The following is a 1,024,674-nucleotide window of genomic DNA, read 5'->3' as shown; positions in this document are numbered from 1 at the left end:
CAATCTGCGTCACTGGGTCCTGCATTGCTGAGGACACCACATCGCTGTCTGCAAAACAGCTTGGTGTGGAATGGCTGGCTCAGCAACCCGTTCATGCACTGCTGTGAGACAGCCTTGTATGCCAGTGGAGTTCCATCATCAACAGGCCGCCAGCTGTGTGCTTCTCGCTGGCATGACTGAAATTGCTGCCACAACATGTGCTAGTGATCTGGCATCCGAATCTGTGGCATTCGCTTTGGGATGCCTCTGGTGTTTGTTGTAAGCCAGGACAACTGCCTACGGTAGCAAGCCATAGTGTGGCCTGCCGCTAGCTGGCTACAGACCCTGCATTGGTACCAGAGTCTCAAACCAGGAACCTGCCTTGGACTGGAGTGCTGGTGGCCCATCTGCTGCTGCATGTAGCTGGTGGTGTGGCACACCCTGCCATCCAAGAGAGCCGCCACACTTGAATGCATCTCATTAGAAATCCCACACCTATTTATATATGGCTGTGTGCATCTGTTTTGCCATACACGTTGTTTTGCATCACATACTCATAACACACTAGGTTGGCCAGTGGGACCCTTCTGCCTGTGATTTGTGACATGCAAAACAGCTACGTATACTCTTTAAGCAATTTGATGGTCCTGTGGCCTCTATTCTACTTTGCAACTGTTGGTATGGGTAACTCACTGCAGTCTGGCCTGTACCTGGCTGTAACTTCGCTCAGAATATTGCATGATACTAACTTACCCTGTCCTAAATGGTGGTGCCGCTGCATTATTCCCCTCTTCAGAAATACCTGGTCCACGGGTCAACCCTTAACTAGCTCTCAGCTTGTTTGGGTCAGTACCTTTGGTGTATTTCCTTACTGTTAGAAAACTTAAATGTGGTCTAATGCCCCTTAAAACCATGACATGAAACAAAATGTAAAAATTCCTTACCGGACGACCACTGCTCGAAGCCCCTTACCTACTCATGTCATGCCCTTGGTATCCAATCCGCTGGGACTTGGACTATCCTTGGTTCCCTCTTGGAATTAGCTCTCTGCCTGACCAGAAAAAAAACAACACATAACAAAGTTAAGGCTGCAATGACACTTGGCACAGAGGTGGTCAAAATGATTGTTGTTTGCCATTGCCTTTCCCTGTACTGAGAGACATGTTGCACAAGCTGTTCAGCTGATAGGCGCCCCTCTTGCTCTAAAATGAACTGGTTTATGGATATCAACAGACCTGGCTCCCGAGTTTGATCTAAGAAGGTCAGATTCTGCCTTGGCAAAAACTCTAAAGTTTCTTCTGGTCAGTACAGCTGTGGCTGTGTAACATTCAATTGCGTGACTCCTGAAATTGACACTGGCAAGTGGAAGGTTGGTCCTATTATGTTACCTTTAGTTCCATTGATTAAAATTCCACTCCCCTCGAGTTCTATACATTTCACTTCTGCAAATACTCCCCGCTCAACAAAACTTGTTACTACTACTAAATTCTCGTAGGTGGTGAAGAGACAATGCATCCCGACCCTTTGCAAGCTCAATTTTGGTTCCATGATGCCCCTTGGACAGTTTATTCCTTTCCCCCTGGGTAAAAATAACTGCACCGTGTGTGTATCTGGATTGGTACTTACCACCCTGGCTGGACATACCATTACCTCTCCTCTATGGCAGCTTCGTAATTCCTCCCTTGCCATCTCAGTGTACCAGTTTCTAGTTGCCGAGATCAGAAATACCTCTTTAGTTTTCACTTCCACAAACTCGCTCAGCGCTCCCCACTTCACTGGATATTAGTGGACCATGTAACACTGAAACCGTGCATTCTTCACCATAACCTGGAATTGGACCAAAATATACACTCGTGCATGGTTGGTTGTTACCCTTACTGTTGTGACATGGTAGAAAAATGGCAAATTTTGCTTGCTGGGCTCCATTATTAAATGTAATCCTGAGCGTAGTTCCTTTTATGCCCTGTGCAACCCGCATAAATATTGGTCTGGCGGTAACAAATCAGTACTTATCTGGCCTTGCAATCCATGATGCAGCACTTCTTTCAGATTTGTTATTACTCCATGCAATCCCACACACAGTCAGCTACTCCTTGAAAAAGTCTGTTTAGCACCACCCTGCTATCTAGCACTTCTAGATGCCCCTGTAGGGTTCCCAGGTTACGATTTATTACGTATTCTGATGCCTTAGTGTATTTCACTACCTGTCCTGCTAATGTGTGGAGCAACCGTGTGTTATTCAACCCCTTCCAATGACCCTATCTGAGTTGCATGCCAAGCATAAGTTGCAGTACTCTCCTCTGTGAGTTGCCTCACCACTTCCACCGTGTTGTTCAGTTATTTTATATCACTTTCATCTGCAGTTCCAAAAACTATCTTTAAAACTTTTCCCCTTGTGTTCAGCCATCTTCGTTTCTCTTATCCATAGCACCACTTCCTCCATCTGTCCTACCTGCTTCCATAGCATCTTATAAGCCTCATACAATTTCTCATACTCCCCTGCAACTACCTTCAGCATTCCCTTACCCTCTGCATATTTCCTAAACTCTTTGCCTCAAGCTTCCTTACTTCATTCCAAATTTCCGATAAGTTCCATACCAACCTTAATGCACACTGGTGACTCGACACCACCACATCTTCCTGCCTTGAATAAAGCACACCCCAACCAGGTGCTGCACCTGTAAGGCATCCACCATGATGATGAAGAGATGAATCACCGCCGACATTCCCCTTTCAGTGACCTGAGGACAGGGACCAGCATCACCCTTCCTCCTTCTTCAAAAGGACTGCTGCCCACAGCAGGCTATATTCGAAAGTACATAAACATAGGGAAATACAATGCCTAATTACTCTAAGCAAATCCAATGATACATGACACAAAAACAAAAAAAACTACAAATACTCTACTACTTTCTGGATAACAAAGCATATGGTAGTTCATGCTGTACTCTACCTTCCTGGTTTCCTCTGTACTTAGACCTCATTTCACTCTCTCTTTCTTCCTCTTTCCATCCTGTGACACACCTGGAATCACATCCAGGTAACCCTTAAATAGCCATAACCGCACAGTGTGTGCTATCATTGTTCTAGTTGATGGCTGAAGCTTAACATTAATGGGGGATGTGGTTTAAACAGCTTGGTATGGCCCTTCATACCTCGTGAGGACCTTCGTTTTCCCTTTTTGCGTATTGGAGCTGAACAGCATTACCCATTGCCCCACTCTATACTGCAGTAAACTTCTTTTCCACTTTACTGCGTCTTCCTGCCTTGCCAAAGACTTTGCATTTGCCTTTTGTTCCCATTTACAAACATCCTGAATTGTCCTTACAAATTGACACACAGGTTCACCGGTCCTTCCTTTCTGTAACCTCACCAAATCAAATAGTGATGGCATTTTTCACTTGTTCACTACCTCATATGGACACAAACCAGTATTTGTATGGATTTTTGCATTATATGCGCATACAATATGCTTCAAATATTCACCCCACTGATGGTGATGAGAATCCACATAAAAGCTCAGCATCTTCCCAATTGTTCTGTGTACCCATTCTGTCCTTCTGTTGTTGGCCTCTGCATGCAATGCACTCATCCTCATCTTCTTTATGTTAAACAGTTTACATAGTTCCTTCATTAAATCCAACATGAAGTTGGTCCCTCTATCAGTAATTATTGTCTCCAGTACTCCAAACTTCAAAATCAAGTTGTTTACTAATGCTTGTGCTACCATTTATGCCTGCTGATTTGGCATAGCCACCATCACCACATACCTCGCAAAATGGTCAATTATTGTCAGAAAGAATCTGTTCCCCAATTGTGTTCGCCTAAAAGGCCCTAAGACATCGGTCCCCGGCATAGAGAATGGACATGTCACTTCCAACAATTGTTGTAGCTGTATCTGTTTCTGGCTCAAATCTGCTCTCTGCGCACATGGAATACGATTCTTGACATACTGATTCACATCTGCTTTCCTACCTCTCCACCAATACTTCTCCACCACTATCCTATTTCTCTCTTTACACCCTCCATGAGCAGATAACATGTGATCATGAGCTTCCTTTAAAACCTCATCCTTCAACTTCGCTGGAACTACTACCTTCAGCCCTAACTTCGTTTCCCTGCACAGAAGACATCGTACATATTAAATTGTGGCTGTGTCTCAGACAATTTACAATCGTTGTCAGTGTCCTGTAATTCTTGCCATTCCACTGGGTCATAAAATATGACTTCTTCTGTTGCCACCTTCCTACTTAGTGCATCTGCATTACCGTGCTTCTTCCCAGGCTTGTGCACCACATTGTAGTTGAATTCACTAAGCCTCACAGCCCATCTAGTGAGTCTGGTGGACAGATCCTTCAACCCCAACAACTACTTCAATGCAGCATGATCTGTCACTACCCAAAATCTTCTCCCATATAAATAACATTTAAAATATGTGATTCCATAGATTACGCTAAACAGCTCCCTCTTAGTTGTTGAATGATTCATTTCTGCTGCATTCAGCTGCCTAGATGCATAGGCCATAGGATGTTCTTTCCCATCAATTTCCTGACTAAGAACACACCCTAATGCTTGATTTGATCCATTGCATGCTAGTATAAACTCCTTTTCAAAATCTGGAAACACAAGAACCAGACTTGATGTTAACACTTCTTTCAGTTTGTCAAACGCTTTCTGACACTCTTTTGTCCACACAAATTTCACACCCTTCCATAACAATCATGTTAATGGCTGTGATAAATCTGCAAAACCCTTGATGAACTTTTAATAGAAATTGCAAATTCTGATGAATGAATGCAGTTCCTTAACTGTTTTCAGTTCCCGAAAATCCCTTACACCCTGTACAAACCTCGGATCTGTTCACACTCCATCCTTACTGATAATATGACCAAAGCGAAATGACACTTCTTCAGGCTAAAAGTCATATGAGCTGCTTTTAACCTCATAAAGATTCCCCTTAACCACTGTCTATGCTGCTCCATACTACTTGAAAACACTATAATGTCATCCAAATAGACAAGACACTATCGTGGTTTCAAGACACTGTCTAGCAACCTCTGACACATTGTTGCAGTGATTTTCAAAGTGTATGGCATTCTAATGTACTGGTACTGGCCTCCAGGAGTGGAGAAAGCAGTTTTTGGATGATCCTCTGGAGCCACCTGTAACTGATGATAACCACTTCTCAGATCCATCATAGAAAAGTACCGGCACTGTCCAAAGTGATCCAAAGTCTCTGATATGTTTGGAATGGAGTATGCATCTGTTACTGACTTATTACTGAGGTATTGGTAGTCACAACAGAACCTGCATTCTTAGTTCCATCCATAGATTTTCAAGGCACAATGACAATGCCCACTCCCCAGCAACTATTACTATGCTCTATAATACCACCCGCAAGCTGCTGATCAATGATATCCTCCACAGTTAGCTGTAAATACCTCAGTATTCCGTATGGTTTATGGGAAATGGGTGCTTCATTCCCTGTTGGTATCCTATGTTGCACCAATGGAGTTGCTGGTAAGGGCCCTTGTGGAAAAAAACAAATCCTTAAATTCCCACAATAACTCTTCCAGATGCTCTCTTTCTCCTCCTTTCAAATGCTTCATATTGTCACACAATGCAGTTCTATCAGCAGTTAGTGGTTGATCGCTTTGCCTACCTCATGAACACCAACCAGTCTTTGTCATCTGCCACATCCAAATTTGCTACTAAAACTCCTGCCCTCAAATTTGCATCTACAGAACTAAAATTATCCACACTCATGGGAACTACTCGCCCACCATTCCCCTCTGTACAACACTATGTTTCACAAAACAACCCAATGGAACCAAAACATCAATTATCCTCCAATGGTTCAATAGCACATACTGTACCCACAGGTAGATTTGACTCCACATTTACACAAAGGGAATTCCTGGAGCCACTAGACACACACTCATGCGAATTAAGCCTTAATGCTAATGTACATGGTTCAATTGGTTTGTTCATTACGTTGAATGCCCCTCGCAACTGAGCTGCATTGACAACAATTTCTCCTAGCTGAAATAACATTCCACCAAGTTCCACAATTCGTTGTCCAAGGTCAATTTTGGCATGATGTTGATGCAAGAAATCTACTCCTACAATCATGTCATAGCCCTCACTTACCCCTTGTACTAGCTCCATGCATGCATTAAATCAGACTTTCTCTATTCAAAAGTCAACTGTCACCAACCTGAAAGATGTGATCTCCTTATCCCCCACTCCACGCAACCTATAATGTGGTGGGTCTTGCTTCCTTCATCCTATTATATTCCTAGTAGCCACTGACACTTGCACCCCTGTGTCCAACAAAATCTTAAACTTTTTAGTTCCTATGGATCCTACCACTGAACATTCCACCTCTGCATATTCGTAGCATTGAAATTAAACAGGAGCTCCCTTAGATGGGTCTTGGGCCCCCTCTGCCATTTAAGGATTGTCCAGCTCTCCTATCTCCACTTCTCCATCCTCCCTGCTGCTGATTTTCACCCCTTCCTTTATACCTTGGTGGCTGGGTACATTGCCTCTGCACATGTCTCGTATGAGCACACGTAAGACATTTCACACCCACTGTAAACACTGTTTGCTTCTCACATACCCCTGTTGCCACGTCTATTTCCTCACATTGAATTGCCAAGTGAATGGCTGAATACAAATCTTTTGGAGTCCCTTCACCCACTTTCTGTGACATTTGTGCCAGTAGCCCTCTCAAAAATACATCAAGTGCCCTTTGCTTGATCTCCTGCAACAGAACACTATTTGCTTCATCGCTCTGACACAACTCGTAAGTATACTCATTAATTTCCCTTATCCTATCTGCGAGTTTCTCCATCATCTCTCTCTGTCTCTTTGTCATTGTACTTAACCTCTCTCTAAAGTACAGAGTGATACTCTCTTTTTTTACCTTTGTAAAAGCCCTTCTCAACTGCACATTGTCTCCTGTCAATTGTGCTACTTTTTCCAACAAAATCTGTGACAGTTCAGGTTCCGACACACCGTTCATCCCTGACTCTGCCATTTTGTTGCTTTCATTCCCAGCTAGCCCTGAAACAATACATTTAAGTACAAGAATAACCTGACTCTCTACACCTCAGTATCATCATACTCAGTAGCATCATACTCAAACCAATACAAAAGTAATTAAATGCCATGAAAAAAATAATAAATCTTACTGCTCCAAAAACACTAACACTAATTCTGACACACAAAAAAAATTATACATAGTGCAAAACATCTAAAACGGCCTGCCATGAGCCATACTCAAAACACAAAAAGGAAAGAAAACTTCCAATACTCAAAAGAAAACTGATCAAAACTCACCACATCTTGTGAATGTAATGCTGGCAGTGGGCTCAAACATTGTACTATACAGCTGATATCCACTATTCTAACACCAAATGTAGTGGCAACGTCTGTCACTAAATGTATCAGAATGACCAAATGTAGCGGGAAGAGGTATAAGGCACCATATTAAGACTCTTGAGGCTTTCCAAGTGATTTATTGTTCCTCTTGATCTGTGTCACTGGGTCCCACATTGCTGAGGGCACCTCTTGCTGTCTGTAAAATAACTTGGTGCAGAATGGCTGCCTCAGTGACCCATACACGCACTGCTGTGAGTCGGCATGTATGCCAGCAAAGTTTTGGCATCATCAGGATGCTGGCAGTTGACTCAGCGGTCTGTGTCCCTGTTGATTCAGCACCATTTGGTGTGAGCCACAGGTGGCTAGCTGCGTGCTTATTGCCAGCATGGCTGAGATCGCAGCGACAACAAGCGGCCGCAATCAGGTGTCTGAATCTGTGACCCTCGCCTCGGGATGCCTCTGGCATGTGTTGGAAGCCAGGACAACTGCTCGTGGTAGTGACTCATAGAGTGTCCCACCATTGGCTGGCTATGGGCCCTACGTTGGCCTCAGAATGTCAAAAAAGCGACCCGCCTTGGACTGAAACTCTGGCACCCCATCTGCTGCTGCCTGTAGCTGGTGGTGTGACATGCCTCGTCATCCAGGAGAGTTGCCACACTTGAATACATCTCATTAGAAACCAGATCTATTTACACACAGCTGAGTGCCTCTGTTTTGTCATAAGCTCCGCTTCATGTCACATACTCATAACACGCTAGGTTGGCCATTGGGCCCCTTCTGCCTGTGATTTGCAACATGCAAAACCACTACATATACTCTTTCAGCAACTGTATGGCCCTGTGGCCTCTATTCTACTTTGCAACTGTTGGTATGAATAATTCACTATAATCCAGCCTGTACCTGGCTGTAACTTGTGCTAAGAATACTGCACAAAGCTTATTTTTCCTATCCTAAATGATGGTGCTGCTACAACACTTAGAAATTTGGTATAATTTGTGGTGCCAAGTTGATTGTTCTCATGTGATGTTTAAAGTGTATTCTGCATAGTTTGTTTTGTGGTGAAGTGAGTAATTTGTGTCTTTGCTAGATTTAGTTACAGATCACTATTTTTCAACCTAGTCTCAATTTCAGCAAGAATCTACTGAAGATGACAAGTCATATTTTCACTTATCTTGCAACAGACTATTGCTGATGGATCATATGTGTAAAGATTTGTGTCCGAATTTAGGCTGTCAGCATGTCATTTATATAATACAAGAACAGTATTGGCCCAAGGATAGATCCTTGTGGTACACCTTGTTTTGTCTTGTACTGAATGTAACGTCAACTGATTGTATCAGGCATCAAAATATTCAAAAGGCAGGAAGATGTTGTAAGATTCAATTAACATTAATGACCTCAAATGGTCGTTCATTACACCCAGATCACCAAAGGGTCCCAGCATTATTGGTTCATCTGTTTTGGGGGTTTCCATGTCAAGTGACTGATTATGTCAAATGTTGTTCAAAGTTGTTGCGCATGTTTGCTAAATGATCAAAAGAAGATTTACACATTTCTAGCTTCCAAATTTTAATATTGTTTTGTGAAGTGGTCTCTTAAGTGAAGGGTGTGCAAATCCGAAGGTTTGGTGCTATTTTGAAAATTTTAATCTTGTTTCATATGCATATTCTGTAACTCTTAAGTCATTTGGCTCACAATGTTTGCTTCATGTGCCAGTCAAGGTTTGTCATGACGAACTTTGTCCGAAGTAGAAGTAGATTGATCGCCTTGTGCAATTAGTTTAGAAACCTCCCCTTTTGTGAAATTATTACCTAATACCTTGATTATGAAACCTTTAAGTCATTAGTTTTGGTTCCATAGTTTTTGAGATAGATAGGGGTGAAGTTGCCCAAATTTTATACAGAACTAATCCTAATATGTGAGAATGTATGTCTAATCCATACCTGATTTAACTGTTATTTTAAAGAGGGTCACTTTGTCTACAAAACATCTAATTTCTGTTAACACTTGTTTCTTAGAGGTCTACAGTTGTCCAGTAAAATTTGTCATGCAAGTGACTGATCGAGCATTGCAGAGAAATAGGGACAAAAAGATGAAAAATGAATTTTTATCACACTTTGTCCTCTATCACATCAAATCAGCACCAAATTTTTACATTTATTGTCTTGATGTCAATTTTTTCTGGAAAAAGAATTTCTGTGTACACGGTTTGGTGATTGTGAGCTATAGAGTTAATCAAATAATTATAGAGATGTTCTTATATTGGTAACTGTGTATTCTGGACTCCTTTATTTTTGAGGAGGAATGTGATGCCACAGACATTAACTAAATGCTGTTACAACAGTATATGAAGCATTGATTGCTGTCTCAGGTGCATAATATTCTTATTTTTGGTTATTCTATTTTCATTTGTGTGATATCCTATTCATAACATGGTAATTAACTATTTATGAAACACTCAGAATATTTACAAAGTTCTTATCTTTTAGATTCACATTACACAAGAAAAGTAATCAACTTTAAAAATTTAATCCAACTTAATTTTTTTAGGTCAAGTAATACTGCTTATAAGAGTACCTAATGAGTTCAGCAAGTGAAGAAATCTAACAAAGTGTTCTCTTGGTATGTTTCAAGTTTTAATTTGTTGATGTATAATACCAATAAAAGGCTGTTAAAAATTGAAGATTTTTCTCTCTGAAGCACAGGAAGCTGGAACTTTCCAACTTCTATATTTCTATCCTGCCAAATAATTAATTTTTTCTTTTACATTTCAACTCGTCTGACTAAATACATTGAATGCCTACTACACATACTTGAAATTTCCAAAATACTTACGTACAATATTTCTAATTAATATATTATTCAAGTGGTAGTTTTCAGTCCAACGATTGCAATGATATATTGACACTAATCAGCTAGAACATTTTGACCACCAACCTAGTACTAATGTAAACCTATGCAGGTGAGAGCAGCATCACTTGATGAGTAATTACTGCTAGTCAGACAAATGCATGGCACATGTAGTATCAGCAAGCATGCTTTGCACATGTAGAATGGGGAAGGTGCCCAATCTACCTCAGTTTGATCAAGGACAGAGTGTGATGGATTGGAAGCTTGGCAAGAGCATTTCAGAAACTGCACAAGTTGTTGAGTGTTCAAGGACTGTTGTGGTGTCTTCAACATGTGGTGAAACCACATCCAGATTTCATGGGGTTAGGAAGTCACCTTTCATTACAGATGTTGGACATCCATGCTGGGCAGACTTGTAAAGCAGAACAGGTGGGGACTGTGCTCGAGCTAATATCAGACTTTAATGCTGGGCAGAGTACAAGTGTGTCTCAACAAATAGTGCACCAAACACTCCTAATGATGAGCCTTTGTGGCCAACAACCCATGCATGTTCCAATGTTAATAGCACAACATCAGCAAATATGACTGAAATGGGCACATGACTATGGGCACTGGACATTGGCACAGTGGCAGAGTGCTGCACAGCCTGATAAATCCCAATACCCTCTTCATCATACCAATGGAGGATTCCTTCCAGGGGAACAGGACCTTGATACCTGTACTGTAGGGTGGAGACAAACTGGTGGCAGCTCCATTATGCTCTGGGAAACATTCATATGGGCATGCATTAGTCCAGTGGAGCTCATCCAAGGCACTATGATGACCAAGGAATATTGTACACTGTTTGCTGACCACATACACCCCTTCATGACGATCATGTTTCTGATGCAGTGGCATTTTTCAGCAAGATAATACACTATGTCACAAGGCCCTGAGTGTGACAGAATGGTTCAATGGACATAGTCATGAGTTACAGTTGATGTACTGGGCCCCCAACTGAGACTGATGAAACACATCTGAATTTTTATTACGATGAGGACTTTGCCCCCTCCCCGGAATTAAACTTGGGTGTGCGGATGTGGCGTCAACTCCCTCCAATGACTTACCAAGACTTCATTGCTTCCATGCCACGATGGTCACCACTGTTATATGGGGTATTAGACAGTTGGTCATAATGTTCTGGCTGATCACTGTAGTTTTGCTTGAAATGATTTTAATAGAGAGTAACTGATAACTGAAAGTTATTGCTACAGCCTGTCATTTGGAAACAGTGTGACCTTATCAGTAGCTCTAATAATACTGACACTACTCATTAGAAAGGTCTCATTTAATTTTTTCTGCTAACCTCATTCAATTTTCTAAAAACTTGTTAACTTAAAAGCCATCTGTAATTAAAGACTGGTCACACCCAAATTTACTTTTGCCAATTGAGCCTCTGCACTTGATAGATTCTGAGATTTAACATTATGCTTTTATTGCACTAAGTATTCTGGACCAAATAACGACCTCCTTTATTCAGAAGTCACTAATTAAGAACATGCCAATGAACAAGTAGTGAGATGTCCACGTATTGTTCTCATATGAAACCAGCCCGGTTTTCAAGTGATAGGAATCTCACGCATCATGAAATACTGCAGCCTGAAGTATACTTTGGTATCAGCTTTTCAGTGCCATGTTGTGGTTCAAATTAAAATCAGGTTTGGTTGGCAAAGTGTTAACAGCAATTTGAGTTCTCTTAGGGCTTTCCTTCTAAAACTCACAGGACCAGGAAATGCAATTTAAAAATTGTGTCAAATAAGAAAAATAAATAGACATAAGGCTTAATAAGCAGCCAACCAACTTGGTTAGTTGCAGCAGCCAGCAAATTCAGGTACACATGACAGCATGAACTATTCTCATTATATTCAACTATTGTTAGATTCAAAAGAAAAGATGTGCATTTGTCCTCATGCTGAGACCATACAGATTCTCACTTTCACACAAAATGAGAAATCACTGTTGCTACTAGCACAACCTTTTCTCTTTAAACTATCTACCCATTTGATCCATTCACTCAAGTACAAAATATCTCTGAGATTGGAACAATTCCTTGGTGTTAAAGGGAGAATTTTAATTGTCTCAGCATGAGGGGAAACTTACATCTTTTCTTCGAGTCTAACAACAGCTGAGTATAGTGAGAGCAGTTCATGCTCTCATATTTACCTGAACCTGCTCGCTGCTGCAACTCACCAAGTTGGTTGGCTGCTTGTTAAGCTTTATGCCTATTTTTACTCATTTGACATGGCCTTTTAAATTAGATTTACTGATCCTGTGAATTTTCTGGTGGAGGAAAGACTTGAATGCATGTATTTTTAGGACAATGCATTCTGTTTCTTTGCTGTTTACTGGTACAAATTTCTGGCATGAATTTCTTTCATAACTGCTGGAGTAAAAGTTCAAAAACAAAATCTACTATAACCAAGCAATTTGAAAGGAACATTCATTACTTACAAGGCAAATGAGGCTAAGAAATCAACTTTTTTAAGTTCTGTGAACTCAGGAGAAAGCTGAATCAAAGCCCTGCTTGCTACATCAATGTAAGAGTTGCCTTGGAAAAAATGCAGTTGGATCATATATTATTGACCTGAAGAAACTAGAGCATAAATAGTGGCTGCAAACAGATTGTACATGACTTGAAACTAAGCAACAGCCAGTATATGATTTTGTCACAAAGATGGGATCAAATATCCCTGACCTGATAATTCACCACTTTGTTTCAAAAAATTAAATGCAATATGTAAAAACTATGAAGCAAACCCTTAAACATGATGAAGTAACTGGAATGTTTGATTTTTCAGAGAATAATTTTTTTGTTGTACCAGAATGTTGTCTGTTGCAGTGGACAAAAATACGCTTGTTGGTACAATGGTGGGTTCTTTACTTTCCTCCAGAAGGAGGCAAAACATTAGTACACTTTATTGTAACATCAATAATAAGAATTACTTAACTCTGTAAAGTCAATTTCCACATAGATGTCAATTATGAGTATCTACAACTCTCTCTGAACATCAATTTATCAAAGTGCATACTTAGCACATAAAATATTAGTTCACATTACAATAACACATGCAAACCTAACAATGCTTTGCAATTGCTAAATCTCTCTCTCTCTCTCTCTCTCTCTCTCTCTCTCTCTCTCTCTCTACTTCCCTTTCCCCCCTCTCCCTGTGCATCTTCTCCTGTACCCTGACACCCCCTCCACCTGTCCATCTCCACTTTCCTCTGACTCTGAATCATGTTTATTGTCACTGCTAACATAACCTTCATTGGGAATTGAAGTCGCTTAAATGAATGGGTAAATTCAGTGGTGTCATGGATATATGGGGTATGGGACAGGCCTCTCTAGTTGCTGGATATATAAAGACAGTAGCTTCAATAACAGTATTTTCCATAGTTTAAATCTGGGAATGCTGTAAATATGACTTTACTATTGAAGCCAGCTGCAAAAAAGAAAACAAAGCAGCCATACGTTTGTGTATAAATAAAAATGACAGTGACAAAGGAAAGAAATGCACATTTTCACAGCACTTTCTTTCTCACAGCCAGTCTTAAGAGAAAACCTGGACACAGTCATTTAAGAAACATATAGCCTCCGCCCATATGATTGTTCGTTAGAGCAAAAATTTGAAATAAATTGGTCAAGAACTTTTCAAGATTTTTGGTAACAATCTTTTCCCTTTTTTATGTATACTGTTTTCCCTTTATATATTACATATGTATATTTATATGTATTAAAAGTACATTAGAGCAACATGTAAAAATCTGAAGTTAAATGGGAAATAGATTTTTGGAAACCACATTTCTCTTCATTCATTAGTATGGATATTTCTGTATTAAAGAAATACATGTTTCTATATTAACACATTGACTGCCATGATGATGGTTGGACCATGTTTTTCTATGCCACACTGAAATCACGAAAATGTCAATTTATGAGTGATCTGGACTGATAACAGGCATGAGCCATGTATGGCTCACGTGGCCCAACAACATTTTAACACAACTATAATCAGTGACCACATGTGGCTCACATGATTTAAAACCGCAATAGGCATAAAAGAATCATTTTTCAAGAAATGATTCAAACAGTTAGATTATTTGATTATATTCACTACATATATTATATACACATTTTTTACTTGGTCTGACAACAATGTTCATGAATAAAGATCATAGAACATTCTGCTTCTTCAACACACCATTGTGAATTTCACTACAACACTCGTTGGACATAAAATGTCAAATTTATTGCATTTAGTGAACACCCTCTTCATTTGCTTAGCAGCATCCTTTCTTCTTCTGCTCTTCACAGGCACTTATAACAGCCCAAATATCTTCTTCAACTGCTCTCCTTTGGAAACTCTACAGTCACAAGGCAATGGCTATTATCTACATATAATGTTTGTAGTGTTGCTCATGGATGTGGATCTTTGGCATTCAATAGCAGTAGAATCCAGAGGTCCCTGAAATGAATTACTTGTATGCAAGACTTGGATCATTTGCTTGCCAAGTTGTACTGTACTTGAGCATTTACAACAGATGTACCAAAAAGGATTTCAGAAATGATTTTTCTGCACCATTTAACCATACACTGACGTGTCATTGAGAATGAGCTCAACTGATCAGTTGCAGCAATAAATGACTTGGCGGCATTATAGTCATTGACTGCTTTGGGTTTCAAAACTTCCATGCCATTTTTACATTTTACAGGCACCATATCATCGTTATGTTTGGTAGAAATCATCAAAACATCCTGTTTATCTTTCCATTTGATCACAGAGGTTTTTGTGTTGCTGTGTGAACATATTGTTTGCCCTTTTTTCAGTTTTGCAGATATTACTGTTTGTGGGTTACCTTTTCTATTACTCCTAAGAGTTCCAACAAGGTAGGTAGAGGTATTCATTAGTTCTGTAGCCAATGATATACTACTCTACGAATTGTCATGATACAGTGTCCTCCCATTGTGCAACAAAGGATCAAGTAACTCCGTAACTACTTTTTGAGGAAGACAGACACATGTAGTTGCTTCTTACCAGCACAGACTTTGGGTTCTGTGCATAGCCAGAAGACTTTCACCCCATGCCTATGCCTTTTGTCAGGTACATATTGACGAAGTGACAGACGTCTTTTAAATGGGATAATAGTCTCATTAATGCAAACTTCCTCTTGAGGACAAATTGTGTCCTTGAATTTTGGTACTATCAGGTCTAAGAGAGGTTGGACTTTGTAGAGTCTATTCCCTTCAAGCCTAGTATCATTATTGTAAGGATGAAATAATCTGAGGAGTATTTCAAACCGATTATGTGACATCATGGAGCTAACCTTCTTAGAGTAAACCATCGACTTGCTCGAGTAGTGAGCTAAATTTGGCATTTTTACAAAGACATCCACATTATAATGCCACAGAAGCATTTCATCTCTTCTATATTTGTTTCTTTCCTTTTCATTAGCCTGGAATTGTGACTGAGTTGTTGAGAATCTATTTTTTGTTTTGCATATTGATTTGTTTCAGCCACAAGAAACTTAAACATATTATTATCAGTGAAATTAAAATATGCTTCCTCTGGTGAACTATTGCTCAACATAGCCCAAACATCATTTGATAAAGCAGGGGGAAAGCACGTGGGAAATATCTTTGGCTCCTCGGTAGCATCTACCCATATTATATCTGTGACATTGGTAATATTTCCATCTGATGTTTCATCGGCATTAGTTTTGGAACTATAGCCATCTTGTATAACACTCACAACCACATCATTTTGCAAAAGTCACTTTCATTATAATCACTTTCAATAAACTTCTGTTACTTTGTGTGGTCTCTAACACAACGTTCTTTATAAGGCTCATAATCAGGGTTGCTGTCTGTGTTATCAAAAATGTCACTTTCACAATTTGATAATCTATCTTGCATAGTTTCATTCACTAGCTGTTCAAGTTCATCAAAAGTTCTTTTGGCCATAATATTAAACCAGGAAACTAATTAAATACACAAATGTAATTTCAGTTGACATACACAACCAATCAGCAAAACTAACAAAAGACTACTATAGCTCATTCATTGTTAAGTATATCTCTGATGGTTGCAGTTAGGAATCACCATGGCTACCATCAGCAAAAATACTGAGTGCTATGAACATGAGACTGTTCAGTGGAGCCACCACTTTTAAAACCTCAGTTGAAACAAATTTTCTGTGAGCCCTATGAGTTTCACGACACCTCTAAACACAACTCTGCATGTGAGCCAGTTACGGCTTACACGGCACACAATACAACATAGACATGAACCAAATATGACCCACATGGTGTCACAACCCCTGTAATTGTAATCTGACATTGCCTCATGTGGCAGTCAATGTGTTAAAAAAAGTGTGGCCTATATCTGTCCAAATGTTTATTAGACTAATGTGTAAAAATTATAAGTAAATTGCTCAAGAACTTTTCAAGATTTTTGGGAACAGCATTTCTCTGTTATATATTATATAAATATTTATACATTATACATATTTAAAATTGTCTGTCTGAAAGATTATTAGAGCATAATGAAAAATCAAAGTTATTAGTCAAGAACTTTTCGAGATTTTTGCTAACAATGTTAAAAAACGACATGTTTTCACATAGTAATTGAGATGTAACAGTCCACTGCAACCCATTTAAAACAGGTATTTTTCAATCGAATTTGAAATAAACAGGAATCACTGGTGGAAACAGAAGGCAGTGGTACAGATAAACCCAAAATTATAAAATTGTTACAATGAAACTGGTTACTAAATTATGATTGTATTGAATTATATAGGTCCTGTAATTGGTATGAATATTTAGCATTAATGTAATTAGGTGAAATCTGGAAAAAATGACTGAGTACAATGACCAAAGTCATTTTTTTAAAAATGAGATGGATTTGTGTTAAAACAGTATCAAAATTAAAGTCTGTCGTATTTAAAGGAAAAACCAACTGAGAGAATCAAAACTGATTAGAAAGTTAAAATGTAATTAGCAAAAATGTTATAAGTGATGTGTAAACATAGGCAGTTCTTTAGGTGTTTTGTCAATAATAAATAAAAGACTTATTTTGCCGCATTCAGTGAGACATTTGGAAACATATACATTAGTAGGAACATTTTATGAACCATGCCTCTTTTGTATTTAATAAAAATAGTAAAAATATTGATAATACTTCATATTTTGAGCATTTGAACACTCTTCAAGCAATATGTTCAGAATTGTATATAAAACGGGTAGCCATGTTCACACTAGAGAGTCAGTACTTTATGATCATTTGATGGAGTAAGGTGTACAACAGTCTCTTCTGAGATGTTGTGCAAAAGGCATGTAATTGCTTACATGAGTACTTTATGTAAATTCATGCAGTACACATGTCAGACTTGGCAAATTGTATGGAATATGTAAGAAGACTGATCTATCATTACACCAGTTTACATAAATAGATTAAAAACTAGGTGATATAATAAAAAGAAGCTCTGAAACACAATGTTCAATTTAGTAATTCTTGGCATAAAACACCATGTTACAGTGGACATACAGTAATTCATTGTTTGTTATAGCAATGTATTAACAAAAAGGATGGGATAAGTACAACCCACAATATTATATGAATTTTAATATTTTATTTTGCAGTATTTGGTTTGACAGTTCTTTTTGAGATGTATTGACGTTGAATTATTAGCAAATAGTAGTCAAAGTGAAAGAACCCAGCAGGTGGGAAATTTCACATGCCTTGAATGGAGCAGGGATATGTCATGAGTCTGTAAATTAATCTTACATTTTGTTTCAGAAAATTTGTAATTTTATTTTTAATTTCAAAGTTTCATGATGAAAACAACTGGACAACATATGGAAATTGGAAAATCGAAAACACAATAATGGATAAAAAGATATGGTAATCAGCAGCACTACAATACGAAGAATGTAATAATAAACACCAAAAATTATTTAAATTGAAATAATTAAAAAGCAGAGAAGAAGAATAATACCATAAGTACAAATTTTATCTCATTTATTTTATTATTTGTTGGAAAATTTTTCATGAGCTTTGTTAATATGGAAGACAACAGGGAGGTTGAAGTAAATAATCAGAATAGTGCAAATGTTACTGGGTGGGGGGGAATAAATGATAATGACGCAAGTATTTGCTCCTCAATCCATAATGAAGATAATGTAGTTAATTGAAACAACCAAACTGGGGATCACAATAATGTAAGTGAAGGTTCATCTTTTTGTGGATTCGAATCAAGTGTGTCTGTCATGGATAGATTAGTTCAACTAATAGAGGAATAGAAATTGACTGATGAACATAAAATTTCTCTCGATCAAAAACTTGTATGTATTGAAAACAGATTAGATGGACATGGGAACCAAATAGGTGAAACAAAAGATAGCTCAGAAAAATTTTGGGTACAAATAGACAAAAATACCAAAATGAGTCAGTTGTAGCGGGTGGAAGTTTCTGTCATGGATAGATTAGTTCAACTAATGGAGGAACAGAAAAAGTTGACTGATGAAGATAAAATTTCTCTCGATCAAAAACTTGTCTCTATTGAAAACATATTAGATGGACATGGGAACCAAATAGGTGAAACAAAAGATAAGAAAAATTTTGGGTACAAGTAGACAAAAATACCAAAACATGTCAGTTGTAGTGGGTGGAAGTTTCTTCTTTAAAACAAGAACAGCAAAATTTCGAAGGAAGGTTAGATTCCATAGAAAAAAAAGATGATAGTTACAAAAAATTTGCAATCTCAGAATTTCAGGATTTAAAAAAGTTTAACAAAGATGAAGCGAAAAAATTTACTGAAACAGATAAAAGTATACAAAACTTCGCCAAAATTGCAAACGATAATTTTACAGAACTAAAAGAAGATGTAGATACATGTTTAGGGCAAATTTCTGTTCAAAATTCAGGAAATTGAAGACACTACAAAATCTTTTAGTAACTACAATCATTTTTGGAATAATAGTAATATCAAAACCTTTTCAGGGAAAGGGAGTATACATCCTGACAACTTTATGCTTCAATGTAAAGATAATTTTGAAAGTAGCATGAGTGACAATTTAAAAATTAAATTCGTTAAAAAAATTCCTGAATGGTGAGGGTCTCTCGTGGGCTAACCAGACAATCAAACCTGACATGACTTTTTGTAAGGTTGAAAGTGCTTTTGTGAATAAATTTTGGTGAAAAACTAGACAAGCCAGAATCAAGTTCTTAAATGGTCCAAATTTCAAGCAAGGTAGTGGTCTGAAGAAAACATTTTGTGAACAGCACTTAAAAACATTAGTGCATTTAGATAAGCCACTAGATGAGATGATTCAAATTGATGCTTTGAAAAGATGTTTGCCACAAAGTGTACAGTGGAGTCTAGTCTATGGGCCTAACGGCATTATTAAGGAATTTTTGAGATATATTGACAAATTAGACTTAGCCTCGGGAAGAACTGAAAGGTATAATGACAGGCAAGATGACAGTAGAAATAGAAACAATGGAGCTTTCAATGAGCATTTTGAACATTAGGATATGAGGGGAGATTTTAAAAGTGAAAATTACAGAGGAGAGTAACAAGGGAACAGTAGATTTAGAAATGATGACAGAAGAAATGAGGAAAGAAATGATAGGCAGAGACCAGAGAACAGAAATTTTGGACCAAGGAATAGGCAGTGGGGACAAAGTCAAGGAAATAATAGTAATAATTTTGATAACATAAGGAATGGTCTGGGAAACTAACACCTGCTAGTCCGGGAATCTTAGGCCTGTCTCTTTTGGAGCCTGTCTTGGTGAGGCAAATGGAAATAGTGTTTACAATCAGGCACATTGTGATGATTTCAGAAGGGGAAGGGTTAGAGAAAATAGGGCATACCAAAACTATGTATCCAGAAAACAACCTGAAGTGAACAAAATGAACTTTGATAGGGAATTTTGGGAGAACTTTTTATCTGGAAACAAAGATGAACAAAAAAGAAAAAGAGAATCAAAATTTAACATAGAGGAAAACATTTTAAGAAATTTTTTTGATAGTATTAATGTAGTAGTAGTTACTGATATTGATGAAAACAGATCTGATTAGTATGGTTTAGTGAAAATGTTGAATGGTTGTGAAGTGAGTGAAAGAACTGATACTGGTGTTGTATGTAGGGAAGCTGATAATCATGTACTTAGAAATGAAAGTGAAGATGACAGTGTTATTCCAGATAAAATTTCAGTAAGAAATAAACAGGAAAAAGATGATGATGTAGTAGAACAGAATGATCATAGTGTTGAAGTTGTTGGTGTATTTGAAGAAGTGTGTGAAAATGGAAATGAATTTAATGTTGAGAATTATACTAAGTGTGATGATAATGTTTCTGATGATTATGATGATAAGTTTGATGATACTGTATTGCGCACAGAATTGGATGGAATGGTATATGCAGAAGTTAACATTAATGATTGTATGGTGAATGATTCGGGAAACTCTGACGTAAGCTTGAGCGATGATTTTGAAACAAGTAGAAAAGTACATTATAGATTAATTTTGCCAGTAGATGTTAGTGATACTGTGTCTGAATGTATTAATGAAAATAAGAGAGAAATTTTCATCAGTGATAAAATAGTGAAAGTAGTTAGTGACTATGGTAACAAATGTAAGCATAGTGACCAAAGGTTTAAAATCATAAATGAAATTTGTCAAAATGTGCATTTAGTGAAGGAAAGTTCTTTTGAAAATCCAAAAGAGTCATCTAATCATAAAATAATCAGTGAACATGTAGGAACAGTAGAAAAAATACATGATTGTGACAAAGGGGTGAATTTCAGGGATATAGGGGAGGATCTGTTATTTCAAAATAAGGTCAATGAAATTGGTATAAAACTTGGAGTCCATACATTGCAGTACAGATTTCTGATTAGATAGGAAACTGTCTTCTGGACACAGGTAGCCCAATTACACAATTATCAAAGATGCTAAGAGATAGGATTAAAAACAATGAGAATTTCACAGAATTTCCAATAACAGCGGTAATGGTAAAAGGTGCAACAGGACAAAGTAGTAAATTGATTACCAGACAAGCCTTACTAGATTTTAAATTAATGATATGCAATTTGTATAAGGATGTTTAGTAACTAATAATTTGAATGAAAACTTGATATTGGGTATGAACTGGATAGTTAAGGCAAAAGTAAATTTTATCTGGGCTAACATGAAAATAAGATTTGTTGAACTAAAAAGTGGTATTTGTGGGGAAGTTTGTATTGTAATGTAAGATCATGGCCAAAGTAATCTGATTAGGGGGATGCAAGAGACTAACAATGATGGTTATTGTGAGGAAGGGGAAGAATTTTGTATTAGTGATAACAGTGTTGACTCCTACAGTGAACTGGTAGCTAAAAAAGTGTCTGAAACTGAAAGCCTTAAAGGAGAGAACAGAAGAGAACTTGGGGATTTTTTGTGGGATTATAACAACATATTTGCTTTAAAACCAGGGATAGTAAAAGGGTATTGATGTAAACTGAAATTAAAAGTGTATGATCCATTCTTCATTAATTCTAATGTTATTCCCATATGCAAAAGAAAAGAAGTGGAAAGAGAACTTCAGAAAATGGAAAAGTGTAAAATAATAGTAAGAAGTTGTAGTTCATACAATAACACATTAGTGGTGGTTTCAAAACAAGATGGGGGTATCCAATAGTTCTTGATTCAAGACATCTAAATAAATATTTAGAGAGAGAAACTGACCATCCTGAAAGTATAGATGAACTGTTTAACAAGTCTGAAAATGTAAGGTATATACCAGTCTTGACTTAACTTCTGGGTTTCATCAGGTTGAACTTGAGAGAGATTCTAGAAACTACACTGCATTCATATATGTGGATGACATTTTACTATCAAGCAAGACCTGGGAAGAGCATAAACAAATATAAAGGAAAATGGAGAGAAAATGAGACAGGGGGTATGACATTAAAATTAGAAAAATGTATATTTAAAAGGAAACAATTAAAATTTCTTGGCCATTGTCTAAGTGAAAAAGAGATTTTACCTGATGAAGAAAAGATTGAGGCCATCACAAAATTCCCTAAACCTAGAAATAAAAAATATGTGAAGTCATATTTTGGACTAATAAACTTTTATCAAAAATATGTGAAAACTGTGAAATTTATTATTTAACAAAGCATATAATTTTTTAGGGAGTACTCATCCATATACCTACTGCTGTCTCAGGTTCATGTCGTCTACTGCAACATGGATTTTAAGGCACGATTAAAAAATACATACATTCAGGTTCAGAAAATTTATTCTAAAATATGTCATAATTGTACTGACATGCTTACAACACTTCCTTAAGTCATTACATGCTTCTTGCATGGAGTATAATAAAATACTGCTCTCGAATCCCAACATGGCTACACATTTATATATATAAATAAAATAGAAAGAAACTTCCACATGGGAAAAATATATTAAAAACAAAGATTCCAAGACTTACCAAGCGGGAAAGCGCCGGCAGACAGGCACAATGAACAAAACACACAAACACACACACAGAATTACTAGCTTTCGCAACCGATGGTTGCTTCTTCAGGAAGGAGAGGGATAGACGAAAGGATGTGGGTTTTAAGAGAGAGGGTAAGGAGTCATTCCAATCCCGGGAGCGGAAAGACTTCCCTTAGGGGGAAATACGATTAAAGGGAGAGCCACGTGTGAAAGCACCCACGTGATTTACCAACTGACCTGCCTGCACTGTGACGCTATCTATGTGGGAATGACCAGCAACAAACTGTCCATTCGCATGAATGGACACAGGCAGACAGTGTTTGTTGGTAATGAGGATCACCCTGTGGCTAAACATGCCTTGGTGCACGGCCAGCACATCTCGGCACAGTGTTACACCGTCCAAGTTATCTGGATACTTCCCACCAACACCAACCTATTCGAACACCGGAGACGGGAACTCGCCCTTCAGTATATCCTCTCTTCTCGATATCCGCCAGGCCTCAACCTCTGCTAATTTCAAGTTGCCGCCGCTCATACCTCACCTGTCTTTCAAAAACTTCTTTGCCTCTGTACTTCCGCCTCGACTGACATCTGTGCCCTTACTCTTTGCCTAAATATGTCTGCTCGTGTCTGTGTATGTGCGGATGGATATGTGTGCGTGTGTGTGTGTGGGCGAGTGTACACCTGTCCTTTTTTTCCCCCTAAGGGAAGTCTTTCTGCTCCCGAGATTGGAATGACTCCTTACCCTCTCCCTTAAAACCCACATCCTTTCGTCTTTCCCTCTCCTTCCTGAAGAAGCAACCATCGGTTGCGAAAGCTAGTAATTCTGTGTGTGTGTTTGTGTGTTTTGTTCATTGTGCCTGTCTGGGTCAGTTGCATTGGCACTTATAGAATGAATACATTTATCAAACTTAAACCATTTAGTATTTTATAAATGTGAAAATACTGAAATATGAAATATTAACAATACTTTTACTATTTTTATAAAATGCAAAAGATACATGGATCAGAAAATGTTACTACCTATATATATGTTTCCAAATAACCCATTGATTGTGGTGATACAGGTCTTTCATTTATTATTGACAAAATACCTAAAGAATTACCTATGTTTACATGCCACTTATAACATTTTCACTAATTACATTTTAATTTTTAATCAGTTTTGATTCTCTCAGTTGGTTTTAACTTTAAATACCACAGACTTTAATTTAGATACTGTTTTAACACAAATCCATCTCAGTTTCAAAGAAATGACTTTGACCATTGCACTCACTCATTTGTTCCAGATTTCACATAATTACATTAATCCTAAATATTCATACCAATTACAGGACCTATATACTTCAGTACAATTAAAATTTAGAAACCATTTTCATTGTAGCAATTTTATAAGTATAGGTTTACCCATACCTATGCCTACCTATACCTATATCTTTTGTTTCAATGAGTGATTCCTGTTTATTTCAAATTGGATTGAAAAATATGTCTTACTTCTCAACTACCCCCAAAAGGATTTGTGCAACTAAAAGTTGAAGAAAACCTTTTCTGGCAGACTCATGTAACAGTACTCATCTTACAATCAGTTGGATGGATTAGCAATTTATGTATGATATGAGATCAGATTTCTGCTTAATCTCCAGAATGAAGCATACACATACATCACAATGAACTTTAAACTACACTCCTGGAAATTGAAACAAGAACACCATGAATTCATTGTCCTAGGAAGGGGAAACTTTATTGACACATTCCTGGGGTCAGATACATCACATGATCACACTGACAGAACCACAGGCAAATAGACACAGGCAACAGAGCATGCACAATGTCGGCACTAGTACAGTGTATATCCACCTTTCGCAGCAATGCAGGCTGCTATTCTCCCATGGAGACGATCGTAGAGATGCTGGATGTAGTCCTGTGGAACGGCTTGCCATGCCATTTCCACCTGGCACCTCAGTTGGTCCAGCGTTCGTGCTGGACGTGCAGACCGCGTGAGACGACGCTTCATCCAGTCCCAAAACATGCTCAATGGGGGACAGATCCAGAGATCTTGCTGGCCAGGGTAGTTGACTTACACCTTCTAGAGCACGTTGGGTGGCACGGGATACATGCGGATGTGCATTGTCCTGTTGGAACAGCAAGTTCCCTTGCCAGTCTAGGAATGGTAGAACGATGGGTTCGATGACGGTTTGGATGTACCGTGCACTATTCAGTGTCCCCTCAACGATCACCAGAGGTGTACGGCCAGTGTAGGAGATCGCACCCCACACCATGATGCCAGGTGTTGGCCCTGTGTGCCTCGGTTGTATGCAGTCCTGATTGTGGCGCTCACCTGCACGGCGCCAAACACGCATACGACCATCATTGGCACCATGGCAGAAGCGACTCTGATTGCTGAAGACGACACATCTCCATTCGTCCCTCCATTCACGCCTATCGCGACACCACTGGAGGCGGGCTGCACGATGTTGGGGCGTGAGCGGAAGATGGCCTAACGGTGTGCGGGACTGTAGCCCAGCTTCATGGAGACGGTTGCGAATGGTCCTCGCCGATACCCCAGGAGCAACAGTGTCCCTAATTTGCTGGGAAGTGGCGGTGTGGTCCCCTAGGGCACTGCGTAGGATCCTACGGTCTTGGTGTGCATCTGTGCGTCACTGCGGTCCGGTCCCAGGTCGACGGGCACGTGCAATCTTCCGCCGACCACTGGCGACAACATCGATGTACTGTGGAGACCTCACGCACCACGTGTTGAGCAATTCGGTGGTACGTCCACCCAGCCTCCCGCATGCCCACTATACGCCCTCGCTCAAAGTCCGTCAACTGCACATACGGTTCACGTCATGCTACCAGTGTTAAAGACTGCGATGGAGCTCCGTCTGCCACGGCAAACTGGCTGATACTGACGGCGGCGGTGCACAAATGCTGCGCAGCTAGCGCCATTCGTCGGCCAACACCATGATTCCTGGTGTGTCCGCTGTGCCATGCGTGTGATCATTGCTTGCACAGCCCTCTCGCAGTGTCCGGAGCAAGTATGGTGGGTCTGACACACCGGTGTCAATGTGTTCTTTTTTCCATTTCCAGGAGTGTATTTTCAATTAAATATGGAAGATTATCATGGATCACTGTTGTGATAGTGCCACGACATTTAACAGTGCCACCATGACAGTACGCACAAACGGCGATAGAGGCGCTCTTCAAATCGGCTGAGCACAGGAGCGCCACCTAGCTACAAATGGCACTGGCCACATGTCACGGCACGGCAGTCGAATACGAGAGACTGAGTTGTAATCATGTGATCAGCTATTGTTTCTAAGAGAGAGTGAATATCCACGCAATTATTGTGATTAAAGGTTATAACACTTTTTTTGTGACAAGGTTGGGATATTTTCACTGCGGTGGATTTGCGTGTTCGTGACGGGGCAGACATGGAACAGCTTATGCAAGCGCTCATTGAACAACAAACACAGCTGACGGCAGCGATTCAGGCGTTGTCGACGTCGCTTACTCATCGTCTGTCTTCCTCTTCTCTGCCTCCATTCCCTCCTTACAACGAGGCCGCTGAAGACTGGAAGGATTATGAGAAGCGTTTGCGGCAACACTTCTTGGCTTTCGGCGTTGTCGGCGCTCCTATGTGTAAGTTGTTACTTCTGTCTTGGATTTCCCCTCGAGTCTATCAGCTGCTATCTCAGTTAGCCCCTCTGCAGGAACCTGCCTCTCTGTCCTTCCAAGAAATTTGTGACTTATTGCCTGACTATTATCGATAAAACACCCACGTCGTTGCCGCCCACGTGGCGTTCTACCTTTGTCTTAAACAGCCCCATCAATCTTACGGGGCTTGGGCGGCGGAACTACACGGTCTGAGTAGGAAATGTCAGTTTGTCACGGACACACATCACGAGTCTTATGCTGACTCAATGGTTAGGGATGCTATTCTACGGCTTGCTCCTGATAAAGAAGTTTGGCAACGTGCCCTCCAACTGCCAAACCCGTCGTTGTCGGACGTTCTAAGCATCGCTCAATCCTTTGAAGTGTCTCACACTGCTGGCGTCCAAATCGACGCGTGGTGTGATGAAGGCGCTGTACAGTTAACTCTCGACATGGACAATTTGCCTGTTTCACATGAGAACGACGATGTGGCGGAGGTTCACTCGCGTCAACAACGTCGCGTTGGGCCGCAACGCTCGCAGCGAAACCAGCAACCACAGAAGCCGGTTCGTTCCGCACTTCCTTCTTGCTCCCGTTGTTTCGTACAGCACGACAGGGCAGCGTGTCCAAAACGCTGGGCCACGTGTAATTCATGTAGGAAAAAAGGCCACATTGGTTCTGTGTGTCAGTCCCATAAAGTTCCTGTCGACGAGGATGAGGCGTCGGACATGGATGTTCACTGTGTGCTTTCTCAAACAAATAAGTTGTTTGTTACTGTTCGTGTTCTGAACAAAGACATCCGCATGCACGTGGACACTGGCTCTGCAGTAACTCTCATTAATTCTCACACGTATTTGACGTTGGGCTCCCCTCCTTTGTCTCCAGTTACGCGAAATCTGAGGACTTATAATAAACAGAAAATTCCTATCATGGGCCAGTTTGATGCTTCCACTGCCTACAAGTCTGTTGTTAGGCCCCTCACGTTTTATGTGGTGGATCATGCGGGCACTGAAAACCTGTTTGGTTATGATGCTTTCCATTTGTTCGGGTTCTCCATTGATGATGATGTACACCTCATATCTGACGACATTCCGTATCAACAGCTGGATGGATTGTGTTCTGAATTTTCGCCCGTGTTCTCTGCTGGTCTGGGTTGTGCCAAGGATTTTGAAGCCCACATTACTCTTAAACCTACGGCTCGCCCAAAGTTTTTCCGGGCACGCCCTATTCCGGTGGCGTTGCGTGCACCTGTCAAGGCTGAGCTAGACAGGTTAACAGCTTCAGGGATTCTCCTTCCGGTTACCTCCAGCGAATGGGCATCGCCGATCGTGGTGGTTTCTAAACCAAACGGGAGTCTGCAATTGTGTGGTGACTTTAAAGCCACCGCCAACGCTCAGAGCCTCATTGACACTTATCCTCTTCCCCGTCCTGAGGAGTTGTTTTCCAAACTTGACTTATCGGAGGCATAACATCAGTTGCCGTTGGATGCTAATCCCAAGGAATTTCTCGTTATCAACACTCCTTGTGGGTTGTATCAGTACCAGCGATTACCATTTGGCGTCGCTAGCGCACCGGCCATTTTTCAGCGGATTTTGGAACAGCTCACGGCTTCCGTTCCCAGCTGCATAAACTATCTGGATGACATTGTTGTCACGGGAGCCTCCACTGAGGAGCACCTTCATAATTTACGTTCACTGTTTCGGGTTTTTCATTCGGCTGGGTTGAGGTGCAATCTGGACAAGTCACAGTTCTTCCAACCCTCCATTGAGTATCTTGGTTTCCACTTGTCTTGTGAGGGTATACGTCCTCTCCGTCAGCACGTTGCGGCCATTAACGCTCTACCCCGGCCGTCTACGGTCAAAGAACTTCAGGCGTTTCTAGACAAGATTGCTTATTATCACAAATTCATTCCATCTGCAGTGGCGGTAGCTTATCCTCTGCATCAGCTGTTACGCAAAAACGTCCCCTTCTGTTGGTCCGACGGGTGTGAGCAGGCTTTTGTCCGCCTGAAGGCTCATTTGCAGTCGGCGCCTTGTCTTGCCACATTCCGTCCGGGTCAGCACTTGGTTCTGGCGACTGACGCGTCACAATATGGCCTAGGCGCTGTTCTCGCCCATCGGTATGAGGATGGGTTGGAAGGACCCATCGCCTATGCTTCCAAGACCCTCAACGAGGCGCAACGGCGTTACTCTCAAATCGAAAAGGAGGCGCTCGCTATCATTTATGCTCTAAAAAAGTTCAGCATTTTTTTGTATGGTTCTAAGTTCCACCTCATCACCGACCACAAACCGCTGGTCTCTCTGTTCAGCCCATCGGCGTCACTTCCGGATAAGGCAGCTCACCGCCTGCAACGTTGGGCCTTATACTTGTCTCGTTTTCATTATGAGATTCACTATCGCCCCACGGCCCAGCACGCCAATGCTGAAGCATTGTCGCGATTGCCGATGGGCCCCAACCCTGTTTTCAATCGTGATGAACTCCTCTGTTTCCACATTGATGAGGAAGAACGTCGTGCGGTCGAAGGCTTTCCACTTACAGGTTCGCAGGTCACGTTGGCTACTGCGTGGGACCCGGTCCTGCGTCGGGTGATTGGTTTTGTTCAACGAGGTTGGCCGGACAGGACCAAGGGCCGGGCATCGGATCCCCTTCGCAACTACCATGCCTTGCGCCACCGTCTGTCTGTTCGTTATGGTGTTGTTCTTCTGGCCACGGATGGGGCATCTCCACGGGTTGTGGTGCCAGCCTCTCTTCGCAAAGATGTTCTCAAACTGTTGCACGAAGGCCATTGGGGTATTTCTCGGACTAAGTCCCTGGCCCGCAGGCACGTTTATTGGCCCAGTATTGATTCGGACATCGCCCATATGGTTGCTGCGTGTGGCCAGTGTGCTCAACAACTGGCGGCACCTCATACAATGCCCTCTCCGTGGCCTGATCCAGCTCAGCCGTGGGAACGGGTGCACGCCGACTTTGCTGGCCCCTTCCTCGGTACTTATTGGCTACTGTTGATTGACGCCTTCTCGAAGTTCTGTTTCTTGTTAGATGTCCATCACCCACCACTGCGGCGATGACGCTGGCTTTGTCCAAAATCTTTGCGCTAGAAGGTCTTCCATCCACGATCGTCACGGACAATGGCCCTCAGTTCTCTTCGCAGGCCTTCTGTGATTTTTGTACTGGACAAGGGATTCATCATGTTACATCACCTCCCTTCCATCCGCAATCGAATGGGGAGGTCGAGCACCTTGTCCGCACTTTCAAATGCCAGATGAAAAAATTCCTTAGTGATTTTTCCACAGATGACGCCCTGCTGCAATTTCTGAGTTCTTATCGCTTCACGCCTCTGGGTGATCGCAGCCAACTCTTGCATGGCCGCTAACCGCGCACTCTACTGCACCTGCTTCACCCTGTCAGGCCTTGTACTGTGTCCCCTAGTGCGGGAAAATACTCTGTGGGCGCCGACGTGTGGGCACGAGGGTATGGATCTCGCCCTAATGGATTCCAGGGGTGGTCAAGGCTCTTTGCGGCCGGCGGCTTTGTGAAGTCCGTACAGGCGACGGCACAGTTGTTCGCCATTACGACCAGATGCGCCCACGAGTGGTGGCCACGCCGGTGCCACCACCCCATCCTTCACCTCCACCAGCCCTAGATGCCAGTCCTGTCACTGCTGCCGATCTACCGTCCGTGTTGATGCAGCCGACGTCACTGGCACTTCCGAGTATGCCGGAACCGGCCCCAGTCGCGACTCCGCCTTCTCCGGGACCCATCTCACTGGAGCACACTCCCATGTCCATGACACCTATGGATGCTGCTCTGGAGTTTTCACCCATCATCTCATCCAGGAGGCACGTTCCACACACGAGCTTCCGTCCTGGACATTTTCGACCATACTCTCGTGTCTCTGCTCAGGATCTCCTCGGGGCCTCACAAGAGGCCATGGATGTCTCCGCGCTGTCCATGTCTCCAAGGAAGTGAGTGTTTTTTTTTTCAAGGGGGGAAAAGTGTTGTGGTAGTGCCACGACATTTAACAGTGCCACCATGACAGTACGCACAAACGGCGATAAAGGCGCTCCGCAAATCGGCTGAGCGCGGGAGCGCCACCTAGGTACGAACGGTGCCGGCCGCATGTCACGGCATGGCAGTCGAGTACGAGAGACTGAGTTGTAATCATGTGATCAGCTATTGTTTCTAAGAGAGAGTGAATATACATGCAATTATTGTGATTAAAGGTTATAACAATCACTTTATATCAATTTCAACAAAATATTGATTAATAGCACAAAGAAAGAGCAAGTTAATTCACAGGATTGTCTGTAGCTTGTATTTCAGCATGAATAGGAGGTAAATCTATTTCAATAAGAAAAATTATCTAATGGAAGTTAGTTGAATTTTATCAAAGTAGTACACAACAGAACTGCAAGCCCACTAGCTCAAATAATAAACCAATGTTTTGAAGAGGGCTGTTTCCCTGAGGTACCAAAATACGCTGAAGTCAAACCACACTCCAAGAAGGGATCAAGAGATATCATGGGAAATTTTCAACCTATCTCGATTCTCCCAGGCCTATCTAAAATATTTGAAAAACTTGCTGTTGTACAAATCCAAAACTTCATTGCAAAATATTCTATTATTCTAAGCAATCAATTTGGTTTTCAGCAGGGGAAAACAACATAGATGCAGTAAATAGTTTCACTAAGAAAATATGTACATCATTAGACAAGAGAAATAAGGTGGCAAGGATTTTCTGTGACCTCACAAAGGCATTTGATTCCGTAAACTGTTCATTGCTTGTTTACAAACTTGGAAAGTATGTCATTAGTGGCAGTGCCCTACAATGGCTTAAATCATACTTATCCAACAGAAAGCAAAGAGTTAGCATTTCTTCAAATGGCACATATTATTTTTCTGACTGGAAAGAAATATTTCAGGGTGTCCCACAAGGCTCCACATTAGGCCCAGTCCTATTTCTCTTTTATGTTAATGACTTATCATTAAATATCATCTCCCTAACAGTTCTGTTTGCAGATGATACTTCTGTCTTAGTTGAAGATCAGGATTCGAAAAAACTTCCCAAATCTCTGATCACTACCCTTAGTACCTTAGACTCTTGGTTTCAGTTAAATGGGTCGAATCTAAAGATATCTGAGACTCACATGATGCAGTTCAAAATCAAACAGTAAAAGTGTGAGCAGATTAAAATTGTACACAACAATCAAGATATATAAGAAGCTGACTCAGTCAAATTCTTAGGTTTAAATGTAGATAAAAATTTGAGCTAGTGAGCATACATTGAATACCTATCAAACAAAGTGAGCAGCTTTGCATTTGCAATGCAAATATTATCAACTGAAATTGACATGGACACATTAAAAGTAGCATATACAAGGTTCTTCATATCCATTGTTAGGTATGGTATTGTCTTTTTGTGTAACTTGAAAAACATAATACAGATACTAAAACACAGAAAAAAATCATTCAAAATATGTGCACTGCAAATCACAAAGAACCATGTTGACCATTATTTAGAAAACTTAAAATATTAACTCTGACATTTTCATAAATTTGTCCATTCACATGACACAAGAAACAAAGAAAATTTTATGCTCCCTACCCACTGCCTCAGTCTGTATGCCCAGGGACCTCAATACATGAAAATAAAAATTTGTAGTAAATTGAAAGGTCACAAGTTGATGCAGATGAATTAAGGTTCACTCAAAAGAAAACTATATGAGGTACTGACACTGAAGTGTTATTACACAGTGGATGAATTCATGCAGGACAAGCTTAAAAATTAAGCTGGATGCAATGTGTTACATATTCCAAGAAATTTCATTATAGTTTTATTTTTTATTGTAGTGCTATTATTTATTAATGTAAGAACCATTGTTGGATTCCGTATAAATGTTGGAACACGTGAGGCAATACTGACCCTACGACTTACCTTAGAAGAAAGATTAAGGAAAGGCAAACCTACATTTCTAGCATTTGTAGACTTAGAGAAAGCTTTTGATAATGTTGACTGAAATACTCTCTTTCAAATTTTAAAGGTGGCAGGGGTAAAATACAGGGAGTGAAAGGCTATTTACAATTTGTACAGAAACCAGATGGCAGTTATAAGAGTCGAGGGGCTTGAAAGGGAAGCAGTGGTTGGGAAGGGAGTGAGACAGGGTTGTAGCCTCTCCCCGATGTTATTCAATCTGTATATTGAGCAAGCAGTAAAGTAAACAAAAGAAAAATTTGGAGTAGGTATTAAACTCCAGGGAGAAGAAATAAAATCTTTGAGGTTCACCAATGACATTGTAATTCTGTCAGAGATGGCAAAGGACTTGGAAAATCAGTTGAACGGAATGGACAGTGTCTTGAAAGGAGGATATCAGATAAACATCAACAAAAGCAAAATGAGGATAATGGAATGTAGTCAGAATAAATCGGGTGATAATGTGGGAATTAGATTAGGAAATTAGATGCTTAAAGTAGTACATCTACATCTACATCTACATGACTACTCTGCAATTCACATTTAAGTGCTTGGCAGAGGGTTCATCGAACCACAATCATACTATCTCTCTACTATTCCACTCCCGAACAGCGAGCGGGAAAAACGAACACCTAAACCTTTCTGTTCGAGCTCTGATTTCTCTTATTTTATTTTGATGATCATTCCTACCTATGTAGGTTGGGCTCAACAAAATATTTTCGCATTCGGGAGAGAAAGTTGGTGACTGAAATTTCGTAAAAAGGTCTCGCCGCGACGAAAAACGTCTATGCTGTAATGACTTCCATCCCAACTCATGTATCATATCTGCCACATTCTCTCCCCTATAATGCGATAATACAAAACGAGCTGCCCTTTTTTGCACCCTTTTGATGTCCTACGTCAATCCCAACTGGTAAGGATCCCACACCGCGCAGCAATATTCTAACAGAGGACGAACGAGTGTAGTGTAAGCTGTCTCTTTAGTGGACTTGTTGCATCTTCTAAGTGTCCTGCCAATGAAACGCAACCTTTGGCTCGCCTTCCCGACAACATTATCTATGTGGTCCTTCCAACTGAAGTTGTTCGTAATTTTAACACCCAGGTACTTAGTTGAATTGACAGCCTTGAGAATTGTACTATTTATTGAGTAATCGAATTCCAATGGATTTCTTTTGGAACTCATGTGGATCATCTCACACTTTTCGTTATTTAGTGTCAACTGCCACCTGACACACCATACAGCAATCTTTTCTAAATCGCTTTGCAGCTGATACTGGTCTTCGGATGACCTTACTATACGGTAAATTACAGCATCATCTGCGAACAGTCTAAGAGAACTGCTCAGATTGTCACCCAGGTCATTTATATAGATCAGGAACAGTAGAGGTCCCAGGACGCTTCCCTGGGGAACACCTGATATCACTTCAGTTTTACTCGATGATTTGCCGTCTATTACTACGAACTGCAACCTTCCTGACAGGAAATCACGAATCCAGTCACACAACTGAGACGATACCCCATAGCTCCGCAGCTTGATTAGAAGTCGCTATGAGTTTTGCTATTTGGGGAGCAAAATAGCTGATGATGGTTGAAGTAGAGAGGATATAAAAAGTAGACTGGCAATGGCAAGGAAAGCGTTTCTGAAGAAGATAAATTTGTTAACATTTAATATAGATTTAAGTGTCAGGAAGTCGTTTCTGAAAGTATTTGTATGGAGTGTAGCCATGTATGGAAGTGAAACATGGACAATAAATAGTTTGGACAAGAAGAGAGTAGAAGCTTTTGAAATGTGGTGCTACAGAAGAAAGTTGAAGATTTGGTGGGTAGATCATGTAACTAATGAGGAGGTATTGAATAAAATTGGGGAGTAGAGAAGTTTGTGGCGCAACTTGACTAGAAGAAGGGATCAGTTGGTAGGACATGTTCTGAGGCATCAAGGGATCACAAATTTAGTGTTGGAGGACTGCGTGGATGGTAAAAACCGTAGAGGGAGACCAAGAGATGGATACACTAAGCAGATTCAGAAGTATGTAGGCTGCAGTAGGTACTGGGAGATGAAGAAGCTTGCACAGGATAGAGTAGCATGGAGAGCTGTATCAAACCAGTCTCAGGACTGAAGACCACAACAACAACTGCCAAAATTTCATTCTGTTGGGATGCACACCATTATTGGTGAAATAATGTCATTGTCTCATTCCAGATGTCCCTTCAAAGTCTTCATGAAGGAAAAACCTGGTAAATACAGTATACTTATATGTATGCTCATAGATGCTAAAACCAGATATGTTATCAGCATTGAGCCTTACTCTGAGACAAGAAATGATGGTGCGCTACAAACAAATTCCACTGCAGCTGTGGTCAAGTTCCTGGTGATTCCTTTACATAATTCAGGACAAAATGTCACCACAGACAGATATTACTTTTCATTTATATTTGGCTGAAGATCTATGGAGTAATCACAAGGTAAATTTCATGGGAACATTACAAGCTAATAGGAAACATTAACTCTATGTGATCAAAAATACCCAGAGACCTGCAAAAACATATGTTTCTCATATTAGATGCATTGTGCTGCCACCTACTGTAGGTACTCCACATCAGTGACCTCATTAGTCATTAGCCATAATGAGAGAGCAGAATGGGGCCCTCTGCAGAACTCTTGGACTTCGAACAAGGTTAGGTGATTGGGTGTCACTTGTGTCTTACGAGATTTCCACACTCATAAACATCCCTAAGTCCATTGTTTTTGATGTGATAGTGAACTGGAAACATGAAGGCACAAAAGAATACATGCCAACCTCATCTGTTGACTGACAGTGACCACTGACAGTCAAAGAGGGTTGTAATGTGTAATAGCAAGACATCTATCCATACCATCACACAGGAATTCCAAACTGTATCAGGATCCACTGCAAGTACTATCACAGCTAGGTGAGAGGTGAGAAAACTTGGATTTCATGGTCGAGTGGCTGCACATAAGCCACAAATCACGCCAGTAAATGCCAAATGATGCCTCACTTGGTGTAAGGAGCCTAACCTTTGGACAATTGAACAGTAGAAAAATGATGTGTGGAGTGACAAATCATGGTACACAATGTGGCAATCCGATGGCAAGGTGTGGGTATGGCGAATGCCCATTGAACATCATCTGCCAGTGTGTGTAGTACCAACAGTAAAATACGGAGGCAGTGGTGTTATGGTGTGGTCATTTTTCATGGAAGATGCTTGCACCCCTTGTTGTTTTGCATGGTACTATCACAACACAGGTCTACATGGATGTTATAAGCGCCTTCTTGCTTTCCACTGTTGAAGAGCAATTCAGGGATGAACATTGCATCTTTCTACATGATTGTGCACCTCTTCATAATGCATGGCCTTTGGTGGAGTGGTTACATCTCATAACGGACTGTCCTGCACAGAGTCCTGACCTGAATTCTATAGAACACCTTTGGGATGTTTTGGAACACCGACTTTGTGTCAAGCCTCACTGACCAACATCAATACCTCTCCTCAGTGCAGCACTCTCTGAAGATTGGGCTGCCATTCCCCAAGAAACCTTCCAGCACCTGACTGAATGTATGCCTGTGAGAGTGGAACCTGTCATCAAGGCTAAGGTTGGGCCAACACAGTATCGAATTCCAGCATTACCAATGGAAGGCACCATGAACTTGTAAGTCATTTTCAGCCTGATGTCCAGATACTTTTGATCACATAGTATATCTCAAGAACTGAAAGATATTTCAAGATGAGCATTATAACCTAGTAAATCTGCTTTCAGTGATACTAGTACTAGAAACATGCCAAACACAATTATTTCCTATATCACCCATGAAAACCCCAAAAGAAATCTGATGTTTCTATCATCTCAACATTATGATGCTGCAATTGGTTCAACTACTGACACTAAAAAGAAAACAGTTATAAATTTATATTATAATGAGACTAAAGGTGGTGTTGGCATGATAGATCAAATGATGAGGAAATATTCAAATAAGAGTGTGTGACAATGCACGCTAGGATCTCTTTACTCCCTCTCTTGTTTTGCCATCTGTATCCTTAAGTTCATTTTTTTATTTTTTACTAATTACCATTAACATACGTGAGTACGATCTGCATTTCCATAAAAGAAAAAGGATGGCCCTCAGTCTTAAAAAATGTAGCACCAGGTCTAATTTTGTGCTTTGTTTTGCATATTTAATTAATTTCCTGATTTATTTTGACCATTCTTAGTTAATACCTTTGTTATTGGGTGAAATCAGTAATTGTTTCATGACTTAAATTCTACTGTAGACTTATAAACAAATACAAATACTGTATTAATTATAAACATTTGCAAGAAGAGCTGCTAGTATTCTTAAAGTATCTATATGGCTCTATTGAAAAACATATTAGCAAAGCCAGCCATTATTTAATTCCAAAATAATTACCAGATTTGTTGAAAGCACTGTTTGTGTTAATTTCATAATTTAATTTCTGTAAATAAAACGTAAAACACTGTATAGTTTCAGTACCTATATAGTGAGGATATTTAAAGGCCCAATTTATGGTCCTACAACAGTCAGTCGATGGACGATGTTCAGAGAGGAAGTCTGTATCAATTAGAGTAACAATAATGGATTAACATTGGAATTCATTATTATTCTGCAAAAACTGTGAACTGTGTGGTTAGGTATTTACTGCTCACAGATGTTCAACAGCAAACTATACTAATGTTTGCCTGATATCTATTAATGAGGCTTATCAAAAGTTAACAATAGTGAACTGGTCATATAACTGTGTAATATGGGTGGCTGTAAAGTAAAGAACTGTGAAATTCATCTGGGCAACTGTTGGCTACATCATTTACAGTAATCAGTGTTGAACTTCCCCCTCCTATTTTTCAGCCACTATAACAATGCAGTACGTCAACACCGGAGACTATCAACAAAGAAATAAAGCAGGCAAACGTAACATATGGTGCACCAGTTGATGACTATTGTATTTGGACACAATAAACAAGGACTCTTAAACCTTAAACAGTAATTTCAAGAATGATTTACAATAAAGTGATTTTTAACAAAGTGAGTGTGTGATATTTGTGTCATCAGAATTTTGTCGAGAACAGTGAACACACAATATTATGGGAGTGTGAAATACAATTATTTTGAAATATTATAATTGACGTAGCCGTCATCAAACAGGTAGGTGCAACAGCCAATCAGCGAATGAGTCCTATGGAAGCAGCCACTGAGCACAGAAGCAGCCAATCAACACACAGGTGGTCACAGCCGACCGGGATACACAACTTGTCTCACTGAGAAAATTACAACTTTCAGCAGCCTTGAAGATGACAAAATCAAGATGACAACCACAGCAGCAGTAGTGATGGCAGACGAGTCAATAAAAAATATGGTAATTCACAGCAAAGTAGCCTTAATGAACAAGACAGTGTGATGGAGGAGAATAGACAACAAGGGAATTATATGACTGATAACAAAGCTGTAGATTGTTCTTAAATGAACAGAAAGACCTAATAGGGGCTGATTCAAAGGACAATAGTGGTTACAGAAAATTGGAAGCAATGTTAAGGCAAATTATGAGTACAAAAGAAGACATTAGTAGTTTGAAGAAAGACATTATTAGGTTGGAAAATACTATAAAGAAAGTAGTACATAATATTAATAAGAAATTAACATTAATGAGTATTAAATATGTAGAAGAGAGAAAGAAGCTTTGTGATGAATATAGTAAAAGGGTGGAGGTTTCCAAGAAACAGTGTAAAAATGAAGTGAAAGCAGCTCAGAAATTTGTGTTTAAATAGGGCTGAACTTGAGAACCAAATCAATCAGATTAAAAATGATTTAGAAACTGAGGTAGAAACCAAGTGTGCAGTAGTGGTAGAGGAGAAACTGGTAAGAGTAAATGAAACTGTAAATTCAAAATTTGTTGAAATAGAGAAACAGGCCAGTAGTTGAGATCATTATAGCAATGACAAATCCAGTAGTGATGAGGATGAGGTATTTATTGTTGATAATTATGTTCATGTGGTAAGTAAAGAAAGAATAAAGGAGGATAATTTTAGGAATAATGAAGAGTTGTAGTTTAATGAGAGTGGCACTGAGGAGGAGGACCATGCTATCTGTCATTTGACTTTGTCTGATAATTATTTTGATAAGCAGGATGATAGTTTTTCCTGGGAAAGGATTAATGAGAATTTCTTGTATGAAGAAATTACATGGTAAGTGAAAAGGAAGTGTGGCACCCTGGAAAGTTTTAGTGATTTGAATGGCATTTCACATACATTTTTTGAATCTATTAAGAACACAGAGGGTATAGCAGTGATGCGATGCAACTGGTAAGCTATCAAAGAATGTGAAACAAGGCGGTACTATTAACTGTAGAATTGGCAGGACAGCTGTTACAGTGCAATTTTAAATCTCAGCATAGATGTAATATTTGGGACTAATTTCCTGTGCAATTAGCAAGTAGGGGGTTCAACATTGAGTGTTGGATTCCATTATGTGGCAATAATGCTTACCCCAGCTGTCTGTCTCATTCCTCATGTTTCCTAAGTTGCTCATGATGTGACTTACCAAACAAAACCACTGGCAGGTCGATAGACACACACAAACACAAACATACACACAAAATTCAAGCTTTCGCAACCAACAGTAGCTTCTTCAGGGAAAAGGGAAGGAGAGGGAAAGACGTAAGGATGTGGGTTTTAAGGGAGAGGGTAAGGAGTCATTCCAATCCCGGGAGAAAAAGGACATACACACACAAACATATCCATCCGCACATACACAGACACAAGCAGACATTTGTAAAGGTCAGTGTTATATAATAGAGGGAAACATTCCACGTGGGAAATATATATATATATATAAAACAGAAAGAAACTTCCACATGGGAAAAATATATTAAAAATAAAGATTCCAAGACTTACCAAGCGGGAAAGCGCCGGCAGACAGGCACATGAACAAAACACACAAACACACACACAGAATTACAAGCTTTCGCAACTGGCAGTTGCTTCGTCAGGAAGGAAGGAAGGAGAGGGAAAAATGAAAGGGTGTGGGTTTTAAGGGAGAGGGTAAGGAGTCATTCCAATCCCGGGAGCGGAAAGACTTCCCTTAGGGGAAAAAAAAGGACAGGTATACACTCGCACACACACACACACACATATCCATCCGCACATACACAGACACAAGCAGACATATTTAAAGGCAAAGAGTTAAGGGCAGAGATGTCAGTCGAGGCGGAAGTACAGAGGCAAAGAAGTTGTTGAAAGACAGGTGTAAAACCTGTCCTATGCACCCTCCCACCACCACCTACTCCAGTCCTGTAACCCGGAAGGTGTACACAATCAAAGGGAGAGCCACATGTGAAAGCACCCACGTGATTTACCAACTGACCTGCCTGCACTGTGATGCTTTCTATGTGGGAATGACCAGCAACAAACTGTCCATTCGCATGAATGGACACAGGCAGACAGTGTTTGTTGGTAATGAGGATCACCCTGTGGCTAAACATGCCTTGATGCACGGCCAGCACATCTTGGCACAGTGTTACACCGTCCGAGTTATCTGGATACTTCCCACCAACACCAACCTATCCGAACTCCGGAGATGGGAACTCGCCCTTCAGTATATCCTCTCTTCTCGATATCCGCCAGGCCTCAACCTCCGCTAATTTCAAGTTGCCGCCGCTCATACCTCACCTGTCTTTCAACAACTTCTTTGCCTCTGTACTTCCGCCTCGACTGACATCTCTGCCCTTAACTCTTTGCCTTTAAATATGTCTGCTTGTGTCTGTGTATGTGCGGATGGATATGTGTGTGTGTGTGTGCGAGTGTATACCTGTCCTTTTTTTTCCCCTAAGGGAAGTCTTTCCGCTCCCGGGATTGGAATGACTCCTTACCCTCTCCCTTAAAACCCACACCCTTTCATTTTTCCCTCTCCTTCCTTCCTTCCTGACGAAGCAACTGCCAGTTGCGAAAGCTTGTAATTCTGTGTGTGTGTTTGTGTGTTTTGTTCATGTGCCTGTCTGCCGGCGCTTTCCCGCTTGGTAAGTCTTGGAATCTTTATTTTTAATATATATATATATATATATATATATATATATATATATATATATATATATATATATATATATATATATATATATATATAAAAGACAAAGATTCCAAGACTTACCAAGCGGGAAAGCACCGGCAGACAGGCACAATGAACAAAACACACAAACACACACACAGAATTACTAGCTTTCGCAACCGATGGTTGCTTCTTCAGGGAAGAGGGAAGGGATGTAGGTTTTAAGGGAGAGGGTAAGGAGTCATTCCAATCCCGGGAGCGGAAAGACTTACCTTGAGGGGAAAAAAGGACAGGTGTACACTCGCACACACACACACACACTCATATACATCCGCACATACACAGACACAAGCAGACATGCTTAGTAATTTCAAGTTGCCGCCACTCATACCTCACCTGTCATTCAGCATCATCTTTGCCTCCACACTTCCACCTTGACTTATATCTCTGCCCATACTCTTTGCCTTTAAATATGTCTGCTTGTGTCTGTGTAGGTGCGGATGGATATGTGTGTGTGTGTGCAAGTGTACACCTGTCCTTTTTTTCCCCTAAGGGAAGTCTTTCTGCTCCCGGGATTGGAATGACTCCTTACCCTCTCCCTGAAAACCCACATCCTTTCGTCTTTCCCTCTCCTTTCTGAAGAAGCAACCATCGGTTGCGAAAGTTAGTAATTCTGTGTGTGTGTTTGTGTGTTTTGTTCATGTGCCTGTCTGCCGGCGCTTTCCCGCTTGGTAAGTCTTGGAATCTTTGTTTTTTGTGGGAAAAATATATCTAAAAACATAGATGTAAATAAAATAGAAAGAAACTTCCACATGGGAAAAATATATTAAAAACAAAGATTCCAAGACTTACCAAGTGGGAAAGCGCCGGCAGACATGCACAATGAACAAAACACACAAACACACACACAGAATTACTAGCTTTCGCAACCGATGGTTGCTTCTTCAGGAAAGAGGGAAGGAGAGGGAAAGACGAAAGGATGTGGGTTCCCTCTCCTTCCCTCTTTCCTGAAGAAGCAACCATCGGTTGCAGAAGCTAGTAATTCTGTGTGTGTGTTTGTGTGTTTTGTTCATTGTGCCTGTCTGTCGGCGCTTTCCCACTTGGTAAGTCTTGGAATCTTTGTTTTTAATATAAAAACATAGATGATGTGATTTACCCAACGAAAGCACTGGCAGGTCAATAGACACATAAACAAACAAATTTTGTGTGTATGTATGTGTTTGTATGTGTGTCTATCAACTTGCCATCACTTTCATTGGGTAAGTCACATCATCTTTGTTTATATATATATGGCAACATTCCACGTGGGAAAAATTATCTAAAAACAAAGATGATGTAACCCTACCAAACAAAAGCGTTGGTATGTTGATAGAGACACTAACAAACACAAAAACACACACAAAATTCAAGCTTTCATAACCCTCGGTTGCTTCATCAAGAAAGAGGGAAGGAGAGGGAAAGATGAAAGGATGTGGGTTTTAAGGGAGAGGGTAAGGAGTCATTCCAATCCCGGGAGCGGAAAGACTTAGGACAGGTATACACTCGCACACACCCACATATCCATCCGCACATATACAGACACAGGCAGACATATGTAAAACCTGTTAGTGAAAGCCATTCAAAAGCACAAAAGTATAACAAAGTCAAAAAAAACAACAATAATCTGTGACAATTGTAAGAGTTACACATGTCGTAAACACAACAAAAAAAAGTGCTGTATGTTCCAATTGGGGAATAGATTCCAAAGAAACTGGTGGATATTTCTTCACACAAAACTATGTTGTGTACCTAAGCTATTTTCATATTATATAAAGTTTTTGTAACTTTTTTTAAATTATAGTAAAGTGTACTTGAAAAGTGACTAATTTTTCTCAAGATAATTAGTCTTAGTAAACTTGAATGACAAAGTAAGTGAAAGATATAAAACACATATTTGAAAACAGTTTCAAAAGAAATATTCAGGTTCTGGGTCCTGATTGTGTATCAATAGATCTTTCAAAAGTATGTTATTAATGTAATTCAACAACAATTAAAGAATTTTATTTATGTTTTGAATTTTTTATGGTGGGCACAAAGTACCCTATCAGAAAGATGGCAGGGGAAACAACAGAAGGATAAAGCAACACTGCTAACCACTGTCACCAATCATAAATTTCTTTTTTATCCTGCAACTCAAACAAAAATATCCTCAAAATACCCACAAGTAAAGAATTATATAGGCATCTAGTGATGTAATATGCAACTTACATAAAGCTCCCAAGCTCTCAAAATAACCAAATTCCTGGCAATTACCCACAATCTGACAACACTGCTGCTAACATTTTTCTGAGCTTCACAAGAGAGGGGGAAGAAGGGGAGGGAATCTATCTAAGAAAGAACTAACTTTCTGATCTGGCTGTAGAAGAGTAGGTGTTGCTATTAGGCTGATCTGAGCCAGTTATCATTGTGCTTGAGCTGAATGACACACTAAGAACATTGCTGTTCATTTTCTGATCATGACACATTGCAAACTGTTGTGATAATATGCAAATGTGACTCCATGCAGATTTTGCATCATGATAATATAAGGGGTTTGTAAGGAGTATTTTGGTCATATAAGAAGTTCCAAGCACATCTTCGAAATTTTCTCACAACTCAGGTGTTTCTAAGGAGTATAACAAGTCTGTATGCACCCTTAATTAAGGCTCCCACCATCAAGTCCACCCTTCACAAGACTAATACAATAATGACAAATGGCTGGAGGAACAACACTGAGCAATTACTAGACACTCTTTTGCCAAATGATTCTGCAAATACAGACAAAAACCAGCAATCAGTGGCCCATGAAGTGACATGTTTCGAATATAGTAACAATAATGTACTATTCCTGTTGGTTTACGAAGAAGTGGCAGTCACAATGGTCATGCTTAAATGTGGCTTGGCACTGGGTAAAGATAGTATGTTTTCAGGGCTGGTAAAGAAAGTACCTCCAATCATGGTGCCATTCTTAACACATCTGTTGAATGAGGAATTGAGGCAGGGCAGGCTGCCAGAGACTTGGATATCTGTACATATAGCTACCATAAATGAAGACTTCAATAAAGATCCCACAGAACTGAAGAGCTACAGAACTATATGTTTAATAAATAAATGATCAAAAGCTCAGGAATGGTTACACTGCAAGCATCTTCAAGAGCACAGAGAGCTCCAGGGTCTCAGCATTTGTCAATTTGGCTTCTACAAATGGAAATCAATAGATGACAATGTTGATCAGGCTTTTCAAAATGTAGACAGAGCGAACAATAAATACTGTACTGCTATTACGACTGAAATTTCTGGCAAATTCAATAGTTTATAATGGCCTGCAATGTTCAGTTCCCAAAATGTCTTTATTATAGTTTCATGAACTCCTGTAAGGGTCACACATTCAAGTGCATGTTGGAGGGTATAAGGGTATAACTAATTAATGGAAAATCTCATATAAAGATGTGAAACAATTACTAACAAAGAGATAGAGGGGCTGGCCAGTACTTACCTCAGCTCAGTACAGCCAATAGAAACACAAAAAACAACCGAAAATTTAAGTTCCTAGCTTTCGGAATAAATGTTCCTTCATCAGGGAGTAGAGAGGGGAAAGAAAGGGAAGAAGGGAAAGTGGATTTAGTTACTCACAAGCCAGGTTATGAAGCAACAGGGAAAGGAAAACAGGGAGGGTAGCAAGGATCCTTGCTAGCAGCCCAATTTTGAGAAGCAATCTATTTAGGTAATTAGGGGTTGCTCTCAACAACAGAAGAAACTTCTTGGCTTATGTACATACAGTCAGAAAATAAAGAGCAAAATTGCCAGCACATGCACTGCTAACTTATCCCTTGCAGCAGTTAAACTGTACCACAGTCCAGTACTGATGGGAACTGTGGGCCTTGGAGTTAACTCTTGGGTTCATTGGCTCTGGTGGTATGACACATAATCACCCAAAAGGTACACGGTGAGGATTTCATCTAGGGATGATGAGAGCATACTGTACTACACTGGCAGAGGCTCATCTCATCATTCTGGAAATATCTCGTGTTGACATCCCAGTATAATATCTTGTCACTACTTATTGTTAGTGGCAGGGTAATATAGATAAAGTACAAGAAATTCTGGGTGCCAGGATAACAAAAAATTTAGGTTTTCAAGGCTGTACAATTGATGAATAGCAGCAGGATTGAGACAATAGAAATACAAGATGCTGGGTATGCAGTGCCCTGAACATCAGAGAGAGACTACAAATGAAGCATATCATCCCCAGCAGTGGAATAGTGCACTTTATGAAAGATATGGGCCTACAGCCCAATAAATACATAGAACAGGAAAGACCATCAACAATGTGTGATTATGGTGACTGAAAATCACCTGAGTATGTGGGGTCACATGCCCACTCTAGGTGGAAGCTAGGAGATATTAACCTCCTGAGGGTACAATGACATACCTAATTAGGAATGCTAACACATTCCAGTTACTGAACATAGTCATGACCAATGCACCTAGAAATGAAATAAACAAATTCATAGCATCTCTCAGAAACAAAAACATGCATCTAAGGAACATCAACAGATGAAAGTTGATGAGTGACAGTGAAGATGTGACTAATAAGAGGATTGCAATAGCAATGGTGGTGATAAAGATGGTGGTGGTCAGTATTTAACGTCCCGTCGACAATGAGGTCATTAGAGACGGGTGATAAAGAGACAAACACTGAGTGAACAACGAAGTTTTGTGTGCGGTCTGTTAATAGGAGCACATTCAATTTCAATTTGGTTTTAATTTATTTTCAATATAAATACAGTTATTAGTCATATTAATTGTGCTGACTTAATTAAAGGTAACTGAAGTCTAGGCTATTTTCCCCACTCAACAGAGGCAAAACTCAAACACGTATTAAAATAGTTGCAAACCACAACTAGCTAATAAAATAACACATTTATCTCTTTTGTTTTTGTTTAATTCCTTATTTCCATTTTTTGAATACTTAATTTTTCTTTATTTATATACTTATTATTAAGTTTTACTGATGTTTTTAGGACTGATGTACATTGTGTGACCAGTTTTAGACACACTAGAGCAGGTTTTATGATAGCAAAAAATAAACAAATAAATGAAAAATTCAATTATCTCCATACTATGACATACAAACTTCATTTTGTATCTCCATAAATATCTTTTAAAATATCAACTGTTAAGTGTATCTCTTGTAATCACCTTCAAGTTAGTTAAACAATCAACGTGATCTTCCCATGACTTAGAAACTAATAATAAATCATCTACATACATAATTAGTTCGTGTACTAATTTGTCTCTTAAAGACTTATAAAAGCATAAATAAAAGCAACTATGCATACATTCAAACCAAAACAGAACATTTGAAACTGGCAAGAATTACCCTCAAACCAGAATGCTGTGTACAATCTTCATTTTTTTATGTAGCACCAGCTGTCAGCATCCAGCTGTTAAATATGTTAAACTAAAGAAATTAGCTTCCTCAAACTTTGACAACAACTCCTCTTTACTGATGGGCCTGTCCTGTTCAGTTTCAATCTGTTTATTTGAAGTTTGTGCATCTAGAACTCATCAAATACTTTCTGCAGGTTTCTTAATCACTAACAATGAATTATTATATACATTTACATCTACATCTACATACATCCTCCACAATCAACCATACAGTCCATGGCGGAGGGTACCTTGTACCGCAACTAGCATCTTCTCTTCCTGTTCCACTCCCAAACAGAATGAGGGAAAAATGACTGCCTATATGCCTCTGTACGAGCCCTAATCTCTCTTATCTTATCTTTGTGGTCTTTCCACGAAATGTAAGTTGGCGGTAGTAAAACTGTACTGCAGTCAGCCTCAAATGCTGGTTCTCTAAATTTCCTCTTTAGTGATTCACGAAAAGAACGCCTCCTTTCCTCTAGAGACTCCCACCCGAGTTCCTGAAGCATTTCCATAACACTTGCATGATGATCAAGCTTACCAGTAACAAATCTAGAAGCCTGCCTCTGAATTGCTTCTATGTCCTCCCTCAATCTGACCTGATAAGAGATCCCAAACACTCAAGCAGTACTCAAGAATAGGTCGAATTAGTGTTTTATAAGCAGTCTCCTTTGCAGATGAACCACATCGTCCCAAAATTCTACCGATGAACCAAAGATGACTATCCGCCTTCCCCACAGCTGCCATTACGAGCTTGCCCCACTTCATATCGCTCTGCAGTGTTACACCCAAATATTTAATCAATGTGACTGTGTCAAGCACTACACTACTAATGGAGTATTCAAACATTACAGGATTCTTTTTGCTATTCATCTGCATTAATTTACATTTATCTATATTTTGAGTTAGCTACCATTCTTTACACCAATCACAAATCCTGTCCAAGTCATCTTGTATCTTCCTACAGTCACTAAATGACAACACCTTCCCATACACCACAGCATCATCAGCAAACAGCCACACATTGCTATTCACCCTGTCCAAAAGATCATTTATGTAGATAGAAAACTACAGCGGACTTACCACACTTCCCTGGGGCACTCCAGATGATACCCACACCTCCGATGAACACTCACCATCGAGGACAACGTACTGGGTTCTATTACTTCAGAAGTCTTCGAGCCACTCACATACTTGGGAACCAATCCCATATGCTCATACCTTAGTTAGGAGTCTGCAGTGGGGCACCGAGTCAAGCACTTTCCGGAAGTCAAGGAATATGGCATCCATCTGATACCCTTCATCCATGGTTTGCAAGATATCATGTGAAAAAAGAGCAAGTTGCGTTTCACAGGAGCGATGCTTTCTAAAGCTGTGCATGCATGGACAGCAACTTCTCTGTCTCAAGGAAATTCATCATATTTGAACTGAGAATATGTTCGAGAATCCTGCTACAAACAAATGTTAAAAGTATTGGTCTGTAATTTTGAGGATCCATCCTTCTACCCTTCTTATATACAGGCATCACCTGCACTTTTTCCAGTCACTTTGGACTTTATGTTGGGCAAGAGATTCATGATAAATGCAAGCTAAGTAAGGAGCCAATGCAGTAGAGTACTGTCTGTAAAACCGAATTGGAAACCCATCAGGACCTGGCAATTTATTTATTTTCAACCCATTCAGCTGCTTCACAACCCCAGGGATGTCTATCACTATGTCCTCCATACGAGAATCTGTACGAGACTTCAAACGGTGGTATGTTTGTATGATCCTCCTGCGTGAAAAATTTCTCAAATGCTAAATTTAAAATTTTTGCTTTTGTTTTGGTGTCTTCCGTTGCCAGTGAGTGATCAGTGAGTGGCTGGATGGAATCCTTCTACCCGCATACCGATTTTATGTAAGACCAGAATTTTCTTGGGTTTTCAGCAAGAACTTCTGCTAAGGTATGACGGTGGTAGTGGTTGTATGCTTCACTCATCGCTCTTCTTACAGCAGCACGAATCTCTACTAACTTTTGCCTGTCCTCATTCTCCCGATATTTCTTGTACCGCGAGTGCAACTGTCTTTTCTTTCTGAGCATTCTCCGAATTGCTCTGTTAAACCATGGTGGGTCTTTTCCACCCTTAACCCACTTTTTTGGCACATACTTGTCCAATGTGTGATTTACAATGTGTTTAAAATTTGCCCATAATTCTTCCACGTCCATCGTACCAGAAGTAAATGAAGTAGATTCATTTACTAAGTGGGATGCTAACAACTGCTTATATGCTCTTTCTAGTATGAATACTCTCCTAGCCTTCTTGACCAACTTTTTAACTTTTGTAACCATAGTCGTAGTGACATGATCATGGTCACTAATTCCTGTCTCAACACTGACACCATCAATAAGGTCTGGTCTTTTCATGGCTACCAGATCTAAAATACACTCCTGGAAATTGAAATAAGAACACCGTGAATTCATTGTACCACGAAGGGTAAACTTTATTGACTCATTCCTGGGGTCAGATACATCACATGATCACACTGACAGAACCACAGGCACATAGACACAGGCAACAGAGCATGCCCAATGTCGGCACTAGTACAGTGTATATCCACCTTTCACAGCAATGCAGGCTGCTATTCTCCCATGGAGACGATCGTAGAGATGCTGGATGTAGTCCTGTGGAATGGCTTGCCATGCCATTTCCACCTGGCGCCTCAGTTGGACCAGCGTTCGTGCTGGACATGCAGACCGCGTGAGGCGACACTTCATCCAGTCCCAAACATGCTCAATGGGGGACAGATCCGGAGATCTTGCTGTCCAGGGTAGTTGACTTACACCTTCTAGAGCACGTTGGGTGGCACGGGATACATGCGGACGTGCATTGTCCTGTTGGAACAGCAAGTTCCCTTGCCGGTCTAGGAATGGTAGAACGATGGGTTCGATGACGATTTGGATGTACCGTGCACTATTCAGTGTCCCCTCGACGATCACCAGAGGTGTACGGCCAGTGTAGGAGATCGCTCCCCATACCAAGATGTCGGGTGTTGGCCCTGTGTGCCTCGGTCGTATGCAGTCCTGATTGTGGCGCTCACCTGCACGGCGCCAAACACGCATATGACCATCATTGGCACCAAGGCAGAAGCGACTCTCATCGCTGAAGACGACACGTCTCCATTCATCCCTCCATTCACGCCTGTCGCGACACCACTGGAGGCGAGCTGCACGATGTTGGGGCGTGAGCGGAAGACGGCGTAACGGTGTGCGGGACCGTAGCCGAGCTTCATGGAGACGGTTGCGAATGGTCCTTGCCGATACCCCAGGAGCAACAGTGTCCCTAATTTGCTGGGAAGTGGCAGTGCGGTCGCCTACGGCACTGCGTAGGATCCTATGGTCTTGGCGTGCATCCGTGCGTCGCTGCGGTCTGGTCCCAGGTCGACGGGCACGTGCACCTTCCGCCGACCACTGGCGACAACATCGATGTACTGTGGAGACCTCACGCCCCATGTGTTGAGCAATTCGGCGGTACATCCACCCGGCCTCCCGCATGCCCACTATACGCCCTCGCTCAAAGTCCGTCAACTGTACATACGGTTCACGTCCACGCTGTCGCGGCATGCTACCAGTGTTAAAGACTGCGATGGAGCTCCGTATGCCACGGCAAACTGGCTGACACTGACGGCGGTGGTGCACAAATGCAGCACGGTTCCTGGTGTGTCCGCTGTGCCGTGCGTGTGATCATTGCTTGTTCAGCCCTCTCCCAGTGTCCGGAGCAAGTATGGTGGGTCTGACACACCGGTGTCAATGTGTTCTTTTTTCCATTTCCAGGAGTGTATTTCAATTACATGTTGGCTGTCGATTTAGCTGCTCAAGACAGTTTTCAGATAATGTGTTCAAAAGTAATTCACATGACGGCTTATCTGTACCACCTATAATGAATCTGTAGACATCCCAGTCTATACTAGGTAGGTTGAAGTCACCTCCAACTAATATAGCATGACCCAGGTACTTCGGCGATACAGAATGTAGACTCCCTTTGAATGATTCTAGAACTGTCATGGTGGAACCTGGTGGGCGGTAATAACACCCCACAATTAACTTTATTTCCCCTAGCCCTGTTAAACGTGTCCATATAACTTCACAATCACACTCTACTTCGACCTCTGTAGACACAATATTTTTGTCAACTGTAATGAAGACGCCACCTCCTATGGTGTATAATCTGTCTTTACGATACACATTCCAATCCTCACTAAATATTTCAGAACTTCCTATCCCAGGGTTCTGCCAGGTCTCAGTCCCAAGAATAATTTGCACGCCACACACTCCCTGGAGGACAGTAAATTCAGGAACATTATTCTGAACAATCTGAAAATTTAGTGCTAATATCTTGGTCGCTGAAGTGTCTTTACACTGAGTGCGTCTGATTTCCCTGCCTGCACATCAACTGGTGAGTGTTCATCAGGACACCTCACACTACTGCCTAGCCTAACACACCCCCATGTGCACACCAAAAGTACTCTGCTACCTGAGTAGCCACTTCCTTTGTGTAGTTCACCCCTGGCCTATCTAGGGGCATCCTACAATTCCCCACCCAATAGCACAAGTCTAGAAATCTGCAGCCAAGACCGTCACAGAGATGACGAGCCTCTGGTTGAGACCCTCCACTCGGCTCCAAACCAAAGGACCCCGATCCACTCTGGGAACAACGCTGTAAATAGAGAGCTCTGCTTGCACCCCACGTGTAAGGCCAGCGGTCTTCACTAAGTCCACCAGCCACTTGAATGAACTGAGGATCGCCTCAGAACCCAAGCGACAGGCATTATTGGTGCCGATGTGAGCAACTACTTGCAGACGATTGGACCCTGTACCCCATAGTTATGCTACATTCAATAATATCATTATCAATCAGCTCAAAGAGTCACTGGTATTCTGCAAGGTTTATAAATTAAATGCTCAACTTTTTTATCTCTACTTATACTGGCTTCATCAGAAAGCATAACTTTATGTGCTGATTAAATATTTTGTAATTAATTTCCTGTTCTGCCATTCATAAAGTAGAATCATCCATTTCTAATTTTTTTGTTTTCTGATCATTCTTCCCAAATTTCACTTCTTCTCTTCACTGCAATAATATTCAACATATTCAACAAATTGACTTGTTTAACCACCTGTTGTTCTTCCTTAAAATTTAATAATGTACTTTTGAAAGGAATACTATAATTATTATTTTCTCCTTTCCATACAACTCTTTTTCTATTGAAGTCCAGTGATATTTTATTACCATGTAAATAGTCTGATCCTGATAGCACATCAAATTCAGATTAGGTACTATTAATAGTGTTTGATGAAAGGTAAAAATATCAATTTTCTTAGTTAGTTATGTTTCTTCCTTTTTTGTTTCCTTTTACTGGCTGCTATACACACAATTTATACCCCTGTTACTGACAGTAGAGTACATAAGTGCTCATCTCTCATTAATCATCATGCTTCCTATGATGTAAAGGGTATTTCACTACCAGAATCAAAATGAATAACCACTTTTGTTCCCAGAACATCACACAGTGCTATTTGTTTCACTTGTTCTTGCTCATTACTATTACCTTCTCCCTCAAGTAATCACTCACACGTGGATAATGGATGAATGTGTGCTACTACTATGTCAATTGTGACTATTTTTGTCTTTTAATGTTACATCCTGTAGCCTGTCCCATGATGCAGAATGTACACAATTTCCTGAAATCTAGTATCAAATATTTTTAGGCAGTAGGCCTATTTGGGCACCCACAATGCTCATTATTAAAGAGCTTGTGACAGCAGTGCTGAGAAAGGCATGAACTCCAGAGCCAGTACAAATTAGCAGTGTCCAGAACTTCCCAGCACCCACACAGATTTACCAACAGGCTAAATATTGGCAATGTCGAAGTGCACACGGGTGCACAACAATCAAAGCAGTGCAAGCTGAGCAATGGAATGGTGCGAATGCTTCTCCAGGACTCTGATTCTGTTTTTCATGAGCCACATGGGCTGAGTTTGATGAGAGCTCTCCACAACAAAAATGGGATTATTCAGTCACTTGTTTCATTGCGACTAAAAAGTATACAGTGCCCCATATGTCAGGAAGATGGATATCAGTTTTTCCATTCACATATCCATCATTTTCTGGCAGTTACATGACCAGACATGGGAACAGTGTGCAATACCTGTTATTGCAGCCACACAAATACAAGAGCACAGAATTTCACCATTACAAGATATTGTTATATGGTAGTGTACTCTTTTAAAATAAACAAATGTATCATTGTGTGAATATTTTCTTTGTCAGTTACCATAACCAGAGCCTACACCCTGGGCACAGTGCATGGGCATTGTAATAAAGTCGGCCCATTCAATTGATTTATCTTCACTTGTTTGTAGCAGATGTATGATGAGTTCTGCCACATTAACATTGTTTAAAAAAATGTGTATTCCAAGCATAAATTAAAGAAGTGCTATAGAAAGTTACTAGGAAAGCAAAGTTTATTCGTACAGTCACATTCTATTCGTCGATTCACCCACACTGAGAATTCTGCATCAAGAGGATCAGAGCAAACAAGAAGAGTTTGCATGAGCAGGGGAGAGGTGATCTGGAACCAGTACTGTCATAGCAATCTCTATGCACAGTAATGGTAGCAGGAAAAGGAAGTATGTAAATTAACAAATGTTAATCTAATAATGTATTGAATGTTGAAGGTCTGTTGATGTTAATGCCAGCTAGAGTGTATCCCGAGATGAGTACTTCCCAATTTCTTCCAATTATTCTTTCAAAATTTCTTTTTTAATAATTTAAGCAGCAATTTCAATCAGTTTCCACTATATATTATACTTTATGCATGCCCCCCCAATTCTCTCAGACACTATTCAATGGTGGCTGTAACAGGACGGCATTGAGGGGAGTATGAACAGCCCTTCAATTTTTGAGATAAAATTTTTCATGATAAATGTTCCATTTTATTGTTACAAGAAACTAATGAGGCCTTTGTTGCATTTGTTAGATGTCTGCGTGATTGGGATGAATAAAAACTTGAAGGAGCAATTTTAAATTCTGCCTACAAACAAGATGCACCGGGAATGCTGCTTTCAGTGGTAAGGGTTGGAAGCTGCTACACTGTATGCTTATACGGCCACACATGGCACTGTCTCTCTCGCAATAAATAATCTCTTTTCCTTAAAATTAATATCCTTTATGGAAAGTGCATTTCTATAGGAAAGATGAAAATCTGTGTAAAGTCAACATTAAAGTGCAAAAGAATTCATCCAAATTCTGTAAGACTATTATAGAATAATCAGGTTCATTACTGAACATGCACATAAAACTGCTTTAATTGAAAAGTAACAATATACACAAAATTTCGTTTTTGAAAATCTTTTATTTCATAATTTTGTTAAACATTGTTCACAAAGGAGACAAAAGGAATGCCCATTGTTGAAAACTCATTGCCAAGATGTCAGAAATCTGAGCTTGGCAACAGTTGAAAGTAACGCGCCAACTTGTGAACTGGCCGATGGCTACCAAAACAACCAGGTTGACATCCCACTATTAAAAAGTGATGACACTGGTAATATACCTAATCATGATGTCACTTTTATGATGCTCAATGAGACAATTTCTCAGGACTCACCGGGAAACATTTTTTCAAATAGTGAAACTGAAGCACACAACAAAATAATTTCTTTGATTATTTGTTCATGATGTCATGAACACAAGAACAGGAAACAGTTCACAAAAACAATGCAAATACTAATGAGATACACACTTCAACACAGATCATTCAACTAATAACACAACAGTTTGCACTGCAAAATCAGGCATTTAACGATTTCAGGAGTATTATTAGTCAACAGTTAAAAGAGGTGAGCAAAACTATATGCACTAAATTATCTAATGAATTATCCGGTAAGTTCACAGAGTTTGTTCAACAACTAAAACAAGAAATAATTACCAACGTGTCCCACGATATAAATACATTAATGGAAAAAGTGACATCCATCGACTATAAACAAGAACAACATGCAGGTGAGTTACAAAAACTTAGTGAAGCATATTCTTAAATTCAGGAGACACAATCCGAAGTGGATGCATTGGTAAAAAAATGTTATAAAGGCAGGCATTGAGATGCAAGACATATGCAAAAACTTACCTACAGAAATACACAAGTTGAGTCTAAGAGTCGATCAGGTAAGTCTAGAGTCAGAATTTTCCAAAAAACAGATGGATAAGTTCTGTGCAGATGTAAAGGAAATAACTGAAAAAGGTGAAACAGGGATGCTGGATAGGGGCAGCACCCTTGCTGAAAATGTAGTGTCTCAATGCAAAATTTATGTAGATACTGTAGAAGCAGCTCTAAAAGAGAATGAAAGTCAATGTCTAGCTAAAATGGATTTGGGTTTAAAGGAAGCAGAGGAAAGGTTGCAAGGCAGTGATGCTAAAACTACTGACACTTCATAACAACATATGACAGGAAACAAATCAAGCTTTTAGAGAAGTTAAATACCTTCACTGGTTACCCACAATATGGTGTTAGCCTGTTGAAGGAAAATAGTGAAGGTTGCATGAAGCAACAACACTTGCCGGCAGTTGCACCTGTCGAGCAAGTGCAGTTTCCATGCTCTATGCCATGAGTGAGCGTAAAAACACCTGTCACTGACAGTGTGACATGTTTGTCAACATTACTTGCAGATGAGGTATTACTTAGGCATCGACTATTTCTGATATTTACTTCTGAAGGGAAAAGAATACACCCTGTGGTCTTTATCAGAGCATTTTGAAATGTTTTACCTCGTACCTGGACCAAACTCCAGAAAATTAGATTTGTTGTTCGATATACACAGGGTGATGGTCTGCAAAGGGCTACGGACATGGCAGAACATTGCCACTATTATGAACAGTTTGAGAGAGCATTTGTGGATAAGTATTGGTCTGAGGTTGTCCAAGAGAAGCTCAGACATGAAGTTATCAACCCAGCTCTGTTCAATAGGATGTATGGAAGCTTAAGGGTGTATTTTGAAAAATATTTGAATAAAACTAGATACTGGATGCACCAGCTACCTCAAGTCGATGAGGAAGTTGTGCTGAAAATTTTAAACAGCGGTCTTCCTGCCCACATTAGGGAAAAACTTATTACCATCCAGGAACATTACACCAAACACTTTCTATTTGTACTGGACTCAATGTATTTGATATACAAAGAGAGACCAGTACAACCCGAGCCTGTTAGTACGCCGATAGCACCACAGAGATTTATGGACCAACAAGTAAAGAATGGAGTCGTAGTACAATATGGATGGCAGCGTTACCTCACACAGATCTATGGCAATGGTAACAGTAACCACAGTGGCAATGGAGAAAGCCATAAATTTAAAGGTGGATATAAAAGAAACATGCAAAAATGTAGCAAAAAGAACTACATATGGTCATCCTACACAATATATACAGACACAAGCTACCAGCATTAATCAGCCGATTGCTTGGCAAATGCAATACAATAACAGACAACTGAATAACCCACAGACAGCAGAATTTAGCCAGGAAAGTAACACACATATGCCAAATAATATGCACAGGCAAAGAGAATTTCATTCAAGAGCCTCTCAGGATACTAATTGGCGTAATCAAACACCAATGGTACACATAGTGGAAGTCACACCTAACCCAGAGATTGATGCCACCGCAATGCTGGAAAACTTGAACCAGTCACAGTAGGCCCCTCTTCTGTGAGCTTGGAGGGGAGTGGGGGCATGAACTTGATAGACACTTTCCTTACCAGATACAAATGTGATAATGATATGAGAGATGATCTGTATCAAGGTAATGAGGGTATGCAGAAAACTTGACAGAGGACAAGGTACAAGCTACTATTAAAGTCAAAATATGTACTCATTGTGCTTGACACAGGTGCTACAACTAATTTTATGTCACAGGTATTCTTTCAAGAACTTAAGAAACGTGGATGTATAACCACGCTGCTAGTGCAAAATTGCAAGGTACATACTGCACACTGGTCAGAAATTGAAAGGAGTCGAGGCACAAGCGTTAATTCCCATACAATCAGAACAGTTTTCTGTATGATGCAATTTTTTGATAGTAGAGAAATTTATAGTTGGTTGTTCAATCAGTGTAGATACATTTAGGACATGCCAAGGACAAATTGATATATGAAAAAGCCAATGTCATTTCACTGTAAATAATCAATTATTTGTAATAGACCTAATCAGGGGAAATACTAATAGATGTAAAACTGAAGTTACTCATGACTTTGAAGTTCAATTGGTAAATCCCATAGTTATGTTTTGACGGTAAATCCCATAGTTATATTTTGTCAATACACACAATAACGAACAATCACCAGTAGAAGAAGTAAATGTCAACACAATAAGTGCAAAGATAAGTGCTTATCTCAAGAACAGCAAGCAGAACTTAGGGGACTGATACTTGCTTATATACATGTATTTGAAAAAAGACCAGGTATTATTAAGGATTTTGTGTACAAAGTGGAAGTGTATCTTTATGAAACTTTTTGTTCTACTTCATACACTGTACTGTGTACAAAGAGGAAAGCAGTAAGAAAAGAGATCAACAGGATGCTTGAATGGGACATAATACAACCATCATTTTCCTCTTATTGTAGTCCTATCTTGGCTGTGACTAAACCAGATGGAAAGGTGCACTTGGTCCTTGATGCATGTAACATTAATAAAATTATTGTACCAGTCCAAATATGTCCAGACAGTTTAGAGGAACAGTTTATGAAACTCCATAATGCTAAATGTCTTCATTTTGGCAAATGAAACTACATAAAGAAAGTCAAAAGTATACCACCTTCATATGTGGGGGAAAGAGCTTTGAATTTCAAGTAATACCATTTGGATTGAACGGAAGTGCAGGTGTATTTATCTCTGCACTTGACAGAGTGCTAGGGTCTGAACTTTTGAGTAAGGTAACAATATATGTGGATGACCTTTTAGTCACTACAACTACTTGGGTAGAATGGCTAAGATTAATTGAACATGTATTGAGCTGTTTTTCCAAATATAGAGTAACGGTAAATCTCAGGACATCAAATTTTGGACAAGAAAAAAAATTTTTAGGTCATGTAAGCTCTTCCAAAGGCATACTGCCAGATCCTAAAACACTTGATGCCATTAAGAATTGCCCTGTTCCTCAAAACAAGAGACAATTAAAGGCATACTTAGGCCTAATGTCATTTTTCAGGAAATTCATCCCTAACCAATTTACGAACAGTAATGCTTTACTCAGTCTTCTGCAGAAAAACAGATCTTGGTTATGGGACAAGCAATGTCAATCCAATTCTGAAAACAACAAGCAAGCCTTATTAAATGCTAATATTTTATCTCAACCAGACATGAAGAAAGATTTTTGTTTACCCACCGATGCATCTTCTCACAGTCTGGGTGCATGCCTTTTTTAATTGGTAGAAGTGAGTTGTTCTCCAAACACCCAAAAATAGTAATGGACAATGTTTCAAGAGTAAAGTAACTGTAGCATGTGTAGTGCAATTGATTTGATTATAGGTTGTTGTGTAGTGGACCCGGGTTCAATTCCCACTGCTAGGAATTTTTTTTAATTTTATTTCATTCCCCGCAATGCTAAACTAAACTATTAATTATAAAATTAAAATATACTTAAATAGGTCATATAGTATAACATAACTGTCAATCTCTATACATAAAAATAAATGCATGTATGTCTGCCCTCTGTGTTTCCCAAACCATTCATCCGATTGCGATGAAATTTTGATTTGTTTTTGTTCTCCGTATGCCCATGAAGGTTCCTAGCCAAAAAAAAAAAAAAAAGAAATAAGACACAATCTTGAGGAGATATGATGTCATAAACAATTAGATGCCAGTGCAGGAAAATGCCCAGATTTATGCATCCACTATTTGAGAATGAGAGCACTTAGCGACTAGCAACGAACGTTACATACAATTTCAAACCTTTAAGAACATTTTTCTCGCTGACACCCCCCACAAAATAATGCAAGGAAAAAAGGTTGCCACTTACTATATTTTCCATACAAAGTAATACGATTACAAGGAAAAATGAAATATAAGATAATTCAGACGAAATAGGGGGCTCCTTCAAGGTGATTGCGAACAAAATATCTGATATAAAAACTCACCTTTTCTTGCCAGGCATTTGTGGTGATATGCCAGGATGATTCTTGGAAAACTGTTTGAATCTTCTAATGCTACACATGATTTGTCCTGTGTATAGCAGCTCTCACTGAAGATTTGTAAATGGGGTGAAGCCATTTTTTCTGCTCCATTTCCCTTTCACATCATTCAATCACACACAATATAATTTTGCGAGTATCGCTACATAATACTGGTTTCCTTCTAACCATAGGCCTACCAGTAGGGATTGTTGGCAATTCCCAAGATGGGCCAGCAACTGCCTCTTCACTCATTTTGATAATGTTTAGCACAACTGCACAATAAAAACATGCAGAACAGTACAGCACAGAGCAATAATGAAGCAGACAACAATGGCTACCTTGTACAGCACAGTCAGCTATATAATGTTGGCAGCAGTCGAAACAGCGTGCCTACCGAAGCCTCCCGATGTATACCGACTTCTACCGATTCAGGACTAGGGAGATGTCTGCCATCTACAAGTTTACAAACTGTAGTGTGACCATGAATCCCTGTCAATTTTGTTAACTTGTAAATTGCTACAGCGATGGATAGCCAGATGATGTATGTGTCTTCAAGAATTTGAGTTTTAAATAGTATACATAAAAGGAAATCAAAAAATAGTATACATAAATAGTATACGTAAAAGGAAATCAAAAAATAATAGCTGATGCTCTTTCTCGACTACACAAGGTTTAGAGGAATTCAACCATTTTTCAGAGCAGGAAGGTGAAATAAGAGCTATGTTGATGGAGGACAAAACACTCTGACCATACATGTCCACATGTGTAAACATATGGAGCAATTACAGCAGAAAGACACACTGGAGTAAGGTAAGAGCAAAACTTACACATAACATGGATCAAAAATTAAAAAAGGTTTTCACAATTTACAAAAGTGTTCTGTTCCACATGAACCCTTCCTATCTAGAACAATGGTGCATGTGTTTGCCAGAGGAATATGTGGATAATTTTATCTTATACACACATGATACTTGGGGCTATTATGACTCTGTAAAATGCACTGATAAAATAGCTAAATATTGTTACTTCCCCAACCTCAGATGAAGAGTACTACAGGTGGTAAGAAAGTGTACTTTTTTCCTGGAAGCGAAACATTATAACATCTCCAAACATATAGAACTACATCCCATTGTGGCGAAAAAACCTCTAAAAGGTATTGTTAGATGTAGCTGGATACTATCCCAGAGGTAAAGGGGGAGTAAAATATATAGCAGGCCTCTATGATATTTTCAAAAAATATGTAAAACTGTATGCTGTACAGAAAGTTACAGCCAGTTCAATTATTTTCATCTCAAAGCTTCCCCCATAGAAAGGGTGTTTAAGGAATTCAACAGATTTGTGAGGACCTATATACCTCGTGAGCATACCAAGTGGACTGAATATGTCACTCCTTTCTTATGAGTTGTTAACAACCTTTGCCCTACATCAACTGGTTTTACACCAGATGAGCTGATGTCCAATTGCAAACAAGGAGACAAATGGAAAAAAACCTATGCCCAAGATACCAATACCAGAATTATCACTAGATGATAAAATACGACAAGCAGTAATCAACCTTGAAACCTGGGCTAAATATAGGAAAGGAAATTACAATAGAAAACTGAAACTGGACCATCATAATTACTAAAATCCCCTACCCAGGAGCATACAGATTGGGACACACAAACATGGGTAAAGACAAGCACCTTTACCAGACAAAGACTTAAGAATGTTTATATATTGAAGAAGGGCTGTATACCTTCTAAGTTGTATGAATGTATAATAATATTAGATTTAGGATGCAGGAAAATCACATTCCAGAATTTATGTTGTCAGTTGATAAGGAAAATTTTTGGTTGTGTTTTTTCTTATATGTCAAATGTGTAAATGATAAGGGGAGTGGATGTAACAAGGAAGAATTTTACTTTTAAGTGTCTAGATACAATGATACTTTAAACACTACACTTCACCTTACAAGTAGCCCAGTTGTCAATGAATAAATGAACTTATGAAATGCAAGGCAGCATGCAATGCACTACACAATTCGCTGCGCTGTTAGTGGCAACAGAGTAATGCAGCGCGTGCATTTTGGGGAGGAAGCTAGTCAACAAACTGCAAGCTGTGTGCACCAGACAGACACACCTGAAAGTGTTGAAGCACCTATAACAAACAAATCCTATGAGCTACAGCCTGCACTAGCATTTTTAAAGCAAATTGCATAGACATGGAAAATTAAGGGAGAGTTTATACTACAACTATGACTATCTACACAATACACACAAACAAAGATAAGCTAAGGGATTATATACACGGAAAAGGATCCTAAACTATGAGATATTTACTGAAGTTATGCTGCAATTTACATTATATCTTTATATTTACAAATTTAATTATTGAAAGTACACACAATAATTATGATTGATGACTAGAAAACTCTTGTTGCAGGTAAACAAGCAAGTATAATGTAAGTGGCAAACTGAATAAGAAGCTGCACCACACTAAAAATACATTTTATTTTTCGGATTTATAAGGTAAATAGAGTGCACACATGGCATTAAAAGAGTTTGTGATAGCATGATTGCACACTAAAGAAAATGAATACATGGTTGAATACATGAAAGAGGTATTTTGTGACCATCGAGCCACTGTACACTTATCTATGAAGATTTAGTTTTAAGTTAGTATTAATTTTTTTTTCTTCCAGGGTATGATGCATTGACACATCCTAAAGTGAAGAAAGATAAAATCTTGTTGATTGTTAGGTACCATATAGACATAAGAAAGGACCACAACACCACAAGTAAACATAGTTGTAAGTTTATGATATGTATGAATGTGATAGTGTGAAAATATGTGTAGAAGAATACAGTTGCAGTACATTCCATATCACAATGCTGAACTAAGGTGGAGCACTATCAAATAATCAAGGGGTCAAAACCTAGTTATTGTCAGAATTGACCACTCATGAAAGTGTCAAACACCTGGTTTACATTGAAATTTTTACACATGTTTGCTACTTATATAAACACTATTTTATGCTCATTGTACATAACATATAATACTGATGATACAACTCTGTATACCTTAGCAAATGAAATGGTTATCCTTTATACAATGAACATAACAAGTAAATACTGAGCTGCACTTTAAACACTAAATACGTATTCAATACATTTGGTATTATCATGTTTGCGTTGTGTTTATAAACAGAAAAGTATTTTGTTCTAGGGATCACAATTAAGTCTAATTATGAGATGTAACTGAGCACATAAATGCCTTTCCATGAAATTTCCTCAACCCTGTAGTGTGCAGATCCATCCTGGAGAATGCTAGAGAGGCAAGGCCACATGTAGTTATTTGAGCAGTGCATAGAATCTGTTGTAGCTACTATTGTCTACTTCTTTAATTCTTCAAAACTGATAAATATACTCTGACAAGAAGTCAATGTAAATTGAAATGAAATGTATGTCAATTTATGCCATAAAGAAAGTAAAAAAATAATCTTTTATTGCAGGAAGCTTATGCAAAGAATATAAAACCAAATGAGACTAAAGAGTGTACTCATATAATTGGAATTGAATAATGTAAAGAAATCATAATTTAACAAGATGTACTAAAACAAAATGAGAATCAGACTGTAGTGAACATAAGCAACAATAATGGCATGTGGTCAAATGAATCCAATAATTCTGTTTTTGTAGTTGTATTTTTTTTATGTGTGTAGTATGTAGAAAGGACACTTCAGAAATTTTGTGTAATGCAACAGTATGTAAGATGCTCAAAAACCAAGTGCAAAGACATACAAAACCTGCCTACAAAGTGTTAAGTGTGCATGTGAGATATGTGGGTGTGCACGCAATGAATGAAAAATGATGATACTTCGTGTAACATAAATTTTCTTTGCTCAACAACATCATAAAAACATGAATTTCCTTTGCTTGACAACGTCATAGAAGCAGCAAGAAACTTACCTCTTCGGCAGAATAAGTGCACACAATTGTCACCACATCAAAGATTTCACAAAGGATTGCACCACTGAACATGAGCTTAGCGAGTTTGTGCAGTGAAGGCTATTTGAATGCACAACACAGGCACTCTGACTTTGTATGAAACACATGAAAGTGACCTGGAATGGGAACGGATGTTGAGCTGTGCACGCCTGCTTCATGAGCTAAACACTGGGCAGATACTGACTGACAATAATAGGACTATGCGGTTACATCAAGCACTTTGTAATAAATGAAAACTAATGTATGTATGTGTTAAAGGAGCTGACATGCCTATATAAATTGACAACCATATAGGATAACTACAATTGCTGAAAAATAAAGGTTATGCCCATACCAGCAAGAGTTATCAACCCATAAAAAGAGAAATAAGCTCAGACTCTGTGCTCCTCTGTATGACATCAGTGCATAGTGGAGGGGGGGGGGGGGGGGCAATTGTTCCTTTCTTTATTATTTGCACTCAAACAAAACAAGGCAATATATGCTCTTCAACTGATTAATCTTCACAAGTTTCTGTATAAGTGGTAGCAGATGGACATATGTTGAGATCCACTGCATTAACACTGTTTTAAAAAATGTGTAATTAAACCATACATCATTTTGCCCATGCCAAGAATCCTGGATCAAGAGGATTGAAGCAAACAAGAAGAATTTGTGTGAGCAGAGGAAGGGTGATCTGAAACCAGTATTGTCATACCAGTCTCTACACACAATAGCAGTAAGGGGAAAAGGAAGAACGTAAATTTATGGGTGTGAATCTAATAATGTATTGAATATTCAAGTCTGTTGGTATTAACGCCAGCTGAAGTACTTTCCAATTTATTTCAATTACTCTTCCAAAATTTCCTTTTTAATTATTTAAGCAGTAGTTTTTAATCAGTTTCCATTATATATTATATTTTATGCATACCCACCTTTTCTCTCAGACACTATTCAACATTCCCACTTCAACTTTATTTCTGTTTCAGTTACTCATTATATTATTTTTATTTCTAACTATCTAATATTTTGTTTCATTTGTAAACTGGAAACTAGCTGAATAATGATTATCATTGTTACTGCCAAACTGCAAGTTTTCACAATGATTAGATCCTCTTGTTATTCATTTAAAATATCTAATCCCCCTATAAACGCCAATAATTCATTGAAATTTGACCAGGAACTGTAACTTATTTCTTTCTTACATGATAATTCAATCTGTGACTCAAAATATTCATTAAATGAATCTCTTCTATAGGATCATCAAAGTACTTGAATCTCTTTATGAGCTATTCCATATACTTTTTATAGAGGCCCCAATTATTATTATAATGCCTAGAGACTAGTAAGACAAGCACAAACTTTTATTGAGTGCTCAAGGAACAATACTACTTTTTGAATCGAATGGACATATAATCAGGAAATTAAGCCATGAGTTGATTTATATAGAAAATTATAAGCTGGATCAAATGGTGCTAACTATTTGCATCAAATCTGGACATAAATATAAACAAATGAATGTCAAATATCATCAAACAAAAGGTGGACATATGAGACTATAGTTTCAATCAAAACTGGACACGTGGTTATAAACTTACCAGATATGTTGATTTCATCACATGACCAGCTAAAACTGTCATGGTAGATACTGTAATGCTTTGTTTTGATGTGCATGGATCGAGTAGATTTTTTGTTTCTGTGTAAATAATCTGTTCAGATGATGCAGTTTTAGTGCCAATGAATTAAAAATGCAATCCAGATAATGAACAAATTTCCACATCAGACACAATGAATTAGAAACACAATTTTCAAAAAAGAGAAGGTAAGCTATTACTGACTGTCTTACTCTACAGCTTACAACATACTGCACAAAATTATTGTATCTTTATTTGGTATATTTACATTAAAACCATAGTTGTAATGTATTTTTTTTTCCTTTCTGCACATATTCAGCTAATTGTTCACCTTTGTATCACACATTCAGCCATCAAAGGGAATTCCAATGTACATTGCTCACTATGAAGTATATTGAAGAGTTTGATGATTCCTTTTATGCAATCCCTGATAAAGAGAAGCAGGATGCATTCATATTGAAATACGTTCAAGCTAACATTCCTAGGAAGGTGAATACAGGATGCATGCACTAACCTAAAGGCTTTTGTATATCATTCAAAAACAAGTTGATAATTACACATACGTCTGTCAAGATACTTTTCTAAAAGTTCTCAAAATTACCAAGTGTAGAGTAATAGGTGCATTTACAAGCTTCAGAAGTGGTAATGGCCAATTGCCTGTTGAAATTTGTGGAGGAGAGCACACAAAAAAGTGTGGAGGAAAGCAATAAGTTGTAAGTCTGAAAGGCAGCACATGTCATGGCAGCAGGGGAAGAGTACTAGGATCTATCTTTCATCTGATCCAAGTATTGAAAACTTTTCAAAGCCTGAAGAGGAAGTCTCATAATGGCAGCCAGACTTACAGGTTAAAAAGTCTTTCTTTTACATTATTTTTAGCAATAAATTCAAAACAGAAATTTCCACATCTACTAAAGATGAACATAGCACTTGCTTGCAACTTGATGTCAAGATGGAGGAGGCTAAGAAAGACACTGATACAATGAAACAATGGAGACTGAGAAAATAATTCATATACAACAAACAAACATTTTTTAACAATTGAAAACTAAAAACAGCCATCGTTTCTTGAGTTCTTCTCACTGTCGATAGAATTTGTTCTTCCCAAACTTCATGACCAACCAAAACACTATAGCAGGCAGTTGTATTGCTATAATTTTTCTGTCATGAAAGGTGCATTCTGTAAATTGCTGAGCTCTGATAATGTTACAGCATATACTTGGCCTGAATATCAGTCCAGAAAATCATCTAATGAATGAAGTTGTGTTAGTTGTTTTTAATGAGTTGTACTGTCTCAAACTGGCAGATTATAAGAGTGTATGATATGTTGTTGATGGATGCACCAGCCAAAACAAGATAGTTAAAGTTCTTACTATGTGCAGATACTGGTTGTATGATCATGCAACCACTGATACCACACAAATAGAATTAGTTTTCCCCTTTACTGGTCATTCCATCTTGCTTGTTGGCCATGTTTTAGGAATGTTTGAGAAAAGGTTGCAAAAGATGAAAACCATTTTAAATGTTTCTGCTGGACATGGGAAAGTGAAGGTGTTACGACAGGATTGGAAGCCACTAAACTGGAAACTTGCAGTTCAAGAGTCACCAAAGTTAACTGCACAGTTACACTTTAAGATCTTTCAGAACAAGAAAATCATTCTCCATAAAACTAGAAAAGGGAACATTCTTTTCCAAGGTGAATTTGCATATAACTTGGAAAAAACTGGCACAGCAAAACTAATAACAAAGAAAGGAAAATATTTCAATGACATATGACCTGGTGAAAGTGGTCTCAGGATCTCTGTGAAAGATGACAAACTGTAGGATGTGAATAAACTTCTTCAAAAAAACTTTAGTACAATTAGGCAAGACATAGAAAAGCTGAAATTGTACACAGTACTTAACAGCAGCAAGAAAACCTCTTGTACTGATGAAAGTTGTGATGAATATGAGTGTCTCAGTGATCCTGGGTTTGCTGACCAAGTGGACATTATGACCATGGCAATTAACAGTTATTTAAGTTAAAAATTAAATCCTTTTTCCAAATTTGTCAGTAGTTTTCAGGATTTATTTCATAGACAACTCACGAATACTTTTATACCACACTTGAAATTAGCTTTTATTTTATGAATTATTATTTATGCTTAATCAATAAAACCTAATGACAAATTTAGTTATACTTCATTTGCATTCTAGGGAGTGTGTATTCTATTTTAAGCATAACATTTTCTTATTAGCCACTGTAAATGTAATTTAGCAGTACTAATCAAACTGTATGATAATGATCATTATTTAATAAAACACTCTTAAACATGTTTGTTCCAAAAACAGACTTTGTTGCTATTTTCCAATCAAAAATGGACACAAAAAAATCAAATTCCCAAACAGAGATGGATGTCTTGATTGTCAACAATAAAACTGGAGCATTTCATGTGAAGTAACATTCATAACATGTTTTAAAAAGTGAATCTGCATGTTGTTGTTGTGGTCTTCAGTCCTGAGACTGGTTGGATGCAGCTCTTCATGCTACTCCATCCTGTGCAAGCTTCTTCATCTCCCAATACCTGCTGCAGTCTACATCCTTTTGAATCTGCTTAGCGTATTCATCTCTTGGTCTCCCTCTACCACTTTTACCCTCCATGCAGCCCTCTAATACTAAATTGTTGAGCCCTCGATGTCTCATAACATGTCCTACCAAACAATACCTGCTTCTAGTCAAGTTGAGCCACAAGCTCCACTTCTCCCCAATTCTATTCAATACCTCCTCATTAGGTATGTGATCTACCCATCTGATCTTCAGCATTCTTCTGTAGCACCACATTTCAAAAGCTTCTATTCTCTTTCTGTCTAAACTATTTATCATCCACGTTTCACTTCCATACATGGCTACACTCCATACAAATATTTTCAGAAACAACTTCCTGACACTTAAATCTATACTCGATGTTAACAAAGCTTTCTTCTTCAGAAATGCTTTCCTTGCCATTGACAGTCTATATTTTATATCCTCTCTACATCGACCATCATCAATTATTTTGCTCCCCAAATAGCAAAACTCCTTTACTACTTTAAGTGTCTCATTTCGCTAATCTAATTCCCTCAGCATCACCCGACTTAACTCAACTACATTCCATTATCCTTGTTTTGCTTTTGTTGATGTTCATATTATACCCTCCTTTCAAGCCACTGTCCATTCCATCCAACTGCTCTTCCAAGTCCTTTGCTGTCTCTGACAGAATTACAATGTCATCGGCGAACCTCAAAGATTTTATTTCTTCGCCATGGATTTTAATTCCTACGCCAAACTTTTCTTTTGTTTCCTTTATTGCTTGCTCAATATACAGATTGAATAACATCAGGGATAGGCTACAACCCTGTCTCACTCCCTTCCCAACGACTGCTTCCCTTTCATACCCCTCAACTCTTATAACTGCCATCTGGTCTCTGTACAAATTGTAAATAGCCTTTCGCTCCCTGTATTTTACCCCTGCCATCTTTCTCTAAGTCTACAAATGCTAGAAATGTAGGTTTGCCTTTCCTTAATCTTTCTTCTAAGATAAATCATAGGGTCAGCATTGCCTCACGTGTTCCAACATTTCTATGGAATTCAAACTGATCTTCCCCGAGGATGGCTTCTATCAGTTTTTCCATTCGTCTGTAAAGAATTTATGTTAGTATTTTGCAGCTGCGACTTATTAAACTTATAGTCTGGCAATTTTCACATCTGTTAACACCTGCTTTCTTTGGGAGTAGAATTATTATATTCTTCTTGAAGTCTGTGGGTATATCGCCTGTCTCATACACCTCGCTCACCAGGTGGTAGAGTTTCGTCAAGACTGGCTCTCCCAAGGGCGTCAGTAGTTCTAGTGGAATGTTGTCTACTCCCTGGGCATTGTTTTGACTCAGATCTCTCAGTGCTCTGTCAAACTCTTCACGCAGTATCATATCTCCCATTTCATCTGCATCTACATTCTCATCCATTTCCATAATATTGTCCTCAAGTACATCGCCCTTATATAGACCCTCTATATACTCCTTCCACCTTTCTGCTTTCCCTTCTTTGCTTAGAACTGGGTTTCCATCAAAGCTCTTGATATTTATGCAAGTGGCTCTCCTTTCTCCAAAGGACTCTTTAATTTTTCTGTAGGCAGTATCTAACTTACCCCTAGTGAGATAAGCCTCTACATCCTTACATTTGTCCTCCATTTTGCACTGTCTGTCAATATCATTTTTGAGATGTTTGTATTACTTTTTGCCTGCTTTATTTACTGCATTTTTATATTTTCTCGTTTCATCAATTAAATTAAATATTTCTTCTGTTACCCAAGGGTTTCTACTACCCCTCTTCTTCATACCTGTTTGATCACCTGCTGCCTTCACTACTTCATCTTTCAAAGCTACTCATTCTTCTTCTACCGTATTTCTTTCCCCCATACCTGTCAATTGTTCCCTTATGCTCTCCCTGTAACTCTGTACAACCTCTGGTTCTTTCAGTTTATCCAGGTTCCATCTCCTTAAATTCCCTCCTTTTTGCAGTTTCTTCAGTTTTAATCTACAGTTCATAACCAATAGATTGTGCTCAGAGTCCACATCTGCCCTTGGAAATGTCTTACAATTTCAAACCTGGTTCCTAAATCTCTGTCTTACCATTATATAATCTATCTGATACCTTTTAGTACGCCCAGGGTTCTTCCATGTACAAAACTTTCTTTCATGATTCTTGAACCAAGTGTTAGCTATGATTAAGTTATGCTCTGCACAAAATTCTACCAGGCTGCTTCCTCTTTTATTTCTTAGCCCCAATCCATATTCACCTACTATGTTTCCTTCTCTCTCTTTTCCTACTCTTGAATTCCAGTCACCCATGCCTATTACATTTTTGTCTCCCTTCACTACCTGAATAATTTCTTTTATCTCATCATACATATCATCAATTTCTTCATCATCTGCAGAGCTTTTTGGCATATAAACTTGTACTACTCTAGTAGGCATGGGCTTCGTGTCTATCTTGGCCACAATAATGGGTTCACTATGCTGTTTGTAGTAGCTTACCAGTACTCTTATTTTTTTACTCATTATTAAACCTACTCCTGCATTACCCCTATTTGATTTTGTATTTATAACCCTATATTCACCTGACCAAAAGTCTTGTTCCTCCTACCACCGAACTTCACTAATTCCCATTATATCTAACTTTAACCTATCCATTTCCCTTTTTAAATTTTCTAACCTACCTGCCTGATTAAGGGATCTGACATTCCACGTTCTGATCTGTAGAACGCCACTTTTCTTTCTCCTGATAAGAATGTCCTCCTGAGTAGTCCCCGCCTGGAGATCCGAATGGGGAACTATTTTACCTCTGGAATATTTTACCCAAGTGGATGCCATCATCATTTAATCATACAGTAATGCTGCATGCCCTTGGGAAAAATTACAGCTGTAGTTTCCCCTTGCTTTCAGCCGTTCACAGTACCATGGGTAAAGATAATTTAGATACAAAAGATTTTGAAAAATATTTAAAGCATATAAATGAAACAATAAAACACCTCTCCCAAAAAATTTGTGTTTGAGAGAGATGTTAATTCACAGAAATACATGTTACTGACACTGAGCCATTAATTCAATACAAACAGATAGTAGCCTTACAGTAATGTGTGGTTGATGAATAGGCATGTACTGCAATTTGATCACAGAGATTTATAGGCTTATGGCACAAAAGATATTGTGTGCATAAATGTGCTTGTTACACAGTTGTAGCTAATGTGCATTACTTAATAATTTCAATAACTAGTAGGTTAGATTTTTACTATTTGACTGAGCTGTATTTTTCTATAACGTTTTTCCCGTATTTTTTTTTTTTTTTTTATTCAACATGTGCTCAGTTAATAAAAAAAAATATCACAACACTATTTAGATTTAGCATGACTTTTCTAATTCAAAGTATGGTAGCCATATTTACACTTACAATCATTCATTTCAATTTATTCAGATTCTTAAGTAATGGATAAATGAATTTGCAAGGGTGTTACTTGGTCCATGAAAAGTAGACCAATGAGAGCATGGAGGCAAACTGGGAGTCTAACAGAAACAATGGTATAAAAGGTAACTGCAGTTTTTAATTTTTCAGTACATTGAGCAATTTCAATTTTATACAAAGAAGCTTTAGCTTTTAGAAATACACTCCTGGAAATGGAAAAAAGAACACATGGACACCGATGTGTCAGACCCACCATACTTTCTCCGGACACTGCGAGAGGGCTGTACAAGCAATGATCACACGCACGGCACAGCGGACACACCAGGAACCATGGTGTTGGCCGTCGAATGGCGCTAGCTGCGCAGCATTTGTGCACCGCCGCCGTCAATGTCAGCCAGTTTTCCATGGCATACGGAGCTCCATCGCAGTCTTTAACACTGGTAGCATGCCGTGACAGCATGGACGTGAACCGTATGTGCAGCTGACGGACTTTGAGCGAGGGCGTATAGTGGGCATGCGGGAGGCCGGGTGGACGTACCGCCGAATCGTTCAACACGTGGGGCGTGAGGTCTCCACAGTACATCGATGTTGTCACCAGTGGTCGGCGGAAGGTGCACGTGCCCGTCGACCTGGGACCGGACTGCAGCGACACACGGATGCACGCCAAGATCGTACGATCCTATGCAGTGCCGTAGGGGACCACACCACCACTTCCCAGCAACTTATGGACACTGTTGCTCCTGGGGTATTGGCGAGGACCATTCGTGGACCGGACCGCAGCAATGCACGGATGCACGCCAAGACCGTACAATCCTATGCAGTGCCGTAGGGGACCACACCACCACTTCCCAGCAACTTATGGACACTGTCGCCCCTGGGGTATTGGCGAGGACCATTCGTAACCGTCTCCATGAAGCTGAGCTACGGTCCCGCACACCGTTAGGCCATCTTCCGCTCATGCCCCAACATCGTGCAGCCCGCCTCCAGTGGTGTCGCGACAGGCGTGAATGGAGGGACGAATGGAGACGTGTCGTCTTCAGCGATGAGAGTCTCTTCTGCCTTGGTGCCAATGATGGTCGTATGCGTGTTTGGCACCATGCAGGTGAGCACCACAATCAGGACTGCATACGACCAAGGCACACAGGGCCAACTTACGGCATCATGGTGTGGGGAGCGATCTCCTACACTGGCCGTACACCTCTGGTGATCGTCGAGGAGACACTGAATAGTGCACGGTACATCCAAACCATCATCGAACCCATCGTTCTACCATTCCTAGACCGGCAAGGGAACTTGTTGTTCCAACAGGACAATGCACGTCTGCATGTATCCCGTGCCACCCAACGTGCTCTAGAAGGTGTAAGTCAACTACCCTGGACAGCAAGATCTCCGGATCTGTCCCCCATTGAGCATGTTTGGGACTGGATGAAGTGTCGTCTCACGCGGTCTGCACGTCCAGCACGACCGCTGGTCCAACTGAGGCGCCAGGTGGAAATGGCATGGCAAGCCGTTCCACAGGACTACATCCAGCATCTCTACGATCGTCTCCATGGGAGAATAGCAGCCTGCAATGCTGCGAAAGGTGGATATACATTGTACTAGTGCCGACATTGTGCATGCTCTGTTGCCTGTGTCTATGTGCCTGTGGTTCTGTCCGTGTAATCATGTGATGTATCTGACCCCACGAATGTGTCAATAAAGTTTCCCCTTCCTGGGACAATGAATTCACGGTGTTCTTATTTCAATTTCCAGGAGTGTATTTAACAGTTTTTATTTTCCACTTTTGGACGTTTTTCCATTTACCAGATTTGAAGTAGTTCAATAAACTCTTTAACTGTTGCGAGAGAAAGAACATCCTTTCATGTTTCAGACACCCTGTGCTTCTCTCATGAAGTCCTTAGACATTCCCAAGCATTTTTGTTCATCCAGCCACCATTTCTCAACATCACTTGCCAATACACAATTTCTTGGTACACATTTTGTTTCAGAAACATGTGCCATGGACCAGAAACAAACAACTTATATTTGTGTGTGCTGCATACATATTTTAAATATTCCTGAAAGAACTTCAAGAGTGTTATTTGATACATATAGCAATTTTTATGATTTTCATTTCAATAATACAAATTCTATCTTTAGTGGATAGGCTCTGCATTGGAGGATTAAATGGTCTCACTCAAAGAAAGTTACTTGACTTACTGGGAATGAAATCAACTAATGAAAATCGCAATCTTTTACTTTATTGTCTCAAAATTTTTTACTTTATTGTTCTTTATTCCTGCCATTATACTATATATTCAATTCATTTATGGACACTGGTTCATTATCAACATATTTTTCTAGATGCATCATTACTTTGTGACGAAGCAAGCTGGGATATTTTTAATTCCCTTCTTGTTTCACCATCTGCCAACTAAAATTCTTTTTCTTTTTTTTCATTTTTGAACTAATTACCATAAACATATGTGAGTATAATTTGTATTTTCATAAAAGAGGAAAGTTGCCCCTCAGTTTTAAAGACTATAACACCAGACCTAATTTTGTGCTTAGCTTTATGTACGTAATTGTTTTTCCAGTTTATTTTAACTATTCCTAGTTGGTATATTTTTCTTATAGTGTGAAATCTGTGATTGTTTTGTAACTTAAATTCTATTGTTGATGTATACACAAATATAAACTATGTACCAATTATAAACATTTGGAAGACACCATACTAATAATCTTGAAGTATCTGCTTGGTTCTAGTTGGAAACATGTTAGCAAAACCAGTCCTTAATTAATTCCAAAGTAATTAACAGTTTTGTAAAAACTATTCTTTGTATAACTATGTATGTTAATTTCATGATTTAAACAAACAATTCAGCCTAACCTTTGTAGTAGAATAAACTGTTAAAGAGAACCAATTTTTTTTATGTATTCAGTTACCGAATGAGTTAAGATTTAATTGTAATTTTTGCAAATTTAACTTCAAACAATGTGTAGTTTCAGCACCTATTATTGTGATGATATGTAAGGGCTCAATTTTTGGTCACGAGACAGTCAGTCCACCGCCAATTTTCAGGTGAGAAATCTTTGTTGGTTAGATCAACAACAATGCTTCAGCTTAACTGTGAAAAAAGTGTTACACTATTACGCCATTTGTTAAAACAGTGATAGTGTCTGCTCCATTTGTACCTTTCTATTCTTCAAGAACTGTGCACTTTGTGGTTAGGCTTTTACTGCTTGTACATGTTCAACAGTAAACTATTGTAGCTAACTATCAATGAGGCTTATAGGAAGTTAGAACAATAGTGCACTTGCCATATTTAACTGTGTGTTATTGGAGGGTTGTGAACATAAAGTAAAAGTGAAACGCAAGTGTGCATTTTTTGGCTACATCACTTACAGTGGTCAGTGTCCCAATTAAAAACCCCATTTTTCAGCCAGTGTAGCAATGCAGTATGTTGACACTCAGGACAACAAATGAAGATATAAATAAAAAGCTGGTCGAACCGCCACAACTTGACATTATCCATATAGGAACAGATGTGTACTCAGAAAATACTCCAAGCATGTATCAAACATTATGTTACTCAGAAACTGCTCATTGGGGCATGCAAATTTTAAATATTATTAAGATATTGCCACTGAACAAACAGGTGTCTTACTACAACAGAAAATATTTGCTTGCAGACCAATACATTTCATTACTTGCTCTGTCTGTTTTCTTCTTAAATCTTTCCTTTCAACCTTCTTGACTGTGGAAGTACACAAACAAAATAAAATACTGCAAAAGACAAGGATCATCATTGCTTATTTCTAATTACGTTCTCTCACATTATTACATGACTACAAATACAGGTCGTCGCTTCATTTGCCATTTCATTGTTCCTCATTCTCATTACTTCTTATCATCAATGCATCATATATTTCCTTAAATTCGTTATTAAAAATGAGTAGACCTGCTTTTTCCTTTCACAACAAATGATTATACTCTATGTGACTCCTAAGCAGCAGACAACCACAAAATATTATATTCCTCCCATATTATTATAAAACATTAAATCCATTAAAGCATAATCTGTACTGCACTCATCTGTCCCATGAGTACATAATCTTAGTTTCAAATCATTTACTGGTCAGCTCTTACATGAATCACCATTTAGCAATAAATATTTCTTCTTACTTTAATAGACCCCCAAGAACAATGGACCTTGTCATTGTTGGTGGGAAGGCTTGCATGCCTCAGCAATACAGATAGCCATACCGTAGCTTCAACCACAATGGAGGAGTATCTGTTGAGAGGCCAGGCAAATGTGTGGTTCCTGAAGAGGGGCAGCAACCTTCTCAGCAGCTGCAGGGGCAACAGTCTGGATGATTGACTGATCTGGCTTTGTAACACTAACGGAAACGGCCTTGCTGTGCTGGTAGCGTGAAAGGCTGATAGCAAGGGGAAACTACAGCCATAATTTTTCCTGAGGATATGCAGATTTCTGTGTGGTTAAATGATGATGGCATCCTCTTGGGTAAAATATTCTGGAGGTAAAATAGTCCCTCATTCAGATCTCCGGGCCGGGACTACTCAAGAGGGCATCGTTATCAGGAAAAGAAAACTGGCATTCTATGCATCGGAGTGTGGAATGTCAGATCTCTTAATCAGGCAAATAGGTTAGAAAATTTAAAAAAGGGAAATGGATAGGTTAAAGTTAGATAAGTGGAAATAAGTGAAGTCTGGTGGCAGGAGGAATAAGACTTTTAGTCATGTGAATACAAGGTTATAAATACAATATAGAGGAAATGCTGTAGTAGGATTAATAATGAATAAAAAAAATAGGAGCGCGAGTAAGCTACTACAAACAGCATAGTGAACACATTATTGTGGCCAATATAGACACAAAGCCCATGCCTACTACAGTAGTACAAGTTTATATGCAAACTAGTTCTGCAGATGACGAAGAGATTAATGAAATGTATGATGGTATAAAGCAAAAAGGTGGAAGGAGTATACAAAGGGTCTATACAAGGGCAATTTACTTGGGTACAATATTAATGGAAATGAATGTAGATGAAGATGAAATGGGAGATATGATACTGTGTGAAGAGTCTGACAGAGCACTGAAAGATCTAAGTTGAAACAAGGTCCCGGGAGTAGACAACATTCCATTAGCACTACTGACAGCCTTGGGAGAGCCAAACCTGATGAAACTCTACCATCTGGTGATTAAGATGTATGATACAGGTGAAATACCATCAGACTTTAAGAAGAATATAATAATTCCAATCCCAAAGAAAGCAGGTGTTGACAGATGTGAAAATTACCAAACTATCAGTTTAATAAGCCACAGCTGCAAAATACTAATGTCAAATTCTTTACAGACAAATGGAAAAACTTGTAGAAGCCGACCTTGGGGAAGATCAGTTTGGATTCCGTATAAATATTGGAACACGTGAAGCAATACTGACCCTACAACTTGTCTTAGAAGATAGATTAAGGAAAGGCAAACCTACATTTCTAGCATTTGTTGACTAAGGGAAAGCTTTTGACAATGTTGACTGGAATACTCTCTTTCAAATTCTGTAGGTCACAGGAGTAAAATACAGAGAGCAAAAGGCTATTTACAATTTGTAAAGAAGCCAGATAGCAGTTATAAGAGTCAAGGGGCATGAAAGGGAAGCAGTTGTTGGGAAGGGAGTGAGACAGGGTTGTAGCCATTCCCTGATGTTATTCAATCTGTATATTGAGCAGGCAGTAAAGGAAACAAAAGAAAAATTTGGAGTAGGAATTAAAATCCATAGAGAAGAAATAAAAACTTTGAGGTTTGCTGATGACATTGTAATTCTGTCAGAGACAGCAAAGGACCTGGAAGAGCAGTTGAATGGAATGGACAGTGTCTTGAAAGGAGGATATAAGATGAACATCAACAAAAGCAAAATGAGGATAATGGAATGTAATCGATTTCAGTCAGGCGATGCTGAGGGAATTAAATTAGGAAACGAGACACTTAAAGTAGTAAAGGAGTTTTGCCATTTTGGGAGCAAAATAACTGATGATGGTTGAAGTAGAGAGGATATAAAATGTAGACTGGCAATGGCAAGGAAAGCATTTCTGAAGAAGAGAAATTTGTTAACATCAAGTATAGATTTAAGTGTCAGAAAGTCTTTTCTGAAAGTATTTGTATGGAGTGGAGCCATATATGGAAGTGAAACATGGACGATAAATAGTTTGGACAAGAAGAGAATAGAAGCTTTCGAAATGTGATGCTACAGAAGAATGTTGAAGATTAGATGGGTAGATCACATAACTAATGAGGAGGTATTGACTAGAATTGGGGAAAAGAGAAATTTGTGGCACAACTTGACTAGAAGAAGGAATTGGTTAGGACATGTTCTGAGACATCGAGGGATCACCAATTTAGTAATGGAGGGCAGCGTGGATGGTAAATATCATAGAGTGAGACCAAGAGATGAATACACAAAGCAAATTCAAAAGGATGTAGGTTGCAGTAGGTACTGGGAGATGAAGTAGCTTGCACTGGATAGAGTAGCATGGAGAGCTGCATCAAACCAGCCTCTGGACTGAAGACCACAACAACAACAACAACAACAACATTTTAATAGAGGCAACATTACTGTCTTTCTTTGTCATGATATGAAGGAGTACAAGATGGCATACTTGTCTACAACTGATACTTTAAGATCTTAAATATATTTGAATAAATGATTTTAACTTTATTTTTACCACTGCAACATTTTGGTTTATTACACTCTTAACTTCATACATCACATCTGACAGAGATTTTGAAATTGTTGGCATTAACATAATCATTATTAAATATAGATATAGAGAAAATATTTTTCATTAAATTCCAAATGAAATAGTATTCAGACACACTTCCATCATCTTACAATTTATTAATATGAACATACATAAAATATTCTAAATATTGGCTTACAGAAAATGTCAAATAATGGTCTACCACATATTTAAGTACATTAACACACAACACTGCAATTATTGAAACTTGCATATTATATACATTTGAAACTGAAAGTAGTGGAAGGTGATTAGGTTTTGCTCTTGAAAACTATGAGTGCAATAGTCAGAGTAGGAAGTTTATCAAAAAATGCTATGTGAGATCACTCAGCTGGGGAAAGCATCACTTACCATGTAATATGTTCACTAAAGTTCAGTGAACTACTTACCTCTTCATGTATTCTGAATTACTCTCACCCCTGCTCCTCCATCTAGTTTTACAACAATGCATTAAATCCTACCCTTATTATTTAAAACATTCTACAAACCAAAGCAATAGATACAAAATTTATCTTTTAATATAACACATTTTTCAGTTAAAATTCCACTTAACATTACATTCATATTCAAAGTAACCTTTTGCACATTTACATGTGTAAATAATTGCATACATCTGGTACAGGCAACTTAACAACTGTTTGTTTACTGTAGTAAGGTTTACCTCTTTTACATGATCACATTTCATTTAAACATTACTTATATTGATCTCTACTAATGGCTGATGACTTACCTTATTGTTGATGACACAAATTTTACATTTGTCCTCAATAAGGTCATTAATATCATTTTCACAGTTGTCTAAGTTTTCAAATAATTCTTGAAATTGTTGGTCAGTCTTGGAACAGAGGTCAGTATAGATCTGTTTAACACATGTTCATGTCATTTTTAGTAGAACTCCCAAACCTCAAAAATATGATTAAAGTTCCTTATTGTTACTTGTATGCCTTTTGTTGAGTTGTGGTATTTAAATATTTATTATATTATCATTAATTTACTGTGTACAAGTCCATCAATCTCAGAAATATTCATAAAGAACAGCTTTGATTTCAGTACAAGCATATAAGTTCAAGGAGCCTGCATTTGGTTCTACATCTACATAAATACTCAGCAAGTGACCATACAGTGCATGGCAAGGGGTACCCTGTGCCTCTACTAGTCATTTCTTTTCCTGTTCCACTCACAAATAGAGCGAGAGAAAAACAACTGTCTATATGCCTCCATATGTGCCCTGATTTCTTGTATCTTATCTTCGTGGTCCTTACATGTGACATATGTTGGCGGCAGTAGAATCATTCAGCAGACAGTGTCAAATGCCAGTATTCTAAATTTTCTCTATAGTGTTTCTCAAAAACAACATCACCTTCCCTCTAAAGATTTTTGACTTCCTGAAGCATCTCCGTACAGCATCGCTGTACTACTTATGTGTTGTTTGAACCTACTGGTAAGAAATTCAGCTGCCCTCCTCTGAAATGCTGTGATGTCTTCCTTCAGTCCAACCTGGTATGTGAAACGTAACAGTCCAATTAGAACTAATAAAAATACATAAATTTTACTCATAAACAGTAGTTTCTGACCTAGAGGTGTATGGAAATATGTACTTGCGAAAAAGTTATGAAGGAAATAATTACGTAGTCTTAATTACACTAATGTGTATAAGTCTGTTAATTGATAGGAACATTTTATATGACAGGAACATTCTGTAATTAGTAAATATAACAAGTGTATTGTTAACATTTAACACCTAAGTGTTTATACACTATATTAATAGTGTATAGACTAGAATTTGCTCATGTGTTTAATACATAAGCATCTAGGTAATCTCTAAAATGTGACATTTGTTTAGGGATGAGAGTTGTAATTGTTAATTAATGAAATAATAATTTTAAACAATGCTGAGGATTGTTCAGGATTGTTAAGAAAGTATAAATACTAACTGCCATATTGGCAGAGTCAGTCAATCTGGGATGCAGTGTAAATCTCTAAACTAATCTTGTATTCTGTTTCAGAGTTAACCTGCTTATTGAAATAATATTCTATTTTTATGAAGGCAGGACAAAGAAGAATGTAACACCACAAAGTATACTTATGTGAAAACGCAACTTGGGGGACCAACTGTAAGTACAAAAATTTATTTGCATCTTCACTTTTGGAAATTGTTTTTTGTTGCATTGTCATTATGGAGGATAATAGGGAGGTTAACAACATTAGGGAAGTTGACGATAATGGAGAGGTTAATGGAAACTTGGAAAACATCATAGATATTCCTGCTAGTAATGTAGTTAATTGGGACAGTGAAATTGGAGAGGATAGTGATCACAGTAGTGTATGTTCACCCTTTCGTGGTTTTGAACCTAATGTATCGGCCTTGGATAGGTGAGTTCAACTTATGGAAAAACAAAAATGATCAGTGGATGAACAAAAACTGTCAATTGACAAGCATAGAATCAGTCTTGATCAAAAGCTTGATTCGATCGATAAAAAATTAGACAAACAAGGAACTCAAATTTGAGAGACAAAAGAGAATTTAGAGAAGTGTTGGGAAAAAGTAGATGAGAATACCAAAAATTTGTCGGCTATAGAAGGAGAAATCATTACCTTAAAACAGGAAAACCAAAAATTTGAAGAGAGGCTACATTCCGTAGAAAATTTTGAAAAAGTTGCTACTGTAGTAGTGTTACAATTGAAAAAACTAAACAAAGATTTCATAAAGAAATTCACAGAAATGCATCAAAATATACAAAATTTCACAAAAATTGCAAATGATAATTTTGCGGAGTTAAAAGAAGACGTGGGCACTTGTTTAGGTGGAATTTCGAACTTCAAATCTAAATTTCAAGAAATCAAACATTCTGTTGCTGTAAAATCTTTCTGTAGTTACAGTCCATTGTGGAGTAATGTAAAATAAATACATTTTCAGGGGAAGACAATATACATCCGGTTGATTTCATGTTCCAGGTTAAAGACAACTAGACTGATAAAATGAGCGATAATTTGAAAATTAATTTTTTTTTAAAGTTCTTGGATGGGGAGGCTTTGTCATGGGTGAACCAAGCAATCAAATCTGAAATGTCGTTTAATGAGGAAGAACGAGCTTTCATGAACAAATTCTGGTCAGAAACTAAACAAGCTAGAATTAAGTCAGAATTTTTGAATGGACCAAATTTCAAACCGGGTAGTGGACACATTAAAGCTTTTTGTGAACAACAGTTAAGAACTTAATGCATCTTAATAAACCACTTGATGAAATGATCCAAATAGACTCACTAAAATGTAGATTACAGAATAGGGTAAAGTGGAGTCTTGTCTACGGACCTGATGATACAATTGAACAATTCCTTAGATATACAGATAAATTGGATTTAGCATGGGAGAAAAATGATAGATGTAATGACAGACCTGATGATAGCAGGAATAACAATAACACAGCTTTCAATGATAATATTAATAGCAGATTCAGAAATTATGACAGAAGAAATGCAGAGAGAAACGATAGGCAGAGACCTGAGAATAGGAATTTTGAACAAAGAAATAGGCTGGAAGGGCAAGAGCAGGGAAACAATAGTAACAATTTTGAAAACAGAAGAAATGATCTGGTAAACTAAGACCTGCCTCTTTGGGAGCCTGGCAAAATGGGGAAAATAGACATGAGAATTACAATCCGGCACACTGCAGTAATTTCAGAAGAGGAAGGGGCAGAAAAAATAGAACATACCAGAATTTTGTACCCAGAATGCAACCCGAAGTGTGTAGCATGAAGTTTGATAGGGAATTTTGGGACAATTTTTATCTGAAAACAAACACACAAAAAAGTAAAAAATCTGAATTTGAATTAGAAGAAAACACTTTGACAAATTTCTTTAACAGTAGTAATAAAAATGACAGTAATAATAAAAAAGATACTAATTGAAAGAAAATTACAACTGATAAAAAGCTCAACTAATGTCCACTGCTTTTTGCTAATGCAAACACTGACAAGTGAGAAATTGGATAACTTACCAGATTTGAAGCTAATACTGTAAAATATTTTTTGTAGTTTATATTCATATTACTTTTGTGTGCGAATATCTGCATATTTTTACCTATATTTTGTCTATTTATAGAGTGGGGGTTGAAAAGGGTATATTTGAATATTTGTGTGTGCTTTTACCTGGCAAAGATTGGGGGTTGTTTTTATGTGAGGCTATTTGAATTTGTTCTTATCTATACCTTAATCGCCTGTTTTAGCATCATGGTATTTGTTCTTTGATTTTTGACATACCATTGGAAATTTATTTGTAATGTGTCTTACTTTACACAGTCAGGGTCATATTGTATACTTTAGCAAACTCTAGTGTGAGTGCTTTAACCTAGTGAAAGTGAAATAACCAATAAGAGGAAAACTATTTTCATTTTAGTTATCACTGAACATTTCAACATTTTTTTGAATTCTTATGTCCATCATAAATAATTAATTAAATAGTGATTTGAGGAGATGCAATAGTTGACAATACATTATGTGCACTGTATTGTCAAGGCAAAATCTGGGGGTCGACATCCTAACACAAACATTTTTTTTTTATAGAATCACTCCCCTTTTACTATCCTATCTAGTTAGTAAGAGCAGTTAGGATCCTTGTACTATCTTAGAGTATACAGTGTGCATTTTGTAAGACACTAGTATATATCTTGACCAGGCACTTAACTTAAAGTGTGAAAGAACAAAACAACACCAATTTCAATTATTTTTGGTAACCACTTATTTCAAAATGATATCCATCTTTTTTATTTAGATTCATTGTATAGTTATTTGCTACAGAGTACTAGTAAAATATGAACAAAATAATTTAGTATATGGTTCTTTTATGTGAAGGAACAGGATTTATTACATTTAATTTTCAGTGTAAAAGGAGATGATGTGAGTGACAGGCTCTGAGTTCAGCATTAACGCAAACAATGAAGGTGCGAAATTGAACATGCCATCACAATAACAACATCTAATGCACGTAGTAATGAGAAAGACATTATCAACCAAAACATAGAACAGTGTAAACACGAAAGTCATGTATTATTTTTAATGGACAGTCACGGCAGAAAAATGACGAGACTATTCAAAGAAAACATGAAATATGACGCAACAGGTTTTGTGAAGCCAGGAGCAACAGCAAAAAACCTTATTTGTGTTGATTTACAAGACTAAACGTCGGGAAAAATGACTATTTTGTGTGTATAGCAGGTGCAAATGATGCTGCAAAAAACGAAGCAAATAACTGTCTCACTGAACTAAAGAAATTCCTGGAAAGCAGTAAACAAAAAAATACGATAGTTGCAACATTACCACACAGATATGATCTAATGCATCACTCATGTGTAAACAAAGAAATTCGTAAAACTAACATTAAAATAAAGCAGATGTTTTCTTTGTTTGGAAAACGCAGCATCCTTGATATAGGCAAATTGGACAGATGCCAGCATGCCAAACACGGAATGCATCTAAATTATGAAGGAAAAAACTTTGTATGTAAAATGATAAATGAAATCATTGCAAACAGAGAGAGAGCGAACAGAAAAATTCCATGTACCGGTATGGGACCAGTCTCAGCAAAAGATAAAGAAGCATCCTCAAAAGCAGCAGAATCGTCAGTGGCGGAACCAACAGCTAAAAAAACATATTCAGCAGTAACTATTGCCCGTCCTACACACTACTGAAAACAAACTCAGCGTTTTTTATGGTGAGTAACATGAGAGATGAGTATTCCAAGTTGCTTGAAGCATCTCTCTTGTGTGTTCAATATGAGCTCTCCACACCTCAAGCAATACTATCAACTAATGTACTGAAAAAAGCCACTCCTAGCAAACATCACACAAATGCAGAGATGGGAAAAAATCAAACTTTGTCTTTATTCCACCAAAATATATGTAGCCTCAAGAATAAAATAGACCAGTTGCTAATAAATTAAAAAGACGAGTGTGAAAGTGAGCCTGATACACTGTGTTTCTCAGAACATCATGTTATGAGTGGGATCCACATGCTACAGATTGAGAACTAGTTTAGTTACTCATTACTGTAGATCTGTTATGGAAAAAGGTGGTGTTGCAATATTTATAAAAAATAATATAGCGTATAAATCCCTAGATTTAAGCAAATACTGTGATGAACAACATTTTGAGGTGTGTGGCATTGAATTAACAGCAGACAGTGCAACTGTTATTGTTCTGGCTCTCGACAGGGCACCTGCTGGAAATCTAAATGTATTTCCAAGACGAACTGAATCACTCCTGGCCCACCTATGTAGAAAAACTAAATCTATCATTGTTACGGGTGACTTCAATGTGGACCTTTTAACAGGAAATAGAAATGAGATAGACTTTGAACACTTATGTACTGTTACAATTTAGTATCAGTGGTGGACACTCCAACTAGAGTAACTGCCACCTCTAGCACTTTAATAGATAATGTATTTGTAGATAAGGATATTTGCAATAATTTAACCATGAAAAATATTATAAATGGTCTCTCTGGTCATGAAAGGCAATTCCTTACTCTAAACCAAATGAATGTACATCGAAAAGAAATTTTCATTTGGAAAACATTTAGGGCTATAAACAGACACACCACTGAAACCTTTAATCAGAAATTACGGCTTGTGGACTGCTCTCCTGTATAAGCTACAGTTGATGTTAATTCAAAATTTAATATATTTATCAATGAACTTACAAGCCTTTTTGAAGAAGCTTTTCCTAAAAAATCAGTGAGAGAAAGCCTGTTCGAATCTGGAAAGAAGCCTTGGATTACTAAAGGCATCAAAATGTCTTGTAAAACAAGAAGAGAACTATATGCTGTGGCCAGGAGTTCAAAAGATAAAAGTAGGATTACACACAATAAAATCTACAATAAAGTTCTGAATAAGACCATTCAGGTGGCAAAGAACATGTGCTTGAAGGCAAAAATTGACAACTCGATCAATAAAGTAAAAACTATATGGCAATTTGTAAAGAAGGAAACGGGGAAAAATGTAGTTTGTAGTGAACATATCTGTAGCGATTGTACAGTAATAACCTGTACTTCCATGCATACCTATGTATGTGTCTTTGCTATATTTAGGATCTTTGGGTCTGCTTCACCTAGAGAGTTGTTAGTATTTGAGTGTTTACTTTTGCACTGTGACGTTAACCTGGGAACGTTATCCAAATAAATCGTTATTGTGCTGTAAGAAGTTGGTTTATGGGACTCGATACCTACCAAAACTCTGTATTGGTGACCCCAGACAAGTTAATTCCACGTAACGCGAGTTATTGCCACTCAGTTATCGAATTTTTGAACAAACTATGTTACCGACAATGCATCCAAACAATGATACCGTGCCAACTGCCGGATTATTGGTTCTGCCTTCTACGGACGTTTTAATTGACTTCGAATCAGATTTTGCTTCCACAGTGCTTCCGCATAATAGTGCTCTGAATGTGTGTTTACCCACATGGAATTCTTTGACGCCTCATGTGACCATTAACCGTTATAATGTTAACAGTGTTACAGACGGTGCTTTCGACTCAGGCATGTCACAATCGCCGTTCTGTGGTTTTCCTGACTCCATGGCACAACATTTTTCGCTGTTTGAACCGAATTGTGATATATCGCTAAATGTTGCACAACGTGCAAAACGGACCAATTTGTGTGTATCGCCGATCGTGGACAATGCACTACCTTCACTGGACTCAACGCCAAACCAGTTCTGTATGACTCAGAAGGCTATTCAAAACCAAACTTTCCCGCCGCAACCGCCAACCACGGTTTCTGCCGTGCCTGCCGCTTCGCATGTTCAGGGAACGATTCCACCCACTAACATAACAACCGCAATGGTTGCAAGCGCGCCGAACTTTGATGGCGACATTTCAGTGTATTTTGAGCCTGTCTCTGGTACTTTTCATGAATCCCCAACGCCACCCTCAATTCCGGTTCAATCGGTCACCGCTGACGTTTCGGACTCCAACCTGACTACGTGGGACAACATCGCCTCAACGGCTATTCCTGCACCACAGCAACACCTCAAGTGGCTCTACAACCAACCTGCATCGCACATCTCCATGCCGTTGAGTACAGGTTAGTCATTGCCCACCGCTAACATGGGTTCTGCCCCCGTTTCCTTGGCCCAGTTTATGGTACCCCCATCCTGTGGCTCACCCTCGTCTGCTGCCTCACTGTACTATCCACCAGCTCACAAGCCTGACTTACCACCATTTAATCAGGCTAACCCATGCATCTGGTTGGCCATTGTGGACAGTATTTTTCATATTCTCTGAATTCATGAGGATGACACAAAATTTGCTCTCCTCATCAGTCACCTCCATAATTTCACGGAGCTATTTTCTGATATTATACTTGACCCACCTCCACATGACAAATATGTTGTACTTAAACAAGCTATTATTGAGCGTGCTTCATGCTCCAAAACTGAATTGTTACGCCAAGCAATTTATCACAAATCACCCGGAGACCAGTCTCCGTCCCAGTACTGGCGATACTTACAAGCTATGGTTCCCAAGGAAGCCCTGCTAGATGACTCCCTTTGGACTAATTGGTTGGATAAATTCCCTTTAACCTTGCAGTTAACGCTCTCGCCACAGAGACACCTTCCCCTAGATGCTAAGCTGCACCTAGCAGACGAAGCTTATACCCCATTCAAACCCCATCAACCAGTTGCTGGTTCCAACAGTGTTTCATCATACAATCATTACACCTTCCTACATCCCCTGGCAACCACACAGGACGTGACACACTCTTCGCCAACTGAGGTTGGCAACTCCGCACACACAGCCACACAACCAGCTATGTGCGACAACATTAAACCACACACCAAACTGACCGCGCCTGGTACCAGGTCATCCCCCATGTAGAGAGATGACTCCACGGCTTCTACCAACAGCAACAGGGCTCTGTAATCACTGTGCTGGTACCATGCAACATTCAGTGATAAAGCCATGAAGTGCCGCACGCCGTGCAACGCTTTAAATTCAGTGAACGGAGCAGTTTAGGCGCACCACTCTGTCATAATGAACCTCTGCGCCTACAATCATGCTCTAATTTTTTGAGCCTTCCGACACCATCTGCGTGCTCGTACGTATATGATCATACTTTACACTCTTCATTTTTAATCGATACAGGTGCAAAAATGAGTCTGCTCCACCTGTTGAGCTTTTTGCAGCTAACCGCACTTGCATTCCTGTCACTGGCACAGCTCTCATCCAGCTCGATTTCAATACTGGTACTACATTCCCATGGTCCTTCTGCGTAGCTTCAGTTGATGAACCCATCATTGGTATAGACTTCCTCCATCACTACAATCTATCAGTGGACATCGACAATTCTTATTTACTCTTAAAATCAGGCTTCCCATTCCATTCTCGATGCGCACCACCGACATTTCATCCTCTATCATCGAGGAACATCACTGTTGTGCAGCACTCTCTGCCAATTTGGCTACAACCACATCTTCTCTCATCTGCCTCCAACGTGAATCCTCAGTCCTCATCGTTGACAACAGCATCCTTCGGCGCCATCTTTGTGAATTACAGGCTGAAATCAACTCCTGCGACCGCACAATTGCATCTCTTACTCCACCCTGTAACATTGTTTTGCCGCCGGATCGCTCCTTTTCTGGTCACCGTGTTCAACACGATGCCAGGGCTACTGATGCCATGGACGCACCAACCTTGGCTGACACCTCGCCGACCCAACATGACGCCATGGTGCCAAGGGTTATTTAACAGCGCCCGGTCGCAACCCAGACGCTAACAACATCGGGCATGCCTTATGCGTGCCCTCGTAACCTATAGCTGTCATCATGATGCCTCCACCACTGACCTACGAGGCGCTGGTTGCAGTAACAATGCCTGTTCCGGGCTCTGCCACCTCACATGCCGCTGCCGCCACCACATCCACACCAACGCCCTCGAGGCGCCACATGCGACGTACAGGTCAGTCCAGTGTCTCCCTGTGTTGCCTTGCTAGGACAGTCAGGTCAACAACTCCACACGTCAGTGTGCACAGTAACAACGGGTACTGTACATCATATTCTCACAACACCGGGACCACTGATCAGACACAAAGCCCACAGGCTTAATCCGGAAAAACTCCTGAGTGCACGTACCATCATATCCGACCTCTTAGACGCCAACATCATCAGATGCTCTAGTAGCAGTTGGTCATCTCCTATTCATTTAGTAGATAAACCTGATGGCACGTATAGACTTTGCGGCGACTATCGCACTTTGAATACCAGAAGAATCATGGCTAATTATCCGGTGCCCCATATTCAGGAATTCACACAGTGGTTACATGGTTCTCAGGTTTTCTCAGTGATAGACTGTAAAAAAGCGTACCATCAGACACCGATGGCACGAGACGATATTGAAAAGACGGCAATTATCACACCCATCGGGCTCTTTGAATACTTATACATGCCTTTCGGGTTAAAAAACTCCATGCAAACCTGGCAGAGATTTATTGACGAGGTGTTACGACCTTTCCCTTTTGCGTATGTGTATTTAGATGACATTTTAATCTTCTCACCCTCTAGCGAGGATTGTCAAGCCCATCTACATCCTGTCACAGATGCTTTGTCAAGCGCAGGTGTTGAAATCAACCAGTACAAATCGCAACTTGCGCTTTCAGAAGTAACTTTCCTCGGACACGTGGTTTCCACTGCAGGTATCGCTCCTCCACCCCCTCACGTGGAGGTAATTACCAATGTCCCATGACCAAATAATTTTCAAGGGTTACAACAGTTCCTTGACATGGTTAATTTTTATAGAAGACACATTCCCCATGCGGCAGCATCACAACTTCCGCTTACCGATTTGCTTCGCGGGAGGAATACTTCAGGCACGCGCAAATTTCAATGGACAGATGAAATGATGACAGCTTTCGATAAACTCAAAACAGCCATTCAGACAGCAGTGATTTTTCACGTCCTATGTCCGACGCACAGCTTTCACTTACTACAGATGAAAGTGACTCAGCAGTCGGCACCGTGTGCCACCAACATTTATGTAGTTCAGTCAAACCGCTACACTTCTTTTTGCAAAAACTGTCACTTGCTCAGGCTAAATGGTCAGCTTTTGATAGAGAACTTTTCGTGGTTTACTCTGCCATTTGCCACTTTCAGGATGACCTCGAGGGACATGCCTTTCTCATTTACACCGACCACAAACCCCTTGCGGAGGTGATCTGCAATCCGAGCACCAATGCACCCCCTCGCACACTTTGCATTTGGAATACATTTCACAGTTTTCAACCGACGCATGACTTCTTAACAGTTTTGATAACGTGATCGCTGATTTTTGGTCGAGGATCACAGTGGTCTCAGCTGACATATCCCTCACTGACCTTGCACGCTGCCGGCAGACTGAACATTAAACTCATGCTGAATTTGATAGCTCAACCTCAACTCTTCGATTTGACTCAAACCTTACACTAAGGTGTGACATTTCAACCGGATGACTTCGACCATGGGTCCCACCATCCATGCGACAACCCATTTTCCATACACTCCATGATTTAGCACACCCGGGCATCTGGGCCACGATCCGCCTTGTGACTGAACGATTTGTGTGCCCTGTCATATGTCAGGACTGCAAACGGTGGACACAAGCGTGTGTGGTATGCCAACGTAGCAAGGTTTCCCATCACACTCACCCTTTGATGTACGTACTGGACGCTTTTGCCACGTCCACATTGACATCATGGGACCCCTACCCCCTGCGAGCCCATTTAACTACTTATTTACAATGATAGACAGAGCAAACCACTGGGTTGAGGCCACACCCATCACCGACACTTCCACCACAACGATATTCCGCACCTTTATCGAGTTGTGGGTCTCATGTTTTGGCTCTCCCTCCTCTGTAACATCGGACCAGGGGCGCCAGTTTGAAGTGAAACTCTTCACACGGCTCTGTCAACTGGGCGGTGTACATAGATTCTGTACAACAGCTTACCACCCTCAGAGCAAGGGCCTGGTGGAGAGGTTCCACCGCACCTTAAAAGCAGCAATCATGCCACATGGTGGCCAGTGGAGAGACGCCCTCGCATGGGTTTTACTGGGCTTGCTAACCGCAGTCAAGGAGGATCTAAATGCTTCACTCACAGAGGTGTTGTACGGGGAAACCCTCATCCTCCCCGACGAATACGTCGACGACTCACCTCCGTTGCCAACAGTGGACTTGCCCCCTTTATTGGAGCGAGTATGATCTGTTATCTCGAAACTCTGCATGCCAGCTCCCAAGATGTATTCGGCGCCACGAGTTTTTGTTCACAGACAGTTGGCAACCTGCACACATGTCATGTTACGCGATGACACAATTTGCGGAGCTTTACAACCACCATATTCAGGCCCACACTGGGTAATCCGATGGGGTGTAAATACCATGGACATTGATATTAATTAAAAAACAGTTACTGTTTCGACATATAGCGTGAAACCAGCCTGGATGCTCTCTGAACAATCGGATGAACCTGTCCCAGCACTGCCCTGCCCACTGCACCTGTTGTTCACACTGACACGTCCTACAGTGATGCATGTGACGAGTATTCAGGTGATGATACTGCGCGTGACAATGATGATGCGTGCGATGATTATTCGGGAGGCCATACTGCGTGTGACGATGTCCCCCCCCCCCCCCCCCCCCCTCCCCTAGTGCACGATGCCGAATGACGATCGCGAGCTGCTGCCTCCTTATTCCCCAGCGCTACCTAGAGGATTACGACTGCAATCAGACAGTTTTTTGTGTGTATTTCTTGTACTTTCCTTTTCAGCATTACTTGAGACTCAGTGACTGTGACATTTTTCACAATGTACCAATGTGTACCTTTTGCTTTCTTAACGTACATGTATTTTTTTTCTCTTGTTTGTTCTGTATGTCACTCTCCTGCATTCCTCTCACTCCGAGCTGGTGGCTGGGGGCTCTGTAGTGATTGTACAGTAATAACCTGTACTTCCGTGCATACATATGTATATGTCTTTGCTATATTTAGGATCTTTGGGTCTGCTTCGCATAGAGAGTTGTTAGTATTCGAGTGTTTACTCTTGCACTGTGATGTTAACCTGTCAACAGTATCTGAATAAATCGTTATTGTGGTGTAAGAAGTTGGTTTATGGGACTCAATACCTACCAAAACTCTACATATCCAAATCAAAAGTGAGGGTAATCTTGTTAGCGATCCAAAAACAGTTGCAGACACATTCAACAACAATTTTTTAACAGTAACAGAAAAAATGGGTTTACAAGGGTCCATGAAGCAAGCCATCAATCTTTTGAAAGCTGGAGTACCTGGTTCAGCACAACAAATGAAGGCAAAAACAGTCACTGTTCAAGAAATTGAAAGAGTTATTAAATCCCGGAAAAGTAAAAAATCTGCTGGAATTGACACATTTCTAAAAAATTATTAAAATACTGCTCCAGTCATGTAAGAAAAGTCCTTTGCAACTTTTTGATGTGTCACTTAAGCAAGGAATAGTTGCTGAGAGGCTTATGTATGCAGTTGTAAAACTGCTGTATAAGAAGGGGGATAAGACAGATATTGCTAAATATAGGACAATATCACTACTGACAAGCTTTTCAAAGGTTTTAGAGAAACTAATGCATTCCAGGATTGTTAAGCATCTCAATTAACACAATAGCTTCAGCAAAAGTCAGTTTGGATTTCAGAAAGGTTTGTCAACAGAAGATGCAATATTTGCATTTACTGGCAAACTCATGGAATCTATCAACAAAAAAACTGAAAGTGATTGGCATATTTTATGATCTAACAAAAGCATTTGATTGTGTAAATCACCAAATTCTTTTACAAAAAGCTGCACATCTCGGTATAAGTGGTGCAGCAGGGAAATGACTCATATCTGTCAAAAGGGAAACAAAAAGGTGTAGTAGATAGTCAAGATGGTGTCCCAGAATCTTCAGAATGGGGTACCATCACATGTGGAGTGGTGCAGGGCTCAGTTCTGGGCTTCCTACTTTTTATTATATTTATAAACGATTTCCCTCTCTCTATGGAATATTGTAGATTCACCATTTTTCGGATGACACTACACTCCTTATTGATAATTCAATAGATAAACTGGAGGTAACATCAAATAAGGTTTTAAATGAAACGGTGAACTGGTTTAACATTAATGGTCTTTCTTTAAATTACTGTAAAAAAAACTACATTCAGTTCCACAAAACAACCAAAGATGAGGAAATAGTAATAAAAATAGGTGAGCAGACAATAACCAGGGTAGATTCCTCAAAATACCTAAGCTTTCATATTGATAGCAAACTGAATTGGTCATACCACATAGTGGATCTATCCAAAAGACTAAGTTCAGCAACATACGCATTGTTTCTTCTTATAGAAATATTGAGACCATGAAGTCAGAGTATTATGGTTACTTTCATGCTATTATGGCATTTGAAATTATATTTTGAGGAAATCAGACACTGGCTAAAAAAATACTGTGTGTACAAAATAGAGCCATAAAGATCATGTGTGGAGTCCATCCTAGAGCCACATGCAGGAATCTTTTTAAGAAGCTTGAAATACTTACATCCAATGCGCAATATATATTCTCGTTGATGTACTTCATAAGGAAAGAAAAATCCATCTTTAAGCTGTATAGTGCATATCACAGTCACAATACTAGAAGGAAACATGATATCCACTACGAACAGCCAAATCTAATTATGGTGCAGAAAGGAGTCCATTTCAGTGGCTGTAAGATTTTTAATGCTCTCACTTCAAGAATTTAGTGTTTGGTAGATGATGATCTCTTGTTTAAAAAAGTCCTTAAGGCAGCTCCTATTGCAAGGATCATTTTATACAACAGAAGAGTTCCTGAACTACAGTGTTTAACATTTCTTGTATTGTATGCCCAAATTTGTATTAGTAATACCGAATATTTTTATTGTAAACATATATTTTGGAATATTTATTTCTCTCTAACACTTATTATTTTGGAATCTCTATCTATCTCTAAAATGTATTTTTTGTAGCGGGACGTAAGTTAATGTTTACTGTTTTTGTTTTGTAATTATTGTGAGGCATGGCTTACTTATTAATATTTGTATTATCATGAATCATGGCTCACCTACACTACTCTCTATCTTTATCAATGTCCAAGAATGTTATATGTAATTTTTTTCTTTTTTTATATGTACCAGCACTCGAAATTGTGAAAACTCACTTATATGCATGTGTTCTTCAACTGTAACACTCCGAATTTTCTATTTCATTTCTTACTTCTCGTCAGAGTACAAAGCTATTCTTCCCCCTGTCCACCTCCATTGCTGAGATCATTCTAATTTATCGTGTCAACATTTGTCATTGTTAAGTAAAGCCTATTTTATAGGAGAATCCGAGAAACAATCTAGTATTTCGGTCTGCACTGTTGAAGATACGGATCTTACTTACATATAAATAATGCTCTACCATATAACTGTCATGAGGTATGTGTCACTTATGAACCAAGATGGTGCCGAATGAAACATTGTTCTGTAACGATGTCTCAGTTTCCTTAAAATGTGATAGTGATGTGTGTAAAATCTGCTTAAAAAAGGTTAAGAGAGGTGTCCTATACATTGAGTGCATGTCATGGTATCAAGATAAATGTGCTAAAGTGAGTCTAAAATATATGAAAGACTGGACATGCTGTCAGTGCGTTGAGAGTGTCACGAAAAACGAGGTAATGAACACGATAAAATCAAAACAAAAAATAAGTGTGCTTACAGATGATTTAATGACTATAAATACGAAATATGAAGAACTTCGGCAGAAATATCAAGAACTGGAAATGAAATACAAAGAGATAGAGCGAGATCATCGTCTAGCACAAGACAGTGTTGTTAACCATAGTTCTGCGGAAAAAACGGGGTGTATGCCGGAAAAAAAAAAACAACTAAACGGACAGTGAGTACAGTTCCAGCGATACCGCTATCAAATGAATTCACAGCACTAGACGAAGATTGTTATAAGACAATGAACAAAAATCAGTGACAAAACTTCCAATCGAGTGCTCATTCAAGAAAACATCTAATACGAAAAATAAACCAGTGAACATCAAACGACAAGTTGTACTTGGTGATAGCCACGCCAAGAAAATTGCCAAAAAAGTAAATGAATACAGTACGTTATTCACGGCAACAGGTATGATGAAACCCAGTGCACCTTTGACTGAGATATAATTAGCAACTCACTTAATGAGCTATCTAACAATAATGCCGTCATAATCATGGGTGGAAGTAATGATGTATACAGAAATGAGGGTAAACATGTGATCCAGTGTTTAAAAACTACATTATTTGATCTGAAGTTTCCGAACATCATAGTTACTATCTTGCCTCACAGATACGACCTGTAAGACAATTCCATCAAAAATCTGGAGCTTGCAAAAGTAAACAGGCAGTTCAACAAAATATGCAAGTCCCAACAAAATGTAACATTTTTTGATCTCCTGATGCAAGAGATTTGTTTACTAAACATGGACTACATTATAATAACACTAGGGAGTCATACTTTGGCAAAATGCTAGCGAAATTAATACAAAAATATGACGACGTTGCAAGAAAACCAATTGCCATGCAACCAGTTTCGAGCAAGGAAATGGAAAAACAATTTCAAAATCACACACATAGTCGCAACCACAGCGCCAGCTCAAACAGGAACATCGCGTCCAGAAGATGATACGGTGCCAGAACCAGACTCAAAAGATACAGCAGAGACTGAAATTATCGTCAAGAAAACTGTACCTACTCATCATCCAGATGCTCACACACAGGGAAACTGATGAAAGGGACCAATTCTTTCCGAATTTGGTCCAATACAACGAATCCAGAACAAGCAGTCAACACTCAGATGGATGTTCCATTACTTCATAGCCAAATTACCTTTAAAGACCCTCTACCTAATAATATAGGAAGTAGTAATTTCATTATGCACTTAAACATCAGAGGTCTGTCTGAACGAATGATCAGGAAGCTTTATGATATGGAAATTTTGCTAGAAAGTCTGAAACAATGTGTGAAAGTAATATGCCTTAATGAACATTGGCTAAAATCTGAAAATATCAGTCTCCTGAATAAACTTACATGTTATAAACTGGCTACCAGCTTTTGTAGGACCAGTGGGTATGGAGGCTCTTGCATACTAGTTTATTCCATGGTAGACTATGATAAAAGACAGTATTTTAGCCATCTGAATGAAGAACGTACATTTGAAAGATGTTGTATAGAACTTAAAGAGTATAACATATTAATTATTAGCATATATCGCACTCCTTGGTACCATATAAGTTCTGTATATTTAGATAAGTTTGAAACATTGCTACATAAATTAAAATGTGAGAAACTGTACAAGAAAGTGGTCGTATGTGCTGACTTCAACATAGATGTAAGGGCTGATGACAAATTTTCCTCACACTTACAGAACCTGGTAGCCACGAACGGGCTAAATCTCAATTTTGATCAGTATACAAGAATTACAGCAACCTCTGCAACATGTATTGACAAATTGTAAGTAGTTAAAATTATTATGTAAAAGAAAAGTTTCTTCTAGATTTAGGAGTATCAGACCATAAAGCACTATTTGTATCACTACTGAAGTAAAATTCAGTCTGCACAACAAAAAGATGTAGGAATTTCAGTCAAGAAAATGTGGAAGTATTTTGCAAAAAACTAAGCTAAACCACGTGGACAGTCAGCAAACACACTTCCACAAGTGCCAATTACAATAACTTTTAAACTGAAACCTGGGGTATATTCAATGAATGCTTCCCTTTTGTAACAGTAAGGATGAGGTCCCAAAAAAGGAGATCCTGGGTAACAAAAGGAATTAGAGTGTCTAGTGCTGCTACGAGGAAACTGCATATGGAGGCAAAAGTAAATTGAAGCCCTCAATTAAGTATGTAAGCACATAAAAGAAAAACATTCGACAAAATAGTTAAACTAGCAAAACATACTGCAAATAATAACTTCTTTTGAAATGCAAAAAAAAAAAGGAAAAAAAAGCTGTCTGGTCTGTTATAAGAAGCTAAGTTGGCAGTGAGGCAGAGAGAAAATGCCCTTCTAAAATAGTGATAGATGGCAGAATTGTTACAGAACCCAGTGCCATTTGTGAATCATTCTATGACTTTTTCATAATCTGTAACAAATTTGGTCACTGTTCAGCACCAAAAACAAAGCCCAATATGACAGACAGCAATTCCCAATGTTTTAAGTTTTCTCATGTTTCCATCTCAGATGTCATCAAAATCATAATGTCCCTAAAAATTCCAAATTTGCGGGGTGGGATGAGGTCCCCACTGAAATAATAAAAATAGTCCGTCACAGTATTGCATATCCACTCTCTTTCATAATCAACAAATTTTTTGATGAAGAATGTTTCACAGATCGATTAAAATATGCAGATGTTCGGCCCATACATAAAAAAGGCAAGCAAGATGAAATGGGCTACTATAGGCCAATTTCACTGTTACCAATTTTCTCAAAAATATTTGAAAGAGCTGAATGTGATCAGATCGAAAATCACAATTCATCTAACAGCATTATCTTAGGCAATCAATATGGTTCCAGAAAAGGCAGCAGCACAATCCATGCAATAAATGAATTAGTCACAAAAGTCAACAGTTGTCTTGATGATAGAATGTGTGTGTCACGCATCTTTTGTGACCTGTCCAAAGCTCTTTTGTGACCTGTCCAAAGCCTTCAACACAGTAAATCATGACCCCCTGCTCCAAAAATTGGCATGCTATGGTTTTCAAGGTAAATCTCTTAGCTGGATGTCATCATACCTGGCAAACAGACAACAAAGAGTACTTATTAACATCAACAGCAAGAAATTTCTCTCTGGCTGGAAACACACTCAATTAGATGTTCCACAAGGTTCAATATTAGGGCCACTACTTTTTCTGTATTATATTAATGATAAGTCATGTCAGGTCCAGTCTGATACTATCCTCTGTGCAGTTGACTTAACAGCTGTAGTCTGCTGTAAAAATGAGGTAGAACCTAATTCGTCATATTGAACGAACACTTGGGGAATTGGAGGCATGGGTCAAAAACAATAACTTGAGGTTAAATTTTACAAAAACAGAAATTGTTCATTTCACCACAAAACAATCTGCACCATCTATAAATGAAATAAGGTATGTGGACAAAAAATTAGAGACTGCAGACTGTGTCAAATTCCTTGGCGTATTAGTCAATAAAAACCTGTTATGGAGTCACCATGTGGCCAACATACTGGGTCGACTGAATAGCCTTGTATATATTTTGAATATCTTGTATAGTATTACTGATTTAGATGTAAGAAAAACTGTATATAATGCATATTTTGTTCCAGTCATTAGGTATAGTATAATTTTCTGAGGGTCTGAAAAAACAAATTTACTTAGAGCTTTTAGACTACAAAAAAGTATCATCCGGGCAGTGGTGGGAGCAAATCCAATGCAACATTGTAAACCTTTATTTGTAAAACTAGATCTAATGAGCTCTCACTTTCATGAAAAGAAAGCCACAACGTTTTGAGGGCAAATTCTTCTTGCATCAATATGAAACTAGATATAGAGCGAGCTACATGTTACCCACCCACTGTTTAAAATCATATGAAAAAAACCCATACTATATGGGCATGAAATTTGTAATAAAATATGGAAAGCTATGGATGAACCAAATGTAAAAGGTACCAAAAGAGACCTGGAAAAATATCTGAAAAATAAATGTTACTATAGTGTAGAAGATTTCTTGAATGGCAAGAATGCATTATAATTGTAATTAAAATACCTCTTTGAACATATTACACCATATACATTATTAGTTTATTGTCTATTTTTAGTATTATTATGATGATGATGATGATGATGAGTCCCATACTCCGTTTACCGAGCGTAGGGTAGCGACGCGGGAGACCCGCGCCGCCATACTAGGCAAGGTCCTAGTGGAGGTGGTTTGCCATTGCCTTCCTCCGACCGTAATGGGGATGATTGATGATGATGATGAAGACGACACAAACACCCAGTCATCACGAGGCAGGTGAAAAATCCCTGACCCCGCCGGGAATCGAACCCGGGACCCCGTGCTCGGGAAGCGAGAACGCTACCGCGAGACCACGAGCTGCGGACAGTGAGCAGTGTAAAACTGACAAGTCACCTATGTCATAATCTTTGATTGTATAAGGTATGTTATGTGATAATTAAAATTGAATTGAATTGAATTACCAATGTATAATGTTCAAGCATATAAACGTTATGATGTAAAAAATATTTATGATTCATTTATTGTGTATTCACACCCAAGTGGTCAACACGTACCTGTATATAAGACCCAACCACATAGTTGTGGGTGCTGTTTCAATTACTTATAAAACACAACCAATGTGATGTATTATGTAACTGCAGTCTTACATATCATGATTGAATGATTGCAAAGGTGGGAAAGTGGCATTGGAAGTGTCTTGACAAATGAAAAATAGTAAGACTGGTCATTGGTCAGACACTTCAGCCTAACAGCAGTCTGCGCACTGCAAACTTCAAGATTCAATATGAAGCAGTCTGTGAACTGCAAACATCAAAACTACACTCCTGGAAATGGAAAAAAGAACACATGGACACCGGTGTGTCAGACCCACCATACTTGCTCCGGACACTGCGAGAGGGCTCTACAAGCAATGATCACACGCACGGCACAGCGGACACACCAGGAACCGCGGTGTTGGCCGTCAAATGGCGCTAGCTGCGCAGCATTTGTGTACCGCCGCCATCAGTGTCAGCCAGTTTGCCGTGGCATACGGAGCTCCATCGCAGTCTTTAACACTTGTAGCATGTCGCGACAGCGTGGACGTGAACCGTATGTGCAGTTGACGGACTTTGAGCGAGGGCGTATAGTGGGCATGCGGGAGGCCGGGTGGATGTACCGCCGAATCGCTCAACACGTGGGGTGTGAGGTCTGCACAGTACATCGATGTTGTCACCAGTGGTCGGCGGAAGGTGCATGTGCCCGTCGACCTGGGACCGGACCGCAGCGACGCACGGATGCACACCAAGACTGTAGGATCCTACGCAGTGCCTAAGGGGACCGCACCGCCACTTCCCAGCAAATTAGGGACACTGTTGCTCCTGGGGTATCGGCGAGGACCATTCGCAACCGTCTCCATGAAGCTGAGTGATGGTCCCGCACACCGTTAGGCCATCTTCCGCTCATGCCCCAACATCGTGCAGCCCGCCTCCAGTGGTGTCGTGACAGGCGTGAATGGAGGGACGAATTGAGACGTGTCGTCTTCAGCGATGAGAGTCGCTTCTGCCTTGGTGCCAATGATGGTCGTATGCGTGTTTGGCGCCGTGCAGGTGAGCGCCACAATCAGGACTGCATACAACCGAGGCACACAGGGCCAACACCCAGCATCATGGTGTGGGGAGCGATCTCCTACACTGGCCATACACCTCTGGTGATCATCGAGGGGACACTGAATAGTGCACGGTACATCCAAACCGTCATCGAACCCATCGTTCTACCATTGCTAGACCGGCAAAGGAACTTGCTGTTCCAACAGGACAATGCACGTCTGCATGTATCCCGTGCCACCCAACGTGCTCTAGAAGGTGTAAGTCAACTACCCTGGCCAGCAAGATCTCCAGATCTATCCCCCATTGAGCATGTTTGGGACTGGATGAAGTGTCGTCTCACGCAGTCTGCATGTCCAGCACGAACGCTGGTCCAACTGAGGCGCCAGGTGGAAATGGCTTGGCAAGCCGTTCCACAGGACTACATTCAGCATCTCTACGATCGTCTCCATGGGAGAATAGCAGCCTGCATTGCTGCGAAAGGTGGATATACACTGTACTAGTGCCGACATTGTGCATGCTCTGTTGCCTGTGTCTATGAACCTGTGGTTCTGTCAGTGTGATCATGTGATGTATCTGACCCCAGGAATGTGTCAATAAAGTTTCCCCTTACTGGGACAATGAATTCATGGTGTTCTTATTTCAATTTCCAGGAGTGTATTTACATTTATGTAAAGTACAGAGATTAATACATTTACACTTAAGAATTTTGTACTAGTTTGAAACTCTTAAGTTGCATGTTGGCTCATACAGTTTAGAAAAAAAAACTTGTTCTTCCCTTGCACTATTGAGTATTAATTATTGCACAATGCTTCATAATTATTTAACATTTTCAATCAAACATAGGATTTATCTCATACCACAAATAAAATGTTTCTTCCTCCAGTTTATTGTAAAATGAGGACTGTTATGTAGATCTGTCAGAAAAGGTTTTGTTCAACTTTCAGTTGGACAAATCCTGTTGGGGTTGTTCAAACATAACAGTCCAATTAGAACTAATAAAAATGCATAAATTTTAACCATAAAAAGTAGTTTCTGACATAGAGGTGTATGGAAATATGTACTTGTGAAAAAGTTATGAAGGGCATAATTACGGAATCTTAATTACACTAATGTGTAGAAGTCTGTTAATTGGTAGGAACAATTTATATGATAGGAATCTTCTGTAATTAGTAAATATAACAAGTGAATTATTAACTTTTAACACCTAAGTGTTTATAAACTAAATAAATAGTACATAGACTAGAATGCGCTCATGCGTTTAATATATAAGAATCTAGGTAATCTTCAAAATGTGACATTTGTTTAGGGATGAGAGTTTTAATTGTTAATTAATGAAATAATAATTTTAAACAATGCTGAGGATTGTTCAAGATTGTTAAGAAAGTATAAATACTAACTGCCATGTTGGCAGAGTCAGTCTGATTTTGGATTTTAGACAGAAAGCATGTAGCTTGTTGTGCATGATTTATTTCATTATTGTAAGTATATTACAATTTTTTCAGGTTTTTCAAGATGCTTTTAATTAATTTGAGATTATAATAAATGTTCAGTGCAAACAAAAAACATGATTAATTATTTAAAAAATAACTTTATAGTTACTTTTTTTTTTACAGTTGCTGTTTCAAGACTTATGCTGCGACAGATTGCCAGATACAATGAGTAAAACAACCCCCTAATTATTACGAGTAGTTAGAGAAATGTTATATATGGATCCCAAATCTTGAGCAATACTCAAGGATAGATTGCACCAGTGTCCTATATGCGGTCTCCTTTACAGCTGAACCACTCTTTTCTAAAATTCACCCAATAAACTGAAGTCAACTATTTACCTTCCCTATCGCAGTTTTCACAAGCTCGTTCCATCTCATATCGGTTTGCAACATAAACTCATATATTTAAATGAATGACTCTGTCAAGCATGACACTAGTAATACTGTATCTGAACATTATAGGCTTGATCTTCCTACTCATCTGCTTTAACTGGCATTTTTTGACATTTAGTGCAAACTGCCCTTCAGCACACCAACTGGAAATTTTGTCTAAGTCAACCTGTATCTTCCTACAGTTATTTAACTTTGATATCTTACCATACACCACAAAATCATCAGCAAACAACTGCAGATTGCTGCCTACTCTGTCTGCCAAATCATTTATGTATATAGAGAACAACAGTGGTCATATCACACTTCCCTGGAGCTCTCCTAACAATACCCTTGCTGTTGAGGAAAACATACTGGGTTCTATTATTTAAGAAGTCACTGAGCCATTCACATATCTGTGAACTTATTCCACATGCTCATACCTTTGTTAACAGCCTGCAATGGGGCACCATGTCAAATGCTTACTGAAATCTAGAAATACGGAATATGCCTGCTGCCCTTCATCCACAGTTCACAATTTATCGTGTGAGGAAAGACCAAATTGAGTTTTGTAGAAGTGATGCTTTTTTAAAACTATGCTGATTCATGGACATAAGCTTCTCAGTCTCAATAAAATTCATTACATTGGAACTTCATGTCAGTAAATGGTACTAGGGAGATGTTGCTCATGTAGCTGTATTGCGGCAAAACTTGAAATGAGTGGGCTTAGTTCATCTTTCTAATATGTCACTAAGAACTGATGCTCATATTTATTGTTTACCAGTAAGTTTGAGTAATTATTTTTGTTTTGGTGGCTTTCTAGATTACATTTATCTGGGGTCACTGGTTTCTGAAGCTGTTAAGATGGTCATTGGGTTACCAAGAGATGATGTCTGTTGCAGTATTAGTACCTTTGGGATCAGTTTTCTCTTTGTAACCTATCAGTGGCTGTTATTTTCATTTCATGTTTAAGAGCCTCAAGAAATTCTGAATTGAAGTCCAGCTAATGTATTTACATTGGTAAAAGCAGCTCACTTGCTGCATTTGGTTTCTGCATCTCCATATGAGGTTATACTTCAGTGTACATGAAGCTGACAAGGGTCACATTTATGAGTATATGAATAACCTTAAATGTTGCAGAATGATAATTGGTGAGCAGATTATTTGTCCTAGCTAGGTCTGACTTTGGTATAGTAATTAGAAGTTGTATAAGTATCATTCAAGGCATGAAACCAACTGTCCACTCAAATGTTGCTCATGGGGACAAGCAAGGGTTATATTGCTACCAAAAGTATCTAAATCTGAACCAGGTTTTTCCCCATTTTCCATTTTCTTTAGCAAATAATATTTCACTGAATTTTGTTTATTACTCACAACCAGTTTTAATGCTGTTGAAGTCACGATTATATTCACGCACAACAAGCAATGTTATCAAATTCATTCAGATTCAGTTTTATGTACTTTCTAAACCTGTCAATCATTTATTTTATATATCTATCTTCTCTTATGATCTTTTTCACTTATCAAATAATTCTGCATTTTCTTGCCACCTATTTTGTTTATAATCTTATAAACACTTGATAGCATAAACAATTTTATCTTTTTTTGTCCTGATGTTGGTTGTTGCTGCCAATAATTGTCATCCACTTTTTGTATTATGTGTGTAAGCAGTGTTGTCATCCAGGCTCTTGCTGGCTCCTCAATGATTACTGCAGTGTCCAAGATGAGGTCAATCTCATACTCTCGTTGGATGAAGTGCTTCCAAAGAGCTGCTTCTTGCACGGCGTCATCTGTACAAGTTTGTTTTTAAACAGGTCTCGTCTCTTGTTACCATGTTTACTGTTGTTACAAATATGTCCATTGTTCTAACGTCTTTTGTTGCTACTGTTCAATGGAATATCTAAACTGTCCACTATCACTGTTCATATGTTTCAAACATCTATTAATCTTAATGACACTGTTGACTTTTTTAAATTCCTTCACTCTCACTTCAAGACTTTGTGATTCTGTTTTCACCATGCTTCTCCTGCAGTGTGACCAAGAATAATGGGCCACCAAGTGGAAGGTTACCTACCTGTGAATTATATTTAGCTTTCAGTGACTCATGAAAGAAAATTTGTGGGATTGCTATGAAACTGTCTTTTTGGGAAATACTCCTATAATCAGCACCACATAACGTTTGAGTAATTGACTTGTTCCGCATTTATTTCTCATTGCTAACCCTATATAATTACTTAGTTATTGTATGTAGTAGATTTCCAGGTGACTGATGTTAATTCATTGAAATATATGTAGTTGACACTGAGCCATTAGCTCAATATAAACAGACAGTAGCCTTGCAGTATTGTATAATAGATCAACAGGCATCAACTGAAATTTGATCACAGGGATTTACAGGCTTATGACACAAAATTACTCTTACTTCTATACACAGATGTTGTGGGCATAAAAATTTTGTGGTGGAGTTGGCCTTATACAGACTGGTGTATGAACTTTTTACTACTTTGAAAATTACTTAATGGTTTCAAAGGTTTATAGGTTAGTTTTAATAATTTGGCTGAGTTGTATTTTTTTACAACAATTCAGTTGACAAAATACATAGTTAGTTAATACAGAAGAAATCATAGAAATATTTACTGTGTCTACACTATGAATTTACTTATTACAAGTATGGCAGTCATATTTACAGTTTTATTCATTAGTGACAGTTTCTGCAAAATCTTAATTAATGTCTTTATTAATTAGTGAATGGTGTCATTTGGTCCAGAAAAATTAGAGCAACAAGTGTATAGCAGCAAACTGGGAATCTAATATGGATGCAACAGAAAGGCAACTGTAGTTTTGGAACTTTATGGACTTTGACTGCAATTGTCTCTTAAGTTAATTAATTTTAGGAAAGCCCCCCCCCCCCCCCCCCCCACACACACACACACACGCACACTATAAGAAAAATCTGTTGAGGTTGCAGCTACTGTTGCTGTAAGTTTTCAAATGGCCACCAAGAACATGGTAGTTGCTGCATTGTTATTGAGGGCCCAATGAACATGCCTTCACTCTTCGTAATGTCAGCAACAAACCTTCCAAATCGTAGACTCAATGATATTTGCTCCACTGCTAAATTTAGTTTCTTTATTGATGCAATCATCTCTTCTTACATGTCTGATCTTTAATGCTAGTATTAATCTATGCACCTCTTCATACTATTCTGTTATTTACTGTGATAACTTTTTAATTAAATTTCCAATTAAAATTTCAATTTCTTATTTTCTTCCAAAGGTGTGATTTACATTAGAAGTGTGCCAGTGCACATTTCTAGAAGACTCAAACGACATGCTGATTTCTCCTACATATATCTCATGAAAAGATAACAAAGGTAAAAATTAGGGAGATTAAAACTCATTCAGAGTCTTACCAGCAATCGTTCTTATCATGCGCCATTTGTGACTGGCACAGAAAAGCAATGGAAGTGAGAGTGATACTTGAAGAACTTCTAAGAAACACCACTTAAGGTAGCTTTTGATACAGATGTTAATGTAAATGTTGATGCACATGTAGATTCCTTATAAGCATTCAAAAGCCATATCAATACTTCCAGTTTTGCTGGCTCCAATTATCACTGTTTGGAGAGCTGTTTAGTTTCCTTACTCGTACAGAAATATTCTGGGTAATTCTGTGATGTTTTCCCAACAAAAAATTAAAAAATTTAAACAAGTACAGTCTGTGGGCTCAGGTTCTACAAATCTGGAAGATAAACACTGAATATGTCAAACAGTGAGAGAAATTGAGTTAAAGACTGGCATTAAAGTTGTGATTGACAATTACTGAAGATTTAATTAACAAATTTGGTCTCATACAAAAATTTTGTAAATTGATTCCTACATTAAAGCAGAAAGTGAGATACACAAGACATGAGATGATCAATTATGATTTTTTGTCAAAGCACAAACTAGTAACAAGAATATTCACAAAGATTTCAGGCAGACACATAAATTATGTAAAATGTAATGTGTTTTATATAATTTGATGTAGATTTGTGTGATATTAGTCTTATGAAAATATACACACTACTTAATAATATCAGTGACACTAAACACATCTGGTACCTATTTAATGTTCCTAACCTAAAAGTCACTCTTCTTGAACTGCCATAAATATGTTGAACACATTAAGACAAGCGTTTCAACTATTCACTTCACACTGTATTCAAATTTTGCTACTTGAAGAGACAGTCAGTTCTGTCAAAATATGAATGACATGACACCATAGTCAGTATCTTACAGTATTTGCACAATCTTACTGCATTTTCACATCTCCCTTGATTTATTTGGGCAATACTCTGTAGATGAACGGCATTTCTGTAGCACTTTTATAACTGGACAAGTGTAACATCTCATGTTGGAATGGCCATTACTTTCACTTAGCTTCTGTTTTAGATACTGCACGTTGTTGTGTAATGTATTCACAGTTCTTCTAAGACATCTGTAAATTCAAGGTATTATTCACATGAAATGTTTTATGATTTTATTATAGTAGTAATCATATGTTTTAATTATAGTTACTGAAACTGTTATCAAACAGAATGTTAGTTCAATGGAACTTTTATCATAAGAATATTAAATCAAAGTAATGTGACACACAACTGAAATGCATGAGACAAATAATAAGAATTCTACAGACATGTGTTGAGGTACTTGGATTACTACTGCCTGTTTAAGAAAGTGCAAAAACTATCAAAAGCTAATCTATTTATAAATGATTTGTGACTCTAAGTTCCAGCTAATTTTACCAAGCTTAGATAATATGTCTATAGCGTAGATGTGTCATACAAACCAACATAGCTAGTGATTTTCAAGTTAAAATGTAACACAGCTAAAATAATATTTAAAGCCTTAAAAGTAGCTGCAAAACAGCAACTGTGTAATTCACAATAGATTGAAAAATCAGTCAACCAGTTGCAAATAAAAGTTTATTATCCCTTGACCACAGTTTTGATAATTGTAAAAATATCTTCTTCATAAGTTTTGGCCTTGTTACATCACATGATGCAACAGGCATCACAAGATAATATATTTGCTTATGTTACATGTATCTTATATCAGAGTCTAAGGCCAACTGCACTTTTTATCACAAACAGTTATCAAGTTTGAGCTTAAACTTTTAATTGATATTATAGTTGCTTTGATCTCAAATTTGGCACTACTGTATCACCAGTATTTTACCCCTGATGTTGGATCAGTGTCAATATTATCAAGAGTAAGCCTTCTAGCAGGTACTGTTAAAAAGAAAAAAAAAAAGAAATACAAAGGGGTCGGACTATATGTTTGCTAATGACTGTTGTGTACCAACTGTTTTAAAGGATGTCTGAATTCATGATAGTCCAGCAGCTACCCACTCCTTGATAGCTACTACCATACCAATATTAAATGATATCACATACACATGAGAAACATGTTACGCACACATGTTGAGACTTTAGTGGAAGTGTTGTGATTTCAACTGATGGAATATTCTCATACGTGACTTTCCATTCTGTAATTGTGTCTTTCACATTTTACTTTAGCAGCCATCATAAACTGGAAGCAATTATCAGCCTTCTTGTGACACAGGAAGCTGGGATATTTTTACCTCTCCTTTTGTTTTGCTATCTGCATCCCTAAAATTCATTTTTCATTTTTGACTAATTACTGTTAACGTACGTGAGTATAATCTGTATTTCCATAAAAGAGAAAGGTTGACCCTCAGTTTTAAAGTAAATAACACCAGCTCTAATTTTGTGCCTAGTTTGATGGATGTAATTCGTTTTATAATTTATTTTGACTATTTCTAATTAGTATATTTCATTATAGGGAGAAATCAGTAATTGTTTCATAACTTAATTTCTACTGTTGACGTACAAACAAATATAAATTCTCTGCTAATTATATACATTTGGAAGATAAAATGCCAGTATTCTTTAAGTATCTATTTGGCTTTAATCGGAAACAAAGTAATAAACAGTTTTGTCAAAGGTATTGTTTGCATAATGATATATGTTAATTTCATAATTTAAACTATTAATTTAGCTTAACTCTCTGAATTAGATGTTTTGATGTATTCTATTAATTTAATGTTTCTGCAAATTTAACTTTGAAAAATATGTAGTTTCAGCCACTATTATTGTGAGGATATATAAGGGCTGAAATTTTGCTCACAAGACAGTCAGTCCACAGATGAGTTTCAGATGAGGAATTTGTGTTGCTTAGAATGACAACAATGCATCAACTTAACAGTGAAATAAGTGTTACACCAATAGGCCATGTGTTAAAACACTGACAGTGCCTTCTCCATACATCCGTTTTTTCTTCAAGAACTGTGAACTTTGTGGTTAGGATTTTACTGCTCGTAGATTTTCAACAGTAAACTATTGTAGCAGCATATGGAGGTTTATCTGCAAAGTATTAATGAGGCTTATTGAATGTTAAGCATTAGTGCACTGGCCATATAACTGTGTATTATTAGGGTGTTGTGAAGAGCCAGCTCCATTATTTACAGTAGTCAGTGTTGGAATCCACAACCCATTTTTCCGCCAGTACATTGACACTGAGGACAACAAACAAAGAGATAAACAAAGCAGACAGAACTGCTACACTCTCTCAAGCTCTTCAGTGACTCAGCTCTTTCAAAAATTGGAATATGTTGAAACTTCTTTCACACAGAGCATTTAAAAAGTGGAGTGGGTCAGAATTTCATTCACACAAAATGTTTAAAAACAGAACTGTTTAGAATACTCCCCACTGTGGTATGTACCAAAGATTTGGGCAGATCTGCATCAGAAAGCATAACATATTAACAGTAACTACTTTCCCTCAGAAATGAGTGTCTAGGAATGTATTCAGAACCTCATAAAAGTAGGCACAAAAATCTTGACACTGGCATACTTCTCCCAGCTGGTTGTTAGCCCAACAATCTAATATAGGAAATGCCATGGAATAATAACACTGTATCATTGTCCTAGGCAAGACTGATTTTGGGCGAAAACATCATGAATCCTGTAATAGAATTGATCAATGAATCATTTAGATTTCTTTGTACTTGATGATGCACACAAATAACTGGAGTACTTGAAACATACAAACAAATTCACTTCAAATACAGACATTTCTATTTACAACTTGAACTGAAACCAGATGGCAATTATAACAATCAGAGGGCCTGAATGGGAAGCAGTAGTTGACAAAGGAGTGAAACATGTTTGCAGCCAGTACCAGATGTTATTCAGTCTGTACACTGAGCAAACAGTAAAGAAACCCAAAGAGAAATTTGGAGTGGAATGTAAAGTCCAGGGACAAGAAATAAAAACCTTGAGTTTTGCCAATGAGGTAATTCTATTAGAGACAGCAAAAGGCTTGGAAGAGCAGTTGACCAGAATGGACAGTGTCTTGAGTGAATGTTATAAAATGAAAATCAACAAAAACATGACAAGGACAATAGAATTAAGCTGAATTAAATCAGGTGATGCTGAGGGAACTAGATTAGGAAGTGAGACACTTAAAGTAGTAGATAGTTTTGCTGTTTTGGTAGCGAAATAAGCGATGATTGCCAAAGTCAAGAGGATATAACATGTATACTGGCAATGGCGAGAAAAGCATGTCTGTAGGAGAGAAATTTATTTACTTTAAACATAGACTCAAGTGTTAGGAAGACTTATCTAAAGGTATTTGGCTGGAGTGTAGTCATGTATGGAAGTGAAACATGGGTAATAAACAGTTTAGACAAGAGGATAATAGAAGCTTTTGAAATCTGGTGCTACAGAAGAATGTTGGAAATTATATGGCTAGATCACATAACTAATGAGGTGGCACTGAATAGAATAGGGGGAGACAAGAAACTGTGCCATAACTTGACTAAAAGAGGGGATCAGTTGATAGGACACATTTTGAGACATCAAGGGATCATTAATTTCATATTGGAGGGAAGTGTGCAGGTAAAAATCATAAAAGGAGACAAAGAGATGAACACAGGGAGAAGATTCAGAAGGATGTAAGTTGCAGTAGTTATTTGGAGATAAGGAGGCTTATGCAGGATTAAGTAGCATTTAGAGCTGCATTAGACTAGTATTTGGACAGAAGGCCACAATAAAAACAGTAACTGTAATTTTCTAGATGTTGCAAGTACATTTAAAATTAATATTATGAGTAGTTACATAATTATTTTTCTATATTTTTTTGGAAAATGACTTTAAAAACATTTGACGGTTAATCACATAACTTCCTGTGAATGCATCTTTGAAAATATTTATCTTTATCATAGATTTGCATCTCTTGGTAGTTTTTATACCTTTGGTTCTGTGTTTGACTTGTAAATAGTAGTACATACTTGGTGCAAAGTGAAATATGTTGGTTGACTCTGTTTCATCTACTAGCTATAATGGTGCAGCCTCCACCAGGACTCATATGAAATGTCCAATACCACCATTTTTTATATGCATCCAGATAGTTATCAGACAATTCAGTGGTTCCTAAGGCCTTGTACGTGTGTCTGTACATATATATATCATTCTGTCCTATTTGATAAAAAAACTTGATATTCATTGGGAAGGCATGTTGAATGTTCTGGAATGACATATGTTGTCATAATTATCGGTGGATTGTTGTCATTGATAAAATTATGTACAAATACTAAATTAAGTAACTAATCAAGAAATTGAAGTAATAAATAACTAGAGACTGCAGAGATGTTAGCATGAAAAATCGATGCTTCTAATTAACAAAGCGGTAATCTAAAAATCCAATAACAAAAGAACACACTATCTTGAGAAACAGCTTAAAAGTTATTAACAAGCAATGTATTTTCATTGGTTATTTATTTTTATGTCTTCCTCTGCAATTAATATTCTTTGTAATTGCATTTGTAATCAACTCTCCAATTGTGTACATCTAACAGTGGCAGTCTCATTTGATATTTACCCAAATGAATCTCTCTGTCACTAGGCAGACTGTCGCCTCAACACCAGGGTGACTCAGGTTGTGCAACTGATTGAATATTTTGTGAAACACTGTAAGAGGCACTAGAGTTATGGCCAGTTCTGTGAAAAATCATGAATTAGGGTTGTGTGAGACATGGTAAGTGACTGATTTTGATGTGAAGGTTTGTGTCACTCTTGTTGAGGTCATCAATGCTTGAGTCGTTTGTTTGTTCAGTTTCCATGTGCTCATAGTCATACTGGAGAGAAATTATGCTGATTCTTGAAAGGTAGACTGCACTGATATGGTCCACCCCATGGACATATGTCAGGGATGTACTGTGCTATAAAGTTTAAATGTCTGCATCATTATGGTCTGGAATCCTTAGGTGGGATCCTGATTCAGCAGAGGTTTATGGTCCACACACATGGTCACTTGGTGACGCCCAGTATCCTCACGAGGATGTGACCCCCATGTATACTGTGAGGAGCCCACAGCTGAAAACTAAACTCTTTGAATGTGAGAGGGACAGTTTCCTTAAGAAGAACTGAAGCAGTTAGTGGTACCCTATCTACCACCTGCTGAAGCACAGCCCCATCACAGTGTCACTTGCATCAGCTGTGAGTGTGAGTTGTGCTTCAAGGTAAAAGTGTTTGAAAGTAATGGCTTCTGCTACACAGTTCTTTGTGCAATGGAATGCTTCTGTCATATTCACTGACTATGGAGCTTGGCTGTCATATTATCTTTTCCTGATAAGGTGTTTGTGAGAGGTGACAGCAATGTGACTGCATGAGGAAGGTCTTGGCAGTAGAAGTTAAAAATTCTGGGGAATTGATGTAGGACATAGAAAATTTCTGGGAGTACAAGGTTTTTCACCATCTCCATGCATTCTGATGTTGGACTGATATCTGATGCATTGAGTGTATGGCCTAAGAACGTCACCTCCATTGTCAAAGTTGTGACTTTGCTTCTTTAATGACAGAACACCTTGTCATAGTGTGACTAGAACTTGTTCTAAGTGGTTCATCATGAATGTCTAGGTGCAATGAAGGTTTGCCAATAGGTGAATGATGCGAGTAGTCATACCACAGATTGGTATCTCTGAGTTATTCACCAAGTGAAGTCAGTGTCCCGATGTTGGTTTATTGATGTGCCATCAGAAGATAATGAACTTATGTCAGAGTCCATGTGCACTAAAGGAAAAGTAGTGTTGTATTGTGACATAGGGCATGAAGAGACATCCTTATGTAGGTGTCGTCATTGCAGCATATGTTTGCTCTATTTGTGGATGGGGTGGGTAGCTTTACTCATTGTGATGGACCAAAGTGAATTTTTTGTCCAGCTGACATCTTTTGGGTACTCAGAGGGAGTGTAATATTTGTGAGTGTCATGTCTGAACTGACTCTGAAACCAGTGCACCAACAGCCATGGGCCAGCTATGACATCAGTCCCATCATTGCTAAGTGATGCAGGCAAGGTGGTCATGTTATGGCATGTTGCCAACTGTGTAGGTGACATGACATCATCCTCATGTTGTGTCAAGCTAGCTTGGGCAGGATTGGGTGGTGTGGGAGATGTTCTTGGCCCAGTGCCACATATTATGGCATCTGACTTTCTGTTCAATATCTGCCAGTGGCATACAATCTACCAACAGAAATCGTTTTCCTAGAGATACAGACTCATGTGCAATCATTGCCAGTTGCAACAGAGTCAGTAATTTAATGATCCAGGCATGTCAAGCATTATGATCAATAGCTATGCGAAGGTAGCACCAAAGTCATGAGGGTGTGCTGTTGTGGAGTCACTGTTCATAGATGACCTCCTGCAGCTGTTACTCCAGGGTTCAAGAAAGTCTCTACAAGAGAACTGTCTTTCTGGGCTGTATCTGTTTGCATGTGGCAGAAAGAGGATAATGTCACTGACTAGCTCAGCCTGTCCTTCCAAGTAGCAGAGCAGTTGACATACATTGAATCAGTGTCTAAAACACATGTTGCTTCTGAAATGCAGTCCAGTGTTGCAAACCCCAAATCTCGGTGAGCAATATAGAACAGTGGTAATCTGAGGCATGAGCTGAATCTTGGAAGTGAGGCTGACAAAATAAATGTAACATTCTTCAATGTGATAGGCAACATGGCTATCAATTGTTTGTGGCAACAAGATAATCTGATGGCAGTATCCATTTCAAAGTGCAGGAAGAGAGAAAGACATGAAAGTGGCATTACAATTATCTTTAAGTCTTTGCTGGTTAAGAGCACTATCTGTGAAAGAATTCTACATCTACATCCATACTCCACAAGCCACCTGATGGTGTGTAGCGGAGGTTACCTTGAGTACCTCTGTTGGTTCTTCCTTCTGTTCCAGTCTTGTATTGTTCATGGAAAGAAGGATTGTCAGTAGGCCTTTGTGTGGGCTCTAATCTCTCTGATTTTATCCTCATGGTCTCTTCGCGAGATATAAGTAGGAGGGAGCAATATACTGTTCGACTCCTTGGTGAAGGTATGTTCTCGAAACTTCAACAAAAGCCCGTACCGAGCTACTGAGCGTCTCTCCTGCAGAGTCTTCCACTGGAGTTTTTCTATCATCTCTGTAATGCTTTCGCGACTACTAAATGATCCTGTAATGAAGTGTGCTGCTCTCCGTTGGATCTTCTCTCTCTCTTCTATCATCCCTATCTGGTACGGATCCCACACTGGTGAGCAGTATTCAAGCAGTGGGCAAACAAGTGTACTGTAACCTACTTCCTTTGTTTTCAGATTGCATTTCCTTAGGATTCTTCCAATGAATCTCAGTCTCGCATCTGCTTTACGGACGATAAACTTTATATGATCATCCCATTTTAAATCACTCCTAATGCATACTCCCAGATAATTTATGGAATTAACTGCTTCCAGTTGCTGACCTGCTATTTTGTAGCTAAATGATAAGGGATCTATCTTTCTATGTATTCACAGTACATTACACTTTTCTACAGTGAGATTCAATTGCCATTCCCTGCACCATGTGTCAATTCGCTGCAAATCCTCCTGCATTTCAGTACAATTTTCCATTGTTACAACCTCAATATACCACAGCATCATCTGCAAAAAGTCTCAGTGAACTTCCGATGTCATCCACCAGGTCATTTATGTATATTGTGAATAGCAACGGTCCTATGACACTCCCCTGCGGCACACCTGAAATCACTCTTACTTCGGAAGACTTCCCTCCATTGAGAATGACATGCTGCATTCTGTTATCTAGGAACTCTTCAATCCAATCACACAATTGGTCTGATAGTCTGTATGCTCTTACTTTGTTCATTAAACAACTGTGGGGAACTGTATCGAATGCCTTGAGGAAGTCAAGAAACACGGCAACTACCTGTAAACCAGTGTCTATGGCCCTCTGAGTCTCATGGACAAATAGTTTCACATGACCGACTTTTTCGAAACCCATGCTGATTCCTACAGAGTAGATTTCTAGTCTCCAGAAAAGTCATTATACTCAAACATAATACATGTTCCAAAATTCTACAACTGATTGACATTAGAGCTATAGGTCTATAATTCTGCACATCTGTTTGACGTCCATCTTGAAAATGGGGATGATCTGTGCCCTTTTCCAATCTTTGGGGATGCTACACTGTTCTAGAGACCTATGGTACACTGCTTCAAGAAGGGGGGCAAATTCCTTTGTGTACTCTGTGTAAAATCAAACTAGTATCCCATCAGGTCCAGTGGCCTTTCCTCTTTTCAGCGATTTTAATTGTTTCTCTATCCCTCTGTCGTCTATTTCGATATCTACCATTTTGTCATCTGTGCGACAGTCTAGAGATGGAACTACAGTGCAATCTTCCTCTGTGAAACAACTTTGAAAAAAGACATTTAGTATTTCGGCCTTTAGTCTGTCATTCTCTGTTTCAGTACCATTTTGGTCACAGAGTGTCTGGACATTTTGTTTTGATTCACCTACCAATTTGGCTTAACACCAAAATTTCTTAGGATTTTTTGCCAAGTCAGTACATAGAACTGTACTTTCTGCAGGGCTTTGGTTATGTTTACATTTCCTGTGCAGTTCACATCGCTTCCGCAGCAGTTTTCTAACTCGGTTGTTGTATCACGGTGGCTCTTTTCCATCTCTTATGATCTTACTTGGCACATACTCATCTAACGCATATTGTACAATGGTTTTGAACTTTGTCCACTGATCCTCGACACTATCTGTACTTGAGACAAAACTTTTGTGTTGAGCCATCAGGTACACTGAAATCTGCTTTCTGTCACTTTTGCTAAACAAAACAATCTTCCTACCTTTTTTAAATATTTCTATTTACAGCTGAAATCATCAATGCAGTAACCACTTTATGATCGCTGATTCCCTGTTCTGTGTTAACTGTTTCAAATAGTTTGGATCTGTTTGTCACCAGAAGGTCTAATATGTTATCGCCAAGAGTCGGTTCTCTGTTTAACTGCTCAAGGTAGTTTTCAGATAAAGCACTTAAAAAATTTCACTGGATTATTTGTCCCTGCCACCCATTATAAACATTTGAGTCTGCCAGTCTATATCCGGCAAATTAAAATCTCCACCCAGAACTATAACATGGTGGGAAAATCTACTTGAAATATTTTCCAAATTATCTTTAAGGTGCTCAGCCACAACAGCTGCTGAGCCAGACGGCCTATGACACATCCAATTATCATGTCTGAGCCTGCTTTAACCATGACCTTCACCCAAATAATTTCACATTTCTGATCTCCGTAAATTTCCCTCAATACTACTGCACTTCTTATCACTATAAACACGCCTCCCCCTTCAATGCCCAGCCTGTCTCTGCGGTATACATTCCAATCTGAGTTTAGAATTTCATTAGTGTTTACATCTGGTTTCAGCAAACTTCCTTAGTACTATGTGTGCATTGTGACCATTTATTAATGAGAGCAGTTCTGGGACCTTTCTATAGATGCTCCTGCAGTTTACTATTAGCACATTAATATAGTTATTCCCTGTTGCATTATGCTTACTCCTACCTTGCCGCATCTCAGGAGGCATCTTGTCTGGCCTAGGGAGGGAATTCTCTAACCAAAAAAACCCACATTTGCACTCCACACGTACTACGCTACCCTTGTAGCAGCTTCCTGCATGTAGTGCATGCCTGACCTATTCAGGGGGACCCTACAATTCTCCACTCGATAGCGGAGGTCAAGAAATTTTCACCCCAGATATCTGCAGAACTGTCTGAGCCTCTGGTTTAAGCCTTCCACTTGGCTCCAAACCAGAGGACCGCGATCGGTTCTGGGAACGATACTACAAATAGTTAGCTGAGATTCCACCCCACGAGTGAGGCTTTCCGCCTTCACCAACTTCACCAACCGCCTGTATGAACTAAGGATGACCTCTGAACTCAGACGGTAGGAGTCATTGGTGCTGACATGAGCAACAATTTGCTGTCGGGTGCACCCAGTGTTGTCTATCGCCGCCGGAAGGGCCTCCTCCACATCCCAGATGAGACCCCAAGCAAGCTGACAGAGTGAACACTGGCCTTTTTCCCCAACCTTTCCGCTATTTTCCTAAGGGTCTCCATCATCCGCCTAACGTTGGAGCTCCCAATCACTAATAAACACCTTCCCCCGTGTGCCTGCTCGGACCCTACTGAAGCAGCAGCCACATGTCCACTCAGAGTGGGCGACGCCACACAGCCAGCCTCCACATTGACCCTCCGCCCCGTGTGCTGTGAACGCCGCTGAACCCGCCACTCCCCTTGGTGAGAGGGTGGCACAACTGCGCCCGGTACCCTCAAAGATGTCTCAACAGCAGGGACAGTGGGTGAAGCATGTATCACGTGAGGTGTACAATGCGACGCACCAGACTCCCCACTGCCACTACATTGTTCTCAAAGAGCATGCATTTTGACCACAATGGCCAGAGGTAGCAGTCATTTGGTCATGTGTGTGTGTGTGTGTGTGTGTGTGTGTGTGTGTGAGGTGTACTTGTTTGTGTAAATGTGCATGTTTTTAAAGAAGGCTTTAGCTGAAAGCTCAATATTCAACAGTTTCTTCATTGTTCCTATCTGCAACTCAGTGTGCCATCTTTACAGTGAGCAGCAATTTATCCTTTTCATAATATTTTTGGTATCACAACCTAGATTTTCCACTGTTTGATTTCCACTAAGCATCATTACTATTCAAATTCTGGAAGGAAATTTTCTCTTTGCAGTGGCTTTGGCTACCAAAGCTTGGACAGAAGGACAGTGTACGGTCAATAATTTATGCTACATCATCCACTTCATATTTTGGTTTAACAACAATGTATGGTCGAATATCTACACCTTTTAGGGGACTGCATGGTCAGCAGCTTCGCAACATTTCTGTGATGACAGACCACAACTGCTGCCAATGGGTGACATAGCCTGCAGGAGTACTGCAACTCAATTGTGACAACCGGGAGGTCACTGATACATTCCAGATGATATGTCATGGCACACTCACCAAGGTAAACAGCAGAAATCAGCAGCAGCCATACCAGCTCATCATTGTTTGACCAACCAGGTGATGGACAGCCATGTCAGTTGAAGTCATCATTATAAGTACTGCTGCTAGCAGGTCACAAACCAATGACTGCTGCCCAACTCAGACCACCTGCATTCCACTGTTCACCTAACTATGCTCTCCAGTCATCAGTCCACATGTCAGACCCAGCTAAGGCCCTGCTGTTTTTAAGAGAGAATACATGGCTGGCTGGCCTTGGTCCTCAGCTGTACAGGGCCTTGCATGGCTACTGCACCAGTTGCCTATGACGTCCTACATTTTGGTGCCCAGTGTGGGACGATTCTGCTTCCACCTTCTATATTTCATGCCAGAAGTGGGATGATTGGTTACTGGTGGGTCAACAATGACCAAGAAGGTGCACAGCACACTGATGGAAGATAGGTGCAGCAGTGATTCAACAGGTTCACTCATGGGATTCCTTACATTGTTTGGTTTAAAATTTCCCTACTTTTCTTACATTATGTCAGGATTAGAAACCACTGTAGCGTTTCATCAGGGTCTGAGGGCCAAATGTTTAACTCCAGTATTATGCACCTGCTGCTGTTTACCTGGGCTCTCCACCCCATGCACTGAGTCACACCCCATAATACATAGGGTCCTCATGAAAAATGGCATTATAAGCCTTGATACTATGAAAAGTTTAGTAATATTGTAAGGATAAGCCAGAAGAGGTTGAAATATTTTTTTTTCTGTGAATGTATAGATTAAATGTTTTAGGATGAGAAAGGACAATAAGAGTAACATGTAGGAGGAAGAAGGGTAAAGTGGCCATGTTGAGAAAAGTGGCCACTGCTTGTTTAATGTCTTAAACAGTGTGTGACGAAGAAAGCTGGGATCTCTTTACTACCTCTCTTGTTTTGCCATCTGCCTCTTTAAATTCATTTTATTTTCATTTTTGCTAATCTGCATTTTCATAAAAGAGAAACATTGGCCCTCTGTCTTATGAAATATAGTACCAAATCTAATTTTTTGAATATTTCTGTGTATGTATTCAATTTCCTAATGTATTTTGACTCTAGCAGGAAGAGCCAAGCAAATCAGGAAAAATTTATTATGCAAGCGAGATGTCACAGAATGATTTCTTTGATTTCAAACAAGCTTCATCTATGGTCGAAAACTGAGTTAAAGCTAAAAATGGAAAAAGGTTAAGATGACTCAGACTACAATACAACTGATATGATGCACAAGTTTTGAGGTTGCAGGCCAAGTGTAGGGCAGGCTGCTGAAGACTCGCCCTATGCATATTCATCACCACTCCCAATTTCAGAGGTAAAGTTTTCTGATATGATGCTCTGCTGCCACAAGAAAATTATTTCAGCAGTTTACCATGACTGTATCACACTCTGAGCCTGGGGAAGCTCATAATATTGAAGAAGAAGATGAATGACGTGTTAAAATTATTTTAATTTCAATATTAGTTTTAACATACAGTCTTTGTTTTTTTCCTGGCAACTAATTTATGTGGTTGCGTTGTGTTTACATACTACCACATTCATATGCTAGAAGACTTTGAAAATAAAAAATGTCGCAGAGGCATTGCTACTGCCAATAGAATTTATTAAATAAAGATAGTTAAATTTGTAGCCACAAGCTGACATAGTACAATTCCAGTGATATCTTCAATATTTTCCCCTATTCTGGACTCAGTCCTGTATGTCTGCCAAACTTGAGATCAGACACTTGGATTAGTATGCTTGTGTCATCAGCAAACATTATAAGCCTTAGAGACATTACAGGAACATTTACATGGGTTACAAAGAGTGGGCCCAGTGTAAACCATTGGGAGACTTCACATGTTATGTTTCTGTCTCTGTGCTTAGTTCTGTGCCAGTAACACAGTCTGTCAGTGAGGTCCACAGCCTTTTTCTTATGAAGGTAAAGCTCCATCCATGAAAGAGGAATGCCACATTAATACTACTACTATTATTATCATTATTATTATTATTATTATTATTATTATTATTATTATTATTATTATTATGTTATAACACTTTAGTATGAAAAGTAAAATTTTGTGGTATACACAACCAACAGCTCTAGCAAGATCAAATAATACACCAACAAGATAATGATTAGCTCTGCCAAGACCACTTGTGAGTCCTTGTATTTTTTCTGTGGGGAATCTTTGATGAAAGCCAAATTCAGAGGCAGTTAAAAAGTTTTGCTCTGTTAAGTGAGTCAATGTTACTGTAATGCTTTCATTATGAATTGAGAGAATGACTTCCATTTCAGCAATATAAGACCTCATGACAATATCAGAACCTTATGGCACACTGATAAGAGGTCTACAAGTAGATAGAAAACCATTCATTATTCAAACAGATGAAGGTGGCTAACAACACTACCTGCTTTAGGTTACTGAGGTACAAAGTATGAGGGGCATTCACTAAGTTTTTTCTGAAAACTGTTTGGTTTTATTCAGGATTACAGAACACCGTATTATTCCTGACTCTTATCGCTACAAGACCTTGCTTATCAACATAATCCCCACTGAATGCAATGGGCTTATGCCACTTTATTGGGAGGGCCTGTATTCCCACATGGTACCATTCTACTGGTCAAAGTTGAAGCCAGTATCTTGGTGCATCAATAACCTCCCCAACATCCATGCACTGTGTACATCTAGTTGTGCAGCAAGGTGTTTGACTGTGATCTGTCAATCACCTCAAATGAGAATGTCCACACGTTCCAATATTGCATGAGTTATAGCTGTGTGTGGCTGGCGAGGACATGGGAGATCAGACAGGCCTGCATAACAATGTTGGAATGATGACAGATCCCTTGCCAAACAACTCATCGTGACACTTTCTGTCAGATTAAAACTGTGCGCTGGACTGAGACTCGAACTCGGGACCTTTGCCTTTCGTGGGCAAGTGCTCCTGCAAGGTTCGCAGGAGAGCTTCTATAAAGTTTGGAAGGTAGGAGACAAGGTACTGGCAGAAGTAAAGCTGTGAGGATGGGGCGTGAGTCGTGCTTGGGTACCTCAGTTGGTAGAGCACTCGCTAAGGCAAAGGTCCCAAGTTCGAGCCTCGGTCCAGCACACAGTTTTAATCTGCCAGAAAGTTTCATATCAGCACATACTCTGCTGCAAAGTGAAAATCTCATTCTGGAAACATCCTCCAGACTGTGGCTAAGCCCTTTCTCCGCAATATCCTTTCTTTCAGGAGTGCTAGTCCTGCAAGGTTCGCAGGAGAGCTTCTGTAAAGTTTGTAAGGTAGGAGGTGAGGTACTGGCAGAAGTAAAGCTTTGAGGACATGGCATGAATCGTGCTTGGGTAGCTCAGTTGGTCGAGCACTTGCCCGCGAAAGGCAAAGGTCCCGAGTTCAAGTCTCGGTCCGGCACACAGTTTTAATCTGCCAGAAAGTTTCATATCGGCACACACTACGCTGCAGAGTGAAAATCTCATTCTGGAAACTCATCGTGCTTCTGTTCACTGTCAGAACTCTGTAGACATTCTACAAGCTCCTAAAAATAGATGTGATGCTTTGGATTTCCACCAAAAGAAACCCAATGACAGCTCTCTGCTTGGTTTGCGCCTACACCACAGATGCCATTTTGGAGGCTAGGTATAGTGCTGCCAACTCATGGAACTTCATGGCACTGTAGTGGCTGAAGCAGAAATAGTCAATGATGTCCCACAACAAATTCCACATTTTCTCAACTGAAACAGCCCAAGAAAAAAATTATTTATCACCACTCGTACAACAATTTCTGCCTATATATTCAATCCTATAAAGCATAGAAATTTTAAAAATAATGACAGGAGATGAGATTTACTTTGATACAAAATATTATAAAATTTTGATGGTGATGTTTTTATAGGTCATTTTATGAATAAAAGTCAGTAAACATGAAGGTAAATTACTTCTTGTAAATGGGCAGTATGTAGCCATATTTTACATGGAGAAGATTTTTGGAATTATAAACCTTTTTGTTCCACATCACAGGGAGAAATAACAATTAGGACACATGAAGCTTGCAAAATACTAATTAATTTTGATCTGAATATTTTTATATGTGTCTGGTAATATGAAAGATGTATTTTCCTTGTAATGTGTAGAGCTGCTACTGGAATCCAAACTGAAAATGACAGAAGGTTGAAGCAATTATTTTCAAAGAGTTAATTGCTTCTGTAATTTCATTTGGCTAGATGGAATGACAAACTGATCATGTGTTTCAGATGCTGCAATGTTTCCCATATTTCTTTTAAATCAACATTCTCTGTTAAGTTTACAAAGCAATTAGCAGATACATTTTCTTTCACAAATACTGTCATGTATCATTTTGTCTTATCTAAAACCAGTTCCTTGACAGATTTTCCAGTTTACTTTCTTACTATTCCTCATGTAGATTTAATTTACTTACTTTTTTATAACTATTAAATATAGCTATAATGTGCATGAATTATTTTAATAATGGAAAATCCAAGATGGAATAATGCCAATATTATGGAAAGAATAGACTGCTACTCACCATATAGGGGAGATGCTGAGTTGCAGACAGGCACAACAAAAAGACTGTTAACAATCTAAACTTTCAGCCAAAAAGGCCCTCTTCTGCATTAAACAATTCACACACACACACACACACACACACACACACACACACACATATTCACACAACTGCAATTCACTCTCACACAGCTCTGGCAGCTGAGTCCAGAGACACAGGTCATATGAGTGTGAGTTGTGTTTGCATGGATGTGAGTATGTATGTTGTTTCCATTACTTTAATAATTTTTACAAGTGTATAAATGTGTTTCTTATAATATTCAAACAAGATTAACCTACCCCACAACTAAACCAGTGACCTTTCCAAGGTGAGGTGGCTTGCATCGCTCAACAATACAGACAACCACATTGGTGGGGTATCTATGGATAGGTGAGACTAAACCGTGGCTCCTGAAAAGAGGATGCACACTTTTTAGTGGATGCAAGTGCAACAATCTACATGATTGATTGCTCTGACCTTGTATTATTAGCCAGTATGGCTTAACTGTGCTTAAAGTATCTCAATGGTAAAAAGCAAGAGAAAACTACAGCAATTACCTATCCACAGCCTTCTTTCCCCAAGGGCATGCAGCTCCACTGAGTGGCTTAATTATCACAGTATTCTTTTGGATAAAATATTCTGGAGATAAAATAGCCCATATCTAGGTTTCCAGAGGCATGGGGGTGGAGGGGGATGGGGTAGAAGGGGTGACTATTCAGGAGGATGTCATAAGGAAATATAAAAATTGGCATTTTGTGGTCAGGAAGTAGAATTTCAGAACTCTTAAACTCAAAAATAGCCAGTTATTGACAATATAGTGTAAATAGATATATAAAAGTGGCAGCAGGGGAACACACATGCAAAAAGGTTGGGTTTAACTATTACAAGCTTTTGGAGCCACTGGCTCCTTCTTCTGGTAGAAGAGTTGAATAGGAATGAAGAAGGATGAAGGAAAAGGATTAGAGAGGCTTTTGTAAAGGGGTACAGTTCAGAAAAGCACCCAGAAGCCCCAGTCAGGGAGACTTACCGGATGGGACAACAAGGAAATCAATCATCCAGGCTGTCCTATTGTTGCTGGCTTCAAAGCACCCTCCAAACATATGTCTGCCTTAGTTGAGCAACAACTGCAACCATATTACAAACACTTCTTTCCTATATTAGAGATACCAACTGTTTCCTAGATTGCCTGAAATCTGTGCCCATCCCACTGCCACCACACACTTTGTTTATCAACACTGATACATATCCCTCTATACCACCATTCCCCATGTACGTGGTCTGTCTGCTGCTGAATGGTGTCAGTCAATGCCCACATGATTCCAAACCTATGACATCTTTCTTGCCCACCTTAATCAACCTCATACTTGCCAACAATTACTTCACCTTTGAGGGGCAGACATACAAACAGATCAGGGGTACAGCCATGGGAACCAGAATGGCTACTTCCTAGGCCAACCTTTCCATGGGTCACTTGGAGGGGACTTTCCTGGGATCCATAAGCTTTCAGTCCCTGGTTTGGTTTAGATACATTAATGACATCTTTGCCACATGACTTGTTAAAATTCATGGAATCTCAAAGTACCTTCTCCCAATTAAATTTCACATGGGCATATTCTGAATCCCATGCCACTTTCTTTAATGTTGATCTCTTTTTCACCAAAGGCCAGCTACACATTTCCATCCACGTCAAACTTACAAACAAACAACAGTACTCACATTTTGACAGTTGCCATCATCTCCATGTCAAACGTACCCTCCCGTACAGCCTTGGCATTTGAGACAAACATATTGGTTCAGATGCAGACTCTTTACAGCAATACACCACTCTCACTTAAGCCTTTACTAGATGTAGTTATCCCAACAGCCTAGTTCAAAAGAAGATTTCATGGGCCATCACATACAATCCTGGTACAGCTGATCACTCGAAAAAACAGCTTCGAAGCACACCACATGTCACCCCGTATTATCCTGGTCTGGACTGTATTAATCAGCTAATTCAACAAGGCCATGACTTCTTAAAATTATGCCTTGAAATGAGGTCCATTCTGTCTGAGGCTTAGCCCACCAAACCTAGAATAATTTTTCATTGCCCTCCCAATCTCCACAATATCCTTGTCAGACACTACACTCCTTGTGCACTCATCTCCCCATCCTATGCCTCCTACCCCTGTAATCATCCCCTCCACAAGACTTGCCCTATGCACCTTCCTACCAGCACCTATTCCAGCCGTGCAACTGGCAAAACATATACTATCAAAGGGAGAGCCATCTATGAAACAACAAGTATCATATACCAGCTGTTATATAAACACTGTTTGGTCTTTTACATAAGCATGACTGCCACCCAGTTATAAGTCAGGATGAATGGGCATCAGCAGAGGGTGTATACTGGCAACACACAATATCCTGTTGCAGAGCACACTGTACAACATGACAATCATAACCTTGGTGCACGTCTGTTTCATTTGGATTTTTCCCCCAGACACCAGCTTCTCAGAATTCCGCAGGTGGGAATTTGCACTACAATCTGTCCTTGGTTCTTGCCACCCACCCGACCTTAATTTATGTTAATTCCTTCCATCTCAGCACTTCTTCACACTAAGTACTCCTTTCTTCACTCCATTTTAGGTTTCTACAACTTTCATTTTCTGACCTGTCTATTTTTCACTGACTTCCCTCCTACCTCTGTTACATGTACTACACTTAGCTTTTCACTCTTATTAACTCATGCACAACATTAGTGGTAATCTCTTTCTTGCATATTATCCTGTCTTCCACCTTTAAGCTCTCAGGATTTCAAATCTTGTCCAGTGCTGTCCCAACAATCCACTGGCTCCAAAAGATTGTAATAGTTACCCTTTTGGATGTGTTTTCCCCTGACATCACTTGGTGAGTAGTTTTTTATCAGTCCATTTAAATTAGGAATCTTAATCTGGTAGATATATTATAAAAATGGAAATGAGTAGGTTGAAATTAGACATAGTAGTAATTAGCAAAGGGTGGTGGCGGAAAGAACAGGACTTCTGGTCAGATGTTTAAGGGATAGCAATATAAAATAAAACAGAGGTAATGCAAGAGTAGTACTAATAATGATTAATAAAATGAGAATGAGGTTTAGATACCATCAACAGCATAGTGAACACAGTTTTGTAGCCAAAATAAATATGAAGCCAACACTCACCATAGCAGTACAAGTTTATACGCCACTAGCTCCACAAAGGAATGATTGAAATAATGGATAATGAGGTAAAATAAATGAATCAGATAGTTAATGTACAAGCAAATTTGAACACAGAAAAAAAGAACATGGAATAGTAGTAGAATATGGACCAGAGGAAAAGAATAAAAGAGGAAGTCACCTGGCAGAGTTTTGAACAGAGACCTGGGAACACTACAAGGTTTCAGACTGATTATATAATGGTAAGGTAGAGATTTTGAAACTAGATTTTAAACAGCTAGACATTTCCAGGCACAGATGTGAACTCTGATTAGACAATGTTGGTTATCAACAACAGATTAAAACTGATGAAACTGGAAAAAGGCAAAATTTATGGAGATGAGACCTGAACAAAGCAAAAGAGCTAGACTTGTTGAAAGTTTCAGAAGGATATTTAGGCCATATTGTACTGAAACAGGGGAAATGAATATAATAGAAGATGAATGTGTAGCTTTGAGAGATGAAATTGTGAAGGCAACAGAGGATCACATAAGCACATGTGGACTCTGGTCACAATTTACAGGTTGTTGAGCTGTAGATTAAAACTGAATAAATTGCAAAAAGGTAGACAATTAAAGAGATGGGACCTGGTAAGTTGAAAGAACCAGAGGTTTTTGGGAGTTTTACAGGGAGTGTTAGGAAATGATTGACTATAACAGAAGAAAGGAATAGAGTAGAAGACAAATGGGTAGCTCTGAGATATGAAATAGTGAAGACAACAGAGGTAAAAATACAAGGAAAATAAAAATCCTTTGATAACATGTGAGTTATTGAATTTAAATGATAACAGGGCACAATATAAAAAGCAGTAAATGAAGGCAGCAAAAGAAGAATACACACATCTGAAAAATGACATTAACAGAAACTACACAATGGATAAACATGAATGACTAAAGAACAAATGCTCAGCTGTAAAAACATGCATGAATATAGAGAAAATAGATGGTGCTTATAGGAAAATTTAAGAGACCTTTGGGAAGAAGAGAAACAGCTGTGTGAAGATCAAGACCTCTGATGACAGGCCAGTACTGCTCAAAGAAGGGATGACTGAAAAGTGGGCAGAATATATACAGACAAGAGAAAAAAAATTGAGGGCAATGTTATAGAAAAGAGAAGAAAAGGTGAAGATGTCATGTGAATATGAGACTGACTCAAAACAGCATCAGATATGACACAGCAAAATGTAGTTACACCTGATACCAGTCTATTGTAGAGTTTTCATGTTTAAATTATAATATTCAAGGGCTGAGAAATAAGTTTTTTGCACTTAAAGTTGCAATTAACAATACCATATGAACTGTTTGTGTATTGTGGAGCACTTGTACAGAGATTTTGAATTAGGTATTGTTAACATCAATCATTATAGTTTGGCTGGTCAGTTTTGTAGAAAGGATAACAAAAGTGGTGGAGTTCATATATAAAAGGAGGAGTGAGCCAGAAATACTGAGTATTGAAAAGAATTTTGATGTTGCTTCTGTTCAATTTTGTGGGGAGTTGTGTAACACAATAATTATAGCAATATATAGAGCACTAGGTGGCAACACAGAAACCTTCATTAATAAAGTGGAATCTCTGCTGGACATTATGTTTACTGAAAAATTCACTATAATTGTTTGTGGGAACTTTAACATAAACCTTGTGAATTAGTCTGCATCAAGAAATTTGTTTCTTAATGTATTGCAGAGTTTCAGTATGTTTCTTTTCACAAATAGTCCCACCAGAATAACAAACACAATCGGAAGTTGTATAGACATCATATTTTCAAATGTGGACACTGACCTAAGGATATCTGATCATAATGCTTCATCCTTACAATGTCAGCTACACCTGTGAAATAAAAGGACGTACTTCCTTCTTACAGAAGACACCAAATGAAGGAAAATCCAGGATGGAATAATTACATTATAAGAAAAGGATGGATTGGCAACTGTTGACAACAAAAAGGCAACTACGCATTTCAGCTGTCACCCTAAAAGACTTATTCTAAACTAGAAGACACATGCACGTTCATCCAATTTAACACACACACATAACACCACTGTATCTGGCTGTTGACAGTGGTCATGTGTGTCTGAGTTGTGCTTTTTTTTTTGTGTGTGTGTGTGTGTGTGTGTGTGTGTGTGTTTTCTACTTTTTTAGAAGGCCTTTAGGCCAAAAGCTCAAATGTATAGCTGGCTCTTTGTTATGCGTGTCTGCGCCTCAATGTCTCCTATGCATTGTGAATATCAATTGATCCTCCTCCATAGTATTTTCTTACAGAAGAAATTTTTCTTCAGAAAATTTTGCTAGTTTTGTTGACAGTCAAACTAATGAATGTTAGAAATACTTTCAAAATTAGGTACTAACAATGTTCATTATGCTTTCTCTTCAATGTTCACTTGCAGTTTTGAAAGGTGTTTTCAAGGAAACTGACAATAGTCATTTCATGTCATATCTCTAAATTTAGCTCCTGGATTATGTCAGGCATTAAGGTTGCCTATAGGACATTAAAACTGTTCATTTCTTAGATGAAAAGCTCTGTTGGTTGCCAGTTTATAGAATACATAAAGATCTATAAGAAAATATATGACAGGTAATTACAAAGTCAAAGCTATTTAGGTATGATAGCATAATAAGAATATCAAGTCAAGCAACAAATCAGAACCAGTGTGTGATATTGTAAAATATGTAACACAAAGATACATGAAGAACGGGAAATTACATTTACAAATGCTGATAATATCAATTCTATAATATCAATTCTGAAAAAAACACCAAGTTACATATATGATTAATTTATGGGTGCTTCCCAAACATTTGGCTTAAATTTCACAAATCAGGTCAAATTTATGTATTGTACATCTACATTCAGCGTGAGGTTAGTTCCAGGTAGTGGACACTAAACAGAAAAGGTGATTAAAAGCAGTGTAGATGAGTAGATGATGTACTAGTTTCACTTATAATCTATGTTGCTTCACAAATTGCAAAACCCTTGGTGCAAATTGTTAATTTATTATTCACTGAGGGAGTGTTAGCCCCAGAGATTAAAATTCCTAAAAAATAATATTCCTTATTCAAGTGTTAATAATATGAATAAAGTTGAAAATTGTAGACCCATTTCATTCCTCTCTGTATTTTCTAAGGTAATTTAGAGATCAATGAAACAATGAATTACCATGTACTCAAAAGGCCACAGTCTTCTGAGTAATAAGCAGTGGAACATTTGAACAGGTACAAGACAGAAACAGTGATAATGGATTATACAGATGATATGGTTAGAACCTTTGATAACAACAATAGTGTTGTAGGAGTTATTTCAGAAATTTCTTCAGTTTTTGATGCTATTAGTCATGAAATTATTTTAGAAAAGTTGGAAGCAATGGCAATAAAAAGAATTGAAAACAAATTGCTTCAGTCACATTTGTGCTACAGATCACACGTTTTGCAACTGACATCACTTCATTGTAATCAGAGAGCCACTTTAGTATTCAAGACAAAGAAATTCAAAATAGGTGTATCACAGGGTGCGTTAGGCCCCCTACTCTTCCTTATTTATAGAAACATACACACCTCAGAAGCTGCAGCTACAATCACATTGTTTGCAAATCCCACTAGCATAGGTGTGAGCAATGTTATTCTTTGTGAATCTTTGTTCACAAAAACTAATTAAGTCCCCAAGTCCTTGCATTCATAGTTCAGTGGCAACAAGCTGACCCTCAGTGGAAGAAAACAAATTATATACAATTTGGAAAGATGAATTACAACCAAGATCTCCAACTGGTACTGGATAAAAATGAGTTAGAAAGGATATGATGCTCAAAATGTTTAGGAATGTATGCTGATCAAGACTTAAACTGGAAAGGCCACATAACTCAACTCTCCCAGAGACTCAGTTCCACATTTTTTGCTCTGGGAATTACTTCTAAAGTTTGCTCCTCAGATAGTGCTGGAATGGCTTATTTTGGCTACTTCTAGTCCCTTGTAGATTATGGTGTGGCATCGATAGGTCACATCAACCATAGACAACATTAATCTTTGGGATTCAGGTCACTCATCTGAGCTGTCATGGTAATTCAGTCTGTTCTTATACCTTGTACTGTGTGATCGTGTATGAAATTGTCGAAATATACATATGTGCAGATATTGGTGGGGGCAGGTTATTCCATATACCACTGTTTGAACCCTGTTCCCATACTGGTGACCCTGAAGTTTCTATGTCTTCCGCGACTTCCGCACCAGAAGTTGTAAATTAACAGATTATGCGCACTCCGCCATGGCCACCTCACCCAATGCTTTGTTCGAACGTTTGGAAGCCCAAATACAGCAGCCGCGCCCCTTCAATCCTTCGCCAACAGCCTGCTCTCCATTACTCCATAGTGATTCATGATCTCCAACCACATTAACCTCAAACTTTGTTGTTCTACAATCGTCGAGTGCTACACCATTAACTCCAACAATGGACTCGGGTTTCTTGTCGCCAGACTGTGCTCGCAAACATGTGAAGTGTGAAATGGATAATATTCAGAACTGTGTACCAACCAATTGATCATATAATGTTCAAAGTTCTACATTTGCACACATACTTTGACTCTCAACTGTTACTGTCATGGTATGTGTAACGCCGCCATTTTTCCAAAATCCACCTGGCCACTATCAGTCATGACCTGTTCCAGTTTTGCTTCATTTGCAGACTAACAATGAACATTTTCATGCACAAAATTCTCCTTGCTCAACCCTCAGACCTATTGCTCAACTTTTCGACCACATGGGTTCAAGAACATCTTTCAGCGTTTCGTCTTCCGGGAGCATCTTACCACACCACTGTGATCTTCCACAAGTTCCACTAGTAATTTATAGTCTGACCCCATGTGGCATGTTTTCAATGTGCCCAGAGAACTCACACTTTTGTCACACGAGTTACCAACCTACCCCCCACCCCCCTGCCCCCAACTCCACCCCACAATCACAGGGGGCCCCGGTTACAACCACTCAGCCACTCACCTCTCCCACAACTCTACCTGTGTCTGCCAAGCTGTCCTTCCACTTTATTTACAAGGTGGGAAAATTCAAATCAGTATCTGTAACCTACATTCCAGTTTACAGGACCCCTACATGTATCGTGTAACTGCTCTTTCCCATGGTACGAACCATGCCAGCCGTGTCATGTTTCCATGACACATCAAGGACAATGCAACCCACCGTTGTTATGGATGTTCTTGCCCATAACACACCCACGCCAATCCTGCCATGGACCAGCTGTTTTTCCAAGGGACATTGAAGCCACCTTCAGCCCTTCCCCCAGGTCATCTGCCAATGCTGCCACCTTTGTACGAAGACAACCCTGTATCATAGTTTGTGCTTGTTGAGCATCTTTTCAAGTTGCATCACGTGTCCGATGACAGCTCTAAATTCTGTGTCTTGTCACACACCTCCATGATCACTCAGACATAATTTGCGATCTACTCCTCTCACCACTGCCTCTACCAAAGCACAAGTTCACGAAGAAAACAATCATGGAATGACTCACCATCTCACCACAAGAATTAATCAAGATCTTGTACAAGGAACACCTGGGGGACCGAACTCCATCAAACTCTGGCGCCGCCTTCAGTTACTTTTGGGTGAGCATACCATACTGGATGTCATTCTGTGGGTGGTGTGGTCTGCCAAATTGCCTATTAACCTAAAGATCCACCTGCTACCGCACTCCTTCAAGTTAATTGGCTCTCATCTCTGCATCACAGACCAACTGTATTCATTGCTATGACAACACCACCCAGCTCACAACTCACCGTTAGTTGGCACAACTGCTCCTGGTTAACGGCCATCTGTTGGCACATGTAGGGCTCTCTCTGCCTCTGCACCTTCTACATCACCTGACAGTATCTGCTCCCTCTCTCCACCATCTGAGCACTCCAGGATTGCCCACAAACCATACGTGCTGGTATACATGCTGGAACAAATCAACAAGGACAAGCCTCCTCCGCTGCCACAGCCACCACCACCATTGCATCCGGCTCAACCATACTGCTGGTACCACACGCTTTTTGTCGATAATGCCAAGAAATGTTGATTACCTTGCCAGCATCCAAATGCTGACAGCAGGACCTCATAGGTGTCCTCATACATTGCACTCCATCTACTCGTTTGCCCGGCCAAGCGGTCATTTATTCGTGACTGACATTTTGTCATGGCTCATTTTCCTAGTTGACATTGGTGCTGATGTGTCTACCACACCTACATCGATGGCTCCCCCATCTTTTCACTGATGAAGTCACTTCTACAAGCTGTCAAATGCATCACTGTTACAAACCTCAGGCTCTGTCAAAGTTACAGTGCACCTATCTCCTTCTCTGTGTTTTCCATGGGCTTTTTACATTGCCAACATTGACGAACCAATTCTCGGTATGGATTTTTTGTCCCATCCCTAAAACAGCTATTATCATGCAGCTTGGTTTATTCCAATACAACTTCATGCTGTTCACCCTAAAAAACATGGCGCAAGCGTGGCAGCCTTTCATTGACTCCATCTTACGACAGCTCTAGACTTGCTTCACATATTTGGATGACATACTCATTTTCAGCAAGTCAGCTGACGAACATAAAAATCATTTATCTATGGTCCTCCAGACCTTGAACTCCAATGGCGTTCCATGCACAATGACAACATCGCTCTCACCCACACCAGATACCAAGTGCAAGGGCGACAGCAGACAGTCGTCGTGCATTACGACTCTGCCGTGCCTTACAACCCACTCCACGCTGCACGCACAGACGCCCTCTCCAAACAACCCACACAGCATGCTCATGTACCAGACATGTGACTTTCATGCTGCCTTTTCCCACTCGCACTAACGACTACGCCTCGTCGCACCCTACCTGTCCAAAAACTCCGCATCAGGACATTGATCAGTCCTGTGTGCAGTACTCAGTTTCTTCCGTCACTGACGGAATGACACACAAGATAGTTACCACTGCCAGCCCTCCTATTAGGCACAAGCTTAGATCCCTCAACCCTATAAAGTTGCGCACAACCCGGCAGCTAATTAATGAACTTTTGGAGGCAGGTATCCTGCAACCGTCAAATAGCAACTGGTCTTCACTGATTCACCTTATCCTCAAATGTGACAGTTCTTTCCAAAAGTGCGGTGACTAAAGACATTAAACATTCATACTGTCATGGACAATTACACCATGCCTAACATACATGATTTCACTCATATGTTATCGAGCACTACAATCTTCAGTGTTATTGATGAGGTCAACAAAGAAAAATTCCAGTTGCGTCAGCCTTCCATCACTTTCTTGGGTTACATTGTCTCCACTGACGGAATACGGTTTGCCAAATCTTATGTGCATGCCATCACTTCACTGCTGCCCCTGGCTACTTACAAAGAACTCTGACATTTCCTGGGCACAATAAATTACTACTGTCATCACCTGCCTTCTGCCGTGCAGTACCCGCTGACAGATCTACCGTTTCTTCATTCGTCATCAGCGTTGTCGTTGTTACCGTGAGGCACCGTTATACCAAGAGGAAAGGCGCGTCAATTTTAGAGCATGAGATATGATGTCATTAAGCCATTGACAACACACAACGGTATATAAATATTGCCATTTCTAATTCAGTCTTTTCCTGGTTGATGCTTTTGGGTGATTTCTCAATAAAATTTCTTCCCCTACATCATATGTGACTACTTTCTTCACATTTTTATCAAAACAAGTTTTTCTCAATTGTGCTTGATGCTTCAGGTTTTCGTAGACCTTCTTCACCATATCTTCTTTCTTGGTAATCTTTTGTTCTATTGCACGTAATTTCTTCATACATCCTGGTACAATACTTTCACCAAATACTATTTGGTTAGGTGAATAACCTGTCGATAAGTGCGCTAAGTCATTATACACTTTCTCAAATTCATAAATCCAATCGATCCATTTATAATGTTGTTTTGGTATGTATGTCCGTAAAAATCGGTTCAACTCTCGGAAGATTCTCTCAACCAGTTTTCCACAAGGGTAAAATCTTGAGATGTAAATGTGCTGGATTCCTTGTTCTTTCATAGTGTCTCTCCATACTTTGCTTGTAGAATAAGCAGCGTTGTCTGTCAAGATCATTATAGGTTTCCGTATTCCAAAAATTTCGCAAAAACTCTTCTTAATAAGTCCAAATGTTCCTCCCAAGTTTCAGAAGCAATTAGCAAATCATCCACATATAAAGTAACTTCATTCAAAAGGTCTCTGCCCAGTACAGTATCTAATGCCGATATAAAAACACCACCGCTTATTTTCAACCCAAATGGCATGACGATAAACTGTTAACTTCGGCCCAGAAAAATGAATGCAGTATTCTAACACCTTTTCCTGCAATGACATTTTATCCATCATTTCTCCAGAACATTCAATAAGGCAGATATCATACACATTTTCATCATTAATACTGACATATTTTAACATTAGATTCATACACAATTGATTTGGAATTACTCAGCCCTTTTTTCAGGGTGGCTGTCAAAATATTACCATTGGAATTAAATATACATTCACCTTTCTCTAAATTAATGATTGCACCGGTCTCACATAAAAAATCCAAACCCCAGATACATGGTACTGTCATTTTAGGAACAACCAGGGTTGTACTTTCTATTTGAGCCCCCTGTATTCTAACGCCGACACGTACCTGTTTCACAACTTTTTGCATTTTTCCGCTGAACGCGCCAGACATGGTACATCCTGTGATAGAAAAAGTGGTCATTTTTACCCCTCGGCTTATCTGTTTTAAACAGTCCAGCATCATGACACTAATAGTCACTCCAGGTATCAAATAATATTTCAACATCAACATTATTTATTCTTGTTGGAATTATTGCCTGTAAAATTTGTCCGCATTTATTAAAAACTTCAGGTTTTTTTCAATTAATTCATTCCTTATATCCTGATCATTATTTTACCTTAATACTCTCAGTTCAATATTGATGTCTGCCTTCCTTCTCCTTTCCAGTCATCCTAGGAAGACATTTGGTGACTGGTATTAGTTTAATCTATCTCGTTGAGTCATCGATGGGGGTTCATGAACTTCCACAATCCGTACAGTATGATCCAAGTTATGGTATTCACCCTGTTGCACATTGGAGGCTCCTTCACCCATTGGTATAACTCCTTGTGCTGGATGAGGACTCGAGGCATTTGTTCCATCCTGCCAATGAATATTATGCTTCGAATTATCTTCCCAAGATCGAATACAATTGGGTTCATCACTTGGGTACCTGTTACTCTTATTAATATCACTACTATGCACATTCGCGTCGCCATATCGAGGTTTACCTCTGGCACAGTAAGAATCTCTTCTATATTTATTATAATCATTGTTTTTATTGCAACCATAGGACGAAGATTGTCCACACTCCTGTGATGTGGGTTTGACATGGTTTTCGGTATTACTATTATCATATGTTAAATTATTATTATAATTATTCGTATTACTATGAGTGTGATCGACATTTGATTACTACTCATTAGTCTTGCGACTTCCATAATCATATCTATAGAATCAATCACCGACAAGAATTGTTCTACATCGTGGTCAGGAACATTTATTAATTTTCCATGTATATTTATGGGCAACCTTCCCTTCAAAATTCTAATCACTTTGCTGTGAGAAATTGGATCACTCCAGTAACGTGTCTTATTTATGTACTTTTCAAAATATTGCCTTAAAGTACTCCTTTTACTGTTTAAATACTCAGGTTGGTAAACCTCTGTTCTTAATTTCTCTTGTTTACTCGACGACCAGTATTTAGCCAAAAAAGTTGTTCAAACTCAGCGGAAGTATGGCAACTTTCACTTACTTCGGCGGCCCATAATGCGGCTTCTAAGGTAATTTTGTATACTATAAATTGAAGTCAGTCGTGTTCTGACCAGCTACGTGGAAATATTCTTTTGAAATTATTGATAAAGATTTTCGGATGCAGGTTGTTCTTTTCAGTGGATAATGTTGGGAATTGTCTACTTTTAAAAATGCTGTTCTCCACCTATAAAGAAGACAAATATCCTCGCTGACAAAAAGAATCATCATCTTTACCAACCGAATCATCAACTCCCCAATGCAAATTTTCACCACAATTGTACTTCGTATTATCACATGTTTGGTTGTTTTTCGACCTATTCTCCGAATGTTCGTCCTCTGTGAACAAATTTTGTGATGACTTTCGTTTTAACTCCGCCAATTTATGATTGGTTTTCTTTTGCAATTAAGGTAACTCATCAACTATTTCATCTTTTATTTTCTGAATTTCGCTAGTGAAGAGCTTAATTAATTCATCATTTCTACTTAGGTGCTCATTGATATTTTCATTTGGCTGGGATCCAATAGTAGTCTTAACCTTGTCTATAATTTCATTTCCTTTTATTTCTATCCATTCAGATAGATCTTCGTCAAGTCTTTTAGTTTGATCTACTAAATACTTTTCAATCCCCTTATGAGCATCGGACTCAAACACGACTATTTGTTTCGAAAGCTCTTCTATTTGTGCGCTAACATTGAAACAGCTGCTTTCACACTTAACCATCCTATTGGACAGGCCATCATAACTCTTCAAAACTACCTCATATTTCTTTTCTACTTCATGAAGTTTTCCCATTAAATTATTATATTGCCTTTCTAAAGTGTTAGATAACTCTACATCTAGCTCTCCAAATTTTGCATTTAACTGAGCCTCCCAGTCCGCCTTTAATTATTTCTTAGTATTTTCCAGTTTATAATCAAAGGTGTTCAGTTTGCTTTCCAAAGAATCCATTTTAACTTCTAATGAACCAAATTTGGCCTCAAATTTTTCATTTAACTTTTGATTGTCCTTTTTTAATTGCTTATTATCTTTTTCTAGTGAACCAAGTATTCTATTCATTACACCCATTTGAGTATTTGTTGATAACAGCATATCAAACTTTTTTTTTAATATTTCCATTTTGAGGATCAACTTGCTGATCTACTTCTGAAACCTCAAGATCTTTATGTTCTCCCACGCTGCTTACCTTACTTGTCATTGTATTTGAATCTCCTAACGGCTCTAAATCAATAACTGTATTATTATCTGTACATGTCTCCTGCCCCACATTGAGCTCATGGGATGCATCATCCATATCCTCTTCACTTTCCTGTCTCTCTCTACTCATTACTCTACTCAACTGCACATTTACATGTATTCTTTTCGTTCATTTTGACATGATTATTCACTACCAAGACATACACTTATTTTCACTATGTATTTATAAATATTTATCTACGAAAATCACAAGTCTCAACTTCCTTTTTTTTAATATAATTATACAGCCTGGTAGTATCGCTCACTTTTAGCGATTATTGAAGAATACCTCTTTTATTGGACAGACTCACTGGCAGCTACAATATTTTCCAACTCTAGGGTTCATGAATCCGGATGACACTCGACTCGATGTAGCAATCCTCCTTGATCGAGCCCCACGTTGGGCGCCACTTCTACCGTTTCTTCATTCGTCGTCGGCATTGTCGTTGTTACCGTGAGGCACCATTATACCAAGAGGGAAGGAGCGTCGATTTAAGAGCATGAGATATGATGTCATTAAGCCATTGACAACACACAATGGTCACGGTAGCACCTGATTCCAGAATAGCTTCAGTAGTTAGGATCTACGAACTGTCCCTTCTTGACCAGGTCCCCAAAACTTAACTCGAAATGAGATCCCTTCAAAACAAATTGTCATAACGATCGTCTATAAAGGCTTCGTACAACGAGAAGAAATGTTACAGTTTATGGAATAATAACAGATACGACCAAACTGTCTTGTCTCTTCTGTTTTATTTAACATAACTTCATTGACAGTTTCATTTCGCATTCACTACTCATTCACTGAAACCCTTTGATTAACAGTTTTGGTTGCATGACACCAACAGTCAATGATAGTGTTACAGCTTTTCTCCTTTTTATAAACTGAAGCCCGCTCTCAGCGATTTAAAAAAAAGAAAAAACCACGGTCTCAAGACCGCGTCCCTTGTGAGATGCGAATAGACATAGCCCGGAATTGACTGCCCTGTAGGTGTACTCAGTTTAATGACCACACTTCATTATCCGCTATTTCTCGTAACTGAATATCCATTTGTTAGTCTGATTATACACTGTAGCTATTTAAAATATGCCCCTATATTTTTCACAATGGACAATCAGCACTTCTTTACTTGTTTGTTTTTCTAAGAGTAAACGGAGAAAAAAGATGCTGTATCATCGGCTTAGTTGATATAAAGCAAAACACCTTAATATGCCCAATTTTACCTCTTCTTGTAAGATCAGCTACCTTACTCATTAATTTACTACATATTATTTCCAATAACATTAAACAGTTATCGCTGTTATGTTTTAATGGTATTCAAAAGCATGTTACGAATATTATGACCGACCACATCGTAACAAATCGCGCGGCATGCGTTTTTAATGATAACTTTACACTAGTAAAGTTCTGTTACAGCTATCTTGACTCGTAATGTTACACAGATTCACTGTTAGGTAAACAGACTCCAGGAAAAAACCCCTTCACTGGACTGCACCTATACTGGAGGCTTTCAATGCATTAAAGACTTCTTTACATCATGCCATGACACTCGCCCACCCCGAGCCCTCAGTCGAGTTGTTCATTACTACAGACATCAGTGACGACACAGTAGGAGTGGTACTACAGCAACGCAAGGCAGACACGGTTTCCCCTCTTCATTTCTTCTCAAAAGAAACTATCAACAGCTCAAAAGTAATACTCTGCTCTCAATAGAGAACTCCTTGTGGTCTATGAGGCCATCAAACGCTTGCTCTTCAACCTTATGGATCACAAACCACTCGCAGACACTTTCTGCAATCCCCCCACTACAACTCCCCCCCCCCCCCCCCCCCCACCCTCCCGGCGTTTCTGTGATTTTGATCTAGTCTCCCAATGCACAACCAACATTCACTATATCAAAGGCATGGACAATATTGCTGCACATATTTTTTTTTCAGATCAATACTATTTCATTCATCATTGACATATCTAACCTGGCCATCCTACAAGCCTCTGATGAGGAATCTCAAGCTCTCCTCACAGACCCTCAAACATCCCTTGTGTTTACTGAAGCTACATTCCCTGGCATTGTGGTCGAGGTGTAGTACAACTCTTCTACCATTACCAACATGTCCGTTACTCCCACCCCCTGTGCTAGAAGGCCTTCAACACTCTGTATAACCTCACTCACCCTAGTGCCCGCACCACTACATGGTTCATTTGGAAAAATATAAAACGGGACTGTCAGACCTGTGCACGCAGCTGCATCCCCCACCAACGCAACAAAATTGGCTGCCACACCACCTCACCACTGGGCAAGTTCGACATGCCTCCAGGACGATTTCATCATGTACATACCGATCCTATCAGTCCTCTTCCACCGTCAGAGGGCCACAGATACTTTCTATCCACAATTGGCCGCATGTCGCACCGAGTAGAGGCAGTACCCTTACCTAAAATCACTGCCGAGATCATGGCCAAGGGCTTTATCTCCTCATGGATTGCTAGGTTCAGTTGTCCGACTACCATCACCACCAACCAGGGACAGCAGTTTGAGTCTTCCCTGTTCAGCATTTTATGTAATGTCTGTGGCATAAAGAAAATTCACACCACAGCCTACTACCCACAAAGCAATGGGTTAGTGGAATGGTGGCACCGCACTCTAAAAACGGCACTCAGGTACCATGACTGCCTGTGGCCCGAAGCACTTCCATGTATACTGCTCGGCCTCCGTTCATCTTTCAAGCCCGACTTACAGGGAACTATGTCAGAACTCGTTTTCTGGGAGAACCCCATCCTACCAGGGGGGAACTCATTCAGCCTCAAGTACCTGAAGTCTTCCACCCTCTCCTCCCCCCCCCCCCCCCCCCCCTCTCCTTCCTACCACGGATTTCACAGTGCGCACCCACTTCTTCAAACATGCACGCCTGCACCTATCAGCCACTCCCTGCCGGACACTTACGTGCCAACCGCTCTCAACACTTCCTCCCATGTAATGCTGAGAGACGATTCGGTCTGACAACCTCTGCAACCACCTTATCTCAGCCCTTTTAAAGTCCTCTGGCAGGGCGATACAACTTTCGACATCATCTTCAAAGACAGTCAGCAAACTGCTTCATTACACCGAATCAAACCAGCATTCATGGACCCCAACAACCCTCTGCTCGGTCAGTCTGATTCTCCTAATGACTCTCCCTCCAGTCTCCCTCCCCCTGTGGAGTCTGACAATGTTTCTCCTCGGGTCACCACACCATTTTGTTCACCCGATGCCTCCCCATCACCTTTCATGTGTTTCTCAGACACATCACCCTCCATTGCGTGTGTGGGTTTCATTGCTACCTCATAGACTATGGAGACACCTTCTCCCATAGTCACCCTGCTCTGCAATGTACCCCCACACCGTGTAGAGAACATTTCAATCGTCACTCTTGGAGACTGAGTTCTCATTCTACTCACAAACACCATAGCCCCACCAACCAATGACCAGTTAAACATCATTGTTGTGCATAGCCTCACCCTCCCTCATTGGTACAACCCGATGACAATTCATGCCTTCATCTCACTGGACAGTTTGATTAGCATCTGAGATTGCCACACCTACACCCTGCCATCCCCATTCAACCCACCTACTCTTGGGCTGGCTGTTGCATCGTCCATCCTTGCTAACTCAATGACTTTGAGGTCGACCTGCCTCCCGTCGCTCAGCCTCTGCACCTCACCCCGGTCGGGGTGGAGGTCCCGGTCATGCGTCTACCTGCTCGTACGACCACCAATAGCATCAATGCCCACATAGTCTTCCCTCAAGACTCACATGTGGTACTCCATACTGTGGGGGTGGGGAGGGGAGGGGTTCATTTGTGTGGCATCAATAGGTTGTATCTTTGGGACTCAGGTCACTCATCCGAGTCGCCATGTTAATTCAGCCTGTTCTTACACCTTGGAATGTGTGCGCGTGTATGATAATTGTCTAAATATATGTATGTGCAGATATTAGGGGGGGCAGTTTATTCCGTATACTATTATTTGTATTCTGTTCCCATAATGGAACATTTTTTGGGGTTAAAATTAACAGTCAATTTAAAGAAATTTTTACATTACAGAAAAGGCATATACAATCGTTGTCACTTAGGACTGACTGCCAGTTCCTTAAAGTTTAGTCTGTGCACTGTACTCTTGTAGTACTTGTACAAATGTTTGTTGATGATAAGAGTTACATGTGGTAACCTGCAAACCAGCTGCAACCACCACAGTTTTAATATTTGCAACAAGTGCCTTAACTTTTAAACCAAGTAAAAACAATTCATACTCAATACTTTGGTGTCATTCTTTACAATGCACTGCCAACTTACATAAAGGAGCTGGAGAAGGAAATTGATTTTAGAGCAGAGATAAAATCATTTCTTGTTGAGACTTGTTTCCACAATGTAAATGAATATGTTAGCTTATAGAGATATTAGGCCCTCTTTTATTGTTGAGTCCTTTTGATTTTGTTAACTGATGCACCATCTATACTGTGTCTTTATTTGTGAAACAATTTTACTGCTGTCTTTACCAGATGCAGTGCAATACACATCCTCATAGAAGAAGCTAGCGCTAGATTAATTTTCATGGATATAGTGGTGGTAGGCTTTTTGTGTGTTCCTGTTACACTTCTCAGCAGTGTTACATAACTTGTTCTACATGTACATCTACAAACATACTCCATAAACCACTGTACGGTGCATGGAGGACGATACGCTGTACCACTATTTGACATTTCCTTCCCTCTTCCACTCATAAATAGAGCAAGAGAAAAATGACTGATTGCATGCTTCCATACAAGCCCTACTTTCTTTTATCTTATCTTCATAGTCCTTATGTAAAACATGTGGTAGAGGCAGTAGAATTGTTCTGCAGTCAGCTGTAAATGTGGGTTGTCAAATTTTCTTGATCATATTCTATTAAAAGAATGTTATCTTCCCTCCAAAGATTCCAGCTGGAGTTCACAAAACATCTTAATAATACTAGCATGTTGATTGAACCTATCAGTAACAGATCAAGCAGCTCATGTATGAATTGCTTCAATGTCTTTCTTTAATCCAATCTGCTGGGGATCTCAAACAAGTGAGCAGTATTCAAGAAGTATTCTCTGTGCGGTCTCTTTTGAAAATGAAGCACTTTATCCTAAAATTCTCCCAATAAGCTTAAGTCAACCATTAGCCAACCCCACTGACATCCTTACATGCTCATTCTATTTAATGTTATGTCCAAACATTTAATTGATGTGACTGTGTCAACCCCCTACTAATGATCTATTTGATCATTATGGGATTGTTTTCCTTGCTCATCTATATAAACTTGCATTTTTCTACATTTAGGGCACACATTGATCACACCAACTAGAAATTTTGTCTAAGTCATCTTGTATCCTCCTGCAGTCACTCAAAGATGACATGTTCCTGTATACCACAACATCATCAGTAAACAACCACAGATTGCTGCTCACCCTGCCCATTAGACAGTTTATGTATACAGAGAATAGAAGTAGTTCTACCATACTTTGCTGGATACTCCTGATCATTTCCTTGTCTCTAATGTGCACTCACTGCCAAAGGGCATCATTAACAATCTGCAGTGGGGCAGCATGTCAGCTGCTTACTGGAAATCTGTCTGTCTGTTGCCCTTCATCCATTGTATTCAGAATATCATATGACACAATGGCAAGCGGAGTTTTGCAACAGCATTAAATTTGAATTGAGAATATTTATAAGAATTCTGCAACAAACTGGTTTGGTCTCTACTTTTGTAGATCTGTTCTTTTAGCATTCTTATATACAATAGGCACCTGAACTTTTTCTTGAGACTTTCATTGGTTGCCATGCTCATGATAAATGCAAACTAATTAAGGAGCCAACGCAGTACAGCACTCTCTGCAAAACCAAACTGGCATTCCATGTGGACCTGGTAACTTATTTTTTTCAACTCTTTCATTTGATTCTCCACATCAGGTGTGCCTAGTACTATGTCCTCCATATGAGAGTCAGTATGATGGTCAAATGACGGTGCATTTGTAGGAACCTCCTGCTAGAATGATTTCTTAAACAACTTATTTAAAACTTCAGCTGTCCTTTTGCTGTCTTCTATTGTCCTACCTCCAACAAATGACTGGATAGAAGCCTTTGACCCACTAAGTGATTTTATGTACAACCAGAACTTTCTCGGGTTCTTGTCAAGATCTTTTGCTATGGTATGATGATGGTAGTTACTGAATGCTTAGCACATCATACATTTTACAAATGCAGTAGTGTCTACTAACTTTTGCCTGTCATTATTTCTGCACTCTTTTTTTAACAGAGAGTGCAATAGTCTCTGTTTCCTCTGCAGTTCCTGAATTTTCTCAATAAATTATGATGGGTCTTTTTCATCCTTAATCCACTTACTTGGCACATTCTTCTCCAGAGCGCAATTTACAATCTGCTTAAACTTTGACCATAATTCATCTATGTCCATCACACTGGAACTGAATGATATCCATTCATTTTATAAGCAGGATTGTAACAACCTCTTATTTGCTTTTTCTAGCAAAAATATTCTTCTAACCTTCTGGATGGATTTATAACTTCAGTAACTACTGTGATTATGATGACATCATGATTGCTAATACTTCTCTCTGCTGACACCATTAATAATGTCAGGCTTGTTCGAAGCTACAAGAACTAAAGTATTTCCATTGTGTGTGGGCTGTCGAACTAGCTGCTTAAGTAAGTTTTTGGAGAACATGTTCAAAAGTAATTCACAAGGCTGCCTCTCTGTACAATCTGCAATGAATCCATACATGTCTCCTGCCATACACATTAGGTTAAAGTCACCTCCAATTATTAATGCTCGATCTGGGTGTTTTCATGCTGCTAAGCACAGGGTTCCTTTGAATGATTCTAAAACTATCAGAATGGAATCAGGTGGACAGTAAAAACATTTGATGATTAACTTGGGTTCACCTAAACCTGTTGAAAGTGTCCAGATGCCTTCACAGTTAGACTCAGTTTTGACCTTAATACACACAATATTTTTGTCAAGTGCAATGAGTACTCCCCTTCTATGGTGTCTAATCTCCCTTTTCATGTCTGTTCATGTGTTTGTATTTTTTAAGACGTGTTTTATGTCAAAGATTCATGTTCTAATTACATCACTGATTTATTTCTTGTGCCTGCTGTACTTCACAGCAGCATTACCAGTATGTAATGAGTTCAAGTTGCCACATTGTCAGAAATGTTTTACATAATAACTTTATGATCTGGTTATACCATTGATTTACTTCTTGTACATGTTATAATCTCAATGTATTTGTGACTTCCTTTCCAACCATATATGGAGTAAGATGACTATGCAAGTCTTTATGCACTAAACTCACTTTCAGGATTAGATGGTTTATTCCCCATGTGGCCTTCTTCACTTAGATTTATCACAGTTTTCCCAGATTGCTAAGGTGAATCTTGGGATGGTTCCATTGACTAGGCTATGGTCAACTTCATGCCCTATCCTCACTTATCTTCATCCAATTTTGTTTATGTTTTAGATATGTACATATTGTTTCTGTAATATACAGGGTGTATGAAACAAATCATCTGATTTGGCACATCTATATTTTTAAAACTAGTAAACATATACAATGATTTTTGTTGTTCGATGAACAGGAAACTCAAAAATCTTTTCCTCATACCTTTTCATAAGTGTTCAATATGCCACCCTTGAGATGCATGGCATATGTCAACGCAGTTTTCAAATTCTTCCCACACTGCACCAAGCATGTCTTGAGTTACAGCTTCCTCAGCAACTGAGATTCATTCATTGTTGTTGAAACACAGGCACATAAACAGAGTCTTTTATAAACCCCCACAAGAAATAATTACATAAAGTCAGGTCAGGTGACCTTGGAGGCCAGTAATGTAAGGCTGAATCATTTGGTCCAGTGCAACCGATCCATCATCCAGTAATCCTTTGATTTAAAAATTCCTGCACTTCCAGTTACCAGTATGGCAGTTCCCAGTCCTGTTGGTAAATGAAGTCATTCAAATCAGCCTCCAACTGTAGGAAAATAAAGTTTTCAAGCATATTGAGATATGTGCTCCCTGTAACAGTATTTTCGGCAAAGAAAAATGGACCATACACCTTTTCCTATGGAACTGCACAAAACACATTAAACTTTGGAGAGTCTCCCTCATGTTGTGCAGCTTCATGTGGTTGTTCCATACCCCATATTATTACATTATGATGGTTCACCTTTGCATTTACATGGAATGTTGCCTCATCACTAAACACTATGTATGGAAGAAAACTGTCATCCCCCATCTTGCCAAGAACAGAATTACAGAACTCTGCACATTGATGTTTGTCACCTTCAGAGCTTGCTTTATCTGAATGTTTTATGGTTTCATGTGTAAACATCGACACAACACATGCCAGATGGACATCAGGGGCATGTTGAGCTGTCAAGCTGCACAGCATATTGATTTTTGTGGAATGCTTTATGTGTAAACATTGATACAACACATGCCAGATGGACATCGGGGGCATGTTGAGCTGTCAAGCTGCACGGCGTATTGATTTCTGTGGATTCCTTGTGAAACTATGGCAGATGAATTTGACATCTGTGTCAGACCCTCATGGACAGCCCAGCAATTTGCTTTTACACAAACAACCTCCTTCATGCCATCATCTAATGCCCTGTGCTGTAGGAGGATCCATACCACACCTAGTATGAAAGTCATGCTGAAAAGTTATTACTGACCCACACGGCGCAAAACATAGAACACAAAATGCTTTCTGTTGTCCCAGCACAATTTTTACTAGAACTGAAGTAGGCACACACTGCTGCTACTAGCAGGAACCATGTAAAATGCAAGAGTTTTCTATTTCCAATGGTAAATTGTTCACACACATATATCAGACATCATAATACTTACAATTTTCTTTAATCAGATGATTATTTTTGATACACCCTATATCTGACATGTACAATACCGTTGTGCTGATGGTCTAAAGATAAATAAATAAATAAATAAATAAAAGCATTTGGCATATCACTGACTGACTTAAGTAGAAACAAAGCACTTTGAGTAGACAAAATTCTATCAGAATTTTTGAGTTCCTCGGGTGAGTTCACCATAACAAAATATTTCCATTTGCTCTGTGAGATACATGAGACAGGAAAAAACCCTCAAATTTTAAGAGTAATGAAATAAGTACAATTCCAAAGATGGCAGATGCTGACAGGTGATAACACCATCGAACTGTCAGTTTAATAAGTTACAGTTGCAAAATGTTGGCACAAATTATTTGCAGAAGAGTAGAAAAAATGATAGAAGTTGATCTTGGGAAAAATCAGTTTTGGTTCCAGAGAATTGTGGGCATATGCAAGGAAATACTGACCCTACATCTTCATCTTAAAAGACAAGTTGAAGAAAAGCAAACCTACATTTATAGCACATGTAGAATTAGAGAAAGTTGTTGACAATACAGTAAGTATTAACAATTGTACCGTATATAAGACTAACAAAGATTATTTGGGATAAATGAATCTTTTGTACTTTGACACGTTCCACATCATTACGAAAGAATCGTGTTCATGATCCATGGAACAAGTAATATAACTAACTAACTGGAATACACTCTTTGAAATTTTGAAGGTAGCAGGGATAAAATACATGGAGCAAAAGTTTATTAACATTTTGTTCAGAAATCGGGTTGAGATTATAAGAGGTGAATGACATGAAAGGGAGACAGTCACTGAGAATGTACGATGACATTGTTTTAGCTTATTCTTGATGTTATTGAATCTGTACATAGAGCTAACAGTATGGGAAGCCAAGGAGAAATGTAGAAAGGGAATTAAAGTTCAGAGAGAAGTAATAAAAACTTGGCAGTTGCTAAAGACATAATAATTCTGTCAGAGATAGCAAGACTTGGAAGAGCAGTTATACAGAATGAATAGTGTCTTGGAAAGAGAAGATGAACACAAACAAAACTAAAAGAATGATAATGGAATGCAGTTACAAAAATCAGGTAATGCTAAAGAATTAGAATGAGATACTGGACAGTAGAATTAGTAGACAAGTTTAATTATTTGGCCAGTAGAATAACTGATGTTGGTCACAGTAGTGAGAATATAAAATGCAGACTGACAATAGCAAGAAAATAATTTCTGAGAAAGGGGAAATTGTTAACATCTGATGTAAATTTAAGTGTTTGGAAGTCTTTCCTGGAAATGAAATGTAGCCTTGTGCAAAAGTAGTGAAATGTGGACAGAAATCAGTTCAGAGAAGGATAAAGTAGAGGATTTATGAATTTGGTGTAAGAGAAGAAGGCTGAAGATTAGATAGACAGACTGAATAACTAATGTACTGCACTGAACTGGGGAAAAAAGAATTATGTGGCACAACTTAACTAATGGAAAGGGATCGGTTGAGAGCACACGTCTTGGGACACCAAAGAATAGATACTGTAGTTAGGTAATGGAGGGAAGAGAGAGAGAGAGAGAGAGAGAGAGAGAGAGAGAGAGAGTGTGTTGGGGGAGGGGGCAGATGGGGGGGGGGGGGGGATGGAGCAATAGAATTGTAGAGGGAGACTTCAGAATGAATAGTCAGTAGGTTGAGATAGATGTGGAGTAGTCGTTCAGAGATGAAAAGGCTCACAGAATAGACTAGTATGGAGAGCAGTATCAAACCAGTCTTCAAACGGAAGATCACAATAACAACAACTACATTGTCAGCTTTATATTTGTGCTTCTCATGAGTGCTCATACTGCTGCATTCTTTTGGGATATTTTAATTACCTGTTTTAAGCATAGCTTTCATGTAGCTGCATTTGCTGCATGTTTTACAGCTTCTTAAAGAGACTACATCCAAGAAATTCTAGTAGACAGCAATACAGCTATAACCAATCATACATCATGATACACTTCTTTGCTATTATAATATTTTTTAATGTTGGTTTGCACTAAACATAAAAGATTGTTACACAATTAGCTTTTGTATGAAACCTTCTTCAAAACAGGAAACACACTTACATTCATTCACACAAGCAAGTACACCTCACACACACATGATCAGTATCTTCTGCAGCTCAGGCTGTAATGCAGCTGTCACATGAAACAAAAGCACCATTCTGGCAGTGGTGTGGAAGGGGAAGGAATGGCAGGGCACAGGTATGGGGAAAGAAATAGTGCTGTCTGGTGGAACAAGCAGGGAGTAAGTGAAGCCATGACAAGACTGCTACCAGCTGCAGCATCAGGAAGCTGCAGGGCAGGAGTTGGAGGGGACGGCGAGGGGGTGAAAAGGGGAGAAGTGGATGTGTTGGCAGAGGACAGCACACAGTGAGGTTGAAGAGTTGAGGACAGGGAGAAGGTGATAGGACAGATCAGGAGCAGAGATTGTGATGTAATGATAACTCCCATCTGCACAGGCGACAGGAACTGTTGGATGGAGAATGTGGGGTCAGAGGTTACTGTAGGTTGAGGATGGTGTAGTTTTGGGAGCAGAGAATGTGTTGTTGTAGGAGCCATTTAAATAAAACATATTATGTTCAATTTGCATGCTGCACCACAGAATGATCTACTTTGCTCTTGGGCACAGTTTGGTTGTGGCAATTCATCTTGGTAAACAGCTGGTTTTACCACCATAAAAGACTATGCAATGACTGCAGAAAAGCTGGTATATGACATGGCTGCTTTCACACTTGTCTCAGCCTCTGATGGGGTAGGATAATCTTCTGACAGTATTTGAATAGCAAGAAGGTGGATTGGGCTGGTCTTGCACTTGGGTCTTCCACAGGGATATGTTTCCTGTGTCAAGATGTTGGGATTGGGAATGGTGAAGAGACAGACTAGGAGGTTGTGGAGGTTGGGTGGGCGATGCAACATCACTTTAGGACAGGAGAAAAGGATCTTGGGTAGATTGTCCCTAGTTTCAGAGTATCGTGAGAGATAATCAAAGTCCTGATGAAGGATGTGTTTTAGTTGCTCCAGTCCAGGGTGATTTTGCGTGATAAAGGGAGCACTGCTTTGTAGCTGGTTCTTTGGGATGATGGGAGGATTTGGGGTGTGTGGGGAAATGACATGAGGGATCTGTTTGAGGACTGGGGCTTAGTGCCCGTCTGTGAAGGCCTTGATGAAACCTTAAGAACACTGGGCAAAGGCATTCTTCTTGCTGTAGATATGCTGTCCCAGGTGATCTTGCTGTGTGGGAGGGATTTTTTAGTGTGGAAGGGATGGCAGCTATCAAAATGCAGGTACCATCAGTGATGAAGTGTGACAGGAGCCATCAGCGAGGAGGAGGTCCATGCCCAGAAAGGTGGCATGCAGGGTTTAGGAGAACCAGGAGGTTGTGAAGGAATGAGAATGGGGTGACTTAACTCTGTGTCCAGATGATGAAGATATCATCAATGAAACTGAACCAACCTAGAGGTTTGGAATTCTGTGAAGCTAGACTAGTCTCCTCTAGATGGCTGATTAACAGGTTGGCATAGGAGGGAGTCACGCAGGTGTCCATGCTTGTGCCATGTATATGTTTGTATACTTTCCATTCAAAGCAGAAGCAATTGTTAGTTAGGATAAGGCATATCAAGAATGAGGTAATGTATTTGGAGTCTGAAGTACTGGTACATTAGGAAATTTCTGGATTTTCCATTGTTTGACTTTGTGACATTGGTAACACACAGTTTTTAATATTAGATTATTGGTTTATTTCAAAGTTCACAAATCAACTTTTTTATGTCATGTTTATTTATCTCATTTTATTATAAAAGACTATCCACATCTAAAATTGATTATTCAGACATAACTAAATACAGTAATTATTTGATTTAAGCTACTCCACATATATGTCATATCTGTTGAAAAATTGATATGAATGGAAATCTGTGATCTGCCAATGTAAATGCTATGCATCTATGGTTTATGTTTTTCTCTGTTTAGTAGTAATAGTAGCAGTAGTAGTAGTTGTAGTAATAGTAGTAGTAGTAGTAGCAGAATAGAGTGGAGAGCTGATGTGAGCTGTGATGGAGAGAGAAGTTGAAATGTAATTCATCCCTGATGTACTCTTGTGGGTTATATTGTAAATGTTTTGTGAAGAGTGAGAAAATCATGTTGTGGTTATTTAGTCAGGAATACAAATGAAAGTGACTTAAACTGCTCTTTTATTTTAAAGATGTTACATTTAATAGCTGTATCTGAGTACAAGACAAAACTGCGTTACTGATGATTACTGAATGAAGGAATTATGCCGTAATACTGACAGCAAGAAGAAGATTAATATATTGTTTTAAACACTTCTAAGACCCATGAATACTCTCAGCAAAATCACATCCCATTTACTTTCTGGACAATGAGCAGCAACAGCAGCTACTACTAGTACTACTACTACTACTACTACTACTACTATACTACTATGGCAACAAACAGGAAGATGATAACTGTTTCAAGCTAATGACATTTAACAACATTTCAGTGATAAAGAAGTTCTAGAATCCATTCCCTGAAATTAACCTTAATCAATTCAGAATTTTGACTGTACTCTTATTATGTCAGTTAATTAACAATATTTCAGTTATAGGCTGTTAGGAGCTTTCACTGGCAAACAACTCTTAAGCAGAAAGATGGTTATAACAAATATGTTAAATTTCAGATTAATATCTAATGCATTATATACATCAATGAACTGGTATTCTGCAGAGTCTTCCAAAATATGGATGCTGTGAAATTATTAACACATCTTATTATTTAACACTGAGTTTCCAAGCTGCCTATCATCATTATTTTCTCTTTTAGTTTGCCACCATGCTCTAATATGCTATTTGAAACCAAGTGAGTCTTCATGATGATAACATTCCTATGTACAAAAACGTTATCTTTGAATGTGCTACTGCATTGTACACTTCTCATAACAGAGTTTGCAGGTGAAATCTGAATTCTAGAAAAATATGAAAATCATACTTAATTACTTGCCTACTCTTATACGACAAGAAACAAAAGCTTCAAATTTTTAGAAACCTGTAAAAATGCCTTGGCAGAGATTTGTAAACTTTCTTGTTAAAATATGTCCTGGGGTAACACCAGTTCATACATGAATACTTATTGTTTTTCCTTTTAAAAATTACATGAGTGCACATTTTTGAAATTATGATTGTGTCTCATACATTTTTGGAGGATAGTTTTTTACAGATAGTTTATAGTATAGTAATTGCAATTTATAATATTTCACTATGATTTTCTATATTATTGTGTTTAAATTTTGTTCACATAAGAATATTAAAACAACTGCCTTTTCATATCCTCTTTCATTTAAGGTGGTAAGAAAATTATTTCCTTTCCAACTCTACAACATTTAGCTGAATTCTGTAAAATGTATTCTCATGTCCAAAATTTCAGTTACTCTTGCAACAACTCAACAGTGATTGCATCAGCCAACACTTTTTGTTTAGTGGCATAGTGGGGCCACATGACTCTCTTCAGAGTCAGCTTATTCTGAGCTTCTGTAGTATGCATATATGTTTTATGTAGTGCTACCAAGCAACAAACTTTACTATTATGCATTTGTAGTCTGAGTCATTTTATCTGGAGCATACTTGCCTAGGTCCTCTCCACACCCTAATCTCTCTTAGTACTTACCACCTGACTGAAAATAATAGGCTAGAGAAGCTGCCTCTTTTACACCAGTGATCACAGGGTTTCCATCATTTGTAGTGGCAATGTTTCATATTGTTTCAACTAAGAAAAATCTATCAAACCACTTTTAACTAATATGACAACTATGTTTTGTAGGCTACATCTCCTCCATCTAATACTACCACTGGTGAGCTTTAAATAAAGCCATTTCAGTTCTCAGTTTAGTAAGGACTGGTAATACTAGCAGGTAACCTCAATAACATCTACATTGACATGCAGAGTTGCTGCTTCTAAAATCATTCTTGATATTGAACAATGTGTATACTGATGTTTTTAAACATATGTCTGCGGTTTCTTCTGGGTTTTGAGATGGCACCTATTTCTAGGAAAACATGGAACACTGAGGGCAACTGCTTCAGAATGATTCATGTCTTGGTTACTTATAGAAAGACTATTTCAGTACCAGTAGATAAAAGTTACTGAAATATATATCTGGTTTTTTTATCTTAGTGTAAGGCAGGTCCAGAAATAAAGAGGACTCAATTGTTGAAAAAGTGCAAAGGCAATAACTTTATGTATATAATTTATAAATTCACATATGTAGATCAAACTCTGGTTTCCAATGTAGTTGTCTTTGTTCTAAGTGCACTTTGTGAGCCAAGGGATGAATTTTCTGATACCTTAACCAAAAAAGTCTCTTGCTGCTACCTCTTTGTTCCATTGTTTGATGGTATTCTAGACCTCATCACCAGTAGAAAACATTTTTCTATTCATAAACAAATTCAGAGAGATTAACAAATGCAAATTTGAAGGTGTCAGATTACGGCTGCAAGCAGGGTAGTTGACGATGTCCTAACTGAATGAATCCAAAGTTTGTTTTGTGGAATTGCCTATGTTGGAACATACACTGTTGTGTAACAACTGTTGATTTTCCTCTTCTTTTGTTCTGCATCAGTTTCACAATTTTTAGGGTCCAATGCTACCACACAGCATTAATGTTTCCATCTAGGGCAAAAAATTCACTGAGGAAAATCCCTTTATGGTCCCAAAACACAGAGTTCATTATTTGTCACACCAAAAACGTGGTTTTGAATTTTTTCCTTTATGTTTGAAAGGAAAGTCAGCACTGCACTTGGTGTCTTTTCATATTAAAGGCTTTGGGAAGCACCCATTTTTCATCACCATTCACAAATGACAAGGAACTGTTCGTCCTCCAGTTCAAAGTTCTCAAAAAAATTTCATGAAGATGTGTTTCTGTTGATTTTGTATTGATTTGTGAGCTGTTTTATACCCATTTTGCACACAGATTTTTAAAACCAACTGTTCCAGTAATGCTTTCATACAGAATATATGTAGAGATTTTTGAAAACATTGCATTCATCTCGTACAAATTCAATCAAAGGTTGACATGAATCGTTTATTTGACCTTGTTCACTACCTCATCAGCCACAATTGAGGGACACCCACTCTTTTGTTCATCATGAACTTTTTTCCTGCCAGCTTTAAACTCATGAAACCACTTCTGCACTGATTCGTCACATAATCTCTGTTTAGATTTTGTTAAAAATCTGGAGCAGCATGTTTCCCTTTTCACAAAGAAACTGTATTATGCTCTTCACCTCCTAATATTCTAAATAAAGACACTAGTTTCAATACAGCATTACAACAAGAGATTTCAGCTGATTGTGACAAATGAGTGTGTGTTCTACTGCCAACACCTTGTCCTTGAATGGAATGCTGCCACCTTTATCAAAAAGAACCTCTTAGCACATCAAAGGCTAAGTACTCTTACTTTCTGAACATTTCTTGCAAAGCTGTTTTAGATATACTTTTATAAGATGAACAATGAAAAATCCTATGTTATGTGTCTCAAATTATATCACATTCTACTCAAATCTAAAAATTCTTAAAGAAACAATTGCTTATAGAGCTATTTATTACTTCACTTACTTCCTTTCCCTTTTGAGATTTTTAATTACATATAATTTTTGTTGAAGATTTACTGTAAGTCTACTTTGCAGTGTATGTCTCTTTAACATCCACTGGTGAACAAATTCAACAGTAGCCAAAAACTCTCTGCAGACCTCATTGCAGTACATGTTTGCCCCATTAAGCTCTTTTTGCAGGGAACTAATTTCTTCTTGCAGAATATTATTCTGTCATGAGAAGTATAACAGGTTAAAATGTAAATATTGTGGACAAAAATTTGAAAAAATGGGAATTATTCACAATCATGTTAATTTGTAATACATGAAAATATAATTGTAATTCTATTGAGATTAGAGTAGATTTTAATTAAGGTACAGTTGTAATTCTAAAAGTAATTATCAAACAAAAGAATAACTTCTATAAAACTGAGAAAAATCAATGAAAGGAAGGAAGACGTGTAGTGGCAACAGCAATATATCATGTTACTTTAGGATGTTTAAGTCTACAACTTTAAATACTATATTTCAATGCTCTGGTGATCAAAAGTGCTATCAAGTTTTCATAGTAAATGTGCTACTGGAACAAGGTAAAGTAAAATGCTTGTGATATTCCCTTCATTGCAACTATCAATGTCTTGATCACAAATCATGACCTAAACTGGACTGCTCAAAATATTATAAATAATCCTGTGGCAGAGCTTCTCTGTTGTTTGGATAGGGTTGTCGGGGAGGTGGGTCACCATGGCACATTGATGGAATCTTTTACTTATTGATTTTATCTCAATAATCAGACCAAAAACACTGGAACTCTAAATTACACAAAGAAAGTCAAGTATTAATTTTTAACTTCACTCTTGAATTACTTTATGCTGTGCAAAAAATTAGCTTCATATTTATGAGACACTTTCTCAATGAAAACTATGACATCATGCTTGCATTTCTATTACTCTCTTAGCTATATCCTACTTTTTTTTACGTACTCCAATATTTACTTAACTATGTTCAGTCTCTCACTTTCTATCTCCCTCACTCCCTCCCTCTCTCAGACATTCTTTGTCAGAATAGAAAGAAACTTTCAAGCAGATATGACTTCACTTTGTGATTGAAGTAATGTCTGTTAACTATTAGATTGTTTACATCACTGAGTACATGGTCAAGAATTTTTTTACATCTGAAAATACCATCCCTTCAGTGCCAAACCAATGCTGACTGATGGATACTGAGTCACTTCTCCTTCTAGAATTATATTTATGAATGTTATTGTTCCAGGCTAGTTACAGTGGCTATTCTCAACAAACAAGAGTACTAAAATAAATGTAAAACTTTCTAATTAAATAGATCTATTCTAGAAATAAATCCTCAAGTAGGCCTTCCTGGAATACTGACATTAGAATGAAGGTCCTCACATAATACCAACAGCCATAACTTTGAAATGACTTTGAAATGTACACTGGCATGGCAAAAATGGTATAAAATACAGCAGATGGAGCACATTATTATTCAGTTTTCAAACAACTGTTGATAACAAATTCCCTAAGGAAATAAATGTATTGTAGGGCTGTTGGAAGTATGCCCAAATGTATAAAGATAAAATGTAACTGGACGGATAAAATATCTACTCACCAAGTGGTGGTATGAGAACACACATATAAAAGGTATTAAAGTTTGTTAGCTTTCAGAGCCAGTGGCTCCTTCTTCTGGCAGAAGTTTTGAAGTGGACAGAAGAGAGGTGACGGAAAATGACTGTTGAGGTTTAGAAAAAGGGGTAAAATACAGAAAAGTCCTGCAGAACCCAAGGTCAGGGGAGACTTACCAGACATGATGAGAAGGAAAGAATGGTTGTTGGGAACTGTACCAGGCAAGATCTTAAAACCTGAGAGCTTAAAGATGGAAGCTCGTGTAATGTGCAAGACAAAGGTTACTGCCAAAATATCATGTACTAGTTAACTGGAGTGAAAATCTAAACGTGTTGTATGTGATACCAGTTACAGGGCTAGTATAGGTGGTGGTAAGCCCTCACATTCCTTCCTAAGATCAACAAACTGAATCACCCTCGCTGTCCCATAGTTGCTAGCTTAAAAGCACCATATATCTGCCTTAGTTGATCAGCATCTGCAACCCATAGTACAAAGACTTCCTTCCTACATTAAAATGATTAGGAGATTATCTGAAAATGATTAGGAGATTATCTGAAATCTGTGCCTGTCCTACTCCCACCACCCACATTGCTTGCAAAGTTGATGCCACCTCCCTGTATACCAACATCCCACATGTACATGGTCTGTATGCTGCTTGTACATGGTCTGTATGCTGCTGAACATTTTCTCAGTCTGCACCCATCTGATTGCAAACCTGTGACATCCTTCCTGCTCGCCTCAGTCAACTTTATATTTACCAACAACTACTCTACCTCTGAGGAGCAGACATACAAACAGATCAGCGGCACAGCCATGAGAACGAGGATGGCTCCTTCCTGCACCCACATTTCACAGGTCATTTGGAGGGGTCTTTCCTGGGATCCCTTTTCACAGGTCATTTGGAGGGGTCTTTCCTGGGATCCATAAGCCCTCTGCCCTTGGTTTGGTTTAGATTCATTGAGGACATCTTTGTCTTATGGACTCATGATGAAGCTGACCTTTTAAAATTCTTGTAATAGCTAAATACATTCTACCACTTAAATTTCACATGGTTCTATTCCGAATCGCATCCCGCTTTCCCTGATGTTGATCTCATCCTCACCAAAGGGCAATTAAACACTTCTGTTCATATTAAACCTATTAACAAAGAACAGTACTTACATTTTGACAGTTGGCATCCTTTCCACGTCAAAACTTCACTCCCATACAGCCTTGGTGTTCAAGGCAAACATATTTGTTCAGATGCAGATTCTTTACAGCAATACACCACCATTCTCACCTCAGCATTCACTGGATGTAATTTCCCACAACCCATTTCAAGAGCAGATTTCCCAGGCCATCACATCCAGGATGAGATGAGGAAACGATTGGTGTTTAACGTCTTGTGGTCAGTGAGGTCATTAGAGACAAGGTATAAGCCCAGATTAGGGAAGGATGGAGAAGGAAAGCATCCATAACCTTTCATAGGAACCATCCCAGCATTTTCCTTAAGCAATTTAGTCTGCACCTATCTCCTTATCTTATGGCTCCTACCTCTGTGACCATCGCCACTGTTAAGACTTGCCCTATCCACCCTCCTCCCATCATCTATAGCAGCCCTGTAACTGGCACAATATACGCTGTCAAAGAGAGAGACACCTGTCAAAAGACAGAGCTGTTATGTAAACATGCTCGGCCTTTTATATAGGAATAACAAATACCTGTTGTCATAGGTAGGCAAAATAGGTCTTTTTTAGGATAAATCCAGACAACAGGTTACCCTGCCTAAAGAGCATCTCCAGCAGTTTAAAAAATACTGAAACAATCACTCACAAAACAGATTTTCACATTTCAAATATCACACATACCAGATGTCACAAAGAAAAACAAACCATTGGAAAGAATAACATGGGGCATTTCACAGACTTAACAATCCTCCATCAAAACATGCAATCAATAAAAAATAAAACACAACTAATAGAGATTGAGCTCCAATCATGCAACTGCACAGTACTTTGTATTACTGAGCACTGGTGTAGAGACACAGAAATCCAACATGTAGTATTATCATAGTATGAAAAGGCAAACTCTTACTGCAGAACGACTTCAAGGGGTGGAGGATCATGCATTTATTTCAGAAAAGGAACAGAGATCAAATCAAGACATGACCTCAGTACAGTAAGTGAAGACAAAGATTTTGAAATATCAGCTGTTGAATTAACAGGACTTGATATTGCCAATAAATTAATCATTTTGTGTGCGTATAGATCTCCCAGTGGTAGTGTGGGCACTTTTTTCAATAAATTAACAAAAGTTCTAGATACAGCATCAAGTACAATGGTCAATATATTTCTGTGTGGGAACATTAACATCAATACTAATATCATAAATGAATCCAGCAGCACCTTCATAAACATTCTTCAAAGTTTTGGCATGTCCCTATTGGTCAATAGTGCAACAAGGGTTACTACAATGACTGCATCAGTAATTGACCATGTGGCCATAAATATGGACAATGAAAAATGTGATGTAGCTGTAAAAGACCTCAGACTATCAGACCATCTCTGTCAAATAACAATAGTAAAATCAGTATCAAATCATTCCCTAAGCTACAAACCTACAAATGACATCATAAATCAAAATAAAAGATGTTTTCAGAAGAACTAGAAAAACAAAGCTGGGATTAAGTGGATAAAGAAACCAACTGAATATGAAATTCTCTAAATTCTCCACATTGTTTAAATTGAACAGTGAAAAGGCATTTCCAAAAGTATGCATGTCTGTATCAACATCTCACAAAAAAAGATGGATAACAGCAGGTATTAAAAAGTCTTCCCAAACACTTAAACACCTCAGTTCCATGAAAAAGATTCACAATGATCCAGAATTCTTAATTTTCTATCATAGATACAAAAAGATCTATAGGAAGGTGCTGGTTTCTGCAAAAAAAAGTCATTTAATGACAAAATAATTTATAATGCAGAGAATAAAAGCAAAGCAGTTTGGGATGTTATAAAAAAAAAAGGAAACAGGGAGAGGCAAACAAACACAGAATAACATACTGCTAAGGGAGGGGGATAAGGTAATAAATGATCCACAACAGTTAACAAACTGTGAAAATGAGCATTTTTCAAGTCTTGCAGAGAAGTTACAGCAAAAATCCATCAAAACAAATATAACACCTGTAAATAATGTTTCACTAAATACAATGATGTTACTTCCAACCATATAGAATGAAGTCAATGAAACTGTTCAAAAACTAAAAAATAAAAAGTCATTAGGCTTAGAAAAAGTACCAATGTGTCTACTGAAACAATGCATAGGAATTTTAACAAATATAATATATGAATCCTTCACATCAGGGACATTTCCAGAGCAGTTAAAACAGGCAAGAGTTGTACCTTTGCCTCAGAAGGTAATGCAGAAGACATAGAAAATTGCCAGCCCATTTCCCTGCTGTCAGCATTCTCAAAAATAATAGAAGCAATTATGAAAGACAAATTAATAAATTACCTGAATAACTACAATCTTTTAAGCAAATCACAATTTGGTTTCCGAAGTGGCAAAAATATGGAGTCAGCCATAGTAGAATTCACAAAAGTTGTACTTGATGCTCTTCATAAAGATGAGTATGTCACAGGCATTTGATACAGTCGACCACAAGATTCTATTAAATAAATTAGAAACATTTGGAATAAGAGGGGTAGCTAATGACTGGTTTTAATCATACCTAACAGATAGGGTACAAAGAGTAGAGATAACACATACTTCAAATAGATCTAAACATTTAGTAAAACACTTAGCAGAATCAAAATAGATTAATATGGGGGTTCCGCAAGGTAGCTATTAGGACCAATACTGTTCCTGATATACACCAATGATTTTCCCAGTAGTGTTACTCATGTTGAAAAAATTCTCTTCACTGATGACAGCAATGTATAGTCACTGAGAAACCAAGAGAACTCCTTGCTGAGAAAGCAAATGAAACTCTCAATCAAGCAATAAAGTGACATTGAACATAAAGAAAACTAATGCCATTAATTTCAGTTTGAAGAGAAAAATGACAATGATAAATTAAATGTAGATGGCACCTCTATAGACTGTGTAACAAATGCAAAATTTCTAGGAATGAATATTAATTCTCAGTTGAAGTGGTGTGAACACACAAAGGCACTTGTAAACAAAATGTCATTATCATGTTATGCCCTCGGAATCTTATCATCAGTGTGTAACATGCAACGTCTTTTAGTTACATATTATTCTTATGTACACTCAATTCTTAGCTATGGTATTTTTTTTTTTTTTTGGGAACAAATGCACAAAATATGAACACAATTTTCAAACTCCAGAAAAGAGACATAAGAATAATAACCAAAAATACTAGTCGAGCTTAGACACAATTTTCAAACTGCTGGAAAGAGACATAAGAATAATAATCTAAAATACTAGTCGAGCTTAGATAAAACAGAGTAAGGGTTTGATAAAAAAAAAAAAAGGTTATACAAATAAGTAATAATAATTATGATTATAAAACATCCAACATTCCACATAACATCTTCACTTTATGTTTTTTTTCCCTTCTTTTTTCCTTTCTAGAAATACTTACCCCCAAGCTATGCACAGCACACTACTAACACCTCTTCCTCTTTCTGAGCTGAATATCTTACTCATTAGGGCGGGATGCTGACTCAGTTTTTCAGGATAGCAAATAGAAAGCTGCAGTACAGAAAATGCCTCAGAGATCACCAGTGTGTGTGTGTGTGTGTGTGTGTGTGTGTGTGTGTGTGTGTGTGTGTGTTATAACACAATGTATGTATAGTGTGTGCAGTGACTGATAGTGAGATATGAGTGAACAGTGTGGCTTTACATTATTTAATAAGTTATTAGTAAAAAAAAAAGTATTGTCCACCAGGAGTAAATCTAATGATTGTCTCTAACTAGAAGTCTGTAAATATATGTGTATATGAATTAGCTTATTTTAAATTGATCTAAACTTGTAAATAATTTGACATGTCCTATGTCCTTGTAAAAAGAGATCTATGGATGAGTAAAGCTACTACTACTACTACTACTACAACTACAACACATGGGCATAGGAAAAGGGTGTGCCGGCCGCGGTGGTCTAGCGGTTCTACGTGCTCAATCCGGAACCGCGCGACTGCTACGGTCGCAGGTTCGAATCCTGCCTCGGCCCATGGATGTGTGTGATGTCCTTAGGTTAGTTAGGTTTAATTAGTTCTAAGTTCTAAGGGACTGATGACCACACTAGTTAAGTCCCATAGTGCTAAGAGCCATTTGAACCATTTAAAAAGTGTGTGTACTGGCAACACACAATAGCCTGTTGCAGAGCACACTCTGCAACATGACAGTCATGATCGTGGTGCCTATTTCACCACATGTGCCATCTACATTCTTTCCCCAGGCACCAGTTTCCGACAACAGCCACAGGTGAGAAATGGTATTATGTGACCTTAGTTTTCGACACCTATATGTCCTTAATTTACATTAATTTCTTCAGAGTACTATTCCTTTTTTCACTCCCATTTAGGTAACGTCTTGGATACACTAAGCAAATAAACCTCAAATTTTTTCTTAATAACACTACCTCATTGCACACCTGCAAAATACAGTAACTCAAAATAAAAATGACCTGCAGATAATAGCGATACTGATGTATCAGTGTCTGATTAGATGGTACTTTATAGATGTGTAAAATTTCAGCAATTTCTTCCTGGGCCCAAATCCTGTTGGATACTGATTCCAATCAATCCTTTAAGAGATTATACAGTAGTAATGAATGAAATTCACTCATACCAGAAAACAGACACTCAAAACTATTTATTCTTCGATAATTGTAAGGGAGACCGAAGATTAAAACAATAAACTGCTACTGTGAAAGGTGTCAGCAAAGATAAAACATAGTTGTTCCCAACATCTTGATTATTTATGTAGGCCTATATGAGCCAAAACATTTACAATTTAAAGGAGGACAGCAGTCAGTCTACATATGTATATTCAATGGTCACTGTGTATCCCCAGTACCCAGTCAATTCCAGTTTAGTTAAAAAAACAGCTACTGTGAAAACACCCAACCCTCCTCTTAAATTATTCACTGCTGTTTTTTCCTAACACTTGAAACAAAGCATTTATGTAGATTGCCTCTTCTGATAAAAGATTATGCAAGTGAATGCAATGTGTTACCTCCAGCATCATATACCTCAATGTCGACTAAGAAGTATATGTCACTGTATCCTCTCTGTTGCCAAGTGATCACTTTAGGTATTGTTCTCCACTTTGCTAATACCTGTGTTAAAGTTGCTACCCAACTTTCTACTTTCCATGGTCTGTGCAATGATTGAGACCCTATGATTTGAAATATGTGCCAGTTGTATGTCTCTCCCTACGTTGCATGCATTAAATATAAGCAGAATATAACCTTCAAGTAGAAAGGCAAACCTGCACCACCTGAACATTGTTCAACAGAAATTGTTATTTGCTCAGTCGGTTGGTTTCAGAATAGCATAATTAAGAAGATGACTGAAATAAAATTGGCACTAAAACTCATTACTTAGAATAAAGAACTTTTTCTCAGTGTGGCTTGTTAGCCTGCACTGGAATCAAGATGAGAGCAACAGCACCAACCTCGTGAATTAGTGGTGAACAGCGTGCATACTGCTGTCCATTCAAACATGGAGATTGTGGCTGTTAAATTGTTTTGAAGTCAGCATTACACAATTTAATTGCCTGCTATGACTTATGTCTATAAAGAGATGTGGACTACATGACACCAGCACTCTATTAAAATATGGGAGATCAGAATGTACTGGACAACCTATGGAGTCACTTGATTATGAACCAGAGGAGTTTTATTGTTTTTTGCACATATGACAGAAATATTCTAGAGCTAAAAAGTGAAAAAACACACAACATATGATCTGGTTACACTTATTTTATCTCATTAATAAAGTCATCTTTCTGCACGAGAATGTGGATTCCCATGACTATACTGTGATAACTTGAAAAATGAAAAACTTTTTAATCACAAAAAGTTGGAATAACCACTTATTTTGTTGCATTTAAAACCCCTTAATTGCCATCTATCACAGAAAGTAAACAATTTTTTGCTGGAAAACATTTTTTCATTCTAATGTTTCCACATATTAGTGTTCTGTAAATTTTCTAGGACTGTATTTGGAGGATGAAATACAGACACTAGAAAAACTGTGGGAAAAATACATTTATCTAAAATAGGACTAAAACAAAAAAGAGAGAGAATTCATAATCTTGCCACAAGGCTAGTTGATAGCCTGCTGAACTGATTTTATAACTGTTCATAGACTCAACCAGGCACAGACATAAAATATTAGTTCCATGTACGATGCTGCAATCAAAACATTTGCTTGGAACAAGCCATAGAAAATTACGCAGACTCACTAAATAGTCATGTTGAGCTGTACTTTGAACACGAATTGAAACAAGGGCAGATACAATTGATACAGAAATCCAAGTTCAAATGGTAACTAACTCAAGTTCTGTATGGGAAAATCAACAGTCCTGGAGCATTTCACTGCATCAGAGAGAGAGAGAGAGAGAGAGAGAGAGAGAGAGAGAGTAATCAGAGTGCTCCTGCTGGCCAACACATAAACTCATTTGACAGCTATTCTGAACAAATTGGATGACAGCTTGTTGATGATGTGTGTTGATGTAAGCTGCTAAACCAGCCTTCTCAGGGATAGCAGAGCATCCTTCAAGAATCACGACCTGAAGTGTGAGCAGCATCTAGAATGCATCCAACACTCTGGTTGAGTTTCTGCTTCCAGATGTTATTGCTGTTTTCAAGATGCAATTTGCAGCTGTTTATGTTATACATGTATTTGTAGTAATTCAGGTAGCATGAAGGCCGGCTTAACTCTGTCAATTGAGACAGTACTGGATTGCTGTCAATCAAAATGTCTGTGGTTCTTTCATTTTAGCCAATGACATGATGAGGACCTGTGTACAGAGATATGAGTGCTAGTTACACTCCATCTGTAGGTAGCATAGCATTTGTACATGACTGACCTCACTGTGCACATTGGTTTGTCATGTTCTGTGTCTCAATATTTTATGAGGCTGGATTTGAGTGATCCATTCCAACAGGCAAGGACAGCAGCCTGATTGATGTCATCCATATTGACTGCACTTGGATCAATAAACTTGGCAGGTGGTCACAGCATTCCACCACAAATGTGTTCAGCCAATAAAGAGTCCAGGTAAGTTTGTGAGTGCTTTGGAGACTAGGCAATTGGATTGTGATGTATGAGAGCAGCTTTTTATCATCCCATAACTTGCTGGGTGATAGCTTATTGTCTTGTAATGCATGGCACTGCACAATTTGCTTAAATGGGCAAACAGTTGACCTCAAGTTGTCAGCTGCAGTCTGCTGTGATATGTAGCAGACAACCGAAGCATGAAATCCAGTATGAAATGAAGGCAGAGGCTAGTGTTCCCACTGAAATATTGCTGAATGGAATGGCTTTGGGCCAGCTGGTAAAATAGTTGACTGCTGTTAATAGCATCATTGACCATTCAATGAAGGCAGTGGTCCTATTATGTCGAATTGGACATGTGCGAATCTTGCAGTTGTATTGGGGGATATTCCCATGGTCACATGTACATGATTACATGATACCTTATCCATTGACACTGAACACATGCATGAGTTCACATTTGACAATCCTTCTGCATGCCGGGCAATACAAAATGGTTAGCAATCAGCTGAACTGTGGACCTGACACCAGGATGACGTAAATTGTGAAAGCTCTAAAAAGTGCATCTGCCAAATTAGGAAGGTAGGAATGGACAAGATCTACCATTTGAGACTTCACAATGGAGTTTTACATATGAGGCAGGAACACTGATCAGTTTCAGCTGAAACTTGGAGGAAGCATCTTTCAGAATGTCCTGAAGCTCCTGATGTGATGCTTTAGCAAGTTGAGCAAAATCTGTTTACATAGACCAGGCAGTCTGGTACTTATTTATCAAATCCTGATAAGTGGTGTACATCAGTGCTGAATGGCAAATATTTATCATTTTTCTGTTGGAAGGTGTTTACAAGTGCTATGTGGTTGGTGAAAATGATAAACTCTCTTGTCTCCAACTGTGAGTTTTCACTCACTTTTACTTTCGTATCTAATAGCTTCATATCCAGTAAGAAGTTCTTGATCACACATACTCCATTTTTGTTGTAACAGAAAGATTGTGTGTGAAAAAATGCAAGTGGGTGCCACAGCCCATCTGCATGATGTTGCTATGCTAGTAGTCCACCACCAGCATGAGACGTGCTTCTAATGCCGGATGTGTGATGAGTGTCGCATTCAATAACTTTGTCTAGCTGCTTCAGATGTGGATCTCATAGTTTCCATCCACTGGACTGGAATTTTTCCCCTTGAGACAATGTTGCAATTACTCTTACTTAAAACTCAGCTGAATGGAGTAGGTGACATCGATAAAAATTCACTATTCTAAGGAAGAAGCATTGTTGTTTAGTATTTTATTTTCTGAAAAATCCTCAATATTGCCCACATCTTTTCAGGAAATGGTAATGAACATGTAGGGGTATTAGATGGGGCAAAAAGTAATGTAAGGTCAGCCAAAAACACAGTTGGAAGTATTTGATACATCCTCATATTGGTCCAGGTATTTAAAGATTTCAGTCAGCTGTTATTGGTGTTGATCTGCCATGGCTGGAAAGACAAGGGTGTCATCAAGGTATATGTTACAAAATGATAAAACCTGCACCACCAAGTGCAAGCCAGATGTCATGAAAAGACTCTCAGACAGACCAAATGGTGTAATTATTGATATGTTCTCATCAGCCACAAGAATTTGTGTTGGCTCTGCATGGTTTAGCATACCAAATATAGATGACCCAAATAAGACATAATTATAGTCTCTTTACAGTGGTGGAAGATAATGGCCTCGCACCACTCCAGTATCAAGAGCATGGTAATCTCTTCATGGGTGCCATGCATCACACTTTTTGGGCACTAAGTGTAGAGGTGATAACCATGGACTACTGGAAGAGTGAACAATGCCTTCCTTCAGCATAGTATTGAATTGTGCCTTGGCAATAACATAATGGTCAAGAGCAAGGCATCTTGGCCTACTTGAAATTGGTGGCCCCGTGATAGTCTTAATATAGTGCACAGTGCTGTGACGTATCTCAGGTCATATAATACATGGAACTGCTCAAGTGCTCCAGCAGGTCAGTGTATCTGCTGCCTGTCAACTGGACGAGCTTAGTATTTTGCATTGCTGTGCTGAACCAAAGCCAGCAGCACCTAGGCTGGTGACACTATCATTGTGACATGCATTGGTGATGTCCAGCAGCAGACGATAATGTGCCAGGAAGTCAGCTCTGATGATGGGTTCAGTCAGTTCAGTTACAATAAAGTTCCAAGCAAAAGGGTGGCATTGTCCCAAATCCAATTCTGTGTACTGCATGCCATAAGTATACCTACATCCAACTGCTGTTGCTCTTTGGGAAAGGACATGGCAAAGGGCATTTGCATGTCCAGTGTCTGAATTTATGATGATGCCAAAAAAATCAGACAACAGCTGTGCTGAGCCACTTGCCACTCAGAAGTTCATGGGCGAACAATTTCTTGACTTTCTATGAAAGTTTCTGACAAGAGAGTGGCTCACTGATTTGTTTGCTCTGGGAATCAACCTTATTCACAAGCCAATGGTATTACTCATGTGTCACTGTAGCTGTTGATGCAGTGTTGCATACTGACACTGCTATACTGCAGGGGGATGGCACAATCGCATCCTGTAGTCCATGTGTCAGGTCTGCTGAAGCATCTATTGGCATCTCTGCCTGGGATACTACTATGGTCTTCACCTGAACTGGCAGTCAGCTGCTCCATAGTGAACATGGCAGTGTGTCTGGCACTGTGCTCATGTGGACATTGCTGGACAGATGTTGGAAGTACAGAGATGGCTTTCTGTCCTCTATGTCTTCCTATGTAACTACTTACCTCACATGCTCTTTCTGCGAGGCTGACACCCCATGTATCAACTCTGCCTTGATATGACATTGCACAGCGGATGTGGTTATTATATCCTAATATTCCATAGTGTAACAATGGTCTATCTGGCTGACTACTAGACAGAATTTTGTGGAGTCTGGGGTCACTACAGCCCAAAGAAAACTTCCCTTGACTTGAGAAAACCATAGTGTGGGATTGTGTATGCAGAATGGGGGTACTTTCACTGCAAGTCTTGGTAGAGTGGGTACATCTACCATCTTGGAAATTTTCAGATCTTGAGAAGTCAGTCATATTTCCTCTTTCATTGCAAGTTTATCCACATTGGCTGATCATGTGAGACTCAATATGTATGGAGAAGCTATAGAGATCTACAAGCATGAAAATAATTCTAATAAAAAAGAGAAAGGATTAAAGCTAGACAAGATATGGTGGTCGACTTTGCACCAACAAAGTGACAATTGATTACCTGTAATCATGAGAGATCGCACTAGCCAGATCTCACATGATCAGCCAATGTGGATAAACTTGCAGTGAAAGAGGAAATATGACTGACTTCTCAAGATCTGAAAATTTCCAAGATGGTAAATGTACCCACTCTACCAAGACTTGCAGTGCTAGTACCCCCATTCTGCATGCACAATCCTACACTATGGTTTGCTCAAGTCAAGGCAAGTTTTCTTTGCACTGTAGTGACCCCAGACTCCACAAAATTCTGTCTAGTAGTCAGCCAGATAGACCATTGTTACACTATGGAATATTAGGATATAATAACCACATCTGCTGTCACAATGTTTTAAAGTCGAAAGCACCTTATGAGTGGTGGCGCCATCTAAGCACTCTATATAAGAAAGACCTCCAGCGCCTAGTGGCTAGTCGCTGACTCACCTCAGGAGATGTTGCCCACAGTAAGCACCTTATGAGTGGTGGCGCCATCTAAGCACTCTATATAAGAAAGACCTCCAGCGCCTAGTGGCTAGTCACTGACTCACCTCAGGAGATGTTGCCCACAGTAGAAAACGAAACATAAGGAAGGAGAAGTAGTTTTATATATGGACCACAGCAATTCAGTCTAGAAGTTTTAATTAATGAATGGTTTCCTTTACTCCTGAAGTATTTAAATTCTGCCAGAAGTTTCCACATAAACAAATAACTTTGCCATGAAATAAGAGCAAAACAATCATCAAAGAAAATGCAGTCAGTCTGCATGTACACATCTGTGAAATCAAAATCTGCTGATGGGTAACATTAAATCCCATGCAACTTCACGGTGTGCATTATAACTTGATTATATCCTCCTTAATATGCTGTCCACAAGGTGGCTGAGGAGTTACTATTGAAACCTGTCTCAATCTTTGACAGCAGCCTCCTGAACTCACCTACGGTGTGAGGAGGGTTCATGTGGTGGAATACTATGAGTTTCAACTGGTCCCAACCATGTTAAATTGGATTCATGCTAAAAAATACCATAAACCATTCCATTTGTTTGAATTTTGCCAGATGAAGGAAGTTGTTCACCATGTGGACATACTGCTTTTGTGCATTATTGTCTTTATAGATTAACTTATTTCAAAAATGTTGACTATATGGCTGGGAATTCTGTTGGAAGATGCTTTCTTGATACTGCACAGCACTCAAGTTACCCTTGATATCAGTGCAAGGCATCCAATATCTGTATAAGCTTCTGGCCCAAAACATGATTGCTCTCCTCCCTGCTGAATCTGTGGGACTGCATGCCTATATGTGCTTTGGTTCCTGGTCACCTACACTCATTGGTGGAGAGAACCTGATGCCACTGATCCAGTTTGCATTCCAGGTGTGCCCTTGTGTAGAATCATCATATGCCTTAGAACTGCATGATTTGTACTGTAGTTTGTAATGGATCCCTAGAGGCAAAATATAGGAAGTCATTTTCATACAGTCTCAGACCTCCTAGTTGACTTTGAAAAGGCAGAACACAGTTCTGTTGCATTCTCATAGTGATACCTTTGAGCCACAATTTGTAGGTAGCCATCATCAGAACAAGGGATATTGAATATATACAAGGGCAACAAGAATTGTCACAGATTTGTTTGTTCCATGTGAGAGCATCATGGAGATCCCTAAAAAATTGAACTTGTAGTTGCCTGAAGGTAGACACAAAGTATTCCAAGAAAGCCTCCTTACAGAGTTTCAAGAACCAACTTTAAGGGATGAATCTAGATAAATATATTATATCCACCCTCCCCTCCCTCCTCCCCCCCCCCCCCAGCCCACACACACACACACACACACACTCCATTACCTATCACTCCCACAGAGATCACAAAGAAAAGATTTGACTACTTACAGCATTCACAAGAATCCATAACAACTGTTACAATGAAAAGTATGACTGTCGTGCACTTCAAAGAGGTTTGTAAAGTGAAGATGTAGATGTGGTTGACTATAGGTGACCATGACAAGAAAGATCTTCAATGTTTTGTGTCTCACAATAATGACTGAATAACCCACAGGCTCATTATGGAAAAAATATATTGGCAAGAAGGTGTAAAATTCCCGAGGTCCATGAAGGCACTTCTGCAAGATGTTCACTTATTATGTTTACATAATCTTTCCACTGCCTGCCTCTTTAAAATATTGTTATTATTTTTTTTTTTACATTACCTTCATTGTCCCAAAACATTATACCATAGGCCGTTGCTGACTACAGATATGGCAAGATGCTAGCTATCCCATCTGCAGAGCAGCTCAATGTGAGAGATTTGCAAGTGAAAATTCCACCATTTGAGTTAGCTTCTTGACATTCTGGTGCCAGAGAGGAGGGGGAATGAAGGGGGGAGAAGAGGGAATTAAAAGAGTGGAAGAGGAAAATACAGGAGGGTTATGTGGAGAAGTACAACAGGCTAAGATGGGAGAGTATCAGGAAAGTCTGTTTGTTTGAGGGAGGTATCAATAATGGGAGGTTACCGTATTTACTCAAATCTAAGCCGCACTCGAATCTAAGCCACACCTGAAAAATGAGACTCAAAATCAAGGAAAAAAAGAAATTACTGAATCTAAGCCGCTCCTAAAATTTGAGACTCAAAATTGAGGGTGAGAGAAAAGTTTTAGACCGCACCTCCTAATTGAAACAAGGTTGGTCCATTGTAACATGAAACACAATTGAGGTCGAATGGATGAAGATACAGCTACAGTAGTTTGGTTCGAGTCATAAGTTTAACAGTTAAGTTTTACCAAGTATGCTATGTGCCAGGCACTTTGTCCGTATTTATACTGGTACCCTTACTTTATCGTGTGCTTCGACTGGTTTGAATCAATTGGTTATTTTGCTTTGATCTGGTAAGTGTGGTTCTCTTAGTTATAGGTGCTTACATCACTCTAAGCTGAAAATGCATTATTGTACTGTGTCATGCATTGTTTATCGCATTCTGATAATGAGTGTTTACAACTTGTCACCGCTCGTGGCATGGCTTGCTTTTGTACGCGCTACCACCACTTACAGTAAAAAAAAGAGAGATGAATTGTCTCATAAGTGAAACAATGGCAAGAGACTGCTATTTGTTGTTACTTACACTGCTGCTTGTGGCGATACCTGTAAGACACCGCTAGCCCACGCCTCTCGCAGTGTGCGTTTAACCCCATTTAAATGATGCGCCAAGCGCGCGCCCAGCGGCTGTACGATTAATTAAATAATCGGCGTGCTAATCACAGTTGAAATCTCTGGTCCAGAGGGACGTGAAGAGGCTGTGGTCCAGAGAGAGAGTGCAGTCAGTCGAGTCTTGTTCAGTCTTAAGAGTCAGTCGAGCTAGAAAGTGTCTTGTGAAATGATCATTCTGTGGATAATATTAGTGTGATGACTTCTTTTATATGTGTTGTGTTGTCTTCTTCGATGAGTAAAAAAAAAAATATAGGTAAAATAAATTTTTGTGATGTCCATCAATAAGTTCATTCCAGTAAAAATAGAACCACTTCCCTTCACCTTTATTCACCCTTTTTTCTTTCTTTCCTTTCAACAAAAAAAAAAAAATTAACACCTCTTTTTTTTTTTAATTCCGGACACCACATGCTTTCTTTGATAATGATAAACAAGATGCAAATAATACGCTGCGTATGATAGAATATGTTCTGAACGAGAATTTAGCGAATATTTTTCTCTGTTTGAGAATCTTTGCAGACACCTCTGTAATACATTACATTCTGGGCAGAAATTAGAGTCATCTTAGATTTAAAAATCTAGTCAGTTGCCGTGCTTCATTTCTGGCTGTATCACTATTCAGCATAAGAATAATACGAATATAAACATGTCATGATATGCATATTCTTCCGCGTTTGCTGTTGTCTGACTCTAGTTTCGTAGTTTATTAAGAAGACAGGATTTAAATGAGATAGCAGCAAACATGGAAGAATACATGGTATAATGTTCTACGAGCTTTTCTTTTAATTTATCTATTGACGCGGAGGTTTTGGCGCCAGTATTTTTCTTTGTACCTGAAAAGCATGACTGTGTAGTGCTACATATATTCAAAGGCAGAAGTTAGTTGTGGCAGCACCTACCAACATTTTTCAGAACTTCCGCTTACTTGATTCTAAGCCGCAGGCAGTATTTTGGATTACAAAAACCGGAAAAAACTGCGGCTTAGATTAGTAAATATGGTAGTGAGACATTAACTATTGATGGATGATTAGTAAATTTAGTAAATATAAGGAGAAGCATGTATTTTGTGGAAAAGCTCACAATTTTGTGAAAAGCTCCCAATTTTGTGTGCGTTAGCACTGATATATTAGAGGAATCCAAAGGTTCAGTGCTTGTAAAAAATCAGAACTGCTCACATCACTCTATAGAGCATGTCCTGTTCTTCAATAACAGGGTACATGGGAAACCCTCAAGCAATATGTATAAGTTATTTTTGTTATTCCACTGTCAAGTACCTGCACGTGAGCTAGTACATAACATGGGATGTTGAGAAGTGGTTCTACTTGAAACATGCAAGTCTTTTACAACTAGGACTTACCTGTAACCCTCTCCCTACAGGACACATGACTGAAATACAAAACACCAGAAGTAAAATAATACTGACCTGGCTTACTAGGTTTTTACTCTTTTCTTGTAGTATGTCTTTCATTTTATACAGAGATTCAGTTTGCACAAGATAACATTTTAAAGTTTCATTTGCGAATCCATATGCTTTCTTTGAGTGCTGCACACTGTTCTTCTCTTTGTTTAGAGCTAGTTGCAGAGAACCTACCTGTTAAATAAATCTCAAATTAATTTAACTCTTATCTGTGTATGAGTGCACATAATGTTCTTTCATGCTAACAAAATAACACAAGTAAACGAACCTATACAAAAGACTCAATGTTGACAATTAATATAATGCATAGTGATGCCAAAGGAACACAAGATTTCAAATACTTAACGGAGATTCCCATCCCAAAAACCAATGAGAAGGTAGTCAGAGAAAGAGCAACACACATAAAAACAACATTCAGACTGCTCAGAACCCAAGAAAAGCATTCTAAGAAGTAAAGGGAGAGAGAAGAAAAAAATCCAAGGAAGATCCTGAGGCCAAAAATAGTAACTGCAGGTGAGTTTACATTTCACCTGAGGTCAGTCAAGGAATTATATAAGGAATCTGAAAATATCTAAGCAATAATGAAGATAGTTGTAAAAAAGGTATTGACTTACCAGGAGAACAGAAAGACATAAGCCCATTGGTGAGAGAATTACATCAGGAAATAGAGAAGTGTAAAAGCAGTAGATAACATATAGGAAACAGACAAAGGTTGAAAGCAAAAATACCACAAGTGGTGGATTCATCCAATGACAAAGCAAGTAGAAAATGAAAAGTATTCTTGGAGAAGGAACAAAAAAAGTGAGTCAGGAAAGAAGGAATACAAGGTCTGTCCAAAAAATTATGGAACATTCTTAATTTCATGGCAATGGTGTGTTGAAGTGAAATGCAGTTGGCTTCTCTGCACATGCCTGTGTTTAATGTGTAACTGCTGAAAGTTTCACTGTTCTATGTCTCTTAGTTATTGTTCAGTGCTGTATTGAGTAGAATGAGGTGTCACACAGATTGTGAACTTTGAGATGGCAGACTTAGAGGAGAAATGTGTCTGCATTAAATTTTGTGTGAAATTCACGAAAACCTTTACAGAGATACCAAACAATGAAGGAAGCCTATGGGATGTGTTGCAACACCTTTGAGAAAATGTGAGACAGAAATGGTTCTAAATGTCATGAGACAATTTATGGCTCTTGCATCACAGTAGTGGACCTTCACACTCATCACTGTTGATGTATGACTATTGCACAAAAATATCAAATCTCTGTGCTGTCTCATCTGCTTCAACCTTCAAATAAATAAATAGAAATGGAAGCTATTGATGTAACTTGGTCCCAGATATGAAATTACATTTTTCACCTGTACAGATGATACACAGAACTTGCCTTTTAACAATTAACCATAAGACATTAAATACATGTAAATTATAGATTTTTGGAGATTTTGTTAATTATTGTAACCAGTTTTCAGCTTATGTGGTGATAACTATAATTATAAAAATTACAGTACACAAAACAACACATTTGCTTTTATACTATGGTGTTTGATGATGATATTACTTCATTAATTCATTGAAGAAAACTGTAAAATTATGAGACAGAATCACTTGCCAGCTCTTAGTTTCAGGAGGTGAAGTTTTTAGTACTATCCACAAACATTTAAAAGTACACGAAAATTCAATAGCTCTTCTCTCATCTGTTTCATCATGTGGAATGCCATTCCATGTTTATATTATGCTCCACAAATACTGAACTACTTGTTCCAAAAGTTAAAATAGTTTTTTGAACCTTTACACACATATATCAGCAATATTAAAACTTTTGACTACTGAAGGTTTGAAATTGTCAGAAATTCTGTCATAATTTTATAGTTTCCTCTATGTTAATTTTCCTTTTGATACACAAATCCATTCATGCAATCTTAATTTTCTATAAATTCAAACAAGAAATGAAACCTTCAAGTATGTGTAACATATTGAGGTACACATCAACAAAGGGCAAGTAAATTATGGAAGTGTAAAATGTATATTGCATTAATTATAACATGATATTGGTCCTTAGACTGGCTAAATTTAAAAATAAACTGAAAATACAGTTGCTACTTTGGTCAAACTTGCTGCCTTCTTAGCTATATTAAATAGCTTCTGTTTATTCCTATTAGTAGCTTAATATTTACTAAACTATATTATCAATATAATGAAACTGATAGATAACTACTTACCATAAAGATGACATGCTGAGTTGCAGACAGGCACAACAAAATGATTGGTAGACATTTAGCTTTTGGCCAAAAACTACTTCTTAAAGAAAACATACATTCATACAACCAAGCACACCTCACATTCAGATGACTGCTATTGCCAGCAGCTCAGACAATCACCTGTCACACTGAACAAAAGTAATGTGCTGGAGTGGGGCAGGGAAGGGGGAGGGATAACAGGGTATATGGGAGAGGGAGGGGAGGGGGGAGGGGAAGAGAAGAGTGCTTTCTGACAGAGAGAGAACAGGGAGTAAAAGGCAGTAGGGCAAGGCTTCCAGTCCTAGTGCTGGGAGGTTGGGGGGGGGGGGAGGGGTGTGGGTGAGGGGGAAATGGTTATCAGAAAGTGACAGTGGCAGATGAAGGAGAAAAAGGCCAGTGGGTGCATTAGCAAAGAGCAACACATAATGAATGTGATGGGATGTGAAACTGGGAGGAGGTACAGGACAGAAGTGGCAAAAATTGTTGTGTGGAGAGTGTGAGGACAGTAGGCTACCACATCTTGTGGCCAGGAGAATTTAGGTAATGAGAATGTATTGTAAAGATTACTCCCATCTACACAGATCAGAAAAACTGATAATATTGGTGGTCGGTGGTTAGACATGTCTGTTGATACCTGCCATCCCTTTCACCCCAAAAAATCCCTCTCATGCAGCCTGGCCACCTGGAGACATTATATCTGCAGTGGCAAGAACTGCTTTGCCCGTATGCTCAAGGTTTCACTAATGACTCCACAGACACAGTCATCCAATACAACCTTGTACTGGAACAGCTGAATCACATCCTTTGTCAGATCATTGATTATCTGTCATCATGCCCTGAAATGAAAGAAATCCTACCCAAGAGACATGTCATCCCTCCTAAAGTGGTGTTCCATTACCCACCCAATCTCCAGAATATCCTAGTCCATCAATACACCATGCTCAGTCCCAGCCCCATGCTACAGGTATCATTTCCCTGTAGAAGACCCAGGGGCAAGACCTAACCAGTACACCTACCCAGCACTTTCTGTTCCAGTCCTGTCACTGGCTTATCCTACCCTATCAAAGGCTGAAACATCTGTGAAAACAGCCATATCATATACCAGCTCTGGCACAATCATTGCATTTTGGTATGATAATCAGTCAGTTGTCCACCTGGACCTCCCTGTGGCAAAATATGCAGCTGAAAATAACATGATTGATTTCAATGACTGCTGCACTACATAAGTCATATAGATCTTCCCCTTCACAACCAAATTTTCTGAATTGTGTACATGGGAGTTACAACACATTCTCTGCTCTTGAAATTACCCCAGCCTCAACCTACAGTAACCTACTGTTCCCATACCCTCCACTCAATGGTTTCTGCCACCTCTGTCCTATACCTCCTTCCAATTCACATCCCATCACACTCATTGTGCACCACCCACATGTAATGCACTCACCAGGCTTTTTCCCCCTTTCTCGCACTCTCCTTTCCTACTACCCATCTCCCCCCCCCCCCCCCCCCCCCCACCACCACCACCAGCCTTCTCCTCTTACCCACTGCCACCCAACACAGCACCTGGCAGCCTTATCCCGCCAAAATCTGATCACTGCGTGCTCTGTCAGACAGCACTCTTTTTTTGGCAGGAAGCTAAATGTGTAACAGTATTTTTGTTGTGCCTGTCTGCAGCTCAGTGTGTTATGATTGCAGTGAGTAGCAATCCGTCCTTTTCATCACATCGTTGATATTCCTACCTTGGCTTTCCATTATTTGACTGTAATGATATTACTGAAAAAGCAAAAAAATGGTTACCTACATTTGCAAAAACTGACACTTATTTACAGTGCAGTTGAAGTGAAAATGTACCATGATTGAAGTGAAAGTATTCTACAAGTACCCAATTATTTCAAAAGTAGAGGCTTTTAAATTCCTATAACCAGCAATAGTATTCAGAGAAGAAGCTTTTGGGAGATTGATGTAGCTGATTATCCAGGAAGAGGATCGGCTAGACCAGTAACATAACTCAACTGATGAGAGGGAGGTGTGAATTGTGAATGCAGTACAGTTTCACACTGCTTCTCGTGTCATCAAAACATTAGAATGTGGCAACCTGAGTGACAGGACTTGAAGAAAACAGGAATTTTAAGATGGAAACAGGAAGAAGATATTTTGAGTTGCCATAGCAACCAGGCATAACAAGATAAGAGAACTGTTTTGAGTAATTGGATAAGTCCAAGAAACCAAATGGAATAAAATTGTGAATGCAACACAGTAAAAGACTTAAGAAAGTAATAATGTCAAAGGAATGGAGAATAGACCTCAACATTTTAGACTAATAAGAGTTATGCTGAGAATACTTCAACTAAGAAGATTTGGTGTGGAGAGTACACAGCTCTCACCCACATCACAACTGATGCTAATGCAGTAACCAGCCTTACATCAACTGACGCTGGTGCCAATGCTGCTCACCAGAGCTGACTCCACATCTGCTTGCCAATGCCGAAACCAATGTTCAATGCTGCCAGTGCCAGTGTTGTTCACTGGTGCTGAATACACATCTGCTCACCAATGCAGCTAGAACTCTACACTGGGTGAGCTTAAAATAATAATTGTTTGAGAATAAAGTTGAATGAACTGTTGAAATAGACTGTAAAATTGTAGTCATTATAAGTAGAGTAGATTTTTTTTAATGCTCACAAGGTCAAGAACATGTAAAGTTATGGATAAAAAACAGCAACTAGGAGAAACTTCAGAACCAGCCATGGCTATTAAAGTGAGTAGGGAAATGCAGGACTGGTCTGAAGAAGTGAATTTAATCAAAGATCAGAATGCCCAAATTACTACTTTAAGTAAAAATTTACAAGCACAGAGGGCAGTTTTAAATGCTCAAAGTCTTAAGTTCGATTCAGTGAATAATCAGTTCAATGCTAAGATGGATGACCAGAAGGCAGATTCAGTGAAAAGATAGAAGCACAGAGTGAGGTTTTAAATTCTAAATTCAAGGCCTTAAATGATAAAGTTGAGAATATGAAGTTAAATGTAAAGAATGAATTAAGTAAATCTTTGACTATTCAGATGAATCAAATGTTTACTGGCCTTTGTCAAAAGCAGAATCATCAGTTTCACATTTTGACACAGAAGTTAGCATTTGATATTGAAGATAAATGTAATAACGTAGAATCTGAATTTAGTGAGAAGTTAGGATCCTTTCAAAGTATATATAATGTTACGGTTGATGCAGTAAAGCAGGGATTACACACTTTAAAGGAAAGTGTTGAGAAACAGGACAAGCTAATTCCTATAGTCCAATCGCAGATTACAGGTGTCAGTACACAAGTTGTCAGTTCACGAGTAAATAATGTAGGATGGAATTTCAAAGAGAATACATCCAGCTTTGATATTAAAAGTGTATGTAGCTTGGAGGAACCAATTGAAAAAATGATAGATCAAGGAGTTGCCACAAGAGTAACCTCCAGAAACTTTTTGACTATTGCTTCTTCCAAATTTAATAATACCAGCAAGGTTATAGGCAACTTGTGGAAAGGATTCAAATCTATCCAGGATAGAGTAGAAAACAGAATAACTTTACCTGATGTTGTGTTACCTAGTAAAGTGGTGATTGTTTTGCCGTGCAGAGACTTTCATAAAAAATTTAATGAGAAGTACTGGTTTGCACTTGCTCAAGTGAAGTTAATATCAGATCCATGGGATCTGGGCAGAGTCATATTTGTCTCCCAGGGACATTAATGTTCTGTGTTAATCGGTGGAGTAACAACCACTGGATCCCTTGTTGTTTTCAGTGTTTCTACTGTCATAAGACTTCCCTGCCCCAAATTCCCCCAACTTCTTGCACTATTCCTCTACTTCTTACTCTATCCCATTATCCCCCAATTATAGTTTAATAGAGAAACATACCAGTGAGGAATTGTGATTATGTCACCCAAAACTGCTCCTGGTATGTGACTGAGTCATCCTCAGTTGTTAGAGGATTGTGCCCACTAAGTATTTGGAGTAAGTTGTCCTCGGTTGTTAGAGGATTGTGCCCACTAAGTATTTGGATTAAGTCATCTTCAGTGGTTGAGAGTAGAGAGTTGTGCCCACTAGGAAATTTTATAGTGTCATCCTCTGTTATTCCAGGAGTGCCTGTGCCTGTCTTCATGGCTCGTCTCGTGTTATCCCAACTTCTTTTGACTTGCTAGGTGGCAACATGAGATGGAAATAGGTGCACAGATTACCCCTGAGGTAAGATAGACTAAATCTGTCTAGCTAGCCAGTCTCTCCTGCTCTCCATGTATAGTTTGGTCTTATTTTTGCCTAGCCAGCCAGTCTGTCCCGCCATCCACGTATAGTTAGGTCTTATTTTTACCTAAGCTATTCTTTGAAGGTAATTTCTTCTCCAGATTGCCTTGCAAATCTGTGTGTAGGGGTCTAAATGGAATCCACATCATTAATAGAGTATGTTCTGTTGATATGAGATGTTGTTATAACGACTCTAACAATGAATTTTTTGAAAGCTGACTGGTAAACCCTTATTTTGCCACATATTTCTGGGTAGACAGGGAGAACCATAGCTAGCACATAACTTTGAAAATAATTTCAGAATTCATCAGATTACTAGTTTCATACTGAAGGTAATATGTTCAAGTAAAAGTTAAAATTTATACTTTTTGGAGCATATTCATTTTGATAAACTCAAAAAAATATTAAGTTCACACGAGATATAACATTGTATGAATAATTAAATAATGGTGATAATAGGATACATAATTTTGTACTCAATACTGAATATTTTTTTACGTTTTATGAGATGTAATGTAGATAGAACGGTTTGTATTGATTTTGAAAGGGGCGGGTAGTGAAGGTACAAGTATGACTAACACTAAACACACATCACACCTTTAAAACGCCTCTTCCAAACAAGTATGACTGATTATTCACCATTTGCCATTCCATAGGCATTGCTAAGATTTTCTTCAGGGACTTCAAGGGTGAAGGTGAAAATGTCCTTTCTGTAAGAGACAATTAACACCACACCTCCTCCGGCTTCTCACTCAAGTACTGGAGAAGTAGGGATCCTGGGGAAGGGGGCTGGGAAGGGTTTCCTGTCTTTGGGGCTACCTTCTTTCACTTCTTTGCAACCATTTCTATTTTTTCCTTTCTTACTTCTAATTTGAGTATCTATCTACGTTTCCCTCTTACCATATTCAACTACTTCTATCACAGACGTTCTTCCTAATTTCCACAGTTTCCAATAACCTGCAACTTATTTCATATAAGCAGGCTGAAGAATCAGGCTACACAAACACACTTACGCATACACATGAAAAAATACAAGTACACAAATAATGAAATTACACATCAAAAGACGAGAACCGTCAAGTGTTGTAGGCGGAAAGGAATGTGTACATCGAGACAGGACGCACACATTCTCATTTACTGTGATGGTTCTACACTGCACACATAGTTGTATAGAATCACTTTAGGGAAATAGGCACACATTGCCATTTACTGTAATGGTTCTACATTGCCTATTTACAATTAACAAGACACATCACATAGGTACATGAACAATGATGATTCCATATTACACATATGCATAAGTGTAGAAGAACGATGTTAACTAAAATAAATATGTAAAACTAGAATGATTCCACATCAAGTATGCATAAGAAGGATGTGTAAGGAAAGAGGATATAGACCAGAGAGGAAAGCATCAAAGAAGGTCAGCCTAAAAAGTATTCTGACAACTAGTAGGATAGTGGGACTCATAGCGTAAGTAAAATATATTGAATAATGTATGTAGGCATGGTGTATGCTGGAAGGGTAGGAGTTGATGAGTAAAGGAGGACTCTAGGGTATGAAATGAAGTATTAAAAAGCGAGTGTGAAGTAGATATTTAATTTTTCTAGAGAATATTTAATTATAGTATAAATAATTATGTATACTAGACCAGTGAACCATGAGGTCTACTCAGCTAGAAAAAGGGGGGGGGGGGGGTGCACCCATAATGAGTACCTTGGTACAAAGGACAACAAAAATGAACAGGAAGCTTTAAATATTCAGCAAACTAGATAAAGTGGTGGCAGTGTCATATCTCAAGAAGGAATTCAAAATATTTACTACTGGGCAGAAGCATATAGAGGAACTAGAAGCATATAGAGGAACTATGGTTCAAGTTAAGACTTAGCAAGCACTGGATAGATATGTACCTATAAAATAGTTCACCATGACTGTGAAATAACAGGAATAAAACAGTTCATCATGCGTGTGAAAACAGAAGAAGTAAAACAAAGCATAGTGCTGAGATGTGCTAAATGAAACATGTTTGTATGCCAAAAGGGCACTGTGTGATGTGTTTAATAACAGACAGTTACGAAAGACTTTATCAGAAAAACTCAAGAAATTCTTGCCACATGAAAATGATATCTGTGGTACCAAAGTAAGTGTTTATAACACTCATGAATGACACAGTAACTGAACATTACTTTCAATTGTCCCTTTACAAGGAAGAATCCATGAGTACTGTCCCAGTTTAATCTTGCTCCACTGCAAAGTCCAAAGCATTCCAAAAAAGCAGTTGAGTTCATAAATGACTAGGTACATAAATCTGGCTAAAATTGGAAATTGACAAAACTGATATTTTTACAGTAAATCTAAGTGTACATTGAAAGGATAGGTATCAGTTGTGCCATTCATTCAAATGTAGGTTGAACTGCTGGATGTCAATAACTTGCTGAAACAGTATATCAGTGCAGGGTCTTCAGGCCATCCTCAGGTGCATACCTGTGAAAGAACTCTGAGCTCCCCTACTTAATACCTCACTCACACATGTATGGTGTACCCAGATGTCATTGCACATGTGTTGTTGGAGCACCCACTGTGGTGAAAGCCCCCATTGATATCTGATCAATCATCTTCACATGATAAAATCACTGAATGACATGGGCTATGTAGAGCATGAAGTTTTTCTGTGACAGGACTCCATGCAGTATCTAATTGGAAATCATGTCCCAACTGATAAGAGCCTCAGTCATTTTTCCATTGATTCACTGATAATTGAGTTCCAAAAGTTTGAAGTATGGACCACAATTTTTGTTTCATCATATTTCAGTGGACAACCAGAAGAAATACAGTGATTTGTGATAATGACTTTGATACTTGGAGGAGTGAATATGTAGCTGGTTCAAATGGCTCTGAGCACTTCTGAGGTCATCAGTCCCCTATAACTTAGATCTACTTAAACCTAACTAACCTAAGGAGATCACACACATCCATGCCCAAGAGAGGATTCGAACCTGCAACCATAGTGATCGCACAGTTCCGCACTGTAGCGCCTAGAACCGCTCAGCCTCAGACACCCCGGCTGGCAGTATGTCGCTGGTGTTCCATTATGTTATCTTGAACACTGCACCTTTTTTGCTCTAAATTTGATTCACTGAATTCACATAAAATATTATAAACTCCTGCCCTGTGCAGCTCTACATCATCTTTGACTGATCCCATAAGTCCCTATCTTTTTGCTCGAGGAGAAAAGATAAATTCAACCTTGTTTTTTCTTAGTTCTTCTATTTTCACAGATACATGTACAATATATGGCAGATAGGCTATCATTTTGAAAGGTTCATCCTCTTTATTGTTGTGTGAGTGCAAGGGGTGGGGGACTATGGGAGCTATAGCCCTCCCCATTGAGTATCATATTACTCTGAATAAAATGACTTCAGAAATCAGTGAATATATTACTCCAACAGATTCAATCTTTTTTTATATACAATAATGTAGCAATATAGGTTGAAATGCACTCCAAACACATTTTAACAAAAGAATAAGAGTGGAAAATAGCTTACTACATAACCAATAAATATCATTTAACTTAAAATAGGCATCTTATTATTTATTAATACACATTTTTTACCCTGAACTCCAAAACAGTTAAAAAACTACTTTAAGCAACACCAAATTTTACCATTTTGTCAGAAGAGGACCCCTACTCACATTTTGTTGATCCATATTCCATTCCCCCAAACCCCCTCTCTCTCCTCCCTCCCCCCACTCACCCCCACCCCCCCTCACCCCTTTGACCAACTTGTAGAATTGCCCCTGAATGCTGTTATATCAAACCCAAACCTGTTGCTGATGATATGTAGCATGTTCACCTGAGGCACTTTTGTGAAATGAGTAACAGCTTCAAAACTGATCAATAATCATTGCTTTCCAATTTAAGTGATTTAAGATTACTGATAAAATGAGTATAATTTCTCATATTATGTGAATATTTACTTATAATGTTCAGATATGTAGAACAGTGTACTTCACAAAACAAAAAATTATAGTATCCTATAACACCAATAAGTTACTGTTGGAATCAGTCAATTCATACAAATAACTGGGTGTAATGCTTTTCAGGGATAGGAAATAGAATGATCACATAGGCTCAGTCAGGGATAAAGTAGGTTCCAGATTTTAGTTTATTGGTGTAGTACTGGGGAAATGTAATCACATAGATAGCTGACAAATCATTCATGCAACCCATCCCAGAATATTGATAAAGTGTATGGGACCCATACCAAATAGAATAACAGGGGATATTGAATGTATACGTAGCAAGGCAACACCAATGGTCACACGTCTATCTGATCCATGGTAGAGTGTCACAGAGATTCTGAAGAAATTGAACTGGCAGACTCTTGCAGATAGATGTAAACTATCCTGAGAAAACCTACTTACAAAGTTTCCAGAACTGGCTTCAAATGATGACTATAAGAAATACTGGAGTGCTCTATGTATCACTCCCAAAGGGATTGTGGGGACAAGATTAGGTTAATTACTTCACACACAGAGGCACTTAAACAATCGTTCTTACCACACACCATACCTGAATGGAATGGGAAAAAATCCTAGTAATTGGTACATTGGGATGTACCTTATGCCATGCAGCTCATACTGTTTTGCAGAATATAGATATAGAATGGGTTTCAGCAAAGACACCAAGTACTCGTCAAATAATAGGCAGCTGCTCCAGTATAGTTCACAGTATCTCAAAGATATACAATTGCTTAATGAATCTTTGGCATTCCTTACAGCCCAGGTGGAACTGAACTACATGGTCAATCTCTTAATGTCTGTGTCAGTAGACAGATGCAAGTCAAAAGTTCTTCCATTTTTCTCATCACATAGTTAGCTGATTCTTATCAGTCTTGTGAAACACTGAGTTACATAATAAAACAATAATCTTACTAATATAGTTCTCCCATGACATTGGAGTGATACATTACCTTTATCCACTTTGAGCATTAACATGCCTACATCTACTAGTAAGTTACAGAGGGGTGCACTCTCCATAGGCAAAATGTTGCTCTTTGGTGATGACCTCTCATCAATACACAACAAGAGCCCTGATGAATTTCCTCTGCTATATCCACTGAAAGAGGAAATACAGCCTCTTTGCTGGAGCCCACAAGGTCCATTTTTGTGGTGACACAGTTGTGGGAGCGAAGTTAAGACTTCTTCTTGACATAGTCACATTATATATAGAGTTCTCCTTTAAACTTTTAACAGGTCATCAAGCAGAAGATTCCTGTGGCACCCATACCACAAGCTTGTTAGTAGTTGCAGTTTGCCATGTTGTAGCTTTATTGTCTAACCAGTTCCTTTTGGCCTGTATCACACCATCCACCCAGTACCAAAACAATAAACATAGTCCTGCATCTATTAGATGTAGATATTACATACCCCTGGACCGAGAATCCAATTTATACCAACTAAACTGAATTTTTTCTGTTATCAGTGCCAAGCTCACTTTGCTTTCAGTGCTATTTGTAGCACCATTAATGAAATGCACAGTGCATATGTGTGTGTGTGTGTGTGTGTGTGTGTGTGTGTGTGTGTGTGTGCCTATTTTAGCACAGAAAATTATTAGTATTTAGTGAGTTACATTCTCACCAAAATTATCTGCTTTCCACCAATTTTTGATATCTTAATTATTTCAAATACTATTTCATGTTTTGTCATTCACAAGTATTCATGTAACACATATTGGTCACAGCTCTGTTGTACTGTTAAAGAAGACGTTCACTTTTTCTCTTGATATCTTTAAAAATGCATTCTATTTTGTATTCTATCACATAGGCAATAAATGCTACATTCTTAATAGTCTTTCAGCTCTTTCATATTACCAGCTCTAACAGGATGGCTTGCTACATTTCTTAGAATACTTTGGGACTTTCATTTCCTGTACTGTAGTCTGAAACTGTCAAACATAAAATAATTTAAAACATCCTTCCACTGTATAGGAGGTAAAATCTGGATTAGGACAAGATACCCTGATGCACAAAATGAAACACTGAATACCCAGCAATTTGGTATTTAGACCTACCATGCATGCAAGTATTCATCCCACCACCAACTGCCCATCTCGTTTACAATTCCTCTCACCTCCGAGGTCTTCTTTTGCAACTGATGCTGCAGTCTCCTAACCTCTGCCTGCAGTACTTCAGTTTCTCCTTTTAATGAAGAAGAAAACTGGTCTGCAGTTTTCTGAAAATACTGCAAATATAAAATATGATGAATTGAACTTTATCATTTATTGGCAGATTACCTTGAATAGCACAAAAAAATGGAAGTGTGAATTAACAAAAATAGAAAATGAAGTTCATAGATTGAACACATCACCATTAGTTTGCACCAGAAATTTTCTCAAAGATTAAGCTTCTGTCAGACACAGATAGAAACAATTTTCCACTTACCAAGTAGGATATACATCAACCGTGTGCTTCCAGGTATGCAGCTCAGTTATTGTTTCCATTTTATGCATAATATTTCAATGACTGACTCAGTCATCTCCTCAAAATGCTATGAGTTATGCTGGTGTGTATACTTACTGCCTAGATCCAGTGAGTGCATATAACAGCTCAATTAACAGCACTTGGAAAAGACAGCTGGGTTGGCTGTCAAACTATTATGCACAAATTGGAAACCACAACTCAAGTGAACACACAGAAGTGCAACATTAATCAATTGTGTCAATAAAATCTCAGAGATCACAGCATACACATTGTCAAACAGGAACAAGAAGTTACACACAGACACTCACTTTCAAACCAGCAGTTTTTATGCAACTGTAAGTTAATGGGAAGTGTTGAAGGTACTGATTCAACTCTCAAATTGTGTTAGAAAATCTTCCAAGACACAAGCTGAAGGAATATCAACATTGGATTTCTCTCCCACATTGTCTTGTTGTCCCTCAATTAATCATTATCCTTGGTGACTTCCCTTCTTAATTATTAACAATATAAAGGAACCATTCAACCATGACATTGACACCTGTGTGGATGATATGGGAAATGGTCCCTCTAACACCTTCCTGTTGGCCAAAACTCTTGATGACACCCATCAACGAATATTGAGTATTTTAAAACTACATCTGTACAGACAGAACCTGTGATACAAGTACTAAGTGCCTCCAGGTGGACTACACTGCTGCTCTTTGCCACTACAAGGTTGCTCTTGCACTTGACAGTAGGCCATCTGGCATCAGAGAGTGTCAAAGAGATTGCCAGTCTACAGGTGCCTATGATATCATCACAGGTTCTGCTTGCACAGGTGCATTTTTAAAATTCTCGGTAAAGGTTGGTGGGTGCCACCGAGGATTTTACCAAACTGGGGGTCTTAGGGGAACTTTTACCATTTTATTCATGCATGTGTCAATGTCACTACCACACATACCACACCATAGGAAAACACAAAATAGGAACTCTGAAAAAGGATAAGCACCCTCAGCTGCTTTGGGTCATTTTGAAATTGCATTGAATGTTTTTGTGCAGTCCCTGGTGGTTCCAACCTGCTCATTAGAGAAAAAACTGCAGTCACTCTGTGCTCCAAATGGGTGCAATCATGCAATACATCCTTAGAGAAGGGTTGAAATGCCTGAGGGTGTCAGAGCATCAAAAGTTGTTAAGAAAGTCTTCCTGTTGTTGATCATACTGTTGACTGTTGTTTTCATCTACAAAATGTGTGGGAATAAATGACCCAGGAAAGTGATTGTTTCAGTGACACCCTTTAGGCACCACCTGTGGCCTTTTCATCCTGCTTCTCTGTGGTGGTGTGTCTGAAAAGTTTTCCTCAGCTAATCGTAAGGAAACCTTGTGATTTCAACACTGGGCATCACTGTTCCCACCTCCGTGACAGAAGCATCAAAGGAAGGGGTGGGATATGGGTAATGATAATGTGATAATGTTCCAATCATGTGACACATCCACAGTGGCATTGAGTAAAATTGTGGAAATTTGGTGCCAACATAATATCATTGACATCAGACATCCAGAAAGGTTAAAATATGTCATTTTCAGGCCTCTCTACAAAAAGGGGGAAACCACAGATGTCAATAATTACTGGCCAGTGTCCTTGCTTACAGCATTTTCAAAAATCTTTGAGAAAGTAACGTACTCAAGAGTGGTTAGCCATCTCAACAGTGATGGAATACTTAGTAAATCACAGTTTGGATTTCAGAAATGCTGTTCCACTGAGACAGCAATATACAATTTCACTGCCCACATAATAGAGTCTTTAAATAGTAAAATGTCACCAGCAGGAATATTCTGTGACTTATCCAAAGCATTTGATTGTGTGAACCATGGCATTATGTTTGAGAAATTGCAATTCTATGGTATAAATGGTATAGTATATGAGTGGTTTAAGTCATATCTACAGAACAGGAAGCAAAAATTCTCTTTATATGCTTCAAGTGATTCAAAGGAGTTTGCCACTTCATCTAACTGGGATGAAATTACATTAGGTGTTCCACAAGGTTCGATCATGGGTCCCCTTCTGTTCTTGATATATGTGAATGACCTCCCTTCTTCTGTGAAACAAGATGCTGAACTGACACTGTTTGCTGATGACACAAGCATAATTATTAATCCAGTAAAAGAAAGTCTGATAGAAAATAATACAAAGAAGGTCTTTGGAAAAGTTATTAATTGGTTTTCTGTGAATGGGCTTGCTCTGAACTTTGAAAAAACACAGTATGCCCAATTTTATGCTGCAAAAAGTATAGTTCCTCAATAAACATAACACATCAGAAGAAGTCAGTAGCCAGGGTAGAGCATACTAACTTTTTGGTTGTACATATAGATGAGAATCTTAATTGGAAAATTCATGTTTTGGATCTCCTAAAGTGACTAGGTTCAGCAACTTTTGCAATCAGAATAAATGCCAATTTTTAGGATGTAGAAATTAGCAAGCTAACATACTTTGCATACTTCCACTCTCTGATGTCATATGGAATAATGTTCTGGGGCAACTCAACACTTAGGCAAAAGGTTTTCACTGCTCAAAAGAAAGTAGTTAGAATAATGTGTGGGGTTCATAGTCGCACATCTTGTAGGTATCTGTTTAAAAGGTTAGGAATTCTTACAACAGCTTCACAGTACATTTACTCAGTAATGAAATTTATTCCCAACAACATGGACCAGTTTAAAATCAACAGTGACATTCATGATTACAATACCATAAAAAAGAAAGACCAACACTATCATTTACTTAACCTATCTTTGGCACAGAAAGGGGTAAAATATACTTCTATAAGACGTTTTGACCAGATGAAATAAAATGTCTGATAGACACAGTAATAGTTTCAAAAACAAACTGAAATCATACACGTTCCACATCATAACAGTTTTTCCGTGCTATTGATTAATGGAACACGTAACAGACTAACTAACTCACATGAACATCTGAGCTGTGGACTTTTTTGCAAGTGTCAACACCTTGCTGTATGAAGCACCTTCGAGCTCAAGTTGATGTTGGAGGGTGTCGTGCTCTTACACCATTACCGACAAAGGTTGAGACAAATTTCAAATTTAAGTGGGGTTTCAAAAAAAGTGATCCTTCAGTTCTGTTGTGCAGTATATTACTGAATGGTTCTGCTTTTCACATATCTGCACAGAGTACTGGAACATAAATTAAGAAAGCTAAAGTATGTTATCAGAGAAATTGCTCATTGTGAAGTACAAATATGTCATGTTATTACTAAATATCAAAATTTCCCATTCAGTCTGCTAATTAAACTATACAGATGCAACAAGGCAAGGAAAGCATTTCTGAAGAAGAGAAATTTGTTAACATCAAATATAGGTTTAAGTGTCAGGAAGTCTTTTCTGAAAGTATTTGTATGGAGTGCAGCCATGTATGGAAGTGAAACATGGATGATAAATAGTTTAGACAAGAAGAGAATACAAGCTTTCAAAATGTGGTGCTACAGAAGAATGCTGAAGATTAGATGGGTAGGTAATGTAACTAATGAGGAGAAATGGGGAGAAGAGGAATTCGTGGCACAACCTGACTAAAAGAAAGGATCAGTTGGTAGGACACGTTCTGAGGCATCAAGGGATCACCAGTTTAGCACTGAAGGGAAGTGTGGAGGGTAAAAATCATATAGGGAGACCAAGAGATGAATACATTAAGCAGATTCAGAAGGATGTAGTTTGCATTCAGAAGGATGTAGGTTGCAGTAGTTACTCAGAGATGAAGAAGATTGCATAGGATAGAGTAGCATGAAGAGCTGCATCAAACCAATCTCTGGGCTAAAGACCATAACAACAACAGAAGCAATAAATGCGAAGGCAGATTCTTAGTTTTTCAAATGCTCATGCAAACGTGTATAGTTTTCTATAACCCAGAAATCCTGCTATAGAAGGTGTGTGACTACTACAGGTACAAATGAAAGTGGTGAGAAGAGTACAAATAAACTAGCAAATATTCCTAATAAACATATTCCCAGAAACTAATAGTTTCTCCAAGACAGTGTATTCACAAGTGCAGCATGCAAGTGTTACAAAACTATTGATATCTAAGGCTACATTTATGCTGCAGCTTCATTGTTGGCACATCACAGTTGGTTATTTGAGTATGATATTTTCATCAGTGTGAGGTGAAGAGTGAACTCAACAAACCTCCTGTAGGTCACGTTTTGCATCCTGGCAGCAATATGCAACCAGTGATGCTGCAGCATATATGCAGCCTTATATTCCAAGTACCAGTTCCCACAGCCAACAGCAAATGCAGTGTGCGTAGAAACTGAAGTGGTTGTCATAGCTTGAAATATGTTTTCAAATGAAGAATTAGTAGACATCTACTTCACATATGTACATGCTGATGCCAATGCATGGGAGGCAGCATGATTTTATCTTGAAACATATCTTCAGTTAGAGCAGCCAGAGAACACAGTGTTCACATTGTATCATTAGCACATGTACAAGATGATTTTATTTAAACCCAACCTGCAACATGCTGGTAGATTAAGAACAGTGTAAACACCACAAATGGAGGAGTATGTGTATTACAGAAAATGGACACAACGCCAGCCACAATGGTCAGGATTGCTGCAGCATAGCATGTTTCCCCTTCAAAATATGGAAGATTTTGCATGACAGACAGTTGAACACGTACCATGTACAGAGTGTGCATACCTTGGCTGCACCTGTTGCCTTCAACCAACGAATCTTTACACAGTATGGGAATGATCCACAGTTCTTTGTGCACATGTTATTTACAGATAAATCATGTATTACATAAGACGGTATTATGAACATCCACACCACAACACAAACATATATGTGCTTATGGAAACTCACATGGCAGCTACTGAGATGAAACATCAGCAAATATTTTCCATTAACATTTGGGCAGGGAACATGGGTGATTTGTTGATAGTGTCACATTTCCTACCTGTGTGTACCTTCATTTCTTCCAAAACAAGTTAATTGACTATTTGGATTATGTGTGACCTTAAGATTCTATGGCAAATCAACTGTTTATACTGTTCTCAGCAGTCTAGCCAGATGCAGTCATTTTTGCAACATATTTCAACAATATAACTATATAATGAGCACCTTTTACTAAATGCTGTCTGCTTTTATTGTCCCTCACCCCTTCCTCCATCACCAGGCACATGCCACGATATGTGGAGTTATGGTTGGATGCGTGTGTGTGTGTGTGTGTGTGTGTGTGTGTGTGTGTGTGTGTGTGTTTGGGGGGAGGGGGGGGGGGGGGGGGGACAGCGTCAATGGATTCAATGGATGCTGAGTGCGAACTCTAGTCCCTCAGTAGTCCTGTGGCCTGTGTCAGGAACAGAAGTCACTCTCATTTGTTGACACTGTTATTTTGTTTGGCTGAGTGCTGGGTCCTAAGCTTTGCTGAGAGTGAACCCAGTGTCTCTGTTGATCAGCCACTCATATTTCAGTAGCCTCCTTCAGAAAATAGTTTCACAATGATGAGGTCAGTCTTAGCACTTCCACTTCTTTATACTTCCTGGAGACCCCTATAGCAACGTGGTGTTCTGCCCACAGATTTTTTTTGGTTGCGTAAGTTCAGTGTGTCTTCTGTGTTCCTTGCATCTTTCTTCAGTTGTCCACACAATCTTCCTGATACATGCCTTACCACATTTATGTAGAATACATGCCTTACCACATTTATGTAGAATATGTTAAACACCTGCTTTATGGAGCCACAAGTCAATTTTCACTGTATCTAATAGGGCTCATTCAGATAGAAAATGCATTTAATGTTACCTAAAGCCAAGATTCTGCCAATTTTGTTCAATACTTTGCTGACATATGGCAAATAAGCCATTATCTTCTCCTCCTCTTTGTTTTATGTCTGCTAGGTACATACTTTCAGCATGAGAGCGCATCAGATTTGTCTCTCCCCCAACCCATTCTTCTTGAAAACTCCCAAGAATTAGATGAGAATAAACAAGCCTTCTGTAAGTGGAGCGTGAGCAATTCCTTAGATGGTGTATCTGGTCACCGATGTGTGTACCAGATCTTCTGCCTTACAAGTGCCAGATTAGCTCTTCTTATGGTCCGGTGAGCAGCTGAGGTTTTTATATGATGAGCGATATTTGTGAATGTTGCTTTTATGCTGTGGTCATGGAACCTTATCAGGAAGGCAAGAGAACTGAGTAGGCACTCTTTCCTGTAACAAAGTTTATCCAACTTCTTAAATCTTCTTCTACTTCTTAAATGTGTTTCTTCTCAGTAGAGGAATCTGATGAGTGATTGTAGGCTTCTCCAGCAAATCAACTGTTTGTATTGTTGTTGTGTGTCTAGCCATGTGCAGTTTCCGTCATAACTGAATCAGCCTCATGAGGAAATAGACCGGTCATGTGGCAAAATTAGTTCTGGAAAAGGTACCCAACTTTGCACCAATACTGACTGCTATACATGTTGCAGATTTCATCAGTGGTATAGAACAAAGTAATTTTCATACTCCCTAGTGAAGATGTGGAAGAGATATGTTGAGAAACATACTCACTCATTAAAGCCATCCTACTGAACATGAACATCACAAAAGAAGAAAGAGCTGTCATTTGAGAACTATGGAGTGATCCTGAAATAGTCATTCAACATGCAAACAAAGGAAATGCCTCTGTACTACTACCAGTATCTGGGTGGAATTGCAAAATGTATGACCTACATGAGGAACTAGCACACAGAAAATTGAAGAGAGAACCAATCAATAAAGTGAAGAAAAAGATTATTGAGTATCTGCACCAGTCTCTGCTGAAGGAAATCATCAAGAAGCTTTAATCATCAAGAAGCTTTGACCATGAGCTACTGCACCACTGATGGTCTATGGCTTGCCAAAGGTTCAGAAATGGTTTGTTATGTCCTACTGTAAGCAACATAGGTATGCCAATATACCCACTGGCCAAACATCTAATGGCAATATTAAACCCCTAAGTCAGTAAATGTCAGCACAATATCAGCAGCTGTGTACATTTCGTTCAACTGGTGCAGGGACTATGCCTGCATGACCAGGACCTTATACTGACCTTTGATGTGGTATCCCTTTTCACCAGGGTGCCACTTGCTGATTCCCTCAAGTTAATCAGTTAATCAGGAAGAAATTCAATCCAACAATAACTAATCTCATTGAATTTGTCTTCACATCAACATTTTTTCCCTTCAATGATGACTATTATGAACAAACTAATGGTGTCGCCATAGAGTGCCTTCAGTCACTACTAATTGTGGCATACTGCAAAGAGAAAGCTCTACAAGCAGCTGCACTAAAGTCTGCATACTTTTTCAGATTTGTTGATGACACTTTTGTGCTGTGGCCACATGGGAGGGATCTGAACTATTTGCACCCCAGTATCAAATTCAACATGCATGGAAGAGAATGTCAGCTTCCATTTTTTAATGTCTTAGTTAAGCACAGAATGGATGGCACTATAGGACACAGTGCGTACAGGAAAGCCACCCATACTGCATTGTATCTCCACACTGCCAGCTGCCATCATCCATCACAGAATGAGGGTGTGCTACATACACTGGTAAATGGGGCCTGCACAATATCTCAATATCTGATGAAGAAAGCATACCAGGAGAGCTTAAACATCTTAAGCACATTCACGAAGAATGGATATGATGAGAGACAAATCTGATGTGCTTTCAGGCAGACAGTAAGAGCCCAGTAGACAGAAAATGAAGAGGAGGATAAAATGCTGGCTTATCTGCCACCTGTAAAATATCAAACAAAACTGGCAGTCTCATAGGTTGATGTAACATTATATGCATTTTCCATCCATCTCCAGAAACACAAGCCCTATTAGACATGGTGCAAGATGCCTCAGCACCATAAACCAGATGTTTACCATATTCTGTGTAAATATGGTAAGACGTATATTGGGGAGACTGTGCGGATAATTGAAGAAAGATGCAAGGAACACAGAAGACATGCCAAACTTAAGCAACTAACAAACTCTGTGGTTGCAGAACACTGCATTCTGCACCTGCAGATGAAGTAGGAAGAAACAGAAGTGCTAAGACAGACCTCATCATTTTTGACTGTATTCTGAAGGAGACTATTGAAGTATGAGTGGCTGACCAACAGAGGCTCTAAGGTCACTCTCAACAAAGCTTGTGACCCAGCAACACAGTCAAGTAAATAACAGCATTGGCTGAGAGTGACTTTGGGGCCCAATGAATGCCACAGGGGCACTGAAGTACCAGAGTTCCCGTCCACCATCTGACATGCTATCTCCCCTCCCCCCCTTCCACAATTACACCACCTCCTGTGGCATGCGACCAGCAATGGAGAAGAGGTTGGGGGGGGGGGGGGTGATAATAATGTAACAAAAGATGCTCATTCTACAGATATCACCTAAAGAAGATGGAAAATTGAAATATTGTGTTATGAAAATGACTGCACCCAGCTAGACACCCAGCAACAGTACTAATAGTTGAGTGATGTTCATCACGGTGAAAGGATTCCTATGTAGCACATTCATGAGGACGTACCAGCATACTTATATGTGGCTATTTAGACACACATAGTGCCTCCCAGATGAAACCACTAAAGGTTTTTGGGTGAGAATATTTATAAGCTTTGGCGTATACTAGTCCTGTTGACAATGCATTGTAGGTGGTTTACAATACATTTGGAACACACCTAGTGTTTTTGAACATGTACAGGCATTGATGAAGAGATATCTGACTGCACATGTCATATTGGAGAAACAATTGGTTTCCAGGCTTACATTTATAAGGATTATTTGCTTGTTTAATTGTACCCTATTCACACCTTTTGTTTGTACCTGTAATAGTCAAATACATTGTACAACTGGAAAAATGGTTTTAATTTACTGCTATCAGACATACAGACACACTGTTTATTAGAGCATCACAATAAAAATCACAACCCTTGTGTACCAGGCAAATGCACAATCTCCGTACCAATCTTCAAAAGCACTCAGTTCATCTTATGTGAACAACAAGGTTTGAGGCAAACCATTTCAAAATAAAAACAAATCAGGTTACATTATGTAGAATTTAAATGTCATGAAAAAAGACAATCAGTTACATTTCTTCAGTTTCATACTGATCAGAGACTGTCCCAGATGGTAATAGTTATAAGCACTGTACAAGACTCTCTTGTGTGACCTATCTACTGCAAAAGTTCAGCAGCCATACAATCAAAACACTGCTGCTGTATGCATATTGTACATCCTTCCACTCACAACTGAATCCAAAAAATCAACTATCATTAAGAGCTTCTTAAGAGTTAAGTTTTCTTCCTCAGTAATGAACAGAAATACTTACAGAGATAATACTATTTAAGACATACTTAATTTTAATTGACATTGGTGAATTTGCCTGTGACATAAAGTTAGCCCATGCCCCAGGGGAAGAGCAGTAAGTAGCATAGCCACTGTGTGGGCTGAGTATATGAGAGGGGAAATGTTTTATTGTTTGCTTCCATTGTTTCCTTCCAGTCATCTTGCTTCTTCAGATATGTTGCAATACATTTTAAATCCAGCCACATGACAGTGTGATGGTGCAGCAGTTTGATGACCATTTGAATGGTATACATCCCGAATGAAAATTCATGATGGGAGGTTACCTTTCTCAGATTGTTAGTTGAATGAAATTCAGATGGATGACTTGGCCATTCTCTGCACAGAAAACAAATACATGCAGATTTGTATCTCAATGGGTGTAACTTTGACCATCGAGCTCAGAAGAGAGCTATGCTGAACACCTTTGTACACAGAGCCAGAACTATTTTGGATATGGACCACCTCAGTTCTGAGATTAAACATCTGAAGACAGTGTTCAGAAGAAATGAGTACTCTTATCCATGGCATTAGATCACTACCATTGAGAAAACCAAGACAAGATGTTGTTCAAACAAGCCAAAAGGAACAACAAACAGCGCATCTTCCATTCTGTGATGCAACAACCAGCAAGATAGATAAAATCATAAACAGCAAAGGATTCTGACCAGTCTTCTGGCCACTCAGAAAAATTAAAGAAATATTGTGATCCATTAAAGATAATCTCTGCCTGAGAGTGGTGGGAATTTATAACATTCCTTGCGAGTTTGGCAAGAGTTATGTTTGCCAGTCTATACAGTTAGTTGTGTGTGTTGAGTCAACTATCATCGTCTCCTTAAATACAAACATTTGGATAAATAAGTAGTGCAGAGCACTACCTGTTAAATAAGCACAAAATTTTTATTGAATGTATGAGAATCAGTGCTCATGCTCTGACTACTGAGACTTGTGAGCAGAGAAGCTGTTGACATCAGACAGTGAAAATGACTTCAACAGAGACACTGGCTTCGCACTTAGGGATGCATGGAAGTGTGCACTTGACAAGGAAAAAACACAGAGGAATACTTCTCATACTTCACCAACTGTTGCAATGGATGGCACTGGAAGCAATATTAGATAGGAAGCACAAGCAAAATCTATGGACGTGGAACATGTAACCTCTGTCTGTGCCATCATGATGTAACACAGCAAATCAGATGCTATTCTCTGGGTATGAAAGAAGGAACACTGCCAGTTCATGGCAGTCAGTTTTAGTCTGTGACAAAGATGATGGGGACATCATTGGAAGCTTGGCATTTTATTTGAATTTGATGCAGCAGATAAACTGAGAAATTTTCATGCAAGGACTTTGATGTGAAAAACTTCATAACTGTATCACCTTCTGTGTTCCCATTACACAACTACGAGCCTTCTATTTTGCCAACACACCCACAGTCTTTTTACTTCTCTCCTTTCCTGTCTCCCCTCCCACCCCCCGTTCCCCTTCCCCTTGCCCTTTGTCTAACCTCCCAACTGCACCTAGCTGCCCTACCCCCTTCCCGCCTCATACCTATATGCTCCCACAAGCAGCAGTTTACCATCTACCACCCCTACCCTGCTACTCTCCCCCTCCTTGCCCCAACCAATTCTTACCTCCAACAACCACACTGCTTATCTCATTGTGAACTGTTGCTTGAAGTCTGGCCTCAGCAGCCAGAGACAGCGGTCATGTGTGTGACAGTTGTATATGCTAAGAATGTATGTGTATTTGTTGTCTGATTAGGAAGAAAGGGTTTTAGCTGAGAGCTTACTTGTTTAGCAGTCTTCTCGTTATGATTGTCTGTGACTCAACATCATCACCACATGTTGAGTAGCAACCTATCCTTTTCATAATATTGTCATTATTCCACCCTGGACTTTCCGTTGTTTGAGTATGAAGGAGATATTAAGGTGGTAAGGTAATGACCACGGTTTTCTCTTCTAATCAACAAACATACAAATCGAATACTAGGTGGGAACTGAGGTTCCGGAAGAATACTAAACAAAGATCAACTCGAAGACATAATACACATATGATGTTCTGGCCTACTGATCCGATCGACGCCACATAGCCCCCCCCCCCCCTGAAGTATGGAATACGTACTCAAAGGCTGGGGGGGGGGGGGGGGGTTGGCGAGAGTTTAAGTGGGTTACAGTGAGTTCCTCCTCGCATCTAATGGCACAGGCTCTGTAGGAGGAGAGCGAGGAGCAAATCCTGGAATGCTGATGTTGAAGTCTTGAAGTGATGTCAGCAGTCGTAGTCACTGCCCGGTGCGGGAGCACTGGTGTGGAAGGGTGCCGTCAGCAGGGAACCTATTGATCACCTTTCCGCTTGGCGTAATGTACGCACGTAGGTTGCCACACGTAGCACTTCGAGAGATTTTGAAACGTTTCACTACACGTTATGACACACCACTTAACGAGTCACACAAATCGTCACACGAAAGCAGCACTAATGCGGTATCACCACTAACGACAACAGATATACCACAAATGTCATTAGGATGATTGTGGGTAGAGAGCTCATAAGTAATGCCTGCTAATGGAGAGGTATGCTGAGCTGGTGGGGTGGGGAAACCGTAGCATGGTGAGGGTGATGTGCTGCGAATAGAGGGGTGTGTCAGAAGGTGAGGTCTGAGTGGGCGTGGCAGGAACCTGCAGGCTGCACCAGTTAGAAGAGCGGTGCGGTGTGCTGTCACACAAAGATGGAACTGTTATATTAGCGCCCTGGGAGCTGGGGCCTCTGCTATGGGAGCCCAAAGGCAGAAAACCCCGGAATGATTGTGGGTTCATTGACGGGGCCAGTTTAGGCATGAGTTTACTCGAATCATGAGCAGAGGAAGAAGGCTGAGGGTGGCCAGAGAGCATGGTCTCTTCAACAGTGGGTGAAGTAGGGGGAAACTCGATGTGAGCAGGTTTAACCCTGTTGAGGGAGACAGTAGTTACTGAGCCCTTAATTACGATGTCCATTGTGTTACTGGTTCGTTTGACAACTCTGTACAGGCCTGTGTAATGAGGCTGTAGCAGGGCTTTTACAGTGTCGTCGTGAAGGAACACAAATTCGCAAGTGTCGAGCACCTTGGGAACATATATGTGCAGCAGAGTGTGGATGGAAGGGGGCTGGGGTTGAAGCTTGTTACAGTGTAACCTCACCTGTTCTACTAAGGATGGCAGTTTGGATGGTTTGGCGACTGGAGTAGGAGTAACACGTTTGCCTGGCAGTGTAAGGGATTGGCCATAGATAAACTCGGCCACTGAGCCCTTAAGGTCTTCCTTGAAAGTGGTCCGCAAACTGAGTAAGACAAATCGCAGGACTTCCATCCAAAGGAGGCCATGGCAACGTAGGGCCATCTTCAGCATCCTATGCCCACGTTCCACATGGCCATTGGATTCGAGGTGGTATGCTGTTGAATGAATTTTCTTGATTCTGCACTGCCTACATAGTTCAGAAAACAAGGCAGACAAATTGACGGCCTTGGTTGGTCGTCAAGTAAACAGGGCAGCCAAAGCATGAAATCCAAGTGTCTATGAAGGATCGTGCCACTGATCTGGTTGTAATATTGGGTAGCGGGGCAGCTTCCACCCAACAAGAGTTTCTGTCAATAATAGATAGTACTTATCTGTAACCCTCGGAGGGGGTGAGAGGGCCCACCAAGTCAATGTGAACGTGAGGGAAGCAACTGGGAGGAGCAGTGAGGCTGCCTAGTGTGGGTGATGTGGGCTGCGAAACTTTATTTTGTTGGCACGGAATGCAGGCACGGGTCCAGGCTTGGCAGTTGCCACACACGTCGCGCCAGACACAGTGCTCTGAAATAAGTCTGGTAGAGGCTCTCACACCTGGATGAGCTAGGTTGTGTAACTTGTCAAACACTTGTCTCTGTAGAAGTTTGGGTATGAAGGGACGCAGTGTACCAGTTGAATCGTCACTCCAAATCTTGCCTATGACACAGGGATAGGTGGATCACACAGGTTTGAGTGATGAACTGTGATTGAAAATAAGGTCCATAGTGTCCATGTCAGCAGACAGCAGCTTAGGCAAGTTAGAGAGGTCTATTAGAGTTGTGAGAGCACCGACAAAAAATCTGCAACCACATTAACTGCACCCTTGATGTATTGTATGTCAGAAGTAAATTGCAATATAAAGTCGAAATGATGGAAGCGTCAAGGTGGAGGGTCAGTCGGGGGGCTCTTTACAGCAGCAACCAAAGGGTTATGGTTGGTTAAAATGTAGAAGTCCCTAACCTCAACTTGGGTGAAAGTGTTTCACAGCCTTGTCAACTGCCAAGAGCTCCCTATCAAAGGCTGATTACTTTTTTTGAGCGCTGTTGAGCTCCTGCAAAAAGAATTGCAAAGGAGAGGTAGTATCTCCGACAGTTTGGCTGAGGACAGCACCTACTGTGGTATCACTGGCATCTGTGGTAATAAAAAACATAGCGTCCGGATGCGGGTGGGTAACAGTAACTGTGTTTGCTAGTAGGTGCTTCAATTCATCAAAAGCTTGTTCCATGTCAGGGGTCCAGGGGACCAGGTGGATACCAGTCATACTTTTGCCAGCAAGGGCATCTGTTAGGGGAGCCTGAAACTCGGCTGCGGTGAGCAAGTGCTTCCTATAATAGTTAACTGTTCCGATGTAGCCTAAGAATCTTACTGAAGTCTGGTGCAACTGGGGCTTCTTATTATTCAGTTTAACACTAGCACTGGTAAGAATGTATTTAACAGTCTGCAAATGTTCCTCGTTCTTTTGCAAAGTAGGACTGAAAATAAGATTGTCGTCCAAGTAAAAGAAACAAAAATCCAGATGAAAAAATACCTTGTTTATGAATCTCTGCCAAGTTTGTGCAGTGTTGCGGAAGCCAAAGGGCATGAGCCAGTATTGGAAAAGGCCGAAAGGTGTTGCAACAGCTGTCTTTTCAATATCCTCTATTGTCATCAGAATTTGATGATAGGCCCTCCTACAGTCCACTAGTCAGAAATATTTGGTGCCTGCAAGAGCATGGTTAAAATCCGCGACGTTAGGAACTGGGTACTTGTCTATGACAGTACGAGAGTTCATCTTAGTATAGTCGCCAACCATATGCCAAGTGCCGTCACTTTTTGTGACGAAGTGGGTAGGCGAGGCCTGGCATCCGGCAGATGGTTCGATGATGCCGGCTGTTAAAATATCGTCTATTTGTTTGCGAGCCACTTTCATGAGTTCTGGCTTGATATGGCGTGGTCGGCAAGAGACAGGTGGTCCCTCTTGCAAGCGAAGTTTGTGGCCAGTGCCGGCTCTAACCACGGAAACGTGCGACGCGGTGCATGAGGCGACTGTTTGTGGTATTGTGCGTGGCAGCTGCTAGGATGGGTTGTGGGATGGACAGCGAAAGTTTGCATAAGTCCCAACTGTTGGGTGGCTGGGGGTGACAAACAAGTGAGCTACATGAAACAAGGTTGGTACACTGCTTATTAGTAACCGAAGGTGCTGCTGTCGAGCTTTGTGGCGGTAGCAGGCACAAATGAACAGCTGATGGCAGTAAATCAAAAACATTAACCTGCACCTGGGAAGTTAGCTGTCCAAGCAAGGAGGGGGATGAATTTGCACTCAAATTAATACAGTTAGAGCTGGTGGGAGCACAGACACTGTACAGTTTATGTGGCACATGGTCGCAAATGCACTCAGGCACGAGAACACTGTAGTGGCACGACTAATCTTGTGTGTTGCCGAGGTGTTGTACGCTGCAAGCTGCTGCCGTGCTGAAGATAACTCGTTACTTAAGTCATTGAGGCAACAGTGTAGCTCAAGTTGTTCCAAGCGCAGGCGTGTAGACTCGACATGCTCCGTGAGCCACTTATTGGTCTATGACAAGAGCTTGGAGGAGGGGTTATTACACTTCCTAGCCAGATGGACCTGTTTAGCAGTACTATTGACACTCGACGAAGCACATGGGATGTGTTCCTGGGTAGAGTGATAGAACACTGTATTCTTGATGAGATAAGGTCACAGTTTGTGGTATTGTAGAAAGTCGATCCCCAAAATGGGATCGTCAATGTCAACCACCAGGAACGACCACTTCAGGTTGCACTCAGGCGAGAGGGACTCTGCATATAAAGTAGAACCTAAGCATGACAAATTAGATGAGTTTACAGTGCGTAGGACAGTTTTGTGTAGTCGGATCTTTTCGGTAGCAAGATGAGATGGAAGTAGGGAAACATCTGCGCCCATGTCGATGAGAAAGTTTGTGCCAGAGTTCAAGTTGCAGATGTAGACTCGTGTTGGACGCAGAATGGAGTGTGGGACAGCGCCTGTTGTTTACATCGCAGGAGGTGGCACTGCTGCCTTCCTGCGGTTGAAGTTTGGATAGGAGCATGGCGGTTTGCAATTGCGTGCTTGTTCCCCGAATTTTGCATGGAAGAAACAGTATTTATGGGAGGACGTTTGCTCCTGTGAGTGGTCAGACGGCGGCGGCCCAGAATCTGCCGCAGATTCAGATGTGCTGTTGTTGTGTGGACGTGAAGGTGCAGGTAGTGTGGCGAGCTTGACAGACTTAGATTTAGTGGGGTGTCCACATTGAGGACCTGGTTGTGGTTGGAAACTGACATAGCAGCCTGACTGCTGGGCACGGCGTTCACGTAGTAGAGTGGAGTAAGCTCGGTCGGCGGGGAGCAAGCGTTCACTATGTGGTCTATCTTCATAGGCAGAGATGGCCATTTGGACAGACAGAGGCAGCTTTTCCATCCAAATCTCAGTGAGCGTGGCGTCTGGCATGTCGCATTCATCGACGAGAAGTCGAAGGCATCACCACAGCTGGGACGGAGATCTGTCGCCGAGGCATTCTACATAGATGAGCTGACAAACGTTTTCTCTTCTTATCTTGGAGACATGTTCCAGTATTGCTTGTTTAGGTGTAGCGTACTTCTCATTCAGAGGAGGTGACTTAACCACGTCATAAATTAAGTCGACACGGCCGTGGAGGTGGTTCATGAGGCATGTGAAATGGGCATTCTCATCAAGTGCACAGACACTGAAAGTTTGCTCTACCAGGTTGAACCAGAATTTCGGTTGAGCAGGTTTGAATGCCGGTGGGTTCAACAAATTGGCAGTCGAAGAATGCGGGGTGCTGCTCACGGACACAGGAGTAGGCAAGTCAAAGTTAACTCTGCATTGTGAGAGCAGTAGAGACGAAGCAGACGTGCCAGCTGTGTTTATAATAGCTGGAGGGGAAGCAAAATCTGTTAGCAGGAAGCCTGGCATGGAGTGAAGCGGAACTGTTTGTTGCAGTGGAAGGTCAAAGTGGTCACAGCGATTGCTTGGTGGTTATTACGCAATTGGTCCTTCACATCTGAAATGAAATTGTACATCACAAAATCACTGATGAGCTTGGTGGAACCTGATGTGCTCAAATTACTGCCCTGATGAACACTTGGAGTAACAGGCATGCAAATGTCATTCAGGTAGTGTGCAACCGTTGCGGAGTGATACAGACATGGAGCTTGCACATTCAAAAAGGCGTCTTTTTGTGGCACATTATGAAAATTATGCTCCCCACTATTTACAGTACTTGCATTAAAGTTCAGTATCAGTGCATAGTGGTTTCTTGTACTGCTGTGCAGCGAAAACTGAAGCACTTTGGGGCTAACAAAGCCAGAGTCAGAGACCGCTGTCACCATGTTCAAAACCACTGCACCTGATGAGGTCACTGGGTTCTCGAGGCTGTAGGACTGCGGAAATTCACGTCGGGCACCGACTACAGCTGACATGCTTGAATCTAGTTGCTGTTTCTGGTGAAAACTGAGCGGCGGCGGCGTGTTGTAGAAGGCCATTGTGTAGCAGACAAAGGTCCACGCGGAACACAGAAGCTGGCACGGTACTCACTTTGTACTCAGTTCAACGGATTATTCAAACTTCAGGGTCACCACTGAAGTAGATATCAAGGTGGTAAGGTAATGACCACAGTTCTCTCTTCTGATCGTCAATACTTTTATTACATGACAAACGTACAGGTCGAAGACTAGGCGGGAACTGAGGTCCCGGAAGTATACAAAACAATGATCAACTTGAAGACATAATACACATATTGATCCATGGATTGATGCCACAAGTATAAATTTTTATGTTTTATATAAAAAGTCAAGGCATACCAGCAAACATCTTGTTGAATATTGTCACTGAATTGGTATTGACTTTGATGAACAAAGAAGGATTTGTTGATACAGCTTGCACTCAAAATAGTTCACCAGTAAACAGACTCCTAAATTGATTTCAGATACAGAAACGTCAAAATGCCATCCAACGAGAAATAAGGTTCTTGCAGAACAAAGCAATACAAAATCTGGGAAAATGGGAAGAAAAGTAGCAGGTACTATTGTGAATGAAGAGTTTGATGTAAGAATTCATTTACCAATTTGCTTCAAAATTTTTTGTACTAAGGCAAACAAGTAACTAAGTATGAAATGATAATTAAATGGACAGCCTTGCTGCAAACAGGCGTTGATGTACTTCATTGGGGGCATGTTGAAAATGCGTGTCCCGACCGGAACTCAAACACGTGATCTCCTGCTTACATGGCAGACACTCTATCATCTGAGCCACCAAGGGCACAGAGAATAGTGCGCCTGAAGGTCTTATCCCTTAGTTCACTCCTCGTGAGACCCACATTCCCAACATGTCCACACCACTACATTCGAAGTGCGCCTAATAGATGTTTGTCCATCATACTCATTACTCGTGGCAGATTAATTTAGCAAGTCCCGTACGAGTTCTGGCATAGCGTGTGTGTTCGCACAAGAAGCCATATTTTAACTATATATGATGATAGTATCTGTTCCTGAAAGAACAGTTACTGTAGGTGACCATGCAGCTTTGCTAGAAATAAAATGATAATTAAATGGATACCCTTGCTGCAAACAGGCATTGATGTACTTCATTGAGAAGATGTTGAAAATGTGTGCCCCAACCGGGACTGAAACCCGGTATCTTCTGGCTGCAGCTCTACCTCATTTTAAAAAAATAGACAATTTTTTTTCTTTTTATGAAAATAATACAATCTCATTCCATGGTGACTGATGTTAGTCATCTTTTTTTATTTTTTTTTTACGGGCCTTTTCCATGGAACTTACTATACAAGGTTCAGAAAAACTATGACAAAGCACAGTATCTGCCAGTTGAGATATGCCCTAGCTGACCAAGTGTCAAGAATCATGAAAGAAAGTGAAAACACATTGCGTAAACTTTGTGTATGGTTGATTTTAACTCTTACAGTGCTGTGAATGTAGATAATGTGTTGAAATTTTATTTAAAATTGAGAACAGAATGAGAGCTCATTTCGTTCTTGAGCTATTGGGTTCTATATCCAATGGTTGGGCATAGTGCTCCCAGTTCTGTCCATGCAGATTTGCTGGCTACTATGAAATACATATCATCTGTTTTTAAGAAAACTACTATGTGAAAAAAATGATTTTTCCACATTGTACAGTCTGATATCTTCACTTGATAAAGGACTAAATTTCTTTTCATTATATTCCATTGTTACTGTGCTGCATCAAATTAAGTAAAATGTTGCACAAACTTAAAAAAAAATATTTTGCTTAAGTAAACATACATTGTATAAACTTTGCATATGGTTGATTTTCACTGATACAATGCAATGAACAAATCATATAAAAGATTCCAAAATTTAATTTAAAATTGAGAGCAATAGGGCATCTTAATTTGTTCTTGAGTCATTCGATTTCATATCCAAAGGATAGTCACATGTGATTTGCCCTTTTATATCCTTCATCATGAATACATGTTGTCATAAAATGGTTCAAGCTATTGAAACGAGTCTTTCCCACCCTTCCCCCAAAGGATAGCACCAAATAATGAGGCACATTTTTCAAGTTTTTATAGGATAAATACTTGAAACATTTTTATTCGCCAAGATATGGAAGTAACTCATCTGCAACAGTGAGAGATCAGTGGCTCAGGATGCATTCAGATATCCATAGCACTGTAGAAAAATCCAAGAGGCACCTGTTTATATGTCGACAACACCTGGGGAGTGGCATAGCAAGTTATGTATACACGCCCGCTCCAGCAAAAGGGATGTATGTAAATGATCTGATGATCTGAGGGATAGGGTGAACAACAATCTCGATGCTGTTATAGTTTCTGGGAAAGTGTCATGATATATCTGACTGTAGGAGGATACAGCATTACGTATCCATAATTTATATTTGGTATGATGAATGATGGCTAGCTTTATATGCAGAAAAATGTAGGTTAATGCTGATGAGTAGTCAAAACAATCCTGTAATGTTCAAGTACAGTATTGCTGATATACTGCATGACACAATTACAACAATTAAATATCCAGGCATAACACTGCAAAGTGGTACAAACTGTAATGAGCACATCAGGTCAGTAATGGGGAATGTGAATGATGATCTTCATTTTATTGGTACAATTTTAGGAAAGTGTTGCTCATTAACAAAAGGAGACCATGTTGAGAAAACTAGTGTGATCCATTCTTGAGTTTTGCTAGAGTGTTTGGGATCTCCACCAGGACAGAGTAAAGAAGACATAGAAACAATTCAGGGGAATGCTGCCAGATTTGCTACTAGCATATTCAATCAACAATCATATGTTGCAGAAAACCTTTGTGAACTCAAATGGGTACCTTTGGAGAAAAGATGACATTCTTTATTTGAAAAATACCATTGAGAAAATTTAGATGATCAGCATCTTGGGATTACTGCAGAATGATTTTACTATTAGCAACATACATTTTGTGTAAGGACCATAAAGACAAAAATAAGAGAAATTAGGACTCATATGGAGGCACACAGACAGTCATTTTCCCCCCTCACTTCATTTAAAAGTGAACAGGGAAGGGAATAAATAGTATTGGTACTAGGTTCCCTCTGCTATGCACCATATGATCCAAATCCCCATAGGTCACAGTGCATATGCCCCTTCTTCTTTTTGCGGAAGATATAGCAAATCAGGTGCATGGCCATGCACCCTCACATCACACTCCTATGCCAAACGTTTCATGAACCATCTAGAAGAAAGCTTCCTAGACTCCCAAGACCTTAAACCCCTTGCCTTCTTCTGGTTCACTGATGATATCTTCATGGTCAGGACTAAGGGCCAAGACATATTATTCTCATTCCACAAACTCAACACCCTCTCTCCCAACTGATTCACCTTGTCCTCCTAAACACAATGTGTCACACGCCTCAGCTCTGACCTCTACCACTCTGATAGCTCCATCCACACCCCCATCTATATCTGTCCATGTTAGACCCACTAACCACCAACAGTACCTGCATTTTGGAAACACCTGTGATGTCTTCCACACCAAAAAATTGCTCCCATACAGCCAGCCCACTAGTCTACAGTGTTATTTGCTTTGAGAGAAGCCCCCTTGGCCAGTATGCTGAAGGTCTCATGGTGGCCCTCACAGACAGGCACAATTCTGTCATACCTAATCCACAACCAGATTTCCCAAGCCTCCCCCCCCCCCCCCCCCCCAAATCCTCCCTCCCCCAAAAGTATCCAGTATCACCATGGACTGGATAAACCAAACCATATCATGTGTTTGCATCATCTATTACTCTGACAAGAAATGAAAGACATCATACTGGAGATCATATCCCTGTGGAAGATCTATGTACAAGACCTGCCCAATCCGCCCACCTAGCACTTCCTACTCCAGTCCTGTCACAGGCATATCCTATTCCATCAGAGCAGGGCTGCCTGTGATAGCATCCATGTCATATACCGACTCAGCTCGAAGCACTGCATAGCTTTTTATGTTGGTATGACAACCAAACAGCTGCCCACCAGAATAAATAGCCACCATCTAACTGTCACCAAGAACAAGTTGACCACCCAGTGGCACAACATGCTTGATTTCAGTGGTTGCTTCACAATCTGGGCCATCTAAATCTTTTCCTTGACCACCAGCTTTTCTGAACTAAACAATGGGAGCCTGAATCTACATTAACACACTGTCCCCATATGCTCCACCCAACCATTTCTCCTTCCTCTGCCGTGCCACCCCTTCCAGCTCCACATCTCCATGTCACTTTCATCATGCTCTGCACCCCAATGGCTCTGCTACACATGGATCATATGTGTAGCCCATACACTTGCCACCCCTCAATCCCACATCTCTAGCCAGTATTCCGGCTGCTCCCTCCAAGCCACTAGCTACCCACTGTGAAGACATCATTATTTTGCAATAGATATATATATTTATCTTGTTTTTTCCCCCTGTCTGTTCATATATCTTTGATGTTGTAGCGCATTTTTTTTTCTTTTGTCCTGTAAATTAGAGATAAAAGTTGTTTTCTAGATGTAATATGTAACTGGAAATAATTTCTTTTTTGTAAGTAGATAAATATGTTTAGAGTTTATTGGTTGTGGAAAGTTTTAATTTTTTTGTGTTAATCGTTTACTGTAATAAGTTTGGTAGAAAATATTTGTGTGAAGATATATGTAATTTACTTTGATGTTGTATAAACTGTGGGCGAGAGTATTGAGAAAGAGAGAAAGCAATATCGATAGTCGATCCAACAAAGGGGGTTTGTGCTGTTGGATAGCTAGGAAGGTGGGCACATGTTTTACTGTGGGAGTTGTGACTTTTATGAACTGGTGAAGATTGAGTTTAGTGGCAAGCGATGTACATTTTGAATGACTGTTTTATACCAGGACATGATATGATAATAGTGAGTGTAGAAACTGGGCGAAGTAAATACTGAGACTGCGCCGTGAGATGAAGTAACTACGACAATGCAACCGAGAATGGGCGGTATTGTAGCTTTGTGTCTGTGAATTGAACTACACTTGTATTTTGACTGTGTTTTCGTACACTCAAGTACTGTGAACTTACATATTTATTTGCGTTTCGATGAACTGTCGGACGCCTATAATCAGTAACAGTCATTATGAACTGATGCGAACTGTCTATTTTGTGTGTGTACATTCCCGCCCAGGATGGATTTTCACAATCGTAGCAGTCATAATACAAATTGGCTTTCTATAGAATTCACCATCGGCAAGTTTTATAAACTGTGTGTGCCAGAAACATTAATACTGTGCACATACGGACATCTGTAACAAAAATTACATTGACCAACCTGTGGCCTGCTAAAACGCCACTGTAATTACATTTGCAGCTTAATGAATACCACCGCCCGCCCGATTACGAGGAAAAATCATCAGCTGCAATCAAACGACTGTGGGAGCAGATCTCAGCGTTTCACCAGGAACAGCTAGCTGCCGTCAATATCGCGACCATCGTCAAAACACACAAGATAAGATTTAAAAGCAGCGCTCTCCTCTCAAAGAGTCAAAATTATTGAAAACAATTTTAATTTCCTTTTGGCTGATATACACGTAACATTTGTCTTCTTTATAATAAAAGTGTACCCCACGAACGGGTGTGTTCTATGTAGACATTGTTGACTTTCATTAGCAGTAGCCATTTCCCTTTTAATTATTTCCATTTTTATTTTTTATTTTTTTTAAATCCGCTGCCACTGCATGTGTATTTTTTTATAACTTTTGGAGGGTATGTGTCTAAATTCGTGTGCCGTAGCATTTACCAGAAGTATTGTAATGCTTTGCTACTTGGACAAGGGCGCCCGCCATTAATTTCTTAAACGTCGACAAATGACAGTGAAGCTCGCTTGCTATTGGTGCTAACATTATATAGTGGGTAATTCAAAGGTGGGTAGCTGTCAAACCACACAGGTTGTGATTACTTTGAATGAGAGTCGTGTAAAATTGTGGGTTCATCACTCAACTTTGGTATTCTTTTGTTTATTGATGTTAGAAACAAATTTTTTTGTCAATGTCCTTAAATCTTATTTAATATGGTTATACTATGCTAAACTGGGATATATGCACGGTCAGATATTGTGTTGGGAAGTAAAATTTGGAGAAACGTCTATTTAGATACGGCTTGATTTGGACTGCATTAGTTCACACGGTATTTTTCGGGTATTTTGGCGATATTTAGTGACAGGGTAGAATCGCAGTCATCACACCACCCACAACTGCTCTTCCAAATTCCTGCCTCTCTCCCCCCCTCCCTTTACCCACCTCATCTGACACATTCTATCCTAGCCCATCTTCTCTCTCTCTCTCTCTCTCTCTCTCTCTCTCTCTCTCTCTCTCTCTCTCTCTCTCTGTGTGTGTGTGTGTGTGTGTGTGTGTGTGCTTTATCCCCACAAAGGATTTATTCTGAAAGTTTTCTTTGTCTTCTGTATGTGGCTGTTGACAACTCAATGCATCTGCTATTCAGTAAAATGTCTCCTTTACTCCTAAACGATCTACATTCTACCACTTGCCTGACATATTTAGGCAGAAAAATAATCCTATTTTGAACTATTTTGTGTCTTCTCCACTTCAGGGACAATGATAAGATCATTCTTCAAGCCCAAGCAGTATCTATCAATTCAAACTGCATCTTCTTTAAAACAGAACGTATCTCTACACCAGCATTCAAATTGTTTTGAGAAGCCACATTTGGCCCTCCATATGATAAATCATCCACCCATAACAGTATCTCCATTGCTCACCTGTGTATTTCTGTTCCCATGTTTTGGAACAATGACAGACACTTGCCAGCTCCCTACTGAATTCTGGGGCTCCACTACATTCAAAATTGCATAGAAATCAAACCACAACTCTGACTTAATCTCTGACTTAGTCAATTAAATGTGTTCAAACATTATGAATTACCTTGAAGAAAACAATTTACTGACACATAGTCAGCACCAGCACAGATTCAGAAAATATCAGTCTTATGAAATGCAGAGGATTTCAGATTGATTCCATATTTTTAGATTTCCACAAGGCTTTTGACAATGTTCCTCACAAGCATATTCTAACAAAACTGTGTGCCAATCGAATATCGCCTCAGCTGAGTGACTGGATTCATGATTTCCTGTCAGAAAGGTCATAGATCATAGTAGTAGATGGAAAACTGTTGAGTAAAACAGAAGTAACATCCAGCCTTCCACAAGGAAGTGTCATTGTTACTGATCTATATTAATGACACAGGAAACAATCTGAGTAGCCCTCTTATACTGTTTGCAGATGGTGCTGTCATCAGGTGACCAAAACGAATTGCAAAATGATTTAGATAAGATATCTGTACGGTGCAAATAGTCAAAATTGACCCTGAATAAAGAAAACTGTGAAGTCATTCACTTAAGTACTAAAAGAAATCCGCCATATTTTGATTATTTGATAAATCACGCAAATCTGAAGGCTGTAAATTCAACTAAATACTTGGGGATTACAATTACAAATAACCTAAATTGGAACGATCACATAGATAATGTTGTGGGTAGATCAAACCAAAGAGTGTGATTCATTGGCAGAACTCTAAGAAGATGCAACAGGTCTACCAAGGACTACTTACACCACACTTGTCCACCCTATACTGGAGTATTTCTGTGTGGTGTGGGATCTGTTCAAAGGTAGCTCATTTTGTATTATCACAAAATAGGAGAGATAGTGCCACAGACATGATATGAGAATTGGAGTGGCAATCATTAAAACAAAGGCATTTTTTGTTGTGATGGGATCTTCTCACAAAATTTCAATCACCAGTTTACTCCTCCGATTGTGAAAACATTCTGTTGGCACCTACCTACATAGGGAGAAATGATAATGATAAAATAAGAGAAATCAGGGCTCACACAGAAAAATTTAAGGGCTCTTTTTTCCCATGTACTGTTCGAGAGTGGAATGGTAAAGAGACAGCTTGAAGACGGTTCACTGAACCCTCTGCCATGCACTTTATTGTGAATAGCAGAGTAATCACATAGATGTAGATGGAAATTTTGCACTACATTTTTTTTAAGCCTAGTAAACCATAATTTATTTTTTGTCTTAAGGTATGTAATGTTATAGTCGGTAATGAGTCTGGGCAGGGAAATGTTACATCACCGCCAACTGAAATAGAAGACAAATCATAACTTTGAGAGATGAAACAGTGTAGGTGGCAGAGGGTCAAACAGATAAGTAGAAATCAGTGGATAAAACAGGAAATCAGTGGATAAAACAGGAGATGTTGAATCTAACTGAGAAAACATTAAAAATTTATCATCTGATGTAGGCAGAAGAGAATAGACATGTCTAAAACATGGTGTGCAGGTATAGGTGATTTTTTTTAACATATAAGAGCATTTGGGCAGAAATTGTACCCTCAGCAGTCTTGTATGATTGAGCAAGATATATTTTGGAGTCAGTTGGCCAAAATGTAATTGGCATTTGTTAGTTTCTGTATTAGTGTGACACTGTATTCATTTGTTGGGCATTTGTATGTTTGAATTACTCCTGGACCATCAAACAGCAAAGTGGGGTCTCCTTACAGCAAGCTTGTCTCATATACAGAGCTTCGTTGAAGTCTGGAGTGCCAGGGGCTGCATCATGGAACCCTCCTGGAGCAGTTCTTTCTTAAGGAGCTTCTCAAGAATCAAGGAATACATGGTAGAATCAATGTAAAACATTCCAGTCACTTCACAGCTGGTGTTGTTATGTTGTTTCTGACTTGAAAACATCTCACTTTTGTTAATAAGATAATTTGATGTTTAAGGATCGATACATATATAATAAAGAATGGCATTGTACAGTATACATACATTCTATTAGTAGTTTGGAAACAATGGAAGAAGGAGAAGATCCCCCCCCCCTAGCACAGCCACTTGAGCAGTTCCAGAACCTAACTGCAAGAAGTTGCACTTTGTCAGCATGAATCCTTGCAAGTGGCACCCTGGCCATACAATCCTGCCAACAGTCAAATTATAATATCACAAAAGTAGCAATTTCTCAACTTAAATTACAACTGAAAGAAGATAATAGCTGGTTTGCCAACAATCTTGCAGTGATTGGTATTTACGCATGGGAAATTTTCTGTGTGCAAACAATACTAAGAATTGACATTAATTACAAAAAGATTTTCTCAGGTGGCATGCTTCATAGTACAGCACTATCAGACATCAGGGTGCACAACAGTGTAAAGCTCAACACATGATTAATAGTGGTCACAATAAAGGAAGACAGTCAATCATAAAGTGACTGAAGAAGAATTTAAAAGTGTTATGGTATAATGTGAAGATTTTTTAATGAGTGATTTGAGCTTAGCAACACCAGTCAGTAAGGGGTTGCTATGTGAAGTGATGAGAATCAATAAGCTGTCACTTTAATGTGACATGAATAATTAATCAGTGTTGCTCCAGTTCCAATATTTTACTTCATTGGCATCTGCTAAGTTGTTGGTAGCTCCACAACAAGAGTAATTGGCACTTAGAAGGTCTGGTGTCAGTGATTTTGTTCATTCATCATCACAGTCAGCGAATATATCAGTGGCAGTTGGTAGTGTTCACAGTGGCAGTACAAACACATTGGGACTCTGAGCAGCTGTGTTCACCTCTATGCACCTTCAGTAGCAGTTACTGCAAAACATCAGTAACTAACAACCATGCAGTGGGTCTGGCATATCATGTATTTGTAGCTTACACTACAATTTACTCTAGACTCAACATTAAGTATAGGTGGAACCAGTATTGGAAATAAATATATCTTAACCTTAGGTAGTTAATATAATTTGTGTTAATGTCTGTAGCTATGCAGTGATAGTGAACAAAGAGACAATTGCGTCATTAAAAGAGAAAGGTACGATTATGGAGGGATTTATGTAGGCAGTATTTGTACAATTTTCACACATTAGCACAAGGTTTATGCAAGTCGATCAAAAATGAATATTTAACACTATATCAAAACAAATCCACACTCATGAATAATAAAGTCACAAATTTTGAAGAACGAGTGAATGACAGACTTTTAATCATGGAAGGAAAAATGTCAAAATTTACATTGAAGATAAATGGGAGAAAGGATCATTTTGAACAAAGTTTATATGGGGGTTTCAATCATTTAGCAGAGGTAGATGAATGGTTGGAGATAGTAGAACATAAACTTGATAGCAAACTTAACTACATACATGCAATAAAAGACACACAGAATGATCTTTTTAAGAGGACAGATACTTCGGAGAAAAAACATTTAGAAACAAAAACTAATTTACACAAAGTTACAAGTACACACGGAAATGCAATAATGATGATGATTAACAGGTTAGAATCCAGAATACAGAAGTTAGAATGAAACAGTGAATTTGTGATTTATAGTACATGTACTGATCCTGACAACAGTACAAGAACTTCAGCAGATTCTCTTTTTAGTTTGCCTCCTGTGAGAATTCAAATGATCTTGACCAACACCGAAGAGACAAATAATAATGCACATTCAAATAATGCAACCATCAACATACTGAATTCCGATTATGTAAATCAAGAGGAAAGAAAAAACTGCAATGCTTGTTCAAATAAAAGTAAGTCACAGTTTAACACAGATGATGATTTTTCCATTGTGTTGAGTAGGGGATTAAACTGTAAGATTCCAAGTTCTCCTCAACTGGTTAAATACAAACGGTGATTTTCCTGAAAGCTTTTAAAGGAATGCTATCCAAAATTTGGAGTGTAATTAGGTATTATTTGTTATCAGTCATTTAATAGGAAATGTGGCAAAATGGGGCACGCTCAAATTACATGAATTTAGAACCTACAGCAACTGTGAAGGCAAGTTTAAATCAAAATATTGGAGCATTGGAGCTCAGAAGAAATTACATTTAATTTATTAGGGTCCAAACTATGTAATAATAGTAACTGGAAAGGTTACTGAGACTTAACAGAGTATCAGTTAAATAAATCTCAGTAACTAAATGACCATATTAGGGAAGAACGTTTGCTAGAAGTAATTATACGTTGATTACCATGGCAAGTACAAGATAAACCCCTGGGTGGGCTGGGGAGAAGTGAGTAGTGTCTTGGATTACCTTGAACAATTAGATACCACAGAAACTTAGTCTGATGAGTAATATTCTAACGATAACTTATCTGAACCTAATAAAATGATAAACAAATTAATAACAATAATGGAAGGCCAAGAAATGTTAGAGATGAAATAACAAACAGAGAAATATACAGTAAAGGCAGCAGTGGAGGGTCAATCACACAAACAATAATAACATCAATAATCATAGGGAATTTTGACATACAGTGTCTGGCAATGCCAACTGTAATAAGACTTGGGGGAAACTACAGATCTTCCAGGGAGGGGCTCGATCCCCAGAAGCTGTTGAAAATTAGCTGCAGCTGTTGTATTCTAATTTCATAAGGTATAATATAAGGAAGAATATATTTGGTGAATTATTACAAGAACAGGAACAAAATGTGAAAAAAAACATTTACAACCAAAATTGAATGTTCCAGTGACTATTATTGTAGATTTTGGTAGTGAAATTTGTGTTATTGATCAATACCTCCCAGATCAGCACAATATGTTGTACACATTCTCTAAACTACCTGTAAAAGAATTAAACATAGTAGGAATTACAGGATCAACAGGTAAGCAAATCTCTATTGTGTTATTAGTGAGAAATACTCTTCAAAATTATGGCTTTGAATGCTTAATTTTTTAGTACCTAAAATTAATATACTGGTAATTATAAAAACATATAGATTACTGGAATATGTTGTTGTTGTTGCTGTGGTCTTCAGTCCTGAGACTGGTTTGATGCAGCTCTCCACGCTAATCTATCCTGTGCAAGCTCCTTCATCTCCCAGTACCTACTACTAATACCATGTCAACCTCACAACATCCCTACAATGACCCCATTAAATTTTATTTACATTCCCTCCGCAAACATGCCTTCACCCTAGCCAGATTACGCTCCCATATTTTATGTACTCAGGCTTGTCTGACGTTTGGCATTACTCCCAAAGGCCTCACACTTAAAGTTCCCATCTCTGGCTGCAATCCTTCTTTCCATCAGTCCTTATACCAGTTCCAAACAGCACAATCCATAGCCCTCACCCGCCTAATCCTTCACCTATACATCGACTTGGCCAATGAACACACCCGTCAACTCCTATCCCAAATCAAAGTCCTCAATCTTTCCTCTCCCACATCCACACCGGCTGTACATAGCATCCTCCTACAGGCCAACCGCAAATTAGAACAACATGCCACCCTCCACCTCAAAAAACTATCCAATCTCCTGGTTTCCCACCTCCGGAAAGGCAACTCACTCACCCTCCACAACCTTTCCAACAAACCTCAACCTCCTCTCATTGCACACAGACCCAGTCTCTCCCATCTATTCAATCTCCCACTTCCAGCTCCACTCCCCCCAACACCTCAAAATTCTAGTCAACACAATCTGGAACCACAACACCCCAATTCAGTAGTTAACCTTCCTCCAAACCCCTCTCCCAATCCGAAACCTCTGTCCTATCCAAAGGCCTCACCTTCAGCCCCACTCCCAGGTTCAACCAAACTGCCATTGTCAAAGATTTACTGTCCTACACTCGTAGTCTCTGCTGGAAATATCACTTTGCCACGAAGAAAAACAATCCTGATCCCACTCCTAATGATCCAACTCCCCAAGATACTATCCAAATTGAACCCTGCATGCAACAGTTCCGTCCTCCATCACAGCGGGACCCACCTCCTCTTCCTCAAAATCACCCTCTCCAAACCTTCCAGGAATTTCTCACTTCCAGCCTTGCCTCTCAATCATTCTTGAAAAACCTTAATCCTACTCCCAACATCACCACAGCCGAAGCCCAGGCTATCCGTGATCTGAAAGCTGACCGATCCATCATCATTCTTCCGGCTGACAAGGGTTCCACGACCGTGGTACTTGATCGTCAGGAGTATGTGGCTGAGGGACTGCGTCAGCTTTCAGACAACTCTACATACAAAGTTTGCCAAGGTAATCCCATTCCTGATGTCCAGACGGAGCTTCAAGGAATCCTCAGAACCTTAGGCCCCCTACAAAACCTTTCACCTGACTTCATCAAACTCCTCACCCCACCGACACCTCGCACTCCTACCTTCTACCTACTTCCTAAAATCCACAAACCCAAACATCCTGGCCGCCCCATTGTAGCTGGTTACCAAGCCCCCACAGAACGTATCTCTGCCTATGTAGATCAACACCTTCAACCCATTACATGCAGTCTCCCATCCTTCATCAAAGACACCAACCACTTTCTCGAACGCCTGGAATCCGTACCCAGTCTGTTACCCCCGGAAACCATCCTTGTAACCATTGATGCCACTTCCCTATACACGAATATTCCGCACGTCCAGGGCCTCGCTGCAATGGAGCACTTCCTTTCACGCCGATCACCTGCCACCCTACCTAAAACCTCTTTCCTCGTCACCTTAGCCAGCTTCATCCTGACCCACAACTTCTTCACTTTTGAAGGCCAGACATACCAACAATTAAAGGGAACAGCCATGGGTACCAGGATGGCCCCCTCGTATGCCAACCTATTTATGGGTCGCTTAGAGGAAGCCGTCCACCTAACCTTCGTAACCTCTTGGTTCATCCCTATGAAATCCCCAAACCACCTTCCCTACCCTCTGGCTCCTACCCTTGCAACCGCCCCCGGTGTAAAACCTGTCCTATGCACCCTCCCACCACCACCTACTCCAGTCCTGTAACCCGGAAGGTGTACACGATCAAACCAGAGCCACGTGTGAAAGCACCCACATGATTTACCAACTGACCTGCCTGCACTGTGACGCTTTCTATGTGGGAATGACCAGCAACAAACTGTCCATTCGCATGAATGGACACAGGCAGACAGTGTTTGTTGGTAATGAGGATCACCCTGTGGCTAAACATGCCTTAATGCACGGCCAGCACATCTTGGCACAGTGTATGTGCGGATGGATATGTGTGTGTGTGTGTGTGTGTGTGTGTGTGTGTGTGTGTGTGCGCGAGTGTACACCTGTCCTTTTTTTCCCCTAAGGGAAGTCTTTCCGCTCCCGGGATTGGAATGACTCCTTACCCTCTCCCTTAAAACCCACATCCTTTCGTCTTTCCCTCTCCTTCCTGAAGAAGCAACCATCGGTTGCGAAAGCTAGTAATTCTGTGTGTGTGTTTGTGTGTTTTGTTCATGTGCCTGTCTGCCGGCGCTTTCCCGCTTGGTAAGTCTTGGAATCTTTGTTTTTAATATATTTTTCCCATGTGGAAGTTTCTTTCTATTTTATTATAATACAGAGTGCTGTATAAATGATTATAATATGAAAGTTAAGAAGGAAAAAAAATGAATATAGTTATCAAGGCACCAGGAACATCATTACATTGAAGACAGAATGAATATCATTACTGGCGACTTAATGTAAATAGATAGGTAAAAATTCTACTCATCAAGCAGCAGCAGCAGAAGAGCAAACACACAAAAAGGTTTAACTTTTACAAGCTTTTAGAGCCAGTGGCTCCTTCTTTGGGAAGAGAAGTTGAAAAGAAGGAAAAGGACTGGAGAGGTTTAGGAAAAGAGGTACAGTTCAGAAAAATCACCCAGAACCCCTTGTATCACTAGCATTTGAGAAGACAACCATCTTACCCACAAGGCTGTAACGGATCGTGCACCCACATCTCGATCCCTAAGTCAATACATGGGAACATTTGCAAGACAAGAACCATCTACATGAACAGTTCAACAACATTTGCAGCAACAGGGACTACCAGCTCAGAGACCATGGCTGCGATTATCCTTGACGCTGCATCACAGACAGGAGCACCTGCGATGGTATACTCAACGACAAACCTGGGTGCACGAATGGCAAAACGTCATTTTTTTGGATGAATCCAGGTTCTGTTTACAGCATCGTGATGGTTGCATCTGTGTTTGGTGACATAACGGTGAACGCAAATTGGAAGCGTGTATTCGTCATCGCCATACTGGCATATCACCCGACGTGATGGTATGGAGTGCCATTGGTTACACGTCTCGGTCACCTCTTATTTGCATTGATGGCACTTTCAACAGTGGATGTTACATTTCAGATGTGTTATGACTCGTGGCTCTACCCTTCATTCGATCCCTGCGAAACCCTACATTTCAGCAGAATAATGCACGAGCACATGTTGCAGTTCCTGTACAGGCCTTTCTGGATAAAGAAAATGTTTGACTGCTGCCCTGTCCAGCACATTCTCCAAACCTCTCACCAACTGAAAATGTCTGGTCAATGGTGGATGAGCAACTGGATCATCACAGTATGCCAGTCACTACTCTTGATGAACTGTGGTATCGTGTTGAAGCGGCATGGGCAGCTGTACCTGTACACGCCATACAAGCTCTGTTTGACTCAAAGCCCAGGCATATCAAGGCCATTATTACAGCCAGAGGTGGTTGTTCTGGGTACTGATTTCTCAGGATCTATGCACCCAAATTGCTTGAAAAAGTAATCACATGTCAGTTCTAGAATAATATATTTGTCCAATGAATACCCATTTATCATCTGCATTTCTTCTTGGTGTAGCAATTTTAATGGCCAGTAGTGTACTTTGAATGATACATGTGTGACTAATTTGTTTCATTAAAGCCTCAAATGTTCGGGGAAAAAAGCAGAAGCAAAGTTGTTCACCTTTTACAATATAGCATAATATCATAATATTAAGAACCAAAAATCAAAATATGCAATTGACTGCTTCTTAGTGGTTTGCCAAAATACGGACTGAAAAGATTATATCTCTACTTGGCAAACACTCTAAGATTGTTGTTGAATAAAATGGTTTATCATTCTTTACAGAAATTCCACTTTTTATGGAGCAAAATTCAGAAAATGCAGTATTATGCACAATAGCATAATATTATCGATTCAAGACAGAAAAAAATTATTATTATGCAGGATTAAAGTGTAAAACATGTCATGTTAAGTATAAAAAATCAAAATATGCAATTTGCATCAATTTACTTCATATAAGGGCAACATATGCAAACATCACAAAAGAACATGATTATTTGGGAGAAACGTATACCCAGTTGCAAATATACTTAGACTTCAGCAACACAAATTTTTAGTAGAAAATGAAAATGTTTGCCACATCAGAACTCACACCCAAATTTCTCACTTCACACGAGCAGTCACCTTAGCCACTTTGACTATCCAAACATCCTCCAGGACCAACCTACACTTCCATATGTCCCGCTCTCCCACAGTTTCTGTAATTCCCACACAAGGTAAGAATTTATTATTTTTGTCAGGGCCTGTCTAAGTATGTCACACTGTTTGTAGTGTCCTGTGTACTACAGTGTAGTATGCAATGACCTTTAGGTATGTACGCATGCATGCCTGAGGAAACAGACACTGCTATGACCCACAGCTGTATGAAATGAAAGAAACATATCTGCAACTGCAAGTACAATTAAACTTCATCAGCACACAAGATTATAGTAAAAAATGAAAATTTTTGCTGGACTGGGACTTGAACCTGTAATTCCCACTTCAAGCAACAGTTGCCTTAGCCTCTTTGGCTATCTGACCACATCTCCAGGATGGATCCAAATATCCGTATGTCACTGTGTGTCCACATATGGTAATTTGGTTTTATCAAGCCACAAAATAAATAATACCAGAGTTTGAGGAGTGCAACCAACATATACAAAAACATGAATTTTCATGTAAATATAAGCTTCAATGATAACTAGTTTCTTGCTTCTAGAAATTTGCTTCTAGAAATTTTTTAAAATCATGTCATCTTGCTTTCAGTTATTAAGGATTTTATTTCGGAACTCCGATTTCACCATTAAGTCATTTTCAAGCACAAGAAAATGGCTTAATGACAAAATTGCAATAGTAAAATAAAATTCTTAACAGCTGAAAGCAAGACAACATCATTTAATAATGACTATAACCACAGTGGGTTGGATTGCATATTATACTGTAAATACAAAAATTTTTTTAAATATTTATGCAACCATTTATTACTCATGAATTTTAAGTAGTATTTCTGCAATTCAAGTAAGTAAACAAGATAATCTACAGTTGCCATGATGATGAAAAATACAGGAGGAACAATGATTTCATGATTACTGCGACAAAGAGCATCCAACTTTGAGCCTTGTCACCAACAATCTTAAAAAGGAACAAACTGTGCATATGAAAAACATCTGACCAATCGCAGGCAACCATTAAGTTGTCATGGTAAAGGATAGAAATTATGGACACTCTTGAACACTATTACATTATTAATCATGTGCTGGTCTCTTTGCTACATACTTCACAGTAGATTATATGTCTATCAGATGTAAAGTGCAAAAAAAATATCGTCTGCAGGAGTATTTGAGAACCATCTGAAGCTGTTTTTAGCATAGTACAACGTACAAACTCCATTTTACACTTTAAGGACTTACACATGTTGTGTTGTTGGTAATAGTTTAATAGACACCAAGCAAGAGGGGTAGATGTTGCACTTTACATTTTTTTTTCAATAAACCAGAGTTGGGAAGGTAACATTTCATTTATTCTTTTCCTATTGTATCCCTCAACCAGTCAAGATCAGGACATCAGATATGTTGTAAGACATGTGTACATGTCCCTCAGTAAAAATTGGAAGAAAAATGCCTTGGTCAAGTGTTGAATTTACATAAAAATCTAGGATGAACACCCATTGATTACAAAATATGTTAAATTAGACTCTATAATCAAAATAGACTTCATTAAGTCTTTTAAACTTGTCAGTTTTGAAACGTGTAGGCCAATATACAAGCTTTTATGTACACACCACTTTAAGATTAAAATAAGTTTTACCACAAATCTAAAATCTAGTAATGAGAAGGGGATTTTGTATAAAAATGTACAGATAATAAAGCAATAATGTTAAAATCGCCACATTCATATTGCGATAATGAACACCATGATACAAACCATAAAGAATCTCAATTTGTAGTAGTTGGTTTTTAATGGAAACTCTAACACTTTTTTTTCTGCTGTACTGACAAACACACTTTTGTAGACAATCTGGGGGTGGGTTATAAATCTATGTTCTGATAAAACTGTCAGTAGACTTATTCAGCCCAATTGGATTATTACAAAATTTTGATGAATACATCTATGATAAGTTGAATCAAACTGACATCTTGAACAGTTTTCTTGGCTGCAATAGTGCAGTCAGAGCATTTTTAACAAATCTAGTTTCGTATATTTTTCAGAGGAATAGATGTACTAACAAGAACTGGTCTTAGAAATTTGTAAATTAGCAATTTGTTATATTTTGCCTATACTCAGGAGATGCTACATCTTTGTTTCGGAGTTTCTATAGTGAATGTGAAACATTTACCAGCTCTCAAACTGAACTTCCGCTTCTATCAAACACTTGTTCTGCAGAGCAGCAACCAAGCAGTGTTCTTTTGTTTAGAGTGTCTGAAGAAATCACGTTGTTTCCCTCAAGTAAACAAAGTCTTTCACAAGTTGTCATAGGAAAAACTGTAAAGAATATCTTCAAATATCCTATATCAGTGAAGACCAACAATCTAGAGAAGTCTTACATAGTGAAGTAACTCTTTATACCAGCTAGATCATTTAAATTTACTGCAACTCAGTGCAATATAAAGAATCTTAAATTCCAAAATTATTGACTTGAAATATGGGAATGGCTGGCTTATTCAAAGAAAATGATGGCACTTTTTGTAAGCACTGCATTCTTTGTGCATCAGCATGTCTTGGAAAAGGTGACTAACCTACTTTGTGGCAAATGCTTTATTAACAGGTCAGCTCTTAAGAAATTTAAAAGATGTACTCAACAAATTCCAATGCCATTCCAATGAAAGTTACTACGCATCCGTTGTAGTTTCTGCTGATAATTTACTGTTATTTCAAGTAAAATAGAGGCCATTGGTGTTTGTTTGAACAACAAAAGAAGGAAAGAAAAAGTAAAGAAATAGAGCTGCTTTTTTTGCCTATAACAGAATAAGTGACATTTTGTAGAGAGAATGATAGTGGCCTCATTACCCCTGGAATTCTCAGCAAGAAAGATGTAAATTTTCGAGCCTTAATAAGATTTCATGCTAAATATAATGAAGGATTAAAAAAATCATCTATTAAACAGCTCAAGAAATGCCACTTACATATGTCCTGAAATCCAAACTAATATTACAAATATATGTGGCTAGTCGATTCAAGAGAATTAGTAAATGATATTAACAGTACTGAGTGTTTTTCTGTTATCTGAGATGAAACACTTGATCTGTCTGATCAGGAGCAGTTTTATTCATGTATATAACATTTCATTACATTAACATGTTGGGGGACTGATGACCTTAGCTGTTTAGTCCCCCTTAAACATCCCAACAACCACCACCATTAACATGTGTTCCACAGATCATGAATATGACATTTCATAATGATGTGAAAAGTGCGAGTTTAACATAAGTTTTCCTTACTTAGTAGAACTAACATTTAAAAAAAATCATCTATTGAGTAGCATGAGTTGTTATCCAGAAATTTTTAAATGTTGGTTGACTATCTTCAGACTTTTGATACTATTTGATAAATGACCAAAGGTTTTTGTGGCATCATAATTCACTCCTTTCTGTGCCAAAGTCAGATTTAACCCAGAATAGTGAAGATCATCCTTTCTTCTAGCGTTGTAGTTATACATGTTGCTATGCTTGGGATGGGTTCATAAGTGACTATATGGACTGCAAAGGTGCAGTGAATATCCCGAGTTCCTTAAATAAGTATCTGCAAGGTGATGTTGGGTGGGCTTCAGCTATTATTCTGATTACACCCTTTTGTACAAAGAATACTTTTTCTCTTAATCATGAAAAAAATGATGTCATATGAAAGCAGTGAATGAAAATAGGTGTAGTAGGCCATTTTACTCATATATATTCATCACCAAAGTTTGCTATAACCCTAATAGCATAAGTTGCTGAACATAACCATTTTGGCAGACCATCCGTGTATTCCTTCCAATTTAATTTCTCATCAATGCACACACCCAAATATTTTGAATATTCTGCCTTACCAACATACTTCTGTTCAGAGTCTATATTTAACAATGTCATTATGCCATTTACTGTACAGAACCGTGTGTACTGTGTTTTCGCAAAACTTAGTGATCGTCCATTTGCCGAGAACCACTTAATAATTTTCTGAAAGATATTATTTTCAATTTCTTCAGCTGATTCTTACTTGTTGCATGTGATTACTATACTTGTATCATTGCCAAAAAGAACTAGCTTTGCATATTCATGAATATAGAGTGGCAAGTCACTAATATATTTTAAGAACAGCAAGGGACCCAACACTGAACCTTGTGCAACACCATTCTTGATGCCTCTCCAGTTAGAAGACTGCTGATTTTTGCAGACTATCTTTACTGTTAATTTCAACCTTCTACATTGTTCCAGTTAAATATGTATTAAACCATTTCTGCACAGCCCACACATACAACAATACTTAGGCTTAACTACAAGAATTTCTCGATTCACACATTCAAAAGCCTTTGAGATATCACAGAATTTCCAAAGGGGTGATGCTCAGTTATTCAGAGCATTTAGTATTTGATCAGTGAAAGCATATATAGCATTTTCTGTTAAAAAGCCGTTCTGAGAACCAAACTGACATTTTGTTAGTACTTCATTTTTACAAATATGTGATGCTGCTCTTGACTAAATTAATTTTTCAAGAAATTTGGCTAAAACTTTAAGAGAGATTGGGTGGTCATTGTTGGCATCAGACCTATTCCCAACCTTATGCAATGGTTTAATAATAGCATATTTCAGTGTATCTGGAAAAATGCCCTGTCTCTGTGAGCTACTCAATATGTGGCTCAGACTCATGCTTATCTGTTGGGAAAAAGCTTTTTGCACTCTGTTGGAAATGCCTTCATTTCCATGTGAGCTTTCACTTTTGAGAGAATTCATTTTTTCCTAATTTTAGTAGGATAGATTGGTTGAATTTCAATTTAATCAAATTGCACAGATATTACCTCTTCCATATACTGCCTTGCATTTTATAATGAATAGATGGATCCTATTTTCCCTACAACACTTAAAAAATTGTTATTAAAAATGTTTTCTATTTCTAACTTTTTGTTAACAAACTTTTCACTGAGTTTGATAGAAATACAGTCTTCCTTGCTCTCAGATGCCCTGTTTCCCTTTTAACAATATTCGAAACTGTTTTATTTTTATTATCAAAGGTCCTCATCTCAGACATAATGCAGATACTTCTGAACTTTTTAAAAACTTTTCTTAACATAGTACAGTATATTTTATAATGTTTCACTGTTACTGGATCATTACTTCTTCAAGCTATAAATAAGCTAAAAGAAGAAGAATTCTGTCTTCCTGTGTTAAGGGAAGAATTTGTTACTTTTTTCACACTAACAGGCACGTGTTCAGAGAATGTTGCTACACATATTCTTGATACTTGCAATTGTTTTGGCACTGATTTAGAAAACTGGTCGGTCAGGGTTATGAAGGAGCTTAACAGTGAGTGGGTATAATACAGGAGCACAAACTACAAAAACCTAATTCTCAGTAACTCTCTTAACGTTCCCTTCATAAAACAACAATCTTGGTGTTATAAAAGAGCCAATGGCTTGCTGCAGTCATAACAGCAGTTCACATCAGATCACCGAAACTAAGTGCTGTCAGGCCTGACGTGCACTGGATGTGTGACTGTCCGGGTCTGCTGAGTGCTTTTAGCAAGTGGGGTACATTCAACCATTGTGAGGCAAACTGAAGAGTTTATTGATTGAGAAGCAGGAGCTCCGATCACAAACCTGACAATGGCTGGGAGAGTGGTAAGTTGACAACATGCATCCAGTGATGCCCAGCGGTTGAAGATGACAAGGTGGTTGGTTGGTACTACTGGACCTTCTGAGTCCTGTTTGGTTGGAGAGGAGGAGTATTGTAAAAGAAGTCACCCAATTTTTCAGGCACAATACTCAAGTTGTAAATCTTTTGAAAGAAAATGTAGCAAAAATCCTGCCCAAACAAAAAGTCATGATTGTTGGGTATCTGTCACACCAGATTTACTGAGTGCAAAACTTCACTTTCTGTTTAGGGTAGAGCATTTTCAAGAACTGCATTGACACTTTTAGCTGCTGTAGAGAAAGGAAGCTTTACAATTGCTTTGCTAGTTACTGGATATCTTTACACCTTTACATTTAAAATTTCAATGTATTTCCAAAATCCTCAACAGAGTCTGCCCTCCACTCTGACTTTAGTGACAAAATTCTTCAAAATTTGAGGACCATCACTTGTAAAATAAATTTGACATTGAATATCACAAGATATTAGAAAAATCTTCAACCTTAGATAAAGAAGAGTTTGAATCTTTTATCAAGTTACTAAACAATAAAGAAACAAACTGAAAGGGACAACCACCCACATAACTCTCCTGAAGTGTATTATGGAAGAGCAATATTTGTGCCAGCAATAGATGGACTCATCGAAAATCTGGAGATTTTGTAGAAACAAGGATTTCTTAATTTTATCTATTAGATATCATCATAAGAATTTAAATTAGCTACTTGAACTGAAAGTTCACTTTGAGACAAGAACAGAGCAGAGTACACATTATGGTGTGAGAAATAATGGCATTCAGAAACGTCTCTCCTTCCAATAAAACTTATGCATGTTATTTAACAATGAAAATAATCAGTTATTGATAATATAATGTAAATGGATCAGGGGAACAGCCACACACAAACAGATTTAACTCTTACCGCCACTTGGTGAGTAAATTTTTTAATGTTTGCTATTGTTGCTTCTAACAAGAACTTCTGTCCAAACACAATAACTTTTGTGTGTACTTGCATCCCTACTACTATCAACATCTCAAGCTGAGACACAATGATACAAGTGAAGACTTACTTGCAGAACATAATAGGTAATGAAAGACTGACCAGACTGACAATGTCAGCACACTACCCTCCTCCATTTACAGCAGAAGATGTCTTGAATGTCATGGCAATAGGAAGGAAATGAAAACTTTTACTATATTACAGGAAGTATTTGCAAACTGCAAGTGTGGTGGCACAATAGCTACACAATTTACAGGAAGCATATGAAGATTTGTGCCAGACTGGGACTCAAATGCAGTTTTCTTGCCTGTCACAAGCAGTTACCTTAAACACTTCAGCTACCTGAGCACACTTACAGAACAGACCCAAATCTGCAAATTCCCCAGTGTCTGCATCCCATAGTGCTCACACAATATGTGATTTCACACTGGAAGAGACTTATTTATTTTTGTCATGAGCAATTACCTTAAGCACTTCAGCTGCCATCTGCAGGTCGTGGTCTTGCTGTAGCATTCTCGCTTCCCGGGCACAGGGTCCCGGGTTCGATTCCTGGTGGGGTCAGGGATTTTCCCTGCCTTGAGAGCACTGGGTGTTGTTATGTAGTGTTCATCATCATCATTCATCCCCATTATGGTCAGAGGAAGGCAATGGCAAACCACCTCCACTACAACCTTGCCTAGTACAGCAGTGTGGGTCTATGCTCCTCGGAGTATGGGACCTCATCATCATCATCTTCAGCTGCCTGAGCACACTTCCAGAACAGACCCAAATCTGCAAATTTCTCAGTGTCTGCATCCCACAGTGCTCACACAATATGTGATTCCCACACAGGAAGAGACTTATTTATTTTTCATCAGACTGCCTTCACTTTGGCGTTAAATACATCAGTGCAGTGATACATTTGACAGTGTCTCTATAATTAGATGCAATGTTATTTCGAATGTGGCTGTATGTGCAAACGAACAGATTCTGGCAAATCTTGTGCAGATGTGGTGTAAACATATTCATAATTTTGCAAATGCATTGCATAATTTAATGAAGGTGTCAACTGACAGAAAACAAACATGGCACTGGTAGAAAGGTGTGGTGAAAGAATGCTACAAAATCAGTTGAAATATGGTTCTTCATGCAGAAAGTGTAAAAAACATGTAGTCAAAGTAATTCGGTGTATTAAGTGCAACTTTTGGTTACAAGTACGTGAGAAGCGCACAAACGTGTGTCTGAAATTTATAAATGACGATATTCAGTGGACATGCCTTGATTGTACAAGTGCCGAAAATGCACAATTAACATCCACAACAAGTTCTAAGGATGAAATTATTCATTTTCTTCAAAGTGATACTGATGCCCTGAAAGCAAAACTGACATTACTAGAAAAAGAAACTATTGCATTGAAACATGAAAAGTGTTGTGTATGTGAAAAAACTCCAGTGTTAGATGGACCTACTTCAGCAAATCCACAGAGTGATACAACTGACAAATGTTGTAAAAATTTATCCGCCATTATGAAAGAAAAAGAAACAGAAGATACTGAAGAACCAAACAAATATAAGTGGACCAGCATAATGTACAAAAAAGACAGAAAGAGGCATTATAATAAGACAGGAAGTGAATTCCTCATTATAGGTGACTCATTGTTGAAAAACATTGTCATTCCAAACTCTGAAATCCACGTTCTATCTGGAATCAGGATGCATCGACTGCATACACACCTAAACAATGCCATAAGATGAAAAGAGAACACAGCAGATAATCATAGCAGAAATCCAAAGGGTGGTTTTACCCATGTGGGAACAAATTCACTTTGAAACAATAGTGAGGAAGAGATTTCAGACCACACAAGGAACGTCATCCAAACAGACAGAAGACTCTACTTGAATTCCAGAATAATAATAAGTGTCATTGTGTACAGGAGATGGGTGAGTGACAGCTATGTGCAGAGAATTAACAGCAACATTAAAGAACAGTGCAATAAACTAGGAGTCATTTTCATTGACCCCTACAAATTTCTAAGTGCAAGGTGCCTTGCCAAAGATGGTCTACAGTTGAATAGATTGGGCTCAAAAATATTCATTAAGATGTTCATGGATACTTGCCAGGTCATAAAAAATAAGGGAAACTGATAAGTATTGATGAAGGTGAAACAACAAAACTCAGACCAATATCTGGCAAGAAATATGCTTAAGCCCATAACTAATAGTCAAAGTAGGTATGTTATCCGCTGGAATATAAATGGTTTAAACACTGAAGCTTATAACAATAAAAGCTCCAAAATAGATGAATTGGAAATCAGTCTGTCACAATGTGCAAATATTAGAGTTGTTTGTTTAAATGAGCACTGGTTTACTGAGGACACAATTAAATCTAAACAAAACAGAGAACTTCAGATTTGCAAGTAGGTTTTGCAGAAGAAACAAGTCACATGGATCCTCATGTATACTTCTACATACTGGTAGTGATATAAATTGTGAGACCAGAAATTGTTTTAATTATTTAAATGAAGAATGTGCGTTTGAGAGCTGTTGTGTATTAATAGTGGACTCATTAGCAAATCAATCAATCAATCAAATTTTATTGTCATTCAGATCATAAAGCAATAGACAATGTCAAGATAACTTACATTTTTAACATTAGTTACTAAATAAAATTTAGTTTGGATTACATAAGGCCATCCGCTAGGTACAGTGTTGAAAGACAATATTTTCAGTTTCAAAAAATTCTTCTACTGTGTAGAAAGGATTATTTACTAATATTCTGTACAACTTAGCTTTGAGGATATTGACTGGTAACACTTTTAAATCTATACTTAACCTATTGTACAACTTAAGTCCAAGAACTAAATCTGAATTCTGTGACTTGGATAGTCTTCGATATGGTACACCTAAACATGATTTGACCTGGTGTTATGGCTATGTACATCGCTTCTTAATTATATATTTGAAATATTGTTCCTAACATACAACAGAACATCATAGATATACAAGTTTATTACCGTTAGTCATTGCAATTTAACAAACAAGGGTTTACAGTGTTCTAACATATCTGAGTCGCTTATTATACTTAATATTTTTTTTTTATAAAAGTAGAATGTCCTCTACGTGATTGCTATTGCCCCATGATAAGATTCCATATGAGATGATATTTTGAAAGAAAGCAAAATATGCTGATCTTATATAACTATTAGGGACATGTCTTTTTATGTTTCTAATTAAACAGATAACTCTTGAGAGTCTGGCAGATAAATGTTTGACGTGTGATTCCCATGTCAACTTGTTGTCTACTATAACACCTAAAAATTTGATACTTTCTAAGTCATGTTTCTTTCTTAAGCTAAAGGAAAGTGCCTGGGTCTTACTTTCATTTAGTCAAAAACCGTTCACTCTAAACCATGATGAACTCTGAGCAAGGGTATATTTAACTATATTTTTTATTGTGTTTAAACCTGAGCTTTTATTTTAAAAAGTTGTGGCATTGGCATACACTATTGTGTGAGAGTTTACAAAAGATGGCAGATCATTAATCAGAAGTCACAACAATAGAGGTCCAAGTACTGAGCCCTGTGGCACGCGAGACCTAACATTAATCAGATCTGACTTCTCCCTGTTAATGCACACAACTTGTTGACGGTTCTCAAGGAAGGATTTAATCACATTTATGCTGCTATTAGCAAAACCATAATAGGATAGCTTATTCAGTAAAGTATCATGGTCCACACAGTCAAACGCTCTGCTCAGATCACAAAATGTAGCCTGAGCAAATCCACCAGCCTCAAACACATCCAAAACAAATTTAACAAGAGATGTTACATTAATCTCAATACAGAGAATTCCAGGGACATCAACAACAGAACTATCCTTATCCAAGCTTCAAATTATGCTAGAAGATCTTTGTAGAGAAAAAAAGACCAAAATTGTAATAGCTGCTGATTTTAATATTGATATCACATGTGATAGTAGCCACCCTTCAAGATTCACTGACTTCATAAAGAAGTATGGTTTCAAATTGTATTACTCTGATTCTGCCAGAGACACTGGGTAATCAGCAACACATATTGACAATGTTCTAACTAATTATGTATATGAAGATGTGTACAAATTTTGTCTAGATCTAGGTATTTCAGATCACTGCGCATTGTTCATCGAGCTGACACAGACAGAAAACAGTTCACGTATGAGAACCCATATGAGCAGGAACTTTAGCAAAGAAAACTTACTAACATTTAGTGAGAAGCTAAAACAGAAGACATGGCCTTTCGATCATTGTATGTCAAGTGACAAAAACTTTGAGAAATTACTAAATAGTTTTCTTGGTGTCTTTAATGAAACATTCCCACCTAAGCTCTGCAGCAATAAAACAACAAATAAGTAATGTGGATTACCCAGGGTATAGAAATTTCCAATGTAAGGAAAAGGCAGCTGTGCAGAGAACTAAAATATAATAAAGATACTGACACTACATTAAATATGTTAGATTCTATAAAACAATATTCAAAAGATTTGTCAGGGCACCAAAATGAATGACAAATAACAGACTAATTTTAAATCATAAAAATAAGACAAAGGCTTTGTGGTCAGTCATTAAATCTGAGTTAGGTGTTAAAGCCTGTAACCAAGAAATTTCAGAAATTGACATTGAAGAAATATGATTGTAAATCCAACTCAAATACCAGAGTACTTTAATGAATTCTTTATAAATGTAGCAAAGTCTGATGCAGATATAACAGATTATCACAACAAAGTAAATCCCTTTGGCCTAGGTGAAAACTCTGAAAATTTTACAAAATACTTAAAAGTTTCTGTGGATGATGTAGAAAATGCTATTCTAACATTAAGAAACAAAAAATCTGCAGGTTGGGATGGAATACCCACCAAAGTTATTAAAATGATACACAACAGAATTGCAAACCAACTAGCTCAAATAGTAAATCAGTGTGTTGAATAGAGCTGTTTCCCAAAGGTACTAAAATATGCTGAAGTCAAACCACTCTTGAAGAAGGGATCAAGAGAGATCATGGGAAATCGATTCTCCCAGTCCTATCTAAAATATCCGAAAAACTTGTTGTTGCACAAATCCAAAACTTCATTGCAAAATATTCTGTTATTCTAAACAACCAGTTTGGCTTTCAGCAGGGGAAAAACACCACAGATGTGGTAAACAGTTTCATTAGACAAGAGAAATATGGTGACAGGAATTTTCTGTGACCTCACAAAGGCATTTGATTCTGTAAACAATGCATTGCTTCTTTACAAATTTGAAAAGCATGGAATTGGTGGCAGTGCCCTACAGTGGCTTAAATCCTACTTATCCAACAAGAAGCAAAGAGTCAGCATTTCTTCAAATGGTGTTTTTATTTTTCTGACTGGAAAAAAATATCTCAGATTGTTCCACAAGGTTCGATATAGGCCCAGTCCTGTTTCTCTTTTATGTTAATGATTTACCATTAAATATCAGCTCCCAACCAGTTCTGTCTGCAGATGATACTTCTGTCCTAGTTGAAGATGAGGATTCAGAAAAAATTCCTAAATTTTGGTTTCAGCTCAATGGGTTGAATCTAAACATACCTAAGACTCAAGTGATACAGTTCAAAGCCAAACAGTCAAAATGTGAGCAGATTAAGATTGTATACAACAACCAAGACTCAGTCAAATTCTAAGGTTGAAATGTAGATAAATTTGAGATGGCAGGCACACATTGAATACCTGGCAAACAAACTGAGCAGCTTTGCATTTGCAATACAAGTATTATCAACTGCAACTGACATGGACACGAAAAGTATCATATACAAGCTACTTCAAATCCATTATTAGGTATGGTATTGTTTTTTGGGGTAACTCTATGGACACAGTGCGGATACTAAAAATACAGAAAAAAATCATAACAAATATGTGCACTGCAAATCACAAAGAAACATGACAACCATTATTTAAAATACTTAAAATATCTAACTCTGCCATCCCTATACATACTTGGGATTATTATATTTTTGTACACCAGACATGAATTATTTGAGGAAAACCATTTTGTCGAATCACATGGTCCTAGAAACAAAGATAACTTTATGCTCCCCACCCACTGCCTCAGACAGTATACCCATGTATAACATACATGGGAATGAAAATTTGTAATAAATTAAAAGTTGATGCAGATGAATCTAGGTGTACTTAAAAGAAAACTATATGAGGTCCTGACACTGTGATATTACTCAGTGGATGAATTCATGTGGAACAAACTGGAAATTTGAGCTGGATACAATGTGCCTCCCCCCCCCCCCCCCCCCCCCCCCTGAACCATGGACCTTGCCATTGGTGGGGAGGCTTGCATACCTCAGCGATACAGATAGCCGTACCGTAGGTGCAACCACAATGGAGGGGTATCTGTTGAGAGGCCAGACAAACGTGTGGTTCCTGAAGAGGGGCAGCAGCCTTTTCAGTAGTTGCAGGGGTAACAGTCTGGATCATTGACAGATCTGGCCTTGTAACAATAACCAAAACGACCTTGCTGTGCTGGTACTGCGAACGGCTGAAAGCAAGGCGAAACTACGGCCGTAATTTTTCCCGAGGGCATGCAGCTTTACTGTATGATTGAATGATGATGGCATCCTCTTGGGTAAAATATTCCGGAGGTAAAATAGTCCCCCATTCGGATCTCCGGGCGGGGACGACTCAGGAGGATGTCGTTATCAGGAGAAACAAAACTGGCATTCTACGGATCGGAGTGTGGAATGGCAGATCCCTTAATCGGGCAAGTAGGCTAGAAAATTTAAAAAGGGAAATGGATAGGTTAAAGTTAGATATAGTGGGAATTAGTAAAGTTCAGTGGCGGGAGGAACAAGACTTCTGGTCAGATGACTACAGGGTTATAAACACAAAATCAAATAGGGGTAATGCAGGAGTAGGTTTAATAATGAATAGGAAAATAGGACTGTGGGTAAGCTACTACAAACAACATAGTGAATGCATTATTGTGGCCCAGATAGATACAAAGCCCACACCTACTACAGTAGTACAAGTTTATATGCCAACTAGCTCTGCAGATGACGAAGAAATTGAAGAAATATATGACCAAATAAATGAAATTATTCAGATAGTGAAGGGTGACGAAAATTTAATAGTCATGGGTGACTGGAATTCAGTAGTAGGAAAAGGGAGAGAAGGAAACGTAGTAGGTGAATATGGATTTGGGCTAAGAAATGAAAGAGGAAGCCGCCTGGTAGAATTTTGAACAGAGCACAACTTAATCATAGCTAACACTTGGTTCAAGAATCATAAAAGAAGGCTGTATACATGGAAGAAGCCTGGAGATACTGAAAGATTTCAGATAGATTTTATAATGGTACGACAGAGATTTAGGAACCAGGTTTTAAATTGTAAGACATTTCCAGGGGCAGATGTGGACTCTGACCATAATCTATTGGTCATGACCTGTAGATTAAAACTGAAGAAACCGCAAAAAGGTGGGAATTTAAGGAGATAGGACATGGATATACTAAAAGAACCAGAGGTTGTACGGAGTTTCAAGGAGAGCATAAGGCAGCAAGTGACAGGAATGGGGGAAAGAAATACAATAGAAGAAGAATGGGTAGCTTTGAGGGATGAAGTAGTGAAAGCAGCAAAGGATCAAGTAGGTAAAAAGACGAGGGCTAGTAGAAATCCTTGGGTAACAGAAGTATTGAATTTAATTGATGAAAGGAGAAAATATAAAAATGCAGTAAATGAAGCAGGCAAAAAGGAATACAAACATCTCAAAAATGAGATCGACAGGAAGTGCAAAATGGCTAAGCAGGGATGGCTAGAGGACAAATGTAAGGATTTAGAGGCTCATCTCACTAGGGGTAAGATAGATACTGCCTACAGGAAAATTAAAGAGACCTTTGAAGAAAAGAGGACCACTTGTACGAATATAAAGTGCTCAGATGGAAATCCAGTTCTAAGCAAAGAAGGGAAAGCAGAAAGGTGGAAGAAGTATATAGAGGATCTATTCAAGGGAGATGTACTTGAGGACAATATCATGAAAATGGAAGAGGATGTAGATGAAGATGAAATGGGAGATACGATACTGCGTGAAGAGTTTGACAGAGCACTGAAAGACCTGAGTCAAAATAAGGCCCCCGGAGTGGACAACATTCCATTGGAACTACTGACGGCCTTGGTAGAGCCAGTCCTGACAAAACTCTACCATCTAGTGAGCAAGATGTATGAGACAGGCGAAATACCCTCAGACTTCAAGAAGAATATAATAATTCCAATACCAAAGAAAGCAGGTGTTGACAGATGAGAAAATTACCGAACTATCAGTTTAATAAGTCACAGCTGCAAAATACTAACACGAATTCTTTACAGACAAATGGAAAAACTAGTAGAAGCCAACCTTGGGGAAGATCAGTTTGGATTCCGTAGAAATGTTGGAACACGTGAGGCAATACTGACCCTACGACTTATCTTAGAAGCTAGATTAAGGAAGGGCAAACCTATGTTTCTAGCATTTGTAGACATAGAGAAAGCTTTTGACAATTTTGACTGGAATACTCTCTTTCAAATTCTGAAGGTGGCACGGGTAAAATACTGGGAGCGAAAGGCTATTTACAATTTGTACAGAAACCAGATGGCAGTTATAAGAGTCGAGGGACATGAAAGGGACGCAGTGGTTGGTAAGGGAGTGAGACAGGGCTGTAGTCTCTCCCCGATGTTATTCAGTCTGTATATTGAGCAAGCAGTGAAGGAAACAAAAGAAAAATTCGGAGTAGGTATTGAAGTCCATGGAGAAGAAATAAAAACTTTGAGGTTTGCCGATGACATTGTAATTCTGTCAGAGACAGCAAAGGACTTGGAATAGCAGTTGAACGGAATGGATAGTGTCTTGAAAGGGGGATACAAGATGATCATCAACAAAAGCAAAATGAGGATAATGGAATGTAGTCGAATTAAGTCGGGTGATGCTGAGGGAATTAGATTAGGAAGTGAGACACTTAAAGTAGTAAGGGAGTTTTGCTATTTGGGGAGCAAAATAACTGATGATGGTCAAAGTAGAGCGGATATAAAATGTAGGCTGGCAATGGTAAGAAAAGCGTTTCTGAAGAAGAGAAATTTGTTAACATCGAGTATAGATTTAAGTGTCAGGAAGTCATTTCTGAAAGTATTTGTATGGAGTGTAGCCATGTATGGAAGTGAATCATGGATAATAAATAGTCTGGACAAGAAGAGAATAGAAGCTTTCGAAAAGTGGTGCTACAGAAGAATGGTGAAGATTAGATGGGTAGATCACATAACTGGTGATGAGGTATTGAATAGGATTGAGGAGAAGAGAAGTTTGTGGCACAACTTGACTAGAAGAAGGGATCAGTTGGTAGGACATGTCCTGAGACATTGAGGGATCACCAATTTAGTATTGGAGGGCAGTGTGGTGGGTAAAAATCGTAGAGGGAGACCAAGAGATGACTACACTAAGCAGATTCAGAAGGATGTAGGTTGCAGTAGGTACTGGGAGATGAAGAAGCTTGCACAGGATAGAGTAGCATGGAGAGCTGCATCAAACCAGTCTCAGGACTGGGGACCACAACAACAACAACAACAATGTGTTACATGTTCCAAGAAATATCCTTATAGTGTTATTATTTATTATAGTGCTATTATCTATTAATGTAAAAATTACTGTAACTGTTCTATAAATTTTTGAAATGTCTCCTGTATGCAAACCAAATAAATTGCAAATGTACATCATGAGATGAATAAAACACAATTCACAGCAGAGTCTGTTACTTAAGACATGGCTGCATGTGCAAAGGAACACTGAATCAAACTACACAGACACTGTCACAAACATACAGTATACTAATGTACTTTTATTATAGTCAAATCAAATTCTGTAGCATTCATATGTGCATATAAATAAATTTAATGTTATTTAAGAAAATTAATGATTAATTTCAATTACTGCAAACAGATTTTTTAATAATTCATTATCTAAGAAGTCCATATTTCATGTAAAACAAATGATTATTTAGTTGATAGCCTACCTAATCTTCAATGACTATTCTGATTTTATGTGACATGGGTAGCGTAAGGAAATAATAGTTTTATTCTGATGTACTATGTTAAAATATTTTTAGTTAAATGGGTTAACTTAGTTTAAAATATAAATATTACGAAGCCTCTGTCATTAAGAAGAATGGTGAATGTTCCTTTGGACATACATGCATGTCCAAAGGAACACTGCATGGTTCTTCTAAACAACACAGGTACTGCAGTATCATATTCCTCCACCGATACCAGGTAGCAATTTTCAATTAAACTGTCTGCCCCTGTAAGGGAATTACATAATATGTGTACAAGTGCAGGTTGTGATGCAGGCACCAACACATATGGAAGTATGGGTCACACTGTGTGTTGTGCATAGAGAGCCAAAGCAGTTAAGGTGAGCACTCACTTAATGCAGGAAATCTGCATTTGAGTCCAATCTGGCACAAATTTTCATTGCTGTCATTCCACTATATAGGCGATGTTTGCTCATATTCACAACTGAAATTTCGTTTCATGTAGTTTATAATTTGCCTGTTGCTGTTATGTAAAAGTAATTGATGTGTAAGGCATTCACATAGCAATTTGTCAGACTGAACCATGGATTATATATTGCTTTAATTTATTTAAAATTGTTTGCATTAATTATTTTTACTCATATTCTTTTGTTTTGTTGTTATTATTCTTTTTCAGATGTTCTATTATTATCTTCAAACTGTAATGCTTTTAAGTTGTACAAATAACTGCACAAAAACTAATTTTTGTTACTTTTGTAACAGCCCTTATCCTGATAGTCAGCCTTGTATTAGAAGACAGGAATGTGTTTTGTTAGCTAAGGAGCAGTACATTATATTAGGATTTTAATTTGTTTGGCAACAGAACGTAGTTATGAAATTGCCAAATTAACATATATATGTGAGTTTCTCATTTAGATACCATTGACAATGAGTGTGATTTTTTTTTTAAGAAAAGCTTTTCTTTCTTAATTATGTAGACCAGATACTATTTGTATGACAGCCTCCTGAAGAAAATTATGTACATAAATTTAAAAATAAATACATGTGTTTTCAGAATAAATGAAAAATATCAGCCTTTTTAAGGCCTTCTTTAACAAATCAGGCCCCATTCCCTTTGGTCACTAAGAAACTGTATAAGAAAGAGCTAAAATTGGCTTAACAAAGACACAACACTGATCTCATAAAATAGTTAAAACCAGAGCAAAACAGTTTGGTCAGTAATTAATACTCTTAAAGATAAAATCAGAAATTTTGATAAGACAGTCCCAATACCAGTAGATACATTCAACAAATGTTTTGTAAGCTGTGCTGTTGAAATCAAAAAGTTGATCACTAAACCCAATGCAACATATATAGACTAACTTAAGAGCACAAATCTAAATCATAATCAGACCAGACCTTCATTGAAACACCACAAAGAGATGTGACAGGATGAAGTTCTTAAAATTGCCAAAGACATGAAAAATTCATATTGTACAGATATGTTTTTAAAATATTTATGACAATCTACTGAAAGAAATAATACTTTACATTGCAGCACCACTAACATATTCTATAAACTTGTGTCTCATTAAAGGCATTTTTCCCGATCCAGCAAACTACAAGGCAATTTCACTAATTCCAATACTAGCCAAAGTCTTGGCATAATGTATCAGCAGATGTATTAGTCAACTATACATGTCACAGAACCTTAGTGAGAGGCATTTTAGCTGAATTTGAGGACCATGCTAACAGACAGGTAACCTTATGTGATATGAACAAGGCCTCCAACCATGTTGACCACACTATTTTGCTGTCCAAACTTGAGTACTATGGAATATGTGATGAAAGTTCAAAACTCATAAAATCATACCTCAACAAAAGGAAGCAAGTGGTGATTTCAGGAAGTCATCTGTCAAACACACTTGAGGTTCAGCAAGTAGTGACACAGGTATCTAAATTAGGACCACTTCTACTCCTTGTGCATATAAACAGCTTACTAGGAAAAACATTTGTAAAGACATATATGTATGCAGATGATACACCTCTCCTATCTGGAAACCATGTATTTGATAACCTTGTTAGTAGTATGAATTTGGCAAAAGAAAATGCAAGATCATGGTTTAATGAGAATAGTCTACTATTAAATGAGAAGAAGACCCAGAATACGTGGTTCAGTCCAAAAAAGCTGTAAAAATAGAAAAATAAAATGCAAAATTTTTAGGTATCATACTTGACTATAAACTAACATGGAATTCTCATGTTGAACACATAGTGTGAAGAATTATATTTCGGCTGAAGAGAGTGATGTACTGTGTCACATTTGAATATGTAAGGACAGAGTACTTCACTTTTTTCAATCTGTTTTAATGTACGGATAATACTCTGGGGGAACAGCAAAAAAGTAAGTACAATTCTGGTGATCCAGAAGAAAGGAATCAGAGTAATGGCAAAGGTGGATAATAGAACACATTGTAAACCATTGTTCATTAAATATACATAGTGTTAGCTATGTACATACTGAACTTTCAAATTTAAGTGTAATGAATCAAAGGCATGGCTACAATACAAGAATCTGTACTTCTCTGCTTTTGCCAAAAATCACATTACGAAAAACTAACAATAGCCATAAGTATACGGTAATTAAAATACATTATAAATTGTCTAAACCTGCCTCAAACATGCCGATCAAAGTCTTTAGGGAAAAGTTACACAACTCTTTGTTAAATAACCTATTCTATTCACTAGAAGAATTTTTAGACATGCTCAATATCAACTTGCATATGTAAAAATGTATTTTATAAAATTAATTGGTTAAGTGAACTGACATACTCCACTGCATGTAATAATGCTGAATGACTGATAAAGAATCTAAATCTAAATTCGAGTGCACTTTCAATCTCATACACATGATGGCTCTCTAAGGTTATGTTCATTTTCGGAAAGAGAAATAAGTCATACATGGTCATATCTGGCGAATACAGTGCTGTTTTTCACCAAAAGTTCATGAACAAACGATGACATGTGAATAAGTGTATTATTGTAGTGCAAAAGCCATGGACCATTTGGCCACAAATCTGGGCCTTTTTCCAGACTGCTTCCTGCAAAAGATTTTTAACCTGTAGGTACTGTGCCTTATTAATCATCTGATCTCTTAGATACAACTTGTGAAGTGCTTTCCCATTACAACTGAGTCCTTGTCAAGCTTTCTTCAGTCTTGGCAGTCCAGAATACCTCCACTGGGACAGTTGAGCCTTAGGTTTGACCTCATACCCATACATTCATGTTTCATCATCTGCTATGACACAATTCAGTAGCTCTGAGTCATTGTTGACTTCATTTAGCAACTATTGAGCAACTTCCATTCACCAGGGTTTTTTTTCTCGAAATTCAACACCCTTAGAACAAATTTTGCTGTGACATGTTTCATGGCATGAGCCTTTTGATATGCAAACATCATCACCAACTTCTCTGATTGTGATTTGGAACTGTTCATAATCATTGCCTTCACTTTTTCTACAGTTTCATTGCTTGTTGATATGTTGGGGCATCCAGAACATTTGTCATTTGTCGCTGTTGTTGTTGTTGTTGTGGTGGTGGTGGTCTTCAGTCTGAAGACTGGTTTGATGCAGCTCTCCATGTTACTCTATTGTGTATTCGACTTTAACAAATTTCTTTTCTTCAGAACTCCTTTTCTTGCCATTGCCAGTCTGCATTTTATACTCTCTCTAATTCGACCATCATCAGTTATTTTGCTTCTCAAACAGCAAAACTCATTTACTACTTTAAGTGTCTCATTTCCCAGTCTAATTCCCTCAGCATCACTTGATTTACTTCAATTACATCCCATTATCCCCATTTTCCTTTTGTTGATGTTCATCTTATATCCTCATTTCAAGATACTGTCCATTCAATTCAACTGCTCGTCCAAGTCCTTTGCTGTCTCTGCCAAAATTACAATGTCATCAGGAAATGTCAAGGTTTTTATTTCTTCTCCCTGGACTTTAATTCCTGCTTCAAATTTTTCTTTTGTTTCGTTTACTGCTTCTTCTGTATACAGATTGAATAACATTGTGGATAGACTACAACTCTTTCTGAATCCCTTCTCAGCCACTGCTTCCCTTTCTTGATCCTCAACTCTTATAACTGCCCTCTGGTTTCTGTACAAATTGTAAAAAAGCTCTTTATTCCCTGTATTTCACTCCTTCTACCTTTACAATTTAAGAGAGAGTATTCCAGTCAACATTGTCAAAAGCTTACTCTAGGTCTACAAATGCTGTAAGCATAGGTTTGCCTTGCCTAACACATCTTCTATGAGAAGTCGTATGGTCAGTATTGAATTGTGTGTTCCAACATTTCTATGGAATCCAAATTGATCTTCCCTAAGGTATGCTTCAAGTTTTTCCATTCATCCATAAATAATTCATGATAGTATTTTGCAGCCATGACTGATAGTTCCATAATTTTCACACCTGTCAGCATCTGCTTTCTTTGGGTCAGGAATTATTATATTCTTCTTGAAGTCTGGGGGTATTTTGCCTGCCTCATACTTCTTGCTCCCCAGATTGAAGAGTTTTGTCATGGCTGGCTCTCCCAAAGCTATCAGTAGTTCGAACGGAATGTTGTCTACTCCTGGGACCTTGATTCCACTTATGTCTTTCAGTGCTTTGTCAAATTCTTCATGCAGTATCATATCTCCCTTCTCACCTTCCTCTAGATCCTCTTCCATTTTCATAATATTGCCCTCAAGTGCATCTACCTTGCATGCCTCTACACACTCCTTCCACCTTTCTGCTTTCCCTTCTTTGTTTAAGACTGATTTTTAATCAAGCTCTTGATACTCATGCAGGTGATTCTCTTTTGTCCAAAGGTCTCTTTAATTGTCCTGTAGGCAGCATATATCTTACTCCTAGTGATATATGCTTCTACATGCTTACATTTATCCTCGAGCCATTCCTGCCTAGCCATTTTGCACTTCTCATCAATTTCATGTTTTAGATGTTTGTAGTCCCTTTTGCCTGCTTCATTTATTGCATTTTTATATTTTTCCCTTTCACTGATTAAATTCAATATCTATTAGATTACCCAAGGATTTCAACTAGCCCTTGTCTTTTTCCTACTTCATCCTGTGCTATTTCACTATTTCATCTCTCTTCTACTATATTCCTTTCCTCAGTTCTTGTCAGTCATTCTCTAATGCTCTTCCTGAAAGTCTCTGCATCCTTTGGTTCTTTCAATTTAGCCAGGTCCTATCTCCTTAAAATCCTACACTTTTGCAGGATGCGGCACTCGAACCTACCTGCGACGGGCGTTTGGGAAACAGCAAGGTGGTCTACAGTTCCTTGCTGCATCAACGAAATGTGTGTGGAAGTAGCAGTACGGGTAATGTAGATGTGCATCCTGCAGAGAGCCCGTAGCCAAGGGGCAAGGATGACGGTCCCTTCCTGCCAAAGAGTTGACTGCAGGAGGGGGACAAGGCCATCAACAGTGCCAGCGAGTGGTTACTGGTGTCCAAATTAATGCGGCATCCGTGGTGTGCAGGGGGAGGGCAAAGCTGATGACAGGTGTGAAGCTCGCATTGTAGTGCAGAATGAGCTCAATCAGTGGCGCAAATAAGTACGTCAGTTGCTTGACCTTCAAGGCAAGAAATGGCAGTTTGGACAGAAAGAGGAAGTTTCTTGATCCAGATTGACAAGAGTGTGTTATCAGGCATGGCCGTGTTGTTAACGAGGAGTCAGAGATGGTGGCACAGCCGTGATGGACTCGAGTCACCAACTTGTTCCTCATAGATGAGCTGCTGGACCTTCTCAGTCGACATCCGTGTGACACGTTCCAGTACCGTCCTCTTGACAGAAGCGTGTGCATCTACCTTAGGAGGTGTGGTGACTAAATCATGAATCAAGTCAGCATGGTTGTGGAGATTGCTCATGAGATAAATATACCGTGAGTGGCCATCAATCGAATAATATTGAAAGATCTGCTCGGCTAAGGTGAACCAGAATTCGGGGTTCTCAATGGAGAACGCAGGCAGTTTCAGTAGTTTCGCGAATGGTGGCAGCCTGGGGGTGAAGTGTGGAAGCAGATGTGAGGTCCAAAGCGTGGGTGGCAGTAGCACTCTTGAGCCTTCGCTGTGTGGTTGGGGAGCTCGATGGAGCTGTGAACTGGCCCTGCGGTAGAGTGAAGGTGGCACATTGCAGTGGAGGATGATGTGTCACATCGTGGAAGGCCAACGCGGATGAGGCACCACTTTGTGACAAAAACGAATGAGGAAGCTCAACAGGAGCCAGTGCGGATGCATCAGGAGAGATGTGTTTCATGGAAGGTGGCATGTTGCGAATGGCCAACGTAGAAGAGGCACCCGGCTGTGCCGAAAACGGTTCCGGAAGCTCGATTGGAGCCGGCACGGATACAACAGGTGAGAAATAATTCATTAACTGTGGGAGCATGTTAACACACTGAGAGCTCGATGAGAGAGCTCAGCCGTAATCACCTGTGCGGCAGGGAGGCGGTGGAGGTGTGGGCTGAACCGAAGCACTGAGTGTATAGTGATGCCGAGCATGGGGTGAGTGGTAAAAAGGTTCATTGTTCATAGTCACTCCAATTGAAATCATGTTCAGATAAGGTGAGAGCTGTGGCACAGAGCACTAGGGCATAGTAGTAGAACATAGGGTTTTGTCAGGCCCACTAGACCACTTGCTGTTCATGCTGCAAGCTGATGTGCCGAAGTTGGAAGACACACATTGATGTGGTACAGAAGTAGCAGCAAGCATGGTTGGAAGCTGAGGTGAAAGGCCCGTGAGTCTGGCAGGGCTGATCACATGGTTGTAGTTAATGTGGGGTTGCACAGAGTAGGGTGTCGAGAATTGTTGCTCCGGCAGTGGAAATTTGTCCAAGGAAACATTAATGGAGTTCGACGTTGGTACCGCACTGCATTGAGAGCCGTAAGTAGTGGAGGCATGGTTGGTGGAGGTAGGCACATGAGGTGGCAGGAACAAAGGTGTTTGGTAATCAAAGTCATGCATGTTCCTAACCTCATTTGTTGTTACAGGCTTGAAAATATCGAGTGATTCCAGGGGAGCTGTCGAAGGAGAAACGCCGTGTTGCAATCCTGGTGGGTGTACATAGCCAGCAACACAGCGCATATTTGTCACAAAATCAGGTGTTAGGCATGGAGCTGAAGCTGATGTTTGAACACTGTTGTGGTAAAACACACAAAAATAACCAGCACAGTTGTCGGGGGCACTGTCGGAAAGCGAAAACGAATAACGAAGACACTCAGGGTCACCACTGTCGCGGATTCAGGGTGGTTTTCTCCAGAGAATACACCAACATGGTGAGAACTATATTTTATTGTACATCATGGCAGAACAACACATACGGAACTGAACTATAACATAGTGGGAAGCAAATAAGTCAGAGATGAAAAACAATGCAAATATGGTTTGTTAATGTATCAATATATCTGGTGACGAGTTTATCGGCACCACAAAGGAATGACTGGATGAAGGATAGCTAGAATTGGTGCAGAAATGGGAGGAGAAATTCAAAGATTGGAAATGGAGGAGAAGATTGTAATACTGGAGCAAACCATTTAAACTAGCAAGGAGGCAGCTCAATATTCTATGTTGGATTCAATTATGTGGCGATAATGCTTACCCAGCTGTCTGTCTCATTTTTCATGTTACCCGAAGCACTCAAACTCTTCTCCTATCTTATCTGTAGTATATAAGTGAATCATAAACATTCTATCTTCGACTTTCATGTGAATTTGTATAGCACGATACTTTAGTATAGGAATATTTTAGAAAAGATTTCCCCACTGTTAGCTATATATATGATGTTGTGTTAGTGATAAGTAATGGAATCATAACAGGATGGAAGAAAAGGCAGTATAAGAAAACAGCAGTCATATTTCATAAAAATCTATGAGGTGCTGTGTTTATTCTGGTTTTATGAAATATGATGAAAGTAAATTGGTGTCGTGGTTAAGGAATTTCTGTCAGACAAAGAGGAAAGGTACACAGAAATCGAAAGGTGTCAGCATCTGTGGAGGGGAAGTCACATGTTATCTGAAAACTATAATTAACATCTGAAGTAATCAGCTCACATGTGAAATTAGTACAATTTGGTGCAGCAGCAGAGACAATATGCAGTAAAAACCATCTTGAATACTAGATCTTGATATTAAGTGTGGTATAAAAGAAGTGTCTGCATTCAGTGCAGTCAGTATATGGCGATAATTATGTACCTATAGAAGTGCGTCATAGTACAGTGTTTTCTAATATTAAGGAAATAAAATTTTAAAAATAGTTGCCTGGAGTCATATGGATGGAAAGAATAAGCAAGATTTGTATGTATATCTCCCCTCAGGTTAGAATCTCAAGCAATTTTTTGCATTATAGTGAAATAATAGTTTTTCTTTCTAAGTGACAATTTTGTCTTATCAGTAATGAGAGTTAAGTTTGTCTTAGCATGGGGATCTGTTAGTATGGAGCATTTTCCAGTAGAATCAATTTTGCACCGGATAAGCAGAGCAGGTGTTTATTTATTAGATAATGAAGCACTAATGAAATAATAAAGTAATGAATAATGTTAAGGTCTTAATGGTTAGGGAGCCTGTCTCTACAGTAGGGATATTTTTTAGAACACACTCCACTAGCTAACGAGGTAAGAAATGTAAGTAAAATAATGGAACTGACAGACACGAATGAATAATGAAAAAGATAACTGTTTACAAACAAATGTGGTGTAACTATATTGATGATCTATTTCTGAACTAGGCAACATTGTATACTGTGTATATTGTGCAATTCATGACAATGCAGATTGGAATGAGAGCTTAACAGAAAGAGCAATATTTTAGTGAGGTACAAATCATATAATGCTGCATTATCAGATTTATAGGTTACCTGAAAACTTCTATTTCTGCTCTGAGGAATTATGACCTTAAAGTGGTAACACTGGAATAAAGAATAGTAATTTTGCAGAATAACTGATAACTGTGGTGCCAGGGTGATGTAATTATTCTGACAGGTCAACTATTTGGTAACATTTTGTGATTTTGTGAGGATTTAACTCCCTGGTTGAATGACAGTAGTACTCAGAATTGAGTGGAGAAGTAGGGCAATGATTTGGTACAACTTACATTCCCTTAATTTTTATTTTAGTAGTAATTAAGTTATGTGATGGTGACTATTCTTTTTTCATAATGTTGTTGTTGTTGTTGTGGTCTTCAGTCCTGAGACTGGTTTCATGGAGCTCTCCATGTTACTCAATCTTGTGCAAGCTTCTTCATCTCCCAGTACCTACTTCAGCCTACATCCTTCTGAATCTGCTTACTATATTCATCTCTTGGTCTCCCTCTACTGTTTTTACCCACCACACTGCCCTCCAATACTAAATTGGTGATCCCTCAATGTCTCAGGACATGTCCTACCAACTGATCCCTTCTTCTAGTCAAGTTGTGCCACAAACTTCTCTTCTCCCCAATCCTATTCAACACCTCCTCACCAGTTATGTGATCTACCCACCTAATCTTCACCATTCTTCTGTAGCACCACATTTTGAAAGCTTCTATTCTCTTCTTGTCCAACCTATTTCTCGTCCATGTTTCACTTCCATACATGGCTACACTCTATACAAATACTTTCAGAATTGACTTCCTGACACTTAAATCTATACTCGATGTTAACAAATCTCTCTTCTTCAGAAACCCTTTCCTTGCCATTGCCAGTCGACATTTTATATCCTCTCTACTTCGACCATCATCAATTATTTCCCCCCCCCCCCCCCTCCCAAAAATAGCAAAACTCCTTTACTACTTTAAGTGTCTCATTTCCTAGTCTAATTCCCTCAGCATCACTCGACTTAATTCGACTACATTCCATTATCCTCGTTTTGCTTTTGTTGATGTTCATCTTATATCCTTCTTTCAAGACACTATCCATTCCGTTCAACTGCTCTTCCAAGTGCTTTGCTGTCTCTGACAGAATTACGATGTCATCGGCGAACCTTAAAGTTTTTATTTCTTCTCCATGGTTTTTAATACCTACTCCGAATTTTTCTTTTGTTTCCTTCACTGCTTGCTCAATATACGGATTGAATAACATCGGGGAGAGACTACAACCCTGTCTCACTCCCTTCCCAACCACTGCTTCCCTTTCATGTCCCTCGACCCTTATAACTGCCATCTGGTTTCTGTACAAATTGTAAATAGCCTTTCGCTCCCTGTATTTTACCCCTGCCACCTCCAGAATTTGAAAGAGAGTATTCCAGTCAACATAGTCAAAAGCTTTCTCTAAGTCTACAAATGCTAGAAACGTAGGTTTGCCCTTCCTTAATCTAGCTTCTAAGACAAGTCGTAGGGTCAGTATTGCCTCACGCATTCCAGTATTTCTACGGAATCCAAACTGATCTTCCCCGAGGTTAATTTCTACTAGTTTTTCCATTCGTCTGTAAAGACTTCGTGTTAGTATTTTGCAATTGTGACTTATTAAACTGATAGTTAAGTAATTTTCACATCTGTCAACACCTGCTTTCTTTGGGATTGGAATTATTATATTCTTCTTGAAGTCTGAGGGTATTTTGCCTGTTTCATACATCTTGCTCACCAGGTGGTAGAGTTTTGTCAGGACTAGCACTCCCAAGGCCGTCAGTAGTTCTAATGGAATGTTGTCTACTCCGGGGGCCTTGTTTCGACTCAGGTCTTTCAGTGCTCTGTCAAACTCTTCACGCAGTATCGTATCTCCCATTTCGTCTTCATCTACATCCTCTTCCATTTCCATAATATTGTCCTCAAGTACATCACCCTTGTATAGACCCTCTATATACTCCTTCCACCTTTCTGCTTTCCCTTCTTTGCTTAGAACTGGGTTTCCATCTGAGCTCTTGATATTCATACAAGTCATTCTCTTTTCTCCAAAGGTCTCTTTAATTTTCCTATATGCAGTATCTATCTTACTCCTAGTGAGATAAGCCTCTACATCCTTACACTTGTCCTCTAGCCATCCCTGCTTAGCCATTTTGCACTTCCTGTCGATGTCATTTTTGAGACATTTGTATTACTTTTTGCCTGCCTGCTTCATTTACTGCATTTTTATATTTTCTTCTTTCATCAATTAAATTCAATATTTCTTCTGTTACCCAAGGGTTTCTACTAGCCCTCGTCTTTTTACCTATTTGATCCTCTGATGCCTTCACTATTTCATCCCTCAAAGCTACCCATTCTTCTTCTCCTGGATTTCTTTCCCCCATTCCTGTCAATTGTTCCCTTATGCTCTCCCTAAAACTCTGTGCAACCTCTGGTTCTTTCAGTTTATCCAGGTCCAATCTCCTTAAATTCCCACCTTTTTGCAGTTTCTTCAGTTTTGGCTCTGAGCACTATGGGACTTAACATCTTAGGTCATCAGTCTCCTAGAACTTAGAACTACTTAAACCTAACTAATCTAAGGACATCACACACATCCATGCCCGAGGCAGGATTCGAACCTGCGACCGTAGCAGTCCCGCGGTTCCGGACTACAGCGCCTAGAACAGCACGGCCACCGCGGCCGGCTCTTCAGTTTTAATCCGGAGTTTATAACCAATAGATTGTGGTCAGAGTCCACATCTGCCCCTGGAAATGTCTTACAATTTAAAACCTGGTTCGTAAATCTCTGTCTTACCATTATATAATCTATCTGATAACTTTTTTTATCTCCAGGGTTCTTCCATGTATACAACCTTCTTTCATTGTTCTTAAATCAAGTGTTAGCTATGATTAAGTTATGCTCTGCACAAAATTCTACCAGGCGGCTTCCTCTTTCATTTCTTAGCCCCAATCCATATTCACCTACTATGTTCCCTTCTCTCCCTTTTCCTACTCTTGAATTCCAGTCACCCATGACTATTAAATTTTCATCTCCCTTCACTACCTGAGTAATTTCTTTTATCTCATCATACATTTCATCAATTTCTGCATCATCTGCAGAGCTAGTTGGCATATAAACTTGTACTGCTGTAGTGGGTGTGGGCATCGTGTATATCTTGGCCACAATAATGCATTCACTGTGCTGTTTGTAGTAGCTTACCTGTACTCTTATTTTTTATTCATTATTAAACCTACTCCTGCATTACCCCTATTTGATTTTGTATTTATAACCCTGTATTCACCTGACCAAAAGTCTTGTTCCTCCTGCCACTGAACTTCACTAATTCCCACTATATCTAACTTTAACCTATCCATTTCCCTTTTTAAATTTTCTAATCGACCTACCCGATTAAGGGATCTGACATTCCATGCTCCGATCCCTAGAACGCCAGTTTTATTTCTTCTGATAACAACGTCCTCTTGAGTAGTCCCAACCCAGAGATCCGAATGGGGGATTATTCTACCTCTGGAATATTTTACCCAAGAGGACGCCATCATCATTTAATCATACAGTGATGCTGCATGCCCTCGGGAAAAATTACGGCTGTAGTTTCCCCTTGCTTTCAGCCGTCGCAGTACCAGATGTATGTAATGATTAGTAAATCTATGCTACTGCACATCTTGAGTTTTTGCTAGAATTAATGTACATATTTTGGACATTAAGGCGATATGACTCCATAAATGGTGTGAATTTCAATCCAAATAATCACAAAATGTTACCAAATAGTTGACCTGTCAGAATATTCACATCACTCTGGCACCACAGTTATCAGTTAATCTGCAAAATTACTTGGCAGTGTAGTTTGAGTTCTCTGAGACTGCACATGTGTGTGCAAGATGCATTTCTGTGTGTGTGTGTGTGTGTGTGTGTGTGTGTGTGTGTGTGTGTGTAGACACTATGTGGTAAGTAAATATACCGAGAAGACAGGTAAACACTGCTACTTTCCAAATTTGAGACAACAAGTACCTCATTTACTACAAAAACAAATAGTTTGTGAGAAGGCAAAATATTCTAACTCTTCCAAACATATCGAGCTTCACCAAATTTTAACTAAGAAACCTAGTGTCTGGATGTGGGTGACCCCTATCCAAGAGGCAAGGGTGAAGTAAGTTCCGAAGTAGCACTATATGACATTTTTACAAAGTATATTAAGATGTATGCAGTATATAGTGCAACAGTGACCACCAACACGAAAAGAACTGAAGAAGTTTACTTGAGGAGGATAGGAAAGCCACGAGTGATACTTCTGAAACTGCCTCACATTTTATAGGACAGAAATTGAAGCACTTTATGACACCACAGGTATAAAACACATCTTAGTATCAAGATTCCACCCCCAGGCATCACCTGTAGAAAGAGTATTCAAGAAATTTATCAGCTCATAAGAACATACACACAAAATGGGTAGAATACGTCACACTTTTCACACAGGTCATTAACAATCTTACAGCTTCTTCCACTGGTTTCACACCAAATGAATTAATGTTTTACTCCAGACAAAAGTATGAATGGGAGTCACCCCAACTAAAGATACCAGTGGAGGAAATGGCAGAGGAGAAAATTAAACAAGTAGTAATTACACTGGAGAACAGGGCTGAATATAGGAAGAAAATCTATGATTAGAAACTGAAGCATGTTACACATTTTAGTGAAAGCCAACGAGTTCTGTTGTGAACCCATCCTAAGTCAACAAAAACAGGAAAGTTAAACAAGAAGTGGCAATTTCCAAAATCCCATATCCTGGGGCTTAAAGATTGATCTCCAAGAGGACTGGTCGAGACAAAGGTCTCTACCCCCATAAGGACTTAATGGCATTTGTGGAATAAACATTTTTGACAGAAGTATTTTAACTCAAAATGACTGTACATAGTGTATATAATAATATTTTAATTTCTGTTTTCTTTTGAGTACTAGTGTTAAGGTAACATGTTTAGATATAAGAGATTTTACTTGTATTTTGATATGTAAAGTAGCAGGTAAGTGAAATTGAGAGAGGTTTTAAATGATAAATTGCTTTGCTTGACACAAGGAGTGAGCTACATCAGCAGATGAGGTGAAAGCAATGACTTACATGCATGTGCATGTAAACATGGCCACAGGAGGTTTAATTATTAGACAACTGACATGATAAATGGTCACCAGCTAACGCAATTAAATGCAATTCGCCCACACACATTAGAATTATATACATATAGGAAGAAAGAAGGAATAACAATATTATAACTATAAAGTTAAGGTGGACTACATCTAATACACATGCAGTGTTGAACTATGTACGAGAAACTATGAGTAATATCTACATAAAATAATGATATTAACCTACTATATACAGATTTGTGGAGGTGTTTACAGAACGGAACTACGGGACGTGTAAGATTGATTCAAGGATGTGAACGATGACAGCTACGATGAAAGCAGGATACAGAGATGAGGAGCATCTTGTGCTTTATAGAATTTTGTAGATACTTCTCTTTATAGCGTTAAGGTAAGTTAGGCTGGTGCTGTACGGGGCAGGATTGGCGAATTAAACAGCTGCATACTGACATAAAAGAATGACTGGATCAGTGACCACTGAGCTACTACACAGTTGGTTTTACGATTTTTTTTTTCCCCAGTGACCTGTGCATCAACACAGAGTGAAAAAAGAAATTATAAGCTTTGAGAGTGGCATGGTACCATGCACATTTAATAGGCTGCCCCTCAAGCAAATAAAATTTAGTTGTAAGAAATATTATATAAGTGATATGAATGAATGATTCAAAGTATATGCAGTACCAGTCCAGTGAGTGACATCATAATGATATAGGTTTTTGTTGTGATAGTGCCACGACATTTAACAGTGCCGCCACGACAGTACACACAAACGGCGATAGAGGCGCTCCGCAAATCAGATGAGCGCGGGAGCGCCACCTAGCTACGAACGGCACCGGCCGCATGTCACGGCACAGCAGTCGAATACGAGAGACTGAGTTGTAATCATGTGATCAGCTATTGTTTCTAAGAGAGAGTGTGAAAATCCACGCAATTATTGTGATTAAAGGTTATAACACTTTTTGGCGACGAGGTCGGGATATTTTCACCGCGTTGTGGATTTGCGTGTTCGTGACGGGGCAAACATGGAACAGCTTATGCAAGCGCTCATTGAACAACAAACACAGCTGACGGCAGCGATTCAGGCGTTGTCGACGTCGCTTACTCATCGTCTGTCTTCCTCTTCTCCGCCTCCATTCCCTCCTTACGACGACGCCGCTGAAGACTGGGAGAATTATGAGAAGCGTTTGCGGCAACACTTCTTGGCTTTCGGCGTTGTCGACGCTCCTATGTGTAAGTCGTTATTTCTATCTTGGATTTCCCCTCGGGTCTATCAGCTGCTATCTCAGTTAGCCCCTCTGCGGGAACCAGCCTCCCTGTCCTTCCAAGAAATGTGTGACTTATTGTCTGCCTATTATCGAACAAACACCCACGTCGTTGCCGCCCGCGTGGCGTTCTACCGGTGTCGTAAACAGCCCCATCAATCTTACCGGGCTTGGGCGGCGGAACTACATGGCCTGAGTAGGAAATGTCAGTTTGTCACGGACACTCATCACGAGTCTTATGCGGATTCAATGGTTAGGGATGCTATTCTACGGCTTGCTCCTGATAAAGAAGTTCGGCAACGTGCCCTACAACTGCCAAACCCGTCGTTGTCGGAAGTTCTAAGCATCGCTCAATCCTTTGAAGTGTCTCACGCTGCTGGCGCGCAAATAGACGCGTGGTGTGATGTAGGCGCTGTACAGTCAACTCTCGACAAGGACAATTTGCCTGTTGCACAGGAGAACGAAGAGGTGGCGGCGGTTCACTCGCGTAAACAACGTCGCGTTGGGCCGCAACGCTCGCAGCGAAACCAGCAACCACAGAAGCCGGTTCGTTCCGCGCTTCCTTCTTGCCCCCGTTGTTTCGTACAGCACGACAGGGCAGCGTGTCCAAAACGTTGGGCCACGTGTAATTCATGTAGGAAAAAAGGCCACATTGCTTCTGTGTGTCAGTCCCATAAAGTTCCTGTCGACGAGGACGAGGCGTCGGACATGGATGTTCACTGTGTGCTTTCTCAAACAAATAAGTTGTTTGTTACTGTTCGTGTTCTGAATAAAGACATCCGCATGCAAGTGGACACTGGCTCTGCAGTAACTCTCATTAATTCTCGCACGTATTTGGCGTTGGGCTCCCCTCCTTTGTCTCCAGTTACGCGCAATCTGAGGACTTATAATCAGCAGAAAATTCCTATCATGGGCCAGTTTGATGCTTCCACTGCCTACAAGTCTGTTGTTCGGCCCCTCACGTTTTATGTGGTGGATCATGCGGGCACTGAAAACCTGTTCGGTTATGATGCTTTCCAGTTGTTTGGGTTCTCCATTGATGATGATGTGCACCTCATATCTGAGGACATTCCGTATCAACAGCTTGATGGATTGTGTTGTGAATTTTCGTCCGTGTTCTCTGCTGGTCTGGGTTGTGCCAAGGATTTTGCAGCCCACATTACTCTTAAACCTACGGCTCGCCCTAAGTTTTTCCGGGCACGCCCTATTCCAGTGGCGTTGCGTGCACCTGTCAAGGCTGAGCTAGACAGGTTAACAGCTTCAGGGATTCTCCTTCCGGTTACCTCCAGCGAATGGGCATCGCCGATCGTGGTGGTTTCTAAACCAAACGGGAGTCTGCGATTGTGTGGTGACTTTAAAGCCACTGTCAACGCTCAGAGCGTCATTGACACTTATCCTCTTCCTCGTCCTGAGGAGTTGTTTACCAAGCTCGCTGGGGGCCAGTTCTTTTCCAAACTTGACCTATCGGAGGCGTACCATCAGTTGCCGTTGGACGCTCCTTCCAAGGAATTTCTCGTTATCAACACTCCTTGTGGGTTGTATCAGTACCAGCGATTACCATTTGGCGTCGCTAGCGCACCGGCCATTTTTCAGCGGTTTTTGGAACAGCTCACGGCTTCCGTTCCCGGCTGCATAAACTATCTGGATGACATTGTTGTCACGGGAGCTTCCACTGCGGAGCACCTTCGTAATTTACGTTCACTGTTTCGGGTTTTGCATTCGGCTGGGTTGAGGTGCAATCTGGACAAGTCACAGTTCTTCCAACCCTCCATTGAGTATCTTGGTTTCCAGTTGTCCCGTGAGGGCATACGCCCTCTCCGTGAGCACGTTGCGGCCATTAACGCTCTACCCCGGCCGTCTACGGTCAAAGAACTTCAGGCGTTTCTAGGCAAGATTGCTTATTATCACAAATTCATTCCATCCGCAGCAGCGGTAGCTTATCCTCTGCATCAGCTGTTACGCAAAAACGTCCCCTTCTGTTGGTCCGACGGGTGTGAGCAGGCTTTTGTCCGCCTGAAGGCTCATTTGCAGTCGGCGCCTTGTCTTGCCACATTCCGTCCGGGTCAGCACTTGGTTCTGGCGACTGACGCGTCACAGTATGGCCTAGGGGCTGTTCTCGCCCATCGGTATGAGGATGGGTCGGAACGACCCATTGCCTATGCTTCCAAGACCCTCAACGAGGCGCAACGGCGTTACTCTCAAATCGAAAAGGAGGCGCTCGCTATCATTTATGCTCTAAAAAAGTTCAGCGTTTTTTTGTATGGTTCTAAGTTTCACCTCATCACCGACCACAAACCGCTGGTCTCTCTGTTCAGCCCCTTGGCGTCACTTCCGGATAAGGCAGCTCACCGCCTGCAACGTTGGGCCTTATACTTGTCTCGTTTTCATTATGAGATTCACTATCGCCCCACGGCCCAGCACGCAAACGCGGATGCATTGTCGCGATTGCCGATGGGCCCCGACCCTGTTTTCGATCGCGATGAACTCCTCTGTTTCCACATTGATGAGGAAGAACGTCGTGCAGTCGAGGGCTTTCCACTTACAGGTTCGCAGGTCGCGTCAGCTACTGCGCGGGACCCGGTCCTGCGTCGGGTGATCGGTTTTGTTCAACGAGGTTGGCCAGACAGGACCGGGGGCCGGGCATCGGATCCCCTTCGCAACTACCATGCCTTGCGCCTTCGTCTGTCTGTTCGTGATGGTGTTGTTCTTCTGGCCACGGATGGCGCATCTCCACGGGTCGTGGTGCCAGCCTCTCTTCGCAAAGATGTTCTCAAACTGTTGCACGGAGGCCATTGGGGTATTTCTCGGACTAAGTCCCTGGCCCGCAGGCACGTTTATTGGCCCGGCATTGATTCGGACATCGCCCATATGGTTGCTGCATGTGGCCAGTGTGCTCAACAACTGGCGGCACCTCGTACAATGCCCTCTCCGTGGCCTGATCCAGCTCAGCCATGGGAACGGGTGCACGCCGACTTTGCTGGCCCCTTCCTCGGTACTTATTGGCTACTGTTGATTGACGCCTTCTCGAAGTTTCCATTTGTTGTTAGATGTCCGTCGCCCACCACTGCGGCGACGACGCTGGCTTTGTCCAAAATCTTTGCGCTAGAAGGTCTTCCATCCACGATCGTCACGGACAATGGCCCTCAGTTCTCTTCGCAGGCCTTCCGTGATTTTTGTACTGGACAAGGGATTCATCATGTTACCGCACCTCCCTTCCATCCGCAATCGAATGGGGAGGTCGAGCGCCTTGTCCGCACTTTCAAATGCCAGATGAAAAAATTCCTTAGTGATTTTTCCACAGATGACGCCCTGCTGCAATTTCTGAGTTCTTATCGCTTCACGCCTCTGGGTGATCGCAGCCCTGCTGAACTCTTGCATGGCCGCCAACCGCGCACTCTACTGCACCTGCTTCACCCTGTCAGGCCTTGTACTGTGTCCCCTAGTGCGGGAAAATACTCGGTGGGCGCCGACGTGTGGGCACGAGGGTATGGATCTCGCCCTAAATGGATTCCAGGGGTGGTCAAGGCTCTTCGTGGCCGCCGGCTTTGTGAAATCCGTACGGGCGACGGCACGGTTGTTCGCCATTACGACCAGATGCGCCCACGAGTGGTGGCCACGCCTGTGCCACCGCCCCATCCTTCGCCTCCACCAGCTCGAGACGCCAGTCCTGTCGCTGCTGCCGATCTACCGTCCGTGTTGATGCAGCCGCCGTCGCTGCCGCTTCCAAGTACTCCGGAACCGGCCCCAGTCGCGACGCCGCCTTCTCCGGGACCCATCTCGCTGGAGCACACTCCCAGGTCAATGACACCTATGGATGCTGCTCCGGAGTTTTCACCCATCATCTCATCCAGGAGGCACGTTCCTCGCACGAGCTTCCGTCCTGGACATTTTCGACCATACTCCCGTGTCTCTGCGCGGGATCTCCTCGGGGCCTCACAAGAGGCCATGGATGTCTCTGCGCTGTCCATGTCTCCAAGGAAGTGAGTGTTTATTTTTTTCAAGGGGGGAAAAGTGTTGTGATAGTGCCACGACATTTAACAGTGCCGCCACGACAGTACACACAAACGGCGATAGAGGCGCTCCGCAAATCAGATGAGCGCGGGAGCGCCACCTAGCTACGAACGGCACCGGCCGCATGTCACGGCACAGCAGTCGAATACGAGAGACTGAGTTGTAATCATGTGATCAGCTATTGTTTCTAAGAGAGAGTGTGAAAATCCACGCAATTATTGTGATTAAAGGTTATAACACTTTTTCTCTTTACAATGTGTCTACAGCAACATTTATGGCAATTAAACACATGTCACGAGTAGTTAAGTTGCATGTCATCTGGAGTCTGTTTCATGTAGTAGGAACATAACGAGAATCTACCATAAACAATGTTGATTGAGAGTCTTCTCATGCCCCATGCCTAACATACATGATTTCATCCATACGTTATGGGGTGCCACAATCTTCAGTGTGATTGACTGCTAGTTCCTGTACTGTTTCTATCTACTTAAGTCCTGCATTTTCTATGTCTCTTTTTCAGCCTGCAATAATTTATTTTACATTCCTCTTCTTTTTCATTAATTGTCTCCTTTCCATTTACTAGCTTCATTTCTTCCCTTTTTATTTTTTATTCCCATTTGAAAATTATTTTTTAAATGTCAATGAACTTTGAAAAACAACTACTGCATCACAGTATTCTGCAATTTTTATCTCATTTCTATTGTAATTGTAGTTCCAACTGCTATGCTATACTTCAGGTATCACCTAATACATTGTGTCACTGAACTTCCATTCTTTCAATAGTAAAACATTTTGTGATTTCCCTTTACTGGTTTCCATTCCTGTTTCCATACCTGTTACTGGAACTTCCTGTGTGCCATTCACATACAGAGCATGGGAAGAACAATTATTTAAATATCTCTGTGCTTGCTGTAATTAATCTAATCTTATCCTCAATATCCCTAAGTGAGCAATATGTACTGCATTGTAGTATATTCCTCGAGTGATCACTTAAAGATGGTTCTTGAAACTTTCTGAGTAGACTTTCTCAGGATAGTTTCAGTCAGTTTCCAAGAGCCTAGCAGTTCAGTTCTTTAAACATCTCTATGACACTCTCCCATGGTTCAAACAAACATGTGACCATTCATGCTGCCCTTCTCTGTACACATTCAGTATCCCCCTTTAGTCTGGGTATGTGTCCCACACACTTAAGCAGTATACCAGAATGGATGACATGAGTAATTTGTAAGCAGTCTCCTTTGTAGACAAATTGCATTTCCCTAGTATTCTACCAAAAACCCAAAGACTGCTACCTGCTTTACTCATGACTGAGCCTTTGTGATCATTCTATTTCATGTCTCTACTATTTGTTACACCCAGGTATTTGTATGAGTTGACCAGTTTCAATGATGACTCACTGTGTTCATGTTTGTCCAATACTATGGGCGGAATAATGACAATATTATGAAAAGAATATATTGTTACTCACCATATGGTGGAAATGATGAGTTGCAGACAGGTAATAAAAACACCAGTAAGCCAGAGATGGTGGTCACATGTGTGAATGTTACATTTACTTGAATATATATGTGTGTGTGTGTGTGTGTGTGTGTGTGTGTGTGTGTGTGTGTGTGTGTGTGTGTGAAGCAAGTTGGCAGTCTTTGCACCACTTTGAAATCTTATCAGGGTCTTACTGAACAGTTGTGCAACTTTGTCCACACTGTACTTCAGTACAGACCACAGCACCATCTGTGAAAAGTTTGAGGTTACTATTAATATTGTCTGCAAGGTTATTACTATAGGGAGTCCCAGGAGGAATGGTCAACACTCAGGAGTATGAGAGAAATGATGATTCAAAGCAAAAAGTCTAGTAAACACGAGCTCTAAAATTGATACCTAAGAACTATGAGCACTTCGTCATTTTCAATACTATGAAATAAATCTCTTCTACTGCAATGTCTTTGCTTTTCATACTTTGAGATGTGATATTATGAACTAAAACAAGAAAATAATGTCCAGTAATGGTGGGTTCCAAAGCACATATCTTAAGAGCTCTGAGCACTTGTTCAAACTCACTACTGTAAAACTCATCTCTTCTAGTGAACAGGTGTTCATAGCTCTTAACGTAGGCATTTTAATGTCCATGCTCACTAGACCATTGTTTCTTGTTTTGGTCCAAACTATCCTATACCAATATATGGAAAGCAAAGAGCTTGCAGTAGAAGAGATTTGGTTCATGATAGCCAAGATGAAGAAGTGCTCATAGCTCTTAATTTATGCTTTGTAGAGTCCATATCAAACAGATATTCTTGCTTTGAATGATAGTTCCTGTCGTATCCCTGAATAATACCTATTCCTCTTTGGACATCGTGTTTGTAATATGAACAGCAAGGGACCAACACACTTCCCCGGGGTACACCTGTTGATTACTCTCCATCCAAGATACCATGCTGTGTCCTCCCTACCAAGAATTCCTCAATCTAGTCATAAACTTCTTCATGTAGGCGATAATATCATATTTTTGATAAAAACTGTAGGTTTGTTACTGAGTCAAATCCTTTTCATAAACAGCAAAATACTGCATTTCGTAGGTTGATGGCTTTCAGGATGTCATGTGAGAGAAGTGCAAGTTGGGTTTGACACGGTCTATATCTTCAAAATCCATGCTGGTTCACTTGGAGGAGGGTTCTCTGTTTGAGATGCCCTATTATGATTGAGCTCAGGGCATGCTGTATTGTTCTACAACAAATGGATGTCAGCAATACTGGTCAGTAGCTTTGTGGATCACTTCTGCTACGCTTTTTGCAGAAAGGTTTGACCTGTGATTTCTTCCCTTTCTTCCAGCTATCAGGTATGGGTAGCACAGATTATAGTTAAAAGAGAGGATAATTCAGTTGTAATCTGACATATAGTCTGATAGAGATTCCCCTGGGACTTAGTTCAGTTTTAACCACTTCAGCTGTTTCTCAATGCCACTGATGCTAATATCTGCTTTACTCACCTTTTCAGTAGTATAGGGATAAAATAAGGGCAATACTCCTGGATTTTCCTTTGAAAAGAAACACTTGAGAACAGAGCTAAGCATTTCTGCTTTTGCTTTGCTAATATCAATTTCAGCTCCTGTTTTTTCCATCAGTGAATGGACAGTAACTTTGGTTCCACCAACAGCATTTACATACAACCAGAATTTCTTTGAGTTTTGTGAAAGATCTTTTGACAGTATTCTGTTACAGTACTCGTAGAAGACTTCGTTCATTTCTATGTTGATTGCCAAATGCATTTCATTCAGCATCTCTCTATGCTTTGTTTTGTACTTATTATGCAGGAGTCTCTGTTTCTCTAGAAGTTTTTTTACATAGGCTATGTACCCTGGAGGGTCCCCCATTATGAACTGTTCTACTGGATTCATATCTTTTCAGTGCATGGTCAACCATTCTTTCAAACTTGAGCCCTAGTTCTACTACATGCCAATGTCTTGAGCTTAAAGTTTCAAGATCATTATTGTGATACAGCACTACTGCTTTTTGTCTGGTTTTCTAAACATATAAATCTTTCTACTTCTTTTGGTTGCACTTTGTACTTTGGTATTCATTGTTCCTATAACTGCCTCAAGATCACTGATACCAGTTTCAATGTATAAATCCTCAGATAGGTCATATCTGTTTGTTGTCATTAGACTTATTATATTTTCATCATGAGTGGGGTTCTGAACTACCTGTTCTAGGTGGTTTGCAGAGAAGGTATTTAATAGTGTTTCATAGGATGTCTTGTCATGCCCACCACTAACAAAACAATAACTATCCCAAGTGACTGTGTAGTGGCATAAAGTTTCCTCCAGTGACTACAGAATGATTAGAGAACTTATAAATGAGTGAACAGAGGTTTTCTCTAAAAGTTTTGGTTACATCAGGAGGTGAGTCTGGTGGTCAATAGAAGTATCCTACTATAATTTTCTGCCCATCCTTGACACTGAATCATGCCCAAACAATCTCACATGCAGCTTTCTATCTCAGTGGTTTGAGTTCCTTGTCTACTGCAACAATTACACCACGTCCATTTCCCACTTCCACATCCTTTGAGTAAATGAACACATTTTCACCAAAGATCTCACTACTGCCAACTTCAGATTTCAACCAGCTTTATTTGCATAGAATTATGTGGGCTTCAGTGCTTTTTAGGAGCACTTCAAGCTCTGGCACTTTGCTGCAAATGCTTCAGTAGTTAGTCGTTATGATTTTAATACTCCCACTTTTGGAAGGAATTTCTTTGAAACTTACACTGATACTTCTGATTTTCCTAAGCTACCATTACCTGTACTGGATGGAGGGCCACTCAAACTAGAAAACTTGTGTGTGTACCCCACACACAGTCATCCATCTGCATAACCATCTCTACATCTACATCATCGGCAAGATACTGCCTGCAAACACACAGTGAGATTTTCTACTGTTTGTCTTCATACTTGCCAAACTCTACTTTGGCCAACAAGGTTTCTGTTTCTCTCCCTAATCAAGAACATTTGCAGCATGATAGTAAGGATTTTGATGACCTAATGCACCAATTTGCAAAGAATTTGGCACGATATCCCTCAGGAGGACATCCAACATTTCTGTCAATCAAAGCATAGCCAAATAACTGCTTCCATGAGGACCAGAGGTTGAGCAACTGGTTACTGACCTGCTCAGTTTGTGAAGCTCTTTCTCTTGAATAATCATGCAATTCTTCTGAAATTGTAATCATTTGTTTGTGTCTACATTTACATGACATCTACTAATATCCATCCCATTCAGATAATTCCTCTTAGAATGTATATTTTAGATAAGACATAAAATATAATTTTTTAGTTAATGTTGGATAAAACTTTAAGTGAATTAAGCAAATATTCTAAGGCAGACACTTCACTGACCTCTGAATCTTTTCTCTGTAATTGGTTCTGAAGTTTGTTAATCTCTGCATTTAAATTCTTAATCTCAGCTGCCAATACTACATTGTTCTGGTCTGATATTTCCTTCAGTTGCTGTAATGAACAATTAATTAATTATTATCAATGAGCAGTTCTTTAAATCAGAAAAAAGCATAGAGAGAATCAGTGCTTACCGACATAAGACTAACTTCATACTGAAACTTCCTGTTATTTTCTTCAACCTTTTCGTATTTTTCTTCAGTTTCATCAAGCGAGTTTTGTATTTCAGAGACCTAGAGCAATAAGTACCAGATTGAAAAATGTTTCACATACTCTCATAGTTACTATGGAGGAATAGGAAAACTGTTAAACTATGGTATGAATGACAAAAATTATGTGCTTATTAAATAGGGAGACATCAGACTATGAGCCAAGAATAAATTAATCATGCTAACAGCAGTACTGGTTTAATTGTAATTTCATACTTCACATATTTGTACTAACTAATCAGCTTTGCTAAAAGACTGCTATTTGGTGCATAGAAACAGGTCACTTTTAAGCATAAATAAACAATATAATACATACAAACAAATAGACACTCACATACTACCATCTGTACCACAATGACAGTGACTGTTGATAGGTGATTGCTCATGCAGAACCTACATAATGATACCAACCAAACTCAGAACAATTAACTATCTCTGCTGTCCACCAGCATCAGAGAAGACAATGTCAGATACTTATTTCTTTTATCTGCCTGAGCAAATGTTTATGCAACAAAGATCCCCTCATTTACATCGAGTTCCCTTACAGCGCCCTTGCACACCCACTCTGCCCTCCATATACCACATAACTTCTTTCAACCTCCATAACATCCACTGTTTCTGAACACCATATCTAGACTCCCAGTACTGTTGTTAACCAGTACCAAAATAAAACTGACTCACGCAGAAGCCTCATTCTTGTCAACGTGCTTCAGCTTCAGAACCCACCCAGGTACAAGAATGATAGACCAGTAAATGACCTAACGGCCTTTGCCCGTTTCTTTCAATGGAAGTGTTTATATGCAGTCCACCTTATTGCCTTCAGACAGATAAAGATACATGTATAATCTTATCCAAAAACAGTTCTAACCTGTTCTAACCTCCCACCAACCATGATGCTATATCCCTTTCCACCCACCCACTCCTTGCAACCTTCTAGGAATTTCTCCCCTCCAATCTGATTTCAAATTCCTTACCCGAATTCCTTCATAGTGAGTTCAACATCATGGCCTTGAAACGAACATGTATTCATCATATTAAAACTATACTGATGTTATCCTTCTTCCTGCAGCAAAGGTTTCACCACCATTGCCATGACCATATGAATGCAAGTACACACCAACCACTCACAATTTCTCAGATGGCTATTCAAAAATCTTTATTCATATGCACCAACCACTGACAGTTCTTCCATTAAGAGTTGCCATCCATTCCTCATCCCTCCCACTTAGCGTTGGTACCAGTGAGGGTTCGTCTGCAGTGCAATGCAGAACCAAGAAAAACATACCAACAATATTGTGAATACCACTAGAGACAGACAATATCCAACCAGCTAATCCAGAAACAGATTTTCCATCCTGTCTCTTCCTTTGAAACCTACAAATATCATCACAACTGTGGACAAGTAACTGACTAATACTTCTTTCACCACCCAGGCACTGTAAAACACAACCAAGTATCATGGTAGGGCTTCATCTACCTCACACTATTCCCTAAAACAAAATACGTCCCCCCACCCCCCTCCGCCAAAGTTCTCTCCACACCACACAAAGTAGTATAATGTCACCCAACTAACCAACAATATATCCTTCTCCATCTGTATTGCAGTCAGGCTTCCACAGCACACTAATCATTTCCATTTGAATGATCTTTGAAGCCCACCCTCTACCTCCTACTGCTAACTAATCCCAAAAATCTCTTAGCCTATAGAATATTGTATACTAGTTAGGTTATAAATACTTTGTAGCATTCTACTCTTTGAAGGCAACAAAAGTTTTGTCTACACCCATTACTGGTTACTCACAAAATGCAGTTGCTGTAAATTTCAACATACAGTTGGTGAAAATGCTCCACGTCAAAAGTAAAATGATTTCAACTGGTGATTTAGTACAATCCTTCCCTGTAACCCAAGGCCCAAGAATTCTACAGTCTAGCGTATCAAGTCTCCTTGTCGAAATCTTGTGCACTCTCTTTCTCATACTTGTTGCTATCTCTTTCCTGAACTGTTTGGTACTGCATTCTCCACACACCACAGATGCAGGGAAAGTGCTCTGTAGCTGGCATGAACTATTGCCCACAAACAGTCAGTGTAACCACAGGACCTGGTGTGTGTGTGTGTTTGTGTGTGTGTGTGTGTGTGTGTGTGTGTATGTGTGTGTGTGTGTGTGTGTGTGTGTGTGTGTGTTAAGGTATCTGTGTGGTTGTGTAGGTACATGTGTCCTCTTAAAGCAGAAGAAGACTGGTAGATGATTTTATGTAACACACATCAATCAGCTATATGTGAGTGGTTGCCTTTCCCAATTTTTGTATACCTTTTTTTACCTTTATGATGTGCAACAATTCATATGACATATTTTACAACCAATAATAATGAAATGGCAGTTTGAAGGTGTCGAGATTGAAAGTAATAAAATATATTATTAAATGCCTTAATTACACGAAAATCACAAACAGAACAGCATCACTAAAGATGCTTTGAATGTGCTACTCATGAACAAGTCACTTAGTATGTAACAGAAGAAAATAATTTGTCAAGAAATTCATCCAGATTGTGTTTGTATATAGATATGAAAGTTCTTAGAAATGATTGAAATGCAGCTTTGCTGAAAACTGATAAAAACCTGATGTACAGGAAGAAAAATCAATGAAGATAATTTGAAAGAGATTAATGAGCAGAGAAACTTCATAGCAACAATCTAACACAGAAAAACAAAACATTTTGAATATTTATGCAGATGAGTAAGTTTCAAAAAGTATTGGAAGGAAATACTTATGGGAAAGAATAACAAGGGAAAGCCAAGAAAGAAAATAGTCAAAGATATATTGGAAGTAACAAAGTGTCAACATTTTCAAGAACTGAAGAGGACAGCACAAAATAGGGGATAGTGTTTGCAGTGACACGGCATAGCCTTATAAGGCAACAAAGTTATTATTTTTCAAAGAAAACTGTTACGTATATTTGTAGCAACTGAGACTTCATTACAATAAACTAGCACTTGTCAAGCTGCTTTACAATGAACATTGTTACTTGCTATGCAGCTAACAGGAATTTTCAGTATCTGAATTTAGGTAATCATATTATTTGTAGAAGAAATACCTAATGAGGCATGTTTTCAATGTTCTTTTGAATCAGTTATAATTCCCAATTTCTTGTTTATGTTAGGTGAGAGACTGCTGAATATCTTTGAACCAAAGTACCAGAACATAACTTCACTCCAGCCACTACAGAAGGAGGTAGTCTATATGGAAAAATTATTTTTGTGTCTTTTAGTGTGTATGGGAACTGAAAAAAGTGAAAAGTAAACACAAGATACAAACTAGCCCCTTGTATTACAATCAGTGACAACCTCATAAAAATACTGAGAGACATTGTGAAGAACTACAGTTAATGCAGAAAAAGAAGAAAAGTACTGAAACAAGGATGGTATTTCTTTCTAAAAAAATTATTTTTTAGTAAAAGGGACAAATTTCGACTGAACGAGAAATCTGTAACTTACAACCTTACACAGGTTTACAGTTAACAGCTATAAGAACTGAGAAAAATTAAAGATGATATCCCACTATTAAAAACACATATACCTTTCTTTCTAGTTTTTCTATGGTTTGTTCTAGTTTCTTATTTTCCTGCTTCAACTCCTCCTGAAAAAAATGATGTGCCATTAACATCAGATATGGAATTTATGGACACTAAAAAACAATCTCTTCTGTGTAGTACATACTGTTGGAAAATGATGTCACATTTGTAGTCTCTCCTCTTACAGCTACCATAAAGAATTGTTTCCTTCAAAATTAAAAACAACATGGTCTGTATGTTGTCAAACAATTCAGAGACTGTGGGGGATATGACAGACTCAAATCAAAAAGAATCTAGAGTAAAAACTGTAACATTACAAAGAGAGCAATTGTTATGAGATTGGATCCCTCTCATACTGGGGTCCGACTAATCAGCCCTCTGTTCTAGCCTTCTCCATCCTGTCCAAAAACTAGCAAAACTTTTTTAAATATATTTGTATATTGGTAGTATTTAGAATTTCCACTCCTGAAGGCATATACTGCCAGTCATTTTGTCCCTTTGCAAATTTTGTAGCTTTCTCAAACAATTTTTTTTGGCAGAATCCATAGTGCTCACACATCAGTGACAAAGTCATTAGATACTGAGCATGAAATGGGATTTAACAAAGATGAATAAAAAAACAACAGTCTTGGAAAAGAATCTTCACAGTGTTCACTTTATATGATTTATGGAAACATCAGTAAGCCTAAATCAAAATGGATGGATGGGAATTTCAATCCTGTCACAGGAAAATAAAGGCACAGTGCCTTAACCACACCATCAACTTACTTTGTGAAACAAACAGGGTCAACAGACAAAAAATTTTAAAAATATTGTTAGATCTTACATTTAATGGTTTTCTTCAGTACAGTAAAATCTAGATTTATATGGATAAAAGTTATTTAGTTAAAAGTATACACTAATAAAACACATAACTTCTATCAACAATGATCTATATTTGTTTCCAAGAGTAGCCACATTGACTCAGAATTTTAGTACAGCATGTAATACTTCTAGAACTGTTTAATTACTGTGTCTGATAATTTTGTGTGATAATTTTGTCTGTGTTCTTAGTGTTTCAGCAAATGGTAAATGAGCACTTGTATTATTTCGTATATATTACTGGTATCCTTTATTCACTTTAATGTGCCACAAAAAAGTATCAAGTAAACAGGTGTCAAAGCAGGAAAGATTAAATATTTCAGTCTCTCACACACAGAGTTAATTATACATCATGATAAAAATATCACAGAAAATTTAGTATGATACTATATTCAATATATTATAGATTATTATACCTAGAGTCAACTACACACAATGAAAAAATATCACCAAAAATTAACAAACAAGTTCAAGACTCAAAACAGTAAAAAATCTATATATTTCAAAGTGTGAAATGAGAAACTACACAATATCCTATTGAAAGCTACTACAAATCTCAGATATATCAATACAAAATATGATCACTGATGAAGAGGAGGAGAGAAAAATAAAAGTAAATTATTAATAGAACAACTAAAATAGACAATTATCTGTGTCAGCCATTTTAGAAGAAGAAGAAGAAGAAGAAAAGGAAAATGGCACTCAAAATTAAACTTTATCAATATTAAATAATTTCATGATAGATGTATTTTATTATTCTGATCTATTTAATAACACAATACTTCCTTTACTAAAATGTACAAAAGGGTGTGATTTCCCAAAGTAAAATTTCATTAGTTCCATCCAACCACCATCTACTCCAGTCCAGTCACAAATGTCACCTACCCCATCAAAGGCAGGGCTACCTGTGAAACCAGTGATGAGATCTACAAACTAAGCTGCAACCACTGTGCTGCACTATAAGTGGGCATGGCAATCCACAAGCTGTCTGTCCACATGAATAGCCATTCACAAACTGTGGCCAAGAAACAACTTGACCAACTTGTTGCTGAGCATCCATTTCATGACTTTTCCCACGTATTTGGGTGTATTTTTGCAAAAATTTTTGGGCATAATTCAATGTTATTTACAATTTTATTAATTTTTTTTTCACTGCCATGGATACTTAATCCTTCCATCTGCATCAATACAGAAAAGTTTCCTTATCCCTAGCCAGAACCCAGACCCACATACTGGTCCTGAATTTTTACTTGACTCTTGGAATCCCCCCAAATGGCCTTACCACCAAATTATCCATCTCCAGCTGCCAATCTTCCTCCCTATCACATTCCTCCAGAACCTCAACAGCTTCTCCCCATTTGCTTCACCTGGTCCTACTCAACCCAATAAATCACCTTCCCTAATGTTGACCTCCACCTCAAAGATGGCTCTGTCTAAATCAAACCCCCCTACCACCAGCAACACCTCCACATTGACAGCTGCTACCCATTCCATACCAAGAAATCTCTTCTATACAACTTAGCCACCCACTGCCATCACATCCGTAGTGATGAGCTTTCACTCTAGAAATATAACAAGGCTCTCACTGAGCCCTTAACAGACCATATGTATCCTTCCAGCCTTGTACAGAAATGCATCTCCCATGCCTTATCTTTCCAGTCGCCCACCACCTCTCAAAGTCACACTGTCTGGCCACAGAGGAACATTCACCTCATGACTCAGTAACACCAAGGACTGGAGCAACTGAATTACATTCTCTGGAAGGTTTCAACTACCTCTCGTCATGCCCTGAAATTATAAATATCCTCTCCACTACCCCTTCCGCCGTCCACTGAACCTACGCAATATCCCCGTCCATCCTACTTAGTCCCTGCTCGCAGCCTCTTGCCTCACAGCTCATATCCCTGTAATAGACCTAGATGCAAGACTTGTCCAAACATCCTCCAACATTAGGCAGGTGATGGAGTCCCTTAGGGAAATAGCGGAAAGGTCAGGGAAGAAGGCCAGTGTTCACTCTGTCTGCTTGCCGGGGAGTCTCATCCGATATGTGGAGGAGGCCCTACCAGCAGCGATAGAGAGCACTGGGTGCACCCGACTGCAAATTGTTGCTCATGTCGGCACCAATGACTCCTGCCGTCTGGGTTCAGAGGTCATCCTCAGTTCGTACAGGCGGTTGGCGGAGTTAGTGAAGGCGGAAAGCCTCGCTTGCGGGGTGGAATCAGAGCTAACTATTTGTAGTATCGTTCCCAGAACCGATCGCGGTCCTCTGGTTTGGAGCCGAGTGGAAGGCTTAAACCAGAGGCTCAGATGATTCTGCAGAGAGCTAGGGTGCAAATTTCTCGACCTCCGCTATTGGGTGGAGAAATGTAGGGTCCCTCTGAATAGGTCAGGCGTGCTCTACACGCCGGAAGCAGCTACGAGGGTAGCGGAGTACGTGTGCGGTGTACATGGGGTTTTTTTAGGTTAGAGAATTCCCTCCCTAGGCCCGACAAGACGCCTCCTGAGACGCGGCAAGGCAGGAGTAGGCAAAATGCAACAGAGAATAACAATATTAATGTGCTAATAGTAAACTGCAGGAGCGTCTATAGAAAGGTCCCAGAACTGCTCTCATTAATAAACGGTCACAACGCCCATATAGTACTAGGGACAGAAAGTTGGCTGAAACCACATGTAAACAGTAATGAAATCCTAAACTCAGATTGGAATGTATACCACAAAGACAGGCTGGACAGTGAAGGGGGAGGCGTGTTTATAGCGATAAGAAGTGCAATAATATCGAAGGAAATTGACGGAGATTCGAATTGTGAAATGATTTGGGTGAAGGTCACGGTTAAAGCAGGCTCAGACATGGTAATTGGATGTCTCTATAGGCCCCCGGGCTCAGCAGCTGTTGTGGCTCAGCACCTGAAGAATAATTTGGAAAATATTTCGAGTAGATTTCCCCACCATGTTATAGTTCTGGGTGGAGATTTTAATTTGCCGGATATAGACTGGGAGACTCAAACGTTCATAACGGGTGGCAGGGACAAAGAATCCAGTGAAATATTTTTAAGTGCTTTATCTGAAAACTACCTTGAGCAGTTAAACAGAGAACTGACTCGTGGCGATAACATAATAGACCTTCTAGTGACAAACAGACCCGAACTATTTGAATCAGTTAATGCAGAACAGGGAATCAGCGATCATAAAGTGGTTACTGCATCGATGATTTCAGCCGTAAATAGAAATATTAAAAAAGGTAGGAAGATTTTTCTGTTTAGCAAAAGTGACAAAAAGCAGATTACAGAGTACCTGACGGCTCAACACAAAAGTTTTGTCTCAAGTACAGATAGTGTTGAAGATCAGTGGACGAAGTTCAAAACCATCGTACAATATGCGTTAGATGAGTATGTGCCAAGCAAGATTGTAAGAGATGGGAAAGAGCCACCATGGTACAACAACCGAGTTAGAAAACTGCTGCGGAAGCAAAGGGAACTTCACAGCAAACATAAACATAGCCAAAGCCTTGCAGACAAAAAAAAAATTACGCGAAGCGAAATGTAGTGTGAGGAGGGTTATGCGAGAGGCTTTCAATGAATTCGAAAGTAAAGTTCTGTGTACTGACTTAGCAGAAAATCATAAGAAATTTTGGTCCTATGTCAAAGCGGTAGGTGGATCAAAACAAAATGTCCAGACACTCTGACCAAAATGGTACCGAAACAGAGGATGACAGACTAATGGCCGAAATACTAAATGTCTTCTTCCAAAGCTGTTTCACAGAGGAAGAGTGCACTGTGCTTCCTTCTCTAGATTGTCGCACAGTTGTCAAAATGGTAGATATCAAAATAGACGACAGAGGGTTAGAGAAACAATTAAAATCGCTCAAAAGAGGAAAGGCCGCTGGTCCTGATGGGATACCAGTTCGATTTTACACAGAGTACGCGAAGGAACTTGCCCCCCTTCTTGGAGCGGTGTACCGTAGGTCTCTAGAAGAGCGTAGCGTTCCAAAGGATTGGAAAAGGGCACAGGTCATCCCCGTTTTCAAGAAGGGATGTCGAACAGATGTGCAGAACTATAGACCTATATCTCTGACGTCGATCAGTTGTAGAATTTTGGAACACGTATTATGTTCGAGTATAATGTCTTTTCAGGAGACTAGAAATCTACTGGAATGAGATTTTCACTCTGCAGCGGAGTGTGCGCTGATATGAAACTTCCTGGCAGATTAATCTGCCAGGAAGTTTCATATCAGCGCACACTCCGCTGCAGAGTGAAAATCTTATTCTGGAAACATCCCCCAGGCTGTGGCTAAGCCATGTCTGCGCAATATCCTTTCTTTCAGGAGTGCTAGTTCTGCAAGTTTCGCAGGAGAGCTTCTGTAAAGTTTGGACGGTAGTAGACGGATACTGGCAGAAGTAAAGCTGTGAGTACCGGGCGTGAGTCGTGCTTCGGTAGCTCAGATGGTAGAGTGCTTGCCCGCGAAAGGCAAAGGTCCTGAGTTCGAGTCTCGGTCGGGCACACAGTTTTAATCTGCTAGGAAGTTTTAGAAATCTACTCTTTAGGAATCAGCATGGGTTTAGAAGAAGACGGTCGTGTGAAACCCAGCTCGCGCTATTCGTCCACGAGACTCAGAGGGCCTTAGACACGGGTTCACAGGTAGATGCCGTGTTTCTTGACTTCCGCAAGGCGTTTGACACAGTTCCCCACAGTCGTTTAATGAACAAAGTAAGAGCATACGGACTATCAGATCAATTGTGTGATTGGATTGAGGAGTTCCTAGATAACAGAACGCAGCATGTCATTCTCAATGAAGAGAAGTCTTCCGAAGTAAGAGTGATTTCAGGTGTGCCGCAGGGGAGTGTCATAGGACCGTTGGTATTCACAATATACATAAATGACCTGGTGGATGACATCGGAAGTTCACTGAGGCTTTTTGCAGATGATGCTGTGGTGTATCGAGAGGTTGCGACAATGGAAAATTGTACTGATATGCAGGAGGATCTGCAGTGAATTGACGCATGGTGCACGGAATGGCAATTGAATCTCAATGTAGACAAGTGTAATGTGATGTGAATACATAGAAAGATAGGTCCCTTATCATTTAGCTACAAAATAGCAGGTCAGCAACTGGAAGCAGTTAATTCCACAAATTATCTGGGAGTACGCATTAGGAGTGATTTAAAATGGAATGATCATATAAAGTTGATCGTCGATAAAGCAGATGCCAGACTGAGATTCATTGGAAGAATCCTAAGGAAATGCAATCCGACAACAAAGGAAATAGGTTACAGTACGCTTGTTCGCCCACTGCTTGAATACTGCTCAGCAGTGTGGGATCCACACCAGATAGGGTTGATAGAAGAGATAGAGAAGATCCAACGGAGAGCAGCGTGCTTCGTTACAGGATCATTTAGAAATCGCGAAAGCGTTACGGAGATGATAGATAAACTCCAGTGGAAGACTCTGCAGGAGAGACGCTCAGTAGCTCGGTACGGGCTTTTGTTAAAGTTTTGAGAATATACCTTCACCGAAGAGTCAAGCAGTATATTGCTCCCTCCTTCGTATATCTCGCGAAGAGACCATGAGGATAAAATCAGAGAGATTAGAGCCCACACAGAAGCATACCGACAATCCTTCTTTCCACGTACAATACGAGACTGGAATAGAAGGGAGAACCGATAGAGGTACTCAGGGTACCCTCCGCCACACACCGTCAGGTGGCTTGCGGAGTATGGATGTAGATGTAGATGTACCACCATCTACTCCAGTCTGGTCACTAGCATCACCTATCACCTATCACCAAAGGCTACCTGTGAAACTAATCATTTCATCTACAACCTAAGTTGCAACCAGCAGAGAAACAGCTGGACCACTCTGTCGCTGAGCACACCGCCCACCATGACATTCTTCATTTCAATGACTACTTCACATCCTGTGCCATCTGGATTTTTCTCACCAGCTTTTCTCAATTGTGCAGGTGGGATCCCTCCCCCTGCAATATATCCTACATTCCCAATACCCCCTGGGCCTCAACATTCATTAGTCATTGTCCGTACCCATCAGCCCCTTCCCTGTTCCCACTCCAGCACTACACAGCCCTCTATTCCACCAAAGCACTCAGTCAATATACTTATCTCCTTTTCCACTAATCCTCCTCTCTCCCCAGTCCACTGCCTAACCTTTCAACTGCACTTAGCTGCCCTACCCTCTCTCCACCTCATCCCCACATGCTCCCACTAGCAGCACTTCACTGTTCCCCATCCCTATCCTGCTCTCCCTCCCCCTCCTCACCAAAGCCTCCTCCTTACCCCCACCTGGTTGTCTCTCACATCACGCACTATTGCTCAGAGTCTGGCTTCAGTTGCCAGAAACTGTGGTCATGTGTGTGTTGCTGCACTTGTGTGATAGCATATGTGTGTATGTGTGTGTGTGTGTGTGTGTGTGTGTGTGTGTGTGTGTGTGTGTGTGTGTCATCTTTTTTTGACAAAGGCCTTGTTGGCCAAAAGCTCACTTTGTGACAATATTTTTGTTATGCCTATCTGCAGCTCAGCGTCTCTGCTATAGGGCGAGTAGCAGCTATCATTTTCATAACACTGTTACAGCCCATCCTTGACTTTCCATTGTCTGATTTTTCATCAGCTTTTGTGTGAATGGTTGAACAATGATTTTATATTAGTAGCTTCATTTGTAATAAAAGCATAAATACAAACTAATTATTGCTACTGTTAGTATGAGAGAAAGTACTGAATAGAAAACCACATTTACTGTAAAAATGAAACAATTAAAATAATTAAAAGAAGCACTCCTGGAAGGAGCTGTCATAAATATTTACAAATAAAATGAAGGTTTCATAGTCTCCTGGACTACATCTATCTGGATACAGAATATATTCTGGACAGGTACTATGCAAACAAGTTATGGATGATGGCCTAATGCTATGAACATCCATATTTACTGCAATCAGATTTTAAATTTCTTTATACTGTGATGCCACAGCAGACGGGTATGGCACAGGCTCATAGATTTTATCTTGCATTGTGAGCAGAAACGTTGGCAGCCTACAAAATAAGGATAATATTGTGGAGGCATTCTTATAATATTTCATTATATACAGCTGTGCACTGCTCTGTTGGAATAGCACTCCTGGAGACCTGCAATGCAAGGCATCAAGTATGACTGCAGAATGTGCAACACCTGATACTGATTTGTCATAGTCAGTAATATTATTACTAGAAGAGTAGGAGTGACAATGAGCCTTATGTAATGGAAATCCTGAGCTGGAATAATATAAGTGGGGTATTTGACTGTACCTTACAGTTCTTTCCAGCTGCTGCTCTGTGTAATAACAGCATCCCATAAGAGTAAACCACTTGCGCCTTTGCCTGATACTGTTCATACCTAAGGTACTTAGGCTATGCACAGCTCTGTTTAAAAAGATTAGCTCATTGTAGCCAATGTAGGGTAGAGCTATATATATATGTTTTCATGTCCCATGGCTAATTCTAATTCACTGCAAATAATAACCTGTAGCTGTAGTCCTGCAGTCAAACAGTCTATGCATTGGCTTAAATTTTGAATTAATAAAATACACAGAAATACAAAATAAAAGTTAAATGATTAATTTAATAATAAAGGTTCTGTTCTAATGCCTGTAATTGATTTAGATGACAGAATTATGTTGAATAAAGTTTATTCAAGAAAGGACATCTCAAATAAATGGGAAATGGTCCTATAATATTCAGTTGAAATGAACAGAAAATACTCTTACCAAATGCAGTAAAGTTACAAAATGTGGGAAATGAGATTGGTAGCAAAGTTCCCAAACTAAATAGTCATCAAAGACTAATGAGAACTAAGTCCATTTCATGACCATGATACACAAAAGATTCAACAGCTAAAAATATTTCAGCATTCAGCAAGATGATTCGAAAATTAACACATGCAGTGCAAACAATAGTAGTTCATACTCTGTCTATTCTCAGCTCCATAAATCAAGAGGCAAAAGTTAGAATCCTACTATGGGGCACATTCAGTCCTCTCAAAATATAAAGTCACTTCAGAAGTTCAGAGTATTATAGTGGCTGTTCACCACCCAGAAAAGATCACCTATATGACTGAGTCACTCATGTCAGTCTAGAAGGGTCTGCTTTCTTCCAGAACTCGACACCGCATGTCCAGAATTGCTCCCTTTAGCTCTTCACTCAAGAAGATCCAGTCTCCATTTGACTCCCATAGTCCCACTACTATCTGCTTTACCATTGGCTTAAAGCCATCCCCACCAAAAATACATCGTCCTTAAGCTCTATAGACATGATTTGATTCAGGGTGACCACTTCCCAGACTAAACTAATATATTAAAACAACATTTTAAAAAAGAAATGTCTTAAACATTTAGTTACATGCAGATCATTTACAATAAATATAAGCAATAATTCACACTCAGATCATTTACATTAATCATAAGTAACAGTCGGTTCAAAAAATAAATGATCAGTATTCTTGCACAAATGCACTCACATTAAATAACTGCAGATTATTACTAAATATTATTTAAACAGTTATTTAATGCCTTCTTCACAGAAGTATCTTTCGATTCTCTTTTCAATCATGGTGTCCGCTAATACATGTGGTTGACCACTTTTAAACTAGCACAGCTTTTTAATAGTACTTGCAATCAGCACTTAAATAATGTTACTGGCAAAATAGTAAACTGTTCATTAAGTAAAAACACAAGAATGACAATATGTGAGGTGTTCATACTCTATTCATTAGCTGTGCAAATGTGGAGAATACAATGTTGTGGCAAACATTTGGGTAATAAAAAAGATATAGGAGACATGATCAATCAATAAATAAAGTAGATATAGATATGTATCTTTCAGTGATGATAGCTACAGTGCAATGCTATAATCTGTGATGTCATTTGTTGAAATTGCATGAAGCAATTAAAAGTTGTTAATTCAGAGGCTCATTGTGTAAATGTTTATTCACTGTGGAACATTAACTTCTATAGTTTTAAAGATATTGAAATATTGTTGTGAGATTTGATGTGCTTTTTTATAAGACTGTAAATGTTTTCATATTTGCATTAATATTTAAAGTGAGTTACTGTCAAATCTTAAAGAGCTGTAACTTAGCCAAATTTAAGATTGCGTGAATCTCTGCCATTTCTTGGAAGAGCTGTCCAAATTCCAGGTTTAGGGATTTACCCTATTTCTAGCCTTGTCACAGCAACTGCATTTACTCATACCTGTCACCTTGCCAGAAGCAATCAGCTGATGCAGCATGCTCTGAGCCTTTGGGCCCATCAGCATTCAGCCGTAGATGAAATACACTTCATCTCATAGCAGTTCTAGGCAGCTGATTAGCTCGCATCTTTGCTGTACTCCATACAACTATTGAGCAAACTTTACATATAATGTACAGTTTCAGTGAGGAGTTTTATGAGGGCTATAAACCTTGTGACATCATGTTTTGTTTTTGAAAGTAGGGCACTGAGTGAGGCAGCATAGCAGCTAAGACACTGAGCACACATTCCAGAGTAGTAGGTTTCAAATTATTGTCCAACCATTCAAAGCTGAATGTCAGAACGATTACTTTCAAAAGGGCATAGATGCTTTCCATGCATCCTTGTCCAAACAAGAATGTGTTTCATTTGTAATGGCAGTCACATCAACAGGACATTAAATCCTAAACTTCTAGAAGCAATACAAGATACTAGGTCCAGCACATTGTGCTGAGCTGTTATCAGCCCTTACATCTCTTCTCAATGTAGCCTCTGTTGTATAATGGTCTCCCAAGCATTCACTACAATATTGTGGTTTGAGTGTTGTTGCAAAGAAAATAAAGATGATTTCAGAAGACAGGAGACCTTTGGATGGGCACATACACAACTATAGCAAGTGTCCAGATACAAACTGTATTCACATTAAAGACACCTGTCACAACTGAATGTATTATTTGAGACCATTACTTCAAATGATGCCATACTGTATATCTCACGGTGATCATCTCATGATAGGGTGTCAAACTTCTGGTATATTAGTCAGGGTGACCATTGAGCAGTTTCCACAGTTACTCCCTAACAGTACTAGTGGCACAAAATGACTGAGTACTCAGTAGTGGGCACTGTATATACTGCAGATGTATTTTATGTCTCACATAGCAGGGTTTCTAGTAGCACTACGTCAACAGTATAGTGTGTACATGTATGCACTCAGATGTCACAAAATGTTTCCACAGTCTACCATACTTCCTAGTTTCTCGACAGCAGAGTGCATATAGGAGCACCAGAAATACTATTTGCAGCAACCTTCATAGTACCCAGCATCTAATGGCCTAGTTACATACAAACAATTACATGAAAAGGATGTATTGCTACTCACAATGAAAGGATTGCCATACATTTAAGCTTTAAGCCAAAAGGCCTTCTTCTGAAGTAGAAAACACACACACATTCACACATGCATGGCCACTTTCTCTGGCTGCTGTGTCCAAACACATGGCCAGTGACAGTGGACAAGTGTGAGTTGTGTGTATTTTTTCTACTTTGGAAGAAGGCATTTTGGCCAAAAGCTTAAATATATAGCAGACTTTTTGTTGCACCTACTTGTGACTCAACATTTCCTCTATATGGCAAGTAGCAACCTAATTCTCTCCATAATATTGTTGTTATCCTGTCCTGGACTTTCCACTGTTTAATCACATAAAATGTAGTTAGAAATAGCATCAGGTACCAACAAAAAATGCAAATTTTCATGCCCAGAAAAATCATGTTCCAACTCAATGTAGAGTCAACCCAACAGCTTTTTGTTCAAGGCACAAACATTCCTTACTAAAATAATCATTACCTGTGACTTTTAATCATTTGCTTGTGTCAATGTCTTATGTCCCATACATAAAGTTAGAACTGATTTTGATCATTACTTCTGAGTGTGTGGTTTTGTTTTCAGAACAGAGTACATTTAGGCTGTGATAGTGATTACCTTCACACATTCAATTGAACTTAATTCTAATTATCACTCCATGCAAAATATTTCACTGGATATGAGATACCTTTGTCATACTGAGTTCAATAAAGAACTCAGATAAAAAAAATCCCAAAAGACACAATTCCTGTTGTAGTAGGTCGTTTTGATAGTGGAGGCTGAGATTTGATTCCTTCAGATTCTTCACAGTATTTGCTTTTATCACCACCTCAAAATGAACATTGGTAGTTTAAAATAATTTCTATTAAAAAACAAGGTATGCCCAGAAAGAAAGTACCATTTCATTCTGCCATGACCCAGACAGTGTCTCTGATCTGCACATTTGCCGTATTCTTTCTGATTCACTGTCTTTCCACAAATGCCATTATGGCCACACTGCACTGTGTTTACATTAGTTAGTGGTTGTTCAAAATGTTTAAGAGAATCTCTGAGCCCACCAACTGTGAAGTGCATTCTGCTATATGCTTTTTGATTGCAAAGAATGTTACACCAGCTTAAATACATCATCAACCTGTACAGATCTATGGTGAAAATGTAGTGACTAATGGAATGGTGAGAAAGTAGGTGAGACAATTCAATGATGGATAAACCAATTTACATGATGAAGCATGGAGTGGGTGGTCTTCTGTTGTCAATGATGGATTGGTTGAGAAAGTGAAGAGAAAATTTGTGGCAACTGACACTTCACAATAAGGATATTTCCTGCTGGGTTTCCAAAAATTTCAAAAACTGTTTTGTATGAGATTGTCACAAATTGCTAAAATTTTTGCAAACTATGTTCCTGTTGGGTTCTGAAAATGCTTATGTATGTCCACAAAATAGATGACACGCCAATGCTTTGACATTTCTTACCAAATACAGTAATGAGGGAGTTGAATTCTTAAATAGAGTTGTGACCAGTGATGAAACTTGGGATTTCATGTCACTCCAGAGTCAAAACAATAGTGACCTCCAAAAAACAAAAAATCAACTCAATGTTTTCAGCACAAATAACTGTGTGCTCAAATAATTGTTTACACTGTGTTCTGGGACAGACATGGCATTCTATTTGTTAAATTCCTTCCCAGAGGTGTAACCATCAATGTGGTATGATATTGTAAAACACTGAGAAAACTTTGACATGCAATTCAAAACAAAAGGCACCGAATGCTCAGTCAAGGCACGGAGTTGTTTCGTGACAAAATACATCCCCATTCTGTTGGTGTCACTCAAAACCCTGTTCAACAATTTGATTCAATTTGATTGTGAGTAGTTAGATCAGTCATCATACAGACTTGATCTCACACTTAATGGTACTTACTTCCCAGACATGCCCTGTATTTTGAAAACACAGCCAACATGAAACAGTTCTCACAAATTCATATAGATACATACATTGATCAATGAACACTCACTCATAAATACTGGGGATCAATCCATGCACAGAGTGTGAGAAAAATGACAATACATATAGAGAAATGTTTTCTATTCATAACAGAATAGTAAGATGGTGTTCATAATTAAAAAAAAAATGAGGATAATAAGTTGAAAAATTATCTTCCTAAACAATATCCAGAGCTGACTAAGAAAATTGCAACTAATATGTGACTTACAAAAACTTATGTAGGTGACATTCTTACAAGTACAGGTTTTGTAAAACCAAATATAGTTTGTAAATGTTGAAGTCTGCTTATAAGGACACTTTATTTGCCAAAATCACAATTGCTTGTACAGTGATGACTAGTTTCAGCAAATTTGAATTGCTGTGTTCAAATCTGGAAGTATATGAAGTGTCAGCTACAGGTAAATATTCGACTTGAATATGTAATATAGGATAACAGAGAAGGAAGAAAAGAAATTAAATACCACGTCAGTACAAGCAGTAGGATCCACAATGGCCATTGCATGTAGGAAAATTGTCATAATCAATAATAACGTTACTGTAAGACAAAAAACAGGTGTCTATGTAGAAAAATATCCCGTTATAAATAAAATAATACAAGGTGTGTTTGTAACTGTCATACCTCACAGTGAAGGTAATACTTTACACATTCCATGTCAATTAGAGAGATAAAATGTACATCAATTGTTACAAGTTGCAGATAGCAAGTACATCTAGACAGTACCATGTTAGACAACACAGCCCAATTGACAGTTGGAGGAAGACTGGCATACAGCTTGCAAAGTACTAGAGTCTGACACTTGGTAGCAATGTACTTTACTCTAAAATATTTTCATATATAAAGTAATATGCATACAAGTGCATATATATCATTAAAATCTGCTACGTAACAGTATACAGTGTTTTACAAAATTAAAAATGATATAATATTTCATACAGAAAATCATAAAATGTAAAATCATTATATAAGAGAACTGCACACTGAGAACAGTAGATAGCATAATATTATAACTTCTGGTAAATCATATTTTGGTAATCCATATGTGTTACTTAAACTATGTGAGATTACATTATTGACAAATACAATGAAATTTAAGGGGTATATACTGGAATGTATTCCTGAGGTTAGTTGTATATGAACCAACAGTCACTGTGAACAGTCTTAAACACTAAAAGTACATATTTTATGTCTTGGATTATTTAGCATCATATGTCATGAAATTAATTCTTTAATACCTTATGTTATGAAAACAATTTTTAAGGTCCACAGGTTTTTGTCGTATATTTTATTGTAAACTAAGATGCATGAACATTGGTACATTTCTGACATAATGTCAAATCTGTTGTATACTTTTCTATGTATCATTCCTATAATCTACCACATTACACAATAACGTCTAAATACTCCTTACAAACAATATTGTAATCTCAAATTATTATTTATATAACATTTAAAGTTTACCAAAATAAGATATATTGAAAGTTATAATTACATTTTATAATATTCTGTATGAGATATTACACCATTCTTAATTTTGTAAAACATTTTATACTGTTACAAATATGTTGAACGATATTATTTTTTCGTTCTTTTCTTTTTATACATGTAAGTTATATATAAACTGAATTACTTACAGACTGTGACAAAGACAAATTAATGAGTTGTTTTGTGGCAAGGATAGTGTGTTGATACTTCTGCATTAAAAAAGGAAAAAGAAATGTGATTTTCAATTTATTAATTCCCATATCTTCACCTGTTTGTTTTTATAAGTGGTAGCAGACAGACATATGATTAGATATATCATACCAGTATTGTTTAAAAATATTTATTTCAATCATACATTAAAAAATGTTAAAAAAAGTTATTAGGAAAGCAAAGTTTACTCATGCATTTGCAACAACCATACTTGTCTGCACATTATTTTGCCCACCACTGAGATACTGCATCAAGAGTTTTGGAGCAGACAAGAGGAATTTGCATGAGCAGCGAAGGAGCAATTGTGCATCAGGATTGTTAAAATAAGGACTATGCACAATGGAATTAATGTAAAACAGTATGCAACTTGTTTTATGAATATTGTTCTTTAGATGTATTGACACTGAAGGTCTTTTGATATTGGTTCAAGATATGTACACAGATTTATAAATTAACTTCCAATTTCTTTCAGCTATTCCTTCCCATCAATTTTTTTCCATTATTCAAGCAGCAATTATCAATCAGTTTCCATTATTTGCCCACCCACATATACCACTATTCAATTGTGACTGTTTAAAGGATGGTGCTCAGTGAAATATAAACAGACCTTTCAATTGCTGAGATAAAAAAATGAGATAAATGATTCATTTTATTGTTACAAAAAAATTAAGGAAACTTTTATTTGTTACATGTCTGTGAGATTGGGAGTAAGAAAAAGATTGAAGGAGCAAATTAAAATTAAATCCTGCCTACAAATAAGATGTGCCGGGAATGCTGATTTCTGTGAAAAAAGGTAGGAATCTGCTATACTCTATGTTTATATGGCCGTGCTTGGTGCCATCTCTCAGGAAGTAGATAATTTCATTTCCTTCAAATTAATATCTGTTATGGAAAGTGCATTTCTATGGAAAAGACAAAAATTTCTACAATTTCATCATTCTATAAGACTGTGTCAGATAATAATCAGGTTCATTAATGAATATGCAGCTAAATCTCCTTTAATTGAACAGTACAAATACACACAAAATTTCACTTCTGAAAAAAAATTTATTCATAATTTTGCTAAAAACAATTCACAATGGAGTCAAGGAAACGTCCATAGTTGAAAATTCATTACAAAATGCAATATGCCAAGATGTCAGAAATCCAAGCTTGGCAACAGTTGAAGGTAATGTGCCAACTCGTGAACTGGCCGATGGCAACAAAAACGAGGTTGGCATCCCACTATCAAAAAATGATGACACTTGTAATATAAATAATTGTGATGTCACTTTTAAGACAATGTCTTAGTTCTCACTGGGAAACATTTTTTCAAATAGTGAAACTGAAGGGCACAACAGCAAAAAGTCCTTTGATTACTTGCTCACAACACTGCCAACATAAGAACAGGAAACAGTTAGGAAAAAAATTTAGATCTCATGCAACAAATAACCCAACAGTTTACAAAACAACAGGAAAATGCAACACAACAACTTAAGGGTATAGGACGACATTTTACACAGCAAAATAAGGTATTTAATGATTTCAGGAATAGTATTAGTCAACAGTTCAGTGAGGTGAGCAAAACTATATGGACTGAATTATGTCATGAACTATCCAGGAAGTTGACAGAGCTAGCTAAACAACTGAAACAAGAAATAATTACTGACGTATCTCGCAATATCAATATGTTAATGGAAAGAGTATCATCCATAGCCAATAAACAGGAACAACTTGCAGGTGAGCTACAAAACCTTAGTGAAGCATACTCTCAAATTCAGGAGATGCGGTCTGAAGTGGATGTGTCAGTAAAAACTGTGACAGACACAGTCAGTGAGCTGCAAGATGTGTGCAAAAACTTACCTACAGTAGAACAAAAGTTAAGTCTAAGAGAAGACTAGTTAACTTTAGAGTCAAAATTTCCCAAAAAACAGACAGGTAAGATATGTGCAGACATAAAGAAAGTAACTGAAAAACCTGAAGCTGGGGTGCTGGATAAGGGCAGCACACTTGCTAAAATGGTAGTGTCAGAGTGAAAAATTTATGTGGATACAGTAGAAAAAGCTCTAAAAGAGAAAGAAAGTCAATTTCTAGGTCAAATAGATTCAGGTTTAAAGAAAGCAGGGGAAAGGTTATGAAGCAGTTTTGCTAAAACTACTGACATTCCAAAACAAGATTTGATAGAATACAAACCCATGCTTTTAGAGAAGTTAAGTACTTTCACTGGTTACCCACAATATTTGGGTTGCCTGTCGAAGGAAAATGAAGAAGGTTGCAGAATGTAGCAACACTTTCCGGCAACTGTACTTGTCGAGCAAGCAAAATTGCCATGCACTACCCCACAATTGAACAGAAACAAGCTTGTCATTGACAGAATGTCGTGTTTTCCAACATTATTTGCATATGAGGGATTAGTTAGGCATCAACAATTTCTGGTATTTATCTCTGAAGGGAAAAGAACAAACCCCATGGTCTTTATCAGGGCATTTTGAAATGTTTTACCTCATACCTGGACCAAAGCCCATAAAATTAGATTTGTTGTTGGATACACACAGGGTGACATTCTGCTATGGGCTATGAACATGGCGGAACATTGCCATTACCATGAATACTTTGAGAGAGCCTTTCTGGACAAATATTGGTCTAAGGCCATACAAGAGAGGCTGAGATGCAAAGTATTTAACCCAGCTGCATTCAATGGCTAACAAGGAAACTTAATGGGGCTTTTTTGAAAAATATTGGAATAAAACCAAATACTGGATGAACCTGGTATCTCAAGTAGAGTATCTCAAGTAGACGTGCTGAAAATTTTAAAGAGCTATCTTCCTGCCCACATTAGGCAAAAACTCATTACCATTACGAAACATGAAACTTAATACTTCCTACCTGTACTGGACTCAATAAATTTGATATACAAGGAGAGACCAGTGCAATCCAAGCCTATTAATACACAGACAGTACCACAGAGATTTACGGACCAACAAGGGTACAACAGATTCATAGTACCACACGGATGGCAACCTTACCACACACAGACCTTTGGTAACAGTAATCAGAATGGCAATGGAGAAAGCCATAAATTCAAGGGCGGATGTGAAAGAAATGGGCAAAAATTTGACAAAAACATCTCCAATGAGCAAGTTGCATATGGCTAGCTTGTACAATATGTACAGACACAAGCTACTGGAAATAATCAGCCAATCACTTGGCAAAAAACAAAACAATTCCAGACAGCTGAACAATCCACAGACAGTGGGATTTGGCCAGCAAAATAATGCACATATACCAATAATGCACAAAGGCAAAGAGAATTTCAGTTGAGAGCCTGACAGGAAACTAATTGGCATATTCAAATACCAACAGTTCATATAGTAGAAGTTACACCTAACCCAGACACTGATTCCATCACGACACAGAAAAACTTGAACCGGTCATGGTAGGCCCCCTTTCTGTAACCTGGGAGGAGAGTGGGAGCACGAGCTTGATCGACACTTGCTTTATCAGATACAATCCAGGTAGTGATGTGAAACATGATCTATATCAAAGTAATGAGAATACACAGAAAAACTTGACAGAGGGCAAAGTACAAGCTACTATTAAAGTCAAAATATTTGAACTTGATGTACTCATTGTGCTTGACACAGGTGCTACGACTAATTTGATGTCACAGGGATTCCTTCATGAAGTGAAGAAATGCAGGTGCAATGCCAGTGCAAAATTGCAAGGGACAAACTGCCACTGCTAAGAAATCAAAAGGACCCAAAATACAAACCATAATTCCAATCCAAATAGGACAGTTTTCTGTTCAATGCACTTTTTTGATAGTAGAGAAATTAATAGTGCATTGTTTAATCGGTATGGATACATTCAGGACAAATTGTACAAATTGATGTAGGGAAGGACCAATGTCATTTCACTGCAAATAACCAATTTTTTTTTCAATAGACCTAATCAGGGGAAGTACTAATAGATGCAAAACTGAAGTTACTCATGACATTGAGGTTCAATTGGTAAATCCCATGGTTATGTTTGTCAACACTTACAGTAATGAACAGTCGGCAGCAGAAGAGGTAAACGTAGACACAATAAACACAAAGGTAACTGAATTAAAGTGCTTGTCTCAAGAACAGCAAGTGGAACTCAGGGAGCTGATACTTGCTTATATACATGTATTTGAAAAAAACCAGGTATCATTAAGAATTTTGTGTACAAAATGGAAGAATATCCCCATGAAACTTTTTGCTCTATTTCATACCCACAGCTCTGGCCAAAGAGGGAAGCAGTAAGAAAAGAGATTAACAGGATGGTTGAATGGGGTGTAATACAATCATCATTTTCCCCTTATTATAGTCCTATTTTGGCCATGAGTAAGCCAGATGACAAGGTGCGCTTAGTCCTCAACACCCGTAACATTAATATGATTATTGTACCAGTCCAAGCATGTCCAGGCAATTTAGAGGAACAGGTTACGAAATTCTATGGTGCTAAATTTCTTACTATAATTGATCTCATATTAGCAAATAAGACTACATGGAGAAAGACAGAAGTATACTGCCTTCATATGTGGGGGCAAGAGCTTGAAATTTCAAGTATTACCATATGGACTGAACGTAAGTGCAGGTGAATTTATCTCTGCACTGGACAAAGTGCTAGGGCCTGAAGTTTTCAGTAAGGTAACAGTATGTGTGGATGACCTCTTAGTTGCTACACCCACTTGGGTAGAACACTTAAGATTAATTGAACAAGTTGTTAGTAACCTTCCCCATACATCAACTGGATTTCCACCAAATGAGCTGATGTTCAACTGCAAACAAGTAGATGAGTGGGAGAATCCTTCACCCAAAATACCAATAGCAGAATTATCGCTGGAGGATAAAATACAACAAACAATAATCAACCGTGAAATCTGGACTAAATATGGGAAAGGAATTTATAACAGAAAGCTGAAACATACAACACAATTTTATACAGGACACAACGTGTTACTTAGAACACATCCCAAATCCACAAAAATTGAAAAACTGAACTGTAAGTGGCAACTGCTATACACTGGACCATACTTAATTACTGTAATCTCCTAACCGGGAGCATACAGATTGATACACATGAACACAGGTAAAGACAAAAGGGCCTTTACCCACACAAAGACTTGAGAATGTTCATATACTGAAGAAGGGCTGTATACCTTCTAAGTTGTATATATGTACAATAATATTAGATTTAGGGTGATGGAAAGTCAAATTCCAGAATTAATGTCGTTATTTGATAAGGAAAATTTTTATTTGTGTTTTTTCTTATATGTCAAATGTGTAAATGACGAGTAGTTGTAACAAGGAAGAAATTTATTTTTGTGTGTCTAGATACAACGATACTGTAAGTACAATGCTTAGCCTTGCATGAATCCCACTTGTAAACAAATAAAGAAACTTGTAAAATGCACAACTCGCCACATTGTAACTGATATCAGAGGGATGCAGCACATGCACAATGGGGAGCAAGCTAGTCAACAAATCCAGACAGGCACAGCTGGGGGTGTTGGAGTGCCGAAAACAGACAAACCTGGTGAGCTACAGCCCACACAAGCATCTGTAAAGCATATTGAATAAACAACATAGAAAATTAAGGGAGAGTCTATACTACAGCTACGACTATTTACACAATATGCACATACAAAGATAAACTAAGGGATTATATATAAAGGAAAGGGATGCTAAACTATGAGATATTTACTCAAGCTATGCTGCTATACACATCATACCTATATATATGTACAATATTTACAAATTTAATTACTGAAAGTGCACACACTAATTATACCTGATGGACAAGAAAAAGTCTTGCTGCAGATAAACAAGCAAATACAATATAAGTAGCAAACTGAATAAGAGGTCACACCACACCTATAATACACTTTATCTTTCAGATTTATAAGGTAAGTAGAGTTGCACACACGACATTAAATAAGTATTGTGATAGCATGACTGCTCACTGAAGTGAATGAATACATGGTTCAATACATGAAAAAGATATTAGTAGCCATTGAGCCACTATACACTTCTCTATGGAGATTTAGTTTTACATAAGTATTAAGCGTGTTTGTTCCAGTGAATGATGCATTGACTTGTCCTAATATGAAGAAAGATAAATGCTTGTCAAGTGTTAGGTACCATATAAACATAAGACAGGACCACGCCACAAGTTTATGATAAATATGAATGTGATAGTGTTAAAGAATGTGAAGAAGAAAACAGTTGCAATACGGCACATATCACGATGCTGAACTAAGGTTGAGCACAACCAAATAATCAAGGGGTTGAAACCTAACTACTGGAGTATTGACTATAATGAGAATGTCAAATACTTGATTTACAATGAAATTTTTTTGCATGTTTGTTACTTATGAAAACACTGTTTTACGCTCATTAAACATAACACATCATATTAATGGATCAACTCTGTAAACTAACAAAGAGATAGAGGGGCTGGCCAGTACTTACCTCAGCTCAGTACAGCCGAAAATTTAAGTTCCTAGCTTTCAGAATAAATGTTCCTTCATCAGGGAGGAGAGAGGGGAAAGAAAGGGAAGAAGGGAAAGTGGATTTAGTTACCCACAACCCAGGTTATGAAGCAACAGGGAAAGGAAAACAGGGAAGGTAGCAAGGATGGAGGCATGGTTGTCAGAGGGAAGCCAAAGATATTCTACTGTAGGTACTGTGCCAGCTTCAAACCAAAGAGGATGCATACAGAAGTAAAGAGGTGTATAGTATAAAGATGTAGGATGAAAAGATGCATGAATGGCTAAAGAGGAAAGGGAAAGAGGAGAAGACTGAAAAGTAAATGGGAGTGAGGTTGTTTAATGTAGGTTCAGTCCAGGGGGATGGCGGGATGAAAGGATGTGCTGGAGTGCAAGTTCCCATCTCCGCAGTTCAGAGGGACTGGTGTTGGGTGGGAGAAGCCAAATGGCACATACGGTGTAGCAGGTTCCTAGGTCCCTAGAATTATGCTGGAGGGCATGCTCCGCTACTGGGTATTGAACATCTCCTAGGCGGGCAGTTCGTCTGTGTCCGTTCATGCGCTCAGCCAGTTTAGTTGTTGTCATACCAATGTAAACGGCTGTGCAGTGCAGGCATGTCAGCTGATAAATGACATGTGTAGTTTCACACGTGGCCCTGCCTTAAATTGTGTATGTTTTACCAGTAGCGGGGCTGGAGTAGGTGGTTGTGGGGGGGATGCATGGGGCAGGAGCATGCCCTCCAGCATAATTCTAGGGACCTAGGAACCTGCTACACTGTATGTGCCATTTGGCTTCTCCCACCCAACACCAGTCCCTCTGAACTGCGGAGATGGGAACTTGCACTTCAGCACATCCTTTCATCCCGCCATCCCCCTGGACTGAACCTACGTTAAACAACCTCACTCCCATCTACTTTTCAGTCTTCTCCTCTTTCCCTTTCCTCTTTAGCCATTCATGCATCTTTTCATCCTACATCTTTATACTATACACCTCTTTACTTCTGTATGCATCCTCTTTGGTTTGAAGCTGGTACAGTACCTACAGTAGAATATCTTTGGCTTCCCTCTGACAACCATGCCTCCATCCTTGCTACCTTCCCTGATTTCCTTTCCCTGTTGCTTCATAACCTGGGTTGTGAGTAACTAAATCCACTTTCCCTTCTTCCCTTTCTTTCCCCTCTCTCCTCCCTGATGAAGGAACATTTATTCCGAAAGCTAGGAACTTAAATTTTCAGTTTTTTTTTTTTTTTTTTTTTTCTATCGACTGTACTGAGCTGAGGTAAGTACTGGCCAGCCCCTCTATCTCTTTGTTAGTAATTGTTTCACATATTTATATGAAATTTTCCATTAATTAGTCAACTCTGTAAACTGCAGCACATAAAATGGTTATTCTTTATATAATGAACATAACAAGTAAATACTGAGTTGCACTTTTAAACACTGAGTAAATTGGCTCTGAGCACTATGGGACTTAACATCTATGATCATCAGTCCCCCACTGAGTAACTATTTGATATGATTGGTATCATCAGATTTGATTCACATTTAAAAACAACAAACTATTTAGTTCTTGGGATCATGGCTAAGTCTATTAATGAGATGTAACTGGGCACATAAATTTCCCCAACCCTGTAGTGTGTAGATCCTTTCTGGAGAATGCTAGAGGGGCGAGGCCATGTGTAGTTATCTGAGCGGCATGTAGTATCTATTGTAGCGACTTTTGTTTACTTCTTTAATTCTTTGGAATTGATAAATATGCTCTTACAAGAATTCACTGCAAATTGAAATGAAATGTATATCAGTTTATGCCATAAATGAAAATAGAATCTATTATTGTATGAATATTATATGAAGAATGTATTACCAAATGAGAGTAAAATGTGTACTCATATAATTTGAATTAAATAATGTAACGAAAATGAAAGTGAAACGACAAGCAGTGACATTATATATAAAAAGGGGAGAGAATATATCATAGACTATAATGCATATAAGCGATGATAATGACATGTCAGCAAATGAATAGGATAAGTGTATCTTGTAATTATATTTGTAGTTTTTTATGTTATGTATATGGTATGTGGAAAGGACACTACAGAAACTTTATGTATTGCAACTGTATGGAAGATGCTCAAAAACAAAATCAAAATGCAAAAACGTAAATAATCTGGCTGCAAAGTGTTAAGTGTGTGAGAGATATATGCAAGTGTGCGTGTGATAAACTAAAGATGGCAATACTTTGTGTAACATGAATTCCCTGTTGTCAAAAACAATGTAAAAGCAGCAAGAAACTTACCTTGTTCACAGATGTATGCACAGCTGGTGTCCCCACTGAATAAGTGAGAGCGACAAGGTGAAATAAGTTCCTCGGCCTGCTGATATGGAAACCAGTTGTCATTGCATCAAAGATTTCACAAAGTATCACACTGCTGAACATGAGCTTCATGAATTTGTGTAGTGAAAGCTACTGTAAGCACATGACATGGACACTCTGGCCTTGTACTAAACATGTGAATGCAAACTGGGATGATAATGAACATTGTGCTGTGTGTGCATGCTTTGCAAGCTAAACACTGTGCAGATGCTCATTGACAACAGTGGGTTATCGTTACAGCAAGGACTTTATTATGTATGTAAGTGTGAAAAGAATCTGACATGCCCATATAAACTGATAACCATTTAGGATAACTCCAATGGCCAAAAATAATGGCTATGCCCGTACCGGCCAGGATTATCAACTATCGAAAAGGGAAATAAGCTCAGATACTGTGCACTTCCATATGACGTCAGTGTGCAGTGGGGGGCAATTATTTGAATCATATTACGTTTTGTTCATTTCTTTTTACACATCTAAGCTACAGGTAAACTGAATGACATATATAGACCATGACAAAGATAAATTAATGAGTTGATTTGTGGCAAGGATAATTTCATCTGCATGAAAAAAGGAAGAACAAATATGCTCTTCAATTTAATAATTCCTGTATCTTCACCGGTTTGTTTCTAGAAGTGGTAGAAGGTGGACGGATGATTAGATCTTTCGTATCCATACTGTTTAAAAATGTGTATTTCAACCATACATTCAAACGTGTTATAAAAAGTTATTAGGAAATCAAAATTTATTCAAACTTTCATAATGACCAAACCTGTCTGTTCATCATATCACCTGCCAACAAGATCCTGCCTCACGAGGTTCAGAGCAGACAAGAGGAATTTGCACGAGCAGCAGAGGAGCGATCCTGCATTGGCATTATTATAATAAGGACGATGCACAGTGGAATTAATTTGAAGCAATATGTAACTTGAATTACGAATATTGTTCTTAAATGTATTGACATTGAAGGTCTGTTGATATCGGTACCAGTTAAAGTTCACCCACAATATGTGCACAGATTTACAAATTACCTTCCAATTTCTTTCAACTATTCCTTCCAATCAACTTTTTTCCAATTATTCAATTAGCAATTATTAATCACTTTCTGTTATTTGTCTGTCCATATTTGTTGCTATTCACACAGTGGATTTTTGTGGTATATACATGCTTGTATGAATATTAATTTACATAATCAAAAATTATTAGTGTAAATTAGACTGCCACTGGATGTCAGACTCAAGCACCTTGAAATATGTTTATGAGCTGTATGCTGATCTTTCTCCAACTGTTAACTTGGCTATGTCTATATCTAACATGGTACTGGATAAATGACTTAATATCAACAACTTGTTTCACTTGATGTACATTTTATTTCTCTAATTTCCATTGAACATTATGTAATATTATCTTTACTGTGAGGTACAACACTTACAAACACACCTTGTATTATTTTATTTATGACTATGGATATTTTTCTGCATGGTCCCCTATTTTGTATCTTACAGTAAATTATTATCGATTAGAAAGAAGTCTCAATTTTTAATGGTCAGTGTAGATGCTACTGCTTGTATTAATGAGGTATGTAATTCTTTTACTTGTTTCTCCATTATATTATATTACATATTGAAGTTGAATGTTCACCTGTAACTCACATCTCATATATTTTAAGATTTGAAAGTAGAAATTCAGATTTGCGTAACCAGTCATCACTGTACAAATAATTGTGATCCAGCAAATAAAGTGTTTATATAGGAAGACTTCAACATTTAAAATTACAGTTTGCCTCCTAAAGGACTAACTATGTTAGCTAATTGAAATATGATTTCCTCCAATTGAGAGTGAACACAACAAAAAGATTTATGAGGAGCTTGTATGAGAGAATGATAGTGAAGAAATTTAGCTGTTAACTAATACATCAGCAACTCAGAGACCAGTAAATGAGATGAACCTCCACAAAAACATTTGTCAGCTGCAGTCAGGGTACATGTGACTAGAACACATGAGTAACCGTATTTAAAAAAAGTATCATAGTTTGCACTGAACAAGCAGAGAGCAATGTAAATATAAAATAATATTGTTGCGAAACAACTATAAGCAGTTACAGGGGGAAATGGCAAAAAGGGAAGTCTGCATGCAAGTCTTAATTAGGCAATATAATTCCACTACAGTTACATCAAATTAAACCCATTCTTGTCATCTTCTGCTTATTTTAAGAGTAAACATGTAAATCATTATTTAATAATACACAAATTGCTGTATTCAAATTTGTGATGCTCTGGTTTACAACCCTCTTTTACAGTTTTTAATGTTAATGTGCAGCACCCTCTTCTTGGTGTTTTAAATGATACTAACATTTTTTTTAAAAAAAGTTCTAAATGAGTATCTACAAATATGCACAGAAAAACACTATAGCATTTCAGTGTTATGTAATATACGAGTAAGGTAATAGAAAGTGAGAACAACATCATTAAGATGAAATTCACGTGATAAAAGAAAGGTACAATAAATTATGGCACTGCAACATTCAATCAGTTTGAAATTAGCTTTAAATAATTGGAACAACCAATCAGTATGTCATGAGTGACAGTAGTAAATGCAGTTTCTGTATATGCTTAGTTTTAAGGATATTTTCTGAGGAGTCATAGTGTTAAGTTTTTTTTCAAAAAGTTCCAGATGATGACCAAAACAGTGAGTTAAAATGCCACCTGATAACTGAATTGTGATGTTGAGCATAAGAAATAACTAGGTGGAACCATTTGCTGACGAAAAATTTCTTAAGGTTAGTAAGTAATGGTTCATTGGAGCCATGGCTGTGTGTGTAAATGAGAGAAGACAACTCAGTAACATGTAGAAAATAGTAATCAGTTGAGTAAAGGATTAGACAGAAAATTACATGGTAAATGAGAGGATGTGCAGAGTGTATGTAAGAGCTGAGTGAGGTTATGTCTGCTGAAGATTCATCAAGATGGGAGAATTTGATTGAACTAGTTGTAGTGGTGATTCCTGTAAGGAAGGAAGACTGTCTATTACACTAAACCTAGATAATGATGTCTGCTTCTAAGAATGCATTCAATGAACCTTGTGGCTTAAGCTGAACTAGTATAAGAGAAAGACTAAGTGTACTGTGTATAACTGTGGTGTGTAAATGTATCTCCAAATTTCTTCAGGGGCACCATAAGAAAAAATCTGGAATGGTTTTCTACAAGGAGGAGGCATGTTGTGCTGCAAAACGATGTTCTTGGCATGACTGGGGAATATTAAGACATCTCCTTTAGCTAATACAGTGGGTTGCATAAGTAGGTCAGACCAGAATTTTATTGTATCATGGGCTACTTGCACGTTACAAGAGAACTGCACTATGATACTAAGGTAGTTACTTCATGCTGTCACCAAGCACAGCAACCACAGGAGCAAAAGCACCCAACACAGCAGAAAGACAGAACCATTGCAGTTACAATGGCCCAGTTGCTTCACATCCAAGGCACCAAATTATTGTGATTTACATGACCAGAACCAATGCAGTCAGAAAGCAAGTACACACCAAGCCAGTACAAATACCCCCATTTTTAGTCAAAGGTGTCGCAGTCTGTTGACCACCAGTCTGGAGAGGAGACCTACCTTGGTCCACAAGTCAACCAGTCACCCTTTCTAGACTCTGCCACTTCTAGCAGTGACACTGCTGCAAGAATCAAGTTTGATGCTGTGGACTTAGTACTCTCCAGCCAGTGGACCACCTGCAGGGCATCCTTCAGCTTTATCACCTTCCACTCTGAAGGTCTCTTGTTCCTGCCTGGGGACGTGCAGCCGCCCATCTGCGATCGCCTGTGTGGCCACATTTCATGCTCTCCTCTGCTCTAGGCAGACTCTGCCTTTGTGAACTATCACATCTGTGTGTGGTTATCAGCGTGGTTATGTGCATACTGGCTATTTACTCCCAGAGCTGCTAACAGCTTCGTGTGCAGCCAGTGCAGTGTTCCTGTGCTGCTGGTTCAACTGGCTAAGCTTCCACTGGCATCGCCACCTCAAAGCTTACTGTGGCCACACACGATGTGCTGACTGCATTGCCTTCACTGACTGTAAATTCACTGTTTATGACATATGGGCACTGGCATTCCACTGCAACAATATGACAGATGTAGACTGTGTAATAAATGAATAGTTATCCACTGCTGTCTCTCTGATGCCTCATTGTGCAGTAATAAATGAATAGTTATCCACTGCTGTCTCTCTGATGCTTCATTGTGCATCTGACAGGTATCCACTCACCATTCCACTCCGACATACACAATGGTAGGTGGTATTCTGATATCCTGACAATGAGCTGCATAATTCCACAACCCACCATATTGGCTGAGCATACTGGTCATTATAGCTCTCAAATAATTTGAGGCATTGGGTTACTGTAACATTTTTTTGACAATAAAGGTCCCCAGTGAAGTATTGTCCATAAATAAATGGTGTGTCTAATTTTCCAGGTCTCTGTATCTTTTGCAAGAGCAGGAAGATGCTAGTCATAGAACAAGGCCCATTTCTTCCCATATTAAAATTCCCCAGGCAATGATACAACAACAGACAAAAGATAAAATTGCCAGAAAGAGAAATGCAGTACTTTTTTAACTTTTCCATGTCCTAGACAACTGTTGCTGACATGTACACTGAGGTGAGAAATGTCATGTAATACCTTCCAGTATAGCGCCAGGCCTCCTTTTGCCCAGTGTAGTGCAGCAACTCAGCACGGCATGGGCTCAACGAGTTGTTGGAAGTTCTCTACAGAGCCACCCACAATTGTGAAAAATGTTACCAGTGAAGGATTTTCTGCACCAACTGACCTCTCGATTAAGTCCCATAAAAGTATGATGAGATTCATTTTCGGCAATCTCAGGGACCATATCATTTGTTTGAACTCTCCACAATGTTCTTCAAAGCATTTTCAAGCAATTGTGGCTCAGTGACATGGCGCTTTGTCATCCATAAAAATTGGGAACATGAGGTCCATGAATGGCTGCAAATGGTCTCCAAGTAGCCTAACATAACCATTTCCAATGAATGATCCATTCAGTTGGACCAGAGGACCCAGTCCATTCCATGTAAAATCAGCCCACATTATGGAGCACCACCAGCTTGCACAGTGCCTTGTTGACAACTTGGGTCCATGGCTTTGTGGGGCCTGTGCCACACTCAAAACCTACCATCAGCTCTTACCAACTGAAATCTGGACTCATCTGAACAGGCCATAGTTTTCCAGTTTTCTAGCATCCAACCAATATGGTCACAAGGCTAGGAGAGGCACTGCAGGCAATGTCTTGCTGTTAGCAAAGGCACTTGCACTTGGTAATCTGCTGCCACAGCCCATTAAAACAAAATGTCACTATGATGTCCTACCAGATAAGTTTGTTGTATGTCCCACATTGATTTCTGTGGTTATTGAATGCAGTGTTGCTTCTCTTTAGCACTGACAACACTACGCTAACGACACTGCTCTCGGTCATTAAATGAAGGCCGTCAGCAGCTGTGTTGTCCATGGCGAGAGGAAATCCCTGAAATTTGATATTCTTGGCACACTCTTGACGCTTTGAATCTCAGAATATTGAATTCTCAAATGATTTCTGAAAATAAATGCCCCATGCATCTGGCTCCAACTTCAATTCCATGTTCAAAGTCGGTTAATTCCCATCGTGTGTGCATAACCATGTTGGGAACCTTTTCACATGAATCACCTGAGTATAAATGACAACTCCACCAATGCACTATCCTTTGATATACTTTGTATGCAATATTTTTACTATCTATATACTTTCATATCACTGTCCCATGATGGTAAGAACATATTGTGGTCAAGAGCCACTTACCATGCTCCTGAATTTCAACTGTAGTGATCCTGCACACATAACAAACACTGTGCCCTGTAACAAGGAGTTAAAAAGCTCCCAGAATGACAGATTCCCTTCTGTGCTAGATGTTGAGCAGATGGTTCAATGGGGTATACCTGCTCATAAGTTGTTGACCTGCACAGACACACTGATGATCCAGAATACTATGACCATTGGCACTGCGAGACTGAATGTCATCTGGTGCCACTGCTGGCATGTAATGCAATAAGGCACATATGTAAGTTGAGTAGAGACATATGGGTAGCAGAGACAGTATGGGCTGCAAATGGGGAAATCCACTGACATAAGCAACTTGGCTACAGCAAAGCTAGTGCTGCTTTTATGAGCAGCAATGGAAAGTTGAAGGATAGTGAAACCGCAAGGAGGCAGCTAGTTCTTCAACATCCATACCTCATCACAGAATGTGCAGTTTGGATTTGATAAACTTTGCAGATAGAGTGCCTAGTAACCTTGGCTCATTCATATCAAATGCAATTATATCTCATTCTGTGATTGTTATTATACAGACAGATTGTATGAAGTCTGATATACAGTTATACTAACAAAAGTACACAAAACATACTTTACTAGGTAAATTTCCTTTGACTCTTCATATCAACATATGCATACAACTGTGGTAAGATAGTAGTCATCAGTGTAGTATGGCAAAATTGTGTAGGGAAGACCAGACCCCACATGCTGTTTCTATAGTTCATTAAATTTGGTAACCCAATGTAATATTCATATCTAAAGACATAATATTACAGCCACATACTATTTTTTTTTAATTTTTTATTACTTGGTTTCTTTCAAAACCATTTTCCCTTGATACTACCAGTTGTGTGTTAAATTAAGAGAAAAAATGTTTTTTTATGAGCTATCAGGTTATCAAAAAGAATCATCTGATTTTTAAAAAATCATAGCTATTGTGTTATTTGAGATACATATGTAAACAACCTACTTTTGAAAAGAGCAAACTCTCAAGTTTTACCTGGTTCCCACTAGGTAGCAACAGTGTATGCCCACTTCAGTTCTAGTAAAAATGGAGTCGGCACAGCAAAAAGCATTTTGTGTTCTATGTTCTGCGCAATGCGGGGTCAGTAATAACTGTTCAGCATGTCTTTTGTTCTAGATATAGTGTGGATCCTCCTACAACACAGAGCATTAGATGATGGTGTACACCATTCCAAGAAAAAAGTTGTTTGTGTAAAGGCAAATCATCGGGCCTCCCCGATTTTCTGACACAAGTGTCAAACTCATCCACTGTAGTTTCACAAGAACTCTGCAGAAATCTGTTCACTGTGCACCTTGACAGCTCAACATGACCAAACTGGGATGTGTTGCATCGATGTTTACACATGAAACCATACAAAATTCAGCTACTGCAAGCTCTTAATGAAGATGGCAACCAACAGTATGTGGAGTTCTGTAATTCCGTTCTTGGTAAGATGTTTTCTTCCATGCTTAGTGTTTAGTGATGAGGCAACATGCCATTTAAATGGAAAGGTGAACTGTCATAATGTGAGATTTTGGGATATGGAACAACCACATGAAGCTGTACAACATGAGAGAGACTCTCCAAAACTTATATGTTCTGTGCACTTTCACAGGAAAAGGTGTATGGTCCATTTTTCTTTGCCAAGAACACTGTTACAGGAAGCACATATCTCGATATGCTTGAGAACTTTCTTTTCCCACATTTGGAGCTGATCTGAATTACGTCATTTACCAACAGTACAGGGCACTGTCACAACGGCACCAGGATGTGAGGGAATTTTTAAATCAAAGGGTTACCGAATGATGGATCAGTCACACTGGATCAAATGATTCAGCCTTACATTACTGGCCTCTAAGGTCACAGGACCTGACTGTATGCAATTATTTCTTGTTGTGGTTTATAAAAGACTCTGTTTATGTGCCTCCATTACCAACAACGTGATGGAACTGAGACATCACATAACAGCAGCTGTGGAATCTGTAACTCAAGACAGGCTCAGTGTAGTGTGGGAACAATTTGAATACTGGATTGACATGTGCCATTCATCCCAAGGGAAGTATATTGACCACCTATAAAAAGGTTCAAAAAAAAAAACTTTTTGAGTTTCCCATTCATCAAAAAACAAATTTCATTGTATATGTTTACTAGTTTTAGAAACACAGATATGCCAAATTGGATGATTCTGTTTGTTACATCCAGTACATATATCTACTTGATTAATTTAAACAGGAAGAGTAACCTGAAAAAACTATTGTACCTATGAAACACTGATATCCCACATAACTCAGTAAAATAAGAGAAAAATTCATAGTGTCCAACTTATCCTTTACTTGTGAATCAGTAACTGTAAACAGAATGAAATGTAAGTTTCTAGCATTACTGTAAATATCATACATTTATGCAGTCCCACTGTATTACCTGTAAAATTACATCAGCTTACAGACACTGATAACATAAAAAGACTGACACACAAGATTGGGAGAAGAGTAAAGAGCTCTAAGGACGAGGTCTCTGGAAAGGTAGCTACCAAATTTAATCAAAATAATGGTTAATAAAAAGTAAAGAGGAACAATTAATGTTCACTAAGAGTTTCCGTCAAAACATCATTTCACATATTATCTTAAAAATGCATTCCACATGAAAGATCCACAGATCCACTATTCTTTGATTAGAAAAAATGAAACTAATGATTTTTTCAATTAGTACACATGCATCAAATGATAAATACACATTAAAGATAATTTTCTTTAATATACATTGCAGTTCGAATGATGACTTCATTCTGCTACATTCCATGCAGCTTACCTCACCATAGCAATCTATATATTGGTTTTCAGCTTCCGACAGTGCCAAATGAAGTGCTTTTATTGTGTCATTTTTCATATTTATCTGAAAAGTATGGTATTTAACAAATCAGGGGGAACTACATGCCTGCATGAGAATAAAATAACAAGACTAAATCACCCCAATATCTTTTTTTCCTTTCATTATTCAATATAATACAACACACAGCAGTGGCGGCTCATAGGTATACATTCTGGGTGCTCACAAATTTTTAAATTCAGATAAATATCAGAGTGCAAAACCAATAACATCTGCTGTATAAAAGTTATGCTTATCAACATATTTTTACAACTTCAGCTGTTGTCAATAATATACTACTACTACTACTACTACTACTACTACTGATAATAATAATAATAACAATAAAGTAATAATAATAACAAAAATAATGAATAATATGCATAACTTGTCTGAAAATATGATGAATTGTTTTTGTAGAATTTTGTTGTTTTATACATAGTTAATTACAGTTTATGACAAGTACAGAATACTGTTTAAGCTGTTGCTACCCTCCATTTCACATTTTTGTGGAAGTGGGAGTTTTTGTGTGTTTTTAGTTTCTTGGTAAAATGAACAAGATCCCAAATTCATGCATTAGTTATCAAATTAATTTCTGGGCTGAAAAGTTGGCATTTTCACATTGCACCCAGACAACAATTTATGCTTATTATACACTTCTTTGTTAAATGTTCACTTGAAGTCACTTCTTTGTTAAATGTTCACTTGAAGTCACTTTCTCAGACAATGGATCTGGTCTGGGAGGCACTACTTCTTTTGAGGCTAACTTTCCCTGGTAAGTTTCTTTTTTGTTTGGCATTACTTTCTGAGTGTGCATACTTAGCATTATACCCCAATCTTAAGTGCGTTTGGTATAGATTAACTAATTAAATATGTTCATTAGTGTGCTCTTCAAGCTTGTCATTAAAGGTTTTTCTTTTATTTGTGTATTCTTCCAGTAATCGCAAAAAGTTCATTTTGGTTACAGTCGGCTGTTTAGACCTAATTTTTGAACATGCATATTTAGCGTTATACCACAAATTTAAGTGCATTTGCTAATAGTTTACTTACATATTAGTTTGCAAAACATATTTAGTGTCCTTTTACATCTGTATTTAATATATTGTTATTATCACTTAGTAAATCTCATAACTAATTTACAAACTACCATGGATACTAAACGTGTGAGCTGCAGTAGGGAAGATAGTTCAGGGGTTTTGTGCAGCTGTTGTGACAGGTGGTTTCATTGGGGAAATTGTAGTGGTGTGGGAATTGGGGAAGCAAACAAGACTCTTCCATTCTTTTGCAGGGTTTTCTCAAGAGATAGGATTATAGCTGAACAGGAGGAGAAAAGTAGAGTCCTTCAGGCTGACTTGGACAAAGCTAAGGAGGAAATGAAGAGGTTAAGGGAGGAGGAGGGTAAACAGCAGCAGGAAGTGGTAGCTGGAAACAGGGACCACAGAAAGTGTCTGACAGTTTCGCAATTGACACAACCAATAAATTTGCCTTGCTACCACAGTTAAGTAAGGAAGAGGCTCCAGTAGAAGTAGATGTAGTTAAGATGCAACAGAATCTCACTAGGAAACCAACTGTTGATAGGTAGCAGCCATGGAAGAGTTGTGGGCCAGATTTTGCAGGAAAAATTAGATGACAGGTGCTAGGTCACAAACTTTTTCAAGCCAAGTGCATGTCTTAGCCAGGTGGTAGAGGATACAGGTTCCTTGCACAAGCGTTTCTCAAAGCAGGGTCATGTGATGACAGTGGGTCGAGTGGGAAACAGTATTGATAGGGATCAGGGCTACAGTATTGAGTGTGACCTGGTGAAAATAGCCTCTGCAATGACCCATACCAATGTTGGGCTGGTGCCTGCTTTCATGCAGCATGATCAGCCCCAGTTGAACTGCTCTGTCAGGAGGGTAAATATGGAGTTGGATCAGTTGCATAGGGTGGCCACTCTGTCAGACATTGGATTGGTTCCTGTCGAGGCTATTGATAGGGGGGATTTCACAAGGCATGGCCTACATTTCAATAGGAAAGGGAAGGGTAAACTGGAAGGGTTGTTAGTGAAATCCATAAGGGTGACACTAGTACTCATGGATGTACCTCTTTTTTAGACTAATATCAGTGTCCAATGAGAAGTTCGGGCAGGCAGGTGCTACAGAGGGCCAAAACTCACAAGATTCTCACAACAGTAAAGTAAATAATAATGTTACTATATATAACAAAAATATTGGTGGATTAAAGAAAAAAAGTAGATTCTCACAAAAGTAAAGTAAAAAATAATGTTACCATTTTTCACCAAAATATTCTGGGATTGAATAATAAAGTAGATGAGCTCCTGGTTTGTTTAGATGACATTGAATCTGATAATGTAATAGATATACCATGCCTGTCTGAGCATCACATTGTGTCTGACATGGAAAAGGTAAATATCAGTAGTTATAAACTAGCTGCACATATGAGTAGAGAGAATAAGGTGAGAGGAGGAGTTGCCATATATGACAAAAGTTATCACTGTGTAAAAGGCTTAGATACAAAAAAGTTTAGTTTTAGAGCAACATATAGAAGCATGCACCTGTCAGCTTAAATGGAAGGAGGGCTCTTTTATAATTGTAACAGTATATACAGGGTGTTTCAAAAATGATCGGTATATTTGAAACGGCAATAAAAACTAAACAAGCAGCTATAGAAATACACCGTTTTTCACAATATGTTTGGGACAACAGTACATTTTCAGGCGGACAAACTTTTGAAAAATACAGTAGTTACAATTTTCAACAACAGATGGCGCTGCAAGTGATGTGAAAGATATAGAAGACAACGCAGTCTGTGGGTGCGCCATTCTGTACGTCGTCTTTCTGCTGTAAGCGTGTGCTGTTCAGAACGTGTAAGTGTACTGTAGACAACATGGTTTATTCCTTAGAACATAAGATTTTTCTGGTGTTGGAATTCCACCGCCTAGAACACAGTGTTGGTGCAACAAGACGAAGTTTTCAACGGATGTTTAATGTAACCAAAGGACCGAAAAGCGATACAATAAAGGATCTGTTTGAAAAATTTCAACGGACTGGGAACGTGACGGATGAACGTGCTGGAAAGGTAGGGCGACCGCGTACGGCAACCACAGAGGGGAACGTGCAGGTAGTGCAGCAGGTGATCCAACAGCGGCCTCTGGTTTTCGTTCGCAGTGTTGCAGCTGCGGTCCAAATGACGCCAATGTCCACATATTGTCTCATACGCCAGAGTTTACACCTCTATCCATACAAAATTCAAACGCGGCAACCCCTCAGCGCCGCTACCATTGCTGCACGAGAGACATTTGCTAACGATATAGTGCACAGGATTGATGATGGCGATATGCATGTGGGCAGCATTTGGTTTACTGAAGAAGCTTATTTTTACCTGGACGGCTTTGTCAATAAACAGAACTGGCGCATATGGGGAACCGAAAAGCCCCATGTTGCAGTCCCATCGTCCCTGCATCCTCAAAAAGTACTGGTCTGGGCCGCCATTTCTTCCAAAGGAATCATTGGCCCATTTTTCAGATCCGAAACCATTACTGTATCATGCTATCTGGACATTCTTCGTGAATTTGTGGCGGTACAAACTGCCTTAGACGACACTGCGACCACCTCGTGGTTTATGCAAGATGGTGCCCGGCCACACCGCATGGCCGACGTCTTTAATTTCCTGAATGAATATTTCGATGATCGTGTGATTGCTTTGGGCTATCCGAAACATACAGGAGGCGGCATGGATTGGCCTCCCTATTCGCCAGACATGAACCCCTGTGACTTCTTTCTGTGGGGACACTTGAAAGACCAGGTGTACCGCCAGAATCCAGAAACAATTGAACAGCTGAAGCAGTACATCTCATCTGCATCTGAAGCCATTCCGCCAGACACGTTGTCAAAGGTTTCGGGTAATTTCATTCAGAGACTACGCCATATTATTGCTACGCATGGTGGATATGTGGAAAATATCGTACTATAGAGTTTCCCAGACCGCAGTGCCATCTGTTGTTGACAATTGTAACTACTGTAATTTCAAAAGTTTGTCTGCCTGAAAATGTACTGTTGTCCCAAGCATATTGCAACAAACGGTGTATTTCTATCGCTGCTCGTTCAGTTTGTATTGCCGGTTCAAATATACCGGTCATTTTTGAAACACCCTGTAGGTCCCCTTCAGGAAACTTTCATTTATGGATGCCTTGTTGTCCTATCTGTCAGATAGGGGAAAGCAAATTATTATTTGTGGGAACTTCAATGCTGATTCACTGAAAGAGTGTAATAGGAAGAATGACCTGGAAGTCTTGCTCAGTTCTTTCAATTTGACATCTGTCATTAATTTTCCTACTCGGATAGTAAAGGACAGCAGCACATTGATAGATAACACTTTTATAGACCAAGGTAAGTTTAAAAACATAAATTCTTGTCCTGTTGAAAATGGCCTTTCTGATCATCGTGCTCATCTAGTTACAGTATATGTCATAGCTCCATTCAGTAATTCAAAACTACCCTCCAAACTTGTGCATTCAATCAATGACTCAAAAATTAGAAATTTCAGGGAAATCTTCAGCAGTTTGACTGGGCTGAGGTGTACAAGGAATCCAATGCTAATTTAAAATATAACTTATTTCATGATACACTTGTAAGAGAATTTGAAAACTGTTTCCCCAAGAAAGAAGTTAAATCTAATTAAAAGAATCCATGCAAAAAACCTTGGCTTACTAAAGGAATAAAAATACCTTGTAACCACAAAAGGGAACTGTATCTAACAACAAGAAAGAGTAATGACCCAGAAACACCCAAATATTATAAAAACTACTGTGCTACATTACGAAATGCTATTAAAAAGTCCAGAAGCATGTGCATCATGCCTGAGATTAATACCTCTGATAACAAAACCAAAACAATTTGGAATATTATTACAAGGGAGACAGGGCAACCACGAGTACAGGATGATGGCATTACCATAAGAGTGAATGGAAACTTGACAAACAACAAGCCAAAAGTTGAAAACATTTTGAATAATCATTTTTTAAATGTTGTAGAGAAAATAGGCTCTAAATGTTCATTTGAAGAAGCAAGGCAGTTAATGGAAGAGGCCTTACCCACACAATTTGATACAATTGAAATTCCACCCACCTCTCCTGAAATTTTGAAGATAATAAGCTCTCTCAAGAATAAAAGCTCACACGAATTGATGGCATTTCCAGCAGGATAATAAAAGCTTGTTCCCAAGAGATAAGTGGTATTCTTAGCCAAATATATAATAGCTCTCTGAAGCAGGGTATTTTCCCAGATAGTCTGAAGTTAAACCACTGCATAAAAAAGGGGATAAGTCTGATGTCAACAACTACTGCCCAATCTCTCTTCTGACTGCCTTATCCAAAATTCTTGAAAAAGTAACATATTGTAGAGTAGCTTCACACCTGTGTAAAAATGAAGTTTTAACAAAATGTCTGTTTGGTTTCCAGAAAGGTTTTTCAACAGAAAATGCTATATATTCTATCACTAATGAAATATTAAATGCTCTGAGTAACTGGAAGTCACCTGTTGGTTTTTTTGTGTAAATCATGGAATACTTCTAGATAAGCTCAAGTACTGTGGTATGAATGGGACAGCACTCAAATGGTTCAAATCATACATAACTGGAAAGGTGCAGATAGTTGAAATAAGCAGTTCACATAATATGCAAAAAACTGGTGATTTCTCAAACTGGGGAACAATGAAGAATAAGGTGCCGCAAGGTTCGGTCTTGGGTCCTCTGCTGTTCTTAATAAATATTAATGACTTGCCATTCTATATTCACAAAGATGCAAAGCTGGTAGTTTTCGCTGACAATGCAAGTATAGCTATCACACCCAACAGACAAGACTTAACTGGTGAAATTGTAAATCTTTAAATTGTTCTCTGCAAAATGGGCTCTCATTAAACTTTGACAGAACACAGTATATGCAGTTCCACACAGTAAATGGAATGACGCCATTAATAAATATAGACTTTGATCAGAAATCAGTAGCTTAGGTAGAATATTCAAAATTTCTAGGTGTACGCACTGATGAGGGGATGAACTGGAAAAAACACACTGAAGATCTGCTGAAACACTTGAGTTCAGCTACTTATGCTATTAGGGTCATTGCAAATTTTGGTGCTATACATCTCAGTAAATTAGCTTACTATGCCTATTTTAATTCTCTGCTTTCATATGGCATCATATTCTGGGGTAACTCATCATTGAGTAAAAGAGTGTTCATTGCACAAAAGCATGTAATCAGGATAATTGCTGGAGCTCATCCAAGATCATCCTGCAGAAACTTATTTAAAGAGCTAGAGATCTTCACTGTAGCCTCACAATATATATATTCACTTATAAAATGAGTTATTAACAATCCAAACGAATTCAGAAGCAAAAGCAGTGTGCATGGCTACAACACTAGGAGAAAGGATGATTTTCACTGCTCAAGGTTAAATCTAACTTTGGCTCAGAAGGGGGCAAATCATGCTGCCACCAAAGTCTTTGGTCACTTACCTAATAGCATCAAAAGTCTGACAGATAGTCATATAGCATTTAAAAGGAAATTAAAATAATTTCTTAATGGCAACTCCTTCTACTCCTTAGATGAATTTTTGGATATAGTAAGTGGGTAATTTCCCCAACCCCACCAAAAAAATTAAGTGCTATGTAGAATTCTGTGTAATGTAATATCTTGTGTAGACACCTTTTATTAACCTGACACATTCCACATCATTATAATGTGTCGTATTCATGATCTATGGAACACTTTAGTACACAGCTATGAAACTAGAAACCAATACAATCTGCATCTAGAGAGGAAAAATAAAGTTAAAACTCAGCAGAGCTTGTTGTACAATGCTGTTAAATTATATAATAAATTACCCCAAAAAATAAAAGATATTGACATAATTGGAAAGTTCAAAACAAAACTAATTTTTTTTTATTAAATGGGAGTTATTACACAGTAACGGACTATCTGAATTAAAACATGTAGTGTAATTAAAGTAGCCTGCATTGTAATACATGAGGAAGTAATTATAATATGAAATCCAGAATTGTACAGTACTATAAGAAAATTACAAATTATATAAGGATATAAAACTAATTTAAGATACCTCAAAAATGTGTGTAAATACTAATTTTATGTGTATAATTGTAGGTATATTGTATTGTATATGATTCTGCTGACGAAATCCACACAATGTAAATTGTTACATGGATTAATAAACAAATCAATCAATCAATCAATCTAATCTAATAACATATACTGATGTGCAGTCTAATGTTAATATACAGTGAGTGAAATGACATATTTGTGATGTGTGCTGCAACCTAATGAGATTTATGCCAAGCAAACATGGATAAAAGTCTGTTGCAATGTGCTACCACTTGGTGGCACTGACATACACTTGTAGTTGGATGGTAAGAGCTAGCACTTCTCGCTGTGAACCGTGCACATTGCTTATCTAATCTTTATGTATTTGACATGTAAGGCAATTATGTCAGGCAGTTGTGCATGTGCAGAAGCTCCTTAAAATGTGCACAAGTGAAGGTGTGCTCACCATCCTGATGCTAAGTTTCACCGAGTCTAGAGGAGCAATTTTCACAGTGCGGTATATTTAGTGTCATGTATTTCAGATTACCGCATCTACACTACATTTAACAGCTTTTTTTAAAAAAGTAATCAATGAATCCAAAAGTTGTCAAAAGTTTGGGTGTTCATGTGCTCTTGGGCTCTTACACAAGTCGCCACTGACACAGAGTAAATGTTAACTGACACTGACAGGCATCTTCTAGAAGAACTGTGAGAAAAGATAATTTAAACCATAAAAGATCTTCATTCTCCTTGATAATGAAGAGAATCACATTCACAAAAAAAAAAAAAAAAAAACACTGAACACTTTCATAGACACCACAACATAGTCATTGCATTAAGGTTCTTTGTTAAATTCAGCCAACGTTACACTAAAACTGTATTTCAATGGCACCCAGGTTTAAGGTTATTATGTTACTAATAATTCCAGTGTCAAGAAAGCAAAGATAGATTACAGTGGCATGGACATGAGTAAGGAGTCTGCATATTGTGTGTATACTGGGAAGTAACATCTTCGCAATTTACAGCTCTCATGAGAATGCTTGAACACATTGCAAATCAAATCTTTCAGCTAAGAGATGGCTACACTTAAGGTACATAGAAGAGACATCCATACATCTGTGTGATCTCCCCCCTCCCCTTGTTTCGAACAGTTGCATAAACGGAAGACTGTGGTGCAGTGAAATACATTTTCCTGTTTTTACTTAAATGACAATGAAAATATTTAGAACACTAGCAGTATATTAGGTTCTGTGGTACCCAACGGACATCTAATTTGTACAGAACACAGTCAATTTGTGGCGTATTTTAGGATTATGACAAAACTTTTGCTGGAGATTCGTTTCATTGTGTATTTAAAGATACCCTCCCAAGATCATTTCCCTGTAGTCTTTGTGACAGGCACAACCACAGCCATCATCAGACACCAAAGTTCCAGCACTCTGCTGACCAAACCAACTAGATATGCCACTCGTCTAACCAATAAGAGTCGTGAGAAAGGACTCATGTGGTCATTTCTGGATGCTCCACGGAGTGCAGAGCCCAGTCTCGTCTCTCTCATGTGTTCCAGGATTTCTGCAGAAAGAATGGCTTATGTCATCTGTCTCTGGCTGTGTTCTTCCTGACCGTCCCCTAGCTGATCCAAATACGAACCACCTTTTCTCTCTCCGCTTGTTCCATTATCCTACTATCACCTAGATTAGTGGATGCTCTCCGAGTCTGGCCCAGATGAGCCCTCATGTATCCTGAGTACCTGGAATATAACCAAAGTTCAGTTTACTTCACAAGTTTACAAATTGTTTTCAGACAACCATCCTCATCCATCTCGATCACCCTCCACTTCTACACCTGTACAAATTTGTGTCATGTGTTGAGACACCCCACCTCTTATTTTGAAGAGAGGTACTAAAATCTGGTTCATGTGTGTAATGATGAGTGATGAGTCACCACACTGCAGCTGCTAACCTGCTACAGTGCACCAGTCATGCCACAGTCAGAGTGCTTCACATTTGCACATTCCTGCAGCTGGGCTAAGTCCAGCCCATAACATTGTCGTGCCCAGTCAATTCCACCTGGCGTCACCCTGTCATCATGTGCCATGTCAAGCCAGGTGCCATGACCAACACCGTCCATACACGAGATCTGTGGGCCACGCTGCTACCGTGGCCTTGCCAACATCACCCTGTAAAGGGTCTAGCACACAAGTGTCCTGCTTAATGCTGCTGCAGCTTGCACTGCTGATCAAGCTGTCCATGTCATTGGCCACTCTGTTTGCTGTTGCATAGCTACAGGGTCATCAAACATCCAGCATTGAGCTGCCCATACCAGGGCAGTACCATTTCACTGAATCTGCAGCCACTGCCCATCTGTTGACAAAGCCTGCCACTGTGTGCCCATCTGTGGCTGCCCTGTCTGAAGGTACTGGATCCAACAACACAGCATCTTTACCCCACCAGTGTTGCTCCCACCCACTGTAGAGTCCACCCTGCCCATGTGGAGACACCACATGTCTGGAGAGCCAGCCATATACCTGTCATTTCTGCCACTGCCATTTGGGGTTGACATCACGTTGCATCTTATCACATCTACCCACAAGACTAAGAACTGCAACTGCTTTGCATGTCTACCATCAAGCAATCTGTGGGAGATGTCAACAGCACAGGGTGCCATCCTCTTGTTTCAGACGCAAAATTCTGAAGTGAAAAGTACTCACTTGGAGTGTTCTTCCAGTCATACAATCTACCACCATCCAATACTGTTACTTGGGACACTAGATAGTAACATGCACCATAAGTAAATATGTTTTGCCAAATTACTTTCTAAGTTAATATCATGGTTTTGAATGAAGAGTATTCAAGGGAATCTTCTATCACTGCTCTTTACTGTAATTTTTTAGAAATGGTTAAGGTATAGACTGAAATATAAATACAGAGAGGTTAAGGTAAATGGTAGTTTAATTTAGTTCTCATTTTGAGCATGTACCTCAAAAAGAGAACATAACTTCATTTTATAACAGAAAAGGCTGCACTGATTAATCTATGTCTTTGTCACTAGGAAGAGGTTTATTTCTGACTTGTTAAGAGTTGTGATGAGAGTTTACTGCCATATCCATACTATTTCTCTAACAATTTGGTTCAAGGTCACCAAGGTTATGAGAATAAGAAACAGGAGGAAACATTCTCCCTGCAGACTACAGTATCTGTAAATGTATATTTTCCAGATGATGGGTGCTTGATAGACATTTAATTTGTTGTCCAGGACCTCATAGTTCACAAGTTGTTGCTTAATAACCACAAAGAGTCCAAGCCCGCCGTGACATTTTACCAGTTTCGTTTTCATACCATGATCTATTCTATATTCTTTCATCTTTTCTATTGATACCTCAGCAGATTTGTTACTGCTATTTCATACCCCACAAAACTCAAGGTCAAAATTATCTCTTATACTTGTATTTAATGCAGTACATTCTATAACATTCTGATTATCATAAATTTGAAACACTTCCTTTCTGTTTAATAGCTTCACATTTCATTTGATTCTTTTCTTTTGTTTTGTTTGTACCTGCAATACCTTTTGCTGTTTGGAAGAATGCCTTTATCAAATAACTGCCAGTTTTTCTAAGTCTTTTTAACCTTCCCTTTCAGACATGCCAAATTTGTTGCATAATTTAATCCACTATACCTGAGTGTTCTCATATAAATTTTCATAATCTACATTAACTTTGATTTCCTGACTGATGAGTCTCTGTCCTTCTAACTTTTTTTATTTATACACTAAGGCAAAAAGAAAAATATGCACCATGAGGGAATTATGTGCATGAGACGGAGATCGGTAGATGTGATTTACATGTACAGACAAACAATTGATTACAGTTTCAGAAAAAATTGATGATTCATTCATGAGGAAGAGTTTCACAAACTGAGCAAGTCAGTAATACATTGGTCAACCTCTGGTCCTTATGCAAGCAGTTATTTGGCTTGTCATTGACTAATAGTCATTGCATGATCTCCTGAGGGATATCACATCAAATTCTGTCCAATTGGCACGTTAGATTGTCAAAATTCTGAGCTGGTTGGAGGGCCCTGTTTATAATTCTCCAAATATTCTGAATTTGGAAGAGATTGTCGACCTTGTTGGGCAATGGAGTGTTTGGCAAGCACGAAGACAAGTAGTAAAAACTCTCAATATGTGTGGGTGGTCAGGATAGCTTGCCATGATGGTCAACAAAAGGGGGGCATAGAATATTTTTGATACACCATTGTGCTGTAAGGATGCCACAGGTGACAACCAGGGTCCTGCTACAAAATCAAATTGCATCCCAGACCATCATCCCAGTTGCTGGGCCATGTGGCGGGCAACAGTCAGGTTGGTAGCCAACTGCTCTGCAGGGCATCTCCAGACATGGCTTTGCTGGTCGATCAGGCTCAGTACAAAGAGGGACTCATCACTGAAGACAGTTCTTCTTCAGGTAGTGAGATTCTAGGCTGAAGACATGTCTGGAGAAGCCCTGAGTAGTAGTGGGATACCAACCAGACTGTCACCCACCACATGACCTGACAGGAGTGATGGCCTGGAGTGCCATTTCTTTTCATAGCCATACCCTTTTGGGTGTCATTCGTTGCTGTCATCCATTGTATGCTGACAATTTCTACACTGTTTTGTTGACCTTCATAGTATGCCATGCAATTATTGTCTTATGTTTCTGCAAGATAAGGCCAGGTTGAACACAGCAAGAATTTCTACTGCTTGTCTTTATGGTTGTAACACCCCACCTTGACCAGCTGGGTCACTGGATTTCTTCCCAACTGACAACATTTGAGCATTATGGACAGTGCCCTCCAACGAGGAGTGTATAAAATTCCATGTAGCTGTGACATGGTTTATATTGGAACAACTAAAAGGAGTGTTAATATCCGCCTAACGGAACACAAAAGGAACTGTAGATTGGGACAGATTGACAAATCAGCTGTAGCGGAACACATTTTCAGAGACGGTTGATCACAAAATAAAATTTAGTGAGACAAACGTGATAGCTACGACATCACATTATTATACTCGCATGTATAGAGAAGCTATAGAGATCTACAAGCACGGAAATAATTTTAATAGAAAAGAAGAAGGATTAAAACTAGACAAGATATGGTGGTCGACTTTGTACCAAGAAGTGACAATAGATTACCTGTAATAGAGAGAGATGGCACTAGCCAGAGATAGTTTAAAGTCCAAAGCACATGACGAGTGGTGGCACCATCTAAGCGCTCTATAGAAGCGAGACCACCATCGCCTAGCAGCCAGTCGCTGACCCACCTCGGAAGATATTGCCCGCAGTAGGCAATGAAACGTCAGGAAGGAGAAGTTTTATATATGGACCACGGAAATTCAGCCCAGAAGTTTTAATTAATGAAGACACTGGTCGTGAAAGCTTACATGTTATGAGTAGTTTTTTTAACCAACAATTTATATTAACATGTACATGCACACATAACTGGTATGCATTATTGCTTTAACACAACCCTCAACAACCTACACACATCATTCTTTCTTCCAGACCAAAATAACATAATTTCAGCAACAGAATTGTCCCTGACTACTCTACCCATAATATACTAAACTACTAAGAACCAAAAATTTTGCGAGACACATGAAAATAGCTGAAACTTTGCAGAACTATGATCACAACAGTTTCAGCCTACAGCCGAGTGTATCTGAATCCCAGGTCTTGGGATTGTCACCACCAATTTACATGGTGACCATTTGGCAGTAAGTCCCTCAAGTCTCTTGCCAAAATTGTCATTTGGCAGTCAGTTAATTTTTGTGTCACCTGTCATACAGCTGGCCCAGAAGTCGCAGACTTTGACTCATCATGGTGTTGCAATGACAGTGAGTAGCCAATTCGTATTTGCTCCCTTACAGTGATTCATCATCTTACAAGTACTAACAACTGTATGTCTCAAATGTCAGAATTGGATACTGAGATTTACCCTTCCCATAACTTTCACTAAGATGTAATTGTTGGTTGTGCCCAATATTCGGATCGCTTTTTGACATCTCCTCTATTTGCATCATCTTCTCCAGCTCGTGACTTGAGCATGTAAACTTGTATGAGGGTGGTTACTATTTGCTTTGATTCAAATCTTAGAGGAACAATATTGCTCATAGTAGCTCATTCCATTACTAACAACTGCACTCCATGAACATCTTGCAGGTCATGGAGATACCAATAACTGTTACATGTGATCTTTCAGCCATTCCTGACTAAATGGACGTTTTAAATATTTTTGAGTTTGCACCCAACTAGTCATTTTTTATTTACACAATATTTCAATGACTTTCCTAATTATCTTCCTCAGATGCAAAGTGAAAATTTTGTATTCTAACCACAAACAAGACATGTTAGAGCAAACATACCTTCCTCAGTTCAAACTTGTAAGCATGTTTTGTAGGAAAACTTGCAAGCATGTTTTGTAGGAAAATATTGAGTCATTAAGGCACTTGTATATATGTTAAAGAAAATATTGTATTCAATAGTGTAACTGTTGTTGTTGTTGTTGTTGTTGTTGTTGTGGTCTTCAGTCCTGAGACTGGTTTGATGCAGCTCTCCATGCTACTCTATCCTGTGCAAGTTTCTTCATCTCCCAGTATCTACTGAAACCTACATCCTTCTGAATCTGCTTACTGTATTCATCTCTTGATCTCCCTCTATGATTTTTACCCTCCATGCTGCCCTCCAATGCTAAATTTATGATCCCTTGATGCCTCAGAACATGTCCTACCAACCGGACCCTTCTGCTCATCAAGTTGTGCCACAAACTCCTCTTCTCCCCAATTCTATTCAATACCTCCTCATTAGTTATGTGATCTACCCATCTAATCTTCAGCATTCTTCTGTAGCACCACATTTCGAAAGCTTCTATTCTCTTCTTGTCCAAACTATTTACTGTCCATGTTTCACTTCCATAGACGGCTACACTCCATACAAATACTTTCAGAAATGATTTCCTGACACTTAAATCTATACTCGATGTTAACAAATTTCTCTTCTTCAGAAACTCTTCCCTTGCCATTGCCAGTCTACATATTATATCCTCTCTACTTTGACCATCATAAGTTATTTTGCTCCCCAAACAGCAAAACTCCTTAACTAGTTTAAGTGTCTCATTTCCTAATCTAATTCCCTCAGCATCACCCAACTTAATTCGACTACATTCCATTATCCTCATTTTGCTTTTGTTGATGTTCATTTTATATCCCCCTTTCAAGACACTGTCCATTCCATTCAACTGCTCTTCCAAGTCCTTTGCTGTCTCTGACAGAATTACAATGTCATCGGCGAACCTCAAAGTTTTTATTTTTTCTCCATGGATTTTAATACCTACTCCAAATTTTTCTTTTGTTTCCTTTACTGCTTGCTCAATATACAGATTGAAACATCAGGGAGAAGCTACAACCCTGTCTCACTCCCTTCCCAACCACTGCTTCCCTTTCATGTCCCTCGACTCTTATAACTGCCATCTGGTTTCTGTACAAATTGTAAACAGCTTTTCGCTCCCTGTATTTTACCCCTGCCACCTCCAGAATTTGAAAGAGAGTATTCCAGTCAAAACTGTCAAAAGCTTTCTCTAAGTCTACAAATGCTAGAAACGTAGGTTTGCCTTTCCTTAATCTTTCTTCTAAGATAAGTCATAAGGTCAGTATTGCCTCACATGTTCCAATATTTCTACGGAATCCAAACTGATCTTCCCCGAGGTCAGCATCTACCAGATTTTCCATTCTTCTGTAAAGAATTCGCATTAGTATTTTGCAGCTGTGAATTATTAAATTGATAGTTTATGTATATGACTGTAACTAAATACCATAAACTGTCCTGTGAAACAGATATAAAACTCTCTATTGCCGAACTACCAAGGCAAAATACAGTTATTATTTGTGTATACAGGTCACCAGATGGAGACAAAAATGTGTTTTACAATTACATGAAAGAACTCTTGGAAGAAATTCACTCTCCCAAGAAAAATATAATTATATGTGGTGACTTTAATATTGATTTCTTGAAATCCAATAAATTCAGAGATGACATAATAAATTTACTAGAACCATTCAACATCAGTCCAATTGTAACTGAACCAACTCGAGAAACACCTACCTCTGTATCTATTATTGATCAGATCTTGATAAATACATGCAAATATGCCTACAACACACAAGTTGTAAACATGGGTTTTAGCGATCACTATGCTCAAATTCTAGCGATTAATGTTTCAGGACACCAAATTCCGAGTCAAATACAACACGCTGTAAGGAATTTCTGTATAAAAAATGTGGAATAATTTTGTTCTCTCCGAGAGGGTGAAAGTTGGAAAGATGTATATGACTGTAACGAGACCAAATAGAAATATATGAAGTTTGTGGCTACAATCAAACATTTTTTGAAATGGCTTTTCCCAAGAAAACAGCTATGTTGAACTCTACTCAAAAAACAAACAAGTGGATTACGAAAGGGATAAGGGTATCATGTCCAAATAAAAGGAGATTGTATGAGTACTCCAAGCGTAACACCAGTCCTGACTTTATTGCATATTTCAAAAGATACAAAAGCAAACTAACACAAGTAATTTAAAAAGGAAAACCTAGGAAATGACAATATTTTGTGTGATTCCAAGGACAAAACTAAAGCAACCTGGCAAATTATAAGGAAAGAAATGGGTACCAGGCCAGTTAATCACAGTAATATAGAGCTGATTATGAATAAAAATAAACTAACTGGCCCCAAACATGTTGCTAGTGCTTTCAACAATTATTTCTCAAATATAACACAGCAGCCAATAAAAACACACCATGACAAACAGCCAACCAGTCATCCAGATCAAAAAATTCATTCAAAGATATTATTCCTGTATCCAGCAACACCTGAGAAACTCTAAAGTATCCTAGAAGAATTACCTAATAAATATTCAGTGGGTGTTGATGAGATACGAGATGCTATTATCAAAGCTAGTGCAACATTTATTGGGGAACCACTAACAGACATCGTAAATACATCTTTTGAGAGTAGTGTATTTCCAAATAATCTAAAAACTGCAAAAGTAACACCTTTGCAAAAGAAGGGTGCAAAAAGTGATATTGCTAATTATAGACCAGTTTCAGTTTTGTCAGGCTTCAGCAAAATTATGGAAAAAATGTTCCTTGGAAGATTAACAGTTTTCTTAAATAAAGAGAGGCTGATAAGTGACTCCCAACATGGGTTCAGAGCTGGAAAGTCAACTAAGTCAGCAATTTTTGCCTTCTTTAATGAAGTATTAAAAGCAATGGATGATAAACAACATGTATCTGTGATATTTCTGGATCCAAGTAAAGCGTTTGATGTAACTGATCATGGCATTCTCTTGTGTAAATTAAGTAATTATGGAATTAGAGGCCTGTCTGAAAAGTGGATCCAGTCATACCTCGGCAATCTTCAGCGGATTACAGAAATAAAACACAAAGATAGTTAAGTACAAAAAATTTCTAGTTTTTAGAGTGATGAGCAGAAAATCAAGTATGGAGTCCCACATGGGTCAGTTCTAGGACCTGTCCTTTTTCTGCTGTATGTAAATGACTTGGCTAATAAAATACATGATGAACCCACTGTACTGTTTCTAATTAAATCACAGAATGAGGAAAATCTGCAGAAGGCTGCAGTATCCGTTATGCGTACCATAATAAACTGGTTCAAGATGCATAGGCTAATAAAAATCCTGACAAAACTGTGGAAGTTAACTTCCATACCACACACAACATCCATCCTGCAAACCCTGTTTTCACAATTGAAGCAAAAAATGGGTTGTAGGTCAGCCATACAAAATTTCTAGGTGTACATGTTCAGGCAGATCAGAAGTGGGAGGTACACCTAAACAATTTAAATAAGAGACTGAATTCACTAGCACATGCTGTTAGGATCATCACTCAAAATACAAGCTGCTCATCAGTGCTGACAATGTATCACTGCAGTACACAGGCACTACTTATGTACAGCATAACTTTTTTTGGGGGGGGGGGGGGGGGGAGGGGGAATTCCACAAAAACTACAAAAACATTTAAAATACAGAAAAAGATTATCAGGGAGATAAAAAAAAGCTAAATGTATGGATTCCTGTAGACCCCTTTTTAAAACTATGAAAAATTGCCACTGCCTTGCTTGTATATGTACGAAATACTAATTTTCACAAAAGGGAGCATCTTAAAAAAGGAAAATCTCTTCAAACACAACTATGACGTACACATATATGAAACTAGACAGAAGATGTACTTACACAGTAACACAGTAAATACAAACTTATGCAAAAGAGAAGTGTATCATTCTGGAGCTATGTTATATAACTATATGCCTTCTTACCTAAAATGCATACCAACATTAAATGCATTTAAAATAAAGTTAAAACAGTTCTTGCTTGACCACTGCTTTTATACTTTGTCTGAGTTTATGGAACTTCATAATAAGTAAACCTCATTTACCAAATTTCACTAATTGCCAATTCATAATATAGTTTACATTGTGCTTATCATGTCATCTCATTTAATAACTGCTATTATCACATGTGGAAGCAATGTAGTGCACCAATCTACATTATCATGCATTTTTATTATGTCAACAATGTAGTCAAAATGACTACTGTATTGTAAACTAACTAGGTTTACCACTTTCCTATATCACATGTACAAACAATGTACAAAACTGATTCTTGGACCAAATAAATAAACATAATAAGACAAAAACCAAGCGTTCCTACAGCATCTCAATCCATTCTAGTATAAAAATAATAATGGAAATCGAATAAGAGAAACTGTTACCTTTACCTGATGATTTATTGAGAGCAGAGTGGATGTTTCCCTGGGACACTGTGTCTACAGTAAGTCCGTCCATACCAACCTCTGTATGCACACCAAGAGCCATCATCGGCCATTACAGAGAATGTAAACAGAATAAGAGGAACAGCTACCTTTACCTCATGATTTAGTTGAGAGAAGAGTCAATGTTTCCCTGGGACACTGTGTCCACAGTATTTTTGAATATGGGCCACATCTGGTTGACATATATTTAGTATTGCAGCAAATTTAAATGAAATTGATAAATGACAAATAAGGTCACAGTGAAAACAAATGGTCTGAAGGACCAATACATGGAAACATTTGCTGTATTTACCTGAGTACACGACAACACTGAATATTAAAAAAAGTTCGCCCTCCCCCCTTTTTTAGGGTGCTCCTTGATCAAAATTTATATTGTGACATATTCTGACTAATCAAAATCACAAATTTTTATCGATGCAAGGCACCTCCCTATTCTAAACTTATGCCGTTCATTCACTGACTACATTTTGATAAGACAAGAAGAAATAAAATAAACAAAAAGAAATGTTTTACAACAAACTTTTATCCTCATTGGCTTTTCTGTTTACTGTCATCTGTGGTATCACTACTTTTAATCATCATCATCATCATCCATCAGAACAGGACCACTGTGAAACTCGTATCTTCATTGTCACAAATATTTCGCTCTTTCTTCCAAATGTCTTGCGATTTCTGAGGTTGTAGTTATCGTGGGGCATGAGAACACAACTGTTTTCTTCTGAACACATAGTGGATTTTGCATCTATACTGGCGTGATGTTAACAATGTCCCTTGCTTCCAAATGTACATTTGTCATCCCACTCTGATTTACTGTGTAGATTCAGCAGCCGACACACCAACAATTGTTTCCATCGTACCCCACCGTTAGCATCAACAACATTGTTGCACAAAATATGACGTTGGCCCCAAATCCAGACTTTTTTAACATCCCCTGCAGAAATGTATGCTATGTTGGGCATTTGTTCAATTTTAAAGTCAATTTGATTCTAAATAGAAATCGATTCGGGCAAACCTGTAGTTCAAACATGGCAGATGTTTAAAAACCAAAGTAATTCCCCCGATTTGCAGCATGACGAAATCTGCTGCTCTCACCACTCCCCTCCTCGCACTCATCACAGGTCTCAGTGAAGTTGGTGTCACTGTTCCCCCTCCAATCCTTCTGTAGCACTATCCTTGAGCATAGTGAAACATGGATGGCAATATCTTCTTGGGTGCAGATCATATGCAACACTAGCAAGTAATATATAAATTAAAGTTTGCAATCATGATTCAGTCCAATTCTAAAACTTTCACTCATCCTGTGATTTAGTGATGTCTGTTGGTACTGTCTCCATAATGGGTCTTTCCACTGTAATTTATTCTTGCGATAACAATTGCAGTCAGTTTAATGTGATTTATTTTGTTTGTTAGACATCTGATTTCAGAATAGCTTTCTTTCCTGTTTTATCTGAATGTCGCCATCTTGTTCTAAAGGTAGTGATGTTTTTCCCCAGTACTCTAATATGTGAAGTGACCAAATTTCTCATCTGCAACCAACTTGGTAAATCATTACAGTCTCTCATAACAGAATAAAATATTCGCTTCAGTTCAGAATATGTAATGGTTTTTGAAGGACAAGATTTTCCCCTTCGAAGTTACCTTTACTTAAAAAGCAGCATAAATGTATGTATAATGTATCCATATATGTACGAGAACTTTCATTGCAAACCTTATCAAATACAACAAAAGTCTGCAAGTTCATAGTATTTAGTGCTCTTTCCTCCTGTGTTTCAGAAAATTATCAATTTTCATACAGAACATTAGATTGTTACAATCGGTGGTTCATAGTTGGGGCTCAAAATAAATTTCTGTGAAACTTCAAAAGCCAAAGATTCATTTTTAAATGTAAGACAACCCCTATATTAGTCTATTAAACATTAAAAACACAGTGAATATAAAATTACCCCATAATATTTGATTGACAAATTTGAGAAAAAACCTCATCTTATAATAAGGTAAATATGGTACATTGATTATTGCATCAACAATAAGCATACAGTATAAACTCAGGGCTGTTGTGATTGATCACAGACACAACTCCACACATGAGAAAGTGAAGTAGGGATGGGAGGGACATGGGAAATGAACCATTCCATTTCACCACTTGCTGGAGTTGGTTTTACATGTAAGCATGTGTGGCAGTTTCAGTGTTAGCATAATGCTTCACTAACCCCTCATCATCTGTTACTGCACGTTGACTCCTGGCAAATTTCACCCTTCATAATCTATAACTTGGAACGAGTGCTGTGGGTGGCTCAATACATTTTTTATTCTGCAGTCCCGTCCTAATCCCTTCAGGTATAGTGCAGTAGGCAGCAGTTATGATATTAATGTGTTAGTGCTCAGTGTCTGTTATCTGCAGTCATTACTCCACAGAGGAAATGTCAGTGCAAATATTTGGAAACTAAGGTCAGAAGACATGGAATTGGAGTCAGATGCTTAAAGTTTCAAGCACTGGGCTACAAGGAACATCCATTCAACTTAGCGTGGGAAATGAATATGTTATAAAGTTACAACAGATATCCAAATAACTGCAAGTGTCTGACTCAAAGCCTGAAACCTGAGTCGACTGTGAGTGGGGATGCCTCTAGAATGCAACTTCACTGCCCCTCTCCAATTCCTCTTGCCCTGATTGCTGATTACTTATCTCTCTGAATGTCTACTCACTGTCTCCCTCTGATTGCTTGGCAGTTATATTATTTGCCCCCACTCTGTTCTCCGATGTGCTGAATTTCCCATTTTCCAGCAGCTGGCATGCAGCCTGTGTCTTCAAAATTCCCATGTCACCCTCAGGTGTTCCTTGTTGTGGTACCTTCCGCACTAGTTACTGGGTGCTTAGCACATTGCATACCACTTCAATTTTCTTCAAGTGTTTCTCAGAATTCCTGTGAAGAAAGCATCAACCTAACAACAAATCTAAGTGTTTGCAGAAGGAATGTCTGTGCATTGCTCAAGAGTGTTTGTGACTCATCAGTGTACTTCTTGCTGTCTGTCAGACTTTAAATGGAATAACCCTTTCAAAATTAAACAAACACTTCAATTAAACTGGATGTGCCTGGCTTTTGAGAAAGACTTACATGCAGGTTTTCCATTAAGTGTGCCTTCTTGTCTTGAGTGAAGGGCAGTGAGTATTGCACTATGGAAGGAATAGAGACTGTCTCTTAGGAAATCATCAAACGACTTTTTATCTGATCTTTTTTAGTAGATATATTTGTTTTTATTTTTGGTGCATTTGGTTGTTACATTATTCAATCTTATTACAATGACTCTGAGGTCACTAATTCCTCTGTCCGTCATGACACATTCTATTTGCTCAGGATTTTTTAAATTATTATTGATACATCTTTAAATTTGAGTGTTTATACTAAGTAAATTAATAGGAGATGGAACAAATCCCCCCACAGCACACAAAAAAAGTCAGAACACTGTTATAAAAGCAACATAAAACGTGTGCCAAATTTACAAGAAGGCAAAATAGATTAGCAACTTTTTGCTCAAAACTTATTTGGACTTCAACAAAAGCTGCTTTCAATAGTTTCCACAATGAAATTCTGACTTGAAAGCTGCCAGAAAATCCGTAGAGGTACTGACTGTATGTAAAGTATCACACCAGTACACAAGAAAGCAAACAGAAGTAATCTTCTGTACCAAAAACCATATCATTGACACTGATTTGTAGCATTGTATGTATACTGTGTTTAAAATTATGAAATGCCTTGAAGAAAATGATCTACTGATGACACATAACCAGCATGGATTCAGAAAATACTGTTTTGTGAAATACAACTGGCTGTTTATTTGCATGAAGTAACATATGCTACTGACAGGGGATCTCAAATTGCTTCAATACCTTTAGATTTCCAAATGGTTTCCGACACTATTCCTCTCAAGTGACTTCTAATTAAATTACAACCTTGAAAAAAAATTATCTCTGCTGTACAACTGGACTCATTATCTTCTGTCAAAAGGTCGCAATTCATACAACTGACAGTGGATTATCTAGTGAAATCGAAGATATGTCTGGGATTCTCACGGGAAGCGTTATAGGCCACTGCTGTTTTTAATCGGTCTAAATGATTTGTGAGTCAAACTTAGCAGCTCTCTTAGATCATTTGCAGGTGGCACTGTTGTTTATCATCAAGTTAAGACATAGAAAATCAAAATGAACTACAGAACTATTTAGACTAGATATCTGTACAGATCAAAAAGTGGCAACTTACTCTCAATTTAAGTTAAATGATAAATCCCACCAATTTAAATGTTATTGATTCAACTAAATATCAAGGGATTAAAATTATAAACACTTTAAAATGGAATCATAACATGGAAAATGTTTGGAGGGATGAGGGGGGGAGGGGGGGGGGGGCAAGAAAGAAAACATTAAGTTTTCATAGAACCAGAAACTTAAATTTTTTAATATATAGTACAAAGCACAAGAACAACAGTAATATTAATATTTTCTCCCTGACACTTGACAACTCTTTTCTGCTACTATGTTCATTATTTTGGCAGACAACTTATTCACAGTAATTACTTTCAAGACTGAACCAAGGCGAATGCTTGAAATTTTGAATCTGACAACAGATTTAATTGCTTTCATAATTGAAAACACCTGCTCATATTAACAATTACTTCCAAACATGAAAGTACTTTTATATGCAACTTTTCAAGTAGTATCAAATGTGGAATGCAAATATTTATAAAATTCATGTACATCAGTTTCACTAAGTTTGATCTTCAATTCTGTATCACACTGGATCTCAATTATCTCAATTTGGATATGGTTAGATATTAATTCTATATTTACTGTGGAAATTGAAGAGATTAAAGAAAACTTGTTTTCCATTAATTCGCAACATGAAAATCTTGTTTTAAACTCATTTCCGAGGCTCAAGATTTTTTCTGCAAAGATGTTCTTTCACCAAATCTGATTTGTTTGTGTTAAATCTCAGAAGATTAGCTTACCTTTGAATGCTTTAACTTTATCACTTATGTTCATGATGATCTCATCTTTCCCTCAAAGTTTCAAATTCAGACCACGAAGGATAAATCTTGCAGTTATATTTTGTCAAAGAACAGTCTTGTAACTTGAATTTTACTTGTTAAGAACTGGAATACTTCCTCTTTCAGGTTCGAGAACTGTTTAAGATCCATGGTACAAGATGACCAACGTATCTCAATATAGTGTGACAAACTGGAATGGTTGGTTTTTAGTTCATGTAAGAAAGCAAAGAACTCCCACTGATTTGAAACTCTATATTTAATGAAACTGGTAGTTTTTAAATAGGTTTTAACATTTTACATATTCATTATCTTTGTCCAAAACATGTTCCGATGTGCAATACAATGCATATGATGAATCTTTGATCCATCATAAATTTTGCTTCTTTTTTCCAACAATGCAATAAAACTATTGTGTTTCCCAGTCAGACACCCAGTTAATTCTGACAGGGGCAGTTCATACTTTTGCATGCTTCAAAAACACAATTAAATAAATCTTGGCTTGTACAAGCATTTTTATTGAAACTGGTTCCAATAAATCCTCAGGAATCATGAAACTCTTCACAGACACAAAAAAAAATTCACAGCTAATTGAAGTATTCCTCTAATCTCCATCCTCTCACCTCAGGCAATGGAAAAGTCTCAAAACTAGATGAATTTGCTTTGATCTGCATAGTAAAATTGTTGGCCAAATCTGTAACTCTTTCTGCAACTCTATTTAGAGACAAAGATACTGCTTGAAAAGCCTGCTCATTTCCTGGACAAATAATTTCTGTAGTTTTTATCAGGCATTCTTTTATGAAACCGCCTACAGTAAAATGTTTCAAGTGTTTAGCTATCAACTCAGACAAGATGTAACTTGCATGCATTGCCGCTTCACTTTCTTGTGATACCGGTTTAAATACTAACTGTTGTTCTGTCAATCCCAACTTCAGCTCTTTCAACTTTTCTAACTACTGTACATTGTTGTTCTAATGACAAGTAACGCATGATTTTGGTACACTAATAGCATGAGTGCATATCAAACAAGTTATGTATTGCATTGTACTTCACTGCAAAAGAAATCCAGCTCTCATTTTTCATGGAAATTTTGATGTCTGTTTGCAATTCTTCATTTATTTTTATTAACTCTTCATTTCAATAAACACATGCTGAATACAAAGTGCTGAAATAATTGAACAATCTTTGAATTTGTTACAACAACAGAATATTTTGATTGAAATTAATATATTTCTTGAACACAAATAAAGACACTGAATTACTGCACAGATTAATAACTGTTTTCCAAAAGCAAAATACAACCTCTTTCAACCCAACCAACAAATCAATTCATACAAGACTATAGCAGTCAGTGTAGCTGTGTCACATGAGATGGGGTGACTAGGAAATAAATCTCGGCCACTGCAGGATGTAGAAGTGCGAGAAGGAGACAAACACCAACACTTTCCTCCAAATGCCAATGACTCACATCCATTTTCCCAACAAGTTAGTCAAGAGTATAACAGTACGGAAATTTAAGTTTGTAAGCTTCCATGGCCAGTGTCAATTTTAAAATAAAATTTTGGGTGTTAGGTCGTATCATTATAAATCACTAAAACAAATGCAACAGTGATGTTTTCACCGTCTTTGCAGCAGTCCTCTTCAAGACTAATATAAAAATAATCTGAGAGTGGTTCTATGTACCTTCTACCAAACACATAATGATGAATTGAGGGTAATCATTTGTATCAACAAAAATAATCAGTGTTTGAAAATATGATTGGACAGATAAACAAAATCTACTCAGCAAGGGGAAGCAGGAGAGAACACATATAAAAGTTAAGGAAATGTGAAAGCTTTTGGAGTGAATGATTCCTTCTTCTTTTCCGTAGCCCTCCCCATTTCCTAAACCTCAGCAGTGCTTTTCCTTTATTCCTCTTCCATCCCCCTCAACCCTTCTGCCAGAAGTAGGAGCTACTGGCTCCAAAAGCTTGCACATTTCCTTAACTTTTATATGAGTTTCCTCCTGCTGCTCTTTGGGAAGTAGATTTTTTATCTATCCAGTTATATTAATCATTTGGATATAGATAGGAAAGTGCCTATTAAGAAGGGTATATTAAATCCCCAAGTCGTGGATTTAGTTATTGGAAATTACCTGCCCCAGAAGTTACGTGTGTTCAATTACACCAAACTTCTATGTTCCATTAGAGCCTTCTAACAAGTAACATTATGGTATTTAGATTACATTTTTGTGCAGTTGTCTCCAGCATCACACCGCCACAGTTGTACTGATTTGATATGCTGTGGCAGTGTGATGCTGGAGACAACTGCACAAAAATATAATCCAATTATATAATATATATAAAATGAGATTTGGAACCAGAGAGAGCAAAATTTTTTTCAGAGCTGTTTGGATTTGGGCAGAGTCATCTAAATGCAACTGATAAATCAGTTATGGGTGGTGTAGGATATAGAGAATGCACAGGGGGTGATTACAAGAAAGAGAAGTTTGCAGCAAAAAAAAGAGAAGGTTATTAGTGTCATCTCAAGCCTACAGGGCAGGGAGAGCTATTATTCTCAGAAGAAGTGCCTTTACCTTTGTCCAGAACTGAGAATCAACGAGTTGTTCAACATATCACAAGACTAGCAAATTAATTACAAGTAAGATAGTGGTTCTTTCAGAAAATATTCAGCTAGAAATTTAACTTAGATTTACGAACACTTGCTCAGCTATTTATAGCTAATGTCTTACAATATCTCACAGACTGGCTACATCTGTCCAAAGTGAAAAATCACAAATTCTGACTCACTAGGGTACCCATAGATTTAGGGGAAAAACTTTTCATCAACTTACAAGGGAGAATCCTTATAATCAACAATCTTATATGCTTTAACACAGACACAGATTCCTACAAAACTATCTTGATCTAATGCATTTTTCTTGAGATAATATTGTTTCTGAGCTCAGTTTTATTTCTTGTTGTATCAGTGTTATCTGTAATACAACAAAATGAGTGTTACATCCAAAAGTTATGTTTTTTGTTCCATAGAATCTGAATCTATAATTAAAATGGGATGTTCATGTTTAAAGATTTCAAAGTTGTTCCCCGTCAGAGGGGTCAACATTGGCATAGACGGATAGCACTTTTAGAAATACTGAACATCTATTTTCCTGTTTTTTAATCTGGTACATGGTTCTTGAGATTTCGAGATATTTGATGTCTCAAGATAAATACTCGTCCTTTATATGTGCCATATGTTCTTAAGATTCCATACAGTGATCTTCCTATAGCACATATTTAATACTTTGAGAGCACTAGAAGATAGTTCATAATACTGAATGTGGATGCGAATTGACAGTTGCGATTGACACCTTGGATTAGTACTTACAAAACAATATTCATTTGCCTTTAAATATGTCTGCTTGTGTCTGTATATGTGTGGATGGATGTGTGTGTGTGTGTGTGTGTGTGTGTGTGTGTGTGTGTGTGTGTATACCTATCCTTTTTTCCCCCTACGGTAAGTCTTTCCGCTCCCAGGATTGGAATGACTTACCGTAAGGGGAAAAAAGGATAGGCACACACACACACACACACACACACACACACACACACACACACACATATATATATATATATATATATATATATATATATATATATATATACAGACACAAGCAGACATATTTAAAGTCAAAGAGTTTGGGCAGAGATGACAGTCGAGGCGGAAGTGCAGAGGCAAAGATGATGTTGAATGACAGGTGAGGTATGAGTGGCAGCAACTTGAAATTAGCGGAGATTGAGGCCTGGTGAATAACGAGAAGAGAGGATATATTGAAGGGCAAGTTCCCATCTTCGGACTTCGGATAGGTTGGTGTTGGTGGGAAGTATCCAGATAACCCGGACGGTGTAACACTGTGCCAAGATGTGCTGGCCATGCACCAAGGCATCTTCGGAGTTCGGATAGGTTGGTGTTGGTGGGAAGTATCCAGATAACCCGGATGGTGTAACACTGTGCCAAGATGTGCTGGCCATGCACCAAGGCATGTTTAGCCACAGGGTGATCCTCATTACCAACAAACACTGTCTGCCTGTGTCCATTCATGCGAATGGACAGTTTGTTACTGGTCATTTCCACATAGAAAGCGTCACAGTGTAGGCAGGTCAGTTGGTAAATCACGTGGGTGCTTTCACACGTGGCTCTGCCTTTGATCGTGTACAAATTCCGGGTTACAGGACTGGAGTAGGTGGTGGTGGGAGGGTGCATAGGACAGGTTTTACACCGGGGGTGGTTACAAGGGTAGGAGCCAGAGGGTAGGGAAGGTGGTTTGGGGATTTCATAGGGATGAACCACGAGGTTACGAAGGTTAGGTGGACGGCGGAAAGACATTCTTGGTGGAGTGGGGAGGATTTCATGAAGGATGGATCTCATTTCGGGACAGGATTTTAGGAAGTCGTATCCCTGCTGGAGAGCCACATTCAGAGTCTGATCCAGTCCCGGAAAGCATCCTGTCACAAGTGGGGCACTTTTGGGGTTCTTCTGTGAGAGGTTCTGGGTTTGAGGAAGTGGCTCTGGTTATTTGCTTCTGTACCAGATCGGGAGGGTAGTTGCGGGATGCGAAAGCTGTTTTCAGGTTATTGGTGTAATGGTCGAGGGATTCAGGACTGGAGCAGATTCGTTTGCCACGAAGGTGTAGGCTGTAGGGAAGGGACCGTTTGATATGGAATGGGTGTCAGCTGTCATAATGGAGGTACTGTTGCTTGTTGGTGGGTTTGGTGTGGACGGATGTGTGAAGCTAACCATTGGACAGATGGAGGTCAATGTCAAGGAAAGTGGCATGGGATTTGGAGTAGGACCAGGTGAATCTGATGGAACCAAAGGAGTTGAGGTTGGAGAGGAAATTCAGGAGTTGTTCTTCAGTGTGAGTCCAGATCATGAAGATGTCATCAATAAATCTGTACCAAACTTTGGGTTGGCAGGCTTGGGTAACTAAGAATGCTTCCTCTAAGCGACCCATAAATAGGTTGGCATATGAGGGGGCCATCCTGGTACCCATGGCTGTTCCCTTTAATTGTTGGTATGTCTGGCCTTCAAAAATGAAGAAGTTGTGGGTCAGGATGACGCTGGCTAAGGTGATGAGGAAAGAGGTTTTAGGTAGGGTGGCAGGTGATCGGCGTGAAAGGAAGTGCTCCATTGCAGCAAGGCCCTGGACGTGCGAGATATTTGTGTATAGGGAAGTGGCATCAATGGTTACAAGGATGGTTTCCGAGGGTAACAGACTGGGTAAGGATTCCAGGCATTCGAGAAAGTGGTTGGTGTCTTTGATGAAGGATGGGAGACTGCATGTAATGGCTTGAAGGTGTTGATCAACGTAGGCAGAGATATGTTCTGTGGGGGCTTGGTAACCAGCTACAATGGGGTGGCTGGGATGTTTGGGTTTGTGAATTTTAGGAAGTAGATAGAAGGTGGGAGTGCGAGGTGTCAGTGGGGTCAGGAGTTTGATGGAGTCAGGTGAAAGGTTTTGTAGGGGGCCTAAGGTTCTGAGGATTCCTTGAAGCTCCGTCTGGACATCAGGAATGGGATTACCTTGGCAAACTTTGTATGTAGAGTTGTCTGAAAGCTGACGCAGTCCCTCAGCCACATACTCCCGACGATCAAGTACCACGGTCGTGGAACCCTTGTCAGCCAGAAGAATGTTGATGGAATGGTCTGCTTTCAGATCACGGGTAGCCTGGGCTTCGGCTGTGGTGATGTTGGGAGTAGGATTAAGGTTTGGACCCACCTCCTCTTCCTCAAAATCACTCTCTCCAAACCTTCTAGGAATTTCTCACTTCCAACCTTGCCTTTTTGTTGAAAAACCTTAATCCCACTCCCCGAAATGAGATCCATCCTTCATGAAATTCCTCCCCACTCCACCAAGAAAGTCTTTCCGCCGTCCACCTACCCTTCGTAACCTCTTGGTTCATCCCTATGAAATCCCCAAACCACCTTCCCTACCCTCTGGCTCCTACCCTTGTAACCACCCCCGGTGTAAAACCTGTCCTATGCACCCTCCCACCACCACCTACTCCAGTCCTGTAACCCGGAAGGTGTACACGATCAAAGACAGAGCCACGTGTGAAAGCACCCACGTGATTTACCAACTGACCTGCCTACACTGTGACGCTTTCTATGTGGGAATGACCAGTAACAAACTGTCCATTTGCATGAATGGACACAGGCAGACAGTGTTTGTTGGTAATGAGGATCACCCTGTGGCTAAACATGTCTTGGTGCACGTCCAGCACATCTTGGCACAGTGTTACACTGTCCGGGTTATCTGGATACTTCCCACCAACACCAACCTATCCGAACTCCGAAGATGGGAACTTGCCCTTCAATATATCCTCTCTTCTCGTTATCCACCAGACCTCAATCTCCGCTAATTTCAAGTTGCCGCCACTCACACCTCACCTGTCATTCAACATCATCTTTGCCTCTGCACTTCCACCTCGACTGACATCTCTGCCCAAACTCTTTGACTTTAAATATGTCTGAAACACACACACAGAATTACTAGCTTTCGCAACCGATGATTGCTTCTTCAGGAAGGAGAGGGAAAGACGAAAGGATGTGGGTTTTAAGGGAGAGGGTAAGGAGTCATTCCAATCCCTGGAGCGGAAAGACTTCCCTTAGGGGGAAAAAAAGGACAGGTGTACACTCGCACTCACACTTTACTTAGGTTCGTGAACAACAATGGGTGCAAAGGTTAGGTAGTTATGTTGTCTCCAGATCACGTTAAAGGGTGGGGAAATTCAAGAAAAATTCAAAAAACATTTTTCGAAAAAAGTTTCGAAAGAGTGTACACCTGTCCTTTTTTTTCCACCTAAGGGAAGTCTTTCTGCTCTCGGGATTGGAATGACTCCTTACCCTCTCCCTTAAAACCCACATCCTTTCGTCTTTCCCTCTCCTTCCTGAAGAAGCAACCATCGGTTGCGAAAGCTAGTAATTCTGTGTGTGTGTTTGTGTGTTTTGTTCATTGTGCCTGTCTGCCGGCGCTTTCCCGCTTGGTAAGTCTTGGAATCTTTGTTTTATATATATACCCTGACTCGTAAACAGGGGTCGACAAGAGGATCACGAACTTACTCCACCCCGAACCGCCCATTTCTGAGATAAAAATATCCCTTTACAGTGGGAAGAGTTACCCCAAAATATAATACCATACAACATAAGCAAATGAAAATAAGCAAAGCAGACTATTTTCATGTCGAACCATCACTCACTGCACATACTGTTCCAATACTAAAAACAGCAGCATTAAGTCTGAACAAGCTCATGAATGTGGGCTTTCTGCGACACTTTACTATCTATCTGAACACCTAGAAATTTGAACTGTTCAGTTTCACTAATCATATGCCCATTCTGTGAAATTAAAACATCAGGTTTTGTTGAACTGTGTGTTACAAACTGTAAAACTGAGTCTTACTGTGATTTAGTGTTAGTTTATTTTCTACAAGCCATGAACTTATGTCATGAACTGCACTATTTGCACACAACACCCTTTACTACCAAGTTAGTGTTGTCAGCAAACAGAAATATTTTATAGTTACCCATAATACTAGAGGCCATATCAATTACACAAATAAGGTACAGGAGTGCCCTCAACACTGATCCCTGGGACACCTTCCCCCCTCCCTCCACTTGACTGTACCCCACTCAGACCCCACATCACAGCCATTCTCAACATTGTTAATAATGACCTGTTGCTGTCTGTTTCTAAAGTAAGAGGTGAACCAATTGTGAGGTACTCCCCGTACTCTGTAATGATCCAAGTTCTGTAGCAATACTTCGTGATCAACACAATCAAAGGCCTTAGTCAAATAAAAAAAAAAAAAAATATGCCTAGCATTCGAAACCTCTTGTTTAACCAATCCAGTACCTCACAGAGAAAGGAGAATATAGCATTTACAATTGTTAAACCACTTCTAAAAACCAAACTGTCATTTAATAGCAAATTATGTTGAATAAAACGATTAATTATCCTTACATACACAGCCTTTTCAATAACTTTAGCACTCTCTGATGGCATAGAAATAGGTCTAAATTTGTCGACATTATCCTTTTCTCCCTTTTTATAAAGCAGCTTTACTACATTTATCGTTTATCATTCAGAAAACTGACCATTACTAAAGGAAAAATTACAAATATGGCTAAATACAGGGCTAACATGTGCAGCATAGTACTTTAATATTCTGCTAGGCACTCCATCATATCCATGAGAGTTCTTTGTCTTCAGTGATTTAATTACTGACTCAATCTCCCCCTCGTCTGTATCACAGAGGAGGCTTTCAGACATCAATGTCAGAAAAGCATTTGCCAAGAAAGTTACATGATTCCCTGTAGAAACTAAATTTTTATTCAATTCACCAGCAATGCTCAGAAAATGTTTGTTATATATTGTGCATATATCTCATTTATCAGTAACAGAAATATTTTTACTACGAACTGACTTTATTTCATCGACCTTGTGCTGCTGACCAGGCACTTCCTTCACAACTGACCATATGGTTTTAATTTTCTCCTGTGAAGTAGCTATTCTATTTTCATACCACATACTCTTTGCCTTCGTAATATTTTTAAGCTCCTTGCAATACTGTTTGTAATGGACTACTGTAGCTTGATTGTGACTACTTCTAACATTTTGATACAATTCCTGCTTTGTTCTATATGATATCCTTATCCCACTAGTCAGCCACCTGGGCTACCTATTACTTACTGCTAGTAGCCCATTTAGAACATTCTAATGGAAAGCAACTCACAAAGAGCATCAGAAATGTGTTAAGGAAAGCATTATATTTATCTTCTATGTTATTGACACTATAAATATCCTGCCACTCTTCTTCCTTGACAAGGTTTAAAAACCTCTTTGTTGCTGTTGGATTAATTGTCCTACATAGTTTGTAATTATATGTGAGATTTGTTTGAGTACAAAAGCCTTTAGTGTTAAAATTTGTGCATCATGTTCTGAAAGGCCATTCACCCTTTTACTAAATGAATGCCCATCTAGTAATGAAGAATGAATAAAAATACTGTCCGCAGCTATGCTGCTGTTCCCCTGCGTCCTAGGTGGAAAAAACACAGTCTGCATCAGATCACATGAATTTAGGTCTACTAACATCCTTTATCTTGCACCATGATATACAAAATTTATATTGAAGTCACCACATACAACTAATTTCTGGTACTTCCTATAAGATGAATCAAGAACCCTCTCTAGCTTGAGCAGAAATGCTCTGAAGTCAGAGTTAGGGGACCTATAAACAACAGCAATCAGAAGTTTAATTTCACTAAATTCAACTGCCCCTGCACAACATTCAAATATCTGTTCAGTGCAGTGTGTAATACATCTATGGACTCAAATGGAATACTGATTTTTAAGTACGTAGCCACTCCCACACCTCACAAGGAACTCCTTGAAAAACAGCCAGTTAATCTCTATCCTGGTAAAGGAAGCCTCTGAATTGTCAAATTATTTAAGTGGTGCTCTGATATACCAATAATTTCTGAGTCAACATCTATAAACAGATCACTAACTTTATCTCTAATACCTATTATATTTTGATGAAATATGATAATTCCTTCTCTACTTGGAAACATGATGTCCTCTGAAGGTGAGCCATTAGTTAGAGGGACTTCCTATAAGCAGGTATACCTATCAGCTGACTTCTATCTAAAAAAAGTGGAGCTCTAACACCAACTACTACAGGAAATTTTCCATGAGTGATCCCACCACCACACGCTATACAGTCACCTATAAGGTTTGCCAGCCTCCCCTTCCTATTGAGGTGCAGGCCATGACTAGTGAAACCCAATCTACTGATAGACCCAACTGGTACCACTGAAATGTGACCCATTGCCTCTGCCATCAGCACTCTCTCATGCTCCATGTTAACGTGCATAACAGTAGCATTAAGATGAGGCTGATCATAACACTGAAACACTTGCACAAAATGCATATTAGTGCCACCGATTTGAGTAGCTACCTTTACCAGGTCACCACCTACATCATATTCCCCGTCCCTATCAAGACTGTTCCCGGCTCCACCCATCACTACCTGATCCTCTTCCGTAAAACTCCTACATAACTTTCCTATTCTGTCAGCCACCTGAGCCAACCCTGCACTAGGCTTCACAATGCTGGTGACCTGGTACTCAGTCCCCAACACTTCCTGCAACTGCTGGCCCACACCTCTACCATGCAAACTACCTAGCAGCAGAACCTTCATCTTTCTGTTAGACTTTACGAATGACCTAGGCCTCCTAACTGCTGAGGACTGCTGTAAGTTCCCTACATCTACAGCTACAATAAAACAATTAAAGTGCAAAACTGTTGAAAAAGAATAGCAACAGTGCAGGTCGCTCAGAAACAAAATTACCCAGACAAGTAAGAAAGCTATATTATGATGAGGGAATAAATATATTGTAAGATAGATACAAAATTTTAAAACAGTAACACACATGCTACACACAGTTTAATAATATTGAATCATGAAACACAAAACAAGGAGCACAATTATCAGAGATGAAAACAGGTGACTGGATAATGGTAGCATGAATTAAGGTCAGAAGATGGCACCAGAAGATTGAAATAATACTTCGAGAAATTTTATAGTGAGCCAGAAAAACTGACTAGATGAAAATGAAGTCCCAGTACAAGAAGATTATAGTGGAAGTTCAGCATTCATTTTGGAATTTCAAAAAGCTCTGAACATTCTTGGAAAGAATAAATGCCCAGGTACTGATGAAATACCAGCAGAATTCTTGCAGGTATCGAGGCAAACTGAGCTGTGTCAGATCGTCCTATGGTTTTACAATTTTGCCTGCTGGTGGGATCCATCTCTGTCTAGTCGCCGAGTGGTGTTCGGTTGCCTGTTAGTTGAGTCTTTGGTTGTAGTTCCTCAGAGTGGGTTGCTGACCACATTGCCAATCAGTCTGTCAGTCATGGAAAAAGAGACAAGAGGCACAAGCGATGTACGGTGAGCTATTCATGGAGCTTACAGGTGCACAATTGTCTAAGCAGCCAGTGGTCAGAAGAGTTGTGTTGGTCGGCAATACTTGGGCCTAATGTCGATGCAGCCAGTTTACTCTTGGTTAAGAAGGCACAGTCACTGATGTGAGTGTTGGAGTGCTGTTCATTTTCTGGTGTCATCTGTTCTGCCCTTTGGAGTAAGGTACTTGATTGACACATCTGCACTCATATTCAAGTTGTTCCCTCTGTGCTGGATTGCCTGTGGTTCTCCATCACTCTGTGTTAAATGTTAAATTTTCCTTTTGGTGCCTGTTTGAAATTATCTGAGTGCCATATTTGATGTGTTTTAAAATTTCTTTTAATTGTTTAACCTCTGCTTATCTTGTCATTCAGGCCTGAAATTAATTGTCTCATGTGTTCTAGGCCGCCACATGTATTAGTGATCACTGAGTTCAAAATTGACTCTTATTTGTATTGAAAGTTGTTGCTTCCTTGATTGATGTAATGACTAATAAAACTGACTATGGCCAAGGTAAGAGAACACTAGCGGTCCAGTGAATCTTGGCTCACCTGGGTAATTAAGTCCCATTACTCTGGCGACATTTTGCCTCATTCAAAGAATTTAATAGTTATTATTCTAAATAAAATTACTATTGTAGCTGTTTGAATGTTAGCCCTCAAGATTTGCCTGTTACCTTTTAAGTCACTTAAGTTAATGTGTTGAATACCCTGTGATTTCTAGATTATTACATTAATTTATTGTTATATTTTATTATAAGATTATCCCACTAATCCTTTTAGTAATTCTTATTGTAATATTGTGTTGTGATATGTAAGGTTTAGTTGGGGCTTGCGGTCATGCGCACATTGAGTTTCTTGTCTTGGTCAGAGCATTTTCATATGTCCTATGATTATTATGCACGAATTATATGTTTGTTTGTTTGCACTCGACTCTTTGAGCTATTCATAGTATTTGGAGATGCTGCCCCAGACTGTTGTCTGTTACCCACTGGTTCATTGGGTGTAACCTGTCCATGTCAGCTGTGTTTGCGTGGACAGGTGGAGCACTGCTTCCTGTCTCGCTGTAGCCTCTGAGACAGTGAACTCCTAGCTTCATGTGGCATCCCTTGTAAGTGGAGCTTCTATCTTGTAGCAATCAGGTGTTAATTTAATCACAAGGCCTGTTATTCTAAACCATCTTACTCAGACCTGGCTGGCCATACCTGTGCCTTCCATATTTTCCCAGTATGAAGTTCGGTTTTAATGTAATAATTTTAAAATTGGTGTAATGTTTTTGTTAAGTGGTATTTTATTATTTTTCCATCTCAGTATCTTGGCTTCTCTGATTTATTAAATATTGGACATTTGCGTTACAAATTGTTCCCATGCTAGTTGCATAAAATATTAGTAGTTAACTGACCTCTGCTCGGCAGATACTAGACTTGTGTAATATTATATCAGCGCACTTCTTATAAGTTATATTCATTAATGTAAAGCATTCCCTTTGACCAGCCACATGATGGAATTTGGAATTGTAATCTTTAGCACCAATGCTGTCATTGTTTGCCCAGCGCTAAGTGGATGTTTGAGTTATATCTGACTGTACTACTCGCTTGTTAGCCCTTCCTAAATTGGTGCATTTTATTCATTTAAATTAACTAATTTATCATCAATTGGTTTAAATGAAGAAATTTTAGAGTAACTGCCTGAATTATTTGTATTTTACTAGTGTTTTAGTATCTGTGCAATAAAAGATTGACTTGTGATAAATGGTCCGCACCTTTCCCAAGCCCATTTAGTTGTTGCCTTCTCCTACGGCACTGACTGACATTTTGCTAAGGACAGAGCACTAATTACACAGACTCACAAATGAAATTTATGAAACTTGAGAAGTTCCACAACAATTTGAAAATAATGTAATTATTACACTACCAAAAAAGCTAGAGTGTACAGATGTGAAAGTTATTACACCAACAGCCTAGAACCGCATAATATAAAAGTACATGGCTATGTGGAATTGTTCAAGGTCTGCCTTTATGCGGGAGTTTGTTGTCACATAAATCAGCAGGATATGTGTTGCTCGCAACACAGCAACAGATGCTGAAACTGAACAGTAACTGAGTCTAGCATTTTAGAAATGGAATACATGCTTGGCACCTCACTACTGTAATACACACAAGTACTAAAATGAAACTAATGTAATGGTGTGACTAGCACTTGCAATCACAGGATAGATAAAAGTTAAACTTCATGAAGAGATTCTTGGAGAATAGGATGAATTTTGCTATCTCAGAACTAGAACATAGTAGTACATTGCAGAAGGCAGAAGAGCTTTCTATAAAGAGAAACAGCTGCCGACATTCCAAAATATGAAAAGTAGAAGAGTCACGAAAAGCTGTTTGGAGAGCAGCTTTGTATGGGTGCAAAACATGGACAATGGAGAATACAGAAATGAAATGATCAGAAGAAATCAAAATGTGGTATTAATGGATAGTGATGGAAGGTCAGATGGACTGATCAAGGAATGGAGATATCTTTCAGTGAGTCAATCAGAAAAAAACTCCTAAGATGAACATACACACATTACAACATGAATTTTTACTGAGAACTACTGTTGAAGGTATGGCAACAGGAAACAATTGCATGACCTGGCCTAGTCAAGAGTATATGATACATCACCAATGTAGGGAACAGCAGTTATGCTGAAGAAGAGGTCAGAAGGGATGCAACAGGAATGGTAATAGCACAGACATTGAATGAATACAAAAAGTAAATGACTCGTGAAAAGCTGTTTGTAGCACAGCTTTGTATCAGTACAAAACATAAGACAATGGAGAATACAGAAATGAAATGAACAAAAGAATCTGAAACGTGGTATTAATGAACAGTGATGGAAGGTCAAGATGGACTGACTGAGAATTTGAAATGTGGAATACTGGAGAGCGATGGAAGATCAGATGGACTGATCAAGTAAGGAATGGAGATATCCTGCAAAGAGTCAATTAGAAAAAATTCCTAAGATGGACATATACATACTACAATGTGAGTTTTTGCTGAAAGCTACAACTGAAGGTGTGGCAACAGCAAACAATTGCAGGACCTGGCCCAGATATGATTACATGGCACATCATCAATGTGGGGAATAGCAGTTATGCCAAAGAAGAGGACAGAACGCATGCAACAGGAATGGAAATAGCAGCAACATTAATAAATATGAAAAGTAAATGATTCATGAGAAGCTGTATGGAGCACAGCTCTGTATGAGTGCAAAACATGGACAATGGAGAATACAGCAATGAAATATCAGAAGAATCTGAAATGTGGTATTAATAGAGAGTGATGAAAGGTCAAATGGACTAATTGAGGAATCATGATATCCTGCAATGAGTTAACGAGGAAAAATTCCTAAGGTGGACATTCACATAATACAACATGAGGTTTTGCTGAAAACTACTGCTGAAAATAAGGTGACAGGAAACAATTGCAGGTCCTGACCTAGGCTTGAGTACCGTATTTTACAGACTATAATATAGTACAGATTATAAGATGCACCTTAATTTTTAAGCAACTTTAAAAAATATATTTTTACCATTTTTATTATTAAACTGCAAATCCAAATTTAAAAAATTCTTTGTTTATGAAACCAAACTGTCCTTAAAATCCTCTTCATATATAAGATGGTCTTCACTTCCATCAAGAGCATTACTTATACCACACTTCTTGAAAGATTTCTCTTTCACAGAATTTTTCAAATGACTAATAAACTGATCTAGCACAGCGAGAGAACTCTTCTTCAATAAAGCACCTTTCCTCCTCCCCCACACTCCATTAATTCATAGTTTCATACCAGCATCATCCATCCAACCCTCGTCATGTACGTGAACAACAACAACAACTGACAGTATTTCAGAAAGTTCTGGCATGATCATGGGTTATGTTTAGTGCTGTCAGCACAACATAAAAGGACAACAGTGTAGTGCATTATTTTCACGTCCACTTGTTTCCATAGTTACAGTTTTAGCACCTTTCATAGCAACAGTTCTGTTATTTGGCACAATGAACGTCAAGAGCCGCTTTATTGGCATTCTCTATTTGTCTTAGTTCCACAATAATTTTCTTTCGATGTTGAATAACAAAGCGATGGAAATGTAATATTTTCTCTTCATACCCTTGTTGCATTTTCTGATGTATTTCGGTTCGTTTTCAATTCAAGTTCACTGGCACTGTACACTACAGTGTTGCACATCATAGGATAGACAGTGTTCTGGGTTTGTGATGGCAGGGCAGGGGCGAGACAGTGTTAGCAACCTTGTGAATCCTCGTAACTCATGTTCGCCACATTGGTGGACTGGGTTTGTGATGGCAGGGCAGGGGCGAGACAGTGTTAGCAAACTTGTGAATCCTCGTAACTCATGTTCACCATATTGGTGGACTGCTGCTCCCAGCTAAATCCAATGCTGCCAGATAGAGATAGCTTTCCCATGGCATCGAATATATGGCTGTTTTTAAGACTGGAGGGAATTTTAAATCAAACACTGGACATTTTTATATAAATTTTGAGTAGAAGATGCACCCGAATTTTTGAGGCAATTATTCAAAAAAGAAGTGGGTCTTATAGTCCATAAAATACAAAACAGATCAGTGATGCAGTGAATAGCAGTGATGCCAAAAAAGAGGGCAGAAGGAATGCAAGAGGAATGGAAATAGTATCAGATCCACCATAAGGTGGATGACTAAAACAACAACAGAGGCAGAATCATAAAACTGTGAGTTAATACGAATTAACACGAAGTTTTAAATAAAACAAATATTTAAAGCCCTCAGAAATTGGCGATTCAGTCATCTCTTCTACAATGATTGCATTCCAAAAGTACTTTCCAAGAGATTACCATTAAAGCATGAAATTTAATCAATATGCATGTAAATATGATGTATTTCAGCTTAAAATGCACCACTAAACATTAAGTGTGGCTGACTACGATAAATTCTGGTTTTAAACTATATTTTTGATGACTGCCTGTTTATATGAAGAATACACCATACAGAACTATCATCCAATTTAACAGTACTTTCTCATTCCATTAAAAAAATCTGTGAACTAGGAGATGCACAGAAAATAATATAAAATATGATGAAATGCTTCGATAAGAAGAGACTCGCATAATGTCATTTGCAAGAGTACAAGTGCAAGTTTGATGACAGTGAGAAAGAGAAAAGAAAGGGATGAGATACTTAATGATACTGATGCTGCATAATGTAAGAAAATCATGAAATTGTCCACACAAGTTTTTTTTTCCTTTTCTTAATTTTTTAAAAGAGAAAAACCAACAACTTAATTAACATTGTGTGTGTGTGTGTGTTTTTTTAAATATTGTAGATAATGCCAGTGTGACAGTGAGAAAGAGAAAAGCAATGAATAAGATACGCTATATAAGACAAGAAATTCAATAAATTGTTGACTAACTTTTGTGTACACTGTATCTTAACATATTTAGGGGAATGGAGGGAGGGGGGGCAGTTAGGTGAATGAAGGGAGGGGGGGGGGGGGGCAGTTGCTACAAGCACAAGGAAGAGCCATGCTTCTCACATGGACAGCCACACGAATGGGAGCATGCGTCCTTCTGACATTGCAGGCATTATTTATGTGGGGTTTTTGCTCCTAGCAGAAAATTCTCTCTTGGCCCCTTATTTGAATAATTTAGCATAAATAGCAACAAACATATTTGAAACATTATATTAATTAGTGATGAGCCCAATCACTACCTCTGAAAAGCTTCAGATTTTCTAGAAAAATTTAATGATTTAAACATTCCGATTTCAATACATACAAAAATACCATTGAGGTTACACTGTCATTTAATCTTTATAATCTATAGTTAGTGAGTGAACAAATAATATTCTCAGAAGACCATGTCTTTTGAAATTGAAATTATGATTTACCAACTGAATTGTTAGCCCCAAAGCAGTACATTTTTCCCACTATTTTCTTAATAACATCAGAGAATGATTTCAGCAGAAAAAGTTTGGCAGCTTACACCCCTCCTGACACCTTTCTAAACTACGTATTAATAACGACAATTTCCATCTCTGGAAAAATTCCCTTAACTATCAATGCTTCCACAAAGTGTGAATGCTACAGTACATTTAATAGCTTTTCCTAATATACTGGAATAATTTTTGATGTGTGTTACTAAGATATCACCTTTGTTCTAGTTACTGCCTCACCTTTATCACTGAACTTAAGTTCAGCCATGCTGGGCTTGTAAAGGGCCTTCTTTTCTTCACTCATTCTCTACCGTGGAAAAATTTCTTCGCCATATACCTCGCTGACAACAGCCAACCAAAATCTCAAACAGAATATTGTTTAAAACAGTTCCAAACTGCCTCAACCATGATCCTTCTTCCCTTCCACCTTGTCATGCCCTGGTAAACTTTCACGAATTCCTCACTTCTAACCTAGCCTCACTTTCCTTTCCTAAATCCCTCACCAATGAGAGCAACATAACTATTATGGAATACAAAGCTATCCACAACCTGAAAACCAATAAAAACTTCACCATACTTCCCGCACACAAGGTCTCCAACAGTGTTCATGAATCGTGACTATGTGGCTGGGAGTTTCTGCCAATTTTCCGATGTCTCTACATACAAACCTTATAATCGTGATCCCATCCCACAAGTTCAACAGAACCTCCAGCACCTCCTCAGGGTTTAGGTCCATCCCAATACGTTAAGCCTGACTCCATCCACCTCCTCACACCGACAACCCCTCGTGCCAATGCCTTTTATCTACTTCTCAAACTGTTGTCCATAGTCTCCCATCCCATATTCAAGACACTACTCACCACTTTCCACAGTTCCTGTCCTGTTATCTCCAAATTCCTTGTTGTTCACTATGGATGAAACATCATGGATGAAACATCCTTACACACAAGCATCCTTCACACTCATGCATGGTCTTGCAGCCATGGAACAGTACCTTTTCCAGTCTTCTCCTAACACCAAAATCACCACTCTTTCCAAATCCTCCTAGCCCACTACATCCTGACCCACAATTATTTCACTTTCTGAGGCCAAATCTATAAATACCACAGTACTGCCATGGGTACTTGTATGGCCCCATCTTATGACAACTTATTTATGGGCCATCTGCAGGAATCCTATCTATCAAGCCAAAACCTCTTGTCTGGTTCAGATTCAATTATGAAATGGGTAGACTGCTACTCACCATACAGGGAAGGCATTGAGTCGCAGACGCGTACAACAAAAAAGTCTGCTAGACAAGTAAGCTTTTGGCCAAAAGGCATTGTTCTGAATCACACTATGTGATCAAGAGTATCTGGACACCCCCAAAAAGATATGTTTTTCATATTAGGTGCATTTTGCTGCCACCTACTGCCAGATATTCCATATCAGTGACCTCAGTAGTCATTAGATATTGTGAGGGAGCAGAATGAGGGGTGGGGGGTTTGCAGAACTCACGGACTTCAAACGTAGTCAGGTTATTGTGTGTCACTTGTGTCATACCTCTGTATGTGAGATTTCCGCACTCCTAAACATCCCTAGGTTCACTGTTTCTGATGTGATAGTGAAGTGGAAATGTCAAGGTACACATACAGCACAAAAGTGTACAGGCCAACCTCATCTTTTGACAGACAAAGACCGCTGACAATTGAAGAGGGTCATAATGTGTAATAGGCAGACATCTATCCAGACCATCACACAGGAATTCCATAATGCATCAGGATCGTCTGCAAGTACTACGGCAGTTAGACGGGAGGTGAGAAAACTCGATTTCATAGTCAAGCGGCTGCTCATATGCCACGTATCACACCGGTAAATGCCAAACGACACCTTGCTTGGTGTAAGGAGTGTAAACATTGAATGGTGGAACAGTGGTAAAACGTTGCATGGAGTGATGAATCACAGTACACATTGTGGCAAGCCGATGGCAGGGTGTGGATATGGCGAATGCCTGGTGAAGTCATCTGCCAGCATGTGTACTGCCAACAGTAAAATTTGAAGGCAGTGGTGTTATGGGTGGTCATGTTTTTCATGGAGGAGGATGATGTGCGATGAGGGAGGGGTAGCAGGGAAGGAGTGGTCAATGGTAAAGTGCTGCTTGTGGGAACATAGAGGGACAAGGTGAGGAGGGTATACGGCAGCCAGGTGCAGTCCACAGTCAGGAAGTTAGACTGGGGAGGGGGGGGGGGGGGGGGGAGCATGGCTGGGAGGGAAGGGGGAAGGCAGAAGGAGAGAAGTATAAAAAAATGGGTGTGTCGGTGGGACAGAACACTGTACAATACTGGAGTGGGAACAGGGAAGAGGATAGGTGGGTGAATGACAGTGACTAATGAAGGTTGAGGCCAGGAAGGTTATGAGAATGTAGGATATATTGCAGGGAGAGTTACCAACTGCACAATTCAGTGCAGTTTTTTTTTTTTTTTTTCCCCCATCCCAGTTTGTCGGTAGTCATTCATGTGGACAGACAAGATTGTTGGTTGTCATGCTCACCTAGAACACAGTACAGTGGTTGCAGCTTAGCTTTGATATCACATGACTGGTTTCACAGGTAGCCCTGCCTTTGATGGGATAAGTGATGCTTGTGACTGGACTGGAGTAGGTGGTGGTGGAAGGATGTAGTAGAGATCTTGCAAACAGCTCTATTGCAGGGATATAAGCCATGAGGCAATGGTTTGAGAGCAGGGGTTAAGTAGGGATGGACGAAGGTATTTTGTAGGTTCAGTGGGTAGCAGAATAGCACTGTGGGATGGTTGGGAATGATAGTGGGTAAGACATTCCTCATTTCAGAGTACAATGACAGGTAGTCAAAACCATGGTTGAGAATGTGATTCAGTTGCTCCAGTCCTAGGTGGTATTGAGTCACATGGGGAATGCTCCTCTGTGGCCAGACAATGGGGCTTTGGGAGGTGGTAGGTGACTAGGGAGTCAAGGCATGGTAGATCTGCTTCTGTGAGAAGTTGGGAAGGTAATTACAGCCCGTGAAGGCCTTAGTGGACCCTTGGTTAATTTCAAGAGGGACTGCTCACCATTGCAGATGTGACAGCCACGGGTAGCCAGGTTGTATGAAAGCGACTTCTTGGGAATGAATGGGTGACAGTTGTCAAAGTAGAGGGTTGCCTGGTGGCTCGTAGGATTGATATGGATGGAGGTAATGATGTAGCCATCTTTGAGGTGGAGGTCAACATCGAGGAAGGTGGCTTGTTGGGTTGAGGAGGACCAGGTGAAGCGAATGGTGGACAAGGTGTTGAGTTCTGGACAAATATGGACCCTCGAACCAGATCACGAAAATGTCCCAAATGAATGTGAAACAGATGAGGGATTTGGGATTTTGGATGTCAGGAAGGATCCCTCTAGAGGGCCCATGAATAGGATGACATAGATGGTGTCATGCAAGTGCCCATTGCGTAATTAAGAAAAAGGCCTTTTGGCTGAAATGTTACTTGTCTAGCAGTGTTTTGGTTGTGCACGTCTGTGACTCAACATCTCCACTACATGGTGAGTAACATTTTCACTATTCTTCTCATAACATTGTCACTATTCTTGATGGACTTTCTATTGTCGGATTCAATTTTCACAATCTAGACTCATGGCAGGGAAACCCTTGCTATTTTCTCCATTACCCCAACTCCTACCACATATCTGCTTCACCTGGTCCTTCTCAACTAAACAAGCCAATTTGTTGAATGCTGATCTCCATAAATAAGTCTGTTGACATCCAGCACACCAACCTCCAATAGTACCTTCACTTTAATAGCTGCCACCTGTTGCATATCAAACAGACTTTTCCTTAAGCCTTGTCAACCATGGACACTTCAGCTGCAATTGAAAGTAGAAGCTGTTGAAGCATGCTGATAACCTTATAAGAGCCTTTATTGACAGACAGTATCCTATTCAATTCATCCACAAAAAAATTTCCCATGCCATCTCCTATTCTAACATCAGTAAACCTGTTAACCTGCCTCCAGCAGGACTCCTCTGTTCACCCAGTACCATCCTGGTATTGACAAGCTAAACCACATTTCACCAGGGCTTTTGACTATATCTCATTGTGTCGATGAGTGATATCCTACAGAAAACCCTACCCACATTACCCAGTTCCTCGCTCCCTCATACTATAGAATATTCTTGCCTATCACTATTCCGATTCTGTTTCTAGTACTGTACCCCATGGGTCATTCCTTTGCAGTCGATCCAGGTGCAAGACCTCTCCCGCCCACTCCACCAACCACCTCCTATTGCAGTCCAGTCAAAGGCATTTCCTGCCATGTAAGAGGGAGGGCCAAGTGTGAAAGCTGCTGTTTTATATGTCAGTTATGCTGCAATTACTGCACAGTATTCTATGTAAGTATGAGAAGCAACCAACTGTCTACTTGCATGAATGATTAATGCTAACCCATAGTAAAATGCACACTTGACCATCCAACTGCCAAATAAGATGCACACAACAACACAAATGACTTCAACAGCTACTTCACTATACAAGCCAACTGGATATTTCCTTCCAGCACTAGTTCCTCTGGACTATGAGGGCAGGAATTGTCTCTCCAACATATCCTGTGCTCACACAATCCTCCAGGCCTAAAGCTCTACTAACCTATGTCCCTCTGCCTCAGCTCACCTTTTCCCTTCTCTCTTCTGTCCACACCACTACTCCTTTCCCATCCACATTATGTAACACATTCTTCTATGATTATCTCCCCCCCCCCCCCTTACAAGTAGGGCATTCACTCATTCATTCATTCTCTCTCTCTCTCTCTCTCTCTCTCTCTCACACACACACACACACACACACACACACACACACACACACACACACACAGGGAGTCATCTGTTGAAAAACTTGCCTCACACTATCCTGCTACCCCTCCTCACCTCATTCATTCTTACCTACTTCCTCCCCACCCCCATCTATCCAGGCAGCAGCTATCAACAATCAATAATTCACAGACAGTCTTGCCACAGCTTCAGGTCTATACGTTTCATTGTCAGTGTAGTTGTGTGTGTGAATGTTTGAACTTGTGCAGGAGAAAGAGCAAGAGGTTGAAAGCTAGTATGAATACTGTTTTCTGTTGTGTGTTCCTGTTGTTGTTGTGGTGGTGGTCCTCAATCCTGAGACTGGTTTGATTCAGCTCTCCATGCTACTCTATTCTGTGCAAGCTTTTCATCTTAGTGTATTCATCTCTTGGTCTCCCTCTATGATTTTTACCCTCCACGCTGCCCTCCAATACCAAATTGGAGATCCCTTGATGCCTCAGAACATGTCCTACCAACTGATCCCTTTTTCTTGTCAAGTTGTGCCACGAACTCCTCTTCTCCCCAATTCTATTCAATACCTCCACATTAGTTATGTGATCTACCCATCTAATCTTCAGCATTCTTCTGTAGCACCACATTTTGAAAACTTCTATTCTCTTCTTGTCCAAACTATTTATCGTCTATGTTTCACTTCCATACATGGCTACAGTCCATACAAATACTTTCAGAAATGACTTCCTGACACTTAAACCTATATTCGATGTTAACAAATTTCTCTTCTTCAGAAACACTTTCCTTGCCATTGCCAGTCTACATCTTATATCCTCTCTACTTCGGCCATCATCAGTTATTTTTCTCTCCCAATAGCAAAACTCCTTTACTACTTTAAGTGTCTCATTTACTAATCTACTTCCCTCAGCATCACCCGACTTAATTCAACTACATTCCATTACCTTCATTTCGCTTTTGAGATGTTCATCTTATATCCTCCTTTCAAGACACTGTCCATTCCGTTCAACTGCTATTCCAAGTCCTTTGCTGTCTCTGACAGAATTACAATGTCATTGGCGAACCTCAACGTTTTTCTTTCATCCCCATGAATTTTAATACCTACTCTGAATTTTTCTTTTGTTTCCTTTACTGCTTGCTCAATATACAGACTTAATAACATACAACCATGTCTCACTCCCTTCCCACCCACTGCTTCCCTTCCGTGCTCCTCGATAGCCTTTCTCACCTATCTTTTACCCCTGGCACCTTCAGAATTTGAAAGAGAGTATTCCAGTCAACATTGTCAAAAGCTTTCTCTAAGTCTACAAATGCTACAAACGTAGGTTTGCCTTTCCTTAACCTTTCTTCTAAGATAAGTCGTAGGGTCAGTATTGTCTCACGTGTTCCAATATTTCTACGGAATCCAAACTGATCTCCCCCGAGGTCAGTTTCTACCAGTTTTTCCATTCATCTGTAAATAATTCGTGTTAGTATTTTGCAGCTGTGACTTATTACTGATAGTTCAGTAATTTTCATATCTGTCAACACCTGCTTTCTTTGGGATTGGAATTATTATATTCTTCATGAAGTACGAGACTATTTTGCCATTTTCAGAATATTATCCTCAAGTACATCGCCCTTGTATAGCCCTCTATATACTCCTTACTCCTTTCTGCTTTCCCTTCTTTGCTTAGAACTGGGTTTCCATCAAAGCTCTTGATATTCATGCAAGTGGTTCTCTTTTCTCCAAAGGTCTCTTTAATTTTCCTGTAGGCAATATCTATCTTACCGCTCGTGAGATAAGCCTCTACATCCTTACATTTGTCCTTTAGCCATCCCTGCTTAGCCACTTTGCACTTCCTGTCAATTTCATTTTTGAAACGTTTGAATTCCTTTTTGCCTGCTTCATTTACTGTATTTTTATATTTTCTCCTTTCATCAATTAAATTCAATATTTCTTCTGTTACCCAAGGATTTCTACTAGCAATTGATTTTTTACCTACTTGATCCTCTGCTTCCTTCACTATTTCATCCCTCAGAGCTATCCATTCTTCTTCTACTGTACTTCTTTCCCCCATTCCTGTCAATTGTTCCCTTATGCTCTCCCTGAAACTCTGTACAACCTCTGGTTCTTTCAGTTTATCCAGGTCCCATCTCCTTAATTTCCCACCTTTTTGCAGTTTCTTCAGTTTTAATCTTCAGTTCATAACCAATAGAGTGTCCACATCTGCCCCTGGAAATGTCTTACAATTTAAAACCTGGTTCCTAAATCTCTGTCTTACCATTATATAATCTATCTGATACCTTGTAGTATCTCCAGGATTCATCCATGTATACAACCTTCTTTTATGGTTCTTGAACCAAGTGTTAGCTATGATTAAGTTACGATTTGTGCAAAATTGTACCAGGCGGCTTCCTCTTGCATTTCTTAGCCCCAATCCATATTCACCTGCTACGTTTCCTTCTCTTCCCTTTCCTACTGTCGAATTCCAGTCACCCATGACTATTAAATTTTCGCCTCCCTTCACTACCAAAATAATTTCTTTTATCTCATAATACATTTCATCAATTTCTTCATCATCTACAGAGCTATTTGGCATAAAACTTGTACTACTGTAGTAGACGTGGGCTTCGTGTCTATCTTGGCCACAATAATGTGTTCACTATGCTGTTTGTAGTAGCTTACCCACACTCCTATGTTTTTATTCATTATTAAACCTACTCCTGCATTTCCCCTATTTGATTTTGTATTTATAACCCTGTATTCACCTGACCAAAAGTCTTGTCCCCCATGCCTCTGAACTTCACTAATTCCCACTATATCTAACTTTAACCTATCCATTTCCATTTTTATATTTTCTAACCTACCTGCCTGATTAAGGAATCTGACAGTCCACTCTCCGATCCGTAGAACACCAGTTTTCTTTCTCTTGATAACGACGTCTTCCTGAGTAGTCCCCACCCGGAGATCAGAATGGGGGACTATTTAACCTCCGGAATATTTTACCCAAGAGGACACCATCATCATTTAATCATACAGTAATGCTGCATGCCTAGCTAGTGAGAATACTGTTTTCTGTTGTGTGTTCCTATGTGCAACACAACAGTTGAGTAGTTGCCTTTCCTTTATTTTATTTACCATACTTTCCTTTATTTTACATACCATATAAAGTCAACTGCATAAAATTACATTTTCCATTTGAAGGCTATATTCATTTGTTGAGTAACCCATGGTTTTTCCACAGCCATTTTTAATGTAAGCAATTGAATGCTGAATGGTAGACAAGAACACATGTGAAGAATACGGTAGATCAACTTATGCACTGCGTGTTCTTCCTCAGAGTACATGAAAATGCACAATGTGAGGGGTTGTTTTAAGTGTGGGAGATGGAAATGTGCATGAGAACGAGCTTTCTTAGTGAGAGTTATCAATGAATATTCATATAGCTATGAATTGAATGCAGTGAGCAATACGAAGCAGATGAAAGAAGGGGGGGGGGGGGGGGGGGGAGGTTGCATGAAACGAACAGGAATGACAGTGTGAGCAGTACAGGAAACTAGCACATACTGTGCCCAGGGAGATTGTTGGACACTTTCAAAGTAACTTATAATTATTTTATTGGGAAAGCTACATTCAAATAAAATAAAGTAAAACATACCTATCTACTAATCTGTTACAGAGAGTGGCACAGAGAATATACATGTTTTTAAAATGGGCTGTATATTGGAAGGAAAATGGTCACTAGACAATGACCAATCGATGCACCATCATGTTGTGACTTGTGAGAACATGCACGGCTGTTTATGTTCCTATGTTTATATACAAAATTCCTTGGATATTTCTGAAAAATTTAAAAAGATACCGTTCCCTCAGGCCAACTTTGTAGAAATCTGAAACATTTAAATTCCCTTATTCATTGTAGTAGAATACTCTCAATGATGAGTATGAATGGCAGAAGGTCTTTCAAAATCCGCAAGTCTTTGTATGACATATGTTGATAGCACAGATGAAACTAATCACATAATTTATTGTTGGTACACCCACATTTCAGAAATGATTGTTATTTTCAGACTGTGATTTAAAGCAGTATATCTAAATTTCAGGTTCAACTGAACACAGACTAACAAACAGCTTTATATATACACAAACGGGGGAAGGAAAAAAAAATTTGTAGATAACATGCTACATTCGTCTACTACAGTACAATAAATCATCTCTGAGAATTGCCAGGCAAATTAAATCAGTTGGAATGGTAAAGTAGGAGAATGTGACTTGTAGCATAGAAACAAAAGGGGTTTTAGTTGTTTTAGCAACACTGAGATATTTAATTTGAATTATTGAGGAAATATGAAAAATTAGTAAGTATTTCAGCATTTTTCACATGACAGACTCTGAATAACTATTTAATTATTCACAGTTAAAATTTTATCTAGTGTCCAAAAATATTTCACTTGACAAAACCATTTCCAATGTACAAGATAATATTCATGACTTTTCAAAATAGCAACACTCATAAATAAAATATAAATAAATACATAAATATATTTTGAATTAAATAGTCTTAAATTACATTTATCTGGTAAAACACACAAAAAATATATGTACATGAGTATAGACACTTAAAATTAAATGAATATATAACAAAAACTCATCAATAATGAGACACACTACATTTTCTTTTAACAGTTATAAAAATAGACAACTGACTGTAACTTACCCTACGTAAGTGTTCTGTATTTTATCAATAAGGATTCTTCAATAAAAATAGATAATTTTTTCTCTTCACTGAGATTAATTGTTTACAAGAGTGGTCGTTGTGTTTTATAAACTCCATTAACTCCAGATACATGATACATTCATAATATTATGTAATACCCTATACAGAGGAACTAGAACGAAATACACTACTCTAACCATGCCTTCAAATTCTGCTCTGCGACTGGTAAAAGGCTTATGCATTAACTAGGAAGTGCCTTCCCTACAGTATCACAGTTTTGAAAACTTTCACAAAGAACCTCGAATACCACAAATTATATCACGAAATGTACCTACAAATATTTTCCTACACAAAAGCTAACTCTCTGCAGATTTCTCCAATCTTACTATCTTACAGCACCACAGAATAAGTAGTACGTCAATCATTAAAATTCTTGTAGTTCTTTATCAGGTACATACTTAAATTAAATCTAATTACTCACATACAATAACTGCAAGGTTTAATAGTTTTAAAGAGCTCAATAAATTACTATAATTGTTGGGTGCAAGAAAGAAACTTCTTACAAAGTGTTAAAATTGAAGAAATAATTCTGAGCATGCTGTTACCCTCGGTAAATCACAAATTGACACATTTCTATTAAAGCTACAGTACAAGCAAGTTAAACTAGTAACAGTTCCAAATGAAATTACAGAAGAAATCTCAAATGAAATTACAGAAGAAATCTCACAATTCTAAGCATTTAACGAATTGAATATCTGAAAGTGCAAAGACTAATTCATAAAGTTATTAGACAGAGCAAGATCCATTAACGAACTACTGTGTGAATCAATTGCTATGTACCTTCAATAAAACTAATATTAGTAAAGTAGCAAAAAATTAGAACATACGTAAGTGTTTTCACTGAACAGAGACTTACATGATTCCATTGTTATAAAATTATATCGTTTGTATTATACCTACTACAGCAGTTGCTGCTGTGACTAAAAACATTTGTACATTCCCACATATCTCTCTATGTGAAAGATTGTTCACCAGAATGCTAATGAAGAAATATCAAACATCATGCACAACCATCTTAGTTGTATGGTTACTTCTAGAAGTTTGCAACCATCCCCAAGTTCTTCCAGTGTTTACACTCACTTCCACTGTTCCTTTTCCTTGGAGCTCTTCCAGTTGATTTTTTGTAGACAGTAAGGCCTCCTGAAGATTTTTGATGGTCACTTGCTGTTCTTCATTCTGTTAAGTTAAAGGAATACCATTACTGTATTATTGAAATAAAATAGTGACTTGCATAAATCAACCAATGGAGAAAAAAGGGGCAAAAATGGAGAGGAGCTGGGAAAGATGGGCAGATGCATTGCCAGAGGGCTGCAAATAAATAGGGTATTAGATGAGAATGGAGGGGGGAGGGGGGGGGGGGGAGTTTTTCAGGGCAGAGGAGGTAGAAACTGTTGGGTGGAGGGTGTGGGGACAATATGTTACTGTAGGTGGAGACCGGAATAATTACAGGAGTGGAGAATGTGTTGTAACGATAACTCCCATTTACACTGTTCAGAAAAGCTGGTGGCGGAGGGAAGGATCCAAATGACTCGCATAGTGAAGCAGCCATTGAAATCAAGTGTGTTACATTCAGCTGCATGATGTGCCACAGGTTGGTCTACTCTGCTATTGGCAAAAGTTTGGCAGTGGCCATTCATCCTAGTGGACAGCTGAAAGCTATCAATATAAGAACCTGTGCACCGATTACAGCAGAGCTGGTAAATTACATGGCTGCTTTCATACGTGACCCAGCCTCTGATAGGGTCATCTGACAGGACTGGAATACGAAGTGATGGTGGATGGATTGGGCAGGTTTTGCAACTGGGTCTAACACAGGGATATGATCCCTGTGGGAATGGGTTGGGATTGGGAATGGCATATGGATGGACTAAGATGTTGTGGAAGTTGGGTAGGTAAAAGAACACCACTTTAAGAGGGGTGGGAAGTATCTAGTGTAGGATGTCCCTCATTTCCTAATCTAATTCCCTCAGCATCACCTGATTTAACTCGGCTACATTCCATTACCCTCGTTTTGTTTTTGTTGTTGTTCATCTTATATCCTCCTTTCAAGAATCTGTCCATACCATTCAACTGCTCTTCCAAGTCCTTTGCTGTCTCTGACAGAATTACAATGTCATCAGCGAACCTCAAAGTTTTTATTTCTTCTCCGTGGATTTTAATACCTACTCTGAACTTTTCTTTCGTTTTCTTTACTGCTTGCTCAATATACAGATTGAATAGCATCGGGGAGAGGCTACAACCCTGTCTCACTCCCTTCCCAACCACTGATTCCCTTTCATGTCCCTCGACTCTTATAACTGCCATCTGGTTTCTGTGCTAATTGTGAATAGCCTTTCACACCCTGTATTTTACCAATGCCACCTTCAGAATTTGAAAGAGAGTATTCCAGTCAACATTGTCAAAAGCTTTCTCCAAGTCTACAAATGCTACAAATGTAGGTTTGCCTTTCCTTAATCTTTCTTCTAAGATAAGTCGTAGGGTCAGTATTGCCTCACGTGTTCCAACATTTCTACGGAATCCAAACTGATCTTCTTTGAGGTTGTAATCTACCAGTTTTTCTATTCGTCTGTAAAGAATTCGGATTAGTATTTTGCCCCTCTATATACTCCTTCCACCTTTCTGCTTTCCCTTCTTTGCTTAGAACTGGGTTTCAATCAAAGCTCTTGATATTCATGCAAGTGGTTCTCTTTTCTCCAAACGTCTCTTTAATTTTCCTGTAGGTAGTATCTATCTTACCCCTCGTGAGATAAGCCTCTAAATCCTTAGATTTGTCCTCTAGCCATCCCTGCTTAGCCATTTTGCACTTCCTGTCAATCTCATTTTTGAGACGTTTGTATTCCTTTTTGCCTGCTTCACTTACTTCATTTTTTTACTTTGTCCTTTCATCAATTAAATTCAGTATCTCTTCTGTTACCCAAGGATTTCTACTAGCACTCATCTTTTTACCTACTTGATTCTCTGCTGCCTTCACTACTTCATCCCTCAGAGCTACCCATTCTTCTTCTACTGTACTTCTTTTCCCCATTCCTGTCAATTGTTCCCTTATGCTCTCCCTGTAACTCTGTACAACGTCTGGTTCATTCAGTTTATCCAGGTCCCATCTCCTTAAATTCCCACTTTTTTGCAGTTTCTTCAGTTTTAACCTACAGTTCATAACCAACAGATTGTGGTCAGAGTCCGCATCTGCCCCTGGAAATGTCTTACAATTTAAAACCTGATTCCTAAATCTCTGTCTTACCATTATATAATCTATCTGAAACCTTCTAGTGTCTCCAGGGTTCTTCCATGTATACAACTTTCTTTCATGATTCTTGAACCAAGTGTTAGCTATGATTAAGTTATGCTCTGTGCAAAATTCTACCAGGTGGCTTCCTCTTGCATTTCTTAGCCCCAATCCATATTCACCTACTACGTTTCCTTCTCTTCCTTTTCCTACTGTCAAATTCCAGTCACCCAAGACTATTAAATTTTTGTCTCCCTTCACTACCTGAATAATTTCTTTTATCTCATCATACATTTCATCAATTTCTTCATCATCTGCAGAGCTACTTGGCATATAAACTTGTACTACTGTAGTAGGCATGGGCTTTGTGTCTATCTTGGCCACAATAATGCGTTCACTATGTTGTTTGTAGTAGCTTACCCAAACTCCTATTTTTTATTCATTATTAAACCTACTCCTGCATTTCCCCTATTTGATTTTGTATTTATAACCCTATATTCACCTGACCAAAAGTCTTGTTCCTCCTGCACTATATCTAACTTTAACCTACCCATTTCCCTTTTTAAATTTTCTAACCAACCTGCCCGATTAAGGGTTCTGACATTCCATTCTCCGATCCGTAGAAAGCCACTTTTCTTTCTCCTGGTAACGGCGTCCTCTTGAGTAGTCCCCGCCCGGAGATCCGAATGGGGGACTATTTTACCTCCAGAATATTTTACCCAAGCGGACGCCATCATCATTTAATCATACGGGAAAAATTACAGCGGTAGTTTCCTCTTGCTTTCAGCCGTTCACAGTACCAGCACAGCAAGGCCATTTTGGTTAGTGTTACAAGGCCAGGTCAGCCAATCATCCTGACTGTTGCCCCTGCAACTACTGAAAAGGCTGCTGCACCTCTTCAGGAACCACACATTTATATTTAACCATTAACTACTATTGACCGTCTCTCAGACCACTACTAATTTTTTTGTCGAGATCTTTCTCACACCCCTGCAAAGCCAAATGGACTCTTTCATGTACCTACACATGCAAGCATTCTTCCATTGTTGCTGCTCTTTGTTTCGTAATTATTAGCCTTGAGAGGTCTCACAGACGTACCATAGTGTTTGCGTGCCGCATTTTTATTGCATACTACTGTTTCTCCATGGCGGGGAATGCTGGGCTTTCTGTGCAGTGTGTGTTATGTGAGACAGATGTATTCACTTGCAAGATGAGTCCCAGACACCAAAAGAAGAAATCAAAAATTGAAAAACGTGCACCTTTCGCCCTCCTCATCTGAAGAGGAAAACAAAGTAACCATGTGAACAGTGTGCTGTTCTGATTTGTTTGGAGTGTTCCAGGAAGGTCTGCGTGAAGTGTTTGCAGGTGTAAATTGACTAAAGTATGGTTCAGTAGCACATGAGAACAAGTATTTAGTTTTTACGTGTAATTTTAGAAGTAAAATGGTGGCAATGTTTCTCCATTCATAGACTTATGGACTGAAATATTCGCTCTACATTGCAAAGTGAGTCGTAAACTGAAAGCTGGCTTCGCACACAATTTGTCATAAGTCATGTCGGATTTTTCCGCCTAGTTATATTGCCAATTTGCAATATAATCCCTCAGCTGAAAATCTATGTGTGAGTAGAAAGGTAACTATTTTCTGTTATTTTCGTAACTCATAAAATTAAAATATACTCCAGTCTTTGTTTTGTTTTAATTGTTGAAGTGTTTAAAATACCGTAGCGTTTAAAAAAAAATCAAATTTCAACAAAAGCCACCTCTAAGAAGTGTAATAAATGACTGGAAATCAAGAAACTACATAAATTCAGCAAAATTATGGTTTGATATATAAAATAGAAAAATGCGGTCTGTGAGACCCCTCCATAGTAATTGTGTTTCTGTGAATGACCATAGTAGTTAAGGGTTAAAATATATATACAGCCAATATTTGTCAAAATGTTTATCGGAGCATAGTGTAAAAAACAGTTTTAAATTGATCAAGAACTTTTTGAGATTTTTGGCAACAACATTAAACAACAACTTGTCTCTATACAGTAGTACAGATTTATATACAGTATATATTTTTCTGAACATTTATTATAGTATTAGATTATTAGTGCTATGCTGATGGATGTGTGTTGTTTATAAGACTTTTAGGGTCAAAATCTTGAAATTATGTTCACATTCTAAGTGGCAGGATACAGTAGAGAACGTGTATAAGAAATTAATCATGTTGAGGGAAATACAAAATACATGAAATCAAGGAGAAATATATGTATTTAAAGATTAAATGCACACTGGACTGGTATTTGGGAGGATGATGGTGCAACCCACATCCAGCCATCCCGATTTAAGATTTTCTGTGCTTTCCCTAAATGACTTCAGACAATGGTTCCTCTTTGAAAGGGCAGAGCCCCCATCCTTCCCTAATTCAAAGAGACCAATGACATCACCGTTTGGTTCCCTCCACCAAATCAATCAATTTAACTGTATGCACATTTAAAATATAGGTTAATCAGTAAAAAGGATATAACTATAAAATGCTGCTCACAGACGAGGCACTGAGCTGGGTACAGACATGTGGAAAAAATAATATGTGGACATGATTTCAAAGAAAGTCCTTCTTCAAAGCTCCCTGCATCATGACCCCCCCCCCCCCCCCCCCACACACACACATAACTGTAGGCCGACTAGAGCAAAAAAGCTTAGCAAGTTATAATAATCCTTTCTAACAATGCTGCTGATCATGCCTCAGCTCTGCTTCTTGGTGAGCAGTCATTTACCTTATATGTATTAATTAACACATACACTTCATCATATGACATCCTTAATATTACTTCTCACTGAATAAACCATCAGAAATAACCATACTACATATTCATAACATAGCATATGAATTTACACATTTATGAACTTACCCTCTTCTCAGCCTTTGCAAGAGCTTCTTTTTGTGCTTTCTCTTCTTCACTTTTATCTTTAAGTTCTTTAGACAAATCTTCTGCTGATTTCTTCATATACTCCTAAGTAAATTAAAGAAACCATGAATTTACATTTTTCAGTTACAATTATGTTAATAACAGATAGAGAAAAAATATTCATTATTTTCTTGGCACTACACAGTACTGGAGAGTAGGGCATACCAACAATAATGTAATATTTGAACACTACGATAAATTAAACCTGTAGACTATGTTCTTACCCTCTGAGAAAGACAAGCATCCCTCATTTCCCAGCACACACCATTAAATCAACCAATACCTGTTTCCTACTTTCAAAAACTTTACAAAAGCTCTCCTGTGCACCTTGGAAAAAGGATGTGGTGGAGAATGCCATCAACACTACCTATGGGTTGTTTCTAGAATGTGTCTTCACTTTACAGTGCAATTGCGGAGCCCATATATGGACTTCAGCGGCCAACAATCATCAACAGTTCTTCATATTGGTACAATGGAGGAACTTTCTTGAATGAATTCTTCCCTCTTTACAACTGTGTACACATTTTCCGTGTCACACATCACTCAATTAGTCATTCTAGTAGAGTGCCAGGCACTTGTCACAAAATTATTTTGTCTTACAGAACAGCTGGAGTGGAGTGTCTTTCCTACACCTTTCATAAGTGAAGTATTTATGTTTCTAGGCAGATATCTCAAATTAATTGGGGTTAAGGATGTTTACTGTATCAATTACAAAACCAGAGATCCGGCACTCAATCTCCAGCTGTTACTGGAATATTTTTTGGTAACATCACTTCTTTCAAACCTGTCAATGGCTTGTTAATGTGAAATATGTCACATTACACTATTTATTTATTGTTTTATTCAGAGTCCATGTCAAATTGTAAATCCCCTATAACTAGAACAGTAAGTCAGTTCAAAGGTTGGAGGAAGGGAAATGCATACCGCCTCCTTTAGGACCATGAGTAGTAAAGAACTGCTGTGTGCAAACCAATATTTGGGTTGCAGACAGCTTTATTTCACTTACTAGACTGTCAGTAAAGTTCTGGTCTTACAGTAGCATCATACATAGGGTGGAGAGACTATGGAGCATAGAAAAATGACTTTGTAACATAGTAACGTGTGTCAAACAAAAGATATTGGAAGGCAAGAACAAAATAAGGGTGATTAGAAGTTCCATGAAGCATTTTAAAAAACCATTGTAAATTAAAAAAATTTCTGCAAATTACTCTGGAAATATGCAACCAAATGTAGGTGCTGAAAATGGCAACAAATTTGGGAGAGAATGCATTTTGTCAGATAGAATTTACATGTTGCCAATCAGTAGTGAGCATGCAAAGAGCTTTCTGTGGCAAGTTTCACAAGACACCATCCGGTTACAACAGTGTAGTGAAGCAACACAAGAAATTGGAGGAGGATAGCTGTTTGCTAACAGTATCACCTATTTTGTAGTGCCGCAACCATACCTCACACCACAACCTGAAACTGCCACCATATTACCCAACTCCATGCTCTGAGATTTTTAATGTGGGGTTAAATCAAGGATAGCATTTATATTCCTTCTCTAGTACATGTCATCAAAGACTCACAACACATTGCAGCAGTTGTTCTTATCTTCACATACGATATGCTGGCTCAGTTATGGGCAAAATTGAACTACCGATTAGATGTGTGCCATTTGATGAAGGGTGGACACACAACATTCATGATTACTGTAAAAACTTTTGACAGCTTATTTTTTACATACTATATCATTTGTTACATCATTCTTGGCCAATTTTTTGAACAGTTTCATAGGCCTTTAATTGCCTGTAGAGAGGTTTATGTACTTTACTGATCTTTTAAGTTAACAATATGAAGTGTAACACATAAAAGCTAATCACCGTTGGTTTGGACAGTGAAAAATCTATTTTAATGATTTTGTGTACAGTTATTTACAGATTACTCCAGGCTTCCAGTATTCAACTGGACTTTGAAACAAGAAGAATAAAAAGACTTATGAGGCACTCATTGAAATAGTCAAAGAGCTCAGTAAATTTGAACTGAGTTTTCACCATGTAAGTACATCGTTAGTATTTGTGAAATATTGTTTGCTTTTTGTTGTTTAACTCGAAGGGAAGCAGAGATTCTTCTTCTTCTTCTTCTTTATCCTAAGGTCCACCCACTTCATTAGTATTTACTGCTTTGGATCTTGGACACCACATTTGCCACATTTCGTCTTATTCTCTCTTCTTAGGTTAACCTCATGTCTACTTGCCATTCATTCTGAGACTTTAAACAGTTTTAACAAAAACAGTTAATTCCACTCTCAGGATATGTCCAGAAAGTTCTGGTTAAAAATTATGAATTATTTAGGAATAAAGAAGATGGCTCCCTGAAAGGCAGAAGCACTGCATCATCTATAGGTACACAAACAAAAGGTAAAGAGCTCGGCTAGCTTTTGGAACACACACACACACACACATGCCTGAGACAAGTGTGCATGTGAGTAAGTGTGAGGCAGTGTGTGTGTGTGTGTGTGTGTGTGTGTGTGTGTGTGTGTGTGTGTGTGTGGATGTTTTTCATACAACTTTGAAAAAGGAGGTGCATTCTGAAAGCCAGCCAAGCTCTGTAGGTTTTGCTTGTCTTCCTATCAACAATGCAGTGCTTCTGCCTTTTTGCTGAGTCATCTTTACTCCTAAATAATTTGCAATCCACACTAAAAAAGTTGGCCTTCCTTCATTTTCTCTGTGATAAAATGTATGTCGCACCTCTGATGGACACTGTCACTGAAAATGTGAGCACATAAGGTAAAATCCTATCATCCAACTTAGCATATGCATTCCCATAACAGAGAAATGTCTGCCAATAGTCACTATTATTTCCCAGTATTCTGTGCCACAGTGATACAAGATAAACAACAGTATTTTATATCTTGGCCTTCAGGCCTAGCAGCAGTTGTTTGTTACAGGTCCCATCATTGCTTTCAGCCTACTTGTGATTTCAATCCTTTCACTACTATTCATGCTGAAATTAATTTGTAAGCAGGTCCCAAGGTATCAAAGTATGCTCACATTCCTCACTGAGTCTGTTCTTTGTAGAATTTCAAGAAGCAATCATAACCATGAGAAAGTGCATGGTATCTTCGTCCGTAATTCTGATGAAGTGGTGTGTATGATCAACAATAGGAGTGGACTCCAACTGTCAGTGGAATAATGTTGGAGGGACCAGCTGGACAGTGCATGCAGTACTTTGTTTCCCTACTGAAACGTACAGATTTGATGAGACAAGATTCTTCTAATTATCTTCACTCTAAGTAAAAGATGTTGTACCAGACAACTGCTGACCGATTTAGCTCCTGTTCTTGAAAACAGTGTAGTTACTTGAGTCAACCTATCATTTGGTACTTGTCTGATTTATTACAGCACTGAAGAATCTATCAGCCAGGAGACTATTTCAGGTGAGTTTTCCTCCTAGACCAAAGGCTCATCTTGTTCAACGTTTTTGCTAATATCTCAGCAATGATGGAATGACTTCTCCATTAATTAGTACGCCTTCTGGAACTAGCAAGCAATAAAATCCAGAATTGCTACACAGTAGCTCCAGGAACACTCTTCTGAGTTTAAACACTTCTGCTAGTCAACAATCTCCCCAGACATTAACATTATTGAACACATCTGGGATGCCTTTCAATGTGCTGTTCAAAAGAGTAATCTTACAGGTTTACAGACAGCTCTGCAGGATCCACGCTGTCAACTGCCTCCAGCACTACTTCAGACATTAGTCAAGTCCATGCCACATCGCGTTGCGGCATTTCTGCATACTCGCAGGGGCCCTACACGATATTAGGGAGGTGTACCAGTTTCTTTGTCTCTTCGGTGTATATGTCCTGTAATTGGTATAAGTCTTGATCACTATATTTATTGATTTTACACTGTCACCTGTTTCGGCCTTATGTCTTTCTCAAAGACGTTAAGAGCACTCACTCAAGAACAATGATAAAATACATTAAATGCACATCGTAAAAAATAGAGGTAGAACTCACCAAATATCTATAACATATTCTTAAGTAAAATGAAATTAAAGTTGCCAAATATGGACACAAAGTAGTTGGTCTACTTTCATTGTTAGGTTTTCATTGTCTGGAGGGTTGGGTTGATTAAGGAGGAGGAGACCAAACAGCGAGGTCATCGGTCTCATCGGATAGGGAAGGAAGTCAGCTGTGCCCTTTCAAAGGAACCACCCCAGATTTTGCCTGAGGCAATTTAAGGAAATCACAGAAAACCCAAATCAGGATGGCCGGACACAGGATTGAACTGCATCCTCCTGAATGCGAGTCCAGTTTGCTAACCACTGCACCACCTCACTCGGTCTGGTCTACTTTATTTGATGACATATGAGTGGAAACTGACTCTGGATATTAAATTATGAATTTATTGTAATACTTTATTCAACAGATGGATGTTCACTTATTATGTAATTATATTTTTATATGTTGGCACCATCTTGAGGAGATAATTTTCACCAGTCTCCTTACACTAGATGGACGTTTGTAAGATAAGAAACTGGGTGATGTAAAAGATGTAATAGAATGTTATCTGTCATTTAGAATGACACTGTATCAATCAATCATATCAGGTTTCTGTATTTCCAAATATAAAATTTTCATTAAAATCAGCTGCTTCACCTAATACTTCGATGTGTATAGGGAGTCAGTTTGCACTCAAATGTCATCAAATAATGTAGACCAGATACTTTGTATTTATATTGGACAACTCTAGTTTCATTTTACCTAAGAATGTGTTACAGATATTTGGTGAGTTCTGCCTCTTTTGATGGAACTTTACCAGTGAATTTTCACTGATACCTTTTCTTGTATTTCTCTTATAAGGCCTTTGAGAAAGGTGTAAGACCAAAATGCATAAGGCAGTATAAAATTAATAAATTCCATGGTCAAAACATATCATTTACTCAGTGCATTAAAAATGGCCACAACGTCTCACAAAATATTTGTGCATTTTGCTGCCATTATTTGCACAAGTTACAAACATGCTTAATACATCAGCTTCAGGAAATGGGTCTCGCATGATGCTTATGTTTCCAGCTGGATGAAGCACCTCCTCACTATGTTCTTGAAATGCTTGAGTTCCTAATGAACGCTTTCCAGAAGGGTGAACAGGTTGTGGTTCATCAGCAACACCAGTTCCTATGAAATGGTCACCCTGACCTCACCACAGATGACAACTCATTATGGGGACTCATGAAAGTGTATGTATCTGCATGTCATTATTCTACAAACAGAGAATGGCACAATGCTGTTTTGAGGATGTGTTTCGTGTTGTAACTCTGGACATGCTCAAAAATGTATCAAGACGAACATGTAGGAGTATGTAAATGTATTTACAGCATGATGGGGAACATACTAATATCTTGGGTACTTATTAAGAAAGTATGTACTTGTGCTAAAACAAATAAAATTAATTAGCATTCAGTAATAGGGGGTATGGGACTTCTCGGCCACCCTGTATGCTCTCTTTCTTTCACTTTTTGATGACCATAAATGCCTGCAGCTTATTTTGTGCTTGTTGGTTTATTACTTCTTAAATATTATTATTATTATTATTATTATTATTATTATTGTAGTAGTCATTCACCTTCTTGCTCCAGAACAAAATGTAAAGTCTGAATAAGATCATCTTCATTTAATAAGGTTTTTTTAAATATTCTTTATTCATGACTGAACCAATTTCGTAGCACAAAACACATTTAGGAGACAATAGAATAGAGAAGGACAGAAGAAAAGAAAATTACAGTTTCACATCCTGTCAACTGCGGTGTCATTACAGACAGAGCACATGCTCAGATTATGAAGGAATGGAGAAGGAGATCGGTCATGCTCTTTTCAAAGGAACCATCCTGCATTTTCCTGGAGTGATTTATCGAAATCATGGAAAACCTAAATTTGGACGACCAGAAGAGATTTGAACCACCATCCTCCCAAATGTGATTCCAGTGTGCTAACCATTGTGCCACCTGGCTTGTTGATAGACTGGATATGTACGCTGGTAATTTGCTAAATAGTCATGCATGGCAGTCAAGCACAAAATGGCTACTGTTTCTATCCTTGTTTCATTAGGTACTACAGTACTGAGTTATTCGTGAGGTTTTTCAAGATCTTTCATACACATGAAATTTTATGGGATCATTGTAATTGTTCCAGATTGTATGCACTGGACCATAATTATATTGTTCTTTCTGTTGTAGTGACTTAATTACTTCTTAGCCTTATTTAATTTTTATGACTTTTGGATCTTGTGTGTTGATAACCAGTGAAATTCCTGCTCTGGCATCACAAAATATTACTGCTTTGTTGAACGGATGGAATAAATTGTCTAGCTGACTCATTGCAATTCTGATGGCTTCAACGTCACCTTCAAAATTTGAACAGTGAAGTTTGACAGAAAAGAAAAAAAAAAATTGTTGTCTATTTCTATCCCAAAATTTCCTTCTTTTTCCATTAGTTGACGTGATGCCACTGACCTTCAGGGTATCTCAGATTTACTGTTTCCGATGTTGTCTCATTATTAATTTATCTTTTTCACCTTTTTAGAATTATCCATTACACCTAGTTTGTATTGTAATGTAGACATCTCTGTATGGTTTAGCCAGCAGGAGCATCCTCAATAATACAAAACAGTCCATAGAAGACCTTCAAGATGCAACTCTATATAAATTTATCCACATTAAAAGAGTCCTCAATTCAGATCTCCAGGAGAGGATACTATGAGACAGAGACAAGTCAACATATGATTTCTTAAAAGCTGTCTTCTTCTCTTGAACTTTTTTCACTTATTCTGTCCACAGCTATTTCTGTTTGTCATTACATAAGGAACCAGGTTTCATGATACAGGTTGCAGTGATATACAATCTCATAAGTAATGCCCTGTAGATTGGGTTCAAGAACATAGTGCTATTAAGTATTTTTATACCTTAGCTCCTTTTTTCCTTTGACTGTTTGTTTCCAAGTTTAAGTTCTCTGTAAGTTCTTTGTCACATTTATATGATTTTATGTATACTGACATAAGCTGCCCAACAGAGACTACTTTTATTTATTTACTTCATGCTGATCTATTATCAGACACATACCTATCATAAGCTGCAAAAGGAAGAGTCTAAATCCTATGCCTAACGGAAATTAGTAGGAGCTGAAGGATTGAGTGTATTTAAACATCTATCATTTTCAAATTGTTGAATACTGTGAGTACTGTGTAAAGAGAAGATACTAGCAACGGAAACAGATATTATTCATGGTTTGTTCTCTCGAAATAATTACTTTTCTGTGAGATATTATCTTCCAGATTTTAGCAGTATCACGATCATATGGTACCAATCACAGTACATCAAACACAACGGGAATTACACCTAGTTGCTGATGTTGTAGTGCTAGTGAAAACAAAAACATTTAGACCAAATATACTGTTGCTCCTTCTCTCTCTTCTTCCTTTCTTCCTCCAATGGGTCACTTACTGTTTGACAAGTCCAGAATCCCTTCTCCTCCCACAGAAAACAGCCTTAACAAAATCACCTTTAGTATGGACACAAGGGTTTCTTTGGTTTGATAACTTAAGAGTCATGATCCCAGTTGTACAGTGGGGGCCATTACTGAGTGGATGTAATACTATAAAATTTTAATTATTTGTATTTCAATTTATGTTTGCCAGCGCCTTCTGCCTGGTGGCTAGTTACAGCTTATAAGTCACATTGCATTATATCGAACAGAACCACTTCGAAACTCACATGTTGAACCATCAGCAGCTAAAGTCACGTGTTGCTGACGAGGTAGCGCTACTGAACTGCGCATCTACAATTTGGCTGTCCAACAGGGAGGTGGTCACATGGGGTGGAGCCGCGGCCAGCTGCCAGAGTGGACACACCATCTGCTTTCTTCTGCTGGCAGCTTCCAACCCTGTTAAGACACTCTCCTCTCCTGCTCTCTTGGGCAGCAGCCCATTCAGTTTCAGCACTTTCTCTAGGCCTGCCTTCAACCACATTTTACTGAAATAAACCATCATGTCTATCATGTTTAACTTCATCACCTCAACGGGTGCCTACTGCTTCCCCTTCCTCGCCAATCCTGACACGTTAATACAGTAAAATAGCTCTCACCTGAGCTATTCAAGCCAAGGAAAATTCAGGAAAAGAGACAGACCAAACTTGTACATTGACTTGAGGGAAGGGAGAAGTTGTGGATCTCTTTAGGTTAACTTAATGACATGTATTGTTCCAGCAGTTGGTGAGTTGAGGGGCTACTACCAAACTTTTAATTCTAAAATTTACTCAAACAGACACGAAAAATTAAAAGATCTGGGACATTTCAAGAAAATAAATCATGGCTGACAACAGTTCTTGCTTAAAATATCCAATAAATATTTAGTTTTCCCATGTACGAGAGTAGTTTGGAAAGTTCTCGGAATCACCACGAGAGGCCAGCGGTAGCGCAACGAGTTGTTCACATGGCTAGCGCAACGAGTTGTTCAAATGATGTTCATTGGACTGTTGCCTGTAAGCACGTGCCACATCAGTGCTCTTGGAAGAGAGCTGTGGCAGTGACGTTGCTCTGTTGATGTGCCCGCATAATGATTTGCAAAGACGGAAAAAATCGAGATTTGAGCAGTGATTAAGTGCTTCATAAAGAAAGGTATGAAAGTGAAGGACATTCATGCTGATTTCCAGAATACACCGGGGGACTCTGCTCCTTCATATTCAACTGTTGCCAAGTGGGCAAATGAATTTAAATTTAGTCAGGGGAGCTTAGACGATGATCTGTGCAGTGGTCAGCCAAGATATGACAGTAATACAGAAATCATTGCAAAAGTGCACAAAATGGCAATGGTGGATTGCTGATATAAAATGCATGAAATTGCTCATGTTTGTCAGACTTCATCTGAAAGGGTATATCACATTTTAACTGAAGAATTAGAAATGAAAAAATTATCTGCAAGATGGGTGCTGCAACCCTTGAAGTGCGCCTGTACACATGTGCCGTCACCATGGCAAAATTACACGAACTAAGATATGAATTGTTGCCACACCTGCCTTATCCACCTGATTTGGCTCCATCAGACTTCCATCTCTTCCCAAAACTGAAAATTTTTCTTGTTGGACAAAGATTCACTTCAAACAAAGAACTGATAACCAGATTTTGCAGACCTGGAGGAAACTCATTCTCGAGAATGGATCAACGCACTGGAACATCATTGGACCAAGTGCATTAATCAATAAGGAGACTACATCAAAAAACAAAAAAAGCTTCAATGATGTAAGTACTTTTTTTTCTATTCCATTCCAAGAAATTTTCAAACCACCTTCATATTTTTGTCTGCAAAATCGTAATGTCAACATGGTTAGCAGAGTTCTGGCAGAATATAAATAATTAAGGAGTAAAGGAGACAATTCATTTAAAAAAATAGTGTTAAGTCAGTGACAAGCACGCATGAGGGAAGCTTTGCTAGAGTACTATCACAAACAAACAAACAAACAAACAAACACACACACACACACACACACACACACACACACACACACACACACACAAACATAGTACCTACATTGTGCCAGCTGAACATGACTGTAGTTCAGCTAGTAGACAGGAAAAAGGAGTTGGGCTGGAAGGGGGTAGGTAGTGGAATTAAAGAGACAAGAAGTGAGATGGGGGGTTGGGAAAGTGTGGTTACAGGTTTGCAGGGAGGCAGTAGGTGTGCAGGACAGGAATGTGGGATGGAGAGGCATCAGGTTGCAGGTGCTAAATAGAAATACAACACATGGGCAAAAGAACCATTTAGTTCATGCAGCACAGGATAGCAATGATGTGCTGGAGTGGATTGAGAGGGGGTGACAGGATACAGGAAGGGTAGACTGTAGGGCATAGGATGTTGGGCAGTGGCTTAGCAGATATTGAGGCCAGGAGTAACACAGGAGTTAGTTCAGCAAAGCTGGTATTGGGAGGGAGGGGGGGGCACTCTGGCATGATATTCTCAACAACTTGTTTCCCCATTGGGTGGTCAACTCTGTTCTTGGTGGACAGCTGGTTGGTGGTCACGGCCACATAAAATGCTGTGCAGAAATTGCAGCAGAACTAATATATTACATGGCTATTTCACAGGTGGTCCTACTTCTTCTGATGTTAGGATTGAAACAGAAAGTTCTGGGTGTGGAATCGGATAGGTCTTGTACCTTGGTCTTCCAAGGGATGTGGCCTGTGTGGTTGGGAGTGCAGGTGGCATAATAATGGACTTGGATGTTGTGTATGTTGGGCAGCTGCTGAAAAACCACTTTAGGACGGGAAGGAAGGATTGTGGGTGTGATGACAGATACTCGAAGCCCTGGCAAAGGACATGATTCAATTAGTCCAGTTCAGGATGATACTGGGTGATGAGGAGGGTGCCCCTTTGCAGCTGGTTCTTGTCTGTGGTGGGAGTATAAGGGATATGTGAGGATAGGGTGCACAAACTTGTTTGCAGATGAGAGATGAGGTTCGTAGGATATTGCCTGTTGGTGATGGCCTTTGTGCACCTCCAGAATAATGCGAAAGTGAATTCTCGTCACTGCGATGGGAGTAATTTTTAGAGTGGAAAGCATGACAGCTGTCAAAATGCAGATATTTTGATGGTCAATGGTCTTAATATGGACAGAGGCATGGATGGCGACATCAGAGGTGGAGGTCAATATCAAGGTAGATGGCACATTGGACCAGGTGGAGCACGTGAGAGAGGTGTTGAGGCTGTAGGAGAATAAAAATATGATGTCTTGGCCCTGGTTCCAGATCATGAAGATATCATCAATGAAACTGAAGCAGACAAAAGGTTTTGGGTTGTGGAGGACTACGAAAATTTCCTCTAGATGGTGCACTACAGATTAACATCGGAGGATGCCAAGCAAGTGGCCCTGGCCATGTTGAAGGTTTATTTATATACCTTTCCTTCAAAGGAGAAGTAGTTATGTATGAGGATGTAATTGGTTAGGTGTGCTAGGAATTGGGTAGTGAGTTAATGCCTGAAGGACACTGGGAAAGGTAGTGTTCAATAGCATAAGTCCATGGATATGGAAGGGGATGTTGGTGTATCACAATGTGAGGTTAACACTGACTAATAGGCATCCAGGAGGTAATGGGGTGGGGGTTGTTGACAGTCTGTGGAGAAAGAGATTTGTATCTATAAAATGAAAGGTTAGGCCATGCGCACCTGCATAGCATCCTCCTATACCAATCTGCATATGTGTCCTCCACAGCAAACCATCCTAGCCTCCCAAAACCTTTTGTCTGGTTCAGGTACATTGATGATATCTTTATGATCTGAACCCAGGGCCAAAACATCCTATTCTCATTTACTCACAGCCTCAACACCTTCTCTCCCTTCCACTTCACCTGGTACTCCTCAGCACAATGTGCCACTGTGCGAGATACTAACCTGCACCTTTCTGATGGCTCCATACTTACCTCTGTCTGTATTAAGTCCACCAACCACCAACAGTACAGGCATTCTGACATCAGGCCTTCCACACCAAAAAATCACACCCATATAGCCTAACCATCCATGGATGGTGCATCTGCAGTGACAAGAATTTGAATGCTTAGTATTTTGAAAGTTTCATAAAGGTCTTCACAGACAGGCACTATCCCCCAAACCTAGCCTGCAAACAGATTTCCTCCACACATCCTCACACATCCCCAATACTTCCATCGCAACCAAGAACCAACTGCAAAGGAGCACTCCCCTCATGTACCAATATAATCCTGAACTGGAGAAACTGAATCATGTCCTTGGGCAGAGATTCAACTATTTGCTATCATGTTCAGAAAGCTGTATTCCACTGCCACCCAATCTACACAACATCTTGAACCACCCTTGTGCTACTCTCACCTCCAACCAACTGCGTGTGGGGATGTATAGCTATGGAAGAACCAGGTCCAAGACTTGTTTGATTCACCCACACAGCACATCCTACTGTAGTTCTTCCACAGGCTTATTGTACACCATCAGAAGCAAGACCACCTGTGAAAGCACCCACATAATACATTAGCACTGCTGCAACTTCTGCACAGTATTTTATGTGAGTATGACCATGAACCGGCTATCCACCAGAATGAATAGCCATCATCAAGAACAGGTCAGACCACTCAGTAATAGAACAAGCTACTGAGCACAACATGTTCAAATTCAATGGCTACTTTACAATTCACCTAATCTCAATCTCTGCTAAGCCACTATGTTACACCCCCTAACAGTCCCTTCCTCTTCTACCTCCACATCACGGTTACCATGAGTTGCACAAACTCACTAGCTCCATGGCCTTTGTGTCTCATTCATATCCCTTGCACCTGCTGCCATCTATAACATTTTGATCATTATTCTTGTTTCTAAATCATCTTTTTTTGGTGTGATTCTATTTTTCCATTTGTCATCAAACCTCTCCATAAGACTATAAAAGCTTAAAAAGAAAAATAGAACTAGTTTACTTACAAGTTCTTTGATACGCTCCTGTGCTTCCTTTAACTCAGCCTGAGTCATATTCAGTGTATCCTGTTGCACTTTGAGCATTTCCATTTGATTTGCAAGCTGAAAGTTTTTGTTGGATCAGATTAACAATTTGAAAATACAGAGAGAACTTAATTACTTATTACATTCACGAGTTCTCTCTCTCTCTCTCTCTCTCTCTCTCTCTCTCTCTCTCCAATTAATCTAATGCAAAAAAAATAAGGTATTATTATAAGCAACTACTAATTAATGTTTTGACAAACTTCATAAATGTGACTGTACCATGAGAATGACAAACAATATGTGTTTTTTGACAGTGGTTGTGGTTGTGTTGTGGTGTGGTGTCGGCAACGGCATTCATGGGTTGGAGGTTGTAAGGTTACATTTTGGCTATGAAGGAAGTTTCCATTTCTTCACATTGGTCTGTTTGGGTATTTGTTTTCACAGTTGTTCTGAACTAACAATGTTGACTGCTGATCTGTCATCAAAATTTGTACACTGCAGAGAATTACAGTGGGTGGACAAAAAAGTGGAAACACCAAAAACAAACACATTAACATGCCTAATACTGTGTAGGAAAACTATTGGCATTCCAAACAGCACCTATTCCTCTCTGAATGGATAAATACATGTCCTGTATTGTTTTCAAGAGAATCTTATACCATTCCTCCTGCAAAATAGTAGAAAGTTAAGGTAAGGACAATGAAAGTGGAGAGTGATCATGTATCCTTCTCTCCAAAGTAGACCACAAGTGCTCAATGTTATTGAGATCTGGTGTTTGTAGGCCAGGAGAGATGTGACAATTTGTCCTCGTGCTCACAAAACTTCTCCTGAATTATGTGTGTTGTGTAAACAGGAGCCCTGTCAACCTGGAACATAGCATCCCCACTGGAGAACAAACACTGTACCACAGGATAGACCTGATCAGCCAAAATGGTCACATAATTCTTGGCAGTTTTGTGACTCTCCAGAGTAACCATGGGGCACAAGGAGTACCTCAATATGGCCAACCAAATCATAACTGGACGCCTCTCATGTTTCACTTTTGGGATGTAAACTTGGCCAGAAGTTGGAAACAGAGTAAAACAAGACTTACTCGACCAAGTAACATTCTTCCATTGCACCACGTATTCCTGTTACGGGTATTTGCATCTCCAATGAGTGGGTTTGGTTTTCCACCCCACCCTGCAATTTACAGCTTATGGAGAACCCTTTGTGTTTGTTACTTAGGTGCTGAGACAGTTTGAGAATGTGACTTTCAGTTCTGTAGTGACTTTTGGAGCTACTGTTCTCTCATTCTTCACCACAATCCTCTTCAACTGCAGTCTGTCACAATTACTCAAGACACACTTTTGTCCTTCTTGTGACTTGACAGTTGATGTTTTTCTGTTTTCCTGTATGTGGTATAAATCTTCGACACAGTGCCTCCTGAAACACTAAACACTTCTGCTATCTTAGTTATGGGAACACCATCATACCAGAGCCAATAATTTGGCCTTTTTCAAATTCACTTAACTTGACCTAATGCATTAATAACAGCACAAAACACTGTTCTGTCAACAACTGACAATTGCAATGTATAGAAGACACCGAACGGGTGTGTTCATCACAAATACAACAGTGTCACGTGTAGGCCTGACTAGAAACTGTGTTTATGTTCAAAGATTGATTTCTTATGGTTTTTCCATATTTTTGTCCAAGCTCTGTATGGTTTTAGCATATATTAGAACTCCTATGGTAATAGTTGGTAGCGGATGAGAATCAACACCAACAAATTTGTTTTTTCTGTTCATTTAGATGTAACATATTCCAAGAAAGTGAATCATCTAGCAGCAATATGCAAAGCTGATCATGGGACATTCTAATCTCAATTGATTTCAACTGGTGCCAGGAACTGGGTAGTGTATATCAGCCTCTCACATGATAAGCAGCGCAAAGTATGCTACATAAATTAAAAATTAGGTACTATATGTTATCAGATTTAGGCCACTGAAGGTAAATGTCCAAATTAAAGTAAAAAATATGATATTTTGTAAGTTTTCAACTTCTTCTCAGAGTGATGTGAAAATATTTTTATGTAATTGTAAAACATTTGATGCACAAGTAAGTAACCCTGAATTATTTATTGGTACTCCAGCATAAAATCACATTTCGCAAAATTTTTTGAGCATTCTATAAACTCGGACAACATGACCGATTAATCAAGACACAGAGGAATTAATGACATAAGCTGCCCGTGCGCACTGATTTAAACCAATGGGGAAAGTTGGAAATTTGTACCAGAGCAAGATTCGAACCTGGGCCTCTTACTTATTGAACAGATGTGCTGACCACTGCACCGTCCAAACACAGCAGTCAGCACAACTACATGGATCACCTTAGTATGCCTGTCAACGGACCCAAATTCTCAACTTATCCTCACAATACTAATGTAGTGCCCCTTGTCCATTATCCTCATTACTCGTGGCATTTTGCCAATTCCCATAAGAGTTCGAGTGTGGTGTGCATCCACATCGAAGTGATCAATTGGTCATCTTCACCTTAATATCCGCTAATTTCAAGTTGCCGCCGCTCATACCTCACCTGTCTTTCAACAACTTCTTTGCCTCTGTACTTCCGCCTCGACTGACATCTCTGCCCTTACTCTTTGCCTTTAAATATGTCTGCTTGTGTCTGTGTATGTGCGGATAGATGTGTGTGTGTGTGTGTGTGTGTGTGTGTGTGTGTGTGTGTGTGTGCGCGCGAGTGTACACCTGTCCTCCTTTTTTCCCCCTAAGGGAAGTCTTTCCGCTCCCGGGATTGGAATGACTCCTTACCCTCTCCCTTAAAACCCACATCCTTTCATCTTTCCCTCTCCTTCCCTCTTTCCTGAAGAAGCAACCATCAGTTGCAAAAGCTAGTAATTCTGCGTGTGTGTTTGTGTGTTTTGTTCATTGTGCCTGTCTGCCGGCGCTTTCCCGCTTGGTAAGTCTTGGAATCTTTGTTTTTAATATATTTTTCCCATGTGGAAGTAGTTAATTTGTCTTTCATTTCTTCTCATTACACATGGGTCATTCCATAAAAAACTGAATTTAATCCCCCCCTCAAGTAGTATGTACTTTGCCTGCACTGGATGAGCTTCTCCATTCCACAAGCAAAGAATTCTTGAATTCTTCGGAGTATATGTATAATCAGTTATGCGCTGCTGCCTGGATTTCCTCATCATCAGCTAACCTTGGCCCACTAACAACTTCTTTCAGTGGCTTAAAAATGTACCAATCTGAGGAACAAGGAGGGGGGGGGGGGGGGCAGGCAAACCTCAGGTCTCCCTGCAAATACCCATGCACCTTCCTTTCTTTCATTTCTGATGTGAAATGTTTTGGAACCCACCTCACACACATTTTCTTGAACATCAGTGTGATCTAACACTAATGTTTACCATTGCTGCAATATCATTCAACATAATATGCCTATTTTCAATGTAAGCCAACAGCAATTTTCTGAGAAGATTCGCAAACAATATTCAGAAAATTTAAAAACAATTTGAAATCACAGATTTTATTAAATTAAACAATTCTTCTTCTTTTTAATACCCACTGAAAGACATAGAACTATTACGACAATTTACTCAGAATGAGACAGACAAAATACACTATCATGAATTTTGCACTGACTTTACACACACACGCACACACAAATCATTCATAATAAAATGCATCAAGGTCTGACAAGGAACAGAAACATAAGTCATGATTTTGTTCAAATACCAAGACTACATTCTCTTCTCATGACAATGTGAGAATTTAGTTGGTGAAAGTGAAATAAAGTTAATTGCAACTGGTCTGTCTGCTATGCAAAAGTTGATTCCATATGGTTTCAAGTTGCATCCATATGATAATCATCGCAATTTTGAAAGGTGTTCTGATTCAAGTCAAATGCAGTAGTCACTATGGTCACAGTTCACAAATAACTCTATTCCAATATGTGACGAAGTCATCTGAGTTGTTGCTTCACAGCAACAACAGTTTCCATACATACTTATTTCTTTTGCTACTGTGTAGGTTCTTTACACAAGAGTCATTCCATGTCAAATCAACACACCTATTTTACCTCACCCTCTTATATTTTTCTGAAACTTTGTATACTTATAGTGGGCACTAAAACTAAGAAAAATACAAAATTTCAATTTTTTTTAATCTCAAACCATTCCTGAAATATGGCTATGTAAACTTCTCAAAAACCAGCCAAAAATGTGTGAACGGACTTTTTTTAAATTGTCCTAGGAGCTGCCCTAATTGAGCTAGAGAACTAGGAAACATGTCATTTTGCAGCAGTTTGCATGTTCTTTCCAGGGATATACAACAAAACATAGCTTCTAATTAATAACCTTTTTCAAAAGACTAATTAATATTTTGATTTAATTTTAATTTTTTTACAAAAAGTACATAATTGAAAATTTTCAAAATATTTCCATAACTATTTCATACTATTGTAAATCACATGGCAAAAATATAAATCTGGGATGATGATGTTTTTTTTTTTTAATTATTCCGGACTCTTGTTTTTCGCTAACGGCCCTAGTTTGATCAAAATGACCTTTAACAAACAGCAATTTCTTTAAAATATACTGAAAGGTAAGTAAAAAAAAGTATTAGAAATATCAAAACATCGCCTTATTAAACCAAAACTATTCAGCATATTTTATAATTATAAGTTGATTGCTTATTTTAATTTCATACAACTTCACTAACAGTATACTAACCAATATAACCAAGAACAAGAAATTGAGCATTTAACTACAAACTGAAATAAAATATGAATAAGTACAAGTATTTACATAATAGTTCTGGTCCATGATGTTTGAAATGGAATTATTAAACACATTAAATACGTAATGCTTGTTTTTGAGTAACAGGTATCTGTACATAGCTAAATTTAACACAATAGGTACTAAAAATAATTTTGAAACAACTTTCTATAAAATATACATTAACACTAACCTGAGACAAAAATTAAGTTTTGAGTTGAAAGCAGGTTCCCAATAAATTGTCTTGGAACTTCACATACTACATTTTAATAAAGCTGACTGGGTTTGGTTTACATCACTTTCATTAAGAAGGTATGTTCTCCCTGTCGGAGTAAATAGATTCACTTTTGTGAGAACATCCACAACTGACACCCACAGGACATCTGCATGTGCAGGATAAGAGAATGACTTAGCTGGTCCACATGGATGAAGAAAAGTTATTTTCACTTCATCAAGTTCTTTGTTTTTTCCTAAAATGTACCCAAGCCACCAGTTTCTGTCCTATACAGTGGTGACATAGCCTGATACATCTTGTAACTTCAGTTTGTCTGGTGATCTAGTTACTTCCCTCTCCCAACTCTGCATATCACCTGAGAAGTATTTGACTATTCATTTTGATGTAGTGTTGGGAATGAAAGCATGAAATTGCGTGTTCCTTTGATTGTCAATGCCTCTTTAAGTCGACTTTCTTGAGTGGAATATGCAAAATCAACATTTGTGATATTATCAACTGCCCACTCAAATAGGTCTCGTGCAGTTAGGATCTGATTTTGGTATGGCCTTTGCAAACTTGCACGAGCTGCCAGTCTCTTTACTGAACCCCCTACTTCATCACACGGCCCTTTCCCATGTGCTGTGGCTGAAAAGTGCCACTAAGCTTTTATGTTGAAGTCTACCTCATGAAGGCAAAGGTTCAGGAAGTTTTTCTTATTTTTATACAGAGTGGCAGAACCGTCAGAATAATAGTATGTCTTTTTTGGAATCTTTTGAAATTTCTTTTTTAGATATGAAATTAGCTTCTTTTGAAAGGTGTAAACCGCAGTTGTATTGTGCTCCAGCAATCGGAAACAATGATAAAGCTCGTATTCTCAATTTTGTCTTCCTGTTTGTATTACATAACAACAGGATGAATGGTAATCTGTTGTCTTGTCCAATGGAAACTTTGAACTTCATCCTGTATAACTACACTATAATTTTCTGAAAAATCACATATGACAACAAATTCAGATTCCATAAGTTTTTCTCTTGCGGAGTTAAGGAATGTTCGTTGTTGCTTGGCAATGAGGTCATGCCGAATCAAAGTCGACATCTTACTACAAAATAAATCTATGAATTCTTCAGAAGTTTTCTGAACAATTTCCAGATTACATGGGTTAACTGACATCCACTGTCAGAACTGAACTTGTTCAATTAAGTTTTCATGAAAAGAGTCTCTTAAAATTTTACATATCACAGTTTCTCCTGGGCAGTATTCACAGTTTCCCATGTTGCAATCAATTGATGATGGGTTGCAAAGCATTTTTGCAATGCACTGCTTATAATTGTTTAAGCTGCTGTTTGTTACTGTATTTAGTTTGGCATTTTCTATCATTAATTTTATGTTTGGCTATGTTGTGCACACGCAGATAGTCAGTGTGCCACTCCGGCCAGCTAATACACAATGTTTTGGTCTCAACTCAGCAAATTTAGAGAAACATATTTTTATGGTAGGAAACTTGTCTTATAATGCTTGTAATCTTCTTTAAGGTTACACAAAATAAGTCTTTTTTGATATTTTTGTTTTATTTTCACTTGTTTCTGTAATTGTCACACAATCTTTTAATACCTGGCATTGCCCTGCTAACTTCATCATTTTCATAAGATGAATGTACAGTTTTGACAGTTTCTGTTGGTAAACACTTCCCTGGTTTTGGGTTTGGACCTTCCATGAATCCGTTCTCTTTCAAAACTTTTTTGGACTGCCGAAAAATGTAATTAGGAGAATTAAATTCCCTCATTATTTTCCTGACACTCCACTTTTCAGGTAAACTTGTAAGAATCATTAGTTTTTTTGCTCTACTTATAAAATTTTTAAAGTTTCTTTTAAGATTTTCAAGAACGGATTCATCAGTATCAGTATCTGGCGAAGAAGTTTTAGGAGCAACAAAAAGTTTGTGTGTCATTGATGAGATTTTCTTCAATTTTGATTTGGCGTAATGGCTAGATGTTAGCTTTCTCTTGTCAACTGGGAACTCATCTAGTTCTTGAAGTGTTGTGTTAAATGTTTTAACAGCTACTGAAGTTGGAGTAAAGTCAGGGTCTTGGTCTCGAATGATTCTCCCTGATCCATAAGATTTTTCTTCTACACTTTCATCACTGATGGGCTCTCATGTATTTTTCAATTTGGTTACATCTTTCCTACATTTATCACAAATCTTGGCACCGCTTGGTATTTGAGGAAATAATTTGGGCATCCATGTGGTGACAATTCTCAGTTTTTTTCTGTCTCTAATAAAATGATTTGACTTCTTCAATGGATTACAACACTGCATTCTTGCAGCGCTGCACTTATTACTTGGTTCCATATTTATACAAAAACCACTTATAAACTGTCCTTCAGTGTATAGATTTACTTGAAAATGAACTATTAAACATAATAGATACAGACTGGTCAACACAGAGGTAACAATTGATTTGCCCTAAAACCACAGTGCACAATAATGCTGTAGGCACACAAAGCCTTAGAAGGTAACAATGCAGACTACATCATCTCAACTATGGCTCCAGTCTCTGAATTATTGTACAGACATCAAGCCCTATGTATATGGTCCTCTACTGACGTACTACCTTAAAGATCAGTTTGGTCAAACAAGAGTCCGGAATAATTTTTTTTAACAATGAACCCATCATCATCCCACATTTATATTTTGCCATGTGATTTACAACAGTATGAAGTAGTTATGGAAATATTTTGAAAATTTTCAGTTATGTACTTTTCGTAAAAAAAATTAATATATTAATTACCATTTTGAAAAAGGTTATTAATTAGAAGCTATGTTTTTTCTCTATCACTGGAAAGAGCATGAAAAATGCTGCAAAATGACACATTTCCCAGTTCTCTAGCTCAATTAGGGCAGCTCCTAGGGCAATTTTTAAAAAAAGTCCGTTCATACATTTTTGGCCAGTTTTTGAAAAGTTTACGTGACCGTATTTCACGAATGGTTTAAGGTAAAAAATTAAAATTTGGTATTTTTCTTAGTCTCAGCACCCACTATAAGTATACCAACTTTCAGCGAAATCTAAGAGGGTGAGGAAAAATTTTTATTTGAAGTGTGTTGATTTGACATGGATGCTATCAAATCAGTCCCTTCCTTGATAATGTATACTTCTGTTGGGTCCAGTACTTATAGCTTTATTCTTTTAGGCATATAGTATCTAGCAGCATTCATATATGACATCACATGGAGATAATGATATACAGGGTGATTATAATGAAAGTTAGACTTTCAACCGCTGTAGAAATAACACCTCCAGTCAGAATGATGTCAAATTTAAACAAAATATTATCGGAGAAGAGGAAAAACGTATGGCAGAAGAAAAATAAATAGTTACAAAATGTAGCAATAGATGGCACTGTAAGCATCATAATTTTATAGTGTCTGGCTACAAATGACAAATGAATCATACAACAATATGTATGTTTAACATTAAGCACATTGTACTACTCAGTGTGCATGGATGTACAGGTGTGTACTGCTAGTTATGTAAGCCCATCCACCACGGCAAGGTCATATCATATCGGATGGGAAAAATCAGTTTTTTTTTAATGGATAGCAAAGAAGGATGTTTCATAGGATTTTTTGCACCATGTTCACGAGGATGTTCAATGTTCGGGAAATTCTCTGTGCACTACACGTTTGCACACCACCACTCATCTCCTGCATTGCTGTGGCCACTGCTTCCACTGATGTTGAATCAATTTGTTCCCTCCCTCTACCAGATTGCACACCAAAAGAAACCGTCTTCTCGAATTTCCGAATCATTTTCTCCAGATCCACGGCAGTCACCGGATGACCGCCTTTTTTCAAACCCTTCTGGAACTTCTGCAGAGCGACGCGTGCATGGTCATCATTCTTGTAAAGTAGCTTCACAAGGAGAGTGCGATCTTGCATTGATACAGTCATGATGAATGTCACAAATGCAAAAGGAGGAAAAACCGTGTACCCGGCTTGCTTATACCAACTTCAGTGGGTCGTGCACATGACAGATGTTTTCATTTACGTATTCTGACACATATAGCACCATCTATTGATCAATTTGATCAATTTTCATACTATTTTTTTTATTCTGTCATACGTTTTCCCCCTTCTCCGATAATATTCCATTGCAATTTGACGTTATTCTGACCAAAGGTGATATTTCTACAGCATTTTGAAAGTTTGGCTCTAATTATAATCACCCTGTATTTTTGGGAGTGGGCACAATATCAAGGTCTTTAACATCTGTACTATCTTGCTATGGTATGATTCTGGCTAACACTTATTAAAGTACTTAAAAATTTCAAATATAATCTGAGATGTGTATAAAACAGTTATTTAAACCACTTATACTCCTGTGCCAAAAATGTATAAGGGAGGTTATTTCACCTGGCAGAGCAAATTACAATTATGTTTAGGTGTAAAATTTTAACAGCATGAGATAATACCCAAGTACAAGTTCTACAACTAGATCCACACTTACATTTGTTTCCTGAAGCTTATATATAATGAATTTTAATTAATATAGGTTATATTAGCTCAACTTCCTAATGTACTCATGGACTTAGTGTGGGACCTCTTCACAAATCTGAATGTATTTCGAAATTTATCTGTTTTGCTTAGTGTGGTCACAACATTAATTACTTTGGTTACCATTCTCAATATACATTTTTCATATCATAATTTTATTCAGTTGTTCGTTTTGTAGCTACCTGTATTTTAATAAATGAAGCTCTGAAAAATAAAGTGATTTTCGCCAATCTCAATTATATAATTTTATGAAGAATTTCTTCAATAGCTTAGCTTAAAATTTATTTTCTAAATTACCAAGTGATCACTTTGGGAAATAATTATTGATTACTTTTAGTATTCATCCCTATAACACTTAATTAAAAGCATGAGCATTTGTGTAAGGAAAGTGTCTTCGACACACAAATGTAACCTACCAGTAACCTATATAGTGTTTCCAGAATGAAATTTTCAATCTGCAGTGGAGTGTGAGTTGATTTGGAACTCTTTGGCAGCTTAAAACTGTGTGCCAGATCAGGACTTGAACCTGGGACCTTCGCCTTTCGCAGGAAAGTGCTTACTGACTGAGCAATCCAAGAACAGCCTGCCCTCACAGCTTTACTTCCACCAGTATCTCATCTCCTACCTTTCAAACTTCACAGAAGTTCTTCTGCATACCTTACATAACTAGCACTCCTAGACAAAAGGATATTGCAGAAACATGACTTAGCCACAGCCTGTAGGATTGTTTCCAGAATAAAATATTCACTCTATAGTGCAGTGAGCACTGATTTGAAACTTCCTAGCAGCTATGTTCTTTCTTCCAGGAGTGCTAGTCCCACTGGGTCTGCAAAAAAACTTCTGTGAAATCTGAAAGGTAGGAGGTGAGGTATGAACTTAAGTAAACCTCTGAGAGTGGGTTGTGAGTCATGCTTCGATAGCTCAGTCAGTACATCACTCACCAGTATGGCAAAGGTCTCTGGTTTAAGTCCCAAACCAACAAACAGTGTTAAGTATGTCAGGTCAAGTATCAATATACAGAGTGCCCAAGATCTGTGTACACATGAAGCTTGGGTCATCTACAAAACTTGAAGTTTCCTAGAATGGTTGGATACTTGATTACCACCAACAAACAAAGGTTGCTGAGGAAAGTTTTAGTATCATAAACATACCCCACATAGTAACTTTCATAGAAGTGAAGATATGCTGAATACCCACAATCAGAAGACACATTTTGAACTTCTAAACTATTGAGCACAATGAAAGTCAACGTGACAAACTGGAATTCCTCAACCTCTACTCTTACAAAAAAAACTCCTGTATACATTCCAACTATTATCAACAGTAAGCACAAGGAATCTAAATTAATATCCACAGCTGAATAGCTGTCCACAAACCACATATCATACTGACAAATACTAGAGGATGTTTCATGAAGGAAAAATAAGGATTAACACCACACAGAAGATAAAATCATTTCATGGAGAACACAAGCTTCAAAGGGATAAGGGATGCGGAAGAAAATCAGCTGTATCCTTTTAAAAGGAAGCATCTCAGTATTCACCTAAAGTGTTTCAGGGAAATCATAAATCAGGGATGGTTGGACAGGACCTGAGCCCTGTTTTCCTAAAAGTGAGTCCAGTGCTTTAACCAATGAGTCACTTCAGTTATGAACTGACAATTAAGAACTTGTTCATGTTGTATAGTTTATACGATAGTAGTTCCTTTAGGAAAAGAAATTTCATACCAGATAGCTCTTCATGAACAGGAAAGTCTAGTTTTGCATGACAGTTTCCTAACATAATTTCCAGTAAATCTGTGGCAGTGAGGGCTGCATCAAATACTTTGTTTAAAACAAACTGTTAACAGCAGTTAAAATAATGGAAAATAGTTCACTCATTCACAGACACAACAAAGATGAAGTGAAATCTGAATTTTGAGAGAAAACTAGTCCAAACATTTTGAAAACTGTGTTCACAAATTATTTTGCCGTAAATTCTGTTCAATGACTGTTTAATGAGTTCTTAACAAATTCCACAGATGTGGGGCCCTAACATGACAATGTCAATTCCATTTAACATTAATGAGAAACCAATTACTTGTGTTGCAAAATTCAGGAACTCTGGACAAGATGTAGAAAAAGTGAAAAGACTTACAAGGTAAGAAAAACATCAAGTGAATGGAATGAAATACTTGCCACTCTAATCAAAGCTTTTTATTACATTATTTCACATCTATTGCCCATAAACATAAAACAGTCATGTGAACAGCTCAACAACAAAATGTGGCAAGTTACTGTATGATCTCTGTTCAACCGGACTTACCTTACATATTTTACAATACTGTCAAGCAACAACTTCCCAATTTAAATTCACAAAATAGCACTACATTTTTAAAGTACATTTGACGTTGAAGCTGGAAAAGTTCTATAATTAGCATCAATGAGGTTACAGAATAATTTGTTCCAAGCTAAATAAATCTAAAAGGCCAGCAACAAGTTCCTATTGTTTAGTAAAAGTATCTGACTTAGTGAAACACTTTTTAATTCTCTGGAAAATATAAGGGTACCAAGTGAAGGACAATGCTTTGTGGTGGTTCAACTTATACTTAACAAATAGAAAAGAAAAAGTGCTTGTAAAACAATATATTAAGAATTATCTTGTTTCGAGTCAAAAATCTGCTTAAGGTCTCATAAGATTCAATACTGGTTTGTATTAGTTCCTTTTCTCCACAAACACTCAACACTTACATTATGTTTTATTTCTATTTGATAACTCAGTTCTAAGGAAAAAGATGCCTCAGGAACAAACTCAGTCACCATGTTGAATACTTTATACCAATACTGTCACAGAAGAAACCGAGTAGCGCACTCGCCGGTTGTAACAATGGAAAATTGTACTGAAATGCAGGAGGATCTGCAGCGAATTGACGCATGGTGCAGGGAATGGCAATTGAATCTCAATGTAGACAAGTGTAATGTGCTACGAATACATAGAAAGATAGATCCCTTATCATTTAGCTACAAAATAGCAGGTCAGCAACTGGAAGCAGTTAATTCCACAAATTATCTGGGAGTACGCATTAGGAGGGATTTAAAATGGAATGATCATATAAAGTTGATCATCGGTAAAGCAGATGCCAGACTGAGATTCATTGGTAGAATCCTAAGGAAATGCAATCCGAAAACAAAGGAAGTAGGTTACAGTATGCTTGTTCGCCCACTGCTTGAATACTGCTCAGCAGTGTGGGATCCGTACCAAACAGGGTTGATAGAAGAGATAGAGAAGATCCAACGGAGAGCAGCGCACTTCGTGACAGGATCATTTAGTAATCGCGAAAGCGTTACGGAGATGATAGATAAACTCCAGTGGAAGACTCTGCAGGAGAGACGCTCAGTAGCTCGGTACGGGCTTTTGATGAAGTTTCGAGAACATACCTTCACCGAAGAGTCGAGCAGTATATTGCTCCCTCCTATGTATATCTCGTGAAGAGACTATGAGGATAAAATCAGAGAGATTAGTGCCCACACAGAAGCATACCGACAATCCTTCTTTCCACGAACAATACGAGACTGAAATAGAAGGAAGAACCGATAGAGGTACTCAGGGTACCCTCCGCCACACACCGTCAGGTGGTTTGCGGAGTATGGATGTAGATGTAGATATAGTGTAGTGGTTACGATACTAGATTGTTGCATGGAGGGTCGTGAGTTCAAAACTCACCTGAACTGAAACATTTTAATTTATATATTTGGTTCGAGTACATTCTAGAAGTATTCACAAATGGGAAGTATCACTATACTGGAATGTTGTGTAGCTGTATAGATACCATATGTGTTCTGGCTGGAGGCAGTTTGCAAGTGCTGAATAAACCTTCTTTAAGTGGAGTTAGTGTTCATCACTCATCTACTTACACCTTCCTCTATGTGACATTATTCTGGTGGAGATGCTGGTTATTGCAACTTGTGATAACGCACATTATTGATGACACAGTGGCTCCCATCAGGCCACGACAGAGACGCCCTTTACGTGACGAGAAACCTGAGTTCGAGCCACATTCAACAGATTGCAATATATCAGAGATAGAAGAAGAAGATGACATAACTGTGACAGCAACTGTGTGCCACTACATGAGACATCCTTCTGGGTTCTGTGGTGACGATTGCCAAGATCCAAACAAGTGGCTGAGGTATATGAGCAGATAGCCAAATTTAACAAATGGGATGACACCGTGTGTCTGACTAAAGTATTTTTCTACTTGGAGGGCACTGCCAACCAATGGTATGAGAACAACGAGGAGAAGTTCACTAGCAAATAAGTATTCCAGGCAGAACTGCGCAAGTATTTCGGTGACACACAACAACAGAAGTGTAAGGCTGACGATAAATTAAAAAGTGCAGGGCACAGCGTCCAGGAGAAACGACAGCATCCTACACTCAAGATGTCTTGGAGCTGTGTGAAATAGTGGATCCTCGAATGAAGGAGGAAGATAAGATTGCACATCTCATGAAGGGCGCTGCTGAGGCCATGTATCAAGACCCACTCCTAAAGGAGGTTTCAACAGCAGACAACTTCATAAAATGTTGCCAGTATGTTGAGACAATGTATCAAAAAAGAATTACACACAAGAAGTTTGAACGGCTTCCAAACATCGTATCAATGTCGGTGATGGAGGAAGAAACTGTTTTCACAAGTGTTCTTCATCAGATAATGAGAGAAGAAGTTAAGAAGGCACTTGGATTGCATGGCGAGCAAAAAACCGAGACACTTCAAGAGGTCATAAGGGAGGAAGTGGAACAGACATCAAACTCAATCACTTGTCCTTCATTTCCCTTTAAAACAGTAAAAAAGTCAAGGCCCAGGCAAAGTTACATTCCTACAATGCCGCATGAGGAACCTGTTTGGGCACCAAGGAAGACTAATGCCTGGAGGACCCAGGATAACCAACCAGTATGTTTCCACTGCAGACGACCAGGACATGTGGTGCGCTATTGTCAAGAAAGGCGGCGGATATCTGATGATGCCCATGCCAGAAGACAAGAGACCGATCTTTGAAGACGCCAACTCCAGGACAATGAAGATGAACAAGATGTGGATACAGGACAACGTAGGTCAACATTGTCGCAAGCTAACCGCTGGAGAGGACGCTCCCCAACATGCTGATCAAGGTCTCTATTGCTGTTTAGAAGCTCCAGCCAATCACCTAACCACCGCAACCTGGAAAACTAAAGGGTGTGACCTTCCTTGGAGGTGAGGCCGCCAAAGAGAAAAATCCTCCAACATCCTTCACTACAAAAATGATAGGAAACTATGACGATATCCTTATGGATGGCCAACCAGCCCAAGCTCTTGTGGACTCTGGACTATCATATTCAGTCATTTCGGAAAAGTACCATCGCCAGTTGCAGAAAACCGTACTCGTCAACAACAAAACATTCTGCTGAAGGTGGCTAGTGGGAAATATGCTAAACCTACAGGAAGATGTGTCATTCGTATGGGTAAAGTGGCTATACACAGCACTTAGAATTCATCGTCTTACAAGAGTGTAGTCATGATGTCATTCTCGGATGGGACTTTTGAAATCTTCTCAAGCAATTATAGCTTTCTAGCTCAACTATCACCAGATCTCACTAAGGAACAACAGAGAAAGCTACTTGCCATTCTTCAAGAGGTCTCTGAATGCTTCAATCCACAGTCAAAGAACAAATTAGACAAATCGACAGTGAAGCACCGGATTACCACTGGAGACCATGAACCAATAAGCCAGAGAGCATACCGTGTGTCAGCAACGGAACATTGAATAATTCGCGACAAGGTAGAGAATATGATGAAGAATGACATCATTCATCCTTCACAGAGCCCACGGTCATCACCAGTGGTTCTCATCAGGAAGAAGGATGGCAGTTGGCACTTTTGTGTTGATTACAGGAAGCTTAATAAGATAACTAAAAAAGACGTTTACCCTCTTCCATGAATTGATGAAACACTAGACTGTCTGAAGGGGGCTAAGTTTTTCTCAACCATGGACATGTACTCAGGATACTGGCAAATTGAAGTGGATGAGGCTGATCGTGAGAAAACTGCTTTCATCACCAATGAGGGCCTGTATGAGTTTAAGGTAATGCCATTTGGTTTGTGTAATGCACCAGCAAATTTTGAACAAATGATGGATAATCTTCTAAGGCACCTGAAGTGGATAATGTGTCTTTGTTATTTAGATGACATTATAGTGTTCTTAGAGACATTTGATGAACACATAAAAAGACTGAGGGCTGTTCTTAAGTGTCTCCAACAAGCCGAACTGAAACTTAATCTAAGAGATTGTCTCTTTGGAGCAAAAGAAATCAAAATACTTGGGCACCTTGTGTCAAACGAAGGTGTGCGGCCAGACCCAGAAAAGATGACAGCTATAATGGAATTTCCTATTCCTAAAAGTATTAGAGATGTGAGAAGCTTCCTCGGAGTGTGTTCCTATTATCATCGTTTTATCAAAGACTTTTGTATCAAATGCAGGCCACTCCAAGGGTTGTTAAGAGCCTCTGCTAAAGTTATCAGGGGTGGTGCTCAACAAGATGCTTTCGATGTGTTGCAAAAAGCTCTGATGGCTGGCCCTGTACTTCGTCTGTATGATGAGAGAGCATCTATAGAACTACACACAGATGCCAGTAGAGAAAATGATGAAGAATGACATCATTCACCCTTCACAGAGCCCACGGTCATCACCAGTGGTTCTCATCAGGAAGAAGGATGGCAGTTGGCACTTTTGTGTTGATTACAGGAAGCTTAATAAGATAACTAAAAAGGACGTTTACCCTCTTCCATGAATTGTTCTGGTGCAGATTTCAGATGGAAAAGAGAAGGTTATAGCCTATGCTTCTAGGACATTACAAAAGCCGAGAGAAACTACTCGACTACAAAAAGAGAATGTCTTGCTGTGATCTGGGCCATGTGCAAATTTCGACAGTATGTCTAGGGAAGGCCAATCACACTTGTTACAGATCATCATTCACTTTGATGGTTGACAGGATCTAACAGGATGACTCGCCAGGTGGGCACTATGTCTTCAAGAGTATGACATTACCATAGTATACAAAAGCGGAAGAAAACACTAAGATGCCAACTGTGTCTCAAGAAACCCTGTGAAACACCATCAAGACTTTGATGAAGATAGTGACTGTCCTGCTGCACTCAAGGATCTCTCTGCTGAACAGACGAAGGGCGCCAAGATATCTCAAATTATGCTTACCTTAAATCAGTCAGAGGATGTGAAAGGACAATTTAAGATAGTTAATGGATTACTTTGCAAGAAAAACTTTGATCCGTTTGGAAAGAGGTGGCTGCCAGTGATTCCTAAACACATGCGCTTAGATGTTCTACAGAAATTCCATGACACACCTGAGGCCAGACATTTAGGATTTGTTAAGACATACGATAGGATCCGTAAGAGATTTTTCTGGCCAGGTTTATTTAAGAGTGTCGCACTGTCAAGAGTGCCAGAGGAGAAAAGCAGTTCCTCAGAAACCACCTGGTCAACGCGTACCAATTTCATCAGCCGAAACGCCTTTCCACAATGTTAGGATTGACCTCTTCGGATGATTTCCAACGTCTACCAGTGGCAATAGATGGATTATTGTTTGCACTGATTATCTGACATGCTACGCCATTACAAAAGCCGAGAAAACAGCGAAAGCATCCGAGGTAGCAAAAGTCATCTTAGAAGACATTGTATTAAAATACGGTGCCGAAAGGACGTAAATTACGGATCGAGGGAAAGTTTTTCAATCGAATCTTGTCACAGAGATAAACCATCGGTGCAACATTACTCATCACATGACGACTGCCTACCATCCACAAACTAACGGGCTTACTGAATGCCTTAATAAGACCTTGGCCAACATTCCATCAATGTTTGTCAATGTTGAGAAGAGCAACTGGGATGACGTGCTACCTTTCGTGACGTTTGTTGACAACACCGCCAAACAAGGCACAACAGGATTTACGCCATTTTTCCTGCTGCATGGGCGTGAGGCGACAACGACAACAGACACTGTGTTTCCATTACATCCTGGTGACGTGGACAACAACTACATCAGCCAGGTGTCCTGTTGTGTACCAACCTGGTGACCTTGTCTGGATCGTCACTCTTGTTCGGAAGGTTGGTCTCTCTGTGATGCTCCTCAGGCGCTACTTTGGACCTTATACAGTTGTAAGACAGTTGTCTGATGTTACTTATGAAGCTGAAGATTTCAATCCCGACACAAGACGACGAAAGATCAGAGATATGGTCCACATCCTTCGAATGAAGCCTTATAAGGATCCTGCAACCCAGAGTAAATTCGAAGCTCCAGTAATAGGCAACAAGAGGAAAGGTAACGAAGAACGTAGCGACTTGGTAAATTCTATGAAGATCACCGCCAGGGCGAACATCTGTCATCGGGAGTCGGAATATGCAGGACTGATGACTCGTTCCCGGACTAGGAAAACGTACACCGAGATGCTGTTCTCTTAAGGAGGGAGCAATGTCACAGAAGCTGAGTAGAGCAGTCGCTATAGTGTAGTGGTTACGATACTAGATTGTTGCATGGAGGGTCGTGAGTTCAAGACTCACCTGAACTGAAACATTTTAATTTCTATCTTTGGTTTGATTACATTCTAGAAGTATCCACAAATGCCAAGAATCATTGTACTTGAATGTTCTGTAGCTGTATATATACCGTATGTGTTCTGGCCAGAGGAAGTTCGCTCCACGCTCTTGTATGTGCAAGTGCTGAATAAACCTTCATTAAGTGAAGTTAGGTTTGTCATTCATCTAATTACATCTTCCTCTACGTGACAATACTTTTAACCTCTGTGTCATCTGAGTGGTATGAAAGTTAACTGCTTGACCTCTCGATGGTACAAGTTAAAAACTAATTCATTAAAACTGAGCAACATGGTAATAATGTAAAATAATAAGGAAAGGAGCAAAGCAAGCCACGTGACATTGTTATCTCAAAAGTAGGAAGTACTTCAAGCTGACATGTATGCATAGATGGTCAACAAATCCTGTTATCTGGCAGCATGAAGATAGTGTATCACAGTTAATTTAAGACTGCTACCTGGTTATTGTTGCTACTGCTGCTTTCTTATTGCACCCTGACAAATATTAAAACCTTGGACGCATGTGTCCTCCATCACACACACACACACACACACACACACACACACACACACACACAGAGAGAGAGAGAGAGAGAGAGAGAGAGAGAGAGAGAGAGAGAGAGAGAGAGAGAGAGAGACTGTAGTCAAAAGATGAAATATTAAAAGAAATTAGTGAATTCAGGAGTTAGGAGTCATAACAACGCATCTGCAAAATTTGCCACTTTGACACATCTGCATGTCTGCTTCACCACTGTCTTAATGTAGATCTAGGAGATGATTGAATGAATGCAAACGCACTCTAAGTACTATGAGGTATCTCAATTATCAGAAACTTAAAAGTTAAATAGTAACCGCTATTATGTCTCCAAACCACCAAAATGAAACTGTGGTCTGTTCGCCACATGCTGACTAAGTTTTCAGGGTGGGGAGAGAAACTAGTGGGGGAGGGAAGGGGGGGGGAGTATTACAGAAACCTTTGTTCAGCAACAGATTATCAGATTATAACACCTATTTTGATTGTTAAAATCTGCAATTACATTCACTTACATTTTAACTAAATCTGCAATCTAATGTTCAAAAAGGAAGATATAGAGTCAATGTATTGGGTGGAAACACTATTTAAATTTCTTTCTTTTGCGCTTTTTCTTCAATATTTTGGAACTCCATTTTTATCTCTGAATTTAAAGAAATTAATTATCCTATAAATTCTGTGTGTTTCATTGGCCGTAATTGGCACATATTGTGCATTTTGCAGTATTTGTATACGAGAACTCCCATTTCAAAATTATGTTTAATAATATATAATTATTTCATTTCAATAAATTTTGTTTATATCCAGAGCCATGGTTTCTTGGGATATGTTAAATCAAGCATGTAAAAACAAAGATTCCAAGACTTACCAAGCGGGAAAGCACCGGCAGACAGGCACATGAACAAAACACACAAACGCACACACAGAATTACTAGCTTTCGCAACCGATGGTTGCTTCTTCAGGAAGGAGAGGGAAAGACGAAAGGATGTGGGTTTTAAGGGAGAGGGTAAGGAGTCATTCCAATCCCGGGAGCGGAAAGACTTCCCTTAGTGGAAAAAATGGACAGGTGTACACTCGCACACACACACACACACACACACACACACACACACACACACACACACACACACACATCCATCCGCACATACACAGACACAAGCAGACATATTTGTCTGCTTGTGTCTGTGTATGTGCGGATGGATATATATGTGTGTGTGTGTGTGTGTGTGTGTGTGTGTGTGTGTGTGCGAGTGTACACCTGTCCATTTTTTCCCCTAAGGGAAGTCTTTCCGCATATTTGTCTGCTTGTGTCTGTGTATGTGCGGATGGATATCTGTGTGTGTGTGTGTGTGTGTGTGTGTGTGTGTGTGTGTGTGTGTGTGTGCGCGAGTGTACACCTGTCCATTTTTTCCCCTAAGGGAAGTCTTTCCGCTCCCGGGATTGGAATGACTCCTTACCCTCTCCCTTAAAACCCACATCCTTTCGTCTTTCCCTCTCCTTCCTGAAGAAGCAACCATCGGTTGCGAAAGCTAGTAATTCTGCGTGTGTGTTTGTGTGTTTTGTTCATGTGCCTGTCTGCCGGCGCTTTCCCGCTTGGTAAGTCTTGGAATCTTTGTTTTTAATATATTTTTCCCATGTGGAAGTTTCTTTCTATTTTATTTATTTGTTTATTTTCTGGTTTTTGAAAGAAAAAGATTTTCTTGCTGTAAAATAGATCGGTGGTGTTTTGTACCAAAGAACTGGACAGTCACTGATTCACTTTCAAGTAAGGTAAGGTTGGTTTGAAAATGGAGTGAGCAAGTGTTTATTTGGAACTGGAATAAGCAGCATGCCTCCGCTGGGAACGGACAGAATGGACTACATTTTTAGAGTTGCATAGAGGACTGTGAAGTACATGTGCATCAGGTAAGTCTTTTCAGTTTGAAACAGTTAAATGGATACGCATTTGAAATGATTTACAATTTTGTCATGTGAAAGACTTGCAATGCACCATTTGAAATAACCCTGATGCCTTATAATTGTAAATAAGTATCTTCCCTAACATTCCAAATCCAGAACCTGAAAATCATGTCCTTGGTGTTATCAAGATGATGACCAGAGCCACAAATAATACAGGGTGATTCAATCAGAATACCACAACTTTAGGAATTTAAAACTCTGCAACGACAAAAGGCAGAGCTAAGCACTATCTGTCGGCAAATTAAGGGAACTATAAAGTTTCATTTAGTTGTACATTTGTTCGCTTGAGGCGCTGTTGACTAGGTGTCAGCGTCAGTTGATGCTAAGATGGCGACCGCTCAATAGAAAGCTTTTTGTGTTATTGAGTATGGCAGAAGTGAATCGACGACAGTTGTTCAGCGTGCATTTCGAATGAAGTATGGTGTTAAACCTTCTGATAGGTGGTGTATTAAACGTTGGTATAAACAGTTTATATAGAATGGATGTTTGTGCAAAGGGAAAAGTTCTGGAAGGCCGAGAACGAGTGATGAAAATGTAGCACGCATCCAGCAAGCATTTGTTCGCAGCCCAGGAAAATCGACTCGCAGATCTAGCAGAGAGCTGCAAATTCCACAATCAACTGTATGGAGAGTCCTACGAAAAAGGTTAGTTATGAAACCTTACTGTCTGAAATTGGTTCAAGCACTGTCTGCAGCTGATAAGATTAAAAGAATCGATTTCTGTGATTTTACCCTTGCTCAAATGGAAACAGATGAATCTTTCGTTTCAAAGATTGTGTTTAGTGATGAAGCAACTTTCCACACTAACGGGAAAGTCAACCGTCACAATGTCTGTATATGGGGCACTGAGAATCCGCGGGAAACAACTCAGTATGAACGTGACTCGCCTAAGGTGAACGCTTTCTGTGCCATTTCAGCCAATAAAGTTTTTGGTCCCTTTTTCTTCGAAGGTGCTACTGTAATTGGACTACAGTATCTGGAGATGTTAGAGAATTGGCTGTTCCCTCAGCTCGAACAAGAAGCACAACAATTCATATTTCAGCAGGATGGAGCGCCACCACAATGGCACTTATCTGTCCATAACTACCTGAACGTCAACTACCCGAGGTATGGATCGGCCGCCAGGCAGCCCGTGACAGAGCACTTCATCACTGGCCTCCAAGAAGCCCTGATCTTACCCCCTGAGATTTTTTCTTATGGGGGTATGATAAGAATATGGTGTTTCGGCCACCTCTCCCAGCCACCATTGATGATTTGAAATGAGAAATAACAGCAGCTATCGAAACTGTTACGCCTGATATGCTACAGAGAGTGTGGAACGAGTTGGAGTATCGGGTTGATATTGCTCGAGTGTCTGGAGGGGGCCATATTGAACACCTCTGAACTTGTTTTTCAGTGAAAAAAAAAAAAAAAAAAAAAAAAAAAAAAAAAAAAAAAAAAACTTTTTAAATACTCTTTGTAATGATGTATAACAGAAGGTTATATTATGTTTCTTTCATTAAATACACATTTTTAAAGTTGTGGTATTCTTTTTGAATCACCCTGTACAACAAAACAAGATGAATATTAAACAATTTTTCTACCCATTGCAAGAACAATTACTGAGCTGGTATCCTGAACTGCTGTTTTCTGGTTGATTTACCAATGTGTCTGCATGTCCAGCCATGGGGAGAATGACAGTACAGGAGGAACAAGTTGCACTTTCTTCAGGCAGTATTTGCATTACACATATGCTTAATGTTTTGACACTCCATATTAGGAAAATCATTTTGTAACTGCTACATAAAGAAGGACTGTATCATTAAATAGCCAATGTTGGTCATGGCTAAATACAAACACTCATGACCATAAGTCACCCGACTTCTACCAGCTTTAGGTGGTCCGTAAGTATGGAGCCCTCATTCAGGACATTGTGAACAGCCTATAATTGAAGAGTTTTTGGCAAATGTACATGGCCACCTGACAAATGCTATAAGCTACTAGGAAAGAGCCAGTCCTATACCAGTTAAAATCTGGCATTAATAATTTTGTGAATAGTCCTGTTAGGTCACAAAATTTTAAAATCCTTGCTATACTTGCAGCCATCATCCATGCATGCCACTGTAATTCCATAACCCACACCTGCAGCCTCAAGGCAGTTATAGGGTGTGGTATCCCTCCATCAGCAATCAGTATGGAACTAAATGAGTTTGGTTCAAAGACATGGGAATCAGAAGGTGGCACAGTGCTGGATCAAATGGTATCTAATGGACAAGGATAAAAGTAGTGAAATAAATATTCCACAAAGATGTGAAAGAGTACAATGAATCACAAAAACACATCATCCTTACAACGTAGTTCAATATCCATCCTTTTTATAGGAGAAGAAAATTGTTACCATCTCAATTTAAAACAAGCGAACCCAAATAAAGGTGCAGCGATGAATAGAAGAATAACTTCAAAGGAATTTTATGCATAATGCATATTGATCAGAGACAACAAGGAATATAATAATATTACCAAATCTCGCCGTTTATTACACCAGTATTAGACGATTTGTACACAAAAGTAAAGGCGGAACAAATGATGTTCATATGACAGAATGAAAAAAAATTGCTTAGAGAAGAGTACATTCATTTGAGAGACTCAGTCATGAATGACGGCTACTCTAATGACAGGGGATGATTGGAGATCTTACAATCAAGTTACAGAAGAAGTCCAGAACACATGCACGAGTGCACAGTGGATGCTATGACGTATGTAAGAAAACAAGGTCACCCTGATCTGCTCACTTGCAGTATCATCATGGGTGGAGATCAAAGAAGATAAGTTTCATTGACAAGTTACCATGGACTGTCAAAACATAACAGCTCAAGTTTTTTGACAGACACAAAGTGTCAGGTTTTTCTATTGTTAGATGCTGGATTTACACAATCAAATGACAGAAATTAGGATTACCTCAGTCGCATGATGGTGCATTAAAAAGTTCATCCAAAACAAGTAATTCAGTTACACTTGAGTATATATTTGACCAAGTAATCTGAGCAGACTTTCGAAACCAAAATAGGATCCAGAATTATACATTATAACAGTGAAAAACATGATTTACGGCCCAAGTGAAAGTTTAAATATGGATTCACCATGTATGACAGAAGGTAATTGTACAAAGAAATATGTTTTATTTAAATGAGACAAACAAGAAAAGATTGATATCATGCATAGAAGATGATCTCCAGCAGATGGTGGTTTCACCGTCAAAACATGAATGCTCTAACCAAGCGATAGAAGTAGGAAATGAACGGGTAGCACCATACAATCCATGTCTACCAAAAATATTTCAAGCGCACATAAATGTTGAGTACTACAGCTGAGTGAAATAAATATGTGTCCAAAAATGTTAACAATGGCAGTGATGTAGCTGAACTTACAATAACCGAGAGAGAACAACATCTGAAAGATGAAATAATTCAGAATAAAGTGGGCAGATATATAAATTGTAATGCAGTGACTTGATGAAAATTGGATTTCCCAATACATTATCAAGTGTTAGCAGTTGTTCACTTAGCAATGCATTTAGAAAACAGTCAATCTATGTAATTACACTAGCAACTGAAGAGAGAATAGGTAGTGAACCACCAGTGAGTATGTCATTAACTACATTTTTACAACTTTGTCAAAGTGATACATTTTACACAACACTGCTATATGTCAATGTACCATCCTACTCAACGTGGAGTGCAATAACACAAATGTTTCAACGAAGATAGCAAGGAACCCCAGTCGATGATCACGAAGCTATCCTCACAAGTGACGCACTGGAACAAGTGTACATGGTGCACCCACTGGGAAATGATAACCACTGGGATTTGAGACTTCGACTAACTGCACTGGATGCAGTCACAGAACTAGAAATTTGACTGATTTATGAAAATATGCAGGACTGGTAAAACAGAGCCATTGGAAGCATTATTGCTGCCGAATAAGAAATAATTTACAGACAAGTAATAGTATATGTGTCAGCCTGGTACACAGATCAGAGCAGAATAGGATGCTCCCATCACAAGAGAAATCCCACTTACATCTTACCCTCCACCAACCTGATTAAGGGGGAAGACAGTTACAGAGTAATGAAGGCATTCTAGATGGGAAAGAAGGCTAAAAATGTATTTGACACCAGTTGAACCATCAATATAATACAACAATTTGAGGCAAATAATCACGTCAGCAGTTGGGTGGTGTTAAGCGATTGTCTCTGAGGCCCAGCATGTGATGGGGTCAACCCTCCCTCAACCGCCCCTCCCCTCATCCATTATAGTCAAAGCGTTAAAAAGTGGAACAGCACCCACAACTCATCAGAGTGCTACCCCTAAAATGGAAAATATGGTGTAGATGAAAAAGGGAATAACCACATCTAAAAGCATTTAAAACAGAGTAAAAGAGGGATAATTGCAGCAGTTGGAAAAATGTGATAGGATCGAGAGTGTTCCAGACCCAGCACAAGGTAGCAAATGCTAAAACCAGCCACTCAGCCCCAAAAGTTGTTTAAAATGTTATATCTGAGAATAAAAACCACTTTCACAGAGAAAATGGAGAACCAAATCAACTGCTCGCAAGTTGTCTACCAATATTAAACCAAAGAATTCAGAAGACCATGCCTAGCATGGACAGCTAGGAGGAGGTATTCAACCAGAATGGGAGCTACTGTCTGTGAAACTCTACAACCACAATGTGGGAGTGGTTCACCACATAAAATAAAACCATGGTTTAACAAGGTATGACCAATGCAGAGGTGACAAAGGATGGTGGATTGCTTCAGGGAGAAAAAGGAGGCAGAGTGCCATGCAGTCCTGGATAGTGTGGAGATTATGAGAGGAGGCAAGAGTGCACCAGACGTTGTTCTATCTCTCAGGAGAGGCTTTATTTCCATCTGCAAACTCACTCCTGGGACTGTCAAATTAAATGGTCAGCCAATTCATTGCTGGAGAAAGACAACTGAGTACGCAGTATGACAAGCAGTATGACTAAGGACAGAGAGAAGGTCGTGAATAGCAGGTATCACTGGGTGACAAGAGTAACATTGGTAAGTCTCCAAAGGACTACACATTGAGTTACTGCAAATTAAAATAAGGGAGGTCTGTTTAATAAAATTAAGGGCTCTGCTGTTTTACAACCAGCAGTGTAAACGACAGAGGTACCTGATACACCTGGAGAACAGAGAGGAACACGTGCTGAAGAGTCATGGAGTCAAATGAGACTTTAGGGGCTTGAAATAGACCAGTTCTAAGACCGAGAACTAAGCAAGGAATGGTGTGAGGAAAAACACAGATGTTAGGCAGAAGTCCCAGCATAGGGCCTTAAAGCACATCCCAAATGATAATACCACCCAAGAGCGAGTGTCAGGGGATCATTGCCCCATGTATATAAAAAGAACTTAAAAAATTGGAGCGTTACAAACTTGTCACTATGCTGATTGAGTAAGTTAGCAATAGCTGGCACTGTTGGAACTGAAGAGGGAATATTTCTGCCTTGGCAAGGAGACTGACTTCAAGACTAGTCCAGAAACCTCCAGTGGCTAGTCTCACTACACAATGATGGACTGCGTCCAACAATTTTAAATCTGAATTCGCTACTGAGGCACAAACCTGATAATCATAGTCCAACTGGGAAGACACTCTATGCCTGTAAATATAGAGGACAGCAGTGTGATCTTTCTGAGAATCCGAGAAAATTCTGATCATACATAAAACAGCAGGTGCGTGCCTCAGCGACACAGATGGCCGTAAAGTAGGTGCAACCACAACGGAGGGGTATCTGTTGAGAGGCCAGACAAACGTATGGTTCCTGAAGAGGGGCAGTAGCCTTTTCAGTAGTTGCAGGGGCAACAGTCTGGATGATTGACTGATCTGGCCTTGTAACATTAACCAAAATGGCCTTGTTGTGCTGGTACTGCGAACGGCTGAAAGCAAGGGGAAACTACGACCGTAATTTTTCCCGAGGGCATGCAGCTTTACTGTATAGATAAATGATGATGGCATCCTCTTGCATAAAATATTCCAGAGGTAAAATAGTCCCCCATTCGGATCTCCGGGCGGGGGCTACTCAGGAGGACGTCATTATCAGGAGAAAGAAAACTGGCGTTCTACGGATTGGAGCATGGAATGTCAGATCCAGTAATCGGGCAGGTAGATTAGAAAATTTTAAAAGGGAAATGGCTAGGTTGAAGTTAGATATAGTGGGAATTAGCGATGTTCGGTGGCAGGAGGAACAAGACTTTTGGTCAGGTGAATACAGGGCTATAAATACAAAATCAAATAGGGGTAATGCAGGAGTAGGTTTAATAATAAATAAAAACATAGGAGTTCGGGAAAGCTACTACAAACAACATAGTGAACACATTATTGTGGCCAAGATAGACATGACGCTCACGCCTACTACAGTAGTACAAGTCTATAGGCCAACTAGCTCCGCAGATGACGAAGAAATTGAAGAAATGTATGATGAAATAAAAGAAATTATTCAGATAGTGAAGGAAGATGAAAATTTAATAGTCATGGGTGACTGGAATTCGGTAGTAGGAAAAGGGAGAGAAGGAAACGTAGTAGGTGAATATGGATTCGGGCTAAGAAATGAAAGAGGAAGCCGCCTGGTAGAATCTTGCACAGAGCACAACTTAATCATAGCTAACACTTGGTTCAAGAATCATGAAAGAAGGTTGTATACATGGAAGAAGCCATGAGATACTAAAAGGTTTCAGATAGATTATATAATGGTACGACAGAGATTTAGGAACCAGGTTTTAAATTGTAAGACTTTTCCAGGGACAGATGTGGACTCTGACCACAATCTGTTGGTAATGAACTGTAGGTTAAAACTGAAGAAACTGCAAAAAGGTGGCAATTTTAGGAGATGGGACCTGGATAAACTGAAAGAACCAGAGGTTGTAGAGAGTTTCAGGAAGTGCATAAAGGAACAATTGACAAGAGTGGGGGAAAGAAATACAGCAGAAGAAGAATGGGTAGCTTTGAAGTATGAAGTGGTGAAGGCAGCAGAGGATCAAGTAGGTAAAAGGACGAGGGCTAGCAGAAATCCTTGGGTGACAGAAGAAATACTGAATTTAATTGATGAAAGGAGAAAATATAATAATGCACTAAGTGAAGCAGGCAAAAAGGAATTCAAACGTCTCAAAAATGAAATTGACAGGGAGTGCAAAATGGCTAAGCAGGGATGGCTAGAGGACAAATGTAAGGATGTAGAGGCTTATCTCACTAGGGGTAAGATAGATACTGCCTACAGGAAAATTAAAGAGACCTTTGGAGAAAAGAGAACCACTTGTATGAATATCAAGAGCTCAGGTGGAAAGAAGGGAAAGCAGGAAGGTGGAAGGAGTATATAGAGGGTCTATACAAGGGCGATGTTCTTGAGGACAATATTATGGAAATGGAAGAGGATGTAGATGAAAATGAAATGGGAGATATGATACTGCGTGAAGACTTTGATAGAGCACTGAAATACCTAAGTCGAAACAAGGCCCCGGGAGTAGACAACATTCCATTAGAACTACTGATAGCCTTGGGAGAGACAGCCCTGACAAAACTCTACCATCTGGTGAGCAAAATGTATGAGAAGGGCGAAATACCCTCAGACTTCCAGAATAAGAATATAATAATTCCAATGCCAAACAAAGCAGGCGTTGACAGATGTGAAAATTACTGAACTATCAGTTTAATAAGTCATGGCTGTGAAATACTAACACGAATTCTGTACAGACGAATGGAAAATCTGGTAGAAGCCGACCTCGGGGAAGATCATTTGGGATTCCGTGGAAATATGGGAACACGTGAGGCAATACTGACCCTACGACTTATCTTAGAAGCTAGAGTAAGAAAAGACAAACATACGTTTCTAGCATTTGTAGACTTGGAGAAAGCTTTTGACAATGTTGACTGGAATACTCTCTTTCAAATTCTGAAGGAGGCAGGGATAAAATACAGGGAGTGAAAGGCTATTTACAATTTGTACAGAAACCAGATGGCAGTTATAAGAGTCGAGGGACACGAAAGGGAAACAGTGGTTGAGAAGGGAGTGCGACAGGGTTTTAGCCTCTCCGCGGTGTTATTCAATCTGTATATTGAGCAAGCAGTAAAGGAAACAAAAGAAAAACGAGGATAATGGAATGTAGTCGAATTAAGTCGGGCGATGCTGAGGGAATTAGATTAGGAAATAAGACACTTAAAGTAGTAAAGGAGTTTTGCTATTTGGGGAGCAAAGTAACTGATGATGGTCGAAGTAGAGAGAATATAAAATGTAGACTGGCAATGGCACGAAAAGGGTTTCTCAAGAAGAGGAATTTGTTAACATCGAGTATAGATTTAAATGTCAGGAAGTCATATCTGAAAGTATTTGTTTGGAGTGTAGCCATGTATGGAAGTGAAACATGGACGATAAATAGTTTGGACAAGAAGAGAATAGAACCCTTTGAAATGTGGTGCTACAGAAGAATTCTGAAGATTAGATGGGTAGATCACGTAACTAATGAGTAAATATCGAATAGGATTGGTGAGAAGAGGAGTTTGTGGCACAACTTGACAAGAAGAAGGGATCGGTTGGTAGGACATGTTCTGAGGCATCAAGGGATCACCAATTTAGTACTGGAGGGCAGTGTGGAGGGTAAAAATCATAGAGGGAGACCAAGAGATGAATACACTACACAGATTCAGAAGGATGTAGGCTGCAGTACGTATTAGGAGATGAAGAAGCTTGCACAGGATAGAGTAGCATGGAGAGCTGCATCAAACCAGTCTCAGGACTGAAGACTGCAACAACAACAACAACAACAACAACAACATAAAATCCTCAAGTGTGTCGAAGGCTTATATTCAATCACTCATTGACCAGTCTGGGGTGACAATAGCAGAAGCAAGAGGAGTGCTGGAGTCCACAAATCAGCACAGAGTTAGAAAGAATCACTTGTGTGTAACACAGCTTGCCCTTTTCTCACATGACATGCTGCAAACTATGGATGAAGGGCAGCAGGCAGATCCCATACTCCTAGATTTTAGGAAATTGTTTGACACAGTGCCCCACAACTGACTATTGATGAAGAGCCGAGTACATGGAATAGGTCTGCAGATATGTGAGTGGCTTGAAGACTGATTAAGTACTACAATCCAGTACATTATCCTGGACAGGGAGTGTTCATCTGAGACAAAGGTATCACTAGGAGTGCCTCATGGAAGTGTGTTAGGACCCCTGTTGCTGTCTGTGTACACAAATGATCTGATGGACAGGGTGAGCAGCAATCTGCAGCTGTTTGCCGATGATGCTGAATTGTACAGAAATGCTGCATGGGTGAGTGATGATAAGATAATACTGGATTATAAAAATGTAAGTTAATACATAATGAGTGGGAAAAGTAAACCCGTAACGTTCAACTACATTATCAGTGGTGTGCTTGATTGACTCAAGTTGTGATGATTAAGTATTAGGCATAATGTTGAAAAGCGAAATGAGGAACAAACATGTAAGGTCAGAAGTATTGAAGGAAAATGGTATACTTCTGAGGTTGTGTATATAACTTCAGTGCAACCCATTCTGGAGTACTACTCAATTGCTTGGGGTCCCCACAAGGTTAGGTTAAAGGATGATGTGAAATGGTCAGAGGGGCACTGCTAAGATTTATTACCAGGAGGTTCCACAGCACACAAGTATTATGGAGATGCTTCGTGAAATCATAAGGGAATTTCTGGAGGGAAGACAATGTTCTTTTTGTGAGGCTGTATTGGGGAATTATAGAGAACCAGCATCTGAGGCCAACTGCAGAAAGATTCTACTGCCACAAACATACATTTCACATGACAGTAGCAAAGATAAGATGAAAGAAATTAGGGCTCGTATGGAGGCCCCACCTCATTATATTAACCACGGTCTGCGCCTCTTGACACTCACTTTCCAGGAAGTTGGGATACCTTGGCCACCATGAAGCCCAGCCTTAACTGCACTGGACTTTCTCTTTTGGGGACACATAAAAAATGTTGTGTACAGTGAAAAGATCAGAGACATCAATCATTTATGGGAAAGAATCGTTGCGGTGGTGGGGACACTTACACCTGAAATGTTGATGAATATGTGGGGAGAAGTGGACTATCGTCTCAACGGGTGTACGGGAACAAACAGATCCCACATTGAAGTCTACAAACATTAAATAAAACTTGAGGGAATTCTCTTTCATGATATGTACTCAGTGATGTAATTTTTCATTAATTTCCCCATTAAATGTATACTTAGAACTAGGGAGTTCTTTTTCAAACACCCTGTACAATTATAATTGTCAACATTCTACACAACAAAGAAGATTTTAAGATAGCGAGTTGTAAGACTGGTGGCCAGTAGCTTTGTCATATGTCGACTGTCTTCAACAAGTAATTGATGACATCATGTGTCAATGGGGACTTAGTTGGGTTTTAGTTGAATTTTCTAAAAAAGGGTTGGTAACCATTGTGGACTAGGGAAAAGTAGTGCATGTATTGTTATTGTTTCAACTGTATGCTATAAGTAAGAGGAAAAGTGGAAAAAAACAAGTAATTTTACACACTCTTGCTGAATTAAATACAGATATACTGGTGGTGATTTTTAAACAAACCAAGGTTATTTTAAATGCTCATGGTGTTAAATACAAAAAGGCTCTTACTGAGACAAATGTGGAGACAATTATGAACTAAAAGCCAAATTAGATATAATTAATATTAGAATAGACCAACAAACAAATATGTTAGATGAACATGTTGCTGCATCACACCGGGGAAATGCAGAATAATCAGAAATTTATTAGAACTGAAATCCACAATAGTAATTTCATAACTGAACAGTCTGACTCAAGTTAGGAATGAGGCATATGGTAAGTCTGATGAATTAAATATAGATTTAAAACAAATTTAAGAATATTTTAGAACAAGATACTGAATCAGATAAAGCAGAAACTTCATGTTCCTGTTCAACATCATAGGACGTAGATGTTGATAATGTACTGGAACAAAAGGTTCAGCAGAATAATGGGTCACTTATTAATACACATTTTTCATCAGGTATTGTTTGTGTACAATCTGTTTGGGAGAAATTAATTACATTTAGTACACAACACCACCTGAACTGCTGGGAAAACTACTTAAATGATTTCTGTACACAATTTAGAAATATCCATAAAAACTTAAGTTGTACAGCAGTATTTGATTGCAACTTATCTGGAATCTTTGATTCTTTGAATAAGACATACCCATAGCTTTGCACACATACATATTTCACATATACTGCACACATACATGTCTGAATCTCTGCTGTTTTGCACCATACAACTCAGATAGGGTGTTAAATTTATCAGTGCTATCAGCATGGTCGTGATTCATGGTGTGGGTTCCTGTAGTCATGTCCTAGTTCATGAACCACGGGCAACGTATGAGAGGCCAAGTAAGTGGTCCTGACAGTCAGGATACCAGTTACTTTGGAATAAGTCTGGGCATCACGGACATATTCTGAGTCGTGATCACCTTTGTGCTCATACGGCAAAGACTACCAAATCCACCGGTTAGTCCCTCAGCCGTTAGGGGTAAAACCCATTGGGACTCGGGGCAAGTAAGGCTAGCAACCTGCTTCCCTGGTACTTTAAATATGATGCTGGCAACAATCAGAGCAAAATGCCTCGGACCTTTGGAGGTGACGGAGTCCCACCTCTAACTGACAAACCAGGGACTCCTAAGATACGACTTGGCAAACAAATGGCAATGAGATTGGGAGCTATTAATATCAATGGGGGCTTCTCTGGGAAGAAGGTAGAGCTGGCAGAGGCTGCAAGTAAGATGAGGCTGGACGTTTTAGCTGTTAGTGACATTCGGGTAAGGGGTGAGAAAGAAGAGGAAGTGGGAGAATACAAGGTCTACCTGTCAGGAGTCAAAGCAGGAACAGCACAATGGGGTGTAGGGCTTTACATCAGGAAAGAAATGGAACCCAGCATAGTTGCAATAAGGTATGTAAATGAACGACTGATGTGGATAGATTTGACAGTGTCTAGCAAGAAAATTAGGATTGTGTCAGTATATTCGCATTGTGAAGGGACAGATCAAGATAAGATGGATAGTTTTTATGAGGCACTCAGTGATGTAGTTGTTAGAGTAAAGGACAAGGGCAGTGTTCTGCTCATGGGTGATTTTAATGCCAGGATTGGAAATCGAACAGAAGAGTATGAAAAGGTTATGGGTAAATTTGGAGAGGATATGGAAGCCAACAGGAACAGGAAACAACTCTTGGATTTCTGTGCCAGTATGGGCCTAGTAATCACAAACTCCTTTTTTAAACATAAGTACATTCACCAGTATACTTGGGAAGGCAGGGGAACCAGATCTGTCACTGACTATATAATAACAGATCAGGAATTCAGGAAGGCTGTGAGGGACACACGTGTATTCAGGCGATTCTTTGGTGACACTGATCATTATTTAATCTGCAGTGAAATTGGGACTGTGAGGCCGAAAGTGCAGGAGGTCAGCTCCATATGTAGGAGGATAAAAGTGGAGAAACTTCAGGATAAGGAAATTAGGCACAAGTACATAACAGCGATCTCAGAAAGGTACCAGTTAGTTGAATGTAGTCAATTACAGTCATTGGAAAAGGAATGGACAAGGTACAGGGACACAGTACTAGAAGTGGCTAAAGAATGTCTTGGAACAGTAGTGTGTAAAAGTAGGATGAAGCGAACAGCTTGGTGGAATGACACAGTCAAGGCAGCCTGTAAAAGGAAAAAGAAGGTGTATCAAAAATGGCTACATACTAGAACTCAGGTAGACAGAGAAAGTTACGTTGAAGAAAGAAACAAAGCCAAACAGATAATTACAGCATCCAAGAAGAAATCTTGGGAAGACTTTGGAAACAGGTTGGAGACAATGGGTCAAGCTGCTGGAAAACCATTCTGGAGTGTAATTAGCAGTCTTCAAAAGGGAGGTAAGAAGGAAATGACAAGTATTTTGGACAGGTCAGGAAAACTGCTGGTGAATCCTGTGGATGCCTTGGGCAGATGGAGTGAATATTTTAAAGAGTTTCTCAATGTAGGTGAAAATGCAATCAGTAATGTTTCATATTTCGAGGTAGAATGGGATAGGAATGATGATGGAAATAGGATCACATTTGAGGAAATTGAGAAAATGGTCAATATATTGCAGTGCAACAAAGCAGCTGGGGTGGATGAAATTAAGTCGGAACTCATCAAATACAGTGGAATGTCAGGTCTTAAATAGCTACACAGGATAATTGAAATGGTGTGGGAGTCGGGACAGGTTCCATCAGACTGGACAAAAGCAGTAATCACGCCAATCTTTAAACATGGAAACAGAAAAGATTGTAACAACTACAGAGGTATCTCTTTAATCAGCGTTGTGCGTAAAATCTTCTCAGGTATTGTTGAAAGGAAAGTGCGAGTATTAGTTGAGGACCAATTGGAAGAAAATCAGTGAGGGTTCAGGCCTCTTAGAGGTTGTCAGGACCAGATCTTTAGCTCATAGCAAACAATGGAGAAGTGTTATGAGTGGAACAGGGAATTGTATCTATGCTTTATAGATCTAGAAAAGGCAAATGACCGGGTTCCTAGGAGGAAGTTATTGTCTGTACTACGAGATTATGGAATGGGAGGCAAACTTTTGCAAGCAATTAAAGGTCTTTACATGGATAGTCAGGCAGCAGTTAGAGTTGACGGTAAATTGAGTTCATGGTTCAGAGTAGTTTCAGGGGTAAGACAAGGTTGCAACCTGTCTCCAGTGTTGTTCATATTATTTATGGATCATATGTTGAAAACAATAGACTGGCTGGGTGAAATTAAGATATGTGAACACAAAATAAGCAGTCTTGCATATGCAGATGACTTAGTTGTGATGGCAGATTCGATTGAAAGTTTGCAAAGTAATATTTCAGAGCTAGGTCAGAAATGTAAGGACTATGGTATGAAGATTACCATCTCCAAAACGAAAGTAATGCCAGTGGGAAAGAAATATAAATGGATTGAGAGCAAAATAGGAGGAACAAAGTTAGAACAGATGGACGGTTTCAAGTACTTAGGATGCATATTCTCACAGGATGGCAACATAGTGAAAGAACTGGAAGCAAGGTGTAGCAAATCTAATGCAGTGAGCGCTCAGCTACGATCTATTCCCTTCTGCAAAAAGGAAGTCAGTACCAAGACTAAGTTATCTGTGCACCGTTCAATCTTTCGACCAACTTTGTTGTATGGGAGCGAAAGCTGGGTGGATTCAGGTTACCTTATCAACAAGGTTGAAGTTACGGATATGAAAGTAGCTAGGATGATTGCAGGTACTAGTAGATGGGAACAATGGCAGGAGGGTGTCAGCAATGAGTAAATCAAAGAAAAACTGGGAATGAACTCTATAGATGTAGCAGTAAGGGCGAACAGGCTTAGATGGTGGGGTCATGTTACACGCATGGGAGAAGCATGGTTACACAAGAGACTCATGGGTTCAGCAGTAGAGGGTAGGAGGAGTCGGGGCAGACCAAGGAGAAGGTACCTGGATTCGGTTAAGAATGATTTTGAAGTAATAGGTTTAACATCAGAAGAGGCACCAATGTTAGCACTGAATAGGGGATCATGGAGGAATTTTATAAGGGGGGCTATGCTCCAGACTGAACGCTGAAAGGCATAATCAGTCTTAAATGATGATGATGATGATGATGATGATTGGCATGGTCTTTGGGCCCACAGCGTATTAGCAAAAATATTGGCAGTGCTCATTCTCATGACCTAGCTGACACACTGACACACTAGCACAAATAAGAAGTACATTGTACTCCTTACTTTTAAAATATTCCGATTAACCTAAATCCATAACGTAACATAGCTATTGTTTCAGCAAAATGACCATGAAAAATTTAACTCTCCCTCTATCTACCTTCCCCCTTCTATTTTTCTTTCTCTTTTTCCACCTGCCTCCTCACACTCTGTCCCTCGGCCACCTGGCTCTTCGCATCCTGTATCTCTTCTACTTGCCACCTCACAACCTACATCTCTTCAATTTACCTCTTCACAGCCTGTCCCTCTTCCACCTGCCTCCCCACACCCCCTCTGCCTTACAAATAAGATTTCATGATAAATCTTAGGAACAAGTAGTGTATATTTAGCACAGATTCTTTCACCAAACCTACACTGTTAATTATCTTGGGCCTTAGTGAACCTTTCCCCACAGCTTTTGTTCTTTTGCCATAGTGGAAGTTATGTTTCCCAATTATGACATTTTTATTAACAGCTGAAAAATAGTATTCATCTGGAAAAATGTGATGAGGTGTCCCTTAGTCCACAGTAAGTTATCATTAATCGTTATTATTATTATTCATGTGCCACAGGAAGCACTCATTCTAGCAGCACCTGATTCCTTTGCTGTCTTTTAACTTTTCCCTTTTCAGGGCAATTTCTCAATATGTAACTGACTGTGTGACGTTTATAACAATCATTAAGTTTTTTTTTTTTTTTGTTTCAGTACTTTCATTTCCTTCTGTCCTTTGGCACACATGACATTCCTCAGCATCTTTAATTACCACAACTAGCTGTCAAGTACACTGTAGAACGTGTATCCCATTTGTCTGGAAATCCAGAAACAATAGTCATTGCTAGAGCTTCATCTTCAATTTCATCAACAATGTTCACTAGATCCACTACAGTTTTGCTTACAAGTCCAACATAATTCCCAACAGATTCATAATTCAGTTTTAGTCACTATAATTCCTGTCTCAACAGCACAATAAGAAACTTGCTATCTTTTGGAGCGCAAAATTTTTTAATTTCTTATCATACCGTCTTTCGATTTGTCAAATTTCACAATTGGATTTGCTGCTTGTCACATATGGAAAATACACTCTAAGATAAAAATAATATAGCACCATGAAGAAATTATGCAAATTGGTTACAAATTAATATTCATAAAGCTATCAACAGAAAACCCAAAACTGTAAACTTTGGTGGCTGATGGATGAATGTGCAGTGCAATTTTTCCAAGAAACTGGCAAAGACAGTAAACAGGTAACATGTCGATACCAGGACGTAATGTCTTTGTGAATTTCATTCTGCTCACTCAGTTGGGCAGTAACATTGCCTCCCAGGCATGCATGAGAACAACATATGCAGATGTCAGTATTTGAGAGAGGATGTGCTGTTTGGGCTCACAGAAGCTGGTTGGAGTAATCAGCAAATCGCTTAACATTTGAATTGGAGTGATGTCACAATTCAACAATGTATACAGGAACAGGTGAAAACTGCATCAAAAAAGAAGTGGTCAACCTAGAGAGATGACAATGCATGGACCAAGTAATCATCAGAGAGACACTAAGAGCCCTGGATTCACCATCCAATGTGCAACTGATACTTCAGTGGTCACAAGGACGATTAATAAATAGTTCACAGAAATGGGTCTGAGCTCACAGTACCCCTTGTGCTGACTACCACAGACCTCTGTACATCAATAAGCTTGTTTGCTTTGGCATTGGACACACTGGGCCTGGAATCTCATTGACGGGAGTAGAACTGTGTTCAGTGATGAGTCCTACTTGGAACTGAGTTCTGATGACCGGCAAAAATGCGTCTGGAGATGCCCTGGACAACCAGGCTGCCACTTCATTCATAGCAGGACCTCTTTGCTTGTATCCATGGCACCCTTACAGCACATCGATACACTGACAATGTTCTACATCCCATTTTGTTGCCCTCAATGGCAGCAAGATAATGACCACCTGCACACGAAGAGAGTTTCCACTGCTTGTCTTCCCGCTTGCCAAACTCTACCATGGTCGGCAAAATCGCCGGCTCTATCCCAAGTTAGGGAGATTTGGAGGATTGTGCACACGGTCCTCCAACCAGTTGCAAGTTTTATGATCCAACATGCCAAATGGACAGAATCTGGCACAATACCCCTGAGGAGGACATAAATAACACTATCAATCAGTGTCAAGCTAAAAAACTGCTTGCACAAAGACAAGAGGTGAACCTACACATTACTAACCTGCTCAATTTCTGAAGCTCTTTCTCTTGAATAAATCATCCCATTTTTGTGATACTGTAATGCTCTTGAATAAATCATCCCATTTTTGTGATACTCTAATGTTTTGTTTGTCTCTACATGTGTATCACATCTATGACTTTCTGTCCCATTCATATAATTCTTTTGTGATGCATTTTTTTTTCATTTTCCTGCATTTATTGTTCTAAATCTACATCTACATCTATACTCCGCAAGCCACCTGACTGTGTGTGGCGGAGGGTACTTTGAATACCTCTATCGGTTCCCCCTCTATTCCAGTCTCGTATTGTTTGTGGAAAGAAAGATTGCCGGTATCCCTCTGTGTGGGCTCTAATCTCTCTGATTTTATCCTCATGGTCTCCTTGCGAGATATACGTAGGAGGGAGCAATATACTGTTTGACTCCTCGGTGAAGGTATGTTCTCGAAACTTCAACAAAAGCCCACACCGAGCTACTGAGCGTCTCTCCTGCAGAGTCTTAGACTGGAGTTTATCTATCATCTCTGTAACGCTTTCGCGATTACTAAATGCGCCTGTAATGAAGCGCGCTGCTCTCCATTGTTGAATTGTGACATCGCTCCAATTCAAATGTTGCGGAGTAGCACCTTATCTTGAAGTGACAAATATGCCTTTTGATCAGCAATTGATGCACCTTCACCAGTTTCCATCTCGCCAGGCTCAATTGCAGTTCGAATACATTATACCATTATACTCATTTTCATAAAATGAGCTAGTTCCCAAACTCTAGTGTGAATGCTGCTTTCTGTCACAAGTTTCTGTGCTCACTGCATCAATCTGCTGTAGGTGAGTGGTTGTCTTTCCTTTATTTCATATCATTGTAAGACAATTTTTTATAATGCAGCTTTTATGCTACTACAACAGATTCTGCCTGGCTTATCCTTCAGTAGTAATCTTAATAATCATATAGGTGAAATTACATTGTGAGTACTTAGGAACCTTAAACTTTTTACATTGTTTGCAAGTTGTAATTCTTTTGTCTCTTGTCCCTCCATTATTTCCACTATACAACTCATGCTCCATTTTAATAACACTCATCAATGTACTGAGAGTCAGGTACGTTTCTTTCGGCACGATGTTGGAGTAAGTTTAAAAATATTCATTATTTTACTTCTACAGAAACTACTTCTTTCCTCCGATTTGTTTCTCCTACTAATCACACATTTCTCACAGACACATTATCACTATATATTTCACCTTTTCCTCAACACAGACATAGGTCCTCCTTCCTTGGTATACCTACCCAATTGCCTACCACACTACATACATTCCTCCTCCTTTTTCTGCACAATGGTGTAGGTCCTCCTTCCTTGGTACACTTGACCTATTCCCTATCATACTAGATACACAGAGTGACTTCGGTTTTACATTCTACGATTTTACGTTTTTAAAAATCCACAAATTTTACATTTCTTCCTTGTAAGGTTTACCTCAGTTCTAGGTTCTTTCTCGACGTCTCAGCTGACTTCATTCTATTTTCTTCCTATTAACATTTGATGTGACTGAACAAGTTGAAAGTGGAATAAAAGACAGAGGGTTCAAACTACACTCCTGGAAATGGAAAAAAGAACACATTGACACCGGTGTGTCAGACCCACCATACTTGCTCCGGACACTGCGAGAGGGCTGTACAAGCAATGATCACATGCACGGCACAGCGGACACACCAGGAACCGCGGTGTTGGCCGTCGAATGGCGCTAGCTGCGCAGCATTTGTGCACCGCCGCCATTAGTGTCAGCCAGTTTGCCGTGGCATACAGAGCTCCATCGCAGTCTTTAACACTGGTAGCATGCCGCGACAGCGTGGACGTGAACCGTAAGTGCAGTTGACGGACTTTGAGCGAGGGCGTATAGTGGGCATGCGGGAGGCCGGGTGGACGTACCGCCGAATTGCTCATCACGTGGGGCGTGAGGTCTCCACAGTACATCGATGTTGTCGCCAGTGGTCGGTGGAAGGTGCACGTGCCCGTCGACCTGGGACCGGACCGCAGCGATGCACGGATGCACGCCAAGACCGTAGGATCCTACGCAGTTCCGTAGGGCACCGCACCACCAATTCCCAGAAAATTAGGGACACTGTTGCTCCTGGGGTATCGGCGAGGACCATTCGCAACCGTCTCCATGAAGCTGGGCTACGGTCCCGCACACCGTTAGGCCGTCTTCCGCTCACGCCCCAACATCGTGCAGCCCGCTTCCAGTGGTGTCGCGACAGGCGTGAATGGAGGGACGAATGGAGACGTGTCGTCTTCAGCGATGAGAGTCGCTTCTGCCTTGGTGCCAATGATGGTCGTATGCGTGTTTGGCGCCGTGCAGGTGAGCGCCACAATTAGGACTGCATACGACCGAGGCACACAGGGCCAACACCCGGCATCATGGTGTGGGGAGTGATCTCCTACACTGGCCGTACACCTCTGGTGATCGTCGAGGGGACACTGAATAGTGCACGGTACATCCAAACCGTCATCGAACCCATCGTTCTACCATTCCTAGACCGGCAAGGGAACTTGCTGTTCCAACAGGACATTGCACGTCCGCATGTATCTCGTGCCACCCAACGTGCTCTAGAAGGTGTAAGTCAACTACCCTGGCCAGCAAGATCTCCGGATCTGTCCCCCATTGAGCATGTTTGGGACTGGATGAAGCGTCGTCTCACGCGGTCTGCACGTCCAGCACGAACGCTGGTCCAACTGAGGTGCCAGGTGGAAATGGCATGGCAAGCCGTTCCACAGGACTACATCCAGCATCTCTACGATCGTCTCCATGGGAGAATAGCAGCCTGCATTGCTGCGAAAGGTGGATATACACTGTACTAGTGCCGACTTGATCATGTGATGTATCTGACCCCAGGAATGTGTCAATAAAATTTCCCCTTCCTGGGACAATGAATTCACGGTGTTCTTATTTCAATTTCCAGGAGTGTATATGTGGTGATGGAGTTAAGGACATATTTTAGGCCATTGTGGAGAGGGGAGAAGTGAGAGAGGGAATGTTGACGTAATTCACGATCGGTGTTGCCAACACAATTTGCAACATTTAGCTTCACCACGCAATTATGATACAACTACTGCTAGGTTGCAGCAGTAATGGAAAAACAAGACAGTAGACACAAAGTGTTCTGGACTGAACCAATACATGACAAAGGGTCCAGCCAACATCTCTTCTTGTGTCACTTATAACTCAGTCTCATCTTTTCATCTTTTCACATCTATTTAAATTTATTGTATTCAGCAAAAATACCAATCTTCAACCTTTTAAATTCAAACACTGACTCTTGAAGAATAAGCTCGGACAAAGCGGAGGAGACATTGCCCATTTCCATCTAGTGAACTCTTATTGGCTGGCAGCTTGTTAAGTCATCCAACTGTCAGTGCAGCCAGCACACCATACCAACACACATAAAACGAACTCACCTACTGGATGCATGGAAAGGGGGAGTGGCCTTTCAATGTTGGGAGTGCAGATAGGGGTAAAAATATTTTGTGAAATGCTGAAAATATACTTTTCATGCAGACAATGTGCTATGACAGAGATGCCATACAGAAACACAACAAGGATTTTTAAGACTTTCGTGTTCATATCTGATGTGATAAGAGTTGGACAACTACATACCCCACTCACATATATGCTTTGCCCCACACACTCCACTCACTATAGATTGTAGAGATTGGCAGCAGAGATAGAGGTCATGAAGCAAAACTGCAGCACCTGAGCTTTCTTTAAAATTTACATTTTACACAGTGCACATAAATTCACTGAGTCATTTTCTATTGAGCTTGTAATGTCAACTGGGAAGTAAATTCATTTTTTCATGTCTCTGTTTCTCTCATCAAGCCTAAAATATCACTTAAACAGTGGTGAGCATATGAAGTGTGGTTCATAAGAAAAGCATTAAACAATAACCACATTAGTGACAAAGTTTGTCATTAAGCAGATGTCTGCATTTGTGCTTATGGTTTAACTACTCAGCCACTGTGATGTTTTAGATTTAATTCAACATGTCCACAAATTTTTGCTTTTTTCTGGGTGAGCACTAAGGATGATCTCTCAAAAAAATGTGTTTTCAACATATAGCTTGTGGTCGTAACATATCAGAAAATAGCTTCATTACCTTGTACCCAGATACCAGCTTCAATTTTTTGATAAACATTTTCCTAAATTCAACATTTTTCTCAACTTTGCATCTTTTAAGTCTGGACTACACACAAACATAAAACAGGCATTTCACTGTAGTAGGGCACAGCATCCAGTTTAAAAATCATACTTCTCACTCCTACATATATTTACTATGCTGAGATATTGTTACTGTGACTTTAAAAATAAAAACTCATGGTTGCATGGTTTTATCTTATCTGCGCCTTGTAAGTACCTAATTTATACCACCTCAGCTGGCAAACCTTACACATATTTTAATTGCTATTCATTACCATTATGTGATTCATTATAAACCTTGTTATGACACAATTATACCATTTTAGTTGGTATTCATCACCATTGTGTTACTCATTATAAAAATTATATTGCTTAATGTTAATAAATTGTAACTTCGTTGGAGCACTGTACTGATGAGAATAAGTCAAGTAAAGATAAAGACATTCTTATGAATGCAGATTTCACATAATTTTGATATGAATATTGCAATATTTCGACATGCTAACTATTTTGGAAACAAGACAATCAATTGTAAGCCAAACTCTATAATCAGTTTTGTAAAAGCATTGAAATTTTAATTTTAAATACAAATAAATTTGATTGAAACTATGTAAAAAGCAACTTCGTAACTGTTGGATTCTATATATGGAGCAATGGCAGTAGCCATAGGAGGTCAAACGTAACATCATCTTTTATATACTAAACTTGTGTCAGTTTATGATGCAATAAACCTGCTTTAAAAGTATTATGATTGTTTCAGTTATATTATTTATTTGATTAATCAGTAAAAATCATCTGACACACTTATAAGTGGACACAGATATTGGGTGAAATAGGAGCAAATCTGAGTTACACACATTATTTAAGGCTGTGATTACCAGCAAGTCAAATATTTAAACTGTAGCCATGAAAGCTCATTATGTTTGAAGTTGTTTGTCTCTAAACTGATGTTAACTGTCTTTGGGCTCCCCAAGTCCAATTTTCTGTGACTGTCTAGAAGGGTAACATCACATAACAGTGAATACTACTCTAAAATGCTTCAACATAAACTGTAACTCCTAAAGAGGTGATACAGGTGAGCAGCAATGCCCACCTTCAAACCACACAGAAACTAAGAAACACGTGATATCTATATCGCAGTGCTGACCTTAAACCATCTGATTTTCATACTGCACCTATAGTCCGAGCCATGAAGAATGGTGGTTCACACAGGTTGAGAAATGGATGGTGACTGAACTGTTGCCGGTCCCAAGTGACATCTGGTATGTGCATCATGTGCTCTGTGCTTGATGTGAGCATGTATCAGGCAAATTATCTCTCTCACTTACTTGTGTAGAGTTTGTCACTTACCACCACCATCAGTGTTGATAACTCACAACAAATGAAATAAAAATTCGCTAAACAACTCACTACCATCACATTTAATGCTTGCATTGGGTATGACATTCATAGCAGAGCGCTCAGAATACTACTGAATGTGCACTGGCTGTTGGAGAATATGTGACACAGGTGCACAGAACAAGCTTAAACTCGAATGTCATCATCTGTGACTCCAACTATAGTTCAAGATAAAATGCCATCAAGCAAGGGTACACCAGTGGTGCACGCATCACGGCAAGAATTCATGATCCAGGAACCTAAAGGGGCAACAGAATAAAACCCTAAATAGTTCAGTGTGTACATTGAAAAAGTGTATTTTTTTCCCTCGTTAACTGTCGAAAGCATCTTGTATTCCAATCTGCTCCTCAATGATATAACTCCCAATAAAAAGAAGCATCAGTAACTATTAATGACTCCTAACATTTCATTCTGTGTATCCTGGTTGGGCAGTGTTCACTGACTGTTGAAGTCTGCTGCTGTTGTACCATTTTATGACAATAGTATTATACGTGTCTATGCTGGATAATATGAATAACCTCACCAATATATGCCATACCACAGAGACATAGCATATTGTATACAGTAGACTTCATTAGCCCTGGAAAGTAATAGGGTCAAGTAGGCATGCAATCTTGTCAGGCAGGCAAAACATCTTATTGTGAAATGTATTTAAAATTCTCTCAATTTATTGTGAATGGTCTTTGTCCCATAAATCCAAACACTTCCACATCACAGATTATATGACTGTGTATTTGATACTTCAATACTGTATCAAGTTGCATATCTGATAGTAAACCACTGTTTTCTTTGTGCTAGGTTCTTCACTAAAAGTTTTCATGCTCATTTTTGGTAAATAAACCTGTAAATTAAGAAGTAAACATCAGCAGACTATCTTTGACATTTATACCAGTATCTGAGGAACTGCAACAATGTCTGCGGCAATATATAAAAACAATAGTTTGAGAAGCAATTTAATTATGTGTGATACCTGATTTACTTTGATAACGATCACGGCTTAAAGCTTAGAGGACAGAGTAATCACAGTGCACTTTAGATTAAGTTAAACTTGCTGTGCTGGGTTATAATCCAAGTATTAGGAACTGTGGTGTAACATATCAATTTCATAAATCAATGTGTTAACCAATGTCTACCTGGCTGACAAATGATGATCACCACAATGAAAATATTTCTACTATTAATTATGGTAGTTCAGATCCACAAGCCATTAAAAAATTTATTGCGATTTGTGCATGTACTCTACTATGTCTCTTCAAGACAGGGCAGTACTGTAAGTTTTTGCTACACTTTGCGGTACCTGCTGTTGGGGCAGTTACTCTATCCAGTCACATCCAGGCTATGAGAAGTGAGGTATGCTATCAAACAGCGCCCTCCATAACAATGCGAGTGACATCGTGGAAGAAAAGAGGTTTGAATTCTGTTTAATCAAGACTGAAAAGTCACACATTAAAGTTACGCAAAGCACACATCATGCTATTGCTCATGTATGTATTCATTCTTACGAAGTGTTCTCTCATTGTATTTGAAGGAGCAATACAACTGGGTTTAATAAGTAGTGCTTTGTTATTTGGTAGAAAGTTAAAAGTAGATAAGAGATTTAAAATTTCTAGCACACAAACAATTTCATGTAGATGATGCCATTTATAAAAAGAGTTACATGGTTATTCTGAACATTAAATCAAGAATCAGCACTTCAGAATTAAAAAGTAATGGTGATTGCGAGCTAAACACACTATTTCAGGCAAGGTAACACTTCTCAAACTGAAATTCTACAACACACTTAATTCTCATACATACTACCATCATATCCAGAATTTTGTAATATCCAACAAAACATAAAATCTGGAAATTCATTTTAGAGAAAAGTAAACACTAAATTGCAAGTTAAGCATCAAAACAACTGCTGTGGTCAAGTTCCTTGCGCTGTCAAAAACAAATGATGAATTCAATTTTTACAGTTACTCATCATTCCAAATAAACAGAAATATTACATTAGAATTACCAACATCTGATTTCTATTTAGCATAAATCTGAACATTTATTAGTGACCTGCATAAAAAAATTAGTTACAACGACCTTAGAATAAGTGTGCCATGTTTGTCACTGAAAGTCCGAAAAAACAGTGTTTTAGTCCAAGAAAACAGTGGTTTGATAGAGATCGTGAGTTACAGACATGTTACATACACTGTTATGATGGTACGGTGTTGCGCCAAGATTAGTTGCAACTTTCATGAAGTCTGTAAAATATGTTGAGCAATAAACTCAGCACCTCATTGAAATAGATCACCAGCTTTTTATTGATGACAAACTGAATCCATTTTTATCTTAGCTGCAAAGCTGAGACTATGTGTCTGGAGAAGATAACTATGCAGTTCTGACATCTACAAGACCTTCAAGAACAAAGATGAGTAGTCCGTGATCTCGTTTTTCTTGAAAAATATCCGAGTTGGCAGAGACGAACTCATGTCAGGCACAGCACAGGCTAATTCCAGTCAAGATTTCAAGTAACAGTCACAATACAATGATTGGCAGCTCACTGAATGGAGTCCAATGAGTAAGCCCTCGTGTTACTGAACCTCATCAACCTGACTAGCTCTATTAGGTAAGGGCTTCATCAACCACTACATAGAACTCACGGTTATACCATAGAAAGTCACTCATATCATATCCCACACTCATCAACTGACACAGCACTATCACAAAACATCATCAATTTACATGCTCTTTAACATGACTCTGTATCAGACAAAAACACTCCCATACCAGTTCCTTTCCACAATACTGGCAGGGCTACCATGAGTGCACCAAATGTACAGACAAGCTGAATAACTCCCCAGGCTCAACTGTGACTCATTAACAGACATGACACTAGTAAAGGATGAGCCAGACAGTAGGGGATTTTACTTTATTATATGAGCTTCCTAGCGGTAACTTCAATTTTCCATTGCGGCCAAGCCACGGCCGGCAGTGTTAGCTGCCTGTAAGTTCTTTCGTCCCACGGTCTAGTAACAGGAAATCATCACAGAGGAAGAGCACCTTGATCACACGCCTCCCCCATGTGCTTACGAGGTAATGCCGTTCCAGGCATCGCTTAGCAGGCAACGCTTTGGGAAGTTCCATTGCCACCCCTGCGGGTTTCTCGGTCCCGACCAATCAGGGCCAAGGAAGTCACGTGGTGTGTCAAATATACCCGGCTGCCCGTCACCGGGCCTGCTCTCTTCTGCTCTTGTCTTCTCACTCTCTTAGACACAAGCCCTGTAGCTGTGAACATCTCTCGCTTCTCCTGGTGCTGCAGCGCTGGAGACTTAGTTTTAGCAGCTGGCATGCCGCTTGGACTGGCCCGACTGGCTGACGCTAACTTTCGTTAGCTTCGTGAACTATATTTCGCCAAATTCTACACTCTGGCTCACCCTCACATCCCTAGGCCTAGCTATGTGATCCTTTTTAACATTCTTTTGCCAATAAATGGCCTTTGATTAAATATTATCTTAATTCCATAAGCCATCCTGTACAACTGGTGTCAGAAGTGCGGATCCGTTTCGGTAGCGACTTTGTCGCTACATTAAATTCTTTCGGCAAGACACCATGCACGTTGCGCATGGAATGCGCCAACCGGCTGCCACATTTGCTCCACATGGCCCATGGATGCTCCAGTAAACATGCACAGAGTGCATGCTGCAGCAAGGCAGCCCACACTAGCCAGCCACGTGAGCCGGAAGCTGCCGTGCTGCCCATTGCCTGAGTTCAAGGGGCCAGCAAAGCGTGACCCTCTGGGCCGCTGTTATCCGTCACTGCGCCAGCTGCCTCCAGTACGATGCCACACTACCCACCGCCGCCTGCCACTGTTGCCGATACACCAGGGGCCTGCTGCCATCGCAAACCGGCCGGGCCAGCGCCTTCTGCCGCCAACACATTTGCCGCCACCCGAGGGTCTAGATGCCGCAGCCGCCCGCAGCCACCCGCTGGTCGCCACTCCATCACGCTGTCACCGCCACCAATGCGTCATGCTGACTCCACTATTATGTAAGTCGCTGCGATGCTTCCAACATTAACTTTGTCGATTGTCCGCCGCTGGGTTAAGAAACTTTGTGGCCATACTTTTTTGTAACAATTTTTTTATCACTAGTGTCCCTTAAATTTGTAAACATGCCTATGGGAACACGAGCGACGGAACGGGATACTCCCGCAGAGGCACTAGCCTTGCAAGACCTGCTCAAGGCCATAAATGCACAAATGTGCCAATTATTTGCACAAAATCAGCAGCTCCTTCAACAAAACCGTGTCTTGAAACACACACTGGAAGCTAGTGTGCGAACTTCCATTCCTCTGGCTAGCTCCATCCCTGTGACAAATGCTCGAACAGTGGCAACTAACACCAATTCTGTCTCCAATGCAAATGCCACAATTTCTGCTAACATGGCGACTGTAAGCAATTTTCCTGTGGCTGATTTCATTCCCACCTTTTATGGGAAGAACCACGAAAATGTGGCTTTGTTCCTACAGAATATTCGCGATGTGGGTGGCACGTGTGCCTGGCCGGATGATCTAATGGTCAATGTAGCCAGACTGTAGGCCATACTAATAATGTTTGCCCCATAAAGTCACTATTTTCTCACCAAATGTGTGGCCACCACCACTAGATCCAACATGACTTGTAATTAACTGGAAAAGTCCTCCATGTAGCAAGAGAATTAATTGATGGAAAACACAGTCATTACTATACATTTATTTAAGTTGTGCATATTAGTTATAAGTAGACATAAGAATTGGCAACCATTGGTAATTGATAATTGATGATGTCATATGTTAATGGAAGTGATTGAAGTTTTGTAAGCATTTTGTTTTGTGTCATTTAATGTCTCCAGTAATGATATCGTAGCAGTTGAGAATTAAAAACACAAATGTTCTTTAATCATGGAATTAATTGGAAAGTTGTAATTGCCAACAGAACGCGCTGAACTGAGAATCAGTTAATCGTGTATATGTCAAAGGGATTCACACTTCACCTGTTGATTCAGTGAATAGTGCACAAACACAGCTGTTAAAGCTTTACCATAAGAACATGATAGTAATACGCCTACATAACTGCCAGCAGATCAGTGGCTACATGCTGCCATCTACCTGTCATTTGTATTACGCCCCATTACATGTGTGGTTTTGCTAAATAATCATACAATGGTAATAGCAAGAATATGTATGTCCAAGTCAAACAACAAATATGTTACTCTAAAGTAAAAGGAGTCTTCCTCAAGTGCTATTTTACTGTTTTCATAATATGATGTTGAACATACCATGCACTTCTGTATATTAAATGCCACAAAAGGAGTCGTGTAAATACCGCCGCTGTTGTCTACAGTTGCTCACATGTGGTGAGTTCCCCTCCTCCCTGCCAGCTGGTGATGCAGCCCCCTTCCCTTCCCCCCTGAGCACCGAGTGGGCGGCCATTGGAGTTCCCCCTTCCCCTACCAACCGCCTCCGTCTCTGGCACAGGCAGCCCCGCGACGCCGCCATCCTTCGCCACACCCGCCAAGTGCTCCATTACGCTGATTCAGCTCCACGCGACACCTTCGTACATTTTACACTGCAGTTTAAACAGCAAACCTAAAGGGATAGTTATAGAAATAAATTCACCAGCTTAATATTGCCCTACAGATTTTACTAGTCTTATCTAAAGATGGAAATCTATTTGCGTTGTCTATTTGAGTTTTCAGTAAGGAACAAAATCGTGAGAGAGAAGTTTTTCCTCATAAACAACGTCTATACCACCATCAGGATTAGTAAACATTGGAATTTCAGATCGATCTCCGGCTATGTCATATTACAACCATGGAAAATAAACGGATCTATATGTCGTCATGCAAGTTGGCCCTCGCCGTGGTGTCCTGTTAATGACTGCTATGTGGGAAACGCGTTAACCAATGAGTTGGGTTTGGAATGACATTGCTAAATACAGTTTATATAGATGCATAAAACCTACCAGTTACCTAAATCTTAGAAGGACAGAGTATCTAAACGAACAAATGAGTCATGATCGTTTTGCGAATTTTAACGATTGAGTTATCTGAGTTCCCTGAAAACATCCTCAATGTATAACTGTCGTGAACAAAATAAGCTAACTCTGGAAGGAAATTTTGTGTCTTACCGAGGAACTAAACTCCATGTGTAGCAAGAGAACAGACCCCGCGTGAACGCCAGTACTACCGCCAAGCCACTTGAAACCGCACGCAGCTGTACTGTTAGCTGTGCTGTCAGCAACTTACAATATCACTAGCGCGATGCGTGTCACGCCTTAGTGCCTCAAGCTGCATTGAATCTCAACACAGAATTCTTAACCATTATTTAATGACTCTTTTAATAACTTAAGGCACATTTTCAATACCAAGGAACTTACTTTCCTTCCTATATACTTTACACATGACAATTGGACTCTAATTTTATTAAAAACAAAAGTGCTGACACATAAGTCATATTGACATCTTCGAGATGCAACTAACTTCGTCGAGCTGCCAATGTTGATTATATGGAAGCAGGTAGGCGAGAGAATTAACAAAAGGAGCAACAATCATACCCTTGAACGATTGATTGGGAGACTGATAATCACCAATATTTGCAAATAAAAATCAACACGGGAAACAGCATATCACATGTTTAATAATTATTGGTCTGTTCACTGAAGGAGACATAAAACCACTTTTCATCAGAATCTTGTTAAAGGAAGTATTAACGTGACATTACACTATTCCGCAGCATTACACATAACATTGCCATGACTTCTCGACAGTTATCTTGTAGGTAGAAGTACTATCAGTTGGTATGAAAAAAAAAAAAAAAAACTAGAGCATAAGGGAATAACAGAGAATACTTACAACTTATTTTGCTACGAAATGTAACTGGAGACTAAAGGAATTTTGTGTAAAGGAAATGAAATTTTGTTTCTGTCTCAGTTTTGCCACCGCTTGCATCACTATGAGGAGTTGCTAATTACTTATGTCTAATTACTTGTGCCCAAGTACTTATGTCAATGTATTATTTTTACTATTGTTCATTTTGTCCATGTCTCATTTATGCTACTATCAAATGTTTAGAGAGTTTTAGCTAGAGTCTGCCAGCACCAGTAATTTAGTATTTGTATCAACCTAGTTTTTACATGTGTCATTGTGTTACTAGAATTATGAGGATGATCATTTTTGTCGGATTTCGAGTATGCTAGAATAAGTTTGGGAGTATTGCCAGTGTTTAACAGTAATGAAGCCTTAGGTAAGAAATTATTTTGGAAGGGTAATTTAAGAGGTAACCATGTTTTATTTCTTTTGTATTTGAATGTTTATCTGGAGGAAAATACCACATCCCTACCCCCGCGATAGGTAACATAAACAGAGTAAATCATGCCCCCAGAACGAGCAAGCTTTAGCCATCTACTTATTCTGTTGGATGAACAAGAGAACCACACCCGCAGGGGCACGTACCTTACATGAGGTGAATGGTGATAGCACGGAGCCCTAGCCGTCTGTGCCATCTTCTCTTTTCAGTTTTACAGCATAGTCCATCCTACCCACTTTCATCTTTCCTCTCTCAACAGAACAACACAGGAAGAGTTGTACACCACCCGTGAGGGCTCGTACCTTATGTGATGCAGCTGGCACCTGAGCGGACCGTTAGCTGTCTAAAGTCATTCGTTCACATTTCGGTTTCGCGGCCTAGACTATCCTAACCACTTTCATCTGTCAACTTTCAACAGAACAGCACCTTAGGGAGTTTATTATCCGGGAGTATCCTAACACAAAACTATTCAGTTCAGATGAACTAACACAGTTAGACCTTAATCTTTCATGTCGAAGAAGAGTTCACAAGAACAGTGTTCCATGCTCTCTGGCAACAGCTGATCAGGCACCATCAGACGCGAACTGCGTCTAGCCCACAGCTAAACCGCCATTGAGCGGAAATCTCCGTTCAAAACTTGAGCCTTCTTCGACAATGATTTTCTGTTTTATTTTCTTAAGGAATACCGACTACTGAAGTAGTAGCACTTAACTTTATGACATGACTCAGGACACTATGATATAACCAAGGATAGAAGGAGGTTTTAGCAACTACCAAGGTCCGAGGAGGCCAGTAATAGAGACGGCGAGTTTAGTTGCAAAATGTTGAGAGGATAAAGATGGCGAATTTGGTTGTATAGTAAAGTATATACATAGAGATGTCGAGTTTTAGGAAGAAGTACGCAGGAGCTATCTTGGAGTCGCGGCATTGTCAAATACACAGTTAAGTAGGCGATACTGTCCTGTCACTGATGCGCCATGCACTATACCTCCATAAAGGACAAGTCCTTCATAAATTACACTCAATGTACTCTTTTCTAATTCAAATCCTTACGCTTTCTGTTTCCACTATGTAAATATCTAACAATAGCGTTGACATCCAACGACACAACCTACGCCCCACCTGCACCAAACTGGTGTCATTTTTCTTTGTCATTCTAACTTTATCATGTTTAGCAAATTTAAACAGAACCTACTGTAACAACACATCCAGTGTGATGTCACGCGTAATCCCACTTCTGTTTTGTTGGTCATCAGTGAATAAACCATATCAACCACGCACATCTATTCCCCTTTTGTGACATTAATATTCGTCACTCTCACTTTAAAGCACATAAATACACTCACTGGGCGCAACAGCCCAAAGAACATGAGGAGAGAGTGTAAAGTACAGACAGCACAGTGAACAGGGTTGAAAGCTTCATCTCTCTCTCGCTATTAAACCTGATAATTGCTTCCTACGCTGCGCACATGCGCACTGTGTGCATGTGGCATTTGACAGTCGTAGCCACCTCGGCTTCGCTTCTCATCTACCACGTGCTGCTCTGACACAACGTGGTCCTGAAGTTATGTGCCGCGTGCATTTCTGACTTAGCATGAGATTTGGCCTTGCAGCCAGCTGCAAGTCTGGCATAGCTCCTGCGCGCCACCCAGACTTAGCGTAGTCTTGAAGTCATCTGTAGCGTGCCGCTCTGTCGTAGCTGCTGCACTCTCACCCACCTTACTAAAGATACCATGACGTTACACACTAGCCTTACCTTGTTACAACTGTTCTTATTGTGATATTATTACGCCACTAATAACCTTCCATGCCACTATGGCTTACTCAATATTCGCGCTCATCTACCTATGTTTTTTATACCTGGAAGCTCACTCATGATTCCCTTGTCAGCTAACTTGCCGGTTTTGTCTAATGTATCAAATGATCACCTCCTATCATTAATTGATGACCTGCTAAAACATGAAAAAGGACAAATTTCTTACATTCGCCTGTTAGCACACCTAAATGAATGGCGAATGGCCATTAAACTACATACAACCATTGTACCCAGCGCCACGATAACCCTGGTCACTGTTATTCTTATTATTGTACTGATATGGACCCAAGAGTAAACAAGAACCTATCAGGCATGTGCCCTCCCTTAGTTTTAAGAGTGCAATTCTGATATCAAGTTATGTGGGAAAACTAGTGTAGTGTAGCGAAAGTGTTCTCTTAGTGATAACTCCCTTTCTAAATGTGTTTGACACTTGTGGACCTGCCCTCATACCCCACATCACAGTTCCAGTGCACAGGCTTGGCCACAGCCAAACCCCCTTCCCGCCAGCAGCCTGTGCACTGCCCGCTGATGACAACACAACATGCCGCCTCATGCCACTCGCACCCACAGTGACTAATCAGTGGTGATATATTTACATTTCCAACTTATTTAAGCAAAAAAAAGACACTTTTACTTCATCCTAACAACAAGAACACTTGGCATGTTTACCTCATTCACACTGCCATGTTTCATTAATGTAATTTTGTTTTGATATTTTAAGATGTTTTGATGTTTTATGATAATTCTTGTATACACATAATATTGTTGGCATGTGTAAGTCCATTTGCGACCCTTAGGAGGTCTTTAGAGTCTCTACACCATCCCATAGGTTAAGACCCCTGCCGTCTTCCGTGAGGGCCATTCTTAATCAAGTTATGTTTACTTTGTTTTGCAAAGAACAATTGATTACATTTAAATAATAATTACATTGAGCAAATTCACATACGTTCTCCGTTCCCATGTAAGGGGGAGGAGTGTAAAGGATCAGCCAGACAGTAGGGTATTTTACTTTATTATATGAGCTTCCAAATGGTAACTTCATTTTTCCATTGCGGCCAAGCCACAGCCAGTAGTGTTAGCTGCCTGTAAATTCTTTCGCCCCATGGTCTAGTAACAGTCAGTCAGCACCAATGAAGGACACCTTGATCATGAGCCTGCCTCATGTGCTTACGATGCAAGACTCTGGAAAGTTCCATTGCCGCCCCCGCAGGTTTCTCAGTCCCAATCAATCAGGCAGAAGCCATGTGGAGAGTTGAATATAACTGGCCGCCCATCGCCGGACCCCCTCTCTTGTATTGTTGCTCACCCGCGAGGTGGGCGCGCGCCCTACCCGCGAGGTGGGCGCGCGCCCTGCCCACGAGTTGGACGCGCACCCTGTATAAGTGTAGACCTTCCCACTTCTCCCGGTGCTGCAGCAATGTGGATTAAGTTTTGGCAGACACCAACTTTTATTAGCTTTGCGAACTATGTTTTGCCAAACTCTGCACTCTGGCTTACCCTTGCCTCCCTAGGCCTGGCTATGTGACCCCTTTTTAACATGTTTTTGCCAATAAATGGCCTTTGATTAAATATTATCCTAATCATTCCATAACACCCACCGCCTTCCCATAAGCCCATCCTGTACACACTACTTCAGAGTTCCTGTGTTCATTCATGGTGGGCAAGAAACCACATTCATTAAGTTATGTAGTGGTTTTGTGTAAGGAGAACCCATATGTTCAGTTGACTAGCGTACTGTACAATCTCTCAAAGGTAGAGGCGCAATCAAGCAGGTAGTATGTGACCCAGAGGCTGCTGCAAAGTCTATAATCAAGACAGATGCTGTTCTTCTTGGATGTGTCAGGCACTTATGACAAAATAACTATCTTGGCACAGAGTTGTAGCACACAGCTAACTTTGGTTGCAATGACATTACCCGTTTTCTCCCTCTTGGAATCTTCTTCACGCATGAAATGACAATCGTGGACTACTAAATTTATATATCAGCCATTTTTGTACAGAATGTGGTCAGCCTTAATCCTCAAAAAATATGAACTCACATAATGTCTTCCAAATGTGGTTAATGTGTCATTCCACTTCTAACCTGAATATTATGTGCCAAAGGGCACATAGCACGCAGCCTGAAACATGATACCCAAAACTTCAGTCCACATGAACTCTGGCAGGCACTGGAAATGATATTCCATGTCTACATCCACAACTACACTCTGCAAACAACTGTACAGTGCACAGCAGAGAATACGTCCCACTGTGCAAATTATTAAGGCTTTCTCCTGTTGCATTAACACATAGATTGCAAGTAGAATGCTTACTTAAATGCCTCTATGCACACTGTAATTAGTCTGATCTTGTCCTCGCAAACCCTATGGGAGCGATTTGTAGGAGTTGTAATACTCCCTTTGTCAGAAAAATCCCAGGACAGGTTGTTTTAAAAATAGAAAACAGCACTTACGAAGAACTGATCCTAGATCCTACTGAAGAAGTCGTCTTGGCTATTTATACCCCGCTGCCAATGTTTCTGGAGGTTTGGAAGCAAGTAGCGTGTTGAATGCCTGTGATATCTTGATGAAGCTTTTCTTTCAGTTGCCTTTCCCTCACAAAAACAAGAAAAAATTGCAAAGAGAGGTCTGGCAAATATGGCAAATGTAGGATGTCAATAACAGAATGTCTGGCCCGATACTCTGTAACAGATAAAGCAGTACGATGTCTTGCATTGTCATGCATTAAGAACCAGTCCTGAGAATGTCACAAATCAGGGCAGCGTCGAACTGCTTGTCGCAAACGTTTCAAGACTTTGATGTAAAGAGTTTGGTTCACTGTTGTACTTGTAGGAACATACTCATGGCCATTGCCATAAAAGAAAGTGATGAAAATTGTCTTTGGTTTTCAAAGGTTGTTGTTTGACTTTTTTGCAGCTGGTAATCCAGGAATCCGCCATTCAGCACTTTATTGCTTCATGTGGGGGTCATACTGGGAGCACCAACTTTCTTCCCCAGCAATAATCTTTGCCAGAAACGTGGAATCACATCTGGCTCTATCCAGTAGTTCAGAAAAAAACTATTTCATCTCTTTCTGTCTGTCTGATAGTGCGTGAGGGATGAGTTTTGCATTACGTTTCCCCACTGAGATGCAAACACGCACAACGAAAAGACAATTACACATTGTAGCTATGGGCCAGGTCCTTCTTCAACAAAGATACACCAAGCAAGCGTGCATATCTCATGCATACACAGTCACTACCACCGGCATCTCAGACTGTATGTGACTGTCACGTGCGCTTCAATCTGAACTAGGGCACGGAAGAGGGAGGGATAGCAAGGTGGAGTGAGAGAAGAGAACTACCTAATGGGACGTCCAGGTGCAGCATAGGGAAGTGGGTGTGGGAGGGGTGGTGGGAGTGCTACAGAACTGGAAGATGTAAGATAATGAAATTTCATAGTGTCAACTTGATGACGCAAAGCAGACTATGGAAGTGGTCTGAAAATTCGTAGATGAGATAAACAAACTTATCCCACTGCTCAGTTAAGGAATTTGTTTCAAACTCAACCAATCTGGATTTGAAGAAGAAAAGCACATGAAACGAATCCTGGAAATTAGAGGTAGCAAGAATGTTGTATCATGATCAACCAATATCAATGCATTAACGCACTCGTATACAATTATTTCAAATGTTAATCTAGATGGTAAACTGGCTGTAAAATTATTTATTGTGCTGTGAGAAGTTGGAGGTGATCTAACCCCTATGATTCTTTCTCATGTGAAGGATCTTGCAAGTGCAGTGGGTAAGATTTATGTCACAACAAGCAAGAGTGGAAAATGGGTGTAAGAGAACTACAACTATGGTATGAGCACTGCTTTTGGCCAATAGCTGGTCAAAATGACTTGCTTTTGTTTGATTCCTGGTCTGCATATAAATATCATACTCTTTTACAGCAAAATATCCCTCCTAAAAAGTGTGTGCACTGCAATTTGTATCACCTGGAACCACTGGACAAACTCAGCGTACGGATTTTTGTTTTTTCGGTGCCTATAAAACATTTTATCACACCTTATAGTATAGCCAGTTCACAATAAATTCATGACAGACTGTTTTATATTTGGTTGCACAGAGTCGATACCGAGCAGCTGAATGAATTGAGCAGTTTGTAGCTCCCAAACAGTTGACCTTCAAACCTGATGGAGCAAACCCCTGTGAGCACCTGTAGTGCCTCAAGAATTTTGGGGTAAATTCTAGAGACCCTTGTATGTCCATCGTCTCAAACACGCGTTATTTTAGAGATGAGTGCAGTAAAATATAACTGTGTCTACTGTACCACAATTATGTGTGTGCAAGACGGACGTATATCGGACGGAAGATAGGCACGGGCAGGTAGTCGCCAAGCTCACCTAAGAAGTTACATGTCCAGCTCAAGAAATAAACGCGCCATACTCCGTGCAACGTCACAATTTATTGTGTGAACATTTGATTGTTGTTGAGAGAAGAGATGAGACAATTACTTATTCATTCATTCTCTTACTTTTGTGAGGTCCGGACAATTGTCTTGTTAAACTTGGAGAAATTTCTAGGCTGTATTTATAGAAAATGAATGCGATAGTTTCTGACGGACCAGAAGATGTCGAGTTTACAAAAAATGTTTTAGCTGTATGAAAACTGGTACGTGTGATGAAAATACAGTGAGATTGACTTCAAAGTATTCTTGAGTGTATGGAGTTATTTTAAAAGTATAAAAAAATTCCTCCAAAGTAGCATCTTATCTTCGGATAAGAAGTTGTGCAAGACATCGCAGCTGGCTATCCTGAAAAGAAGATCGGCGAAGGAACTACAAGTAAGTTCCATAGCCAAGGGGGGTGTGAGACTTGCACACCAGTACCACACTGCCACCCTTAATCACCAGGAACCACCAGACACTGTAGCGTGCCATTTTTCATAGTGCAAGTTAATGGTTTGTTTTCTACATTTCTTGAATGCTGACAATGTCCATTTTGTTAAGTTTAATAACAAAATCCCTTTCTGTCAGATCTTAAAAACGAGTCGTGCCTATAAAATAATGGGCTATTGCTGTAAAACATTTTGTTTCAAAAATATACATACTGAGTTATTGTCACCCTCCATTCCCCTATTCCTATAAAGCACCATGTGAATTTTCCATTGATGGGAACAGTGCTGGAAGTCTTTCTTGATTACACATGCATAGACAAGTCACATGGTGCTACGTTAGGCAAAAAAGTGGGTGGTCTAACACTGGGTGCTGTATTTTGCTAGAAGCTTCTTAACAGACAAAGGGTATGAGCTGGTGCGTTGTCTTGCTGCAGAAACTGTGACTTGTTTCTTGTACACTTCAGGTCATTTTTTTCCCTTATTTTCTCAGAGAGGTGGGCAAGAACTTCAAGATGGTAATACTGATAAATACTCTGACCTACAGGAACCCAGTGAAGACATAGAATTCCATGAGTATCGGAAATAAAAGAAAGAAAGAATATTGTAAGTAAAAGAAAGAAAGAAACAATCATAATTGCATTTTTTTGCTCTAACTGAAGTTGTGCCCATCCAACTCATGAGACGGCGATTAATTTCAGGAACATAAGTGAAAGACCAAGATTTGTCACATTTTATCACTCTTTGAAAATTAGGATCATTTTCACTGGTATTCAAAGTGTCAGTAAAATTATTTTCATGTGCTACTTTTTGTTCAACCACGATAATTTTCAGCACCAGGTTCACACACAATTTTCTTACGTTAAATTGATTATGTAAAATTTGCCTTACACATTCTTTGTCAATTCCTACAGTATCAGCAATCAATCAAATACTCAATCAACAGTCAGATTGAATCATATTACGAACTTCTTCAATATTTTCATCTGATTTTCAAAATAAAGGACATCCCTGGTGTGTGAGTCATTTTCAAAATCTTCTCAGCCACCTTGGAAACACTTGGAACACTCAAAAACTTGCGAATGTGATAAACTTTCTTCATCATAAAACTCTTTCAGTAAAAGATAGGTTTCAGTAGCAGTTTTTCCAAGTTCCATGTGAAACTTCATGCAATTTATTGCTCTGTTACTACACTTCACATTTTTCTGACAAAAAAATTAACACCTCCTATAAAAATGAAGCCCATGGCCACAGTGATTTGTCTGCAGACACCAGAAATGCTGCATCTGACCAAAAAGGCTTCACATTTCACAGCTATTGTTCATTCATCTAACACATGCGTACTTACCCTGTGGCAGCATCAATCCTGTTATTTTATAGCCAGACCACATATACAGAGAACAGGAGTGATCCTATTGCACTTCCCTGTGGCACTCATGTTTGCTTCTGTGGCACAACTGACAAAATGTTTGTCACTGTTGAATACTCTCTGACCAGGACAGCATACTGGGTTCTATTACTTAAGAAGTGTTTGAGCCACTCACATACCTGGGAACCTATTCCATATGCTTGAACCATCATTAACAGTCTATAATGCAGTACTGTGTCAAACATGCTGTACTGTGTGAAACACTTTCCAGAAATCTAGGCATATGGAATTTGCCTTTTGCCATTCATTCATGGTTTACAGTATACTCTATCACAAAACAAGCAAGCTATATTTTGCACAAGCAATGCTTTATAAATCCATGCTGATTTGTAGACAGAAGCATTTCTGTCTCTAGGGAATTTATTATCTTCAAACGTAGAATATGCTAAATATTTCTGCAATAAACTGATTTTAAGAATATTGGTCCATAATTTTGCGTGTCCTTTCTTTTACCATTCTTACATACAGGACTCACCTGCTCTATTTGCCAGTCACTTGGCACTTTGCACTGGGTGAGAGATTCATGAAAAATTCATGCTCAGTAAGGAGTCAAAGCGAAAGAGTACTTTCTGTAAAACCAAACCGGGATTTCACCCAGACCAGGCGACTTACTTGTTTTCAACACTTTTAGTTGCTTCTCAATACCAGTGATGCCAATTCTATGTCTTCCAAACAGGAGTCTGTGCTGCAGTCAAATGATGCCATGTATGTCTGTACAATCCTCCTGAGTGTATGTTTTTTTTTCTTTTATTTTTTAAAAATTACAATTAATAAAATATTCTGGGCTATTATGCTGTGGTCAAAGGGATTTCACTTTAAAACCTGACATTTCTTCCCCATCTGAGAAGGACATTTTCAAGGGGGGTCGTAGCTTTGTTGAATGTAGTAGATAGTGTCGGAAGTTCCATGCGGCTTTTCGTGGATGATGCTGTAGTATACAGAGAAGTTGCAGCATTAGAAAATTGTAGCGAAATGCAGGAAGATCTGCAGCAGATAGGCACTTGGAGCAGGGAGTGGCAACTGACCCTTAACATAGACAAATGTAATGTATTGCGAATACATAGAAAGATGGATCCTTTATTGTATGATTATATGATAGCGGAACAAACACTGGTAGCAGTTACTTCTGTAAAATATCTGGGAGTATGCGTGTGGAACGATTTGAAGTGGAATGATCATATAAAATTAATTGTTGGTAAGGCGGGTAAGAGGTTGACATTAATTGGGAGAGTCCTTAGAAAATGTAGTCCATCAACAAAGGAGGGGGCTTACAAAGCACTCATTCAACCTATACTTGAGTATTGTTCATCAGTGTGGGATTCGTACCAGATCGGGATGACGGAAGAGATAAAGAAGATCCGAAGAAGAGCGGCGCGTTTCGTCACAGGGTTATTTGGTAACCGTGATAGCGTTACGGAGATGTTTAACAAACTCAAGTGGCAAACTCTGCAAGAGAGGCGCTCTGCATCGCAGTGTAGCTTGCTTGCCAGGTTTCGAGAGGGTACGTTTCTGGATGAGGTATCGAATATATTGCTTCCCCCTACTTATACCTCCCGAGGAGATCACGAATGTAAAATCAGAGAGATTAGAGCGCGCACGGAGGCTTTCAGACAGTCGTTCTTCCCGCGAACCATACAAGTCTGGAACAGGAAAGAGAGGTAATGACAGTGGCACGTAAAGTGCCCTCCGCCACACACCGTTGGGTGGCTTGCGGAGTATATATGTAGATGTAGATGAATGTCAGCACCACATTCGTACATACTTTTCTCATGTTAAATCGATTATGTCAAATTTGCTCTACACATTCAACAAAGCTACGATCCCCCTAGAAAATGTCCTGCACAGATGGGAATGAAACTTTGGGTTTTAAAGTGAAATTCCTTCGACCATGGCATAACAGCCCGGAATAATTTATTAATTGTGACAGTTCCAGTCATGAAAGTTTAAATGTTTTTCGCATTTAATAAAAAATGTCAGCTTTTCTTTTGCTGTTTGCTACTGCCACACCAGACAGGCCAACAAGTGAGTGGATGGAGGCCTATGGCCCACTTTCACATCATGCAGAAAACTGAGAAATTAACATTTCAGCCAAGACACATTACTTCATTGTTTACTGTCAGCAAGATGCAAAAACTATAACATACTCTGGTTTATGAAGACACAGACAAGAATGAAAGACTTTTTCACAAGACTGACACTGCATGTGAGCTTGCATGTGGAGATGTTTATGGAACCAGTTGCCTGCAGTTGTGTGGAGTTACTAAGTTTTGTTCCTGCTTCTCCTACAGATGAAAACAACAACGATGTGAAAAGAAGAACCTACTGGACCTTATTTTTCCTTCCACATATCTATGTGTTATCACTGTGTTATAATAGCATATTGGATTTAGTATATAAGGCCTTACCTTCAGATAATATGCAGAAAGAAGCACATAAGATAAACTGTGTTTGTCTCTTTCCAACAATAAACAGAAGAAAGGATGACTAGGGTTTCACATCCTGCCCACAACGAGCTCATTGTGGGCAGCATACAAGCTTCGGTTAGTGAAAGAGGGCGCAATAAATAGCCATGTACTTATAAAAGGAACCATCCAGACACTCTCCTATTTAAGGAAACCATTGAAATTATAAATCTGGAATGCCACATTGAGATATGAACCATCATCCTCACAAATGTGAGTCTAGTGTCTTATCATTGTGTAATCTCATCAGGTAACAATAACAATAGTGCAGCCCCTGGCCAGCCAGACATTAAATTCCAAAAAATTCGGACAATAACACATTGTAAATTTGTATAAAAATGAGTAATTTTCTTGTATTCATTTGCACACATCTTAAATGCACAATATCATTCAATAAATTTATGCAGAGGAAAAATTCACAATATAAATTCTGACTTACCATCTGATCCTTTGACTTTTGATTTAGTTTCAATGATTCTAATTCTTCTTTGGTATCTGATAATTCTTTCTTCAAACTGTCAACTTCGGCAGTGTTTGTTTCCTGTGGTGAAGGACATGTTATCACATCAAGTTCAGCCAGTAAATAGGACACAAATGGAGGACTTATGAGCATGACAGCATTTAATGAAGCCTTTTCAGAATGAAAGAATTCAAAGAGGAATGAAAATAGTGACAAATAATTCATGGTTTTCTTACAAACAAAACTAAGACAGTATAATCAGTAAAGAAATGAAGGTATGAGACTATTTAGTATCAAGTAAACCTGCAGTAAAGGGTAACAGTTTTCGTATAAAAGTAAGCAGAGCTTGAGCTTTATCCATAAGGTCACCTTCGTGAACAAGAACAGGTATTAACGTATAAACTCTCCAGAGTTTCAAAGATGTCACTACTGCTTACGGCTGTCTACATTTTGTTATGCGCTATTTTAATTTTGGAATTATGTAATTTACAAGTACAACTGATTTGTGACACAGTTGCATCTGATATGTAGGTGGTTTAGAGTATTACTTCTTCTAGTTTTCATAAAGTGGGGCACAATTAACCTTGGTCCTATCAAATATAGCTTGATTTGTATTATGTTGCAGCTAAAAGACACTTACATAAGCAACATGATGTGTCTACCTTATGGTCAGTAACAATCTGTCTTTTCCACATTGTTGATATTCGTATGCAGAGTTTCCACTGTTGATTCATATTATGCAATAATAAAAACTGATTATGCTTGGTGGCATAACGCAGAAACTGGAATAGCACATACTGTATAAATTGTGTCATTTAAATAATTTGTATACTAATAGACGGCAGATTCATTAAACAAGAAGTTAAATCTCCGGAAAGTGTCTGTCACGGAATGTGAATGTCTTGTCCATTATAAGCCATCAGTTGTGTGCTAGTTTTAGACAGGTGTGGGGAAACTAACATTTCATATGTGTGATGATTTAGCAATGTGATAGAGGCACCTGTGTCCAAGTGAAATTTCCCACGCAGCTGTACTGTTAGCTGTGCTGTCAGCAACTTACAATCTCACTAGCGTGATGCGTGTCACGCCTCAGTGCCTCAAGCTGCATTTAATCTCAACACAGAATTCTTAACCATTATTTAATGGCTCTTTTAATAACTTAAAGCACATTTTCAATACTAAGGAACTTACTTTCCTTCCTATACACTTTACACATGACAATTGGACCATAATTTTATATGGAAGCAGGTAGGCGAGAGAATTAACAAAAGGAGCAACAATCATACCCTTGAACGATTGATTGGGAGACTGATAATCACCAATATTTGCAAATAAAAATCAACACGGGAAACAGCATATCACATGTTTAATAATTATTGGTCTGTTCACTGAAGGAGACATAAAACCACTTTTCATCAGAATCTTGTTAAAGGAAGTATTAACGTGACATTACACTATTCTGCAGCATTACACATAACACTGCCATGACTTTTCGACAGTTATCTTGTAGGTAGAAGTACTATCATTTGGTATGGAAAAAAAAAAGAGCATAAGGGAATAACAGAGAATACTTATTTTGCTACGAAATGTAACTGGAGAATAAGGGAATTTTGTGTAAAGGAAATGACATTTTGTACTTTTGTTTCTGTCACAGTTTTGCCACCGCTTGCATCACTATGAGGAGTTGCTAATTACTTATGTCTAATTACTTGTGCCCAAGTACTTATGTCAATGTATTATTTTTACTATTGTTCATTTTGTCCATGTCTCATTTATGCTACTATCAAATGTTTAGAGAGTTTTAGCTAGAGTCTGCCAGCACCAGTAATTTAGTATTTGTATCAACCTAGTGTTTCCATGTGTCACTGTGTTACTAGAATTATGAGGATGATCATTTTTGCGGGATTTCGAGTATGCTAGAATAAGTTCGGGAGTATTGCCAGTGTTTAGCAGTAATGATGCCTTAGGTAAGAAATTATTTTGGAAGGGTAATTTAAGAGGTAACCATGTTTTATTTCTTTTGTATTTGAATGTTTATCTGGAGGAAAATACCACATGCCTACCCCCGCGATAGGTAACATAAACAGAGTAAATCAGCACACAACCTGGTATTTATCTGATCTGAAGTAGAGAAATCAAAGAAAACTTCACCAAGATGGCCAGGCATGGATGTGAATTCTGGTCCTTTAAAACACAATGTCATTCAAGAAATATTAGTAGGATCACAACTGTCTTCCTCACAATTTGTAAGTAATAAGCAGTCTGAGAATCATGTAAATGTCTGGCAAGGTCTGAAGTTTATTTAAAGTGTATGGATGGTTTCTGGCAGCTGCAAGTGATTATAAGTACTATACGCTGCAATTGATTAAATTATTATTACAGTTCTTTATATGTGTCCCACCTATACTCCCAAATCATTCCTCAAAACAAGTAAGGTGGTGGTGATTAGTGTTTAACGTACCGTCGACAACGAGGTCATTAGAGACGGAGTGCAAGCTCGAGGTAGGGAAGGATTGTGAAGGAAATCGGCCGTGCCCCCTTTTCAAAACAAGTAAGGAATGTCCAGCAACATATTACTGTATGGCAGCTACTGCCTAAATCCATTAGTGTCACAACTTCCTGGCATCAGTCACTTCTCTAACAACAGAAAATACTACTGACAAACATACTCACAGTGCAAGCTCAAATGCAAAGGTTGTGTACCCACTTTGACCGAAACTACTGATACTGAATCATTAGCGATATGAAACTGTCAATCCTATAATGGCCTAGTTTTTTGTCTCTTTCTGTGAAACTTAAGACTATTCAGTGCAATAAGATATTTAAACCACCATTCCAGTTGTTTTTTCAATGTCATTGTCTTTACTCAGTGAGTGAATGCAAGGATACACAAATTACTTGCTTTATAAATGTACTAGCTAAGTGTATACCATATGTTTCATGCATGTAGTCTACATTATACAACATTGTCATTTGTGCATAAAAATAATGTATGTGACTTGTCCAACACCTATAACACAACATGCTATCATAAATTAAAAGGCCAAAAAGATTTGTATCCAAATCTGTGTATGTATTAGTGTGGATTCTTTGTATTTTGACACATTATTATAGCCACTGGATACTTGGTCATTTCTTTATTCCATAGCCACTGTCTTTTATGTTATAATGGGTGTGTGAAATGTTTATTTATTTTCTTTTCTTAGTTCCAAAGGTTCTTTTAATGTTCGAACACTAAACATTTGAAAGTTCCTTATCTTTACGTAAAAATTTTTACTGTATAGTTAACATTTTATTACTCTGAAACCTGTATCTTTGTGGAAACCCATTATAAGATCTCTGCACTTCACTAAATAAATAAGTAAATCACAAAATATCCTGACATGATATAAATGAAACTTGTGAAAAATCCTTGGTAAAATGGGAGAATAGATACAAGTTTCAAGTTGTTGATTGTTTTACTTTTTATGTCAGATTACTGGGACTTCATAATTAAAGAACCCATTTAAATAAAGATTCCTCTAACATATTCAACAGAGACAAGGGCTATGCAATGAGTAGGTCTTGTCAAGATATACTACTCACAACAAGGTACTGATATGGACACACTATTTGCACTTTGGTAAACACATACACTTATTGTTCCGGCGTAACGACAAGGGCCGGAACGAAGATGAAGAGCACAAGAGCAGAGAAGGCAGTGAGATGACATCGGCCAATAGCCTGCTGACAAGGACCACACCATGACAGAAGCAGCCTCTATCTGAAGAGAATATAAGCGCTACTCCTGCCAGCCTTGGCAGCAGAGTTGATGACAAACACTAGCAGAGAGGGCTAGAAATGTAGTGATATTAACAATAGCAGTGACTTATGAATGAGTGTGAATTGCTTACATGGACATTGTATATAGTGAAGGACACTGCTTGTTGCCCATCGCTTGCAACAACTTGTTGTACATCCAAGGTTAAGTATTGTCAATCTTCTTTAATGTAATAAAAACTATTAATGTGATTTGCTTGAACTGTTGTATAGCTACTCGAGAAGGCAGCATCCTTAGGCACCCTGTAAGAGAAGAGTGGGCAGGACACCACATTGGCTACGAGTTACACAACAAACCCCGAACCTGATGGCCATGGAATTTTGTGTTTGCTGGTGCCTTAAATAATCAGTGTTTACAGATGTTCATTGCTGAAATTTTCTTTGCTTTTGCCCTTATTTTGCTTGCTTGCTTTGTCTGTTTGTTGCATTTGTCTCTTTCAACATATCCGCCCCACCTATGCCGTCCAATACTCAGACGCCACAGCTGCAGCAAGAGTTAGATGCCACACAGCTAATGCAGATGTTTCAGTTCCAGATGCAGCAAATTTCTATGTTACTCAATACAGTGCAGCAGCTACTGGCCAACACTGTGCGCCTGACGGAACAAGCAGTAAATTCTACAGCTGCTATACCACCTTTTTGACAGTTTCATGATCAAGAAGAGGAATGGCTCAAGTGGTTGCCCCAATCTGAAGCTCACATCATCGCTCACAATGTACCAGGTACTGTGAAGCTCCCATATTTATTACCAATGGTAGGAAGTGCAGTGTTCTGCCTAATAAACAACTTCTTCCTAACACAACTCAGGGTGAACTTAGTTATCAACAGGTGGTATTGGTGCTAACTATTGTGAGCAACAATTGAATGTGGCAGCAGCTAGGTGTCAGTTCTTTAAATGCAAAAAATGGTCAGAACAAACTTATCGCGAGTGGGTAACAGATTTGCAGTATAAAATTCAAATTCACAAGTGCTTGCGGTGCTTTATAATCACGTTATGTTGCGTGATGCGACCGTGTACCATGTACCTAACACCACACTCAGAGAACAAATTTTGAAATAGTCCAATCCATCATTTCAGCAGGTAGTGCAAAAACTAGATCAGTATGATCCAGATGTCCTGTCAGCCGTTAAATCTGAGCAGCCAGCTATTTGTCAGGTTGCGTCCCTTAGTTGCAATCGGCCCACTCAGCGGCAGCAGCTTGCACTAGCCAAGGCAAGTAAACAACACTTCCCCACGCCGCATAAGCAGTTCCCTAAGGAGGTGGCTACACAGGTGAACAGAATTAAGTCTTGCCCTCGGTGTTATTCATGACACAAACACCAAGACTGCTTCTCCCGATAAGCTCAGTGTTGCACTTGTGGAAGGAAAGGACATGTACAATCCGTATGTTTGCAATGGAACAAACATAAGGATTCAGCCCACTCATAAAATTCTCTTCATCAGGCCCATGTCATTAATGCAATATATACGAAGACTGAAACAGGCATTCAAAAAAACTGGCACGTGAGCAGTTTCTTCAGTGATCTGCCAGTCAAATGAACTTTTTGTTCATTTACTTCTTTGTGGGAAACGTGGGAAATTTCACTTGGACACAGGTGCCTCTATCACATTGCTAAATCATCACACATATGAAATGTTAGTTTCCCCACACCTGTCTAAAACTAGCACGCAACTGATGGCTTATAATGGACAAGACATTCCAGTTCTTGGAAAATGTACACTGCCTGCCATGTATTGCTAACATAAGCGAACAGTGACTTTTACAGTGCTACAATCACATGATTGTGAGAACATATTTGGTCTTGATTCTTTTGATTTGTTTGGCTTTAACATTCAGGATAATGTGTTGTCAGTATCTGCATTCAATGCAAAAGACAGTGTAGCTAGCTAGCTACAAGAGTTCCCAGATCTCTTTTCTGAAAGTTTAGGCAAGGCTGACAATTTTGTTGCACATATTACTCTGAAAGACAATGCTCAGCCAAAATTTTGCCGGACCAGAACTGCTCCCCTTGCATTAAGGGACAATCACTGATGAACTTAAAGAATTGCAAGATACCAGAGTTATTGTACCAATCTCAGCTATTCAATGGGCAAGTCCACTGGTTTTGCTTCCCAAACTTTCAGGTTGCATTTGCCTCTGTGTTGACTTTAAGTTTATGGTCAACCCACAAACTGTGATTGATACTTATCTGTTGCCATGCCCAGAGGATCTCATGGACAGATTAGGAGCTGGACACTACTTTTCAAAAATTTATTTGTGCGACGCATATCCTCAAATACTGCTCGGTGAGGAATCTCAAAAATTGTGTGTAGTAAATACTCATTTGGGCTTTTTTAAAAATTTGTGGTTGCCTTTTGGCAGTGCTTCCGCACCTGCCATTTTCCAACGGTATTTGGAACAGCTGACTGCACAAGTGCCAAACAGTTCAAACTATTTGGACGATATTGTTGTAGCAGGTCATATACCTGAAGAATATATTGCAAATTTAGCTGCTTTGTTTTGTGCATTATCTGTTGCAAAACTAGAATGTAGACTGAACAAGTGTGATTTTTTAAACCTGAATTGCAGTATCTTGGTCATGCCATAAACGGTCAAGGTGTATATCCTCTTCACTCACATTTTTCACCCATACCATGAACTATTACATTTGGTTCAGACCAAATGCTGCACAAATCACAGCTCCACTGCATCACAAGAATGTGCCCTTTGTTTGGACAGATGAGTGCCAAGTAGTTTTTCAAAAACTAAAGATGCACTACTCAGTGATCGATGATAAGTTCACTTTGAGCCTGACAAACCAGTTGTATTGCAAGTTGACGCTTCCTCTTATGGAATCAGTGCAGTGCTTTCACACAGAATTGGTGAGAAAGACAGGACTATTGCTTTTGTATCAAAAGTGTTGTCCAAAGCTCAGTGTAACTATTTACAAACTGGAAAAGAGGCTTTAGGTATTTTGTATGGTGTCACAAAATTTCATCACTATTTGTATGGCAAAAGATTCTACTTGGTAATGGATCACAAGTCTTTGCAGTCCTTGTTTCATCTGAAGAAACCTGTTCCTGTACAAACTGCCCAAAAATTGCAAAGATGGGCTTTGTTGTTGTCTCAATACCAGCACGAGATTGTGTATCGTCCAACTGGTCAACATGGAAATGCGGACACACACTCACATCTTCCGATTGGCCCTGATAAAGACTTTGACGTCTCTGTTGTATCTTGTTGTCACATCAGTGTTCATGATTCTGAATTGCTTCAATCACTTCCACTGAACTATAGGAAAATTGGACAGGCCAAGGATGCTGATTCAGATTTGAACATTTTGCTAACATACATTCACACATCTTGGCCTCGTTCCTTGCATTGCATAAAGAGCTCTGTAGTGTGCCAATACTTTGGCCATCGGCATAGCTTCACTGTACAGAAAGGTGAGGTTCTTGTTCAAAATACCACTGGACAGTCACGTGTGTTGATCCCTAAAGCTTTACAAAAAGAAGTGTTGCAATTACTTCACCAAGGACACTGGGGGATTGCCGTATTGAACAGTTAGCGCGTCGACACTTTAATTGGTAGGGTATGGATGCCCAAATAGAACAGGTGACATCACAGTGTCACGATGTGTGGAAAATCAGTCCACTCCACCACAAACATTCTCTCCTTGGCCTAAGTTGCGATCGCCATGGCAACGTGTGCACATGGACTTTGCGTGACCTTTTTGGAACACTCACTGGTTGATTATGGACTCAAATAGCAAATTTCCTTTTGCTGTGCCAATGAACTCAACGACGTCACACAGCACAATTCAGGTGTTGTCCTCTATTCTTTGCCTCGAAGGTTTGCCTGAAGTCACAGTGTCAGACAACGGTCCTCAGTTCATGTCAAATGAATTTGAAACATTCTGTGAATGCAATGGCATACAGCATCTAACTAGTGCTTCATTCCATCCACAGTCAAACAGCAAAGCGGAACATTTTGCCAGAATCTTCAAGCAGCAGGTGGTAAACTTTGCTCCGCACACACTCGGGATCAAGCATTGCAATTGTTTCTCGCCTCCTATCATTCACACCCACAAAATGGGCCATCGCCTGTGGAATTGCTTCATGGCCGCCGCCATCACACACTGTTGCACCGTCCTCAGCATCCGGCCCCAAAGGAAGGCCGCAAGTATCACTTCGCGCTGCATGATATTGTCTTTTACAGGGTTTTTAGCGGCACCAGATGGTGGGCGCAAGGCGAGATTGTCTTTAGAATTGGCACTTACATGTTATCTTATCGCCTGTTGACTCAGCACTTACATGTATCTTATTTAAGGTCTAGATCGCTTGCAGTGCCAACATCAAAGTCAGCTTTGCCTCTGTCATGTACACAATGATCTTTCATTGTCTCTTCCCCCAGATTCACATATCCAGAGAATAGAGTGGCCACAGTAGCCGCCAGAGGGTGTCATTATGGCAATGTGGGATGACCCCATGAAGATAGAGCCTTCACCTCCTCTTGTCTTGCCGATGGAGCTGGACCCACTCACACCACTGCAGCAGTGGCTGTCTTCTTCAAGAGGTGAAAGTGTACCCTTCTGATCATTTTCCATGAGATGTTTCCACCAGAGCAAAGGCCGGATGGTAGAGTACGACCAGAAGCTTGACGTCCCCTGCAGCCACAGCTTGCAGTCCCATGATGCGCCCGCACTCCTGTCTCTCCCCACACCCCTGCCTCCCCCACTGTGGTCGCACTGCCTACATGACGACGGACCATTGCTTTGGGAGGAGGACGGGGGAGGGAGGGGGGGGGGGGGATGTTCCGGCATAACGACAAGGGACAGAATGAAAATGAAGAATGCAAGAGCAGAGGAGGCTGTGAGATGACATCAGTCAGTAGCCTGCTGACAAGGACCACACCATGACAGGAGCAGCCTCTATCCGAAGAGAATATAAGTGCCACCCCTGCCAGCCGGACTAGCAGAGAGGCTTAGAAATGTAGTGATATTAACAATAGCAGGAACTTAGGACTGAGTGTGAATTGCTTACATGGACATTGTATATAGTGAAGGACACTGCTTGTTGCCCATCGCTTGCAACAACTTGTACATCCAAAGTTAAGTATTGTCAATCTTCTTTATTGTAATAAAAACTATTAATGTGATTTGCTTGAATTGTTGTATAGCTATTCGAGAAGGCAACACCCTTAGGCACCCTGTAAGAGTAGAGTGAGCAGGACCCCACACTTATGTTCCAACAAGTCATACATTTATGCTCCAACAAATCTAATTGGCTCAGAATAAAATGGGTCCGCAACCTGTGCATTGGTATTTGTCGTATTGTAGGTTATCGATACTGCCAGAGCCGGCTCCTCCACACTCTAATAAATAAGGTCGCAATACTCCCCGGTGTGAAGTTGTTTCCATTTCACAGCTGGAGCAACACTAGCGCTCCACGCAGTGAGAAAGCATACACCTGTGTCGTATGGATAATGTATGTTTTTAATTATTTTTTCTACTTAATTAATGAAATAATTATTATATTATTCCATTCCATGCATTAGTAAATTACCAAGGGGCATGAATTATCGTAAGCTAAATGTAAAAACAGCTGAGTTTCACTGATTCAATGACAACATCTACAACTTATTCATAAAGAAATACTTTCGAATATGTGTATAATTGCAGCATACTTCTCTGATAGCAAGAGGATATACATGCATATTTCATGCATGAGAAGCACTTATTTCTGTTCCTCTCAGATCTTTTTATGATAAGTCACTTCCATTTGATACATAAAAAACAAATTTGTCAAGTCCAATGATTCACCCATTCTTGCACTTCACTTGACTTTCTGTTACTCAAATATTTTTTTAAATGTAATTACTTTTGTTTAAAAAGAGAATTTCTTGAAGATTCTTGCTGTTTGTGGCTCAGATGTAGTGACAATAGTGAAACTAGTTTGAAACAGTGTTATTACTTTTGACTTTTTGTTATGACGTCTATATAGTTCTCCCTTCAGCAACAGGTGTGGTGGCTTATTTGGTAGATTAAATATTGTAAGTATTCCATTCCATACACGTTTGTTATGTCTCACATTCACTGATTGGCTGGAGGTGTACCAAACAAAACTTTGTGTTGTTGGGTAGATATACATCTTTCTGCAAAAAGTCAGATCTTCTGGTGTTTACTAGCAATTTTTTATTATTAAAGATTAACAAAATTGTTTGGTAAATATCTGTACGTCAGAAGAGAATCATACAAATTGTCATCTAATGTACCATCCCATATCTCAAGAAACTTTAAAAAACTAAAAAAGATTTTACTGGCACTAAATACGCTCCCTACTGTAAAAACTATACTACAAATCAATATAAACGATAGTATATGTAGTGGTCTAATATCGTACTATGTGATTCCACTTGCTGACCGCACAGTGCACTGCTATCGCAATGGTAATGAAAACAAGATGGAGTGTCGCAACTGTTACGTTACACTGTGGCACCTCAAAAGATTCCTGCAGGCACCACGACTGTGTGAGGTAACGGGCGAGTTGTGGCGCCCTGAAAATATTCTAAGTTCGGGGTTTGTGTGGTCGAGCTGGTGCCTCTCAGCAGGTCACGGCTTGGCAGCAACCGCATAGAACTGAACCTTAGCTTAGTAACCGCGTGATGCCGCACAATGGCCAGTCCAGCCACGTGGCAGGGAATTCCATGGTGACGTTGTATTGATGAAGGTGACACGCCTGGAGTTCCAAAGACTTTGTGAAACCTTAATGGCAGACATTTCACAGTTTGTACAGAAATTAATAGTAGCCAGATTAATCATGATACCTCACAAAGAAACATGTACATTACCATTATTTGCACGGCGATTCTGATGGTGTAATCAGATTTTCAAAATCTTTATTAGTTTAAAGTTTAGTATCTGAAGATAAATTATACAAGTTAACACCCAGCTACGAATTTCCAAAATCTAAATGCTTCACCCCATTCTGTCGATCAACGTGTCTTTAGAAAGCTATTAGTGTAAACCTAAATTGGTATAAATTACAGGTACGTAACTTGGATAATACACGAGTTATTGGAGGTCAAAGTGTCCGATTACTATCGATCGCGTCAGGCCATAAGTACTCCACAGTGACACAAAAAAATGGCAGCAGCACGCTTGTAAATATATTTATTCGTCTATGTCTTTGTTTATATCCAACATATACTACTATTCATGAAGAAATTGCTCAAATATTTACTGTGTTTTAGAAAGCATAGAGACATTAGGCTATTGACCTACCTTTCGTTGCTATTCCTTTGATATATGTTTATTTAATTTGTTTATGTGTTTGATAATTTGTGTTAAGGTGTGTTTGTGGTCCATCCATAGGAATATTTACTTAATTTCAAATTATTTAAAAGTAAATCCTGTATTTCATATGTGTTTCAATATGTTTGTGAGTGTACGTTGGCTTGAAGACATGGAGGGAGCGCTCTAGCCAATCACAGCGATCGTTACTAAGATAGAAGTATGGAGGCTGGGGAAGAGCATCGTTTCCGGAGAGGACACGTGGTAGTGGAGAAGAGTGTGGCGCAGGGGTACGGCACACAACACGGGAGATGCTGGACGGTGCGACGGACGTGGAGTCGTGCAAAGGACTTGAAGTGTGGAGCGGTTTGCGTGTGGTTGCGAGAGGTAGAAATACTTCGGAGTGCGGACTTGTGAACTTGTGAGATTTCCGTGGCTTCTACAGTGAAGACATAGTGTGCGTTTAGAAGTAAATATCTCGTGAGCTATGTTGTTGTTGTTGTTGTTCATAGCTAATTACGTGCAGTAGGAATCTACTGCTTCCCTTTTATTCAACTTATATTTTATTTAATTGCTTGACCATCGACACCAATAAGTGTTTTGCAGAAATATATCTCATTCTCAAAAGTACTTCTACTATCGTATTCACCAATTAAAGTCGTTATGATAGTACCTGCAGATTTTATTTAATTGCAATCTTTCATTTATATTTATATGTTACAATCATAATTTGCAATTGTCTAGTGATAGAAACCTTCGACCATCCGCTTAATGTGTCTATTCTTATCGTATACTGTAGACTCTATGCGGCAACTACGAATCCAAGCCCCTAGACAATGAAACCAGCCAAAACTTCTAAACTTCTAATATTGTTGGAGGGTATGTAGTAGAGTGTCACCTCATTTCATTCATCACACCATATCATTTCATTTTTATTTGAAAGCCTGCAAGTGGCACTTTGAACATCACCACCAAGGAAACACCTCGAGGCTGACAAACAATGAAGACCACCAGGATGGTGTTATAAGCAGCGGGCACCTGGGCACCAGTCTTTGAGTCAAGATTAATGTACTTCTGTGTCGCTAGTTGGTCCCAAACATTACGCTGAGTTGCTGATAGTTAGCACTACCAGCATACATTCTGTGTACTCAGGCACATGACCGTGCTGGGCCTATGATTATAGCTAGCCACGTATGCCACATGTTGTCAACAATGGAGCAATTCTTTAACACCAGTTTAATACAATATATTTATTCAAAGTGCACTCATGTCAACCAATCTTTTGTTTGCCCGTCCAGATTCCTACAGATCATTTGGCCACCTTCCACCCATTTATCATTAGCAACAATAATGTAACACATTACTTCTCAGAAGAAAACAGATACCAACTTCCATCATAACATCTGGCAACAAACCTTGTCAAACCAAAAGTGCCACATTGTATTAATTCCATTGTTGTCTAATTTTTTATCAGTTTTTGGACTTTTGTTTGTGCTTTCACCACTTGCTTTTGTGGATAGTTCTGTTTCAGACCCACGTTTGCCATTTTTGTTCAATTTACTTGTTTATGCTGCCACATATTGATGCAGCTTTAGTATTTGGTGCTTTGCCTAGTTTACCACACCACCCAAAGCCCCATGCACCCCTGCCTTATACTTAGCGTCACCGTAATTGCAAGTGCCTTTGACATAAATACTTCTTCTTCAGTTACAGACACAACAAGTGACACAGCTTATTGAGACGAAGAGGGGCTTCATTCAGATGCAGATGGCAGCGAATTAGACTTGCAATCAGATGCCACCCACTACAGCAACACCACAACTTACGCAGCCATCATTCGTGCCTCTGTTTTGCCCATTTGAAGAGAAGAAAGAGCACTAGGTTGATTACTTGCCCCAGTTTGAAGCTCATCTATCTGCAAGTATTGTTAACTGTTTTACTGTGGCACCGTAGCACTAACTTCACTGCAAGAATGTATCTTTTGTGTGATCCAAAAAATGTGACACTGCTTTTCGATGACTCAAAGATACTTTGCTCAATGATTGTTGGCTAGTTCTTTTCCATCCTACCAGATCTATACTTTCTTTGCCTCTTTGTATGGCATTGGTGCTGCACTTACTGTAAAGAAGACATGTTAAGTTTCAAACAGGCACAATTAAAAGACATTTACATAACACTTTCAGCCACAGCCCTCATCAGCAAAACAGAAACAGAGAAACACACACCATTCATACACATAAGAAAGCACACCTCGTGTACACATGACCGCCAACTCCAGCAACTCAGGCCAGAATGCAACTATCATGTGGGATGGCAGCTACAATCTGGAAGGGGAAGGGGATGGGGAAGGGGAAGGGATAGTAGCGTAATGGTGTGAGGACAAAGGCACACTGTCTAGAAGAATGTGCAGGGACTTGAATGCCAACAGGCGCAACATTAGGAAGTTATTGGGAAGGGAGCTAGGGGAAAAAGAGCAAAAAGGAGAGGTGTGGGAAAAGTCGGGAGATAAGTGTGGGAAGGAGATGATGGGATAGTGGGGGTGGAAACTGTTGGGTGGAGGGTGTGGGGACAGTATGTTACCATAGCTTGAGGCCAAGATAATTACGGGAGTGGGGAATGTGTTGTATGAATAACTCCGATCAACACAGTTCAGTAAAGATGCACACTCTGCAAGACAGCGTTTCTCTGTCCTCTCACTATAAACTACTAATCCCTAGACTTCCCCGCCTCCTCCAGATTGCTGTTACCAACCCATATGATACTTGCTTTCTGACCTTTGCTGCTGTAGTTGGCAGTCATCGGTGTGTGAGGCATGGTTGCTTGTGTGTATGAATGGTGTGTGTTTCTCTGTTTCTCATTTGCTGATGAAGGCTGTGGCTGAATGCTTCATTTAAGCATCTTTCAATTGTGCCTGTCTGCAACTCACTGTAGGTGGCAATCTGTTTTTTCCTACACTGTTGCTAATCCTACATGGAGTTTCATTATTTGATTGTGCTGTATTCTCACACAGGACTGGTTCAGCTGACAGACCAATAGCCTTCACCTCCAAACTGCTTATAAAAGCTCAGAGCAACTATCCGAAAATACAGAAGTAGGCTCAGCCATCATCTATGAAGTGACTAAATTTCATCAGTATTTATTTGGAAGAAAGTTCTTCTACTTCGTCACCAGTAAAAGACTTTTTAGATCCAACCAATCCGATTCCAAACTGCACTGCACAGAAACTGCGATATTGGGCACTTATCGTACTACCAACATAAGATGACGAGATGAACTACAGGCCCACATCCAAGCATCCTGATGCACATGCTTTCATGTCTTCCCTTGGGAACAGAAGCAGACTTTGATGCATCAAAAGCACCTTGTTTCTACATTAATGCACGGGATTCAAATGCACTGGACCAGTTTCCATTAGATCACCAGAAGATCGCCCAGGCCATGGAAATGGATCTGGACTTGCAGCTTCTGTTGCACTACATCCACAATGGTTGCCCTCACACTGTGAAACAAATTGTTAGCCCATCGGTTTGCAGATGCTTTGCACATCAACATGACATGTCTGTGTTACAAGGTCTCCTATTGATATACACTGAATCTGACCAATCATGTGAAGTGATTCCAAAGGTTCTTAATTTGCTTCACCAGGTTCATGGGAGTTGGGCGGCACTTACATTGCACATGGTTTTGCATGGAATCATAAACAAACTACATGACAGCGTAGTTCCATGCTTGTGCGGGCCAGCAGGCAGCCCACTGTCACTGATTCTTTAATTGGCCAGAAGCATACTGGCAGTTCTTGCATTTGGAGGTTGGTGGACCCTACTGGAACACTCATCGATTGTTGTCGACAGATACAGCAAGTTTCCTTTTGCGGTTCCCATGCACTCTTTGATGAAATGTTGCACCCTTCAAGCCTTGTGATCCATATTTTGCCTTGAGGTTCTACAAGAATATCTTGTGACTGACAATAAACCTCAATTTCTGCCTGCAGAATTCAAGGATTTCTACATCCACCACATGTGGAACCAAACTTTGCTGCCCTTCTTATCATCCTATTGCTCCCAGCTTTGTAGCAGGACATCGCCAAATGTCAACAAGTCACAGATGACACCGGCTATATGAAGAAACAGAATGTTTGTGCAATGGAAAAAGTACTGGCTGGCACTTGTACCAGTAAAAAATGTTGAAAAAATTCGTCGTTCATCTGAAATCAACATACAAGTCTAGCAAAGAGTTAAAAAAAAGGAACAAATAATGATCTTTTATGTTTTTGAAACGAAGCTGACAATGTATGTAATTTATACTAACAAAGAGATAGAGGGGCTGGCCAGTACTTACCTCAGCTCAGTACAGCTGATAGAAACACAAAAAACAGAACCAAAAATTTTTACGTTTCTAGCTTTTGGAACAAATGTTCTTTCATCAGGGAGGAGAGAGGGGAAAGAAAGGAAAGAAGGGAAAGTGGACTCAATCCTTGCTACCCTCCCTGTTTTCCTTTCCCTGTTGCTTCATAACCTGGGTTGTGAGTAACTGAGTCCACTTTCCCTTCTCCCCTTTCTTTCCCCTCTCTCCATCCTGATGAAGGAACATTTGTTCCAAAAGCTAGGAACGTAAAAATTTTTGGTTCTGTTTTTTGTGTATCTATCAGCTGTACTGAGCTGAAGTAAGTACTGGCCAGCCCCTCTATCTCTTTGTTAGTATTTGTTTCGCATCTTTATATGAGATTTTCCATCAATCAATGTATGTAATTTAGGTTTTACACAAAATGAAACAAGAAAAAACAGATGCACTAATTATGCTATGGCAATGCTGGAGACCATGGAGGAAGAAACATTTTCTGAAAGGCACATTTTCAGTGAGGAGGCAACCTTCCACATAAGTGACTAGGTTCATCAGCACAATATTTGAAGATGGGGACAGAAAAGCCTTAAGGTGTAAATTTAACATGAGCATGGCTCATCAAAATTTCATTTTATCCATGTTGGACTAGGAAACTGTGACAGTTTATAACAATAAAAGATAAATTAAAACACTTATTACTTTTTATCTGCTCCACAGCATGTTTCAAAGGCTTAAACTTTTGTTAATCTTCTGCTGGATCAGTGGATCGCATTACATAAAAAAAGTAATGTAATACACTGATCCACCTGAATATGAGGGCAGAAGCACTCAAACCCAGTTTTTAAGGGAGTTACTAATGAAATAAACATTCAGTTTGAGAAAGAAACCAAACAACATAATTCTTGCATATTGCATCAGCACAGTGATTAGTTAAAATTTTTCAGCAATTAGCAGAAATTTTCTTCCTATGCAATTTCATTTTAGTCAATGTCAAATACCAGCTACCTACATTGCATCAAAATATTCAAAGACTATGAAGTAAAATTAATGAACTACTTATCTGCATTGATAACCCAGTTGACACAATCTGCCTCTCTGAATGTCATGTAACCACTGGCATAGATGTGTTATGTGTTACAGGATTAGGTTAGCAACTGACTTTTGTAAGAAATTGAGGAAGAAGAGATTGCCACATTCATCAGGAATTGTCATAAATTTAAGAACATACACAATCACAAATTTTGTGTGGAGCAGCATAAGGAAGCATGTGTGACAGAAGCAGAATTTCAAAAGAAATTCTTCATAATGGTTAAATGTACAATGAGCACCCGCAAGTAACTATAATTTTTTTCATAAATCACTTATTTAATACCAAATAAAACAACGAACTAGAGGTTGCTGGTGATTTCAATGTGAAGAAATGTTCCAGTAAAAAAGAACTGGGAACGATGGCCTTTGTAGTCTGGTCCCTTCAACCCCCACAAACCAACCAAAAAAGAATTTGTTACAGTCAGTAATACTATCATTCAACTTATTTCCTACTGTAAACTTCCCAACAACAGGGAGGGGGGGGGAGGGTCAATTGATAATATCTTTTATAAAGATCTGACGAACAGAATTATATTACAAAATCAATAGCCAATGGCCTCTCAGACCATGATATGAAGTTGCTTTTGTCAGATGTTAATATTGAACAGGGTATAAAATCTATTAAACCTGAATTGAAGAATATAGGCAGGAAGGCGCAAATTGATAATTTTAGGGCACTCCTTGAAGACATGAACTGGAGGATGCACACAGTGGTCACAGCATGAATGAAAAACACAACACTTTTATTAATAAAGGATGCTTGCCTTGTCTGAATACTGTTTTCCCTCAAAACTAACCCACATTAGAGCAAAGCCCACAAAGAAGCCATGGATTACTCAAAGGATAAAGACATCTTGTGAAAATAAAATGAAACTGTATCTGTCAGTCAGAAGGAACTGATGTTGATGCTATAGCTCATTGCGAGACTTGCCACAAAATATTAACGACAGTAAAATAGACGTCAAAGCAAATGCAGTACGAGAAAAAGACAATCACTTCAGATAACAAAATAAAGACAGTATGGGATATGGTGAAGGAGGAGACAGATAGAACCGGTTATGAAGAGGGGCAGATAGCTTTAAGAGTAAGACACAACGGTAACAGATGAGTGCAGCATTGAAAACTTTTCATTAAGCATTTCAAAATTGCTACTGAAAATATAGGGTTGTCAGGTTCAGTAGATACTGCTGTGTTATTCATCTCTCTCTCTCTCTCTCTCTCTCTCTCTCTCTCAGAAATCTCTCTCTCTCTCTCTCTCTCTCTCTCTCTCTCTCTCTCTCTCTCTCTCTCACACACACACACACACACACACACACACACACACACACACACACACACACACACACAAAACCACTGTCTCTGGCCACTGAGGCTTAAAATATGACAACAAACAGATAGAGAAATCGACAGTGTTAAATTCTTGGGATCACAGCCTGATAAATTCAATTGGGAGGAGCATACCACAGAACTGCTGAAGAACCTAAACACATCTCTATTTGCAATACGAATGTTGTCACATACAGGAAACATAAGAATAAAAAAGCAGGCATACTATGCTTACTTTCATTCAACTGTGAAATACGGGATTATTTTTTCGGTTCAGTCATCAAGCCAAGCTAAAGTTTTCCAGGTCCAAGAACATGTAATAACAATTATTTGTGGTGTGAACTCAAGAACACCCCACAGAGGTCTGTTTAGGGAACTAGGGATTTTAACAACTGCTTCCCAATATATTTATTCCTGAATGAAACTTGTCATTAAAAATATAACTCTTTTTCAAATGAACTGCTCAGTTCATTGAGTCAATACTGGAAATACAAACAATCTCCACCAAGATTTAAATTCACTTTCTTTGGTTCATAAAGGTGTTCATTTTTCAGGAACACACATTTTCAATAACTTGTCAGCAATCATAAAAAGTTTAACTACTGATTAATTTTAATTTAAAGGGAGCCTAGAGGCTTTATTGCTGGCCAATTCCTACGCCATTGATGAGTTTCTGGGTAGAACCAAATGATGTTTGTAGGCTCCTAATAATATCAAATAACGTATTAGTACAATCTAACTTCTGTACAAATTCAGTGCAGCCATGTAAGCACTGTAAATGTATTGTAAAATGACTTTTCTACTTGATGATACAAGGATACATAAATTATCAAATGCAGCTCAGTGTCTTGAACATTTACGTGTTTTAAATGAAAATATCTTTAAGATTTTTTTGATTTATTCCACATTAATGAGGATAGTGGAGTCTGTGAAAGGTACATATGCATATTGTTTTTCTTTGTAAATATTTATTGTTCATTCTTGTTTTTCTGACATGTTCATCAAGGAGGATCTCCTCCCCATTGATCTATTAGGATGAAAAGTACACCTAATCTAAACTTCACTAACATGTCATGAGAGTAAGTAAAAAGTGACAGAGACAGATAACTGTCTTAATTCATCTTTTATTGCATCAAAAGTTAATGTTTTCTGTGTGACGTAGCACAAAAACTGTACTGCCAATTTTTCTACACAGTGCTAAATGCTTCAACACAGATTTACCTGGACATGCTTGAGCAATGGCTAATGCCACCACCTGATGTGGATTCCATGGATCTCATCTTTCACCAAGGTGGAACAACCCCTCCCCCCCCCCCTCCCCCCCCCCCCCCTCAAATAATTGTATGGAAGTTCATGCATTTTTAAATTAATATCTTCCAAACAGATGGATTTGTCATGCTCGATGTGACAACAGTGTGTTCCTGTCTTGGCCAATTAGATCTCTCAATCTGAAACCCATGGATTTCTTTTTATTGAGTATGTGAAATCTTTGTGGTCTGTCATCTTTGCCAAAACCAATTCCTGAACTCTAAATGCCATTTCTCATATGCTCACATTTGTGACTCCACATATACTTCAAACTGTATGATATCAAATGGATTATCACCTGGATGATGTCTGTGTGGGCATGGGAAGGCATATGAAACATCTGTAAAGGAAGCATTTTTTAACTTTCTTTTACATTCTCTGTAATTCTTACTGCAGTATTGCTATGAATGAAATAGCTGTAGCCATTTGTAACTTCTATTGCCCTGTGTATGACCCAAGGACTGACTGAAAGGATATAAAACTCCTCACATTACTAAGGGACCAAATATCATAGAGCGTAAGTGCAAGGCCTTTTTTTTTATTTTGCGCGACAAGAACTGCAAAACTCAATCAACTCTGTTTTGTGGGAATGAACAAATTCTTATCTCCGTTCTCCAGCCAAGGCTGACTCTGAAAAATTTGTGTTCTAGATTGATATGTTCAATTTGTTGAAGTCACTTTCAATATAGGGTCAGTTTTACTCCAGATGCCTCCATTAGACCTTTCCTCTGTTCAAAACCTATCTGCATCCCATTTACTGTGAAACTATAAAGTAGCTCTCCAGCTTTTTGCCTTCCAGTAGGTGCATGAGAATGTGATAGAAGTTGCAGGCACTTCCATTGAGCGAATTGATTTTGATTAAATATGGCACAGCATACGAACGAAGTTCAAGGTTGTAAAAATGTTGCCCAGTGATATGCTATTACAAACGGTCCCTTAGTAATGCAAGCTGTTTACTCTCATTTTTGTCAGATCTGTGCAGAACAGGAAAAATGAAGTAACTGACTTTTCCCATTTCTACTTCATATGGCAGTACTATTAAGTGTAGATCCACGTAACACTTACCGGTGTACTCTCTTTTATACTGTGGGTAATGTGTATCCGAGTCTGTTCATCAAAAATCTGTGCATCCACAGTTTCAGTTGTTTTCTCTGAGTCCTTCCCATCAGTCACCTGGAGCTGGAACAAGTAAAGAGATGCCTTCTATTAAAGCTGACTGTTCATACACTTTTACAATTAAAAATTGATGTATGCTGCATAAAGTGAGGAATTCACATTGCTAAAGACATTAGAATTCAGAATCATAACTCTGTTTCAGGGGAAGAATCTTGGCCTGCAAGATGTGACCAGTCACAGAAGCTGCAATTACTGGTAGGAAGAGCACAGGGTGGAGTCGGCTGCAGATGGTGGCTCATATCTATGTAAACTGTGTGTGTTGCTTTGGATTGGAAGAGATTCTTTCTCATTTTGGGTGGCTGCCTGAAATGGTAAAGACCATCAGCCTTGCTTGCAAGATGAAGGCAGAGCTCACCATCTGTAGCATTGTTGACAGGACCGACTTTGGACATTAGTACAGAGCCAAGTGGAGTGCCTGAATCAGAGGCTCAGATGGTTCTGCAACAGTGTAAACCGAACATTTCTCACCTTGTGCCATAGAGTGGTAGATTCTCGGGCTCCACTTAATAGGTCAGTGGTCCACTACATACAAGAAGCATCTACCCAGATAGAGGGGCTGTGTGGAGGGGACTGGGTGGTTTTTTTAGGTTAGAGGGGCTCAAGAAACCACAGAAACGGCACAATTCAAATCAGAGGAGGGCAAACACAGGGTGAGGGTAGACGTAGTCACATTTGGTACTGTAGTTGTAAACTGCCATAGCTATGTGTTGGGAAAGGCCCTAAGCTCCAAGCATTAATACAGCGGACTGAAACTCAAATAGTTATAGGTATGGAAAGCAGTCTAAAGCTGGAGATAAGTTCAGTCGAAATTTTAACAAAGGACCTAACTGTGTTCAGAAAAGATAGATTAAATGCAGTAGAGTGTGGAGAGTTTATTGCTATGAAAAGTAGTTTACCTTTTAGTGTAACTGAAGTAGATAGTTCCAATGACTTCAATCTACCCTTGATATCCTTTCAAAAATACATGTTTAAAGTTGGTGGTAAACAAAAACATCATCCAAAATTGTATTGAATGCTTTCTCAGAAATTTTTTTTGAACAATTACATTTCACAAGTGTAAATGGTTGCAAATACAGATATGAACTCTCAGCAACAAATAATCCTGAGCAAACTAAGAGCATCATGATAGGTACAACAGAAAAAAGCTGCCAAATTTAAAAGAATGCAAAACCCCAAGACTAGCAAAACTTTGCAGAAACTCACAATTTAGGGTGATCTTCAACGTGGGAGATTTTAATAGTTTCCACAACGAAACTCTGACTTGAAATCTGGCAGAAAATCCAAAGAGAATCTTGTCATATGCACAGTACACCAGCGTCAAAATACAATCAATAACAATACTGATGACAGTGCCACTGAAGTAGAGTTATTAAACACCATTATCCAAAATTCTTTCACCAAAGAAGGTGATGTAAATATTCAAAAATTCGAATCAAGAACAACTGCCAACATGAGTTAACTTTGAGTAGGTATCCTCAGACTAGTGAAGCAGGTTAAATCACTTTATAAAGGCAAGGCCTTCACTCCAGATTGAATATCAGATAAATTCCTTTCAGAGTATGCTAATGCAATAGCTTTATATTTAGTAAACATATACCACTGTTTGCCCACCAAAAGACCCATAACTAGAAATTCAGAAGTTGCACAGGTCAAACCAATATTCAAGAAAAGAAATAAAAACTATTCACTGAATTACACATCCATACCAGTAACATCGATTTGCAGTTGGATTTTGAAGCATACACTGTCTTCAAACATTATGAATTACCTCGAAGAAAATGATTTATTGACAAATAGCCAACATGGATTCAGAAAATATCATTTTTGTGAAACACAAGTAGCTCTTTATTCTCACGGAGTAATGAGTGCTATCAACAGATGCCAAACTGATTCCAATTTCCAGATTCCCAGAAGGCTTTTGATACCATTCCTCACAAGCAACTTCAAATCAAACTGCATGCCTACAGAGTATCATTTCCGTTGTGTGGCTGGATTCATGGTTTCCTGTCAGAAAAGTCACTGTTTGTAGTAACTGACAGAAAACCATCGAGTAAAACAGAAGTAATATATGGCATTCCCCAAGGAAGTGTTGTACGCCCTCTGCTGTTCTTGATCTACATAAATGAATTAGGAGACAATCTGGGCAGCCCTCTTAGATTGTTTGCAGATGATGCTGTCCTTTACCAACTTGAAAAGCCATGAGATGATAAGAATCAGTTGCAAAATGGTTAGACAAGATGTGTATGGTGCAAAAAGTGGCAATTGCGTCCAAGTAATGGAAAGTGTGAAGTCATCCACATAGAAACTGCTAAATTTTGATCACACGATAAATCACACAAATCTAAAGGCCGTGATTCAACTAAGTACTTAGGGATTAGAATTATGAATAAGTTAAATTAGAATGACTACACAGATCATGTTGTGGGGAAATGAACCAAAGACTACAATTTATTGGCACAACACTTGGAAAATGAGACAGATCTATTAAACAGATGTCTGTCCTCTTCTGGAGTATTGCTTCATTGTGTGGGATCTGCTTCAGATAGAACTGAGGACAGACACCAAAAAAGTTCAAAGAAGGACAGCTTGTTTTATATTATTGTGAAATAGCGGACAAAGTGTCACAGACATGATAAGCAAATTGGGTTGGCAATCATAAAACAAAGGCGTTTTTCATCACAGCAGGATCACCTCATCTCATGAAATTTCTATCACCAGCTTTCTCCTCTGATTGCGAAAATATTTTGTTGACACGCACCTACATAAGGAGAAATAAGATAAGACAGAAGTCGCAAAGAAAGAGTTAAGTGTTTGTTTTTCCTGTGTGCTGTTCAAAAGTTGAATGATTGAGAAATAAGATGGGGATGGTTTGATGAACTCTCTGCCAGGGTCTTGATTGTGAATTGCAGAGCAATCAGGCACATTGACAGACCATCTGACCTGTGAAATTATAATGGAATCCTGACATGATTGCTCCATCTTCTGAAGCCTCAAGAACATCATGTCAGATACTTCTAATGCTATTGGTGCCACCCTCTTCTGGGCTAAACTAGTCTAATTACAACAGTTTGTTTTGTGATATATAATTTTTAGTATGTAATAAGTGTGAGCAGTTTCATCACCGTAACTTGTACTTTTATTTGTCTTTGCTCTTCTTCTTCCCTATTTATAATCTGATGCTTATGACACAACAAGTGAGTGAGTGAGTGAGAGAGAGAGAGAGAGAGAGAGAGAGAGAGAGAGAGAAGTGGAAAAAGTGTATCTTTTTAGCTGACACTGGAAATTAGTATGGAGTGTAATGGTTTCTAAAGACAAGGTTAGTGTAAGTTCAATGTGTGCTATAATGTCTTTCCCTCACTACAACTGTTACTTGGTCAGATACAGTCTTTCCCCTCTTTAGGATGGAAACCGAATACAACAACCTGCCAACAGAATATTTGTTGTTTCTGCAAGATGTACTTAAATAAAAACAGCATCATATAAGAAAAAGATGCATCAGGAATCTTTAAGTGAGCATGTCAATTAATCATCAACATCTACAGCTACATCTACACATATACTCCGTTAGCCGCCAAGCAGTGAGTGGCGGAGGGCACAATTCACACCAAAGTCATATTTCCCCCCTTCTGTTTCACTTGTGGATCGCGCGAGGGAAAACGACTGTCTGAATGCCACAGTATGAGCTCTTATTTCCCTTATCTTTGAATGGAGATCAAGTTGGTGGTAATAATATATGCTCTACATCCTCAGTGAAGATCAGATTTCGGAATTTAGTGAGCAGCCCCTTCTGTTTAGAGCACCGTCTATCTGCAAGTGTGTCCACTTCAAACTTTCTATGGAATTTGTAGGAGGTATTGAATAGGATTGGGGAGAAGAGAAGTTTGTGGCACAACTTGACAAGAAGAAGGGATCGGTTAGTAGGCCAGTTTTGAGGCATCAAGGGATCACAAATTTAGCATTGGAGGGCAGCGTGGAGGGTAAAAATCGTAGAGGGAAAGCAAGAAATGAATACACTAAGCAGATTCAGAAGAATGTAGGTTGCAGTAGGTACTGGGAGATGAAGAAGCTTTCACAGGATAGAGTAGCATGGAGAGCTGCATCAAACCAGTCTCAGGACTGAAGACAATAACAACAACAATATGGAATTTGTGATGCTTTCGCGATGGCTAAATGTACCAGTCACGAATCTTGCTGCTCTTCTTTGGACCTTCCCAATCTCTTAAATCAAACCCAACTGGTAAGGTTCCCATACAGATGAACAATACTCCAAGACTAGATGAACTAACATATTGTAAGCTATTTCCTTTGTTGAAGTGTTGCATCGCTTCAGGATTCTACCAATAAACCACAATCTAGAGTTTGCCTTACCTGTTACTTGTGTAATCTGATCATTCCATTTGAGATCATTTCAAATAGTCACACCCAGATACTTGACGGACAGTACCACTTCCAAAGACTGGGCATTTATTTTGTAATCGTACATTAATGGGGATTTTCGCCTTGTTATACGCAGTAGGTTACACTTATTAATGTTGAGAGATAACTGCCAGTCATTATACCAAGCATTTATTTTCTGCAAATCCTCATTGATTTGTTCACAACTTTCGTGTGATACTACTTTCTTGCAGACTACAGCATGATCGACAAACAGTCTAAGGCCGCTGTCAATACCATCAACCAGATCGTTTGTGTAAATCGTAAAAAAAAGACAACCCATTACGCTGCCCTGGGGCACACCTGAAGTTACGCTTGTTTCTGTTGAAGTCATCCTATTCAGGACGACATACTACTCCCTGTCTGTTAGCAAACTTTCTATCCAACCGCATATGTCATCGGATAGATGTAAGCGCGCACTTTATGTAGCAAGTGACAGTGCGGAACTGAGCTGAATGCCTTTCTGAAGTCGAGAAATATGGTATCAACCTGGGAGCTGGTATCTAGAGCCTGTTGTATATCATGCACAAGGAGGGCCAGCTGTGTCTCGCATGACCGCTGTTTCCTAAAAGTGTGCTGGTTTCTGCAGATGAGCTTCTCAATGTCTACAAAGTTCATTATGTCTGAACACAAAATACATTCCAACAAATCGATGTCAGTGAAATTGGTTGATAATTGTGTGCATTTGATTTTCTACCGTTTTTATAGGTTGCTATGACCTGGACTTTCTTCCAGTCAGGTGGAAGTTTTCTGCTGTTCCAGTGATCTCTGATAGATGATGGATAAGAAAGGTGCTATATTTGTAGCATACAGCACTCCGTCTTCAGGCCACAAGTGGCCTATCAGGACCATCCGACCGCCGTGTCATCCTCAGGTGAGGAAGCGGATAGGAGGGGCGTGTGGTCAGCACACCGCTCTCCCGGACGTTAGGATAGTTTTCTTTGACCGGAGCTGCTACTATTCGGTCGAGTAGCTCCTCAATTGGCATCACGAGGCTATATTTGTAGCATAGTCAACATAAAATCTTACGGGTATGCCGTATGGGCCAGATGCCTTCCGAATGTCTAAGGATGTTAACTGTTTTGCAATCCCAGATACACTAAACACTACATCAGCCACCCTTTCGTTTGTTTGATAATTGAAAGGGGGAATGGTGCTGCAGTCTTCTACCGCGTATTTGAAATCTAGGTTTAGAATTTCAGGCTTCTGTTTATCATCATCAGTTACATTACCCGTACTACCAAAATTTTATAGCGTTGTTTTTAGAATCTGCAGATAAAATATTGCTTTCAAAAGAATCTCTCATTGTCCTTCTGACAGCTGCCTTTCATTTCGCATAATTTCTGTTTCTCAGCGAGGCAGTCACTACATTTAAAACGACTGTGCAAAATTCTCTGTTTCCTTAGCAAATTCCTAATATGTTTGTTGTACCAAAGTGGATTCTTTCTCTCCCCTATACTTTCCGATCAAAGATGCTCAAATATTTGTGTCCCGCAGTGAATGCTTGGAGCTGACTATGAAGGTATTCATTAATGACACTTTTATTTGCATTCCCAAACAAGAAAACTCTACACTGTTTCTTTGGTTTTTTTGCTACTTCCACTGACATAGAAGTCACAATGACATTATGGTCGCTAATACCTTCTTCTAGATTAACTTCCTCAAAAAGATCAGGTCTGTTTGTCACCAAGATATCTAATATGTTCCCATCTCGTGTTGGTTTTCTAACCAATTGTTTTTCTAGAATAACTTTACACCAATCTTTGCTTCTGCCCCCTGTGATAAACGTGTAATTTTCCCAGTCAATGGATGCTAGATTAAAGTCTCTACCTATAACTAATGGATAATTTGGATACTTACTTCCTATGTACTCAAGACTTTCCCTGAACCGTTCTGCGACGTTTGTTGCGGATGCTGGTGGTCTACGAAAACGTCCTAATACAATGGTCAATCCTTGTCTGATTGACAGTTTTATCCAGACTATTTCACAGTCCGACCCAGTATCGATCTCAACTGCATTTAAACAGCTTTTAATGCAATGAACACACCACCTCCCACATAAGTCCTATCCTTCCTAAACATTGTCCAATCCGGGTTCAAAATTTCACTGCTTTTTATGTCTGATTTCAACCAGCTTTTGGTACCTTCTAAAATATTGACATTGCTACTGTTTATTTCAGAGATTAACTCAGGGATCTTGCTACAGACACTTCGACAATTTACTAACACGAGATTAAGCATATTTAAATCCTTTGGAAGACCTTTTAGGCAAACTAACAATTTTTACAGTTGGCACACCCACATCAGTGTCATGAACTGGTAATTTTTCAGGCCAGCGATTTGCTTCCCGTGGGAAGGAATCTAATCTAAAAAAACCCTATGTGCACGCCACAAGTACTATGTTACCCATGTAGCTGCTTCCTGTGTGTAGTGACCCCCGATCTATCGTAGGCATCCTACAACCTTCCACCCCATAGCGTAGGTCGAGGAATCTACAACCATTTTTGTCACAGAGTCGACGTAGCCTCTGGTTTAGATTCTCTACTCGACTCCAAACCAGAGGACCCCAGTCCACCCTGAGTAATGCTGCAGATCGACAGCCTGGCTTCCACTCCTCGAAAGATGGAGGCCGCCTTCACCAGTTTAGCCAGCCGTCGAAAGGACACGAAGATTTCCTCGAAGCCCCGACGACAGGCATCATTGGTGCTGACATGTGCAACAATCTGCAGCTGGCTGCACTCCACACACTCGATAGCCACCGGAAGAGCCTCTTCCACATCACGAACAAGGCCCCCCGGCAAGCACACCGAGTGAACGTTGGACTTCTTTCCCGCCCTAGTCGTTATGTTCCTGAGGGGCTCCATGACCTACCTAACATTGGAGCTTCCAATAACTAACAAATCCCTATCCCCACGTGCCTGTCTGGACCTTGCTGAAGGAGCGGCCACTATCCTGGCAGAAGGTACATTCTGATTTGGCTCAACCTCCCTCCCAGCATCAGATAGCACACTGAATCTATTAGCAAAGTGCATGGGATTTGGTAGGAGGCTGCGTCCCCCATGCAGCCTTCACCTTGAGGCTCACATGCAGCCTTCACCTTGAGGCTCAAGACCTCAACACAGTCTGTCATCCACACTGAGGTGAGAATGGGCCGGCCGACTCAGTCGCACCTGAGGTCGGCTCAGTAACAGAGAGCTGTGGCATCACAGCACTATAATTTCACAATTAGATGGGGTGATACCTATAAGTGACTATCTGTTTGTACCAGTGGATGCATAACAAGTACTTCTGGAAAGCATTAACACTGGTAATGATACCCCCCCCTCCCCCATGTCATACATATATACAGGCATTCAGCCTACTTATAATTTTGTTTTGTTTGTTTCTATGTACTTATCTGAACCATTTAGTGTCCAAACAGCTTCTGCTGAGTAAAAAAAATAGACTACCATATTTTTTCAATGGCCAATGTGTTTTATTTTTAATATCTGTTTCAATAGCATACTTGAAGAATACTTCGCTGTGAACGTTCTAATTAGCACAAATTAGTCCCCTCAAAAGTAAACTATTTAATGTCGGAACACTTTTACGTTCACAGTAGTTTTTGAGAACTTTATCCATACTGAAACTTCCTGGCAGATTAAAACTGTGTGCCCGACCGAGACTCGAACTCGGGACCTTTGCCTTTCGCGGGCAAGTGCTCTACCAACTGAGCTACCGAAGCACGACTCACGTCCGGTACTCACAGCTTTACTTCTGCCAGTATCCGTCTCCTACCTTCCAAACTTTACAGAAGCTCTTCTGCGAAACTTGCAGAACTAGCACTCCTGAAAGAAAGGATATTGCGGAGACATGGCTTAGCCACAGCCTGGGGGATGTTTCCAGAATGAGATTTTCACTCTGCAGCGGAGTGTGCGCTGATATGAAACTTCCTGGCAGATTAAAACTGTGTGCCCGACCGAGACTCGAACTCGGGACCTTTGCCTTTCGCGGGCAAGTGCTCTACCAACTGAGCTACCGAAGCACGACTCACGTCCGGTACTCACAGCTTTACTTCTGCCAGTATCCGTCTCCTACCTTCCAAACTTTACAGAAGCTCTTCTGCGAAACTTGCAGAACTAGCACTCCTGAAAGAAAGGATATTGCGGAGACATGGCTTAGCCACAGCCTGGGGGATGTTTCCAGAATGAGATTTTCACTCTGCAGCGGAGTGTGCGCTGATATGAAACTTCCTGGCAGATTAAAACTGTGTGCCCGACCGAGACTCGAACTCGGGACCTTTGCCTTTCGCGGGCAAGTGCTCTACCAACTGAGCTACCGAAGCACGACTCACGTCCGGTACTCACAGCTTTACTTCTGCCAGTATCCGTCTCCTACCTTCCAAACTTTACAGAAGCTCTTCTGCGAAACTTGCAGAACTAGCACTCCTGAAAGAAAGGATATTGCGGAGACATGGCTTAGCCACAGCCTGGGGGATGTTTCCAGAATGAGATTTTCACTCTGCAGCGGAGTGTGCGCTGATATGAAACTTCCTGGCAGATTAAAACTGTGTGCCCGACCGAGACTCGAACTCGGGACCTTTGCCTTTCGCGGGCAAGTGCTCTACCAACTGAGCTACCGAAGCACGACTCACGTCCGGTACTCACAGCTTTACTTCTGCCAGTATCCGTCTCCTACCTTCCAAACTTTACAGAAGCTCTTCTGCGAAACTTGCAGAACTAGCACTCCTGAAAGAAAGGATGTTGCGGAGACATGGCTTAGCCACAGCCTGGGGGATGTTTCCAGAATGAGATTTTCACTCTGCAGCGGAGTGTGCGCTGATATGAAACTTCCTGGCAGATTAAAACTGTGTGCCCGACCGAGACTCGAACTCGGGACTTTGCCTTTCGCGGGCAAGTGCTCTACCAACTGAGCTACCGAAGCACGACTCACGTCCGGTACTCACAGCTTTACTTCTGCCAGTATCCGTCTCCTACCTTCCAAACTTTACAGAAGCTCTTCTGCGAAACTTGCAGAACTAGCACTCCTGAAAGAAAGGATATTGCGGAGACATGGCTTAGCCACAGCCTGGGGGATGTTTCCAGAATGAGATTTTCACTCTGCAGCGGAGTGTGCGCTGATATGAAACTTCCTGGCAGATTAAAACTGTGTGCCCGACCGAGACTCGAACTCGGGACCTTTGCCTTTCGCGGGCAAGTGCTCTACCAACTGAGCTACCGAAGCACGACTCACGTCCGGTACTCACAGCTTTACTTCTGCCAGTATCCGTCTCCTACCTTCCAAACTTTACAGGAAGTTTCATATCAGCGCACACTCCGCTGCAGAGTGAAAATCTCATTCTGGTTTATCCATACTCTTTTCACAATTATTGCATGAAAAGGTTTTCAGATACCATTACCAGTCACAAAATATGGTGAAGCTGAATTGTTTATTTAGCGACATGTTTTGAGGTGATCTCTCATTATTAGGCCATATTGGCATTACAAAACATTTAACGTAAGTGTATACAGATATTAAAGTTTCTTTTCGTAGCTGTTGTGATCATAATTGTTGTTGCGGCGTAGCCACTGTGAATTTCTGAGAAACGTGTGTCTGGGGAAAGAATCCACATGGCACATGTGGTGAAACAGGCACTGATGACACAGCTGTCAAGTTGTAGAACATACTAGTTTACACCCTCTAGCTGTGCCCACTCATCCTAACCAATAACTTGGCGCCAGTCATGTCGATGTAAAAGGCTGAACAGTGTTTACCTACCAGCTGGTGTATGAGATGAGGTTGTTTCACAGGTGGTTCTACCTTTAGCTCCTGGTTTGGTTTAGAAACACTGATGGCATCTCATCATGGTGAGTCTAACCCAATAAAATTCTTTGGATCACTAAATACATTCTCCCAATTAAATTTCACACAATACTATCTGAATCCCATGCCAATTTCCTCGATTTTGATCTCATCCTCTGTGAAGGTCAGCAACACAATTCTGTTCACATTAAACCTACTAACAAACAATAGCACTTACATTTTGACAGTTGCCATTCTTTCCCTATCAAATGTTCCTTCCCACATAGCCTCAACATTCAAGGAAAACTTATTTGTTCAGTTTCAGACTCTTCACAGCAGTAAACCATTATTATCACCTCAACCTTCAATGGATGTAATTACTCCACCAGTCTAGTTCAAAAGCAGATTTTCTGGGCCATCACATCCAATGCTGGTATTGCTCCCCCCCCCCCCCCCCCCACCCCACCCCACCCTCCCACCCCAAAAAAAAGAAAAAAAATCTTGGGAGTATGTCACTTCCCATTTGGTATTATACTAGCCTAGAATATATTAATCAGCTACTTCGACAAGGCAACTATTTCCTAAAATCACGCCTTAACGTAAGGTCCATTCTGTTCGACATTTTGTCCACAACGTGTAGAACAGCTTTTTGTCACCCTCCCAGTATCCACAATATCCTTATAAGACCCTATGCTCCTTCTACACTCATCTCCCTACCCTATGCCTCATATCTCTGCTGACCATCCCTGCTGTAATAATTTCCCTACAAACCCTCCTACCAAGACCTATATCAGCCCTGCAACTGGCAATACATGTACTATGAAAGGGAAGCCACCTCTGAAGTGACATGTCATACACCAAGTGCCATGCAAACACTGTTTAGCCCTTCACATTAGCATGACTACCACCAAGTTTTCAGTTAGGATGAATGGGCAAAGGCAGAGGGTGTATACTGTCAACATGCAATATCATGTTGCAGAATGGGCTCTACAACATGACAGTCATGACCTCAGTGCCACAACCCCCCATTTGGATTATTCCCCCAGATACCAGTTTCTCAGAACACCACAGGTGGGAACTGGCGCTACAACATGTCCTTGGTTCTCACCACCCACCTGGCTTTAATTAACATTAATTTCTTCCAACTCAGCATTTATTCGCTGTAACTAATCTTTTCTTCACTACCTTTTAGTTTGGTATACTCTTCATTTTCTGACCTGACTATTTTTCCCAGCCCCGACTCTCATCTCTATCACATACAATGTACTTAGCTTTTTACTTTTATTAACTCATGCACGATGTTTTGGCAGTAATCTCTGTCTTGTGCATTACCCTGTCTTCAATCTTTAAGTTCTCAGGGTTTCAAATCTAATCAATTGCAGTCTCCAACAATCAGTCCTCCCTTCTCATCCCACCCGGTAAGCCTCCCCTGACCCAGGGTTCTGGGCAACTTCCCGCTCCACCCTTTTGCTAAACCCCACCAGTCGTTTTCCATTACCCCTCTTCCTTCCCCTTCAATTTCATTATACTTTCAAAAATCGATTCTCTTCACGACTAAATATGTTTCTGTTGACCTGGGTTACCTGCTTTCTGTTGCATAATATATAAGTAGTTAATGTATCGCTTAATCTTAATATATATTTCGGTATTAACTAAAATCTGTATTTTATATTGTGTTATTACTGGTAGTTTCTTATTATTTTAGGAAACAGTTAGCAACAACAAAAGCTGGACTCTGGACAACATCAAGACTCAACAGGAAGTGATAAAGAATGCAGTGGAGATGTCAGGAAATGAAACACTACTAACTGAAGCAACATGCAGTGGAGATGTCAGGAAATGAAACACTACGAACTGAAGCAACATGCAGCTTGACACTGAGTGTGAGGCAGCAGTACAGGAAAATCACGAGCCCTACAGAAGAACATTACAATCAATTTGCACAAGAGGAAAGGTAATGTTTATAAAATCAAAAAGAAGACTCAGAAGCAGATCCATCAATGGAAAAAAAGAAAGAAGATGAAAGCAACCAACAAAAAGTGAAGCTTAGGATAAATCTGAGGAGGACATTGTATACAAAGGCAAATGTTTAGTTACTGTGCCAGATATGAAAGTGGAAGATTCATATTGCAGACCAGACACGTGAACTTCTGTAGCAGGCAATGTATGACTCAGTTGTTATTAACCAACTTCATGTCAACAAGTGAACTAAAACGGCCACTACTGTTTAACTAGACCAGTTTAAACTAGTGTTGCATAGTGCTTTAGCCTATGAGCATATAGCTTCCACCACTGCCATGATATAAAGTAGCTTTTATTTGCAATAGACATATATAACAAATCAGCAGTACTTGGATTTATATCAGTCTCACAAATAAACTACTGCATATTAATCCATTATGGAACACCAGCTTATATTTTCCATCAAAAACAATTATAGTTTGGTTTGGTGAACTAACAGGCAATTTTCGTCTTTTGTTGCAGAAGTTTGTGATCAGTAATTGTTGCTGGCCCTAAAATAAGGGTACAACAATGGCAATAAGGATATGACAGTTTTGGTTCACTAAGCATTATCATAAATGTTAAATTTCTTGATCTCTGGCAGCAACATCTGAACCAGCATCAGGAACTGGTTAAACACTTAACTATTTCAACAATGTAGTATTCAAAGGCAATACAGCCATACAATGAGGCTCAATGAGACTGGCAGGTGTATCACAAAAGCCTCGCATCACACTTTCAAGCAAGTGACATCAAATGTCTGGATCGCCAATGGGTCTTTTTGTTATCTACTAATCCTTGGTTATATTACTTGGTTCAAAATGTAGTCCCACTGTCCAAGCAGTCTGTTTTACTGTTGTCTGCAACATTCTCTTTATTATCTAATCATTTTTCCAACAAAGAGAATGTGGCAGCAAAACTAAAATACTTAACAACCATTCAAGTAATATATTTTTTGAAGTAATGCACCTTGGACTGCAGATTTTCAGGGGTGAGTGTAAAATGTAAATTTATGTGTAATTTAGTAAATCACATGCAGAAAGTTTAACATGTATGTAGGGATTCACTTAGCCTCAGATAATGAGGTGTCCCCCGATCCAGTCTGTTCCCTGCCTGGCTGAAGTACCTCAAACTGCATGTCCATCTGAAATATTGCAAGTAGCGAAACACACTTTTTAGCAGATTTTGACATTACACTTGTGATCAGAGTGATACATTGATACAGTGCAACGTGTTTCTGCAACAGACGCTTAAAGTGGTAAACAAGTTCCATATGGCTCCAGTCACCCACAATCCCGGGGTACAGGATGTCATTCATTGTGGTATACAATGTTTTCAAGTTGCCCGGACTGGTTTTCCTCACATCCCTAACAAGAATATCCATGTTATGAGAACAAACGTTATAAGTGTGTACACAGAAGTCACATTGCAGAAGTACGCCATAGCACAGTGGTCACAGGCATCAGCACAGCTGATTCAAATTAATAACACTTGAAGCACTGATAATGTGCTGGCACCATGTAAAATTTTGTTACATCCAACAATGCAAGACATACTAGTGACCTTTCTTTCCAATACCAGCATATCAGGCTCAGTCATTAGCCAGTATATGTATAACCATACAAAAAAGCAAAGCAATCAAAGACATAGTCAGATATCAATGACACTTACTACACATATATGCCACTGGCAGGTATGTAAATGATTACAGCTGCATTTATCTGTGACAAGTATTAGTGTCATTCATTTTAGTGTTGTTAGCAGGTCTAGTAGAAAACATAAAGCTCGTGAACAGCATTGGATATTGAGTGATCACTGTGAAGGACATGAAGAGGCCCAACACTACATTGGTCAGAAACTAGTGGCAGTCAGAATAGGATATTAATGTCTCATTTGTGTGCTGCCTTTAAGACCACAACACAAATGACTGCATTTGGAACTGTGACCTGGAAGCGTAGAAAGCTGATGAATGGCATAGCATTGCGCTCAGCACTGAATCATGGTTTTGCACTACCCCAGGTGACAATTGTAGGTGAGTGCTGTACTGGCCTGGGGAGAGGTCCTTTTCATCCAATGTTCTGAAGACGCTCACGTGATGTTACTACTGGCATCATGATATGGGGAGCCATTGGGTGTGACTTTAGGTTATGGCTGGTAGTGATTGAGGAATCTCTGATGGCACAATGGTACATCACATACATCCTGCATCCTCATGTGCTAACTCACAAGCAACAGTATCGTGGCACCATTTTTTAACAGGATAATGCTCATCCACAGATTATAGACATCTCTAAGAGTTGTCTGGGTGATGTTGACATATTACCATGGCCAGCAAGATAACTATACCTGTCCCGACAAAACATGTGAGAGACCAGCTCAGATGTCAACTCCTGCCCAGTATCAATACTCAAGATATCAAGCACTAGTTACAGCAGGGTGAGTTCATCTCAAATTATACAGGCCATGTCAACTCGAGGTCATGAATTTCTCTCGTAAAAATATATATTAGACCTCTATATCAAAAGTGTTAAGAAATACAGTATTTTCATTTTGTTTTAATTTTTGTAAACATTACGGCCCTTTGGAAAATATATGTTTTACAATTAACTCTTAAAAGGCTTGATGTTGCCATGCCTATTCACTGATTATCAATTCTTTCACCTCTGACAATGTCTGTTAATGTGAAAAATACTGAGCTGCATTGTAGTTACGAATCCACATTAAATTGTAGGTCTCCTTATATCAGCTGAAATGTGCAAAACTGATTACCAAAGTACCAATGGCAACTAAAATGAAATAGCGTTTTATCCAAAAGAAGAACTTAAACCCTCAGCTCTGAGCATGAGTAAGCCGAGGAACTGTGGTTCAGGTTTATAGAAATAGTTGACCACGTACAAAACCCCAGATAAGAACATCAACAACATCGGAAAAGATAGATTGCTTCTTCTTCTTCTTATACTGCCCACACAATCCACTGCCGGTCCTTGGCCTCACTCATTCCAGCATTCAACACCTTCCTGTCAGCTGTATCTTCATATCACAAACCCATTATATGCATGTCTCCCATGGTATTATCGTTTCATCTCGTTCTTGGTCATCCTAGTGGTCTCATTCCTTCACCTTCTCCACACTGCCTTTATTACCAGGGTCTCCCCTCTTCACAGGTCAGTACCAACCTGAGACTTTTAGTTTTCACATGCTACAATGTCAGGTAATGAGCATAATCGTCTTGAGTTCTATGTTTTTCCTTATTCTCCATTATTCTTTTTTTTTCACTGGTCTGTATATTTTTCTCAGTACTTTATTTTCAAAAGTGATGAGCTTTTTTGTCAGGGCTCATGTCTTGCTAGCATAGCACATTACTGGTTTGATGATGGTCTGATACATTCAGATTTTTGCCTGCCTGAACAGCAGCTTAGATCTTATGATGTTATGTATAGTTCCTAGACATATTCGCTTGAATTCTCTTTATGATTTCCTGTTATAGAAGGTTTTGTTGGTTGATGTTGACACCAAGGTATGTGAATGCATCTGTCTTCTATGTTGTTCATTTCCTGATTGTCAGATGGTTTGGTCCTAACGGAGATCTGCTTCCGATTAGCAGGAACTTTGTTTCATTTCCATTTATACTTAGAACTATTTTCTCCGGATCACCACAATATAAACCACGAAAGCCAGAACATTTATCCTTTTTCCCTATGGTGACTCATGCACATTATTGTGTTACTCTACTCACGATGTTGTTGAGTGCCAAATTGAACAGGGTTGGTGGTATTATCTCCCTATTTTACTCCTGTTTCTACCTTAAATATTTCTGAGAGCTCCCCATGTACCTTCACTCTACACTTTGATTCCATCACACACATTTTATTAGTTTTATCAGCTTGTCCAGCATCTCACACTCTGTGATTATCCTCCACATCTCTTCTCTCACTATGCTGCCATATGCTTTGTTGAAGTCTTTATACATACAGAAGGTATCTTGACTTATCTAGCATTTGTTTTAGTGTGAATATCTGCTCCCCTGTTGACTTACCCTTTCTGAACCTCACTTGTGCTGTGCCTAATGTTTCTTCAGTGCATGTGCTGAGCCTCTTCAGTATGATTCTTGACATTATTTTATAGCACATGCATAGCAGTGATATTCTTCTATAGTTCTGTGACAACATTTTGTTTCCCTTCTCGTATATGAAACATACAGCAGCAGTTTTCCATTCCTCCAGCATTACTTCTTGCCTCCTCACCTCTTTTATCAATTGGGCTAGCCATTCATATGTCTTGTCTCCCCTTCTTTGATTAGCTCTGTTGATACCATGTCTATGCCTGGGGCCATCTCATTTTTCAGTATTTTTATTGCCTCCTTCACTTCCATCAGAGTTTGTTCTTTGACAAATGGTTGTACATTCTGGTTGTTTTCTGGCCTGTTTTCATTGTCTTAGTTGTCTACTGGTGTCGTTCCGCAGTTCTTTGAAGTATCTTCTCCAGTTCTCTAGATTCGTTTCATTTGCAGTGAACGGTTTTCAATTCTCATCCTTCATTATCACAGGCTTAGCCCTGTTCTCATTTTTATAATTTCTCATTGTCCTGTAAAACTGTTTACTAACATTATGGCTGAAGTCCTCCTCTGCCTTCTCTATATGTTCATTTGTGAATGATCTTTTCTGTTGCCTGAGTGTTCTCACCACTTATCTCATGGCTGTCCTGAATTTTATTGAGTTTTCATATTTGTCTTTGCTTATCATTGCCAGCTGTCTTCCTGACCTGAACTGCTTTCGTACATGTTTCACTGAACCATGGTTTGTGCCTGATATTGCTATTATTGTTATCTCCTAAAAGTTCCTGCGCATTCTTCTTTATAGCAATAGTTATCTTGTTCCACACTGTATCCGTATTTTCACCTTCTTTCTTGTTGCTTTCATTCTCTAATTCGTGAAACTACTTCTGAGCTTAATCTTAAACTGCTTATTCGCTTCCTCTTCTTTTAGCCTACTCACATCTACTCTTCATGTTCTTTTGCCACTGTTGCTCATACTTGGTTGTTTTGATAATGATTGTTTCATCTTTACAAGCACAAGAGAATGGTCTAATCCAATATCAGCCCCTCTCACTGTCCTAACATCTGTTGCTGCCTTTTTTATGTTTTTCCTCTATTAACATATGAGGGAATGGTACAAGTCTAACCCAAAGAACATCCAAACTGGAATACCCGAAGACAACTTAAGTTTAAATTGTCTAGGATTTGCTGATGACCTTGCTCTCTTGTCCAACAGTATTCAGGAAACCAAACAACAAGTTATCTCACTACAGGAAATAGCACAGAAAGTTGGTCTTGGAATATACTTTGATAAACCGTCATCATCTTGACTGACCCACCACTCATAAACAACATTTCCATAGGAAACCTAGAAATCAAAATTGTAGATAAATTTAAATATCTGGGAGAAATTATAACATAGAACCTCAATGAAAAGCCAACATGGCCAACACAAAGAGCCTGTCAATAGCAACAAAATTAAAACACTACAAAACAGCCACTCAACCAGATATAACACACACAAGTGAAACCATCTTCAAAACAACTAACACTGCACAAATAGACAAAATACTGAAAATAGAGACACGAATCATCAGAATGTGCATCAACAAATCGTACCAGAAAGATGGACGCTGAAGACTACCTACAAATGAAACAGTCTACAAGGAAATAGAACTGGTAATGAGCACAATCAGGAAAAAACGCATTTCACTTTTTGGACATCTAATTAGAACACCAGAGTTCAGGATCATCAGGAGAATAATAGAAAAATTGTGAAATAGTAAGTGCAACATTAAGTGGATTACAGAAATCAAGGAAGATATGAATGAGCTACAGATTACATTGGAAGACCTAAGAAACAAAACTGACAAAATCAGGAAACTCACAAACAAACAAACCAGACTGCAAGTGAGAATCAACAAACAGACAATAAGAAGGGTGATTTCTGATGAAGAAAGGAGGATGAGATGTGAGATAATCAAGAAGTACTGGGCTGACAGGAAAATGAAAAATTCTTTGTATAAAGTTGGCTAGAGTGGTGCAATGAAGGACATAAAACATAAATAATAAATTATTAATAATAATAATAATAATAATAATAATAATAATAATAATAGTGCATGGTCTTTTTGGTTAATAGTTAGCCCAACCAGTGAGGTCTATGTTACTTTATGTTATGTCTCTACAGGGAAATGATGCACTGTCAATTTGCATGTTTCTAGCTGTGGCGAAGTTGATGAGCCACGCCTGGAAGGAAGATAAAATTGCATCCGGTCCCAAGCCTGGATATAGTGGAAGAGTTAATCATTGGACTAATCATTCAACATTGTAAAAAATTAGAGGGTTCCTACACAATCACACCCTGCCTCGTATTGGAATGGATGTCATGGAAAATGAAACAATCCTACATATAAAGGACTACATATAGGAACATGGTATGTAAGAACACCACAAACACTACACGCTGCACAACAGACAAAGATACTTGATGATGAACTAACAGAGTACAAGGTGGATATTACAATCCTGCAGGAGAGAAATGGCCTGGACAAGGCATACACAGAACAAAAACTGTACAGCCATATACAGTGTAATCAAACTTGGTCATCATGTATTTGGGACAGTATTTCCACTACATAATAAAATAATGCTCAATTTGATGACACGAAAATACGTCAGTGAAGAGATATCCTATATCAGAATCAGGGGTACATATAGAAACATCTCAGAAAGTTTCCATGACACAACTGAGGGCAAATTCTATGAAACATTAGGCCAGATATGCTCCACATTACCACAATATGACATCAAAATTGCACTAGGAGACTTAAATGCCTAAATAGGACAAGAACACCAATGGCAACCATATATAGTTGTGTTCAACTTTCACACTGAAATAAATGATAAAGACAGATTGCTAATTACTGTAAAGAAGACATGTTAAGTTGCATCAGATATGCACAATTAAAAGATACTTACATAAAGCTTCCAGGCCCAGTCTTCATCAGCAAAAGAGAAACACACACCATCCACACGCACAGGCAAACACACCTCATGCAAACATGACCGCAAACTTTTGGCAGCTCAGGCCACAATGCATGTATCATCTGGGATGAAAGCAGCAATCTGGAGAGGGCGGGGAAGGGAAGGGGTAGTAGTGTACTGATGGGAGGAGAGACAAACGCAGTCTGGAGGTGTGTGCAGGGACTAGAATGACAACAGGCACAGCGTCAGGAGGTTGTCGGGCAGAGAAATGGGTAAAAAAGGAGCAAAAAATGAGAAGAGCAGGGAAAGATGGGCAGATGCATTGGCAGAGGATGGCAAACAGAGGTTTGCAGATGAAAATGGAAAGATGATGATAGGACACTGGGGGGTGGAAACTGTTGAGTGGACGATGTGGGGACGGTATGTTACCTGATGTTGAGGCAAGGATAATTATAGGAGCAGAGAATGTGTTGCAAGTATAGTTACCATTTGTGCAGTGGTGGAGGGAAGGATCCATATGGCTATGGTAGTGAAGCAGCCATTGAAATCTAGCTTGTTATGCTCAGCTGTGTGTTGTGCCACAGGGTGATCTACTCTGCTCTTGGCCAGTTTGGTGGTGGCCATTCATATTGGTGGACAGCTGGTTGGTAGTCATACCAACATAAAATGCTGTGCAATGATTGCAGCAGAGCTGATAAATGACAGGGCTGCTGTCACAGACAGCCTGGCCCTTGAACGGGTAGGATAAACCTGTGACAGAGCCAGAATAGAAAGTCCTCGGTGGGTGGATTGGGCAGGTCCTGCACTTTGGTCTTTCACAGAAATATGACCCTTGTGGCAGGGGGTTGGGATTGGGAGTGGCATAGGAATGGATTAGAATGTTGCGGAGGTTGGGTGGGCAAGGGGAAAGGTAGGAAGGATCTCAGGTAGTATGTCCCTCATCTCATGGCATGATGGTAGGTAATCAAACCCCTGCTTAAGGATGTGGTTAACTAGTTCCAGTTTGGGATGGTACTGGGTGACGAAGGGGGACCTCCTTTGCAACTGGGTGTTGGGAGTGGTGGGAGAATTGGGGGTGTGAAAGGAAATAACATGGGGGATCTGTTTGTGGACTAGGTCTGGGATATAGTGCCTCTTTGTGAAGTCCCTCAAAATACTGAGCAAGGGAACTTCTGTCACTGTAAATATGCCATCCCCCAGCGGCCAGGATGTATGATAGGGATTTTGTTAGTATGAAAGGGATGGCAGCTGTTGAAATGCAGGTACTGTTGATGGTTGGTAGGTTTAATGTGGATGGAGGTGTGGATGGATCCATCAGAAAGGAGGTGGTCTACATCTAGGAAGGTGGCACTCTGGTTTGAGGAGGACCAGGTGAAGTGGATGGGAGAGAAGGTGTTGAGGTTGTGAAGAAAGGACAATGAGGTATCTTGGCCCTGAGTCCAATCATTAAGATATCATCAATGAACATGAACCAGATTAAGGGTTTGGTGTTTTGGGAGGCTAGGAAGGACTTCTCTAGATGGCTCAAAAACAGGTTGGCATAGGAGGGTGCCATGGCAGGTGCCCATGGCTGTGCCATGGATTTGTTTGTTTACAATCCTTTCAAAGTTGTGGGTTAAGATAAAATTAGTAAGGTGTATGAGGACTGAAGTAACGGGTCATTCCATTTCAAGTGGTTTGAATTTAGGTAAGCTCCCCACTCGACCATCTTCAGGTTTGATTAAATTTTTACAGGATGTATGTATAGGGCTTAAACAAAGCACTGCCAAATTACAGCTCCATATGGTTGCGATACTAGCCACCTTTTTGTAAAGGCTAGTTTTTTGGCATTATAACTTAAATGAATAAATCATCAACTTTGTTTTACCAGTGCTCAGTATCTAACAGACCTGCCATGCTAAAACTTTATGACTCTGTTTAAATTTTTGGGTATAATAGCTTGGTTGTAGAATGAAAAGTCAAATTATGGTTAATTCATCATAATATGCTATCAAAGTGCCTCATAAATGTCGTAATGAATTTTGACTATAGCTTATTGGCTTGTATCTACTGAAAAAATAAATTTCTGAAGCTGATTCTTTAGTCATCTGCAGCCTGTAAGCATGTCAAAAATGTCTGCAAGTGGCATCTAGGCTGCTCAAATAATAACTAAATTTTCTAAGTTCAACATCTACTCAAAAATTTAATTAGTCAATTCTGGCTCACTTTCAGGAGGTCATACCTCAAAAGGGATTCCTTAAATCTGATTTTTCTGAGCACCACTGAAAAGAACATATCTGGTTGGATCAGAAAAAGTTGTTTTTATTTTGAGATGTTGCATTTAAGAACAAACAAACTTACATTTTCATTACATTAAAAATACACAATGCACAATCTTGTGTTGGTCCATGGTAGCTTAACCACTACCAGTCTTACTCTTTATGGTTCCTAAATCACAATACTTCTGTTCTCATTAATTCAGTTGCTGAAATGTATTACTAATAGCAGTTACAGTTGGCTCTAGCAAGATATAATGTTGGCCCATTCTTGCTGCTGTTGGAGCTGGAATTACAGAAATAATGTGTTGGTCTGGAATCCAACAAACATCCTGCCTTACTCACCAATAGAATAAATGTGCAGGTACACTGGGGTGCATGAAACTGACTAAGGCATCATTTTCTTCATGTGAAACTTCAGAGACATTACAAATCCACCATTTTCCATCATAAATACAGGTAATGTATCGGCCTGGTTGTAAGGCTGCAATATTTCTGTAAGAAACTACTGTTTGACTCTGGTCAAAAATTACCACAAAACAATTTATATCACTGGATACTCTTCTAATACAAACTTGCTTTTAATTTAATGGCACAAAGTGGTGATTGTCTCTTGTTCTTGATACTGTGCGGCCATTTTAAAATTGTTCTTCCTGCTCAGTTTTTGATACATGAATTTCTTCTTTTGAAACAAAAACAAATTGGATTCCACAGATATTATTTGTACAGTATTTAAACAAATCAGTTGTTATCAAAATCTTGACCTCAGTTGGCCTTTGAAGGCCTGCTCTTACTGCCAGACACATTAAAGTTCCTCCAAATCCATCACAGGGAGATTTTCCATGGCTGAGATTCCAGTCATTTTGATGCTGGTAAAGCTTCAGAAAATTTTTCAAGTTGTACTGTGTTGCTGCCCATCACCAAAGCAGTAAATGTGTGATCTATTAACTTCATTAAGAAAGCATGTACAGTGATTGCATCACATTTCAGGCTGTTGCCTGATGCTGTTGATGTCCAAGTTATTTCTGAAACACACAACAAGTGGGTGTAAAGTTGTTTGGCTGTTATGCCAATGAAAACCTTGAGCTCCATTGTGGACAATGAATGAATAATTTTCAGCAAAATCCATTAATATGATTAGTTCAGTTGGCTTCATGCTTTCTTTTATGCCCTTTGAGTGTTTGCTTTGTTGTTTTGCAATATAATGGTGAGTGGAAAGTTTGTCAATTTTCGAAATCAGATCTTCAATAAAATCCCCAGTGGTCATATGCTTGGTTTTTAATGTGTGTCTATCAATGTGCAACCACTGTTTGAACTCGACAGTATCATCTGGTTCACTGTCTTCAAAGTTCTTTCTAAAAACTGGTGCAGAAGTTCCTTCCCCAGACAGATTTCACCCCGATGGAGCACGCAGTCTTTGGATTCCAAATCAAATATTGTTCTAGCAATCTTCTTTAATTGGACAGCTTCCAAGCATCAATTTTACATTTTGGTCAATAAAAAAAAATTGAAAAATCCCATTCCAAGCCCATGAAGAAGTCGATAGGCTGCAGACATTTCTTTCAAATTATTCACAAGTTGCTACTCACCATCATATAGTGGAGATGCTGAGTTGCAGATAAGCACAACAAAAAGACTCTTAAAATTAAAGCTTTCAGCACACACACACACACACACACATGTAAGAGTCTTTTTGTTGAGCCTATCTGCAACTCAGCATCTCCACCATATGGTGAGTAGCAACTTTCCTTTTCACCCATCCTGGATTTGCCAGTGTTTGATATTATTCTCAGAAGGTATTTTTGCATCAAAATTTTCTTTCCCTTTATTCTAATTGATACACATTCCTTTTTACCTGGCAAAATTTGGCTAAATTCTTCATTATGAAGAAAGGTTACCATTCTTACTTTTATTTCATCTGAAATCGGTCCTTGCCACATTTGTTCTTTGGCACAGCTAATACACCATTTCCTGACTTTAAATTCCTAGCTGCTTTTATCGTTCTTTATGAAATGCCTACTCTAGCATTCTCTCTTTTATAGTCCAGCTTTGAGGTACTAATGTCACAATTCGCAATTTTTGAGGTTGCCTTGACAAGTGCAACTTTTCTTTCAATTCTTTAATCAGCTGCTTATAGTATTCACAATCAGGACATACCTTGCTTGTACTGGGTGTTTGAAAACCTTTTGGGTCATAGCCTTCAGCAGCAGCAATGTTATTCACAATTGCTTCTTGAGTTTTGCTTATTTTTCGTTTTGTGAAACCTTTGGCATCACTTGTTGCTACCCTCTGAAATTTCAGAAGGGAGACATCAAAAGGAGTTGCATCAACTGATTCTGCTGGTTTAACTCTGGTTTATCTTTTGACTGGGATGAAGACGACTGAGATTTTTCTGCTTTTCTTGCTGAAAATATTCTTCTACATGTTGGACAGAACTGGCCAGATTTCACACTGCTCTCTGTTGTAGCTTCCAGTTGTTTTACTGTTTCTATATTAACAATTTTACAGATTTGTTTCCCCCTCAAAGAGGGTTACAACAGAATCTTTGTAGAAATTCATACTTGTCCAAAAGTACTGCTTTGTGATGAAACATATTTGTGCATTTTCAGTAAGACATATTTCACTTCTTTGGTTTAGTAAATCTTGTTGTTCTACTTAAAATTCTTTGATATGTTTTAAGCCTTGTTGATATGTATATGTTTTCAGATGACATCCAGAATTATCTGCAAGGCCATGCTACAAGGCACTGAAATCCAGTAAACTACAATTCAGTTTTTACTTCCAATTGGCTTTTCTATCAATATTTGATAATGTAAAAGTTATGTATATTTCCAACTGAAAAAAATTAAGCAGTCATGGACAGTGGAAACTTTCTTATGACATTTGGGTACAGAACAGAAAAATATTTAAATGACCAGATAAACATTTCTAAAAGTCAGACACCTTGAAATAATTTGTACTTGCAGAAAAACGCATTTGTGTGTTAACGACAACAGACTTTGCATCATTTAAAAAAGCACACATTAAATCCAAACATTCACTACACAACAGTGTGCTTCAGAATCATTGCTGAAGTATGTTTTTAAACTCCACTGTTGTCACTAAACTTGTCTGTCTCAAAAATAAAAACAACTTCTCCTGATCAAATTGTGAGCTCTTTTCAATGGCATCAATAAAAATCAGATCTGAGTGATGCTTTTGGAGATACCACCTGTTGAAAAATGGGCCAAAATTGACTAATTAAATTTTTTTAGTAGACTTTAAACTTAGATAACTTAGTTGTTATTTGAGCAATCCAGGTGCCACTTGCAGAGCTTTTTGACATGCTGGCAGGCTGCAGGTGTGTATAGCATCAGTGCCAGAAAGTTATTCTTTCAGTGGATACAAGACAATAAAGTATAGTCAAGATCTGTTATGACAAGATGTATGACCCACTTTGAAAGCATATTTATGATGAATTTACTATAATTTGACTTTCAGTTCTACAACTAAGCTATTGTACCCAAAAGTTGTACAGGATCACTAAGTTTCAGTATGGCAAGTCTGTTAGATACTGAGTAATGGTAAAACAAAATTGATGATTTACTCCTTTAAGAAGCAATGTCAAAAAACTAACCTTTACAAAAGGGTAGCCAGTGGCCCAACCATACTACTTATGGAGCTGTAATTTGGGGTGCTTCATGTAAGTTCTGTATGTACATCACTGTAAAAATTTCCTCAGTATTAGAGAGGGTAAAGTGGGGACCCCTAGGAGAGTTAACATGGAATGATCCTAGTGGGTTTGGAGGCTGAAGGGTGTTGGGAAAGGTAGTGTTCAATAGCACTACAACCAGGGGCATGAGGGATGTTGGTGTATATGGACATGGCATCAACAGTGACTAAGGGATTGACAAGGTAATGGGGTAGGTATGGTGGAGAAACAGTAAAGGAAGTGGATGGTGTCTTTGACATGTGAGGCTTGATTACGGACAATTGGTTGGAGGTGTTGGTCAATGAGGGCCAAAATTCTTTCATTGGGGACACAATAACCAGCCACAACCGGGTATCTAGGATTGTTGTGTTTGTGCATTTTTGGGAGCATGTAGAAGGTGGATGTGCAGAATTTCATAGGTGTGAGTAGAGAAATGAATTCAGGTTAGAGGTTCTGGGAAGGACCTAAGCAGGTTGGAATTCTGAGATGGGATCACTCTGATAGAGTGAATAGGTGGAGGAGTCACAATAATTGGCAGAGGTATTCTGCCATGAACTCACTGTGATTCAGAACAAAAGTGGTGGAACCTTTGTCAGCAGGTAGGATGAGTAGGTCAGGACTTGCTTGAGGTTGTGTATAGCTATTCTTTCTTCTTCTGAAAGGTTGGTGTTCTGTGGAAGGGACTTGGGGAAGAATAGTGAGGCTAAGTTGAAGGTAAGGAATTCCTTGAAGGTGACCAGCGGGTGGCTAGGTAGAAGAGGGAGAGGATCACAATTAGATGATGGTATGAAGTGGAAAAGGCAGGGTTCAATGTTGGAATTACGTTGATTTTGGTTGAAGCGATTGGCAGCACAGAAGCACTTCCAATGCAGGAATCAGAAGAAGGCCTTCACAAACAGGCACTGTATCCCAGACTTAGTCCGGAAACATATCTCCCATGCCATTTCCCCTTACACCACAATCCTCCCAAGACCCCCAAGAACTGGCCACAAAGGAGTGCCCCCTTTGTCACCCAGTACCACCCCGGACTGGAACAACTGAACCACATCCTTTACACAAGTTTTGATTACCTATCAACATGCCCTGAAACACAGGACACCCTACCTGAGATCCTTTCCACCCCTCCTAAACTGGAGTTCTGTTGTCCACGCAACCTCCACAACATTCTAGCCCATCCCTATGTCACTACAAATCCCAACACTTTGCCACAAGGATCATATTCCAATGGAAGAATCAGGTGCAAGACCTGCCCAATCCACCCACTCAGCAATTTGTATTCTAGCCCTGTCACAGGTTCATCCTATCCATCAGCAGCCAGGCTACCTGTGAAAGCAGCCCTGTCATTTTCCAGCTCTGCTGCAATCATTGCACAACTTTTTATATTGGTATGACTACCCACCAACTGTCCACCAGGTGAATGGTCACTGCCAAACTACGGCCAAGAGCAAAGTATACCACCCTGCGGCACAATATGCAACTGAACATAAAATGCTTGATTTCAATGCCTGCTTCACCACCCAAATCATCTGGAACCTCCCCTCTGAACTCCACAGCTCCACAGATGGGAGTTATCCTTGCAACACATTCTCCACTCCCATAATTATCCCAGCCTCAACCTATAATAAGGCAACAGATTTGCCACAGTGGATACACCGGTTCCCGTAGGATCACTGAAGTTAAGCACTGACGGGCGTGGCCGGCACTTGGATGGGTGCCCATCCAGCCACCATGCGTTGTTGCCATTTTTCGGGGTACACTCAGCCTCATGATGCCAATTGAGAAGCTACTCGGCCGAATAGTAGCAGCTCGGGTCAAAGAAAACCACCATAACGACCGGGAGAGCGGTGTGCTGACCACATGCCCCTCCTATCCGCATCCTCATCAGAGGATGACACGGTGGTCTGATGGTCCCAATGGGCCACTTGTGGCCTGAAGACGGAGTGCAACCTATTATAACATACTGTTCCCATAGCCTCTGCCCTATAAACTCCTCCCCGTTCTTGTCTCCCAGCCTCTCTGTTTGCCGCCCTCTGCCAATGCACCTACTCATCTTTCCCTGCTTCTCTCCCTTTTTTGCCACCTCCCTGCCCCACAACCTCCTGATGTTGCGTCTGTTGGCATTATAGTTTCTGCTTACTCCACCTGACAGCATTTATCTGTCCCCCAACCCTTACATTACTATCCCTTCCCTTCTTCATTCCTTCCAGATTGCTGCTTGCGTCCCAAGTGATAGTTGCATTCTAGTCCAAGCTGCCAGAGTTGGCATTCATGTCTACATGAGGTGTGCTTGCTTCCGTGTATGAATGATGTGTGATTCTCCTTTGCTGGTGAAAGTTGTGGCCTGAACTCTATGTAAGTGTCTTTTAATTAAGCTTGTCTGTAATTATATGTAACTTAACATTTCTTCTTTATGGTAAGTGAAAATCTATCTTTTTTTTTACATTGTTGAGCACATATTGGATAGGTGTAAGGTAGTAGAACAGTTCATGGTGGAACGGAGCCTCTCTGGCACAGTCTCTCTAAAGAAACAGAACTTCTGCACAGTACCTGTACAAGAAAGCACAGGTCTCAACAAAGAGGTGTTTCTCTTGTGCAAAGGCCAATGCACAAAGCTGTCATTGACTACTGTAGCAGAATCTTACTGAAAAAAACTCTAGCAAAACCCACAGAAATTCTGGTCATATGAAAATGTTATTACTGGCAAGAAAGTCAAGTGCCCAGTCACTCATAGATGACGCATGAAATGATACTGAGGATGACAAAGCAAAAGCAAAACCAAACCTGTGAAACTCCATTTTCAAACTTTCCTTTGTAAAGAAAGATACAGGAGTACTACTGAAGTTTAATTCTTGTATCACTGTAAAGATAATGGATATAAATAGTAGTATCAGTGGTGTTGATGAACAATCAACACTGCCACAACTGAATGAGATCCCAGGGCAGGATTGAATTCATATCAGAGCTAAACAGAATTTGTGACAGCCCTTCTTTTATTCACAATATGCCACAGATCCCTCTAAAAATATACTGTGCTATGTAATTGGAAGAAAGCTCATTCACACACTCTACAAGAAAGGTAGCAGAAAGGAAGAAAGGATTAAAAAAAAACTACCATCAAATATCACTGACAATCATCTGTTACGCCACCCAGCATGGATACCGAAAATTTGTCATGTGAAAGCCAAATTATGTCTGTCACACATGACATCCTGATTCTGATTACCCAAGATGAAGACAGATGGATGAAGTATTTCTTCACTTCTCAAATACATTTCACCCAGTACCACTCAAATGCATGTTAGTGAACATGTGATCATTTGGTGCAAGAACGAAATTTTTTACTATTTTTTTTTTCAGTGAAGATGCAAAATATTATCTTGATGAGTCATTAATAGACATAAATGGTACAATAATGAAGCACTAGAATGGCAAGGGAGTCTGCCCAATATTCAGTCAGATCTTGATAAGATTTCGAGAGATAAACAATTGGCAACTTGCTTTAGAGATTCAGAAATGTGAAACTGTGCACCTCACAAACTTCAATAATGTATGACTGCAATATCACTAAGTCAAAATTGGAATCAGTAAATTCATACAAACATCTGGATGTAACAATCTATGGCGATATGAAATTGAATGATCACACAGGCTCAGCCATAAATAAATCAGGTAACAGACTTTGATCTATTTGTAGGATACACGGAAAATGCAATCTATCCATAAAGGAGATTCATAATGGACAGTGTTAGACACAGAAAGTTGATGAAAATCACGTTGAACCAAAAAGAAAATGAATAAGAGCCAGAATATTAAATTAAACTCATTGTAGGCCACTAGGTGAAAAATATTAAATAAATCCTGTAACTTGGAAAGCATGTAGGCTGTTGCAGTAGTACCCTGTGTAACAATTTCCTCATTCTGGGTACCACAACTGTTAACACTCTCTGATTCCGATAGCCCTCAAGGGCAAAAACCACAACAATTTGTAGTATCTAGTAATATTGGCATAGGGCCATTAATATTATGGAAGTAGCTGCAGTGACACAAATGAAATAGGAAATTTTCATTTCAGCTTGGGGGATTCTGTAGTCCATAAGTCTTACCACAATCAGATTACTCTTTATTTTGAGCGTTATCCGATCAATGGTGTTTATTGCGAATTTAGTCACAGGGTCTACTCATGGAAGAAGAATGGTCAGAGAATTGTGTAACTGTACATCACGTAATTTGTCACACTGGAAGTGGTAGAAACTATTATCCCCTACAGTACCACTGGAAAGAATTAATGTCAAACAGAGGCACTATAAAGAATGACCAACACAGGTTGGTTGAAATTGCCAATACTGGAGGTCAGCCTCTTCCTCCCCCCCCCCCCCCCCCTCCAATGTAGTTCAAGGTCAATATTAGATTGACAGGTGGTAGTTTCGTTGAGTTGGTGAAAGCAATAAATGGGAATACAAAATCTTTATACTGGTAGTGCCAGGCAGATCTGCTATGGTCTATGTTCTGTATCTACAGTTATACTCTGCGAACTATCATGACGTGCATGGCAAAGGATACATCCCACTGTGCTGACTATTAGAGTTTCTTCCCAGTCCATTCACATACAGAGCATGGAAAGAATGATTGTCTGAATACCTCTGTGTATGCTATAGTTAATATAATCTCAACCTCACTATCCTTATGTGAGTGATACATGGGGGGTTGCATTATATCCCTAGTCATCATAAGTCAATTCTTGAAACCTTGTTAAGAGACTTTCTCAGGATAATTTATGTCTATCTTCAAGAGTCTTCCAATTCTCTTCCTCCAGCATATCTATGACAGTTTCCCACATATCAAACAAACCTGTGACCATGTGTGCTGCCCTGCTCTGTATACATTCAATATCCCCATTAGTCCTATTTTATGTGGATGCCACACACATGAGCAATATTCTGGAACCAGTCGCACGAGTGATTTGTAAGCAAATTGCACTTCCACAGCATTCCACCATTAAATTGTAGTGTAGCACCTGCTTTATCCACAATTGGGCCTATCTGAATATTCCACTTCATACCCCAACATTGTGTTACACCCAGGTATTTATATGAGTTGACTTTTCCCAACAGTGACTCATTGATATTATACTTGTTGGATAATATGTTTTTCTCGTTTTGTGAAGTGCACAATTTTACATTTCTGAACATTCAGAACAAGTTTCCAATCTTTCCACAGCTTCGAAATCTTACAAAGATCTGACTGAATAATTATGCCGCTTCTTTCAGACAGTAGTTCATTATATTGTGTTGAAACGTGACAGTATGGTTGTGAGTCGGCAGAACCAGTGAATTCGTGTCATTATATTAGTTTCCGTAACCGTTAAAGTTCAAATTTTTACACAGACTGGATTTCGACGAGTCATTAACGCCCACCACTTCGATGGTGTCATGGCTGAAAGCAGGCAAGTGGCAAACAGCCCACTGATACTTAGTAAATTTGTTATAAAAGGAATTCCCTCGGTAATCTTTCTTGTGTGTGTTTAATATTCTATTTCATAAGTACTCGTTTCTTAAAGGACAGCCAAGAATTAAGTTTTCGCGTAACAAATATTTACCGTCATTTCCGGAGACGTCTGGTTGTTGCAGATGCAATGTCCTTCCGTCTGAAATGAAAGAACATTCCACAATTTATACCGCATGTTTTTCTGAAAACTGCAACAATATGCGTGACAAAATATGTATTGTTAAGCAACAAATCAAAAATCTTTGCTATAAAAGGCTGACATACAGTGCTCTTCATATGATTTTTAATAACTAATGACGTGCCCACGAAAAGCAGCCGCTATGCAAATTGCAGAGTTGTACCAAGTGTACGAAAGCCACACACACACAAACGGCGAATAAGAACTCGGCACTCACATTTTAACATGTATGGAGGAATTATGTGACACTATCGACTGACAACAATAACAGTTTGCTAAACAGAATTTGCACAACTGGGCAAGCATTTGACAATTAATTGTCTGAAAATACTGCCAATGTGCGTCCAGTTCAAAATAGACGCAGGTTTCAAAATCTGAATCGGCTACCGTATGTCTGCAAAAAAGTACAGCGTCAGAAAAAAATCGAATACGGGAATTATTCATACCGGCTACGAAAGGAATAAATGCACACTTATGTATAGATTCTTACCAGATCCGCGTTGCTGATAACCGCAACACTACCGTTTAATTCATCAGCAACCAATTTCAACATTTCCTTTTTTACACACGGTGTAAGAATAAGTTTGGGGTGCAATTTCTGACACAAAAAACAAGCTTTGGTACTATTCATGTAAGCGAATTGCCTGACTCGTTTTGCGCAAGAATCGTACAGACACAAAAGAACGCGTGGTTGAAGTCGCTCTCAGACGCAGGCAACCAGGTAAAAGCCGTGACAAAGACGTCACTCCAGACGCCGAGCCTAAGCTATTAATAACACTTCCGCTACAACGGCATTTTCCATTTTCTTTCTGGATAATATACAATAGTTGTTTCAAATTTTGACAGTTACGGCAAGCGTTGTTAGTTCTTAGGTTATCTGAAATTAGATCCTTGGAATAAACTACTACACTCATTTACTTCATAGCTGTTATGCGGTCCGAGCCGATCTTAAAGAAACTGATCAACGAAGTCAGAAATGGATTGCCTCCGCGAAGCAAAACATATTTTTCGATCCGCATCACAATGCGATATATTTAGTCTTGCAGAAAAAATGTGATGAGCTACAAATACATGCCGACTTATGTTTTCTATTTGACAGGCTATGGAGAATACAGAAAAAAACCATGGCCTTGCTTAATGTTGGTGCAACAATGCCTTGGTGCAGTACCCTTTTTTCTCAACGCAATTTACTGCATGAACATACCTTTAACACTGTTTGTTTTCTGAAACTACGGTAATTAATTAATATCGTATATTTATTGCTCCAGTTTTATCATCTTTTATTTACTTTTTCCTTTCGTCACAATAATCATATGGTCATTTCATTTCATAAAGCTGTTGCCACTATTGATCAGCCAGTGGTTATCGTCAAAGGCACATCCTGTTCTTGCAAGCTGTTTCGAAGGCATTTCGTTTTAGGCTCAAGATGACCACTGGCATCCTGAAACCGGTAACGGGCTGTAGAAATCCTAGTGTGATTTGCCGAAAAGAAAAAGAACGTAAGTCAATCAGTTTTATCTCCAAGACAGTACTTCATTTTTCATTCAAGGACTACAAGCTTTTTCCAAACAGAATCACACTGCCATACATTAAGTCTTATTGACACTCTCAACAACACATCCAATATGAAAATGAAAGAAAAACTTAAATAATATGAGATTTACTCAACAAAGCTTCACTCTACAGCTGAATAAAAACTGTGGCCAACTGAAAATCCGGGTTTTGTTTAGAGTTCAGGAGTTGCTTTGTTACAATATTTCATACGTTACAGTTGTTCGATTATTCGAATATCTTAAAAGCATATTAAATTCTGCAATAGATAGTTAATATTATGAAAATATATAAACTATAGTCTGGTTAAAATTGTTTGGCACTTCATAAGGTGGTGCTGGTTTCCTCTGATCAGAGTGCTCAGCACCATGCCCGCCCGAATCGTTCGCTGCTCCCAAACTACCACAACAACTGGTCAGTTTACTTCCAATTCTTTGCCTGGCATTCGTTCTTGATGTGTTTGGATCACGAATCAGGGATTTGGCAATTTTATTTCGTATTTCATCATACATGGAAACCATACCACAACCAACATACACACATAAGAATCTCAATAGGAAGGGGAAAGGTAAATTGGCTGGGGTGATAGCAAAATCTTTAAAGGGGGGGCCCTCAGACTCAGGGAAAGTACCTCTTTTTTAGGCTAACATAAGTATCCAATGACTCAAAATTGAATGAAATTAAGCTTATTGAAAAGCTCAGACAGGCAGGTACTAGAAACATTAAAATATCACAAGGTTGTCATAAAAGTACAGTGAAAAATAATGTTAGGATGTCACAAGATTCTCATAAAAGAACAGTGAAAAATAGTATTAGTATATTGCATCACAATATCAGGGGATTAAAAAACAAAGTAGATGACCTTTTTGTTTGTTTAGAAGTTTAGAAACTGCGGATGAAATAGATGTACTATGCTTGACTGAACACCATATAGGCACAGGTATAGAAAACATAAACATGGCTGGATATAAGCATTCAGCACATGCAAGTAAGGATGCGATGGAGAGAGAAGAAGTTCCCATACATGTTAAAATTTATCTTAGTGTGAAAAATTTAGGAACTAAAAAATTTTGTGTAGAGCAACAGACAGAAGCTTGTGCATGTGAGCTTCAACTAAACGATGATGGTACTTTTATAATTATAGCTGTGTACAGGGTCCAACTGCGAAATTTTCTTTTCGGTTGTTTTTAGAAACTTGGCTTCTTTGTTGTGCTATCTGTGAGACAGAAGGAAGCAAACTACTCTTTGTGGAGATTTCAACGTAGATTTTCTGAAGGAGTCTGACAGAAAGCTTGACCTTGAAGTATTACTTGGTTCTTTCAATTTGACATCAGTTATTGATTTTCCTACTAGAGCACTACAGGAAAGCAGTACACTGACTATACTTGTGCACAGTACACTGACAGATAATGTTTTTGTACACCAAGATAAATTAAATCAAATAAAAACTTCTCCTGTTACAAATGGTCAGTCTGGTCGTGATGCACAGCTACTTACAGTATATAACATAGCTCCATACAGAAATGCAAAACAGTCCTCCAACTGCAAATTTTAGGGAAAGCTTGCAACGGTTAGAATGGAGTGATGTGTACAGAGAACCTTATGCTTATTTAAACTTTAAACTATTTTGCGATACCTTTGTGGCTAAGAAAACAGTGAAATATAATTGTAAGAAACCATCTAAAAGTAAGAAACTGTCTAAAATGCCATGGCTTACTAAACAGATAAAAATTCTTGTAAACAGAAAAGGGAAATGTATCTTATAGCTACAAGAAGTAATGACCCAGAAACAGTCAAACATTATAAACACTACTGCTCCGTAATGAGAAAAGTTATTAAAAAGTCCAGAAATATGTGCATTATGTCTGAGATTAGCACCTCTGATGATAAAATTAAAACAATTTGGAATATTGTGAAAAGAGAAACAGAGCAACTGAGAGCATAGGAAGACTGTACTTCTATCAAATTCACTGAAAAGTTTGTTAGCAAAAAGTCAGAAGTAGAAAATATTTGAATAATCATTTCTAAGTGCTGTAGAGAAAATAGGATCCAATTATTCAGTAGAAAATACCTGGCTGTATATGGAAGAGGCAGAACCTACACAATTTGATAAAATTGAAACCTCCTACTGAAATTAGGAAAATAATAATTTCACTCAAAAGTAAAATCTTTTATGGAATTGATGGCATTCCCATCAGATTACTAAAGTCTTGTTGCCAACAGATAAGTAGGATTCTCAGTCACATATGTAGTAGCTTGCTGAAACAGAGCATTTTCCAGATAGACTGAAATATGTTATTGTTAAACAATTGGACTGAAACATGTTATTGTTAAACAATTGCATAAAGAAGGGCATAGGTCTGACACTAACAACTACTGCCCAATCTCACTTCTGACAGCTGTATCCAAAATTCTTGAAAAAATTAAGTATTCAAGAGCAGCTTCACATATTTGTAAAAATGAAGTACTAACCATGGCTGATAGAAGTCAAGGAAGACATTGAGGAACTGAACATAACTAAAAGTGACATTAGGAACCGAGCACTTCTCAGAAGGATACTAAAAGAAAAGAGGTTTCACGACAGATCACCCTGTAAAAAGACTGGCGCCCTTCGGACAAAGGAGAGAAAGGAGAAACATAGCCAGAGAATGCGGGATTACTGGGCAAACATCAAGTCCTTTCCCATGCTGAAAAGCTGAATATTGTGGTCCTTAGCTGGCCCACTCGAAAGAAGAAGAAGAACTAACAAAATGTGAATTTGGTTTTCAAAAAGGCTTTTCAAAGAAAGTTATATATATGCCTTCACTGATCAAATATTAAATGCTCTGAATAACTGAACGTCACGCACTGGGATATTTTGTGATTTTTCAAAGGTTTTTGACTGTGCAAATAATGAAATTCTACTACATAAGCTTAGGTATCCTGCACAAATGGTTTAATTCATATTTCACTGGGAGTATTCAGAAGGTTGAAATTAACTTTACCGATAATCTGTAAAAATCAGCAGAGTGCTCTGAATGGGGGTATCAAGAATTGTGTTTCACAGGGTTCAGTCTTGGGTTCCTTATTGTTCTTAAGATATGATATTAATGACATGCCTCTCTAAATTCATGAAGGTTGCAAGCTAGTTCTTTTTGCCAATGATACAAGTATATTAATCGCACTCAACAAATGAGATTTAGCAATGGAAATTTTAAATAATGCCTTCCACAAAATTATTAACGGATTCTCTGTGAATGGAGTCTCACTAAATTTTGAGAAAACACAGTATATACAATTCTGTACAACAAATTGCCTGACACCATAGTTAGATACAGACTTTGAACTGATGTCTTGCTAAGGCAGGATATTCAAAATTTCCGGGGAAGTGTATTGATAAGAAACTGAATTGGAAGAAACACATTGATGATGTGCTGAAGTGGTTAGGTTCAGACACTTATGCTATTAGTGTTATTACAAATTTTGGTGATAAACGTATCAGCAAATTAGCCTCCTATGCCTGTTTTTATTCACTGATTTGATATGGCATCATATTTTGGGGTAATTCATCATTAAGAAAATAATAGCTGGAACCCATCCAAGATCACCTTGCATATGTTTATTTAAGGAACTTGGGGTATTCACAGTTCCTTCACAATGCATATATTCACTTATGCAATTTCTTATTAATAACCCATCCCAGTCACAAAATAACAGTGACATGACTACATTAGAAGAAAGGATAATAATCACTACTCTGGGGTAAATCTGACTTTGGCACAGAATTATGCTGCCACAAAAATCTTTTGTCATTTGCCAAATAGCATTAAAGGTCTGACAGACAGCCAACCAAAATTTAAAAACAAAAGAATTTTTGAATGACTACTCCTTCTACTCAACAGATGATTTTCTTAGATATGAAGTAATAACTGTTAAAAAAATGTGTGATGAAAACTTAAGTTAAACTGACACATTCCACATCATTACAAAATGTCATTTTTATGATCTCTGGAACAAGTATTAATTTAATGTAACACAATGTAATGAAATATGCACGTTTCAAACCCAGCACTAACTAAACACTACTGGATACTTCCACACAAGACACGATTCAGTGTCAGATATGCAGTTATCATAATCACAGAGATCAGCTTACATTAGATTAGCTTCACACAACACTGAGCAAAACCGAGTTTTTGAAGGCTGAAATTCATCACCGCGATTCGGTGATCAAAGTCTGAAGTATAATTATGTCACTTAGTGTTGTACTTTCATGCAATGGTCAGTGTGTTAACTTGACATGTTGAAGGTCTTGGTTTGAATCTCATCAAGAACCATGAAATTTTATTATTTCTAAATCCAAAGACTTTGCTAACCATTTTTATGCAATTAAATGGTTTAAACATAATTTTTTATTTCTAATTCTTTGCCACATAATTTTCATCATTGTAGTGACTGTTTTATTTGTTTTATTTTTCCACGTATCATTCTATACAGAGGATATATATTAAAAACAAAGATTTAAAAACAAAGATTCCAAGACTTACCAAGCGGGAAAGCGCCGGTAGACAGGCACAATAAAATAACACACAAACACACACACACAAAATTTTGAGCTTTCGCAACCGGCGGCTGCTTCGTCAGGAAAGAGGGAAGGAAAAGGAAAGATAAAAAGGATGTGGGTTTTAAGGGAGAGGGTAAGGAGTCATTCCAATCCCGGGAGAGGAAAGACTTACCTTAGGGGGGGAAAAAAAATAGGTATATACTCACGCACACACACACATATCCATCCATACATACACAGGCACGAGCCTTTTTTTTCCAGTAAATCTTTGACAAGGGTAGTTTGGTTGAATCTGGGAGTGGGGCTAAAGGTGAGACCTTTGGATAGGACAGAGGTTTCGGATTGGGAGATAGGTTTGGAGGAAAGGGTAACTACTGAATTGGGGTGTTGTGGTTCCAGATTGTGTTGACTAGAATTTTGAGGTGTTGGGGGGAGTGGAGCTGGAAGTGGGAGATTGAGTAGATGGGAGAGACTGGGTCTGTGTGCAATGAGAGGCGGTTGAGGTTTGTTGGAAAGGTTGTGGAGGGTGGGTGAGTTGCCTTTCCAGAGGTGGGAAACCAGGAGATTGGATAGTTTTTTTGAGTTGGAGGGTGGCATGCTGTTCTAATTTGCGGTTGGCCTGTAGGAGGATGCTATGAACAGCCGATGTGGATGTGGGAGAGGAAAGATTGAGGACTTTGATTTGGGATAGGAGTTGACAGGTGTGTTCATTGGCCGAGTCGATGTATAGGTGAAGGATTAGGCGGGTGAGGGCTATGGATTGTGCAGTTTGGAAATGGTATAAGGACTGATGGAAAGAAGGATTGCAGCCAGAGATGGGAACTTTAAGTGTGAGGCCTCTGGGTGTGATGCCAAATGTCAGACAAGCCTGAGTAAATAAAATATGGGAGCATAATCTGGCTAGGGTGAAGGCATGTTTGCGGAGGGAATGTAAATAAAATTTAATGGGGTCGTTGTAAGGATGTTGTGAGGTTGACATGGTATTAGAAGGTGGAAAGGGTAACATGAGGATATATAGGGAGAGACAAAGGTGTGAAAAAAGTCGAAAAAGTGTTGGTTTGAGATGAGCTATGTTGATCCTGTGCTGAACTTATGTTGGTGAACAACAATGGGTGCAAAGGTTAGCTAGTTGTGTTGTCTCCAAAACACGTTAAAGGGTGGGGAAATTCAGGAAAATGCATGTAAATGTATTTAAAGGACTGGTTATGTACCGGCAGGTTATGAAAATGAGGCTAACAGTTGTTTGACGAAGAAATAATAACGTTTAAACCTGTGGGAAGCTGCTAAAAAATGATCGGTTATGTGGGAAAAACGGGAATGGAAATAAAACGAAAGTTGTTGGAAATAGCTGAGATGGTTGTTTAATGGGAGAAAGGAACTGAAGCTGTGAAATAGTATTCACGAGTTTACACGAAATGTTTGTAAACTTGGAACAGTGGATTTTATAGCAGCGGTAATGTTGAAAGCGTTAAAGTTTTTAGGTTATGGTTTGGAAGTAAATTACGTATTATTATAATTAGGCAGGATAAAATGTATGGTAGATTACGGAAAAAGGCAAGATGAATACAAAGTGGAACTACTTGTACAAACAAAAAGAGAAAGTAAGATGATAGAAAAGATTTCGAAATGCAACAGAGACAATAACAAACGTAATTGTTGGGTTCAAATTAATGATGTAAATAAAATAGAAAAAACTTCCACATGGGAAAAATATATTAAAAACAAAGATTCCAAGACTTACCAAGCGGGAAAGCGCCGGTAGACAGGCACAATAAAATAACACACAAACACACACACACAAAATTTTGAGCTTTCGCAACCGGCGGCTGCTTCGTCAGGAAAGAGTGAAGGAAAAGGAAAGATGAAAGGATGTGGGTTTTAAGGGAGAGGGTAAGGAGTCATTCCAATCCCGAGAGCGGAAAAACTTACCTTAGGGGGAAAAAAGGATAGGTATATACTCGCGCACGTGCACACACACACACACACACACACATATCCATACATACATACACAGACACAAGCCTTTTTTGTAAATCTTTGACAAGGGCAGTTTGGTTGAATCTGGGAGTGGGGCTGAAGGTGAGGCCTTTGGATAGGACAGAGGTTTCGGATTTGGAGAGAGGTTTGGAGGAAAGGTTAACTACTGAATTACCCTCACACTGGCTACACAATCTGCTGTGTTACCAATCAATGAGCAGTCCTCGTCGGCACTTAGTTACAGATTATAGGCGACCGAGCAAGGTAGTGTAGTGCTAGCATACTGGACTCGCAATAGGGAGGATGACGGTTCAAACCCGCATCCGGCCATCATGATTTAGGTTTCCCATGATTTCCCTAAATCACTTCAGGAAAATTCCACGATGATTCCTTTGAAAGGGCATGGCCAACCTCCTTCCACTTCCTTCCCCTTCCTTCCCAAATCCAATGGGACTGATGGCCTCGCTGTTTGGTGCCTCCCCCAAAATCGATCAACCAATTATAGATGACCACGTAAGGATGTTGCAGGGGTAGCACACTGGACTTGCATTCGGGAGAGTGACAGTTCAAACCTGCATCAGAGCATCCCGATTTATGTTTCCCATGATTTTTCTAAATTGTTTCAGGCAAATTCCAGGATGGTTCCTTTGAAAGAGAATGGCCAAATCCTCCTCCATCCTTCCCAAATCTGATGGGACCGATGACCTTGCTGAATCAGTCAACCAATTATAGGCAACACAGACAGATCCCAGATGAAAAAAGAATGATAGCAAATAAAAAAGTCACTACAATGATGAAAATTATGTGGCAAAGAATTAGAAATAATAAATTACATTTAAACCAATTACTTGAATAAAAATGATTATCAAATTCTTTTGATAGGATTTAGAAATTTAAAAAAAATCACAGCTCTTGATGAGATTCAAACCTACGCCCTACCACATGGCTTGTTAATACACTAAACATTGCATTAAAGGCCTACATTCAGCGGCATCACTGTACTTTAGACTTCAATCACCAAGTCACAATGATGAATTGCAGTCTTCAAAACTCTGTTTCATGCAAAGTTGTGCAAATAAAGCTAACAATACAATTTATCACAAGTTTGATGGGGAAGATGGTTATATAATTGTGTAGCTCTATGAACAAGACTTTTCTGATAGGTTGATCTTCTAGCACAGGAGACACGGATGCTATTGCCGTTTGTTGTTCCACAACTATGCACACAGTTGTTTAGCTGATATGCATTAGAGGTTCCTAAATATTCTCTCATGAAGACTACTGTTTCAAATATCTGCAGGCAAGGAATGTTAAATATTTTTAACGTTAGGAAAAGAAGGCAACACAAATCTTGTTTCTTTAAACTGCACATGATTCTGGAATATTGCTTTTGAGTTTTGCATATGGATTGATTATAAGGTACAGTCCCAATTCCCCCAGAATATTATTCCACATTTGATTGCTGACTGGAAATATATGTGGTATGCTTCTGTAACTGTTTCTCAGTTACAGCTCATGTTAAGTATCCATGGCATATAATGGATTGATGTAGATGTAGAGGCAGATGTAGATAGCAGTTTAGCTGTAAGAACTTAAATATGCGTATTCCATTTTAGGTTGCTCTGCATATATATTCCTAGGAATTTCATATCATCAATCAATTTTAAATTCTTTTACTTATTTTCAGTGAGTGGTCATTTTGTTGCTTAAGGTGGGATATATGAAAGTTCATGGCAACTGCTTTTTCAGTGTTTACAATAAGCTTATTTCTTTCAAGGCAGAGAGTTAGCTACAGCAATGTGTCTCTAGATGTTTGAAGGTCTTTTTGGTTTAACACTGTAATCAAAATACTGGTGTCATCAACAAATAAAATTTCCTTTTGCAGAGACAGTTTAAATCATGTTATCTACAGTACTAGCCCTTAAAATTGCTACACCACGAAGATGACATGCTACAGACACAAAACTTAGCTGACAGGAAGAAGATGCTGTGATATACAAATGATTAGCTTTTCAGAGCATTCACACAAGGTTGGCACTGGTGCAGACACCTACAACACACAGACATGAGGAAAGTTTCCAACCAATTTCTCACACACACACACAGCAGTTGAGAGACGTTGCCTGGTAAAACGTTGTTGTGATGCCTCACATAAGGAGGAGAAATGCGTACCATCAAGTTTCCGACTTTGATAAAGGTCGGATTGTAGCCTATCGCAATTGCAGTTTAACATATCGCGACATTGCTGCTCATGTTGGTCTAGATCCAATGACTGTTAGCAGAACATCAAATTGGTGGGTTCAGGAGGGTAATACGGAACGCCATGCTGGATCCCAATGGCATCGTATCACTAGCAGTCGGTATGATAGGCATCTTATCCGCATAGGTGTAACGGATCATGCAGCCATGTCTTCATCCCTGAGTTAACAGATGGGGATGTTTGCAAGACAACAACCATCAGCACAAACAGTTCGATGAAGTTTGCAGCAGCATGGACTATCAGCTCGGAGACCACGGCTGTGGTTACCCTTGGCGCTGCATCACAGACAGGAGTGCATGCGATGGCGTACTCAATGACGAACCTGGGTGCACAAATGGCAAAACGTCATTTTTTCGAATGAATCCAGGTTCTGTTTACAGCATCATGATGGTCGCATCCGTGTTTGGTGACATCGCGGTGAACGTGTATTTGTTATCGCCATACTGGCGTATTATCCGGCGTTATGGTATGGGGTGCCATTGGTTACATGTCTCGGTCACCTCTTGTTCGCATTGACGGCACTTTGAACAGTGGGCGTTACATTTCAGATGTGTTTACGACCATTGGCTCTACCCTTCATTCGATCCCTGCGAAACCCTACATTTCAGCAGGATAATACACGACCGCATGATGCAGGTCCTGTACGGGCCTTTCTGGATACAGAAAATGTTCGACGGCTGCCCTGGCCAGCACATTCTCCAGATCTCTCACCAACTGAAAACGTCTGGTCAATGGTGGACGAGCAACTAACTGGCTCATCACAATACGCCAGTCACTACTCTTGATGAACTGTGGTATCGTGTTGAAGATGCATGGGCAGCTGCATCTGGACACGCCATCCAAGCTCTGTTTGACTCAATGCCCAGGCGTATCAAGGCCGTTATTATGGCCATAGGTGGTTTCTCAGGATCTATGCACCCACATTGCATGGAAATGTAATCACATGTCAGTTCTAGTATAATATATTTGTCCAATGAATACCTGTTTATCATCTGCATTTCTTCTTGGTGTAGCAATTTTAGTGGCCAATAGTGTATGTACAAAAGACAGAGGATTGCACATAATGTCGACCTTTGTGGCATGCCATATTTCACTGTAGCTTTTTCTGATGTGTATGATGTTGTTCTTATAATTTTTCAAGTGATTTCATCATGTTTAAGAACAATTTTTTGTCGTCAATTAGTAAGATATGATCTAACCTTTCATCTGAAATACCTCTAATTCCCTCTCTTTCCAGTTTATGTAATAGAATAATGTGATCTATAATATCAAATGCTTTGAATAGGTCCAAGAAAATTCCAGAAGCCATTTCCTTTTCATCTATAGAAATCCATAAATGTTTTGGTTGTTGATCTTGACTGCCTGAAACCATGCTGATGATTTGACAGCAAAGAGTTTTTGTTAATAAACTCTAGCAATATATTGTAAAAGAGCTCATCAAATATCTTTAAGAAGTTACTAAGCTGACTAGAGGCCTGTAGTTTTTAACATTGTCTGCGGCTCCTTTTTTTTTTTTGGAAGGGGGGTTACCTTTGCAACCTTAAGATCTGGAAATGTATGAGTGGAAAGGAGTGATTAATTATATACTTCAGTGGTTCTACAATATAATCTCCTGTTTGGTTTATAACTTAGTCTGTATCACATGAAAGCCACATGAAGGTTTCTTTAATGATCTAACTGCCAGTATGACCTCATTGTGTGTGACCTCTTTGAGAAACATAAACCCATTGGGGGTTTGTTGTTTTCAATGTGGTGCACATTAAGAGTCTGGTTGAAATCATTTGCCATTTTGCTAAATTACTCTTTGCTACTGCAGTGGCATCAGATATTTATACATTTTCCAGACTTACGCTAATAGCATTTGCCACTGGCTTGGTGCCTGTTGCAGAACACACGACGTTCCATGTGGCCCGTGTCTTGTTTTTTTGATTTGTAGGTGTATTCACTTTTTGTTGTAGATCTATTGCACCCTTTGATATATGAAGGGGTAAAAAAAAAAAAAGAGAGAGAGAGAGAGACAGAATTATTTTTTATAAGCTATATACTTTCAAATTGTTTACAAAACAACCTTATCCTCTTCAAAATACTCTTTCATTACAACTAATACATTTGTCCCACCGGTGCTTTCATTGTTCAAAACAATTTTTGTAGTCATCTTTAAAAACTGCTGGCAGCTCCTCCCATGTTTTGATTTGATTTGATTTTTTATTGGTCCAGTTTTATCATACAGCACAAATTGTAGAATTGATATTGGACACGTCGAAGATAAGTTACAATTATACATAGTATTAGCAAAATAGTACGCAAATTAAAAATAGATACCAATTACAATTAATTTTGTTACAGATTCATAAGTTCTCTGATAGAATAGAAACAGTGCTTTCTTAGAAATCCCTTTAGTTTAGCTTTAAATACTGGATGAGTAGCATTTTTTATTTCCTCTGGCATCTTATTGTGTAATATTACACCAATGTTGAGTATGCTCCTCTGATAGGTGGTTGTTCTGTGATATTTTTGATGTATATTTGATTCCCTCTCTGGTACTATAGTTGTGTACATTTTTGTTCTGTAGCAGTTTGCCTGTTTTCAGGAGGTAGTCCCTAGTGAACAAGTACTTAGTAAAATGGGATTTACAGGACTTCATCTCTTTAAGGCCACAAATTATTATTAGAACTCTTTTTTGCTTGCTAAAAACCTTTGCACTGTGAGTTGAGTATCCCCAGAAAATGATCTCATATTGGACTAGTGAGTGGAACTGTGCATAGTATGCCTGCAGTACTGTTGTTTTGCTTGTTGTAGCCTTTAAAATTCTTAGGCCGTAGCACACAGATGATAGTTTTCTAGACAAGTTATTTATAAGTGTGTCCTACTTTAAATCTTGCTGATCACATAGACCCAATAATTTTGTGACACATTTTCTATTAGATCATTTTTTAATTGTGATTGAATAGGCATTTGATTAGTTGGAGGAATTAAATGAAAATCGACACACAGTGTTTTTCCAGTATTTATAATGAGTTCTTCTTGACTTCTTCAATGTTGTCAAATCAGTGTCCTTTCCCGCTCCTTTTCATGCATGGAAATAAAAAAAGTCACACAGAGCCAGGTCAGGAGAGTAAGGTGCATGAAGCAGTGGAACCATGGCATTATTAGCCTAAAACTGTCTAACAGAGATGGCTGCGTGTGCAGGTGCATTGTCTTTGTAGAAGAAAAAGTTTCTTGTGTGCCCAAATCTTCCATTAAAATTCACTAAACCATGCTCCAAGATAACCCACTAATCTCTGACAGTTGATCAATTTTCTGTCGACAGACTTTGAGCACAAGCCCTTGAATGTTTTCAACTTTTTCTTCGATTCCAGCAGCTAATGGACATCCAGAACAAGGTTTGTCATCAATCGACATGTTGCCATTTTTAAATCGAGCAAACTGCTCGTACACTTGGGTTTATCCCAAAGCATCATCTTGATAAACTGTTTTCAACATTAAAACAGTTTTAGCAGCATTTTTACTGAGTAGAACACAAAATTTCACAGCTGCATATTGTTCAGTTCAACTTTCCATCATAAAAAATGAAACAAGAACAAAACAGCACTAACAAAAACAATCACCGCAGATGAACAGTACAAGCCAAGTCGACAACACAGGCAGCATGGAACTGACAATGAGTTGCGCTATACACACCTAGTGGCAGAATGCGTACTACACAAGCTCCGCCCACGGCAATGTTATTCCATTTATTTGTTTTTCCAGCTTCCTCCTGCCCCCTCCCCCCCAAAAAAACTCTAATGATACAGTATTTTGTTTTTTGTATGAATGCAGTAATCTTTTCTTTGCATTGGAAATTTTTATACCTGTAGCGATCCAACTTTTGTTTCTAGTAGGTTTTAATTTACTTTGCTTAAGTGGGAAGGCAATGTCAAAATAATATTGATATGTTCCATGAAAGTTATTAAACATTCTATTTACATTTGAATAGTGGAACACTTCATCTCATGTTTTCCAGTTTAACAGGTGGAGACGTTTGCTGTACTACCATCACTGAGATCCCTGCACACAATGAATTTGATGGGTAATTTCTTTTCATCTTGAGTTTGTTCGTACAGGATAGCTTTAAAAGCTGTGAACAAAGCAATCATGATTTTGGTTCTGCCGCAGACAGTTGATCACCGCTTTCTCTGATACATGAGGTTGTGGTTAGGTTAGGACATGAGTTTAAATTCATGTTTACAAAACAATGCCGCAGTTCAATCATTGGTCACTTAAAATCAGGTGTTGACAGGGTATCTTGCATTTCCAACATAACTTGCAGCAGTTACTTTCAATTTCCTCAGTGTTACATATTAACAGCATTTGTGAATTGGCTTGCTGTGTTTGTGTGTTACCTATAACCGAGTAATAGCCGGTGGCCGATGTGGCAACACCACAGTGGTAAGTGATAAATGTAATGATGAAAACTGTGCATATGGTATGTAAAAATGTTTGCTTGACACTAACCATGATTTTTCCCCAATTTGTAAGAAATTTTAATAGTTTGAGAATAAATTCTTCCGCATTTATTGAACAAGCATTTTTCATGTTTACTTTTAATTCAAAAATGTGTTAGGCATACAAAAACAATTGTTTACAAACTTGCAGCCACAGGCGAACCATTATAACACAACTGTAGCACAGTTAATGCTCTTTGCTATTTGATCTCACAGTCTATAAGCATACATACTGTAGCAATAACAATAACATTAAAATTCAAAGCTAATCGAACCGATTAGGATAGATAGATGGGAAAAAACAAACCTCCCTGTGTAAAATAGTGAGAAATGGATTGCCTTGAGAATAGGTTTGAGACTGAGTAGAGTCTGGTGTGTAACATGTCAAGAGTCTGAACATATTTTGTGTTTGTGAGAAATGATATAAATAGTTATTGTGTACCAAAAAGTGTGTTTGATCATCATTAGTTCCTATCCACTAATATCAAATAATCACAGTGGTGACTATGAGGCAGTAGACACTTCACAACTCTGGATTAACAGTGTGATGTACAGCACTGGCCATTTACCCACAATGGCAAACTTGCATCAGCAGCAACATGTGGTGTTTTTCAGTCAGAACAAAGACTCAAATGGTGACCTGTACACTGTCATCATTCTGTCTGCACAGAACAAAGCAAATTGGAAGAGGCAGGAGGCTGGGGCTACAAACTACACAGACAACATAGATAATGGCAGACCTAGCCGCAAGCAAAGCAACCAACAGCAACTCTAGTATAGTGTGGGCACGAACATATCCTATGATGTCACAGGCCATCTAACCTTCCACAAAGTGTCATATGTGGGGCACTTCCATGATCAATCGGTTTTGTTGAAGAAAACAACTGCACTGGATTCTACCACCCCATAGCATAGCCTAATGTTTCCGTTTGCCTTATACCATTGGAACCATGTGATGTGCTTCAGTTTCACTATTGTACTGGTAAGAGCTGCACAGCCACGCAAGATATGCACCGAGTGTACTGTGGCATCACAAGTGTGCCTGAAGCTTTCTCCATCCAAATCTGGCAGAATGACGCCCTCCCAACAAGTGAATAGCGACAAGCCCCTGAGATCAGGAACCTTACCAGCATTCCAGGTCAGCCAACCACAGACTAGTCAGTTAAGGAGCAACAGACAATACACAAAAGCTCGTAACAGTACTGAACAACATTGCTGAACATTCTCATCTTATTAGTGACATTATTGCCTCTCCCCCTACATTAAACAAGTTTGATACTGCAAAAAAGGCTTTATTGTTACATTTTTTGAAGGCAACTGAATGACAAATATGCCTGGTCTTGTATGAAGAAGAAATTGGAAACAGGAAGTTTTCTCAGCTATGAAGACTCCTTAGGCAAGCTATAGGATCCGACATCTTTTGGGATGTCATCTTGTGGCGAGTATGGATATTCGAACTTCCACCACCACACTTACTTCAAGGGAACAGTAACCTACAGAAGTTGAATTGAACTTGGCTGATATAATCCATGCAGTACTGCAGTTAAATAATAAGCCAGATTCAAATATCAGATATATTTTTCAAGCTACACAGTCAGCCACTTTTCTACAGCATGAATGCTGTGGCCCCAGTGAAACACGAGTACTTGTGAAGTCATCCACGGCCAGTCATGGAATATGCAAAGACTTACTGGAACCACAGTGACAACATGGAATGACAGATAACCAAGCTATCAATGAAGCAGCTGATCCCTCATGACTGAAGGATGTTTCGCCAAGGTAGTCGACCTCATGGAGAGGTCAAAACAATGCTTCACCCACCACTGACTTACATACCACTGACTTAGCTCTTCAACAAATATGTTGGTATCAAAAGAAGTTTGGCACAACAGTGCACAAATGTATTTCACCTTGCAATTTCAAATATCAGCAACTACGGCTTACTGTAGGAGCACTGGACAGTGTAAGGCAAGATGCAAGCAGGCTACAAGGTGTAGATTGGCAAAACAAGCTTATACTCTATCAGTATACAGACCCCACACTCCTTCTATGGAATTGTTTGTCAGGCCACTGATTCCTGGTAGATTCAGGACTGGCAGTTTCAACGATTACTTTTTTACCAGTGGAAGAAACACACCTGTTCGTCACTGTGGAATGACACACCTGTTCGCCATTATGCAATAAGACAACTGACAAATTATTTCGAACTTTGGTGCAACTTCAACTGTGACTTTGTGTTAGCAGATGTGTCAGTGCTAATATTGGGAGCAGATTTTCTTTGACACACAAACTTTCACTAAACTTAGCTATGGAAGTGATTAAACATACTATTGCAGGGCAATCAATACAGGCATTCAAGAACACAGGCCAACACAGGTGTACCACCAACAGTGGAAATTAATGACAAAATTAAGACTTTAATAAAAAAAATTTAAAACACGGTATCGGCACTACTGACAACAAAGTACTGGGGGTGGTACATCACAAATTGTTATTAATTCAAGAAAGTACTGACTACAGAATAAATTGAAGCATTGTCAAAAACAGTTGTACCATAAAATATTGGGTAGCCAACTTGCAGCACCAGGAGCAGTAGCCTCAAATACAGGTGGCGTCGTGTACTAACACACCAAGTCAACAGACACTGAACACACAGGTTACTAAAGTGAAGGGCAATTATAGAGGGCCTACATCCAGTCATACTGTCTGAAAGTGATGAACAGTTAATCAAAGTTGTAGCTACACCACATTCGGCAAAGTCAGAAAAGAAACACAGCATTACATCCACATGTCACACAGTGCCACAGTCTAAGCAAGAGCACGAAGACTTGCACTGGATAGATCTTGAGCATCTAAACAAATTTTAGAGCAACTTTCGCAGACAGAAGTACTATGGTCTTCAGTCAGAATCGGTGTCACCAATTCACTTAGTACCTAAGAAGAACAATTCTTTTAGATAATGTGATTACCAATCACTTAACTCCCATACTGTACTGCGTAGATATCTTAATCCCAACTTACAGGATTTTTCACACACTCCGACAGGTGCAAACATACTTAGTGTGATAGAATACAAGAAGACTTACAACGAAATACCATTGGCCTCAAAAGACATACCGAAAATAGCAGTTGGCATCCTCTTTGGGCTTTTCAAATTTGTGCACATCTCTTACAGACTAAAAAATGCTGCTCCAGACATGGCGGCATCTTATCGACTCGTAGGATTTTTGTTTTGCTTTTGCCGTATGGATAATATACTGGTTTTCTCAGAAACTGCTGAAGAACACAAAAAGACAGTTATAATTTTTTTTATATACTCATTAGAAACATGGCACCTCATCAATGAAGAAAAGTGCCAACTTAGGAAAAATGGAGTAAACTTCATTCTGTACGAAGTTCCAGAATTAAAATCACAGCTGAATGGGTTGAAACAATCCATTCCATGCCTACACCAACAACATTTCAGGAACAACCCCCATTTCTAGGGACAACTAACTTTTATGAGACATTTTCCACTAGTGGTACAATTTCAGGCATCTTCACCAGATGCACTGGCAGGAAAAGAAAACATGTTATTAAATGGATAGACAGCATGCAACAAGGGTTTGAGACCAAACTCAGCTCACAGCAGGCTGTTACACTAGCACATACAGGAGAAGGTGCCCCGTTATCTCTGACGGCTGAGGTAGCTAACATGGTGATTGACACTATATTGCATCAGATAATTGATCAAAAACAATACCCATTGAGATTATTTCCAAGAAAATAGCTATAGCTAATGCAAGTGGTCTGCATTTTACCACAAGCTGCTAGATGTTTACAGGCTGTTCAATATTTCAAGGCAGCCACCGAAGGGCAAAAGTTTAAAATATTTAAACACCATTGCCCTCTGGTGGAGGTGATCAGGAATCCCAGTAACGATTGTTCACATCAATGCTTTATGCACCTGACTTTGATCAGCCAGTCCTCCACAGACATAGTACACATAAAACGGTCAGATAAAACTGTCACTGACCAATTTTCCAGAATCAGTCCTGTGTCAATTTGCCTCAACTCTTACCACCTCACAGCAACACAAAAAAATTAAGAGGGACTCCTATAGATTATTGTTAAGAAACAATATAAGTACAATATAAGTCTAAAATTAGAACATCAACAAATTAATGGCACAGTAAACAATGTATGGTGAGACATACTGTAAGGACGAATCTGACAGTTTATACCCAACATATACAGAAAAGCCATCTACATAAACGTCCACAGACTGGCTCATCCAGGAATACACCTGTCTATTAGTCTAATGACAGAATTTTTTTTTATGGCTGGACATATGAAAGGATAGCAAACGTTGGACATAGGCATGTGTGGAATGCTAAAGGAGCAAAATAGGACAGCATTCAAGCCCATCTTCTGGCAAGTTCGAAATTACAGCTGGCCACTTGCAACATGTACACCTGGATTTGGCTGGCCCCCTTCCCATTTTGGTCAGGATTTAGATACCTTAACAGTTACAGACAGAGCGGCAAGATGGGTGGAGTGTACTCCGTTGTCTGACATCACAGCAGAATCAGCAGCAAATGCATTTATAAAGATGTCGATTGCACACTTTGGATGCCCCACAGCTATCACACGGACCAGTGCCAACAGTTTGGGTCAGCGCTGTTCTTGAACCTTTATAAAATGTGCAGAGTGAAACGCTTTAGAACCACCGCCTACCACCTCCATAGCAACATGTAGGTAGAGTGGGGGCATCGCACATTAAAAGCTGCATTACTGTGTCACAAGGGCAGTGGCATGAATCTCTTCCTTGGGTCTTATTAGGCATGAGATCCGATTTCAAGGAAGATTTACTAACCTACCTGCAGAATTCGTCGAACCAGCAGTCTTACTGGATTCCGCCGAGTTGCCAGAGTTGGTACAACGTGTGAAACTGCACACTACCAATAGTCACGTTCCTCCCCCACAGTCTCAGGTTCTCCACAAGTATTTATACATCAAGAAATTAAACGCTGTGATTTTGTAATGTTATGAAAGCCATATTCATATCTATCCAACAGCCATATTCGCTTCCACACTGAGTTCTACACCGAGAAGCTAACATATTCGACACTATCCTACATGGAAGACTATCAACAGTTTCAGTACATCTGGAACAGTTGCATCCTGCATTACATTTTACCAATTGTCCGCAATATCTATTACACTTATCTTTTTTTCTGTAATTTATCCTAGATGGTGGAAATTCCTTTGTAATAATACCTATATCCCATAATACAGTCACCATCTCACAACCAGAATATTAAGTCTCATGGGCAAGTGGGATTTAATTTATATTCAGAATAGAAAGATATGCTACATTTTTTGTGTTGTTGAGTGGATGTCACCAGTATGGTTTTCATAACTTCTTCATAGCCTACATGTATGGAGAATATTCCAAGAAACAAGCTACAAAAAACACATCTAGGGCATATGGTATATCTGTAAGCTGAAACAAACTAGCATTTTCTATTTTATTCATTAAAGTTATTCACAATGTCTGATAAGCTCTAAAACCAACAATAACTGGCTTTCATGTGCCTAGATGAATTGAAATACAGGTAATCCTGTATATTTCAGGTAAGAAACATAATAAATACACATTTCAACAAATTAACAAAAGTACAACATCAGTATTTTTATCTACAGCTGATAGGGCGGAGAAATTTGCTGTCCACTGACAGTGTTTGCCTGTATGCAGTATGCCGGTAGAATGTACAAACTGCATGGTACCTTGGGCAAGGGCAACACAAAGTGGCTTATCGTATGACAACTAGGCTCAAGAAAAGAAAATGTAGGTTTTCTGCCCGAAGGAGGTGTCACTGGCTCCGAAAGCTTACCAATCACAACAGTCTTCTATGTGTGTGTGTGCGTTCTGTTGCTGTTTTGTGAGTAGATTTTTTTATCTACCCAAATAAATAAATACTCCTTTGGGTACATGATAGTTTAAGTCGTCTATCAAAAACAAAAGATGGAAATCATTATATCATGACTATTTTGGATCATATCTATTAATGCTACCAATCCCACACCAAAGTGCTGAGACCATGACATGTATGTTAAAGATTGGATTTTGTAATATGGTTTACCTTCTTTTATAATTAGCAACCAAGTTACCAATTTTATGTCCGACTTACCACAGCAAGTATGTAGATTACTGAAGATTAACAAGCTAAGAACAATGGCAGCTCACTCAGGGGGGGAATGGCTGAGTGGAAAGAGTTCATCGGACCCTCATGAAAATGATAAGTCACTAAGTCGACAGTAAGCACAATTCATGAGGCACCTACAGGGTGTTTCAAAAATGACCGGTATATTTGAAACGGCAATAAAAACTAAACGAGCAGCGATAGAAATACACCGATTGTTGCAATATGCTTGGGACAACAGTACATTTTCAGGCGGACAAACTTTCGAAATTATAGTAGTTACAATTTTCAACAACAGATGGCACTGCAAGTGATGTGAAAGATATAGAAGACAACGCAGTATGTGCGTGCGCCATTCTGTACATCGTCTTTCTGCTGTAAGCGTGTGCTGTTCACAACGTGTAAGTGTACTGTGGACAACATGGTTTATTCCTTAGAACATAGGCTTTTTCTGGTGTTGGAATTCCACCGCCTAGAACACAGTGTTGTTGCAACAAGACAAAGTTTTCAACGGAGGTTTAATGTAACCAAAGGACCGAAAAGCGATACAATAAAGGATCTGTTTGAAAAATTTCAACGGACTGGGAACGTGATGGATGAACATGCTGGAAAGGTAGGGCGACCGCGTACGGCAACCACAGAGGGCAACGCGCTACTAGTGCAGCAGGTGATCCAACAGCGGCCTCGGGTTTCCGTTCGCCATGTTGCAGCTGCAGTCCAAATGACGCCAACGTCCACATATCGTCTCATGCGCCAGAGTTTACACCTCTATCCATACAAAATTCAAACAAGGCAACCCCTCAGCGCCACTACCATTGCTGCACGAGAGACATTCGCTAACAATATAGTGCACAGGATTGATGACGGCGATATGCATGTGGGCAGCATTTGGTTTACTGACGAAGCTTATTTTTACCTGGACAGCTTCGTCACTAAACAGAACTGGCGCATATGGGGAACCGAAAAGCCCCATGTTACAGTCCCATCGTCCCTGCATCCTCAAAAAGTACTGGTCTGGGCCGCCATTTCTTTCAAAGGAATCATTGGCCCATTTTTCAGATCTGAAACGATTACTGCATCACGCTATCTGGACATTCTTCGTGAATTTGTGGCGGTACAAACTGCCTTAGACGATACTGCGAACACCTCGTGGTTCATGCAAGATGGTGCCCGGCCACATCGCACGGCCGACGTCTTTAATTTCCTGAATGAATATTTCGATGATCGTGTGATTGCTTTGGGCTATCCGAAACATACAGGAGGCGGCGTGGATTGGCCTCCCTATTCGCCAGACATGAACCCCTGTGACTTCTTTCTGTGGGGACACTTGAAAGACCAGGTGTACCGTCAGAATCCAGAAACAACTGAACAGCTGAAGCAGTACATCTCATCTGCATGTGAAGCCATTCTGCCAGACACGCTGTCAAAGGTTTCGGGTAATTTCATTCAGAGACTACGCCATATTATTGCTACACATAGTGGATATGTGGAAAATATCGTACTATAGAGTTTCCCAGACCGCAGCGCCATCTGTTGTTGACAATTGTAACTACCGTAATTTCGAAAGTTTGTCCGCCTGAAAATGTACTGTTGTCCCAAGCATATTGCAACAAACGGTGTATTTCTATCGCTGCTCGTTTAGTTTGTATTGCCGTTTCAAATATACCGGTCATTTTTGAAACACCCTGTATATACCACATGTACTCAGCACTTACAACATGAAGGTCCTTACCATCATGCAACTAGGCCCTCATGAAATCATCTGACCTCGCCATGATCAGCAACAGGCAGCAGCAATGAACACATCAGGGACTTAGCTAGCAAACTACATGAAGCATGGAAACATGTACAGGGTCGAAATCCCCAGTCATTTCTCCAGTACACCAATCAACATGACCATGGGGGTTGTTGTTGTTGTCTTCAGTCCTGAGACTGGTTTGATGCAGCTCTCCATGCTACTCTATCCTGTGCAAGCTGCTTCATCTCCCAGTACCTACTGCAACCTACATCCTTCTGAATCTGCTTAGTGTATTCATCTCTTGGTCTCCCTCTACGATTTTTACCCTCCACGCTGCCCTCCAATGCTAAATTTGTGATCCTTTGATGCCTCAGAACATGTCCTACCAACTGGACCCTTCTTCTGGTCAAGTTGTGCCACAAACTTTTCTTCTCCCCAATCCTATTCAATACCTCCTCATTAGTTACGTGATCTATCCACCTTATCTTCAGTATTCTTCTGTAGCACCACATTTCGAAAGCTTCTATTCTCTTCTTGTCCAAACTAGTTATCGTCCATGTTTCACTTCCATACATGGCTACACTCCAAACAAATACTTTCAGAGACCATGGGGGTATTATAGTTAAATATTGCATTGGAGACTAAGTTTATTTGATCAATCTAGTATGGAACAAGACTCATGTCCTGAAATTCAATCTTAACTGGAGAGGACCATATAAAGCCCTTGAAATCATCTCCCCAGTTACATTAAAAGTCCAATTGCCATTTTGCTCTATCATAGTGCACATGAACAACTTAAAGCCATATCTGAGCAGGCCTGCTACTAAACCAGAAGAAGAACTGCGAGGCAGACCTCAGAAGCAGTGAGACATCCACATAACACATGTGACAGCGACCAACTGGTGTCCGCCAACTCTGAGATCCACTGTTCAGCGCTGACCAGCCGGGATGCCGTCAAATGAGCCAGGGTGCAGGCATGAGCAGTACTTCAACACGGTATCTTCTATGCCTGAGATGGTGGTAAGTGCATGCTGTGTATACATCATTTAGATGCACTGTGCAAGTGTCTAAGTGCAGAAGTGAAAAGTGAGTTCATCTCTTGTATGCAAAAAACTGACAACTGAGGCAAACATTAATACTGTATTTTCTTTGAGAGAACTATTCAATTTCATTGACTTCATTATGTTAAGCTTAAGGGTAACAATTCTTATTCCTGCTTTAATCATTAGTTATTATCTTGAGTTTTGTCTGTCAGTCACAATCCTTTCACATCAATCTGGTATTCTTTCTGAGCCATGAACAAGTATGGTATTAGCTAGTGCTAATTTTAAACTTATTTTGAAGTGTGAGGTACAAAGGTAATTAAACAATATACACAAACTCATGAATCTTATTGAGTCAATGCCTATCAAACATACAATTTGGGACCAAGAAATCTCTTGGTACCAGATGTGCGTTACAGCTAAAACACAACTTAAAGTAGTGTTTAAGACCTATAAAAGGGAAAACAATTGCATTTTAGATCTTTTACCCCACAACAGTCATGTTCGGTGGCAGGAGGAACAAGACTTTTGGTCACGTGAATACAGGGTTATAAATACAAAATCAAATAGGGGTAATGCAGGAGTAGATTTAATAATGAATTAAAAAAATAGGAGTGCGGGTAAGCTACTACAAACAGCATAGTGAACGTATTATTGTGGCCAAGATAGACACGAAGCCCACACCTACTACAGTAGTACAAGTTTATATGCCAACTAGCTCTGCAGATGATGAAGAAATTGATGAAATGTGTGATGAGGTAAAAGAAATTATTCAGGTAGGGAGACGAAAATTTAATAGTCATGGGTGACTGGAATTCGAGAGTAGGAAAAGGGAGAGAAGGAAACATAGTAGGTGAATATGGATTGAAAGTAAGAAATGAAAGAGGAACCCGCCTGGTAGAATTTTGCACAGAGCATAAATTAATCATAGCTAACACTTGGTCCAAGAATCATGAAAGAAGTTTGTATACATGATACTAGAAGGTTTCAGATAGATTATATAATGGTAAGGCAGAGATAGGAACCAGATTGTAAATTGTAAGACATTTCCAGGGGCAGATGTGGACTCTGACCACAATCTATTGGTCATGAACTGTAGATTAAAACTGAAGAAACTGCAAAAAGGTGGAAATTTGAGGAGATGGGACCTGGATAAACTGAAAGAACCAGAGGTTGTACAGAGTTTCAGGGAGAGCATAAGAGAACAATTGACAGGAATGGGGGAAAGAAATACAGAAGAAGAAGAATGGGTAGCTCTGAGGGATGAAGTAGTGAAGGCAGCAGACGATCAAGCAGGTAATGAATGTCAAGAGCTCAGATGGAAACCCAGTTCTAAGCAAAGAAGGGTGGAAGGAGTATATAGAGGGTCTATACAAGGGCGATGTACTTGAGGACAATATTATGGAAATGGAAGAGAATGTAGATGAAGATGAAATGGGAGATACAATACTGCGTGAAGAATTTGACAGAGCGCTGAAAAACCTGAGTCGAAGTAACGCCCCAGGAGTAGTCAACATTCTATTAGAACTACCGACAGCCTTGGGAGAGTCAGTCATCTCAAAACTCTACCATTTGGTGAGGAAGGTGTATGAGGCAGGCGAAATACCTTCAGACTTCAAGAAGAATATAATAATTCCAATCCCAAAGAAAGCAGGTGTTGACAAATGTGAAAATTACCGAACAATCAGTTTAATAAGTCACAGCTGCAAAATACTAATGTGAATTCTTTATAGACGAATGGAAAAATTGGTAGAAGTCGACCTCGGGGAAGATTAGTCTGGATTCCATAGAAATGTTGGAACACGTGAGGCAATACTGACCTTACGCCTTATCTTAGAAGAAAGATTGAGGAAAGGCAAACCTACATTTCTAGCATTTGTAGACTTAGTTAAAGCTTTTGACAATGTTGACTGGAATACTCTCTTTCAAATTCTAAAGGTGGCAGGGGTAAAATACAGGGAGCTAAAGGCTATTTACAATTTGTACAGAAACCAGATGGCAGTTATAAGAGTCGAGGGACATGAAAGGGAAGCAGTGGTTGGGAAGGGAGTGCGACGGGGTTGTAGCCTCTCCCCGATGTTATTCAACCTGTATATTGAGCAAGCAATAAAGGAAACAAAAGAAAAATTTGGAGTAGGTATTAAAATCCATGGAGAAGAAATACAAACTTTGAGGTTCGCTGATGACATTGTAATTCTGTCAGAGACAGCAAAGGACTTGGAAGAGCAGTTGAACGGAATGGACAGTGTCTTGAAAGGAGGATATAAGATGAACACCAACAAAAGCAAAACGAAGATCATGGAATGTAGTCGAATTAAGTCGGGTGATGCTGAGGGAATTACATTAGGAAATGAGACGCTTCAAATAGTAAATGAGTTTTGCTATTTGGGGAGCAAAATAACTGATGATGGTCAAAGTAGAGAGGATATAAACTGTAGACTGGCAATGGCAAGGAAAGCATTTCTGAAGAAGAGGAATTTGTTAATATCGAGTTTTGATTCAAGTGTCAGGAAGTCGTTTCTGAAAGTATTTGTGTAGCCATATATGGGAGTGAAAAATGGGCGATAAATAGTTTGGACAGGAAGAGAACAGAAGCTTTCGAAATGTGGTGCTACAGAAGAATGCTGAAGATTAGATAGGTAGATCACGTAACTAATAAGGAGGTATTGAATAGAATAGGGGAGAAGAGGAGTTTGTGGCACAACTTGACAAGAAGAAGGGACCGGTTGGTAGGGCATGTTCTGAGGGATCACAAAGTTAGCATTGGAGGGCAGTGTGGAGGGTAAAAATTGTATAGGGAGACCAAGAGACAAATACATTAAGCAGATTCAGAAGGATGTAGGTTGCAGTAAGTACTGGGAGATGAAGAAGCTTGCACAGGATAGAGTAGCATGGAGAGCTGCACCAAACCAGTCTCAGGACTGAAGACCACAACAAAAAAAAAAAACAACAACAACAAGTTAGAGCGAATAGGAAGAAAAGCTCATTCTCATACTGTAAAATGTTCTGAACCTTATACGCAAAAAGCAAATTATCCCTAACTTCCATTTCTACTACACTCCACAATAATATCTACTTATTTCAGGCAATGTATTTATTTACTTATAGTCTAAGTGGAACAGATCAACTGTAAAATGAAACAGTACAAGTGATAAGCACTAGTGGTAATGATTTGAATTTAGTTCATGCTTTTAACAGTATTGATCAGTGTCAATAAGCCATGTGCACTACTGCTACATTTAAGCTTTCAGTTGGGTTAACCATTTTGTTGTGTTTGATCACTTTTGGTTTCTTCAAGTTCCAGTGTTCTAAGCCCTCTATGACTTCTGAGCTCAAACCTGTTACTGCCAGTAGCATTGTAACTGACTTGTCACCTATTACAAATTAAGTGTATCAAGTCAGGTACATGAGAGCACCATCCTTTACCACAATATTAGAATTAATACAGTACAGAATTTTTCTTAAATGAGCCACGCTGGTAGCTCATACTTATTGAGGATGAGGTGTAGGGGTGCAGAAATAGAGCACATGAACATTCATCATCCAGCACTGTATGCACATTCCGACGTCCACTGAATCTGCACACATGGCTTGTCAGCCACGAATACAGCTGGCCATGCAGATTAAAAGTGGGACATTTCTGCCAGCTGGGCATCATGCCGTCAGCAGTGGCAGCTCTTCCACACTGTGTTCATGTTGATAGGCTGCTGGGGTGTTGATTGCTAGAGTGTATGTATAAATCATGTTATGAATAAAGTTATGTAAAAGTAACTAGGCTTTAATTGGACTATGATTACGAGTACTGATCACCCACTCACCCTGATCACTCCACACTCCTCCACTGGTCTGGGAGATCCCTTACAAAATACTGTCAGTATTGGAATCCTCTGTATTCCTTTACCCACCACTATTCCTGACGAGATAAGAAAACTACTGTCTTCCATAAGATGTAGCAGTGATCAATATTATTCGTGGGGATTTTTGTTTGGTATACATACATGGAAACAGTGCAAGACTGAAGCAGACACCATTATTCTGTGTTATGAATAAAGTATTTAAAAGTAACTGGACTAGGATATCACTACCGATCATCTGCTCATCCTATGATGCCAAGCCCCCAACCCCTCACTGCTCTTCCTGGACCACAGAAAGAGCGGAGAGGGAGGGGGGAACAAGTCTTGCCAGTCTGAAAGCCCAGTCCAGAAAGAGCAAATACATCCTGTTTGTTGCTCTTGCCATGTCTCTTCAGACAGCAAATGATTTTGAGCCCATGCATCTTACTGGTTGCCTATAGGTGACACATGGAGAAACATGACCTGTCAGCCACTCTTACCAGAGTAACCTGCTTCTGTCCTGAAATACAGGCTGGCTCAGTAAGTTGGCCATGAGAAAGAGTGTTGTTTACAAACTGCAAAATCATCAATTAAAAAAAATTGTTACAAATAAAATACTCCATTTAATCCCCCTAAACAGACAATGGCTTATCAGTGCATTCAGTGCTACATGTTGTACTCTGATGATCACCCTACTCTCAAGTTTGGACCTGATTTTGGTTATGAAATGACACTGTTCAGTAGAGGAACCAAAGCTTCAAAACATCTACACTGCTGTGGCTACAATTAGACAATGTAAAAATCATCATCTACACATATATTCAGGAGACCAATGGATCCCGAGTCAGCACCACATCAGACATCCATTAATGTTTTTCAAAAATGGTCAGGACCCTACAAAATGGCTGAAAGTGTTCAACGATGTCATCAAATGCAAGAGGATGGATAACATGACATGTTTGGCAAATGTGTATTTTTACTCAGGTATCAAAGCCCAGCAATGAGTTGAGAACAAATAAAAGAAGCTCAATAGCTGGGATAAAATCCAGTCCAAACTGAAGAAAACCTTTAGCAACAGTCAACAGCATGACCACTCAGTGGAAGAACAATTGAAGAACAAGGCCTACACTGTGGGGAAATGACACAGATATACAGGATGTCCCATTTATCTTGACTACCCTAAATAACTGTTTGTTCAGATGCAAATTACAAAATGTTTCAAGTAAATATTCTTTAGCCATAAGGGGGACATCGATCAGCATGATTGCCTTCATTGCAGCTTTGTTTTTTTACAAAGATATAAACAGTGGTATGACTTTTTTAAATGGCACTCTGTAGTTTTTATTCAATAATCATTTCCTCTCCTAAAGACCTATTCAAAACTGTATCACAGTGTACCATTCACTGAAACGCAACATTATTAATTACATAACACAACACTGATGCTGATGCTCCCAGCCCTTAGTGCAGGTACTCTGGGTAGTGGAAAACATCCATAGAGGACAAATGTGAACATAAATAGAATGCACACCTGTCATTCCGTCAACCATCGTCAGTTGAAGAGTTGTGTGCATAGATGTATACCAACAAAGAGAAGGTAGAAATGCTACTCATCTATGGGGAATGTAAGTTAGCAGAACAGTTCCTGGAATACTGTTTTCTTATGTACAAATACATTTAATACAGTAGTTTAGTCCTTTTAAATACTGTTGTGCAGAGTAGGCATACAGTAAAAGCTATCCTTCCAACAAAATTCATCGACATAATATTTCTTTTATTGTTGTTTCTGTTGTTGTTGTTGTTGTTGTTGTTGAAGGTAGGCGAAGTGCTACGCAGCCAGCGGAACTTTACAGAGAGTGATATCCTGACAATAACATACCTTCCTGACGGATGTTTTCTCATCTTGTTGGGATGCTTCAGGAAATAGGAAGCTTCCACCCATGACAACGCAGTCATTGTAGCTCTCGTACAGACAAAGCTGCAGAAGTTACTGTTCTCGCTTCCATTGTAAAACTAGTGTACATCGTACTCTTTCACATCACCGGTTCGATCCTTATCATGTACACCTACATCAAGAACTGCATGGGAATGATTTGCAGATTCTATACAGTTCTGTCACTGGGCTCAGCAGCAAATCCTCTCCAACCTGAACTTCTGAATGTTCCTTCTCAAACAAAGGACAGGTAAATACAAGGAACATGCAATATTGGTCCAGCGACAACCCATGGTGGCTTAGAGTGGTGGAACATCAGTGTCAATGGAGGGTTAACGTCTGGTGTGGGATGCTTGGTACTACAATTATTGGCCCTTATTTCATCAATGGTAGTCTAAACATCACAGTGTATGCAAACTTCCTCAGACGAATTCTTCTTCCTCTTCTGGATGAAGTGCCACTAAGTACCAGAATGCTTATGTGGTATCAACATGATGTATGTCCAGCACATAATGCCTTGCATGCACATCATGTTCTGAATCGAAGGTATCCTGCCAGATGGATTGGTCGAGGAGGAACAATTACTTGGCCTGCTAGGTGTCCTGATTTAAATCCTCTGGGCTTTTTCTTGGGGGATGCATTAAAGATGCTGTCTATCGTGATTCTCCAACAAGTCCGCAGGACAAGCAGGAACGTATCGTGCTTCCTTGTAATTCTCTTCAGCAGGCAACACTGTAAGCTGTAAATAATTCTTTCCTTCAACAAGTGCACCAGTGTATCAGTGTCCAGGATCACCACTTTGACCACCTTTGAATGTTCTACTTCTGGGCAATGGTACAGGAGAGTCAAAGCCAATTTTTTCTTATGTTTTTATTTGGTTTTCATTTGTTTTCTGACAACTCCCTCAAGTGGACAAGTTTGTGATCCCAGGCTCAAAGTCAATGTTGTGTTATGTAATTAATAACATCATGTTTCAGTGAATAATACACTGTAATACAGTTTGAATAAGCCTTTAGGAGAGGAAATTAATTACCAAATAAAAATACAGAGTGCCATTTTAAAACATAATGCCGCTGTTAATATCTTTGTAAAAAACAAAGCTACAATGAAGGCAATCATGCTGATTAATGTCCCCCTGATGGATAAAGAACATTTGCTTGAAACATTTTGTAATTTGCATCTGGGCAAACAGTTATTTAGGGTGGTCAAGGTAAATGGGACACCCTGTATATACAAACTATTTTAGCCCCATGCCGAACTGTGAATCTGAACGTGACAGAAACTGTGAAGATCTCACATTGCTGAAAGCAGTTGCAGAAGGATGTCACAACGGTGAAGGAATTTGTCAAGTGGTGACAGCACATCAAAAAAAGTTGTGGAAAAAAAGTCATACAAAACAGGTGGGACTGATTCTCAAATGTGGTCTGTTAGCAGTTGTGGAAGACCACCATGACTTTGCCACTCTCAAATGTCAGGATGTAATAGAAGAGATACAGTATTTTATGGCACTCAGAACTGTTGGAGCGAGTAAGCAAGAGACAGCAGCCCTGATTATCGATCCAAGTACTAGGAGATAAAAGAGAGTGTTGAAGAATTGTATTGATCTTTATAGCACTAATCTCCACCACAAGTTGAACACGCCAGGAAGAATCGATTCTGCCAATTCAGACTTATTCTGCAAGAGCCAAATGACAACCCAATACCTGAACAGTGCAGATATAACCAACTCATTCACCAAGTATAATTCCCTGCAAAAGAACAGACATTTGGAGGACACATGCACTTCCTGGTCACAGGGTAAGCCACTGCACAGAAAGAAGACATCTTTCTGACAACTACTATGCCACCAGATTTCAACCACTGCAAAAATTATATTTCTGCCATTTGAGTACAGGCAATTATTGTCAACTGTGAGATAAGGCCCAACACTGTGCCCAAAAAGGTCGCTCCTCAAAGGGCTGTATCTACTCCTCATTGCTGTACAGAGGTATCAGCTGCTCTCCTAACAGCCAAATTCAAGAAAACTAACCAAGGCAATCACACATGTAGGTGAGGCCACCAAAAATTAAAATCATCCATGGATGAGTCACCAATACATCATTTACAGCCAACCTGTTCAGGTGCTAGTCAACTCACGGGCTTTCTTCCTTGTAATGTCAAATTTTTTCACTGTCACCTTAAGAGGCCTATGTTTTGTGATATGAAAGCAATTTGTTGAGTCATAAAAGAGGGAATATGTGCAACTGAAAGGAATATGTATGGCAAGAATAATTATCAATGACACCAAACAGTCTTTCAAATTTGCAGTTTTATCAGAATTTAGTCATAACATGGGACATCTTGCAGGTATCACAAGCAGTCATAGACTGTGGAAGATCAGAGCTACGAATATTGCTCTAGGTGATTGTTTGCCTTGGAAGACAACCTGCTGCCATTAACAAGTCAAGTGCCAGTCATCAATCAAGATGCTCAGTTAAACAGTGAAGTTTTTGGCAACCGTAAAAAGCTATTTCAGTTCACAAAAGAACTCCATGTGCCAATAATGATCATATACATTGTAGGTGGTCAAAGATAACTTTTGATCACCAACAGTATTTGTTTATTTATTTATTTATTTATTTATTTATTTATTTATTTATTTAGTGTTTCATAGATCCATATGGGAACATATTCCTGGATATAGAATGAGTCAAGGTTTTTTACAGATTATTGTTTTGTGCACAGATACATTGATCTTAGCATTAGATTAAAGAAACTGTGAAATTTAGCATATACCCTTACATATTAGTTAAGATACAGGACATCTAAAAGAATATACAGTCATACATGAATTTGGGTGTTGTTCTTAAGTTATACAGGCATCATATACAGACATACATAAATTTGGGTATTGTATTAAGTTACACTGTACTTACAGAGTATGATTAATCAATTGTAGAGGTCACACAGTAAGGTTTAAGCACAAACAAGAGATTCTATGCATTTTTGCTATGAAATTCATCAATACTGTAACAAGATTCATCTAAAAAAACAGCCAAATTAAGTTAATAATTGGCTCCTTCTACCGACCCCCAGACTCCGATGATACAGTTGCGGAACAGTTCAGAGAAAGTTTGAGTCTCGTAACAAATAAATACCCCACTCATACGGTTATAGTTGGTGGGGACTTCAACCTACCCTCGGTATGTTGGCAAAAATACTTGTTCAAAACCGGTGGTAGGCAGAAAACGTCTTCCGAGATTGTCCTAAATGCATTCTCCGAAAATTATTTCGAGCAGTTAGTCCACGAACCCACGCAAATTGTAAATGGTTGCGAAAACACACTTGACCTCTTGGCCACAAACAATCCAGAGCTGATAGAGAGCATCATGACTGATACAGGGATTAGTGATCACAAGGTCATTGTAGCTAGGCTCAATACCATTTCTTCCAAACCCATCAGAAACAAACGCAAAATAATTTTATTTAAAAAAGCGGATAAAGTGCCACTAGAAGCCTTCCTAAAAGACAATTTCCATTCCTTCCGAACTGACTATGCGAATGTAGACGAGATGTGGCTCAAATTCAAAGATATAGTAGCAGCAGCAATTGAGAGATTCATACCTCATAAATTGGTAAGAGATGGAACGGATCCCCCGTGGTACACAAAAAAGGTCCGAACGCTGTTGCAGAGGCAACGGAAAAAGCATGCGAAGTTCAGAAGAACGCGAAATCCCGAAGATGGGCTAAAATTTACAGACGCGCGAAATTTGGCACGTACTTCGATGCGAGATGCCTTTAATAGGTTCCACAACGAAACATTGTCTCGAAATTTGGTAGAAAATCCGAAGAAATTCTGGTCGTATGTAAAATACACAAGCGGCAAGACGCAGTCAATACCTTCGCTGCGCAGTGCCGATGGTACTGTTATCGACGACTGTGCCACTAAAGCGGAGTTATTGAACGCAGTTTTCCGAAATTCCTTCACCAGGGAAGACGAATGGAATATTCCAGAATTTGAAACACGAACATCTGCTAGCATGAGTTTCTTAGAAGTAGATACCTTAGGGGTTGCGAAGCAACTCAAATCGCTTAATACGGGCAAGTCTTCAGGTCCAGATTGTATACCGATTAGGTTCCTTTCAGATTACGCTGATACTATAGCTCCCTACTTAGCACTCATATACAACCGCTCGCTCACCGATAGATCTGTACCTACAGATTGGAAAATTGCGCAGGTCGCACCAGTGTTTAAGAAGGGTAGTAGGAGTAATCCATTTAACTACAGACCTATATCATTGACGTCGGTTTGCAGTAGGGTTTTGGAGCATATACTGTATTCAAACATTATGAACCACCTCGAAGGGAACGATCTATTGACACGTAATCAGCATGGCTTCAGAAAACATCGCTCTTGTGCAACGCAGCTAGCTCTTTATTCGCACGAAGTAATGGCCGCTATCGACAGGGGATCTCAAGTTGATTCTGTATTTCTAGATTTCCGGAAAGCTTTTGACACCGTTCCTCACAAGCGACTTCTAATCAAGCTGCGGAGCTATGGGGTATCGTCTCAGTTGTGCGACTGGATTCGTGATTTCCTGTCAGGAAGGTCGCAGTTCGTAGTAATAGACGGCAAATCATCGAGTAAAACTGAAGTGATATCAGGTGTTCCCCAGGGAAGCGTCCTGGGACCTCTACTGTTCCTGATCTATATAAATGACCTGGGTGACAATCTGAGCAGTTCTCTTAGACTGTTCGCAGATGATGCTGTAATTTACCGTCTAGTAAGGTCATCCGAAGACCAGTATCAGCTGCAAAGCGATTTAGAAAAGATTGCTGTATGGTGTGTCAGGTGGCAGTTGACGCTAAATAACGAAAAGTGTGAGATGATCCACACGAGTTCCAAAAGAAATCCGTTGGAATTCGATTACTCGATAAATAGTACAATTCTCAAGGCTGTCAATTCAACTAAGTACCTGGGTGTTAAAATTACGAACAACTTCAGTTGGAAGGACCACATAGATAATATTGTCGGGAAGGCGAGCCGAAGGTTGCGTTTCATTGGCAGAACACTTAGAAGATGCAACAAGTCCACTAAAGAGACAGCTTACACTACACTCGTTCGTCCTCTGTTAGAATATTGCTGCGCGGTGTGGGATCCTTACCAGGTGGGATTGACGGAGGACATCGAAAGGGTGCAAAAAAGGGCAGCTCGTTTTGTATTATCGCGTTATAGGGGAGAGAGTGTGGCAGATATGGTAAGCGAGTTGGGATGGAAGTCATTACAGCATAGACGTTTTTCGTCGCGGCGAGACCTTCTTACGAAATTTCAGTCACCAACTTTCTCTTCCGAATGCGAAAATATTTTGTTGAGCCCAACCTACATAGGTAGGAATGATCATCAAAATAAAATAAGAGAAATCAGAGCCCGAACAGAAAGGTTTAGGCGTTCGTTTTTCCCGCTCGCTGTTCGGGAGTGGAATAGTAGAGAGATAGTATGATTGTGGTTCGATGAACCCTCTGCCAAGCACTTAAATGTGAATTGCAGACTAGTCATGTAGATGTAGATGTAGATGTAGATGTAAATGTAAAAGGAGCTGCTTCAGATTTTCTTTAAACTCTGGCATGTTTCCAACCAGTTCTTTAATGTGCAGTGGGAGGGCATTAAAAATCTTGGTGCCACTGTATAAAACCCCCTTGTGGACCATGGTTTTCGTTTTTAGCTCATAATGGATATCCACTTTCCTTCGGGTGTTATAACTGGGTATGAGCTATTGATTTTTGAATAAATTGCTATTTTTTTAAACAAAGTACATCAGGGAAAAAATATATTGGGCAGGTGTTGTAAGGATTTGTAGAGCTCTAAACAGATCCCTGCATGAGTGCCTAGGATGTACTCCATACATAATTCTTATTGCCCACTTCTGTTCATGGAACACTTTTTTTCTATTGGTTGGTTTCCCCAAAATATTATACCGTAGGCCATAAGTTGGTGAAAATAGCCAAAATATGCAGTTTTTATCGTGCTCATTTCCATAGTGTCTGTAATTATTCTTAAGGCAAACATTGCTGAGCTTAGCCTTTTGCACAGATCTTGAATATGGTGGTGCCACTTCATTTTGTTATCTATATGCAAACCCAAGAATTTGGAGGGCTCAACCTTCAAAATCTCATACTAACCCATTTTTAGGTTCATTTCATTAGTAACATTTGTGTTAGAAGAGAAATGAATGTAATTTGTCTTTTTTAGGTCGACTGTAAGGCCGTTGGTTTCAAACCAGTTTGTCAGATCTGCAAAAGCTTTATTTGCAGCCTCATTTGTCACATTCCCTGAGAGATTATTAACTGATAAAGTGGTGTCATCAGCAAACATGAGTATTTTCCCATATTCTGTACATAGTGTTAAGTCATTTATAAATATTAGAAAGAGCAGTGGGCCCAATACTGAGCCTTGAGGTACTCCTGCAGTAATTGAGCCCCATTCTGAAGATACTTGGCCACCATACAGTCCTTCCGCGATTACTTTCTGCTTTCTACCACACAGATAGGATTCAAGCCACGTGCCTACGGTTCCACCCATTCCTAGGGTCTTGGCTTTACTCAAGAGCTTTTGAGAGGTCACACAATATTCCAACCATCATCATATTATTATTTATGGCTTCCATAACATTGTCAACAAAGGCATGTATTGCATCCACAGTTGATACCCCTTTCCGAAAGCCAAACTGCTGAGGATGTTATATTTACTAAGAGGCTCAACCATTCTGCTAGGCATCAGTTTCTCTAGTACCTTGGAGAAAACTGCGAGTAAGGAAATTGGTTGATAGTTTGTAGCCTCAGTCTTTTCTCCCTTTCTTATAAACTGGCCGTATAAGCCCATATTTTAACCTGTCCGGAAAAACACCTTCTTCCAATGACGTATTACTAATATGGCAGAGGACTGTACTTATTTCTTTACAACATTGTTTCAATAACTTGCTGGAAATGTTGTCAACACCTGTAGAATTTTTACATTTTAAAGACATAATTATTTTTTCTATCACTGTAGTTTTTCGAAGATGCATTTTGTTAGTTAAGGTGTTATGCAAGTATTCTGTAGCTTTCTTTACAGCACCCTGGCATCCCATTTGGTTGGTGACTGTTAGGAAATGATAGTTAAAGATATTGCCACCATTTCGGGAGCAGCCACCAAAAGGCTCCCAGTTCTTACGCTGATCACTTCTTTGGCAGATAGGCTTTTCCCCGTCTAGCTTTTAACATATTTCCATATGGTTTTCATTTTGTTATTTGATTTGTCAATTTCCTATTTTAGATACATACTTTTAGATTTCTGAATCACCTTCCTTTAATATCTTAGAGTACACTTTATATTGCCCCATCACAGCAGTATTGTTAGACTGTCTGGCTGAGGCATACAATTCTCTTCTTGTTTTACATGGTATTTTGATGCCCTGGGTAATCCATGGCTTAAATGCAAGGTTACATTGATTTCCTCTGACTCTTTTCATTGGAAACACCTCCTCAAAAAGTTTTGAAGTTAAATTAATAAATACATTAAATTTTGTGTTGACATCTGCTGAGTTGAATACTTCAGACCAGTCTACTAACTGTAGCTTCTGCCTGTATGTCTCCATTGTTTCTTTATTTATTGGTCTCAAATTTTTCCAGATTGCTTTTGGTTTTCTGTTAAGATGTAAGTGGGTGTTTGTCAGAAGTATAGCATATTGGTCTCACAGCCCATTTAGGGCATGACTAACTGTCAAGCTACTCTGCCTAGACTTATCAACAAACACATTATCAATTAGAGTACTGGAGTGGTCAGTTACCCTAGTGGGAAATTCAACTACTTGCATTAGATTGTAACAGCTCCTTAGTTGCTCCAGCTCCATTCTGTCATAACTTTCATTCAGGAAATTTACATTATAGTCGCCTAGTATAATGACTAAAATGTTTTTTCTGTACTATTTTGATAACATTGCTTTAATCTGTTTGAGGAAGATTCCAAGATTCCCAGCAGGTGCTCTATAAATTGATAATATGACTACTGGTACACTATTTGTTGCCAGTTCTATACCACACACTTCAAAGTGCTGCTCAATACAAAATGTTCTTACATCAAGGGTTCTAAATACTACATTATTTCTAACATAAATCACTGTTCCGCCCCTCTCCATGTTGGATCTAAAATACTGAGATGCTAAACTGAATCTGTCTAAGCACAACATCTGAATACCATGTGGCAGAACTGCCAGAAAATATTAATATCTTTGCTTTTTTGTACTTCATTTTACTTACTTTGGTTGTTGACTAGTTGGTGTGAGACATTCGTCATGACTGTTACCGTAATTGTTGAAAACTATTTCTGTGTGTTTTGATTTATCTTGTGCCGATAAAAATATTACGTAGTGAAAGTAAATGGTGTTTTCTGTGTTATAAGTATAACACATGCCATACTGGTTACCTACGACGCGCAACATACGTCCGATTCAACAATGTGGCCGTTTACTTCGACATCTCCACATCACTCACCTTCCGCTCCTTTCGGACTACAACATGATACTAACGGTGCCTCTACACTGCCTTTCCACGGTTTCCTATGCATAACGCCACCAACAACTGGGATAAATTGGAAGATAAGTACAACATCGTGGAGTTTTCTCCTTCATCAGCAATGCCATTGTGGACTCTTTCAACATCGTCAGTGATGTCACCTGCTATGAAATCTTTTTCTATGTTCATCTATAACAAACCAATCATGAGTGCTGTGCCTAAATTTGTGACTCACAGTGCGTCATATGTACAATCTTCTGTGACATGTAGACCGACTTTTCGAGCCCACAAATCACTTGGAGCTCCCCATATATAGCTGATAAATCAGTTTTAGACATATTCTCTCCCCACCCACTACAAGACTCATACAAAAACAGATGGGTACAAATTTCAGTGACAACAATTACTGGTTGGACAGTCGTCCCACCCTGGTTGTTTCCGCAGCTCCGGCTGCACCTGCCACGCCTGCCGTGTTTAAACCAGCCGCCGCGAACGCCGTGACAGCTTCATAAACACTCCGCCACTCCTGTCCGCTGTGCTATCGAATCTGTTACATCCACAACACAAGAGTGAGAAAATTCCTAAATTACCAAGGTTCACGATGGACAATCCGCATATGTGGTATATTTTGGCAGAGATTATATTGACTGCCCTAAACATTGATTCAGACAGTGCTAAATTTATTGCCCTTATTAATGCCCTAGAGGACCACACTGAGTGGGTACAGGACTTAGTGCTGTCAGCAGCCCCCGCAAATGGTTACGCACTGGCAAAACAACAGATCTGCGAATGTCTAGCTAAGACTACGCAAGAGTCTGTTTTATACATACTGCAAGATGTACACCTCAAAGACTCGACTGCTTCACAACTGTGGTGACGTATCAGAGGAGTTTTCGATAGCAAAACTATGCCAGACGAAGCTTTACTTTCTTTCTGGGTTGCAAAGTTGCCGCAAGCTATCCAACTGCAACTCCTATCACACGATCAGGAACCTCTACAAGAGAAATTATTGCTGGCCACGCCGCATATAAGATAATCGACAGAAGAAAGTTACCTACGTGTGACCCCCCTCCTTATTACGCCTCCCCCGTGTGGCAGAGGCCAATCTTTCCAAAACAACAGACAGAGTACACTGACTGAGCACCAGATTCCACACCATCCCATTTTATCCTCTCTGCTGGTATCACTCCGTTTACGGTAATACAGCCAGGAATTTCCACTCACCCTGTGCAATGCGCCCAAACACTAACAGCGGGCTGCTATAGGCGCACCGGCCCACACTGTGACGTCAAGTGGCCTAACAGATCACAGGCTAGTACTTCCGAATTATTCTCTCGGACGTTTGTATATCCAGGATATAGCTTCTCAGAAATGGTTTTTAGTGGACACTGGTACCGATGTGAGCATCATTCCACGTTCAATGATCACTTCTACAAACACGCATTCACCTCACCATATCAGAGCAGCCAACAATTCCTCATTAAAGGTTTATGGTGTAACGCAACTTCGCATTTACTTCGATGATACACATAATTATGAATGGACATTTTCGGTAGTAGAAATCGATGAGCCAGTATTAGAATTGGACTTCTTAACTACTCATAACTTTTCTTTGGACTTAATTACACCTGCCCTCTGCTCAGTGGATTTTAAACAAAAATTTTAGGCGAGACTTTCCCCATCCACACCAACAGAATGCAGCTCGAATACGTCCTGTCAACAAGACAAAGAGACAGTTTCTATTCTATCTTAGGAGGTCAAAGCTGCCGTAGTGAACTTAGTTATGCAACGTTTTGAAATCAACCAACTGTCTGAAGACAATGACTGATGAATTGCGTGAGTTTAGAGAGGAGATCAAGATTAAAAGCAATAACACGCACGAAACTTCACGAGACCTGCATACCGCACCGCTGTTTATATGCAGCCACAGCAGCGTCTGCCACGACCCGGATACCGAAGACCGCAACCCACCCAGCAACCCCCTACCCTGCGCTTCACCATCCGCCTTTCATCAAAACACAGAGGTGACAGCTGTTACAGGCAATGCCGTGCATTCGCACGCAATGATTCCTTTGTGCAGTAACACCATAGTCAATGGAACCCCGCCGGCTGTCGCACAGCGGAGCTCTGCGGGCAACACTGCAGCTTTCACTGAACTACCATTCAATGATAACGTATTTCAGGTTAGTTCCCTTTCATACTTACTACGAACCGACAATAACATCGCTCCTTCCTGCATCCCTCCACGTATTTCGGCCACACCTATTCACAAAATCAAGGCCATTACTATGGGTGTCTGCCACAGGCTTAACACAACTGAGGGACCGCCTGTCTGTTCTCACCGCCGACGCCTCAATGCAAAAATACTTACCGCTGCCAAAGAATGTATTAATGAACTTTTACGCTTGGGTATAGTCCACCCCTCAGACAGTTCTTGGTCTTCCCCAATACATGTCGTTCCCAAAAAGGACAATTCCTTTCGACTATGTGGAGACTATAGGCATTTGAATGGCAGAACAATACTTGATAACTACCCTGTCCCACACCTCCACGATTTTTCACAATCCATGTTCGGTGCCAATTTTTTCTCTGCGTTAGACTGCAAAAAGGCATACCATCAGATTCTGATGCACCCAGAAGATATCCCCATAACCGCTATCATCACCCCATTTGGACTATATGAATATTTGTTTATGCCTTATGGATTGAAGAATGCCGCCCAGACCTGGCAGAGAGTCATTGACACCATTCTACGTGGCCTTAATTTTTGCTATGCCTGCGACATTATTATTTTCTCCACAACCGCCAAGGAACGCAAAGAACACCTCCAACAGGTTTTTGATAGATTGGCACAACACCGAGTTGAGATTAATCATGACAAATCCCAACTGGAGAAGCCAGAGGTTATTTTCCTGGCACATTTGGTCAATAATGAGGGCATTCGTCCCACCTCAGATAGAGTACAACAACTACTTGACCTTCCCCTCCCTCAAACCTATAAAGAGTTATGTAGATACCGCAGAATGGTAAAGTTTTTTAGACTCCACGTTCCACATGTGGCATCTATTCAAGCCCCTCTCACTGAGGCCTTAAAGGGAAAGAATACCACAGGTGACAGACACATAGAATGGGATCAGACCACACAACGAGCCTTCGACTCACTTAAGTACGCCTTGGTGAACGCTATTACCCTGTCTCACCCTCACCCTGACAATAACTACAGACTCTAGCAATAATGCCATTGGCACAGTTTTGCAACAGACCCTACCACCAGGTACTACACCCCTGCGTTTCTTTTCAAAAAAGCTCACCGTAACGCAAAGAAAGTGGTCCGCATTTGATCGAGAACTTTACGCCATTTATGAGACCATAAAGTACTTTCGTACAGATATTGAAGCCCGACTTGTGACAGTTCACACAGATCACAAGCCCCTTGTCAAGGCTCTCCACAAACCAGCATTAGATGTACTACCCAGAAGGTTTCACCATATGGATTTGGTATTACAATATGTTTCAGACTTTCAATATATCAGGGGTAATGACAATGTTGCAGCAGACTACCTGTCACTCCTGTCCTCCCTGAAGACAGCTATTGATCCTCGCCGCTTACACGAGCTCCAGCTACCCGCCCCAGAGATACAGCACCTTCTCTCTGACTTGGATACTTCCTTACAAATTGCTCTACTTCCCTTCCCTAATGATGATTGCTCTTTGTATTGTGACATTAAAACATGTCATCCTTGTCCTATAGTCCCTAAAGCTCTTAGGAAAGACATTTTTGACACAATCAACAATCTCGCTCACCCGAGCATTTGCACGACTATGCGACTCATTACAGATTGTAATCGGTGGGCGAGAGCATGCATACCTTGCCAGAGAGCCAAAATACACAAACATACTAAGCCCCCATTAGGCAAATTTACTGTGCCCTCAGGGAGATTCCGTCATGTCCATTTGGACATTGTCGGTCTGTTACCGATAGCTAACAACTTCCGTTACTTACTGACCATGATAGATCGGACCACACGTTGGGACGAGGCTATCCCCATCGCGGACATTACGGCTGACACTGTAGCTAACGCTTTTGTCCACCATTGACTTTCTCATTTTGGTTGCCCTACTATACTTACTACAGTCCAGGGGAAACAGTTTGACTCTAATCTGTTTAATCACCTCTGTCACCTGTGTGGTATCAACAAATTCAGAACTACAGCGTATCACCCGCATTCTAAAGGCCTAATAGAATGATGGTATTTAAGCCAGGACACTTGCATGAAGTCTGGTAGTCAGGAACTTTATGCCACCACCTCTCCTCCCCTTGCCAGCCAAAAAAGTGGGACTATTGCAAAAGTTAATAGAGCACTGCTATGGACCATATAGTATGCTTTGACGCTTATCAGACATCATACAGAAAGTGGAGGATTATGACTCTTCATCAATAAGACAAAAGTGTAGAGATATCATCCATGTCCTCCATACAAACCCAATATACAGTCCTGAGGCACAGGTCTACATGACGACTTCTCATTCAAGGACACTGAAGCCCAGCTCGACAGTAATGAATTTTCGAATGGAGGGCAAATCTTTGATTCTCATCACAGTGAAGAGGATGTGACTACATGACCCAGAATGCAAGGATATGCCAGCACTATCTTACATAGGATCATTGACAAGATCTACATCAAGAGTGCAGTAGTTGGCTCCAATGAGAATTCTGAAACAGCAGGTCACCATTTTTCCATGCGAGGGAGCAATGCATAAGTTGTGTTGAATGTGGTGTCGTGTACAGTTCAGCATTGCCAGCTGGCATGCTACAAGTCGTCAGTTCAAACCTGACCACCAGCAATTACTTGTCACTTATTTATCATTTTTATAAAGTTCCAGAATTTTTTTATATTTGTATATTCTGGAATATGCAATGTCTGTATAAATAATTGCTCTGTTTGTTGAGTTCAGTTCTATACTGACTGTATGCTGGTGTTGGTAATAAACATGCTTCCAATGCTAAGTCTTGTACTTCACTGATAACCTTGCTTTTGTCTTTGGACTTTATTCTGGTTACAACATGGAACTGCATGCTCAGATAAAATACCAGTGGAAAATCTGGGATGGAATGACAATGGTATGAATTAGGATAGATTGCTGCTCATGAATGAGGCATCTAGAGTAGCAGATACACACATTGAAAATAGACTAAACTATCAGGCCGAGTCCTTTGTCAGATTTTTTTTTAAACACACACACACACACACACACACACACACACACCACACACACACACACACACACACACACACACAAAAGCTACTTGGCTCTAGGCATTGAAGTCTGACTGCTACCTCATTATTATGAAATTACTACAATTGGTCCTGTGCACCCAGAGACAACAGTATCCCTGGTGGGTGTGAAGTCTGACTGCTACCTTGTAACTCAGTGCATGGAGAACAACACAGGAATACTACTGACTGACTTGAAATGCATGCACATAGCAACATCTATACACATCAAAGATCTTACTTGGTGGTAAAATTTGAATATCAACAAGACCCTCAATTTTTACACACAGTTATAAATGAAGAACTGAGTCTTCAGTTCATGATTCTAAGACTGAAGTCCAAGTCCTTCAATGCATTTCTCATGCTTTGGTGCAGGAAGAGCCTACACGTCAGGAAATTTCCCATCAAGTCTTCTGTTGGCAGATATTCCAGTTTCAGTGGATACTCTTGCAGAGCCTGACATATGAAGTTATATTTTATATGAATGTGCTTCATCTCTGAGTGAACGGCTGGGTTATCAGCTGACTGATTGTCAATGAACAGGATGAGATATGTCAGATTTCCTAAATTCTGCTACTTCATGAATTTTGATAGGTGGGTAGCTACCTTGCAGCTTCAGTGAGGCTCATGTACTCAGCTTCAATTGAAAGAGCAACAGCTCTCTGCCTTTGTGAACACCATGAAATTGCTGATCTGGAGAAGGTGAAGCTGTAGCCTGTATATGCCTTCCAATCAGCATCTGCAAAACTATAGATTCCTTCCTTATCTATGATTCATGTCAGTTTCTTGTCTGCAGTTCCTTTGAGGTTTCTACGGATTCACTCAGCTACTTGCAAGTGAATGAAAGTATGACTGTTGTCGTACTGCCTTAGTTTATTGGCTGCACAGCATATGTCAGGTTGAGTATCAATGGATATGCCAATGCTTGTAAGGAGTACTGCTATCTTTGATGTCATAATGTACTGATATTATACTCCTTTCTTGTTGCTGGCTTCAGAACTTCCCAGATGAGCATAGTCTTGCCATATAATGACAATTCTGCAGCACTAGTGGTTGCGCAACTCTGGGGAAGAGTATTAATGTTGAGCTGCCACACAGAGAGATCACTTGTAGCTGCATCAAGGCTAAGTTGTACAAAGAATCTTGTAGGCAGTGGAATTGATGATTAAAAATGTATTGTTGCCTTGTAGGAGAAAAGTATTTCTGTAACTTGATTATTTCATGAAAAGGTGCATGGGATACTAGGAAGTAAATGAAAAGGCTTCTATGATTGGTGATTACCTGTTTAATTAATGTGAAAATGCATGTGGCAATGTGTGTTTCATTGTGAAAGTGAAACAAATATTACTGTTAAACAATACTGGATGAGCACAGGCATTTTTATGGAGAAGTTTTAAATGCTAAAGCAACAATAAACCCAAGTAATTTGACTTGTACTGTTATTATTTTAAAGCAAAATTTTTCATTCTTTCATTAAGTAATTTTAATGTTCACAATATTAGAAAAACCATAGATTGCACCTCAGCAGGTCATCTTTACGATGAAGTGCTGACAGGCACAATGAAAAGACTTTTACACATTATAGTTTTCAGCTATAGTTTTTCCATCTAACATATAACAGTCTTTTCGTTGTGCCTGTCTGCAACTCAATGGGTCATCTTTAGAGTGAGTAGCAATCTATCCTTTTCCTAATATTGTTAATATTCCAAGCTGCAGTTTCCATTGTTTTCCTTTACTATTCGAAATGTACATGAGATATGTATTCGTATTAGGCACATAGTCAGGTTTACTTCATAATGAAGTGTGTTCTCTATGTAAAGCTACCATTCGTGAGTCTGATAGCCACATAAATAAACAGAAAAGACATTAATGAGAGAAGTGAAGAGATTTACATCCGTTGTCATGACAGGGACAGTAACTTTACATGTTCCAATGGGTTCCTTGAATGGATAATGAGTACTATCATCTGTATTTGCAACGGTTGCATCCAACTTGCTCCCGGTTGCCAATGAAATCCTTAGTTGCTTGTGGCACTTGATGAATTATTGTCTTCATCACTTGATAAGTTATTGCTGGGACTGAATTCCTGGCCTGTAGTGATTGGAAGCCCATCTTCTTCAAAGCTGCAGAATCATTCATCATCTGAGCTCATCTCGCATAACTGCACGAGTTTTCTCACATGTCGCTGTGTGGCTGTTTGACCAAAACCTTTGCCACTGAAATGAGACAGGTTCCAAGTTTTGGCACATACAAAGTATTTCTCAGTATTATAGAGTTGGCACCACACACTTCAGTTGCGACATTTACATCAACTTTGGCTGTTACTTGTGTAGCACTGTTGTCTGCAAGCATTTCATTCTGTTGCGTTTCTATCACATGTGTGAACACTTGTGGATCATAGCACATGTGTTATGTGCAACCAATGTCTGTGCAGCCAAAAGTGTTGGGATCCTGAAACTTTGGAGCAGGTTCATTACCTGAAAAACAGCAATGAGCTTCATTGACATTGTTTTCAGCTTGCTCATTTAATTTCTCCTTGAAAAAGCATTCATCTTCTTTGTGTTTCTCCTCGTGGCAATAGCTGTTTTTCTACATTGATTTTGCTCTTTATTCTTTTTGTTTTGATCTGATTTGTCACTGTAACCAACAGCATTTATTGGCTTATTCATGAAACATTTACCCAATTTAGCAATGTGTCACTCACATTTTCACTGCTTCTGAAGCCTTGACTTGTGTTCAGCTTTTTTACTTTTAGAGTCTTGACATCTGGGTCAAATAGTACATCTAATATTGTTGTAGCTATCTGGAAGACTACAGAGAAGCATTATTGACAACATATCACTGTTTATGTCAACATCTACTGCTTGTAACTTATCTACAGCATCGGAGAATTCAGTAAGATGCTGTGTCAGTTCATCACTAGGTTGCATTTTGTGATGCACGAGATGTTTGAACAGTGGAGCTTCGCAAGCAAGTCCTTTAGATGCGTAGATTTATCCGAGTTTAAGCCACACCTGACATGGAGCAGAGCAGTTCTTTACTTGCTTGAGCTCTGTGGGACTGATGGATAAAATAAAGTTGGTTTTTGCTTTTCTGTCTGCCACCAGCCATGCTTTGTATGCCACTTCTGCAGCAGCGTACACTACACGTTTCTGGTGAGTAGTGCTTCAGCTTGTCTTCTCCATAATGGACATAATTACCATATGGCGGCAATTCTAGTCAAACTCCATGTGCAGCTGTTTCATGCACCATATTCATCATGTTAACAAATTGTTAATTTTCACACTTCTAAGCTAAAAGATTTAGTTTTTGTCTAATTGAAAAATGTTGTTTTTGTCAGTCACATTACCAGGGCTCATAAACTCTTGGGATCTGATATGACAATACAGGTACAATTCATAATACTTGTAACACGCTACACAGAGAATAACACAGAGCTACTAACAACTGACTTGAAAAACATGCGCATATACATCTATAGCCACAATCTTACATGACAGTACAATTTCAGTCTCAACAGAGTGAATTGTATCCACGTGTGTGTGTGTGTGTGTGTGTGTGTGTGTGTGTGTGTGTGTGTGTGTGTGTGTGTGGGCGCGCGCGCGTGTGCGCTTCTACGTGTTCTGCCAAGTTGTTGTTTCCATTCTATGCATATTATTTTGCTGTTATGTGAACTCGCTGTGTGGACTCCAACCAGAATGTCAACTATTATTGGTCTCTTGCCATTATTTAGAAATGATGCCCCCATGCCCTTTGATGCTCTTTTGTTTTTTCAGAACTTACACTGATATTTTGTGAAATGCAAATTCTCTCAGCATTTCCCAAGATTTTAATAACTTCAGTGCCAGCCCTCACACATTATTTTAATTGAAACCATCATCCATATTTACTAGCTTTTATGACATCTTAATTTTGATAGACTCCTTAATTATGCTGTCCCAGAAAGCTGGCATTTGCCCCAGGATGTTGGTCTCAACATACTTCACGTCAATATTTATATTTTAGGCAGTGCTCAGAAATAGCTGATTTTCTTGGTTCTTTTAGTCAGGCATGTTGCTGATGTTCATTGCATCTCTCCTTGACTGTTCTGATAGTCTGCCTCATGTAAAACATGCCACATTCACACAGAATGCGACACACACCCAGCTTTCAGAAACCTAGATCATTTTTAATGTCACAGAGAATATTGTTTAACTTAGCTAAATGGAGCAAAATACACTGGATGCCACATTTCCATAGAAGCCTACTGAGCTTTCTGGATATTGGGCTACAATAAGGCAGATACACGATTTTTGGCTTCTCTCCCTCAATCTCAATCTCTTTCTCATGTGTTCTTGATTATGACTGTATTGCCCATTCCGTTTGTTGATCTGAGTATCCAGTATCTCAAAATACTTTTCATTGGTGCTGTAATTCTTCAGCAAGGCTCTCTTTATCTGAAAGTGTTCCAAGATCTATGGACCAGAGTCTTTCTTTGAGATGGATGGTGAAACTTAACAAAAAGAAATGGCAGTTTAAATTTAGATAACGCTTGGGGGTCTGGCACTCAATTTCATATAATCTCACCAGCTATCACATCCATCATATCTGGAAAAAATTTAGAGAAGGTGCATTTCAGGAAATATCTGTGTGAGCTCCGAAACACAGAATAGCACCAATGGACACAATGGGCATCGGGAATAAAACTCTGATATAAGTAATTATGTAAGAGCAACAACAGTTCATAGTCCGGGTGGATCCCAGACAATGAGTAGATGTAACAGCAAAAAATCCAGCACCTGAAGATGACAATTGGGTCAGAGGTCAAAATATTGTGCATAAGATGGAGACAACAACTGGAAGCACACTATTAATACGCATGTGTGTGTGTTTTTCTAAATCTGATCAAGGACCTTGTTCGATAGCTTAGTTCCATTAAAAATGTACTTTTAATATGTTTCTGCCTGCGGCTAAGTGCTTACTTTACATGCTGAGAAGCATGGTCAGATAAACTACATTACCTATTATTCTAAGAAGTACAGTAAAATGAACTTCATTACCAAATGTTCTAAGTTTCTAGCATCTGTACTCCTTAAGTAATAAGAGACATTGCCCAATACAGAGACTGCACTCATTTGTTCCACAGGACCAAAAGTGCTTCCTCACTGACAGACATAAATGCTAAACCTTTCATGGATGAACAGAGCAATATACATTTCTCTCACCATAACAATATCTGTGTACAAGTAGTAGTTCAACCTCCCAACTGAGCCATTACTTGTTTCTATTGTAATTGTTCAAAACTCTCAATGTAGCCTTTACCTTATTCCACAGGGCAGAAACATGTTTTTATAGACTATTCCCCTTGTACATACCAACTTTCTTCAAACAACTTTAATTTTTAGGATATATTTAACCTTTTTTACGACTTTTGAAAACTGAATAAAATAGTTTATCCATTCAGAAGACACTATATATAACCAACTTCCTAACAGATTGGAATTGTATTCCACACTAGAAGTTAAATCTGGTCAGTTGCATTTTGTGAGCAATGTTTGCATACTAAGCTATAAATGCATAAATCAAAAGAACAACTCAAAACTTCATTGTGCCAATACCTCTCTTCTACTCTCCAATGCCCACAGAAGCTTTCATACGTAACTTGCTGGACTAGCACACAAGGGTCCAGTACCATATCTGAAGTCCCAATAGTCTAATCTGACAGTACATATTGTTCAAATGACTCTAAGCACTATGGGACTTAACATCTGAGGTCATCAGTCCCCTAGACTTAGAACTACTTAAACCTAACTAACCTAAAGACATCACACACGTCCATACCCAAGGCAGGATTCAAACCTGCAACCATAGCAGCCGCGTGGTTCCGCACTGAAGTGCCTAGAACCGCTCGGCCACAGCGGCCAGCGCAGGACATATGTTCACACTGTATTCTCTACTGCACTATAAGACTCACTCCATGCTACTTACTGTTCCATGGTGATATAATTAAATTCAAGTAAACACAGGTTACATGAAGTCATCAATCCTGATTAACAATAATGCACTGTGCGGGCTGGTGGTGATTTTAAATGTATATAATTGTTTTCTCATTTTATGTACTACCTTCACTGATCCTCAACATCAATTGGCCGACGATGGCCACTACAGAAGAAATTCATAGATATCTTGCACCTCCTTGCTCTGTTCACGTAATATCAAAACATGGTGTGTTTCAGTATATACTACCCTTCATAAGTTTGGAAACAACATGTGATTATGGACTATGGAAAGAAATACATTATAAAATTTCATTTTATTGTTTTCTAAATGTTTATTAGGCTCAAACAATACACAGGTAAATCCAACTATCAAATTTTATATTCCTCAAAATATCCACATTTTGCTTTGATTGTGATCTTGCATATTCTTGGCATGTGATGGGGCTATTTTGCAGACTTTCAGTTGGAAATAGTCTCCATTCTTGCTGGAGGACCTCCAACAAGTGTGTCCCACTCATGATTGTCCATTTTCGGAAACCTCCTGTCCAACTCATCCCATAGTAGCTCAATTTAGTTACAATCAAGAGACTGGGGAGGCCATTCCACATTTTTCAAATTTTCTGAAGCTCTAGAAACTTCACATAGCTCTGACACAAGCAGGATGTATGTTTTGGATCGTTGTCTTGTTGTAACACAAACCTTTCCTAATCATGTGCAAACCAGATGTCTTGGTATGTAAGTGGCATGATAATCTTTTTGGCTCATTTTCCCATCTACTGTCACCGAATCTCTGACATTATCCCTTCAAAAAGACCCCATACCATCACAGGACCACCTCCATGTTCCACAGTTGGAATTATGCACTGAGGATTCAAGCATTGGATCATCAGTGAATAAGACTCTTTCCCAAGCCTCTGCTGCCCAAAGCTTCTTTATCCTAGCCCACTGAAGCCTTTTCTTCTTCTTAAGATGGTGCAATAATGGTTTACTTGCTGCTCCATAATCCTGTAGATTGTTTTCTGCCAGGCACCGACTCGCTGTTGACTCACTCATTGGCGTATCCCTAGTTATGTTTAGTTTATACGTCAATTCATAGACAGTTTTGAATCTTTTATGTTTACTGGTCACTACCAAACACTTTTCCTGGCATTCTGATAATTTTCTTGGTGCTCCAGTGTAAGGACGATCATCATAGGAGTGTTTACCTCAATGCCAGTGTAAGGTCGGGATAATTCCACTGATAGAAATCTTCAAATTCTTTGACATTTGTTGGACACCACTGCCTTCTTGGTGCAAAGTGGTTATCTTTACCTGTGAATCATAACAAATCTTACACTTTAGGATCATTTTCAATTACTTTTGCTGCATGTACTACCTTCTTTCATGGTGTGTCCTACATTCACACAAATAGAACTACAACTGAGCAGGGCTGTAAACAATTATCTATACCGTACGTCATTATTTGTGCATACTATTCTGTATTCTAACCAATAACTCACCAAGTTCATTCCCATCTTGTTCAGCTGTAATACACAACAGGGTGTTTCCAAACTTAAGAAAGTTTGTGCACAATGAATTAAATCTCAATCCAAGGAGATTTACGGTGATGGTGATTTTTCTTATTGAATGACTAAGCTTTACATTTATTAAAATTTTTCATTAAAAATCACAAACCTATAGCGAAGCAAAAAATCTAGCATAAAATACTTATCATTTAAACTTTCAATAATGGTGTAAAAAATTTAAATGGCTCATTTGTATGATTAACTGTTACAATGCATAATGAGCAATTTTATACTCACATTAAACATTCATGTGTAAATATGGCTAGTTGCTGAACATTTACAAGTGGTGACAGCATTGCGCACCCCTTTTTGTGCTAAAGGTAACCTTGACCTGGAATGCAGAATGTCATTTTTTCTTTTGGTACTGTAACTGTGTATATCATTGTTCCTTTTGAACTGCAGTGGATTATTACAACAAACTTTATGAGAGGATACATATACTCTGAGGTTGTAGCCAAAATGCTTAACCCCTTAACAGATTTATACACAATGATCATGGCTCAGCACAACATATTATTCTTACAGCACATTTTTGAGCAACGCCAATTTTCTTTCTTAAAGATGAGTTACCTCGTAAAAATTTTCCATGTTACATTACTGAAAGAAAATATGAAAAAAATGTCAGCTCATTGATTTGAGTCTCCCCAAGATTTGCAGTGATTCTAAGTACAAATATGGCTGAAATAAGTTAGATTTTGTTTTCTTTTTTTCCCTAAAATGTGTTTTATCCAGTACAAATTCTCATAAATAAGGAAATTACAAGTTTTGAAGATTTGTTTCCACCATATTTATCATTTCTTCACCATGTGTTACACGTATCACTGATGTAGTATCTCTAGATGTGCAGAACTGAATATTGTAACACACCAAGAAGTAGACTAAATCTCATATGTTATTTATCAGATACCACTTTTAGCTTCAATGCCTCTGACACAGTTTTAGTTTGAAAACCTGATACAAGTTTTTTTAATGTGTATTGTTTAATGTGTTAGGTTTAAGTCTTAATGTGTTATGTTTAAGTCTTTAGAACAGTAATATCTTTCTTTATTACTTTACTGATTAGTGTTATGTGGACAGATTCACTAAAAACTTGTTTAAAGAAATATTATTAAGACTCATAATATAAACATACCTCTTATTTCAAGAAAATTCTATTATAAATTACAATTTAATTTAAAGAATAAAAACTGTATTATTGTTACATTTAAACTAACAATTCAGAATATATGTATATTTACAATAAATTTATTCTATTTAGAAAAATTATCTGTATTTTTAAGAGTTTCTGTTTCAGAAAGTTTGTGCACCAAACACAAGGCTATTTAACACCAAACAGCACGGTATCAGTAAGACAGTTGGTCCATGCCACTGAAATGAACATCTGTGCCAGTCTGCAGTTTGATGTATATATCCCAAGTGTTTCAATATTATGAAAAGGATCACTGCTACTCACCATATAGCAGAAATGCTGAGTTGCAGAAAGACACAACAAAGACTGTCAGAAAACGAGCTTTCAGCCAACAAGGCCTTCATCGAAAATAGAGAAAATACACACACACACACACACACACACACACACACACACACACACACACACTAGACTACAGTCTCTGGCCGCTGAGGCTGAAGAGTCTGGCTTCAGCGGCCACAGACTGTGGTGCGTATCTGCGCCTCCTCCATCTCCATTATACGGTGAGTAGTAACAATCCTTTTCGTAAGATTTTTACATTCCATCCTGGATGTTCCAATTCTTTCTCACATTGTGACTTCTATCACAATTGGTTTGTATACTTAATTTTGCTGAACCACAATGTTCATAAAGAGTTATGATAAATGAGACTGTCAAAATAAAATAATTTCATCCCATGTCACATTTTGTAAATTATTCGTAAAAATATTTGTCCTAATGTCATTAAATATTCTAATTTGCACTGTGTAGTATCTATACTATAAGAACCTATCTTATTTATCCTAACTAATGGTGCATCATTACCCAGAGAGCATTTTATACTGAGTATATATTTTCTTGCTTTGCACTTCAACAAAGAAAATATTATCAATTAGGATCCTACTGTCTTTATCTATCATGATGGAAATTTATTTACTGAGATCGAATTGTAGGATACAAATAGGGTTTCCAGATCATTTTTCCTGTTAGAATCCCACAGAAAATGTACACTGATATCAACACAGGCAATTAACTGCTTGCTGCTGTGTACAGATAGCATAGGAAGGAATGCATATGACCTGTGCGCGCGCGCACGCTGCCCCCCCCCGCCGCTACACACACACACGCACACGCACACGCACACGCGCACGCGCACACGCACACGCACACACACACACACTTGTCAAAATAGCCATGAAATAATAAAACTACAAAGATAAGAGTTCAGTAATAACATACGGGTATACAAAACTTCTTTTCAAGAAGATGTAGCATTCTGATCACTGAAATAAATAATGAGAAAAAGTCAGTCACACTGATTCATGGCTATGGAGGTTTGTCCTATACACCCATATTGCTAGCCCAGTACCTGTGTTCTCTACTCTGTGCAGTATTTTCAGGCAAGGGTGTTTGAACAGAGTCACAGATGGTGCATTTTTATTCTACAGCCACTAATTTAGTTCTATGGAGATGTACTGCTTCAATGTGGCTATTTTTTTTCTAAGATTGTTGCACTAATAAGAAATGACACTGAAATGAAACTTGCATTCTTTTAGTTGATGAAGTGAACAACATGGGGCAGTTAATATGTAACATACTTTTTATGACTTATACAGCCTTATGATGAATGTCATTTTCAGATGAAGTTTAAATTGACATCAAGTTGTATTTCTTGGCTACTTTATTCACATGTTAAATATAAAAACATTGGATGTCAAGGATTATTTCTTAAGTTGCTTTTCACTAAAGCATCAATGTCTGGTACTACTTTCTGAGTACTGCTAGTTTGATGATAATCATTTAAGCTCAAGAGTGTCAGTGGGTTTCTGTGGGTGGATTTAATTCTCTTCAGTGCTAAAAAGTTTGTCACGCAAGTATGTCGGTCTAAAAATCAACATAATCTTAGCTGAAAAATTGTAAAGTGGTAGCAATATATGTTGAGGAACATTTTTATACAAGTACATAAGCCTTGTTTTATTAAGAAACTTATCATGCAACTGCCTGTCACAATGTAGGTCTATAAGTTCTAAATGTAGCTGTGCATCCTATACTGACATGTTATAAATTTATCTTGGCATGTGTGACCTTTGCTTTAAAGTCCATGACCCAATCATCATGTTACTTTTAATTGATTTAACATTAGCTACTCTCCACTTTATGCACTGCACCTTAAGTATGTATGTTTCAACTTAATGCTATGATGAGCCTAATACATTAACCTTCCTCTGAATACAATGCACTGTTTGCACTTCCCCTGTGCTACATACTGACATCTGACTACTCCATTTTACCATGTGTGATCACTTCCCAGGTGAGGAGAGAGAGCTCAAGCTCTTGCTCATGAACAACCCTGGTCTTGAGAGACCATATGAAAGTTTTGTAAAACTGGAGCAGACAAAACATGTGTGCAACCAGGCACCTTTGCAACAAATGCCCCTCCAATGAAGCTTATTAGGATGACTAAGGCATGTAGTGGTAGTAGTAGTAGTAGTAGTAGTAGTAGTAGTAGTAGTAGTAGTTGTTGTTGTTGTTGTTGTTGAGATCTTCAGTCCAATGACTGATTTACTGCAGCTCTCCATTCTAGTCTAAACCTGTGCCTCCCTTACTTCAACCTACAATCATTTGAAACTGCTTACTCTAGACTAGTATTGGTCTCTCTCTCTCTCTCTCTCGCTAAAATTTTTATTGCCCTCCACATCGTCCCATTATTAATTCTTGAATTTTTTTTTCAAAATACACTCACCCAATTGTCACCTGAGACAGAGGGTGCATCTCCAGCCAAGCAACTGTGTCCTCTTTTCAGCATACACATTACACTCTGCTAAATTACGATTCACTGTTGTAGTAATGCTATATGTTTCACATACTGGAGGTTCTTTGTAATGCAGTAGAAATCCATTTGTTAAATGACACTACCCTATACAAAGGCGACTAAGGATAATAAAGTTTCTTCTGAGTGACTCGATGGTGGCATGCCATACCTCACCAATGACTTCACTGACTGATGGGTGCTGTAAAGTCAACCTCATGTTTGTGAAAAGTGTGTCCTACATGCCCATTGGTAATCTGATGCCCATATGGTCTATAGTATCCAGTATTTTCAGGATCAGGCATTTCAGTGGAGCTATGGATGGTGCATCTGTAGTCTACAGGGACAAGAAGAAAGCTTTGTAAAAGAATAGCAGGTAAAATCTGTCTGCACCCCAGGCTCATTTGCAACCCAAGCTCTTTACTGAGGCTCTTCAGGGTGACTAAGGCTTGTTGTTTCCATTGAGATCTATGGTCCAATGACTGGTTCAATGCACCTCTCCATGCTGGTCTATCCCATACAAGCCTCTTCATTTCCCCATGTTTACTGCATCCTTCATTCTTTTGAAACCATACTAGAGTCAAGTCTTGGTCCCCTTCTACAGTTTTTATCCTCCACATCCATTATCAAATTGACAATTCCTTGATGGCTCAGAATTTGTCCTATCAACCAGCTTCTTCTTCTTCTAGTTATGTCATAAATTTATTTTCTCCCAACTGATTCAGCACCTCTGCATTAGTTATTTGATCTACCCACCTAATCCACACATCTACAAAGTCTATAAACATAAGTTTGCCTTTCTTAAACTTATTTTCTAAAATAAGTTGTAGCTTTGTATTCTCGTGTGTGTTCCTACAATTCTCAGAACACCAAGGTTAGCATGTATCCTATACTGCCATATGCCCTTATTTTTCTTAAGCTGTAATTGTGATGGTTAAATATTAATACACCTATACAGATTAATATTCTACAAGCTGCTTCTCTTTAACTTTATTCACTCGACTTCTCTGGTTGTTCTCATTCTCGATGGGATTTACAGAACTTGACCTACCCATAGCAACTGAGAAACTACAGTTGATAATATCTGAAGCTCCTGATCATTACTGAGAATTTCTGGCTTCAGTTCACTTCCTTTTCTTTCTCATGTATTTGTCTTGTTGCATTAGATTAGATTAGATTAGATTAATACTTGTTCCATAGATCATGAATACGACACTTCGTAATGATGTGGAATGTGTCAGGTTAATAAGAGATGTCTGTACAAGATATTACATTACACAAAATCTTGCCTGACACCAATGTTTAAGGTCCCCCCCCCCCCCCTCCCCTCCCCCTTAATTTATATCTAAAAATTCAGCCAATGCGTAGAAGGAGTTGTCATCTAGAAATTCTTTTAATTTATTTTTAAATGTTGGTTGGCTATCTGGCAGGCTCTTGATGCTGTTTGGTACGTAACCAAAGACTTTTGTGGCAGCATAATTTACCCCTTTCTGTGCCAAAGTCAGATTTAACTCTGCATAGTGAAGATCACCCTATCTCCTGGTGTTATAGCTATGCACACTGCTATTACTTTTGAAATGGGTTGGATTATTAACAACAACTTTCATAAGTGAATATATATACTGTGAGGTTACTGTGAGGATCCCTAGATCCTTAAATAGATGTCTGCAGGATGACCGTGGGTGGGCTCCAGCAATTATTCTGATTACACGTTTTTGAGCAATGAATACTTTTCTACTCAACGATGAATTACCCCAGAATATGATGTCATACGAAAGCAGTGAATGAAAGTAGGCATAGTAATCTAATTTACTGAGATTCTTATCACCAAAACTTGCAATAACCCCAACAGCATACGTAGCTGAGCTCAGACGTTTCAGCAGACCATCAATGTGTTGCTTCCAGTTTAACCTCTCATCAATGAACACACCTAAAAATTTTGAAAATTCTACCTTAGCTACAGACTTCTGTTCAAAGTCTATATTTATTACTGGAGTTGTGCCATTTACTGTACAGAACTGTATATACTGTGTTTTATCAAAATTTAAAGAGAGTCTGTTTGCTGAGAACCACTTAATAATTTTGTGAAAAAACATCATTTACAATTACATCACTTAGTTCTTGGTTTTTGGATGTTATTACTATAGTTGTATCATAAGCAAAAAGATCTAATTTTTCATATTCATCAATGTGGAATAGTAAGTCATTAATGTAAATCAAGAACAGTAAAGGACCTAAGACCGAACCCTGTGGGATCCCGTACTTGATAGCCCCCCAGTTTGAGGTATCAGCTGTTGTTTTAACGTTACATGAACCACTTATTTCAACTTTCTGCATTCTTCCAGTTAAGTATAAATTAAACCATTTGTGCACTGCCCCACTCAAACCATAATGATTTAGCTTATCTAAAAGAATTCCATGATTTACACAATCAAAAGCCTTTGAGAGATCACAAAAAATACCAATGGGTGATGTCCGGTTATTCAGAGCATTTAACATTTGATCAGTGAAAGCGTATATAGCATTTTCTGTTGAAAAGCCTTTCTGAAAACCAAACTGATATTTTGTTATTACCTTATTTTTACAAGTATGGGAGGCTACTCTTGAATACATTACTGTCTCAAAAATTTTTGATAGAGCTGTCAGAAGAGAGATTGGGCAGTAGTTGTTGGCATCCGACGTATCTCCCTTTTTATGCAATGGTTTTACAATGGCATATTTCAGTCTATCAGGGAAAACACCCTGCTCCAAAGAGGTATTGCATACGTGGCTCAGAATCCTACTTATCTGTGAGGAACAAGCTTTAAGTACCTTGCTGGAAATGCCATCAATTCCATAAGAGCTTTTACTTTTCAGTGAGTTTATTATTTTATTGATTTCAGAGGGAGAGGTTGGTGGAATTACAGTTGTTTCAAACTGCACAGGTATGGCCTCTTTTATTAGTAGCACTGCCTCTTCTAGTGAATATCTAGATCCTATTTTCTCCACAACATTTAAAAAATGATTATTGAAAATATTTTCAATTTCTGATTGTTTGTTAGTACACTTGTCATTCAGTTTTATGGCACTAAAGTCTTCCTGTGCTCTTGGTTGCCCTGTTTCCCTTTCAATAATATTCCAAATTGCTTTAATTTTATTATCAGAGTTACTGATCTCAGACATGATACACATTCTTCTGGACTTTTTAATAACTTTTTTTAGTACCGCATAATAGTTTTTATAATACTGAACAATTTCGAGGTCAGTACTCCCTCTTGCTGTTAGATACAGTTCTCTTTTACAGTTGCAAGATATTCTTATTTCTTTAGTTAACCAAGGTTTTTTAAATGTTTTCTTGGAATTATGTTTAACTATTTTCTTGGGAAAACAATTTTAAAATACCCTTAAAAATGTATCGTGAAATAAGTTATATTTCAAGTTTGCACCAGGTTCCTTATACACTTCATCCCAGTCTAGCTGCTGTAGGCTTTCCCTAAAGTTAGCAATATTTATATTGTTAACTGAACACACTCCTTTGAAAGTCTGATTTGATATACTGCATGGAGCTATGTCATGTACTGTAACTAGCTGTGCACCATGATCTGAAAGACCAATCTCAACAGCATAAGCATTTATGTCCTTAAACTTATCTTGGTCTATAAAAAAGTTATCTATCAATGTACTGCTGTTCTTTGTTATCTGAGTAGGAAAATCAATGACGGAGCTCAAATTGAAAGAACTGAGTAATACACAAGGTCATTCTTCCTATTACACTCTTTCAGGGAATCAACACTGAAATCCCCACAAATGATAATTTGCTTCCCTCTGTCTGACAGATAACACAACAAAACATTCAAGTTTTCTAGAAATAGCTGGAAATTTCCTGAGGGGGGCCTATACACTGTTACAATTATGAAAGTGCCATCATTTAGTGTAAGTTCAATGGCACATGCTTCCATATGTTGCTCTATACAAATTTTTTTAGTTTCTAAATTTTTTTACACTGTGGAAGGTTTTGACATATATGGCAACTCCTCCCCTCATCATATTATCTCTACTTACATGTGCAGCTAATTTGTACCCATTGATGCCAACCTTTTGCATATCAGTGACAATGTTATGCTCAGACAAGCATAGTACATCTATTATATTCTCAGTTTCTATATCTTCTAAACAAAGCAGAAGCTCATCAATTTTATTCTTCAAATCCCCCAATATTTTGATGAAATATACTAACATTATTTTTCACTTTACTTTTGTATCTTGAACTTTTTTAACATCTTTAGTACTTGCCTGGCTGAGTTTCCCACTGGACACTGATCTTACACTAAAAAAGAGTTTCCCCCTTTAAATTTCCTGGTATCAGCCCAGCCAGTTTACCCTTCTCTCTCTTGTTGAGGTGTAGGCCATGTCTAGTATAGTCCCACCTACAGAGTGAATCAACAGGAACCACACCAATGTGTGACCCTGCAACAGATCCAAGTAGCTGTTCCAACTCCAAATTAACTCTCCTGACAGAAGAGCTCAAATGAGGGCGGTCGTGGCACTCCAGAACAGACACAAACCCAACACTGGTATGACTCAATGTTGATGCAATCTTTGCCAGGTCACACTCTATGCTGTACCCTGGATCTCTATCAATACTGTAGCCCGGCCCACCCACAATAACCACGGTATCTTCGTTAGTAAAGCCTCTACATAATGAACCTAAATCCTCTGTAACCTGCCCCAGTGCAGAACTAGGTTTGAAAAAGAATCGTGACCTGGTATTCTGACCCTAATTCATCCTGCAGAAGTTGCTCCACACCCCTAGCATGCGAACTACCTAGCAACAAGACTTTCTTTCTCTTTGCAGACTTCCTTACATTCTTACTCAATTTGCTGCTGAAAGCTTGTTGAGCCCTGTCTACATCTACTTCTGTGAGAGGCTCATCAGTTTCTGACTGAGGCAACAGGTCAAATTGTGGTGTCACTGCCAGACACCACACTTGCTAGGTGGTAGCCTTTAAATCGGCCATGGTCCGGGAGTATACGTCGGACCCGCATGTCGCCACTATCAGTGATTGCAGACCGAGTGCCGCCACACGGCAGGTCTAGAGAGACTTCCTAACACTAGCCCCAGTTGTACAGCCGACTTCGCTAGCAATGGTTCACTGACTTCTATGCTCTCATTTGCTGAGACGATGGTTAGCATAGCCTTCAGCTACGTTATTTGCTACGACCTAGCAAGGCGCCATTATCCGTTACTATTGATATTGTGAAATATTACCGTCCAGAGCGACGTTCTCCATTAATGGATTAAAGTTAAGTATTCCACCAGCTATGTCCGTTTTTCTCAATTCTAATTCCCTTGTCATGTTCCAGACCTCACGCCAGCCTGCGTGAGCTGAGACGCGTGCATTTCGGCCTCCTTTAGTAACACAGTGTTGGCTCTCCTGCCAACCACAACACAAATCTATTTTGTACATTAATAACAAAGCTGTCAGAAGAATTTCTTGGCCTGTTCCTTATGCCTGTTGCCACTTCCCACCCCTGTTTACCCTTCTCCCCCCTTAACCTGCCCAGTTCTCGCCTAGGCTCATCTAACATACCATTGTAACTACAATGCTTACACCCATATCTTCAGATCCATTCTGACAAAAAACTGTAGATGAATTTTCAAAATAATCCCTGACAGTTACAAAGTATAACAATAAAATGTCCTTCTGGAACACCATGACTGTGCCAGAATCCAAAGCCAGAATGGATCACTTAGCCATAGCAACAAACATGAGACAGTGAACACTTACCGACAATGAATGTAACTTATTCCATTAATGTAATCTTGATTTAAAAAATGAAAGAGCCAAGTTTACTTTACACACATTCATAATTAGTTGTGCAGCCAGTTTTCAAACATTGTCAATGACTGCTACACTACTAATTTTACGCACACTAGTCACACTGAAGGTATGAAACCAACAAAATTTTACTATGATTATTTTCAGTGAATTGCTGTTCCAATGCATTATATTATGAATTCAAGCTATGTATTCCTGGTTAACTTCATTTTAGGTGCACAGTTACTAGTGGTATTACCTATGGAGTCTTCTGCGACATTTATGATAAGAGTTCAGTTTCTCACGACGTGCAGTTCGCAATATCTGGTTGGCTAAAAATGTAACTGTACTTTTTTGTCATGGTTAACTGTGGAACTGCAACTGATAACAAGTTTTTGCTTTAGAGCCACCTTATGGTGAATGCCTGAACTATTTTGGGCTGGTAAGGACATTTTAAGGTTAGCATTAGAATAATTTCTTCCACTTTCTTGTCACTAATTCAATACAAATTGTTTGCAATTAATAATTCATTGTAAATTCATGTTCTTCATGCTGTTCCATCCCTTGTAGCTCTGATATCATTCAGCAATTGCCATTTATTGTTCATTTCTCAACTGCAGCTCGTACAAGCTTTCAAAAGTTCATGTTCCTGCAATGCACATTGTGATGAAACCAACTTAACATTCTCATGGTATTCACACACTAGGTTGCACTAGACTGCGCTATATGATAACCAAACTTACAGAGAAAAATATAAGATCACTACCCTCGTCCTGACTACATGTTGGTCCCTCTCATCCTTTAGTCTGTGTGACCTGCCTATCCTTTTTAAACATACCCAACTTTTTCCTCCCTCCTTCTCAAGAACGGAACTAATGGTTCAGAAAGCTAAGACAATATCTTCACTTTTACTTTTACCTTTGTGCATATCTATTGGCAGAACTAAATGTTTCAGCTCGTAAAGTACTAACCAGTAAATGTGTTTCACGTTCATTAGTTTTCTCAAACTTCCTTGATAATGATTGGCATCTGATCAGTCCCTAAATTTGCTTACCTTTAATCTCACATAATTGTGCTTTTTCTTTCTTCTTGTCCAACCATGATATTCTAACCAAAGAAGGGTTGGACATACACATAATTAATAAGAGACACAATTCTGATAAACATTAGCTATATTCTCAGTCAACACTTTGGAGACTACACTTCCAAAGTGACGTCGAGTCAGCTAGACTAGCTGGTTTCCACAGTTAAAAAAATGATTTTGTAAGAATTATTTATAAGATGATAGTAAGTTTGTCATTAGATTAAAGATTAGCCACTTGTTTAACTAACTAAATTAGTGTTATACGCATTTACCTAGATATTACACCACAGACAAGTTTTTAACTTTAGATTCTTTTTAATTTTTGGAAACGTGCATACATGCTTTCACCATTAAAAGTTTTGGCTTTTTTCTGTTGGTGGTAATTTTCCTTTATTATTGGCACTAGTTTTCCTTGTCCTAAGCAAACAGAGGAAACAAGAATTGCCACTAGGTCATATTACAATGAAGCGATACTCCCAACAGACATCTCATCTTGGTGATGGGGTGAACGTCATAGGAGGCCAATGGAAGTGAGGACCTGCTGGTATACACAGTTTCCTTCCTCATCAACCTCATGAGGAAATTAGGGCTATCTCTTGTCCTGGAGTTGAGAAATTAACCCGAAAGGCAGATGAATCTCACTTAAGATCAACAGCGTGAATATGTGGAAGGAAAGGAGAAGCCACAGCATTTAAATTCCTTAAGGACATCTAAAGCTCTGCAGCGAATATGGATGAAGTAGGAAATAAATCAAACCACCAATAATGAAAATCTGTGTCCCGGATATGGCAACAGAAGGAACCACCGCAAGGCTTCTCAAGTTGTCATTCAGCAAAATATTTGCAAAATTAAAGTAATACAAAATTTAAGTTTATAACTTAAAGCTGGAAAGCTACAAGAATTAAAAGAAATAAAGAAACACGCTGAACTACATGAGCTACATGTAAAAAAAATTAAATGGGAATGAACGGGAGACTTCTTATCAGATGATTAGAGAGGTATTTTTGCTGGTAAATAAAAATCCGAATCAGGGGTGTAGCAAGACAATATCATTAATACCTATCGTGTTAACAACTGACTACTGATGATAAAGCTAAAGGCTTTTCCAGAAGATCTACGCATAATACAAGTTTATTTCCCAACAACAAACTGTAAACTGTAAAGATGAAGATGATACAGTATTTATAATCAAACAGAACAATTGCTGGGAATTACAAATAAAAATGACAATGTTATGATAATGGAAAACATTGATGCCTGCATGGGCATCCACCACATTTCAAAACAGATTGCCAAATTTGGACTGGAAAATATGAGCAGTAGACACAAAAGGTTATAATAATACTGTGAACACCATGAAATTCTCCAACGAACATATGGTTCATAGTTCCTAATCGAAGCAGGTATAAATGGAAAACAGGAGGAGACCAAATAGAATATATTCTAATAAAACAAAGATACATCTTCATATAAACACATTCTCCACCAGCATGGCAGAGGGTTCCTTATACCACTACTAGTCATTACCTTTCCTGTTCCACTAACATATAGAGTAAGGAAAACATCTGTTGATATGCCTCTGTGTGAGTCCTAGTTTCTGTTGTCTTATCTTCAAGGTCTTTATGCGAAATGTACGTTTGCAGCAGTAGCATCATTCCACAGTCAGCCACAGATTCCAGTTCTCTAAATATTATCAATAGTAATCCACAATAAGAAAATTAACTTCCCTCATGCAATACTCGCAAGTTGATTGAGCTTGCCAGTAACAAATCTAGCAACAATCTTGCAGCACACTACGAATTGCTCCAATGTCTTTCTGTAATCTGAACTGGAGGGGATCACAAAGTACTCAAGAATAGGGCTCATTAGTGTTCTACAAGCAGTCTAGTCTATAAATGAGCTACATTTCCTCGATGCTTCCTAATAAACTGAAGTTGAGCATTCATCTTCCTTCTACCATCCTTACATGCTCATTCCATCTCATATTACTTTACAGTGTTATATCTAGATATTTGATCAACAAGACTGTGTCAGGCAGCATGCAACTAATGCTGTATTTGAACATTACAGCATTGTTTTTCCTATTCATCTGCATTTTTTTAAACTTACATTTTTCTACATTTAGAGCAAGCTGCCATTCATCAAACCAAATAATAATTCTGTCTAAATCACCCTGTAGTCACTACAGTTACTCAACAACAACACTTTCCCATAAATGACAGTGTCATCAATAAGATTATTTAGTGCACAGAGAACAAGAGTGGTCCTGTCACACTTCCCTTGGGCACGTCCGATGACACCTTTGTCTCTGATGAATACTCCTTAACCACGACAATATAATCGATTCTATTACTTGAGAAGTCTGTGAGCCACTCAAATACCTATGAATCTCACGTGAGAAAAGGCAAGCTAAGTTTTGCATGAGCTATCCTTTCTAAATGTGTGCTGATTTATGGACAGAAGTTTTTTTTTTTTTTTTTCCCTCAAGGGAATTTATTGCCTTCAAACTCAGAATGTGTTCAAAAAATCTGCAAGAAACCAACGTTACCAATACTGGTCTGTAATTCTGTGGGTCTGTTCTTTTACCTTTTTGTACATGTAGGTCAGCTACAATTTTTTTCCAGTTGCTTGGGACTTTGCACTGGGAGAGAGTTTCACAATATGTGTACACAAATTAGTGGACCAATGCTGTAGAATACTCTGTGTAAAGCCAAAAGGGATTCCATCCAGATCTGCTAATTTATATGTTTTCAACTCTTTCAGTTGGTTCTCAACAACAGATATGCCTATTCCTGTGTTGTCCATATGGGAGCCTGTGCAACTGTCGAAGGACAGCATCTCTCTAAGATCCTCCTGTGTCAACGATTTCTTAACCATCAAATTTAAAACGGCAGCTTTCCTTTTACTGTCTTATGTTGCCACACCAGACTGTTCAACAAGTGACTGGACAGAGAGCCTTCAACTCACTTATTCATTTTCTGCAGGAGCAGAATTTTCGGGTTCTCGGCAAGAAATTTCACTAAAGTGTGACAGTGGAAATTCTTGTATGCTTTGGATCTTGATCTTACACACAAATTTCTACTAACTTTCACCTGTCGATATTTCCACATTGTTTTTTGAAACAAGAGTGCAACACTTCCACTTTGTTAGCATTTTATGAATTTTGTTATTAAACCATTAAACCATGGTGGGTATCTTTCATCCCTAGTCCACATGCTTGGCACATACTTCTCCAGTGTGTGATTTATAATCAGTTGAAACTTTGCCCATAATTCCTCTATGTCCATCTTATTGGAACTAAATGATGTTCCTTCCCTGAGTAGAATGCTAGCAGCTGCTTATCTGCTCTTTCCGGCAGACTTCTTGATGGATTTATTTATTCAGACTTCTTGATGGATTTATTTATTAAGTTTAGTGGTCATTGTAGCTAATATGACATCAAGACCATTATTCCTGTCTCTATACTGACACTGTTGACAAAGTCAGGCCCATTTGTAGTAACTAGGTATAAATAGTTTCCATTGGGCATGGGTTGCCAAACTAGTTGCTCAAGACAGTGGTCACAAAATGTGTCAGAACTACTTCACAAGACTTTCTACACCACATGCAGTGAATCGATAGACGTCCCAGTCCATACTCAGTAGGTTACAATCGCCTCCAACTAACATTGTTTGATTGGGGCACTTCCATGCTACTGAGCACAGACTTTCTTTGAGCGATTATGCAACAGTTAAGGCAGAATCGCATGACCGGTAAAAACATTCAATGATTAATTTGAGTTCAGCTAGCCTAGCTACTGGCATTCAGTTAATTTCACAGTCAGATTCAATTTTGACCTCTACAGAGACAATATATTTGTCAGTTGCACTGCATATTCGCCCTCCTAAAGCATCCAACCTGTCTTTTCAATTACATTTCATGTCTCATTAAATATTTCTGAGCTTCCCTCTTTAGGTTTAATTCAGCTTTTGGTTCCAAGGCTAATTTTAGCACAACAGCTTCCCAGTAGGATGGTAAATTCAGGAAACTTTTTTATAAATGCTTCAGCAATTTACTGTTAAAATTTTGACATTTAAAAAAATCTTTGCTCTGTATATGATCTGATTTCATTCTTTTGGTACCCACTGCCAAGGGCTCATCAGAGTATCTCGAAGTAGCACTTACATTAAGAAACCCTTTGTGCACTCCACAGGTACTCTGTTCTGCAATTGTCACTTCCTCTGTGTAGGGCACCCCTGACCAATTACCTATGAAGGGGAGTCCTATAATTCTCTGCCTAATAACTCAGCTCCAGAAATAAGCAGCCAAGACCATAAAAAAATCAATGGTGTGTCTAGTTGAGGCCCTCCACTCAACTCCAAACCAAAGGGTCTTGATCAATTTCAGGTACACTACTGCAAACTGTAAGCTCTGCTTGCACCCCGCAAGCTATGGCACCAGTCTTCATTCCTTCCACTAACCGCCTGTATAAACTGAAGACAGTCTCAGTACCCAAGCACCAGGCATCACTGATGCCAACTTGAGCTACAACTTGAAGATAACTCGATAGCCATAAACGTGCCCTCCTCTGTATCTCGGATGAGACCCCAAGCAGGAATACGAAGCACACATTGGATTTCTTTCCAACCCTTGATGCAATTTTCCTAAGGGGCTCCATGACACACCTAACAATGGAGCTCCCCTTAAACAGCAAACCCTTCCCCCCATCCACCTGCCAGAACCCTGAAGGAGTGGCCACTAGTCCACTTAGAGGGTGAATAGATGACTCCAGGTGGCCAGTCTTTACATTGACGCCCTACCTCAAGAGACATGAACACATTACAATCTGCCAGTCACTCTGCAGTGAGGGTGGTTTTCCCCACATCAGGTACAATGGAAGGCGCCTCAGCAGCGGGGCCCTTGGGCATCGCAACTGCCACTTGATGTGTCCCATGTGACACACCAGTTTCTCCGGCACCACTACAGGCCAAGGCACCAGCCTGCAGATCACTGACTCTATCCAGCAGTACTTTCAGTGGTTTGCAAATAGCGACCACCACCTCATGCATCTAAGTGTGTGCCATGCACATGTGCACGTGGACACACACAATATATATATATATATACTACTATTAAAATTGAAATGAAAACTACAGGTACAAAAAGATTAAAATGAACCTTGTCCATACACTGGCAACTCTACAATATTCAAACTACCTAACTATAGCATAACAGGTAGCATAAATCTACTGTACAAAATGTACAAGATACGCAAAATACAAACAAGGAACCAAAAACTAGCTCTCTTGTTTTACAGATGTCACTGAGGGTGATACTAATAACCAATGTCACAAAATGAAAAGCATACGCTGCTATATGAACACTAACTGACTGAACTCAAGTGCACTGCACACAAGGAGATGACGAAGTGAGACTGTCAACTGGCTGCTCTACGATGTTCAAACTACCCATCTGTGCACTGCTGGTAGCATAAATGTACATTACTAAAACCATGATACAAACAAAATACAAAAAAAGAAACCAAAAACTAGCTCTGGTGTCTTCTGGAAGGCACTGAAGGTGATATTAAAAATCCAATAAATTCTATTCATTCACGCCACTGTTTAGAGACTGATAGTGATCACATAACAGTTAAAGCCGAGTGCAATATTAGATTTAAAATGTAAAAAAGTACAACTGGGACTAAGTTGTGTATACAAATACTACAGAATGAAGACAAAGCTGAGAAATTTAGAGTGACAACAGGCAAGATATATCTATGAAGGGGCACAGAATGTACTAGGGAAGAAATCAAGGAAACCACAGACGACACAAGAAATACTGTATTTCGTAAAAGAATGACATAGGTTGACAAAAATAGATTCTGATCAATACAGAACTATCGAACATGAAAAAACAAATATATGCCACATAAAAGAATAGGAATTGATGAGACAAATCAATGCGGGGTGTGGGGGGTGACAATGAGAAAAAGTTTCGTAAATGTTTGAAATTAGGTTCTTTCTCAAAAGTCACTAAGTGCTCTCATTCTCAATTATTGGATGAAAAAAAGTCTGGGTAATTTTTGTGCTATGCATTAGGCTGCCTCAAAATAATTGTCTTACTGTGTTAACCTTAACCTAAGATTATATGTCTTGATAAGATTATGACAGCATTTTAAACATTTAAATTAAGTCAATAAGTATATGAAATACTGAAAATCAAATTTATGTTGCCCTTGGAAGCTGTTAAATAGGCAGCCTAAAAGTGAAACAAGTACCATACCTAAGAAAGGAAAGATGAATGACTATTCAAATTAGAGAACCTAGGCATTATTAACCTGAGCTTCAAAGATTCTATTCAACATTGTTAAAAAAATACTAAAAACCAAAATTTACCAGTAAAGAAATTTGAAATTAAAAAAGAAAAAAAGGAACCAGGGGAACAAAAGTGGCACTACAAGTGATCTTAGAAAGAGGAATTGAAATGGTCAAGAAAAATTATGCCATTTTCTTTGACCCAGGAGCTTTTGATAGAGTGGGCTGGAAGACACTGTTTGGAAAACTGAATAAAAGTAGAATACACTGGAGAGATAAGAGACTGATTCTCAAACATTACAAAAACCAGAGTACAGTATGGCAGTCCAAGTTGCCGGAGATGACGGTCATGTTTGCGTGAGGTGTGCTTGCTTGTGGGAATGAATGTATATGTGTGTGTGTGTGTGTGTGTGTGTGTGTGTGTGTGTGTGTGTGTGTGTGTTTCCTTTTCTGATGAAAGCTGTGGCCAAAAGCTAAAGTGCAAGTGTCTTTTTGTTGTGCCTTTCTGCTATTTTACCTCTCTCTTTCCCTTGTATTGTTGAAAACAGAAGTATAACAGATACTGCACAAAAAATTGGAATATTGAAACAAACATTCAGTAATAAGAGTAATTCACTACCAGATAGCCACTTTAACAAAAAACAGATTCATCAAGACATCTGTTTCAAACATTTTAACCTATGGTTGGAAGGGTGCGTGGACTGTGAGGAAACAAGGAAAGAAATAAATTTGAAGCAGTAGAGATGTGTATATGGAGAAGAGCCAGAAAAACATCCTGAACTGAAAGAAAATCTAATCAACAAAGATTGTTGTTGTGGTCTTCAGTCCAAAGATTGGTTTGATGCAGCTCTCCATGCTACTCTATCATGTGCAAATCTCTTCCTGTATGAATAACTACTGCAACCTACATCCTGCCTAATTTGTTTGCCACATTAATTTCTTGGTCTGCCTCTACGATTTTTACCCCCAACACTTCCCTCAAGTACAAAGTTAATGATACCTTGATTTCTCAGAATATGTCCTAATAACCAATTCCTTTTTCTAGTCAGGTTTTGCCAAAAATTTCTTTGCTTTTCAATTCTATTCAGTGCTTCCTCATTATCCTTCAGCCTTCTTCTGTAGCACCACATTTCAAAAGCTTCTAATCTCTTCTCGTCTAACTGTTTATTGTCCATGTTTCACTGCCGTACATGGCTAGACTCCATATAAATATTTCCAGAAAAGACTTCCTGACACGTAAATCTATACTTGATGTTAACAGATTTCTCTTCAGAAACGCTTTTCTTGCCATCACCATTTTATATCCTCTCTACTTTGACCATCATTGGTAATTTTATGCCCAAATAGCATTTTCTAATCTAATTTCCTCAGCATCACATGATTTAATTCAACTACATTCCATTATCCTTTTTTTTCCGTAGATTTTCATCATATAGACTCATTTCAGGACCCTGCCTCTTCCAAGTTCTTTGCTATCTCTAACAGAATTATGATCACATCGGTAAACATCACAGTTTTTATTTCTTCTTCCTGGACTTCAAATGCTACTCCAAATTTTTCTTTTGTTTCCTTTAATGCTTACTCAGTGTACAGGTTGAATAACATTGGAGACAGGTTGCAACCCTGTCTCATTCCCTTCTCAATCACTCAACCAATGAACAAATGCAAAATGAAATTAAAGATAAACTAGACTCATGATCTGACTTAACAACTTCATAAAAAACATCTCGGAAGGAAGAATCCACCATAAAGCCTTGTCATTGGAATAGACTGCTGCCACCACAACCAAATGGCACAGATGACTACAAGAACAAGGTACAGACATTGGCTAGGTTTCAGAATGCACTTCCTTTTCCAAGCTTGTAGGAAAAACATGGACACGGACACACACACACACACACACACACACACACACACACCACACACACACACACACACTCTATTGGGGGAGGGGGAAGGGGGATGGGTGAGTTACCTTAAATTTAGGCCAGGAAGGTTATGGGAGTGAACCGTGTGTTGTAAGGATAGCTCCTACCTGTGCAGCTCAGAAAAGCTGTTGTTTGTGGGGTGGATCCAGATGGCATGGATTGTGAGTTAGCCATTGAAATCAAGCATGTTATGCTCAGCTGCATGTTGTACGACTGGATGTTCCACATTTTGGCAAAGGTTTTGCGGTGGCCTTTCATCCTAGTTGATGGCTGGTTGGTTGTCATACCAGTCTAAAACTATGTGCAGTGGTTGCAGCAGAGCTGATACATAACATGGCTCCTTTCGTAGGTGGCCTGGCCTCTGATGGGGTAGGATAAGCCTGTGGCATGACTGGAGTATGTGGTGCTGGGTGGGTGGATGGGTGGGCTTGGGCAGGTCTCGTACATGTGTCTTCCCCAGGGATATGATCCCTGTAGCAAGGAATTGGGAGATGGGATGGCATAGGGATAGAGTAGAATGTTATGGAGGTTGGGGGGAGGGGGGTGGGAAGCAGTGCAACACCATTTTGAGAGGGTTTGGAAGTATCTTGGGTAGGATTTCCCTCATTTCAGGGCATGATGCTAGATAACCATAACCTTGATGAAGGATGTGGTTCAGTCATTCTCGTACGAGGTGGTATTGGGTGACAAGGGGGAGGGGGGAAGGGGTGGGAGTGGCTTCTTTGTGGTTGATGGATGTGAGGATCAGGTGTGTGTGAGATAATTGTGAGAGTCGTTTTGTTATGCCTATCTGCGACTCAGCATCTCCACTATATGGTGAATAGCAATTTTCCTTCTCATAATATTGTGTATGAGAATATGGCATAGGAGATCAGTTTGAGAATTAGGTATGGAGGGTGTTGCCTATCTGCGAAGGCCTTTGTGAAGCCTTCAGCATATGGGCAGAGAGTTCTCATTACTGCCGTTGCATCAACCACTGGTAGCGAGGGTGTATTTGAGGGATTTTTTTTTTTTTTTTTTTTTTTTTTTTTTTTGTGAAAAGTGTGGCAGCTGTCAAAATGCAAGTACTCTGGGTGATTGGTGGGTTTGATGTGGACAGAGGTGTAGATGGAGCCATCTCAGAGGAGATCAACATCTAGGAAGGTGGCAGGAAGGGTGGAGGGCGAGCAGGTGAAGTGGATGGGAAAGAAAGTGTTGAGGTTGTGGAGGAATAAGAATAAGGTGTACTGGCCTTGAGTCCAGATTATAATGATGCCATCAGTAAATCTGAACAAGACCAGTGGTTTGGGGTTTTGGGAAGCTAGGGATGTTTCCTGTAGACAGCATATGAAGAGCTTGCACACCCTTCACACCCATAAATACTTTCCTGGTGTAAATCTAAGGTGTATGTGTATGTGTGTGTGTGTGTGTGTGTGTGTGTGTGTGTGTGTGTGTAGGCGCGCGCGCGTGCGTACACACACCATTCCATGTCCCAGGCCCCAGTACCCCCCGCCCAATTTGTCTCCACACATCAGCAAACTGCATGCTGTTATCTCACACCTTTGTCTATGAAACCATGTGCCCAGCTATCTGCTACCTGTCCCCTCCACTTCCACTCTTAGCTAGCCCACAGACAGCTCCCACTCTCCCACAAGCCACTAGATGCTACCCCCCAACCCCTCCCTGCCTCCCACCTCTCTCCATCCCTCACCCTAGGCCATCCCATGCTACACCCTGACCTTACCACAGTACACTTACCATGGGGCAGAAAAGAGATGGCAGTCGACTGATCAAAATGTAGGGTGACAGGTGTGTGTGTGTGTGTGTGTGTGTGTGTGTGTGTGTGTGTGTGTGTGTGCGCGCGCGCGCGCGCGCGCGTTTCCTACAAGCTTGAAAAAGGAATTGCAGTCTGAAAGCTAGCCAATCTCTATACCTTTCGTTTGTGTACCTATCGTCGATGCAGAGCTTCTGCCTTTCAGTCAATTGTCTCCTTTATTCCTAAATAATTTGTGATTCTCAACCAGAACTTTCTGTACATTATTTGTAATCAGTTGTGCTAACACACGGAGCAAAAAAAAAAAAAAATATGAAAAAGAGAATGTACATAGACAAAAGAATGTGCTTATTTTGAAGGGAACATCAGCTTCTAATGCCGTGCTAACATCTGTTAGGGGCACTGTACTGCTTCAGTCCTCCAAATTAGCAAATGAAGCAATTCACAAAGAGGTGGGGCAGCGGAGGTACATTGCTTCATGGTCCATGCCACATCTGTCTGTAGCCACCAGCGGCACAGTGAAGCGACACATGACAGAGCTGTTCAAGTGGTGCACTAGTGTTTTCATTAATTTGATGACTCAAACTGCAAAATGATTTAGTAGTTAGTTTCTCATTAAAACGTTACTTTTGCATAAGAAATGAAAAACCACAGTTTTGAGATTCGTGCATGTTCTCCAATATGCAGTATTTCTCAATCGATTTTCACAAAACTATTTGGTAAAAAAAAAGTGGTTTTTCCACATCTTATAATCTGACATCACGGCTTGATAGTGAACTGGTTTATTTTTGTTGTCATCCATAGTTATTGTGATACTTCACAATTAAGTAAACCACTGGACATATTTTGAAAACTATGCAGTGAAGAATATAGTCACTAATCAGTTTACATTAGGTGGATTTTAGGAAATACATTGCTGCATAAAAATATAGCTAACATATCAAAATAGTTTTTAACTCTGGAAAGGGGTGTCAGTCCTGAGTACATACAAGATATATTTTGACCTTTGGCTGTGACAAGCTATGACGCACCACACTAGACATTATGGCCAAGCACTACATAGATTTATGGCTCATGTTCCTCTTTTGTATGCTGTTTATGAAATCAGTTACAATCAAATTTTAAGTTAACATTGAATTAATAGTTATTTTCATTTTAAAACTAGAGATAGACGATCGCAGATCCAGTGACAGATTCAGCTCTACACTGTATACATCAGTTTTTCTTGTCTACTCGGACAATTTCATTCACAAAACATTTAATATGTGCTTTTCTTAATGTCTTGTGAAACAAGGAACATGTATTCCAGTAAGCAATAAATGTGAAATGGTATTTTGGTATCAATGTAAGTAAAGTATACTGTCTTCTGGATTTTCACGTTTACCTATTTTATATGCACCTATTTGGGCTTTTTTGATGCAGGAGTGTAGATGAGGTAAAATGCCATTTTGCATATTTCTGTAGCAGATATTATACAATTACTTGTGTTATAATTGAAAAACAACACTTTTTTTTAATTTTCGTGGACAAATACTTTTAAATCTGTCCAATTACAATTTTGTGCTGCTTAAATGCTCAGTTTCTATTGCAGAACCAGACAGTTAATTTCAAGAATGTACAACAACACAGGTCTAAACACATAATGTTTATTGCAACACAAATCAGCAGAAGACATGGAAAAATTAACAGCATTCCTATTGAAATTACACTGAACATGTACAGTCAGTTATAAATTTTTTGTCCTCAATCAATGATTTTTGCCAGATCAGACACAATTTATTCAGTGTCTGCTAAAAAACAGGCGATTTTTTATCACCTTAAACAACAAAAAGAGTTGACAGAAAATGTAAAAGAATGGCGTTTCCCATGGAAGTGTGCTGGCTCCAGTATTATATAACATATATAATAGGTATCAGCCATTCAACACTGCAACATGGTCCTCCTCCAATGCAGTTGACACAGCTACCACTACTTAGGGAGGAACATTTGAATTAGTAGAAACCAAACTAGCATCTTCTCTGTACGACCTCTGTATCTAGTATGATGACAACAACTTGAGACCCAATCCAGCTAAAACTCAAGTGTGTGTGTGTGTGTGTGTGTGTGTGTGTGTGTTCCATACACACAATAAGGAGGCAAGAAGAAAGCTAAACATCACCTGGGAAGGATGCAATATAACTCATTACGTCTACCCCCCATACCTAGGGTTAAGGTTGGATTACAACAATGTATAGACACCAGGCAGAAAGTATGCCCTAGGAACAACCATATCTGCAAGCTGACAAACACCAAATGGGAAAGCACCCCAGTGTCCTCCACAAATTTGCACTTGCTCTGTGTTTCTCTGCTGTAGAGTATGCCACACCAGTCTGGAAGAACTCAGCACATGCTAAAGAAGTTGATGTGGCTTTTCATGATCAGGCTGCATTGTCACAGATTGCCGAAGACCAACCCAACAAGACAGGTACCAGAAAAAAATGAAAAGAAGCAGCAGGAAACTGATCCAAAGTATACATTGTTCAGAATTCACACCTATCCATCATGACTGAAATCCAGAAAAAGCTACCTATTTACAACAGTACCAATTCCAAGTTCAGCAGATGCCCACTGAGTTGGGCTGTGGAGAAAATAGTCTCCTGGAGGATTATGGACAGCAAAAGAGAAGCTGTCATCAGACTGCCATCTCCAAAATAGGATATGGAAGACACTCAGCAAGTTAAGAACAGAGGTCACAATGTGCAAGACTAATCTGAAGAAATGGGATATCTGTAAAGATGAATTTTGTGAATGTGGGACAAAGCAGGCCTCTGAGCACTTGTTGGTCTGCAGTAACCTTGGCAAACCCTGTGATATGGAAGACATGTTTGCAGCGAACAACCATGCCATTATGGTTGCTGAACACTGGACCCATAAAGTGTGAAATTCTCTGCAATTAATATTAGATTGTAGTTTTTACTACCCTGTGTTTCATTTGTCTTTGGACTCAGATAAATAAAATATTGTCAGACCTCCAGTACGGTTTTCTCCTTGGCATTTTTTACTAACGGAATTTTATCATACAAGTTAGGGAAAACTGAAATGTTGTCATAGGGGAATACTTTTTTTTCCCAGTACTTCACAGCTTCTTTGCAATGCTTTGACTAATTCACAGTTGCTAGATGTTGCAACTTTTTCTTCCTCTTAGTATAGCATACATATTCAGTCATTCTGAATGACCCTCTGTGCCATCCTGATGAAGACGACATATTCTGATCCATTCATAGCACAACCATCCTGCGTCTCTGCACCTCAGCGCACACTGCTCACCTCCTGCCTGCATCATGGTCCCAACTCACCATCGCCAGGTGTCCACACCGTCTCATTTCTGTGTGTTCTGTATGAATTGGGCCTAACAATGACTGTTGCACAGATTAAAATGTGATGGGATTGCTATGGAAAAAAAAAATCACACGTATTTACAGATGCAATAAAAGGAGTGTGAACAAGCATGTTCTTCAACCAATAATTGCTTATCTTTGGCTATTTTACAATGCACATGTGAAAAACAAATGCAAAACATGGTAAACCTCCTGTACTTTCGTCACTTCCCATTTCGCCCCAGCGCTGTTCACCCTGAGCTTTTAACTTCTCAGATTTATAACAGAATAACATACAGGCATACAGATTTCAGTATGTTTGTATCAGGTTTATGATAGGAAGTGAGAATAAAATAAAATAATAAAAAAGGCGTTGATGTGCTGTCAAGTAGTGCCTACATGCCACCTGTCTCTGTGAAAATTAGTTTCACGGGTGTCACATTCACTTGGGCTTCAATGACAAACTCACCTTCATCAAATATGCATAACTAATAGTCTAATATGAATGATAATCAGCATTTTCAAATATTTTTTGCAAGTCAAAATGTGTCTTTACCTGAATTTTTAGATTCACCAAAATCAGGTTCCAAATCAGAGTAATCTAAGCCCCTGCTGATCCTAAACTGTCAAAAGGTTCTTCTAACAGTTTCAAAACGGTACTGGGCATCTCACTGTTCCACAGTATCAGTAGTACATGAAAAACACACATTAAAAATATGCACTGGAAGTTTGCAGCCTGAGCATAACTCTAACACTACCCTCCTCAGCAGTTGTACTTGCGCAAGTCTGATCAAGTACTGTCCACAATAGATTACATCCCACTTTCTTGACTGTGCTGTTCATAGTATGTGTATTCATTTCATGTGCCTAATCAGCAGTTAAAAAAAGAAAAGCAAGAGGCAGTACAATATTAAATTATACACAACTTTAATGTGAATCATCCGTGTGCTCCTGGTAAAGAGATAGGCTTAGAAATGTGTAACTCTTCACTGCTATGAAGAGTGAAGGACCTGTGTAATCGATCTGTGCATGAAGTGCACTGTACCAATATGTTTCAAAAAGTTGCACGAAAACTTGCAATTTTTCTGGGGGTTATATCTCGGGTTCCATTGATCACAAAGGTAAGGTGTCAAGAGCTTTGAATAGCCCTTGGTCTAGCAACCATTTCTATACCCATCAGAAGAATGGACAAACTGTAGTTATCCTACTGTACAGGGTCAAAATTTAAACATTGCACACCTTCTTTAACATAGGCAAACTGAGCAAATCATTTGGTTCTATTGCATTAGGTGTGGTTTAAGGTGGACTTTAGGCATTTTTATAAACATTGCACACCTTCTTTAACGTAGGCAAATTGAGCAAATCAATTGGTTCTATTGCATTAGGTGTGGTTTAAGGTGGACTTCAGGCATTTTATAAAAGCACCATTTGTTCATGGGCAGTTCCTGAGAAAATACTGAAAAACCAGGATTGTTTGGGTACAAAAAATACCAAATGTGGGAATCGGCACTTTTATAATTTCTGTTGATAGTAGGTTGTCAAAATTGTTCCCCTATGTTCTTAAGATGATATTCTGGCTGAACTTCAAAACTTATTTTGATGTCACTATCCATTACCAAAATCCAGAGATTTGAAGTTACCGTACTTATACAGAAAACCACAAAAATCTATTTTTATCCATTTTTGAACAGTAAGCCACAATTATCTAAATAACTAACCCTAGTAAATGGGTCAAATTTTAACTTTACTTCCTTCAAACAATTGTCCAGAAATTCCATTTTCTCGTTTTTGAAAAATCTGTATCTGTTTCAAGATACATCTCAAAAACTATGATTTTTGGGTTGCAGGGATGGCCATTTCTATAATTTCTGCTGCTGGCAAATCACTAAAATTTTTACACATGTCCTTAACATGATGTTCTTGGGGAACTTTGAAAGTTTTTTCGATATCATTATTCGGTACTGAGATCCAGAGGTTCAAAATCACGGTACTTATGCAATATAAAATATGAACGTTAATATCCAGTCTGAGGCACAAATGTAGTTTTGACTCATGTAATGAACATGTATCAAGGTTTCAACAGCCACCACAAGAGTTCTGAGGTCACCAAGCTATGTTTTTAGTGATTTTTTTTTTTTTACAAAAAAAAACTTTGTGACTGAATAAAAGGCATTTCATGCCTATACAAATATAACCAAAGTGGAACTGCAGAGAAAAAAAGGGTTAAAAGGATCTTAACACGCCTGAAAAGAACTCAAAATGACTGTGAATTCAGTAAAATATTGCTAACATTATTTGTACTCTTTCATGATAAATAAATCCAGTTGTACAAGTGGAGCACATTTATTCATCATGAAAAATTTTAACAACAGTTGTGGATGTCCCACAGAGAGCATATAATAAGATTTTTACTCTTTTAAGACACAAATCTTAAGGCAGATGTTGTTGAATTGTAGTCAATGGGCAATGCATCCAGGAAAAAATTTAAAGCAAATAATTCTGAGTTTACTTTATATTGTGTGTATTTATTTGCTGTTTATATGTGTGAAAGTATAAATGTGTCAAGTATATAAATAAACTTTTAAAACTTCAGTGACCTGCAGAATTCAATTTATAGAGGCAGCACATCCCACTGCAGTAGTGGAAAGAAGGAACCAGTGGAAAAATGCTCTGTTTCAGTGACTTTGAGAGAAAAGTGTGGATCCAGTTGCCACAAAACTCTCATTTTGCCCCCTACATCAAAGATTTTGGAATGCAAACATACTCGCACTTTTTTATGCCAAAACAGAGTAGCGGCAAGACAGTGACAATGAAACAGAGAGGAGTGGTTCCAGTGGGAGAGAAAGGGAGGGATGGTGGGAGACAGAGAGCGGCAGTGAAGAGGAAAAAAAAAAAAAAAAATGGATGGACGAAAACAATAGTAGTAGGAGGCAAAAAGAGATGAGACAGTGGAAACGAAAACTTCAGATCAGTGAACACCACACAAAGTCTCGGGAGATCTGGGCGCACCCAGACCAGCAAACTTTACACATAATTACAGTAAAGAGCATATTTGTACCAAAATTTTAAACAAATTGGTTTAGAGGGAAAGTTAAGCCAGCCTCCCCCCCCCCTTGCCCAGAATTTTTGAGCTGCCAAGGTACAGTACAGACAGTGGCAGTGAGAAAGAAAGACAAAAGGAGACAATATAAGAGAGAGGGGGGACTATGGCAGTGGGATATACTGTAAATCCGTAGGAGAAAAAGGAGAGAGTGGGAGAGAGACATATATACACATTGGCAGTGAGAGGGGCCTGCTGAGTATGATGGCTTAGCCACGAAGACAGACTAGGTAAAGTGATTACGTGATTTAGAATGACCTGTCTTAAAAGAGTGCAAGTATGTTTGCATGTTTAACTTTTGGTGAGAAAAGTGGAATGAGGATTGTGGCAGCTGGTTCCCCACTTTTCTGTCCGTGTCTTTTAAAGAGGAACATATTCACCTTTTTTTTTGCGCTCCAACAAGAGCATTTTTCTGCTGGTAAGTCAACTGATTCAGAATCCTGTATCTCAAAATGTTGTGATTCATATAAAAATGTATCACAAAATGGTGACAAAAAATGTGAATAAACTCTACAAGTGACTTTGCATTTCCAATTGTTCTGGGACTTCAAGACAACGCTGAAATTTTGGATAAGTTATTATCTCAAAAGATGTAAACTTTCCTCTGCTTGTATGAACATTGGCTCAAACCACAATAGGTAGAATGCTGTACACCAGATGTTTGCAATCAGGTTTTGCAATTCTCAGTACCATAATGGTGGTACTGTTTGTAGTGCTACTGAAGTACGCATGAGTGCCACATTTGGAAATACTGATACAAAATGCAAGACTGGCACAGCTACATATAAAAAGTCACACCTGCCTGAGCAGGTGAGTGATGTCAGAAGACTTTGCCATAGTTAACCAACAAAGCAGGCAGCAACAAATTCAAAAGTTTGCTAGGAACTGAGTTAGCAGAGGGAAAGGGAGTACGTCATTGAAACCGAGCAAAGGCAAGTTTGTATGAGGCGAGATCCAGTTCCAGGGGCACCAGTTAACCAAGAAAGAAATTTTACCTAATTTTGAGAAGGTAAAAGCAATCACAGGGTGCAGAATAACTACATGAAGAAAACAGCTTAAGAGTTTCAATGGAACGTCCAGTTACTATAGAATCTTTGTTAGAAATTGAAGCATTAATGTGCTCAATTTATGCAAATTATTAAAGAAATACCTGTCCTGGTAATGGAATAAGAACTGCGAGTGAGAATTCTGTGCCATAAAAGAGAACTTAAGTAATATAGCTAATTGCTATTCTTTCCTGACACGAGTATGACATTCTGCTTGGCAACTGACAGCTCTGATATGGCACTGTATCAGAATTGTTTGAGGAGAAAATAACGGATACAGTAACAGAGTACAGAAGCATTGCCTTCACTAGTCAGATGATGACGCAACATGAGTGAGGCTAAAGGTTCCATGAAAAATAATTACAAGCAACTGCGTTGTTTGATTTTCAAAATGTCAAGGTACAGGTATATCTACAGGAATGAGAAATAATAGCATTCTCACATCAATAAGGCATCAAGTAATTTGCAGGTTTGCAAGCTAGCAAACTATTTAGCAGTTGGGAGAACATGGTAACAGATGCACTGACCGGTGTGCCAGTGGAAGTAGAGGGGAGGGGAGGGGAGGGGAGGGGAGGGGAGGGGAGGGGAGGGGAGGTTACGATTCAGACAGCCACAAGGACAATACTGCAATATTACAAAAATGTGCATCAACACCTCATGCAGAAACATTTTTGCATACAATGTAGGGCTGGTAAGACTACATTTAAAAGGTCACACTCACCTGAGCAAGTGAATGACATCAGGGTCTTCCCCATAGCTAACCAATACAGCAGGGAGTTATGAAATGTCCACAGGTGATGAGGAACTGAGTTACTGACAAATCCTTCACCACAAAAATGGGCCAATGGCTTCCTTCTCCATCACGAGAATGAGCCGTGCCACACCTCGCTTTTGACTCGTGAGTTTTTGGCTGGGAAAAGTGTCCCTGTCTGTTTACATCTGCTTACTCAGAAGATTTAGCAACATGCAGCTTCTGGCTCTTACCAAAAATTACAACTGTGCTTCAAGATAAAAATTTTGACACCATTTCTGACATTAAGAGGGTCGTGACAGAGCAACTGAACACCCTTCCAATAGAAGCCTTCCAGAAATGCTTCCAGTCATGGATTAAACATTGGGATAAGTGCATTGCTATCCAATGACATTACTCTGAAGGAGGTTAAATCAAATTCTGCATAAGATTATTCCTTTTTCTAATAAAATTATTCAATAGAAGCCTTCCAGAAATGCTTCCAGTCATGGATTAAACATTGGGATAAGTGCATTGCTATCCAATGACATTACTCTGAAGGAGGTTAAATCAAATTCTGCATAAGATTATTCCTTTTTTTCTAATAAAATTATTCAATGTATTTTTTGATCACACCTCGTGTATCAGTTACGTTGAAATAACTGCATGGAATTCTTTGTGGGCATGACCTGTAAACAACTGTCAACTCAAATAATGGAAACTCCAAGTAGGAATGGAAACAATGTAGGAAAATACAGATTGCTACATACATGGAGACCCATCTGCGTAGTTCAGAGAAACTACAACCTCACCACCCGTGGATGCGACATTATCAGTGGACAGTAGGAGTTGTCAAAATACAATAATAATCTTATCACAGCCCTAGCGAGAGAAAATCTCCTATGCAACTTATCTTTAAGCAGATCTTCAGTGCCATCTCTTCCTCTGAAACCAGTAAACCTGTGAACCAGCCACCAGTCAGCACTCCTCTGTTCACCCATTACCATCCCAACCTTAGAAAGCTCAACCGCATCCTTCACCAAGGCTTTGACTACCTCTCATTGTGCCCCGAGATGAAAGGTATCATATCAACATTCCCCTAACGAGTGTTCCATCACCCATCCAACCTACAGAATATCCTTTACCACACCTATTCCAATCCTGCTCCCAGTCATGCACCCCATGGGTCATTCCCTTGTGCTCAACCCTGCCCCATACAACTCCTACTGCAGTCCTGTCACAGGCACTTCCTACCCAAAAGGAAGGCCATGTGTGATAGCAACCGTGTTTATATATCAGCTATGTTGCAATTACTGCATTCTACACTCCTGGAAATGGAAAAAAGAACACATTGACACCGGTGTGTCAGACCCACCATACTTGCTCCGGACACTGCGAGAGGGCTGTACAAGCAATGATCACACGCACGGCACAGCGGACACACCAGGAACCGCGGTGTTGGCCGTCGAATGGCGCTAGCTGCGCAGCATTTGTGCACCGCCGCCGTCAGTGTCAGCCAGTTTGCCGTGGCATACGGAGCTCCATCGCAGTCTTTAACACTGGTAGCATGCCGCGACAGCGTGGACGTGAACCGTATGTGCAGTTGACGGACTTTGAGCGAGGGCATATAGTGGGCATGCTGGAGGCCAGGTGGACGTACCGCCGAATTGCTCAACACGTGGGGCGTGAGGTCTCCACAGTACATCGATGTTGTCGCCAGTGGTCGGCGGAAGGTGCATGTGCCCGTCGACCTGGGACCGGACCGCAGCGACGCACGGATGCACGCCAAGACCGTAGGATCCTACGCAGTGCCGTAGGGGACCGCACCGCCACTTCCCAGCAAATTAGGGACACTGTTGCTCCTGGGGTATCGGCGAGGACCAGTCGCAACCGTCTCCAAGAAGCTGGGCTACGGTCCCGCACACCGTTAGGCCGTCTTCCGCTCACGCCCCAACATCGTGCAGCCCGCCTCCAGTGGTGTCGCGACAGGCGTGAATGGAGGGACGAATGGAGACGTCTCGTCTTCAGCGATGAGAGTCGCTTCTGCCTTGGTGCCAATGATGGTCGTTTGCGTGTTTGGCGCCGTGCAGGTGAGCGCCACAATCAGGACTGCATACGACCGAGGCACACAGGGCCAACACCCGGCATCATGGTGTGGGGAGCGATCTCCTACACTGGCCGTACACCTCTGGTGATCGTCGAGGGGACACTGAATAGTGCACGGTACATCCAAACCGTCATCGAACCCATCGTTCTACCATTCCTAGACCGGCAAGGGAACTTGCTGTTCCAACAGGACAATGCACTTCCGCATGTATCCCGTGCCACCCAACGTGCTCTAGAAGGTGTAAGTCAACTACCCTGGCCAGCAAGATCTCCGGATCTGTCCCCCATTGAGCATGTTTGGGACTGGATGAAGCGTCGTCTCACGCGGTCTGCACGTCCAGCACGAACGCTGGTCCAACTGAGGCGCCAGGTGGAAATGGCATGGCAAGCCGTTCCACAGGACTACATCCAGCATCTCTACGATCGTCTCCATGGGAGAATAGCAGCCTGCATTGCTGCGAAAGGTGGATATACACTGTACTAGTGCCGACATTGTGCATGCTCTGTTGCCTGTGACTATGTACCTGTGGTTCTGTCAGTGTGATCATGTGATGTATCTGACCCCAGGAATGTGTCAATAAAGTTTCCCCTTCCTGGGACAATGAATTCACGGTGTTCTTATTTCAATTTCCAGGAGTGTATGTGGGCCTGAGAAGTAACCATCTGCTACTCACATGAATAGACACCATCAAACTGGCGAACCGAGAACTTGACCATCCAGCTGCTGAACGTACTGCAACCCTTTACACAAATGTCATCACTAGTTGCTTCACTACGCAGGCCATATGGATGCTTCCTTCCAGTCAAGTTTCTCTGAACAACACAGGTGTGAATTGTTTCTCCAGGATATCCTGCACTCTCCCTCTCCCACACCCATTCTCCCCTCTCCTTGTCTGTGTATCTCTTACTGTTCTACCCTCTGAAATTTCACCTTGTTCTGAAGCCACTACATCAGGAGTCGAAATATCTGCCTTGCCCAATCCCACTACCTCCTTTCTGCCTCGCGTGTCCATCCTTACCCCCGCCCCACTTCCATCAGCTCAGACAACTGCTTTCAGTAGTATATAATCAATAATCAGTCTCACCTAGGTCTTGGGTGTGTGCGTTTGGGTGTCTGTGTGGTTGTGTGTGTGAATGTGTGCACTTTTTCTAGAAAAAGAGCAAGAGCCCAAAAGATAGTATGAATACTGTTTGTTATTTACCATATTTCTTCAAGTAATTCTCTTAGATATTATCCCTGGCTACACTAACATTTACTGCAAGTCCATCTCATATTCAATTCAGACTGACTTAATTGGTGGTGTGGGGGGATAGCTTCCAGAAATAATACTGAAAAGCCTGATATGAGAAAACTGATGATGTCCATGGCTGAAATGTTTTGAAAGATGTAAGTACTGTGATTCTTCACTTATTTCAGTATGCTTTTCAAATAAAGTGTTGAAAAGTAGATTGAGCATCATTTCTCACATCTCATGCTTTAGAAGATTAGTCCATGGAAGGTAGCCCCTTCCACCCCCCCCCCCCCCCCCCTCACACACACACACACACACACACACACACACACACACACACACACACACACCACCTGTTAAGTCACTCTGAATATGAGGTAGACTTCCAGTAAATGTTAGTAGGCCAAATGGTAACAACAGAATTACTTGAAGAAATCTGGAAATGTAAATGCACGTAACAAGGTCAATGCAGAAAGAAACAGGAAGTTTCAAGCAATTTTGTGTAGTAGGAGAAAGTGTGTTATGTCACCTAAGAACCACTTTTCTGAATGGTACTTGGCCTATTTAGGACCAGACTTCGCCTCCTCTCGCTTTCGCCAGTAATCTTTCATGCACTGACTTATCTTCTCTCTCTGTTCTTTGTAAATTTTTATTCTTTTCTGTTACTTGTGTGTCCCCTCTATCACCAGTTTCTCAATATAATTCTGTATGTGGTCCTGTCCTGTATAGTGTCCTGCGTATTGCGAGACTGCATTATGTCTTCCCTGATTTTGTCAGTGTATACAACATATGAACGGTTCAGATGGTAATTCTCATAGTACATCAATATAATCTTTGTCAGTTGCTTGAGTGCATGCATTTTGTATGGTCGTAGAACTTCTGGTGTCATTTCCATACATCACTCAGAGGTTCAATGTATTGACACAATTCCATATTTGACTTGTAAAGCATTTTGTAATTCTGATGTAGGTTCGTGTGAATGATGTTACAAGTGTTGGGTCTCATAACAAGATATTTACTATCTTTGGTTCTATGGGAATGATTGTGCCTCCAACTGTGATGTAATCCAGAACAGAAAGGAGGTCAGCACTGGTCTTAGTATCATGTCTTTTTTATTCCATTGCAGATCTAAATTTCAACTGACACAGCAGCTATCATCAATGCATTGTAAGTAGTTGGACTAATATTTCTACATGACCAAATTACACTGGAATGTGTGTCATTATAATTACTACTTATAACACACTGATGACAACTGCACTGTCAGTTGAAATCTACACCTGTGATGCAATAAAAAAGACAAATGACATTAGGATTGCTGCTGACTTTCTGTCTGTTGAAGATATTTTTCCCAATATTTAATGAATATAGCATAGAGAAAAATGCAAGTGAGTAGTATCTCTGGATGCACACAGCAACAAGGAAAACCAAAGGATAAACAACATTGAATAAAAAACATTACACATCTTCAACTTGGAACACTTGGCTTCACAATAACTACCACTATGTGCTCTTGTCCTGTCACTACAGTAACCCCCCCAAGTGTTAATGATATCGCCAGATAAATCGTACATGGCACCCTGACTGGATAACAACTTTTTTAATTTCATACATTGAAATGTCACCGGTGATGCTGATTGACAGAGGTTGCAGTGGGCCACCACTAGGATGCAGAGTGGGGAGTGGAGTTGGCATGTCTGTGTTGAATTGTCTGGGTGCTTTGCCCAATTGATTTAGGTGGTGCAGTAAGCAGGCTTTAACCTTTCAACTAAAATTGCAATCAGAATTCCTTCAATATCTAACTGAAACTACTTGTTTTCTCTACTGAGCACGTCATAAGGTCCACTATATGGGGGCTGTAAGGATTTATGCACGATGTCGTGTCGCATGAAAACCTGTTTGCATTTTGACAACTCACTGAAAACAAATGGATGATGGGACTGCTTTGTACTCACTGCAACTGGCCACAGCTGCTGTTATGTGCGATCGAAGCATACTAACAAAGACTGACGCTTCAATGTCTACAGTGGCTCCTAAATCCTCTTCTACATATGCGAGGATGCCCAGTAGAACAATGGGTAGTGTTTCCATCCACCACTGTGAAATGTGATAACGTAATGATGCCTTCATCTCTCGATGAAATCATTCCACCATCCCATTTGCTGCTGGGTGGTATGCTGTAGTTCTAATCCCCTTTGCACCCAACAGTACAGTGAAAGCCTTGAACAGGTAAGAGTCAAATTTTCTGACCTGATACACAGTGATTTGTAGACGCACTCCAAAATGGGCAATCCATCTGCGGAAAAAGGTGGTAGCTATTATCTCTGTTGTGATATCTCCCATGGGGAAAACCTGTCAGCGCGTTTATCAACTGCCATAAGACATTAGGCAAAACCATCAGATGGTGGTAGAGGTCCTGTTATATCAAGGCATACATGTTCAAAATGTTGAGTAGCAACAGAAATGTACCAAGTGGTGCAAAAACACGCTGAATAATTTTACTGTGCTGATACGTGATTCATTGATGCATGTAAGTCTTATAATCTGTGCCTAAACTTGGCCACAAAAAAGCTTGCTTGACCAATTAGGAATTGTCGGGACTCCTGGATGTTAATGGACAGTTGATCTAATGAACCAATGGTTCACTTCTGGAAACAAGTTGTCACAAAAGGGAGTACTCTTGGCACTGACACATCACAGTATATCCACACATTTGTTTTTGGCTGCTGCATATGCCGTAACTATAGACCAGAAGGTTCTTGTTGTGCCACTACGAGTGCTTCATAATCCATAGTACTCCTGATCTTTTGCATGTGAATAGGGCATCGGGCACATCCTTTTCTGGTTGATCTGTGTGATGTTGGTCACGAATTGCCCAACATAATCTAATTGACAGAGCTGGCATGATGAAGCTTTGTCAGACCTTTGTCGAAACACATATCTGAGAGACTTGTGATCAGTGACCAGGTTGAATAGTTGCCCCTCCAGCACGTGTCAAAACTTTTTAGTAGCAGCATACACTGCATAGATTTCATGATTGTATATGAACCAGTTTTGCTGTGCTGGAGCAAGATTGTTGCTAAAGAATACTAACGACTGCTGACAGTCATTTGTCTGCTATTGCAGCACTGCACCCACTGCTGTTGTGGAAGTACCGGCTATGAGGGCAAGAGGCGCTTGAGAAACTGGGCATGCCAACAGTGTGACGTCTGCAATAATAAATTTCACTTTAGCAAAAGCTAATCTGAAATTTGTCACCACATTTGTGTGTCCCTCACAGGAACTCATTCTGTGGCACCAAAAAGAGGGCATGGTTCCGTACAAAGCAATAATAATTTGTGGCTTCCAGCAACCAACATAGCTCACATATTGTTGTTGACTGTGGGTAATTGACTATTGCCTCAACCCTCTCCTGTGAAGGCCATGTTCCATGGGCATTAATGGTGTGGCCCAGAAGCTGCAACCATATTCCATGTGGCCCAAAAACTGCACTACTGTTTTCCAAAAATACACTTTGCCAGATTAATAAGCAAACCATGTACATGAAGACAGTTGAAAAGGTGAAGTAAATGTTTTATGAGGGTAAGTCAATTATTATCTGCAATTTAGTTATATTTTTATTTATTTTGGTAGTGCTGTCATTTTACATTGATGATGCATGCTTTGTTTATCTTTGTTATACCTCTGCAATTTTCAAGCTGCTAGGTTAGTTTCTTTATCATTGCCATTACTCATGGCTGCTCCGCTGTCTATCTGCACCAAAGAAGACCAACGATCAGTGATCCATTTTTTGTGGTCGGAAGGTGTATCAGGGGCCAAAATTCATCAGAAACTTTGAATACAGTATGGGAACAGTGTTTTGCCACAACGAAGTGTCTACAAATGGATTGAAAAATTCCAAAATGGTCGCACAAGTATTATACATGATGAAGGTGCCAGATGACCATTTACCGCTGCAAATGAAGAAACCATTGAGTGTTCACGTGAAATGATTCTCTTAGACAGACAATTAAATATTGCCAAACTGGATCATCGTCTGCAAATTAGTCATGGTTCTGCCTATGAAATCATCCACAACAGACTTGGGTTTCATAAAGTTTGTGCAAGAAGGGTCCCAAAACAACTTACACAGTTACATAAACAAATGCGCTTAGACATCTGCAAAAAACATTTGGAACACTAAGGTAACGAAGTGGACAACTTCTTAGACAGGATCATTACTGGTGACGAAACATGGATCCATCATTATGAGCTGGAGAGTAAATGGCAGAGCATGGAATGATAACATCCAAATTCACCATGCAAGAAAAAGTTGAGACCCAACCGTCCGCAGGAAAATTGATGCTTACTGTTTTTTGGAATGCACAAGGTCCAACACTAGAACATTATGGGGAAAGTGGCATAACAATAAACAGTGTACGTTACAGTGAGATGCTTACTGCCAGACTAAGGCCTGCAATTCAAAGGAAACACAGGATTACTGTCAAAAAGTGTTGTGCTGTGTTGCATGACAATGCCTGTTCACATACTGCTGCCCACACTGCTGAAACGCTCCAGAAACTCAAATTTGAAGTACTAGATGATCCTCCATATAGCCCCTTCTGACTATCAGTTTTTTGGTCCATTCAAATAGGCATTAAGGGGCCATTGATTTGCCTCGCACGAAGCAGTGAAAGAAGCAGTGCATTCCTGGCTCGCAGCTCAACTGAGAATCTTCTTTTATGAGGGCATCAGGAAGCTTGTACGATGGATCAAGTGTGTCGAAACACAAGGAGACTATGTCAAAAAATGATGTTCTTGTACGTTTCCTGTTTGATTACAATAAAATTTTACAGCGACTTTGCAGACAATAACTGACTTACCCTCGTAGATATTCTGCCTCTGAAGTGGACATTATTAATATATCACCAACATAAAGAAAGCAGATTTCAAAACTGTGGGTAACTTCATCCATAAATCCTTGAAAAGTCTGTGCAGCATGGCATAGACCACATGGCATCCTGGTGAGTTCAAAAAGTCCAAATGGCATACACAGGGACATTTTGGGAACGTCTTTTGGTGTGAGCAGTATCTGGTAGTATGCACTCACCAGATCTATCATAGAAATGGCACATTTACTGTGCAGATTAAGTGCAAAGTCCTCAATGTGCAGCACAGGGTATCGGTCAGATATAGTCTGACTGTTAAGTTGACGACAATCACTGCGGGGGCACCATAGATGGAGCGGCAATGCCCAGCTGCTACTAGATGGTCGACAGATTCCCTGCACCAGCATGAAGGTAAACACTTACATCACTGCTATGAATTTTTCAGGTTTCAAACATTGTTGTCACATGTGACTTAGTGGGCCTGGTGTTGTCAGTATGCAGTGCACTGTATTATGTTGCACTGCGGCAAGTGTGGGTGACTGTCGTGTTAATTTCTGGAAATTGCCTAAGAAGTATAATCTATGGCAAATCTGTTATCATTCATACTAAAGCACTTTCTCTGAGACAAAACCGACCCTGGCTGCTTAGGCTGGGCATCGTATCAAGAAGAGGACCATGTTGAAGATTTGGGAGCACCTCAAAAAATGACAAGAAATCTGCTTCTAGTACTGGATCCACTAAATCAGAAACTGTGAACTGCCATTCAATTCTATGCCAGGGACCTAGGCTGAGGGTTAATGTTACCAACCATCCATATGTCTGAATGTTGGACCCATTGGCAGCAAACAGATGGTAATCACCACAACAACGGCGAGGCAGGCAAGTGACCGGGTAAAATGAAACATTCCCTCCTGTGTCCACCAAGAATGTTTGTTTTGTGTATTGTTCAGTAACAAAAAGATGACAGCAGTTATCTGGAGAGTCAGTCACCATCAGATGTAGATGTAGATGTAGATGTAGATTACTGACTTACAGTCATAATTCCCATTTTGTATGGTGGGATGCACTTTCTTGCCATTGTACTGAACTGTCTATGATACCAGCATACTTTTGTATGCTAATGACCAGTGACTGCAACTCCATGTAGAGCAATAGTTTCAGCGTCAGCTGGCACTAGCCTGCAAAGTTACGACTTGTGGATTTAAGTTAGATGGATATATTTCAACAATGTGGTCAGTTGTCTGTGGAAGCACATTAAAGACAAGCACAACAACCGAATGTTTTTTTAGAATGTCATCATTGCCTGCCCTATTCGCCAATATCCGCAGACAATGTAGCAACAGTGGCAGTTGGAGCTCACCTAGTTCTTCTGTCCACAGCAACTTCTCTAATCTCTTGGCTTCAGACTGTGATAATCATCAAATCAGTCCATTATTAATCACTGCATACTGCTCTGTAAATTATGGCATGGCTAGAATGTCCTGCACTTCAGTGGGCATCTCTTTTTTTTAGTGCTGTGATGATGTAACTGTATTTCGTCTCATTCACAATAACATGGGCCAACACAAACTGTCTCTCCAGCTGTATGAACCAAAGCACCAGATTTTGTTGCCAGAAAGGATGTAGCCTCACTGCAATGTGGCTGACTACCATGCTCGCTGGCACCTCATCTGTGGCTGTTGGTGCTGCCATTTGTAAAATCGTATTTTACAGAAATCATGTAGGAAATACACAGCGTGGCTGTTACATATTCACATAATGGCACAGTTGAGCCTTGGTCATGCTGTGTGGATAGGTGTTTCTTACTACTTACATTGTATCCAAACTGGTTATCTTACAAATCATGCCAGAGTCAACCATACATGTTGTGTGTTACAGCAAGATATGCGGTATATTCTCAACATTACACAAATTGTAGTGTACAGAAAAACATGAGTGAGTGATGTCTCTCGCAACACACATCACATAGCAACAAGGACAAAACAAAGAATAAACAACATTAGTGGTCGTGCAAACACCAAATAACATGTGTTACACATCTCTAGCTTGGAACACTTTGCGTCATAATAATTTTCACTATGTGCACTTGGCACTTCACAAGCTACCATAATAAAATAATCTGGCTCAGCTGGAGATGGCCATTCTGGAGAGTGTTCAGTTAGTTAGGACTGTTAGTAACAGAGTGATATTTATGATTCAAGTCTATTAAACAGTATGGTGGCAACACTATACCATTCTGAAACAGAGCAATATGTTTTTGTTATATGCTGAACTATAATAAAAACATTACAGAAAGTTTTTGTTCATTTGTCAATCATTTACAATAATGTCAAATATTACATGAAGCAGTGGACCTGCAACCTCAGACAAACAACCACAAATAAGGAAAAATAAATCCATGGGAGTGTTTCAAAATCTACCAGGGTTTAGGCCCTTATAAATGAAACACTAAGTATATCTCAACAAGATATAGACCAAATGCATACAAGCCAAGGGGATTATGTATAGAAATGATGTTAATAATATCCTGATAAAAATTACTTTTTAAATGATTTTCTGTACATTTTAGATTGGCCTTGCAAAACTGGAGGCCAGGAAAAGCTGCTGCAAGTATACTGAAAAACTGGCCAGAACCAATTTCATCTGAGAAATACTGTTCTTGGAGCACATACTAAAAAAACATGTTTAGACTAATCCTGACCATTGCTGACATGTAGACTGATAGTGTCTGAGGCATAAATGTCAGCAAGGATAAGACAGTTCAATATACTCTTGACATAAACTGTACAGAAGCCAAACGAGAATGTACATTTATGTTGACACATTTAGATAATATCTGAATATTCTCAATGGTGGCGTGCATTTTGTACTTATCATTTGTTCACACATTTGAGAAAGAGTACACAGTTAAGGCAAACTCGCAAGTCAGTGCTATTAGGACAGGAAGACCTTCAGAGGTTTGTCAGGTGTAGAGTGTTTATCTATCAGTAAATTGATGTCAAAAATAAATACAATTAAACACCTTTTTTCTATCTTGTTTCAAACTCTAAGTTTGAAAATAAATGAATATTAGTGCTGTACTTGAAAAAAGTTGCTCACCTACATTTTTTCCTTCTCCAGGCAGAATGTAAATATTTTGGAGTAAAGGTAACAACTCACCAAATGGTGGACACATCAGTTTGGCAACAGACACATAAACAAGACAGGAAACCTGCTAGTTCTCAGATGAATCTCCCCCCCCCCTCCCCCCACAAACCCACACAGTGTGCATGTGTGTTTATTTGATGAAAATTGTGTGTTTTGTTGTCAGTACTACTATTATTTAATTCTGAAGATAAATATACATAACTAAATTAGAATTTCTGAAATGAAGTAACTGGATGATGTGTATGAAATAAAAGAAAATAGAACATGAAATGACAGCTGCCAAAACCAGCCAGAAATTTTGAATCCACACTGTAGGAATGGGGTGTGACTAATGAAAATTCTTGTTGGACTGGAACATGATACCAAATTTTTGTTTACCACAAGAAATCACCTTAACTATAAGGTTCCCTGGTTGTGCCTCCACACCCAACTCAAACTTTCATAGCACTGATGTTGGCACCAAGAGAATGTGAACACTGTAAACAGAGGTTCTCCTGCCAGGCATATGGAAATAGATTACAGAGAACACATTAATTAAGCAACAGGTTCAGCATGTCTTACCAGTTTTCACAAGACATTATTTTCTGTCATTGCAGCTTCATTTATTTCATTGTCATAGATTCATTCATTTCATTTTGATGAACCCAATTCAAATTATATTTTTTGTCTGTAGTCCCAGAGGAAGTCACAGTTTCCTAGTTTCGCCATTACTACATAACCCAAGAGAGTACCTCTGGTCATAGTGTTTTGGAGTCAAACATGGAAACAACTGTGAGAATGAAAGTGAAAGTTTGAGTCATGTCTAGAGATTTGCCCTGTGAGCCCAATGAATCGACACAAGTAGCTGCACAGGTGTGTGTCAGGGGGAGGGGGGGGGGTCGGCATGCTTGCATACTTTAACTCATTTACGGATTTGTCCAGAAGCTAGCAAAGTTTTGATTCTTTCCTTGTGAGCCTCTCGACGGCTCATCACTTCTACTATTCCATGAGCTGTCTCCCTTATTTTTAAATTATTTACATTCAAACAGTACATTCCTTACAATAATTATAATGACACACACTTGTTTTATGCAGGCTGATAAACTGTTTGTCTCCTTCTTATAGGTCATTAAAAATCTTGATAAGCAAACATATTTTTATATTGAAGTATTTTTCTGTCTTTTATCTTAATTAAAACTACAATTCATCAAACATCAACTGTTTTATTATTTTAACACATTTTCTATAACAAGCCATTTACACGAGTCACATAATTCAAAATTTTGCAAAAGATCAAGACACAGGTTAACAATTGTACTTTTTATAGTAGCATTCTCCTGTTCTGTAGAAACTTTATTCCTGAATCTTGACCTGTGATGAAGTTTTCTATTTAAAATGTTTTTACATGACAAATACTCCAGGTTATGAAACGGCCTGCAGTTATTCTTTTCACAAAGAGAGCACACATCTGAAAATTCTTTATTTATTTTCGCAGGTAAGCTATCAGAAAATTTTGGTATATTACTTGTATAATCAATGTGGTCTTTAGTAGGTATGACAGAGTCAGCATGTCTTCTTGATTTATGTTGTGATAAAGAAAATGTCTTCTGATGAATAGATGCTACATTTCCATAAGTATGAAAACTGTTCTTTGATGCTATATTACGTCTCTCATTATCAATCAGCTGCATGTCCTTACCAATAACCTGTAGTTAAACAGATTGAGTATTTTCTATGACCTATCATCGTATCCATACGCTGAACTACAATGATTGCAGCAGCAAAGGGAATACTTCTCGAACATATTAATCTAGTAAAGACTAATTCTTATTAAGTATAGAACTTACCTCCGTTTTTAACTGTTTTATATCCTTCCTCATCTGTTTTATAATGTCATCTTTCAACTGAGTCTGCATATTTGCATCTCGACATCGATTTTCAAGCTGCTTATTCTTTTCAGTCAGTGATCTGATTTCGTCATGTTTTTCAGCTACTTCGGCTGTTAGTGCTGCCCTTTCATCCTTGGAAGACTGGTGTAAGTAGATTGATAACAAAATATTTTACATCTTCATACTAAAATATACATTACATTAAAAATTAGAAATATACAACATGTAATGTAAATAAGAGCAGTAAGATAGATAACATCTCAATGTTGTACACTTCACATTTAGTTGATCCATCACATTCTTGTGCCATGGGAAATGCACTCGGCACCTACAACATTTGTGTCTTGAAAGCCATAGTCCATTATCTAGTCTAATTCGAAGTGCATTAGGCGTGGGTAAAAAAGGAATTAAAATATAATTTAATGAAATTCAAACATCAGAGTCACTGACAAAATACAATACTTTCAGCCAGATAGTTGTTACCACGGACAAAGTTAAGGTAGGTCATAAGAGAAAAATAGCAGGCAAGTGATAAAAAAATTTGCAACAAAAACACCAACTAGGAAAAAAGAATAAAGAAGGCTTACACAGATAAATGATGGAATGTGAAAATAAAACTTAAAAACATGTGGTATAGAACACATGAAATGTGAGACCCATACACGTGTAACAGTAGTCTCTACGTGTCCCACTCAAAGGAATTGGGATGTGAATTAGAGCACTTAGATAATTCATTAAGTAACATATTCCCAATTCCTATCTGTTGTGCAGCGGAACATGGGACACATGTATTTTTTACATTTCACTTCCCCCCTTCCCTTTTCCTTGTGTGCCCAGATGCAACCAAAAATTCCAGAGATATCCTCAAGTTCATTAACACATACGAGGGTGAGTCAAATGAAAACCTTAAATATTTTTTAAATATTATTTATTGTGCAGGAGTGGTACAAAGCTGTATCACTTTTCAACGTAATCTTCCCCACACTCAATGCAAGTCCTCAGCACTTACAAAGTGCACAAATTTCTTTAGAAAAAAATTCTTTTGGTAGTCCGCGCACCCATGCTCTGTGTGGCATAGCTCTTCCTCAGAATGGAACTTCTTTCCTCCCATTCCGTCTCTGAGTGGTCCAAACATATAGAAATCACCTGGGGGCAAGGTCTGGTGAGTATGATGGATGAGGAAGACACTCAAAATGCAGGTCTGTGATTGTTACAACTGTTGTACGGGCAGTGTGGGGCCTTGCATTGTCATGTTGCAAAAGGACACCTGCTGACAGCAATCCACATCGCTCTGATTTGATTGCAGGCCGCAGATGATTTTTTAGGAGATCTGTGTATGATGCAATGGTGACATTGGTTCCTCTAGGCATGTAATGCTCCAAAATGACGCCATTTTCATCCCAAGAGAGAGTCAGCATAACCTTCCTTGCTGATAGTTCTGTTCGAAACTTCTTTGGTTTTGGTGATGAGGAATGGCGCCATTCCTTGCTCACTCTCTTCGTTTCCGGTTGGTGTAAGTGAATCCAGGTTTCATCCCCAGTAACAATTCTTGAATGGAAGGCATCACCTTCTCGTTCAAAGCGCCCAAGAAGTTCTTCACAAGCATCAACATGTCGTTCTCTCATTTCAGGGGTCAGCTGCCATGGCACCCATCTTGCAGACACTTTGTGAAACTGGAGCACATCATGCACAATGTGGTGTGTTGACCATGACTAATCTGCAAACATGCTCCAATGTCATTCAGTGCCACTCAGCAGTTTTTCTTCACTATGGCTTCAACTGCTGCAATGCTCTGTGGAGTCACAACTCGTTGTGCCTGCGCTGGACGAGGAGCATCTTCCCCTGAAGTCGCACCATTTGCGAACTTCCTACTCCATTCGTAGACTTGCTGCTGTGACAAACATACATCACCATACTGAACCTTCATTTGTCGATGAAATTCAATAGGTTTCACATCTTCACTACGCAAAAACTGAATACTAGAACGCTGTTCTTCCCTGGTGCAAGTCACAAGTGGGGCAGCCATCTTTATACTGATACCTCGATGGTATGTGTGCATCTGCATTATGCTGCCAACTACAGGACATTCTGCATGAGACAGCAGAATACGTTAACCAGCATCCCGGAAATCCAAAGTCACAACATCTTAGTGCCCCAACAGGCTGACTCTGCAGGAAAATTAGGGCAAATGAAGTCATCAAAGCCGAACGGCAACAACTGGACATTCCACGCTGTTATGGTTAGAGGGATGGGAGTGCTGCCATGGAAGAAACACTAGGTATCTGGGTCACATATTTACCAACCAAATCAGGCTATCACTGAAAGATGTTCACTGTACACAGCAGCATTCAGTTGTGTATAGTATTCCGAGTCTACACCAGCTGATGACTACGAAATGGGGACCTCTTGCACTACAATATGAAGCAGCCAGCAACTATCCACAGAATTTGCACCAGTAGCTGCATGCTTCCATCTGGACATGCTGTCTGCTTGCTGTCAATGGGTCACCAGCTGTGTGACTATCTTTTGTTGACTGCCACCTCCATGGCGAGTTGTGGGTTCTAGCCTGGGTCAGCTAGCTGCCCAGCTACACTGTCACTATCCAATGCCCAGAGTGGGAACATGCCTTCATCTTTATGTTGAATACTATGGTTTGAACATTGCCTATCTCAGTGTATTGCACACTGTGACAATGAAGCAGCTTAGCATCAATGAGGTGCCTATTTTACTCATGCCAATGGCATGCCACCTTGTGTCAGATGCCAGTGCCCACGATGATGTCAGCAGTTGTCACTAACAGTAACCACCATCTTCAGTTCCTGTGCTGCCCTGGAGAACAGGCCAATGATGCCTGCACACCCCATGACCACGGCTGGATACACCAAAGATGACGACAACCTTAGCTACAGTAACGATTCCATTTGTGTACTTGTCAGAAATAAAGGACTTTCATAACCAGTGTTGTTTAACTGATGGTCCACTGTTCACTACCCCTCTCCCTTTCCACGAACCATGGACCTTGCTGCTGGTGGGGAAGCTTGCATGCCGCAGCAATACAGACAGCCATACTGTAGGTGCAACCACAATGGAGAAGTATCTGTTGAGAGGCCACATAAACAAGTGGTAGATGAAGATGAGATGGGAGATAAGATACTGCATGGAAAATTCAACAGAGCACTGATGGACCGAAGTTGTGAGTACACAACATTCCATTTGAACAACTGATAGCCTTGAGAGAGCCAGCCATGACAAAACTCTTCTATCTGGTGGGAAAGATGTATGAGACAGGCGAAATACTCTCAGACTTCAAGAAGAATGAAATAATACCAAATACAAATAAAGCCGGTGCTGACAGGTGTGAAAATTACAGAATTATCAGTTTAATGAGCCATGGTTGCAAAATACTAATACGAATTCTTTACAGACAAATGGAGAAACTGGTAGCAGCTGACTTCGAGGAAGATCAGTTTGGATTTTGTAGAAATGTAGGAACACGCAACACAATACTGACCCTATGACTTATCTTAGTAGATAGGCTGAGGAAAAGCAAATCAACATTTATAGCATTTATAGCAATTACAATTTTGTAAGTGGTAGGTCTGACATGACATCCTCTGAGACAATACTAAATAGCTTCTCTAAAAACTACATAAAAAAGATAATTTGAGTGCCTACTCCGTATGGAAATATCCTGGATCCAATGGCAACAAACAAACCTGACCTTCTTGTGTCAGCTGTATGAACATTGATACAAAGGGCAACTAAATCCAGCAGAAGAAAATATATGTGCTTCAAGCAACATAAAGGGGCAGTAGCGTCCCATTTCAGTGAGGAATTAGAAACCTTTTGCTCTCAACAGGAGCATATAAAACAATTGTGACTCAACTTTATACCAATAACTGATCATGCATGATACAGATATGTTTCTAACAGAACAGTTCATGATGGGAGGGATCCTCTGCCACTGTAAATAAATTTCCAGCAAAACAGCATAGCAAGTGTACATCTAAGCATAGGCCTATTTAGCATAAAAAATGCTGAATAAAACATGTTTGGCTCTCCAGGGGACAATGTGTGACAGTTTCAGTAACCGCCACAGCACAATGTTACCCACAGATTTCTCAAAAAAACAGCAAGAAATTCTGCTCATATGTGTCCAGACATTCATGGGTGACAAAGGAACTGAAACTGAAGATAGCGAAACAATAAGAGAAATGCTGAACCCTGTTTTCAAAAGTTTTTTTCAAAACAGAATATGCAGGAGTATTGTCCTAATTTAATTCTCACCCCACTGCAAAAATGAGTGAAACAGATACTGCTTATGGGACTGATAAATAACCTGAAATTGCTAAAACTGAACATAACTTCTGAGGTCGATGGAATCCATATAAGATTCTATACAGACTTGGCATCCGAGTTAGCCGCTCTCGTAACAACAATATACTGTAGATCCCTTTTTAAAAAACTGTGTCCAGCTGTTCACACAAAGCACAGATCACACTCGTCTTCAAGAAGGATAGCAGAACTGATCCACTAATCTACTGTCCAATATCCTTGACATCCATCTGTAGTATAATCGTATAGTATATATTCAAATGTAATGAAGTATCTTCAACAGAATGACCTCTTTCACGCCTTCCAAAAACACTGCAAATCACATCACATCCTAAAGCAATAGCTCAAGCCAGTCAGGTAGATGCAGTACTTTTACATTCCAGAAAGAATTTCTCGCAACATCATACCTCTGTTTATTATTGAAAGTGTGACTGTATTGAGTATCAAGTGAAATTCATGACTGTATTGAGAATTTTTTGATAGGGAGGACAAATGTAGTAATCTTGGATGGAGAATCGTAGGCAAGGTGTATAAGTAACTTCAGGTGTGGCCAAGGCCAAGGAAAGTACGTTCATATTGTATATTAATAACCTTGCAGACAATAATAATAACAACCTCAGACTTTTTAGAAATGCATTATTCTGGCAGCCCTCCTCTTCAGTAGCTGTCATAATTACTTTTGTTTCTCCATCTTAAGCATACTGCAACAGAAAAGCTCATTGACAAATCTATTCTTCACCTTTTTTTTACTAGTGTTGATTGTAAACATCATGACAGAACAACACAGCTTGGTCCTTTATTATTATAGACTTCAAAACAGCTTTTCTTAAGAAAGTTTTCATTTGCACTATTGCCAAAACAGAATAAAATGAGGAGCATAACATTTCAAATTAAGAAAGTGAACTGTGCAAGGATACCAAGCACAATGACTACAAAAGTGGACTTAAAAATACACAAAGAGATGAAAGCAGTGAATGAGAGTGAGCAAGTTCGATTACAGCTCCTGTTAACATGAAGGAAGAAACATTTATCATAACGAGTAAAAATAAATACATATTAGTGACAGTAATGTCTCGAATATGTAACTGTTAAGCAAAATTGCCATTCAGTCTGCAATAATTTTAAAAAAAGTTGAGTATCATCAACATGTAATGAATACATGCAGATGTTTTGCCAATAAAAGCACAAAGCAACTGAATAATGATGCTTTCAATGTTCGGTACACTTAAGACAGAGACAAACCAAAATGACAAAAAGACTTTCACCAAGCTGAGCAAGGAGTAGAGTTTCTATACAGCACCAAACAGTTGATGAAGTCCACTCTTAATTTAGTTCCTGGTGGTTTCATGCTAGCAACACATCTAGGCTATCAGAACACCCCTATGAGAATTACAAAAGTATAATCTTAACAAGACACTGATACAATCAGAAATATTCTACTTGCATCTGATTACAATGAGTTCCGAACTGCTCCGATTGTTGTGTTTCCTGTCTCATGAATCACACATAGTTTTGTCTCGGCTGAAAATTGGAGCTGCATATAGACATCTGCAAAGCTCTTCACTGTTGAAGAGGATTACCTCCTCTGAGCGTCATGTTGATCGCTACAATAATTAGAAAATTATTTAATACTCATTCTAATGAAGATCTCAATGACAGCAACTCTTTAATATAAAAAATATATAAATAAAACCAAACCAGAGCTAAGAGTAGCTTTCACACGCACTGTTCCACAGCAACATCTGAAGGACTTTACAGATAGGAAGATGGTACTGGAATGGGGTGGGGACTATCTACATGCTGCTCATCAATTATGCTAAATTATAAGAGACAATGCCTTCATGGAAAAATGCTTACAGTTGCTTACGGAACCATGGTTGTATCCTGGTGCGCACATCTTCATCCAAAGCAAATTGACGACAATGAATGTCTTACTTCAGGATTCCAAAAATACAGAAATCACATGGGGATAGATTGGGACTGTATGGAGAATGCATAAGGGCTTCCCAATGAAACTTTTGCAGCACAATCTAAGCAACAGGCATGCCAGATCTGTGAAAGTTATGATGACCGTTTTCTTTGACTGCAAGGCCCTAAGAGCATTGAATTTCTAGGACATGGCACCACAATTAATGCACAGAAATATGTAGACACTTTGCAAAGACTGAAGCGTGCCATAAAGTCCAAATGCCAAGGAAAGTTGATGCACAGCATCATTCTGTTGCAAGATAATGCTCGCCCACATATTGCCAAGATTGTTTTGATTACGCTGCAGAAATTTTCAGGGAAGCCCTTAAATATCCTCCATACAGTCCCAATCTCTCCTCGTGTGATTTCCATATGTTTTGAGCACTGAAGTAACACATCTTTGGTTGTCAATTTGCTTCAGGCAAAGAGGTGCACACCTGGGTACAATCACAGTTATGTAGCCAATCATAAACATTTTTTTCATGAAGGCCTTGACCTTCTTGTCTCACAATGGAATAAATGTATTTACACTTATGGTGATTACTATTAAAATATTAAAGATTTTGTTCCCATTTGTGTCTTTTCATTTGACTTCCACTTACATAACCAGTTTTTAAAACCAGTGCATACTTGGAGAATATCTCTGCAGTTTTGCGTAAAACAATCACTGTAAATGATATGACTAACTATAGCCTGCTTTAAGGTATAGGTTATCTTACAAAGTTTAGTATGGTGTTTTTAACATTTAATGATTTATTTATGCATGCCATCTCATAAATAATAATTTTATCTAACATAATGGCACTGTAATACTCACATTGCAGGCAAGTTTTTTACTACTGTTTGCAGGTTATCACACAACATGAATTTAAAAGTGACACCTCTTGTACTTATGCTCAGTTTTAATTATCTGACTTACTGAACATGACAACATTCTGAAAAGTTCACCATACACTGAGGTGACAAAGGTCGAGGGATACCTCCTGATTCCATGTTGGACATTCTTTTTCCTGGCGTAGTGTAGCAACTTGAAGTGACATGGGCTCAACAAGTGTTGGAAGTTCCTGCAGAAATACTGACCCATGTTGCTTCTATAGCTGTCCGTAACTGTGAAAAGCGTTGTGACTTCTGAAATTTTCCCGGCGTATTTGTTCTTCTAATAATTGGTGCTGCCACCTATTCTACAGCAAAATATCTGGCCTCACTACTAAAGCCGTATGTGGGTAAGTGTTGCCACCATATACGTAATTCCGAGGATTTTGTCAGTTGCTTGAAGGAAGTTAAGCTTAGCAGCTCGGATTTATTAGTCAGCTTTGATGTGGTCTCACTATTTACCAAAGTGCCTTTAATGGAATCGTTACATCTTATTGGTAACTTATTCAGTGCAGAAATGACGGCCTTGTTTGAACATATACTCTCCTCAACGTACTTTCTATTCAATGACGAATTCTTTGAACAAACAGACGGCGTCGCCATGGGGAGCCCTTTGTCCCCTGTGGTACCTAATCTCTTTATGGAGGACTTTGAGGAGAAAGCACTTGAGTCTGCTGTCTTAAAGCCTACGGTCTTCTGGCGGTACATAGATGATACTTTTGTTGTATGGCCTCATGGCAGACAGGAACTGGAGAAATTCCTTCATCATTTAAACTCTTTACATGAGAACATCAAATTCACGATGGAGATTGAAAAAGATGGCACTTTACCATTTCTAGACGTGCTAGTATGCCGTAAAAATGATGGGTCATTAGGACATTCTGTGTACAGGAAACCGACTCACACAGATCTGTATCTCCAGGCGTCAAGCTGCCACCACCCAGCACAAACAGCCGGTGTTCTCAGTACCTTAATACATCGAGCGCATGTAATATCGGACGATGAAAACCTCCACGCAGAATTAGAACACTTAGAGAAGGTTTTTAAAGAGAATGGCTACACTTCACGCCAAATAAGAAAGGCCATGCGCAACTGTCATAACAAGAAGCAGCGCACTGAGGACGCTGATGACGACTTTAAATCAACTGCGTTTCTTCCATACGCCGGGAATGTGTCGTCGAAAATAGGCCGATTACTGAAGAAGAATAAAATCAAGGTTATCTTCCGTCCACCAGCAAAGAACCAGGCCCTGGTTGGATCCGTTAAAGACGATTTACAACTGAAGAAAGCAGGCGTCTACAAAATTCCCTGTGAATGTGGCTCTGCATATATTGGCCAGACGACAAGAACTGTCCATGAACGATGTACAGAACATGAAAGGTACACCCGTCTGCGGCAACCATCAAAATCAGCAGTAGCAGAGCACTGTATTTCATTGGGACATTCAATGGAATACAATGGAACAAAAATTTTAGCTCCGGTTTCCGGATTTTGGGACTCCGTAATCAAGGAATCAGTGGAAATACGTCTTTCCGATAATCTTATAAATCGTGACAACGGCTTTCAACTGGATAAAACTTGGAATCCTGTTATTAAAATTATACATTCACAGCGGAATAGACAGCGTCATTCGATACTCAATGACTAGATGATCTTTTACTTTCACCACCGAGGGCAGCACGTACAACTCGGCTATGCCGCGCATGTCAACACGTGCACGAGAATCGGTATAAATACCGCGACTGCACCTGGGCTGTTCAGTAGTTGTGTACTCACCTGATGATGGCCGGACGTCTCTGGGCCGAAATATCGTGGCAGAATGTCGACGGGATCCGGCTGCATACCCGGAAATTATTAGGTGAAAAGCGTTGCTGGTGCAGGATTTTGGGCACAAACTGACTCATAAATGTTCAATAGTACTCATGTTGGGCGATCTGTCCAAATCATTCATCCAAATTGTTCAGAATGTTCTTCAAACCAATCACGAACAACTGTAGCCCAGTGACATGCTGCATTCTCACCCACAAAAATTCAGTCGTCGTTTGAAAACATGAAGTACATGAATGGCTGCAAATGATCTCCAAGTAGCTGAACATAACCATTCCCAGTCAATGATCACTTGTTGGATCAGAGCACCCAGTTTTTTCTATGTAAACAAAGCCCACACCATTATGGAGCAACCACCAACTTACACAGTGCCTTGCTAATAACCTGGGTCCACAGTTTCATGAGGTCTGCACCAAACTCGAAAGCTCTCACCAACTGAAATTGGGACTCATCTGATCAGGTCACTGCTTTCCAGCCATCTAGTCCACTATGGTCACAAGCCCAGAAGAGGAACTGCACGCAGTGTTGTGCTGCTAGCAAATGCACTCACGTCGGTAGCCTGCTGATAGCACATTTATGCCAAATTTCACTGCACTGTCTGAACGGATACATTCGCCCTGTATTCCACATGGATATCTGTCATTATTTCATGCAGTGTTGCTTGTCTATTAGCAATGACAACTCTACATAAATGCTGCTGCTCTCAATCAATAAGTGAAGGCCATCAGCCACTGCACTGTCCATGGTGAGTGGTAATACTTGAAATCTGGTCTTCTCAGCACACTCTTGACACTGAGGATCTAGGAATACTGATTTCCCTAATGACTTCCAAAATTGAATGTCCCACCATCTAGCTAAAACTACCATTCCACATCCACTGTCCATTAATTTCTGTCATGTGGCCATAATCCCATCAGGAACCACCTGAGTACAAATGACAGTCCCACCAAAGCACTGACCTTTTATACCTTGTGAACACGAATCTACCACAATCTGTATATGTGCATATCACTACCCCTGCGAATTTTTGTCACCTCACTGTTTAGCGGAGATGGTGAGTCACAGACAGGCACAACAAAAAGACTGCTAAACAAGTAAGCTTTTGGCCAAAAGGCCTTCTTCTGAAGTAGAGAAAACACATATTCATGCAAACCCAAATCACATACACTGATTGAATGAACATAATTCTCAAATATTTTTCTGTAAATACTAAATCACTACAAAATTTATTGTTGTGGTCTAGATGTTAAGTCTGTATGTAACTGCATAACAAATGTTATCATCTGCTATACCACTGGAGTAAGAGTCATTACATAGGTTCTGTAAGTTACAATTAGTTAAATAACCAGTTCACTGCATGCCTATTTTCACTGTCCTGTATTTTACAGGCATTGTTATTTGAATGAATTGGTGCTGCACTCTCAGTCACATGTAGGCATGCATTGACTAGCACCGTCAAAAAAACCTGGACCGAAGATAGGATACTGTTAACATACTGCAATGCAGACAGCAAGATTAATGTTTGAAAATCACCTATACTGTCTCAAGGAAACAAATAAATTGAATGGTTTGATGAATTATAGTCTATCTGCTTTTATTACAATAACGCAAGGCGGCACTCTATATGGCTCCACAACAATTCTTGACTAAGTAAGTGTCTAGTGCATTGAAATTTACTTTTTGTTTTAGCTCATGTTCCATGTATTTCTCCAACATTATAATACAATTTTGTAGACTTCTTTATGTCTCCAAGGTCTTGACCATTCAGTGGATTCATCCAATGCCAACCAATTATGAACTATTTGTGGGTATAATTAAAGTTAATACTCGGAAATAGACTCCGCATGGGTTTCAGCCTACCCCCATGAACCATGGACCTTGATGTTGGTGGGGAGGCTTGCGTGCCTCGGCGATACAGATGGCCGTATTATAGGTGAAACCACAATGGACAGGTATCTGTTGAGAGGCCAGACAAACATGTGGTTCCTGAAGAGGGGCAGAAGCCTTTTCAGTAGTTGCAAGGGCATCAGTCTGGATGATTGACTGATCTGACCTTGCAACACTAACCAAAACAGCCTTGCTGTGCTGGTACTGCGAATGGCTGAAAGCAAGGGGAAACTACAGCCGTAATTTTTCCCGAGGGCATGCAGCTTTACTGTATGGTTTAATGATGATGGTGTCCTCTTGGGTAAAATATTCCGGAGGAAAAATAGTCCCCCATTCGGATCTCTGGGCAGGGACTACTCAGGAGGACATCATTATCAGGAGAAAGAAAACTGGCGTTATACGGATCGGAGCATGGATTGTCAGATCCCTTAATCAGGCAGGTAGGTTAGAAAATTTAAAAAGGGAAATGGATAGGTTGAAATTAGATATAGTGGGAATTAATGAAGTTCAGTGGCAGAAGGAACAAGACTTTTGGTCAGGTGAATACAGGGTTATAAATACAAAATCATATACGGGTAATGCAGGAGTAGGTTTAATAATGAATAAAAAATTGGAGTACAGGTAAGCTACTACCAACAGCATAGTGAACGTATTATTGTGGTCAAGATAGACACGAAGCCCATGCCTACTACAGTAGTACAAGTTTATATGCCAACTAGCTCTGCAGATGATGAAGAAATTGATGAAATGTGTGATGAGATAAAAGAAATTGTTCAGGTAGTGAAGGGAGACAAAAATTTAATAGTCATGGGTGACTGTAATTCGAGAGTAGGAAAAGGGAGAGAAGGAAACATAGTGGGTGAATATGGATTGGAGCAGAGAAATGAAAGAGGAAGCCGTCTGGTAGAATTTTGCAAAGAGCATAGCTTAATCACAGCTGACACTTTGTTCAAGAATCATAAAAGAAGGTTGAATACATGGAAGAATCCTGGAGATACTACAAGGTACCAGATAGATTATATAATGGTAGGACAGAGATTTAGGAACCAGGTTTTAAATTGTAAGACGTTTCCAGGGGCAGATGTGGACTCTGACCACAATCTATTGGTTATGAACTGTAGATTAAAACTGAAGAAACAGTAAAAAGGTGAGAAATTAAGGAGATGGGTCCTGGATAAACAGACTAAACCACAGGTTGTACAGAGTTTCAGGGAGAGCATAAGGGAACAATTGACAGGAATGGAGGAAAGAAATACAGTAAAAGAAAAATGGGTAGCTCTGAGTGATGAAGTAGTGAAGGCAGCAGAGGATCAAGTAGGTAAAGAAAGGAGGGTTAGTAGAAATCCTTGGGTAACAGAAGAAATATTGAATTTAATTGATGAAAGGAGAAAATATAAAAATGCAGTAAATGAAGCAGGCAAAAAGGAATACAAACGTCTCAGAAATGAGATCGACAGGAAGTGCAAAATGGCTAAGCAGGGATGGCTAGAGGACAAATGTAAGGATGTAGAGGCTTATCTCACTAGGGGTAATATAGATACTGTCTACAGGAAAACTAAAGAGACCTTTCGAGATTAGAGAACCACTTCTATGAACATCAAGAGCTCAGATGGAAACCCAGTTCTAAGCTAAGAGGGGAAAGCAGAAAGGTGGAAGGAGTATATAGAGGGTCTATACAAGGGCAATGTACTTTAGTACAATATTATGGAAATGGCAGAGGATGTAGAAGAAGATGAAATGGGAGATACGGTACTGCGTGAAGAGTGTGACAGAGCACTGAAAGACCTGAGTCGAAACAAGGCCCCGGAAGTAGACAACATTCCATTGGAACTACTAATGGCCTTGGGAGAGACAGTCCTGACAAAACTCTACCATCTGCTGAGTAAGATGTATGAGACAGGAGAAATACCCTCAGACTTCAAGAAGAATATAATAATTCCACTCCCAAAGAAAGCAGGTGTTGACAGATACGAAAATTATCGAACTATCAGTTTAATAAGTCACAGCTGCAAAATACTAATGCGAATTCTTTACAGACAAATGGAAAAGCTGGTAGAAGCCGACCTCGGCGAAGGTCAGTTTGGATTCCGCAGAAGTGTTGGAACACGTGAGGCAATACTGACCCTACGACTTATCTTAGAAAATAGATTAAGGAAAGGCAAACCTACATTTCTAGCATTTGTAGACTTAGAGAGAGCTTTTGACAATGTTGACTGGAATACTCTCTTTCAAATTCTAAAGGCGACAGGGGTAAAATACCGGGAGCGAAAGGCTATTTACAATTTGTACAGAAACCAGATGGCAGTAATAAGAGTCGAGGGACATGAAAGGGAAGCAGTGGTTGGGAAGGGAGTGAGACAGGGTTGTAGCCTGTCCCCGATGTTATTTAATCTGTATATTGACCAAGCAGTAAAGGAAACAAAAGAAAAGTTTGGAGTAGGTATTAAAATCCATGGAGCAGAAATAAAAACTTTGAGGTTCGCTGATGACATTGTAATTCTGTCAGAGACAGCAAAGGACTTGGAAGAGCAGTTGAATGGAATGGACAGTGTCTTGAGAGGAGGCTATAACATGAAAATCAACAAAAGCAAAATGAGGATAATGGAATGTAGTAGAATTAAGTCGGGTCATGCTGAGGGAATTAGATAAGGAGATGAGACACTTAAAGTAGTAAAGGAGTTTTGCTATTTGGGGAGCACAGCAACTGATGATGGTCGAAGTAGAGAGGATATAAAATGTAGACTGGCAATGGCAAGGAAAGCGTTTCTGAAGAGGAGAAATTTGTTAACATCGAGTATAGATTTAAGTGTCAGGAAGTCGTTTCTGAAAGTGTTTGTATGGACTGGAGCCATGTATGGAAGTGAAACATGGACGATAAATAGTTTGGACAAGAAGAGAATATAAGCTTTCGAAATGTGGTGCTACAGAACAATGCTGAAGATTAGATGGGTAGATCACGTAACTAATGAGGAGGTATTGAATAGAATTGGGGAGAAGAGGAGTTTGTGGTACAACTTGACAAGAAGAAGGGACCAGTTGGTAGGACATGTTCTGAGGCATCAAAGGATCACAAATTTAGCATTGGAGGGCAGCGTGGAGGATAAAAATCGTAGAGGGAGACCAAGAGATGAATACACTAAGCAGATTCAGAAGGATGTAGGTTGCAGTAAGTACTGGGAGATGAAGAAGCTTGCACAGGATAGAGTAGCATGGAGAGCTGCATCAAACCAGTCTCAGGACTGAAGACAATAACAACAACATGGGTTTCAGAAGTAGTACATCCACAGATGGTCTCAAGAATGCCATGAGCTATATGTTAAAATCCATTACCTCATAATGGGATACCTCCCATGAACAGAAAAGAAAAATGGGAAAAACAACAGGACGACTCAGTTTTATGCATTCTAGCCAGAAAACCTGGAACTTCATAAAAACATTTTTGTGCAGTTCCAAGGTTGTCAAGCAGAACACACATATGAATGCCAATTCTGTAGCAGCGAGACTAATGAAGATTTTGAAAACTTAAATACAGAAAGCACACATAAGTACCATGAAACATTAATTGTACATAAACATTTTCCATCTACAACCACATCCAGTTTACTCATGTGACTTCTGCACTGAGGAACGTGATATAGCTATGAATATGCTAAAATTCAATAAAGTTGTTGGTTTTGATGCTGTATTTTTGGAATTTCTTAAAGCCATTGAACCCAAAACCAAACTGTGGGTCACTAAATTTTTCAGTGAAATTCTGAGAGCTGGAAAATTACCAAAGCTTTTCAAACAGGCTCAGATAATTGCCATCCTGAAACCAGGCAAAGATGGAACTGATGCTTCTCACTACCAACCCACATCGCTACCTGCATGACCTATAAACTAATAGAGGCTTATTCTAAATTGCATTCCAGACACCATCAATCACATCATCCACATCAAACAAGGTGGCTTTAGGAGCTTCTGTGACCAGTTCTTAACATGGACAGCTCAAGGAGAAGCTGGAGTTTAACAAATTCTGAAATCAGCTGCAGCTTTTTGTGGATCTTACAGCAGCTTATGGCACTTTGTGGTGAGGATTGATGCTAAAGTTCACTGAAATAATCCCATGTCAAACACTGACATTTCTAGTGAACAACATGCTGTCTGACAGGTGCTAAGGTGTTCCTGAATGGGCAAGCTCGCAGGCAGAGGACCCTAAATATGGCCTACCTCAGCAATCAGTTCAAGCCCCCACTCTGTTTGACCTGCACATCCTTGGCATGCCAGTCACTGACTCCATGAAAATCCAGCATCCAGATAACCTAGCATTAGCCTTCCAGAGTAAAGATCTCCTGCACTGTGAGAATGTGCTGACAAGTGATCTGATGAAACTCAGTGGTTACCTCCATGACTGAGCCATTCTCTGGAACAACTACTTAATTGGAATATATTAAGGTTGAGACGGAGAGCATCAAACATAGTTTTTTATTTATTTCAAACTCTCGTATGTAAACTATATTTTACCCAAATATAAACAAATTGTTGTGGTTTCAGAGTATATGAAGTGATTGTACAATATGTATAAATTACAGATTGATTTGGATATTGGAGATGTCAGTCTAACCCAGATAAAACTTAGATTATTGCATTACACCTAAATAATAAAGAACTCCACAGAAACCCACATGCGAATTTTGACAGAATCGAAGTGCCACATACATCAAATTCTCTAAGAACCTCGGCTCAAGAGTGAGTCATGGGTCTGCAATGTAACTGTTAAATTATTTAGTTAGATGTGAATGTGTTGAGGTGAACTACTTTAGCCAGAAATTTGCTATTTTATCTTTTCCAAGGGCTTCCCAATTGTGAGTAGAATTAATTGCTTGGGTGACTTCATGTTGCAAAATTATCACTTCAGGCATTTGTGGTATCATCTTGTATGTGTCTGTTCCTGCTTCTATCCACCGTGCATCCCTGTTCTGATGTTCCGGGTTTGACCATATGTTGCTCCAGAAGTGTTCCATGTCTGTTATGTTTGGTGGATTGTCTATTTTAATGTGTGTGTTATCTATTGTCTGGTAAAATTTCTTTTGGTTTGTGTTGAATGTTTGGTTTTATTTCCTCCTATTTTCACTATTTCACCTAAGTTGTTTGGCCAATGCTTCTAATTTCTGCTTCTTTTCATCTAATTGCTCTATCGCTTCTTGTTGTGAGATTTTACCTAACCTTTTTCGTTTTTTTTTTCTGACATTTGATGTCCTATAAATTGTGTTAGCTGTCCAATGTCTTTTCTCTGTTTTTCTATTCTGATCTGTACCCTGTGTTGCCATGCTGGTTTTGTGGGTTTCTTCTGTGTGTTGGTTGGTTCTGATCTCTGCCTAGTGTGTATATTTAGTGTAGTGAGTGCTCCTATATAAACCAGTAGTTGTAACTCTTCCATAGTTGTGTTTTCAATTATTTTGTTGTGTATGATTGTGTTGATAATTTTTATTGTTGTTTCGACTTGGGGGTTGTTTGGCGGTCTATGCAAGAATGGTCTAATGTCTGTATTTGTGTCTTTGTATTCTATATAGGTCAGCTGAAATTTTTCTTCTATATCTTACATGTGTGTCACTTCGTGTTCTATTTGTACTTGTTCAGGTGGCAGTCTTAAGATTTCGTTTTCCTCTGATTGTTTAATTGATGTGTGTTGTTCTTTGTTTGTTTGCTCTGGGATGTGTGAGTCCATTACTGTATTTTCTTCTTCTTCTGATTGCACATTATTTTGTTCCAGTATTTGTTGTACTTGTCGTTTGATGTTTGCATTCTTGAGACCATCTGTGGATGTACTACTTCTGAAACCCATGTTGTTGTTGTCGTCTTCAGTCCTGAGACTGGTTTGATGCAGCTCTCTATGCTACTCTATCCTGTGCAAGCTTCTTCATCTCCCAGTACTTACTGCAACCTACATCCTTCTGAATCTGCTTAGTGTATTCATCTCTTGGTCTCCCTCTACGATTTTTACCCTCCACGCTGCCCTCCAATGCTAAATTTGTGATCCTTTGATGCCTCAGAACATGTCCTACCAACTGGTCCCTTCTTCTTGTCAAGTTGTACCACAAACTCCTCTTCTCCCCAATTCTATTCAATACCTCCTCATTAGTTATGTGATCTACCCATCTAATCTTCAGCATTGTTCTGTAGCACCACATTTCGAAAGCTTATATTCTCTTCTTGTCCAAACTATTTATCGTCCATGTTTCACTTCCATACATGGCTCCAGTCCATACAAACACTTTCAGAAACGACTTCCTGACACTTAAATCTATACTCGATGTTAACAAATTTCTCCTCTTCAGAAACGCTTTCCTTGCCATTGCCAGTCTACATTTTATATCCTCTCTACTTCGACCATCATCAGTTGCTGTGCTCCCCAAATAGCAAAACTCCTTTACTACTTTAAGTGTCTCATCTCCTTATCTAATTCCCTCAGCATGACCCGACTTAATTCTACTACATTCCATTATCCTCATTTTGCTTTTGTTGATTTTCATGTTATAGCCTCCTCTCAAGACACTGTCCATTCCATTCAACTGCTCTTCCAAGTCCTTTGCTGTCTCTGACAGAATTACAATGTCATCAGCGAACCTCAAAGTTTTTATTTCTGCTCCATGGATTTTAATACCTACTCCAAACTTTTCTTTTGTTTCCTTTACTGCTTGGTCAATATACAGATTAAATAACATCGGGGACAGGCTACAACCCTGTCTCACTCCCTTCCCAACCACTGCTTCCCTTTCATGTCCCTCGACTCTTATTACTGCCATCTGGTTTCTGTACAAATTGTAAATAGCCTTTCGCTCCCGGTATTTTACCCCTGTCGCCTTTAGAATTTGAAAGAGAGTATTCCAGTCAACATTGTCAAAAGCTCTCTCTAAGTCTACAAATGCTAGAAATGTAGGTTTGCCTTTCCTTAATCTATTTTCTAAGATAAGTCGTAGGGTCAGTATTGCCTCACGTGTTCCAACACTTCTGCGGAATCCAAACTGACCTTCGCCGAGGTCGGCTTCTACCAGCTTTTCCATTTGTCTGTAAAGAATTCGCATTAGTATTTTGCAGCTGTGACTTATTAAACTGATAGTTCGATAATTTTCGTATCTGTCAACACCTGCTTTCTTTGGGAGTGGAATTATTATATTCTTCTTGAAGTCTGAGGGTATTTCTCCTGTCTCATACATCTTACTCAGCAGATGGTAGAGTTTTGTCAGGACTGTCTCTCCCAAGGCCATTAGTAGTTCCAATGGAATGTTGTCTACTTCCGGGGCCTTGTTTCGACTCAGGTCTTTCAGTGCTCTGTCACACTCTTCACGCAGTACCGTATCTCCCATTTCATCTTCTTCTACATCCTCTGCCATTTCCATAATATTGTACTAAAGTACATTGCCCTTGTATAGACCCTCTATATACTCCTTCCACCTTTCTGCTTTCCCCTCTTAGCTTAGAACTGGGTTTCCATCTGAGCTCTTGATGTTCATAGAAGTGGTTCTCTAATCTCGAAAGGTCTCTTTAGTTTTCCTGTAGACAGTATCTATATTACCCCTAGTGAGATAAGCCTCTACATCCTTACATTTGTCCTCTAGCCATCCCTGCTTAGCCATTTTGCACTTCCTGTCGATCTCATTTCTGAGACGTTTGTATTCCTTTTTGCCTGCTTCATTTATTGCATATTTATATTTTCTCCTTTCATCAATTAAATTCAATATTTCTTCTGTTACCCAAGGATTTCTACTAGCCCTCGTCTTTTTACCTACTTGATCCTCCGCTGCCTTCACTACTTCATCCCTCAAAGCTACCCATTCTTCTTCTACTGTATTTCTTTCCCCCATTCCTGTCAATTGTTCCCTTATGCTCTCCCTGAAACTCTGTACAACCTCTGGTTTAGTCAGTTTATCCAGGTCCCATCTTCTCAAATTCCTACCTTTTTGCAGTTTCTTCAGTTTTAATCTACAGATCATAACCAATAGATTGTGGTCAGAGTCCACATCTGCCCCTGGAAACGTCTTACAATTTAAAACCTGGTTCATAAATCTCTGTCTTACCATTATATAATCTATCTGATACCTTTTAGTATCTCCAGGGTTCTGCTGTGATATCATACTGTAAATGGTTAATAGTCTCCTGGAAACTTTGGTTTAGGACATTGAAGCAGTCGCCTGCTTTGGAAATAGTGATCCACTTTGTAACGTATACTTTGTGAGCCTATGGTGTTGATAAGTAGGGTAATCAGTTTTTAATTTGTAGCTACAAGATTTTTAACAGCGAGGGTGAGCAATGGGGGCTTTACTGAATCTTATGGCTGATACACAATCTGGATGCTCCCATTTACAAATAGCCATTACTGTTAAACTGCCCACTTTCTTTGACTGTTCCACAGCTGATATGAAGATTTCTGGTGTCATCGTGTGAATTTTCTGATTTTGTTATATAGTTCACAGGTGTGAAATGACATTACTGCAGCAGCTTCTGGTAGTGAATTTTGTTTATTGAAATAGAGTGTGTGGAAAATTAGAAGAAGCTGGTGTTTTTAATCAGAACTGGTATGTTTGATTTTCATTAACTGTTTGACATGGAACTTTAATCTTATGAAACGTGCAGGACCAACATGACAGCTGCCGTGAAGCAGTCATATAACTTTTCTGCGCAGTGACAAATGAAGTCACAATGGAACATTACAGCAACAAAGAGTATATGGACAGGCATATCATGTATGACAGTTATGATGGCAATGCATCAGAAGCTGCGTGCTTTTACTGAGAATAACACCCTGATCAAAGACTCCCTGAAAGTCATAAGACCTCAGTTATAATTAAAGTTCCTGGTTCAAAACATGTAAAAACAAAACAAAAAAAGAATCACTTCTCAGAATGGAATCAAATTTGAACTGAATATTGTTGAAGAAGAGGGAAAGGTAATGGAAACAAAAGAATATAACAAAAATTTTACCACTAGATGATACAGTGCACACAGCTATTCTTCAGTTTGTGTCAGACGCACAGCATGACTGTTGCAATCCAGGATTGGGAGCTGTCAGTAAAGTTCTTTTACAAGAAAGGTGACTGTGCACTAGTAGCTCTGCAGCAGTTCTGGACAGTCAAGGTTATGAAAAAAGGTGTTGGTCCAATGTCTGCTAAGGGTCAGGAGTAAATGAATATGAAATTTGAAAAAACAGGTTCTTTTCGAGTGCAATGTGGAAGAGGGAGCAAAACAATTGATCCAACGTCAGTAGAAAATGTGGCCGCAGCATTGCAGGAGGGGTTGAGCAGTGCAGTGCAAACATGTAGTATATGGGGAATTGCCAGAACTTTGGTAATTCCTGTGAGCATAGTGCACAAAATTTTATGAAACATCTGCATTGTTATTCATATAAAATCACCCGTGTTCAGGAGTTGCTTCACATTCACCTTCCAGTAAGACAAAAGTTTGCTCTAAAATTTCTTACTTGCATGGGAGTGGACAATGAATGGCTAGTGGACAATGAACGGCTGAGGAATAGTCTGTGGACAGAAGAAACCCATTTCCATCTCTGAGGACATGTAATTGCAGAATACTGTGTGGGCAATAGAAAATCTGCTTGTAAATCAACCAGTACCACTTCATTCTGCAATGGTAAACGTGGGTTAGTGGCATTATTTATTGTAGGGCCATATTTTTCTGAGGAGATGGATCCTGAAGGTACTTGTACTGTCACCAGTAAAAGCTGTAAGAATCTTCTGCCCACCAACTTCATACCAGCACTTCAACAGTGTGGATGTGTAGGTAAGATCATTTTTATGCAAGATGGTACTCCTCCACACATTGCATAGCCACTGAATTAGCTGCGGCGAGAGACATGTCCCTAAAGCTAGGCCATCCAGGTCACCTGATTCTGGCTAGGGGATTATCTGAAAGATGCTATATTCTGTGCTCCAATTACAAATGCAGCTAAAATGAAGGCATGCTTTGGACAATTCTTTCTGAATACGACCTCTGAGGCATTCCAATCTATTGTGGAATCAGCTATTTCTTGATTTCAACTTTTGGTAGAAAACAGTAGACAGCATTTGAAATTGTCTTGCACCAGTCTCACAACAATTAAAAACTGAATTCATTGTTGAAATATGTGGTTTTTGGCCTCAAGAAAATTAAAAAATAATTTTATTGTTGCTTTTTATGTGGTTTTTGTTTGGCCTCAGAACAATTAAAAAACGATTTTTCATATCCGACATGGTACAGCTGTGCTCTGGAGGATGGGTATACCTAACCTACAGTGCCACAACTGTTGATTGCCAAATTTGTGCAGCCATGCACATCATACAGTATGGTTGGTTTAATGCGCAATTCACATCTTAGTCATTGTATTGCAACTCATCTGTCATTTGTAGCCAAACCCATGTACATTATTAAGCTTACATCACCGTCTAGTGGGAATTTCTCCCCCCCCCCCCCCCCCCCCCCCACCCCCCACAATGTTCCCCTTCTTCGATAATGTTCCATTCAAATTTGATGTCATTATGAGCAGTGGTTTTTTTATTACTATTACTATTACAAAATTGGTGCTATGATTATAATCAACTTGTATTTACAAGGATCCATCAGTGTTTCCTACAACAAGGGTAACAAGGAATCTTCACAAATGGCAAGGGAACAGGAAGGCCAGCACACATTACACCCACAGTTGAGGATGTGCTTTTGAAAGTATTATAACTCTCTTCAGGAAGCTAGAAAAGCGGAACAGCTACACAACATGTCTTTACTAAGTCACACTACAGTAAGAAGAATTTCATTATGAAAGGGACTTTGGTTCTACAGTGATTTTTTGTTAGGAGAAAACAACAGGCAAGGTAGGGTTTACACATGATGGTACTTTTAAGTTAAATAATTCATGTGATTAGAGGTATTAGGTAATCATCTCATTGGGCCACACATTCAGCCAAGAAAACTTGATGGATGGGGGTGTGTTCAGTTCCTTTGGGAGAATCCATCAGTATTGCTTAAGGTTGTTCGCACTGTGCAATGTGGTACAAACGTGAAGGGGCAAGAGCACATTTTGTTGCCAAAAGAAAAGAAAAAAAGAAAAAAGAAAAAAAGGCTCTAAGCACTATGGGACTTAACATCTGAGGTCACCAGTCCCCTAGACTTAGAACTACTTAAACCTAACTAACCTAAGGACATCACACACATCCATGGCCAAGGCAGGGTTCGAACCTGCGACCGTAGCAGCAGCACAGTTCCAGACTGAAGCGCCTAGAACCGCTCGGCCACAGCATCCAACCAATAGTTCAATACATAGTGCCAATACTAGGAATAAGAACAATCTACATAAAGACCTAAAACCATTTACCTTTGTCCAAAAAGGGGTCCAATATTCAATAAATCGTCAGAAACCATTAAAACTTGGTTTCAGATAAAGCACGATTTAAACAGAGTTAGAAAGACTTTTTGACAGGCAACTCCTTCTACTCTATAGATGAATATCTTGACAGAGCCTGTTAAGCCAGCTTCAGTTAAAATGTCTGTTAGATTTCAGTTTTGACGATCACTTGTTCACAACAGTCAAGATTAGGTATTTTTTGTATGATAAATTTATTAATAGTGCATAACAATGTTTCATTCTGAAAGCGTGTTAATTCTGTAAATATTATCTGTTCCAGTTTACCACACTGTATTCACCTATTTTGACAATCTCCCGACAAGTGATCAGGGTAGTAAGTATTATATTGAAATGTATTATGTTTTTATGTTATACTTTCTGACATGTTTCACACCCACGAGAATCATCTCATTTTTTGAGTCTCTGGAAGGAAAAATAAAATGAATCGAATCGAATCTAATCCAAACTAATCCCATCAACACGGTCCACAATGGATAGGCCAAGCAGTGCATGTAACTTTGCCTCCAACATCACTTGACCTCGAGCTTCTGGACTGGGTCTCAAAAGTGATGTGTAAAGCATTACCAATGATATGAGTGACAAACTAGGGTAGCAATCTGAAAGGTCTTGTCAGCATTACAAGATGGTCTAGAGTTGTTTGAAAGGAATTGTAACTCACTGCAGAGGTGAGTTCAGTACTGCATCCACATGCAAGGACTTCATATGGAACACCTCCTTTAATAAGCAGAAGTGTATAGTAAACTGTAACATGTTGAAGTAGTATTGCTTTTCTTTTTAGTGTAGGCTATGGGTAAAATCTGAGCTCAATCAGGTGGGATATTAACCAAAACAGTTGCATTTAAAACATAATTGTTAATTAGAACAATATTTCATGATGAAGTTAGTGGTGATTCATAATCACACATTCACAATTATCTCCCAAATAGCTCACTTGCTGCCTCGTGTTCAGCTGAATGATTTTGCTTCTATTAACATAAACTTTCATCTGTGTCAGTTGGTGATTTTAATCATGATACAATAGTAGAAGTGATAACTTTTTATTCATGTTGTGTCTGGACTAGTTCAGTAATACCAAAGTATTCAGTGTTTATCTCAGCCTGCATAATAATCACTTAGTTCAAATACGATGGACACACAGAGGAATTATGGACAAAGTTTAAACTGATAGCAAATTGCATTCTATAGAACTATGTGAAGAGGAAGTGAACAGTAGTTTGATAAAAAAATTCAAAAATGTTTTTACCCACTTAAAATTCATTTTAACACTCAGGGATAATTACTCCCACATTGGGAACTGCTTATTTACATTCTGGAATCACCAAAACCTGAATTCAAAAACCAATATTCTGTATTTATTGAAGAACATAAGTAAAGCTAAATCTAAACTACCTTTAATTACAGCTATATATGACTTGAAAAAGAAGAAATGGTTTATAGTGCCGGTAACATACATGATAAATATAATGCTTCCTTAACACATTTCTCAAGCCCTTTGACAGTTGCTTTCCTTTAGAGCGTTCTACACAGGGTAATAGGCAGCCAGATGGCTGACTAGTGGAATAAGGATACCATGTAGAAGTAAGAATTGTATCAAAATGTTAGAAGTAGTCACAATCAAGCTACAGTAGCCCATTAAAAACAGTACTGTAAGGTGCTTAAAAATGTTATTAGGAAGGCAAAGAGTATGTGGATGCAAATAGAATAGCTAATTCACAGGATAAAATTAAAACCATATGGTCAGTTGTGAAGGAAGTGTCTGGTCAGCAGCATAAGGTTGACGATAATGAAGTCAGTTCGTAGTAAAAATATTTCTGTTACTGATAAACCAGATATATGTAAAGTATTTAACAATCATTTTCTGAGCATTGCTGGTGAATTAAATAAAAATTTAGTTTCTACAGGGAATCACATAACTTTCTTGGCAATTGCCTTTCCGAGATTGATGTCCGAGTTACTCCTCTGTGATACAGACAAGGAGGAGATTGAGTCAACAATTAAATCGCAGAAGACTAAGGACTTTCATGGTTATGATGAAGCACTCTCAATGTTACGATGAAGAGCCTAGCAGAATATTTAAGTACTCTGCTGCACATGTTAGTCCTGTATTTAGTCATATTTGTAATTTCTCCTTTGGAATGGTCAGTTTCCTGAAGATTAAAATAGTAGCAAAGTCCCTTTATAAAAAGGGAGAAAGGGGTAATGTAGACTATTTTAGACCTATTTCTATGCCATCAGTGTATGCTAAAGTTATTGAAAAGGCTCTGTATGTAAGGATAATTGATCATTTTATTTCACAAAGTTTGCAATTAAATGTGCTCTTTGGCTTTGGAAGTGGTTTAACAATTGAAAATGCTATATTCTCTTTTCTCTGTGAGCTACTGGATGGCTTAAACAAAAGGTTTCGAATGCTAGGCATCTTTTTTTTTTTTATTTAACTAAGGCATTTGATTGTGTTGATCACAAAATATTGCTCCAGAAGTTGGACCATTACAGAATATGTGGAGTAGCTCACAATTGGTTCACCTCCAACTTTTGCAACAGACAGTAAAAGGTCATTATTCACAATGTTGAGAATGGCTGTGATGTGGAATCTGACTGGGGTACGGTTAACTGGGGTGGGGGAGGTGTGGGTGGTGCCCCAGGGCTCAGTGTTGAGGTTACTCGTGTTCTGTATTTATATAAGTGATACGTCCTCTAATATTACAGTTAACTCTAAAATATTTCTGTTTGCTGATATCACTAGCTTGGTAGTAAAGGATGGCTCTGTTTCAAATAGTGCAGTTCATGACTTAAGTTCATGGCTTGTAGAAAATAAACTGATGCTAAATCACAGCAAGACTCAGTTTTCACAGTTTCTAACACACAATTCAACAAAACCTGATGTTCTAATCTCACAGAATGGGCATATAATTAGTGAAACTGGACAGTTCAAATTTCTAGGTGTTCAGATAGAGAGTAAACTGTTGTAGAAAGCTCACGTTCAGGATCTTGTTCAAAGACTTAATGCTGCCATCTTTACTGATCGAACAATATCTTAAGTGAGTGATCGTTTGATATGAAAATTAGTCTACTTTGCCTATTTTCATTTGCTTATCTCGTATGGTATTATATTTTGGGGTGACTCTTCCATTCTAAAAGGATATTTTTGGCTCAGAAAACAGGTGGTTCGGGCAATACGTGGTGTAATTTCAAGAACCTCTTGTCGGCCCCTGTTCACGAGTCTGGGTATTTTAACATTGGTCTCTCAATATATATATTCCTTACTGCCTTTTCTTGTTAATAATATTAGCTTATTCCCAAGAATAAGCAGCTTTCACTCAGTTAATACTCAGCAGAAATCAAACCTGCATTTGGATCGAACTTCCTCAGCTCTTTTGCAGAAAGGTGTGCAGTATACTGCTGCATCCATTTTCAATAAGCTACCACTAGAATTCAAAAATCTGAGCAGTAATCCATGCGCTTTCAAATCAAAAGTGAACAGTTTCCCCATGGGTCACTTCTCCTACTCTGTCGAGGAGTTCCTTGACAAATTAAGCTGATTCTCGTTGTATTGTTGATGGCATTTAATTGAAGTTGTGCATTGACTTTTTCAGATTTGCAAACATTTTATTTTTACCTGTTATTACCTTTATGTTATAAGTTCATGTACTGACACGTTCCATGACCTTGGAGATTTGCTCCTCAAGTTGGTCCTACAGACCTTGACGTGTAAATAAATAAAAATAAAATTTCCACTCACAAGTGTGTCATGGAATAATTTCCTGGGGAACAGAAGTTTTAAAAATTAAATCCGATATTAGTACTATAACATCTTTCGTAGAATGTAATGGGGTGTTTCAATATATTCCTTCCCCTTATATAGAGGGATGCCTGCAAAGAGGCAAGGAGAATTGCAAACTTATTAAGGCCCATTATAAAGTTTATATATCAATTTAAGATGGACGTGGAAAAATTAAAAACTTTGTTGAAAGGAAGCTATACATTTGTAACATAATTGTATGTACATTTAATTTGCAAAAATTGTAATGTGCTGCATTTTAATACAGCAGCCTGAAATACTGCAAGCTGCAGTAAGCTGATAGTTATAGACAAGCCCTTCTTCCCCACTGGGCACTCTGGGCAAGTGCCCAGGGCCCCGCGATGGATAGCCCCCCCCCCCCCCCCCCCCCCTAGTTCCTGCCAGCTTACCAAATTATACCTGATATTTATTACTGAAAAACAAATTTATTTTAAAAAATTGAACAATTATGACTGACTACAATACCACTTTGCGTACGAGCTTCGTGCAGTGCACAGTTCTGCATGGAGTGAATAGCAACGTAAAATTAAGCATGACCAACCAACTTACATTAACCAACTCGACTATCGGGAATTCCCCTGTATTTGTCTGCAGTGTTGTAACATTTGTTTTGTTTGTAGTTGTTACTGACTGTGCTCTGAGATATTCTTTGATTAAATTGTCGTTTGCCTGTTTTGCTTTGTTTAGCGACTATTTTCAGTGTAAAAATAAATACTGAATTATAATATAAAATGTGGAAATGGTCATATCCTACTGGATCTGCAAAAAGGAAAAATGCTGTACATTACAAGGAAGTAACTGAAAAGTTACCAAATTAACAGCATATTTTACTATACTACTACTACTACTACTACTACTGGGGCAACTTCTGTAAGTAACAATCAAATAATAAAGCTTTCACATGATGAGTCGTGTAGATTACAGATTGCAGTAATTTCTGAATGTTCATGTTCTCCATCCATTTCAGATTGCTACCAATTTAGGAAAAGAGACTGACTCAGAAGGCGACTGTCCCTATAACGAAAGTGCAACAACTTCGGTGACTTCACCAGCACTGACAACTGTGTCAGCTGAACAACAGTTTTCTAATGCAGAAGAAATAGCACATGATCCTGCTGATTATTTTCATGAAAATTCACAGAAAGAAATCACGAAATTTTGATTCATAAGGAACCTGTATGTTTTCAAAATAAAGATTCTGACTTTTATGAGGCATCCAGAACCAACAAAGATGGTAATAAATCAGTAACTAGGTATTTCAATAAAGCATTATTAACAAGCAAATTAAAGAACAATGAAAGTGTCGGGAAAAAAAAGGTTGTTGTATTTGCCTTCCAAAAACTCTGTATTCTGTTTTTCATGCTGCTTATTTAACCCTTCTGATTTAAATCTGCTCTCTCCGAGTGGATGTAATGATTGGAAGCACATTAATCATATAATTTTAATATATGAAAATAGCCCAGCACATACGCAATCTATGATAGGTTATCTGGCGCAAAGTAAAGCAGTTGGTAGAATAAATATAGGTTTTTTATCTCAACATCAAAAAGAAGTGGATTACCAGAGAAATGTACTTATACGGCTTGTAGCTGTTGTAAAATTTTTGGCATTGAGAGGGCTTCCATTTCACACTGACAATGAAATCTTAGGCTCTCTCAACAATGAAAATTATTTGAGATGTGTTGAATTATTGAGTAAATTTGATCCATTTCTTGCAGATAACTTACAAAAATATGGATATCTTGAAAAAGGTAAAACTTCTTTTTTATCAGGTAAAATCTGTAATGAGTTCACTCACAAAATGGGAAAACAAGTCCTAAAAAAATAAAAATAGAAGTTAAATTAGCAAAATATTTTTCCATTAGCGTTGACAATATGCCCGATCTGTCTCCTATCAACCAGCTAACTTTTATAATTCGATACATAAAAGGCCTTGTTCCTACTAAAAAGTATTGAAATTTATACTTATTAAAGACCGTAAATCTGAGTATTTAGTGGGAACTATTTTGAATTTTTAGAGAATCATGATAGTCTCATAAAAGATTGCAGAGGATGAAGCAATGACAATTCTTCAAACATGTCAGGAAAATATACTGACCTACAAGCAAGAATCAAAGAGAAATGTGAATTTGCCACCTTTGTACCATGTGCGAGACATTCACTGAACTTGGTAGGTGGCCAAGCTGATGGGGTACGTGTCAGAGGCAACAAAGTTTTTGGAATGGTTCAAAAAGTGTACAACTTTTTGTCAAGCTCTACCCACTGATGGAATATACTGACAGAGCATTTAGGTTCAAAAAAAGTGGTTAAAAGTCCTTCACAAACCACAAGGTCTCCCCGAGCCAATGCAATAAGTGCCTTGCATGAATGTTACAAACAAATTATACAAACTTTGAAGTCCATTACAGAAGATACAAAAAAGGGAAGAGAAACTAGAGATGAAGCCCTTAGTCAGTCCAGAAAAATGGGAAAGCTAGAATTTATTATAGTAACAGACATTTGGAACTCTATATTGCAAATAACAGACAAAACAAGTAATTATCTTCACAAATGTATAATAACACAGCAAGTTGGAACTAATTTGTTCGTTTCACTTGATGATTTTATCATTAACCTCAGAGATAAGTTTGATGACCTCAAATCATCTGCTGAAGAAAGAAACCCAGAATCTGATTACAAGGACCTATCTCAAAGAACTAAACATAGAAGCTCACATAAGAGTTTTTTTGGTGGCTCTCCACTGTCAGTCCAACTAAATGGAAAAGAGAAATTCAAAGTAGAAACATTTCTTCATAACTGATACCATGAGCATTCATCTAAAACAGCAATTAAGTTTGTATGGGAGCATTAGTCAATGCCCCACCCCCCCTTGAAAACTCTGAATTCCAAACAACTGAGATAAAGTTCCAAAGAATATGCTGAGATTTATTATGAAGATATTAATGAGCAATGGTTGGAAACAGAATGTCTGCATTTAACAAAATACTTGAAAATTATCCATAATAAAAATGAAGGAACTAATAACATATTGAAAATATACCACATTTCGAAAGCAAACAAAATTGAAGACACATTTACAAATGTAGAAATCACATTGAGATTCTTTTTAAGCATGGTGATAGCCAATTCCAGTGTAGAACACTCCTTCTTCAAATTGAAAATGAAAAATGAATTAAGAAGTACAGTCACTAGATCGCGTGTTACCAGTTTATTGCTGATGCCATAGAATGTGATATGCTCAAAAATATTAATTTTGAAGAAGTGATTAGTGATTTTGCCTATCTCAAATCTAGAAGGGTACCTCTTAATCAAAATAGATTTTTAAGCACTAACCTGTGAATTCTAGGAGAGTTACTTTTGTGGATTATATTATCTATTCATTTAATGTGACTGTAAAGAAATAGCCGGCCATTGTGGCCAAGAGGTTTCTAGGCGCTACAGTCTGGAACCGCGCGATTGCTATAGGTCGCAGGTTCGAATCCTACCTCGGGCATGGATGTGTGTGGTGTCCTTACGTTAGTTAGGTTTAAGTAGTTCTAAGTTCTAGGAGACTGATGACCTCAGAAGTTAAGTCCCATAGTGCTCAGTTCCATTTGAACCATTTTTTGTAAAGAAATAAAAATATATTTAGAACCTCACTTATCTACCTTCTTTGTCTATTCTAACAAAATAGTGCTCTGTCAAGATCACAGGGGCCCCATTATCCTAATGTGCCCAGGTCCTCCACACGTTAAAGATGGCCCTAGTCATCGACCATGAGAAGTTTTCCATGATAATGTGACACTACATTATTTCTGACTATTGTTTATACTGATATTGTTAAGGGATGTTTGTTGAAAGATTTATTACAATTTACAGTAATGAAGGTAAGGGACTAGTTTTTAACTTAATTCATCTTAGCAAGTAATACTACAAAAATTCATAAATTTAAGTTGTTACAATACCAGTCACGCGATGTAATACAATATAACAGCACATGGGTATTGAAGAAAATTCACTCACCCTTTCCATATCAAGTATGGTTTTCTTGATTTTTTCAATTTCTTTATCTTTTAAAGACATCTGTTCCATATGTGCCTTTATCTGAGAACACAATTTCTCATTCTCCTTGAGTGTTGAATCCAGGCAAGTCTGACTTTCTGCAAATTGCTGTTGCAAGTCACTCAGAGTATTTTTTTTATTAATGGCATCATCTTCTAGTTTTTTAATCTGAAATTATAAAACATTTACAAAAACTATATGTTAACACCAGGAACATATCACTAGGAACATATTATTAATGCATGACCTGTCTCTCACCTTCGCTTCTGCTTCTAAAGCCTTACTTTTCCATAGAGAAATTTGTGATTGTAATTTTGAATCACAACTTTATCCTCCAAATCTGGCACTGATGCTTTATTTCCTATTTTTTGCTGCAAAATAACCATTACATTCAGAGAAAGACAAATAATAAAAAATTATTGCTAGAGAGTAACACTGTATTATTATTGGGTAGCACATTAGATTAAATTAAAAAGCTATTTTCAATCAAAACTTCCCAGCAGATTAAAAATATGTGCTGGACTGGGACTTGAACTCAGAACATTGTCTTTTGCAGGCAATATTCTTTCTGACTGAGCTAAATGGGAAAGAGAAATTCAAAGTAGAAACCTTTCTTCCCATTATTGATACAATGAGCATTCATCTAACATAGCAATTAATTTGTATGGGAGCAATAGTCCATGCCCCCCCCCCCCCCCTTGAAACCTCTGAATTCCAAACAGCTGAGTCATGTGGAATTAGGGAATGCAAAGAAGCAAGAAGGTGGCGAATTATGGGAGATTATTTTATTTCTGTTTTGACAACTTACATTTGCAGTTTTGACTTTTTTGACATTTTCGTCTCCAAAATCTGATATTATGCTCAATGCAAAGATCTCAGAGTCAACACACATAGTAAGATCTGTAACACTTACTTCCAGTTCAGACTCTTATCAATGCAAACACCTATGAATCTGGAATATTTTGGTTTTATTTATTGATTCACCCTCTCACACATAATTTCATTGGTGTGGTCGGACCTTGTGAAGTACAGACTTGCTTGTTTGGCCCCAGTGTTCAGTCCAATGATTTGGAAACAGTTCATTAAGATATGCTGTAGTACTTCATGCACTATGTGCTGGACAGCCATCATGTTGGTACCACAGCTTCCCCCTAATCTGGAGAGGAATATCTTCCAGCATCAGTGGACGATCGTCTGTTAGGAGGCAGCGAGACTTATGCGCATTCCATTATGCGTGTTCCATTATGAAACATGGGCCTATGAGCTGATGGTTCACTATCCCACACCATATGTTTACACTCTGTGCACGCTGACATTCCACCTGATGAAGCCAACGGGGATTGTCAAAAAATCAATAGTGCATGTTTCGGCAGTTTATCTAGCCATCATTGGTTAATGAGGCTTCATCACTAAAAAAGATACAAGATACATCTGGAGAATCCTGTCTCATAGCTCATGTTCAGAAGTTAACACGATTCTCATAATTGTTTTTATGGAGTTCTTGATGGAGAGAGATGTGATATGGCTGGAACTTACATCAATGGAGAATGTGCAGGACACTTGCCTAATTCATGCCACTTCCTCTTGCGATTGCACGGGAGCTAACATACAGATCAAATGCAACAGCAGCAAGAACATTAATTTTTCTCCTCTTCTGTCACTTTTTTCCTTCTATTACGTTGTCTAGGTGTTACACTGCCACTTTCATACAACTGGTTTAAGAGGGTGATAAAATAAGTGCCAAGATGGTTGGGATATCTTATTGCATAGCTGTACAAGAATAAACTGCATTCATCCTACATTCTCCATATTCTACGAGTATGCTGGCTTCTTCTGCATTGGAAATACCATTGTTGACTCACGAGCTACTGCATGGGCTGTCACACAATACCCGACTAGCAAGTTGCAAGGCACTCAAGGAACATACAAGCACACTGTAAGCAAACAAAACAACATCTTCCCTATCAAATATGTAAATTGAATGGCACAAAAAAGTGTCAGTGTGAAAACTTTTCAAATGCAATATCTCATAAAAGACTCACACTAGAATCCTAGAACAAACAAAACTGACATTCTATCTTACATTACCCTTGGTTCGTTAACATCAATAGTCATTTTTCTATTGTATGTTTGCACAAAAAGATGCTTTCTAAGTATTATTATAATCTTTTACTTGGCTAACAATATGAGCCCCTGACTACCCATCCATTCTATGAAAACTGCACAGCAGAAGCGTTTTCCATTTGCACAATATTTGCGGCGCAAACTTTGTGATTCACCCTCTATAACAACAACAAGGGCACACCCAATATTAATCGCTGTTGTATGCATATAGTAATTGTCTCTTTTTATGAAGATGGAGGTTCACTGTATACATGCCCTGGGTTTCTTAATGAGTCATTTTGCATCCTTTTAGTTAGACAGCATGAAAATCAGTTAGCATCCAGATCTCTGATACCATATTATTTCTAGGGCAATAGTGTATACTGCGCAAGCAAATGCTTTTGGTAGGTTACAAAAAAAAATACTAATAGCAAATAGCAACATTTTATCTTCATTGTGAATTGAAAATGACACGTGCTTTGAAGAGACACTTGAAATCCAAACTGAAGCTGACAAAGTATTTATTTTGAGACAGGCATGTTACGGTTCTTATGTAGATAAACTTTTCACTATGTTATTTATCTTAATAATTTCCTTGTAAAAGAGTATGATAATATCGCATTTCAGCCTGTACGGAAGGATACACCGTAAAAGTAATGTAATATGTAAGTGACTGAATACATTTCATATAGGTGAACAAAAGGATTATGTAAATAAAATAGAAAGAAACTTCCACATGGGAAAAATATATTAAAAACAAAGATTCCAAGACTTACCAAGTGGGAAAGTGCCGGTAGATAGGCACAATAAATAAAACACACAAACACAAACACAGAATTTCTAGATTTTGCAACCGACGGTTGCTTCTTCAGGAAAGAGGGAAGGAGAGGGAAAGAGGGAAGTCTTTCCGCTCCCGGGATTGGAATGACTCCTTACCCTCTCCCTTAAAACCCACATCCTTTCGTCTTTCCCTCTCCTTCCCTCTTTCCTGAAGAAGCAACCGTCGGTTGCAAAAACTAGAAATTCTGTGTGTGTGTTTGTGTGTTTCATTTATTGTGCCTATCTACCAGCGCTTTCCTGCTTGGTAAGTCATGGAATCTTTGTTTTTAATGAACAAAAGGATTTTCGAACAAGATGTACAACTTTGCTTCTGCCCCCTTTTTTTTTCAGTATTTGAGGCTTTAATGAAACAAATTGGTTACACATGTATCATTCAAAGTATTTTTCCATCATTGGCAACTACTTTCTCCCATCTTTTGGGCAGTGTACAAATCCCGTGTCGAAAAAATGGTTCATATTCTGAAGCGATCCATGAATCGATCCAATTTGTGACTTCTTCATGAGATCGGAAGTGCTGGTCAGCCAGGCCACGCGCCACTGATCTAAACAGGTGAGAGTTAGAGGGAGCAATGTCTGGAGAACACGGGGGGGGGGGGGGGGGGGGGGGGGGGGGGAGGACTTCCCATTTTAATGTTTCCAAGTATGTTTTGACCTCTTTTGCAACGTGGGCTCAAGCATTGTCATGCTGCAAATTCACTTTATCGTGCATCTCACTTACTGTGGCCATTTGTCTTTTAATGCTCTGCTCAAATGCATTAATTGCATTCATAGTACATGACGCCAAACTGGTCCCACCAAATGCAGAGCATGATCTTGGAGCTGTGAATATTCAGTTTGGCCGTCAATGATTTTTTGCATTTAGGGTTATCGTAATGAACCCATTTTTCATCCCCAGTCACAATGTGATGCAGAAATCCCTTCTATGTTTGCCTCTGAAGCAACTATTCACAAACACATAAATGCCATTCAAAGTCTCTTGGTGTCAGCTCACACAGAAGCCAAGTTCATTCTTTCTGAATCATTCCCATAGCCTTGAGACAGTTTGAAATGGCTTGCTGTGTCACTCCCACTAATCATGCCAATTCTTCTTGAATTTGGTGCGAGTCTTCACTCAGCAATGTCTCCAATTCTGCATCTTCAAAAACATTTTCTCTTCCACCACTATGCCGGTCTACGATATTAAAATCACCGTTTTTGAAGTGTTGAAACCACTCATGACATGTTCTTTCACTAATAGCATCCTTACTATACGTACTTGAGAGCATTTGATGAGACTCAGCCGCTGTTTCCTTCATACTGAAACAAAACAGTAACACCTCCCACGAGAATTAGGCTCATAAACTGACATTTTCAATCAAGAACAACTTTATGATGCAGACACAAATCGACTGAAGTTTGAATGAAGTTATGCTGACCGAAGTCCAAGCTAACTGCCTGATGTCTGGGATCTGTTTCTTTCAACTGCTACTTACCACTGCCGCCACCTATCGGCAAATGGTGGAAGCAAAATTGTACACATTGTAATTTACATGAGATATTAACAACTTTTGCTCATAAGGAACTATATGTTTAGAGAATCAACTATCAATGTGGAGTGGACTGGAGTGTGCACTGTTTTGAAATTTCCTGGGAAATTAAAACTGTGTGCCAGACTGGAACTTGAATACGGAATCTTCCCTTCGCAGCACGCTCTTAGTGACTGAGATACCATGGAACGACTCATGATTTGCCGCTCACAGCTCTAATTCACCAGTAACTCTCTCCAATCTTCCAGACTACACAGAAGTTGTGCATACCTTGTGAGACTAGTACTCCTGGAAGGAACGATAAATGCAGAGAAATGATTTAGCCCCATCCTAGGGCCCGGTGCAAAGTTTTAAACTTCCAGGAGGTTTCAAAACAGTACACACTCCACTGCAGTGTGAAAGATTCATTCTCAAAGCAATCCCCTAAGCTATGACTAAGCCTTTTCTCTGCATGATCCTTCTTCCAGGAGTGCCAGACTTACAAGATATACAAGAGAATTACGAAGTTTAAAAACTAGGTACAGGGATTGGTGAAAAGCAATCTCTGAATCTTGCTTGAATAGCTTACACAGTAAAAGTGCTGCCTGTGAAACATGAGGTTCTACGTTTGAAACTAGATCTGGCATGTGTGATGCCTTCAGCCTATTACCCACAACCAACCATTCTCTTTCCTCCACCAACCCTCCATAGTTCCTGTCCTTTTGCCATACGGTGCCCTGTTCATCACTATTGATGCCACCTGTCTTTACACTAACATCCCTAATGCCCATGGACTGGCTGCTGCTGAACACTACTTTTCCCAATTTCCATCAGATTCCAGACCTACCACCTCCTTCCTCATCACCATGACCAACTATATCCTCACTCACAATTACTTCACCTTTGAAGGCATCACATAAAAACAAATCCATAGTATGTCAATGGGCACCTATCTGGCACCATCCTCTGACAACCTATTCATGGGCGATCTAGAGGAATCCTTCCTAACCACCCAGAATCCCAAACTCCTCATCTGATTCAGATTAACTGATGAAATCTTTGTGATCAAGGGTGAGGACACCCTATCCACATTCCTCCATAACCTCAACACTTTCTCCCCCATTTGCTTCACCTGCACCTCCTCAACCCAACAAGTCACCTTCCTCGATGTTGGCGTCCACCTGCAAAGATGACTACATCAGTACCTCCAACCAAATCAAACTTATCAACAGCTAGCAATACCTCCACTTCGACAGATGCCACACATTACATATCAAGAAGTCACGCCCATACAACCTAGCTACCCGTGGCCATCACATCTGTGGTGATGACCTGACCCTCTCCGGATATATCAATGGGCTCACCGAGGCCTTTGACCAAAGTTACTCTCCCAACTTCATACAGAGATAGATTTCCTGACCCTTATCTCTCCAGTCACCCACCACCTCCCCAAGTCAAACCATCTAGACACAAAGGAGAATTCCCCTAGTGACTTTGTACCACTCAGGACTGCAGCAACTGAATCTTTTTTTGTGCCTTGGTTTTGACTACTCTTGTCATGCCCTGAAATGAGTAATATCCTACCCACTATCTTTCCCACCTCTCTCACAGTGGTATCCCATGATTCACTGAACACACACATTATCCTTGACTGTCCTTACTCAACCCCTGCTCCCAACCCCTTGCCTTGTGGCTAATAGCCCTGAAATAGACCTAGATACAAGACCTGTCCCACACATCCTCCCCCCACCACCCACTCCAGTCCAATCATGAGTATCATCTAAACCATCAAAGGGAGAGCTACAGCTGGACCACCCAGTTGCTAAGGACATTTACCAACACAATGTTCTTCACTTCAATGACTGTTTCATAGCCCGTGCCATCTGGATCCTTCTTGCCAGCACCAGCTTTTCTGAACTATGCAGGTCAGAACTCTCCCTGCAATATATCCATGTTCCCGTAACCCTCCTTGGCCTTGAACATCAGCCACTGTCCTTCACCCACCTACCTCCTTCCCTGCTCCCACTCTAGCACAACACAGCCCTCTACTCCACCAATGCACCCACAGCCTCTTGACTGCTCTCCTTTTCTGCTCCCCCTTCACTCCTTCCCACTAACATCTAATTTCCTGACTGCACCTAGCTGCCATGCCCTCTCCCCACAACGTCCCTGTATGCTCCCACAAGCAGCACTTTACTGACCTCCAGCCCTGCCCTTTCATTCCTCCCCTTCCCTGCCCCAGTCTCCACCTTAATCCCACCACCCAGACTGCTTTTCCCATGATGCACAGTTTCTCGCAGTCTGACTTCAGCGGCCAGAGACAGTGCTCATGTGTGCGAGTTGTGCCGGCATGAATGAGTGTGTGTGTTTTCAACTGTAGAAGAAGACCTTTGGCTCAAAGCTTGCTTGTTTAGCAGCCATTTTGTTGTGCCTGTCTGCGACTATACATCTCCATTACATGACGAGTAGTAATCTATTCTTTTCATAATATTGTCATCACTCCATCTCAACTTTTCCATTGAGTATTAAATTTAATGGATAGCATTCATGCAACAACTACTCTGACATCGTTAGGACATTTTTTTACTTTATTTTTCCTTAAGAGCAGAACTGTCCATGTATGTCATTAGTCTTTACCAAAATTTTAACTAAAGGGATCTTTATTACTTCACTACATAGCACAAGAATTATTCTTAAATAGTTTACTGGTTGGTAATACAGAAATGCAATGAGGTGATTAAAGTCATGGGGTATCTCCTAATATCATGTTGGACTTCCTTTTGCCCAGCAAGTGCAGCAACTTAATGTGGCATGGACTCAACAAGTCGTCGCAAGTCCCCTGCAGAAATATTGAGTCATGCTGCCTCTATAGCCATTCATAATTGCGGAAGTGTTACCAGTCAGCATTTTGTGCATGAACTGACTTCTCCCTGTCCTGTAAATGTCTGATGGGTTGGTTGGCTTAATGATGAAAGGGGTCAAACTACAAGATCATCACTCTCTCATACCTGGAACAGACAATTCAACAAAACCACATACCAAAGAAGCACCTAGTGCATGAAACCCAAGGAAAGAAAACCACACCGTTTACTGAAGGTCAACAAAGTCTAGAAAAAGAAACAAGGGGAAGAAAAGTAGGGGAAAAGAGAGAAAGGCAGGTGATGTGCCCCATCCAGGGAGCAGCCAGAGGTCCACAAAGGCAGAAAATGCAATGGGGGACATACCCCGCAGAATGGAATAAAAAATAAAAACCTCACAAATAAACTGTAAAACCAGGTCAGCCACTTAGGTGTCATCCACTAACACCAGGGGTGCTGCGTCAGTAAGACCTAAGAATCCATCGCAGGGTGGCTAGGTTAGGACAGTCCAGCAAGATGTGCCACAGTGACAGTGGGGCAGATTCTTGTGATGGATGAGATGACCATGAGTTTCAGAGCTGACAAAGGCCGATTAAGTCCTTGGAGGAGGCCTGCAGGGAGAACCTCCACAAATTCATGATTTCCTTTATCACCTGCAGTTGCTTCAGTGAAGTCACACTATGCCATTCTGTATTCCACATCTTATATGATCAGAGGTCCAATTTCAGAATATCAATTTCAAGAGGTGGCTTACTGGTAGTCAATTTGGCCAGTCAGCCTATCACGCGAGTTCATTCCCTGGGATTCCAACATTACATGGGGTCCAGACAAAGACGACTGAGTTGTCCATATTATTTCAGAGCAAAAAAGGAATTCCAGATAGTCAGAAGAAGGAGATGGTAAGGGTAACACTGGCCAAGAGCTTGTTAACTGCTAAACGATTTGCTACAGGTGAGGGAGGACTCGCCGGTGCCACAACAGATATGCCCCAGAGCATGAGAGATGGCTACAAACACCACAGTGAAAACACTGCAGCCATCAAGCAAGGAGTGGAGTTCATTACATTCTGCATGAATGTTAGCAAAGCCACCAGAATAGTTAAGCCATCAGTACAGACTACTTCTGACACCCAAAACGTGCCAATAATGGAGAGTAATTGGCAGTGAGGATCTCAGAATGAGCTGTGTCTTTCAGACCTTCTCATAGATCAAGAGAGAGCTGTGGACGGGGGATGCAGCCATAAGGTGTACATGAGTGAGCCTGGAGAAGAGGTCACAGAGGGGAAAGCTAGATTCAGAGAAAAGGGACTGGATGCCGACAGCAATCATAACCCCAGATGTGGGCCGCTGTTGTGGAAGATCAATCTTTATATCTGGAAAGAGGAGACAGTAGTTTGGGTTCTCTGGAGAGCAGCAGATCCTTAATGCATAAGCAATCAACTATTGCTGGAGCAGAACCCGCAATTGTGGAACCCCTGCCTCCATTAGGAGGCTGAACATGAGGCTAGTAAGAAAGGCACCAGCTGCCTGTCATACCCCACAGTTGTGTATTGGGTCCAGCATCTGTAATGTCGAAGGTGATGCTGAACAGTATGTGAGACTCCTGTAATCTAGAAGGCACTGGACAAATACTATGTACAGTCATAGCAGAGTAGAGTGGTCCATGTCCAAGCCGGTGTTGCTGAGGCATCAAAGAGTGTTGACGTGCAACCAACATGCACAATTTGGTTGATAAAGAAGGGGAAGCCATGCCAACCGGGCACCGAAGACCATTCCCAAAAATCCTTGATAGTCCACCACACTGAGGGACTGGTCAACACGGTACAAATCCTGATGGGGATGGAATGTGCAGTTGCAATAGAAATGCATAATGCACGCCTTGGCAGCTCAAAAATGTAATCCATAAGTGAGAGCCCAAGATTGCACTCGGTGTATTGCTCCCTGCAGTCTGTGTTCAGCAACGCCCATCACGGACAAACAAAAGTAAATACACAAATCATCAGCATACAAAGAGGACACTGAACACCCCACAGCCACCACAAGACCATTGATAGCCACTAAAAAAAGGAGGACACTCAAAACACAACCCTGCAGAACGCCATTCTTGTGCAGATAGGAGCTGCTATGGGAGGCACCAGCCTGTTTTTGAAAAGTGTGACATGAATTAAAATTTCCATTAAAAGGGGGAGCAGGTCATGGAGGCCCACTATGTAAAGTGTTAAGGATGTGAGGGCACCATGTGGTATCATAAGCTTTATGCATATTGAAGGAGATTGCAACAAGGTTTTAACACCAGGCAAAAGCCTTTCGGATAGCAGATTCCAGGTAGATTAAATCATCTGCAGTACAATGGCCTCAACAAAAACCACCCTGGGTTGAAGCCACAAGATCCCAGGATTCAAGGATCCAATACAGCCTTCAACTCTCCATATATCCAAGTAACTTGCTCAGGACAATGGTTAAATTGATCAGATGATATCAGTCCAACTCAAGAGGCAGTTTTCCCAATTTCAAAACTGGAATAACGATACTTTATTACCACTAGGAAGTGAATCCCCTCTCATTCCAGATATATTAAAAAGGGCAAGTACATGACATTGACTATCCACTGATGAATGTAGAAGCATATGGTCGTGCACCTGGTCCAGTCCAGGAGCTGCGTCGGGCAGAGAGCAAGGGCACTGGCAAATTCCCACTCACTAATAATGGCATTATAAGGCTCCAGGTGGCAGGGAACAAAAGATAAATGGAGTCATTCCACACAGTGTTTGAGAATATGGAATGCGGGTGGATAGTGGGACCAACACTGAGGGCTGGGCAAATGCCAAGCAAAGTGGTCATCAATACTGTGCGGGCTGTTGAGGATAACACCATTCATGGAAATTGCTGGGACACCTGTAGAAAGACTGTGGCCAAAAATGTGCCTGAGCTTCGTCCATACCTGTGAAGAGGGAGTACGCGGCCCTACGGCAGCAGCATATTGTTACTAATAAATCTATTTCTGGAGTTAAATAAGATAACACCCTCAGGCACAAAACCATTTAAAAGCCAAGTGGTGGTCGAAAGATGGATGTCATTTGTAGCACTGGAGGGCACAATGGCAGTCTTTAATAGCCACAGCAATTTCGGGGGTCCACTCAGGGACAGTCTTCCATTGGGGATAACCCAAGGAAGAAGGAATCAGCAAAGCAGCTGTCGAAAGGGTGGTGTCACTCAAACTCCATGTGAACTCACCAGTGCTGTCACAAAGTGGAGTGACTGAGATGGCAACCAACAAAAAGGCATCCTAATCTGTATTAGTAAAGGCCCCCTGACAGGGTGTCCAGGTGAGCGATGCTAGAGAAAAGGTAAGATGATCAGAATATGATCACTGTCACACAAATTGTCAAGAACATTAAATGGAGGGGAGGAATCCACGGCTACAGATGGAAAGATAAATGGCTGCGAAAGTGTTGTGTGCCACACCTAAGTGTGTGGGGGTTCCACTGTTGAGCAGGCAGAGATCTAGCCCAGTCAGCAGGTCTTCAACAAGGAGAAGAAATGGGGGAGAGAACTGTTGAAGGAGGGATAGAAGAGCAGGAAGGAGGCCAGTATGAGGAGAGATAAAAGTTACATATTGTTACCACAGAGTCTAAACGGATCCAAATGGCCACCCCTTCTAGCACAGTACGAAAAGGAACCCAGGAACTAATAACGTCCATGTGGACCAATTTACAGTCACAGTCACCATTGGAGGCTCACAAAGGGCCAATCTGATTCCAGCAGAAAGTTTGGAAACAATGAAGAGTCAGCAAAGGAGTCTCCACAAAATGAGATTCCGACAATGCATTACAAGCTACAGAGTAGAGAGTAAGAAAGACTGCAATTTCAGAAGGTGATGATTGTAAACATTATTGTTCTATTAGAGGACACTAGTACAAGAGGCTGGATGACTGTCGAATAGGCCGCAATCAGTCAATGTCTGTTACTAGTAAGGACACAGTGACATCTGTGAATGTAAAACCCTAATTGAGAGGAAGGGGGCAACACCACCTGGAACGTCAGAGATTGGCATCATCCTGAAACTTACACATCTTTCTCACCTTCGAAGGTTGAGAGGAGGTGCAAGCACGAAGTGAGCAAGTTGCAGCAACATCAAAGATCTGAAAGGGAAGGAGTGACCTTGAGTCCCACAGAGTGTGGGTCCCAAGTCCAACTCTAAGTAACAGGCTTCTTTCATGGAGATGCTGGGGAGGGACGTTCTTAGAGGGAGCCCCAGTCCCAGCAGGTGTCAGAAGAGGATTTCCTCTCCGACTGAGGAGAAGGCATGGTTCTTTGAAGGGAATGGGAGCCACCAGAGCGGAGGAAAAGGAAGAAGGACAGAATGGAGGTAAGGAGGACTGAGAAGGAAAGAATGCAACAGAAGCAAAATTAGACATTAAAGATACCGGGTGGAGATGGTTGAATTTTTGTTAGGCCACTGACTAGGACAGGCAGTTGAGAGTTTTGAATTCCTGAATGTTCCTTTCCTTTTAATAAATTGGATAATCCAGTGAGTGATGAAATGTATGCCAGCAAAGTTCACACAATTTGGTGGTGTGGTGCAAGGATTCTCCCCATGGAAGGGACAGCCACAGTCATTGCAAACAGGAGTTGCCTCACTTCGTGAAGACATGTGACCAAACAGTGGCACCAGAAACAGTGCATGGGAAGTGGGATATGGGGCTTCATGGCACAATGGTAAACCATAACTATGACCTTTTCCAGAAGGTTATTCCCATCAAGAGCAAGCATGAAAGCACTGGTATCAATGTTATTTTCATTAGCAGATTTCTCGACTTGCCAAACAAAATGAGCACCACACCAGATTAATGATGAGTTCCTCATCAGATTGAAGAAAGACGTCCCTAGGGGAAGATAATGTCCTGGGTCATATTTAAGGACTGATGCTCACCGCGATGGCTCCTAAGCGCTCACCGCGATGGCTCGTAAGCACTCGCAAGCACAAAGGTAAGCCAACTGACTGGCAGAAAAGGATTTGATCAGTAGGGAAGCAGATTGTGTATTACTAAATGAGTCAACTTCATCTTTGATATTTTCTGTAAAAAAAGGAGGTTTGGTAGCAGTGGAAGGCACCCCATCTATCCTGGAACAAACCAGGTAGCAGAGAAAGGACTTCATGCTAAGCCAATGGGTCTGGCCATCTTCCATAGACGTGGCCTCAGAAGGGAAGACCAAGGAGAAAAAGTTCCTGTCAGAAGAAACGGCTGTGGAAGAGCAGCCAGAAGTATGGAGCTTAGCATGCTTCAGGTGAAGAGTGCCCACCCTGGTACCATACATTCCCATCAGGTGCTCACTCCGTGGGTGCCACACAGCTGTGGCATGGGCTAGCTGGGACAGCGGTTGTTGCCGGAGTTCCAATGCCTAAAAAAAAATGAGCAGCAACTCCTACACATACACAAAGCAGGAATAGCTCAGATACCAGAAGTGGGATCCCTGTGTTGTCAGGGGGCTCAGTCATTTTGGTACATAACAGCTCCACCACACAGAGTGGCTACATGTTCTGGTGACCTAGCAAGGAGGAAGTTAGGTCTACAGTGGGAAGGAAGGGGGGAAGGTGGGATGGGAGAGACGAACTCACAACAGAGATATTAGGGAGAGAGTTCTTCCCCAAATGACTCCCACTATAGGAACAATTTTGAAAGGGAAGTCAAATTCCAAGGAGGACCAGATAAAAAAGGGAGAGTGGAAACACGAGACACAAGACAAAAGGGAATAGCAGAACTGAGGAAATAGCCAGATTGTCATATAGGGAACCAGGTGCAGGGGGAGGGAGGGGGGATATGGGATGGGAATGACTGGATATGGGGAAGGGAATGAAACTCAGGAGAAAAGAAAGGCTGCAATAGCTCAGGGCCCCATGCACACCACGCATGTATCCACAAATGAGCTGTGAGCCCCCAAGATGAAATGTTCAGTGGGATTCATATTGTGTGCTTGAATTGTCCACAATGTTCTTCAAACAAATCATGAACAATTGTGGCTCAGTGACATGGTGCATTGTCATCCACAAAAATTCCATCACTGGTTGGGAACACAAAGATCATGAATCATTGCAAGTGGTCTCCAAGTAGCCGAACATAACCATTCCCAGTCAATGATCACTTCAGTTGGACCGGAAGAACCAATCCATCCCATGTAAACACAGCCCACACCATTATGGAGCCATGACCAGTTTGCACAGTGCTTTGTTGACAACCTGGGTCCATTGTTTCATGGGGTTAGCACAACACTCGAACCCTACCATCAATTCTTACCACCTGAAATTGGGACTCATCTGATCATGTCATTGTTTTCCAGTCATCTAGCATCCAACCAATAAGTTCACAATCCCAGGATAGGCACTGCATGCAGTGACATGCTGTTAGCAAAGGCACTCACATCGGTCATCTGTTGCCATGATCCATTAACACCCAATTTTGTCTCACTGTCCTAGCAGATATGTTTGTCATACATTCCACACTGATTTCTGCAGTTCCTTCATGCTGTGTTGCTCATCTGATAGCAATGACAACTGCACACAAATGCCACTGCTCTTGGTTGTTAAGTGAAGGCCGTCTGCCACTGCATTGTCAGCAGTGAGAGGTAATGCCTGAAATTTGGTATTCTTGGCACACTCTTGAGGCTGTAGATCTAGAAATATTGAATTCCCTAACGATTTCTAAAATGGAATGTCCCATGCATCTAGCTCCAACTACCATTCCGTGTTCAAAGTCTGTTAATTTCCGTTGTACAGCCACAATCACATAGCAACCTTTTCACATGAGTCACCTGTGCACAAATGACAGTTCCACCAATGCACTGCCCTTTTATACCTTGTGTGCATGATAGTACGGTCATCTGTATATGTGCATATTGCTGTGTGGAAAACTTTTTTTTTTTTTTTTGTCACTATGAAAAGTTTAATATTTTTTTTGTATTTTGTGGGAACAATATTACGTTTAACGCCTTTGTTTCACAGTTTGAATTCATTGTTGGTGAAACATATTTCTGCAATACAAATCACATATCAGAAACATTAAGTTCTACTTGAGAGGAGCAGATGGATGACTATATTTCATTATCTGAGATGAGAGCAGATATAAGATGAACTAATCAGCACCAAAATTAATACCATAGGCTAGACTCTGTCCTTATCACTACACACATCTAAGAGATGTTAAGCACAACTAATCACACGTTATCTTTGCCCGACAGCTATTTGTTATGTTATGATAATAAAAATCTTACCTCTGCAGAGATATGTTGTTGAGGCTGCTCCCTAAGAGGAAACAAATCAAAAACAATTGTATTAGTGGATATGTTTTAAGAGTTCCAACTAAAGCAAACTACAAAGTCAAATATGAAGATCTGCTCTTAAGGATTATGGAAGATACAATGCCATCTTTACAGAATGAACTTTTATATACTATGTAAAATACAGGATGGTCTATGATACATACATGGAGATAGGTTACTATTCACCAAACACAGAAAGTGGATGTGCACATAGAAAAATGAAGATGCACAAGACAGGAATTTGATAGCGATAAGCAAAACAAGTATGCTGCAGCACTGCACCAGTGTAAGAGTGCACATGCAGCATACACTGACATGGAGGAATGGATTGGGTAGGGGAAAAAATAGAAGTAGAGGAGAATGTGTCAAGAGAATATGGGTGCCGGATGAGCAGAGTTAGGGTCCCAGGACAGGGGTGGCAGTGGATGTGGGAGAGGGGACTAGCAGAGACCAAGGCAAGGAGGATTACAGGATATAATGACATGTTACAAAGACAACTATGATCTAGAATCAGATTTTCACTCTGCAGCGGAGTGTGCGCTGATATGAAACTTCCTGGCAGATTAAAACTGTGTGCCCGACCAAGACTCGAACTTGGGACCTTTGCCTTTCGCGGGCAAGTGCTCTACCAGATGAGCTACCGAAGCACGACTCACGGCCAGTACTCACAGCTTTACTTCTGCCAGTCGTGCTTCGGTAGCTCATCTGGTAGAGCACTTGCCTGCGAAAGGCAAAGGTCCCAAGTTCGAGTCTCGGTCGGTCACACAGTTTTAATCTGCCAGGAAGTTTCAACTATGATCTATGTAATTCAGAGAAGATAGTGTTGGGAGGAAACATCCATATGGTACGATTTGTGAATCAGCCATTGAAATCAAACAGATTGTACTCAGTAGCGTTTTCCACCACTTAGAGGTCAACTATGATCTCAGCCACAGTTGGGTGGTGGCCATTCTTCTGGGTACACATATAATGCTGCTCAGAAATTGCAGAAGAGCTGGCATGTGGCATGACGGATTTCACAGGAGGCCCTGTCCTCGGGGCCCTAACTTCACTCATCATGTCTCTGTACTCTCTTCCACATATTCTCACATTCCACTGCAATCTCCCCCACAATCTACTCTTCTGCATCACCATGCACTCCACACGTCCATCTGTGCTGATGCTCAAGCCGCATTCTTATCCTGCCTCTCCCTTCTCGATTCCCATCATGCAGTTGCTGGCTGTGCCCCCAGCCAGTCATCAACCATATGTCCCCAACACTCCTCCACAATCCCAGCCCTCTTTCTCCCCTCCCCCCTCCTATCCTATATAACTGCTCACTACAGTCAAGCTTCAAATCCAGGAAAGTGGAGGCAGTGGACACACTGTGTGTGTGTGTGGAGGGGGGGGGGGGGGGGGGGGGGAGTGCACTCTACAGCTTGCACAAAGTCTAGCAAAGCTTTCAGTTTCATTTATGAGCCATTCAATGACTCAACCCCTTTAATACCCAGAGTGTTATTACCTTTACTCCTTAAATCATCAGAGAGAGAGAGATACTGCATATTTTTTACTCTTAAATTATTGAGAACTTTGAATTTTGGTCTGCAATTCTCTTAGTTTCTCACGTTAGTCATTACACTGGCAGCTCTTTTCTGTATGATAAATTCACCTCAAAATCAAAAAATATCCAACAAATATCAAAGGAACTAAAGACGATGATCAGTACAGGTCGAAACAACAGCATGATAGTACACAAGCTACACAACACCATTAAAAATAAGATAAAAACATGAGACGACAAAAATAATTGCACTCCAGATATATCAATGTAAAACAGTAACACCCTATGCACACTTATGCCACAAAACTCATCGCATTACAAATACAAAATGGCACACCATAGCATAACACAACCAGCTCAAAAACAAAGTTAGTAACATGAAGAAACAAATAATTAAAATATCCTTTGAGACAAATAGCACAACACAAAAGAGATTAAAAACCATGATATATGGGAACAATAAACAAAATACTCCAATAACATATGACTTGAAACTCAAAATACATTGCAAAACAGCAAAAAATTTTAATATGAGATACAAAGGACATGTAAGGGAATGTTAGCCACTTCACATATGCAAAGCATCTAATAGAAAAAAAAAGAAAAAAAAAACATCACCATTGGATAAAAACAGAAATGGCAGTTTACAGGATAATAACAGAAAAAAGTGAATTCTCATCCTCCAGGAAAAGTAATTCATACAGATGGAAAAAAATGAAAATATGCTCAGTGGGCAAAAAAGTAATAACAGAAGAAAAATATCTGTATTATTAAACAGCCTGTTGTGACACATGTATCCAGTTGCAGGTTGCCTATCTAATGACTTCCAGGGGCAACAAACCTTTTTTTTTTTATTTCTTTCAGTATTTCTTACAACAGTTAACCAAATTTCAAAATTTAAAATGCTGTCATAATCTACTCATTAAGAGGCATAATCTTATGTTATAGGTCTAATGCAGTATGAGAAGTATTACAGCAAGAAACTGTGTATACGTATCTTGAGGCAGTCTAAAGGTGCATTTACACCCGTGGAACATTTTGTGCACATTAGGCACATGTGACCACTGCACAAAGAGGCAATGAAGTACTTGCACCAGAGCAAAGTCATGCATGCCTCTGAACTGTGCACACGGATCACCGCACGCAGGCGCAGCAGTCTCCCCATCCCAGGAGGATAAACACATGCAATTGTTTTCTGCAGTTTTCTCCATTTGGTGTTATGTTTTACTGTGCCCTGCTCTTGAAAGACTCAGTTTTTAGCACACATTCAAATTTACCTTCATGTTAACAGTCTGGCTATGTTGTCCAGTGAGAAACACACAAAATTTGAACAGTATCATTGTTAATTTTATCTCATTTTTTCTAGCTTGTTAATTCCATGGATTATACTGACAGAGTGAGGCTAATTAATTGTCTATAGATCCTCACAAATAAGAACAACCTGGAAACAACAAAGGCAAATCAGAACAAAATAAAAAGCCTTTGTTCATACTTCCAATAAAAACATATTGAGGAGTAGTGATTATGGGGCCCTTGATGTGTCAGAGATGTCCTGGTTGCTTTACGATTTGCTTTCATTCATAATTAGTTTGCATCGATAAGGGAAAATAAAAGAACATCGAGCTCTATCAGAAATGTGTGACCATAAAATTCTTTTTCATTTACAAAGGGAATCAGAAACTCAACATCTAATGTCGTATTTCTACATGAGCCACCAGCTGGAATCTGTATGTTGGAGATCCATATACTGCTGAAACTGTGTCGTTCTATGCTTCACAGATATGAACTCCCATTGCTCCTAGCTCAGCCATTGAATCAAATTCATCACAGAAGCAATAAAATTCCTGATGTGTCAGACTCTTTCTAATCCCTCAGTTGATTTTATGGTTCTTACTTTTCTCTTTAAAGTTTTCTCCTGTTAAGAATTCATTATTATGATTATGATACACATTTTGCAATATAAATAAAATACACATAGTGGAATATTCTTGACCTGTTCATTGCAAATGTTAAGGACCTAGCAAGTGCTTTGATCCCAACAGTAAGTCTTATACAGAGGTTGGACAAAAATACGGAAACACTGCAAAAAATTCATGCTCAAATCTAAACGCAAATGCGAGCCAAGCCTGAAGGTTGTGCTGTTGTATTTGACCACGAACAACTCCTGTGTAATGTCCTCTATGCATTGCAAGTATCAGTTGTGGTAGGGACCGATGACCTTAGCAGTTTGGTCCTTTGGGAATTCACACAGTTGTGGTCAGTACAGTGTTGTCCGTAACTGTGAGTGCATTATGTTGGAGCTAAGTGAATTTGAATGTGGACAAATTGTTGGTGCCTATATGGTGGTTGCTTCCATAACCAAGGTAGCCAAATTGTTTGGTGTTTCATGAGGCACCATATCGAAGATTTATCCCATATACAGGAAAAGTGGATGAAAGTGTGTGTCAGAGTGATCATGACGGATAGTCACTGAAGGGGACTGTGACAAAAAGTAAGAGGATGACAGCAACAGAAGTTACTGTACAACCAATGTCACACTCAGGAACCAAGTCAACAACAAACAAGATGAAGGGAGCTCCATAGGCAAGGAATTTCAGAGTGAGCTCAAATTTCAAAACCACACACCAAATGTCCATAACAGAAAAACATGGTGCAGAAGTCAAAGCGCAGTGGAAGAAAGTCATTTGGTCAAATAAGTCTTGTTTCACAGTGTTTCCAGTTTCTGGCTGAAGTTACATCTCAAAATTGACACAGGACAGTGGGGGGGGGGGGGGGGGTGATGATTTGAGCAGCCACATCTTGGTATTCCATGGGCTCCGTGTTTACTCTGCAAGTTCACATTACTGCCAAGGATTATTTGACTGTTTTGGCTGATCAGGTGTATCCTAGGGTACAATATTTGTTACCCAAATGCTGATTCAGTGTTCGAAGGTGACAGAGTCCCTGTCCACACAACTCACACTGACCAGGACTAGCTTTATGAGCATGAGAATGAATTGTCACATATCCTCTGACGACCACGAACACCACATCACAATGCTATTGAGCCTTTGTAGTATACTTTCGAGAGAAGGTTGCGTGATTGCTATCCACCTCCATCATTGTTACCTGAACTTGTCATTATTTTGCAGGAAGAATGATATTAGAGTCCATTAAAAACCATACAGGACTAGTATTTATCCATTCCAAGATGACTGGAAGCTGTTTTGAATGCCAATGTTTTTCCTACACTGTATTAGACGTGATAATGTGTTGTGTTTGTGGTGCTTCTATATTGTTCTATGACGCCTGTGCGTTAGGTGGTGCTCACCCTGCCTTTACACAGTGTTTACACTGGCAGCCAGCCCATGTCCTGCCAGAATCATTCAAAATTTTTAACATTTCTAGTGTGAGCTAGTGAAGCTACACTTCACTTTCTGCAGTACACATTTGTTTTTTACAAGAGTCGCTGCTCAAGCTAATTTTTTGTTGCAGAAAGAAGAAGTTCCTTTACTTTTCACAGTTGGTGAGGAAAAATTACAAGTATTGTAATCATATATATGAAGATTTGTTTTCTCTGATTGTTACTGAAATGGATATTTACTGAGTCCATCAATTTTCTAGTTTTGGAGCTATAAGGAATTAAACAGCCATATCTTCTTACATCCTTTAACTATTATTTCAGTTAAAATGGTGATATCTAAATGGGAACACCTCTGAGAGAGTTACAGAGAAGAACTTAAAACAAACCTTGGGACAGTGAGATTAGGTGATCCAGGGAAAAATCCATCATAACACAATTCCACTTGGCCTTGATTTCACCACATGAATTCCTTAAAAGATGTTTTAATTCCACAACTGATGCATATCTCCTTGTCAGTGGAAACAGAACCACTGAGCCAAATGAGATTATATCAAGAACTTTCAATTTTCAGTCTGTGTCACAAGATGAAGATCATTCTGAGAGGTCATTATTAGCTCCAGTTGATGAACCGTTGCAATTGCCAAGTACCACATCATTAAGATAAAAGGAAAAAAACTTGAAACAGAATTTTAGCAGCTCAAAAAAGACAAATTAGCTTTGATGAAGGAACACCAAGAAGATGACACTTGTTACTTCCTGAGGAGTCTCTGGAGTGTGATAAACATCCTTCTTCTACAAAGGCAAATATTTGTAAAACTTACAGTACAAGAAGTTCTGTATAATGAATGGGATGATGTAAGTCGGTGCAGAGTTTTCCTTCAAAACAGTGAGTGTACGCCAATTCATCTTACTTTGTCATATACAATTTTTCTTCTGCTCTTATACTCCCTCAAAAATTTGTCTGTATTAAATTTTTCTTGAATGTTCTGCTGCAGACTTGGGAGAGTACTATGGTTCATTACATAATATGAATACCTTTATTATTACCTTTATTACCAGTTCTATGTCATTCACCAGCCACAGCTGGACAGACAGCATCAAGATACAACGTTATCAAAATATATGAATACAACTCTACTATGATAGTAATTTAATACTGCAAGACATATTTAAGTTATAAATTAGATTACAATAATATCACAACTATAAAATAGATACAATTACATAATGAAATTTAATGCAATAGTTGCTGTTGGAGTCATGGAACTGAGCTGCTGCTCAAGTAAACACTATGCTATAACTAGAGAAGAATTCTTCAATATTGTAGAAGAGTTGCTATTTTAGCTTACACAAAACAGTAGTTTTAAACTGCTCCATGGTAAAGACTGAATGTGATCAGGTAGAGCATTAAACAATTTTAGGGCCACCTTTGGGAAGCTGTTTTGTGTCTCTGCTAATTGACACCTTGGCATGTCGATACTGTCTTTGTTGCGAGTGCTGTATTTGTGAACTTCATTTCTCTTCCTGTAAATATCATGGTTTCTCTTAATGTGAAAGAGGCAGTTCAATATATAGTGCTGGCTGTAAACAGTCAGAACTCCTAACCTGGTGAAAATTGGTTTACAGTGGCCTTGAAATAATGATCATCATTGCTTTGTTTTGCAGTAATAGCACATTCTTGCAGCCTGCAGAATGGCCCCAAAACAACAGACCATAACTGATGTGGCTGTGGACCATTGCATAGTACACAGTTAGTAGGTACTGTTCTGTTACTACACTTTTCAGTTTCCTCAAGAGCTACAGGACCATAACCTCTTATTTCTTCTATGCTTCGAACCTTGATGAGTAACAGTATTGTTAAAACAATTCTAATAAAACAATGAAGTCATTTTTATGTAAGATGGCTCAGACTGATTGCCGGTGAACAACTGGTGACTGCACCTGTGTATTTATGTACGTTAGCTGTCAATGAGTGGAAATTCTTTTGACAGTGCTGAACAGTCAGTCAAAAAACAAGTTCTGACTGCACAAGGAGACAACACTACTGCAGTATCGATTGACTGTGATTCATTTAATTAGACTGCAGTGTTTGATGTCAACTAGATGCACCCATTATTCTTTCTGTTAAAATAAAAAATAAATAAAATACAAAGTAGAAATAGGAACATTTTGTGTACCAATTACTTTAGATGCAGAAACATACACAAAATGTGCTTCTATCTGTGCATCTTCCATTTGTCAACTCCAGATAGAAACCAATCAAACAGAAGGTCACAACCTTTTATTATAGTCAATCCACAGCAAAATCTCACGTTATGTGAATTTAATCTCCCCTTCTACTTTCATATATGAATTGTACATTCAACTTCAAGAAAAATTTGTATGTATTTGGAGTTTCCTGAAACACGGATAATTAAAATCACACGAGGACACGATAATAGGCCTGCACTGATTGTAGTAATTTGTTTTTCTATCCTGCAGTGTTCATGACACTGCCCTAAACCTGCGCAAACTCAGTTGGCTTGCAAATGCGGCATTGACACTATTTAATAACTTGAATTTACTTGTGGATGAAGACAGATATCAGTGTCACCATCATTTCAAATATGTTTTTGTATCTTTATCAACAGTAAACTCACAATAATGCATAGTCCAAAACGCTCTGAAAAATTGTACATGCAGCTTACCATTTGCTACAGGATACATAAATCAAGTGCACAAGCTTGATAAATAGCATCATTTCATATTTACGGTTATGGCTTATGAAAAGGTAAATGATTTATAAAGAAGCTGATACTCCACCCGATGTGAAAAATCATACACTATTGGCCATTAAAATTGCTACACCACAAAGATGACATGCTACAGATGCAAAATTTAACTGACAGGAAGAAGATGCTGTGATATGCAAATGATTAGCTTTTCAGAGTATTCACACAAGGTTGGCACTGGTGGCGACATCTACAACATGCTGACATGAGCAAAGTTTCCAATCAGTTTCTCATACACACACAGCAGTTGACCGGCGTTGCCTGGTGAAACGTTGTTGTGATGCCTCGCATAAGGAGGAGAAATTGGTACTATCAAGTTTCCGACTTTGATAAAGGTTGGATTGTAGCCTATCGCAATTGCAATTTATCATATCGCGACATTGCTGCTCGTGTTGGTCGAGATCCAATGACTGCAGCAGAATATGGAATCGGTGGGTTCAGGAGGGTAATACTGAACGCCGTGCTGGATCCCAACGGCCTCGTATCACTAGCAGTCGAGGTGACAGGCATCGTATTCGCATGGCTGTAACGCTGTAACGAATTGTGCTGCCACGTCTCAATCCCTGAGTCAACAGATGGGGACGTTTGCAAGATGACAACCATCTGCATGAACAGTTCGACGACATTTGCAGCAGCATGGACTATCAGCTCGGAGACCATGGCTGCAGTTACCCTTGACGCTGCATCACAGACAGGGGCGCCTGCGATGGTGTACTCAATGACGAACCTGGGTGCACGAATGACTAAACATCATTTTTTCAGATGAACCCAGGTTCTGTTTACAGCATCATGATGGTCGCATCCATGTTTGGAGACATCGTGGTGAACGCACATTGGAAGCCTGTATTCATCATCACCATACTGGCGTATCATCCAGTGTCATGGTTAAACATCTCAGTCACCTCTTGTTTGCATTGACGGCACTTTGAACAGTGGACGCTACATTTCAGATGTGTTACGACCCGTGGATCTTCCCTTTATTCGATCCTTGAGGAACCCTACATTTCAGGGGGATACTGCACGAACACATGTTACAGGTCCTGTACAGGCCTTTGTGGATATAGAAAATGTTCGACTGCTGCCCTGGGCAGCACATTCTCCAGATCTTTCCCAATACGCCAGTCACTACTATTGATGAACTGTGGTATCGTGTTGAAACTGCAAGGGCAGCTGTACCTGTACACGCCATCCAAGCTCTGTTTGACTCAATGCCCAGGTGTTTCTAGGCCATTATTACGACCAGAGCTGGTTGTTCTGGGTACTAATTTCTCAGGATCTATGCACCCAAACTGCATGAAAATGTAATCACATGTCAGTTCTAGTATAATATATTTGTCCAATGAATACCCGTTTATCATCTTCATTTCTTCTTGGTGTAGCAATTCTAATGGTCAGTAGTGTATTTTTAAACCATATACTTTTTTTCAAAATCAATTGAGAAACATTGTGCAACTAAAAAAAATCACATAAAATGAAAAGTAGTCACATTCAACAAACCTTGATTTCCAAAGTAATCATAACTCAGCAATCTACAACAAATTTTACATACACTTTGAAACATCTAAGAAACTTTTTCTCACTGCCCCCCACCCCAGTCTCCCACAAAATAATCCATGGAAAACATTTGTCATCTACCACATTTTTATGTTTATGCACTAAAACTTCAACAACAGGTGTGACATTTTAATTTATTACTTCTTTGCTACTAACTCAATTTGTAACACATTTTACAGACAGTATCCACATATACCACTGACTCTGCCTGCAAAAATACACTTAAGTGCCAAAGAAACTGTTATAGGCAAGCCTATTCAAATACAGAGAGATGTCAACAGGCAGAATATGGCACTACGATCACCAATGTCTATATAAGACAACAAGTGTCTGGCGCAGTTGTTACAACAGTTACTGCTGCTACAATGGCAGGTTATCAAGATTTAAGTGAGTTTGAATGTGATGTGATGGGACACAGCATCTCTGAGGTAGCGATGAAGTGGGGATTTTCCCATACAACCATTTCACGAGTGTACCATGAATATCAGGAATCCAGTAAAACGTCAAATCTCCGACATCGCTGCAGCTGGAAAAAGATGACCGAAGAGAATCATTCAATGTGATAGTAGCATAACGCTTCCACAAATTGCTACAGATTTCAATCCTGGGCCATCAACAAGTATCAGCATGCAAACCATTCAGTGAAACATGATTGATCTGGGCTTTTGGAGGCAAATGCTCACTCATGTACCCTTGATGATGGCACAACACAAAGCTTTATGCCTCGCCTGGGCCCGTCAACACTGACATTGGACTGTTGATGATGGTCGGACGAGACTTGTTTCAAATTGTATTGAGCGGATGGACGTGTACGGGTATGCAGACAACTCATGAATCCATGAACCATGCATATCAGCAGGGAAATGTTCAAGCTGGTGGAGGCTCTGTAATGTTGTGGAGCAAGTACAATTGAAGTGATACATCTAGATACGACTTTGACAGAGATATGTATGTAAGAATACTGTCTGATCAACTGTATGCATGCATTCATGTCCATTGTGCGTTACAGTGGGTGTGGGCAATTTCAGCAGGTCAATGCAACACCCCACATGCCCAGAATTGCTACAGAGTGGCTCCACTTCCGCTGGCCATCGAACTCCCCAGACATGAACATTATTGAGCATATCTGGGATGCCTTGCACCATGCTGTTCAGAATAGATCTCCACCCCCTCATACTCTTACGGATTTATGGACAGCCCTGCAGAATTCATGGTGTCAATTCCCTCCAGCACTACTTCAGACATTAGTCGAGTCCATGACATGTCACATTGCAGCACTTCTGCATGCTCATGGGTGGCCTACACGATATTAGGCAGTTGTACCAGTTTTTTTGGCTCTTCAGTGTATATCATTGTATGATACAGGGGAGTTCAGAAGACAGGAAGTCATAAAGACTGAAATGCATGAAAAATTAGCTTTTGCATTCTACAGGATGCATATTACCCAGTCTATAATCATCCAGTGTTTGATAATGAGGGCAGTTAGCGACTTCCAACAAACTTTAAACATAATTTCAAGTCTTTTATAAACTTTCCCTACTTGAATGATTAATGTCAAATGTTTAACACATTAATTCTTTGTAAATTAATCATACTTCTACAGTTGTGCTTTACATGGAAGTTTGATTCTTTAATGAATCACAGGTGGGGGTGGGGGTGAGGGAGGGGGAAGGGGTGAGGGCGGAGGTGCGGGTGGGGAAGTTCCTGGTTCTCACTAACTTACAACTTGTCACAAGGATAAAATATTATTAAAATAAAAAGTACAGATAAAAAAAATTTTAAAAAAAGGTAAATCTCACACACACACACACACACAGACAGAGAGAGAGAGAGAGAGAGAGAGAGAGAGAGAGAGAGAGAGAGAGAGACCCCTGTCTTCTATAACTCTCGTGATTCCTCTGTAAATCTTAGAGTATAATTGTGGGCAGGGGTCAGAAAGAAAAGTTATGTACTCTGAAATTCGTAACTGTCACATATATCAATTGGAATCCTGGATTGTGTTCATCTAGCACATACACTAGAACTAATGGACACACAAACAGAACAGGAAACAGACAAGTAAGTGATTAAACACATTTTTATAGAAGAAAACAGTAAGATAATTCAAATGTGTTGTCAGGAAGCACCAAAATCTCATATTAGAATACACATAGTCAAATAATTGTCATTTATTTTACAGACCACTGGTGATGCCTAATATGAATAGGTGAAAGATGTTAAAATTATCAGTTTAAAAAGATGAATAAAATTTATTCGTATCTACATGACAAACATACCTGAAGTTCATGTTCAGCATGTTTGTCAGCTCTTGAGGAGGAAACTGTCCCAAGGTTAGCAATGTTCCCAACATCCATTTCTACTTGTCGGTCCACTGTTCAAAGTGTCCTCCAATAAGAGAATAGCACTACATCCTCATATGCCTACTGCACCTACATCTATACTTCACAAGCTAATTTATGGTGAGTGACAAGAGGGTACTTCGGCCTGTCACTACCCCCATTTCCCTCTTCAGTCAAGAATTGTTCGCAGGAACAATGGCTGATGGTAAATCTCATTGTAAGCTCTAATCTCTCCAATTTTATATTCACGCTTACTAAATGAACATGTAAAAAAAAAGCATTGTTCGTCTTCTGATCTCCTCAATTTTTCTCTATCAGTCCCGTCCAGAAAGGATCCCTGACTGATGAGCAATATTCAAGTATTGGTTGAACAAGGGTTTTGTAAGCTACCTCCTTTGTGGGTGGACTCCACTCACTGAGGACATTTCCGATGAATTTCAGTCCGACATCTGCCTTATCGGTGATTAATTTTCTGCAGTCAGTGCACTTTAAATCTATGCATACTCATATATACTTTATTGATCTGATAGATTTGACTGCTTCCAATAATTGTCCTGCAACTGTGTAATCATACAGTAATTGATCTTTCACCAATTTATGTGCTATACATTTGCATTTGTTTATGCTGAGGCTCAACTGCCCATCCCTGCATCAAGCATCAGTCCTCTGCAGATCTTTCTGAATTTTGGTGCAACTTTCTAGTGTAGCAACTTCTCTATATACAACAGCAACTACCACAGACAGTCTCATGGAACTTCCAGTGTTATCCAATTGGTCATTTATATGAGATATTATCAAAGAGCAATGGGAGCTTTCGATTTTCTTAAAGAATTTTTATTTCTTCATCAACATCAACTTTTTCCCCTTGTAAATAACCCTCCTTAGACATAATACATTTGTGCCAGCACTTTTTCCAATATTGGAAGCACTTCTGGCACTCACTTTTCATTACGGTGCTCAGCTCCGTCAACAACCCTGTTTTCGTCTCATCACTGGTGGCAAAACTACATCCTTCCAAGATTCTCTTTAATCTCGGGCCATGTTTGACAACCTGAGGCAACAAAACAGTTTTGTTTTCTGCCAAAACATCATGAACAAACAAAGAGATGTGAGCAGGAGCATTTTCATAATGAAATTTCCATCAGTGGTTTCGTCACAATTATGGTCATTTTCTTTGGACTGCTTCATGCAAACACCACATAACTTCCAGGTAGTGTTACTGACTGACAGTACACCCAAAAGGCAAAATCTCATGATGCACTGTTCCACTGTAATTGAAGAAAACAGAGAGGACAATATTCACATGTGCTAGTACTTGTCAAATTTTTTTTTTTGTTCTTGGCTCTTTAAACAATTTTCAATGGGGTGACTGAGCCCTGGTTTCGAAGTCATACACATATATCCACGTTTTGTCAGCTGTTATAACCTTCTTTTGAAATCCTGGATTGGATCATCATCAACTTCATTCAGTAATTCCTGAGCGATGTCTACACAACATTATTTTTTTGTTGCTACAGGTTTCATGCCCAAAACATCTGAAAAAATTGCTTGGAAACAGCCAAAGGTTTTGCTAGAATCATCAGCAACCTTCCTGATACTGATCTGTCAATGTTCCACAACCACTTTCTTTACTCTTTCAACACTGCTGTCAGTAATTATGTGCTATGGTGTCCAGAGCAGACATCTTCAATGTCTTCTCAACCCTGTTTGACACATTTATACCACTTGCAAACTCTTGTCTTACTCATAGTAGAGTCACCAAAAGCGACAGTCAACATTTTGAATAATGTGCTGCACTTTATTCCATTTTACAAGCAAAATTTGTAGTAAATTCTATGATCCATCCCTTTCAAAAGGAAAAATTTTCCAAGCATTTGAAAAAACATAAAATTTTCGACTGTCAACAATAAACTAAGTATTCAAAACAACTGAAAATGCAAACATACATCAAGAACATGGGTAAAATTTAATGGTCCTATAACATTCCCTTGGGGTATGCCCAAAGTTACTTTTGTGACTGAAGATAAATCCCCATCGAAAATGATATGCTGTTTTCTGTTGATCGTTTTCCCTATTCTGACGCCGAAAGGCATCTCAGTTGTTGGAAACAACTGTCCAGCGCAATGCACACATCTCTTCAATGCATAACCCACCCATTGTGCCATCAGATACAACATATTATCTGTTCTCAGTGCCCTTTACTCAATGAGACGTCTTTTTTTAGACCTCATGCATTAACTACTTCTTAGCAAGTTAACAAAGATGACATAACTTGTCACTAGTAACAGTAGTGGATAGGAATGCTCCATGAGTGAATTGGTGACATTAAAGCAAAAACATAGTAACAACCGCACCTTCGACTACTGTTCCTTAGATTCAGACCATGCAGTACTTCTCCACTTGACTCCTGGTCCTTGCCTACTGAATTCAAATGTTGCACAAAGGTTAAACAGTCACAGATCATCACACGCCAATTCTTGAGACTTTCTGACCATGCAAAATCATTCATAGCAGAGTGATCTTACTTGAAATCAGAAAATTCTTTTCTGACATTAATTATCACATCACACTCACCCCACAGATGATACAAATGTTTTGAGCAGTCTCCACTGACTTCACCCTCCACTAAATTCAAAAGGAACACTATGTCACAAAAGTTGGACTTTTTCCACATGTGATTCTGTTTTATGATGCTTAATCAAACAATTGAATATCCAGAATAGAACCATGACAATATTATGAAAAGACATTAAGTCTGGCCTCAGTACCAAGAGACAGTGGTCATGTGCCAGTGAGTTCTCTTTGTTGTGCCTGCCTGCAACTCAACATCTCCACTGTATGGTCAGTAGCAATGTACCCTTTTCGTACTATTATAATGGTTAATATCATTCATAAGTTTTAAGTATACAAAATCCACTACGTAACTGCAAGGAGTGTGCCATGTTTTGATCACCTAGGCAGATTCCAATTCGCATCAGGAGGTCAATGGCAAGAGCTAATGTTGCGTGTTGTTGGAGGCCTCTGTACAGTGAGGAAACTCTATGGCACAAACTGTTCTCACATCACAAAGCTGGAAGTTCTTTCATGGATATGTTTCTGGAGTGTTTTGCTATTACTGGTGGGTTAGCAAGTGAAGCAAATTATTTTTAAGGTTCCATGTGACTCATACTTTTAGGACACAACCAAAATGTGGTTTAAAAAATTAAAGAAGGAATGGACTTGAACTTTCTTTCTTTCTCTCTCTCTCTCTCTCTCTCTCTCTCTCTCATACACACTCACTCACTGTGTGATGTTTACCTCTAGGTCATGGAACAGACACAACACTACAACAGTCTGAGCAGGAGACAGCACTTTCTCCTGAAACTTTCATGTCCTACAGTAGTGCTGTCACGCAGCTGGTTAGACTTATAATTCTGAATGACGGTCAGTTTTATTGGCACCTTTAGTGAACGACTTTGTTTTAGTCTCTGCAGTACCAATTATGTGTTAAAGACTATACAAGAAAGATTTAAAGTTAATCATATGGAGCTAGATTTCAGGCAAACTTACACACTACTCAAGACAAAAATTGAAGCAAACCTATTGTTTGTTCCAAATGTTACTCCACTTATTTATAATTATAAAAAGAACCCTCGATCTACATTATTTGAACATCTAATTAGATAAGAGACATTTCCACAGAATATAGAGAATAACAAATATTACAAAAATTACATTGGTGGTTATTAACACAGAAATGTAAGAGCATATAGTGAAAATGTCATTGTCAAGGTTTGCACAATGGAATGTATGGAAGCCCTCCAAAATAATTATGTTGTGCAAAATAATGAACTCTAATACTGTAACAGTAATATTATTTAAGAAGCAAGAGTACTTTGTAGCAGACAAAATGATTTGGCACTTCGTGTGCATTTGGTAACTAGTAGAACTAATTTAACAACTATCCATCACATAAAGTCTATTCGCAGAAGTATGGTGTCACTGATTTGCAAACATGGACTGGTAATGACAGAACATGTACAGTTCAATTTAGTAATACATACTAAACCTGAAGGAAAACTCCTTCACTTACATGAGAATAGCATATTGTAATTAATTTATATTGGATTGATTATGTACTTTACTACGGAGCATTGAAGTATAATCTTAATTCCTACTTCCCTCAGTTCAAGACGGACAAGTGAGGAGGAGGTCTAAAAGGGGAGGGGCCATATGTAGTACAACAGAATCTTCATTGACATTGCTGTCCTTGGTGGAAAGATATATATTTATTCACAAGACATATTTCAGCATTCTTTTTCTAATTATAATTTGGAAATAACTGCAGGCTGATTAGCCTGTGTGTGCTTCATATCAACACAGCTTTATGTATCTCATCGGGATGCGACAAATCACTGAACAGGTCATAAGAACGCATTTGGCCAATGACCAGCAACCATGAGAAGGAAGAATAATTTTCTTTTCATTCCCTGTGATCATTATTTAAATACTGTGTAATCATAAAACAATCATTGTCATTTGTATCTCATACTGAAAGATTGCCTGTCATATGATTTAACATGGATCACACAGACAACATATTGTATGTGTAAATTTATAATACTGCAAAAAGTGAAAAAAAATGTGCTGTTTGCGAAACATGAAGAAGCTGTATGAAGAATTTATTTTGTCAGTTTCCCCATTTGCAAAAAGCAAAATATCAATATTTTTATGAAGTTACAATATACACAAAATCAAAGGTATATGTAGGAGCTAGCTGTTGCAATATTATGGAAACATTTGCTACCTAGAAGGCTGACAAGGTTTCACATATCATAAATATGTTATTAAAAAAGAAAAGTGAAGTGATAGACCAGTGATGAATACACCAAGGACTAAAAAAATAATCTCGAAGTTCTGAAGTTGAGTCTTACGTAAAGTGCTGAGTATAAAGCACACAGCAGTCACAGTTACAAAGATAGAGTAAATGAAAAATTAATAACAGTTATTATACTTGGTTGTGTCAATTGCCGCATTTTTTGGGTGCTTACTAAGGCACAGTAAAGTAGCAGCATGTTGTAACATGTCAACATGAAGGACAAAATTTGTTCTGAAAATATTGCCACATTCAATTATAGGTGTACATTTTATTATGACTGTTACTTTACTGGAAATCATGAGGAGGAAGATGAGAAGTTGTGCATGTTCTTGTCTTGAATTTTGTTCTAGTGTACTGTGTAAAACAAAACTAGCATAAAACATTATAACACTTAACTGTTATTGTAATAATGTGAGATTATGATACTATTATTCAATTCCATGTTAAGAGCAATATTGATATTAATCTCTCTATGAAACAAGCACAAAAATTAAAGAAACCCTAATCTGGCAATCATGCTTACAATCAGATACCTTCTAAAAAGTTGCTTATGCTATTACGAAAAAATTACAATTTTTGCCATACCATTTAGATAATATTTACAGTACATCAACAATGAAAATAAAATTATGGATTACTAAATTTATTAATATTATAACACAAAACATAAGATAAATATAACTTAGATGGTAAAAGCTTCCATTTATGAGTTAAAAGATCACTTACACTGATAATGTACCAACAAAATTATCATCCCACACCACTTCCTTGAAAGACAGATTATCCAAGTCCCAAGAGCCCGTCTCTTTACCTCGCTGAATTAGTTCCAAAAGATTTTTTATGTCATTCTGGAGATTGCTTACACGTGTCTGAAGCTGTTCTTGGGACAGAGTCATGCTCACAAGATTTATCTTGAATAAAAATAAACAAATAAATTACTTATTAAGTTAACAAAAATGTAGAAATATATAAAGCACAAAAGATGTCAGCCATCAATAACAGTAAATTAGTGGTTTTTCAAAAATACATGCTCAATTGTTACAATTAAACAATGGCACAAATTATACAGCTTTGTAGCATATATCATCAATTGCATGCCCTGCATCTCTGGAATAGCACCAAGCTCCAAGATTAATGTCCCAATCCAACGGACAGATCACCACCCAACAGTGTCACATGCCCTTGCATCATGAGACACTGGGGAGAGGTTTGGAATTTAATCCACAGCAGCCAATAGCACATTGCACACTCAGCAGCTACCCATCCAAACAATGGCCATGTCCAACGTTGCTTATTTTTGGTGACCTGAGGTAAACCACTGTGTTCAATGAGGCAAGATTGTTGATGCAGAAATGAAGTCATTTATTAATATCTCACAACCTTATATTTTAGGCTCTCAGAATCACATATACTTCCAGACAGCAAATGCACACAATTTCCATGCAGGCAATAAATTGTCAATATGAAGAAGTTAGTATGCAGACTGTTACTCTAATAACCATCTTCATCCTCTCTGTTTCAGTCCCAAAATATTGGGAACTGTAATCTATATATTTACAGATTTTTAACAACATGGTAGCAACAACAGACACTTGAATTAGACTGGAATCCATGTGATTCCATTGTGCACAGCTATCGTTGAATATAGAGAATGAAGAAAAGAACAGCAATCAATCATGAAATCTGTCATTTTATTACAGCAGATCTACATCTCAACTATTACATAGGAATCTTCAGTACATATAACAGGTAACATTATTCCAAAGTGTCAATAAAAAATATTGGTTGGTGTGGATTGTTCACGAGTCTAACATGAGTTCATGTTAGACTCCTGTAGACGCTGTAACAATCAATTTTGTTTATTACATGACACTTTGGACTAACATCAACTGTTTTTATATGCACTGAAGATGATCATGTAATAGATGAAACGTAGATCTGCTGAAATAAAATCAAATTTCGCAATCCATTGCTGTTCTTTTCTGCATTGGCTAAAACAAAATTTGTTTTTCAAAATGCTTACACCATCACAACACTAAATAACAAGTAAGAGTCAGGCGTATTTCCATCAGCTTTGTCTTAAAAGAAAGTCAACTGACCACAACAAAACACAAAATGTGTATATGAAAAATTTATCATTAAATCCACAGATATACATTATCTGTCAATAGTTGTTTAACAAAGATCTGAAGAGCCTTCAAAATGTGATATCAGTGTGTGTATATGCACTGTTGTGAATACAGATGATTACGGCTCTTAGGGTTGTATGCCACTGGGCTCACTGACCTGTCTCAGTTTCAGAAATCTTTGACAGTAAACATCAGATATTACTAATGTTACCAGCACAATGAACTATAAAGAGCACATCTTTTGTTCCCAAGTCAAACATACCATGCTTTCATAGACAATGTGTGTCTGAAATCATTTGGCTTCTGTGGATTTGAATGATACAACTCACTGCCTGCTGTTCGGGTTCCACACTTACATATGAAACATGTGGTTCATATACACACATAACATGAGAGAAAATAGCCCCTCTCCTTCCACCCCCTTTCACTCTCAAAACAGACATCCAGATGTAAATCTTTACTTCCGCTAAAACTAAACACTGCGCAAACAGGCCATGAAGGCCCAATGGTACCGATCGGCTGCTGTGTCATCCTCAGGACACAGACATCACTGGATGCAGATATGGAGGGGCATATGGTCAGCACACCATTCTCTCAGCCGTATATCAGTTTAACAGACCAGGACCACTAATTCTCAATCAAATAGCTTCTCAGTTTGCCTCACAAGGGCTGAGTGCACCTCGGTTACCAGCAGCGCTTGGCAGACCAGACAGTCACCCATCCAAGTGCTAGCCCAGCCAGACAGCACTTAGCTTCGTTGATCTGATGGGAACCGGTATTACAGCTGCAGTAAGGCTGCTACTTTACTTCTACTAGTATCATCATTTTATGTATCTATTTTGCATACAGTTTATGTTGAATCACTTTTTAATAACAAGTTTTCCAAAACAGATAAGGTAATTCCATAGTATGTTGGCTAACTGTGAACAAATATTTATTAGTACTTTACATTCACACATTGAGATGAGTCTTGTTCCTGAACACTAGACCTGCCCCTCCTCTCATCATTGAAAATACCTGTTTACTATCTATTACATAGGTATGTGCAACTTCTTTGCTTTCCTTTCCTCAACTCACTGCTGAAGGCCCATTAATGCTCAACAACTCACAGCGAACTTCAAATGTATTATGCCTTCTTGTTCTGAGAAATCAAACAACATATAATAAATTACTGTTTATATTTCCTCAGTAATTTTTAAATTGTCATTTCGTCTGACAAACTTCTCACACACAAAGAGCAACCAAGACCTCTTAAGCTACTCATAAACCACAGATTTTGGGCAGAAACAATTTAAGAATCATTCACTACAAGAGGAAAAATGAAATAACATTTTTTTATTTATTAAATAACACAAATTTTCCTAGTCCAGTGCTGTTTTTTTTTTTTTTAAGGAGACTTTTTTAATAACTCCATGTGCACACGTTTCTGGTTACAATATGAAACTAGTACTTTAAGTAAGATTACTGTTTGACATACCAGTGTTACAAAGGTCAAAAGTGACTAACATAGCTTTTCCGGAAGTTTTAAGGGTAGCATTAACAATATCCTTACTGGGAATCAGCAGCTCACTTCCAGGGCTGCAAATATTGTTGTTTTTCTAGAATAGTGGAGGGTAGCAATTACTGTCAAGGGGTCATAAACAGTCTGTTTCATGCTTCTGTGAGGGCAGACGTGTCTGTCTGCACTCCAATAATAATTAGCTGGCACAAATGCTTTCACTGAATTATTTTAGTGTTGAGGACTGTGAAGCAATTGATAGTAATTTTCAAGAATACTGGTTCCTTTGTGATGGTGAATTTGTTAACGGGGAATTCCTGTAAAGGTTGGCATCACAAACTTTGTGAGAACTGATCTAAGTAGCTAATATGAGCAAGAGCCATGCTTCAAACTACATGCAATTACAATAGGATGATTTACTAACTTTATTTTGTGAATTACAATAAACAAAACTAAAAAAGGCACAATTTACCTCACCTTTTACCAACAACAGTTCCCACTGGAGGAAGCAAACCACAGGCTAGATGAAAAGTATACGATAATAACCCCTTACCACCCGTCATTCTGATGTAAGCACTACATCATGGCTCTGAGTGTCAATTTATATGGAAAAAAAAGTAGTGTGAGGTTATATTTTTCACCTGATAACACAATGCAGTTTTTGGATGTGAAATGTGAAGATGACAATGAACAGTAATAATTACATGACAATCGATAATGACTAGATGACTAGTACTGACTGCAAACTGTGAGGGTGTATGAGTTATGTGAACAGTGTTTATCATCATTTGGATTAACTCAAGCAAGAAGAGGAGTAGGGCCTACACTTCAACAGCAATTCAGTTACAAAAACAGGTCAGACAAACACCACCAGCTTAACAAGTAAACATTACATAAAAAACTTGCCTCAGGACACAGTAAGTTCTTTATATTGCTTAGCTGCTGAACACCATATATGTTTCACACCCAAGCACTTTGTTAGATTGAGACTTCAGCAAGTAAAAAATTTTGTTCATTGGAAGAAATTTTAATTTTTCTTCACATTTATGCTGCTCAATATGAGTGACCAAATGAATGTCACTAACAACAATGGTGATGAATTATGTAAAGTAATGGAAATGAAAGAGGTAGAATTAAAGGATCAGGATATGTGAAATACAGCAATACTGATTATAATTTTGGCATGAGTTGCATGTTAGACATAGCGGATCAAAATGTATTGACACCACAACTGCAAATCAGTAGAAAGTGAGACACACTAGAAATGGGTAAGTAAGTATCAGAAAATGTCCTCAGTGTTGTACAACAGCTCTTACAGAATCATAAAAGGATGTGGATAGGTCAGGAAAAGGATGGAGAAAAGGTTGTCAAACAACTGAAATATGTCCAGAAAAGCATTCTGAGTGTTCAGGACAATACTGAAAAAATGTTGCTAAGCAACTGAAGGATCCTCAAGAAAATACAAAAAAGTAACTGCAAGAAGATCAAGGCACTACTAAAGAAAATTTTCAAAAAACACGAAACCACCATTAAAAGAGTGGAACAAGATGTTGCAAATTTCAAGTGCAAGCAAATTAAGAAGTGTTCCAAATTACTTGACAATGTGGAGTTCAAGGCAGTGATAAACAGAAATTCAGAGGGGCCCTAGTCAAGGTGGTTAGCACTTATGTAAAGCCAAAAGCAAAGATCATAAATTTAGGCTCCAAATTGCAAGAAGTGACTACCACATAAATGGAGATGATGGTGTAAATAATAAAGATAGTGAGGCTAGTTAAGAATAGAGGTGACAACACTGTTCTAATCATGTTTACTGTGCCAAACAAACAGATGGCCAGAAAGACAAGAAGCAAGGTTGTGCTAAGCATGCTGGATTTTACCAAGCACACGCCAGTGACAGGCATGTGCATGGCAAAGCTTGGGTGGAGGACCTAATCAAACATGCTTTTGCAGATATGCAATTTACCTGATTCAAGAGTAAGGGAGATGTCCTCCTGATAGCATCTATAAGAATTATTTCAGGCAATACTGCCACAAACATGGACATATATAGAAATAATTCTTATATAACATGTCATATGAACAGCAAGGTGTACAACTGGACAAAGCAACAAGACGCAGAAGGCATTATAAGTGTGGAACCTGAAACTGCATTCCTGGATAAATACTGGTCTGCAAGAATGTGACAGATCAGTTACAGCGACTAGAAAGAGATCTTGGGAGAAACTGGAATTTAGATAGATTAGGGGATTATGTGGTACCTGCCCACACATATGAAGCCCACCCGTCAGAACCATAAGAGAGATATCTGGGCAGGCAAGGTATTATTCCTCCCATTATAAATTCAAAATAACACAGAGGAAAAAGGAGAAGTAAGGAGAGGAATCATTGGTCTATGTGGTGATTCTGAAAATATCTGAATTGAGAAGTACGTTCATTGTTCCTTTCGAGGGAATTGATGAAGATGATTTTGCTGTTGTTTGGGATAGAAGTGCACTCATCAGTCATGAGAAACAAATTTTTAAAATTTCACACCAAATACATTCCATAAGTAAATAAACTAATCAAAATCGGAAAAGAATAGCACACTATAGAAGGAAGTACAATGCAGGCAAAAAATGTTCACAAAAATTGATTTGGTTTCGAAATACAGTACTTTCTTCTTTTTTACTTCAGTTTTGGCAGCAAATTATGGAACATGTCCACTGTTCAGTAGCAGAATGTTTCATTGCAGCTGTGAACAAAAGCCAAACTCTAATAAGCATTTGAGTCTTTTAATGTTAACACTGACAATGAAGGACAAGTACCCATTCAAACCACAGATATCACATACAGATAAAGGACAGTACTCAACTACAAGATGACATGTATTGTATCTACCAACTCCAAATAATAACAGAAACAAGAGAAATGCTAGTAGTAATTTAATGCAGTTACGATTTACAAGTACGTCAACTGCTAGTTACTACAAAATGTGGCTCAATTGCATAAGACCTCACTAAACTTCAAAAATAATTTCTCGAAATGTGCCCAGTTTGGCTGGATATACGGCTGAAGGTATTGTGGGAAGGCTTCCAAAACAACTTAACATAAGCTGCAGAACAGCACTTATTTGAATGTATAGATGTCAAATCTGGGGAATGAAATGACCACTTCCTATTGGCTGTGTGTTGATTCTCACTTGCAGTCTGGTTTGTTTGTCTGTGAGTTTCCTGATTTTGTCAGTTTTGTTTCTTAGGTCTTCCAATGTAATCTGTAGCTCATCCATATCTTCCTTGATTTCTGTAATCCACTTAATGTTGCACTTACTATTCCACAATTTTTTCTATTATTCTCCTGATGATCCTGTTCTCTGGTGTTCTGATTAGAAGTCCAAAAAATGAAATGCGTTTCTTCCTGATTGTACTCATTACTGGTTGTGTTTCCTTGTAGACTGTTTCATTTGTAGCTACCCTCCAGTGTCCATCTTTCTGGTACGATTTGTTGATGCACGTTCTGATGATTCTTCTCTCTTTTTTGAGTATTTTGTCTATTTGTGCAGTGTTACTTGTTTTGAAGATGGTTTCACTTGCATATGTTACTTCTGGTTGAGTGGTTGTTTTGTAGTGTTTTAATTTTGTTGCTATTGACAGGCTCTTTTTGTTGTAGGTGTTCTTGGTGATATATTGTGTTCTAGTCAATTTGTTTATTCTGTTATGCCATGTTGGCTTTTCATTGAGGTTATATGTTACGATTTCTCCCAGATATTTAAGTTTACCTACAGTTTTGATTTCTTGGTTTCCTATGGCAATTTTGTTTATGAGTGATGGGTCAGTTAACATGATGACTGTTTTTTCAAAGGATATTCTAAGCCCAATTTTTTGTGCTATTTCCTATAGTGAGATAATTTGTTGTTTGGTTTCCTGAATACTGTTGGACAAGAGAGCGTGGTCATCAGCAAATCCTAGACAATTTAAACTTACGTTGTCTTTGGGTCTTCCAATTTGGATGTTCTTTGGGTTAGTCTTGTACCGTTCTCCCATTATGTTATCTAAAACACAGTTGAACAGCAGGGGTGGCAAGCAATCTCCTTGTCTTAAACCCATTTTTATGATGAATGGTTCAGGGAGTTCCCCCCTGAACTTGACTTATTATTATTATACATTTAAGTTACTTTATTAAATAATCAATAACTAACTTAGCATGTAATAACATGAGTCTAAAAATAGCACATGAAATAATAGTCAAAAACGTCAAACAGCCCAAGAGATGGCAGTGTAATGAGAGGAGATGGATCTAGGTTATAGTCAGAGGTGAACATACACTAGCGTGAATCACAATAAAGTGGCTAGTTTCAAACTTAGAATAGCAATAGCTGGTTCCAAGTCTATCCAAGTGCAGTTTTACACACACTTGATAGTGTTTTATTTTATGAAGAATTACTATCCGATTCTAAGGATCTGGGTATTAATGTTTTCAAGAGAAACAGAACAGACTTTTAGAGACCTGAGACAGTAATAGTGCGCTAACAGTACTGGTAGTTTTTGCGTTATCTTCCGCAATTGTTAAGTGTTTGCACAACGGATGATAGGAAGTGAACATGATGTAAGACGAGTTGGATGATTAGGTGCGATGGTGGAATCAATGCTGAAATAGTGTTCTATATACATCGCCATGATGTGGAGTGTTTGAAATTATATGGAAGCATAATGGAATATCGCATGCAAAATGGAATGCTGTCGTCAAAACATAATACTCCTGAAACTTGAAACTGTAGCATTAGGTTTCTGCATAATAAGAACCTCAGAAAGCAGCACATTTCAGGGGTGGAGATAAAAAGTTTCTGAAATGATCAATGAGCTATGCTACAAATCAGTCCATCGTCACATCCAGTTTTCCTCGAGTCATGTTTTCTTTGCTTCACCTACTCACAACTTAACCTATACCTAGGGCTATGCTACAGATCAGTCCACCACCACAACCACTTTTGTCACAGACATTTGTGGGTTTCACCAACTCTCACGCAATCTGTAACAACCAAATATGAAACAATATCCCAACCAATCTTGTCATATTTTGAGAAACATACAATGCAAGAAATACCTAAGAACACCACAAACCAATTTTATTGTCAATAATACCATGATCAATAATCGTTTATCTTGCACTACCCATGCTGAAAACAACAGTGATCAATTCATACCCTCCACCAAAACAAGTCATTAGATCAGCAATTCCACTGGCTAATGCATCCTATCGTCCAATTGACTATGAGCAACCAAAACAAACTGCCAACTGCAGAATGCAGCAGAAGAGCTGCCAACACTGTAAGTTCACTTTGACCAAATAAAACACAATGAAGTTGTTATGTGCAAATTGCCTGAAGGAATGAATTACTTGTGCACTTGCAGTTAACACACTGTGGATTGAAATAAATGAGCTAAAAATACAAAATTTTGGTGCAGTCTGTCACTTGCACCGAATATACTTTATATTATTCCAGCTGCTACAGTTCATGTTACTTTTAGATCAAGGACATATTATGTGCTGGTCAAAGTTTCTGTTTCAAATCACTGATGCCACAAAGCTGGCTGCCTAAGAGTGTGTACATAAAGGGTCTTAGCATAATACCATATAAGGGGGACAAGGGTGGGGGGGGGGGGGGGGGTGACACGTTAACAATGGTGGAATAACATTTGTTGTATTCAAACTGGAAACCCAACATGATAGTTCATTGTTTACTGCCTGCTACTAGCTGGTGAGGGCAATGCTATAACAGCTATTCGCTCATGCACAGTTGTTCCTTGGTTTCCAAAGACTCATTAAGGTAGCCTCATTCCAAGAGCCATGGTTTTGTACCTGACAGTGATTCAGATTCCCTGCCCAGCCCGAGTATTGATACAGACATCTCATCCTTCCGCATTTATGTTTTGAGTTCTGACTACTGTCCAGATGGATTCATCATGCTTTACAATAACCTTTGCTGTATTTTAGACTTCGGTTCCCGTCAGCCATTCACTACATGAACATCTGCCATGATTGACCAGACGGGTCTACCTGTTTGTTCCACTGGTCTCCGTGTACCAGTTCCATAGAAAAAACAGGACTCCCCTATCATCTAGATTATGGTGAAGGGGGCAAAAAAGATACCTTTCACTGCACCTGGGAAGAGCTGCAACATAGTGTAACACAACTTGTCATACCCATTTGTCATATCACAAGCTGCAAATTAAACCAAATATCAATCTCACATGGAGAGAGAATAATTGTCAAATTACTCCTTGCTGGAACGATACTGTCAAGTGCTCATCTCAGTGACTGTTCTGTGATGACAGAGTGTTCATTTTGGCTGGCGGTGACTTTTTATTTATATAAAATGTTCTGTCATTGTCTGGGATATGTCTTTTGGGCTGGTCAGAAGGCTTCCATTCCACACTATACCTGGAATTGAGCACCACCAACCTCATTCAGAAATCTTGCCACTGTTTTCCCTTACCACTGTAGACTTTGTGGGTTTATTGATGGAGTTCAGGACTCCACATCAGGAACTCTCCTTAGTCTTGTATATATTTTGGCAGAATTTGGGTATCATTACCAAAGAGGCTGCTGGTGTTGTTCAGTTTCTGACCTGGTAGCTACACAGCTGCACCTGGTTGCAGAGCAACACTCATTTCTCTACTGGAGACAGACAAATTATATATGTGGCCTGAACACTTTGGAATGGGGGCTTGGCTATTAAATCCTAACCACAACCTCACTATTGAAAGACAGCCAGATTCCTCACAATGTCCAGTTAGTCTTCTTATGTAATTTGTTGGCCAATTTGGCAGCTCCTTTCAGTAATGCTCAATCTGCTATGTGTATTCACCTTCCCCTCGGGAAGTGTTCACTGGAATGCAAATCGATGACCACTTTGAGAAGTGTCTGTGAGGATGGGATATAATATCAAAAAATCTTTGGTGGGGAAAAAAATTGTTACAGCTGTGCTAAAGTACATGCTCAAACCTTGTTAATAAGACAATATTATGTTGATCTAAGGCTCCCAAGTTCACTTCCTGGGAGCATGTGCTAATAGATCTGTAGCAAGGTGTGCTTGTAAAAGTCCCCACATATAAGAAATGAAGCAAAAATTGTGTGATCAGGTTACTGCCCTTAGCTTCATTAGGGGGCAGTTATAAGGAACATATGATCATCCTACTGCAGCAACAGCTTCCATCTTTTAGCTGATACCTCCAAGTGATAAGTAGTATTACTCATTTACAAATATGGCTGAATCATATTTAGCCTTCTCCTGGCTGATAACCATCGATGTTAAGTCCCATAGTGCTCAGAGCCATTTCAGCCTTCTCCTCAATTCAGTCATCCTCTCCGTAAAAACTACAATTTCTTAATATTGGTACAACAGAGTCTCTGTTAGGTATCATCAGAAGATGGAAGCATTTCCATTTCATCCATATGATTCCCAAACACATTTACATTTCATAAGTGGATGACAGTCTTTCTGGTGTGCTACTTCTTTCCCAACTCACACAAAAACGCCTAGCATTGTCACAAGATATTCATTCTAGACTGAATACAATTTACCTGAAGAAAGGTTACAAAACTGCATGGGGAAAATGCTCAAGAAGCTGTCCTGTCATAACAATGGCCAATGAGGAAAATCCAGAAATCATGGTGCTAGAGGGCTGATAGCTTTCAGCATCTCCCAGCTTCAGAAGCTAAGGCGAACCAAACCAGAACCGAGTCAAAATTGGCGGATTTTCCTGATGAACACGGGATCAAATAAATAAAATTAAATCTAGAATTTTCAAAATGCTACAATGCAGGAAGAATTACCCCATATACAAATCAGTGTTTCAGTTGAGTTAAAAATTGCAGTGGACGATAACATACAAATGATAAGCTTGGTGAAGCTACACTTTAATACCATGACCAAAAATTTTTCTGATTCCTCCTTCGCTATTATTCACCTTATGTATGGTCTACCTACCAGAGCTATTCCTTTTACTTACAATACTACTTATCTTAGAAAATAACTAGTTTAGGATAGACTCGTGATATTTAAGAGAATTATACCTGTGTTCACAAGATAGAGTTGCATGGAGAGCTGCATCAAACCAGTCTCAGGACTGAAGACAATAACAACATACCTGCGTTTCTGTGAAATTGGAATGGAGGGATATATGGAAATTTTACATTATCAACAATTTTTTAAGTTTCTGACTACTACTATTCTCTGTTGATGTATCTTTTGACTTGCTTTATGTTCTTAGATGTTTGCCTACATGACAGGATTTGAGTAACATGTGAGGGAATCAAATTATTTCAGTGAGCTGGATTATGGCAGTTTAACTCAAAGTTCTTTTCGAACTGATATTTATCATTAGCCACAAATATCACTGAACATCAAAAGTAAGCCTACAGTAAACACAAAACGTGAGCAATCAATCATATAGCTGTGAAAAGACTTCTACAAGTGACTGCGCTTTACACAATTTATTCATCGCTTACTTCTACAGAATAAATTCTCAATTAACGTTAGCTGCAGTGACTCCCAATGATATTTCCATAGAACTGGAAATGATTATAGGCTATTCCTAATAAGCTACCATATATATGGGTCGCTTCTATGTCACGGGTCAAAGCCGACGGGAGGGATCGGATTCTTCGGTCAACCCCAATATTCTGCATAATGTGACATTGTTAAAAACAAGAAAATTCCTTACAACGTCACACAAAGAAGACTACGTACAAGTTGTGTACATTATTCAGTTAATAATTACGGTATTTAACAAATACCTTTTGTCCAGCCAAATCTTGAACTTGGCTGTCGTAATCTTGCAACTTAGTCATGTATTTCAACGCCGCTTGTGATGTCTGTCGTATACGTTCTTCTAGTAAGGATACCCGTTCAGCTGCTTCTTTCTCTAGTTGTTCTGCGGTCTCTACAAGGAGCATATTCTGTTCCGTCAAATCTTTAACCCAGGACTGAAGAGTTGAGACCTTCAACTGAAATAACGTCTGAACCTAAGCATTACCACAGATAAAAGCAAAACTCCTTCGGCTGGGTACTGAAGCTTACCTTCAATGCATCTACTTCAGCATCTTCGTCGACGCTTTCTAAGATTTTTTCATAAACATCTTGCAATTTCGCAATAATTTCAGAAGGTCTGGAGTCAGAGCAAATGGGAACACTACCGTTATCACGGTTCGAAAGTACAGCGTTATGAACGTCTTCTCCAATCATTTTAATGTTCTTATTCTTTTCAGTCTACGTGCCGCTTTTATTTTTAGCAGCTGGCTACATACACGTTTCTCTCGACGTAAACAAACACTGCTCTGTCAAAACACAAACGCAAGGATCTTATACGAGAGATAATTCATATCTTCGCGCTACGTGTTCTTACTCAAATACATTTCATTGTGGCTCTACTTCTTTCAAAGTTATAATTAATTTAGCTTTCTCGTTGATACTGTTCTTCTGTTGTCACGGAGCCGTGATCCAAAACTGCAGTAGTCGTCTAGCAGACGAACTGAATCAACAGCTCATTATATCTTAATTCATTTATGTATGGAGCGCAGGAAGAATGCCTGTTTACATGCCATTGTGCATGAGGAAATTAGCATAACCCTATCTTCGCGATCTCGACGGGTGCGATACGGTTAACGTACGAATATCTTTTGCAATTCCTCTTAATATTGGTTCTTGAAACCTTGTAAGCTGTGGTTTGGTGTCTCTCTTCAAGCGTCTGCTAACTGATGTTATTCGGCATTTTGCTGAAAATTTTCCATGTGACACATATGTGTGACCATTCGCCACATTCAGTTTCTCCCGTTGTTACTACCAGGTACACGTCTCACACATTTAAGCAATATTCTGATATGGGACGCACAAGTGTTTTGCAACCGTTCTCTTTTTAGAATGTTGCACCGTCTATCTCAAACTTTACCCCTTAGAGATGAAATATTACTGCATACGTTCTAAACTGTTATTGTTATTACATTTGTATCCTTAAATTTGGTATAATTGAACTCTGTCATAGGCGTTGGCTTTCTAATAATATAAAAATATAACGCTTCTATTTTTAGTTTACTATAATGCATTCACATGTCTAGAGAATCTCTTGACAAATGATCAAGGAAGTGAGTATTGTATTCAGATTTTCTGTTTTTCAGTTATACTTTCTGACGCATTCCACACCTGTGAGAATCATCTCATGGAACAAAAGCTGAATTTAATCTAATCTGGTTTCATTCGTCTGCTACAGCGGGCATTGGCTACCACACCTTTGCATCACGATTCCTGGAGACAGACAGCTTATATACATCTAGAAAGATAGTGCCACTTGAGAGGCATCCATCGATGCCATCGGAAAACCGAAGCAAACCTACTTTTAACATATATATATATAGTCCCTACGTCGCCTTATTTAATTATCAATAAGTGAAACATAGACAGTACCATAAAAATATTCGGATTTCTACTATTTGAATAGCCTTGCCATTGAAATAAAAGAAAATCCACTGTATAGGTACAATACCAAAGATGCGTAAAACATTAACGTTTTATATTTGTGTGTGTACGTATTAGGAATAAAAATGCTGATAAATCCAACAAAATCCTCCGTAACGTATTTTAAACAACAATTTCCTCATAAGTATATTTTTTCATTACAAGATAATTTATACAAATTAATTTATCATCCTTTTATAGTACATACCTGCTGCTTCTTCCAGGATTCCATTGTTCTGTTAGAAGTTCTTTTTTTCTGCTGCTATGTACACTGTGGTAAAACATTGACAATTTTGTAATGTGTATAAAACAGTTCTGAGTGCTGTTTAACACAGTTCACAGTGAAACACGAATGGGCATCAGATCTGCATGTATATATGCGCAAATTTTCGTTAACATACACAAATGCTGTAAAAATATACATACGAGAAACGGTAAGTGTGTTTGTGTGTGTTTTTTAATTTTCTAAAATACTGTAATGTTAGAAGAGTTATCAAAAATAAATCTGCTTAACATCAGTAGCATATATCCAAATTTTGAATGTATGTGTGTGTTTATTCCCAATAATAGGCATATCTGAATATAAATCATTTTAAATTAAAAGGAAGGTGAGCGTTGGCCGTAATATTGATGTTTTATTAATAGCAGAATCGATTTTCGATCACATTGTGATCATCTTCAGTGCTATACACCTTAGACTCAAGGCACTGGTATCAAGTTATCAATCAACTTGATAACTCTACATGCACATAAGTTATCAATCAACTTGATACCAGTGTCTGAGTTGAATGTGTACAGCACCGAAGATGATCACTCTGTGATACAAAATTGATTCTGCTATTAATAAAACATCAATATTAGGACGAACGCTGACCTTCCCTTTAATTAACATACATGTTTGTTGCACACACAGCACTCCATGGGGTCGCCAATCAATAAATTATTTTGTTTCATCCTCTGTATCGTTGCACTGTATAATGTAATTCAACAATGTAATGCATGGAAAGATGTTTTAGTTAGTAAGTTGTTTATATGTTGCATGGATCATAATGGCGACATATCATGATCTGGAATAAATCTGGTTTACATTTGCGGTACACTTCATCAGTGAAAAACACTGCAATATACTGACCATTTACTTGATTGTTTCAAGGTGTCTCTCTTTTTAACACACAGGTAGTTATACTTAACTACGTCCACTCGGAGGGCGGCCGTTGTGGCCGAGCGGTTCTAGGCGCTTCAGTCTGAAACCGCGCGACCGCTACGGTCGCAAGTTCGAATCCTGCCTGGGGCATGGATGTGTGTGATGTCCTTAGGTTAGTTAGGTTTAAGTAGTTCTAAGTTCTAGAGGTCTGATGACCTCAGCTGTTAAGTCCTATAATGCTCAGAGCCATTTGAACCAGTTTTTGTCCAGTCTGTCTGTCTGTCTGTCTCTCTCTCTCTTTCTCTTTCTCTCTCTCATTCACACACACACACACACACACACACACACACACACACACACACACACATACACACACACACACACACACACATCACATACACACACTATATATTAAAAATTCTGCAGTATATCAATAGGGTAGAAGTTATCAAGCACAAATTATATGTGTTTGTTGAAGTTAATTGTTTTACTCCTCTCTATTAAATTTTTTACAACACTAGCTATGTACTCAAGACTGTTATGGCTCAAATCCTCATTCACTTTTGTGTCACACTAGCAAACAATAAATGGTAACAATGGTCCTGCGTGCATTACTTGACAATAGTTGCTAGGTAAAAATGAGATCTCTTCATTCTTTATCATTCTACATGCACATAATTTTGTATCAGGGTCACTTCTCTGAGATTAATTAGCTGCAGTCATGACTACAGAAGCTTGTTACTTGAGAAAGCAGTAAGCTACATTCGACATTACTGCTTACAATAAGTAAATGTGTTTAAGATTAGCTGAAACTAATTATCTTAGAAATTAACATGAGGGAAGAGTATCGACTACAAGTCATTAGATGTGTCATAACCATTGAAAGTGTGATGGAAGGCCCTAAGTTGTGCGCCTCAGGATACAGAAGTTGTTGCTTACATAGGAACAAATGAGCTTGTAGACAATAGAGGTCTTGGGCTAAGATACAATGTTCCTGCATATGTTACTTCAGATACTACCATGCCTTTGGATAGCTATAGCTACTTCTCACAATTTGCAGTTGTTAGGGTGCATTCTCTTATGCCCATATAAAACATTGCACTGACTTGTGTGCACTTCTTTGTGGCAAGTAATGGCAGTTATGTATCCACATCTAGGGTCATTCCACATCAAATCAAACAGGTCGTATCACCCATCATCTCAGATTCTCATGAAACTTTGCACATTTGCTTACGCTTATAACATAAGAAAATCTTTTTGGTCTCAGACTACAATTTTTTTATATCAAATTCTAAATGTAGTTATACTCTGATCACTTTGCTCTGCAAGAATGCCAATGCAAAAAGGTACTTATTTACATTTTTGAGCATTTTACAATATAAATATGAAAGCTTACTGAAACAACGTTTTATTAATTAATCAGTATGTGCCTAATAGCTACACCCCACAGAACACATAATAACCACAGAGTAATTATAACACAGTGAAGTAAGCAATAAAACTATCGTTATCAACTTACGTATTCCCTTAAACTGACATCGACACACAGTATGAAGTCTAAATGTATGGTCGCTCCTTCACAGTTTCTTACACATGTTTCATGTCTGGTATTGCTAAGTGGTTTTGTGACAGCATTGGCTAAAACCATTTCTCCAGAAGGCTTATTATTATGGCTAATAACACCTGATACAGCATGCCTTCTTATAAAAGGATACTTTATATCTGTATGCTTTGATCTGGAGTTCATCACTAGATTCTTGGCTAATGGAATGGCTCCTTTATTATCACAGTATATTGAAAATGAATTCATGACACTGCTTGGATCTACCTCAAGCAATAGGTGTTCTAACAATAGTAAATCTTGAACAGCTGATGCCAAGGCCATATAATCAGCTTAACAAGTAGAAAGTGCAATAGATTTTTGTTTTCTAATGGATCATGAAAATAATGATTTTTGCATTTTGATGCATGAACCAGTTACAGAGTGCCTGTCATTGATTTTATTGCCCTCATCTACATCACTGAAGGGAATTATATTTCTGTTACCATCTCCAGAATATTCTAGTTTGTAGTCCATAGTTCACTTTAAATATCTAAAGAATCTTTTTATTGACAACCAATGAATCTTTTTAAAACAACGATTATATCTGCTAAGGAGATTTACAGCAAAACACATTTCAGGTCTGGAGATTTGAGACAGATATAGAAGACTTCCTATTGCTCGTTAATATGGTACCTTGATATCATGTGATTCGACTGCTTCAGACTCCAAACCAAGTTAAAGTGATGCTGTTACTGGCTTGGCTTCACTCATTCCAGATTTCTCCGATGTAATTTCTATGCATATATACTGGCATATCTGTCCTAAATCTTTTATCTCACAAAATTTTTCCAAGAAGATCCGAAACAATTCGCTCATTTGAGAGTAATAATATATCTTCGACATATAAATCTAGGATGACAAGTTTGGTTTGATCTATGTGATAATAGGTACATGGATCAGTGTTTGATCTGTTCAGTTACAGTTTTTTTAATAATTCCTACCAGCCTGTTTGAGTCCATAAACAGCTTTCTTCAGCCTCCATACTTTTCCAGGAGTTGCAAAATTTCCGGTGGAATAACATAAACAACATTTAAGTCACCACAGAGATAAGCAGTAGAGATGTCAACATGATCGATCTCCAGGTTCTCTCGAGCTGGCATAGACAAGAGATATGTAATGGATGCATGCTTGAACAGTGGTAAAAAGGTTTCCTGATAATCAACACCTTGAAATTGAGCGCAAACCGAGCGGTTCTAGGTGCTACTATCTGGAACCGCGCGACCACTACAGTCGTAGGTTCGAATCCTGCCTCGGGCATGGGTGTGTGTGATGTCCTTAGGTTAGTTAGGTTTAAGTAGTTCTAAGTTCTTGGGGACTGATGACCTCAGAAGTTAAGTCCCATAGTGCTCAGAGCCATTTGAACCATTTGAGCGCTAACTTTTACCTCTAGGCATGCCTTAAATGTTTCTGGTGTACTGATAGTCCCAGGCATTATTTTTAATAGCCACTTAGTCTTGAGTGGTTTGTGTCCCCTGGATAGCTCTACTTCTTCAAATATGTTATTACAAACTAGAGATGTGAATTCTGTCTTCATTGTTTTTTTTTTCATTCTTCATCATTCGCTTCTTCCAAAGCTCCCTTGACATCAGTGTCTTCACTTGAAATTCCTTCTTTCAAATAGTATGTAACATGATCAGGTCGTGTTTTGGGTTTTGATTCCCTGTTTGACTTTCGAAGTGTAACATTTTGACCCTCGTCATGATTTTCAGTTCCTGTAGAATCACTGTCAAAGCCATAAAAGGGTTCACTGTCGCTGTCTGCTGATTTAACTTCTTCTTCAGTTTGTGAAGTATTGATTTCCTGAAGAACTGCTTCGTGTTCCAATCCTAAGGCATTTAGGGTCTTAGGTTCCTCTGTCTTTGAACTTAAAAAACTCACATCTTCCAGGAATTTTTCATGCCTACTGACAATTATCTGGCCAGTCTTCCTATTGATGAATCGATAGCCTTTGGTTGCCTGGCATTACAAATGTCAACTTCTGTGACTTCTTATCCCACTTCTTGCGATGTGGATTTGGAATGTGAACCTTTGTACTGCAGGCAAAAATTCTCAGATATGATAAACAGGGTTTTCCCAATGTCAGAGTTCATATTTCGCCTTATCTCCGAGTGTAGTGGACGGTGAACCATTTGATAGGTACGCAGCTGTAGACACAACTTCAGCCCAATACTTCTTTGGTAGGTTAGCATCAAACATCATAGTACAAGACTTTTCAACCAATGTTCTATTAACTCTCTTGGCGACACCATTTTGCTGTGTACTGTATCGTACTGTAAGCTGGTGGATGATACCCTCAGAAGGCAAAAATCCTTTTAGTTCATAGTTGACATACTCTTTTCCATTTTCAGACCGCAACTACTTGATGTTTCTGCCGGTCTGCTTTTCCTCCGTGGTTTTTTTAAATATCTGTTACCTCTTTTTTTCTCAAGAAACAGAAAAACTTGAATCTTGAAAAATCATCAATAAATATGAGAAAATACTGGTTTGCACCAATAGAAGCAGTCTCCATTTTCCCACACAAGTCAGAATGTTCTAAATCTAAGATGCATTTAGAATACCTTTTGCTATGTTTCAATGGAAGACATGACTGTTCTCCCATGATGCACAACACACAGGAAACCTTAATCACAATATCTTCATTTATTCCTGTCGAAACATTTTACAACACTGGCATACTTTTGCGATCCGTATGCCCTAGCCTACGATGCCATAAGAAGACACTATCTTTTATATTGTAGCACTGTTTCGTTTCACTTGTATTTTAACAACAGATCCTATTCTTAGGCAATGCTTTGGTAATTAGTTCACCTTTTACATCGTAGATGAATGCACCATTTTTGTTAAAAGTCACATTATGTCCTTTGCTTACAATTTTACTAATGCAGAGTAAATTCACAGCTGAGTTTGGGACATGAATGAGGCCACATCCTTCTGCTTCTACTGTTTTATTACCAGTATAGAAGGTCAGATCAACACTTCCAGTAGTCTCTGCTACTGAAGCATCACCTACCACGTTGGTCCCTGAGCTATTACATGGCTGGCATTATGATGCTTCTTTCAATCATTACCAATGTGAGTCGAAGTGCAGGAATCTAAATACCAAATGTCCCTTCCATGAGACTGTTTAACATCAGCAACAAGAAATAGGTTTTTTTGTTGTGTTTGTTTCCTAAATACATACCTGTCATCGGTATTTTTTGACGAGCTTCCTCCTTTTTTTGTCCTTTCCATAACGATATTTAGCAACATGATTCGGTTTATTGCACTTGTAGCATTTAGTAATACGTTTTGTAGGTATCTTCTTATTTGTATGTAGAGCAGATTCTTCATTTTCATTTGCGTCTTCAGGTTTGACATCTTGAAGCACTTTCGCTTCAATAGAATCTCCCATGATACATGTGCCACTGTTTTCAAGCACCATAATCATAGGCTGATAATGATCAGGTAATCTAGCCAGGATTAAAGTTCCTATTTCCTCTTCATGATCATTATTATACGACTGTAGTAGTCATCTACCAACTTGAATTTATCTAATTTGGTAGCTATTAATTATCTGAGCAAGCCCACTGTGTGTGTGAGTCCTGAGTTTTCAAATGCCTTTTCCAAGACTGTCCAGGCTTCTGCTGCCGTCTTTTTGTCCCTAATATGGGAATAATTCATCTTATCAATGAAAAGTATAATTCGGGAATGTGCCTTATTGTCTATCTTCCTCCAAGAATCGTCCCATTTCGTCAGATCCCAAGCAGGGTTTTCAATAACATCCCACAGTTCGTCATGAACCAAATACGGCTCCATGGCAAATTTTAACGTCGAGTAATTTTTACTCCCTGTCAGCTTTTTAATCACTGGAAGTCCTGTTCATACCGTACCACTCATTTGTAGCTTTGAGTCAGAGAAAAAGTATCGATAGCCTGCGTGCAAGAATGATCAATACATAAAATATGGATGATTTGCACACTCATAACTTCCTAACCAGCTCTGGATTTCGGCGTACAACTTCGACTTTAACATTTATAAAAGCTTACTTTCACACCTGTGCCTGGGCCCATAACATGTTGTTGAGTATTTTTTAATATAAACGTAAAAGGTTCCTGGAGTTCCGTTTTATTGATTAATCATTAGTTGCATAACAACAGCTACACACCCCAGAACACACAATAACCACTTAGTAATTATAACACAACAGTGTAAACTAAAGCTGTCGATATAATCTTACATATCTTAACATATACAAATGCCCATAACTCAGGTGTTTATAAAGCCGTTGAATTTTAATTTTTTTAATGTTATGAGAAGCACATATTACACAGACATGTAATTAAACTGCAGAAAACCATACTAAAATGTAATAGTGTTATTTTCCAATTTCCAGAAAAAGTACAGACACATTGAAAAATGCTTATATCATATTTCTCCAGCCTGGTGGGAACTCATAATTAGCCTTAAATAATTCCCAAGACAGTACACACTCTAATAAAATTAAATTATTAATGGGTTTTCTACAAATGAACACACAAATAAATCTGAAATCACAATATTTTACGTTGTGATGAAACAAAAATAATTCTACATAAGGTCATCTACATCTGACACCCACTGCTTCAGAGATTTTCCTGAAACTTTTTCTGCTTGTTACTTTCTGCGTGGCAATAGTCAGTGCAAAGTTTCTCCACATACTTCATGTAGTATGAAGGGAAATAATGAAAATTTTTTACAAAAGTAAATTCTGCAACTGAAGTTTGTCATTTAGATTGCATTTCTTCAGACAGAAATCGTAATAATAATAATAATAATAATAATAATAACAGAAAGTATTTTATTTTCAACACATCACTGTCATATTTCCCCAGATGTCACAGAAGGGTTGTATCTTTATTGGGAAACAATTTATAACTGTTCTTGCCTTATGGGAATACTGAAAATGAACTGAAGCAGTTGTGGGTCAAATAATGATGTATTAGGTATGTAAAACACTTTCTCACAGCTGATACAAGATTTATTTTTATCGAAATTAATATTATTTGGAAAAAAAGAAGAAAGAAGAAGCACCCTGAGTTTTGATAGATACTGGATGTTCGTTTAACACATATCACATCATTGTTCTGAAGTTCATTCAAATCAGATTATGTAAACTGGTAATCTATAGTGAGACTGCGTCATGAAAGTATAGAGGCAAAAGTTATAAATTTGATTGAAACATTTTCATTAAGTGGGTTAATTTTATTTAGAGTGTCAAATAAGCATCATTAAACAACAATTATTCTAGCCACACTAATGTTAATTTAAAATGTACATGTCCAGAAGTGGAGATATCTGAAACTGTCAATGAAACTTCTTAAAAGTATTTATGTTGATTTAGGTACACCAACTCCACACAAATTGTTTTCCATGGTCACAGTACAAGAGTATTCCTTCTCAGGCCCAAAGAGTGATACTGCTGGTCCAGGCAGGAGGAGATAAAGTAGTTCAACGTCTTCTGCTCCATCACAGACATCTCTGACGAAGACAAAGTACCACCAGTCATCATATACAGCTGCTACAAAAGAATTTTGATGACGACGACTGCATATCAATTGTGGACCATTTCCACTGAATGAAAAAAAATCGAGGAAGGCTTTTCAGAAGAAGTAACTCTTTTAATCTCTGAAGAATCACAAGAAAGTGGTTTGTAATGGTGAAAATTCCTGGTGCCAAGTATTCTGCATGTTGCTGAAAATTTCTTCTCGGGGTTCTTGCGTAGGAAATCTACACTGACTTTCTCTAAAAAGTGAAAAACACATTTGTCAATATTAGTTTTACAGAAATTGTAAACACCAGTTGTAGTTGTTATTTTTGCATCATCCACTAATTGAAGACTAGGTCTTTTCAATATACGTTTTATAGTTCCTCCCAAACCATCACACAAAGATTTACCATGGCTAGTAGCAAAATTGGAATCCTCAGCATTAATAGAAAATTCGTTTTTGTGCTCATATAAATTTTTTAACCTTTTTCTGTCCTTATATTGAGCAGTACATCCATCAGTGGAATAATCTACTTTCTTCCCTTGTGGAAAATGCTCTGCCAAACAACTAATAGATTTCTTCCTGGACAGCATTTACAAATCCTACATAATGTTCCACAGTGTCACTTGCAAAGTGGTGGTTAACTATTACCAATTCACTTTCTTCATTTACCACATAAGCACTCACAGGGTACATTGTACAGTCGCTTCATATCCAGTGGTAACTTTGAATTTCATTCTGAATTACAAAACTTTAGTTTTCAGCAAAGTCCATTAAGAGAATTGCTTTTCCAGGGTTAGATTCTCTTATAATATTTTCAATAATTTTGACTGACACTTAGATATAAATGAGTGTGGTTTAAGTGCCTGTAATTTTGTTAGCAACAAGTCTGTGTATTCACCAACAGTTGCAGACCGCTTAACCAGTTCCACCCAGCGATCTGTGTTCAGCCATTGCCTGAACTCAATTTCATCATCTTTTGTAAAATCATTCCTGTTTTAATAATTCTAACAGTTTGTTGTCACTGGGACAGTTACCACAGTGATTAAGAATGCAAACATAATTTTCCGAGTCACACACAATAAATTTCATAAGTTCTTTGTACGTTTCTTCAATGTGTTCTGCATCCAAAACCAGTTTTACATTTTGGTGGATATCACACACACACACACACACACACACACACACACACACACACACTCACACACTCACACACACACATACTCTCTCTCTCTCTCTCTCTCTCTCTCTCTCTCTCTCTCTCTCTCACACACACACACACACACACACACACACACACACACACACACACACACACTGAATGAGTGCCTGCCGCATCAACTAAAATACATCACTTTGGTCTTAGTGAACAAAATTTTGAAGGCCATTGTTAATGTTTGGATACTCCCTTTAAAAACAAGTGTACAGTTCTCCTAAGTATCAAAGGATAAGTCTTTTTTGCATATACACATTCTTCTGAATGCTAACTTTGTCTTTTGCTCCTGGTAACATTCGAGTATATTCATCATTTTGTAAGAAATCAGTGACAATCTTTACCACTTCATCACCAATAGCATTCCCCCTTTTTGGTTTAGGAACTGATAAAATACCAATTTCTATTTTCAGTTTCCTTGCTTGCCAAACCACATACTCACTAACACTGAATTCTGACGTATTGCCCCCTTTGACCAAGAGCCCCCAGGGGATCATTTGCTGGGTATGGGCTTGACAACCCCGGGATTCCTGAGCTTGGGACTGGTAAGTGCCGCCAGTCCCCTGTCTCCATTAGCTCTGGGCATGCTTCAGTGACCACCATGCGGTGAGGCGATGGAACGTTGTGTGTCACAGGGAATGTGGATCTTGGCTTGCCTGCCCAGATAGTGAGGATGGAATAAACCTCTATAAAAAAACCATCAATCTCAAGGTGTGCTGCTCACTGATGAGATATGTCTGTTGAGGTAGAACAGCTGTTAGCGAGCAACCTCTGGGGAACCTGCCACACCTCACTTGTATAAGGCTTACTCAAGCATGCAGGGCTCTGTCTGAGTGGACTTTTATTTCCCTACCTGTTCGTGGGACTGAGATGGAACCCTGGAAATCTTCTTCTTCTCCTCCCAGTGGGAAGGATGTACCACCTGGGAGTTCTCAGACCCATTCATCAAAAAGAATGAGGGAGGCTAGTCCTCCTGATAATAAACTTGTTGTCAGTAATGGGGCTCAAGGAATCATGAATCACAATGTCTTTGTAGTGATCAAGAGGAAGGAGGAGACGTGTGTCCCCTTCTATATCCATAAAAGCTTAGAAGGGCTCGCTGACACCCTAAAGACTATTAAGCAGTTGCACAATGGTTCCGTGATTGTTGAGACCAACTGGGCAAAGTAGGTGGAATTTTTTAAGAAGTCACAGAAATTAGGTGAGTACGACGACATTGTTGAGTTGTATAGCTCCCTTTAACTACAGCAAAGGTGTGGTAACCTGCTATGATATCATGGATATAGACATTGCTGAACTCAAACAAGAATGGGCACCACACGGGATCATATATGTCGAACAAAGGACACCCAAGAACAATGAAGAGGCTATGTTGACTGCTACTTTTATTGTGACCTTCAGTTCTCCAACGCTACCTGAACACACCATGGCAGATTTCCTCCAACTAAGGATCCGACCCTATGTACCTAACCCTATGCGATGCTTCAAATGGCAGCTTTTTGACCATACAACTCTGAGTTGCAGAGGTGAAGCGACTTGTGCAAAGTGTGGAAAGGCAGCCCATGAAACTGGGACAGACTGTGCATCTCCAGCAATTTGTATTAACTGCCCTGGAAGCCGCCCAGTCCGGAGCCGAGCCAAGCAAGAAATCAAAGAGACCAAGCGGATCCCGTACACAGAAGCCAAAAAGGACTATCAGGCATTGAAACCCCCTGTCTTTGCCACCTCTTATGCTTTGTCAGCGCAGAACCCTGTTACTAAGGTCGACGCCTCGACGCAGACGACGTCCAGTGTTCCATTATCCACCTGCAGCACCTGTACTTGCACCTATATGTGCCAAAGTAAAGTGAAAGACATAGCAATTCAAATAGCTATGATGGAAGAGACCAGTACTGCTTCCACAGTGCACAGCACGAAGGCATCCCAAAAGCAGAGTATCATTCAACGCCAAGTTTCTTTGAAGAAAAGTGGCTCTCACTGCCCCCTTTTCTTCCTCCTCCTTGCTGGGAAAGGGAGCAGGGAAAGGATCCCAACATTCGGGTCGAAAGCTGACCCAGATGCCATCAAACGTCATTCTGGCATGTCTGACTGATGATGGGGACATCATGGATTTTAATGCCTCATCACCAGACTCAGTCAGCCCCAAAACCCTGCCTCACTCTACAAGCACCTCACCACCGCGGCACAAAGACAGGTGTAAATCAAGACCACATTGACGAAATGACTCCCTTACTGCAATGGAATATAAATGGATACAGGACTCATCTGGCGGAACTGAGACTCCTTGTACAGGAGAGTTTAAAGAGACTGACATACCTGTAATTGGAGTTTATCACTTTTATAGAAACAACAACCTTTCTGGTGACAGGGCAAAAGGTGGGGACGCAGTGTTCCGAAAGGACACTTTTCACTCCTCACCTATTCCCTTAAAAACAACACTACAAGCGGTTGCCGTTCGGATAGTGGCCCATGCCGACACCACAGTGTGATCTGTGTACTTACCACCCCATGAGCCTCTTGATAGTGGGGTCCTCACCGAACTTCTTAATGAACTTCCCCGACTCTTTCACAGTGCACTGTGGGGTTCTAACACCCCATGACCCAAGGTTGAGGTACTTGAGGATATGCTGCAAACAACAGATCTTACACTGCTTAACATGGGTCAAGATTCGTCTACAACTATAGACCTCTCCCTCTGCTGGCCTGCTCTTGGGGACATTGCTCAGTGGGCAGCGGACGATGACCTTCATGGTAGTGACCATTTCCCAATCTGGATCCATCTGCCTGATGGAGCAGATCCTGAAAGAAAGCCACAGAGATGGTTATTCAAGAAGGCTAACTGTATGCTTCACAGACAGTTAGCTGTTTTCAGGCAATGTGACGGCGTCGATCACATTACAGCTGAGATACACCATGCCGCCGATGCATCCATCCCAAAGTCTGTGGAAGTGCCTAGGAGGCGCCCTGAACCTTGGTGGGACGATGAGTGTCGTTTTGCAGTCAGGCACAGGAGGGCAGCTGTATGCAGATGCAATCAATGCCCTACAGATGCGAATCTTGCAAACTTTCGAATGACGCAGGCAAAGGCGAGGAGAATAATTCTGGAGAGTAAGAAGAAGTCTTGGCAAGAGTTCTTGAGCTCCATCAATAAGTCCACATCCCAATGTAAAGTATGGGAAGCCATCAGGACGATCTCAAGGTGCAACTCTCGACCGCCAATAGCAGCTGTACGAATACAGGGTCCTACTTAACATCGATGAGGGATACAGCTCAGACAATGGCAGAATCTTATTAATCCATTACAGATGATACGAGCTAGAATCCCACCTTCCATCGATATCAGGAGGTCAAGGAGAAGGCTGATCTTGATTTCCGTTCCACCAACACGGAGGAATACAACCAGCCTTTCTCCCTGTGGGAGCTGGATTCTGCATTGTCAGTTGCTTGTGATACAACCCCTGGAAACGACCTGATAACCTACACCATGTTGCAACAGTTGGACTGTCGGTCAAAGGAAGTCCTCCTTCCGCTCTCAATAAAATTTGGATAATTGGCGATTTTCCTAACTCATGGAGGGGATCTATTTTAATCCCAATTTTGAATCCAAGAAGGTATCGGACAGACACTGGTAGGTATGATAGTATTAGCCTGACAAACTGCATAGAAATGACACTGTATTATTTGGTCAATCGGTGCCTAGTGTGGGTTCTTGAAACCAGGTGCCTACTCAGTCACTCCCAATGTGGAGTCAGGAGGTATCACTCCACTCTCGATAACCTGACCCTGCCCGAAGCTGCAATTCAAGAAGCTCTCCTTCGTAAGCAACACCTCATCAGTGATTTCTTTGATTTGGAAAAGGTCTATGACACTACCTGGAGGTATAATATTTTATCGCAGCTGTATGGGTGGGGATTCCGCAGACGTCTACCAACCTTCATACAGTCCTTTCTCTCGGATAGATATTTTAGATACAGGGTTGGGAATGCTCTGTCTGGCCAGAAGAACGGTGTCCCTCAAGGGAATGTTTTAAGTGTCACGGCTTTCGCAATTGCTATCAATAGTATCACAACCACAGTGCGTCGTCCAGTACTATGTCCCTTGTTTGTGGACGACTTCTCACTCTTCTGTGCATCCTCCAGCCTCACCACAGCTACTCGGCCATTGCAATCGACGATCAGGGGGTTGGTGGAATGTTCTTGCACCACAGGTTTCAGATTCTCATTAGAGAAAACAGTCTGTGATGATTTTAATAGTTCATCCTGTCTGTTTAATTTGCCCATTTTACAAATGGGGGACGCCGTTCTCACTTTTAAGGAAAAGGTGAAGTATCTGGGTCTTACATTTGATGACAAGTTAACGTGGTTGACACACCTTAAAAAACTGAAATTGAGATATCTACAGGGGTTAAACATCCTTAAATGTGTCAGTCATAGGTCTTGTGGAGCCGACAGAGCGCGTCTGCTCCAGCTTTATATGGCGTTTGTGCTTTCACAGCTTGAATACGGATGTCAGATTTATGGGTCAGCAAGACCTTCATATCTTAAAATGCTGGATGCAGTTCACCACGAGGGCATTAGGCTGTCGACAGGGGCCTATCGCATGAGCTCCGTTGTTGGTTTGTGTGCAGAGGCTGCTGAGCCTCCCCTGTCTATTCGACGCCTTCTTCTCGTGATACGGCAAGCATATGGGGCATTAGCTGTTCCTACATCGCCAGCATCCAGTTACGTTATTTAGCCGCCACTGGAACGGCTGTTCGACCATCAACTATACGCAACACAGCCATTTAGGATCCGTGCAAGGGAGAGCCTTGAGTTATTACAGGTGGGGGGCGTGAAGGTCCTAAAACAAGGGTGGAGTAGGGCCTCCCCGTGGCTACTACCAAGGCCCAGATTGCTTTCAGAACAGACTGCTTACAAAAAGAATTGCACCCCAGACTATGTTTTTAAAATTAAATTTAATGAAATTTTACGCAGTCACCCAGATTTTATTACGTTTACCCGGATAGTTCTAAGCAGGGAGTTGCTTTCGGTTGTTCTGTCGTGTTCCCCGACATTGTCCTCAGGATAGGGCTCCCAGAACAGTTTTCAGTTTATTATGCGGAACTTTTTGCTATCCTGAGGGCAATGGAGCAGATGAGAAGGGGTCGTGACAAAAAACTTATCGTCTGCTCTCATTCTCAAAGTGCCCTTCTCGCTGTTGAACAGATGTACCCAGCAACAGGTGCAGGACGCACTCCTTCTGTTGCACAGGCAAAACAAGGAAATCATGTTTTGCTGGGTTCTAGGGCACATAGGCATCTAGGGAAACGCACTCACTGATGTTGCTGTTAAGGAGCTTGCTCCTTTCCTCACGTTGCCCGCTGTTCAGTCCCTCTGCTGGCTATCATTTCAATTGTGACCAGGAAAGCCGTTATGTTGGTGGCAGTCCCAGTGGCTGGAAGTGAGGAACAATAAACAACGTTCCATTCAAACTTCAGTGCGACCATGGATTACATCCTTCCTCCCGCAACGGTGTGAAGAAGTAGCCCTTGCTCGGCTTAGAGTGGGACATTGTCCATTGACACATGGCTTCCTCTTAACGTCGGGAGGAGCCCCCAGTATGTCAGAGATGCGGGACACAGCTGTCAGTACGACATATTTTAACCGAGTGTGTTCTATATGACGACCTGAGGGTTGAACTGGATCTCCCACAGGATCTTCCTTCTATTTTAACTGATAACGAGGCAACTGTTGTTCATGTCTTAAATTTTGCGCGGTGTCCAGAATTCTTCCCAAAATACTTGGTGTGCAATCTTGATGTATCACAGAGCGGCTGGGTCACGTATTATTCCTAAGTCGTCATCCAGCCAAGCTTATTTGCCCCTTTTTTAACAGCGTCTTTACAGGTATTTTCTCCATTATTTTATTTTGTTATCCCACTGTGTCTCGCTGGAGTTTTATTACGGGCCTTTCTGAACCTCATCTTCTTGGTGTTGCTTTACGTTTCCTGTGGTGGGATCAATCATAGTTTTCCAGATTATTGATGTCCTTCCATAGATCATGAAAATCTTCTTTGGTATAACATTAATGCAAGTGCGCTGATTACCTAGCTGTTTAGTGCCCTCCAACATAAATCATCATCGTCATCACTTTGACCAAGAAGGTGGAGCTAAAGTTAAAATCTGAGTTTTTTAAGGTATTCTTACTCCAGCCATTATTTCCCCTTTTTTATGGGCTTTTCTGAACCTAACCTTCTTTGTGTTGCTTTACATTTCCTGTGGTGAAGGAAATGCAAGTCTTCCGGTCCAGATGGTATACCAATCAGGTTCCTCTCAGAGTATGCAAACACAATAGCGCCTTTCTTAGCAATCATATACAACTGCTCACTTGACGAAAGGTCTGTCCGTAAAGACTGGAAGGTCACGCCAATATTCAAGAAGGGAAATAGGAGTAACCCATTCAATTACAGACCCATATCACTGACTTCGGTTTCCATTAGGATTTTGGAATATATACTGTACTTGAACAGTATGAATCACCTTGAAGAAAATGACTTATTGATACATAACCAATACGGATTCAGAAAATTCGTTCTTGTGCAATGCAACTAGCTCTTTATTCACATGAAGTAATGAGTAGGGCCCAGATTTTAATTATGTAAAAAACAGTGAAATATGCAAGCATTTATGACCTAAAACTTACATAAATATGACCTTAAAAATAAAATATGACTTAATAGACATTTATTTAAAGCATTCTTGTTTGTTTATTTAATTTTTTATTCACTATAAAGTAATACAAATCTCACTTCTCAAAATATTGTAAGTATAGTTCTTTCTTTCTGTAGGGTTTGTGGCTAATTTGCTGTTTTTTGAATGTCTGTACACAAAGTACAGTAAAAAGATCATCTATCGAAACAGTAAAACAATGTATTTATTTCTACATAGTATTTAAAGCATTTTAGATTATTTAATACCATATATCAATCTTCAGTATCTGCAAAGTTGCACTGGATCACAAGGTGCATTTTCAGGTTTTCCATTGTGAAAGATGTGAGCTGAGGATAGTTTTGTACCTGGAAAAGTTCCTCTCCACTTCACAAGACGTTACTGGAGCGTATTTGAAGGCAGCCAGGTCACTGGAGTTCAGCTTTGTTTCAGTATCTTCAAATGTTGTGGCATTCCCTGAAAGACTGTCACTAATTCTGCACGGTGTAGAATATCCAGGATTCCGTTGGAGAATGCTTTGCAATTTGGTTTTCACTTTGTCAGCCACATGACCACGAGCTTGACCCAACTCACTTTGCACATGTTGCACAATACTCAGAGCCTCACATAGCTGAGTGCCAACAGCTTCAAGTTGTTTGATGGCTTTTGATATCACTGAAAAATTGTATGCCAGGTTTCGAGACAATGTATGTGTAAAAATGTCTTTCACAATTTTGATAGCACTTGATTAATCGCTATCAAGCTCACAGAAGATTGTCTTTATTTGGATGTAATTGGTACAGTGTTACTCAGCAGCATTAAGCCAAGAACCTCATCGTGTGAGAACAGGTTTAGGTGGGAGGGGCGTTGAAGGTGCTTGTTCCTTGCATTTCTGCACCCGCAGTGGAGCCTTCACATAGATTTTCTTGCCACAGGAAATTAAGTTGTCCACGTCAGGGTTATTTGATCGCACCTCTTCAGCGACTTTGTGCAGCGCATGTGCAAGGCAAGTGATGTACACCATACTGGGGTAGAGAATCTGAAGCCCTTTGGCTTCTTTAGCCATGTATGAAGCACCATCTGTTACAAACATCAAAAAGTTGTCTCTTTTCACACCATCCAGCCACAGTAGCTTCAGAGAGTTGTCAAACAAAATAGCAATCGTCGAACTGTTTACTCTATTGAGAACTTCACACATTGGTAGGAACATATCTCCAGGGCCATCAACTTTTAGAACAGCAGCAACAACATTTGCAATATATAGCCCACTAATATCCGTAGTTTCACCTATCCACAGCCAGATCTTTTGCTCAACAATAGTAATTCGTATTATGTTGAACACATCATTGTAGTATACGGATAAATAGCTCTTTCTCAGTGTAGATTCATCTGGAACTGGATGTCTTGTGTACTTCTCCAAGAGCCATCTGAAGCGTGGATTCTTCAGCTTTTCCAGTGGGATGTTGCAGGACACCATCATCTCACACAAATCCTTGCAGAATGATTGCACGGCTGAAGATTGACCTGTCTGTTCAAATAACAGTGTTTGCTTTTCTGCGCTAACTTTAACTTCACACAGTTTACAAAATAATATTTTCCCAACATCAGTACTAAAGAATTTCTCTCCAAATTCTCGAACATATCCTCGCAGCTTCACGCTGTCGGAGCACTTTGCTTTAGGCATGTTGAACAAGGCAAAGGCTGTGTTCCAACTGCTTACTGGGAACACCTGTGCGACTGTGATGATCATTACGGCAGAAGCCGACTTTGTTCTCTCTGAGAACGTATTGTCGACTCTGCGCAACAATGTTTTATGTTCGAGAAACGACTGTTGTGGTACACCAATTTTCTGCTACAGTCCTGAGAAATAAAGCTGTGTACTAATTATCTGTTTATCTTTCATAATAGCACGTTAAATGTTGTCTCGTGAGCAACATATTCATTTTCTTATTCGGGTATTCCTTAAGGTACGAGAAAAAAGATATATGCATTTTTGGCAAACGTTGACGGAAATATGACCTACTATATTAAAAGTAAGCCGCAATATGACCTATTACTAAAATTTGTTGAAATATGACTTTATATGCACAATCACAATCCATTTTTCGACACTAAAATGCCAAGGTATGTTTATAAATTGTTCTAAAATTCACCCTATGGGTTCAGAAAAAAATATGACTTGCCATTAAAATCCAGGCCCAAGTAATGAGTGCTGTCGACAAGGGATCTCAGATCGAGTGCATATTCCTAGATTTCCAGAAGGCTTTTGATACCGTTCCTCACAAGCGACTATTAATCAAAATGCGTGCACATAGAGTATCGTCTCAGTTGTGTGACTGGATTCGTGATTTCCTCTCAGAGAGGCCACAGTTCATAGAGGTAGATGGTAAATCATCGAGTAGAACAGAAGTGATATCTGCCGTTCCCCAAGGTAGTGTCATAGGCAGTCTGCTTTACCTGATTTACATAAATGATCTAGGTGAAAACCTGAGCAGCTCCCTTAGATTGTTTGCAGATGACGCTGTAATTTACCGTCTAGTAAAATCATCAGACGATCGTTTCTAATTACAAAATGATCTAGAAAGAATTTCTGTATGGTGCGAAAAGTGGCAATTGTCACTAAACAAAGAAAATTGCGAGGTCATCCACATGGGTACTAAAAGAAATCCGATAAATTTTGGGTATACGATAAATCGCACAAATCAAAGGGCTGTCAATTCCTAGGAATTACGATTACTAGCAACTTAAATTGGAAAGACCACATAGACAATATTGTGAGGAGGCGAAACAAATATTGCGCTTTTTTTGGCAGAACACTTAGAAGATGCTACAAACCCACTAAAGGGACGGCCTACGTAACACTTGTCCGACCTCTGCTGGAACATTTCTGCATGGTGTGGGATCCTTACCATGTAGGATAGACGGAGGACATCGAAAAAGTGCAAAGAAATGCACCTTGTTTCCTGTTATCGAGTAATAAAGGTGAGAGTGTCACTGATATGATACGCGAGTTGGGGTGGCAGTCACTGAAAAAAGGCGGTTTTCTTTGCGGCGAGATCTATTTACGCAATTTCGATCACTAACTTTCTCTTCCGAATGCGAAAATATCTTGTTGATACCCACCTACATAGGGAGAAATGATCATCATAATAAAATAAGAGAAATCAGATCTCGCACGGAAAGATTTAGGTGTTCCTTTTTCCCATTCGCCATTCGAGAGTAGAATGGTAGAGAAGTAGCATGAAAATGGTTCGATGTAGTGATGGGGAGCTCGTGAATGAGTCGTTCAAATGAACGCTTCACTCCAGTGAAGTGTGAACTAACCACTCAATTTCAATGAACCGGTACTTCAGACTCTTCACAGATAGCACACTCCACACGTTCTTCAAGTTCACTCACTCTCTTCTCTCCATCTCCCACCACATCGGCGCTACGTCACTCATCCTCCCTTCTCTTCAGTCCTCCCTCTACTGCCTGTGGGGAACGATAGGTTTACAAGGGGTTGGGGGGTGAGGGGCGAGGGGGAAGCAGCGTCAGTTGCTTCCTGCAGTGCTGACATCATTGCCCGTGACTATTTGTGCAGTTTAACTTCGCGTCTACGGGTAGCCTACCGTTGGCAGCGCTTGCCGACAAATGAATATATAGACTTTGTGGCAGTGGTAAACATACTCATTCTATTTTTTATGAAATTTTAAAAGGAACATAAAATTGGACTGCATTTTTCAGTCCATGAATACAACAAATACTGTTTCATTTGGCAGATAAAGACTTTTTTTGGGCGCTTCATGAGAAAATGTTGAGCAAGATTAAATGTAAAACCTTCTTTATATGTGACAGGCTTCTCTATTTATCTTTCCTTTGTCCCCTTCGACCATGCTCTATTTAACTCAGACGCTGTAAGAGCGTAAAACGTTGCGTGCACGTTACTGCATAGTTCGACCATCTGTTGGTAAAATTATGAAGTATTACGAAGCTTTATTGTACGAGCGAGGCGAAGTGAGCGTAGCCGCGGCTGAGCGGCGAACTGGACAACTTCGCCAGGTTTCCGTACTTCATTAATGAACTACTTCATTTGAACGCTTCACGGCAAAGAATGAAGTAGTTCACGGGAATGAACGAGTATGACCCATCTCTAGTTCAATGAACACTCTGCCAGGCACTTAAGTGTCAATTGCAGAGTAACCATGTAGATGCAGATAATATCATGGCATCAAAATCGTTGATTTTCCTAACAATTTCATCATCATATTTTTCTTCTCTGTGGTCCGAATCTTCAATACTGCTATCTAATGCCCAGCACACTTTTTATAGCTTCTTTTTGCCATATGAAGCCTTGCTGTGATTTGGAGTGGAGTGAACTTTTAAGGGAGAGCATCCCAAATTATTTAAAGTTTTATTTGCATCTTCAGTACTCTGACTTTTTAGTACTGATTCGTGAAATGTCACGTATGGGTCACCTGCCTCACTTTCATTTCTATCACTGATGTCAATTTTTTGTTCACAAAACTTACGACATGTTGTGCACAGTTTTTGGCCTGGTATTACAAACATTCTTTTAGCACTTAAAGTTTTAGACTAAGACAAGCAAACTGACCTCGTAGATTTCTTAACTGTTTGTGTTTTTTTAAAGGGTCACACCAATTCTTTGATGACTTTCGAAAACTTTAACGTAATAGTGTCTGCGATGTACACATACAGTAGCACGTCCTTGATCTTGTGGAAAGCTTATATTGGATCGCAACAATATCAAACCTGGTTGGTCTTCACTCAGCTCTTCTACTTTTTGTAGAATTGTCAGATGACACGGTGTTTTTAGTAATTTTCCAACAGTGCATGAATTCACATTTTATATTGCAATTAATTGAGTACTAGTTCACTTAAAGCATACTTTGTACATGTGAAATGACAGGGCTGCAGCACAAACGGATATGACCTGACTCACAGAAAGACAAACAGCAACTGAAGCCAAATACACTAACTGCAGCATGCCTGTTATTATCAATAATGAATTTCAGCAATTGTTGAATTGTTTTCATGCCTATAAGGGATTCAAACAGACTACTACTATCTAAGAACACTTTTTTATCACTGTGAGCAGGTGACTGGGTGAACACATAAATTATGTATATTACAGTCTTTAAAAAATTACTGAATAAGTCAAATAAAAGGAAATAAATTTTCACATTTAAAGTTACCTTGCCTGCCTAGAATAAGTTAAACTTAAATATGCTAATCTGATACCCTTGCATCTGAGGCAGTGAGACAATGAGCGGATGAACTGTCTTAAAAATGACCTTTCCCATCACAGCAAAAAGTACTTTGATTTCAGATGTGTTTGTCAGTTAGCCGAAGACCCATTAAAATTTCCATTTTGTTAGAAAGCTTACCAGCTAGGGGATTATTTAAGACCAAAATCAGTTCCCAGCATGCTGGAGAAATGTGATATAAGCATTTTTCCACATCCTCACATTTCCCCAGTTTCTTGTCAGTGAATCAACATCTGACACCTAAGACTAAACTAGGGGACTGATGATCTCAGATGTTAAGTCCCATAGTGCTCACAGCCATTTTTATGACTGAACTTATATGGTAATCCCATCTCATGTACAACAGATTGTTACTCAGGCATTTGTATGAACTGACTGATACAAATTGTGACTCACTCATATTGTAATTACAGGAGATTACATTTTTGCGTTTTGTAATATACACAACCCCCCCCCCCCCCATGAGCCATGCACCTGGCTGTTGGTGGGGAGGCTTGTGTGCCTCGGTGATAGAGATAGCTGTATATAGCTGTACCGTAGGTACAACCACAGTGGAGGATTATCTATTGAGAGGCAGACAAATGTGTGGTTACTGAAGATGAGCAGCAGCCTTTTCAGTAGTTAAAGGGGCAACAGTCTGGATGATTGACTGATCTGACCTTATAACATTAATCAAAATGTCATTGCTGTGCTGGTAATGTGAACAGCTGAAAGCAAGCGGAAACTACATCCTTAATATTTCCCGAGTGCATGCAGCTTTACTGTATGGTTAATGATGATGGCGTGCTCTTGGGTCAAATATTCTGGATGTAAAAGAGTCCCATAGTCCCCCATTCGGATCTGCAGTCAGGGACTACTCAGGAGGATGCCGTTATCAGCTGAATCGCTTTCCGGCCAAATGTTCTTTTAACCTAGGGAACAGGTGATAGTCACTGGACGCCAACTCATGACATAGTGTGGGTGAGTGATTATGTTCCACTGAAACTGTTGCAGGTGAGCAAAGGTTTGCTGAGCGATGTGTGGGCGAGCGTTGTCATGGAGAATGTGTATGCCCTTGCTCAACATTCCTCTTCTGCAGTTCTGAATTGCCCATTTGAGTTTTTTCAGAGTCTCACAGTACCTGTCAGCGTTAATTGTGGTCACAGCGATTCAGCTCCGACGTCAAGGTGAAAGAAGAGGTTCATAACTCTATAAACAGCATGGCGGCGAGCTGGTATGACATGGGGATACAAAAAGTGCCACTGCATCGACAGAAATGGTTATTATGTCGAAAAATAGCAAAATGTTCAATCTTTAAACTGATGTAAACATGTAAACCATTGTAGAAATAAACAGGTCTGTGTAATTATAAAAAAATAGGAGACCTTACTTTTGGGATTACCCATGTACATTAGCCCAAAGCAGTAATTCTAAAAGTTTCTGTGAAGACACTCTTCAGTAGCATAGAAGGATTTGCCCAACAGAAAGTTCATTAATTCAGTCTTAAAATTCACTGCTTATCTATGTGACACTGAACGTGCTCTGGTACGTTCTTGTAGACAGATGCACCCATGTATCTGTAAAATTTATTTTTGGTCCTGGAGTTATATTTACACTTTTCACTACTTTTGTGAAGAGAGAACTTTGGTAATGACGAAGGACATTAATCAGTATACATATTATGAAGTAGTTTTCAGAATACACAATTTTTGCAGGAGTCTTGGTAGGATGTTCTTGAATTAGTACCAGATATAGTTCTTAGAACAAACTGTTGCACTGCAGAAAGATATGCTGGGGAAATGTAAAATTTTTGAAGTCAGTCGCTGGCCATCCTTTCAACCACACATGATGGAGTAACAACATACAAATCATGTGCAGGAACAACTTTCAGCATATGACCACTGACAAAGGAAACAAGCTGAAAATTTGGAACGAAAGTTTGGGAACCTGCAGCACAGTGAAGTTGCTGATGGGTCCAGAAAACCAGGCCACATTCGATCATCTTCGCCAAAGAATAACGCCATTGCACGCAACAGACAGCTACAAATACTCAGGCTTCCAAGTCCTTCCTCTATTCAATTGGAGTGACGCAGTTCCAAGGCAGGACCTGTGATACACTGACTACCATTCGCCAGATGACCAGTGACGACTACTTTCGAAATAGCATCCAGCCAGGCCTGCATTGCCCATTGTGGGCTGCTGTCCTCTCCTCCAATGATGTAAAGACTTGGAGTCTCCTACCAAGTGCTCATTGGAGGACAGACTGTGTATGTTCCAGGGAGGTGTGCCAGCTACTACTGCCCCCCGACTTCCATCTGTGAATAGACAGCAGTGTCCATGGCCTCGATCTGGTGGAGAGCTCATGATGCAACTCTGCACAACCGGAGCTGAGCTGGACAGAGTTGCTGGGAGCTTTCTGGGGCCCTACAATCGATGCCACGAGTTTGCTCTAGTAAACTGGGTCTTTGCAACATAGGTTATCACTGCCGAACAGGCAATGCTTCTCACCAGTTGGACCAGGTATCTTGTACGGCGCTGCTCCTGTTGTGCTGGTGGCCCTGATCTCTCCACTGCTCTCGAGACTGATGTGGTGGATGCTGCACTGCTTTCCAATTCTGTGTTGCACTTTTGCTGCCATCGTGACACCCATGTAAAAGATGATTTAAATGTAAAACCAAATAATAAATGTGTAAATCTCTAATGCTATCTCATTAGTGCAGAGCACAGCTGAGGAAGTAAGAGACATACTACCTCAGTCACTAGCACAAAGGAAAACGAGATAGTTAGATGCAGGAGGAAAGTTGCTGAAAATAGTGTGTGGTATGGCAGATAACGAAGGTCTGCAAAACTTAAATAACATTGTGGGGGAAATACACAGAATATCATACAAAACTGAAAACCTCAGTGGGATGGCATAAAGTTCTCAAACATGGAACAGGATGTGTTAAATAACAACAAAACGGTTTGTGAGCTAACTACAGAATGAGTGCACTACACATGAAAAACATTGCAGACAATGAACGACAACCTAGAGGGAGTACAGAATAGCTTGACTTTACTAGACAGAAGAACGACAACGGCTAGGCTGTTGCAAGCATTTGCAGACAGCCTCAACGACACAAGAATAGAAGTAGCTATGCAGCAAGAAACGGTTTACCACGCCATACACAGGCAAGTGTACATTGTTACCTCCACAATAATTCTTAGCAGGATTACACCAGGCAAAAAAGAAATTTCCAGAATAGCTACAACATATAGTGGAATTTACTGAAAAGAACTGGTCGCTATTGTATCATATAGCAACAGTCAAAGTTAGTATTGATAGAGAAAAAGTATATGTATCAGTTCACCTTCCAATAGAGGGCATGAATGCAGAATGTCAATGTTTCATAGATGACCTACATCCAATAAACTGAGGAACTATGGGCAAGTGAGTACAAGTACGAATACAGGAAGTGTCGATAATATCAGAGCAAAGGAAAGCTTACGTTTTCATGAGAATGTCTGACAGAATGCGTTACAATTTGTCCCGCCATAATGCTCCAGGCTAATTCACAGGCAGGTGAAACACAGATGATCTTAGGGAAAACAGAACTGACAGAATGCCAAAGGAGAGTGCTGGCCACAGAATCTCATATCCAGAGAGGTGGAGCACACAGTATTTGTGTGGTTTTCTCACCAGAAATCTCAGTTATGAACTGTTACAAGAACAGAAAACACAAAGGCATGACAATGAAGAATAACAGAACAGTGATACTTTGATAGATGGTGCAAAGTTATTGTAGAAGGGAGTATAAGGGTGGTGGGGGTGATCATTTTCAGTAAACATATTCAGTTTAAGAAACTTGCACTTATAGAGCAATATAGTGAAGAGAAAATATTAAAAGTGAGCAGTAGTGCGATTCAAATAAAAGGGTATACGATCAGTGTTGTAAAACGCACAGTAATCATTGGGGAAACGCTCCCACTGGAGCACAGAAAAGATGAATATTTTTCACTTTAACAGACTCTGACAGAAAAGTGAGGAACTGACTGCACCAACAGTCAATTTACCTTCCACACCAAAAATTTTGGTATACGGACATATTCACATTCCTTTAACACACAATATTCTAAATCATTTTACCCAATCTCTCTCTGTTGTTAAACCTTTGTAATCAGCATCTCCCTTTCACTACCATTGTCTATATATGTCTCTCCCCCACTGTGTCCTTGTCTTGCCATTTATTTAAAATTAACTACTGCCACTACCTCCTCTCTCAATTACACTACCTCCTTTTGTATTTCTTTTCCACTGCCATTGCCTCCATCATATCTTGGCAGCTCTTAAATCTGGGGATCCAAATTATTTTTTGCTCTATAACCAAGCGTTTAAAATTTCGGTCCAAAATGCGCTCTCCCCTATACCTACGTGTTAAAGTTCGCCAGTGTTGTAGAGTGGGGGGGGGGGGGTGTTTCCTCCCCCCCCCAAAGTCTATATAACATCTACACTCACCTATATCTGTCGTTTCCACTTTCTTCTCTCTCTATTTGGCTCTCGCTGCTATTATATCTTCATCTTTCACTGCCACTGTATCTCTCACATTATCACTGTTCCCTTTCTCTTTCTCTCCCACTGGCAAAATCTCCTCTTTCTCGCTTCCCACACCCGGGTTCGTCGGTTCGATTCCCGGCGGGGTCAGGGATTTTCTCTCCCTCGTGATGAATGAGTGTTGTGTGATCTCCTTAGGTTAGTTAGGTTTCAGTAGTTCTGAGTTCTAGGGGACTGTTGGCCTGAGATGTTAAGTCCCATAGTGGTTAGAGCCATTTTTTAAGTAACAGTAATGTTAATTTACTTAAAATTAAACTAGTTGAGAGGAGATGGGATATAATCTATCATGTTAAAGGGTCACGTAGGAAAATGGGATGTGTTTTACGCTATTCTGTTGAGACACTTTGATTCCTGCTGCACCATTAAAATATGCAGGCATGGTCAATACACACTCAGAGTGGCAGAAATAACCAACTCAGACTTTCAGCCAATATAGCACAGCTAAAATAATCCTTTAAAGCTGAACTGTTAGCTCGTAAAAAACAGGTCCACAGTATTGAAATATTACTGCCCACTAAAAGCCTTGGGCTCCTTGAAGCTGATAAATAAGTATCGAAAGTCTCCACAGCTAGTGATAGCAAAACCTTACGTATTATACATGGTGGTAATATAATAAAAGATGCAAAATCAGTATGTTGTTGTTGTTGTTGTTGTGGTGGTGGTCTTCAGTCCTGAGACTGGTTTGATGCAGCTCTCCATGCTACTCTATCCTGTACCAACTGCTTCATCTCCCAGTACATACTGCAGCCTACATCTTTCAGAATCTGCTTAGTGTATTCATCTCTTGGTCTCCCTGCACTCCAATACTAAATTGGTGATCCCTTGACGCCTCTAAACATGTCCTACCAACTGATCCCTTCTTCTAGTCAAGTTGTGCCACAAACTCGTCTTCTCACCAATCCTATTGAACACCTCATTAGTTACGTAATCTACCCATCTAATCTTCAGCATCCTTCTGTAGCACCACATTTCGAAAGCTTCTATTCTCTTCTTGTCCAAACTATGTGTCATCCATGTTTCTCTTCCATACATGGCTACTCTCCGTACGAATACTTTCATAAACGACTTCCTGACACTTAATTCTATACTCGATGTTAACAAATTTCTCTTCTTCAGAAACGCTTTCCTTGTCATTGCCAGTCTACATTTCATATCCTCTCTACTTCGACCATCATCCGTTATTTTGCTCCCCAAATAGCAAAACTACTTTACTACTTCAAGTGTCTCATTTCCTAATCTAATTCCCTCAGTGTCACCTGACTTAACTTGACTACATTCCATTAGCCTCGTTTTGCTTTTGTTAATGCTCATCTTATATCCTCCTTTCAATACACTGTCCATTCCGTTCAATTACTCTTTCATGTGCTATGTTGTCTCTGACAGCATTACAATGTCAATGGCGAACCTTAAGGTATTTATTTCTTCTCCATGGATTTTAATACCTACTCCGAAGTTTTCTTTTGCTTACCTTATTGCTTGCTCAATATACAGATTGAATAACATTGGCGAGAGGCTACCCCCTGTCTCACTTCCTTCCCAACCACTGCTTCCTTTTCGTGCCCCTCGACTCTTATAACTGCCATCTGATTTCTGTATAAATTGTAAATAGCCTTTTGCTGCCTGTATTTACCCTCCCACCTTCAGAATTTCAAAGAGAATATTCCAGTCAACATTGTAAAAAGCTTTCTCTAAGTCTAAAAATGCTAGAAACGTAGGTTTGCCTTTTCTTAATCTAGCTTTTAAGATAAGCCGTAGGGTCAGCATTGCCTCACATGTTCCAGCATTTCTACGGAATCCAAACTGATCTTCCCGAGGTCGGCTTCTACCAGTTTTTCAATTCGTCTATAAATAATTCGCATTAGTATTTTCCATCAGTGACTTATTAAACTGATAGTTCAGTAAGTTTCACATCTGTCAACACCTGCTTTCTTTGGAATTGGAATTATTATATTCTTCTTGAAGTCTGAGGGTATTTCGTCTGTTTCATACATCTTGCTCACAAGATGGTATTGTCTTGTCAGAACTGGTTCTCCCAAGGCCGTCAGTAGTTCCAATGGAATGTTGTCTACTCCGGGGGCCTTGTTTCGACTCAGGTCTTTCAGTGCTCTGTCAAACTCTTCACGCAGTATTGTATCTCCCATTTCATCTTCATCTACATCCTCTTTCATTTCCATAATATTGTCCTCAAGTACATCGACCTTGTATAGACCCTCTATATACTCCTTCCACCTTTCTGCTTTCCCCTCTTTGCTTAGAACTGGGTTTCCATCTGAGCTCTTGATGTTCATACAAGTGGTTCTCTTATCTCCAAAGATCCTTTTAATTTTCCTGTAGGCAGTATCTATCTTACCCCTAGTGAGATAAGCCTCTACATCCTTACATTTGTCCTCTAGCCATCCCTGCTTACCCATTTTGCACTTCCTGTCGATCTCATTTTTGAGAAGTTTGTATTCCTTTTTGTCTGCTTCATTTACTGCATTATTGTATTTTCTCCTTTCATCAATTAAATTAAATATTTCTTCTTTTACCCAAGGGTTTCTACCAGCCCTCGTCTTTTTACCTACTTGATCCTCTGCTGCCTTCACTACTTCATCCTTCAAAGCTACCCATTCTTCTTATACTGTATTTCTTTCCCCCATTCTTGCTAATTGTTCCCTTATGCTCTCCATGAAACTCTGTACAACCTCTGGTTTAGTCAGTTCATCCAGGTCCCATATCCTAAAATTGCCACCTTTTTGCAGTTTCTTCAGTTTTAATCTACAGTTCATAACCAATAGATTGTGGTCAGAGTCCACATCTGCCCCTGGAAATGTCTTACAATTTAAAACCTGGTTTCTAAATCTCTGTCTTACCATTATATAATCTATCTGATACCTTCTAGTATCTCCAGGATTCTTCCATGTATACAACCTTCGTTTATGATTCTTGAACCCAGTGTTAGCTATGATTAAGTTATGCTCTGTGCAAAATTCTACTAGGTGGCTTCCTCTTTCATTTCTTACCAGCAGTCCATATTCACCTACTACGTTTTCTTCTCTTCCTTTTCCTACTATCGAATTCCAGTCACCCATAAATATTAAATTTTCGTCTCTCTTCAATGTCTGAATAATATCTTTTATCTCATTGTACATTTCTACAATTTTTTCGTCATCTGCATAGCTAGTTGGCATTTAAACTTGTATTACTGTAGTAGGCACGGGTATTGTGTCTATCTGGGCCACAATAATGCGTTCACTATGCTGTTTGTAGTTGCTTACCTGCACTCCTATATTTTAATTCATTATTAAAGCTACTCCTGCATTACCCCTATTTGATTTTGTATTTATAACCCTGTATTCACCTGACCAAAAGTCTTGTTCCTCCTGCAAACTTCACTAATTCCCACTATATCTAATTTCAACCTATCCATTTCCCTTTTTAAATTTTCTAACCTACCTGCCCAATTAAGAGATCTGGCATAAACAGTTAACCTAGTGGTTTAAAGGATAATATTGGTCAAACCAGTGCGTAAGAAGAGAAGTACAAAAGAGGCTTCAAACTACTGCCCAATTTTACAAAAAACAAATTGTTAACAGAAACACAGAATGTCTAAGACAGATCGTTGCACAACAACTGCAGTTACTATACTCGATTCTAGATGAAAGAATGCAGACTACAGGCGTATTCTTGGAGCTTTCTAAAACCTCAGACTCACACAACCATAGACCGCTCATTAAGGAACTAATGTAACATCATAAGGTCATAGATTTCCAGTCTTGTAGAGATACAGTTTTCTATAGAGTACCACATGTGTCATTTCTTGGTCCCTTTCTCTTCTTTACTTTTGTCAATGACATGATACAACCATAAACTCACATGTAGTGAGTTATGACATCTTCCCCTTATTTTGTGAGAAAGGCTTTCAGGGATTACAGTCAAGTTGCAACTAAAATCACGTATTTCCTGCAAAGAGGCCATAACACCAATATTGGTAAATCCCAGTCACTCGTATTTAAAACAAACATCTCTCATGATGTTGAAATAAACAATATTTTTGATATTACATCAGTAGAAAGAGATCACAAAAATATCTTGGTGTTCATGTGGACAATAATCTTCACTGGGTAAACCACATTAATTCTGCATGCAAGGAATTCAGCAGTAGTGTGTATCTGAAGGCCTACTGGCATGAACAGTTTCGAGTTAGACCTTAAAAGTTGTATACTATGGAACAAATTATCCATTTTTAACTATGGGATTGAACTATGGGGCTGTGCAGTTGACCTAAACCTAAATGGAATATTGGTATCACAGAAAGGAGCAGTTAGGATTATGCATGGACTATGGTCCAGGGAGTTCTGTCATGAAACCTTTGCCCAACATAAATATTTACTAATAATATCCTTATATTTTTATAAACTTATATTTTTTTAAACCAAAGTAAGCAAATATAGTGATACACATAATTGTGACACTAGAAGAAATGTCAACTACGTCAGGCAAAAGATAAAATTTAAAATAACTAGCAACAGTCCTTATATTAACAGGTAGATGTGTTCCAACAAGTTAACCCAACTTTAAAATTTTTTGAAGGAAAACTGTACCACAGGCCGTTAAAAGACTTCCTAATAAAGAAGTGTTTGTATTCATTGACTGAAATTGTAATGTTCCTTATAAAAATGTATGTATTTGTTTGCTAATGAATCAAATGCGTAACGATTGTGTTGTGTAGATTTATTGTGTGATGTGTTATTGAGAAAATGAAGTGCTTAATCATTTTACAGTAATAAAAAATTCAACAATTAATATGGAAAACCAATACACAGTGCCTATAATGAAATCAATCCCTCTGAATTTTTTTAATCTAGTCTTGTCAGCACCAAGTTCTGTAGCCCTGTACAATAGACTGACAAAATCACTTGGGCAAGTAAACAATGAATTAAATTTTCTATAGCTCTAGAATTGCAATGGATGTAATCCTGGTATTCTGTTCTCTCCTCAGTTTGAATAGAAAATATTCACTCTTGGCACAATAAGTGCAATGAGGGCCATAAAATACCTCACACAAATAACATCAGTAGGTAAGGTGATTAATAAATAGCCCTGCAAATGTTTAGTGAAAATACTGGATATTGGCTCAGCTCTGTGCAATGCTGCCCATATTGCAACTTTTACAAACATTACCACTTTTCTGTTATTGACGCATTAATATTTTCCTGATTCTGATTGAAAAATGATTTCCTTTAGAAAAATATTCGATGGATTTAAATAAACACAGGAAGAAGAAGAGGTACTGATAACAGTATATGCTAAGACAGAATGCTTCAGTTCGAAAACTGTATTCAAAATGAAGTTTCATTTTCACAAAATATGATGCAAAACATTTTACATTAACTTCAGAAAGTGAACTTCCCATCTGTTCTCACTTACTGTCGCAATTAAAAACACTTGGATTGTTACATAAGAAAAAGTCTTATATCGTTGACACAATAGATTCCATAATTTAACTAGTCTGTATCAGGATAACAAAACATACAAAATATTCCAAATATTATATACCTAATCAACGTATACATTCAATCTGATGGAAAATGCTTGGTTTCTACATTCAAGGGTCAGTATTCTAAAATTCAGCCAAAATTAAATATTGCATTGCTGCATACTTAAAATTAAATATACAAAATTTCATTAGGTTACAAATTTGTGCCAGTTGCTTTCCCTTTGAGTAACAGTATAAAATCATTACTCTTCTATAACTGCCATGGACAGTGTTCAGTATTTGTTAATTATCAGTATCATTTCAATTCTTGATAATCTTATAGCCTCAGAAATTAATAATACTCTTTTTGCACTTCTATTCAAATAAGTATGACAGAACATTTATTGTCTCTGTGTGAGCATAAACAAGATCATTCATCACTTCATTTTATAAAAACTGTATTACGCTGCATCCATAGACCAACCACTGAATTCTCACAGTCAGTCACTAGATTTAAGTCCTGCATCCTACACACAACAGAGGGCAACTGCAACTGTTACTGTGATCCTGCTTACACTCAGTTCTGCCACTCGGGAAATGTCTTGGTTCAGTGGTGTCGAAGATATAATCTCTTCTACATATGACAAACGTGTCAAGACATTTTTCATGAATTGTACTACAAAATCAGGCTCCATGTAGAAGTGGACCCTTCACAAACTCTAAGCTACAAGTTCTCAGTTGCAGCATTTACTATCAAGAATATTAAGGAGCGAGTGTATAAGCATCAATGACTGGAGATCAATTTTGGTGCTAGTTCACAAACTGAACTCTGTTCTATTATATGACGTTAAACTTGCATCTCCCAAAGGAGGTTCAGTGTTGAACTAAGATAGCAAGAAACGTGCCTGGCAACACCCCATAAATCGGCTATAGTCACGATTATCATGCTTTGAACACAGTCATTAATCATACATAGTAGATGCACAGTACTTATAATCGAAAGTGTTGCGTTTTGAAGATGGAGAAAGTAAACAGAAAACGAACCAGTCTTCGAACTTCTCCCCATATAAAAGAGAGTTTTTGTTGGAAATCGTGTTGAGCCAATATAATGACACAACAGAAGACAAAAAATCTGATAAAGTTTCTACAACCAACATCGAAAAGACGTAACATTTTTTTTAAAAGACATTGTTAATAAATTATCCACTCATTGCATTGTAACTCCTGTTAGCTTCATTTTCTTTTGGTTCTGGACTTTCTTCGTAGAAAGATTTTCATCCTGAAGTTACATGAGACGCTTTTATACATTTTACTAATTTTACTATGGTCAGATTAAGCTTAGCGTCTGAGACTGCTTGTACCATTAACGAAAATCATCAGTGACGATTCCTAAATATCTCTGCTTTTTTGACAACACAACATATGATGGAGATATGGATAGAGTCCACAGAACCTAAAATACCAGGAAAACATTATGTCTGGTAAAAACCGCCCAGCGTTTTCGTCATGTTATTTTCTTTCGTAGGTATTTTGATGAATTCTTTCTTCAATCAGACAGTGCAAGCAGATACCTCGAGGACAACTCTGCAAGCTGTTGGTAGATCTGTTTGAAAAAATCGCCAACCGTGCTCTGAAAGCTTCCTGTAGCGCAAAATCTCTGTGTTAAATGGAGCATGCACATTGCAGTCAGTGGATCCTTTCTTTACATGGTTTCAGCGGATTCATACTTCCTCAACCTTATTTCTAACAGCTGCACAATATTTATTTTGCAAGCTAAAATGATTTATCACTTAATTTCAATAATGAGTTCGCCCTTTGTCATCCTTAGCAGGCACACTGGAATACTCAGATATCTCCAAAGTAAAAGAAAGAAAATCATATACCTTAATTCAGATCGTGTAAGTTACTTTCACATGGAATGCTACCCACCACAGTGAACCAGAACGCTCAGAAATCGTAAAGATTTATGTGGTTTCAGAATGTAGAGTTATTATAATTATCTTTATGGCCATTACAGCACAAAAAGTAGTATCAAATGAAAAAAAATACTGATGGGAAGTAGTAATTTGAGCGCACTAGCAATACCCTTTGTACGTAAGTTCCTTCACACAAGAAACTAAAACACAAGTTCTGAGCTACTGAAACAGTTTTGTGTGATTTGCCTGGTATTAAATAAATACACAACAGCTTGCTAAATAACTTAAGTATACTTCTTTATTTCTCCTTTATTCATCAGTGCTCATATGGTTGCCATAGCAGTTTCAGTCACGTTTTCGATGATACAAAAATTAATACTCGTTGTACAGTTACTTCTACTAGAACCGAGAAAGTACATTTATAAGAGACATTCAATCATTATAGGCTGTTGTCAGTACCAAAATACGTAATTGATCATGGGAAATGTTTCGAAATTTGCTTTTTCACTCTGCTCCTGACTATCCATAAAATGGCTCGAAACTAATCACACAACTTGCGAGATGTTGAGGTGTGGTGCCTTTATATTTCTCGTTTCTAGAGCCTTTGTATCTGGAGAATGACTCATGCATGCACAGTGACGTATTTGCTGAACTGGGTTCAGTCGAATATGTAGCTCTAATTTTTATCCACCAGAGTACAGTAATGGACAGAGACATTCCAGAAACAGGTCAAGAGAATGTTTTTCTGAATTTTTCGGGTTATTGCTTTAAGGCTTTTTTGTTTATTTATGTTTGTACAGTTTTCTATACGTTTTTAGTATTGTGAATGATGCGTGAATGTGGTCTAAAGTAAATATGCAGAGCATTGTTATATTGATAAACGCTGTACAACCTTTCAGAGGTAAGGTAGTGTGTAGTATGAGCTCCAAAGGAATTTATAGTTTGCCTGTTTTAGTTGTGCTGCATGTCTCAAAAGTGCTTTAGAGTGAAGGCATATTTATTCTGATGTGTTTTTTTTAGAAAGTACTGATTTTTAAAGTAATTTTCTGTATGGGAAAAGACAGTAATTTCATGTGGCATATTGAGCATATCAGTGATCAGAACCTTGTGTGCATTAGACGCCGATAAACTTAACAGTGTGGCGAGGATTTTAATTTTAAGAACAATCTGTGTTTAGCAGCTGTTCAGATTTCGGGAAATACATTACCGTAAATTTGCTAATGTGAAATGAAAGGGTTTGTGCATGACTGTGTTAAGATTAGCACAGGCTTGGCAGTGAACTTGTAATTCTAAACTACAGAAAATAGCGAAGTTTTATCAGTATTTCCACTTTTCATTCAAAATTAAGACCTTTTCTCGATTTTTAGAATAGTTAACCTAACATAACCTAACCTACATTGTATACAGCCTGGTGCGAGTTGCAGTAACTAGACTCCAGCGACAGCGAAACATGGGAAGTGACTTAGTTCACAGAAGTATGGTAGGTCTCTGCTCGGCTTTCCTACCAGTGGTCTGCTGTAACGAGGTCACAGGTAGGTGCAGGACGAAAGGAACCGCGCCGCCCCACATGATGCATCTGTGCAGTGAAAACAGTTGAAAAGCCATAGTACATTGAATCCGAGTTTGATAGAAATTTTGTGATAGACCCTATAGTGAACGATGATGCAATTTTAGAATACGGTACATCCGGAATTTTGAATAGAACCCGTTTCGAGTCGCTGGAGAGATTTACAAGAAAGAAGAAGATGTTAAACAGTCACAATAAGAACGAGGGCTCATCTAAGAAACAGTCAGCGTCATAGCGGTATCAACAAGCAGCAGTAAGGCAGGGCAGCGCTGCCAAGTTACACGACGAGCGGGCACCATGAAACTGGTAATGCAGGCTGAGGAGGTCAGACTCGCAGTTTCAGCTTGCAGAGGCTGCAGAATTCAACGAAAGATATGTTAAATTTGGTACATTTGTTATATATGTGTGTGTGTGTGTGTGCTGAAAGACCGAGTGCTATGGAAAGTGATAAAGATATTTTAACTACGGAAAAAGAGGAGAGGGACTCATTCAATGTAACTGCTTCACAAACTAGCGCGCTAGGACAGAGAGGAGAAGTACGTGTTAAATTAAAAGAGGAGGGTTTTGACGATATTTCTTTGTTATTTACAGACAGTGGAATCCTCTTCAAGTATGTTAGTTAATGTAACTACTGGAGATAATGTAGATCCTGAAAGTGACATTAAACATGAAATCGATAACAAACAACTGTGTGATGACAAGTTTGGTAGTGTTACTGAATCAAATGATAAGATATCGTAAAAGCAGGAGCGGAGGTGCCGGGAAGTGGCGCTATCCAACAAATGATAGGCGAAATAATGGGTCGCAGGTGCACAATTATCGATCGTATTTTCCGGTGCGAGAGAATGGCGTTGGCCAAGGCGACATGAAAAAGAGGATAAACGTAAACAATGGTACAGAATCCCAGAATCTGTTAAACAAAATGCCGTCTGTGAAAGGGCTAACGTTTACTAGATGGGAAGTAGTAATTTGAGCGCACTAGCAATACCCTTTGTACGTGTTATAACTAAATGGACAGGGATTATAAGTGAGGAACAGAAGAAGGTAGCAACAACAGACGAAACGAGCTACATAAAAATCTGTACATTTAACGCAGTTTTAGGGGAGTTTTTGGACAGACTAAGACAAAATAAGCGCTGCATTGCAGACGAAGTGGTTGATGTACTAGCGGAAAATGTGATAGAACCTGATTGTCGGAAAGTCTTTAGCAAACAAGTTGAAGTCGAGGCATTTCTGGGGAAGGAGAAAATACAAAAGCTTCAGAATTACAGGACATTACTGATAGTGTAGAAGAAATACTAGCACCTATAAATGACGACGTTTGTTAAGCTATATGAGAAAGGCAGGAAAATGATGACCAAATTGGGGGTCAGACAACTAATTGTGAAAAAAAGGAAGACAGACAGGAAAGGGAGAGTGGCGAAACGCCGGAAAATTTTTTTTGAGCTGTCATTAGTGGATAGAATAGTTAGAAGGAGGAGAAAAATGATGAGCGTAATTCTGCTAAAATCTGTGTAATTTCTGGAAACAGGGAAGGTTTGGATAGGAGGGCGGTTGTGAACGATTTGTTGGAGGAGGGTTCTGACACTAGCAATGAAAGGAAGGTGTTGAGTTAGCAAATAATTAGTCTGCAAATGTGGAACGAATAAGTACACTGTTTAACAGATAGTGGCAGTGATTTATGTACTGTGAGTAAAAGTTGGTTAGAATCGTTGCCAAAAAGAAATGGGCTTCTAATAATGCCAGTACAGATCTAGAATTATTTTGTTTGCAGATGATACAAACGTAGCAAGAAGTAACAAGTCAAGTACAGATTTAGAAATGGCTATTAATAAAGCGTAGATTAAAACTAAAGAAACTGCAAACAGGTGAGAATTTAAGGAGATGGGACCTGGATACACTGACTAAAGCAGAGGTTGTACAGAGTTTCAGGGAGAGCATAATGGAACAATTGACAGGAATGGGAGAAAGAAGTACAGTAGAAGAAGAATGGGTAGCTCTGAGGGATGAAGTAGTGAAGGCAGCAGAGGATCAAGTAGGTAAAAAGACGAGGGCTAGTAGAAATCCTTGGGTAACAGAAGAAATATTGAACTTAATTGACGAAAGGAGAAAATATAAAAATGCAGTAAATGAAGCAGGCAAAAAGGAATACAAGAAGTCTCAAAAATGAGATTGACAGGTAGTGCAAAATGGCTAAGCAGGGATGGCTAGGGGGCAAATGTAAGGATGTAGAGGCTTATCTCACTAGGGATAAGAGAGATATTGCCTACAGGAAAATTAAAGAGACCTTTGGAGAAAAGAGAACCACTTGCATGAATATCAAGAGCTCATATGGAAACCCAGTTCTAAGCAAAGAAGGGAAAGCAGAAAGGTGGAAGGAGTATATAGAGGGTCTATACAAGGGCGATGTACTTGAGGACAATATTATGGAAATGGAAGAGAATGTAGATGAAGATGAAATGGGAGATACAATACTGCGTGAAGAATTTGACAGAGCGCTGAAAAACCTGAGTCGAAGTAACGCCCCAGGAGTAGTCAACATTCTATTAGAACTACCGACAGCCTTGGGAGAGTCAGTCATCTCAAAACTCTACCATTTGGTGAGGAAGGTGTATGAGGCAGGCGAAATACCTTCAGACTTCAAGAAGAATATAATAATTCCAATCCCAAAGAAAGCAGGTGTTGACAAATGTGAAAATTACCGAACAATCAGTTTAATAAGTCACAGCTGCAAAATACTAATGTGAATTCTTTATAGACGAATGGAAAAATTGGTAGAAGTCGACCTCGGGGAAGATTAGTCTGGATTCCATAGAAATGTTGGAACACGTGAGGCAATACTGACCTTACGCCTTATCTTAGAAGAAAGATTGAGGAAAGGCAAACCTACATTTCTAGCATTTGTAGACTCAGAGAGAGCTTTTGACAATGTTGAATGGAATACTCACTTTCAAATTCTAAAGGTGGCAGGGGTAAAATATAGGGAAGGAAAGGCTATTTACAATTTGTACAGAAACCAGATGGCAGTTATAAGAGTCGAGGGACATGAAAGGGAAGCAGTAGTTGGGAAGGGAGTGGGACAGGGCTGTAGCCTCTCCCCAGTGCTATTCAATCTGTATATTGAGCAAGCAGTAAAGGAAACAAAAGAAAAATTCGGAGTAGGTGTTAAAATCCATGGAGAAGAAATAAAAACTTCGAGGTTCGCCGATGACATTGTAATTCTATCAGAGACAGCAAAGGACTTGGAAGAGCAGTTGAACGGAATGGACAGTGTCTTCAAAGGAGGACATAAGATGAACATCAACAAAAGCAAAACGAGGATAATAGAATGTAGTCGAATTAAGTTGGGTGATGCTGAGGGAATTAGATTAGGAAATGAGACACTTAAAGTAGTAAAGGAGTTTTGCTATTTGGGGAGCAAAATTACTGATGATGGTGGAAGTAGAGAGGATATACAATGTAGACTGGCAATGACAAGGAAAGCGTTTCTGAAGAAGATAAAATTGTTAACATCGAGTATAGATTTAAGTGTCAGGAAGTCGTTTCTGAAAGTATTTGTATGGAGTGTGGCCGTGTATGGAAGTGAAAAATGAACGATAAATAGTTTGGACAAGAAGAGAATAGAAGCTTTCGAAATGTGGTGCTACAGAAGAATGCTGAATATTAGATGGGTAGATCACATAACTAATGATGAAGCATTGAATAGAATTGGGGAGGAGTATGTGGCACAACTTGACAAAAAGGAGGGACCGGTTAGTAGGACATGTTCTGAGACATCAAGGGATCACAAAAGTAGCATTGGAGCGTAAAAATCGTAGAGGGAGACCAAGAGATGAATACACTAAGCAGATTCAGAAGGATGTGGGTTGCAGTAAGTACTGCGAGATGAAGAAGCATGCACAGGATAGGGTAGCATGGATAGCTGCATCAAACCAGTCTTAGGACTGAAGACCATAACAACAACAATTAATAAAGTTTTCCAAACATTAACAGATGGTTTAAACCAAATTCATTTTCATCAAACTTTAAGAAAAATCACTATATGCAGTCCAAAATCTTTAAGAGATTTCATTCCAGCATGCATATATCAGATGAAGACATGTAAATTGAAGAGGCTGATAGTCTTAAAATTCTGGGGAATTAACCCTCAATGACAAATTCAGTTCAGAACGGCATACCACAGAATTACTGAAGTGTCTGAACAAGTGTGTATTTGCTCTGAGAATTATATCAGATGTAGAAGATACAAATATGAAAAACTTGCATACTTTGCTTACTTTCATTCAATGATGATTTGTGGTGTAAGTGCATGACAATCATGTAGAAACCTGTTCAAAGAACATTGTATTCTAACCACCGCTTCTCAGTATATTATTTCTTAATGAAATTTGTTTCAAGTAAGATGTCTCTATTTTCAATCAATAGCTCAATACATACACTCCTGGAAATTGAAATAAGAACACGGTGAATTCATTGTCCCAGGAAGGGGAAACTTTATTGACACATTCCTGGGGTCAGATACATCACATGATCACACTGACAGAACCACAGGCACATAGACACAGGCAACAGAGCATGCACAATATCAGTACTAGTACAGTGTATATCCACCTTTCGCAGCAATGCAGGCTGCTATTCTCCCATGGAGACGATCGTAGAGATGCTGGATGTAGTCCTGTGGAACGGCTTGCCATGCCATTTCCACCTGGCGCCTCAGTTGGACCAGCGTTCGTGCTGGACGTGCAGACCACGTGAGACGACGCTTCATCCAGTCCCAAACATGCTCAATGGGGGACAGATCCGGAGATCTTGCTGGCCAGGGTAGTTGACTTACACCTTCTAGAGCACGTTGCGTGGCACGGGATACATGCGGACGTGCATTGTCCTGTTGGAACAGCAAGTTCCCTTGCCGGTCTAGGAATGGTAGAACGATGGGTTCGATGACGGTTTGGATGTACCGTGCACTATTCAGTGTCCCCTCGACGATCACCAGAAGTGTACGGCCAGTGAAGGAGATCGCTCCCCACAGCATGATGCCGGGTGTTGGCCCTGTGTGCCTCGGTCGTATGCAGTCCTGATTGTGGCGCTCACCTGCACGGCGCCAAACATGCATACGACCATCATTGGCACCAAGGCAGAAGCGATTCTCATCTCTGAAGACGACACGTCTCCATTCGTCCCTCCATTCACGTCTGTCGCGACACCACTGGAGGCGGGCTGCACGATGTTGGGGCGTGAGCGGAAGACAGCCTAATGGTGTGCGGGACCGTAGCCCAGCTTCATGGAGACGGTTGCGAATGGTCCTCGCCGATACCCCAGGAGCAACAGTGTCCCTAATTTGCTGGGAAGTGGCGGTGCGGTCCCCTACGGCACTGCGTAGGATCCTACGGTCTTGGCGTGCATCCGTGCGTCGCTGCGGTCCGGTCCCAGGTCGACGGGCACGTGCCCCTTCCGCCGACCACTCGCGACAACATCGATGTACTGTGGAGACCTCACGCCCCACGTGTTGAGCAATTCGGCGGTACGTCCACCTGGCCTCCCGCATGCCCACTATACGCCCTCGCTCAAAGTCCGTCAACTGCACATACGGCTCACGTCCACGCTGTCGCGGCATGCTACCAGTGTTCAAGACTGCGATGGAGCTCCGTATGCCACGGCAAACTGGCTGACACTGACGGCGGCGGTACACAAATGCTGCGCAGCTAGCGCCATTCGACGGCCAACACCGCGGTTCCTGGTGTGTCCGCTGTGCCGTGCGTGTGATCATTGCTTGTACAGCCCTCTCGCAGTGTCCGGAGCAAGTATGGTGGGTCTCACACACCGGTGTCAATGTGTTCTTTTTTCCATTTCCAGGAGTGTAGTATCAATACTAGGAATTTCAATAAATTGCCAGCAACCATTAAAAGCTTGATTTCAGATAAAGCACAGTTCAAATAGAGTTTGAAAGAATTTTTAGTAGGCAACTCCTTCTACTCTATAGATGAATATCTCTACACGGACTGTTAGGCGAGCTTAAATAAAAATGTCTATTAGATTTCAGTTTTGACAGCTCTTGGTCCCAACAGTCAATTAACAATGCGTAATATGTTTCATTTTCACAGGGTATTAAGTCTGTAAATATAAGTATTTCCACTTTATTGTAATGTATTCACATATTTTGACAATCTTCCAACAAAGGATCAAGATAGTGAGTCTTATATTCATATGGTTTATGTTTTTATTTTAGATTTTCACATCCACGAGAACCTTTTCATTTTTGGACCTATGGAACGAAAACTGGATCTAATCTCATCTAATGACTTTGCAGGCAATATTAATATTAAAAATTAGATTTTTTTAGATGATACAGTTATCTATAATGAAGTAATATCTGAAAGAAGCTGCTTAAATATTCAGTCATGTCATTATAAGATTTCAAAGTGGTGCAGAAATGGACAACTTGCTTTAAATGCTCAGAAGTGTAAAATTTTGCACTTCACGTAACGAAAAATACATAGTATTCTGTGACTATAATATCAATGAGTCACTACTGAAGTTGGCCAATTCATACAAATACCTGGGTGTATCACTTTGTAGAGGTGTGGAATGGAGTGATCTCATTCATCAGTAAAGCAGATGGTGGACTTGGATTTATTGGTAAAATACTGGGGAACTTCAATCAGCCTAGTAACTTGTACAATGTTATGTACCGTCTGCCATGCCCTTTATGTGATTTGCAGAGTTGAATTGTATATGTAGGTGTGCATTGTGGTGAGAGGGTTGCCCACAGGCACAAGTGCAACTGGGGTGTAGTGTCAATTGTTCAATGTTGCAGTTGATATGACATGAGTGGAATTGGGTCAAGACTACAAAATAAGGCACTGCTTTCACGCCATGCATGAGCAGAGTTATAACCACTGGTCGTTGGCGGAAGACTCGCCTTAGCACAAATTGTTGCCATGGACTAGTGGGTAGCCCTGCTCCAAAATGTTGCTCTTCTTTGCTTTCTTCGAGTACTGGCAGCTCTAGGCGAGTAAAAGTCATGTGACAGAAAGAACTGCATCATCTAAGCATCAACTCAGCCATCCACTTGGGAACCAATCTTAAGTCTATTTGGGTCCCTTACAGTAATTTCTTCATAGGTAATACTATTTAGCCTAACAAGAGTATAGTCCTAACGATTTTTCATTGAAAATGGAAGTCTGAAATTTACTAACTAACGTATGGCCATAATTTTGTATGTCAAGTATCACTATGTTCCAGATGTTACTACTTAATCATAAGTCATACATTTGCCCCCTTTCTTGTTTCCTCCATTCCTTTTCATACCATAAAATACGTTATGCTTTTTCTTCTTTCTCGCATATTTAATGGTCACAAATCATTTATCTCGTTCTTCTTTCCCCTCTTGTTCTCCTTTGACTCTTCTTCTGTTACCATGCATTTCCACTGCCTATATACTCTCTCCAGTATTCTAGTCCACTTACTAACATTAGCATTATTTCAACCTGTTTTCTGCGACCTCCCTTTCCTGATTGACCTACTGGATTGCGATATAATTGACTGGGATCACTTATGCCTAACGAAATTTTAAATGAATAAGACTATCGTTACCGAAAAAATAAACACTGGTTAGTAGGAGGAAAGTATACAACAGGAATAATCTATTCTAAACCGAATCTAAATACAGATTATAATGTTTAAATGGTTGGAATATAGGGCAACCACTCACGAACCTGACAGTGGGGTAAAGTGTGCCATCTAATATTTAATACAAAAAATACTGATAATACAAAAATTCTAATTAGCTAAAAAGAGGATAATTAAACACTCGCCAGCCCGCTAAGCAAAGAATCTCCAGAATCTTAAGAAAGTAAATGGCAAACAAATTTAAGCAAATAATCACTGGTGTAGCAACAGAAGGTTATCAGGCTTTTCCACAACACAATAGTTCATGAGAAAATAGATGAATCAGAAAGCAATGAGTTTGCAGTTACTTATTCAGAAATACGAAATATTGAAAGTTAAGTTCAATGAAATTATTGGTGAAATACATGGCTTGTGCTAACTAAAACTTTGTTATGTAAAAAATGACTTTCAATAACATCAGTGTAACATAATGCAAAATTTAGAAAAAGGCAAGCATTTACTTTTGATTATTGAAAGATTGAATTGAATTTACTAAGCAAATGAGCAACTGATTTTACTTTTAATATAACAACAATAAAATGCATACCAAGCCAGCAGAAGTTACTTGCTAAGCTAAATACTGAATGAATTAAATTGTGCACTCTTAATTTGTCCTGTATCTTTAGTTATTAGTTCTGCCACTGCAGTTGTACATTACTTTAAGTAAACAAAGTTAATACTGAAAACTGCAAATTTCTTAAGCTTCTATAATACAATAGAAGAATGAACAGTTACAGAGGCACAACATTTAGACTGACACTGGTCATTAGCAAACAAACAGAACTGGCAGTATATAATTAATCAGTTTTCATATTTTTGAACCACTGGGTGATTGCACGGAAAGGAAAGGCCCTGCTTGATAATAATGTCTGAGGACAATGACAACACAGGTGCCCTACAAGTTATAACTCGTACAGGTTTTCAATTAAGTTAGTCATACTTTCTGAAAGAAGTCCCACTGGGTAACGCCTCTACAAGACTATGTAGCATTACACAGGTAATCGTCTGTATAGACCTCGAAATCTTTAAGAAATAATCTTGTGAGTGTCCATTACAGTCGGATATACCTTGTGTCACATGAGAGTGGGAGAGGAAAAACAGGTTGTAACCCATGACGACGTCATCTCAAGCCGAGATTTTTTATTGTGAAATCTTTGCGAGTGACTGACTCAGTATACATGTAAATCATTTCTAAAGTTTATTAGTTATTTATGCACTAAATAATTTAATTAAGTACAATATGTTTTAGCATCAATAGGTAATGAGTTTTTATGAGATGGATATAAATGTGTTTTGACATAGCAGATCACAATGCTGCGTTATGTGTGATATATTTTCTCTTTCAGAAGAATGATACTGTCTCAGTTGCTCGAATGCGCGGACAAGTCGTAATCGAGTGTGGGTCCTCTGTAATTTTTATGAATGGACGGAGAATTGATAATTCACAACCTGGAGTTGGTTTAGAAAATATTCTAGGGAACCACAGCTAAACTTTGTTTCAAACAAAGCGCGCGCAGACTTTGAAAATCGGCGCGAAGTTTTGCGGTAGGCTATCGCGCGTTATAGTCGCTTAAAGGATTAAGTAACACTGGCTGTGATTTATTGACATTAACTTAATAATAATTATCGAAGAATTATCGGAAGGGATTGTAAGTCTTCTTGAGGCTTAAGGCAAGTGTGAGTTGATTTACTGTTTAAATACAACAGATATTAATCACGGACTAGTCAGCTAGTTGATACGTTGCTTAGCAGCCCATAACCAGATTCTGATAGAATTACCGGAACGATCATTTCGATCATTAGTGACCGCTACACATACACACACACACACACACACACACACACACACACACACACCAGAAAATGAACTACTTTCATTGTGAATGACATTTGGAACGGGTGAGTTTTATTTCAGCTCCTTGGGATGAAGAAACTTCATCCAAAGTTCAAACTTTACAAACTGTGTCATGTTCCTTCAGTGTGGTAGAACGATAGATATTATAGTCCACACTACTATTTACCTTTTTTTCAAAAAGAGAGCACTTACCTTTTTGTTTTAGAGGAGTGTTTCTGCTTCAGTCATCAATCTTCTCAAAACGGAAATAAGGGTGACATACACACACTCACACATATTACTACATCATCGTGGTCAACCACACACATGTGCCCCCTTTCTCCCTCCCTTTTTGTGTTGAAACCCTGAGGTATAGTCGCGGTACGACGAAGGGAAAAGGAAGAGGAGAAGAGGGAGAAGAAAAGGAAGAGAGGGCCAAAAAGGGGAGGTCACAATTATACCTTTTTACACTTAACAGTCTTACAGCTGTGCAAACAATGAAGAATATAGCTAGCGACAATGCCGAGCTACTGTTGTTGTCCTTCCTGCTCGTTGAGAACCCTGAGTAGTCTCCAGAGCTATGGAAAATTATGGGACAGACAATAGTTAGAACTGCCGTTTCCGCTGCTTTTCCACTACTGTCGTGCCCTCAGTACTCTTGGGTTAACGAATTAGTCACACATACACTGCCGCGATCACAGCTGCACTCTGTGTCTGTGGGTGCGCCCAACAATCCTTTCCGCACTATTCGTCACTCAAGCTGCTCTACTTCCTCTCTTCATGCAGCGCGACAGAAACTCTCCATATGCATTGATGAACAATGGCAAGGTACTACCATTTCGTCGTTGCTATCGATACATTAAAATTAAAGTTTCCTTCACTATTACCCAGCACTTTATAGTACACTACTGGAAATAGAAAAAAGAACACATTGGCACCGGTGTGTGAGACCCACCATACTTGCTCCGGACACTGCGAGAGGGCTGTACAAGCAATGATCACACGCACGGCACAGCGGACACACCAGGAACCGCGGTGTTGGCCGTCGAATGGCGCTAGCTGCGCAGCATTTGTGTACCGCCGCCGTCAGTGTCAGCCAGTTTGCCGTGGCATACGGAGCTCCATCGCAGTCTTTAACACTGGTAGCATGCCGCGACAGCGTGGACGTGAGCCGTATGTGCAGTTGACGGACTTTGAGCGAGGGCGTATAGTGGGCATGCGGGAGGCCGGGTGGACGTACCGCCGAATTGCTCAACACGTGGGGCGTGAGGTCTCCACAGTACATCGATGTTGTCGCGAGTGGTCGGCGGAAGGGGCACGTGCCCGTCGACCTGGGACCGGACCGCAGCGACGCACGGATGCACGCCAAGACCGTAGGATCCTACGCAGTGCCGTAGGGGACCGCACCGCCACTTCCCAGCAAATTAGGGACACTGTTGCTCCTGGGGTATCGGCGAGGACCATTCGCAACCGTCTCCATGAAGCTGGGCTACGGTCCCGCACACCATTAGGCTGTCTTCCGCTCACGCCCCAACATCGTGCAGCCCGCCTCCAGTGGTGTCGCGACAGACGTGAATGGAGGGACGAATGGAGACGTGTCGTCTTCAGAGATGAGAATCGCTTCTGCCTTGGTGCCAATGATGGTCGTATGCGTGTTTGGCGCCGTGCAGGTGAGCGCCACAATCAGGACTGCATACGACCGAGGCACACAGGGCCAACACCCGGCACCATGCTGTGGGGAGCGATCTCCTTCACTGGCCGTACACCTCTGGTGATCGTCGAGGGGACACTGAATAGTGCACGGTACATCCAAACCGTCATCGAACCCATCGTTCTACCATTCCTAGACCGGCAAGGGAACTTGCTGTTCCAACAGGACAATGCACGTCCGCATGTATCCCGTGCCACGCAACGTGCTCTAGAAGGTGTAAGTCAACTACCCTGGCCAGCAAGATCTCCGGATCTGTCCCCCATTGAGCATGTTTGGGACTGGATGAAGCGTCGTCTCACGCGGTCTGTACGTCCAGCACGAACGCTGGTCCAACTGAGGCGCCAGGTGGAAATGACATGGCAAGCCGTTCCACAGGACTACATCCAGCATCTCTACGATCGTCTCCATGGGAGAATAGCAGCCTGCATTGCTGCGAAAGGTGGATATACACTGTACTAGTGCCGACATTGTGCATGCTCTGTTGCCTGTGTCTATGTGCCTGTGGTTCTGTCAGTGTGATCATGTGATGTAACTGACCCCAGGAATGTGTCAATAAAGTTTCCCCTTCCTGGGACAATGAATTCACCGTGTTCTTATTTCAATTTCCAGGAGTGTATTTACATTATAATTACTATATACTATATACATTCAGAAATAAGTACACTATTACATCCATTACATCTTAACTATGGTTTCTGAACTGCAGCTTACATGTTCGGAATCAGAAATACAGAACAATTTATCAATGGATATTAAATGCGGAAAAATTTTGGATGGTGCATTTTCGGCGTTATCTCCCTTGTGACCAGTATTGTCCCTTACTTGGTTTTAAATCGAATCTTTGCCTTCTCCAACAAATCTACAGACTAGCCTTCTATTAAGTTTGCCAAAAAACGCGACAGGGTGGATTTCGCCATTCAGATGAGATCCGTCGATTCCACTTAGCCAAGAGTCCTGATGCGTAATGACTATAGTTCCAGTGTGTGCACTATGCGAGACTATCTTTAATTCCTTTGTAATGGATTCTTATACTGCTTCCTTGGTCTTGTTATTGTTCTTGGAGATTTCATTCCCCCTTGTTTCCATTTAGTTACAGAGTTCATCACATTTTTTTGCGTGTTTAAACTGCAGACTCCTTGATTTTGGTGGCGTCACTATATACTATGTCGTAAATCTACTTCAGCGCTTTTTCTTATAGAAACCTTTACTCGTTTCTTCATCCAAGGTAGCGACTGTTTCAGACTGAGTTTAAATTTCTGCTTCCAGTTCAGAAATTATTTACTGATTGTTTGCTCCTAATTCCTCACATTTGGCTATACATTCTTATGCTTACAAAATACTGACTCAGAAATTCATTTAAGTTCTTCCTTCTCCTGTAGCACTGTGCCTCCTATCCTTGTTTCTGTTTTCCATTCTTCCTCCTCTTTTATCTGTTGTGCATCTCATTCTTCTTTCTGCCCCCTCTATTGTGCTTCTCATTCTTCCTGTTGTTTTATTACTATTACTAGCGCCAAGTTTGTGTCGTTCAGCAGTCATGGCTGGATAGACTACATCTAAAATTCTAAAACTGATATACACAAATAATATGCAACAACATCATAATTAATGTGCTACTGACATTTGAGTTCTCTGAAATAGCCACTAGTTTTGGAGAAAGTTCAGTACAGGTATTCACTTTCTTCACAGTAAAAGAATTCCTATGTGGAGGAGAGCAGATATTGTTTTAAGATTCTTGAAATTTTGTTCTTGAACCTCTCCAGTGGCAGGACCTGCACTTCTATTGATAGTGGTCCAAATTTTCTCAGGGCAACGGTTTTGAAAGCTACATTTTTGTTTGGATGGTCAGTAGGTTGGTGTGTTTATGATCTCTTTGTTGTGGATGTTATGATCATGTATGTCATGTCTCTTGATGAAGAAATCTAGATTGTATTTAATGGGAAGGAGGCACAACAATACATAATGACTATAAACAGTCATTATGCCCAATTTTCTGAATAAAGGCCTACAGTGCTCCTGTCTCCTATTCGGTATTACGATCCTTATTGCCTCTTTTTTTAGTAATAATACTTACTTGCATCCTGTAGAGTGTCTCCATTCTAACAGATCATAGCCAATATGGCTATGAAACAATGAATAATATACTATTAGAAGATGATGATCAGTTTCAGCATATGACTTATGACAGTTTGACAAACACATGTACAGTGTGGTCTTGCCATATGAGTCAGATGTCCAGTATGAACCACAGAAGTTTCACAACCCTTACACATTTTAGATATCCTTTGTCATTCAGGCTACACGTCGGTTTTTGAGATGTTTTCATTGATTCTCGTTTTGTTTTTAAAATGCCATTCTTTTGTAACAGCAAAGAAAGCATCTGCTTCTTCTTGAACCTTGCTGGTATTGATACTCTTGCATCCAAAAAAGGGTGTGATCTGCAGATTGCGAGAACTGTCCATGAGAACATTGGCAAAAACTAGGAACAGAAGGGCCCCCAGTATGGATCCCTGTTCCACGTCATATTCCAAGATACATTCACATGATGGACTGATAAAATCTGCCTTCTGTTTTCCAGATAAGATTTGAGGGTTCTCAGAACAGTGTCTCCAACTCCATATCAACTGTGCTTATTTAGAAGGACCTCGTGAGGGGTGCAGTCAAATGCTTTTCTAAGGTCACAAGGCATCACTACTGAAGATTATTTTTCTTCAAAACTGTGCTTTATCCTAGTAACCAGATCTAGCGCTGCTTTTGTTGTAGATTTGCCTTTATGGAAGTCATACTGTGTGTCTAAGAAGAGTATATTAGTTTCGAAGTAATTTGGGATATGGCCCTTCATTGCAGTCTCAACGACTTTAGCGAACATTGGAATTATTGAGATTGGTCTGAAGCTTGCTGCCATACCTAGGTCACACTTGCTATAATCTGGTACTCTCTGCGAAAGTTTCAGAAAGTCGAAAATACACCAGCACAGAGACTCTTACTAATTTACATAATTAATGATTCAGCATTATCATGGATAATTTTCTTAAGGACATTAGTCGACATCCCATACATATCCTGACTGTCAGAAGATTTATAAGATTTTACAATCTTTATTATTTCATTTTTGTTTTTGTAATTGCTTGCATTTCGTCTTAGTACATCCTTTTCCATTTCTTACACCAGCTGCAGGGTGTAAACCGCCTTCTCCACTGTTTTTTAATCTTTCTGATTATTTCGCTAGCTGGTGCTGTGATTTGGAATATCAGTTTAATTATAATGTTGCGTAATAATTCTCACTGTGAAGCAGTGTTGCGACAATAGCAATATACACACGTGGAAACTATTCCACAGAATATTAATAAAATATAAGTAATATGTAACTCCAGACTGTTTGTAACTATGAGAATAGGTGCGTACATTTGTGAGTTAGTGGGCTGTCTAATAATTACTGCATTTGCAGATTATTGTAAGAAATTGTAATTAATGTAAAAGTCGACTATGACGAATATACGGGAGAGGTAGATGCATGTATTTTCATAGATTTATCTTTCCTTGTGGCCTGGTTGCAAAGAATGTCAGTTATGGTGGAAATAAGAATCATTTAAAAATTGTAACTAAGGGAACCAGACTTCGTTAGAAAAAGAGAAATGATGAAGATTGCAGGTATTAATGACACAACAAATGACAAAACTGGAAAAGATGAAAATGGCGACCACAAAGGAAGAAAAGGGCATGTTGACCTTCCTCCATTTTTGTACTTCACCATCGTGAAGAGCGCCATTGCTATCTGTATCCATCTCATATAAATAAAACAGCATTGATCCAGGAGAATATGTTACCAGGTTTCCATAAATAATGATTAATGCGGAGATTTCATTTTGACTTAAACTGGTCATTATTAATAAGCTTTCATATATGTAGTACCAGGATTCTCATATACGTCTACACTTTATGGCAACCAAGAACAAAACCGAGAACGACTACTAAAGCTAATAACTGAAGAGCGTGATTATGTCATTGTCTCCCATAGTCTAAAAGTGCTCTTACTTGTCTCTCATTGGCTGATTGATATCTGGCAAATACTTTACAATTTGGTATATCAAGAAATATTGAAAAACTATCGCCACAAGGATCTATATTCCGATCAGGGACTGCACTTATAGTGCTTCTCACAATGTCTGTAATTTGATTGTTGATGTCCTCTGGACTACACAAGCTAAATTGCTTTTCATAGGTAGCTCAGTGAACTTATCGCTACTTTTCTTTTTGGCTTCTTCTACATTCTTTCAATAAACTTTTTCTGCATGTAAATAATTACTGTAAACGTTTCCTTTTGACTGGGATCAACTGCTGTTTTGAAGTGATCATGTAATAGCAGTACAATGTGCTTTAATTTTTTCAGTTCACTATTATAACATGTTTTTTTTTCTTTCAGCACATTTTGCCTATGTTGTTACATGTTCACAGGACCTTTCCTGTTCTTCTGTGGTTATACACTCCTGGAAATTGAAATAAGAACACGGTGAATTCATTGTCCCAGGAAGGGGAAACTTTATTGACACATTCCTGGGGTCAGATACATCACATGATCACACTGACAGAACCACAGGCACATAGACACAGGCAACAGAGCATGCACAATGTCGGTACTAGTACAGTGTATATCCACCTTTCGCAGCAATGCAGGCTGCTATTCTCCCATGGAGACGATCGTAGAGATGCTGGATGTAGTCCTGTGGAACGGCTTGCCATGCCATTTCCACCTGGCGCCTCAGTTGGACCAGCGTTCGTGCTGGACGTGCAGACCGCGTGAGACGACGCTTCATCCAGTCCCAAACATGCTCAATGGGGGACAGATCCGGAGATCTTGCTGGTCAGGGTAGTTGAACTACACCTTCTAGAGCACGTTGGGTGGCACGGGATACATGCGGACGTGCATTGTCCTGTTGGAACAGTAAGTTCCCTTGCCGGTCTAGGAATGGTAGAACGATGGGTTCGATGACGGTTTGGATGTACCGTGCACTATTCAGTGTCCCCTCGATGATCACCAGAGGTGTACGGCCAGTGTAGGAGATTGCTCCCCACAGCATGATGCCGGGTGTTGGCCCTGTGTGCCTCGGTCGTATGCAGTCCTGATTGTGGCGCTCACCTGCACGGCGCCAAACACGCATACGACCATCATTGGCACCAAGGCAGAAGCGACTCTCATCGCTGAAGACGACACGTCTCCATTCGTCCCTCCATTCACGTCTGTCGCGACACCACTGGAGGCGGGCTGCACGATGTTGGGGCGTGGGCGGAAGACGGCCTAACAGTGTGCGGGACCGTAGCCCAGCTTCATGGAGACGGTTGCGAATGGTCCTCGCCGATACCCCAGGAGCAACAGTGTCCCTAATTTGCTGGGAAGTGGCTGTGCAGTCCCCTACGGCACTGCGTAGGATCCTACGGTCTTGGCGTGCATCCGTGCGTCGCTGCGGTCCGGTCCCAGGTCGACGGGCACGTGCACCTTCCGCCGACCACTGGCGACAACATCGATGTACTGTGGAGACCTCACGCCGCACGTGTTGAGCAATTCGGCGGTACGTCCACCCGGCCTCCCGCATGCCCACTATACGCCCTCGCTCAAAGTCCGTTAACTGCACATACGGTTCACGTCCACGCTGTCGCGGCATGCTACCAGTGTTAAAGACTGCGATGGAGCTCCGTATGCCACGGCAAACTGGCTGACACTGACGGCGGTGGTGCACAAATGCTGCGCACCTAGCGCCATTCGACGGCCAACACCGCGGTTCCTGGTGTGTCCGCTGTGCCGTGCGTGTGATCATTGCTTGTACAGCTCTCTCGCAGTGTCCGGAGCAAGTATGGTGGGTCTGACACACCGGTGTCAATGTGTTCTTTTTTCCATTTCCAGGAGTGTAGATAGCGAAATTTAGTTGTGATGGTCTGGAATAACTTTTTAAGTGCATCAATTGCTGCCATTTCTTGTAACCCAGACTGCCTTTCTACTGTAGATAGTGCTGTCTGAGAAGCAATTAATATTTCCTTATTTATGACCTTTTTGTGAATATAAGTGTTAGTTGTGTCTCGCATTCACCCTTCTGTTTTATCCGTTTTGCTTCTCACTCTTCCTTGTTCCACTTTATTAAAGTCATTAATGTACCTATATGATTTCGTAGCCCCCGTTCACTGCTATTGATTATTGTCTTTGTTTTTATCTTTAAATGGCACTGAACAAGTTTTACTACTGTCTGCAAGATCTTCCCTGTCTGATTTCGCCACTATCCAAAAATTATGAAACCATAGACTCATCGTCCATTCTGTCACCATCCAAGTTTCTTATTTATTCTGCTAAAAACTTCCCCTGTTTCAGCCATAATGGTGAATTCGAATACTACAAGTTTAATAATCACCACTCATCTTGCAGAAGTACATATCGTTCAATTATAACACAATTAGCTTAAAATCCTCATATGCAATTTGACACCCAAAAATACAACTGTTACCACAAAAAATTGTGGTGTAGCAATTCCAGCCAAAACTACAAATTTGCTTCCTGTGATGATTACTTATTGTCTTGCACTTGTGTGGTTACATAGCATACTATTGTGTGTATAATGAAAACTGCTTGTAACCTTACACTTCCATATATTACCATTAAATTTTTCTTAGCCTCTTCATCAGTTTCAAAAACTTCGAGAGACGTAAAATATACAAAAAACTATTTTTTTACTTCATTTCTCTGTTGTTGGCTGTAGTACGTCTATGGGTAGATTCTTGAGGCTGTAATTTTTGACTTTGTGAGTTCCAGTTGTCATGAAAATTGAGGAAGTATTTTCTGTTGCTATGACTTTCTTTTATTTTATCCCATTCTTCTATATCAAACTGACTTTACAATCTCCACTTCAGAACATAAATTCCCATTGTTGTTGCATAACATAAAAATACGACCGATTCCATCAGCAGGGGCATGCCCACTACTACTAACTCATTTTGTAGTACTAACAACATTCCAAAGTGTTTACAAAGCGAAAGAGTTTACAAACTACCTTGACAAAAGAGGAATCTTCATGAAAGTTATATCGTTATCTTTTAAATGGCTCCAGAAATAAATTTCATAATTAGCAAAAAAGTGTGCAATTAATAATATGAATTTTAAGTATGCCAGATTTTCGTAATTTCAAATATTTCTAAAAAAAGGATAATTTTAACTGTATCGATTTTAAGAAATTAATTTATTTTTATACATTTTGTCTGAAATATAATACATCGTATACAAAATCATATGAAATTCTTCTAGTGAAATAGCTGAGATAATTTTCACCTATACGAGATTCGAGATTAATCCTGCAATCAGCTACTTCTATAATAACAAAAGTTATGTTAGAAAAGGGTGTCCCATTACATGCTCCACGTCGTTCTCACAATTGCTAAAGTTACTCATCATCTACATTTATTTATTTTTTCATTCCATAGTACATCAAACACCTCTGTCAGGCTGTGTGGTTCGCTACACTGTTTCCTACTTATCATATAATTGGTAGTGTCCCGTCTACCGTTCGTTCCTTGGTTGGTATGTAACGCGTTTCCTTACTATCAATTTTTCAGTCTTTTTCTCCTCATTTTCTCTTCAGGGACAATAGTTCTGATCACTTGTCGCCACTTGTAAAGTTATGGGGAAAGGGGCAGGCATGTAACTATTATGTGCCATGTCACTCATCACTACTTTAAAGATCGTAACCATCAAAGTTTTAGAAGACAAAAACTAAATCAAAAGGTTTTGTTTCACTGGTGCATTCATTTATGAAGACAAATGATTAATAAAAACACCTGGTTTTCTTCCTTTCCTTTAGTTGGCACTCTGGGTACCTTGCTCATTTCAAACAATCACACTCACTTTTGTTAGCTTCAACTCCAATAAATGTAATCCAAAGAGATCCAAAGACACAGTAAGCTAATTATTATAACCTACACTACTCATTGATCCGAAAAACCGTACTATGGGTAAAAGCAAATACAGTAGGGTTAGCGATATATTTGACACCGGTGGCTCCGTAATCGGCACTGTGTGTTGTCCTTCGGTCGCAGTGTTGATGAGCAACGAGAAAAATTTCGTTGGGCACGCAGCAGGCTTACGATTTCCTAGGTTTTGGAGAAAACTGTTGATGGCTACAACCCTCTTAGTGAAGGCGACGATTGATTCATATCGGTGATGTGCTATTAGGGAGATGATAGATGACTCAGCGTTTGTGAATGGCCATTTTTAAGTGGACTTAAAAGGGGTCAGTCAGCATATTTTACTGATTTTACATTCGGACGTATGTTCCTATGTGCAGACAATTATAGGAAACAATTAGGCTAAATAACTAGGTTTGGTAGAGAGATTTGTTTGACAGTAGCTTATGGCAGCAATATCTGAAGCCGTGGATGATGCTGTATTTATGCTATACTAATAGATTTCCCCAGCGATCTAGACATTTTACACGCCTGAATTGTGCAAATACTCGCCTTTTACGTAACTGTGGTCGCTAGAATTAGTCCGGGTGGTAATTTGCTAGCATCCCATGCAAGCAAGCCCGGATTCGATTCCCAGTCGGGTTGGAGATTTTCTACGCTCGGGGAAGGGTGTTATGTTGTCCTCACCATCATTTCATCTTCGACGCGCAAGCAGTCCAGTGTGGCGTCGACTGAAATAAGACTTGCACTTGGCGGCTTAACTGCCCCGATAGGGCCTCCCGGCCAACGATGCCATTCGCTCATTTCCATTTTTTATTTGTGTTTTTTGCTAGAATTAAAGTATTTTAAATGATTGTCGATTTGTTCACTGCGTTATAATACTTCTTGTATGTTGTAGAAAGGAGTGTTGACTAATGAGTGTTGGTGTCTCTCCGTACAATTTGAGACATAGTGGACGTTCTACAAATACCAGCAAGGAAATTATTTCTTTTGGTTATTTCTCCATTACAGCTCAAGTTACTTTCAACTTTATTTGATGGAAGTTAGATTGACAGATGCGACAGACATACCTGTTATTCAGTGAACGCAGATGCTGTTAGACAGACGTCTGGTGGGATATCATTGGGTATTGACGTTATTTTTGACTTTTAGGTTATGCAACATCACGCGTCCAAATGTTTCCGCGATAACAGTTTCTTTCATTAGGAATGAACTCTGCCTCTTGCTGTGAACAGTTGTGAAACCATATCGTGCGTGAACTATCGTGTGTCACTTTGTGAAAGCCCTTTTAATACGTAATACGAAGAGCGTACCGGCATACGTGTCTGACACCGTATATGCGATGGCAGGTTAGAATTATTTCATTCAAATTTTTATTTTACAACTTTTCACTTACTGAGGAGTATGGGATTTCTAAATTCAATTTATGAACTACACAGTAGGTCTGTTAATACACTCAACGATTTCAATAATTGGTATAGATTGCCAGCATGAAGTTAAATTTCTGCTTAGTCGTAGGTGTGTACCTATTTCCACGACGAGTATATACGCGCCCGACACATTGTAGCTTAATGATTTTTAATAGACAGGGGATTAAGTTATTTCAAAACGTCGAGTCATCAGAGTTATTCGTTGGAAATTGCAGCAGTGCTGTCGCGCAGGATAAGTTGCCCAAGAGATACATAATCATTTGAACCCTTGTCTGTCACACATTTCATTGGGTAGTCATAAGAGATGAGCGTTTTCCCTAGACTCATCGTATTTTTGAAAACGCTGTTATGTCAACGTGGAATGCCAGATTCACAGTACATATCATATAGGCTGGTTAAATTTATGTAATCCTGTTGCTTCAAATTGCACAAATAGGTTTTACCTTTCCCTTATTAATCTTAAAGTAAGTGATTTTTTTTAAAGTGCACAACCGTGCTGTCGATTTTCATAGGCCTCTTTGGAGACCGTAGAGAAATTAAAACCTCCACTAATAATGAACTGTTTGGCTTTTTATTGCCCCAAGAATGATTAGCCATTGAAGAATACTATCGGATAACTGTATAGACGCATAGAATGTAATTTTATGAATACTATTGTTTTGTGTGAGTACTATTGTTTTGGAGAGTAACCATATAGGCCTATATTGGAAATGACATGTTGGAACCTGCCTGCATTGCTTTCACCTCATGTGCTAGATAGAATTATGAGAACTCGTGCAGCGTTACTTTATTTGCACACGTGAAGTAGTTCCTCTTCTAAGTGTTTACAAATTAGGTAGCTTGTATACAGTTACAGTTTTCCCTGAGGAGTTTGTTCTAAATAAAATGAACTTATTTAGAAATTTATAATACAGCTTTTATCTTACATTCTTGTATTGCAGTGAAAAGTATGTGCCAGGATGGAGTTAAGATATTAATTTTGGTTCTCTTAAGCAACTTGGAACTTCCTGCTCAAAATGAACTTCAATTACTATATAATGCTTAAACTACTATACTGTAAAATTATTGTTAAGCTTATATTTTTGCAGGAAAAATAAGAACTGTTTAGATGAAAACAGAAGATGGAAGAAGAAATGTCTTACAGTAGACCTAGCAGTCCATTCTTGTAGCAATTTCCATACAAAATTTTCTTTCTTTCTTTAGCCTTAAAACATTAACCAGTGCCTACTACACTTACATACAAGCGCACCTAAAATATGATGTAATATTCTGGGGAAATTCTCCAACTGCTCTGAGCACATTCAGAATCCAGAAGACAGCAATGAGAATTATTACTGGGAGCAAACCCGGAGACTCCTGCAAACCCATCTTCAGAAAGTTGGAAATCCTTACACAGCCTTGCCTCTACATTCTTGAGACTCTAAATTTTTTCAGAAACCACATAATACCAACTGACCCCAGAGTCGTAAAAAATAATGAAATACATGAACACAACACCAGGAAAAATGTAAATCTGCATGTTATATGTACAAAGACTCAATTGTATAAAAACGGAGTTTTCCACATGGTCCTCCAACTGTTCAACAATCTTCCCACTAGTATTGAGTCCATCGATGACAACATAAAATTAAGCAAAGCCGTGAAGTCATATTTGTCGTGTCACTGTTTTTACTCTGTAAATGAATACTTAGAACAGTAATCTTGCTGTTTGTGTCAAATTGAAAATATTGAGCAATATAATAGATTAGGATATTTTAGGCCTATGTTAATACATGTTAACAATGTTAAATGATATTTTCCGACATCTGCAACACACTTTGTACCTTCAGATCACATGGAATGAATAAATAAAAAAATAAATAATGATGTAAATAAAATAGAAAGAAACTTCCACATGGGAAAAATATATTAAAAACAAAGATTCCAAGACTTACCAAGCGGGAAAGCGCCGGCAGACAGGCACAATGAACAAAACACACAAACACACACACAGAATTACTAGCTTTCGCAACCGATGGTTGCTTCTTCAGGAAGGAGAGGGAAAGACGAAAGGATGTGGGTTTTAAGGGAGAGGGTAAGGAGTCATTCCAATCCCGGGAGTGGAAAGACTTCCCTTAGGGGGAAATAAGGACAGGTGTACACTCGCACACACAGAGAGAGAGAGAGAGAGAGTGTGTGTGTGTGTGTGTGTGTGTGTGTGTGTGTGTGTGTGTGTGTGTGTGTGTGTGTGTGTAACCTGTCCTTTTTTTCCCCCTAAGGGAAGTCTTTCCGCCCCCGGGATTGGAATGACTCCTTACCCTCTCCCTTAAACCCCACATCCTTTCGTCTTTCCCTCTCCTTCCTGAAGAAGCAACCATCGGTTGCGAAAGCTAGTAATTCTGTGTGTGTGTTTGTGTTTTGTTCATTGTGCCTGTCTGCCGGCGCTTTCCCGCTTGGCAAGTCTTGGAATCTTTGTTTTTAATATAAAAAAATAAATAAGTAGGCTTAAATAACGTCAAGAGCCTAATACCTAGATTACTTGCTAATACGGTGAGGATAAGGTGTAATCACATTAGGCATCTGCAATAGGGTGTGTCTTAAAATAATGCTCCATGCTTGCTTTCTGGAAAGTAGACCACTGGAGCTAATGTCTTACATGTAAGCATTTTTATTCCTTTGCCTTCACAGCATTGCAACTATAAAATATTTGTTATTTATTTTGTAAAATTTGAATTGACATCTTTTACAATAGATTTTAGTATTTTCTTTTATCAGTGTGTGCACCTCTGGCTGTATCATACATAGATTTCTAGATCTTTCCGCAACTTTTTTCATGCGTGATGGTGGTCTGGTGTGTTGTATACTGTTATGTGCTTTATGCAGCTATAATCTTTGGATTAATGTGTTGTAACAGGAAAATTAACAGGGAAAAAAGACAGCAGTTTTACAGTATCAGCTATGATACTGAGGAAAGTCCTGTCCATAAGAACAGTTTAAAGTATAAATTTTAATTTGCGCAAGGTAATCAGTACAAATAATTTGCTCATGAGGAAACGGAATTTCAGCAACACTTCACTGTACAAAATGATTGAAAGTTCAGAGATGTAAATGGCATTAAATGTCGAGACCTCTGAAAATATAGACTAAAACCTGACTAAAATATGAAATAGTTGTGCTTCGATGTAATATGTTATGGTGCAACTTTATTCTGAGAGCCCTGCAATTTCTATTGTTAAAATGAAGCATTGTGAAAATTAATGTCAAATAGATGTGACTATGAACATATTTGTGGAAAAATCAAGTGTTAATCATAGATATCTGTAGAATTATGGAAGTTTAATTGTGGCCAAAGTCAATTGCTCCTAAGGCAGTAGACATTAATTTGCTTTTGCATTTATATGATGTTGAAAACTGTGTGGATACGTCTTATGTATTTGGAAGCAGTGTGTTAGGGGGGAGAGGGGATTGTGAAAAACTTCAGCAATGACATTGGGAGAGGAATAAATCATTAAATTTAGTCCTGGTCATATTTTTCATATGAAAAGCTATTGACTGTTTTGCAAGACTGAATGCTTTGATGGGTAAGTCAGTGGAAATCCAGCAGTTGTTTTTATTCTTAGTATATTAACTTTGGTTTGGTGATACTTCTTGTATGTAATAAAAGTAAAGTTGACTCAGCAGATTGCATGTAAAGTATGGTCCCTACAATAACTACATAAATCTGTTCACAGAACAGATTACACATCAACTGAAATTCAGCCAGATGTAACCCTATTGTTTGCAGAATTATAAAAAAACACGAAATCATAGTTATATTGAAACAAGCTTTTTGGTTACTAAAACAGTGTGACAAATTAGAAATTGTTAGACAAGTTTGTATTTCATAAATGACTTGTTTTCATACAGATTTATATTTTATCGGCGTGGATGATTAGTTGTATGAGTTGGTGGTACTGAGCAGAGTTGTTTCCATTTTACACACAATGTTTTGGTAACTGACCCAGTCTTCTTCAGGTGCTGCAAGTTTGCTGTTATGCACTCAAAAGCCGCGACTTCAACAACTTGGGCAAAACTACCTACAGTTTTATCTTGCAAGTTTTAGACAGTGCATCCTATTTGCATACAGATTTAGTTTCTCATTTTGTCTTTTCATGTTGCTAGGACACTATCAAGTTACCTGCTAATTTCTTTTTACATATGCAATGCATCGTCTAGCTACGCCAGTACCCTTTTTTTTTTTTTTTTTTTTGCCAAAAATTAAATTTTAGGAATCATTTCAAATATGCCTTGAATATTTCAGCTAAAGTGATGGTAGCAGGAGACGTGGTGCTGTTCCCTTTATGTATGTCACAAACATGATGGAAGTTCCAAAAAATGCTGTTTGTACTTTTTTGACATTGCCAGAGCTTTGGATTACATAAACCACATACTTCTGTCGGGAGAAGTAAATCTTATGGTTTCCTGGTATCTTCTTTGTACACGTGTAATCTTCTCTTCATAAAAGAATGCAGATCACACTGATAAAATGCACATAAGAGTAAAGCTAAACTAAGAATGATCGAAAACAAAGTATGAAAACTTTTTCAGGATTTGTCAAGGCCAGGGTGTACCGTGGCCATGACAGATGGAAAAAAAAAAAAAAAAAAAAAAAGTGCGTAATATTTTGTCTTATGTAATGTGGATAGTTGATTAGATTGTCAGCATTGACAACAAATATTTTGATGATACAGATAGTCAAATCCAATGAATTTTGAGGAATGTTATCTCAAGTTACATTTACACAGAACTAAAAAAAAAAAATGTTTGTTTGCAGCTATGTGGAAGTACTACGTTGCAGATGTGATATAATTCAGTCACCAGCTTCCTCCTAAGAGAATGAAAATTCTTTTGGCATCCACCTATATAGGGAGAAATGATCGCCACAATAAAATAAGAGAAGTCGTAGCTCTTACAGAAAGATTAAATTGTTTGTTTTTAGCGCGCACTGTTACAAAGTGTAATGGTAGAGAAGTAGCTTAGCTTAAAGATGGTGCGCTGAACCCTCTGCCAGGGACTTAATTGTGAATTGCAGAGTAATCATGCAGGTAGAGGTAAAATACGGTATGGCACAATAATAATGCTATTTGAATTGCAGAGTAATTGTGTAGATGTAGGTACAATGCTTTATTGCAAGAATATTTACACAATAAAACATTTTGCCACATTAACATGACCCCCATAATACTGCAGATATACTGTAAATATGTACCATTTGATGTTGAATTGCTAGACGATTCAAAACTGGTAATGGAAAGTAGACATTGAAGAATAAAAAAAATGTGACTGGTTGTAGTAATTTGTGGATACCTTTAGATAAATTTTTCTGATACTACCACATCAAATTCCTAGCCCTCCTCACCAGCATCAAACACTTCTGCATCTCCTATACCAACACAATCCAGATTTCAGTAACCCCATTGTATCCCCCTTGGTCACAAACCCCAATCCGCTGCTGCACTTCCTAAGCACATACATCCATACTTACATCTAAAAACAAAGATGATGTGACTTACCAAACGAAAGTGCTGGCAGGTCGATAGACACACATACATACACGTAAAATTCAAGCTTTCGCAACCAGCGGAAAGACTTACCCCATAAGGTAAGTCTTTCCGCTCCCGGGATTGGAATGACTACTTACCCTCTCCCTTAAAACCCACATCCTTTCATCTTTCCCTCTCCTTCCCTCTTTCCTGATGAAGCAACCTTGGTTGCGAAAGCTTGAATTTTGTGTGTATGTTTGTGTTTGTTTGTGTGTCTATTGACCTCCCAGCACTTTCGTTTGGTAAGTCACATCATCTTTGTTTTTAGATATATTTTTCTCACGTGGAATGTTTCCCTCTTATATTTACATCCATACTTACTTACTTACATACACTACATATTATATCCTAATGCAGCTTCATTCAATTCAGTCTCCAAGACAATGAGATCTGCCTAATATTTATCCTGCCTACCAACTTTAGATTAGATTAGATTTACTTTCATTCCAATTGATCCGTAGTGAGGAGGTCCTCCAGGACGTAGAACATGTCAGAAAGACAATACATGACAAATATTTACAAATCAAACAAATGAGCTAATGTATCAGTCCACAAGTCCCAAGTGGAATGATAGTCATTTTTAATTAACACTATATGAAAGAATTATTTTACAAATACTGATGCACTGAATTTAAAAGAAAAAGTTCTTTAAATTTATTTATAAGGTAATAAATGTGTAATACAACTACTAAAATTTTTACAATGAACACATTACTGCACTGAAATGGTGCAGAAGTTAGTGTACTTACACACACACACACACACACACACACACACACACACACACACACTTATTTAGAATGAGCACATTACTGCACTGAAAAATAAATCAATTGGTTCTACTGAGAAATTCATCAATGGAGTAGGAGTTGGCCACCAATGAATCCTTTAGGCTTGTCTTAAACTGAATTTCATTGATTGTTACGCTTGTTATGGCTGCTGGCAAGTTATTGAAAATGTTTGTTCCTCAATAATGCATACCTTTTTGTACAAGACTAATTGACTTTAAATTCTTGTGAAAATTATTCTTATTTCTAGTATCGATTCCATGAATAGAGCTGTTGGTTTGAAAAAGTGATATATTTTAATGACAAATTTCGTTAAAGAATAAATATATTGGGAAGCAGTAGTTAGTATCCCTAGTTCCCTAAACAGGCTTCTGCAGTTCTTCAGTTCACACCACAAATAACTCTTACTGCACTTTTTGGGCCCAGAAAACTTTATTGGCGTGATGAATTACCCCAAAAAATAATCCCATATGACATTATGGAATGAAAGGTAGCATAGCATGCCAGCTTTTTCATTTTTATGTCCCCTATGTCTGACACAATTCGCATTGCAAATAGAGATTTGTTAAGACGCTTCAGCAGTACTATGGTGTGCTTTCCCAGTTGAATTTATTATCAAGCTGTAATATCAAGAATTTAACACTGTCCACTTCTTCTATCTGCTTGCTATCATATGTTGGGCATATACTTGTGGGACACCCCTTACAAGTTCTGCACATCATGTAGTGTGTTTTTTCAAAGTTTAGTGACAATTGGCTAGGAACCAGTGATTAATGTCCACAAATATTTTATTAGCTGATCTTTCTAAGACTACACTTGATTTGCTATTTATTGCAAGGTTTGTATCATCGAGAAACAAAACGAACTTGGCAAAATCTAGACTGGCAATGGCAAGCGTTTCTGAAGAGGACAAATTTGTTAACATAGAGTATAGATTTAAGTGTCAGGAAGGCTTTTCAGAAAGTATTTGTATGGAGTGTAGTCCTCTGTGGAAGTGAAATGTGGATAATAAATAGTTCAGACAAGAAGAGAATAGAAGCTTTCAAAATGTGGTGCTACAGAATAATGCTGAAGATAAGATAGGTATATCACATAACTAATGAGGAGGTACTGAATAGAATTGGGGGAAGAGGAATTTGTGGTATATCTTGACTGGAAGAAGGGATTGGATGGTAGGACGTGTTCTGATGCATCAAGAAATCACGAATTTAGTATTGGAGGGCAGTGTTGAGGGTAAAAATTATAGATGGAGACCAAGAGATCTATACACTAAGCAGATTCAGAAGAATGTAGATTGCAGTAGGTACTTGGAGATGAAGCAGCTTACATAGGATAGAGTAGCATGGAGAGCTGCGTCAAACCAGTCTCTGAACGGAATGCCACAAAAACATCATCTCCTGCCTGACAGGCCTCCTACACCTACTGTCCTAACTGCTCTCCTTTGGCAACTCCCCCCTCGCTTCCTCTCCCTTGGCGATTTTAATATCCATCACTCTTTTTGGGGCTCTGCTTTTTCATCTGGTCAGAGGCTCCTCATTGACCAACTTCTTGCAGACCACAACCTGTGCCTTTCCAATGATGTTTCGCCTATTCACTTTAGTTCCACATATGGCTCTTTCTCTGCCTCTGAGCTTTTTCTCACTTCACCTCCCAGTCTTCCTTCCTTACACTGGTTGCCCCATGATGACTTCTGTGATAATGACCACTTCCTGTGATACTCTTTCTGTTCCCGCCTCTCGATGACCAGGTTACCCTGCTGTGCTCTCCATTGTGCTGACTGGCCTTTAAATTCTTCCCAGGTCGTGTTCACAACTTCTTTGTCAGGTTTTATCGAAGACGTGATATGCCCAGTAAGATTATCGCCACTGCCAGCATTGCCGTTCCCCACTTGATGGTCCCGTTTGCCATTGCCCAGTTCCACGATACAGCAGAGCCATTGCCACTGCCATCCATTATCGTGCCTTGCAACATATTATGCATCACTGGTCTTATTACCTTGGCACGTCTTCATACCACAGCGCATTACTTAATGAAATGGAGCAAGTGTGTGTATTGGGAACACTTTTGTCTCCTGTCTAGGTTCTTCAGTTCCTTTATCACGGGTGTGGGCTAAACTCTGCACCTCCAATGTTGTCAGTGGCAGTCTTCTCTTTTGGGCCTTGTGCTTCCAGGTGGCCTTTGTAGAAATCAATCAGTTTTTGCAGAACATCTCACAACTATTTTGCCATAGCATCAATGTCGGCCTCCTATCCAGCAGCCTTCCTCCTATCCAGCAGCCTTCCTTCTATCCAGCAGCCTTCCTCCTCCAGAAACACCAGGCTGAAGTTTCTTGCCTGTTTTACCCCTTGTCAGGTAGTCCTACAATGAACCTTGTAATGAAAGGGTGCTTCTTCTGGCCCCATCTTCTTCCTATGATTCCTCACCTGGCCCTGATTTCATCTATAACCAAGTCTGTAAACACCTCCAAAATGACAATATCTCCTTCAAGTGTTTATCCATATTTGGCTCCAAGGCATTTTCCCCTCTGTAGTCAACTAGCGTGACCAAAAGTCCCCTGTAAGTTACTAGAATGGATGGTGTCTCGTCGGCTCAGTTGCATCCTCGAATCTCGGGGCCTGTTATCTCCTTACCAGTACAGCATTCGGAATGGGCTGTCTCCAGTGGATCATGTGCTTGGATTGCAAACTGCAGTTTTGCAGGCCTTTTCTCAGGCCTCCATCTTGTCGCTGTTTTCTCTTATCTTCGTAAGGCCTATGCCAATTTTTATTCGTCACTTCCTGTCCCACCAGTCATTCAGAGTTCAGGTTGGCACCATTTTCAGCTCTCTGCAGATCCAGGAAAATGGCATTCCACAGGGCTCCATATTCTGTGTCCTCTTTTTTTCTCAGCGCTGTTAAAGGACTTGTGGCCTCTGTCATACTGTTGGTCACTCCTGCTCTGTATGTGGATGATTTCTGTGTTTGGTCTAGCTCCCACTTGGTGGCCTCTGCGGAACGACAGCCCCCGGTGTTATCGGGCATGCTTACATGTGGACACTTTTTTTCACGGTTTTTAATTCTCTCCCCTTCTACATCTACATGGATACTTTGCAACTCACATTTAAGTGCGTGGCAGAGGTTTCATCGAACCACCTTCACAATTCTATTCCAATCTCGTATAGTGCGCAAAAAGAACTAACACCTATATCTTTCCGTACGAGCTCTGACTTACCTTATTTTATCTTAGTGATCTTTTCTCCTTATGTAGGTTGGTGTCAACAAAATATTTTCGCATTTGGAGGAGAAAGTTGGTGATTGGAATTTCGTGAGAAGATTCTGTCACAGCGAAAAACGCCTTTCTTTTAATGATGTTCAGCCCAAATCCTGTATCATTTTTGTGACACTCTCCCTCATATTTCGCGATAATATAAAATGTGATGCCATTCTTTGAACTTTTTCGATGTACTCAGTCATCCTATGTGGTAAGGATCCCACGCCATGCAGCAGTATTCTAAGAGAGGACGGATGGACGTAGATGTGTTACATTTTCTGTGTCGTGCCAATAAAATGCAGTCTTTGGTTATCCTTCCTCACAACATTTCCTGTGTGTTCTTTCCAATTTAAGTTGTTCGTAATTGTAATACCTAGGTATTTAGTTGATTTTATGGCTTTTAGATTAGACAGATTTATTGCGTAACTGAAGTTTAACGAATTACTTTTAGCACTCATGTGGATGACCTCACACTTTTCATTATTTAGGGTCAACTGCCAGTTTTCGCACCATTCAGCTATCTTTCCTAAATCTTTTTGCAATTTGTTTTGATCTTCTGATGACTTCATTAGTTGATAAACGACTGTCATCTGCAAACAACCTAAGACAGCTGCTCAGATTGTCTCCCAAATCATTTATATAAATAAGGAACAGCAAAGGGCTATAAAACTACCTTGGAGAATGCCAGAAATCACTTTTGTTTTATTCAATGACTTTCCGTCAGTTACTACGAACTGTGATCTCTGACAGGAAGTCACTAATCCAGTCACATAACAGAGATGATAATCCATAAGATAGCAATTTCAATACGAGCTGCTTGTTTGGTACAGTGTCAAAAGCCTTCTGGAAATCTAGAAATATGGAATCAATATGAAATGCCTGGTCAATAGCACTCAACACTTCATGTGAATAAAGCTAGTTGTGTTTCACAGGAATGATGATTTCTAAACCTATGTTGACTGTGTGTCAATAGACTGTTTTCTTCTAGGTAATTCATAATGTCCGAGAACAATAAATGTTCCAAAATCCTGCTGCATATTGACATTAACGATTCTGCAGAATAATATTGCACCAACAAAACACGAACGAGAGAAAAAAACTAAAATAAAACTTAAGTCCCAAAGAAAATGCGACATATACAACAGCAAAATACAGTGCTCATACAAGCGTCTGCCAGCAGCAAAGTATGTCAAAGGCTTTAGGAAGACTGTGCAGTGCTTCTTAACAACAAATTACCTCCAATGAGCGTGAAGTGACAAGTTTTTACATTAGATTCGTTTTAATGCAAAATCTGTTTCACACGTACGAACATGCGGGCTTCCTGTGTCACCGTAGCTGCGCAAGAGCAGTGACGCCTGTTATCTGGCGCTCTCTGGCAACTGCTGAAATGTACCTTCCTAATAGGTCAAGGAAAAATATTGCGAATATTGTTTTGAAAAGTGTTACTTTCAAAGTAAATTTCCTTTTATGTAAGATAAACTATGTGAGAGAGTGTACGATGAATTTCTTAAATCACAGAGTGTTTGACTCTCATTTAAAAATCAACTTTTTTCTGGACAACCATATGAAGAATTTAGAGCCCAGAAGATCAGACATTTATGCTGTTATTAAAAAATTTTACTGGCACGTTTGTGATGTATGATGCTCAAAAAAGATCAACAATATATGTGGAAGCTTAGCTTCTCTTGCAGCTTATTAATCTTAAGAGACCAATATTATATGTGATAGCTTTTCTTTTCTTGTAGCAACAATTGTACATTAATTTAAGCTATTAATTTTTCTTATTTGTGTGTTCGCGCTGCTTAAGAGTGATCTTGCTATTGGCTGACTACATCACATGCCAAATGCTGTCATCAGCTGGCGAGATCAGGTAATATGAGCTGTGACTGGCTTACAAATGCACGTCACAAATCTTGATTTTAATGCTTCGGAAAGTAACACGCGGTTTTTGGTGGAATTCGAATTTATACCTTCGTAACACGGAAATATGCAGTGTATATGTTGCTGCATATCAGAGATCTTTCCAAAATGTGTTTTTCCCCTGAGTTTCATCTTCTGAAGTGCCGGGAAATTCTACGCCGGTGTATAAAACCATAAAACTTAAGTGTGCCGAGAAAACGTATACTGTCACTTAACACGGAAAAAGTGTATTTTCACCTGGGAGAAAGTGTATTTTCAACTGGGAAATTCGGGAAAAATTCGGGAATTATTTTTCCTTGTCCATGTAGACACCCTGTATTAAGTGATTTAAGTTGCTTCACTACTCAGAGGATATTTACTTCTACGTTACTCATGTTGGCAGCTGTTCTCAATTTGAATTCCGGAATATTTACTTCGTCCTCTTTTGTGAAGTCATTTCAGAAGGCTGTGTTTAGTAACTCAGCTTTGGCGGTACTGTCTTCGATAGTATCTCCATTGCATTCACGTAGAGAAGGCATTGATTTTTTTCTTGCCATTGACGTACTTCACATACGACCAGAATCTCCCTGGATTTTCTTCCAGGTTTTGAGACAAATTTTCTTTGTGGAAACTGTTATAAGCATCTTGCATTGAACTTTGCACTAAATTTTGAGCTTCTGTAAAAGATCGCAAGTCTTGGGGATTTTGCTTCTGTTTAAATTTGGCATGTTTGTTTCGTTGTTTCTGCAACAGTATTCTATCCATTTTGTGTACCAAGACAGATCAGCTCTGTCGTTTATTTGGTATAAATCTCTCAATTGTTGCCAATACTATTGCTTGGAATTCAAGCCACATCTCGTTTACACTTAATAATTTGGAATGAGTGGAGATTCTCTCTCAGGATGTCAAGTGGAATTTTTATCTGCTTTTTTGAATAGGTATATTTTTCTCTTATTTTTTGGGATTACAATATTCAGTCTCACTATGACAACCCTGTGTTCACTAATCCCTGTATTGGTTTTGAGGCTCATTATTAACTCTGGATTATTTGTTGCTAAGATGTCACGTGTGTTTTCACAAGTCCAGAATGGTGCATTAGTCACCATACTGTGGTCCATCCTGATCCGGAGCTCTATCTTGATGCCTAACAATTGACCATGACCCCCTAGTTCTGTTTCTTGGGTCTCCTTTTTGACAACAAGCCCTGTCAGTAGCGTTCTGGTTGACAATGAGATCCCTCTTTTTCCAGTTCGATGGTCCAAGCTCCTGATTTCCCATGCTATCACCATCTGCTCTCCCTTGCTCACCCCTCCTATTCTATTTTTTTTTTCTAGCTTCTGGCTATTGCCTACCCACTGCCCACCCTCAGGTTGGTTTACCGGTTGGGCTCTGCTTCATGTCTCCCTGCCGTGATTTCCATCTTCCCATCTTGTCCTCTTCCCCATGTTCTCTCTTGGCCACTCCCCCCACCACCCCCTCCCCCTTGGTTAGTTCTTCCGCCTGGGATTCCAATGGATCTCTTCCAGGATCTGATAGCCTCCATTTTTCCAATGGTGTTCCATTGTTTATTCCGTACGCTCTTAAGGATGTTTCAGTGTGGCCTTTTTTTACCAGGGGCTCTAAATCCACCAATCATGTGGGATATGCCTTCACATCTTCTGTTGGAATTGAAAACCATCTGTTGCGTGCCACATGTAGAGTGTTTACTGCAGAATTAATGGCCATCTATCAGGTCCTCTGATTTATTAAATGGTCCTCCTTCACTCAAGTTTTGTCATGCATGGGCTCAGTGAGTATCCTTCAGGCTATCGCTCAGTATTTTCCTGTCATCCCATGATGTCTGCCATGCGTGACCTTCTTGCTGATCTTGGTGATACTGCTTATTTGGTTGTTTTCCTTCGGATTGCCAGGCATGAAGGTATCCCTGACACCCCCCCCCCCCCCCCTCCCAGGGGTGGATTTGCAGCTTTACATCTAATCCCTTTGTGCTCAGTCAAGGGATGATTGTTGGGAGGCCCTCCTCCCCCTCCCCCTTGGCTAGTAAACTTTGCTCAATCAAATGGACTCCTACCAGATGGCATTCTTCCCTCTGCCTCTCCAGGTGGGAATCTACCATCTTTGTATTGGCCATACTAGGCCCACCTCACTGTGATCCATATTTTGCTTGACTGTTCCTGCCTTTCGGCCCTTCATACTAAATATGTCCTTCCACCTTCCATGTCCTGGGTTTTAGTGGATGACCCTCACATGATTACACCTCTCCTTGGTTTCCTACACCAAAAGTGGTATGTCCTCCTGGGTTTAAGTCCTTCAATTTCCCTCTGGAATTGGAGTCCCTCAGTTAGCATTGGTTATGTTATGGGGGCCTTGGCCTTGCCTTCACATCGGCCATGTGCTCTCCCCTTTTTCCTTATGTTTTGCCTGGTCTTTGGTGCACCTTTTTCCCCCTTTTATTGTGTCTTCTTCACCTTGGGTTGTCCCTGTTGTCATGATTGTGCTGTAGTGTGGAGTTCAGGAAAGGTTGAAGGCAGTGCTGGTGCTCCAACGTAAGTAGCATTTCTGGAGCACCCTTGCCCCTCACAATTTCTCTCCGCTCCCTCCTGTTCTTTCCTCTTCCTGCTACCCTGACATTCCTTTTGTTTGTCCGTTGTTGCTTTCTCTTTGACTGGAATGTACTGTTTGTGATGTTCCTCCCTTGGTTTCTGCCAGTATAGATTATGGGACCAATGACCTCCCTATTTGGTCCCCTCCCTCAACCAACCAACATCATGCTGTGAGAGCCACTGGGTATTAGTTTAGGTCATGGCTGGTAGTGCTTGAGGCAACTCTAATGGTGCAATGGTATGTCATGGACATCGTGCATCCTAATGTATTATCACTTATGCCACAGTATTGTGGTGCCATTTTTCAACAGTATAATGCATGTCTGCACGTGGCATGTGTCTGTATGAACTGTTGCTTGATGCTGAGGTACTCTGTGACCAGCAAAATTCCCAGATTTGTTTTTAATAGAAAGTGGGATTAGCTTTGACACCCTTCCCAACCAAATGAAAGCATGTGTTGAGGCAAGATGGGTGCAATGCCATACTGATGTAGTCATGTAGCCAGGTTCTTGGTAAATTTGATTCATGTTTTTTAATCACTGAGATAACAACACACACCTTCCCAGCCTGAGCACTAATTGATAAATAACAGTGTATGCCAAAAGTTTTTTAATGTGTCAGATCGTTTCAATGGTAACTGACAGCATTACTTCATCTAGGTATGGTAGCGTGGATCATTTCGGGAATGGAATAACTTTCAACACCTTGTATTCTGTTGGTGATACTCTCCAGGCCCCACAGTAATTTTTTAATGTTTATTGTGATCCAGCTACAGGAATTAGTGATTCCACAAAGTTTGTTTCTAATCAGTTCCTTTTGAAAACATATTCAAGATTAGCTATGAAAACTGGAGAAGAATCATTGTTGTCATGTATTAGCAACTCACTTATAGCCAGCTTTTAATATACTTGCATATAGACCAATTTAGTCAGTCATTTAATAGAAACAGACATAATTGGTGGCCGCCATGTGGCATGGTTTACATCTGAATGATATCAAACTCCCTGATGGTAGCATAGTGACAGATGATGTTAAATTAAAATTGTTTGCTACATTAGTTTTGCCAAATCATCTGATACAGAGAGAACAAATATAATTAGGTTGTTGAAAAGCAGTAGTCTGGCTATGATATTATTTCAACCGGCTTTATGCTGATTTGATAACATCACCCTTCAGATACACATTTGTGACTACTGTGTGTGTGTGTGTGTGTGTGTGTGTGTGTGTGTGTGTGTGTGTGTGTGTGTGTGTGGGGGGGGGGGGGGGGGGGGTTGTCAGTAATAAACATTCTACTAGGGATACTATAGAAAATTGGTCATGATAGACATACACAAGACTAAATTTGGAGTGGTGAAACATTAAATATTGTTTTCTACAATGTTCAGTGCTTAGCTTGCACTTGTTTTAAGCCACATAAATTTGACATTGGAGAACTGTTCAAAAGCTATTGTTTTTGCTGCTGAGAGTAGTATACTGATAAAGGGCACAAACATATCTGACCTGGCCAGGAGAGTTATGGAACTATCTTAAAACTGACTTACAGTGGACAGTTTAAAAATTAGTTTTAGAAAACCTCATGTTTTGCAGTTCTAAATAAATAAAAATAGCTTACTGGTTGGTGGATGAGGCCTCATGTGTGAACTTCTAGGCATCAGTATGGATAAATATTTGAAGTGGCACAACACATTGATAAGTTAACAAAAAAGGTTTTTTCACTTACAAACCTCTCTCATTACATTGACCAGGAGACTCGATTGCTAGCATACTTCATACAGTTCCAGTCAGTAATGTCGGGCCTAGGGAGGTTGGAGAATTTCCTCCCTAGGCCCGACAAGACGCCTCCTGAGACACGGCAAGGTAGGAGTAGGCAAAATGCAACAGGGAATAACAATATTAATGTGCTAATAGTAAAATGCAGGAGTGTCTATAGAAAGGTCCCAGAACAACTCTCATTAATAAAAGGTCACATTGCCCATGTAGTATAAGGGACAGAAAGTTGGCTGAAACCAGACGTAAACAGTAATGAAATCCTAAACTCAGATTGGAATGTATACCGCAGACAGGCTGGACAGTGAAGGGGGAGGTGTGTTTATAGCAATAAGTGCAATAGTATCGAAGGAAATTGACGGAGATCCGAAATGTGAAATGATTTGGGTCAAGGTCATGGCTAAAGCAGGCTCAGACATGGTAAATGGATGTGTCTATAGTCCCCCTGGCTCAGCAGCTGTTGTGGCTGAGCACCTGAAGGATAATTTGGAAAATATTTGGAGTAGATTTCCCCACCATGTTATAGTTCTGGGTGGAGATTTTAATTTGCCGGATATAGACTGGGAGACTCAAACGTTCATAACGGGTGGCAGGGACAAAGAATCCAGTAAAATTTTTTTAAGTGCGTTATCTGAAAACTACCTTGAGCAGTTAAACAGAGAACCGACTCGTGGCGATAACATAATAGACCTTCTGGTGACAAACAGACCCGAACTATTTGAAACAGTTAACACAGAACAGGGAATCAGCGATCATAAAGCGGTTACGGAATTGATGATTTCAGCCGTAAATAGAAATATTAAAAAAGGTAGGAAGATTTTTCTGTTTAGCAAAAGTGAAAAAAAGCAGATTTCAGAGTACCTGACGGTTCAACGCAAAAGTTTTGTCTCAAGTACAGATAGTGTTGAGGATCAGTGGACAAAGTTCAAAACAATCGTACAATATGCGTTGGATGAGTATGTGCCAAGCAAGATCGTAAGAGATGGGAAAGAGCCACCGTGGTACAACAACAGAGTTAGAAGACTGCTGTGGGAGCAAAGGGAACTTCACAGCAAACATAAACATAGCCAAAGCCTAGCAGACAAACAAAAATTTCGCGAAGCGAAATGTAGTGTGAGGAGGGCTATATGAGAGGCGTTCAATGAATTCGAAAGTAAAGTTCTATGTACTGACTTGGCAGAATATCCTAAGAAATTTTGGTCTTATGTCAAAGCCGTAGGTGGATCAGAACAAATTGTCCAACCACTCTGTGACCAAAATGGTACTGAAACAGAGGATGACAGACTAAAGGCCGAAATACTAAATGTCTTTTTCCAAAGCTGTTTCGCAGAGGAAGACTGCACTGTAGTTCCTTCTCTAAATTGTCGCACAGATGACAAAATGGTAGATATCGAAATAGACGACAGAGGGATAGAGAAACAATTAAAATCGCTCAAAAGAGGAAAGGCCGCTGGACCTGATGTGATACTAATTCGATTTTGCACAGAGTATGCGAAGGAACTTGCCCCCCTTCTTGCAGCGGTGTACCGTAGGTCTCTAGAAGAGCGTAGCATTCCAAAGGGTTGGAAAAGGGCACAGGTCATCCTCGTTTTCAAGAAGGGATGGTGAACAGATGTGCAGAACTGTAGACCTATATGTCTAATGTCAATCAGTTGTAGAATTTTGGAACACGTATTATGTTCGAGCATCATGACTTTTCTGGAGACTAGAAATCTACTCTGTAGGAATCAGCATGGGTTTTGAAAAAGACTGTCGTGTGAAACCCAGCTCACGCTATTCGTCCACGAGACTCAGAGGGCCATAGACACGGGTTCACAGGTAGATGCCGTGTTTCTTGACTTCTGTAAGGCGTTCGATACAGTTCCCCACAGTCGTTTAATGAACAAAGTAAGAGCATACGGACTATCAGACCAATTGTGTGATTGGTTTGAAGAGTTCCTAGATAACAGAATGCAGCATGTCATTCTCAATGGAGGGAAGTCTTCCGAAGTAAGAGTGATTTCAGGTGTGCCGCAGGGGAGTGTCATAGGACCGTTGCTATTCACAATATACATAAATGACCTGGTGGATGACATCGGAAGTTCACTGAGACTTTTTGCAGATGATGCTATGGTGTATTGAGGTTGTAACAATGGAAAATTGTACTGAAATGCAGGAGGATCTGCGGCGAATTGACGCATGGTGCAGGGAATGGCAATTGAATCTCAATGTAGACAAGTGTAATGTGCTGCGAATAGATAGAAAGATAGATCCCTTATCATTTAGCTACAAAATAGCAGGTCAGCAACTGGAAGCAGTTAATTCCATAAATTATCTGGGAGTACGCATTAGGAGTGATTTAAAATGGAATGATCATATAAAGTTGATCGTCCGTAAAGCAGATGCGAGACTGAGATTCATTGGAAGAATCCTAAGGAAATGCAATCTGAAAACAAAGGAAGTAGGTTACAGTACACTTGTTTGCCCACTGCTTGAATACTGCTCAGCAGTGTGGGATCTGTGCCAGATAGGGTTGATAGAAGAGATAGAGAACATCCAACGGAGAGAAGCGTGCTTCGTTACAGGATCATTTAGTAATCGCAAAAGTGTTACGGAGATGATAGATAAACTTCAGTGGAAGACTCTGCAGGAGAGACGCTCAGTAGCTCGGTACGGGCTTTTGTTAAAGTTTCGAGAACATACCTACACCGAAGAGTCAAGCAGTATATTGCTCCCTCCTATGTATACCTTGCGAAGAGACCATGAGGATAAAATCAGAGAGATCAGAGCCCACACAGAAGCATACCGACAGTTCTTCTTTCCACGAACAATGAGACTGGAATAGAAGGGAGAACTGAGGTACTCAAGATACCCTCCACCACACATCATCAGGTGGCTTGCGGAGTATGGATGTAGATGTAGATGTAGATATTCTTAAAGGCCAAAGAAGAATGTATGCAGTAATAATATTGTTTAAAGTTGTTGAGTAAATGTGTTGCAGAACCCTTTTCAGGGAATTACGGGATTTGTAAGTGTTGTACTTGAGACTTTTCAAGACCTTTACAACTATGCTTCTGGCTGTCGGGGGCAGATGGTTGCAACATATTGCAAACATGTTTTGAAACACAGAAATGGCTATCTGTAGCAGTGTTGGTACAAATCAAAGAAACAGTGTTTCTGACCAGTTACTGCACACCAATGTCGCATGGTACTAGCATATGTGTATTTGCCAAGTTTTGAGTTTCTGTGGTATTTCATTGTTTCTCAAACAATGTGATATTGGGGTGTGTAAGGCAGAAATTTTGGGATGTGACATCATGTGAGTCTTAGAAGTGCTTATAGAATGTAAGAATTGAAGAATATAAAGATAACTGTGAAAAGACAAAAGCATCCAAGAAAGAGACAAGGTGATTTGCTGCTTCTTAGAAAATATTGCAGGAGCAGGACAAAAAAGCAGATGAATGGAGCACATTTGGCAAATAAGTAGCATGCAGATCGAGAGACCAGCCACTATTACAAAGGCCAGTAGCAAAGCATGAATTAAATGGTGTCCTGTATGAAGCAGATGAGGAATTAATGATTGGAGTTTTCAGTGTATTTGGGTTTGGTAGTAAGCAGCAAACACTGGTTCCCCTGTCAGTCACTCCCAATGAGCAGTACAGAAGTGAGGAAGTAGTTCTGTATGACTGTGTCTGTGTCATTATTAAGCAATGTGGAATAAAAATTTGGTAAAGGATATATTTAAATTACCTTTCCTTTAAATAGTGCTACTGTATCGACCAAAATATTAAAATCAGTGTACGGAATACTACTGAAGTTTGGAAACTGGTGTCGTCTTCTGTATTCAGCACCAGCATTAGTAGCAGATTATACTGATACCTTCTTCTATAATTTGTGTTAGTGCACTAATGGTGGCCACACATTTGTCTTCATTTGCTTAAACTTTTGGATATTAACAGTGCAGCATCACATGTCATTGTATTGTCTTTGCGTAACTTAGCAGAAATTGGGAATACATTACGAGGGACATTTGTCACCTGTGTGGAGACCTTAACAGTTCGCAAATGTGTAGCAAATGAGCAAGAAATGTGTTTACAATACAAGTGGCAGTGTGCATACAGATTTACACTTATGTGATAGTATCCATACATTTTAATTGTACTTGTAGGTAATAATGAGTAAATTTAGAATGAACTGGACAATTCACAACCACAGTTGAAGTAAAAATACTGTCCATATAGACCATACATAACAATTTAGAGTTCAGAATGGGGATTTGTGTTGTGGTGTGAAAGTCTATAATAGGTTGCCAAATTGAGAATTTCCAGATATTCAAAGACAAATAAAACCAATAAATCATTAGCAACTCTTCCTACAGTTTATCGGAAAATTTGGAATCAGGGATGTAAATTTCACATAACACTAATGTTTATATTAAATGAATCTTGATTTATCCAGCATATAAATAACTGATAGTATTATGCGTAGAGTTACATAATGGCTTTCTTAGAAGAATTGTATAAAACAAGAGTTGTAAGAGGAGCAGTGGCTTTTTCAAAATAGCCATTTTTCTCATTATATATGTAAACATGTGCAGGTTGTCCCAGGAGGAATGGTCAATGTTCAGGGACATGGCAAGAATGATCATTTAAAGCAAAAATATCTAGTTCATATGGACTCTAAAATGCATACCCTAAGAGCTGTGAGCACTTGCTCATTTTCACTACTGTGAAACACAGTTCTTCTATTGAACTAGTGGTCATTGCTCTTGAGGTATGCTTTTTAGGATAATGTTTAATAGACTTTATTGCTTGAATGATTGGCCAATATTCAGGCATAGGACAGGATGATTCTTCCTTGTATACCCTGTATAAAGTAACTTGTAAGTCAGAGCAGACTAGTACTGTTGATAAGCAGCCCAACACTGTAGGAATGGAATGAACTTCCTATTATAACAAATAATGAATGACGGGCAAAGATTGCTATGGAAATGGCTCAGGGTCAATAGGAAGGGGTGACAAGATGAAGTAAAAAAGTGATAAACACTTGGAGAGTGCAGCAACTGGAAGAGGATTGCAGAAAATATAGTAGTATAGAGAGCCTTTCTTAATTATGATTTTGCATGGTGCAAGAGTTGTTTCGTGAAGAAATGATGACTGACACCCACCAAGCTTTCATGTGAAATCTTTGTTGTATATTAACTGTGCGTGGTGGCAAATAATTCAAATGACATGCTGTTTGTGAAGGCTCCAGTTCTGTCTGCACACTGGAATCAGCTCATATGTGAGCTTTAGCAACTAATTAATTGCAGTCAAATTCTCTTGTGCTGTATATTAGCATAACATTATTTGGTTTCTTGAAAGAATGAAAGTCACTGTAAAATTACTGCACTTAATTACAGAACAGTGTGTTTTTTTGCTGTAACATTCATGTGGTCCACTTAAATGTAACGGTTTGCTTCCTTCATAAATCAGTGACTGACAAACAAAACAATAGTTTCTCATGGGGGGTGGTGGTGGTGGTGGTGGTGGTGGTGGTGGTGGTGTGTGGTGGTGGTGGTGGTGGTGGTGGTGGTGGTGGTGATTTTCAATTCCAGTTACACAAATTCTTGTGTAGAAACAATAAATAGAGGTGCATATCTGATCAGAAACAAAAATCAATATTTAAGGAATGCAACAGATTTGCTTAAAGCTTATGATGAAGGCATTTCCAGTTTGTTGTTGTCCAGACAAAAAGATTCTTATACTGTATTAGTTTCTGTTTTGGAATGGTGTGTTCTTTAGTAGAGCTTCAGTTCGGTCCCTGCTAGAGTATCAACGTATTTTGTGGAAATCGGTAGGGACTTCTTTTAAATGAAGACTGTTGGTGCAGTGAGTGTGAGATGATTGGTTTAACAAGATTGGATTATATAAAATGCCAGTTCTTAATATTTTCAAGAAAGCTCTGGAGTTGTCACTTTCTTGTTGACTAGAGATTTTTCTTTTCATTGCAACAACCTGTAAATTGTCTTGATTCCACAATCTTCTGCCTTAATTGACATTGTTAACTACGAGTTACTTTGACTCACTGAAGGTGCTGTGGGGTGATTTTAATGCTGTAAAACAGTGGGGATGCAGCTATAATGGGAAAAGTTGTTCATTAGTTTGGCTTCTGACAGGATACTGTGACATGTATCTATCTCTCTCATCTAACAGATAACAGTGAAGGTGTATCACACTTCTACAACCTTTTTAATAGTACCTGTCATGTCGCGTCTTGTGTTGGATACTGCCTCTAATATATTGTCATTGAATGAAGAGCATTTGTCACAACATTTATTAGAAAGTCTGACCGCTGTGGCTGCTAACATAAATGCAACATTTCTTATACAGAATGTCTCAAAAGAAAGTTCATATTTGAAGAGCTGTCTGCACAAGACGCAACAAATCTGAGGAGAAAAGGAGGGGGGGGGGGGGAGGGGGGAGGTATGTTCATCACTTGCTTGGCCCTTAGGAATTCTGGCAATGTGGAGTACTTCTTGGGAGTAGAACATGCATTCCATGTTTGAGAATTTTACAAAAATAGTGATTCAACAACTGTAGCGCAAGGAAACTTTGCCGTGGTCATGTGTCGTATGATCTAAATCATGCTCAAGGTGTTTACCTAATGCAAAAATGTTCAAAACATTTGTGGAGACCGGTTCAACACTGGCCAAATAGAAATCCGGGGAACAAAGGTCTTCAAGGATTGGCAAATTTGTAGTGTGTGTAAATCGGTCTGTTTGTGATAATCCTAACCTCTCCATTCATAAGTGTGCAAGTTCTTTAAATGTGCAATGATTATCACTGCACCGAATTCTGCAAAAAGGCCGTAAACAGTGCTTGGGAAATCCAATTGGTGTAAGAATTAAAGCTCCAGGATTCCAAACATGCACTGCAGTTCACTAATGATGTGACTGAGTGGTCTTCATTTATCGTCATCTTGTTTTATGATGAGGCTCATTTTCACCTGAATGATTTTGTCACTAAGCAAAATTGTCACTACTGGAGTGCAACAAATACTAAACAGAAGCATGAGAAACTCCATCATTCACTCTCCCCGCCCCCTCTTCCTCCCTCCCTCCCTCCCGAGGCGGCTCATGTTTCTTTTGAGAGTTCGTGCATGGCACACCCTGTGCCCCAAGCTATTACAGTCCATTCTTCCTTCATGCACTGTATTTCCTTCACCATGCTCCTCCCCCCCCCCCCTCCCCCGCAATCTCGCTCTTTCCCCGCTGCCCTCTCCATTCCCTCTCTTGGTGTCGTGATTTAAATCGACCTGGCTGTCTACCAGTTTCCTTGTATTAATTGCAAATTTGTTCCTATTGCATGTTCATTTATCCTTTTTGGCAATTTGATCCCCTCTTGGGATTTGACCTCCATTTTTAAATTTTCAGTCTTTCGTGTGAGCCATTTAGGAAAGAACTCCCTCCTTTGTGTCTATGGCATGGATTTCTCTGCCCCCTTCGGTCCCATATTCCATTGCAGCCGTAGCCACCCTCTACCTCGTTAGGTCACCAGCATCTTTACCCAGTTGGGCGGTAGGGCTGTTGTGTACCCATCTGGCTGAGCAACCTGATAATGCAGAGATCACACTACTGATACCTGAGAGATTGTCTCCCCATGTATGCCATGGAAGGGGTGCATGTCATTTTGGAGCATTGGAACTCATGGCAAAGGTCACCATGCCAGACAGCTCTTGCTGTGGCTTGGTGGCGCACATGAGAGAGCCCCTGATTGGAGTAGGTGATACCTGAGTGGATGCTTGGCACATGAAGCATATCAAACTCCAAACATCTGGCTGTTTTCAAACAGCTGTACACTAGATCGCGTGTTGACTGATGAATGCTACTTCATATGACCGTGCAGCCTTGCCTTCGCTGGCTACACCCTGGGAGGAGGGTCAGGCTCGTTGTCTTGGGATGAAACACTTTCCCTGCTACCTGGTCTGTACTAGGACAGGTCGGGACAAATTCACAGCCACAAGCTATTGTTTTTTGTGGAGAATATAGAGGACAAGTTGGGTGAAGTGGAGTCTCCCAGTAAAATACGGTTGGGCTCTTGTTGATCAAAGCTGCTTCTGCCACCCAATCTGCAGCTCTTTGTGCTTGTGATCATCTTGGAAATGTCCTGATATGTAAAACACCTTACCAGTCTCTGAATATGGTCCAGGGAGTGATTTTTCAGAGGACATCATCTTGCAAATTAATGAGGAACTCTGGGCTAATCTGGAGTGATGGAGTGTTAATTTTGTCTGATGTTTGCAGAAGGTTCGTAAAAATAACCGCATCAATTATGGCGCCTTTTGTTCTGGCTTTCGAGGGAGATACCATGCTAGAGAAGGTTAAGGTTATGTGCTACAAATGTGACTGGAAGCTGTATGTCCTGCCACCTATGAGGTGCTTTCAGTGCCTGTACTTTCGTCATATGTATTCCCACTGTATCGCAGACCCTCTGTGTGGTGATTATGGACACTCACTCCATGAGTGAAGCCCCTGTGTTACGCCACCCGTGTGTCAGTTGCCATTATGCCACTCTCCATGATTGCCAGATAGCCCAACTTGCAAGAGAGAGAAGAAGATCCAAGAGTGCAAGTCCCTGCATCTTATGCTGAGGCTCTCCAAAAATATGACAGACTCCACCAGGTGTCTCTTCAAATCTACTACCTCTTTCTTACCTCAGCCCTGTCCCCTTCTCCCTTTCCCTTTCCCTTTCCCTGGGGCTCCCATGCTAACACAAGAGGAGGAGGAGGAACCTAACTCCAAGGGCAACCCCCCCCCCCCCCCCCCCGCCCCCCGCCCCTCTGCACACCTGGTGATCCTGGAGGTGTCATCTCCTCCCTCTCATCCAGAGTCTGAGATCTTATTTATGGATGTCAGCCCATCCTCATCAGCAGTGACCACTGACCAGGTGACATGTCTTCCTCTCTGCTTCTTTGTCTAACCTGGACTTCACATCACATGCTAATCCAGTGGAATTGCAACAGATATTATCAACCCCCTACCAGAAATACAATATCTCATTTCCTCTTGATATGTGTTCTGTCTTGCTCTTCACGAGATGCACTTCCATGATGACCACTCTTCAATGGTTCATGGTTATCGAGCATTCTGTCAGAACCATGCCAGCACTGGGATAGCATCTGAAGTAGTGTCCACTTTAGTTCACACCAATGTCATTAGTAACTGGACCCCCGTTTGTACCAACATGGAAGCAATAGCAGCTAGAGTGCAAGCAACCCTAGCAATTACCATTTGCAATATCTACCTCCTTCCAGCTAGGCCACTTCCTAATGTTAAACTGTCTACCTTAATACAACTCCAACCCCGTATCTCCTTTTTGGGGATTTCAGTGCACACCACCCCCTGTGGGGAAGAGCCACTTTGATGGGTAGGGGTCTTTTAATTGATCAACTTACTACAGACTTTAATTTCTCTCTCCTCAATGATGGTTCCCCTAACCACTTCAGTGCCACTCATGGCATCATTACTGCACTTGATCTCACGATGTCCTATCGTGCTCTCGTGGCTTCCTTGCATAGACTACTCCATGATGATCTTCGTGACAGTGACCACTTCCTGGAGATTCCATCATTCCTGTGCCTCCACCAGGGAGACAGGTGCTCACATTGGGAATTCTGCTCAGCCAATTGGCCTTCATGTACGCATGCTGTGCACTTAAACACCTCTCTCTTGGATTGCATTGGTGCAGTCATGAAAGGCATCTCTGCCTCTATTCTTCATGTTGCTGGCAGTGTTCCCCGTCTATCCACAGGTGCCCACGTAGACCAGTATTGTGGTGGACCAAGGACACAGCAGTTGCTATCCAGCACTGCTGACGGCACCAACTTTGCTGCATTTAAGATTCTCTGTACTAAGGCTCTGTCTTACTAAGCAGAGTAGAAAGGAATGCTGGGAGTGCTATGTTTCCTCCCTGGGGCTGTATCCCTTTTCATCGCAGGTTTGGTACACGCTCTGTAGCCTTCTGGGCTGCCAGCGACAATCTGCTGTCCAAGGTCTTATCTTCCTGTTTACTGATCCACTACTCCTTGCAGAACACATCACAACACACATTGTAACAGCATTGGCATCCTCTTTTTATCCTGCTACCTTTCTCCGTCAGAAACGACAAGTTCAAGAAACCTCCCTGTGTTTAAATACCCCCCCCCCCCCTCCTCCCCAAGCTGAATACTATAATAAACCTTTCACTGAATGGGAATTCTTGCAGGCTCTTATTTCTTCACATGCCATGACTCCAGTTTGTGTCAATGACCTGAACTCAGTATGTAGTGAACCTGTGTCCCTTCAAATGTCTCTTGAAGCTGTGGCCATCAGGATAAGGACAATGCAGGAAATAAGTCTGCAATGTATATCTTCCTCCAGATGGTGCAGTACCGCTGAACACATCGGCTGCACTGATTGATAAACTCCCTAAACCTTTCCTACTTTCGGGAGATTTTAATGCGCATAACCCCCTGTGGGATGGGGCCATGCTTACTGGCCAAGGCAGGGAGGTTGAAAATTTGTCAAAACTCGTTCTCTGCCTCTTAAATATAGGTGCCCCCCCCACACATTTCAGTGTGGCACATGGCACATGGCACATATTCGGCCGTTGATCTCTTGGTCTGCAGCCCTGGCCTTCTCCCCTCTGTCCACTGGAGAGCATATGATGACCTCTGTGGTAGTGACCACTTCCCCATCTTCCTGTCATTCCCTCAGCATCCTGCCCATGGGTGCCTACCCAGATGGGCTTAAAACAAGGCAGACTGGGAAGCCTTCCCTTTGCTGTCACTGCAGAATGTCCTGCACAAGGTGCCGTTGATGCTGTCGTTGAGCAGGTCTCTACAACGATCATTTCTGCAGCGGAAAATGCGATCCCTCATTCTTTAGTGTGCCCCTGGCAATAGACAGTCCCTTGGTGGTCGCTGGAAGTTGCTGAGGCACTTAAAGAGCATTGGCGAGCTCTACAGTGACGTAAGCGGCACCCTTCACTAGAGCACCTAATAGCCTTTAAGCGGCTTCGTGTCTGCACTTGCCAGCTTATAAGACAATGGAAACAGAAATGTTGGGAGAATTGTCAACCATTGGGTCCTATACATCACCTTCCCAAGTCTGGACGAAGAACAGACCTCTTTTTGGGTACCAGATCCCAACAGGTGTCCCTGGCATTAACATCGATGGCATGTTATCTACCGACACAAATGCGATTGCCTAGCACTTTGCTTGAGCCTCTGCATCGTAGAACTACCCTCAAACAGTGGATGGAAAGGAAAAAGTCCTCTCGTTCGCTTCATGCCACACTGAACCCCATGACGCCCCATTTACAGAAGGGTTTGCACATTTCCCCGACACAGCTCCTGTGCCAGATCAGATCCACAGTCAGATGATTGAACATCTCTCGTCTGAGTACAAGCAACATTTGCTCGTCGTCTTCAACCGGATCTGGTGCGATGGTGTCTTTCCATCGCAATGGCGGGAGAGCTCCATCATTGCGGTGCTCAAACCCGGTAAAAATCCGCTTGATGTGGATAGCTACCAGCCCATCAGCCTCACTAACTTTCTTTGTAAGTTGCTGGAACGTATGGTGTGTTGGCGTTGGGTTGGGTCCTGGAGCCAGGTGGCCTACTGGCTTCATGTCAGGGCGACTTCCTGCCAGTGTCACTCTGCCATTGATGGTCTTGTGTCCCTAGAGTCTGCCATCTGAACAGCCTTCTCCAAACGCCAACCTCTGGTTGCTGTCTTTTTTAACTTATGTAAAGCGTACAACATGACCTGCCAACATCATATCTCTGCCACATTGTTTGAGTGGGCTCTCCAGGGCCTGCTCCTGATTTTTATCCAAAACTTCCTTTTGCTCCGTACTTTTCATGTCCAAGCCGGTGCCTCCCATAGTTCTCCCTCATATTCAGGAGAATGGCATTCCGCAGGACTCCGTATCGAGTGTGTCTCTATTTTTAGTGGCTATTAACAATCTAGCAGCAACTGTAGGGCTGTTGGTCTCCCATTCTCTGTATGCGGATGACTTCTGCATTTCGTATTGCTCCTCCAGTTCTGGTGTTGCTGAGCAGTGCCTACAGGGAGCCATCCAAAAGGCGCAATCATGTGCTCTTTTAGGTTTAACTTTAACTTACTTTTAAGTTTAACTTTAACTTACTGATGATTCCCTCACTGTAGTGGAGACATATTGATTCTTAGAACTGGTTTTCTAAGCCCAATTAATGTGGATTCTGCATCTTAGCTTAAGTGGAAATGCTGGTAGTACCTCAATGCCCTCCACTGCCTGAGCAACACCAACTGGGGTGCAAATAGCTCTACGCTGCTGCAGCTCGTACAGAGTCTTTGTTCCATCCCACCTTGACCATGGGAGTCTGGTTTGTGTCCTGGTGGAGGCTGGAGCCCCTCTGTTGAAGGTTAGGCATGCATAACTGCTCGCCAGTTACGTTGCTCATGTTCATAGTTCTCCTGCATATCCGAATTACTGTCTCCTTTTCCCAACCACGGCGGATCATCTCCCGCATCAGTGGCCCAGGTCAAGGCTTCACGATTGCGGTTCGCATCCGGTCGCTTCTGTCCGAACTGGAGTCCTTCCCGTTACCACCTCTCCTCGAGGTCCATTCACGTACACCTCCATGATGTACACCTAGGCCTCAGATTCTTCTGGACCTTTCGCATTGCCCTAAGGACTCCGTTAACCGTGCGGCTCTCCGCTATCACCACCTCTCAATTCTCGACATGTACCATAGCCATGAAGTGGTTTACACCGATGGCTCGATGACTGATGGTCACATAGGTTTTTCGTATGTTTATGGTGGACATCTTGAACAGCACTCCTTGCCAAATGGCTGCAGTGTTTTCACTTCAGAGCTGTAGGCCATATCTCATGCTGTTAAGCACATCCGCTCATACCCTGGCGAGTCATTTCTTCTGTGTACTGACTCCTTGAGCAGCCTACAAGCTATCAACCAGTGCTACCCTCACCATCCTTTGGTAGCGTCCATTCAGGAGTCCACCTTTGCCCTGGAATGGTCTGGTCGTTCAGTGGTGTTTGTGTGGGCCCCAGGACATGTTGGAATCCCAGGCAACGAACTTGCTGACAGGCTGGCCAAACAGGCTATGTGGAAACCACTTCTGGAGATCGGCATCTCCAAAACTGACTGCGTTCTGTCTTATGCCGCAGGGTTTTTTGGCTTTGGGAGATGGAATGGTATAACAGTATGCACAACAAACTGTGTGTCATTAAGGAGACTACGAATGTGTGCAAGTCTTCCAAGCAGTCCTTTCACAGGGAATCAGTTGTCCTCTGCTGGCTCTGCATTGGCCATATGTGGCTAACGCGTGGTAACCTCCTTCGTCGTGAGGACTCACCTCGGTGTTGCTGTGGGTCACAAATAACTGTCATCCACCTCTTGCTGAACTGCCCACTTTTAGCAGCTCTGCGGTGGACTTTTAACTTTCCCAGCACCCTACCTTCGGTGTTGGGTGGCAATGCCTCAACAGCAGCTTTAGCTTTACATTTTATTCGTGAGGATTGGTTTTATCATTTGATCTAAGTTTTAGTGCATGTCCTTTGTCCCTCTGTGTCCTCCACCCTAGTGCTTTTAGGTTGGATGTTTTAATGTGTTGCAGAGGGGCCTGGCTTCTCCTTTTTATTCTCATGGTCAGCCAACCATTGTAAACTGCTCTCTTGTTTTGATCTGTTCTACATGTTTCTTGCTTCTCTCTGTGGGTTTCTTGACTGATTTTGTCCATTGTAGTGTTTGTTGCCCTTTTGTCATTCTTGTGGTTTTCTCCTTTCTTCCAGCCGTGTTTGTACATTGCGATTATTTTTCTCCCACCCCTGAAGAATTTTTTTAATCGGAACGAGGGACTGATGACCTAGCCGTTTGATCCCCCACCCTTTTAAACCAAACCAACCAACCAACCAACCAACCAACAAGACCTGGCCTGGATTCCATCCACAGCCTGATGATCCAAAACTTGGATGTTATGCAGAGGCAAAATCTACTCAAGGTCTTCAGCTGATTTGGTCCACAGATGCCTTCCCCTCGCAATGGCGAGAGACAACATAGTTATCCCCGTCCTTAAGCCCAGGAAGAACCTGACATTTCTTTACAGCTACCGCCTGATCATCCTGGCCATCTTGCTTTGTAAACTGCTAGAGTGGATGATTAGCTTCCAATTATGTTGGGTATTTGAATCTCGGGGCCTTAAATTAAGGGCAATTGACAACTGACCATATACTTAAATTGGTAACAGCAGCCCAACAGGTTTTCACTAACTGCTGGCACCTTGTCACCATCTTCTTTGATCTACATAAGGCATACGACACTGCTTGGCACGATCGCATTTTAGTTACCCTCCATGACTGGGGTTTTTGCGGCCATCTTCAGACATTTAATCCATGAGTTTTTATCCCACTGGTTCTTCCAGGTTCAAATTGGCACTTCACTCAGAACTCCTCAGATCCAGGAGAATAGTATCCCACAGGGTTCTCTGTTAGGTGTCACATTCCTCCTCATTGACATCAATGGGCTTGTAACCTATGTTGGGCCTCTGGTTACCTCAGTGTTGTATGTTGTTGATTTTTGCATATGGTACAACTCTCACATGGTAGCATCTACTGAATGCCACCTCAAAGATGCCATCTGACTGACCTCTGCATGAGCCCTCTCCTGTGGCTTCCAGTTTTCTCCCTCCAAAACGTGGGATACACATTCTTGCCATTGGCTCACACACCACCTTGATCCAGAACTTAATTTAGGCGACTAGCGCCTGGATGGTGTAGGGCAGTCCTGCCCCTTGGGACTTATTTTTGATAAATATTTGCCATCTGAAGACCACATGCATGCAGAAGCTTAATGCTCTCTGCCTCCTGGCCCGCACACCTTGGAGTGCAGACCATGCTACTCTTCTCCATCTTTACAGCACTGATCTTGTTTTGTCCAGATTAGATTATGGTAGTCAGGTTTATGGCTCAGCAGCTCCTTCCACTCTGAAACTACTTGACTCTGTTCATCATTGTGGGGTGTGTCTGGCTGTTGGTGCCTTTCACACTAGTCCCACTGACAGTCTGCTCACTGAAGCAGGGTTTTCCCCTCTACAAATGCGACCGAGCCAACTTCTGGCTACTTATGCAATAACTATTTGCCCCTTCCCTGACCATCCCATGTACCTTACCCTCTTTGAAAACGTAGGGGTCTCCCTCCTGATGACTTCCCAAGGGTGGGACTGCTGGTGGGAGTCTCTCTCACTTCCCTCTGTTGGGGATCTCCATCTCCACTCACTGGAATGCGCCCTGTGTATTTCCTCCCGCATCCTTCCTTGAATGGGGCTTAGTACATGGATTAGGACTGACCTATTCCAGGGTCCTAGGGTCTGTGTCATCCCTATGGTCTTTCGGTGTCTTGTACGTTCCATCCTTGCAGAGTTCCAATGCGCTATCATCTTCTATACTGATGGTTCTAAAACGATAGATAAGGTGGGATACACTATCATGTCTCCTACTGGACTGGAACACCATTTACTGCCAGGATTATGCAGTGTGTTCACAGCAAAGCTGCTGGCATATAACAGGGCCATCCATTTTGTTACTCAGGCCTCCCTCCACAGTGTTTCAATATGTGCAGGCTCAATGAGCAGCCTGCAGGCTATAAACCAGTGCTACTTTCACCAGCCTTTGGTATCTGCTATCCATGACCTTCTCCCCGCCCTTGGCCGTGCTGCCTGCTCAGTTGTCTTTCTCTGGGTCCCAAGTTGTGCGTGCATCCCAGGGAATGAACTGGCTGTCTGTTTGGCCAGAGAGGCAGATACTTACCCCCCCCCCCCCCCCCCCCCCTCCAATTCACTTTCATGATTCCAGGTGCAGATATGCGTATCCACATCAAATCTTTCTTTGGCAAAAAGTGAATGAAATCTGGTGTGCTACTGCTCTCAGTAATAAACTCTTCACAGTCAAGGAGACTACTGCAGTTTGGCCCTTTTCCACTGTCTTATGCTGTCTATGCGTTGGTCATACCAGGCTCAACCATAGTTCTCTTGCATAACGAGCCAGCCGCATGATGTGACTGTGGAATCAGACTCACAGTATCCCATATATTGGTAGAATGCCTCCTTTTGCCCTATCGTACTAAGTATAGCCTTCCAGATTTCTTTCTTTAATATTAGCAGACAATTCACAGGTGGTTGAACTGGTCCCCACTTTCCTCTGTGAAAGTGGTTTTTATTTTCAGGTACAAGGTTTTGCTTTACTCCTGGGGCAGGTTCAGGGTAGATGTGGTTGGGGGATCTCTTCATGTTTTCTAGGTCTGGGACCTATGGCCACTCTCCATGCAAATCCCTTTGTTTTCCAGTTTTTAGATTTGGTCTACTTTTATGTCTTCTACTGTGTGTTTTTTAACGTCCCCGTTTTATGGTTTGATCCCTCTGACTGGATTTGTCTATTTTCAGTGGACCCTCTCTCTCTCTTCCACAAGTAACTTTGGAATTGCAGGACTGATAGCTTCACCATTTGGTTCCACAACCCCATCAATCAACCCCTTCATTCGCCAAAAGTTACTGTATGGGCTTGAGGAGTAATTGACTGGTACTTTGTTGAGGACAAGAGTGGTTGTTCAGTTACAGTGCATTTGGAATGTTATTTGATAATGATAAATGACTTTCTGGAGCCAGATTTGTAAAACTTTCCTGGTTATAATGAAACAATATGGTTTCAGAAAGATGGAGCCACAGCATACATAACCAGTGCATATATAGTGAGCATTCATGACATTTTTCCTTGGAAATTAGATCTCCAGAAGGAGTGACGTAAATTGGCCCACATACAGTCAGTATTTGAGCCACATGTATTATTTCTTACAGCGATTTGTCAGATATACTATGTGTCAATAATCTGACTTCTCCAGAGCAATTGAAAGAAACTAGTGTGAAAGTAGTGATGTGGTACCCATCATGCAAAATTTTGTTAATCATTTAAATTAGTGCCATAGGCTTTATGTCGTCTCATTGTCACTGTAGGCTTGTACTGAGGGAAGCAAGGAGAGGATGTTGTTCGGTGGCCGGTGTCCTCTTTCTAGAACACAACTGCACACATGTATTAACTGGGTTCTTTGTTTGTAAGAATAAAGCTACTTAACTTGCACTAATTGTTGTGATACAAGCCTTACTGCTAGTCAAGTACATGTCCCACTATGCGCACTACTCTGGTTGCTTTGTGCTGCCTGAGGCTGAGACTAAGATTGTGTCTGCAAGTGATTGAAAATTCGAGTCAGTGACTCAATGGATGACTCACTATCCCTCTGAACCATGGCGACGATCTAAGTACTTGTGGTCAGGAGGGTGTTAGTGCTGTGTGGCCTGAGTGTCTGTTTTTGGCCTCTCTCCTGACAGGTGTGTTGCTTGTGCCTACTATCAATCTTCTTGAAACCTCTTTGCCATCTGGTGTGGCTCCGCTGGTGATGGTCTGTCTCGTGGGTGGAAGCGATAGGAGGCAAGAAAGAGTTGCATGCCTGTTGCCACGTGTGGGTGGTGCAAAGAATGTCCATCTGTTGTTCGCAAGTGCATACAAAGCATTCTGCTTCTCTGTTGGACTGTGGGTGAAATGGAACACTTGTCAGATGATGAGTGCTGTTTCCGGCACAGTCACATGAAGTGAAATGTGGTCTGTTGTCCGACAAAAGTACTTCTGGCAAACCTTGTATGCAAAATATGGAGGGCAACGCTTGAATGTTGCAGTGTGATGGTGTAGAGTTCATGGGCACTTGGAAACTTGCTACAAGAGTCTACTATTATCAGCCAATGAGTGTTCCAGAATGGTCTTGCAAAGTCTATGAGCACTTGTTGCCACGACCAAGCTAAGAATGTCTATGGCGGAGCAGATTGGTTTTCCACACATGCACAATACTGTGATGTCGTCTGTTCAGTGTGGGCATCCATGCCCTGCCAAGTACAGTGCCATCGCACAAACTGTTTAGTGTGAACAATTCCCCGATGTCCTTGGCAAAGCAAACACACATCCTTTGCAACACTTCGGGAATAAGCACATGCGATTGTCCATGGTCATTTTGAACTGTCACGTTGAATTAAAAGGTTATGCTGACCTGCAAAATATTGGCGCACAAATGAGTTCTGTTTACTGTTCAATAAATGAGGCCAAGACGTGTGAATGTAATGCAACAAAATATTGAGATTTGGGTCTGCTTCTTTAGCCTGTGCTGTTTTTTTGTAGTGAAAGGGAAAAGATTCCAGCAATTCAGAGTCGTGCACATTGATTTGGCAACAAGGTGTGGCAGATGCAGCAAAATCAGTGTGGGTCAATCAGAAGGTGAGATAGGGAGTTTGCTTTGTCATGCTGTGCCGTAGGTCAGTACACAGTTTCATACTGATACTGCGAAAGCAACAAAGCCCAGTGTTGCAATTTTTGAGCAGTGTGTGTAGGAACCAGCTATGGAACGAAGACTGCAAAGGCTTTTGATCTGTCACTAAATAGAACTTGTGACCATACAAATAGTGATGCAATACACAAAAGCGAGACCTTCTTTTTCAATTTGAGAATAATTGCACAGAGTTTGAGTGAGCAACTTTGAAGCAAAAGCAATAGGTTTGTCTTGTGCACAAAGTCTGTGTGAAAGTGCAATGCTGATTCCTTAGGAAGAAGTGTCAAATTGCAAAACTACTGGCTTGGCAGGATCAAAATGTACTAAACATCTGTCATTAAGCAAAGCATTTTTGAGTTTCTGAAATACATCTGGACAGTTTTCAGTTCACACAAAAAGTATGTTTTTGCAACGCAAGCGATGCTATGGTGCCACAGTCTGAGCAGCATTCGGTAAGAATCCAATGTAGTAAGTCATTTTGCCTAGTACTGACTGTAGTTCAGACATGTTGCGGGAACAGGCAGCTCATGGATTGCAAACAAATGAGATTGGAGGAGGTGTACACCCTCACTGTTTATCACATGACCTAATTATTATAGTTAAATTTGAAAAAAGTCACACTTTTTGAGATGACACTAGAGTCCTGTTTCTGATGCAAATTGGCAATGATCTGTTCCTCTGATGTACAACCTGAGATGACAATATCGTCAAGGTAGTTCAAACAAAATGGCACTCTTGCTGTTAACTGTTGCCAGTATTGAAAAATGGTGGATGCAGAAGCACTGCTGAAGGGCATACACAAATACTTGAACAGTCCTAAGTGTGTATTTACAACAAACACTCTTTTATTCTTGATTCAGTGGAATTTGCAAGTAGGCATCACGCAAATCTATCTTAGAAAAGTAAGCACCAAGCCTGTCCACAAGTTCCTCAGGTCGGGTTCCAAATAGGTGTCAACTGCTGACTGGGTTGACTGTGGACTTGAAGTCACCACAAATGTGAATGCAACCAAAAGCCTTAGGCAACAAACCGAGAGGACTTGCTCATTGCCTAGATTGAATAGGAGCAATTATTCCATTATCTTGTAATTCTTTCCATTCACTGGATATTTTGTCTGTGTAAGCAATTGGAACAGGTCAGGCCCAGAAAAATTTAGGCTGTGCATTGTCTTTCAATGTATCATGCTGCAAAGCTATTAACTTTTCCTATTTCTTCTGAAAAATAGTTCAGGAAATACTTTAAGCATGCTAGCGACACTGTCTTTTGGTGCAAATGTAGATATGAAAAGTACATTGTCTCGGATGCTAAAACCAAACAAATCAAAGGCATCTAAACAGAAAATGTTCTCACTGGCTCTGGATTTCAACACAATAAAAATTAACTGTCCGAGTGGGAGATATGTAAGTGGCAGGCAAACTACATGGTCCAAGCACTGAAATTTCCTGTCTGTTGTAAGCAGTGAGGTGCTTGCTAGATTAAGACATGGTGAGCGTAACTGTTCATAAATGTCATGATTAAACAAAGTTACTGAGGCACCTGTGTCTAATTGAACGTTCACACGACGACCAGCAGTTTGTAATGAGACAAATTGATTGTTAGAATGTTGTTGTGTAGCACTGGGGCAAGACGGCGGCACAACCTTAACTTTACTTTTGCCAGAACCTGTTGTAGGTTTGGAAAACACAATGTTCACTGCTTGTGCATGAGCCTGTTTTTTCTGGGAGTGGGCAAAATTGGTGTTTTCATACTTTTGCAAACAAACTGCTTGGACATGGCCATTTTTTTTCCTCACACTTGCAACACGCTGCATTACATGATGGGAAATCCTGTCTTTTATATTAAGCTGAACATCTAGAAAAAGACTTCTCTAAGTTCACAGGTCTGTTCACCTTTCTACATGGCTGTCAGCACAGCTGTGTACGCACTGATGCCATGGCTACTTGGGGCAGTTGCAAGCAAGTGGTGACTCGACCTAACAGATTGGGGCCTGAAAACTTATTGGCTGCTTTGGCACGCGAATCATATTACTCAAAGATTTGCAACACTTGAGGAAGTGATGGATTAGAGTACTATTATCTGGGACATTGAAGGTTATTGCATCCCTAATCATGACATCACTGTAAAAGGTGCCACAACTACTTATTAGTCATGCTCATTAATTCTGTATACCACTGACTGTAAGTCTGTTCAGGCTTTTTCTGCTGGTGAAAGAACTGATATCTGGCCGCAGCTTCTTTGACTTGCTGGTCATCGTATAGCGATTACTTCGTCATAACTGAGTTTGTCTCGAGTCGCAGTTGGGAATAGTTTTTGTATTAACTTTAACACTGGGGACCCTGCAATGGAAGGAAAGTACCTTGTACACAACGAACTTGCCAATTTGCTTGGAACTCTCAGGTATTTGAACCATTCCTCTTCATGTCATTAAATTTCTGGAACATTGGTATGCTGATCGGCGGCACTTGTTGGGTGGGTCAGTTTCTGTTGGGCGGTCAACGCAGCTTCTGCAGACAGTAGTTGTACCATCATTAGTAGGGCAGCAGTTTGTCTTTCTGAAACTAAAATGCTTGCGTTAGATCCATCACATTAGCATCTACGGCTGAGGTGCGGGTGCAGGGGGTGGGGTAGCCATTGTTTTCACAAATACATTATAGCAAAAAAACAAGCAGAGCCTCTGGGAAGAGAAATTTGATTAGTTCTGCTGGTCTCCTCCTGGAATACATGCACGAACAAAACAAAAATTTAGCAATGAAAAATGAGCACCCTGCAAGCTAAAACAAGAGAAGCAAGCAAAATCTGCACTGGACTATACTTGCCGCCAGTTTTTGTGTCGTCTCATCACTGTAGGCTTGTGCCATGGGAAGCAAGGAGAGGTTGTTGTTTGGTGGCTGGGATCTTCTTTCTATAACACAACTGCACGCACGTATTAACAAGGTTCTTTATTCATAAGAATGCCTGTGGCTCGTGGTCTTGCGGTAGCATTCTCGCTTCCTGCGCACGGGGTCCCAGGTTCGATTCCCGGCGAGGTAGGGATTTTCTCTGCATTGAGATGACTGTGTGTTGTGTGTCTTTCATCATCGTTTCATCCTCATTCACTCGCAAGTCGCCATAGTGGCGTTAAAGAACTTGTGGAGCAGGGACTGAACTGCCCTGCGAGGGGTCTCCCGGCCACCAATGCCATATGCTCATTATTATTCATAAGAATAAGAGAGCTACTTAACTTAAGCTAGTCATTGTGGTACAAGCTCTTCCTTAATAGTCAACATCAGCCTCACTTCTGCTGATGTACATGTCCCGCTATGCACACTACTCTGGTCCCTATGTGCTTCCTGAGACTGAGACTCTGATTGCAACTTCAAGTGACTGGGCTGTGACTGAAAATTTGACTCGGTGACTCACTGACTTTCAGACTGGAAAGAAAGCCAGTTTGCACTCAGTATGTCAAGTGGGAGTGTCTTCTGAGATTTTAGGATGGCTTGCCTGTGTCTATGGAACCCGTAGGGTGTAGTGGTCTGCAAGTTGTGGCTCACATCAGCACCAGTGTCATTTGCCACATACATTTTGAGGCCATGCTTAGTTTGTGCAGGTGGCTAACGGAAGTGGTGGAGGCTGCTGACCTCAGACATGGGATGCAAATGGAGCTCGCAATTTGCAGTGCTTTTCCCATTATTGACTGGGGTCCTTTGGTTTGGAGCTGAGTGGAGGCTCTCAACCAAAGGCTTTTTCAACTCTGTGAAAGTCTTTGCTGTAGGTTTCCAGATGTGGGAAATTGTAGGGCACCCCTGACAGTAGGGTTCACTACACAAAGGAAGCAACTATTCCATTAGCAAAGTACTCGCAGGGCGCACATAAGGGTTTTTTAGGCTAGACAGTAGTTTGAGCTATTCTGATGAACACACACCAGATAATATGTAATGAAATTGGACCATGTTAAGAGTAAAGACACTTGGACCGTAAAAATTTTATCTGTAAATTGTCAAAGTTCTAATAATTTACTGCCCTCCAGGAAAGTTCTCATGCTCAGATTATTATTGGGACCATGAGCTGGCTGAAACCGGAAGTAGAAAGCTCGGAGATATGTAGCGAGTCATGGAATGTATTTCAAAAAGACAGGGTAGACACCATGTGAGGGGGCGTGTTCATTGCAGTTGACGTAAATGTTAATCTCTACTGGATTGAAATGGAGTGCGACAGTGAAGTTATCTGGTCGCCTGTAACTGGTCTAAGTTACATAAAGTTAATTGTTGAATGTTTTTACCTGCCACTTGATTCTTCTGTGTCAGTTTGAGTCATTCAAATAAAGACTACAGGCAGCAGCGTGTAAATACCCAGATCATGCAGGTGACTTCTGTGTACAAGAAGTATAAAAGAACATGCCTGCAAAATTACAGACTGAACATTGGTTGCTGTAGAATTCTTGAACATGTCCTGAGTTTGAATACAATAAATTTCCTTGAGAGCAAGAGCTTTTGTCCATGAATTGGCATGGTTTTAGGCAGCATCATATACTGCGAATAATGGATGAAGGCCAGCAGGCATATTCCTAGGTTTCTGAAAAGTATTTGACGCAATGCCCCGCTGTATATGTTAACAAAGATAAGAGTGTATGGAAAAGGTTTCTGGATATGTGACTAGCTCGAAGACTTCTTGAGTAATAGAACCCAGTGCATTGTACTCGACGTTGGGTGTTCATCAGAGATGAGGGTATCATCAGGAGTGCCCCAGCGGAGTGTGATAGGACCGCTATTATTTTCTATGTACTTAAGTGATGCAGTAGACAGGGTGTGCAGCAATCTGCAGTTGTTTGTTGTTCATGCTGTGGTGTATGGGAAGCAGCTATAATTGAGTTACTAGGAATATACAGGATGATAAAATTTGTAGTTGGTGTGATGATTAGCAGCTAACTATAAATGTAGAAAAATGTTAGTTAATGCAGATGATTGGGGAAAAACCATACCCGTAATGTTTGAATGCAGCATTGGTAGTTGCTGCTTCAAGCAGCCACATCGTTTAAATATTTGGGCGTGACATTGCGAAGTAATGTGAAGTGGAACGAACACGTGAGAATTCTTAAGAGGAAGGCAGATGATTGACTTATTGTATTGGGAGAATTTAGGAAAGTGTGATTCTCTTGCAAAGGAGACTGTATATGGACACTAGTGCTACCTATTCTTGTGCACTGCTAGAATGTTTGAGATCCGCAAAGGTAGGATTAAGGGAAGACATCGAAGCAATTCGGAGGCATGCTGCTAGAGTTCTTACTGTTAGGTTCAAACAGCACGTAAGTACTGAACTTAAATGGGAATCTCTGGAGAGAATGTGATGTTCTTTTTGAGTGATACTATTGATAAAATTAGAGAATAGCATTTGAAGCTAACTGCAGAAAATTCTGCTGCTGCCAACATACATTTTGCGCAAGGAGCTCCAAGATAAGATTTGAGAAATTAGGGCTTGTGTTGAGGCATACAGCTGGTTGTTTTCCCCTCTTTCTATTTGTGAGTGGAACAGAAAAGGAAATATCTGGTAGTGGTGTAAGGTATCCTTCGCCATGGTTTAGGAGTAAACAGGCTGCTCCTTAAACAAATAGCAAAAGGAACTCTTACATGCATGACAGAACTTAGCTTTATATAGCCTAAACTTCTAAAAACGGTTTTGTACCACTCTCATGATTTGCTTCTTCTTCTTCTTCTTCTTCTTCTTCTTCTATTTCATTTTATCTATTTCCTTTTTATCACAAACCTTTTTTTCATTACTCTTTCACCAAGGTAATCACTGTTGCAGCCATATCTGTAATGGAGGTAAAAGTAAACCTGCATTCTTAGTGCAGCTTACGGCTCAGAATGTACTGTGTTTCTAATAATAAATATGGTGTGCAGTTTTTATACATAATCATATGTACTGTCTATCAACGTGCCTCTAATTGTCATTTCAAGCTTACATGTGTGCTAGTTGTCACTTCACGGTAACCAGGGTTGTCAGTGGGGGAAGTTGCCTGTCAAATTGTACAACTTGTTGACATCTTTCAAATATTCAGTAAGATGTGCTGTGCAGTGGTTGCCACAGTAAACAACGCTAGCTGTGAACACCACTATCTATAAATTATTGCTCATAAGTACCCAAGGAAAGTGCAACAGAACTGCCTGCTTAGTTTTTAGAGACAACTGAGAATGTGTGTTGACCCAGATTGCATGCAGCCATCTTGACATGATTAATTTTGTTTCTAAGTATCCATTATGAACTACACAAACCCTCCAGCTCTGTGTTGTGCCTCAAGTGTGTTCAAGGGAATACTTGGAATGGAACCTGGATCAATGTGTTGAGTTATCCTCACCAGTGAGTGCAGAATTTGTCTAATGACTGACGATGGTAGTAGAAAAGTGTGGAGTAGTGCAGACAACAGTGCACATCTTTAGTATAGTCACACTGGTTCAGCATGGAAGTGAGTCTCTTGTGTTTTGGGCCAGGATCATATCGTCTCTCATCACTATTGATGGTAATTTGAGAGCAGTACTATATAGGGATACAATCCTTCAACCTGTTGTCTGGTCCTACAGTCAACCATTCTGCAATAGGTTCATCTTTCAAGGCAATGTATGATCACACTGTGCACATTTCATGGACACCTTCCTCCAATAAGCAGGAATCAAGGGAAAAAAAAATCTAGAATATCTGACTGAGCACATGCAGATCCAGTTGAAACTTAGTACAACATTGCAGGAACCCTCCTCACACAATAAATGATGTCAAGGAGGACATTGCTAGATTGAGATAGGCTTGAGCACCAATGTCTTGACCACCTTGTGCACTGCAAGCAAAGAAGAATCAAAGTAGATTACAATGCAAGGGCTGGTGTAATGTCACCAGCAGCAGATTGTTTTTACAGATGTGAAGAAGATATGCACTTCCGAAAAAATTGCATTTATTTTGACTGTTACTTTGTTTTTGTTTTGCAGTTGTTATTCTTTAAGTTTCATAAGAAGTGTTCTTTCTTTCTTTCTTTCTTTCTTTCTTTCTTTCTTCTTTCCTTCCCAGAAATCTAAACCCAGGGTAATTCAAGTGGAACATTTTCTGAGCAGTTTATGTGCTAAGAATTTAATTAATAAGTTCACTGTTTTCGCCTGTGTAGCATTTCCTTTGACATTACAAGGATGTAACGTATTTTTCTCTCTGTCCTTTTTCAGGATGCAGTGTGTTCCAGAAGCAGCTCAAATCTATGAAAATCGGCGAAAAAGAATATAAGTACTATGATTTACCAAGCCTGTCTCCCAGTTATGGTAAGTTGCCCATGCTTTATGTAACTATCTTAATTTTATAATTTTTATTATTATTTGTTTAGCAAAGAAGTGAAATTTTTAACACAGTACTAGCGTGGTCTGTACAGATGTACGAGGGAACCCAGACTCCATTACAGTGCCTCTCTTTTGGTTTAGATTCAGCAATGGCATCTTTCGTATCTAATACAGTCAGTTATCATTCTTACTTGACCTTAGAATTATTCACTTCTCTCTCTTCAGCTCAGTGGGATACTCTTTTGGACTTCAACCACCTCCTTTAACTTCTTGAAAAGGTAGTTCACCATCTCCCAAGCAACATTTCAAGTGTGAAGTCACAAAAGCCCAGTGATGTTTACGACATTAGATGCCCCCACGTATTGTCTACCATGCAACCACAATATTGGCTGCTAATGGCATCAGGCTGGACTAGAGGTACACAATTGTGAGCAGAGCCCAAGGCTACAAAGTGTAGTTGAACGTCTTAATCAACGAGTATGTCGCTACAGTGCTAGTGGTTTTGATGCAAAGCAGAGCAATGGCAACAATAAACGAAGCGAACATTGCATTATATCTAAAACAGCAGTTGCTGTAGTGGACATTTCATGAGAAAGGAATCTGAGGAATTTCTCAGAGTGGGAAAGAAGTGCCAGGTGAAATGTTAGTTTTTGCAAGATAAGTCAGTGGACTGTGTGGTGTCGTATACGCTCAACTGTGCGGACAGTGTACGTAAGGAGTACATTGATAACGATACATGTTTAGCAAGTGAAAGTGATATTGAAATACGTGTCGAGCCATGTAGTTCATCACCTCTATCAGACAGGGAGCTACAAATCCCACCTCCAGTGAAATGCAATAAAGGACAAACTTTGTCCAAAGAGTGGGTACTAAATGTAATTATGTACATGGAAGACCATCCATTGCATAGAAAATAAAAATTATGAACATATTTTTAATAGGTCTGCATCAATATAAACATGTAGGGCACAAGAAACACTGCGGATATTCAAGAGAGGACAAAGTGTACTTCGTATAAAAACTGGTGTTTGGACATTTCAAGGATGTTGGATACAATTTACAGGATGTGCATGACAGTTACCTACTATGACCTACTATGCTATGCACATCAAATTGTGCATGACGTACGTTAGTCATTTCAAGGGAGCAGTGGATGATTGCATAATTTCAGTCAGTGCAACAGAACTGAAAGATGTGAGATAATGAAATTTCAAAGTATCAGCTGGAATATGCACAGCAGGCTGCAGAATTGTCCTGAAAATTTGTGGATGAGATAAACTTATCCCATTGTTCTTTAAGGAATTTGTTGTAGACTCTGACCAGTCAGGTTTTGAAGAGGAAAGCTATATGAAACTAATCCTGGGAATTGGAGGTACCATGAGTTGTATAAAGATTATTTAACATCAATGCATTAAAGCATTTGTATCCAATTACCTCAAATATTAACCTGGATGGTAAATTAGCTGTAAAGTTGTGCTGCGAGAAGTTTAAGTCCTCTGCCCCCTATGATTCTTTCTTGTGTGCGTGGTTTTGCAAGGGCAGTAGGGAATATTTGTCATGGCAAGCAAGGGTGGAAATATCTGTGTGAGAGAACTTCAGGTATGTATGAATACTGCTTTTGGCAAATAGCTGGTGAGAATAATTTGCATTTGCTTGATTGCTGGTCTGCGTATAAAAATTATACTTGTTTAGAGCAAGCTAACCTTCCTGAAAATAGTGTGACATGGCAGTTCATATCCCATGTCTACAAAACATATTATCACAATATCTGCAGTTTGCCTGCTTAGCTGTGTTGTAACATGCTTACCTCCCATGCACAGGACCCAGGTTCGATTACCAGCCAGGTTGGAGATTTTCTCCACTCGGGGACTGGGTGTGGTGTTGTCATTATCATTTCATCCTCATCATTGGCAGCAAGTTGCTCAATGTGGCACCGACTGAAATAAGACTTGCACTTGGCGGCCAAACCTGAATGGGACCTCATGGCCAACAATGCCATATGATCATTTCATACAGTATCTGCAACTACGCCTTAAAGGATAGCCATAAGCTCCATGACAGACTTTAGCATTCGGCTGCACGAAGTGTATACCCAGCAGAACAATTTGCGTGATTTGTAACTCTCAAGCAGTTCATCTTCAGTCTTGATGGTGTGAACCTTTGTGTTCACTGAGGCACCCCGTTTTTCACCCGGTGTTCATGGTGTGTATAAGAATACAGTTAATTTGGCAAGAGACTCATCCTATATAGTTGATAATTGCCTGTATGTCTGTAAACTATGGCGGACGAGAACAAAGAGATGTGTTCAGGCACTAAAATAAGAGATGATGTAAAAATTTTGAAGATACATTGTTTTTCATTTTTCTGTCACCCTCTCAGATTACATTAATGTGGTGTAATACATATTAATATATCTTTGGCACATACAACTGTCATCTGTATGAATTAATACATCTTATTTGTCTATGTAGATAAACCTTATAGGTACCTACAGAGATGCAAGTTTTTGTTTTGAATATTTCTTGAATGTCATCAATGTACATTTTGTGAAGAAGTGTAATACATACATCCCATAGAAAATTGATCTCTGCTCCTCCTGGACGCTCATTTGCTGTTGCCCTCCTGATGCACATGGCGACTCATTAACAGCTAATATTTTTCCTGTTATTGCTAATACAGAGCTTTCAAATGAGCCTTACTAAAGGTTGAACTTACAACCTTGCATTCAAGGGGTTCCTTGTTAGTTTAGTATGCATATGGGAACAACTCCTGCATTATGTCATGCAGGCCTGGCCACACTTCCTGGAGGCTCTCACTCTTTCATGAACACTTGTGTGGAGACCAAAGGGCACTGAGCCATCGTAACATTTCTTCTTATTCCATAGCACAACAACGACCACCTCCTTCTGACTAACATTCCCCTTTGGTCCTTAAACCATGATGATGGCTTCCTTGATCAAGACTGAGCCTATGAAAGGACTCAGATTTTATTGATTCTGCCGTCCCCTTAGCTTACTTCGCATCACCATTTCTGGCTAATCAATTACAGTCCGTGATAATTGGTTAACCCTCCGCTTTTCAAATTTTTTTCTCAGTGGCTTAGGCTGTGCAAGCAAGCTCGGCCAACATACCATATGACCAACTGAATGCTGTTTCACCTTGTTTATCTAGCATTCAGGCAATATATAAGTGCCCAGAACGCAGCATGTGCACACTCTTAATTCCTTGCTGTGTAAGACCGTGTGTTCATTGCACTTAAGACATGGGGAGTCTGTGGTAGTCCTTGCTGAGGTGACCAGGCAGCCATAGGGGGAAGCCAGGGTTAAAAGGGTAGTGTCAAGGTGGACAATATATAGTTACAGGTCAGGCAATACAATGCAGAGAGAGAAAATTCCAAGATATTTTGTTCCTTAGCTACACAATGAGAGAAAAGAGGATTTGAAACAAGAAGAAACATACAGGTATGCTACATAATACTTAGTCTGTCCTAAAACATCTGGCAGATCCTTCATGTATACAAAACCCTAATTCTTTGTAGAACAACTTGAAGACAACTATAATGAAATCACCCCAATATAGAAAGATGACACATATTAGTCAAAACATAATCTTTGTCTCAGTATCTCTCTGTGCTGTTTGCATGTATCAAACTCGTTGACATACTGTTCAGTTACATCTCAGAAGGGGGTGCGGTTCATTGCGACCTTATACTCCAGACAGAGAAGATTTATTGACCAATTTAGAAAGGGGGGTATTTCATTTCATCCTCTGTGTTCAATGAGACTCGAAAAGGTATCAGAACAGATGCTGGAGCATTCAACCTGACCTTGGAAGATGACTCACTTTTGGAGTGAGAGAAATTAAGTCAATTGACGTGAAGTCACACACATGTACCATCTCATAGCATGTGAATCTGGTCACAAGTCATTAGGCTACACAAATCGCTGAATATGTTGAGACTGTGGACAGACATGACATGAGAATTCTGTGCGAAAAGCACCACTTCGAATTGACTGTGCGTAGCATCGTTCTGCCCCACACACTGGATGTGGCAGATACTTTTAAAAAAGTGTGAAATAAAAGATTACAAAATCTTCAGCTTACTACCAACTGTTGCATCTCGGGTGGAATAGAGATGTGTTCATCCCACACTCAAAAAAAAAATCTTGAACAAGTAGCAACTAATAAACCACCTACAACGAAAACAAGTACTCATTCCACCCTCATAACGCCAAGTCCCACTGACGTCCCAGGTATGTTCCATCAGAGAAAAGAAAGGATTGTCTCCCATATTACCCATTCCCCGCCAACTGTGTGTACCGAAAGAGAGGAGTAACCTCTGTGATACCTGCTCCCACCTTACAAACCACCAGCACCTAATCTCTTGTCAACAGCCACTGGCTGGAAGCGGCTCAGGCAATGGAAAATACACTGACTTGTTTATATCTTGTTAAGGCCGTTCTCAGCTTGTGAATATTGTATAAAATGCATGGTGCACAAATGCTGACATTATTTTTATTCTATTCCAACTGGTTTCTGTCATAAACCATTTTCATGGTTCTGTATGAAATAAGCAACAAAAGTCATGTCAAAATGCAGAAAGGAAATGACTTGCATGGTCACAAGATTATTGTGAATGTAACAGAAAAATTACTTTTGTCGAAAAATTAATTGGCAACGAACACTACATATCAAACTAAAAGTATTGTTCATTTAAAACATTACAGGTAGGCCAGTGACATCTCTGTGAAGAATAAGCAACTGAAGTGAACCAACGCAAGACATACACTGGCATTAAAGGGTCTAAACTCATAGTAAACAATTCAAAGACTAAGGACTACAAAGATGTAAATTCATATCCTGTATGAAGAGAGCACTAATCATACATCTCTTAACAAACTTGTATTCCATCCAAACATTTTGAAGAAGACAAAGTAATAAACATTTCAAATTACATTACATAAGGGTTTTTCTTTTACATACTTAATTACTCAAAGATAACATCTTTTGTCCTAATAAAGAGTACAGAGTAATACAGTAAAATAAAACAGTTATTAGAATGGGGTAAATGCTATGCAGGAAATATCCATTTTATGCTAATGTAAGCTCTTCCCCCCCCCCCCCCCCCCCCATTCCACTCCCTTGGCGGCTCACCACTCTTTGGTGAGTACATGCTTGGCTACCACAGGGCCCCTAGCCTTTGCAGAGCTACCTCCCTTTTTGTGCTGCATGTCTATCTTCCTCTTATTCTTTTGTCCTCTCCCCTTGGGGCTTAGCCATATGCCTTCTTCGGGCATAAAAAAAACTGTGTGTGTATTCATTCTGTCCACCCATCTTTCTTTCCCTGTCCTTCCTTTTCTTACCCTTCCTGCACTTTGGTGTTTGAGATCTCTTTTTCTTGTTTCTTCCTGTGCGTTCCTAAAGGCCTGCCCTTACATTCTATGCATAAAAGGTGACTGGGTAACATATAATTCCCAGCCCGGGTCGACAAGTAGGGCTTCTGTGGACTCACTGGTAAAGGCCAGACCCAGGAAGTGGTGATTGCCTGAGCTATGCTGATTGGGCCCTCTGTCTCGAGTCTGGGAGGTGTGACCTGAGGTGTGGACAGTCACATATGGCAATTGTGGGGGATTTCTCTGCAATGAATTTCTTATCTGAGGGTGTAAATGGACTGAGATGAAACAATCGATGCCTCTCCAGGCTGCACCCCAATATCTTCTGTTGTCACATATGGAAGATCGTGACAATTAGACGACAGTTAATCCACTTATTATTTGGAAGTGTGTAGATGCCATTGCCAGTCCTGCAAACTCCTGCTCTTGGTTGCACAATGAGACCTTGCAATTGGAGACATATAGTGCTTTCCAAGCACAGAAACTACTTAATGCAACACTTCTCCACAGATATCCTGTTAAAGTAGAAGCCCACTGCACTCTGAATGGTGTCATGTATACACTCAGCTGCTAGATGACCTGACAGGTTGAAATAACAGCTGATCTCATTGACCAGGGAGTTACTGCAATTCACCACATCACAAAAAGGATTGATCAAGAATTAGTGCCAACCCACACTGTCTTCCTCACATTTGATCGTGTGGTACTTCCATCAAAAATTACGGCTGACTACGAAGCTATTACTGTTAGATTGTATGTCCCAAATCCGAAGTGTCACTATAAATGTCACAACCACACTCATGAATCTTGTAAAAATGCAGCCAAATTTGTAACCTGTGGCAGGGACACGCATGAGGGTGTGTGTCCACCTTCTTCCCCTCAGTGTATCAACTGCAAGGGTTATCATGCTGCTTCCTCCCTTTACTGTCCAGGCTACCTCAGTGAGAGAGCTGTTCAGCAGATCCAGGTGAAGGAAACAATTCCTACTCACATTGCTGGGAAAATGTTGGCTAGCCACAAATCTTGTACACCACCCTCTGGCAATTATAATACAGTTCTCGCTACACCCCGACTTGCGAAGAACATGGCTACGCAGATTTCAGACTTCCAGTTTAGTGCCATGGTTGTGAAATCGCCCAGCTCAGATGTCACGCCCTCATCACCTGCTCTGGGTGCACATCACACCAACAAACCTTCGCCTGTGCCAGAAAAATCGCATGCGCCACAAACAAAAACACGGAAATCCAAAATGGAGCATTCCCACAATGACTTTTTATGCTTCTGAGTGGCCAATGTCTGGGTCTGCACCAAACAAACGATGAAGTTCTAAGCAGGCAAACACTCAAATGAACTTCCCCTTCTCCACCTTGGCATTCTTCTTACCCCTTGTCACCGGGGGATAACCTCGTGCCAATAACCAGTTTGCTTGCCAATCAAAGGCATTTGTACTGACACCTTTGTCAAACTATGGGACCAGGATCCTCCAGCCTCTGTACCTGGTCATTGTGCACATTTGAATTCTGGCACTTAGCAGCCACCCTGATGACTGCTACATTATTTGACCCATCTCCGGTCTATTATTGGATATTGTTATCCTCCAATGGAACAGTTGTGACATCTGATCAAGTAGGGGTGAATTACAGCTCTTTTTATGATCATACTGTCCAGTTGTTTTCTACCTCCAGGAAACAAAACTATGCTCTCACAGTTGCATCCATCTCTTCCCCCTTCACTTCAGTCTGTTTCGACCTCCCATCTGAGTCGGGCTCTCTAGCTCATGGGGAGTCATTGCTCATTTGAGATGACATCTTCAGTCACACCATTTCCTTGCACACCCAGTTTCATGCTGTTGCTGTCTGTCTGTCCCATCTCAGTTTCACCTTCTTGCTTTCTGCTGTCTCTAGGGCAGACATTTTGCAACTTATTGCCTAACTTCCTCCTCCTTCCTTCTCGCTGCTTGGTGACTTCAGTGTCCACCATCTCCTTTGCATCTCTTTGTGCACCAATCCAAGAAGCTCTGTCCTAATAGATGTGTTCAGCCACCTCAATTTAATCTGTATGAATGCGGGTACTCTCACATTTCTCTCCGAGTCCACCCATTCCTTTCCCTGTATGGATCTTTTATCTGTACTGCTCAGCTTGGTTGTCATCTCTTGTGGTCCATCCGCTCTGACACACACACTCGAATGACCATTTCCCCTGCGTAATTTGTTTGCTAATGTTTATCCTATCTGTGCATCCAATCAACTGGCATCTATCCCAAGCTTACTGGCAGCTGTACTCCTCACTGGCCACTTTAGATGAACACAATTTCCCTTGCATTAATTACCAGGTGGAATACCTTACAAATGCTGCAGAATGTTCATACCTCCTGCCTCTTCCTCGTCACGACATGGTCCTGTCTCCTGATGGACTGAGGCGTGCCGCGATGCCATCTATGCTTGGAGATGAGCTCTTGCATTTTTAAATGCCATGCCATGATAGCAAACTCTATCCATTATAAACAGCTACGTGTGCTGTGTCACTGCGTTTTTAAAGCTCTTTTAACAGTTTTACTCCTTCTTATATTGTTGGAGGTAATCTCGGTCAGCTTTCAGGAACCACAGTTCATTGCCCGTTCCTGGTGTGATCATAGCGCCATTGTAGACCCTCTTGATACCTCAAACATGTTGGGCTGATACTTTTGCAGTCATTTAGAGTTCCACCCACTGCCATCCTGCATTCATCCCCTCTGAAATGGGTAGTGCAGGCAAGGACAATATCTTTCTCCTTCCAGGATTGTGAACGTTACAGTTCTGCTTTTACTATGAGAGAGCTGCAACATGCACACTAATTACGGTCATCTGCACGGTGTTAACATCATGATGTTGCAGCCCCTCCTCTTGAGGCCCTAAGCTTTCTCTTCTGTACATATAGCTGCATTTGGACAGATGGCACATTTTCCAGTCACTGATGTGGCCCCATTGTCATTCCCATACCTAAGCTTGGTAAGGACAGACACCTTCCTTTCAGCTACTGCTCTATTCCCCTCACCAGTAGAGTCTGCAAAGTGATGGAACATATGATTAATGGTTGGCTGGTGTGGTGGCTCGAATCTCGGGATCTCCTCACTAATGCCCAATGTGGATTCCATAGGCACCGTCCTGCAGTTGATCATATCATGATCTTGTTAGCTCATGTTATGAACAATTTTTTGCGGAAGTGCCAAACTGTGGCCTTGTTTTTTTGATTTGGAAATGTGTATGACACCTGATAGAGGATGAGTATCCTTCGTAGTATGTAAGAGTGGGGCTTTCAGGGTTGCCTGCTCCTTATTCTGGAATTTTTAAAATACATGTTTTTAAGGTACACGTGGGCTTGTCTCTGTCAGCCACTTTTATTAAAGAGTTCTGTGTTCAGTGTTGTCTTATTTGCCATAGCCTTTAACACTTATGAATTATGTCCCACCCATATATCTCATGCTCTCTTTCATTTATGACTTTGTGATCTACTGCAGCTCAAACTTGTCTGATTGAGCAGCATTTGCAGTGATGTCTTGATCATTTTTATTCATGGAGCATCAACAATCACTTGTGCTTGTCTGCTGACAAGACTGTCTGTATGAACGTCAGATGGTGGCTAGAGTTCCTTCCCACATCCCTAACTCTGCCCATTCCTTCTTCCGTTCATTGACACAACAAAATTCTTGGGACTCAAGTTTGATAGAAAACAGTGATCTTTCCATATCTCTTACTTGGCAGCTCATTGTACTTCCTCCATCAATGTTCTACGTGTTTTTTGCGGTGCGCCATGGGGAGCAGATCGGACCACCCTCTGTTTATACCGGTCCCTTGTCTGTTAAAAATTGGATTATGGATTTGTCGAATATGCATCCACGTGTCCCTCTTTTTTACGTTGTGTTCACACCTTCTGTAATAGTCTTGTTGAGTCTTTATGCTGAGGCTACTGACTTACTGTTGCTTTACCAGCAGTATTTTCTCTTCAGAACAATACGGGAGTCCTCTGTCTTTTATGCCCTGTCACACATTCTGTGCTCCCTTTTTTGACGATTCCCTTGACCACCGGTATGGGCTGCACCCGTTTTCTGTTACTTCTCGGAGTTTGCTCTTTTTGCTACTTTGACAGATTTGCTTTATGTTCCCTGTGACCCTGCCCCACTCTGTAACTCTGGGAGGGAGGAAGGGGAGGAGAAAGAGAGAGTGGTCAATGGGATGGTCCACCCCACAGGGGGTGGTGTACATTGGAATCTCTAGATAGGAGAAAATGGGGAGGAGGCCAAAGTTCATGTATCAAGGTATGCATCTCAAGCTAAGAAATAGCCTCATCTGGAGGTAAATATATGTTACAAATGGTGGGGTTGTTTGCACTCTCACTGCTATTGTTTTCAATGTCGTTCACAGGGGAAATCACTCACTGACAACACCTGTGCAGACCAACATACAGACCCCTGCAGATATCCTCTCAGGGTCAGTAAGTTCCAACAGCAACACAGATTGCATAACAATAAGACATTTCCTGTTGTAGTTCTGGGAGGTGAGAGCACTGTCCATTGCAGCTTCATTTGATTATTACACAGAGGGTTCCCTGGTTAAGGGTGAAGGGGCTAAGACGACAGGTCACACCGCATGGTCAGTGTGTCACACGTGGGGCTGGAACAACATTAACAAACATTGCTTTGGAGTCCAAGAGCATCAGAGGATCTGGCATCTCCACAATCAGTAGCAACCGTCTACCGAGATATCTCCTTTTTGTCATTCACTAATTTTGGCCATCAAGAATCTTGGGAGAGCTTATCTGCTGTCATAAAAAATGGGCATGCGTGAGACCCAAAGCCTAGGGCTCATTCATACATTGGTTGGTGTCTGGTTGTTGTTCTGTGGATTTTCAGGGAGACAATTCCCATAAGAGTCAGTCACTATTAGATGTCAGAGGAACAGTGCTGCAGGAACAAAGAGATGGGGGAGTGACTATCAGCCCCATGGTCAAGTATAATTGTGTGACTATCAGATGTAGACTTCAGTGTAGTAAATATACCAGGTACCACCATTAACCTGGTCACAGTGGTGAAAAAAGATGACTGGATACAAATGCTCATATTCTTTGTAAGCTTCAAAATATTGCAGGTAATCTGTGACATCCAGTTCCTCGCTTTTGCGTTCCTCAAAAATTGGAGGTCAAAGCCAAATGTGCAGACAGAATGTGAGTTAACTGAAATAAGAGCAAAGTAAGGGAAGAAAGTGAGAAAGTCATAATCAACGTACTATGTGCAAGCTAAGTTGTCAGCAGCTAATCTGCCCTGGAGGATGACAAAAGATACCGTCAAGAGGGCAAAATTGCAGCACAAGAAAAGTCAATGGTGTGGGACCCCCGTGCTTGCCACACACATTCACAAATGAGTTGAGAGTGCCTTGGGGTGACATTACACTCGACAGCAAAATTTCAAAAAGAAACAAAAGTAACCTGCATTTTAAGAAGACTGTGTGACCATTCTGGTGGTTTACATTAACAGTGAAAGTACTACTGAAAAGCAGGCATTGTCAAATCACCATGCAGCTATTATTAATTAGATGGGGGAGAGCTACAGCTACACACTGACAAAGCAGTCTCTGAGACACTGCAGTAAAATTTCGAAATACTTTTTCTAGTATACTACTTGGACAAGAAACTTTCGGACTACCCTACAAAGGGTAGTGGTTATTAAAATCCCATAAGGTTAACCCCCCCACACCAAACGAACCATGAACCTTGCTGTTGGGGGGGAGGCTTGTGTGCCTCAGCGATACAAATAGCCATACCGTAAGTGCAAGATCGCTGTACCATATCTGCAAACACAACACACGGGTATCTGTTGAAAGGCTTGACAAACATGTTGTGCCTGAAGAGGTGCAGCAGCCTTCGCAGTAGCTGCAGGGGCAACAGCCTGGATGGTTGACTGATCTGGCCTTGTAACATTAACCAAAACGGTCTTGCTGTGCTGGTACTGCGAATGGCTGAAAGCAAGGGGAAACTACAGCCGTAATTATTCCTGTGGGCATGCAGCTTAATAGTCCCTCTTTTGGATCTCTGGGTGGGGACTGCTCAGGAGGATGTCATTATCAAGAGAAAGAAAACTGGCATTCTATGGATCGGAGTATGAAATGTCAGATCCCTTAACCAGGTAGTAGGTAAATGTAGTGGTAATTAGTGAAGTTCGGTGGCAGGAGGAACCTGACTTCTGGTCAGGTAAATACAGGGTTATAAAAACAAAATCAAAGAGTGGTAATGCAGGATTAAGTTTAATAATGAATAAAAAAAATAGGAGAGCAGGTAAGCTTCTACAAATATGATAGTGAACGCATCATTGTAGCCAAGATAGACGTGAAGCCCACGCGTACCACAGTAGTACAAGTTTATGTGCCAACTATCTCCCCAAATGACGAAGAGCTTGAAGAAATGTATGATGAGATAAAAGAAATTATTCAGATAGTGAAGGGAGATGAAAATTTAATAGTCATGGGGGACTGGAATTCAATAGTAGGAAAAGGAAGAGAAGGAAAAGTAGTAGGTGAATATGGAATGGGGATAAGGAATGAAAGAGGAAGTCGCCTGGTAGAATTTTGCACAAAGCATAACTTAATCATAGCTAACACTTGGCTTAAGAATCATGACAGAAGGTTGAATAAGTAGAAGAGACCTAGAGACACTGGAAGATTTCAGATAGATTATGTAATGGTAAGACAGATTTATGAACCAGGTTTTAAATTGTAAGACATTTCCAAGGGCAGATGTGGACTTTGACCATAATCTATTGGTTTTGAACTGTAGATTAAAACTGAAAAACTGCAAGAGGGTGGGAATTTAAAGGTGATGGGACCCAGATAAACTGAAAGAACCAGACGTTGTAGAGAGTTTTAGAGAGAATATTAGGGAACAATTGACAAGAACGGGGAAAAGAAATACAGAAGAAGAAGAATGGGTAGCTTTGAGAGGTGAAATACTGAATGCAGCAGAGGATCAAGTGGGTAAAACTACGTGGGCTAGTAGAAATTCTAGGGTATCAGAAGAGATATTGAATTTGATTGATCAAAGGAGAAAATGGAAAAATGCAGTAAATGAAGCAGGCAAAAAAGAATACAAATGTCTCGCAAATGAGTGACATGAAGTACAAAATGGATAATCAGGGTTGGCTAGAGGACAAATGTAAGGATGTAGAAGCTTATCTCACTAGAGATATCTTGGGACTAAAGAAAATCACTTGTATGAATATCAAGAGCTCAGACGGAAAATCTCTTCTAAGCAAAGAAGGGAAAGCAGAAAGGTGGAAGGAGTACCTAGAGGGCCTATACAAGGATGATGTACTTGAGGGCAATATTATGGCAATGGAAGAGGACGTAGATGAAGATGAGATGGGAGACATGATAACGTGTGAAGAATTTGACAGAACACTGGAAGACCTAAGTCAAAACGAGGCTCAGCGAGTAGACATTTCACTAAAACTGTTGACAGCCTTGGGCGATCCGCCCTGACAAAACTCTACCATCTGGTGAGCAAGATCTATGAGATAGGCAGAATACCCTCAGACTTAAAGAAGAATGCAATAATTCGAGTCCCACAGAAAGCAGGTGTTGACAGGTGTGAAAGTACCTAACTATCAGTTTAATAAATTGCATCTGCAAAATACAAACTTGTATTTTTTACAGACAAATGGAAAAATTGGTAGAAGCCGATCTTGGGGAAGATCAGTTTGGATTCTGTATAAATGTTGGAACATATGAGACAATACTGACGTTACAACTTATCTTAGAAGATTAAGGAAAAGCAAACCTACGTTTCTAGCATTTGTAAACCTAAAGACATTTGTAGACTTAGAGAAAGCTTTTGACAGTGTCGACTGGAATACTCTTCAAATTCTGAAGGTGGCAGGGATAAAATAAAGGGAGCGAAAGGCTACTTACAAATTGTACAGAAACCAGGTGGCAGTTATAAGATTCAAGGGATATGAAAGGGAAGCAGTTGCTGGGAAGGGAGTGAGACAGGATTGTAGCCTGATATTCAGTCTGTATATTGAGGAAGCAGCAAAGGAAGCAAAAGAAAAATTTGGAGTAGGATTTAAAATCCATGATGAAGAATTAAAACTTTTGAGGTTTGCCAGTGACATTGTAATTCTATCAGACAGCAAGGGACCTGGAAGAGCAGCTGAATGGAATGGACAGTGTCTTGAAAGGAGGATATAAGATGAACTTGCCTGCCCCCTCGATAGTGGGCAACACCTGATTAGGAGCAATGCATCAGACCCCACTTCTCAACAGCCAGAGAAGCGTCAGTCTTCTTCCCCTCTCCCTAGAAAAGGTTCTCGGCTCACTCCCTTCACAGGTTCCTACCAGAGGGAAAGAAGACACCTATCAGTGGCTGAAGAACCCACAAGCAACTGGTTGTAGGACTTAAAGATCCTCCTCAGTCACTGAGACGGAATCAGTGGAGCCCTCTCAATGAGAGAAACTCAAGGAGCAGCGAGAAAAATGTAAAAAGAAAAGACTCCCAAGAACAAAGGAATTGTGGTGGCACCCACACCACTGCTACCTACAAGCTCTGCATCTGAGGATGAGATGGAGATTCTGGCGTGCCCAGAGGACCTAGAACTTGCTGGACCCTCAGGCATGATGAATGTAGAATGTACAGGCACTCAGTCAGTGGCAGCAGGTGACCCTGAGGCGTAAACTGCCTGCTTGATCGCTTCGTGCCTTCCCAGACTCAAGACATCATCATCCTCCAGTGGAAATGTGGCTGTTTCCTCCTCCACCTGGCTGATCTATGAGAACTGTTAAGCTTTATACTTGCTTTCTGCATTTCCCTGCTGGAAACCTGATTCCTGGCAATGCACACCCCTTGCCCTTCACAGCTATAGGGAATATTACAAAAACCGTAATGAACGTAATAGTGTCAGGTGGAGTATGTATCTTTGTATTGAACTTGGTATGTAGTGAACCTGAACCCCTTCAAACTGCTATTGAAGCTGTGGCTGTCAGGGTAAGGAAAATGCAGGAAATAAGTCAGCAATGTATAACTTCCTCCAGATGGCGAAGTACCCCTGAACATATTGGCTTCACTGATTGATCAACTCTCCGAAGCTTTCCTACTTTGGGGAGATTTTAATGCCCATAATCCCTTGTGGGGAGACACCATGATTGCTGGCAGAGGGAGAGATGTCAAGAATTTACTGTCTCAACTCGACTTCTGCACTCTTAAATACTGGAACCTCCACCCATTTCAGTGTGGCTCAAGGTACTTACTCGGCCATTGATTTATCACTTTGCAGCCCAGAACTACTTCCATCTGTCCGCTGGAGAGCCCATGATGACTTGTGTGACCATTTCCCAATCTTCCTGACACTTCCCCAGCATCATTCCCCAGACGCCTAGCGAGATGGGCTTTAAACAAGGCAGACTGGGAAGCTTTCACCTCTGCTATCACTGTTGAATCTCCCCCACACGGTAACATCAATGTGGTGGTCGAGAGAGTAACCACAATGATTGTTTCTGCTGTGGAACTTGTGATCCCTTGTTACTCAGGGTGCTCCTAGAGAAAGACAGTGCCTTGGTGGTTGCTGGGAATCGCTGAGGCCATTAAAGAGCGTAGGCAGGTTCTACAGTTACATAAGTGGCACCCATCACTGGAGTACCTAATAATTTTTAAACGGCTCCGTGCCCGTGTTTGCAAGCTCATAAAAAGATGGAAAGAGGAGTGTTGGGAGAGGTAAGTCTCTACCACTGGATCACATACCTCACCTATGCTAGTGCTGATGAAGATCAGACGTGTACTTGTATACCAGACTCCATCATGTATCCCCAGTATATCCATCAGTGATGACATAACTACCGAAACCAATGCAATTGCAGACCTCTTTGCTGAACACTATCATCAGGGCTTTTGCGGTGGAGAATTAGCCTCCCCCCACCCCTGTGTTTCATGCCCTCAAATGGCGGCTGAAAGGGAAACTCGTCTCGTTCACTACATGCCACAGTGAACCGTATCTTCTTCTTCTTCTTCTTCTACTACTACTACTACTACTACTACTACTACTACTACTTATCCATTAATGGATGTTGGCGACCGTATGTTGCATCTTTTTTCTGTGAACCACAGTATGTAATAGCTGATCTACACTTCATAGTACTGTCCACTGCTTTATATTGTCTGACCAGGATGTTCTTCTTAGTCCTTGCCTTCTTCTTCCTTCAATCTTCCCTTCTATTATTAACTGCAGAAGCATATATTTGGTGTTCCATACTACATGTCCTAGGTATTCAGTTTTTCTTCTTTTAAGCCCTGTCAACATTTCTCACTGCTTGTACATTCATTCCAGTACTTCGATGTTTGTTATTCTTGCAGTCCACGGTATTTTAAGCATTCTACGATAAATCCACATTTCAAAGGCCTCTTAACTTCTTCATTGTTGTCATATTTAGTGTCTGTCCTTCAGAGCCATATAGAAGCACGGCCCAGATGTAGCATTTTACAAATAGGTCTCTATGGTTTAGGTCTAGGTCTGTGATTGTAAGAATATTCTTAAATTTTATGAAGGCGTTTCGGCCATTCTCTATGTGACATCTTATTTCCAAGTCTGTTTCCCACTCTTCACGAAGCCAGGTTCCAAGGTATTGAAACTTGTTGACTCTCTGTATTACAGACCCTTGAAATCGTAGATTTGCATCTTTAAATGAGTCGGACTCTCTTGTCACAAGTCATAAAATTAGTCTTTTTGATGTTAATATTCAGACATAGAGTACAGCTGTAATCTCCTACTACGTTGAAGAGTTGTTGAAGGTCATCTAAATTATCAGCTATCTATACCGTGTCATCAACGTAGCAAATGTTGTTGATATACACTCCGTTAACCTTTATGCTTTTTTCTGCATGACCAAGTGCCTCCTGAAAAATACTCTGAGCATAAGTTAAATAGGTCTAATGCATTCCTGTCAGACTACTCTACATATATTGACCAAAAAATGTGACATCATTATCAAATGTAACCTGCGCTGTCTAATTCCAATATAAATTCTGTATACAGCGGATATCTTTCTCATCTATATCAATTCTTTTGAGAATTTACTAAAGTTTATGATATACTCTATTGAATGCTTTTTTATGGTCAATAAAACAGATGCCTACAGTTGTACCATGATTATAGCAGTTTTGTACTAAAACTTGTAGTGTGACTATTGTTTCTCTTGTACCTACACCTTTCCTTAATCCAAACTGTGTCTCACTAATGAATTTCTCACATTTTTCGTATAGCCTTTGATGGAGGACTCTTAGAAATATTTTCAGAGAACAGCTCTTAAGACTAATGAGGTTGTGATCTTCACACATTCCTCTTCTTTGGTAAGGGAATGAAAGTTGATAATAGCCATTTGGCAGGGTAATGACCAGGGTTGTAAATTTCGTTAAACAGTTTGTGTAAGACTTTGATACCTTCTTCATCAAGCAGTTTATTAAGTTTGATTGGAATTTCATCAGGCCTTGTGGCCTTTTTATTTTGGAGTTTTTGATGGATTTCTCGATTTCTTCTTTCATGATTAGAGGTCCTGTTAAATTGTTGTTGAAGTCTCAACATTTGGCCTATCATTTGAAAATAGGTTCTTAATGTAGTCTTCCCATATCTCTTTCTTCTCAATGGTATCTAGAACTATTTTTTATTTTTGTTAGTTAATGAGGAGATGTTTTTTTCTTCTGTATATCCCAGCAGTTCCTTTTAACTTTTTATGTAAGTTAAAATCGTCATATGAAGCTTGCAAGCTTTCAATTTCTTCACATTCATGTTGTAGCCATTTATTTTTTGTTGCTCTAATCTTTGATCTTGTGCATTTCTGGATATTATTGTACTTCGTTTGATCCAACTGGGCTTTATACATCGCTACTCATCCACCAATGAAAGTATTTAATCAGTCATCCATTTCTGTTTTCGATCTCTTGTTTTATATCCAATTTTGCCTCGAGCAGTGGTTAGCATAATGTTATTCATCTCTTCCCATACTATGGTACTGTTTTCTTGGTTAGTCAGAGGTTTCATTGTCACTATTTTATTGTTGATGTCCTTGCAAACTTCCCTTCTTAGTTCAGGCTGTTTGAGTTTTTCATAGGCTATCTTCCTTTGTTGAGTTGGTTTTTTTGTTTTTTCCAAGTTTTGTTTGTAGAGAAGCTACTAATAGTGTATGGTCAGATGGAACATCTGCTCCAGGGTAAATGGATGCTCTTGTAACTAAAGTTCCAAAATGCTTATTAATGAAAATATAGTCTATCTGGTTATAGATTGGCATTGAAATCTCCCATTATTGTATTAATTTCTTGATGTTTTGTAAGGGCAAACATTTCTTTGACTTGTTAATAGAAAGAGTCTGTATAGTTCTTTATTTATTGAGTGGGAGTTGCTCCTCGCCCTTGCACATTATCCAGACACAGTTCCTGGGCCAGATTACATCAATGTTCAGATGATTAAACATCTCTCATCGGACTACCATTGTCATCTCCTTGTCATCTTCGACCACATCTGGAGCGATGGTGTATTCAGTGGCAGGAGAGCCATATCGTTCCAGTCTCAAACCTAGTAAAAACCCACTTGATGTGGATAGCTATCAGCCTCCCCAATAGTCTTTGTAAGCTGCTAGAATGTATGGTGAGTTGGCAGTTGTGCTGGCTCTTGGAGCCCCAGGGCCTACTGGTTCCATGCTAGGGTGATTTCTGCCAAAATCACTCTACCACAGATTACTTAGTGTCCCTTGAGTCTGCCGTCCAAACACCCTTTTCCAGACGCCAGCATCTGGTAGCCGTCTTTTTTGATTTAAGGAAAGCCTACGACACAACCTGGCAACACCATATCTTCATCACATTACATGAGTGGGGTCTCTGGGGCCTGCTCCTCATTTTTATCCAAAATTTCCTGTCGCTCCATACTTTCCTTGTCAAAGTTTGTGCCTCCCTGTGTTTCCCCTCAAATCCAGGAGAATGGGGTCCCGCACGGCTTATTATTGAGTGTCTCTTTATTTTCAGTAGCCATTAATGGTCTAGCAGCAGCAGTGGGGCCGTCCATCTCACCCTATCTATATGCTGATGACTTTTTCATTTCCTGCTGCTGCTCCAGCACTTGTGTTGCTGAACGATGCGTACAGAGTGCCATCCTCAAGCCCCAGTCATGGGCTCTAACCAATGGCTTCTAGTTTTCTGCCAAGAATTCGTGTGTCGTACACTTCTGTCAGCATCATACCATTCGTCTGGAACCAGACCTTTACCTTGATGATGATACACTCACTGCAGTGGAGACATATCGATTCCTAGGACTAGGTTTTGATGCCTGATTACCTTGGTTCCCTCATCTTTGCCAGCTTAAGTGGAAGTGCATCTTAATGCCTTCTGCTGCATGAGCAACACCAATTAGGGTGCAGACCACTCTACACTGATGTGCTCTACAGAGCCGTTGTTCAGTCCCTCCTTGACTATAGGTGTCTGGTTTATGGTTCAGCAGAGCCCTCAGCATTGCAGTACTAGACCATTTCACCACTGTGGGGTTCGACTAGTGACAGGAGCTTTTAGGAAGAGCCCGGTGATCAGCGTACTGGTGGAGGCTGGAGTCCCTCCATTGCAGGTCAGGTGCCAACAAATGCTGACCAGTTATGTTGCACACATTCATAGCCCTCCTGAACATCCAAATTACTGTCTCCTTTACCCAACCACGGTGGTTCATCTCCTGCATTGGCAGCTCAGATCAGGGATTATGATCACTGTTAGTGTCCGATCACTTCCGTCTGAACTGGAGTCTTTCCACTTTACTACCTGTCCTCCAGGTCCATTTGCATACATCTCCATGGTGCAGCTTGGGCTGGACTTTCTGAATGACCCTAAGGACTCTGTTCCTCCTGAGGCTCTACGCTGTCACTTTCTCTCAATTCTTGACACGTCCCAGGGCTCCGAAGTAGTCTACACAGATGGTTCGATCGTTGATGGTCACTTGGATTAGTCGCTTATGCTCACACAGGACACATTGAACAGTGCTCCTTGCCGTATGGCTGCAGTGTGTTCACTCCCATGCTCTGGAGCACATCCGTTCCTGCTCCAGTGCGTCCTTGTCTGTGGTAACTCCTTGAGCAGCTTAGAAGCCATTGATCAGTGCTACCCTCACCATCCTTTGGCAGCGACCATTCAAGAGTCTCTCTGTGGTGTGGAATGGTTCTGTCGTTCAGTGGTGTTTGTGTGGACCCCGAGACATGTTGGAATTCCAGCTAATGAGCTTGCTGACAGACTGGCCAAACAAGCTCCCGGAAACCGCTTGCGGATATCGGCAACTCTGAAACTGGTTTGCGCCTGGTGTTACACCAAAAGGTTTTACACATTTGGGATACGGAATGGCATAATCTACGAATGTCCAATAAACTCCATGCCATAAAGGAGACTGAGTGTGTGGCAGTCCTCCATGCTGGCCTCTTGCAGGGACTGTCTAGTCCTCTGCTGGCTCTGCATTGGCCATGCTTGGCTGACACAAGACTATCTCCTTCGCCTTGAAGGTCTGCCTCAGTGTTGGTGTGGTGGCCGGTTGACGGCGGCCCACATTCTGTCGACTGTCATACTTCAGCTGCCCTGCGGCAGGGTTGTCAGTTACTGGACATGCTACATTAGTTTTAGCTGACAATGCCTCGCAGGCTGATTTAGTTTTACTTTTTATTTGTGAAGTTTTTTATTATTCTTAGTTTTAGTACGTGTCCTTTGTCAATCTGTGTTCTCTACCCTAGTGCTTTTTGGCTGGAGGTTTTAATGTGTTGCAGATGGCTGGCTTATCATTTCTTATTCTCATGATCGACCAGCCATGGTCATCTGCTCTCTTGTTTTAATTGCTTCTACCTGTTTCTTGTGTGCCTGTGCTTTTCTTGTCTTATTTTGTCCATAGTAATGTTTGTTGCTCTCTGTAGTTCTTGTGATTTTCCTTTCTGCAGGGTTTGTGTGGTATTTTATTCTACCCCTCGTGGAATAGTTTTATAGCAATAAGGGACTGATGACAAAGCCATTTGGCCCCCCCCACCCCCACCCCACCCACTGCTGCTGCCCTTGAAACCAACCAACTAGTCCCCCTCTGGAGATACAGAAATGTGGTATCTGTTCACCAAAACTGTTCTCTTTGACAAACGTAGAATCCCAACAACTGCCCTCTCAGAGTCAGCATGGTTTTTTGTAGACTTTGTAACACCTGAGAACAAGACAGTGGTCTTCTGGGATCTGGGTTTCCTACAGAACAGTTTTGCTGGGTACAGTGTTATTAGATAAGCTCGGTGAGATGATGGACACTGCTTTTTTTGCAGTTCCATTAGGTAACTGCTGCATGTATTGTCAGGAGTGCAGGGAGGAGGACAGTGGAGTGAATTTACATCCCAATTCACTGTCAGCTAATACCATCAATCATGAGTGTTTGCTATTAATCTGTAAAATTCTGTGAGTTACATTGAGGGACTTAGGACCATTGGGTTTACTGGATCCATCTTCCCTTAAGTTTCCTTCTTCTTCCTGTATTCATATGGGATTTTAATTCGAACTGGGAAATTGTTGGTGTGTTCCTGGAACTGAATATGAAGAGAGCATGTGATCATGTGTGATACACAAATGCTGACTTTATTTTTATATAATTGTGCCCAGTTTGTCATAAACAAAGTTCACAGTCCTATATGAAAAAAAGAAAAAAAAGATTGTAATGTCAAAATGCAGGAAGGAAATGACCTATAAGGTCACAAGATTATTTTGAATGTAACAGAAAAATTACTAGAATGAAATTTTCACTCTGCAGCGGAGTGTGCACTGATATGAAATTTCCTGGCAGATTAAAACTGTGTACCTGACAGAGACTCAAACTCAGGACCTTTGCCCTTCATGGCCTGCAGTGCACACTCCACTGCAGAGTGAAAATTTCATTCTGGAAATATCCCCCAGGTTGTGGCTAAGCCATCTCTCTGCAATATCCTTCCTTCCAGGAATTCTAGCTCTGCAGGGTTCGGAGAAGAGCTTCTGTGAAGTTTAGAGGGTAGGAGACGAGATACTGGCAGAAAAAATACTTTTCTCGAAAAATTAATTGGCAGCCAACACTACATATCAGACCTAAAAGTATTGCCCATTTCAGACATTACAAGTAGGCCTATGACATCTGTGTGAAGAGCAACTGACTGAAGTGAACCAACACAAGGCATACACTGACATTACCAGGGCTAGAAGTTGTAGTAAACAGTTCAAAGACCGAAGACTAAAAAGGTATTACATTTGTATCCGGGATGAAGAAAACACTAAACATACATATCTTAACAAAATTTTATTCCAAGCAAACATTTTCAAAAAGACAAAGTAATAAACATTTCAAATTTCATTACATAAGGATTTTTTTCATTCACATATTTAATTACTCTAAGGTAACATCTTCGTCATAATAGACTACAGAGTAACATCTTTATAGTAAAATATAACAGTCATTAGAATGAGATAAATACCATACTGCAAGTATCTATTTCATGCTAATGTATGTAGCTAAAAGGTATTAGTTCAATTTACAGATTGTTAAGGAAAAAGTAACATTCAGTGACATAGCAATTATTAAACCCAATATCTAAAACATCTTCAGCAAAGTTAATCAGAAATGGTCAGTCACAATCATGTGAAATGATAACAGGTATGACCTGTAAGAGGGCTATCCCATAGCATAGTCAGGATCATTACCCTTCAGATGTGATACACTAATAGCATATCAAATTAACAGAGTATACATGTATTAAAAACAAAGATTCCAAGACTTACCAAGCGGGAAAACGCTGGTAGACAGGCACAATAAAATAACACACCAATACGTACATACGCACACGCACACACAAAATTTTGAGCATGTGTGTGTGTGTGTGTGTGTGTGTGTGTGTGTGTGTGTGTGTGTGTGTGTGTGTGTGTGTCGACGCGCGCGCTCGAGTATATACCTATCCTTTTTTCCCCCTAAGGTAAGTCTTTCCGCTCTCGGGATTGGAATGACTCCTTACCTTCTCCCTTAAAACCCACATCCTTTCATCTTTCCTTTTCCTTCCCTCTTTCCTGACGAAGCAGCCGCCGGTTGCGAAAGCTCTAAATTTTGCGTGTGCGTGTGCGTATGTACGTATTGGTGTGTTATTTTATTGTGCCTGTCTACCGGCGCTTTCCCGCTTGGTAAGTCTTGGAATCTTTGTTTTTAAAATATTTTTCCCATGTGGAAGTTTCTTTCTATTTTATTTACATCATTAACAGAGTATACATTCACATAATCATAAGTATGGACTTTAAAGGATACAAATGATTGTCATAATGTTTATGTTAAGAGTGGCTTATCAACAATGTCATTTGCCATCAAAAACCTACAAAAATGGAGAACAAATGCCATCTGTTTAGTGAAAACATAAAACTATTACTGTAATATAGTCAATGAACTTAGGGCAGTCACATAGTGTAAATAACCAATTCATGCTGACATAGAAAGTCAGAAAGTAGAAGACCTACTCATGGATAAAACAAAAACTTTAGTAACTTTAAGTAACATAAATCACCATATTTGTCACCTAATTAGAAAGTCAACGTACCTCTATCTGAGGCAATATCACATTCATTAATCGTATGAGGATCAATGATGAGATATGACCATCTAGAAAGCTAACCAAATTAGAAACAGCATCATAAGCATATTAACTGTGATACACCTCATAACATAACATGAAACAAAATATCTAACGTATAACAATGAGTATAAAACAATTATAAGTAACTTATATAATGTTTGTCGTGAACACCTCATATTGACATAATCAGGATCATAATCCTTCAGAAGTAATGTACTAATGAAAAACAAAAAGTATACATTCACATAATCATTTGCAAGAACTTTGAAGGATATAAGCAATTGCCATAATGTTTGTCAGGAGTGCCTCCCCCATAATGCCAATTATCACTAAAAAAGACTTCAAGAACGAAGCATAAATACAGTTTATTACGTACAAGTAAAAACATAAAAATTATAAAAATATAGTCAATGTCTTAGGGCAGTCACATAATGTAATTAATCACTAATGTGCTTATGATGCTGTGTTAAAGAGAGTGGCATCCCTCAGGGCTCTGTGTTGAGTGTTCCTCATTGCCATAAATGGACTAGTTGCCTCTGTCAGCCATTGGTCACCCTTACACTGTATGTCAATGACTTTTGCATTTGATTTAGCTCCGAAACTGTAGCCTTGGCTCTACACTAGCCCCAAGATGCCACCTAAGGGCCTTGGCTTGGGCCTTTTCCCATGACTTCTAATTCTCTCTCACGAAAATTTGAGCCGTACATTTCTGTCATCATACCAGATTCCATGGCCAAGAACGGTACTTGGGTACTCAGAATGTGGCATTGTTGCACAGTACTGAATTTTGGGACTCCTCACTTAAAAGCTGACATGGCTGCACCTATTTGTCAATTAAAGACTAGCTGCATGCGAAAGCTAAATGCTATGTGCTTGCTTGTTCACATCTTCTCGGGTGCAGAACACACTAGTCCCATTCACATTTACTCTGCCCTGGACTCGTGCTCATTGAACTCTGGTTGCTAGGTTTATGACCTAGTGGCACTTACAGTGTTGAAATTGTTGGACCCAGTCCATCATCATACAGTGAGACTGTGGGCTCTGGTGCTTTCTGAACGAGTGACATCTCCTTGCCAAAGCAGGGATCTTCCCTCTTCAGTTCAGACAGTACCACCTCTTGCTCGCGTATGCAATCACCATCCAACAGTTTTCTGCGAACCTGACACCTACGTTCGAAGTGGGCTTATCAGTTTGAATGCGAATGCCGAAGACCCTCAGCTGGGACCACCACCTAACCTTCTAGAGAAGTACTCCATGTTTTCTTGCACCTGCATCCCCTGCCCTCTTCTTCCTGTCTCTTGTTTAGTACCCAGACCATGAATTAGGTCCAATCCATTTAAAGAATATAAAGGTTCATTCACCTTAATGACCTTTCAGCATCTGATACCATGTCCTTCAGGAGTATCAGGCTGCTACTGTCATTTACACTGATAGCTTTTTTCTGAAACCATGGGTAACATTGGATATGCTTTTACATATCAAGCCAGTTTGAAACAACATAGTGCCAGGTATGTGAAGTGATTTTATGATGGATATGATAGTCATTAACACAGCCCTACCTTTTATTAAACAGACTTTCTTCAGCTGTGTTTTAATTTTTAGTGACTCAATGAGTAGTGTACAGGTATTGATCAGTATTACTCTTGTTACCCTGTGATATGTAGTATTCACGACTTTCTCCTGATCGTAGTTAAACTTCCTGCTCTGTTGGCTTTCTTCCGTGTCCAAACTATGTGAGGATCCTGAAGAATGAACTGGCTGACCATTTGGCTAGAGATCAGATTACTCATCCATTATTCACTTTGACAGTCTTAGGTGTGGCTTTATGGGTACAAATGAGACCTCTCCTCACTCAAGATATGGAAGAAAAACTGGTGGGCTACTGCCCTTTGTTATAAACTCCACATTGTGAACAAGACTACTGCTGCCTGATACTCCTTATTCCTTCCTTCCTTCCATCCGTCCTTCCTTCCATGTATAGTGGGTTATTTTCCCATCCTTAACACTTTGTTTATAACAGGTTAGCTTAGCGCCCGCTGTTTCACTCGTGTAGACTGTATTGTCAGCAGAGATTTTTGCTTTGTTTTTTTATTTAATCGAATTTTTATGTTCTTAAATTGCAACACCTTCTAAGCTTTTCATGCTAATAAAGGCCACATAAGCATAGTCTTTTCCAAACATACTTCTGACCAACTGGAGTCCAAAGTTTTTCTTAATCACAGCTTTTGCTTCCATGTGGAGATACCTCCGCAGCAACTTTTATTCCCTAACAAATATTGCTTTATATCTAAATGAGAAATGAAATAATAATGTACAGAAAGTTTTGTGATTATAAAAGCATTTTTTAAAACTAATCTACAAAAATTTAAATTTGGATTGTCAGTTAGAAATAATATAAGTATGTGCTTCACTGTTATTCAACCCATAAAGGACAGAAAATACAAGTTATTAGAGAGTGTTGTATCATCAATAGGTACATCTGCTCCTCCCCCCCAACCTCCCCCCCCCCCCCCCCCCCCCCCCCCACACACACACACACAGATGACAGATGCACATGCCTGTCTCCCTACAGTGTGCTTAGCCAAGCTCTGTACCTTTTGTTTGTGTATCTATCGACAATGCAGCACATCTGCCTTTTGGTGAGTGAGCTCCTTTATTCCTAAATAATTCATAATTCTCAAAATGAAATACCAATTTTAATAAATGTAGCTTTAATTTTTTAAAGTAATGAAATATTTTCTTAAAAATTTTCATCCCGTTACACTCCCTTGGGGTTGTTTTCTATTCCTAAGCGAGAAGTCAAATACCAATTACCATTAAAAATTCTGTAGGAGTTCTTTAGTAATTGTTTATTTTCAAAAAAACTTTCACCCACTGTTTTGTCCTCTGTGGTTGAATTTCCAAAGGAACATAATTATTTCCTGACTGAGAAACCAAACACCAGTTTTTTTTGTAGTTCTAGTGTCAAAATTCTTTTAATAGCTACATATTTTCAAAAAGCCTTTCATGCCCTATATCACCCCCTGAGGACTGTAATTTGACAGTCCCTTCTTAAATGATGCCTACAGAGTAAGATCCACACTCTGTCCTAACTTTGAGTTTCTGTCCTTTAGGAGTTGAATTTCCAAAAACATTGAAGCATGTACTTATTTTACTTCTAACTGACAGGCCAAATTTAAAATTTAGTAGATTAGCTTTAAAAATGTTTTCATAATCAAATATTTTCATAAAAAATCTAATCCCCTATTTCACCCTTAAGGAGTCAATTTCCAAAGACACTGAACACATACTTTTTTATTTGTAACTGAGAAGTCAAATACCAGTGTTCATAGATGTAACTTCAAAAATAATTTAGTAATCGTTTAATAATGATATTTTTTTTTAAAAATGGTTTCATCCCCATAGGGTAAAATTTTCAAAAATGGTGAAATACTTATTTCTTGCTGAGAAACCAATTATGAGATTCATAGATCTAGCTTCAAAATTGTCTTAATATTGACATAAAAAAAGCTGCTTCATCCTATGTTTTATCCTCTTATAGTTGGAATTTTGAAAAATCCCTCTGACGACACATGTGATTTAAGATCCACACATTCTCCAAATTTCAATTTTTTATCCTTCGCGGTTTGGGTTGGGTGGTGGTCAGTCAGTCAATCAGTCAGTCAGGACATCGCCTTTTATATGTAGATACTGAAGATGGCATGGCTGTAAGAGGACACTTGCTTTGTGGCAACCACCCACCTATCTGATGATTTCTCTCACCTTATTTTATTATTATTCATTACAGTTCTAGCTTTCTCATTTTTACTAATATGTATCTCCCAGCTAGAAGGCATTCTTTACTCCATAACTGTATTTACCCTTAAACAAGATGGCAGGAGAGGGGAGTTTAAGATGTGGATGGGATGTGTCTTGCCACACATTGAGCCCTGGGAGATCCCTTGTCTACTATGGCCTATACACTGGTTACACCCATCAACTTTTACTTCTTTTTAAATTATTTCTCAGGTCTGACAACAATATTTTTCAAGGCCTTGATTTTACAACTCCTACGTACTTTCATAATTGGATCAAATTTCTGGCTGTAATTACTAACTCCAGATGAACTATGTCTGGGTCAAGGGGCTAGTGACCTCACTCTTTAGTCCCCGAACATGGAACTAACAATGAACCAACCATTGTAATTTACTAGAGTATATTATTGAAATATTCAATGAACCAATTGCCTACCTTTGATAATCATAATTTGTTTAGTAGTTGACAATGTGGTATTAATATCAATATGTTTTGTAAATATTTTCAGATTAAAGCACACCATTCACCAGAAAAGAAGAGTGTTGAGTTTGTTGATAGGCATACACAAATGAAAGAAAACTGATCTTTACTTGAGCTAGAGTAATTGCCCATGCATGCAATCATGTTCTCTCTCTCTCTCTCTCTCTCTCTCTCTCTCTCTCATGCACCTTTGCACCCTACCAACCCTGGGAATGTGGGAAGGGAGGGGTGGCAAGTATATGTATGGTCAGGCATGCATGCGATGCACGATTGTTGGGAGTCAGTGGGGAGTGGTACATTTTGATGGTGAGTTGGGAATGGGTGACAGGGCAGAGGAAGGGGAAACTGTTAGGTGGAGAGTTAGAGACAGTGGGTTATCAAAGACCCATGGTACAACAATGAGCACCCACATTGCACCATCCTATGCCAGCCTATTCATGAACCATCTAGTGGAATCTCTACAAACGACCCAGAATCCTAAACCCATCATCTCATTCAGATTCTCTGATGACCTCTTTGTGATCTGGACTGGGAGTGAGGATGTCCTATCAACATTCCTCCAGGATCTCAACTTCTCTCCCATTTGCTTCACCTGCTCCTCACCTCAACCAAACAAGCCAGCTTTCTCATGTCCACTTCAATCTCAAGTATGTCCACCTCAGTACCTCCACCTGTATCAAAGATACCAGTGACTTATGCTCTGATATAGCATTATGTATGTATAGGAGGTAGTAGCTGGTTGACATAGGTGAGGCACCAAAATTGGGATTTTTTTCTCGCATTCTGCAATACATTTAAAGACCTATAATACATAATATCTCAGGGCACGTAGGTCTTAATTCCTATTAGGAAAAGGATTACACAAAGAACAGTGTCTTGAGAGACTCAGTTTCCTGGCATGCAGGGAAGACTGTGAAAAGTGTCTACTTTAACACAGAATGACCATTGCAATAAAAGCTTCGGTATAAAAATCAGCAGAGCACCACTAAAGCCCCCCCTCCCCCCCCCCCCCCACACACACACAGCTGTAAGAACATAGTGTTACAGCCTGTTTTCAGGTGGGGGGGGGGGGGGGGGGGGGGAACTGCAATGAAGTGTTGGCATTGCATGAAGGTTGTTCTGATAACAGATTTAAAGCACATGAGCTAATCATTTGCACACAAGACCTCTTAAAATCAATGGTAAAATATCCATAAAAGTAATTTAGTCTGTACAGTCCAAATCAATAATTGCTTCACTATTTATCAAACGACTTGCAGACAGCATTTACAAATTGCTCATCTCTTAATGGTTATTACCCAGTTTCAAAATGTCAGTAACTAAATTTCACTGCTTCGTTTCAAAATTGTGAAAAGTGGGTGGGATTGCAATGAGGTGAGTAGGGAGGGGATGGGGGTGGTAGTCAACCTCGTACCAGATGCAATTAAAAAGGTGCAGTTACAGATTTTAATACCAAATGATTGGCAACAATGTCTGCCATCTTATGTATCAATTACAGTAGCAGTATGGTCAGAAGACAACTGTTGCTGATTGCATTGGATTGCAGTCAAGACTCTCATTTTGTCTCCAGATGTTTCTGTTAATATTCCAGGTAACGTTCAGCACATGATCATGTGATCACACACCCAGAATAATTTTATTGATGTGTGTAACGCTGCAGTGAGACCTTTATGTATATGATGTTACTCAAGATCATAAAATCATACCAAATTCTATGACTACTTTTCAATGCTAAGCTAACATGGATGCCTCAAATTTATCATCTTAAACAGAAGGCCAAGAAATAAATTGCCCTACACTGCCTCAAAATCACTTTCTGGGGGTGGTGATAGCCATGTCCTTCTTAGACTGCTATCACATTATCCTGCTTTGGACTAGGGAAGCCTGGTTTATGAATAAGTGCTATGTCTTTTTAATCCATTTCATCATTGTGAGGTTACACTTGCAATCAATGCCTTTCAGAGGGGCCTCTTGACAGGAATGAGGATTCTCCTCTTATCTATTTCACGATTCTAACTATTAACCGTAAAGGTTATTACAGTCAATGCCTACTTAGTGACTATTCTGATTTTGACTGATTAGCCTTTATCAATAGCAGCATAAAAAATGAAGCTGCATGTTTTATATTTTAATAACTACACAACAGTTGCTATACAATAATTGTATAGCACATGCTGGATGCTGGCAACATTTTGATGTCACAGTGCAAATGAACATAGATTGTGTAACAGTGCATGAAGTGATATAGCAACTGGCCATCAGAATGGAAGCAGACAGTTGGACACTAGTGAAGGAAGCCATTTGTACTGTCACAAGCCAGCACCCAACATTGTGCTAGAAATAATTATGTAACTTCAGGAACCACCTGAAGATGAACCTAAAAAGGTTTGAAAACCAGTTGATGATATAATAAATAATTAGTCAAGAAAGTGAATGGTAGCAGTTTTGTATATTTACATTCAGTTAAGTCACGGGTTCTAAAATATCCACAATGGATAAGCTTAACCCATCAATATATATTCTGAAACATGTTTTCCAGTTTATTAAAATATGCTCCACTAATGAAGAGATATCATAACTTTAATAGAGTGCAAGCTTTTACCACTACAAGCCAAATTCAGAAGGTAGCCAATTCATTTTAATTGATCTTTAAGCAATGAGCTGATCTATATCCATCAATTTCCCTGTGATCACATGCGCATCATGCTATTTCTCTTTCGTGTGCTGTGCCCACCTCTCTCACTGCCTTTTCACCTTTCCTCTTCCATGCTCACTGAGCAGGATCTCCAGATGTCAAAGATGTAATATACTGGGCTCACATTTGAGCAAACAGCAGCTCAAATCCCTGTCCAGTTATCCATGTTTTTGTGATTTTGCTAAATTGTTGAAGGTGAAGGCTGAGATGGCACTTTCAAAGTAGCATAGCTGATTTCCTTCCTCTAAGAAATCTTGTACTCTGTTGGCAATGGGATCTTAAACTTTTCTTTCTGTTTTTCTGCCATGCTTTCCTGTCTCTTCTCTGTGCGCATGTGCTTGCGATTGTAGGCAGGAGGGGGAAGCGATGGTGTGTGGGCATCACATGTAGCAAACGTTGTTGTGTGGCCTTTCAGTGCCCTCCACTGAAGCAGCTTATTATCACAAAATTTGTGGGCTATCAATTTACATATATCTCTTAAAAAAATGGACAAGTGCAAGTAGCACATCTGCTCTGAGGGTTCTGTATGAACTTAATTATGCATACAAATAATAACAATAATGATTTGTGTTGCTAAGTGGCCTGGTGCTAGTGTTTCTATTGTATGCTGCTTCAGCGATGTGTGTGCCCCTAACCAGCCCCTGTTACGCAAACGGAGAAAGGGGAGCTACAGTTTAACGTGGAATCAAACCACATGCTGTTTCTGGTGACTCACCTCATTATTGAGAGGTGAAGGCTAGATTACAATGAAGACTGAAAAATCCATGGTCCCAACAAGATTTGACTGTGCTACATTTGAGTTTCCATGCATGCTCATTATCATACCACCATTAGGCCTATCACTTACGTAGATAATTCATCTAAAGGTTTTGAACAGTTAAGTTGTGTGTAAATAAATATGTGAGAGGTATGGTGGTATCTCTTGATTTCATTGACGTTGAAGCTTAAATTATCTACACCGCTGAGGGACCAGTGACCTTAGTGTTTCCAGTAAATTCCAACTGGATACTTCTGCCCACTCCTGAGGAGGCGGGCTTGACAGGCGAACAAATAACAAAGGGGTGCTGTAAGGTTCCCTTAGACAAGATAGTGATGATAATGGATATCAAACATAGCTCGCTAGGTACCCATATGAACACTTGGCCGTCATGTGGTTCAGTCTAAGATTTGAAATCAGTCTAAAGGGAAAAAATAATCCTGAATGACAAAGATAGGCAACTTGATTAGCAGTATACATTTTAATTATATTAGCCATTGTGTCGAGATGCAAATTAAATATTTTTCTGTTTTAGTTATCTAATTCCAAGTCTACCAGATACGTCTGAAGGTACTTTTTTTTTTGTCATAGTAATGTGGTGAGTTACTAGGAATTCTTGGTGTACTAAACACAATACTTAAAACATAAACTTTTTGACTCGGACAGAAAAGCTTCCTAATACCAACACCATTGCCAGAAAAGCAACTGATGTATTTAATGTGCTGCAGAGAATGTATTGGCAAGAAGAAATGTGTATTTCCCAATAATAATAATAATAATAATAATAATAATAATAATAATAATAATAATAATAATAATTTGTGAAAGAAAAACGCTCAGCCTGGAAGTTAACGTGGAATAACGAAATAGACTGTGGCAGCAGGACTTTCTAACTTCTGACAAGTCAGATGTATGATTTTGAAGGAATGACATTTCCAGCACATAAACTGTAATGGGGATAAAACACGAATGAGAGAAGACTGATGCTCATGAATGAGCCTCCAGGCAAAATTCCATTTATTTCCATTTATGGAAATGAACAAGAAGAAGTGGGTTGGGGGAGAGGATGGGGAGATTTTGCACACAGGCGGAGATAGACAGCGTACTCGGAGAATAACTAAGGGAATGCTGCTTTGCTAATTCCCTGCTGTCCCTCTCTCTCATTTGTTCTCTTTCTATCTGTCACCTTGGTACAATATTCTCTGTCTACCTTAAACCATAAAATTGTGATGTAATATGGAAAAGTGTTAATCATTATTTTGTAATATTTTTTACAGATAAACTCCCATTCTCCGTCAGAGTCTTGCTCGAGTCTGCGGTAAGAAACTGTGACAACTTTCAAGTGAAAGAAAAAGATGTGGAAACCATTCTGGCATGGCAAGACAATCAGTCCATGGAAGGTGGCGTTGAAATTGCTTTCAAACCAGCCAGAGTAATACTCCAGGTAGTATAAAGGCTTTATTGTGAGAGTTGTCACTTACAAATAAAATATGCATTCGCATTTGAACCATTGGCTGCATGTACTCGCAGTAAATTTTATTTAATTCACCAGATTGTATGGGACCATGTGAGCTGAAGTTGCTTCATCATCAAATAAATCATTAATGATTTACAGAAAGCTAATTACAATATCTAAGAACCAGAACAGAATATCTCTCTCTCTCTCTCTCTCTCTCTCTCTCTCTCTCTCTCTCTCTCTCTTCGCCCCCCCCCCCCCTCCCTGACACACACACACACACACACACACACACACACACACACACACACACACACACACACACAAATGCGCGCGCGCATGTGCGCACGGATGTACGCTTATTAAAATTGTGTTACACACATTGACGGGGTACCTCTTAATATGATGTCAGACCTTTGAGCCATGCTGCCTCTACAGCTATCTATAATTGCAGAAATTTTGTCATTGCAGGATTTTGTGCATGAACTGACATCTTGATTATGTTCTACAAATGTTCAGTGGGATTAATATCCGGCAGTCTGGGTGGCTAAATCATTCACTCGAATTGTCCAGGATGTTCTTCAAACCAATTGCAAACCGTTGTGCCCCAGTGACATGGTGCATTGTCACCTATCAAAATTCCAGTGTTTGAGAACATGAATGGCTGCAAATGGTCTCCAGTTAGCTGAATATAACCATTTCCAGTCAATGATCAATTCAGTTGGACCATGGGACCCAATCCACTCCATGTAAACACAGCCACACCATTATGGAGCAACCATCTGCTTGCACAGTGCCTTGTATACAACCGGAGTCCACGGCTTTTTGAGGTCTGTGGCACACTCAGACTCTATAGTCAGCTCTTACCGACTGAAATCTGGACTCATTTGACCAGGCCCCAGTTTTGCGATTGCGTATAGTCCAACCAATACGATCACAAGACCAGGACAGGTGCTGCATGTGATGACTTGATCGATCGTCTGCTGCCGTAGACCATTACTGCCAAATTTCATCCAACTGTCCTAATGGATAGAGTAATCACACGTCCCATGTTGATTTCTGCTGTTATGTCACACAGTGTTTCTTGTCTATTAGCACTAACAACACTATGCAAATGTTGCAACTCTGTCATTAAGCGAAGGCCGTCAGCCACTGCGTTGGCTGTGGTGAGAGGTAATGCCCAAAATATGGTATTCTCGGCTCATTCTTGACACTGTGGCTCTCAGAATATTGTATTCTTCAATGATTTCCAAAATTGGAATATCCCAATCGTCTAGTTCAAACTACCATTCTGGGTTTATAGTGTGTCAGTTTCCATTGTACGGCCATAATAATTTTGGGAACCTTTCAATATGAATCACCTGAGTACAAATGACAACTCTGCCAATGCATTGCCCTTTTATACCTTATGTACGTGATACTAGTGCCATGTGTGTATGTGCATATTGCTGTAAACTAACTTCAAGGATGCTCAGAGAGAGAGAGAGAGAGAGAGAGAGAGAGAGAGAGAAAACTATAGGGGTTGCCAACCCCTGAGTTGGAAATTCCTACTGGTTGTCAGGAATAAGTCGAAAGAACCTGTGTAGCCTTGCCAGATGCAATAAGAGAATTAAATATTGCTTCATTAATTTCCCTGAATACATTCCGTTGCTGTATCTTCTGTGGAGGCTGGTGGCTTAGCAGGTTGGCGAGGTGTCTGCTAAACCCAGTTGCTGGCTAAGGCTGCCATATCTCAATGCGTCAGCCTTGTGCTCAGACTGTTGACTTCTAGTAAGTGGGTTACCGCCCGTGATGTGGAAGGCATGCCCCGTCAGAACCTCTGCATGAAGGTGACAGTGACCACAGTCTGTGTGTGTTGTTCTATACGCCGTTCTGGGCATAAACTGTCAGTGTTATCCCATCAGATGCACCATAGTGTCGGATACCGTGAGGTCATCGTGAATGCTGCTCCTGGGCTGCAAGTTCATTAGGCCATTTGACCCGAGCAGTGCTGGAGTTTCAAGCAGTTTGTGCCACAGGCTGGGACGATGTGGTAGGCTCATGGACTAAGCATCTGTGGCAGTTGATACAGGAGCCTGGCTTCTATCATCAGTGGCTATGGATTGGTGGTACTCTCTTAATGTGGCAGGAGTAAGACTGGTACTGGAACAATCTCTCAAACAAGATGTTACAATACAGTAGTAATCAGATAATTGAGTGGGAACACCATTGATCCTACAGATAGACTGATTCTAGGTTAGTGGGGTGTTGGGGAGAGACTTTGCTGTATGAAGTCATTTTATGTGACTGAATTGATCTTATTCATTATGACTTGTCAGTAGTGTTCAGTTTTGCTGTAGTGGCTTAATGAATTTGTCTGTGTCGTAACTGCTTTGTCAAACCTGTGATAGGTAGTGTTGTATCCTACTTTGTATTTCCTACATAATGTTAAGAGATGTAATGGAGGCAGATTGGTCTGCACGTAATTTTTTGCTGAGCTCGCTTGTACTCACCCACAGAAGTGTTGATGTTGCAGTCTTTGTGACAGACTAATTATGTTGAAATGTTTATGCCTAGCAGCTGGATCATATTGATACTTCTGTGTGCAGGAGCAGTGCTGTGCTTTAGAGCCTTAGAAGAATGTTCTCTTCAGTTTCCTTACTACCATGGTGAAAGACACCCCTCCACTATAATAAAATTCATCAAAAATTTTACTATTTCATTGGCTTCTAATTAATTATCTTACATATTTACATTTACTCTCAATCTTTGGGTTCTTCAATCACAATGGACAGCTTACCTTAGTTTAATATAATCTTCATAGTTCAATTTGTTATATACATTTTGTCCCTTAGACACTCTTACTTGCTATTACGAATCAGTTCCATGAGAATCTCATGAACAGTTGCTTCTTTTGCACAAGTGATTTGTCATAGATAAACGTGAACTGCCTCACATAAATGCTGGTATCCTGATAAAGCTAGTGTTACACTGATCATAATGATAGTCCGTTGACATTTCTCTTGATATGCTGTAGCATTTGATCTACTGAAATTTGACCTTTCTCTGAAATGATTAATTCGTCTGCTATTTGTAGCAAGATGGGATGCAAGGTACTGCTCAGGAAGGTTAGGTTTTAATGGGTAACACAGTTGGAGGTTTTTCCAGCCAATACAAGATTGGTAGAGTCTCTACAATTATCTTGGTACGTGTATTTGTAGCAGGAAGTTGAATCTGGGTTATGGCTGTGTCATATTTGGTCACATTAACTGAAAACCCACTCTGTATTAACTCTAGTTTTGTCATACCAGTAAATATTTTATTGTTGTAACAATTTACTACTACTGTTTTTGATGAGAACATAGCATACATCCATTGATTGCCAACCGACTGACTGTGTGGTTCTGGCATTGATACTATCTTCTTGCACTCTGGTGCCTCCATATTTCCCAGGAATAACGTGAGTTCCACATGCTCGCTTGTTGGAACATAGTACCAGAGCTTTACAAATAATGACTAACTGCTTGACACAATTGCTAAAATCTCTTACTGACATAACAACTTGTGTATCCCGTTGTTCCAAAATGCGTAACACTTCACCAGTTTGAAGCTGAATCCACTTACTGATTAGCTTCCATTTGACTGGATACAGATGGATTGTAAACCATTGGTGATGATATTTTAAACATACTACTGAAAATTACATGTTGATATTTACTCTAGACCGATCCGAATAAAGCTCGGTTGTGCAAGGTATACAACTTTCCTTCCGCCATTTGCCAATAGGAGCGACAAGGTTAAGTAGCGGACAAAAGAAACAGATCGCAGATGTCAGGCAGTTAGCATGGACCTTGGCCAACATAACCTCATTCAAACATTAGTTGATTTGTGTCTGCATCATAAAGTAGTTCTTGATTGAAAATGTCAGTTTACAAGCCTAATTCTCGTCATTTGTGGGAGGTGTTACTGGTTTGTTTCAATGTGAAGAAAACAGCAGCAGAGTCTCTTCGAATGCTGTCAAGTACGTATGGTAAGGACACTAATAGTGAAAGAACATGTTGCCAGTGGTTTCAGTTCTTCAAGAACGGTAATTTTTACGTTGTAGTCCAGCATAGTGATGGAAGAGTTGAAGATTAAGAATTGGAGACATTGCTGAGTGAAGACTCACGTCAAACTCGAGAAGAATTGGTACAATTAGTGGGAGTGACACAGCAAGCCATTTCAAAACATCTCAAGGCCATGAGCATGATTCAGAAAGAAGGAACTTGAGTCCCGCATAAGCTGAAACCAAGAGACGTTGAAAGGCATTTGTGTGTTTGTGAACAGTTGCTTCAGAAGCTAAAACAGAAGGGATTTCTGCATCACATTGTGACTGGAAACTAAAAATGGGTTCATTACAATAACCATAAATACAAAAAGTTCTTGGTATATCCAGGCCATGCTTCCACGTCAGTGGCCAAACTGAATATTCAGAATATTCACGACTCCAAGATCATGCTCTGCAGTTGGTGGGACCAACTTGGTGTCGTGTACTATGAGGTGTTAAAACCAAGTGAAACAATCACAGGTGATCGTTATCGAATGCAATGAATGTTTTTGAGTAGAGCATTAAGACAAGTGGCCGCAATACAGCGAGAGGCACGATAAAGTGATTTTACAACACGACTCCATGTGGCAAAAGAGGTCAGAATGTACTTGGAAACATTAAAATGGCAAGTCCTACTCCACTTGCCTTATTTTCCAGATATTGCTCCCTCCATCACCTGTTTAGAGCAATGGCACATGGACTGGCTGACGAACACTTCTGATCTCATGAAGTAGTCACAAATTGGATCGATTCGTGGATCACTTCAAAAGATGAGCAACTTTTTCAACGTGGGATTCGTACACTGCCCGAAAGTTGGGAAAAAGTAGTGGCCAGTGATGGAAAATACTTTGAATTATACATGTGTAACCTGTTTGTTTCATTAAAGCCTCAAATGTTGGGGAAAAAATGGCAGAAGCTAAATTGTACACCTTGAAGAAGCACCAAAGAACAGTGCTATATTATGTTTAACCATAGGTACAACATGTCGTAACCCTTTCAGAAATTACTTTTGCACTCGCTGTAGTCCTAATAGAAACAGCTGTGGTGGTGTAGTTGGATGTCCATGAGTGGCATGTTGACTTGCTTATAGTACTCTTTCTGCTTCTACTCTGGCATTTTCATAGTCATTAGCAAGTGCCCATTGCTATCTGGCTACTACTAGTTTCTAATCTAGTGTACTCAAATGATTTAGGATCTCTTTCAGATCTGTATAAAGTGCATAGCTTTTGTTATGTTAAACAGTCTCTGTGTTGTATGACAACTCAGTTGTTTGTGTATTTGTGGCCATTTCCTGTGATACCCCTATTGCACTATTTAAATTTGTGATGTCCTCGTTATCTGCTGTCCACAATATCCTTTCTAACGGTTTTCCACAGCATTTAGCCAACCCGTCTTCTTTCACATTGATATTTCTGGAATTGTCCTTGTCAGTTACTGCAAATGAACCCTAAGTTTTTTGTAGGAAAACTACAGCTCCTGACTTTCTTACCTCCCAAATAAGAGGGCGAGTCAAATGAAAACATTAAATTTGTATTAACAAATCGAAATTTTGTGCCATTATCCTGTAAGTTGGTAGGTGTGCTACAAACAGCGTGCAGAATGGCCTGTAGGTGGCAGCATAGTGCAGATGCACACATACCATCGTAGTATCAGTATAAAGATGGCCGCCCCACTTGTGATTTTCACCAGGGAAGAACAGCGTTCCGTTATTCGGTTTTTGCATAATGAAGGTGCAAAACCTATTGAAATTCATCGACGAATGAAGGTTCAGTACGGTGAGGTATGTTTGTCACAGCAGCAAGTCTACGAATGGAGTAGGAAGTTCGTAAATGGTGTGACTTCAGTGGAAGATGCTCCTCATCCAGGTCAGGTGCAACGAGTTGTGACCCCACAGAACATTGCAGCAGTTCAAGCCATAGTGAAGGAAAACTGCCAAGTGACACTGAATGCCATTGCAGCATGCTTACTGATTAGTTAAGGGTCAGCACACCACATTCTGCATGTTGTGTTCCAGTTTCACGAAAAGTGTCTGCAAGATGGGTGCTACGACAGCTGACTCCTGAAATGAGAGAATGATGTGTTGATGCTTGTGAAGAACATCTTCGGCACTTTGAACGAGGAGGTGATGGTTTCCTTCCAAGAATCGTTACTGGTGACAAAACCTGGGTTCACTTCCACGAACCGGAAACGAAGAGAACGATCAAGGAATGGTGCCATTCCTCATCACCAAAACCAAAAAAGTTTCGAACAGAACCACCAGCAGGGAAGGTTATGCTGACTCTCTCTTGGGATGAAAAAGATGTCATTTTGGAGCATTTCATGTCTAGAGGGTCCACTGTCACCATTGCATCATACACAGATCTCCTAAAAAATCATCTGCGGCCTGCAATCAAATCAGTGACGTGGACTGCTGTCAGCTGGTGTCCTTTTGCAACATGTCAGTGCAAGGCCCCACACTGCACGTACAGCAGTTGAAACACTCACAGACCTGCATTTTAAGTGTCTTCCTCATCCACCATACTCACCAGACCTTTCCCCAAGTGAATTCCATATTTTTGGACCACTCAGACGCAGTGGAAGGAAAGAAGTTTCGTTCTGATGAAGAGGTACGCCATGCGGTGCATGAGTGGTTTTATGAGTGGTTGCGCGGACTACCTAATAAATTTTTTTCTAAAGGAATTTATGCACTTTGTAAGTGCTAGAGGACTTGCATTGAGTGTGGGGGAGATTATGTTGAAAAGTGGTACAGCTTTGTACCACTTCTGCACAATAAATAATATTTAAAAACATATTTAATGTTTTCATTTGACTCCCCCTCGTATTAAATGGGGTTTTAGTGACCTCTTAAGACTTTTGAGGACCATGGCTGGCTGCCATAAGAATAAGATTCTAGTTTCCAATGGCTGGATCTTAATTGCATGTGCTTCACATGCATGTAATCTTTTGTTTGTACATGCTTGGTTACCATGGGCCCCTAGCCTTTGCTGCATCACTTCCTTTCCATGCTGCAGGGTTATACTTTCACTAACCCTTTCCCCCTCCCCTCTGCCTCGCCATTGGATGGTTTTCTTGGTGCTAATGCTGCTTGGGCTTCGCGTTTCCACTTCCAACATATTCTACAACTTTCCATTAAATAAACACGTGGTGCCCGTTGTTGGGGCAAAATTATCTAGAAGTGCAGATCATGCAGGGAAAGTCACCCGGTGTGGTGTGGGCTTCACATTTGTGCGTATCCATCTGTGCACCCTGTCCTTTATACAGTAGTACTCCCAAAACCCAGCACGGTTGATGCCTGGGGGATGGGGATTCTGAGCAACGGATTACTGACAAGGTAGCTGTTGCTAAGGTTGGGTAGCACCTATGGGGAGAGCCCCCTTTCAGAACGGGTGGCAGCATGGCAGATCAGTTGCAAATGAAGTGTATGAAGTAATATCCCACTGGTGGCCACAGAGCCCCAGCAGTCTCTACGAAAGGGCAGTCCTCAGAGATGTGACACTAAAATGTTCCCTTCCCTAGCTACACCGTGGGAGGAATGTAGAACTAAATGGCAAGCAGAGCAGTAATCCTCACAACACTTGGTTTGTACAAGGAATGGTAGAGATTCGTTCTTAGCTACATAGCTCTTGTTCTTTGTGGAGAACTTATAAGACAAGTTGGGGGGAAATGGCAGCCATCTCTGAAATGAGAAATGGCTCAGTTTTGATCAAAATGGCATCCCCTGCCCAATTGGGGGCACTGCTCACTTGTAACAAGCTGGGTGACATACTGGTGACTGCCACACCTTATAAGTCTAAATTTAGTCCAGGGCATCATTTTCCAAGGATACCTGCTCTTACAATCTGACGATGATCTACACAAAAGCTGGAGTGACTGGGTGTAGACTTTGTCATGTACGTAGGGTGCTGAAGGACAATAGGGTTGCTACTGATGCCTTCATCTTGGCTTTCGAGGGTGATCTATTGCTTGAATAGGTCAAGGTGATGGTATACAATGTGATGTGAAACTGTATGTGTCCCCCCCCCCCCCCCCTTCCACCCTTACCCTCTCCCACATGCAGCACTTAAAGTGTTTGAAATTTGGGAACATGTCTTCGCTTTGCAGTGCTTGACCCACCTTTAGTGATTGTGGATGAGCACTCCATGTGAACCCTCCCTGTGCACCTCCCCCCATCTATGTAAACTGTGGAAAGTACCATTCTTCCTGTTCATCAGAGTGCACTGTTTTGCAGAATGAAAAGAAAATACAAAAATACAAGACTCTTGTTAAACTTGGTTAGCAAGAGGCCAAGAAAAAGTACGAGCACTTCCACCCAGCATATCAAACAATATCATGTGCTACAGCTACAATGACCCCACCCCATTTGGCGACGGTGCTCCCACCCGTTGCATCACGTACAGTGGGCCTTCAGGGTGGCCCAACCATGTCTGTCCCATGACGGGTGGGGACTCCCCTCTTGCTGCTTCACCCACACCTGCTTTCAGATTAGTGGCTTCCCACCCACTAGACATTGATCCCCACCTCCCAGTCAGACACAAACCACCTTCCTCCAGCTTATCTCATCAGGAAGGGATCTCTCGAGCACTTTTTTTCCAAAATCTCTGCTGGTCTTTTAACTAGACACCAGCCAGTGGCTTAAGGAGCCACAGGCTGCTGGTCAGAGGGCTTCGCAATCATCATCTTCACCTGAAACTAATTCAGAGAAGCCCTCACAATTATTGAATTACTCTAAGGAGAGGGAGGACAAGAAAAAGTCCTCAAAGGAGGAGTACATTCTGATGGGGCTCACTTTCCACCATATCCCACCTGTTCCACTCCTGTGGCAGAGATGGAGATTCCAGCAGCACCTGACACAACAGTTTGCACCACACTCAGGAGTTTGGAATGTGTATCTATTGATGCCACAACCCATCAATCAGTGGCAGCAGATGACCCTAAGGCATAACCTTCCCCCGCATGGTCCATTCATGGCCTCACTGTACATCGACAACTTCATTATCTAGTGGAATTGTAGTGTTTGCCACCACCTGGCTGAGCTATGATATCTATTAAGCACTTTACCTGCCTCCTGCATTGACCTTCAGGAGACTTGGTTTCCAGCAACACAGACCCAGCCTTTCATGGATAGCGGGGGATATTATAAGAAATGTGCTGTCTTTAGCAGTGTGTCGGGCAGAGTTTTCACATCCTGTAGTGAAATTGTGCCCCTTAAAACACTTTTTGAGGCTGTGCCTGTTCAAACAAGGGCATTTCAGGATATTACCATCAGGAATGTTTACCTCCTTCCTGGAATGTCCCAGAACATGCTGTTCGCCCACCTTTCCTAATCGTGGGTGATTTCAGTGCCCATAACCCTTTGTTGGGTGGAACCATGATCACTGGCTATGGTAATGACATTCAAAATTTACTGGCACAACTTGACCTGTGCCTCTTGAATACTGATACTCTACACAATTGAGTGTGTTGCATGGAACCTTCTTGGTCATTGACCTTTCCATTAGCAGCCCATGTCTTCTCCATCCATCTACTGAAGGGTCCATGATGACCTATGTGATAGTGACCACTTCCTGATCTTCCTGTCCCTCCCTTAGTGTTGCTCTCCTGGATGCCTGTGCAGATGGGCTCTCAGCAGTGTTGACTGGGATGCTTTCACCTCTGCTGTCTACCTTTGCTCCTCGTCATATGCAAATATCAATGAGACAGTCCAGAAAAAAACTACAGTCATTCTATTGGCAGCTAATTTAGCGATCCTCTGTTCCTGAGGCCCACCCTGATCCAAGAGTTTCTTGGTGGTTGTTGGATATCAGAGGCCATTAGAGATCATTGGTGGGCTCTCCAATGCCATAAGTAGCACTCATCGATGGAGTACCTCATTGCCTTTAAGTGGTTCCACGCCCTGATTCCACCATGTAATAAAAAGACGGAAGCAAGACTGCTGGGTCAGAAAGGTTTGGTTCATCTCAAGGCCATCTGCCACCAATTTTTCTCATCCTTGGCACAGCCCAAGGTTTAGAAATAGTCTACATTTATGACTCGATGGTTGCTGGTCATGTAAGCTTTGCTTATACTCATATGGGACATACTGAACTGCTCTCCTTGCTGGATGGCTGTGGTGTTTTCACTGCGGAGTTGGTAGCCATCTCTTATGCTCTTGAGTGTATCTGTTTCTACACTTATGAGTCCTTTCTCATCTGCAGCAACTCCTTGAGAAGTTTGCAAGGTCTTGACCAGTGGTATTATGCCATCAAGTTTTAGGTGTCTGAAATATGGAATGGCTCACTTTGACTGCACCAAACAATGGGTGTTCAAGGAAAATACAAATATGCGGCAGTCCTCCAAGCAGGCCTCTCACAAGGACTCTACCATCCTTTGCTGGCTCTGCATCAGCCATACTTAGCTGATTCATGGTCATCTCCTACATAGCGAGGATCCACCCCACTGGTGTTATGGCTCCAATTTGACAGTGATCCCCATTTTGCTGGACTGCCCCGACCTAGCTGCCCTACGACAGACCTTTACATCTCAATGACTCGCTATCCCAGGTGTTAGGAGACAGTGCCCCAGTGGCTAACTTAATTTTATGTTCTGTTCATGAAGCAGGCCTTCACCACTCTCTTTAAGGGAGTGCCACTTAACCTTATCAGCCCATTGAGGGTTTGGCAGAACACACTGTTATCACCTCTGCTCAGATAGGGCTGCAGTTGGCTTCGTGGTCCAGCCCAGTCCTGAACCCTACCTGTTCTTTCATTCTTCTTCCCCCCTCTTCTCACACAGTCTGATAAGTTGTTCATCTCTCTCTGTGCTTCTCTTGTCCTGTCCATGTTGCTAGACTTTCCCAGGCAGTCTCAGACCAGAGTACTACTGGTGAGTGGCAGGGGCTCTGGAATGTATTGTCCTCTCATTGCACTCTGCTTTCAGGGGCTTCCGGCTGCTCCCTGGATGGGGCACCTTGCTTGCCTTTCTTCCTCTGTCTCCTTTTCTTCTTCTTGTCCCTTACCTTAGCTTTGCTGACATTGTTAGACCTTTGGGTTTTCTTCCCCTGGGTTTTGCACAGTAGGCTGTCTTTGATCTATGGCCATGTAGACTCTCTGCTCAAGGGCAAAGGAACTGATGACCAACTAGTTCAGCTCCTTTAACAAACCAACTGGCCAATATGCATATAAAACACTATGTCCATAATAATATGTTATGTCATCATCTTTGACACTGCCTCGGAGAATGGGATTACCATGAATCACCTCCCTCCTTGGCATGAAGTCATATTTCATTGAAAATTACACATTCTACAGCACACTATGTTAAATAACATGAATATAGGTAAACCATTATAAAATTAAATTCACAGGTTTCAGTAAATTTGTTACTGGTTTGGTCACTGACCTTTATCCAGCACCAGAATCAACGTTAGAAAACCGAAATGTTAACAAAACCTAAATGCAAAAATTGATATACATGCAATACAAAAACATAACTTATGACAAATTGGGTACTGCATATCACATGTCAGTCATGTTGAACTGCATTAACTGTAAGTTTTATGAGTAATAATAAAGAACAACAACATTTTTCATATGTCAGCAACCTTCTTCGTGTGCACACAAGAAACTGGCCACACGTAACGAGGATATAGCATGAGTAGTCAAAGCGTCTGTAGCCTCAAAGACAACTCCAAGGAGATGTCCAGTCGATATGAATCATGACATATAAAGATAATTTTAAGATAAAAAACAACCATAATTATAACCATTACATAGTACAGTCGTAAGTAAAAAATGTACAAGAACCACAAGCATCAGTTATAAAAAACAATGTTTTTTTTCTATGCAAGTAAAATAACCTAATACAAACATCTATGATACACAATTAAAACAAGAGCACCAAATTCTGGTACAATATATAATTGTCACACATCCTTACAGACAGGGACATGGGAACAAATAATTTTGATTAAGGTTCCCAGTATATTACTGAAAAAGCTACATCATGAAAACAAGAAAAAAATAACCAGGGCTAAACAGCATGAGGGTCACAGTGTTAAGATGATAAGAAACATGAAAGACATAAATGAATTTGACATAGTGCACAGGGACGTACTGTGCTGTATAAATTGTATATACTCGACACTGTAGTGAGACATGGCTTTCCTTCCACCTTTTAAAACAATGTCAGAGTGATTACTGCATTTCATGTGCCATAACATATGAAGTATGTAAAGTCCACTGAGTATAAAGTATCAAGTGACCACATTTTTCACTGTGAGCACTAAAGACAAGCTACAATGTGAAACTATAATATGTAAAGGAATTAAATCTTTTAAGCAAAATTGCTTGATAAACATGCAGAAATAATGGCGTGGTTAGCACCCTTTCCCTTCGTCTCCTTTTCGTCCCTCTCCTCGTGGATTACCCACAATATCCGAATATATGAGATCAATATGTAACATCAGATAAATAACTATTGAGCTTATAAAAGTTATTAAAAACCAAGAAAGAACAGGGTCATAAGCTTTAGGCAATTAAATATTGTATTGAATGGGACATATTATGAACAAAACTAGATAACTGAAAAACATAAAATCAAAAAATGTAAAAAACTATTTTCAACCATTACAACTTGTCAACACTCCTAAATTACTAATTGCAGGAGAGACCAAGAGAACTCAACTCCAATTGACTAAACCTGAGGACCCTGATTATTCCTTGGTTTCTGAATAATTTTTATGAGCTCATTAGTTATGTCTGGTGTTTCATATGGCTCTCAAACATTTGGAGACTGAATGTCGATCCATCTGCAGAAATGGATTCTGTATAACTCCTGTTTGACTATAAGTTAGCTGTGTGTGCTACATTATTTCAGCCCCACATGTGGACATGAAACTATGCTTTTACTGACAGGTCTTCTGCATACTATCTTTAAAGTACCCTTTATCAAGTCATTGAGTTGTAGCACTGTGTACCATGTACTGTTTAATCCTGATTAGTTTTCTCTTATTCCCATGATGATGTAGCTTCTCAGTATGATACTGGGTACCATAATCAAAATTATTTGTCCCTTGTCACTGTCTGTGTTGATGTGGTACGTTGAATTATACATTGTACGTAGAATTTGGCTTTCTTGTCTTAATTATGTTTGAGATTTTTGTCATTGGTCACTTTATTTACATTATTGTCATGTAATGGTTACTAAACAGATAGTAAAACTGGACATCATCTTGGGATTGTCTTTGATGCTACAAGTGGTTGGCTACTCATGCTATATCCTGACTACATGTAGCCACCCCGCTCCCCCTGCGGGTCCAGGTGTTAGGCAGGAATACCTCTGGCCTATTTCTGTCGTGAGAGGCGACTGAAAGGAGTGTCTCACTTTTCGGCCCTATGAGTTTAGGTCCTATTCTATGGTTTGACCTGTCACTTTCAAAATTCTACAGAAGTGTGACTGTTGTTGGATCCCATTTTTGTCATGCGTGATCAGCCATAGTACAATATGACCTTTGCGACTCTTTTGTATAGTCTATAAGTTCTTGATAAATTACTAATATTATGCTTTATTTACAACAGTAAATCTAATGTTTACAACAAGATCTTGCAGAAGTTTTTTGTTGTGCATGATTATAACGTTGGTAGATATAGTGCTGTTATGTGAGGATACTCGGCATTGAGGCATACAATTGTTGAGTTGGTATATGTTGTAAGCCCCAATGATTGACCCTCTCTGAGCTACCAGATGAGTTAATTTGAATGTGGAATGGCTGCTTATGTCGAACAACACAAATTATCTCCTTCCTGCAGAATCTTGAGAAAAAAAACTGTTTATACCAAATACTCCTAATTGATGTATTTACTTCTGAGTGCAAATTATTGTAAGTGGTATACAGGAAAATGAAGTACTTCATTTAGAAACACACATTTTCAGTAATTTGTAGTCAACCATACAAAGTTTGACTACTTATAAAGTACAGTTTAACTAGTGCATTTGAGTAGTGAGACATTTCTGATCATTTCCACTGCTTAGTAGACTTATTGATGAATATATTAACAGTATCTCACATTGGAGTGCTATGCAGCATCTCTTCTGCACATGTACTGCACTACACGGCAGTCAATATAAGAAAGTGCTATTTTTTTGGCTGTGCCTGGGAATTATTATTTTACTATGTATACATTGTGTTCACACAAGGTAGTAAATTTTGAATAAATTTGTAAATAAAATGTCAGTACAATGAACAATCAATACACAGAAGGTAATTACTGATGTCCATGAATGTCTTCGTAGTATATTAACAAGAAATAATTTATCAGTAAGTAGAGTCTTTGTTGGAGAATAGAAAGGAGCACAGTTTTTCCATCTTATGAGGAAGGCAACATATTTAGAATAAGTAAGTTGGTTTAAAAGCCAAGCAACATGCCAAGGATTGTCAGAGTACCTGTAAAGAATCTGTCTTATACCAGTTACCATATTCAAACTAAAGAATCTACTTACACCAATGGGTATATCAGTTTAATAAAAGCTTAACAAATGTCACAGGAGAAGGTGCAAAATGATGTGCCATTAGGTACAGTTGGTACAGTTTTTCAAATGTACTTTACAATGACTTGGTCATGCTAAAGGACTGGACCTTAAAACGTTAGCGCTCTCTCTCTCTCTCTCTCTCTCTCTCTCTCTCTCTCTCTCTCTCTCTCACACACACACACACACACACACACACACACACACACACACACACACACACACACACACACGCACATGAGAGAGAGAGAGAGAGAGAGAGAGAGAGAGAGAGAGAGAGAGTGTTTTTCCAGAAAGTGAGTTTTGTTAGCTTTTTTGACTAGGAGCTTTCATACTTCTGCCATGCATCTTCTTTATTTTGTTGGTATGAAAGTATATAATGAAAGTAGATCTCCTAATTTGCTATTTAAACATTACTGCCTTATTACATATTGAGATCTTTCAGTTTTATGCCCAACATGTATTTGTTGTGTTATTAGCACCCTTATAAGAAATTATCAATGCAAAAGTTTAAATGTAGTTTTTAGACACTTTTATTGCATGCGTAGGTTTTATTAAAATTTGGGGTGATAAGTTACAAATGATATGGAAACACATTGGTTTCATTAGTGTAAGAAAATACTTTCAAAACCATGTGTATGTTACTTCAAATACTGCAGCCCAAAGGAGGATTCTTTAAAAGTTTATTTGCCATTTTATGTTCAGTATTTTCAGATAGATGCACATCATTTAGTGAGACTTTTACTAAAGAAAGTGTAACTTGTCATTTAGATGTATTTTGAGAGTGATGTTTTTGAAGATATTCTTTTCCCAACCAGGATTTGACTGGAGTACCAGCAGTTGTTGATTTTGCTGCAATGCGAGATGCTGTTAAAAAGCTGGGTAGTGATCCACAAAAAATAAATCCCATTTGTCCATCAGATCTAGTAATAGATCACTCAGTGCAGGTGGACTTCTTCAGGATGTAAGTTGAAAACTTTGGTTAATCATATTTTCTGTTGATAGTTCTGCAGAGCTTCAGTGTATTTGAAGAATGACATTATGGTACCATCCAAAGCTGCTGTAAGGGATATTTATTCACAGACAACTAGTTGGTCAAGCGACCATCTTTAAGTCCAAATATTAATAACGAGATGAAACAGTGCATGATGCAACTGAAAACAATTATGTATTTGAAGACAGGGACTCTTCCTTTAAATTAATGTGGGCCAGTCAGTGATTTAATGAAGGTGTATTGAAACTGGTTGTCTTTGAATAAACATGTGTAACCACAGCTTTTAGTGATTCTATGATGCCATTCTTTTTTATCATATTACTGTTGTACATGTCCCAGTTAATTTAATCCCCATGTGTGTGTCCTTCATCATGACAAAAATTATTCTCTCTTGCAAGGACAGTGCCTTAATGCTGTACTGACTAGGAGAATGGAGAATTTCCAAGATACTCGTATAAATGTGATTAATTTTGCAAAAAGGTTCTGTCTGTAAGAAGTATTTTAAAGAAGACAAAGAAAATCTAGAGCTTGCAAATGAGAAATTCGGCCACTATACATGTATTAGAATACTGGAGAAAATCGTTACCAGTTTAATCAGCTTTAGAACAAGACAATGACATTCAGGTTGAACAAGAAAGAAAATTAGTCCAGAATGAAATAAATAACAAATGAAATAAATCATAGTGAATGGACTGTAATTGTTGTTGCTTAAATAAGTTACAGCATGAAGACCAGTTGTGGAGACAGTACAAGATTAGCTCACTAGATCATGCGATGATCAAAGTTCGAGAATTAGACTGAACAGTGATTGCAGTCTCTTATTTATGTATTAGTTGCTGTTGTTACATATAACCTTTACCCTAGAAGTTATTGCCATCTGTGTTTCACTATTGCTGAAGCACAGCACTATGAAAAATTGGAGGGGGTGTCAGCTGCTGGTTCTATACAGCAAGTGAGAGCACAGTGAGTGCAAGAGACAATGTAACATTCTCATGTCAGTATAGGCAAAATCTGCCAAGTGTTCGGGGGGGGGGGGGGGGGGGGCGCTATGGTCTCTTGGGTCACACAGTACTCACAACCTCAGAAATAGGACATATTCAGAAGAAACAGTCAAATATTTGTGACAATGGAGATACAACTTCCACATCTGTCCTATTAGAAAGACGATGATGACAATGGTTAAAAATAGTGATAGCACATATGAGTGATTTAGTAAACAAAACAGGCTGTGAAGACCGAAATTAATGTCAATAATTTATTTTTGTTTAGTTTCTCTTGTTTTATCATACATAGACAATTAATAAATGACAAAAATTTAGAATTGGTGTAATGTGCTCATTTTGAAGAACGCTGTAAGCATCACCATCATACACCATTTTTTATTTTGGGTGTGGCAAGAATCTGAGAGTAGATTTATAGTATTGGTGCCCTCATTTAGTTTTTTTTTGGTCTAAGTCAGAAGGTAAGTCCAGCAAAGTCAAAGCAATTTGATTACATCCTCTTGAAGGTTCCATCTCCAGTCAGTTGCAAAAATTGGTGCTTTCTCTTTCTTGCTCCTTAGTATGAATAATGATGCACAGATTGTTAACCATATTTGTGTAGAATAGAAAACCTCATGGGCTGATAGAGCTGGAAGAGACTGGTTTTGCTGCATTTCAAAGTAAATCTGAACAACCATAGAATTATTTTCCTTCATTATATCATAAAACTACTTTGCATGAATTTTATGTATTCTGTGTCTATTTCATAGTTCATTCTTCCTCAGATATGTTTCTCCTTTTATTTCCATTAAATCAACCTTACAAGTGGAGCAGGTTTTGATATGAGGTCGCCTGAATGATAGATTGAAATTTTTGTAAAATATGTGGTTGTACTTTGATCTTTCCACAGAACCTCTTGAACATATTATTGACTCTGAAATCGGAAGACAAATAACCTCTCATAGACTTCCCTCTTCCGTGGCGGCTCTCTCTGCAATTATATTTTTCAATATCAATCCTAATGGCAGTAGTTACCTCCTTATGGTCCTTTCTTGGTTTCTCGCCTCCTCTCCTTTTCCTATGGCAACTTTCCTCCTCTATGAAAATTGCTTGCTAGATAGGAGGCCAGAGGAAAGGCTTCTGGGGATGTGCAACCGATTTACATTGGTTGAGGAAATACCTTCATTTAAAATCACAAAAGAAAAGCTTCATTATTACAAAGACTAGATACCATGACTGACCTGGAAAATATACCTAGTTAAATTCATAACGTAGTACTAATGAAGAATAAGCTGAAATCCAAAACAATAAGTCAGAACATATGATTAGATGCTGACTTGTGTGTTGAGGCTAATTCAGCAACAGAGATCAGAACTGTAATAAAGAAATTAATAAATATGGCCTCCATCAGATAGCAAAGACAGAGGTAGAAAAATCTGAGGCTCTAACTTACCACTTATTTATTTTACTCAAAATATAGGAATGCTACAGGAAAATGTGACAGACAGGGTGTAAAAAACTACATACGTAACATTTGAGTGTGTTTCGAGGAGATAAATAGAAACACATTTTTCATGTGACAAAATTTCACAGACTTGCCCATTTTCCCTTGGAGATCCCTCACTGTAGATTGATTTTAGCCGGTTGTTGGAGTAGGATGAGCCACCACATTCTCCTGACCTCACTCCTGTATGTTTCTGTTTGTGGAATGGAATGAAGGATTTGGTGTGTGAAACACCAATGGACACTCCAGAAGAGTTGGTTGTCCATTTGGCTGAAGCTGCAGCCAGCATTCATGAAACCCCAGTTTTGAGTGTGTTACACAGTTGTTAGCATGCAGATACCAGCTGTGTGTTAATATATACAGACAAAATATTCAGCAATATCTCTAAAGTAGTATTCACCACACAGCAGTTTTAACATCATTTCTGAACATCATTAGTGTTAAAACCTTCAAGGACACCAGTAGGGCAAATGATGGCCCAGTGACATATGTCTCACTAAAGTGTTTTGTTTCTTTTTATCTTCTCCTGTTGCTGCTGCTGTTGTCTTCAGTCCTGAGACTGGTTTGATGCACCTCTCCATGCTACTCTATCCTGTGCAAGCTTCTTCATCTCCCAGTACCTACTGCAACCTACATCCTTCTGAATCTGCTTAGTGTATTCATCTCTTGGTCTCCCTCTATGATTTTTACCCTCCACACTGCCCTCCAGTACTAAATTGGTGATCCCTTGATGCCTCAGAACATGTCCTACCAACCGATCCCTTCTTCTTGTCAAGTTGTGCCACAAACTCCTCTTCTCACCAATCCTATTCGATATTTACTCATTAGTTACGTGATCTACCCATCTAATCTTCAGAATTCTTCTGTAGCACCACATTTCAAAGGGTTCTATTCTCTTCTTGTCCAAACTATTTATCGTCCATGTTTCACTTCCATACATGGCTACACTCCAAACAAATACTTCCAGAAACAACTTCCTGACACTTAAATCTATACTCGATGTTAACAAATTTCTCTTCTTCAGAAACGCTTTACTCGCCATTGCCAGTCTACATTTTATATCCTCTCTACTTCGACCATAATCAGTTATTTTACTTCCTAAATAGCAAAACTCCTTTACTACTTTAAGTGTCTCATTTCCTGATCTAATTCCCTCAGCATCACCCGATTTAATTTGACTACATTCCATTATCCTCGTTTTGCTTTTGTTGATGTTCATTTTGTATCCTCCTTTCAAGACACTGTCTATTCCGTTCAACTGCTCTTCCAAGTCCTTTGCCGTCTCTGACAGAATTACAATGTCATCGGCGAACCTCAAAGTTTTTGTTTCTTCTCCATGAATTTTAATACCTACTACAAATTTTTCTTTTGTTTCCTTTACTGCTTGCTCAATATACAGATTGAATAACATCGGGGAGAGGCTACAACCCTGTCTCACTCCTTTCCCAACCACTGCTTCACTTTCATGCCCCTCGACTCTTATCACTGCCATCTGGTTTCTGTACAAATCGTAAATAGCCTTTCGTTCCCTGTATTTTACCCCTGCCACCTTTAGAATTTGAAAGAGAGTATTCCAGTCAACATTGTCAAAAGCTTTCTCTAAGTCTACAAATGCTAGAAACGTAGGTTTGCCCTTCCTTAATCTTTCTTCTAAGATAAGTCGGAAGGTCAGTATTGCCTCACGTGTTCCAGTATTTCTACGGAACCCAAACTGATCCTCCCCGAGGTCCGCATCTACCAGTTTTTCCATTCGTCTAAAAAGGATTCGCGTTAGTATTTTGCAGCTGTGATGTATTAAACTGATATTTCGGTAATTTTAACATCTATCAGCACCTGCTTTCTTTGGGGTTGGAATTATTATATTCTTCTTGAAGTCTGAGGGTATTTCGCCTGTTTCATACATCTTGCTCACCAGCTGGTAGAGTTTTGTCATGACTGGCTCCCCCAAGGCCGTCAGTAGTTCCAATGGAATGTTGTCTATTCCGGGGGCCTTGTTTCGACTCAGGTCTTTAAGTGCTCTGTCATACTCTACACGCAGTATCGTATCTCCCATTTCATCTTCATCTACATCCTCTTCCATTTCCATAATATTGTCCTCAAGTACATCGCCGTTATATAGACCCTCTATATAATCCTTCCACCTTTCTGCCTTCCCTTCTTTGCTTAGAACTGGGTTTCCATCTGAGCTCTTGATGTTCATGCAAGTGGTTCTCTTATCTCCAAAGGTCTCTTTAATTTTCCTGTAGGCAGTATCTATCTTACCCCTAGTGAAATAAGCTGCTACATCCTTACATTTGTCCTCTAGCCATCCCTGCTTAGCCAGTTTGCACATCCTGTCAATCACATTTTTGAGACGTTTGTATTCCTTTTTGCCTGCTTCATTTACTGCATTTTTATATTTTCTCCTTTCATCAATTAAATTCAATATTTCTTTTGTTACCCAAGGATTTCTAGCAGCCCTCATCTTTTTACCTACTTGATCCTCTGCTACTTCACTATTTCATCCCTCAGAGCTACCCATTCTTCTTCTTCTGCATTTCTTTCCCCCATTTCTGTCAATTGTTCCCTTATGCTCTCCCTGAAACTCTGTACAACCTCTGGTTTGGTCAGTTTATCCAGGTCCCATCTCCTTAATTTCCCACCTTTTTGAAGTTTCTTCAGTTTTAATCTACAGTTCGTAACCAATAAATTGTGGTCAGAGTCCACATCTGCCCCTCAGAAATGCCTTACAATTTAAAACCTGGTTCCTAAATATCTGTCTTACCATTATATAATCTATCTGATACCTTTTAGTATCTCCAGGGTTCTTCCATGTATACAACCTTCTTTTATGATTCTTGAACCAAGTGTTAGCTATAATTAAGTTATGCTCTGTGCAAAATTCTACCAGACGGCTTCCTATTTCATTTCTTAGCCCCAATCCATATTCACCTACTATGTTTCCTTCTCTCCCTTTTCCTACACTCAAATTCCAGTCGCCCATAACTATTAAATTTTCGTCTCCCTTCAGTATCTGAATAATTTCTTTTATTTCATCATACATTTCTTCAATTTCTTCGTCATCTGCAGAGCTAGTTGGCATATAAACTTGTACTACTGTAGTAGGTGTGGGCTTCGTATCTATCTTGGCCACAATAATGCGTTCACTATGCTGTTTGTAGTAGCTTACCCGCATTCCTATTTTCCTTTTCATTATTAAACCTACTCCTGCATTTCCCCTATTTGATTTTGTATTTATAACCCTGTATTCACCTGACCAAAAGTCTTGTTCCTCCTGCCACCGAACTTCACTAATTCCCACTATATCTAACTTTAACCTACCCATTTCCCTTTTTAAATTTTCTAGCCTACCTGCCCGATTAAGGGATCTGACATTCCACGCTCCGATCCGTAGAACGCCAGTTTTCTTTCTCCTGATAACGACATCCTCCTGAGTAGTCCCCGCCCGGAGATCCAAATGGGGGACTATTTTACCTCCGGAATATTTTACCCAAGAGGACGCCATCATCATTTAATCATACAGTAAAGGTGCATTTCCTCGGTAAAAATTACGGCTGTAGTTTCCCCTTGCTTTCAGCCGTTCGCAGTACCAGCACAGCAAGGCCGTTTTGGTTAATGTTGCAAGGCCAGATCAGTCAATGATCCAGACTGTTGCCCCTGCAACTACTGAAAAGGCTGCTGCCCCTCTTCAGGAACCACGTGTTTGTCTGGCCTCTCAACAGATACCCCTCTGTGAAAAGGAAAGTTGTCACCATATAGTGGAGAAGCTGAGTTGCAGATAGGCACAACAAAAAGACTGTCACAAATAAAGCTTTTGGCCAGTAAGGCCTTTGTCAAAAACACGCACACGCCATTGCAGTTTCAGGCAACTGAAGCCGCACTGCAAGCAGCAGCACTACTTCGTTAGTTAGCTGTGTGTTAAATTGATCAATCTTACAGTAATAATTATGATGCGGGAAGTGTCAAGTTCATAATAAATACACATGTGAATCAAATTGTTTTTTCCTTTCCTTCCAGCTTAAAATTTTTATTACCTGCTCATTCCCTTAAATGGCACAAAATGTGGTTATTTTATCTGTGGATTTATTTATTCCTATTCAAGAATTCATCTGTGGTATAGGAGGAGTTGTCAGGAGATGTGATCTCAATTTATTTTTGAAACTGTTACTGCTGTCTGTCAGACATTTTATTTCATCTGGTAATTTATTGAAAAGTTTTACAGCAGCATATTTTACCCCTTTCTTTACCAGAGATAGGTTAAGTAGAGGATTTTGTAAGTCTGTCTTTCTTCTGATATTATAAGCATGAATGTCACTGTTGTTTTGAAACTGGTCCATATTGTTGAGAACAAATTTCATTGCTGAGTAAATGTACTGTGAGGTTGTTGTAAGAATTCCTGACCTTTTAAACAGGTGCCTAAAAGATGTGTGACTATGGTTCCCATATGTTATTCTAACCACTTTCTTTTGAGCAGTGAAAACTTTTTGCATAAGTGTTGAGTTACTCCAAAATATTATTCCATGTGACATCAGAGAGTGAAAGTATGCAAAGTATGTTAGCTTGATAATTTTTGTATCCTCAAAATTAGCACTTATTCTGATTGCAAAAGTTGCTGAATCTTGTCACTTAAGGAGATCCAAAATATGAATTTCCCAATTAAGATTATCATGTGTATGTACATCCTAACACATAATACGCTCTACTCTGGCTACTGACTTCTGGGCTACTGACTTCTGTTGTGTTACATTTATTTTCCAAAGACATTATTTGTATCATTTTCTTTTGGAGTTTATTTTACTGGATTAAAAATGTCTCTTGTATCATCAGCAAACAGTGTCAGTTTAGTTTAGATTCTTGTTTCAGATAAAAGGGGGTCATTCGCATGTATCAGGAACAGAAAGGGACCCATTATCGACCCCTGTGGAACACCTAATGTAATTTCACCCCAGTTAGGTGAAGTGGGAAACTTCCTTAATCACTTAAACCATATAAAAAAACCTTTTGCTTCCTGTTCTGTGGATTTCATTGAAACCACTCATATGCTGTTCAATTTATACCATAGAATTGTGATTTCTGAAACATAATGTCATGGTTCACACAATCAAATGCTTTGGATAAAAGGCACAGAAATCTCCAATTGGTGAGATTTTACTGTTTAAAGTCTCTATTATGTGGGCACTGAAGTTATATATTGCTGTTTCAATAGAAGAGCATTTTTGAAATCCAGACTGTTTTAGTAAGTGTCCCATTATTGTTGAGATTGCTAACCACGCTTAAATACATTACTTTCTTGATGATATTTGAAAATGCTGTAAGCAAGGATACTGGCCAGTAATTAACATTTGTGGTGTCCCCATTTATGTAGGGAAGCTTTACAATGACATACTTCAAACTCTAGGGAAAAGACCCTGCATTAGTGATGCATTACAGATGTGACTCTGAACATCAGCTGCAACTGCTCCACATTGTTTTTAATATCTTGTTAGAGATGTCCTCTACTCCAACAGAACATTCATTTTTCAAAGATTTAATTTTTTTTTCTTATTTCACAAGAAGTTGTTACATGAAAATTAATCTGACAAGGATTTCTTAAAACTGACTCTTCCATGTAGTACTTGGCTTTTTCTTTTGAACTCTTCTCAGCAATTTTTTCACCTACACTTATGAAATGGTTGTTAAATACATTAACTACTTGTGCACTGTTGATTAAGATGGACTCGTCCTCTTTAATAGTAATACTACCTACTGCAGTAGCTACTTTCCCTGTCCCGCTTTTAACAACATCCATATTGTTTTTGATTTTATTGCCTGAGTTGTTAATTTCGTCTCTAATATACATATTTTTTGATTTCCTGACAACTTTTCTCAGTATGTTACAGTAATTTTTATAGTATAAAATTGCATCTGGATCTTTACTAATTCTTGCTCTCTAATAGTTTTCTTTTTCTTTTTGAAGACACTTTAATACTTGCAGTAATCCAAGGTTTCTTTGAAAACTGAGTAATTTGTTTTGGCAATGATGTTCAAAAAGGAATATACATTTATCAAGAAATATGTTGTATTTATCATCAGCATTTGGCTCATTTTGTACATCTCCCCAATTAACATTTTTTAAACTTTCTCTGAAGTGCTCTATAGATGCCAGCTTGACCAGTGTCACACTTTTACTTAATGGTTTCTGAACTGTACATCCTGCTGGGTTTTGTAAGTTAATCAATTCTGCGTCATGATCTGATAATCCATTTATCACAGAGTAAGCTCGTGTTAATTTCACATGATCTCGCTGCACAAATACATTATCTATTAAAGTGCTACTGTCTTGAGCTATATGTGTAGGGTGTAGGGAAGTTGATCACTGATTGTAGTTCACTTTTCCTATACGAATTGCTTAGAAAGCTGACACTGAAATTACCACAGATTAATAACTTCTTTTTGTCTGACAGACAGCATAATAGGGAGTCACTTTTTTATGAATAGCTCCCAGTCTCATGATGGGGACCTGTACGGTCCCTTTGCGGGTGGGGCGGTTAGAATAGGCTTGAAGTATTCCTAAAAGGAGTCTCTCACTTTTCGGACCTATGAGTTCAGGTCCCATTCTACAGTTTGACATGCCACTTTCAAAACTCTACAGAAGTGCAGGCCATATGAGGAAGGAGGCCTTTATGTGGTGCACGAGTTGTCCATAGTGCCCTTAAATTCGATCTCCTGAATCTCTTGCCACGGCTTTGCATCTCCACCTGTGATTCAGTTATCTGGGCAAGGACACTTTGCGGAATATATCGTCTTCTTCCGTTGTCTCCTGTCCTCTTTCTCCCCCATGTCAATTTTGGATTTCTCTGCGGCCAATATCCAGCATGGTAGCCAGTCCATTGTGGTGAGGCCGTCATGTACCCATTTGGTGGTAGCCCCCTGACAGCACAGCGATTGCACTCCTGATGCCTTAGCTGTAAACTCCCCATGTATGCCAAGGAGCAGATGCCTGTCTACCTGGACATCAGCACTCTCGGCAATGGCCATTTGGCAATCATGCCGGTTGGCCTTTTGCTGTGGCTGAGTGGCACCCGGGGAGACTCCATTGTTGGAGTGCGTGGCATCAGGGCGGATGACCCGCAATGAAGCAGACTGTCACCTCTTGCTGGTGAGAGTATGGCACCAGCAGTCTCTAAGAAGGGCAAGATAGAACACAATACTGACAGGTATGACCGTAAATCGTTTCCCTCCCTTGGTACACCATGGGAGTAACATATGGCTACAGAACGGAGAGAGCCATAATCGCCTCAGTTTTCATTCTGTAGCAGATCTGATGGGGACTCTTTTTCTACCTATGAAGCCTCAATTTTTCATTGAACACCTTCAGGATAAGTTTGGAGAAGTGTCAGTGCTGTCCAAGATGCGAAATGGTGCAGTCTTGATTCAGACAGCATCCCCAACCCAATCTCGAACTTTACTCGCTTGTGACAAGCTGGCTGATATTCCTGTTTCCATCACTCGAGGAGATATTCTGGTTTCCGTCACTCCCCATAATAGCCTCAACATGGTCCAGGAGATCATTTTCCATTGTGATCTCCTCTTGCAGTCAGACGATGAGCTCTGCCCCAATCTAGAACGGCAGGGTGTTCATTTCATCCGGCACATTTACAGGGGACCCAAAGACAACAGGGTTGCCACCAGTGCCTTCATCTTGGCCTTTGAGGGTGATTTATTGCCTGAAAAACTCAAGGTGATGGTTTACCGTTGTGATGTTAAGCCATACATCCCTCCCCTTTTGTGGTGCTTTAAGTGCTGGAAGTTTGGACATGTCTTCCCACTGCATTTCCAGCATCACATGTCGAGACTGCAGACGTCCAATGCAGCCCATGTGCGCCACCTCCCACTTGCATCAACTGTGGAGAGCACCACTCCCGCTACTTGCTAGACTGCCCGGTACTCCAAAAGGAGTGGAAAATTATGGAATAAAAGACACTGGACCGATTGACTTGCACAGAGGTTAAACATAAATTGGTCCCTTCCCTCCTGCCGGAAAAGCAGCCTCCTCCAGCTCCTCCAGCTCCTCTTAAGCGGAAGGGGTGCCTTTTCCCTCTCTCCCAAGGTCTTCACTAATGCCACAGCAGACACTCGACTGTGGCTCAAGGAGCCAAAAGCTACTGGATGAAGAGCTTCACGGTCTTCCTCTGTGCTTGAAGCTGCTTTGTAGAAATCGTCCCAGCAAGCCCTTAAAGAGAAGTGAGATAGCAAGCAAACTAAGAAGAAGACTGTTAAGAAACAGGACCCTCTGGTGGCCCCAACACCACCACTCCATATCAATTCTGCATCTGAGACTGTGGTGGAGATGTTAGTGTCCCTTGTGGACCTGCAACTCACTGATGCCTCATCCACCATAGAAATGGCTACAAATACTCAATTGGTGGCAACAGGTGACCCTGTTGCATAACCTGCCTCCTTGCGCACTTCACGCCTCCCCAGCCTCACGATAATGTCATCCTCCAGTGGAATTGCGGCGGTTGTTTCCACCATCTGGATGGGCTACGCCAACTCTTAAGATTTACACCTGCTTTCTGCATTGTCATTCAGGAAACCTGGTTTCTGGAAATTCAGACCCCTGCCCTCCATGGCTGTAGGGAATATTACACTATTATAGTCACTACGGTTCTTGTGTCAGGTGGATTTTGTGTCTGTGTCCTGAACTCGGTATGCAGTGAACCTGTGCCCCTTCAAACCCCTCTCGAAGCTGTGGCTGTCAGTATAAGGACAATGTGAGAAAGTATCTTCCTCCAGATGGTGCAGTACCCCTGAACACATTGGCTGCACTGATTAATAAACTCCCTTAAACTTTCCTACTTTTGGAAGATTTTTATGCCCTTCAGCCCTTGTGGGGTGGTACCGTGCTTACTGGCTGAGGCAGAGATGTCGTAAATTTACTCTCGCAACTTGTCCTCTGCTTCTTAAATATTGGGGCCGCCACACATTTCAGTATGGCTCATGGCACATATTCGGCCATTGATCTCTCGGTTTGCAATCGTGGCGTTCTCCCCTCTATATCCATCCATTGGAGAGCACATGACAACCTGTGTGGTAGTGACCACTTCCCCATCTTGCTGTCACTGCCCTGATGCCAGGCCCACGGACGCCTGCTCAGATGCACTTTAAACAAGGCAGCCTGGGAAGCCTTCACCTGTGCTGTCATCGTTGAATTTCTGCCACATAGTGCCATCGATGTTATCGTTGAACAGGTCACTACAACAATAGTTTGTGCGGCGGAAAATGCGATCCCTCATTCTTTAGTGTGCTCCCGGTGAAAGACAGACCCTTGGTGGTCACCGGAAGTCGCTGAGGCAATTAAGCAGCGTCGGCGAGCTCTATGATGGCATCCTTCCTGGAGCACCTCGTAGCCTTTAAATGGCCCTGTGCCTGCGTTCGCCAGCATATCAAATGACAGAAAGAGGAGTGAAACTTTCCTGGCAGATTAAAACTGTGTGCCAGACCGAGACTCGAACTTGGACCTTTGCCTTTTGCGGGCAAGTGCTCTACCATCTGAGCAACCCAAGCACGACTCATGCCCCATTCTCACAGCTTTACTTCTGCCAGTATCTCGTATCCTACCTTCCAAACTATACAGAAGCTCTCCTGCGAACCTTGCAGAACTAGCTCTCCTGAAAGAAAGGATATTGCGGAGACATGGCTTGGCCACAGCTTCTGTGAAGTTTGGAAGATAGGAGGCGATATACTGGCAGAAGTAAATCTGTGAGGATGGGGTGTGAGTCGTTCATGGGTAGCTCAGATGGTAGAGCATTTGCCCACCAAAGGCAAAGGTCCCGAGTTCGAGTCTCGGTCCAGCACACAGTTTTAATCTGCCAGGAAAGTTTCATATCGGCACACTCCGCTGCAGAGTGAAAATCCCATTCGAGAAACAGGAGTGTTGGGAGAGAGAAATCTCGAGTATTGGGTGCCATATGTCACCTTCCCAAGTCTGGGCAAAGATCAAACGAGTTTTTGGGTACTAGACCCGAACAGGTGTTCCCTGTGTTAACATAAATGCCATGTAATCTACCGATGCAAATGTGATTGCAGGGAGGGTGAGAGGTTTTAATGTGTTGCAGAGTGGATGGCTGTTTCTTTTTATTCTCGTGGTCAGCCAGCCATGGTAATCTGTTGTCATTTTAATCTCTTCTACCTGTTACATTTCTGTGGTTTTCTTCTCCTGTTTGTCCATTTAAGTGTTTGTTGCCCTTCCATCGTTCTTGTGGTTTTTTCCTTTCTCGCTGTTTTGTGTTGTCAGTCTCACTTGTTGATTCTCACCCTTGTGTCACTATTTTATTCAGAACAAGGGACCGATGTGCCCCCCTCCCCCCCCCCCCCCCCCCCCCACCACACACACACACCTACCTTTTAAATCAACCAACCTGTACACTGTTGCTAATATAAACACTACATTATCTAGCTGTAGTTCACATGCACAAAATTTACAGTGCTGATTGACACAAGATTTTCTTTCTTGTACAGATGTGTATTTACACCCTTGTTTCATGTAAATGGCAGCTCCCTTGTTATCCATGCTAGATGAGCAAGTGTAAAATGCTAAATTATACCCATTTACACCAACACTTTCCATCCCGACAGTTACGTGGTATTCAGACAAAGTATATCAGTGTCATTCTTATTTTTGAGATCATTTAAAAACACAAACAGCTCTTATGCTTTATTTATTCCCCAGATAATTTATGGAGTAAATTGACACTACCCTTAGCTTGATCCCTATTTAGCGTACATGAAGCATCTTTTATTCAAATTTTCTTGAATGTTGTCTATCTGGACTTCAGCTTTTAAGCTGAAAAACCTGTATGCCTGGTCCCATTAACCACAGGGATCATCCCTTATGTGAATGTGGCCTCCGTTAAGAGTATCTGCTAGTAGAGAGGCTAACTTATCTTTCCCCCTTCCTGTTTAGGTGCAGGCCATCTGTAGTGTATCCCCACCTACCAACAGCATCAACTGGAACAACACTTACGTGAGATTTTGCCAGTGTTTCGAGCATCCTGTTCAGCTCAGTGTTAACATGTCTCACAGCAATGTTTACCCAGGACAGATCATGGTGCTGAAAGACTTCCACAAACCACAGATTTGTGTGCCCTGTATTTGCTCCTATTTTGTCCAGGTCAGTCCTAATACTATATCTTGGATTCATAGCCAGGCTGTATCCTGCTGCTCCAACTACAATTATCAGTGCTTGGCAACCCAGTGGCAACTGGGTGGGGGTAAGGAGGTGGCTAGGGTGGGGAGGATGAGGAGGAGGAATAGAGGGATATGGGTGGTGGACAGTGATTTGCTGTTGGGGAGCGCATAGGGACGAGGTGGAGAGAGGGTAGGGCAGCTATGTGCAGTCGGGAGGTTAGACAGAGAGCAGGGGAAAGGTGGGGAGAGAAGGGGGGTTAGCAGAAAAGGAGAGAAGTTAATAGACTGTGGTGATAGTGAATGAGGGCTGTGTAGTACTGGAATGGGAACAGGGAAGGGGCTGGATGGGAGAGGAGAATGACTAATGAAGGTTGAAGCCAGGAAGGTTACGGGAACATGGGATATATTGCAGAGAAAGTTCACACCTGCGCAATTCAGAAAAGCTGGTGTTGGTGAGAAGTATCCATTCTGCACAGGCTGTGAAGCAGTCTTTGAAATGAAGGATAGCATGTTTAGCAGCGTGCTCAGCAACAGGGTGGTCCACTTGTTTCTTGCCCACGGTTTGTCGGTGGCCATTCATGTGGGCAGACAGCTTGTTGGTTGTCATGCCCACACAGAATGCAGCACAGTGGTTGCAGCTTAGCATGTAGATCACATGACTCGTTTCACCGGTAGCCCTGCTTTTGATAGGGTAGGTGATGTTTGTGACCAGACTGGAGTAGGTGTTGGTGGGAGGATGTATAGGACAGGTCTTGCATCTAGGTCTGTTAAAGGGGTATGAGCCATGAGGTAAGAGGTTGGGGCAGGGATTGTGGTGTGATGGATGAGTATATTGTATAGGTTAAGTGGATGGCGGAATACCACTGTGAGAGGGGTGGGAAGGATAGTGCACAGGACATTTCTCATTTCAGGGCATGATAAGAGGTTGTCAAAACCTTACTCAAGTTCTGGGGGGTACTGAGTCATGAGGGAAATGCTCCTCTGTGGTCGTATTGTGCAACTTTGGGAGGTGGTGGGAGATTGGAAATATTAGACATGGGAGATTTGTTTTTGTTCAAGGTTGGGAAGATAATTACAGTCTGCAGTGATGAGCTGTCCTCCAAATATGCCGAGTGTTACATTGAAGCCTTCACAGACCCTAATTATCCTCTCAACGTTGTACAAAAACAAATCTCCCGTGCCTTATCTTTCCAATCTCCAGCCACTGCCCAATATTCCACCATCCGGCCACAGAGGAGCATTCCCCTCGCAACTCAGTACTACCCAGGACTGGAGCAACTGAATTTCATTCTCCGCCAAGAGTTTAGACTGCCTCTTGTTGTGCCCTGAAATGAGGAAAGTCCTGCCCACTATCCTTCCCACCCCTCCCAAGGTGGTATTCTGCCATCCACAAAAATTAAACAGTGTGATTGTTCATCCCTACACAACCCCTGCTCCCAATCCCTTACCTCATGGCTCATACCCCTGTAATAGACCTAGATGCAAGACCTGCCCCATACATCCTTCCACCACCACCACCACCACCACCACCACCACCACCACCTAGTCCAGTCTGGTCACAAACATCAAAGGTAGGGCTACCTGTGAAACCCGTCATACCTGTGAAACCCGTCATATTGTCTACAAGCTAAGCTGCACCCCTGTGTTGCATTCTATGTGGGCATGACAACCAACAACCTGTCTGTTCGCGCGAATGGCTACCGTCAAACTGTGCTGAAGAAACAAGTTGTTGTTGTTGTGGTCTTCAGTCCTGAGACTGGTTTGATGCAGCTCTCCATGCTACTGTAGCCTGTGCAAGCTTCTTCATCTCCCAGTACCTACTGCAACCTACATCCTTCTGAATCTGCTTAGTGTAGTCATCTCTTGGTCTCCCTCCACACTGCCCTCCAATACTAAATTGGTGATCCCTTGATGCCTCAGAACATGTCCTACCAACCGATCCCTTCTTCTGGTCAAGTTGTGCCACAAACTTCTTCTCCCCAATCCTATTCAATACTTCCTCATTAGTTATGTGATCTACCCATCTAATCTTCAGCATTCTTCTGTAGCACCACATTTCAAAAGCTTCTATTCTCTTCTTGTCCAAACTATTTATTGTTCATGTTTCACTTCCATACATGGCTACACTCCATACAATTACTTTCAGAAATGTCTTCCTGACACTTAAATCTATACTCGATGTTAACAAATTTCTCTTCAGAAACGCTTTCCTTGCCATTGCCAGTCTACATTTTATATCCTCTCTACTTCGACCATCATCAGTTATTTTGTTCCACAAATAGCAAAACTCCTTTACTACTTTAAGTGTCTCATTTCCTAATCTAATTCCCTCAGCATCACCCGAATTAATTCAACTACATTCCATTATCCTCGTTTGTCTTTTGTTGATGTTCATCTTATATCCTCCTTTCAAGACACTATCCATTCCGTTCAACTGCTCTTCCAAGTCCTTTGCTGTCTCTGACAGAATTACAATGTCATCAGCGAACCTCAAAGTTTTTATTTCTACTCCATGGACTTTAATACCTACTCCGAATTTTTCTGTTGTTTCCTTCACTGCTTGCTCAATATACAGATTGAATAACATCGGGGAGAGACTACAGCCCTGTATCACTCCCTTCCCAACCACCGCTTCCCTTTCATGTCCCTAGACTCTTATCACTACCATCTGGTTTCTGTACAAATTGTAAATAGCCTTTCGCTCCCTGTATTTTACCCTTGTCACCTTCAGAATTTGAAAGAGAGTATTCCAGTCAACATTGTCAAAAGCTTTCTCTAAGTCTACAAATGCTAGAAACGTAGGTTTGCCCTTCCTTAATCTAGCTTCTAAGATAAGAAACAAGTAGACCACTCTATTGCTGAACACGCTGCCAAATATGAAATCCTTCATGTCACTGACTGATTCGCAGCCTGTGCCATATGGATCCTTCCCATCAACACCATCTTTTCTGAGCTGCACAGACAGGAACTTCTCTTGCAATATATCCTATATTTCTGTAACCCTCCTGCCTCAACCTTTGTTAGTCACTGTCCTCACCCATCAAGCCCCTATCCTGTTCCCTTTCCAGCACTACACAGCCCTCATTCCACCATCACACCCAGTCTTTTTACTTTTCTCATTTTCCACTACCCCCACCGCCTCCTCCTCCATCTCTCTCCCCCTTCCCTCTGTCTAACCTCCCGTCTGCACATAGCTGCACTACCACCTCTCCACCTCGTCTCTGCACACTCCCTAGCAGCACTTCACTGTCTGCCACCCCTACCTTACTATATCTCCTCCTCCCTTCTCCATCTTCCTTGCTGCTGGCTACAGTTGCCTAAGACTGCAGTCGTGTTGGGTGTGTGTGTGTGTGTGTGTGTGTGTGTGTGTGTGTGTGTGTGTGTGTGTGTGTGTGGGCGCACGCGCCGTCTGTTTTTAACAAAGACCTTACTGGCCAAAAGCTTTATTTGTGGCAGTCTTTTTGTTGGGCCTATCTGTGACTTGGCATCTCCACTTCATGATGAGTGGCAACTTTCCTTTTCATAATATTTTTGCACTCTTTATGAGACAACAAATGCAATATAAAACAAACATACAAAAATATTAACAAATTAGTATAAAACTACAGCAAGTGAACATTTAGGGGCATTAATAATGCCATAATTGTATTAGAGCTCCATGACCGGGGAACATAATAATTCAGTAGTGTTTGGAAAAGCTTTCATGAAATATTTACAGCCCCCTTGAAGTCACTTTATCGTGTATTGACTAATAATGTGTTCTACCATTTGCTCCAAGCTGTGTACAGTATCCCACATTTAAAGGTGCATTTGGCGTTTTGCTCCCCTGGTTGTGATGTGATTTTGTTTGAGGCATCTCAAGAGGGTTCTTGGCAGCAGTAAATCTTCAGGGTATATTGTTGGGTCAGTTAGATTCTCCAGGCCTTGTCCACCAAACTGTGTCCAATTAGCTCCCTAGCACTTTCTTAAATTACGATGAGTATGTTAAAGGGAGCTATGGAGATCCAGTACAGGCTTTCTACGTTTAAACTTACTATTGTATGTCGAAGATGCGAAATGATTTTATATTTATTGGAGAATTTCTAGCAACTGATTGGTTAGATATCTTGCTCCGTTTTGGTCCCCGTTTTGTATGAGATCTGGCGGTATTGCATTAAATAAGTCATGTAGCTTCATGGCAACGAGCTTCTTATTTGGATGGAATATGCCTGCTTGTGTTTTTATGAGGCTTGGTAACCATCCTTACTGTTTATAATGTGTATTTAACTAATCTAGATCATTATAGTGTTTCTTCCCCTTCAAAAAATTTACTTTCTGTGCTTAGGACAAAAAAAATCTCCAAATCAAATCTTTTAAGTTGTTGTTGCTAGTAGCATGTCACTAGTGTAAAAAATGAAAACTGGAGAACCAACACAGATCTTTGGGTGGCCCATTTTGTATGTATTTTTTTTCCTACTGTGATTCTGAATAATTGACTTTAATTATTTTTTAGGCATAGCCCCCCCCCCCCCCCCCTCCCGGTCCCCATAGTTCAGTGAGCTTATCACAGCATATGGTTCATTTCAGCTTAAATAGTAGTGTGCTATGCAACGTCATACACTGCATTTAAGTCAACGAAAGGGACAAAAGCTTTCTGGCCTCTATGGAAGTCAATGTCACTAAATGAAGTTACAGCTAATACTTGCTCACAACCATTGTGGTTTGATCTGAATCCAGCATGATATGACAATACAATAGTCAATAAATGTATATGTTGTTGAAAATTAACAATTATAATAGATTATAGTATACTGGGTCAAGAAAAATGCTATTCTTGGAGGTTGGTATGTGATCTGCCATCCAGACTCAAGACAAAAGTTAATATAACAAAATCAAATTAGGTGGATTTTGAAAACGCGTGTACAAAAATGAGGAGCTGGCAATACTGTCAAATCCTGCAGCACTTCGGAATGTACAGAGGAACATGTCTCACTCCACACAACTATACGAGCACCACACCTCGCTGAGTAGACTGCTGGGATATCAAACCCACATCCACCATGGAGCTATGGTTCAACTCCTCGCAAGGTTCCTTTTTTATTTTTTATACATACGTTGCCTAGTTCTCATCATTGTAAGGACATAATTTTTTCACATGACAATAATAGCCTACCACATGATAGAGGGATCTATTAAACTGCACATAAGTGTCTATTAACCATGCAATACACAATTGTAACTGGTCCAGTCAAGTTCATGTAGGGCAGATTCCCCATGGAGTTCACAAACAATGAATATGTCAACATGCATTTGGTGCTGGGTGCATCTGATAAAATGCTGGGTGCATCTGATACTCTGCTGCTGCTCATGCATATGCTGCACAATACCCTCAAAGGAACCATGCCCATAAGAATGTTTTTTTATTGCCTGGAGCAATGTCTTGGGGGCTGTTGATCTTCATCCATAAGTAATAGAGGTCGTCCAAGGACTGGACATACTCAACAACAGAGGACACTATTCTTGAAACTGTTCACCAATCACCTATGTGAAGCACTTATGATAATACAAGACAGTTCCAATTATCTCAAAGAAGTGTTGCACAACGAACTACTGCCATATCATTGTGTTAACATCAGTGGTCAGAGGACCTCATTTGATCAGTTCAGGTTTGAGAATGGCTTTTGTACCAAGTGGAAGATAAGGGGCATTTTATAAGTAACATGAAATGGGCTCAAGATTTTAGGTTCGCTTGTGAAGGGATTTTCAACCTCCATAACAGCCATTATTTGTCGGACAGAATGCATATCACCCGTAAACATGGCTTCCAGACACTCTTTAGCATAAACTTGTGTGCTGGAATTGTGGGAGGAGTACTTTTGGGCCCTTACCAATCGCTGGACAAATTTAATATGCCCATATATCATACGTTTCTTACCAATACTTTGCCTGACACATTAAAAAAACATTCCAGTTGCTGTCCAGTGTCAGCTATAGTTTCAGCATGACGGTGCACTGCCACACTAAGGAAGGAATGTGCATAACTATTTAAGTGAAGTGTTTCCAGGGAAGTGGATTGGTCGTGGGGGTCTAGTGCTCAGGCCTACATGTTCCACGGACCTCAATCCACTAGATTTTTATTTGTGGAGACAGTTAATGGAACAAGATTATAGTATTCCACCCGTGGATGTACATGACCTAATAGCTTGTGTGCATTCAACTTTGGCAATGGTGGATGCTGGTGTGTTGCATAGGGTCCAGCAAAGTATGATCCAGCTAGTGGCGAAGTGTTTGCAAATGTGAAGTTGTTGCCTTGAACATCTTCTTTGCATGTACCGGCTCCGTGAAGGTAAGCCTGGATGTTAAAAATACAGAATGGAATTATTGTGCATAGTGTAAAGTGCAATATAGTGCAGCTTACCTACTGTGGCTCTTTTTTTCTTTTCTTTTTTTCCACCCTCATGGGATCCATTATTATTTTGTGTTGGATTCATTTGTGTCAAGGATGAAAAAGTAGTCGTTTACGTCCACGAATAGTTCATGTTATGTGTTAATGTTTAAATAATGGGAACATTAACAGAAAAAAATACACAGATACTGCACTGTGGGAGGTGCAAATTGTATATGATTTGAAGCTTTAACTGAATAATATATTTAAAAAAGTTTGACATAAATGTGACTCGAATATTGGGGAGTCTGCATATTTGTCCCACACGGCATTACCTTTTCTCGCTGACCTAATGAGACAGCTCTGACATAGGGCTCAAATTTCTATCAAACCTATTTGCGGAACTAGGTTTTGCTAGGAAGCCTTTTGTCTTAAATTGCTATCAGGAATTGCATGCCCACATCCTGTATACTGAGCAATGCAGTGGGACACTAACTTGCGGAATTACCTGGTTTTAGAATTGCTAATGTTTGATCTCGCTTTAAATTGAATAGAATTATGTGAGCTATTTTTTATCTCGCAGGACCAGATTTTTAACAAATTGGGGATAAATTCCATCGTTTCCTTCAGCCTTAGCAATTTTTTTTTACTTTGTGAATCTCATCGTCATTAAAGGGATGTTAGGCCTGGTCACCAAAAATGACAAATGGTTCAGGTTCCGTGTTAAACTGTAGGAACTCTTTGCCCAGTTGGTAACTCGGGTAGGTTAGGGACACGCAAGTTGCCAAAGTGGCATTCAATTGAAAGGCATGCACCACGTTAGTGGGCACACAGAATTATTACTATTAAAGGAATGGCTTAGATTTTTGTTTTCATTTAGTCCTTTTGTCAGTATCTTCCTGTTCTCAATGATATTTCAAAAATGTTGAGTGATTCAGACTTTTCAGCCTGATTGCCAGAGAGAGAGAGAGACTATTGCTTGACTTAGTATTAACTTTGTCCCCATCTCCGTAAAGAGACAAATGATGTGATGGAACACAAGCAATTTAGTTCACTTGGAAATAAATTTATTGCATACTGACATCAGCACTTGTAATATTGGATTCATTAAGTCATTACCTTTCTATTCTGCTTACAGTTTTTATTTTTTTGTTTTTTTCTACATAATGGGATCCGGGGTTTCGATTCCTGGCCGGATTGGAGATTTTCTTTGCCTGGGGACCAGGTGTTTGTGTTCTCGTCATCATTTCGTCATCATTCATGAAAGTGGTGGGATTGGACTGTGTAAAGATTGGGAATTTGTATGGGTGCTGATAACCACACCTGTTACAGTTCAGTGCACCACCTTCTTGTTTTCATAGTTTATCTGTATTTAGTTTTTGATGGGTTATCCACTGGACCATTTTACCAGTGAATGTAAGGAGTGCTAACACTGAAAGTCAGTGGATTGTTTTGTTAAGCTCTGCTGTAAAACAGCATGATTTAGGTTTTTTTATTTCCTTAGAATTTTAAGGCAAATGCAGGGATATTTAATTACCTCATCAATGGAATGTTAAACCCCAGTCCTCCTCTTCCTAGATCTGGGTTTTAAATTACACCCTGTCCTCCTTAATAGCTGAATGGTCATTGTAACAGAATGTGATGCAAAGGGGTCCAGGTTCATCTCCTAGCTGGGTTAGAGATTTTCTCCACTCACGGACAGGGTGTAACGTTGTCTTCATCATCGTCATGTCAGCCCCATCAACACCCAAGTCTCTGAAGTGGTGTCCACTTGAAAGACTTGCACCAGGTGACATGTCTACCCAGCGGGAGGCCCTAGCCACACATTTCAATTCATTTTTACACACCCTACTCCTTTGTTCATTTCCCCCAAGGGAGAAACCCTTTAGTGCCAGAAGCAAAGAATATTCTTTTATTTGTTAATTGTAGTCCTGGGCGTACAGGAATAGTCCCTAAGCTCAGTGTCATTTCTGTTTGATGTGGCACCACAAGACTGTTATTTAAGAAGAAGAAGAAGAAGAATGGAAAGTTCCACATTTGTTATTGGTTTATTATTTTCTAGGGATGATGCCCTTCAGAAGAACCAAGAGATGGAATTTGAACGAAATAAAGAGAGATTTTTGTTTCTTAAGGTATGTATGAGCACTTGAAAACTGTGTTTCTAACAAATCTTCCTTTATTTTCATGTTTTATTCATTATTAACTTATTTACATGCTTTGTTATTTGTTAAACTGGCTTAATCATGTTGTTATATTAGAGTTTGTAATAGTTAGTTACACTGTTTCCTGCTATTATCAGAGTATCATGATATCTTTTTTAGTGTCAGAGCCAGTTAAAATAATTTATTGTTACTTATCCAGTGACATTTTGGATAATGATATTTCATTTCTTTGCTGCACTTTTGGAGTCATTACTTTCTTTAGGAGCTCCCTTGTGTTCTTGATGTTGGATTATGAGTACAAAGTAAAGCGACAGCAGTAACACACTGAATCCACATTCAGCTTTCTGGTTCCAAAATTTGGGTTTTCTTTGTGTCTCTAAACTGCTTAAAGCAAATGCCAGAAAAGGGCACAGCCAGTTCCCTTCTTCATCCTTCCCCAACCCAAGCTTGTGCGCTGTCATTAGTGACCTCATTGTTGATGGGACATTGTTTTCCTTTCTTTGTGAATAGTTTATTCTTGTGAGAAATTGTTATGCAGTATAGAGCAGTCTGTAGAAGATAACTTCTTGGAGAGGTTTGTGGAATACAGAACTATTATTTATGCAGTATGTTGTTTCATTGATACAGCTGACCCATTTCATTACCTCATTTACCTGAAAGCTTGAAATTCGTGCCTCTCTATTTTACCTTCAAGTTGTTTGCTAGAATATGAAATGTATACAAATAAGGTTACAAAAGCATTGTTTCTACAGAGGAATGCCTCTGCACACAGCAAATAGCTTTCCACACCTCCGTGTTCTGTCAAGTCTTGTAATGGTGCATTTTACATCTCAGTTTCCTGCTCCTGATACTGCACCACCACCACCACCACCACCACCACCACCACTACTACTTTTTATCAGGTAACTGGCTGCTGAGAATAAAACTTTTAGTGGCCTGATCTATAAACAGCTCATATGTTAGGAAAGTAAACAGAGTCATAACATAAAGTGCCAGCCACACTTAGACCAGAATTGAAACGTACAGGACCAAGCAGGAGGGCACAAAGGGTTACATAAAGGGTTACATTAGACAGTACATTGCTTCTTAACCATCCTGTGCAGGAGTTTTGTCATTGTTCTGGTAGATGTCACTTCCCTCATCACAAGTGCTGCTCACTGATACTTTTCAGTTTTCAGACAGACAGTTTAATTGTTCTTTCTAGCCAACATGTGGTACTTGAACCACACACTCAAGGCCATAACCATTACAGCCCAACTGCCTACCTTAGTAATGATCTGTAGCTTATACCTCCTTGAGGCAGAGGTGGAAGAACTGTTTCATGAATAACTGCTCCTCATTATGTTGCTGGGTGATTTCATCATCCAGGGTCAAAACCAATTGCAAAATGGTTTATAAAAGATATCTGTATGGTGCAAAAATTGGCAATCAATACTAAATAATGAAAAATGTGAAGTCGGCCACATGAGTGCTAAAAGGAATCCATTAAATGTCAGTTATGTGATAAATCAATAAAGTCTAGAGGCTGTACATTCAGCTAAATACTAGAATTAAAAGTACAAACAACTTAGGTTCGAAGGAACGCTTGGAAAAAGTTGTGCGGAAGAAGAGCCAAAGGCTGCATTTTATTAGCTTCTGCTTCAGATGCAGAAGATCTACTAAAGAGGGCCTGCACTATGTTTGCCCATCCTCTTTTGGAGTATTGCTTACCAGATAGGATTAATGAGGGCGGAGAGTGTCACTGACATGATATAGGATTTAAAGCAGACATTATTAAAATAAAGTTGTTTTTCACTGCGGCAGAACCTTCTCACAAAATTTTGATCACCAACTTTCTCCTACAAGTGTGAAAACATTTGTTTGATGCCAACTTACATAGGGAGAAATGATCATTATAATAAAATAATGGTCAGAGCTCACACAGAACGATGTAGGTGTTTGTTTTTTCTGTCGTGTTAGATAATAGAGAATCATTGTGAAGGTGGTTTGATGAACCCTCCGCCCAGGCACTTTAGCATGGTTTGCAGTGTGTCTATGTAGATGTAGATGAATCACCTGGAGGCAGTGAGAATGCAGGTAGTAGCTCTTAGATAGCTGAGCAGCTCCTCATGGGTTTTTACTGTTGTAGGATGAAAGCAGCAACTCCACAGCCTTTTAGCACCATGTATGGCATCTTTTCTGCAATGAACTTAACATTACACAGTCCTTATCTTGCATGCATGACACAATGCCATCTCCAGTAAGATTCTGATCATCTACATGGGTGGTCCCTAAGTAAAGCCATTTGAGAAGCATACTGCTCTGAAGCATATGTCACAGTATCTCAAGGGAAGGACATTGCTGAGATAGTGCAAGAAACATCAATTGTAGTTACTGTAACAGGCTGCTTCAGGGGTCTATTTTGAGAGGTGGAGGATCATTATTTGGTCTACCAGAATAGCATAGCCACTCTATCATCTAGATGCTGCAAGTTTATTCAGCAAGTGGTGAGGGTTTGCCACAGCAAGATAAGTGGGTTTCGGTAGTGGAATTCTGATGGGGGCCACTGCCTTCATCACAAATGCTGTTTGCTCTTAAGTTTACGCACTGACTGTATAATCATCCACTTAGCCAGCAGCTGTGGACTCGCCATTGTATCGTACATTTGAGATTATGACTACATAGCAGCTTCCTGACCAAATACACAGGTCTGCTGAACTCTGTTGCTGAACTTTTTGCCATTGGATGGACCGTTGAGTCCATTTATATGTTTTGCTACCTGGCAACAGAAGGCTATCATGGTATCTTGTCACATGCTGATGTAACACCAGAAGTAGTGGGGTATGTTATCAGCCAAGATCCTGCAGTGGCAGTATGCGGATCACCATGCCTCGAGATTCGTCAGCAAGACTGTGCTCTGCTTGCACTGTGGATTTACTCGTGCAATGCATAACAATAGTACACTACTCTTCCAGATACCATTGCCTTAAAAAAAGCTATCAGAAACAGGTGAAGAGAATCACTATGACAAAGGTGACAGCCTTGTGCTAATTATATGAAATTAAATTAATGGCTATGAGAAGTAGCACAGAATTTAATAAAACAACGAAAGTAGACTTGGTGTGAACAATACGAGGTCTGCTCAAAAAATGCCGTAACATTCATAACTTTGTGCCAATGGTGTGTTAAAGTGAAATGTGGTTTGCATCCCTGCATATGCCTGTGTGTAATGTGTACCTGCTAGGTCTCATTGTTATATTTCTGTTAGTTATTGTTCAATGCTATATTGAGTAGAACATTGTGTTGCATGGTATGCAAACTTGGAGATGGCAGAGCTAGAGGAGCAATGCGTCAATGTGAAATTTTGCATGGAGCTTAAGAAAACCATTACAGACACACACTAAATGATGCAGGAACCTACTGTGTTGAGTGCTACAGCTATACTTGGTGCTAAGAATGGTTCACACGGTTTAAAAATTGCCATCAGAAGTTAAAGATGACTTTTGTTCAGGAAGCCCTTTGACATCTACCAACAACGCTCATGTCAGAATCGTCAATGAAATTATCTGTGCCAGATGAAGACTGACTGACTGGAAGATTGCAGAAGATCTAATGTTTCAGTTGGATCGTGTTATGAAATCCTGACACAGCATATTGGAATGCATTGTGTTGGCACCAAGTTCGTCCCATGGCTCATGAGTCAAGCCCAGATAGATCTTTGACTTGCAATCTGTGAAAAGCTTTTGGATCATGCAAATGAGAATGAGATGTTCCTTAAGAGAATCATAACTGGTGACGAGAAGTGGGCCTATGAGTATGATGTTGAGACCGAGTTTGTCTTCACAACGGTTCAGAAAAGGTTCTCAGGTTCTCATAGACAAAAAACTGCTCATCAAATCAAGTCCAATGTCAAAGCAGTGCGAATACTTTTCCTTGACTTTGAAGGATTAGTTCTTCATGAATTCATTCCACATGGACAAACTGTTAATCAGTGGTACTATTGGGATGTGTTGTGCTGCTTGTCAGAAGGAAACAGCCAAAAATGTGGTGAGCCAATTCTCAGCTCTTGCATCACGATAACGCCCCCCCCCCCCCTCCCCCGTTCATTCCTGTTGGTGCGTGACTATTGCACAAAAAATGATATTGCTGTACTGCCTCATCCTCTGCACTCTCCAGACCTGTCCCCTGTGGACTTTTTTATTTCCAAAGATTAAAACCCCAATTTTCCAACGAAGATTTGCAGTGATAGATGAAATAAAAAAGAGAATTTGCGGGCGGCATTTTGCGCACTCACGCAAGATGTGTACTGAGACTGCACCTGGATGTGGAAATGGCATTGGGAGCTGTATATAAATTGTGGAGAACAGTATTTTGAAGGAGACGATGGACAATAAGTAAAAGGTAAGCAGACGAAGATTTTGCGGAGGAAGTTCTGGAATTGTTTGAACAGGCCACATAAATTGCTTCAGTAGGTGCACATATAACAGACGTCCATGTGTAGACAAAATTAAAATGCATTAATGTTCATTCTTCCAGGCCAAATGCCTGAAATTTTAGAACAAAGAGAACTTCATATCAGTTCTTTTGATGTAGCTGAATTATTGTTGGCATACTGTGTCCTCCAATTTTCACCTAGATTGTACTCAGGATTGAATATTAAAGGAATCTAGTACTTGATCTTGAACACCTAACAGATAGACCTATATTACCCCTTTATACAGACAGAGAATTCAACAGTGGCCGTACATAATGCAAATATACCTCCCCAGCCCAGATAACATACTCAACGAAATGTTCACAACCTTAACAACTATAGCAAACAAAGTATTGTGTGTTTAACAAAATTTGGTGAGAGGGTGTTTTGTCCCTTAAAAGATAAAAAGTATCATTGTACCAATATTGAAACCTGGTGAAATACCCCACATTGTAGACAGCTACAGACAGGTTAGTTTAGTGGTGAATGTATGCAAACACTTTAGAACAAATGTTCAGACTTTGCTGATGTCTGGAAGCAAGAAATTTGCTTTCATAATTTCGATATGGATTTCTAAGATCTAGATTTACACACCGTTCATGACTGGAATGCCACCAGGGAGGCCTCCAATCTAGTTCATGCAGGTGCCAGTCTTCCTTGACTCACAAAGGCATACAATACAACATGGTGACACCATATCTTACCTATGTTACACTGGTGATGCTAACTACCAACTTTTATTAAAATTCTTACTCCGCTGGTATTTCTGAGTGAATTGAAATGGCTTTTAGTAATAAACATGTACAAGAAAACAGGATCCTTCAGTCTTGAGTGCTACCTTCATTGCAGTTACTATAAAAACAAGTGCCGCTTTTTCGATATGAAATGTATCATCAGCCTTGTGTGTCGGCAATTACTGTGTTTACTATAGTCCTGTGTCACTATACTCAGCAGAACATTTTCAACTGGTCATTCAAAAGACATGGTTATGAACACATCATCATGTCTTTTTATTTTGCCTATAGAATCGTGTATTAGGTGCTTCAGCACAATTTGTTCCCATCACTCACACGCTGAAATAAATCTAGAGGCTGGAGTGATAGACAAATATCATTTTCTAGGACTGACTTTGACTGCAAACTGACAAGATTACAGCCCAGAAAGCAGTTAAAGACAACCAGTAACCAGAAATTAAACTACCTTTTTCTTTCTGGGGAACACTTCTTGGGAAGCAAATAGAAATATTAACCCAATTAGACCATAAGTATCACTTATGGATCAGCAGCATCTTCTATGTAGGCCTAAAATAACCCTGTGCACCACAAAGGAGTCTGCCTTGTGACTGTAGCTTTCTTAATAAGCCCTGTCGATAGACTCCTAGTGGAAGCAGGTATTTCAATGCCAATAACTCTTAATTAAGTGTTTTATGATTTACTGTAGACCAAAACATTCCTGTGATGCAACATTTATCCAGAGATAAATCCAGGAAGTAACCCCTAGTCATTGATTTATTGCAAAGGTAGCTTATAGAAACACCATCATAACCCACAGAACTACTACTTTTTAGTGACCTGATGAATTTTGCAATCTCTTTAGGACTTGTATTTTTTAAACTAGTGTCTGCTGGTGGTGCATGCAGTGTGTGCAGAGGTGAACCTAATCCATCTGCATTTGATTGTTTATTACTGAGTACTAGTATTTCACACACGCTGGAAAACAGTTCTGTTGTATCAGTTGCATGTTCTGTATAAGGACCAAAATGAGGATGTTGAAGATAAAATTCATATAGAAGTAGGCAGGCAGCAATTTGCTTCCACACACCGGATGCAAACAAGATGGGAATTAGTGGTCAGTAGCGGTGCAACATTGTATGTTGGCTAGAGTAAATATATTTCCATATCCCATAGCATCACTATGATTGTTATACCTACTACTTAAGTGTTTTATTTTTAACTGTTTCACATTACGTGTAAAGAGTGCTTTGAGTGGAAATATAACTTATTTTACATAATGTTCCTTTCAGTGGGGAGCAAAGGCATTTCGTAACATGTTAATAGTGCCTCCGGGTTCAGGAATAGTGCATCAAGTGAATCTGGAATATTTGGCAAGAGTTGTGTTCAGTGACTCTGAAGTACTATACCCTGACTCAGTTGTAGGCACTGATTCTCATACTACAATGATAAATGGAATGGGTGTTGTTGGATGGGGTGTTGGAGGTAAGAATTATGCCTGACATTAAATTTGTATCACCTGTAAATATCTTTTTACTTAAGTTATTTCATTTTTCTTACATTGCTGTTCTGTAATTGTTAAGCCAGCAAGGAGGTAAGATTCACTGATTTGCCTAGTTCTCTATTTATGTAATAAATGTATGGGTTCAATGAAACTGACTCAATGAACATTCATTTGTCACATTACTTACAGTTACTGGACTAGCTGGTGTTTGTGGAGGGGCTTAAATGCATTCCAAATTTAACACTGGTGAAAACAGAGTACTCAGTTTATGAATAATGTGGATCATGTGATCTTACCAGCATTGTAAATTACACTAGGTTACAAAATATATCAATTAACTTTCAGAACTTCCTGAAAGAAAAAAAAAAGCTAGGAAACATTGAACTAAGAACTTTCAGAATGGAAAATAATACTGAAAACAAATTTATAATGTCATAATTTCAAACAATGGAAAATCCATGATGGAACGACAATATTATGAGGAGGATAGTTGCTACTCACCACATATGGAGAGGTTTAGTTGCAGATAGGCACAACAAAAAGACATTGTCAAACAAAATTTTTGGCCAAACCGGCCATCATCAGAATTGGACAACATACACTTATGCAAACACAACTCGTGCACACATGACCACAGTCTCTGGCTGCCAAGCCCAGATTACAAGCCGCAATGCATGATGGGAGGAGCAAACTGTATGGTGGAGGTAAGGCAGCAGCTGGGGTAGGGAAGAGGAGGGATAGCAGGGGACAGTAAAGTGCTGCTTGTGGGAGCATACAGGGACTAGGTTGGGAGAGGGTAAGGCAGCTAGGTGCAGTTGGGAGGCTAGACAGAGGGCAGGGCGAGGGGGAGGGTGTGGCAGGAAGAAAGTAGAGAAGTAAAAAGACTATGCGTGTGTTGGTGGAATAGAGGGCTGTGTAGTACTGAAATGGGAACAGGGAAGGTGGATAGGTGGGTAAAGGGCAATGAGTAAAGAAGGTTGAGGTCACGTGGTTTATGGGAATGTAGGATATGTTGTAGGGAGAGTTCCCACCTGCGCAATTCAGAAAAATTGGTGTTGACTAGAGGGATCCAGATGGTAGGCTGTTGAAGCAGCCATTGAAATAAAGAATGTGTTGGACAGCTTGCTCAGCAACTGGGTGGCCCACTGTTTCTTGGCCACAGTTCATTGTTGGTCATTCATGTAGAGAGATAGTTGGTTCTCATGCCCACACAGAACTCAGCAGAGTGGTTGCAGCTTAGCTTGTAGATCACATGTCTGGTTTCACAGGTAGCCCTGCCTTTGATGGGATAGGTGATGACAGTGACTGAACTGGAGTTGGTGGTGGTGGTGGTGGGATGTATAGGACAGGGCTTGCATCTAGGTCTGTTACAGGAATATTAGCCATGAGGCAATGGGATGGGAGCAGGGTTTGTGTAGGGATGGACAAGAATATTGTGTAGGTTCAGTCGGTGGTGGAATACCACTGGGAAGGATAGTGGTTGGACACTCATTTCAGGGCACGATGAGAGATAGTCGAAACCCTGGTGGAGTATGTGATTCAGTTCCACCTGTCCTGATTGGTGCTGAATAGCGAGGTGAATGCTTCTCTGTGGCCAGACATTGGTTGAGCACTTAAAAAAGTAGTTGAAGCAACTTAACTGGTTTGCATTGGGATGACAGTGATATGGCATTGCCATGTTTCTGTATGGTATTGCCTGGTGCAGCAGGGAGCACTGGTTGCTTCATCCAGTAGTGTCTTAAGATATAAGTTTAGTTTCATTAGATGTGCATAAAAAATTGTTTCATGTAAATGAAGCAAAGCTACATTCATCTCTCTACTTAGTTTCTCTGTAAAGTTTTTACTTCATGTGTAAATAATTAAAAACCATGGTTTCTAGATATGCGTACGTTCCCCGCAATGCAGTCATTCTCATTGGATTCTAAGGCAACTACACGGTTAAAAAACTTTTTTTTCCATGTCCTATAGTTACACGTTATTGGTTGGTAATGAAATGCTTTTCTTTTCACTGCTGCCACATTTATTGTGTTATTTCAAAAATAAATAAACCGCTGGGCATATTTTGAAAAGTTTCCAATGAAGAATTTAGTTGCTGGACAGTTAACATTTGGTCATACATTGCTGCATACAAAATATAGCTAACATTTCAATTTGTGTGTGTGTGTGTGTGTGTGTGTGTGTGTGTGTGTGTGTGTGGAAGGAGAGTGATATGTCTTTCCATGATTGATAAAATGTTTGAGGTACATTCGAGGCTTCGAACAACAGGGTTGGCAGCTAAGTGCCACACTTGAGGCTAATGCCGCCTGGTATGGCCTGCTACACGAAGTGCATATCTGTCGCACATTTCTCTTCCTTATATGCTGCTGCTACAAGCCAAAACTAGAAATAAAGAAGTTTTTGAAATGGAAAGAAAGGAAAGTCATCAGCTGATAGTGGTGATGAGATGTTTTTTCAATCTGTGCTCTCCCATTTCAGGAAAATTCCACATGCGTAAAAGAGACATGAAAACTAAATTCTTGTTACTTTTGAATAAGCAGCTGGACAGAACTGAAAAAGGCAAGTTGATATTTTCCTTGTCGTGGAATTCTTTCATTTCTTCAAAAAACATTGTTTACCTGTATACAGAGTTCAAACAATGGAAACTCCCAAGTTGAAAAATCAACAATATTGGGAAAAAGGATAGATTGCCACTCTGCATAAAGGTGACCCTGTTGAATTTCGGACAGCCACAACGAAAAGATTGTTACACATTATAGATTTTGGCCAGGCTGTGTTCAGCAAGGAAAACACAAGCAAACACATGTTGTGCACATATGATCACTAACGTCAGCAATATTGACCAGAATGTGCACACGGTTGTTGCTTCCTGTATGTAGCACACCTGTAAAATATGAGATGGTTTTGCATTTAACGTAGTTAAGCAGATAAAGAAAACTGCATGTAAAATAATCACAGAATACTGAAAACTCATTGATACCATATTGGATAACCATTTAATTTAAAAATGTCTATAGGAAAATTACAATGAAATTGATCCAGCTTCTTTTACTCTTAACAGCCAACATCTTGGTTTCATTGGGTAAGGGATATACAGAAAGGATGAAGAGTTAATGTACACAAATATGAGATAGAGATATATATATATATATATATATATATATATATATATATATATATATATATATATATATATATACAGAAGGAGTGACAGAAAATGGTTCGAGAGAGAGATACGGAAGGAGTGACAGAAAATGGTTCATGCAATTACATTTAACACAAAAAATGTAAGGTATAAAATGAATTCTCTCTCTCTGTTGTTTGTGTTGGTATCTCTGAACGCCTGTAAAATGTTTCATGTTCAGATAATGCAAGTTGTGTGAAAGGTGGAGATAAAATAGCAATACATTGTTGACACTCGGAAGAAGCAAAGGAAACTAGAGGAGGATATTTTGAAAATATCGATTAATCCCATTCGTTAATACTGTTTTCAAATATTGGAATGACTGAAGTAACTCAGAATGCAAAAACCAGTGGGTGGGTCTGTATATTTTTTTTAATTTTTTAATGGAAATATCATATCACAGTGCCACACTTCAAAGGCCATTCTCTACATATGTGTGTACAAGCTGTACTGGCACAATAATTCTTGAAAATTTCATTGGGTTTTTGTCAATAGACTTACACCCATCAAAATTCTGTTGATGGAATTTTAAGTGCCAAGCTCTCTGTGACAGGAATCTTCCCATAAGGTGCATTTAAGTAAACCATATTTTCCACTAATATTGATGTGTACTGCAGGTATTTGTCGATATATTGTGGAGAGGTTGCTGGTGTTGCCTACCAAAGGTAGAGATAATTTCATATTGCAGGGCAATATTTAATCTCCTACCTTCTATGTAAATGCTTCCTTGTTGCTGTCATCTTTGTTTCCTACTTTTCTCACCCACAATGCTGCAGTCAAGCATGTAAGTGGAAAAAAATTGACTTTTGTTCTAATTTTAAAAATTTGTGCATCTAGCCACCTGTTTTGTCTAGTGTGTGTGTGTGTGTGTGTGTGTGTGTGAGTGAGTGTTTTTTTTTTTTTTTTTTTTTTTTTGAGAAGTGGACTAACAAGAAAATTATAAATTTCATAAATTCAATTAATCTTTGATCAGAGTTTTGGGATACAATCAATGTATACAAAAGGTCAGTTGTCAAGCTGTTGCTGATAAGGTCAGAAACACAGTCTCGTGAGCTGCTTTACGAGGACGGTTTGAAAAGTTCTCGTAATCACCATGAGAGGTCAGTGCTAGCGCAACAAGTTGTTCATGTGATAGTCATTGGACTGTTGCCTTTAAACATGTGCCACGTCAGTGCTCTTGGAAGAGAGCTGCAGCGGTGACGTGGCTCTGTTGTTGTTTCTGCGTAGTGATTTCCGAAGATGGGGGGGGAATAAAGGTTTGACTAGTGATTAAGTACTTCATAAAGACAGGTATGAAAGCAAAGGACATTCATGCAGATTTCGAGAATACACTGGGGAATCTGCTTCTTCATATTCAACTGATGCAACGCAGAAAAATGAATTTAAATTTGGTCGGGAGAGCTTAGATGGTGATGCGCACAGTGGTCGGCCAAGAAATCATTGCAAAAGTGCACCAAATAATCGTGGAGGATCACAGATTGAAAGTGTGTGAAACTGCTCATGCTTGGCAGATATCATTTGAAAGGGCATATCATGTTAAAACTGAAGAATTAGATATGAAAAAATTATCTGCGGGATGGATGCTGTGGCTCTTGGCACTGGATCAAAAATACATGAGAATGGACATGACAAAATTACATGAACTAAGTTATGAATTGTTGCCACACCCACCTTCTTCACCTGGTATGGCTCCATCAGATTTCCATCTCTTCCCAAAACTGAAAATTTTTCTTGTTGGACGAAGATTTACTTCAAACAAAGAACTGATTGCTGGAGTTGACAGCTATTTTACAGGCCTGGAGGAAACTCATTTTATAGATGGGATCAAGGCACTGGAACATTGTTGGACCAAGTGCGTTAATGTAAAGGAGAATACATTGAAAAATTTTAAAAAAATTCAGTGATGTAAGTACTTTTTTTTGTATTCCGTTCTTGCTTATTGAAAACCTGTGCCATTTCATCAGGATAGTGGTAAAACAAAGTGTGTGGTGTCATTGCAATAAAACAAGATTAAATATTACTTCCTATATTTCTCAGAGTGAAATATGTTGCATCTAGAGGCAGAATTAGGGCTGCCAAGCATCACTGCATCAGTTCCAAGCACAAGCTGGTGACTGAGTTGAGGCATGTTGCCCACCAATTGGCACTTCCCATCAGTTGGTCTGCTACAAGAGACACCATACATTGTACTGTATGTGTTTGGCCCACACACTGCCCTGAGAGTCCTCGGTTCCTCTCAGGTCTGCCTGTGTTGTCCCATCAGATGGAGAGCGATGTCAAGTGTCATGATGCCATTGTGCCATGAACTGGAACTGTGATGGTAGACTTGTGGACTATGAGCAGTGGTGGCTTGAGTACTGGATGCTAGTTTGTAGTTATCCTTGTTTTCATATTTGTGGTCATCACATAGGGGAGCGAGAGTATGAACAGTATTGGAACAATCTCACACAGGATGTTAGAAGATGACAATCAGATAATGGAATGCGAAGACATAAATGCCATCAATCCTACTGATCAACTGCATCTAGGCTTGTGGGGTGGAGCATTTATAGCACTTTACTGTATGATGTCATTTATAGTGACAGAATTGCTCATTACGAGTCGTTGTCAGTCTTCAGTTTTGCTGTATTGGCTTAATGAATTTGTTTCACTATCACAACAGATACAGATACAGATATAGATAGCTGTACCGTAGGCACAACCACAACGGAGGGGTATCTGTTGAGAGGCCAGACAAACACGTGGTTCCTGAAGAGGGGCAGCAGCCTTTTCAGTAGTTGCAGGGGCAACAGTCTGGATCATTGACTGATCTGGCCTAGTAACAATAACCAAAACAACTTTGCTGTGCTGGTACTGCGAACGGCTGAAAGCAAGGAGAAACTACAGCCGTAATTTTTCCCGAGGGCATGCAGCTTTACTGTATGATTAAATGATGATGGCATCCTCTTGGGTAAAATATTCCGGAGGTAAAATAGTCCCCCATTCAGATCTCCGGGCGGGGACTACTCAAGAGGATGCTGTTATCAGAAGAAAGAAAACTGGCGTTCTATGGATTGGAACGTGGAATGCCCGATCCCTTAATCGGACAGGTAGGTTAGAAAATTTAAAAAGGGAAATGGATAGGTTAAAGTTACATATAGTGGGAATTAGTGAAGTTCGGTGGCAGGAGGAATAAGCCTTCTGGTCAGGTGACTACAGGGTTATAAAAACAAAATCAAATAGGGGTAATGCAGGAGTAGCTTTAGTAATGAATAGGAAAATAGGAATGCGGGTAAGCTACTACAAACAGCATAGTGAACGCATTATTGTGGCCGAGATAGATACAAAGCCCACACCTACTACAGTAGTACAAGTTTATATGCCAACTAGATCTGCAGATGACGAAGAAATTGAAGAAATGTATGATGAAATAAAAGAAATTATTCAGATAGTGAAGGGAGACGAAAATTTAATAGTCATGGGTGACTGGAATTTGACAGTAGGAAAAGGAAGAGAAGGAAACGTAGTAGGTGAATATGGATTGGGGCTAAGAAATGAAAGAGGAAGTCCCCTGGTAGAATTTTGCACAGACCACAATTTAATCATAGCTAACACTTGGTTTAAGAATCATGAAAGAAGGTTGTATACATGGAAGAACCCTGGAGATACTAAAAGGTATCAGATAGATAGTATAATGGTAAGACAGAGATTTAGGAACCAGGTTTTAAATTGTAAGACATTTACAGGGACAGATGTGGACTCTGACCACAATCTATTGGTTATGACCTGTAGATTAAAACTGAAGAAACTGCAAATTTAAGGAGATGGGATCTGGATAAACTGAAAGAACCAGAGGTTGTACAGAGTTTCAGGGAGAGCATAAGGGAACAATTGAAAGAAATGGGGGAAAGAAATACAGTAGAAGAAGAATGGGTAACTTTGAGGGATGAAGTAGTGAAGGCAGCAGAGGATAAAGTAGGTAAAAAGACGAGGGCTGCTAGGAATCCTTGGGTAACAGAAGAAATATTGAATTTAATTGATGAAAGGAGAAAATATAAAAATGCAGTAAAAGAAGCAGGCAAAAAGAAATACAAACGTCTCAAAAATGAGATCGGCAGGAAGTGCAAAATGGCTAAGCAGGGATGGCTAGAGGACAAATGTAAGGATGTAGAGGCTTATCTCACTAGGGGTAAGATAGATACTGCCTACAGGAAAATTAGAGACCTTTGGAGATAAGAGAACCACTTGCATGAACATAAAGAGCTCGGATGGAAACCCAGTTCTAAGCAAAGAAGGGAAAGCAGAAAGGTGGAAGGAGTATATAGAGGGTCTATAGAAGGGCGATGTACTTGAGGACAATATTATGGAAACGGAAAAGGATGTGGATGAAGATGAAATGGAAGATACGATACTGCTTGAAGAGTTTGACAGAGCACTGAAAGACCTGAGTCGAAACAAGGCCCCCGGAGTAGACAACATTCCATTGGTACTACTGTCGGCTTTGGGAGAGCCAGTCCTGACAAAACTCTACCATCTGGTGAGCAAGATGTATGAAACAGGCGAAATACCCTCAGACTTCAAGAAGAATATAATAATTCCAATCCCAAAGAAAGCAGGTGTTGACAGATGTGAAAATTACCGAACAATCAGTTTGATAAGTCACAGTTGCAAAATACTAACATGAATTCTTTACAGATGAAGGGAAAAACTAGTAGAAGCCGACATTGGGGAAGATCAGTTTGGATTCCGTAGAAATACTGGAACGCGTGAGGCAATACTGACCTTACGACTTATCTTAGAAGAAAGATTAAGGAAAGGCAAACCTACATTTCTAGCATTTGTAGACTTAGAGAAAGCTTTTGATAATGTTGACTGGAATACCCTCTTACAAAATCTGAAGGTGGCAGGGTTAAAATACAGGGAGCGAAAGGCTATTTATAATTTGTACAGAAACCAGATGGCAGTAATAAGAGTCGAGGGACATGAAAGGGAAGCAGTGGTTGGGAAGGGAGTAAGACAGGGTTGTAGCCTCTCCCCGATGTTATTCAATTTGTATATTGAGCAAGCAGTAAAGGAAACAAAAGAACAATTCGAAGTAGGTATTAAAATCCACGGAGAAGAAATAAAAACTTTGAGGTTTTCCGATGACATTGTAATTCTGTCAGAGATAGCAAAGGACTTGGAAGAGCAGTTGAATGGAATGGACAGTGTCTTGGAAGGAGGATATAAGATGAACATCAACAAAAGCAAAACGAGGATAATGGAATGTAGTCGAGTTAACTCGGGTGATGCTGAGGAAATTAGATTAGGAAATGAGACACTTCAAGTAGTAAAGGAGTTTTGCTATTTGTGGAGCAAAATAACTGATGATGGTCGATGTAGAGAGGATATAAAATGTAGACTGGCAATGGCAAGGAAAGTGTTTCTGTAGAAGAGAAATTTGTGAACATTGAGTATTGATTTAAGTGTCAGGAAGTCATTTCTGAAAGTATTTGTATGGAGTGTAGCCTTGTATGGAAGTGAATCATGGACAATAAATAGTTTAGACAAGAAGAGAATAGAAGCTTTCGAAATGTGGTGCTACAGAAGAATGCTGAAGATTAGATGGGTAGATCATGTAACTAATGAGGAGGTGTTGAATAGGATTGGGGAGAAGGGGAGTTTGTGGTACAACTTGACAAGAAGAAGGGACCAGTTGGTAGGACATGTTCTGAGGCATCAAAGGATCATAAATTTAGCATTGGAGGGCAACGTGGAGGGTAAAAATCGTAGAGGGAGACCAAGAGATGAATACACTAAGCAGATTCAGAAGGATGTAGATTGCAGTAGGTATTGGGAGATGAAGAAGCTTGGACAGGATAGAGTTGCATGGAGATATGCATCAAACCAGTCTCAGGACTGAAGACCACAACAACAACAACACCACAACAGCTTTTTCAGACATGTGATAGGTGTTGTAGCAGCCTACTTATTACCTGCTACATAATGTTATGAGAAAAACAGAGGCAGGTGTTGATATCATAGTTTTTGTAACTGACTGATCGTTTCGAGATGTTTATGTCTAGTGACTAGCTCGTGGTGATAGTTCCGTGCACTTGAGTAATGCCAGGCTGTAGGCCTCTAGAAGAATCTTCTCTCTTCCATTCCCTTGTTATCTTGGCTTCACAAGAATGTTCTCTCTCTCATTCCCTTGCTATTTTGGTGTCCAACAATATAAATAAAATGTACTCTTATTTCAGACTTACCATAGTGAAATCCTTAAGTGTTATCATAGCACTTCATACTTAGTGTACCAAGAGGCTTATGTGTAGTGGACTCTGGTGGTACATTAAACTTCTGTATGAATCAAGAGCTGCTAAAAACTGAAGAGTGATTGCCAGTCAGGTTACAACTGGTTTACAGTTTCTTTTATTCTATTGGTTTCAGCCATCTTGGATCAATTGCTTGTACAATATACTCAAAATTGTTTCTACATTCCATAAAAGATATGTATCAAGTACCAGTTCAGGAGTTACATCTTTTTAAGCATTCCACTTACTTAAAACAGAGCATATATCCAAAAGTCTCTCTTTATTTCTCGTTTTATTCCTGGTATGATTTAAAAGCAGCAGACCTCCAGTCACTTCCATTAGCTCCTATCCATGCATTTAGTGGCAGTACTGTGGCCCCTTCAACACTTCTAGTCCAAAAAGGTATTACCCTAGACATTACTGGGCAATAGTGGCTGGTAAGGTTGTAGTATATTGGCTGCAATTTGTATTGCTGCTATGTTGTCATATAAAAATGTTGGGATATATTCTCAGCAATATGCAGTTTTTATGACCCACGTATGTGTACATTAAAAGACTCAGAAATCTCTTGGTAACATAAAGTTCAGTGACAGGTTTACACAAATTGCCTAAACTGCTTGGAAATCAGTCTCATTTCTCGTGAGATTTTATAGTGTATCTCTGAAGACTAAAATTAATCATCAATTTGAATTTAGACCTTGACTGCTGTTAGAATTTCGTAGTTTAGGACACTTAAAAAGTCAGGTCATTAGTGCCGTTGCACAGAAGAAATAGGTGAAAAATCTAATTAAAAAAGTTAAAACAAACAGTACAAACATACATGATTTTAAAACACGACACTGACATCAAGAGATTCTTGGAAGATCTTTCATAAAATTCAGATAAAACACCTGAAGTAATTGTATAAAATAGCAGCACAGATACTTTCAAAAAAGGGCCAGATTACTTAGAAATGATTGGGTGATCAAAGAACTTCTGCAATACACTAAAGTCTCAAACCAAATGTTTCGGGAAGAAGCCCTGATCATACACACAACCTTAAAACACAAACCTCTCATTTTTGTCATCTAAAATAGAGGGCAGGTTCTGTGAGATATGTAGGTCTGCTCTCAGGTCATACAAAAAACACACAGTTAAAAATCCAGTATTGAAAGCTGTGTTGCACATCTTTGACACACTCCTACCATAAGATGAAGCCACGTGATAAGGGGGAACAACTTACTTATGGCATTGGAAGAGCCATTTCCTCAGCGCATCATTTTTGAAAGTAGGTAAGCCACAGTCACACGAAAGGTTTCATTGACAGCATCATACTAACACATCATTTCTGGGTCACATTGGTGATTGCCTGTCCACATGGGAATGGAACAGCTGCGGTAAACTCGTCCTTGTCCTCTTCGAACCATACACATACACTGTGAGCTGTGGGGCACATTGCATTGTCCTGCTGGCAAAGGCCATTGTGCCTAAGAAAACCAAATTCCATTTAGGGATGGATATGGTCACCAATCATAAATGCATAATTGTATTGATCCTATGTCCCTTCCAGAATGATTAAAATGTTCTCAAAACCATAATGCTTGATCATCCAGCCTGGATCCTTCCAACAGTTGTGGCAGGCTGTTTGATTTCAAGTGATTCACACTGTATATTCCAGTGGCCATGTATCTGATGGTGCATAAAATGTGATTTTTCTGAAGAGGACACCTGTCACCACGTAGTGTATGTCCAGTTCTGATATTTAGGTGTAATTCTGGTCTTCATCACCAATGAACAGCAGTTAACATGGTTGCATCAACCAGGCGCATGCTGTAGAGGCCCCATCGACGAGACACTGTTGGTAACCCCCTGGTTGATTTGGTTGATATGTTGCACACCTGTTTCTCCATAAACATCTCCACAGCCATTGTTCACTCCTGTTGTCTATCGCCCATGGTGCACCAGTTACTTTGGTGCATGTTTTGGATAGCACCATTTTGCTGTTCACGGTGTGAACCGTTTACAGAATTACCCATTTTGGAAGTGCTTCCACCCATGGCCTGAAAGCCTATCATCATGCCCTGTGTGAGATCATATAAATTGTTTCATTTCTGCATTATGGCAACGACTGCACTGTTGCCTGTCTCCCCCCCCCCCCCCCCCCCCCAAACCCACAGCTCCATGTCAAAGTTAGCTATCGTGCCCCATGTGAGGATGACTTTAGATCTATCAGTGTAAACTCTAATAAAATTGGGTGGATAACCTGAGTGTCTTTAGTAGCCAGACACTTCCCTACTCCATGTCTGGCTTTCAACCTTAATTCCATCCACATGTAATGTCTCAAGGCTCTCCTTTGCCCAGATCCCAAATGGCCTTGTTCTCCACTATTAGGCAGTGGTTGCCAGTGCTGATGACTTTGAAACAGACAGAACCCAGAGTACTTGGTGTACCTTGAGAAAATATTGAATAGACAGCGGAGGCTCACCAGCCTCTGCACATAATCTAGAAACCAGACTTATTGGATAAGCTAGAGTTGACAGTCTAACACTCATGGTGAACCACATCCATCATTTTGAAGTAGAAAGGCCTTGCTGATCGATGTGTGTGGTATTCAAGCTGGGCTGTTTGAGGGTTTTATAAAATTGCAGCAGATGTGCCTTGTCTGCTCCTAAACACCTATGACTTACACACTCTAGAATATTTAAAGCCTTGAGGCATCGTGATTTCAGGTCTTTAAGGAGTGGCATCCACATTTGTTGCTCATCAAAAGTGAGGGCCACCTATTTCACCTTTTCCTTAAAAGTGAGAGTTGTATCCCCCAGTTTTAAAACAAGTAAATTAAAAAAGGGAGTAACAGCAATTAGAATCAACAATTTTCTCCAAAGAGAACTTGAAACCTGTGGTGTTAACCCATTCTATAATTGGCTGAGTGCCAAATGCAGTTGTCGAGCAGCTGTTTGCAGGGCTGGAGAATGTACAGGAGCTGGAGAAGGCATCTACGAATAAGCAACACTATCGAGAAGTCCATTCCTCCAAGTAGTATCATAGGCATTTTCAAATTCAAGAATACACTGATCAGGTATTACATACAAAGGAAAGCATTTTGAATTGCTGCTTCCAGGCAGGTCAACAGCAATCCTAAGCTATCTACATCAGGAGGTGTAACACCATAGTATCATGTTTCAACATGTGATTTAATTAAAAGTTCTTTCAGATATGTAGAATTTGAAAGAGACATTAACTTTTGGAATTTATTACCAAAATCAGATTAGAAACTGTTGAAGAGTTACCTTTAGAGTAGTTGTAAAAACCATAAATTCATAGAGAAGCTTCACATTCTGAATCCAATTTTTATGCCTACAAGGTGTAAGGACCAATTAGTAACAGAAGGAGATGTTGCATAAAGTGCTTTAAAGGTATTCAATACAAGGCGAGGTAGGTGTCCACAGCTCGTGGTTTTGTGGCTAGCATTGCTGCCTTTGGATCACAGGGTCCCGGATTCGATTCCCTGCCAGATTGGGTTTTTCTGTGCCCGGGGCCTGGGTGTTGGTGTTGCCCTTAACAAATCATCATCATCATCATTGTCCTAGCCCAGGCAGAAACCCATATTCAGGCTACTTAGCTCAGGTGGACGCATTGTGCAATGACAACATAGTACTCAGCTCGGCATATAGGAAGAACATCTGAGCAGCCAAAGAATTTCTAGTAAGTTTAACTTGTTTTGTCAGTCATTGTGAAAAAATTATGATCTACCATGTGTTCTAATTCACTTTAATTTGTTTCTACAGGTATTGAAGCTGAAGCAGTCATGCTGGGTCAAGCAATAACTATGTTGTTGCCCCAAGTGGTGGGTTACAAAATAGAAGGAAAGTTAAATCAGTATGCAACATCAACAGATTTGGTGTTGACTATAACAAAGGTTTGTCTACAATAAAGTTACCTTACTTGATCCAAAGTACTTTGAAATTAGCTTCAGAAGATTATCAAATATTCTTATTGACACCTTTTGGCTTTATACTTATGAGGGAAGATTGTTACCTCAAAGTTTAATAGCTAACAAAAAGAAAGTCATGAATGAACTTGCGTTATTCAGAATTACTATGCAAAGTTTCTCCAGAAAGCAGGAAATCCTGGTTAGTCCTAGTCCTGGACTACAGCTGGTGAGAGTCCATATCTGCAGGTGTGACTAGCTTTAATGTATTTTGTAATGGATTTAGTCACCGCAATGCCTATTCCTTTGGACAGGCACACGTGTCCAAAGGAACTTTGCATCGTAAATCAAAATAAAACAGGCACTGCAATTGTATTTATCTGCTAAAACCAAGCAAGTGACTTTTAAAGTTAAAGGTCTTCTGTCTTCTTTATGGGAATATACATGGTGGATGTAAGAGAACAAGGAGTAGACACATTCTTGACAGCATGTGGAAGTTTGAGTCTGGCCATGAGTAGTGCATGGATAGCCAAGTCTTAAGGCAATTGCTCGTGATAAGTGGGAAACTTAAGTTAGAGTGCTGGTCTGGCACAAATTTTCATTGTCATCATTCCCTTCTAAACCTGATTTTGTTGTCCATATTAGCAATTGTGAATACATTTAAGGTACTGAACTTACATCTTTTATCTACTTTTGTACATAGTCACCAATGTTTTCAACACATTTCTCCCATTGTGGTACCAGTTCCAATATGCCATGTTCGAAGAAGTCCTTTTGGTTAGAGTGTAGCCATCTGCGAACTGCTGATATACCTTCCACATCTATCAGTGTTTGCTCGTCAGGAATTTCTTCATTGAAGCACACAGATGAGAGTCTGATGGTGCAAGGTCTGGACTGTATGACATATGCTGGAGCACCTACCGCAGAAAATTTGACAGTTTTCTCATGAAAAGAAGCATTGTCATTAAGAAGTCTGACACCATCAGCAGTGTATGTTAGAAGGACATGACCATCTTAAAGTTTTAATGGATGCTCCAGCATACACACTGGTCCCGTGTTCTTCAAAAGTCCACCAGTAACATTACATGAATACCTAGAACAGTGTCACAAGCACTTTCCTAGCACATTGAGTCAGTTTCATGCTTTTCATACTGTGGAACTAGTACATTTCCACTCCGTAGAGGGCTGCTCTGTTTTGAGCTTGTAGTGGTACGCCCACGACTCATCACCAGTGATGATTCATTTCAGGAAGTCGTGCCCTTCTGTGGCTTAATGCATTAAGTGATCCAAACTTATCGTTCGCTGGCACTTGTAGTTGCCCGTCAGGTTCCTAGGCACCCAGTTTCACATGCTGGTCGTTCAAAATTGCTGCCTCAGTGGCTCTGGTGTTCTGCGGGGTTGCAACTGCTGCTGGCCACCTGGAACATGATGAAATAACTAAGGTTCATGCGGCCCTCTTGGAAGAATCCACACCACCTGGAGACATTGCAATGACCTATACAGTCATCCCCATACATGTCCTGTGAATTAATTTCACTCAGTTTATGCCAGTTGGCTCACAAATATTGAACTGCGCTTCACAAATTGATGAGGGTGAACACCATATTTGTTTTGTGGTTTGGGCATCTCATTAGAACTGCATGTGAAAACAAAATTTTCTGCGTAGCACAAACTTGAAAGTACATTGTCATGAAATTTCAACAGTCCAGCCGCAATACCAGAGACAAAGAAATTATTATGCTTTACTTCTGATCCTCCCTGGTATATGGGAAGAAGCCACTGTTTCTTAAGCGTTCAAAACGTGTTGGTGAAACTACTTTCACGGAAATGAATTGGTGGCAGAAACACTTCTGTAATACTGTTCACTGCCTAATGATTAGAGTACAATTTGAAAGACTTTCTACTCCTTATGTAGGTAAAAGTTCATCATTTGCTAACATACTCACCATTGGTCAGACCAAACCTATTGGCATTTCATTTGGCCCATAGGCGCTAGTCTCACAGCATCGAGAAACAGCTTTAGAGTTCGACTGTAAGGCATGAGTGGATAGTGCCATTTGTTGCACACCACCACCACCACCACCACCACCACTACTACTACTACTACTACTACTACTACTACTACTACTACTAATTGTATTACTACTAAAAGGTGTGGGGGATTGGGGGGGGGGGGGGGGGGGGGGGGAGGGGAATGTAGCGGTGACCAGGGTTGAAAGCCTATCATTGCAAACAGTTGAATTTCCACACATTCTTTGATCATTTAGTTTCTTAGTTTCCACTACAAATTATTTATCTTTAGCTTCGTTGTTCAAAATTATTGTACATACTGGTGCTTTCTATAGGTTTAAAGTATTTTTTTTCTTACAGCACCTGAGGCAAATAGGAGTAGTCGGAAAGTTTGTAGAATTTTTTGGACCTGGTGTTAGTGAATTATCTGTTGCTGACCGTGCAACTATCAGCAATATGTGTCCAGAATATGGTGCCACTGTAGGATTTTTTCCTGTCGACAATATGAGCTTAGCCTACTTGCAGCAAACAAGTAAGTAATTTTATAGTTTTTTAATCAATCAGTGTAGTATGAAAGTATTTTAAGCCACCAGCTTTACATATAAGTGAATCAAAAACAGTAAATAGCTTAATCTCAATTTTGTAGTACAGGAAATCTGCAATTTGGCATTGTTCAAAAAATAAGTCTATTTCTTACTGCTTACTGTTATCACGAAAATATGGAAAATGACCTAATTTGTAGGTGGTTCTCATCTTCAGTCTGAAGAATCATTTGATGCAGCTCACCATCCTAATCTGTCCTGTGGAAAAACTAATCAGTCTGTGATTATTGAAACCCACATCATATGAACCAGCTGATAGTACTCTTCTCTTTGACCCCCCCGCCCCCCTCACCCACTCCCCCACTTTGCTCCAATATTAAATAGGTGACTCCTTGTCTCTGAATGTGTCCTTTCATATATTTCCTCTTTCTATAATATTGCCTTAAAGTTCATTTCCCTGTGTAGCCTATCCATATATTCATTCCACCTCTCAGCTCTACCTTCTTAGCTTAATACTGGTACTTCTGATATTCATACAGCTGCTTCCATTTTCTCCAAAATGCATCTTCAGTTTCCCTGTAGCTGGTATCTATCTTTAGTTATAGATGCTTCTCTATACCTACGTTTGCTCTCTAGCCATTCCAGCTGAGCCATTTTGCACTTAGTGTAACTCATTTTTAGATATTTGTTTTCTGTTTTACCTTCTTCATTTGCAGCAGTTTCATTTTCTCCTTTCCTCAATTAAATTCAATATCTTCTGTGATATCCAAGGATTTCTATACCAGGCTTTGTCTTTTTGTCTATTGCCTTCACTATTTAATTTTCCAAAACCACCTCTTGATTTAGGAGATGACAGAATTCATAAATTTACATGGGTGGTTTGAAAAGTTCTAGGAAAAAAAGTACTTACATCACTGAAACTTTTTTTTTACTTTTCACTGTAGTCTCCTTGATTAAAGTACTTGGTCCAATGATGTTCCAGTGGCTTGATCCCATCTCGAAAATGAGTTTCCACCAGGCTTGCAAAATAACTCCAGCAATCAATTCTGTGTTTGAAGTGAATCTTTGTCCACCCAGAAAAATTTTCAGCTTTGGTAAGAGATGGAAGTCTGACAGAGCCATATCAGGTGGGTAAGGTTGGTGTGACGACATTCATACCTGAGTTCGTGTTTTTTCCATTCTCTTGCTATTTGCTCCAGCATCAATAGTTGTGGCACCCATCTTGCAGATAATTTTTTCATATCTAATTCTTCAGTTAAAATGTGATATACCCTTTCAGATTACACCTGGGAAGCATGAGCAATTTCACGTACTTTGTTGACAATCCTCCATGACCATTTTGTGCACTTTTGCAATGATTTCTGGAGTAGTGACACATCTTGGTTGACCACTGTGCGGATAATCATTTAAGCTCTCCTGACCGAATTTAAATTCATTTGTCCATTTTGTAACAGTTGAATATGAAGGAGCAGAGCCCCCCACCCCCAGTGTATTCTGGAAATTCACATGAATGTCCTTTGCTTTCATACCTTTCTTTATGAAGTACTTAATCACTGCTCAAATCTTTATCTCCCCCCCCCCCCCCCACCCCCTCTCCATCTTTGCAAATCACTATGCAACAACAACAACAACAACAACAACAACAGAGCCATGTTTTTGCTGAAGCTCTCTTCTAAGAACACTGACATGGCACATGTTTACAGGCAACAGCCCCATGACTGTCATGTGAACATCTCATTGCAGTAACACTGACTCTCGTGGTGATTCTGAGAACTTTTCAAACCACCCTTGTATTTCTGTTGCTGCCTACTCCACTTCCCCCACTACCCCCTCCCCTACTTCTAATGAAGAAAACATTTTGGAAGCTAATGACTGATATGCCCGCTGACCTGTTGCAGTATTATAAATAGTTTATCTAATTGCTTTTACTTCCATTATAGGCCTTAAGAGAGAAAATATAACATAGCTTTCCTAGTAATTTACTAATTGTAATGCCATATATTGTGCTCTGCCATTACCTGCATAACTATTTTTCCAGATCGCTCAGAGGAAAAAGTTAAAATCATTGAAGAGTATTTGAAGCGTGTGAAAATGTTTCGTAATTACTCTGACCCATCCCAAGACCCTGTTTTCTCTGAGGTTGTGACTTTGGATTTGGGTACTGTAGTGTCTTCAGTTAGTGGACCAAAAAGGCCACATGACAGAGTGTCAGTGAGTGATATGCCATCAGACTTCCGCCAGTGTCTTACAAACAAGGTAAGAAAGAACTTTATCTTTCAAGTGGGCAGTATTAATTAAAATAACAGCAACCTCTGCATAACTGCCGATAATTATTCATTAATAATTTGGTGTTAACTGTAAATATGCATTGTAGGAATGACATGTAACATCTTAAGCTTCTGTTTAATTTATCCTTTACTGTGTGACCAGTCATTTCTACAGTTTATGAAAACTGTGGATCACAATCAACAATGAAATACTTTGTAAATATTCAGTTACGGGGAGGAGGGGATGGGGTAGTAGTGGCACCTGCATGTAAATTCAGTCATTTAACACATTTTGGGAAGTATGTATGAAGTAAGATATAGGCATGAGTGTTGATGTGACACGGAGTAAAGAGAAACTGGTGAAATGACAAGCTTCTTCATATTTTTACTTAACATTTTGTAACTCTAGGATCTCATTCAGGGAAAGATCTGATTAAACTTTTCCTGTACAATTGTACACAGGCTCTATCAAATAAACTGAACGTTCAGTTTTAGAATAGGATTCATTGACTTATTTCTGTTGCAAGTGTGTTGCTAATTTTCTCCTGCTCTACAAAAGAAATAAATTTCAGCTACCTTTAATGTCTCTTCCCATTGTCTCCCACCAAGGTAGCTTTATCTCAGCCTTAGGAGGGAAAGTCCTGTAGAAAGTTAAGGTCATAGTGTACAGGTGTGGTGTGAAAAGGTATGGTCCACCATCTGTGAGATAAATCAGATGTTTGCACTTTGGGCATACGTCATCCCACTATATGGGGGGCCCACAGTGTGGCAGCTGTAGACAATCATTCCACAAACACAATCCTTGTGAACAGTCACTTTTTTTTCCAAATGTGCAGAACATCACCCTTCATCTTGCCAGTTCACCCAGTAGGAACAGAAGTACAAATATATTGACCAGGAGTACAAATATATTGACCATCTAGTGTTTGCTGAGACCCAGAAGCAATATAAACACACACATCCTGTGGATATGACTATCAGTCAGGCTAACATCGCAACCATTGGCTCCCTCCCCATTACCCCTACATTCCCCAAACCAGATCTCCCACATCTCTCCTTTCCTGTGGTTCCTGCAGTACATTCTTTGGGAATCGCTTTCTGCACCCGGCTGGAGAATCATTTTTCTTTGGCATCTACTGGACTAGTTATAGGGCTGCGCCTTGGGAGCTCTCCCCGGCAACTCCTCAACTGGAGGCTTGACGCTAAACAATGGGTGAATGAGCCCCCAGAGCTGTCAGCTCTTTTCTGTTCTTGTGCTCAGTGTGGATACCCTGTTTAACAAATGGAGGAGGAGGAGGAGGAGGAGGAGGAGGAGAAGAAGAAGAAGAAGAAGAAGAAGAAGATGATGATGATGATGATGATGATGATGATGATGATGATGCATCCCTGGATGTACCAGATCCCCATTGCAGTCTGATTCTGAGCCGATTTTTTGGATGTGGTTCCATCCCCACTAGTTACAGACTCTGATCCTGTGGCATAACCAGTCCTCCTGGTCAACAGTCACATGATCATTCAGTGAAATTTTAATGGATACTACTGTCACCTGCTGGAACAACATCATATTATTTCCTCTTCTGCAGTTTGGATTGTTATCAAATAAATGCACTTCAATGATGACCATTCTCCAATGCTCCATGGTTATTGTGCATTCTTTTGGAACCATGCTGGTCCCAAGAGGGCATTTGGAGGGTTCTGTACTCTTGTTCATACAGATGTCAGTGAATGAATTCCCCTTTTCAGCTCCTTGGAGGTAATAGTAGTTGGGGGTGCAAACAGCATCAGCAATTCCCATTTGTAATGATACCTACCTCCAAGCAAGCCACTTGTGTTGAATTGACCCCATAAATCTAATAACTACCCCCCCCCCCCCCCCCCATTTTCTCCTACTTGGGGACTTCAGTGCACACTGCCCCCTGTGGTGGAAGTACCACTTAGGCTGTAAGGGGCTTTTTATTAACCAGATTTTCACCGACCATGATCTGTGCCTCCTAGTGATGGTTGTCCAACCCACTTCAGTGCTACCCATAGCACATTTTCAGCTACCTGACAGTCTCTTCCCGTAATTTTGTGGCAGCTACATTGGTCACTATGTGATGACCTTTGTGACAGTGACTAGTTTCCACTAAACCTGTCATTTTTTTGCCACTGCCAGTCATGCAGACTACCACATGGGGCACTGCAGAGCTGATTGGTCTTTATATTCCTCTGCTGTTACATTTTCTGCCTCTGTTGGATTGTATTTATGAGCCTGTCTGTGCAAGGCACCTCAGACGGTATCATCTACTGCTGCAACTTCTATTCCCATTTCTACAGCCCCCCACCCCCTCCCTCACACTGTTGGCCTGTGCTGTGGTGGACCAAAGATGTTCAAATAGCTTTTTAGGGTCACCAGTTAGCCCTGTAACAGTTCAGATGACATCCTTCAGAAACTAGTTTTATTGCTTTTAAGTGACTTTATGCTAAGGCTTGCTATATCAGATGCAATAAGAAGGAATGCTGGGAGCACTTTCTCTTCACTGGGGGACATGCGCCTCTTCATTTCAGGTGTGGGCAAAGCTCCATAGTGATTTGACCGCCAACAGTCAACAGCTGTTCTGGGTCTTGTTCTACAGGGTGGTCTTCATACCATTTCATTGGTTCTTGCAGACACCTTGCAACACCTTTGGAACAGCGTCCTCTTCTTATCCAGCTACCATTTACTGCAGAAGTGATAAGTTGAAGACATCCCCTTGTGTTTCACTCACCCAGCTGAATCAGGATCTTGCCTTGTCACACAACACAGCCAGAGACCTTTTTTCAATTTGTAATCAGATGATTATCTTCAGTTGTTTGCCTAATTCATAAGCCAGGCAAGAACAGATCCTTTCTCAACAGTTACTGGCCAATTAGCATGACCATCATACTCTTTGAGCTGCTTGAAAGGATGGTTGCCTGCAGATTATGCTGTGTTCTCTAATCTTGAGGCCTTTTGCCCCCCTATCAGTGTGGTTTCTGGAAGAGAGAATCCTCAACTGACTATTTGCTTAGATTGGCAGCAGTAACCTGCAGCCACTTGATGTCATCGCATTTTATGTTCCCTCAATGATGGGGCTCTTGGGGTCCTGTTGCTAATTTTTATACCGCTGGTTATTAAGAGTTCAATCGGCTCCCAGAAGTTCCAAGAAAATGGCATTTCACAGGGCTTTGTGTGTTGAGTGTCTCTTCCTCATCACTGTCAATCGGCTAGTCACCTAAATTGGGTCTCTGGTCACCCCTGCTTTGTACATTACAATTTTTGTATTCAATACAGCTCCCACCGTGTAGCATCTGCCGAACACCAGCTCCAAGGTTGCTGAATGTCAGCATCAAGGCGCCATCTGGCAGGCCTCTGCGTGGGCTCTTTTCCATGGTTTCCAGTTTGCTCTTACAAAGTTGTGGGTCATGCATTCCTGCTTTCATACTGCGGTCCACCCTGACCTGTAACTTTTCTTAGGTATCCAGCACCTGGACATTGTAGTGTAATCACATCTCTCTCAAGTCGTCTTGTTGAAGAAGAGCTGACATGGCTGCTCCACATTCATCACCTGAAGACTAGCTGCATATGGATGCTTAACACACTCTGCTCCCTTACTCAAACATCTTAGGGTGCCGATCATGCTACTATTACTTTATTTACCAGCCCTTGGTTTCATCCTGAACGTACTATGGTTGATAGGTTTATGATTCAGCAGCTCCTTCATCTTTGAAACTGTTACTCAGTCCACCATCACGATGAGCGTCTGGCCATTGGTGCTTTTCAGACTGGTCCTTGCCAAAGTGGGACTCTTCCCTCTTCAGATTTCACAGTGTTAGCTCTTTCTCTCCCGTGCATTCATCATTTGATAATTCCCTGATCGTACTATGTATACCATTGTTACTGCAGACGCTCTCTTGATACCTGCTCTTGGATGGGATTACCAGTTGGAAAGTGCCTCGCTTCTCTCTGCCAAAATCTCCTCTCACTTCTCCATGTTTTCTTGCACACGCCCACTTGGATTGTGCATAGGCCACATGTTAGGACCAATCTCTTCCAAGATCCTAAAGTCTTTGTGGCCCCATGACTGTTCACCATCTGTTACATTCTTTTCTTAAAGATTTCTAGGGTGCTACCATCTTTTACACCAGGGGATCAGATGTGGTATGCTTTTACACCTCCTGCCAGTATGGAGCGCCATTCGCTGCTGGAAACATGTAGTGTGTTAACGGCATAGTGGTAGCTGTTAGGAGAGCCCTTAATTTCATTAAAGGAGCCTTGGTGAGATGCCCATCTCCTTTTGGCTCCCTGTGCAGAGTATGGATTTCAGGACTTATTGCATCTTATATTGGTGGACAATTCATGATGTTTGACATAGTTCCCAGTTTTCTTTGTGAAAGTTATTTTTATTCTCAGCTATAAGGTTTTAATCTACCTCCAGAACAGGAGCAGGGTGGTTGGAGATGGGGCATCCACAGCTATATGCTAGGTTTAGGTATTCCTCATTGACAAGCCAGTTCTTTCCTTCGTCCTTTCTGCCACATGCAATTTCTTTATGTACGCGTTGCTCTTGAATGGTGAACACTCTGGACTTTCAGATCAGGGTGGGACAGCTGTGACTGGGATGTTTCCTGTCGCATTCAGACTCCTGGGCATGGCCACTTTCTGACTTCTATATTTCTTTCACCTTGATTTCATTATTGATGATGCAAAAGATTTCCGTTACATTTTTAGCCTTCTTGCAATATCTATTATGAATCTCCCGACTAGATTAGAAAATGTTCTCAGTAGGCATCTCGACCTCCGGATGCACCACTATTGGATTGAGGTATTCTGGTTTGTTTTAGGGTGCAAGACTGAGGTCATAAGCACCCATGTTGTAACCTTATAAAACAAATAAGTAAAAGTAGTTAAAAGTGATACATGTTAAGCCCAATTGATGGAAGGAAAGAGCTAAAAAGGACTTTCTCTTGGAGAAAGGTCGACAAAATACGCCATGGAGACATTGGAGGTCCTGAACCAGAGATTAAATTTCCCTTGCAAATTTGCTACAACAGACGGAAAATAAAAGGCAGTCAACAATCCAAGTGGTGTTGCTAAAGTGATACCATTTGCCGACAGATGGAAACATGGAGATCAATCAAAGGAATGGAAGAGCCAGTAGAAAGAGAGAGGAGGACTGCAGCTGTAGCAGCAACAGCAACACCAAAAGCAGCAGCAGCAGCAGCAGAAGTCTCATTTCCCGTCAGAGGATCGATGGACTTACAATCTTGTGTATTCTCTCACCCCCCCCAACGCGCCCCCCCCCCCCCAAAAAAACCAACAAACAAAACCACACCATTGTTGTTCTTTCTGGTGACAATGCTACAACACTCCCCATCTATTTATTTCAACAACTCTAAATCTACAGTTATCAACACACTGCTCCTCTTAGCTTGAATGCTCAAGAACAGCCTTGCATCCTTAAATCATTAATAATTTCACATCTGCGGTGGGAGGTATATTGCAGGTTCTGTTCACAAATTAATGGATAACCAAATTTAAACCAATAAAATTTGTAGACATTTATATAACAACTTATACAAATTTGAGAACAATACTTCTTTTGGCTCTAGAAACCTCCAAAGACACGTAATAGGTTAGAATGAAATCTCCAGTTCCTTGTCACACCTGTAACTGCTGCGTCATGGCTCGCTGGCAAGTGGTAGACGACAGTTAAAACTGCTCTTGTTGCTGCAAGATACTTAGGGCTTAGATCATTAATTTGTTTTACGTTTAGAAACAGTACAAAGAGAATGCATAATAAAATTCTAGTTACCAAAAAGCAGCAGAGGGATGAATAGTAAAAAGCTAAAACAAGCAGAAGTAGTTTCGAGAAGGAGTTCAGACAAAAAAGACAGGGGGAGAGGAAGAGGAAGTGATTGAGAAAGAAGACTCCAGATTTCTCCCAGTCTCCCCTGATTGCTTGGGAGCGTAAGTTCGCAATGTTCATGCATAGTATGATACTGCTTTCTGACATTGCCATGTGAAAATACACAGTTGTTTGTATGGTTATTAGTCACTATTTAGTAATATTTCACACCAGTATAAAATGTGACATAGCTGAGTCCTGAAATTTTTAAAACCGAAGTTCAAGTATAAGCAAATATTTGGCAGTTCACCTTACAGAAATCAAAACATTTAAAAAATCAAACTCACTCGCTATATACACTGACAAGAAAAAATCAACACCAGAATAATTAAATGTAGATTTATGAAATTTCAAGAAAACATTTGTCTAGATAATACTTTTAAGTGATTAACATTGCAATATCACAGGTTAATGAAAGTGCAAGAAAAGACATTGCAAATGTGAAAAGCAGGTACTCTAATAAGTGGTGTAACTACCAGAATGTTGAATACAAACATGCATAGTGTCATACCAGTGCTGGATATCAGTTTGTTGGATGGAGGTAGGTCCAGTTTATCTAGGCCACAGACAGGCTGGTTGCAGCTTCTCAAATGGCCTGCTCCTAACCAAAACACTGCTATCACTGGCTCTGAGTCAGAGCTGGCTTCCATCGGAAAACACAACAGATCTCCACTAGAGTCTTCAATAAGCTATCTCAATTGACACCACTGAAGTTCCAAATGGCAGTGGTTTGAGGTCAGTGGAATCCACACTATGTTGCATCCAGCTTGGAGCTGTCTTTGAAGTAACAAATTTGTACCAGTCACTGTGGTACCAACTGCTCTTCCCTCTCAATAGTATCATGTGGCCACCTGGAGCGTGGTCTTGTTGCACCAATACCTCCCTGTGACCACTGTTGCCAGCCATCTTGTACTGTTACTACATTCCTGCCAAGTTTGTCTGGAATACTGTGGAAGGAACCTCCAGCCCGTCGTAGCCCAGTTACACAACCTCATTCAAACTCTTGAGCTGTTGATAATCTTTTGTTTGAAGAGGACAAAGGCATTCTTGACTAACTCCCTACATCCAATGTCAAAGGTAGGTAAGGTAAGTTGCAGCACATTTTTGTAGCAAACCTGATTTGCATCCCAATTGTGGCACTCCTAGTGCCACCCATATGCAACTAGTGCGAAATTTGATTAGAAATCTTTCAGATGTAGAAATATGCCTACCAGCTTCATTAATCTCCCCTGACTACTACTTGATGTTGGGACTTATTTATTTCATTCAGTGTATATAAGTGAAAGTAGTCTCTGATGTTGTGGGAACCAACTACCTTACAGACAAGCTACAGTGATTGTTGTGTAGACAAGGTGGCATACGTGTTAACTAATGTGAAGTAGCAGTAGTGCATCTGCTCAGCAATTCAGATACTGTTATACATTGGTACTGCAATAGCTGGTTGCAGTCTGTGCAGAGATAGGTGCTCTTTCTGCTGATGAAGCATGCCTCAGAATAATAAGAATCATCATCATTTAAGACTGATTATGCCTTTCAGCGTTCAGTCTGGAGCATAGCCCCCTTATAAAATTCCTCCATGATTCCCTATTCAGTGCCAACATTGGTGCCTCTTGTGATGTTAAACCTATTACTTCAAAATCATTCTTATCCGAATCCAGGTACCTTCTTCTCCTTGGCCTGCCCTGACTGCTCCTACTCTCTGCTGCTGAACCCACGAGTCTCTTGGGTAACCTTGCTTCTCCCATGCGTGTAACATGACCTCACCATCTGAGCCTGTTCATCCTGACTGCTACATCTATAGAGTTCATTCCCAGTTTTTCTTTGATTTCCTCATTGTGGACACCCTCCTGCCATTGTTCCCATCTACTGGTACCTTCAATCATCCTAGCTACTTTCATATCCATAACCTCAATCTTGTTGATAAGGTAACCTGAATCCACCCAGCTTTCGCTCCCATACAACAAAGTTGGTCGAAAGATTGAACGGTGCACAAATAACTTAGTCTTGGTACTGACTTCCTTTTTGCAGAAGGGAATAGATCGTAGCTGAGCGCTCACTGCATTAGATTTGCTACACCTTGCTTCCAGTTCTTTCACTATGTTGCCATCCTGTGAGAATATGCATCCTAAGTACTTGAAACCGTCCATCTGTTCTAACTTTGTTCCTCCTATTTTGCTCTCAATCCATTTATATTTCTTTCCCACTGGCATTACTTTCGTTTTGGAGATGGTAATCTTCATACCATAGTCCTTACATTTCTGATCTAGCTCTGAAATATTCCTTTGCAAACTTTCAATCGAATCTGCCATCACAACTAAGTCATCTGCATATGCAAGACTGCTTATTTTGTGTTCACATATCTTGATCTCACCCAGCCAGTCTATTGTTTTCAACATATGATCCATAAACAATATGAACAACAGTGGAGACAGGTTGCAGCCTTGTCTTACCCCTGAAACTACTCTGAACCATGAACTCGATTTACTGCCAACTCTAACTGCTGCCTGACGATCCATGTAAAGACCTTTAATTGCTTGCAAAAGTTTGCCTCCTATTCCATAATCTCGTAGAAGAGGCAATAACTTCTTCCTAGGAACCCAGTCATATGCCTGTTCTAGATCTATAAAGCATAGATACAGTTCCCTGTTCCATTCATAACACTTCTCCATTATTTGCCATAAGCTAAAGATCTGGTCCTGACAACCTCTAAGAGACCTAAACCCACACTGATTTTCATCCAATTGGTCCTCAACTAATACTCACACTTTCCTTTCAACAATACCTGAGAAGATTTTACCCACAACGCTGATTAAAGAGATACCTCTGTAGTTGTTACAATCTCTTCTGTTTCCATGTTTAAAGATTGGTGTGATTACTGCTTTTTTCCAGTCTGATGGAACCTGTCCCGACTCCCAGGCCATTTCAATTATCCTGTGTAGCCATTTAAGACCCGACGTTCCACTGTATTTGATGAGTTCCGACTTAATTTCATCCACCCCAGCTGCTTTATTGCACTGCAGTCTATTGACCATTTTCTCAATTTCCTCAAATGTGATCCTATTTCAGTCATCATTCCTATCCCATTCTACCTCGAAATCTGAAACATTGCTGATCGTATTTTCACCTACATTGAGCAACTCTTCAGAATATTCCCTCCATATGCCCAAGGCATCCACAGGATTCACCAGCAGTTTTCCTGACCTGTCCAAAATACTTGTCATTTCCTTCTTACCTCCCTTTTGAAGACTGCTAATTACACTCCAGAATGGTTTTCCAGCAGCTTGACCCATAGTCCACACCCCGTCAGGTGGCTTGCGGAGTATAGATGTAGATGTAGATGTAGATAGTCTCTAACCTGTTTCGAAAGTCTTCCCAAGATTTCTTCTTGGATGTTGTAATGATCTGTTTGGCTTTGTTTCTTTCTTCAACGTAACTTTCTCTGTCTACCTGAGTTCTAGTATGTAGCCATTTTTGATACACCTTTTTCCTTTTACAGGCTGCCTTGACTGTGTCATTCCACCAAGCTGTTCGCTTCATCCTACTTTTACACACTACTGTTCCAAGACTCTTTAGCCACTTCTAGTACTGTGGCCTTTTACCTTGTCCATTCCTTTTCCAATGACTGTAATTGACTACATTCAACTAACTGGTACCTTTCTGAGATTGCTGTTAAGTACTTGAGCCTGATTTCCTTATCCTGAAGTTTCTCCACTCTTGTCCTCCTACACATGGACCTGACCTCCTGCATTTTCGGCCTCACAATCCCAATTTCACTGCATATTAAATAATAAACATTAAAGTTATGAAAATCACTAAGTCAGAAGCCTGTTGTGCAACTAGTGTAAAAAAATATTACATCTAGTTTTTACAGTGGACCATAACTGATAAGCAAAGTATGTGAGCAGTATACTGCAATTGTTTTTCAGAGGACAATGAAAATATTTAGTAATTTCATGCTGGTTGTTGCAAGAACAAACACTGACATTGCATCTGAAAGTACTAATAGGTGTTTTTGGTTATAGGATAATTTTATCCCAACAGCAATAAAATGACATGCAACAGGTGACACAGAAGTTGTTGTATTTAAATTTCTGAAGTTGAAAAATAAAAGTGTCATACAAAAGAGAAGTCACACTCAAAATCAGTCAATTTACTGTTTTAATTAACTTTTAGCCATCCTTCAGTATTGATATAGTTGCCTACTTGTTTAATTACTGCATTTTTTAGGACTTGCCATCATACCCACTCCGTGTTGGTTACTCACACATTTCAGTTGAAATATGACTAGTTGCTCCTTTCTCTATCACCACTTTCAGCTCAACTGATTGATAACATTCCACACAAATTGCAAGAGTGTTTTCGTAGAACAAAAATCCACAATACAGACTTAAAATTTGTAAGCTATCTCGATACTATTCAGAAATAAGAATACTGTCAAACATTTGCCACGATGAGTAAGCTCCTATGGAAGCACAGTGGGAAAGTATAGGTTGGTCAAGAAGAGATGCTGTAGCAATCAGGCTGGTCAGATACTTTACTCAACACAATAGGTGAATTATATCTTTTTTGAACACATTTTAATGGGAAACCAGCAGTAAGATGCACTAGTAATTAATGTGAGAAAGGCTAATGATACTAATAGAAATTTTAATTAGAACAATAGTACAGATTGCTATGGAAGCACAGTGGGAAAGTATAGGTTGGTCAAGAAGAGATGCTGTAGCAATCAGGCTGGTCAGATACTTTACTCAACACAATAGGTGAATTATATCTTTTTTGAACACATTTTAATGGGAAACCAACAGTAAGATGCACTAGTAATTAATGTGAGAAAGGCTAATGATACTAATAGAAATTTTAATTAGAACAATAGTACAGATTGCTGCCTTTATTACAAACAAACAAACAAACAAACAAACAAACAAATCGATTTGGCTTCTTCCTTCTTAAATCAGGTTTCATGCATAATGTGTACAAGAGTTAGATGACCACAACAGTGTAAATGATTTTTTACAATATGAGTATTTGTTTTCGTATGAAATTTTTATTAAAGATGCACTTAAGTCTTCACTGTTAAAACTGATTTATTTGCTAATCTCTCTTGAAATTAATGTGTCCAGTTTTGGATTCTGGAAAAATGCTAAACACCATAAGAGAGAAGTTTGTTGTTAAAATAATTTTCAACTGATGAGCTGGGTTAGGATAATAGTTCAAGTTTCCACACTGTTGTGGATTATCCAGAGTGAATTAAAAAGTTTAGGCAAGTCACTTTACCACAAACTACCAATAGTTATCAATCTTAATATTGAGGTTTGCTTCGGAGTCCTTTCTACATCACACTAATATGATACGGGCCTACAAGGTTGAATAATTTGCACTTGAGATGGTCACACAGTGACAGATCAGCCTGTAAAATAAAGAATTCAAATATTTTGGACCGATACTGCTGTTTATCCAAAGTATATTAACATGACACTAGTCATTTATACAAAAGGCATGTATGTCCAAAACTTACCCTAACCCACATCTTTAGAGATTATAAGCATACGTTACAGGAAAACCGATTCCCCAGATCGTAATTTTCTTGACTACACTAATACTTACTGAAGTCAGATGGATACAACCCAGTGGCACTGCAAAATTCAGACCCCAGACATTTTCTCTAACCAACCACTGTATGGTGAATGGCTTTATGTATGATAAATGCTGGACACATTTTGTATGTTTGCTGTTCTGTGTACCATCAGCAAGTCAATATAAGGACTGTTGTGAAGGGCAGTGTCCATTAGATAAGAGTACTTTGGTAGTGAAGTGATTTTTTTATTTTAATTGTTGTGATAAAATTGATTTAAGATTCCACAACAAAAAAATGGCACCTGAAAATTTAGGTAAACAAGAATGAAATTACAACAAATTATAAAAATGGTTATTACTCATAAAATAGAAAACAGTAAATTATATCAATATTGACAAGGAAGGGACCCAGCTAAACTGCCAAAACCAGAAAGGATCATAAATAAAGGTCTCTTTCTCTAAGCTCATTTATCTCTAAAAACTCTGCATTTGTTTACAGCTGGTGTTTGAAAGTTAAACATCTAAAGAATTCTGAAACATTACTGTGCATAAGTGTTAAGATTATGAGCCAAGGGTCATAAATAAGGTGATATTTGGCAAACAGCTAAACATTAACTTTAAGCAATATTTTTAATACATACAGTACTAAGTCATGTTTCTCGAGATAGAAGTTGTTGTAACTTGTTCTTTCTTTACTTGTCATCAAAGTGCAAATGGAGTTTCAACAGAGTGTTTGAAACACAGGCGACTGGAACAGTATGCACACTAAAGTGAAATTGTGGACAAGCTACATAATTGTCTCTGGAGGCACTTTGCAATTATCAAATGCCACAAAGATCACATTATCAAATGATGAAAAATCTTGGCTTTGCATATATTATCATAACAATCTACAACCAACTTCCTACACCATATGGAATGAGAAGAAAAAAGTTTTTCCTTCTCATTCTGTACCTCCCAAAATCTACCCCTTTTCCTGAACCTCTCCAGTCCTTTTAATTCACCCTTCTTCCTTCTGCCTGAAGGAGCCTATGACTCCGAAAGCTTGCCAATCACAACAGTCTTCTATGTGTGTGTTCTACCCCACTTGGTGAGTAGATTTTTTATCTTCTCAGTTAAATAATTTTATCAATAATTGTTTTTGCTGTTATATTTAATGTTACCGGTTTGTTAATTTGTAAGCATACAAAATGGCCAAGATATTTGCAGTGAGTGTGAACTGTTCAAAAAAATATGAATCCATGGCAAACACTGTGGTATACTCTTTGTTTGGTGGGCAATCCGACAAGATGCACACAAAAGCAGTTTTACACACATGATACTTAGGAGTAGTGTAATTCATCTCCATTTTTTAAAATTTGGGGTGTTAACAATTGGTGTACTCAAATTGTGAGGAAGATTAGAACAAATAAACTTGGTCATTTTATGATGTATATATGCAGCAGATGGAAGGCATGTATGAGGATTTGGACCAAGTCCTGGATTCGAGCCCAGGTCTCCTGATATCTAGGCAGATGTGCTTACCACTATGCCACACTGGTGCAGTGGCATTGCACAACTGCATGGACTACCCTAGCAGCCTCCCTCCTCAATCCAAATTGCCATACACACATCAACCCAATTGATATTCACCATAAACCAACAGGAAGACAAAATGTATTTGAGACATTGAAAGGTCTCTGGACCATATAGTTTAATTTGATTAGGCATTTTAATTTGATGTCTGCATATTTGCCACTAGATGCTCACATTCGTTCAATTTGCAGCTGTCTCACGAGCTCCTACTTCACTTTGCACATTTGTTCATGGCAAAGTATTAAAATGAGAACCATTATGTTAGGTAAATTGTATCTATACTACTATATAAAGACAGGTCATGTAACATTGTTTCAAAAAATCTCTATAAGTTGTTGACAGATTTACTTCAGATTCTTTCACAATGCTCTAGCATTTGGACTGACATAGGATATATATTTTGTAATATATGTATTTTTGTAAATATACATGTAATACATTATAGGGAAACATCACCAAAAACTCTTAAAAGTTCTTGATTGACTTATTTACAAATTTTTACATGGTAAAAATATATGTAGGCAATGTCCTTCTAAAAGTTTATTAAACAGTGTGCAGGTTTTCTATGAAAACAGACTAGGAAAAAGAAAATATCCTGCTGTGCTGTTAAAATGTGCCGTTTTGTTTCCTTTTTCACATTAAGCTTCCATTGTGATAGCAGGACATTTAAACCATTAGGCATATAATTCCCCCATATACATTCTCTCCGTTTATATATGATTTTAAACAAAAATTGTATACACACAGTTCTGGTCTTTCTCCCTGTCATTTTTAAGAGAAAGCATTTGATTTTTTGGTTTATTGGCTTATGATCAGAATAGTAAATTATTGGGTCTGAATTGTCGGAAACTTTGTAACCATACCTCATCACTGAATAAAACTATGCGAAATGCTTCCATTGAAACTACTATCCTCACAGGTCCAGCAGCTGGAGAGGTCTTTCTTGCACCCAGTGTACCAAATGATCCCAATTGATTTACCCATTCATTTTAAGTGATTTCAATACACAATTGAGGTTCTGTTGGCCATAACAATAAACAATGCTCAAGTTCAGAGAGATGTGGCAGGGGGACATCGACAAAGAAAGGTGGAGGAGATTAGGGCATATATCCAGTTCCCCTACATGTTTAGTATTTGTGCACCATTACCAGGTTCACTAGTTGAGTCTGTACCTCTTGATGTGAAAGCTTAATTAGTATAGTATAAACTACCGCATGAAATTTATTTTCTGTTCAAATATTCGTTAGTCACAAATATAAACGGGCAGGCCAAAACTCAACTCAACAGTTTCTTTGTAGCCAATCATATAAACATGATCATGAACCAAGTGGTATGCATGTATTTTTAAAAACTATATTGGTCAGTGTAAAGTAGTGTACATACCTCAGTGTTGTTTGATTACATCTACCTGTAACAACACTATTTTTGTATCAATATTGTTCACGTTCACACTAAATCTTTGGCAAACATTTAATGCTGGTGCTCAGTCCAAAAGGCACTTTAAAATTCATAACATCAATGTCATTTTCTTTTAGCTGTGTTTCAACATTTCTTAAGACGACCATAGCCACTAGATACTGCATATCTTATTACTCCTGCAAAAAAATATAAACTTCATCACACTCGTCAGATAAAATGCCTGGCGTAAAGCCTCAAACTCCTTGCAACTGAGAGAATTTTTTCTTTTCCTTCTTCAGCATGGAAAGTTTACCTTTTGTACATTCAGCTGCCTTGCCAAATATCTTTGGCTACAGCTTGTTCTGAATTAGAGCATACAACGCTTGTGTACTTTTTGTCTGTCAAGTAAAAAGTTTCACCAGCTGCCTGGTACAGTTTTTCAGAAACCGAATGAGCAGAATTCCTATTTTGTGTAGACTGTACACCAGAATTACTTGTGTCTATCATCTCTGGCAACTTAAAGGTCTGTACAAAATTTTGGAAGTGACTTTCCAGATAAAATACTCCTTGAAACCAGCTGTTTCAGCAAGTAATTAAAGTTAACAAAAAAGTTTTGTTCCTAAAAAATTCTGATAGACATCTGAAATTTAATGTACATTTATTTATGGTTAATGGTGCTCAATGAAGGCTACTTCATTATTGTCACAACTTCATTTCAATTAGTCGTAACTTGTCATGCATTTGTCAACCAAACTGGGCATATATGCCCGATACTGGATCAGAAGATTGCCAGTTAAGACTTCATAGTTTCGTAAAAAAACTCTCATATACAGAGCCCTGTCGCAAAAAATATTTACAGCATCATATGGCATCTTGTGGTCATGTAGTGTATCTTATACTAATTGAGAAAAATTTGTTGCATTTACGAATTTCACATCACTTGCTTAATCCTGTATCTAAAACTTGAAAGACATAAAAAACACTCCATCCATACTGTCCGTAGTTTAATCACAGAGAATGTTTATTCATCTTCCATCTATAGCTTCACTGGTGAATTTCTTGTAATCAGAAGCCATTTCTAAGAATAAAAAGCAATATTAACACAGTAAAATAGTCATTAAAGAATCACAGTTTAAATTCATTTAGAAATTACGTTGAATAGCTAAGTTGGTTTAGGTCTCATTTTTACAATGTTATTTGTCTAATCTAAAATATGCTTAATGATAAGAATTTGCATTTTTTATGTATTTTGTGCAAGATATGTTAAGGCAAATAACATGTATTGTCAAGTGCATTTTTCTACTGTTTCATTACATCTGAAGTGTGGTGCTTACAGGAAGATTGCTGCATTGTTTTATTGACTACTGTATGTAAATATGTGAATGTTTGACTGTTACTGTTGTATCTTGTCTCATAACGATTGCCAAATGTGAAAGTAATTGTAGGTACAAAACTTCAGAGTGAAGCATCTATGTGGTGATTCTTAAGAGTTTCTGTATAAGAGGACAGTCAGTTTTCTAACAAGGAAACCTCCCTATTGCACCTCCCTCAGATTTAGTTATAAGCTGGCACAGTGGATAGGCCTTGGAAAAACTGAACACAGATCAATTGAGAAAACAGGAAGAAGTTGTGTGGAACTATGAAAAAAATAAGCAAAATGTACAAACTGAGTAGTCCATGGGCAACATAAGCAACATCAAGGATAATCTGAGCTCAGGAGCGTCATGATACCGTGGTTAGCGTTCACTTCTCGTTACTAGTCAGCAAGTTAAATGGTTCAAATGGCTCTGAGCACTATGGGACTTAACTTCTGAGGTCATCAGTCCCCTAGAACTTAGAACTACTTCAACCTAACTAACCTAAGGACATCACACACACCCATGCCTGAGGCAGGATTTGAACCTGCGACTGTAGCGGTCGCATGGTTCCAGACTGTAGTGCCTAGAACCGCTTGGCTACCCTAGCCGGCACAGCAAGTTAAATCAAAATTTTGTTGATATGGGTAAATGTGCAGAAATGTCACATGCCGCCACAGGAATCTAGCAAAGATTAAATTGAATCAATTATTACATTATTAAATAATAAAGACTCCCGTGGGTTGGAATGAAGATATTTCAAGTAGGGTTAGAAAGATCTTTTTAGGTGTAGCCATTTCCTGACAAGTGTAAATGTTCTGTAGTGAAATTAATATGGTTAAAGAGAATGTAGACAGTTACCTGTCACTTTATTTGCACCCCTCCCTCCCCACCCACTGTCTCAAAATTTTGAGAAAGCAACTTGTAGGATGTAAGAGAGCAGTGACATCTTCATACACAAAATGTCCTGGCAGTTTGGCCTCAGGAAAGGGATATCCACAGAGAAAGCAAAGATTAAATTGAATCAATTATTACATTATTAAATAATAAAGACTCCCGTGGGTTGGAATGAAGATATTTCAAGTAGGGTTAGAAAGATCTTTTCACCATATATTAATTCTGTACACAGTCATTTGGGCAATGTGTCTTTTTAGGTGTAGCCATTTCCTGACAAGTGTAAATGTTCTGTAGTGAAATTAATATGGTTAAAGAGAATGTAGACAGTTACCTGTCACTTTATTTGCACCCCTCCCTCCCCACCCACTGTCTCAAAATTTTGAGAAAGCAACTTGTAGGATGTAAGAGAGCAGTGACATCTTCATACACAAAATGTCCTGGCAGTTTGGCCTCAGGAAAGGGATATCCACAGAGAAAGCAATTTTCTGCCCCCCCCCCCCCCCTCTCTCTCTCTCTCTCTCTCTCTCTCTCTCTCTCTCTCTCTCTCTCTCTCTCTCTGCATGTTCCTGTCTCAGTAAAAGAATGACCTGACACTGGCATGATGGTTTGTTTTCTTTGCGTACTTTCGTTCTATTATCTCATATGGTGATACTTTGGGACAGCTTCTTAGCCCAGAAAAGGGCTGTCAGACTGATCTGCGGTCTCAACTCCTAAACTTCATGAAGGCTGTTATTGTTCAGAAGTGTGAATTCTAGTTCTGACATACTTTAAAATGTACCCCACCATGGGAGTTGTTCATTGAATGAGCATATATTTTAGTTTTTGGTGGAAAAATAATACGCACATTGATAACACATATTCTACAGAAATTTGTTGGCTATTCAGGTTTTCTCAACATACTTCCAGCAGAAATGAAATAAGCTGCAAGTATCAAGCAAATAAAAATATATCCTTGTGGGACACTCCTATTCCTGTATATTATTTTTTGCAGTATTTGAGAACTATTCTGTTATTCATTCACATAAATTCACATTTTTTTTTGTGCTTTATTAATGGTTTAGTTTATAACTGGCATTCTGCAAACACTGTACTGGTGTGTTTCTTGACAAATTAGCCTTGACTTGCAGAGTTCCAAGGAACCATCATAAATAAATAAATACAGAACTAGCATTTTTTTCACATGTGTACTTTTAGGTACCACTTGTTGTTGTTGTTGTTGTTGTTGTTGTGGTCTTCAGTCCTGAGACTGGTTTCATGCAGCTCTTCATGCTACTCTATCCTGTGCAAGCCTCTTCATCTCCCAGTACCCACTGCAACCTACATCCTTCTGAATCTGCGTAGTGTAGTCATCTCTTGGTCTCCCTCTACGATTTTTACCCTCCACGCTGCCCTCCAATACTAAATTGGTGATCCCTTGATGCCTCAGAACATGTCCTACCAACCGATCCCTTCTTCTGGTCAAGTTGTGCCACAAACTTCTTCTCCCCAATCCTATTCAATACTTCCTCATTAGTTATGTGATCTACCCATCTAATCTTCCGCATTTTTCTGTAGCACCACATTTCGAAAGCTTCTGTTCTCTACTTGTCCAAACTATTTATCGTCCATGTTTCACTTCCATACAAGGCTACACTCCATACAAATACTTTCAGAAATGTCTTCCTCACACTTAAATCTATACTCGATGTTAACAAATTTCTCTTCTTCAGAAATGCTTTCCTTGCCATTGCCAGTCTACATTTCATTTCCTCTCTACTTCGACCATCATCAGTTATTTTGCTCCCCAAATAGCAAAACTCCTGTACTACTTTAAGTGCCTCATTTCCTGATCTAATTCCCTCAGCATCACCCGAGTTAATTCAACTACATTCCATTATCCTCATTTTGCTGTTGTTGATGTTCATCTTATATACTCCTCTCAAGACACTGTCCATTCCATTCAACTGCTCTTCCAAGTCCTTTGCAGACTCTGACAGAATTACAATGTCATCGGCGAACCTCAAAGTTTTTATTTCTTCTCCGTGGATTTTAATATCTACTCCGAACTTTTCTTTTGTTTCCTTCACTGCTTGCTCAATATACAGACTGAATAACATCGGGGAGAGACTACAGCCCTGTCTCACTCCCTTACCAACCACTGCGTCCCTTTCATGTCCCTCGACTCTTATAACTGCCATCTGGTTTCTGTACAAATTGTAAATAGCCTTTCGCTCCCTGTATTTTACCCCTGCCACCTTCAGAATTTGAAAGAGAGTATTCCAGTCAAAATTGTCAAAAGCTTTCTCTGAGTCTACAAATGCTAGAAACGTAGGTTTGCCCTTCCTTAATCTAGCTTCTAAGACAAGTCGTAGGGTCAGTATTGCCTCACGTGTTCCAACATTTCTACAGAATCCAAACTGATCTTCCCCGAGGTCGGATTCTACTAGTTTTTCCATTCTTCTTCTGTAAAGAATCATCGTCAGTATTTTGCAGCTGTGACTTATTAAACTGATAGTTCGGTAATTTTCACATCTGTCAACACCTGCTTTCTTTGGCATTGGAATTATTATATTCTTCTTGAAGTCTGAGGGTATTTCACCTGTCTCATACATCTTGCTCACCAGATGGTAGAGTTTTGTCAGGACTGGCTCTCCCAAGACCATCAGTAGTTCCAATGGAATGTTGTCTACTCCGGCAGCCTTGTTTCGACTCAGGTCTTTCAGTGGTCTGTCAAACTCTTCACGCAGTATCGTATGTCCCATTTCATCTTCCCTACATCCTCTTCCATTTCCATAATATTATCCTCAAGTACATTGCCCTTGTATAGACCCTCTATATACTCCTTCCACCTTTCTGCTTTCCCTTCTTTGCTTAGAACTGGGTTTCCATCTAAGCTCTTGATGTTCATACAAGTGGTTCTCTTTTCTCCAAAGGTCTCTTTAATTTTCCTGTAGGCAGTATCTATCTTACCCCTAGTGAGATAAGCCTCTACATCCTTACATTTGTCCTCTAGCCATCCCTGCTTAGCCATTTTGCACTTCCTGTCGATCTCATTTTTGAGACGTCTGTATTCCTTTTTCCTTGCTTCATTTACTGCATTTTTATATTTTCTCCTTTCATCAATTAAATTCAATATTTCTTCTGTTACCCAAGGATGTCTACTAGCCCTCGTCTTTTTACCTGCTTGATCATCTGCTGCCTTCACTACTTCATCCCTCAAAGATATCCATTCTTCTTCTACTGTGTTTCTTTCCCCCATTCCTGTCAATTGCTACCTTATGCTCTCCCTGAAACTCTGTACAACCTCTGGTTCTTTCAGTTTATCCAGGTCCCATCTCCTTAAATTCCCACCTGTTTGCAGTTTCTTCAGTTTTAATCTACAGGTCATAACCAATGGATTGTGGTCAGAGTCCACATCTGCCCCTGGAAATGTCTTACAATTTAAAACCTGGTTCCTAAATCTCTGTCTTACCATTATATAATCTACCTGAAATCTGTCAGTATCTCCAGGCTTCTTGCTTGTATACAGCCTTCTTTTATGATTCTTGAGCCAAGTGTTACCTATGATTAAGTTGTGCTATGTCCAAAATTCTACCAGGTGGGTTCCTCTTTCATTTATTTGCCCCAGTCCATATTCACCTACTATGTTTCCTTCTCTCCCTTTTCCTAATACCGAATTTCAGTCACCCATTACTATTAAATTTTCGTCTCCCTTCACTATCTGAATAATTTCTTTGATTTGATCATACTTTTCATCAATTTCTTCGTCATCTGCAGAGCTAGTTGGCATATAAACTTGTACTACTGTAGTAGGTGTGGGCTTCGTATCCATCTTGGCCACAATAATGCGTATCATTTATGACACTTGTAATGTGAAACAATTACTAACAAAGAGATAGAGGGGCTGGCCAGCACTTACCTCAGCTCAGTACAGCCGTTAGAGACACAAAAAACAACCGAAAATTTAAGTTCCTAGCTTTCGAAATAAATGTTCCTTCATCAGGGAGGAACATTTATTCCAAAAGCTAGGAACTTAAATTTTCGGTTGTTTTTTGTGTTTCTATCGGCTGTACTGAGCTGAGGTAAGTACTGGCCAGCCCCTCTATCTCTTTGTTAGTAATTGTTTCACATCTTTGTATGAGATTTTCCATTAATTAGTTAGGACACCTGTAATGTAACATTTCATCAGTCAGTCAATACATCATTTGGCGGTAAATTAATTTAAGAGATTTGGTCCAAATGGAATGTGTGAACTTCACACTTTCCTCACATGTGTAACCATTTGAGAGCTATACCATCACACCAAATTCACTACCATGGTCCCTACATTGTTTTAACTATAGTCAGTTGTGCCTAACTTGGAGAACATTTCACAATTTGAGTGGGGTCCAAAATAAAATAAGCTTTTGCCAGCTAGTTTGTGTGGGTATTAGTTCCCACATTGTCACTATAATTTTATATGTACCTTTGGCAAGAAACTAGTTTGTTGATGAAACTTCCTGGCAGATTAAAACTGTGTGTCCGACCGAGACTCGAACTCGGGACCTTTCCCTTTCGTGGGTAAGTGCTCTACCAACTGAGCTACCAAAGCATGACTCACGCCCGGTCCTCACAGCTTTACTTCTGCCAGTATCTCGTCACCTACCTTCCAAACTTTACAGAAGCTCTCCTGCGAACCTTGCAGAACTAGCACTCCTGAAAGAAAGGGTACTGCGGAGACATGGCTTAGCCTGCAAGGTTCACAGGAGAGCTTCTGTAAAGTAAGCTGTGAGGACTGGGTGTGAGTCGTGCTTCGGTAGCTCGTTGGTAGAGCATTTGCCCACGAAAGGCAAAGGTCCTGAGCTCGAGTCTGTCGGGCATACAGTTTTAATCTGCCAGGAAGTTTCATATCAGCGCACATTCCGTTGCAGAGTGAAAATCTCATTCTAGTTTGTTGATATTAGAGATCGATAGTAGTACCTTATGTAAAATTTGTATTTGGAACAAACACCATACGGCCCTAAACACTGATACTGAAATCCATTTCAGCCATCTTCAACTAAAATCTACTTTGATATCCATTGACCTAGTGATGGCTGCTTCGCTGTTGAGGCCAGGCATACAGCATTAAGTTTGAGGCTCTGTTGTGGCCACTAGCAGCCACACAGCATTAGGCATGCACACAGTTCTGCTGTGGCCAGTGGTGGCCACATGATAGTGAGTGTGTTTATTCTGTTGACTTCAGTCCTTTGTTTTGTATTGTGTTCAATTTGGTGAAGTATAACATTTCTATTTTACAAAAGAGGCTGTGATATAGTGCCACCGCACAACATCTGTAAGATCTTGCAGTAATTTAGTGATACTGTGCAAATTTTTTGTATTTAATTCAACTTTATGCAGTTTAAATAATGTGGACCTTTATATTGTTTTCACAAAAAAAATTATCTGTAATGCAATCAGTAAATTTTAGTACTATGTTACATGCATATTTTACTCTTGGCTTATGGGAAATTTTTGAGAACATTTGTGGAAAGAAAGAGAGGAGGTCCTGATAACTTCAACCTTGAGAATAATTTCATCAGAACGGTTTGCAAATTTGTGACTTATTTTTTGCTGTTTGGAGTGACATGCTGCAGGCCTGTATACACAGCTCACTGTTGCAAGTTAACAGAATAGAAATTATGGGTGTTATGGTGCCTTGGCAGGACAGTTGTCCAGAAAGGACCTGGAGGCAACTTGACCCATATAAGAAAAGAACAAAACCTATTTGTTACAATGCTCATATTATTCTATCTGCTCATGCTTTCCCTATCCTGTGCAAATACTGGACAATTACCTATTTGATACATTTAGTACCAGAAACATTGACAATGTAGGAAAAGATAGATTGCTATTTTTATTGTTTAGTATCAGAAACACTAGCAGATGAGTCTCCACATTCTGTAAAGTAGATGACCCATTAGTCTTCTAACAGGAGCTGGAATCAGTTCGAGTAAGAGCATTCAGAGCTGCAGTAGTTCAAATTCAGTAATAGTGTATCAACCTCGATAAAAATTACTTGATAATATTAGACACACTAGTGTGTATCGTAGTAGTAGTAGTAGCTGGTGGTGGTGAATAGTAGTTTCCTTTTCTTTTACATGTCTAAAATAATATTTGTAGCCAATGTCTGTGTGGACCATGTGAGACATTTGAGGTTCAGTTACACTATGTAACTGCTCCCTAAACAGAAAAAAAGTTTAATCAGATCCAACTCTTAAATTTTTTCATTAATGAGGCTTGCAATCAAACGCGTTCACTCTGTAAAACAGGATTACACAGGTAGCAAGCCTTACTGCCAACTTAAATCTTGTTGCTTACTCACTGGACTACGTAAACCTTTTATTCCATCCAGCACTGCTAATTTTGTGTCGCCAGCTATCTCCACTACAGGTGTCAATCATAGTTGTTTTACCTGAAAGAGAATTCTAACTTTAAGAAATAAAAAGATCAAAGTTACTCAGATTTTATCACAGAGGCAGTGTATTTGATTGAACCAAATCTGTCCATCTTATTTAAGCACCTGCAGCTAGTTATTAGCTCTACAAGCCAACACTGGGCTGCCATCAATCAGTGGTATTTACAGAGGGAGTGCCACCACTATATGAAATGTTTCAACACTGACTATTCCAGTCAGTTCTAACAGAGCTATCAACTTTCTCTAGAATCTTCTCCAAAGCTTAACTGTGTTTGGCTTCAAGACAGTCTTACTCTACAAAATGGATGCTAATAAAGCACCCTGTGACTGTAGTGGAATCATTCTGCTCAAATCAGTTACAATGCCTGTCAACACTACAAAATGTACCCATGCCGTAATGATACTGCAAACACTTTGTATGTGTAAATTCACTGTCTAAAATTCAGATAGGATGAAACACTAGTATACTTATCCTGCAAGACTACATTTTAGAAGGAATTCTTAAAGTAAGACTACTTGCTGTAAAGCAGGTACAAAGCAATGCATCTACTCAGCTGTTACCTAAAATATTCTTGTTTATCAGTCATGTAATTATGACCATTATGTCTGAACTTGGGATATGTGAAAAATTCTGACCAAAAACATTGACACACACACTCTCTCTCTCTCTCTCTCTCTCTCTCTCTCTCTTTGTGCCTGCAGCCTGAAAAACAACTACTGAGAGCATAAGTGATTCTTTTTAGATATTAAATTTTTCATCACACACACAAAAAAAATACTGTCAATTGGCTCAAAGGAGCCTTTGTTTATGCAAGAAATCTAAAAGCACATTAATCACCTGATTTACTTCAGATACCTCCAAGCAGAAAAGCACAACAATTGAAAAAATATTTAGGTAGGAAAACTGTTTCTGGTCATTTACCAATCTGCATTTTACAATGTAAGCAGACTTAAACAATATCATAACAACTAGTATTGTTTTTAGGAACAACCATTAAGTGTAATTTTCATCACATAACATTCAAAAAACCTCAAAGTAATCAGATGAGAAGTCATCTTAGACTGTAAGAAAGTGGTCATGTACCCAATACATTATTATTTAGCTTACATGTGCAAAGCTGTTGCTTATTTAACCTGCAGACTGCATGATCATTTTCATCATAGCTCTTTTTACACAAATACACAGTATTATGTAATCTAGCCATGTTCTCCATATACACAACAAAATAAACCGCAGAAATAATCTTTAGCAACAGGAGCAAAAGAAATCATTAACTTGAATGTTAGCCAAGTTAATTGCTTTACCGTTCACATTGATTAAATGTGAGATAACCTTCATCTTCTTAGAACTAAGTTCATGCAATAATAATTGGGGGAGGGTGGGGAGATAAGGTAGGGCATCAAATGTCAATCACTGGATTGCAGGATGTGTTCCTGAATGCAAATCCCACAAAAATATTTTTAAAGTGCAGAGATGGAACTTAAACCTTTGTCTGTGAACAAACTGAGCCATCGTATTTCATGCTCCACTATAGTAGCATGTAAGAAGATTGTTAAAAAATCTGCTATTGCCCCCCCCCCCCCATAATACAAAAAAAAGCACCATGGAGGAATTAGTCAAATGAGACAGAAATCTGTAGATGTGATGTACCTGTACAGACAAACCAACCTCTGGCCATTATGCAAGCAGTTTTGGCTTGGCTTCGATTGCATCCTCCTGAGGGATATTGTGCCCCTAGGCACATTAGATCATCAGAATCATGATTTGGTTGAAGTGCCATGCCCATAATGCTTCAAATGTTCTCAATTGAGAAGAAATTTTGAGACTTTGCTTGCCGAAGTAGGGTTTGGCATGAAGACAAATATTAGAAACTCTCACCCTGTGCAGGCAGGCATAATCTTTCTCCATTGTAAGCCCAGCATGACGTGGCATGAAGAGTACCAAAATGGGGGGTAGAATATTGTGGAATATTGCAGTGTTGCGGATGGCAACCAAAGGGGTCCTGCTATGATTTGAAATGGCACCCTAGACCATCATTCCTGATGGTTGAGCTATTTAATGAGTGACAGTCAGGTTGGTGTCTCATTGATGTCCAGAATGTGTCTAGACATGTCAACATTTCTTTAGATGCCCTGGACAACAATGAGATACCAATTTGACTGTCGCTCACACCACCACACTGCCTGACAACTGAGAGTAATGGTCTTGTGGACACCATTTCTTTTCATAAACAGCCCCATTTATTTTTCATCTGCAGCGCCCATTCAATACAGGCATTCATTGTATATATTCTATGCTCCATTTTGTTGCTCTGCCTGCAAGCCACCTTGGGCTCAAGTTTCAGCAAGATAATGCCTGCCTGCACATAGTGAGTGTTTCTGCTGCTTGCCTTCAATCTTACCAAGCTGTATATCATCCTGCAGGGTTGCCAGATCTCACACCAGTTCAGAACTTTTGGAGCATCTTGGGCAGGGCCCTCAAACTACATCGTGATTCTGACAATCTATTGTGCCAATTGGACAGAAATGTGCACAGTATCCCCCAGGACCCCATCCAACAACTGTCACTCAATGCCAAACTGAATAACATATTGCGTAAGATCCAGAGGTGAACCAGTGCATTACTGACACCCAATTGGTGAAACTGTTTATCTAGAATAAACAATTCAATTTTTCTGAAATTGTAAGCATCTGTTTGTCTACAAGTGTCCAAAACATGTACAGATTTCAATCCTATTCTTTCATTCTTTGTGGTGCATATATTTTGTCTTTGAGTACATTCACTTGCATTATGCAAATAACAAGAGGGTGGCAGTAGGAAACTTAACATTTCTGGAATTCCGTTTCACATATTGGAAGTGCTTTACTGGATATAAATTTTAATCTGTAATATTGAGAGAAATTTTAACACTTAATCCATTGTAACTACATATTTTTACAATATTGCCATGACCTAAAGATATCTGAAGTAATAATGAATGCTACTGTAGTAGACTAAGCATAAGTCGATCCCTGACAGCTGGCAGCACTGATGCTAGTTTTCAACTGAACCATAAAGGGCTGCAGGCAAAAAAACAGCCAGCTATAGAGAGGTGATAACACAGAGGCGCTGCTATAGAAATGTTCACAAAATACCATTACACAGTTGTGTTAGGTAGGTTCATGCAGTTGCTACAGGATTTTACACTGGCACTGCTAAATTTTGTTTAACTTCGGCAAAAATAAAATTTGCCCCCTAATAGTAAACAGAGAGGAAGATCACTTTTTTTTTATCAAAGTGGGTCGAGGTGTTGATAAACTGTGAACAGCAGTTTTATCCTTGTTAGGTATTTGTAGCAGTGGTGGTTTAAGTTGAAATTAGAAGAGTCCTGAATAAGTAGAGTCACAGATGTTAACACCAAGTGAAAATTTTATGCAACAAACATGATCTATTAAAATTCTGAAATTCTGTAAGAGGGAATTTAATTCTATTCTTAATGTAAAGACTGTGGATTCCTTCTGTTCAAATCAGTGGATGGTGGTTTTAGAGCTGTTTGTACAATTAAATTGATGCAGAAGTTTACTGTAGCATACCCACATCACTAGAAAATTTGTTACAAATAATATCTGGAAACAGTGCTAACAATAACCAAAACAAATATCCCAATAACTTGGGTAGGAAAAGGAACCTACAAATTTAATATCTGACCCACACTGACCACAGCAAAATGCATTGTTACCTATTACAGTGACAGAATGCAATTATTTCTTCTGCTTGCCCCAACAGGAAACACACAAGACTTCAATTTTGCACATTTTGCTCTTCATTGCAACAATGGATATGAAGAGCTGAATCACCAAAACATAATTTCAGTTTTCATTAGCAGTTTGTGTTGAGCAAGATGTCTTACTTTACTTACAGCAATAAATTTCTTCCAGCCTCCCCTCCTCAGTACCTTTTTTAAAAAAATTAAAAGAACTCTAGAACACACATGCAATTTAAATAGTTCCATTTTACAGCTTTCATTATTAAGAGAGCAACAAATCTCCTCTGCAATTAAACCAAAAAATTGAGTTGATGCGGTGTTAAGCCCCTAGTAAAAATGTAAACTGAAATTAGTTACAAAAAGGCATTTCAACATGCTATCATTAGACAAATATTAAAATTTTATGAATGTTTGGGCCCCAGTGTTTTTTCCAACTTGCAACTATGTCTGAGGTAAAAATTTCCAACACCAGACACACATTGGCAATATATAAAATTTGACACTGGAAATTGCTGCTATTGGAAATGAATTTAGTGAGGGATTATTAGAAAAATAGCTGTATTGTATCATCGATCTACTGTACACCCTTATTAATTTACTGACAGATTTCATCCAGCTTGACAACAAATTCTGCTGTTTTTAATGGAAGCTTTTACTAAAATTTCATTTTTTTACACTATGGATGATAATCAACATTACTATTTTGAAATAATACATTACCACAATGTCCCAGAAAGCTGCTGATTTCCTTTAAACCTGTTTACAGTTTGTGTTTTTCTTTGGTGGTATTGGAAGTAGGTTCAGAAAGAACTAAGAATGTGATAAGATTCCTCTCAAACATATCACATCAATAGTTCCTTGGAACTACCACTTCTGATCAGACAAGCATAAAGTCATTGTTGATGAGCAACATGTATGTTGATATCTGAAAGGTGTATGTGGTTAACCACTCCCGGTGATATTATTACCACACTAGGAATGGTTCACCACACACCCCTTCCATTTACTTGCTGCACAGCTGCTTAACAGGACTTCTCTGTAGATGTAACCCTTTGTCTTTCACAAATACAAATATAAATGTCAAATACTGCCTGCAGTAATGTGTGTGTGTGTGTGTCGATTGTGACATGCTGGAAGTATTGAACTGCACCCGGTGAGTTATATAACAACACACATGGCATAGTTCAACACTCACAGTCTGTCATAAAACCATGTATATCTTAACAATGTGTGACAACAATAAAGTATTTGCTGTTATAACAGTTACCAAAGGAAAGCTGAAAGAAAATGTGGCCTTCTGCATGCCATGTACAACTACTTCCTCAATGTATGTACAGAAGCTGATTTACAGATATTAGCATTGCTACTCTCAGAAGCAACTAGTACAAAAATTACTGGAAAATTTGACACACTTAAGTAAATAATGCACTCAGTGCTTTTCTGTAGCTAACAAATCTATATTCACAAAATGCTGCCAACAGTACATAAAGATAAGAGTACCAAGTGCAAAGCACAATTTTGGTTTAATAGAAATATTTTTTCTTATTTCTTAAGATATTAGTATTTGTTAACTATGTTATTTACTTAAGTGCAACATTTCTTACAATTTTCCTCAAAGCCCTCTCTTGATGCTTTAATATATTTGTTGTGGTGATTCCTCTTCTTAAAGACTGCTGCTACTGCACAAGGAGATATGTTCCCATACATTTTTCTTCTGTGATTTAGCTTTATGATGTAAAAGTCATGAAACTAAGTCACAAAAGAGAAAGATACAGAATAAAGATGTACCACAAATGATTGAATTCTTATATTGGCAGCTCACTGAGGGTACAAATTTGTGTAAGACCAGATCCTATTCAGTTTTAATACATTTTAGGATTGTGGATACTCTGAAACAAAGTGTCTGACCATAAAAATTACTTTTATTACACAGTAGCAATTGTGGAATGCTGAAGTATCCCACTAATATTTTCAAGTGTTCTGTCTAGTCACATTACAAGACTATTGTGACTCTAGGCAGGCACCTGAGAACATTAATATGGTAATTTGCTAGAACACAGATTGCAAATTGTGCACATATCCTGAAATTAAGACAACAATTTACAAACACCACCACCACCATAAAAAATTAAGTAACAGAGTATCATTGCATTTCATAGTTAAAAGCGGGTGAATTTTTGATTCTGTTCTCAGATTGTCAATAGATTTCATGAGTAGTAACTGTAAAAAAATACACACACACACACACACACACACACACACACAGTTGCAGTTTGTGAATGATACTGTTATTAGTCAGAGCAATTCAGCATAGAAGATTTAGGGTACACATTTTTCGTGCTTGGAAATAAGGAGCTAACAGTAATAAGCCTGAATGTCCCTACTCTTGACAATCTTGGAATAAAAAGAAAAGAAAACTAGACCAATAACTTGTAGCTGCTGCAGATGCTTACCATGAAAGCAGACGTATATAAACGTAAAAAAGTTGCATGGATTGGAGTGTTACTGCCATAGCACTTTGTAGTTATTTGGGCAAATTATCACAAGATGAACATACAGTTCGCATAAAAACTGCGAAGTATTGTCGAGATTTTCTGAACATAGTGATTTTATTTATTTACTTTTACAATGCAGTGCAGCACTAAACTAATTTTTGGACAGGAACCGGTCAAAAGATATTGTATTTCTTTAGGCTGGCATAAGACTTTCTTCATTTAAGAATCGAAATAGATCCTACCGTCTTTTGGTACAAAAATTTCATATTTGAGCGTCTAAAGTAAAAACTGCAATTTGATTGAAGAATACTAGTGAATAAATCCAATTTCCACAGCGCGAATTCTTCTGGAAAACCTGACTTCTTGGAATTACATCTTACCAGAAGATCAGAGAAATCTGGGAATCTCATAAAATCGCAGGGAATTGTGTGTTCTTAACCTAGTATTGAAGTTATTTTATTGAATTTTATAAACCACAAATTTTAAACAACTCAATATTTCAAGGTGTATTAATTGTATGAATATTGCCCATATAAATTATCGATATTAGAAATTGCAGTTAACTACCCCTTAATGGCTAATATATCTCAGCTGAGAGGAAAGTAAAGTAAATACTGCTATCCCTTTCCCCGCTCACAGTTTGTTTTCGAGATCTACTAATGACACCATCTTCCTCCCTGTACCAGGAATTCTCACCAATTCTTGTTTTCTTTCTTTCTAGTGTGAGTAGCCACCCTGGTTTGTACGACTTTCGCCCCTCGATGAAAATTTTGCATTCTAGCATTAGAAACTGCGCCGCTCGTCATTCAGGTTTTCACGTCATTTATCAGAATCGTTGGAGGTATATCCCAAGATGATTTCGGAAGTCGTGGATTATAGACTTTTGCACCACATTCGTGTTAATTGTACTGCCGTCCATATTTTCGCATTAATCGTCGCCCCTAAAATTGTGAACAAATTTTACTTAACATTTGGGTGTATGATTCAGTAATTTTTATGGGGGGACGTTATTCGTGTTCTGCATATTCAAGTCTTCCAGAAGTTCTTCATAATGCAATAAGTTTTTCAGTTGTCTACTGCAACAATAATTTCTGATTCGTGTACATAGTAGTTCATTCTTTCACAGCACAAAATACTTGCATTAGGTGATTCGTTATGAGTCAGCGTGCCGGTACGCTGTGAGACTGTAACGCACGCGTGCCGGTACGCTGAGAGACTGCGCTGTGAGACTGTAACGCACGCGTGCCGGTACGCTGTGAGACTGTAACGCACGAATGCATCGAATTCTGTGAATCATATGAAAAGGTTGGTTTGCTTCTCCCAGTAGACATTTCATTTTGTGGATTCAGCAAAAATGAACAGTACTGTAGCTATTAAGTAGCTCTGCTGCGTGGCGGTAGTACACAGCGAAGTTGCAGGCCTGCACACGAGACGAAGGGCCCACAGTAAGGCAACACATGCGTGACGTACTAAGTTCACAGGTCTACAGGACGTATTCTTAAACCTACACCAGTTTCGCATGCCTTTTCTATTTGACTTTTGAAAAACTCTTTTTGAGAAATAAAATTTTTCGTTCAAACTAGGTACCGCACGAAACACATCGTTGGCAGTACTTGGTCTGACTACACTTCACGATAATTAAAATATTTCGAAACCACCAGAGAAAAATGAAAGATATCTTTAAGTAAGCCACAATGTGTTAACCGTATGTACTTAAACTGAATTTTTGCGTGATGCTTGGGTCTCAAGTAAGTATTACCATCGGCTATGCGGGTCTGTTTTAGTACATATTTTCTAATCATTATTCACTGTAGGTGATGAGAAAATGACACATCAGGACAAAAGCAAACTTACGCCTTCCCTTGGATGAGCACTTCAAGTTTTGAATGGATTGAAGCGTTTACATGTTTTACACGAAAACAATTAGTAATGAATTCTGTTTCCTATTTTACCCTAAAAAAGACTGCTTGATTCCCTCCGGCGTTACAGAAAATTCTATGACAAGAAGAAACTATCTTAAACCTTTCTGTTAGAACGTGGCATCGTGTGCTTCTGTGAGAAGACAAGCCTTAAACGGATGCGAGCACAAACATACCTTCTGTAGATCTGCGACTCTGTCGAACCATTCACCGCAGCTCTTGTCCTGTCTTCAACTAGACCAGGAATGCTCAGCTGCGTGCTTAAATAACCTCTGTACCCTTCCCGTTGGTAGGGGTAGCTATTCGGTGGTGGGGGTAAATTGTGTGGTGAAAGTATCGGAATATGCCTGCTGTCGCATGTCTCAAGTTCGTATGTAATATACGCGAATGCTCTACTAATTTCTGGGTATATATATTAAGAATTTGCATGAAATTTATTAAGCTGCTTCGCTTCTTTGTTATTCATTAAATCATTACTCTTGATAGTGACGATCTAGTTACATTACTACATACGTTTCTTTGAGTTTTAAAGTTCTGTAATTCCAAAGCTAAACACTACGGCGAAAAATGAAATAACTTCTCGAAAAACAAAATATTCCTTCAAAACGTTTTGCGCATTGAGCGAACAGTCCACGGGTGTACTAACGGTCCATAGTGTCCAATGGGCACATTAACACCAGGAGATAGCGCGATAACAGTTCTCAATATGACGAAAAAGTAGAGGAAAGACCGAATGCAAAGAGTTCTTGCCACTAACATTTTATTAACTACGTAGCAGCTTTACCCTTATTCTTGGTGACCATTGATCGGTCGTACACGTGGGCTGGATGTAGATTGTTTTGATATAATGTACGCGAGACATTTCAGGAGTTTCCATTTAGTATCACGTTGTACTTCATTATACAGATTTAACCCTACGAAACTTAACGTATTGTCTCGCGACTGACTTAGGCACTATTGACAAAGCAGGCGAATAGCGTAGGAGATGATATACGTCTAACCGAGTTTTCAAAATCTCATCACAGCCGACTCTAGATTTCTTCCATTTGAACATTGTCGTTGAACCGCTAGGCGCGAAAATGTGATCGCTCTCTTTTGCAAGTAAGCAAGACAGGAAAAGCCATCCTTTACATCTCGGAATGGTTGTGTAACCATAAAGTTACCCAATTCACGCAGGTTTCTCTGACGCGCAAATAGCTTTTGAATGATTCGAGCCACGAAGAAATGTCCATGGGAGGACAGACGCACGTTTATGCGGTGATATAGTAGCTTATTTTTCAAGGGCATCCTTACTAATTTTCTTTAAACAATGGAACGAAAGAAACACACACACTTCATGTCCACAGAATACATGTCTGCTTAGGTTTCACACCAATGCACAGCGATACACAAAGTAGCCACCTTCTTCGCCAGCCGCCAACTCATCGCTTAGTAATGTAACTAACTACCGTCATTGTTGAAATGTAGTATCGCGCATTCTATTTCAGTAGCAACATGAATGAAGATGAATAATAAGTAATAAATACGAAAATTTTCCTTTTTGTCTTGTCACAGAAAACGTGGGAATTTACTGAAAAAATTCCACACAGCGTTAAGGATTAACATTTGCATTTGCTGCTGAAATTTGTTCGTGCGCCTTAGGCCTGAAAATACGACTTGTCATCTCGGTTCGCCCTAAATTCGTGGTCTTAACGGTCAGGAATAGCAGCAACAGCGACGATAAAAGATACTTTTATCAGTTTCATTGGATTCGCTGAAATGAAATAAGTGGATTTAACATAATCGATAAACGGTCAGAAATGTTGACGTGCAATTAATGAATGTCGTGACTAATGAAAATTTGTATTAGACTGGGACTCAAAGCCAAATAAATTTTTTTTCCTCCATTTTCAGGAGTTTCTGACCGCTTTTAGCGATAGCGTTTGATCTTGTATTTTATTGATTTTTATCGCTTTCATTTCACTTTATCGAAGCTAAGTCATCCGACATGATCTTGGGCAGCGTTGACTCCGTTCGTCCAGTGGTGTTATTCCACTTACCTCGTAGTGGAACCTCTGATGGTAGTGTTCAGAAATTATACATGAAAACATGTGACACTGAAAGTTTGAGTCGGCCTGGGGGAGTGATCGCGGAAAACTGGACATCAGAGTCGTAGTAGCGATCCGTCCCAACTTTTGAGTTATTCACTACATATTCATAAGATATTTTTGAAACCTCTCCCAACTTATATTCATGTGGCAGAAAATGTCACTACCCGATTTTCCCTATGTTTCTTGGAGGATGCCATTTCTGCTAGTTTGAAGCTGTCTGCTTCTAGGATCCCTCAGTGCTCGGTTATGGAGACTTGACTACTGTGGTCTATAACGCTTCACTTCCGCTGCCCTTTTTAATTTTCGGTATTAACTATAGCATGATGTATTTCAATCTTAAGGCTTGGCGTAGTTATTTTATTTCTCGAACTACTGCGAGTTTTCTTTCTTTCCATGGAAGTTAGTAAACTTTTCCGATTCGTTAAATCCGTTTAACGTGTCATTCTTCTTTGTAACCTTGTTCCGGAGGACGTTAGGATTTCACTTGTCTACTCCATACTGTATGTTAAACAGCTTTCGTGTTTTCCTGATTTCAAATTCATATGCTGTAATCGAGAAACAAACTCGTTTCTCAGTATTACTCCTGGGTTGCATCACATCTCAAAAGTTACAGAAGACTCACCGTATTTTTTTAACGTTTAATCTACAATGTCTAGAGCATTTCGTGTTTCGTCGGTTACACTGGAAAAAATAAACTCATATTCACTCACTCTTACTGCCTGGCTTTTGCTAGTGACCAATTGTCTCCAATATAAATTAAAAGAAATAAGCGCTGAAATTGCGAACATAGGCATCTGAAGACACAGAAGACGTACGCAATTGGTACATTTAATTTCGAAGTACATGTTGAAAGATTTCTTAACTGGGCAGTAGTGCTGAAATGTTAAGTTCGATGCAGAAAAATGACATACATAGCGGTATATGACAAGCACAAACGTTAAAGCATCAAGCATCACCCAATTTCGTATCTCCATCTTGAGACAGTCTATTAGCCCATACACTTGTAATGACCTTTGTTATGTCACGTGTTCCTTGGACCTGATATATTGAACATCCAAGTGCACTAATTGTCTAACTGCCATATAAAATTCTACATAACATCTACAGGTTTCAGTTTTTTGTGTTACGCCTTCTGTAATAGGAGTAGGCATGATTGATAACCTTCAAAAACTGTTGGAGTTTTTACAGAGATTTTAAGTTCTCCAAGCGAGATCTTCAACCAGTTTTATTTCTATTTTTTTTGTTTTTTGTTATTGTAGCTGTTGCCAAAGCGATATATATTCTGCTTCTGTTGAAGGTAGTGAAACGTGTGCCTCTTTGTAGCCCAACAAACAGCGTTACCAAAGTCTTGAGTATGTATCCTGTTTTAGAACTTCTTTCCTTTTCGCCTTCCCAGTCAGAATCAACATAACACAGAAGACTACTTCAGCTTCCCTTATTGTAACACGGATGAACATAAAGCGTTCCTTTAACATATCGAAGAACTCGTTTCAAAACTTTCCAGTAGGAAAAAAACAAATCGAATGGCCTTACTGGTCAAGGGACACGTCTGGGGTTGTTCGGTCCCCTGCTGTAAGCTTGACGCTACTTGCAAGGCGATGAAGACGACATGTAATGCTCAGGACCATGAAACACGTGGTCCTCGAGCGAAGAAAATCTCCAGCCTGACTGGGAATCGAACCAATGATGCCGCGAGCCAGATACATCGACACTGACGATTGGAACACGAGGTGTGGATCTTCCGGTAGAATTCCGTCACATTCTCTCGGTGTCTGCTAAAATAGTTAGCTGATGCACTGGTGTTTAGTCCTGCAGCTGTGGTTTATTTTCAGCCATGTGTCCACAAGTATCTTAATTAGTTTTGATGCCATCGGCGTCTTATAATAGGATTTAGTCTTCCATATAGAATCTTTTCGATAAATTTTGAAGATCTACATATGTCTTTGCTAATGGTTCTCTGTATATTAATTCCTAGGAAGGATTTGGTTCACCAAGTTCTCGCATTCGAAACCTTGTTTTTAATTTATTCTTAATACCACTGAGTTTGCTATCACAGTACCCAGCAACTAGAATATCATCTACATAAAGCGTTAAATACGTATTAGAATAATCACAGCTTTCAACAAATAGATATCAACCAACTTCGGATTGTCGAAAACTGGTTGCCTTTATAAAACTGACAAATATAGTTCCAAGTCCTTGTTGCCTGTATTTCCATTTTGATTTTGCACATATTTCCTCCCTTATTCGTTACACCTTGCGGCTCATTCATATGAGGGCGTGCTGAAAAGTAACGCCTCTGAAATTTTATATGTAAACTAGTAAAGATTGTGAAATAAGCGGTACTAACATTCTACGTCTTTATTTTCATGTGTACATATTTGCAGCCATCTGCCCCTAGAGCCTTCCGAAAAAATTTCGGAACTTCGTCCACTAAATTTTTCTACGCCTACCTTTTATTTATTCTGTATGGTCTCCTCCGAAATACTCTCCTCCACAATTGCTGCACCGTTCCCAACAACGTTTTCTCTTCCGTCTTGGTATACCTCTTGCTGGATCTCACAAAACACCGTCTTCGGATTTTCTTTTATCTCGTCTATCGTTGCAAATCGTTGTCTTTTCAACGAGGCTTTCAACGTTGGAAATGGAAAAAAAGGTCCGCAGGGGCCAGATCTGGAGAGAACGGAGGCTGAGGCAGTTCAATGATTTCGTTTTTTGGGCAATAGTCACGCACCAATAGGGATGAATGAATGTGGGTGCGTTATCGTGTTGTGAAAGCCATGAATTGTCGGCCACATTTCACGGTTTCTTTCGTTTTCCCCAGGTGTCGAAAACACGTCCCGATAGTACCCTCGATTAACAGTTTGTCCCTTTGGAGGATTAGTTCATCATAAATTCGTGCCAAAGTCAAAGAAAACTATCATCATGGCTTTGACACTTGACCTGATTTGATGAGCTCTTTATGATATTGGAGAACTTTTCCCGACTCATTGTGAAGATAGAACCTTGGCCCCAACATCATAACCGTAGATCCACTTTTCATCACCAGTTATGATTCTCTTAAGGAACATGTCGTTCTCATTTGCGCAATCCAAAAACTCTTCACAGATTGCGAGGCGAAGGTCTATCTCGTCTTGACCCTTAAGCCTTGGGACGAACTTGGCGGCAACACAGTGCATTCCAGATGGTCATGATTTCATGAAGTGATCCAACTGAAATGTTCCATCCTTCTGCAGTCTTTGATTGGCATGTATAATTTCGTTGACGTTTCTGACATGAGCGTCGCCAACAGATAGCGAAGAGCGTCCTGAACGAGGGTCATTTTTAATATCCGTCCAGCCATTTTTAACCATTTGAACTATCCGTAACACCGATTACGGCGTAAGCACTGCTCACCGCATGCTTCCTGCATCATATGTCTAGTGTCTGTAAAGGTTTTCACAAGTTTCATGCAAAATTTAATGCAGACGCGTTGCTCCTCTATCTCGGTCATCTCGAAATTAGGAAACTGTGCGACGCAACTTTTTACGGCGCTGAACAATAACAGACAGACAACAGTGAAACTTCCGGCAGTTACATATCACTCAGGCGTGTGCAGGGATGCCAATCGCATTTCGCTCAAAAACACCATTGGCGCGAAATTGCGAATGTTCCGGAATTTTTTAACAGAAATCTTTTGTCGGTCTGTGAGAAACGGCACGTTGGAATAGTCTTTCGAATTCAGTGTTCGTCCATACATGGAATACCCCAACGTTCAGCATCATGACAATGTCAGGCCACACGAGAGCGCTGCTAATTCTGGAACATTCCAACGCCTTGGGTTCACTGTAATCAGTCAACTTCTTATACAGTCCCGGCTTGGCCCCATCCGATTTTATATCTGTTTCCAAAACTTACGGAACACCTTCGAGGACTTCACTTTGATAGTGGTGAAGCGGTGCAGGCAGATGTGGGGAGGTGCTTCCTTCAGCACCCACAGTCAAACATTATATAATGACAGTATCAACGAACTAGTCTCTCGTTGGGAGAAATGTGTTCATCGCCAAGGTGACTGTCTAGAAATAAGTGGACATGAAGAAAAAAGATGTAGAATGTTAATACTGTTTATTTTATTTAAAAAGCTTTGAGTTTTAACATAAAAATTCAGAGATGTTACTTTTCAGAACGCCCTCGAAAATTTCAATTAATTTTTCATGTAGAAATTCATTTCGTACATACATTTGTTCCTTAAAAGACCATGTTCATTCACTACCATAAGAAAAGTTGTCGATTTAGTGACTGAGTCCAGCAACTTGAGCATATGTCTCCTCGTAGTCATATAATTTTACCTGTGCACAAGCTTTAATAACTAAACGTGTCTTATACTTTTCATTACTTCCAGATGCATTTCTTTTTACTTTGAACACCCCCTTACTGTCAGTGTCTCCTGTATTTGCTGGAAGTGGCACATAAGTTGAAGTACTGTTGAATATCAAAGTCCAGTTCTTCCTTTATTGTTTTTCTCTCTTCTTCCGTATCATGCCGATCGTTTCCATCTCCAAAATCCTGGTGTAGATTTTCCACAAGTACTTCTGCATTCAAGGCCAACACTGCATATCATCCAAGTATCTGCCTCTTCTCGTCATTTTATAGCTTTTTCCGCATTGGTTCATCTTTCCTTCAGCTCTACTGGAGCCACAAGTTGTTAGGAAAGTGCGTGACCTCGAACGCTGAAAACCACACGAAAACATGCTTAGGATATATTAAACCCATTCGTATACAAAGCTGTACCACGAGAGCTATAAGTATCGCTTATTAAATATCTGAAAAGAAATATGGTAATGCGAAGAAACAAAATATCGATCTAATAAGATTGAAAATAGTACCAAAGAAGACAACGAAATATTGCTAACTTTTGGATATTTACTTTAGGCAATATAAACTTTACATGAGAAACGTCGTTGATTTTGTAAGACTAGAATTAAGTCAGACGAAGCTGAGGGATTTAGATTAGGAAACGAGACACTCTAAGTAGTAGATGAGTTTTCCTATTTGAGCAGTAAAATAACGGATGATGGCTGAAGCAGAGGGATGTAAAATGTAGACTGGCAATGTCAAGAAAATCGTTTCTGAAGAACTGAAATTTGTTAACGTCGATTATGGATTTGTGTTAGAAAGACCTATATAAAAATATTTGTACCACATGTAGCCGTGTATTGAAGTGAGATATGGACGATAAACAGTTTAGACTGGAAGACAATAGAAATTTTTGAAATACGGTGCTTCAGAAGAACGCTGAAGATTAGATGGCGAGATCACGTAATTAATGAGGAGCTATGGAATGGGAGAGGAAAAAAAAGTTGTGTCACAACCTGACCAGAAGAAGGGATTGGTTGATAGGACGCATTCTGAGTCATCAAGGGATCACCAATTTAGTACCGGAGGGAAGCATGAAGGGTAAAAATCGTAGAGGGAGCCCAAGAGTTGAATACAGTAAGCAGATTCAGAAAGATGTAATTTGCAGTAGTTATTCGGAGATGATGAGGCTTGCACAGGATAGCGTAGCGTGGAGAGCCGTATCAAACGGGTCTTCGGACTGAAGACCACAACAACAAACACAATGTGAAAAACCACTCATAAATTTTCATAATGGTCGTTTCATAATTAGATTTCACCATGTGCTATACAACCAACTGTCGGCACCTAAGTACAAGCGTATGTTAAAATATGAATGGTAAAAGGCATATTATGACTTTGACATACCAGTATCAGCGTTTGGAAATGTAATTAATGTAGCGTTCGATATTGCAGTGCTTGAATTTAGAAGTGATGGTGAATGTGAAAAATGGCTTTAGTGAAATGTGTAATTCTGTTCCTGCCGCAGCATAGTCGGAGACTGAGATTATAAGCAATGTACTCACACACAGAAGTTGAAGTTAGACCGAAAATCTGGGTAGGAATGCAAGCTGAACAGGTCGGATTATTTTCTGGTCCATGATCACTTCTCTGATTCGATGTAACATGAGACGCTCGAAGATTTTTGACAACATAGATAAGACTTATCGGCCTGAAGACCCATGGCTGGGTCAATTCCTTGCCATGGTTACAAAGTGGCACAATCCTGGCGATTTTCCAAGCTTCAGGAAGTATCCCATTAGCGTACAATTATTGAATGTTCTCGTTAGGAGCTCCAACGGCTTCCACGAAAGGTGTTTAAGCTGGTTGTTAGTAATACCATCCGCCTCCAGTACTTAGTGGTCAGTGCGGCAGAATACCATGCGAGGGGCCTGGGTTCGATTCTTGGCCGGGTCAGAGATTACTCCGCTCATATGCAAGGTAGTTTTTTTAATCATTATTTCATCCCCGTCGACACAAAAGCCGACGAAATGGCGTAAACTAAAAAGACTTGCACTAGGTGATCGGTCTACCCGACGGAAGGCGCCAGCCACCACGCACATTTCCTTGGTAACACCATCTGGTCGTGGGGATAAGTGGGTCGCAAGTTGTATAATCATCTTCCGGATGTCAGCTAGGGTGGTTAGTTCTGGTTCCATGGCTTCATGAAGCGAGCTGCGTTGCGTATCTCCTGTGCCTTGCGTCTAGTTCGGATCACGTCGTAATGGAGGTCAAAGGCGTTTTGTGCCTCATAAGTGCTGCCCAAGATCTCTGCCTTGACCAGGATGTCGTATATGGGGCCACCACAGCCTGCTTTGGTGGCTTCGGTTGTCACAGATTTTGGGCGAGGCTCCATTCGTTCCTCGAGTGCGATGTTGTGGTCGACATCTTGTTCTTTCGGGCTTCGGTGCGATGTTCCATAGCACGGAAGTGGATTTCGCTGGATAACTGCTTCATTTTTCTGCGGCCTGTTGGGTTCCTGAAATGTAGCCACCGACGTCGGGCGCCGTTCTTGAGTGTGTTAAGTCTTTAAACAGTGGGGAGAAAGATTCGAGGTTGACGGTAGGTTGCTCTGACCGATGCTGGTCGGTAGGATCGTAATTTTTCCCGTGGAGGTCGAGGCGGTTTCGTCCACTTTGGTTGCAGTGAAAACAGCCTCTGTGGAACGAACATTGGAAAATCATTGTGAAGCCAGGTGCTGAACAGGGCCTATTTGGTTGTGGTAGATGTTGACTGGCCTGCTGCGTTGTTGAGGGGATCCTTGATAGTTACAATAAATCGTAAGCAGTTTCCATGCCAAATGAGTGTCAAAAGTTCTTTAGATAATTTTTGCCAAAACTCGATAATTTTAACTCGGTTAACAGTATCAGTCCTAAATTTCCAGTTGCTGAATTTCAGGGGGAGTTAGATATCTTCAGGAAGTATTAAGCAATTAGTAAGCTGCAGTTAGAATGCTCTCCAAAATTACCTTTGTGACTGCGAACAGTTATAACAACGCGGTCTTTTAAAAATTTAAGATTATTACCAAGGGAATAAAAAAAAGCGTGGATGATGGCCTCAACGTGCAGCGATTGTATTTTGACTTCGATAGCAATTTTTACGTGAACAGAGTAAGGTACCAGTTACAATTGATAATTTTCCAATATATCACGATATGCAATTGAAAGCTGTAGAGGTTGTCTTTTTCCTCTGAACACCATGTTGTTTTTTTGTTGTTTCTGGACTGAAGACAACAACGGCCGGTTTGCCCATGCTACTCTATTCTGTGCAAGCCTCTTCATTTCCGAGTAACTACTGGAACCTACATCTTTCTGAATCTGCTTACTGTATTCATCTCTTGGTCTGCAAGATTTTTACACTCTACGCTTCCCTCCAGTACTAAATGGGTGATCCCTTGTGTCCTACCCTTCTTCTACTCGAGTTATGCCACAAATTCCTCTTCTCCCCAGTTCTGTTCAGTACCAACTCATTAGTTACATGATGTACCCACCTAATCTTCAGCGTTCTACTGTAGCACCACATTTCAAAGCCTTCTATTCTCTTCTTGTCTGACCTGCTTGTCGTCAGTGTTTCACTTCCATAAATGGCTACACTCCATACGATCTGTTAACAGCGCTTTTTGTGTAAATATGTAGCATTATAAACAGTGGCTTGGTGCTTTTTTTTTTTTTTTTTTTTTTTTTTTTTTTTTTTTTTTTTTTTTTTTTTTTTTTGTAACAGTCACTTATATTTTGTTCACTGAGTTGGTTCAAAAAATAGCAGTAAGAAAGTTTTTCTTCCAAATGCTATTAGTACTGAGGCATTGCGTTTTATTTTTGGTGACACAAGTACAAAAATATGGCTTGGATTTTTAACTAGGAGAACTGTTTGCAACAAAAATCACACAGGGGGAAGCACAGCTTGGTACAAAGACGTTATGCAACAGAGTACATGGGGGTTTATGAAAAAAAATAGCCCTTAGGATTGTTCATAATTTCCACTTGCCATTTAATGACAGGTTTGGGAAGATTTCTACATTATTTGGCTGACGTAAAGTACCACTAGACGAGTTTGTTGCAATTGATGATGTGTTATGTATGTACAACTCCGATTAGGACACGAATATATTTTGGAGATTGTACAGAGCTAAAAATATCACATGGATGTAGACAGGGACGATGAATTTGTCAATGAAATCAACAGTGCCATTTCTGTCCTCCATAGATTAGAAATGCGGAACATAATGAATAATATGTACAACTATTTAGGTTGGCATTCGAATGGCGCAATGAATAAAACTATGGGTAATATCGGCCATTATGATGGACAATTTGATGGTAGAAAAGATTCAAAAGCAGATCCCCCCCCCCCCCCCCAAAAAAAAACTATGTAGAGTTTTGTTCTTTATGTATCCACAAGGGTAAATGTAAGCGGAAAATACAAATTCTTGTAATTCAATAAAATTTCATGAGATCGAAAGTATAGATTTTATCCCACATGCATCGTTTCACAGGAAATTCCCTTAACACATTAACGTAGTTTGGCCTCATCAGTTTCGTGTTACACGTTTTTCAGTATACCCAAGAAATATTTTTTGTATTTTATCGTCGTAATGACTCAGGATCGTCTGGTTTATGTGCAGTGGATTTTAATGAAGAGGACAGTTTATGCGTTGTGATAGCCATCTACGTACGGTTTCAAATCAACAACCGACTGATAATTGCAACTGTATCCAACTCTTCTGCTTGCAGGCACTTGCGGTACGCGTACACCATTAGCACGATGGATGACCTGCATATTGTAACATTTTTTCCTCTAGTGGGAAATTGACCTCTCCACTGCTAGGGAGACTACTCATCAATTATTGATCTTTTATCTTCTCGCGAAAGTGTAAGGTCTTCCAGAACACAACTTGACAACCGCTAGCCTGGAGGTAGGTTCCGTTGGAGTGAATAGTTTTAGCACATTAACCCTGTCGTACGTCATTGTGTTCGTCTCGTGCTTGTGATACAGCTATTCCTAACGGTCAACAGGGCGACCAACCCATTCATCTGACAATGTCCTCGTTCCAAATCTGGTGTCAGCCAGGACGGCTTTGTCTACACGTTGCCGCCCAGGGGTAGTCACATGTCCTTCGTTCCATAGTTAACCCTTTCATTACTACGTAACACTGCATCGACGGCGTATTACTTGTACGTCTGGCTTGTAAAGTCCACATGGCAGATTTTATTTATTTTTATATCTTTTACAAGAAATGTACGGGGCGAAACTTTTAACCAGCTAAAATCGCCGATAAAAAAAAAAAAAAAAGTTGATCAGAATAGACATTACGCGACGTATATTAATGCTTCAGTCGAAGAAATTCGAACCGTGCGAGGTGGTGCGGTAGCAAGACTCCAGACACGAATTCGGGAGGATGGCTGTTCAAATTTCCGTCCGGCCATGCGGAGTTGTTTTCCTTTAATGACACCGCAAGAATGAAACACACTTGGTTGTGAGGGCAATGCGTGAATCCTTGTGTGCTGATCGTAGTAGAGTATTGTCAAATGATCGTTCACAAAACACACAGAAATTGTGGTTGTGACGAAAGTAAACTAGCAGACTCTTGAAGATAGACGTAAACAATCCCGAGAAAGTGTAGTAAGAAAGTTTCAAGAACAGGCTTTAAAATATGACTCTGGGAATATACGAAAACACCCTATGAATCGCTCACATTGGGATTTTGAGGATAAGATTAGAATAATTAAAGGACCCACATAGGCATTCAAATAATCCTCCTTCCTGCACTCCCTTTTTGAATGGAACGGGAAGAAACCCTAATAACCCCTTTGCCGTGCAATTCGCAGTGGTTTGCAGAGAACGGATATTGAGATGCAGATGTCGGATGGTTCCTATGAATGGGCTGCTTGTGCTCTTTAAATTGTGAGGTGCGTTGGTGGAAACTTCATTGTAGCTGCGTGGAAGATGTTTTTCATGGATTAATCTGTCTCCAACGAAAGATAGGTATAGTTTCCCAAAATTGAGGGATTACATTTCGTTGTTCAACCGTGTAAAATCTGTGTTGTTCGTATCACATTGGAGTTTCTTGTGAGACGCTCAAACTTTATTTGTAGAATCTAGGGAAGAGAACTGAAAAATTCAATACAGAATTCATCTTTCAGCCTTGTCCAATTTGTCAAATTCTATCGATTTTGCGTCACATCCAGAATACTCTGCTCGGGAAGAAAATGTTTCTGTTTAATAGAGCTCAGAAGAAAACAAATTTCTTGGCTGTCGCCAGGTCATTTATACCATTTATGTTCGGCTGTGTTGGGAGACAGTGGAATACTGTGCACAACTTGTCATTAATGCATCCCTTATAGTTTGACCTAGGTCTGATGTCACTAGTATTCGAACATGGGCGGCTCTCAGTGCATATGTACAGGAGTCGTTTTGATCTGACTTCCAACTACCGCTGAAAGGTTCGCTCATTTACGAGTTGAGTGTTGGAGTAGCGCCATTGTTCTCCGCTGCCTCTGATCATTGAGGTACAGTAAAAGTTGCAGTACTGATCTGACCAGAAAAAGTGTCAGGTCTTCTTTTTTCTGAGGTGCAACCTACATTTGCTGTTAAACTAATTGTCATTTATCCTTATTTCCCATTCTGGTATGTTGGCATAAATCCTAATTCTCTTTGTTTCTCGTGAGTTACCATTGAACGAGTGGATCGCAGAAATGACATGTTACATGGAAGAATTTAAACATCGCCAGAAAATGCTTGGGTGGTTCCTAATATGACTGACTGTCCAATCCTGTTAAACTAAACCTGTAAGTGTGTAAATGCTTGTACGTATGAATTATATTTTTTTCTTAACCGGTAATGCCATAGCATGCCTAGTATTCTCGTAAAATTGGTTCTCTGATTATTACTACTACATTCGCTACCCAGATATCAGTAACTCTCGCAACGGGAAATTCTAGCTAACATGGAATTCATCATGATACCGCTTGCTGTTGATAAAGTTATCTTCGCTCGGAAATTACTGCGCATGACTCACTTATTGGTAAATGCTGCCCAGTCGGACAACCCAGAACTTTAGCGTATCGCTAGCTAACTTAGTTTTGCGAAGACGTATGTACCCCAAGCAGTAGAGATCGCTACACAGTGTTTCTTTAGGCGTAATGTACCGTCATATTCCCTTCTAATAGCGTCGTTGTTTGGCGAAACATACTTTTTTTTAAAGTTGATCTAGTGTAATTCCGCTATGTTTTTTCTTTTTGCAATTTCACAAATTTCACAAATTTTCTATAGCTATGTTATTTGACAAACTGTCACAGGGCTTTCCACACACGTAGAAAAACTGAAAAAGTTATTTTTCTGACACATTACGATTGCTGCATTGGTGCCGCCTTACTGATTCTGCAGATATCAAGTCGATAATTAAGTTCATCCACGTTCGGCGCATCATGTGCCCTATCAATCTCTTCAAAGTCACCGTTGATGCGAGCTCACGTTTCTGGTACATTTGTTGGTGGAGGAGTCGTAAACACTGAATAGTTAACATAACCCCACACAAACAAATCACCTGGGTTTAGACCGGGAGAACGTGAAGGCTATGACATAAATCACTTCGATCGATCTATTGGCTTCTTAATTCCCTGTTCAACTATTCACGATCATCATGATGGAAGTGGGGAGGGGCTTCATCCTGCTGGTAGATGAAGTCCACACTGTCGGTCTCCAATTTTGGCATGAGCCAGTATCTGCTTGCCGTGTTTGTCCATTTCCGTGGGCTACGTGTGAACAACGTTACCAGATTCCGCCGTACCAAACAAAAAAATCCCCAAAAGTGGCACCATTTCGGCAAGCTTCCCCAAATACCTGAAACTTACATATTGCTATAAACTGTTACGTATTATCAGCGTCTGCAGATTGAAGAGTAGAATTGTGTCATCAGGTTCGTAAAATAATCGTACATGCAAAAAATTTTAATTTGATCATAAAAACACAACTTGACCAAAACAATAAAAATCCTGCACCACTAAGGATCCCACATTTTATTTCTACATCTACATAGGAAATCTGCAAATCAGAGTGCCTGGCAGAGAGGGTTCTTCGAACCACCTTCACAGCAGTTCTCTATTATTCAACTCACGAAAAGCGCGCGGAAGAAACGAGCACCCGTATCCTTCCCCTGCAAGCTCTGATTTCCATGATTTATGATGGTCATTTCTCCCTGTGTACATTGGTGTCAACAATTCGGAAGAGAAAGTTGGTGATGGAAATTCCGTGAGAAGATACCGTCGCACCGAGAAACGCCATTATTTTGATGATGATCACCCGAAATCCTGTATCATATCCTTAACACTCTCGCCTGTATTTGTCAATAATGGAAAACGCTGTACTCCATAAATCCTATATGGTAAGGATCGCACAGCGCGCAGCAGTACTCCAAAAGAGGACGCAATATATTCTTAGTGTCATTTTCACTGTTCTTTTGATTTACCAACTAAAACGGCGAAATCCAATATGGTTCTCCCCAAAACTCGAAACGACAACGAAAGTCAATAGTCATCCGAAACAATCAATACTATGCGTGTACACGTGATAGTGACGTTACAGTGAGTTATCTCCACTGTGAGCCTGACGTCTTCCACAAAAGGAAAGGTGTATTGAGTGATTTGAAGAGAAAGTGACGTCTAGTGACTATCTAGGACGGCAGTAGCTGTAGCAGTAAGGTTAGGTAGATTAAAAACAACCCCGCTTCATGGTACCGCAAATTTCTTACCCAAAAATTTCCCCCAAAATTGCGTAAAAAAATTCCGTTGTGGAGTCACTGCGCGCGAAACCCTCACGCATTTGGTCACCGGTTTCTTCACTTACTACAGACCGACCCACTGGTATTTTCCTCCGACAGAGGCATCCTGAAGTTTTAAACTGCGCTTACCATTGCCGAATGGAGTTGGCATTTGGTGGATCTTTGTTGAACTTCGTTCCGAAGTGTCGTTGCGCTGATTCGGGTTTCGTGGCACGGACAACGAACGTTGGTTAAACGTAGTTCAGAGCTGTCCCGTTCTAATGTTTTAGTCATATGTTCACCTGAAGATGTGGCGTTTAGGGTCACGAAACCAGTAGTGATCCAATAATGGACCAAATACAGCTGAAGCGGTTATGAATCCCCAAGTTGTTAACTCATAGCTATGGCTGCCCTCTCTAAAAGGCTGTCTGGAGGGGAAGGGGGGGGGGGAGATCAAAAAGTCAGTATAAATTTGAAAACTTAATAAACCACGGAATAATGTAGACAGTGAGGTAAAAATTGACACACATGCTTGAAATGACATGGGGTTTTATTAGAACCGAAAAAGCAACGTTCACAAAATGTCAGACAGATGGCGCTGGACAGCAAAACTGCTACCGTGACGGGTGAGAGGTACGCCGATATGTTACAGAATCGCACCATCCCTAGCCTGGCTGATAAACACCTGCTGGAACTTACTATGTTTATGCAGGATGAAGCTCCCCACCATATTGATATACTTGTGAAAGATCTCTTGGCGCGTCGTTTGGTGGTGATAGTGTGCTCAGCTGCCACTTTCGTCATGCTTGGCCTCCCAGGTCCCCAGACCTCAATCTTTGAGATTACTTGAAGTAGCAAGTGTATCGTGATCGACCGACATTTCTAGGGATGCTGAAAGACAACATCCGAACCCCTGTACCTTACCATAACTCCGCACATGCTTTACAGTGTTATTCACAACATTATTCCGCGACTACAGCTATTGTTGATGAATGATGGACATATTGAGCATTTCATGTAAAGAACGTCTTTGCTTTGTCTTACTTTGTTATGCTAATTATTGCTATTCTGATCAGATGAAGCGCCATCTGTCGGACATTTTTTGAACTTTATATATATATCCCCATGTCATTCCAAGCATGTGTGTCAATTAGTACCTCTCTATCTACATTATTCCGTGATTTATTCAGTTTTCAAATTTATACTGACTTTTTGATCACCCGAGATTATTGGGTATATACACACACACACACACACACACACACACACACACACAATATATATATATATATATATATATATATATATATACTCCTGGAAATAGAAAAAGAACACATTGACACCGGTGTGCTCCGGACACTGCGAGAGGGCTGTACAAGCAATGATCACACGCACGGCACAGCGGACACACCAGGAACCGCGGTGTTGGCTGTCGAATGGCGCTAGCTGCGCAGCATTTGTGCACCGCCGCCATCAGTGTCAGCCAGTTTGCCGTGGCATACGGAGCTCCATCGCAGTCTTTAACACTGGTAGCATGCCGCGACAGCGTGGACGTGAACAGTATGTGCAGTTGACGGACTTTGAGCGAGGGCGTATAGTGGGCATGCGGGAGGCCGGGTGGACGTACCGCCGAATTGATCAACACGTGGGGCGTGAGGTCTCCACAGTACATCGATGTTGTCGCCAGTGGTCGGCGGAAGGTGCACGTGCCCGTCGACCTGGGACCGGAGCGCAGCGACGCACGGATGCACGCCAAGACCGTAGGATCCTACGCAGTGCCGTAGGGGACCGCACCGCCACTTCCCAGCAAATTAGGGACACTGTTGCTCCTGGGGTATCGGCGAGGACCATTCGCAACCGTCTCCATGAAGCTGGGCTACGGTCCCGCACACCGTTAGGCCGTCTTCCGCTCACGCCCCAACATCGTGCAGCCCGCCTCCAGTGATGTCGCGACAGGCGTGAATGCAGGGACGATTGGAGACGTGTCGTCTTCAGCGATGAGAGTCGCTTCTGCCTTGGTGCCAATGATGGTCGTATGCGTGTTTGGCGCCGTGCAGGTGAGCGCCACAATCAGGACTGCATACGACCGAGGCACACAGGGCCAACATCCGGCATCATGGTGTGGGGAGCGATCTCCTACACTGGCCGTACACCTCTGGTGATCGTCGAGGGGACACTGAATAGTGCACGGTACATCCAAACCGTCATCGAACCCATCGTTCTACCATTCCTAGACCGGCAAGGGAACTTGCTGATCCAACAGGACAATGCACGTCCGCATGTATCCCGTGCCACCCAACGTGCTCTAGAAGGTGTAAGTCAACTACCCTGGCCAGCAAGATCTCTGGATCTGTCCCCCATTGAGCATGTTTGGGACTGGATGAAGCGTCGTCTCACGCGGTGTGCACGTCCAGCACGAACGCTGGTCCAACTGAGGCGCCAGGTGGAAATGGCACGGCAAGCCGTTCCACAGGACTACATCCAGCATCTCTACGATCGTCTCCATGGGAGAATAGCAGCCTGCATTGCTGCGAAAGGTGGATATACACTGTACTAGTGCCGACATTGTGCATGCTCTGTTGCCTGTGTCTATGTGCCTGTGGTTCTGTCAGTGTGATCATGTGATGTATCTGACCCCAGGAATGTGTCAATAAAGTTTCCCCTTCCTGGGACAATGAATTCACGGTGTTCTTATTTCAATTTCCAGGAGTGATATATATACCCAAATGCACAACTAAATATTTCTTTATTTGGCACTATGGATGACAACTTCACTCTGTTGTCCAACTAAGTAAAATTGTTCTCGCGGTATTCCAATTTAAGTTTCATTATAGTAGATCAGAAGAATCTTAATTCAGAATTGAATAATTTACAAAATTAAACCTATTAAACTATCTTTTTACAATAGCTGTCCTCCTGCTAAAATTTCGTTTTTAAATTTACGACTAATGAGAAACCAAGTCAGAATTACTTCAGCACAACAAAGCATCCCAAGTTCATCAATTCAGTATCAAATTTCATTAAAATTCGCCACTTTCTTTTAAGTGATCATTGACTTTTTTTAAATGTTATTTCAACAGTCAACTTGAAACTATAGAAACTAAAGCAAAACTGAATACAAAAATATTCCTACTACGAACTACAGTTTTGAAATCTTAAGACTGATTCAAGCATTAATTTCAGCCACACTTCTGATGTATGCGACTTCATAAATATTTTATTTATACTTGATAATATGATTATAAAGTATTTGATGCCAATAAACTCCTCTACGATGTAAAACATATGTTCTCGTTTGTATGATTTGTATTCACAAATACGTTAGAGTTGCAGCAGTTGGACTATTATAAATAAGACTTTTCACAGTAGAACATCATGCTGTAATAAACCTAAAGACGTGATACAGATCACCGTTCCAATATAGAGACACCGTTAAATACAGATATGGAATGCATATATATGACGATCGCTATCAGCCTTCCAATTTAAGTATGCCTTTTAGTGCCGGAAGGCTTCGAAGAGATGTTCGCCGCCGTCGATGCAGCTCTATTGATTTGAAGAGAGGGAGGCTACATCTTTAATGTATTTTCGATGGCGTAAATACATTCTGTACAAAAAAGGGGGTGGGGCGGTGGGTATGAAGGGCTCAGGCGGCTCGGACAAATTCAAGCAATCCGCTGAGAAAATCTTATAGAAAAAAACGACCTGTAGAATGTACTGTTATCACATACCGGTACCCCTACCGCTCTCCACAAACCCCCGCCCATCGTTCGTATCTGAGTACCGCCCGGGTGACCTCATTGGGTGATATTTTCGCGTTGGGCTAATATTGATTTAATTTTGAGCTGTATTATTATTGTTGTTCTTTTTTTTTCTCCGACGTTATGTCTGGTCAAAACTGGAAAGTGACGCGGACCTTGATCAAGCGTGACTTCCTTTTATCTGTACGGTATATGTTACATTGCATTTAGGAACTTTCGGTAATTGAACAAGTATCAATAATTACAGATTTCTGTAGTTGTATATACAAGTTTGGATGTAGCTGTATTGCGTTGATGTACTGGTGGATATTGTGTGGTATGACTCCTGTAGTTGATAGTATAATCGGTATAATGTCAACTTTATCCTGATGACACATGTCCTTGACTTCCTCAGCCAGTTGGATGTATTTTTCATTTTTTTTCTGTTTTCTTCTGTATATTTGTTGCATTGGGTATGGATATTTCGATGAGTTGTGTTATTTCTTCTTTTTATTGGCGAGTATGATGTCAGGTTTGTTATGTGGTGGTGTTTTTATCTGTTATAGTGGTTCTGTTCCAGTATAATTTGTATTCATCATTCTCCAGTACATTTTGTGGTGCTTTATTATTATTATAGAAATGCAACCATCGTCTTTGGGCGATATTTTTGTTGATCAAAATCCGGTTTTTGGGTGACACAGGAAAAGCCAAATGTATTTTTATGTGCTGATTTTAATTTAATATTATCTGAAATGATCTTTGCCGTTCCGCTACCTTGTGAAATATTGAAATGTTGCAACCTGAGAGTTCTACCAGTCTTCAATTAACGATTACAGTGCTAACATTAAACTGCTGTAGGCAGCTAATTAGGATTTTATAACAGTGAGCTGGTGGACGAATCAAAAGCTGATTTCTAATTCTTCCTTGTTACAAAATTTTCCAAGATGAGAAACTATCACACTGGCACGCAGAAGAAACACAACTGATTAACAAAGCAAGTTAAATAAGGCCAACGGTGTTTTATAGTTGATCTTGGTTAAAGTAGGGATAGGCGGTTGTGCTATCGATAGTGTAATCTATCGATGGCCTTGTTGACCATCGTAGTGCATATCCGTGTTTCATCCTATGACTCAAAATCAGAATATAAGGGGCGATCGAAAAGTTTCCTTTCGAAGGCAATACACTCCATAATTGGTATGCCACTCTGGCTAAATCACCGTGGGCACTGAGGTAAGTATCCCACAGACATACCAGGTTGTAGATTCTCGTGTGGTAAAGCACCGGGTCTTGCGTGAAGTCTGTAGCAGCCTACTGTACATCCTCGTTCGACAGGAATCGTCGACCCTTCAAGGCTTTCCTTTAGGAACCAAAGGCGTGATAATCGAATGGGGAGAGATCAAGTTTGTAGGGCGGGTGCTCGAGTTTCCCCCACTTAAATTGGCGTAACTTCTGCGTTACGGCAATTGCAATGTGAGGACACGAGTTATGAAGCAGGAGCACCCCTTGTCACACCATTCCACAACGGCAGTGTTGGACATGCTGCCCCTCTACACATTCTTCTTCGATGCGTGTCTACTGGCGTTTGCCCTTCAGTGGCCAAGAAAAGAACAACAGCGCTTTGGCCCTATTTGGACCCATTTAGTAATAACGTCGCGATAGTTCCACATGCACCGCACGCACGTCGAAGACACGAATGCCCCCAAATCCTTGCATACAAATCGGTGCTTATATTCCTGCATCGGAGTCGCAGTGCGCTGCACACAGGCCGTAGCAATGCCTCCAAATCAAAATTTTGACCGCTTTTGTATCTTTCAGTTCCACTACACGGCGGTAGGTCGTGTGTTATGTCATTTATGCGACGGGTTGGGGAGGGGGAATGGGGAGCTCTCCGGACCCTTTGCGCCCCCCCCCCTCCCTCCTACGTTCTTGCAGAGAGACTTAAAAGTTAGTTAAAAAACGAGAACCCAACCCGGATCCCAAACCTCCCAACACATAAGGAATCGTGACATAATAAAATCATTCAAAATAAGAGTACCGAGAATATTGATATCGGAAATCTGGAAATTAGACAACGAAAACATTACAACTAAGATGCACAGAATAATTGAAAACATCTGGAAAACGAGAATGGTACCAGAAGAATGGAAGTAAGCGGTAATATAACCACTCCACAAGAAAGGAGACAAAACAGACTGCAATAAGTAAAGAGGAATTTCACTGCTGCCCATAGCGTAAGTTCTATTCAAAACACTGTTAAATCGGATAGAGCCTCAAATACATAAACATGCAGGAGAATACCGAAGAAGAGTATTGAGGAATGGAAGATCATGCATTGAACAGATCTGTTGCCTGAGAACAATACTAGCAACGACGAATTCAGGAACGTTAGAGTAACATTCCTCGACTTACGGAGGACGCACGACTCCTTAGATACACACACTCAAAACACTGGAGGAGATTGAAGTGGACTCAAAAGACCAGAAAGCTAAAACACAAATACAACATCCAAAGCGAAATACATGGGAGAGGATTCGGAACCATTCGAAATCAATACTGGAGCCACAAAGTGAGATGGCCCGACATAATCTATTTAACCCAGTTTTAGATAAAATAATCAGGACATGGAACAAAGTCAATGAGGTAGAGATGTGGGACACGAGGAAACAATCGCCCCATAAAATGTTTGGCTTTTGCTGATGATATTGTCATAAAGAAAAGAAGCCAAAGAACAGGGTGTATACGACCCGGAACAACCGGCAGGTCCGGGAAAAACCCAGGGTATTTTTTCATCTGGGAGAAAACTGGGAAAAACCCGGGAATTTTTCAGATTTCCGGTAATTTTTCATTGTTTTAGTTTTCAGTTAAATTTTTGTAATTTTGACTAGTAAGAACCGATAGTCTACCAAAGGATATTACTGTATCCCCGTGCTGCAGAATAATACTTAAACAACAAAATATAAACGAGAGAAAAAAAACGAAAATAACTTAAATTGCAAAGGAAATGCGCCATATACAACAAAGAGACACAGTGCTCATGCAAGCGTCTGCCAGCAGCAAAATGTGCCAAAGGTTTTAGGAAGACTATTCAATGCTTCATAACAAAAACTTTCCTCCGATGAGCGTGAAGTCACAACTGTTTACATTAGATTCATTTTAGCAGTTGCGAGCGGGCTCATGCGCATGCGCAGTTGAGTGGCTACAGGAATGTGGCTGTTGTCTGTGCAAGCAGTCATAGCAAGCACTCAAGCAGCTAGATGCTACCGGGAAGAGGGGGCGCCAAATTGATATTCTTGTGGGAAAAAAACTTGTTTCACGAAGCGCCTAGCATCCAGCACACGTTGGTCTATCGATTATTCATATTATTTTGAAACGCATCCCTGTAGGTTATTGAACATTTTCAACACATTTTAAGTTGATTTCTGAATGAATCAACTTATGATTTTTGAATGCGTGCATGTGTACGTGATGTCTGTCAGGTGAATCCTCGTCGCATGTAGAAGTAAACTTTCCACAAACAAAATGGGACGGGGCTATACGAGCTGAGCGCGGAGTAGCCAACGGATGAACGCCAGTCGTTGTCCGATTACGTGGTTGATTGGGTTTACAAATGTTCAGCGTTTTGTAATTACTAGCGAAAGCCATAGATTGAGACTGCCAGATTGGAAATACACGACTAACAGGAATAACAGGTGAGAAAGATAACGTATTATCTTCTCGGTGTATCCAACGAAATGAAATTTTGACAGAGAATTTTTGGCCAGATCGTTACACTAGTGATGACCATTTGTACAGTCGCGAGCTAGCAGCCACTTAAGTTCTATTGTGGAAATAACGCGGAAAACGAGTTGTACGAATATATAACAACGCCAATTGGAGAACGATCGCGGGATAACTAAACCTGTGATTCGGGCAGGGTTTGTGAAGTTGATCGGCGAACAAATTTTGACCATGCCAGGAATAGCTACAGAATTCTTGGTGACAAGAATGTTTGTTAGAACGAGGAAGGAGAAGAAACGGGAACATCACACAAATTATGGAAGAATAAGACTATTCCAAATATATATATAAAAATTTCGTGTACTACTTTTCGGCCTCGTGCTTGAGAAACTGGTGAGTATGAATGAAATGTGAAACTGTTTCCTAACATAAAGCTTTTTGCTTGTAGTAGACCTTATAGGCATTTGATATTAGTACTTCGAGAATTGTATTCTGCCTTGTTATGAAAGTGAGAGATGAAATAGTGAAAGCAACAGAGGATGAAGTAGGTAAAAAGACGAGGGCTAGTAGAAATCCTTGGGTAACAGAAGAAATATTGAATTTAATTGATGAAAGGAGAAAATATAAAAATGCAATAAATGAAGCAGGCAAAAAGGAATACAAACGTCTCAAAAATGAGATCGACAGGAAGTGCAAAATGGCTAAGCAGGGATGGCTAGAGGACAAATGTAAGGATGTAGAGGCTTATCTCACTAGGGGTAAGATAGATACTGCCTACAGGAAAATTAGAGAGACCTTTGGAGATAAGAGAACCACTTGCATGAATATCAAGAGCTCAGATGGAAACCCAGTTCTAAGCAAAGAAGGGAAAGCAGAAAGGTGGGAGGAGTATATAGAGGGTCTATACAAGGGCGATGTACTTGAGGACAGTACTATGGAAATTGAAGAGGATGTAGATGAAATGGGAGATAGGATACTGCGTGAAGAGTTTGACATAGCAAAATAGATTAAGGAATGGCAAACCTACGCGAATAGTATTTGTATACTTAGAGAAAGCTTTTGACAATGTTGACTGGAATACCCTCTTACAAATTCTGAAGGTGGCAGGGTTAAAATACATGGAGCGAAAGGCTATTCGCAATTTATACGGAAACCAGATGACAGTTATAAGACTCGAGGGGCATGAAAGGGAAGTAATGGTTGGGAAGGGTGTGCGACAGGGTTGTAGCCTGTCCCCGATGTTATTCAATCTGTATATTGAGCAAGCAGTAAAGGAAACGAGAGAAAAATTAGGAGTAGGAATTAAAATCCATGGAGAAGAAATAAAAACTTTAAGGTTCGCCGATGACATTGTAATTCTGTCAGAGACAGCAAAGAACTTGGAAGAGTAGTTGAACAGAATGGATAGTGTCTTGAAAGGAGGACATGGGATGAAAATCAACAAAATCAAAACGAGGATAATGGAATGTAGTCGAATTAAATCGGGTGATGCTGTAGGAATTAGATTAGGAAATGAAATGCTGAAAGTAGTACATTAGTTTTGCTATTTGGGGAGCAAAATAACTCCTGATGGTCAAAGTAGGGAGGATATAAAATGTAGACTGACAATGGCAAGGAAAGCGTTTCTGAAGAAGAGAAATTTGTTAACATCGAGTATAGATTTAAGTGTCAGGAAATCGTTTCTGAAAGCATTTGTATTGAGTGTAGCCATGTATGGAAGTGAAACGTGGACGATAAATAGTTTAGACAAGAATAGAATAGAAGCTTTCGAAATGTGGTGCTACAGAAGAATGTTGAAGATTAGATGGGTAGATCACGTAACTAAGGAGGTGGTATTAAATAGAATTTGGGAGAAGAGAGATTTATGGCACAGATTGACTAGAAGAAGGGATCGGTTGGTAGAACATATTCTGAGGCATCAAGGGATCACCAATTTAGTATTGGAGGGCAGCGTGGAGGGTAAAAATCGTAGAGGGAGACCTAGAGATGAATACACTAAACGGATTCAGAAAGATGTAGGTTGCAGTAGGTACTGGGAGATGAAGAAGCTTGCTCAGGATATAGTAGCATGGAGAGCTGTATCAAACCAGTCTATGGACTGAAGACAACAACTACTACATAAAAATGACCATTTGTGCCAAAACAGTTTGGCACTCTCGTTTATTTGGTATGTGTCACAAAATTGCTGCAATATTGGAAAGGCCTATTTGTTTTATCTAGCACACAGTGACAAAATAGACGTATGGTTCAAATGGCTATGAGCACTATGGGGCTTAACAGCTGTGGTCATCAGTCCCCTAGAACTTAGAACTACTTAAACATAACTAACCCAAGGACATCACACACATCCATGCCCGAGGCAGGATTCGAACCTGCGACCGTAGCAGTCGCACGGTTCCGGACTGCACGCCTAGAACCGCGAGCCCACCGCGGCCGGCAAATAGACGTAATCAGATCGAGAAACCACACCTGTCTTGGGTATCTGTATTAACAGTCCTTTCAGTATTGGATAACATTTCGATTTTTCACGTACCAAAACGTTTGACGAAGTTTGATGAGGTAATAGATTCTTTCGCAGAAAGGAAAGCATGCCATGTAAAGCTGTAGAAAGATTAGAAGAAAATGCTAGGAGCTAAGGATTGAAGAAATGTGTACTTTCTTGCTTGTTTCTTGTCTTCATTGGTTTTATGTATCCTATATTTAATTTTATGTCACACAAAATAGCAAGTTATTAGCTAATAGGCAAGAAAGAGTGCAAATTTTCTGAAGAGTTCTTGTTCTCCCGATTACAAATAATCCCATTCGCTATTAATTGAGAAATTTTTTTAAAGAGGGGCAGGCTGTCAAACGGGCCGACTGGGAGCAGACATTTCAATTTCCACTGTCCTGTGTAGGTTTGATGGCATCCATTACAAGATATACACTTTTCAATGTCGCAGAGCGAAATACAGTGACGTGCTGTAGAAGAGGCGTGGCACTGCACTTTGGCACACTTAAGACCAAGTAACATGTCTTACATTTCTTCGAACACACATGTTTTATGTTTCCGACTTTTCAGGAAGATGTGCGCTACAAAATGAACATATTTTTGAAAATTCCATTTGTTTACTATTGACCCGGTTCACAAATATCGTGGATCCGGGGCTGATGCGCAGAGCAATCGTGAGTTACAGTGGGTAGTCTCCACGTGACCCGTGTTTACATTTAGTGGTTTGCTGTTCCCCTTTCGTTTACTCTCACGTCAAATGAAAACAAAACGGATATCTGTGGCCGGGAGCTATCAAGTGAATTAAAATACATTCACATAATTACGAAAGGCCAAAATTATGTTTGTTTCAGATTTGATTTGATTTCCACCTTTCTGGCAGTCAAGCACTAATCGCTTTGCAGAACAATGAAGTTATTTTTGTCTGTTTGCTAAAGAAATTTGACTTTTATTAACCTTTTCGGCATAGGCAGTCAATGTATTTGAAACGAAATGTTCAATTCCACAGTACTGGCTAGTTTCAACTGTTAGCTGCATTACAAGTGCACGTTTTCATCTTCTAGCACTTATGGCATTATGCCACAATAAAGAACCAAACACGATATAATACAGAACTGATGCTTCAAGAAAATGTACATCCCGAAGACCACGCTTAAGAGCTTAATATCAGGTCGAGGTCTACTTCATTGGGAATCTGGACATACGAATGTGCACTTCAAGTATGCACTTTAAATGTGCACATTTTAGCATGGTTCACGAAATTCCGATTCTCTTGCAGTATCCTCTGATGTCTTGTTTCTTTTATGATATAATGTATGTACATATGGGCTTACTACGCCATGGTAGCTGCGCAAGCACGGTGTCGCCTGTTATCTGCGCTATCTGGCAACTGCAGAAACGAACCTATTTCTAACAGTTCGCGGGAAAATATTGCGAATGGTGGTTTGAAAAGCGATACTTTAAGAAGTAAATATGCTTTCACGTACGTTGAACTATGAGCAAGAATGTACCATGAATTTCTTAAATCAAAGAGCTTTTGGCTCTCACTTAAAAATCAACTCTTTGTTGACGAGCCATTCAGCAGAATTTCGAACCCTGAAGATCAGACATTTATATCATTATTAAAAATTTTACTGGCACGTGTGTGTGATATATCTTAAAGTGTAACGGGCGCAAGAAAGATCAACATTATATGCGAAAGCTTAGCTTCTCTTGCAGCTTATTAACCTTAGAGACCAAATTCATATGTGAAAGCTTTGATTTTCTTGTAACAACTACTTAACAGTGATGTTGCTGACTGCGTCACGTGCCCTGTGCTCTGAATATCCGCTATCATCGGCTGGCGAGATCACCTGAAATGAGCTATGACTGGCTTACAAAAGCGCATCGCAACTTCGATTTCAATGATTCGGAAAGTAACAAGCGGTGTTTGGTGGATTTCCCATGTATGCTTTCGTAATATGAAAATACGCAGCGTACATGTTGCTACACATCAAAGATATTTCCAAAACGTGTCTTTTTCCCTAAATTTCGTTTTCTAAAGTGCCAGGAAATTCTGCGCCCATGTATAAAACCATAACCCTTCAAAGGATTGATAAGTTTTGCAGTTTCGAGGGAAGATATAGTGTCACTTAACATGGAAAAAAGTGTGTTTTCACCCGGAAGAAAGTGTATTTTTAACCGTGAAATTCGGGAATTTTTCTTGTCTGCGTATACGCCGTGAAGAAGCTCTGGAGACACTGCACGAAATCTCAGGCAAAGCAGGACTATGTGTCTCATTAAAAAAAATGGAAGACCTCATAAAACTAAAAATCTCCACAGAAGACACTACAGAGAGAAAAATTCCAGAGAAAAAAAATCAGAAATCAGAACTTCTAGACGACGCCCAAAGAAGGAAAAAAAGAAACAGAGCAAAGAAGTGGACAGAAGAGGAAGACGAAATCCAGAGAAAACGGAGAGGTTTGTGCAAAGAAGGAAGGAAGGAAGGAAGGAAGAAAGAAAGAGAGAAAATGCTATAAAATTATTTTAGCTGGCTCCTGTCATTATTATGTACTGCTGCCGTACATAAGAGCTGATACTAGGAAAAGTAAGATGTCGAAATCAGTAGCCGCAGGGACAGTTGGCTACAGCAGTTACAGCCTCAGGAAGAGAACATGCTGACATGAACTACAAAGCGCCTTCTTGTATATTGTGATCTGCAGAGATTGGAAAAAGCGTCGCTGCGACACGAAATAATGCAACTGGATGATCGTGAGCATTGCTTTGATCGGTATTAATCCCGAAACGAAGCACACGGAGGGATTACAGCGTGTCTTCTTAAGCGTGTGTACTAAACACTGACTGATTGTCAGTAGCATAGATCACGTCTGGGAATGTAATCGGTTTTATTAAAAGCGGAAACAAATTTGAACCCAGCATAGTAACTATTTTTTTTTTGCAACGGAACTGATGGTGATAATGTTACAAGGATTGAGTGACATGCGGGACGCTTGCAACAGCTGGTTGTGGAACGCTGTTGCGTCACATTGTACGACTGTTTACTTCGTACTGCGATTACTAGATCGGTTTATCTACCCCTTCTATCAGTACTACTGTTTACCGCCAGAAACACACTATCGTTGTTTGTTAGTTTGACGTGCTAGTTAAAATGGGGAAGACTTTATACTCAAGGAAATAAAACGGAAATAAATGGTAATGTGTACTGAATTAAATCATTTTCAGTGAATACTGTCGAAAAGAGGAAACTTATAGACAAATATACTACTACTACTACTACTACTACTACTGCTGCTGCTGCTGCTATTGCTATTGCTATTGCTATTAGTACATTACTACTTTCATGCAGCAGTCCGAGGCAGATTAGAGAAAAAGTTTCACTTCCCGAAGATGTGTCCCGCAGGACGAAAATTTGACATATTTGTTGGCCGCGTATCGTGCGTACCGCAGTTACGATCGACTTCTAACGGTTAACTGCTTTCCAAGAAAGTGTGCAGAGCGGGCTGGTTGTGTAAACCTAGCAGGGGACCGTTGTCCGCGCAAATGTCCACTGCAACCCGTTACTTTAGGAGCTAGGCATACACAGACGTGCTGACTATCCTGATTGTCAATGGGGATCACTTCGCAGCGTTTGTAACAGTTCCCATTGCTGGAAGCAGTCAAGCTTTTTTTCATGCCTTTAGTTATTGCCGACAGTTCGTTATAAACTAAGAAAAGAACTACGTTACTCATGAGCCTGTTTTTCCCAGAATTGCAATCTCGGACTCATTTTCTCGCCCTCAGTTACGTGATACGCATTGCAGGTTCTTCCGTAGGTACTCATGGGGACATAGGAGAAAAGAAATAAAAGAAACACAGCTTGACCTTTACTTGGTGTAACTCTTCCAATGTTGCAGTCAAGACTTGTTGTTCTTCAAATTGATTTAGATGTTCCAGATTTCCGGTGCGGTAATGTCGTGTACAATCAATCCGTCCTTATTTCTACCTATGACACCTTATTCTGAGTATTCTTTCGATATCCAGGGGTGAGTCAGAATTCCTTTCAGCGGTCTCTGTTTGCGGCAGTCTCTTTTTTTTTTTTTATTTCACATTTCGATACATTCTTTTTTCCGAAGAATCTCCTGTGCTGAAATTAGCTAACTTTTAGAAAAACTATATTTCATTGCCTTGTTACATCTCGTCAACGTTTATGTATAACAATTAAATTCTTCTTCCATAGATAAAATAACTCAAAATTGCCGTATTATTGTAATAAGATACATTCTCATGCGTAAACAGGTAGTTACATTATGGAGAAAAACATGTAGGTGCGGAGATATGGTCACAATTAAACAATCTTATTCCAAGGCTTCATCACTGATCTTCCATCAGCAGCAATTTAACACTCAATTCTGAAAAAAAAAACTACTTTCAGGCCCTACCGTACACTCTGTGACATGCGTTCATTCCCAAATTTAATTAAAAATTAACACGTTGAGTCCAGTTAAAATATCATGGTAGACCTGTAAATTGGTATTTTCTATAATTTATCTTACAAATCCACATTCATCCTTACGAGAAGCATTGTATAAAAGAGTACACAATTGCTCGACCAGTTTTAGGTATTTACAATCTTGATCATCATGAATAGCCATTTGATATATGTTGTTGGCTAAATGTTTCTCGAGACTTTTCCTTGGGATACGGTGTTTAGTGCAGGGGATGGATAAAATTAAAAAAAAAAAAAAGAAGCAAAAAGCACAACACATTGCTGCATCTAATACTAATAGGAAAGCCTTTGGCATTCAGAACAGCTTCCAATCGCCTCTGAATGGATACATGCAGGTCCTGTTGGTTTCCAAGGGAATCTTGTACCATTCTTACTGTCAAATAGTGGCAGCACCAGGCACGATAATGGAAATGGATAGCGATCATGCACACTTCTCTCCAAAGTGGACTGCAAAGGCTCGGTAACATTAAGATCTGATAACTGTGGTGGCTAGGGGAAATGCGACAATTCGTTCTCGTGCTCACAGAATCAGCCTGACGATGCGAAGCTGTGTGAACTGGGGCTCTGTTATCTTGGAACATAGCATCACCATTGGGGAACAAATATTGTGCAAGGTATGGACCTGATCAGCCAAAACGGTCACATAAACCTTGGCAGTAATACTACTTTGCAAAGTAACCATGGGGCCCGTGGAATACCACACTATGGGTGCCCAAGTCACCACCTAACCCTCGCCATGTTTCACTCTTGGGATGTAAACTTGGCCAGAAGTGGAAATAGTGTGAAACAAGACTGATCCGACCAAATGACATTGCTCCATAGTCCAGGTTTTATGGGTTCAATACCACATTTTCTACTTAAGGGCATTTGCATCACTGGTGTATGACTTTGGAATTCCAACTCAGCCTGTAGTTGTCAGCTTTTGGAGCTCCCTTTATGTTGTTGTGGTGCTGACAGGGTTCACGAGTGCGAAAGTTCTGCTGTGACTTTTGCAGCTGTTGCCCTCTTCTGTTTCTCTCTCTCATCACAATCCTCTTCAATGATTGTCCGTCATGAACACTCAAAAAATGCTTACATTCTCGTTGTTACTTAGCAGATCATGTTTTTCCGCCTCCTTGTATGTGGTATAAATCTTAGATTGGGTGCCTCTTGAAATACCAAACATTTTGGCTACCATGGTTACAAAAGCACCCAACCCTCGAGCACCAACAGGTTGCCTACGTTTGAGTTCACTTGCCTACACAGAACACTGTTCTGACCACGATACTTACAATGTATTGAGGGCATTGCACGTGTTTCAGTCATGATCAAATGCAACCTGAAGGCTTGGCTATGTTCAAGCGTACATTTCGTTTGGTGTTTCCACATTTTTGTCCAGCCTATCTGTATGTACCCATGTTGCTCTACATGTTTTATAATGCCAGCCACCCTGTTCCCCAAGTTCAGTCTACTTTATCTTTTCTTATATCTGATTCCACCAAAGAATATGCTTGGTTCATCTGCCGTCGATTCTCCTGGCTTCATCATTACTTACCTATCTCGTTCAACATTTTCAATCTGTCTCTCACTCGAACTTGCCTCCTGATCCATTTGTACGTTTTTCTGCATCTCCTATGTATTCCCAACATGTAGGTGTATCCGTCCTCCACTTACTGAGCAACCGCTGTAAAATTCAGTGACTCACTGCTGTTAAGTCTAAACCACTAATACAAAGATGTTGTAAATTTCATTTTTCGGGCACGTCCCAAAGTGTTCACCTGAAAACATTCCAGAACCGTGTAAGAAATTGTAGTCCTAGCCAGATGAATTGCGAGGATCTCCTGGCTTACCAACGTATATCCTATAGCTATGTTAATGAACTAATGATATTGGTATCAACTTGGTCTTTTCGTGTGGAACTACAGTAATTATTGCTGCAACTGTCATACTTCTAAAAGTTCTAAGAGATCTGTCTTCAAAACTCTGTTAATAGTCTCATAGTAATGACAGTATTTAGAACTTAAGATACATCTCTTTTGAGCATGAAACTGTTTGCTGTCACGCACGAAATTTCAGGATTTCACACCCAAAGAAGGAAATACATTAAGTCAGATATGGAGGAAACATAATCTTGCTCCACTGTGATGCCGACACAGAAATGGCACAGAAGAAATGTTCACATGTGTTGAGTGCTAATGCGACATCAGGGCAATAGATTCTTTCTTCAAAGAATTCTCTTTGCAGCTGAAGCTACACTACATGATCAAAAGTATCCAGACACCCCCCAAAAACATACTTTTTCGTATTAGGTGCATTGTGCTGCCACCTACTGCTAGGTATTCCATATCAATGACCTCAGTAGTCATTAGACATTGTGTCTGCCCCTGGTAGCTGAGTGGTCAGCGCGACAGAATGTCATACCTAACGGCCCGGGTTCGATTCCCGGCTGAGTCGGTGATTTTCTTCGCTCAGGGACTGGGTGTTGTGTTGTCCGTATAATCATAATTGCATCCCCATCAACACGCAAGTCGCCGATGTGGCATCAACTCGAAAGATTTGCACCAGGCGAACAGTCTATTTTTCCAGCTGCAGCGATGTCAAAGATTTGATGTTTTTCCGGGTTCCTTACATTCACGGGACACTCGTGAAACGGTTGTGCGGGAAAATCCACACTTCATCGCTACCTTGGAGATGGTATGTCCCAGGCACACAAGTACCAGTACATGTATTCAACTGTCTGAGGTATCAGAATTGTTTTCATTTATAACTTTCGACTCGTTCATTTCCAGTACAGTGATCATTACTTCAAATTAGTATATTTATTGTCCTCCAACATCCTAGAAAGTCTGTAACATCATCAAGGAATCACCCCGTGTGTACGTACATTTACAGATGACCACGCCTATAACTTTGACGCGCCGCAGTCTCGTTGGATGATGTTTCTGGTCATGGGTTCCTATTCAAAATACGATGTACTCACTCCCCTCTACAAATCATAGATGTTTTTTAATGGGAATTTCTGACCACCCTGTATGTTTTCTGACATAGCAAGTTCAGAGTAAGAGACATATAGGTAGACTACTGCAGTAGCTAAGGACTTTAGGAAATGAGTGTGTCTGGTGTGAAGGGAGAATACCATAAGCGGGTGAATTGGGACAGTTTTTTTATGTTTATCCAAATCACTCGCATATGTACATAATGATCATGGACTGTGAAGATCATGCTCTGAACTTCAGTATTACTCTACAGATGGTGAGCTTGAGCATTTTATATCCAGTCCTCATGGATACCTGGCTGCCTTGTGCAGTTCACCCTTGCATTGCTTCCTTGGTCTTCCAATTGCATTGGTTCAATCGAGTTTTCCCACAAGCACAACTTTCGCTCGGCAAGTGTCCGGCAACGTGTTTTGTATCCTGCCAGGCTTATTTTCCACGCTTCCATTCTCTGCATGATGTTTGGTTCTTTCAGCAGGTCATACCTGGAGTTCCAGGTGTCCTCTCCACAGATTTGTCCAAAGATATTTCTCATGATTTTTGATTTATCATCTCTCTTAATTTTTTTTTCTAGTTTTTAAGATTTCTGCCCCATATAACAACACTTGTACTATCACTGCATTATAGGCTTCAAGTTTGTTTTTATTGACAAATGTTTTTATGACATTATGTGTTTCAGTCTGAAATAAATTTTGGATCAAATGACAATACATTGATTAGTTTCTTGTTTTAGGTTGTTGTGCCCGTTGAACCAGCTGCTGAGAGATATAAAATATTCCATTCTGGCTATCTTCAATACTTCTGCCAGTAGTGGGACATTATTAGGGGCATCTCTGGATATTTCTGCCATTTCTTCCTCTGAGTTCACAATGGCTGCAGTATCATCTGCAAATGCCAGTAACTGTGTTCTTTCTTCTAGCTTCATCCCTTGCCTTCACTTTGCATTTATTGAATTACTTTCTCCATGACCAAATTAAAACAATGTTGAAATTACATCACTTTGTGTTGTACATCTTCTGACACTGAATGCCTTGGACACCTCCCCTGGTATTTCACCTAGCCTCTTATCTCCATCTTATATTCACCAAGTTAATTAACTTCCTTGGTATGCCAAGCTCCCTCAGGACATTGAACATACTTAATCTATGCATACTATCAAAAGCATTTGATAAATGTACAAATGTTACCAGAAACGGATGGTTGAATTCGTAGCACTCGTCCCAGATTTCTCATGATGTGATACACAATTGATCGTCCTGTCCGAAAACCTGCTTGTTACTGTTCAACAGTGTCTGTAGCAAAAGGCTTCAGCTTTTTATCAATTATCATTGGTAGCATTGTGTATAGAACACCTAGCAAAGATATGCCACTATGATTGATGCAACTCCTCCTCCTCCTCCTCCTCCTCCTCCTCCTCTGCAGCATGATAGCGGTAGCTGACTTCAACGCTTTTGGGCACTCCTCCTCTCTCCACACTTCACGTATGTGATTGTATATCTTTTTATGAAGAATTTCATCTGCTGCGGTCAACATCTCTGCTGTTAACATATCTTCTCCTGGTGCCTTATTATTGTTTGATTTCTTAATTGCTCTATCCGTATCCTGTTGAGTCACTTCAAATTCTTCTGGCTCTGCACCTTCTGCAGTTCTTCCATCTGGGTAATGTTTACTTTCTCTATACTTTACATGTGGAAAGAACCTTATCGACCATACACCTGCTCTACAAGCTTCTTCCCTTTCTTAGCATTGAATACACTGTTTGTCCATTTGGTGTTGTTGTTCATCCTAGCTGTGTCCTTCCAAATGTGTCGCCACCTAATTCTCGGTCTTCCTCTGCCTCTTGTACCATCTATTACTATGCTGAATGCTACTCTAGATAGTATATTCTCCATCATTCTTGCTGTGTGGCCTGTTAAATTCAACATTCTTTTTAGCACCTTGATGATGTTACATTGTTTGTACAACTGTCTTAATTCTTCATTTTTTCTTTTCCTCCATTACATGTTATTTTTATTGTATACAGGTCCAGAAATTTTCCGTAGTATGTTTCTTTCGAATAAGTTTTAATTCATCTTTCTTTCCAAATATTAATAACAGATAACATTATTGGTATAAAAAGGCAATTGATACAAGCAGATTTTGAAGTTGAGTGATCTTTTATTTAAGATTTTGAGAAACCAGGGAAGTGTTTTGTTCACTGTTGCTAGATGGATTCTATTGTTCTACTAAAAAGACTCCCAAAGTACTTGATGGGGGAGAGGGGGCATCTGTCTTAAAAGTGAATCCACCTACAGGCAAAGGTGCATCACTTAAAGCTTTCTTACTTATGACCAGATTTTCTGTGTCGTCTTTATTAACATGCAATCCAGTTTTTTTAGTAATTTTGCATAATTCTGTTTTTTAACTAATTATTGATGCTACTTCATCTGCATAGGAAAGTCTAGTAATGTTCACCTACTATAGTTGAGTCTGTTGTGGATTAGTTTTAGTAAATTATCTGTCCTCTTCTATAAGGTGAGGTTAAACAATATAGGTGAAATGGGATCTCTTTGTCTCACCTTAGTTGCTTGTACTGGTATCTTTGTATGACATAAAATTTCCTCTATATATGTTTTAACTAATCTGATTAACTTTGAGGGATCTCATATTCCCTCTTTATGCTATCATAAGCCTCACTGAAATCTAGAAATATTATACACCTTCGCAGTAATTTGCCTTAGAGTGGATAAATAATCTAATGTGGATCTATTTCTGTGGAAACTGCATTGGTAGTCCCCAATTAGTTCTCCAGTTATTGGAACCAGCCTGTTTAATAGGAAAATCAGTAGGATAAGTGGCATCCATTGAAGCAATTTCTCTGCACTCATCACACACAAAGGTCATCATTCTTAACCATGGGGTATATAACTGGAAACTCCAGGTTGGAATACCAACAATGTAAAGAAAAGATACAATGACTTACTTAATTCATTTGATTCCTTTGGAGGAATAGGGCATCCAGAAGAACTCACCATCCATCTGTCTTCGCCAGTTTCCCTCAATTCCACCTAGGTCTTGCCAACTCTCCTTGGTTCTCCTTCCATCATCCTCTTCCATGTACCTCTAGGCCTGCCTCTGTTCCTTGTCCCTTGGAGATTTCATTCCAGTCCCTTCTTTTTGATCGTTCCATCTGCCTGTCTCAGTGTGTGCCACGGCCATCTCGGCTTTCTGTTCCTATGTAGGTATTTGGTTTGTTTTTCTCCAGATATCCTCATTGCTTATTTTTACTGGCCACCAGATATTCATTATGCACCACAGACCCCTATTTATGAAACTGTGCAACTGTGATGTTGTCTGTTTAGCTACTTTCCAACTTTCATTGCCATACCCCCAATCCTCCCAGCATCCCCAAGAACTAACTGCAAAGGAGTGCCTCCTTCATCAACCAATGCTACCATGGACTGGAACAACTGAATCACATCCGTCGCCACAGCTCTGATTGTCTGTCATTATGCCCTGAAATGAGGGACAACCTACCCAGGGTCCTTCCTACCCCATTCTAAAGTGCTAAAGTGGTGATCAGTCATCCATGCAACCTCCACAACATCCTAGTCCATCCCTATGCCACTATCAATCCCACCCATTGCCACAAGGATCATATCCATATGGAAGACTCAGGTGGTTAACCCTCCACTCCACCACCAGCTTTTCTGAACTGCACAGATTGGAATTATCCCTAAAACACATTCTCCACTTCCGAAATTATTCCAGCTTCAACATATGTAACAGACTGTCCCAGCAGCCTCCACCAAACAGTTTCCACTCCCTCTGCACTATCATCTGCTCTCTATTCCCATCTCCCACCCTCTTTGTGTGCTGCTCTCTGCCAGCATATCCCTCATCCTTAAGCACTCCTCTCCTTTTCCACTCCCCCCCCCCCCACTCTCTCTCTCTCTCTCTCTCTCTCTCTCTCTCTCTCTCTCTCTCTCTCTCTCTCTCTCTCTCTCTCTCTGCTCCCCTCCCCTCCCCCTTCCAGTCCCCTTTCCCCATCGTCTTGCCTCACAGCCTCTTGAAGCTGCGCCTATCGGTAGCCTAGTCTGTGCACACTCCACCAGACAGTGCTCTTCTCCCCCACCCCCACCTGTCTGCAGGCACGGTTTCTGTATTCCAAACTGTTTGCATTGAAAACTGTAGTTCTTGTTCCTGTTATGGCCCTCCATTCTTTAATAACTCTGCATACGTGTAGCCTTCATTGAAAGCCTTGTTTTTCTTTAATTTTCTATTTTGATATGTCTGTCTTGCACTATGGTGCTTGAAATACTCTACTCCTCCTAGAGTAGTGTTGTGGTATTCCCATTCCTCTTGTCTTGGGGTTTGTTGTGTTTCATGACAGATTTTATACTATCTTTCTTTCAGTGTCATATGGTTCTTTTCTGGAATCCATGCTTTCCTTGCATTTTTCTTGTCCAGCACTTTTTCTTTTTGCACATGTCGTTAAACCAGATTTTGTTAGGTCATTTTTTTTTTCACATGTCTGTAGAAGTTATGTCTTGAATACTATTCTTAAAGTTTCCATATGCTTTCGATATCATGTTGTTCCCTCTTGGTCTATCTAGTTGGTGTTGGGTTAGTGCCCATTTCTCTTGTAAACTTTCCTTTTATATTTTCTTGCACCAGATTTCGTATATTGTATCTACTAATTTCCACTCTCTTTATATTTAGTTTCCTTTTGAGTTTTATTTTCATTTCTTATACGATTAACATATGGTCTGCATCACAGTCTGCACCCATAGAGGTTCTAATGTCTTTAATACTATTTTGGAATCGTTTTGGATAGCTACATAGTCAAACTTATTAACTACTTGTCCATCTGGTGATATCCAAGTCCCTAAATGAATGTGTTTGGGTTCAGATTTTGTGCTGCTTAGCGTGAAATCATTTTTCATTGAAAAGTTTATAAGTCGAGCCCCATTATCTGAACTTTCCTTGTATAAACTGAAATTGTCAGTGATTGGTTTGTAAATTTCTTCCTTTCCTACTTTGACATTAAAAAAATGCTAACACTACTGTTAGATTATGCTTACTTCTTGAGTTGAGCATGTGTGCCAGTTGACCTTAGAATCCTTTTTTCATGTTGTCATCCATAGCTTCTGTGGGTGCAGGTGCATGTAAAAATGTGGTGTTGAGTCTGAATTGTGATGTATGGTATTTGATTATTAACATCTTTGAATTCCTGTATTGGGTTATTTATTGTTTTATGAATGTAGAATCACGTTTCAAATTCATGGCATTGGCCACTGTCTCCGTACACTCTTGTCCTATCTCCTATTTTCACTGACACCTTTCCTTGCTATCTTACTTCTTCGATAATTATCAGCTGTACCCTGTACTCTCCTAACTCGTTTACTAGTATTTGGGAATCTCCAGGGTAGTACAGGTTTCTTGTATTCCAAGAAACAAAAGAGCTTTGCTAACTTCCATTCCCGTAAATTCCATTCTGTTTCCGAGACATGCGTTGAGTATCCAGATCAGTCAGCATTTTACATTGGGGGTAAGTAGCTGTCTGTGCAGTCCCCAACGTGGAGGACCAGGAGGGCTGCTATAGGACAGTTGCCTTCACCACAGCTTTGTGGCCTCTCCTGCCTATGCTATTGTTGGTCCGCCTCAGGTCTTTAACTGACAGGTAGCCTCCATATCTGGAGAGCACTCTGAGTAACTTGGCACCAATAATTTATTTAGTATTTATATCCTACTCATTATCTGCTCTTGTTGTGTAGGTAGCCATTACATTTAACAATTTTTCGTTTGTACTCATTACAAAATTTGTGTATTTTTTATATTGCTGTCCCTATTCACACTCGGGTAAGCGTCAGCAGGAATGCACACACACACACACACACACACACACACACACACACACACACACACACACACACACAAATTGCACAGTAATCCCTTGTCAATGCTTTATTGATATAAAGTAGGCCTTTAAAAGACAGTTGAACATTTATAAAGGAAATATTTTATTTCAATTAATAAAAATTATGGTAGATATTAAGAGCTTAGAAATATTTTATGAAAAAATACATCATTGTAGCAAGAGATTTCACAAAACATGTAGTGCATTCCGTGGCACTACAGATTTTGAAGAACTGCTGCAACATCTATTTTCTTGAATTTGTACTCATCAGGTACCATTGGGAAAACAAAAACATGTAAATCTGTTGTACAAAGAACAGTTCCACTATACATATCATTTGACAATTTTCCAAGGACTTTTCCTATGTTTGGTTTAATCACTGTAATGTAATGAAAATTCACCTTGAGCCAGCTCCCGCCATGTTATTCATGCCATTTGGTTCAGTATCTTTCGTCAAGATATAAAGGAATTTATGACATTTATCTTCTAGTGGGCTTTGGTGTACATCAGTGAGGAAAGTTGAAAATCTGTGCCATACCAGGATTCAATTCCAGGTCTCTCGCTCATTAGGCAGATGCTCGACCACTGAGCCATCTGGGTACAGTGGTCATCGCAACTACATGGACTATCCTAGCACACCTCCCGTCAGAACCAAATTCTCAACTTACCCGCATTCTATTGACGTAGTGCCCCTGCCCTCTATTGTCTTTACTTGCAGTGTTTTGCCAAGTCCCGTAAGAGTTCGAAAGTGATGTGCATCGGCACTGAAGGGATCATTAGCCAGCTTCAACGTAATTGTATGTGTGGTGTCTGTTCTTTTGGACATGTTGTCAGTGACATGGACACTAGATGCTTTATTTTCCGTATCATCCACTTCAGACTCTGAATGTTCTTTTTCACTGCTCTCAAAGTCTTGAAGTGTAGTACTTGGCCAGCAGGAACATTCAGCTTCTTTATACAGGATATTTTGATCATATTATCTTGATCATAATGCATTTTTTTAGAAATGTGGTCAGGTTGTCACTCAGGTCATTTTTCTCATTGTCATTCTCATAAAGGAGCCAGCATATCTAAGAGTCTATTTCTGTTTAAAGGAAATATGCCAGCCTTATTAAATCCTGGATTTATGTCTTGTGTTGCAGTACACCTCATTTTATGTTACCGTATGCCGATACACCATGAACGTTATATTTCTTTTGCATATATTTTTAATTAGATAGTTGTAGAGAATTATCTTACCTTAAATGAAGATTATTGTCGAGAACAGTTACTGTTAGCATCCAGATAGCTTATACAATATGGATGACAACATATTATAACAGCCACAGAATTTTATGCATTTGTTTATTTTCCTTGTTGTTGTAGTGTGCTAATTCAGTTTCATCACCGTAAGGAACAGTTCATCTCATTCAGTAGTATGTAAAAGTCTCTGCACTTGTGTGCACATAACCAGAATAGCTGTACATAAGATCATGAAATAAGGCAGTCATACGTCATAGAGTTGTTATATCCAGGCATTCATCACCAGTTCAATGTATTGTGGAGGTTCCGTGAAAAAGACCTTGTCTGATAACACTACTGTAATCATCAATTATTAGTACAATTTCCTTTCTCAGTTTTAAAGGAAAGAGCATTCTATATTTCTGTAATGCGTAGAGAGATGCAGTGATATCTTCTTACACGTTGTACGTAAGTGTACAGCACAATTTAGGCGTTCACTTATTGGTACTTCCAGACTCTTCACTGAAAGAGAGAGATTTATATTTATCACATTCAGGTTTAAAGATGATATGAATTCCTAATATTTTGGATTAATGAGCTTAGAATGACTGTACATGGCTGCTTGGGTTCTGGATGGATTAAGCTTTAACCCTGTATGCTGCACTCCTTTTTGATAATGTGTACCACATTATTAACAACACACAATCTGTAAAACTGCTGCTATTTTTCATACATTTAACTTTTCAAACCTAATAAAAGGGATCCATTGAAGATGGCTATTATTTGCTGAAACATGTTTAGTCAAGAAAATTGAGGAGACTTCCCATTTTTTTTAAAAAAATAGGTTCAATACATTTACATATTTAATGATGGATACATCTCTTTGTGTGAACATCATCTGGCTACAATTAACAGAGCTTTTGACACTAACAAAACAGAATTTCTTCAGTGGTTCTCTATCCAACTTTCTAGTCGGTGCCATTTAGAATTGGTGATATAAAAATAAAAAGGAATAGTCAAAATCACATTTTTTTTTGTTTGCCGTTCATTGTTCCTATATCATTTTTGAGAAAGTATTTATTTTCAAAAGTTTCCTCCTTTCTTTTGTGATTGTTAGCAAGTTTCGATAGTCTTTGTATTTTCCCCTGTTTAATAAATGAACCATTCATTTTCTTATTTCTTTTGATTATATATCCAATATTAGTTCTACATACATTCCTTATTTTAAGGCGTCAAATTGGGATAGAATTTGAAGGAGGGGTCACAAAATAGAGGGTAAAAGTAAATGTATGTGACAAAATTTTTGATGCAACTTTGTTGTTGTTGCTGTACCTACCTTGTCCCTGGAGGTCAGGAGCATGGGAGGGGAGGAAAGGAGAGGCATGATTAAGGATGGGAGGGAGAGGGGTGAGAGTGAAAGAAGGAGAAATTCTGCAAACTGAACTCTCATCCTCCTCGCCCAAAGTGAGACATCTCAGTTCAGTACTAGTTTGAAGGTATAATGGATAGTGACTAGTAGCAAGTGTACCCTGTCATGGTAGATAAAAAAACTAGTCAGTCATTCATTGTGAAACTAAGTAGAGTTGCTGCCCCCCTCCCCCTCCTACGTATAAAGAAGCTATTTTCTTTCCTTTCATTGCCTTGCGGTGGAAGATGTATTTCAGCTTTGTCGATGAACATATTACTAAAGGCAGCTATAGCATTTATGTTGGCAGCAGCAGCAACAACAACAGCAGTTTGTGGTATTATTATTATTATTATTATTATTATTATTATTATTATTATTATTTTCTAATGTTACAGATTGGGTTTAAAGGATTTGGACTACCAAGTGACAAGCTGAATGTGTCGATGCCCATTATCTATGAGGGCCAAGAATATGTTCTTCGCCATGGTTCAGTTGTCATTGCTGCTATTACATCTTGCACTAATACAAGCAATCCGAGTGTCATGCTTGGTGCAGGTTAGTAAACTAAATGTTTGTGTTTTTAAGATTGGGCTAGAAATGAATAAAAAATGAATTTGGCAAAGGCTAATTTGAAGTGAAAATTGAAATAATGAAACTCTACAGGATGAGATGGTTCTACAGTACTTTATAATTGCGAGAGATCATAGACTAGTAAGACAAAATGTAATAATAGGTAATAAAAGATTATGCTCTCCTCAACCCATATGTTGATTTTAATAATGCCTGGATTAGTAAGCAAGGTCATATTTGAGGTGGTGTGTCTGTATGTTATGCAGACCTTTGAACTGACTTATACAGCCAGTTATTGGGGAATGAGTCATGGTCAACTTAGCATTTTTCACGTTAACAAATTATTGCCTGAGGGGAAAGAAGCAATATGTGGCAGGGAAAAATCTTAGGACCAACTTGGAATCGAATGAACCCTGGACCTTTGTATTAGTTTGTTACTGTCTCGTTAAGCCACAAAACCACACAGTATGGATAAAAAGCTAGGGGAAAAAAAAGGCATATCACGAAAAGGTCAGAAATCTAGCTACTGAAAATATATTTAAGAACACTTGATCAAATTGAGTCATATTTTCAGCATCTTAGAAAATGAAGATCATACAGATCTAAACAAAAGCATGTGTTTTTTTAACAAATGGTCTATGGCAAACAGCAAAAGATACCAAAGGTACAAAAACTAAAAAAAAGAAAATCACATGTAGAATAAGACAGGTATAAAATAAAGCCGATAAATTCAAACTGAAGACAAAAGAAATGTGACAGTGTGTTGAAAAACAAATCTACTCAGAAATATTTTAAGTGGATGTGTGAAAATACAATCATAATTCAATAAGAGAAAACAACTGAAAACAGTTTGAAAATGAAGATGATAGGATGGAAACTTGTGTTAAACAACAAAAAATATTTTATGAAATAATGACAATGATATAGGATTAATTGCTGCTCATTACGTACAGAAGACATTGAGTGGCAGACAGGCATATTGAAAAAAGACCTCTAGATATTATCTGATGTCAGACCAAGTGCTTTACTAGATAAAGACAAAACACACATGGGTATAGCCACTATCATCCCTCTGTGGCTTGACTTTGTGTGTTGAAGCAGTTGGCTGTCATAGGTAGTGAGAGTAAAGAAGAGTTGGAGGAGGAGGAGGAGGAGGAGGAGGAGGAGGATAGAAGTGAGAGGAGATGCTGAAGTGCTGTCTGTCTGGAGTGTGTAGGAACGGGATTGCAGGTTGATGTGTGCATCATTTGCAGTTGTGTGAAAAGGGGAGAGGAGAGATGCGAAGATGGGGAAAGGACTATACAATACAGGGAAGTTAGGGGATGGGGGTAGAATGCGTGAGGGAGGCTTGACTGAGAGTTGGGAATGGAAGCAGATGGAGGGCAGGAACTACTGAAGATTGAGACCAGAGGGATTATGGGAATGAAATGTATGTTGCAGGAAGAGTTTCCACCTGCACAACACAGAGGAGCTAGTATTGGTGGGAAGAATCGTAATGGCACAGGCCATGAAGCAGTTGAAACCAAGCACATTATATTGGGCAGTATGCCGAGCATCTGAGTAGTCCAGCTCTCTCTTGGCTACAGTTTGCAGTGGTCATTAATGCAGACAGACAACGCGTTGTCCATGTAGAACGTAGTTCAGTGATTGCAGGTAAGTTAGTAGGCCACATGCTTTCTCAGCTGGCTCTGCCTTTGATGGACTAGGAGATACCTTTGACAGGGCAGGGCAGGAGTAGCTGGTAGTAGGATGGTGTATGGAACAGGTTTGCATAGGTCTGTTGCAGGGATACAAGCCATGAGCCATGGTGTTGGTATGGTAGTGCAGTGGGGATGGACAAGGATATTACATTCATTCACGAGGTGGCAGAATACAAGTGTAGGAGGGACAGGGAGGATATTCCTCATTTCTTGGCGCAAAGAGAGGTAGTTAGAATCCTGATGATGAAGAGTATGCTTTAGTTTCTCTGTTCTGGATGGTACTGAGGCATGTCCTGTCAGTGGGTATGTGGGAGATAGCAGGTGACATTGGAGACAAGACATGGGAGGCATGTTCCTGGACAATGGGCGGAGCATAATTTTGGTGTTTGAAGGCCTCAGTGAGACCCTTAGCGTATTTGGACAGGAACGGCTTGTCACTGCAGATGAAATGACATGTTAGTTAGTCTGTAAGGAATGGACTTCTTGGAGTGGTGTGTAATAAGTAACAGCTCTCAGAATGGAAATATTGTTGGTGGTAGGGAAGAGTAGTGTGAACAGAAGTGCTGATGGAGCCATCCATGAGGTGCAGGTCAACATTGAGGAAGAAAGTGTATTGTTCTGAGGAAAACAAGGTAAAGTGAATGGGGGAGAAGCTGTAGAGCTTCTTAAGAAATGTGGATAGGGTGTCATCACCTTCCATTTGCATCATGAAGAGTTCATCAGTGACTCTAAACTAGGTGAGAGCTTAGGGCTTCTGGGTGGCTAGGAAGGTAGGATCACTTATGACTGTCTGCATGAATGGCCACCGCCAAACTGTGACCAAGATACAGTTGTGCCCGTGAGCGGAGTAGAAATTTAGGGAGACAACATTTCATCAGTTGCACTAGCAGATAGTCCAGTAACAAGAGAGAGAATACAATACAAGCATCATCATCTCACACAGAGACTGTAAATAATGCCAGTTGAAATGTTACAGCAATTAGAGGTGTGAAGAAAGGAAAAACACCTAGCAATGATGGTGTTTCAGTGGAAATGGTTGAAGCAACAGCTAAAGTAATGCAAAAGGAATTTGCAAAATTATTCACAGAATATCTGCAGCAGAAGACAGTTCTGTGGGAACAATGCTGTGACAGCTCTACCTTAAGAGGAGAGCACAGACAAGATGTAACAAATTTAGAGACATATTGGCCTCCTCTCTATGATTTACAAGATATTTACTAAAATTGTCACCAAGAATTTAGAAGAAAAAGTCTGATTTTAATTGAACAGTATTATAAAAAGGATGCTACTCACCATATAGCATAGTGAGAATGCCAAGTCACAAATAAGCACAACAAAAAGGCTATCAGAAAGTGAGCTTTCAGCCAGACTGCGACGAGCAGTGCATGATGGGAGAGGCAACTGGGTCATGGGGTTAAGTTGGAGGTTGGGGCAGGGAGGAGAAGGGATAGCAGGTAGCAGTGGCGGATGGTAAAGTGCTGTTTGCGGGGGCATACAGGGATGAGGTGAGTGTGTGTTGGTGGAATAGAGTGCTGTGTAGTGCTGGAAAGGGAGCAGGGAAGGGGCTAGATGGGTAAGGACAATGACTAATGAAGATTGAGGCCAGGAGGGTTAGAGGAATGTGGAATTATTTCAGGGAGTGTTCACACCTGTGTAATTCAGAAAAGCTGGTGTTGGTGGGAAGGATCCAAATGGAACATGCTGTGAAGCAGTTATTGAAATGAAGATTGTTGTGTTGAGCTGCATGCTCAGCAATGAGATGGTCCAGTTGTTTCTTTTCCAAGGACAGAGAGCTTGTTGGGTGTCACGCCCACGTATAATGCAGCACAAAGGTTGCAGCTTAGCTTGTAGATCACATGACTGATTTCATGGGTAGCCCCACCTTAGATGAGATAGGTGATGTTTGTGACTGGACTGGAGTTGGTGGTGCTGGGAGAATGTAATATGAGCCATGAGCAAGGGTTTGGGAGCACGGGTTGTGTAGAGATGGATGAGGATATTGTGTAGGTTTGGTGGGCAGTGGAATACTACTGTCAGCAGGGACGGAAGGATAGTGGGTAGGATATTTTTCTTTTCAGGGCATGATAACAGGTTGTAAAAATCCTGGGGAAGACTTTAATTCAGTTGCTACAATCATGGGTAGTAGTGAATCATGGGGTAATGCTTCTCCATGGGCAGACAGGAAGATTTTGCCGGGTATTGGGTGAGTGGAGAGGTAAGGCACAGGAGATTTGTTTACCTACAAGATTGGGAGGGTAATTATGGACGTGGGATATTTCGAGAGGGACCGCTCATTATTACAAATGTGATGGCCATGAGTGGCTAGGCTGTATGGAAAGGACTCCTTGGTATGGAATGGGTGGCAGCTGTTGAACTGGGCGTATTGCTGGTGATTTGTAGGTTTGATATGGACAGAGGTACTGACGAAGCCATCTTAGAGGTGGAGGTTAACGCCTAAGAAGGTGGCTTTTTGGGTTGAGTAGACCAGGTGAGACAAATGTGGGAGAAGGTGTTGAGGTTCTGGAGGAAGGTGCATGGGTGTCTTCACCCTTGATTCAAATCATGTCATCAATATATCTAAACCAGGTGAGGGGTTTGGGATTTTGGATGTTTAGGAAGGATTCCTCTAGATGTGCTATGAATAAGTTGGCATAGAATGATGCCTTGCGAGTGCCCATACCCTGGATTTGTTTGTAGGTCATGCCTTCAGAGGAGAAGTAATAGTTGGTGACAATATAGTTGGTCATGGTGGCTAGGAAGGAGGTTATTTGTTTCTGTTCCATCGGGTGATGGGAAAGTAGTGTTCAATAGCAGTAACACCATGAGCATTAGAGATGTTAGTGTAAAGGGAGGTGGCATCAATAATGATCAGCAGGGCACCATGTTGTAAAGGAACAGGAACTGTGGAGAAGTTGTGGAGGAAATGGTTGGTATATTTTGTATAGAAGGGTACGTTGCGGAGTTTTTTGTTTTGCCTTTATGTGACTTATCTCTGCTATATGGAGAGTAGCAACTATCTTCTTCGTAATATTGTTACCTTCCATCCTAGATTTTTCTTTGATAGATTTTAATTGAGCAGTTTGGAAGAGGATGCAGCACACTGGATCATCTACAAAATTCTGGCAGGGAGGGACAATAGTTACGAACTACTTCCTTGTGTAGGATTGAAGGATTAAAAAAAAAAAAAGGTTTTGATTCAACTACACCAAAATGTTTTCTAATATTACTGGAGAGTCAACACATTCATTCAGGTTGTTTTAGTATCACGACCAATATGTACATTAGCGCTGCAGCATTCATTAGTTTTTGTCAGATATTGTGAAATTCAGAATTGAAAGAGGAGTCGGGCATGGAAATTCCATATCACCAAAACAGTTCATAGGCATCAGGCATCCAAGAGAAAGTTTTTGAAGGACTTGAACTTGTAAAACAAAGAAGGAATTCATGTTAATGGATCATACTTGAACCACCTTGAGTTTTTGTATTTACAGCTGCTGAAGACAGTGACTGAATGGAGAAGAAAATAAACAAGCAGAAGAGTAAAATATGTCTTGACCTTTTGATAAACTAAATAGTTTTCAGAATTAACCTTGTGATGTTTCTGGAAAGTCTACAGTCAGTTTGTATTGAGTTATGTCAGTGCGATATTAACTTCTACAGTAAAAGAACTTACAAAAATTAATGGTTCTCAGTGAGTAAGGGATAGATGCAACAGCTAAGTACCAGGAGGGACGGGACACTAACAAATGGATCAGGTAACAGACTGAAAATGAAGATGGGAGTGTACTGTAATGAAGTTGAATGAGTGGGAGGTGGACCAAGGAAACTTGCTTCTGAATTCCAAGAAAAAAGAAAAGATAAAGATGACAACCTAATGGAATCTTGGTAGATGACAGTAGAAAACATATTGAACAAACTGGTTCAAATTGCTCTAAGCACTATGGGACTTAACATCCGAAGTCATCAGTCCCCTAGACTTAGAACTACTTAAACCTAAGCAACCTAAGGACATCACACACATCCATGCCCAAGGCAGGATTCGAACCTGCGACTGGAGCAGCAGAAGCAGCAGCAGCGCGTTTCCTGACTGAAGCACCTAGAACCGCTTGGCCACAGCAGCCGGGAATACTGAACAGAATATCTGTAATATGATATAAACGAATGGATAATAAATCTACTCACCAAGTGGTGGCAGGGGTGCGCGTGCGCGCGCGCGCACACACACACACACACACACACACACACACACACACACACACACACACACACACACACACACACACACACAAGGATTTAACTATTATAAGCTTCTGAAACCAGTGGTTCCATCTTCTGGCAGAAGAATTGAATGGGAAGGAAGAGGGGCGAAGGAAAAGGACTGGAGAGGTTTAGGGAAAGGGGTACAGTTCAGAAAAGTTGCCCAGAACCCCAGGTCAGAGGAGACTTAATGGGCAGGATGAGAAGGAAAAATTGATTGTTGGAGACTGCACCGGATGAGACTTCAAAACCTGGGAGCCTAAAGGTGGAAGACAGGATAATATACAAGACAGAGATTACTATTAAAACAGCCTGCATGATTTAACAAGAGTGAAAAGCAAAATGCAGAGTGCATTATATGTAACAGAGGTGGGAGGGGGAAGATGGAAAAGAAAAAAAAAGTCAGAAAATAAAAGGTGCAGGAAACAAAGGAAGACAGGAGTAGTTACTGTGAATAAATGCTGAAGCAGAAGGAATTAATGTAAATTACGGCCAGGTGGCTGGTGACAACCAAGGACACGTAGTGTTAATTCCCACCTGCAGAATTCTGAGAAACTGGTGTCTGAGAGAAGTATCCAGTTGTCCTTGGTTATTGTCACCCACCTGGCCTTAATTTACATTAATTCCTTCCATTTCAGCACTTATTCACACTAACTACTCCGTTTTTCACTCCATTTTAGTTTCCTACTCCATTCATTTTCACTTAGCTTTTCACTCTTATTAACTCGTGCGCGATGTCTTAGTGGTAATCTCTGTCTTGCATTTTGCCTTGTCTTCCACCTTTAAGCTCTCAGGTTTTCAAATCTCATCCAGTGCAGTCCCCAACAATCAGTTTTTCCTTCTCGTCCCATCTCGTAAGTCTCTTCTGATCCAGGGTTCTGCGTGACTTCACTGACGTGCACCCCTTTCCCAGAACCGATCTAGTCCTTTTCCCTTCACCCCTCTTCCTTCTCCTTCAACTCTTCTGCCAGAAAAAGAAGCCACTAGCTCCGAAACCTCGTAATAGTTAAACCCTTGTGTGTGTGTTCCCCTGCAGCCACTTGGTGAGTAGTTTATATTATATTATCAATAATTGATTATTTTAGTTTTATATTAGACCACGTGAACAGAATATCTGGATCACTAGAGACCACAACTTGTGGAAAGTCTACTTGAGGTCTTTATCCAGCAGTTGATGTCAGATGCCTCATGATGAAGAATAAATGTATGTATGAATTAAAAATGCCCGTAATTTTTGTTGACAGTGACCCGTGTGAAATGACATAGCAAAATGACTCCAATGATGAAAATAATGAGCAAGTGGCATTCGATGTTCAGCAGTGAATTGTTTGTGCCGTAGATGATACAACAGGTGAACCAGGAGGAAGAGTACTGCATTTTACATGACAAATTGATCATGAGAAAGCTTTCACCCAGACTGTTGCCATATTTGTTGAATGCCGAGCAAAAAACATTTGTGGAATGTTGTTAGCTGCAATAGGCAGAAACATGTTTTGTTGGTGCTGCATATTTTTCTGATTCATAGTAAATTGGCATTTGTGGTTTAGTTACTTTAGCAGATATTCTAACTAACATATTGTACTACATAAAGTTTTCCCTTAAACAGAAGTAGATGTTACTTATGTTTATTGCAAATTAACACTATTTCCTGTATTGCTAATAACTACAATTAATCTCAAAGTTTAGGAAATTAGTAATTTTTACCACAGGTTTTTTTGTTGCTTTAATTGAAATCTCATTTTGTTTATTTGCTTCTATTTTTAATAGTAATTTTTTTAGCTCAACAGATATAAAAAATAACCAGCATATTCAGTTTAAAGTTATTTGTTCACTGTCCTATAATAAATTTTCCCAGCCAAAGTGTAGGCCCACTGTGAATGATGTTCTTGAACACAAGATGAGATAGTTGATATTCCATAAGCAGCTTGAAATAGCCCTGACTACTGTCAAACAATTGGCAGCTGCAGCGAGACAGGTGTTTGAAGAGCTCCTGAGTGTTGTGTATCTGTGGCACCAGTGCCAAAGGTACATAAAGTACTATCGTCTCCTGTGGATGCTTTGTCCACTGCAGAAAATTACTCTTCCACTTGAATGTGAGCGGCATCTCGGTGGTAGATCTAAACATCCTTCAACAGGCACCAGGGAGGCCTCAGGGCCCCAACCAACCAATTTGAGGTCCTGTCTTTCTCTGAAAATTGGAACTGAGCCAGTGGGACCCATTTCATATGCTTTGGGAAAACCAGTCTTGTCCAGTCAAGCAGAGGAAAACACAATAGGTTAAGGGTAGGGGTCTTTTAATTGTCAGCAGTTGAAATCTATGGTGAGTAATAGTACCCCTTAGGAAATGACAACAAGGGACAGGAAAAGACACCAGGTGCATTCAGTGTGTGTTCCTGGGGCCTCATTCAACATGTTGAAGAAGCTATTTCGGCAGCCATTAAGGGAACAGGGTGCAACCATCTACAGATTGTGGCACACATTGGAGCAAATGATGCCTGTCATCAGGTCTCAAAAGTCATTCTTGGATCATTTCAGGACTGTCAGAAAAGGTTGATAAGACCAGTTTTGTGAATGGAATTTCAACAAAACTCACAATGTGCAGTAGTGTCCCAGAACTTTTTGTCCCCCCCCTTGGTTCTGAGTGAAGTGGAAGGACTGGAGCAGAGACTTTGAGAGCTCTGTGACAAGCTAGGCTGTGACTTTCTGGATGTGGGCCATGGGGTTGTGAACTATAGGAAGCCCCTAAATGGGTCAGACATGCACTACACATCAGAGGCTGATACTCAAGTACCTGACTCTGTTTGGTGAGCACATGAGGTGTTTTTTTAGATTAGGCAACACTCCTTCCATCCAGATAACAATATCTATCGGAAATCCAGAAGTATCAGTGATAGATTGCGAGAAAAAATGCCTTCCATAGGTGAGAATATTAAAATCATGGTAGTTAAATGCCATAGTTTGAAGCACTCCTGAGAAACAGTGAAGCTCTCATAACACTAGGTACAGAAAGCTAGTTGAAACCTAAAGTTGATAGCAGTGAGGCTTTTGGTGAAAATTTAAGTGTACTTGAAAAGGATAGGCCAATGGGAAATGGATTTAGTGTATTCGTTGCAGTAGACAAACTCAAATCCATTGAGATAGAAATAGATGCTGCATATAAAATTGTCAGGGCAATTCTCGGTGTAAGGGGTGGGTGCAAAATAGTAATTGGATCCTTCTGTCGCCCATCAGACTCATCTCCTGATGTAACTGAAAACTTCATAGAAAACCTCAGTTCACTTCTACACAAGTTCCCCAATCACACTGTAATCATCCAACAATTAATTGGGAAAATTACAGTTTTGTTAGTGGTGGGCATGATAACACATACTATGAAACTTTACTAAATGCCTTCTCTGAAAACTACCTAGAACAGATAGCTAGAAACCTCACTCATGAAGGAAACATATTGGATCTAATGGCAACAAATGGACTTGACCTATCAGTGATCATGATGTGGTTGTGGCAACAATGATTACAAAAGTACAAAGGGAAACTAAAACAAACAGGAAGATTCCAAGACTTACCAAGCGGGAAAGCGCCGGCAGACAGGCACATGAACAAAACACACAAACACACACACAAAATTACGAGCTTTCGCAACTGGCAGTTGCTTCGTCAGGAAGGAAGGAAGGAAGGAGAGGGAAAAATGAAAGGGTGTGGGTTTTAAGGGAGAGGGTAAGGAGTCATTCCAATCCCGGGAGCGGAAAGACTTCCCTTAGGGGAAAAAAAAGGACAGGTGTACACTCGCGCGCACACACACACACATATCCATCCGCACATACACAGACACAAGCAGACATATTTAAAGGCAAAGAGTTAAGGGCAGAGATGTCAGTCGAGGCGGAAGTACAGAGGCAAAGAAGTTGTTGAAAGACAGGTGAGGTATGAGCGGCGGCAACTTGAAATTAGCGGAGGTTGAGGCCTGGCGGATATCGAGAAGAGAGGATATACTGAAGGGCGAGTTCCCATCTCCGGAGTTCGGATAGGTTGGTGTTGGTGGGAAGTATCCAGATAACTCGGACGGTGTAACACTGTGCCAAGATGTGCTGGCCGTGCATCAAGGCATGTTTAGCCACAGGGTGATCCTCATTACCAACAAACACTGTCTGCCTGTGTCCATTCATGCGAATGGACAGTTTGTTGCTGAAACTGTCCATTCGCATGAATGGACACAGGCAGACAGTGTTTGTTGGTAATGAGGATCACCCTGTGGCTAAACATGCCTTGATGCACGGCCAGCACATCTTGGCACAGTGTTACACCGTCCGAGTTATCTGGATACTTCCCACCAACACCAACCTATCCGAACTCCGGAGATGGGAACTCGCCCTTCAGTATATCCTCTCTTCTCGATATCCGCCAGGCCTCAACCTCCGCTAATTTCAAGTTGCCGCCGCTCATACCTCACCTGTCTTTCAACAACTTCTTTGCCTCTGTACTTCCGCCTCGACTGACATCTCTGCCCTTAACTCTTTGCCTTTAAATATGTCTGCTTGTGTCTGTGTATGTGCGGATGGATATGTGTGTGTGTGTGCGAGTGTACACCTGTCCTTTTTTTTCCCCTAAGGGAAGTCTTTCCGCTCCCGGGATTGGAATGACTCCTTACCCTCTCCCTTAAAACCCACACCCTTTCATTTTTCCCTCTCCTTCCTTCCTTCCTTCCTTCCTTCCTTCCTGACGAAGCAACTGCCAGTTGCGAAAGCTCGTAATTTTGTGTGTGTGTTTGTGTGTTTTGTTCATGTGCCTGTCTGCCGGCGCTTTCCCGCTTGGTAAGTCTTGGAATCTTTATTTTTAATATATTTTTCCCATGTGGAAGTTTCTTTCTGTTTTATATATATATATATATATATATATATATATATATATATATATATATATATATATATATATATATATATATTCAGTAAACAAAATAAAAAGGTCAATAGTGTCGGATCTCAGTGAGGAACTTGAAACTTTCACCACAGCACAGGTCAGTGAGGAACTTGAAACTTTCACCACAGCACAGGGCAGGAGCATGTAGAGGAACTATATCTCAAGTCTAAAAGAATAATGGACCATGCACTGCACAGAGGTGTACCCAGTAGAACAGTTCATAGTGGGAGGGACCCTCTATGGTATATGGAAATTCCTAAAGAAATGGAGATTACTGCATAATTGGTGTAAAACAAAGCATAGATGCTGAATGTAATAGGTTTGGCTGTCAAGAGAGCAATGCACGATGCCTTCAATGACTTCCATTGCAGAATGTTGTCAAGTGATATTTCACAAAACCCAAAGATATTCTGATCATATATAAAGGCTATTAGTGGCACCAAAATTGGTATCATTTCCTTGGCAAATGAGACAGGAACTAAAATTGAGGGTAGCAAAGCGAAAGCTGCGATGTGTAGTCTGTTTTCAAATATTCCTTTACAAAGAAAAACCTGGAGAAACAACTAATTTAATCACCATGCCACTGAAAAGATGAGTGAAGTATGTGTTGGTGGTGTTGAGAAACAGCTGAAATTATTAAAATTGAACAAAGCTCCAGGGTCCTACGGTATTCCTATCAGATTCTATGCTGAATTTGTGGCTGAGTGACACCCTCTTCAAACTGTAATCTATTGCAGAATTGTGAATTGTGAATTGTGTTTTATTCATCTCATGACGTACATTTGCAATCCATTTGGTTTGCGTACAGGAGACATGTCAAAAATTTATAAAACAATTACAATGATTTTTACATTAATTAATGATAGCACTATAATAAATAACAACACTATAAGGATATTTCTTGGAACATGTAACACATTGTACCCAGCTCAAATTTCCAGATTGTCCTGCATGAATTCATCCACTGAGTAATAACACTTCATTGTCAGTACCTCATATAGCTTTCTTTTAAGTGAACCTAAATTCATCTGCATCAACTTGTTCCCTTTTAATTTATTAAAAATTTTCATTCCCATGTATTGAGGTCCCTGGGCAAAAGTCTGAGGCGGTGGGTGGGGAGCATAAAATTTTCTTTGTTTCTGGTATCATGTGAATGGACAAAATGGTTTCCCTCAAATAAGTCGCGTCTGGAGTACAAAAATATAATAATCTCATATATGTATAAGGATGGCAGAGTTAATATTTTGAGTTTCCTAAATAATGGTCGATATGGTTCTTTGTGATTGGCAGTGCACATATTTCGTATGATTTTTTTCTGTATTTTTAGTATCCGCACTATGTTTGTCGAGTTACCCCAAAAAACAATACCATACCTAATAATGGATTCAAAGTAGCTTGTATATGCTACTTTCCGCGTGTCAATGTCCGTTGCAGTTGATAATATTTGCATTGCAAATGCAAAGCTGCTCAATTTGTTTGCAAGGTATTCAATGTGTGCCTGCCACCTCAAATTTTCATCTACTTTTAGACCTAAGAATTTGACTGAGTCAACTTCTTCTATAACTTGGTTGTTGTGTACAATCTTAATTTGCTCACATTTTGACTGTTTGGTTTTGAACTGCATCACGTGAGTCTTAGATATGTTTAGATTCAGCCCATTTAGCTGAAACCAAGTTTCTAAGGTACTGAGGGTACTGATCACAGATTTGAGAATTTTTTCTGAATCCTGATCTTCAACTAAGACAGAAGTATCATCTGCGAACAGAACTGATGGGGAGCTGATATTTAATGGTAAGTCATTAACATAAAAGAGAAATAGGACTGGGCCTAATATGGAGCCTTGTGGAACACCCTGAGTAATTTTTTTCCAGTCAGAAAAATAATATGCGCCATTTGAAGAAATGCTAACTCTTTGCTTTCTGTTGGATAAGTAGGATTTAAGCCATTGTAGGGCACTGCCGCCAATGCCATACTTTTCAAGTTTGTAAACAAGCAATGCGTGGTTTACGGAATCGAATGCCTTTGTGAGGTCGCAGAAAATTCCTGCCACCTTATTTCTCTTGTCTAATGACGTACTTATTTTCTCAATGAAACTGTTAACTGCATCTACGGTGTTTTTCCCTTGCTGAAAACCAAATTGATTGTTTAGAATAACAGAATATTTTGCAATGAAGTTTTGGATTTGAGCAACAGCAAGTTTTTCAAATATTTTGGATAGGACTGGGAGAATTGAGATAGGACGATAATTTCCCATGATCTCTCTTGATCCCTTCTTGAAGAGTGGTTTGACTTCAGCATATTTCAGTACCTCTGGGAAACAGCCCTCTTCAAAACATTGATTTATTATCTGAGCTAGTGGGTTTGCAATTCTATTGTGTACCACTTTAATAACTTTGGTGGGTATTCTATCCCAACCTGCAGATTTTGTGTTTCTTAATGTGCCCAGTTATTGGAAAAAAGTACTACCAGAAGGGTAGTAGAAGTAATCCACAAAGCTACTGTCCAATATCCTTGACACTGATTTGTTGTAGAATTTTAAAACATTTTCTGAGCTCGAACACAATGACCTATCTCGAACAGAATCATCTCCTCTATGCCGACCAGCATGGATTCTGAAAACATTGATCATGTGAAACCCAATTCATGCTTTCCTCGCATGGCTTACAGAAAGCCTTGGGTCAAGGCAGCCAGGTGGATATAATATTTGTTGATTTGCGAAAAGCATTTGACTCGGTGTCATACCAACGCTTTTTGTCAAAAGTACGATCATATGGGGATGTCAAGTGCAATTTGTGACTGGATTGAGGACTTTTTGGTAGGGAGGACACAGCATGTTATTGTGGATGTGGAGTAATTGTCAGATATAGAAGTAACTTCGGGAGTGCCCCTAGGGAATTGTATTGGGACGTTTGTTGTTCATGTTGTATATTAATGACCTTGCGACCAATATTTAGATTAACCTCAGACTTTTTGCAGGTGATGCAGTTATCTACCATGAAGTACTGCCTCAAAGAAGCTGCATAAAGAGTCAGATCTTCATAGATTTCAAAGTGACACAACTGGCAGCTTGCTTTAAATGTTCAAAAATGTAAAATTGTGCACTTCCAAAATAATTTTAAAAAAAACATAGTATCCTATGACAATAACATCAGTGAGTCACGGCTGGAATCGGCCAACTCATACTCGTAGAAATAACTGGGTGTGACACCTAGTAGGGATATGAAATGGAATGATCACAAAAGTTAATTGGTTTATTGGTAGAATACTGACAAATACAATTAGTCTACAAAGAAGATTGCTTAAAAGTCATTTGAATGGCCCATTCTGGTGGATGGGACCCATACCAAACAGGACTAATGGGGGATGTTGACTGTATACAGAGAAGGGCAGCATGAATGGTCACAGGTTTGTGTAATCTGTGGGAGAGCGTCACAGAGATACTGAAGAAACTGGACTGGAAGAATCTGGAAGAAAGACATCAACCGCTCTGAGAAAGTCTATTAACAAAGTTTCAAGAACTGGCTTTAAATAATTGCTCTACGAATGTACAGCAACCCCATACATGTTGCTCACATAGGTACCATGAGGATAAGATTAGAGTAATTGCTGCGTGCACAGAGGCATTCAAAAAATCACTTTTCGCATGCTCCATTGGTGAATGGAACAGGAAGAAACCCTAATAACTGGTGCAATGGGCACATCCTATTCCATGCACTTCACGGTGGTTTGCATAGTGGGATGTAGATGCAGATACAAATCCCTGTGCAATTCTCCCCCCACCCCCCCTCCTCCTCCTCCTTTTCAGATACACTTCCCTCCATAATCAAATTGACTATTCCTTGACGCCTCAGGATGTGCCGTATCGATCTGTCTTTTTTTAGTCAAGTTTTGTCAAGAATTCCATTTGTCCCTAGTTTGATTCAGTACCACCTCACTACTTAAGTTTTAAGTTTTCCCCCTGTAATTTTCAGGATTCTCCTGTAGCACTGCATTTAAAACGCTTCTGTTGTCTTCTCTGCTTTTCTTATCTGTTTATTTTCCTGTTTGACTTCTGTACAAGGCTCGTTTATTTGCTGCCCAACTAACACAACACATCTACTACTATTCATGATTCATTTCCCAATCTCATTTCTTCAGCATTCTGTGATTTAGTTTGACTATATTTCATTACTGTACTTTAACTTTAGTGGATGTTAATCTTGCAACCTCTTATCAGTTCTGTTCAACTACTCTTCCAAGTCCTTTGCAGTCTCTGACAGTATCAGCGTCATTGGCAAACCTTTTCTTCATGTCGTGGGTCCCCTACAGCTGTCACCGAATCCCTCATTTCAGTCATAAAACACCCCAGTTTCCTCCATTCTTCTTCTTCCTCTTCTGTTCGAGTATTCTCCATCACTTTTTGGATACACTTTCTTTGGCCATGTACCTTCTTATATTCTTTTGATATGCCTTAACCATACAAACTATCTTTCCTCTATCTTATACATGGTACTATGATGAATCCACCTCCTCTCTCTAATTTCCTCATTTCTAATGCAGCCAGGTCAGGAAATTCTATGTGCTCTTCTCAAGAGATCCATTTCTAAAGTTTTAAGTCCCTTTTTGTTTCTTTCTGCGAGTTCGCAACAGTCACTCCCACAACTTGTTATTGATTTCACGATGGTTTCGTATAATTGCATTTTAACTTTTAAACCCATTTTTGAGGACCGAAGTACAGTATTTAATTTTTAGATAGCCTCCCATCCCTGTCTGGTCCATTGTTAGATATGTGTCACGTCTTTCATCACATGATAGCATACTATCCACATGCTTGAACTCTTTGCACACTTCAATTTGATGTCCAAGTTACTTCCGTCCTCTCACAATGTAGATATTCTGTCTTCTCAAAATTAATTTCCAAATCCCACTTTTTATATTCTGCCAACAATCTCACAAGCATGTGAGACATCTCCTCTTCATTACTTGCTGCGATGATCTGATCATCAAAATGGAAAGCTGAATACATAAACAAGTTCCCTACTTCAATCTCTATGCCCATGCACTTTCTACATCTGTTGCCTTCCGCACATACGTCTTATAGAATGTGGTAGGCAGACAGCATCCTTGTTTCAGTCATTTAGTTATTGTGAAGGACTTTCAAGAAATTTCTGTCCCCACTTTACACTGAGGTGACAAAAGTTGTGGTATAGTGATATGCACATATACAGATGGTAGTAATATTGTGTACACAAGATATAAAAGGGCAGTGCATTAGTGGAGCTGTCATTTGTACTCGGATGATTCACGTGAAAAGGTTCTCAATGTGATTACGGCCACACAATGGGAATTAAGACCTGTCACGCAGTATGGAAGTTGGAGCTAGATGAATGGGACATTTCAATTTGGAAATTGTTGGGGAGTTTAGTATTCTGAGATCCACACTGTCTAGAGTGTGTTGAGACTACCAAATTTCAGGCATTACCTCACACCACGGACAATGCAGTCTCTACTTAATGACTGGGAGCAGCAGTGTTTGCATAGAAATATGAATACTAACAGACAAACAGCACTATGTTAAATAACCACAGAAATCAATGTGCAACATGTGATGAATGTATCTGCTATGAATGCTCTGCACAACAGCATATTAAACAAAGAGAACTTGAGAAGCTGACCACGGCTGAACATTGCTGAAAAAATAGACATAAAATATAATTTGAAAAAAAATTAGGGTTTTTGCTCAATCATCATCATATTGGGATTCTGCTATCAAAGAAGTGGCCAAAATTTGAATAAAATAGCAAAAATTGTAACAAAGATTAGGAATTTAAGCATAGTAGGGCATGGGGGCAGGCTTTGGACATTGAGTGGAAACAGACGTAGGCTAGACGCATGTAAGGATGCTCGAGCAGCAGTTTCGAATTTGGCGCCAGTTGCTAGCACCTTGTGATGTCGTCACTCAGTCCCCTGCGGGGAAGAACTGTTGCTCAACTTACCTTCCACACATGTTCCACTCCAGCCCTATATGGAAGGTTCCAGACACTACCATTACATCTATATAAGCAGAACAGTGTGCCAGCCTCAGCAGTCAGTGATTTCAACTGCTGGTGACTATGACTTAAATGTTTTATTCAAAATGACACAGCTTGTAACCCAAGATGATTTTATTGAATCTAGTTGTCTTTTTTGAAGTTACACTGCAGTCGGAAAATCGGATGACGTAAATCTTGGGATGCTTTTTATATGCTAATGTTATAATAGTATTTTTGTCTGTGTACTTGAAAGTATCATGCCTCTTCCATTACACATAATATCTCGTACATGCAAATCATCACTGACACTGTTTTTGTAATTGGATCCTGTTAGAGAGAAAATATGACAGTACAGTTTCACAAGTAGTTTGTATATGGTCAGAGGTGTTATGTTTTCTATGAGTTGCAATTTTTTACAAAAGCTTGTCGGTTATGAAATTTATTTTACCAATATTTTGTTGAATATGTTGAGTCTGAGGAAGTGAAAATATTTATGGAAATCACTACAGCTACCAGGTACAAGATAAATAATTGAAAAAACATTACTGATTTACTATATAGTTTGTTATTGAATTTTTTTTCCTTTTTGGTGCGCAAAAATTTCCAGCTCCTCCATTAAATTCATTGTATGTGATTTTTGGAGTGGTGGAGTACCCTAAGATCTCCTGTGCTTTTGAGTGAGTTTTTATGTGCGTTGCTATTAAATGAAAAGCACTATATTACAAGACCATCATCAGATTTTAACCGACTATTGTTGCCATAGTAATTACAATGTTTGTAAATGATGCTGGGAAAGATGTTACACATCTAGATTGAGGTACAGTTTTTTGACAGTGTGGTGGTTATACAGTGTAAAAGGTAAAAAGTTAAACAGTAAATAAACTTGAATGGAGCAAGCAACAAAAGCATGAACACTACACACACTTACATCCGTTTATCTTAATAAATGTACTCAATAAAATAAAATAGAATTAGTACTCGGCATGGCTACTTCAAGAGGTACGAAACATGGAATGTGATACAGAAACCAGTCAAAAGAAAAAACTAATACTTGTAATTACAGAATATATGGAGTACATAGCCAATCTTAATAAAATAAAATAAATTGATAAATACAGGAAAATGGAGAAATATGAAGGAACAGACGGTGTGACAAGTCCTGGAAAACTGAGAGGACTGTGCTTACCATACCTACATTAGCATGGTGGGAAAGATTGTAAAAGGATGTGGACTGATCAGTTTTTTCTCCAGGTTTGAAGCATTCACTCTCTGGAATGTTTTGAAGGATATTTTAGACTTTACAAATTGAAGAAGTTTGATTCTTCAGTCAAAAGCTGTTTCCCTGGATATGGAAATGAAAATTATTAAAGCTCTTATGGTTACCACAGTGGTCTCTGGCCTGAATTCTTAAGCAGAGCTACAAATGGCTACAATATTGGGTCTGAGTCAGTTTTCTGAAAAAGAGAGGAAGGAACAGGAAGGGTTTTCTTTGGTGACCCTGATTGGGGTAGTAGTTGAGCACCTGACACACTCCCAGATGAAACTGAAGAATAAAAATTTCAAAAAGAGGTTTTTGGCATAATCATAGATAAGATCATTCCTATAGACAAGATTGTTTCTCCGGTGGATTCTCCATATGAAAAAATGAGAAACATTTGTGCAACTTTTGAAGCCATTCTCAGAATAAATTCAACTTTGTATTATAGTGATATGATTAAGAAATTAATATTAATTTATCAAAGAAATACAAATGTTTAAGTCAGCGAGTGGAGCTGCTCTTCCAGATTTGACAAAGATAACAAAAAAACAAAGGGATTAAATTTCTTCTTATAAATGAAATATATAAGTTGAGTTTACAAGGTGTGTTTCTTGAAGTTTGCATTTTGCTCAGGATTTTCATTATCCTACCAGTGACTGTTGTTCAGGTGAGAGGATTTAGTAAATTAGCATTAATCAAAAATCATTTAAGATCAATTTTAGGCCAAGAGAAACTGAATCACCCATCACTGTTATCAATAGAGTGTAAACTTGATTCTAAAATGAACTTCAGTGATCTTGTGGATAACTTCATCAGCTGCAAGAATAGAAGATTCAGAGTTTCATCTGCAGTTGTACAAAGTTGTTCATCTGACACTGAAAGATCCTATCAGACTTCTTAAATAAAGAAAACAAAGTATGCTGCAAAGGTCTCTCTCTAAATGTTAGGTTCATCATCATCATCACCATTATATGTGTATTTGTTCAAATAAAGTGCAGTGTGCAGGCAGCATTTATTTACTGCTCACATGTAAAACAATGTACTGAAGAATCAGTATTTGTGACAATTCCTGTGGGCTGAAAGAGCTCGGGAGCCCTGACAAAAGTTTGCCCAACTGCTTGTGAAATCAGTGGATGGCCCTGTCCCCATCACACTAAAATTTTTGTTTTCCTTAACTCAAAAAATTATTCAGTGTATCTCATCAGTCCTTCTAAGAGATTCATCATATGTGGACTCTGAAGGCACATAAACATGTACTACTGTAGTTTGTGTAGGTTATGTGTCTCTTCTGGCTACAATAATGTGTTCATTATGTTTAAATGATTAATGGAAAATCTCATATAAAGATGTGAAACAAATACTAACAAAGAGGTAGAAGGGCTGGCCAGTACTTACCTCAGCTCAGTACAGGCGTTAGATACACAAAACAGAACATAAAATTTATGTATCCTAGCTTTCGGAACTTTGTTCCTTCGTCAGGGAGGAGAGAGAAGAAAAAAAGGGGAAGAAGGGAAAATGGATTCAGTTACTTACAACCCAAGTTATGTAGCAACAGGGGAAAGGTAAACAGGGACGGTAGCAAAGATGGAGGCATGGGTGTCAGAGGGAAGCCAAAGATATTCTGCCGTAAGTACTGTACCAGCTTCAAACCAAAGAGGATGCATACAGAAGTAAAGAGGTATATAATATAAAGATAAACACAACTGTGTAGGATACGTAAAATTTTCTGTTCTGTTCTGTTTTGTGTATCTATTGGCTGTACTGAGCTGGCCAGCCCCTCTCTCTGTTAGTATTTGTTCTTTATGTTTTTTATAGTAGTGTACCCATATTCTACTTTCTTATTCATTATTAGACCTTCTCATGCATTACAGCTATTTGATTTTGTGTTGATGAGCATTGGAAATTTTACAAATAAATTTCCAGATAGTTAACAAGTTGGTACTTTCTGTAGAAATGTGTTGAGAAACTTCATACATAATACAAGCTATCAAAATAGCAGCGCACAGCATACCTCTGGTGCTGAACCTATTTGTAACATTTTAGGATATATGATTTCCTGTTTTATTACTTAACTAACTGTTAGAATTCTTGTAAATATGTTTGATCTTTACAGTGCATCCCTAAGTTGAGTTGCATAACATTTGCTGAAAAACATGAGAATTTGGGCCAAAATAAAATTCTGTCTGTTGCAAAGAGAAATTAATGTATTGTGCTCATTGGTTGTCGACACAATAACAGAATTTGGTTGGAGTCATATTCAGTTATTGAGTATAAAACAAAAAGAAGTGTAAACAATGAGAATTGTTGTTTATATTTACAGTAATCCTTCCAGCCATCTGTGGTTATCCTTGTACGGAGCCATGTTGTTCATAAAGTGTTATCACAGTAATCATCTCCAAACTGGATTATATTACAGAAATAATGTGTGAAATAGTACAGGTGAAAAAATACAGAGCACTCATAAAAAAAATTGAGATATCCAAACAAATTTGTAAATCTGAATTCAATTTTAATTGGTCAGTGTAAATCTTCCCAGAAACATATTTCTGAATAGTGGACAAATAGTTGATTTTAAGCAGACACTCTTAAGCTCTAGTGTTGGAGAAGTTCTCTCTCTCTGTCTCTCTCTCTCTCTCTCTCTCTCTCTCTCTCTCTCTATCTCTATCTCTTTTCTTCTTCTTCTTCTTCTTCTTCTTCTTCTTCTTCCCAAAGTGAAGATATTTGATTACAAAACAAAAGAATTCCCTTGATACACTTGAAAGTCAAAGTGATAATGAGTTGCAGCAGTAGTGCAGTGGAAGACTTAATATGAGTAGAATAAATTCTGTAATAGCAGTTTTCCCAAAATCAGAATGTGAGTTTGTGCACAGCTGCATAATAATAAGAGATCAAAGTAGTGCCAGTTGTTTGTGGTTTGTTTGCTTATCATATGTTTGGTTTTCTACTTAAGTAAGGTAATTTTTGAACATACTGCTATATATAGACCTCTAGTACAGAAGCATGTTCTGTCACCACTTGAAAATGTCATCATTAAAGGTTGAAACTGATCGTGGATAATTACACAAAGCATGCAACAACTGGGACTGTATTGCCCTTCATTATTTTTGTAAAATGTTGACACAGAGAATACATTTCTGTATATTGTCTTGTTGAGTATTTCTAGATTAATGTTCGCACGCATAAAACTGACATTCTTGTGCATAAAACTGACATCCAGGTTCATTGTTTCAGTTCCAGAACAATGGAAACTTGGTTTTTATCTCTAAATGGAAATCAGTTGATATTTTACGTGCATATTTTAAATTTCTTTTCATAAATATTTATATACTTCAGTCCCTAATAATTACAAAGACACTTTGATTCTGTTATAATTAATTATATATGTAAGTAACAATTGCCAGTTCAGTGATAATTTTTATGACTGATTTGTTTCAGGACTGCTAGCAAAGAAGGCTGTAGAAGCTGGGTTAAGTGTCGCTCCATATATTAAGACGAGCCTGTCACCTGGTTCTGGAGTAGTTACTTATTATTTAGAAGAGAGTGGTGTTATCCCCTATTTGCAGAAACTTGGGTTCTCAGTAGTTGGCTATGGCTGCATGACATGCATAGGTAACAGTGGACCATTGCCTGAACCAGTGGTTGAAGCTATTGAGACGGTTAGTCATTGCTTTGTTTTTAAATATTTGAGAAGAACAGTTACTTAAAGCTATGATCTAGATACTAAGTAAATAATTGCAAAATGGTGTACCACCTCCTGTCCATATGTGTTTCGCAAGAAATTAATTACACGGAATAGCTTACTCCTGTGACAAACAATGGAAAGTCCGGGATGGAATAAAAATAATATGAAAATAACAGACGGTACTCACCATATAGAGGAGGCATTGACTCGGTCAAGCACAGTGAAAAGAATAGTAGAAATATACGAACTTTCAGACAAAGTCCTAGGAAGGGGTGGGTGGTGGGGATAAGGTGGCAGCAAGGCATGGGGTGGGAGATGGATTGCTGGGTAGGGGTGAGAATGGAGGAAGATGCCAGTGCTGCATATGGGAGTGTGGGACAGAAAGCTACTAGGTGCAGTATCGGGAGGCTGTGTTGGGAGCAGGGAAAAGAGGGGGGTGAAAGGGAGGAGACAGGAGTAGAGAAAAGGAAAGGACTTCTGGGTGCCTTGGTGGTATAGAAGGGGTGTGGTTACTGTAGCAGGAGCAGGGAAGGGGGTAGGAAAGGGAAGGGCAGGGACTAGCAGAGGTTGAGGCCAGGCAGGTTATAGGAATAATGTTATAGAGAGATTTCCCACCTCTGCAGTTCAGAAAAGCTGCTGTTCAAAGCAAGAATTCATATTGCATAGGCTGTGAAGCAGTCATTAAAGTGAGACCCATCGTGTGGAGAATGTAGCACAATTGTTACAGATAAATTTGTAGATCACATGCCTGCTTTCACAGGCGGCCATGCTTTTGATAGGATAGAAGATGTCAGTGGCAGGACTGGAGTTGGTGGTAGTGGGAGGATGCATGGAACAGATATTTCATATAGGACTATGGTAGGGATATGAACCATGGGGCAAGATGTTGGGAGCAGAGGTGGAGGAGAGACAGATAAGGATATTGCATATGTTGGGTGGGCAATGGAGTACCACTGTGTGATGGGTGGGAATGATATTTCTTATTTCAGGGGATGATGAAATATTATTGGAACCATAGCAAAGAATGAGTCAGTTGTTCCAATCCTGGGTGGTACTGAGCCATTAGAGAAGTGATCCTCTATTGCTGGACTGTGATTACATGAGAGATGGTAGGTGATTGGTGAGAAAAGGTATAGGATATCACTTTCTGGAATAGGTTTAGCGGGTGATTTCGTTCTGTGAAGGCAGCGGTGAGACTCTTGTCACATTTTGAAATGGACTGCTTGACACTACAGATGCAGTGACCATGGGTGGTTATGGAAGGGACTTCTTCGTGAAGAATGGGTAGCAGCTGATGAAGTGGAGGTATTGTCAGTAGTTAGTAGGTTTGATTTGGACAGATGTAGATGTCCTTAAGGTTGAAGTCGACATCAAAGAAAGTAGTTTGTTGGCTGAGGATGAACAGATGAAGTGGATGGGAAGAAAGTGTTGAGGTTCTGGAAGATGTGGCTGGATTGCCCCCACATGGCTGCTTTCACAGGTAGCCCTGTCTTTGATGGGGTAGGAGACATCAGTGGCAGGATGAAGATGTCATCATAGAATATGAACCAATTTAGAGGTTTGGCAATTTGAGTAGCTTGGTTAAATTACTCTAGATGGGCTAGTAATAAATTAGTGTAGGTTGGTATAATTCAGGTGCCGTGGATTTATTCATGGTTAAGATCTTCAAAGGAGAAGTAATTGTGGGTGAGGATATCCTCATTACCACCCAGGACTGGAGCAGCTGAATCACATTCCTTGCCAAAGTTTTGATTATCCCTCATCCTGCTCTAAAATGAGGAATATCCACCCATCCTTCTTACAGAGGTATTCCACCATCCACCCACCCTACACAATATTCTTGTCTGTCCTTACTCCACCCTTGCACCCAACACCTTATCCCATGGCTCACATCCCTGCTTTAGTCGGAGCTAAAAGATCTGTCCCATATGTCTTCCCACTACCATTAACTTCAGCCCTGCCACTGATTTCTCCTACCCCATAAAAGACAGGGATACCTGTGAAAGCAGTCATGTGATCTACAAACTTAGTTCCAACATTGTGTTACATTCTACATTGGAATGATCAAGAGCTAGTTTTCTGTCCATATGAAGGGCCACTGTCCAACTGTGGAAACGAGACAGCTAGACAACTCAGTTGCTAAACACACAGCCCAACACAATGTGCTTCACTTTAATGACTACTTCACAACCTGTGTCACCTGGACTCTTCCAGCTTTTCTGAATTGCACAGGTGAGAATTCTCCCTACAACAAATCCTTTGTTCCTGTAACCCTTTGTCCTCAACCTTCGCTTGTCACTGATCTCCACCTTTCCTGTTCACGATTCACAAATACAATAGGTAATAGAAATACTGTATATCCAAGCCCAAGTAACACACAAGCTTTTCAAAATCAAAACAAATAACAGGGTGACAAGAATCAGAATAACTTATGACTTAAGAATTATGGCTAACATACTTGCTACTCAGTAAGACAATACATCACGTGCTCACTATGGTTTTCATATTCAACTGACTTTTGCAAGCTGAAATTCTTTGATTGGCAAAATAGTTCACAGGTGAATGGCTTGATATCAGTGTCCAACAGGCACGATATTTTGGTAAAGTGGTTGCTTGCCATGAACTATCTCATCATGACGTACTCCAGGAGAATTAGAAAAAAAACAATTCTGTGATACTGTAACTGTCTCCTCTATTTATTCTTGACACTAACCCACCACCACAGACTGTTAACTGAAGGGGAGTAAAAAAAAATTATACTATGAGTGGAAATCTTTGATTTTAATGTGCTGTGATTTAATTTTGGTTTCAGGGTGATCTTGTGTGCTGTGGAGTCTTATCTGGAAATCGTAATTTCGAAGGTCGGATCCATCCACATACTCGTGCCAATTATCTTGCATCTCCTTTGTTAGTGATAGCTTATGCAATTGCAGGAAGAATTGATATAAACTTTGAGAAGGAGCCACTTGGTAAGTAAAGGGAACAAATATAAGCACAAGACTAAAACGAGATTTTTTTATTATGTAAGTAAATGCTTGAAAATTGCTCTTACCATGTAAAATTTCCAACATTTGTACATGCATAGCTCCTAGGCATGTATATGTGCATGTGGATGGATATGAACACACACACACACACACACACACACACACACACACACACACCTATACATGACTGCAGTCTCGGGCAACTGAGACCAGGGGCAGTAGGGTAGGGATGACAGTGAAGTCTGGAGGTCAGGCAAGAGGTGGGGGGAGATCAGCTTCCTATATGTCACCCTTCCTACATGTCGACCTCCATGTCAAACATGGCTACATCAGTACTATGTCCGTATCAAAGCTACTAACCACCAGCAATAGCTCCACTTTGACAGCTGCCACCCGTTCCATACCAAGAAATCCCTTCAATACGGCCTATCCACCATGGTCATCACATCTGTAGTGACAAGCAGTCCCCCTCGAAATATACTGAGGGTCTCACTGAAGCCTTCACAGACCCTAATTATCCTCCCAACATTGTACAAAAACAAATCTCCCATGCTTTATATTTCCAGTCTCCCACCACGTCGCAAAGTCCCACCGTCTGGTCACAGAGTAGCATTCCCCCTCGTAACTCAGTACCACCCAGGACTGGAGCATCTGAATTACCTTCTCCGCCAGGGTTTTGACTACCTCTTGTCGGGCCGTGAAATGAGAAATGTCCTGCCCACTATCCTTCAGACTCCTCCCAAAGTGGTATTTTGCCACCCACTGAACCTACACAATACACTCATCCATCCCTACAAAACTCTGTCTCTCATCCACTTACCTCATTTCCCATACCCCTGTGATAGACCTAGATGCAAGACATGTCCCACACAATGTCGCACCACCACCACCCACTCTAGTCCGATCACAAACATCACCTAACCATCAAAGGCAGGGCTACCTGTGAAACCAGTCATGCGATCTATGCTAAACTGCAACCATTGTGCTGCATTCTATGTGGGCATTACAACCAACAAGTTGTCCGTCCGCATGAATGGCCACCGACAAACTGTGGCCAAGAAACAAGTGGACCACACTGTTGTTTAGTACACTGCGGAACATGACATCCCTCATTTCACAATCTGTGCCATATGAATCCTTCCCTTCCTTCGGAACTGCACAGGTGGGAACTTTCCCTGCAATATATCCTACATTCCCATAATCCTTCTGGCCTCAAGCTTAGTCACTCATTGTCCTCACTCCCCTCTTCCTGTTTCCATTCCAGCACTCCACAGCCCTCATTTCACCATCACTCCCAGTCTTTTTTTACTTCTGTCCTTTTCCGCTGACCCCCCCCCCCCCCCCCTCCTCCTCCCTTCCTCCCTACCATTCGCCAACCCTCTGTCTAAGGTGCAGCACTTCACTGGCTCTCAATTGGCTCTGAGCACTATTGGACTTAACATCTATGGTCATCAGTCCCCTAGAACTTAGAACTACTTAAACCTACCTAACCTAAGGACATCACACAACACCCAGTCATCACAAGGCAGAGAAAATCCCTGACCCCGCCGGGAATCGAACCCGGGTGCGGGAAGCGAGAACGCTGCCTCACGACCACGAGCTGTGGACACAGCACTTCACTGTCTGCCACCCCTACCCTACTATCCCTCCCCCTCCCCGCCCCAACCTTCTCCTTACTCCCACCCAGTCACCACTCCCGTCATGCACTGGTGCTGTTGCTTGCAATGTGGCTTCAGATCTTCAGGTGCCTGAGATGTCATCTCAAAGACATGAGATCTTCATTTGTAATCCATGAAGCTTCTTGTTTCTGATACCCCTTTAGTAGTTGGTTTTCCAAAACATGACCTATCCAGTATGAAACAGTGGAAAATCCAGGATGGAATGTAACAATATTATGAAAAGGATAGTTGCTACTCACTATGTAGCAGAGATGCTGAGTCGCAGAAAGCCACAACAAAAAAAACTTTCAGAAAGTTAGCTCTCAGCCAATAAGACCTTTGTCAAAAAAAGACCCCCCCCCCCCCCCCCCAACGGCCACACTTGCACACAAACACAACTCACACACATGTGACCATAGTCTCTGGCAGCTGCCAGAGACTGCGGTCGTGTATGTAGGAGTTGCGTTTGAGTGAGTTGTTACTACCCAGGATGAGATTGTTATGAGTAGTGGCCCTTTCTCTTTGCTATGTATATTGTCTTCCAGGTCTTTACTGTGGAATGCAACCGGTCATGATTCCAACCAAATTACATTGTGCTTGTGTGAATTGTGTTCATGATATTATTATTGGATTTGGTACTGTCAGGACAGACCTCAGATGTAATATACCTTACCATTAATGTTCTTCACCTCCTGCAGATGTCCTTGTAGGTTCCAGATTACTGATTCAAAAGATGTCATTTAAGTTCTGTAGTATTACATGCTGGTTGGGCAGATGACCTTTCCCACTCCCTATTTATTTATGACAAGGAAAGATGATCATGGCAAAATAGTAACGTAGTATTAGGTAGTAGTGAAACACATAGTTTGTGCAGTAGTTTTGTTTCACACTTGTGAGATTTTTTTTGAACGTGCAGAAAGAGCTTCAGTTTCAGTGTGAGCAAAACGAACACAAGAACAGGTTAAACGTTGGAACAATCAGCATTGTAGTTGTAAACTGTACTGGAAAAGAACCAGAGCTCCAAATGCTAATAGAAAGCAACAAATTTCAAATCATTACAGGTGCAAAAATCTGGCTGAAGCCAGAAATAAGTTCAGCCGAAATTTTTACAAAGCATCTAATTGTGTTCATAAAAGGATAGACTAAACACAGTTGGCAGTGGAGCATTTGTTGCAATCAGTAGTAGTTTGCCTTGTACTGAAACTGACGTAGATAGTTCCTGTGAGTTAGTATGGGTAGATGTTGCAATAGTAAATGCTTTCATTCTGTAGAAAAGTAAAATTTTTCCTGTGAGGCAGCTTTCAACTGTGAGAAATATGGAGAGAAGGGGAAGGTAAGCATTCATCACAAAAAATGAACCAGGAGATTGTGGAATTTTCTGTTTCATATCCAATCAAGAGAAAAAATAAGATAATAGTACTGAATAAAACCAGTATAAATTAAAATAATTGGTTCCCTTTACCAACCTCTTGACTCAAATGATACAGTTGCTGAACAGTTAAAAAAAACCATGAGTGTCATTTCAGTTAGGTACCCTACCCATAAAATTATGGTTCATGACGACATCAATCTATCTCTGATATGTTTGTGAAAATACATGTTTAATGTCGGTGGTAGGCTATAAAACCATCTGAAATTGTACTGAGTGCTTTCTCAGAAAGTTATTTTCAGGAGATGATTTGGAATGTGAATTGTTGCAAAAACAAACTTGACCTATTAGCAACAAATAATTCCGACCAAATAAAGAACATCATGACAGATACAGAGATTAGTGACCACAGGATCATTGCAGCTAGACTGAATGCCGTAACACCAAACTACCAAAAATAAATGCAAGATACATGTACAGTCTCCATTCCTTCCAGTCAGACAATATAAGTGGTTTAAATTCAAAGAAATAATATTGATGGCATTTCAGAGATATATACCAAATAAATTAATAAGAGATGGTACTGATCCCCCTGTGGTACACAAATAGGTCAGAACACTATTGCAGAAGAACCATAAATCATATTAAATTTAAAATAATGCAAAATCCCCAAGACTGGCAAAGTTTTACAGAAGTATGAAATTTGACAGAAAATGCAAAGAGATGTAAAGTACACCAGTGGCAAGAAGCAATCGATACTTTCACTGCGCAATAATGATGGTGATGTTATTGATAACAGTACCACTAAAGCAGAGTTATTAAACATGGAACCCAAAATATCTTCACAAAAGAAGACAATGTATGTACTCTAGAATTTGAATCAAGAACAACTGTCAACGTGAGTAACTTAGAAGCAGGTATCCTAAGTGTATCGAAGCAGCTTAAAACACTCCAGAAAGGCAAGTCCTCCAGTCCAGACTGTATACCAGCCAGGTTCCTTTCAGAGTATACTGACACCCTAGTTCCATACTTAGCAGTCATCTACAATCACTTGCTCTTCAAAAGATCCATATTCAAGGAATGGAAAATTGCACAAATCAAACCAATACCCATGAAAGGAAATAGTAGTAATCTGCGGAACTGCAGACCTGTATCCTAATGTCAATTTGTAGTAAGTTTTTGGAACACGTACTGTGCTCAAACATTATGAATTGCCTTGAAGAAAACAGTTTATTGACAAAAAGGCAGCACAGATTTAGAAAATATCATTCTTGTGAAACACAACTGTTTCTTTATTCTCACAAAAAAATGAGTGCTGTTGATGGGGGACATCAAATTGATTCCATATTTTGAAATTTCCAGAAGGCTTTGGGCACTGTTTCTCACTTGTCATGCCAGTGAAAGACCATTGCAGTTCATAACAATTGATGGAAAGTCATTGAGTAAAACAGAAGTAATAGCTGGCCTTCCCCAAGGAAGCGTTGTAGGCCCTGTGTTGTTCCTGATCTATGTAAATAATTCAGCAGCCTTCTTCAATTGTTTGCAGATGATGCTGTCATTTACCATCTTTTAAAGTCATTAGATGATCGAAACAAATTGCAAAATCATTTAGAAAAGATCTCTCTGTGGTGCAAAAAGTGGCAGTTGATTCTTAAAAAGTGTGAAGTCATCCATATGAGTACTAAGAGGAATCCACTACATTGCATTTCCTCAATAAATCGCACAAATATAAAGGCTGTACACTCAACTAAATACTTAGTGATTATAAATATGAATAACGTAAATTGGAACGCTCGTGTAGATAATGTTGTGGGGAAAACAAACCAAAAACTGATTTAATGGCAGAACACTTAGGAAATGTTACGGGTCTCACAGAGTGACTGCTTGCACTATGCTTGTCTGCCCTCTTCTGCATATTAATGTACAATGTGGGGTCCGCATCAGATAAGATTGGTAGGGGACATCAACAAAGTTGAAAGAAGGGCAGCTCATTTTGTATTATTACGAAACAAGGGATATGATACACAAATTGGGGTGGCAGTCATGAAAACAAAGGTGTTTTTCACTACGGTAAGACGTTCTCATGAGATTTCAATCACCAACTTTCTCATTGAAGTATGATAATATTTTGTCGGTGCCCACCTACATAGGGAAGTGTTCGTTTTTTCCCTTGCACTTTCCGGGAGTGGAACAGAAGAGAAGTAGCTTAAAGCTGGTTTGATGAATCCTCTCCAAGGCCCTCAATAGTGACTTGCAGAGTAATCATGTAGATGTAGACATAATAATACTTGTTTCCTTCTGTTACATACCCGTGACTCTTGAAATAATTGTAAAACGATAAACAACAGTTGGAATCTAGAATCATGGCTGGACTCTAGTATCCTTTCCAAAAGCAAGTTACCAGCTGTTATGGTAATATGTGAAACTTCAATTATTTCAGTCACAAAACTGCAGACTGCCTAAGGGCTTGCCTTCAGTGTTTGCAGAACCGTTTGTGACTTTGAATAAAACTGTTTTACAGCCAGTGCACTTCATTTCACTCAAAATGTGAATATTTGGCTGTGGACTGCAGTTTAATGTAACATGCTGAAGAGAGAGGATGGTGAGCCAGACACAGATCAGATTTGTGTGCCGTATTAACTACTATTGGTCTTGTACACTAGCCAGATTGAGTGTGGTTCTCAGATGGTTTTTTTAATGCTCATTTAGGCAAATGATGGCCTGATCCCCAATATCTGTCTTGAAAATAAGGTACCTAAACTGTTAAAACATAACACACAAAATAAAGTTTACACAATTCACATGATGCATACAACTTCCCTTTCCCTGGTTGACTGATAACTATGGCAGCAGGAAGGTCATTCACCCACAAAGTTAAATTAAAATTAATTTGCCAAATCACAAAAACCACTGACTGCATACAACAGGATGAATGCTGGGAAAGAAACAGAGACACTTTTGAGGTGATGGTCAGATTTTATATCTAAATGTCAATCAGCCAGAATTGTCTCTCTATTAACACTCATTACTCGAGGTGGTAGTTGTGGAGGTGTGGTGCTACATACTGCTCAACTGCATATAGGAAGTGTTGGGGAGTGAGTACCATGTCACCGGCATTGTGAAGCTTACTGCAGGGTTGGCTCAGATGACTGTTAATCTAGGGGAGTTATGTAGGAATTTTATGAAAGAGGGTCGGGTAGTGATTGTGGGTGGAGCTGGGAATAGTCTTGATAGGGGCGGGGAATATGATGAAGGTGGTGGCCTCTTAAGGATAGCTACTCAAACTCGTAGCACTTATGTGCATTTCGCACAACTTTTTCAGCGTCATGAACGGCCTCATCATAATGATGCTGTTATTCGTGTTGACATGGGGTTGGAGAGAGCACTTATGGTGGAGGGCATGGCTCACATTGTAGTGGTGCCAGTTGAGTCTATCAATCAGTCAGGTTTCTCTAGGCATGGCCTGCACCTCAGTAGGTATGGGAATGGGAGGCTGGTAAAGCTTATAGGTGACAGTGTAGTGGGTGGTGGTGGGATGACTAGTGGAAAAATTTCTGTAGTAGTTGGTGTTAGAACTGCACCTTTTTTATATAGTAGTCAGCTGATAGGTGTCCCTGCATGAAGGAAGACCCTCTAACAAAGGAATCTCCTTCAGAGGAAGTCGGGCATCCAAGCAGTGAAGAAATTAGCATATTTCATCAAAACATGTGGGGATATAAAGTTAGTGAACTGATTATAGATGTTGACTAGATATTATTGGTACATCAAAGCACCACCTAAATAATTTGACAATTCAGAGGCTTCCTTTACCAGGATACAGATTAGCTGGCTGTTTTCCAAGGAGTTCTTTGCGGAGTGGGGGAGCGGCCATGTACATAAAAAAGCAGTATTCCATTTGAGTCTGTAGATATATTACAGTATTGCACTGAACAGGTATTTGAATGTTGTGGAGGGGCAGTTGAATATAGTAAAACTAACTTCTAATTGTTGTTATTTATAGATCCACTAATTCTGACTTCATAGCATTTCTGCTCAAGCTAGAGAGGGTTCTTTCTTCACTTTATAGGAAGTTCCAAAAGTTAGGTATATACGGTGACTTAAATATTACATTTGTATGTGATTGTGCAAGAAAGAGCATGTCAGAAGATCTCCTAAGTTCATGCAAACTGTGTCTTTTCCAATGAGGGTGGAAGGGAACAGTAGTTTAACCATAGACAGTATTTTTATTCATTCTTAGTTACAGGATGGGCATTCTCTTATTAAAAGGGTGAATGGCGTTTCAGACCATGATGCTCAAATTTTAACTGTAAAAGGTTTTTGTACTCAAGCAAATGATATATCTAATTACAAACTATGTAGAAAAGGTAATCCTAAGGCAATGGTGTTTTTTTACGCCTCGTTAAGGATCAAGAGTGGTAGGATATTTATAGTGCCAATAACATAGATGACAAATAGAATGTTTCCTGAACACATTTCTCACACTCTTTGGAAGTTGCTTTCCATTAGAATGTTCTAAACAGGGCACTATCAGTAAATGGCGCCTTGGGTGACTGAGTAATGGGATAAGGATGTCGTGGAACAAAGTGGTAATTATATCAAAATGTTAGAAGTTGTCACAATTGAGCTACAGTAGCCCATTACCAATAGTATAGTAAGGTGCTTAAAAATATTATTAGGAAGGTGAAGAGTATGTGGTATGCAAATAGATTAGCTAATTCACTGGATAAAATTAAAACCAAAGTGAATTCCAAATACGTTTAACAGGTTAAAGTGCAGTGAGCTCACTTTCTGTAGAATAGCAGCGTTACCATCACCTTCTACCGTGCTGTCATTTATGTTCTTTGGTAACAAACATTGTCATCATAATATGTAAGAATTCAACATCATCAATGTCGGGCCAAACTGTAAGGTGGATCATCACATACTTATGACTTTCGAACAGTCAAACATTCTGTGTGTCTTGGAACTCTTTGTGTCTGCCAATGCTGATTTCACAGCACACCATCATCAAACATTCACATTCATATATGGGGATTATTATGTGTTCGATCAGTCTGTAATCATAGAGGGGATATTCCTTACATTCAACGTTGATTGTGCTGTCTCAGTGAAGAAAACTGACCTTATTTAGTTTGTTCCATTCACTGTTCCACTGCCAAAATATTTTGGGTACTGTGGTATTGAGTTAATAAATGACTCAATTTGTATGTATTTGTCCTAATGATAAGTACAGGATTGCACATCATAGAGATTGTGAAGTACTCATTCAGCTTAATCCCACCACATGCTCTGCAAATGGGTGATCAAACTTACCGTTTGTTCAGTTTGGCAGTAGCCGTAAATATGCAAGCATACTTGATTTATAGGTTGGCCCATGTAGCTGTACTGTAGTTGCGTCAAACTTAGTTTACAGCATAGCCGCAAGATTTTTTAAGTAGGTTTGCTAGATTTGGGGAAAACGTTCGTCATGTCAGTGTTGACACATGATAGCAGTCCAGGCACTATTTGTATCTGCTTGTGTTGTAACTGCAAGTGACAGGACTGTAGGGAAGTGATTTATTGGTGCTGGGGAATTCTGTATGTATATAGTGTAATTTACATTTTATAAGCATTGTAACATGAATAGAAACAGAAAAGTTACATAGATTATTGTTTTCTGCCATCATAGTTATTGATTTTAGCAGCACAATAATATGACCAGTCACATTAATATAATTTCAATCCAAAATCCTGAATAACCATCTTTTGCAGTGTGAACCACTGTGAGACATGGAGGAAGAGTCAGTGAGATTCTGGAAAGTACCAAAAAGGGTGTGGAGCCATGCCATGGCATGAGCAGACTGACTGAGGTGATCCCACAGATATGTGATTTGGTTTAAAATCAGAGTTTGGTGGCCCAGAGAATATGAGGAACTTATCCTGAAGCTCTTCGAGCCACACACATCCCCTACGAGCTGTGTGACACATTGCATTGCCTTGCTGGTAGGTGCCATCGTGCCGATGAAAACTGCATGTAGGGGTGGACATGATCCCCAAGGATAGATGTCTGCTTTTATTGATCCATTGTGGCTTCCAGAATAACAAGATCATCCAGAGAAAGTTATAAACATTCCCCAGACCATAACGTTGTTGCACAGTGTTTTCTTCCAAATGTTTCACACCACACATGCCAACAGTTGTCTGTTGGATGGAGCATAAAACACGATTCATCTCAAAAGGCCACTCATCGCCACTCTGTGGACATCAAAATGCAGTATTAGCATGCAAATTCCAGCCTTTGTTGCCCATGAAAAGCAGTCAACATGCCTGTATGAATGGCATGTGTTGTGGAGGTCCATATGCAGCAGTGTTTGCTGGACTGTCATTGAGGTGACACTGTTGGTAGCACTTTGGTTCATTGGGCAGTAAGTTGCTCAGCAGCTGCACGTCTATTCGCCTGTATACATCTCCACAGCCATCATTCACCCCTGTCACCTGTGGCCTGTAGTGCACCGCAGTTACCTCAATCCAAGTTTCATATAGCACCATTTTGCCAAGCACGATGTACTTTGAGCATGATAGCACACAAGCAGTTTACTAATTTAGCCATTTTGGAAATGCTTCCAGCCTTGGCCCAAAATCTGTTAGTCATGCTGCTTTGGACATGTGATAAATTGCCCCGTTTCTGCTTTACAAACATTGTTTCTCTTGCCACTCTCCCACCACCAACTCACTTTATATATACTTCACTGCTAATGCTGCCACCAGCTACCTGTGAGTGGCTATTGCACATTGATGTCGAACGTAAGTAGTGGTGAATGAGCTGTGTATATTGCTGAACATTCATATGTAAATATTACTTCAAAAATTTTCATCTAACAGTTTGTTCCTCTGCCTGACACCCTAACTTTATATTTTCAGGAACAAATGCTGATGGGGAACCTGTGTATTTAAATGACATATGGCCACTGAGAAAAGAGATTCAAGCAGTTGAACAAAAATTTGTTATTCCTGCTATGTTCCGAGAAGTTTATGAAAAAATCGAAAAGGGGAGTCCAAATTGGGTATCTCTTGTTGCACCAGAAGGAATTTTGTATCCATGGGATAGTAACTCAACCTACATTAAACACCCTCCATTTTTTGAAAGCATGACTAAGGTAAGATGAAGTTCAATTTGTGAATTATTGACATATGTTGTGTTTTATTTTAGCATGGTACCAACCATGTCTATGTGTAAAGATACAAATTAACAGCCATTATTTCTGAAAGTTTTGCTAGGTTTGTGACCATCTAAAAAATTTTTACGCAAAAGGAAAACACTGTTTTGTTGTTTCACTGTGTATACATTCTCCACTAGTTTCTCAGAATAAATTCTCAATGTCTTGGTCAGCACTCCTAATGATTTCGGGATAATATATAATTTTATGTGGCACAAATATTAAAATTTTTCTTTGGGTTCATTTGTTATCTGCTTGCTGTTTTATTTGGTTTGTAATATATATTTAATAAAAATATCAGCAAAAGGATGATTGCACTTAAATCATAAATACATGCTAAGTGATGTCAATTTAGAGGTTGGTAGCTAATTACTTTTATTTGAGACTTCCTCAGTTCTCTATAAAGCCTTACAACCTTCTCTTAGATATGCTACAAAAGTTACATCACTCATTTTTAGTGTGAAACACTGCATTTGCAGTGTATGTTTTATTATTCTATAGGAAGGCATCAGCATCCTTTGAGAATTTTGGTTAAAGTGTAAGTTGTCTGGTTAAGACTGAAGCATAATGTTCACTTTTTAGTTTTAACACTTTTTATTTTTGTGTTTACTCATCACAACATTCTTCCAAAAATTCACAAATGCCATCACCATGTAACATTTTTAATACACACATCAGTTAGTTCTGAAGAAATTACCCGTGACAGTGGAATATAAAAATAATTCTTTGCTTAGTGTCTAATTTGGTTTTACATCACGTAACTTAAATTTGTAAAATGGTCATATATAAGTGGCATTTGTTATGAATGATTTCAAGAAGAAAAGTAAAAACAAGATAGAGTTTGTATATGTACATACACTCCCATGTAGTGGCAGTAGCAGCACATGTGGGACACACACACAGTGCTTGCTCTTACGTTGTCGTTGTGCGCTGAAGTACCAATTCGGAACCAGATCAGATGGGACCCTATTAATCTGCCCTGTGAGTGTTCAGTATGAGCAGAAATGGTTAGGATTTAGGTGTGCTCTGTGGAAAGATTTGTATTTGTTTGTAAAGTCTGATGGGAAGGCACTGTGCTTAATGTGCCATTCTACCTTAAATATCAAAGCACCGCTGTCACTATAAAAATAAAAACTTCTCAACATGCAAGGGGTTGTTGGATCAGACAGAAGCAAACAGATTACTAAATTAAAATCAGAATTGTCACAATCCGAAGAGGTAAGCCTTATTTAATTCTTAAATAAAAATGAAAATCTACCATTTTGTAATTGTACTCATATGTACTGAAACTTGCACTATTTCTCTTTAGATATTGTTGTTAAACTAAATTATGAGACTGTTTTGTGTGGTAAGATTTTAAAGTTGATTATTGCTATTGCTGTCCTGCAGACATCTGAGCTGGACTGCCCTTCAAAAAGCACTTTTATGGATGGTCAGTTTGTAAAAGAGTGTTTTGTAGAGTGTTCAGAAATAATTTGCCCATCTGTAGTGGCCCAATGTGAGGCGTTAAGGTTGTTTGAACATACAATTTCTCAAAGAACACAAGAAATTGATGCAGAATTGAAGGAGCAGTTGCACAATAAATGTCGTAACTTTGTAGAGTACTCGATTGCCCATGATGAGAGCACCAACAATCACAGCATAGCTCAACTTGCAGTTTTCGTAAGGGGTGCTGAAGAAGATTTCACTGTTACCGAGGAACTGTTGGATGTTATTTATTTGAAATGTACCATAGTTGGGGAATATATAATTCCTGGCTGTAGAAGAACAGCTATGTGCAAAAGTTTACCAGATGTTTAGGTGCACCATGGATAAAGTTGCAAAAATTGTGAATTTTTTTTAGAAAGCAAGGCTTGAAGTATCGGGAATTAAGTCAGTTTCAAGGAGGAAATTTGGACAATATTTCCTCTCCAAAATTCTTGAATTTAGATATTTATGAACATATTAGTGAGTACACAAAAGTGTTTCAGTCATTGCATATAAGATTTTGAAGATTGGTTTGAAGGTAAAAATAAAATAAATTTAAAAAAAAAAAGCTGACATGGCTGCCCCATATTCTTCACCTGAAAACTAAATGCATGAGAAAGCTTAATGCTCTCTGCCTTCTGGCGCACGCATCTTGGGGTGTAGAGCATGGTGCTCTTCTCCATCTTTACTGTGATCTGGTCTTGTCCAGACTAGATTATAGTGGTCAGGTTTATGGCTCATCCGGTTTGTGGCTCATTGGCTCGATCCACTCTGAAAATACATTGTGAGGTGCATCTGGCTATTGATGCCTTTCGCACTAGTCCTGGTGGCAGTCTCCTTGCAGAAGCGAAGATTCCCTCACTACAAATACAATGGAGCCAACTCCTAGTTTCTTAGATAATCGCCATTCGCCAACTCCCTGACCATCCCATGTACCCTGCCCTCTTTGCAAATGAGGGATGTTGCCCTCCTAAGAATCACCCATGAGTAGAATTGCCCATTGGAATGCATCTCACTTCCCTCTGTCGGGATCTCCATCTCCACTTGCTGGAATGTGCCTCATGTATTTCCTCACACACCCCTCTTGGATGGTGGCTAGGCCACAGATTAGGACTTACCTATTGGAGGCTCCTAAGGTATCTGTAACCTCTATGGTCCTCTGGTGTCTTGTACATTCCATTCTTGCAGAGTTCCAAGGTGCTACCACTTCTACACTGATGCTTTTAAGGTGATAGATAAGGTGGGATACGCTTTCACGTCTCCTGCTGGACTGGAACACCATTTACTGCCGGGATCATGTAGTGTGTTCACAGCAGAGCTGCTGGCAATTGACAGAGCCCTCCATTTTGTTACGCAGGCTTCCCTCCACAGTATTTAAATATGTACTGACTTAATGAACAGCCTGCAGGATCGACAGATGCTACTCTAGTCACCCTTTGGTCTCTCCTATCCATGATCTTGCAGCCCTTGGCTGTGCTGCCTGCTCAGTTGTCTTTCTCTTGGTGCCAAGTCATGTGGGCATCCCAGGGAATGAACTGGCTGACCATTTAGTTATAGAAGCACATACTTACACACCCATTCCCTTTCATGATTCCAGCTTCAGATATGTGGATCCAGGTCAAAGCTCTGTGGATATGTGGATCCAGGTCAAATCTCTCTTTGTCCAGAAATGGAACGAGATCTGGTGCGCTACTGTTGTCAGTAATAAACCTCACACAATCAAGGAGACAATGGCAGTTTGGGGCTCTTCCTTCTGCTCCTCTTGGAAGGTGTCCACTCTCTTATGCTGTCTGTGCATTAATCATACCAGGCTCACCCATTATTTCCTCTTGCATAAAAAACCACCTCTACAGTGTGGTTGTGGAGCCAGACTGACAGTATCCTATACATTTGTGGAATATCCCCTTCTTTTGTCCCTACTAAGTATAGCCTTCAAGTTTCCTTTATTTTAATATTGGCAGATGATTCAATGATGGTTGAACTGGTCCTTAGTTTCCTCTGTGAAAGTACCATTTTATTTTCAGATACAAGGTTTTGCCTTACTCCTGGAGCAGGGACAGGATGGTTGTGGTTGGGGCCTCTCTTCATGTTGTCTCAGTCTAGGACCCATGACCACTCCCCTGTGGAAAGACTGCTCTTTTACACCTCTGTTTTTCCAGTTTTTAGATTTGGTTTACCCATTTATGGCTTCTGCTGTGTTTGTTTTAACTTCCTTATTTTATAGTTTAACTCGACTGGATCTGTCCACTTTTAGTGGAACCCGTCTCTTCTATGAGTAACATTGGAATCGCGGGACTGATGACTTCACCGTTTAGTCCCATAACCCCACTCAGTTACGTGTTCTTCACCATTTGATGGCCTGCACTTCATCCATATTCAGTTACCTTTCTCTCTTCTAACCATTATTTCACATAATAAAATTCTTTGTTTGCCTTTCACTCCAAATCCAAACATCATTGTACTTGTTGTCTTCAGTCTATACTGCACTTTTTCGTCTCAATTAAGACTGACATGTGACATGATGCATGACGCTGTTACTTTGTTCTTGTTATGAAGCACGAGTCCATTCTTAATTTTTGAGAGAGATTGATTAGACTGAAAGTTGAACTATTTGTCAGCTGTCTTCAGTTTTTTTTATCTATGTCTCAGTTCCACACTTAAAAATGAGTTGCACATAGAGTTAGGATGATTGTATATTTATGCATATAATAATGTGCTTGTTATTTTAAGAAGTGAGAGACATACATTCTACATGTGTGTTAAATGAGGAAAGAACTGTTCATTAGTCTTCTGTTTCTTCTGATATGTTACACTTTTCACTGTACATTAGTGTATAAATAAATGTAGATGTGATATTTATGATTGTGATGTTCATTACAGTACTGCTTCTTTCCCTGTAAATATAATTATAATTATGATGATGATGATTTGTTTTAGTAATGTATACAATTTCAAAATAATTGTGCTGGTACTGAAGTCTTATTATGTGTTTACCTTTCAGGAACTCCCGGAAATTAAGTCAATTGTAAAAGCAAGAGTGTTGCTCAATTTAGGAGATTCTGTGACTACAGATCACATTTCACCAGCTGGTAGCATAGCTAGAAACAGTCCAGCAGCAAGATACTTAGCTTCACGAGGGTAACTGTTATTTTGTCACGAATTTTGTACAATGTAATGTGTAACAAATACTCTTTGATCTAGAAATCATTTGTGTGTGAATGCAATGTAGAAAACATATTCTCCCACCTTTTTAGTGGTTGTGTTGCACAGCATATTATTTAAATACGCACAGAGCCACAAATTTTCAATTACACAGAATAGCAGATCACCAGCACCTCGACTATATGCAACAGCCCACTTTTGTCCCATAATTTTTATAGCAAAATGACGAACTCCCGTAAATCTGGTTGTATAGTGTTCAAAGAGAACTGAATAAGTAGTTTATAAAGACTGGTGACAGTAGACCTGAAAGTTAATTGTGTTCTTGATGGTACATAGTTATTTTTCAAGTGTAGATTACAGTTCTGTCTTTCCACACAATATTTCAGCAACTGGCCTAGTTGTCTTCAGGAGTTAAGATTGATAGTCCCATGTACACTCACTAACTGGAATCCATAGTCTGACATAAGTCAGGTTGTCTGAACAAGTAAGACCTCCCCTCAAAGCACCTGAAGACCCTGGCCACAATAATGGGAAGCTTTAATTAACTGCAAACCTGTAATAAGTCATCTCTCTAAGAACTCAAAGATAACAATTGTGTTTGTTCTTCATTTTTCTTTAAGTTTGGTGTATATTCCCTCTAAAAATTTATACATGCCATATCATTTTTTGTTCCTCCACCTCCCTGTTACACTGCTTTTTTTTGTTTATTTCATTATTCTATTTCTCTGTCTGGCTGTAGCACATGACTAGCATTGAATGTTGACATTGGCTCTTTCGTATGTGTTCTCCACTCATCCAACACTGCCACAGGTGTCAACAAATTTTTTTTCTGGAATAAAAACCACATTTGTCTCATGTTTACTCATGTATTTGTGAAGAAGGCTTTGTTGCCACTCAGCAGTGATGTAAGTATTCAGTAATGTAGTGATACTGCTTTGTGTGTCATATAAATGGGAAGTTTTTACCAGTATTGTTTCACATGTCAAACTGACTCCCAAGACTGTATGTTTTGGTATTTTATTCATAAGAAGTATTCACCAGATTTTCATTGGCTAACTGTTAAACAAAATTTCAGGCTAACTCCGCGTGAATTCAACTCGTATGGTTCAAGAAGAGGTAATGATGCAGTCATGGTCCGTGGTACTTTTGCAAACATTAGGTTGGTGAATAAATTCATGTCAAAATCTGGACCAAAAACTCTTCATGTACCATCAGGAGAAGAAGTGAGTGTCTGCAAATTGATTTTGTTTTGTTGCTTGGTTATGTATTTGTTCTTTTTGTGAAGGGTGCTTGGATGTCACTGTTACTGAAATATTCTCATAAATTATTAGGTGGAACCACTGGACAGTACTTAGCTTCGGGAGGCAAAATATATAGGACTACTGATAGAGGCATTTAAAACTAAAATGGACAACACTGTTTTAGGTGTTTGAACTGTTACCTCCTTCCTCGGGGACGAAAAAGTGATGGACTGGGAATGTTAAAAAGGAACAACGTTGCCATTCAGATAGCAGAATGGAAGGGGCCCATCTGCATGTGGGACGAGGGTGGACAAAGATGAAAAGGGATGTAACAGAGAGAGAGGAGGAGGAGGTCAGAGATAAAACATTGATAAGCATTGTGCTAGCTGCAGCCCAAAGATGATGACGGAGTGAGAAGTGTAAGAGAAATGAATAGTGCCATTAAGAACTAGGATGACGAAAAAGGAGGACGGGAAGAGAATGGAGAAAAAAAGTTAAAGCAATAATAAAATGAGGGAATAGAAACAATAAATTTTGAATTGGGAGACAAGAAAAGGAGGGTTGTGCCAACAGAGGTTAAGTCCTGGATGGTATCTGGCAGTGAGGATGTGTTGGAGAGACTAAGTTCACATCTCTGGAGTTAAGGGAAACTTTACGTGGCTTCGCAAGCACTCACGATCCTCGAGTTATACTGTAGAGCATATTCAACAACCGGGTACTGGGTATCCCCAAGGCAGTGTGTTCTGCAGGGTGTGTGGAGCCAGTTTTACAGTGGGAATGGTTGCAGGGATGGGAACATTAGGGGTAAGGATAATGGTTTGGGAATGTTATAAGGTTTCATAGGATGTTATGGAAGTGAGGGGACAATGAAAGAAGACTGGCTGGTTGGGATATAACCCATGGGAATGTCAGACTTAAATTTAAATAATATAAATGACCTTGTAATCAGATGGGGACCTAATTTCATTATCTGCGTGTATGTACATACCCGACAAGCCTCTACTAAATATTCGTTTCCCACTCGTGAACAAAGTGAGGGAAAAAGATTTCTTATATACCCCCAACAAGCCCTATTTCTCTTACCTTACCTTCGCAGTCCTACATGAAATGTTCATTAACGGTGATAGAATTATTGTGCAATCAGTTGCAGATAATAGTTCTCTAAATTTTTTCAATAGTGTTTTATAAAGAGAGAGTCTCTTTCCTTCTAGGGATTCTCATTTGAATTTATGAAGCACCTCTATAACACTTGCATGTTGATCAAACCTAATGGGGACAAATATAGCAAAATGCCTCTGAATTACATCAATGTCTGCCTGTAATCCAACCTGGTGTGAATCGCAAACAGTCGAGCAAACATTACAGAATCATTTTCGCAGCAACCTGCACTGGCACAGATTTTCCTACATTTATAGCTAGGTGCCATTAGTCACGCCAAATAGAAATTCTATCTAAATCGTCTCTTATCCATGTGCATTCCCTCAATGATAATATTTTGCCATATACTACAGCATCATCAGCATAAAGTTGCAGATTGCTGCTCACCTGTATCCATCAGATCATTTATGTATGTCGCGAACAAGAGCCATTGTATCACACTTCTGTGAAGCACTCCTGATGATACCTTTGTCTGTGACAAACACTTGCCATTGAAGACCGCGTACTGGGTTCTTTTACTTCAGAAGTCTTAGAGCCACTCACATATCTTGGTACCTATTCCATGTGTTCAACCCTTCATCAACAGTCTGCAGTGAGGCATCGTGCAAGATACTTCCTGAAAATCTAGGAATATGGAATCTGCTTGTTGTCCTTCATCCAAGGTTTTCAGTACATCGTGTGAGAGAAAGGTAAAGTGAGTTTCACAGGAGTAATGCTTCCTAAATCTGTGCTTATTAATGGACAAAAACTTTTCTGTCTCAAAGAACTTTATTGTAATGGGAATTCAAGGATGGAATATCAAAAATATTATGAAAATGATAGATTTCTACTCACTGTAAAGGTGACACATAGAGTTGCAGAAGGATGCAGTAATGAGAAGATTGTTACACATTCTGCTTTTGACTGCAGACTTCTTCAGAAAAGGAACAGATACATTCACACAAGAAAGCATACCTCACGCACATATGACCAGCCAAGTGGTGACATGATCTCATGATGTTACGTGGAACGAACTTGAGTGTCTTAGTAACAGTGATTAATTCAATGTCTGAGATTATGCAAGAGCATGGCAGTGATGATGTGCAGTGATGTTGTCTGATGACCCTGCATTCAAAATAAGATCCTCATATCTGGTATACATCTTTGAAAGTAATTATAAGACTCTTTTACTGTTGCAGCTGTCATCATGACCTTGTCATGGGGTGGCAGCCTCAGAGTGGGGTTGCAGCTTCAGAGTGTGCACAATTTGAAATACGCAGTAGTGATGTATTTACAGAGTATATTTCACTGTACAGTGTTGTACTCCTTGGCACCTATGAAACAATATCAGTTCATTGATTGATGTGACACAGTTCAAGGCTTAATCACATCAAAAAATAGTTCCTAAAATGTTGAAACCTGATATGTGCACAGGCATTGTTTCACCAATGACCCATCGATTTGTGTCCACTGAAAAGATTTCTTGGTTCATCCAGTCATAAAACCAGAGTACACAGTTCTCAAGTTAGTCATTTCTGCAGTTCATCTGATATTGATATAAATGTTTCATCCATGTTTATATGCACGAAAACACACACACACACACACACACACACACACACACACCATATGCCAACAACCAGTGTTCGTATTTGTCATCACCCTACCTCTTAATTATTCAGTCTCAATAATCAAAAAGATATTCTCTTGTAGCAAAGGTGTATATACAAATGCTCGGAAACTTTTGCATTCTGATAGAGGAATTATTTGAATGTACTGATATTTACTACTAAGTATAATGAATAAAACAAAATAATAAAGATATATGGAATCCCTCCTGCACTCAGCTGATATGTCTACAGAGCGGCAAGTTAAGTGTTTATCTTTTTCCATGTTTGCCTAAATTTTATTAAATTTTATGTGTCTCTCTGTTTACAAGGCTTAATCTCATGTATTTGGAAGTGCAAATTCATTCAGTCTGTAGTACAATTGTTGCTCACTGAACAGCCAGCTACATAACTCGTAAACACATCAGCATCCATTGGTGACACATCAGGAGTAGCAGGTTGCATATCTAGGATAGTCCACTTTTGTAGTTCACTTCTTCGGTTAGCTTTTCCAGGATGGCTAGGAAGTGCGCTTGCTGTGTGTGGACGCTGGTGGAGCTGCCTGCAGTGCAGTTTGCAAACAGCTGAATGTAGTCTTGGCTACAATCAGCCACCATCAGACTGCTACCTCAGGGTGTAGCGGTGTTGCAGAATCCGGCACGTCACATGGGACACCTGAGGCGTCATTTGTTTTGCACGTATGATCTGCTTCTGAGGCCCCTCCTAGTGCACCCAATGCAGTGGACCTGCCCTAAACAGCAGGGTGTGTGGCAGGTGGTAACACATTCCTGTCACTTGAGGCAGAGGGCCAATCTAGAGACAGGTCACCTGACCTCACCCATTCACCCTATGAGCGGACAGGTGGCCACTCTGTCAGCAGGGTCCGAGCATGTACATGGGGTGAGGTGTTTGCCAGTTGTTGGGAGCTCCAATGTTAGGCGCATTATGGAGCCGCTTAGGCAGATAGCGTTCAGAGCTGGAAAGAAAGCCAATGTGTGATCAGTATGTTTGCTGGAAGGCCTCATCTGAGATGTGGAGGTGGCCTTGACTGTGGCTATAATGCATGCAGGGTGCAGTCGTCAGCAAGTTGTGGCTCACGTTAGCAGCAATGACACCTGTCACATGGGTTCTAAGGCAATCCTCATTTCGTGCAGGCAGCTGGCAGAGATGGTGAAGACTGCTGCCTCACATGTGTGGTGGAAGCAGAGCTTGCAATGTGTAGCATCATTCCCAGAGTTGATTGGTGTCAATTGATGTGAAGCAGAGTGGAGGGTCTCAACCAAAGGCTTCATCCAGTCTGTGACGGTCTTGCTGCAGATTTCTAGATCTGTGTATCGTGTAGGGATTTGCAGGACTCCCCTTGATTGGTCAGGGGTGCACTACACAAAGGAAGCAGTTACTCGCGTAGCAGAGTACTTGTGAAATGCACATGAAGGGTTTTTTTTTTTTTTTTTTTTTTTTTTTTTTTTTTTTTTTTTTTTTTTTTTTTTTTTCGGCTAGGCAGTAGTTATAGGTGCTCTGATGAGTACTTGCCAGTTGATATGCAGCAAGGGAAGTCAAACAGTGGTGATCAGAATAAAGACACTTCAACTGTCACAGTTTTATCAGTAAACTGTCAAAGTATTTGTAACAGAGTTCCCGAATTTATTGCCCTGTAGGAAAGTTTTTGCACTCAAATTAGGGCTGGCACCTAGAGCTGACTGAAACCTGAAGTGGAAAGCTCTCAGATATGTAGCAAATCACGGATCAAATATTGGATAGACAGATTAGAGGCCATAGGAGAGGGAGTGTTCATTGCAGTTGACAAAGATATTCTCTCTACTGAGGTTGAAGTTGAGTGTGACAGTGAAGTCATCTGGTCGCGTGTAACAGGTGTAGGTGAAACCAAGTTAATGGTTGGATGGTTTTACCAGCCACCCAATTTTGCTGAAACAGTTCTAGAGTCATTCAAAGAAAGTCCACTGTCAATAGCTCGTAAATATCCAAATTATGCAATACTGGTTGGAGGCAACTTTAAACTGCTGAATAATAGACTGGGATGTCTAAAGATTCATTGTGGGGAGTACAGACAGACAATCGTGCAAAATACTTTTGAACACATTTTCTGAAATTTGTCTTGAGCAGCTAGCTCAGTTGCCCACACACAGTGGAAATATCTTAGACCTTGTAGCTACAAATAGGCTCGACCTTATAGACAGTGTCATTACAGAAACTTGAGATTAGTGATCATGATGTCATTATAGCAACTATGATTACGAAAGTTAATAAGTTAGTCAGGAAGGATAGGAGAGAGTTTCTGCTAGAGCAGATAAGCAGTTTTTAACATCTCATTTAGATAGTGAATTGGCATCACTTAGCTCCAGTAAGATGGATGCAGAGGAATTATGAGGAAATTTTAAGCAGATTGTAAATTGTGGGCTGGAGAATTAAGTGCCTAGTAAGTGGATAAAGGATGGAAAAACCCTGTCATGATTTAATAATGAATTTTGGTGGATGCTGAGGAAGCAGAGGCTGTTGCACTCCCATTTCAAAGCACACAAATCATGACAAGCAAAGGTTAGAGATTTGTTAGTCTGTGAAAAGATCTATGCGTGAAGCATACAACTATCATCACCATCATGCCTTAGCAAAAGATCTGGCAGAGAACCCGAGAAAATTTTGCTCGGATGTAAAATTGCTATTCAGTCCATTGTTGACCAGTGTGGTGTGACTGTTGAAGATAGCAAAATGAAAGCCAAAGTTTTAATTTCACAATCAATAAATCCTTTACCATTGTTTGACCATCAGACAGTCTCCCATATGGATGACATAGTAATACACATAACTGGCATAGAGAAACAACTGAAGGATTTGAATGCAAATAAATCACCAGGTCCAGATGAAGTTCGGTCTTACAAATAGTACTCTATGGCATTGCCCGTATGCCTAACTTGCATTTATCGTGAATCTTTCTCCCAGTGCAGTGTCCCAAACAACTAGAAAAACACACACCAGTACATAATAAAGGTAAAAGAATGGACCCACAAAATCGCAGACCATTACCCTTAACTCTGTTTGCTGCAGAATCCTTGAACATATTCTCATTTCGAATATAATAGACTTTCTTCAGACTAAAAAGCTTATGTGCACGAATTAAAAAGCTTACGTGCACGAATTAGCATGGTTTTAGAAAGCATTGCTCATGCGAAACTCAGCTTGTCCTTTTCTCACATGATATACTGAGAACTATGGAGGAAGGGCAACAGGCTAGATTCCATATTTCTAGATTTCTGGAAAGCATTTGACATGGTGCCTCATTGCAGGCTGTTAACGAAGGTACGAGCGTATGGAATAAGTTCACAGATATGAGAGTGGTTCAAAGATTTCTTAAATAATAGAACCCAGTATGTTCTTGGGGAGTGTTCATCAGAGACCAGGTTATCATCAGGAGAACCCAAGGGAAGTGTGGTAGGACCGCTGTTATCTATATACATAAATGATTTGCCGGAAAGGGTGGGCAGCAAACTACAGTTGTTTGCTGATGATGCAATGATGTACGATAAGGTGTCGAAGTTGATTGACTGTAGGAAGGTACAGGATGACTTGGACAAAATTTCCAGTTGGTGTGAGGAGTGGCAGCTAGCCCTAAATGTGGAAAAATGTAAGTTAATGCAGATAAGTAGGAAGATTAAACCTTTAATGTTCAGATGCAGTATTAGTTGTGGCCTGCTTGACACAGTTAAGTCATTCAGATATCTAGAAACAACAGTGCAAAGCAATATGAGGTGGAATGAGCACGCGAGAACTGTGGTACGGTTGGCCTACTGGTAGACTTCAGTTTATTGTGAGAATTTTAGGACAGTGTGGTTAATCTATAAAGGAGACCGCTTATAGGACACTGGTGCAACTTATTCTTGAGTACTGTTAGAGTGTTTTAATTACTTCAAGGTCTTCCTTGAATCCAGTCTGGTATTGATCCCAGAGGGGGGCCGCTAGATTTGTTACCGGCGGGTTCAAACATCACATAAGTATTACAGAGATGCTTCAGGAACTTAAATGGGAATTGCTGGAGGGAAGGCAATGCTCTTTTCGAGAAACGCTATTGAGCAAATTTAGAGAACCGGCATTTGAAGCTGACTGCTGAACTATCCTACTGCCGCCAACAAACATTTCACATAAGGACCATAAAGATAAGATATGAGAAATTTTGGCTCATACAGATGCATACAGACAGTCGTGTTTCCTTCGCTCTATATGCGAGCGGAACAGGAAAGGAAATGACAAATAAATGTTGTGTTGGCAGAAGAGCCAACACCATGTTACTAGAGGAAGCCGAAATGCACGCATTTTAGCTCACGCAGGCTGGCGTGAGGAGGGAAGGACTATACTGACGTGGAACATGACAAGGAATTAGAATTCAGAAAGCGGACGTAATTACTTTGATACTTAACTTTAATCCATTAATGATGAACGTCGCTCTTGACGGTACAAGATTCACAATATTATCTGTTCAGGATACATAGTAACTGAATATGGCACCTTGCTAGGTTGTAGCAAATGACGTGGCTGAAGGCTATGCTAAACTGTCATCTCTGCAAATGAGAGCGTATGTAGCCAGTGAACCATCGCTAGCAAATTTGGCTGTACTACTGGAGTGAGTGCTAGGGAGTCTCTCTAGACTAGACCTGCCGTGTGGTGGCGGTCGGTCTGCGATCACTGATAGTGGCGACACGCGGGTCCGACGTATACTCACGGACAGCGGCCGATTTAAAGGCTACCACATAGCAAGTGTTGTTTCTGGCAGTGACACCGCATTCCTCCCCCGCAAGTTGGCGTACGGGTGTGGAATAAGGCCTCCGCCCTCCGTGGGGAGGACCCCATGTTGATGTATGCGACGAGGTGGAGAGCCTAACAACAGGTGAGGTTGTGCCACCCGCACCCTGCCATTCGGACCGCGGGGAGCTAGGGAACGCCTGAAAACCTACTCCAGAATGCATGCCAACATGCAGTGTATACGCCTTTAGAGAGATAGGAGGGGCCGAAGGGTCGACCTCCATCGGGCCGGGGCACCCGACGGGCGAAGACGATATATGGTCCGGAGTGGGCAAGAGTTCCATGTCGGAGGACAACTGGTCACGGTAAGCGATCGGCGGTACGTGACCCAGAGAGGCGCCCGACAGTGGCAGCGGCGCATCCACTGCGGGTGTCGTCGGCAGAAAAGGCGGCGGCAGTGCATCGTCGTGCGGCAAAATGGAAGGCAGCGTCGGTAACACCTGGGGCTGAGGCGAGCCAGTAGATGGGTTCCTGGGGTGCTGACCGGATGGCACTGTCGCTGAAAGCAGACGGGGAGCGGCAGGTCCCGCGCGACAACAGAGGCGCAGGGCGCAGCTGATTGAGATGCCGACGCACCTCACCAGAGGCCCTCAAAACCAGATACATAGTGCGTCTGTGGCAGCAAAGAATGTGCCCTTCGTGCCAACGATTTGAACCTTGATAGGGGTGGTAGTAGACAACGTCGCCTGGGGCAAAAGCAGGTGTCTGCCGCTGCACAGGAACTGGATGTGGCAGATGTACCTAAGACATCAAGGTTCGATGATAACCGTGGAGCAACTCAGTTGGCAAGCTACCATCTCGGGGTTGAGAGCAATACGAGGATAGAAAGAGCAATAACGCGTCCTCCCGAGAATGCGACTCTTTCAACTTCAACATCTGTGACTTGAAAGTCCTGACTAATCATTCAGCGGCATCGTTTGACTGTTGCAAAAATGGCGCGGACGTCAGATATTGAATACCATTGGCCTTGCAGAATGACTGAAATTCTGCAGACATGAATTGTGGGCCATTGTCGGAAACAATTGTTTGTGGAAGACCTTCAATGCAAAAGACAGCAGATAATGCTTGGATGGTGGCATATGATGTTGTGGAAGACATCCGGACAACAAAAGGAAAATTACTAAATGAATCTATCACAAATAACCATCGAGTATTCCAGAATGGACCAGCAAAATTGATGTGTAAACATTGCCAAGGGAAAGTGGCTGGCCTTGCAAAGATTATCCGCGGTGGTGCTGATTGTTGTTTGGCACACATCATGCAAGAAGAGCACATAGTCGTAATCGCGGCATTGATTCCGAACCAAGTACAGTGCTGACGAGCAAGTTGTTTCGTTCTCACTATACCCCAATGTCCTTGGTGGAGAAGCTTTAAGACGAGGACTGTAACGAACGTGGTACCACGGCTGTGGACTGATCATTATCAGCACGCAACAGCAAAACACCACGTCGAACAAGAAGTTTCTCCTTGTGAGCAAAATATCGGTGAACCAACGGGTCCCTGATCCGTGACTTTGACAAGGGCCATTGCGTAGCAACAAAACGCAGAATGGTAGCAAGGACAGGGTCGGCAGTTGTGGCTGTAGCTACACGATGAAAACCAATCGGAAATGATTTGACCACGTCATCGGTTTCCGAATCAGTGAAAATGGAAGCAAGTTCGGAGGAATCGAATGCCCTATCCTCAGCAGCAGGCAACCGGGACAACGCATCAGCATTTCCATGCTTAGCAGTGGACCGAGAAAAGATATCGTAGCAGTACTGCGAGAGAAAAATAGACCAGCGAGTGAATTTCTGTGGCGTACATGGAGGTACAGGCTTATTCGGATGAAAAAGCGATGTCAATGGTTTGTGGTCTTTGGTTATGGTAAAGTGCTGACCATACAAGAACTCATGAAACTTTGTAACACCAAATACGAGAGCCAATGCTTCTTTCTCGATCTGTGAATAATTTCTTTGCTCAGATGAGAGCAATTTGGACGGAAAGGCAATAGGGCGATCGTGCGATCCATCTTTGTGCACAAGCACAGCACCAATCTTGAAATCCAATGCATCCACCATCAACAAAAGGGGCTTCCGGGCATCGAATGACGTAAGGCAAGTATTGGAAAGCATCTTTACGGCGTAAGCAATGAAGCGGAGCTGAAATGGAAAAGGCATGTGGCACATATCTGTGATAATAATTCATTTTTCCAAGCACATTCTGTAGCTGCATCAAATTCTGCGGCGAAGGCAAGTCTTGTATGGCACGGAGGTGTGTGGGACTGGGATGTATGCCTTGGGCATTGAGTACATGGCTCAGGCATGGCAAGTCACGATCAAAAAACACACATTTGTCCTTCCATAAGCAAAGACCATCTTGTCGCAAGACCTGAAATAATGTTCTGAGATTGGCTAAATGTTCTTCTTCCGTCTTTCCAGAGATCACAATATCGTCCAGATAATTTGCTGCAGTAGGGACCGACGCACAAACAATTTGTAGATATTGCTGAAACAATGCAGGGGTGGATGCACACCCAAATGGCAGTCGTTTGAATTGATAGAAACAAAGATGCACTGGGATTCTTTGTCCACTGGTATTTGCAAGTACGCACCTGCTAGGTCCAACTTCGAAAAATATCTGCCCGGGCACAGTTTGTCAAAAAGATCTTCTGGGTGGGGTAAAGGAAAAGTTGCAATCACTAGTTGCGGATTCACTGTTGCCTCGAAGTCTACACAAAGTCTCAATTTTCCCGAAGGTTTTGGCAAAATTACTAAGGGCGATGCCCAGAGAGATGCCTGCACACGTTCAATTACACCTTGTGATTCCAAATTGTGTAATGTTTTTGTAACCTCATCACGCAATACATGGGGAACATTGCGCACTCTGAAAAATTTCGGTTGCGCATTGACTTTCAGTTCCAAATGTGCTTTATAGTTCTTAGCGCAACCAAGGCTCAGTGCAAAAATGTCTGCAACTTCTTCACATAGATGGGAAACACTGTGTGAAGGCACAGTCTGGTTCACTAATAGGACCTGATTTACTATAGACAAGTTAAACAACTGAAATAAATCGAAACCAAACAAGTTCACTGCAGACGAAGAACGAAGGACGTAAAATGACACAAGTTTTGTTTGTCCTTTTTATGTTGCACTGTCGTAACACAGGGATCTCTTGACCTGAATAGCTAGTTAACTTAACATTTGCGGCACGCAACGGAGGTGTGCCCAGCAGTTTGTATGTGTCTTGATTGATCAGTGAAACTGCAGCTCCGGTATCGAGCTGGAATGGTATCACTTTGCCGTTAATGTCCAAGTCTACAAAAAGTTTATGGTCCTGCTGACAACAAGAGTGACCATCTCGTGGAATGTGAACTGACACTGGTACAAAATCACTTGCGACTTGACAGGAGTTCCGGTGATGTCGACGCACACTATTTTTGGGATGAACACATTCACTATTAGAGAGAGTGGCACTCTGGGCAGAGTGGAATGAATGACAAGAATGTCCATGGGCGAAGTTTCGGGAGCCTGAGTATCCTTGGTTCGATTCCAATTCAGGCGCGAAGCAAAGGGCCTGGAATGGTGTGGAGTTCTGATCTGAGCTTTTTCTGGCAAACAATCTGAACATGTCTTTTTTTTATTACAGTAAAAGCAAGTAGCTTGGCGTGACAGGCAATTCTCACGTGAATGTTTACCAGTGCACCACGGGCTTGATTTAAACACTGCATTTGCTTGCCAGCGTGGCACACGTGGCTGGGAGCCTGGCGGCAGCGGCGCAGCTGGGTGCAAGGCCTGTTCACTGCTCCGTGCAGCTCGCCTGGCGAGCCGGTTAACCTGACACATGGCTGGCGAAGTTTCAAATGATTCCTGAGCAAAATCAAGTGTGTCCCGAAGATCCAATATGTCCATCACTTGTTGAAGGGAGGGATTGACTAGTTTCAAAATCTGTTCCCTTATACGAACATCAGAAATGTTCTGTGCAATTATATCACGTACCACAGTATCTGAATACGGGAGTCCACACTGACACTCAAATGCACAATCCCTAGTAAGGACTTGCAAGGTTGCAACCCACTCCCGATTAGTCTGACCTGCCGTACATTTTGTACGAAAAAAGGTATACCGTTTCACAACTACATTGACTGATTGTTTGAAATAGGCATCTAATGCAGACACAATTTCTTCGTAGGACAGAGTCGCTACGTTGCGTCGGGAAAATAATTTGACTATCACACGGAAGGTTTGCACACCGACGGATGACAAAAGAAAAGGCTGCCACTTGTTACCTTGAATTCTGTAGGTGGCGAGATGGAATCCAAATTGCCGCAACCACTCTGTCCAGCTTTCCAGTGCAGCATCAAAAGATCGGATGGGCGGTGCAACTGCTTGTTGTGGCTGCGTTAGCGGTGGAGCGGCAGCTGCTGCATCGTTTTGCATTGCACGTTGACCCTGGATGAGCTGTCCAAGGGCATCCAGTAATGCCTGTGTCTGCTGATTCTGTAAGCGATAAATTCGGACAGTACATCTGGAGATTGTGGCGAAGCCATTACACAACGAAATCAGGGCAGGATAGATAAGAACACCGTTTTCACTCGTCGCCAATGTCGTCTCTGCACATGAGAGTGTATGTAACCAGTGAACCATTACTAGCAAAGTCGGCTGTACACTGGGGCGAGTGCTAGGGAGTCTCTGTAGACTAGACCTGCCGTTTGGCGGCGCTCGGCCTGCAATCACTGATAGTGGTGACACATTTGTCCGACATATACTAACGGACCGTGGCTGATTTAAACGCTACCACCTAGCAAGTGTGGTGTCTGGCGGTGACACCACAGTAATGGTACAGGGTAATCTACACCGTGCATCTTAAGGTGGTTTGTGGAGTATCTACATAGATATAGATCTAGATGTAAATGTAGAGCTGTGCCATTATAGGGGAAGCGTAGCATGAACAGAAGATCTTATTTCAGGGCTTGATTAGAAAAGTCATAGCCTTGGTAAAGTAACACATCAAGAACCCTGGTAGAGGTACTTGGTGTTGATGTTTGATGATTCAGTGGAGGAGCAGAATTGCTTGCCATGGATGCCTTGGCTGCAGGGTGAGGAATTTTTGATATGGATAGGTGACAGGTCTCCAAGTGTAAGTATGTCGGGGAAGATGACCAGATGAATTGAAGTTGGGTGCCATAGTTAAATTGTTCTTCATTGTGAGTCCAGGCTACAATGAGTTGCCAGTAAATCCATAACAAGCAAAGTGCTCACTTTCTAGGTGTTGAGGAACACCTCTGTCTAATACAGGTCCCACTCGGACATGCCCCATTGTTATGCAGTATCACCCAGAGCTCCCAACACCACCCACTATCTCCTTCCATCGTCTTTCTCATCTCCATAAGGTTCTAGTCAAATCATATGACATTTCCAACTCATTGTCCTTACCCCCTAGTCCCTACACCTGAAATGGTCCCAACTGTAAAATCTGCCCCATGCACCCTCCCACTACCTCTTACTCTGGCCTCACCACTGTTAAATCCTATAATATCAAAGGCTAAGCAATTTGTGTCCATTCCACAGCATTTGTATATGCATGACAACCATTAAACTTGCTGAGTGCATGAATAGGAGGGGTCCAGAATGAAGTTGGTGAGCGGCTGTACTGCACCATTCAAGGGACCTGAATGGCTGCTACAACACATGTGAATCATATCAACTAATATTGGTTCCCTAAATGCTAAAGATGGAACTTCCCTTCCAAAACACCTTCACATCTCGACACCATCCTCGACTTTCTGTCTTTCAAGACCTCTCTTCCTTTCTCATTTTACATTGTAATTTTATTGTTTCCGTATTTAATGCCACATTAAATTATTTTCTTCTCACTTTTACCTATTCATCTTTCTTCCTCATCCCTCCTTTCTTTTTACCTGCACCCTATTTCTTAATTGCACTTTTATTTCTCTTCCTCTTAATCTATCATCACTCTCTGTTCTGTTATCGTATCTGAACTGAGGCTGCCACAGAACTTACCAATGTCCTATCTCTATCCCCTACTGTCTCTGACACTTTTCCCTCTTCATCTTTGTCTACCAATGGTCTCACTACATGTGGGTCCCTTTCATCCTGGGGTGTGAGATACTTCTTTGTCCCATTTCACCTTCTCCAATATGTCTGTCTCTTCTCCCCAAGGAAATAACCAACAGTTCCAAAGAGGTAGAATAGTGGCACTAATTTTAGTCTCATATGTGTCTATTGGTAGGTCCACACTTTTCACCTCCTGAAGGTAAGCGATAGCCAGCAGTTCTTCCTCAAATACAATGACTGAAATATTCTACAGTTTTATTTCAATTTGAAGTTTTGTAATTTAATAGAGATTTGCATTCTAATTGAAATGTATTTTTATTTGACTTCCTTTACTTTTTAATTTGATAATGAGAGTAAAATTAAGCTGATGGAGAAAGACATATAACACATTGAAGTAGTACTGAACAGGAGATAGGCTCATAAAAAGTGTTGATAATGTAACTCGCCTTTCAAATTTGTGCTTTCTATCAGACCACTTACAAATAATACATATAGTAACTCCTGCAACTCCTTCACCTTCTGCTACTGCTTATTTGTCATACAGTTTGACATTCTCCACTCCAAACATGAGAATTTTAAAAAGATAATATGTTTTCATAAAATAGTGAAACATTGAAAATAGTGCTCGATTCACCTGCATTGCCGTTCTTGCATAATTTTCTGTTTGAATGTGTCGAGTATTTATGTAATAGTATTTTATCCCTCTTCAGCAACTATAATTGTATGTATTGAAATAATCAGCAATTGGCTGCTGATTACTGATTATTTTGATGTATCTCTGTAATATTTATGTCAACTAAATTAGATGTGTTGACTAAATTAGATGTGTTGACTAAATTAGATGTGTTGACTAAATTAGATGTGTTGATTAAATTAGATGTGTTGACTAAATTAGATGTGTTGACTAAATTAGATGTCTTGACTAAATTAGATGTCTTGACTAAATTAGATGTGTTGACTAAATTGCACACTTGCATACCCTCCTCCCCCTTTTTTTTTTTCAGTAATTTTGACAATAAGGATTCCATATAGACCTGTGAATCCAAACTTATCTTCCTCAAGGTGTGGGAAGTACTTAAAGAACAGAGTTATTGTGTTCTGTACTCATGTATATTATTAATAGTTTTGCATATTTTTTTGTTATTTTCTGATTGATTACTTTTGTAATTTACATCTGATTAGCCATCCATAAAGTTGCTCTGGAAAACTTATGTATAGAAGTAGCTTTTCTCCTACAATATAGTGAATGATGATCTTCCTTTGTCATTACTTAGATAAGAGATCCGCTTGTACAACTGTAATCAAATGAACTCAATTCTTTTTTTTTTTCCTAGCTTGATATATTCGATGCAGCAGAAAGGTACAGACAGGAAGGAACACCTCTCATAGCTCTTGTTGGTAAAGATTATGGGTCAGGATCTTCAAGAGACTGGGCAGCTAAAGGACCTTATCTTTTGGTAAGTAAGTCAGTCAGGTCTTTACTTTCTGTGACATAATTCCTTCTGAAATTATGTTCGGAACTTTTTGTTGGCTGTTTATGGAAGTTGGGTGTGGTAAGAGAGTTGCGGTGGCAGTCATCAAAACAAACGCGAGGTCATTTCAAGAAATTTCATTGACCAACTTTCTTTTCTGAATGCCAAAATATTATGTTGATTCTCGCCTACATAGGGAGAAATGACCACAGTGACAAAGTAAGAAAAATTGGAGCCCACGCAGAAAGATTTATGTTTTAATTGTTACCATGTGCTATTCAAGAGTGGAACAATCGAGAAATAGTCTGAAAGTGTTCTACAAACCCTCTGCCAAAGATTTAAATGTAAACTGCAGAGTAGGCTTGTAGCTATAGATGTGAGTGAAACACTGTATACCAACCATAATGATAAAACAAATAGGTTGTGACTAATGAAGATGTGTGCTAGATCAGGACCGCAACTGAAACTTACTGATTTTTGCAAGCAGTTGTCATAACCATTACATCCTCTGAGCATATCTCCAGGCCCGACTCAAAACTTTTATTGTCACTTATGTTTCATTTCTTTACGCTACAACCAGAGGTTTTCTTACAGGGCATTAGCCCTAATGCGGAACAGATTTTGTGGAGGGAATTATTCTGTGAGCAAACAGGTACTTTATTTCTTTACATTAATTGATCATTTATGTAGTAAAGCCTCACCTAGCATAAGCTTTATCACCAACAGTATAAACTTCTATTCTTCTTTTGTATAGTTTCTCATATTCTAGAAAAGGAATTTATTCTGGAGTGTAGGATGAACTGTAAGAAATACTACTCGTGTAAATAAGTAAAATGTTATAACACAGAGTTTGGAAAGTTGAAGTATTTGTAATAATATTAAGAGTTTGTTATTTCTGTAATCATAATGTGATTCAGACAATATGTAAACTCAATCACAAGAACTTTAAATCAGTTGTGTGAATTTTGTGTCCTTAATATCGGTAAGGCAGACAAGCACATCCAATAGAATTTATTTTCACTTAGCATCCATCGAAAGCATAAAAACTAAACAAGACTCCCAGACACACCCACAATGAGTCTATTAAGATTTTGAATTTTCTAATATTACTTCTTTTAGGGTGAAGAAAAGGGAAAGGGCACACAAATAGCAGCTGAAACCAAAGAAAGTCACTCCAGATCTTCCATTCTCATCCCAATTCCTTAACCCAGTTAGAAAAGCTAATGGTGTCACATTTGGCTGATTATGATTTAGGTGTTCTTCATTGGTAATTGTCACTTGTGGGTTTTGACAATTGGTGCACAGCTTTTATAAGTTCTGTCTAATTAAATTTCTGTCTTATCATTGGATTCTTTTGTTTTAGGGCTTGAAGGCTGTTATTGCAGAATCATATGAACGGATACATCGCTCCAACTTGGTTGGAATGGGACTTTTGCCCTTGCAGTACTTACCTGGACAAAATGCAGAGACTCTTGGCCTCACAGGAAAAGAGCTGTTCAGCATTCATATCCCTGCAGACCTGAAGCCGCTGCAACAGCTGACAGTTGAGGTTGGGTATTCAGTGATTTATTGCAATGATTAGCATGTACATGTTTTAAAGATGTTTGAAACCTGTAAAGTTAGATTCACTGGCAACACACACACACACACACACACACACACACACACACACACACACAGATGTATTTCTCAAGATTCCACTCTTAATGATATCCCTGAAACTTTCAAAGCTAGTTGTGGTAAGTAATGCAGAAAGTTAGTAAAGGTCACGAACATCAGAAAGAACATTTGTAAGAACTAATTAGTTTGAATGAAAACATTGTGGCAGAGAATAAGAGCATCTGCTTAAAACTGCTGTGATACAAAAAGAATTGGAAAGGGCCTGACAGACTGCTAATGAAATAATGATCTCAATCTTTCAGTACTCAGATATAATACTTTTGTCAGGAGGAGGAGGACGAGGATGAGGACGAGAGGGTAAAAGTAGATGTTAAGTTTGTGATGGAGGGATGGGGAACAATGGGTAAGATATAATTTCTTCAAGGATTTGTATATTTGAGAAGTGTTTGTCATTGCATTCCATACAGTTTGTACTTTTTACAAGCTCTGGCCTTGTTAAGTGTTAAATCTAGAAGTAAACTATCAGAAATACTTTCACATCATTAAGTGTTTCATTTTGTTTTAAGAGCACGGCAAAGAGACTCCAGACTTTCACATGCTTATGTGTCTTATCTATTAAGAATAATGTGAATACATTACATACAGGGCTGAGTTAAGGCCCAGGTGGCACAATTTGCTGCTTGGGGCATCAAGGTGAGAGGGGCATCTCTGGCACCACAGCTATAAGATTCCTAAATGTGATGTATCACAATTAGTAGTGGCTCTTTAGAGTGCCAAACTGGAAGAGGCACTCAAGAGCAAGATTGTAAAGAGCGTAGTATATCACAGTTGGTAGTGAAAAGTGAACAGAATACCTGTAGTTGTAATAGTAAATTTTTCAAGAGATATTTTACAGTGACATTATGTGTAATTGACTAAAGTTATATAATTGGATAGAAAAGAAATATACTCATCAAGCAGTATCAGAACACATGCATAAAGACTGTTGTAATTGGCAAGCTTTTGGAGCCAGTGGCTCCCCTTCAGGCAGAAGGGATAAATGGGGAAGAAAAAGAACTTGAGAGGTCTAGGGAAAGGGGTAGATTTCGGTAAAGCCACCCAGAACTTTAGATCAGGGGAGACTTATTGTATGGGATAAGAATTGACTAGGTTATAGTTACACAGTTATTCAAACAGTACTAGCTTATAGTCATTGGCTCAGGCAGAGATGAGGTGGGACATATGCCGCTGTCTTGCTGAAGGAAATATTCCAGCATTTATCTTAAATGTTTTGTAGAATCACATTTAATTCAAGATCAACATGTCCGGAAAGGGGTATGAATCCCATTCTTCTTATATCGGTGGCTTAATGCAAGAATAACCAGTATCAAAAAATCTAATTTGTGGGAAATGAGCATTAAAATTCAGAGAATCTGCTTCAATACTGTTAATACTTCATTCTAAAGTTTTGTATGTGTTACTTATGGTAATAAATGTTGTATTTGTGCTGTCTTAAAGTTCTCTATCACTACTCTTAATTGTAATTTTTCTGGTAGTGGTTGTCTTTGTATTGAATTAATTTCATTAACTTTCAGATACTAGTTGTTTTTATGACATACATTAATTAAAAAATTCACCTGTTCTGCTGTTTTTAGGTACTACAATAAAATTAAGTGCTTCTGTATTTAAACTTTGTGCATGTTGTACATTTCACTCTTATCCCTGTACTTTGATACAAAGAGAAACAATATTAGATAATGCTGTGTGTTACAATATTTCTTCTTGTGGAATTATCACTTTGTGTATCAGTCCACTGTAGAGAAAGACTAAATAACTCTTTAAAATGCAAATAAAATGTAATTTTCATGCTGTAACATTGTTACACCAACTCCTGGAGGGTGTGGCAACTGGTAAAATGTCATTCTCTGTGGATGTGTAAGGGGCATTAATGGCTGCTGGTCTTTGTCCCTTTCTGCAGATAACCATATAGGTGCCATGTTAGTGTGGTACAAGTCCTCACTGGACGTTTGCCTCTTGTTGTTAGCTTTATTATCTTGAATGCCTTTTGAGCACTGAAGGAAAATATATACTATATACTCCCAGGTGAATAACATGTGGGGTAACCATTTTATCTGTAACCAAAGAACTGACTGTCCCAAAATCTTATGTTTCCTATTAACATGACATCGACAAAGTAATTCCCAAAGCATAAGAAAATCATTCTGCTCTGGTTAGACTACATTTAACTGTGCTTTCCTTGGAACTAATATGGTAAATTAGCCCCAATCCCTAGATATAGAAATTTTTCAATTTGTATTCATTTTTCTTTTGAGTGGAGTTGGCCTCCATGTGGGTGTAAAGAGGTTCAAGGAACATATGTTTAAAAACCTGCAGCTTAATACAACATTGTTTTTGCTTATGAAATACATTCATGAGCATGACTGAATATTAATATTCCTGTTCTGGCAACTGCAGGAGTCGCCAAACATATTGACGTTAATGACTTGTTCATGTAATGATCACATACTGTAAAGGAGATCTCCAGTACTGCCTGTTCAATTATCTATCTTCAAACAAGATGTTGACAATTATTTCGTAATTAATTTGTGTTGAGTCCCACATCACATCTATAATTCTAAATTGGTACTTATCTTGGTTGTTTGTTGTTGGTCTCATTGTCTTTGTACCAAGAATATTAAATGGTCAAAGGATTGTTACTCAGCTAACTTCAGGTGATTATTCCAATAAATGCAGTTTCTGAACTTTGAATAGATATATTGTTTAGTATCTCCACACTCAGTACTTTTGTCTTCAGGAGTACTACAAAACAATATAAGGTCCCTTTGCAACAAGTGCCTCACAAAGAGCATCCTTCCCATAATGCATTCCCACCAAGTCTCTATACCTCCCTGTCACTGAATAAGAACAGCGGTCTCTCATAGAGATCAAAGACTTTATAACGCTATTGATAATAATTGCTAGTACAACTTCAAAACAATTACTAAAATATATTAAAAACAAAAATTCCATGACTTACCAAGCGGGGAAAGAGAGTGTGTGTGTGTGTGTGTGTGTGTGTGTGTGTGTGTGTGTGTGTGTGTGTGTGTGTGTGTGTGTGTGTTTTTGTATTGTGCCTATCTACCAGCGTTTTCCCGCTTGGTAAGTCATGGAATCTTTGTTTTTAATATATTTTTACAATGTGGAATGTTTCTTTCTATTTTATTTATGTCAATTACTAAGATAGATTTACAAGAATTTTTATGAAATGCTGTGACATTAATTCTGATATTTAAACTGAAAGATTTATACCCTCTGCTGTCATATGTTTCTTGTTACATTGTTTAGTCTAGTAACAGGGTACTTTTTGCTTGCAAAAAAATGAGGTAGAAGATGTTTTTTTTTATCTTGGGTATATAGTTGAGAGTACTTCAATTCCAAGTTTTTGACCTACATAATCTTCAGGACAACTTTTGTGGGGGTTGGGGTGGGAACAACAACAAGAAATTTTAGCAATTTTGGACGTGTTTTGCCCATCACTTGCGAACTGTGCATCCGACTGAAATTGTTACCCTTACCAGAATAAAAGAGCTTTAAATTTTGCATCGGATGACTACTTAAATGTCAGAATGGTGCAGCCATTTGGTCGTAATCAGTCATCAAACATCGTTCAACTTGGCTAAAATTCGGCTCCAATGCCTACAACTCAAAAATGGCTATTCCAAATGAAAAATGTCAAGTTTTCAAAGATGTAAAGCATGAAATATTATGTTACAAAATGTTTTCCGGTTTTAGACACTATTAAGCATTCACACATTTGAAAGCCAAAGTAATTCTATTTTGTAGTTTTTCTTTAAATTGAAGTTATTCAATGAAATGAAATTTCCATTGGGAAGACTGCTCTCTACTGAGCACATGTTTCTTCTCTATGTATGTCTTTTTAATTTTCTTCATTCATGTGTATTTTTATTTGTTTTATCCCTGCCTTAATTGGTTAGAGTGGGTTGCTCAAATGAAAACCAAGTATATAGTAATGGTCAATATGTATTTACACATGAGTAATATAACATTTAAAAACAACTTAAATAACAGTGATCAACATTTTATCAAATTTCAAGTCCATCGAGGTAGTGTGGGAGACTGTGGCAGGTCCCAGTCCAGCATCCGATCTTCAGGATTCGTTGCGGCACCTTCACCAACTTTTTCATCCTTGAACTTACCTTCTGTTGTTGAGTCCAATTTCTGGGGTGTTCTCGTAAGATAGGTCACAACAGTGTTTGCATGTTAAGGAGCAGTTCAGTCGAGATTTGCAACATCCAAATACTGTTGTGCACACTCTTTCACGTGTGCAGGAAACCATCTTCAGTAGCATGTGAGTGCCATATCTTTCGTTGTTATCGTGGAAAACAAGCCTCTTCCACTGGCATGGATCAGTTTTCTTCACCGGCCAAGATTGCACTTGATGGCAGGATTGCAATAAGTGCCACCTTGCTGTGTCCGATGTTGGTGGTAGCCTTTCATGTTGGAAAGATTTTCTCGGGCAGACTTTATGAAAAGCTCATACCTAAGCCTGTCCAAAGTAGGACAGTTGTAGTTCCCATACAGTGCTAACATCAGTTGGTCTCCTGCCCATGCTATTAAGTCTTGAGACACTGAGGATTTAACAAATTTGGCAGCTTGCACTATGAGGTGTGGCTGTTGCTCCATAAAGTTTGGTAATTTCCCTTTTTCTTGGTCAAAAGGAACAGGATATGGTATCTCATCCTCTGAAGGCATGGCTGAAAAGAGCAAATGCAGGATCAAAATTGAAAGAATTACTGGAGTTCCACAATCTTGCTGATTTCCCTCATCCCAGTTTATTGAAGTATAAGTTTTTGTAGCTGTTTGCTCATCGTGTTAGGACAACAAGCACGCCAATGTCCTTGTTTACAATTGCCACACTGTCAGATTCAGCAACTAGGGAAATTGCTGTTACCACAATTAAGGAATCTGCACCCTCTTCTGCCCGTAACACTTAAATACCTCCATCCTCAAATTTCCTCATAAAAATTGAGTGGTTCTTGTTGCTCTTATTTGCGAGAAACTTCTCCTGTGCAACTGCAGCATTTTTATCTTCATTGAAAATGATATCTGATGGAGAACCTGATGTCTTTAACGGATGATACCTTTCAGAAGACTTTGTTCCCCTTTCCAAAGCATTGCTATGTTAGACAAAAATTCACAAGTTGAATGTCTTCTTTCCTGATCAATGTTTTTGTCAGACACCATAGCAGTGCAGAAAGAGACTGCCATAATTCCTCCCATGGAATGGAAAGTATTCAATCTGTCGGTCATGCAGCTGTTAAAATCAGCACTACCAGAGGTGAGCTGGATGAATCCTTCACTGGTTATATTAGGATGCTCAGGTCATGCAATCAAGGACATCTCAAACAGGGAAGCTTCCATAAACAGAGCTACAAATCCAATTGCGCTCAGATTGTTGACACCAGGTCTTGATTTGAATGTTTTGTGTGTAAATGTACTGAGCCCAATCAATAGTGAATATAGAAATGACAAAGGCCTCACTACAGAAATCACTGCATGTGACAAGGCAAGACACCTTTTTCCCATTTATCTAGAGGTCATCATTCGTTTTTCAAAATCAACAACTCAAAGAAATGGAGCAATGATTCAGGGATCACTGATTGAACATCTGCCAAGAAATCATCAGGTAGAAGGAATTGTGATGTATCACATACTTGTGTACGGATGTTCTCACGAAGTATATCCGCAGCAATGCATACAGTTCTCATTCACTCTTCTTGTGGATCTGATAGCTTGGCTCATTCGACTCCTGCGAAGTAAACTGGGACAGGAAGAAATAATTTCCATTGCTCCCTCTATCTGTGTGGATCCAGGACTTCCTTTTTTTCCTCCACTCCTGATTGGCCGGTAAAAATCCCTCAGAGGAAGCCTATGGTAGCGAGCATTTTTAGCACAAAGGCCCTCATCATGGATACATTCTAAAAATTTGCAACCCGTGTCATCATCTCGCCTTTTAGCAACCCCAATATCAGTATCTGTTAATTCAAGTTTCATCACTTTGCAAAGCAAAATATTGTTTGCATAGGGAAGTCTGCCAAGTTTCTCCTAATTGGTATTAATTTCCTTGCCACAATAAAAGCACTGTTTATTAAAATCAAATACATTCTTGTGTGTTCAGAATTCTATGTTGACAGTGCAGGGACTTTTGCCAAAGATGACGCAATCAGTTTTTCTTCTGACAAGCACTGCGCATTTCAACTTCAGCCAGACCAGTTAATAACTTACAATGTGCTGTGACTTCCTGTCTTTTCTGGATTGTAGTAGAGTTTCCTGTCCTTTCTGTTTCATTTTTACCACATAAAATTGCCGTCGCCTATAAAAAATACCTCCATATGATTTGGAACACTCATTTTAAGTGCACAGACCGCATAACAAAAGTAAACTGAAAGGAAGAATGAGAATTTTGCTAGACACAAGGAGTTTTAAATGCATCCTTACACAACAGAGGCAGACTGGATGTGGCTAACAGTGAAAACAATTACAGAGGAATGGAGGGGATGGCAGCCTCAGCTGTTTGTGGCATGTCAGTCGAGGTAGACGTGTAGATATCTCTATTCCTAATGGTGGGGCAGATTTTTGTTTTCGTATTGGAAATTTCATTTCATTGAATAACTTTGACTTACTAAAAAACAAAAAATGTAATTACTTTGACTTTCAAGTGTGCGAACGCTAAAATGGAAAAACTAGATGCTTTTGTAACATGATATTTTATGCTCTACAACTTGACAGTTTTCATTTGGAGTAGCCGTTTTTGAGTTACAAGCTGACTTTCTGGCTAAGCTGGTAAAAATGAACAAACTCTGACAACTGATTGTGGCCAAATGACTGCACCAATTTTGACATTTAAGTAGGCCATTTGAATGCAAAATTTAATACTCTTTCATTTTTTTTTTTTTTTTTCATTTTATATATATATATTTATGGGTAACTCTTTAAGTAGGGTGCATAGTCTCAAAGTAATTGGCAAAAATGTGAAAAAAGTGCACAAATTCATGGTTTTTTGGCCACAAATACCCCCAAGGATTCTGAAGGTTGAAAACAACATACTCTCAGCTATATGCACAAGATAAAAAAAAAAAACTTCTTCCACATTTTTTACAAAGGGGCTTTTGTGTAATGCCTTTACTGGGCTAATTGGCTTTGTTGCATTACACAACCACTACTGCATCCCAAAATGCCTCACATAATTAATTATGATTTTTGGGTGGGAAAACCACATAGAAATTTTTTTGTGCAAATCAATTTATGAAATAACAAAATTGACTATTAAAAAGTCTTATAATAAAGTGTGGCTTATCTTTTGGCTTTTTGCTTTTGTTCCGTGTTCCATTTTTCACTCCGTCATAATGTCCACCTGCTCTAGAGCAGTACCAGTTGTGTCTTGCTTTGCCATGTCGTCATTTCTTTGCCCTGCAACATGTTTTTTGTATCAATACACAGAAATAGGTTCACTAAAACAAGACACCACAATTTACATTCTAACCAGTAAATGAAATGGAGGTATTTGAATTAATGGACAAATATGTCAGAAAATTATGTGTGGTGAAATTTCTCAACTCCTCTCTCTCTCTCTCTCTCTCTCTCTCTCTCTCTCTGTCTGTCTGTCTGTCTGTCTGTCTGTGTGTGTGTGTGTGGGGGGGGGGGGGGGGGGGGGGGGAGGGGAGAGCTCCCAGTGTGCATGTATGTATGAATAGTCATGACAGAAGTAACATGAATGAAACAGCCAACTCATACATCCAAAAAACAACCAAAGAATGAGACTTAGAAAATTTTTTGTAAGCTTGCAAAGATTAAAAGTAAATCGTGTAACCAACTACAGTGGTAGACCATACAAACATATTAAGTATTGAAACCTTAAATAAATGTTCACTGAAGGAAATTGGAAGCCTTTTTAAATCTCCACTTAAGTGGGAAATGTTCTGTCACCGTTTGTTCATATGAGTGTAGGTTACCTGAACAATCTTCGAATACACAACAATGTCGAATCAGTACAGCTATGTAGCTCTACCACTCCATTGTATGAAATGTTCTAGCCAACTATCTCACTTTTCATATAATATAAACAAATATCCAGTTTTTCAGTGTTATTGAGTGTCTTCAAATATGGTTAACAGTTTCAATGTTCATTACTGCCTTCATCTACATCTACATTTATACTCCGCAAGTCACCCAACGGTGTGTGGCAGAGGGCACTTTACGTGCCACTGTCATTACCTCCCTTTTCTGTTCCAGTTGCGTATGGTTCGTGGGAAGAACGACTGTCTGAAAGCCTCCGTGTGCGCTGGAATCTCTCTAATTTTACATTCGTGATCTTCTCGGGAGGTATAAGTAGGGGGAAGCAATATATTTGATACCTCATCCAGAAACGCACCCTCTCGAAACCTGGCGAGCAAGCTACACCGCGATGCAGAGCGCCTCTCTTGCAGAGTCTGCCACTTGAGTTTGCTAAACATCTCCGTAACGCTATCACGGTTACCAAGTAACCCTGTGACGAAACGCGCCGCTCTTCTTTGGATCTTCTCTATCTCCTCCGTCAACCCGATCTGGTACGGATCCCACACTGATGAGCAATACTCAAGTATAGGTCGAACGAGTGTTTTGTAAGCCACCTCCTTTGTTGATGGACTACATTTTCTAAGGACTCTCCCAATGAATATCAACCTGGTACCCGCCTTACCAACAATTAATTTTATATGATCATTCCACTTCAAATAATTCCGCACTCATACTCCCAGATATTTTACAGAAGTAACTGCTACCAGTGTTTGTTCTGCTATCATATAATCATACAATAAAGGGTCCTTCTTTCTATGTATTCGCAATACATTACATTTGTCTATGTTAAGGGTCAGTTGCCACTCCCTGCACCAAGTGCCTGTCCACTGCAGATCTTCCTGCATTTCGCTACAATTTTCTAATGCTGCAACTTCTCGCATCATCTGCGAAAAGTCGCATGGAACTTCATGGCCTGAAACACTAAACTTACTTGGAATACAAGCTGCTTTAACTAACTCCGTGCAGTTATTACTTCAGCATTCAATTATTGTGTTTTTCGATAGACAACATAATTGAGTAATTTTAAGTAGCTAAGATTGCCAGTATTTATAAAAGATAATGTTTCCAAAGGATTAACCAGGTAGGACAATGACATAGCATAGAAACTAAATGAAGAAATGCTACACATTTGGGGTCCTATGTTTACCATAGGACATCATATACCGAGAATGTATTACACAATTTATTATTGTAAGAAACTGTTAAATTTTATGTCAACATTTAAATGTATTTTTCTTCAAAAAAACTGTAATTAGCACATGAAAAATATCTTTAGTTAAAAGTTTTCCTTGCAGTCAACAACTAAATTTGCAACCTCAGTTTAGCTGATCAGCTATTCTTTAAGCTCTATGGTTTCAGTTCAGTAATGTTCCTTAACCCAAACAACTTCCTAGATTTCAGATATAGTATCAGTCTGTGACATTTGATGTGGGTTTCCAGTACTTGGAATCGCCTTATGTAGATACCAAAGAACTTTAACTCAGCAGTTAAAAGTTCGGATCTCTCATGGTCTTAACTAAAACTAAGTCTTCTGTATTCAACTGTGCTATTTTAACTCTAGCATCATGTCACTTCTTTCTTGCTTCACCATGGTTCTTCGTTGTTTCTTTTACAACAGCTTCTCTTTCTTATGCTGAAATAGGTTTACATTCTGGGAATTCAATGTGTTCATTAATGAAATTAGCTGCTTTTTTTGTCAAATGGTATTTCATGTGGTGAAAAACCTGTGGGGATGTGTTCAATCCAGAGGGGTGTTCATGACTGCAGCTACTCCTGCACAACCTACCAATCTCTCACACACACCTCTCTGCAGAATTACTGGCCAGTAGCTTAGTAGATATTAAAAAGTGTTATTTGCTACAGGTAGATCTTCTTGTGTGAAACAGCCCTTTTTCTATTTTTGAAATCAGTGTTTGTTCCTTTCCTGGCAAAGTATAATTGGATATACTTAGAAAATATGTTCTCTATCACAAATATGGAACATTACCCACCCACCCACCCCCCCCACCCCCCCCCCCCCCAAATCACCCCTCCTCTTCTTCATGGTAACAAGCTGTATACATTGATAACAATACTTACAGGTTTCTGAGGTAGTATGTTTTGCAAGACCATGAAAATTTCTGTTGCTTAGCTTCACTTGTTGAAGTCACAAATTGAAATTTGTTTCCTTACTGTTTTTCAGCATGTTGTAATTTTTTTTAAAACTTCTGGTCTCCAAAGTGTCCATAGCCTTCAAGAGTATACATAATAAATTTGTCATAGTACTGTACTGAGCAACACAATCTGCAGTGGTCAGAATCTAAATTCATTCTTATAAACAATATTCCCTTGTGTAATTTGTAATATTTTTCAACTTTTGTACAGCTCTTTTTACCAAAACAACATTTCACTAGGTTCCAATTATCATCATGATTCTGCTCTCTACGAGTGATATTGCAGAAGGTCTTAGTTACCTTCTCATCTTTAACCTCTTTCAGATGCTTAATCATGAGCTCTAATCTTTCTCCTCCTCCTCCTCCTCAATATTATTATACCCTCCTGATCGTAAATGACACACTATATTTGCAACTAGATTCTCAGGCTCCATAACATACTGAATTTATAGTCAAATTGTTCTAAAAATAAGATCCACCTCGCCAACCTACTGTGATACGACTTGCATTCTTTCAAAAAACTAAAGGCCTTGTGGACTGAGTACATAATAATTTTGTCTTTACAAGTAGTTTCTAAATTTGGTAAACATCCAATGTACAGGTAGCAGTTCATTCTTGGTTACAGTGTAGATTCTTTCATGTTTTTGGAGCATCCTACTCATGAAAGCAGTTGTCTGACGTGTATCTCCCCCATTTACAGAGTCCAGAATCACTAGCATCACATAATATACAAAATGGTTAGAGTAAGTCTAGTCTACGCAGCAAATTACAACTAATTCCACAAGCTTCCTGGAATTCCTTGCCACGGATCAAAACAGCGTTATTTTCAGTAAATTACACAAACTTTTTAGCATTCATAGTTTGTTTATGGTGGTATACACTATAATATCCATATGTTCCAATAAACAATGTCAATTGTTTCTTCTTTTTGGGTATTTAAAACTCAGAAATGGCTTTAATTTTGTCATAGTCAGGTAATATACCTTTCTCAGTAACGCAGTGTCCCAAGAATTTAAGTTCATTAACCAAGAATTGACAGTTTTCCAGTTTTAATGTCATCCCTCCTGTTCACAATTTACCCAACTATCTTTTAATAACAAATAATTGAATCCCAGCTCTTGGTTCAGAAGCAAAATGTCATCTACATATATAATTAATTTAGAAGATAATCCTGACCTAACACCTGTTCCAAAACGGTTATGAATTCAGCTGCTGAAACCAAAGGGTACAACACAATACTGATTGCATTTTTGTACAATGGTAAATGCTACGTATTTAAGAGATTCGGGACCAAGTGGAAATTGACAAAATCCAGAGGTTAAATCGAAGCTTGTCATCAGTTAAATACACTCAGACTTGTGTAATAACCCATTTATGTACTCAGGATGATCATTTTCTCTTGTATAAATGTTTTATTTTCTCTTTTAAGAAGTCTGAACTGTAAAACAAATCGAACACCTCCATTATGTTTTGCTGTAGTTACCGAAGGATTATTATAATCACTATTACTTCCTCTTAGTTATGCCATGCCTTCCCTTAGTTATGCCATGCCTTTCCACCTTTTGGAACTTTTTTTCAACAACTGGTCTCCTTGCGATTGGTACAGCACGTGGTATTTTAAAGAAAGATTCATGAGGTTTTAATTTTAGTACACATTCGGAATTCTTCACACTTCCTGATACATCACAGAACACCTGTCAGTAGTCCCACAAATTATCAACATTGTAGCCACACAGTTTCAGATATCTTTTCCTCGGTTATTTTCATTAACCCCTTCTCTTCAACTTCTAGTTCTAAATGTTCGTCTATCACGTAACTTCCCTGTTCCACTAATGCTAACCTGTCCATTTTTTCACAACTGCCTCCCTTATTGTCACACACAATGTTTTCCCTCTCCATTCAAGAGATGCACTAAGTTATGTAAACAATCATTCCCCAAAATAAATTCTTCATGTATTCTGAAAGTACTAAGTGATCATGCTACAAATTCTACACCCTAAATTTCAAATACCAGTGAAGTTTGCTATCTCACTTACTTATTGCTTCTACCAGTAGCCCTTCTACACATAATTCTTATCGCTGGCATCTCTGTATAATTCTTGTTGTCTGATTTCATTAGGTAAAGCTTCCAATAATCTAGAAACTCTGCTGCCTGAATCCACTAAAGCTTCCAGTTGCCTGTTTTTACACGAGTGTATGGATTTCCTATTTCATCACTTGTCTTTGTATTAATGTCTTCATGTAGTAAGTGCTATTTGACTGCACTGAAATTCATATCTCTGCTATTCTCAATGCTCATGTTTCTAAGATCACTTACCATGTTTATATCAGCGTCGTCATTGCTACTTCTATTGTAGTGGTCATTGCACAAGTTCCCTAACAACACAATTCACTCATCCCTACCTTTCCTTTAATGATTCATAAATTCTATTGCAGTTAACTTTCCACCAATCAGTACTCTCTTTGCCCAAGATTGCCAACTTTTTCCAAGTGTGTTACTAAGTATCTATTCCCTCGCATTTACCCAACATGTGCACAGAAAACTTTAATTACTAACTTCAGGATTTAGAATAAAAGGCTGGTTAGACATCTCACATACATATTTATTCTGAACCGTGCACAGAAAACTTTAATTACTAACTTCAGGATTTAGAATAAAAGGCTGGTTAGACATCTCACATACATATTTATTCTGAACATTTGCAATGGCCAGTTCATGAGCATTATTGGTATTTACTCACGTAACAGATTCAGACAGTTAATCTGCAACTTCCGTTTCATTTCTACCTACCCCTGTCAACTTAATAACATAGACTCCTCTTACTCCTCATCTAACAGTCATCCTCCAGTCCAACAAAATAATCCACATTTTCAGTTTCATTGCCCTAATTTCTCCCTCACCACCCTGAAAAACATTAGTTGCATCTTCATGTACCATACATTTCTCATGCTCCTTATCTTTTACTATTTCTTTGCATTCAAAAAAGCTCTCACAAATATTTGAACTATCAGAAATGTGACCACCAAGAGATCTGATATCCACCTCAACTCTCAACATTTCAATCAGGGTGCTAAAATTTGTGGACAGTTAGCCTAAAGGACACTGCTGAATATCCTCAATATGAGGGGGAAGGATAATTATTTCAATACGTGGCACAATAAGGGTAATGAATTGCTAAATAAAATAATGCAACAACAGGGAGGTAATTACACAAGAGCACCACATTAAGTAAGTAAAAAGTAAGTTAGAGTAGATCAAAATTTTGGGGTAATTTTTGGCAAGACAGGGTTAAGGACAAAATACAATAAGAACTAAGAACCTGAACTACAAGGAGGTGATTTAGTAAACTTTTATGGTGTTAACATGGGAGGAAATCATTTCAGACAAGGGGATTATAATCAAAATTGGGAAAACAAAAATTATGATGGGAGGGATGATGATGACGATGACGACGACGATGATGATCATAGAAATCCAGATCATCATCGTCGTCGTCATCGTCATCATCATCCCTCCCATCATAATTTTTGTTTTCCCAATTTTGATTATAATCCCCTTGTCTGAAATGATTTGTACCCGAGCCCTTTCTATATTTCTTTGAAATGCTCTGTCCAACACATCTCTACATAACGTATTTATCCAATTATAAGACAATTGTTTTTTTTTTCCCAAGTTTGTCATTTGAAAAGCACAGGGTCATCTTACATTCTCAGATTAAACTATTGCTGCGGAGGCCAACATTTTTATAGTGCCATTTTTACATTGAAGCTTTATCCATTGAGGTGTTTTACAAATTTATTTTGGAGAATTCTGAAGGATAAGGCTTAGTGAACAATACCTGCATTTATTTAAACAAATAATACAGCTTCTTCCTTGAAATAGAAGAAACTGTTAAAAAGATGCAATTTTTCAATTTATGCAGTTACTCTGAGTTAAGTTTTAATTGTAATTTCTGTAAATTAAACATCGACCAATGTGTAGTTTCAGAGCCTATTATTGTGATGATATATAAGGGACCAATTTTTGGTCCCGAAACAGTCAGTCCAAGGCTGAGTTTCAGACAAGAAACCTGTGTTGGTTAGAACAACAATAATAATGCATCAACTTAAACGTGAAATAAGTGGTACACCAATAGGCCATGTGTTAAAGCAATGACAGTGTCTGTTCAATTTAAATGTGTGGTTAAGTTTTTACTGCTTGTATATGTTCCAACAGTAAACTATTGTAGCAGTATGTTGATGTTTGCATGCAAACAATTAATGAGGCTTTATCAAAAGTTAAGCAATAGAGCACTGGCCATAGGACTGTATATCACAGCCACAAGGAGGTCACTCTTATGCATTTATGGCAAGTTTTGGCTAAAATAGAGAGAACAAGAGAAATTAGAATGCAGAGAAAATAATGTTAGTTGACCCATAACTGGTCTATAGTTTGGACAAAGAAGAGCAAGTGAAATGTTGGTGTGCTTCATTTCAAAGACTGGTTTGCTGCAGCTCTCCATGCTACTTCCCATGTTACTCTATCCTGTGCAGCCTCTTCATCTCTGGGTAACTATTGCAACCTACATCCTTCTGAATCTGCGTAGTGTCTTCATCTCCTGGTCTCCCTCTACAATTTTTACCAGTACCTCCTCATTAGTTACAGGATATACTCATCTAATCTTCAGTGTTCTTCTGTAGCACCACATTTCAAAAGCTTCTATCCTCTTCTTGTCTAAACTGTTTATCGCCATTGTTTCAGTTCCATAGATGGCTACACTCTGTTCAAATACTTTCACAAAAGACTGCCTGACTTTTAAATCTGTACTCGATGTTAAGACATTTCTCTTCTTCAGAAATGCTTTCCTTCCCATCACCAATCTACATTTTATATCCTCTCTACTTCGACCATCATCAGTTATTTTGCTGCCAAAATAGCAAAACTCCTTTACTACTTTAAGTGTCTCATTTCCTAATCTAATTCCCTCAGCATCCCCGAGTTAACTCGACTACATTCCATTATCCTCGTTATGCTTTTGTTGATGTTCATCTTATATCCTCCTTTCATGACACTGTTCATTCAGTTCAGCTGCTCTTCCAAGCCCTTTGCTGTCTCTGACAGAATTACAATGTCACTGACAAACCTCAAGGTTCTTATTTCTCTGGATTTTAATTCCTATTCCAAATTTTTCTTTTGTTTCCTTTACTGCTTTCTCAATGTACTGATTGAATAACATCGGAGATAAGTTAGGTACAACCCTGTCTCACGGCCTTTCCAACCACTGCTTCCCTTTCGTGCCCTTAGACTGTTACAACTGTCGTCTGATGTCTGTAAAAATTATAAATAGCCTTTCGCTTCCTGGATTTTACTCTAGACACCTTCTGAATTTGAAAGAGAGTATTCTAGGCAATATTGTCAAACGCTTTCTCTATGTTTACAAATACTATAAATGTAGGTTTGTCTTTTCTTAACCTCTTTTGTAAGATAAGTTGTAGGGTCAATATTGCCTCGTGTGTATCTATATTTCGTACGGAATCCAAACTGATCTTCCATGAGGTCAGCTTCTACCAGTTTTTGCATTCATCCGTAAAGGATTTGTATTAGTATTTTGCAACTGTTACTTACTAAATTGATACTTAGATAATGTTCACACACTTCAGCATCTGCTTTCTTTGGGGTTGGAATTATTATATTCTTCTTGGAGTCTAAGGGTATTTGGCCTGTCTCGTACACCTTGCTCACCAGATGGAAGAGTTTTGTCATGGCTGGCTCTGCTAAGGCTAACAGTAGTTCTAGCAGAATGTTGTCTACTCCCAGGGCCTTGTTTTGATGGTCTTTCAGTGCTCTATCAAACTCTTTACGCAATATTGTAACTCCCATTTCAACCTCATCCATGTCCTCTTCCATTTACATAATATTGCCCTCAAGTACATCGCCCTTGTATAAACCCTCCATACACTCCTTCGACCTTTCTGCTTCCTCTACTTTGCATAATATTGTAGGTTATATCTGGTTATTGTTGGTTGTGCAGGATCAGGCTGTTCAGTTAATGTGGATATTATCTTACAATAGGGTTTACTATGTGGGTTATAATTAAGCAATAGCCTTTTTGTTGGGTGGGGACAAGAAAATGTAGTGAAGAACCGCTCGGCCACACCGACCAGCTGAGAAAGAGGATTAAGAAGCAAGTGGCACAAAGTTAATGGATTGAGGGGATCGTCTAGCAAAATTCATACCACAGACGAATGCAAATAATGGAGTGAGTTAAGATAAGTACTCTTCATTCAGTGCAAAAAAATGGTAATGACTCTGGTTTGTGCTAGCATAGCACAATATGATCAAGAAGGGCATCAATTGAGTTTTAAAATTACCAGCATTTTTTTCTGACCTTCTCCTAGTTTTTCAGCATTGCTGTGTAATTCCTGTCAGCTGATACAGCAGTTTACAAGTGAATATGAATGATATTTGAAGGCAGTATTTTTTATCTTTTTTAAATTTGTTGTGTTCAGAACTGACACGTTTTGCAACTATTGTAGGTTGATGGTAGCCGCAGTTTCCAGGTTATAACAAGATTTGATACTGAGGTAGATCTCACATACTTCAGACATGGTGGCATTCTAAATTACATGATACGGAAGATGGTAAATTGAGTGACTCGCTGTAAAAGTTACACTCGAATATACGGTAAGAATACTAGTATAGGAATTAATTTATAAGCTGCTCTGAATACATTAATAAATTTATTATGTTATTTTAAAATATATTGTGATAAATAATCAGGCAGTATTGTGATAATAGGACTATGTAATGCCAGGTATCAAGCTGCACTATAATTTAAATGTTACTTACAGTGCCAATAATGTGTGCATGAAATTGGACATTAGGTTAGACCGAAGTTACAAGCTATACTATAGTGGAATATTTTATAACCATGTGGGTTCACTCTTCTCCTGATTTTATGTAATTATGCCTTTCATTTACAAACAACTACAAATTGCTGTTTATCAAATGGTGAAAGACAGAGGCGGATATAAAATGTGACATAAACAGTAGCCTTCAGAACAAAGAGGCCATAATCTAACAAAAGTGTATTTCCTCTCTTCTTGACTCCTTATTTTTATACTTTGTCTGTAGATAATCTTATTTCATCTTTTGCTAGCTAAAGGAGATCCAGTTTGTGAAAGATATCTTTTGTGCTTTCCACTCTCCTCAGGTCTCTGATATCGCCATAAAAATATTCTTACACTCCAGATCTGTCAATAGTATCTTAACTTCAACATCTACCAGTTTTAGGAACTATTAAGCATTCACACATTTGAAAGCCAAAGTAATTCTATTTTGTTGTTTTTCTTTTAAAGTGCATTCACAATCCTACAATGTGGGAGACTGGCAGTTGGTAAATACAATCAGAGGCAATGAGTGGCTGAAGTTTATACTCATGCTTGTTGAGTGCAATATTCAGATCATCAGACATGTGTAGATAACCTCGCTATTTTTTCAGTCTGTGGAAACAGTGATGAGACAGAATTGCTGAAAGGACAAGTTGAAAAAGCAGGCTACTAAATGATCTTCGAGAAAATCAAACAATGGGAAATCCAGGATCGAATAATGACGATATTATGAAGAGGGTAGATTGCTACACACTATACAGGGGAGATGCTGAGTTGCAGACAGGCACAACAAAAATACTGCTAAATATGTAAGTGTTCACCAAGAAGGGCTTCTTCTAAAGTAGACAAAACCCACACACACACACACACACACACACACACACACACACACACACACACACACACACACACACACACACATTCATGCAAGCAAAAATTGCACGCACATGACCACTATCTGTGGCCAAATTGTAAGCAACTAAACATGATGGGAGAAGCAGTCTGGTTGGTTGGTTGGTGGGTGGTAGGAAGAGCCTGGGGTGGTGAGTGGGAGGGATAGCAGGGTAGGGATGGGGGACAGTAAAGTTCTGCTTGTGGGAGCATGCTAAGACATGGTGAAGACAGACTAAATCAGCTATGTGCAGTCAGAAGGTTAGATGGGGCGGTAGGGTTGAAAAGGAGAGAGGTGGAGGAAAGGAAAAAAAAAGTGTGGATGCATTGTTGGAATGGAAGGCTGTGTAGGTGAGTGAAGGACGGGGACTAACAAAGGTAGAGGCCAGGGGGATTACGGGAATGTCGAATATGTTGCAGGAGAGTTCCCACCTGCATGATTCAGGCAAACTAGTGTTAATAGGAAGGATTCAAATGGTGTAGGCTGTGAAGCAGTATCTGAAGTGAAAAACTTTGTGTTGCACAGTATGCTGAGTAACTGAATTGTCCAGCTGTCTCTTGGCGGACAGACAGCTTGTTGGCTGTTGTGCCCACACAGAACTCAGCATAGTGGTTGCAACTTGGTTTGTAGAACACATGGTTGCTTCTACAGGCAGCCCTGCCTTTGATGAGATGGTTGATGCTTGTGACTGGACTGGAACACATGATGATGGGAGTATGCATAGGACAGGTCTTGTATCTAGGTCTATTTCAAAGATATGAGCCATGTGGGAAAGGATTGGAAGTAGGGGTGGAGTAGAGATGGTTGAGGATATTGTATAGGTTTAGTGGGCAGCAGATTACCGTTGTGGGAGGGAAGAGGAGGATAGTGTGTAGGACATTCCTCGTTTCAGGGCATGATGATAGGAAGTCGAAAGCCTGATGGAGAATGTGATTCAATTGCTCTAGATCTGGGTGGTACTGAATCAAGAGGGGAATGCTGCTTTGTGAATGGCAGCTGTTGAAATGGAGATATTGTTGGTGGTTAGTAGGTTTGATATGGACAGAAATACTGACAATAAGTCTAACTTTCCGACTGTACCTAGTTGGCCTACCTTTCCTTCACTATGTCCCTGTGTGCTTGCACAAGCAGCACTTTACTCTCCCCCAACCCTGCTGTCCCTCCGCCTGTCTGCCCCAGCCCCCTCCATACCCCCACCATCCATATTTCTTCTCCTATCATGGGTAGTTGGTTGCAGTCTGGCCAGAAACAGTGGTCATATTTGTGTGAGTTGTGCTTGCATGAATGTGTGTGTGTTGTCCACTTCTGAATGCTTACATGTTTAAAAGGCCTCTTTCTGTACTACTTCTCAGCATCTCCTCTGCTTTTCTGTAAGGTGACTAGCAATCTTATCCTTTTTCATGGTATTGTTGTTTTTTTGAGAAAATCAAATATCTGATAAATATTAAGGTAGCCCCCAATGAAAACTAAATATGAAAAAATGGAAAGGACTGACAAATTGAAGTATGTAGGAGAAGTAATTGAACATTTCAGAGAAAGAATCCATTAAAGCAAGAGTTAATAAGATAAAAATAGCATATTAACTTGCTAAGGTTGCTTGTAATAAATAAGTATATCTCAGTGCAAAAGTTACACTGCTCTGCTGTATTCTTCCTAGAAGCATTTAATGCAGCAGAAGTTTTGACTCTTAAAGAAGGCAATGATAAAAGCACTGGAAATTGCAAAGAAAAAGATTCACAGGAAAATTTTGGGACCAGTTGAAGAGCAAACACGATACAGTAGATGTCATAATAGTGAACTTTGATAATACACACACACACACACACACACACACACACACACACACACACACACACACACATGCACGCGCTCTCTTTCATACTGGAAAAACTACAGATATACTTAGGAAAAGAAGAATAGCTTCCTACGGGCACATCCAAAGGACACATCCCAGCAAACTGACAAAAAAGCTGTCCACTTATTTCAGTAAATTAAAAATGGATAAAACATGATGTAAATTAATTGAAAGGGGCATAGATGAACTCCAAAGTACTCCACAATATTTTGAGGAATGACTGCCATTCAGAGAGAAACTGGAATGTTCCAAAGGTTTCCAGGAAAAACCAAGGAAGGCTATTGGATCCACTTGGGCAGAAGAAAGAAGACAGACATCAAGAAACGTCAAGTGAGATGTGGAAAAAAAGAAAGGAGAAACAGTTGAAATAAATGTATCCATAGTGGCTTGTATGTAAAAGAAAAGGAAGATAAAATGTAACGTTTGTATGAGGAACAATATCAGAAAAAGTGAAGCTACAAGATGGAATCCAAAATTTTCGGGACTGGTGCTGCTATCTGGAAAGTAGGAGTAGTAGATCTGTGCACTGCTATGTGACGAGAGCTGCATATCTGGTGAGTCAGTGTGCGGAGTGGCATTCAGCTGGGAGGACATGTTGCGTGTCAACAGTGATTTCCATAATACTCTGTGTTTGGTTTGTGGTGATTTTACAATGGCTCCGCAAACATGACAGTGTGTGTATCAAATTCTGTGCGAATCTTAGGAAAAGTGCTACAAAGACCCTTGCAACGATTCAACAAGTGTTTGGGAGACAGAGCATGAGCCGTGTGTGTGTGTGTGTGTGTGTGTGTGGCATGCTCAGTTCAGGGCCAGCTGTAAAGACATCGAACACGATGCTCACACTGGAAGGCCCATTAGCCGTACAAAACCAGACATTGTTCGTGCAGATCGACGTCGAACCATTCAAGACCTTGAGGGTGAAGTGGGTATTGGTTGTGCGACATGTCAGTGAATATTGTCTGATAAATTGGGCATGCGTCATACCACCACAGAATTTATGCCAAGGATCTTGACTGCTGATCAGAAGGCACAGCATGTTGAAGCGTGCACGGACCTTTGTCAGACCGCATCTGATGATCCAATCTTCTTGTCACAAATTATCACCAGCGACGAGTGATGGATTTACGGTTATGACCCAAAGACAAAGCAACAAGTGTCCCAGTGGAAGAGTCTGGGCTCTTCAAGACCCAAAAAAGCGAGAAAGGTGAAAAGCAAAGTAAAGAGCATGATCATCGTTTTCTTTGATACCAAGGGAACTGTGCACAAAGAATTTGTCCCACCCAACCAAACAGTGAATTCTGCATACTACTGTGACGTTTTCCGATGGCTCCGTGAAAATGTGCGGCAACAATGGCCCAAACTTTGGTGTCAAGGGAACTGGCTGCTGTGTCCTGACAACACGCCCGGTCACACATGTCGTAAATAGTGGGAAATTGCTTTCCAAGCACATACACAAGCTTCAGGACCAAGTTGGTAGTTCATACTTTTTGATGGAAAAATACAGGATTACAGTTTTCTCGTGTGAATTTTTTTCTATCTGGTTTTTTAATTCATAAATACACTCTGTTTTTATGTCTACATAAGCAGTTTAGCAGAAGTAAGAAAGCAATTGCAAGACTTGGACGTATGTTATACATATGTGTATGACCTCAAAACTGCAAACAAGAAATATATCTTAACTTTAAATCATTAAACTCAGAAGGGATAAAAACTCCCTTGCTCAGTATGTGGAGGGTCTCACCAAGGCCTTCACAGACAGGCACTGTCCTCCATACCTAGTCCACAAACATATCTTCCATGCCATCTCCCCCCACATCCACAATCCTCTCACTACTCCAAGAACTTGCCACAAAAGTGTGTCCTGTTCATCACCCAGAGCCATCCCAGACTGGAACAACTTAACCATATCTTTTATCAAGGGTTTGATTACTTATCATGATGCCCTGAAATGAGGGACAACCTACCCAAGGTCCTTCCCACCCCTTCTAAAGTGGTGATCCGTCACCCAGCCAACCTCCATAACATCCTATTCCATCCCTATGCCAATCTCATTCCCAACCCATTGCCACTAGGATCACGTATCTGCGGAATACCCAGCTGCAAAAACTTCCCAATCAACCCACCCAGCACTTCCTATTAAGGTCTTGTCACAGGTTTATCCTAACCCATCAGGGTCAGGGCCACCTGTGAAAGCAGCCATGAAATTTATCAGCTCTGCTGCAATCATTGCACAGCTTTTTACGGATCTTTAATACAACCAGAGTTAAATGTTTACACCTGTTTCTGTCATTCAAAGTAGTCACCAGCATTGTGTAGAACCATTGCCACCCATGTGGAAGACGTAGTATACTGTTAGCAGATCCTGTTCTGTCGATGGTGCGAATGGAGCGGTCTAAAGTTGTGGTGATTCTCATGTATGACTACGATGGTGTTATCCTAACGCATTACATTCCTCCATAACAGACAGTCAGTTCGCAGTATTACTGTTCATTTTTGGAAAATCGCCTGCGACTAGCTTTGCAAAGAAGCAGCGACACTTGCTGTGCAACCCACCCATCATTTTGCACAGCAATGCGTGGGCGCATACAGTGCAAGCTGTGGCTGCTCTGTTCGGTCAGTGGGACTGGGAAGTAATGTACCATCCATGATACTCCCCAGACTTAAGTCCTTGTGACTTTGATTTGATTCCAAAGATGAAGGAACTACTTTGTCGCATTCGCTTCAGAACTGTTCCAGAGATTCGACCAGCAGTAGACAGTTCCATTTGCAGCATCAACAGAACAGGCTTTGCTAATGGTATACTACACCTTTCACATCACTGGCAACAGGTTCTACACATTGCTGGTGGATACTTTGACTTCACAGTAACAGATGCAAACATGTAACTCTTCTGTATTGGTTGTGAATAAATAATTGCCACTATTTAAGTTCCAACCTCTGTATATTGGTATGACTACCAACTACCAACTGAAAGGTCATCACTAAACTGGGCAAGAATGGGGATCAGGAATGTAAATGGTGAAATGTTGATAGATACATGTGCTGAACATGACCTAGTCATTGGAGGCACATTGTTTCCACATGTAACTGCCATAAGATAACGTGGGTTTCTCCAGACCATGTTACCGAAAATCAAATAGACCACATAGTCGTAAGCCGCAAGTTCCGACACTCTTTGTTAGATGTCAGAAATAGAAGAGGGGCAGACGCTGGAAGTGACCACCACCTAGTTTTGGCGGAATTCAGACTGAAGATAGTGGCAAATAGAATCAAGCTCAACCACAGGTGCAAGAAAATAGATGTGGCAAGATTAAAAGACCAACAGATCAAAGAAACATTTGCCCTTTAACTACAAAACAGATTGCAGGTCCTCTCTGAAGAAAACTTTATGGAAGAGGGAATTGAAACTTGCTGGCAAAAAATCAGACAGTTATTTAGATGTGGGAGAATAAATCTTAGGATTTAAGGCACATCAAAGGAAGGAATGGATCTCCAATGCTACGTGGAATGAAATCAGCCACAGGAAGGAACTAAAACTCAAATTAAATTTTTGTAAGACAAGAGCGCAGAAGAGCGAAGCATACAAGGAATACATGGAGGCGAACAAAAAAGTGAAAACATTGCTAAGTCGAGATAAAAGGAAATGGATAGATGAGCAAGCAAAATTAGCAGAAGAGGCAGCAAGACCATGATATATGAGAGAGCTCTACAATATTAGCAAACAGTTGTCAATGAAGAACTTCAGACGTGAAGGACAAGTTAAGAACAAGGATGGGATGATGCTTACAACTCGACAGGCACAGCTACAGAGATGGGGGGAGCACTTTAAGGAACTGTTAAATTGTGAAGACAACCAAGAGGAACAAGTAAGAGATGTTCCAGAGGATGTAGAAGAAGATCAAGATTTAAATTTGCAGTGCCCCACAATGGACGAAATTAGGATTGCCTTGAAAACACTAAAAAATACAAAGGCTCCAGACCTAGACAACATAACACCGAAGATCTTAAAAGCTGATATTGAAAATACTGTTAAAATGCTCCATCCTTTGCTGAAGCATATTTAGCTTGAAGAGAAATCTCCAAAGGAGTGGAAAAATGGTTTGGTGGTAAAGCTCCCAAAAAAGGGAAATTTGTCAGATTGTAACAACTGACATGGTATTACATTGTTGTCGGTGCCCAGTAAGGTCCTCACCAGAACTATTTTAAACAGAATTAAAGAATCCTTTGAAAAGCGACTGCGTAAAGAACAGGCCGGTTTTATGGCACAACACAGTTGTGTTGATTTTATTGACACTCTGAGGATCATTTTAGAACAAAGCAAAGAATTCCAAGCAACCATGTACCTGGTATTCATTGATTTTCAAAAGGCCTTCGATTCCGTGAAACATTAAGAGATCTGGTAGGTGTTGCAGAAGTATGGCATACCACAGAAGATCTTAAACATCATAAAAGATCTGTATGATGGCTACAAATGCTGGGTACTCCACAAGGGAAATATGACAGAGCCCATAAAAGTAACAACTGGAGTCCGTCAGGGTTGCATTTTGTCACCAACAGTTTTCCTACTCATTCTAAACTCTGTTATGAGAAGAGTCACAGCAGGCAGGAGACTAGGAATCCAGTGGCGGATCCATAAACGTCTGGAGGATTTGGATTTTGCAGATGACATAGTTTTATTAGCTCCAAGGCAAGCTAAATTAAACTTGCGGAAAGAAGAAGCAGAGACTGCTGGCCTCAAGATAAATATAGGCAAAACAAAGGAAATGCGAGTAAATTCAGGGAACATGGAGGTGCCATTGTTAATAGGTGAGCAGCGGGTGGAAACTGTCAACTCATTCCTGTATCTGGGTAGTATAGTGGCGGAAGATGGTGGAGCTGGAGATGACGTGAAAAACTGCATTAAAAAGGCAAATGCTGCCTTCATAAAATTGTATCCAATATGGAAAAATAGAAATATCACATACAAAACAAAAATCCATATTTTTAATACAAATGTGAAGGCTGTCCTTCTGTACACCAGTGAAAGCTGGAAAATGGATAAAAAGATAACATCCCAGTTACAAAGCTTCACAAATAGATGTCTTCGAAGCATCATGAATATCTGGTGGCCAGAAAAAATATGTAATGAGGAGCTCTGGCGAATAACAAACCAGATACCTATAGAACACCAGATACAAGAGAGAAAGTGGGGCTGGTTGGGGCACACCTTGAGAAAACCAGATGGAGCCATCGAGAAAAAACCATTGGAATGGAATCCCCAGGGAACAAGGAAGAGAGGAAGACCAAGGGGCACATGGAAGAGGACAGTGGAAGGGGAAGGAAAGAGAGTTGGAAAGACCTGGGCAGAATTGAGGCAAATGGCCAAAGACAGAGACGAATGGTGAGTTCTCCTGGATGCCCTATGCCCCCATAGGGGCCAAAGAAATTAAGTCAAGTCTTTAATTGTGCCTATATGCAACCTGACATGTTTTCGTTACAGTAAGTAGCAATATGTCTCTTTCTATGTTGTTGATATTTCTGCCTGGAGTTTCCAATGAGACAATCATCTTTTGGAGTTTCCAATGAGACAATCATCTTTTGGAGTTTCCAATGAGACAATCATCTTTTGAAGTTTCCAATGAGACAATCATCTTTTGGAGTTTCCAATGAGACAATCATCTTTTATAAAACCTTGGAAACTCCGGGTTGGAATATCTACAATTTTGTGAAAATGATAAATTGCTACTCTTTGTAAAGATGTCATGTTGAGCTGCAGATAGTCATAATGAAAAGGCAGTTACATGTAGGGTGAAGCCGTGATGATTTTGGGTGTGGAGAATGTGTTTCATGGATAACTATCACCTTCACAGTTTTTAAAGGTTGGTGCTCTTCTGAACTGCATATAGAGCTGTCCTTAACAACACACTCTCCCCCACCCCACCCCCTCCCTCCCACCTTCCCCCACAGCCTTCCAATGCTGCATCTGGCAGCTTTGTCCTGCTGCCATCTAGTCCTTGCACACTCCTGCGTACAGTGCTCTTCTCTCCATCTACCGTACCATGCTATCCTTCCCCCTTCCCTGCCCCACTCTGCACTGCTGCTTTCATTCAACAAGACAGTTGCAATTTGGTTAGAGTGGTCATGTATGCATGTTTTCTTTTCTGAGGAAGACTTTGGCTGAAAGCTCGATGTGTAACAGCTATTTCATTGTGCCTGTCTGCAATTCAATATGTCATTGCTATGGTGGGTAGCAATCCATCCTTTTCATAATATTGTTACTTTTTATAAATGCCATAATGAAGTTAAATGTCTGGATATGGTGTGACATAATAATAAATAATTGTATGGGACATGACAAAGAGTGGAATCTGCTCTTAAATTTATGGTGTGCTGTTAGAACCCATCCTAAGCTACACTGGAAATAGTCATATCCTGAAAGAAGTGCAAAAATTGTATAATAGTTATAACTGCTTGTTAATAATTCCAGCCATTCTTCATCAGTTGCCAATTTAGTTATCTTTATCATATACATGTTGAATGAAAAAATTCATAAGTATCGTGAAGATTCAAGAGAATGCCAGGTCACAGAATATCCAGAACTGAAAGCCAAATGGGAAATGAGATTTTGGAAGACCTTGAAAAAGATGGGAGTGATTTTGTTTGTGCTGCTGGAACAGCTTGAAAGGAAGATGATGATGTACATGATAAACATAATTGTCATTGTATTACAACAAAAAGTGTTTGTATCTCTTTGGATTTCTGTTCAGAATCTTGGAGGACGAACATTACATTTCTGTTTGCCAACTTTTTATTACATTTGATCTAAAATTAAACTTCACAGAGGTGTTAAAAAGGCCTTTGTTGTTAGCATATCATTACTTCCATTGTTTTTAGGATTCTCACATTTAGTACATATCATAAACAATTATTCAAAGTGCACCAGTGTAAGCTGTGACAGTACCTAATGGTTAAGGCCAAGTAGTTGTTTTCCAAACAGCAGTCCATATGAACAAACCAGTTGAGTCTCTACCTGAGTTTATTCTTATTATAGGTATTTGGGCTATGCACAAACCTGTTAAAAATGAATAGCTCACTGTAGTCATAGGGTCGAGCCCCACACGTCTGCTTTCGTGCCCCACAGTTAATTCGCTGCATATAATAACCTGGAGATGTGATCCTGCAGTCAAATAGTCATTGCATTGGCTAGAACTGTGAGTTTATAAAATAAACAGAAATACAAAATACATGTTAAAGACATATTATAATACCATTGGCTTTCGGATTAAAGTTAAGTGAATAAAATAATCTGTTCTAATGTCTGTAATTCATGTAGATGACAGAGAATCATGTTGAATAATAATTATTCAAGAAAGGCATCTCAAATAATCGGGAAGTTTTCTCTATGATATTCAATTTAAATACGGACAGAAAATGCAGTAAGGTTATGTTGAGAGCACTATAAGAATGTCAACAATATCTCCAAACTAAATTGTTATCAAAGATACGTGAAACCTAAGTTCACTTTGTGATGACAATACATGAAATATTCATTAGCTCAAAACAGTTCAGAGTTCAATATGATGCTTCATAAACTGACACATGTGATACAGTGAATCATAACTCATGCTCTGAGTATCCTCCTATTCTGGAGCACATTTAGACCTCTCGAAGCATAAAGTCCCTTCAAAAGTTAGTGTGGTAGCAGCCTTTCACCATCCAGGATCAGTCAACTAGAGGACTGAATCACGCACATTATAGCAAGCAGGCCTGCCTGCCGTCTTCAAGAACTCGACATACAGGGTCAGAATCACTCGTTGAGCCACAGAAAAATCCCATTCCCCACTTGATTCTTGTAGTGTTCAGCTACTGTCTGCTTTTCCATTAACTGCAGGCTGACCTCACCAAAAATACATCATTCTTAAGCTCTACAGACACAATTTGACTTGACAACTTCCTGAACTGAACTAATATATTACAACAATATTTACATAAAGAAAAGTCAAACAGTTGGTTACATTCAGATCATTTACAATTAATATAAGTAATAGTTGACTCATAAATAAATAAGCCAGTTTTGATGTGCAAGTGTGCTCATGATAAATGACAATGAATTTTCATTTAATATTGTTTAAACAATTATTTATGCCTTCTTGACAGATGTGTCATATGGTTCTCTTTTTCAGTGTAGTTTCTGCTAACACAAGTTTATAGCACTTGCAGTCAACATTTAAGTAAAGTTACTGGAAAAATGGTAAATTGTTCATTAAATAACTACACAAGTATGACAATATGTGAAGTTTTCATATTATATTCATTTGCTGTATAATTGTGGAGATTACGAGGTTCTGACAAACATTTGTGTAATGAAAATACAAAAAAATTCAATAAATTAAAAAATAAGATAGATGCAGATAGTGGCTTTCAGAGATGGTAGCTACAGTGCACTGCTATTATCTGAGATATTGTATGTATAGATCACATGAATAACTTAAGTCATTAACTTAGAGATTCAGTGTGAAAATGTTCATTCGCTATGAAATATTAACTTCTGTAGTTCTAAAGATATTGAAATATTATTGTGTCATTGGATGTGCATCATTTTCTCAAAATTGCAGATGATTTACTTTAATACTTGAGTGTAAATTATTATAGATTCTCAGAGAACAGTAAGAAGCAATCATTCAGCTTGTCTGACACTCTGCCATTTCTTGGTGCATTGACTCCTGCATAAAAGGCCACGCAAGTGACAGCCATCTGGATTCCTGTCTTAGGGATTTACCCATTTCTGGTGATACTGCTCGTCTTTGTACCTAGCTGGCTGGAGACAGTCATATAACTGCACTGGCTGCAGCACACCCTGAGCCCACTACCCTTTAGCCATACAACAATTTCACGTTACCTTGTACCTATTCTGGGCTGCCAAATTGCTCGTCTACATATGCATAACATTACACTTAGGGGGCCAAGTTAGTGAGCTAATGTGCCACATTGTGGCACTAAATTTGACATTCTTAAATAACATAATAAATACATACGTAACACAGTAGAGTGTACTACTTGCTTGTCAGAACAGTAGTGTAAGTTTTTGAATGTCCATCCTTCTGATTGATGGTTTGCGTGACCTCAGCCAGTCAGTAACACACTAAAATTAAACACCTGCAGCTGTCATTTTGATGTTATTTTATAGGGGGTGTTCAAAAATAAATGGGCCGGAGGCATAATTACAAGCCGGTACTTGTATATTAGAAGTATTGACCCTGGCTGTTGAGACACTTGTCCCACTGTGACACAGGGCGGCGAATGGCTGTCTCATAAAATTCCTGGAGCTGTGATGTTAATCAGTTCCACATGTACAGCTGGATGTCGTCATCTTCTTTGACCAAGATGGCCCCCTTCTGATTCACTTTGTGCAGCATGGGACAACAGTGAATGCCCAGCGTTATTTGCAAACCTTGACCACACTTAGCCAAGCAATCAAATCAATATGACCGGACAGTCTCACCCATGGGGTCATTCTGCTCCACGACAGTGCAAAGCCTCATACGGCCAACAGCCATGGCAGTCCCACAGAAATTCAAATGGGAAGTTCTCGGCCACCCTCCATGCAGCCTGGACTTCTCCCTGTGATTACGCCATTTTTGGTCCCCTTAAAAAGGCTATGAGGGGAAAAGATTCAATTCGGACGGTAATGTCCAGCTGTACATGCAGAACTGGTTAACATCGCAGCCCCAGGAATTTTATGAGACAGCCGTTCACCGCCTTGTTTCACAGTGGGACAAGTGTCTCAATAGCCAGGGTCAATACTCTAAGATACAGGTACTGGTATCGGTAATTATGCCTCCAGCTCATTTCTATTTGAACACCCCTTATACTGTACTACTGGCACTGAAGAGGTGAATGATCATGTATACAACAGAAGTTCTCCCCCTCAGCATCAGTTAAGACCTGAAGATGGTGTTCTGGCTGCAGGCATTTCATTTTATTATGGGACAGTAGAAGTCTGTTTCTGGTGGTGTACGAAACAGCATTTACTGCCTAGGATATGTCATATAACACCTTATCAACATGCATTTACTAAATCTAGTAACAAAAATTATAAAAATTATGACATACTAATTAAATGCCCAAATAAACACCTAATTTTTGTGTAAATTTCAAGTCAGTTTGACATTGTCAACAGTTTTTAGCACTTCTGTTATCATGTGATGGCATGTTTTTGCTTTGACCACACTGTAGCACTTCACCATCACCAAGACAGCATACAATCAGTGTCCTTATGTCGAAGTATAGATGGTTCACTTCCAGCCACCTCTTCAAAATTTTGTGGCCCCTTGACCATGTACAGTATCGAACATGGATCAATCCGCAGTCTCTGTCAATGCTGAAGGATGATATGTCTGTCAAAATACTACTGTTGTGTGGTTAGCAATAATCATATGACTTCCTGAATCCCCACTTAACGCCCTCTTCAGTGCATTTGATACATTCACAAATGGGGATAGCAAGCAAAAACTGATTCATAGGTTAGGCTAAAAACTAGATACAGCTCAACATTTCAAACACTCTGTCCATGTTCTCACTAGAAAACACGATCTTTGTGCTATGAAATTTGTTAGATACCATAAATCAATTAACATTTTATCATTTCTATACAATTTTGCACATAATTAGAAACTAAAAACAGTATTACCTTGTGTAGAAATGTCCTTTTAACTTTCCTTGCAACTTAGCAGATAGCTGGAGCATACATTCAGCAATTGCTGACACATATTTGCACTACAATACCATTTAACCCCAGAATTTTTCATATATAAATCTATTCAAAGCCCTTCAAAAATATGATACATTATATAATAAACCTTTGTAATATACCCTCAAAAACTTAGCTTATGCTTTGCAAGAAACACCATGTTCTACTCCCACAAACAGTTGAAATTTAATGAGGTCTGGTGACCTCCACACACCAAATTTTATGCAACCAATAATTACAAATAAACTACATAAATCACCCAGAAAAATGCATCTGAAGTATTATAAGTAACACATTTAAATAACCCCATGAAATTTCCCCCCAAATTTATGTACAATACAATTGGTATTTCTCACCTACATATATAACTAGATTGATTAAATTCTGCTGATCTCTGTGCACCAAGAGTTGTAAAGTCAATGTTGGCTCTCTCCTTGCACTAAGTAGTGCCTCCATACTTTATCACCTACATCTTAATTTCACCAAATTATCACTTACACAAAACAGAAATAACCCAAAAATTCTTGAAACTACACATCAAAATAGACTTATTTGCAATTCATATTAATACCCATACCATTTGTATTTTACATGGTGCTACTCTGCCACTGTTGCCTCCTCTTACAATATCTGTCTCACCAAAGTGAGTCTTTTCTGCTTTTTCAGCCACTCGGAATTCAAGCCCTCTTTCCTCCTTCAATATACATACAAACTTTGTGACAACTGATGGAACACCAGTTTCAGATTCAATAAATTCACACTTTTTTCTTTATCAATATTGTTTATTTCACTTACAGGGTACATTTTTATTTTTGCTTCTCAATAAACATTTCTCCATCAAAAGATTATTTTCAATATTCCTACCTTTCTCGTCCATATCTAATGCACACTTCATCACATCAGACCAACCCTCAAATTCATTATCAACATCAAACAATTCCGTAAATACTTCCTTTGTCCTGGTTTTGTCTTTCCTCCATTCAGGACCTCTTTTAGCTATATACTTCTTCCGTGCCCACCAGCAAGGCAGTAATGTCTTCAATATTTTTCCATACCATCTCCAGTCATTAATAGATTATTCACCTTTTTACGTGCCATACCATTCAGAACTAACATTGCCCCCTAAACAAATACTTTCCTCACTATCCACTTCTATATTCTCCCTATCCTTCTCTAAATTATCTGTAGGCTTTAAATTGCCCTCAGAATCCTTCATTTCATCATCCTCAAAGCGTTCATACACTGTTTCCTTCCTCTGAAGTAGTGGTGTCACTAGCTGCAACATTCTTACAATTAGCCACACAACTTAAACATGGTCTCTCTTAAACGTATCATCACTTATTTCCACAAAAACACTACAAACTTTTATGATAATCAACACCATTAACATCCTCTGATAGCTCATAAGCTTCTTTACTTAAAATATCCATTACATCCATTGATATTTTATAGAATTCACCATAAATAACTCTGTGAACGTCTGCCAATGCACCGTATAAATTGCTGCTACTAAATCATACCACATTTGAAATCGCAGTATTCTTGAACTGCACCCAACTCAGAACCACTTTTGTCTTCATTACTTTTTCTCTGCTCTCGGGTGCTTCCACCACTTTTTACATTAATATGCCGTCTAATACATTTTCACGTTCATCCTTCCACAACATTGATAATTCATGCTTTCATCAGCACCCATCATTGCACTTCCATCAGCAGAAATAAATGCACAATTTCTGTCCTTTGAGATATCTAGATCTGTAGCTTCAGCCTTCGCAACTTAAGCACTAAAACATCACCTTTACCTCTCTTAACAATATTTCACCCACATCTGCTGATATGTAATAAAAATCACCACCAGCTGACAAGACTGTTGCAATTCCGCCTTCAGAAATTCTTTCACATAGTTCCAGTGATACACCACAAAATTCATCATCCAGCAGAAGAGCCAACAGCTTCGCTGCTTTCACATGTAGCTTTACCTATTTTCTCCAATACAAAATCATCTACATTACTTTCACTTACATTACTTTAATTGTTGCTACTGACTAGTGCCTCATCAGAATTTGTCATACATTCCACCTCCAACAAATTCAGATGCACCTCTTCCTCTCGTCTGATCAGTTTTCCACCAAACATATGTTCATTCCATCAGTAACTTCCCTTTCACAAAATAAATTTTTCAGCCCACATCATTAGCAACCCCCTTTATACATTTTACAATATTTTTTCACCCTCTTTATGGCTGCAATGTTTAAAATTATTCCTTGTTTTATTCTTATAACTTCCATGTCCAACATTTGTGGCTTGTTTGTCAAATTTTTTACCCACAGAATTTTTAAAATAATATGTCCTGGTTTATTGTGCCACCTCTGGACTGGAGAGGCCTCAAGTTCTAGTTTCTCGACCTTGTATTCTGGTGTTGCATTTCATGAGTCTCCTACCCCTCAATACTTTGTTCTTGGTTTTGATTTCCATTATGAAAGTTCCCATTTCCACTTCCCCTTTTAAAATTATTATGACAGTGATTTATTTCTGTTATGATTATTACACTTATTGCGCATGTAACTATTGTTCACGTACTGGTACCCATTTCCCTCTCAACTGTTCCCGTTTTGTGGCTTGAATTTAAATGCCTGTTCAAGTTTCTCAGTAATATCTGAAAACTCGTCAGTAGAATTTGTTGGACTGTGGACAAGGTATATTGCAAAAAATATGGTAAGTGTCTCGTTCACCCATCCACTACCACCTACTCAAGCCCAACCACTTATATGCAGCATGTAAGATAGGACCAGATGAGAAGCTTCTCATTTGATTTACCAGCAAGCATGTGTACTTTTGCATGATTTTCCCCATCAAAATAATCAGTCACTGAACACATGACTGAACCTACTTTGTCTACTTAGCTTCCATTGAGTACTCAGTTGATGAACATGCTTTGTGGCATGACTCAAAAGACCTTAGTTTCTGCTATACCCATTGTTAAGTACCCCGGTGTGCCAGAAATCGGAATGCTCTCCCCCGACGTATATCTCATCTCGGCACTTGCATTGATTCAAACTATTTTAGTCTGTTACCTGCTTCTCACAACCTATTTCCTTCCATTGGTGTTGCTTAGGATTTTTATTAATATATATATTCTTATTTTACTGTATTTATTACAAGTGTTTTTCCTTATATGAGGGTTGGAACTTAAATAGTGGGAACTATTTATTCACAACTGATACAAAAGAGTTACATGTTTGCACCTGTTACTGTCCTTCAAAGTAGTTGCCAGCTATGTGGGAGGCGTAGTATACCTTTAGCAGAGCCTGTTCCGTTGATGGTGTGAATGAAGTGGTCTACTGCCTGTCGAATCTCTGGAACAGTTGTGAAGCGAATGCCACGAAGTGGTTCCTTCATCTTCAGAATCAAATCAGTCACAAGTACTCAAGTCTGGGGAGTACAGTGAATGGCACAGTACTTCCCAGTACTATCGACCAGAGCAGCCACAGCTTGCGCTGTATGTGACAATGCATTGTCATGCAAAATGATGGGTGGGTTGCGCAGAAATTGTCACCGCTTCTTTTGCAAAGCTGGTTGCAGGTGATCCTCCAAAAATGAACAATAATGACTTAAGTCCTTGGGACTTTGATTTGATTCCGAAGATGAGGGAACCATTCCGTGGCATTCGCTTCAGAGCTGTTCCAGATTTGAAAGACATTAGACCTCTCCATTCGCACCATCAACAGAACAGGCTCTGCTAATGGTATATTATGCCTTCCACATCGTTGTCAACGCTGGTGACTACTTTGAAGGACAGTAACAGTGCAAACATGTAACTCTTTTGTATCGTCAGTGGATAAATAGTTGCCACTATTTAAGTTCCTAATCTAATCTAACCCTCGTATACCCATCTTCACTTAAAACTCGGGTGTATTGTCTTTGAAGTGAAGGTTGTGCAGTGCTTGCTTCTCTCTCTGACAACTTTGTTGTTCATCTTTCCTCCTCAGACCAAGTGTAATGCTCTCCACATGTATCCTAAATGTCCAACCTTTTCAACAATTCTATTTTCCCTTTTTTGGTCCAGAAGGAACCTATGTGCAGAGTGATATTGTTAATGTAACTACTAATAGATAGCTGTACTCTTTGTATTCTGTGTGAATACCAGGTCATACTTCTGCTCCTTTCAGGTGGTTTAAATACAGGTAGTTTAAAGTTGTCGAACTTACCTGTAATGATTAATCGTCACAATCACGTGCTCTTTCTTCTTATAGTAATAAGAAAAGTACGTCAGTTAATGAATCCGTATTAATAACATGTTTTTGTTACAGGTCTATATTTGCATCAAAATGGTACTTCATTACTGAATTGAGGAATATTTTGTTTTCATTGTTTACAATAAAATTGGTATAAAGGGTTCATTAATTGGGACTGCATCATATGTACTCTGGAATAAGTGATTATGTGAGTGATAATTCTCAGAGTTAAAACAGGAGAACAAAGGCTCATTTATTGCATTAGTTGTGTGCCAGTTTTGCATTAAATGATTATTTTATACCTTTTTATTTTTGTATTTGAGAAATACATATTTTAAGACTGATTTTATTGACGTAGACAATAATACCTACTTCATTCTCAGGATTTTGTTATAATTGATGTGAATCATTAAAACAGAACCTGTATGTATATGAAAAAATGTTTGTATTGAAAGAAATAAGCTGAAAGAAGGTGCCCTGCCTCATATGAATCATTTACAACACAGTTTTAAGAAAATGTATATTTGTTACAAAAAAATAAAATTGTTATCACTATTTGAGAAAACTTTCTATTTTGAATTCAATTTGTTTGTCACAGTTAGAATAGTGAAAAATCTTGTTACCATCTGCATATTTCCTATATTCCTAAATTGATGCAGTTTCCAGTAGAGCAGTGGCCACTATTAAATGGGTACATCTCATAATCATTGATTCCATACATTTATTATTATGTAATTCCTTTGTGTGATAGGAAAGCATTCCTCAGAAATTTATTTTAGGATGAAGATGTACTTCTTGATAGTAATACCTTTGACTGAGTGACCATGCTGTGATTTCATGTGCACAAAAGAATAGTAGTTTTCTGCAAATATTTAAAGTTGTTTTGTAATTCATTCATGCATTACCTTTTTGTTTAGCTGTGTAATTGGAGATTTCTTTTTCTGACTTTTATTTTTCAAAGTATCATTTGAATTTTATGTCTCCCGGAGATCAAAATAATTGCACAGAATCGTGTTTTTACATGTGACACGATACCTGTGAACACCATGTACTAAATATTTCAGTATATGGTTATAGTTTACTTTTATTAGTTGGCCCATGTTTCAGCATTGTTCGTAAACAGACCTGAATGTAAAGTGTTTCACCTGCCAGAGAAAAGCTAGCTCTGGGATGCAGTGCACCTTCTGGCTTCATTGGGGGGTGGGGCAAGGGGGGGGGGGGGGGGGAGGGTGTAATGGTGAGGGTAGTGATGATGTGAGTGAGGATCTGGAATGGTATTGTATGTATAGCTGAACACGAAGAATAAATTAGGGCCCTTAAGCCGGAGCTTTGCAAACTTAGAAAAGAATTGGGGATGTTAAGGAAGGAGGGGAGTAAACATAAGAGGGCAGTTATAGCAGGAAACTGGGGCCACAGCAAGAGAACTATATTTGACAATTTTGTCATTGGCACTTCTGTTATGTAAGGAAGAATCTCCAGTAGATGTAAGTGTTGCCAAAGCTAAGCAGGCTTTCAATAAGAAAGCAATGGTTTCAGAGAAAGTAGGAAATAGGAGGTAAGTCTGCTGTTAGGTGGTGGTTGTGGAGTAGGTGTGGGCCTGTTCTTGCTGGAAGAATTTGGAAATGAGTACCAGGTCACTAATTTCTTCAAGCCAAGTATGTGTCTCAGTTCAGTTGTAGAGAAAATAAAATCTTTCTGCAAAGATTTTGAAAAGATTATTGTATTGTTATAATGAGTGGAGCAAGAAACAATGTTGACAAGGACCAGGTTTACAGTATCAGGAGTGACCTGATAAAGAAAGCTGCAGCAATGAACCACAAAGATGTGGAACATACGCTTGTTTTAAGATGATATAGTCAACCCCAGTTGAACAGCTCTTTGAGTCACATTTACATGATGTTAGATTATCTGCTTTTGACAGGTATGGAAGTTAAAAATAGATAAGGGGATTTGTGTGTGTGTGTGTGTGTGTGTGTGTGTGTGTGTGTGTGTGCGCGCGCGCGCTATTGGCAGATGGTATTTTACAAGGCATGACCTACATTCAACATGAATGGGAAAAGAGAATTGGCTGGATTGCTAGCGGAACGTTTACAAAGGAACATGGATACACCTCTGCATATGCCTCTAGTTACTGCTGTGAGGGCAACATCTTTTAAGGTAAACTTTGATTTCAGGCTATTGGTATTAAAAAAGTAAATATAACTAAAAATGTTGAGTAAAATATGTAAAGATAAAAAGGAGATCAAAGTACACCTATTACATCAAAATATTAGGGGTTAAATAATAAAATCAATTAACTTCTTATTTATTTAAATGAAATGCAGCATGAAAATTGTGTAATTTGACCACTGAAACAGACATTCTGAATACGGGTGCATACAACTTAGCAGCCAGTTACTGCAGGTCAAGTATTGAGAATGGAGGTTTTGTCACTTACAGTAAGACAGTGATACACATAGTATCCATCTGTTTTCAAACCAGTGGGTTCTTTTCGTTCAACAAGCTGAAGCAATGTTTGAGGCACGCTCAGATTACTAGTACAATGGTCGCTGGTCTTATGCAGGACCTAGTCATTAATTAAACAAGATAAGAAGTTAGTGCATGAATATTTGTAGCTGTTGCATGTTTCAGAATATGTATTTAACGTGCTTATTGCAATTACAGTAAGGCACACCATCCTCTCTTTAAGACCTAACAGGACACTACAGTGCATGGAGCGATGGCCACATTGGTTAATATGTAATTGTTGACAAATGATTAAGGGCAGACATAAAAATATATAGATGAAAGACACAATATGAATAGCAGTCTTCCTGCAGCTGTATAATATATAAATGTATTGTTGGTAATAGAAAAAAAATCTTTAGTGGGAATGTTGTGTTATCCCTGATACCGAGTTGATTTTGGTGGTTGTATCTAATTATATCATTTTATATGTACAAAGATTTCACACAGGAATTAGTGAAATACAATTTAAAGAGAGTTAATTATTTCAGTAATGATAATTAGTTATTGTTCTCATATGCATAATATTGGAAGACTTGAGATTTTTGTCTGTACTTCAAGATAAAGAACAACTTTGCTTCAGGAGAGACATTTCCTAAGATTTCACCAATATTAGAAAGGCAGTGCATGTGTTTTTGAGTCTGCATTTCTATAACAGCATATGCAGTTGACCTAATGAATTGCTTTTGTAGGAGGTATTAAAATTACCTTGAAGCACAATATATGTGTTTTTACAGTTGTTTTCCCCCCGCCCCACCACCCCCCATGAACCATGGACCTTGCCATTGGTGGGGAGGCTTGCGTGTCTCAACGATACAGATAGCAGTACCGTAGGTGCAACCACAACGGAGGGGTATCTGTTGAGAGGCCAGACAAACGTGTTGTTCCTGAGGAGGGGCAGCAGCCTTTTCAGTAGTTGCAGGGGCAACAGTCTGGGTGATTGACTGATCTGGCCCTGTAACACTAACCAAAACGGCCTTGCTGTGCTGGTACTGCGAACGGCTGAAAGCAAGGGGAAACTACAGCTGTAATTTTTCCCGAGGACATGCAGCTTTACTGTATGATTAAATGATGATGGCGTCCTCTTGGGTAAAATATTCCGGAGGTAAAATAGTCCCCCATTCGGATCTCCGGTCGGGGAGTACTCAGGAGGATGTAGTTATCAGAAGAAAGAAAACTGGCATTCTACGGATCGGAGTGTGGAATGTCAGATCCCTTAATCGGGCAGGTAGGTTAGAAAATTTAAAAAGGGAAATGGATAGGTTAAGTTAGATATAGTGGGAATTAGTGAAATTCGGTGGCAGGAGGAAAAAGACTTTTGGTCAGGTGAATACAGGGTTATAAATACAAAATCAAATAGGGGTAATGCAGGAGTAGGTTTAATAATGAATAAAAAAAATAGGAGTGTGGGTAAGCTACTACAAACAGCATAGTGAACGTATTATTGTGGCCAAGATAGACACGAAGCCCATGCCTACTACAGTAGTACAAGTTTATATGCCAAGTAGCTCTGCAGATGACGAAGAAATTGAAGAAATGTGTGATGAGATAAAAGAAATTATTCAAGTAGTGAAGGGAGGCGAAAATTTAATAGTCATGGGTGACTGGAATTCGGTAGTAGGAAAAGGGAGAGAAGGAAACATAGTAGGTGAATATGGATTGGGGCTAAAAAATGAAAGAGGAAGCCGTCTGGTAGTATTTTTCACAGAGCATAACTTAATTATAGCTAACACTTGGTTCAAGAATCATAAAAGAAGGTTGTATACATGGAAGAACCCTGGAGATACTAAAGGTATCAGATAGATTATATAATGGTAAGACAGAGATTTAGGAACCAGGTTTTAAATTGTAAGACATTTCCAGGGGCAGATGTGGATTCTGACCACAATGTATTGGTTATGAACTGTAGATTAAAACTGAAGAAATTGCAAAAAGGTGGGAATTTAAGGAGATGGGACCTGGATAAACTGACTAAACCAGAGGTTGTACAGAGTTTCAGGGAGAGCATAAGAGAACAATTGACAGGAATGAGGGAAAGAAATGCAGTAGAAGAAGAATGGGTAGCTCTGAGGGATGAAGTTGTGAAGGCAGCAGAGGATCTAGTAGGTAAAAAGACGAGGGCTAGTAGTAATCCTTGGGTAACAGAAGAAATATTGAATTTAATTGATCAAAGGAGAAAATATAAAAATACAGTAAATGAAGCGGACAAAAAGGAATACAAATGTCTCAAAAATGAGATCGACAGGAAGTGCAAAATGGCTAAGCAGGCATGGCTAGAGGACAAATGTAAAGATGTAGAGGCTTTTCTCACTAGGGGTAAGATAGATACTGCCTATAGGAAAATTAAAGAGACCTTTGGAGAAAAGAGAGCCATTTGTATGAATATCAAGAGCTCAGATGGAAACCCAGTTCTAAGCAAAGAGTGGAAAGCAGAAAGGTGGAAGGAGTATATAGAGGGTCTATATAACGGCGATGTACTTGAGGACAATATTATGGAAATGGAAGAGGATGTAGATGAAGATGAAACGGGAGATACGATACTGTGTGAAGAGTTTGACAGAGCACTGAAAGACCTGAGTCGAAACAAGGCCCCAAGAGTAGACAACATCCCATTGGAACTACTGACGGCCTTGGGAGAGCCAGTGCTGACAAAACTCTACCATCTGGTGAGCAAGATGTATGAAACAGGCAAAATACCCTCAGACTTCAAGAAGAATATAATAATTCCAATCCCAAAGAAAGCAGGTGTTGACAGATGTGAAAATTACCGAACAATCAGTTTGATAAGTCACAGTTGCAAAATACTAACATGAATTATTTACAGACGAATAGAAAAACTGGTAGAAGCCGACCTCGGGGTGGATCAGTTTGGATTCCGTAGAAATGTTGGAACACGTGAGGCAATACTTACCTTACGACTTATCTTAGAAGAAAGATTAAGGAAAGGCAAACCTACGTTTCTAGCATTTGTAGACTTAGAGAAAGCTTTTGACAATGTTGACTGGAATACTCTCTTTCAAATTCTAAAGGTGGCAGGGGTAAAATACAGGGAGCGAAAGGCTATTTACAATTTGTACAGAATCCAGATGGCAGTTATAAAAGTGAGTGAGACAAGGTTGTAGCCTATCCCCGATGCTATTCAATCTGTATATTGAGCAAGCAGTAAAGGAAACAAAAGTAAAATTTGGAGTTGGTATTAAAATCCAGGGAGAAGCAATAAAAACTTTGAGGTTCGCCGATGACATTGTAATTCTGTCAGAGACAGCAAAGGACTTGGAAGAGCAGTTGAATGGAATGGATAGTATCTTGCAAGGAGGGTATAAGATGAACATCAACAAAAGCAAAACAAGGATAATGGAATGTAGTCAAATTAAGTCGGGTGATGCTGAGGGAATTAGATTAGGAAATGAGACCCTTAAAGTAGTAAAAGAGTTTTGCTATTTGGGGAGCAAAATAACTGAGGATGGTCGAAGTAGAGAGGATATAAAATGTAGACTGGCAATGGCAAGGAAAGCGTTTCTGAAGAAGAGAAATTTCTTAACATCGGGTATAGATTTAAGTGTCAGGAAGTCGTTTCTGAAAGTATTTGTGTGGAGTGTAGCCATGTATGGAAGTGAAACATGGATGATAAATAGTTTGGACAAGAAGAGAATAGAAGCTTTTGAAATGTGGTGCTACAGAAGAATGTTGAAGATTAGGTGGGTAGATCACGTAACTAATGAGGATGTATTGAATAGGATTGGGGAGAAGAGAAGTTCGTGGCACAACTTAACTAGAAGGAGGGATCGGTTAGTAGGACATGTCCTGAATTTAGAATTGGAGGGCAGTGTGGAGGGTAAAAATCGTAGAGGGAGACCAAGAGATGAATACACTAAGCAGATTCAGAAGGATGTAGGTTGCAGATGGCACTGGGAGAGGAAGGAGCTTGCACAGGATAGATTAGCATGGAGAGCTGCATCAAACCAGTCTCAGGACTGAAGACTACAACAACAACATGGTTGTCTTTGTAATCATCATGCAACAAAGATCTCTGGTGACAGATTAACTCAGCCCAGAATGTTAAAGAATGATACTTAAATTTCACTACGCTGAACAGTGAAAAATAACCAAATGTCACTACATTATATAGTTGAACTACAGTCATAACCAAACAGAGCTGCTCCATTTTGAGCCATCCCTTGTCCATAGTCTTTCAGGATAGTTTCAAAGGTGTATAATGAATCAGGTGATTTGCATCATTCACATACTTCCAGAACCACACTCCATCTGACCAAATAGCATGTTTGCATCATTGTCCCATTATATGATGTTGGGTCTCTTTTTGCCCACAGTAATTGGGCAACTTTGTAGACATGTGTTGGAGGCTCTGTAATGTTCACCTCTGTTCCAAACATCCATGTACTGTAGTTTCCTGTAAATCATTTGGTTAGTAGTATTAATACTAGTAGGAATAGTAGCAGTCATTTTTAGGGTTAGTGTATATAACAGTGCAGGGCCTGCAGCCTGACCAGAGATAATATATTACAAGTCACAAAAATTAGTGGGAAAAAGGAACTACAAAATTGGGAAAATGAGAGGATTGCATAAAAAATTAAAATGATTTGAATATTACCATAATGGTAACGGTTCATTGGCAAAGCCATCATGTGAATGATTACAAGTAGTTTAGAGGTCCAAAGCTGAGTGTATAATGAAGTCATAGGTTTTCTGCATGCATATATAAATAAGGAAACTCGCTGACCAGGTGAGTTGTGTTACATTATATATTTGCTGTCTAACGTTTTTTGGACGACACAAGATAGTGTGGTACTGGGTTGCAAGGCACATACGTCTCTCAGTTCAGTTAACTTGCACGTTGTATGTAGCTGATTCTCTTCTCTGGATAATCAGTTACATCAATCTCCCAAAAGCTGCTGCTTCGAAGACTATAGGTGGTTAAAGAAATTTATTGAATACTTCTCTATCCTTGAAATAATTTTGTTACTCGTTAAATACTTTTCTGTTTGATCACTATATATTTTCAACTTTCACAGACAAGCTAACTTATTTCTTAAATGTTAGACTCATTTACACATATTCAAATAGCATACACGAGTCTTGTTTTGTTCATAGCCAAGAAATGAAATAATTCAAAAGTCTCTAGTCTCAAGTGAGTTCAATACATAATGTGCATAGCAATCTATATTCAATTGTTCATTAGTCATTTTTACAATCACCACAGACACTAACAAATCAAAGAATATGACATAATTATTCATCGAGTTCTCCTCACGTCATCTGTGGTGCTGGCGGCAAACAGTTGTCGTCGTCAGTGACTCGCGTCTCCTACAGTCTTCTAATAACAAACTTCTGACCTGCTCATAGAAGCAGGTGGATCGGTAAAAACGTTCTGATTCTCCCGTACTTGTACCTAAAAATATCGGGTGTTCGACGGTTGAAGGCTGAGTGTTTCTAGAATTTACACTGAAATTCTTGAGACAGTACATATCCGTCCCCTCAGCTTGAACATGTGATGTTTTATACATATTCATTATGTGCTATAATATTACACAAGCTAATTCTTTATCTTTTAATAGTATCTCTCTTTTTACTAATAACTGTGTATATTTTACCACAATTACAAAATGTGAACCTTTCAATCCATATTGGAGTTAGCTCTTTTCAGTCTCCAAAAAAAAAAAAATTGTGAGTACCAAATCTTTGTTTTCTATTCCTCGTCCAATCGTAAATTCCAGGTGTACATACCTCATGAATACTCGACTGCTTTGTCCTTACTGCCCGTACTTCCATTCCTAGGTATGTACTTATTTATTACTTATTGTAATCTGGAGAAACTCTGGGTAGAATAAAGTGTTCCTTTCTGACACTTGTAAATCTAAATGTAAAAATCCTAGTGCTGCATAGAATTCAAACTTACCAGACTCATCCCTTTAAATGTGAGACTTGTGTCACAATAATGCCCCTTTTCCCTTTAGACACAGTACCTATATCTTACATGGGTTGATCCTAGGCGTACCCTTTCTCCTTCTGTTTTGGTAGGTACACCCCTTTCTTATTCCAATCCTCCTATGGTACAGGTTAATCACCTTCTTGGTGCCCCTGTCCACTCAGTAGAGGTCAGCCTTTCATAGGACTGCCTATCCGCCCTGTTCCTCATCTAATAAATATCCAGTGCGCCCACCATATCCTCCTTGAATAGGCCTCCTGGTTCATTGCCCTAGCATACATCTTTACGTGTACTATTCTTAAATATTCTTTGGTAAAATTACAAATCTACACTTCTATTCCACTTTCTAATAATTCATCTAATACCCTAGAGTCCTATTTCACCCCTAACTTTTACCATATAAACAGATATCATGCCCACACATAGTAGATACTATGTTGACCTGTATCTACCAACTCCCAGTAGATACTATGCCTTTTCTCAAAGGACTAGCATGGCACAAGTAAATATATATTTGAGAGTGACAAAAAATGATGCAGAACCATCACATATCAACAATGTAATATGTGCATCGACTCAGATGTACATATATCTTTATTCCCCAAATACAATGATATTATCTTTATACTAGTACTTTATTTGTTTCATTTCATGTCTAGAGATCACTGTTCATCTGTGAGTCTCTGAAATTGGTCCTAATCTTGTAGTCATATACGGTTTCCTAGATACTAAGATTATAGGATAGTTTAAGAATTCAAGAATAAATTACAGAATAGTTTAAGAACTGAAGGCACTTCGGTGCAGGAAAACTAAGTTTGAAGAAACACCGAAAACACTCCACCTATTAACACAGAACGTTAACGTCCCTGGGAGAAACAGATGTGACTCCGCCTGGATCCCATGGATCTGATATTTACCTCACTTGATTACTCATAGACCCATACTTCAAATTAAATTTTGTATGAAAGTCTCCCCACAACAAAACAATCTCCACTTTACTAGGTAACTCAACATGTGGTAAAATTATTTTACTTTCTACTTTGTCATGGAAAAGTTTGAATTCTTTGCACAAGTAGTCTATAACCTTGTTAGTATCATTAGGTTTGGAAAAAACAACAGTCATAACGTTTCCTGAGATTATACTCTCGGTAATTTCTTGATCTATAATTAGCTCAAAAGGTTCTACCAGATTACTTACATTTATCATGTCAAAGTTGGCTAGTTTTTCCCTGACACTCCGCTCTACATTATTTACTTGCAAACTGACAGCTCGTGTAGTAACAGCTCGTATACTAACACCTGTAATTTTTGACTGACTAATCAAGATTACTTCTGTGTTCTGTTTCAAAGTATTCATTTCCTGCCTTACGGAATTAAATTTAACATTACATACATTTTTACAAAATTTCAGTTTTTCACTAAATTCAGATTCTACATTATTATTATTATTATTATTATTATTATTATTATTATTATTATTATATTTGACATCGCATTCAGTTTCCAAAGTAACTATGCCTTCGACTCAATTACTAGATTCTTTGCTTTGGTGTCTCTTTTGATGGACAACAAACCTTTATGTCATTTGAATATTTCAAGTTTCATTCTGTCCCTGATTAAAGTCAGTGGACAGTTGATTTACAAGTGTATTTAAAGAGTCAAATTCAGTCATTAATAAAACTATATTTGCTGCTCGACTGTTCAAGGTTTCGCTTTGATTACTTAAAATTTCACTCCGAGTGTCTAATTTACTATTTAATTGGGTATTCATTGAATCTGACTTAAGACTTGAATTTGCACTCAGTTCAGCTCTAAATGAAGCATTTTAAGCATTTGACTCTGTTCTCTGGCCATCTAACTTAGCATCTAATCTAACCTATTTCTCACTTTAGAGCTACATTCTGGGCATTTAATTTTGTACTTAAAGTTACACTTTGTGCTTCTAGTTTTTCACTTAAATTTGCAGTTTGAGCATTTACAGTTGCTGAATCTGCTTGCTGGGCTTTAATTAAATTCACTAATTCAGACAAGTCTAGCATTTCCCTGGTCACTCTAATTGCTGTGACTGGTTCTGCTAGTTGTTGTTCTTGATCCAAATTTTTATCGATCTTAGACCTAGTAATCACCCAAAGAAAATTCACCCCTGAGTACAATAACTATAACAACAGTTTATCCTTCACCTGTCCCCTCAACTTTTACCAAATTATTATATGGGTTTCGCTCACCCAGCGTAGAGTTCTAGCAGCATTCGTGAGCAAATGTATAATTAGCGCTGGTGGCGTTGGACGTTGGTTTTAAAGTCGTCGTTGGCGAGCGGACGCAGAGTCAGCACTGGTGAGCAGCAGCTGGTGCAGTCGGCATCAATGGCTAGTTACTGTGTCAAGGTCAGTGCGATGTACATGTGTGAAGACTGCTTACTCTCCACACCGGATCGTCTTCGTCAAAAAGTTCTCTCCAGTTTTCTCTACTATTACTTACTCACGTTTTTTATTGCATCGCACTCGCAACTTTCTTCCATTTGTTTATTGGGCTCAATACGATTACTGGAAACAATTCTCTTATCTTGTTAGGCCTGGTTGCTATGGCAACACCTAATATCTTCTTTCCGTTTCTGTCTTTAAATTCCCATTTTCTTCGGGGTCCTGTCACTTAGGTCGCCATGTTCTAACGTTTTTCGGACGACACGAGACAGTGTGGTATTGGGTTGCAAGGCACACACATCTCTCAGTTCAGTTAACTTGCACGTTGTGTTTGGCCGATCCTGTTATCTGGGTAATCAGGTATGTCGATCTCCCAAAAACTTCTTCTCTGAAGACTATAACTGATTAAAAGAATTTATTAAAATACTTCTCTATCCTTGAAATAGTTTTGGTACTCATAAAATATTTTTCAGTTCAATCACTATATATTTTCAACTTTCACAGACAATAATTTCTTCAAGCTAACTTAGTCCTTAAACGTTAGACTCATTTATACATGTCTTGTTTCATTCATAGCCAAGACATGAAGTAATTCAAAAGTCTCTAGTCTCAAGCGAGTCCAATACATGAATGTGCATAGTAATCTATATTCAATTGTTCATTAGTCTTTTTTTACAATCACCACAGACACTAAAACATCAAAGAATATGACATAATTATTCCTTGAGTTCTCCTCATGTCTTCTGTGGCGCTGTTGGCAAACAGTTGTCATCAGTGACTCGCACCTCTTACAGTCTTCTAATAACAAACTTCTGACCTGCACATAGGAACAAGTGGATCGGTAGAAACGTTCTCACTCTCCTGCACTCGTACCTAAGATATCAGATGTTAGAGACGGTTGAAAGCAGTGTGTTCATAGAATTTACACCAAAATTCTTGAGACACTAAAGCTGATGTCATGAATTTTGTGTCCGTTTGAGATAATCCTCATTCTTAAGTAGTGGTCTGCAGCCTGTGACAAATTAAATTACATCATGCAACTGGAAGGTAGACAAACCTACCATGCTTGGAGAATGTATATGCTAATCAGTATGCATGTAACAGCAGGCTTACCAATGTGTTCCAAAATGCCACACCTAAAAAAAGGATTTTTTCAGGGTTCTACGTCGGGTTGTATTGGTGATAAAAGCTAGGGTCAATTGTTCTATACAGCCCTTGTGCTAGGGACCATTTGTATACCCAACAGATAGATCGTCTTAGCATTACTATTCTACAGTACATGGTCAAAATAGGAATATTGCTTAGGCAAATGGAGCAAATTAGTTGGTTCTTTTTGCATTTGATGTGGTCTATGGTGGGCTTGGACTAATGGAGATTCCCCAAAGAAGGGAGTTTTGTACTATATTTGTTCCCCATCACCAGTGGACCAAAACCCTACCCAGGATTCCAAGATGACTATGCACAGCACATGGCTCAAATTTTTATGATATATTTCTTTCTCGAACAGCCTTGAAAATTTTCTTGATATCTTTACCCCATTCCCAGATACGGAGGTTCAAACTTCCTGCACTTGTACACGTAACATATGCATGTAAAAACGAAATAAATTTATAGATGATGGGTACACACACGATAAACCGATTAATTAAACTGACTGGTATGTCCATGGATGAATGATAAATTTGCATAAATTTGTGGGTGGTTCCTGAGGAACCCCCCCCCCCCCCCCCCCCCAAAAAAAAAAAAAAACACTTTCACCATTTTTTTTTCACCCTCAGCAGCAGCAGACCAAACCCCGGTTGCAGATTCCAAGACAGCTATTCACAAATGGCTGTATACCTAAATTTTGTAGATACCATTACCTGTCTCCGAGTTACCAAGGTTCAAAGTTAACCTAGTTGTGCACTTAAAATGTGACATTAGGTAAAAACGTGGTTTATAAAGTGATGTAGCATAGAGAAATATGACAAAGTGTCTACATTATTATCTGAATGATTCTGGGAAATCATGAAACTTTTTGTGCCCGTAAAATCCGGTCAGAGGTGTGAAATTGGTTTTGTGTTATTCCAATTACAGATAATTAAACTATCAAAATTTTACTGACCTTCAAGTTCTTTTCACATGAGTAACATGCCCTGTTGTGGCAGGCAAAAGGAGGCGGCCAACTGAAAAATGCTCCAATAGAGCAAAAAAAAAAAAATCCTCTTTCCTAAAATATTCTGACTGAGAAGTAGCGTACCAGGTGCCTCATTCTAACTTCTCAGCACTAGGAAAGAGATGGAGAAGTAATAAATACTGGAAGTGAGTAGACAGTGATTGTGATACAGAAAGAACAAAGGAGACAATGGCAGTGTGGGAGAAAGAGAGGGACACGGTAGATGGTGCTTGGAAAAGTGAAGGAGAAAGTCGCAGTGAGAGAGGAGTAAAGAGAAGGAAAAAGGGGAAGTGGGTGAGAGCCAATGATAATGAGAGACAGAGTCCATGACAATGACAATAAAGAAGAGAGAGATAGCGACAGTGAGAAGAGATGGCAGCAGTAGGAAGGAATGAATGAGATGGCAGTAAGAGAGAACAAGAGGGAGACTGACAATGAGAAGAGACAGTAAAAGCAGTAGTAGTAGTAGTAGTAGTAGTAGTAGTAGTACAGAATGAAGGCAATGTGGCTGTGATGCAGGAGACAGCGACAGTTGGTGAACAACAGTGAGTTGAGCTGAATGAATGCGTGAGAAACAGCGATTGGGAGTGGATTGGCATGAGAGACTTAGTGATGGCCTAAAGGGTGTGGGCAAGATACAGTTAGGGCAGCTTTCGGCAGGGAGAGTTAAGTTGAATGTTAAAAAGAGCGTAGCTATGTCTGCAAGCCAATATTTGTGTGAAAATATTTAAAGATGCTGAGGAAGATAGAATGAGGCAACTGGTACCCCCATTTTTCAGTCAGTCTTTTAATAATGAGGAACATATTAGCCTTTTTTGTGCTCCAATAGGAGCATTTTTCTGCAGCTTTAGATATAGCTGATATTTTGTTATGTCCCAAAATATTTTCATTTGGTTTCCCTCTGTATTAATACTTCATCATAAAGCCTTAGTTAAAGTGTGTGTATGCAGGGGGGCACCAAATTATACATTTTCACTGAAGGTTTGGTCATGTATCATACCGTACCCGTAGTATTTCATTTAACCAACTCTTGACCTCCTTTGAACACACTTATGCAGTCCATCACGAGGGGGCAGCTCAGGAACATTTGTTGCAATCTGAAAATCACTGGAAAAACCATCAAGCCTTTCTGTCTTCCTAACTGCCTGCATTTCCACAAATATGTCTGAAAATATTCAACAACTCTGGAAAGATTAATCAGAGGAATTAGGCAGCTAGCTACTTACAGAAGAATTATTAGTTTAAGGATCACTCACTATATCCTGAAAATGCTTGTTTCACTAATAATACTAGGAATAGGATAGATTTGCTACTCACCATAAAGACAAAATGAGTTGCAGATGGGCACTATGAAAAGACTGTTACTCATTATGTTTTGGCCAAAGCCTTCTTCAGGAACGAAAATTCGCACACATTCTCACAAGCAAGTGCACCTCATGAACAGACAACTGCTACCTATGGCAGCTCGGACGGGAATGCATTCCAGTCTGTGCTGCTGCAGGTAGCAGTTGTGTGCACATGAAATGGCTCAGTTTGCTTGTCTGAATATGTGTGTTTCCTTTCCTGAAGAAGGCTTTGCCCAAATGCTAAATGTGTAACAGTCTTTTCATTGTGCCTGTGTGCAACTCAATATTCCATCTTTACAGTGAGTTGCAGTGTACCCTTTTCTAATAATGTTCATATTTCAGCCTGGACTTCCCATTGTTTGATTCACAAATAATGCTCTTTACAGTTTTACAATCTAAATAGCATCTGTCCTCAATAAGTTCTCAACACATTCATCTTTCAGAACAAACCAGTTGTATGTCTTTGAGTGACAGAAAATGGAACAGTGTTGCTGTCTGTTAGTTCTCACAAACATTAGATGTGTTGAGACTTTGAATGTTTGTCACTGTCTTTTGAATGTTATGCCATAATCAAATTGACATGAGGTAATGTAAGCGGTACTCATTCTTATGCTACAGTACTCATCATCATTAGTGGTGAGAGATTAGAATAACCTTGTCATTGACACACTACTGACTGAAAAACAACTTTGTATCTTCCACACATTTGAAATGTTCACCAAGGCTGATTGTCCGCATGACACTGACCTGGCCCCCCCTGCGGGTCCAAGGGTTATAATAGGCCCGAGGTATTCCTGCCTGCCGTAAGAGGCGACTAAAAGGAGTCCCTCCCCCTCAAGGGGGTAGTTAGCGCCTGCGTCTGGAGACGCACGGTTTCACGACCTATATTTGCGTTCATTTTGGTTTTTCACTTCTTCTGGTTTCTTCCTTCCTTTGGTTGGTTCCTTTCTTTGTTCTTCTCCATCTCGCTGTCTTACTTACTCTTCTCCTTGCCTTCTTCTCCTTGCCTTCTTCTCCTTCTCTGGTCTCCGCTTCGGCGTTTGAGACAGTATGTCCTTTCTTTCCCTCTCTCCTTTCTTTTTCCTCTTCTTCCTTCCTCCCTGTGCGTGCCTGAAGGCCGACCCACGCGTTCGCACGCCTAGCCGGTGACGGGGTAACGCGTAATTCCCCGCCCTGGGTAGACAAGTAAGGCATGCACGTACCCCCTGGTAAAGGCCAGGCCCAGGGAGGGGTGATTGCCTGAGTTGACACCTTCCGACCATGCTGACTGGTCTCTCCGTCCGTTTCTCGGGAGGTGTGACCTGAGGTGTGAACAATCACCTAAGGCGGGAGTGCCCTCTGAGAGGGTCCCCACAAGGAAGGAGCGTGCCATCGGAGACGCTGGCAATCATGGGGGATTCCTCCGCAATGGATTTCTCTTCTTCTTCTCTCTCAACTTCTGCCCACAAACTGAAACTTGACCAGCCACCAGTGACAAAAGTACTACCGCCTGCCCCACAGTTCCTCGTAGTTTCTCGATCTGAGGACGGAAAGGATTTTTCCTCTGTCAAGTCTTGTACCAGTTGCGTAATGGTACCTTGTTACTAGAAACTGAGAGCGCCTTTTGGGCACAAAAACTGCTTCGGGCCACACTCCTGTACACGTTTCCTGTCCGGGTGGAGGCTCACCGCACTTTGAATTCGTCTCGTGGAGTGGTCTATACTAGATCACTCGACTGATTGACTGACGAGGAGATTCAGTCTTTCCTCGCTGAGCAGGGCGTGACGGCTGTCCATAGGGTCATTAAAAAGGTCAACAATGACCTTGTACCGACCCGGACACTTTTCTTGACCTTTGACAGTGTTCAGCTGCCGTCACGCATCAAGGCGGGCTACGAGGTTATCTCTGTTCGCCCCTATGTCCCGACACCTACGCACTGCTACCAGTGTCAGCGTTTCAATCACACTCGCCATTCTTGTTCCAATGCGGCTACATGTGTGACTTGTGGCAGGGCTGCCCATGAGGGTGACGGTCCACCTCCGTCTCCTCGTTGTGTGAACTGTCGCGGTGACCATGCAGCGTCCTCCCGCGACTGTCCTGTCTACAAGGAAGACCGCTGTATCCAAGAAATTCGGGTCAAAGAGAAAGTCTCCACCTCGGCTGCTTGGAAGCTATTCGCTAGCAGGAAGCCCACGTTGCTCCCAGCGGGGAAGTACAGTACTGTCCTCGCCTCTCCTCGGACTACCAGGGAGGTGGCGACGCAGGCATGCGATCTGACCTTCAGCACTACGGTCATCCGTTTGGCCAGTGCTAAGATCGCCCGGTCGACGTCTCCTCTTCCTCCCGTCGCCCCTCTGACACAAGCACTTTTATCAGCTTCTGCCAGGACGAAGACCCAGAAGTCAGAAGCATGGGCCTTCAAGAAAGAACCGTCTCGTGCAGACCTTCTACGTAAGTCGAACCCTCAGCCATCGACCAATCCTTCCACAAAACGGCCCTCCAAGAAAGCTCACAGGAAGCACAGTTCTCCTTCCCCGCCACGGCGCATTTCTCCTCCTGCGCCCGCCCCCCCCCCCCCCCCCCCCCCCCCAGCGGTTGCCGCCCCAGGCCGTCATCCGTTTCGCCTGGCCGCACCGCTGGTAGCCGAACATCTGGCCGTTCACCAGCGGAGGAAGCTCCCCCTTCTGGCCAACTTCACAAGATGGCCAATGAACCTCTAGAACAAATGGACGATGACTGTCCGCCTCCTGCTAGCGGCGGCAGTGCTCGCTCGAAGCCGGGCCCTCAGCGGCCTTCTCGATGACCCCTTCTTGCACCTTCTTCTTCTAACGATGGCACTTATTCAGTGGAATATTCGCAGCATTCGTTCCAACCGAGAGGACTTGAAATTGCTGCTCCGCTCGCACCATCCTCTCGTCGTAGCCCTCCAGGAAATGAAGCTACGCCCATGCGATCAAATTGCCTTGGCACACTACATCTCTGAGCGTTTTGACTTACCCCTGTGGCAGGTATTCCGGCTCATGGAGGGGTCATGTTGCTGGTCCGGGATGATATCTACTATGATCCCATCATATTGCACACCGGCCTGCAGGCAGCAGACGTTTTCAACCAGCTCAATGTAGTCTGCCTTAATACTGGCGCCCCTACTTTCCTTTCAGACACCTTTCACACCTCTTCCCATTTGGACCTCTCTGTCTGTACTACCCAACTTGCACGCCGGTTTGAGTGGTATGCGCTTTCTGATACATATTCGAGTGACCATTTCCCGTGTGTTATCCATCATACCCCCTCTCCATGCTCAACTAGTTGGAACATCTCCAAAGCAGACTGGGGGCTCTTCACTTCCAGGGCGACCTTTTAGGATCAAACCTTCACAAGCTGCGATAGCCAGGCCGCACACCTCACGGAAGTCATTCTCACTGCTGCTGAATATTCCATCCCTCGCACTACTTCTTCTTCTCCATGCCGCGTACTGGTCCCCTGGTGGACCGCAGCATGTAGAGACGCCTTACGTGCTCGTCGACGTGCTTTACGCACCTTTAAACGCCACCCTACAGTGGCGAATTGTATCACTTACAAACGATTACATGCGCAGTGTCATCGTATTTTTAAAGAAAGCAAGAAAGCCAGCTGGGCTGCTTTCACAAGCACCTTCAACAGTTTTACTCCTTCTTCTGTTGTATGGGGTAGCCTGCGCCGGCTGTCTGGCACTAAGGTCCACTCATCAGTTTCTGGCTTGACGGTCACGAATGACATCCTTGTGGCCCCTGAGGATGTCTCCAATGCCTCCGGCCACTTTTTCGCAGAGGTTTCGAGCTCCACTCATTACCCTCCTGCCTTCCTCCCCTGAAAGCAGGCAGAGGAGGCTCGGCCACCTAATTTCCACTCCTCAAATTGTGAAAACTACAATGCCCCATTCACCATGCAGGAACTCGAAAATGCACTTGCCCGGTCACGGTCCTCCGCTTCGGGACCTGATTCTATTCATATTCAGATGCTGAAGAACCTTTCTCCTGCGGGTAAAGGTTTCCTTCTTCGTACTTACAATCGCATCTGGATTGAGGGACATGTTCCCGCATGCTTGCGTGAGTCTATTGTTGCTCAGTCTATTGTCTATTGTTGCTCTATTGTTCCTAAGCCGGGAAAGGACAAGCACTTGCCTTCCAGTTATCGACCCATCTCGCTTACCAGCTGTGTCTGTAAGGTGATGGAGCGAATGGTTAACTCTCGTTTGGTTTGGCTGCTCGAATCTCGACGCCTACTTAACAATGTACAATGTGGATTTCGTAGGCGCCGCTCTGCTGTTGACCATCTGGTTACCCTGTCGACCTTCATTATGAATAACTTCTTGCGGAAGCGCCCGACCGTGGCTGTGTTCTTTGATTTGGAGAAGGCTTACGACACCTGTTGGAGGGCGGGCATTCTCCGCACCATGCATACATGGGGCTTTCGCGGTCGCCTCCCTCTTTTTATTCGTTCCTTTTTAATAGATCGACAGTTCAGGGTACGTGTGGGTTCTGTCCTGTCAGACACCTTTCGCCAGGAAAATGGGGTGCCACAGGGCTCCGTTTTGAGCGTCGCTCTCTTCGCCATAGCAATCAATCCAATAATGAATTGCCTCCCAGATGATGTATCAGGCTCCCTTTTCGTGGACGATTTTACCATCTATTGCAGCGCGCAGCGTACATGTTTCCTGGAGCGCTGTCTTCAGCGTTCTCTTGACCGTCTTTACTCCTGGGGTGTCGCCAATGGCTTCTGTTTTTCTGCCGAGAAAACGGTCTGTATTAACTTCTGGCGCTACAAAGAGTTTCTCCCACCGTCCTTACGACTTGGCCCCGTTGCTCTCCCATTCGTGGAGACAACAAAATTTTTAGGTCTTACAATTGACAGGAAACTTAGTTGGTCTCCACATGTGTCATATTTGGCTGCCCGTTGTACCCGTTCTCTAAATGTCCTCCGTGTTCTCAGTGGCACGTCATGGGGAGCGGATCGAACCGTCCTACTTCGCCTATATCGGTCGATCGTCCGCTCCAAGCTGGATTATGGGTGCTTTCTATATTCCTCTGCACGGCCGTCCATCTTACGCCGCCTCAACTCCATACAACATCGAGGTTTACGGCTTGCGATCAGAGCGTTTTATACTAGTCCCGTCGAGAGACTTCATGATGAAGCCGGTGAATTGCCACTCACCTACCGGCGTGATATGCTGCTTTGTCGTTATGCCTGTCGGCTTCTGTCAATGCTCGACCACCCATCATATCGTTCCTTTTTTGACGACTCTCTTGACCATCAATATGGGTTGTATGTCTCTGCCCTGTTACCCCCTGGAGTTCGCTTTCGTCGTCTCCTTCAACACCTTGATTTTTCGCTCCCTGCAACCTTTAGAGTGGGCGAGAGCCACATGCCACCTTGGCTCCAGGCTCAGGTTCGCGTTCACCTTGACCTCCGCTCGCTCCCAAAGGAGGTTACCCCCGGTTCAGTATACCACTCCCGTTTTGTCGAACTTCGTTCAAAGTTCATTAATATGACCTTCATTTATACGGATGGCTCTAAGACCAATGACGGGGTCGGATGTTCTTTTATTGTCGGTGCACAAAGTTTCAAATACCGGCTACATGGCCATTGTTCGGTCTTCACAGCTGAGCTCTTTGCCCTCTATCAGGCTGTTGTTTACGTCTGCCGCCACCGACATTCTGCTTATGTCATCTGCTCCGATTCTCTGAGTGCCATCCAGAGCCTCAGTGATCCGTATCCGGTTCACTCTTTCGTGCACCGGATCCAACGCTCTCTTCAGCAGCTGGTGGACGACGGGTCTCCAGTTAGCTTTATGTGGGTTCCTGGCCATGTCGGTATCCCTGAGAACGAAGCTGCAGATGCCCGGCCAAGGCTGCGGTCCTCCAGCCTCGGACGGCTTCTTGTTGTGTCCCTTCATCAGATTCTAGCACGATCATTTGTTGGCGCATTTTATTGCTGTGGCATACCGATTGGGCTGCACTTAGGGACAACAAGCTTCGGGCCTTGAAACCTCTTCCCGTAGCTTGGACGTCCTCCTCACGTCCTTCTCGGCGGGAGGAGGTCGTTTTGGCCCAGCTACGAATTGGACACTGCCAGTTCAGCCATTGCCATCTGCTGACGGCAGCGCCGGCGCCGTTCTGTCCATGTGGGCAATTGCTGACGGTCCGCCACATTTTAACGTCCTGTCCGGATTTTACTACGCTGCATCTTGATGTTGGCCTGCCATGTACTCTGGATGCCATTTTAGCGGATGACCCAGGAGCTGCTGCTCGCGTTCTTCGTTTTATCAACTTGACACACCTGTCTAAGGACGTTTGATTATGCTGTAGTTTTTTAATCCTATGTCTGTTAATATGTCTTTTATAGTGTTGTCCCTTTTAGTTGCTGTTTTAACCTTGTGCCTCGCGGTACATTCCTAAATTAGTCTGGGTGCTAATGACCATTGTAGTTGTGCGCCCTAAAACCAAAAGAAAAAAAAAACTGACCTGGCACACTGTACTGCCCGGCCTTCTGTATTGTTCTGCACTCATGACAAATTCCCAGATTCTGGAAACAAGAAAGGTTGATTTGTTTGGTATTATCTTTCTGTTGGAGCCTGATTTGTTAGTCACACAGCAGATCTGTCCACTTCACGTTTGAAGGCCAGTAACCTACTTGGCCATGGTGTGTGTAAAATGTCTTGATGACTGCTGCAGTGATGTGTATAGTTGGGTCACTGAAAGAAATATCCCTGACATTTGGCAGCTATGTTACCAAATATATTATGTGATTGTTTGTTGTTACACCTTGTAGGTGACCCATCTTCAAATATCACACTTGTAAACTTTGCAATGCTGTATTACTAAAGCATGAAAAAGCACTGACAACTGCAGGGTACCGAAACACATTCTCTTCATAATTAAAAATAAAATATAAAGAAAAATATATTTTGAGGTAAAGTAAAGATTATGATGTTTCAGTACTCTAATGCATAGGTGCATCTCTTACTTGCATCCTGTGGATGAGGGTGGACTCTACACTCCTCAAAGAGACTGTTGTCATCATCCAAATCTCCTATTTTACAGTCCGTGACACTGTTGTCACTGCTGCTGTTGCTATCATCCCCTAATCTTATTACAAACTATTCCATTCTTTGTTCCACTGCACTTTCTCATTGGCATGCTTCTTCCTAGATGTGCCATGTATGTGTGACACTATTATTTCATTTTGTGGGAGTAATACTGCTCAATGCCTCATTCACTAAAAGTTTAAAGACTTTTGAATTAAAACTTTTACTTCTGTCTGCAACATATGATTTCACCTGAGCGCATGTGAGTTTTAGTGCTCTGCAATGACAATGGTGCATTGGAATGTGCAACATTCTGATCATTTCCTCCTGCATTTTTGATAACGTGTTTCACAATTTCCTACAGTTTGTCCTTTTCATATGCTTATAAAATGAATCCATGGGCCGCCTTTCATCAGTACACTGTCGCTTGTGAGGATACAAGGTTTTCCAGATGTTTTGTAACCAAAGTTTTTGGAAATAAATCATTTCATTGATTGAGGGCGAAGTCTTGTACCAGGTTTGAATACAAATGAACAAACTTTATTAGCAGAAGATCTTTTTGTTTGTTTATCCAGAAAAATCACTGACAACTTAAAAGTTTAGTTATTATGTAAGAGGATGTATTATGGAGCAAGTGTTGTTTCTTATGGGCTATTAGCTCTCTGAGGCATTCTGCATCTGCTCCATGCCATCCGAAGAGCATTAAAGCTGTACTTGGCATCATGCCGTGAAAAGTAATCGGATGTGGCAAAGAATCTTCTGTGTGAACCCTTAGGTCAAGGAATACCAATGCCCAGAAGATTATAGCAATAATATGAATACTGATAGACTGATACTCTTGTGTTTCTTTGGGAGGTTTGGAAGTTGTAAAAAATGAGTTGTACCTATATGATTAACTTTAGATCACATTTTGTAATTAAAGGCACAATGAAAGCTTTCCTATATATGAGAGTTGATGAGTCCTGGTTTTGGTATAAGCTGAGGTCTTCTACAGACATAAGAAGAATTAATGAGGAGTCAGGGGTTCACAAGTTCTCGGAGCTGGAGACAAGCAATGAGGTAATTTGTAAATTGACTGAACCCTCACACACACTTACTGCTGTTGCATATAGAACCGTTTTTAACTGAATGGCGTGATATGGTGCATTATCGAATATTATAACCGAGTCCTTTTCTACAATTGTAAGAAAAGCATATACAAACAAATCTTAAAAATTCATTGCCATCCTTTCCTTGTGATAATCCCCACATATCTTTGATATAAACTACAACAAATAATTTGAAACAAATCCACTGATTGTTCCAGCATGTAAAAGGAGGAGTTGATGGTCTTTCCCAACTGGAGCTTTCGTTGTTCCTCATGCAATGTCATCATTTCACACAGTCAGCCTGGAATGACCAGCAGGTACCCACATTTTATCCAACCGAAGAATTTAGTGATGTTTATACTTAGACTTTATCTCAGAACATGGAGTCTACAAACAATAGTAACCTCCCGTTCAAGCAGAACCCTTCTTCCAGAATGTGTTTTCCATCAGAATCCTATCTTCTTTAGTATCACTGAAAGGCTGATTTTTTCCTCAGAAAAACAACTCAATCTCATTGTGAGAGAAGTGGTTTCTTCTGAGTAGAATATTCTTCCTGCATGTAAAATATATATACATGTCACCAAACTGTCACCTCTTGAAAGTTATCCACTTCCATAGTTTTAGCAGCATGCACACTGGTTTTTTCAGCGTCAAAAGAGACTAGCCCTAGTGTCCCGTCCTCACAATGTGCATGAAGTGCTAGGAATGTTCTTTCAGTGGCCTTGCTATAGATGCAACTCGCAGCTGAAAAAATTAATCCTGAATAATTGAGAAAACTGCCATCTAAATGTCCTACAAACCTTTAAGCAATGTTCCAAGGTACTTGCAACACTCTCACCACATTTTCCATCTGTTGTGGAAACTGATGTGTTGCATAAAGATGCTCAATTGCAGTTTGTGCCAAAGACTTCATCTAGGGAACAAAGTCCGGCCCCTCAATGTCTGGCTGGTGGCAACCGGCAACGGCAGTCACTAAATGGGTGGTGGCTAGTAGCATCCTAGTTAGACCTAAGACTATAAGTGCCAGATGCAAGACTGTGTGGCAGGCAGTCCCATTGAATAGAGCTGACCAGTGTTGTCCACAATGGACAGTGGTTGAGTGATGCTGCTTCTCAGTACCAGGCAGCAGTAACCCACTTTTTTGTTGACATCATAGTGGCTATTGACTCAATGCCTTTTGCCAGCTGAGTAGAAATTTTTTATATGTGCCAAGACTCAATGTGCTCTCATGTAGATGGCCCAGATATCACATAATCACCCTGCTGTAAAGATGAATTCATGTCTCAGATGTCAGTAATGCTACTGATTGTTGATGCAGCTTAACTGGGGCATGAAAATACATGGAATAATGCTGAAACAGTTGCTTGCACTAATAAGTGGCAGTTATGCAGTTATAAAGACGTGACATGCAAGCAAGAGCTGCCTAATAGTGTTACACCTTGAAGATAACTTTGTGTCTCAATATTTTGTTGAAGATCTGCTTACAGACAGACATTGTGGAACAATGTTGAAAACAGCGCTAATGTATGGAAAATGTTGACAAGAGACACTACTGTTGAAGGAGGACATTTAATGGAACATATTATGAAAGTTGTAATAAGCTCAACAAACAATATTACACTGCAGCAGTTGAATTTTTAAGACCTACATTCATGCTGTGATCATAAAATTTCAAACACTGACGTAGAAGAAACCAGTCAGTGAGGGGAAAAAAGTGGAAGATTACACTAATCACGTAAGTTCATACACTGCAATAAGATGGAAACAATTTTCTGAAAATACTCCAGTGCCAAAGTTTACACAATAAACAACTGTGTCTCACTGTTTAGTATGAGACACATGACCTACAAAACTGACGAGTGTCCAAAAATTCTTGATATTGTTTGGAAAAAAAATGTCATCAGCTTTTCATTAATTTCCTTGGAAGGCTCTTAAGAGTGATTTTACAAGCTTATTTTTAACAGGAAATCCAATGTCACTAGATGATCTCCCGGATGTAGGGATTTCCAATCTAGTTGTAAATAAAACCTATGTCCTCACACAGTCTTCTACTATCTGCTATATGAGGCTCACTGATTGCAACAATATCAATGTAACATTGGCGTAGTTCCCTTAAGAAATGAGAGACTGAGGGATTGGAGACCAATATGAATAGCATTATTATTATTATTATTATTATTATTATTATTATTATTATTTAGTATTACAATCAAATAATCGGTAGTTGACACCTCATAAAACTGAGGAACTGGCTGCAAGTCATTTTTAAGATCATGACAATAAATTAAAGTATGACTCGGCTTGAAATCTGAGAATGTCTGATGGTACCTGCCTCAGTCTTTTGGGCACAGAATGAAGGACCAGACTTACTGCGACGCACACCAAACCAGGTGTAGTCTCATTATCAGGTTTAACCAACAGGTGGAGTGTGTTCCAGAGTGTAAGCAGTATGTACAACAATAGTTACTGGAAGCCTCTGGTGGAGAGATTTAGATCAATAGCAGCTACTACTACTAATACTCCATGCATATGGTAGCCAAAATATTTCGACTTCTACAAATTCAAAACTAGGGAGTCAAGCGCTGAAATTAGTTTACAAGCTGTATTAAAGGAAAAAGCTACAGTCAGTAAAAAGAGTTCCAATTTTTTGACCCCCTGTGGGTTCGGGGGTAAGAATAGGCCCACGGTATTCCTGCCTGTCGTAAGAGGCGACTAAAAGGAGTCTCAAACGTTTCGGCCTTATGTGATGGTCCCCTACCGGGTTTGACCTCCATCTTCTAAATTCTTCCGAAGAGCGAGCTGATTGGGGAAGGGCACCTTACAAGGTGCAATGTGTCCATCGCTCATTACCATCTCTAGCTTGGTTGGTCGTCGTCGCATAGCTGTCCCGCCCACTCACCATCTCTAGGGCGTGGCTTTGTTCTTGGGTGCGGTTTTTGCAGTCTGCTCTGCTGTGTCGCTTTATGCGCCAATGACGATCATGGGCTACATTTCACCTGAAATCCAGCACGGTAGCCAGTCCGTTGTGGTGGGGCCGCCATGTACCCTGTCGGTTGTAGCCCCCTGACAACACAGGGATCGCTCTACTGATGCCTGCGCCGTTAACTCCCCGCGTATGCCAAGGAGTAGATGCCTGTCTCCTTGGGGCATCGGGACTCCCGGCAATGGCCATCCCGCCAGGTGGTCGTTGCTGAGGCTGGGTCGCGCCCGTGGGGAGGGCCCTTGGTCGGAGTAGGTGGCATCAGGGCGGATGACCCGCGATGAAGCGTGGTACATCATCTCTTGCTGGCGGCCAGCCGCCAGCAGTCTCTAAGCGTTCTCGGCCTCAATACAACGCTCAGGCATATGATCCACAATCGTTCCCCTCCCTGGCCACACCATGGGAGGAACGAAAGGCTACGGTTGGCAGCGAACCTTATTCACCTCGCTATTTAGTCTGTACACGAGTCGATGGGGAATCGTTTATGGCGACCAAGCCTCAGTTTTTTGTCGAGCACTTGGAGGACAAGTTTGGGGAGGTGGAGGGCTTGTCCAAAATGCGCTCTGGGGCAGTATTGATCAAAACGGCATCCTCTGCACAGTCACGGCGGTTACTCGCTTGTGACAAGTTGGGGGATGTTTCCGTCACGATCACACCCCATAAGAGTCTCAACATGGTCCAGGGCATTATATTCCATAGGGACCTACTCTTGCAGTCAGACGACGAGCTACGCGCCAATTTAGAACGGC

The 1,024,674-nt window shown here is 39.7% G+C and overlaps 3 protein-coding genes and 5 non-coding genes across 9 annotated transcripts; 1 reads left to right on the top strand and 7 right to left on the bottom strand.

Annotated features, from left to right (window-relative positions):
• Nucleotides 1-14,532: 14,532 nt before the first annotated feature.
• LOC126267835 (uncharacterized) lies at nucleotides 14,533-15,157 on the bottom strand. The gene is made up of 2 exons (XM_049973139.1): nucleotides 14,777-15,157; nucleotides 14,533-14,616 (listed from the first exon to the last, which is right to left on the bottom strand). The coding sequence occupies exons 1-2, from the start codon at nucleotides 15,155-15,157 to the stop codon at nucleotides 14,533-14,535; spliced, it is 465 nt and encodes a 154-aa protein (XP_049829096.1).
• Nucleotides 15,158-103,466: 88,309 nt separating this feature from the next.
• On the bottom strand, nucleotides 103,467-640,034 carry LOC126267834 (centromere-associated protein E-like). The gene is made up of 22 exons (XM_049973138.1): nucleotides 639,709-640,034; nucleotides 639,426-639,647; nucleotides 627,750-627,934; nucleotides 610,571-610,601; nucleotides 596,275-596,367; nucleotides 595,958-596,164; nucleotides 565,836-566,018; nucleotides 472,607-472,654; nucleotides 441,717-441,830; nucleotides 421,476-421,577; nucleotides 359,858-359,953; nucleotides 347,325-347,426; nucleotides 342,282-342,377; nucleotides 291,590-291,673; nucleotides 271,041-271,181; nucleotides 259,151-259,210; nucleotides 255,500-255,598; nucleotides 255,309-255,419; nucleotides 180,774-180,884; nucleotides 168,132-168,299; nucleotides 150,448-150,653; nucleotides 103,467-104,127 (listed from the first exon to the last, which is right to left on the bottom strand). Exons 1-22 carry the CDS (start codon nucleotides 639,871-639,873, stop codon nucleotides 103,953-103,955), a joined length of 2,799 nt encoding a protein of 932 aa, XP_049829095.1. The 5' UTR covers nucleotides 639,874-640,034; the 3' UTR covers nucleotides 103,467-103,952.
• Trnas-cga (transfer RNA serine (anticodon CGA)) lies at nucleotides 449,912-449,986 on the bottom strand. Its single transcript has one exon. It is a non-coding gene; the product is annotated as a tRNA-Ser (tRNA).
• On the bottom strand, nucleotides 450,212-450,286 carry Trnas-cga (transfer RNA serine (anticodon CGA)). The gene has a single exon. It is a non-coding gene; the product is annotated as a tRNA-Ser (tRNA).
• Trnas-cga (transfer RNA serine (anticodon CGA)) lies at nucleotides 450,512-450,586 on the bottom strand. Its single transcript has one exon. It is a non-coding gene; the product is annotated as a tRNA-Ser (tRNA).
• Trnas-cga (transfer RNA serine (anticodon CGA)) lies at nucleotides 450,812-450,886 on the bottom strand. Its single transcript has one exon. It is a non-coding gene; the product is annotated as a tRNA-Ser (tRNA).
• On the bottom strand, nucleotides 451,411-451,485 carry Trnas-cga (transfer RNA serine (anticodon CGA)). The gene has a single exon. It is a non-coding gene; the product is annotated as a tRNA-Ser (tRNA).
• Nucleotides 640,035-641,149: 1,115 nt separating the features above from the next.
• On the top strand, nucleotides 641,150-998,997 carry LOC126365941 (cytoplasmic aconitate hydratase-like). 2 transcript variants are annotated; one of them, XM_050008715.1, is made up of 19 exons: nucleotides 641,150-641,573; nucleotides 738,062-738,154; nucleotides 770,200-770,366; nucleotides 785,766-785,911; nucleotides 808,021-808,090; nucleotides 814,597-814,789; nucleotides 828,026-828,156; nucleotides 830,539-830,710; nucleotides 832,759-832,976; nucleotides 905,810-905,969; nucleotides 927,563-927,783; nucleotides 930,622-930,778; nucleotides 940,724-940,959; nucleotides 945,488-945,624; nucleotides 946,724-946,871; nucleotides 961,836-961,958; nucleotides 963,337-963,522; nucleotides 980,378-980,525; nucleotides 998,518-998,997. In XM_050008715.1, exons 1-18 carry the CDS (start codon nucleotides 641,492-641,494, stop codon nucleotides 980,489-980,491), a joined length of 2,754 nt encoding a protein of 917 aa, XP_049864672.1. In that variant the 5' UTR covers nucleotides 641,150-641,491; the 3' UTR covers nucleotides 980,492-980,525; nucleotides 998,518-998,997. The 2 variants fall into 2 exon arrangements, with proteins under 2 accessions (XP_049864672.1, XP_049864673.1); XM_050008716.1 differs by lacking the exon at nucleotides 641,150-641,573 and adding an exon at nucleotides 696,027-696,566.
• The last annotated feature ends 25,677 nt before the right edge of the window (nucleotides 998,998-1,024,674 follow it).

This window comes from Schistocerca gregaria, chromosome 4 (assembly GCF_023897955.1).
Source record: "Schistocerca gregaria isolate iqSchGreg1 chromosome 4, iqSchGreg1.2, whole genome shotgun sequence".
NCBI classification, from domain to species: Eukaryota; Metazoa; Arthropoda; class Insecta; order Orthoptera; family Acrididae; genus Schistocerca; species Schistocerca gregaria.
Note: the sequence above shows the minus strand (reverse complement) of the source record. Positions and strands in the feature narration are given on the sequence as shown.

Bases quoted from the DNA above. Each gene is read 5' to 3' on its own strand.
- LOC126267834 (XM_049973138.1), bottom strand. From the start codon at position 639,873: ATGATTGGAGAAGACGTTCATAACGCTGTACTTTCGAACCGTGATAAC. The intron at 610,602-627,749 runs GTAAGTGATCTT...GTTTCCTCTTAG, and splicing joins TTTGTTGGTACATTATCAGT to GGAGCAGCCTCAACAACATA. The intron at 291,674-342,281 runs GTGAGTGTAAAC...CATACTTTTCAG, and splicing joins AAGGAAAAGGAACAGTGGAA to ATAAATATGAAAAATGACAC.
- LOC126365941 (XM_050008715.1), top strand. From the start codon at position 641,492: ATGGGCATCAGATCTGCATGTATATATGCGCAAATTTTCGTTAACATA. The intron at 641,574-738,061 runs GTAAGTGTGTTT...GTCCTTTTTCAG, and splicing joins AAATATACATACGAGAAACG to GATGCAGTGTGTTCCAGAAG. The intron at 946,872-961,835 runs GTGAGTGTCTGC...TTTTTTTCCTAG, and splicing joins ATGTACCATCAGGAGAAGAA to CTTGATATATTCGATGCAGC.
- LOC126267835 (XM_049973139.1), bottom strand. From the start codon at position 15,157: ATGAATACCTCTACCTACCTTGTTGGAACTCTTAGGAGTAATAGAAAA. The intron at 14,617-14,776 runs GTACAGTACAAC...TTGTGACTGTAG, and splicing joins CATCTGTTGTAAATGCTCAA to AGTTTCCAAAGGAGAGCAGT.